The sequence below is a fragment of the Castor canadensis genome, chromosome 8 (assembly GCF_047511655.1).
Source record: "Castor canadensis chromosome 8, mCasCan1.hap1v2, whole genome shotgun sequence".
Taxonomy (NCBI): domain Eukaryota; kingdom Metazoa; phylum Chordata; class Mammalia; order Rodentia; family Castoridae; genus Castor; species Castor canadensis.
In genome coordinates this window covers 41,444,472-42,597,904 of record NC_133393.1, presented here as the reverse complement: position 1 = coordinate 42,597,904, position 1,153,433 = coordinate 41,444,472, and the positions used below count along the sequence as shown (strand labels likewise).

Sequence of the window (1,153,433 nt, the reverse complement as noted above, 5' to 3'; positions counted from 1 at the left end):
ATCTTTACACCCTCAAAGCATAACAGAGTGTCTAGCTCATACCGGAGGCACAATAAATATTTGCTAAATGAGTCAATGAAAGAATGTGTGGCTGTGGATGAGGCTGGCTGTGGATATAGGACGGGTTTGTGAAGTTGGAGCTGTCATGCATTCAGCAGTCAGAAGTGGTATTGGAACTCATGGACTTGTAGACAGGCCAAGGTCAGGGAGCTGCTCTGAAATCTCACATGGGTTTTTGAATACCTCTGAATTATGAGTAAGCACCCCAATAAGCTCGTCTAGTAAAGTGTAAGTTAGATCATCCCTCCCCCACCTTACTTTATGGGCAAGCACTGAAACATGTCCAGTATTATTCCATAGAAAATGCTTGTACAACACTGACTGGAAAGTGGGTTTGGTCACTTATTTTTCACTTTTATGGGCGTTTTCTTTTCTGTTGCAGAAGTAGTTCTAGTAAACTTTTACTTGGTGCACACTGAGAGCTCAAGGAACAATAACTTACCCTTCACTTAAGTGGACTCCACCACTTCTGTTTCCTGAGGGATTCCCAGCCTAAGAAAAGATCCACTTTTACACAGTCTAGCTAGCCACCCCCAAACAAATCCCATGGCAATGCAGGGAATGCCAAGAATACCAAAGCAAGAAAATACCTCTGTTGTGGCTTCAAGCTTAGGGGACACATTCCTCCTTACCTTAAATAATCTATCTACAGAAGGAAGGAACAAAGACAGGTCCCTGGGAACAGAGTAATAATAGCATTTGTGCTTGTGTGAACTGACACATGCAAGCGTTTTGCTGTTGGTTCTCAATGATCCTTTGTTGTGGCAAACAGAGACTATAATATAATCCTGATTGGCAAACAGGCCTTGTGATTTATCTTTCAATCCCCCCGCCCCCCGCATGAGCCTGTGTATGTGACCTATTGATCACCTTTGCCTTGCTCTTCATCCTTTGTAAATACACCTCTGATACTTAGTTCTCACTCTTCCTCCCCCTAATCCACACGGTGGCCATCCCTCTTCCTTCTTTCATTCCTCTGTTTTCCCACATCACCACTTAAAATGTTATTTCTATATTTGCTCTGGGAATGCTACTGTTAAGTCTGAGACTATAAAGTAGCACATAGGTACACATTGTCACATACTTACCATGCAAAAGTATCCACCTTGAAAATGAACCTAAAAATTACTTTCAGCAGTTTCTTCCCTGTGCCTGGATTCATTGCTTGGATTACTAGAAATTGTAAATGAACCACCTTGTGGATTGAGATTCTTGTTCCTGAGCAGAACTGCTGCCACACTCTTGCATCATTAGGGAGCAATGCCCTAATTTCATGCTCTGATCATCAGGGTTTGCTCGCATGCACACAGATGGAGACAATTTGCAGATGAATGGAGATCCTAGAAATGATGTAACCAAGAACTAAGGCACTGCTCTAGTTTGGATCTGGAAAGTTCTCTACAGGCCTATGTGCTAAAGGCTTAGTCCCAGCTTGGTCTTATTGGGGTCTAGTGGGAGGTTTTCTGGTCATTGAGACATGCTCTTGAAAGGGGAATTAGGACCCCAGCCTCTTCCTTTTGTTTCTCATCTGCCATGAGGTGGACAGGCTTATTTTGCCATGTGCTCCCGCCATGATGAACTGTCTTGCCACGGACCCAAAAGCAACAGGGCCAATGGACTATGAACTGAAACCTTAAAAACTGTAAGTCAAAGTATCTTCCTCTTTCTATGTTGATGGTCCCAGATATTTTGTTATAGCAGTGGAAAGCTAACTAATATGGGCACAAAAATTTTTCTTAGAGCCAATTTCAACTTCACTCATGTTGTCTTTGACTTAATAGCCTTCACTAAATTTCCTGTATCTGAAATATTTTTGCCAACTCTCACAATGCTGTAATGGATTTATTTCACCAACTAGATTCCAGACTTGATCACATAAGGCTAAAGGGACTGAATTATATTTTTTAAAGGTTTTTTTTTGTTTGTTTGTTTTTGTTTTTTGTTTTTTAATTACTGGGGGTTGAATTTAGGGCCTCACACTTGCAGGCACTCTACCACTTGAGCCACCTCCAGCCCTTTGTGTTTTAGTTATTTTTCAGATAGGATCTTGGGCTTTTTGCCCAGTGCTGGTCTTGAACCATGATCCTCCTTCTATAACTCCTGTGCAGCTGAGATCACAGATGGGAGCACCATGCCCAGCTTACTTTATAAGATAGGGTCTCACTAACTTTTATCCACGCTGAACTCAAACTGCAGTTTTTTCTGACCACTTACTGCTGAGTAGTTGCAATTACAAGGATGTGCCTAACTCTATTTTCACAAGTCTTTATGTTGCATGTTCTAAGTTAAAAGAAAAGATTGTGAACTTGGTTTACAACTACCATTTGATCAATGCAGTAACTTTTGACACAAAAGCAGGTGTCTGGCTATGATGTAATCATGGGAAAGCAATGACTCTTAACTTTACTACATTAAATGTTCATACTCAATTTATGATGGAGTAGCCAAGAATAAAGAAATAAATAAAATGCCATGTCCAAATGAAAAAAATGCATGAATCATTCATTTGTGACAATAAAAATTGCCTTTTTAAAACATCTACAGAATGGGTAGAAATATATTATATTGGGAATACAGTTATCTCTTGGTATTCACGAGGGATTGGTTCTAACACCCCTATAGAATATCAGCATCTGTGGGGGATCAAATGTTCTGTATACAATGACACAGTGCTGGCACAGAACCTGTACACATTTCCCTGTATACTTTAAATCATCTCTAGATGACTTACAAAATCTAATGCAATGTAAATACTGTCTAAACAGTTGTTATACTTAATTGGTTATGGAATAATGACAAGACAAAAGTCTGTATTTTCAATACAGTTGTGACTATTGTAGGCCTAACTACATGTTTGACCTGAGGTTGGTTGAATTCACAGATACTCTCTGACATAGAGGGCTGACTTCATTTCATTTAAAAAGTCTAGGGGCAATGCTGTGTGTTTAAGGTCTCACATTGCAAAGAACATTTCTTGCTATATTTTGATTCTCTTTCCTTTCTAGGGTATGTTTTGTTTTTGCTGTCTGGAGGATGACAAATTATATAGTTCAGTGACATCAATCAACTGCACAATTACCTGGAGACGTTCCTGGCGTCAAGGGCTATGTTGGTCCAGTGTTCCCTCCTTTACTTTTGTGAGCACACCCTGTTCCCTTGGGATCTTGGTAAGGCCTGCTTGGCCACATTATTTTTGCATACATGGTCCACTGCTTAGATATTGAGAAGCAGGACTTACCCTTTCACACTCCCCATCTAAGGGGGTACGAGACCTTGTGATTGCCCTCCAGTGTGTTCTTCTGCCTCCAGTAATGTTCAGTGTCTGATAATTCAGGGAAATGAGACCACCAGGTGTGTGGTACCTGGACGATTCTGAAATAAATGCTGTCTATTGCATTCTAGCCTGTGATCAAATCCCACACTGGAGAATGTGTTCTGGTTTTGCTTAGCTTTGCTGGCTTATCTACAAATAAGATATAAACACAGTTATTAATAATCCAGAACCTTTTAACAATCATCTGCTGCCTACCTTTGGGTGCCATTACAGTCTTACGTGCCATTCTGGGAGGCCCTAGTGCTTTCCTTTCTTGGTTCCAAATTGGAGCTGGTCAAATGCTTGCAGACAAGGTCTCAGCCAAACCTAAATACTACACAGGTTCTTTTTACCTGGCCAGAATGTTGTGGCTCCACCAGTTTTTCCAGATCCATCTTAATTGTCTCCTTCATATATCTCCTTGAGGGCATATGTATAAATACATTAAATATGTCTAGAAGATAACAGGTGGGGGCAAAATTATCTTAACTTTAGCCTTACTAATTCAAAATATCTCAGGGAGGAAATGAGATAGGATTACTCATCTTTTCTTTCTCCATGATCCATTCATTCTAGATGGACAAGTATCAGACATTAATCTGCCTACAACAAAGAGAATAGCAAGCTAGAACCATCAGTTTCTCTCAAAGTTGTCATCTCATCCCCAATTTCTCATTCTGTGATGAATATCAGCATCTTCACTGATTTTGAACACCTTGACACCCTTTGTCATCATTTGCTTATTGCCACCTTAAATGAGATTCACATTTAGGTTGCAGAAGCAACTCTTAATCAGTTTGCCTGCATCCAGCCTTCCTCTCTGCCCTTCACAGAGCTGCCAGAATAAGCTTTTGCAACTGCTCTTTGCAGTACCTCCAGTTATTTAATAAAAAATTCAATTACTTAAGATCTCCATCAACTGGCTTAAGTTTTACTTCTCCCTTTCCTTTCTTATTTCTCTCCAACGTGACCTTTCAGTTTCCAACTCAATGTGCTTGCACTTCATAAGTCTTACTAGATGTTTGCCAGTGGTAAATCTTGACTTGAATTTTTCCATGAATCTGGAATGTTCTTTCCTCACTCTCACTGCATCTCCCTAAGATCTAAATAGGTTGTGTAAGAAACGACTCATTTCTCTTTATCTCTTCTGTCTGCTTCACTTGTCCCCTGTAAATTTTAGACTGTTGGAATTTTGGTCAATATTAACTAATTTTATACTCGGTTGTGCTTCATTTTATAATTATTCAAATTGTATTTCTTGTGCATTTGGAGTGTATTTCAACCAAACTTCCTTTCTCTATCTATATAACAGAAAACTTCCTGATGTTAGAGAATATGTATTTTCTTGGTTTTTTTTATACCCTTACATAGCATGTTTCATAACACAGCTGGAATGTGAGCCAGGAAGACAGACCCAGTCCTTGTTCTCAGGAACCAGTGTGAAGTTGGCTTGTAGAATTAATATCCCTATTAAATAAAGGGCAGATTAGGCACAAGTTTTCCAAAGAAACAAGCAATGCATGTGTGATAGCTTCACAAATAGGAGCCAAAACAAACACTGCACACCATCTAATGGCAGGAGAAATGGGAGAATCACACCCAATATTTATTTTGAACAACTATGGGATGTCACAAAGCAATGAGCAATGAGAAATAATCTAGTAGGCATGGAGACAAGTCATTTTCCAAATTCTGTTGCCCTCCTATGTCCTCTCAAAACAGTAGGACCGGTCTTTTGAGGGGGATGAAATCTTGCACATCTTCATTTGTGTTGGCTATGCAGGTGTGTGTATGCAAAACTTCATCAAGCTATATCAATGCTATACCTCAGCAAAAAAGATTTTATTTTTAATTATGAAAGAAAGAAGATTAGAAAAGAAAAATACATCTTGACTTTTGGCTGTTAGTCACAAGAAACTCCTCCAAATCAATCTTGCACAGATCCAACTTGAAGACTTGTGTGTGTGTGGTCATAAAGTGAGCATGAATTCATTTGAACAGAGTATCCTGCTAGGCATGTGAGCCCTGGGGCAAGTCAGCGATTCTTAGAATGCTAAAGGCTCAGTACAAAGCTTGAAGATCAATGAACTCTTTTCGCATCTTAGAACCAACTAGAGCATTAAAAAAAAATGCAGTGCATAAGCATCTGCTCCCAAAGATCATGATTCTCTTGGTCTGGGATGGGCCATGTATTGGTATTTTTTGAAAGTGCTCCCAAGCAATTTTTTATACACATCAAAAATTAGAATCTTTAGTGAGTCCCTTCCCCCTACATGGAGTTAAGAAAGTGAAGTTCACCTTGTTGGTGTGACTGCCCAGGGCAGTGTTCTTGGGTACTCATCTCAGTCATCCAGGGAGCATGTCCAGCCTCCCCAAGCCTGGGAAGAATCATCGCCCTGAGGTTATGAGGAGTAAGTGGCCAAAGCTTGGAATGAAACCCAAATGTTTTGATTCTTAACCTCTAGTTTGTTCCACTTCATCTCCCCCAAATGGAGACATCATTATTGGCAAGCACTTTTGAAATAAAAAATTACAGTTATTGCTTTAATCTAAATGTGAACTCATTACAGCAAACCCACTCAGTGGAAATATTAGGAAGAATCCAAGAGGGTGGAATTTACTCTTTCAGTTTTTTTTTTTTTTTTTGGCTGTAGTTAAACCATGTCAGTGAGCATCCCATCCTTCTTCACCAGCCTGTCCCCATTATACCATGGATAAAATCTGTCAGGTTAATACTTTTGACTTAACAGACTTTTAGGCATCATTTTGGTATACTTCCACTTTAAAAATATAATTCAAGAAACCAATAAATTTTTCTGTAATCAGGAAAAAAACTAATGCAGGCACTGCTGTGTCTTGAAACATCTGTTTGAGAAAGGACATTAATGAGACAGTGGTATGCCAGCTAGCTTAAGACCTCCAGGAGTACATGAGCTGTCCAGCTTGTGTGACTTCAAGACCCTCTGTAGCAGTAACTTGAAATGCATACAGAAATGTTGAAGATGCTGAATTAAATATCTTTTTAATAGTTTCATTTCTGTTCATAGGAAACTGATTAGTGATATATCACCATTTGGAAGCAAATGTGAACAATTTCATCACTATTATATAGATGGAATGTAATCCATGGCCCTACTGCCTTTCACCATTTCCTTCCTTAGCTGTATCAGGGCAATTTCTGCATTCATCTTGGGTGGCTGTTGTTTTTCTTAATTATATCACTTTCACTTGGACAGTTATGGAAGTTTTAGTTGGATCATCATTATGTTTATAACAAGGGTACACAGTACATTCACATAGAAAAGAAAGATACATCTATCAGGGTCTGTGTCAATATGGTTGCATACCAACATGGAGGTAAGAGGTTGGATAAGGCTATGCCTAACATTATTTCAGGACTGGCAAAGATGAGAACCAAACTACAGTAGAGGTCTGATGCTGACTAGCATTCTGCCTCTAACTATGGTCTGACATGGAGAAGGGACAGCAGGGAGAACTTTCCTTTAGGTGCTGTCATGCTTCTTTTCTGACTCAGAGGAACCATAGTTTCATGCTTCTTTCCAAAACTAGACCTATCTTTATTCTCCATCCTCTTCCACCCTACCTCCTCCAGGAACTTGCTTTCTCAGTCATCTCCTTTCTTTGTCCTCTACAATTTACCTCCATTGGAGTTTTAATCTCTACTTTCCTTTGAAGAAAAAAACATAAACCAAACTGATAAGCTGATGGTGGATCAAGCTTTCATTTATTTAATCTCTTTCCTTTGCTCCCAAATTTCTCATCCACTTTGCCCAAACCCTTAGAGTTCTCTGTATCATTTTTCTATCAGTAACTACTCTTAAAAGTCTGTTTTGTTTTCTCTTGGTATCTGTGATCACGTCACCATTATGGTTCTCATCCTTCCCTTTACTACTTTTATGTTTTCTATCCTCCTACCTCCTACTCTTGATTTCACTTCTGCCTTTTTATATACTCTTCATCCCAGTAGTGCTCATTCATTCTAATAATTTCAACTGTCCTCTCTTGGTGGAAAAACTTGTAAGACTGTTTCTGATCCCAATAGTCCATACTATATAAGGGCTAATTCCATTGCTTTAATCATCTTTTAAATAATTTCCTTCAAGTGACCTTCTGTTTCCTATCAGAATTCACACACTCCTACCCAATATACTAGTTCCTTTTCTCAACATTCTCATTTTAGTTAATGATGCTATTTTTCTTACAGGCTTAAAACCCTTGAGTCATCATGCTCCTTACTCTTGCTTGACTTACGTGACCTATTAGTAGCCTGTTGATTCATCTTTCTAAAATCTTGTTCTCATTTCCCTTTTACTTCAACTTTCACTGTGTGACCAGATTTATGCCCTTGTCACATCAGGCTAATACTATTCTAGTAAGCTCCTTGCTGATACAATTATCTCCAGATTATTACCCACTAACACATTTTAGATATCACACCTGTGTTGCTTTTATATATTGTCATTTGTATAACATTTCTTCAACAGTATGGTAAATATAGCAAAGCCTTAAGCAAAATCCACAGTTAGATATTCATTAAATGCTTTGTCATCCATCCATTCATTCTTCTAAGCATTAAAGTCATACACCATATAATGACACTTCAGTCATGAAAGACTACATATGTAACAACTGTGCCATAAGATTATAATGGAACAGAAAAATTGTTATTGCCTAGTAACATTGTAACTGTTGGGATATTGTAGCTCAACACATTACTGAAACATTTCTGTGATGCTCTTGTAAATAAACCTATCTTGCCTGTCATATAATACCATATAAAGCATAATATCCGTTAATGATAATACACGAGTATTTACTGCTTTCGGTCTTCACTATACTATATTTTGTCATTATTTTAGAGTATTTATTAAAATAAAGTTTACTGTAAATCAATAGGCCTTTGTTACCCTGACAACAGTCTCATACATTGTGTGGTTATCATGTCTCTTGATTGTATCATTTTTCAACTTTTGCTTAACTTAATATTGTGTAGTTTTGTTTATCATGTGGCAATATGTTACACCATATGTATATATGTAGCATATATATGCAGAATACATATGTGTCATAAACATATATATGTCATATAGATGCCTAGGTATGAAGTAGGCTATACCATCTAGGTTTGTACATGCACACTCTATAAGAGTCACAATGATACAATTATCTAACACACATCTCAGAATGCATTTCCCTTATTAAGTGATGGGTGACTATATTTTTTAAGTTGCCAGCTTTTGATAAGCTTTGTTAGCTATTAGAGTATTCATGAAATGTGGTCTGTAAGCATAAATGTTCATAGTAAATGAATATAAGAAGGTAATGTTAAAACTGTGATGGGAAAAGGTGGCTCTTTCCTTGGCTTTCCTGCAGTGTGTGAGTCAAGAATGCTGGTTGGTGGTTAGTTGAGGTCTTTTTAGTAGCAGAAACCAACCCAAGACATGACAGATGTTTATGGGAGGAAAGGCCTGTGAAGAGTAAGGAAGGAGGAAAAGGAGTGAGTAGGGAGAGGCCTCAGACCCTGATTCAGGTCTGACTCCTATGAAAGACATAGGAAAGGAAGAAGGTTGGATAGAGAACATGCCAGAGCCATTGTAGGGATGATTTGATCAAGACAATGGGAGGCTTTCAGCAGAAGTCACCTGTTGGAGGATATCAGACATGTATCAAGTGTTTTATGTACACAGTGTAGTATAGTGATTAAATATCTCACCATTTCTAAAGACAAAAATGACTTCTCTGATGCTTATTCATTATATATAAAGGGAGGATATTATTTTCTCCAAATTACCCAGCATCAACTAACTAACTATCCAGTGAAAGGCTTTTTCAAGCCAGGCACTGTTCTAGGTCCTCCTATAGTTAATAAACCAGAATAAAATCTTTATCAAAATTGAGCTGACATTCTAGGACACATGCACAAACAAAATAAGTAGGAAAAATCTGTAGAGTAAATGATGATAGATACTATAGATGAAATAAAGCCAGGAGGAGTGTGGGCTGCTCCAGGTGGCAGTCATGGGGAAGGATTGTTTTTTAAATGAAGTGGGTCAGGAAAGCTGTCACTAGGCAGTTGAGTAAAAACAAGACTGTCTTAAGAGAGTAAACCATGCAAATAAATTGGGCAAATATTTTGGAAGGGAGGAGCAGCTATCAAACACAAAGATCTGGCATACGGAGATCAGCGTAGCTGGAGCAGAGTGAGCCAGGAGAGCAAGGCAAGAGGTCAAAAAGGGAAAGCACAGGTCTTGCAGAGCCTTGGAACTTCTGGACAACTTTGGATTCTACTCTGACAGAGATGAGAAGCATGGGTCATTGTGAGCAGAGGAGAAACACAGTCTGATTTACATTGATTCAGATTCACCCTGGTACACTTTTGAGACCATCCTGAAGGAGGTTGCAGGATGAAAGTGTGGTGACCCATTAGGATCCTTCCAAGCAAGTGAAGCTGCTGGACGAGGACTGAGACAGAGGCAATGGAGCCAGCAGAGTGATTGACTGCAGAAGGAATGTGAGGGCAAGAACAAGCAAGGAGACTGAGCTTGTGGACCTGTGATCCTGGAACACCTACCTGGCTTGCCATTTACTTCAAATTGGTTAATGTTGGTTGTCGACTTGGATGGATTGATTTCTAGAAAACTGGTAAAGCATACTTTTGGGTGTGTCTGCGAGGGCAGTTCTAGAGATGACTGATGTGTGGGTTAGTGAACTGAATGGGGAAGACCCCAACTGAATGGGAAAGATTCAAGCTGAATGTGGCTGGCATTGGCCAATTGACTGGGTGCCCGGGTGGAACAAAAAGTAGAAGAGAGAATCTTGAACACATTTACAAGTTCAATTCTTCTTGAGTGGGAGTGGTTTTTGCTGCTGTCATTATCCAGGGACATCAGATTTCAGCCTCTTCAGCCTTTGAACGTGGGCTTGCACCAATGACTCTCCAGGGGCCTCCAGTCCTTCAGCCTTAGATTTGGGCTGCACCATTAGTCCCCTTGTTCTGAGGCTTCTGGCTTCTTGGACTGGTTTCTCTGGCTCTCCTGCCTGAAGACTCTAACCTCTGACCATGTGAGCCAATCCAATAAATCCCTTTTATAATTGCTTATATGCTCTATTGATTCTGTTCCTCTAGAGAACTCTGACTAATGCACATAGTAATAACCAACAGAGGCAGACATAGTAGAGAAGTCAAAAGGACAGATTTGGGCCTGTTAAGCAGAGGCTCTTATTAGCTACTCAATTGGAGATATTGAGCATGCTGGTAGACACTTCAATCTGGATTAAATTAGACTTTCAGGCTCTGTATATAAATCTGGAAATCTTTTGCATGTCATTGCATATCATTAGCTCCAATTCGTCAGAGGAAACAAATGGATACTTTTCCCAGCTTCCATAGAAAAAAGTAGAGGAAGAGAAAGGAATTAGGGTGGCTATTGTGTCATTCAATCAGCACTGTCTGTGCATAACTTCTCAGCTCTTCATGTACAAAATAAGGACAATACAGCCTATTTTCCATGATTAATTACGATGTGTTGAAATTACACAAGGTAAGCTGTGGAATGTTCCTGATATATATAGCAGATCCTCTAAATATATGAATGCCCTTTCCTTCCCTTTCCTGACCTTAGCTATCATAGTAGATCTGTTGTCAACTCATCCTGAAAATCGTATTTTTTTGGACTTCCTCACTTAATGAAATGTGACACTGCTATCTTTACACTCTTTGCTGCTGCAGAAAGGAATCTTCCCTTTTCCCTGATAGCTACAGCTTTTCCAGAACCAGAGTGGTCATGCTGCAGTCTTTTTTAAATTATAATGTTTTTTGCCTCTTAGTCACTCTTTCTTTTCAAAGGTTTTGTTTACAATTTTATATTTGGGTTTCTGTGTATAACAATGGTGGAAAGGTTTCCAATTTTTTGGTAATCATTAACTACCTCAAGACAGTCATATCCTTTCCTCAACCCCAACCTCCCTCCTAACAGAGACCTGGAGGTCTGGGAAGAACATTTACAGAGAACAGACAAGTCCAAAGCCAAAAGGAGGGTATCTGGTGAAAGGCCAAAGGAAGGCATGTGTGTGGGCCTCTCTCCTGGAAAGAGATTCTCTCCACCCCCAAGTCTGGTAGAAAACTCTGTGGTAGCTTTCTTAAGCCCTTTCCCAGCCTTATCAGTTGACTGATATTTACTTTACACTCCTTTTTCTCTCAGTGCATGGATAAGGCCAAGATATTTGTACATGTATATACCTGTAGAAGGGGACCATAAAGTCTGGACTCTGAGATAATAGTGTTTCATCATTTTAATGTGATAATAATAAATCTTCAAAAATGTGTTTGTCTGTGTTTCTAGACTTGGAGGCCACTGTGTGTGTGTGTGTTTGTGTGTGTGTGTGTGTGTGTGTGTGTGTGTGTGTGTGTGTGTGTTTGTGTGTGGTGTATTAGTTTGCTTGGGCTGCCATAACAAAATAATACAAGCAGAGTGGCTTAAACATTACAAATTTATTTCTCATAGTTATTTTCTCCTAAGGCCTCTTTTCTTGGCTTGGAGACAGCCTCCTTCTTGCTGTGGCCTCATATGAACATCCCTCTCTGTTTCTTACCCTAATCTCCTCTTCTTTTAAGGACACCAGTCACAGTGCATTAGGGCCACCCATATGACCTAATTTCACCTTCATTACCTCTTTAAAGGCCTATCCCTACATGTTGTCACATTCTATGTACTGGGGTTTAGACTTCAACTTACGAATTTTGGAAGGGTATCAACCCATGACAGTATATGAATGTGTACATACACACATACAGTGTTTTTGATATGTGCGTGTGTATGTTTATATCCTGTCATATATATAGCATATATAACAATAAATATATAGTCTATGTTATGTATATATATTATATATTTTTCCTATGTACACACACAGGTGTATGACAGCACATATGTGTAAGCACACATATAGAGTTTTTTGGTATATATATGTGTGTATATAGAAATATATTACATCGTATACATAGTACATGTAGTATATGTAAAAGTAAAATCCATATAATAAATAATCTTTATTATATATATTTAGAATACCCCTCTTGTGCACACACACAGATGCACAAGACTATACACTCCTGAGATGCTGTCCAACTGTGCTTGAAACTTCTTACCTATAGAAATACCAAGCCCCTTATTGCACCTGGTAGATTACCGCTGTAACTACAGACTTCAGGTCTTCTGCTGTGGGGTCTAATTCATTTCTGCAAAGTGCTCTGAAGGGCAGGCTCCCTTAACCTTCCCGCATTTCCACACTATTTAGTGGGACTTAGCAGAAGCTCTCTGCATCTCGGGAAATTGCCAGGGAGCAGTCTATCAGTAGAATCTCCCAGAAGAAGTGCTTCTGGGTAGAGAGTGAGTCAGCTCCATGCTTTTGTTCCCCTGAAATTCCTTTAGCAGCAAGCAGGAAAAGTGCCCGCTGCAGGGGTCTTGCACAGTGTAGACTTCTGTTTAGGCTGAGGAAGCAGAGATCCAGCCAAAGACCAGGAAAAGCCCTAGCTTCTGGGTTAAAGTTAAACTGAAAAGGTATTTTAAGAACTAGTTGTTGGTCCACTGGGAACAATAGATAAGTTAAAGGCCTGGGGATTAAGCCAATTTCATCTCTGAATAATTTTTTTGAGGAAACTATAAATGACATAAAAATTGGCAACAGTTGTGCACTTGCAAAGACTTTTTTGAAACAATCTTGATTTTCCTTTGGTGTGTGGTCAAAATAGGCAAAGGGAGCTTGGCATTCATTGTAGCCTATGCTTCACTCACTTGGGTTGACTTCTCCACTTGTCAGCTACAGACCAGTTTTTAAAAATCATTTGTAGGTACTAATTTATTTGAAGATCTTGGTACTCTAAGTAGCAATAATGGACCAGCGTATGCAGGATCATCTTCTGGGGGGTTGGAGGGGAGAGGGTTGAAAGGGGTGGTTGTCCAAACTGACTGAATCACAATCTGACTTTTATTAAGACCCCCTGATCCCTAATCATATTAAAGTTTGAGCAGCAATGGTCCAAGGCCCTAACCTCTCATTAGTGATTCTTCTGGCAAGGATAGGCCTCACACAAAAAAATATAATATTCTTATTAGGGGTGGTTTTCATATCATGCCCAATGTCAATCAGATTGTGAACAAATAGGTGTGTTTTTAGTATTGGAAGATCTAGCTTCCGGCTCTTTGGTGCATTTTCAGTTTTATTATTTATGTGTCCTCTTGGGTCACTTACTTGACTTACTTGACTTTCTGTGTCTCAGTTTTGTCCTTTGTAAAATGGGATTTAAAACAGTATTTATCTCCATGAGCTGTAAATGAGCTAATGCATGGAAAGCACTTGGTGCTGTGCCTGGCACATGATAAGAGCTCAATAAATAGCCAGCAGCACCTCCATAAATACACTGTAAAACTCTTCTCAGGTGAGCATTGTCACGATATTCTCCTTGAATGTGTTATCTGCTTTTCCATTTCATTTGCATGTTATACTACTTTCCCTATTGTGCTTTAGATTTCTTGAAGAAAGAGTAACAAGCACTACTGTGTGCCATAACACAGTGCATAGCACCCAGTAGATTCTTGTCAATGTGGTGGGATAATCTATGTTCATTTGATAACGGATACTTAGTTGACTTATTTGATATTTTTCCACTGTTGGCTGTATTTGTTCATTCATTTTTTCTTTCCTTTGGGAAGTTTTGGAATGTTCACTATGAAGCGGGTCTTGTTCTAGGTGCTATAAATACAGCACAGACATGGAGATCCCATTCTAATGGAGGAAGACAATAAAATGTGATCTATAACATGCTGATATGAGCTACAGGGAAAAATAAAAAATGAAAAGTGGGAGGAGAGATGCTTGGTGGAAACTGATGTTTACAAAGGGTGACTGGGGAAGCTTTTGCTGATCAGGGAACACTTGAGAGGAGACTATTAGGCAGACATGCAGCAAGCTATTTGATTGCATGGGTGGGATTGGGACAGGGGTGAGTTTTTGATGTAGGATGGCAAGCAAATGCTAATGTCCTGAAGTAGTTGCTGCTCTAGCATGTCTGAAGAGTGGAAAGGAGGTCATTGTGGTTGGAGCAGTGAGCCAGTAGATTCATAGTGTGATGGGTGACGCCAGACAGGTATGGGTTGGAGCATGGCAGAGAAGATCGTGTGGGCCTTGTTGGCGGTTGAAATACTTTAGCCTCTAGAGCGTTTTAAGTGGAAAAGGGACATATTTTCTTAAAATGATGACTCTTACTGTTCTATGGAGAAATAGGGTGAAAATATTGAAGTGGGTAGATCAATTTGTGACTAAAATAAAGGGGGAAAGATGATGATGGCTTAAGAAAGGAAAATAGAGTGAAAAGTTGTAGCTTGTTAGATACATTCAGGATGTATTTTTAAGATAGTGCCAAAGAAATTGACCGCATAATCAGATGTTGTGGGTTGAAACATAAGAAAAGAGCTAAGAGATGATAATTCTAAATCTTTGGCCTGATTAGCTAAACAATTGATTTGTGGTTTAATGAGATTGGGGAAAAGAGAAGGTGTGGGAAGATAACTGGGCATCTAAATTTTGACAGATTAAGTTCAATTAAAGTTCAATTCGCTTAGCTAAAGTCCAATTACAGATGTTATATAAGCAAGAGAATGTCAATGGTTGAAGTTCAGAGGAGCAGTCTAGTGCCATGAAACTGGATGAACTCACCTAGTGAATGAGGGTTAGATACAGAGAGCAGGGCTTTTTTCCAAAATTGAAAAAGCTGATGAGAAGGAAGCAGCAAAGGAGGTAGGGAAGCACTCCATAAGATTGGAGAAGAGTTCTTGAAGCCAAATGATGAAAGTATTTCAGTGCTTTTGAAAAAGCTGAATATTGAGAATTGAGTATTAGACTTGATGATAAAGAATTATCTTGTGATGTTTTTTTCCATACTGGGGATTGAACCCATTACCACTTGAGCCATGCCCCCATGTCCTTTTTGTTTGTATTATGTTTTTGAGATGGGATCTCAATACCTTTTCCTAGACTGACCTCGAAGTTGAGATTCTCCTTCCTTCACCTCTAAAGCAGCTGGGATTACAGGCACCATGTCCAGCTGTGTCTTTCCATCTTGATAAGAATAGTTAACATGGAGTGGTAGAGATAAAGACCAGATCAGAGTTGAGTAAAGAGGAGTAGAAGGAGTAGAAGTAGAGATAACGAAAATAGATAGTTTGAAAGTTCTTTGAAGAGTCTTGCTGTCAAAGAAGCAGAGGAATTAGGTGGTCATAGGGAGAGGGTTGAACATGTAGGGCCTCATAACATGTTTGCATATTCATGGGAATCCTACAATGAGGACAGAGGACTCAGTCATGGGGATGATGTTGGGGGACAGGATCTACTGCATAAGTGCTGTGGTCCTGCTTAGCAATAATGACAGCTTATCCATAGCCAAAGGAGAGGAAGAGAATGGATAGATAGACCCAGGTGTCAGTGGCTGTGTAGATGAAGGTGGAAGAACAGGAATTTCTCTCTAAAGTACTACTTAAAATAATCAAATAGGAAATGAGCTGTCAGCATAAAGAAGATGAATAAGGGGCGGGGGAGATTGAGCATTTAAGGAGAAAGAAGGAAGGAAATAGACATCAAGGATGGTGGGAGAAGGAAGGGGGTTGTTCATACAGAATCCTTACCTGGAAACATTAAGATCCATTTGAGGTTTATGGCCACAAGTTTAATGTGGAACCAGGCAGGTACATCAGTGTGTTTTTCTTTGGTATCTTTAGGGTGCCCAGAAATTGGCCAAGAGTTGTGTCTTAATCAGGCTGTACTCATGGTTGGGTGCCATGTGTACCTAGCCACTGGGGGACTGGCTGGCCAGTTCTTGGGACATTCACAGCACAAGTGTACCAGACATTAAGGATTGACATTGAAGAAAATCCTTTAGTAAATGACTTCAGGAAAGCATGTTGTTTGTCTGAAATTCATGTCACATTAGATTTTGATGCTCATATTTTCAGACATTTATATCTAAAGAAGTGACATAGATTCACACATTCTTTAGCCTATGCAATTCTACAACTCTGCTTACAGGCAGGGTATAAGCATTTCCCTTTCCCCTAAAACCTAGTGGCCCTATTTAGAGGCTACCCACTAGAATGAGCAGACCCTCACTTGAAAGTTGTTTAGTCTGTGGACTCAGCAGTTTATTGAAAAGCTCTCAATGGTTAATGCAGCTATTTCTGGGGCTTATGGCATTTCCTGTGTATTAGGATATTACTTATTTTCTTATTAAGAATAGAAACTGTTCAAAACTGCACAGTTTCCTTACAGGAAAAATCCCATAAGATTGAGGGAGTTTTTAAAAGACAGATTTGTGTCACCCACAGTTCCTTTCTTATCCCATCCCCCACATTGTCAATTTACATTATTGCCCAACTTCATGACTTTTCCTTATGTGGAAGTGCTTTAAAAGTTGAGGGCTGAGCAAGGAGGAAGTGAACAAGTGAAAAGGTTCTCTTGAAAACCTTTTGCAACCTCCTGTGGTGGGTGCAGGGGTTGCTAGGTGCTTTTTGATTCTCCCTGGGCCACTCTTGAACAATGGGAAGCTGACTGTGCCCATGGTTACTAATGGACCTTGACACAGGTTGTGGCTGTGTTGAGCTCTCAAAAAAACTGCATCATTGGTCGCGTATTTCTTAGATGCACAGGTGGAGGAAATACCCGGGGGCTTCCCCAGAGATCTGTACTGTGCATTGCTTCAACTCCATCACATCCTGTACTCTTTTACACCTCCCCTCCTTCAAGTCTCCCCTGATAATGCCAGGGCAGGAACATTCTGTTCCAAACTCATTATTAAAGAATGTTACCAGACTGCCCTGAAGAGGGTTTTCTCCGATGTGGGCTCTTCCCAGTTGGGTGAGGATAGCTGGAAAATCAGGCTGTCTTTACATGAGGCCAGCCTGGGGTTGCATTTCCTTGCCTGTGTTGAGCTATTAGATAGTTGAGTCCTTAGGACCCCATAAAAATGTCCAAAATATCAGCTACCCACAAATGGAAGAGTTTGACTAGTCTCTGGGATAGCTGTCTTTGAATTCACTTCTCCAAATGTTTCATGATTGGGCTTCCTCCTGCTGGAGACAGTAACCCCTCTAGTGCACTGAGCTGGACGAGGGTGGCATTTGTGCTGCTTGCAACCTCCTTGCAGGAATCTGGGAAAGTGAAAGCACCAAGTGTTCAAATCACAACTCTTTATCAAGTGCCTGCTCCGGCCAGCTGCTGTTGTACTTTGTACAAATAATCTTCAAGTTTCGCTGTGTTTTAGAGTCCGTTTGGGAGTTTAGAAAAAGCCTGGTTCCTGAGTTACAGCCCATATTAAATCTGTCCATAGAGGGAGGAATAGTGAAAGGTAGGAAACCCAAAACTTGAAACTGTTTGATGCGCCCACCTCAGAGGATCTAATACAGAAACCTTGAAGTGACAGAGGTCACTATGGGAAGGTGACCGGGAAGTAGTGAAGAGGTCGGAAAGAGATGAGTCAATTTGGGTTGTAATACACTTGTGCATGGAAGCAATGCTAGGAATCTCTCTATATAGCTATCCTTAACTCAACTAGCAAAGACACTTTGTCTTTCTCATTATTGCTTATGTCTACTCTTCAACAAAATTGGAGAAAAGGGCAGAACAGGTTCTGCCTGGAAATAAGGGGGGTGGGGGTGGAGAGGGAGGGGAAGGGGGCAGTGGGATAAATGGGCCTAAATAATGTATGCACATATAAATAGATGAATGAAGAAAAAAATAAATCTATCTATGGGAATGGGACCCAGGCATCAGGACTTTTTTAAGCTCCCTAGGGGATTCCAGTTGTAGTCAAGATTGGGACTAGTACTTTTGACAGTATTCCTCAACTTTAAAGGGGTCATTGAGGGATGTTGTTAATGTGCAATTTCAAAATTCACCAGATACAAAGTGGGGTTGGGATGCTCCTTTAACTCTTCCACTTTCCCCTAACTACCCCATATAGAGCAATCTCTACCCTTTCTCTATAACCTGCTATTATTATACTTAGTTTACTTCCTAGAATTAGCTCAACTAAGAATTATTTGTTTGTGTCCTTGGTTCCTTGCTTTCTCAATAGTTTCTTCTTCCTGTACAAGTGGAAGCCCCAAGCCACATCAATTGTCTTCTGTATGAATTTCACTTAATATCTAGCACAGTGGATTTGATTGCCAAATCTAAGACCTATTGAATGAATGACAATACAGAATACTAGCTAGTTTGATCTTTTAAAAAAAATTGGGTGAAAATAAGAAACAAAAGTAATGGAAGAGAATAGCTTCAATCATGCCCCACCTGGTTCTTTTCCTGAAATTATCTTTGACTGAAGAAGAAACACAAACTACTTCCTAAAAACAGAGCTTGGAGAACAGTAGAAAAATCCATGACATTACCTAAGGAACTTAATGTATTCCTATAAAAAAGATGAATCATCATTTTCCTAGTATTATCTTTTCGGGTCATTGAGGCTCACTAAGATAGCAACCAAGGTAAATTATCAACAGAGAAATGCCGTAAATGTCTCAGAAATAGAGGTAACCTTGGATCTGGCTCATTACTAGCCTGATACCATATCAGAGGCCTAACCTTGCCAAAGGGAGTGTCTTGTCCTTTGCCAAATCTAGGTCTTAGATGGCAAGCGCACCCAGAATCTTGCTTAACTCCTCATGCTCAGTTTAAGTTGTGAGAACACATACTCAGAAAGTTGTATTGATTCTCCATGGGTGGCATCGAGGTCAAAGATTTGGCCAGACTTTGCATGTGCTTGGTGATGGGTCATCAAGGACCTAACTGAGGTGATTTTATGGGATTAAGAGAAGAGACACAAACTTCACCAAATCTCATGAAAGCTGGAATGGGAGAAGAAGTGATACAATTATCTCTTATTCTGGAGCAAACAAAGGCACAGGAAGACTGATTTGGCAATGCAGTTGGGAAGGTGAGGTCAAGGAATAGGACCAGCACATGTCTGCTCTGTTTCTACCAGAAAGTGCTCAGTGTGCACTTCCCTCTTCCTCAATTCAGTACAAAGGATTTATGCATTTTGTTGTTTTAAATTTTTCTAAGTGAGGCATATCAGAATTGCAAGCCTGTTCCAGGCCTATACATTCTAAAGATAATTTTTGCATTTGTCTTAAGTATTTATTTAGCTTTCATTTTGAAAAATCGGCTGTTACCATTGAACTTCTCCTTGATGCTAAGCATGCCTATAGGCTGTGCATGCAGGTGGGTGTGTGTTAGTGACGCCTCCTTTTCCAAGTTATAGAACAATAAACAGAGAGATGGCCAGAAGGCATTGGGGTGGAATCTAGGGACAAGGACACATGCCATCTATAAATTTGGTGATGCTGCTTGAATCACTGCCATAGCCTTATTTAATCTGATCCACATGTAGAAAAGAAAACTTTTGCGAGATTGTCCATCCCTCACTCACATTTCCAAGGCCTGGATCTGTGCATTGAACTTTCTAGAGGTTTCTAAGCAAAACTATAAATCAGTAAGAGTAGGTGAGTACCAAGAAGAGTTTCACAATTTTCCCTTTGGTCAATCAGTTCTTATCTTAAGAATGGAATCTGATCTGCAATGGGTTATAGGAAAATCTTTGAGGATCAGGAGTTTGATTAGGGGACAGTATCTCACAATTTTGGCAAACCAAAAGAAGCTGCTTTGAGAAGTCTTGGAAGTCACAGGATCCCTGTACTGGTTTCTACCTGGTGACCTTTTTACTCAGGCTTCCTTGGGGAGCATTGCCACATGCCCTGTGCATGATGGAGACATCAGATCTTTGAGAAAAGTGTTCTTTTTTGGTTCTGATTTTAAAATACATATTTCTTAATTTGAACCTATGTCTGTATCACTCTGACATCATACATTTGTCTTAGTTATCACATCGAAAGCAATAAATAAATAAAATTCATCCTTCTGTCCATTCTGTATCCATTCTAGAAATAAATAAGAGCTTAAAAACAAAAGACACCTTATTCCCAGCAACAGTCCTCTGGATATGTGAACATAGATATAAGACCTGTATTGCTTGGTGTTCTGTTGAATGCTGGGGGAATCTAACAAATTGTGCTTCTGGACTCATGTTAGTGGCCCTTCATTCACCCATTTATCAACCAGATGTTCACTTGCTCACACAAATGTCTGCACATTTTTGGGAAAATGTAGAACAGGAGAGGACTACTTCTTCCCTGTACCTTCAACAAAGCTGACTCATTGTGTATTACCTTCTATATTAACATCTTTGCCATACTATCCTGACCTGCTTCTGGCTGAGTCCATTTTCTGGTTGACAACAGGAAGGTGTCTATCAGAAGGATGTGTATATTCAACAACAGTGGAGAACTCTCTTGAAAAGAGAGAGAAAATAGAACCAATAGATGCTGTGAAGACACAGATTGACTCTAAGGAAAGGAGCAAGGTCCTAGATTGTCTTGTGAGGTGGTAAGTTTCCTTTTGTTGGAATTTTTTTTCAGATAGTTCTTAGGGGAGTTCTACTACTAGCAGTCATGAACTTCAAGATTTGATTCAGTTCTCAAGAGTTTGTGATTTGTGGTCTTTAGATTTCATCTCTCATGTGGCAGTTTATTTCTGGGCTCATTATTCAATTTATACCAGTATACACTATCTTATTATTGTAGATTTGTAGTGAATTTTCAATCCAGGAAGTGTAAGGTCTCCAACTTTTTATTTCTCAGGATTGTTGTGGCTACTCAGAATTTCTTGAGATTCTATGTGAATTTTGGGGTGGATTTTCTTTACTTTCGAAAACAATGCTACTGAGATTTCAGTAGAGATTTATGGAATCTGTAGATCACTTTGAAGAGTCTTGACATCTTGACAACATTAAGTCTTCCAATCCTGGAACACAGGACATTTTCTATGTGTTTAATTTCTTTTGGCAAGATTTTGTAGATTTCAATATACCTGTCTTTTGCCTCCTTGGTTATGCATATTCTTTAATATTTTATTCTTTCTGATGCTATTGTTAACTGAGTTATTTTCTTAACTTGCTGTTAATATTCTACTTCATAGATGGGGATACTGAGGCACAGGGATGCTAAGTGACTTGCACCACTAGTGGTAATGCTGTTATTACCAAATTGGGAAGCCCAGATTTGGATTCAGGAACATGACACCTGTGTTGTGTTCTTTAGTGATCCATTGCACTTTCAAACCATCGAGGTCCTTTGAGATGATGCATTTTGGCTAATTTAGAACAGAAAATCAAAATTTTGCTGTTTTTTGCCCACTCCTCCCTATTCTTCCTACACCTTTTTCAACAGCCTTTTTTCAACAGTTCATTATGAAAGGGAGACAAATTGTAAACAAGTTTGAGACCTTCAGCTCTCAAACTTTAGAAACTTGAGGGAGATTTATAGCCCATTCTCTTTAGAATGCTCCTTTTCCTTCCTTTCTTAACTGGACTGTGAATAGTTCTTATCTGCGTTTGTTCTTTTCTTCTTCTGTTTTTTTTTTACATTTTACCTCCAATTTCCTAGAATAATTTCAATAAATAATTGGAAACTGACTTGGAGACACAGCAATAAACTTTTAAAAACTGTCCTTTGTAGTAGCGACATTGACATTTTCTTTATTATGGATCTGTCTGGACTATACAAGGATCCCTTTGTATAACAACCTCAAAAAAAAGATGAACCAAATAGAGGCTTCCTTTATCCCTGGTACAGTAGCACCAGCCTGCTTATGGTGAATTTAGTAATCTCCCTCATGAGCTCTGTTATCAGAGGTTTGAAAAGGGACATGGAAATACCCTAATGTGTCACCTGTTTTATTAGGGCAGTGTTCTAAGGACATAGTGAAGAGCCCCCAATGGCAGAAAAAAAAAGTCAGTAGTTCCTCTTCTTCTCCCTTTCCTTCTCTCTTCTCTTTTCTCCTCCTCCTTCTCTTCTTCTTGTAGTTTTTTTTCCTGGTTCTTGTTGTTATTGTTCTTCTTCTTTTTCTTTTCTCTCTCCCCCCCTTTCCTGTTAATGAACAAATTCTACTCATTTTCATTCCTAAATATTCTCCAGTTTCTTCAGTCTCTGCCCACTACACTACCTCCATTCTGGCTACCATTATCATTTGTTATATTACTATCACAGTCTCCCAAATACAGCCTCTTCTTCCAGTTTTCCCCTTGCTGTTTCACCCTCCATACTGCTAGGGTGACCCTCTTTTTAAAAAAATCTCAGCAGTAGATCTCCTTGTCTGAAAACACTTGCTTCTGAATCATTCCACTTGCTTTCTTTCACTTCCCACTACTCTAGTTCTTTCTTTCCTCAAGGTAAGCTTATTTTAGGATATGCTATTCTCTCTTCTTGGAGCACTAGTCCCCTTGTTTGGTTGATACATCAAAATCTACTCAGGAGAGTGAAAACTACTGTGGTGTTAGAGAGAAAGGAATTTAATACAGGAAATTGGTCATTTGATGATAGAGAACCGAGAAAGCAGGGAGTGGAAGTGAGGCTATTCAGAGATTGCTAAAAACTAGAAATTAGGACCATCCTTAGGCTTGGAGGGACATAGGGAGAGGATGGTGAAGTTTTTGTTTGCTTTCCTCTGATTATGAGTGAGGATAAGCATGTTTTCATATGTTTAAGAGTCTTTAATGACTGATTATATCCTTTGTTCATTTTTCCATTTGGTTGTTGATATTGGGCATATCAATTTATAAAATTCCTTTTTACATGAAGGAAATTATCATTTTGCCTAGTATGAGTTATAGTCTTTTTCTTAGCTTGTTCAAGAGTTTGATTGTCATGGCTTATCAGGGAAAACTTTTCAGGTTTGTGAATGTTTTTTCCTATGGTTTCTGATTCAAGACAGGCTTTCATTTACAGGTAGACATTTCTCATCCTAAGGATTAAGTATATCCCCACACACATATGTATCTTGCTTTCTTTAAGTATTTTATGGTTTTTGTTGTTGTTAAATATGTACGAATATAGAACTTATTTTTTATTATCATATTATTGTTGTACTGGAGGTACATTGTGACATTTACAAAAGTGCTTACAATATATCGTAGTTAAATTCGCCCCTCCCACCACTCTCCTTCATCCCCTTACCCCCATTCCTAGAATAGCTTCAACAAGTTTCATTTGTCCATTTTCATGCATGAATACATAATATTTCCACCATATTCACACTCCCACACCCTTTCCTTGAATCTTCCCCTTTCCCACTGGTACCAGCCCCTATAAGCACTTACTTTTAATGTAAGATAAAAGGCCTAGGGACAAAACCCCTATTTTTCCCCCAAATGTCTCTTTAGTTGTCCTAGAGCCATTTACTTAATAATTCACATTTTGTGAATTTGAAATGCTAATTTTATAACATACTGACTGTGGGTATCTCTCTGGGTTTATTTCTGGATATTTTATTATGTTTCTCCTATTGATTCAGTAGCCTTTAATTATTTAATAATTATCTTGATGGATTTTGATCACAGCTTTCAGATGTTCTGGTTTAGTGCCTATTCCAAATATATGACAAATAATGAATCAGAAAGTGTAGTTGAAATTTCCAACTGAATCATGAAGATGTCTATGACATTGAATAAGTAGGGTTGCTGCTTCCAGATTGCACACAGTAGGTCTGTAGACTAATGCTTTCATTGAAATAAACATCTGGTAAATTACAAAAACCTCATATTTTTAAAGGTACCAAGAAAATGTGGAAACAGGATAATTTAATTTAATGTGTTAACTTCTAAGAATATGTTTCTGAGGGCTACTGATGATATACAGCCATTTTTGTTTTTTACTCTAAGGGCCTTTGTGAATTCTGGACCAAGTTTGAGGATTGGGTTTACTCAAGCAGGGAGACTCCATGGGGGAAGAACATAAAGCTATAACAGTTATACACAACTAGTGTGAAAGGTAGAAACACAGGGACATCAATGCACACTGGACTTCCTCATGGGAATTTGGCTCAGTTCTGGTGCTGCATGGAAAAGTGGTGAAATAAGATAGAAGATTCTAAAAGGCAGAGAATAAAAGCTCTCACAGACTTGAGCTTGGGAAAGAAAGTGAACATTACTCTCATGATAAAGCCGTATTTTCCCTCAAGATCTCTGGCAGATTCTGAAGACATATGGGATAGGAGGCTGGAAGGCTAGACCAGTACCTGTGTGGGGCAGAATTGGATCTTTTGAATCTGTCAGAACTGACATCATGGGAGCTCTTCATGATTTTATTCAAAATCCAGAGGTTCAATGCTCTAGAACCAGAAGCAAACCAGAGAAGAACTAGTTCTCACTACACTGAAACCCAACAGTGACCAGGATCAATTTATGTCTGAACTAAGCTGATTAGAACTTCACTTTACCTTACAGAGAAAAGGAAGCATACACTCAGTTGGAAGGTAACATCTGCTACAGTGTCTATGGCTTCTTCCTGCACAATATCTGGAAAACATTTCAGAAGTGACAAATCATTGCAAGAAAGCAAAGATTACTGAAAACCAACAGAAAAATAATACTGTAGATAGAAACCTACACATGATCAATATATTGATGTTACTAGACAAGAACTTTAGTAAGTCTATGATTATTATACTCAAGAGAATTATATTATCATATATTAAATTATATTAGTTATTATTTAATATTAATTTTTGTTAAGTTAAATTATTACTATATTGTTATATTCAAGAAAATGGAAAAACACAATAGCCAAGCTATAGAAACAACCCAGATGCTCTACAACTGATGAATGAATCAAGAAAATGTGATATGCACACACATATACACACAAAAAGTGGTGTTTTACTCAGCCATAAGGAAGAGTGACACCAAATAGTTTGAGGGTAAATGGATGCAATTGGAGGACATCATGTTAAGTGAAGTTAGCCAGGTTCAGAAAGACAAGTACCACATGTTTTCTCTCATATGTGGAAGATAGATCCAAAAGACAAACATATACACAAAAACAAGCATGATCATATACAAACTCATATGTAGAACATGTTTGTGATAGTAAAACTGCTCTATGGAACTTGGGGAAGGTGGAAAAGGAAAAGAGAATGATAGAGCATCAACAATAACTAAATACATAACATCTGTGCAGGTAGAGGATATAATGTATTGAAATGTGTTGAATAATGGGGGTTGAGGGGAAAGGAGTAAGGGAGAGTAATGGAAGGGGTTGAATGGACCAAAGTAAAGTATACTCACAGTGGGGATACATCAAGAAGCCCCTTTGAACATTGACTTAGAAATTAATAATGAAAGACAAGAGTGTAAAATAGGTACAGTGTAGGGTGGTACTGGTGGGAGGGTGAGGGTGAATGCAGGAGATGAAGGTAAGGGACTATGGTTAATGGACTTCATATACATATATGAAATAGAACAATGAAACCTCTTGCAATTGCTTTAAGCAGGGTGGGAAGGGGGTCAAGGGTGGGAGATGGTGGGAGTGATCTAATCAATGTACAATGTAAGGATATTCAGAATTGTGACAATAAATCCCCCCTGCACAATGAATATATTCTAATAAATATGAAGGAATAAAAGAAAATGAACAAAAAAATAAAGGAAAAAGAGCCAAGTAGAGACAAGTATGTATAATTTTAACAGGTTAGTCAAATCCATAAATCAGATGGATACTTTAAAACTTAAAGAGCTAGCAAACCTCAAACAGGATAAATAGAAAAAGGCAAATTATGGTCAAATTACTTAAAATCTTTAGGGTAGCAGAGGTGGGGGGAGGGGAGCCCAATGTCTTTAAAGAAACAAGAGCAATAATGAAAGCTGCATCTCATCAGAAACAGTGAAAGCCTGAAGGCACTGAGTAACAGTTCTCAAAGTTTGAAAGAAAGCTGCCAATCTATAATTCTGTATCCAATAAAACATCCTTCAAAAATGAAGGTGAAATGCACATTTTTATACAAAGACAGAGTGAGAGAATTACTCAAAATCAGACTTCACTAAAGAATATTGTGCCAAACTTTCAAACCCAAGGAAAGTGATTCCAGAGGGAAATATGGAAATACTGGAGAAAATAGAGAACAAAATAATGGAGAAATATATGGAAATTCAAATAAATGCTGACTATATGGAACAATAATTTTAGTCTGGAGGAGTTTAAATTATATGCAGAAATAAAATTGTATGACAATGATAATACAACAGTGACTCTTAGAAAACAATATAAAAGTTTCTGGCAATATCAGAAATATGGTAAAATTAACATTTATATTAGTACTATAAAAAATAAAAGTTGCTTGCTTTTCTTACTAAAGGAAAAAATAAGATAATTAAAAGCTAATGAATTAAGAGAGAAAAAAATGAATAATAAAAAATTACTTCAAAAAAAACTGAGAAAAGAAGAAAAGCTGGGGAACTATAAAAAAGCCAAATGGAAAAACAGTAAAAATATAGTCCTATAAACTCAAAGCTATCTATTATTTTGTAAAATAAACCAGTAAATAAATAATATGATCAGTTTCAATAATAAAACCTAAGCAACTATATATTGTAAATATACCATACTTAGTAGAGCATAAATTTTGAAAATAAAAGGATAGAAAACATCAATCAAAAGAATGCAAATGAGTCTATCCAATATCAGGAAAGCACATTTTGAGATAAGAAAATTATTAAAGATAAAGCAACATTTCACCATGATAAAGTAGTAAGTCTAACAAGAAGAAATTACAATTCTGGGTATTCATGCATACCAGCAACATACTTTAAAATATATAAAGCAAATATAGAAAAAAGTTAAAGGGTGGGATAAACAAATCTAAAATCACAGTCATGATACTAGTACTACTTTCTTAATTTTCAATAGGAAAAGCAAGCAAAAAAATCAGTGAAGATACCGACTACTTGAGTAAAAACATTAACCATCTTGATTTAACTGAGAGTAGAGAATGTGGTATCCAAAATGATAGAATTCATGTTTTCAAGGGTGCACAGGAAATTTCTAAAGTTGGCCATTTTTGGGTCATAAAGAAATCAACAAATTTCAAAAGGTTAAAATTTTGTAGAGTCCCTTCATAATAAAGGAATTAACCTAGATACCAAGAACAAAAGATAAATCAAAAAATCCAGCTGCATGAAAATGAAACAATATACTTTTCAATGATACCTGGGTTGAAGAAATGATCAGAATGGAAATTATACAATGTGTCAAATAAGTGGTAACAAAGAAAAATCACCTATATGGAATTCAGGTAACAGAGTTATTGGAGGGAAAATATCACCTGGAAGTGAATTTATTAGAAAGGAAAGGCATTTAAAAATCAGTCATGTAAATTTCCTTCTGAAGAAACTATAGAAATAGCAACAACCTAACCCTTAGGAAAGTAGAAGAAAAGAAACAACAAAAATATTGGCAAATGTGCATAAAATATAAGGGAAAAAATGCAATTGAAAAAAATCAATAAATCCAAAAGTTGGTACTTGGGAAAAAACACAATTAATAAATCTCTAGAATTATACCAAGTACAACAGAGATAATGTACAAATACAACTATCACTAATGAAAAAGTGACATTAATAGAATGCCAGAGTTATTAAATATAAGAAAATGTTATGTAAAATTTTATTACAATAATGCATTTGGATAAAATATATAAAATCATCAAAAATTAAAGCCCCCAGAAGAATAAAGAAAAAGTGTGAATAATTCTATGTCAATTCAAAACACTGAATTTTTTATTAAAATTCCTGGCCCAGATGGTTTCATCTTTGAATTCTTCCATGTATTAAAGATATAGTACCCATGCTTCATGCAGTATTGCAGAGAACAATAAAGTGAATACCAATCAACGTCCTCAGAGAAAATATTGACTATGCATATATGTGACAAAATACTTCAAAATACCTGAATTTTATCTAGAATATATATTTTAAATATCTTGTAAGTCAACTATAAAAAAATAGGAATTATGGTGTGGGTATGGCAGCTCATGATTGTAATCTTAATACTTTGGAGGAAGAGGCAGGAGGATCGTGTGTTTAAGGCCACATGAGCTACATGGTGAGTCTCTGTGCAAAAAAAAAAAAGCCAAACAAACAAACAAATGAACAAAAAGAAAAAGGAAGACAATGATTGCACAGAAAGTTGTAAAATTGTGTAAGATATAAATGATAACATGAAAAATGCTTAGGATTACTAGTCATAAAAAAAGACAGGAAACCACAGTGAGATATGATTTCACTGACACAAAAAATGTTTTCTTTTTCTTTTTTTCTGACAATATCAAATGCTAACAGAGATAAGGAGCAACTAGAACTCATGCATTGCTGGTGGGAGGATAGTGTGTTCACCACTTTTGAACAACTGATTGCAAGTTTCTTAAGATTCAGCGATTCTCTTCTTCAATATTTCTCAATCAAGATGATTTAGGTGCACAAAATGACCTGCATAGAATGACTTTAATCACTATGGCCCAAAGTTTAAAATAACACAAATGTCTATGACCAAGAAAATAGCTGAACAAATTGTATATATTCACACAATGTGGTAATAAAAAGTAACAAACTACAGATACATGTTAGTAACATCACAAACATTTCGTTAGAGAGTCACATACAGAAGAATACATTATATAATTCTGTTCATATGAAGACCAAGAACAGGCAAACTAATCTGTTAAAAATCAGAAAGTAGTTGCCTACACATGGTGATGGGTTGACTGGGAAGGGATGTGAGGGAAATTATAAGGGTGATGGAACTATTCTGTATCTTCTTTTTGGTACATGCAATTTCAAAACTTAACAAACTGAATAATTAACACCTATGCATATTGTTATATGCAAATTATGCCTTGATCAAAAAAAGATATAAAAGTAAAAGAAAAAACACTTTTTATAAGGTAGAATTATTTTGACTTTAAAAGCTGATCTGGACAAAAGAAAAGGGTATTACTGATCAGTCTCTTTTATGAACATATATACAATAATCCTTTATAAAATTGTTGGGTCTGGAGACCTAAGGCAGATGAGTGAGTATCCCATCCCCCACGGATAGCAATATCATTCCTACATCCTAAGGAGACAGAGACCTGCATTCCTGCATCCTAAAGGAGAGATACAGATCTGCCACAGGGCTGATGAGCAAAATGCTCTCAAGATTGTTCCTTCCCCCAATAAAGGTGCTAACCAAACCAGTTCACCTGAGAAAGCCTGCAAATCCATGGCCAATGAGAAAAACCCACCTAACCCAGAGTTAAAACGTCCATAAAAACCCCCCCTGCTTAATTTTCTGAGAAAAAGGGGATACCGGGTGTCCCCTAACAAGGCTCAACTGTCTCTCACCCAGGTGACATACCTGGGCCTGTCTATTTCCCCTACTCATAAGGCTATCACCCTAGATCTTAAGGCCTTGTTATCCTCTCTCCCTGCCTCTACCACCAAGGCTGAAATTCTCTCCTTCCTCTGCCTGGCTAGCTACCTCAGAGCCTGGGTGCTGAACTTCAGTCTAATGGCCAAGCCTGTATATGAGGCACCCAGGGGTCCCATCCAAGAGCCCCTGGACCCCTCTTGGCCTGTGTCAGGTCATTTTAAAAACCTCTTACAGGTGCTGTTACAAGCCCCGGTGCTTCTCCTGCTGGACCTTACCTGCCCTTTTTTCCTTTATGTTTCTGAGAGGCAGGGGTTTGCCCTAGGAGTTTTGGGACACAACATAGGGTCCTCCTTTGCTCCAGTAGCATACCTGTCCAGTTAGACCCACAACCAGGGGATGGAGCCCATGCCTTAGGGCCCTGGCAGCCACCTCTCTCTTGATCCAGGAAAGCAAAAAGCTTACCTTTGTGTCCCCCTTTCTGTTTACTCCCCCCATAGCCTCTCAGAACTCCTCACATATATGGAACTTTACTCTATGCCCCTCTCCCATATCCTATCCCCCCAGGTAGCCTTAGTTGAGGATCCCACCCTAACTTTCATCTCATGTCCCCCACTTAACCCAGCCACTCTTCTTCCTCTCCCTTCAACACCCCTTGTTCACTCTTGCCCCGAGATCATTGAGGAGCTCCTCCCCTGCCCAGAAAATATTCAGGAGGGCACCCTTTCTCAGGCTGATTACACTTGGTTCATTGATGGCAGCTCCTTCGTTCACAATGGACAGTGAAGAGCTGGATACGCCATCATGTCTGATTCCAACATCATTGAGCCATACCCTCTCCCTTTGGTTACTATTTCCCAAAGGGTGGAATTGACTGCCCTGGCCAGAGCTCTAACCCTGGCAAAAGACAAAACTGTCAACATTTACCCTGACTCTAAGTATGTGTTTCACACTTTATTGTCCCACTCCGCTGTCTGGAAGGAAAGGGGACTCCTAACTACAAGAGGAACTCCCATTTTCAATGGTGCCTTAATAGTCCATGTCCTAGAAGCTTCATGCCTCCCTTCCTGGGTAGGCATTACTAATTGCAAAGCCCACCAAACTAATACTTCCATAATTACCAGAGGAAATAACTAAGCAGATACAGAGGCCAAGCGGGCATCCCTCCAAACTGTACCCCTATTGGCCATGTACCCCCTTACCCCAGCTTCCTTCCTCCCTCTCTAATCTCTCTCTCTCTCCCCCCTTCTGAAGTTAAAACTCTTCTCTCCTATTTACATACACTTTTTCATCCTAATCTTCATGCTCTTTACACCTCTCTCCACCACTCCCTTTCCTTATCTCCAGGAGACATACAATACCTTAAACAGATTACCCAATCCTGCTCAATTTGCCAGTGCACAAACCCCAACTCCAATATCAGACCCCCTCCCTTTCCTAACCACCAAGCCAGGGGATGCCTCCCTGCCATGGATTGGCAGGTGGACATCACACCTATGCCTCCAGTAAAGAGGATTAAGTACCTCCTGGTATTGGTAGACACTTTCATGGGATGGGTGGAGGCCTTCCCTATGACCAATAAAAAGGCCTCCACAGTAACAATGATTTTAGTCACAGACATCATCCCACGATTTGGTCTCCCAGCCTACATCCAGTCAGACAACGGGCCTGAGTTTGTTTCCTCTATTTCCCAAAAATTGGCACAAGCTTTAAATATTCACATGAAATATTCATGTGAATATTTCACATTCCCTATCACTCCCAATCTTCAGGTAGAGTTGAGCGTGCCAATTGCACACTAAAAAATACTCTCACCAAACTCTCCCTCAAGCTCCACCTAGATTGGACAAAGCTCCTACCCCTTGTCCTTCTCTGCCTCTGAGCCCTCAGACCACTCATGCTCAGCCCCTTCAAGTTCCTCTATGGCCATCTGCTCCTCCCTATCATGGTTCAGCCAGAACCCATTCCTCAATCCTTTCCTCACTTTTCTTCGCTCTCTCTTTTAGTCTCATGCTCATAATCAATTGCCACAGCCCTCTGACACCACCGAAATAACTTCCTCCCTCCAAATGGGAGATCTGGTTTATTTAAAACGTACAGCCACACCCAGCCACCTACCAGAAAAGTGGAGAGGCCCATTTAAGGTCATCCTCACCACCCCTATGGCTGCTAAGCTAGCAGGATTTCCCTCCAGGGTACATGTTCAAAATCTAAAACTGGCAGCCCCACAAAAGACCTAGCAATCTCTTCTTACAGGACCAATAAAAATAAAGATCTCTGTCTCTCCAAGATCCTAGAAGATGGAGACACACCCATGAAGACTCCCAGGGCATAGGCAGGAGTCTGTCTCTTTCCTATATACACTCTACTCTGAGATTTTACTCTTCCCACCTCCTAACACAATCAGCCTCCCTCCTTTCTCATACTTTCTTTACCCTTGCTTCATAGATTGGATAGCTGACCTTCACCTCCATGGTACTCTCTCGGACTTTACTCCTGAAGAAATCCATTCGTTTTCCAACATTCTCTTTGCCTTATTGTAAACTGCACTACCTATGTTTTCACTCCATCCCTTTCTGTTGGTAATTCTTGTCCTTGTTCCCTCTCTCCTAAGTATTGGCCTGTGGGCAACTTCTCCCCCTGAGTGGAGATGGCCCCATCAAACAGCTCTGTTTTGGATACCTCGCCCTGTGCACCTGACTTCTTGTGCTTTCTTCTTTCTTATGACTTGGACCTTTATAAGCTAGGGCCTCCCCCACCCACCCATGCTGACCATTCACAATGTATACCATCATGCAAAAAGCGTGCTATAACACTGCCACTTTATGCCAACATCTTAATCAAAAATGTTGGACAGGTATCAGCAAAGGCGACCATACTGGCTACCACTGCCATGGGAGGAGGGGGCAACAGGTATGGTGGACTTACCTCTCACAGCTTGGTATATCTGATGGAGGCAGAGTCCAGGATGAGGCCCTATGGAAGGTCCTGCACACCCAGGTACCTCAAAGACTAAATGACTTATTCTTCCCCACTAGAAAGCCTCTTAAAATTCCTTTACACATGCTGTCCCTTTCTGAAACCTTTCTCCTCCAAGTCATAAATATCACTCATCAACTACTCAACCACACCAATCTTACTCTAGCCCGTGGTTTTTGGATGTGTCAGTGGACTGGCCCTTCTCAGGTCATCACCAGCCCCATAAACATTTCCACACACTTTACCTTAAACTGTTCCTTCACCAAAAGGCCCACTGCCTCCACTCTTTCCTCAGTTTCCCTCTCCCAGCCAGCCCTTCTTTGCCTGCAGAGTTACTCAGGGATAGTTGAGGTAGGCTCCCTGGTGGCCAAGAAATGTCACACCACTAGGGTGACTAACAAAACCAGAAACAATATCTGTTCCCCCCCCCCATTCCCAGGACTCTCTTTCTAGGTGGTCAGACTGTATACCCCTGCCTACCCCAAGCCTGGAAGGGCATCTGTACTCTGTTATTTTTGGTTCCTGTATTATTACAGAAGATCAGGACCTACCCATCCCCCTCACAGCACACCTTTGATCTAAAAGGGCAATCCAGGCTATTCCCTTGTTAGCTACCCTGGGAATAACAGCTGCCATGGGAACAGGGACTGCAAGAACAGGAACATCTGTCCACTACTACACAAAACTCTCTAATCAATTGATAAGTGATCTTCAAACAGTGTCCGAGTCTATCCTAACCTTACAGAAACAACTTGACTCCCTAGCCTCCATTGTACTCCAAAACCAATGAGGCCTTGACCTGCTCACTGCAGAGAAGGGTGGTCTCTGCCTATTTTACAAGAGCGCTGCTTCTATGTTAACCAGTCAGGGGTAGTAAAAAATAAAATTAGACAACTATGGGAACAATTAGAAAAATGGAGAAAGGAATTGGAGGACTTTTGGAGCCCTCTAGGGAATAACATTTCACAGTGGTTCTCCTGGTTCATGCCCATCCTAGTGCCTATGATTCTTGCTCTCATATTCTTAAGCTTCTTTCCTTATATTATAAGAATGATACAAAGATTTCTTTTAGACCGCATGTCTGCTATTGCTAATCAAAAATTTAACCAGTTGTACCTCCAGGGATATCAACCTCTCCAAAACCACCCAGAAAAACTGCTGTGGAGGCCCCATCCAGGATGCCACAGGAGCCTGAGGATCCTGCCCCGTACAATGCCCCCTGCCAGCAGGAAGCAGCTAAAGAGACCAATGCTTTGCCCCAACTCCTGATCCTCAGCCCCTACCTTCATAATTATTGAAGAAAAAATGGGGGAATGATAGAACCATAATGCCACCATTTTATAAATCAGTGGCCATTTTATCCTCAGGTCTCACCTTTTGGAAAATGGAGCCATTCCCAATAACAGCTCTGCCCTTTAGCAAAACTTCCAGAGCTCCAAGACAAGCTCCGCCGAAGCTCCACCCCCATCAGGGACCCCTGTGCATGCACCAACCTCTTACCCTCCCTCTTCTATAAAAAGCCATGCCTGGCCCAGACTCTTTCTCTTCCTGCGCCATCTTTCCCAGGGCAGCCAGGTGGCTTGTGCCTGTCATTAAACCCTGCTCTTGGATGTTGAGATTTTCTTGTGAGCTTTCTTTATGAGTGGTATTTTTCCTAACACTGGCTTCCCATAAAAAACTTGTAGCATGGTACCTTATGACTTAAGTTATTCCAACTAGTTTACCAGCCCTCTCAGTCTGCCGTCTCAGCTGCTAGGCACCTGCGAGGCACCTGCGAGGCAAAAGAGCTTACAAAAATACTGCGGCTGCCACACTCATGCCCTAACTCCGCCCCCACAAGGGGAGGAGGGAAAGCAAACTGGTGCATTCGTGCATGGGGATGCCGGGCCCTAAGCATAGCAGGAATGCCTGCCATAGGTGAGAGGATCCATAGAGAGGACCCAACATATCTTAGGCCACCAGCCACACATGGCGATGGCTGTGGCCTGCCACAACTTCCCCAAAATGTATGGGAGGAAAAATAAACATGCGCAGGGGGAGAGGTGACAGGGCTCAGGATGGGATTGTTCACCCTGGGCGTGGGAGGAGGCAAGGACGCTCTGCTCAAGCCTGGTTCCCAGCCCCATCTTACACCTTGGGCCTGACCAACCCAGCTCTCATAAACTAATTGTTATCTCAAGGTTCTAGTCCCAGAAATAGCAAAATGGACATTACTGTGGTCTCTACAACTTCTCATTTAAAATTTCCTATACGTTTGGCCTCAGCATAAATTTTCCCTCCAAATATTAGCACTAGTCATCCCTTATGGTATTGTTATTGCCCCGGGACACCCTCTGAATGCCCTTCTCTAACTTTACAGAAGACGTATTCCTTTGTTAAAATGATAGCCTTTATTAAAGAGGCTGCCTGCTGTTCAATAAAAGGCAGGATCTTAGAGTTTTGGTTTTTTTTCTCTTCTCACTGCTTTGGTCAGGAGGTCTAACCCAACCAGTTCGCTTTCCCTGGTCCTGATCACAGATGGGAGAGAAAGTCATGAGACAGGGACGTCTGGACTCATTGGTAAGGTCATTCCCAGCCAGAATGCTGACCAGAAGGGAACTGATCCAGTTTATTGTTGCCATCTTCTGCCCCCTTCCAGTCTTCTGGTCTGTCTGTTACAATGTTGAAAGGAAGTGTTGGAAGCTTTGTACTGAGGCCTGACCTCAGAATACCTTAGGTGACCAAGAGAAATGGCCTTCATAGGGTTCCTTAAATTGCAATACCATACTCCAATTAGGCTTTTTCTGTAAAAGGGAGGAAAAAATAAATTGAGGTCCCTTATACAAATTTTCTTTTATCTCTGAGACCACCAGATTGGCTCCACAATTGCTATCTAGATACTCAAACACTGGCCATTCTTTGTAAGTCACAGGATAAACATGGGCAAGGAGGACCAGAAATGCCCCTTATCAGTGACAAGACCCCCACCCCTACAGCTCCATCCTTTGCCCTACCTTCTAAGCCACCCTAATATTCAGAACCTCCTAATGTGTGTTTCTCCCTTCAACAGGTAATGGTAGGAAGAAGGCAAGTCTAAGCCCCCTTCCAGCTATCAGATCTAATGGAAATTAAAAAAAAAAACATCTAGACAGCTATACTGATGCACCAAATAAGTACATTCAAGCTTTTATCTCTGTGATCCAAGTGTTTAAATTGCCTTATTAGAAAAGCAATGGGTTCTGGTCCAGGTCACTCAGGTTGGAAATGATTACCATTTACAATGAGCCCCAATACCCGTAGCACCTGGAAATGTGGGAATGAATGTGCCTACCTACAGGGGCACAGGCAGTCCCCTTGACAGATCCACACTGAAAATCAGAATGGTAAAGGGGCTGGTGATGTGGCTCAAGCAGTAAAGTGCTGCTTTGCAGGCACAAAGTCCTGAGTTCAAATCTCAGTACAACCAAAGACAAAGATATTTGGGGCTCAGGACATCACTCAGTGGGAGAGTGTCTGCCCAGCATGTGCAAGGCCCTGGGTTCAATTCCCCAACATTGCTAAATCAAAAAAAAAAAAATGGTGAGGAGGATAAATGCCACTTAATCCATCTCGTAGTGGAAGGGCTAAATAGGGCCAAAGCCAAACCTCTAAACTATTCCCAGGTGACTGTAGTACAGCAAGGTCCTGAAGAAAACCCTCTTTCCTTTCTGCAGCATCTTAAGGATGCAATCAGAAAGCATACCACAGAGGACCCAGAGTCACAGGTGGGAGAGGTTCTCCTCAAAGATAAATTTCTAACAGTCAGCCCCAGATATTCTTAGAAAACTCAGTCTGTGGCTGAAGGAGAAAAGTTGGATCAACTAATACAACTAGCCATGTCTGCATACTATAACCAGGACGTTACTAACAGAGAGAAAGGTAAGAGACATCATGACCTCATTGCTGCCCCCACCGAACTGGGGCCTGCATCCCGAACTTGCTACCGTGGTGGACAGGAGGGGCACTTCTGCAGAGAATGCTCAAGGGGGATGGCCCGGGAGCCAGCTCTGCCCCCAACCAGGACCCTGCCCTCTCTGCAAAGGTATCCACTGGAGGTCTGTGCCCCCGCCTCCAGACGGAAGGCGAGGTGCCACCTCCTATGGATTGATGGGTCCTGGCCTCCTGTCCACACTCCACTTCTTGGCATCCATGTTGAGGAGCCTCAGGGTAGCCATAATGGCAGAAAAACAAAAAGATAATTTTCCGGCTAGACAGTGGAGCTCATTTCTCTGCTTTACCTTTCTCTCCCAGTCCCCAGTCCAATGACAAGGTTATCGTTCAGGGAAAATCTGGCCAGCCCCTAGAGCACTACTTTACCCGGCCTCTGGCCTGCTCTTGGGGAGACCTCCTCTTCTGTCACTCTCTTCATAGAACCTAAAACTCTAGTGTCCCTGCTGGGATAGGATTTGCTATCTCAATTAAAAGCTCAAATTCTCCTCCCCTCAGGCAGCTATTCAAATAAAACTCAAAGATCCCTCCCAGTTTCCACACCCAAAAACAATATTCTCTCAAGCTGAGGGACAAGGCCTTATCAAGCTGAGGGACAAGGCCTTATGCCTATTATAAATTCCTTTAAAAAAAAACAACCAAGGGCTACTAATTAGTTGCTTCAGCCCCTATAATAAATTTAAAGTTCTTATAAAAGTTAATTTTAAAATATAAGTTACAAAGTAAACAAGTGGAAAGGATATAGATAGATATAGAGTGTATTTTTTAAGAAGTTAAAGAAAAAAAGGTATGTTTTTTGGATGAGAAAGGATTTTGTAAAGAAGGGTTTGTCCTAAAGATTGTTTCAAATATGGAGAGGCGGGATAAGGAAAAACCATCAAAGGGTTCAAAATATTATATAAAGGTCTGAGTAAGTTTAAAAGTGTATACTAAAAAGCTACAGTGTGTGATAAAGTTAAAGTTGACTATAATCTAAGAGTTGCCTAAAAGATTTTTAGGTTGATGTCAAACTAAAATCAAATTCTATGTCTATAAAATAATGAGATTATCTTAATATTGTTCTGCTCTAAGTAACATCTACAAAATAACTGTTATAGGGAAAGATTTTATCAAAGTAATTTCTTGTTTTCTGTTGATCTTGTCAAGCTTTAAGTACTACTAAATCAGAGTTCATTTATGTATTTGCTCATGTGTCTTAAATGACCACCTTATAACTGTGTGGTGTCTATACTTTATCTAAATATGGTACAAACATTTACAAAGTCAAAAGTATCAATTTATATAAAATAATGAGCTAAAGCTCTCTTTTATCCAAAAGTGTTAAATTTAACCTAAATCCTGACAGCCCTTGCCTCCCACAGGTCACCTACCCAGGTGTGTTCTTAAAGGAACAGACTCACTCCCTGAGTCATGAGTGAATCAACCCAATCTTCTGTTTCCTACTCTCCCATACCATAAAGCAGCTTAGAGCTTTCTTGGGAGTTATAGGATTTTACAGATTCTAGATCCCTAGATATACAGCCCTTACCAGACACCTTTTTATACTCCTACTAATATTCCTATTTGGGTCTTGTATAATAAATGCTGTCTCCAAATTTATATCTCAACAGATCTGACAGATCCAACTCAAGCTTTTTTAGTCAAGGAATACTCATCTCTGCCTAGACCTGGGCCCTCTATCCTATTTTATCGGGGCGGGGGGGACCCTAGACACTACACAGGTCAACCCCTGAGAAAAGTGCCCTCTCCCCTATCCCCACCATCACCCCATTGTCAACACAAAGCAGCTAGATGAGTCATCATGGCCCCTCTTCCCAAAATCAGAGGGGGGATTTATTGGGTCTGGAGAACTAAGTTAGATGAGTGAGTATCCCATCCCCCATGGAGGGCAATATCACTCCTACATCCCAAGGAGATGGAGACCTGCATTCCTGCATCCTAAAGGAGAGATACAGATCTGCTACAGGGCTGATGATCAAAATGCTCTCAAGATTGTTCCTTCCCCCAATAAAGGTGCTAACCAAACCAGTTCACCTGAGAAAGCCCCCGAATCCATGGCCAATGAGAAAAACCCACCAAACCCAGAGTTAAAATGTCCATAAAAACCCCAGCCTTCACCTGTGGAGCGAGATACTGGCTTCCGGCCTCCACTGCAGTACCTTAGCTGTATAGCCTTTCCTTTCTCTCTAATAAATCCTACTTTATACACCGGCTTTGGATCATCATTCAGCTGCCTCATGAGCCAGTTCCCTGGCCTGTGAAGGCAAGGACCCTCGACACTGGCACATAACAAAATATTAGCAAGTCAAGTCCAGTGATTTAAAGAAGGGTAATGTACCACACCAATTTGGATTTATTCACCACTTTAACCCAGGAGAAAATCAATGGTTATCATGACAGGTGCAGGGGATGTGTCTACCTTATGCACAATTTGAAGAACAGTTGACACTAATGTCTGTTTCCAGTGGGAGTGTGGCCAACTGACCCTGATACAGAACTGAGAGACCTTCCTGTGTCTCCTGTGTTGGGGTTACATTTTATTTTTTTCATCCAAAAGACAAGAGTAGATGCAGGGGGTGGAGTGGCAAAAGTGGAGGACTGAATATTTTCTATAGCCCATTGAGTCCATTCACCCCTTCCCCCATCTTACTCTGCCTGGAGAGGCTCGCTTTTATGGAGTGTATTAACATGCAAACTCTCCTGCTGCTTTCTTGGGTTTGGTTAACAGAGGCCCACCAGGAGTGGGGAGGGCAAGAAGAGAGTGAACTTAAAGTATGTGTTTTCTTATACACTATCCTCAAGGTTGGTGGCATTGCTGTACTTAAGGACCCAGTGCCTATTAGGACACCCTCTGGCTTCCAGTGAGTACTTCCTCCATAGCCCTTTCAGGCCTAACAGTGGTAGTAGACCCCTAAAATTGGTATAGGGTAAGCCACTACCCTTGTTGGTTTTCCTAGGCTCTGAAAACAACTTTGCAGTTAGCCTATCTACTAAATTCCTCTTACTTATTTGAATGTGCCAGGTCTTTTGCAAGGACCCTCAATGATATTCTAATATTTTGTATCTCTTCTCATAACACTTCTAAATGTGTTCCTAACTTTAACATGTCACTACTATGGGCAAGTGATGTCCTGGTTAGTTATTTTTTTCAGACCTTATGTCTTATGCCAAATGAATCTTCTTCTTTTATCATCTCTCTTATTCTCATAATTACCAACTATTGCAATTTTAATTTGATACTCACAATGGTTTCATAATGCCACTTATTTCTTCAGTCTTATGTTTACCAATCCATTCTACTTTCAAAAATGCAAAACTGAGCACTTTTCTACAGTACTTCAAATCCTTCCATATAGCTTCATTAACTACAGGGCTAAGCTTAGAGTCCCAAGACTGACATGGAAGATCCTTCAAGGTCTCAACCTGCCTTTCTCTCTCTTCTTTCCACTCTCTCCAGAGTGAGTTGGTGGACATCCAAGAACGTCATGTCATGATGTCGTGTCATGCACAACGCTTCACTCTGCTTGGCAGGTTTTGCTTGACCTGTCTACCTGATAAACATATAGTAGTCTCCCTCAGCCATGGTTTCACTTTCTGTGGTTTGAGTTATGTGCAATCAACTGTGGTCCAAGAATATTAAATGGAAAATTCTAGAAATAAACAACTCATAATTTTAAATTTCATGCCATTTCTGAGTAGTGTGATGCAACCTTGTGCTACCTTGTTTTACTGGTCTGGGACCAGCACAACCATGCTGAATTTGGTAGCCACTCATTAGTCACTTAGTAGACTTCTTGATTATCAGATTGAATGTTGCAGTATGGCAGGGGTTATGTTCAAGTGACACTCATTTTTCCTGATATTAGCTCCAAAGCACAAACATTTATTACAATATATTGCTATAATTGTTCTACTGCTGTGCTTAATTTTTAAGTTAAACTTTACTGCAGGTGTGCACGTAGAGTAAAACACTTAGTCTACATAGTTTGGCTATTCAAGATTCCTCACATTCACTGGGGGTCTTGGAACATATTCCTTATAGACATGGGAAGACTGCTATAGTCATTTTACAGGGTATAACATATGTGTGTGTGTGTGTGTGTGTGTGTGTGTGTGTGTATGTATTTCTTTATGTGTCTTTTCCTGATTTACTTCAAAATTATATAGAAATTATGCCACTTCTTGCATTTATTCCTTCAGTAAGTATTTATAGAGACATTATGTATCACACACAATCCTATCACTGAAGTCACAATACTGAATAAAACAGAAAAAGAATCCATATTCTGTTGGAGCTGAAAATATACTACAGAGATGGAACCAATAAATAAAAAAGCAGTTGAGTGTATATTATGGCATTTAGTGGTTAAGGCTATGGAACAAAATGAAGCAAACTTAAGAAGGCTTGGGATTATGAGGAGGAGATGCTATTTTATGTAGGATGATCAGGGAAAGTCTCATTGATAAGGTGACATTTGAATCAGAACCTGAATGAAATAGACAACAATTAATGAGGGTATATGAAGAAATAGCATGCTAGGCAGAGAGTAGTACCCGGTAAGTGGCAAGTATGTATTTGACACTTTAGAGCAATAGCAAGGTGACCAGTGTGGTGAGAAGCATAAGTAATGTGGAGAATCATAGACAATGACATCATAAGTACAAGAAACTCATTAGATACTTGGATTTTACTCAGGAAGTGATGGGGAAATGTTAGAAATTTGAGCAGAACACTAACATGATCTGAGTTATGTTTAAAGGATTACTCTGGCTCTGCATTGAGAGTAGCTGTAATTTGGCATGGATAGAGGGATCAGGTAAAGGACTGAAATAGTAGTCCAGGGAAAACATGGTGATGGTATAGAAGCAGAGGATATGATGGGAAGGGGTTACATTCAATATATATCCTGAAAATAGAGTTGAGAGATATTGAAGGAAAAGATGTGAAAGAAGGAGACATACAAAGATAAAGATAGAGACAGATGGAGAGAGACAGACAGAAAGACAAAGAAAAGATTATAATATGTTTATGTTTAGTTTGAGCAGTTGGCAGGTTGGGGTTGTTCATCCTTGCTTTGTAGAATCCAAAGAGAAGAGCCGCTTTTGACTGGGATGAGAACTTCAGTTTTGGAGGTATTAAATTTGAGGTACATAGTAGCTACATGTCTGGGTGGAGCTCTCACATAGACAGTTGAGTATGTAAGTATGGAGTTCGTGTTAGAGATCCAGGAAAAAGGACTATATGTTATGAAGATCTATGATTGTCTCTGATAATATTAATGATAGCTACTTGGTTTATTTATTTTCATATTTGGACCCTATGTAAACTATAAGCTCCTTGACACTAGCACCTACCTGTATATCTTATTCACTTTGTGTTCATACTCTCTAGACCAATGCTTAATAAATATTTATTGACCAAGTAAGTGTGTGCATTTCTTCCATTTGCCCTCCTTTCCCTTCCTCCTTTGCACTTCTATTTTCCTATTTCTCATCTCCTTGAGTGAAGCAGACATCCTGAAAACATCCATTTACTTTTACTGCCTAGTCCTCCTAGAAGACTCTTAATATATATTTGTTAAATTAAGCTAATTATCCAGTCCTTTATCCATCTCATTTTACACCTGTATTTAGGACACACTTTGGGGGTTGATAAGTACAATTCTAATTTTGAGATTGACTTCCCTGCAGACCATACTTTCCCCCGTCTCTGATATACTTTGTGTTTGGCAGAATTGAAAATAAGTGGAAGCAAAATGGAGAATTTATTCCAAAGCTACACACAATTGACTTTAGCATGCTCAAATATTATCTATCATGGTAATATGTTCTCTATTTTATAGGAGCTCATAGTTTCCAAAGTTCTTTTGTACACATTGTCTCCTATAATCCTTGCAACCAGTCTGTGACAGTGGACCAGTGAGGATGAGACTTGTCACAGTTACTAAATGCTAGGGCTTGGACTTGAACCTGAACTTTGTGACTGTAATTCCCAAGATCCTTTTCCTACACTATGTTATACTCTTGGCATTCTCATTTTCAGAGCAAAATATTGAGTTTTGAAGTTAAATTTTCTATTGAAGGCAATTAAAATGTGCCCCAACTCTGAAAAATGATAATTTTTTAAAGAAATACAGGAAATATGTATGGTAACATTTGGAAGTGATTCCTCATATGTATAGAGATGGCTGGTATCAATAACAACAACAAACTAAAATATGGCAAATGTTGGCTAGGATGTGGAGAAATTGGAATTCTTGTTCACAGTTGGCGAGAATGTAAGGTGATAGGGCTAGAGTTCCTCAAAAAACTAACATAGAATCATTAACAGTCCAGCAATCCTTCTTCTGGGTATTTATCCAGAAGTATTAACATCATGAGCTCAAAGAGGTAGCTGCACTCCCATGTTCATTGCAGCATTATTCACAATAAGGAAACAAACCAAATGTCCATCAGTGAATTTGTGGATGAACAAAATACACACAATTAAGTATTATTCAGCCTTAAGAAAACAAGGAAATTCTACCATATTCAATAGCATGTGTCAACCCAAAAACTCTTAGACACCATAAACAGCTATAGCAAGGTGGCAGAATACAAAATCAACTTACAAAACTCATTAGCTTTTCTATACACCAACAATGAATAGAGAAAGAATATATGGAAACAATTCCATTTACAATAGCTTTAAAAAAATAAAATACCTAGGAGTAAACTTAACAAAGGATGTGAATGATATTACAAACCCCTGAAGAAAGAAATCAAGGAAGACTATAGAAGATGGAAAGATCTCTCATGCTCATGGATTGGTAGAATCAACATAGTAAAAATGGATATACTATCAAAGCAATCTACATGTTCAATGCAATTCCCATCAAAATAACAATGACTTTCATCACAGAGATTGAAAAATCTACCCTAAAGTTCACTTGGAAACACAAGAGATCTCGAATAGCCAAGGCAATACTCAGCAAAAAGAGCAATGCTGGTGGTATCACAATACCTGTCTTCAAACTATATTACAAAGCAATAGCAATAAGAACAGCATGGTACCGGCACAAAAACAGACATGATGACCAGCGGAACAGAATAGAGGACCCAGATATGAATCCACACAACTATCCCCACCTCATTTTTGACAAAGGTGCCAAAAATATATAATGGAGAAAAGACAACCTCTTCAACAAATGTTGCTGGGAAAAGTGGTTTACCCGTCTGCAAGAAACTGAAACTAGATCCATGTCTATCACCCTGTACTAGTAATCAACTCAAAATGGATCAAGGACCTTAATATCAGACCCGACACTCTGAAGTTAGTTCAGGAAGGAGCATGAAGCACTATGGAAGTAATAGGTATAGGCAAGGACTTCCTCAATAGAACCCCAGAACCCAGCAACTAAGAGAAATAATGGACAAATGGGACTTCATAAAATTAAAAAGCTTCTGCACAACAAAAGAAATGGTCTCTAAACTGAAGAGAGAAAATATTTGCCAGCTACACATCAGACAAAGGACTGATAACCAGAATATACAGGGAACTTAAGAAATTAAATTCTCCTAAAATCAATGAATCAATAAAGAAATGGGCAATTGAACTAAACAGAACTTTTTCAAAAGAAGAAATTCAAATGGCCAAAAAACACATAAACAAATGCTCACCATCTCTGGCCATAAAGGAAATGCAAATAAAAACCACACTAAGATTCCATCTCACCCCTCTTAGAATAGCTATCATTAAAAACACGACCACCATCATACACTGCTGGTGGAAATGCAAACTGGTACAACCACTCTGGAAAAAATTTGGAGGCTTCTTAAAAATCTAAACATAGATCTGCCATATGATTCAGTAATCCAACTCCTGGGGATATACCCAAGGAAATGTGACTCAGGTTACTCCAGGGGCACCTGCACACCCATGTTTACTGCAGCGCTAGTCACAATAGCCAAGTTATGGAAACAACCAAGATGCCCCACTACTGACAAATGGATCAAGAAAATGTGGTATTTATACACAATGGAATTTTACTCAGTTATGAAGAAGAATGAAATCTTATCATTCGCAAGTAAATGGATAAATGGATGGCACTGGAGAACATCATTCTGAGTGACGTTAGCCAGGCTCAAAAGACCAAAAATTGTATGTTCTCCCTCATATGCACACTTTAGATCTGGGGCAAATACAGCAATGGTGTTGGACTTGGGTCACATGACAAGGGGAGAGCACATATGAGAGGTATGGGGATAGGTAGAAAACCCAAAACATGAAAGCATTTGATGTCCCCATTCCAGAGGAACTAACACAGAAACCTTAAAGCAACAGAGATCAACATGAGAAGGGGATCAGGAACCAGTGTAAAGATAAGTTAGAGATGAATCAACTTGGGTTGTAACACATTTCTACATGGCAGCAATGCTAGGATTGTTAAGGATATCTCTCTGTGTAGATATCCTTAACTCAATTAGCAAAAATGCTTTGTCTTTCTTATTATGCTTATGTCTTCCCTTCAACAAAATTAGAGATAAGGGCAGAACAGGTTCTGCCTGGAAGCAAGAGGGGTTGGGGAGGAGAGAGTGGGGATGGAGGACAGGGGGGAGAAATGACCCAAACAATGTATGCACATGTGAATAAATGAATAATAAAAAATAAATAAATAAGAAAAAAAATAACATGGGTTATCCTGGAAGATGACCCATGTTAAGTGAGGTAAGCCAGTCACAGAAGGGCAAATGCCACATAGTTCTGCTTATATGACATATCTAAATAATCAAACACCTAGCGAGTAGAATGATGGTGCTGGGGAATGTGGGAGGGAAAAAGGGAGGTGCTGTTCAGGAGGTACAGTTTCAGTTATTTAGGAGAATTAAATTTTACAAATCTGCTCTAGTACAATGAGTCTATGTTTAACAATTACTGTATTGTGCACTTAATATTTGTTAAGAAGGTAGATCAAGTTAGGTGTTCTTACCATAATTGAAAAAAAAACCCACACTGAAATACTATTCAGCCTTAAAAAGGGAGGAGGGTAATACAGCGATTTGTGACATACATGAATGTGGTGGATCATATACTAAATGAAGTCAGCTACACTCAGAGACAACACCTCATGAAGCCACTTATATGCAGAATCTAATAAGGCTGAACTCATGAAAGTATAGTGGAGTGATGGTTATCAGAGGGTGGAGGGGAATGGAGACTTGATCAAATAGTATAACTTTCAGGTAGACAGGAGAAATAGGTTTTTAAGATCTATTGCCCAGCAGAGTCATTATAGTCATAATGTATTATAAATTTCAAAATAACTAACAGTAAATTTAAAATATCTAAGCATTGAAAAAGATAAGTAAGTAAAGTGATAAGTGTGGTAATTAGCTTGCTTTGATTATGCCACACTGTATACATATGACAAATCATCATATTATATCCAATAAATGTATAGAATTGTTATTTGCCAATAAATAAAAATAGGTAGATCATAGATAGATAAGACGATAGATATATAGATAGATAGATAGACACATAGATAAACGGAAGTGGCGTTTTGCTAAGAAAAGAAAATGTCGAACTCCACTTCCCTCATTGCTGATTTGTAAAGCAGGTAGCAAGCCTTCAGCCTGGTAGTGTGGGCCCCCAGCCCCAACCTATGCCAAACAAATGAGGCAACACAGAAGGGCCATAATTGGTGATCTCTGTCTTGAAGTTTCAGCTGCCATTTCTCAGGCATGCTCTGGAATAGGATACGTAAACTTCTGCCTGCTGAGTTACATTTCCAAATTCTAAAGCTGATGTCATTGTTTTCATCTTTTCATACCAGCCTGTCTTGTTCTTTCTCTCCCCGTACCCCCAAGCTTCTCAGCATTTCTTCCATCAGTATTTCCCCAGTGTATTTAGGATAGAGCCCTAAAGAGATGGGTTCGGCGTCATGTCTCCATTCTTCTCTTGGATGCTGGTCATTTTTAGACTTAATGTTCAGAGTAATTTCAATTCCCCTTAAATGGGCCACAGTGCTTAAAAACAAACATCAAAGGATCTGTTTGGACTGTTTGCAAGATGCAGACAACACAGAATCTGCACCAGGACATGAGGGAATCCAGTGTTGAAATGTCCAGGCCTTCCTCCTCTCTCTGAGGGGGTCTTCCTGAGTATTTCCACTCCCTCCAGCAAGAAGACACAAAAAGGTTTATGTGTAAAGCAGACCCGGCCTTCCACACATCTGGATGGCTTTCATAGTCTTCCTGAGCAAAGCTGCTGCAGGAGGACCCACGTACCCTGGCTCCATAATCCCGAGTACCATGGCACATCCATTGGAGAACTGTTCCCTGGGAGAAGAGCTGAGTAGCCTGCTCCTGTAGTCATAGCTTCAATCCACTGGGCTAGTGGAAGTTCAGCCATGACAGAGGCTTCCTTCTCCTGCTGCTTACCAGGCTGTGGGCAGGGGATGTGTACCTGGGTAGTTCTGGGAGTTAACAGCTCTAATAGCAGTGGAACCTCTACCTAGTCATCGTCTCCCTTTCTGTGCGCAGTTTCCTTATGGGTGTGTTCAATTTGGCAGCCAAACTGCAAGTCAGAATTATGTTATCATCCTGGTCATCTGTGTTACCCTTCTGTCTGAAACCTGCGGTGTTGTCTCCTTTCACCACTTTATTCAGGTCAGTGTCACTTCTCAGACGCTGAGCTAAAATACCCAGCATAAGGTCAACCTGAAATAAGCAACAGAGAGGTTGACTGTCTCAGTAATGAATTAATTTGAAAATAGCAGGGTTTTTCAATCTGGGATATACATGCAATGATGGATCAGACGCATATCCAAAGAGGTTAGGTCAAGAAAAACATAAAAAGAAGCAATACGTGTAAACTGATTTGAAAAAAAAAAAAACCATTGGTTACAAGGGCTATCACAGGAGTTGATGTTAGAAACGGCCATTGTTAGTCATTAGTGCCCTTATGTGAGCACTTATCTGGAACACTGGTTTTGAGGAATTCCCTGGATAGTTCTTGTCACAGGCATGTGTGCCTGAAGGCCCCTCCATCACAGCCTTCTGCTCCATTTCGTTAGGGTTTAACATAAGTGATTTCATTTTGGTAGTGGTGACTTTCACAATAATTAGGAAATCCCTGTATTTTGATAAAGGGCCTTCATTTAATCAGGCCTTCTTCAGGACCTTAATTGTCAAGGTCAAAATTGTTATGGTGTCTATTATGAGGTGCCTGTAATAGATACACACAGATGTGGTTTGTAGGGGATGGGCTGTTATCACATTATACAGTCTAATAAGATTGATGGCAGCCTCAAAAAAAGTTTGTCCACTCTGGAGTCTTATTGTCTCCATTTCTCACCACAGTAGTTTCACCATAAAAACTAAAACATGCTCCTTACTTGAATTTTTATAACTAAATAGTAAACACTTGGTCTTGGTGAAGAGTGTTCCATAGTTGTATAATCACTGGGCATGAGAATGTTGCTTGAGAAAATGAAAATGAAGTTGACATACCAGAGACCTGCATTCCCTTGTTTATTGCTGCATTGTGTACAACATCCCAGATACAGAATCAGCCTAGGTGGCCATCAGTGGATGAATGGATAAAGGAAATGTCACATGTATGCACAATGGAATGTTAATCCTGTAATTTGCAACAAAATGGATGGAACTGAAAGATATTAAGCATCTGAAGTAAGCCAGATGCAGAAAGACATATATTTCATGTTCTCACTCATCTGTGGGAACTAAACAAAGTTGATCTACTTATGGAAGAAATTACTAGATGTTGCAGAGGGGCACATGGATAAAGGGAAGCTGGATCTGATCAGTGCATGCAGCATGTACATGCTGAAATTTCACACTGAACCCATTAATATGTACAATTAATACATGTAAATAAAAAGTTGAAAATAATATTCATTTAGAGAATGACTATGCCTGCAATTTTGAGCACTGATTACTCCTTTCAGTTGCTTAGATTTCTGCATTGCATATGTCTATCTAAGCAAAACACAAGTGAAGTTCATGCTACAACTCAATCCCAGCTAAAATTTTATCTGCGTTTTTTTGTTTAAATGTTAATGTTTCTCAAGAAAATATCTGTTAACTTTCACTTGTACTTTCTTTTCAATCAAGAGTTGATATCAGCATCTGTATTTAGTAAACCTTTCTTCTATTTTTCTCTATGCCTAGAACATTCATTTCTGACAATTGTGGGATCTGTTTTCCTAGTCCATGTTTATTTTTTTACTTCAAGAACTCTGAACCTTGTCTCCAATCTGCTAAAACATTAATAACTACTAATGATAATAGAATAATAATAAACTATTAACATTATAAATCAAGCTGATATGATTTACTAATAGCTATTAACTATTGATCATAAGACTCCTGAAATATTTTTCCATTGGCTTCACATTTTGTTAAAACAGTTGTGATTTAAGAATTCTTCAAGAAATCCACAGAATATGAGAAAATCTTTGCCTGATATTCATCAGTTAAAGGATTAATGTACAGAATATACAAAGAACTCACAAAATTAAACACCAAAAGAACAAATAATCCAACTAACACATAGATAAATTAGTTGAATAGACAGTTCTCAAAAGAAGTACAAATTGCTAATGGATGCATGAAGAAATGCTTAACAACCTTAGCCATAAAGGAAATGCAAATCAAAACTACACTGAGATTCCATCTCACTCCACTGAGATTGGCTATCATCAAGAAAACAAACAAAAATAAATGCTGACAAAGATGTGGGGAAAAAGGAACCCTCATACACTATTGGTGGGAGTGCAAACTAGTGCAACCACTGAGGAAATCAGTATGGAGGTTTCTCACAAAACTAAAAGTAGACTTACTATGACCCTGCTACACAATTCTTGCATATAATCTTAAGGAGTGTAAATCAACATACAAAAGAGATGTTTGAACACCCATGTTTATTGTTGCACTATTCACAATGGCCAAATAGTGGAATTAGCCTAAGTGCCCAACAACCAATGAAATGATAAAGAAAATATGGTATATATGCATGGTAGAGTATTATTCAGCCATAAAGAAGAATGAAATTATGTTATTTGTATGAAAATGGATGCAACTGGAGATCATAATGTTGGGCAAGATAAGCCAAATATCACATTTTCCTTCCATGCAGAATCTAGACTTAAATGATGATGACAATAAAAATAATGGGACATGACTGTGGAAGGAGGACTGTCGGGTAGGAATCAGCAGGAAGAGGGTTAAAGGAGCGAGTACAGGGAGTGGTGAAAAGGATCAAAGTATGTTAAACATATGCATATGAAGAAAGCATAATGAAACCAAGTGAGTACTGTCTGAAAAGGGAAAGGAGAAGAGTCAAGGGTCAGGGAATATAATAGAGAGGTGAATTGTGCAAAGGACAATGTATACTTCTATGGAATTATAATAATAAAATCCCTTGTACTATTAATGTATGGCAATAAAAAAGGAATTCTTCAAACCAAAACAACTGTGTGGAAACACAGTTTTTATTATTACATTATTTTACTGACTACCAGAAAGATAAGAGATACGGGATAAAAGCATGCAGTAATTGTTTCTTCTTGAATTTTTCTTTGGTGAATAATTTTCCACTTAATAAAACTTTCATTTACTTCTGGGGCATAGTTGCTGTTGTCACCATTTTTCACATGTAGAATCCAGCTGTCCAAGATGATTACACATACTGATTTCCTTGGTTAATCTTTTTTTTTCCTTTCTACAATGGTAATCTAAGTACTCAGACAGCAGTCATGTATACAGTATTGTGCAGTTTTCTTTTTCTTGAATCGCTTTTTTCAAATTATTAGATCTCTTTCTCTGATTTCTGTGTAGGAAGGCATTAGAATAGTACATTCACAGAGTTAACATTTACAAAGCACTGAGGTAGGTGGAATAGAAGATGTCCACATCTTGGTCTGGAGATGTGACTCAAGTGGTATAGCACTTGCCTAGCAGCACAAGGCCTTAAATACAATTCTCAGTACCACCAGGAAATAAATCAGCTATATTTCTATACAATTAATTATAAATTACCTGAAAAAAATAAGAAAACCAAACATGTCTACATTCTAATCCCTAAGACTTGTAAGTATTTTACCTTACATGGCAGAAAGGACTTTGTAGATGTGACGAAGTTAAGGTTCTTGAGGTAGGAAGCTCCTCTGGATTGTAAGGGTGGGATCAAAGTAATCACATGGGTCCTTATGAGAGAGGCAAGATGGTCAGCCAGAGAGGAAATGTGGCAATGAGAAGCAGAGGTTGGAATGATACAGTCATCAACCAATCAATGTGGACATCTTCTAAAAAGGCGAGAAACAGTCTGTTTCCTCCAGTCTCTAGATGGAATTAGTTCTGCCAACACCCTGATTCTAGCCTTGAAGATCCATTTTGAATTTCTGACCTCTAGAACTGTAAGATAACAAATTTGATATTTAAGTCACTAACTTCATTGCACTTTGTTACCAGAAGTGATAAGAAACTAATACAAGCACTTTCTCTTATACTAATTCAAGGAAATCTCATGCAACCTTGTTATATTATCTGAGAGGAGCACCTGGGAGCCATTGAGGATGAGATGGACTGGACAGCTGGTGGAAGAGGAGCTTGAACTCAAAACTTCTGGATAGCAGACCTATGATCATTTTATGATGCCACACTGATTTGTGTAGATTTTTTTTTGTTGTTTATTCATTTAACCGGTAGAAGGACACATGCATTTCAAACATCAGTTCAGGCTTACTGAGCTTACTGAGTTGTAGCATGCATATTTGCAGGTGGATTTAAGATATACATCACTTGAAATGTTTAAAAATCCAGTTCTTCTAACATATTTCTGAAAGCAGAAAGGCAAAGCCATTCACTTTTCACTCATCCATTCATTCACTCATTCTCAGTAATCTAGAACTATTCTAGACTCTCGAGTGCAAAACTTCCAGAGAAGAATCAACATAGTGCCCCCAAAGAAATTTTAGAGCATAGCTGAGAAGACAAAGTAAATACACAAAACCTATTTAGTTAACTGTATAAGAAAGTGTTAGGGTAGGTCGTAGAGACAGCAATCCATGGGTTTAGATGCTGCCATGGTCTTAACTAGGATCTGAAAGAAACACAATACAACCTGGGTGTTCATTATTCTGCTTGGTTCTTCTTCAGTCTCTCACAGAGATCCAATTATGGTCTTAGTTTTCTACAGAATGTAGAAATTTTACCCACCTAAATTTAAGTTATCTTACTCTTCTCCTTACCTTTTATGGAGTTGTCTATCTCTCACATTGGTCAATGTAACAATTCTTTGGAAAGGATAAAGAAGGAAGACTCTTGGGTAAATTACCACATTTGGGTAGTATGTATCCTACATTTGCTTAGAGCATTGCATGGGCGCTAATGTGATAGTTAGGTCCTGTGTGGCTCCCTTTCTCTAAAATGGGCAAAAAATATTTCTGTAATTTCTAACACACTAAATTGCATGTTTTAAATTTAATATGACTTTTATACAAGCTCTCTTTTGGTTAGTTTTAAGACCTGTTAGCTCAGTCTTAGGAGAAATTTAAGAAACACAAGCTTTTGGTTTTATTGAGTCTAATACTTCACAAGAGAAGAAATATGAAGAAACATGGGCTCCTTCTACATTTTTCAAAGAATTCAACATAACTAGATGCATTTTTCAATAATCTCTTTTAAATTTATTTTAGCAATGAGTATAGAAATTTGTATTATTATTCTAAGCCATATGGAAATCAAGAACCTGCTATGCTAGCTGGAGTCTGTGAAATGGCCATACTTTCTTGTTTTTTCATGTACCCCACTCCATGAGAGGCCAGCTCTGTGAAAGAGAATTACTGCCATTTCAACTTCAATCAGGAGATACAAAAACAACAAACATAAATAATCATAATCATGGAAACATGAAATAAGCATTGAACTTTTTGTAAATTTAAAATAATTTTGTAAATTTAAACTGTAGAAAGTTGAATTTCAGTGAGAAATATTTTAGATTTCCTATTTAATTCTTACACCAAAGAGAATTTATCTAATTGCTGGTATTTCATAGACTCCTTGGAAATTTTTAGTTATTATTCTTATAGACTATCCTAATCAGTAATTGACCTACTTGAGAGAATCTAGAGGTTTTCCTGTGAAGATTTAAAAACTGTTCTCTTTTGTTTACCTTCATGAAACACTATGATTATCTGGATTATTCCAAGTATAAAAGAAGATTATTATTGATTCTCCATTCAGAAACCCACTCCCTAACACAAATATTTGCATAAACATGCACTATTGTTGGGGATGGGGAGTTAGAAAGATTCAGTTCCTCCTAAATTATACCTTCTGCCTGCATGTATTCCTTACATGAGAAACTATCTGTTGGTGGCTTCATTGAAAGAGTTGAAAAGTTGGCATGCTTTAGGGATCTGCTTGAAGGTGATTGAGATGAACTGTTTAATGATGCTGCATACAGCAGAGATAGCATTAGACTTCCCAGTTTCTTAGCTGCTTCATTGACTTCTCAGCTACCCTTACTTAGCACTGGATAGGATCTTGCTTGCAGTGTTTGGAAATGTACTCCTTATCTGGTAGCTTCCTTTTAATTACTGGTATTCTGGATGCTCTATAAGGTTAATATAATAGGTGCCCTGGAAGCATATTATCCTTTATTCCATTCAATTATATTAAGAGATGTATAATGTCATGATTTCTACTCTACTGTTGAGGAAACTGAGGATTAGTGATGTTGCTTTGGATATAGTTTCAAGGATAGTGTCTAGATTTGACCTTACATCTGTTGGATCTAAGAAACATGCATCTAACCACTAGACTTGACTCTGTCTGGGGTTTCAAATTCTAGCCCAGACCATAGGTGATATCTATCCCCAACAAATTTAAAGAAGAATAGAGATAGAAGCTTACTTACTATGTTTCTCTAGTAGATTTTCCTCCAGGATAAGCACAGAGACCTCCCTTACAGAATACTCATATTCTTTAAGTTTCCTGAGCCACAGCAGCCTAAGAGGCAATGAGATCATGTTAAATGCTAGCAATAAAACAGAAATCCATGATTTAGCATCCACCTGTAGACTCACTGACTTTCTTTCTGGTAAGGGGTTTCCAGGTCTTTCCACCTCTTGTAAGAGCATTCTTCTTCTCCCATTTCCTGCTTCTGCTTTCCTCTGCACTTCTCACTGCCAGCCAGCCTCTGAGTCGGCATTGTCTCTCATCTACACTGGTGCTGGTGTAATGGTCTTAGCTGTTTTTCTTCTTCTTCCTGAAGGGGATGAATAACGCACCATACTTTTATTCCTAAGTCAAGGAGCACCTTTGAGATCCTGCTTTTCTCATCACTTTATTTCCCATTTCTTTATGGTCCCTTAGTTCTCTAGTCACCAGGCTCATCTCCCTGGAGGGCATTGAGGAGGATATGCTATGCTGTAGTTGAAGCCCCAGACATTGCTCAGTCACTTGCGTCTCTCTCCCCATCAGGAGTCAAGCCTGGGGTGTTCAGAAGTGTCCTTTATTCCAGAGGCTTTGCCATGCTCCATGTCTGGCTGCAGTCTCAGCCTTAACATGTCTAGTCATTGTATCTTTCCTGAGGACATTTGGTCCTTCCCACATACACAGACATGCTGGAATTCTTGGTAGTCATATGAATTAGGCTCTGGGACATTTTCTTCCCACGTTTCATGCCTTTCCTTCCCTGAATGTTTATTTCAGCCATCATCTGTCAGTCTTCTAAACACTCTGAAAGCCATCCAACACATCTTTCAACCATCCAACTCCCAGCTAATACTGTATCCTTGTTTTTCTTTTTAGATGTAGCACCTCTTTAATTATTCTTTTCTCAGACACAGTCCTCTATTATTAATGACAAATGAAGTCATCTACATCCTTGTCATAAAGGGACCAACATTCTGTCTCTAGATGTTCTTTTGCTCTCTTCAAGAAAGTTCCAAATTGGGATGCTTCACCTTCCTAGGGGAGCAGAGCAGAGGAAGAAAATATTGAACTTCTATTTATATTGGTTCTTTTATCTAAAAGAAGTATAGGTTTTTATGTCTTGACACTCTTGCCTTTGGCCTAAATGACTACAGGTGCTGTTTCACACATAGTCTATTAGGCTTCTTGAGAGGAGGGCCCTAAGAGGTTTGGCAGTCATTTGGTTGCTGGCTATCAGCATAGTGACACATATTGTCATTTTGTGTTGCTTAGAGATTATATTATCTGGTGTTATTAAATTAAGCCTTCACAATGTTTAAGTGACACAGAAAAATAGCTGCAAGGAGATCACTGAGATAACACTAATGATACTGGTGAAACTACTCTTCCTGCATCCCTTTGGGGGCTCTCAAAAACCAAAGTTAGGACGTAAAACAAAGAATATTTAATCCAATATGAGAAAAGAAGTCAAGATAAACAAGAATATGAAAAAAATTCAAAATAATCAAGAAGACTATTTGACACATGATTTTAAGTCATTAAGACTGGCTCTCATTGAAGGATATAAATCTGTGCTTTGCAATATCAACAACACAATTATCAAGAAATTTAAAAACCAAGAATCCTAAGCCTTATTTTAAGTAGGAGCTGAAAACTAGTTGGTACCATTAATAGATAGAAAACAAAATCATGAGAAAATAGTAGCAACAAATAAAAACTAATTAAAATATATTTACTTTTCTTCTATCACTTTATAAATGAACAAATACATTATATGTTATTATGCCATTCTACAAATTAATTATTATAGTTTCATAACATATGGAAAGGGGAGTCGAATTACCCAAGGATCAGGACTTTTGAGAAAGGCTCAACATTACCATGTTGAAGCATTTGCATCATATTTGAGAAGAGGGCAAAAGATTTCAGCAGAAATGAGATTGGAACATATAAGTATTTAATTTTGAAGGCTTATGGCTCTTTAAGTTTTCAGGTAACATATTTAGAGTTTTTCTTTCAATAAAATTATTTCTTAAAATATGAATAAGACCATAGAAAATGCTTAGAGGTGATAAATTCACGGAGTAAGAATTGAAAATAATATATGTTCAAAGATTGTATTGATTCTCTGTATCTAGTAGGAAGCTAATAGGGGAGTCATGAGGGTACAAAGTCTCAGAAAAATTAAATTCCAGAGTGACTATGGAAAAATCCAGACAGGAACATGATTGGGTGAATTCACTGAGGAAGTATTTATGTCTCTTCTCTAAGCAGTAGAGAAGAGACACAGTCTTAGGTAACATCAACTTTAAAACGCAACGGGGAGCCATTTCTTTCTTACAAAGTAATCTGCCCATCTTTTGGAAAGGGACAAAAAGCTAAGGGGATGATTGAAGAGCAGAATTTTATCAGTAAAAAAAATAAAGAACTTTTGCAGAAGGGGTATTCAAATTATTATGAAATGTCACAGAAAATTCTCATATTAAAGGGAATGGGCATTTCTTTCTCTTAGGGAATCAATGTAATTCTGTCCTAAAGGTAGCAGAAGAAATAAGAGCTCATGAGGATGATGGTGGGTCTAGGTTATTTCATCTGCTCTGTTAGGAACAGGGAAGGCCTTCAGGAAAGAAGTCATGTACCAGTCATCGTGAGTTGCATACATACTTTGCAGGGGCATTCCTGAAGTTATACATTTCCAGTCTGCAACTAAAACACTGGGGAAAAAAGAACCTTGTAAGTAGTTACTTTTCTTTGGCCCAAAGCAGATCCCTGCACAGTGTCTTATTTTTCAACAGCTCTTAAAGAACAATTGAGTTATCAATGGCCTGCTGAATAATCGGCATCAATTTTTATTGCTTCTTATTTTTCTCAGGCAGAGACAATAGTTTATATTCTGTCTTTATTTTGATAGTTCTGTTGAGTTGGCAAAAATTCAACTTTTTATGGCATCATGCATATATTAAGCTTTAAAAATGCATTCATGCCTTTATGTTTCTGATGCGAGATAATTCTGTTAATAATTCATTAACAGAGATATATGACATCTTTTGATGGTAATCAAATCAATAACTGGTTGTTTATGTTGGAATTTTTTTATATGGAAAGAGCTTTCTTGTTAACTTTAAGACCCTGGCAAGTAAGTGTTATATGTAATTCATCTTCCTTATGTGACAATTGTAGTTTGTACATGATTGATACTCAGTAAATGAAATAATGGAACCAATCAATAAGTGAAAGACTGAACAGAAAATAGATATCAAAGACATGGTCACTTTTCCCCAAGAAACTTAAAATGTAAGTGAAGGAGACAATACACCATCAAGTAAAATTATGAACATGGAGTAAAGAATGTCAAACAGATGGTTTAGGTAAGTTCGAGTGAAGTTCCACAGTGGAAAGTCCTGGTGGTTAAAGTTGAATTTGAATGGTATATTGAAAAATGAAGAAGAGTCCAAAAACTGAAGAGGCTAAGATATTTCTAGCATGGCAGTTATAGGCATAAAGACCTACTGACAAAAGTATATTAAGTATGTTCATGGGATAGTGAAAAAATCTACTTAGTAGAAGAAAGAAAATAATGAGTAGGGTTGGGAAGTAAGAATGGGAAGATATACTGGAGTCAGATAGAGGGGTCATGAATGCCAAAGAAAGGGGTTCAGGTTTCTTCCTGCAGGTAATGTTAAACTGCAACATTATAGAATTCATTCAGTCACCAGATGCTTATGGATTCCAGGCAGGATGCTAGAGACCCAAGTTAGAGATGTACATTGACACAAGTGCATGACATGGGTGATGGATGTGTAAACGAAAGTATGGCAGTCGATTTTATCTGTGCTGATTTAGCATGCAGGGCTGCTGGGCCTGAGTCTTGCCCTTTAGGTTGGATATTTCCCTCTGTGCCCAGATAGAGAAAGAAAACAAATGGAAGCATAAAGAAGGACACCAGGTGTTCAGCTCTAGGAGCCCTCTGTACAATTCATCTCACATCTAACTAGCCAGCATTTTCCCATCAGAGCTGAAGTCCTGACAAAGTGGCTACCAGAAAACCTCCAGCAATCCTGGTGATTAGTGTTTCCATGTGTCATAAAGAACATTTCTAAATTATTTCAATTTCTTTAAAAATCATAGGGAAAGTCCCCATACTCCTTAAAACTTAATATATAGGACACTAATATTGTCTTTCTGTTCACCAAAACATATTACAAGAAATAACTAAGACCTATTTAAATTTTAATGACCATTAAAATGAATGAAGGCCACATGCAGAAATTTTTCATAATTTTTATTCCCTTTATAGGAGTAGGAAGAACCAAAAAATCATCAAATAAATTCTTGGCGATGGATAGAATTATCACAATGTTTTAAACATGGACTGTAAGGATGCATGCTTTCTCCTAGGTGGATGACCACAGTCTCAACGTTCAAGTCAGAAGAGACTAAGTTCTGCTGTGTTTGCAAAGAAGGCACCTTAGCCTTCACTAGATATTTAACTTGCCTGAAAAGTAAACTTTGAGAAATCAGATCTGATCAGAATTTTAAGGTGAGGCTGGGGTGGGTGAGAACATTGCTTCTGCTAAGAGAACTGCTCATCTTTCTCTTTAGTTCTTCAGCCACTCAGGCTCAGTGGGGTCAAAGGTTGTCATGTACTTGGAGCTCAGCCATTCAAAAAAAAATCTACATGACTCCACTCAGTACTAAGATCCTTGGCAGTTTAGAGAAACAGAAACCAAAGAGCATGTCCTCAGGTGAAGCTTAAGGAAAAGAAGTAGATTTCATGTTCCCAGTCAGGCTCTATAAGTATGTTTAAGTTGAGCTCCTTGCCCCTGCTCTTGCGGTCCAAGCTGACCATTCTGAAATGTTTCCCCTTCCTTCCCATTCTAACCCAAGATCCACACCAAGGCTTATAAAAGCAGATCCTCTTTGTGATGGACTGTAGTCTAAGAATGTGTTTACATCAGCGTTGAGTCCATTTGGCTGTTTTCTTAGCTTTCCAACATTTCCCTCACCCAGGCTTCAGATACTTGCTTTCTTAATGATCTACAGCTCACCCCCTTGTGTGAGTCCCTGCTGTCTTCCTGGCTCTGACCTCTGGTAAATATGTATGCTGTAAGTCTTCTCCTGTGACTCTCTGGGCTCCTGACAGCTGACTCATTCTGCTTCAGGCCACCAGCACACTCCTGTGCAGTTCAGGTTTGCAATCTTGACCTAGACTTGGACCTCCTTGCTGAGCTGCTATCCTCAGACACCATACAGCTGGAAAACCTTATTAAGGAGGTTGTGAAGTCACTTCCTTGGGAAGTTTTCTTAAAGGCTGAACAAACTTGCTTAGATAGTATGAGTCTAGCCATGGACTCAGAGAGTGGCTTATAATTTTAAGATCCTTTCTACTGCTGTTATTACAAACTACCAGTGCCACCCTAGAAACAAAGAATTTCTGTAAGGTACAAGACACTTCTGACAATCTCATTTCAGGCTCAATTTCAGTCTCCCTCACATGGGATGTGTTAGATATGTATGAATGTCTGTTTTACAAATGCTAAAAGAAACATGAAAGTATGATGATATAACCCAAAGCAAAACCCACAAAAGTGAGGAATTGTTATTTGTCCTCTAACCATTAAATATTTTCAGCAAGAAATCCCACTTGACATTTATTTCTCCTCTAACCATTAAATATTTCTACTATGAAATCCCACTTGACATCCAATATCATTTATTCCAACATTAGAGGGATTTCTGAGCACTTAAAGGTGTTTTCCTTCAAATTGCCATGGCTTGTTTTTTTTTGTTCAAGGGATGAAAAAACATCAGGCCTTTCTGAATTAAACCTTCCACATACATCTATGTGAAGGAAGTAGTTGTCAAACCTTCTGTAGACCAACTATGAGGCCAGTGAAGTGTACAATGAGAGCATGTCTCAAAAACACAGAACAAGACAAATTAGTGGCAGATGTCAGAGTCTGTGAGAACAAGGTGCCTTGGAGGCCACCCCACTTCACCTTTACTGTTGTGGTGGGACAAAGTGAAGCCCTCAGAGGTGAGGTGAGGCAGGCAATGGGGATGGGATAAAGGAAGCCTTTCTCTCTCTCTTGGTATACTGGCTTAGTTTGCAAGGGCTGCTGTCCTGAGCCCTGCCTTTCATGGTGGACATTTTCCATTGGGCCCAAGAAGAAAAAGAAAACGACATGGAGAAGGGCCCCACTGCTCACGTTAGAGCCATCTCCAGGCAATTCATCTCACTTCTGACTGTCCAGGCTAAAAAATCCTTCCCGACAGACTGGCTACCAGACAGCCTGAACAGGGCATTTCCTTCAGCAGGGCTCAGTCCTGCTGTCTTTAGAAGGATCATGACCCAGAAAGTCACCTCAATAGGTAAGAGGTTAAAAAAACACAAACAAACAGGGGAGATAAAAAAATTCTTGAACCCTAGGGAATTCAGAGAGAGTATTTGGAGCACAATTCACACTTGGGCCAGCCAGCTCTGTTCGTGCTGATAAGTGGTTTTGAGAAAAACAAATGAATTCATATCTGATAAACCCGCACATTGATAATTCCAAATTCCTTTTGCCTTCCTAAAGCTCTATCAGGGAGGAGGGGTAGATTAGTTCTTGCTGTGCAAAGGCTATGGGAGGTAATATTTACTGTAGATGCTACACAGTGGAATACTTTTTGGTTTAATAACTTTCACAGTAATTGTACTGTGTCCTTTCCCTCCAAAAAATTAAGACATACCTTCATGTCCCCATGCTTATGGTTAGAATGGCAGTTGATTAAACTCTGTTTTAAGAGTGTTTATTGTTCTAATCACAAGTAAGAGCAGTTTGGTTGATTCTAGGAGAAATTTTATGTTTTTATTGTTTTTCATGAGACAGTCCTGGGGCGGTGACTCATAAATATTATTTTTTATTATGTACGCATACACATATACACACATACATAAAAAGTATTCTTGTAATCTTCTTCTGATACCCAGCAACCCAGTGACTCCAAAGAGAAACAACAAATAGATTAGACACAGGAGTAAGATTATAAATGGTACCCCTCTAGCTTCTAGCAATTTCTTCTGAATTCTTCACAAAAGCTTATCACTCACTTACACCTGTCAGTTATTCTTTGCTATATTAAAAGTTAGAACATAAGCAGGCAAAAATGACTGAAAAAAATCTAGTGGTTATGTAGAATAGAAAGGGAGCCAGACAGAGAAATTTCTACTACTTCTAGGGCTGCTTGAGGAGTCATTTATACCAAAGGTGATGTTAAAGCTGGATTTTAAAAGATGGGCAGGAAATTGGCAACTGAACATTCTTCTTCAAATACACCTAGAACAATGGAGGCAAAGTTAAATGGTTATTTATTTATTTTTTAACTCATTCGTTCATTTGTCAGAAATACCTACTAGGGGACTGGAGATATAATGCTTAGTAAGATGGGCTTGGTTGCTTTCAACAGGATGTAGTTCGAGGGCTCACAAGAGGTAAACAGAAAATTGTAATAGTCTGATGAATGATGTGAAAGGCTACGAAAGGGGATTGGGTGTTTTAGGAGCCTATGGTAGATGGAAAATTAGGCTCTTACTTCCCCTCTGCCTCTCATTGAGCCCTATTCAGCTCTTCCTCAAAGAAACATAGACAAGTAAATGTTCTTTTGTTACTGTTTTCACAGCAATTAATCAACTTACTTCCTGGAGTTCCTTAGCAGAATTGAGAATTGTCTGGTACAATGTTAGTCACGATCATCAGAGCTGAGTTTGTTCATTCTTTGGTTTTGCTCCCTTGAATCCAAATTAATGGATCTTTTCAAAAATATGGGTTAGATTTTCTTTTCCATCACCCCATCCAGGCCTCTACAAACAGCAGCCTCACTTCTCACTGCTCAAAGACAATTCTCAGAGTCCCTCATCAAGGATGGTCCATACAAGGATGTTGATGCTGTCCCTTTCTCGCCTGCAGACCCTCCACTTAAGACTACAGGATCAGATGCCTTTCTGGAACTCGGATTCCCTTATTTTTAAGTAAGAAGTTCAGACTAAGTGAACTCTTCAGTACTATTCAATCCCTTTACATTTAAAATGTCTTTTCTTGTTCACTTTGTAAGAAATAAGTCTTTGAAATCAGTGGTGCTTTTGCATCATTAGAGGGCAGACTTTCCTTGGAGTAAAAAATGAGTTTTGAGAAATTAAAATATTTGATATGAAACATTGGATTCTGCTTTTGTTGAGTAAGCATTGGATGCAGGGGGCAGTGGATTGGAGAAGGGTAGTGAAGATGAAGGAATTGCTCAGTAACCCCAGAACAAGTGTCCTCTATAGATCAAATTCCATGTTTATAACAGACAATGCTGAACTGCAGATCTGACTAGTAGGTCATGGAATCAGTTTATTGAATTATAAATGGCATTTTAAAATGCAATGAAATAGAATAGAATAGAAAACAGTGCATTCTGTGTAGTAAGAAGAAATATTGATTTGTGAAATTTGTTTCATATGTGTGCATGTGCGTAGCTATGCATTATGAATTACACTATAAAATTTATCTGTATGTAGAGGTCAAACATTTTGAGCAATATTGGACTAAGTTATATTTTGGGGTAAGCATTTAAAATATTTTTACATTAATGGGAAAATGGAAGTCAAAGATCTGGTTGAAGCACAGAACTTCCACATGATAAAGTAAGCATTAAGGGCCTCGACATACTGAGAACAAATGCATTCTATTCCATCATGGACACCAACATCTTCTTCCTGGGAACTCTTGGTACTATTTTTTATTTCTTATAATTCCTTTAAAAAATAATCTTAATGAAATAAATATTGGCTTTGAAGTCAGATAGAATTGCATTCGGATCCTTGCTCCACCATTCCCTAATTGTTTGGCTTTGGGGAAATTACTTAAATTCTTCTGTCCATTTTATTTAGCCCAGTCTCTGTAGCATAGGAAATTCTCATTAAATAAACGATGGTTCTCTTGGTGGAAAGAAAATTAGCTAACTAAAAATCCCAAGCACAGAACAAGCCATGTGACAGCTGGAAAGTCAATGTAGAGATTACCTCTGAACAAGTTGCAACTTCTTCCTCATCCACCCCAGAGAAACTGCTGTTAGGTGAGAGCAATAAATCAGCACAGACAGCAAACAATAAAAGTTGATCTCAGTTGGTGTTTACCTCCATCAAACTGCCTCTTCAATTTGGTGAAGAGGCTGGATCATTTCTGGGCCATTTTCCAGTTGCAAAACTAAAGAACATGATGTCTCTGTTAGGGGTGAGTAAGTGAACTGCTGACTTGGAACAAGTCACTGCCCTGAATGGGATTCTGTTTCTCACCTTGTTTTGGGTCACAGTCTTGAAGATTGTGTGCAGTGTCATGCTTTCACATAGTAGCTTGTAGCCCCATGGTAGTGGAACACCAGACAGTATGTGGTTGTTTCTAAGACCCCAGCATCAAAATGACTTTTCTCATTTATGAATGTCACCAGTAGATGAAATTCATGTAGCATTAATGAAAGACATAGTATCTATTTTCTTAAAGGTTGTCTTGAGCCCTGTCTTATGCTCAACAAGGCTTAGGACTTTATAGGGTTGAGCTCATGATCCAAAAATGATCATGTGCTCGTGGAAAAGCTGCTCAGCTGTCTAATGCACATAATCAGATCACGCAATTTTTAAGTTAAAAGAGGCCATCTAGAACAAATCTCTCGTTTTAAAGGGGAACAAACAAAGCCCAAAGATACTAGGTTATCTGCCCACTTTTGTCACACGGCTAGTATGGGACTTAGGACTTGAACTCAGACATCCTGACTCCAAGCTCACTACTCTTTCCACTGTATTCTAGATTCCCAAGAATGGGTATAAAGCAAAGGCAGTCCTTATAGTTCAAGGTCACAGCAGTACAATTTGGAATTGCTTTCACAAAGCAAGCCAGCCAACTCTCACCAAGTCTGGCCATAGGTCAGACTTTCCTGCAGAGGCAGGAAACTGGGCTTTCTGCCACTCAGTAGTCTATATTTCTCTTAAAGCACAAAAAGGACAGATTCCTTTGCTGAAGGTCACTTGACTATATGTTTCAAAAGCTCCCAAAATGGCTGTGACCTTCAACTCAAAGATTTTACTCCTAGAATTTATTTTTTTTAAGAGTCTAGATAAAGCGAAGATTCAGCTACCAAGATGACATGACATTGTTTTATAACAACAAGATCCTGTACCCAACAGAACTGTTTAAATAGGCTCTGATATATTTATAACATAGTTTATTTTATTTTGCAGCCATAAAAATGATGTTGTAAGAAAATAACATCCAATAACCTGGAGAAATGTTCCTGATACATTGCTCAGGAAAAGTGCCTTACAAAACAGCATGTTCAGAAGGATTCTAATTTTATAGGAATCTATATTTATATCTATATTTGTTTAAAGAGTAGGAGGAAAAATTCCAGTGTATCAAGGGTAAGTGGTAAAATGACTGCTCATTAATATTTTTGCCTTTGTATCTTGCTGTATTTTCCAAAATTTTGTACATGGACAGGCATTATTTTATAATGATACTAAAAATATTATCTAAAGTTAAAAATCTTATGTTTTTTCCTCCATGTGTGTCTCTGCAGTCCCAACAAGATGAGGATTTGGGGTGGCATTTCAAGCCTTTAGTGGTGGTGATGGCTGGGGACAGAGGGAGGGCATATCCTAAAGTTTTATTGCATGTAATATTTACAGTCCTTCAGGTCTATCATAAGCATCATCAAGTACAAACTTTTTTTTTCTTTCTTTCTTTCTTTTTTTTTGGGGGGGTGGGACTAGGGTTTGAACTCGGGGCTTCATTCTTGTAAAGCAGGCACTCTACAGCTTGAGCCACAACTCCAGTTCATTTTTCTTTGGTTATTTTGGAGATGGGGATCTTGAGAACGATTTGCCTGGGCTGGCCTCAAACCATGGTCCTACTGATAACAGCCTCCTAAGCAGCTAGGATTATAGGAGTGAGTCACTGGTGCCCAGCTAAGTGCAAGCTTTCAAAATGATTTCTTCTCAACTACTTGAAGGTTATAGGTCTCAAACTTCTTTGTAGAACAAGTCCCAGTTAGTCATCAAAAAGTGATGATCCACCAGTCTTGCTCACTTTCCTTTGGGAAAATAAACACTTTGATTATATAAAATTGAAGAGAAACAAAACCAAACATGTTTCAGCATTTTGGCAATATACAGAATCACATATTTACTTTATGTGAAAAGCATATGATCTTAGACACATGATTTCAAGTTATGAAGCTATGTTATGCAAACTTAAAACTAACCCAGTAATTTTTTATATCTATCTTGCTAACATGCTGCAAATTACTTAAATGGAACAAATTTATAGACAATGTATGTCACCTGGAGGTATTTCCAATCAAGTACATCTTGGGGGCTTCATAGCACTACATTGTGGGATACAAGTTAGATTGGTGATTGGGAAATTGTAGTCCCAAAATAAACTTCATGCAAAAATACATCACTGTACACAGTGGGGCCAATCCAATAAACTATACCTATCTAAATTGGAAGAATGAAGCTACACCAAGAGTAATGTATCATTAAAAAGCAAGAATGACAGTCATTGAAAACTCTTCCAAACAATACAAAGTGATGATGCACTGATCTGATAATCGCCTTCTCAAAATGGTGCAATTTTAAATATCTATATGCTCACTTGTACTACAGGGGCTGGGCAGTGCTGCAAGAAGCTCAATTTTTGTTGAGTACAGGATTGGATTGACATCCTCAGGGAAGCCCAATTCAAGGGTGTTCCTGGTTTATGAATAGGAAGTTTGCATTGCTTGCAATACTTAACAGATTAGACCTATACTGTCACCTGCTTATAAGGATTTAGCAAATGTCTTTCCTTTTAGAATCATTATTGTCTGAGGACCATCACTGTCCCAGGTTAACCCTTTGATCACTCGGAGTTCAGAGAATTCTTGACCAAAGCAAAGCAGGGAATTGAGTAAGAACCTAATTCATTGCTTCTTTGCCCAGGTCCCCTGATCATCTCAGGAGCCAGAGGGCAGACATCTTAGACTGCTTCTGAAGCAGAACTCCAGGAAGCTTTTCTGCAGTTCTTGGGCTCTTTCCTGCTTTTCTGTCTGTCTCCTGCTCCAAGTCACAGTAGGGACAGAAATAGAAGGCTGGTTTTGGAGTCCATCCTATTCTGGTGCTTTTGTTTCTACACTGGTGATTTTTCATTTTCTCGGTTCTTTTACAAGCCATCTCTCATCTCAGAGGAATAACTTTCCCTTTCAGTCCCTATACATCTGTATTCCACAGAAATAAAAGAGGAGTTTTAGGATTTTAAAACAAATCAAAATGGTTGGAACCTTTTAATAACCTCCATCTCTGGGGAATAAGTGATTATGAGAACATTCCTAACCAAGCCCAAGGAGAAAATCTATGACTCCAAAACCACTAGACAGGCATCGTGATGCCTGAATTTGGGTGGTTTTAAGAATTAGCTGGGATTTATGTAATAGGGTGGAAGATAGGAATTCAACATCTGAAAGGGTTTTTCACTAACCTCATTCTTTAAAAACAGTTTGGCTGGTCAGATGTCCTCTGGCCTGACAACTTACATGTCTCCTTCTAAAACAGGATAATGGGAAAAGGAGCAGTGATCTGCAGGCCTCATGATCTTATGGGCACCAAGGGGACATAGGCTGGATTCCTGACTCTGTGGTTGCAGGACCAGGCTCTCAAGCTAATTAGGGCCATCAGACTTGAGGACACCCCAGGATTTCCTATCCCACTTATCCCTGAGAGCACTCAGGGAAGGTGGTGATCTTAACCTGACATTTGAGTATAGACTTGGGTTGACACTAACTTTCTAAATGGAATGATCATTTTCATGTTTTCCTGGAAGGATGCAGAGAAAGTCATGTCTTTGGAAAGGTTGGGGTGAGTACTTGAGGGGTGAGGGGGACTTCCCTGGTTCCTTGAGATCACAAGATTGTTCTTTTGCTGGATAAGGTCAATTTCAGAAGGAATCATAGAAAGATGTGATTTTGAACCAGAACCCATAACTAGCTGTCTCCAGCTCTCTGTTATAAAACTTTCAACAAAGAGGTCTCTTTTTTTTTTTTTTTTTTTCAGGAAAGAAGCTGGGACAGTCCAGAGGTGCTTCTATCATGACTTTACTTACACTGGCTTGGCTATAGGGAAATACTAGGGCAAGTTGTCTAAATTAACCATGCCTCAGATTTCCTCATCTATAAAATGAACATGATAGTGGTCATGTGTTGCATAATGAAATTTTAGTCAACAATGGACCACACATAGACAGTGGTCCCTTAAGATTCTGATGAAATTTAAAAAATACTTATCATCTAGTGATGTGATGATGTGTGACTCAAGTGTTTGTGCTGCCTGCTATAGAAAAGTCTAGCACATTTAATTATGTATAGTACAAAACTACTTGATAATGACTAGAAAACTGTCTATGTTGCTATTTTATGAATTTACTATATTATACTTTTAATGGCTATTTTAGAATGTATTCCTACTTATAAAAAATAGATAAATTTATTATAAAACCGAATGCCGTGCTGTGGTGGCAGCAGCTTCATGCAGTTAGAACTTGGTGTCTCTTGGTATTATTAAAAGGAAGGGAGGGAGAGAGGGAAAGAGGGAAGGAAGAAAGAAGAAAACCTAGAAAACAAAAGAAACTTAAGGTCACTTCAATTGGCTAGTATTAAATTAATCCACAAGATCTAATAACCCAGCATAGGTTTCAGCCAGAACTGCTATGATTGTTGGGTTCCCTAGCACAGATCTCACTTTGATATTTCCCTTACATGTTTATGTGTCTGTCTGTTCTGCTGCATACCATCTGCTCTGTGTCGCCAGCAGCCAGCACAGGAGGCTTAACACAGATGACATAGGTAGCTACTTATTTAAACTTTGTTTACAGAGAAGGTCAGAAAGGGCTGCGGTGAGAGTTTGTTCTAGGGATATTCATGCTGCTAGGAGAGTCAGGATCACTCTCCTGTGATCACTCTTCTTCACATCCAAGAAGAAGCCAGGGATGTCGCTGCCTTCTGGGGCCGAGGACAGCATTGCCAAAGGGGTTCTTAGAGGTAAGTTCTGACCCTGAGGGTTCCAAATCCACTTTATCATTGATTCAGCTCATTTTGCTATTGTCTATTATATTTTTGAAGTATCAGCTTCTAATGCTACTGACACCTTTCCATAGCTTGTGCTTCTGCTTCTTCTAACCAAGCAGGGTATGGATGGACTGCTTAGGGGTTTTGATTTGGGTGGAGAAGGACCAACATGTCTGTTCCACCCACACTGCCCCAGCACCCTCTCAGTTGCTCACTTGGTGGCTAAAGTAGATTAGAACGAGCAATCAACATTGCTTACCAGTGGACTCCCAGTGGAAACTTTTCCTGCTTGCTTGTCCCATGGGATTGGACAGCATTAGAGTCAGAACTGGGAGAAGGCTAAAAACCTGCTCACTCCTCAGGCAAATATCAACAGATACGATCATGTTTTGGTCACAGAAGGTCATTTATCAAAGGAGCCATCCAATATTTCAGATTCTGTGGTGTGTCCTATTCCACTTGTAGCTCAAGATATATCTCTCTTATTCCCAATAAACCTCTAAGCAACTGAATACTATTACTTGTGGGAAAAAGACAGAAATTCATACCTCCAGAGAAAGGAAGCCTCCTAAGCAACTAATCAGAGCTGGTTTGGGTTACCTGGACAGAACACTATTTTTGTTGGTATTTTAATCTCACCTTTTTTTTTGGTTAAGAGCTGCTTTTTTTGCTATGAGATGCAGAGAGGAGAAAGCACAAAGCAACCCATAAGGAAAAAGATCCAAGAGGAAGAATTTGTAAAAGGGAGACTGTAAGCAATTGATGCTAAAGTTAAGGGCTAAGAGCTGAAATGCTATTTTAATAAGACGAGAATTAAAATAGATTCTTGTAGAATCTTTGCCATCTCTGTCCTTAAACCCTACCTCCTAGGGATGAAGCAAGAGAGGCACCACCAGCACCGGGAGTCACCCCTAAGTGACTGGTCTACTTTTCTCCTCCTATCCTGCTCCAGTGGAAACCTATCATCACACTCCCAGCCACACTACATTTAAGTTGGCCTTTCTCATGAAAACACATAGCTCTCCCAAACATAGGACCAACTTGTTCATCTTTATCTCTTTAGAGCCCAGTCCCTGGTATGTTGAAATATTGTTTGAAAACAGTTATATGATATCCTCTGATAAAACACACAAAGAAAATAATTTTGCTATTTGATTAAAAATCCTCAAATTGGAAGCTGTGTGCAACTCTCTCTCTTTCTAATCTCATGACCATTCAGAGTAAGTGACGACCCCTAACATACATAGAAGAAGAAACATTGCAGTCCATGCCAGTACCTACAGTAACTGTTATAGATTCTATTTTAAATTCCCCCATAGGCCTGTGCCACTACTGAGAGGTGGTAGAACCTTTGGGAGGTGTGGCCTAATGGGAAGAAGTCAAGTCATTGGAAGTGTGCTCTTGAAGGAGGTATGGGGACCTGGCCTCTTCCTGTTTCACCTTAATAATATCAGGACAAACTGAACAGAGGTACCCTCTAATGGTTCAGTACCACAGAGATATCAAAACTAAAATTGATCCTGGTTTGAGAATTCCTTATCTTTGCCAGACTCCATTCTTCCTCATTCCTGACAAGTTATGGTTGGAGCAATATTCCTTGGTAGCTACTTGGTAGCCATAACAATAACAGCCACCACAGCCCTCTCAACATAAGCCACAGTCCTACAACCACACATTTAGAGATCCATGACAAAACTAAAGCAGGAAGAAGGATGAATGCAAATTAGATCCCATCTTCGTCATTGGTTTTGTTGTTTCATCCTGACCCCAGCACTCACTTGATAGCACCTTCCTGCTGGGTGCCCTCCCGCTGTGCATTTTCAAATTCTTCTTCTTATTGACACTTGATGGCCTCTGTTCTGCTCAGAATGCCATGCAAAAACGACTGCTGGTGGACTGCCTCTCCATTGTTAAGGAGACAATAAAAGGATGTGTGATAAGCATCTCACGACAGATTTTTCTCCAGCTGAGGCATATTGGCGGCACAATTTTCCAAATTTGCATTCTACCTGAGGCTCCACAGAGCTAACTAAGAGTCCTTGCCAAGAGAGGACATTGTTTCTCCACTTCGAGAGGCCACAAGTACTTACCGGATTTTTGGGATATTGTCTTAGAGCTGGCTAATCCTCACACTACTAACTGGCAACTATAAATCTCTGGTTGTTCAAAGGACTTTTGAACCTACCCAATGATTCAGGAAAACCCATTTGATCGAGAAGCTTGTGAACAGGTACAAGATAGCTTGTGTTCAAGCAAGGAGTACGTTTAACTGTGTAGGTACAAAGTACGGATTCCTTTTTAAAAGATAGATTAAAAACGATGTTTTGCTTTATGGAAAAGTCACCAAAAAATTATAATGCAACAGCTATTTTTCTCCCACTGGAGATTTTCAACAGAGGCTCAATGCCCATTTTTAAGAAAATTCTAGAAGGTTCTATTTATGTGGGTGGTTAACTATACTACATGGCTTTTTAATGCAAATTTTCTACTCATCCTTTAAACTAGAGCATCCTAAATATTGGATATATAATTCAATTACAGAAATTTCATCTTATATATCAGTCTGTAGGAATGTCTGTTGTCTGAAACAGAACTTTTATTTTCAACCTTCTAATTAATTTTATTATGTGTGTGCAGTGTATAAGGCACTAAGTGTTTTCTAGACCAAGAAGCTAAAGATAATCCCCACAACTGAGATAGCCATTAGAGAGACAAGTCATAAAAGAGAATTAATTTCTAAAAATTATTTGTGATATAATCTATAAATTCACATTTAATCCATATGTTCATGCATTCACATTTAGTTGTAACTATTTAAATTTCTTCTGTGAGTTACCTGTTCACATCTATGGTCTCACTTTTCTATTGAGACATTTTTCTTTATTTTATGCAATGATTTGCAAAAGCTTTTAAAAAATTAAGATCTTATCAGGTCTGTAACTTGTGATACATTTCTTCTAGTTTTTGAAAATATTATTTTAATCTTATGGCTTTTAGTACCAAGTGTTTATGTTCTGTGGGTTTGCGTGATACTTAGGTTTCATTCACTTAAATATTATAAAGACATTAGAAAATTAATTTTTAAATACAAAATGGTTGCAGTTGGCTTGAGAGTACAGATGTGGAGAGAACATTCCAGATGGTGATACTAGAAAGATTTCATTAAAGAAGTGAGTCTTAAACAGTCCTCTTTTATTTTTTAAAAATGAGATTATTATTTAATGACTTAGAATTTACCAAGTATGATATATTCTAAGAACTTTTGCAAATGTCACAATGTGCCCCCACCCAGCACAACAATTTAAAAAATCCTAAGAAACAGACAAGGGTAAACAGTCCTCTTTAAAGACATTGTTTACCTATGTGTGCCTATCTCTTCTGTTTAATCTTACATTCCTGATTGATCAGAAATTGGCCTAGAGTTATTGCTCCTTTTGGTGCTTTCTATGTCTCTCAGATACAGCAGAAACATAGAGGATAATCCAGAAGTTGATTTTCATGACATGATTTTAGAAATTTTTAAAGGTAAGCATGATAGGGAGAGAGAGAGAGAGGGTTGGTTGCTGGAAACCCGTATCTTGGTAATCATTTAGCTTCTTGATTTCATCTACTTGGTTTAAGTATTTTCAACATAATAGTTACCAAAATAAGCAGAAACAGCAGGAGGCAAATTAATGCCTTAGAAACTCTAGGTCAGAATCATCAAAGGGACAAGGATTACAACATTTGCCAATTGTTCAGAACAGCTAGTGTGGGTCCCTTTAATACAATGTGAGTAATAAGGAAGAATTTCAGGGGTTGGACTAAATTTTGTAACATTTGGTAAACATAAAGTTCCTCCATTTTCTGTCCACCATATGTGCCATATTTTCTATTAGCATAAAATTCCAGTGACCCTTAAGTAATCCAGACTCAGTGACATAACGTGATTATGATTCCTTTAAAATTAAATAAATGAACAAAGTTCTATTTGGTCTCTTTCTTTGAAAGTAAAACAGCTTCTCTAGGCTGCTTACTCATATACTCTTTGGCAGAAGATCTCTCTCTTTCTTGAAATTATTTTTAATCATATAAAATATTTGTTATGAATTGACTTCATGATAGAATACAGTTTTTGCTTGATTTGTTAACTATTTAAAACATTTTATTAGAATAGATATGTTTCCCATTTCCTTCATTCGTTCCCTAAGTAATTGGATTTCAATGGCCTTTTTTTTTCTTTGTCCTGATTTTTTGGTGAAGCAGAAGGAAGCAAAATCAATGCACAATAAGTACCCAACTTCATCTACTTGGGGTAAATTAGAGAGTTTACAATTATTTGTAGTTCATGTACTCTTCTTGGTGCTAATAATTCTTTTATACTTAAAGAAGTGAGCCTTGGTTCAGATCCTCAAAGTGCTTCCCATCTTGCTAAGGAAAGATGTCTATAAGTGACCTCGTTAGGCAATAATATCTAACTTATTAGCCAGAGTCATAATATTTGAGGCAAGAGAGGCGTAATTGGGAATCCTAGCCATCTGGGAAAAAGTAGGAGCTGATCTGATCTTTAAGACAAATTTCATTCTGAGTAAGCATAAGGCCAACAAACGTTGGAACAAGGCCATTTCTTTCATGGGCCTGTAATCAAACACAGAAACAGAAAGCAACATTAAAAGCAGGCCAACAAAAAGGCTCTTCCTGACTGGGGCAGAGGTGCTCTTGGGAGACAGTGGGCATATTGAGTTGGTAGCTAAGATGTAGTCAGGTGAGGGTGGGCTCTGATCTTAAGGAAGAAGAGTGCATATGAAATGGTGGCTCCTGTCCTTCCTATACTGTCCTTCTGAGGAACCCTGGAGAACCCCAGGCTGGACAAGGCATTACACTACTGGCTGAAATAAAGCAGTTGGGTTTTTTTTTTCTAATTATAATATAGAAGTAAATTAGGAGACAAAATTAAAATTATCTCATTCCATGTGGTGTTATGTTTTGTTTTGTTTTTAATCTGTAAATTATCTTGTGCTTTTTGTGGCTGCTGCTGGTTGTTTTCTTGCTTAACTCTAAAAGACATTCAGAGTGAAAGAGACAATCAATCATTTGGAACTTGACAGCTTGCTTTTTTGCTTGGTTAAGGCAAGGCTGTGCTTGGGGCTCTACTTTTTTGTTATATAGTCATATACCTATTAGTGAGATGTGGCAGCTGTTCAGGGTAATGACTAAGAATGCAGAGCTTAGAGCAAGAGTCAGGCTGAACTGAAATCCGGCCTTACGTCTCCCAGTGTATCACCCACAGATAGATATTCTATTTGCTGGTTTCTCAGTTTCTTCATAACAAGATAAGGACTGTAATGATAATTATTATAGCTACCCTATAGGACTAACTGTATATACATAATACTGTGTGTTGATATTTATATATGAACTTGCTATAATTTGGATCTGGAATGCCCTCCCAAAGGCCCATGTGTTAAAGGCTTGTTTCCCAGCATGGTGCTAATGGGAGGTGGAGGGAACTTTGAGTTTTAGTGAAAAGTTTTAGGTCACTGGTGGAATGGCCAAAAAGGGGAGTGTGGAGCCCCGATTACTTCCTCTTTCACTCTTTCTCATTCCTGGACATGAGATCAGTGGTTTTGTTCTACTACATCCTTCTGCCATGATGCTCCCCCCACAACTGACCACAAACTGAAATCTCCAAAACTGTGAGCTAAAATATGCCTTTTCTCCTTATAAGTTGATTATCTTGAGTATTTGTTGCAGTAACAGAAAGCTGGTTAATACCATAGTTTTTAAAATAGTTTTTGGCACAGAAGAAGCAACTAATATGTAAATATGATTATTTTATAGTAGAAGAAGGGTCCCTAATATTACGCCATAGGTAATGTTTATAAATATATATATCTTATATGCTTATACTCTTCTTTTCTAGCCCCTACCCTGCATATGCACTAGCCTACTAGAAACGTCTTACTCCTGTAGGGGACTTAGTCACACCTGGATCTTGCCCATATTTGTCACATTGGTAATTCTAGTATACTGGTTTTCTCTTCCTCCTCCTTATTTGCAGTGTTGGGGATTAAACCCAGGGATTTTTGCATGCTAGGAAAGTGTTTTACCACTGAACTGCACCCCACCCCACCCCTGCCCTGCACTGTTTTTCACAACATGATCCTCTAGGGACAGCATGAGCATCCCCTGCCATGTTAAAGATGAAAATTCTGGGTGCCTACCAACATCTGATGAGTCAGAAATTTGGGGTGAAGGAAAGAGGAATAATCTTTGTGTGTGTGCTTACTTTATTACAATTTTACTGTTATTATATTTAGTTACATCAAATGTAAAATTCAAGCCTTCATTACAAGATAAATACCTATCTCCACAGTAAAGTGATTGATTGATTTACTGATTTTTAGAAATATCTCTCTAATCATTCACTTTTAGACTATTTTTATTCATTTAAAAATCAAAAAGCAGTACTAACTCTGTTTTTGTTTTCTTCTCTTTTTATTTTTTGGTGGTACTGGGTTTTGAACTCAGGGCTTTGCAATATCAAGACAAACACTCTGCCCCTTGAGCCACACCTCCAGTCCACTTTTTTGCTGTTTATTTTGGAGATAAAGTCTCACAAACTATTTGCCTGAGCTGGACTTGAACCTTGATCGTCCTGAGCTCAGCTTTCCAAGTAGCTAGGATTACAGGTATGAGCTTGTGCCTGGCAACTCTGCTTTTCTGATATTTCTTCTTTTCATACTTGACTGTAATTTGGTAGGATTTTGATAGCAATAATTACTTTGATTTCTCGGTTCTTTAAATTTTTTAAATAGTTGTATATTAAATTGTACCTAGTAAGGGCTTTCATCATGACATTTCCACACATGCATAAAATGTATTTTGATCACATTCTCCATTCTTTTGTTGCTGTAATAGCCCACCTGGCACTCAAAAAAATTTCAAAGGCATAGAGAGTAGTTGTCTAAATTAGACAGTGGAACATATTTAACCTTCACTGGGTTGTTACTAAAGAGTGTCTAAAGCAGCTATTTTCTGGATAAAATAATTTAAGTGACAGCATTCTCATGAAATATTAGAGAGGAAATTTCCAGGTAAAATAGTCTTTTGTTAAAAAAAATTAATCGATGTTATAAAGAAACCCTGCAGGTGATTCTGATGCAGGGTAGAATTTGAGAACTACTGGTCCAAACTAAGGTCTGCCTTTTGCTCTAGGTCTATTCTGTGGCAACTTCACCTTTCATATGAAGAATTGAGGATTTTCACAGAGTGGAAAATGTCACTTTGGTAAGCTAAGAGCATGGGTGGGATGGGACAGACCTGGGACCAGGCAGTGTGATCTCTTATGGTTAAAGACTTAAGTTCTGTTCTTCAGGTGCACTGCCATTAGCTCCCTATCTTCTAATGAGCTTCAATATTTTATATGGGAATTTTTTTTAATTTATATAATTATGATCATAAATCCCTTTAAAATGTTGGAAATGATGTCTTATTTACAAAAGTTAAATCACCTTGTGCCCATTAAAAACAACCAAAAACAGCAACGACAAAAAAAATCTTAAGTCTCTAAAAATTGGCTGGGAGGGGCAGATGGGGAGATTATTTGAACAATCAAGGAAACTATCTCAGGATTTTTTCCAAGTTTATCATGACGGATTTGGAAATAGCTATACATAAAAATCAATGTGAGAATTAAATTAAAAGGTGAAATTTGTTTTAAAATGTTATTTTTCATCATTTTAACTTAAAAGTCAATACCACAGGCATCCTGAAGGATCCCGTTTTCTTACTATTGATTCCTTTCAACGCCAATGTCTGCAAACCATCAGCCATGTGATTTTCTCTTTATGTAAGAACTTACAAATTTTATCTCCTTAATACAGGCTTTCACTTGGACAGATGACATATCTTTCAAGAAGATAATGAAGACTATGGATAATTATCATTTAAAATAGAATTTTACTTAATCTGCTAATAATCAGAGGAAGGAGGAATAATCCAAAGTAAGTTATAGCAAAGGAATTTAGTGTAGTCAGTTGTCCAAAAGCATTTATCTGAATGCATTTAGAAAGCTTGTGGAAAATTATATAACTAGTTGTTTCATTCCTTCTTTCTTTACTTAGATTTTCATTTATTAAGTCTCAACTATGACTCATGTACTTTGCTTGGCATTACCCATAAAAACTGAACAAGACACAGTTACTGCTTTCAAAGAATTCATAATTGGGGGATAAGAGTGTAAAAAAGTGCAGAACACAAAAAGCATTATCAAAAGAATATATTCAGATTATTATGGTTGGAAGTATATTACTGGCAGACTTCATATCAAGCTCAAAGAGCTATTGAAAGAATTGTAGAAAAGGTTCATGCTTCCTAATATTGAGCAACATATTATTTTCATCCAAAAACATAGTCAGATAAGCAGGGATCACCGGGAATTTCATGAAAACCAATAGCAAAAAATAATTATTAGTAGAAATAAGTGTTACAGATGATAAATGGTATAAATGGATGGAAAAAGAAAAGAGGTGTGAAAAGGGGTTTGTTATTTGCATCTTGCACTCAGCATGAGTAGGGATAAATACTACCTTCTTAAAATATGAATATACTTCAGTGACAAAAGGGAACATTTAGAAAACAAAAGCATTATTGAAATATGATTATTAAATTAAAACAAAAATCAAGAGACGGGATGGGGAGAAGGAGAAAGATAAAGAGATACAAAGTTGAGTAAAATAAGACTTTGAAACATTAACTCAGTAAATCCAATATATGTTTAATAAAAATTCCAAAAGTAGAAGAGAAAAAAGTCAAGGGAAGAAATACTCTAAGAAGTGAAAGGTGGAATATCATGTCTTCCTTGTAAGTCAGGTATAAGTAATAAATTCCTACAATATTTGTATGAAGCAATTTGTTAACATATACTAGGAATATTATTTTAAAGCCATGTCAAAAAATAAAGACAACTCTTGGAGCCAATAATTCCATTTCTATACATTTACTCTTAAGTCCTAGTCAAAGAAGTAGACAAATATTTACATAACAAAGTTCAATGTTACTTTATTACTTGCATCCCTTAAGGAAGATATGGGAAAAAACTTTATTCATAAAAATGTTCAACAGATAGTAGAACCAAAACATAAAGAGTTATTATAATTGATTTCTGAATTGTCTGATGTTAACTCTATATTCCATTTTTATCTACATTTGGGGATCAGAAGTGTATTAGTTTCCTAGGGCTGTTATAGCAAAATACCCAAGCTAGGTGTCTTAAAACAACAGAAATCTATTCCCTTAGAGTTCTAGAAGCTGAATGCAGAATTAGATAACTTTTTTTAAAAATCAGAACCAGACACATTATAATAAAATTTCAGCACAGTAAGTATATGACCCTAGAAGCCCACATTCCACATTTCAGAAATGCAGACTTAGAAAGTTTATCTTCCTTGCACCAGTGTGGTAAAAATCTATGAATTAATGAAATCTACCAATAAAGAAAACTGTAGGAAAAACCTGGAGTGGAGGAGAGAAGGGAGCTAATTCTTGTGTACAGAAGAATTACAGGGTGTCTACTAAGTAGCTCACAAAGAAAACAGTAAGTCCAAATTTTGAACTTGAATAACGGATGCTTTGAGGGGAGAAAATCATTTCAAACTTAAAATATTTTGCATTTAGATAAATGGTGTGATAAATGGCTTGACTGTCTTACTTATGTAGTAAAGGTGGTTCATATTTATTTTTTTCATGAAAAGCAAAATAAGAAGGAATAGCAGCAGAAACTATAGGAAAAAAACTAAAAAAATTATTTTAACATTTTTGAGGCACGGTCTCAGTATGTAACCAGGTTGGCCTTGAACTTACTATACAGCCAAAGCCAGCCTTGAACTCAAAATCCTCCTTTTCTGCTTTGCAAGTAATGGGATTATGTACATGTGCCACTATCTTGGCCTAAGATTTAAATAAACATATTATAACATAAAAGTGAGGCAAACAAAAATTTGGCATGGTTTGGAGCAATTTATGGTGAAAAAGAAAACTTCATATATTATGACAGAGAAGAGGTTTCCTTTGTTCTTGTCCTTCTAACATTTCTAATTTGAGTGGCATAGAGAATGGAATTTAATTTTTCTCTAGTCATACTAGTTAGTTTTACAGTACAAAATATTTCTGCCATCATGATATCACAAAGCCCTGAGTGATGTTTATCAATTTTATTTTTTATAGGTTCTACTTCTTTGCAGAAATTCTTAATCTTGTCTTAATTTCTTGAACACATTAAGTGTGATTATTTTAAAGTTTATGTCTGATAATGATTTCTGGATCCCTGTGGGTCCAAATCAATTGTTTTTTGCTTTTCTTCTTCCTTCTCCTCCCACTCTTTCCCCTCCTCTCTTTATTCCTCCTCCTCTTCCTTCCTCTTCTTTTTTAATCATTTATTCTTTTTAAAAAAGAATAAAAGATTCTTATATTTTAATCTTCTTCTTTAATCATTTATTGTCTTCTTGATGCCTGATTATTCTTGCTTGAGTGTTGGACATTGTTTATGAAAACCTGAGGAATTGATTTGAGTCTTAGGATAATGTTTCATTTCCTCAGAGAGGATTTATGTGTGCTTTGAGGGGCTGGCATGTTTCCTGTGCTTTGATTTCATCCTATTCCTCGTTCACTATTGTCCTATTGTCCTTTGATTTCATCGTATTCCTCATTCACTATTGTCCTTGGGGAAAGGGCCTGAGAATCTCAAATCTAAGTCTTAGTGATTTTTCAAGGTCCATTGAACTTGAATGTCCTGAGCTCTAATTTTTATCACATATCATTAAGATTTGAAGATCAAACTCATCTTCTCAGCAATCTATGGTTGAATTAGAAGTTACTGACAAGAGAAAAGTAGTTCCAAATTTCCTCCTTGAGTCTAAATTATAGAGGGTTCCATTACTGGAAGCAGAACTCCCTTATATGGGTTTCTAATTAAGAGAACATATTATATGCAAAGTACAAAAGCTTTAATGTATCTTCAGTATAAATAACAGAGCCTGACAATGTGGAAGTAATGGTTACTGTAAAAGAACTAAAAAAGGTGGAGAGTGAAGGACAATTAGACTTCTTCCTCCCTTGGGTACAGAAATAGGGAGTCACTATTTCTTAGTCCTTTGGGAAAGGACTAAGTCAAAACATTCTGGGGGTTAGGGCATCCAAGTGAGGTGGGAGTGAAAAGAAATGAGCCATGTGAGTGAGGTTGGGGTCTGAGCAGACAGGTTTTAGAAGCTCTGAAGATTTTGTACAAGGCTTTTCATTTGAGAGTCTGGGAGTTGGTCTCTATTACCTAAAATAGAAAAGAGAAGGCAAAGTAATTTCAAGGGAAGAAAACCATGAAAAACAAACAATTCTTCTAATATTTAGAAAGAAGAGTCTATAAAGATACTCCTTGATTATTGAATATATGACTATTATAGGTGTTAGAGGAGCTGTTGACTAGTTTGACATGCTAGTATTGGGAAAAGATTCAATAGGACAATTTATTTGGAAGCCTCTACTTACAACATGTTTTCTAAGGGAGAAAAACAAAAACTTTTGAACATTTATTGGGTTTGCACGTATTGTATAGCATAGGCCTTATTCTCATTCAGCCCAGACTATCATTCTTTTCATTCTCAAAAGTACCACACAGGTCATTTTAACTTATTCATGATAGAAAAACATCCACATCACAGAAGCCAAAAGTAGTACCAATTTTGTTAGGGTTATTTCAACAGCCTTAAGACCCATAACACCCATTTTGATCATTATAAACTCTGTGCCAGAATTTATAATGGGCACTTCAGTTTACAAACAATTTCAAATCTCTCTTATCCGGAAGAAATAATAATTTACCAAAAATGGTTTCCTCCATATGGAAGCGTTTAAGTTGCTAAGAGTTTCTGCAGTGTAGAAAGTTCACAGCTAGGCATGGGCATACTATTGGAGGAATTAGCCATGTGTGTTAACCTCTCGTGTTGTGAAAAGCTGAGAGGTAGAGAGGTATGGATCCCTTTCTTGATTTGTAATTAAAGTAGGTATGTGTTCCCATTTTGTCATCTCATTAACTGAAGGCTCAGAGGCTAATAAGCAAAGAGCCAAGAATCCAAAGAAAGGCAAAGTGAGACACAGATGCCAGCCTCATGGCACTGTAACTGTGGTTACCACAATCTTATGGAGAGAGTTGGATGCCTTTTGATAGATGAGTTAACTGTCACTCAGATTCATGCAGAACAGTTGTGCCAGAGAAGGAGGCTGTTAAGAAGTTTCTGGTCAGATGCCTGATTGCAACATCTCTTCAGTTATTCAAGATCCATGACCATGTCTTGTATCATTTATCTTTCCTCTTATATTATGGGTTGAATGGAAAGCATCCCCCTCCCCACCCACCAAAAAACAGATATGATGAATTCTTCATTCCTAGTGCCTTAGTATATAACTTAAATGGAAGAAAGGTCACTACCAATGTAAGTAATTAAGATAAGGTCATACTGGTCCTCATTCACTATGACTGGTGTTCTTGTAAGATGGCCATCTGAAGACACAGACATGGGGAGAGTGCTGTATGAAAACAGAGCACTACAGTGATGCTTCCACAAGTCAAGGAACACTTGAGACTGCCAGAAGTCAGGAGACACAAGGAGTGATCCTCCCTTAGATATTTTGGCCAGCATATCTTAATCTATACCTTTTTTCAAACTTCCAGCTTCTAGAACTCTAAGTGAATAGATTTCTGTTGTTTTAAGACACTTAGCTTGGGGCGCTTTGCTACAACAGCCCTAGAAAACTAATACACTTCTGATCCCCAAATGCAGATAAAAATGAAATATAGAATTAACGTCAAACAATTCAGCAAATCAATTATAACTCTTTATGTTTTGGTTCTACTATCTGCTAATTATTTTTATGAATAAAGTTTTTTCACATATCTTCCTTAAGAGAGGCATAATCTTTGCTTTGTGGGCATGATATAATTTCTGTTACATATTTTTTTTTTGAGACAAGGTTTCACTACATAGTTCAGACTGGCATCAAATTTATAATCCTCCTGCCTCCACCTCCTGGGTCCTGGAATTACAGTCATGCATGACCATGCCTGGATCTTGGTGAGATATTTAACTTGCTTATATTTTATATTTCTTTTGTCTTCTAATAAATTATCATTGAATTTTGCTATGCAAATATTTGTCTACTTCTTTGACTAGGACTTAAGAATAAATATATAGAAATGGAATTATTAGCTCTAAGAGTTGTCTTTATTTTTTAACATGGCTTTAAAATAATATTCCTAGTATATGTTAACAAATTGCTTCATACAAATATTGTAGGAATTTATTACTTACACCTGACTTATAAAAAGTGCCTCTTCAGGGCTATATCCATGCAAGAGAGTAGACCTTATGTGTTGTCAACACACACAAAGTGACAACTATGTGAGGTTATCAGATATGGAAATTACTTTGTGGTGCTCACAATGTGTACATTTGGAAAACATCACCCTGTTAACCTTAAATATATAAAACTTTTATTTGTCAATTATACTTCAATAACTCTGGGGAGAGGAATATTATCTGCTAACTCAACTTGCAAGGATTTAGTGCTTACATTTTCACTAACTTGAATGCTGAGGTAGAACACTCATCCCCAATGTTTATGAACTTTTACTATTTATTCTTCATTTATTTCTTAAGTGGGGTCTTTGCTTTAAATCCACTTGTTTCCTATATATAGAGTATGTTAACATTTTTTTCAGAGTCTTCATTTGTAATATGAAAGCAAAAATAAGTATTCTTTCAAGTTGCAATAAGAATTAAATATGCTGAATTTATCATATACCAGGTTTCAAATAGGTTTTTAATAATGAGGATGAGTCATTATAATTTTGTGGGATGTTAAAGTCAAATGGCCTGTGTATATTCCCAGTTGCTTGGGTTTGGGTTTGGCAGCACAAATACTTCACTTTTTAAATAAATCTTACTCTCATTGATTTAGCCATCTTGATCTTTTCCTTTGCACTGTTGTTTTGTTATAATTGAACCAAGGTGGAAGAATAAGCTGACTTGGAGACTCAGTGTAAGAAAATATGCAGAGACGAGACAGAACATGTGTTGTGGAGTAAGGATGGAAGCTCTGCACTCAGATTGCCTGGGGGCAAATCCAGATTCCATGTGTTGGTAAGTGGGTGTCATTTATGCTTCAGTTTCCCATTCTATAAAATGGGGGAGTTAATAAGGTTAATTGTCTCTTAGATTCTTACAAAGATTAATAAAACCTACGGTTGCACACCATAGTAAGTACAGCTCCTTAAAACTCTAAGGAGTTCAGGAGTGCTTTGTTCTAGTTCTTGGTCTTTCTGAAGGTGGTGGTCAAGTAGTCATTGATTGCTGTGTTCATCCAAGGCTTCACCAGGGTGAGAGGATCCACTCCCAGAAGGATCACTCCTCACATGACCAGTAAGTCAGCACTAACTCCATGTTACCTGGGAGAAAAAGCAAGGAGCAAGTGGCAAGGCCTTTTCGAGAAAATTTTTTAAAATCTCACATTAGAAGCAAGTCATTCATTGTAACTTACACTCAATGGAAGGAGTTTGGGTTTTACCCTTTGAAGAGAGGCACGCTAAGGAATTTGTGGGCTTGTTTTCAAAGAACTGCATGAGACAATGCAAGCTATACACTTGGCAGAGATAGCCTGTAGGAAGAGGTCAAATGGTGCCAGCTGCTATGACATTGTACTCACCATTGTCGCCAGCACTGCCATGAGATACTACAGAATGTGCTGTGGTGGAATTTCTGGGAGCGTGTGAATATCGTTGGAATGAGTGTGTAAGATAAAGGGGACCTAGGTCAAAAAGGGCCCAGCATGTCACAACACAGTGCTTGAAGTCCTTGCCTTTCAAACTGGGCTGCTCCCAGGGCATGTAGGCACAGGGAACAAGTGCTACTTAAGGCACCAGGAGTGACACACATCATCTCTACTCAGGTGCTATTTCATTTAAAAAAAGAAGTTGATGCATTAGGAAATTGATTGTAAAGTTGCTCAGATCTTAAAGATGTACTATTAGATGTAAAGATCAACTATTAGTGTTGATCTTCTGATCAACATTACCCTTATCTGGGGTAAGTAATTTTTCTGTCCATCTGGGGATAAATTCCACTTTCTCTCCATTAGTGGAGAAATTAAATGATTTGGTTAGTTTTGAAGATCTTAGTTTGGTTAAGAATTGGATATTTTCAAAATATAACTCAGCCAAAAATTTTGAAGAAATTTCTGGTAGAATAAGAATGATTACCCAGTAGGTATTAGAGCCATTGAAAAGCCATAATAATTAAGTATTTATAAGAAGTAGGATAAGAATAAAGGAGCAATCTATTTATGGGTGTTGTTATGCCAGAAATAAATGATGGTCTATACCTAAAAGTCAAACACTGTATATTGCTAGGAAGACTTCACTAATCAACTTAAGAAGGGATAGTTTTAATGTCTGTGCTGGGGGGAAATTGACTTTTTGTGGGGAAAATGATTACCTCTGGCACCACCTCTCATTACTTAACAAGACAAATTCCAGATAGATGCGATAAGTATAAAAATAAAATAACAAGAAACATGAAGAAAATTAGATGCGTATTTACTTGCTGTGAGGATCAGAAGGAATTTGTAAGTATAAAGAAGGACTCTCTAGGGAAAAGAAGCCAATTGATGTATGCAAGTAACTATATACTTTTGTATAATGCATTTAAATTTTAAAACAAACCACAAATACTGATGGATGGCATTCACTGTGTACCAACTATGTGCCAACCACCATACTTGGAACTTTGCCCTAATCACTCTTAATCCCCATGCAAAACCACTAAGGGCTCGGTATTATAACCTCCACTTAACAAATGAGGAAACTAAGATTGCAAAAGATTACATCAGTAGTTTACAACTCTGGCTGCACATTGAATCACGCAGGCAACTTAACGACCTACGCCTAAGCCCCATCCCAGAAGAGTTCAATCAGAATTGTTGGTAATGGCACCTGGGCATTCAACGCGTTCCCCAAATTCACACAACTAGTAACCATAGGGCCAGAGTAGAGGCCTAAACACCTGGACTTTTCCTTAAATCACATAGAAAGTGTTTTTGAGAATATATTCTACAGCTGTTTAGTTCTCAACAAAAACCTAAGTGAAGGCTTAACTTGAAACAAAAGAGGCTTTTGGATATATTGATCTGTTTGTAGCATAAACTCCATAATTCGTGTTTGGAGATAGTTTAAAAAGCCACTAGGTTGGTGTTTTGAGAACTTCTTCAAATCTGGTTCTAAAGGAAAAAGTAGTTACTCTAGGGATATTAGGGAAAGGACAGCATTTTGATGGTTTATTAATTTTCAAACTATTGGCAATTCTTAGACAACATGAATGCATGAATCTACTTCTTTTGGCTTATGATAACCACTGTAATTTCTTCTCCATCAAGTAATACCTAACAGTAGAGTTGAGAAACTTTATTGCATAGTTTTTAAAAGCACAGAATTTGGAGACAAGTCACCTAATATTGATTCCCAGATATTCACTTTATAGTTGTGTAATTATAAGTTACTTAACTTCTCTATAGATTAGTTTTCCCAGCAGTAAACTGGGAAGAACAATAATATTGTGTGAATGTATGTTGCATAAGAAATCATCCCAAGCTCTAGTGGTTTAGGATCTCCCCCAGTTTCCTGGGGTAGGCATTCAGCAGACTCTTTGTTGGATAGTTCCATTTCAGGGGTTTCTCTAAGCTGAAACTCGAGTATCTGATGGCTTGATTAGAGCTGGAGGATCTACTTCCAAGGCCACTTGGGTGAATGACAAAATGGTAGTTATTTTTGGTCAGAAACTTTGGGTTCCTTTCACAAAGGCCTCTATATAGGCTTGAGAATCCATATGACATGCCATCTGACAGAGCAGGTCATCCAAGAGACCAAGGTGGAAGTTGTGATGCATTTTGTTACTTACCCTTGGGGTGATGCATCACAGTTTCTTTCTTCTTCTTTTCTTTTTTGATGGTACTGGAGTTTGAACTCAGGGCCTTACCCTTGCTAGTCAGGTGCTCTACCGCTTGAGCTATGCCCTCAGCCCTTTTTTGCTTTAGTTATATTTTGGATAGGATCTATTTTGGGCCAATGGCTGGCCTCCACATAGCTGGGAGGACAGGCACATACCACCACACCCAGCTTTATTTGTTGCCGTGGAGTCTTGCTAACTTTTTGCACAATCTGACCTTGGACTGTGATCCTCTCAATATGCACCTTCAAATAACTAGAATTACAGGTATAAAGTACACATTACCATCTCTTCAGTCTTCTATGGATCACACAGGTCAGCTTTGTTTCAGGGTGGGAGCAGATTGAACTGTGTACCAGAAAGCAAGTACCACTGGGGATCATTTTGGAGGGGTCTATCACAGGTACTTAATTGGTAGGTTTGTTGTAAATATATTGTATAGTTATATATATATACTCAAATATATAGTCATGTGCTTAACAATGTTTTGATTAACAACAGACCGCATATATGATGCTGTTCCCATAAATTATGTATTAGCCTTCTTGATTTGTATAAATATACTGTATGATACTTGCACATTGATGAAGTCAAAGACACATTTATCAGAAAGTGTCCCTGTCATTAAAGAGATGCATGTCTGTGTATATATCTATATATGTGTGTGTGTGTAGTAAATGTATATATTTTATTTATTTATATTGTGTATTATACATATTATAAACAAATCTAAGAGTTAGAACAAAGCTTTCATCATAGTAAGCAATTATACAGCTAAAACAGAAATTCTGAGGGTGGGTTGTGGGTACTAGAATTAGTAGTTTAAAAGTCATCTCAGTGACTGTACTACATAGACAATTTTGAGTACCACAATTCTACCCCAATACTTAGCTACATTATGACAATCAGCCCTGGAACCCTAGTTGAGAGGTTCTCAACTGTAAATACATAGTAGAATCATTTGGAGAGTTTTTTAAAACCCAGATGTCGATGCTGCATCCCAGACCAATTATAGCAGAATCTCTTGGGCAGGGGACCCAGGAATCAGTGTAGTTTTCATAAGACTTTTAGGCAATTCCAAAGCACATTCAAGTTCAAAACGCATTGTTCCAATGAGTTAACTTACATGATTGTATTAAAATTCCCCCATTTCCTCATTGAGCTGAGCTTTAACTCAGAATTTACATCCTCAGGACCTAAGTTCACTTGTTGAAAACAAAGAGAAGACCTTTGACTCACCCTAATGTGCTGGAAATGCTGAAGATGGGTAGGAATGTGCAGCATGGCGCCAGTTGCTGTCTGTCTGTGCTGTGTGTCTGGCGAATTTGAAGGCTCCAGCATGTCAGCCAGGCTCCTTTGGCCAGAATTTGCCTTCATGCAAGAGTAGAAACCTCCTAGGCATGTGATCACTGGGCCAGGAAAATGTCACCCATTGCCAGAGAAAAACCAGCTTTCCACGCAACTAGAATGAATGGCACATGAAACCAATTTAGCCAAAGTGGTTGAAAAGGCACAGAAGCAACATGAGATGGCCATTCTGAAAATGAAGGATGCACCTGGTCATGTTCATAGGTGCAGAACATGCCTCAAATTCAAGAACATGGAGCCATTCATCTGCTACTCTGAGTCTGCTTTTTAAGCAAGCATTAGACTGGTGTATAGAACAATTACAATTTTGGGAAAACAAGCAATAGGAAGCAAATGGCAGCTGTATTTTGGCCAGAAAAAATAATAGGTGAATGGCAATTTCTACTAAACTATACCATCAAACTAAATATAGAAAACTTGTGGTGTGTTGGAAACATCTCAACCCGTTTTGCAAATATTTGGGATTGAGGGAAGCTCTTAACAGACTTTGCCCATAGCTCTCTTTCCACATTTAAACCTATGTTTGTTTTAAGTAAAGCTTAATCCATGTGTTTCTGATTCCTTTAAACATAACTCATCAACATCTTTATTTTGGAAAAAAAGCATCAGTTCAACATCTAAAATGCCTTTGCTTTTAAGCTTTTTAAAACATTTTTCCCTCTTTCAAAAGGGGCTCAATTAGCATGTCTGCCAAGTTTAGAGCCCACTCAACTCCTTGTGAATACAGAATTTTGACCACTTCATGGAATTTAGTTTCTTCACATTTGCCAAAAATGTCACTTCTGGTTTGCTTTTAATACCCAAATCCTCTTTTTAAAAATCAAATTGAGGACTCTCAATGAACTTTGGAAGCACAAATTTGCCCATCCATAGACTCCATCATTTCTTCCACTTAGTAGCTTGCTAATACATCTATATTATAGTCTTTCTAACTCTTTGGAACAATTTCTATTTGTACTGCCTAAAAATAAAGGAATACCTTTGAGCTCACTCAAAGGGTGCTTTGATAGCACCCTTTATCAAAGATCTCCCACTTGGCTTACAAACACAGAGCTGCATTAGTCCTCAACCATCCTGTAATAAATGCAGAACTTGATCTGGAGGATTAGCTAGATGAGAAGTAAGAATGTAAAAAAGAGAATATTTGGACCAAAGGACCCATGGGTCTTTTTTTTTTTTTATGGTACTGGAGTTTGAACTCAGGACCTCATGCTTGCTATGCAGGCACTCTGCCACTTGAGCCATTCCACCAGCCCTGATCCTTGGGCCTTTAGGACCCCCAAAAGTGTTTTCTCATACATTATTTAAGAAAATCAATCAAATGTCTCTGTTTCTCAACCTCGTTTTCTAGGATGAGTGGAAAAGGGTTGACCATGTTAATCAGGCTGAGCTAAGACTGCTGAAATAATGCAAATTCACCTAATAAAATCTAAAGAAATGTTTGATATATTTATTTGTACAATGCCATATGCCTTGCTATTTGGAATATATTTCTCTTTATTAAAATTTTTAATTCTAATTCAGATCATCAGAAAAGAGCAACTAAAGTTCATGACAGTTACAGTGAACTATCTTCAAGACATTTGAGTAAGTATTATGGTGGATGCTGTAAACCAATATTGAATCAAATCCCAGATGAGTAATTCAGTCAACACTATCTTTTGTTGTTGGTTTTTACTTGGTGGTATGGGGACATTTGTACAGGAAATGGAAGTCATAGTTGTTGCCCTTGAAGAACTTACAATGAGGAGAATTTATAAAATGTCACTATCTCACACAAAGCAAAACAACAAAATAGTCATTCATAGCAAGCACAGATGTTCAAGTGACTCAGGATTTGGGGAGGTGAGAGGAAGAACGTCAACAGAGACATTCTGTGCCCTGGATCTGTGGCCACCAGATGTAGTGCCCTCAGTGTTCTGATTGACAGGACATCTAGTAAACAGAGGTATGATTTTTCACACAATAAAGATCCATTTTTAAAATAGAATCTAAATCCCTCTATACAAGTAGACCAAATTTAACATTTAAAGAGAAGACCAAGTTGAATATTGCAGCAAAGAAAGACATATACCAATTACTATTGATAGCTTGAGTTTCTTCTCTATAACAACATCTGACATTTATGGTATCTATTAAAATCAGATCAAAACAATTGTATTTTACTGATCCAATTTTAAGTGGATATTATGAAAACCATTCATTTTAATGGTTTTATATTTGATTAAATATATAAGTGTATTTCTTTACTTTGTTTTATTCTGTTTTGTCTATGCAGACATTTTATCTCATGGTTGGCATCTTAAAAAGCCAATGATTAATATAACCTGCAGGTGCCTCTTGAAGATATGTAGCAACTGTTTCATTAGTGAGGAAGAAAATCAGATGCTTTAAAGAGGAAGATTTTGGGTATTTTCTGTGGGTAGCTAGTCTTAATTCAATTCCATTTCCTGTTTCTACAAAGGAAAATTATCACTTGCCAGAAAAGATATGTGGGAAGGGTGAATGCTTGAAAAGGAGATTTAGACTCAGTCAGTATAAGAATTATTGTTTCTAAACAATTACTTGCCATTGGAATCTATATTGCATGGTGAGACCAGACAGATGTCTCTGGTTTAAAAAACAGAGCAGGGAACACTGTCCTATGAGACTTGTATGACTTCCCTGGGTTTTTGCCCTTATTACCTGACACAGTCCCTCCTACCATCAGCCACAATTTAACTGAGAGCCATTATCATCTCAGCATGACCTGGTAAATCAGGGTCTGGTACTAGGAAGGGGCACTATATACTTCAACCTACCACCAGATACTGAGGGACTCCGGCAGGAATATCTCTAAAGGAAAAAAAATTTGTCAGTAAAAGACAATGTATCAAATTTGGGGTTTGGCTTGCATTCCATCAAGTCATCAACAGACACTTACTCAGCACTCAAAAAATGCCAGACACCATCCAAGGTGAAATAGGTACATTGTTGTAAAGTTTGGGGCCCAATAAAACTATGTAATCTACTTAATGTCTCTTTAATCAAACATGTGTTGGAATGATATTGAACCATGTCAAAGTCCAAAAAATAATCTAGAATCTTTTTATTGCTCTATTTAAATATAAAATCACCATATACTGAGGTCTGTTGCAAAGTGCTCTCATGAATTACAAGTTCAAACTAAAGCCATATTTTGATCTAAGGCATGTGGTATCAACTTGTTGTCATCCAAAAATTAAGGTTCTGTTTCTAGTTTCACTCGGTGAATTTAGGTGTGTAATTTCATGTCATTGTGCCTTCATTCAAAGTAAGACAAAAATTCCTGCCATCAGTAGCAAAGAGTGTTGGTTTATCCCTCTCTCTTTCCCTTGCCTACTTCTGGTATAAAGTCTTTCAAACCTAAATATACAGTGGCACATACCTGTAGTCCAGCTACTTAGGATGATTGTTTGAGCCCAGGGTTTCAAGACCAGTTTTTTTTTTTAAAGCTAAGTATGTTTTTCCCAACTACCTTGTAACTAGATTTGGCAACTAGTAGATATAAATAGAGACGTAGATGCTTAGCAAGGTGAAAGTAGATGTCTGCTGAGGAGGGTGGAGAATTCAGGGAAACATTTACTTTTCTGATAAAAGGAGACACACACATTACAGGTATCACCTCTCCCTCCCATTTTTTTCCTTCTATCTTCCTTGAATGTGACTGTGATATCTAAAACATGGACATAGTGTTGTGACTATGTGATAATAAGCAAGGGACAAAATCCAATGTGCTCAGTAAGGATAGCCAGATGAGCCCTAGAAGGTATTACCGACCCCCTGTTTCATAGTATGCCAAAAACACACCACTCACTTTCCCTTTATTTAGGCACCTATCAGCCAGGTATTTTCCTTCTTGCAGCCAAACAGACTGCTATGTGGTGACCATTTCTTCTTGAATTTGTTGTGAGAATTTCATACACATGACATAAAATGTCTATCTCACATTATTGATTTCTTATTCTCATCTTGCATATGAAGAACCTTGGGCTTTAAAGAGGTTAAATGACAAAACAAACTTAGGCTATATCCTCCAACTTCAAGTCTTATAATCATGCTTTCTAACTACCAGCTCCTTTTTGAAGCTTCTAGAGTATGCCAAAACTCTTAAAATAACTTTAAAACATCTGTCTAATCCTTTCAAGTATTTAATACATTTTCAAAACTTTCATGAAGTTTTTGTCTCAGAGTAAGCCAGTGAGATAGATATTATTAATATCCTTATGTTACACAATTTCCCCCTACTTCTTTCTTAACCACTACTCCCACTTGGTTGAGCAGTGCTGTCATGACAGATTATCCATCCCCACTTACTGTTGTTTTTTAATAGGATTAAGTTCTTTCTTTGCTTCATATCACTGCCTTGGTCTATCTCTACTCATCCCTCATAAAATTCTATTTTAATCAGCAGGGCACATAACCACACATCAGAGCAGACATTGGCTTGGCTGAATTCAAGGAGCTCTGGAAATCTCACTAGAGAGGTTTTCTACATTGCAAGTTCACTTACAAAGAAAAAAATGCTTATAGTACTAAGCATAAAATGTGATTAGAGCCAGTCCTGGCCAGGAGCAACTTTCACAGAGGCAGTGTCTTGAATTTGTAGAAACTGCAGCAGCCTACTTTTTTTCTACCAAACATGCTTGCTTAACCTCTACAATTGAATCTCCTCCTTGTGAACAAACAAATACACACACACACACACACACACACACACACACCTCAGGTTTGTGGCTGCAAAGGGATCCCACATGTAAAAGCAAATATTAACTTATTATTTCTGATCTGTCAATGCAATTCAGATGTGGAGTTAAGAAATAACCTTACTTAGAATCAATCCTGTGAAGTGTTTTGCTACTGCAATATGATCACTATACTAGCAGTAACAACGTTAACTTGGAGTTTATTAGAAATACAGCAACTTGGAGGCATGGTTCAAGTGGCAGGGTACCTGCCTAGCCAATGCAAGGCACTGAGTTCAAACCCTACTGTTGTCAAAAGAAGAGGGCATCAGATATGCGGAATCTCAGGTTCAACCACTACTGAATGCAAATCTGAATTTTAACAAGAGCCCTGGGGATGTGTATGCATACTGAAGTTTGAGAAGAGCTATCTATCACATGGTTGCATGTACTGTGAGTTCTCATAACCCCTCTGTTGTAGAGTATGGGTCTTGCTATCTCTTCTATCCCTTGCCTATGACACCCAAGGAACTTCTGTAACCAAAAAGACACTCCTCTCCCCAGTTTTTATTATCCAGAAGTGTAAGTTGTCCCTTTAACACTTGCCTTTTAGTGAGTAAGTTTGCATTGTTTGATTTGGATTGTTGTTCATAACAGAATTACTAAGATTACAGGTGCTCAAAGTCCACTCCAACTTGAAAAGTCACTTGAGCATATCATGGAAGCACACAGTACAATGCCTATAACATATAGATATGCAAAAATAATGTTGCAAGTATTTTTGTTTCTCAAACTTTATAATATTATTTGCATTAAGGGATTCACATTAAAGGAATATTAGAGAAAGTTGAGAGAGAAATGTGGATTGTGACAAATGTGCCTGATAATTCTCCTTTTTAACTATTATGTAAGGTAATCTGGGTTCCCACAATGGCCAAGGGGATGAGCATATAAAGATGAATGAAGCACAGTCTCTGTCCTGAAGCTGCAGATGATAATATGCAGGCAGATCTGTGGGCAACTTGACTGTAAGGACCACCAGTCACAGTCCAGTTTCTGTGAATGGTGCTTTCTGCAGCTGGAGATACTAGGCATATGCAACTGACAAAAAATGAGATGAAGGCAGAAATGTGCCTAGGAACTGCAGTGTTTGTATATGTATGTGTGTGTGTATGTGTGTTTGTGTGTGTATGTATGTGTGTGTCTGTGTGTGTGTGCACGTGTGTGTGTGTATGTGTGTCTGTGTATGTATCTGTGTTTGTGTGTGTCTGTGTCTGTGTTGGAGAAGTGGGAGTTTGGGGCACAGATAAAGCAGTGATGCTCACTTCTTATTCTACTCCAATATGCCTTTCATCACAGAACCCCACCAAAACCACAGCTGCCAAGTCTTCTTTGTCACTGTCAACCTAAAGGCTAATTCTTAGTCTTCATCTTTTTTTACGTCTCTAAATTTCTGTTTCAGTAAATGGCACCTAGTTGTTCAGACTGTGAACCTAGGAATTACTCAAGATGCTCTTTCTTTCAGTCTCCATCCAAATTCACCCAGAAATCCACATCCACAAATTTAGTAGTACTTTTAATATGTAGCCAGAACCTGATCATCTCCCACAATCTTTTCCCCTACTGGTCCAGAATTCTCTAGGTTTTTCTTGATCATTATGATACCTCCTAACTAATCTCCTTATCTGCCCTTGCTTTCTTGGTCTATTTTATACAGAGCAACTCAATGATGTGCCAGGTAAAATCTAAATAAGGCCAAGGACCTGACTAACTTACTGCTGAATTCTACCAGACCTTTAAAGAAATACCAACACTCCTCAAACTTTTCCATGAAATAGAAAGGGAAAGAACTCATTCTATGAGATCCTTCTCCTTCCAGTGTTATATACATCCCCAAACTGAAGAAGGACACAACAACAAAAAAAAAAAGAAGCAAATTATAAGCCAATGTCTTTAAATGAATGTAGATGGGAAAATTCTCAATAAAATACTGGCAAACTGCATTCAATAACATATCAAGAAGATCATGTACCATGATCAAGTTGGCTTTATTCCAACATATGTAAATTGATAAATCTAATATAGCATATAAACTGAAGGAAGGACAAAAATCACACGATCATCTCAATATATGCAAAAAAAAAGCTTTTGACAAAATTCAGTATCCTTTTATGATAAAGCTTTCATGAAACTAGGAAGAGAAACCATGTACCTCAACATAATAAAGGCTATAAACAACAAAGCTACAACCAACATCATCCTAAATATGGAAAAACTGAAACCATTTCTTCTAAAGTCAGGAACAAGACAAGAGTGTTCATTCTCTTCATTCTTATTCAACACGGTCTTGGAATTTCTAACCAGAGCAATAAGTCAGGAAGAAGAAATAAAAGGAATTCAAATAGGAAAGAAAGAAATGTCCCTATTTGTAGATGACATGATTATATACCTAAGAGACCCAGAAAACTCCAGCAAAAAACTAGGCATCATAAACACTTTTGACAAAGTAGTAGAATACAAAATCTATTTACAAAAATCAGTAGCCCTTCTATACACCAAGAATTTAGGAAAACAATCCCATTTATAATAGCTTCTAAAAATTAAAAAGCCTTGGAATAAATTTAACAAAGTAAGTGAAAGATCTCTACAAAACTATAAATTGAAAAAGACTAAAGAAGATGGAAAGATCTTCAATGCTCCTGGATCAATAGAATTAATATGGTGGAAGTGGCTATGCTTCCAAAAGCAACCTAATATTCTATGCAATCCCCATCAAAATTGCAATGACATTCCTCACAGAGACTGAAAAATGAAACCTAAAGTTCACATAGAAGCACAAAAGACTGCGACTAGCTAAGACAATACTGAGAAAAAGGAGCAATCCTGGAGGTATCACAATACCTCACTTCAAACTATACTACAGAGCCATAGCAATAAAAACAGCATGAAACTGGCACAAAGACCAATGGAACAGAATCAAAGAGAGAAATCCACACAGCTGCAGCCACTTGAGTTTTGAAAAAGGTGTTCCAAACATGATGAAGAAAAGACTGCCTCTTCAACAAATGTTGCTGGTAAAAATGGGTATTTGAATACAGAAGACTGAAACTAGATCCCTATCTTTCACCCTGTACAAATATCAATTCAAAATGTATCAAAGACCTTAACAAAAGACCTAAAACTTTTAAACTACTCCAGGAAAGAATAGGGAATACACTGGAACATATAGGCATAAGCAACAACTTCTAAATAGAACTCCACTAACTTCACAATTAAAAGAAAGGATTGACAAATGGAACTACATGAAACTAAAAAGCTTCTTACTAGCAATGGAAACTGTCACCAGACTGAACAAGCAGTCCCAGCATGGGAGAAAATCTTTATTAGCTATACATTTGACAAAGGATTAATAACCAGAATTTACAAGGAACTCAAAAAACTAAACTCCTAAAGAATCAATGACCCAATGAAGAAATGGGCAAATGAACTGAACAAAAATTTTTCAAAGGAAGAAAATGGCCACCCCCAAAAAAATATACCATGAAGAAATGCTCAACATCCCTGTCCATAAAGGAAATGCAACACAAAACCATATTAACATTTCACCTCAGTCCTGTTAGAATGATGTCAAAAACAAAGAACAAATGTTGGTGAGGATGTGGGTAAAAAAGGAACACAATATGCTTCGGTGGGAATGTATGTTAGTACAACCACAGTGTGGAGTTTCCTCAAAAACTAAAAATAGAACTAGTATATGGGGGAATTTCCAAGATGGCAGAAAGGGTACAGAAGCAGACAACATGAGCTCCATGAATCAAAAACCTTGCTGAGATTCTGGAGCCACACTTGGCAGAAATAAAACACCAAGGAGAATCAAAACTTCACCTCCCTGAATCCCTAGCCCATAGAAAGCTTCTTCATGCCATGTTATGCTGAGAAAAGAGGAGGGCTGCCACCACCAGATATCAGTTCCAAACCTGCTTGGGAGACATTTGGCAGACCAAACATGTAAGCACCAAGCATTACGTGCTATTCCCCCAGCCACCCTGTGGATAAACCAGCATAGCCACTTGGGCAGATTGATGCCCCCATGCAAAAATAAAGAAAAAAAACTGAATAAACAAGGAACTGAAAACTAGCACACAGCAGAAGGGGTAGGATGCTGAAGCGCACCAGAGAAGGGGGGAGAGGCAAGGAGCTAATCTCCTCATGAACTATTAGTAAACAAAGGCTGGAAAGGCAAGAAGGCTGCCAGTGGGCCTGTGGTAAGCTGCTGCCTGAAATAGGGTAGGTAGCAGTCCACAAAACTCATCTCCTGAGCCAGTGAGCAACACCCAAAGTCAAACGGCTCTGCAAAATTGAAAATCAATCAACAAACCATCACAACACACTGACAGCACGGGACCAACTGACAGATCACTGACCTTGTCCCAGAGAAAGGGGGAGAGGCAAAGAAACAAGCCCCCAATAAGCAAGCACAGTGAAAACCCAATCCAAAGCAGGCCAGATGGTGGACTACAGAGCTGATCTCCAAACATGAGGACAACATACAAACTTAAACTGCCACACCTCACTGAGGGAGGAGCTGACCAAGCAGCTACCACTAAAAGACAGAAAAAAAAAAAAAACACTACCCAACCACCTGGCTAGACTACAACAGAGCTTTGGCTTAAATACCAACAACAGGACTGGATGCTGGAGGAGTAACACCAGAATTTAAATTAAGACTGAAATTCTATTGTTCTTGAACCTGGAGTTTTTTGTTGTTGTTTGTTTGTTTGTTTTGTTTATTATTTGTGTTCATTTGTTCATCTCTCCCTGCTGATTTATTTGGTGTTTTGTTGTTGTTGTTAGTTTTATTAGTGTGAATTAGTTAATACTAAATTACACCCAGACCAGGGACAGAAATAGCACACACATACTTAGCTAAAAACCCAATACAGCCACAAAACAAAATTAAACCAAGGGAAAGAAAACAGGTGACTGAAATCACCAACTAGCCTATCAAAAACATAGTTGCACAGTACCAAGTCGGGGGATGGCAGGAAGAAAAAGGGACAGAAACCATTCTCTCCCCAGAAATAATTTAATACAGGATTCATAGGGAAATGAAGAAAATGGATACCTAGTTCCAGACTCCAACAAAATAAAGATAAATGATGCCAAGGAACCCAATGATACCCACAAGAACAACCTCAAAGAAGAAATCCTGCAAGTAATCACTGAGAATTTCATGAAGATGTTACTAGACATGGTTAACCAAAACATACAAGAGGCGCTCAAGAAATTTCAAGACACCAAAAATAAAGGTTATGAGAAGACACACAAACAAATAAATGAACTCATAGGAGCCCTAAATAAACACCAAAGTGAAACAGAGAACACTATAAATATAGAGATAAATTAAAGGTGAAAATAGACAATATTAAAGAGAAAGTGACCCATGATATAGAAAACCTCAGAAAAAAAGAATGAAACAGAAACACAAAACACAATGGAAAGCCACTCCAGCAGACTAGAGCAAGCAGAAGACAGAATCTCAGAACTTGAAGATAAAATGGAAATTAAAGGAAAAACTGAAGAGCTACCAAACAACTCAAGACCTACGAAAGGAATATGCAAGAACTCACTGATTCCATCAAAAGACCAAACTTGAGAAACATGGGCATTGAAGAAGGAAAAGAGGTGCAAGCAAAAGGGGTTCCTAATATATTCAACAAAATAATAACCAAAAGTTTCCCAAATCTAGAGAAAGTTATGCCCATTCAGGTACAGGAAGCCTCCAGGACACGAAACAGATTTGACCAAAATAGAACTACCCTACAACATATTATCATAAAACAACAAGCACAAAGAATAGAGAAAAAATATTGAAGGCTGAAAGAGAGAAAAAAACAAATAACATACAAAGGTATGCCCATCAAAATCACAGCAGATTTCTCAACAGAAACGTTCAAAGCAAGAAGGGCATGGAGTGAGGTCTTCTGGGCACTGAATGAAAATAACTTCAACCCTAGGATACTCTACCCAGCAAAACTATCATTTAAAATAGATGGAGCAATAAAAGTCTTCCATGATAAGCAGAAACTAAAGCAATATATGACTACCAAGCCACCACTACAAAAGATTCTCCAAGGAATTCTTCACACAGAAAATGAAAGCAAACAAAACCATGAGAGGACAGGCAGTACCAAACCACAGGAGAAGAAAAGGCAAGAAAGTAGAAAGTAACATTGATTTAGCTGCACACAATCAAACCCTTAAAAAACAAAAGCAACTAAATGGCAGGAATCACCACATACTATTTCCACAAAATAGAAAGGGAAGGAACACTCCCTAACTCATTCTATGAAGCCAGTATTACACTCATCCCAAAACCAGACAAAGACACCTCCAAAAAGGAGAACTATAGGCCTATCTCCTTAATAAACATCTATGCAAAAATCCTCAAAAAAATAATGCCAAACTGAATCCAACAACATATCAGAAAGATCATTCACCACGACCAAGTCATCTTCATCCCAGGGATGCAGAGGTCATTCAATATACACAAATCTATAAATATGATATAGCACATGAGTAAAAGCAAAGACAAAAACCATTTGGTCATCTCAATAGATGCAGAAAAAGCCTTTGATAAGATCCAACACCACTTCATGATAAAAGCTCTAAGAAAACTAGGAATAGAGGGAAAGTACCTCAACATTGTAAAGGCTGTATATGACAAACCTACAGCCAACATCATTCTTAATGGAGAAAAACTGAAACTATTTCCCCTAAAATCAGGAATGAGACAAGGGTATGCACTATCCCTACTCCTATTCAACATAGTCCTGGAATTCCTAGTCAGAGCAATTAGGAAAGAAGAAGAACTGAAAGGAATACAAATAGGTAAAGAAACTGTCAAAATAAACCTATTTGCAGAAGACATGATCCTATATCTTAATGACCCAAAAACTCCTAGACACTATAAACAGCTTCAGCAAGGTGGCAGATACAAAATTAACTTACAAAAATCATTAGCTTTTCTATACACCAACTATGAGCAAATTGAAAAAGAATATATGGAAAAAACTCCATTTACAATAGCCTAAAAAAAAAATACCTAGGAGTAAACTTAACAAAGGATGTGAATGACCTCTACAAGGAGAACTACAAATCCTTGAAGAAATTGATCGAGGAATACTATAGAAGGTGAAAAGATCTCCCATGCTCATGGACTGGTAGAATCAATATAGTAAAAATGGCTATACTACCAAAAGCAATCTACATGTTTAATGCAATTCCCATCAAAATCCCAATGACATTCATCACAGGGATTGAAAAATCTATCCTAGAGTTCATTTGGAAACACAAGAGACCACGAATAACCAAGGGAGTACTCAGCAAAAAGAGCAATGCTAGAGGTAACACAGTATCTGACTTCAAACTATATTACAAAGCAATAGTAATAAAAACAGCATGGTACTGGCACAAAAACAGACATGATGACCAGTGAAACAGAATAGAGGACCTTGATATGAATCCACACAGCTGTGCCCACCTTATTTTTGACAAAGTCACCAAAAACATATGATGGAGGAAAGATAGCTTCTTCAACAAATGTTGCTGGGAAAAGTGGTTATATGCCTGCAAAAAACTGAAACTAGATCCATGCTTATCACCCTGTACTAGTATCAACTCAAAATGGATCAAGGACCTTAATATCAGACCGGAAACTCTGAAGTTAGTACAGGAAAGACCAGGGAATACTCTGGAAGCAACAGGTATAGCAAGGACTTCCTCAATAGAACCCCAGCAGCTCAGCAACTAAGAGAAAGAATGGACAAATGGGACTATATAAAATTAAAAAGCGTCTGCACAACAAAAGAAATGGTCTCTAAACTGAAGAGACCACCCACAGAGTGGGAGAAAATACTTGCCAATTATACATCAAAGGACCAGAATATATAGGGAGCTCAAAAAACTAAACTTCCCCCAAATCAATGAACCAACAAAGAAATGGGCAACTGAACTAAACAGATCTTTTTCAAAAGAAGAAATTCAAATGGCCACAAAACACAAGAAAAAATACTCATCATCTCTAGCCATAAAGGAAATGCAAATCAAAACCACACTAAGATTCCACCTCACCCCTGTTAGAATAGCTAACCCTACCACCACCAACAGGATGTGTGGAAAAAGGAACCCTCATACATTGCTGGTGGGACTGCAAGCTAGTGCAACCACTCTGGAAAACAATATGGAGGCTTCTTAGAAAACTAAACATAGATCTGCCATATGATCCAGCAATCCCACTCCTGGGGATATATCCAAAGAAATGCAACACAGGTTACTCCAGAGGCAACTGCACACCCATGTTTATTGCAGCACTATTCACAATAGCCAAGTTATGGAAACAGCCAAGACACCCCACTACTGACAAATGGGTTAAGAAAATGTGGTATTTATACACATTGGAGTTTTACTCAGTCATGAAGAAGAATGAAATCTTATCATTCACAAGTAAATGGATGGATCTGGAGAACATCATTCTGAGCAAGGTTAGCCAGGCTCAAAAGACCAAAAATCATACGTTCTCCCTCATTTGTGGACTTTAGATCTAGGGCAAATGCAGTAATGTTGAACTTGGGTCACATGCTAAGGGGAGAGCACATATGGGAGGAATGGGGACAAGCAGAAAACCCAAAACTTGAAAGTGTTTGATGTCCCCAATGCAGAGGAGGTAATACAGTACCCTTAAGTGACAGAGGTCAATATGGGAGAGTGACTGGGAAGTAATGAAGAGGTCCGATAGAGATGAATCAATTCAGGTTGTAATACACTTGTGCATGGCAGCAATGCTAGGAATCTCTCTGTATAGCTATCCTTATCTCAACTAGCAAAAGCGCTGTCTTTCTTATTATTGCTTATGTCTACTCTTCAACAAAATTGGAGAAGGGCAGAAGAGGTTCTGCCTGGAACCGAGGGAGGGTGAGGGGGAAAGGGAGGGGGCAGGGGAAGGAAGGAGAAATGGCTCCAACAATGTATGCACATATGAATAAATGAAAAAAAGAACTACCATATGATCCAGCAATACTATTCCTGGTCAAATGTCTGGTGGTGTGCAAGTTAGGATAAAATAAAGACACTTGCACACCCATGTTTATTGCAGAAGAATCACCAAGCTATGGAAACAGCCCAGATGCCCTACAAATGATGAATAGATTAAAAACTGTGGTATACAATGGAATATTATTGTATTCCATAAAGAAAATATGAAATAAAGAAAAATAAAAGAAAATGAAAGAAAAATGAAAATTTGTTATTGTAGGTAACAATAAAGAAAAATGAAATTTTGTTATTGCAGGTAAATGGATGGAACATCATATTAAGTGAGGTAAGCCAGGTTCAGAAAGACAAAGATCACATGTTTTTTCTCATATGTGAAAGATAAATCAAAATGTAATTATAAGTATTTTATACATATCATCTATGTACAGAACATGATTCCAATAATGGGACTATTAGAGAAGACCCTTGAGGGAAACAGGGAAAGAAAAAGAGAATGATAGAGTGTGAATTATATTGAAATACATCATATCTCTATAAGACACAATGAAATGCACTGAAAACTGTTGATCAATACAGGTTAGGGGAAAGGGTAAAGAAGAGTAATAGGGGAGGTTATACTGATTAAAGTAAAATATATTTACAGGAAAAATACTAAGGAAAATCTCATTAAACAATGAACAGGCACTTAAACAATGACGGACAGGAAAGTAAAACAGGTCATGATAAGGTGAGGGCAGTATCGGGAACGGAGGGTAAACAAGAGGTAAAGGAGGGCTAATATGATTGATTATCGTCCACACATTATGAACGTGGAACTCTGGTACCTGTCGAAGTCATTTTAAGATGAGGGCAGGAGAAAGAAGGATAATAATGGAGGGGATGAACCAAACTGGGGTACATTGTATGCACATATGGAAAGGTCACAATAAAAAAATAAAATAGTTTTTCACTTTAAGATATTCCACTTCCTGTATCTGCTTAAGATAATATTTCATAAGTGACAGTTATTTTGGTAACAAAAGTACATAGAGCTGGAAATTTTTCCAAATGATTACTTGACATCATATTTATGATGTTCAACACATGTACACATTGTGTAATGCTAAAATCAGGTTAAAGCTTACCTACTGCCTCAAAATTTTTACCATGAAAACTTTCAATAAAATTTCCAATAACTTTCTGAAAAAAAAACCTTAATTGGATTACGGAGTGCTTTCTTCAATACGTTCCAATGACTTTCCTTCATGCTTAGAATAAAATTCAAATTCCTTGACCATGGCCTAAGACCATACACCATGTGGTCCCCAGTGACCTTCCAACTTCCTGTTCTACCTCTTTTTCTCTTCTTTTACTTATCTGCCCACACTGGCTTTCTGAGTTAGACTTTTCTTCTTCACTGTGACCAAATACCCCAGAGAAACAATTTAAAAGAAGGAAGAGTTTATTTTGGCTCAGAACTTCAGAGGTGTCAGCAGTTCCTGACCAGCAGTTCCATTGCTTCTGGGCTGTGGTGAGGTACAGCATCACGGTGGGAATGATGTGGAAGAGAAAAGTTGGTCACCTCACGGCAACCAGGAAGCAGAGAGGGACCGAGGACAAGATACAGCTCCCAAGGACATGCCTCTGGCAACCTACTTCCTCCAGCTAAGCTGTAGTTTCTAAAGTTTCCAGAACCTCCCAAAATAGTGTCACTAGCTGGTGACCAAACCTTCAGTAGATGAGCCCTTTGGAGGGCTGTAACACTGGCTATAACACTGGCTTCATTGATTTTTTAACTCATCCATGCATTCTGTCTTGGGGCCTTTACACTGTATTCCTTCTGGTACAATGTTTTGCCACCAGTCAAAAGTCTTTTTCTTCATTTTGTTTGGGCCTCAAAGACACCTTCTTAGACTTCTGGTTTTTTCCTTAAGTTTTCTTTTTAGTACTAGTTGCTACTTGCTACTTTATATTAGTTTATTAAGTGTCTTTCTCCTCACTAGAGTGTTTCCATGAAGTCAGGAGACTTGTTTAATTCTTCCTTGTATCTCCCCAACTCATAGCATAGTGCTAGCACATTAGGGGCTCGGTGAATATGTGTTGATTGAGTAAACATCTGCAAAGCATGAAGAATGCCTAATCCAAAACTGTGGCTTAGATGGTAAACAAAGAAATACTATGTCAATGGGGCAGAGGCCACAGGGCTTAGGAATAATTCCTATGTAGAGTTAGGTGAGAGGAAGCTTTCTACTTCTGGTTACTGTCATCCATTTTAATGAGAGAAATACTACAGGGGTCAGAGATCAGTAGGAAAGCATGCTGATAAACTGATTAGATCAATCCCTAACATTTCGAATTTGACGTGTTAATGGAGCATCCAATGTAAGACATCTGGAATGCACATAGGAATATGAGCCTAGACTAAAGACAAGAAGTTTGAGAAGAGTAGGAAATAATCTGGAATTAGTAGGTATAGGTAAGAACATTCTCAACGATGCCCCAGCAACACAGCAACTAAGAGATAGCATAGGTAAATGGGACCTCATAAAACTAAAAAGCTTCTGTTCATCAAAAGAAATGGTCTCTAAACTGAAAAGAACACCCACAGAGTGGGAGAAAATATTTGCCAGCTACACATCAGACAAAGGACTGATAACCAGAATATATAGGGAACTTAAAAAACTAAATTCTCCAAAAATAATGAACCAATAAAGAAATGGGCAAGTGAACTAAACAGAACTTTCTCAAAAGAAGAAATTCAAATGGCCAAAAAACACATGAAAAAATGCTCACCATCTCTAGCAATAAAGGAAATGCAAATGAAAACCACACTAAGATTCCACCTCACCCCTGTTAGAATAGCCATCATTAGCAACACCACCACCAACAGGTGTTGGCGAGGATTCGGGGAAAAAGGAACCCTCTTACGCTGTTAGTGGGAATGTAAACTAGTACAACCACTCTGGAAAAAAATTTGGAGGCTACTTAAAAAGCTAAACATTGACCTACCATTTGATCCAGCAATACCACTCTTGGGGATATACCCAAAAGACTGTGACACAGGTTCCTCCAGAGGCACCTGCATACCCATGTTTATTGCGGCAGTATTCACAATAGCCAAGTTATGGAAACAACCAAGATGCCCCACCACTGACGAATGGATTAAGAAAATGTGGTATCTATACACAATGGAATTTTATGCAGCCACGAAGAAGAACGAAATGTTATCATTCGCTGGTAAATGGATGGAATTGGAGAACATCATTCTGAGTGAGGTTAGCCTGGCCCAAAAGACCAAAAATCGTATGTTCTCCCTCAGATGTGGACATTAGATCAAGGGCAAACACAACAATGGGATTGGACTTTGAGCACATGATAAAGCGAGAGCACACAAGGGAGGGGTGAGGATAGGTAAGACACCTAAAAAATTAGCTAGCATTTGTTGCCCTTAATGCAGAGAAACTAAAGCAGATACCTTAAAAGCAACTGAGGCCAATAGGAAAAGGGGACCAGGAACTAGAGAAAAGGTTAGATCAAAAAGAATTAACCTAGAAGGTAACACACACGCACAGGAAATTAATGTGAGTCAACTCCCTGTATAGCTATCCTTATCTCAACTAGCAAAAACCCTTGTTCCTTCCTATTATTGCTTATACTCTCTCTTCAACAAAATTAGAGATAAGGGCAAAATAGTTTCTGCAGGGTATTGACGGGATGGGGCGGAGAGGGAGGGGGCAAGTGGGTGGTAAGGGAGGGGGTGGGGGCAGGGGGGAGAAGTGACCCAAGCCTTGTATGCACATATGAATAATAAAACAATTAAAAAAAGAAGTTTGAGAGTTGGATGATTACTGGTATTAGCTGAAGCCATGGAGAAAATGGATTCATTCAGTAAGCACAGAAAGAGCAAGAAAGAAAATTCAGACAGCTCCTCCAGAGTCTTGAAGTATCATCTGCCCCTTTTCTATGTGTGGCACTCAGGGTGACACTAATCTACTTACAGCCTATGTTAGGGGCAGTGACTGGAGACTGGGCCTGAGTTAGTGGATGGGAGTAGCAGGTTTTAGGGCTACTAAATTATGAAATTAGTTCATAATTTATGTGAACCCCAGAAAATACATTCATGCTTCTTCTCCCAACCTGGCATGCAAGCCAAGTGCTGTGTCCTTTTAGATTGTGGTACAAAATAAAAAGATCATTCTTTCATATTAGCGTGCTATTTCTGTTTCATTGTTACTCATTTATTTCTATAATTGTCCTAATATGTAAATTCAGATTCTAACACTCTATGTAAACTGTTTTTTGAAGGTCTCTGGTAACATAGATATTGTTATTTGAATCTTAAGTGTCCCCCAAAGGCCCACATACTAAAGACATGGTCCTCCGTGTGTCACTTTTAGAAGGCAGTAGAACATATAAAGGTGGGGCCCTGTGAGAGGTCTTCAGGTCTTTGGGCCTGTCCTCAAAGGGAGTCGTGTGACCCCAGTCCCTCCTTACTCTCTCTTGTTGATAAGACAGGCAGTTTTGCTTCTCCATGTGCTCCCTGCCATGATATGCTACCTTGCCATAGGCCTAAAGACAATGAGGTCACTTAGTCATAGATTAGAACCTTCCAAACTGTGAGCCAAAATAAATATTTGCGCTTTAGAAGTTTGTTATCTCAGGTATTTTGTAGTACTGACAGCTGACTACCACAGACATAAAACTGGGAATGTTCTTTTCACAGCTTCATTCTGTTTGATATTTCTGACATTTGATGCTATTGATCATATCTCTTGCTATGAAGCCCTCTGCTATTGTGAGGATATCAATTATGGTCTTTCTTTCTCTTTTTCTGTTTTATGTCCTTACCCTTGGTCTACTTCCACATTTAAGACCTTAGTCTTCTGTTATTCTGTTTGCATTTTCTGTAGGGAATTTCTGTCAGACATCCTACAACTTCACATTCCCTAAATCTGTAGCCTCATCTCTGACTACCCTTCTTTCCCTACCACACACCTGTCTTATGAGTTTAAGTTTTTACTCCCAACCATCTTAATAGTGCCATTTGGATGCCATGTGTCATCACAACAGCCCTTGTTCGATAACAATGTCACTATAACACTATTCTTAAACTGAACTCACCATCGTGGCTCACAAAACTCCTCCCTTCCCCCCGCTAGTCTATTTTTATCCAGGGGAAACCATTGTGCATAAAAAAGAATTATCTTTAATTTTTCCTTTCTCTCAACTACTTTTAAATGCTTCGAGTCAACATTTTTAATGCTTCTTATATTTATATTCATCTTTCTCTTTCCATTGCTATCACTTTTCCCCAGTCTTTTAATAACTCATACCTAGTGAGTATGGTATGGACGTGAAGAAGCCAGGTTATTAAGCTTAACCACCTATGTTTGAATCCAAAATAAACTCTTTTTTTGTGATCTTGAACAGTTTGTATAATGTCTTTCAGTCTCATTTGTCAGATGGATAGACACTGGGTACCTATCTCACAGTTGTTGGAGAATTACAAGCATTGATATATGTTAATCACTTATAATTGTCCTAACACTTCACAAGCACTGTTATTAGTACAGGGTATTATTACCATTAGTCTTTGTTCTGTAAGCCTCTCAACTATTCTTTGTTACAGCTTTCCCTGTACATCTCTACCACCTTCCTAAAATACTTTGCATGTCGCTCTCTATACTGAACTGTATAATGGTTAGCATCTCCTTTCATTTATAAGGAAACTGCTCTATCTGCTTTTCAAAGCTCTCCATAGCTTGGTGTTCTAAGTAGGTACCCTTATTTCTCATCCTTTCCAAATACCATCTGCACTTTGGTTTGTGTTCTAAGCATATTATGGTGCAGAGATGTAGGAATGAAATGAAAAAAAAAGGAACAATGTCTTAATGGTCCTAAATCCAGTTTATTTCAGATGGAAGTGGATTCCAATCCCAGCTGTGCTACCTGAAACAAACTTCAATTTCTTCATCTGTGAAAACTCAAGAGTAATAATTCTATACAGTGTTGTTATGTGTATGTTGTTATGTAAAATGCTGTATATTAGCCACTTCTAGTCCTTATTGGAATGAGTCTGGATGTAAATAAAATGCTTTGATTAAATGTACTATATGAATGGAATGTAAGAAGTGAGCCTGAACTGTGTAAACAGATGGACTATATGCACAGTTACCTGGAATGTGCTCATACACCTTGAAGGTATGGGAAGTACGTGGAAGGTATTCAAATTCACAGAATGTATGTGAAAAGCTGACATAAATTAGGCTCGCTGGCTCCCATCCCTTTACACTTAAAACTGCTGTAGACAGCTGAGTCTTATCTTACCCCTCCCTACTTTTCCATCTTAAAAGTCCAATTCTGACCTTGTTTGGAGGATGCCTCTTTCCAACTCAGAGGCTTCCTCCTACCTTGCAATCTCTACACTACAGATTGTCTAGATGGCTAATTTAGAGCTTGTAAAGGACTTCCCTACATTATTAGTTAAACTTTATGTGCTTGTTTAGTCTATTCTGCTAAACTTGATCATAATAACTATGTTTTCATATTCCTTCAGCATGTAGAGCAGAACTTTCCAAATAGCTTTTCCCAGATTTATGTTTTAAATTTAATGCACTAGAAAAAGGGAACCCCTGCCATGCTGTTTTGTCAGATGAATGACATGAACTCATGGGCATCTCTCCTCCTCTGCATAGGGTGTTGTGCAAATATCTGGACTGCTGGACCTCTTCAGGCCATATTACAAATGCACCATCCAATTCATCCCCAGCACTGTGTTCCTCTGAGTCAGTTTGGTATTGATGGTTTCGAGTATGTGAAGTCTGGTTGTTCTTTACACAAAGTACAACTGCTTCCTCTTTGGTGGGATCATTTAGAGTGAGCTTACAAGAAAATAAGAACCAGCAAAAGTCTCATCATGAATAATACATAAGGCATTTTTAAAAATAATCTCCAGAAACTGCCTGCTCTTTCTTCATCTGGCAACTTTGATTTGGGTTTATATGGATTTTATTAGTTTGAAATGAGATGTATTCACAGAGCCCCAACTTGCTCCATTGTTTATTTCAAAATATAGACCACATAGATTTTAATGTAATATAAGTAATCCTATTGTAATGTTTAGATGGCCTGAGCTGACTTGAGCTGTTTGTCTAAACACATTACAGAAACAGCCCCTTCCTCAGTGAATGCTTACCTGATGACAGCAGTGCCCTCAGCCACAATCTTTGCATAGCCCTTGTGCGAGACGAAGAGGCCATTCTTGACATGCCTTGCACATTTATTCTATAATGAGCTTCAGCAGTTATTCCAAAGAGCTCAGGGCTACATGATGAAATTTTGATCCACACACTAAAAACCTTGAGCAGAAAGGATCCAACCCCTGCATTGTAAGCATTGTTGCTTAGCCTGACTAACAGATTTCTGGTAGTGCTGTCTTGACTTTAGGCTTGCCCACTGGTCATCAAATTGATGGCTTACCACTTCACCTGCTAGTTAGTGGTCAATAACTCCATAAAAATGATGCTAATACTACTAATCATAATTAACAGCATAGAGTACTTTGCTCAGTGTCATTTGTAAACCAAATACATTGCCTAAAAGTGGATCATATAAGACTCTCACTATTCTTGCCTCATGACGCTGTTTCTTGAAATGGTAAATGCCTTGATGGCTAAGTCTTTGGATTATTAAGGGCAAATGAAGGCATATGGTTTCAAGCAGTTTGTGTACATTGTTTATTTTGAGGAAAGTGTCATATTAAAATGTAACAGCAATGGGTAATTTAGCCACATGGCAGGATGATTATGTAAGTCTTTGGAACCAATTTTACAATATTCTGACTTGGTACTAATAACCTTTACATGAGTGGAGAGGCAAGGAATTCCCTTACTTAGAGCTAAGGAGTTAGACTTGTTCAATCTCTTGATCTTACAGGTAATTAAATGGGTGCAAAGTTGTATAAATTTTATTAGCATATGTACTAAAGATAGAAACACTATATTTATAAATTATATCTCAATAAATACTTTTAAGTTAGTCCTTTTTTTTTTGATGGTATTAGGGTTTGACCTCACAGCTGTGCACTTGTGAAACAGGTACTCTGCCACTTGAGCCATGCCTCCAGCCCTCAATAAATATTTTTAAAATTGAAAATTAAAATACCTTAAAATATAGTGACTTTATTCTTATTTGGTAGAAGCTTGGATCCTTGATTTAAGACCTTTCTTCTCTTCCAATATGAGTATTTGGATGCTACAAATTTCCTTTGACACTTTAGCTGCAATTCCTACTTGCTGATCTATTGTGTCATTCTATTCAAAATATTATCTATTTTTTCTTTGTGAATTCTCCATTAACTACTTAATACTGTTTTACTTCCAAATAGTTGGAGATTTTTCTAGATAGTTCTCTATTTTCAATTTGTAATTTAATTCTATTATGGTAAGAAAATATACTCTGTTAGCTTTCAATTCTATTTATTGACTAGACTATGATCTACCTGTCTATAGAATATGACCTATGATCTATATTTAATGACTTAAAAAGAATGTGCATTCTGCTTGTTTAGTGGAATGTTCAGTTAGGTCAAGATGGTTCATGGTGTTTGTAGTTTTGTTCAGGTCTTCTGCATCCTTACTGAATTTATTTCCATTTTTGTTAAGTATTGAGAACTATTGAAGTCACCAATTATAATTGTGCAATCTTTTTCTACTTGGAATTCTATTAGTTTTTTTTTATCTCTTCTAAAGATCTGCTACTAGGTATATAAAATTACTGTATCTTCCTGATTAATTGACCCCTTTGTCATTAAGAAATGACCTTTTGTATTCCCAGTAATATTCTTTGCTCAGAAATCTACTTTGATATTAACATCATTACTCTTTCTTTTTATTAGTATTATCATGATATATATTTTTCCACCTTTCAATTTTTATATATTGTTACTGTATTTAAAGAGATTCTTGCAGTACATTATTGGCTCTCACTTTTTAAATCTAATCTTACAGTCTATCTTTTAATTGATATGTTTAGGATATATGTATTTAATATGATTACTGATATTGTTTAAATATACTACTTCAGTTTTTGTTTTCTGAAAGTGTCACCTGTTCTTTTTATCTTTTCTCCTCCTTTTCAGCCTGCATTTGGATTCAGTATTTTCATAATGCATTGTGATCTCTGCTGATGAATTATCATTTATGAGTTTTTAAAACCAGTTGTGATGGTCCAAGCACCTAATTATATTAAATTGATTGCAGTTTATTCTCAAATAATGATGTAAGAATTCAAGCAAGGTGCAACATTTTCACAGCAATGTATTGCCAATTCCTGACCTTTCATCTTTTGTGCCATTGTGTCATATATTTTATATTCCTTATGGTATAAATCCACAACAGATTGTTACTAGGTTTGAGTTATACAATAGCATCTTTTACACTGATCAGATATTTTTAAATGTTTTAATTTTAACTTTCAATTAATCATTCTTAGAAATTCTTTGTTTATATCCAAAATTCTGTCTGCTATCATATTTATTCCACCTGCACAAATTTCTTTAGCATTCCTTATAATTCAAGTTGCTTGAAAATGAAAGCTCTCGCTTTTTGTTTTCCTGAAGAACTGTTTTGTCTCATTTTGGAGTATGTTTCCATAGAATAACAAAATCTAGACCAATAGTTCTTTGCTTTTCCTTTCAACCATTCAAAGATGACACTGCCCAGTTTCATGGCTTAGGTATTCTCTAACAAGAAGTCTCTGGTAATTCTAAGTTTTGTTTCTGTTTATAGTGCGTCCTTTTTCTCTAAATGCCTTCATATTTGCTCTTTCTTTTAGGCTTTCAGAAGTTTGAATCTTATGTGTTTAGGTATGTTTGGATACAAACTGATGATTTTTTTATTCTTGGGGTTCTCTAGATTTTAGATTTGTGGTTTATGACCTTTTCTTATCTTTAGGAAGTTCTCAGCTTGTATGTGCTCAGGCAAGGTCCTCATTCTATCTCCTTGAAGTGGGGATTTCCTTACACTTTGAGCCTGTTGATTGCTTCTCACCTATACTTCCCCAAGGAGCTCAGGAGAAATTGATTTTACAGTTTACATAGATTTTTCTTCTTCTTGAAGTAGAAACAATACTCTTTCCTAGAAGAAAATGGAATTCTCATTATTTGAATTGGAGACTTCAAGTTAGTTTCTGGTATACTGAAATATTGTGAAATATTTCAATATTGTGAAAGTTCTGAGATTTTACCTAACTGCAAGTTAACAAGGTGGCCCGCCACCATTTTAAGGATGTTAGTCAAAGACATAAAATCTTTGAATCAGACAGCTTATTACTGATAGCAATAGAAATATTTGGCGTACCATCACTTTTGCGCCTCTTTTCCAAGCACCCGTTCTCATAGGACAACAAACAAAAGAGCCAGGTGACACCTACAAAAGCAGTAGATTATGTTAGAAGGGAACCTGTGCCTAGGGAAACCAATTCTCTTGTGATGGACATAAGTGTGTCTTCCCTTTGCTGTGGAGGGAGACACTATTTCTCAGAAGGTTTGCTGTACAAACATCCATGAAAAGATTAACGTACAAAAACGCAGTCATTGCCTCTGCTCCTAAGACAAAATGTGAGAAATCTACATAAAATGTATCCCAATAGAGTCAGAATCTCATGGGCCAACCCATTTTAGTTCAAGGTGGACTTGTCTATATTAATGAGTGAATATTGTATTTTGTGTCCCAGAAAGCATTTCCAATATCACTAAGTGATTTTTATTATGGTCCTGTCATATACCAGCAGATGTGCCAGGTACTGGAGATAATATTTGTAAACAAAATTGGCATGGCTCCTATTTCTTTCACCTGGTAAATAGGATCACTGGAGGTTTTCAGAGATTTTACCAAGTCATACATAATATCATTGGACTAAACAACTAGTGATGAAAGAATTCAGGTATTCAAACCATAATACACGAATAAACTTACATCACTTACCTAATTATAATTCCTTCTCTATTATGAGTGTCTATGTAGACATTTTAATAGCTGATTGTGAAATTTTAAAACAAAGTACTATATTTTATTATGTTCTATTTCTTTAATGCTTTGCTATGGCTTCTTTTATTGTTTTATTATTAGGTGATATGAGAAGTGTGTGTGTGTGTGTGTGTGTGTGTGTGTGTGTGTGTATGAATTTGCCTTTAAAGGTGTTCACCAGCACCCCACCATGTCATATCATTTGAAAATGGCAGCTCATTCTACTTTTTCACAGCATTTATAAAATCTTTACCTGGATGCTTGCCACATCAAAGAACTTTGAATCAGGCATAACATGCAAATTCTGATATTTTATCACCAGCAAACTTTACAGTTCATAAAACAGATATGGTGCTTCCTATTTCTGTACATGAAGGTGAGAGATAATAGAGCAGAAGGAAGCTTGGAATTTTGAATGACTTGGAACCACAACCATATCCTGAACCGTATTTTTCACCACGTGTCCTTTTCAAAACAGACACAAAATGTAATCTTTTCATGTTGTTCACTGCCAGGAACAGGAACATGGTGGTGTTTCATCTCTGATAAAACATCACGTGGTTATCTGTTCCCTGACCACTTGAAAGCAAAGCCTTTGAATTAGTCAAACACGGCCAATATGTATTCTTGGCATTTCCCCTGTGACTGTTTCAAATTCCATAAATTTGTGTACATATTTATGCACACACAACATACAAATTATCTTTATTCACTTATTCCTAAGTTACAGGTCTTGAGTAGATATCTCCATGCTGAATCCCAGGGTGCCTAAGGTGTCAAAAGGTCATTGTAAGTGCTGACCTCTGAACCTAGGTGTTATGTTTTACTACCACTTAACTGAAGAAAGGCCAAAGATCAACTCTAAAATCAGTGTGTGATGCTTGATTTAAATTTGAAACTTGGCACTGTGTGCTGGGCTATTATTCTTGGAATACAAAAAGGTACATGTTTTTGTCATTCTCTGAGCAGCTCCTCCATGGCTTTTCCAAAACCAAAGTCAGATTTTATTTCAAGGGCTAAGTTTCTACACCCAAAATTCAGTTTTTAGCATCTCTCTGACAAATGAGTGTCTTTTGAAACCATAAGACTTTCCTGTTTATCAGGGTCTCTTTAATCACCTGTGTAACTACTACACAGTACACTGGCTGCATCTGCTTTTCTCTTGCTGCTAAGAGGACTACGATTTCCATGCAAAACCCTAAGGCTGTCCAGGAAAGGAAAAGGAGAGATAGTTATTTGTGAGTGAACTTTAGTCAGTGCTCTTGAACTTCTGTAGATTCCATTTCAACATTCGTTTCATCCTCAGGCATGAGGAATAGTAGTGGTATAACATCCGTAACTATCTATACAGTGTGGAAAAGGGGGACAAAAAGTGAAATAGATTCACATGCTCTGACATTAACACCTGGTATCTTCTTGAAAGAGATGGTATAGATTAAGGACTGGGAAATCAAACTATAGTTTAAATGCAGTAGGAGAACATATACGAACTGCATTCTAGGTAAATAATAAACTCCCTAAATGCCAGGAGTCATGACACATACACATAATCGTAGAATTTGGAAGTGGAGGCAGAAAGATCACAAGTTCCAATCCAACCTGACCAATGTAGAGAGTTCCAGGCCAGCCTGGGTTACACAGTGAGTCCCAGGCTCAAAAACAAACACTCATTTAACTGAAAGGACCACTTGGTTTACATCTTGTAACCCTCTGATTTTGGAACTATGAACACTGAAACTCATATATCTTGAGACTCCTATTCAGAACATAACCCAGTGTTACAAAATAAGCAAAAGGTGTTGCTGCAAGCTAAATATGACATCACAATGCTCACACCCAAGAACTTGACTCAGGGGCAAGTGAGTCTTTGAGATCTGTTTGTTTGTAGTTCATAAATTCTAAAAACTAGCTATCTTCCCTTGTTTGTATTAGCTATGGGTGCCATAGCAACTAGCATAAACTAGATGGACTGAACAACAAAATTTATTTCTTCAGAGTTCTAGAGACTAGAAGTCCAAGATGAAGGAGTCAGTAGGTTTGGCTTTACTTTTTAAGGCTATTTTCCTTGACTTCTAAGTATTGGTCTTCCTCTGCCATCAAGTAGTCTTTCTTCCACATATACATGTCTGCATTCAAATTTCCTTTTCTCATAAGGAATTACTCATATTGTATTTGGGCCCACTGCCAAGACCTCATTTCAACGTAACTACCTCTAATGGTCTTATCTCTAAATAAGATGACTTTCTGAGGAACTGGGGTTAGAACTTCAACACAGAAAATCAGTGCTGTGACACAATATAGCCTGTAATATTTTTATAGCAGTTTTAAAGAGGAAAAATAAAAACTGTGATTAAAGAGGAAGACATTGATTGGGTATATTAACAGAAACTGTGAGCAATAAGGAAAAATGAATAAAAGAGATGGTGAATTTATTTTTAATATGCCTAAAAGTATATTGAAAAGCCCCAAATTGGTGTAAACATCTTTCTATCTCTCAGCAGGCCCTAAGATAATCTTGCTATAACTACAAAATTGTAACTGAGACATCAAGAGAAAGAGAAGCATTCATTACATAGAAGAATCAAATTCTCATAAAAAACAGACAGAAGTTTAAGTGCTAACACTATCATGTGAACAAGTCATTTAAACTCTTTGAGTGTTTGTTTTCATTACTATCTTGAGAATAAAAATATTTGTGCAAATAGCAGAGATAAGAAAGTCATGAATTGGTAAGTGTTTCATAAACAGATATGTGTTCTACAGAAAGCAAGGTCTTAAATCCAACAAGAAGACATTAAACTATGTATTAAATACAATTTAGTTTTACATGTCAAATGACTAAGTTAAATTTCTAACGAAATATCTTTCTTTGTCTGAAAAATTTATTTTTAAAACTAAAAAAGTTAGCCAACGTTTATGACTTCCTTGAACTAAGGATTTATTGTAAAGAATATACTTAAGCAGAGCAAAATTGATTGTTGAAAAAAATGTTGAAATGGTTAGATGAGGTCATTCTATTATATTGCCTTATATCAAAATCTAGTGATACAAGACATAGGAAGTAGCATAATAAAGTGGAAAGAGTTCTGCTCTGTAAATCAAAGAAATAAGATTTGATTCAAACATTACAACTACCTTGAAATTAATTTTCCATTTCTGGTTCCATTTCCATGTCTTTAAAATACAGATATAGATCAGGATGGTGTCCATAGTAAAATTTTATGAAAAGCCATTTCTATCCATTTTGCTTTGATTTCATAGGATTACAGAAGTTCTACAAAAGGCAAGGTATCTGCTTATTTATGGATTCCCATTTTGTACCAATTTGTAGAGATAAGAAAGGTAAAGATAAGAAATACCAAGAAGCCTGTCTCTACCTGCACAGCCACTTCTCCTCACAGCAACCTTGATTCTTTCAATTGGGTCTTAGGTATCTGCTCCCTGGAGAGGGACTTCCAGGACAACATATTATTGTCATATCTAAATCCTATAATGCATAAGCTGCTATTTTAAAATATTAACTCCTCCCCAGCAAGGCACAAGACCCTGCCCTAATCAATGAGGGGTAAATTAATCCCTAACAGTCAGAAGCAAATGATAATCTGAAATGTTATAGCATAAATTGTAGCTTGTGTCAAGAAAAATATGCCATTAAAAGGCTTCCAGTGGTCTAGTCAATATAGGAGGCCCAGCATCCTCAGCCATCCTCTTTGTCTAAAGTACTAAAAAGAAAGTTGTATCTTGGTTGGTGGTACACCTAAGAGCTACTCTTTGATTGAAGTCATTGAGAAACCACAAGTTGTAAGAAAATAAATAATTCAATCCCTCTACCTAAAGTAGTTAAGGATTTCAAGCTGGCATCAGAAATGGTAGGCAGACAAGCATTGTTTCTTCAGATTGGATATAAGCTCTCAACCTTGACAGAGTGAAAAGAGTATGAAGTACTGCTACCAGGGATTCAGGAACTTGGGCCAATGAATTTGCAGTAGAGCCTACTGAAGTACAGATTTCGAACTTCCAAAGGCAGTTCAAATACACCAGTGACCAAACTCATTATTCACCACTTCCCCAAGCCAACTCTTCCAAGTCACCCAAGCCAGTATTTAACCTCTTCTGTACCATCAGTAACTAGGACTTACTGATTCCTTCTTAAATGCATCCAATTCTTCTATTTTCATTATCATAACCCTAAATAAAAGTTTGTCTGCTTCTAGTCTTACCACACTCTAAGTCACTTTTTATTCATTTAAAATATTATCTAAATAAAATACAAATTTAAACATATCACTCTTATGCCTAAAGCCTCTAAATAGTTCCATATTTGCGTCAATAAATGCCCAAGAAGGGCAAAGAGGGCCATCTATTACCTGAGCCCTTAAATCTGGCCACTCTTCTCAGTCCTTCCCATTTGCTACTTATGTCCCCTCATTCTGAATTTAGAGCTTATCAATACCTGCAGTATATTAGAATATTTGTCACTGACTTTCTGGAACAAATAAGTTCTAATGAATTTAAAAGGCAAGAACCATTTCTTTTACTGGATCATCATTCACCAAAGTCAGTTTTTAGGTTCTATGATTTTACAATGAAGATAGAAAGTCCTAGACTGTAAAAACAGAATAATAAACTTTATGAGGCAGTAAACTATTTTCTACTAATATGGTATTTTTACCATATTCTGCACTTTTAGTAAGCTAAATTGATTGACAGAGTACAAGTTCAGAAATGGCAGGATAATAGTGACAAACTCTTTGATAAACTTGTTTAGTGTGAGGCATGTTCACCTATAGCCATAAGCATAACCAATATGGGGTGGGATGGGGAAGGTGATGGATGGAGAGACAGCTTCTGTCCATGGTCCTGATACACAAAACCCACTCTACTTGGGCTGTTTGCAGGCCTGTGCCTTCCTTACCTTTCTGTCGTCCTTCGCATCTGAAGACTGTATCAACACTGCTAACTGTAGTTTCAGTGAGTCAATGTTATGGGTCAAATTCTGTCTCCCAAACAGATAGCTAAAGTCCTAAACCTAGCACTTGTGAATGTGATCTTATTTGGGAATAGTATTTGCAGATGTAACATAAGATAATGTCACATTGAATTAGGATAGGCCCTGATCCAATGACTGACATTGTTATAAGTAGAAGGAAATATTGTCACCAACACAGAGAGGAGAAGGACATTCAAAACAGCAGATGAAATGACACACATAGAAGTCAAGGTGCACCAACAATGCTTGACAACCAGCAGAAATGAGGCAAAGGATTCCTTCCCTACACCTATCCCAGACAGCATGGTTCTGCTAACAAGCCTGACTTCAGACTTTATTTATTTATTTATTTATTTATTTATTACCCAGAGCTGACCTCAGACCACAATTTTGTTGCCTATGCTTTCTATGTAGCTGGGATTACAAATACATGCCATCACACCCAGCTTGTTGTTTGAAATGGGGGTCTCACTAACTTTTTACTGGGGCTGGCCTTGAACTGTGATCTTCCCAATCTGCTCCTCTCAAGTAGCTGGGATTACAAGCATGAGCCACAATTCTCAGCCTGATTTCAGACTTTTATGCTCCAGAACTGTAAGAATACACATTTCTTTGGTTTAAGGCCAACCAACATGTGAACAATTTATTATAACAGCCCTCAGAAACTAACACATGTACATTATAGATATCCCGTGGGATTTTTTAAAATTTTGGTATTATTTCATAGTCCCCAAATCTTAGCTAATTCCTTCTTCAAGCTCTAGGTTTTGATGTATTCACTATTTCATACAAAGAATATTATTGCTCACACCTGAAATATGATAATGTCTACAAGTAGAGAACTCAAGTCAGAATTTAAGTCTGCCTGCCAAGATATTTTTCCACTTCTGCCTCAGTTCAGGCAGAAGAGAAAGTGTATGTTTTGTTTAAAGGTATAGACAGCTCCATATTATTTGAAATTAGGGTGTGTTATAGATAATCTGTAGAGGTGTTGCTTTTCTACTCTTTTGGATCCCCACTGTTTATTCATTTCTGTGACCATCAGCACTGATTAATGTCTTGTTTGCTGTTCTATGGTATTATTAGGTAAAACAAGAATGGGAACTCTCTCTGACTGTTTTCCCAGGCCCCTTTTGCACTAGAGGAGAGACTGTGAAGAAGCAGCCAGAAAGAGAGGATGGTTTGGTGAACATCCCATGCTTTGCAAATTGCCAAGGTCCCTTGTGACTTGTTTCCTCTTGTTTGTGGTGATAATAAGTTGTTTTCTCCTCCTGGAACATGCATTCAGAACCCAAGGTTATCTTTGTTATTCTTATGCTCTGCTGTGTTATTTTTGATGGGAAAACACAGAGAAGTTCCTGCGTTTATTACCTTCTCATCTGGGGGTGCATGTGACCAGGAGGTGGGTACTCAATGCTCTGCTTACTGATGTCATCAAGACATACTATAGAGGACATTGTTAAGTTTCCTGTTTGCTCAGAACAGCCAATTGAGTTTTCAGACAATGTTCTCTGCAGAGATGGTGCTGATGGGCTGTTCATTAATTCAAAAGGGGTCATTTGTGTGATTGACAGCATGACACTTACTTCTTAGGTTGTTTTCATTATTTTTTATTTTTAAAGGGAACAATCTTTTTTTCCCCATTGTAATCTTCCTGTAGATTTCAAAACATATTGTCTTTCCCAGGGTTAACATGGAAGGTGTCTTTGGGGAAGGGTTTCCTGAGATGAATTTTCTAGAGAGAATTTTGGGATCTAAGTTTAGTGTATGGACAGGCTGATCTCAGAAGAGTTGCTGTCCTCTTCAGGTACTAGTTTATTAGATGTACAATTAAAACTACCAAGGACAATTAGAGCTCACTTATTTAACTTCTCTCATTTGCAAATATATACACTACATTGGTAGTGGGGGGCAGCGAAACAATGTCTTTGAACTCATGATCCTCCTGCTTCTGTCTCACAAATTATAGGATTACAGGCATGAACCATCATGCCCAGCTCCAAAACCATGAACTTTATTTCAAAATTATTTCACTGTGTAGGTCTTGCTTGGAGACAATTGTGAGATGTCAGACTAGAATTTTTTCCCTTTTCTTTAGGCCTCTGTGCTTAAGTGAAATAATTATTTCTTGCCAAAAGTGTTGTTAGGTGAACAAATGACTTATTTCATAAAGTTATTCCTGTCTTTCTTATTTGAATCATTTGAGGATGGTATACTGTTTCACCATTGTATAGTTGGACTAAGCCAAAAGATCATAAAAGACTTAAGAGCAATAAGTTCTTCATCTTTCTTAATTAAAAAAACTCACTATGACATTCTTCTACTTAACAGCCTCTGAATTTTCACCTCAACTATTGAAATGCTTTTGTTTGATCAGTCCTGTCTATATAATTTGTCTGCAAGCAGCAGAATATATATTGTCTCTTGTACTTGAAAGATGTCTCTTCTTATGGTTTCTGTACTGAGACAATGATGTTGTGGTATTTAACAAATAATGAGTCTTGTCTGATTGCCAAGAAGGGGCACAAATGACTTACATTCATTTAATAATGATAGAGCTAAGATGCACAGTGTGAGATGAAAACCTGAAAGATTTAGATATTGAGTTTCAGCAAGGCATTTGACAAATCCAGGCTTATGGACAAGATGCACAGTGACTCCCATACAAATTAGTTAACTTTTAGGTTGCATTAAAGGAAGTGTAAGATTCACACAAAGGTATATATTAGTTCTTTCCTGATCTGCCATAGTCAGATCATCCTTGGGACTGCAGTGTGCCAAACATCAAGAAGATACTGAGTACAGATAGTCCTGACTACCATGTTTTGACCTATTTTTTTTTCCTTTATGATGGTGCGAAAGCAATAAGCATTAAGTAGAAAGCATACTTGGAGTTCTGAATTTGAATTTTTTCTCAAGTTAATGCTGTGTGATCCTATCCTCCCTTGTGCTATGGGTAGTAGCAGCAACCACAGGTCCCAGTGAGCCGGTTACCTGTGTTACTAAGGTAGGTTACATTTACAAAATTTGGGTTTTTTTCTACTTAGGATGTTTTTGCCATATAATGAGTTTATTAAGTTGTACTTCATCATTCTTGGAGTTCTGGGCACCATGCCTTTAGAAGATATGGACAGTGTCCAGAGAAGAGAAGCTAGAATGGTGAGAAAATTCAAACTTGAGTTATTTACAGGAAGACTGACTAAATTCAGCATATTTAATTTGAATGAAAGAAGACATCAACAGAACCTAGAAGTTAAGCAATATGGTAGCCCAGTGTTTTGAGGAAGGGTTTATTTATGTAGCTGTTTGACTTGAGGCAACAAGGGAGAGAAAGGAAAGAATAGTAAGGGCTTATAAGTATGGCTTATTGTCAAACTTAGTTATATTTGGGACTGGACATATTTTTAACCTCTCTGGATTTTAACTTCATGATCTAATAAGTAGAGTATAATCATGCCTGCACTAAGAGAATTAAAGACAGATGTTAAAACTGTATGGCATGTGTTAAGTACCATTATATCAAATAATTAGAACTAATATCTACAAGGTCCTGGGAAGTAGTTTTGCTCCACTGTATCAGAAAAGAGCTTTCTTGTATTCAAAACATTCAAACAATAGAGTGGAAGTGAGTTGTATTTGTTGCTGTTTGTTTTTTGTTAAGTATTCAGAGTCTGGGTGGTAACCTAAATGCTCTGTTTAACCTTCCTGTCAACTTCTTGTATTGGCACTAATTTGCTAGTTTCCAGAGAATCAGAGCATAGCAAAGTGTACCTAATTTTTACGCTCTTCGCTGGTTTTCTCTTGTTGAGAGAATTTGTTTATTTTGTCCTACTTTGTATTTGTTTGTTTTAACCAGTTATACCTGCAAATTTTATTCTTTTTCAATACAAAATCAGTTTTTTCACACAATCAAATGACTACAGGGTAAGTAGAGGGCTCATTTTCCTAAGCTTTGAAAGCATACATCATTTTAATTGCTCCAAAACAAATATACATTGTCTTCTCAATGGGGAATTATTGTCTCAAAAGAAAAATAAAGTTGAAATGTTAGGCTGTATTATTTTCTATTGTCAGAAACAAGATGAAAACTTAACTTTATATTCCCTTGAAAGAAAGATATAAATGATTCTCTGCAAAGTTCAGAGACTCCCAGTGGAACCCTAGATCTAAATCATTGCACTGCAAAGGCATGCAAGGATAATTAATGTGCCACTAACGATACATATATGAATTTCATTAATATTAAAAAGTAAATTGTTGCTATCTAAGGATTCACTATCTTTCTTTAGTGGCATTTGAAAACCATCCTGGGTGTATAAGGAGAACTGCTGCAAGATTTGAAATTCTATGTATAAAAATTAATGTGATATATCATCCATTATTTGCTGCTCATATTATTGTTTGAGGGAACCCATATTAATAATAAATTAAAGCAGTTTGTATAGAACTAATAGTGGCATGGTCTTTTAGTAAAAGATTCTTTATGAAGTTATTAAAACACAATAAAAGGGAGATTTAAAAACATGAATAAAGCTAGGAATCCTTCAAATCTAAGGCAATGGATATCTTAAATTTCTTTCCCAAGGGTTGAGGGTATGTATAGCGCAGTGGCAGAACTTGCCTAGCAAGCATAAGTTCCAGGGTTCCATCCCCAGTACCAGAACAAAAAAGATGCTTAAACTTCTTTCTAGGCTACAAATTTGTTTTCCAAACATAATGTATACTTTAGAAGTCTTAGGAAACTTATCCAAAAATAAGGGCAGGCTTATCAATGTGTTTTGTTCTAAATAATATGAGCTGGCAATAATTAAAAGAATTTTCCCTCTAACAGAAATTCATCACATTTCTGCCAGCAAAGAGGAATTGATTAAAAAATCATTTGAGACAACTTCCTGGCTGACAAGTTGGTCTTTCCAGACCATCTTGAGATTCGTGATAAGGTGAGCTATATTTCTCAAGTGTCTCAGGCAAGGAGAATCATACTTAAATATGAACACGTAAGTCAATATACATATTAACCTGTTCTGCTTATTGTACAAATATGACACTTATGATTTGAGGAAGAAATCATTTAAAAATAGGAAGACAGTTCTTGTGAGCATTCCATAAAACCTGTTCATGTAGATATAGGTATATATTATTTATCTCTTCACTTTCCTCATACCATAGGAAATGTTATTTTCATCAAATCAAAAGAGGAATTTGCTCCTGTTTTCAGAAGTGCCTTGAGGGAACTCTAAGTGGCTCATTTTGATGCTTGTAAACACATGTGTAATACTTCACCGAATTCAAAAGTGACCTTGACTTTAGAGAAGTTAAATACTTTCCCCAAGTGTAGAAAGGTGATAAGTGGTAGACCTGGGATTCAAACCCAAGTGAGATTGTCTAGAAACACTACTCTCTTCACAAATTTATCCAGACCTTTGGCTCATTTCCTATCACTTCTGGATTTTAACTCTGTTGGGGCTCTGGACTGGGACTGCATTTGCTTTGCTTTTTACCTGACTACCTAATCTTACTCTCACATGCATATATATCATCTGACCATCCACAGTTTCTGTTTATCATCTGTCACTCAGACATCTCTTCTAAGTTCTATATTTATACATTAAATATCTTACTTAAATTTCAAACTTAAATTTCCTAAGCTTGATTTCTCCACAAACCATAATGCACCATCTCCAGTTTTTCTTTCTTAATAAATGGCACCTCCACCTGCATAATTGCTCATGACATGAGCCAGGGAACTATGATTAATTGGTCTGTGTTCCAACATTCAATCACTGCTATGTTCTATTGAAGTATTTTCTAAATATTTTTAAATTTATTGCTTCCATCTCCAGTGAAGAGGACAAGGAAAGTGGTTGCTAAATGATTACAGCCAAGTTGAACAATCTCATTATCAAAAGATGTAATGGGTTCTACTTCCTATCCTTTGGGAACCTATGCTCATGCATTTGCTAAAGTCCATAAAGGACTTTCCTTCCCTGCTTTCAAAACCTTAGAACTATTTTCAGTTTTATGAAGGCAAGAATAATTTAAGTATTTTTCCTTCATCTTAATTCTCTTCTTCTCCCTTTCTGAATGTGACATTTTCTGCGTTTTCTAGAAGTCCTTTCATAACCATGAGGATAATGATACAGTCTTTTTTGCTCTGTTTTTCTACCAGAGCCTCTTTGTCCTAACCGAGAACTGATGAGTATTGTCTAATATGGCAAAGACTTTGTAGGCACGACTGATTTAAAGTTCTTGAGATGGGGAAATTATTCACCTAGCACCTAAATGTAGTCACAAGCATTTTTATCAGAGGAGAGGCAGACTGAGATTACAGACAGAAGAGGAGGAGGTAATGGTAATGGGGCTATAACAAAGCTGTGCTGGAGCCCTCAGATGGTAAAGAGACAGGAAAGGGACTCCCCCCCAGAACCTCTGTGGGTAGCATAGTTCTACTCATTGCTTGATTTCAGCTCGCTAAGAGGGAGCTGTTTTCTCCTGGCTTCCAGAACTGTGAGTCAGTAAGTTTGTACTGTTTTAAGTTATGGAGCTTGTGGTCACTTGTTACAGCAGTCTTAGGAAACTCATACAGTTCCCACAATATACAGGGCCAAGACAGGTACACAGCCTGGAACATAAAAAGTACTCAATTTGTGGAGTTTTTTGTCAGTATTATCTAAACCACCCCAACATGTGGGAATATGCCCTGCCTTTATTGGTATCCACAGGAAGATGTGATTCCTCCTCAGAGGAGGAGTTTGACCAACCCTTCTACTTACCCAATAACAGTCATCTAGAACTTCTCATGAGCAAAAGGTTGTGGATAGATCTTGTTAGCAATCACCATGAGGAAAATACTCTTATCTCATCATTTTCACTCTTGCAGCACTGAATTCTAGCTTTTGCTTCACCACTTATTTTTATATTGCTACTTATGTGTCTGAACTCCTATAAATGGGAGCCTTTGGTAATTTGGCTGTATATTCCCAGCACAGAGGGTCTAGCACACAGTAGGTACTTCATTGTGAAATGACTAAATGAACAGATTCAGATTTTCTGGTTTGTCTCTTTCAAGTAGCAGTCCAGGATAAAGGAAATGGACTACAGATAGATCTAACATCAAGGGTCTGTTTGGAAGAAGCACTGAATGACAAGAGAAAAGACTGCAGTGAAATTACTGCATGGCCTAGAAAGACCATTGAACTCCCTATTTCTCCTCCCCCCATGTAAAATGATGGCTAGAGTAGATTCAATAGTTTATTCATACAAAAACTACTGATCAATCCTCTGGGCCAGACACTCCTTTAGGATCTGGGACTATAGCAATGAATAAGATAGCAAGACTTGTATCTCGTAAAACTTAAAATACTGTAGGAGAAAACAACAAAAAATAAGTATTGCTACTGATTTGACTATGATTTCCTGGGATAATGTACTAGGGAGATTTCAAATGAACTATGAATAACAAGGAGGAGACAACAATGCAATAACATGGGGAAAACATTTCAAGCAGAGAGTAAGATTGGTGCACAGACTTTAAGATAGGAGAAGCTTTGACTTTTGCAGAATGGAAAGAAGGCAGATGTGATGGAAAGGACAGGGCAGAGACAAGTGTAGCATAAGATGACAGCAGGGAGAACTAGGGCAACCAGAGCAGGTAAAATCTTAAAGAGCAGCCTACAGAAGTAATAATGGAGGGTATAAGCAGTGAACTGACTTCAGCTGATCTATTTGTCTTTCAGGATAATTGTCTGTGAGGTTGGACCACAGCAAACTGGAAAACCAGTTGGCATGCCATTATAAGAGTGCAGACAAGATGGTGCTGATGGTTCCCAGTAGGGTGGAAGCAATCAGGGTGGAAAGAAGTGGAAAAATCTGGAAGCTATTTTAGAAGTAAAGCTCACAAGACTTGCTTATGTGTTGTTCATATGTAGGATAAAGAAGAGGGAGAAATCAAGAATGATTTCTGAGCTTTTATCGTCAATAACTGGGCTTTTCATGGGCTGTTTACTTCTTTGAGGGAAAATGGGAGACAAAGCAGGTTACAGTGTGAGAATCAAGGTTTCTGTTTTGAAATGAATTTTAGACATTTAATGATATGTCACGTGGGCAGTCAGATATGCAATAAGGAGTTCAGGGTGGGCAGAGGCTGGAGATAACATTTGAGAATTAATAATATATAGATGGCACATTAGTTCCCTCAGGTTGTAGTCACAACATATCCAAAACTAGGTGGCATGAAACAATAAAAATTTACTATGTGGCAATTCTGGATTCTAGAAGTTTGAAATCATGGTGTCAGCAGGGCTGTCCTTCCTCAAGGTCATGAAGGAGAATTTGATTTGTCCTGTCTCTTAGCTTCCTTGGCATTCCTTGATCTGTAGGCTTATCCTTCCAATCTTTGACTCTGTCTTCTCCCTGCCTGTCTGTGTCCAAATTCTCTTCCCCTTACAGAGACGTCAGTTATTTGATTAGAGCCCATCCTAATGACTTTATTATAACTTGGTTTGCCTCAACTAAGACCTTATTAAGACCTAATTTCCAAATAAGGTAACATTCACAGATACTAAGGATCATAATTTCAACATCTTTTGGGGGAATGCAATTCAATCCATGACAAATAGTATTTAAGTCCAGGAGAGATGAGGTCACCTGGAAGATGGCTAGATGGACAAGACATCTAAAGACCTGGACCTGAGATACTCCAGCACTTAGAGAGTAAACAGAGGAGGAAGCTTGAGAAGAAGACAGGAGGAAACTGAGGAGATTCTGGTCTCCCAGAAGACAAGAGCTGAATGCTTTAAGGAAGCAGCTGTTAAAAGATTTTTAAAAAGCAACACTAGATCATGGGGTTCAGTATTGTGGGAAGTTGATTTTATAGCAAAGCAGATCAAGCACAGGAGGTGCATGCTTGAGAGGATAAGAGGGGCTGGGCAGAGTTGTTCTTTGGCAGAAGCAGGAGCATGTATCTTTCATGACCCATCAGAGGCAGCCAACCTGTCAGGTTCAAAAACAGAGTTTGTGATATGATGATGGAAAAGAATGTTGTTGGTAATGTGGGAAGTAGAACCATTCATTGAATGTGACACAGGAAGAGGTGGTGTGTGTGGTATTGAAGAGAAATGAAGGTGTGAAAGGCATTTTGGAGATGGGAAAGTGAAAATACTGAGGACATCTACAGGGACTGATCTCTGAGATCATTTCCCATTTGGATTCCAAGATTCTTGCCAGAATTTAGATAGATAGATAGACAGACAGACAGACAGAATGAACTATGGTCTAAATGTTTGTGCTCTCCTCCCCCAAATCACATGTTGGAATCCTAATCCCTAAGGAGTTGGTATTATGAGGTAGGGCTTTGGAGGTAATCAGTTCATAAGGGTGAAACCTTCATGAATGAAATTTGTGCCCTTATAAAAGAAGATCCAGAGAGTTCATTCACCCCTTCCAATATGTGAGGGTGCAGCAAGAAGATACCAACTATGAAGAAGGCACTCTCATCACACGCCAAATCTGTTAGCACCTTGATCCTGGACTTCTCAGCCACAGAATGGAGAAAATTGCTTATGAATTTCCCAGCTTATGGTATTTTGCTACTGTAACCTGGGCAACACATTAAGATAATCTAGATCTCTCTATATATATATCTCAGAAATGCTCTAAGCAGCTATCTGTGTTTTTACATAGTAGCATATTAAAAACTGACATATTAGCTTTTTGATGTATTACAGATTACAGATATTAGTATTAATTTATACTCAGTGTCATTCTTTTGAGTCTACTTTTTGTTCATTAATTTCATTATGGTTTTTGGTTTTACTTTTTTATGGAGGTAAATCTCACTTCTTCATGATCTTTTTCATTACTTTTATGCACAGTAAGTTCTAGAATAGTATTCATCTTTCTCTCCCTCAGGTTAACCTGGCACCATTTCTAAGACCTTCCTAATTCATGATCCTCTCATCTGTCACTATGCTCGTCACTAGTATAATCTGGGCCTATGTCTACACCTGAGTGTTGAGAACCTTGGACACCTGCATAACACTGGGCTATGCACTTGATGGGAATAGCAAAGACAGTGCCAGATCCAAATGAATGATTAAGCATTTTCTGCTCTTCCTTTTTCCTATGATTGCTTACTCAGACTTTTCATGTGCATTCTTCAGTTTTTCATGTGAAAGTCAATCGATTTAGGAGTTGGCAAAAAAAGGAAGAAGGTGGAAGGTGCGTTAGATAAGGGAGTGGAGAATGATCTGTTTGCTCTGTGGGAGGGCTACCACAGAGAGAAAAACCTTTTAAGAAGCTTAGAGGTCAAGAGGAAAGCTTTACCTCAAGGTGCCAGTCAATTTCTCCATGCTGAGAAGAGGGCATTTTGCCCTCAGGTTTTGAAAGGCTCTTCTGGGACCTGAGTAAAGGCCCAAGGTCTCCTTTGTCACATTTCACTGCATCTATCTAACATGAGTCTGTCACTCCAACTGGGGAAGAGCAAATTTGCCTATGGAATGGATTTAAGTTTTCTGCTAAAGAGACGTACTTCTACACCTAAGCAGGAAGCACACTGCCTGAGCCTGTGCCTTCCTACGTGGCTGGGAAGAATAAGGCTGATGTTTCTTTCCAGTGCAAGCATTCATGAAACCAACAAAATGATTTATTGAGTGCCTACTTCTTACCAGGCATTGTTTCAGAAAGCGGAAATCCTGCTCATGTAATTGAATTTTCCTGGGTTACACACTCCTTTCAAAAGAAAAAATAACTACTCCACAGTTTGCAGCCTTGGGAGCACCCTAATCCCTCGCTACCTTCTTACGTTGGCTGAAAGACTGACACTTTCTGTCTCAAATTTACCCAAAGTCCAGCCACTGTCTCTGTTCATATATTTTTTTATTATTGTTACAGTATTTATTATTATCATTATTATTTGTATTATTATTATTGCTGAATTAGCAGATAGAAATTGGTGACAATACACCATCTACAATGTCATCAAAATTGTTCCTAGTTTTGCCTTTGTCTCTACTAACCTCTCTCTCTCTCTGTCTCTCTCATTCGCATACACACACATATACTCTCTGTTTGCAGATTTAGCTGCTAGAGTGTTCGTGGTCTATTGTCACGTACAATTTTCTTTCTTTTGTAGAGCAATTGAAATGGATTCATGACTCAACCCTTACTGAAACACCACGTTGTAAGGCTGACAGATTTGGAAAATACTGGAACTCCTGCCCTAACCAAAGCTGTCTTTCTGGTCTCTTATTCTATTATATCTCCCATCAGTTGCTGTCCGTGCCTGGAAACTCTTTTCCCTACTTAATTTAGTTGCATGACTACAGGTAATGAGGAGTCTAAGTGAATTGCAGATTGGAGATGAAAAAATTATGCCTTGTCTGCAGCGTAAATTAGTTAAAAAGTGAAAAGACGGTTACATCAGAATCTCTGCATTGGAAACATTGAAAGAAGCCAAACAGAGTTCTCGGACATGAAATGACTTTGAACTCCTGAATTGTAATCAATCAGTATATATGTCACCTCTTTTAAGTAGCTCCAATTAAGCAAAAATCCAATGATAAAAGTCAAACTTTATTTTTCTGGATTAAAACGCATTGCTTGTGTGAACCTAATTACTTCTCTGGACACTCATTTTTGTTGTCATTTTTCTTAAAGAATAAATTGAAATCCTGAGAGATAAGGCATTAGATGTGATTTTGTGATAGAGTGAGAACTGACATTGGGTTTGAGAGCCTCTGGGCTGCAGAAATGAAAACTGAAGCTCACAGGTAGCACCTGATCAGGCTCCATTCACTCCAGCATCCTAGTGAGGTACCATTCCTATGGTAAACTCTCACTGGCCATCAGGCCTTGATGGCCTCATGGCTAGTGTGGTCCTCAACTCAGGTATTTTTTGTTGTTACCATGCAGGATTTATATTCTTTTATTTATGTAGCTATGGCCCACTAATTACTTGTGAATCACACACTCGTGTGTTTTTCCTTTTCACTCCTTTCCCTCCATTCCCTTCTTTCTTCATAGCCTCTTTCCTCCTTGGGAAATGGAGTCATTACAGCCATGGCACAGGCTGGCTTCTTTGATGACACTACCTGGAAGATGCCTTGCCACTTTCTTGGGTAGTTCTCTATATGTCTGAGTGCTCTGCAACTTTCAAATTTGCTCCACATCCAGAATTTTCAGTATCATGTGTGTTTCCCACCATGAAAAGTACCATGCTACTGCCTGGGTTGAGCAGTGCCTTTTTTCAGGCTCTCAGGTTCGGTGTGGTCCAAATTCCACCTTGCACAGCTCTCCTCTTGCACTAAAGACTGCACCTTACTTCAGTAACACAGGGAAGGTCTTTAACTGTTCAACTCCTCAAAGATTCAGCCCTGGGCCACAGGGCCAAAGACATCACTCAATGCATTCCTAATTCTCTCTGGGTCCATACTGATTGTTTTTATTCAGTTCTCTGGCCTCTTGTTCCACAGAACAGACCCTGGATGAACAGTCTTTATGACCAAAGTCCACATACAGCAGCTTGGCCTCAGGGCCACTGTGGCCACATATGGGCTCTCAGATCTTTGTGGCATTCCTATGGCTCTATTGACTGCTCTCAGCAGGGCAGGAAAGCCATTTGTCTTGTCTTGTGGTTTAGGACAGAAAGAAATAGCTTCCTACTGTCTGGGCAGCATGGAGAACAGCTTCAGAGTAAAACATAGATCCTCACTCCATAGTCTTTTCCTCCTCTGGATTTCAAATGCTCCTCCAATGCCAGACAGGCAGTATCCTCTGTGCAAACCAGTCTGCTAGCTGGGGCTTCTGCATAACACATGAGCTCTCTCTTGCCTGCTATGTGGGCAAAACTCAGGCATAAATGATTGTTTTGATAAGTTTTAATTCAGTCTAATTTGGAAAGTCAAATTCCCTCATAGGACAAGATGTTCCAAATCCTAGGGCAAAAGATGTGATACTTACTTTAAGACACATATGGATTCTTATGAACACGTACAGTAAACACACAACTGAGTGTTTACTGTATTGTTCTTCATCACTCACACGGACCAGTTCCAGCACTCCCTGAGTTCCCAGAATCTAGATGCTCAAGTTCTCTATATGATGTTGTATTTCTTAGGTACATCCTCCTGTATACTTCATCATCTCTAGATTACTTCTAATACCTGATGTGCTGCAAATGCAATGCAAGTGGTGTTAGTACTCTATTACATATGGAATAATGACAGCAAAAGAATTCTGCACAGGTTCAGTACAGACACAATCTGTTTCTGGATATTTTAATACAAGTTTGGTTTAATCCATAGATGTAGGACCTGTGGCTTTGTAGGGCTGACTGTATGCTACCGTAAAGAGTGAACACAAACTCCACACCTGCACCAATGTGACCACAGCAGCAAAGAATGTGGATTATTCTAAAGAAAAAACAAAAAACACTTTGAGCTGGGGTAGATTAATACATGCCTCTAATCCCAGCTACTCAGGAGGTAGAGACAAGAGATCACAAGTTTAAAGTCAGCTTGGGCCAAGTTAAAGAGATCCTATCTCAAAAACAAAATACAAAGCAAAGAGCTGGAAATGTGACTCAAGTGTTAGAGTGTGTGCCTACATGGTACCCTTGGTTCAATCCCCAGTACCAAAATGAAACAAAACAATTAAAAGTAAACAAACAAAAAACTTTGAAATCAACTGAATTTTTTAAATTAAAAAATTAACCTGCTTTGTCTTGGTTTTCCAAATCCCCTGCATAGACAGATTTGTTTTGAGTCATTAAGGTCTATGAGATTCTCAATGGTTAACACTAGACATACGTTAGTTTCCTTCACTGCTTTACTATCTCAGCCTACACTTGTCCTCCTAAGAAGCTTCAGTTACAACTACAGACCTATGGAGTTACTGGAGGTGATTTCTCCTAGGCCTGCACCCAACACAAGTATTTCTGCCTCTTTCCATCCATAATCACATAGCTCTCTGTTCATTTCTCTTCCGAGACACTTTGATATAGAAATGCAGCTATTTGCATGCACAACTATCTCTAAATCACACTGTGTGCTTCCTAAGAGAAGGGCTCTTCTTAATCATTCTGTGGTCCCAGCACTATAACACATTGCCTGGAATGTGGTAGACCCTTACTTTCCACTGAATGCCTGGCCGGATGCAAGGCTGATCTCCAAGTGACTTGTCATCTCAATCCTGTATCCATACATTAAACAGCAATGTGGATCAGCACTCAAAGTCATACCACATGGTGGTAAAATGTAGACCCAGCCTAAGGATTTCCATGGTAAAATCCTACCAGGAGGATTACTTACACTGACTAGTGCAATTGCTTTACTGATACTGTTGCTTGATTATACTGACATATTCCAAAAAGCCTTTAGATTTGATTAATTAATCAATCTCTGTACTCTTGAAGGTTTCTCATAAAGTTGTCTGTGAATGTTTAGTGCACTGGTATACAGTTTTCTTTCCTTCAGCAGTGTGTTGGGGAATTTTTCTTTGAATAGGTAAATCTGTCAGTAAGGCACTTTTGGTGAGGTGATTGTTTTGCAAAGCAAGGATTAAGAACATTTAGTCACTGGTACATAAACTATGTTCTTTTCTAGAATTTCAGTGTAGGAGTCAAAGAAGATGTCTTAGTCTGTTTTAAAAGTTACAGATAATCTCTCTCTGTGTTTTTCAACCCTAGCTTGGAGCCAACTGTGGCTCACACTGAAAAAAATGACGTCTGCTTATTTGTTTGGGTATTAACTCTATTTTGATAAATAGCACAATTTTGTAATCCGAATTGTTACCCCTTGAACTTTGTACCACATGTGTGTCTTCTCTCTTCCCAGTCATCACTGTGATTATCTTGTCTGTTCCTTTGTGTTCTGTATGGGTTTCTGTGTTGAGCTCCATTTCTTGGGCAATTATGAAAATTCAGGCTTGGCTATGGTTTAACTTTGCACTCTCTGAACATGAAATTTCCTGCATAAACATGAAGAGTCAAATAGTTTAAAGACATAGTGAACCTATTCAAAGCACATTTAAGACATTGTTATAAAGCAAATGAATCCCACTACCTATGTGTAGGTTTTTTGTTTATTTGTTTATATTTCTTTTGTTTTTGTTTTGTTTCATTTTCAGTTATGAACAAAACCTCTATCTGGAAACACTCTGCTAAGGTTTCTTCATTATTCTGTGTATGTAAAAATAATAAATGCCCTTTAAAATGTTTCAATAACTTGTATTTCAACTGATACTTGTTTTCTTCTCCTATTAAGCAATGTGAGACCTTCTGCAGTCCTAGCATTGAATGAAAAGGTCAGAATACAGGAATACATGAGTAACCATCTCTACATTGTGCTCACAGCTCTCAGGATAGCAGTGATTTTTCTTTCAACAGTGCCCAGGGCTAAAGACTTTTCCAGGATTTACAGTGGAGTTTCCAGAAGCATCCTAGAAAATAGGGCAGAAGCTGGGAAACTTTTTCTGCAAAAGGTCATATAATAAATATTTCAGACTTTGAAGGCCACATATATTCTTGGTCACATATTCCTCTTTGCTTTGCTTCCCTGTCCCGCCCCCAACAACACTTTGAAAATACAAAAATTCATTCTTCCCTTATGAGATCATATGAAAACTGGCACTAGGCTGACCTTGGCCCCTGGGCAGTAGTTTGAATGCTCCTGGCATAAAGAATTCTTGTTCCTTCAGAGAATGTGTGATCATATATGTTGTGAGGGTGTGTGTATGTGTGGGGTGGAGGGGAGAGAGACTATGTTTATGTTTGTAGTGAGTTGAATAGTGACCACTGAAATCCTGGAAAACATTGTGTGTGTGTGTGTGAAAAAATTTTAGCCTTTTTAGTGCTCAAATTGGATTATTTTAGTATCCTAAAACTTAGAACTTTAAATAATTTCCCCAAAAAAGCAGGGTATAAATGTGCACATAAAAATGCGTTGAAATGACACATTAATAACAATCTTTCTAATACACTTAACCATCTAGGAATGTAATAGAAGAAACAGTTCTCACTAACACCACATTCCAGCAAAAATGATTACATTATTTATGTCAATTTGTTTCCATACTCTATGTTTTCTATTATATATGTACATACATACACATATTTATGATGTATACAGATCATTATGTATGTAAACAAACTTCAGGTAACTTTGTATTAAGCCTTTCATGTCCATTTTGATTTAATCTATCTTTAACATTTTCTGATGTAATAGTGGGCTCTTTGTAAACTATTTTGGCAAAACACCATCATGTACTGATTTATTTTCTGTTAAAATTATTTTTGCTATAAAGGAACATCTTAGAAATTGAAGTATTTTGCAGTAGCTTTTAAATATTGGCAGTTTTGTTCTCTTGAAAGAGGGGCATTTGTCTACTTCTTATTTTATTTTATTTTATAATTTTTTTTCTTTTATTATTTATATGTGCATACAAGGCTTGGGTCATTTCTCCCCCTGCCCCCACCCCCTCCCTTAACACCCACCCTGCTCCCTCCCTCTCCCCCCATCCCTCAATACCCAGCAGAAAACTATTTTGCCCTTATTTCTAATTTTGTTGTAGAGAGAGTATAAGCAAGGGTTTTTACTGGTTGAGATAAGGATAGCTATACAGGGAGTTGACTCATTAATTTCCTGTGCGTGTGTGTTACCTTCTAGGTTAATTCTTTTTGATCTCACCTTTTCTCTAGTTCCTGGTCCCCTTCTCCTATTGGCCTCAGTTGCTTTTAAGGTATCTGCTTTAGTTTCTCTGCATTAAGGGCAACAAATGCTAACTAATTTTTTAGGTGTCTTACCTATCCTCACCCCTCCCTTGTGTGCTCTCACTTTTATCATGTGCTCAAAGTCCAATCCCATTGTTGTGTTTGCCCTTGATCTAATGTCCACATATGAGGGAGAAAATACGATTTTTGGTCTTTTGGGCCAGGCTAACCTCACTCAGAATGATCTTCTCCAATTCCATCCATTTACCAGTAAATGATAACATTTCGTTCTTCTTCATGGCTGCATAAAATTCCATTGTGTATAGATACCACATTTTCTTAATCCATTCGTCAGTGGTGGGGCATCTTGGTTGTTTCCATAACTTGGCTATTGTGAATAGTGCTGCAATAAACATGAGTGTGCAGGTGCCACTGGAGGAACCTGTGTCACAGTCTTTTGGGTATATCCCCAAGAGTGGTATTGCTGGATCAAATGGTAGATCAATGTCTAGCTTTTTAAGTAGCCTCCAAATTTTTTTCCAGAGTGGTTGTACTAGTTTATATTCCCACCAACAGTGTAAGAGGATTCCCGCATCCTCTCCAACACCTGTTGTTGGTGGTGTTGCTGATGATGGCTATTCTAACAGGGGTGAGGTGGAATCTTAGTGTGGTTTTAATTTGCATTTCCTTTATTGCTAGAGATGGTGAGCATTTTTTCAAGTGATTTTTGGCCATTTGAATTTCTTCTTTTGAGAAAGTTCTGTTTAGTTTACTTGCCCATTTCTTTATTGGTTCATTAGTTTTGGGAGAATTTAGTTTTTAAAGTTCCCTATATATTATGGTCATCAGGCCTTTGTCTGATGTGTAGCTGGCAAATATTTTCTCCCACTCTGTGGGTGTTCTCTTCAGTTTAGAGACCATTTCTTTTGATGAACAGAAGCTTTTTAGTTTTATGAGGTCCCATGTATCTAGGCTATCTCTTAGTTGCTGTGCTGCTGGGGTTTCGTTGAGAAAGTTCTTACCTATACCTACTAACTCCAGAGTATTTCCTACTCTTTCTTGTATCAACTTAAGAGTTTGGGGTCTAATATTAAGATCCTTGATCCATTTTGAGTTAATCTTGGTATAGGGTGATATACATGGATCTAGTTTCAGTTTTTTGCAGACTGCTAACAAGTTTTCCCAGCAGTTTTTGTTGAAGAGGCTGCTATTTCTCCATCGTATAGTTTTAGCTCCTTTGTCAAAGACAAGTTGGTTATAGTTGTGTGGCTTCATATCTGGGTCCTCTATTCTGTTCCACTGGTCTTCATGTCTGTTTTTGTGCCAGTACCATGCTGTTTTTATTGTTATTGCTTTGTAATATAGTTTGAAGTCAGGTATTGTGATACCTCCTGCATTGTTTTTTGACTGAGTATTGCCTAGGCTATTCGTGGCCTCTTGTGTTTCCATATAAATTTAACGGTAGATTTTTCAATCTCTTTAATGAATGTCATTGGAATTTTGATGGGAATTGCATTAAACATGTAGATTACTTTTGGGAGTATGGACATTTTTACTATGTTGATTCTACCAATCCATGAGCATGGGAGATCTCTCCACTTTCTATAGTCTTCCTCAATCTCTTTCTTCAGAAGTTTATAGTTTTCCTTGCAGAGGTCTTTCACATCTTTTGTTAGGTTTACACCTAGGTATTTGATTTTTTTTGAGACTATTGTAAATGGAATTGTTTTCATATTCTTTTTCAGTTTGCTCATTGTTAGTGTATAGAAATGCTAATGATTTTTCTATGTTGATTTTATATCCTGCTACCTTGCTATAGCTATTGATGATGTCTAGAAGCTACTGAGTAGAGTTTTTTGGGTATTTAAGGTATAGGATCATGTCATCTGCAAATAGGGATATTTTGACAGTTTCTTTACCTATTTGTATTCCTTTTATTCCTTCTTCTTGCCTAATTGCTCTGGCTAGGAATTCCACTACTATGTTGAATAGGAGTGGAGATAGTGGGCATCCTTGTCTGGTTCCTGATTTTAGAGGGAATGGTTTCAGTTTTTCTCCGTTAAGTATAATGCTGGCTGTAGGTTTGTCATATATAGCTTTTATAATGTTGAGGTACTTTCCTTCTATTCCTAGTTTTCTTAGAGCTTTTATCATGAAATGATGTTGGATCTTCTCAAAGGCTTTTTCTGCATCTATTGAGATGATCAAGTGGTTTTTGTCTTTGCTTCTGTTAATGTGGTTTATTACGTTTATTGATTTTCATATGTTGAACCATGCCTGCATCCCTGGGATGAAGCCTACTTGGTCGTGGTGAATAATCTTTTTGATGTGTTGTTGAATTCGGTTTGCCATTATTTTGTTGAGGATTTTTGTGTCAATGTTCATTAAGGAGATTTGCCTATAGTTCTCCTTTTTGGAGGTGTCTTTGCCTGGTTTTGGGATAACTGTAATACTGGCTTCATAAAATGTGTTTGGCAGTTTTCCTTCCCTTTCTATTTTGTGGAACAGTTTAAGGAGGGTTGGTATCAGTTCTTCTTTAAAGGTCTGATAGAATTCAGCAGAGAATCCATCAGGTCCTGGACTTTTCTTTTTGGGGAGACACTTGATTGCTGCTTCAATTTCATTTTGTGTTATAGGTCTATTCAGGTGATTAATTTCCTCTTGGTTCAGTTTTGGATGATCATATGTATCTAGAAATTTGTCCATTTCTTTTAGATTTTCAAATTTATTTGAATATAGGTTCTCAAAGTAGTCTCTGATGATTTCCTGGACTTCCATGGTGTTTGTTATTATCTCCCCTTTTGAATTCCTGATTCTACTAATTTGGGTTTTTTCTCTCTTCATTTTAGTCAGGTTTGCCAGGGGTCTATCGATCTTGTTTATTTTTTTCAAAGAACCAACTTTTTGTTTCATTAATTCTTTGTATGGTTATTTTGGTTTCTATTTCATTGATTTCAGCTCTTATTTTTATTATTTCTCTCCTTCTATTTGTTTTAGGATTTGCTTGTTCTTGTTTTTCTAGGAGTTTGAGATGTATCATTTGGTCATTGATTTGGGATCTTTCAATCTTTTTAATATATGCAGTCATGGCTATAAACTTTCCTCTCAGGACTGCCTTAGCTGTGTCCCATAGGTTCCGGGAGGTTGTGTTTTCATTTTCATTGACTTCCAGGACTTTTTAATTTCCTCTTTTATTTCATCGATGATCCATTCTTCATTAAGGAATGAGTTATCTATTTTCCAGCTGTTTGCATGTTTTTTGTCTTTACTTTTGTTGTTGACTTCTACTTTTACTGCATTGTGATCAGATAGTATGCACGGTATAATTTCTATTTTCTTATATTTGCTGAGACTTGCTTTGTGCCCTAGGATATGATCTATTTTGGAGAAAGTTCCATGGGCTGCTGAGAAGAATGTATATTGTGTAGAAGTTGGATGAAATGTTCTGTAGACATCAAGTAGGTCCATTTGATCTATTGCATATTTTAGATCTTGGATTTCTTTATTGATTTTTTGTTTGGATGACCTATCTATTGATGATAATGGGGTGTTAAAGTCTCCCACAACCACTGTGTTGGCGTTTATATATGCTTTTAGGTCTTTCAGGGTATGTTTGATGAAATTGGGTGCATTGACATTGGGTGCATACAGATTGATAATTATTATTTCCTTTTGGTCTATTTCCCCTTTTATTAATATGGAATGTCCTTCTTTATCTCATTTGATCAATGTAGGTTTGAAGTCTACTTTGTCAGAGATATGTATTGCTACTCCTGCCTGTTTTCAGGGGCCATTGGCTTGGTAAATCTTCTGCCAGGCTTTTAGTTGTCTTAGTTGTTTGAAGGTTTGATTGTCTGTACCTAAGTTGAGGTTACGCTCTACTGTCTTGCTTTTTCTTTTCCTGTGGTTTGGTGCTGCCTGTCTTTTCATGGTTAAGTTGGGTTTCACTTTCTGTGTGCAGAATCCCTTGCAGAATCTTTTGTAGTGGTGGCTTTGCGGTCACATATTGTTTTAGTTTCTGCTTATCATGGAAGACTTTTATTGCTCCATCTATTTTTTTTTCTGTAGACAACATACTTTTATTTTTCTCTATAGCTGAATAATACTCCATTTTTTGTGTGTATGATCTATATGTGTGTGTGTGTGTGTGTAATATGTGTGTGATGCTGACTTAACTTCCTTCATATGTGCCCATAAGTAGTATAGCAGCATCATATGGTCATTCTATTTGTAGTTTTTTGAGGACCTGCTATAATACCAACAGTGTATGAGGCTCTTCTCCTGCCTCCAACCCTCAACAACATTTGTTGTTCTTTGTTTTCTTCATTATTCTTATGCTGACTGGGGTGAGATGGAATTTCAATGTAGTTTTGATTTACGTTACCTTTATGGCTAAGGTTTTTGAATATTTCTTCATGTATTTATTGGCTATTTGTATTTCTTTTTTTTTTATTATTCATATGTGCATACAAGGCTTGGGTCATTTCTCCCCCATGCCCCCACCCCCTCCCTTACCACCCACTTGCTCCCTCCCTCTCCCCCCCATCCCCTCAATACCCGGCAGAAACTATTTTGCCCTTATCTCTAATTTTGTTGAAGAGAGAGTATAAGCAATAATAGGAAGGAACAAGGGTTTTTGCTGGTTGAGATAAGGATAGCTATACAGGGAGTTGACCCACATTAGTTTCCTGTGCATGTGTGTTACCTTCTAGGTTAATTCTTTTTGATCTCACCTTTTCTCTAGTTCCTGGTCCCCTTTTTCTATTGGCCTCAGTTGCTTTTAAGGTATCTGCTTTAGTTTCTCTGCGTTAAGGGCAACAAATGCTAACTAATTTTTTAGGTGTCTTACTTATCTTCACCCCTCCCTTGTGTGCTCTCGCTTTTATCATGTGCTCAAAGACCAATCCCCTTGTTGTGTTTGCCCTTGATCTAATGTCCACATATGAGGGAGAACATATGATTTTTGGTCTTTTGGGCCAGACTAACCTCACTCAGAATGATGTTCTTCAATTCCATCCATTTACCTGCTTGCACCTCTTCTCTTTCTTCAATGCCCATGATTCTCAAGTTTGGTCTTTTGATGGAGTCAGTGAGTTCTTGCATTTTCTTTTCACAGGTCTTGAGTTGTTTAATTAATAGTTCTTCAGTTTTTCCTTTAATTACCATTTCATCTTCAAATTCTGAGATTCTGTCTTCTGTTTGTTCTATTCTGCTGGATTGACCTTCCATTTTGTTTTGCAGTTCTGTTTCATTCTTTTTTCTGAGGTTTTCCATATCCTGGGTGGTTTCCTCTTTAATGTTGTCTATTTTTGTCCTGAGTTCATTTATCCATTTATTCATCGTGTTCTCTGTTTCACTTTGGTGTTTATACAGTGCTTCTATGGTTTCCTTTATTTCTTCTTTTGCTTTTTCAAATTCTCTATTTTTGTTGTCTTGGAATTTCTTGAGTGTCTCCCATACATTTTGGTTGACCCTATCCAGTATCATGTCTATAAAATTCTCATTGAGTACCTGTAGTATGTCTTCTTTTAAATTATTCTTGTGGGCTTCATTGGGTCCTTTGGCATAGTTTATCTTCATTTTGTTGGAGTCTGGATCTGAGTTTCTCTTTTCTTCATTCCCCTCTGGTTCCTGTACTAATTTTTTGCTGTGGGGAAACTGGTTTCCCTGTTTTTTCTGTCTTCCCGTCATTGTCTTTGGTGTTGTTACTGTCCCTGTACTGTGTGCAATTAAGTCTTTTCTAGTTTGTGATAAAACAATGGTAATATTTAGAATGGAAGGGTGAGCAGAGATGGAAAGCAAGAAGTTAAAGAAAAGGGGAAAATAAATACACAGACAAGAGGGAGAGAATAGAACAAGGTTTCAGACAAGAAAGTTTCAAAGGTATAAACAGGGAGCGTTAGTGTTCTAATTGACAGTAAGCTGAACAAACATTAGAGAGACAGAGAGAGGATTGAAAATCAAAAATAAAAAGTAAAGATAAGAATAAAAATAAAAAATAAGTTAATGAAAGAAATATCTATATATAAAAATGAATTAAAAGAAGATGAAAAATAGAAAATTAAAAAAAAAAAACCAAAAAACCAAAAAACCTCCAAGTTTAAATACAATGAAGTTTCAGTCTTAATAATTTGGGTGTCCATCTCAGTCTCCAATCCTGGAGATGGTGCCTCAGATGTTGTTCTGTAGTTGTCTCATCAAAGGGGATGCATAAAGTAGAACAAATCTTCACACACACACACACACACACACACACACACACACACACACAAACCCACCAAGTTTCCCAAGTTCAAATGCAATACAATTTCAGTAAGTTTTTCAGCATGCAGGTGTAATTCGGTTGTTCTCTCATCAAAGGTAGGGAGAAAAAGAAAAAAATGTGTCTGGAGACAGTTCTGAGAATGGTATCTGCAGCTGTGGCTTGCCTGTCCGCTGCTGTCAGCCTGCTGTTGCTGGCGGCATTATTTATGTAGATCTCTGGGGTGATCTTAGCACTCACCTGGCCCTGCAGACTTTGATTACTCAGAGTTCTCCTGTGCGGGAGCCTCTGCTACAAGCTTTCCCCTTTCCAAGCACAATGGGAAAGGTGACACTGCACCTGCGTTCTCGGGCCTGCGTGTTTATTTATAGTTCATGTGGGAGGTGGGTCTTCCCCCCTCTCCTGTGCAGTTTTCCTCTCGACTCTCACAAATTTTCCTGCTCCTGGTTGCTGGGCGCATGCCCCCGCTCCTGCCAGAGCCTCTCAAGCCCGCCCAGCTTGTTTATTTACAGTCCCGGGAAGGATTCCCTTCCCCCAATCTTCAGCGCTCAAGGCACCCCACCCTCTCTCCCGCGTGTCTTTATTGTTCTTATTGCTTATTACTCAGTTTCTCTTTTTTTCCCCGGGTGGAGGTCAGTCCGTCTAGGGGTTCTATGCTGCTCTTGCCCAGGCTTGTCTGTGGGAGTACCGCGGTACTGTGAAGCTCACCTGGTCCGTGTCTTCCCAAGCCATCTGGGCATCGGCGACTGGCGGCCCAGGGGCCCTCCTGGTTTCTCCATTTAACGTGAAGTGGAGATTCTCTGCGCCGGCTGGAGGTGTGGAGGGGTCAGAGTTATGCCTCTTCTCAGTGATTATGCCTGCAAAGTGTGTCTCCAGCATCTCTCCAAGATTTCACTATAGGAGGCTCGCTTTCTTCTTCCTCCCTCTAGCTGCCATCTTGGAATCCCCTTGTCTGCTTCTTAATGTGAGGTAAACACACTTCAAAACTTTGCTGTGCTTCCCTGACTTGATGAAGTATGGATCTGCCAAGCTCTTCATGGTATTTTTCATCCAGTCTGCCTTTCCCATGTCCAAGTTCTTTTTCCATTTGATTTGCCCTCCCACTTCTCTTTCAGTAGCCCCCAAGTCCTATGCTAAGCTTAAGGTATGCTAAGAAGCCACTGAAATGAAATGCTAAGTGCAACTTTTTTGCATTTGTGTCTTGCTGAACCTAGGGCCTCATGCTTGATAAGCAAGTACTCACTTTTAATTTCAGGTTACAGTAAAATAGTTAGGACTACAGAATGCAAAATTCAATTTAGTGGGAATGGCGTAGTGCCTGATTTTTTTTGTTGTTGATGGGCCTGGATTTTGAACTCGGGGCTTTGTGCTTAGGAGGCAGGCCCTCCACCACTTGAACCATGCCTCAAACTCAATAGTGTCTGTTTTTGTTTTTGTTGTCCATGCCAGCTGAATTAGTTGTGAGCTGTACAGCTACAGAAACTTCTATTTACCAAAATGCCCTTGTCTTAAACATTGGCAGTAAAACTTTTGATGAAAAAATGCAAAATTTTAACTATACCTAATGTTTATCATGGAAGCGCAAAAGATAAAATAAATATTATGATAAATGCAATGAAACATGAGAAAATAATGTCTTACAGCAGTGAGACTGTCTGAATTTGAAATGTTTATTATTTTCTTTATCTACAAAGTTATATGCTGTTGGTGAGATGACTAAAAGATCTCCCTTTAGGCAGGAACAACTGGCTAACAGATAATAGCCAGGAATCTAAAACCACATAGAGCCTGTCCTGAATGATCAGGTGGATTCATTTACAAGCTGCTTTTTGGGCTGATTCTATTTCCTTTCCACAAAATCCACTTGTCACAAATGCAACATTTAAATCCTTTGCAAATCTAGAGGAATGGATGCCATGAGCCAATTCTGAATAATTTGTCCTAATCTTCCACTCACCATTGTCAATTTATGCTTTTTTAAGCAAGTACAGAGTGTTTATTTGTACTACTATAGGTGAAGAAACTGAGGCTCAAAGACAGTGTGTGGTTGATCCAAAGTCTGACTTCTGAAAAGTGAAACAACTAGATTCTGGAAACCAGGGCACTTTCAAAAAAACCCTATGGTTCAGACATAGTAGTTCAAGCCTGCAATCCTAGCTACTCAGGAGGCAGAGATCAGGTGGATTGCAATTCTAAGCCATGCTGGGCAAAAAGTTCAGAATGTCCCATTTCAACAAATGGGTGAATGTGGTGGCACACACCTGTCATCCCAGATAAACAGGGAAGCACAAATTGGAGTATCGCAGTCAAGGCCAGCCCAGGCATAAAGCTAGAACCTATCTCAAATATAGCTAATGTACAATGTAAGCCTATTCAAAATTGTTACAAGGAATCCCCTCTGTACAATGAATATATCCAAATTTAAAAAAATAATAATCAGAACAAAAAGGAATGGCAGCATGGCTCAAACAGTAGAGACCCTGTCTACCGAGTGCAAAGCCCTGAGTTCAACTCTCATTACTGTCAAAATACAATCACAACAACAACAAAACTTGTGGTGGCAGAACTTATAACTGGAGCATTTCCCTGAGTGAGGAGATCACTGATGTATGCATCATGGTATTACTGTACCATTCTACTTTAAAGTATATTCTTCTGGTTTAATCACTTCAATAATATGGAAGACGTCAAGAATTTGTGGAATGCTTGCATGGTACTTTTAATGAGCTCTCTCCAGCCTTTATGAAAACAGTAAGTTACAGATTCTCCTTTCCAATCTATAGTTGAAAGCATGGTTTTGAATAGGTATAGGGAACAGCTTCCTAGACAGAACTCAACAGGCTCAGCATCAAAGAGAAAGAATGAACAAAATGCATCAAACTAAATTGCTTCTGCACAGCAAAGAGAACAGTCACCAGACTCAACAAAGCCCACAGAATGGGAGAAAATCTTTGCCAGCTACTCATCTGATAAGGGACCAATATCCAGAATCTATAGGGAACTCAAAAAACTCAACCCCCAAATAATCAACACCCCAATGAAGAAATGGGCACATGATTAAATAGGGGATTCTCAAAGGAAGAGGTACAAATGGCCAGTCAATACATGAAGAAAAGTGTTCAACTTCCTTGGTGATGAAAGAGATGCAAATCAAAACAACACATAGATTTCATCTCACTCTAGTAAGAATGTTCATATTCAAGGGCAGTAACAACCACAAATGCTGACAAGGATGTGGTGAAATAAGAACCCTTATACACTGTTGGTGGGAATGCAAATCAGTGCAACCATTATGGAAAGCAGTATGGAGATTCCTCAAAAAGATAAAGATAGAGCTGCCATATGATCCAGTGATACCGCTCCTGGGCATCCACCCAAAAGAACATAAGACAGGGTACAATAGAGGTACCTGCACGCCAATGTTCATTGCAGCTCTATTCACAATAGCCAAGCATTGGAAACAACTCAGGTGCCCTACTACTGATGAATGGATCAAAAAAAATTGTGGAGCATATACACAACGGAGTATTACACAACCACAAAGAATAATGACATATGGTTTGAAGGTAAGTGGATGCAACTGGAGGACATTATGTTAAGTGAAGTAAGCCAAACTCAAAAACAGGTCACATGATTTCTCTCATATGTGGAAGACAGATCCAAAGATAAACATACACACAAAAATAAGCATTATTATATACAAACTCAGATGTAGAACATATTTGTATGTTCTACATACTCTGTGGAACTTGGGGAAAGAGGGAAAGAAAAAAGAATGATAGAGCATCATTAATATTGCATAACATTAGATATGAAGGTAGAGGATATAAGGATGTGTATTGAAAACTTGAAAAATGTGGGTGTGAGGTAAAGGGATAAGAGAGAGTAATGGAAGAGGTTAAACAGACCAAAGTAAAGCACACCCACAGTAGGCATACATTGAGATACCCGTTTAACATCAGCTTAAATACTAATAATGAAAAACAGGACTGTAAAATAGATACAGTATGTGTGTGTGAGGGGGTACTAGTGGAAGGGAGGAGGGTGAATGAAGGAGATTAAGGTGATGGTATATGGTAGAAGGACTTCATATACCTATATGAAACAGAACTAAGAAACCTCTTGCAATTGCTTTAAGTGGGAGGAGGGGTTGGGGGGAGAGACAATGGGGGCAATGTAACTAATGTACAATATAAGCCTAACTGGAATTTTAAAAAGAAAGAAAACGTGGTTTTGAAACAACTAAATAACTAAACAACTTGCCTGAAGTCCCACAGGTAAACAAGTTATGCTTGGTACACAAGGTACAGGGTCCGAAAGCAATTTTATCTTATCTCTCTAGCAATGACTTTAAAATATGAATTTCCCTCCAGGAGCAAGATTTCATACCTTAGGCAGAAATCATTTACCTGGTGAAAAATGCAGGGATAATTGGCTATAAAAGTTTAATTCCAGGTGGAAGGAGAATTCTGAAAGCAGGGACAACACATCTCAATGAACTCTCTGACACTGGACTGTGTGTGTGCACTTGGGGAGGGCATTGGGAGCATAAGGATAGCATGTCCTTCAGAATGTATGAAAACTATTTCTATATCACATTTTCCTCATCTACAGAAGTAACAACTCCTACTTTCTAGGAGCACTGTGAAGCGGGGAACTGAAAAAGAGGTTGTAGGGTACAAACTGTAGCTACCCCAACATTTTTTCCATGGCCAGCTCTCTGGCTGAACAGAATCTATTTTTCACCCTGTACTAAATTGTAGATTTCATCCCCCATTACTGCCATAAAAACAAAACAAATCAAAATTTAAAGCTTTAATCTTAACTGCTGCAGTGGACTGAATGTTTATGCCCTTTCCAAATTCCTATGTTGAAGTTCCAACCCCCAAAGTGGTGGTATTAGCAGGTGGATATTTTGGAAGGTGGTAGAACCCTCCTGAATGGGTTTGGGCTTAGTTTCCATCTGAAGTAGACTCTAGAAAATCCCTCATCCCTTCTACCACGTGAAGGCATATCTGTTAATCACTTTTTGTCTCTGTGACAATATACCAGAGAGAAAACAACTTATAGAAGGAGGGTTTTATTTTGGCTCATGGTTTCTGAAGTTTTAGCCTATACTCATTTGGCTCTGTTGTTCCTGGGTGATGGGTAGACAGAACATTATGGTGAGGCAGCTGCTCACCTTCTGGCATCCAGGAAAAAGAGAGTGAACTGCATGAGTGGTCTTCCTCCTCTCTTTTTTGTTCCAGCCATGTACCCAGCCTACTGGAGAGCACTGCTGCCCACATTCAGGGCAGGTCTCCCATCTCACTTTCTGTCCCACATGTCCATTTGTCCCTGAAAACACCCTCGCAGACACACCCAGAGAAGTGTGCTTTCCTAATATTTTAGGCAACTTTCTATCCAATCAAATTGGCAGCCAAGTTAAACATCTGTGAACAAGCAGGCCGTCACAAATCTGTTGGTGCCTTGATCTTGGACATTTCAGCATCCATAACAATTTTGAGAAGTGAGTTTCTATTGTTTATAAACCACACAGTGGTTTTACAGCTTGTCATCGCAGCTCAAACAGACAATCTCATTCCCTCATAGCCATGGGGCCATGGTTTTTGCTACCATTAGTGGAAAAGCCCCTCAAATAAGCTACCTATCCTCATTGTCTCCTATTCCTCTCCTCTCACTCCTCATAAATCAAGCCCAGCAGGTTTTTGCCCCATGACTCTATTGAATCTGCAGTATGAACTCAGGTGCTAAATCTTATGGTCAATTCTCAATCACCAGCCTACTCAAACTGTCCATGACACAACTGGTCACTGCCTTTTCCTTCATCAGTTGTCTTCTTTAGTTTATGAGACACTCCATTCTCTCAGTTTTTCTCCTACCCCACTTGTCACTCTTTCTCTCTTTTGCTGGTTCTTCCTCTTTTCTCCAGATGCTGAATGTTGGAATGCACAGGGCTTCATCCATCTTTTATGCTCCCCCCCACTTTCCCAACACAATACTGTAATAATCATATTAAAAGTCATGGATTTGAATTTCGTTTACATGCTGACAACTTCAAGTATATGGTTCCAGTCTATACATTCTCCTACCCTCCATCCTCATAGAGCTAGCTGTCCACTGGACATCTCTTCTTGGATGTCAAATTAGCATCTTAAGTTCAACATGTCTGAAACTGAAATTCTAATGCCCCCCATCTCCAGAATTCAGCTTTTCTCCATTTAGTTGATGACAATTTGTTCTTGCAGTTGTTCAGAGCTAAACCTTAAAGTCACCTTTGCTCCTCTCCTCTCATGATTTACATTCACTTATGAAATTCTGTCTTTAAAATATATTGGGATCTGACAATTGCTGCCACTTCCACTGCTACCACCCTGGTTTGAATCTATCATCACTCCCCTACTTTATCATTTTAGCCTCTCAGATTCTACCCTTAATCCCTTCAAGGAAGCCAGATTGATTTTTTTCAAGTGTGAGATGATCATATCACTCCTTCCCTCAACTACTTGTGATGTGTCTTTATTGCAACAGAGAATAGAAGTCAAAATCCTTAAAGCAGCTTACTAAGGCCCATTGTCTTATGGTCCTTGTTTGTTCTCTGTCTCTAGTTGTCTACTCTCTCTCCCTCCATTACAGGCACATCATGCTTTTTATTTTTGGAGTCCAGACACACTCTGCCTTAAGAACTTCATTCTTGCTAGCCCTGCCCCTGGAGCTCCTCCCCCCTAATATCTATTTGGCCAGCTCCCTTACCTCTTTTAAGTCTTCCTACAGATGTCACCTCCTCCTTGGGAATTTTATTTCTTTGGAATTGTTTGATCCAGTCTAAATTATGAGTAAGAGCTTTGAATCTAAAAAGCTCTGGCCATATGTGAATTGTCATTAACTCTGGTAGCTAGCTTTTCAAAATAAACCAACTATTGTCCATATACTGAGTATGTATTTCATAAGGCACTGTAAAATCTTCTTAGGTAAAATAAGTTGGTTACTTATTATCATGAAGACCAACTGGTTTATTAAATAAGTTTTAGAAATACCACTTTCCAAACAACTGTTCCCAATTCAAGAAGGTGTCCTTTGCCAAAATGGACTTGTCTTGTATTATGTGAGATTGATCAAAACTATTGTCATCATCATGATAAAGATATTCCAAAGGATGTTCCAAAACTACTCTAAAAATCTCTTTCATGTGTTAATTAGAAGTGTAGCTGATCATGCAAGGGGGAGAAAGTCTTCTTCCAGAAATGGAATTTCCCGTAAGACCTTTGGGATGCATATTAATTTGAGAGCTCCTTATTGATTCTCCATTGGCATCACTCTTCAGACTTATGGGAGGCCAAGTGAGCAAGAAAGTCATGTATCTGACTTCAATGGTGAGCCCCTTGCACTATTAACAGATCTTTGATGAATGTGAGAGGTTGGAATCCAGCTGTGAAGAAAGTCTTAACCACCACCACCAATCTAAGGACCTTTCTTCTTTGGTCACCAACTGAAAAATAAAATAGTAATCTTTAAAAACACAGCACGGTCCTCACTAGCCATTATGTGGTTTGCATAACTTTTTTTTCTTGTTATCTCTGGAAATATATTGTCTTTAGGATCTCTTCAATATGGGCTCCCATTTCTATGTGTAGGAGGAGGCATCAGAAAAAGGCTTTCCTGGAGGCCCAGGTGGACCTTATTACACTGTACTTCCATTTCTCACAAACATTCTTGTGTACTAAAATCGTCACTGTGAATTCCACTTAGTCTGAAAGCCAAAGCCTTCACCAAAAATAGATTATAGATGGAACATAGATGTCAATGAGCTATGTACATGACTGACTAACAACAGTTAACCATTCTTTCTTCTCTATATCCTTGTTAATTTTTGTCAGCATTACCAGAAAAGATGCTAATTTTCTAGGAAGTAAAAGTATATTTTAATTCCTTTCTTTGGCTGTTAGTGATACTGAATGGTTTTCCATACTGTGAACTCACTAGTTTTACCTTATAAATTTTTGCTAATACCCTCTGAACAATTTAAATTGAATTATCTGTATTTCTTTTGTTTATATATTCTTTCAATAAGTAAATATTTATTATTAATTTGTTTTTCAAATTGGCAAGTAAAAATTGTAAATATTTATGATGTTCAACATGAAATTTTGATTATATACAACATATAGAGTATATATATATATATATATATATATACATATATACATAAATATTCATATATTGTGGAATGGCTAGTGAACATATGCATTACTTTGTATACCATGTTTTTGCGGTGAGAATGCTTAAAATCTACTTAGCCGTTTTTAAGTATCTTGTTATTTTCTATCATCCTCATGATGTGCATATATCAATCTCTTGAACTTACTCATACTATCTAACTAAAAATTGGATCTTTTGATCAGCATCTCTCTAAATTCCCCAACCTCAGCCTCTGGAAACCATCATTTTATCCTCTGTTTCTATGGGACCAATTTGTCGACATAATTTCACGTGAGTGAGGTCACTCCGTATTTATTTGTCTTTGTGTGCCCAGTTTCACTTAGCATAATGTTCTCTAGGCTCGTCCATGCTGTCACAAATGACAGCTTGCATTTCCTTCCTTTTAAAGCTAGACAACACTCCATTGTGTACATATAACTCATTTTCTTCACTCTTTTCATTCACTGTTGGACACTTATGTTGATTTCATATCTTAGTTATTGTGACTAATGCTGCAATGAACATGGGACTGCAGTCTCTTCCACACACCAATTTCACATCTTTTGGCTATACACACACTGGTGGCATCACTAGGTCATATGATAGTTCTAGTTTTAACTTTTGAGGACCCTCCATATCATTTTCCACTGTGGTGGTACTCATTTATATTGCCGCCATAGTGCACAGTGTCCCTTTTTCTCCACATTCTTGCCAATGCATGTTGTTTTTGTCTTTTTGATAATGGCTATTTCAACAAGTGTGAGGACATAGCTCATTGTGGTTTTAATTTGCATTTCTGTAAATATTGGTGATAGTTGGCATTTTTTCATTTCATCTTTATTTCTTATAAATTTATGCATGTTATTTACACAATAAAAACTGACTTTTTATTTATTGAATATTTGAATTTGAAGTTTTCCTAATTTTTTGTATAAAGTTTAAAATTTTAATACACTCAGATTGATCACACCCTAATCTTTTCTGCCATATCTATTCTTAGTACATTTTCTGCCTTGTAATTTGCTAAACGTAGACTCTTATTTTCTCAGTCTTCAGCTTATGTTTAGTTCCTAATGCATCTGGGATTTATTGTAATCCCTTGTGTGAAATAGAATCTAAACTGAATTTTTAAAAAATAGCAACTTAGTTGTCCCAATATTTACCATTCTTTTCTTTCTCCATTGATCTGTGATCCCCAGCAAGATGAATCACATAGAACAAAGAGTGTGCATTTGAGGACCACACAGTACTAGGTTTTGTGCAGCTAATTATGAACTGAGTGATTCTGGGTAGATTCCTTCATCCTTCTGGACTTGAGTTTGCTCATCTGTGAAGAGAGACACTGACATTTCAGGGCCAGAGTCACTGTGAAGACAAAGTGGGAGAATACAAGCAGAGGAAAACAAAAGCAAAAGAAGTGCGGAGCAAAGTTCTAGTGCAGCCTTCGCACCACTGGGCAGTGGTCACTACAACTCATTTGTTTCAGGCCTAGCAATCCAAGCCCTGTCAGTGGTCAGCAGACTCTAAATTTAATAGATCTTCTCCCCACTTCCCCTTGCTGTAGTCATTCTTTGACTTGATGGTCCTTCCATGGCCTACCCAGTCCCTCCTCTCTTGACATCAGACAGTTTCTGAGCCAGCCAGGCTCCCTCTCACCTCATGCCTTTATTCTTTCTCTTCCCTCTGCCTGGATGTTTTCCCAGATGCACACTTTGCTTGCTTGCTCATCTCTAGGAAGTCTTGGTTAGGGAGAGCTTCTCATTGAGGCCTTCTTTGAGCACCACATTTTCCTCCAGCATGCTCTCTTACCTGCTTTCTTGATTTTCATTGCAGTGTTTACTATCCCAATATTTTGTTGATCACCTGTCTCCCCTATAATAAAAAGCTTCAAAGGATCAAAGCCTTTCATCTGCATTGTTCTTTGAGTATCACTAGGCCTGGAACATTGCATGGGATTGAAGAATTACTGTTGAATAGAGGAATTACTGAACTTTGTAAGTTACGCAGTTTGCTTCAACTGGCTAAGGGTAGAGCTAGAGAGTGGAAAGTAGAGCTAGAGAGTGTCACAGGAGCAGCCAAGCCTCTTCTCCAGGGGAAGCTTTCATTAGAAGCACCTTTCAGAAGCCTTGGCCACAGTCATCTATATAGACTTTCTTGTCTATATAGATGAGCAGAGAGCAGGCCTGGTGACAATCAAATATTCAGACTTAGGTTGAAGAGAAAAGCAATGGCCTGTCAATACTAGGCATTGTCTTGAGTGAGAGCCTTCTATTAGAAGAGTCAAGTAATGCAAATGTTCAGTTATGAACTTTAACAGTAATACATTCATCCTAGTTTGTCATAAGATGGAGAATCTAAATTTTAAAGGTTTAAACCAAACCCAATTCTTAGACATTGCCTGTCTTTCTAGACATTGAGATATCAAACAGTGTCTTTAGAAACTGCAAGTTCCACTAAATCTTTTGATAGCACCTGCATTTTGTGACATTCTCTGTATGACTGTATGGAAAGTTAGACTGACTCTTACTTTGGTGTTTATATAATCGGATGGGGATTCAAGACCTGTCTTCATACTTTATTCTTACATTCTCCTCTTTACTTCATTGAATTTGCCTCAGAGAACTTACCTAACCCTCAGAATGCTTACCTAAGCCATATGAGCTGTCCTACAGAAAACCTTTCACATCACTTCTTCTTACTCCTGTGAACTCATGGACTTGAGTTCCTAAAGGCTCAGCATATGGGGTGCTTCTCTTTGTCTTTGTCCTATCTGTCTATCTATCTATCTATCTGTCCATCTATCTATCATCTATCTAAATATACAATTTATGTATTTGCATATATTTATTTATATTTATACATAGAACTTACTTAATATGTCCTCTTTTTATGTTCCCTATAATCCAAATGATTCAAAGCAGAACTCTAACTTTCTTTCTCTGATTTCCATTTCCTTAGATGACTTGAAAAGCCTTAACATTAAAAAAAGGAAGAGGAGGATAAGTCCATTCTCCAAGCTATGTATCTTTTACAACCCTTTTTGGATTTGGACTTGACACAGAGAAGACATGCAGAAAGAGTATTTTGCTACTGCCATGGCAATCTCCTGACTCACTACCTACTAGATTAACCCAGAAGTCCTTAAATAGCCAAAGTCCAGGTAACTTCCATTTGGAATGCCCCTTTTGCCCATGCCTACTCTTGAGTACCTAATGGAAACACATTTTTGATGAAGATGAAACAAGTGATTACTTGCCCATGCATGAAGAGATAGGCATCTCAAAATCAGGATGCCTCACCTGGTGCAAACATGGATGAGTCAGATGACTTGAGTTTGGGGACAAATACTCATTATGAATTTATGAACCAGGCAACATCTTGGTTCCCATTTCACCTACTAAGAGGTTCTCTGTATCATATTGATTAATGCAAATTTGTTCTGTTCTCTAGAAAGCCCAAAGTGATCTACAGAAGTTCCTGTTCATTCAGTGTTCACATGGGCACATAGGTTTTTACAAGCTGGGTCCTTCCTCACCTTTCACTTCCTGATTGTTCGTAACATTTATTAGTATAGATAACAAGACAACAGGGCATTTACTTCCTAGGTCTCATCTGCTGTATGACTTCTATGCTCAGCTCTGTGATTGTTGCTGTGAAAGACACAAAATAATTATATGGTATACTCTCTGGTTTCAAAGAGATTGAAGTCAAATGATAAGCATGAGGATGAGATAATGCAGGTGGAGAAGTAGCCTCAAGGTCTATTTGCGTACCATTTGCATGGCAGAAAAGGTACTTTGAAGAGAAAGCTATTCAGAAAGCTTACAGTTACAGGTGGGAAGATACTGAAGGTGGAACCACCGTGCCTATCTCCCGGCCTGTAGGGGAGAGCTCTCTCAGAAGATGAATGGAAGATAAAAATAAGAAGAGGGGGACTTTTAGAGATACAGAGGCAGGTTCAGAGGCACTCTGAGCTCTTCAGTGATAATAAACAGCTCATGATGAGTATGGGGAGAGGAACATTCTCCCATGTACAAGTGGGACACAAATAGCATGGTTGGGTCCCTACAGATATGCAGTGATGGGATTGATGCTCTGGTAATGGATCAAGGGGCTGATGGACACAATCAGCTGAGGATATCATGGGGACATCACATGGGCTGGGGCAGACAAGCAAGGAGGACTCTGGGTGAATATATGTGTAAACCACCAAGGGAATTCCAGATTTGGGGTGGCAGGCCGAGGTCCTCATTGTGCAATTAGGTGCAGTAAGCTGGTAAATTTCACCTTATTACTCAGTGTTACTTTATTTGTACCCACATGCTACAGGTGATTTTTCTGAGCTGATTTTTGGAACCAACCCAACATGTATGAAGAAAAGAGTAATGAGGTAGATCTTTCCAGGATATGGCTAGTCAGAGAAGGAGCAGGCTGGGTGCAGAGTGAGGAGAGGCTTTGAGGCTGGGTTAGTCTTGAACAAGTGAGGCGAATAATGTGAACATTATTTTCCATCGCTCCTCTCTTTGTCCTCATTAGAAGGTTTCAGTTACTCGGATGACTTAGGGGGTTATACACTTCAGGAATGGAAGAGAATGGGAACAAAAGAAAACATTCTAATGGCGATTAGGTAACATCAGGCAAGTAGAATATTGCTCCCACATAAGCTCTGTATTTACTTGTAGGAGAAATTTCCAAGTGATCACACTCTGCCTGCTGATTATGACCACTCTCTCGGTAGCCAAGGAAGGCGAAGGTTGAGTGTTTGATTGCAGAGTGAGCAAGAAAAGCATTATTAACAGCTGCCTAAAGGAGTTGCTAGTTCTAATCAAGAAATGATCAGAGGAAGAAAAATCTCCACCTGTTTAAGTAAGTCCTACACCCTCCACTTTTATTTCTCTCTTTTATCACCTGACATTATACCTATGTTAATACTATAATCTGAAACCTGCAAAATAAGGGCAGTGAGCCCGCTCCTATTTATTCTGATTTCCACAAGCTTGAAATGTCTAGAATTATCTTTTGCTGATGTGTCACTTGCTTCTGAAAAATGTATCATAAGAAAATTGAAGCCAATGTTCAAGAAAGGACTTTCAGAGGTTATGCTGTCCTGTTTCTTTCTGTTGCTTCCATAAATAACTATAGTTTTAGGGATTTTTTTACTACTGAGTTTTGGGCATGAAAAGTCACTTGTTAAATTGGCATATTCATTCTTCTTTGATACATGCCTTGAAATAAAATAGTGGATCTCATCCATAGGTAAGATCTCAGAGGAAGTGTTTTGTGTCGGGTTCATTATGATAAATATCCATTGAAATGAAATTAATAAACACATTTCATGTATGAAAAAACAGTGAGAAAGGGCCTAAAGTTTTGCTCTGCTTACCCACAAACAATTGATGCTTTCAGTTTCATAGACGCTTGCAGAAGACATGAAACTCTTGGGTCAAAGATGAGGAATTCAGAGACACAGTCGTAGTCATCAGAAAATATTCTTATCCTCATATGTAGGCTGCACAAGGCCCAATTCCCAGTGTGATGCAAAGAGAGATAGGTGACATCACAATGAGTTTTATTACAAGAAAGGAACCCTGAGCTCAGGAACCAGAATCCTCTAAAATGAGTAGTAAGCATGTATGCTCTTTCTCTAGAGATACCATTTCTGCCTTCAAAAGCTACATTATATAAAAGTCCTTATAAATATCATCCCAAATAACAGCAGTCAATACATCCTCTCATAAAATGTGAAAAATCAAAAGGAAATTTCTTTGTCCTCTTTTGCTAGAAAAGAAGCTGTTGAGCCACGCATTGGGCGATTGTGAGACCAGCTACATAGCAGGAGGTTGTCTAAAGTCCATACAATGGCAAAGGATACCCTTGGAATCTGGGACCAAAGATAAGCATCTTGTCCAAGGCAGATCTCTCCAGCAGTAGGTAATAACAGAACGCACGCATACGCGAGCACTTGTGTGTGTGTGTGTGTGTGTGTGTGTGTGTGTGTGTGTGGTTTTACAGATAGAAATACTTAATTGCTGAGCTGCTCATTCTTATTTTCTCTTTCACTTTTATTACTCATTATTTCCAAATCCCAAGTCAGGAAAGACAATAATCATATCAACCCCAATACGGAATTTATTTAGGTACTGAAAGATCTGGTGGATTATTCTTCCAACTTCTTGAATTTGATATAAGTTTAAAGACTAGGCTGTCAAAGTTAAATTAAATTTAATATTTTCCATTTCTTCCATTTACTTATTGAGACAAAAATGCATCCCTTCAGCTTTTGGCATTTTAGATACTTAGGCAGTATGTCTTTATAATCCATGATGATGTTAATATTGACTTCTGTAAATATCCTCGACCTTCTACCTTCAATGTGGTAGAAAGCTATCCCTTATTATTTTCTACCAACCTAATACCACAAATAAATAAATGAATAGAAAACAAGCAAAATTACATGAGGGTTTATAAATGAGATTTCCCCTCCCCACAAAAGATTCTAGAACCGAACTGTCTATCAGCAGTGTGACCATGGCAGATTACTTCACTTGCCTATGCCTTAGTTTCTCCAAATATAAAGTGGAAATAATAATTACTTTTCTTACAGAGGGTTTCCATGTGGTCTGAGTTCATGGGTGTATCATGTTTAGAGCAGTGTTTGGTATATAGAAAACACTTTTTAAGTGTTTGCCATTCTCTCTCAAAAATAAAATATTTTTCCTTTATTGTTTCAGATCAGAGTAAAGTTAGGCTTTGGCAAACACAAACATATTTATGTCAGCATGAATTCTGTAGCATAGTGTTAGGCACATGGTGTGCATCCAATCATTATTTGTTGAATGAGTGGCCATATCAAATTAATAGATGGGTGATGCTTACTCTCTCATCTCTTTATTCTCATTTAATGACAAATCAAATAATCAGGTTGATAATTACATGACATGGGCTAGAGAATTAGAAGGAGTCCTGTGGGAATCTTCTGTGCCTAGCTTTTGTCAACCTTGACCCTCTCCTTCCTCTAGACTATATTGATGTTTTGGCCAATGTGTATCTTCCTCACTTTCTCTCTTGTGGTACTGAACCATCACCAAGCCCTGTTGCAGAGAAAAAGACCAGTATCCTGAGATACAGTGAATAATGAAGGGAAAAAGAAAAACATAACAGTCACATAATGTCCTTTGATATTTTAAGAGATGAAGAGTTAAACTATATGTAATTCTAGCGCTCTATAGTCTAATGATCAAAAATTCAGAGAGCCAGGGCATTCCACCCAAATCCTGACGCACAGATCAGTCTCCACCCTTTGGGAGAAGTCTATGTATATTGTCACTTGGTCAGAAAGCTCTTGAGAAGAACAGCCTGTCTCTATGATATATTATACTTTTATTTCACCTAACTGCTCAAGATGTGCTCTTTCATGGCTTGATAGAGTGGAGACAGAGGTAATCCAACAGACATTTTCTGACATGTATTGGAAATTGCCTGACGCCTTACCAAAGGCTAAGCTCTGGACAAAACCACATATAACTTGGTTCCCACTTGGAGTAGCTCTGTGTTGGGAATTACAGTGGTACAGTTCCTAGGCATCGAGGCTCATGCAAAGTATGTGTTTAGCATACATGAGGCCCTGATTCATTCCCCAACACACCCAAAAATTCTATAAGAGAACACAATGTCAGAGAACTTTTGAAACTGCATTGAAATAGTATTGCTTTGAAATGGCATTGCTATTTCTATTAGAATATGAATAACCCGTTTTCTTCTTAAAGAAAATTAATGTTTTGGAAAAAATTAGCACCTGATAATGAATTCACTTGGGGAACAATAGGTTTATATCTATTTTAGTAGTCCAAGAAAGCCTCTACTACAGGGTAAATGGCAGAAAAACATGTTTGAGGAGGTTGTTATGGGTGGACTCAGTTCATATGTTGAAGCGCTAACTCTCAGGACCCCAGAATGTGACCTTATTTGAAGACAAGGTCTTACAGAAGTATCTAGTTAAAGGGAGGTCTTTAAAGCAGTCCAATATAACTCATAAGAAGGGAAATTTAGATAGAAGCATGTGCAGAGGGAAGATGTGAGGGCACAAGACAGCCATCTACAAGCCAGGGACAGAGCTCTCAGGAGGAATCAGCCCTGCCCACACTTTCATCTCAAGACTTCAAGCTTCCAGAACTGTGAGGAAGTAAGTTTCTGTTCAAGTCCTCCTGTTCTGAGAATTTGTATGGAAGCACAAGCAAACTAATGCAGAAATAGAAAAGACATTTAGATTCAAACTTCGTGGTTAAAACTGTCATTGAAGAGAGTAGATAGTTTTGACAAAAAGGACGATTGCTACATTTTCACCCAAATCTCTATCATTTGATTTCATACAATCACAGTAAACTTCCTTAATCTTTCTGGATCTTGATTTAGTTGTCTTTACCATACTTCCTCACCTTTGTATAACATGACTCTAGCCCACAGAAAAGATGTTTCCTCTTAAATGAAAAAGAAAAGGAAAGCTGAGCCCCCTCCTCAGGGGGCTTACAACTCTTCAAGAGAGTTTTTCTTATGCATAGGAAAACATACCCAGGAGGGAAGTGCTGAGTGCTCAGGGTGGGGACCAAAGAGCTCCTAGCAGGAGAGCTTACACTTTGTTTTACTTATTTATTTTGGGAGGGGCCACTGCACCTTAGACAGGGAAGATCATGAAAGGCCTCAAGGAGGAAGTGAAATTGATTTTCTTCTCAAGAGGGTTGTGTAGAGAGACTGGAAATGAAGAACAAAGATGGGGAGATGTGTTTCAGATAAGGGGGAGAAAATGCAGTTGTGTCTGAAGGTGAATAAGAAGAAAAGAGTGTAACAGTGGGGCCCTTAGCACACAAATGAGGACACCTTTGCACACTCGGGTTTGCAGGTTGATTCTTTGTGAGCCATGACCCTAAAATCAATAAGGTAATTTGACTAGCTGTTGGACAAATGAACTTGTCCAACCATTAAAAGCAATCAGAGTTATCATGAATTCTATTATGGCAGGTGAATTTTTTTTTCAATAGAAAGATCTGTCACTCCCCTCTTTGTGACCAGGATAATGAAACCTACCTCTTCTATTTCATGCTTGCTGATGCTTGTGATTATTTGCACTACAGTCACCTTTGCTCCATCTTGGAAGAAAATTTTTGCCAAAGAAGTCAGCAAAATAAATAAGATTTGAGGCTGGAAATGATGGTACATGTCTGTAATCCCAGCTATTCCAGGCAAAGATCAGGAGGGTAGTGGTTCAAAGCCTGCCTGGACAAAATGTTATCAAGACCCATTTCAACAAACAAGCTGGGTGTGGTGGCAAATGTTTGTAATCCCAGCTATGTGGGAAGCTTAGGTAAAAGGATCATGGTTGCAGGCTGGCCCTGGGCAAAAAGCATGATACCTGCTATAAAAAATAGCTAAAGCAAAAAAGGACTTGGGACTTGGCTCAAGTGGTAGAGTGTTTACCTAGCAGGTGAGAGGCCCTGAGTTCAAACCCCAGTACCATCAAAAAATGAAATAAAAATAAATAAAAAAGACTTGAAAATGAATATTTTCTGAGCTCTAAAATACCAGTCCCATCTCAACTCATACCCTAATTATGAATCATTTTTAATCTTTCAACAAAATGGAAATCCTGAGGATTACTTTTTGGCATTGCATGTAGGCGTATTTAATCCATTCTGTATGTCTTTGAAAGCAATGGCTGTATTTTACAATTTAAGCTTTTAGTTCAGACTAACCTTTAGTGTAGCTATGCAAATGAAGACATTATACTATGTGGTTAATCTTCAACAAATTAAATCTACAGATACTTATTGAACTTCTGCCATGCACTGTATAAGCTTTAGGGAACTAAATAGCCATAAAATAATTGATGATGATGTATATCTTTTCTATTAAGCCATGGGCGTTCCAACCCTGGCAGCTAAGAAAACATTTCACTTAATTGAAGTAAGAATCAGTGTAGAGAGTGGGATTTTGAAGAAGATGAAACAGAGCAAGTCATGGATTTATTGGGGATGGCAGCTCTGTAGATCGTTACCACTTTCCCCCATGAGTCATAGAAAGGGGAAGTGAAGCATTTAAAGCTCTAATTAATAAAATTTTATTCCTCATTAGCAACTTGGACCTGAGCTCCACGAATGCTTTGTTGGAAGAAGCACAGGTACAGGAGAAGGAAGAAAGCATTGAGAAGAAGACAGCATGACACCAGCTCATAATCTAGAGCTTGGCTTTCACTGAGGCCTTTGGAAAAGGCTTCTAAAAATGTAAATCACATTTGGTGAAAATTGTTTTAGCCGCTATCTTCAGGATGCACTTCTAAGGGGGAAGCAGAAAGGCAGACTAGGTGAGATTTTCATTATATGAATGACAGCTGATTAAAAAATATTGTAAAAATAGTATTTATGGGGAGAAAATAAGAATTCCAAAGGTGTTGGCCCAAGGACCAGATGGAACCACAAAATGTGAGGGAAAGTGAAATAGGGAGACCAAGATGATCTTGACACCCAGACTGGTAGATGTGTAGCATAGAGGTACTGCAGAAAGGACAAGCTGTTTCAAAGGTCTCTTAGATAATGTCCAAGGAGAAGGAAAGGAAACACCATTAGCCAGGCCTTATAGTTATGTCTTACAATGGTTATAGGTCTATATGCTCTTGTGACATGCATGTAAATTAATTAGAACCTTAAGTTCCTAATTTCTTGCCCATCTACTGACAAGGATACTAATAAACAGCAGAATGGTTAGCTTTTTCTTGAAAAGCAATCCTATAGCTTATGGCTTTATTTCTCCTGGTCTCCAAAATCCCAATCTCTTTACCAGTTCTCTCCTTAACTTGAGTAAAATTGTGCACTTCCTTTTCTTTCACAAATGATCACTCTGTTGCCTTGTTTGAGTTACTGACACCAGCTTATGGAACCAACCAGAGAGTAACTTTCTAAAGCAAAGCATAATCATCATGAAAAATAATAAATATACACTAAGAGAAGAATATATCGCCTTGACAATATTCTCTTAGCCTTTCAGAGCTAGACAAAAGAGCTATAATAATTCTCTTATCTCAAAGAATTAAGTTCCATTATTTAATAGGCTCTGCAATGAAAGAAGAAAGAAATTAGATACAAGAGACATGATTTACTATTGAGTGCTGACATGTTTTTTAGGAATAAGATTTTAGGAAAGACAAAGAGACACCTGAACAACATTCTACCTCTGTAAAATAAGATTGACTGGAGTCTTCTAAGAAATCTCTTTCTATGGTCAAAGTGTCAAGTGGCAGCTGTTATTACTGTTTTTGTTTTTTGCTGTTCTTATTATGTTATTGCCCCACAGTAAATCTGGGCTTTGTGACTTTGTGAAAATCTATTTTCTTTATTGAAGTGAAAAGAGCCAACATCATGGGTTTATCTTAGGATTGGCCCAGTCCTTACTCTATCTTCATCTTATTTTACTTTTATGGAAGGTTAAGAAAGGAGCAAATATATTTTGGTAGAAGTGCTTCATAAACCATCAAATTCTTCAAATGACAACAGACTTGGCAGGAGAATATTGTTGCAAGTGCAGAACATCAGGTGTAAAACAGTGAATGATGTCATGGTAAGACAGCAATGAAGACTACAGGAAACAATAAAAAATATCAATGGCAATTACCATTATGATTGACAGCAATCATAGCAATAATGACAATAATGATATTACTGGCATAAATGCACACTCCAGTCTTCCACATGGTTTATGGATTTGGACTGAAACCAGAAAGCAGTTTCTCCAACTAGGGAGTCCCACATGGGTTTTGGGGTTCTTTTTCTTAAATGAGTAGTTTAACTTTTCATTTTGGTTATCTTGTCATGGACAATGGCTCTCATTTTAAATAACTGAAATGTGAAAGTGGTGCTCACTTCAAATAAGCATTCTGCAAACTGGTATTTGGGGCAGAAACCCATGGCCTAGTATCTGTAGGGTTCCTATCTTTTCCCTCATTTCTCATCCTTACCTCTCTCCTGTGACTAAGTCTACATTCCCTTCAGAAGTGCATTCTTCTTGGAGTGAGATTGTGGGCACACTTCTGGTTTCCCTAGTGACTTTATGACTTTGTGTAAGTGGCAGAAACACTCCATGCCTCAAAGATATGTTCTTCCCCTTTACCTCCCTCTGACAGGTACTGTCAGCCTTGGAAAGTTCTGGAAGCTTTTAAAAACATAGACTTAAAATAATAATTACAATTAATAATAGTAATTAACTTCCATCATGGTGAGTCACCTATAAATTAGAGATTCAGTGATAATTTTTTTAAAGTTGCCCCTTAACATTTCCTTACTTACTCTCACTCATCTTAAAAAGCAAGTCACATTTAAAAGATAATGCTCTTAACTTTTGAAGAGATAAAAGATAATGCTCGTAACTTTTGAAGAGAGCAGTGAGAAGTTTTCCCATCTTGTATTTGAAGCATTTGGAAAATGCTTAAACCACAAAGCAAAAAAAAAAAAAAAATGGTACATGTTTTATAAAGTAGACTGATCTCTGAAATTATGTCAATACTGATATTTTTGCTTTAAAATTCCTTTGGTATTCAAAAGAGTAGCTTATCTCTATAAAATATTTCCTTTTCCACTGTCCATTAACACATGGGTGGGAAGTTCAAACTTTTGTACTTTTCCTTTGAAGCAATCACTCTAATTCAATAAGATCTATTACATCAGCTATGACCTGGAATATTGTTATTTCCCCCTGATCAATTTTAAGGTCTGTGCTTATGAGCAAGATATCTATCTGTCAATAACTGTCTTTTCAGCAAACAGAGCCACAGTGAATTTACTAAATACAGAAAGCTGTTGTTCTCCTGATCTTTCCCCCTGTGATTTTTGCCCAATTACTTCACACTCCTGTAGTGCAGAATAAACTTATGCAGTCTGTTGAGATACTGCTGTAGTTTTTTTTTTTAATTTAATAAGAAAAAAGGGGAAGACCTTTCCCCCTAGGACAGGAAATAAAATCAGACCTGTCAGTGATACATTATCAATTTTCATAGCTATGAAAATATTGCATAGACAGCTAGTTTTCTGTACATTCAAGCAACTGTGGGGATGTGTCCTTTGAGAGCTCAGTTGGTAGAGTGGAGGACAGTAGATGAGTCAAGAGACTTTGGGACCAGTGAGGAATCAGAAAGTCCCAGTTCTTTTCATATCTGAATTAATGGTGCATTTATTGTAAGATTTCATCTACTCTGAGTTTGATAACCATGCATCATTATATCACCTTTTTTCCTCATCAATTTTACTATACATCCCAGGCCTAAAGGAACATATATTCTCCTTGAAGCAAGCAAGAAGAACATGAAGAGTCTGAAAACAGGCTTAGCTGAGGAACATGCTTTGTGAAACTGAGCCAAATACGTTTATTTTCCTGTACCCCATTTGTCACACAACCACAGGTGGCAGAGACAGATTCTTGTATCCAATGTGGCAATACAGGAAAATGATTGCATGATAAAAGTAAAGAAAACTATGTCTGCATGTACATACCAACCAGAAAAAAAAAATCTGCTGGTCATCCTGAGAGAAACTTTAAGGCTTTCATATTTTCCCTTCATTTTTCTCCAATCAAAGTCCTGGGTTTGATTTACATGGATATGTTCTCACAGTCAGATCCTTAACACTGTGAATAGGAGCAATCAAGACAGCAATGTTTGCAGTCAGAAACATAATAGTACTTAGTTTGGAGAAAAATATTTCTCAACCTTGCAAATTCTGTCACATAAGGGAAAAGTAAGCAAGCAGGAAGATACATACATACCACTCTCCTTTGAGAGTTTAAAGAGAGGCAGTTATTTATATCAACCCCTATAATATTTTCTAATTTTCATCTCTACAGATTCATTCCTTGAATCATAGTTTTGCTTTGTTGTAAAGGGAATGGGTGTTGGGGGAAAGCATCATTACCAATTCCCAGAATTTTAATAAATGCAACGCAAGGGCAAATGTGACAAGGTCACCACAGTATCTGAATTTTGTATGTTCCTCTTCTGGTGATGGTTTGTGGGTGAAAAGACACAGCTCTGTCACCACCACTTGCTCTGGTTTAGGAGTCACAGCAGAAGACCATCTGCTAATGGTATTCAACCTTCACGGAATTGGTCTGGAAGAAAAAAGACTTGTAAAACAGATCAGTACCAGATATTGTCTGTAGTGTTGAAGGTGAAGCCTCTGAAACAAAGGTATACCCATACCAAAGTCAGACTTTCACTATGAAAATGTAGATCTCCAGGGTACAGTATAAGATTTCAATCTTGGTCCCATTTATTCCAGATGCAATCCAGGTTGAAGGTCACCAAAGGAGATGCAGTGAAAAACACCTGAGTGCAAGTCAATGCAGAGGAATAACTATTATTTCCTCTTTACTACAATGTGTTAGGCATCCTTAGCAGCAGAGTGAGCCAAAATGATACTTTGAGCATTATGCTTTCAATTTAAAATTTTAAATAATACATTTCCTAATATTAGTTTAAAAGTACTCTCCCTTTTCAATACTATTAAGAGTCCTTCAGTTTGTCCACATTGTTTTTTTTCTTCTTCTTCTTCCCATCTCACTATCATATAATTGGCCAGCTCCTAAATAATTTTAGATATGAGTCAAGTGTTTTTCATAGGAATGAGTGTAATTCTAATTCTCTTTTGGATGTATACTTATTTTATTTTATTATAAAGCTTAGTTTTGATTGTGTTTGTGATTGAGCTTTAGATTTTAAGATTATAGCTGCCTTCCTATCCAAGTGATGTTGTTTTCATTGCTAAAATAGTCAATACCCCTTTTGAAAAACCAGTAAACAAATTTCTACTCACTGCTACCATGAGTAAACAACTTTTGCTCTCCCCCTAAGTTAACCATTCCATCTATCAGTAATTGAAAACTACCATATGTTGCAGTTGACCCCAAGACAACATTTCCTGATTATCAGGATGAGGAGTTCACCTTCTCCTTTGAGGTGTTTGTTTTCATTCTTGATCTTGGAAAAATCCTTGGTGTGGGAATAAATTTTATTGTGGTTAAAACTTAGTCCTTCTGGGGATGAAACAGCCACCAAAGACTCCCAGGAACGTGTTCATTTGGGCAGCAACAATGTTTTCCAGCTCCACAGCACACAAGTCCTCTGTACTCTACACAACACTCCCAACCCTGCTTACCAAAAAGCAGTTGTCAACACGAAAAGAACCATTCCAACCCTCAGTTCTATGAGAACAGGATCTTTTTTCACATCATGGCTCCTTGGCCTTCTGAGGAACTCACTGAAGAGCCAGCTTAGCACAATTCAGCTGAGGATTTGGCACTTAGAGAGAAGAGCTCTGCTGTCAGTTCTTAGTGAAATATAAATAATTCCAGAAGAGCTAAAGAAAAAATAACAGTTTCTAGTCTTGGTCACGAATTTTAGCCAGAGCCAAGTTTCTGCAAGTCCTCTGAGATGAGATACTGGCCTAGCAAGGCCTGCTTCTTATTAAACCAGATAGTGATGGAGAGGGAAAGAAACAGGTCTATTTCTCCTATTCTCTTTACTGATGGGCCTCCAGAGGGCAAGTGTGCTGAAGATACAGATGGAAGCAAGCTCATCTAGAATGTTGCCAAACAGATCTCTCTAAGGCAAGAAACACTCAGAGGAATCTCTCATACTGTACATTCCTCAATACCTTTGGTTACAAGTGATAGAAACCTAACTCGATCTATCTTAAACCAAAATAACTCAAGAAATGAATCATGGGACTTGAAGATTCTCATTGGCAGTATATATCCCTATTCTACTCTTGCATTCACAGATAGGCCTCCAGCAACCCTAAGCCTCTATAGACCTTAGAAGTTGTGACCTAGAGAAAGAAGTTTCATCTCTTCCAGTCACTCTGGCAAGAGACAAGAGAGGGTTCTAAATAGCTTGTGTTGAAGCATACTTACCCCTAAATCAATGCTCATAGCCAGAAAAATGAGAAGCCAGAATTGAACGAAGTGTCTTTTCCTAAGGATGATGTCAGGATAGACAAAGATGGTGATTTGAGGATCCCTTGAATCACTTGGACTGAAAGATATGACTGAAAATCAAGGGAGAATCACTTCCCTAAGGAAGTATCCAACACAGAAAATCATAAAAGCACTGTATATTTGGAGAGTTTATTGGGGCATTCACTGAAGGAGACCATAAGATTTTCGGGGCTCAGAGAAGTAGGGGTCTGGAAACAGGCTTGCATAAATCTTACTGTGAACTGCAAAACAGAGCTATGGATTGGATTTTGGACACACTCAATTTCAAGCAAATTACATTTTAATGCGCGGTCCAGTCCTGAGTAAGACCATAAACTCAGTTGTCTCTTGTTTATGTTGCCCTGCTTTCTTACCCTTTACCACTGTTCACTGAAGCCATCTTACCCTGATGTCCCCCACCTAAGCAATGTGTAAATATTCTACCCCTCATTGCCTCCTCAAATGACCTACCCTATGTTTAAACTATGAGAAATCTATGACTTTAATCTATGTTTCCCTATGAGAAATCTATGACTAATACCACATAAAATGAGTATTATTTGAAACCAGACAAGATACTATTGACATTTTAAGAAGCGCTTTCTGAGATGGAGAAGGGAGAGGAAGAGGTAATAGATTGAGAAGTGGAAGGGAGAGGAAGGGAAAATATTAAAGACTGGTTTAAGGTTCTGAATTATTTTATTTTTCTAAGTTAAGGATCTTAAAAAAGTCATAACAAAACTTCTATTTAATAGCACCAATATTTTTCAAAGAATATTTTAATACCAAAAAGGTTTAAATGTATTTACTTTTATACTGAAAGAAAACCTATTAAATTATTAAAAATTACAACTTTTTTGAAAAAATTCCATGAAATATCCTGAACTAGCCAGAGGTAATTTAACAGTCCTTACTGAATTAGCATTTGGAAATTCCATCCTTATTGCAAAGAGTTTGGGCTACAATTCATTGGCTCATCAGTGGGAGAATTTTATAGCTCTATGTCCTCATGCCCTAGACATAAGTAATTCTTCCATTTATAGAGACGTGTCTTTGGTTCCAGATCGTGGATTCTGTTAGAATTTATGCATCAGAATCATCCTTGATACAGGTCTTTCATCATTCAGCATAGCCCTCTGCTTCATAGGAGGGGAAACAGGTTCAAGAGGTGAACAGACTTGGTTAATGTCACATTCTGTAGGTGTATGGTTTCATCAAGTCAGATTGTGAGTGAATCAGGACTCAGCAGGCATTCAGACAGAAGAGGAGAAGGGCAGAGTCTAGGGAATAAACATATCCTTGGATGAGCCTGGCAGACACAGGCCACAAATGATGGAAAGGAGTTGAGCACTTCAGCAAGAAAGAATGGCGTCTCGGATGGGCTCCCCCACTGGTCATCAGGACATTGTGTCTGGGATTGTGACAGTAAAAAGGACCCATATCTTGGTTGTCAGTGTCAGGGCACAGCCCCTAAGATTCAAGCAACAGACTTGACTCTAGAAACACTGAATTGCTGAGTTGTTACTAAGACAGGGGCCTGTGTGCCATGGAATAAAGTTGAGGGCCTGAGTTCCTGGACGTGAGAGGTCAGTTAGCAAGAGCAAACAAGATGGACTCTCTTGGCTTCCAAGTGTCACACCAGTGTACAGGACAAGCTAATTCCAATATGGAAATTAGAATGCTAGCCATAGAGGTTATGTCTTACATTCTAAATGTAAGACTTGAAAGAAAGAAATTTACAAATTAAAGTGCTGTCTCCACCATTTCCCTGTCCCTTGAGCTGTGTTGCTGACACTTTTAACCACAATGTTACAGAAGATATGGTTATGCTTGGATGAAGGTACATTGGATGAGAATGAGGAAATTTAAGGAATTTAATTGGAAACAGAAGAAATTTTGTTAAAAACCAAGAGGGACAAAAACTAGCTCTTAGGGGAACTAGCTGGAAATCAGCTAAATGTAGAATGGCTTCATCAAAGTGCTGAATGTTAAGCACGGGCCTAGGGAAAACGGCAATAGTGATTGGTGAGGCTTGAAGCGCAGGCTGTGTAAATCAAGATGGAGGTTCAAACTTTGCAACAATTTGGCAAACTTGAAATCTAACAGGATTCTGGAAGCCTGCCAAGTCTACCAAGAGACACCAAGAACAAATCAATCCTAAAACTAAAAGAGGTGGCTGGAGAGTTGGATTAGCATTTTATTTATTTACTTATTTTTATTTATTTGGCAGCACTGGGATTTGAACTCAGGGCCTCACACCTGCTAGACAGGCACTTTTCCACTTGAGCTGTCAGCCCTGGAACTTGGATGAGGAATGATACAACCTTTTTTTAAATTTTTTTTTCCTTGAGTCATTGGGATTTTAACTCCAGGGCCTCCTGCTTGCTAACCAGATGCTCTACCACTAGAGCCACACTGGCCCTTTTTTGTCCTGGTTATTTTGGAGATGGGGTCTTGCTTTTTGCACAGCCAGCCTGGACCTCAGTCCTCTTAGTTGTGCTTCTTTGTGTAGCTGGGATGACAGGCACAGACCACCATACCCAGTCAAGATGGGGTTAAGATGGGGTCTTGCCAACTTTTTGCCGGGGCTGGCCTTGAATTGTGATCCTCTTGATCTCTACTTCCCAAGTAGCTAGGATTGCAGGCGTGAATTACCATGCCTATCCAATATACAACTTTTTAAAGCTTTAAGAGACTAAAAGAAGAAGCTCAAACTGTGCTCCCAGGAAAACATACAGTGATCCAGAGTACATAATCCTTGCCCTATTTTAGAAAATGCGGGAAAACTAAATTCTTCTTGAGTGTTTTAAGAGTGTTGTAAATTGCACCTCAAGGTTAACTTTGGAGCACAATATACTGACTGATTAGTTTCACCTTGGGGGAAACCAAGGTGAAACCTTGTCAGGAACCACAGCTCTTCTCATCTAGCTCTTCTGGAACATAGCAGACCTCTGGATCTGGGAAATCTTTGTTGCAAGAATGAGCAATGGAAGCAAATGAAATATCTTTGTGACATTCATAATTAAACTCATTATCTTTTACGACAAAAACAATACTCGGAGTACAGGCATTACTGGAAATTCATGAAATGAACCCTTTTTTTCTGGGGTCAGTGTTTACTGCAGTCCTGATTGTTTCAGAAAGAAAACTTTATGAAAGGAAATCGAGAGCATTTCTCCAACTCCACGAGTCCTGCAATAACAGGAAACAAAACTCCTATTTCTGTAGTTTGCCAGATAAGAACTCAATAGTGGATTTTTTTGGAGGCATGTGGCACATACTGTTAAAGACATATAAATTACTGTCTATTGCCCAGTCCTGGCTGGACAACTCACATTGTGGCTTCTATTTCTAGTGGGGAAGACTCACATACCTTTCAGTACTCCAGAAAATGACAAAATCTGATAAGTTGGCAAAGGAGAAGTTGTCGCTAACAGTGTGGCCATAGACTCACTCTAAACTATGAATGTGAAGTGGAATGAAGTCCAGTTTACTAAGCAGTTAGAGGCAATGGCAGTTTAAGCCTGAAGGACAGATCTCCAAGAGTAGAACAAATAACAGAGAGGAAGTAAAGGCATACAAGGAATGAAGGAAGACTGCTCTGTTTCCCTTTTGGTGCTTTCTCTTCTCTGGAAACACAAGATGGAAGCAGAGACCTTGGTAAATACCTCCAGAGTATCCTGATCTTGAGAGAATGTATTCTGCGAGTGTTCACGATAAAGTTCAGGTGTTTGAGGCTGACGCAAAATCAGTTGAAGAGCTGCCAGTGCCTTCCCTCAACCAGGCCTTTCAAGGAAGCTAAAGCCCAGTGGCCTTAGATGGGAGTTTTCTTTGCATATGAAAAGTGGCTTACCCAGTTTAGTCCAGGGCATATTTGCTTATTGCAATTCTTATGTAACTGGTCTATTATAATACAGTTTCCCCAATTTTTCACCAGTCATGTTGCAATAGCAAACGTAATCAGGGAGGCATGTGTGCTTTGGTTTAAAGTTTATCCTCTTTAGCAGCTTTGCATAAGCCAAAAAAGTAAGGCCAGAAAGCCAGCAGGTCACCTAAGACACAAATCTCTCAAAACACACCTTCTAACATATGTTGATATTGAAGGATTGAAGGATTCTTTAAGTTATAGTGTGAAGGTTGTTTCAGGGTCGTGATCTTCCCCTTTTTAATCATGGCAAGTGATTATTGGCTTCTATGTTTGCTAAGACATCATTGATGTCATCCCTTGTTGACAAGGCTCAAAGAAAAGAATTTTTAATATGTGGTTAAGTCAACAATTGTGAAATGTTACTAAGACCATCCAAGAACCAGAGGGTGAGATCAGTACCTTTGTTGAATGTCTTATTGCTGTAACAATTAAGGAAATGTAAAGGTATAAAATAATACATCATAATTCAATCCCCAAATCCAGAGGCACTCACTGATAGCATTTTGCTATATATTTGACTTTTCCCCAATTCTATACCACATTTATCCATAATTTTGCATCTTGATTTTATTTCATTTAACTTTAAATCATAAATAGGTTCCTATGCAATTAAGAGTCTATGTAAGGGCTGGGCATGGTGGCTCACACCTATAATACCAGCTATTCAGGCAGTAGAGATTGGGAGGATTACAGTTTGAGGCTAGCCCAGGCCAAAAGGTATTGAGAGCCAGTCTCAATGAAAAAACTGTTGAGGTAACATGAGCATGTGGTTCCAGATACATGGGAGACCATAGGTAGGAGGATCATGCTCTGAGGCTGCCTGGGGCAAAATCACAAGACCCTACCTGAGTAGTAACTAAAGCAAAAAAGACTGGTGATGTGGCTCAAATGGTAGAGTACCTGCCTGCTAAGTGTGAGGCCCTGAGTTCAAACCCCAACTCCACCAGAAAAAAAATCTTTGTAAAGATTATTTTTGTAAAGGACATACCCTCTCCTATTGCATGGATAAGCCATAATTAGCACATCAGGGTTGTTTGTGGTCTTTCTTATTATAATAATTTTGTGCAAAGCATCCTTTGCACACAGAACTCTTTCCTTTTTACTTATGATTGCATTGAGATTCTTAGGAGTGAAATGACAAGTTCAAAAGTATAACTTTTTAGAAATCTTGCTACTTGTTTCCAAATTACTAACTAGGAAGGTTGTACCAGTTTATACCCCATAGAAGTTTATGAAACTACAAAAGACATTACAAATTTTGGTCACAGTCCTAGGAGAGCTTCTGCATTTATTAAAGATAAATGGTGGAAATATTTTTGCTTAAGGTAAATTACCAGTAAATGGTGGGAATTTTAAAATATACTCAAAATTTATAGCTAGGGAAGGGCTACAGGCAATTTTTTATAGTTCATTTCTTTAATAATAAAAAAAAATCACTTATGTTTGCAGTTGACTTAACAGGCTCCTAAATATTCTGATAAATCACCTCTGATTAATCACCATGAACTTAGCAAATTCTTCAGAAATAACTCAGAGCCTACCAGAAACCTTTAAATGCAATCACCTTCAAAAATATAGTACAAAATTATCTTGCATTGTAAATTATTTTCCTTGTTAATTTTAAAATTTATATTCCCATGAAAGTTCTCTCCTCTGGGTAAAGAATAAATTGTAAGGCATGATTCTTTCACTTGCAAGTAGCCTAGAAAGTCAGACCCAAGAGGAAGTCTGCATAGTGTCTGATGCACACATGCCTTTGCATCCCAGACCTAAACATAGGAAAGAGAACCTGCTGCAATTCCCTGAACACACCAGGCACATGCTACCCCAGATGCTTTACACTCACTGTTCCTCTGGTCTGGAGCATTCTGCCTCCAGATGACAACCTGGATCCCTCCATCGTTCCCTCCCTCCTCACCTTTGCACAAATAGTGTCATCTCAACCAGGCCATATTTAAAATTGTAACCACCAATCTCTCCCTCCAGCAAAAATCCCCCTTTGTTCTTTCTTACTTCTTAATTTGTTAATATAACATTTCTACATTTTCTACCATAGTGTTTGTTTTTTTGACTGTTTTATTTGTTACTTCTTGTGGTCTATCTTCTCAGACAACAGTGTAAGCTTCCTGACAGCAGGGTTTTTTGTCTATGGTATTCGTGACTATATGCTCATTACCTAGAAAAGTGTCTGGCATACAGTAAACATTTACTATGTCTTTGTCAAAGAATGTGGGACCTGGAGTTGTCTAACAACACTTCTAGATAAGCTGTTGGTACTCACCCCGATAGTAGCTCGCATCAGGGTATACCAGTTGTCCCAGAGCTAGCTGGGGACAAGAGAAACAAAAAGGCATTTGTTAAGGCATGTGAGACTCCATGAAGTCAAGAAATACCACGTTTGTCACTTTCTTGCCATATGATCCTTGGCAGTTGGTCTATATCTGTAAGTCTCAGTTTTTCTTCCTTTCTGTAGTGACCATTAAATGAGATGACACAGATTCATGAAGCACAGTGAAAGTTAGCCTGCATTGGCCAAGAGATACTGAACATGTAATGTATGTTATGATGATTTAATATCCCAACAACATTATAAAGTTGATAATCTCTTCTCAATATGTGTACCAGTCTCTGAATAAGATTGAATAATGCCATGTAATCCACGCCTTGATTGGACAATCACATGATGCATTGACATATCAAGAATGTATACAAGGTGTATGTTCTATGTGACTCACAAGATCACATAGAAAACAGGCAGAAATGCAAATATCCTAACCCCACTCTACCTGATGCAAAAGACTAATCTTAGCACCCCTGCACTCCGCATAGCTCTCCAGGGTCGAACTTGGCTCTGATTGTTGCATACAGTAATGTGTACTACATGGCTGCCCACCTAAAGTTGTTGAAAATTCAAGCCCAACTGGAAAATACATTTGAAATGAGATTATATATTGTGAGCCAAAAAAATCTTACATGAACTCTTATGCTTGGCCACAATTTAATGCTAGCAGTGACATTCTTCTTTCTGGTGTCTATGTAAAAGACAGGCAAATAAAATTAAGGCCATTACTTAAAACATAGAAACAACAGGACTGACTGACAAAGATTAATAGAGAATCAAATTAGAATCAATCTGTTAGAGACACATGGATGCATACATGAAACCCAAAGTGATTTTTTCTCTGGTCAAAAAGAAAACCTGGAAATAGCAGAACACTGAGTGAAAAACGGAAAAATGAACTTCAAAAAATGATAGGTCTCTGTTGTTGCTTACCTAGGGGTGAACATCCTAGACAGAAATTCCAACCTAGAGGACAGCCTTATTCACAAATAGATGTGAAATCTAGATCTCTTTTTAGAGATAGGCTATTTGGTTTCTGAATCAGTTCCAAATTCAATTTATGTAACTGTTAAGTCCATTTTTAAAGTCTGAAGCCATGGGACTCAGAAATGAACAGAGAAAATTTTGATGTTCTTGAAATTTGTGTTTTACTGGAATGAGATAAAAATGCATAGTAAATAAGGAAATTGTGTTTGATGTTAATGAGATCTTTATTTTCAATTCCCAATAAGGACAGAAATGAGGAGTTGACCCAGATGAGATGAAATGCCAGAAAAACATCCTAATCGTAAATCACATTTGGTGCCAAGACAAATCAGCTCAATTTAGACAAGTTGGAAAGAGTTTATCTGCCTTTCATCTAGCATGCTATGAGATGAAGAAAACTGGAAGGGTGTCTTTAAGATTGGACCAAGGATCCAACTTGCTCAGCTTGTTTTCCATACTGTATCATTTTATGCCCCACAAAATCCTTTAATGACTATACTCAAAAGGGAATGATTAGAAATTCTCAAATTGTCCTTTTCTTTTGTCTGAACCATAAGAACACTCAGGTACTTCTCTCAGCCCCAGACTGATTCACATAGACTTATCTTGAGACATTTTGTGCTTACTTTGTCATTTTTCACTGGTTGTTAAGCCAGTAGACATGTCAGATCTAAACAGGGGTCCTGAGCATGCTTTCATGCAGTGATACAGTGGTAAAGTTCCAAGTTCTCGTCCATGGCAACACCGATGAGTAGAAAGAACATGAAATCTTCTCTGTGTTCAACATTGGCTGAGTCCTGTAAACAGCAGAGGGACAGCACCAAGCATGCTGGGGAGACTTATAGCTCTGTATGGTAGCAAACTATCTTAGACCTATCAAGACCCAGATGAGCAGTCCTGGAGTCTTTGGGAGAAAAGCATTCTTTATGTTCTTATGGTGTTTCTAATATATAACCACATGCACATTTATAACATGTTAATCTTCTTTGCATAATTTAAGGATTTAGGTTTTGGCCAAAATGCCTTTGAGGGAAGGCTTGCAATGTCAACCTTGAAGATTTGGATGATTGCAAGTATTAATGTTTAGTGAAATTGTACACATGTTGAACAAGGCAGAACTATTTACTTTGAATCTCCATATCTCCAAGCAACCCTGTGCTACAAAACATCTTAGAAAAGCCTTTTGGCAGTGGCTAAGGAGAATTTTTCCATATATATGAAACCCCTGGGGAAGTATGGGCCTAAAAACCCATTTTAACTTCTGCCACTTCATGTTTCCTGATCTTACCTTAGAAAGGGGTAGCAAAGATTACACTGCATGTACTGGCTTGTCCTATACATGAGTAGTAATTACACATGATAGAAACTGTACAGGCACTGTCACTGTTGTCCCAAGGAGGTACATTCCTGAGTCCATTTTTTTTTCAGGCAGGTAACTTTCTGGCAAAGTGCCATGAAAGCTCAACATTTTATGTTCGTTCCCTATATTCTTTGGGTAATAGAAATGCCTGTTTGAGAATATCTCCCAAATCTCTTAATGGTAGAAACATATGGGGAGAGGCATCACACGCCAGGAGACCTGTAATTGTTATCTATTTGAATATTTGGTATTTGCACATGGCATTTGTAGAACCTTGGCAGATGGAGCTGGATGGTATTGTCTCTCCATTACAGGGAGTCAGGAGTCCAGGAAGTGAGACATTACTCTTGATGATCTGCTGTTGTTAGAACTCCCAGTCAACTAGCACAACCTAGCTTTTAAAGCTAACTTCTGGTTTGTCTTTACCTCACAGCACTGAAAATTGTTTGTAATCAGATATTTTTTTCTGATCATGAACATTTCCAGAATTTCATTTTCACAAGGATCATCTTTTATTTGAAATTGTATCTTTGCAACATTTTTCTGGGAGCACTGGGGTTTGAACTCAGGGCCTCATGCTTTCTAGGCAGGCAGGCACTCTACCGCTTAAGTCATATCTCTAGCCCTTTTTGCTTTAGCTTATTTTTCAGATAAGGTCATTTTTCTTTCTTTTTTATTTTTGGCCATGCTGGCTTGGGGACTGCAATCCTCCTACCTATGCCTTGCGTATAGCTAGGATCACAGGCACACATACCATGTTTGGCTTTTATGTCTTATACTAACCAGAAAGCATTTGCTCAGATAAATATAATTCCAGCTTTATGCCTCAGCAACTCTTCTAGGGCATCCTACAAATAAGGACATCATCCAATGCTAAAATCCTTGTTCAGTTCAGTCTCCCACAGAGAGTACTCAGTTCACCTAACCCCTCATATTCTGAGTCTGAGCAAATTCCGATTGTGATTTGTTCCCCCATGGAGGTCTGACTAGAGAGGAAACTTCTCTAATGATGCCAGCATGAGTAGTCAAGTTTTATGACAGTTCTCTTTCTCCCTGGAGGGTAATACTTTGGATATATATGAAAGATGTTCTACATCATTGAATCTGTCTGCTCTCTTTGCATTAACACAATCTGTTTTCAGAGTCCACAGAGTTGAGAACCAGATTCTATGCTATGGTGGAGAGTTTCTCCAAGGCCCTCTCTGGTGGTCAGACTGCTAGTCTTCTCCCCTGGGGAGCAAGAAATTCTTAGGCATCACTCCATGGAGATTGTCTCTTCAAAATTCCTACAATGCTTTTTGTGTGTCAGTTCTAGGAAGTTTACAAACTGTGTGTGCTAAAGAATTTTGGAATTAGAAGTGGATGTTGGGGAAATGGAGGTGATCATAGTGTGGAGGGAGCAATTGCTTTGAGGAGTGGGACCAGGTCAGGCAAGGATAGATTCTAATCCTTCTGCAGAGTGTCGACAGCATTGCTGGTATTCCAATGTGAGGGAAGAAGGAAGGCGTCCACGGAAGGCAATGTTTATCCAACGATAGCCAAATTTTGGAGGATGAGGAAAATAAAAGTTCCCTATCTGTATTAGCTTGGATTTGTCACTGCCCTGTCATTAATCACTGCTCCAAACAAAGTTAGTGGGAATGTTATGGCTCAGCTTCTGTGGACTGGTGGAGCTTATCAGTGGGACTGCTACTTCCTCGCTCCTTGTGGAATTTGTCTATGTTAAATGAGTTCACTCAAGAATGTCACAAACATTATAAATTCTGTCCTGCCAAGGTGATGAAATATTAAAAAATAGCCACATAAATTTGGGTTAGGGTGAGAAAGCTCCTAAAATTCCACTTCTTCCCTCTATTCTACCTTAAACTTCTAAGGACTTAAAAGACTTATACAAGCATCTACAGAGCTGGATTGTACTTTAACTTTAATAGTTTCCAAGTAAGTTTTTGAAATACAGGTTTCAGTTATGCAATATCATCTCTTTTTAAGAAAGAATAATATGAAAGGACATAAATGGTAAACTGGAAATATAATAAGAAGTTGCTATCTTATAGACAAATCTACCTGAATGACTAACAGTGTAACCAAGACATCCACCATTTAGTCATATAGATGTATAGGATGATTTCATTATGCTATTCAAATACTGTGTTATTTCTGCTTACAAATCTTTGATTAAGGCATGGCAAGACACTGGAACTAAGTTACAAAGGACTTTAAAATTCAGAAAACTGATAGTGAATCAATTTTTCCAGTTAAGGATACATTCACTTCACTAAACTGCCCTGTATTTCAATTAAATGATGATGTAGAGCAAGGGGGGGAAAGTAGTTTAGAGATAGCAGTAGCATTGCTTAAAGCAACAGCCAAGAATCTGCTATTTGTCTTCCCTAAGCTCTGTGCTATTTACATTAAGATTTATAGTTTTGAGAGCCTGGGCAGCTTTAGTCATTTTAGTGTTGCCATAGGGGTGGAGTAGAGGCTTAGGCAGGAGGACACCTCACTAAAGAATGTCACACACCCAGTCTTCCCTTAGAGCCTGTGGAAGAATTCTGCACTTTAATTTAGAAAAGACTACTATGTGACTTTCGGGTTGGATTTCTTAAATATGCTAAGATAGGGTTTTCTAGAATAAAGTTACTACATTAATTCAGGTAGCTAAATTCACAATGTTTTTAGGGGCTACAAAATAGTGTCTCAACAATATTTCTAAGCAAATAACTGGCTTCCTCCATTTACCCCAAGTCTTTATTTCCACTTCATTCACAAAAATAAATAAATAAATAAACAAATAAATAAATAATGTGATGTGGGTGTGAGAGAGAATTAGAATTAAATTTGTCAGATTCAAAGTTTCTTTAAGAAACTTGATAACTAGGATGCTCAAATATTCTTTGGTATAAGTCACATTGCTAACAATTTTTGCTAGGGTACTAAAATAATGACTGTGTGTCTTATTTTCAATGCTATCTGTAGACAGGGCTGTATAAAATCTCTTCTACTTACAGCTAGGTAATTTTAGGGGTGTTATTTTAATTATCTGAGGTTTAGTTTCTTTTTTATTAACACAAATTAACTGTGCAAGGTGTTTCATTGTGACATTTACAACATGTATATAATGTACTTTGATCAAACTCACCCTGTCTTGATTACTTTTTATGTAACCACCCTCCCCCTCTTTTTAACAGTTTTTGGTGGGGTTCATTCTGAGAGAGATATATATATTACTTCTATAATACTCACCTCTGTCTTTCTGTCCCTCCCCCTCATCCTACCTGCTGGCTCCCCCCAAACAGTCCCCTTTTCAATGATGCCATATTATTTTTTAGGTCCATATTCTTCATATGAGTGAAAATGTGATATTTCTGAGCTTGGTTTATCTCACTTAACATAATTTCCAGTTTCATCCATTTTCCTGCAAATGACATAATTTCATTCTTGTTTATGGCTGAATAATAATCCATTGTATATATATATATACCACATTTTCTTCATCTTACTTTTTTCATGTATAGAAATGAGGTGGTGATTCCTACCATCCAGGTTGTCATGAGGATTAAATTGGATAAAATATATACAACTTTTGTTGCCTAAATTATAATAGGTGCTTGGTATTACTTCGCCTTTTAAACTGTTCAACTCCAACATGGCTTCATTGGTGCCTGATAACCAATTTTATCCATTGCTAGTGGGTTTAGTCATCGAGAATGATATGTAAATTGTCTATGATAGAGTTAATTTGTTATAGCCATTATTTAAAGCACTAGATTAACTATGTCTTATTTTTCCTAACATAGACTACTTAATTAGTACTTCAACAAGTTCTAGTATACATAAAACATCACAGTCCTGGCATAAAAATAGACACATCCAGCAATGGAACAGAATAGAGAGCCCAAAAACAAATCCATGCATGTACAGACAAAGAATATACAATGAGAAAGGTACAGTATCTTTAATAAATCTGCTAGGAAAACATATCTATACACAGAAGAATGCATACATCATATACAAAAATCAGCTCAAAATGAATTAAACTTAAATTTGAGACTAGAAACCATAAAACAACTAGAAAAAAATTCAGAGAAAAAGCAACATAACCTTGGTCTAGCAATGAGCTGTTGGCAACAAAAGCAAAAATAGAGAAATACAATTAAATTTTTTAAAAAAGAAGACTTTTTTTTTTTTGGCATGGCAAAGGAAACAATGGAGAGAGGAAAAAACCTCTGGATTGCGGAAAAGATTTGCAAGTCAGTAACCCAATAGAGAGTTAATATCCAAAATATGTAAGGAATTCAAACAACTCAATAGTAAGGAAAATAATCCAACGTAAAAACAGGCAAGTGAGGCAAGGGAGGAGACCATGGCTAGGCGCAGTGGTCCACACCTTTAATTCCAATTACTGGGAGGCAGACATTGGAAGAATTAAGGTTCAAGGCCAATCCCAGGCAAAAAGTTAGCAAGAACAGATCTTCGGGCAAGCTTCATAAGGTGATTCACACCTGTAATCTCAGCTACACAGCACAGGAGGCATAGGTAGGAGGATCAGACCGTGGTCGCAGGCTGGGCCCAAGCAAAATCACGAGAACCTATTTGAAAACTAATAGAGCAAAATTTGCTGGAGACATGGCTTAAATGGTAGAGCATATGAATAGTAAGCCTAAGACCCTGAGTTCAAAACCCCAGTATGTCAAAAAAGGGGGGGGCAAGGGAGTTGAACACACATTTCTTAAAAGAAGATACAGTCTACAGACTCAAGAAAAATGCTCAAAATCACTAATAATTAAGGAAATGCAAATTAAAGCCACAATGAGATATCTCCTCACACTTGTCAGAATGATGTTATTTTATAAAGACAGCAAATGTTGACAGGAATGAGGAGGAACGGGAGCCCCTGTACACTGGTGGTGGCGGTATCAATTAGTATAGCCATCGTACTTAAATAAACTAAGAATAGAGCTGCCATATGATTCAGCTATTCAACTTCTGTGTGTTGACCCAAAAGATCTGAAATCAATTTGTTGAGATTTCTGAATTCCCACTGGTCACAAAAGCTGTCAGAGATCTACTTATGCATTCATCGACAGACAAGCACATAAATACAATGTGATGTACGGATATACACACAATGGAATGCTAGTAAGCCTTCAAAAAGGAGGAAATTTTGTCATTAGGACAGCCTGGATGGACTTGGGAAGCATCATGCAAAATGAAATAAGCCAGGCACCACAGGACAAATAAGCATCTTGGGATTTCACTAACACATGGAGTCCAGAATAATTTCACTCAGAAGCAGAGAGTAAAGCAGAGGTTACCAGAGGATAGGGGATGGGGTTATAAGGAGATGGTAGTCAAAGGGTAACAAGCCTCCACTGCATAAGAAGAATAATGTTTTTAAATCCATCAATATCACAGTGTGACGGACACAGCTAATAATATTACACTGTACCTTTCAAAATTGCAAAGAAAGTAATGTTTTCCCTACAAAAAATGGCAAGTGCTTGGGGCAATACCTATGTGAACTGGCTTGGTTTATTTTACTTTTTCCCATCATATTCATAAATCATAGCATTATTTTGGATTCTGTAAGCATATACAATTGCAATTAGTCAGTTTAACCATAAAATAAAAAATTCAAATATGCGTATTAATTGCACTGGAAGAAAGACTTTATGGGTAGAGCATAAAAGGAGAAGTAAGAGAACTCAGCCATAGCTCCGAGGCTTCTCTACTTCAAAATCAGCATGATTTAATTCTCCTGCCTTTGCATAGAATGCTCCTTTCCCCAACTTACCTACCTCATGGTGAAAGCATCAGGTTGTCACTTTTTTAGGGTTTCACTTTGGTATCTTCCTACATATCCAAACTTAAGTTCCACTACTGTAGTTCTCTTGCTCTTGCTCTCTCTCTCTCTCTGTCTCTCTCTCTCTCTCTGTCTCTCTCTCTCTCTTTCACACACACATAGATGCTCCATTTTCATCTTTTTACCTTTCTTTATGTTTCTTTCCTTGCCCAGAATCCTGTTCAAATCTTCCCAAACTCAAGACCCAGATCAAGCACTTTTTCCTTTGGCAAGTCTTTGGTGGTTGGCTTAGGCAACAAGGGAAGGGACTACTAGATACAGGCCACCATGCTATGGAGACAAAGTAGATATGTGAACCCTTCAATGGGTCTGACAAAGAATCAGGAATACAGACAGTAAGGGAGATAAAATGTCATAGATGCTGGACTCAGGGGATCTGGAAACCACAGAGGAATTTCAATGACCAATTCAACTCACTCAAGGGTAGAGTTCAGAAACAATGGAACCAGAACTGTTAGTGTAGAATCTTACAGTGTAAGCAAATATGTATCTTATAGTATAGGCACATATGTATCCATCATGTAGAGAGGATATAGGTGAGTGGTCCTCAGAGAGGGACCTGCATGTGAAAAATAATAGTTTGAAGAATTCTGACTTGTCTGAAGCTGTGGGAATTTGAGTGGGATTGGTACGGTATGGGGGGGGTGGAGAGGGAGGACATGCCCAACCTTGTGGCTTTGTGTTCATTCCACAGAGGTTGGGCATTGTTCTCAAGAGTGTTGGGAACTACTAAAGATTTTTGCTGTCTTGATGACAGCAAAAAAGATGTACATTTCAGAAAAATCTCTAGAACAAGTGTGGATGATAGAGGAAGACTGGACTGAAGGCAAAGGCCAGGTTGGAGAATATTTCAGTTCTGTGGGCTGGAAAATGGTAAACTTTCTATTCTCTGAAGTTGTATGGTGAGTATCTTTTATTTTACCTCTTGGTTCTTCTCTGGTTGTTAGACCCCTAAGAGGTCTTTTTCTACAGCTATACTGAAAAGTATTCTGCCCTGACATATCTTACATTGGTTTTTGGTATCTCCTCTGTTAACCTTATACAAAGTCACACACACACACACACACATACACACATGCACACCAAGGACAGACATACATACAGAAAAGATGGGAAGAAAATACTTTTAATGGGTAGATTCTACAGGCCTCAAGGATATACAGCAGCATTAAAAGGGTCAGCAGTGGTGAAGGCCATACACATATAAATAAGCTCTTGAAAGATACTTAAAGGCTGAATAAACACACTCAGGGTTGGAACACGTGTACCTTGTGATCATTACCCTTGGCAATTTATTCTATGTAACCTGATTTATTTGAACATTTGAACAAGCATAAAAATGCCTGACCACCATCAACTAATACTCTGACTTTGACTTTATTAAAAATATGAGGTGACTTTGCCCTGAATGTGTTACCCTCCATCTTTCAAACTGAGTTTTTTTTTACAGCCTTATCAATCTTAGTAGTAGTTGCGTTCAAATGTATTCATTTTTTAGCATGCAAAGCTTACTTTATAATAAGACTTCTTATCTGTTGCCAAGAATTTTTCTTCACTGAATATATCATCTGAATTGAGAAATGATTACATTATAGGTGTGTCAAAAAAGGTATATGCTATTTAGAAGTAGTGAGGTTTTCTTGAATGATTGGGATGTTAAAGAAAGGGAAAATTCCATGTAAGGTGTCCCACCTTGAGTTTTAAATTTCATGGAATTAGATAACTATGTTGACTCAGATGAGGTGACAGGCTTTGACTTTGAAATATAATTTCCCCTAAACCTAACATTTTTTTCTTTGACCTTCAAGACATTTTATAAATATGGTAAAAATAAAATATTGCCTTGTGTTAGTGATAATGGGAAAGCTAAACATTTAATTTTTAAATTTATATGAGTATATGTGTCTAGGTACTAGAATTTGTAGTTAATTCTTCAGTAATCCAGTCATTCTATGGAGCTACCTGGATTCTTCTGAAAAGACACATTGTTATCATGTGATTATTACCATGTGATTGTTATCATGACCCTTTTGATGGTCTGCCAAAATATAGGGAGAAGAGGTATGGGTCAGTGTAGAAGAGAAGAGGGATGCTTAGAAGAGGAGAAGGAGAAGGAAGAGGGGAAGGAGAGGAAAAGGGAAAGGAGGAGGAGAAGAAGATGAAAAAAGTGATGGAGGGAAAATAGCGATGGGAAAAATGATTCTAAAGTGGAAAATGTGTAGAGAAACACATTTTTGTGCAGCAGAAAGTTACATATCATTTCAATATACCAAAGGTAAATAATATGCCATTATTTATCTCAATCTGTTGATTGTGGCATCAGCAGAAAATGAAAAATGAAGACTGAATGGAAATCCACAACATGGCAGATTACATCCACAGCTTCTTCCACCCTCTTCTGGTGTGTCTTCTTGTACTGCAAGATTTCAAACTGAAAACTACATTTTCCAGACTCCTTTGCAGCTAGGATTTCTGTACATGATCTAGGTTCTGTTGATCAGAGTTGATCTGGGAGACTTGCAAACCAAGCATCTGTTTTCTTGGCACAGATGTCATAGGGGATACCTGGCTCTGGAGTCAATCAATGTAGTGATGGCTTCACCCTTTCCCCAGATCATAGTAAAAGTCATGTGATCTGAGAGCCAGATGTAAGACAGTGACAATCTCAGCCCTGATTTTCAGACAAGCTTAGGACAAAGGCTTCATGATTCTCAAACATTTTTTGACTGTGAAAATGCTAGGCTTCCTCTTGTAGTATCTGAGTCTGTGTTTTGAATCTCTGTTGTTCAAGGTTGTACATAGGTAGAATCTTTCTGTTATCTGCAACCGCAAGCTGGTATGCATCACTTTTACATTAGAGACCCTAAAGGACTCAGGAAATAAAGGTGAGTACCTGCCCAAAGAAATAAAACTTCATCTTATCACTACCAGTGTACAATGTGAAGACAGTTGATACATGTTACATCAGTATTGGCAAATATAGCCAACTCCACTATTCAGAGGTCAACCCCTCCCTTCATTGACTTTCCTGACTATAACTCCTAGTCCTGGAATTAAGAAAGAGAGACTTTTGAACTGAGAGCCTAGATAATGCTCCCAGGTCCTCACTTGGTGAATACTCAGAGTATGACTGGAGTCAACCCGAATTTCAAGCAAATTTAATGTTATAATTTCTTATTAATTTGATCAGAAGCTAGAAATATGTGGGAGAGGCTGACAAGGACAAATGCAAAAAAAAAAATAGAAGCCTGAAACATCACAAAAAAGAGATGTATATCACATTCCTAAATGTATCATCCAAAGATAATGCAGAAACAGCAAGAACAAATGCATTAGGCACAAAGACAAAATAAAACTATTATTATCTAGGTTTTGAAAGACTTATGTTGCAATGAGGTAAAAACACTTTACTCCACAAATGTTACAAAATTAACGGAACATAGTAATTTCCTTAGCACACATAAATGACCCTTGGAGTAAATGAATCACAGAACGAATCAGATATGTCTTCTCCCACCATGCTTCATTCATCAAGAGAAGTTGGACTAACTCTGATGGAGTCTGGGTAATAATTCCCTGAGTAAATAGGAAATAATGACAATACCTCCAGAGTCAGCTCAGAAATTATGTGGCATAAGCAGCATTCTGAGTGTGCCACTTTTCCTGACAACAATGATCACTTGACAATAAATTATAAGCTACATTAAAAATTTCCCACTGCTTTTTCACATAAGCTACTCAAACCTGGTCACTAAATCAAATTTGGAAGATTTAACCACTCCTCCCTTCCTGGCTTTACATCAGATCCAAGAAAATATCCTTTTTCTGAATCCTTGGCATCAACTTCTTAATAGGTCTATGTGGTTCTATTCTCTGAGCTCAAAGCCTGCATGGATAAGTAGGTAGATGGATATGTAGGTAGGTAGATAGGTAGATAGATAGATACATAGATAAAAAAGATAGATAGATAGATGATAGATAGACAGACAGATAGGCTTCTCCAAGGCATCTCACTAAGTGAAATTTAGCTTGAAAAATAATACATAGAGTATAATCTCTGTTTTTAAAACATGAAGAAAAATTATTATGTCTATGTGATAGGTATTTGTGTTAAAATGCATAGAACATGGAGCAAAAGACTAAAAGGATGCACAATAAACTTTTAAAAGCAATATCACCTAGGATGGGAATTTAGGATTGAGAATGTGGGGAAGGATGCAGAGAGGAGGTTCAAGAAAGCCAGAATCATCATTGCCTCCCTGTTCACCCAGATTTAATCAATCACTGAGTCCTGTCAGGATTGCCTTCTTCAGAATTTTAGGATTTGCCTACTTCAGAAAATGGCCATCCCCACTAAACCTTTCCTAGACTAGGCAACCATTACCTCTCATTTCAGCTTTGAGTGATATTTTTTTGAGACATGGTCTCACTATGTAACCCAAGCTAGCCTGGAATTCATGATCCTCCTCCCTTGGCTAAGATTACATGGTGTGCCACCATGCTTGGCAGAGTAACTCTTCTAAATGATTTTACTGTTGCTAGTCTTTGTCATCCATGTGATCCCACTGCAGCCCCAGTGGGACAGGGATTAAAATTTATTCATTGTTGTGAACTTCCTGAGGTACCTGCAATTGATTCTGATTTTTGTGCTTTCTAGGAACTCATGCAATGCCATAATACAGCACTGTTACTGAGTTCAGTGCAGGGACAGCTACAAAAATGTGTGGGAGTCAGTGCAAAACGAAAATGCCTGCAGTCTCTATGGTTTGGATATGATTTGATGTCCTCCAAAGTCTCTTGTGCTGGAGGTTTGGTTCCCAGGGCAGTGGTGCTGGGAGATGGTGTGGACCTTTGGGAAGTGGATCCTAGTAGAAGGTCTTTAGAACATCAGGGGCATGTGCCCTTCAAAGGAAATGTAGAATCCCAGTCTCTTTCTGGCTTCTAGTTTAGAGATGTGATGCTCTTCCTCCCACACTCACTCCCACCATTACATCTGCCATTAGGTGAGGTATCCAAGGAGGTCCATCACCAGAGTCTCTTCCATGCTATTTGGATTTTTAGCTTTCAAAACTATAAGCTAAATAAACCTCTTTTCTCAGAAAGTTGGCCTGTCTCAGGAATTCTGTTATAGTAGTGAAAAGGAAATTAAGAAGCAGAAACACATCTTCCTAATCCAGAGCTGAAGGACAACCTTTAAAGGGTTGCTACCCTAGTACTGGGACTGGTTTGGCTCCTGGTAGGGGGCATGAGAATAACTTTTGTCATGATTTTATCAGTCCAGGACAGGGACCACTGCTGTCCTGCCAAGATCCAAGATACCCAAGAAGCACAGGCCAACCCCTCCCTCTCCCTCCTTCTGTGTGTACCCAGGTCCTGCAGGGGGCTGACAGCAATGGAGGAAGATGGTCTTCCTCTCCCTGGTCATAGAGTAGCAGCAGTCTTGGGAATGGGAGGGGAGGAGAAGGCATACAACTAGGTGATAGAAGACAGGACCACTTCTTAGGCAAAGCTCTAAGTCCCTGGGCTAGCTCCATTAGTCCCTTGGACTCTATTTAAAAAACACAAATTCAACAATAAAATGATAAATTTCAGAAGGAGACCACAAAACATAGAGCCCAAAACACAGGGCCTTTCTGAATGGCTACATGCCTGTGAAGCTGGTCCCGATCCTGTGACCTAGGAAAAGGTCACCTAACTTCTCTGACCCTCAGTGTCTTCACATGTAAAATGGGTATGATGAAACCTACCTGACCAGGTTATAGTGAGCCTTAAGAAACAATTTACCTGCCAGATATGGTGATGCCTATCTGCAATCCCAGCACTTTGGAGGCTGAAGCAGGAGGATCAAAATTTCCAGGCCAGCCTGGACCACATAGCAAAACCCTATATCCAAAAAAAAAACTGGTAGAGTGGCTTAAATGGTAAGAGCACCTGCTTAGCCTAGCAAGTGTGAAGCCCTGAGTTCAAACATCAGTGCCACAAAAAATGCACCCTACACTCTTAAGGCTCTCATAGCTTGCTCAGTCATTTAACCTTAAATCTACTACACCATGCTTTGGTTTGGGGTGAAAAGGGGAAGAAATTGCCAGAGGATCATTTCTTACTTGAACCACAGCATGGAAAGTGGTTCTCTGTGCACACCTCAAGGCAGTTGCTTAAGATTGTCCTGAGGAAGCAGGGCATGGGTAGCTCATGCCTGCAATCCTAGGTTTGGTACTTGGGATGCTGAAATCTGGAGAATCACAGCCAGCATGGGAACATAGTTTGCTAGACTGCATCTTCAACTAATAGCTAGGCATGGTGGTGTGTCTATCATCCCAAGCAACTTGGGAGACTCAGATAAGGAGGATCATAATTCCAGGCCAGCCTGGGCAAAAAAACCAGCAAGACCCTATCTCAAAAATAATCAGAACAAAAAGTGCTGGAAGCATGACTCAAGCAGTAGAGATTCTGCCTAGCTAGTGGGAAGCTCTGAGTTCCAAATGCAGTACCACCAAAAAGATTGTCCTTAGATGCTCAGGAAATACTCCTTCCTGGGCTCTACCATTTTGAGTGTGTGGAGATAGAGCCAGAGGGTAGATGGTTGTTTTGCAAGTTTCACAGGTGATTCATACACACAAATGCTCTCTCAAAATTTTCTTATGATCTTCTAGATTCTTCTTTTCCCATTTTTCTATACTTGCTTTATCATGTATCTATCCATTCATCCATAGATCCACTTGCTTTTATTTTTCTTTTTTTTTTATTTTTTTATTTTTTTATTTTTTATTTTTTTATTTATTTATTTTTTTTTCATTTTTCTTTTATTATTCATATGTGCATACAAGGCTTGGTTCATTTCTCCCCCCTGCCCCCACCTCCTCCCTTACCACCCACTCCACCCCCTCCCGCTCCCCCCCTCAATACCCAGCAGAAACTATTTTGCCCTTATCTCTAATTTTGTTGTAGAGAGAGTATAAGCAATAATAGGAAGGAACAAGGGGTTTTGCTGGTTGAGATAAGGATAGCTATACAGGGCATTGACTCACATTGATTTCCTGTGCGTGGGTGTTACCTTCTAGGTTAATTCTTTTTGATCTAACCTTTTCTCTAGTTCCTGGTCCCCTTTTCCTATTGGCCTCAGTTGCTTTAAGGTATCTGCTTTAGTTTCTCTGCATTAAGGGCAACAAATGCTAGCTAGTTTTTTAGGTGTCTTACCTATCCTCACCCCTCCCTTGTGTGCTCTCGCTTTTATCATGTGCTCATAGTCCAATCCCCTTGTTGTGTTTGCCCTTGATCTAATGTCCACATATGAGGGAGAACATACGATTTTTGGTCTTTTGAGCCAGGCTAACCTCACTCAGAATGATGTTCTCCAATTCCATCCATTTACCAGCGAATGATAACATTTCGTTCTTCTTCATGGCTGCATAAAATTCCATTGTGTATAGATACCACATTTTCTTAATCCATTCGTCAGTGCTGGGACATCTTGGCTGTTTCCATAACTTGGCTATTGTGAATAGTGCCGCAATAAACATGGATGTGCAGGTGCCTCTGGAGTAACAGTCTTTTGGGTATATCCCCAAGAGTGGTATTGCTGGATCAAATGGTAGATCGATGTCCATCTTTTTAAGTAGCCTCCAAATTTTTTTCCAGAGTGGTTGTACTAGTCTACATTCCCACCAACAGTGTAAAAGGGTTCCTTTTTCCCCGCATCCTCGCCAACACCTGTTGTTGGTGGTGTTGCTGATGATGGCTATTCTAACAGGGGTGAGGTGGAATCTTAGTGTGGTTTTAATTTGCATTTCCTTTATTGCTAGAGATGGTGAGCATTTTTTCATGTGTTTTCTGGCCATTTGAATTTCTTCTTTTGAGAAAGTTCTGTTTAGTTCACCTGCCCATTTCTTTATTGGTTCATTAGTTTTGGGAGAATTTAGTTTTTTAAGTTCCCTGTATATTCTGGTTATCAGTCCTTTGTCTGATGTATAATTGGCAAATATTTTCTCCCACTCTGTGGGTGTTCTCTTCAGTTTAGAGACCATTTCTTTTGATGAACAGAAGCTTTTTAGTTTTATGAGGTCCCATTTATCTATGCTATCTCTTAGTTGCTGTGCTGCTGGGGTTTCATTGAGAAAGTTCTTACCTATACCTACTAACTCCAGAGTATTTCCTACTCTTTCTTGTATCAACTTAAGAGTTTGGGGTCTGATATTAAGATCCTTGATCCATTTTGAGTTAATCTTGGTATAGGGTGATATACATGGATCTAGTTTCAGTTTTTTTGCTTTTATTTTTCTAGTTCATCGCAAAGTGGACTTCAGATGTCAGTATACTTCATTCTTAAATACTTTAAGGTATAGAAGAGTTTATTCAGTATTTTTTCTTTTGAGATACACCAAAATGGACAGATGTTAAGGATATTGAATTTTTGAGGAAGTTGAATTTACCACTTTGTTCACACATGATTAGTGCTTTGTCTCCTGATGATTTTTTTAGTGTATTCTCTTTTCTACTTTAAGCCCTAGACAAACCATATTTGTAAAACCAGAAACATAAGGGAACCGCTCACATTTCCATTCCTCATCACTCTGTCACTTGTCCCCATACACTCTGCAAAATAACTTCCCAGTGGTGCCTTTTAAAGCAAGCGACTCTAAGACAGCACTGGGTAATTATCAGGTTTAGAGGGCTGTCTTTGTTTCCTGTTGTTGTGTTCATAAGAGATGCATACAAACTCCTTTTGAGGTTTAAAAGTTCCTGATAGTACCAAGCTCAAGGCCATGGCTTAACATCTTTGTAGTTATGAAATCACTATGAAGGGAGAGGGAAAAAATGGGGGTGACCATTGCAAGTTCCTTAGCCTCTTTTCTGATTTTTCCTGGTCTGCATTTAGAAACACTCATCTGCAGATCTTACATTTGACAGAGAGTTAGGCATTAAGGTCACTTTCTCCCATGAGAAAAAGCAGATGCAGGGCAAAGGCACCTTGCCTGGGGCCACCATGGGAGCTGGAACAGAAGCTGGCCCCCTATCAGGAGATCCTAGTCAGAACAGGCAGAACACAAAAGAGAAACTCACTGAGGAGAGAGAGGAAATATTTTCCCACAAAGGCAATTTCCTCCAATTTGTACTTCAGTAACAAATTTGTTTCCAGTTTCAGATGCCCTATTCAAAACTGACCTGTCGCCTTTCGACTATAAAAAAACCCCTCTCATTCTTCAGTGATTTGCTTATAAATATTTACCAATACAACTTGGCTCTTCACCTCTTTTCCCTGATTTTATTGTGGTGAGCCCCTCAGGTCTTGTTTGCTGGGAAATCTTTCACATGAGTCCGTGTATTTCCTCCTGTGGCCTATAAGGTGCTATAAACATTTACAACTGAACTGTCAGCATCTATAAACAAAGCACTGTACACATTTACAGTTCAGCTACCTTTATTATGCTTTTTGTACTCTTGCAGAGTTTCAAGGGATTTGCTTTATCTCAAGAAGCTGATAGATAATTTTATTGGCTATCAGCCAATAGCTCTGAAGTCTGACTTAATGTCATAAGTGGTTTTTCTTAAGTTAGAATCTGGTTTATTAAAGACAGAAGCAAAGTCGTGATTGATATTTCGGTCTTCAGTGGTTCTAGTACTGACTTCCCTGGAGAACTTGTTCAAATGTATTTCGCTGGACCCCAACCTTAGAGTTTCTGATTCACAAGGTCTGGATGGAGCCCAGACATTTGCATTTCTAACAATATCCCTTGGGATGCTGATGTTGCTTGGTTCAGGAATCAACGGCATGGTATTATGGTTTGGATAAGAAGAGTTCCCTTCAAAAGTTTAATGTATTGAAAGCTGTACATGTATTATGTAGTTGAATAATAGGACCATTGGGAGATTGGAAAAGGCAATAGAGCTGCTAGCTACTGTGACAACCCAAAAGATTGACCCTCAGCAACAGCAATGGAATCAGCCCTACAAATGATTTTGCTTTATGTTAAGGACAGGGATCCAGCCCAGGGATAGAGGAAGTATGCAGAGCTCCCTTGTGGTTCTGTAGCTGTTCAGCAGAGATGGGATTAGGCCATGATAGTACAGTGGCAAGGAGCTCTTTTGGGGGCTATTGTTTGAGAATGAAGGACTTTGAGATGAGGAAGGAAATGGTATAAGACATAAATAAAGGTGGGAACAGAACTTGCAAATATAGTCACTCATCATTGGCTTATTAGGTGCCAGACCCTGCTTCAGGAACTAGACAAAATGGCACTAGATGCTTAAAATGAGGGTTATGTAATAAATTAAAATAGCATGCATTTGTTTCTTTATCATGTGTGAGTAGTATCAGGCATTTCCATAGTATAACCCAAAAATCATAGATTCTTGTCTATTGTATAATTTATCTTTAATATCATGAAATACATAAATGAATGAATTCAGAACATGTGAGATATATATGTATATATTTCTGTTTGCAAAAATATTTTAAATATGTCCCTTACTAAGGTAGAAAGAAGAAAAATAGAGGAGGCGAACCAAATAGGGATATAATACATATAAACATGGACGTATCACATGGAAACTCCCTGTGTAACTATCTTAAACAACCAAAGTGTCATGTTTTCTTCTTCTTCTTCTTTTATACAAAATTGGAGAAGAGGAGGATGGAAATAGTCCTGCTTGAGGGGGTTGGTACTGGTGGGAGAGGGAGAATGTGGGGAAATGGTAAAGGAGGGTGACTGTGGTGAAAATACTGTGTACACATGTATGTAAATGGAAAAATGATACCTGTTGAAACTATTCCAGGAACGGGGATTGAGGGGAGGATAAAGGAAATGGTAGAGCAGATGAATTCAAGTACAATATATTTGATATATTGCAAGAACTTTTGTAAATGCCACAGTGTATGCAGCACAACAATAAAAAAAAATTAAAATAAATAAATAAAATAAAATAAAATATGTCACTCATACAACCACTTTGGGAGATAGTCTGGCAGTTTATTACAAAACTAAACAGTGTTACCATACAATCTAGCAATCATAAATGAGTTGAAATTTTAGGTCTACATAGAAAACTGTACATGAATGTTTATGGAAGCTTTATTCATAATTACTAAAAATCAGGGTTAATCAAGATGTCATTTAATACCTATAAATTAAAGAACTCAACTCTATGTACATTCATATAATTAAATGTTATTCAGACTTAAAAGAGAAGTGAGCTATCAAGCCATAAAAAAATGAGAAATCTTAACTGGATATTGCTGAGTGAAAAAATATCATTTGAAAATACTACATGTTGTATTATTCTAACAATATGATATTCTGGAAAATGCAAATTTATGGAGACAGTTAAAAGCTCAGTGGCTGACAGTTCAGGGGGAGAGACAGATGGATGGGTAGGGTGCAGAAGGCTTTTAAAGTAGAGAAACTAGCGTGTATGACATGCAATGATGAATGCACAGTATTAGAGCTGCAAAAACCCAGAGTATCTACATGCAAAGAATGAACCCAGGTAAACTATGGATTAAGTGAAAAACAATATGTGAATATTGGCACATCAATGGTAACAAATGTTCTAGGATAGCGAAAATGTTAACAATAGGAAGATATATGAGAACTTTCTGTGTTTTCTGTTTAATTCTTCTTTAAAATCAAAACTGCTGCAAAAATAAAATATAAAATATATAATAGGAACAATATTTCCCTCATTTTATGCCATTACATTCTCAAGACATCTAGAGACCCATATTTTCCTCTAGTCCCAATCAATGCCTTGTGTTTTTTTTAAGCAGTCTTTTATTGTGTAACTATCTACTGGCAGATATGCTTCATTTCCTTTCCCTGAAGTGCAAAGAGATAATATTTAATGCTGTTTTCACGAGGACTTCCAAAGAAGTCAATCCTATGAAATAAAAATATTTGTGAATGAATTACAAACTGAGAAGAGAATAGGCCGAACATTTATACTTAATAATATCATTCTTGGAGAATTTGGTCAATATAAATTTAGTCTTGGCAGCTAGCCATCAGAGGCTTTTAAACTAATGTGTTGAGTAATGCTCTATCTTCTTTAGCAGAATAAAAATGGAGGAAAAGAACATGATAGAATGATTTCTTTTCTTTAATAAATTTCTACTTGGAAGGTTCAAAAATCTAGTCTCAATTCTAGAAATGGATTTGAAGGATCATTACTCAGATTTCTATTTTGTCTCAAACTTAGGTTTTACAAGTGTCAAATGGATAGTTGTATAGAAGCCTTTATGTTTATAATAGCACAGTCCATTATATATTACCTTTCATTTACAAAGGTGCTTGCATATATTATCCAATATGTCCTGGGAAAATTGTAAAAATGGTGTTAAGGTATAAATAGCCACAATTTCACAAAGTAAGAAAACTTGCATAAGTTTTCCTATAAATTTTCTCTCATAATTGTGGTAAAATGTCTTTTTTTTTTTTTTTTTTGCAGTACTGGGGTTTGAACTCAGGGCCTACAGCTTGAGCCACTCCACCAACCCTTTCATGTGATATATATTTTTTTTGAGATAAGGTCTTGAAAACTATTTCCCTGGGCTGGCTTTGAACCATGACCCTCCTGATCTCTGCCCACTGAGTAGCTAGGATTGCAGGCATGAGACGCTGGCACCTGGCTTCTGCCCTTAGAAACTGCACAGAGGGCCATACATAGTGGTTCGTGTCGGTAATCCCAGGTACTCAGTAGGCAAAGATGAGAGGATCATGGTTTTTAGCCAGCTTGGGCAAAAGTTAGAGAAATCCTATCTCAAAATTAAGCCAGGCATAATGGCTATGGTCCCAGCTACGGCAGATGTAGGTAGGAGGATCACAGTCCAAGGCCAGTCTGGCAAAAAGCAAGACCCTATCTGAAAAGTAACTTTTTAAAAAGAGAATTAGGGGTATGTCTCAAGTGATAGAGTGCTTGCTTAGGAAGTCTAAGGCCCTGAGTTCAAACCAGTGTCATACACACACACACACACACACACACACACACACACACACAGACACATGAGTGAGCTAGATGGGCATGTCTATTCTAAAACCATGAAAAAAGCAAATTCTTTATAAACTCTTACTCCAAAGTGATACCAATGACTTCTTAAAGTGAATACATCCTATATTTTTTCTTTTTTTTATTTACTTTTTTATTTTGTAGTACTGGGAGTTGAACTCATGGCGTGCACCTTGAACCACTCCACTAGCCTTTTTCTGTGATGGGTTTTTTCAAGATAGGGTCTCGTGAACTATTTGCCTGAGCTTGCCTTGAACTGCCATCCTCCTGAACTCTGCCTCCTGAATAGCCAGGATTACAAATGTGAGCCACCAGGGCCTGGCTTCTGTCTTTTCAAAAAAAAAAAACAAAACACAAATCAATTCTCATATCATATCAAATGCCTGCATGACAAAAATATCTTTCTTTTATAGATTATAACTACAGATGAAAATAATACTCAGTAAAAGTTTTTACATTGTATATATCATTAGAAACAGGCATCTCCAAAAACAAAATGTAGACTTCTCCACCCTTGTCTTCCCCTCTGTATAGTTTTGTGTTTTGAACATGAATAGGAATGTGTGTCATTCTATGTATCATGTGTATATATATATGTTCTCTACTCTGGGAAGATTGTGGCTCAGGAAAAGATCCAAATGATTAGTTGTTCTATGGGGTGATGGAGAACCTGCACTTCGAATTCATGTCTGGAAGCAATGGTGGCAACCATTTGCCACCATTTGTCTGCTGTGTGGAGTTGTCCTCAGAACCCTATGGGCACACTTGATGCCACCAAGGTGGGGCATCAAATCAATGTGATCCATTTTAAACTGGTTGCTACTCCTCACATGCCTTCAGATTTAGTCATTCTCTGGAGGGAAACTCAACCTGTGTCCTTCGGGGTGTAACTTTCTGAGATTACAATTGTGTGGGCTTGGATTCAGGCTCAGACAACAGAGAAATGGAGTAAACTCACTCTGATCCCACTCTTGGGTATCTGTCTAAGTTTTTTTTCTGATCTATCTTAGTGACTGTGCTCATTCTTTTACTCTTAACACTTTAGTTCATTATGGGACCTGTACATTAAAACTATAGATCTTTTTATGCAAAATATTTGCATTTAGGAGTGTTGTGCTTTATAAAAAAAAATTTTACTTTTTTTTCTCCTACCTGTTTCAAATGAAGCAAAAACAAAATATTGGTTCATTACCTTATCTTTCTAGGCATGTCAAATTACATGCAATCATCTATGAGTAATAAGATTATGGGCTCAGTGGTATAGTCTTGCCTGGCAAGCACTAGGCACTGGATTCAATCTTCAGCATTATATATACGTGTATATATATATATATATATATATATATTTCACATATATACACCTGTATATTAGATTTCCATTAAATGCCTGCTAGCTTAATTTTTTGTCAATGAAGCAAAATTTTCCATGATATACTAAAATCATGAAACTAATTTCTTTTGCCCCAGTCAGTTGCTTCTTTATGGTACATTAATTTCAGCCAGCACCTCTTTAAATACTCAAGAACATTCTGTACCACCTGCCATCCAGAAAGTCTGCAGTGTTGCAGGGCCATATTGAGCCTCAGGGCTGTCAGGGTGCATTCTCTCCTTTCCCCAGAGGATACTGAAACTGCTGGCCTTTGAAAGGAAACTCCTGGAACCTTGCAATGGTGCCTGGAGACTGGGAAGATGTGACCATCAATGGAGGGTTTCCACTCTGAAGATGCTGGCAGGCCAGGAAAGGAGAAAGATGTCTTCCGTCTTAACTTCAATATGACGCCAGCAGCCAAAAGTGATTGGTGTGAGCATCCAGCCTGACAAGGGAAATGATTCTTTTTACTTACATGGAGAAATTTGGATCTTCCTTCTAGGCAAGTGCAATGGTTGCTAGAGATCTCAGTAAATTCTTGTGGGCAGGAAGAAGCAGGAACACAGCCCTCTATTTATATATTTCCTAATGAATAATACTGAGAAAGACTTCTCTAGACAAGGAAAACAGCTCTACAACATCAAAAAATAAACTCACATGCTGTCCATCTTCCCTCCTTTGATTTTCTCTGCAGCAGCATTTGTAGCCAGTGGGATGCCCTTCAGTGGCTTGAGAGCTCTAGAAGCTTCTCAGCTGTGCCTGGTGTCATGGCAGACTTCTGTCTGTATCGTGCGTGTCATATGAACCCTCTACAAAACCCTCCAAAAGTAACAGAACAGACATGTTTGAAATAAGGACCTTTAAGCTTCAATTATCTGTCATGAATGAATCTTGGAAAATGCTTACATCTTTTTCACTCTTTCTCAGTAAGAGAAAGTGCAAGAAGATTTCATGAGGATCTGCAGACAACAGCCTCCCTATGGTCACTTAGATGCTCTTCTCTTTAACATAAAGGGGACCCAGGGTTTGTCTGCTGAGTCTGCAGAGCTGCCATTGGCAGGGAGTCAGTTGCTTTCTCATCAGAAAGCAATTGAGTCAAGTCTTGTGCCCCAGCTACTGGGTCTTTTCATTGTTCTTCAGGCATGCATGCAGCTCTTTATGGTTAAGAAAATTATTTTCTTCATATGCAACTATTTCACACACTGACTTGTCAGCTGGATTCAAGGCAGAAAACCATAACTGGGTATCTGATTAGGACTTGTTGATGGCTAGGATACATCTGTCCATCCCTGCCTGGGCAAAGGGCAGAACATGTGAATGGGCTTTCTCCACTGAATGCTTTTCCATAAGGAGTTCTCCAGACACCAAAGGAATTTTGCTGTATTTTTCCAGCAGGTATGCTTTTCTCCTTCTATGAGGCCATTTGACTTTTGTATTATGTAGGTAAATTTACCATGGGCCACTTGATAATAAGAATTGACATTACAGCTATCTAAAATTTTAAAACTATAACCACCCATTTGAATTTCCAGGTCCTCAGACCTTTTATTTAAGGTCTTCCATAAGTTACCTGAATTCTTACTATAATTTCAGGTTATTCTAACCCAAACCAGTTACCTGAGTGATTTCTAGAGAGTACCTGAGTTATTGCAGACTAGCCTTAAGCTGAGCTGTTTCATGATTGACAATAATCCTGAGATATCACTCCATTTATAATCTATATGGATTCAATAACCTAGAAGATCAATCTCACATAGACATGTGCCCATCAGGGAACCATCTCTATCCAGTTTTTATTTTATTTTATTACTACTGATCAGTAGTAAGGGGACTTTCTAATTCCCATTATAGAGGATGACATAGCAAACATACTGATGTGTTCATCCTAGAAAAACCTGGACTGTGGTAATTTCCAAAATGCAAAGAGGATGTTTAATTAGGAAGGCTGACATATGTCCCTTGAAATTTTTTAGTAAATGATCTTGAAGTGTTACTCTGCAGAAAGTTTCATGTCCTTTTCTCTACCCTGTTATCTGACTTCAGTTGTTTTTCAGATTTTCTTTTACTCTCTGCTTAGGACTTATTAAGATATTCTATTCTTACATTGTACTTCCAGTCTTTTTGATTTTCATTAATTATTCCCATTAACTTACCATTGTATTTGCAAAAAAAAAAAACAATAATTACAGAACACATTTTAGCCTTTCCTGATTGTGACTTCCTTAAAAAATAGCATATTCCCAAATAAAATCCATTTTACTTTATTTAGAACTGGAGGGATATTTATCTATCCTAATGAGCTAACTCAGGTTTAATTAGGTTAAAGAGGCCCCTGGTATCTAGATTCCTGGATACTGAATTTTTATCCTTATTTTTGCAGCTAGGGCTGTTTGCCAAGTCACTTAGCTGTTCCAAAGTGATTGTCTACAGCAACACAATGTGCTTATGTGCTGGGGTGTACAACATAAAGCCCTAACCTAGAGAATTGACACTTAAAACTTGACAGAAACATTCCTTTTTGCAGCAAAATAAACAGTCTTCTCTTCTCCTAGATAAGGTAAAGCAATTTTTTGATTAATCCATATGGCTTGTCCTCTTCCTAGGAAACCACTAAAGACAACAGTTTTCCCACTCTCTTCCTCCAAGCTTTCATTATCAATAAATGCTTGCCATATCAGCTGGGGTTTTTAGCCCACACATCCGGCCTGTATCTTAATTGCCATAACTTCATGTCACAAACAGCCAGTGCAGTGATGTATGGAAAGAACTTGAGGGTTTTTTTCTGCTCCCCTGAGCTCCCCCCACCCTATCCCTACCCCAGTCTCCCTTCTCTCCTTTCTCCATTCCCAACCTCACAGAGCCTCAGGGAGCCCGGAAAGTCTTTCAGCATTCCTGGAAAGTTACATAAGACACAAGAAGTAGATAACATTGTATGTTTCAAGTTTAAAATGCAGAATGTTTATGCCTGTTGGGAGAGAAGAATGAAAGAATGTCCCTTTCAGGAGCCCTATCTGAAATGACTAGGAGGCTGACAAATGCTTCCCTTGCAGTAAAAAATAATGTTTAAAGCCTTTAAATGTTCTTTACTATCTGCTAAGTAGCAAGTTTTCTGTTTCTTAGGAATAAATCATAAACACCTAAGTGTCCATACTACAGCCAGCAAGGCTGAGAATGCCAAACTCTCATCTGAGGCAGAGCAGCAGGAGAAGAATTTTAGATATACGAGCATCATCTTTGTCTTCATCCTGAGATCCAGTCTTTTCTTAATGGTGTAGAGGGCAAAAGAAAAGAATCCAACTATTGGCAGAGCACCGAAGGAAGGCAAACCAGGTTCTGCTGTGGACACCTGACACCCCTGATGCCTCTCTCCCTGATGGGAAGAATCTGTCTCTCCCATTGGGCATGGACAAAATGCTCTGAGAACAGCAGTGACTACACTACCATTTAGAAGAGGAGAGCATTTGGTTAGAAAGTGGAAGCATCAAAAAGGAAGTGGAATATGTAAACATATTTGCCCAAATCAACACACCGTGCAGAACTGGTCCTTCCGAGGCCTCCTGACCTTGCCCTTCCCTTTGGCAAGGTCAGCAGCAGTAGACACGCAGCCTGGTAGCTGATTCCAATACACTGCAACGGTCTCCAAGACAACACTGACTCGGGGTCACTTCAGTGCTGCCCAGTTTCCAGGAAGCTTCTGTTCCATGTGGTCTGGCTTCAGGGTGGAATGTTTAACCTGAACACAAAGGGAAAGCAGGTTGGTCTCGGCAGAATCTGCATTCTTTTCTCTGGTGGGTTGGGTTTGTGAGCAAGGATTGGATCCCACCTCTAAAGTAAATATTTTTGAAAGGCTTGTAGAATGTAGACATGACCTCTGCCCAATGGACTTACCACCCATCTAGATAAGTAATAGCGGGAGAGAGATGCTGTGAGCATCCCTGCTTGTCTCCTTAGAAGGGGAAATAATGAGAAACAGTGAGTTAAGGAGGAACGACCAACACAAAAAAGCTTGTGGAGTTTCCTTGTCTCTATTAGCCTCTATTATTACTATCACTTTCTTTCTTTCTGACTTAATTTCTTTTCTTCTCTTTTTTTTTGTAATGGGCTTGTGCTATGGGAAAGGTCGAGGAGTGCTAAATACAATTGAAATAAAATACAGGGTCTACCACTAAATCCCCTCACAGCAAAGGCTCCTCTATAGTTTAAATATTGTCTCAGCCAGTTCATTCCTGCACAAGTAGTTTTATATCAAAATCATCAATAATATTTATTCTTACAAGTATTCATCAAAAATTGATGGAGCCCTTACTAAGCACCAGGCTCAAGGCTAATCCCTGGAACAAAAATCCAGACAAATTTAATCCACTCTATAAACACTACAGAAGTCAAGAAAAAGCTTCCTGCCCACCCTGAAGTAGAGTCTGGTGTGGGTAATTCTTGAGCAACAGCTAATCTAGAAGGATCCTTAACCTGGTAGAATCCTCAACCCCTCTGTGCTTCAATTTCCCAGTTTGAGATACAGTGACAGGAATATTATTTCCTATTAAGGAATTTCACAAATTGCGTCCTGGCTAAAAGCAACTGTGTCTTCTACTGCTATCTCTCTGTTTGCCTAGCAAATTCAGAGACATTACCTATTTAGTCTGAGTCACACTGACTCCCAGTCAGTTAGGTATTTTTCATAGAGATGAAAGGCAAGTTGGGTTTTCTTCCTGTGACTTCTATCATTCTGTGAGATTCAGTTGGGCACAGATGTGGTATTCCTGTCCTGCTGCAGGGGAGCCAACTTCAACCACAGATCCTGAGAGAAGTGAAGCTCAGTGAGTCTCCAGCCATTCTACACTGCAAGAGAAAGTGAAAATTCACTCATCTAGTGTTTTTTATTCAGACCAACCCAAGTCTGGAGAGAGAAAAGAGCCAATACCATGTGTGTAAACAAGACATCATCTCCTATGGTTCCATCTGGTGCAATGGCCTCTGAGAGTAGTTCTGGAGTGCCAGGTAACCTGGAATGATCCTTACCCTGGTGGAATCTTTAACCCCTCTGGCTTCAATTTCCAGTCTGTGATACAGGGACAGAAATATTTCCTATCAAGGGATTTCAAGAATTGCATCCTGGCTAAAAGCCAGGTAGGTCTTGAACACCAGGTAACCAGGAAGGTCAACAGTGGCTCACTTAAAGAAAGACCCCAAATGGGGACTTTGATTTTAATTATTTGTCATGCTAATGAGTCCAAGGACTGAAACTGATTACACTCCTACCTTCACAGATGTTATACCTTGTGTAAGATTTCCACAAGAAGACTGAAACTTTCTCCTTGACCTAGAAAATCAAGGTAGAATGAAGAGGTCAGGGAGGTGGAAGATTAGCGGTAATAACTTTTATCTAAGTGATTTATACAAATCCTCGCTTAAATGACATCCACCTAACAGACACTGGAGAAACTCTGATGGGAAATTTAATGCTGAACAACATTTGCAACAAAGAGCTAAAACATACAGGGAATAAGCTTATATAAGTAAAATACATATGAAAACAATAACCCTTCACAACCACTTTATGAAATAGGTGTTATCCCCAATTTACAGAAGGAGAAATGAAGGCTTAAAGAGATTAAGTGACATGAACAAGCTCATTTCAAATCACCTTTCATTAGCTTCAAACCTGACAACTTAATATTACAATAATCCTTCATGTCAGGGGTTCACTTATGTCATGTTATATGCAGTTTCTAAAAAGAAATAACACCTAAGGCCACCTCGGGCTTCATCGTTGTCACTACAGTATTACTCAATATTAAGGAATTTCTTTAAATAAGTCATCCTCTATGAAGAAGTTGGTGAAGGACTGCTCACAGCCAAATCCAGTCCTCTAGTCCTCTGCACACATTTGTAAATAAAATTTTATTGGAATATGCTCATTCACTTATGTACTGTCTATGAAAAATCTGGGTATGAATTTATACAACATGTACAGTCCCCCGCTTACGCATTGTCTACAGTCATTTGCAAACTACAATGGCAAGAGTGAATAGCTAGAACACAAACCATGACATGATCTTACCTGATTACAGATTAGAATTAAGGGCTTAGGAAAAAATGAATCTATCTGCCCACATATGATACTCAATACTCTAAAGTGTTTGTGATATTAAATCTGAGACTCCTTGCAATTTCTTATCATCAAAGTCATAAAATACTCCAGTCTATGTTATGCAGTTTTAGCTTTAAATACACTTTGTAACACCCAAGTCCACTTTAGATAAACAGCACAGTTCTTAGCCAAAGCATCCTACTTCCCAAACATCTGAGTTAAGGAAAATCTTAATGTGACAACATACTCTCTATAAAACCTCTACTATATAGCTCAAACTGCTACAGTTAAGAGTTCATACTGTTTACAAAATGAGCAAATTTATTCACATTTAACATGGCTTAGGTTTTATTTTCCAATCCCCCACTTAACACAACTTGATTTTTGTTGTTTGCTGTGGTTTTACAGTAAGCGCACGTCTATCCTTCTTACTAACAAAATAGCTGTTCAAATCTTCTATATCTGACTCTTCAAGCAACCATGCAATGAGTTAAAATCACTTTTTCCTCTCTTTCTAATACCACTTACTTTTTTGTCTGCACTCATTCATTCTCTTTATCTTACAAACATGCTTCAATTCCTCTCATTTAAATGCTTTTCCCTTTTCAAAACTCTCTTTCCATTAACCTATTTCTTAACACCTCCAAGAAGAAAAACTCCTATAGAACTTTCTTCAATTTCTCTTCTTTCATTAACTTTAAAAATTTTCCAATTAGCCTCCAACCATACTACTACAAGTGTTCCCAACATGGTTGCCAGTGACTTTGATGCCATACCAAATTTAATTCTCAATCCTTATGCCATGTGACCACCACTAGCATATTAAATATTGTTCATATATTCTTTCTGTTTTCTTTTCTCCTTTGGCTCTGGATCCCACACTCTCTTGGGGTCTTTGTTTTGTTACAGTCTACACATAGCATATGCTTGGTACATGGTAGATACTTAGTAAATAATTATTTAAAGGCCAAGGGAATGGTTTAGGTGGTAAAGTTCCTGCGTAGGGAGTGTGAAGCCCTGAGTTCAAGTATCAATTCCTCAAAAAATAACCTTAAAAATAATAGTTGTTTAAATAAAAGAACCTGGGATAACCAACTCACTTGCACACAAAACGAATTTATACCACTAATGAGATCTTAGTGCTATTTGAAGTCTCATTAGCAAAATGTTTATACTAAATTCATATGAGCACATTTCAATACAGAATATTCCATATGTTTAGTAAAATAAGCACTCCTCGTCAATATGTTATCAATATACTGTCTTCATTTAACGTGGCTAAAGAAGTTGTTAAGGCTGCCAACTGCAGTGTTTCACAGGTGTAATCCCAGCCACTCAGGGGGTAGAGATCCAAAGGATCATAGTTAGAGGCCAACTGAGGCAAAAACTTGGCAGGGTATCACCTGCCTGTCACCCCAGCTACTCAAAAAGCATAAGGAGAAGTATTGTGGTCCAGGTCAGCCTATGAAAGATTACTAAAGAAAAAAGGGCTGGGGGTGTAGCTCAAGCAGTGGAGCACCTCCCCCCATGACTCAAAAAAATCATTAAGTCTTCACTGATAAAATGTTGATAGTATTTTATTCTCTTTCTCAGTATTCTACTAAAAATACCATCCACCATTGAGAAAGATAACAAGGTCACTGGAATCAAAACATTACTTGATGTCTTTCTTCTATTTTTACTCTTGTATTTGATAGTTATTAAGAAGACCCTTCACAATGTCAGTGATTCATGTGGTGATAGATAGCTGTATTAGTAAAGCCATCTCAGACGATCAAAGACTAGGATGACATAATCATTAGCATGTAATTCCTTCTGGTCAGATAATAGTTGGCATATGTGTTAGATAAACCTTCAGAACCAGCTTGCCACTCTGTTAAACAGAGGATACACTCACTGTAGGTATCCAGTGATTTTTAAATTGAATTTAATTGAGTTAATTGAAAAGCAACCAACAACAAATGGCCTACTAAATTTGAACTGACTTGCACTTAATTTAAAAAGCATTTTTCTTCAGTCTATCTTTCCCAGATCAAAAAACTATAAGGGGCAAATAGAAATGCAAATCCAGACCTGCAAACTTATTCAGAACCATCGTTGAGAAAATGGAGAGTGATTTTACTCAGCCTCTGCATGTTCCATGAGAAGAAAGGCACATCCAAAGTGCATTGTAAACATTGTTCAAATGAAGCTGGGGTTGTGATGCACAGAGCTTCCTCTGGGTGGATGACGTGCCACCAGACAAATGACATTCAAGTCACTCTGTTGGCCAAAGTCTATTAACGAATTTCCGTCCTGTTCTTTTTTTTTAATGGGCTTTAATGAGCACGCGAGATCTCACTGTTTAATATTTAAACAAATGCTTTTATGCGGAGACAATAAGCCTGTGTTGCACTGTATAGAACTGCTAATATACTCCAGTATGGATGACTGCCATTCCTGCTAGAGTAAAGGGCATAAGCTTATTTCTAGAAATGCTCAGAAAGATAAAACTCCAATTTTGTGAACACAATGTAAAAGGGAGCTCCTTAACTTGCACACATGGCATGCCAGGTGTGTGTGGTCTACTTCCCGGGGTGCATTCCTCTATTATGCCGCCTCTCCTAGCACAACACGAAGATTTGGTTGGCACAGCTTGTGTTGGCTAAACACACAGGCTTGCTTGCCTGTGTTACTGCTTCTCAGCATTGACCCTTATCATTGACAATGGCCTGAAACAAAGCTCCTCTTCATTATCTGTCATCAAAGGCAGCCCGGCCGTGGGCTTAAGATCTGAGGTCCATTAACCCTCACTGTTAAGATGACCTTCAGTGGATGAGGAAGGAAAGTTGATTTAGAGTGAGAGCATGTTTTTGCATGAGGTACGACATCTCTCAAAGGCCTCTTTGACCCAATGAAAGAATAGTTACACATTTTTTCCTTGGGCTTGAGTGTTCTAATGTTTGGCTCAGACACAAAGCAAGAAGGCAGACTTAAGAAAATGCTTGTGACCACTGTGCCTGGAAAGATCATGATGAACAACTTTGAAAAAGATCTTTGACTCCACCCTTAAGGAGATCTTACCTCATATAAGGTTGGATGTGGGTAAAACAAGCTGTAAATTGCCATGTCTATTTCAGTGGACTGTTTTAGGACCCAACTCCATGAAACATACTGATTCTAAATCCCACTTGCATGCATCATGTTTTAGCTAGTTTCTTTCCTAGAAGAGACGAAGTCTAAAAGGGATATCAGCAATTGTAAAGAACAATGTAAACCATCACAAGTTGGACAAAAGCAACAGTAAAATCTGAGTCCTAAAAAAAGGACTTTTGTTGATTTTTATTACTTGCTTATCTTCCTTAATAGTAATTTATATTTATCTCACATGTAAAAACTAAAATACCTTGTAATGTTATTGCATATGAATGCTAAAGCTTCCATCACATACTCTCTTATGACTGGAAACTGTACATGCATATAGGGGGAGAGAGAGAGAGAGAGAGAGAGAGAGAGAGGAAAGGGGGAGGGGAGGAAGAGTAGGGAGGGGAAGTGAGTGGGACAGGGAAGAAAAGAGGAGGGAAGAGAAGAGAGAGGAAAGATCAAAACTAGTTCGCAATCTTTCATCTATTCTGAATCAGTCTTGGACCTGTGTTCAGAAGCAAGGCTCCCTGTTCCTATGACAGTGCCCTGTTCAATAGTCCCTTTTTCTTTTACGTATACAGTATTAGACATCTGGAAGCTAATTTAGCAATGCTTGGGTTTTCTTTATGCATTTATTTTAAAGTGGAAATCATTAAGAAAAGTAAGTAGAAGGAGGATGTGTTGATGTAACAGCTACCATTTACTGAACATCTAGCTGTGCCCCACATATTGCCCTCATTTCTTTATTCATTTCTTTATTGAACTTCATAACAGCTCTCAAAGACAGATTTTATTATTATAATTTTACCAATAAGAAAACAAAAGCTCAGAGAAGTAGTTTATCTAAGGTCACATTAGGTACAGGTGACAACAGGGATTTGAGTCCATATGTTTCTCTTTCTAGTATACTGCATGTTAGTGAGACCATGAACTATAGATTATGAGGCAAAAAACTTGGACCCATGTCTAGGTCACCCAATGATTCATTGTAAATAGTTAGATCATGGTTTAGGCACCTTTGTCCCTCAGTTTCCCTATTTTTCTATATGTATGCACTTTACCTGTTAGCTTTTGGAGGTTTGTGTGTGTGTATGTGTGTGTGTGTGTGACAGTACTGGGGATTGAATTCAGGGCCTTATATTTGATAGACAAACGCTACTACTTGAGCCATACCACCAGTCCCTTGGTTTTAACTTGTTTTTCAGGTAGGGCCATGCCCACTTGCTCAGGCCAGTCTCAGACCATGATTCTCCTATCTCCTCCTCCAGAGTATCTAAGATTACAGCCATGAACTATTATGCCTGACCTTGTCTGTTAATTAGTATTGAACAAATTTTAATATAGCACCAATTGGAATAAATTACAGAACTTTGTTGGCATTCTAAATCTGCTTCAAAAATAAGAGGAACATTTAGGGACCTTTAGACGCTATCAAGCGGGCAGCAGTCACTCACAGATAAAGGAGTCAATTAAAATTGTTCAAGACACGATTTCCCTAACTGGAAGCATTTCATAAGTTACTATTGTCTTTCAACTCTAGCTTGTACTTCTAGCTCTGACAAAAGAGGAAGAGTAACTGCCTAAAACAAAGAATTCTTCTCTTTCAATTGGCAAAAGGCAAAATGATCTCCTGGACACTCTTGCCTAGAAGTAACCACTAATGAGTTGCTGTTTTATCAAATATTTCATGGTGGTGATTCATCTTCTTGGATTATAATAGAGATAAACATTACGCAATGTACTTTTTCTATGTAGAAGCTGTTTGCATGCTATGTAACAAGTCTCCAGTGAATCTTGACAAATCAGTGATATTTGCACAGATTCAAAGAGGTTTACGCAAAGCTTTGAAAGAATTGAAAATAAGCACATTCAACTCTGGTCCCTGGTGTCAAGGCGTATTCTTTGTAAGAGGGAGCCAGGGAATATGAAAAAGAATATGAAACCAATGTTAGGAAAACAGATGTCCACGGCCTTAGGGAATGAGCAAGACCGCTATAAAGTGTAAATGAGCCCAGGAAAGAAGTGTGATAATGTGGGAGAGTGATATCTTTTGAGTAGGTCCTAGGTCTGTAGAGATTTCATTTTTTCATCATCAAGTCAGCGATGACACCAGAACCACATTTGTGCTCATTATGTTAATGGGTGACCCCAGGCTGACCCCGGAGAAAATTAAAATTCAGGATGACTTTAGTCAATGTAGGGAGGAACTTAGTGAAACATTTTTAAGGCTGTGCACACAATGCACACATACAAAAAAATACCATAGCAGTAGAAAATCATTTGGGGTTTATAACAATCTTCACACTCTCTCTAGGTCTCCAATGTGCACCTGTGGTACTGTTTGCAAAGAAACAGACATGATGTCCAATGTTTAACTGCAGAAGAAGAATATGACAGGTTCCCTTTTCTTTTGTGAGGGGAGCACATGGAGGAAAAAAGAGAATAGATACACATTACCAAATAGGAGATTTGAATCAACCATGAGGACCCTTGGTTGAACATCAAAAACTATGGTTAGGAATGTACTTATCATTCCTGGAGAGTTTTGGAAAATCAGAAAAGTTCTTGTGTAACTAGGGGAGTTTGAATGCCACAGTGTCTCCAAGCACATGTGGCCTTCAGGGCCTGTTTGAAAGCTCCCTGCACCCTCTGCTTTTACCCTAGACCCAGATTGGTAATTAAGAGAACTCAGACTGCAAAGAGTTTGCTTTCATTTCTACCCTAACCGACTCTTGAGGTGGGCAGGCTCCCATTTCTGCCCATTCTGTTGCCCAAAGTAGAACTGAATGAGTTCATTTTCTCCTTCCTTGCAGTAACTCTGACTTAGCAGACTGAGTTGAAGATGCAAAGAAAAGAAAGATAGAAGAAAAAAGAAAAGCAATACCTAGAGGGTAGCCGGGGACTTTAGCTTTAAATCCAACTTGTACTTCAGATAAAGGGCCCTCAAACTCACACACTATTGTGGTCATGGAAATGCAGCTCTAAGACAAATTCTTCAGGCCCCCCTTTCAATCAATTTGCTATCCTAAAACTCCAGAAACTCTGGACATGCTGGTTTTGGGGAGGTTTCTGTTTGTTCTGGTTTTCTTTTTTTGCTTTTTTTTTTTTTTAACATTATCAAGGAAGTTCTCTTTCCATGAGAAAGAGCTAGAAAAAAACCTGGAAAATAAATCTTCTATCTAGTCTGACAATCTTATCTTTCATATAAGCATCTAAGGACCAGAGTAGAAAAATGATAGACCAAAAACACTGCCCCACTGCAACAGATCAAGGGTTACCTTTAAGAACAGAGGTTCTGTGTGTATAAGACATTTTCCCTGCCACAGCTCAGGATTTAACACAGTGCTATGCACATAGTAGGCACTCAGTAACTATTTGTTAGATGAATGAATGATTGATGATTCCTAGAGAACATGCGCAAGTACGTGTCTTAACTTTAAAAAAAAAAAACACCAACAACAACCATTTGAGGACCAATTTCACTCCCTCCACCCCACCTCAAGCCCTGAAATGACCTAATATTTTATCTTGGAATGTTCTACTGTGTTTCCAAAAATTCCTAGTAGTGGTTTAATTTTATTCTGCTTTCACAAAAAGTTTGACTACATGAGCCCTTCCCAGAAGCTCAGTCGTTGTCCCCAGACCCAAAGGAAGTTTCACCATTGAAAAGCATCAGCTTGCATTATTAATTTTTTTTAACCATTGTGCTGGCTTGGGGGTACATTATGGCATTTGCAAATGTTCTTACAGTATATCAAATGTATCATACTTGAATTCACCCCCTCCACCACTCTCCTTTAATCTCCCCCTCTCCCAATTCCTGGAACAGTTTCAATTAGGTCTCATTTTTGCATTTACATACATGTGTACACTAAAACAAATGCCCCAAAATTACAGGACACTGGCCACACTAAGGGGAGGTCAAGCACAGGAGGGATAATGCAAAGGAAAGAAACCCAAAACTTGAATGTGGTTGATGTGCTTGCTGTACAAGAATGAATATAGAAATCTTAAATTGGCTGGTGCCACCATAGGAAGGAGACTAGGGAGGAGTGAAGAGGACTAGAGAAGATGAACCAATTGGGGTTGTAATACATGTATGCATGGAAATATCACATGGAAACTCCCTGTATAGCTATCCTTATCTCAAACTAGCAAAAACGTCATGTTTCCTATCTTTTATCTTTTTTTCTTCTACAAAATCAGAGAACAGGAGGGCAGAACAGGTCCTGCAGGGTGGGGGGGCTGGCACCAGTTGGAGGGGGGAGGTGGCAGAGAAAGGGGGTAGGAGGATGAATATGGTGCAAATAATGTGTACACATGTATGTAAATGCATACTAATTTTTGGTGTTTTAATTCTCACTCTTTCTTCTTAGTCATTCAAAAAATTTCCCCTTATCAAATTGAGGGGAGTTTTTAACCTTGGTTTGTAGTAAAAATGAGGTTTAGAAAGCCATACACCACATACAGGTGAATCTCATTATGTATACATTCTGATATCAGCAAATCTGACTCTAAACCAGACAAATTGCAGGTGAGGCCTATCCCTTATACTACTGAATAATTCACCAAAACATTCCATTAAATAATTGCTGAGGGTACAAATTACATGTAGCTTTTTAGGAACACGTGTTTTGTGCAAATGAAGTAATATTTCTTTTCTTTTTTTTGGTAGTACTGGGATTTGCACTCAGGGCTTCACACTTGCTAGGCAGGTACTCTATTCCTTGAACCACAACTCCAGTCCTTTTTGCTCTAGTCATTTTGGAGATAGGGTTTCACTTTTTTTCCCAGGCCAGCCTGGATCATGATACTCCTATTCTAGGCTTCCACTGTTGCTGGAATGACAGCTCATGCCACCATTTATTTCCCCTTGAGATGGGATCTAGAAAACAGTTTTTCTTGGGCTGGACTGGAACTGTGATCCTGCGGATCTCAGTCCTCCAAGTAGCTAGGATTACAGGTGTAATCCACTGGCGCCTGGCTATGAGGTAACATTTCTGAGACAACCACAGAGTAGACAAAGAAACCAACCATTATGGCATGTTTTAGGAGTGACTCGGGTTGTCCACGGCCAGAGTGACCAAAACCTTCTAAAACATGTGGACTTTTTTAGGCCCTGGAGGTCAAGGAAAACCTCAGGATTCCTCTACTTGCAATCATTTCACTGCTTGTACCCAACCAGTTGAATCTGGAGATGAACCAGGGATTGGTGATGGACTAACAGGGAAAGAACATTTTCACTTGTACTGTAGTGTCAAATGCCTGTGCAGCAAATAGTATTATCTTGACACTGAGCTGTTAAAAAATACAAATAACCAAAATGGCTAGGGGTAAGGAGGAGTGTCTCAAATTGTAGAGCACTTACTTAGCATGCATGTGGCCCTGGGATCAATCTACAGGGCCCCCAAAGGAAAAAGTTAAGTAACATAATGGGGTACATAAAATAAAATGAGATACAGAAAGCAAATGTATAGATGTTCTTTGACTTACAATGGAAACTTGACCCAAATTCATCCTAAACTTAAAATATCCTAAGTGTGAAAAGCATTTAATGAGCCTAACTTACCAAGCTCAGTCACACAGCTGTCCGGCTAGACACACTGTCCAGTCTGGATTTTGTCCCCTCATGATGATGGGCTGACTGGGAGCTGTGGTCACTGCTGTCACCCAGTAGCAGGAGAGATGATGGTTACATTGGCTGGTCTGGGAATGGATACCAATTTAGAATTCATAGTATGTCTTCTACTAACTGCCTATTGCTTTCACACCATTATGAAGTCAAAAGTCGTAAGTTGAGGACCATCTCTCCATAAGAAATCAGAGAGGAGTGTAAAAACAAGAGAGCAGATAAGACCACAATATGTACCACAGTGCAGTTTGCCTCCTCACCACCATTTGCCCTCTTGGGCAAGTGATTTCTAATCATTTGTTTTTATACCTACATTGTTTTCTTCTCTATGGATATGAATCATTATTTAGACAGTTCCCTATTGGTGAACTCTTGCACCGCCCCAACACATACAATCATTTGTTATTGTAAACAAGGCTGCAATGATTATCCTCGACCATGTATCATTTCACATGTGTACCAACTACCTTTACCTGATACTTAAGTTGATTTTATAAAATAGGCAGTGAGAGGATCATTCCCTATCTTGCAAACACACACACACATGCACACACACACACCTGCACACACATACAATATGTAGCCAATTGACCATTTTAAGTGCATAGTTTGGCAGCGCTGGGTATATTTCCATTTGCTGTGAAACATCTACAGAACTTTTTCATCTTTCAGAACTGAAACACTACACCCACTGAACAGAAGCTTTCCCTTTCCCCTTTCTCCTAATACCAAGTAGCCACCTTTTTACTTTTTTTTCTATGAATTTGACTACTTTAGACACTTCACATAAGTGGAATCATCTATTTGTCTTTTTTGACTAGTTTATCTCACCTAACATCATGTCCTCAAGATTCATCCATGTTGTAGTACGTGACAGGAGTTCCTTCCTTTTTAAGACTGCACAGTATACAATTAAACATACACACCACATTTTGTTTATCTAGACATCCATCAGTAAACATCTAGCTTACTTCCAGTGTTTGACTATTGTGAACGGTGCTGGTATGAACACAGGCATGAAAATATCCCTTTGAGATCCTGCATTCAATTCTTTGGGATATACTCAGTTCTTTGGGATATATACTGCTAGATCATATGGTAATTCTATTTTTAATTTTTGAGGACTCATCATGCTGTTTTCCATAGCAGCTACAACATTTTAAATTTCCTGTGTCAAGGTCAAACTTTATTCTTCAATATTATGAAGTTGATAATACTATATGTGGAAACCAAGGCATATGCTGCAGCCTTGTAAAACATATGAGGCAGAATTTTTAAATGACATCAGATATTCTTGGCACAATATATTGCCCTGAATCATTCTATTTTCTGCATTAAAATTCTGAGAGAAGCAACAGTGCTAACCTTATTTTCTGACACCACTAAGTTTAAGTATCTCTAGTTAAAATTCTGTGATAATCTTAGTGAGTAGATTTTTATAGCCTTTGAAAGTATTAATCTTCCCCTTGTTTCTCAAATCTGCTAATGTTCTCTTCTAGCACTACCACTGTGTCGTAGGCTCCCAAAACACAGAAAATGATCATACCAGCTCATTGGTTATTGTTCATGCCAAATTATAATCCCCCTCTACTATTCATACATTAATTGAAGTCATAAACTTGGAAACAGAATGGTGTAGCATTGGCCCAGCATCGGGGAAAGAATCTAAATGGCTAACACAGTAACCCAACTAGATATGTTTACTGACCCCCAAGTGGTGATTTCTGGGCCAGGCACGTGGAGCCAGAGGAAGAACTAACTTTGGGTTGTATTGTTGGATTTTTCCACCAAAGAATTATTGCAGGAAGACAGGTCACAATGTCAAGGCATATATTACTGAGCAGGGAATGCCATCAGAGGCTAAAGCAAATACCAGCAGGAAGAAAGGAAAGCCTGACCCACTCTCCCTCACACGTCTCACCTCAAAGAGGTTAGTAGTTGGAAGCTGTTTCAATAATGATATCTCAAACTGATGACAATGCTCTCTAGAACTGTCCATGAAATCCAATTTTTTGTCTCCTTGGTCAGGCAGCCAATAAAGGAAAGGAAGGTCATTGCCATGGGGAAGGATGTGACCGAATGTTGTCCAGATTTCCTAATCTACACATGCCTGTATCCACTTTCAAATGTTTTTATGTTCTACATTGTCAAGGACCTTGATGCTAACTATAAAATAATAATCTCTGACTCTGGTGTGCATTATCAACATTTAAGAAAGGGATGGCTTTTACACATGAATGAAGTAACTATTAGCTAACAAGTTCTGGAATCTGACACCGCACAGCAAATTAGAAACCCACCTACCTATAGAAGGAGACATTCAGGAAACTTTTCCACTTTACACTTGGCATCAGAGGGGGAAAGTGAGGGAAAAGTCACCCTGATGAATTCATAACTGCAGTCTAGCAGATATGTGGACTTGTTACCTAATTTTTCCTTTCCAATTTCTTCTCAGGAAAACTGAATCCAGTCCAAGATCTGGAGAAATAAGCCTTGGTCACTCAAATTCCTGTTTTTCCCAATGATCAAAACCTAAGTCTTATCATAAATTATCTAATCTTCTATCTTAACAGTTTGATTTCTTATATAATATAAATACTCCCAGAAAGCAATAACATATGAAAATGTTATTAGCCAAGTCTTTATTGTGACTCAACTATCCACATGGTGATTCATAATATCAGCAGGAATATGAATCAAAAATCAATGCACACATACATGTTTACATTAGAAAACTTTTAAAAGCTAAATTTTTCAGAGACAAAAGTAGGAGGATCACACCTCAAGGCCAGCCTGAGCAAAATTAGTGAGATGCCCTACCTGAAAAACAAACTAAAAGTAAAAGGAATGGAAGTGTGACTCAAGTGGTAGAACACTTGTCCAGCAAGCTAGAGTTCCTGAGTTCAAACCCCAATACTTCAAAAGATAAACAAAAGGTAGCTAAATTTAAAACTAATAAGCATCCAACATGACATGTTAAAAAAAGTAGAAGCAAAATGTAGAAGAATGAATTGATAAAGCTGAATTTGAAATGAATAAAATAGAAGCCAAAGATGAAATAGATTAATGAAATCAAAAGTTTATTCTGTGCAAATGTTAATAAAATTGAGAGCATCCTGGCAGAACCAATCAAGACAAAAAGATATTATTCTGAAAAACTTAATGCATCAAAACTGACTCACAACAATTTGATATAGAAAGTTAGCCATTTAAGATATTTAATCACTTAATTAAAATCATGAAACAAACAACAATCCACTAGGTACATCAATGTAGATAATATAAATCAACATAGATCACCTTTTTAAATTTGCTGCGACGGCTGAGGACAGGGTCACGTGTTAGAAGACTGTCCATAAAGGACAAAATAGTAAATATTTTAGGCTTTATGGGTCATCTATAATCACTATCAGACATTTTTGTTGGTATTTTTACTTTTGTTTTTGAATTTTAGCAAGCTTTTAAAATTATGAAAACCATTTTCAGTGCATGAGTTATATAAACACGGCCATGGATTTGTCCTGCAGGCTGTGGTTTGCCAAGCCCTGATTTAGTCTGATCACTCTGGAAGGATTCCCAGAAACTCATTAAAGGAGTTTCTAAAGGAGTTAGTACACTAGGGAAGATGAGGAAGTGGGAACCAGGTGATAGGCAATCTAACACATGATAGGAATAAAGTAATCCCATGACAGAAGAGAAGAAATGTATCCCTGGCACAGTTATGCATCAGGCCTGGAGGGCGAGCCATCCAGAGAGAACTAGAGGAGAAAGGTTCCAGAAGAACTGACTCCAAGAAAAAGATGGAACTGATAGGCCCAATTGATGTATCTGGCTAGATGAAAAGGAGTGTTACTGATTTATTAGCGGGTTTGAAGATGAATTCATGCTAGCTACAAAGAAAACCAAACAAATTTAGAGAAATTTGACAAATAAGATCAGGAAAAATGATCAGCTATACAAAAAGAACCTGAACTCATAGTATCCTATATGGCTCTGTTATTAATAATTACAGCAGGAATGAGAAAGCATGTAAGTATGTTAAGCCTTCATTTTCAGAACAAGATAAACAACTTTCAGAAACCATTGTATAATCACATAATTGAAAACATGATACTAAACATCAGAAGACAGCTAGCATTCTGTGATTGAATATTCTTATTCACCAGTCTTGTATTACCCTGATCCTAGTAATAACAAAATGAATCTGGCTTTTAGAAGCCAATAATTAATCTTTTGAGCACTGAAATATATATAATTTATTGTCCTTGATGTATAAAGAAGACTTACATTATTAGAAATATGCATTTTTTGGCTTTATGATTGTGCTATTATTCTTCTGTTGTTGAATCTGGATGTTCCAAGGAGCTCTCCATTCAGAGTGCTCAGCTCTAGGGGAGGCACATAGTGCTCAACCATCATCTGTTCTTCTGAAAATGGATTCCTTTTCAAACTCAAATGAAAAAATAATAGCAACCTAGAAAATTTTGTCTCCCTATTCATCAGGACCTAGATCTGTCAGTATGTTCTGAAATGTATCTTAATTTACTAAAAAGATTACCCATAATTAATGAAGCCTGGGAACTATGGAAGAAAGTGGTTCTGTTACCCACAGTTATTTTGGTTATTGCTAACTCTTCACTATACTTCATGCTCTATAAAATTAAGAACACTTTATTTTCCATCCTCAGGAAAAGCAAATTTGAAAAATATAATGCCTTCAAACTCTTTAAAACTTTTTATGCAACTCTGGTTCAACATGAACTAAAGTTGAACTGTTAATTCCTTCTCTTCCTTCATACTTGCATTTTTGTTTGTTTATTGATAATACATTTTAATAATTTATAAGAAGTATGTCCACATTTCTATATAGACATACTTTCAAAAATTATATATTTATGTATTTATTTCTAATTATAGAAATTTGTAACATTTATTTATTTGTGTTATTCTATTTTCTTCGTTGTCAGTTTTCTTCGAGTTTTCCATGTTTGTTGGTTGCTTATCATTACATGCACTTACTGCTTTATTTATCACTTTCTTCTTGCACTATCTGAAGTGTCACTTGTAGTAACAACCATGAATACATTTTGGAGAGGATGGTATACAAATAAATCTCATAAATAAAACAGAAATCATAAAGCAATATGGGAAAGAAATTTATGGCATATAGTCAGAAGCTCAGTGTGTTCGGGAGACAGTATATTGTTACTGAAACCACAATGAATAATTGTTTGTTGAAATGGAGGTTTGGATTATATATATGCAAATAGTAATCTTACATATGCCAATAACTTTTCATTTAATCACATTTATTTGGGTTTATCATGTCCTAAATATCTTAATGCCACAGTAGTTCTTATATATCTAGAATTTCTACCTCTATGAAAATCTCTCCAATCCATACTTTTATGCATTTTGATAAATCTGACAATTCGTATTGGGTGCAGAAAAACGGAGCTGCTGGTTGGAGACTAGACCATTATCTCTTTGAAGGATATTCTTACTGACCCACTTCAATATGGTTTTTGGTTTTAAGTTTGTATTGAATCACAGGGCACAAGTCTGTGACTTTAACACTGTAACACAGTGGACAAAGTCACCAAGATTCTCCCTGAGTTAAAAAACACATAAATGACTTTCTTTTCCGAATTCTCAGCTGGAGGGAGAACAAAACAACCTGTTCATTGCCTTCTGTAGGAATGTGAATCTAATCAAAAGCTGACTATCAATCATATTTTTATAGGAAGAGCTATACCAGGAAGCCTTTCCAGCTGTAGAAAAAAGCGAGAATGAAAATAAAGCAGAGCACTTCACAAATTTGAGAGTTCTGAAAATGACTCATTCCACAATCATGTCAGGAATGCCTGGCTGTTACCAGATGGCTGGGAGTCAGACTGGATTCTTGAGATCCAGGTTGAGGGAAGGAATCTCTCCTTTGCACCAGACTTTAGCTTAAATTTGTTGAGATCCAAGCGAATCCCAAGATGGTGATGTGGTATTCCTGGAGACATGCAGAGTGCTGTGGTCTGGGCTCCTAGTTGACTTTGAAAGGAACTCTCTTCTCTAATTCTTAAAATAAGAGAAGAAACTCCACCTGTTTTATTTATTTGGCAGACTTTATTTTTGTGTAGCACATTTGGGGATTGCACGTCTGCATGGGTGGTGAGGTGATTCAACTCACACATATGCACACTTAGACATGATGCATACCGTCTGGTCTGTTACTTTTTTATTTTGAATATCATGCATTGTCTTATGATGCTTCATGTTTAATGTGTATCACAATTTAACTTTTATGTCATTTAATTTTTTCATTCGATCTTCTTGCCTACTGAAGCCATCTGTAAGCTCATTAAGAGCAGTGATCATACCTTTTACTGTTTAGTGGAACCCCCCCCCAACCCGCCAGAGCATCTACCTGGAATCGAAGTTCAGACATAATCTGATTTCAAATCAATAAAAAATTCATGTGATAAATGAATTTCTTTAAATGAATTTCATTTAACAAAGACATCATGCACATGATACATTTCCCACAAGTTTGTTTTATTCTTGTTAGAACCCGAGGCACAATGTGTGGAATGGCAAGGTGACCATTGGCCTTTAAGAGGTCCTCTCAGACATGCTTGCTGGCACTGGTACCCTCACCAATGTCACCAACATCAGTGATGGATTTCTCTGGGTTTGCAGTGCTATTGGATGTTGCTACTGACCTAAAGAGCAAAATCATTTAAAATTTACCTAAAATATAAAGCATTCAGTTAAAACATTGCTATTAAGAATCTACTATGTCCACACACTATTTTCCACAAGTGGTAGGTGTTATAAAATTTAAAAAAACAGATGTCATAACATCCAAACTAGACAACACTATAATTTACAGTGTACTTATTTGGAAACAAGCCTTAAGATTTAGTTCTGTAAAGGTGGTGCCTTACTAAGTTCACTGTTCTAGACACAGTAATCATGACCATAATAATCAGGTAAGCATTGCTGGGTTTAATAACACTTGGGAGCAGTGTTCTCCATACTCCTCTGTTTGATACACAAGTTTCTGGTAAGAAGTTGGTATGTGTTGAATGAAAACAATGGTTCTATGTTGAGTCAGTTTGGGAAATGGAACCTACTTTTATCACACCCTTAAATAATTCTCAAGGTAGCCAGGTGCCTGGCTCCTTGGGAGGCTGAGATCTAGAGGATCACACCCTGAGGCAGTTGGGCAAAATAACCAGAGGAAAACTGGACAGGAGGTGTGGCTGAAATGGTAGAGCACCTGCTTTGCAAGTGCAAAGCTGAATTCAAACTCCACCCCCACCAAAAAAAAAATCTCAAAGCATATAATCACATACACTTCTGAGAAGTCTCTCTATCAAGAACCTGCTTATTTAACTCTGTTTAACTCAATGTTTCCCAAAATGATTTGCCTAAGGATCTCCTCCCCTTTATTTTTCATCATGTATTAATATTTGAAAGAACATGGGGGTTGCAAGGAGCACAAGTATCAAAATTTAGAAAATGTTACCCAAGGGTTTTTCTGTTTTGTTTTGCTTTGCTTTGTTTGTTTGTTTGTTTGTTTGTTTTAGTGGGACTGGGGTTTGGACTCTGGACTCAGGATTTCATATTTGCAAAGCAGGCACTCTACCACTTGAGCCATGCCTCCAGTCCATTTTGCTCTTGTTATTTTGGAGATGGGTCTTCAGAACTATTTGCCTAGGCTGACCTCAAACCTCAATCCTCCAGATCTCAGCCTCCCAAGTAGCTAGGATTACAGACGTGAGCCAAGAGTACCCAGCTAAAGTGTTTATTCTTTAATTCATCTCTTTTTTATGAAAACAGCAAAGGGATAAGTCGAGAAAAAAACATATCTGCTCTCTGTAATGCAAACTTCATGCACTTTCCTCCACAAATGTGTCTTGGTACCACAAATGCCTCACCTTCCTAACATAGGAAAGAATCTGTAACCTCTTTTTTGTGAAGTATTTATTTCTTTATTCTTGCCTTTTGTTATTAAATGTTGAAAACTTATTAATATTTCCTTTAGTAACTACAGGAATAACTTGTCACTTATTGCTAAATCTCTTCCAACCTATGTTTGCTTTGTAAAATCAATATTCTGTGATTTTTGGGAGAGCAAGGTTGGCCCATTATCGGCTGTCTTTTCCTTTATCCTTAGCAATGTTCTGTGATAATTAATAACCCATGAATTAAGTTTCTTTCCTCAACTATCTTCTTACCCTATTAACATTAAAGTCCTCTGTATACTAAATCAAGCACATTCTCTTGATTTTTCTTGTTTATAACATTTTTTTGTCTCATGCACTTCTCAGTCAAGCTTATAGAAAAAGGTTATTTCCCTCTTTCTACTTATTCTTGCAATTTACAGTTCAGCCCTTGGCACTCTAATTTATTATTCCTTCTTCCCCAATCCACTCTGCTGATACTGTTCTAAGATCATCAGTAGCCATTTCTCTATTACTGTCTTGCTTGATCTTTCTGTGTAGCCAAACCATTAACCAGAGCCTTCATGAATGCTACCTTCTCGTGGTTTTAGCTACATCACATCTTCTTGGTCACCTCATCCTTATCTCAACCAGCAAAACCCCTTGTTCCTTCCTATTATTGCTTATACTCTCTCTACAACAAAATTAGAGATAAGGGCAAAATAGTTTCTGCTGGGTATTGAGGGGGGGAGCGGGAGGGGGTGGAGTGGGTGGTAAGGGAGGGGGTGGGGGCAGGGGGGAGAAATGAACCAAGCCTTGTATGCACATATGAATAATAAAAGAAAAATGAAAAAAAAAAAAAAAAAAAAAAAGATTCTGTGTCCATCTTAACTTTGTCATTCCTGGTGTGGGCCCCATTCCTTCTTCTCACCTTTTCCCTTCTGGAGAATTTATTACACTTTCAAACATTTAACCTCCTTTTGATTGTTGATGACTCATAATTGTCATATCTAGCATGAGCTTCTCTCTCCTGTCTCAGATCCACATAATCGAATCTCTCAACACCTTCATCTGAATGTTCTATGTAAACTCATTGCATTCAATATTCAAAATAGAATTTTTTACTTTTCCTCCTATTCTGTGAAGATTTACTCTGCCAATGTAATCCTTACCACAGTTGAATTTGTCACTCTAAACACTGCCTATGACCTACTTACATGTAGTCAGACTTCTTCTCTTTTCTTTTCCTCACTTTTATCATGTATGGGTGACTTGACCTTATCAGTTCTATCACCTCACTATCCCAAATAGCCTCCAAATTTGTGATCCTTCAAATTCATTGTCCACAAAGTTGCGAAAATAATCTATCTAAAATAAATATGTCCATATCACCTCTGTGCAATGCCTACCAGCTAAAACCAAATGGGACATGGCGGTCTACAGCAGCAGGGCTCTTTCAGGTGGGCTGTGAATTCTTTACCTTTTAACTATTTAATCTTTAGAAGGCTGGATAATCCTCAAAAGTTCAACAAAACCAACATAACACAACAGATTGAATGCAGAAACAGCTATGGGAAGCCAGCTGTTTTCTATTATGTCAGACATTAAATAGTCTTTCAAAAATGTAAAGCAATTGAAGTCTCCTCACTAAATTTGGTCCTTGTTCTGGAAAATATGGTTATTGTTCATAAAAATATGTTATTTATATTAACATAAAGTAGACTGATTATTGGTATTTTGAAATGAATGAGCAAATACTTTTAAATGTCTCAGTTACAATTTCTAATGCAGTAAATACAGGTTGATATAACCTGTGCAATCCAAAGTTCTTTGGGATCCTCAAAAATTTATTACCAATACAAAGTGGTTCTGAGACTAAAACTCCCAAACTTCTGATCTAAAGAATAAAAATTCAATCTCCTTAGGATTCATCTATTTAATATGTTCCTGCATTCATGAACTTATCATAAAAATCATAATATGACACCTGATCTACATGAAACCCATTCAATTCTGGATTGACTCCTTAGGAGGGGTGCTCTATCCCTATCTAGATTAGATGATTGCTTTTCTATATTCAAATTGTACTGAAATAACTTCAATTCCTTGTATATTCTCATTTCTTGGCTCAGTGCTTCAAGATCATTAATAACTGAGAGGTCATATATCAAAGATAGGTCTACAGGTGGATATACCTGTGTACCCACATTTGTCATGGCATTATTCACAATAGTCAAAAGTACTTATCAACAGATGAATGGAGAATGAAAATGTGCTGTATCTACACAATGGAGTTATACTCAACCATTAAGAAGAATGAAATTATGCCCTTTATTGGAAAATGAAAGGAACTGGAGATAATGTTGTTAAGTGAAATAAGCCAGTCCACAAAGACAAGTAGTATTGCATACTTTGTCTCCTTCATGGAAGCTAGGGAGAAACAAAACCAAAAAAAAAAAAAAGAAGAAGCTCTGAGGTTTTATGACTGGTTTTCTTCCTATTGCACCTAAAGTTGGATCAGTATCACATTTTCTTAATTCATGATCACAAATGACCCATTTCATGCATTCATTCACTCATTCACTCAACCAATTCTTACTGAGTTTTTGCTGTATCTCAGGTACTGGTCTAATCATAGAGTTTACAATGGTGAAGCAAAATAGTTGTATTCTCTTCCCATGTGGAGCAAATTTTCTTTAAGGAAAACTATGTTTCACCAATAAATACAAAAATAAATATATTCTTCATATGTGCTGCTAGATAATGCACAGGGCTGTTAGAGAGGCTCAAGGGGCATGTTACTTTTTATAGTAACATAGTCAGAGGAACATTCTGTCAGAGGATGATACTTTAGCTAAAAATGAAAGGTTGAAAAGAAAGGGGTAGATGTAGAATGAAGGAAAGAACAGCAGGTGTGAAGGTCCTGAGATAGTAAAGACCCTGTAGCATTGGAGGTGATCAATGTGGCTGGAGAGGACAAGGTGCAGAAGAGCTCGACAGGGTCCTATAATTAAAGCCACTATAACTTTTCATCTAAAACAGACACTTTGAGAATGAAAAGCAGAGGGCATTACAAGAACACTGATGTAAACAGGGCTGCCTTTGGCAAACCAGAACAGATGATCACCCTACTTATGTGATGGGATTTTATTTCAGTTGAAATGGGAAGCTTTGAGGGGTTTTGAGATTGCTCCAGTTTCTGTCTGGAGAATAGAAATAAGATAGTAAAATTTAAAAAATAAGAATAACATTTAAAAAGCTCTTTCAGCAGCCTAGGCTAAAGGCAATGGCTTAGACTAGGGTTGAAGTGGAAAGATTTGAGATTGATTTGAAAGTAAAATTGACTAGGTTTGTTTGTGAATTGAATCAATGTGCGAGAGAAGGTAGCAGTTGAAAAACATCCTATGGTTTTGAGTTGAGCAACTGGGAAGATGGTAGGCTGTTTTGCTGAGATGGATGTTTTTGAAAAAGAATACATTTATACGGTTAAGGGAAATAAAAAGAAATCAAAAATCAATTAATTGGGGGGGTATTAAGATATACAATGCCTGTGAGGCTTTTGAATGTAGTCAGATGCAACCAGCCTTTGTATATTCAAGTACAAAACCAGAAGAAAATATTAATGTGACAATTATCAACACATGGATAGCATAAAAGTAAAATAAGTTTGTAAATATTTTCCATTGCCTTCTTCCATTTATAGTAGTTGATAAAGTACTTATTCCACACAGACACTGAGCATATATGTGTGACATAAAAGGGGGTTAGAAATTGTCTCCAAAGTTTATATTTTAAAAGTCTTTCTATATTTCCTGTTCTAGGGCATCTTCAATGATGGACTATATTACATCTTTAAAATATTGAGTTTTCATCCTTTTCTGGGCAGTACTTGTACTAGGGTTGTGATATTCCTAGGGGTTTGAGAGTAAATCATTCCCTAAAAAATTACATTATTTTTTAAGTATATGAGTGATTCTAGTTACTATTTATACTGACCCCATAGGGATAATTTTTATATGTTAGGAATCTGTTTGTGCCTTGATATTTAGTTTGCTAAATTTGGATTTGGTATACCAAGTTTTCCAGAACAGGGAAGATCTGAATTTTGTTTTTATAGCTGATATACTTATTCTCTTTATGGCAAAAAGCCTAGCAGCCTATCTAAGTCAACATTACTTCATCAATTATGGGTGGGACCTTTTCCACTTTTAGACTTTAAGCTAAAACTGAGGTCATTAATCTTTGTCTTTTTAAGCTCATGTAAGAACTCATGCCTAAGGAATACTCTGAATTAACAATTTCAAGAATTTTGGAAAATATTCTACTAACTCTCTCAAAGGCTTATTTCTTCTCCAATCAGTACATGCAACACATAAATTTAAAGAAATAACCATGATTTGCTCACAGGGTCTTAGCACTAATCAACTTTTACTATTGAATAGGGAACAGAAGGCATGTGCACTAGAAAACACACTTCCAGGTGTTACTAAACATGGAGCTCCTAAAACGATAACATATAAAAATTTTCTATCCCTTGAAGATATGCTAAGAATAATAGGGTGATTATAGTTAAGTAAATATTCCTATATGCATATATATGTATGCATTTAGGTATGTGCATATATGTATGCATGGGTAAGTGCATGTATATTTATAGATATAGTCACCCACTGCATAGTGATGTTTGTTCAATTAGCAAAGGCATATATAACAGGGATAACATAAGATGATATGGCTAATGATCTCACAGGTATCTTGTGTAAGTACGCTCTGATGTTGGCTCAGTGATGAAATTGTTAAGTTATATGTGACAGTGTATGTAGGAGTGTGAGTATGGGTATGTGTACAGGTAAGTGTATCACATACACACATGCAGAACTGAAAGGTTAATGTCATAATCATGAAGAGTAATTTCCTCTGGAGAGCAGAACAGGGAATACAGAGAGGCATAAAGGGGACTTTCCCGTTTACTCTGTGTATGTCCATAATATTCGTATCTTACTATGCAGATGTATTTATGTTTTTGTGAAATTAAAAGAAAATTAAAATAAATGGAGCACATCTATTTTTAAAAGGATAAGGGAGAGGAGATAAGAGGATGACCATCAAAAAGTGAAAATAAGGCAAGAAATATCTACACCTACTTCATCAATTCACTTCCTGTTGGAAATGTATATAACCATCTGAACTTGTGCCGAACCAAACGTTGACTTATAGGGATTAGCTGAATTTAACAAATAACCCTCCTCTACTGGCTTCATGTACACAGAGATTCAAACCCAGTTCCTGTGGTCTCCTGCCACCCACCCCTAACACTGTCCACCACAGCCACCTGTCGGCCGGTGACTCATCAACAACATCAGGCTAGTTTGTCTGTTTAAGGATCCCACTATTTAGTGGCTGACCTTGGCTGAGAACCTCACCAACTTTGTTTTTATTAAGTTAAACGTAAAACCAAGCTTGTATGTTCTGCTGTCCCTTCCCTTGGGAATGGTCGGCCACATCTTCATGAGTCATGTGTGCCTGTTCATCACGAGACATTTAGGAGCAAGAACACCCATGAGCCACTTGACACAGGAAACAAACCCCTCCAATTTCAAGGGAGAATTTCTCTGCATTGTACACATCCTTCCCCAAACATCTGCAGATCCCCAAATCAGGACCTCCGTGATGGAAATTCTTGGAGACATTCTTCTGGGAGATGAGCCTTCCTTTGCTACTAGGGAATGCAACACTGTGTGAACAAATCTTAAGGGGCTGGAATGGAGATGGATTTCATTCCCAACAAATAAGTGTTCTGTTGTTCCTTTATCTCCTTCTACCTATATCCCTGTCTTCCTCCTTTCTATCTTTCTCGTCATCTCCTGTTCAGCACCTCCTCCAGTCTCAGTTTTCACAGTGCTGTCTGCTCCAGACAGGTGTAGCTTTGGGGGAATGAAGATCATTGCCCCTTCTTCAGAGAAGAAGCCAGCGCCTCTGGCATTGCTGTTCAGAGGATGGCTTGTGGCTGTCAGCGATGATCTAGAACGTTCAGATTTAATCAGACATGCAACTTCACTGATTTGAAGGAATGTGCAAGGAGCATTTTGCCCCTTCCAGGTGAGTCCAACTTCTCTGTCAAACTGCCAGTCTGTTTTTTCTTTTATTCCTGGCCCAGGGGCAGGTGGGAGACCCTAAACCATACTCTTTAGACAGAAATAGGACTGTTTTTCTTTTGTTTTATTTTGCCTCAACACAAAGTTTTAAAAAATCTCTAAGTCATACATCATTATACCCCATTCAGTTCACGTTTTCTTATACCTCCCACTCTAAAAAACACAGGATAAAGAGGGAGATAAAGAGGGAGATGCTAAATAGGGTCTTCCTGAATGCTTGGGGCTGCTTTTTATTGCTTCTGTGGGGAAAATGGATTTATGGGAGAAAGAATGAAATTCTAGCCATTTCTATTTTACTGTGAAATTTACCTAGAATTTTAGGTCAATAAACTGAGTTACATCATTTCTTCAAGGCAAATACATGGAAGGCCTCTCCTTCAGAGCACTTATACAGTGAGTCACCCTCTGGCTTTATTTGCCTTGTAGAAGTGATTTCATCACAAGCAGTTGGCTGAGTGAGAGACTGAACTTTTCAGAAATAAATTTTATGCTTGTATGTTTCTTGGTAAGGATTGCTTGCTTTTTCAAAAAGTTTACATTTGATTCTTTAAAATTTCAAAGTTGTATGTCAGGCACAGTTGTACATATCTGTAGTCCCAGCTACTTGGGAGGCTGAGGCAAGAAGATCACTTCAGCACTGGAGTTTGAGGCTACCCTCAAACATAATAAAACCCTAGACAACATAGTAAAACCTCATTTCAAAAAACATAAAAGAAAATAAAATTTATGAAATGTGCACATGCAAGATTTTGAAGGCAGAGGCAAGTTGATTAAAGTGTAACTCATGCCATATACCACATATTTCCAGGGCTTCTATTGAACAAAGATGACAAAAATCATCACGAATAAATAAATGAAGTCAAGAAAATCTACATTATTACCCTAACTACACTTTGCATTTTGAGCCCAATTCTTTTCACCTTAGGGCAATTCTCACTCTCTTTATTAAGCCAGCAATCAAAGAGTCAGTTATCAGCTTGAGAAAACCTACCCGGAGCTATCCACCAACTTTTATTTTTCACCATCAGGGGAGTTGGCATTGTTAAGGAGTTTGAAGACCCCTCCTATTTTTCAGGTACATGTCTAGGCATTTTGAAGTATGCTCATCCCTAGGCAACCAAGAGCATAATATTTTCTTGCTCTGGTCCTTTCATGGATAGGAGTTTACACTCCACCAGCACATAGTACCTTAGCAGTGCTGATTTTCAATGACTCAACAGGTTCAGACTTAAAGACAAGAATTTGAGAGCTATCGCCCAGGCCTGAATCAGCCAGGATGAAATCCAATTCATCACTTTGCAAGGATATTTCTTTATTCTTATTCCAAATGTGGCTTAAAGAAAAAAAAATAAAACAAAATCCAGCAAAGCTGGGTACAGTTTGCGGGTCTGAAAATAGCAATTATTTTAATGAAACTGTACAGCATAAATCTGGTCATCCTGCCATTAGCAGGGCCCTTTGGGCTTCTATGTTTCCTTGAAATGACCAAGAGAGTCAGAAATGAGTCACCATTATTTCTTATTCTTAAAGAAAAATGAGTAATATCTAAAGCCTTTCAGAAAAAAAGATGATACGCTAGAATGTTCATAGTCTTCCCATTGTCCCCAGTTTTAGTTCTCTAATTCCAAGTCTGCTTATAGGTCCCCTTTGGATTAAGCCCAAATCTGTATTCATTGGCAAAACTATCTCAGGAAACCATCTGTTTCATATGAATCTCTATCTAGTTCTGGGGCCTTGGTTGAAATGTTCCTAGTCATATTATTGATAAATCACCACTTACTCTATTATTTGACAGGATTTCCATTTGGGGAGCAATAAATGCTAAAGACCTTGAAATGTTCATTTTCTTCTTCAAAGTCTCAGAATCATAATTTATACCTGTATTTTAAAGCCTCACCAGTAACTCTTCAGGTTCTAATATCTCTATGCAGTGTCATTTTACTCTTTGATGTTGTAAAGAGAACTTGGCCACCACCAGTGGAGTAAAATCCCTAAGAAGGGGAAATAGAGTCATTGGTTAGGGATGGAGAGAAGTCAGCCAGCCTCTTCCCAGCCATGGCAGGAGCCCTGGCTCCTCTGACTTTTTATAGTACAATAGTGATAACATGACTAAACTATCATTTTTCAAAGGGTGATCTTTCTATGCTTGAAAGAAAAATGTAATAAAAAGATATCTCTTTTTTCCAAACCTCTTGAAAGAATTAATGAGAGGCAGGAAAGTTCACACAACTTGTAAGTAGTGGAAAGTTCCTGCTTTTGTGTGGGTTGAGTTGGTCAGTGTTGTGGAGTAGCCTGATAATTCTTCTTCCCTGACTATATTAGGATAAACACCCCTCTGAGATTAGTGTCTTTCAAGAGGGCTGAGTCTACTTCTAAGTTTCAATCAACTATCTCAGGGAACTGTGGAAGAGGCTCTGGCTGTTTATAGAAATGTTTGGAAGCAACTTTGCATGCAAGTATTTGTATGTAAGTGACTTGTTTGTCAGGACCACAGCTGTACAAATAGTTCTTCGAAAACTATGACATCAATGAGATGTTTCTGATTGTTGATGTAACATATTTCCTATTATGACCTTTTGTGGGACAATGTATTTGCTAGTTGTGAAAACCTTCCCAGAGCTTGTCCAGACCAACTTTGCTTGTGACATGCAATCCATCTTCCTTCAACTGAGACAAATGGACTTCTTAGAAGTCTGAGAGAAGCCCCAACTGCCAATAATGCATTAGGAGATGAGTCACACTCTTAAAATGAATTTAGTTGCTTCTGAGAATATGTAGTAAGTATCCTAAAGAATCCATACAAAACATGCATGGCTCAACAGAGAGAGCTACTGATAGATGAGAGCATTCTGATGCCTGAGATTGAGCTAAGCTCAGGGTGACTTAGACATGCCTTCAATCTATTAGTGTTCTGATGTGATTTCCTTTAGCACTTTATCCATGTCTGTCTTTGAGGATTTACCTTTTTCAATTTGTGTTCGAATCATGTATGTATTAAGTCCCTAATTCCTTTACCAAACAGTAACGCCTATGTTGTCTGGAGACAGTCTCAATTACTTTTCCTTATTTGATATTACTGTAGTGAGTAATAAAACATACCCTTGGTTAAATGAATCATCAATGAGTGTCAATAGAAACTATTCTAAGAAAATTTCCATTCTCCTAGATAAAAAGATGCACATTTATACAGAGAGGAATACTTTGATGACTGTAGGTAAAATGTTAGGACTGAGAGAGTCTTTGTTCTTGTTCATGGGTAAAATGATATTTAAGTTCTTTTAGTGAAAAATATTTATTATCTATTTTTCAAAAATTTTAAAAAGAGAATAAACAGAGAGAGTTAGGCAGACTAGTTGAGTTTTGGAAACAGCTGAATGTTTCTACAATATTTGGTCTTAACTTCCAGTGCAATTGTATTATGGTTGACATCAAACACAAATGTTCTGAAGAACCTGGAGAAACTAGAAAGAATGGGACAAAAGTGAAATTTATTTTCAGAACTAAGCATATAGTTTAATGGTAGAGTACTTATCTAGCCTGTGTGAGGCATGGCATAAAACAAGACAAAACAATAAAGCAATAAATAAGATTGAATTTTTCCAAAGGCATCAAACTGATCTTTGATCCTAAAGTGAGATATTGGTGTTTAAGCCTGTTTTCTTTTAAGTCAGTCACTGTTCCTCTTTAAAACTAACAAATAAAAACTCCTAAAAAGCTTATCTAAACTACTATATACAGTCAATTATGAATTAATGGTTAATTACAATTAATAATTAAGACTGTACAAGATTCACAGTGATAATTAGGAAACTTAAGTCTCACTTCTTGATAAAATTTCCAAAAGATAAGTAATATTATCTGTAACAGATATAGCATTATGAATGGAACTAATACTTTAAATAATTTCTTTCTACCCTGAAGTGTTCAAGGAGAAATGCTCTCAAAATGCTGAAAGAACAAGCTCATTGATCATCAAACTTCTAGGTTTCTTGCATTAGACAGCCAGACAAGACTTTTTGCCTGCTCAGACAGACACCAAGATTAAAAAAAATAAAAAGCCCAAGCACCTTTTTGATCTAACTTGAAAAAGCATTGTCCATGTCAAGAACACAGTGGCCGTGGGTTGTTTATTATGCTACAAGAAGTCTTCTGTGTTGTATTGTTTGTATGGTATGAAGTAACATTGAATATCTGCTGTCCCTCTGGGACCCTCATAAAAAGGGGATATGTTATCTCCCTGTCTATGCCCATAAATGAATTCTGTAAAGTAAATACAGTATATAAAGTTAAACTTAGCTCTAAAGTCCTGCTAGGTGCCTTCCTTTGGCTATTTAAAGAAGTTACTCAAGTTTACAAGAGGGAAAAATGTGGGGTGCCATCATTAGGTTACAGGCAGTATGGATAATAGAACATCAATTAGCAATGCCAACCTACCAGGTGAGCCAAGATGTACCACTCTGCCTGCTCTTATTCTCAGCACTCATTCCTAACTAACCCACAAAGAAACTTCTATAGACAGAAAAAGCAGTCAGATCCTTTGGGAACTGTTTTCAGAACACTATTTTGTATAGGGGAAGAGAATTTTTCTTCTCTATGATATTGATCTTTGAAGAACTAAGTTTTATTTTATTTTATTGCTCTAATCAATTAGGTATTACTTGCGTCCCATAAAGAAATTAAATATGCAGGAATTTAGCTACTTCATATAAGTGTGGCCATATCACAAGCCAGACAATGAAAAAAAAAGAGGCAAAAAGAAGGAAAGTTGAATCATAGTTATGTGATTTCAAAACTACACCTTACCATTTCTTTCTTATTCCTGCTTCACCTTCTCTTCCACCCACATACAACAGATTTGTCTGGTTCTTTCCTATTTCTCCAGATTCTTGAGAACATTTGTGTCTAATGTTGACCACCAACGCAATTGCATCATTGACATTAAATAAACTTGTCTTGAAGCATGAACATCTGGATTCCAATGCTGATTCTGACACTTGATCAACTGAATGACACTAGACAAAGAGCCTACTGAGCCTCACTTGCTTTAAAAAACCATTATATGTTTCATAAAATAGACATACTATACCTGAAACCCATAGTTGTTTCAGGAAAAGCAAGAATTTAAAAGCAAATCAGATTATTGAAAATACTTGTGCTATTTTTTAAGATAAGAAATAAATAGGGATTTATTTTGTTCATCACTATTCTAAGACATCAAGCATTTATCATGTATTATATATTAACATAGTAGATGATTTAATTATTTCCAAAGGTATCAAACTGACCCTCAACACTCAAGTAAAACGACTGGCCAGATATTATTGATTTTTAAAAGTTAGAAGTAACTTAAAGTTTCACCAGGACTTACAGATCTTAACAAATCAAATGTAGTCATCTAGAAAAACATCTTTAGAGTTCCTTTTTCCTTTATTTCTCTCCCAAGGACATCTTTCTATGCTTAAAACACTTTAATTGACACTTTGTCCAATATCTGCTATGCTTTAAATTTGCTAAAAGTTTTAACTTAAGATGTCAACACAACCCATATATCACACATATACAAGGCTGAAGAATCAAGATGGATTCAGGAGGGGTAAATTTTATATACTGAGCATTTTATAGCAAATCTAGAAAGTATTTCTTTGGATTTTCTTTGGAAGATTTTAAAGTGGTCTATTTTGGCATGTCTTTCTTTTTAAACCTTTCCAATTCATAAATAAGATCTTGCCACCTACCAAATAAAGTTGAGGTAGAATTGCTCAAAATTCAGGTCAAATTCCTGAAGACTAACGGTTTTAAACTGATATTCTAAGGAGTAAACGTTAATGTTTTTTCTCCCGCCTACTGATTAAAGAAACAAGGTGAACAATTAAGACTGACCAACATTGACCAGTGGAAAAGAAAACATACCGTGAAAGACATTGCGTTTCTGGTCAGTGTCCATCTGTCTGTGCTTTATAGAAGTGGTGTGGAAATTTACATTACAACAAATGGAAAACAACTCACTGTGATATGGGCATCTATTTACAGGCATCCTTTGGTGCTTTAAAAACATATCCGAAGAGGAGGCAGGGAGATAATTAAGAGTAATAGAGGGAGTAGATTTGATCAAAGTATATTGTATGCACATATGGAAATATCACAATAAAACCTCTATGTACAATTAATATGTGCTAACAAAAATAAAATGATCATTGATATAAAAAATCTGGATCTGGATGCCTGTGTTGTCAAAACTGCAGTTTGTCAACTTTGGTGTCGACATAAAGCATTTATAGGGTTTGATTTGGGCTTGTCTTAAAAAATAAAAAATCCTTCTTACAAGTGTCTGCCTTTATCAGAAGTCGCCCCTCTGCTATTTACAAGTGCCATGGTTACAGACCTGCTACACTGATGATATTCACATGCAGGAAGCAATGCAAGGAAAACAGGATTTGCACGGCTCCGCCTGCACTGGCCCAAGAATTCCAGGAAGTGATTGTACTTTATGAAACCGTCTGTGCTCTGCTAGATTGTCTATAGCTTTTAAGGTCAAGTCCTATCACACTGGGTTTGCAATGGCCTTTGTAACGAGGCAGGCTGTTTATGAAGCTTACTTAGTACAGGCTGTATTGTTTACCAGCCTGTGCAGTTTGAAGGTGCGATATTGCAATCCGTTGTTCAGGATGACATAGGGAATCCATCACAGGCTTTCCTGACACAAGCTTGGGATGGGTTCAAAGAGTCACTGGAACGGTGACCATGCAGCAGTCCGATGCATGGAGAAAGTCACGAAGTCCACAGACCCTGTCAGGACAGGCCCATTCTTGTAGAAGATTAATGCAGGCAGCACTCTGAGTTTATGCTCTAAGATTTCCGTGTTTCCTGGGGTGGCTGAGCCATCTCCTTGGAGGGAGAGAGGTGCTGGTGTACAGTAAGCACAATTCTGAGAGCACGGAAAGGAGGGGGAGACAACAATGGAATTTATGTCTTCATAGGAGAGCTGGGAGGCAGCCAGGCATTCCAGGGCCTCATTCTGGAATTCTTTGATTTCTCCACAGTGCACAATGACTAGACTCCTGGTGCCTGTGGATGCTGGAGCCAAACAGTGGATGCCCAGGCTGCTCACGTGCAGAGGTGGCCCTGCCCTGCCCCTGCTCCACAATCCTACCAAACCTCTTTGTAGCTGCTAGGCTAGATGTGACTGTACGACCCCTCTCCTTGAGTGAGATTGGCCCCTAGGGCTAGAGTAAAAGCAGCAGTCATAAATATTGTTAAGGATGCTGGTAGTGATGAAGGAAGATTTTGTATGCATCTGAGCATGATACTGAAGAATGAAGAGGACGGAAGTACAACTACTTACAGACATATGAAGCCAGCATAATGGAACACATCAAACACTGATTGAAAAGGCAGGGAAGAGGAGGAAGAGGAATGAAATATAATGGAAGAAGTGAACCTGCTCAACATACCCTATAGGCATGTATGAAAATATCATAATGAAATCCGCTAGTAGTATTAATGTATGATAATTCAAAAATAAAATTTTAAATATTTTAAAAATCAACCCTGGTAGCAGCTGCTACCCAGGGACATGAGAATGGGCTTTCTGGTGACACTTGGATACTATGCCCCAAATGCATGTACCTAAGGTTCAAGCATGGTGGCAGTAATGTTTTCAAATGCATGTACTGCTTGAACCTCAGTAGGAGACAGTGACTGCCAAATCAGTCGCTATAAATTTAATGATATCTATTCATTTATAAGTTAAGTGGCTCGCCCCAGAGGGTCTTTCCTCCAGGATGACAAAATAAATGACAGTAGTGATATACTTCCTGTCTAGTTCCTGCATGATATACTTTAAGACTAGCTTTTAGAGATCTGGTTTGGCAACGTGAGGTTTGATTTCGTTGACTAAATTTTATTAGATTTCTCAGCTCACAGGCACCTTGAGGCTCATCATTTATTTCCTAGGCCTATTGTGAACAAAAGTCACACAGTTATCTTTAAGGCTTTTAGGAGACCTGCTCTTTCTTTCTAGTAGAATCATAGAGGAACACTGTTGGACACGGGACACATAACTACCTAATAATGGTTGCTAATTACCAGCCAAAGCATCTAAGTAAAAATTAAGATAACAAGTGTGATTCATCAGGTAAGAATATTATAGAAAATGACACATCAGAAGTCCCAAGTCCCCTGTTTTGGTCTTGCCCCTGCTGCTAAATCCTAGGAAATTTCACCTCTACCATTACACAGCCCTTCCATAATCTTTGTTTTTCATGTGCAAAACGAAGAGTTTCAAATTCATGCTTTCTAAAGAGTTGACATCCTTAAAGATAGAGACTGTAGTACTTGCCCTCTAGAGTAGAACACTCTTTGGAGAGAGAGAGTGCAGTCTTCCTTGCAGAAGTAGCAAAATATGTGAGAAAAAGACGTGAAATACAAAAATGTAAGGAGAAATGCTGCCATGGAGAAAAACAGCACTTTGTGAAGCACTCTAAGTTTTAGAACATGCCTCTATGCTCATTAAACTCTTGGGGAAAGAAGTAGGAGGTTGTTATCATTTTTAGCTCACAAATAAGAACACAGGTTTGTAAGGCTTAAATGGCTTGTCAACTGTATAGGGCAACTACAGACGTAAACCTAAAAACAAATTATGCTCTTGGACACCCAAACCAAGAGTCCCTAAAGGACCCACCTGCAAGGGCAGATGTACCTGAAGGGGAAGAAGATGGAATAAGCATGCTCACATCCACATGTCATGTCACGTTCCATCTTGTCCATGCTTTAGGTGGCAAAAGTTCAAAAGGGGCTTGTGAAAAACATTTGCTAATTTTAACTGAGCTAATTTTATTTTTCAACCTATGAAAGGAAATTGTGGGTTTCTTTACTTGAAGGATATCTTAGTAAAGAGAAATACAAAGATCAGAAGAGAATGCATACCATATTCTATGCCCTGGTGCCCCCAACACATTGTCAGATCATGTAAATAAAGTGTCAGGGTAACTGCTTTATTAATTCAATGTTTATGTAGTTAAAGTTAACCAAAATCCTTTATTTAAAGATTGTAGGATGTCACAAAACCAGTTTGTAGAGAGAAAAAAATATAGTTTATAATTCCTAAATTAGAAAAAGGAAAAGTTTAAAATTGAATGATCTAAACACCCAACACAAAAAATTTGAAAAAGAGCATCAAATAACTCAAAGAAAGAAAGAAGACAGTAAGAACAAGAGCCAAGGTATGGGGGCTCACACTGTAATCCCAGTTAATTGGGAAGCAGAGTTCAGGGAGTTCAAGGCTCAAGGCCATCTTAGGCAAAAAGTTAGTGAGATCCATCTCAATAAAAAAGCTAGGAGTGATAGATGACTCATATCCATAAGCACAGCTACATGGGAGGTGTAGGTAGGAGTATTGTGGTCAGAGGCCAGGCTTGGGCAAAAATAACTAAAATAAATAAAATAACTAAAGCAATAGAGAGCTGGGGGTATGGCTCACGTGGTAGAACACCTGACTAGCAAAGACCTGATTTCAAATCCCAGTACCACCAAAAATATAAGAAGAAGAGCAAGTATAAAAATAAATAAAACAGAAAATAAATTTTCAAATAGCTAAAAAATTGTTGCTTAAAGGCGTAAACTCTCAAGAGATTTACCAGAGAATGAAAGGCATGGAGGAAGAGTGAGCCAACAAATAGCATTAATGCAAAGAAGAGAGAAGACAAATTTTATTCCCACAGACATTTAGCAATAAATAAGAGAACTTTAAACCAACATATTTGTAAATAGGTGAGTTAGAGGAGTTTGTAGAAAATATAATTTAAAAGATGACTCAGAAGGAAATAGAAATCCCTAATATATCAAAATCATAATTGAATCTGTAGCTTAATGTCTTCTTACAAAGGAAATATGTCACTAGATTTTACTCATGAATTCTACTAAACATTTCTTAAATAAGCTCTTTCAAAAACAGAAAAAGATGGAACACCTCCCAGCATATTTTATGAGACTTGCATAACCTTGATATAAAAACTAGCTAAGGACAGAACAAAATGGGAAAATTGCAGGTCACATATTGTAATTCGTTACTTTTAACAAGTTCAAGGAGGTTAAATCATATAATTATACCCATACTTGCAAAATAAATGCCCTATAAAATTTAAGAACCAACCATTCATGATTAAAAAAACCTCTCAGGAAAGTAAGAAAATAAAACAATTTCTTTAACTTGATAGAGAAGATTTATAAAATTGTAGAACAAACATCAAAAATAATAAAAAAGATTTAGATGTATTCCTCTTAAGATCATGAACAAGGCAAGGGTAGCCACTGTTACATCTCAACAGTGCAGTAGAAGTAAGTCTCAGCTATCAAGGACAAAGAGAAAATTTGAGAATTACAAAACAAAAAAAAATCTACCTCTCATTATTAAAACATATTTTTCTTCAGTGCTGGTAATGGAACCCAGGACCTCCCTCATGCTAGGCAGTGTTCTGCCACTGAGCCACAGTCCCAATTTCTCGTATTAACACATGACATTATTTAGAGAGAAAATCCAAAATATCTACAAATTATTCAAGTTAATAATAAATTGTAAAAATTAATTAGTAAAGTCCATTTGTCTTTCTACATATCAAAAACATGCAGATAAAAAAGTACTTTAAAAATTTTTTTACAAAAGTAACAACTTATATAAAACACACAGACACATAGGAATAAATCTAATGAAAGGAATAGTAAGGCACACAGAGAAAACAGAAGAACCTTTGGAGGTTCACTAAAGGCTTCAATTCATGTTCTTAGATGAAAAGGTCTGCAGCAGATAGTCACCAATTCTCCTCCCATGGACCTAAATCATAACGTCATTAAAATGGAACATGGCGCCTAGTGCCTGTGGCTTACTCCTGTAACCCTAGCAACTCAGGAGGCAGAGATCAGAAGATCACAGTTCGCAGCCAGCCAGGGCAAACTGTTCATGAGACCCTATCTCAAAAAAACCCAACCACAAAAAAGGGCTGGTGGAGTGCCTGAAGGTATAGGCCCTGAGTTTAAGCCCCAGTACTGCAAGAAAATAAAAGGAATACGGCAAGTTGATTATCAGATTAACATTAAAGACTAAAGGGTAATGGATGGTCAATACACTCCTAAGGAAGAAAAACAAGAAGAATGTGTCCAATTAAATATCAAGACTTACTGTAAAGCTATAGTGACTAACATACTAACAAGGTGACATTGCACATTCATAAGCAAATAGAAAACACAGAAACAAATCCACAGATGTACAAAAACTCAATTTATGACAGGGGTAGTATCTCAGATCAAAAGGAAAAGATGAACTCTTCAATAAATGCTACATCTAAAAAAATTTAAAACCTGTAATTATACTCCCTCTTCACACTGTACATGAACATTAAATTCAAAGAGGATTAAATATGTAAATGTGAAAGTCAATACCATATAATCCCAAAACAAAATGTAAGACATATCTAGAAATGAAATTTTAATGCACAAACTCTGAGGAAAAGGATTGAAGAGTCCAATGATTTCGAAATTAAAACTCTTTTTTTGTTGTTAAGTGAGCTCATCAAAAGAGTGAAATAATTAACCATGGAGCAAGAAAACATGATATATCACATGCAATTCATAAACGTGAATAAAATTCACAGAATTTTTTTGCTATCCCTATTCCTACCATAATTCTTCTGATCTCTGCCTCCTGAGTAGCTAGGGTTCCTGGCCCTATTCCTATTTTATTTAGTAAAGTCCAATTAGTTATTATGAAAAAGACAAAAGACCCAATAGAAAAATGAGCAAAAAGACCCAAAAAGGCAGATGTAGCCTATAAACATATGAGGAAAAGCTCTGCTTCTTCAGTCCTTGGAGAAAGGAGAATAGCAAATCATGAGGACACTTCAATTCACATTCTCCAGATGGGAAACCACAGAAAGGAACTGGACAACAACAGGTGTTAAGAGGAGATTGAGCAAGGTCAATTCTCCTCTACATTTGGTGGAATTCGAATGTGTACAACAACTCTTGAAAACAAGTTTGCATTCCCTGGCAGTTTGAACATTCATAGCACAGAACCCAGCAATTCAAATTCTAGGTTTATAGTCTTAGACTCTTGAATATGTGAACCAGGAGAAAGGTACCCAAAAACTCATGTCTGTTCTTTGAGATAGCCCCAAACTTGAAAAATTCAATGTATATAAAAAGCAGAATGAATAAATTAAAATATCTATGAAAACCATATTGCTACATATGAATTCATATGTAGAAATACCATATAGCAGTGAAAATTATCTATAGATACAGATATCAACATGGATGAATTACTAAGTTATAATTTTGAGCATAGTGAGCAATTTCCAGGAAAATATGACTGTATAGGATCTCATATTTATAAATTCTCCCGAAAGTCAAAAGTAAATTATATCATTCTTAGGTGTGTGTGTATTAACTCTAATAAAAATCAGGGAATGACTAACAAAATACAGTATATTTGTTCCTCTGGTGAGAGGTGGGGGAAACAATCTTTGTAGCTGGCACAAGAGGATTAAGCCCTGTCTTAGGTTTAATCCATGTGAGGGACTAGTTTGAAGACGTCCAAGATGATAACCAGACAAGATGTCCCTGGCAAACATGGCACAGAGAGTAGGACAGGAAGTTAGTAGATGCCTTTGTCCCCTTGCTTTACACTGCAACATAGCCCTGCCTGCAGAATTGCCACAGGCTGGAAATCCCACATCAGTCACCACTTCCTAGGAACATTAGTTGTTCATGAAAATTCCAATAGAAGGCTGGATTTTGATCACAAAATAGAAGGAAATGAAAAACAAAGACAGACAGAGCCCTAGAAGTGGAATGTGAGCCCTGGGGTTTCTCCCTGAACCTCTTCCCTTCCACGTGTTGATGTTGGTTAAGTATTTGGAAAACACATCACACTTTAGTAATTTTCCTCCTCTATAAAGAACAGTTTGCTCTCATACTTGGAAGAATGGCATTTCTCCTTCTTTATTACATGAAATCACTGTCTGACTCCAAAAAAGCAAGAGATCTAGTTAAGGGAGACACACACATAGGTAAATCTACAAAGCAGACCTGTTTTATAGTACAAAAGGTACAGAAAACTAAAGGGAAGAGTTAGCTGTGGCAGGGGAAGCAGAAGGGCACAATCACCAACATTTATAAGAAAGAAGGCCAGTTCCAAAATACTTGCAATATTCTGTTTCTTAATTGCTTTTTTTAAAACTGCACATAAATGTTTTACAGGTTATTTTGTATACAGTACGTATTTCACACTATGTTTTTACTTCTTTTATTTGACTTGAAGTTCTAGCTAGGTACCAAAAAATACAGATCAACAAGGATCCCAGAACAGTAGGAATCAGAACCAAAAAGATCAACATAAGAGAAATTTTCATGCACACTATACTCTTTTCAGCTTTCAGCTTTTTAAACATGTACCTTTCAGAGAAGACATTTTAAATGTGTTCCCACTAACCTGTAGAAATAAAGCATCTGCTGTAATACTCTGAGTTGAGTGCCAAGAACAAAGAAAACCAGAACAGAGGCCAGTGAGTTGGCCAACTCAGTTGGTCTACCAGAAGCAACTGAAGAATGATTGAAATGTAGCATGCTAGGGAGTGTAAACATCATGGAGTCTCTGACTCCCTGAAAGAAGGCGGACCATGTGTACCAGCTGTGTCTTCTGCCCCAGAATAATTATTAACAGTACCTTCCTTTTCCTTCTCAAAGTTGCTGTGATTTGGCAATGAATGATGTGGTCATTCTACACATAAGGAAAAATGTGTAATGGTGAGAATGAAGGGCTCATCCAGGAAGGCTACTGAGTTGAGTATAGAGGCTATAGTTCTAATTGACAAGGAAGTAAGAAGAAACTTTGAAAGAATTATTAGAGAGAGAAAAGAAGGAAGAAAAAGAAAAAAAGGAGTAAGGAAAAGATGAAGTGGAAGAAGGAGGAGATGAAGGGTAAGGGGAGAGGAGGGGAGAATTGTATGTGTTTATTTAGATGTGTAGAAGGAAGGAAGAAAAGAAGGAAGGGAGAGAAGGAGGAAAAGAAGAAGGGAAAGAGGAAAGGAGAAAGGGAGGGAGAGAGGGAGGCAGACAATGGGAATAGCTGTTATTTCCTTGACAAAACTTTTCTCCTGCTGTGAGCTTCTGAAGAGTACACACCTGGGTTTTCTTTTACCTCAATTCCTTTTGCATCCTAGGTGAGTAGAAGACCCATGAGAACTGGAATTGCCAGAGTTGTTATAGAGATTAAAGAAGGTTCATTCAAGCCCCCCATCTTGCCTGAGGAGAAAAGAATGGAAGCTTCCTACTCTCCCATATCACAGAACTTGTGACCTGTTCTTTTTTGCTATTTCCCAATATGCATTTTTGTGGCTCTGAGTTAGCATAATGCTGCAATTTGTGAGCTTTCCTCTTTCCACCCTTTCAGCTGACTTTATCAGCATTCTCTAATTTTATTAACAAAAGAAAAGAACTATTTTTAGGAAGATGATCACATAGGGTAAACCCAGACCATTCTGAGCATGTTGCAATTTTGTAAAGCAATCCTCTGAGGCCGTTTCTCCTCCGTGTGGTCTCAGTTCAGAAGTCATTGTTTTGGCAAACCTTGTTCTAAAAACAGAACTAAAGTATGTAACCTGTGTTTCTTTTTTCTTTTTTTCATAATTTCAATTTCTATATTACATTCTGGTGAATAATCTTTTATGGGAAAAAAGGGGGAAGGAATGAAGTTAAACAGAGGAAGGAGGAAGCTGAAGAGGTAACAGATCTCACAGAAACTGAAAACAAGTTGTTATGGTAATGATTCCTTTTTCTTCCTGTATCTGTTTTTTCTAAACAGCTGCTGAATTGCAATGGGTAAGATAAGACTGAGATTCCAGGCTGGGCACAGTGAACCAAGCTTGTAGTCCTATTACTACTTGGGAGGCAGAAATAGGGAGGATCCTGGTTTGAGACCAGCTCCAGCAAAACAAGAAAAACTGTTTGCCCTATCTCAACAAATGACTGGGTGCAGTTGCACATTCCTATCATCTCAGCTATGCTGGGAAAGCACAAACAGGAGGATCTTGGTGCAGACAATGAGACCTTATCTCAAAAATAGCCAACACAATAAAGGGCAGGCTGAGTAGCTCAAGTAGTAGAGCATAGCAAGCATGAGGCCCTGGGATCATCTCCAGTACAGCCAAAAACAAACAAACAAACAAAAGAATGAGATCCCAAATGCAACATCTTTGGGAATTTGTACATGAGGAGATGAGGAATGGGAAATTCTTGGGGAAAGAGGATTCAAATAAGCAGGTTTCATTCAAACCAGCCTTGATTATTTCTCAGTTTCTAGAGATCCCAAGAAACTGGCAGGTTAGCTCAAGTCCTAGAGATCCCAAGAAAAACACAAATGGTAGAGTCACTAAGAGAAAAGCAATTTAATTTAACTGTAAGAGTACATAATAAGGCCTAGAGTCCCAGTTTTGAAATTAAACATTCCTAAGGAGAAAAAAAAAGCCTTTTGCTAAGTTTTCATGGCAGTCATGATGAATAACAGCAATCAAATTATACTTTAGTTACAGGGGGAAAATGTTATTTACTGGTTCCAGGCACAATAAGCTCTGAGTATCAATTTGCTAGGTACAGAAGGATCATCCAGAATCAGTTTTTAAAAGTTGAATCATATCCAAGAAAGATCCTTGGCAGCAAAAATGACTCACACCACATAAATGTAAACCGAATAATGGCAACTCCGGTGGCTCAGTAAGCATTATAGTGATGGCTTCATTTTTTGTGGCCTTAAGGTGTTCTTTTTCTTTATAAGCACTTCAGTTTCCCCTTTTGGTCTCTGCTTGCAAAGAGATAAAAGTCATAATTCCCTATGTTAAGTTTTCCTGGACTTTCAGGACAAAAGAAATATTGACCCAAGATTGACACTAATAAATATAAAGCAAAATTGCAGAGACACCTACAGGAATCTCTCCCACAAAGTCACCGTAATTAAGATTGGGATGTGAAGGCCTTCCCATAAAGTGAAAGGTGTTGACAGAGTTCAGCATAGAGCAGAGAAGAGAGGCGTGCAACTGGCTTTAGAGCATGGATACCCATGACATACATGCTTTTTCAGTCCGTATTCAAGTAGTACGCCAAATGTTTATTCTTTCCCGCTGCTTTTCCAAATAATGGGAGAGGTCAGCTGATTTCCAGAATGGAGAAGGTGGTAATGGTGACTTTTCCTTGACAAACTACATGTGCCCGTTAGCAGAAATGTCAAAGCAAAGCCACCCAAAGAAGTTTCCAAGTGTTGGAATAGGTTCTTTTTTTAATATTCAAGTTGATTGGTTTTCTCCAGACGACTCCCAGTGTCTTCCTTTTAATACAACAAATGCACTTGGTAAGAGTCTCATTGTAAGTGCCGTTGACATTGGATTGATTATTGAAGTGGTGTCTTAGTAGAAAATGAGAACAAAGCCAGTTGAGAGCAAGGATGATTCTTTCACAAGATGATGGCAACTATTGGTGGGCATAGGAAATGGAGGCTGAAATGAGATAGTAAAGATACAAAGAGACAGAGAATGGGAGAAGTGAGAAGGTAAAGATTGATGTCACTGGTTTCAAACTTTTATGTAAATTAGCTCTGGCCATTGTTCTAGGAATTAGCTCATGCTATTCCATGCAGCACTCATTCCTCTAGCAAAGAGTTATTGAACACCTGGTATGGTTTCAGGCGCTCAAGTCTCGAGAGTCAACAATGAGAAAAATACTGAGGTGGCTTCTATCACAGATTACATGTTAGTAGAAATGACAGCTAACATGAACTTTGAAGAATAAATAAGAACTCTTAGGCTGTAACATGGAGCAGAAAATGACCATTAGTGATTTCTAACCCAAATGACCTTCAAACATTGCCTGTAGTTCCTCAGAGTCACTAACTCTATACTTTGTCCTTTAAGACTTCAACGCCATCTTCTATCTATTCACTGGCAGAAGTTAAACTCCTTTTTTGTCTTTCAGAGGAAAGAGAAGCCACTGGTCATGAAAATCTTCAATTCCTTTCTGTCATCTCCACCCCAGCACCTGGTCTGCCCCTCAATACTTAGCTTGGGCAAGTAATTTTATAGCATTTAATTTTAAGGTTGACCTTCTTACACCCAACCAACTACAATTTCTGTCCACTCTCTCTTCCTTATATCTATCGATTTTAACCTCCACTCTACATCCAACCTACTATCAGTACTTGGTCTTGACCTTCTTCACCTTCCACTTAGTATGGAATAAAAGCTTCCTCCTGCACCTCTCTGTCTCTGTTTTGGCTACCTCCAATCCTTTTCCCAAGCTGTGTCAGGGTGATCTTTTTAGGTGATAAAACTTATCTTTTTGCTGCCCTTCTTAGAACACTTGAGTGGCTCCTCATCGCCTTCGGGATAAAATTCAAACCCTTATCAAAATTCTTCTTATGACACAGCAAATCATTTAAGATTTGTCCCAATCTACTTTCTACATGTCTAGTCCCTTCTTTGTACTTCAAGCATATACTGGGGGAAATTTCCTATCATCCTTTCACTATGCAATGATTTTCATACCTCATACTTCTGCTTAAACTTGAGATAAACTGGAATATCTCAAATTTCTCTGCCTGAAAACATACATACTCCTCAAAATACAAATTAAATCATAACATCTCTGAAAACATTTTTGATATTCTTCCTTCCATCCTGCAGATGCTCTACTTCCAGACAGATTTAGTTGCGGTTTCCTTTATGGGCTTACAATATTTAACTCTTTCCATTATTACAGCTCTTACCACATTGTTTTACAGCTGTACGATAGTTATATTTCTTCTGAAAATGTAAAGACAGAACCCAACGTGGCATGGTCAGTTAATGTTACAACAAGAACAACAGTAATCTAGAGTATTCAGATCAGTCAACTGTCTCCTACGCCATGTGTGTGGTTGGTGTCATCCCGCCAGAGGGGAAAGAACATATCTGATAACCTCTGAATGTCTTTGTCTGTTACTAGCATGATTCTATAATAACCTCTTTCAATATTGCTTCATCAGAGCCCACAGATCTAATGCCTGTTTTAGAGACTACCCTGGGAACAGTAGCAAGAAAAACAGCATCTCTCTCTTACCACATCACAGCATCATTATGGAGGTGACATCTTCATAGGACTCAGGCTTGTTATCATTCCCAGATGACTGAATAAGCAGAGCAGCATTTTTAGTACTGCCCCATAAATTGAATCATGTTTGAATAGTATCACAGTTATCCAAATAGTTGGGCTTTCTGAGGGGATAATTACCGTGGCTTCTAGAGTACTAGAAAGGAATGGATGGGGCTTAACTGACCTGTTAGTTCAAATGATCTTACAGGAGGGAAGAACAGGTCCTGTCTGTGGGGTTGGTATCAATGGGAAAGGGGAGGAAATGAGGGAAAGGGTGTAGGAGGGTGAATGTGGTGCAAATACTGTGTACACATGTATGTAAATGGAAAAATGACACCTGTTGAAACTATCCCAGGGATGGGGGGGCAATGAAGGAGAATGATGGGGGGGTGAATTCAAATACGATATAGTTGATATATTAAGAACTTTTGTAAATACCACAATGTACCCCCAGCATAACAATTAAAAAAATAAGATCTTCCTGAGGATCAATCCAAATGTGAAAGTGCTTCTGATATTGGAAGAACTTTTTCTTTTCTAGAATGAGTATTGAGATGGAGGTATGGCTACAAACCTAGTAAACTTACATATTTTAATCTAATTAAAGATATTGGAAAACCCAGTTGGGCAGCTTCTTTGTGCCAGTGAAGTAAACTATAAAAAGATATACTTAACTGGGCAAATGGCATTGTTTGTAAGGAATTCATGATCTTTGGATAAAGCATTCTTTTAAGTGCTAATTTTATAATATAGAATGGAAGTTGTGAGCCTTGAATAAAAACATACATAAATACAAGATGATAGCAGTTCAACTTTGAAATTTTACCCTGTTCCTTTGGGGAGTTGGAGGAGTAAAGGATGTAAAAACATTTGATCTAAAAGTTGGAAGTAGTTTAGGTCTTTTATGATGGTGCTTATAGGACTTCAAGGAAGACAACTACTGGCTGCCTCATTTCATCTAATAAAACATGGATAAAAACACCTATCTTACAAAGAAGCCATGGAGTATGTATGATAAGTGAAACAGTAGCTGCCTTGGTTTTAGGAAAAGCCACAGATCATAAGGTTGAGGTATTTAAAGTATTTGGATCACTCATTCCTTCAGCATCTCATCATTGAACACCTCCTTCATGTCAACAGGATTCTAAGTTCTGGGGATGAGCAGAAAACAAAAGAGAAAAAAAACCCTTTCTTTTAAGACTAACATTTAATGGAGAAGAACAAAAGCAAACAAACCAACAAAGAAATATGTAAATTATATATTAGAGGATGGATGGAGCTTAAACTAGAATGTAAAGTAGAATGAAGACCAACAAAACAAAAAAGGACAAGGAAGCCTGGGCTCTGCCCATCGCAAGTATTTGCTTCTCCGAGGGAGATGTAGAGCCATTGGACAGATTGGAGCAGAGGACAACAGGGTCCAATTTGCACTTTTTTAAAGGTTTCCCTCCAGCTATTGCTGTGAGAATAGGTTGTGAGCAGGTGTCCAGATGGACGCAGTTAGGAGCCTGATGTAGCAATCTGGTTAATGCTTAGGACCAGACAGATAGCAACAGAAGCAGGGAGATGTGGTCAGACTCTGTATATATCTCACAGATAAAGAACACTGTATTTCCTACTAGAATGAACTTGGGAGCAGGTTAAGAGAATAAAAGGAGTCAAAGATGACAGCAAGGCTTTTGTCCTGGCAAGGGGAACAATGCAAAGGTCATCCTGACTCCACTTGGGAACACAAGTCCAATTTGAGGGAATGTAAATAATTGAATGTGATCTTTTTGTCTGCATTTGTATATTTCTTTCTAGGTGGTAAAATGTGAATACTCAATTGAAAAAAGTTTAAAGTCTTTCATTGGAAAATATCATGTAATAGCTTTTCTTGCACCAACACATTATTCTAAGAAGATCATTTGATCCTAACAAAATATTCATGGTATAAGAAATGTTTTCAAAAAGATTAATGAGAAAGGGACAAAAGGTTATTGTTACCTAGGTTTTAAAGTGAAGAAACATAGTCAGTCTCTAAGAAAGCAACATGTACTGGGATCTGGTTCTCCTAAATTTTTTCTCCAGAGAATTTACCACCATATCCACTGCCTCTAACCACTTAAACTCATCTTGGTGCTTTTAGTAAGAGCAATGTTTTTTGAATGAAAAGAAACTTGGGTTTTAATATCTAATAAATTCTTCACCTAGACTACAATGATTCCTATATTCGACACAATATATTACCAGATTATCTTTTTTCCTTCAAATCCTATTTTCCCAAGCTTAAGTTAGAAAGAGTCCATAATCTGCTAATTTAGTTGTTCCTTATGTATTAAAAATAAAAATGTGGAGATTGACTTCAAATGCTAGTTTAGTATCTTTCTAACAAATACTACTTTAGGTACTAATGTGAGTTAAACAGACTGCAGTTTCGTTTTTTCCTCCTTCATAACTCTATTTGTCATTCTAGAATGTTCTGAAAGACTGCAAGCTATGCTAGAAGAGAAAGTTTGTAACAATTTGTATTTCCTCTGCTGTGGGGGCAAAGAAAAACCTTGAATGTTGGTTTTATAGTCTTCTCCACTCTCAAGGGATTTTAGGTATGCAGAGCTTTGGCTGAGATTGGAAAGGAACAGCTCAGAGGAGGTGGGGACTGCTGCTTAAAAATGTTCCTTTGTTTAATTTTTTCCTGTTATTGTATATGAAACTTTGAAACCATCCTGACTTTCCATTCCAAAGGCTCATGCCAGCCAGGTGCCAGTTGTGGTGACTGGATGAGGGACAGACATGACCACCAACTTTTACGGGGGCTCAGAGTGAAAGTAGAGAGGGATCTCATGAAGGTTTCTTGCAAGATGAAGGTTTCGTTGCCTTGGCAGGGTAAACTGTAATCCTCTGCACCTTTTGGTGAAGGGTATCCTGTGAGGAAGTTCTGCAGGTTCAATACAAGCAAACATAGTGCAGGGTCCAAGGAGACCAAGAATCAAGTAGAAACTCAAAAGCTATGGATTCCACACTCAGTCTGTGTGAACTTGCTTTATAACCCAGGGCAATTGTGTTCAAATTCCCTCAGCCTCCATTTCTTCATCTGTTAAGTCAGGCATGACACAGGCACGGGTATTATGTAAATTATAGATACCATCATTCCTTGAAAAAAAAAGTCTTTGATTAGCCAACAAAGGCTCACCACTGCTTAGAGCAGGGCATGAATCATTGCTCCTAGGACTTGCCCCTATTTCTGATATGCTCTGGAAAAGGCTCCTTCTTGGCTTTAAATGCATTGCAAAACTGACGCTCAGATTCAGTGGCCACTCTTTGATGGCAGATTGAGAAAGTGTTTTAGTTTTGTTTTTGAAAAATCATTAGAAGTGTTAGATTGATGAATTTTCTTGCCTACCTATTTTGGCTGTGCTGAACATTGGGCAAACCCAAAGTTGAACTTGCTAGATTCATCTTCCATGTTCTGCCCTATCCAATCTCCACTCCCCACATACATACATCCAGCACCTTGGCACACTGGTCATTTGCCTGTTCTATACAGTGTGATTTGAGAGAAGTCAAATGCTTCCTGCTGCCATGTACATGCACCCATGAACTTCCCCTAAGACAACAAGCCCATTACTAAAATGGAAAGCAGAGGTTGCCACACACTACATTGGTGCTACTGGTATCAGATTGGTCTTAAATGTGTGGATTCTGTGTTTCAATCCCAGCTCTACCGCTCACTAGCTGTGTGAATCCTCTGAGCCTTGGTTCAGTTGTCTTTAAAATGATGTCAATAACAGTACAATCCTCCCAGGATTGCAGTGACAAGTAAAGATGATAAAAATCCTTAAAATATTGATGGACACACAAGAAGCACACAACAAACCCAACTAGTTTGGCTAGTCAAACTCTAGCTAGACCCAAAAGCACTGGTAAAAAACAAGGTACATGCTAACAGAGAAGTAGGAAAAAGTAAAGCATAGATTTTCACTGACCATTTATGAGTGTTTTAAGTTTTTTTTCCCCCTGCTTCTGCAGCTGGTAAATTTTAAGGATTTGCAAGAGTTGTCTTGTCCTGTAAAACTACTCTAACCATCCATTACTAGTAACTGCAGTGACCTCTAGTGGCACCCATTTCTTCATAGTGGAAAACATAAAACCAAGAACAGTCTTGCCCATGTCAAAGGTCACTTCTAGCATCAACTTTTACTATTTTGCTTGTAAACCCAAAATTCTGAAGTTGATTAAATGGACACTAATCTTTATTAAATAAAAGTGACTGATTGCAATAATCTCTTTTGAATATTATTGCACCCTCATTTCCTTTTGGCTTTCCATCCATTGCTTCTACGCCATAGGGCCCATTCATTAGCATTCAATCAAAATGTGTTGAATGCCTCCTGTGCATCAGGTACATTCCAGACAGACAGAAAAGGAGACAAAAAGATGAAAAATGGCTAGGCCCCTGTGAAAGTATGGAAAAGAAAAAGAAAACCTATCTTCTCTTTAAAATGTACTAAAATATGTTGGCACCTACAAAGAATTGTCACCATTTGATGTTTTATGACTTTGGGGGCAACTTTGCTTTTTCTAATATGAAAAGAAATAGACTCTGTTACAATATATCAGAATAAAGCAGACCTTATCCATTAAAGATGCAAGGATTTCTCAACCATGGACTGGGAGGTTTGGTGAAGAGTAGACTGAGATAGCAAAAGAGAAATGTGCTCTGCTATGGTTAAAAAAATCAAATGTAAAATACAAAATTATTTCAAGAAGTCATTTAAAATTCTCTTTGTTTATTCAACAATATATAGCACTTATGTTCTGGCTAATTCTACCCTCAAATAAATGTGCATCTCTCCCTGAAAACAAGAACTGAATAATAAATAATAAAAATAAAAATTAAATTATTACTTTGTATGATTTCATATAATTTTCATATTAAAAAGTTCACAAGTAAGGAAAATATTTTGTCAAATTCTATTAGGTCTTGTTGAACATTTTTGGTGTGAAAGGAATCGGGAGTCCCAAAGAGATTATTAGTGGCCTAATATAAGGCCCATATGTTGATCATCCTTATTTGATGTTTATATGAAGCTAAAAATATTTTTAGCTTATATGAAGTCCGATTGTCTCCTGTATCTCCACCTGTACTGCATGAAGACCTTTAGTGATGTCTACTTGACAGGCTCACGGTCTTACCACAAACTCTTCAGACTTGCAGAAAATTTGAAATGCCTCCATCTTAAATCAATCTTAAGGCCTCAAAATGAATTCACAAAACTTCAAAATTCTCCCTCATCACAACGGTTTTTGGCCATAACTGGTAAGAGATTCACTCCAGACACATGGTCTTCTAAATGAATACAAATTTGCCTGAAGCACTGGGTTCCATTGTTCGGAATTCCATTCCATTCCTTTTCTAGTACCACTTAGTATCACTTATGTTCATCTTATGTCCCTGGATAACAGAAATGGCCAATTAAGAACATCTGAAATGTTTGTTTTTAAAACATATTTTTCAATTTATTCATTGTTATTGTTTATTTATTTTTTCTCTTTCCTTATTCTTACTCATTTTTATCCTATTTATGATTTATCTTATTTATTCTTAGCTCCTTATAAATTTAAAAAACTTAAGATGTTCCACATCATAAAGACATTGATTCCCTGTAGTGAGGCTAGGTCTGATTAGGAGCTAGGACAGAATGGAACAGAAGTTAATTCTTAAGACATGTTATAAGAAATATTTATAGGGAAAAATTGAAACTTAGAATGCCACCTGCATTTATAAGGTGTGATGTTTTTTGATTTCCCATTGTCAAATTTTATTGATTCAATTTTTACTTGTTTTATATTTAAACCTATATTGCCAATCCAATTATCTTTCATGTGAAGAACCATTCTTATCAAACTCCAAGTGGTGACTTATACACAGTTGGTCACCTTATACTTTTTAAAGTGTTTTTATTCAAACACTGGAATGACAGTAAATATGTTAGTTTAATTATCTGAACTTAAATACTGCCATTCAAAACAGCTATACACATGACTCCAATAAGAAAGAAAGGAGTTGGCAGTCTTTAAAATGCAGATTTTGAAGATTATCTTTGACAATGAGTGAGAGAAGCTATAACATCTGGATGTCTATTTTTGACTCCAGAAAAGTAATAAAACTGGATATAAGCATCATCAGAAAAGCGTTAAAGCCCATTAGATGTATAACTCTGCTCTACGGAGTTTGAAGGTGAGTAGATTTAGCTTCAAGGAATTCCAAGACTTCGAGGGAGATACTACAGTTATTGTTATGTCTTTGGAACTTTGCAACTGAGTGTGTTCCTTCATACCACTTAGTTCCATCCACATACCTTTTTGTATCATACCCTTTTTGAGTATTGGTGAACAGGTTTGAGCCACTTTGTCCCTTGGCTAATTGTTTATCCCAGCAGTTTGCTGCCACCTAGTGACCAGGACAGAGTGTCATCTGCTGAATTTCATGCTGACTGAAGGAAGAAACGGACACTACTCTGGTGATATGAAAATGGTGGCAATAATTGATCCAATAGTGCCAGGATGATAGTCAACCCTCATTATTATGTATCTTAGAATATGGAGTGACCAGGAAGTTGAGAAAGTGATCTGGAAACACTTCTAATTAAATGAGAAAACCAACTTACACATTTCCAGGCACCTGAGTTCCAACCCCATTAAGTTAATGATGAAAATTCTCATTTCTCCAGCCCTACCAGGTAAGTTTAGTTAACACAATCACAAAAGAGTTGGTAGAAGTTCAAAGGTATCCACATAGAATTAGTCTATGATTTTCAGGGCTATTTTTGGATATTTGGTCCTTCATATAAGGGATGTTTCTCTTTATTTTTCTACAAAAGTTTAGATCTCCTTCATTTAAATCTTCCATTTATATCCAGTTACAGTTGGATAATATATTACTTATGGAAGTCTAGTTGTTCCTAGGATGTGACAAATAGTGTTTGACATCCACTCTTCTCTTTGAGTCTGTTCCATTTATAGCTGTTCTGAAGAATAGATTTCATTTTGGGAACCAAACACAGTGCTGTTACATAAAGTCTGATTGATAGGAGTTAAGGTGGGCAGAAGTTATCAAAATCCTTAAATCAGATGTTTGAAGGGGAAAGAATGCATTATCATTAAAGACGTAGGAGTAGAGAATTGCCTGCACTGACTTGATGATTGGTTGGAGGCAGCAGCAACCCATTGTCAGTCCCAAGAAATGAGCCCCACATCCTCCAGAAGTCAACTCTCTGCTGATCTGCTCATAATATACTAGTGCCACTTGTCAGAAGAGGTCCCCTTTGTGGCCATGTATTTGGTCACAAAGAAAGTCTTGTTTGCTCATCTTCTCATATGTCTCAGTAGATTTGAATATTAGAACTCATGAAAGAATGGCTTTAGCAACTCAGAGCCAAAAAATGAGATAAGGGAATAACTAATCAGCCTCACTCTTACACATCCACCCAAACATCTTTCTCTGTACTCTTCTTTCCCTTTCCCTCTCTATTGATTTCCTCACAATTTTTATACTCACCATTTTTTCTCTCTGTCATGCATACACATTTATCCCTCCTCTTTCTTTTCTGCAAGAAACATATGCTCCATAATGACTCCCCTGAAAGCAGAACATACACTGAATTAGGATGAAACCTACAAATTAAGACATTACTATACTCATTAAACTTACAGACTGATTAAATATTTCTCATTGGTTTCCTACATTGACATGGGCTTAGAATCCTGGAGCATAACATAGACGTTTGAACACAGCAAACATAACATTTATCTTTACTTTTATAATTGTGAACATTTTCACTTAAGCAGTCTCATTTATCAGGCATAGTCTCTAGCAAAAGCAAGACACTTTCTGATCAAATGTCTTTGATCATTAAGGGCTTGACAACATGGAGGAAGACTGGAGTCTGTATGAAGTATTTATTCTGATCATGTTGCCTCTGTTGTCCCTGTATGTCTGACAACATTGTTAATGTTAAAAAAAAACTCTACCAATGACATCACTGATGACAAAGATACTCAGATAATAAACCAAATGCAAAGTACATACATGTATGGCTATACAGTCACTCCTCAGAGACCAGGTCCAGGGCCCCCCACAGATACCAAAATTGCTGGATGCTGATGTACCTTATATAGTGTGGCATAGTATTTGCACAGAACATACATACATCCTATCCTATACTGTAAAAAAACTTCTAAACTGCTTATCATCCCTGATATAATGTAAATGTATATGGTTGTTAAATCATTTTGTTTAGGGAACAATGACAAGAACGTCTGCACATGTTCAGTACAGGTATAATTTTTCTCAAATATTTTGATCTGTGGTTAATTGAATCCACAGATGCAGAATCATATACATCTATGTATATATGCACATGTATGTATGCACTATGCACATGCAATATGTACACATATGCATCTGCACTTCAGAAAAACTGAGGCCAGAAACACATATCTATAATTAAATATTAAGCAAGAAAAAGCACCTTTTCTGAAAAAGCATTTTGAAATATAAACTCTGGTATAGAATTTGAGTTGCCAGTTACTAATATTTAAATAAACCTTATGATAATAAAATATCTAATCTCTGTTTCCCAAAGCTATTTATTGACACTGTATGGCATAAAGAAGGCTGAGAGCACTTTTTCACACTGTTTTATCAATGTAACCCCCAAAGACCTTTTTCCCTTCATTTTATCAACAGAGCCAAAAACATGCATCAGTTGTGATGGCGACTCTAGGGATGTGGTAGGGTGCTAAGAATAATCCTTTCTGTGAAAGGATGAAAAACAAAAACCTTGAGCAGTGAAAGTACACATTCCAAGAGCATTAGCTCATTTATTGCAACAGAACCTAGACAAGTGCATGTGGACTGAGTGTTGTGCTCCTTTATCTATAAAAAAAGAAATCAGAAAAGAAACAAAAGCATTGTCACATCTTTTGGCAATCAGAAATAAATTCACTTAATTAAGCAGTATTTTGTTTGCAATTTTGAAAAGATTATCAATATTGTATGTTATTTTAAAGAATAAACACTTTCCCTACCTCCAACAGTCTTACATTTTAATGAAACAGACTCAAAATAGCACAATGCATTCTTCTAGGTTTTAATCATTAAAATCCTTCATCTGTGGATTGCTAGCCACAAATAACTAACTTGAGAAAATAAACAAAACTAGATGGTTTTCTTGATTCTTACCATTTCTGGCTTTCTGAACCTTCTCACTTGCTCAACCAAAGATAGCTTAAGTAAAGGAAAATCAGCTGTTTGTCCAATCTTTCCAATCAGCATGCATAAATCAAATTAGAAGTGAACTTATTTCTTGTTTCACCCAAAAGGAAGGGACTTAGTGACATATCTGACCCTTCTATTGGAGAAGAGAAATAGGATAGACCAGAAAGATAAATTATAAGCCTGCAACTTAAGGTTGACCAGAAAGAGCAGGAAATATCTGTGAAGCTGTTTACAGCTTGTCACATGGACTAACGTAATGCTACATATGTGACTTACCTTGAAATTAGTTTAAACTCTGGAATTTCCTTCCACTGTAGTAAAATTTATGATGCCCTTGAACCAGCAAAGCAATGTGGTATGTAGTAGGAAAAGACAGGTTTTGCTGATAGACAATCCCAGGTTGAATCCCAGCCCCAAAGCCACTTGGCCAGCTGGATGTCCTTGGCAATTCTCTAATGAGCCTAATTGTACAATGGATATAAAAATGTATGCCCAACAATATTCTGTAAGAAACTGGAGATAATGTACAAAAAGCAGGCAGAGCACATCTTTAACCATTATTGAGGGTATCGTGGGAGCTGAACTATAGTAGAGAGAGGGAGAAGGAGATTTTGTTGAGGACACAAGTAGAAAAGGTTGGGAGTTAGCATAAGCCAAATATCTCTACAGCAAAATCTTTATATAAGAGCCGAAAACCACATGCAATAAGGAAGCCAGCGATGGAGGCTTGGTGGAGCTGTGAGCTGTCCTAACCTGGAGTTCTCTGTTATAATCTATTTCATCTCAAATGCAATGTTTTTGCTTTAATCATTTTTCAGATAGGGTCTTGCATTTTTTGCGGGGGGCAAGGCTGGAGCTGGCCTCAGTCTTTGATCCATATACCTGTGCTTTCTATGTAGCTGGTACCACAGACACATGTCATACCCAGCTAATTGGTTGAGATGGGATCTCACTAACTTTTTGCCAGGAGCGGCCTCAAACTGCTATCTTCCCTATCTCCATCTCCTGAGTAGCTGGGATTACACACTTGCATCTCCATGTTTACCTTCAGATGCAATTCTGAAAGACTCTTTTTGTAATAAGCACTGTAAAAAGTAATACTCATTGGAAAAGTATCATTCTGTTAAAAAGTATGCTTAAATTCAACTTTGTGGACTGCAATTAAGTCTTGGCAAATACTAATTTTCATCATTCATTTGGCACATACCAAATTGGCATAGTCAATATATCATTTATTATTCAACCTAAATAAATCACTCTTACTTGGAGATTGTCCCACTGCTGATCATTCATCAGGAATATACACTTAAGGATTTTTATGTAAATTTGGCATTTTTGTCATTGATCTAAAGGTGTTGTTATCTTTCAAAGAGAGCTGAAGTGAGGTTCCTCTCCATATGTTTGGCATAATGGCACATCTGTGAGATTCACTGCTGAGCCTGCCATGCCTTGGTACACAGTGCACAGACTGGTGCTTCAGGGCTTGGTCCAAGTGCATCACCACATAGATTTGTAACAATAAATCAGAAATGTCAAAGTCACCGGACAAGGTTCACTGCTGGGTGGATAAGCTGATTTACTTCTATAAACATCTATTAAGCATCTTTTCATGCAAGTCATTGTATAACATTATCTAATTTTTCGGCTCTCTTGCCCAGAACTCCAAAACTCTGCAGAAAATACATTATTGTGTTGATTCAAAAAAGCATTTTACCCTGGAAAAAAAGCCAACCTACAATGCTTCAAAGCCTGGAAGAAAAGAAAAGATATTTCAGAAACCTACTATTGGATAGGCAAGCAATTCTTGGACTGGACAGAAAAGCACTGCCATTAAAGAAAAAGTTATAAGTTAAACTTTATCAAAATTAAAAGTATCTTCATATCAAAAGACTCCATTAGGCCAGTGCTGGTGGCTCACACCTGTAATCGTAGCTACTCAGGAGGCAGAGATCAGGAGGATCACAGCTTGAGGCCAGTCAGGGCAAAAAGTGAGACCCTGCCTTAAAAATATCTAACACACAAAAGGCTGATGGATGGAGTAGCTCAAGTGGCTTCCTGCACACCAAGTGCGAGGTCTTGAGTTCTTTCAACATCATTGGTCATCAGATGCAATTTAAAACTAATGAAGTACCAACTTCCAGCACCACACAGAGCACTGTCTTATAGTAAACTTTTATTTTTTATAGGCAGAAAGAATACCCTGTAAAATAGGAATAAAAGATAGTGTAATAAGTACATAAACTAGGAGCAGTAATTTATCATTCTTATCAAGTATTACTAGTGTACATAATTGTATGGCTAGAGCTTTATCTGACTGGCAGAATAACAGGTTTATATCAACACAAAAATGTGAGGAATGTTCTGTGCTACAAAGTCACAGCAGTCACAGTGTCACTAAATGACTGGAATTTTTCACATCCATTATAATCTATGGGACCACTGTCACATGTGCAGCCTGTCTTTGACCAAAATGTCATCATGCAGTTCATGACTATATTTTTGAAAAAATAAAAGGTGACATAAGTCTCGAAAAGAGTGGCTTGTACTCATATGCACAGCAGCTTTATTCATAATAAGCAAAAACTGAAAAGAACTCCAGTGGCTCTTCACAGAGAACTGGACATACGAATGTTGGTACTTCATATAGTGGAACACTGTTTAGTTAAAAAAAAGGAAAAAAAACTACTGATAGAAAAACCTGGATGACTCTCAAAAGCAATGTATTGAATGAAAGACGCTGAACACAAAAGAGTCTACATGTTAGGACTCCATTTATATGAAATCCAAATCCAGACAAAACTGCTCTACCATTACTGAATCATTGTGGTTAAGAGAACTTGGTGGGAAGAGAGCACAGAGACCTATCTGTGGGATGGAGATGTTCTAGATCTCATTTTGGGTAGAAGTCACAAGAGTATATGTAAATTTCAGGACTCAATGACTTAGAGGAGTCCATTTCTGATAATAGCCAACTCTGACAGTCCTATGAGACTATTATAAACTCTGGACAAAATGCAAAAATCAGATAGTTACCTGGAGCTGCTGAAGAAAGACCATATCAGATACTGGAAGGTAGGTGACACTTAGATAAAGAAACAAAAGTAGGTGAATTTCATGGTGCAGTGGCTTTTAGCCTGAGGGGAAGCCCTTGTCTGCACTCTGTAGAGCAGCTGGAAGTCTAGTGAGATAGAAAATCTTCAGGTTGTAAATGTGCCACCTTCCTAGCTTGAAGAACAACAGAGAAGAGGCTGAGTTGACCACAACTGGGAAGAGAGGGAAAATCCCACAAGGCAATGGGACAGAGAACCAGCCTCAGAAACTGTGTATAAACTGTGACCAACCCCCGTTAGCTCCAAAACCACACATACTCTGGGAGAACTCCTGTCAGCCCAGCTAAGCCTGAAAGTAATGAACAGAAATGTCCACCGCCTCCAGCTGCAACACAGATAATGTGCAGCTCAGGTACTGCCATGTTATGTGTCTGCTAGCATGAAAAAAAAAACTTTTTTCAGCAGTGTTATAGAATTCAATGTCTATACCACATATCATTTATCCAGAACATAGTCCAAAAATATTCAATAAGGGAAACACCCACACCCAAGTGATAAGTCACTTGAGGGAGGCTGACTCCAAGATGATCCAAATGCAGAAATCACCAGGCAAGGAATTTAAAGCAGGTGTTACAGTTGTGCTTGTGAGAGGATTTAAAAAATAACTAATAGAGTAGACATATAAACACTGGAAAAAACAAAGTGAAATTATGTAATGGAAAAATTAAATACCCGAAACTAAAAATTGGGGTTTAATAACAAATTGGAAATTACAGAATAAAAAAGAGAAAGACAGAGAAACAGCAATTATCCAGCCTGAAGAAGGCTAAAGAAGCAAAGATAGAGATTCATCAATAGGGTTTTAAAGGTCAACAGGGAACTATTCAAAGATCTAAGATACACAGGATATTTACAGTTCAAGAAAAAGAGGGAAAAGGGAATGATGTCCCCTCAAATGATTTAAGGGAGTAATGGCTGAAATTTTTCCATATTTGATGAAAGAGAACATTTATAACTTCAAGAGTCTCAGCCAATCCTGAGCCTAGGTAAAAGAACATTGATGCTCACTATATGAGTCTCAGTTTTCTCCTCTGATTGAAAGTTTTCATAATAAAATGTTGGAAACAACATGAAATCTCATCAAAATGAACACCTGGTACCTGCGTACTTTACTGTATGTTAATGATTATTTCAATTTTTAAAAAGTAACTAATCTAATTCTGGAATGTATTGGGTAAATATTAAAGCTTTAAGCATTAACTTATAAAGACAATATTCGACACTGCCATGATTCCTACTTGACATAGGTAAGGGGTAGCCCAGGGAGGTGGATGGCAGGATATGAAATAGGATATACCCCAAATCTTTGGTCTACTTTGCTGGCCTCACACCACTCAGTAAAAGCTCTTCATTTCTATCTCATGGATAAACATACACATCTAATGACAAGGCTAAAAAGGCAAAGAAGGAAAGATGTGACAACACAGTGCCTGGTCCACGCCCCTCCCCATCATCACTGGTGACCTGAGTTTTGTCAGCAATAGAGTGCATGAAAAGGATACATCAGAAAACTCACTCCTAATCTATATTCATGCATGTAACAATAAAGAAAATTCTTCAGGAGTTTAGTGTCCCACCTGCGTTATTAATAAGTTGTGCAGTTGTTTAAGCAAATGCTTACATTTACTGGGAACCCAATTTCTTCCTGTGATATGAATAGGTAAGAAAAGAATTGCTCCCTTGAGCATTGTTCATGTCTAATATTTGTTGCCATCACTGGGCTCTTTGGAAAAAAGATAATAATTCTATAATTGTGGGAGAGCTTCTGTAATGTACGGGAACTGTTTGCCCAACACAATCTTTCTGGCTAAAGTCAAGGACAAAGCTTTGGTTTCCCCCATTTGAACCCAATGGGTTCAAACATTTTCAAATAAGCATCCCAAACTCTTAACAATTGTTCTATTTTTTTAAAAAAGGAACTGACATTAACAACGAGGTGGGTTTTTAAAGATAAAAAATCCCTAAAGAAAAAGTAATGTGCTGTGATTAAATTCGCACAGAACTGACATCATGCAGGGGGGAAAAAAAACCAAAACACCTACAATAAGATGTTATGCCTGTCCCTGTTTTCAATTTCCTCCCACACATCTACTGCTTCTGTTGAAACTTGTTATTGCTGAAGTACTTTTTTATCATAAAAAGAGCTACAGTTCTAAAAGAAACTACTGGCACCCAAATTCAACTGTGCTGACAGAGGCAATTAAATTGTGTTTAGTAATTTCTTTCCTGGGCATTTGATATTATTACTGTCATCAATGTGCCCAGAAAAGGGGCACTTTCTATTAATCATAGATGCAGAAACATTGTAAATATTATTGTTAGAAACATCAGAAAATTAGAAATACTGCACTAATCTTTGAAGACAAAGAAGTAGATTATATCAAGCAATAATGGTAGGAAAAATGCAAAGACCTAGCTATTGATAAAAAGAGATAAATGTTCAATTGTTGATCAAAACATACAAGTCAACAGGTGCTGCCTATTATTTTAGCACTTGGGAGTCTGAGGCAAGAAGATTGAAAGTTCAAGGCTAGGCTGAGCTATATAACAAGACCCTGTCTCAAAGGAAAAATGAAGAAGAAACAAAAAAAGAAAAAGTCCCTCTGAAAAGCTCATCTAATTCATGGTGCTTTCAATCCAGAAAGTTGCTCCCAGAGTACCTAAACCATAACCAACTTTTTAAGTCAATAAGACCTCAAGTTTTTAAGACCACAAAACTCTGAGCCCATGAGACAAGGTACATCTACAGTACATGGGACCTCAAGTCTAGGAGCCTATGAAAATAAAGACCAGAAGAATGTATACAGTGGAATGATACAACATTGAGACCACAGAACTGCAGAATAGCAAGTCCCAAAATTGCAAAATATCCTCAATATCATGAAGTCATCAGTTTGTGATGGAATAGTTTCCATGCTTTCTCTAAGATATCCAACTTGTCATTCTACTTTGTAGTTACCTGAGTAATAAGAACTTAAAGATTCTGAGGGCTGATTTGTAAACAACAGTCTTGGATCTCTTGGTATTTTTTAAACAACCATTTGTGTAATTTTACAGATTCATTGAAATTATAGGAGACTTCTGGTCTTAGGATGGCCAAGCAGAAACATTTCTTTACCTCTTTGTAATTGAAAATCATTCCATACTAACAAGAACAAGAAATATAAACTCCTTTCTTAATTACATTTGCCACACCCAACCACGAAATGTGAAAAGAGTTAACAGCTGCAACTTAGCAGAATCCAAATTTTGCAGACAGTAAAACCAACAGGCAGCAAGCTAATTGTTCAACAAACTCAGACAAAAGCTGAAATTGAGAGGCACATTGGAAGATGAAGGTCAGAGGTAAGAACAAAACACAAGGATTTTACTAGAAATCTGTTTTAAAAGCAGTTAGTTAACCAGGGCTTCACTCCTCCCAGAGGCCACATTTTCTCTACTCCCACGAATTATCAAAAAAGGTCATTTCTTTAGCAAAAGAAAATCAAAGATGCTCTATTTTCAGAAATACCAGAGAGGAGGTGGAGTTGAAAAGCTAAACTGAAGTCAGGAGAGAAGTCTACATACTGCATACCAAAGTTTTACCAATCCCCAGCTGATAGGGTGGCAGCACAGGTTTGTATGTGCTCCCAGATCAGAGACTGTAGAATCTATTCTCTAGAGAAAGTGAGTCAGGTCAGAAAAATTATATATTATGGAAGGCTAACTGCCATGCGGGGAGGGGCCTAGTGGTGCTAACACATTTGTGTTTAATTGTCATATATATGAGGTTCATGCCATCAAATAGACACCTGGGCTGATGGAGTCTCCGTTTTCCATCACACCATTCCTAAGGTCATCTTCTGAATTTCATTTTCTTTCTAGACATAGAGGAATTCATTGTGGTATTTCCCTGGACCAGGCTGGAAGTGTCAACAACCATTTCTGCTAACATTTTCATTGTGGAAACTCAGTCATAAAGCCATTCTTAACTGACAGGACACTGAGAATGGATTTTGGTGAGTAGCTGGAAGGTTTTGTCACACTCAACCAAACAGCTAGGACTGTGACTGATGATTCAATATAGAAGAACTCCAATAATAAGCCCTTTCTCTGCAGAGTCATTTAGCTCTTGTGCCTGGTTACTTATGAACAAGCATCCATGAACCAAGATTAGGTAACAACACAAAGGGAACCATAAGAAAGAGATTGTTGGAACTTAAAATAACAGAGCCAAAGTGAATAAGTGTTGAAAATGAAACTGAAAACAACACTCCAAGAAAGGAATAAGCAGGGAAGAGAAGTAGAAAGGGAAAGAAAAGAAAAGGAACAGGGAAGGAAAGGGCAGGGGAGAACAGGAGAGGGGAGGGGAGAGGAGAGAAGAGCAGAAAAGAACATTATAAAATAGGTGAAGATCATTTCAGTAGCAATGTTGGAAGTTAGAAGCAAGAGCTGTCTGTCCTTAATATCTTTAAAACTTTGAATGTGAATATATACCCTGCCGAATGGTTAACCAAGTGTGAGGACAGAGGAAAGAAAATTTTAACGTGCAAAGTTTCAAACATGTATCTCCCATGAATCTCTACTCAGGAAATAAATAAATTACTTGGAGTAAACCAGGAAAGCATTAAACACAAGATCTAAGAAACAGAGCATCCAAAAAAGGAGGAGAGGGGTGAAAAGTACTCTAAGAATGATGGCAAATAGACATTTCAGTAAGAATTGTGTAGCGAGCCTAGAGAAAAACAAGTGCAGATTGAAAAGTTGAACCGAAGTCAGAAGAAGGAGTTGTCTGTAGAAAAAGGAAAGTAGAACTAATCATAAAAACAGATTTTACCATATGGGAAATTTTGTTGAGAAGTGTTTAGCAAAGTGAGTGGATGATATGGCAAATCTTAACCACTGGGTCAAAAAGCGATGAAATATGATCATAGTATACAAAGCAGAGTAAACAATATATACATGGTCTGTTAGTTATCTGCTCATATATAGCAAATTGCTCCAAACTTAGAACTTAAAACAATGTAGCTTTATTATCTCACAATCTATGATCCAGGAATGGAGGCATGGCTGAACCGGGTATTGTGATTCCTGATTTCTACAAGGCAGCAATCAAGGTGTCAGCTCAGTGCTGTGGTCTCATCTGAACACTGGACTGGAGAAGGATCTGCTTCTATGTGCACTCAGTGGTTGTTAGTAGTCTTTGGATTCTCTCAGGCTGTTACAAGAGGCTCCATTTCCTCACTGGTTGTTGGGCAGAGGCCACCTTCAATTCCTTGCTACATGTACCTCTCCAATATGACATTTTGCTTCATGAAAGGCAAAAAGAAATAGAATCTACTAGCAAGAGTAATTAAAATTTTGTGTAACCTAATCACAGAAATGGCATCTACTCAAACCATATTCTACTGGCTATAACCAAGTTATTTGAAGGAATGGTTTACATGTAAGAAATCAGTAGACAATCTGTCACAGAGATTGACCAAAGGATAGTAATAAAAACAATGCATTTAGAACTATGAGAGCAAATCAAGAGAAATCTATAAAAAGTTGACAATGATTACCTTTGGGAAGAAAATGGGATGGGATAGTAGACTGCTAAATTTTATTTTATTTTGGAACTATTTTTGCATCTATTTTAATGTAAATAAATAATAATTAAATAAAAGAAACCAGTTGAGAAGAAGTTATCATTCCTTCTGCTAGCTGGATTAAAAAAACAAAAATAAAGTACACAACTAGCTGGATTAGAAAAACAAAAATAAAGTACACAACTTTCTTTTGAGAACCAGCTAAGGAAATCACAAAAAAGTACAAAATAATTCCAAACCAAGAATCCAGGGCAGGATTTTTTTCTAAGGAACATTAACTGACATTTCTTATATAAATCTGACTGGACTAGGTTTTGATTGCTAAAGGAAATCTCTAATGTTGACCACATTAATTGGATTTCAGAGTTTTAAAATAGCCTTTTTATTATACTCCTTACTTTGTAATGCTTTTATGTCAGTTGCACTCATTGATTTTTTTACCTTCTAAGGTAAAAAATATTTCCAGATCTTCATTGTTATTTCCAGCTTTCCTTTATAGGTACAACAGGCTTTATTTAAATTCTGAATTTGTGAGTGTGTGTGTGTATACATATGTGGCTCAGAAATACAAAGGAAGTACTGCATGTGGATATTTTAATTTTCGGTATTTCCTCATGAAAGCAAAGGTCTCTTCTTGAGTACCATTAGTAACTATACCTGTTAAAGATAGCTACTACATCTTCAGTTGTATTTGTGAAATACTTTTTTTAAAAATAAAGTTTTTCCTTAGACCTAAAAAAGATGGATTTACAAATGTAATTCTGTCTACATATCTTAGTGGAAAAGAGTCTAACAAGCTGTACTTTCTTTTTATGCACAGACATTTATGTAAGGACATCAACAATATATTTATTTATTTATTTTAGTACTGGGAATGAAATCTAGGGCTCATGCTAGGCAGGTATTCTACCGCTTAAGCCACTCCCCTAGTCCTCTTGTTTTTATTTTGCATGGAGTGGCCTAGAACTTGCAATGTACCTGCCTCTATCTCCCAAGTAGCTGGATTTATAGGCATGTGCCACCATGCCCAGCTAATTTTTTAAAATTTCTTTCTGCAATTTTAAATTATTCCTCAAGGAAAATGAAGGCATGTTTTCATTTATTTCAATGAAATAAATGAAATAAACAAATAAAATTTGAAATAAACAAATTATTAAATTTGTTTTAGGTTTTTTAATTTAGTGTTCTTGTTTTGGTTTGGTTTGGTTTTTTTGTCTGTTTGGGTTTTTTGCAGTGCTGAAGAGTGAACCCAGAGCCTCATACATACTAGGCAAGAGCTCTACCACTGAGCTATGTCTGCAACCTTTTTCAGTATTCTTGACCCAATTGATACACTACTTTTAGATGAGACTTAGATTTAAACTACAATTAACTGTAGCACCAGTACATCAGATTCTCAGAATGCCTCCATTAAAGGCTAACCTTTGAAGTTAGGGCTCCAGCTAGTAATATAATATAAAGAGGTGAAGACACTTGTCAGGGTCACATGGCTGCTCACTGCCAACATTGATAGGATGCCTGATCCCCTAGCAAACGCCTGCTCAATGCCCTTTCCACCGTGCTTAAGGTGAAAATCTTTGCCAGCTACACATCCGACAAGGGGTTGACAACCAAAATATGCAGGAAGCTCAAGAAATTAATATCCAAAAAAACCAACAATCCAATGAAGAAATGGGCAAATGAACTGCACAGAGCCTTTTCAAAGGAAGAAATCCAAATGGCTAAAAAAGCACATGAAAAAATGCTCACCATCTCTGGCCATAATGGAAATGCAAATCAAAACCACACTAAGAATCCACCTCACTCCTGTTAGAATGGCTACCATCAATAACAACGCCATCAACAAATGTTAGAGAGGCTGCAGAGAAAAAGGAACCCTCATACTCTGCTGGTGTGAATGTAAGCTAGTACAATCACTATGGAAAACAGTATGGAGGCTTCTTAAAAAACTAAACATAGATCTGCCATATGATCCAGCAACACCACTCATAGGGATATACCTAGAATGAGACTCAGGTTACTCCAGAGGCACCTGCACATCCATGTTTATTGCAGCACTGTTCACAATAGCTAAGCTATTGAAACAGCCAAGATGCGCCACTACTGATGAATGGATTAAGAAAATACATATTTATGTTGGTATTTATGTACAATATAATTTTATTCACCATAAAAAAGAATGAAATTTTGTTGTTTGCAGGTAAATGGATGGAACTGGAGAACATCATCTTTTTTGTTTTAATTTTATTATTCATATGTGCATACAAGGCTTGGGTCATTTCTCCCCCCTGCCCCCACCCCCTTCCTTACCACCCACTCCACCCCCTCCCTCTCCCCCCCACCAACTCAATACCCAGCAGAAACTATTTTGCCCTTATTTCTAATTTTGTTGAAGAGAGAGTATAAGCAATAATAGGAAGGAACAAGGGTTTTTGCTAGTTGAGATAAGGATAGCTGTACAGGGCATTGACTCACATTGATTTCCTGTGTGTGGGTGTTACCTTCTAGGTTAATTCTTTTTAATCTCACTTTTTCTCTAGTTCCTGGTCCCCTTTTCCTATTGGCCTCAGTTGCTTTTAAGGTATCTGCTTTAGTTTCTCTGTGTTAAGGGCAACAAATGCTAGCTAGTTTTTTAGGTGCTTACCTATCCTCACCCCTCCCTTGTGTGCTCTCGCTTTTATCATGTGCTCAAAGTCCAATCCCATTGTTGTGTTTGCCCTTGATCTAATGTCCACATCTGAGGGAGAACATACGATTTTTGGTCTTTTGGGCCAGGCTAACCTCACTCAGAATGATCTTCTCCAATTCCATCCATTTACCAGCGAATGATAACATTTCGTTCTTCTTCGTGGCTGCATAAAATTCCATTGTGTATAGATACCATATTTTCTTAATCCATTCGTCAGTGGTGGGGCATCTTGGCTGTTTCCATAACTTGGCTATTGTGAATACTGCCGCAATAAACATGGGTGTGCAGGTGCCTCTGGAGGAACCTGTGTCACAGTCTTTTGGGTATATCCCCAAGAGTGGTATTGCTGGATCAAATGGTAGATCAATGTCTAGCTTTTTAAGAAGCCTCCAAATTTTTTTCCAGAGTGGTTGTACTAGTTTACATTCCCACCAACAGTGTAAGAGGGTTCCTTTTTCCCCGCATCCTCGCCAACACCTGTTGGTGGTGGTGTTGCTGATGATGGCTATTCTAACAGGGGTGAGGTGGAATCTTAGCGATTTGCATTTCCTTTATTGCTAGAAATGGTGAGCATTTTTTCATGTGTTTTTTGGCCATTTGAATTTCTTCTTTTGAGAAAGTTTGGTTTAGTTCACTTGCCCATTTCTGTATTGGTTCATTAGTTTTGGGAGAATTTAGTTTTTTAAGTTCCCTATATATTCTGGTTATCAGTCCATTGTCTGATGTATAGTTGGCAAATATTTTCTCCCACTCTGTGGGTGTTCTCTTCAGTTTAGAGACCATTTCTTTTGATGAACAGAAGCTTTTTAGTTTTATGAGGTCCCATTTATCTATGCTATCTCTTAGTTGCTGTGCTGCTGGGGTTTCGCTGAGAAAGTTCTTACCTATACCTACTAACTCCAGAGTATTTCCTACTCTTTCCTGTATCAACTTTAGAGTTTGTGGTCTGATATTAAGATCCTTGATACATTTTGAGTTAATCTTGATATGGGGTGATATACATGGATCTAGTTTCAGTTTTTTGCAGACTGCTAACCAATTTTCCCAGCAGTTTTTGTTGAAGAGGCTGCTATTTTTCCATCGTATATTTTTGGCTCCTTTGTCAAAGACAAGTTGGTTATAGTTGTGTGGCTTCATATCTGGGTCCTCTATTCTGTTCCACTGGTCTTCATGTCTGTCTTTGTGCCAGTACCATGCTGTTTTTATTGTTATTGCTTTGTAATACAGTTTGAAGTCAGGTATTGTGATACCTCCTGCATTGTTCTTTTGACTGAGTATTGCCTTGGCTATTCGTGGCCTCTTGTGTTTCCATATAAATTTAACGGTAGATTTTTCAATCTCTTTAATGAATGTCATTGGAATTTTGATGGGAATTGCATTAAACATGTAGATTACTTTTGGGAGTATCGACATTTTTACTATGTTGATTCTACCAATCCATGAGCATGGGAGATCTCTCCATTTTCTATAGTCTTCCTCAATCTCTTTCTTCAGAAGTGTATAATTTTCCTTGTAGAGGTCTTTCACATCTTTTGTTAGGTTTACACCTAGTTATTTGATTTTTTTTGAGGCTATTGTAAATGGAGAGAACATCATCTTAAGTGAAGTTAGCCAGGTTCAGAAAGCCAAAGACTACATGTTTTCTCTCATATGTGGAGTATAGACCTAACATAAATACAGTAATATTACAAAACACTGGTCACACTAAGGGGAGGTCATGCACTAGAGATGTCGGGAAACTAAGAACTTGAATAGGGTTGATATACTCTCTTACAAGAATGAATATAGAAATCTTAAACTGACTGACTGAAACTACCATAAGAAATTAGAGGAGATAAACCAACTGGAGTTATAATACATACATATATGGAAATATCCCAAGGAAACTCCCTGTGTAGCTGCCTTTATCTCAAACAAGCTAAAATGTCATGTTTTTCATTTTATCTCTTGTCTTTTTTCTTCTACAAAATCAGAGAACAGGAGGGCAGAACAAGTCTTGCCCAGGGGCAGAGCTGGCACCAGGAGAGAGGAGGTGACAGGGAAAGGGGGTAGGAGGGTAAAAATTGTGTACACATGTGTGTAAATACACAAATGATACTTGTTGAAATGTCTCCAGGAATCAGGGGAGAGGAGATGAAGGAGAATAGTTAAGGAAGTGAATTCATGTATGACACATTTGATTTATTGTAAGAACCTGTGTAAATGCCACAATGTATCCCCACCTATCACAACAATAAAGGAAAAAATAAATTTAATGAACATTTTGCTGATTATTAATGAAAAAAAGATTCTCCCACCATTTTTTTCTGTTAAAGAAATGGATGCGGGCATATATTTTTTTGTTTTAAAATATGCCCTTCCTTTCCTTGGTAAGACATTACATACATATCCACACAAAATGTATGCACAAATGCGCATAGCAGCATGATTTTTCATAGTCAGCAAACACTAACAACCCACATGTCCCGTGGTTGAAGAAAGGATAAACAAAAGGTGACAGATTCACTTGCCGGAATGCTATTCAACAAGAGAAAGGAATGAGGTGCTGAGACACGCTCCCACGCCTAAGTCAATATATTGTACAACTCCTCTCATAAGAAATGTTCAGAATACGCAAGTCTAAGAGACAGACAGTAGATTTGTGAATTTCATGAATGCTTAGGATGGGAGACATGTGGAGGAGGCTGGAGCAGTGACAGCTGAGATGTTTGATTTCTGGGTTATTTGTTTGGTGGTACTGGGGATTGAATCCGGGTTTCACACTTACTGGGCAAGCACTACATCACTTGAGCCATGCCCCCAGCCCTTTTGCTTATATTTTGTTTTTGAGATAGGGTCTCGCTAACTTTCCCTAGGCTGGCCTCAAACTCATGATCATTTTACCTCCATCTCACAAGTAGCTTGGATTACAGGCATGAGCCACCACACCTGGCTGAGATGTTTGATTTCTTTTGGGGCTGATGAAAATGTTCTTCAGTTGGTCGTAAATAAAAAAAAAACTCACTGAACTTTGCACTGAAAGTGGGTGAGATATATTATTTACATCTCAGCAAACTATTGAAAAGTATACCTTTCTAGTGGTCTTTTTTATTAGTGTATATTATTTGTACAAAGGGATTTTATTGTGATATTTCCATATATGCATATAGTATACTTGATCAAATTCACACCTTCTATAACTCTTTCTTTTCTCACTCCTTTTATTACAATTTAATAGTTCTCACTATTCTATATTCATACATGCATTTCATGACCTTAGATGATATTTACCACTATCACTGCTCTTTTTAAAGAAAATTTAGATTTATGTCATCAATTATTAAAATGAGGTTACAGAACTATTGACAGACATAGATATAAACAACCAATGAAAAGTTGGTAATAATAGTGTAGCTCAGAAGTAAAAGAAATTTAATACATTTTTTTCCAGTTCCTTACATTATTCATTAGATTCTCAGTGTAATTTGTGCTAAGAAATAATTTGAGCGTCAGTTTACCATCGTGTGATAGGCTCACTCTGTCTGCAAATGCTATGGACTACTTACTTGATGTCAGAAGTTGAGCTCGACACTGGAGGTAGAATGATAAACAAAATATGAAGTGTGTCCCTGATATTCATGGCAAAGATTTCCAGGTTTTTAGAAGAAAATGCAAGTTAGCAGTTGTTCAGCATGCTTTTTGTGCCAGACATAAATAAATTCATTCTCTGTGTGATTCATTGCCTCAGGAGCATACTCCACTAATAATCCAAATAGATTACACTTGATTAAAATGTGTTGAACTCTTCTCAGCTATGTGGGGAAAGACTGAGATCAGGAAGACCATAGTTTCAGTCCAGGCCAGGCAAAAAATGTTTGCGAGACCTCATCTCAACAGAAAAGCCTGCCATCCTAGCTGTGTGGGGAAGCATAAATAGGATCATAGCCCAGACGAGTGTGAGCAAAAACTAAGACCCTATCTCAAAAATAACCACAGCAAGAAAAATGGCTGGGGACATGGTTCAAGTGGTAGAGCAACTGCCTAGCAAGTGGGAAGCCCTGAGTTCAGCCCCCAGTACCACCAACAAACAACAACAAAAATGTATTGAACCCTCAAAGGTGATTAACGATTTAGCAAGAGAATAAATAATAGGATTGCCTCACGTCTGTAGTCCATTAAAGTCCGAAGAGCTGTTTACTGATCAGTTCAAGAGTCCCTTATTATTCATTTCAAGAGAGTGTGGAGAAAGGCAAAATATTTGCAAAGGCAAGAGTTCCACGCATAACTTGAAGCCTGAGTAAAGTCAGTGTGAGTTCACGGACAATGATGAATAATACTGCAGTCTGATGATTTTTCAGAAGATTCGCAAGACTAACCACCGCTTTCTGCTTTATTTCACATGGTGTCCAAGACTCCCTCAGGCACAGTAGTTACTTTATTCTTTGTACTTGAGCTTGAAAAGTGAGTTTCTCTTTGTTGCATTTGCTTTTGGTACAGGGCATCTGAAGACAGAAGAAAGGTTGGCCAGTGACAGGATTTGCCCCGGGTGCAGTCAAGTGGATAATATCACCCCTTTTAAGTGTGACCTTTCTTCTGAGAACAAAGCACTTCACAAATATCATCTGAGTGAGCACAGAACCCCAGCAGAGAGGCAAGCAGAAAGGGGCTAGTAGTAAACTATTTCACACCTGAGGGAATCAAAGCAAGAGAGATTTTCCAACAGAGATGTAAGGACATTTTAACTTCTTAACTACTGGAGGGAAACGGTCCAAGAAATAATTTGAGGATGAGTTTGCCTCCCGCATATGTATGAGATCTAACATGGACAGCAGAGCTTTTGTGAAACCTGCTTAATCACAGCCCTCCAATCGGTGACGACCCTGATACATCAAACAGCCCCCTGCTCAAGGTCATTGCCTGAGAACAGCGCCCAAGACTAGTATGCACTTCACACATGATTGTTACGTTAACTTTGGAAAACCTGGCACTGATTCTTGACATAAAAACAGAACAATTGCTACAGGCACAGTACAGGAGACAGGATACACAATCATTGCCATTGTGCCCATAACAGGGAGATGTGGGGAGCATGAGGTCATTGGCAATGGATTTGGATTCCAGCTATCCATAGGAGAGTTTTAAAAAAATAAAATACCTGTAGGTGTGTTTATGTAAGTATATGAACTCACATATGTATGTGTGCGTATGTACCAGTCAAACAATAAAGAATTAAAAGTACAAACAAATTACAGGAGTTTGAACTAAAGCAATTCTTTATTAATTGATCTCCAATTAATAAAACTTCTTACTGCATTTTTCATTGAAATGATAGGAAAGAAATTAATAACATGGCTAGACTCTAGGAAGGTTAAGGTTGCAGGAAAACAACTGACTTTCATTTGATGCAAGTGAGAAACCTGGCTCCATCCCTCACTGACTGTGTGACCTGGGCTGAGTTACTGACTCTTCCTATGCCTCAGTTTTGTCATCTGCAAAATAAGGGTAAGGATAGTATTGTATTCACTCGTGTGAAGTAGTAACCAAAAATTCTTATGACAATGTCCTGTATAGCACCTGCTATGTAAGTGCAATTAAGCGCTCTTGTTGGTGCTATTGTTACAATTATTTCACGGATATGACACCTATTGAGTGCTGACTGTAGATGCTTACATACAGTGCGACACTAAAACACATTAAGCAGACAATTACTATAAAGCAATAGTATTGGGTTGGGGAAATATAGGACTCCTAGTTCTTGAAGAAGCAATAATTATACCCTCTCCAAGCAATGCTAGCTTTCCTTCCTCCTCCCCTTAGCAAGAGCTCTGAAAGAACACCAGGATGACTCTCTCAACCTTGAACTCCAGGCAGGTGATTTTGACTCGTGGATAGTGGAGAGCTTACCCTGAACATAAGGGGCAGAAGATAGTCTTCCAACTCTGCTTCCTTAGCACAAAGGGTCTGAAATAAAGTAGGAAACCACCGTAATCAAATGTTAACAAATTCTTGGGGATGTTATCAGCAGTGTAGGAACCAGTGATGGCAACAGAAAGAAAAGACAGCAAGGGCTGGCTTTTGGCCTCCAGTGGCCTCTGGAATCACATCAGCACCTTGGGAAATGGCAACTTCAGGATGAATAGTTCTCAACATCCTTAGCAGGACTTTAAGTTAACATCTCTACGGCACACATGCCACTTTTGACTCCATGACAAGAAACGAGGGAACTGGAGAATGCCCGCTGGTATCCAGCAAGGTCTGTGTCCTGCAGTCTCTCTTTTCAAGCACCAGACTTGCATCCGAATGTGTCTTCAGATAGGTCTACATGGCAGGATGCTGTCATCCTGATGATGCCCTGATCAGGGAGGAATTAAAGAGGAGAGGAGATTTCTGTAGAGCCAAAGCAACTGTGTTATGCCACCATTATCATGGTTTTATTTTCGCTCTGAATCACTGCACTGTTGTTAGGGGAAAAAGGAAAAAAGTATGGTCACCTTTTGAAGAATTATCTTTTAGAACTTTTAAAATCAAATTATAATGAGCCATATGTAATTAATGAAATAATGGTATGTTAAGTATAAAATAGGTGAACTATTTGGAGTGGGAGCCAATGGGAGGGAGGAGAGCAAAAGAGAGTTTGAAGGAGGGGGTAAATATGATCCAAATACTTCATGCAAATGTGTGAAAATAGAGTAATGAAGCCCGTTTCACAATTGCTTAAAATGGGGAGGGGGATAAGAAAGAGTAATAGAGGGGTGAATTTGATCAAAGTATATTACAATTGTGTATGGAAATATAATGAAACCCCTTTGTACAATTAACATATACTAATGAAGGTATAGCAAAACAATAATGGCATGTTAATTAAAACTATAAACACTGATTTTAAAAAGTTGAAGATGTTACAAATAATTGGAAAGATATCCTATGTTTTTTTAGATCAGAAGAAATAATAGTTTCAAAATCTCCACAATACTCAAAATGATCTATAAATTCAATATAATTCTATCAAAATTCTAGCAGCACCTTTCACAAAAATAGAAAAAAAACCCTAAAATCTGTATGGAACCACAGAAGATTCCAAATACTTAAAGCATCCTGAGCAAAAAGAATAAAGTAGGAAGCATTAATTATATTACAAAGCTACAGTAAGTGAACAGGTATTCTACAGACCCTTAGACCAATGGAAAAGAATAGAAAGCCCAGGGGAAAAATCCACACATACACAGTCAACTAACTTCTGATAAAAGTGCCAGGCAAAGGTGAGTCTCCTCAATAAACAGTGCTGGGAAACGAGAAATGCACACGCAAAAAATTAAATTGAATCCTCATCTTGTGCTGTACTCAAAACTCAACTGAAGATGGATTACAGACTTAAACATGAGATCTGACATTGTAAAATTCCTAGAAGAAAGCATAGCAGGAAAGCTCTATGGCATTGGGTGACCAATAACTTTTAGGATGTGATACCAAAGGACAGACAACAAAAGCAAAACTAAACAAGAAGGGTCACATGGAACAAAATGTTTCCACTCAGCAAAACAAAGAACAAGCAATCTGAAAAGGCAACTTAAGGAATGAGAGAAAATATTTGCAAGACACACATTGAATTAAGAGATCACTATCCAAAATATATAAGGAACTCAAACAACCCAATTGCAAAAAGACACAAATGACCCCATTTAAAACTGGGCAATGCTGGATAGCTATCCTTATCTCAACCAGCAAAAACCCTTGTTCCTTCCTGTTATTGCTTATACTCTCTCTACAACAAAATTAGAAATAAGGGCAAAATAGTTTCTGCTGGGTATTGGGGGGGGGAGAGGGAGGGGGCGGAGTGGGTAGTAAGGGAGGGGGTGGGGGCAGGGGGGAGAAATGAACCAAGCCTTGTATGCACATACGAATAATAAAAGAAAAAAAAAAGACAGGAAAAAAAAAATAAAAGTCCTTCAACTTGAAAAAAAAAATAGAAAGGCAGCAACAGTTCAAATAGTTAGGATTGGAAAATGATGACTAAATATGCATATTTATGACTTTTTTCTTGCTATCAGGAAAAAATCTTGTGATTATCCATGCTGATCAAAGAACAAGGTAAAACAGATGATCCATGAATCGAAAAAATAAAAAATAAAAAAAATAAAACTGGGCAATGGGTCTGAATAGACAACTTTTCTGAGTAAGGCAAACGAATGGCCAGCAGGTGTATGAAAAGGTGTTCAGCACCTCTAATCCTTGGGGAATGCCAATCAAAACCACAGTGCAGTGTAACCTCACACCTGTTAAGTTAGCTATTACCACAATGAGAACAATCAGTAGTGAGGGGATGAAGGCAGCATAGCCCTTATAAAAATAGTATGGAGGGTCCTCAAAAAATAAAACAGAACCACCATATTATCCAGCAATCCCACTTCTGGGTATATATCCAAAAGATATAAAACCATTGCCTCAAGAAGGTATCTACACCCCATCTTCTTTGCAACACCCATCACAACAGCCAAGTTATGGAATCAACCTAAATGTCCACCAATGGCTAAATGAATAAAGGAAGTATGACATGTCATACAATGGAGTACTATTCAGTATTAAAAAGGAAGAAAATCCTGTTAATTGTGACAACATAGATGGACATTATGCTAAGTGCAATAAGTCAGACACAGTAAGATGTACAGTGCACGATCTCACTGCATGTGCGATCTGAAACAGTCAAACTTGCAGAACCAGAGAGTAGAATGGTGGTTGCTGGGGGCTGAAGGTTGAAGGGAAGGGGAGACATTGGTCAAATGGTACAAATTTTCAGTTATATGATGAATAAGGCCTGGAGACCCAATATGTAACAAGGAGGCTATAGTAATAAAAATGCATTAGACAGCTGATATTTCCTAAGAGAGATAAAGCTAAGAGATAAATAAGCATTATCCCCCATAAAAATGTAAATATGTGAGGGGATGGATATGATAATTAACTTGACAGTAGAAATCATTTCACGGTGAGCCTGTGAATCAAAATGCCACTTTTACATCTTGAATATGTGCAATTTTGTTTGTCAATTTTATTTGGCTCAATAAAGCCAAAAAGAAGAAAAAATAATAATGCGATATCCTGATTCTATGGTAACAAGAAGTAAAATAAAAACCTCAAATTAACTGCACTTAAGTGTTATGTCAACTGCTTTGTGACACCTGGGTTGTACTTTTTAAATAGCTTCTGTGTGGTAGAATTCTAAATCTTTCAATTTGTTTGTTTGCTTGTACTTCCCCGATTATTTCAAGTGTGTTCCCAATATCCTGAATAAGTTAGGGGAGTATTGACAGGAAAATGACTGTGTGCACGGGAGCTCTGCCTGGTGCACCTGGCTGTACCAGCACCACAGCATACGATTTCTGCAGGTGCTGAATTAGAATTGGTGTATGCTGGAGAACATGCTGTTAGCTTTTCATTTTCCTTTAGCTTATCAGAAGCCATTTGCTTCTTTTCAGAAGTTATTTTTATCTTGATTATGGTTATCTTCATCTCATGGTTACTACAGACACAAACTCAGGGTTGTCTTTGGATAAAATTGTTAAAAAAAACAGCATTTGTTTCCATGCTCCTAATTGACCCAATCTGTTTCCTTAACCTTCCCCACCCCCATCTTCCACCTTCTGTCCATTCCACGAAAGCATCTGTATCTTAGCCCATCAAATCTTCTCAGAAGAAACAACCACTGAATTAACTTGACATCACCAACTTTTTTCTCCATGGGCTTCCAGCAAAGAAAGGACAGAATTTTAACAAGAATCAGTCCTGACCCCCTCCCATCAGGGTATCTTTAATCCTGGGAAGAGATGCTGCCAGTTGGCAAAATTACATGACAAACATGGTGCATTATGGCCTGCATAGTGGTATATGTCTGTAATCCCAGCTACTCAAAGTGGAGATCAGGAGGATAATGGTTTGAAGCCAGCCTGGGAAAAAAGTTAGGGAGATCCCCATCTCAACAAACAAGCCAGGCATGATGATTCATTTCTGTAATCCCAGCTATGCAGGAGGCATAGGTGGGAGGATCTCCAACTGAGGCTGACCCTGAACAAAAAGCAAGAACCTATCTGAAAAACAACTAAAGCAAAAAGGGCTGGGGTCATGGCTCAAGTAATAGCATACCTGCCTAGCAAGCATGAGTCCCTAAGTTCAAATCACAGTACTTCCAGAAACAAAACAAAAAATGGTATATTTTCTTGACAATAAATTTTATTTTATTATTTTTTTTTTGGTGCACTGGGGTTTGAACTCAGGGTCTTATGCTTGCTAGGCAGGCACTCTACCATTTGAGTCACTCCACCAGCCCTTTGACTATAAATTTTAATCTTTCAAACATTTGTATATTAAAACAAGAATAGACACAGTATAAATTGGGATTGTAAAGTAACTGAGAATATTAAATGTAAAATACAAATCTCTGAGGAACTCTTACATTTATGACGGAGTTTTTGAGCCAAAGCTACTCATGTCTCCTAGTGCATATCATGCCCCTCTGCCACCAGACAGCCATCTGTAGAAACATTTAAATAGCATAAACTTTAAACAGATGAAGTCCTAGTGTGAAAGTTCCATGTCATTCAATTGGAGAGATGCCCCAAATTACCAAGAGAACAACTTCTCTTCTCCAGTAGAAAGAAGTTGAAGTTCCAGCGTTACTGCCTGTGTGACCTGGGAAAAGCCTCAACCTCTCTGAGTAGATTCCCTGCCTGGGAATTAGGAAAGAGGGGCCCAGTGTTCTTCACGAGTACACAGGCAGCTGAAGGAAGACCACCATGAACACGCTCCATGAACCACCCAATGCTATATAAGGCAACTGACTCTTGCTTGGTTTGGTTTCTTCACTTGGTTTATGGAAATGTTTGGCAGTCTGAACACTGGAAACCTGTCCCTACAGCCAAGTCCCACCCTGCCTGCTGGCTGCTGGCCTCCTGCTTCCTTGTGGCTGTCCTCTGGACTTCTGAGCTCATGTTGAGAACTGCCTGAGGCTGGGTGCTAGAACGTAGTCAGAAATAACTACTTATCCATGTTGCATATTAAGATTCTACACAAGAGCAGCAAATCACGTCGACAGAAGGAGTCCATGCAGGGCCCTTGCTCCTATCCTCCTCCACCCAGAGGATCTGCATCCAGGCCGGTGCTGGATGTGTCTGCTTGTGAGCTGGAAGCAGCTCGAGTAATCACATCCTTTTCTTTGGGACCAAGATTATCTCTATCTTTGGCTTAGTTGCCATCTGTGCTGGTGAATCTTTTGGGGAGAGACAGATATATAGCTCTCGAGTTGAGGCTTTCGATTAGCTATTTATAAAAGCAGCAGTGTGCCTTCGTGTGAACTTGGTAGTTCTGGAGAGGGTGTGAATGTAGGGAATGCCACTTCCTGTGGAGGAACGCCAACCTGGCACATGCTCAGAGGCAAACCACGTCCATGCAACCCTCCACTCCTAAAAACCCCAGTGTCTTTTTTGTTTTTCCCTTGCAACTGCTTGATAGGAATAATTTTCCTTTAAATTTTCACCTTGGAGACTGACCAATCTGAGAATACAGGTCAGTCCCAGGACTCAAGAATTATGTTGGAGAGATACAAAATGCATGACCACTTTAAAGTTGCAAGACTGAAATACCTCTCAGGAAGGGTATATTGGCAAGCAGAAATGCAAAGTGTGTTTTTAGAGCTTGTTCTAGACAGGGAGCTCTAATACATTGTGTTTGGGTCTGAGAGTTAGCACACCTGACCTCTAATCCCAGCTCTACCACACCTGGTAGGCAGAGCCTGGCTTCTGCCCGGCTACCTGTCCTGTAGGTGCGTGGGCTGAGACAGAAGGAGGATGAACACTAGCAATCATTTTCCCTTTGGCTGTGCGCACGTTTTTTGTTTTTAATTTCACAAACTTTCTTTCAATTTTATGACACATTCTTACTCTTTTTTTTTTCTTGTCTTTAGAGTGCATTTGTATTCACGTTGTTTTACAATTACATAGGCAACGCAGGCTCACGTCAGACAACGCAGATAAATACAAAGAGAATGATAAAAGTAGCTGTTGTGAGCATGTTTGAATACTACTTCCGGGGTTGTTAGCTGTACATCTGTGTGTTTCAAAGTCAGAATCCTAACAGTCATTGAATACTTGCATCTCTTTTCTAAACTGTTGGTGTCCTTTGCCCAAAACTTCAAGCAGTCATTTATCTTTTTTTTAATTGATTTGAAAACCTTATTTGTTTTTGAAGGACAGTAATACCTTATTATAAATGTAACAATTTTGTGCCTGATTTATTTTTGGTATTTTTAATTTATTGAGGTTTTTTAATTTAATTTTATTTTTTGGACATACTGAGGTTTTGAACTCAGGGCCTCATGCTTGCTAAGCAGCCACTGTACCACTTGAGCCACTCAACCATCAAATTTATTGAGTTTTTAAATAAAAGGAACCATAATTTTCTGAATGGCAAAACCAAAACTGAGGAAAAAGAAATGCAACTATGAGTAAGCAAAAAAAAAAAAAATTTTGAAAAAGAAAAGCTCACATTGATCTACACTTTGAGATACCACGGTTAAAACCTGGCACACGTATGTTTTCTGAGCTGTGCGTTCACATGTGGATTTATTCCTCTGTGTTCACTTGCAGATTGTTCACCATTGCTCTTTTTATTAGCTTAGCTAAATCCTCCCACATTAGGTCTATCACATTATTCAACTGGATAATTTTCCCTTATTTGAGATACTTAATAAGCAAATAAAGCCATTTATTCTTCTAGCATCTTTCTCCCTGCCAGTTCTTTTGTTTCAGTCTTTTACCAAATAAATTCTCTCTCTCTTTCCTCTCTCTCTCTCTCATTCTGCTATGCAGCCTGTTTGTGTTTCATTGTGATCACATTTTCTTTTTATTCAAAATTATTTTTCTCTGCTACTCTATGTCAAAAATAAAAAAGAATCTTTTAAGCCTTGCATCCTTTCCTCTGCTTGATCTAATCAGGAATTTTGGAATGTGATTATGATTATGTAATTATTAGTCAATCAATCATTCATCCCTGTCAAGAGCTCTACCACTTTCGTCACGTGGTACGTGCACGTGTATGCAAATTAGACACAGCCAGTATTAACTAGGTTCAAGGCTCATGTGTATTGCCATTCAGTCTGGCCATGACTCAGAAAATTTTGATGTCTTGCTCAGTTGGAAGGATCAGCTGAGGGAGACCCAAGTGCATTTCTCATCACCTTGTGCATGACACAATGTGCGTGTTGTCACTGTCCTCACATCTGTCCTTGGTGAGTCCCTCTCGTCCAGAATCAGGTTCAGGAAAACCTGCTTCTTCCTTTAGTCACTGCTCTGAATTCATCAGCAACACCGGTCGCCTGGAATTCAGTTAGACACAAATGTGTCTACACAGAAGATGTTCTACATGGCTCAGATTTATTTTTCTTCATTCTCTCGTTTTTATTTCTGCATTTTTTGCCTTAATTGTAGGAAAATTCTTGAGTTTTTCTTCCACTTCAGAAATTTTATATTTTCAGGTTCAAATCCACGATTCATTGCTGGCGACATGGCTTTCAGTTAAATACTTGTGTTTTAAATCTCTGTGTAAGCAAACCTGATTCTAGAACTTCAAGCCTGCTTATTTTGGAACACGTATGCAAATTTTTAAGGCATATTGAGAACACAGCCAAAATGATTAAATTTTTTTCTTAGAGTATCTTGAAGAAAATCTATTTCAGAGCAAAGGCCTTGCTTTCATTCTTCCAAGAAGTTTTTCTTTTTTTTAATATTATGGTGAAGTTTATAAAATTGCCATATTCCATATTTACTTAGAAATATGGAAATTTTATGTAGTTTTCACTAAAAGAAATGCCTTATCTTTCCTAAGACTTGTGACTTACTCATGCTTTCAGAAACAAGACACAGTTGCTCAAACTGGCTTATTTGTCAGGTCAATATTAAAGTGAGCTTGTGAGATTTGTTAGTGTCACAAATTTTTCAAGTCTAGGGACAGGCAGTGTTTTGCTTAAGATAACTATGTATTGCCATTTGAGCAGTCCTGAATCCCAGGTGGTGGGGAAGAAGCCAGAGCTACAAGTAATCCCAACAGTGAGTTTGTCCATATCATTTTCATATGTGATGGTTGGTGTTGAACAGTAGAAAATTCTAGCTATCTTTGTGATTGTTTGTCTTTTCATCAATCATGGCAGACAAAAGCAATGCACAGTGTGTTCTTTGTCACTACATATAATTGCCAGATTCAACAAATAAAAGCACAATATGCTCAGTAAAATTTAAATAAACAGAAAATATTTTTAGCATTGGTACATCCTGCATAATATCTGGGACTTACTTATACTAACAGAGGATTCACTGTTTATTTGAAATCCACCTTGACTGGGAATCCTATATTTTATCTGGCAACACTACTGTTTAAATTCTTCACAACACAACCATGCAGTCAGTACACATCAAGTGATGCTTATATATGACTTGATGTTGGTGGGATACAAATCCTGCCAAGTAGGCCAGGTGAGTAAGAGTTTGTTACTTACCTAAGTTTTTGTATGTTAGCTGAAATCTGGCAGGATCACCTCCCTTCACCTTCAGAGACACAGCTCTTGTTTGTGTTGGAGGAATGGTATGGGTTATCCTCGGTCACTCCTACCAATGTGGGGCCGTGTCAGCACATCTTCTATAAATTCTCCAAATGTTATAGAAAGTTAATAGCACCTTCTCTAGTTTATAGATTTTTCTATTGTTTATTTCAAAGAGATTTGGGGAAAGATAATATTAAATGACCACAGTATAGTCATCTTGCCATCTGATCTGGACAGTCAAAATAGTTTTCTGGATCTGAACTAAAATGAATTCTGCACATGGTCAAATGATGATGCTCCACAATCATCTTTAATAATCAGAACCCTGGAGGAACCCTGTGTTAATGTGAAATATCACATTAACACAATGTTTTATTTTAACACACATTGACATCAAACTTCAAATGAGAATTCATTGAGAGCAACAGTTAATTTAACAACAGTTAATACAGCAGGTCAAAAATGACATACATGGCTTTTTTCCTTCTCTTCCTTTATCTCTTCCTCTCCATGATGATATATGACAAAAGAGCAACATTCTAGCATTAAAGAGATTGCATACTCATTATTATGAGTATTACATGTACATCACTGATGAATGCCCTACTCTTCTTTACATCATGGGAATTATGGGAAAAGCATTTCTTTGGAGAATTCAGTTTTGTGTTCTAGTATTTATAGCTATTTTATGCTAGAAAAATAAGATCTTGACAAGAGTATTTGGGATTCATGTTTAATTTGAGATTTTTCATCAAAGATTAAGGCTACCTGGACAAACCTGCTAAGCAGAACTAAGTACAGTATAAAATTTCAAATTCAACTCATTTTCAGTTCAAAAAGTATGTTAATAATGCCTTACCATAAACAAGGAAGTTTATTTGTCTTTCTTGCTATTGAAGATAATTTGGTATTTCTTATTTTTTGTGTTAAATACATATTCACAGTAAAAATAAAATGGTATAAAGAGAGCAGGAAAAGTTACCTTTAAGTTCATCCTTTTTAGGTAAACATCACCTTTACTTCTGGAGGTCTCTCTGTTTATAGAGAGAAACATAAGTGTGAACATATTTACAGTCACAAACACAATCAGAACAGTTGACTTGATTTTAAGTGTAGATGCTTCAACACTATTTAAATTCCTTGTTAATGTTAAAAGTCATCCTATGAAAAAGGTACTGTCATAATTTTCAATTTAACGATGAAGAAGTTGAAGACAGAAAAAGTCATTTTGCCAAGTTCACATACATGTTAGCAAGTGGTAAAACCAAAACTTGAAATGAAGCAGTCTAACTCCCAAGCCTACAATCCGTGAGATGCTGGTTAAGGACCTGCGTCTTTCACCAATGATGTGCCTAGATCCCTTCCCGAATTAATACACGTCCAAATGCACGGTTAACCCATTAGATGGTTGTGCCAAAGTTTACATCATTCCTTCAAAGCGGAATTTAATTTGGTTTTTTTGATTCATTTTAATTTTTCTACTATTACAATAATTCTCTAAGGGATAAAACCCTTGTAATTTGTTGTTCAATTTTTGGATCACTTAATTCAGATATATGTCTATGAATGCAATTTAGGAGTGAATTTAAGTTTTGATACTCACTTCCAAAATATACTTCCTAAAGATTAAATCAATATATGCCACCACAAATGGTACATGAGGATAGCTTTTCTTCACACATGCTCCATTTAGAAAAATAATTCTTTTTCATAAGAATATAATAGTTGTACAGGAGGGACACATTGAGACATTTACATATGTGCTTACAATATGTCTTACGTGGAGAAAAATCATTCCTAAAACCTACACTCCAAGACCCTTGGAAAGCAAAACTCTTCGCCATAGTTTCGTAACTTGCAGCACAGAATTTCCATAAACCCCAACTACTGTGAAGACTATGCCATCCTGTCCATGGACTGAGGCTTCTCTAAAAAACACCTTCCCAAGGTCAATTTGTCCCATTGTGGCCAGCAGGCGGTGCTCACGTACAAACGAGAAAGCTCTCTGTGGTCACCTTCACTCTAAAGTACACAGAAGCATTTGCCTTACCTCAAACCTTTGGATGGTCTAACACTGCCTGTGATGGCACCTGCTTTTTCCAACCTTATATAATGATACACCAATAATCATTGAAATTCAGGTTAATCTTCGCCAATGTCTTGGGGAAAGTCCTGTAAGTAATCTCCATGTCCTCTGACAAGGTCCATGCGTACTACCAACAACTCCCTAACGCCCATTCAAGTGAGTTTTTAAGCATCCAATCTTAACTGTGTATCAGCTTACCGTCTCTCCCACCTTCTACTTAGATTCTTTGTTGATAAGGAGTTGCATATGCCAAACATTATTTAATGTTCTTTCTAGTCCATATTTCACTTTTCTTCAATTATCACGTTTCTTATTTAAAAGGTGGTTAAAATATCTGTCATTCAAGCTTCAGGAAGATAAAGCTTTCTCTGTGTTTTCCTTTCTCTCCAGAGCCCAGTTGATTTTTGTTTTAATGTCTATATAGCTGGAACTCTCTGAAATTATTATACTGCCTTGTGCTCAACATAGAAAATTTCTGACTTCTTTATAATTTGGTTGCTAACAGTTTAAAAATAGAACTCAAATTGAAAGATGGAAAAATGACTACACAAACATAAAAATGTCTGGACATCCAAAATATCACGAAATTATTTTTAATTTCCAACAAATATGAACTACAAAAGATGATTTCCTTAAGAGAGAAAGACCTCATATGTGTTCTGAAAAATAATACAACCTTAACAGAAAGAAATGGACAAGGGGCATGAATGGAACGTACAGAAACACAACTACAGACATATTTTAAGAGAATATTGACTCTAGTTATGAAAATGAAAATTAAAATGACCTCTGCTCAAATTAAGAAAGAGTAGCTCAAGGTTAGCAATGATGGCTATGACATGGCAAAGGTCAAAATCACACCCCACTCATGGTTAGTAGAGATACATACCATACTAGGAAGAAATTTCACAATGGATAACAACAACATGAAAAAATACTGAAAAATCTTTTGACTAGTAATATGCCTCTGGAAATTAAACATAGTCAAAAAGTATATATGAAAAGTTTATTCTGGCATTACTTTTCCCAATAAAAATTATATACCACCAAATATCCAAGTAATGCAATATAATTTTTAATATACATGCACTTTAATGTAGAAAAACTGCTTTAATCTTTCAGGTTTTAAGAAATAAACTTGACAAAGATATAACCTCTGTACATTAAAATGTATCCAACTTAAGTGCAGAATTTACTGAACTTTCACAAAATCACACCCTAATATCACTCTCATGAAACACTCACCACAACCAAGATGTGGAATATTTATAGTCACATCCTTCTACCTCCATCTCCAGCAGCCATTGTTCACCATCCTGACATCATAAACAAATTTATAGTTTCTAAAACTTCATATACCTCGAATCAAAAATCTTTTATGCTTGTCTTTTTTCCTTCAGCACAATGCTTTTGAGATTTAAACCATGATGCTGCATGTACCAATACTTTGTTCATTTGCATTATTAAGGAATGTTGATTTTAAAGATATACAACACTGTTTACTGACAAACTGATGATGGATATTTTGGTTGTTTATAGTTTTTGGCTATTATAGATAAAACTTCTAATTACATTTGTATAAAAGAATTTCTGTGAATATGTGCTTTAATTTTTCTTGGGTAAAATAAATTGGAGTGTAATGTCTGGAGAGCATTCTATGTGAATATTTAACATTATTATTAAAACTGCTGAACTGTTTCAGTGTAATTATACCAATTTATCTTCCCAAAACAACACGTGAATGTTTCAGTTGTTTTACTTTCTTGTCAACACTTGATATTGTCAGTCTTTTAAATTTTAGCCATGTTTATGATGCAAAGTGGGATCTCTTCATTTCTATTTCCCCAGTGAATAAATGATTTGGGATGATTTTTTATGTGCTTTGGACCATTTGTATATCTTCATTTGCAAAGTCTGTTCACATTTTCTATTTTTATCAAGGATGTTCATACACTTATTGTTGATTTATAAGAGTTCTTTAAATGTTCTACCAAAAAAAAAAAATCTTTGGTCAGATAAATGTATTGTGAATATCTTCCCAGTCTGCTCACTTTCGTACCAGTGTGTTATGAAAAGCACTTTGAGATTTTAGTGAAGTATAATTTGTTATTTTTTTTCTTTTGCTGTCTATGTTTTTGGTATTATATTTAAGAAATATTTTCATTCCATAAGAGAGCCCTATACTTTCTTTTCAAGGTTTCACTTGTTTAACTCTTGGGTGTATGTCAGTGATCTATTACTAGTTAATTTTTACATGTGTTGTGAGGTAATTTTGGAGATCCAGTTTTTCAAATTGGTATCTAATTGCTCTGCCATAACTCACTGAAAGGGCTTTTTTTTTCATTGAGTTACCTAGAAATGTTTGCTGAAAGTCAACCAATTCCAAATATAAGAGTCTATTTCTTGATTTGCTATTTGGTTGCATGTCTATTGTTATACCAGGAATCAGTGACTCTAACTCTTCTGTCATCTAGATCATTTTCTGTCATATGAACCTTTTTGTTGGATGCTAAAACCACTAACTACCAATGAACATTAGATTTGGAAAGAAATTATCTTGAATCTCAGTTATCTCTCTAACTAACAAGAAACATAAGCAAGTTAACTTCTCTGAGTCTCAATTTCTTCATCTATAAAATAGATATATTAGTACTCCATTCCAGGATTGTTATGATGATTTGGTGTGATGGTAACTTAAAGTGTGTAGAAGATCACCTAATGTGAAGAAACCAGGATAGGTAAATTTATCTTTAACAGCCTTAATCAGTATGGGCTCCTACACAAAAGCCAGCAAGGAGTATATTAGACTGCATGTACCTTGGGATCTCTAGCCCTAATTTTACATTTCTAGTCATCTGATTTTCATTTTGACTGTGCCACTCACTTATTTGATAACCCTTTGGTGAGTCATATAATTTCCCTGAGCCTTAGTCTGTTCCACTGAAAAACATTTTCAGTAGTCACTCCATCATCTCTACCATTAGTTCCTGGGGAAGGAACTAGTTTTAAAAGATTCCATGCTCTTTAGGTTATGCATGGTGTTCAGATACAGATAGTTCTCTGTAAGAAGGACACCAATAAACAGGAGTACCTATCATGTACTATAGCCAAAAAGCAAGGGTCCGAAGTCAGAGCCCATGGGGACTGATGGAACAAACTTGTAATGATGAACACAGGAAAGGAGAGATGGAATGGGTATGTGAAAGAAGCTTGAAATTGTGACTTCTGTCATGTGGGAATACTGTACGGGTTAGTTGCTCTAGAGCATCAGGTAGTATTGAGATCAAGCTGGGAATATTGTTGGAGGAAGGAGCAGATTGCTGTGATGTACATTCATCCATGCATTTATAGAAGAGTCCTCTTTCCTTCAGAAGTGAATGTCCCATTTCAGGAAGGGGTCAAGCCAAGATCAGATCATCATTTAACAGTATTGTGCTATAAAAGATCCTGCAGTAAGTAATTAACTTTTGTAGGATCCTGTCTAGCACTGCAATGTCGTGATTCTATGAAAAACGTGCAAAACTTGAAACTTACATCATAAAAAACTCACAGTTTCTAAAGCCAAAATAGCCTATGAATATCCATCTTTCATCACAAATTTAAGTACCGATATAAAAAAAGAATCAAATTTTACTTCTTTTGTTATCTCTGTAAGTGAGAAAATAGTCCTCCTGTTCCATTGGTACTATGCCTTCTGCTACCTTTCCCTCTGTAATGATAATAACAAAAGATAAAGCAGCTTTAAGAAAAGAGGTATATCTTTTTTACCCTCCACACCAAATTAACTAGACCCCATAAGTCCAAGATTGGAGAGAAATTAGGTCATGATTATAGCACGTCATACTACAAATAGGAACTTTAAAATACAAAGAAGCATAGCATTGCGTATATATTCCTTAGTAGCCTAATGCATATTAACATCCACTGTATCCATTTTGTGCAGACTTTTCACAGTGAAGGTTCCCTTTTATCCTGAGTTCTGATCAATTCTGTATTTTGTTTTTGTTTCTTTCTTTCTTTTATTTTGTCATTTTTACATTTACTTACATGTGTATACATTGTTTGGTCCACCTCCCCACTCCTCCTGCCCTCCTTCCATTCTGTGTTTTTGAAGAGTATTTTAACAATACAAGTCAAAGTATTAAATAATAATTTTATAGTACTACAATGAATTCATCAAAGATATTTTTTAAATGAATGGTCAGTGCCTTTGACATAAGACAGCCAGGTTAAATTTATAAAATTTCTCTTAATGCATTACTTAATTTATAACCAAGAACAATGCTAAGTTATGTATTGTGGAAGACTAATTCTATTATGGCCCCAATTCTTTATCCCTCCTGGTACCCACACATTTTACCAGTGACTTTAGAATCCCCAGTGTCACAATGGAGTATTTTTCCATCCCCTTTGCCTTGCTTTGACCTTTAGAATGAGTGGTGACAGTAGGATACTTCTGAGTGTAGGCCTTGCAAGTTCTGCTTGCTATCCCGTGCTCCTGCCATCACCATGGGACAGGTGCAGGACAGTCCACCAGAGGACAAGAGACATACTAAACAGAGCTGAGGTGTCCATAATTTTAGTCATGGGCAGTCTAGACCAGCTGACTTCCAACATGTGAGTGAGTACTAACAAGACAAAGATTCCTGCTTAACCCAAGTCTGACTCCACATACAAATACCATCTTTGTGCAATAATGGAGCCCTCTAAACTGAAGAGAACACCCACAGAGTGGGAGAAAATATTTGCCAACTACACATCAGACAAAGGACTGATAACCAGAATATACAGGGAACTTAAAAAACTAAATTCTCCCAAAACTAATGAACCAATAAAGAAATGGGCACGTGAACTAAACAGAACTTTCTCAAAAGAAGAAATTCAAATGGCCAGAAAACACATGAAAAAATGCTCACCATCTCTAGCAATAGAGGAAATGCAAATTAAAACCACGCTAAGATTCCACCTCACCCCTGTTAGAATAGCCATCATCAGCAACACCACCAACAACAGGTGTTGGCGAGGATGCGGGGAAAAAGGAACCCTCTTATACTGTTGGTGGGAATGTAGACTAGTACAACCACTCTGGAAAAAAATTTGGAGGCTACTTAAAAAGCTGGACATCGATCTACCATTTGATCCAGCAATACCACTCTTGGGGATATACCCAAAAGACTGTTACTCCAGAGGCACCTGCACACCCATGTTTATTGCGGCACTATTCACAATAGCCAAGTTATGGAAACAGCCAAGATGCCCCAGCACTGACGAATGGATTAAGAAAATGTGGTATCTATACACAATGGAATTTTATGCAGCCATGAAGAAGAACGAAATGTTATCATTCGCTGGTAAATGGATGGAATTGGAGAACATCATTCTGAGTGAGGTTAGCCTGGCTCAAAAAACCAAAAATCGTATGTTCTCCCTCATATGTGGACATTAGATCAAGGGCAAACACAACAATGGGATTGAACTATGAGCACATGATAAAAGCGAGAGCACACAAGGGAGGGGTGAGGATAGGTAAGACACCTAAAAAACTAGCTAGCATTTGTTGCCCTTAATGCAGAGAAACTAAAGCAGATACCATAAAGCAACTGAGGCCAATAGGAAAAGGGGAACAGGTACTAGAGAAAAGGTTAGATCAAAAAGAATTAACCTAGAAGGTAACACCCACGCACAGGAAATCAATGTGAGTCAATGCCCTGTATAGCTATCCTTATCTCAACCAGCAAAAACCCTTATTCCTTCCTATTATTGCTTATACTCTCTCTTCAACAAAATTAGAAATAAGGGCAAAATAGTTTCTGCTGGGTATTGGGAGGAGAGGGGGCGGAGTGGGTGGTAAGGGAGGGGGTGGGGGCAGGGGGGAGAAATGAACCAAGCCTTGTATGCACATATGAATAATAAAAGAAAAATGAAAAAAAAAAGAGATGAGAAAAAAAAAATAATGGAGCCCTATAGTTGTTTGTTATAAGGCAATAAGTAACTGATAGCAGTTATCATGTGCGCTTTCTCATAGATGATATACTGGACCTGTTGCACTTTTGAGCACTTTGAGAATTTTCCCTGAACTGCTTTTGTTTCCTTGCAAATCCTCAGACCCTTGAGAACCTCAGCTTGCAAACAGACCTCTTTCTTGTGTGTGTTCACACCATTGTTACAAATAGGTAGCACAGTCTATCAGGCATGATTCCATATACATGAAGCAGAAGTGACTAACTTCAAATACTATCATGATTATTTTTTGAATCTCAAAATCAATTTCTAAGCAAAAGCCACTCATCCAATAAACCTGGATTCAATATAGATGTGTATATGTGTGTGTGTTTGTATCATGCATACACATTTTTTAAAACTATCATATACTAGTCTGCTAAAAGAACTTCAATAAGTGTTAAGAAATAAAATTATGCAGATTATTTTCTTCTATCTCATAAATTAACAGCAAAATTTATAAAATATTTAAACCCAAAGGATCAAATTACACTTGGAGAACTCTCCTAAAATATTCTAACGTCAAACAAAAAATAATTGTCTTAAATTACTACTTAACTAGGAATGAGTATATTTCCTAAGCATAATGAAAAGCCTTTAGTGTGAAATGAACCCACATCATACTTAATGATGAAGTGCTTGATTTCTCACAAATTAAACAAAAATTGTAAATATACAATGGTAACACCACTATTTATCAAAATTCTGGAAGTGAGACATCATGTATTTAAAGAAATTGATGCAAGTCAACTCCCTGTATAGCTATCCTTATCTCAACTAGCAAAAACCCTTGTTCCTTCCTATTATGGCTTATACTCTCTTTTCAACAAAATTAGAGATAAGGGCAAAATAGTTTCTGCCGGGTACCGAGGGGGTAGGGGGGAGAGGGAGGGGGCAGGGGTGGGGGAAGGGGGGAGAAATGATCCAAACATTGTATGCACGTATGAATAAAATAAAATTTTTTTAAATAAATAAATAAATAAGACATGAACATTGTAAAAATTCATTTGACATTATCTGAAAGTAGAAAAGATGTTCAGTGTAGGATAATTATCCATGAAGTTTTCAAAATCATTAGAAGTTGTTTTAAAAAAAGGTAGCTGATTAATACACAAACAAAAATGAGTTGACATCACATAATCCAGCAAAGCATTTTAATCCTTATCCTCCAGAATAACTTTAAATGAAATCATATGGGAAAAATCACTTTTCCTCAGCTATACTTTACCTTTCAAAACACTATGAAAGGACATTAAATTGGAAAAATTTTAAGAACTAGAACATAGGCAAATTCTTTTTACTGGGGATAATTCGGGACAATTTCTGCCTCATATATGAAGATATAGATAGATAGATACGTATACAGTAGAGTTATATATGATATATAATAAAATCTATACTTTAATGTATACATGTATAAGCATATAGATATTTATACAACTTAAAATAACCATATGCTTATATATGTAATAGAAAAAATATCTATTCAGCTGAATTATGAACTAGTTAATTAAGAATAAGAACAAATACTGGACAGTAGCTTGATGGGTAGGAAGATAGATAGTTAGACACGAATATAGATTTTGTTGCAAATAAAATTTTTATAACAGGTTAATGCTGTTAGGAGAATGCTAAAAATGATCAAAATTTAGAGTAAATTCGAACTTAATTGAGGGCTAATTTACTGTTAATCAATGCTAGGCAAAGAAGTAGAATTTAGGCAGTGCACAGAACAAGTTCAATGAGGTGAAAAGTAGGGCTTTTATTGTAACTTATTTTTTACATATTATCCATGAATACCATTAGCTAGCTGACAAAACAAAAAGAAAGAATGTATAAAGGTTATCAACATTGCAATTTATACAGGAAAGTTATTTGTCTTTGTGACTGTAAAATCTTATATAACTATTTCAAATACTCAGGGGTACTAGAGAGCACCACAATAAAAAATATGAATTATTTTTAAACATGCCTGTAGCTATGACAAACATACACATTTTTTGTTTACTCCATGGAAGCACAGTATATTTTACTTCTGGCCTTTTTTCCTTTCACATAAGAGTTTTATATTTGGTTTGCATAAGAACCATTTCTCAATGAGGAGCAATTCTACCTTACACTATGAACTCAAAGATGCTCTAGCAATGTATGTGAGGGAGGCAGGAATCGTGCCACAAGATCACAGATGGGCGGATAAGAGTTCATCTTCTCTTCCTCCTTCAACCCACTGTCTGGTAAAGGTGTTAATGAATGATGGAATGACCATATGCTTAATACAGTCAGAAACACAAAAAGAGAAAAAGAACCAATCTAGTCTGCTTCTGAAAATTCAAGTGTCAGTAAGCCCTAAAGACAACCCAGCAGAAAATGAGTAACAGATATGAGTCAGTAAATTCAAACAAAAATTACATAAGTATATGGAAACTGGATTGCTCTCATCCTGAACAAAATCTGAAAATTAAAATAGTGATGGATATAATATTATTTCACTAGATTAGAAAAAACTAAAAGGATTGATAGTATTCAGTGTCGACAATAAGGTGGGGGAAGTGAACAGTTCCATAAAATGCTGTTAGGTAGATTAGCCAGTATAATGTTGCAGAAGGTGGTTTTATCTGCATGAATCAGAAACTCAACTAGCAATGGATTAGAGAAAAAGTGTGTGTTTTTAACACATAAAAAAGTCCTGTGGTGGAGAAATGTTTCCTGCAGCTTCAATGTGCTACATGAAAATATCTCTCAGAAGAAAAGTTCAGGAGGTCAAAAGACATTGGTTTCTGAGGCTGTGTCATTTCATTGGCAATAAAAACCTTCCAGCAGTCTTCCCCTTGAGTCTCTTTGGAACCGAGACTCATGTCCATTCCCAGACCAAAAACTGCTGAGGAGCCAGTAGAGATACTCAAGACCTATATTTCTGGACAGAAAATAGATTTGATTAGGATATGAATTTTTGCCAGTCACAAAATTTTAATACTATGTTCTGGTAGTATCTACCAAAATTTAAATGTATAGATTGCTTGTAGGAATTAAGGCCATAACACACTTCTGGAAATTCTGTACAAAGATATACATGTCTGTGTATGTAATTCTGAAAGTATTTTGATGTGAATATGTGTGCACATGTCTTTGCACACTACTCCTGGAAATACATATATTCACACCAGTATCATGAATAAGAACTTGGAAATAACTTATAACTTAAATATCAATCAGTGCATGTTAAACACTTAGAACAGTATCAGGTTCGATAAATGCAAAATGAATATTTTAAATTGTTCTTGGTATAATTTTCATTATGTTTATTTTATCAACTGAAGATTATTTCCATGAATTGTTGATATCCACATATTGGAATACCCTGCAACAATCTAAAACAGCTATCAAGGATTGCCATTGCTGACACTGAAAGATGTATATGATGCATTGTTCAGAAAAGAACAACACAAATTTCCAAGCTGTATGCTCACTATCTTCTTATTTTTCTTTAAAGAAACAAGGACAAATAAAATTGAGGAGTATAATTGGTGAGACAACTTGCATTTCAATTTCCTCTTTTCAAGTATTACATTTTTATTCTTCTGCCTACCTTTAGATTTTCTCTTTTGTTTGCAGTGGCTTCAGTATTACCAGGCTAAATAGGATGTGCTTCCCCTTAACTTACTCGGAGTCCTTAGCTCTTCTTGAATATGCAGCTCTGTATCTTGCATCAATTATGGAAAAATTCTCAGCAATTATATCCTCAAATTTTACTATTATCCTATTTCTTTTCTCCTCTGGCACATAATTTCACATGTATTAAAACTTTTCACCATATCCCATATGTCACTTTTACTCTTTTATATATTTTCTTTTAATTTACTTGTGCTTCAGTGTGGTTATCTTATTCTGATTAACCTTTAAGCTTACTAATTCTCTCCTTAGCTATTTCTAAACTGCTGTTAAACCGTACATTACATTTGTAGTTTCAAATATTGTATTTTATAGTGCTAGGATCATTTGATTTTTATAGTTTCATTCCAGAGTTCTCTTTTTAAGAACTTGAATGCTCACTATATATTTTCGAGTCCCTCATAACTCAATTATCTGTATCTAGAAATTTATTCTCTAATTTTTTTTTCTTGTTTTTTGGACATTTTAATCCTTTCACATGTCTGATTATTTTTGATTGAGAGTCAGATATTCTATATGAAAAGCTGCATAGACATTTTTAGGTTCTAGATATTTCCCCAAAGAAGAGTTAAATTTTGCTTCTAGTAGACAGCTATGCAAATTGGAAAGATTCATCCTTCTAATCATGAATTGAAATAATCTAAAACTGGGCTTGGTTTCCTATAAGGAATTTTCTATTACTAGTTCCCCCTAACTTGTACTTTAGAGGGTCTTAGTCTAATGTCTGAGATGTTGCTGAGGACTCCTTCATACTGAACTCTAATTTTTGTAGCCTCATTCCCACCCAGCTTCATAGGGTTGTTGGTAACTCTGCCCAGGTTCTCAGATTGCAACATTGCTTTGGAAGTTGGCAGATGTCTCTAGGACCAACTCTCTGCATCTGTCTTCTTCTTTTGGTCTCAGGTACACAAAGCTTTGCTGTCCAGTTTTTCTAGTTGTTTTTAGATCACAAGTTCATGAGGCATGTGTTAATATACAAGTACTCATTACAAGCAGTGTTTTTAAAGTTAAAAAATTAGAAAATCCAATTAGAATAAATTGTTCTGAGATAATATATATCACTTATACCAAAATGAGAATGAGGAGTTTTGATGGGAACTCAAGATTTAGACATTATATTCAAGGGATTGTAAACCCTAGAAAATTTGAGGAGAAAAAAATAAATATTTAAAATGGTGAAAATCCAGAATCTGTATGTCTTCAGGCTAGTCCTTATTTTTAAGGTTAATATCATTGGAGATTGAGATCTATTGAAATATATCAAAATTACTCAGATATTTTTCTGGTTATAAATGTCACATGAAGCCAGATCATAATCTCCCTATCAATACTATTAATAGATGCCGTTGAATAACTCATATTATTTGTCTTAATAATATATCTGATATATCAATCATTATTAGAAACATAAACTATTACAAAAATTAAGGAAAAACAACTATCAATAACAACCAAAGAAAAGGTAGTTAAACCTCCAAAAAGTAGAAATTCTTTTTGGACTTCACATCTCTTGGCCCATATTTACTTTTTAGAAGGGCATGCAACCAAATCCTGAAAATCTTTGCTAATACCCATTTTCCAATTTAGGTGATCCCAGACAGTAAATAGACAAATCAGAGAAAATTCAAGGGGAAAAATTCATTTAACTAAAGCCCCTACCTGAGATCACAGGATCTCAGCAAAGGTGAGAAAACCCACCATAGCTCATTTTTGGGGCCATGTGCTGGAGTACCCTGGATACCTGTGGAAGGAAGTGGAAATCTCCCACACAGAAGAGGTGAACTCTGAAACAGGATGCAAGGCAGCCTTACAGGAGGAGACAATCTTAAGCATTCAATAGCATCTGCAGCAGAAAGCTCTCTACAATTGCTCAAGTCCTATGCTGTCTTCTATAGTCCTGCAAACTATGAAGTGAATAAAGCTGAAGCATTGCTGCTCTCAAACCAGAGGTTAAGGGGGAATACACACTGGCACAATGGTATCAGATACATTAGAGTCCAAGATATAAAATCAACTGGGTGTCCACTGATGGATGAGTAGATAAGGAAAATAAGCAATATACACACAATGAAATATTATTCAGCCATAGAAAGAATGAAATCCTGCCATTTGTCGCAACATAAATGGAATTGAAGGATGTTGTGTTAAATGAGATAAACTAAGCACAGTAAGACAAATACCATGTGTCTTTTGTCATTTGTGGAAAGTTGATCTTGTAGAGAGTAGAATTTAATTCATTGTATCAAACAGTTTGATACATAATTGCCCACCTTAACCATGAGCAAAAGAAAAGATGCAAGAAAACATAATTCAAAGAGCACACAAAAATTTCCAGTGAGTACCTCATGTCATAGAAAAAATTTAAAAGAGTATTAATTTAATAAATGAAGGACTCCATATTAACATAATAAAATCACATGAAAGGAAATGGGAAAAATTCTTTCCAGTCAAGGAAACAAGTTGAGAGCCAAGGGTAAGCCTACCGTTATCTAGATAATGAATAAACAAATTAGAAATGTAAAGGAATAGATTCAGTATGACTGAAAATTGAATTACTGACACACAGGAATGCCTTTGAATTAATCAAAATACAAACAGAACAATAGATAATAGATATAAAAGACAGACAAGTAAAAATCTGTCCTCAAAACAGTTCCAATCCCTAAGGTAGAAAATAGTAAATAAATAACAACAAAAATGATTAAAGCTAGAATGGGTCCAGATAAAGAAGGTGATCTGAACACATGCAAATAATTTTTCCACCATAACACCCTACTGAAATCACAGTATAATAATAATAATATCATGTCTGAGAGAAAAAAGAAGAGAAAAGTGCAACAAAATTTGGGAACCTGAAAAGCAAATAAACCAATAATGCCTGATTCATCAAATACAAGATAGCCAGCTGTGAAAGAAGTTGAGCTTCTGCAAGGTTTGCTTTCTCGGAATTCTCCAATGATGTAAGAACTGTCAGGCTCACAACCCTCTAGGACAGATGGCAAAATGGAAGAGATGCCAAAATCAAGAGAGCTGTTTGTAAAGAAGAAAAGTAGCAATGCTTTTAATATTCTGAAACAAAATATCTCTAACCTAGAATTGTATAGTTAGCCAATCAACAAATCAACACAGTAAAATGAAGGCATTTCCAACAACAGGGTCTCAAAACTTCGTACATCCTTCAATAAGAAGCTACTGGAGGATGTGCTCCTCTGGAATGAGTGTGTAAACCTTAAAAGAGGAAGACATAGGGGCACCGGAAGTAGGTTGTTCAATATAGGAGGGAGACAAAGAGAAACCCCAGGGAATTCCCAAGGAAAAGGGAAATCTCAGCATGATCATTACAGTCTAGATTAGAAAGCCACAGTGGAGTCTGAAGTAGTGTGTCTCAAACAACAATTATGTAGAATGCTCTCTTTACCAAGATTCCCCAGATTCCCCACAGCCAGAGGGCAACTTAAAATGCCTAGGTAGACCTGCCTCAGATTCTGTCTTGGCTTGCTTATACCTGTGCTGCAGAAATTCCTGCTGTCCATCCATGCTGCAAAACTGAAACATCAAAGACACTCATTCTAAACTACATAGGTGAGCTTAGTCACCTTCCCTTGCAGGCTCAAAGTAGGTCAGGATGAGATTTATTTATCAGAGCGTTGCTGGGTGTGCTTTATAACAAATTGATTATCAAACCACAGTGATCTGCCACTCTCACACTACATCCCATGGCTTGGGATACACAATAGCCACTGAGACTAGATGGATAAGCATTCTACTTATTAATGTGCTCTTTCCACAGTCACTCCGACAGGTGAGATATTGGACTAGTATTGGCTCTTGAATCTTCCAGCCAAACTATCATATATCTCCTTCATTTTTATCTCATTGACAACAACTGGAAACATGGCCTTACATATAAACAGAGCCCAAGGAAATGGGGCATAACACACTAGTAGATGATGAGTAATCCCTATCTCTACTACAAAAGCTAAGAAGTAGAAAGCACAGGGCAACCCAATCTCTCTAATGATATTATTATCAGATTGCCAGCACCAGTTCCATAGTTCTTCCCTGTAAGGTGCCCCTTTTTGGCAAGCCCTGTGTTCTCAGGGCTCAGTCTGACCTCTCCCATTTATTTTCCCCAAGGAGACTGCTGTGAACACTAAAGGAAGCTGAAGCTGCATTTTGACCCTGACAATGTTCATTTGTCGGGGGTCTATGCTTCCTTCATTCAGTGTAGCCCTTTCCTAACACAACTAGGTTTGTACTTGCTACTCAGATTTTCAAAACTAAGGGCAGTTAGATAGGAGAGAAAGCAAGGGGGATGGAGAGGTCACACAAGGGTAAAAACTATTTTAAAAAACAAAGAAAGAAAGGTAAACACAAGAGCCAGAACAGGGGTTCAGAGATGGGGGGCAAGCTATAGCTAGGAAAAGTACTGATAATACATTGTTTTTATCTGGGTGGTGAGTACTGGGTACATGGATGTTTGTTTTTATTAATGTTCTCATATCTATTTATCATCCAGCTACATATCTATCTATCCAATCTCTGTGTTATGCATTTTCCATTATGCAGTAAAAGATTAACTATGCCCAGAGAAAGTTTTGGCCCTTGACCAGTTCCTGGGAGGTAACATCTAAACCCTTAGAATGCCCTCTTAGTAAAGGTGTGTTTTATTTACCCTGGGACCTAGAACTGCACAAGAAGTGCATGCTACCATGTGATTGGTGGTGGGAACCTAGGTTAAGGCTATCAGTGTGACCCCCCCCAGAGATGAAGGTCAGGCATGTGGGAAGTCAGCTATGCCTACGTGTGTGACCAAGTGAGACCCTAGACACCAGGTCATGGTTTGACTTCCCTTCTCAACAATACTCTATGTGTGTTTGACACATATCATGGGACAGGCAAGCACTGTCCCACTTCCACTGGGAAAGGACAACTGGAAATTGTCTCTTGCCGTTAAACATGCCTCTGCTCATTGTTGATTTTAGTCTATAATCTTTTGGCATAATGAACTGTAACTGAGAGTTTTGCAACTGTGTTGAGTTCTCTGAATCATTCCAGTGAGTCATGGAACCTGGGGATGGTCTAGGAGATCACTGGACTGCAATTGTGTATAAGATGTCTTCCATAATTACTTCTAAAAAAAGATATAATACAAGAAATTTTCCCTAAATATAAGAATCACTTAATCTGCTGAACAAAAGGACATTTTATATTCTGTGAAAGGTTTATTTTAATAAAAAGTCTACATTTAGATGTGTCATAAGGAAGTTACTGAACATTAAAATATAATGATAAAAAAGAAATAGTTACCCATCCAGAGGAAATGCAATTCACTTATAAAGAGGAAAAATAATTGCTATTAAATTCTAGGGGATGATATAAAAAACATTTATGAAAATCTGAGGAAAAGTATTACTAAAGAACGTAATACTGTCTAAATTATTTTTTCTTTAATCTGACAGAATTTCTTAATCATGAAACAATCAGGGAATAGACTACCCATATGCCTTTGTTGAAGGAAAGAACTCCAAAGTGAAATCTATGCCATCAAATCACAAATCCAAGTATAGATTTCAGAGAGAGAGACACTGAGCTAAAATGAGGAGTATTAAATTCATTTAAATGTAGAACTGTGAATAAACAACTACAGGAATGATAGATATGGGAATTCAGATGTTAATACTCTTAGTTAAATGAAAATAAAATAAAAGTCAGTATGAGGTTGGTAAGGAGATGGGAGAGAGGGAAATAAAGCAATACATTTCTTCACCTAAATTGAAGAAACTCAGTTTTTTAAAAAAAATGATCCTAGCCCAAAATATGACTCTCATCTCTGCTGTTTCATAACTAGTTGTCTTTAAATCAAATTTATATAATTGAGCTAATAGAAAACTAACGTTTCTGAATCACTGTATTCTAGGTACTGACCTATGTGTTTTATGCTATCTTTTATTAATTCTCACAACACCTTGTGACTTAGGTATTTTAAATCCATTTTATAGACCACAATGCTGAGATGTAGAAGTGTTAAGTAATTTTTTCAAGTTCCCATGAGAAAGTTTAAGTGGTGCATCCTAGATATAGTATTTTTCTACATGCAGGAACAATTTTAGAGTTTGACTTTAGTTTTTTCCCCTGTATTATGTTCAAGTATAATTAAATTTAAGACATTTTACTTAATATAGTATTGTGGCATATCTCTTTTTATAAAATGATGTCTTTTATCCAGCTATTCTAATGATATATGTGTTTTGTGAATGCTGTTCACCTAACACTTAGAGATGGTGTTTTGTTGTTTGTTTTGTTTCGTGGCACTCACACTTACTAGGCAGATGCTCTACCAATTCAGACGAGTTCCTGGCCCTACAGAAGATATTTCTGAGGGTTAAAATCAGTGTGTGATATTTTGCTCTGTGCTCTAAAGTTTTCCATATTGTTTGGACTTACATTGTTGGAAAAATATATAAAATTAATAAAACAACCTTTAAAGGCAGGTTTTCAAATTTTTGAAAAATATAGTTCTCTTACACCAATGTGATGAAATTTTAAGCAGCTATTTACAGTACTTGTGTTAATTAAGATGTACCCATGGGAAAATGTAGTTTTGTAAAATAAATCAGTAACACAATGTAAAATGCATTTTAATTATATAAAACATATTGAAGGGTGTTCAAGACAAAGAGACATAGAAGTATATCTTCCATATTAGCAGTACATGTTGGTATTTTAGATAATTCTTGCTTTATTCTCTACTGTTTTCAGTACCAATCCAATTAACCATAAGTGTATTAGTCATTTCATTAAAATTTTAATATTCTTTTGAGGAGTAGTAACGGACATATTTTTATTTGTCCCTCAGAGAGGTTCCCTAATTGCTCTACTCTTGGTGTTAGGGAAATGTGATGTTAGGGAGATGTGGGTGTTTGGCTTTTTTCCATTATTTCTTTTGCCTTTGCTGATGATTATCTAAAACCTGGCTCTTGATTAACTACTTTGAGATTTTAAAAAGCAGGAGTCTTTCTATATTGAGTCATTTTGCCTGAAAGGGGAAAAAACTGTTCCAGGGCAGCTTGAACAAGAAAAGAATTGATTATGTGTCGAGCTGTTGCGCCCAAGTAGATGACTTTGCCCAGCTGTGGCAAGATTGTGCTGCATGGGTTGGCCTAGAAGGGAACACTTCATTCCTGATCCTGAGAGGATCTTGCTGCCCCAAGGGGGTTTGAAGAACAGTGTGTCTCCCCAGGGAGCGTATTAAAAATGCAATCTTGGCTTCCATCTCAGAGTTACACACTTTTATCGAGGTCCCAGATGATTCTCAGGTGCATTAAAGCATGAGCTTCTCTGACTGAGAGAACATGATGTTCTTGTCTCTCTCTGCCACTTAGTCCAATGTGAAGTGAATGTGCATGGAAGTTAGAAAATCACAGTCTCAAGGGAAGAGACCCTGCCTTTCACAGAGGAGTGTAAGGTCGGGGGGGGGGGGGGGGGGGGGGAGGGGCGGGGAAGCTGACAGAGGAAGAACTACTTAACCTGCAAATAAACCCACTACCTAACTGGACAAATAAATGCTCCAGAACCAACAAAACCATCATTGAGAGGCAGAAATTGACACCTAAAGACAGAGGCATTTACAGAAGATGGATTGAATTTGCATATTCATTGAGTCATTATTTGCAATGGCTAAAACACCTAAGTGGACACCACACACACACACACACATACTGGAATATTGTTCGGTCTTTGCAAAGGAGATTCTGTCATTTGTCACAAAATGGATGAACCTGGAAGATATTTTGCCAAGTAAGCTAGTCTCAGAAAGAAAAAATCCTGTGTGATCTCACTTACATATGGAATTTTTTTAAAAAAAGATCAAACAAACATAATAGAGAATTAAACTGTGGTTACTAGGGTTGGGGAGGGAGTCAATAATGGAGCAATATCAGTCAAGGATACAAACTAGTAGATATGTGGTATGAAAAAAGTCTAGAAAGCTAATGTACAACCTGAGGACTATAGGATGCAAAATTATATTGTATTAGGGATTTTTGTGAAATAGATTTAGCTGTTCTAGTGAAATAAAAAGTACATGAGTGATGGATATGCTAACTCACTGCATCATAGCAACCATTTTACTATCTGTACATATCCTATAGCATCATATTGTAAACCTCAACCATAGACAACAATTATCCTACAAATCTGAGTCTCTATGACCACATGACTCAGCTGTTGCATGCTGACTCTGCATGGTGCTTGTTTCCAAGCTGACTTTTATCTGAAAGGATGCATGTGCTTGAGATTCAGAATAATTCAGTTGAGTTAGCACTGACATGGATCATAAAGTTCAAACTTCCATTTTTTTTTTTGCTAACATTTAGAGGCAGGAATTTTAAAATGACCTACAACTAGGATGGAGAGGAAAGGATTTAGTGTGTGTTTATTTGTTCTTAAATCCTCATTTACAAACAATGAAGGGGAAATAAATAAAATTGATTTGAATTATTAGAGTGGACTGAAAATAAGCACACGATTATTAAAAACCACCAGTAAAATGGGTGCTTTCACATACTTTGTTGCTGCAAGAATTTAAATGTCATTAATGAGAAAAGTGAAAGTATAGCACATTGAGCCAATTATGTAATTCTACCAAATTTTCCAGGAACTAAAGTTCATAATGTTTAGTTAGGTGGGAATTCGATCTGCAAGGCTGCACCTGCAATGTGTCATGAATAATTCAATTTGCCTGTTACTAGATAACAAAAATGTTTTGCATATTCATTGAAACTTTAACTGCATCCATTTTACAAATGAAAAACTGAGTCCCAGAGATCAACTCTCTCTCCCAAAGTGATGATTGATATTCTTCATGGAAGATACAGTGTGATTTTTTTTTTTTTTGTCTAGAAAACAGAACACAGTTTAGTTAGCTTACTTTAAAAATAGAAAGGATTATATAAATTCACAGTTACTTCAAAATGATATAAGCATTCAGGTCACTAAGTGGAATTTAAATATGAGTGTTAAAGCTAACATAGATGAAAATCTAAAGTCTTTGCCTTTGGGAAAAGAAGAGTGGCCCAGAAAGGCGTAAGGGAGTTTCTATGAGATTGGCAGTATTCTAGATGGTTAGTGAGTATAGAAAATTGCTAATGATAGAATCTTGGTGCAAACACTGCCCATCAGTGTTTGCTGTGAAATTCTTTTGGCCTTTTTATATTCCTAAAGTTTCCTGTGTGTTATAAAATATAATATAAGATGTGCCATTTTATATTCAGAAGACATTATAAAACCTAGAAAAAGGCAAATTTTTTCAAATGTAATTTTAAGTCAATAAATGTTAGAAAGTCCATGTCTAGACACACAAATCACCTATATCTACTTCAGAAACATAATTTGAAAGAGTTTGCATAAAATGACATCCAAGAGAGACATTTGGAACCCCATTGCATTTTTCTCAATTTTGATTTGTTCAAATCTCTATACTTTTAACCTTCTTAAAGTGAAAACTGAAATGAGTTGCTCTTTCTTGAATATTTGAGAAATATATTATATTTGTCTTCAGGATAATTGATTGCTAATGAATATTTTTACTACCCTTAACATCAGCAACTAATCATTTCCATAGTATTTCATTTTCAAATAATCATAGAAAATTTTATTTTCCTTTCATTTGTTTTTCAAATGATCTCATTCTTAGGACTATCTTAAAATAAAGCAATATTTCCCTTTTAGTAATTTACACATCTGGGATAAACTCAATACATCTTGGGATAAAGTTTGCTTATTATTTTTGGCAATGGGGAAGAAAAAAAAAACTTCCTCTTTCAAGGTGACAAGCTCCAGTGACAGACACCTGCCAGTGTTGGCTGCATTGTCTTGTCCTGTTTTCCTCTTTTCTATGTGTCTTTTGACTCCACAACTCAAAGAGACAAGGCAACAACAAATAAGCAAAACATCCTTTAATAGCCCAAGTTTGATTCTCAAAGGAAACTATTTGGGACAGTCTTCTTGCAGAACAGGTAACAATCTTTTTTAATGACTTTACTAAAGTGGCCATTTCATGTCTTAAAAAATGATGGGTTGATAAAAGACGTATGTTTCTCTCTATGTCTGTCAGGCACAGACATGTACAAGCTGAATAAAGTCAGGGAGCCACTATATTTTGTTCTTCCTAGAAACTGAGCAGCTAGAAAATTTACCTTTGTTATGTTTCTCCTCCTGGGCATAGGAGAGGTAAGTTCTGCTTGTTTATTTGGTAATATTTATAACCACTCAAGACCTTTCCTGATTTTTAAATGCTTCACCAGTATATCTGTCTTGTATCACTTAGTGCTTGAATAGAATCCTGGTCTTAATAATGTATTTGTATACTGATTCTCTTCAGGGGTAATTTTGTTGAGTTTTTTATGATGTTAAGAAAGCTGAGCTTATTTGTAAAAGTCCTTTAGTCAAACATCAAATTATAATTGTGAAAGATGCATTGATTGAGGTTGAGTTGATTTTTCTTATGGGTAATGTCCAAGTTATTGTTATAAAACATATGAAGGACAAGACTGTCAGCGGCTTCTGCCTCCTTGCCATGAACCCAAAGGGACAGATGCCACAGGAGAGAGATGGGTTTGATGGATCCTATAAGCTAACGGAAATGGGAAAATCCCTGGAGATGGGGAAGGCATTGAGTTTTCACTGCTGTGCACGTGGGTAACATCAGAGAAACTCTGGAACCTGGACTTGATCTACCAAATATATTGACTCAAGAGTCTTTGAAACTACAGCTCCAATGAAAAAAAGACATATCTTGTGTTGGCAGTGTTGAGCAGCCTTCATGACAGTAGGACATTGAGTTTTTAGAGGTCACAATGGCAAAAATACAGAGGAAGCACCCTATATTCATGCTAGAGCAATGGTGGCTCAAACTGTGGCATCAATTGTTTAGTGATGACAATAGCAGTGTTTCCCACCTGACTTGACTGCTGTGTGAGTGCAACAGTGGTCCTTATACTAGCCCCATCCACTCCCTTCCCAGCCACCCTTCTGTCTAACACCATGGTCCCTGGAAATTCACTGCCAGTTCTGCAGATTACATGCCCTGTACATTCACACATAGTATAGGAGGAAATACTAGAGTTCAAATATTATACCATTACACTGCATTGCACTTAGTGTCCAGTTTTGTACCTCCCAACTTTTACTATACTCAGCAGACTAGATGACTTACAACAAAGTACACTTTTCTACTTTTAAGCTTCTAATATTCCTGTTCTTGCTGGAATGAAATTTCCCTTTCTTTCTAAAGACCTATGCTTTTTGAAACTTTCTCTCCTTGACAAAACTAAGCCAAAGCTGCTGGCTGCCTCCTGGTCCATGAATCATAAGATAGTCATACTGGAATGACTGCAGAGAACTTGTTTTGTGGTTTTGGTGGGTGGTGGCTCCCTAATGATTCATAGGTGGCAGAGCACTGTCGCCTCCCCAGAGTAAAGAAGGCTGATGCACACCTTGACCTGGTGAACTTGCCCCTGCCTGGGAAGGATGGCATTACCTTCCCATCCAACTGTGTGAACTTGGATACTTGCTGACTTCTTTTCTCTCTCTACTCATGATGAAACCCTCTTCAAAGTGTCACTTCTAAATAAGACCCTTATACTTCATTAGCTGACATACCATCCCTGGTGGAGTGAGAAAGGGAGTTAGCCTTTTTTTGTTGTTTAACTACATTTATGACTGTTGTTTGTTTGTTTCATAATACACAAAAGAGGGCCCACATCAGAGACTAAGAGGCCATTTTTACTAGCCCAATCTTTTGCTATACTCAAGCTCTAATTAATTCCCAGGCTTTCCTTAGTATACTTCCAGATCCCTCTCTTATCTATACCCAATGATATGCAATCTCTTCCTTTTCTATACCACACCTATTCCTCTCTTAAAGCAATTCAATTTAAAATTAGGAATAATAATTACACATAATGTGTTCTTATTTCATATCGTTCCCATTTCCCCCTTTCTTATATTTTTAGTAATCAAAGGAAACTAAGAACCAGAGGTGTTTACAGACTATCTTGGTCATTCATGAATCACCAGGTGAGTGCCCACTGGTTCAGGCACTTGCTTTGCTTTGGCCATGCAACAAAGAAGACATTAGCCTTTGACATCAAGGAGCTCAAAGCCTAGTGGGAGATAGAGATGTAGAGTTTGTAATGCATAACTGTAAGCTCAGCAAGGAGAAATGTACAAGTTAAGGAATCATAGCAGATCCAAAAGCCACCAGAGTGGGTGAATTTTGAAAGCAGGGAAGATGCAACTCTGAAGACTGCCTAAGGAGTTAGATCTTGAAGTCATTCTCAAAATGGGGTGAATAGTTCAAGAGACCCAGGTAGAGGAATGGCATGAGAGCAGGGGGAGAAGTGAAGAAAATCACCTGTGTGTACAGAAACCACAAGTAGTTCAGCATAGTTACAGTATAAAATACAGATTAACTGTGAGAGAAAGCAGAGGCCAGATTGTGGTGGAACATATGTACTATACTAAAGATCCCTGCAGATCCTGGAAAGTTAGTGAAAAAATTTAAGGCATAGAATGACACAATTGGTTTAATATTTTGGGTAGAATCATTATCTTGTCTTTGTGCAAGATGAATTTGAGAGAGAAAATACCAAAGGCTGCTAAAATAATTAGGAGCTTATGCTATTCCTACCAGAGAGAATCTGTTCTAGGATGGAGATCATCAGGTGAGAAAGGAGGTAACAGCTTAAAACACTCATCAGGTAAGAACAGATTGAGTTTGAAATTTGATTTTCTGTGGGAGATGAAGAGAGATGGAGGCCTCACAGATGCTTCCACATTCTGGTGACCAGGAGATAGTATCAACCTAGAGAAGAGATGGGAGTCAAGGAAGATAATGGCAGCAGCACTGGAACAGGTGAGTTTAACTGCACTGTAGCTAATGCCTAAGTGGGGTATTAGGTCATGAGGCCCATCAGAGTTAAGTAAACAATCTGATCTTCAGGAGAATATTCTGTGCTGGACAGATGATGGCCTTATTCACATCTAAAATGTGGTCATGTACATGAAAGTGGACACATTGTACAGAGATGGTGAGATGAAACAAAATCATTGGGCTGAAGCTAAAACATGGGTAGGTAGTTGCAATGGGGCAAACAAAGGACCCCAGACAGGGCACAGAGATAAAATATTCATACACCTATGAGTTGAAACAGGAAAGCAGAGATTTAAAGTGAGTGAGGGAGCTATTGTGTCCACCCTGACAGCAGAGAAGGCCATCTGCTCAGTATGGCAGCATACCCCAGTGGTGAGGTGGAAGCCACCCCACTGGAATTCAACAGCACATGTGAAGTAAGGAAGTGAGAAGACAAAAGTCAATTCTTTCAAGGAGTTTAGTTGGTGAGGGTAGAGAGTAAGTAGATGGTAGAGGATAACCAAGAGATGTGGGCGATTACATAAAATCAGCTCTGCATAGTTTAAACTGTCAGGTCTGCAAAATTGCCTGTGGTATCACCTGACCACAATTATCTGAGCCACCCCTTGACCTTGGAGCTGCAGCCTTTACCCAAGTAATGGAATGTACTCCATAGCAGGTGCTTTTAAGATGGATCAAGCTGGCAAATGGATGTGGATGGTTAAGCAACTGTCTGGTGAAGTTGATTAAAATACATAGGCAAGCTGTGTGTGCATTTTAAGTTCCCTGTAGTCAGCTTTGCTATAAAGCTGAGTTGCTAGACTAATGGCCTTTGTTCTCTGCCTAAGGCATTTCCCACAGATAGAGTGTTCTGTGAAAATCAGGCAAAAGAGGCAATTAAAGACAAGACAGGCAGTTTTAGTCCATATTCTAGTCTCTACCACCTTTACTGCCTTGTTTCCTCAGACTAACTTTCCCCTTACTTTGGACTCCCCAAGTATGGTTCATTTTCTTCACATTCGATTTTGGGGCAGATTTACTGATGTTCAATGCTTCTGTGCAGCATTTTCTGACCAGCAATGGTGATAAACATTTGGAAAAACTTTTAAACATTAGCCTTGTAATCCCACTTATTCTGAAGACTAATGCAAGAGGAGCCCAAGTGTTCAGGACTAGCCTGGGCAACCTGGCAAGATCATGTTTCAAAACAAGAGTTAACTTCAAGAAATCAATCATGAAATTGATAGTGGTTTTTTGTTTGTTTGTTTTTTTGGAAGGGGAGCAGTACTGGGGTTTGAACTCAGGTCCTCACACTTGCTAGGAAGGTGCTGTATCACTTTAGCTCCCTGCTAAATATCCCAGTCCCAATATTGTTTTTAATTGTAAGATTTGAATTATCACTGGAGCTGTATACCATTGGTCCTGAAATTTAGGACTTAAACACCCTAGGAAGAAGATTGAGACTATGTAGGGCCTTGGGTGGGCTTAAACTCCCACTCTAATGTGGGAAAAAACATACTCTTCTATCATTCCTACTCTGAACACTAGGCCAGGACAAACTTGAATTCTGAGGGTTGCATTTGACCATCCAGCATGGGTCCTGCTTGATGGCTCCTGCTGGCAAGAGGCATGCTGGAAGGGGAGGGCTGTGTCTCTACCGAAAACATGAGCTATTTGGGGGACCCTTTCCCTCTGTATCTAAAGTTGCTTTCTTCATGCTCAACACACCCTCTTATTTCAGGAATGTACTCTCCATTTGGTGTGTAGAGTTACCTGTCTAGAATTGGCCAGGGAAGGTTTCATTGATTTCTTAGTTACCTCATTCCTATCAATGCAAAGATCTCAGACTGGGAAAATGGCAACTCAGGATGGCTGTGATGTGGTACCTGACTGCAAGTGCATTGAAATCAGTGTGCCCAAGAGACACCTACCTGCCTGTGTTCATTGCAATACTCTTGATGACAGAGTCCAAGATGTGGAAGCAACCATGGTGTTCATCATCAAATGAATGGATGAAGAAAATGTGGTGTATCTATACCTGCACCAATATCTATATATCTATTTATACATACACATGTCCATATATGGATACATATATATATGCATTTACAATGGTATGTACATGTTCTATACACATATATTTATACAATGGAACACTATTCAGCCTTAAAATGAGGATTCTTTCATTGGTCACAACACAGATGAATGTGGAAGACATTAAGCTAAGTGATATAAGCCACAAACAGAGAGAGAGAGACAAACACCATACGATCTCATATGTGGAATTTAAAAGAGTTGAATTCACAGAGGAAGAGGGTAGAATGACAAGAGCCTGGGGGAGAGGGAAAAACAGGAGAGGGGTAGGTATGTAACAAAGAGTACAAAGTTTCAGTTAGATGGGAGAAATAATTCCTGGGACCCTATTATAGCAAGATTGTATTATATAATTCAAAATTGATACAAGAGTAGATCTTAATTGTTTTCTCCTCACAAGAAAAGGACAAATAAGGGCTGGGGTTATAGCTCAGTGGTAAGATACTTGCCTTGCATGTGTAAGACCCTGAGTTTAATTCTCAGCATTCAAAAGAAAAAAAGTATGCAAAGTGATATGACTATTAATTAGCTTGACTTAGTGATTCCATGTTATGAACACACGTCAAAAATCACATTGTGAAGACCTCAAATGGCCAAGACAATACTGACCAAAAAGAGCAGCACTGGAGATAATCACAGTTTCTGACTTCAAACTATATTACAGAGCAATAGCAATAAAAAACAGTATGGTACTGGCATAAAAACAGACAGAAAGACCAGTGGAACAGAAGGGAAGACTCAGATATGAATCCATGCAGCTATGCTCACTTGATTTTTGACAGACACCAAAAACAAACAATAGAGAAAAGACAGCCTCTTCAACAATGTTGCTGGCAAAACTGGATGTCTGCATGTAGAAAACTGAAATTAAATCCATGTCTTTCGCCCTGTACAAACATCAAATCAAAGTTGATTAAGGACCTTAATACAAGACTTGAAACTTTGAACAGTACAGAAAAGAGTAGGGAATACAATGGAGCTTAAAACATAAGCAATAATTCCCTGAAGAGAACTCAAAAGGCTCAGTAACTAAGAGAAATGATTGATAAATGGTACTACATGGAATTAAAAAGCTTTTGCACAATGAAAGAAATGGTCACCAGATTGAAGAGGCAACCCACAGAATGGGAGAAAATCTTTGCCAGCTACCCATCTGACAAGGAATTAATAACCAGAATATACAAGGATCTCGAAAACTAAACTCCCCCCAAATCAATTACCCAATGAAGAAATGACCAAATGAACTGAACGGAGCTTTTTCAAAGGAAGAAGTCCAAATGGCCAAAACAGACATGAAGAAATATTCCACATCCCTGGTCATAAAGGAAATGCAAATCAAAACCATCTTAAGATTCTACCTCACTCCTGCTAGAATAGTTATCATCAAGAATACAAACAACAACAAATGTTGGTGAGAATGTGGGGAAAAAGGAACCCTCATACACTGTTGTTGGGAATGTAAATTAGTACAACCACTATAGAAAACAGTATGGAGGCTCCTCAAAAAACTAAAAATAGAACTGCCATATAATCCAGCAATGCTACTCCTAGGGATATACTCAAAGGAATGTAAGTCAGGTTACAATAAACCCCTGCACACCCATGTTTATTGCAGTAATATTCACAATAGCTAAGCTATGGAAACAGCCAAGATGCCCACAATTGATGAATGGATTAAGAAAATGTGGTATCTATATTTTTTTTTTCATTTTTCTTTTATTATTCATATGTGCATACAAGGCTTGGTTCATTTCTCCCCCCTGCCCCCACCCCCTCCCTTACCACCCACTCCACCCCCTCCCGCTCCCCCCCTCAATACCCCGCAGAAACTATTTTGCCCTTATCTCTAATTTTGTTGTAGAGAGAGTATAAGCAATAATAGGAAGGAACAAGGGGTTTTGCTGGTTGAGATAAGGATAGCTATACAGGGCATTGACTCACATTGATTTCCTGTGCGTGGGTGTTACCTTCTAGGTTAATTCTTTTTGATCTAACCTTTTCTCTAGTTCCTGGTCCCCTTTTCCTACACAACAGATTTTTACTCAGCCATAAAGAGGAATTAAATTTTGTCATTTGCAGGTAAATGGATGGAACTGGAGAACATCATCTTAAGTGAAGTTAGCCAGGTTCAGAAAACCAAAGGCTACATGTTTTCTCTCATATGTGGAATATAGGCCCAAAACAAATGCAAGCAATATTATATATACATACAAATATATACAGAGCATGTATCCAAAAGTGAGACTCCTAAAAGAAAACAAGGAAAGAGGAAAAAAAAAGAAAGATAGTGAGTAATAGTGGAATATGTCACATTTGTGTAGGAACAAGACACAAGGCAACACACTGAAAACTGTTAAACAACACAGAATGGGGGAAAAGGGCAAGGAAGTGCAGTGGAGGGGAGTTACATTGACATAAGCACAATACAGGTACAGGTATAAAAACAAGGCAAAAACCCACTGACCAACCAACAGACACCTAAACAATAAAGGACAAGAATGAAAAACAGGTCACACTAAGGGGAAGATACCAACTGGAGGGAGAGAGTAAAAGAAGGAAGAGAAGAAAGTGAATATGGTTGATGTATTTTCTATACAAGAATAAATATAGAATTTTTAAACCTGTTGAAATTACCATAAGAAGAGGACTAAGGTAGAAGGAAGAAAAATGGAAGGGATGAACCAATTCAAATTATAATACATACATACATGGAAATGTCATAATGAAACTCTGTATAGATATAGATACCTTAAGCAAACAAAAATGTCTTTTTTTTCCAAAAAACAGAGGACAGGAAGGTAAAATAGGTCCACTCTGGGGGTTGGTAGGAGTGAAAGGGGAAAGATATAAGAAAAAGGTGTAGAAGGATGAATATGGTAGAAATACTATGTTCTCATGTAGGAAAATGGAACAATAGATCTGTTGAGACTGTTCTTAGAAGAGGGGAAGGGAGAATAAAGGAGAATGACAGAGAGGGTGAATTTAACTAAGATATATTGTAAGCATTTTTGTATATTTCACAATGTATCCCTAGAACAACAATAATATAATTTTAAAAAATTGGTCACTTGATTTCTAAGATTTTCTGTCTCAGTTTCCTTCTACTAAATTGTTCTCAACCTCTCTATTTTTCATACACTCAGCTTTGATTTCTCTTGTCTAATGTAGAGCCTTTCTTGTGCAGAGCCCTGAAGTTCAGTGGCAAGGATTCAGAGGCACGAGGCTTCTCTAGTTCCTTCAGTCCTCCTTACTGAGCGTCTCTCCGTTTCAGAGACAAAGAATATCTGAGTGGGATAAGCCCTGCCAGTTCTGGCTGCTGATTCCCAGTTGGCCTAGTGTGCTGTCCAGTAACTTCCTCTGTCAATGCTGGGTTCTGTTCTCAGAAGCCCTATTCAGGTTTGTGGTCGTCAATGTCTGTTGTTGTTGCCTTGGATTTAGGAGTACTCAAGGATGTCTTTTTGTCACCGAGTCTCATTCTGCATGTTATCCATATTTGCTATTTCATTTCTCTGTATCCCCTAAAGTTGGGAATTTGGGAATCAAATTTTAAACACCATTCTGCTGCATGCCCTGCCATTCTTCCTCCATTCCCAAAGCATTGTGCCCTCAGTTTCCCTTCCACTAATTTCTTCTAGGATTTTTGTTACTTGTCTTATCACTCCTTTTCAGCTTCCTTTCTAGGCTTTACTTTTTACCAGTCAGTCCCTTATTTGTTGGGGTTTCATAGAGAACTTTGCTCTTTTAACTATTATGACTCATTGGTCTTGCTGAGAGTTTGTATATAATTCTGGTTTTCAGTCCCATGTAAATTCTGCTAGCTTCAAAATCTGTATTTCCAGAGATAACCTGCCTCTTGAGACTTAAGTACATAAATTGCCCCTTGGATGGTGTATTTGACCATTTTTCAGGCCCCTGAAAGTCAATGTACTTAGACCTGAATCAGTCATTTCATCCCCAAACTTTCTTTTCCTTTCCACCCAATGTCAATGACAATTACCACATTCATCCATTTGCTGAAGCCATAAATGTCCTACTTCCTCTTTCTGAACTGAAGCCAATTATTCCTCAAGTTAATCCCTACGTATCTCTCAATTTTTTAAAACTTTTCTCTTCTCCTCCTTCGACCCTAACAACAATCAGCACCCTCTATTTCCTGAACACTGCAGTGTTGTCCTAAGTGATATTTTGACCTCCAGAATTACCCTCTCACCACATGTATTTGAGTTTTGATGGATAATGTAGAAACCTTTCCTCCTGTTTCCCATTTTTCTCTCTCACTTTAGTCCCTTGGGACCCGAAACAAGACAGGGTTGGAAGGAAGTACAATAAGCAGGTGGAGCTGGGGTCTTGTGAGATGATGTCACTAGACAGCCATATAAATAAAACAGCTGAACTCAAAAAAAAATCTCTGTTTGGAAGCTGTCAGAGAAAATAAAATACAAATAAGCTACATTATATAATGGCCTGGTTGTCTTTTATGATATATAATTAAATCTTTTCTAGTATATAAACTGATGACTAATAGAAACAGAAATAGCAGTGGACTATGGAAGCTGTGTGACGTTCAGGCCACAGGAACTTGGAGCAAGATTAGATAGCATATTTTCCACTACTGCCTTTTATCTGATTCCTTTTAGTAATTGAATATATACATATAGATATGCATATATTTATGTATCAGTAATAGAAATATTTTTTCTTGGCAATAATCTTTGAATTTAAAGTGCTTTTTAAAAATAGTATTGCAATTAATAAGCTATTATACATTGCTAACTCATATACCATGTTCAATCGAGTCAACTTTGTGTCACAAAGCAGGGACTTCCTGTTCAAAGTTGTCCTCCTGTGGGTTTCCCTGCAGCTCAGAAGAGCTGCATGCCCTTCCAGGCTTGCCTCTCCTGTTCACTTCCTTCTTCCTGTCCTTGTCTTCACCCACATGGCTACTCCTCTGCTCCTTCTTATCTATCTCACACCTTTTTCCTGTGTATTATATGGTCTTCTTGTAATGCTTCTGCATTGCCCACTAATCTCCAGGGAAAGTACTTGCATCTTTCACATTTACAGCTACTTTCCTCTCTTCTCCTGTACCTCTCTGCCCACTCCCTTTTTACTGTCTCTCCTACCCTGAATTCCTGTAAAACTCTCCTTACAAAAATCTCCATAGAAGCTGTATTTCTCCTTTGACTACTTTGTGGTTAGTTCTAACCCTCTTATGTTCCCCCTCCCTTTCTGGGTTCATTTTCTATGATCATGTTCTTGCTATTTTTGTTTTCTGTTTTGGATTCTTACACAAGGATTTATCATGCCTGATCATCCTCTACCCTCTTACGTGCATGTGACAGGTTAAGGAGGATAGTCTTCAGAGTAGGGCTGCATTTCCAGTTTTGTAATTACAAGAATAATTGCACTAATTCTCTGATATCTTTGTGAAGAATTTTATTCCATTTTACTTTCCTTACTGACCTTTTTCTTAAACACTGTATTTCCAAACTTGTTTTAATTTTTTTTGGAGTCCTATGGATGGAATCCACGCCTTGCACATGCTAGGCAAGTGCTCTACCACTGAGCCATACCCCCAATCTCCTCTCCAACCTTTCTTAAACCAGTTCTTTTTACAGCACTTGCTATTCTCTTCTCTTCTCCCCTCTCCTCCCATACCCTCTGCTCTCCTCTCCTCCCCTCTCCTCCCTCCCCTTCCCTCTCTCCTCCTCCTCCTTTTTGGTCTCCTCTCTCTCTCTCTTTCTCTCTCTCTCTCTCTCTCTCTCTCTCTCTCTCTCTCTCTCTCTCTCTCCCTCCCCCCATCCCATGTTAGGCATCTAACCTAGAGCAGGCTAAGCATATGCACAGCTCCAGTCCAGGTGCTGTCTTCAACTGGCCCACTGAACTTTCCAGTGAATTCTAAAGCATTCTGGTCCTTTAGGTTTGTATGAGAATTCATGGCTGAACAGAGACCTATCCCTCTCTACTAAACTGGACCCTGGGTGTCAGAACCCTGTTACTATTGCTGTTGTAGTTACCACTCACTCCATGCATCTAGTAACGCAATCTGAACTGCCCGCAGTTGGAATGAAGCTGGACTTTGGGGTGGAAGGGATGTGTGGAGAAGAATAATCATCATGTACTCTTGGCCCAGAATGCATTTGTTGGTGGCAGGACTGGCTCTGTTGTCAATTCCCTGGCAAGGAGTCTCTGCACAGCTTGAACCTGTCATGCCAGGAGTGCCTGCTGGGCATCTTGCTGCTCTTTGACGCATGAGCAAAGAAAACCAGGAGGGATTGACATTTTTCTCCTTACTCACACAAAGACTTCAGCCAAGACAGGGGGGTAAATATCAAAAAATTGAAGTGTTTACTCTTGGGTATACTATATGTTACACATAAATTTTGTATTTCTTTATTTTTAATTGACAAATACTTGTTTATTTAATTTATGGATAAAATGTGTGTTTTAAAAATTGTCATATTGTTTTTGTACTGGGAGTACGTTGTGACATTTACAAAAGTGCTCACAATATATCTTAGTTAAATTCACCTTCTCCATCATTCTCCTTTACTTTCCCCCCATTCCTGGAATAGTTTCAACAGGTCTCACTGTTCCATTTTCATTCATGAGTACATAATCTTGCCACCATTTTCATCCTCCTACAACCTTTCCTTATACCCTCCCTGCTTCCTCTGTTTTACCTTTCTAGCCTCCACTTTTGAAAAAAGACATTTTTGTTTAAGATGTCTATACAGAGAGTTTCATTATGACATTTCCATATATATATATGTATGTATTGTATCACTAATTGGTTCATTCCCTCCATTTTTCTCCTTTCTACCTTAGTCCCCTTCTTATGGTGATTTCAACAAGTTTAAAAATTCTATACTCATTCTTGTATACAAAGTACATCACCCATATTCACCTTCTTCACTTCCATCATTGCCCTCCCCTTAGTGTGACCTGTTTTTCATTCTTGTTCTTCATTGTTTAGGGGTCTGTTTATTGATCAGTGGAATATACATGCATACTTAAGGCAATGTAACACCCCCTTGCTGCACTTCCTTGCCCTTTTCCCTATCCTGTGTTGTGTAACAGTTTTCAGCATGTTTCTTTGTGTCTTGTTCCTACACAGATGTGATGTACTGAATAATTGTAGGCTATCATTCTTTTCTTCTTTTCCTTCTCCCTTGGTCTTCTCTATCAGTACCACTTTTGTATATATGTTCTGTACTATTTCTATGTATATATGATATTGATTATATTTGTATTGGACCTATTTTCCACATATGAAAGGAAACATGCAGCCTTTGGTTTTCTGAACCTGGCTAACTTCACTTCAGATGATGTTCTCCACTTCCATCCACTTATCTGCAAATGACAAAATTTCAGTTTTCTTTATGGCTGAATAAAAGTCCATTGTATATAGATATCACATTTTCTTAATCCAGTGATCAGTTGTGGGGTATCTTGGCTATTTCCATGGCTTAGTTTTTGTGAATACTACTGCAATAAACATGGGTGCACAGGTGTCTTTATTGTAAACTGACTTATATCCCTTCAGACATATCCCTAGGAGTGTCATTGCTGGATCTCATGGTACTTTATTAAATACTGTATGAGAATAACAAAGTAGTTCTGTGAATTTAGAGAAAGTACCAGAGCAATGCCTGCTTCTAAAAGGTAAGAAAACAAAAAGTTAAATTGCCATAAAAATGAGCAACAGAAAATTATCAAGTTCAAATTTCTTACATAGTTTCTATGAGATAACAGAGAATAAGGAGAAAAACATTCTATAAAGAATAAAGGTGGAGAGATCCAAGATGGCAACTGGGGTACAGAAGCAGACAGTGTGAGCTCCGTGAATAAAAAATCTTGCTGATATGCTGGAGCTATGCTTGGTGGAAATAAAGCACCAAGGAGAATCAAAACTTCAACACCCTGAACCCATAGACTGTAGAACAGGTAGGCTCCATGCCATATTACAGGTAGGCTGCTGCCGTGGCAAAGTGCCACCTCCAAACATGCTTAGGAGACATTCAGCAGACCAGACCAAACAGGTGAACACAGTATTCCCCCAGCCACCCTTGGGATAAACCAGCATAGATCACTGGGCAGACTGACTCCCCCACACACAAAAAAGACCAAAACTAAACAAACAATGAAATGAAAAGTAGCACACAGGAGTGTGGGCAAGAATGCTGAAAGTGCACCAGAAAAGGGGGAGGAGCAAGGAGCTGATCTCCACATGAACTATCAGTAAACAAATGGCTGGAAAGGCAGGAAGGCTGATAGCAGGCAGGGGATAAGCCACTGCCTGAAGTAGAGCAGGTAGCAGTCCACAAAGCTCATCTCTTGAGCCAGTGAGCAACAACCAAAGTCAAACAGCTCTGCAAAATTGTAAAACAAACAGCGAACCATCACAACATGCTGATAGCAGGGGGCCGGCTGACAGATTACTGACCTTGCCCCAGAGAAAGGGGGCAAGGCAAAGAAACAAGCCCCAAAAACCAGCACAGCAAAAACCCACCTCCAAAGCAGGACAGCTGATGGACTACAGAGATGATCTCCTGAACCTGAGAACAACATGCAAACTTAAACTGCCACACCTCACTGGGGGAGGAGCTGACCAAGCAGCTGCCACTAAAAGACAGAAAAAAAAAAAAAACCCACACCACCCACAAGCCAACCAGCTGGTGAGACTACAACAGAGCTTCTGCTTAAATCCCAACACCAGGATTGGATGCTGGAGGAGTAATGCCAGAACTTAAACTAAAACTGAAATTCTATTTATCCTGAACCTGGAGTTGGTTAGTTTGTTTGTTTTGTTTTGTTTCTTGTTTGTTTGTTCATCTCTCCCTGTTGATTTCTTTTCTTTCTTTTTTTTTTTGTTAGTTTTATTGTTGTGAATTAGTTAATACTAAATTACACCCAGACCAGGGACAGAAATAGCACACACACACTTAGCTAAAAACCCAAAACAAAATTAAACCAAGGGAAAGAAAACAGGTGACTGAAACCACCAACTAGCCTATCAAGAACATAGTTGCACAGTATGCATAGTACCAAGTGGAGCAATAGGAAGAAGAAAAAGGGATGGAAACCATTCTCCCCCCCACACACACACACAATAATTTAATACAGGATTCAGAAGGAAATGAAGAAAATGGATACTCCATTCTGGACTCCAACAAAACAAGGATAAATGAGGCCAAGGAACCCAACAATGTCCACAAGAGCATCCTCAAAGAAGAAATCCTGAAAGTAATCACTGAGAATTTCAGGGAGATGTTACTAGACATGGTCAACCAAAACATACAAAAGGTACTCAAGAAATTTCAAGACACCAAAAATAAAGAATACAAGAAGACACAGAAACAAATAAATGAACTCATAGAAACCCTAAATAAGCAACAAAGTGAAACAGAGAACACTATTAATAGAGAGATAAATGAATTAAAGATGAAAATAGACAATATTAAAGAGGAAGTGACCCATGATAGGAAAACCTCAGAAAAAAGAATGAAACAGAAACACAAAACACAATGGAAGGCCACTCCAGCAGATTAGAACAAGCAGAAGACAGAATCTCAAAACTTGAAAGTAAAATGGAAATTAAAGGGAAAAACTGAAGAGCTATTACTCAAACAACTTAAGAACTGCAAAAGGACTATGCAAGAACTCACCAACTCCATCAAAAGACCAAACCTGATAATCATGGGCATTAAATAAGGAGAAGAGGTGCAAGCAAAAGGGATTCATAATATATCCAATAAAATAATAACAGAAAATTTCCCAAATCTAGAGAAAGTTATGCCCATTCAGGTACAGGAAGCCTCCAGGACACCAAACAAACTTGACCAAAATAGGACTACCCCATGACATACTATCATCAAAACAGTAAGCACAGAGAATAGAGAAAAATATTGAAGGCTGTAAGAAAAAACAAATAACATACAAAGGCAAACCCATCAAAATCACAGCAGATTTCTCAATGAAAACCTTAAAAGCAAGAAGGGCATGAAGTGAGGTATTCCAGGCACTGAATGAAAATAACTTCAACCCTAGGATACTCTACCCAGCAAAACTATTGTTCAAAATAGATGGAGCAATAAAAGTCTCCCACAATAAGAAGAAACTAAAACAATATATGACCACCAAGCCACCACTACAAAAGATTCTCCAAGGAATTCTGCACACAGAAAATGAAAGCAAACAAAACCATGAGAGGACAGGCAATACCAAACCACAAGCAAAGAAAAGCCAAGGAATCAGAGAGTAACACTGATTCAGCTGCTCACAATCAAACCCTTAAACATCAAAAACAACTAAATGACAGGAATCACCACACACCTATCAATATTAACACTAAATGTTAATGGACTTAACACCCCCATCAAAAGACACCATTTGACAAATTGGATTAAAAAGGAAGATCCAACAATCTGCTGCCTACAGGAGACCCATCTCCTCTACAGAAACAAGCGCTGGCTTAGGATGAAAGGCTGGAAGAAATCTGCCAAGCCAATGGCCCCCAAAAGCAGGTAGGAGTAACAATACTTATCTTGGACCAAGTAGACTTCAAACTTACATGATCAAACAAGACAAAGAAAGACAATCCATACTAATAAAAGGTGAAATACACCAAAAGGAAATAACAATCATCAACTGTTATGCACCCAATGTCAGTACACCAGTTTCATCAAATATACTCTGAAGGACCTAATAGTATCTATAGACTCCAACACAGTGGTGATGGGAGACTTTAAAAACCCCCTATCACCAAGAGATAGGTCATCCAAACAAAATATCAATAAAGAAATTCTAGAACTAAATCACCCCATAGATCAAATGGACCTAGCTGATGTCTACAGAATATTTCATCCAACTTCTGCACAATATACATTCTTCTCAGCAGCCCATGGAACTTTCTCCAAAATTGATCATATCTTAGGGCACAAAGGAAATCTCAGCAAATATAAGAAAACAGAAATGATCTGAGGCATTCTACCTGATCACAATGCATTAAAACTAGAACCCAACAACAAAAACAACAGTAGAAAACATGTAAATAATTGGAAGCTGAACAACACATTGCTCAATGATCAATGGGTCATTGATGAAATAAAAGAGGAAATTAAAAAGCTCCTGGAGGTTAATGAAAATGAAAACACGACCTACCAGAATGTATGGGACACAGCAAAGGCAGTCCTAAGAGGAAAGTTTATAGCCATGAGTACATATATTAAAAAGACAGAAACATCTTAAATAAATGACTTAATGCTACATCTCAAACTCCTAGAAAAACAAGAACAAGCAAAACCCAAAACAAGTAGGAGAGAAATAATAAAATAAGGGCCAAAATTAATGAAATAGAAACAAACAAACAAACAAACAAAAAATACAAAGAATCAACAAAACAAAAAGCTGGTTCTTTGAAAAAATAAGCGAGATTGACACACCCTTAGCAAACCTGCCTAAAATGAGGAGACAAAAAATCCAAATCAGTAAAATCAGAAATGCAAAAGGGGAGATAACAACAAACACCACAGAAATCCAGGAAATCTCAGAAACTTCTTTGAGAACCTGTATTCTAATAAATTTGAAAATCTTGAAGAAATGGACAAATTTCTAGATACTTATGTCTATCCAAAATTGAACCAAGAGGATATCAATCACCTGAATAGATCTATAACACAAAATGAAATTGAAGCAGCAATAAAGAGTCTCCTAAAAAAGAAAAGTCTGGGACCTGATGGATTCTCTGCTGAATTCTACCAGACCTTTAAAGAAGAACTGATACCAACCCTCCTTAAACTGTTCCACAAAATAGAAAGGGAAGGAACACTGCCTAATTCATTTTATAAATCCAGAACTACACTCATCCTCAAACCAGACAAGGAGACATCCTAAAAGGAGAACTACAGGCTAATTTCCTTAATGAACATTGATGCAAAAATCCTCAACAAAATAATGGCAAACCAAATCCAACAACACATCAGAAAGATCATTCACCACGACCAAGTCGGCTTCATCCCAGGGATGCAGGAGTGGTTCAACATAAGCAAATCTATAAGTGTAATACAGCACATTAATAGAAGCAAAGACAAAAACCACTTGATCATCTCAATAGATGCAGAAAAAGCCTTTGATAAGATTCAACACCACTTCATGATAAAAAGCTCTAACAAAACTAGGAATAGAAGGAATGTACCTCAACATTATAAAAGCTATATATGACAAACCTATAGCCAACATCATACTTAATGTGAAAAACTGAAATCATTTCCCCTAAAATCAGGAATGAGTCAAGGATGCCCACTATCCCCACTCCTGTTCAGCATAGTACTGGAATTCCTAGCCAGAGCAATTAGGCAAGAAGAAGAAACAAAAGGAATACAAATAGGTAAAGAAACATTCAAAATATCCCTATTTGCAGATGACATGATCCTATATCTTAAAGAACCAAAAACCTCTACCCAAAAACTTCTAGACATGATAAACAGCTACAGCAAGGTAGCAGGATACAAAATCAACTTACAAAAATTATTAGCTTTTCTATACACCAACAATGAACAAATTGAGAAGAATATATAAAAACAATTTCATTTACAATAGCCTCAAAAAACACTCAAATACCTAGGAGTAAACTTAACAAAGGATGTGAATGACCTCTACAAGGAGAACTACAAACCCCTGAAGAAAGAGATTGAGGAAGACTACAGAAGGTGGAAAGATCTTCCATGCTCATGGATTGGTAGAATCAACATAGTAAAAATGGCTATCGTACCAAAAACAATCTACATGTTAAAGAAATTCCAATCAAAATCCCAATGACATTCATCATAGAGATTGAAAAACATACCCTAAAGTTCATTTGAAAACACAAGAGACCAGGATTAGCCAAGGAAATACTCAGCAAAAAGAGCAATGCTAGAGGTATCACAATACCTGACCTCAAAATATATTACAAAGCAATAGCAATAAAAACAGCATAGTACTGGCACAAAAACAGACATGAAGACCAGTGAAACAGAATAGAGGATTTGGATATGAATCCACACAGCTATGCCCACTTTATTTTTGACAAAGGGGCCAAAAACACACAATGGTGAAAAGACAGCCTCTTCAACAAATGTTGCTGGGAAAAGTGGTTATTGGCCTGCAAAAAAATGAAATTAGATCCATGTTTATCACTCAGTACTAGTATCAACTCAAAATCGATCAAGGACCTAAATATCAGACCTGAAACTCTGAAGTTAGTACAGGAAAGAGCAGGGAATATTTTGGAAGTAATAGGTATAGGCAAGGACTTCCTTGATAGAACCCCAGCAGCTCAGCAACTAAGAGAAAGGATGGACAAATGGGACTTCATAAAATTAAAAAGCTTCTGCACAATAAAAGAAATGGTCTCTAACCTGAAGAGTCCACACACAGAGTGGGAGAAAATATTTGCCAGTTATACATCAGACAAAGGACTGATAACCAGAATATACAGGGAGCTCAAAAAACTAAGCTCCCCCAAAATCAATGAACCAATAAAGAAATGGGCAACTGAACCAAACAGAACTTTCTCAAAAGAAGAAATTCAAGTGGCCAAAAACACATGAAAAAATGCTCACCATCTCTGGCCATAAAGGAAATGCAAATCAAAACCACACTAAGATTCCACCTCACCCCTGTTAGATAGCTATCATCAAAAACACCAACAACAACAGGTGTTGGCGAGGATGCAGGGAAAAAGGAACCCACATACATTGCTGGTGGGAATGCAAGCTAGTGCAACCACTCTGGAAAACAATATGGAAGCTTCTTAAAAATCCAAACATAGATCTGCCATATGATCCAGCAATGTCACTCCTAGGGATATACCCAAAGGAATGTGACTCAGGTTACTCCAGAGGCACCTGCACACCCATATCTATTGCAGCACTATTCACAATAGCCAAGTTATGGAAACAGCCAAGATGCCCCACTATTGATGAATGGATAAAGAAAAATGTGGTATTTATACACGATGGAGTTTTACTCAGCAATGAAGAAGAATGAAATCTTATCATTTGCAAGTAAATGGATGGAACTGGAGAACATCATTCTGAGCAAGGTTAGCGAGGCTCAAAAGACCAAAAAATCATATGTTCTCCCTCATTTGCAGACTTCAGATCTAGGGCAAATGCAGCAATGTTGTTGGAGTTGGGTCGCACGCTAAGGGGAGAGCACATACAGGAGGAATGGGGATAGGTAGGAAACCCAAATCTTGAAAGTGTTTGATGTCCCCACTGCAGAGGAGCTAACACAGAAGTCTTAAAGTGACAGAGGTCAATATGGGAAGGTGACCAGGAAGCAGTGAAGAGGTCTCCTAGAGATGAACCAGTTCAGGTTGTAATACACTTGTGCATGGAAGCAATGCTAGGAATCTCTCTGTATAGCTATCCTTATCTCAACTAGCAAAAATGCTTTGCCTGTCTTATTATTGCTTATGTCTATTCTGCAACAAAATTGGAGAAAAGGGCAGAACATTTTCTGTCTGGAAGGGAGAGGGGTGGGGGAGAGGGAGAGGGTGGGGGGAGGGGGGAGAAATGGCCCAAGCAATGCATGCACATATGAATTAATGAGTTTTAAAGGAAGAGAAGAAAGGAAAAGCATAGTATGCGATAGCCATGTGATCCGACAAGGTAGATATGGCATAGTCATTATGGGATGGGTTTGGGGGGATTGGCAAATGAAAACAATTTTTAAGCTGTTTTAGAGCTATTGTGTTAGTAGCATCAATATTATTATCTGAGAACTTTGTGTGTGTGTGCTAGGAGACAGTAGGGTTTCCCAATGTTGACACGAATAACATTTTGTTGGGAAAAAGGGCAGTCCTATGCATTTAGAATGTTTAGCAGTATCCCTGGCCTGTACATTCTAGATACTAATTAGAGCACCTCCCCCAACTGTGACAGCCCCAAATGTTCCTAGACATTGACAAATACCCATGTGAAGTAAATCACCCCAGGCTGAGAACCACTTGGATAAAAAATGAGAGGTCATGAGATATACACATTCTAAGCTATCCTCTGTGTTCTAGAAAATCAGTATTCTTGGTGTAGAAGAAAATATATAAACCTTATCTATCTATACATACATATTAAGATATTTTATGTATACACAAACATCTCTCTATATATGGTATAATATATAATATATATATATGCATATATATATATAAAAAATACATATATATCCTTTCATCAATATAGACCTAAAAGCAGAGACCAGTCCAGTAGCAAAAAGCATCCACAGTACTCAGATTATAGTCTTGAAAATTATTTCCAGTTAAAAAGAAACCAGAGTAGGTAAAATGCTGACTACAGATCAAGGGCATGAAATGTACAAGATATTCCTAGAGATTTTCCAAGATGGCGGCTAGAGGGAGGAAGCAGAAAGCGAGCCTCCTATAGTGAAATCTTGGAGAGATGCTGGAGACACACTTTGCAGGCATAATCACTGAGAAAAGGCATAACTTTGACCCCTCCACACCTCCAGCCGGCACAGAGAATCTCCACTTCACGTTAAACGGAGAAACGAGGAGGGCCCCCAGGGCCGCCAGTGGCCAGCGCCCATACGGCTTGGGAAGACGCCAACCAGATGAGCTTCATGGTACCACGGTAGCCCCACAGACAAGCCTGGGCCAGAGCAGCATAGCCCCCTGGACAGACTGACCTCCACCCGGGAAAAAAAGAGAAACTGAGTAATAAGCAATAAGAACAAATAAGACATGCAGAAAAGAGGGTGGGGCGCACTGAGCACCAAAGATTGGGGGAAGGGAATCCTTCCCGGGACTGTAAATAAACAAGCCGGGTGGGTGGAGAGCCTCTGGCGGGAGCGGAAGCGCCCAGCAACCAGGAGTGGGAAAGCTGGTGAGAGTGGCAGAGGGAGGAAAACTCCACAGGAGAGGAGGGAAGACCCATTTCCCACGTGAGCTGTAAACAAACATGGCAGCTGTCAGGAGCAGCAGCACCACCCAGTAATGAGGAGCAGGAAAGCTTGTGAAAGCGGAAGTGGGAGGAGAACTGCACAGGAGAGGGGAGAAGACCCACCTCGCACATGAACTGTAAATAAACACGCAGAGCTGAGAATGAGGGTGCAGTGTTACCTTTCCCAGTGCTTGGAAAGGGAAAAGCTTGTAGCAGAGGCTCCCACACAGGAGAACTCTGAACAAACAAAGCCTGCAGGGCCAGGTGAGTGCTAAGCTCACCCCAGACATCTGCATAAGTAACTCCTCCAGCAACAGCAGGATGACAGCAGTGGGCAGGCAAGCCACAGCTGCAGATACCATTCTCAGAACTGACTCCAGACTCTTTTTTTTTTTTCTTTGTCTCCCTACCTTTGATGAGAGAACAATCGAATTACACCTGCAAGCTGAAAAACTTACTGAAACTGTACTGCATTTGAACTTGGGACACTTGGTGGTTTTTTTTTTTTTTGTGCCTGTGTGTGTAGTTTTGTTCTACTTTATGCGTCCCCTTTAATGAGACAACTACAGAACAACATCTGAGGCACCATCTCCAGAATTGGAGACTGAGACTTCACTGCATTTGAACTTGGAAGTTTTTTGGTTTTTTTTAAATTTTCTATTTTTTTCACTTTATTTTAACACATTTCTATAAATAGATTTTTCTTTCATTTACTTATTTTTTATTTTTATTCTTACCTTATTTTTTAGTTTGATTTTCAATCCTCTCTCTGTCTCTCTAATGTCTGTTCAGCTTACTGTCGATTAGTACACTAAAGCTACCTGTTTATACCTTTGAAATCTTCTTGTCTGACACCTTGTTCTGTTTTCTCCCTCCACTCTGTGTATTTGTTTTTCCCATTTCTATAACTTCTTGCTTTCCATCTCAGCTCACCTTTCCATTCTAAATACTACCATTGTTATTATTACAAGATAGAAAATACTTAATTGCACACAGTACAGGGACAGTAATAACACCAAAGACAATGACGGGAAGACAGAAAAAACAGGGAAACCAGTTTCCCCACAGCAAAAATTAGTACAGGAAACAGAGGGGAATGATGAAAACAGGTACTCAGATCCAGACTCCAACAAAATGAAGATAAACTATGCCAAAGGACCCAATGAAGCCTACAAGAATAATTTAAAAGAAGACATGCTACAGGTACTCAATGAGAATTTTATAGAGATGATACTGGATAGGGTAAACAAAAATGTATAGGAGACACTCAAGAAATTCCAAGACAACAAAAATAGAGAATTTGAAAAAAACAAAAGAAGAAATAAAGGAAACCATAGAAGCACCATATAAACATCAAAGTGAAAGAGAGAACACGATGAATAAATGGATAAATGAACTCAGGACAAAAATAGACAACATTAAAGAGGAAACCAGCCAGGATATGGAAAACCTCAGAAAAAAGAACAAAACAGAACTGCAAAACAAAACGGAAGGCCAATCCAGCAGAATAGAACGAACAGAAGACAGAATCTCAAAACTTGAAGATGAAATGGTAATGAAAGGAAAAACCGAAGAACTATTAATTAAACAACTCAAGACCTGTGAAAAGAAAATGCAAGAACTCCATCAAAAGACCAAACTTGAGAATCATGGGCATTGAAGAAGGAGAAGAGGTGCAAGTGAAGGGAATGCATAATATATTTAACAAAATAATAAAGGAAAATTTCCCAAATCTAGAGAAAGATATTCCCATACAGATGCAAGAGGCCTCCAGGACACCAAACAGACCAGATCAAAATAGAACTACCCCACAACATATCATCATTAAAACAACAAGTTCAGAAACTAAGGAAAGAATACTGAAGGCTGTAAGAGAGAAAAAACAAGTAACATACAAAGGTAAACCCATCAAAATCACAGCAGACTTCTCAATAGAAACATTAAAAGCAAGAAGAGCATGGGGTGAGATCTTCCGGGCACTGAATGAAAATAACCTCAACCTCAGGATACTCTACCCAGCAAAACTATCATTCAAAATAGATGGAGCAATAAAAGTCTTCCATGATAAGCAGAACTAAAACAATATGTGACCACAAAGCCACCAATACAAAGGATTCTGCAAGGGATTCTGCACACAGAAAGTGAAACCCAACTTAACCATGAAAAGACAGGCAGCACCAAACCACAGGAAAAGAAAAAGCAAGACAGTAGAGAGTAACCTCAACTTAGGTACACACAATCAAACCTTCAAACAACTAAGACAACTAAATGACAGGAATCACCACATACCTATCAGTACTAACGCTTAATGTTAACGGACTTAATTCACCCATCAAAAGGCACCGCTTGACGAAATGGATTAAAAAGGAAGATCCAACAATTTTTTGCTTACAGGAGACCCATCTCACCGACAGAAATAAGGATAGGCTTAGGATGAAAGGCTGGAAGAAGATTTACCAAGCCAATGGCCCCAGAAAACAGGCAGGAGTAGCAATACTTATCTCTGACAAAGTAGACTTCAAACCTACATTGATCAAACGAGATAAAGAAGGACATTCCATACTAATAAAAGGGGAAATAGACCAAAAGGAAATAATAATTATCAACCTGTATGCACCCAATGTCAATGCACCCAATTTCATCAAACATACCCTGAAAGACCTAAAAGCATGTATTAATGCCAACACAGTGGTTGTGGGAGACTTTAACACCCCATTATCATCAATAGATAGGTCATCCAAACAAAAAATCAATAAAGAAATCCAAGATCTAAAATATGCAATAGATCAAGTGGACCTAGTAGATGTCTACAGAACATTTCATCCAACCTCTACACAATATACATTCTTCTCAGCAGCCCATGGAACCTTCTCCAAAATACATCATATCCTAGGGCACAAAGCAAGTCTCAGCAAATATAAGAAAATAGAAATTATATCGTGCATACTATCTGATCACAATGCAGTAAACGTAGAACTCAACAACAAAAGTAAAGACAAAAAATATGCAAACAGCTGGAAAATAAATAACTCATTCCTTAATGAAGAATGGATCATCGATGAAATAAAAGAGGAAATTAAAAAGTTCCTGGAAGTTAATGAAAATGAAAACACAACCTACCAGAACCTATGGGACACAGCTAAGGCAGTCCTGAGAGGAAAGTTTATAGCCATGAGTACATATATTAAAAAGACCGAAAGATCCCAAATCAATGACCTAATGATACATCTCAAACTCCTAGAAAAACAAGAACAAGCAAATCCCAAAACAAATAGAAGGACAGAAATAATAAAAATAAGAACTGAAATCAACGAAATAGAAACCAAAAAAACCACACAAAGAATTAATGAAACAAAAAGTTGGTTCTTTGAAAAAATAAACAAGATCGATAGACCCCTGGCAAACCTGACTAAAATGAAGAGAGAAAAACCCAAATTAGTAGAATTAGGAATGCAAAAGGGGAGATAACAACAAACACCATGGAAGTCCAGGAAATCATCAGAGACTACTTTGAGAACCTATATTCAAATAAATTTGAAAATCTAAAAGAAATGGACAGATTTCTAGATATATATGGTCATCCAAAATTGAACCAAGAGGAAATTAATCACCTGAATAGACCTATAACACAAAATGAAATTGAAGCAGCAATCAAGAGTCTCCCCAAAAAGAAAAGCCCAGGACTTGATGGATTCTCTGCTGAATTCTATCAGACCTTTAAAGAAGAACTGATAACAACTCTCCTTAAACTGAGAGGGAGGGGGTGGAGTGGGTGGTAAGGGAGGGGGTGGGGGCAGGGGGAAGAAATGACCCAAGCCTTGTATGCACATATGAATAATAAAATAAAAAAAAAGATATTCCTGGAACATCTTGACATACCAAATACCATGGAAGAAATTAAAGACTACTGCTCAAGTCATGCCAAAAAGATTTAGGAACTAACCTGAACAGGCTCCCACTGCCCAAAGCTGGAATAATTTGACCTTCAGTAAAAATAAGATTTGCAGTGGGTTCATTAAATATGTTGAAATATATCAGTTCATGATAATATTTTAAAAAACAATTCATTATCTTCAGAAGATTATAGGGAACCAGGTCTTTACATTGAAAACTTATGGAGAAAGAAATGAATCAAAGTTTATCCAGCTCGGCTAACCAAATAGTAGATGAGGGAAATTAAATCAAAATGGTTTCCAACTGATGTATAAAAAGAAATGGTAGATAAGAATACAGTCATCTTATAAGCCCCAGTGAATTAATAGGTCTTGGTATTGAGAATCAATGACTGTTAAAAGCACAAAAACATAAACACCAGATGTACTCTACCTCTTGATGAAAGAACATGCCGCCACCACCTACAGTCTTGCCAGGGAAGTCAAGTCCAAGTTGATCAAATTTCTGGGCTTAGCTGCCAATTTTCAAGAGATACAGGAACAGAGGAGCATGCTAAACTGCATCAGGAGTATGCAACCAGCAAAATGGCCACCATTCTTTCACTGTCAAATTATAATGAACAGAAAGATATTGAAGAGATGAAGAGTCTATAGATGAAAAAGATTTAAATGATTTGTCAAAAAATTTAAATGAACAAGATTGAGCTGTAATGCCTAGGGATGCACACGTGAGTGATAAAGCTATAAAGAAGTATAAAAAAATGGTTATAAAAATCAAGATAGTGATTAATTGAGAAAGCATAATCAATATGCTTCTGGCATGACAGGCATAGTTCTATTCCTTAGCCCGAGTGATGTTTACCAGACTGCTCAACTTACAATAATTCACCAAGTGATAGACTTATTTTCTATAATTTTTCCATCTGTTTTCATATTACAATGAAGAAGTTGAAAGAGAAAAAGAGGGAGGAGTGGTAGTTAAAAATTAATGTTTGGAAATTCACTCAACGTAGTGACAATGTGGTCATATTTTGGCCTTATTGAGATAGTGTTGGTGGAGCAACACAGATGTAAAATACAGTCGTCTTGTGTGTGGGGGATTGGTTCTAGAATCCCCTGCAGATATCAAAATCCAAGGATGCTCAATGCCTTTATATAAAACAGTATATAGCTTGCATGTTATCCTTCACACATCCTTCCATACAGTCTACATCATCTCTACATTATTTATAATACCTAATGCAGTGTAAATGCGAGGTAAATAGTAGTCATATGGTATTGCTGAGGGAATAAGACAGGAAAAATGTGTGTACATGTCCAAAGAAGTTGCAATTTGGGATTTTTTTGAAAATTTTCAATGTGTATGTTACTGAATCTGCAGATACAAAAATGACAAAAATTTGCAGGGATGACTGTAAACTGAAGTAGGGTAAAGAGTGAGTGGGAGATGAAGTGGGAAAAGGAAGTATAGACTTTACAGAAATACATCCATGATGTAGAAATGAGAGATACAGTAATAGATGAAGGGCTATGTCTAAAAAGAAAAGAATGTGTAAATGCTGGTGGAAAGAAGCCAGGATAAAGTTTTGTTAAAAATACAAGTAAGATACTCTGTTCTCAACCAAATCTTGAGCAATTTGAGCATCAAAAAAAGATAAATCACTAGAGAGCCAGACAACTCATTAAAAATAATGCCTATGTGTCCATGGTGATTTAATTAATTCATTCATTAAATAGAGGTAGAGAGGAAAAGCTCTTTCTTCAGAAAGATGCCAACTAATAAATATGGAAGGAATGATACAGTTAAAAATAGTCAAAAGAAATGATAGAGTTAGAAAAGTCAATGAATGCTAAAACTTCTGGGAGAAAGATTAGTAAAGAATAAGTTTTTTATAAAGATATTTTAACATGTATTAATAGGGTTCGTTGTGATATTTCCCTTCACAGCATACTGCATGTTTTGATCATATCTGGCCACCCCTCCCATTCTATCCTAGGCCTATATCCCACCTTTCCCCAAACCTAGTAATCACTGTTCTACTTTCTGTGTGACTTTTTATATTTAGCATACATTTGTAGTACAAAGGGGCTTCATTGTGATAATTCCACAGATGCACACTATGTACATTGAACAAATTCTCAATGGTTCTCTTGACTCCCTATTGCCTTCTCCTTTCTCCCACTTCCTTCCACTGATTCCCCACCCCCTCAGAGAGTTTACCCTGTACATTCATGTTTCATTGTTATCATCATTAATATTTCATTATTATCATCACAATCATTTTAGGTCTAGAGTCTACATATGAGTGAAAATATGAGGTATTTGGCTTCTTGAGCTTATCATTTCATTCAACACAACGATCTCCAGTTCCACCCATTTTCCTGCTAATGACATAATTTTGTACTTCTTTATGGCTGGATAATACTCCACTGAGTCTTTATACCATATTTTCTTCATCAATTCACCAGTTTTGGGGCACCTATGTTAAATTCCACAGCTTGGCCATTCTGAATACTGTTGCAGTCAGCATTGGTGTGCAGGTCCCTCTCTTGTGTATTTATTGACTTACATTCCTTCAGATATATGCCTGAAGGGTGGTACAACAGGGTGGAAAGGTAAGTTTATTTTTAGATTTTTGATGAACTTCCATATTGATTTCCATAATAGTTGCACTAGTTTACATTCCCACCAAGAGGATATAAGTGTCCCTTCCCGCTTATCCTTTCCAGAATTTGTTCTTGGTTGTTTTCTTGATTATTGCCATTTTGGCTATGGTGAGATAGGATATCAGTGGTGTTTTGATTTACATTTCCTTTTCTGGCTAAGGATATTGAATATTTCTTCATATGTTTATTTGCTGTTTACATGTTTACATATAGCTAATCAGTTCTTATCATTAAATTCTTGTCTATGGAATTGTTCACTTTTGGAGGAGACATGTTGCCTTGTTTTTTCTAATTGTGTTTCTATGCTTGATTTATGCATCTGAGGTCCAGATTTAGATTGGTGGTTTTAATCTCCTGTGTCCTATTAGCTGACAATTTCACAAAGGTAAGACTGGGAAGTAGCTAGGTTGTGGTGTATTTCTCCATCACTAGACTTGGGAGTTGTGCTTCAATAGTCAAACATTCCCCCACAGTGCTCAAAACACTGGACCCAGTCCTGTACTCTACCCAGAAAGTAAGATTTACTGCAAAAGCCATCCATTTGATAAAGAACCACAATGTGAGTACAGTGGTCCTTGATAAAGCCAATCACCACCACTGCTTCAGTATCTTAAGAGGAATAAAGGAAACCAGGTGATACTTTGTGGACTAGGAAGACCTTAGTTTATATGTTTGGTAATGGCAAGGAGACAGGGCAGAATAATGCTAGTGAGTAGTATAATATGTATGAGTTACAAGGCTATGGATAATAGAAAGGAGTAATGAGAAAGTGGAATGAGATAGGTATACAGGATCTAGATAGGAGATGATCTCATCTGTTCTTGGATTTGTTAAGACTCATTTTGTAGCCTGATGGTTAATTCTAGAGAAAGTCTCATGCACTGATTAAAAGAATGTGCATTGTGCAGCTCTTGGATGGAATGTTCTGTAAATTTCTGTTAAATTTATTTAATGTAGAGTATAGTTTAACCTGATGTTTTCATATTGAAATTTTCATCTAGATGATGTGGCTGTTGATGGGAATTGGGTATTAAAATACCCTATAATTAATATATCAGATCCCATTTCTTCCTCTAGGTCTAATAGTATTTGTTTTGTAAAATTGGGTGCTCCAACATCAAATGCATTTTGATTTATAATTGTTACATCTTTTTTTATTTTTATTTTATTCATATGTGCATACAATGTTTAGGTCATTTATCCCCACTTTCCCCCCACTCCTTCCCTTACCCTCCCACATCTCCCCACACCCTCTTTGCCCCCCCCTTACCCCTTGCTACCAGGCAAAAACTATTCTGCCCTTATCTTTAATTTCATTGAAGAGAGAGTATAAGCAATAATAGGAAGGACCAAGGGTTTTTGCTAGTTGAGATAAGGATAGCTATACAGGGAGTGAACAGGCATTGATTTCCTGTACATGTGTGTTACCTTCTAAGTTAATTCTTCTTGAACTAACCTTTTCTCTAGTTCCTGGTCCCCTTCTCCTATTAGCCTCAATTGCTTTAAAGTATCTGCTTTAGTTTCTCTACGTTGAGGGCAAAAAAAGCTATCTAGTTTTTTGGGTGTGTTACCTATCCTCATACCTTCCTTATGTGTTCCCCCTTTATCATGTGATCAAAGTCCAATCCCCTTGTTGTCTTTACCCTTGATCTAATGTCCACATATGAGGTAGAACATATGATTTTTTGGTCTTTTTGGCCAGGCTAACCTCACTTAGAATGATGTTCTCCAATTCCATCCATTTACCTGCAAATGATAACATTTCGTTCTTCTTCATGGCTGCAAAAAATTCCATTGTGTATAAATATCACATTTTCTTAATCCATTCATCAGTAGTGGTACATCTTGGCTGTTTCCATAACTTGGCTATTGTGAATAGTGCTGCAGTAAACATGGGTGTGCAGGTGCCTCTGGAGTAACTTGTGTCACATTCTTTTGGATATATCCCCAACAGTGGTATTGCTGGGTCATATGGTAGATCAATGTTTAGATTTTTAAGCAGCCTCCAAATTTTTTTCCAGAGTGGTTGTACTAGTTTACATTCCCAACAGTGTAAGAGGATTCCTTTTTCCCCCCATCCTTGCCAACACCTGTTATTAGTGGTGTTGCTAATGATGGCTATTCCAACAGGAGTGAGGTGGAATCTTAGTGTGGTTTTAATTTGCATTTCCTTTATTGCTAGGGATGGTGAGCATTTTTTAATGTGTTTTTTGGCCATTTAAACTTCTTCTTTTGAGAAAGTTCTGCTTAGTTCACTTGCCCATTTCTTTATTGGTTCATTAATTTTGGGAGAATTTAGTTTTTTGAGTTCCCTATATATTCTGGTTATCAGTCCCTTGTCTGATGTGTAGCTGGCAAATATTTTCTCCCACTCTGTGGGTGTTCTCTTCAATTTAGAGACCATTTCTTTTGTTGAGCAGAACCTTTTTAGCTTTATGAAGTCCCATTTGTCTATGCTATCTCTTAGTTGCTGAGCTGCTGGTGTTCCATTGAGAAAGTCCTTGCCTATACCTATTAGTTCCAAAGTATTTCCTACTTTTTCCTGTACCAACTTTAGAGATTGGGGTTTCATATTAAAGTCCTCAATCCATTTTGAGTTAACACTAGTATAGGGTGATAAACATACATGTAGTTTCAGTTTTTTGAAGACTGCTAACCAGTTTTCCCAGCAGTTTTTGTTGAAGAGGCTGTCTTTTCTCCATCATATATTTTTAGCGCCTTTGTCAAAGACAAGTTGGTTATAGTTGTGTAGCTTCATATCTGGGTCCTCTATTCTGTTCCACTGGTCTTCATGTCTGTTTTTGTGCCAGTACCATGCTGTTTTTACTGTTATTGCTTTGTACTATAGTTTAAAGTTGGGTATTGTGATACCTTCAGCATTGTTCTTTTTACTGAGTATTGCCTTGGCTATTAATGGCCTCTTGTGTTTCCATATAAATTTAATGGTAGATTTTTCAATATCTTTGTCATTGGAATTTGGATGGGAATTGCATTAAACATGTAGATTACTTTTGGGAGTATAGACATATTTACTATGTTGATTCTACCAATCCATGAGCATGGGAGATCTCTCCACTTTCTATAGCTTTCCTCAATCTCTTTCTTCAGAAGTTTATAGTTTTCCTTGTAGAGGTCATTCACATCTTTTGTTAGGTTTACACCTAGGTATTTGATTTTTTTTTGAGGCTATTGTAAATGGAATTGTTTTCATACATTCTTTTTCAGTTTGCTCATTGTTAGTGTATAGAAATGCTAATGATTTTTCTATGTTGATTTTATATCCTGCTACCTTGCTATAGCTATTGATGATGTCTAGAAGCTTCTGAGTAGAGTTTTTTGGGTCTTTAAGGTACAGGATCATGTCATCTCCAAATAGGGATATTTTGACAGTTTCTTTACCTATTTGAATTCCTTTTATTCCTTCTTCTTGCCTAGTTGCTCTGGCTAGGAATTCCAGTACTATGTTGAATAGGAGTGGAGATAGTGGGCATCCTTGTCTGGTTCCTGATTTTAGAGGGAATGGTTTCACTTTTTCTCCATTAAATATAATAATGCTGGCTGTAGGTTTGTCATATATAGCTTTTATAATGTTGAGGTACTTTCCTTCTATTCCTAGTTTTCTTAGAGCTTTTATCATGAAGTGGTGTTGGATCTTATCAAAGGCTTTTTCTGCATTTATTGAGATGATCAAGTGGTTTTTGTCTTTGCTTCTGTTAATGTGGTTTATTACATTTATTAATTTTCATATGTTGAACAACCCCTGCATCCCTGGGATGAAGCCTACTTGATCGTGGTGAATAATCTTTTTTGATGTGTTGTTGAATTCGGTTTGCCATTATTTTGTTGAGGATTTTTGCATCAATGTTCATTAAGGAGATTGGCCTATACTTCTCCTTTTTGGAGGTATCATTGCCTGGTTTTGGGATAAGTGTAATACTGGCTTCATAAAATGTATTAGGCAGTTTTCCTTCCCTTTCTATTTCATGGAACAGTTTAAGGAGGGTTGGTATCTGTTCTTCTTTAAAGGTCTGATAGAATTCAGCAGGGAATCCATCAGGTCCTGAACTTTTCTTTTTGGGGAGACTCTTGATTGCTGCTTCAATTTCATTTTGTGTTATAGGTCTATACAGGTGATTACTTTCCTCTTGGTTGCATTTTGGATGATCATATGTATCTAGAAATCTGTCCATTTCTTTAAGATTTTCAAATTTATTTGAATATAGGTTCTCAAAGTAGTCTCTGATGATTTCCTGGACTTCCATGGTGTTTGTTGTTATCTCCCCTTTTGCATTCCTAATTCTACTAATTTGGGTTTTTCTCTCTTCATTTTAGTCAGGTTTGCCAGGGGTCTATCGATCTTGTTTATTTTTTCAAAGAACCAACTTTTTGTTTCATTAATTCTTTGTATAGTTTTTTTGGTTTCTATTTCATTGATTTCAGCTCTTATTTTTATTATTTCTGTCCTTCTATTTGTTTTGGGATTTGCTTGTTCTTGTTTTTCTAGGAGTTTGAGATGTATCATTAGGTCATTGATTTGGGATCTTTCAGTCTTTTTAATATATGCACTCATGGCTATAAACTTTCCTCTCAGGACTGCTTTGTTGTGTCCCATAGGTTCTGGTAGGTTGTGTTTTCATTTTCATTGACTTCCAGGAACTTTTTAATTTCCTCTTTTATTTCATCGATGATCCATTCTTCATTAAGGAATGAGTTATTTAGTTTCCAGCTGTTTGCATGTTTTTTGTCTTTACATTTGTTGTTGAGTTCTACGTTTACTGCATTGTGATCAGTTAGTATGCACGATATAATTTCTATTTTCTTATATTTGCTGAGACTTGCTTTGTGCCCTAGGATATGATGTATTTTGGAGAAGGTTCCATGGGCTGCTGAGAAGAATGTATATTGTGTAGAGGTTGGATGAAATGTTCTGTAGACATTAACTAGGTCCATTTGATCTATTGCATAGTTTAGATCTTGGATTTCTTTATTGATTTTTTGTTTGGATGACCTATCTATTGATGATAATGGGGTGTTAAAGTCTCCCACAACCCCTGTGTTGGCATTTATATATGCTTTTAGGTCTTTCAGGGTATGTTTGATGAAATTGGGTGCATTGACATTGGGTGCATACAGATTGATGATTATTATTTCCTTTTGGTCTATTTCCCCTTTTATTAGTATGGAATGTCCTTCTTTGTCTCGTTTGATCAATGTAGGTTTGAAGTCTACTTTGTCAGAGATAAGTATTGCTACTCCTGCCTGTTTTCTGGGGCCATTGGCTTGGTAAATCTTCTTCCAGCCTTTCATCCTAAGCCTATCCTTATTTCTGTTGGTGAGATGGGTCTCCTGTAAGCAACAAATTGTTGGATCTTCCTTTTTAATCCATTTCGTCAAGCGGTGCCTTTTGATGGGTGAATTAAGTCTGTTAACATTAAGCGTAAGTACTGATAGGTATGTGGTGATTCCTGTCATTTAGTTGTCTTAGTTGTTTGAAGGTTTGATTGTGTGTACCTAACTTGATGTTACTCTCTACTGTCTTGCTTTTTCTTATCCTGTGGTTTGGTGCTGCCTGTCTTTTCATGGTTAAGTTGGGTATCACTTTCTGTGTGCAGGATCCCTTGCAGAACCTTTTGTATTGGTGATTTTGTGGTCACATATTGTTTTAGTTTCTGCTTATCATGGAAGACTTTTATTGCTCCATCTATTTGAATGATAGTTTTGCTGGGTAGAGTATCCTGAGGTTGAAGTTATTTTCATTCAGTGCCCGGAAGATCTCACCCCATGCTCTTCTTGCTTTTAATGTTTCTGTTGAGAAGTCTGCTGTGATTTTGATGGGTTTACCTTTGTATGTTACTTGTTTTTTCTCTCTTACAGCCTTCAGTATTCTTTCCTTAGTTTCTGAACTTGTTGTTTTAATGATGACATGTCGTGGGGTAGTTCTATTTTGATCTGGTCTGTTTGGTGTCCTGGAGGCCTCTTGCATCTGTATGGGAATATCTTTCTCTAGATTTGGGAAATTTTCCACTATTATTTTGTTGAATAGATTACGCATTCCCTTTACTTGCACCTCTTCTCCTTCTTCGATGCCCATGATTCTCAAGTTTGGTCTTTTCATGGAGTTGTGAGTTCTTGCATTTTCTTTTCACAGGTCTTGAGTTGTTTAATTAATAGTTCTTCGGTTTTTCCTTTAATTACCATTTCATCTTCAAGTTCTGAGATTCTGTCTTCTGTTTGTTCTATTCTGCTGGATTGGCCTTCCGTTTTGTTTTGCAGTTCTGTTTCATTCTTTTTTCTGAGGTTTTTCCATATCCTGGCTGGTTTCCTCTTTAATGTTGTCTATTTTTGTCCTGAGTTCATTTATCCATTTATTCATCGTGTTCTCTCTTTCACTTTGGTGTTTATACAGTGCTTCTATGGTTTCCTTTATTTCTTCTTTTGCTTTTTCAAATTCTCTATTTTTGTTATCTTGGAATTTCTTGAGTGTCTCATGTACATTTTTGTTTACCCTATCCAGTATCATCTCTAAATTCTCATTGAGTACCTGTAGTATGTCTTCTTTTAAATTATTCTTGTGGGCTTCATTGGGTCCTTTGGCATAGTTTATCTTCATTTTGTTGGAGTATGGATCTGAGTTTCTTTTTTCTTCATTCCCCTCTGTTTCCTGTACTAATTTTTTGCTGTGGGGAAACTGGTTTACCTGTTTTTTCTGTCTTCCCATCATTGTCTTTGGTGTTGTTACTGTCCCTGTACTGTGTGCAATTAAGTATTTTCTATCTTGTAATAATAACAATGGTAATGTTTAGAATGGAAGGGTGAGCTGAGATGGAAAGCAAGAAGTTAAAGTAAAGGGGAAAACAAATACACAGATAAGAGGGAGAAAGCAGAACAAGGTTTCAGACAAGAAAGTTTCAAAGGTATAAACAGGGAGTGTTAGTGTACTAATTGACAGTAAGTTGAACAGACATTAGAGAGACAGAGAGAGGATTGAAAATCAAAAATGAAAAAAATACATAGGAATAAAAATAAAAAATAAGTAAATGAACGAAATATCTATATATAAAAATGAATTAAAATAAAATGAAAAATAGAAAACAAAAAAAAAGCACCAAAAAACCAAAAAACCTCCAAGTTCAAATGCAATGAAGTTTTAGTCTTAATAATTTGGGTGTCCATCTCAGTCTCCAATCCTGGAGATGGTGCCTAAGATGTTGTTCTATAATTGTCTCATCAAAGGGGATGCATAAAGTAGAACAAAACTACACACACGCACAAAAAATAAAACCCCACCAAGTGTCCCAAGTTCAAATGCAATACAGTTTCAGTAAGTTTTTCTGTTTGCAGGTGTAATTTGGTTGTTCTCTCATCAAAGGTAGGGAGCAAAAGAAAAAAGAAGAGTCTGGAGACAATTCTGAGAATGGTATCTGCAGCTGTGGGTTGCCTGCCTGCTGCTGTCAACCTGCTGTTGCTGGAGGCATTATTTATGCAGGTCTCTGGGGTGAGCTTAGCATTCACCTGGCCCTGCAGGCTTTGTTTGTTCAGAGTTCTCCTGTGTGGGAGCCTCTGCTACAAGCTTTCCCCTTTCCAAGAACTGGGGAAGGTGACACTGTACCCCCATTGTCAGGCCTGTGTGTTTATTTACAGTTCATGTGGGAGGTGGGTCTTCCCCCCTCTCCTGTGCAGTTTTCCTCCTACCGCCACTTTCACAAGCTTTCCTGCTCCTGATTACTGGGTGGTGCTGCTGCTCCTGCCAGCCACCATGTTTGTTTACAGTTCATGTGGGAAGTGGGTCTTCCCTCCTCTCCTGTGGAGTTTTCCTCCCTCTGCCACTCTCACCAGCTTTCCCACTCCTGGTTGCTGGGCACGTGCCCTGCCCCCGCTCCTGCCAGAGCCTCTCCGGCCCGCCCAGCTTGTTTATTTACAGTCCTGGGAAGGATTCCCTTCCCCCAATCTTCAGCGCTCAGTGCACCCCACCCTCTTTCCTGCGTGTCTTATTTGTTCTTAATGCTTATTACTCAGTTTCTCTTTTTTCCCTGGGTGGAGGTCAGTCTGTCCAGGGGGCTATGCTGCTCTGGCCCAGGCTTGTCTGTGGGAGTACCGCAGTACTGCAAAGCTCACCCAAGCCATCTGGGCACGGGCGATTGGCGGCCTGGGAGCCCTCCTGGTTTCTCCATTTAACATGAAGTGAAGATTCTCCTCACTGGCTGGAGGTGTGGAGGGGTCAAAGTTATGCCTCTTCTCAGTGATTATGCCTGCAAAGTGTGTCTCCAGCGTCTCTCCAAGATTTCACTATAGGAGGCTTGCTTTCTGCTTCCTCCCTCTAGCCACCATCTTGGAATCCCCCTCTCAAATTATTATTTTAATTGTATGTATTTATGGAATAATTTGGTATACTTAAGGAAGGTTTCTAATTGTCTATATACAAATCTACTATGTACATAGGGTGAAAGATTAAGAGAAAGAAAGGAAGAGGACTTGAAATGCAGAAGGGTTTCCCTCCTGCTATTTTTTGAAAGAGAGAGGTTCTGATTACAGTAAGGAAATTAGCATCTATTAATTACCAGGTAAGCTGGCTGGTCATGCTTCTGATGTTCCCTTAAACCAGTTTTCATGGAATGAAGCTTTTGTCTATTTTTAAACTAAGACATAAAATATATTTTACTGCAAGTTGTTCATAAAACTGCTTCCAGTGGTCATTACTTGAATTTAAAACCTGTTTGTGGAAAGATGAAATCCTACAACCAATGGTAAAATATTCAAGTCATAAACTCAATCTCTGTAAGTACAGAACATCACTTTCATGAGTTTCTAGTAAAATGCCCCAAAGAGACCAATATCCAGAACAGATACAATGCACTTTACTTGAAAAGTAGACTCTTCTTCCTTCTTTATGCCTCAGAATTTTCAGTTACCTCTATTTTCAGTTAGTTATAGCAATGATTTGATCAATTGTATGATGCACTATAAAGTCTTAAAAGTAAGTAAAATTTGTCCTCAAGAGGTATCTTTATCCTTATAATGGTAAGAATGTTCAAATACAAAGTTTAAATATAGTGTTCTTTTCACATGGGAAAAATGCCGTCAGAAATTTTAAAAAGAAATAAGAATGTCTACCTATTCAAATAAAGATAAAACCTATTTATAAAATTTTGAAAGTTGGAAATTTATTAAGTGGATGCTTCTAGGTTCTGTTCAAAAAAGTTTAATGAAATGTCTTACAGACTTGTCTTTAATTCTAGGAGAAAAAGAGGTTCCTAAAGTAAGGTCTAAACTAATGTTTTTAAAAATTGCTTATTTTCTGTTTTTCTAATGAGAAAATAAAGTGACCTCTCTTATGAGCACAATAATTATTCTACTGTTCAAAAAATTGTTATGATATATGTCTATGAAGTAACCCTTTTGTAAGAAGTAAATGTGCAGAGAAGGTTTCTCTGTGGCCCCCTCTCAGCCATTACTGAGCAACCAGAAAAATAAGATGCCATTGATTTGTGAAGCACAAAATAGTTAAGGTTACCCATGGAATTAACAAGCAAATTAACTTCAAAACTGAAGTTGAAACAGTGCTTTGGGTGATAGGGATTGAGAAATATTTTCATTTTTTTTCTATAAAATTGTTTATAATTTCAAATTTGAAAATAAATTCCCAGTGCTTCAAAACTATGCTTGAAAACCAACAACATAATCACATGGCATTTTATATTCCCAAAGAAAGTGTAAAAAGAGAATATTTGAAATAGAAAATAGATCTAAGTCACCTATTATATTTGATGGTTAAATCTAGAACTTTAAGTAGTGACTAGTTAAACAAATTTAACCATTGGGTGGATTAATTCATCAGCTCAATTATTCACCTAACATATTTATTAGGAAAACACCACACACAAACGAGGTTCACAAGAGGTGTCTCATGTCCAGAAATTTAATAGGTAGGCAGGCTGGCCGAGAGAAGATGGCGCAGCAGCTTCTCTTGGTGGGTCTGGCCTTAAGTAGCATTCGTGGAGGAAGTTAGGGCTAGGAGCAGGTAAAGAGAGAGATGGTAGGAGATAGGGGGCTCGTAGGTTTTGTTTTCGCAAGAAATGAAACCTGTCACTGAAAGGGTTACAAAATGGCTCCTGATTGCAAAATGGCTCAGGTTGCAAAATGGTGGTCAGCGCAGTTCTTATCAATATTAAACGCCTATGTCTCAGGGATTGTGCAAAGGGAGCAAAAGCAACAATGTTTGCACATAACTAAAATATAACATCACATAATGAGGTGTAATGCAACATGTAAAAGAGCACAATTGATTTTAGAATAGGTTCTGTCACATGGTAAGTGCCTAATAAATATGTATGAATGAATGGTGAATGATGGACATTATACCAACTCAGATGTCAAAGCAAAAGTGACAGAGTTCATTTATAGTTCATTTTATCTGCCAGGAATGAGCTTGGTGAAGGAAGATGATAGGAGGTTTACTCAAATGCTAAATCAAACATAAATTGCATAAACAGATGTAAGAATGTATCAGATACACTGTAACGGTGACTTTGGGTTTATGGCAATTATAACCAGACCACTCCTCAACCCAGCCATATGTTTTATAGACAGTTCTTTCTAGAAGCCACTTACAAGTCAAATATCTAGCTTTATATATTTAATCTATAAAGATAGTTCTTACTATGAACCAACTCAAAGTCAACCAGCAAATACCATGATTCTTTACTCATCCAATATATAAATAATATCATGCTTGAGATCTGTGTTAGAAACTACAGACAAAGAAAAGAATGAACCCGTCCTTATCTCAAGAAGTTTATGGCCTACAAGTAGTTATCATCATCCACATTATGACTGTCACAGTACAATGGACACGTACAAAAGAAGCATGGACCTGGTGTTACGGGAGCAATAGGGTGGGAACCATAAGACCTTACTAACTCAGTCTCCAGGGATTGGTGTAAGAGTGTTGAGGGATTAAAGAGACTTATACAGGAAGAGAAGAGCACCCTGGAAAGAAGAAGGCAAAGCAAGCGGAAAGAGAGCAAGGAGACACGAGAAAGCTGAATACCATTAGAGATTAACAAGTCTGGTCTTAACAGAGTAGGTAAGGCTCTTGAGGATGGGCGGTGCTATAGTTTGGATCTGGAACATTCCCTGGAGGCCTGTGGGTTAAAAGATTAGTCCCAAGCCTAATCTTTGGGCACTATTGGGAGACTGTGGAAACTTCAAGAAGTGGAGCCTAATGGTAGGTTTGGGAGTCATTGGGCACATGCTCTAGAAGAGGTCTTGCGGTTCCCACCCCCCCCATATACACACCAGAGGCCTAAAAGTAATGGGTATACCTGTTCATGAACTAAATCCTTCAAAAACTGAGCCAAAATAGGCCTTTTATCTTTTTAAATTTGTTTTATTCATATGTGCATACAATGTTTGGGTCATTTCTCCCCCTTTCCCTCCCTTTCTCCAGTCCCCTCCCTCTCCCCCCTACCCTCTCACTACCAGGCAGAAATTATTTTGCCCTTATCTTTAATTTTGTTGAAGAGAGAGTATAAGCAATAATAGGAAGGACCAAGGGTTTTTGCTAGTTGAGATAAGGATAGCTATACAGGGAGTTGACTCGCATTGCTTTCCTGTACATATGTGTTACATTCTAAATTAATTCTTCTCAAACTAACCTTTTCTCTAGTTCCTGGTCCCCTTCTCCTATTGTAGGCCTTTTATTTTTATAAGCTGATTTTCTTTTCTTTTCTTTCTTTTTATTTGTTTATTCACATGTGCATACATTGTTTGGGTCATTTCTCCCCCCTACCCCCACCCCTCCCTCTTCCACCACCCCACTTGCTTTCAGGCAGAATCTATTCTTATTTTTATAAGTTGATTTTCTCAAGTATTTGTTGCAGTAACCAAAAGCTGACTAACATAAGATGATGTCATTCAATTGCTGAAAAGGAAAAGACTGAGGCCCTGTATGTCCTTCTAGGTCATTTGAACTGTGTCACAGAGATATGAGGAATCATCAAAGACCACTGTCGCCAAGAAGAACAAAACTCCTTCTGCTTTGAATATTTTAGACTGATTTCTGAATTTAGAAGATTCTAAGAAGAAACACATTTGCAATGACCTAAGCTTGTATTTACAAGCTGTGTGTAAAGGCAGTCAGCTTGACTGGGGAAAATGACCTGTTATTGAAATCTAGCATGCAAAATACTTATCTCAATACTTACTAAAATGTTAAGAGTTTTGTATCTTTTCTTGCTTGAAATTGTTGGTATATTCATTCCTTTAAAGATTCATAAGTGGTTTTTTTTTCTTCTTCTGATGTGTTAACTGCCATTTGTCTTAGTTGTCCTTCTCTTGATCAAATCTAGGTGATTGCTCTATGAGTACCGGGTAAGACTTTCCCAGGTAGTTTGGAACATTATCAGTGGGCCTTATAAAAATTGACCCCAAGTTCTGAAAGTCACCCAGGCCCAAGGGAGAGACATGCCACATCTTACATGAATCTCTCTTCTACATGACTGTAGCACCAGCAACATTTAAAGTTTTGCCTTATCTTAACTAAAATAATTCCTTGTGAAAAAGCCTTCATCAGATTATAGTTTTCTAAGCACTCAATAGGTTCCACTGGTATCTACTCAGAAAACTGTTAATAATGACAATTTTTACTCTTTCAACTTCACAAAAAATCTCTTTTGTGAATTCTGTACACCCACGATTGGCAAATCTTTAGCTCCCCAAAAGAATCAAAACATCAAATTTAATTTCATATACTTGAAAAATTTAAAATGTGTTCAAATAATCATTGTGTCTCTCAACCTTTTGGTTGAGAATATTTCCTTACAGAAGTGGAGAAATCCCATACAGAGTTTGTAAAAACAATATAGTCAATGCCCCTCAGGAATGAGAGTGTACAGAAAAGTCCATAACATCATTGTGGTGACAAATATGGTACATCTATGAGGCGAAGTGGCCCAAGCAGGATGCAGTCCTGAACACTGTATTACGAAAAGAGTAAGACATGCATCCTGGAAACTAATGGGTGTGAGTGAAGGATTTCTGGCAAGTCAATGATGTGCTCAATTTGAATTATATGAATTCAACCTATCCTCAATGAGGGGGATGAAGTGAGGCACCGTAAGACTACTAGAAGCCTAAAATGAGGGCAGCAAAAAATGATGAGGTCGTGGAAGAAGTTATAAAAGACACCTATTAGGAAAGGAAAAGAACTGGGCTTAGTGATTGACTAGATGTTGCTGGATGAAGAAAATGTAGAAATTTAAGATGACTCCCAGCTCTCTACATTGGATAATATGCCTTCTACAAAAGAAAAAAAGCAAGCAGAAGAAGTAACAGTTTTGAAATACATAATGGTAACAGCTAGAATATATAGAGTTCTCACTTAGCACTCACTATACCAAACCATTTGTAATATCTTATGTTAAAAGTTCAGTTTGGAGCATGATAAACTTGGAAGGCCCATGACTATCCAGGTCAGCATCTCACATCCACACCAAGGGACATGTCAGTCCACAGCTTAGAAGAACTTATTGGTTTAAAGATCAAAATTTAAGAGTCATGAGGACGACAATTGCTAACATTAAGTGCTTACCACATTCTAGGCACTGTTCTAAGGACTTTATGTGGCTTAACTATTTAATTCTCAAAACCATATAAGGGAGAAACTACAATTAATTCTTTTCATAAAGAAGAGAAGAAAGTTCACCAGGTTTACTTGCTGAAGGTCACAGAGTTACTGAACAGCTGAATGAGAATCCAAATCAAGGACCATCTTAATTCCTAAGCCTGAAGTTGAAGACCCAAAGAAAATGACAAAAATGAGAACCCTAGACCACATTTGGGTTCCTTTAAATTTTCAACTGTGTAGTGATGTTCTGCAATCCAGACAGAAAATGTCATGTCCTCTAGTGATTTTAGGTTAAAAACCAGTTCAAAGCTCTCCTTTGTATGATTTTAGGCAAGATTTCTTTGGTACTCTTGATTTTTTTTTCTTCATCTGCCAAAGTTGCATAATATCACATGAAAGTATTTCTCCCAGAATGAAACAAAATTAATTTTATTTGTGCTGCACATAGTAAGATTTTCTAAAAGTATATTATTCATTCTACTCCATCCAACTTTCCATAGCCCCACTTCTAAAAGTAGCTCTGATCACAAAACACACACAAAAAATAAGGCAAGTATACAAAGTGGGCTCTCTTCATGTCTTCTTTACAAAATTAACATATTCATGTGAGAAAGACAAAGCAACAACTATTTTATCCACCCTATTTCAAGAATTGGAGTGAGCAATTAATCAAGCCTATATTCTAGGGAAAAGAGAATTATGGGATATTACGATTTCTCAGGCTAGTACTCTGTACTGTAGTTTCTTTAAAATGTACCAGATCCTAAAACAGCCGTCACTATTTTGCATTTCCTTCTCATTGCAAGTGTTATTGCTGTTATTCAACGTTTAAAACCTTGAGCCTTATAACTTTGCAGATTTTTCTCAGCTTTAAGCGCAATTACATGCTATCTTGAAAATAAAACCTTTTCCTAAGATGCACAGCTCTAATTCTTTTATTGGAAAAATGTTTATGTCCCTCAAGACAGACATTGTCTTCCAACTCTTTCATACCATCTTGGGTATCCAGGACAGTCTGGAGAACTTAATAAGTAGCTATTGAGTAGAAAATACAGACATCCTATAAAATATTTCATGAAAGCCAGGCATGATAGTAATCCTAGCTACTGAGAGACTGAGATCAGAAGGATCAAAGTTCTAGGCCAGCCAAGGCTAAAAAGTTCATGAGCGTCCATCTCAACAGAAAGTGGCACACACCTGTCACTCCAGCTATGATGGAATGCATAAATAGGATCATGGTCCAGTCTGGCCTGGGCAAAAAGTGAGACCCTGAAAGGGCTGAGGCCTGGCTCAAGTATAGAGTACCTGCTTAGCAAGTGTGAGGCCCTGAGTTCAAACCCTAATACCTCCAAAGAAAAAGTTTCATAAAGAATCGTTCTATTACTGGGTTACTTTGGAGATCACTACAGTAGCATGATTTGGGCATTTGGGAAAATCTAGGTAGGATCTGTATATAACAAATTCTGAGATAATTATGAAGTCACAAACTTTTGGAATCATTCTACACAGTCAGAGGTGATCTGACAGTGAATATATGTGTAGAATTTTTGCAGAATTATTTAAAAATACAAGACTTAAGTCTTTTCCATTCTTAGAATTGGACATAATCCATCTGATTAAATTATAGTCCAATGTAAGTAGTACTGTAGAGTCAGTCAATACTTCTTTCTATCCATCTTGATTTCTAAGACAAGAGACATAAAATTCCCATTTCAGACTCTATAATTTAGGTATTAATCATTGACTCATCCTTGACATTCTACTTACACCTACACAAAGCTTTTCAGTCTTACAAAATGCCACCATTTCATAGTTTAGCAAATTTAGGCATACAGATCTTTATTGCTAAGAGAAAAATACCTTTCCCCACTTCTTGCTCCCTCCCTCTCTCTCAAACTACTTTAACATAAGACAAGTTTTCATCCTGCTGCTGTCTCTGCTAACTTTTAAAAATTGTTGTTATGAGTATTCTAAGTGAATCAGAACTCTCGCAAAAACTTAGTAAGAACTCAAAGTTTCTAAAAGAATATGCCATCCTATATATCAGTGATACCTTCAGCAATGGCTTCACACCATCCTGCTGCACAGAACTGGAGGCTTCTATTATTAATACATTCCTGGCATTATGCTTTCATTATTTTACTATATTTGAATTGAATTTAGATTTCTGCTCCCCTTTAGGACTTCTCAGCACAATGAATCTCTCCCCTAGCTATGTATTAGAATCACTTGGAGAGTTTTTATAGTACTAATGCCTGGGCCTCATCCCAGAACAAATAAGTCAGACTCGCCAGGGGTCAAGTCTGACCTTCCTATATGTGCTTTATGTTGGGAATGTGTTTTTAAGGTGAGCCGGGATTTAACCTACTGTTTTGTGACTCAGCCTGTACTTAAGTTATGTTTAGCCACGTCTGCCCAATTATCTCCTGAAGATGACCCATGGTCAATGCAAGGGCAAGACTGTGATTAACTGCAGCATATAAAGCAGGCTTTTAAATTTTGATGTATTTACATCTCATTAAAATGAAGAATCTGATTCAGAGGGCTTAAGTGAGGCCTGAGTTTCTGCATGTCTAACAAGCTTCCACATGATACCAGTGCTGCTCCCTGGGACACTTTGAGAATCAAGGATAGAAAACATTTGACTTAGTGGTTTTTACTTCCATCTGCAACCTGAGATCTGAAAAATAACAATGCTTGGACCTAAACTAGTAAAAACAAAGCTAGACTCACTGGGGGAATCAGTCTTGAAGGCAGAGCATCTGGATTTTCTCTATGTAATTTACTTTTTATGGTACTAAGGCTTGATCTCAGGGACTCACACATGCCAGGCAAGCCCTGTACCACTTGAGCCTCACTCACTTGAGCCAATATCTGCATGTCCAAAGAGCTCAGATGTCTGTTGTACATAAGGAATGGAAACCAGTGTTCGCATCTAACTTAGGAACCTTTCTTTTCTACACTAATTTCATTTGCTTTTATAAAATAAAACTTGCTAGAGTTCGGGGGATTAGATTGTGGTGTTGTGGCTAATTGGGAAAGCTCCCCTAGAATTTCCTTTCAGATTAAAAGTTGGAAGACATTGTAGAAAGTTTCGCTAGCAGCTGAAGAGACATACTGCCATTTAAAAAATCATCAAAGCATCTTTATATGGTGATATAATCTTAGTTACTAGAAACTAGAACCCAAGTCAAGAGGTTTTAAACTTCGTAGGCAGAGATTGATTGGTTGCTTTGCAACTGACTTCCCTAATCACCTCTTAACTTTTAGCTCCCCAATCCAATAGAGAATGCCTACTCTCTCCCTTGGCTTCTAGAACAATCTCTTTCTTCCCACTGTCTCTGAAGGCCTCCCCTGTACTCCTTAAGTGTTTCATTCTCCCAGCAGGCTATCCACTCATTCTGGCTACTATCCCCAAAGAAATCACATTCATTCTCATTACTTCAGCTTGTAAACATCCTGATGGGGAATCTGTATTTACAGGTGTGACCTCTCCTTTTATACCCACAGATCTTACTTTCTTTTAAAAATAGACCCCTGAATATTCCTGAGACACGTAAAATTCAAAGTGAATGATCCAAACTGAGTTATTCAATTAAGACTGAACTCTGTTCATTGCCTCCTAAGATTCCCTGCCTCCAGTCTTAGCCCTAGAGAAGAAAGCCTGACATGATATCCATCAGAGTGGTACCTTTTCATCCTCCTCTGCCAACACTGGAAGCTATCCTTCACAAGGGGTTCTCCATTGCTTATTCTTCCTGAGATAAGCCACCTCCCTCCGCCTGGCTCCCAACTTTTGATTTTGACTGTCTGCTTTACCTGACTCTTCCCCACTGAGAAACTAAACTGCTACTTAGCCCTCGAAACTTAGGTCAAACACTGCCTCCTTTTTACTTTCTCTGAACCTCATGATGAGTTGATCAAATTCCCTCATAGAATCATTAAAGCACTTTAAATTTTGAGTTGAAATTCTTTGTTATACAACTCTGTCTTTTAACAAATGCCAGGAGAGGACCTCTGGGGCTTCGGTTTTCTGTTATTGTTGTTGATGTTGATGATATATTTTTTTGTTGTGTTTTGTTTTGGTTTGGGTTTGCTTTGTTTTTTCAGTACAAGTTAAAGGAATTACAAATGGTGTGGGCTGCATTAAATGGTCACTAGCACTGCCTTCTCTGGCTCTAAAAAAATTAGCTTTTGTTTTCTTCATTCTTTTGTTCAATAAACATTTATTTGTTTAAGCTCAAATTGATTGTTTAGTTTCCCTAGAGAGCAACAGAGTTAAGAGATGTCAATTTAGCAAATAGAAAAAAACAAATACTCCTGTATTGGAATGAATTCAAATGTACAAGTGGCGGATTTGTTAGGTAATGTGATCACTTGTCTCTCTCTATCTTTATTCCACAATGCAGCCAGAAAAAAGCCAGTTCATCATTATAAAAGTCAGGTTCCATACAAAAAAGCTGAAGCAATTTCAGGTATTTTTGTGTATTATGCTTTATATGGCTTCGTAGTCATTGAAATTCGAACAAAACCAAATTTCCAAGCTAAGTTCTATAAGTGGGAATCGGAAGCTATGTTTAAATGAACAGAAATAGGACTGACAACCTAAATGCGTCAACATCCATGAAAAGTGACATCAGCAGGTTTGGTGTGCTATTACTTCTTTTTTTTTTAAGGTAAGTAGGTGTTATAAAACTTTTAAATGTTTAAATGCTTGGGGGGTTAGATATATTTTTTAACATGGAAGGAAAGTTTTACAAGGATTAAAAAACTTATTAGTGCCAACAAATGTAAAATGGTGTTTATAACTAAAATTAGAAGCATCAAGAAAGATACTAGCTATCTCCCAAAGGATATTATAATGTAGGTGTGTTTTAATGCTCCCCAAATAATTAGAAGAGGCCCTCTGGAGGTGGTGCTGATGATGACAACTTGCAGAACTGACTGATGTGGAACAGAATCATAGATTCTGGGGGAACCCTTTGGTCTCCTTGCTGATAGTCAAAAGACTTCCAAATAGACTTGTGAAGAGGACAGCAGAACAGATCAGTTTCCAGTCTGTGAGCACAAAAAGATGACACCACTCCCGGGCAATTATCTTCTAACCCTCTGCACAAAGTTGTTGATGTTATTGCTTTTGACATGAATTTATGAGCCCAAACTGAATAGGTAAGATAGCCTCGTGAAAGTATTCCTTCTGCTGATGAGTGGCAGGAAGCAAAATTCCTGTTGAAACAAGGTTAGTTCTTCCATCTTTCCTGCTGCCGAGCACCATGTGTGCCTCTATCAAACAGAACACTCTTGCTTGTCATATTTTGAGTCTGTTTACTTCTTTAAATGCAAGAATTTTTATTTTTAATCACTTTTTAATGTGTAGCACTGGTGGTCTTGTAGGCCAAAAATGATTCAATACTGAGAGCTTCATATTGTTTAACCTAGTAATCATTTAATACTTAACAAATTAATTCTCAATTAATTTGTTCCATTCACCAGAATTGAACTTTTCAAGAGAATGGTTATTCCATGACTTCTATGTTTCATGATGTTTATGAAATAGTAGAAAGTGTCAACTAGTCAATTACTGGCTTGATACCATAGGGATTTGTCTGGTGTTTATGGCATAAACAAGTTAGTCTTTATAGAGACCAATTAAGAATAACTTTATGTCTCATTTTCTGATATATTAACTAAATTTTGTAGATATTTTGAATATGAGAATGTTCCTAAAATCATATTTTGATTGTGCATATATGTGTATGTGTATGTATATGTACATATATATGACACATATATATCTCACATATATATGAAATACATATATGTGACATATATATATACATATATATATATATATACAGAGAGAGAGAGAGATGTTGGCTTTTCTCACTATTTCTTAAGGGTAGACAATAAATTAATTAAAATGGAGAAAAATGACATTATGCTGGCCTCTGGAAGATCAAATTTTCTTCTATGTTTAAATGAGTTTTAGGGGAAGATGACTTCTAACAACCAAGAAATGTGGTCTCACCAGTAAGCTAAAGGGTATCAGAATCAAAATCAGACTGGATCCAGCCACATTTTTGCTAATCACATTGCATAAAGGTGATATGAGAAATCTTTAATACTGTTTAACAACTTGTTTCAACAATAGTTCATTCTGTGACACAAGGCAGCCACATAACTACATTTTCATATTTTTGTGTATATTTCAATGACATCTTCATTTTGAAACCACTATAATACAACCTAAAATCTCAAAAATATGCTTTCCTTGGTATATTTGCCTCTCTTCAGAGCAATAACTCCTTTCAGTTTGCTCTGCTAAGCCACTCTTGGATGTATTATTTGACCTCAACTCTAAGACTAGTTTCTTTCTAGCATTAGTGTTCTGGCATTAGCTGCTATGAAAAATAATTACAGCTAAAATTGTTATATGTCTAATGCAAAAACTTCACAGTAGATTATACTTAATTTAAGAATAAGAAATACATGGCTCTGACATAACCTGTTTCTGAAGGAAAAAAAAATACCATTGAGATTAAGTCTCAGAAGTCACCCTTCTAATCTCTCAGAACATTAAATAAAAGGACTAAGATAGAAAAATGTGCATTAAAATTAATTAGGTATTAAAATTGCCTTTAATTTTTAAAATAACTTATAGAAGCATATTTGGCACATAAAATATGAATACATTTAAAGCATATAATTTGCTTAATTCATTGTTGAACAATAAACACTCTTTGAAACCATCTCAAGGTAATGAACACATCAATCATTCCCCCAATTTTTTAAGCTTTTTGTAATCTCACCTCCCCTCATTCCACACAACCACTTATCTGCATTCTGTCCATATATATAAGTTGGCATTTTCTAGAATTTCATACAAATTGAATCATACAGTATACACTTGTTATCTGCCCTCCTTCAATTGGAATAATAATTTTGAAGTTCACCGTGATGTTGGTTGTTACATGTATCAATAGTCCATCCCCTTTTATTGCTGAGTATTATCCAATTGTGTGGCTATACCACAAAATTCTGTTTATTCACCTGATGAAGGATATTTGGCTATTTCCAGTTTGGGGTTGTTAAAAATGAAGTTGCAATGAACAATCATTGATAAGTTTTTTTACATATTCATGCCTCCATTTCTCTTGGATATGCTCTAGGAGTTGAATGGCTATATCATATAGTATTTAGGAAACTGTCAAAGTGTTTTCCAAAATACTTGTGATAATTTGACCTTTCTACCAGCAATGTAAGAGCTAGTCTGTAAGCTGGGCCATTCAAAAAGCAATGCTTCTTCAAATATCACCAAGAACTCTACACCCATTAGTATGGTTAATATTAGAAAAAGATTATTGGCAAATATGTAATTTAGAACTCTTGTACACTGTTGGTAGAAATTTAAAATGATACAGCTGCTGTTGCAAACAGCACAGTGGTCTCTCAAAAATTAAAAATACAGTTGTCATATTGTCAGCAGTTTCACTTCCGGGCTAAATCCCACAAGAATGAAAAGCAGGATCTCAGAGGTTTCTTGGTATACCAGTGTTCTTAGCAGCAGCGTGCACGATAGCCAAAAGGTAGAAGCAACTCAAGTGTCTATTGACAGATGGATAAACAAAATATGGCCAATACATACAATGGACTATTATTCAATCTTAGAAAGGAAAGACATTCTGACAAATGCTACAATGTGATGAACCTCCAAAACATTACTCTAGGGCTGGGAATGTGCCCAGTGATAGATCACTTGCCTGGCATTCACGAGGCCCTGAGTCCTTTCCCTGGCACTGCAAAACAAATAAAACAAACAAACCAAACAAACAAAAATTAAGTAAATGAAATAAGCCCTATACCAAGATTAACTCAAAATGGATCAAGGATCTTAATATCAGACCCCAAACTCTTAAGTTGATACAAGAAAGAGTAGGAAATACTCTGGAGTTAGTAGGTATAGGTAAGAACTTTCTCAATGAAACCCCAGCAGCACAGCAACTAAGAGATAGCATAGATAAATGGGACCTCATAAAACTAAAAAGCTTCTGTTCATCAAAAGAAATGGTCTCTAAACTGAAGAGAACACCCACAGAGTGGGAGAAAATATTTGCCAATTATACATCAGACAAAGGACTGATAACCAGAATATACAGGGAACTTAAAAAACTAAATTCTCCCAAAACTAATGAACCAATAAAGAAATGGGCATGTGAACTAAACAGAACTTTCTCAAAAGAAGAAATTCAAATGGCCAGAAAACACATGAAAAAATGCTCACCATCTCTAGCAATAAAGGAAATGCAAATTAAAACCACACTAAGATTCCACCTCACCCCTGTTAGAATAGCCATCATCAGCAACACCACCAACAACAGGTGTTGGCGAGGATGCGGGGAAAAAGGAACCCTCTTACACTGTTGGTGGGAATGTAGACTAGTACAACCACTCTGGAAAAAAATTTGGAGGCTACTTAAAAAGCTGGACATCGATCTACCATTTGATCCAGCAATACCACTCTTGGGGATATACCCAAAAGACTGTTACTCCAGAGGCACCTGCACACCCATGTTTATTGCAGCACTATTCACAATAGCCAAGTTATGGAAACAGCCAAGATGCCCCACCACTGATGAATGGATTAAGAAAATGTGGTATCTATACACAATGGAATTTTATGCAGCCATGAAGAAGAACGAAATGTTATCATTCGCTGGTAAATGGATGGAATTGGAGAACATCATTCTGAGTGAGGTTAGCCTGGCTCAAAAGACCAAAAATCGTATGTTCTCCCTCATATGTGGACATTAGATCAAGGGCAAACACAACAAGGGGATTGGACTATGAGCACATGATAAAAGCGAGAGCACACAAGGGAGGGGTGAGGATAGGTAAGACACCTAAAAAACTAGCTAGCATTTGTTGCCCTTAATGCAGAGAAACTAAAGCAGATAACCTTAAAGCAACTGAGGCCAATAGGAAAAGGGGACCAGGAACTAGAGAAAAGGTTAGATTAAAAAGAATTAACCTAGAAGGTAACACCCACGCACAGGAAATCAATGTGAGTCAATGCCCTGTATAGCTATCCTTATCTCAACCAGCAAAACCCCTTGTTCCTTCCTATTATTGCTTATACTCTCTCTACAACAAAATTAGAGATAAGGGCAAAATAGTTTCTGCTGGGTATTGAGGGGGGGAGCGGGAGGGGGTGGAGTGGGTGGTAAGGGAGGGGGTGGGGGCAGGGGGGAGAAATAAACCAAGCCTTGTATGCACATATGAATAATAAAAGAAAAATGAAAAAAAAAATTTGTATTGCAAATGCTTTTCTAAAACCTGATGAATAATTATTTATTTATATACTTTAACTGTATGTCATTGTTTAAAATATGTATTATTTTCTTGTTTGCATAAGTAGAAATGTTTAACCAAATGAAAAGAATAAACTGCTTTGAATTTCTTGAAAAAAAAAAAAGAAATAAGCCAATCACAAAAGGATGAACACTATATAATTCTACTTACATGAAATACTTTGAGTTATCAAACTCAACAACTGAAAGTAGAATGGTGGCCAGCAGGGCTGGGAGGAGGTGGGTATAGTTTGAATTTTGTCAGATGAAGACTTTTGGACATTGCATGGTAATGATGGTTGCACCACAATGTAAATGTATGAATACCACTGAACCACACACTTACGAATGATTAAGATAGCAAATTTAGATTTATGGCCATTTTGTCACAATAAAAAAATAGTTTAAAAAAGAATGACTAAGAAGGAGGCCTTCATCATTCTGATCTTTGAGATCATGATGGACACACAGAGCATCATGAGGTCTAGCAGTGTGATGATATCCTAAATTGAGCACAATATGGAAGTGGTGAGAAAATAATGGACTTTGCACCCAGACACCTGGGCTTAAGCTTGTGCTCTGTTGCTTATAGTTCACAATAGTCATAGTCAACGAAGTTCTCCCGGCATTGTATCTGACTTCTGCAGAATGGAGTTGGTCAAAGTAAAGTGATAAAAGCCCCTGGTCCCTGATTTTCATGTGAGTTTGTAATTAGAATCAAATGATTTTTAAACTGCCATCCAAGTTAAGGGAAAGGTGGATAGGGTCAGATGAAAGAGACTCTGTCCTTAATAAAAAGTGGAAGTTTAAGGTGGATATGTGGTGTGTGCATATAATTCCAACACTTGAGAGGCTGAGGTAAGAGGATTATGAGTTTGAGGCCAGCCTAGGCTGTCTTTTAAAAAAAGAAGGGAAGTAAACTACTTAAGCTACTTAAACCACCTTAAACTAAAGTGGGCACTTTGAAAGACCTGGTTCCATCCGTCCATGCACAGATGACTAACCATATGAAGTTCACCTAAAATCTATCTTGCTATCACCACTTAACCACCTATTGTGTGACTAGAAGTAAGTTACCTACTCTCTCCGTGCTTAGGTTTTATCATTCATTAAATGGGAATAATAAGCAATAATGACCTCATGGCAGGAGAGGAGGAGTACATCATGGTGCTTGAAACTGTTGACCTTGCTATCAATCGACAAATTTATTGGGGCTGGAGGTGTGGCTCAAGTGGTAGAGCACCTGGTTAGCAAGCATGAGGCCCTGAGTTCAAACTCCAGTACTGCCAAAAATAAAAAACCAACAACACAAAACACCCAAATTTATCAGTGGAAACACAGGCCCCCATAGTACTCCATGTCCATTGTCCTCACTTTTTAACATGCCTGTGAAGGAGGCTCTTGGTATAAGGCAGATTCTGAAATAGTTAGTCTGTTGTGGGGCCCAAGACTGCATTTCCCAAGCTCCCAGATGTTACTGTCACCTATGGACAGCAAGAGACATTGTACCCTGGGTCTCATTTAGAAGTGGTCCACTTCTAGGTATCTTCACTTTCCTTTAAAAAAGAAAGGCAGATCTCAATTCCATTGAGTTCACTTCTGAAAATTGTGAACTTTCTTAGTGCTATAGCTTCAAGTGCTGGAAGCTTGGTCTCTGGTGTGGGGACCTTTTAGAGGTGACTCCTAGTAGATGATGAGGGTGATGCCCTCAGAAGGAATTGACGTAGTTCTCATAGGACCCTGGCTAGTTCTCCTGAGAGGATTACTATGAAAGAGCAAGCCTGCCCTTCCCCCATGCTCTAGCTTCCTGTTGTAACACGTAATCTCTGCCTCTTGCACGCACTCCAGCCATGATGCCGTCTTCCAGGTGGTGCAGCCAGGGAGGTCCACACTAGAGCTGGTGCCATACTATTTGGACTTTTAGCCTCCAGAACCATGAGCTAAATAAACCTCTTAATAAGTTATCTAGCCTTGGGTACTTTATTTTAGTAATGGAAAACAGGCTAATACTCTGAGTGGTAGATACCTTAGACTCGGAGACCAAATAGTTTAACATTGCCATCTCACTTACAACTGAGTGAAAAAAAAGGTCAGAGCTAGAAAGTACCATGCCAATGGCCAGAAAGCAGCAAACCCCTCAATCCTCATACTTACCATTAAGACAGGGATTAAGGACAGCATCTTAACCCCAAACTCCCCTAAACATATACCCTAATTGAAACAGAGAAGCAATGTCTGGCCTCCAGAGACAAGCCCACAGGGTTCATGTTTCTTTCAGACCTGAACTGTTTCTCTGAACCTCTCCAAAGGACCAGACGTCCATATTTGCTTAATATTTTGGAGCCTACAAAAGATTTCATGCAGAGCATTCCAGGTCATCTTCACCAACCAAATTATTTTCTTCCTTGGAAATTTAGATGGCACTCAGCCAGGATTCAGGCTCTGTCTTTCCCTAGCCTTGGGTCTTTGAATCACAAACTTTAGTTTCTCACTCTTCAAAAAAAAACAAAAAGGAGCCCTTCAGGAAACCATAGAGTCACTGAATCTGCCCTGAAGAGCAGGCTGTACTGGTGACAGACAACCCCACCACCCATGAACCAGTTGGCTCAAAGACAGTATCTCTCCTACCATGACTAACCACTCTGGCTTCCTGGGAATGTGTTATGAATGTTCCCATAGCTGCACTGCAGCCCAGTGGGTGCTTTTTGGCTCTGTCTCACCACATATGTTATCTTCATGGTAGCTGCTCCCAAAAAAAGGTTGTAACTCAAGGGAATCTCTTCACAGATTTGTGTCTGGCTTTAAAACAAGGAGCTCTCAAACATGTCAAATCAGGGAAGCAGACGGTGTCTCTATTTTGTGGTACATTTTCCCTTTGGATTTGTAAAGGTGTCCTCTGGGAAGACTCTTCCCTTTTACATTCGTGGGTTTGGTTGCTTGCATATCGGAATGCAACTCATGTTTGGAAAAGAGCCTTTTTCAAGGTACACAGTTTAGCAAGGTTCAGGTTGAATCCAGAGGGAGGGAGGCAGCAGAAGGGTGGAGGAGGAGCAGCACGCTTAATGTACACAGCATGTAGCATTAGTTGAATACTTCTGTTGGTTGCCATAGGGATGAGAAGACTTTTGATTTTTAAATCATAGTTCCTCTGAAGCTATGTAAAAAAAAAAAAGCGATGGTGGAGTCTTGCTGTTTACCACTACCAGCTTTTAAAATCAAGGGCTCTTAAAAGAACTGAAGTCCAAATGTTTACCCTTCAAAAGACATTGCACTAACCTGAAAAATGTCACTCCCAAGTCCCTAACAGATAAAGAACATGGACTTCTCCCAATTACCTTAAGCCTCAAGTTCCCAAGCTAGTGAAATATTATACAGTTCTGTTATTCTCCTCCCAGAATGAATCTGTGAAATACACAAAATTGCCTGCAATGGATGGCAACTGACTGTAGGCAATTGTCAGTATAGTGCTGTAAAACAATTTAAAAATCAAACAATTGGTTTAAAATCTATATTTCTTGACAAGGTTTCAAAGAATATTGGTGGCACTTTTTTTTTGTTTTTTTTTCTCCTTTAGTCAGCATTCTAATCTTTTTTGTTGCTAAGGCAAAGTTCTAGCATGAGAGTACCAGCCTACAAGTTCAATATTAAACACAGCACTAAGTTCAATAGTGTCTACTCCTTTCTTCACCCATTTGCCAAATAGATGCTGTATTTTTCACTTAATTTGAAAATCTATGGAAAAAATAAATATAGCAAAGGTAGAGATACACCAAGCTTCCCAAATGATATGCCAAATGTCACCCCTTGTTATGGATTGGAGATGAGTACCCCTCCCCCCCACCAAGAATCATGCATTGAAGGTTTAATCCCCAGCTAGTAAATCTAATCATTGAGAGGTGATTGGATCACAATCTCCCTGACCTAATCAATGAAATGATCCACTCATAGATCTATAATTTGATGGGATTACTGGGGGATAGTGAAAACTAAGAGGTGCAGCCTTGTTGGAGGAAGTAGGTCACTGAGGGTCATGCCTTTGAAGAATATGTCTTGTCCCTGGCCCCTTCCTGTCTCCCTTTCTACTTCCTGGCAGCCAGGAGGTAAATACCTTCCTCCACATGCTCCCTCCACTGTCATGATGTTTCTGCCTCATCATAAGCCCAAAACGATGGAGCCATCTAACCTTGGACTGAAACAGTGAGCCAACATAAATCTTTCCTCCCTTAAAGTTTCTACGTCTGATATTTTGTCACAGCAACGAAAAGCTAACTCACACATTCCCTTAGCTCTTGGTGGCTGAGCTCCTTTAGCTCTGGATGGCTGCTCATTTATAGATGTAATTGTTTTAGGGTGTGCCTTCACATGAAAACAATTGGGAAAATTTAACTTATAATCTTCCAAGGAAAGGAACTGATCGAATCCATTATTGTATTTCCCAGAAACTAGTGCAGTGCCAGACCCACAGTGAGTGTTCATCATCTGCCAATTAAGTTATGGTGAATAAACAAATAGTGACTGAATATTAAAAGCAGACAGCGTGTGTGGACCTATCCATGGAAACATAGACACTTCAGTTGTTGAGCCGTTGTTCAATGTATTAAGTGCCTAATTTATGCCAAGCATTTTCAAATATCTTGCCATTTAATTTTGCCAAGGCATGAGATGAACTTGTGAAAATCATGCTATTGTTTGTCACTCACTGCTGCAAACTTCTCCTCAGTGTTCTAAAAAGAATGACAGATGCTTTTTTGTGTGTGCATTAAAAATGGGTGCTCAAGGCCCTCTAACTTTGAATGTACTTTGAAGGGCTCTGTGATGCAAAATCATTATGACCATCCATATTACCCAGGCACATACTACAAACCAGGCACCACACTAGATGTTTTGCATATATTAATTCCTTTAATATTTGTAGATACATAACTAACCTTAGCACAAATTAGACATATTAGGCAGAACACTGTGCAATAGTAATCTTAAACTGGCTGAGGCCACCATGGGAAGGGAATTAGGAAGTAGTGAAGAGGTCTGGTAGAGATGAACCAATTTGGGTTGTAATACACATATGCATGGAAACAACACAAGGAATCTCCTGTATAATTATCTTCATCTCAAACTAGAAAATGTGCCATGTTTTTCTTTTTATCTTATATATTTTTTTTTCAACAAAATCGGAGAACAAGAGGGTGAAACAGGTTCTGCCTGGAGGTGGGGGTGAGGAGGTGGCCCAAATAATGTATACAAATGTAAGTAAATGTAAAAATGATAAAACAAAATTTTAAAAAAGAAATTTCATTGACCCAGAAGCTAGTTTGCAACCCAAGTGGTGATGATGAATACAGTCTGGATGAATGGGATAAGACAACTTTTAAAAAATATTTCTGAATAATACTTAAACTAATAATTTCCATGTGTCAGGCTCTGTGTTCTCTACATATCTTATCTCATTTGACCTTGATTTTTTTAAGTTTCATTGTATTTTTTTATTAACATATATTAATAATACAGGGGGGTTTCATTGTGATAATTCCATTCAAGTATACAGTGTACATTGAACAAGTTCATCCCCTCCATTATATTTCCATTCCACCCTCCCTCCTCTTCCCTTTCCCAAATCCCTTGTTGGTGGGATTTATTATGCTGTCTTTGTGAGTGTGTGTGTGTGTGTGTGTGTGTGTGTGTGTGTGTTTGTGTAGTATAGTGTAGTGTAGTGTACTTTGATCTTATTCGCCCCTCAGTTTACTTCCTCCTCCCACTGCTGATCCCCCTCATACAGTCCCCCTTTCACATTCATTTGACATTGATTTTTAATGCTATGCTACAGACATGGAAACTGAGTCCTAAAGGGGTTAGCTTGCTGAGCTAATAAGGATCAGAATTTAAATTGCCAGCCAAAATTTTAAACTACTTCATAGTATTATCTCCTGATGCTCGAATAACATTTCTTTGATGCTTATTATACAGCAATGAGTGTCTTGAGGCTAACTGCGATTATTTTCTTTTCAAGTAGTAACAATGTTTATAAGAAATTAAAATTTAGTGAGTACCAATAAGGTTCTCTCTGTTATAAAAGTAAGCCCCCAACTATGTGAACATCATGGAGGAGTTAGGTCTTATAACATTCAACCCACTAGGAGCCCAGAAAAATGATCTGGAAACCCAATATCTGTGAATGATGCCCTTCAATATCTCTAGGTAAAAGATCCTAAGGTATTTAAGTCTGAACAACAAATAAAATTAGGTATTGTGTCATGAATAATAATATTTGTTATGCAAAGATATGCATCAAATATTCTTTCATATATATATATGAGGAAATCATTAAGAATTAATGGTTAGGCATAGAGATCTTGCTATAGAATTTGATAGTGAAATTACAACTTAAGAAGAATGAAATAGTCACTGAAGTCCCTTCGACATACTATTTGATAAACCTCATGCTCCCTGCCTCCCTTTGGTCTCTCTGCTATATTCTACTCTATTTTCTTAATGTGCCTCAGAAGCTCAGAGACCTTATAATCCACGCAAGCTCCATTAGACTTGTGGCCCTAGAGATCATCATTCTTCCTTTCTTCAATACGTCTTTGAATATTTTCAGGTTGTGATCTAGATTTTTAGGACTAGGAAAATACAATTGAATTTGTGATTAATTGACATGACAGTTGAAAATGATTCACATACACACACACACACGACTTGAGAGAAATGTGATTTTCTTTCCAGAGGGATTGAAGTTAAATATCATTATTACATGTCCTAAAAGTCATGTTTAAAAAGCCACTACTGCCAACACATCTTACCATCATTGTGCGGTCATTTTCACACCCTCATATTTGGGAATTTGAGAGTTGTAATCAGTAGAGTTGCTTGAGGACTCCTTATTTCCTTATTCAACATTTCCCCCCTCTCCCTACTTCCAGATCAATTACTGGATCCAGAGATAGAGCCAAGCAAAGAGATTTCCTATATTACAAGCAAGATTAACTTATTAGAATCCAGTTGGCAGAGGCTGAGGTGACATTTGAACTCTTGTTCTTTATTCTTTGAACTGACCTTCAAGTTATTCACAGAGAGGTAAGGATATTTTCAGAAGAGGAAGCACATGGAACCAAAGGATTCACTCTGCTTGGCACTGGCCTCCACCATATTGGCCAAGGATGCTCCTCCCCAGTGACTCTCTCTGTACTATTTCAAGAGAGGACTGGCAAAGGAGAACCTCCTTTGACATAGCATCCTTGAAAAGAATTGAAGAACCTGCCTCTGGACCTGGGACAGTGTCAGGCCTTGGTCCTACTTGTGATGTTTCCAGATTTCATGTTCTTTTCCACCAACTGAATACTGACATATATAAGTAAATCCTCAAAATATGACTGCAGGTTTATGTGGAATAGAAATAGCCTCCTCTTCTCTAGGAGACTTCCATTCTCAGCCTTCTTTAGCTTAACAAACTATTATCAAAACTTCTTTAAAAAATAGGACTAGAAATTCATTTATTCTAAAGTAAAAATGACTAATTACGGCTGAAAGTATTTCTTCTCTCAAGGAGATTTTAATATGAATAGTGCCTTAGATACAATGTTTGCAGTATCCCTACTGTTTGACAAGCTTTAATGAGCAAGGAAAGGAAAGATTTCTTGTGAATGAAAGGTTGGGAGATAATAGAATCATTTGCCAAGCAGAGAAGAACCACTGTTCTTGAAGCCTATCTATTTTGGAGTCAACTATTCTTAAAAATAAATGGACATTGTTTTCTATACAGTCAACCCTCTGTATCCATGAGTTCCATATTCATGGATACAACCAACCATGGATCAAAATATTCAAGGAATAATTACATCTGTCCTGATATGTATGCACTTTTCTTCTTGTCATTATTCTCTAAACAATACTGTATGGCAACGATTTACATAGCACTGACATTAAGTATTATAAGTCATTAGAGATTATTTATAGTATATGAGAGGCTGTGCATAGGTTGTATGCACCATTTTATGTAAGGGACTGGAGCATCTGAGGCTCCTGGTATCTGTGGGGGTCCTGGAACCCACCCCTCCATGTATACTAAAGGAGGGACAGCTGTACTTGTTTCACAAGCTAGCACTTTACCCAGGGCCTTTAGCTTAGGTACCTCATAAAGAAATCCAAGATATCATCCCACTTTAAGAGAAATGTTAATATTTTAATGTTGAATTTGGTTGGGTTTATTAGGAAAAAGAAACTTCCTCAAGATTTCATGCAGGTAGAAGGCAGAAATTCATGTAGTCTAACACAAATACAAAACATGGTCTTCTAGAGAATGCTGGACTATAATAAGGCAATTCAAGAAGTAAAATTTTACATTATAAGAACCTTAGTGAACAGATTAAACCCAGAATGACTCTATGGAAGTTAATCAGATAGAATAAAAAGAGCAAGTTACCTACTTAGCAATTATGTGGTCTCATTCAGAAGGTCTGAGTCTTATGCCATCCAAGGAATAAAGCAGTCCATCCCAAAGATAAATTAATAAAAGTTGATATCTCTAATTGTCTCTAGATTACATAATGAACTATGCATCTATTTTCAATTAATTCAATTCTTCTGTATATCTATAAAACACTTGGGCACATATCCTCTTACTACCAAACTGGAAACAGAGAAATATATACTACTAGATTCTAGATTATTTGTCTCTGAACTTACTTTTTAAGTTTTTTGAGACAGGGTTTTACTGTAGCCCAAGCTGGTCTGAAACTCATGATCCTCCTGCCTCAGACTCCTGGGTGCTGGGATTATAGGTATGGACCCTGATGCCCACCCAATTCTGCATTTCCACACTATAGTGCCATTGGTGTGAAAGATGCAACTCTACTCTGGGACTTTTTAAAGTAGTTTTTTTTTTTTTAAATTTCTGGGTCACAGAGATTTGTTAACACTGTCTGAGTTAACTTGTGTAGAAGTGACCTCTTGAGGATGTTTTCATTTGAATTGTTCAGTACTACATGAACATTAGTCTGAGTACTTGGACTGACCTTGCCACTTTCTCTGATTTATTACAATCAAACAATGGACCATTATAAGTGTTGCTTTTGAACATATAAAAGTTACAAAACAGAGATGAGCTTATCAGATTTTGACACTGACTTTTGAACATTACTATGCTTTTCCACTTTAAAAATAATTTCCTCATAAGCATATTCCTCTATGTCACCCATAGCTATGTTTCTCAGAGAATTAAATAAGGTTTTGAAAATCTGTTTCAGAGGCTTGTTATATGGTAGCTCATGCCTGTAATCCTAACTACTTGGGAGGCAGAAATCAGGAGGATCATGGTTCAAAACCAGCCCAGGGCAAATAGTTCATGAGAGCCCCACCTTGAAAATACCTAATACAAAAAGGGGCTGGTGGAGTGGCTCAAGTGATAGAGCACCTACTTTAGCAAACATAAAGCCCTAAGTTCAAACCCCAGTACCACCAAAAAGAAAGAAAGAAAAAGAATCGAGTCGTTAATTATTTAGCAAAATGAAATCCCTTTTTACAAGTGAATAATCATCCCATTTCCAAATACATGCCTTTTCTATAAGTTGAAAATTTCCCCTGAGTTTTAAAAATCATAATCCTTTCACAATATTTGTTTGCTTTGTAAAATACTTTAAATTTCCCTTTCTTTGTCAACTCTACAGAAATAATTGAATTCCAAACCTACTCTCAACCCCAGGAACCAAAACTATTTTCCAAATGTCTTATTTGGCATCACCTTCTTCTATCACACATTTATGTGAGCTCACCTAAGTGTTTGGTGCTTGTCAGCAGCAATCAAGTTGAACGTGCTCTTTCTCTCTCTCCCTCTCAGTTTCTCTCTCTCTCTCTCTCTCTCTCTGCCTCTCAGTCTCTCTCTCTCTCTCTCTCTCTCTCTCTCTCTCTCTCTCTCTCTCTCTCTCAGATGAAGATGAGTCATTACAATCAGTGGAATCACAATAGAAGGTTCAGAACCTGTCGCCCACACCTACTGTAAGTGAAAGGAACCAGAAGACAGCTTTCTCCTTTTGTAAATGTCAAGTGTTCAGCCTTTCTCTATTGGGGGCTGAATAGAAATGTAACCTTAAAGAAGTGAGTCCTTGGGTCTGAACAAAGCTTTGAGCATTCAGAGTCCAAAGCTGACTCCCCGCAAGGGCAGACAATTGGTGGTTCTGCCTTCTTCCACCAGGCTTAAGTACCTGGAGCGTCAGCATGGTGTCATTTGTTCTAACTGGGTGGGGGAACCCACAGACAAGCAATAGGATATTTCCAGGTTTGTCTGGAGGGCAGCTGACAGACCTTTGTATAGGGGGGAGGGGAGGCTGACAAGCTTATTTCCAAGTCTTCGCAAATGTTGCTTCTCCTTTCTTAACAATCCAACTTGCTGCACACCATATCATACTAACAACCACCCCTGCTTGGTCCACAAAGCTGGGAGAAGGTGTGGCAGACACGCAGTAAGATTTGATTTGTCTATCATTATACTCTTCATAAGCAGACCTCAAAATATTGTGCCTCCAAGTCCTACCTGGGGGTTGAGAAAGGATATCAAACCAGAAAAACCTCGGGGACTTCAGGAAAGTTTCTTTTTGTCATTGGGGTTATTTTGTTACCTTCAGACAGAGAGGAATGCATTTAAACAGATTGGCATGATTTGGGCTGGAGATTTGACCAAGCAATCAGAGGCAGGGAAAGAAAACAAAAAAAAAGCCAAGGGATGGGGAGGCAGTGAAACTGAAGGGGCCCTCTGCATTTCCTTCCAGAAAATAGCTCACAATTATAATTACCTACCTTATTTTATAGCTCAGGATAAAAGTGACGTTGCACCAAACCCTACGGGAGCAGCCTTGGTGATTAGAAAGTACTCCACACCTTGGAGAGCCGAGGAGACATGAGAATAATTTTAAATGCAAATGAAATTGAGGGGGTAGCAGAGAAGAACACATAAAAGACAGTAAAACAAAACCTTTCAATTTTCTTAAATTAGCAGTCTAATGTGTTCCAAAGAGCAGCTCCACTCTGATCTCTTTTTAGAGGCTGCATTTCATCACAATATAAAATGGGCCGATCCATCACTTCCTCACTTCCCTCACTCAGTGCTCTTGACTGGAGATTGAAGGAAAAATTAGATACTGCTCATTCGGGTTCTGCTGCTCAGCAGCACTGCTCTGCTTCTTTTTAAGCTCTCCGATGTCCTGTTGAAAGGGGTCAACAAGTGCTGGTGAGTGTCTGCTAACTTTAAGAATCTTCCTTTTGTGTCAATCTTTCTGGCTACCTTTCTTTTTTTCTTTTTTGGGGGGTCTTCCTTAAGATCTCTGTTATAATGCAACTCAAAATCTGGGAAATTTCAGACAGCTTTTTAAGCTGTTTCCAGTGACTGCTTCACAGAAGGAAAGAGTTATTTTCAGCCTAGCTGCCAGTGACTGTTTCTATGTATTAATTATAGGAGGGAATGCTAGCTAAAATGACCTTTTCCCATTATCCCCCCATTCAGCATTCAGATAAGAATCAGTGCCCCCCAACAATGTTTAAACAACTTTATCCTATTCACTGTTTAATCTTTTAAGATGGCATTTTGTTTTAATTGCAAATCAAAGTGGGATTTAGGATTATAAAAATAAATTATTAAACTCTTAACTCTAGGTTTTTAATGATTACGACACCTCTCTGTGCAAGAGATGGCGGGGGTATGACTTTGGATGATGAAAATTCCACATGTAGATTTTGATGGTTTTCTGCCAAAGTTTTACACTGGAAACTGGTAATTTTCTTCCTTCTCAGGGGAGGGCGCAGAGAGGCTAAGGCTGGCGTCACCTTCTGTTGCTAAGGTAACATGCTCTGGCCATTTTATCTGATAAAGGAAGTCCAGTGGATGGAATACATTATTCATCACTGATCTAATCAAACAATCAAAATTGTTTACTTTCTCTGGGAATATTTAGTGAGATCAAAGACAGCTGACTGAAACGGCTCTTGTTTGACTATCGACAGTCCTTGATTTTTTTGCAGTAAGTATAATTTGTTGTTGGGCTACATTCGGGCATTTTTTAAAAGTTTCCTTTTACTGGACTTGGTTTTGTAGATTAAAATATGTACTTTTAGAAAGAGAAACCAATTGCATTAGCCTTCTGAGCTTGATTTGATTTTAATAACTTTGTCATGTTAATTCTTTCTAAAACACATCCTGTAGACATAGAGGTATTTCAGTTGTGCATGTGTCAGGGAAAGGCTACAGGAGCTTGAAATAAGAATCTAAGAGGCTATATGTTTTTTGATGAAGTATATTAGCTTCTTGATAGGCTACTCCATGGTAATGCTATGAAAAAACCATTGCAAGACTGCAATAATTGATGCTGCTGTACAAACCACAGGTCTTTCTCAAAAGCAGCTCATGTCAGGTGCAAGCAGGGAATGATCCTGCAGCACTCCATAAAATGTACCAAAGGGAATTGCTGAAAAGGAAGGAATCCCAGGCATTTCTATAGCAAACAAGTCAGTCTGTGTCATAAATGCCAGACGTCTATGAGTGGAGACTCAGGTTCCCAGAGGATTCTCTCTGCTATAGGGGAATTCAAAAGTCCCTGGATCGGTTGGCAATCGGCCCTTACCACAGCTGACACTTAAGGATGCCATTTATCTGACAGACCTTTTGAAAACTGATAGCATGTGATGTTTACAACACATCTTCCAGTTAATACGCAGCAAGGAAAGACCGGTATGGTATCTCTCTTTAGCTTGTATCATCTGATTTCCTAAGTATTACTTCTAATGAATGTGGGCCAAAGATTGCCTTTTCTCATACAAGAGGAAAGCTCTGATGGGGGAGGGGGTTTTAGATTTGGAAATGTCAAATAGTGGACTATGATAAGGGGATATTCTTATCCAAAAATTTAAAGTGTATATATATACTTGACAGTCTAAAATATTGTGGATATTTTTCCTCTTTATAGGCATCCAAGTAAATATTTTCTCTCCAAATCCTGTGTTTGGAACATCAACAATGGATTATCCCAAAATGGATTATTTTCTGGATGTCGAGTCTGCTCATAGGCTCTTGGATGTGGAGTCGGCTCAACGGTTCTTCTACAGTCAGGGAGCTCAAGGTAATAAAATGGAAAGAAAAGAGGCACCCCCTCTCATTTACCTGCCAGATTTCCATGAACAGTGCGAGGTAGACTGGGACAGTTTAAGCTTCTGTCCCATGAGGTCAACAACTGGCATTCCTAAATTAGTAACCTCTACCATATTACTGCTGGAACTGAATCAGGCCTAGACTAGAATAAACAAACCTACACTTACAGCAAGTGTTAAAAACAACATACTCAACTTTGTTAGAAAAAACCCAAAACTATGTTAGGAAAATATTCCCTACTTCCTTGAGTTCAAAGCTTATGTCTAAAAGGATGTTTTTCCCCCTGGAAAATGTTAGGCTTGCAGCCACTGCTCTTAAGAAGCTTCAGGGCACCTTGACCTGGCTGTGTGGAGTCCAGCTGGATATGGAGCTCCTGGGATCATCATGGAGCTTTTCTGGCTGCCTTTTACATTTTAGATGATTTCACTTACTGCCTTGGAGAATGATCAGTGCCCATTCAAGGAGCAGGATGGAACACCCCTGCTGTGAAATGCAGCCAATGTGTGCGTTCTCACTACTTAGTTCAGTGTGATCAGTTATGTTCCTGTGTGCTTGCTCTTCTGTTCAAAGGTGCAGTCAAATGTTTTGCTACCACATTGGAGTAACAAGGGATGCTGGAGTGCTTCACAGGATCTCCTGAGGGGTAGATTTTTTTAAAACATAGCTTCTGTTTTCCATGGAATATTCAAGGTGTTCAATTAAAGCAACCTGGTGATGGGCACGTCCCAAATGGTATAGGTGATACACTGAGATAGAAGATAATTTCCCTATTTTTAAACAGGAAAGTAGTTGAGCTCTTAGAAGCCACACAGCAGAGCTGAGAAAGACATACCATTTTTGTAATCCTGGGGCCCTCATACTGGGCACTGATAGCATCCTGCTCTGACTTTCCCAGGTGGTTTTTCGATTGTTTTTACCTCACTCTTTAGCCAATTGCTGTGGCAACCTCCAGGGCTTACAAACCTCTTTCTTTTCTGCTTGCATTTTCCAGGCATGAGCCAGTCCTCTTAAAGTCAAGAGGAGCTGGAAATCATCTGGTGGATTTGTGTGGGTCAGCATGTTCTCAGCAGAGATTTCAATGAGCAAAAGTGACACAATAGTTAATTCTCATTGCTCTGGGAAGAGGGACCCACTTGCTAGTCTCAGCAGCTTAAAGAGATGTAAGAGAGTTAGTTACTGGGGAAGGAGAAAGGTGAGAGACTGGTGAGCACCTCCAGACTGTTCTGATTCTGCAAGTAGGAAAGTGCTAGAAGTAAATCAGAGTGGAAGCTGGAAGGGAAAGGGGATGAGGCTCCATCTCACATCGGTCCTGAGTATATACCTTGCTCTATTGGCTCCATTCCATTTGAATGACAGCATCATGTTTATCCACCTGAGCTGCACAGTTTTTGGTAGAGCAGAAGCTAATTCTAAAGAGATCCACTTTGTTTTGAAATGGGGAAGGGCTAACTCTTTAAGAAGACAATGGGTCTTCAGATTTCATGGAAGAGAAACGGACAGAATGTGGGAGGCTCAGAGAACTTCAGGCAGCATGGTGGCTGTCAGCAGATGGAGCTGGGGGTGGAGTGGTCAGAATTGTCACCATCAGTGTCTTGCTTAGACTCCAATGTGGAATGACTGGAAAATGCAAGTGTAGCACAAGCTACTGCCGCTCCCCAGGATCACGTTCCTTTGAGGGTAGTGAGGATGATGTTACAACCAAAGAATCCTGGATCTGTAGGAGAAATTGGGGCTCCCAAAATAACAGGCCAGTGTTCCAAAACCCCCAGACTCCGTGAATCAGAAATCTAGTGTTTGGGAGTTCTCAGAGTTTACATTTAAAACTTCGACAACAGCAGTGATTACTGAGCAAGCCAATTGTAAGGACTCACATTTAGGAACCAGTCCATTCTGTCCAATTTTTCTCCTTCTGCTCCAAAACAGGAACATGAGAGGTAGTCCTCTGCAAAACAGAAATGATAATCATGACAGATTTATAAGTTGTTAAGAGCATTAATGAAGTAAGATTTTAAAGTACTTAAAACACGATCTGTCATGTATAACAAACTATATATCAGCAAATCAACAAAATAAACATCTCAGGCAAGAGGGGTGTGAGATTTTATTTTCAAATGAGAACTCTTACTTGATAGGATTTTAAACTCCTATTCCTAGCAAAATGATAATTCTTCAGAAAAATTCAATTAAGTTGAAATATAATGATTCTTTTCTTGTCCCATCAAAGCCTAACTCAGGGCAAAACTGAAAAACAGTAAATGTTTTATTTGGTGCTCCCCACCTGTCTAGTTCTTCATTGTATCTTAAAGGTGAGATAAACACTTTCCCCTGAGTCCCACTGCCTAGGCCCTAGGAATCTCCTCCTTTTTGGAGTTCTGCTTCCACTATGACTTAGGGTTGTCACTACATGGCACCAACTCCCCTACAGTGGCTTCCTTTTACTTTGTATGGACTCCCCAGTCTTTCCTAGACAACAAACTCCTAGGCCTGATGAAGGATTCCAAAACCCAAGTACCTTGACCTGTACTCCTCCTCTTCCATACCAAATGCTCATGTTTTTGAGTATATGACTAAAGCCCTTATCTAGGGTCTGAAGACCAGGGGAAGGAGGGTGACATAAGGAGGGTGGCCACCTCTTAAGAAGGAGATTTGGGACAATGAGGGTGGATCTCAGCAAGTCTATCCTGGGTGCAGAGGGATGTTAGGATTTAGATATTGGGGATACAGCCCCAATGTGATATCCTCTCTGAAAAAGGTCTAACTGGGAGCACAGAGTTGAGAAGCAGAAACTTGAGTGACATAAGACCTAGTTGACCAAACTGCTGTGTGTTTACTGCATTTTTCAGTTGTCCACTCACTGTCAAGCAGCCACTTATATAGATTAAGTGTTCTGGCAGATGTTAATATTTTTAAAGGAGAAAGCAAGAAAATCTGCATTTTTTCTATTTCCTAAAAGATTTGCCCTAACATCAATTTATTGTATTTATAAATTCACAAAGTTCTATGGAAACACCACCTATTATATTAATTATGTACAAAATGTTTGCCCAAAGCAGAAATTGCATAATTATTTTTTAACTGTCTCATAGTTGTTTTTAAAATTTCCTTGGAAAATGGCAAAATCCAGCCCCTAAGTAGAGGATGCCCAGCTAGTTTAGCACAAGAGAAATCTGGGAGGACAAGAACATGAAAAAAATAAAGGAAAAAAGCCATCTATCATGGGGCAGATCCCTTTAGAAGTCCCTGAGATTTTTTTAAGGTCACTGGTCTATTCTGATGAATAATGCAGCTTATTATTTTCTCCCGTGTTCACTTTTCCTTGGTTGACCCCAAAGCTGGGAAGATGAGATGCCTCTCTAGAGATTCTGCTTTCAAAAAGCTTGATGTGTTGTTATAGAAAGCAGAAAAAGCCCAGGGGACTTTGTGTTGAAGGATGCTCTTCTGGTTAATTTGGGAGTGATTCATCACTAGAAATCCGGCTAACAGAGAAGGTGCTCTGTGAAGGTTCCCTGTGACTTAAAAGGAGGGTCCTGGAGGCTGGAGATGCATATGACTTCAAAGATCAATCATGTTTGATATCACATAATTTGAGTTCACCCATCTTTCAGGTTTCATGATATCCTCCACACTCAACTTCAGGTTCAGTAGTTTTGTAGTGAACAATTGAACTGGGAGGGAAGCCATATCAAAAAATCACAAAATTAACATCACAGGTTTTTCAGATGAAAATGGACATTAGAGATCAGTAACTCTCAGGCCACTCCCTTTAAATTAAGGGAAACAGAACCTGGAGGCAGGTCCAGGCCCTGTGCTATGTTTTCAACAATTTCTGGGTAGTCTAATGAACACTGAAGGCTGAGAACCAACATGGTGCTCACCAGTCACTTGCTACTCACAGTGTGGGCCCAACCACCAACACCTGCTTTGTCTGGAAGTTTGGCAGCAATGCACAATCTCTGGCCCCATCCCAGATTGGAGACTCAAAATCTGCATTTTAACCAGTTCTCAGGGTAATTTATGTTAAAGTGTGAGAAGCAATACTGTATCTAGTGCACATGAGAATTGCCTGGGGAGCTTTCTCAGCCTAAACCTGGAGTCTTCACAGATCATTTTAATCTGAGAATTTTTTTACTTGCCCTCAGTTGATTCTAATGGACAGCTAGACCTGAGACCTAGGCACCTCCCATTTTATTGTGCAAGAGATCTTATTACATCCTGTGGCTGTTTTTATTTTCCCTAGTGCCAGGTATCAAAGAAAGAACCTTGTTCATGCTAGGCCAGTGCTGTACCACTAAGCTATACCCTCATCCCTAAGATCTTCCCTGTTAAATGAATCCAAACCATTGGAAAGTGGCAAATAGACTTGCGGGGGAGGAGGGGAGCATGTATCAGGGGCTGCACTTTACATATTCACTGTATCCATTAATCCTCAAAGAAACTTTGGGAAGTAGGAATTACAGCATTTATACGCATGCAGCAAATAAGAAAATTTCAGATGGATGGGATGAAGCTTCTCGAACAGGGCTACACATTTGGACACCAGAAAAGCTAGGGTTTGATTCAAATGTGTCCTGCTCCAAAGCCCAAGCTATTTTTGTTTAAGTACCTTATGCTGCTTGCTTCTCAGTCAATTAGGTTGAGAAAACAAAACATGTAGGTTAAGTGGAGGTAACATTAGTGAGCATATCACATTTCCGGAAGTGGTGACCCTGAGGTTCAAAGTCCATATGCCCAGATCCCACAGTTTACAACCGGAGGTTGAACATCAAAACCAGATCCCATCTTACTATTTTACTCTGTGATACTTCCCCCACCCCAGACCATCAGTATCCTTGGACATTTTAGTTACTTTTTAAAGGGAAAATACAGCCAATTGACTAAAGCCACTAGGTAATCAAATTTATGACTCCTGATAACAATTTCCCCTCTTTTATCATTTTATATAATTCTTAACATTAGAGCCAGGCACTGTAGTCATTGTTCCTTGTCACAATGCACCTTTTCTCTGTCTACATCATCTTGTTCACCAAAGAGAAATGCCACTTTTGACAACTGATGAATACCACACTGAGCAGCTCAGAATCTCTTCAAGTTGTTTTTGGAAATAGAGAGGAATTCATTGAAACCTCCCTATGTCAGCCTTTTTCCCCCAACCGCCACCCCCCCCCCCGCCCCCGACCTCTACCCTTTGCCCATCCTGTGACATCTGTCAGAAGAGCTGGCTTTTGAATTTTCAGCTTTGAGTTAAATGTACTTCGGACCTAAAGTCTGCACCTCTGGGACTTCTGAACAGGGCCCCAAGAGACAGAGTCATTTGATACCACTCAATTAGCAGCAAATCATTAACAACATTAACCAACACAGCATGCCATGCGCTTGTGTTCTTTCCTTTTCTGTGCTTAATGCAAGACCCAGCCCCAATGTCACTTCTTCGGTGAAGCTGTGCCTGACATTTCCAGACATTTCTCCAAGTGTTCTGTTCACAGCTGCATTTCATTTCATTTGTATTCTATGTTGGGTCTCCACCCTATTAGATGCATGAGCTCCCTTAAAGGTTCCACCTCTCTAAGCCTGGGGTCCTTCATCAAAATAGGTATAAGATTAGCTACAGGGGGGTTTTAAGAATTAAATAAGGCATCCCTGTAAGTGTTTACTATGTTATCTATTCTTATCTATCAATGATATTGTTATTTTATTACTTCTTAAGTATCTGTTCTCAACCTCAGCCAGGATGATCTCCTTAAATACCATTTTCTTGGTGGCTACCATCTTGGTATATATCAGAACCCTTAGGATTTTTAAAATGTCTGTTGAACTAATAGAATGAAAATGCTTAAATCTGTACTTACAAAGAGAAACTCTGGTTTCAGGGAAATTACACAAGGATTAGAGATTTGGAAAATAAAACTCTCTAGCATCTTTAAAGATTTTTTAAGAAAAACTAAAAAGATTAAAATCCTTAGTTGAAAATAGAGACCACATTAAGACCAAAGGTAAATTTAACTAAAATATATTAAAAACACTTTTGTAAATGTCACAATATACCCCCAGTACAACAATAATATGATAAGAAAAAAAATCCTATAAAAACTTCTCTCTTAAAAAAAAAGATTAACAAGAGGGACATGTAAAAATAATGTTTGAATACATAAAGGGAGTCATCAACTCCACTATGTCTATAAAACAGCAGAATTCTTCTAAAAATCAAAAAGAAAAATACAATGAGAAGAAATTTAGGTACATCATTGAAGAAATCAGACTTTTAAAATCAGTTCCCAGGGGTCACTGAGTCTTTTTAATATGGAAGTCTATGATGACTGAGTTTTTAGTCTTCCTAAAAGTAGAGTTATGGTATAGATGACCACTCCATTTTTACTGCAATGAATTTAACCAAGCTCAATTCAGACATTGCTCTGAATGTGTTCAGGAAACTAACTCTGAGCAATACCTTAAATGAGAGCCCCTCCCCTTCCTTCCTTACACCTTCACTGCCTAGTCCAGTCCTCACACTTTTTAGCCAGTTGATCTCTAGTGCATCTACCATTCCCACGTGCATCCAACTAGACTCAATGCAAGGCTGCTGTAGACAGCCTCCTAAGCCCACACTGGAAACACACTATGAGAACCACCCACTGAACACTGGCCGTGGAATTTTAGGAGTCTTGCTCAGCAGGTGCCAGGTTGTCTTCTTTCTCCATCCCTGTCACCTAAGACCATCTTGTCATGGCATCAGTTGTGGCTCACTTCTTGACCTGCAATCTGATTTGCTCCAGAAAGGCTAAGGCAAGAACAGTAATCAGGAGGCAACCCAACCTCATTTGATGCCTGACTGAAAACTAGATTATAACCATCTCCATTTGCCACTCTAATGTCTTCCCACCTGCTCCTTAGAGTCCTGCCTTGTCTCCTCTGTCTTCTCATTGTGATGCCCTTCCTATATTTTTAACAGTTTATTATTCAAAGATAATGCAACGATACTAATTTCCAAACCCCCATCTCTCAGAAGAACTTCAGATGACAATTTTAAAAAAGAGTTTCCATTCTTGTTTGTATGGTGCTTAGCCATCTTCCTCAATGAATTCTTGATTTGGAGTTTTTGAATTTCTTCCTCTAGGAAGCTGCACACTGTGCTTCACTCATGGATGACAAAGCAACCACCAGGCCTACCCTCCTAGCTTCCCACACATTCCATTTTAGACCTCTAATTGCTTACACCCAGGCTCTCCAAACCTATGTTTAATACAGGGAACATTATGTATAAAAGAGAAAATGAAAACAGCTCAAGAAAATAAAATAGCCAGCCTGCCATAGGTATGTAGAGGACCATGAAATCCAGCCCTGCTTCTAGACACTGCTCCTTGCACACAGAGGAGCTCTCTTGTTGCTTACTATTTTCCCCACACAACCTTCTGATGCTGTTTGTGTCTACCCCGCAAGCATCTGCTTTGCCATGGCCTGGGATTCAGGGTTCCTGTGTGAAGTAGGGCATGTGGATGAAAGGAAGAGAAAGAATGAAAAAAAAGGACATGAAAATTCAATGCAATAATTCCAATCAATTAATAACTCCCACTCTCACATAAGGCATATGAGAGAGAGGATTAAAATGCAGCCCACACTCAGCCATCATCAGCCATGACCCAATTAGCATAAACAATTCACAGGTGTTGAGGAAGAATTCTCACTCTTCATTTGCCCAAACAAATAAATCTGTTTGCTCAAAAAAAAAAAAAAAAAACCTTTCAATACTACCCTCTGTGCCTGTGCTAGCAGAGGCAAGGCAGGGGAGCCCAGCATACCAATACCAGCTCACGTCAATACCATTTTTAATGTTTAAGAATTTCTCAGTAAGCAATTAGCTGCACACACTTATACAAAGCCAGTGAATGAAACACTGCTGTTAAATTGGAGTTCTGAAGTACCAGGACTAAACAGAGAGATTAACTTCAATATCGATGGATTGTTTTTCAATTATGAAGCAAAACAAGGGTAATATTAAAGCCTTTGGCAAAAAAGTGGAGTGTGAAATCAACCCTTTGCAACTACTCAGATTTTTCATCTTTACTTTTCATCCTTTGCATATGTGTTTGAAATTTTACACAGTTAAATCATGACACATAAGAAATTGGGTAAAAAATGTGTAAATGGGTAAATAGTGGTTTAGAATTCTAACTAAATTAAAATTAAATAATTTTAACTATTTAAATAGTTAAATTTAGAGTACCATAGCTCAAAGTTCAATGTTTTCTACTTCCTACCTTGTAAGGTAAGGCAAGCTTTTTAATCTCTACTTTTGTCTTACTTTTCCCTTTTGAATGCAAATGATAGTAATAAGAGCCTTAACTCAAAGGGTAATTTTGAGGACTAAATGAAACAGGACAGCATTTCACCAACTATGGTACAATATATGACTTTCAGGTAGGAACTTTTTTTATAATGATTATGTATTTATTTTGCTGTGCTTTAGGAATAATGTAAATAGAATATATTTAATTAAAATAGAAAAACATATAACTAACAATCCATATTTATGGACTACTGCTGACAGCAGCAATGAAAGAAAAGGTAAAGTAGAGGAAAATTTAAGATTTTAATTCATTTATGTGTGGCAAAACACATAAAATTGATATAGGAATGATTTAAGCCTGGAAATACTGAATAATTAAATACAAAGCATTAAGCACAATGTCAAGCAAGTAACACCCATTTAATGAATGTTAGCTTCTCTGTTAATTCTGCTTTAATTTTGACAAACCTCAAAAGAAAGTGGCAGGGTTTCAGCTTCCCAAGAAAGCCCCTCCAACCCTGCCCCATCTCTTCTTTACTCTTATGACATTCATTACTAATTCAAATTTCTAAGCCCTTTGGAAATATGCAACTGTCTTAAAACACAAGAACAAAAAAAAAAGCAATAAAATTTGATTTTAAAGTAAAATGACTGACAAATTCCAAGAGTTCTTTTATAATTGTACCTCTAGGAAACATTAGTTAACCTACAGTGATTTCCTCTGAATTGACAGCAAACTCTTGCTTATCAGAGACATAGATGTATTTCCAAGTTGACATCCAAGATGAGCTGACAATTAACTTACATTTCAGTTAGATTTAGAGAAGAGGATAAAGAATCTTCTGGATGTATAAAGGGGCATGTGAAAAGGCAAAAACATAAGAAGAGTTTGATAAATGAGGGGGAATTGTGTGTGTTACACCTGCATAGACTGAGAGGTTATATTGCAAAGATGGAGAATACTGAGTAAAGAGACTAGAATAGTAGAGAAGGCTTTGCATACTAAACTAAGGAATTCCAAGGCTGGCATTGAATCCACTAAAGAATCTAATACAGAGGACAGCTATGCTCAGATTTGTTTTTATAAAGGTCACAAATATGGAGGACAGATGGGGGAGTAAGATTAAGAGGCCAGGAGAACCATTTAGTGGGTCCTGCAGTGATCTAAACAAAAAGGAAACATAGCTGGGAAAGGGGTGTGACAGAGTGAATTCAAAAGAGGAGAGGATCCTGAAATTATGAAGAAGATTCTTTCCAGATTATGTTGCGACAGATAAGTAGATAGTAAGGGAGAGGCATTCAAGTGATCTTTAAATGTTATGCTTGGACCCATTAGATAAATGATGTAATGATCACTGAGAAAGGGACTAAAAGAAGACGTTCAAGAGGAAGGGAGGGGAGAAATTGAATTTAGAACTGTGATTTTAGACACTCTATGGAAGATCCATAGACTACCAGCATGGAGTAAATTCTGTGAGCCTAAGACTTGGTGTAAAGATCTTGGAAAACCATCAAAATATCCTATGTGTCCAAGTAATTCCTAAAATAATTTCACTAACATGATTTGCATCTGCTTCGGGGTATGTGGTTCCATTGGGCTTTTAATTTCCCTTTCATATTATTTAGAGGACTGAAAAATTGTTTAAATGAAACATTTTCTAAATTAAAACTTTTTGCTATAAGTGAAATATTTTCTCCCTAGCACTAGTACTTAAAATTAATAGTCCATTTAAAATATTCACATAAACCAAATGATCACACTTACCAAGATTATTTCATGTTCTGGCTAGTGTTTTCACAGGAAGTAACATTCTGATTTAGCACTACAAGGTCATCTAAAGGAAACAAGTTTAAAATTAACTCATAACAGTTCAGTCACTATGCAGAACTATAGCTAAGTCACAATGTTGCAAAGTAGGGGGAGAAGTAGAGATTCAGCTACAGCTGTTTTAAAAATAGGCTTTTCCTTTTGAACCTATGCAGTAAGTTCTGTTTCATTTAGTTGATTATGCACTGTTTGGTGATTAAATGGGTAGGTGATAGGCAGACAAGAAACTACTTGGCTTAGCCCAATTTTATCCTCGTCTTTGGAAAGACAGACCACACTCCAAACATCATACTGCAAGCCTGATTTTTACATTAGCCCTATTTCTGTCTCAGTAATCTAGATATGTACATTGAGGTTGCAAAAAGAAATGAGAGTGAGAAGAGGATCCACTATGTGTCAGAAGCTTTATATTTACTGTGTCATTTGATCCACAAAGAGGAAATTTATGGAGTATATGTTAGTATCCCCATTTTACAGATGAAGTAATCCATTTTCCACTAATCAATGGAAAGCTCACATAGCTGTATAAATGGAATCATAATTATAATCCTGAACATTTTGATTCTTCCCACTGCATTGTACATTACGTTGGTTACCACGGCAGTCCTAGCAAAGACATCATGAGCAGATATGTGGCGTTATACAGATGTTCATTGTCTCCACACATTCAATGGTAGAATATCTCAATGTTGTGAAATAAAAATATGGTAATAAAGTCATTTTGTGTATCTGTGCAAGAAGGTAAGCTTCATAAAAGGACACTTCATTTTTTTTAACTTGGGAAACTATCACAATGGGATCATGGCACCTCTGTCCCTTGATTTCAATTGCAGGATATATGACTTGCTTACAAGGGCCATCTGCCCAAGATTCTATGGGAATACCCATAACTTATTTTCCCTCTCACTATCAATGTAATGCATAATAATTATAGAAAATTTAAGCAATATAGACATCAATAAAACAAAACAAAGCTCAAACAGCTCCATCATCTAAAATTAGGTATTCCTCACCAGTTGATGAATATTCTTACATTCTTGGTCACACACATGTGCATTTTTTAAGCTAAATCAACTTCCTCAGATTTATGATCTTTAATTTTCTCTGTCAACATTAAAAATAATAAAAATTCTAATCCCCTCAGGGTTGTTGATTCTAGCTAATGCAGGAACAGTCAGATATAGTTAAGTTTTAGAGAAAGAAGGTCAGTTGTGCTTTGTTTTACCCAAAGGGTGACTTTGCCAGCTGGGTTGTGTCCCTGGATCTGTCCCTCCATTATTGACTAGACAGAACCTCTAACTAATACTCTGTAATCTGTTTACTATCATCAGACTATCTGTAGGCACAACAGAAGGCAAATAAAGTGCCCACCTAATCTACATCAGGCAGGTCCTCCCTCTTAGACTCATACATTTAGGAAGTTCTATGTTACCCCCTCCTCAACCACAGTATGTTTTTATTCCTACTACAGATGGATGCAGCTCTTTGTATTATCCACCAGGAACAAATGCCTAGATCTTTCTAATGTTTCATTTAACCATATAATCAAAAAATGATAGAACATTTGAGCCAAAAAATATTAACTCAACTGGCTCATTTTACAGATGATAAAACTGAGCTTGGGAAGAAATGAAACACAAATATTATTTATTAAATGCCAGAATCTATATATGTTTATCTCACCTAAAACCACAAATTTATGAGTTAGATATTATTGCTCAGAAGAATTTTTTTAAAAACTGACCTAATCTCATGCAACTATGAAGAGGTGGAGGCAGAATTCAAACATTCATCTTTCTGACTACATAGCTTTCCCATACAGCATCCAGCTACCAGGAACAAGACAAAACCTAGTCTCTTGATGCCTAGTCAGATGTTCGTATCTTTATACCCTGTTGTCTTCTTGTACATGGGCCTCAAATGAATTCAGGCCCACAGCTTTGCCTCTGAGGTTCCTTGCAAGTGACCAACTCTAGTAGTTTGCTACACAAGGATATTTCCAAGTATTTATTACCCTTTTGTATGTAGAACATGAATTGGAAATATCAGAACCTTTAAATTTTAAATTATTTCATTAATTATCATCTATATTGAAAAATCAACCATGTAGAAAATACAAAATTAAAATAATAAGGCTTGCTATCATTTGTACTATTAAATGAGATTAGAAAAGTGACTGTATATCTTAACCAAGCATGTTCAACATCTAAATAATAGAAAGCTGCTTGAGTTTATATCTAACTCAATTCAACATACAAAGCTCAAAACACACTTTCCTTTTCTAATCTAGCATGTTTTAGCACCCAGCCCCCAGCCGCTCTGCACAGTGTCTACTTTAAGAAACCAGGAGGAAAGGAAGGAACGAACATTTGCTGCCCGCCTACCTTTTGTCAGGCTCTGTGTTAGGTGTTTTACATATATTACATAATGCTTTATCCTCCCAAGGCCTGTGAGAGGGTTCATTTTATTTCTAGTTCACATATAAAGAAACCAAAGCTTGAAAACTAACTTTTTTTTTAACAAGGTCTAATAAGCATTAAACTTGGGAAATATGCCAGGATTTAATTTCACAGACACAGCGTTTCTTGGAAGTGGCTAGTAATAATAATTTAAACTCAGTTATGTTTTTAAAGAATTTCCTTTGCCAAAGACATTAGCTAGATTAAATATTTAAATCTTCATAGCAACCCTAAAATGCAGATTCTATGTTAGTCTCAACTCATAGATGTATAGAGGTAGGTGACATGTGTGAAATCATACACCCATTAAGTAAGGGATTTGAATGCATACTCTAAAAATCTAAGGTTCAAGCCTGTATTGTTAACCAGTAGTTCATATTGCCTGGAAGGATTTTAATATCCTCATTATCTTGATTATGTATTTAGACAAAATGGAAATTACAAAGTACCACAAGGTTACCAGAGATAAAAAAAAAAAAGAGGAATACTCTCCTAGTGGTAATCTAGGAGCAGGGGAATAAAAGTACCTCAGCCATAGAAGTCAGGCACAGCTTGGACATGCAAAGATGGGTAAGAGGGCTGATGGAGTGGCTCAAGTGGTAGAACACCTGCCTACCATGATGCCCTGAGTTCAAACCCTAGTACCAGCAAAAAAAAAAAAAAAATCAACATAAAAAGATGGCGAAAGAGGGAAAAGAAAAGTTTTCCACTGGAAAGATTTCCTCACCTAGTTTTTCTCTGTCTCTTTCGTGTCTTGAAATTTGTCAATTGATCCATTAAAATGGTTTAAGACTTGGGTTTTCTGATATACATGGGTAGCTTCTAAGCATTTAGGATTGAGAACCTGTGTATTACTTATCTATTTCTGCATATCAAATTACCCCAAAACTTGGTGGCTTAAAACAACAAGCACTTATTATCCCAAACATCCTGTGAGTCAGAAATTCTGTGTTGTCTTAAACAGGCATTTCTGGTCCAGGGTCTGAAGTGACAGTCAGAGGGTTGTCTGGGATTGCAGGTGTTGTCTGATGGCTTGACTGGGAAGTCCAGGTTGATTGGCTTCTTCATGTGGCACTTGTTAAGAAGCTTTGGTCCTTGCTTGTGAGCCTCTCCATAGACTGCCTATGCCTGTGACATTGCAGCTGACTTCCCCAGAGCAAGGGATCCAAAGGGAAAGTGAGAACAAGATGTAAGCTACAATAGTTCTTATGGTCTATCTTTGGAAATGATACACACCACTTCTACCGTATTTTAGTGATTGCAGAGAGCAACCTTGACTCAATGAGAGGGGACTACAGAAGAGCAAGAATGCCAAGGATTGGGGCTCATTGGGGTTATTCTGGAGGCTAGCTACCACAACATACGAGTCTTTAGGGAAATTTGTCCAAAGATACATAGAACATGACTCCTGGTCTTAAGCAGATTTGTTAATATATCTCATATTGACAAGGAGCTTTTATTTTTTTTCTTTTATTCATATGTGCATACAATGATTGGGTCATTTCTTCCCCCTTCCCCCTGCCCCCCTCCCTTTCCCCTGCCCCCTCCCTCTCCCCCCACCCCCTCACTACTAAGCAGAAACTATTTTGCCCTTATCTCTAATTTTGTTGAGGAGAGAGTATAAGCAATAATAGGAAGGACCAAGAGTTTTTGCTAGTTGAGATAAGGATAGTTATACAGGGAGTTGACTCGCATTGCTTTCCTACACATATGTGTTACATTCTAAATTAATTCTTCTTGAACTAACCTGTTCTCTAGTTCCTGGTCTCCTTCTCCTAGTGGGACAAGGAGCTTTTAAATTAGGCACAGTAGGCATCAGTTCAAAAGTAGTTAGGTATTCAAGCCTAGCTTGAAAGTCAGAGCAAAGTAGGGCCATATGGTTATAGGAAACAGGGATGGCCTGAAATCCCAGACTTGGCAATTTGAGAAATCCCCCTCTCTGCATATGACTGTATGAGCTGTAGATTTCCCAATCGCCCAATTCTATTTATATAGACTATAAAGTGAACAGTGCACTACTATAGTCCTAGAAGAAGGAATACATGAACTGGGACCAGTAGGAAACTGTGGAGCTGTAAACTGAACAGAAATGGTAGGAGTAAGGTAGTGACCTCCTCTTCCTTATGAAAAAACCTCCAAAATTACCAGAGATAAAAGAGAATTAATATCAGAGCTTTGTAAAGTGGACAGCAACTTTAATGGTAAATTGCAGCAGAGAGAACTAAGATGTACCAAAAACAGTTTCTCCAATTTTTTGGTTTTCTAGCAAAGTCTGGTTTTTGTAACAATGTTTCAGAATAGACACACTAAATTTAGTTGCAATAAAAAGCCAGTCCAAAGAACATTTTTTGGTTCAGTTTTGTTAGACCCATTTAAATTATGCAAACTGCTATCACAAATTGGGTTGATATTATAACTAATGACATTCATCTGACATTCATCCTCATCATTCACATTTTATATTTTCGACAAGAGTGATTTACGGTATCATCGCTGTACTTAGTGACATTGCACTGGATTTAATTGTAAGATTTAAAAGTTCTTATATTTCTAATTCATGTCAGGTACACAAAACAGTGAAATTTTGTCTATGCAGCCCAGATTCTTAATCTGCTTGGCTAAAGCACAGCAGAATCATTTCCTTAACAAAAATTCAAAGGTCTCCAATACATCCAGGACAAAATACTCCTGGTGGTACTACTGGGCTTTTGAACTCAGGGACTCATGCTTGCTTGGCAGGAACTCTACCACTTGAACCACACCCTTAGTCACTAAAATATTCTTAGTATCAAACCTCTGTTAGTCCACAGCCTGTAGGATTCTTGACAATGATGATTTTTCAGAAAAATTTGAATGAGGGGGCTCATCTTTAAGCTCCGCAAACGCTCCTAAATAGAAAGTAATAAACATGTTTTGTTTTTGTATTTTTTTATGTGTTATGTGTTTTCTTTGAAACACAGTCTTACAGTATAGGCTTTCCCGGAACTCACTATATTGCCCAGCCTGACCTCAAACTCCAGATCCTCCTGCCTCTGTCTTCTGAGTGCTAGGATTACAAGCATGCATCACCACTCTTGGCACTTTACTAGCACTTTTTAACTCTCATGGAAATAATTTAAAACTTACAGAAGAATTGCAAAAGTAAAATATCACAAGAACAAGATATTTTACTTGTTCTTTACTCTTTACTCCAGGTATTCTTTACTCCAATTCACCTTTTTGATGTCATCTTACCTGATTTGCTCTCTTATCTACCATTTCTGTGTGTGTGTGTCGTTTTCTATAACACAATACATCTATTAACTGCAGCAAATTTAACATTAATATTTCAATTTAACCCTCTCTTTGCATTTCAGTTTTTCTAAGTTGGCCCAATGATGTCCTTTTGAGTATTTTTTCTACTCCAGGGCAGAATCCAGGTCAATTCAGTCTGAGGTTAAGGTCCAGTCAGACCCAGTCTAGAGTGAGGCTTCTTTTGCCTTTTCTTTAATCTTTGCATTTCCACACATTTAAATTACATTTTAGAACTTTAGCATTTTGAACTATAAAGTTCTTCCTGCCCTTTAAAATAGACCACTCCTAATTTGGGAATTGTCTAACATTTTATCATGATTATACTCAAGCTTATGTCTTCTAGGCTGGGACATGACATCACATATTTCCCTAGATATCACATCTGGAAACACCCAGTGTCCTTTTGTAATTGGAGATGATCATTTCCATTGTCCAGAAACTTATATCCAATTTTTATCTGAAACTAACAGGTGTGTCAGAGGATACTTTAAGACCATGAAAATATTCAGCTCATCATCAAATGTCCCCACAGATCGAGCATGTATCATTGCTTCTTGCTTGATCTTTACTGTGATGCTTGCAAAATGATGTTTTTTTTCAACTCCTGCATTCACTCCCTCCTCATTAGCTTGCAGTATTCCAAGAGCAAGGGCAAGAGCCCCCTCCTTCCCTGCACTTATTTATTAATTTATTCATTCATGTGTCCATTTTTCTTACAAGTTGTCATCCATTTATCCGTTTATGAGGACCCTCATAACTGATGTCTCCTGTGTTCTTATGACACATCTCTTTCATTTTGATCTTTAATGACATAATAAGAATCCCGTTGTCATTATTCTTTCTTTGTTCCTTATGTACACTTCCATTCCAGTTATTTTATTATTATTATTATGTTATTGTTGTTGATAAAGCTCATAATGCTAGGAACAGAATAGTTAAAAGATTATGGCTCTTCAGTAAATAGAATGAGAGCTTAAAAGTAAATTTCTGACAAAAATACTGTAGAAATTTGGTATGGTGGAATATCAATATCACAAAAATAGCCCACATCATTAAAAATATTTTCATTAATTAATTTAATTTAGTTATTAATAGTGTGTTTCTATACATATTTAGTACTTATCTCAAAACCAATAATTTGCAAACAGATTTGTGTATCTCAATAAACTGGAAGCTTTTAAAAAAACTTATTTCCAGTGGTGTGTATCATAGATACATAACTTGACATGCACAAATACAAAAGGTGTAACTGGAACTTTTAGAAAGTAATCACCTTTTCTAAAAAGTACAGCCATCATAACTCAGATCAAGATACAGAATATCACACATCTCCAAATGGTTTTGTGTGCCTTCTCATCAACCTTCTGTCACAGTATATAAGCTTTGCTTATTCTGCACTTCATATACATAGACTCAAACAGTCTACTCCTAGAAATGCTTCTTTTGTTCGCATGCCTTTGAGATTCATCCCTGTTGTTGCTTATAGCAGTAATTCATTCTTTTTCATTTTTAAGTAGTATGGCACTGAAGATATTGCAATTATTTATGTAGTTTTGTGTTGATGACAATCTGATTGTTTCCAATATGAAGCTATTACAAGTAACTCTTCTATAGACATGCTTGACTGTCATAGCATATGTGCCCATTTACCTGTCTGTGTAAAGTTTGACAAGTTTATATTTCCATCAACAGTGTCTGAATGCTCTGTTTCTTCTATGTCCTCATCAACACTTAAGACTGAATAATTTTTAAATTTTAACCACTGTGGTTATAATTTTAATTTACCTATAAGTAATGGCACTGAATATCTTTTAATATACTTATTAGACACTTGGTCATCCTCTTTTTTTGAAGTGCCTAGTCAAGTCTTTTGCTCATGTTTTAAAAACTGAATTGAGTTGTCTGCCTTTTCATCATCATTTGGATGTCTGGTAACAAGTCATGTGTGTGTGTGTGTGTGTGTGTGTGTGTGTGTGTGTATACATACATATATGTGTAAATATATATATATATATACATATATATATATATATACAGAGAGAGAGAATTTTCTCTAAGTCTGCACCTTATTCCAACTCTCACAAAGGTGTCTTCTCTTCAATAACTAGTGCGTGTAGTTTGTTTATACCAAGTTGTTGCCTATATGAGCATAAAGATGTTTGCAGCATTCACCTAGCATTGTTTTAATGGCTACAAGACCTATAAATTATAACTCTTATTTAATTCATGATATTGGTAAGTTGTGTCTTCTTTTTATCTTTAGTAATACTGCTAGAGGTTAATCAATTTTATTGGTTATTTAAAGGAATGAGCTTTTTGTTTCAGTTATTTCTCTTCCCCCCCATTTCCAATTTCATTTACTACTTCTTTTATATCTTTATTAACTCCTTCCTTCTTCTTACTTTGGTTTTTTCTCCTGCTTTTCTAAATTCCTGAGGTAGGAACTTACATCATTGCTTTGACACCTTTTCTTTTCTAAGTAAGCAATTATGGCTATTAATTTCCCTACCTCAGCACTGTTTCAGTCAAATCCTACAGATTTTAGTATGTTACATTTTTAACGGTATTTATGATGAACAGAAATTCTTAGATTTAATGCTATCAACATGCTTAAATAGTTAGTACTTCTCATGTCATGTTTAAAAATCTCTGCTAAGGCCACAAAAATATTTTCCTATGAAAACATTATTATCTGTGTTTCACATGTAAGTCCATAATCCATTTAGAATTGGATTTTGTGTATGGTGTGAGATAGGGATCAAGATTTTTTTTCCACTATGTGAGTATCCAAGAGAGCAACACTATTAATGAAAAAGCTCATCTTTTCCTCACTTCCTCACTACACTGCAGTGGGATTCATGTTATAGTGAAATGATTGCTCATGTGCACGTCTATTTTTGGGTTTTCACCCTTTCATTTGTCTATTTACACTTACAATTCTTTTTGTATTCTATGTCTTTATAATAAGCCTTAATGTCTCCTACTATAAATCCTCCAGTTTATCCTTATTTGTCAAGATTGTGTAGACTACTCTTCTCCCTTTGCATTTTCATGTGCATTTTAGAATTAGCTTGTCAAAAAAAGTCTGAGACTTCATTTGAATTGCTTTGAATCTATAGGTCAATTTGAAGAGGCTGATGCCTCAACAGCTTTGTGTCTTTCAATCCCAGAATCCCAAGGCATACTCATGGTATGTTAGTGCTTTATAGTTTTTTTTTTTATACTGTGGTTTAAACTCAGAGTGTCAGGCTTGCTAAGCAGTCACTTTACCACTTGAGCCATTCCTCCAGCCCTTTTTTCTTGAGTATTTTCAGGATAGGGTCTCATGAACTATTTGCTGATGTTCGCTTTGAACTGGGATCCTCCAGATCTCTGCCTCCTGAGTAGCTAGCATTACAGGTATGAGCCACTGGTGCCCAGTTGCTTTATAGTTTTTCATGTAAAGATCTTGCTTATCTTTTGTTAAATTTATTCATAGATATTTGATGGCTTTGATCCTATTCTAAATAGTACTTATAAATTTTTATTTCTAATTTTGCTAGTATATAGAAATAAAATTGGCATTTTTATGCTAACATTTCATCCAGTGGCATTGTAAAATTTACTTCTTATTTCTAGTAGTATGTTTAAGGATTTTTAATGTACACAATCATAATGGATATGACTAATAAAACTGACAGATATGACTAATAAAAGTTTTATTCGTGTTTTTCAATCATTTTCCTTTTAAATTTCTTTAAGCTTTATTATTTAACCAAGTCATCTAGTATAATATTGAATAGAATGGTGAGAGTGGACATGTTTGGGAGACTTTTGAAAATCTGGGTATACAGGTCTCATCCTTCAAATTCTGATTCACTAGGTTGGGAGCCTAGAAAATCCACATTTAAAGCCAGGTGTTATGGCACATACCTGCAATATCAGCATTCAAGAGGATTGTGAGTTCAAGGCCAGCTTGTGCTACACAGAAAGACCCTGTCTCAAAACAAACAAATAAATAAGAAAACCCACATTTTACAGGTGTTCCAAGTGATTCTGATGAATGGGAGTCCTAGAAACACACGTTGAACAAAAGTTTTAAAAGATAAGTTTTATTCACCTGAACTTTCTTAATAAGAACAGAATATTGGAATGGTGGAGGAGATGAAAAAAGTAAGAACAGAAAATTGGATCCTTGTATTTGTCATCTCCATCCTCTCCCATGGCAGTGACAGATACATAAAATATTACTTTACTGTGAGCACCTATTGTGCAACTTCTCTTAATTTGTCTCTACCTCTGGAAATAATATGCACAGAAAGTTCCAGAGTTTTAAGATGTTGAGTGGTTTTAGAAAAGAAAAGGGAAATTTTCATTTTACCAGAGCAGCAGTCATATCTTAGAAAGAAGAAATAATTTAAATAAACTTTATTTGGAAGTTGAGGTCACAACTGAATTCAATCCTCCCTATTCACAAACTCACATTCACCCAGGCTCACATGCAATCATATGGGTGCTGTCACTTGATGGAAACAATATGGGCAAAAATAAAGTCTGAAGGATGCAGAGTTACAGAAAACAGATTTGGATAATCTGAAATTACATGGGAGAAGTGCAGATACCATGTTTCCTAAGTATAATTAGTTACAAATTGAAAGAAAATATATTTTCTGAGACTAAAAGACAAAATATGGCATGAATATTTATGGAAAAGAGTGGAAATACAACTGATTACAGAGCATTAGAAATAGGTAGGCCCTTTGCCATGATGTTGTCTGAGTCTTGTACTTTTGTAGGTGAGGTGACTGAGAACCACACTTGCAGAATGAATTGCCCAGTATTACTTGCTGAGATAATGCTTATACTGTGATCAGCACTCACAATCCCTGACTCCCACCCCAGGGACATTTCCATGAAGTCATTCAATCAAATACTTTATGATAAAAAGTCATGAATATGAAAGGAATCCCAGAGAATAAAAAATGTGGAAACATTGTGACAAGCTCACAAACAGAAATCCTTCATAGAGGACTTATATAAAGATATGAGGGTGATACAAGAAAAGGGAGTGATTAGGGAAGGAAATTGTTAGAAAGAACTAAAGAAAGACTTGACAAAAGACAAAGTGAAAAGAGAATAGAAAAAAAGAGTTGAAAGACAAAGTAAAAGTGATTTAGGGAGGCCAAGAATGTAAGCTAATAATCAGAAATGAAAATACAAAAAGAATTCAAGAGGATGAAGAAAGATGTATTATTTTATGCCTGTTTTGTCAAAAGTATATCTATCTAGCATTACTCCAATTGCAAAACAGCCTATAGTGAAAAAGAGTTCATTTAACCCCTTTAAAGAAGGGTAAACCTAAAGTGGTAGCAATATTGAGTTCTTAGTCCTCTAAAATGTTAAATGAATAAGAAATAGCAATTCAAAGATGCATTTCTCTATATCAGGAGCAATCAAAATATAAAATCAAAGAAACATTGGGAAAACTAAGGCTAGCTATTCCTTCAGATGACTTTACCATTTTTCTACAGACGTGGCTAATAAATGACAATACAAGGGGACAGGGAATCCCACACATTTTGAACAAATAGCACTGCCTTAATTCAAAGGAAACATACTGTATACATTATTCAGAATTGTTTCAGTTTACTTCCTTATTGTTTGCACTTCCTTAAGAACTTAACCCTAAAAAAAAAAAAGAACTTAACCCTACATATGTAATTATAATATGGGTCTACAACCTTATTAGTCATAAGGGAGAATATACACATATTCTATGCAAATACTATGCCATTTTATATTAGGAACTTGAACATTTAAGGATTTGGGTATCTAGGAACCAATCCCTTGGAATACTGACTATAATTATTAAGAAATAGAATTTAAAACATAGGTTTTGAAATCTGGGGGAAATGGATTTAGTCTGTAATTTGCTCATTAGTTATTTAGTCTTCATGAACTCCTTTTTTTTTCTCTTCTCTCCTTCTCCCTCCATTTCCTCCCTTCTTTTATTCATAAATATCCTTTGAGCATTTACTATGTGCTAGGTTCATATCATAAATGCATTATAAAGAAGAACATGGAATGTTTATAGGAAAGAAATTTCCGATATGCCACATGAGTATAGATGCAGATGCAGAAATAAGCCATACTTGGGCAATTCTCAATAGACTAGAGGTAAATAATGGGATGAAGATGGACAGACGGGCTTGGGGGCTGAGGATGTGGAGCAGTTGCCTACCATGTGCAAGGCCTTGGGCTCAAGCCCCAGCACTAAATAAAAGACAACCAAGATGGAAAGACAGGTTGAAGCTGAAGTCAGGCTGTGAAGGGTACTGAATACCATGACAAGCAATTTCAATTAGTGTGCAGAGAACTGGCTAATAATTATGAATCGAATGACTAAAAGAGTAGTCAAGTACTGGAAGGGGATACTTTCAAGAGAAATTCGTTACTAAATACTTCAGAGAAATAAAGGGATGACTATGACTGTTAGAAAGACATTAGTAACCTTTCAAAATAACTTTGGTTGGGAAGGTGAGACTAAAAACCAGTGTTACAGATGAAAGGAGGGGACTGGGAGTAAAAACTGGAGCCAGGGGCCAAGTGTCCCATAGAACATTTACACAGAATGGCAAGGAAATAGCATGACATAGAGGAAGCAACAAGACCAAAGGTAGATCTGTCTCTCCTAAAATGAAGAGTTACTATGCATGTGTGAGTTGAAACACCACTGAAGAGAGATCGAAGATCCAGGGTGAGAGAAGATAAGATGAGAGGGAACTGACACCTGAAGTAGTCAGGGAAGCCTTGCAGAGCCAAAGGAGCACTGCTTCCCCTGAGACTGAAGGGCTGGACTCCACACTGAGCTGAGCTGAGATCTCCTTTGTACCATGCTGAAAGCATGGTAAGGTGATCTGAGTACTCCACTTCTTAGATGTAAGTGGCAACATCAGGGCTCAAAAAGACCAAGTGCCTAAAGATCAACATAAAAGAGTTTAGCTCATCAATAGTTTCAGTGGGAGCAACAAACCATCTAAATTGCACCCCAGAAACCTTTCTGATTCTTCTGCTGTGTTGTGTGGAGTTTCGCAGGGCAGTAGAGCAAATGTTCAAAAAAATGTATTGTCCCTTTATCTTAACCTCTCCTTCAGAAACAGTACAAAAACTACAGGTCCAATCCAAGGACCATTATTTGTGCTATGCATGACCAAATAAAGTAAGTTTAAGGTTAAAATGGATGGGTGTTTATGTAGAGATAAATGCATCCTAGAAGTTAGTAGTTGTAGAAGAAGGCCAGTCACTTCTGGGTGAATATGCTTGGTCTACATTCAAAATATCAATTACAGAAACATTACTGCTAAAACAGCTCCCAAACTTGTGTACCTTCTGCCTCAAAGTTGTAAAGTGGAAGATAAGAGAGTTGCTAAGAATTTTTATCTCTGCTTGAGCTCCTTCTTGGGGAGAAGGGAAACAGAAGGCTGCCCTGGGCAAAATGACCTTCTTCATAACCAAAGGACCAGGACTTGCACCACAGGAGTGACAACTGCACACAGGGAAGACCAAAGCTGGGCTATGTGGCCTGAATCCTCAGACTGCAGAATCCTGCGGCTTAAGGAGACCTTAGTGTGCACTGGAAAGCAGTGTGAGTTTGGCGGGACAGGGCACAGTGCTGACTGGGCATCTTTGCTTTGGAGTCTTCCCGTTAATTTTCATTAGCCTATCTGTGCCAGCGGCTGAAACTGGGGCTGCGGTGGCGTGTTGGTCTAGAGCACGGACCTCTTGGCCCAGTGCTGGGACAGGAATGAGGGAGAGCCCCTGGCTCAAGCCAGGGACAGCCGGATCTCTGCTCCAGTCCACAAATCCTTAACGGGTCTTCTTTCTCTCCCTTCACCCTTTTCTCTCCTTTGCTCTCTTTCTTTCTTTCTCTCTCTTTTTTTCCTTTTTCCCTCTCTTTCCTCCTCCCTCCCTGTCCCCTTTCCTTCCCTCTCCTATCCCCTCCCCTCCCCCTTCCCATGTGTGTGAGCCTCTTCCTTTTCCCTCCTCCCCTTTTCCGCCTCTCTCTCTCTCTCTCTCTCTCTCTCTCTCTCTCTCTCTCTCTCTCTCCCTCTCTCTTCATCTCCTTCTCTCAGCTCGCCGGGCGACCCTGCTCCTGCCTCCCACATTAATGGCGGCATCTTCGGAGGATGATATAGACCGGCGGCCCATCAGGAGAGTCCGCTCCAAGAGCGACACGCCATACCTCGCCGAGGCTAGGATCTCCTTTAACCTAGGGGCAGGTAAGGACTCCCCTCTCGCCTGGCTCCAGGAACCTGCCACCTCTGTGCTGGCTGCGCCCCCTCCCCTCCTTGGTCCCCCCCACACCTACTGCCCCGAGGTGCCCTACCGGCCCCCGGCGCCCTGCGCTCTCACTCGCTCTTTGTGTCGCCGGTGTGGTGCGAGGACCTTGTGTTGCAGAGGTGGGGGAGGGTGGCGCGTGGAGCCCCACATCCGCCCAGAGTGACACGCGGGCTTTCCCCTTCCAGGAAGAAAAGAAAGTGTTGTCAGGGATAACAATGATCTTGGGGATGCCGGTGCGCGTGGGCAGTGGGCGGGAGGTGGGGCTGGGGGGTGGCAAGCCTCCATGGGTGAGGCTTGCTGACAGAGCCACTACCGAGTGGAACTTGTTGGTGACATTCAGACTCTGGTGATTTTGACGGGTGGATGCTACAGCTGCGGTGTTGGATGGGGAGAGGGGGCGGGGCTGGCTGCGGGGTACTGAACCTTTTCCTGGCGCCCAGCAGTTGTAAAGCAGCGCTGGTGGTAGTAATGAAAGCATGGTGTACAGGGTGCGGTGCGTGCGTGTTAGGTGATTTGATGCTATCACTGGAATTGGTGCTCAAAGTGGCCCGGATAGTGAAAAGGGTAACTGAGGTAGAGGAGGAAGGGGAGAAAGGAGAGAGGACTGAAGGGAGGAAGATGGGGAAGGAGGGAAGGGAGGGGGAAGGGAAAGAAAAAAGAAGGGAGGGACACAGGGAGAGAGAGAGGAGAGGACAAACAGAAAGAGGACTGAGGGATTTAAAGAGTCAAATGCTTCATTTCATCTGCTCACTTAAGACCACTTAATAAGAAAGGCCAGAATCTGCCATCTCCACTGCTGTTGCAGACTCACTCCCTGAGTGAGTTTCTGTTTCACTGGGAGGAAGAAAACTAACTTCACACTGCTGCTTATTCTGAGTAACTCCTGAGTCTCAACCCTAGCTGTGTCTCTTCCTCTCCAGGATCCCTTATTATTTTAACAACTCTGAAGAAAAAAAAAAAAAAAGCACTTTCCTGAACACTAACTTTCTAAATAAAAATTTAAAAGCAGACAATACCTTTTTCTTTGGGAAACTATACCCTTGAAAATGGAACTGAAACAGTGTGTGTGTGTGTGTGTGTGTGTGTGTGTGTGTGTGTGTGTGTGTGTGTTGGAGCAAAGAAAACCTTCAAATAATGAGTATGTTATGTCCTGTTGAGAAGTTTGGACAAAAGAGAATAGTCTTCATAGAGACAGGAGATGCATTGACTAAGCAATCAAATCTTTATGGCTGAAAGAATGGGAACTGAATGTGTCAGAGTAGCAAGTTGTTTGGAGAGTGGTTTTCCTGTCTTAGTGATTTGGTTCTTTAAATCACTCCTATTTGGTCACTTCTTAAATGGCTGTTTCTGGCTTTGGGGCTGAAGAAAAAAGGGCTTCGCTGAGGAAGGTCTGATCATGTTGCACCAGTTCATGGTGCTTGCTCAGAACTGTTTGTCCTTGCTTGTTTATTCTAAAGTATGGCTATGGGAGGATCTTTTAAAGAAATGGGAAGAGTAGCTTTTAGGAAGAAGGTTGCTTTCCCAGCCCAGTGACACTAGGAATTACTCCTTAGACCTCTTTGCTAACACACTCAGCTATATTCCTTAGTGTCTTTGGCTTCATACAGGAGAAAAGTGGTTAAAGCAGTTGGTAATACAGGTTGTTTGTCTTCCACTAGTACTTTTAAAACAAAATAATAAAGTAAAGCACTAAAAAGAGTTTCAAGTTTCAGCTACTACTCAATTACTCAGAGTCACTTTGCCAACAGATTAAATTCAGTGACTTGCAATCTTTTATTCTGGTTCAATTGCTCTAGAGTCCAATTAAAAGATTGGCTCAGGCAGGACTTGTCTTCCTTTCATCTGAAAATGAACAAGCCAGACAAGTACCCAGTCACTTCTATCCGTCCTTTAAAGTACCCCAAAATGCAAAGTGGCAAGAAAGACAGAGGAAGAAAGAAATGTGGTGAAGAGGATGATACTGAAGGAGGGAGGGCCATCAGAGTTCTGTACTGTGGTCTGGGGAGCTGTCCTCTCCTGGTGGTGCTGAACTGAAGGTCAGGGAGGCAGAGATGTGACTGTCAAAGGGACAGCAAAGGGAGAGCTGCTCAGGCCCTCTGTGATGGAACTCCATGGAAAATATAGAAGATCTAGCCACCAAAAAATTTTCTATCCCTACCCACCTGCATTTGCTGCCTGTTTACTACACCCCACGCCTACTGCTCCATTGCTCAAATTGGGCATTTTTTTGCTCTAGTTTTGTGCCGGCTGCTCACTCCTGGGGCTTTGTTTACTTTCCAGCTGGTTTCTGGTTGCCTTCCTAACAAAGTAAGATGTACTCACAGATGTGCCTTTCCCCCACATTTAAAAGTAATTGTAACCCCTGATTTAAAAAGGCAAGCAGCCTTGTTTATCTCCTTGAGTAGCAAGTTGTAATTAAACTATTAGTGTCATTATCAGCACTGCTAAACAGAGAAGGCTGCATACTTCCAATAAATTACATAATCCGAGCATAGTAAGAATTTTGTTTGTCTCTTAACAATAATTTATGAACAATTAAGGAAGCAAGAATTCCTCTTCCTTTTCTTTCCATTCTTCTCACGTTCCCCCAAACACTCAGTTATAGTTTAAGTTTATTCTTTCTAGGGAAATTCTTTATTATTTTAAAGTACTTATGTTAAATATTTGCTTTCCCAAACCCACTCAGTATGTATAAATTCACCCTTAATAGTTTAGAGGTTTAGCAATGATTCAATGAAATAAAGATGCATATGTTAGTTTTCTTGATTATCATGAAATTATTTGGGGTACCAACTTTGTTCAATTAATCTGTATGGTGATCAAATAAAGTAGACTGGGCATGTTGAATACTGATTAAATAATTAAGTAATTAATAAACTACACCCTGCCCCTGATAGTACTTACTAATATCATTTTGGAAATAACTCCACAGAGGGAATGAAGGATATACTCTTTTAACTGACAATCCCAATTCAGTCAAAGAATTGCATCAAAATGTAGGTCCTTCATCACTATACAAAGATACTAATTTCAAGCTTCAGCCTAACTGAGAGTAGAGAACAGAATTGTTGAACCATGTATTTTATTTGTCCAGAAGAGCCCCTTTTCTAGGTTTTAAACTTCTGTTTTGCATTTAGAAGATGCAAATGCTGATGGTGATTGTTTCTTGAAAATGCTAAAGAAAATTAAGTCAATGTACCCAGATACATCAGCCCTTGTGTAGAACATTGGAAATGAGGTGTTTTTCCCTGAAAAATTCAAGTGTGTTAACAGGACATTCTGTTCACACTGTTAGTAGCAAGTGTTTCTAATTGGGTTCTCACTTAGTAATGAACATCACTAACATTTAGCTTGAAGGGACTCACCCTGCCTTATGAAGTCATTCATTCACTGCACTGAAGTGGATGCAGTGGAAAGTTATGGCTTCTCTGCGGGTACTAGCCTGTGGTCTAATATATTCTATCTACTGTTAAAGCTGAGATGTTCTCTATAATTACACTATAAAGCAAATGAAAGTGTTATGGTAAGGAAAATAATTAAATCCCATCTATAATTTCTTAAAGGGATATCAAAGAAGAAAGGCTAGGCATCCTAATGATTTATGACTGTCTAAAGCAAACATAATATTGGGCACTATTGAGAAGAATGGGTACTTTTCTAATTAGAAATGGGACTTATTTTAATTCCTTATGTCACCCAAAGATAGTTGTTTCTGACTTCCCACTGGTCTCTTCCACTCTTTCACACCCAGAGGATAAAGAGAGTTAGGATTGTCTCGCTCTGGCTACATAAAAGAATGGGAGGGTCAGCTAGATGAAGTTAAAAGAAGGGTCTCAGGAGACCTCTTTCCTACTTTTCTTGAGAAAGAAGACCTTTATCCCTTAGCCAAATTAGGAAAGCCCATGGTACTGAGAAATGACAGCGCAGAATATGCTATCATCCCTTGGAAATGAGAATGGTCCCTTGACACATTGGGATATTGTCCTGCAGGACTGCAATTGTTTCACCAACCTAAAGATCTGCAAATCATCCTCTTTCTCTGAAGAAGTCCAGTGTGTTCCTCTCAAAACTTTTTGTTACTGATTTCAAAGCTGATCCTATGGGTTTGACTTTAATTTGGCCCAAACTCTCCTCTTAAGTGTTGCTTCTCATACTTAGTAGCTAGAATTCAAATTACTGACCTCATAGCTGACAAGAGGCTTCTATTGTGGGGAACTTCTGTCCTGCATGCCATGATAAAAAGCAGGCCAACCTGATAATCTCATTATGTCATGCATGAAGGTGATACTAATGATAACCCCAGATAATATAAATAATAAAAATGAGGTACAGGAAAGTAAGTAATTAACACTGTGAATATACAGAAAGTCCTTTTCTGCAAATAACTTGTCATTGTGTCATTGTCTCCATAATAACTTACATATTTATCTGACAACTAGAACATAAACTCTGTATTGGGGAATTAAATGTTCTCAGGACCTAAGGTGTGAGCATTATTAATTTTTTTAAACTTCTGACCATTGTGTTTAATATTACCTTATGGATAAATGATAAAATATTTCTTGTCCATGTAATTTAATTCCTTGGAAGCCCACAGAGTTGTGTTTTATATGAGAAATGTAAGGCCAGAGTCAGAAGAATTTGACTGTAATGCATCTCTCTACTAAGACTATGGGCAAGTGATTTAACCTCTGGCTTGATTCATTCAGTTTTAACAGGAAAGAATAAGATTCAAAATCTTTAAAGTCCCATTCAATCTAAAAATAACTGGTGTTTCTAACTTTAGCTGTATTACTGAATACATAGTATGCCACTGATTTTAATATAGTCTAATTTATGGTGCAAATAAACCAGAATAAGACAATTGCAATAAGAATAAAATATTTGATATAGCACAGTTATGGAAATATATTGAGTTAAAAGAAGATTGAATGCATACTATTTAGACACATTTCTACATAGCATATTATTAAAAACATTTCAAATTTGGATATTTGGGATTAGTTTTTAGCACAGCTAATGCCTATAAATATTTGTGGTATGATTGAATAAGATACAGGAAAAATTTTAAGAAAAATGAATAATCAATAAACTAAATATTAATCCAGTTCCCAACTGGTATTTCAAATCCTTTGGTAAATCCTTATCATTCAAATTTAAAAGATACATATTTTCCCTTTTACATTCATGTATTATTTATTTATTTATTTTGAGAGCCTGTACTGAGGTCCCCAGTCTTGCTAGGTCCCCATTCACTTGAACCATGAATCCCAATCCTTTTTTGGATTAGTTATCTTTGAGGTAGTGTCTTAAATTTTTGCCTGGTGCTGACCTCAATCTTCCATCCTGCAAAGCTGAGATGACAAGAGTCAGTTCCATACCCACCTTATTGATTGAGATGGGGTCAGCTAACTTTTAGGCTGGACTGGCCTCAAACCACAATCCTCGCAATTTCCACCTCCCAAGTAGCTGGGATTACAGATATGAACCACCAAAACCTCTTTATCTTTTTAGATTGCCAGGAAAGGTAAATATGTCTGCAGACCAACTAAATGGCAGGGTTCATCACATCTGTGATGCACCTTTTGAAATTCAAAGAGAATAATTCTCACCTCTTGGCACTGACCTGATCATGAACTATAAAGAACATTTTTCTTTTTTCTTCATAGGTATATAAGCTGACAGGAACAAATAAGATAGTGGTCATATGGAGTCCAGCAGTTACAAATTAATACATTTCAAGTATATATTTTAATACTAAAGTAAACATTTTAAAAAGTTACTTATGGAAGTACTCATATATGCTACTTCATGATCATTATTTAGTGTACAAGTAAAAGAGTTAAAGTAGAACAGAAGATAATTTGTAGAACTGATGATTTTTTCCTTGACTTAATGAAGTGAAAAGGGAGACAGAGAATAGAGTCAGTGTGTTATGAGAACAAAAGAAAGACTGAAAAATAAACAGCTGACACAGCATGGTTTTCATTGTGTGTGACAAGAGAAGCCCTGGTGTTTTCATAACTATCCCCACCCACTTTGGTGTGTGCCAAAGTGAATGTGATTTCGAGGGAGAAAAGTGGACCATCTTGACATTTTAAATGCTTTAATTTATAAGCCTTTTACATAATGAAGGATAGTTAAATGAAAGATAAAATCAATTTTATGGCCTTATTGAATGAGGATGGATTCCCATGACTTTCTACATAGGTTTCCAAAGGACAAGAGGGATGGTCTCACTAGTAGTTATTTAACATTTATGAATACAAGTGCTGGGTAAGTGCTTGTTGGTTTCCTGTTGATCTTTTTCTGCCACATTTGTAATCCTTAAACTAATATTTCAGCTGCAGAATCTCTGATAGTAAGGAGTTAGGCTCTAGCTGTAGGCCTGAGAATTCTATGTATATTGGTTTTGAAACTAGTTTAAACTTTATCAGTAAGCTCATTTGTCATTAATAGGCATGAAGAGACCTATCATTGCTCGGTTTCTATCAACCAAACCACATGTTGGTTTACTATTAAGTCATAGTTTAAACAAAGATCCAGAAAGACTTTATTTCTGTTGAGTTTCTCCCTATTTCACCTGGCCCTTTGTTTGAGGGGGCATGAGAAGAAATACTAATGTAATAATATTTAGTCAATTGACAAATATTAGTTGAGCAGTGAAATGGCAGGCCATTTTTTAGATACTTGGTACAAATTTATTGAACAAACCCAATCGCATCTTATCCTCATGAATTTTAAGTTCTAAAGATGAATTATGGTCAATAAACCGTATACGGGCTGGGTATCCCTTATTCCTGGGATCACAAGTGTTTCAGATTTGGGATATTATGGACTTTGGATATTTGCATGCACTTTATCACCTAAGTATATCACCTAATCTGAAAAATTTGAACTCCAAATTGCTCCAGAAAGTCAATAATGCTCAAAAAGTTTTGGATTTAAGATTTTTCAGATTAAGGTTTTAATATGTAAGTAAATTGTATAGTATGTTATAAATTAATACATTTAAAATCAAATGAATAAGGCAGGGTAAGAGTTTGAGGCCTGTGGGAGCAAGAAGAGGACTGGATTGCAGGATTGGCAACACAGAGAAGGAATTTGATCACATTTCATCAATGCAGGTGGGAGAATGAGCAATGTCAATGTGGGGTAGGGAGAGAGCTGAGGGAAGGCAAGGGGAAAGACCCTAAACCATGAGTACTCCAGGTATGTTAAGTATCCAGGTCATATGGAGTTGGGCAGGCCATCCCAAAGACTTCATTCTCTGTGAAGAGTCTATCCTTGAAGGGGTTTGAATGCAAGAGTAACACCATCAGATAGGTGTTAAAAGGATCGTGGCTTTCTGTGTTAAGAATACTCTACAGTGAAGCAGTGAAGAAGCAGGGAAACCAGCTTAGAGGCTATTCCAGTAACCCAGAGAATCAGAATGGCTCATCAGCCTGGAGCAGCAGAAGCAGTGAGAAGTGGAATATGCCATGTATACTTAAAGGTCTGGTCAATCAGCTTTCTGGATGGATTGCATGTAGGGTGTGAGAGGAGTAGAACAAGGAGTACTTCAAAGGCTTGACCTGGGCAACCAGGGCCATCTGGGGGCAGTGGGGAGGGGGCTGGTGAAATGATCAGGAGCTCCAATACAGACATGACAAGTATGATATGTCTATAGTTATACAATTCTCTGGTTAAAAATGAGGTCTTCTCTAGAAGTATTTGGTTTATTACTATATAGATAGATTTACTATATAGAGAACATCACTAATGTTTACTGTGTTGAGGACTTTATAAGCATTTGCTCATTTATTTCTCACAATGACCCTTTGAGGTTGGCATTACCATCACTGTCTGCATTTTATCCACATGCAAACTAAGTTGAAAAAGTTTAATAATTTAATGAAGATAGTACAGCCAATAAGAGGAAGAAAAGGAATTTGGATCACTTATTATATGACTCTAAAACCCGTCTTTCTATGTTCTTATTTTTTTCTTTGCAGTACTGGGGTTTTGAACTCAGGAATTCATACTTGCTAGACACACCCCCCAGCCCTTTTGGCTTTAATTATTTCTGCAGATAGAGTCTCATTCTTTTGACCAGGCTGGACTCAAACTGAGATCCTCCTATCTCCACCTCCCACAGGCACGAACCACCACACCTGGAAAACCCTATGGTCTTAATGGCCATGATTTACCCCCAGGAGAGAAAGCTAATATCACCAGTTTTGTTCTAAGGTCATGTTTCAAGCTGAACATAGCTGAAGGAAAGAAAGAGTTGGAAGTAGGACTGTATCCTAACATAGTAGTCAAAAACTTGTTTTGACTAGACCTCACTATAATCACCCCACATAACCCATATGTGTATTTATAACTGAAATAAAATCTTGCTCCAAGTGCTCTTATAAGGTACCCTGGTGTCTCCTGTATTATCCTGTCCCATCCCTTCTCACTCCATGTCATTCTCATATATTTTGATAATAAAAATGCTAGTTATGACACACCTAAATAATTTTACAGCTATTTCCAAACTCAAAACCAAATATTTTCAAGGAAATCCCACTTGATTCTTTTGTATGGTTGAGAGTGTGAGTCAAGGTGAAAGAGATGAATCTCAAACAGTCAGGACTTAGCTCTCAGGCACCAAAGACACAGAGCCACATTCAAGATATTTTTAGAAGCTCACAAAAATGTTTTAATTTCATATCAAGTTGGAAGGAAAAAACTGAATATAAATCAGCCTGTGGATCATATGTGTCTTTATAACACAGTAATAAATATAGTTCTTAGTATTTTTTATGTAAAAGTGGCTCACAAAGGCAAAAGTGCCCAGGGCCCACTGGTAAGGACCTCCCCTTCTGCAGCATTGCTGCGGTTATGAAGATGGACTCTGAGCTGATTCCCTGGTTCTGATGCTCATTCTGACACTTAACAGCTGTGACCATGGGCAAGATATTTAACTTCTCCTTGCCTAGGTTTTTTTCTCCTGCACAATGAGCCTAATGAGGGTGCTCTTCTTGGAGATTCATTCTGAAAAGCAAATAATCCGATAAGCCTGACCCATAGTGGGCCCTCTTTAGCATAAAGTGGAGAATGAGGCCCGTGTTGTTTCTCCTCTGTTTCATCTTTGTTCTATCCTTCCAAAGTATTACTCCATTACCCCTTAAAAAAAAGTTGATGCCATTCTAGTGGCTGCATCTTTGTCCTAGGAGCAGACCACTTGAGTTTCAAATTCAGAAATGCTCACATAAGGATAAGTTTTGTTGGAGTTAAATTTTGCCCATGTTTAATCCTTCTTGCTTAAACTACAGAATGAATAAAAATAGCCCAAAATGAGAACGGAATTCACTCCCAGACTCTGGAAATTAGGGAACTTTACATGAAAAGGAATGGCCTCATCTCTGACTAAAGGTGAATGGATCAACTTTGAAATATATTTTACAAAAGACAACATGGAAGTGAAAAAAAGCAACTGGAAATTATAACAAACCACTGAATTTGGAGGAGGTGCTGAGTGACAGGAGTGGAAAAAGACAAAGAAAGATAAGAAAAGAAGGAGTCAACAAGGAGGGAGGGCAAAAGAGAAAACACAGCTTTTTAGTTTGAGAAAGCATTGATATAGGTCAGGTGAGTGTATCAAACAGCACAGAATCTTAGGGCCAGGTACAGTGGCTCATGTCTGTAGTCCCAGCTTTTTGGGAGGCAGAAATAAGAAGATTGGGATTTCAGGCCAGCCCAGCCCAGGCAAAAAGTTAGTGACCTATCTCAAAGAACAAGCCAGTAACAGTGGTTCACTCCAATGCCATCTATGTGGCAGACAGAGGTAGAAGAGTTGCTGCCCAAAGCAAGACCCTATCTATAAAATAACTAAAGCAAAAAGGACAGGGGGGCATAGCACCAGAGGTACAGCACCTGCTTAGCAAGCATAAGGCCCTGATTTCAAACCCCAATGCTGCAAAAAGAAAAAAAAATCTTAATTTTAGCTTGGAAAGTTAAAAGGAACATTTTCTCTGAGTAACAAACCCAGTGTTCTGTGATGGATTTGGAGATCTGTCAGTTTCAAAACCCAAGTCCACAACTGATAAACTGAATTAAGTCTCATAAGAGCCTGTCATGTGTGAATAATATTCTGCCTAATTGTCATTGTTTCTTTGAGAACCAAGTGTGGAAAATGTGTTGCAAAGAGCCAAGCACTGATGTGGTCCGTGTAAGTGGGACAGTTCTCAATGTCTGCCTCTGGCAAAAATAAAGCAAAGGAATGAAAATGGGAAAAACAAGCTAATTCTCCCTCAAGTGTTGCCTTCGCCATGGTCCAAAACTCAATTCAACCTAGCAGTCCAAAAAGGCTGAACAGAACTCTTAGCAATGTATCCATTTAGAGTGTGTCCATGTTTCCACAATCAGTTCTCATCACTGTATGAAATGCGGTCTCCTTAGAATGTCATTATCACTAAGAGACAAAGTGCTTGAATTTTTCAAGTGGTTTTGAGTTGCAGAAATATTTAACTTCAAAGTGCTGCCTGGGCCTCACTTCTACTTCCCACTTGATAACAATCCTCAGAAAGGAACCTGTTATTTTCAAGTTAAAATGCACCTGTACCCCATGCCAGAACCATGTGGACTACCATGATGGGCATAGATCCAACTTGTTGCAAGATACTCAGCCAAACAACCAGTTGGTGCCCTTATTTCACAACCTCCTCTCCCATTCTTTACCCTCTTCCTTTCCCCCTAACTGAATGTCTTAATTATTTGCTTTGATCTTATAAAAACACAAGCAGAAGTTTCAAAGCCAAACCTTTATTTCTGAGAAGGAAAGACTTAAATGACCCCCGTGGATCTGTGGAAGTCGAGGGCTGTTCATTACTTCCCACTCAAACCATAGAATTACAGTTTGCACAGCTGTGGAGCCAGCTGCCCTCACTTACTGCACACTTTGCTCGTTCCACACTGCCTTCCAGCCTTGCTGTGTCTGACCATGGAGCTGGCTGGAATTAGCTAACTCTTTCAATAAGAAAAGTGACTTCTGTCCACCATTTTGCCATAGGAGTTCCAGCTCCCTTGCATGTGAAGAACTTGGTTCCGGAAACAATTTCTTCATGTTAAAGTTTTTCAGTTGAAACAGAATAGGCACAAACAAAATTATGAGTGGCTAGGAGTTTTTTTTCTTTTTTTTAAAAATTTTTACAGTACAGAGGCCTCTCCTAAAGATTTCATTCATAAACAAGTAAAAAAATTCAGCTAATTGTCTTGTGTTGGAGCTGTGATGCAAACTACACCAAATTCTGCTTAATCTGGCCTCCTATATACAGAGTTTATTATTTCACATTATTTTTATGCATGTATTTTACTGTATTCGACATAAAAGACATTTGGTTAATGGGTTTTAAGCACATTAGATGCTTGATACCATATTACAATGGTGTAAACTTTCACAATGACTGAATGCTTTTTCAGGTTTTAGAATGTCCAGGGTAGTTTTTCTTTATTTTCTCATGGAAGTTCAAGGTAAACATGCAGAAATAAGTCATTCATGTGGTTTCTGAAGTTTAGCCAAAGCATCTCTGACCTTCATGTGCCACTCAAACCTCACACAAACATTCTGCTGTGCTATGAAGCAACCAGACAGTCTTGTCAATAATTGCTCTAAAGGATACTTGCTTTGCTGTGACATGAAAATTCTTTGTTTTTCCAATGTTAACTCATATGTTTGCATCTATGGGTCAGGTAATATCCTTTCAGAAATCTTAAGAACATTTATATTTCTTAAACACAAAAGATTTGCTCTAATTTTTTTTTGTCTACCAAACTCTGAGTCAAATCACATTACCACTAGCTTATAGAACAGCAACCAAATAAATGGAGTATCTTTTAAGCCTAAGACCAAATGAATCCATCCATAAAAAAATACCAGGTCAAGCCAAAGTAAGCTCAAATCAACCTTAAACTCACTTCATTGACCTCTGAGTTATAGCTCATATAATATGATCTGTATGACAAATTTTGTTGTAAAGCTACCTCATAAAGAAGTATGTCATCTGGAGAGTCTTTTCATAAACCCAGTCATAAGAACAGTTCAGCAGTTATAGTCAGTAGGATTTGTGTCCCGTAGCTTTCCTGATTCCACTTATTAAGGACTGTCAAGTAGAAATATTGAGGGAGAAAGACAACAATAACTGAATGTAGCCAACATAGAGAAATCTGGCATAATCACACAACCGGGCATAATTTTAGTTCTTTCTTATTGCTGTTTTGCTAAGTTCATTTATTATAGTTGGCATAGCCTAAACAAATAAGCATTTGTACACAAATAAGAATATATTGTTAATATCTCACTGACTTATTTGCACAAAACTGTATACTGATTCATTCAAAAACATTAGTTGGTGATTTAATGTAAATTTACTCATCACAGTATTTTGTTAACTAAGATCTTTGGTGACAAGTAGCAGAAAGAAATATATAGAATTGTAATGAATAAAACACATTGGTAATTAGTAATTAGTAAAAATATATTATTGAGAAAAAATTCAATTGTGAAAGACGTGATCCCTTTTAGCCTTGTACCAAAACTCAGATCAGACAGTATTGTTACTAAATTTGTTATCTGGTGGGATGGAAATGGAAATTCCATTTTTGGAAAGAAACTACATAGGTTATAATAAGAAGGCATAGAAGAAGTATAGAATAGATGTTAATATTCAAACAAAAGCTTTTCTGCAGCCAAAACCTGTCATTCAAAGCTGTAGGAAAGCAAGAAGAATAGTGATTGACATACTTGGTGCACTGACTACAATTGGGCAAATACAATCAGCAGCACTAGGGTGTATTAAGGCTAATACTAATATTAGATGACTTTATTCTCTGTCAATCTAAGGTAAACTCAGATACAGTCCAATAGCCACAGTGAGTCTGGAGTACATTCTAGTGTCTTTTCTAAATTATTACTGGTTTCATTTCTCTCACACTTGCTCCTTGGTGCCTTAAAGAAAAAATTGTGTTATTTACGTGGGTTCACCAAAACATTCATGTCCCCTTTTATCCTTAGGTTCTGTAAGTCTATTCCTGAGTTTCAATTAGTTTTCACCTCTGAGTGGTAGAACACTGTAGGCCTAGGTTCTCATGATTTCTCTTGTTACTCTCCTGGCTCTGCCTATTTTTAGAATAAAATGCCTTACTGTGGTAAAGGTCCAGAGACTGTGCAGCCAGGAGCAGATGTAAAAAGTGGGGTGTAATACAAGGCAGAGCTCTGTCCATCCTTATGGAGTGAGGCTTCCACTGACTTATCCCATATTATCTTGTATAGCCTATGGATCAGTGGTTCATCTGGGAGGTGCTCAGGTTAGGTAAATGTAAAATCATGGTCTGATCACTTGGTGGCACAGGGAAGCATCACAGTATAGAAGATAAGAGTGAATTTGGGTCAAAGACCTGTGTTTGAATTCTGTCTATATTGGGCAATTTTAAGGCAAGTTTATTGTCTTTCTGAACTTCAGCTTACTTATCTATAAAATGGTATCACTCTTATCTCAGATTTATCAAAATTGTGTAAAAGGGAAATAAAGCAAAGTACCTGGCATAGATTCTCAACAATTATCTTTCAAATAACTCAAGCAAGAAACAGACTTGGTTTAATTTAGTTTGTTAACACAAAGTATTGATATTGTAACATAGTGACAATTATTTAATTAGATTGTCAAGACTCTGTTATAAAAATCTGGACACAATTTTAGGAAAAGATGACTTGTTATCTTTATTGTGAATTATTTCATTAAATATCAACTTAACAAACATTAATCAAAGACCTGATATATACTTAATACTGTTTGACACTTTTATCAACAACAAAATCCACTGGTAGATACTAACATTCAGAAAGGGAGGGATTCCTTTTCTGAGGAAAGGAACTATATCTGGTTTATTTGCCCCTGAATCCTCATGGTTGGTAGAGGGCATGGCCCATAACAGACCATCAAAAAATACTTGTCCAGTGAAGGAGTGGGTGCGAGCCATGACCACTGGGCTACAAAGCCATCCTAGAGCAGACTTGCTGAAGTTCTTTTTCATCACCTAGCAACATCTCCATGTGTCTGGTGCTTACTCCTTCCTGACAATATCTATATGCAGAAACTACAGAGCAGGGAGACAAACTATATCCTTAAAGCTGTCTAAATCCAGTCAGGCCTCTGACTTGTTTTGGTTTTTTGGCAGCACTGGGCTTTGAACTCAGGGCCTTATGTTCACTAGGCAGGCATTCTTACCACTTGAGCCACTCCACCAGCCCTTCATTCAGTTCTCTGAACATTGTTGTATCCACTTCTTCAACAACTCTGTTTCCTAAGAAAGGGTTTCTAGGCCTGCTGTCTTCTATAGGATTTGTGTTTAGGTCTTAAAAACTGTGGAAAGGACTATGTTGATTTTTACTCGTGCTACATTATAGTTGTACTATCACTTGCTATGATAGTGTTAGCTTTTCCTCATCAATATTCAGCTCATGGTCTCCCAAGTGATTCCCTCAGCATGAGGAAAGATTGAGAGTGCAGTTCTTGCAAACACCAGATGTTAAATCTTCTAACTTCAGAAACAGGGGTGCCTTTGTTTTTGTCCGTTTTGAAAATGCATGAGTGGAAACGAAGCAGGTACTCTAAAATAGCCATAGTTGTTTCTCCTCATCAACACAGAATTTTCTCTTTTTGAGCTGTGCCATAGGAACTGACATCATGGTGACAAACTCATGGGAGCCTCTCACTTGATATATTTCTGAAAACTGTACCTGAATTTTATAAAATAGGCGTCACTGAAATTGGAATAATGTACTCTGTGTGGGAGGCCATCCTTCATCTCCAAGTCCTTAGCGTGTAAACTTGAGCTAAATAGAATTTTTCTTTAATTCTATTGTCAGACTCAAGAGTAGGAAGATTAAACATTCAAGAATTGAACTGAAAGAAAGCTTAGAGACTTTCAGTTTCGACAAACACATCTTGCAAATAAGAACCTACTGGGTTGTTTGATAACTAAGAAGAAGAAAAAGAAAATGAAAAGGGAATTCCTCAGAATCTAAACATTCATAGTATCTCAGTTCCAGGGTGTGCTGAGTTCAACTCATATAAGTTCATTAAATGCTGTCTGTGACATCTCATCCCAACTCCACGATCAGTGACATCATGTTGGTATGTTCATATTGGTCATGGAGAGGGTGTTTACACCATAAGAATCAGCACACATTACTATAAATTAGTGAGCTAGTTCTTAAACTAAAAAACCAGAATTTGTTAGACATACTCTATGTCCTACCTAAGCACACATACAAATAGTTTAGACACCTTTTTATTTGTTTTGTTGCTAAAAATATTGAAAAGAATCAAAATGGTTTTGCTTAACCACTTTAATTTGACAACATTCAAATATGTGTTTGCTCCAAATGATTCAGGAGTGTGTTGATAGGTAATTTTATGATTGTTTTTCTATTATTTTAAATGAAAAAAATCAATGTGGCAAGGGTGAAGGATTGTAACCACATGTATTGAAAATAAGTTTATCTTTAGAATGGATATATTTAAATGATTTTTCATGGAAAAATTTTACCGCCCTAATTGTATTTGGGACACTTACAAAGACAAGGGTAGCTTGTGTTTTGCAGTCCATTCAACAATAAGATCAAAGTGGTCAGCATCCCAGCATATGCAATTTCCCATTTACCAGCCGATACCTCTGTAGTACATTAACTCTAGAATATAGTTCCAATCAAGTAAATGGTGAGTCACTTGCAGTTCTTCCTATCTAACTTGCCAGCTGGAAAGGTGCATCTTGAAGCAAGAAGTCAACAACTATCTAGAATTCTTCCAGCCTATTTTTCCTCAGCACAATCATTTAACTGCATCAGAACTTTTAGAAACTCATCATAGTAGGCCCGACCAAAGAAACTTCTATAAATTATAATTCAGTTTCTGAAAGCCACATGAGTTTTTAAGCAAGGTAGAAAAACAAAAAAAAAAGTTTGTTTTCTGAGTAGCCACTAACCCATAATATATGCAGCTGCAGGTAAAGTGAAGGTCCCAGAGAGGCAGGCACTTGACTTGCAGGAGGATATTGGAACAACCTTCTTTAAATTATTTTCTTTCTTTTGAAAATGTGACTCGATGACAATCATAAAGGATTATGTGTGCATACACTGAGAAACCAAATTTGAAATTTGCATTTATGCACAAGGGATGTATGGGGTAATGGGTGACATTTGGGTTTTGGTGTGCGTTAAAGCTCTCCAGGTCATTACCAGGAATTCTAACATATGGAAGAAAACATAGAAGTAGATTTAGAGATCATTAATTAATAAAGTGGCTTAAGGATGGAGAATTCCAGGAAAAGTAATAAAGCAAATTTTATAAGCATGAACAAACTCTGCTTGTATTATGCATAGTCTAGCTGAATATATGAATCAAGCTGAACGTTTTAGTAATATTTAGTCTAAATATTGTTGCATAATGGGCTTGGCATTAACCTTGAAAGTGGACCTGGCATGTTAGGACAATTCATTCTGTCAATTGGGAACTAGAATCGCTTGGTTGCTACCAATTTTGCTGTAATTAGGCACATCAGTGTCTCTTTGTGGCAATTAATTAGAATGTCATCAAACCCCTTTTTAGGAAACAGATCCTGGGCAGAGTCCATTGGGACGAAGACTAGATTTTACCTTTTTAAGATCATAATTGAATCAATTAGCATGAAGGGGAAAGTTTTTCCCTCTTTCTCTTTTTTGAGAAAGCAATGAGTTCTAGTCTTCGTTTGGGTTCAGGTCTGAGGGTTAGGCCATGAGCTAGGGAGTCCAGTTCATGGAGTTTGCATCCCACTGGCAGCTTGCACTAAGAACAGGACCTCGAATTAGTTGCTGAAGCCCTCTGTGTCTTAGTTCCCCCTGCATCAACTGGGGATAGTAATTGCATCTGTTTCACAGTCGTGAGGATTAGATAAGGCAATATATATAAAGTTCTCCGAATGTCTTTGGGTACTCAGTGAACACCATGGAAATGTTCGCTGGTGTGATTAGAAGGGATGGCTGGCCCAGTCAGCCCAGGATGCTAATAAGCTGCAGATATTGTACCTGCTGAGAGAAGAGCTGCAGACAGACTCGGGTGAACAGAGCCAGCTGGCTCAGCTGCAAGAACTCTCTGTGAGTCGATGTTTTCACTTTGGTCCTCCTTCTTAACAGATATGCTTAGAGGCTCAAAGTTAAACCTCTTTAGCCCCCTGGGTTGAGCTTTGGCTGAAACAACCTGTCCCGCACCATAGTTTAGTCTGTGACTAGGCAGATTCAAGTCTCTCTAAGGCAACTCAACTTCTAGGGTAAAGTGGTGAACTCAGCAGGCAGGTAAAAGATGTGATATGCTAGTTTAGTCACTTGTAATTCTAACTGCTTGGGATGATTATGCAATTTGAAATGCCACAGGACGTGGGAAGCAGGGTATGAGTCAGTAAGACTTTATGTCCTCTTGCTCTTTTATTTGGAAATTCGCCATGCTGTGTCCTCCCATTGTATGACTCTGAAACTAGTTTTGCAGTTACCACAGAGTGGTGAGAGCAGGACAAGGCACTAATATATCTGTTTTACAACAAAAATCTATTTAACAGCTCCAATTCCCACACTGTGTGCTAGACATGGGGACACAAAGATAGGTGAGCATGCCACTCATTCTTAGGAACCTGACTCAGGTTAAGTGGAGGATTATAAACAGATGGTGACATAGTCAAGGTACAGACAAGATATCACAGAACACAGAAAGTGAAGATGCCAGCCTTGCCTGGGAGGGCTGGGGGTCTCTTTAGAAAGGAGGACACTCAGACTGCTTCTCAAAGGATGTTTTCCAAGGAAGAAGGCCATGTCTGGAAACACATGAGGATTCAAGAACTGAGCTGGATGCATTGTGCAAATGGAAGAACACTTGCCTAGCACACGGGACACCGGGAAGAAAGAACTGAGGTCCATTCTAATCAGAGGAAGCAATCTGAAAAAGGTGCATTTGGCATTTGGGTTCCTCTGTTTCACAAACTTTTATGTGTATATTTCAAAATTATCCGTAGATGATCTGCAAAGAATCGAGTGCTCATGGAGAGACAGAGATCTCTACCTGGAGTGCACAGATATGAAGGAGGGCAGCTGTGGGAGAGACTACAATGGAGTGTCAGAGCCCTTGCAGTCTCCAGACTAGGAGGATATTGCAGCAGACAGCAGGGATCCATCCAGCAGAGCCTTGGGACTCAGGGGTGGCTTCATGTTGAAGGTGGAATGTCAGGAATGAGAACTGTCCCTTCCCCAGGAAGACAGAAGAAAGAGTGTGTATGAAGCTGTGCAGGCAGATCCCATCCACACAGTGCAAAGATCAAGAGATAATTGGTAGGACAGAAGCATGGAAATGCAGATTAGGCTGGAAAGGGAATTGGGCAACAGTACAGCCTCAAAAATATGGTGTTCCAACAGCTCCTGACAGCAGCAGTAAAGAAGATGGACCACAGCCACCTTGCACTGGAGGCAGGGAGACACTTGGTTCATCAAAAACTAGCAACATATGATAAAGCCCTGAGAGAGGGGTGTAAACGCAGAGATGGGAAACTGATTTACAGTCAGGATATTTTAAAAGGAGGAATAGCCAGGACCTCTTAATCAATTAACTATAAAGGGTGAGGGAGTGGAATGGATGACCTTGAATTTTCTGTCTTGACCAATGAGGTAAATGACCAATGAGGTAAACTCCCTGTATAGCTATCCTTATCTCAACCAGCAAAAACACTTGTTTTTTTTTTTCCTATTATTGCTTATACTCTCTCTTCAACAAAATTAGAGATAAGGGCAAAATCGTTTCTGCTGGGTATTGAGGGGGTGGGGGGGAGAGGGAGGGGGAAGAGTGGGTGGTAAGGGAGGGGGTGGGGGCAGCGGGGGAGAAATGACCCAAGCCTTGTATGCACATATGAATGAATAATAAAACAATAAAAAAAAAAGGGATGAGGGAGAGGAATGGATGACCTTGAATTTTCTGTCTTGACCAATGAGGTAAATGATAAATTCAATTTTTGAATTTCAAGAACAGAGGATGAGATAGACCCTCATGGTATAGGCAGATGACCTCACACTTAGATAGCTGGATTTGGGTGATATCCTAGTGAAATAGTGAACACATAGATTAGAAACTCACAAGAAACATTTACATTTGCTAAAATCATAGGTGGACAAGACCTCATGGGTCATAGTTTCTTGCTCAGTGTATCCCCAGTGAATTGTACTGTGCCAAAGTATGGATCTCTTTAACCCCAGGATGGACTCATAAAGCCAGCTGGAAGTCCCAAGCCAAGATTCCCCCTGGTAAAGTCAAGGATATTGTTTTACTCTACTGTACCTTTAAAGTACCATCCTTTTCTCTCCTTTCCCCTGTCATGGCAAGAAGTTAGGAACTCATCTCTCTGTGGGGAAAGATAGCAAAGAGTTGGACTCCCTAAGCAGGATCTTTAGAGGTCTGCAGAAGGACCAGGCATGATGATGCATACCTGTGGTCCTAACCACAAGGGATTCAGAGGTAAGACTGTGGTCTAGGGCGGCCCAGGCAAAATCACAGAAACATGAGACTCTATCTGGAAAACAAACGAAAAGCAAAAGGAGTAGTCATTGCTCAAATGGTAGAGGGTTGAAGTCCTGAGTTCAAACTCTAGTACTGCCCCCCAAAAAAACAAAAACAAAAACAAAAAGGCTGTGGAGAGGAAGAGCTAACAAAACAGCTGAGGAGGAAAAAAGAGACATCGGGGGAGAGAAAAGCAAGGCAGAGCAAGAATTTCCTTTTTTAAAAAAAATTATTTATTTTTGAATTGCCGTACATTAAAATATGAAGGGATTTCATTATGATAATTCCATGCATACGTACAGTGTACTTTCAGCAAGTTCACCCACTCCATTGTGCTTCCACTCCTCCTCTTTTTCAAGCAGAGTTTGGTGGGTTTCATTACACTGTCTTTCAATGGGAGGATTTTCATAAGGGCCAGTGTGTTCACATGCAGCAAACAGGCCTGGGAAAACTAAGCCATCTTCCTTTGAAAATAGTCAATTTGCCAATCTCGTGGGTAAAAGGATGAACAGAGGTTGAAGAATAGCAGAAGTAGAAGCTGACTTATCATTCAAGGGCATGGGCTATGGACAAAAGACAAGAGCATGTATCTGAGTTAGAGTGGGCCAGATGTCAGGAGAGGTTTGACTTTGTGTTTCAGTTATGCACAGAGGTGTAGATAATCTGATTTCTCTGCTTAGTTTACAAGCTCCCTGAAGAAGAAAACCTGTCCCCTGCAGTGCTGGGCACATTCCAGCTACCAAATCAGGACACACAGCTTCACATGTTGATTCTGGTCACAGAATTATTCAAACAAGGCTAAGTGTATGTGCGCCAATCCCAAATGTGTTGCTGCATTTACAGATATGTGCATAGACACATTTCATGAGGTGAGAGAGCATATTCTGTAAAGTTAGAGAGCAATAATGACTGTACAAAAATATTAGAATTTGATGCCAATTACCCTTTTTCCCCAGAGATTTTCTTTGATTTAGACTTATTTTAAAATGCAACAATATATTTTATGCCCACTGCTCTGCACAATGGCCTTTCTCCTACATTCATCTGTTAAGTAACATTTTCTCTACCACAGTGCTTGGACCATATGTTTTCCTTCTGCCGTTTTTTTTTTTTTTTTTTTTTTTTTGCTTTTTTGTGGGGTAAATGGTACTTGTGGGTGTGTCTCATCAACCAGATAGACTAATTGGACTTTAATATGAGCTCAACTGTTCCCAGGCAATAATTGATAAAAAAAAAATACCACCTTTAACATTGCTGTTAAATTGAAAGGCCTGTGTTAATTTACATTGGGTAAAGCAGGACAAACAACATGACAGCCCATATTTAAACTTTCTGTTTGCACTAGGACATGTCCTTTAAGCTCAGAAAAGCATTACAAATGATTATAGATCATAGCAAGTAGACTCTATTTTCAATTCTCATTTTTTAATTTAAACTTCTACCAAATCCTTTAGAATTTCCAGACCTTTACATAAAAATTCAACATGGATATGTGTGATAACAAGACCTTTAAATAAAACATGCCTTTTAAAATAATGAAGAGAATAAGAAAATTCCAGTGAACTAATTGAACATGCAGCAAAGTTTAGAAACAACAGCTGTGTACATTGGTTTCTGCTTGCATTTTTCTGAAGCTGAAATGGGTGCACAGTTATTAACAGATGTTAGGACTAGGGATATAGCTCAGTGATAAAGCACTTGCCTACCATGCATGAGGTTGTGGGTTCAATTCCAGAACTCCAGAACTGCCACCAAAACAAAAATCTTTCACATCTCTATATAAAAAGACTAGTTATTTCAGCTAAATGCCAGGGATTCTTAATGGGTATGCAATGACTGCAACTTCACATTTGGTTGGTGGAGCTGTGGATGTTCGTACTCTGTATTGGCTCAGTCTTTTAAGAGTGAAGTGACAAATGGTTCTATTTTTCCCAGTAAACTTGCAGTTGCTGTAATTTGTGCCAGCTAGCCTCACTTGATTCACTAGTGTATTTTTCAGACTTTAAACAGTTTATTGCCTTCCTAAAGGGATAGGAAGAACAATTTGACTTATTCTGTTCCTTTGTTTAAATCAGATATTTGAAAAACATCACATTTCAAAGTAGCCTAAAGAGCCATGTGCAATGGAACCAGAAGGCTGTCAACTAACTAAAGCTCTGCCTCAACTCTTGTATAAAACCTAACATTTCACAGATTTCATGATATCTGAGCTGCGAATACTTGCCTCAGGCATCAACTTGGCATTTTTTAAAAAGATCTTTAAAACCACATGGACATTTCACTTTGCCAGAATATCTACTTCTCATAGAATACTTACAAATATCAAACTTTAACAAAAAATATCCAATATTCACTCATCATAAGAATCAGAAATAGAAATCCCTTCTTGTTTCACGAGTCCATCTTTCCCTTTTGCTTTTTTTCATTTCTAGACTAGAACATACTTGTTACCTGCTTTGTATTGATTGGTTAGGTGATTAAATGTCCTTCCCAGAAAACGTATTCTAAACACACACAAAGAAACAGTTGTCTCTAAGAATTTATGCTTAGGGCTTTCACACTGGAAAAGTAAAGGTATAGCTGGAAGTAAAGGATGAGAGAAAGTCACGGTGAGTAAAATGTGTTCAACTGGAAGGTGAAAGTTGATACAATTTAAAAGACATGGCAGAAGTATTCCATCCACCTGAATCAGATGCATACTTTTGCATTGGGAATACTCTTCATTGTAGCCTTACATTTATTTCTATAAGTAATATTCATTTGTACATAATATTCATGATGGATGTTTGCATAACCCCCTACAATTTGGAAAGTGTTCTTGGATCTTATCTTCTTTACCTCATAGTAAACTCCTTTAGACTTGGAGGCATGTCTTATGCTGCCCTGAATGGTCATAACAAATCTATTCAAACCAATAATTTGAATACATTTGAATACATTCAAATCAATCATTGTTTGAGTCTTTCAGTATCTATGGGGAATTTACATGCAGCATCACACCCCCAGGCTCATAGGTATCCCAAGAGGCTATCAGCAAGAGGCAGATGCCTTGGTGTCAGATCCAGTTTATTTCCCAAAAAGCAAAGCCATTTCCAATTAAATTCATGTGCCACATAGCAACATTTTGGTCAAAAAAAGACCACAAATTCAATGGTGTTCCCATATGATTATAATGAAACTAAAAAAATTCCTGTCACCTAATGACACCAGGCCACCATAGCATCACAGTGCAACACATCACTCATGTGCCCATGGCAATGCTGGGGTTAACACACCTACTGTGCTGCTGGTTGCATAAAAGTAGAACTTGTGGACAGTAGAAATACTCAATAATGATAATAAATGACTAGATTACTGGTTTATGCAGTTACTGTACTTGTTACCATTATTTTAGAGTGTCCTTCCACATGAAAACATTGCTGTAAAGCAGTGTGTTATTACACAGTTGGCTACATCTCATGTTTACCACATCTCTTGATTACAGCATGTTCTCTTGTGCTTGATTTAATCTTGGGCAGCTTTGTTCCTATGGCCTGACAAGCACCAGGCTGTACCACATTAGCATGCATGTGGGTAGGTAGACTATCTAGTTTTCTTAAGGGAACTCAATAATGTACCTCACCTCACAACACATTTCTCAAAACTTGTCCCTGTTGTTAAGTGGTGTATGACTATGAAGTAAAGGAAGATGTCCCTTATCAGCCCCCTGAGTCACTTTTAAAGCACATGTAGAACTGACCCACCCATGACTTTCCATTGTCTTTCCAAGGAGGCTTGCCATATGTGAAGTGCTAAGGAGGATAGTGCCTGGGTGGGGCCTCACCTGGCCTCACTGGACAGAGTAGCCCATCAAAAGGATATGCAAGCCCATTCTAATGCCCACAATATCTCCTCTTTCCAAGACCACCCTAGTTTTCTTTAATTTTTTTGACACATTAGTCATTATCCAGGAACATATACACTGTATCACAATTTAATTGACATTGAAATAAAGGGGCTTCAAACATTTGTAATCTTATACTAAATTAATCCCTTCATTAATAACACCTCCTATGAAAAAAATTAAAATAAGTATCTTAACTGTTTTGTTAAAAAATACATTTATTTGGAAAATTGGATCTGGCCATCTGTCACCCCATAGTTAACTAATCACATAGTAAATACAATATGAGGACATAAATCTGTTTCCATTCACTGAACTTGTTACTGCACAGCATGGCTCCCATTCTAAATTTGTATTTGGTGGTCAAGGCTAATCCTGGAATATTTCATTTCTTTTTGATTTCCAAATGACAAATTAAAATAAAATTCCGTATTGTGTTTTTTTAATCCATTGTGTGGAGAAAATATGCAAATTCATGCAAGATGCAAAATGAAATGAAATATAATTTGTGCATATGGGAATCTAGGAGCAAGTGTTTTTCTTTTGCTCTAACTCTGGTAAATGTTGTAGAGGCGTGGTATTTAAGGATTCCAGAGTCCAGGATTCTCTCCTGCCAATAGTTTTGACTGGAACACATTGTACTTCCAGGTCTGCCTACCCCAGATCTGATCAAAGACATTACCAACTATTTTCATAGATTCAACAAGCAAGAAACAATTCATTAATTATATATGAAAGCAATCTTTAAAGATAATTAACTAAAATAATTACTGTATTCAACAATGTTTTATTAAATGCTTCCTTGTGTACTCTGTGCTAGGTATGATTTTTATAGAGAAAAGGACAAAAGGGAACAATGTACTCATGTTGCCAATTCTGATAAATCTTACAACTTTAAGGGTCACCTTAGTCATAACACTCAAATGATATTTGAAAATTAACAGAAAACACTTTAGAAAATCTTTTCTCTTTGAAATGTGAATACGATATTTTAACCAAACATTAGGCTTTTTCCCATATCTTTTGACTACCAATAGGACTGAAAAAAAAAATATATATATATATATATATTCACATAGACATGGTAAGTATTGGTTCTATGGTCAAAATTCTTTATTTTCCTTGTTTACTTATAGAATGAAGGAATAAGTGAGAATTTCTTCTGTTGTCGTAACACACTCCTCATTACCATTTACAAATTTAAGGTTGTCCAAAATAAGAAAACAATATTTCTGCTCTGCTGAAAAAAAAATGACTCTGAAATTTGGAATCAGAATAAACCAGGTGCTAAATGACACCCACCAGCTGACTCTACTGTCCCTGGCAATCTGCACACCACCGTCCTGCAATGCTTCCTCTTGGCTTTGTGAAGTGTTCCACCACCATTGCCATTGGGCAGAGGTAGGTTCAGAAATGCCTCATGTCTACTACAATGGGTTATATCACTCTGCTTTAATACCTGCAGCTTCACACACTCCGAGTAAAATCCCACCCAACTATTTCAATAAATCATTTAAACAAAATGAATGCATGATTTTAAAGTTTGTTTTTATTTTAATCAATCATTCATATTTATTGTTCCTAACTTAAGAACATAAGAAACCTCAAGTACTAGTTATGCAACCAAATAGATATTTGCTTTCTTCTTCCTGCTCACTCATAGATAGAGGAAATAAGATGCTGGATGACAGAATAACATAGAAGATTATTAGATTTTTTTTTTAAAAAGGAAGAAGACTAATTAGGCCTTTTACATGATATAGTCTGTTACAAAATGCCATCTTTAATACATAGAAAATAAGAAGCTTTGGCCCACACTTTCCCCACGGAGTCAAGATAATAATGGTATACCAGAGCCTTCCGGAGTAGTGGTTCCCACTCCTTGTTAAGTAAAAATACTCATTTTCAAAGTTAGAAGTTTTCAGGCACCCCCATGAAGATGTGCATGGTGTGCACGTAGCATTTGTTTTTAAAACCCGCTGATAGAAATCTCACTCATTTTTCTGCTTTATTCAATTCAGTATTTCCATGCACCTGAAGAATGATGTCATAGATATGTCTGCTATTTATTAAGACCATAGCTAATAACTTTTGTATGCATATGGATGGGATAACATCTCACATAACTCTGAACGCACAGCAACTCACAAGGCAGGGATCTGATCTGGGCAGAGTGTTGCGGGGGGATGTCAAGGTTGAGTAATGTGTGAATACTTTTCAAGGGCAAAAATAGGCTAGTGATGTAGGTCATTGGTAGAGCATTTGATTAGCTTATTTAAGACCCTGGTTCAAAACCCCCCAAAGACAAAATGTGTATTATTAGACTCCCTGGAATTGACTCGTATTATTTTTGTAATGTGCATATGCAACATAATAGGCATATTAAACATGTACATATACAAACCAGGTTATAAACCCCTTACTTTCAGACCCATTGGACAGCTATAAAAACATAATAAATTAACAATCAAGTACAAGCTACAAAGTCAATTAAAATCAAGTTAACAAAGCTAATTTAATGTGACAAAACATGCTGTTTGGATGAAATTAAATTACCATTCAAAATGTGAATGTAGTACTGACTGCTATGGCAACACCACTTCTGATCACATCATGCCCATGTATTTCCAGTTGTGGCTGAGTGTTTTCTGTAAGAACACAGCAAATCCTTCACTTATTGTTTAGAGGTACTTGGTGCAAGTAAATCACTTAGTTTTAAGTCTACCTTTTAGTTCTTGTCTGCACTACTTGTTGCCATTACAAAAAATTATCTTAATTTTAAATTGTCAACTAATTAAAAGTGTAACATTAAATTAATTCCCATAGAGAATGTGTACAATCTTAAAAATGTGTCTCAGCGCTCCCATGGACCTCTGTTCCTTATGACCCTGGACACCAGTTATCCAGATTTTAAAACTCGTTCAGAACCTTGACTATGTGAAAGGTTGTTTTCTATGTAATAGGACAATTTTTTGAAATTCATTGTCGTATTATCAAACATTTAAAATGCATAGTTTGATTTTGCTACATAGTATATTGCAGGGTCTTTGTGAAAATAAGAAAATGGTCTCCCTCCCAGCAAACACTCCCAATCCAGGGCTCCTGGCTGAGCTACATGACCAGAGGGGACTTCAGCCCTACCTGTCCCTTAGCTCGGTACTCTGGCTCTATGATGACCTTTCCTCTCTTTCACTTTTTAAAGAGAGAATTCTTGACTCTATTAAAGAAGTCTTAAATCCTTGACTAATTAACTAAGTAAGTTAATTCTCTTCTTAGTATCATATTTACTTCAGTTAATTAAAGCAAGTATACTGGGAAATGCTCCTTGCACTTTTCCTAGAAAATTATTCCTGGTGACCTCTTCCTAAATAAAAGACACCTTCTACCCATTAGTTCCATTGTCATTTATTTCCCTAATTTCATTGCATTCTTTCTATTTTCTTTGTTATTATAATTAACTGAATAGTCAAACTCTAAATTCAAGTCCTGGAACACCTTCTTGATCAGTTTATATTTATTGAAAGCACCATTTTTATGTGGTAGGAACTAGGAATGTTTTTATTATCTGCTATGGCCATGTTTCTCAAAACCAGTACTTATGTACACATATATATGTAGATTTGTGTGTGTGTGTGTGTGTGTATTCTCATTAGAGCTTAATTTAAATAAAGTTATTTCCATTTGGAGAGAGTATCTCAAATAGGAATACACCATAAAGAATTATGCAGTGCTAACTTGAATCTCAGGCACTGAGCTTTAAGGGTATTTGCAGGTTATTTCAACATAAACAAGCCCTTGATAAAGTCCATGTGTGTAAAGAGGGAAGGAGAGAGGAGGGAGAGGAGAGTTACCAATGCGGCAGGGAACTCTGAGGGGAATCTGCAGTTGAAACCAGGACACTTAAAAGAACTTAGGGTCTTGGGACCTGAACATATTTTAGTGTGATTCTTATTTTCTTATGATTGTTTAAATGTTTTGAGCCTTTGACTGGTATATGATTAATGAAATCCCAACTAGAAGATGGAGCAGTGGAAACATTACAGTGTGTGTGTGTGTGTGTGTGTGTGTGTGTGTGTGTGTGTGTGTGTGAGAGAGAGAGAGAGTGAGAGAGAGAGAGAGAAAGTCAATCCATTTTGTGAGTGCATATATATACACACCCAAGCATTCTTCAGAGGTTGTGATATTGAGCATCAGAGCCTCACATGCATAACAGATAATTGCCGTTATGCGATTGTGAGCTTAAATAGTAAATCCTGTCCTTTAAGCTTCATACCCAGAAGAGTTATGCAGAGCCAATTTTACATAGTGGATTATGGTCATTTATCACTCAATAAATCATTTGCAATAGAGCACTAGGGGAGTCCTTCTACCTAGAGTCAAAGCACTCAGTGCATCCCTAATGCGTCTCTCTGGGTGTGTGCATAGACCCTGTCTGCACCATGGACGACAGCATGCTTGAGGCAGGCGTTTACCAGCTGCATGCTTTGGACTGGAGTCCATTCCTGCCATCTACGTGATGGTCAGCTGAAAAACACATCTAAGCACAGTTACAGAACACATACCCAAAACTTAAAAAGGTAATTTCTGAAATACTACAGTGCAAACTGACCCCACACTGCATCCCTATCATCCCCCACATGACAGATGGTCTTGGAGGACAGATGAACGGGGGCAAAGACAGGGGACAGAGAGAGTTCTTTCTATCTCCTGCCCCCTCAGCTATAAGAAGAGCTGGTCACAGATTCCTCGCACAATTTGGCACTCACATTACTCCCAGGCAAGTTTCTGGTAGTCATTCATAAAGAACCGAAGTTCTTCTTTCCAAGCAGAAATGTGGAGCCAGTCCATTCCGTGTCACTTTCCACTCTGGGACTGGGGAACTTGGAGAGTGGAAATGAATGAGTTCTTCACATAGTCTCTAGTCCCCACTGCGCTCCATATACCATATACTAGAGGCTGCTCCTACTGAGCCTCACCCTTCTGCTCTTCCACACTCGGAATGTGCAATGATTCTGGCTTCACTGTGAGTCTACTGTTCTATGGTAATGTTAGGGTAGAGAAGCCACAGCATCTGTGAAACTACTGTCAACGACATGGTCTGTGACTGTGCCGCATGCCTACATGTTCCTCCCACCCTGCTATGATTTGGATATGGTTTGAGTATGTTCCCCAGAAATTCATGTACTAGAAACTTGGTCTCAGCGTGGCGGCGTTGGGGTGGTGGAACGTTTAAGAGATGGGGCCTAGAGGAAGGTAATTCAGACATAGGAGCACTGTTGCTGGAAGGGATTAACGTTGATCGCTGGGAACAAGTCAGCTTTCACAAGAGCACGTGTTGTCAAATGGGACCACCCACATGCTCGGCCCCTTCTGCACATGGCCAGTTCACTTTCTTTTTCTCTGCCACGTTGCTCACTAAAGACTGAATTGATGGACCTGTGTGATCTTGAACTTTCAGTCTTTAAAACTTTAAGCTAAGTAAACCTCCTTTATGAAGCACCCAGCCTCTGATATTTGGTATAGCAACGGACTAATCCACACCCAATATGTGAGCCTCTGCTGACAAAGACATTTTCAAGTCAATGCCCACTGTGCATAAGGAAGTGTTTGTTGTCATCAAATGCTTAGCAAGGTATTTTCCAAGCAGACCTACAAGGATCCCAGGGTTTTCCTTTTCATAAAACATTTTCACCAAGTGTGTCCTCTGTTAGTGAGGCTCCTCATTTGGAAGGAACAGAGATGCTTAATTGTCATCTTAATGAGTGGGGTTTATTTTATTGAAAACCATAGCCTAAGAGAGGCAGATATTTCATGGAAATCTGAGATCAACCACTGTTTACATGCTCTTCCCACCCCCACAGCTCCCCTAGAACCAGGTAGTTCTTTCTCATTTTGTAGCCACCTCTGCTGCAAAAGAGCCCCCGAATCTTTTGTCTGGCTTTCTACTCCTGCCATCGCTGCTTCCTCCTAGAGGAAAAGAGTGGTAAATTCATACTGTCCTCCAATGGACAACTGACTTCATTTCAAGATTCTCCTTTCAAAATCCCAAGTGGAATTTGTCCTAATGAATTGATATCAACTCTGCTGGGATTGAATTTATGTACAGTTTTGTTTTAGATTTCTGGGCATCCTGAGGGTTGACAATCAAGCATCTCCCACCCCCGGATCCATTTCATTAGTTCTTGAGGTTTAAAACATGCCACAGAACAAGACCTCCTAGACTGTGTCATAGGCATAGCTGTTTTCTTCATCAGGACATGTAGGTAGGGCTGACATTCTGGGAGGGCATTGGATCTGGAAATATGTCATGTCAAGAGAAGTCTGCCTTTATAGGGACAAGACATAATCAGTTTGTGTTTCTAGAACCATTTCTAATGTTCACATATAAATTTGTAATATTGAAGACATGACTAAGGTTTTCTATAAAAATATTGACTGAAAAACAAGAATCGGTCAACCTAAATCTTCTAGTTTTTATCTTTTATGAGCTTGGATTATGGTGGCACATGAGGTAATTATAGGAAAAGTAGTAATAACAATGTACAAAAACTAAAAGCAGATATATTTACCCTTTAGGAAATGTTAGATGAGGCTGGATAGTGGCCAGGAGTGGAATTAAGAAAGAGAACTACTATTAATTAGATAGGCAGAGAAACAGAAAATAAAGATTCTGGATGGCACCCTGATGATAGGAAATGAAGGACTGCATAGCTATCAAAGAGAAGAGTTATTCAGTATACAAAATAATTATCTTAGTACCTATTATTTTATGAGATATATAGCCAGCTGGAAACTCAGTTGGGAGATCAAGAAGGGAAAAAGATAAATATTTGTATTCAACCTGTGTCATTTTTGGAGTCAAATATTTACAATGCTCAGCTATGAGTCTTCCTCATGAATGATAGCCCCCAATGTTTAGTTTTGCCATGACTCAGGCAAGACAAATGGTACATTTTTGGTTCATAAGGGCTAGAAGAATGTCTGAGCTGTTAGATGATAACAAAAGGCTGTTAGTGGCCTGTTGTTTTGCTGGTGTGTTGCTTGTTTAATGTCAGAACTCTGGTTTCAAGTCATAAGTCACCATGTTGTATTGTTATCTCCCTGCATCCTTTGTCCAAGTAGGCTGTTGCAAATGAAGGGTTTTATTTGTTGTGGATTCTTGCAGATAACTAGGAAATACTGATCAGAATCTGTGCAACAGCCAAATGCTTCACATTTTAAGAAAACCAATTCACGTTGGGTTAGCATTGGTTGAAAGTGTAAGATATATTTAATAACACTCATTTATTAATTTATTTATTTAAAGACATATTTCTTTGCACCCTTAATGCATGGAAATATGTGAGGCTCAGTTGCAACTGAGACACAGTGGCTAGGTGCAAAGCCAAAGAGAATGTGAATGGAAGAGAATGGGGGAGGTAACATTTTAAACTTATCTTTAAGCTTGTTCAGTTATAGTCCAAAGCACATGGATCTTTTCAGTAGAATATTTATAGACTGCCTTCATCATGTGCTTTTTGCCATGATAAGCAAATCCATAGTGAGTTCCACACTAGCATTTTTCAGCCTCAAGGAGCTTTCAATCAAATTATGGCGAAAGGCAATACTAAAAATTACAATGCCAGACAATTACTATTTACTGCATATTAGACACTTTACATATGTTTCTTTTTTTTAATTATTCTTTTATTCATATGTGGATACATTGTTTGGGTCATTTCTCCCCCCTGCCTCCCTCCCTCATCCTCTCCCCTCTTCCCCCCTCAGTTTCAGATAGGTCCTATTCTGCCTTTATTACTAGTTTTCTGGAAGAAAAGAGACAAGCCTTAATAAGGAAGACAAAGCGTTTGTTGAGTTGAGGATAGCTATACAGAAATATTCCTAGCATTGCTTTTGTGTACACATGTTATGACCCATGTTGATTCATCTCTAACTGATCTTTACTCTGGTTACTGATCATCTTCTCATGATAAACTCTGTTGCTTTAAGGTTTCTGTATTAGCTCCTCTGGAGTGGGGACACCAAATGCTTTCATGTTTTGGGTTTTCTACCTATTTCTATATTACCCAAATGTGCTCTCTCCTTGTCATGTGGTCCCAGTCCAACCACATTGCTGCATTTGCCCTAGATCTAAAGTCTGCATATGAGGGAGAACATACGATTTTTGGTCTTCTGAGCTTGGCTGACCTCACTGAGAATGATGTACTCCAGTTGCATCCATTTACCTGCAAATGATAAGATTTCATTCTTCTTCATGGCTGAGTAAAATTCCATTGTGTACAAATACCATATTTTCTTGATCCATTCATCAATAGTGGGTCATCTTGGTTGTTTCCATAACTTGGCTATTGTGAATAGCACTGCAATAAACATGGGTGTGCAGGTGCCTCTGGAGTAATCTGTGTCCCATTCCTTTGGGTATATCCCTAGGAGTGGGATTGCTGGATCATATGGCAGGTCTATGTTTAGATTTTTAAGAAGTCTCCAAATTTTTACCAGAGTGGTTGTGCCAGCTTGCATTCCCACCAGCAGTGTATGAGGGTTCCTTTTTCCCCACATCCTCGCCAACACCTGTTGTTGGTGGTGTTTTTGATGATGGCTATTCTAACAGGGGTGAGGTGGAGTCTTAGTGTGGTTTTGATTTGTGTTTCCTTTATGGCTAGAGATGGTGAACATTTTTTCATGTGCTTTTCTTCCATTTGAATTTCTTCTTTTGAGAAAGTTCTATTAAGTTCAGTTGCCCATTTTTTAATTGGTTCATTGATTTTAGGAGAGTTTAGTTTCTTAAGTTCCCTGTATATTCTGGTTATCAGTCCCTTGTCTGATGTGTAGCTGGCAAATATTTTCTTCCACTCTGTGGGTGGTCTCTTCAGTTTAGAGACCATTTCTTTTGTTGTGCAGAAGCTTTTTAATTTTATGAAGTCCCATTTGTCCATCCTTTCTCTTAGTCGCTGGGCTGCTGGGGTTCTATTGAGGAAGTCCTTGCCTATACCTATTTGTTCCAGAGTGTTTCCTGCTCCTTCCTGTAGTAACTTCAGAGTTTCAGGTCTGATATTTAGGTCCTTGATCCATTTTGAGTTGATACTAATACAGGGTGATAGACATGGATCAGGTTTCAGTTTCTTGCAGATGGATAACCATTTTTCCCAGCAACATTTGTTGAAGAGGCGGTCTTTTCTCCATAGTATGTTTTTGGCACCTTTATAAAAAATGAGGTAGGTATAGTTAAGTGGATTCATATCTGGATCTTCTATTCTGTTCCACTGGTCATCATGTCTGTTTTTGTGCCAGTACCATGCTGTTTATATTGCTATTGCTTTGTAATATAGTTTGGAAGTCAGGTATTGTGATACCTCCAGCATTGCTTTTTTTGCTGAGTATTGCCTTGGCTATTTGCAGTCTCTTGTGTTTCCAAATGAACTTTATGGTAGATTTTTCAATCTCTGTGATGTAAGTCATTGGAATTTGCATTAAACATATAGATTTCTTTCAGTAGTATAGCCATTTTTACTATGTTGATTCTACCAATCCATGAGCACAGGAGATCTTTCCATCTTCTGTAGTCTTCCTCGATCTTTTTCTTCAGGGGTTTGTAGCTCCCCTTGTAGAGATCATTCACATCTTTTGTTAAATTTACTCCTAAGTATTTGGGGTTTTTTTGAGGCTATTGTGAATAGAATTGTTCCCATATAGTCCTTCTCAGTTTGTTCATTCTTGGTGTATAGAAAAGCTAATGATTTCTTTTTTTTTTTTTCATTTTTCTTTTATTATTCATATGTGCATACAAGGCTTGGTTTATTTCTCCCCCCTGCCCCCACCCCCTCCCTTACCACCCACTCCACCCCCTCCCGCTCCCCCCCTCAATACCCAGCAGAAACTATTTTGCCCTTATCTCTAATTTTGTTGTAGAGAGAGTATAAGCAATAATAGGAAGGAACAAGGGGTTTTGCTGGTTGAGATAAAGATAGCTATACAGGGCATTGACTCACATTGATTTCCTGTGCGTGGGTGTTACCTTCTAGGTTAATTCTTTTTGATCTAACCTTTTCTCTAGTACCTGATCCCCTTTTCCTATTGGCCTCAGTTGCTTTAAGGTATCTGCTTTAGTTTCTCTGCATTAAGGGCAACAAATGCTAGCTAGTTTTTTAGGTGTCTTACCTATCCTCACCCCTCCCTTGTGTGCTCTCGCTTTTATCATGTGCTCATAGTCCAATCCCCTTGTTGTGTTTGCCCTTGATCTAATGTCCACATATGAGGGAGAACATACGATTTTTGGTTTTTTGAGCCAGGCTAACCTCACTCAGAATGATGTTCTCCAATTCCATCCATTTACCAGCGAATGATAACATTTCGTTCTTCTTCATGGCTGCATAAAATTCCATTGTGTATAGATACCACATTTTCTTAATCCATTCGTCAGTGCTGGGGCATCTTGGCTGTTTCCATAACTTGGCTATTGTGAATAGTGCCGCAATAAACATGGATGTGCAGGTGCCTCTGGAGTAACAGTCTTTTGGGTATATCCCCAAGAGTGGTATTGCTGGATCAAATGGTAGATCGATGTCCAGCTTTTTAAGTAGCCTCCAAATTTTTTTCCAGAGTGGTTGTACTAGTCTACATTCCCACCAACAGTGTAAGAGGGTTCCTTTTTCCCCGCATCCTCGCCAACACCTGTTGTTGGTGGTGTTGCTGATGATGGCTATTCTAACAGGGGTGAGGTGGAATCTTAGTGTGGTTTTAATTTGCATTTCCTTTATTGCTAGAGATGGTGAGCATTTTTTCATGTGTTTTCTGGCCATTTGAAGTTCTTTTGAGAAAGTTCTGTTTAGTTCACATGCCTATTTCTTTATTGGTTCATTAGTTTTGGGAGAATTTAGTTTTTTAAGTTCCCTGTATATTCTGGTTATCAGTCCTTTGTCTGATGTATAGCTGGCAAATATTTTCTCCCACTCTGTGGGTGTTCTCTTCAGTTTAGAGACCATTTCTTTTGATGAACAGAAGCTTTTTAGTTTTATGAGGTCCCATTTATCTATGCTATCTCTTAGTTGCTGTGCTGCTGGGGTTTCATTGAGAAAGTTCTTACCTATACCTACTAACTCCAGAGTATTTCCTACTCTTTCTTGTATCAACTTAAGAGTTTGGGGTCTGATATTAAGATCCTTGATCCATTTTGAGTTAATCTTGGTATAGGGTGATATACATGGATCTAGTTTCAGTTTTTTGCAGACTGCTAACCAGTTTTCCCAGCAGTTTTTGTTGAAGAGGCTGCTATTTCTCCATCGTATATTTTTAGCTCCTTTGTCAAAGATAAGTTGCTCATACTTGTGTGGCTTCATATCTGGATCCTCTATTCTGTTCCACTGGTCTTCATGTCTGTTTTTGTGCCAGTACCATGCTGTTTTTATTGTTATTGCTTTGTAATATAGTTTGAAGTCAGGTATTGTAATACCTCCTGCATTGTTCTTTTGACTGAGTATTGCCTTGGCTATTCGTGGCCTCTTGTTTTTCCATATAAATTTAACAGTAGATTTTTCAATCTCTTTGATGAATGTCATTGGAATTTTGATGGGAATTGCATTAAACATGTAGATTACTTTTGGGAGTATAGACATTTTTACTATGTTGATTCTACCAATCCATGAGCATGGGAGATCTCTCCACTTTCTATAGTCTTCCTCAATCTCTTTCTTCAGAAGTGTATAGTTTTCCTTGTAGAGGTCTTTCACATCTTTTGTTAGGGTTACACCTAGGTATTTGATTTTTTTTGAGGCTATTGTAAATGGAATTGTTTTCATACATTCTTTTTCCGTTTGCTCATTGTTAGTGTATAGAAATGCTAATGATTTTTCTATGTTGATTTTATATCCTGCTACTTTGCTATAGCTATTGATGATGTCTAGAAGCTTCTGAGTAGAGTTTTTTGGGTCTTTAAGGTATAGGATCATGTCGTCTGCAAATAGGGATATTTTGACAGTTTCTTTACCTATTTGTATTCCTTTTATTCCTTCTTCTTGCCTAATTGCTCTGGCTAGGAATTCCAGTACTATGTTGAATAGGAGTGGAGATAGTGGGCATCCTTGTCTGGTTCCTGATTTTAGAGGGAATGGTTTTAATTTTTCTCCGTTAAGTATAATGCTGGCTGTAGGTTTGTCATATATAGCTTTTATAATGTTGAGGAACTTTCCTTCTATTCCTAGTTTTCTTAGAGCTTTTATCATGAAATGATGTTGGATCTTATCAAAGGCTTTTTCTGCATCTATTGAGATGATCAAGTGGTTTTTGTCTTTGCTTCTGTTAATGTGGTTTATTACGTTTATTGATTTTCGTATGTTGAACCACCCCTGCATCCCTGGGATGAAGCCTACCTGGTCGTGGTGAATAATCTTTTTGATGTGTTGCTGAATTCAATTTGCCATTATTTTGTTGAGGATTTTTGCATCAATGTTCATTAAGGAGATTGGCCTATAATTCTCCTTTTTGGAGGTGTCTTTGCCTGGTTTTGGGATAAGTGTAATACTGGCTTCATAAAATGTGTTTGGCAGTTTTCCTTCCCTTTCTATTTCATGGAACAGTTTAAGGAGGGTTGGTATCAGTTCTTCTTTAAAGGTCTGATAGAATTCAGCAGAGAATCCATCAGGTCCTGGACTTTTCTTTTTGGGGAGACTCTTGATTGCTGCTTCAATTTCATTTTGTGTTATAGGTCTATTCAGGTGATTAATTTCCTCTTGGTTCAGTTTTGGATGATCATATGTATCTAGAAATCTGTCCATTTCTTTTAGATTTTCAAATTTATTTGAATATAGGTTCTCAAAGTAGTCTCTGATGATTTCCTGGACTTCCATGGTGTTTGTTGTTATCTCCCCTTTTGCATTCCTGATTCTACTAATTTGGGTTTTTTCTCTCCTCATTTTAGTCAGGTTTGCCAAGGGTCTATCGATCTTGTTTATTTTTTCAAAGAACCAACTTTTTGTTTCATTAATTCTTTGTATGGTTTTTTTGGTTTCTATTTCGTTGATTTCAGCTCTTATTTTTATTATTTCTCTCCTTCTATTTGTTTTGGGATTTGCTTGTTCTTGTTTTTCTAGGAGTTTGAGATGTATCATTAGGTCATTGATTTGGGATCTTTCAATCTTTTTAATATATGCACTCATGGCTATAAACTTTCCTCTCAAGACTGCCTTAGCTGTGTCCCATAGGTTCCGGTAGGTTGTGGTTTCATTTTCATTGACTTCCAGGAACATTTTAATTTCCTCTTTTATTGCATCGATGATCCATTCTTCATTAAGTAATGAGTTATTTAGTTTCCAGCTGTTTGCATGTTTTTTGTCTTTACTTTTGTTGTTGAGTTCTACTTTTACTGCATTGTGGTCAGATAGTATGCATGGTATTATTTCTATTTTCTTATATTTGCTGAGACTTGCTTTATGCCCTAGGATATGATGTATTTTGGAGAAGGTTCCATGGGCTGCTGAGAAGAATGTATATTGTGTAGAGGTTGGATGAAATGTTCTGTAGACATCTACTAGGTCCACTTGATCTATTGCATATTTTAGATCTTGGATTTCTTTATTGAGTTTTTGTTTGGATGACCTATCTATTGATGATAATGGAGTGTTAAAGTCTCCCACAACCACTGTGTTGGCGTTTACATATGCTTTTAGGTCTTTCAGGGTATGTTTGATGAAATTGGGTGCGTTGACATTGGGTGTGTACAGATTGATGATTATTATTTCCTTTTGGTCTATTTCCCCTTTTATTAGTATGGAATGCCCTTCTTTATCTCGTTTGATCAATGTAGGTTTGAAGTCTACTTTGTCAGAGATAAGTATTGCTACTCCTGCTTGTTTTCGGGGGCCATTGGCTTGGTAAATCTTCTTCCAGCCTTTCATCCTAAGCATATGCTTATTTCTGTCGGTGAGATGAGTCTCCTGTAAGCAACAAATTGTTGGATCTTCTTTTTTAATCCATTTTGTCAAATGGTGTCTTTTGATGGGTGAATTAAGTCCATTAACATTAAGTGTTAGTACTGATAGGTATGTGGTGATTCCTGTCATTTAGTTGTCTTAGTTGTTTGAAGGTTTGATTGTGTGTACCTAACTTGATGTTACTCTCTACTGTCTTGCTTTTTCTTATCCTGTGGTTTGGTGCTGCCTGCCTTTTCATGGTTAAGTTGGGTGTCACTTTCTGTGTGCAGGATCCCTTGCAGAATCTTTTGTAATGGTGGCTTTGTGGTCACATATTGTTTTAGTTTCTGCTTATCATGGAAGACTTTTATTGCTCCATCTATTTTGAATGATAGCTTTGCTGGGTAGAGTATCCTGGGGTTGAAGTTATTTTCATTCAGTGCCCGGAAGATCTCACCCCACGCTCTTCTTGCTTTTAATGTTTCTGTTGAGAAGTCTGCTGTGATTTTGATGGGTTTACCTTTGTATGTTACTTGTTTTTTCTCTCTTGCAGCCTTCAATATTCTTTCCCTAGTTTCTGAACTTGTTGTTTTAATGATGATATGTCGTGGAGTAGTTCTATTTTGATCTGGTCTGTTTGGTGTCCTGGAGGCCTCTTGCATTTGTATGGGAATATCTTTCTCTAGATTTGGGAAATTTTCCGTTATTATTTTGTTGAATATATTACACATTCCCTTCGCTTGCACCTCTTCTCCTTCTTCGATGCCCATGATTCTCAAGTTTGGTCTTTTGATGGAGTCAGTGAGTGCTTGCATTTTCTTTTCACAGGTCTTGAGTTGTTTAATTAATAGTTCTTCAGTTTTTCCTTTAATTACCATTTCATCTTCAAGTTCTGAGATTCTGTCTTCTGTTTGTTCTATTCTGCTGGATTGGCCTTCCATTTTGTTTTGCAGTTCTGTTTCGTTCTTTTTTCTGAGGTTTTCCATATCCTGGCTGTTTTCTTCTTTATTGTTGTCTATTTTTGTCCTGAGTTCATTTATCCATTTATTCATTGTGTTCTCTCTTTCACTTTGGTGTTTATACAGTGCTTCTATGGTTTCCTTTATTTCTTCTTTTGCTTTTTCAAATTCTCTATTTTTATTGTCTTGGAATTTCTTGAGTGTCTCCTGTACATTTTGGTTGACCCTATCCAGTATCATCTCTATAAAATTCTCATTGAGTACTTGTAGTATGTCTTCTTTTAAATTATTCTTGTAGGCTTCATTGGGTCCTTTGGCATAGTTTATCTTCATTTTGTTGGAGTCTGGCTCTGAGTTTCTGTTCTCTTCATTCCCCTCTGGTTCCTGTACTAATTTTTTGCTGTGGGGAAACTGGTTTCCTTGTTTTTTCTGTCTTCCTGTCATTGTCCTTGGTGTTGTTACTGTCCCTGTACTGTGTGTAATTAAGTATTTTCTAGCTTGTAATAATAACAATGGTAATATTGAGAATGGAAGAGTGAGCTGAGATGGAAAGCAAGAAGTTAAAGAAAAGGGGAAAACAAATATACAGACAAGAGGGAGAAAGCAGAACAAGGTATCAGACAAGAGAGTTTCAAAGGTATAAACAGGGAGTGTTAGTGTACTAATCGACAGTAAGCTGAACAGACAATAGAGTGACAGAGAGAGGATTGAAAATCAAAGATAAAAAAAATTAAAAATAAGTATATGAAAGTAATATCTATTTATAAAAATGAATTAAAATAAAATGGAAAATAGAAAATTTAAAAAAAAAAAAAAAAAAAAAACAAAAAAACTTCCAAGTTTATATGCAATGCAATTTCAGTCTTAATAATTTGGATGTCCGTCTCAATCTCCAGTCCTGGAGTTGGTGCCTCAGATGTTGTTCTGTAGTTGTCTCATCAAAGGGGATGCATAAAGTAGAACAAAACTACACTCACACACACACAGAAGATAAAAAAAAAAAAAAAGTCCCACCAAGTGTCCCCAGTTCAAATGCAATACAGTTTCAGTAAGTTTTTCGGCTTGCAGGTGTAATTCGGTTGTTCTCTCATCAAAGGTAGGGAGAAAAAGAAAAAAAAGCGTCTGGAGGCAGTTCTGAGAGTGGTATCTGCAACTGTGGCTTGCCTGCCTGCTGCTCTCAGCCTGTAGCTGGCGGCGTTATTTTGCAGATCTCAGGGTGAGCTAGCACTCACCTGGTCCCACAGGCTTTGTTTGCTCAGAGTTCTCCTGTGCGGCGGCCTCTGCTACAGGCTTTCCCCTTTGCAAGCACTGGGAAAGGTGCCACTGCCCCGCGTTGTCAGGCCTGCGTGTTTATTTACAGTTCACGTGGGAAGTGGGTCTTCCCCCCCTCACAAGCGTCCCCGCTTCTGGTTGCTGGGCGCGCCCCGCTCCCGCCAGAGCCTCTCCGGCCTGCCCGGCTCGTTTATTTACAGTCCCGGGAAGGGTTCCCTTCCCCCAATCTTAAGCGCTCGGGGCGCCCCACCCTCTTTCCAGCGTGTCTTAACTGTTCTTATTGCTTAGTACTCAGTTTCTCTTTTTTTCCTGGGTGGAGGTCAGTCTGTCCAGGGGGCTATGCTGCTCTGGCCCAGGCTTGTCTGTGGGGGAACCGCGGTACCGCGAAGCTCACCTGGTCCGCGTCTTCCCAAGCCGTATGGGCGCCGGCCCCTGGCGGCCCCGGGGGCCTCCTCGGTTCTCCGTTTAACGTGAAGTGGAGATTCTCTGCGCCGGCTGGAGGTGTGGAGGGGTCAAAGTTATGCCTTTTCTCCGCTAATGATTTCTGTAGATTGATTTTGTATCCTGCCACCTTACTGTAGCTGTTTATGGTGTCTAAGAGTTTTTGGGTAGAGTTTTTTGGGTCTTTAAAGTATAGGATCATATCATCTGCAAATAAGGATATTTTGACAGTTTCTTTACCTATTTGTATTCCTTTTATTTCTTCTTCTTGCTTAAATGCTCTGGCTAGGAATTCCAGTACTATGTTGGATAGGAGTGGGGATACTGGACACCCTTGTCTTGTTCCTGACTTTAGGGGGAATGGTTTCAGTTTTTCACTGTTAAGTATGATGTTAGCTACAGGCTTGTCATATATAGCCTTTACAGTTTTGAAGTACATTCCTTCTATTCTTAGTTTTCTTAGAGCTTTTATCATGAAGTGGTGTTGGATCTTGTCGAAGGCTTTTTCTGCATCTATTGAGATGATCAAGTGGATTTTGTCTTTGCTTCTATTGATGTGCTGTATTACATTTATAGATTTGCCTATGTTGAACCATCCCTCCTTCCCTGGGATGAAGCCGACTTGGTCATGGTGCATGATCTTTCTGATGTGTTGTTGGATTCGGTTTGCCATTATTTTATTAAGGATTTTTATATTGACATTCATTAAGGAAATTGGCCTATAATTCTCCTTTTTGGAGGTATCTTTGTCTGGTTTTGGGATGAGAGTTATATTGGCTTCATAAAATGAGTTAGGCAGTGTTCCTTCCCTTTCTATTTAGTGGAACAGTTTAAGGAGGGTTGGTATCAGTTCTTCTTTAAAGGTCTGATAGAATTCAGCAGTGAATCCATCAGGTCCTGGACTTTTCTTTTTTGGGAGACTCTTGATTGCTGCCTCAATTTCTTTTTGTGTTATAGATCTATTCAGGTGATTAATATCTTCTTCATTCAGTTTTGGGTGGTTGTAAGTTTCTAGAAATCTGTCCATTTCTTCAAGATTTTCAAATTTATTAGAGTATAGTAGCCATCAAAGTAGTCTCTGATGATTTCTTGGATTTCTGTGGTGTTTGTTGTTATCTCCCCTTTTGCATTTCTGATTTGGGTTTTTTCTCTCCTCATTTTAGTCAGGTTTGCCAGGAGTCTGTCAATCTTATTTATTTTTTTCAGAGAACCAGGTTTTTGTTTCATTGATTCTTTGTATGGTTTTTTTGGTTTCTATTTCATTGATTTCAGCCCTTATTTTAATTATTTCTTTCCTTCCACTTATTTTGGGATTTGCTTGTTCTTGTTTTTCTAGAAGTTTGAGCTGTAGTATTAGGTCATTTATTTAAGATCTTTCTGTCCTTTTAACATATGCACTCATGGCTATAAACTTTCCTCTTAGGACTGCCTTTGCTATGTCCCATAGGTTCTGGTAGGTCATGTTTTCATTTTCATTAACTTCCAGGAAACTTTTAATTTCCTCTTTTATTTCATCGATGACCCATTCATCATTGAGCAATGTGTTGTTCAGCTTCCAATTCATATGTTTCTACCTGTCACACAAAAACCTCCTTTTCACAAAGGAAGAGATTAAGTGTTAGTGGACTTAAGTGACTACCTCAAATTTAGGTTACTTGAATTTAAGCCAACATTTCTACTGTATCATCTTAAATAAATAACAAAATAATAAATAGGAGTAATATGGGTAATTGCTCTAGAAACTCAGGCAAAGGGATGATCACCAGAAGAGGTTAGTTGTGTATTTGTTTGGTAGTTTTTATAGGAGGCAGTGCCAGACACTAGACACACATGTGTGCACACACACAAGATGATATATATATATATACACACACATATACAAACATGCATGATATATACACCACAATATATGGTGCACTCACACACGTGTATTTTTACTCACACATGCAATGATATATATATATATACCCACACACGTGTGCATAATATATATGTGCATGCACTCACATAATGCAATATATATACACACATACATATACATGACATACAGTATTTACCCACATGTATCACACACCTATATATACTATATCTGTACATACATTCATAAATATATATATATATATATATATATATATATATAACAGGGAGAGAAAGAGAAAATGTAAACTCTTATTTTATAATCTAAGAAGAAACATAGGACATAAGTGAGAGAACACAATTCATCAGAGCTGACACATAGATAAATACTGAACCTCGCCAACTGTAGCTGCATGAATCGCCATCACTAGTAAAGGGGGTCAGGTCCACCATTCCTTTGTCTCCATTGCCACCCCACAGAAGAATTGTTATGTAATAAATGGAAGTGTATTGTATGTAGGAGGTGGACATATGAAAACAAGAAGAGTTTTTCCTGTTGTGATCAGGAAGGAAACCTTAGGCAATAGTTCCAATGTGTGCTGGGATGTCTCAAATCAATGTTCAGAAGTAACACAAGGGATTGTGAGTCTCTGAATGGAGCAAAAATACAGAAGGAAGATTCAGGCTTCTTCCCTTGTGTTGGAACAAGGGTATGTGGTTAAGGTGTTGAGTCCAGTCTCTGGCATTACAAAACTAAGAAGTTTCTGAGAAACCGGATGTCACCAAGACTAGATCCTTAAAGCAGGGTTGATCTCCGAGGTACCAGGAGCCCTTGAACACATTTCGTGTAAAATAAACTGTGCCAATTTGGTTTTGTTTGTTTGTTTGTACTATTATATGTATTATATATAAATGATATAATTTATATTTGTATATATATGCCACTTATCTGTACACACATGCACATATGTAAATACAAATAACAGAGAAAGGAAAAAAGAAGAAAGAAAGAAAAGATAAGCTTCTCCTAAGAGTTTCTAAGAAGAAATGTAGGACATAAATAAAAGAATGGAATTCATCAGAACTGACACATCAATAAATTTATTCATTCAGCAAATATTTATTGAGTATCTGCTTTACATAAGGTACTAGGGTGTATTCACTGTCTGTATGTGTTCACCCCATTGCTGATGTCTATTCTGACATTCCTAAGGGAAATTCTTTTTAATCCATTATTTCTATTAGTATATATTAATTGTGCAAAGGGTTTTCACTGGTATTTTTCCATACAGGCATAAGTTCTCTGATCAAATTTACTTCCTCTCATAATATCCCCCTTCTCCCTTTTAAAACATGTTTTAATGGGTTTCATTATTCTATTTTCATACATGTATATGAAGTACTTCAATCGTATTTATCTGGAAATTCTTTCTCTACAAGACAGACTGTCAAAGGGGCAAGGATTATATTGTGCTAATGCCAGAATAGTCATTTTGAGATTTAAAACTACTAGTCAAAGGGAAAATAAAATCTTTTCGTCTTAATGCAGTGTTTCCCGCTGTCTTTCGGTATTCAAAAATATTAACATGGTGACCAGGAAAACTGCATATTCTTCCCCATGAAATGAAATCTTTGTAATCATTGCCTTTTGTGTCTTTTATATAATGCCATATTTAATTCTAAAGAAATGTGGTTGGGTTTCTTGTGCTACTCATAAACTGATAGCAATCCAAGCCAAGAAGTCTCTCTCTCTCTCTCTCTCTCTCTCTCAACAGCATCATGATTTTATAGCTTCCTAATGTGACTCTTTCAAACAGGAAGATAATTCCTTGTCCAAATTTAATATTTTGCTAATCATCCATTTAAAATATCAAATATATGGATTAATACAGTCCAACTTGTAATGCTTACCTCACATTCCCAAGTTAGTATTCAAACAAGAAGGAAGTAAAAGTGGAAAAATTGAACTCCCCATTTCTGGAAAATGAATGTGACTTGTTGTGTTGAAGTACAGGTTTACTTGGAATAAAACTTAACTGACCGCTTCCTCTTACTACACTCTCTGGAGTGTTTAAGTTGTCAAAGAAACTAGAGCTCTGGAAATTGCTGCTCTGAGGTTGGGTTCAAAATGACAGTTGGTTCAAGAGCACAAGAGCGCAGCTCTTCAGGGTCCACCATCGTGATCAAGAAGTCATTATGTTTTCTCTTCCATGTGAGAGTTGCTCAGCTGAGCTCAATGACAGAACAGCCATACTGGACACCATAGTCTTATAAAAATATCCTACCTGTAAAATTACATGTTTGATGACTTCTAAGTTAAGTCACTTTACTAGTAGTGACTCTTGGAAAACAGATGTGCCCCAACTTCTGTCAGTGAGGGAAAATGATAAGTTTTAAATAAATTCAGAGAGGCTAGGATATATTGATATACAAAGTCACCTACTTTGAATGAGGACCTTGTGGATGATGAACAGGCAAGAAATACAATAAACGAGAATGAATTCACCAGGACACTGAGAATACATTGGGCTCTATTTTTCTATGAAATTTTATTTCACCTTTGTACATTGTTCTCATTTTAAATGGCATAAGATCCCAATGTGAATTTCATAATAGTTGTTAATAGTCTTACCTATCAAAATATTAATAAAATGAGAAATGAGTTAATTTATCTAAGAATATAAATTAATCTGACAGAGAGCAGTGGTCAAGGTTTAATTAGGTGTTCATTGTGTGCATAATATTCTAGTAGTCATTTATAAGAATACAAAAGAAATCTAAAACATTGTCTCTGCCTTCCAGAAACTAATAATTTGGGGAGGGGAGATAAGATACGAGAGGCAAGATTTGATTAAATACTGAATTGTAGGCAGAGGAAAAAATGCCAAAGCAAATATTAAGGTATTAGACTTTGAAAAGGAAGATAGAACTGGAGAGACAAGAGTGTTTGAAGGAGAAAGGAAGAAATCATGCAAAGAGAAATTAGTCTGTCTGGCATTTTATCAGCTGGGACTGTTTGGGTGATACCTACCACCATTTCTCTATTCATTTTTGCTAATATTCACATTTTCCAATTTCTCTGTTCTCAGGTCCCTTTGAGTCAGCTATTTTTTTGTTTTCACACTGCTTTTCTCTCACATTTCCTAAGACAAATGATGGGTTCCATGTTATTTAATCTGAAGGTTAATTCTGACCCCTCATTTTATCTGACCTATCAGCACTATTTGGCACTGTAGACATTCCCTACCATCCTGTGGAGGATTTCCTCAGGTGCCTGGATTCTAAGACAGCCCCATTCTCTGGGTTTCCCTCCAATGTTATTAATTATTTATTTCTTTCTTTCACAGCCCTCATCTTTTCCCTGATACTTTAACACTGGAGCATCTCAGGACTAGTAACTTGGGCCTCCCTTCTTGTCTACCCACACATCAACTTCCTTGACGATTTCCTCTGCTATTGTGATTTTAAACATCATAGATGCAGAGAACCCAAACTTTATATTCTCAGCCCAGACCACTCTCCCAGACTCTGTTCACATACCAACTACTTTTTGAACACTATTTAAATGCCTAACTTGTGTCCAAAACTCTACTCCTCATTTCTCCCACTCAAACTTAATATGCAGTCGGCCTTTCCCATCCCAGTTGATAGCTTCTCTGTCTTTCTGGTTACTTAGGCTAAAACTGTGTAGTGATTCCTAACTCTTCTTCCTCTAAGCACTGACTTGTGGAAATCCCATTGGCTGTTCCAAAAGTATTTCATCCACATTGTGCCACTTCCAACGCCACCACCCTTATTCGTATCACCATAGTGATTCACCTGGTTTATTCTAATAGCCTCTGAGGTAAGTCTCTGTTTCTACTGTTGCCCAATAAAAGTATATATTCTCAGACAGAAACCAGGATAATCCTTTTTAAGAGAAAGGCAGGTCCTATCACTCCTCTGTGTAAACCCCTCCATGAGTCCCCAGTTTCACTTAGAGTAAAAGCCAAAATCCTGACCATGACTTACAAGGCCCTTTATGATCTGGGATCCTTATTGATATCTAGAATTGTACTGCTCACTCACAAGGCCACATGGGCCTCCTTCTGCTTGAACACATCAGAGATGCTCTTGACCTCCAGCCTTTTCACTAGCTGTTCTCTGTGCATGAAGGTCTCATCTCCAGGACCACATAGCTCACTCCCTGCTTCCCTTAAGGTTTTGCTCAAGCATTGCTCACTTGGTGAGTCCATCTCTGCCCATGCTATTTAGAATTCCAGCTCCTGACACTCTTTCTTTTTATTGTTCATTATGTTTGTCCCTGATAAAATATAATTCCCATAAGACCAATGACCCTTATCTATTTGTTCAATGATAAAGACTATAGAGTGTGTGCTAGGTAGACATTTGCTGAATGAATAGAGACTCACTGTGGCTGACTTATGAAATAGAGGCTGTTGTTGAAAGTACATGGTATAAAGGACAGTGATGAACTATGTTTGGGAAGGGACTGAGATCCATCTCCTCAGGAACCTGCCATCAGGCTAAATCATCACCTCCATCAACTCAAGATTGAAATTTCAGGAAGAGAGCTTCTGATTGATCTAGCTCAGTCACCTGCCTGACTCTTTGCCAGGAGAAGGTTAGGCAACTTGATTCATAGTTTTATAAAGACTAGATCAAATGGAGAAAACTCCTCCATTTAAAATAAGTGTGCTGTTATCAAAAGAAGGGGGAATAAATAATGTGTAGGCAAAATAAACATCTAATTCAATAGTTGTTCAATACACATCTATTGAGTACAATCTGTATATCATGGACTAGTCTGCAGAGAAGGGTTTCAGGGAGGTAACACAATAGTTGTATAAGCAATTGTATGTGATGTGATAGGCAAACCTCCCAAATGTTTATGCAAGGTGCTATGAGAACATAGGAAAGTGAACAAATGCCCTTCTCTGCAGAGGGCGAAGGGAAGTAGGTAGAACATGTTAGAGGATGTGGAGCTGTCATATTCGAGGAGATTTCAGCAGTCTCTTCTTCCAGCCCTCTCACCTGAAAGAGGCTTAACTGGACCCGGTCTCGTGGAGTACTTGAGATACTTGCTCTTGTTTACTCCCTGGAATGGAAGGATTTATTTTAAACACTAAAGCAACTCAAATATCCAGATAAATATCCAGATATAAATAAGACACTTAGGGACTTGTCACTGATCTACTCCACACATGAAATGGCCTGAGCAGAGTGGTACAGCAAAGTCTGAGCATGGTGTGCTCAGGCAGCAGTGCAGGAAGCACTTCAGCAAAAGAAGCTGCACATCCAGTAACCTCGGAAAGGATGACGAAAGGAGTCAGCAGAGCCAAGTAGCTAAGTGTGCTGGCGGGCTGGGCTTGAAGCGTTCCTGGGAGAGTTTCTTCACTAGACTAAGACTTGCTGCTAAAAGAGAGGTAATACTGCACCAAAGCATAACTTTTATTTGGAAGAATAAATAAGACCCTAAATTGCTATGTCTAGAAAGACCAGCACAGTACCTCCCACAAAATAAGCCACTGCTAAGTTTTCCTTCTTGCCGTGAATATTTGTGGACCACTTCTTTGCCCAGATTTCATTCTGGGCATAGCATTGAGCAAGACAGAAAAATTCTCTCTTGGTTTGGAGGCTACATCCTTGTAGGAAAAACAGACTATAAGTACACAAAGGGTTCACAGTATGCAGGTGGCGATAAGTGTCATGGAGAAAAATAAAGCAAGGCAAGAGGAAGACAAATAATGAGCTGGAGATGAGGACTATTTACTATTAAAAGGTAGTCAAGGAGGAACTCTCTGATAATGTGACATTTGAGCAAAGATCTAAAGAAGGTGTTAATGTATGCACATGAATTTAGGTATGTGTATGAAAGCAGACATAGAGGTGTGTGCATGTTACATCTTACATACATCCATGTTGATGGGACTATTATCAAAGGTTGTGGTTACAAATTAAAAACTGGAAGCCAGACATGGTGGTACACTTCTGTAATCCCAGATACTCAGAAGAAGGAAAGAGACTGAAAGTTCAAGGCCAGACCAGGCAAAGGTAACAAGACCTTGTCTCAAAAGACAAAATAAAAGGAAAGGGCTGGCTCAAGTTAGAGTGCTTGTCTAACAAGCCTGAGGCCCTGGGTTCAATTGTGTGTCCTTCAAAAAGAAAGAGAAAAATGAAGAGTTCTGACATTCAGAAAAATAAAAAGATAGAAGAATAATTTTACTACCTAGAAAATTCACAGTTGCTATAAACATCACCTTCATACCCCACAAATGGTTATAAATATTTCATCATTGTTTGTGTCTTACAGTCAGTCGTGGTCATGATTTTCCAATATTCATTCAGAATCATGAAAGTGTAACTCAACCTAAGATTCTTTGGGACTTTGAGGTTTTTTTCTATTCCATTAAACTGGAAGTGAAAAGACTTAGTGATATCAAATAGAGCCGTAGATTCTTAAAGGTTGGTATTCCTGGTCTGTTGGTGCTTTAAATAAAACCTTTTTGAGGAGCCATCATCAAAGGAATTCTGAAACATTTCTCTCTCAGCTACACCTACATGCTTGCTATTTTTGGCACACTCTCTTCATCAAAAATATCACTTAGATTTTAGAATTTGCTTGCTCCTAGTCAAGTTTGTGAGACTTGTCATTTTAATTTTAATTTCAAAGCTGAATTTTTCCCACCAAAGTCCTTATTAATCCTCACCCCATGTGAAAAAAAAATAAAGGGCAGTTACCAGGTAGCATTCACATTAATGGTTTCATTCTTTGCTGCAGTATTTCCCAAGTGCTCTCATAGGGGATTATTAAATCGGTATTTCATGAGAGTTTCAGAATCAAAATTGAGCATATGTCAAGTGTTTCCTTGTGTGGGAGAGCTGGCAACCATTCTCACTAGGTCTGATCCTTGAGTTTTATGAGGTTATAAAATCCTGTAACTGCAAAGCTTTGTATGTCATTTTTCCTTAATTCAGATTTTTTTCCTTACTGGTGTTTTTTGAAGAAAATTATTTGGGAAACAGGAATTAACTGAATGGGGTGTTGCAAAGATTTCTGTCCTCACATCTTTTTCTTCACCCTTTTCTGTATGTCAAATGAACAAAAGGAAATTTTAATAAATGACATTATCTTTATGCTCCCAGATTAGAAAGGAAATGCAAAATTACAGAGAATACATACATATAACATATATGAACATATATAACATATGTATAACATATATTTAAATATATGTATATAAAACAAACCTTTGGGCTGGAAGAGACTGAGTGTTCTAAACAATGATTGTATTGATGAAGAAGTCAAATATAAAAATGCAGAGACTTTTTAAAGTTAGTTTAGTGGTAGAACTCACATCAGAACACAAGAGTTATGATCACATACTTAACCATTAGTATTGTTTTCCAAAGTCAAGGAGAAAATACATGGTGTGAACCAGGCTTTCTGAGCTATACCCACGTTTCTGTTTTCTTTAATAAGAGTCATTGGCTTTTCAGTGTAGTCAATCAATGTTACTTTTCCAAAGCCCCCTCCAAAATTGCCCGATGGTAGTAGTAATGTGAGACAGATTATAAAGTGCAAAAGGATGTGAACTGGAAATGGATTAAATCCAAAAGGTGGAGCAAAATTCCAGGCACCATGCTGTCCTTGAACTACAGAAAGAAATAAGAAGGAAAGGGTGTGGAGTTTGATGCAGAGAGCCTTAGGTTTAAGTCCTGGTTTAGTCACTTATCAGCTGTGTGACTTAGAAATATATGGTAACTTCTCTGAGCCTCAGAGAACCACTTAGCCTATTCATGAGGACAGAATGGAGTATGACATTTTGTAAAATGTCTATCACACTTTCCACATAGAAGACTCCCAAATGTGAGACAACTCTCCCACTTCATTAGCTCACAGATTAATCGATCAAAAAAAGAGACCAAAGTGAACAAATGACCACGATCCCACTTGGTAGAACACACAGTGGTGTTCCTGAAGTGCTAAGGGCACCTCTGCTTTTCCCTGAAAGGAGCTGCCAATGAAAGCAAAGCAGGATTTGGAAGGGAAGGAAATTTGCCACCCAGGCAGGATGAGCAGGATAATTCCAAACCAAGGGACTTGCCTAGGCCAAGACAAGCCTCAAAAGACTGGGCACAGAGTAGTCCCATCCAATAGAAATACATAGAACTTTCAATGTTTTAGAAGGCCTACAGAAAAGTAAGTAACAAGGAACTGTTGAAATTAATTTTGATGACATATTTTTCTTATTCAGATGTAAAACAGTATCATTTCAATGTGTCATCAATATACAAACTTATGAGAGTTTATATGCTTTTCACCTTACTAAGTCTTTGAAACCTAATGTGTATTTTCCACTTGGAGCATTTCTTAATTTACAGTGACCCCATTTCAAATGCTCAGTATCCATAGATCACTGGTGGCTGCCATGTTGGACAGCATAGGCACAAGGGTACGTGTGGGGGGGGTGACAGAGATTAGCGGGGAGGGGAGATTAGAGGAGGACTGGGACCGGATGACAGAGAGCCTTGAAGGCCAGTCATGGAAAGGGATTTCCATTTTGAAGTAGGAGAATGATATGGTCACATCTGTTTTATAAACATCAGAGGGCTGGGTATCACTTAGGGTCCTGTCATGAATGATCTATATAAACTCTAGCTGCTCAGACTTCATTGTGCATCACATCCTAATCTCAGAACCTGGTTAAAATGAAGAGTCTGGCTTTCCAAGTCTAGGACGGAGCCAGAGATTCAACATTCCCAACACATTCTCTGGGATGTTCATACGGCTGGTCCATGGACCACATTTAGAGTAGCAAGAATCTAGAATAAAGTCTAAGAAATAATCTCAAACATGATTTTACCTGTAGAGAAGGGAGAAAATCTAGTTAATAATCAACCTGAAACCAGATGACACAAGTCCTTTGTAAACTCTTAGCACTGAGCCTAGGTCAGGTTGCCCTTCTCTATAACTAGCAGTCAATTAAGGATGTGAATGACAACCATTACCTTGAAATTCCATTTTTAAAAACCCTTCCAGGATACTCATTAATTCATGTTTAAAGGATAAAGATATTTTGAGCACAAACTGCCTGTGATTTAAAGCTCCTAGGAGTGAACATTTCGATTCACAAATGAGTTGGGAGCCACAAGGCTTAGCAAATTGCCCATCTAAAGGTGGGTTGTATGACTAACTAATGGATCCTGGTGTTTGACGTAGGTAATATGAAGGAAGAAATGAAGGAAGATAGAGAAAGGGCATGGCAACAAAACTGGCAAATTTTTCATCCTGGTAGTACAGAGTAAACAATTGGGGAGAAGGTAGTTGATCTTATATGAAGAATAACATCATGATTTTTGAAGTTTGTAATTTTATTCTTCTTCCACTTTTTAAAAAGTAATTACCAATTGTATTGACTTTTGTAAAACAGAGTAAAAATTGTCTTCTGGGAGAATCCTTGATGGGATACAGTCTTCCCTTAACTAGAATTTACACTATAGGAAAATGAAGCTTCAAGAACATGGAGAAAGGTAACTTGGTGTTCTCAAAATTTATAAAAAGTACCAAATGATGGTTCTTAAATTTAATTAAGTAATAAATTAATGTTAATATTTGAAATTAGAAGAATTCCACCATGTGCATCTGTGTTCTTATGGAATGCAAGATTTAAACTGTGTTTTGTGTTTAAACTTTGCCAAGGCCTACAAAGCAGAATGATTTTTTTTTTTGATCAAGTTGAAAGGATTTGAGAAAGAAAGAAAAAAGAGTATTTGGGGCCATATGGGGTGGGAAGACTTAATGGCTATCATTTCTAAATATGCATTTTCTTTTACAACATTCAAATACCCTCTGACTTAAGTAAGTGTGTGAGGCTGTTTGTCTTATAGCATTTATATACAGTTCCCAGCTTGGATCAAACCAGTGTTCTTCCCAGAACATACTACTTAGAAGACTGCAGGATGCCTCAGACTGTCTGTTCTGTTGGTATTTCATGTGACCTAGTTCCCAGCACTCTGAACTGGCAGCAGTATCAGTATTTCCCTTCTATTGTCCATGCACTAGCCTGCCTCTCTGACAGTGATGTGGTGCCCAGCAAGCTGCCATTGCAAGATGAATCTGAACTTGCCATGCCCTGAGTTCAAAGCATGTGGTCTTGAATAGATAGCTAATTTGCCTTTTGATCTTTGATTTCAAAATCAGATTGCCAACACATCTGCTAGGCATTGATACCCAGAATTTCCATAGACCTCTAGGGAGGAAAATGAGATGGGAGGGGTGGTTTACATAAGGACTCTCCCTGAGACTGATTGCAGAAGAATAGGGATGACATCCCAAACTAGAGTCAGTGGAGCAAAGGGGCAACTGGTGTCTGTCTCTTTTCATTGTGTCCCAGATGCTATACTAAACCCTTTTGTAAAAACTCTCCCATACTCTGCACACTCACATCAAAGAGCAGTTATCAGTACCGCCGTTTTTCAGTAGAGAAAATTGAGACTCAGAAATACTAAGTAACCCACTCAAGAGCACAACTTTTGTCAATGGAAGGTCCAGACCTTAGGCCTGGTGTGTCAGACCCCATAGCCTAAGAGTGTGTGTGTGTGTGTGTGTGTGTGTGTGTGTGTGTGTGTGTGTGTGTATGTGTGTGTATGTGTGTATGTGTGTGTGTGTATGTGTGTGTATGTGTGTATGTGTGTGTGCATGTGTGTATGTGTGTGTATGTGTGTGTATGTGTGTATGTGTGTGTATGTGTGTATGTGTGTGTATGTGTGGGTGTATGTGTATGTGTGTGTATGTGTGTGTGTGTATGTGTGTGTATGTGTGTGTGTATGTGTGTGTGTGTGTATGTGTGTATGTGTATGTGTGTGTATGTGTGTGTGTGTATGTGTGTGTATATGTGTGTGTATGTGTGTGTATGTGTGTGTATGTGTGTGTGTGTATGTGTGTGTATATGTGTGTGTATGTGTGTGTGTATGTGTGTGTATGTGTGTGTATGTGTGTATGTGTGTGCATGTGTATGTGTGTATGTGTGTGTGTATGTGTGTGTATGTGTGTGTATGTGTGTATGTGTGTGTATGTGTATGTGTGTATATGTGTGTGTATGTGTGTGTGTATGTGTGTGTGTATGTGTGTGTATGTATGTGTATGTGTATGTGTGTGTATATGTGTGTGTGTATGTGTTTGTGTGTGTATGTGTGTATGTGTGTATGTGTATGTGTGTGTATGTGTGTATGTGTATGTGTGTGTATGTGTGTATGTGTGTGTGTGTGTGTGTGTGTGTGTGTGTGCGCTAAAGAGAGAAGCAGTGGGCAGGAATAATGCAGGACTCCAGCTGGAGAAGAGAAGCTGATCCTACAAGTCCCAAGGCCGTCCAGGTGCAATGCAGGGACTGCGCTAATGTGTGCACAATTGAAGCAGCAGGACAGATTGATGGCCTGAAAAAACATTGCCAAGTCTATGGCATCCAGCTTGTGAATGTCTAAGGGGCAACTGAGCATTTCCAGTAGCCCCTGGGAGAGGTTGTATAACAGGAACCCACACTAAAAATACACATTCATGGGCTCGTGTTGTATAGCAATTCAAGGGCAAGTACTTATATTGAGCTTTCAATCTAGAAATTGATAAATTGGTCACTCACTAGCCCTGCACAGTTTGATAAGTGCAGTAGCTCTACACATGGGACATGCTAGTGAAAAGGTAACCCATTAATGACTTATAATAAATGATTCTTTGAATACTTCCTCCTTAATATTTTGGAACTTACAGAAATGGAAAGGAAATGAATGATCATGCCAGAGAACACTAGCTAGGATGGAAGAGATATGAAATGCAGTGTAAGCAGGAGTGTAAGCCTCACCCTTCTTGTTGCTGGTGGAGAACTGGATTGTCTCACCCACCTGTGACACCAAACTCTCTTTATTGGATGATCCCAAGACTTGCTTCCTTTTGTTGCTGAAGTGTCAGTTCAAAAAGCACTTCATTAAAGAGATCATTTCAGACCACCATTTTTAAAGTAGACTCCCTTTACTCTCAGTCTTGAGCACATCTTCATGATACTTACCACTGTCTAACATAATATTATTACTACCTGTTTCTATGATTGTTTTACTCATACACACACACACACACACACACACACACACACCACACTTACGCTCCATAAAGGAAGAAACTTTGGTTAATTGCTAAATTTTCAGTGTTTGCACTGTGTTTAGCAGAGTCACACTAGTCAATAAATATTCCTTGAATGAATGAGAAAAAGAGAGAGGAGGGAAGGGAGAGAGAAGGAAAAAAGATGGAAGAGAACTGACAGGTTCTATCAGATGTTTCTTGAGCTAGACAGTAAGGAGAGATTTGCCATATGTAACAGATGGTAGTGATATAGTGAAATAGGTGAAGTTGAAGTTGAGGAGTGAAAACTACCACTGCCTGAGATAATAAGGAAAACCTAGAGAAAAAGATAAGACTTGATTAATGATTGCAAAGAATCAATTAATTTGATTCCAAAAGTTACTGACTATTTGAAAGAGATTCCAGACTCAGAGATTAGCTTAAATGTCATTACTTAATTCTTAAATAACTGAAGCAGTATAGCACAACTATGAGTAACCATAGACCAGCTTTAAATTGGTGCTTAGGCAATACAACCAACAGCTTGCTTGTGGAGGTTTGTCATAAGTACTACAGGACATGGTTTCTAAGCATGGGCATGAGGACTCTGTGTGCTTTGGATGTCATCTCAGATGTCAGGGTATCATGAAGGAATTTCTTTTTAACGGGGCATATCATTCAGAGCATGCCTTTCTTATTGGCATGCTCTGAATTTTTGGTGCATACTTGGCATGTGCACCATGGCATAGTGTTCAGAGCAAATTCACATGTTTCTCAATTTAAACAGTTTAAAACTGGCCCTTCTGTGAATCTGCATGGTGCAGGGCATGTTCTCTCTGTTCTTTTATTCTAGTTGGTTGATCTTCTCACAAAAACAAATTCCACCACCTCCATCTAAGAATATTCAAATGCTTTCTGCCCTGAAATTGTTCTTTTCTTTCTTTTGTGAAGATCTCCAGGTAGCAAATGGAAGCCTTTCACTGACTTCAGATTCTGTCAAATTGTGAAAAGACTGAGTGACAAGTTCTAAATGTCACATTCCACCATAGTTCCTTATAAGAAAAGCAAAATCCATTTCTTAATTTGACCTTTCTGGGGAGCAGGTTTGTACATGTGATTCACTTCAGTCTTCCTCCAGGGGTAAGAGTTATAAAAGGATAGTCATCCATGTGATATTTCATCATGATTATAGAAAGGATGGGTGAAAGATGAGATCATGCATCAAGATGAGGTTACATTAAGGGATCCCAGAGCTGGGGTCATGCTTATTTGAAAAGAATTCCCCTGGGTATCTTTTAATTTAATACCTGTGTCATACCACCACCATCAAAATGTGTGTGTCAATGAAACATTTTTAGCTTTCAAAACTAGAATCTTCAAAATATTAGATTTTTCTCATACTTTTTTGGATAAAAACTATGCTGGTTTCCTGATAAAATAGTAAAAGCACCTCCTAACAATGATCTGATACTAACATTCAGAGTGATTCTACAGTGGGTCAGTTTTCTGTCATTATAACAAAATACCCTACACAATCAACTTATAAAGAGAAAAGGTTTATTTTGTCTCTGGTTTTGGAGGTTCAAGTCCATGATTGGTTGGTTTTATTGCCTTTGGCCTGAGGTGAGGCAGCATGTCCTGGTGGGAGCATGTGGCAGAGAAAAATGGCTTGCCTCATGGCCAGGAAGTAAAAGAGAGAGAAAAGGGCCATGTTTCCACTGCCTCCTTCAACGACACAACTTGGTGAACAAAGACCTCCCACTAGGCTCCACCTCTTAAAGGTCCCACCACCTCCCAATAGTGCCTTCCTGAGGACTGAGCCTTTAACCTATGAGCCTTTGGGGGGCATTTTCTATCCACACTATAGTACAGAGGAAATAAGAAAATGAATTATATTTCCTTGGGGTTGCACAACATGCCCATAAGGAAGCTATCTGCCTCTCCCAACTCAGACATCATTACTGGAAACTGACTTGCTATTATTTTCTGCCGTGTCAAGTCTTAGTAGTTCTGACCAAGCTCTGCAGTCATGTGGTTAGACTTCATGATAGTCTAGTGTCAACAATGCTTTCATCATAAATTAGCCTAAATTTAATATGACTTAGAAAATAATAAAGGAAAAAAGTAGACTTTTATAGAATTTTTCATAGGCAAATTTTTTATCCAATTGAATCAATAAAATTATAGCTGAAGACTGTTGGTAATAACAGTAACTAAAATCTCAGAACTCATTATGCTATAATGTATGTTATATTACTTTGCAATTACAAATAATTTTCACAGACATTATTTACTTTAATCTTTCTGTTAACACTGTGTGATAGTTTTAAATTATTATTTTCTTTTCCCTTGTGGCACTGAGAATCCAACCCAAGGCTTTCCACATGGTAGACAAGTAATATACCACTGAGCTCTATCGCCATCCCAAATTATTTTTATGATTCCCATTTTATTGGTGAAAACATTGATGCCAAAGTAAATAAATGACAGACACAGCAAACCTGGGTCTTGTGACCTCAAACCCTGTGCTTATTCCATTACTGTACCATCAGGCATAAGGAACAGTCACATAAGCAAGATAAGGCAGCAAAGAACTTTCAAACTCCTTAACTTCTGAGGCTGGATGTTGATTCTTTTCTTTGATTAGAATGAGTTCAGGGAATATAAATTCCTGGAGTTAATTTTTTAAATTCAGGAATTATCATTCCATATGTGCAAAAGAAAAATCTCAAAGTCTGGGCATTTCACCAAAAGACTACAACCCCAGAAGAAGAAAAGTGAGTGGGCAATACATGCAAAGAGACTAATTCTATCCTTCTGGTATTTTCTGCCTATTACAAACTTTTTTCCTAGCCTCAAGTTAAGACAATTGATTTAATGTCTCCCTTTACATCATTGTTTTTCTCTAAATTCAACGGAGGGATTCCTAATGTTAAGGATGTGCTTCATGAGAGAAAAGCACAAGGAACTTCATAATGAAGAGAATAAGTTGATTTGTCTAGAAAATATTGAGTTAAAAAAGTGTAAGTCAATTAAATTAGTTCATTTCCCAGGGACCCTTCCAGCTCTCACTGTCTAAGTAGTAAGTTGTGCCAATAAATTTTTGAGTATAATATATTTTTCAAATAAGAAGAACCTACCAGAAAGATAGTATATGGTTATTATGTACTGGCATCTTTTAGGGCCTTTGGATTTTATATTCAAGGTAGTGAAACAAAAAATAGATATATCGATATGCCTTCATTTAGTAATTTGTATTGGTAAGTAATTTGAAAAAACATTTAAAGTATGTGAATATATGTTGATAATAGTCCAGAGGTGAGAATATATGAAAAGACTAAAAAGCTTGGTACAAATGAATCATGGGAAAACATGGTCTAATTTGGCAATAACTCTCAATTGTACTGGTGAAATTAGTGAGGTCAACAGAGACCATGTAATCCAAGAGTCCAGTGATCAACCTGACCTCTTAGACGAGGTGTGGGCAGCACTTCATCTATCCAAGCGTGTGTGGCTTGGGCATCTCATTACCAACAGAATGCAGGCCAAGTAAAGACTAGAGCAAGTTCAGAGGTGGCCATGAAGAGGTTTATAAGGGCTCGTGCATAAGAATAAAAATTAAAAAGAACAAAATATCCTCACTGCTTGGCTGATAGCTATGCCAGGGCAGGGACAGCAGAAGGAGGAGGAATTAATGCAAAGGAGGAACTAAGAAGTCTACAGAAGTTCAGGCAGGAAGCATTTAGCAGAATCTTGGGATTTGAAAGCTGTAAGGCATCTTAGAGATCATCTGGAGGTTTGGTTAGAATTAATGAGGCTAAATTAAGCTGAAGAAACTTGAAATAAAAAGCAAGAAAACTATCTGCAAGTGAGAGCTACTTAATAAAGTTTTGTTGAGCAAAGAAGAAACGCTGCCTCATTTCTTCCCCAAGATCCTGGATTTCTAGAATATGACATCCTTTGGCAACATGTAAGTCAGTACCTTCACTTACCTGAATCAGGAATTTAACTCCTGAGAAGTGATTCAACAAATTGTTGGCAGATACAGTCATTTAATGCCCTCATTTGGCATTATTTATACCATTATTAGTAGCCTCATTGGATTCAAATTTACAGAATTGCAGATGAAAACTAATTTCTGAGTTATGGTGTGGTAATTTAACCTCACACAACCCTTTGAATTTATATACCATTTAAATCACAGGAAAGTTGAGCTGTATATTAATATAACTAGATTAAAACTTATAAAGCCAATTAATGGCAAAGACAATGAGTATAATCTAACTTGTACTTATGGTCTTTTTTTCCTGGCCTAGCCATTTATTTGTTAACATAAATATTTTTAGACCTCTTCAGTTTGTAGTTGTCATTAGCAATTCATGATAATATAAAAGAAAAGGGAACAGTCTGAGAAACAAAAAGCTATCCACAAAAATTAATCATTTTTATGTGCTGGAAAACGATTAAGCTAAAATAGAAACTGAACAGGAACAAATTTAAAAGAACAAAAAAGAAAACTGATGTATATACAAGTATCAAAAAAGGAGCAATTAGAGATGACCTGCCTAATCAGAGTGACTTGAGAAATTTGGAAAGCATTTATTTTATTTCACTGAATCTAAAATGTCACCAATTATAGGATGTACCACTATTTTATCTGTCAGCAAAAAAGAGAAAGCCAATTAAACTATGACACAGTGCTTCTTTATCACTTCAATTATAAGATGCATTCTAAGTTTTTAAATGTTACATTGTCCCTACAATTGTGCATCTTAGAATCTAGGAAATATAATATTTGAAGCATCATGACCTAGGAATGATTACCTCTTCATATTCAGTGTTGAGTCTTCCCAGCACCAACATCCTTGGCATCCAAGATCCTCCTTGTTATCATTTTAGTTCAAGAGGAGGAATTTTAGGAGTGACGATTTTATTTTCCTGTTCTAAAAGAAAATCAATTCAACTTAATTTGTTTCCTGTTCTTGGATGACCAAATGACGTAATTAAAAAATCTCCTATGAAGGTAGCATGTAACTGGCTGTATGGGAAGGAGGAGACACAGTACATAATTCGATGGAAGCGAATGTGCATGTTAAAATATCAGTCTGCCCAAATTAATATTAGTTTACCCTTTCAAAGCCTGTGTATTAAATCCACGGACATGCTGCCCTGTTTTATCTGGACACCATGGAAGTGGGCTTCTCCATTCCCATTCTTCTAGCACCTCTCTTTCAGACTCGCGTTTGAAAGTTACAGATGTCAATATCACTGCGCTCAGTCATTTACAGAGCTCTGGAACTTCTGAGGCAAGCATGCAAGCTAATCAGGATGTACAGCCGGGAGAAGGCTGTGGCAGGATTTAGGGTGATGGTCTGTCCTGCTCTCATCCTTCTGCAACTCTGACTGGGTCCTCCACTCTTCACTGAGAAACAGTAAAAGAGGCAAATTTGGGACGATAAGAGACATTATGGAAAATGGGGGTTGGACCTACGTGAAAAGAAAAAAAGGAAGTTAAAGATCATGAAAATGTGCTAACACCATGTCATCCTCAAGCAGCTCCACCTTAAACTACACATCTGATCTCTGGAAGCTTTTTTTTTTTTCTTGGTGCTGAACCACTGAGCTATATCCCTGGCCTCCATATCTTGCATGCTTAAAGATTAAAATGAGTTTTAATAAGTAGGATAAAAGATAATAGTTTACTGCCTGCTCATACTAAAGAGGACTACTGTATCAGGAATCAACAATATTCCTTTCTAAGTTCCTCTAATCTGTGGGTAGTCTGGGGGGGGGGTCTCAGCTTTGGCACTGATGACATTTGGGGCCATGTCGCTATCTCTTGGAGGGCTGGGGTCATCATGGGCATTGAGGGAAGTTTAGCACCATCACTCCCTCTGTACCCCATTCCATAGTAGCCCTTTCCCAGGTGTGATGACCAAAATTCCTTCTAGACATTGGCAAGTGTTCCTTGAAGGCAATATTGCTCCCATCGTACCCCATTTGAATACCTCTGCTCTAATTTCTTCAGAAAGAAAATATCCAGGATCCCAGTTATGTAGGAGGGAGACATGGGAGGCTCACAGTTCAAGGCCTGCCCAAGAAAAAAGATAGAAAAAAAAAAGCCAGGCATCATATCATGACTTACACCTATAAACACACCTAAGCAGGAAGCCAAGGTAAGAAGATTGAGATCTCGGGCTATTCAGGACAAAAAGAGCTCAAGACCCTATCGAAAAACAAAGTAAAGCATAAAGGGGCAGGGCATGGTTCAAGAAGTAGAGCACCTGCTTAACAAGTGTAAGGTCCTGAGCTCAAGAAAGGAAGAAGAGGAGGAGAAGGAAGAGGAGAAAACGGAGGAGGAGGAGGAGGAGGAGAAGGAATAAGAGAAGGAGGAGGAGGAGGAGCAGGAGAAGGAGGAGGTGTGTGGAGGTGGAGGAAGAGAAAGAGGAGGAGGAGGAGGAGCAGGAGAAGGAGGAGGTTCTGCCATGCTCGGAATGGCTCAGGGCATGGTATTCTAAGAGGAATGTTGAAGTGCCATACTTGAGGTTAATGATTTGAAAGGATCTAATTCACCAAAAGCTTCTTCTTACTTGAAAGAAGATGGTTGGTCCCATTACTGAATAATTTTTTTGCTACAAAAATAACTCTGTAGGAATTTCATTCCATATCATTTTATCAAATATTATTGGTAGATATCAATTGAACATACTAGTATGTCACATGTGTGAAAATAAGCAAGAATTAATTCATGCAAATTTATTTAAAAAATTAATCTTAATGATTATTGCTAGAAAATTGAATAACAATCACTCCTTTATATACTCTTTGGAATCTCACCCTTCTTTTATCCTTTTATTCTTTTACATTATATGTACTGCAAAGGAATTTTGCTTTTTGGCTACATGTGGGTTCTCGGGGATTTGTCTTTGAAAGATTTTTTTTTTTTTTTGGTAAAGTTCAGAGCAAAAACCTACCAAGTTATCTTGTTAGTTAAGTTAGAAATTCTTACCATGAAGGAAGTGACTCATCTTTGCTCTTGAAAATATCACACTTGGAATTCATCAATTAACACATTGTATGGAATTTATTTAACAATACTCTTTTAGGTGCCAAACACTTCTACTTCCCTTTAAAATTAACCTCTTCTTTAAAAAATCTGATTTACTTGAGGGTCTAGTGCCTCAAATTATTGTCAGTTCTCTTTCTCACTTTTCTACATGTGGGAAACTTGGTGTACCTTTAAATTCTGTCTCACCTTCCCACAATCCTCACCAGCCTTCAGCAACTACCACATCTCACCTCCCATTCTTACCTCAATCTGCAAAGTCTGTCCCATGATGCTCCTGGAATAACATTCTCTGAAAGACACCAGTGACCTACCAATTGTCAACTTTAATTGCGTCTTCTTTGCTTATCCTCAAATTTTTAGTGGCATTTGCCAGAGTTGCCCAGGGCTTCCATCACAAACCTCTATCCGTTGACTTCAGAATGCTGTGTTCTTCTCATTCTCCTATTTTCCAGATCCTAATTTCCCACTCTCTTACTCCTCCCTACCAAACATACCTCGACTCCCTATGTTTGGTCCAGTTTTTCCTCTGAACTCTTTTTTATTAGAAAACTCAGGCTTTAATATCTGCCTCCAAAATATACACCATGTGAGCGCCCTGCCTTTCACTTCAGAAACACCATTTTCAACAGTGCCATGAGCAAGTCCCCCTCCTTTCATGAGTGCTCTTCTCTTCCCCTCCTCCATCCCAGTCTCCTGACATCAGCTCCACCTTTGCCAGTCACCCAGACTTTAAATCTGCAAGAGCATCTTTTTTTTTAATTTCCTTTATTCATGTGTGCATACAATGATTGGGTTGTTACTCCCCCCTTCCCTCCGCTCCCTCCCTTTCCTCTCACCCCCTCTCTTCCACCCCCACCCTCTCGCTTCCAGACAGAAACTGTTTTGCCCTTATCTCTAATTTTGTTGAAGAGAGAGTATAAACATTAACAAGGAGGACCAGGGGTTTTTGCTAGTTGAGGTGAGGATAGCTATATAAGGAGAGTCCTAGTATTGATTCTATGTACATATGTGTTACTTTCTAAATTGATTGTTCTCAAACTAACCTTTTCTCTAGTCCCTGGTCCCCTTCTCCTATTGGCCTCTGTTGCTTTAAAGTTTCTGCATTAATTCCTTTGCATTGAAGACATCAAATGCTATCCTTTTTTTTGAGTTACCTATCTATCCTCATACCTCCCTGTGTGCACTCGCCTTATCATGTAATTAAAGTCCTATCCCCTTGTTGTGTTTGCCCTTGATCTAAAGTCTGCATATGAGGAAGAACATATGATTTTTGGTCTTCTGGGCCTGGCTAACCTCGCTCACGATGATGTTCTCCAGTTCCATCCATTTACTTGATAATGATAAGATTTCATTCTTCTTCATGGCTGTGTAAAATTCCACTATGTATAAATACCACATTTTCTTGATCCATTCATCAATAGTGGGGCATCTTGCCTGTTTCCATAACTTGGCTATTGTGAATAGTGTTGCAATAAATATGGGTGTACAAGTACCTCTGGAATAATCTGTGTCCCATTCCTTTGGGTATATCCCCAAGAGTGATCCATTTGATGGATCAAATGGCAGGTCTATGTTTAGATTTTTAAGAAGCCTCCAAATTTTTTTCCAGAGTGGTTGTACTAGTTTACATTCCACCAGCAGTGTATAAGGGTTCCTTTTTCTCCACATCCTCGCCAACACCTGTTGTTGGTGGTGTTTCTAATGATGGCTATTCTAACAGGGGTGAGGTGGAATCTTAGTGTAGTTTTGATTTGCATTTCCTGTATTGCTAGAGATGGTGAGCATTTTTCCATGTGTTTTTTTGGCCATTTGAATTTCTTCTTTTGAGAACGTTCTGTTAAGTTCACTTGCCCATTTCTTTATTGGTTTGTTAATTTGGGGAGAGTTTAGTTTTTTGAGTTCCCTATATATTCTGGTTATCAGTCCCTTGTCTGATGTGTAGCTGGCAAATATTTTCTCCCACTCAGTGGGTGGTCTCTTCAGTTTAGAGACCATTTCTTTTGTTGAGCAGAAGCTTTTTAGTTTTATATGCAAGAGCATCTTAATTCCTCCTCCTCTCTCCTGCCACATGTAGCACCAGGGGAGAACCATGTAGGAGGGACCTCTGTTATGTCTCTGACATCCCTTCCCTTCCTTTTCAGTCTCAGAACCCAAGGTCAGACCCAGTTCCCTGTCTTATGAACTAATCACCTCTCTGATCTTTTCCCTTCTAGTCTGTCCTACCAGCTGTTGCTAAAGCTTATCTGTTTATAAAGAATGACTCTTTCAAAAAGAAATGGTGATGCCTTACCTAGGCTCAGAAACCTTTACTGCATCCTCAGAGCACTAGGTGCCATCTACTTTCCCACCTCTGCCTAGCTAGATCCATTGTGCCCATGCCTTAGCTACCCCAGATGACTTGCCATTCCTTGAATGTGGCCCCTGTGCCACCATGTGCTTCTGCTTGCACTCTGGTCTACAAAGTGTGGTCCTAGGACTAGCAGCACCAGCAGCTCCTGAGAACTTGTTAGAAATGTAAATGTTTGGGCCATCTTGGGACCAACTGACTCAGAAACTGAAGGGCAGTCTAGCAAGCTATGTTACAAGCAGCCTCAGGGCAATTCTGAAGACTACAGTAGACCCTTGGTAAGAGGTTTGTGGATCCAAGGAGACTGCCATTGAGGAAAAAGAATACATGCTCAGGAAGTAAAGAGCTCAGTGCTGTACTGCGAGCGCTTGATTCATTTCCCATCACAATACCCAGCTTCCACTAAAGATATGCTGCCTTTCAACAAATCTAAAAGTTTCACTTTCTCACTTCAATTAAGGACATTCACTTTTACCTTGCTTTTTTTTGGGTACCATATGCTTGTTGGGATGCAGGTTGTCACAAAAAGAAGGACAGGGAAACACTGAGTGGATCACACAAGGATTTAAACAGAACTGACAAGAGCCTCTCCACTGAGAGCTTCTCCACTGACGAATATGAGCTCAGGAACTAAACTTTCTTTTTGGTTTTGAAATTTCTTTTGATTTTTAAAACTTCTTTCTTCTTTCTTTTTCTTTGACACTTGGTCAAAATTGTGTAATAAATTAACAAAGACAGGCTTACTGTACAACACTTACAGACATGGAATGCCTTTTTCTCTTTTCTCTGCTATAATTTGCTCCATCTCTCAAAAAATACTCTACAAATTACCTCTTCTGAGATTGTTTAATTCTCTGCTCTGCTCCTATAGCTCTCTTTAGCATCTTTATTATGGCATTATGGTTTTCAGTTGTACACACTTGTTGTCTCTCTCCTGGTAGCTCAGGGATAGGGATGTGTGTGTGTGTGTGTGTGTGTGTGTGTGTGTGTGTGTTGTGTTAATAAAAAGTTGGCAGCATGTATGTGATATAATTGCAATACCCTGAAGACTTTTAGAAAGAGGGATCATCTGATACCTGCCATCTTTTGAATGATTACATAAAGGAATATAGCGATTTGGTCTGTTATATAACAGAAATTTGGCTAAGGTAAAATTTAAACAATTCTAGTTGGATTTTAAGTCTTTTTAGTTGCTGTTTATTGAACTCAGGGCCTTGCACATGCCAGGCAAGCACTCTACCACTGAGTGACATTTCCAGCCCTTTTAAGTCTTTTTTAAAAGAATATAATTATTGCCATTCTTTGCATGTTTTAATGTTAAAAATTTATCTTTTATAGGATACTAGTTAGTAAAATATGAACATTTTAATAAATCAAGCCTGCATTGACTATTTTCACTAGGAATGGATATAAATCCAATCTTTAGGATGATTAAAATACTCAGCATCAAAATTCCCAGGGCAACATGTTGTCCTTAAAACCCATTGCTGGTAGGATGTACATTTTCAGAACTGTGAATTTGTTTGCATGATAGCTACAATTACAAATCTGGAGTTTTTAATCTGGCAATCAGATGACAAGTTGAGCAATTACCATTCCATGCTTAACTATTTTTATGATTAGATGGTTTTTTTTTTCAAAGCAGCTGTTGTGGTTTTAAAGACACAAAGATTCTTATTTTTTCTTTTCATGTTACGGTATTTTGGCAAACAAATCTCTGTTTTCCAAAACATAAAGAGTCTGATTCTGAAAGACGATGTTAACACATGTGTGCTTTCATAGATTTTTCCAGTGCTTAATTATCTTGTTGAGATCGGATTTAAAAAAAAATTTCACACAGTGCTTAGTACAGAATGGATAGCCAAGGGATAGTTCATGAATGGATGAGTGAATATTTGGATTATTTAACCATCTCTTTCTAAAAAAAGACATTTGTGTATGTGATTGCAATTGGGAAAGAAAAGACAGACAAAATATTTGTTGATTGCATTTTCTTTTCTTCCCCGTCAAGTGGGTAGCATTAAATAGATAATGTTTCTTTGAGGCATTTCAAACCAAGAGGGATGCTAGTATGCATTGGAGAGTTTGAGTCTTCATGTTATTTACTGTGTCAACTCAAGGAAATATAAGAAGATAGGATGGATTAGATAGATTCTATCAAGGAAGAGTAGATAGATGGCTACTGCTAAACAATACTAATTTTAGACATAATCATTTGCTAGTAGACTGTTTAGGTTAGCACAGAGATGTGGGAAGTCCTTACAAAGAGCAACCAGGAAATCTCATAAAAAATGTCATACCAACCCAGTCTACTCAGTGGATCCATCTTAAAGTGTTCTTCCTTTATTGGCTTTCACTAATGATCATGGGTATACCTTGTGCTTTCTCTTGTCCCTATGTTTTGAAGTTTCTTTCATCCATTCTAACTCATTACCTTTATTCCCCAATAAATGCTAAGACCACGGATTCTGTTGTTGTTTGTTTTTGGGTGCTAGGGATAGAACCAAGGGCTCCATGCTTGCTTGGCACATGCTCTCCCACTTGAGCTACATCCTCAACCCTTTTTAGTTTATTTGATTTTGTCTTTGAAATAGGGTCTTGCCACTTTTGCCCAGATTCTCTTTGTCTCAAATTCTTGATCCTCCTGCCTTTAACTCCCTAGTAGCTGAGATTACAGGTGTGCTACCATGCTAGGCCAAGACCATGTTTAAATAATCTTGGCATATGCTGTGTGAATCTGCCAACATACTGTGGTTGTCCAGTAAAGTTTGTTGAGCTTGACTTTGGGAGGGTACATGTTATTTGATACAGATTTATAGTGTTTGAGTATAATTTTCAGAGATTGAATTTTGCATTTTGTCCACAGGACCATCTCCATGACTTTAACTAGTTTGGTTTGGTTTTAATTTATGCACCAAGCTATGTTGCAAACAGGATAATGATACAGAACTTTGCCTTTCTTATTTATAGGAACTTTTTCTTATTTTCTGTAACACATTTCAAAGTAGAGTTCACTATGAAGTCCTAACCTTTCTAATGAGTCAAGACATTGGTGACGAGCAGGTAACTATTCCATTTGTGTTTAAAAAAGTATTCTGTCACCCACATAGTTCCAAATATGACATTAAAATGATTCACTGTAATCACGCTTACAGAAACCGGTGTTTGGAAAGCTAATTGCTGAACTATACAGCAGAATTCTTTATCAGTCTCTTAAATCTTTTTCAGTCTTTTGGACACATTTAAAAGTATTGATTTCAACTTTTAAAAATTTGGTGAGAACAAATTCTTATAACATTTTGGGAGGGACATTTAGCAAAGCACATCAAAAATAATTTACATTCACTTTTTTCTAACAATTCCACTCACAAGAATATATCTTAATAAAGTACTCATGAAAGTGCCAAAAAATTTGACTACAAAGAATTCACAAAATTGGGGTAAAATAGAAAAGTTAGGAACCACCATAATATACAAGAATAGTGGTAAAACTATAGAAAACTAGTGTAAGGGAATATAAGTAGGATATTCCAAATGAATGATTTAGAACCTCAGATATGAAATCTGATATAGTGTATGAAATTCTGATAGCTACAGAAGTCTTATATATTATATTCATTTGTAAATCTCATGTTGAGATTTAGAATCTCATTGCTTCATGAAAGATTTTCATAAGCCATTATCAAAGTTAAGAAAACAGTTTATAAAGCTAGATGAATATTCGGTTTTTAGAAAGTAGCAATTTGACGGACAAGAGAAAGAGACTCTATGAGTGTTGTTGAAACATCTCTGAGGAATAGAATAGTGGAGAATTCTTCTTTTTAGCTATCTGTGCATTCGAGCATTCCACACTAAATGCAGATTGATTTGGCAATCGGGAAAATAAAAGCTGTTGTTACTATTAACATAGATGCTTTCACTATGGCTGGAATAGGATATCCAGGAGCAGGGAGAGCATACATGCCACACCCAGCCCCACTGTTGTGCCCAAAGCAAAGCTCATCCATCAATCCCAGCACCCTGCCATGAGCAGCCTCAATGAAAAACCAATTATTCTTAGCACAAGGCCCTTGGCAGCCATTATCATTCATCCAAGCTGGCAGGAGAGATGAGACCTATTTGCCAACTCTATCAAAAAAAAACAAAGCAAAATAAAACAAAGCAAAATTCTGGTTGCCAGAAAGTTAGACTTAAATTTCTGTGTTCAGTTTTTCATCTGACGGTTGTATGTTTCTCCATTTATAAAAACTTCACTTACAAGAATAATTGTGGCCACTAATAAAACAGTAGATGTCTTTCTTGAAGAAAAAGAAAATTAAGCTTTCTGTAAGCTTTAGAATTCAATTGTCTTTACAATATTAGATACAAATGGAAAGGCCTATAAATTAGTACTTAACCTTTATCCAAAAAGATTGCATCAAAATCATTTTTGTGAACTAGAGGTCTGGATGTTTCTGAATGCCAGGGCTTCAAAACAAAGACAATTTTGTAAAGTAAAAAAGTTAATAATTTAGAACAAAAATAATCTTTGTGGATAGCAAACTTACAATTATTTTATTCTCCTGACTAGTGGCTAAAACACACATCTTAGAAGACTGTCATCATTAGCACATTCAAGTGCAACACTTCACACCACATTTGGAATCAAGTGTCAGGACCCCAATACCAGAGATGAAAATCTGGACTAAATGAACAAAATGTTCTGGCCTGGGTCTGTCTATATCAGACATCATTTAAATAACCCTTACTGCAGTGCACTTTCTAAAGGCAAGCACTCTATTTTATTTTTCCCTTATGACTCCATGACAGCTAGCATAGGACTTAACTTACAGTAGGATTTCATCAAGGATGTAATGAAGCATAGAATGTCAGAACTGCAAAGAACCACAGAGGTCTGTGGCCCTTCACCTTTTTTTGAAAGAGGAAGCTATTCTACAGATTGCATGGGAGAAAGGGTGAGCAATCACTGGTATTTTTTTCTATTCAGATGAAATGCACATAACATAAAATTAGCCATTCCAAAGTATGCAATTCAGTGACATTTGTTCTATACCTCTATCTAGCTATCTAGTTCTAAAATACTTTCATCAGAGAAGACTCATTAAGCAATCGCTTCCTGTTCTTCCCTCTCCCCAGTCCCTGGCAATTACCAATCTGCTTTCTGTTCCAGTGGGTTTACCTATTCTGGATATTTCTTGTAAATTCAACTGTTTTTGTCTGGCTTGTACACCCAGCATTATGTTTTTGAAGTTCATCACACGGCAGCATGCATCAGTACTGCATCCTTCTCGTGGTCCAAGTGCTAACACTTTTTGGCACTAACAATGTACCAGATGTTGTGGTATTTTACACGTGTAATCTCAGGAAGTCCTTGTAACAGCCTCACATATAAGGATTATTATCTCTGTGTTATGGATCTGAAGACTAAGATTCAAAGAAGTAGCTTCTAGCCCAAGTTTACAAAGCAACCAAACTACCCAATCAGATGTAGGACACAAATTCCTGCCCGAAGCTGCAAGGTTCCCCCACCACTCCAAGCTGCCTCTCTTGCAAACTCCTGAATGTGTGCACCTGTCCAGCCCCATAGTCTGTAAGGTCCTCACTTTGCATCTGCATCTGTTGAAATATTCATGACAGGTGCACCATGCTTCACAGTGGGCCAAAAGGCCCTTGCTTATGGCTTCTCTGATTTAGAATCATGTCTGTTAGGTCTCAAAACACATACTTGCAGCATTGCAGAAACTTCCACTGCACTTCAGTGACATGTAATTGAAACTCCATCCAATTGAAGCCCCAAAGCCATTTCCCCTCATTACCTGGCATTCATTAGAGAAGAAGGCCCCTATCAGCCGTGCTTGGACTGCTTCAGAGAGTGGGCACTGTGGATATGCATGATCATCTGACACAGCCATGGCAGAGGTGGATTTTAATAATTAATTCATTAGGCCAATTTATTTCTCTAATTGGTTGTGAAGCTTTGTCAACTAGGAGATAATAAAACAATTAAAAATTTTAAAGTTTTGAGAAACTTGGTTGAGTTTGGGTATTAAGGACACACAGAGATGAAAAATTGACAGAAGGCCCTAATTATTTCATGACTAAGTGTTTAAATATTTACAAATTGTACTTCAATGAGACTCATTTTTATTTTTATAGATGTGTGCTATCTCTATTTATGCTGGAATATTGGTTCCAAACACAGGTTCTGAAAGCCCGTTAGAGTTGAAAGGTCTTATTGTCAACCTTGGGTCCAAGGCCCAGGTTTGGAGGGTTTATTAGCATCTGAAAATTATCTGGAGAATATTACATGTGTGCATTTTTCTGGGATGAAGGTGCAGAGCTTTTGTGAAGTTCTTGTGGTTTGGGAACCAGTAGGGCACAGCATTCTCTCCAGCTCTCCAAAAAGCAGGACAGCACTCTAAGGTCGCTAACGCCCTCTGCAGTTTGGGTGTATGTACTGTCTGTGAGAGTCTTCTGACATCCCAAGTCCCTTATGACCTACCAGCTCCTTAGCAGGGGCTCAAAGCCCTTCCAGTAACTATAACTATAGTCTTGAAATGGTCACTGTACAGTACTCACCAGTCCTCTTTGTACACCAGGTCAGAGACTATAGCAAAAGCTATCAGCAGCTGGCTGAAGGCCACCTCTGGAAGCCAGTCAGCTACTAGAAGTCATTTTCTGGAGTTACAGAACCTTATAACGCCAAGATGCTCCATGAGGCAGAAGCATCAGCATCCCATGGGAGCTTATGGAAAATGCAGCCTCTTAGGTCCTAGCCTAGACCCACAGAATCAGAATCTGCATGTTAACAAGAGGCCCAGGGGGATTCATGAGTGGATCCTCATTGGAGAAGTGCCCAGCTCTGGACACAGCTGTTGCCCCTCCTCCAGCTCCACCCTGATACTGGATCCTCAGTTCTGTCATGTCACCTGAGGAGGCAGCTGTATCTGGTGTGTGTTAGCTGTCATGTCACCTGTGGCCTGAAACTTCAGCCCCTTTCTGAAGTACCGACTCCTCTGACAGCACCATCTTGATGGCGCTATGGTAGGAGGGGAGGAAGGGGTCAGATTGGGGTTCTATAGTCACCGTCCACATGAGCCGCACAGTTGTGAGAAGTCACTGCCTCCCTCCTGTGCCTCAGTTTCCTCATTTTGACAGGGGTGTGGCTAATATTATACAAAGATACTTAAGGAAAGTACATTGTGTCTGGCACAAAGCAGATGGTCCAAAAATGACTCTTTGCCACAATAGTTGCCCCTCCCCCCTTATCTGGGAGAAGGGACCCCCAGTGGGTGTCTGAAACCATGGCTGGTACTGAACCTCATATATGTTCTAATTTGCCTGTACATACACACCTACGATAAAGTTTAATTTATAAATTAGGCACAGTGAGAGATTGATAACAATAACTAATAATAAAGTAATACAAATATAACAACACACTGAGTCAGGTGTGGTGGTGATCACAGGTAATCCTAGCACTCAGGAGGCTGAAGCAGGAGTTTGAGGTCAGCTTGGATTATATAGAAAAACTCAGTCTCAAAAAAAAAATTCCCTCCAATGAATAACAATATGGTGTAATATCAGTTTTAAGAACATGTTCTCTCTCTTTCTCACAATACCTTACTGTACTTTCACCTCTTCTCTTATAGGAGGGTACGGCCCCTCTTTGGCATATCTGATTTTCCAGCCATTGTTAAGTAAAACAAGGGTTACTTGAATGTAAGCACTTCTTCATACTCCATCCGATAAGCAAGATGGCTACCCAGTGTCTAACAAAAGAGTAGCACACGGAGTATGGTTACGCTGGACAAGAGATGACTCTCCATCTCGGCAGGATGGAGTGGGATAGGGTGAAATTTCATCATGATAGTCAGGATGGTGCACAATTTAAACTTGACAATTATTTCTGGAATTTTCCATTTAATATTTTTAGAAAGTATTTGATCACATGTGACTGAAACTGTGGACAAAGGAGGATGACTGTGTAGTTATTAGACAGAAGTCACAGAATACTCTGTACAAAGTGTACTGAATTAGGAACTAACAAATCTACTCTTCTAATACCTGACCAGGCTTTGAGTGGTTTGTATGAACTTGAGTAAGTCCCTACCCATCATCGTCCCAGCCTCTAAGATGAGGCTTTGACTGCAATGCTCTCCATGAGCTTTCTGACTGTCATATTACACGTTGCCTCCCAAAGGAAGTCATCACCCAGCAAACGTTCTACCAATGGTGAAAAAAGCTATACTCTGTAGAATTACTCTGAGACTTGAAGGGTATCCCTTGAGACTAATAGATTTTCAGTGTTCCACTTCCCTGGTCATTAATCTGCCTCCATTAGTGATTCTGAGTTGCTGTGACTGCTTTATACAACCTTCAGCCCAAATCCCTGGTCCTTTGTGAGATATCCTCCATTAAGTTTGTCTCAAAACACAATATACTTCATGTGAATTGAGCACAGTTGCAAATTCCTCTGTGACAAAATGAAAAGATTAATTTTGAGCTTCAGTACTTTGTGTTTATCCATCATGGTGCCAACTATCATTGTAATGATCCAGTCTCTGATGCAGACAATTAAAAATCATGCTCAAGGAGCCTGTTCTAATTGCTTTGCTTTGCATTATAATTCAATATCCCCCCCTGAGATAAGGAGGACCACCACAGTTTGTTTGCAGTTTTGGGAATTCATTAATAAGCAGCAGATACTCTCTCTCTCCAGAACATCTCAAGGAGCCCCATAAAAACACAAGAAACATAAAGAGAGTCTTTGGTAATGCTTTTTTCCTTGGATTCCTGAACTCTAGGGCTGCTCTTCACTCCAATCTGGCTACTGAAGATGCCTTCTCTTTGAGAGTCTCCTGCTTTGGAAATTCTCACTTACATCTCTACTAAGACTTACCTGGTTTGATCATTCCCCTGCAGCCAGATCACTACTACAAAACAACAAAGTTTGCAAATTAACCTATTACCAACTATTCAGCGGTTGCTAATGAAAACATCGCACTTTGTTGTGCTTTACAAATGGAAGAGGAAGAAAATAATCCTCCTCCCGTTTTAACTGTAGACTGGCCAGGGGAAGAGAGGAAGCAGGGGGTGATACAGAAACAACTATTTAACTCCTTCACCTTCTCCCAAATTAAGCTTTGTGCTGGGGCCAAGCACACTGCCTCATGATTGTAATCCCAGCTTATTGGGAGGCAGAGACAGAGGATCCCATTTTGAGGCCAGATCAGCTAAAAAGTTTGTAAGACCCTACCTCAAAAAACAAGCCAAGCATGGTGGTTCACATCTATAATCCCCAGCTACACAGGAAGCATATGTAAGAAGATTGCAGTCCAAGGCCAGCCTGAACAAAAATGTTGTGATACCCTATCCAAAAAATAACTGAAGCAAAAATGGCTGGAAAGGGTGGCTGATGTAGTGGAAATGCCCAGCAAGCACAAGACCACCACTACTGCCAAAAAAAATGTACAATCCCAACTCACATCCAAAATGGGCAATAAAATACAGTTAGTTCTCTTGGGAAAGTAGTAAAAGGATCTGTTTCCTTGCCCTTCAGTTATTTTCCCTTCCATGTAAATTCTGTCAGTTTTTCCAGCCTAACTGTTTCCATTATGTAACTTAACATAAAGCCGTGTGTAGAGCCTTCCAACAAGAAACTCAAGGTCTCTACAAAAAACTAAAGTTAGCTTCCTTCTCCTTTGCATGCCCATCATCTAGGAGGCAAGGAAGATGGTCGGAGGTGTTTGCTGTTTCCGAGGGAAGGAATCAATATTTCCTGAAACTCAGTTTCCAAAGGGAGGAATCCCTCCAATATGGACAAAAGAAAATAAAGTCATCACAATATTGACCCCTGTAGGTGGACCATATTGGATAAGTGAACACAGGTGTACATGAGTGTCAGCCTCTGGAACCTTCTACCAACACTACCTCAAGTGGTCCCATGTCAGCTCAGAATTGGAGCTGCACATATGGTTCTTAAATTAGAGATTGGTGAGCTTTGGCACGAACATGAAGAAACATCAGTTTATCTCCTCAATATACCTGGTGACACCTGATATTTTCAATAGAGTTATCAACCACTTACTCTCTTTTTGAGAGATCTTTTATCGGACCCATTCTTTTTGACTTTCACAGAATGGATGTCATCGCTTGAACATTTTATCCTTCTCTTAATCTGAAGTTCTCTACAGTAAATTCAGTCATTCCCTTCAGTCTTTTAGATATAGGTAACTAAACTCTGTGGGTATATATCCTGGGGTTTGTGTCAGGGAGAGATAAGCCTGATTAGGTTCTCTCCCTGGAGAGAAAAATCTGAGACACAGTGCTTTTTGTTCTTGAGGCCTTGCATTATATTACATCAGAGTTGGGAGACATTCATCAGTGTGTCATTATCCAGTGAAACCTTATCTCACAACCATAATAGTATCATAATTTTCAGAAGTGATAAACCTCACTTTTGTCTATATAAATTATAACAGCCACAACCCAAAAGAGAGACTTTGAATTTCTGTCTTTTCTTGTTAAAAAAAAAAAATTGTCCCTATCATGAACAAGCTACACTGGTCAGAAGGATGTGTTGGTGAGTGTTAAGAGACTTTGGGAATCCTGTTTTGTAAAAGACCAAATTATCTGAGTAATGTTTAGATTGGAGCAAGATGTGCTCCAATGGAATTGTGGCCTGGGGTCAACCATGAAGATAGAAACACACTACTTGGCCAAACTGCCAGAAGGACATTCATAATTTATATTGCAGAAGGGAGAGAAAGAAGAGGTCGGGCTATGTGTGTCCATGTGTATGTAGTGATAGAATTTTAGGGTGGTAATATGGCTTCTTTGGTTGGCAGGAGTAGGATTTGAGTCACACTTGTATAGGGGTCTAAAATGATGATTATTCATAAGCCTTTACTACCTCTTGATACTTTTACAAAGGAGACGTTAGCCAAAGAAACAGTGATAGAAGGTAAAATTATGAAGCAGCCAAAACATATCATCACACCCTATGTCTCCTTTATAAATTTATTCCTCTTCTTATCCTTTCTTCCCTATCCAAAAGGTGTTGTTCTGATGACCAAATGAAATCATATATGGGAAAGTTATTTACAAATTTTTTAAAATCTATATATAGATAAAATTATTATTATTATTATTATTGTTAGCTTCAGAAAGGCCACGTCTATAATGACTCAAAGCAGTAAAGGACACGGTTTTGTTTCATAGTTTTGAGATGGAAATAACAATTTAACATCAAGTGAGAAGAAAAAAATCCATTTCTAAAGTTGAGGTGTCCTCGATTTCAGCTCAGTAATCATGCTCATTCTCATTATTTTTGGGTTATCAAGGTGCTAGAACTTCCAGTTATCTAGAGTTAATTACCCAAGGCATTGCTGCTATCTAAAATGCAACTCATTTCTTAAATAATCACTCTCCACATTAGAGAATATGTTTGTTGGGTTTGCATATTTAGGTTTACGGCTAAGCATGGTGGGGTATCTAATCCCAGTTTGGGTCTTAGCTGTCGTGTTATCAGATTTGTTAAGATTACTTTCCTAAGGTATTTTTTCTTTAGCTGTAGCTTTTTACAGCTTAGGTAAAGTTTATTCTTATTGGGGATCAGAAATTCTTAAACACGCTTTATGCTGGGGTTTATTAGTTTGGGTCTATCATATGACATGGGAGAGAAAGTCAAAACTGAAAACCTCATGATTTGGTGCAGGGGGGAAGGAGTGAGTAGTTATATACAACACTTAGAATCTCCCTAACCTCTTTGACATGTGTGTTGTGTTCATTCTTTTCTAGGTCATTAGTGAAAAGTATTTTTAACATTTCTAAGGAAAATGGAAACATTTCAGAGCAAAGACACACTTTATCCAATAAGTCCCTACTTCTTACTCGTATGATTTTCCTCTCCACCATTCCCTTCTACTTTATCCTCTCTTGTCTTGGAGGACCATGTTCTTACAGATGGCTCATCCTGCAGGAAGATCTTCATGGCACGGCTCCCACTTTGGCAAGAGAACTTGGAAGTTTATTGGAAATGAAAGAGCTAAACATTTAATTTAAAATGTGAATTCTGCATTTTTAAACGTCAAATATATTCCAATATATCTCTTCTGTTTAAGAATAGAAACTAAATTGTTAAAATATAAGAACCATTTATATGAGGTCTCTATAAAAAGTTATCATTATCATTACCAGAAAACCAACACCCTCCCCCCCCAAAAAAAGAAAAAATATAAAAAAGAAGCCTTCCCTGTCTGCTTACTGCAAATAGCTAATAAGGATGACTTACTTTGTCCCTTTCCCTTTTTCAAACCTCTCATATTTTGTTATTGGAAAACCTGGCCCAGAGAACTAGGATTTTCAGGAAAGACTTTAAATTTATGAGCATTTATGTAGACTAGACACTCAATCTTCCTGAGGTCTGCCAATGTGGTTATTCAATGTGGTTGCATCTTCGATTCTCAAAAAAGCCAGGTGCATGGGAAGTGGAGCATCAATGAACATGGCTCAGATCCTAAACCACAGGCCAAAACCCCAGGGCATTTCTTACCTGTGCCTCTCCTGAATTCCCACCATAGCTAATCACTTAATATTTAATGACTGTAATTGGGAATGAGTCATTGGGTATTTTGCAAAAAAAAAAAAAAAATAGAAAATCAGATTGCTTTTTAATGACAATGCTATCACTTATTGGTTGCTTATTCAGTGCCAGGATTTTGGATTTAATGCTTTATAAATGTTTTTGTCCATTTCTAAAATATCTTCAAATATGACTAACACTTTGGTTTACAAATATGGAAGAAATATTAAATAAGTTGCCAAAGTTTGCACAATCTGGTTCAGATTTGAACCCAGATCTATGAGCAAATGAGTTTAGGCAGTGGGTTTTACTCTGCCTTTTGTAAGTATTGTTCAGTGTTCTGAAAATTCCTTGACAGGAAACTTGTGGGAAAAAATGGCTTTAATTACAAGTTCCATTAGGAAGGCATAGTTCAAATACAGCCCTCTGGCGTCAAGCCAAATAAACTTTAAGAAAACTTACATGAAATGTTTGCTGTATGTCCTGCCATCCTTGCAGAACATGACACGGGTCCAAAAAAAACAAGGAACGAGAACCTGACTATGGTAGCAGAATGGAGATCTGTGGACTCTGTTTACTGAAGTCACCAGACACTGGAAATCCCTAGACTCCTTTTGACTAAAGGTCAAAGGCATAAGTTTCCAGTGGAGGAGATGTGGACAGAAATAGAAAGCTATCCTTGAGTTATCTAAAATGGATTTTGCCATAGACAGTCATCTGGAGCAGCAGTAAGACCCCAAAGGGGATAACCTGTATAATGATGGAATTCTGACAACCAGAGACCTAAGGGAAGCCACAAGAAGCCAGTCAGCCACCCTAGTCAGGGAACTATGAGGAAGAGATACTAAGAGAATGGTGGTTGGGAGTAGACTAACCACAAAGCCTTCTATCACACAAAAGTTCTAAGCAACTAAGACGTTCCTTGCTCTTTATCCTCAGAAGAGGAGAGACATCTAGCATGTGCATGGCCGGAAGTAGGGAGGCAAGCCCTTGGCAGGAAAGGAAAGACTTGGACCAGCTTTCTTCCCAGGCTAGGCTTCTCACCTACAGCAGGCTTAACTCACAAGTTCACCTTCAAATAGCATGCAGCATGGTAACAATAAACCACACTGGCCATATTAAGTATTGGATTTATATTAAGTATAAGATCTAAAATGAGAAAAAGATTTTTGTTTTTTTATGATCTCTCAAAAAATAGATGAGCATAAAGTCACAGAGAGGTGATGCCAGCAAAAACAAATGCCTTTCAATTTTATACTTCAAGCCCTCCTTTCATAGTAATTCTTAGGTTAGAGATGTGAGTGGTTTAGCAGGAGTCACAAGTCTCATGGTTACTTGCTAATAGAGCTACTGAAGGGTATATGGTAATGAACATCTTGGCGTCCAGTCAGGGAAGGGTTGTATATCAAGGCAAAATTGCAAATTCTGACAGCCTGCAGGATTCACTAATTGTGGAGGCTCTGCTCTCATCCACCACCCACAAACCTTGGGCATGTTGCCTTCATCCTCTGTGCTTAGATTTCTGCAACTACAAAATGGAAAGAAGGTCGCTTTTTCATAAAAGACTGGGAGGAAGACAAAGTAATATATTTCAAATGCTTAGAAGTGGGAAACACTTAATTTGATATTTTAAATGAACTTTATTAAAGCAACACAGTGAATCCAAGCAGATAATTTGAAAGCATCCATTAATTAAGTAAGCAATGTGTTTAAGAAAATAACATGCCCAAAATGTTCCAAATAGTTCAAACACCAGTAAGACCTGTGGAATTTTTTTAAGTGAAGTAGAAAAAAATTAAAGGCTAACTGTGCTTGATTATTACCTGCACAGCAAGCCCATCTCTGGATGAGGTGAATCTGACCTGTCAGTTTTCATATCAATGAAGGATCCATATGGATTAAGAACGTTCTAGAGGTGAATGATCCATTTGCAAGTTCAGAACACAGTATTGGGTTAAATTACAGTAGTCCAGTTTTGTAAAATCCCTTTGTCAATTGGAGCTTCAAGTTCATGCTCTGTTTTGAGTCTGTGGTTTGGTCTGTTTTTACTAATTGGGCAGAAGTCACTTCCTGCTGTTTCAGAAGATTCTACTTAGTGTTCTGTCATCACCTCCATTTCCCTCCTATTTGTCAAACAAATATAAGCTCAAATTCATTAGCTATTAGGAATAGGGATCATTTTCCTGACCTTCATCTCATTAGGAAAGTTTTGTAAACTCACCTTTACTAATGGTAACTTCTTTATTCATAGAGAAGCAAGCATTAAAAATAACACATAAGAACAGTGTGTAGTAAGGGAGTGAATATGATCAAAGTACATTATATACACATATGAAAATGTCTTAACTGAACCCATTATTTTGTACAATTAATTTATGCTAATATTTTTTAATTCCAAAAACTAACACATAGAAAGGAAATAAACAAAATGAGTTCAGGAGACTTTTCATACTGCTTGTGTCTTTTCTAGATTCAAGTTTTGTTGGAATTTTAATTAATAACTCTAATAGAGTCTCCATATGGTTCTGTGTAGTTGCACAGACCACATGGCTCTGTAATATGGAGAGTGAAAGTTTTTCCCATGACTAACTACAAAAAATCTATTTTGCTGTATTAGAAACAAGAACATCAACAGAATGTACATTTATTATATTTCCATCTATGAATTTACCATTTTTTCTGGAAAGGGGTATACACTCTCCACCAAAATAATGTGAACTTAAAGCTGTGCCTCACCAACCCGTCCTCCAAAAAAGAACAAGAAAAAAATGGAAATAAAACTGTACATAAAGTGAGTCAGAGAGCTAAAACATGTATATCATGTACATGTATTATGATGTAACATGTATATTATGACCTAACTATCTTTTGATAACGTCACCTAGTTGGCTAGGAAAGTGGAAACTTGACCAAACTCAGTAGTAATTCCTAATTTTTTCCCAACCTCACCTTATAGGACATATGACTATACCTGGGTACCCCAAATATAATCCCGTGTAGGACCTAAATGTAACCAATTTGCCACTTGGTATTTTACCTTTCTTCAACTCAAGGAAAAAGCATTTGGGAATTCAAATGACTGTGAGATTATCATAGGATATATTTGAATCTTCCTTAATTTATTTCCGAAGCACACAATTTATAAACTTAATTACTTTAATATTAATGAAATCACTTACAATGTATCTTAAGCTTATTGTGCTGGAAAACTTGTAGGTTCGCACAATTCACAATGCTATAAATCCTTATAAAGGGAAACAATAACTTGGTGTAAGGACAATTAATCTTGATATGAAGATCAAGTGGGGATGGCTCTTGGGACTCCTCATGAGCACATTCTGTGCAGTGGATCGCCTTCTCCATGACACCCTGACAGGAAAAGTACCACAAGTTCCATTGGACTGATTATTTTAACAGCTTTTTAAGTGGACTGCTAATAACATCCTAATAAGCAATTAACAAAGGCAATTCTGTGGGAAAACCACATTCTCCCTTTTGTTGTCAGCCTTCCTAGATGTTTCTGTGCATAATACTATCTTTACACTATTGATTGTTTAGACAAACAATCCATCTTGAAGTTAAGGAGTTTTCTTGAAAGCCTTTTCCTGTCTTTTGCTTTATCACTTTAGATACAAGGACTATCCAAATAGTTACTATAACTTCAATTGCATAAATATGAAAGCATACTTACTCACTTGTATTTGATATAGGACAAGAGTACTTGGAAGTTTAGGGGTTACACAATGATTTTAAAAAATGACAAAGACTAGCCATGCTTCAGTGGCTCATGCCTGTAATCCTAACTACTTGGGAGGCTGAGATCAAGATGACATGGTTTGAGGCCAGCCCAGGCAAAAGTTTATGAGATCCCTATCTCCAAAATAATCAGAACGAAATGGACTAAGGGCCTGTCTCAAGTAGTAGAGTGCCTGCTTTGCAGTCCCAGTCCCATCAAAAAGAAAGAACAAATGACAGACCTTATAGAGCTCTTCCCCAGAATAAAATATTTTTAAGAGTAGATTTTAGATATTGCTTCAGGGATGTTATAGACTTTGTAGACGCTAACAGAAGGCCCTATAACCAAAGATGCCATGCGTTCTAACCTAAATAGCTTAGCTCTGGGTATCTTAAGGAGTAAATGAAAGTCTGTACATGGAAAATCTGCTTCTCAGACTCAATTTGAAATGACAACAACATCAATGTCAATAGACAGAGTCAAGGGAAGGTATTTTCATTCATGTAAAAGCAACATAAATCTCCATGTAGATGCAGATGCATTTCAGTTCGATTGGCAGAACCTGATGCTTATGACTCAGCTTTTCTTGGAGCTGACAAAATTTAATATTTTTTCATGGAAGTAAAAGCTAAAATGTGTTCACTATTCCTGAGGCATCCATCCTTGGCAAGCATCCTGATAGTATAAAGAAAACTGAAGAGGACGCTAATGTAACCTTTTCCCAGCTACATTTATTATAGCATAAAAATGACAAGAAGTAGTTTGTTTTCTGTCTTATTGAGGGGAGGGTGTCTTCAAAATATAGAATATTTGGATCTATTATAATTTGGTAGTGGGATCTTTATGATATTCATTAGTCACTTTGGTATCAAGCAATTGTTTAATGTCCCTCCTTTCCGGAAGAAAACTTATTTTGGAATGTGATTGTCAGATTAATCAGAACTAGAATTATCTCTACAAAGGACTAGCTGTGGGCTTTGATTACCTAGCTAACCTTAACCAATCATAGCAGGCTGAGTGGGCAAGCAACAGAGTTGTCATTCTGTGATTTTTCTGCATTTGTATGCCAGTGCGTCAAAAGGATTTATTTATAGAAGATCATGAAACTCTCAGCTTCAAGTGGAACATTGTGCTTCTCTGTTGTCCAACTGGTTAGGAATTGTCACTGACTTTTGCAGTTACCTACTTAAATTGTATCAGTTCTTATACAGTACCTTTTCTATAGCATTTATTATTTTCAGTACAAAATCATTACATAAAGACCTAGAAAGTAAAGTGAATTTAATGCTATAAAAAGATGTGAAATTATACAGATGTGCTCTTTTTATAAGAAAATAACCGAGAAGCAAATAATCAAGCATATTCTATGGTAGAGTTTCTATTCATTTGTGTTCCTTTTATTTGTAATAATTGGTGCTTTAATGTTATTTTAAGTTCACATTTCAGAAGTTTTTAAAGTGCAGTATACTTGCAAAAGGAGGTGAGATACGGGAGCTTATCTGTAGTTGTGTCTGGTGGGTGAGGTTATGGATGACTTCTATTTTCCTCTGTTTCTTTCTCCATTTTCCAATTTTTTCTGTAATGAAAATATATTGCTTTTGAAATGAGCCAAAGAATCAACAAAAGAAATTTCATTTGGGAGAAAAATAATAATACCCTGTTGTAGAAGATGCAAGCTCTTTTTAAAAAGCAATTTGGAATACAGGCAAGACATAGATCATAGCTCTTGACCAATGGAAGTCATTAGAGAGATGAGGCGAAGAGAGGTGATACCTGATTTCAGGGCACATGAGTGGGATTTTTCAAAAGGGAATAAAATAGAGTTTGCTTGTTTTTTTTAAGAGTTTAAAGGCTAAAAAACAAGCTGTTTTAGCAGCAGAAAGAACTATTTACATGAAGCTGTACCTTACCCTAGAATAACCTCAAGAGACTCTGGGGAGGTTTAATAGCAGCATGTTTGGACCAAATCATTGCCTTAAGTACAAGAGTAAGCAGGACGCAATGAAGACTGTTTGAAAGTATTTAAGTAGGTGGGTGAGAAGTGCTATACTTTAGAAAAATTAATTCTTCAGGCCTGAATAAATGACTTGGGACACAGAATAATATAATAAAGAGTTTAAGGGATGGAGGCTCTTTAAAATAGCACCAATGAGATCTTAAACTAGCACTAGTTCTAGGAATAAAGTGGGTATGATGCATAAAAGATTATAAAATAAAATTAAAGATGTCTTTATTTCACATTTTTAAGGCACCCCATTTAATTCACACTTTACTGGACTCAAAACTGAAAATGAACTAAAGACTCCAAGTCCCAGCTGACATGATTTGCCAGAATATTAGTCCCTTAATAGATTACTCTTAAGATAAGATACAAGGACCTTAGGGGGATAAACAATCATGAAAAATGTGCTCATATAAGGTATTCATTTATTTAAATCCCTGCTTTATGGAATCAACACATTTAAAGCTCACACTGATCACTTCTATATTAAGCATGTTAATAAGAATGATGATGGAGAGAGAGAAAGAGATAAAGAAAGATAAGGTTTATGTGGGGGAGAGAAAACAAAAGAGCATGGCCCACCAGTTTATCATCACTTAGTGGCAGAATATTCTGATTAAAGGTTCATTGCTTCTGAGTCATAAGTAAACATTTTTAGAAGTTGAATTATAGAGTTACCAAAGAGCTATTACATTTGTGTCTCTCAGAAGAAGAAAATAAAGTTGAAATGTTTCTCCATGTTCTCTCATTAAAAACACATTGCACTGCACATAGTAAGTGCTCAACAAATACATGTTATGTAATTACATAAATGAACAAATGCATGAATAAACATTGACATCATGGTGGATTCTAAAACTATGGGAATGCTTGAGAATATAGTATTGGTGGTTTAGGAACACTGGGTTTGTCCCACATAGGAAGTATCATTGTACCTAAATGAAGAAAATTATCCAGAAATGAGCCCTTCACTCAGGACCTCAGGTAATAGTTATTGAAGTTTGAACTTCAGTGACCTCAGATCAGAGGAAGAACCCACAAAATAGGACATTTCATCTATCACTTCATAACTAAGTAGCTGATATGTGGGCTGTACTTGGATATAAAAATAACACAGCATTGTTCACAAGTAGGCTCCCTTGTTTAAATTCATGTTGCATATTCCAGGTGCTGCTTGCTTTGAAGTGTGTTTCTTACCTCTCAGAAGACTTTGGGCAGTCTGAAATTGTTCTACATCCTGTCATATTCCATGATAGACACTGCAAGAATTCAACCATGACATGATTTAGAACCATCTGTGGTCATTAATGCTCACACAGTATTGATGTAAATACCTCCTGGCTATTTGGAGAAATAATGAAGACAAGGTCAAAGGCTAAGGGTTGGAAAATATGCTTCTTTTAAATACAGCCTTTGTCTTTTCACAAAAGACACAATTTTTATTGAGTTCTTAAAATAGCTGCTATATCATTTAATTTAGGAAAGAAAGAGATACTAAAACACCTAATCTGGATATCTATCTTATTCTATAATGGAGAAGACAAAACCCAGAATTTATAAGGAGGAACCCTTCAAATATTTAATGAGGAAAGAAGACTAAGGTGATAACCATCTTCATCAGAACCATGTTGAATCCCGCAGGTTCTCTTTTGTGTTCTTGAACAAAACAGACTGAAATTCCAGCAGATAGCATTTGTTATGAGGAAAACACTTCAACATAACATCTTTTATGAACTAGGAGATGGAAACAGAATTCATACTGTATTACCTATATTCAAATTGAATACTCATACATGTTTAATTTTAGACCAGTGGTTTGCTTGCAACGCCAACACATTTGTCGCACTATAGCATGAAAACAAAGAAAGGTAATCATTGTCTAGTTATGGATGTAGAGCTGTAAACCCTAAAAAATACATGACTACCATCAGGCAATACATGTCTCCCATAGCCAGACAATTCATCTCTCCTCAACAGGAAGCACTTCTGGGCTCTTTCAATCTGGCTTTGGAAACTGGGATGCAAGTCAACTCTTTAGGGAGTCAAGAACTTCTTACATGAAAGCTAATGAACTCTCAAAGCAAGAAAAATTGAAATGTTTTATTAAATTCTGTGTAATGCCAAAGATTTCATTTAGCCTATGGCTTATTTCAAAGTTTTCTGCTTCAAGAAACAATTTAGTTTCAGATTTTTTAAATGTTATTTGGAGAGGAAAATTCCTCCATCTTTTGTTCCTCTTGTGTTGTCAGGCACACAAAAAAACCAGCAATAGACCCCGGGGATGGGGATGTGGAGAGGTGTTCTAAATGCTGCAATGCCTTCTGTCTTTGAGCCAAGGCATTTGACTTCTTCTGCACCACAGTGGATCAATGTCTTAGAACAAATGTCTTGGCTGTGCAACTTTGAATGGGTCTGGATCTGCGGAATCAGCCAACCACGAATACAAATATTTGGGGAAATTGCATCTGTACTGACCATGTGCAGACATTTTTCTTGCTATTATCCCCTAGACTGTACAGTATATATTTGCATAGCACTTACATTGTATTAGATTTTATCTAGAGATAATTGAAAATCTATGGAAGGATGTGTGTGGGTTGTATGAAAATCCTGTACCATTTTATATAAAGGTCTTTTGATACCTGTGGAGGACCCCAGAACCAATCCTCCATGGATGCAATGAGATAGCTATACTTATATAACAGTAGTCATTCTGAGATTTTCTGTAAATGACCTGCAGATTTAGACTATTGCCCATAAAGTGATGCAAAGAGAAAATTCCAAATCAGCAATGAGTCTGAATGTGGAGAGAAAAACCCAAAGAATATAAGGAGTCTTAACCTGGGTCTGGAGTCAGCTAATTTTGTGTCCTTGAGGAATTTACAGTATCTATAAGGCTCATTCATTAAAGTGACCTCTGAGGTCCCTAACATGATGTAATGTAAATAACTGTGTAAGTCACTTTTCATTGCTGGGACAAAATTTCTGAGCAAGACAACTTAAAGGAGGAAAAGGTTTATTTTTTCAGATGTTTCTGTTGAGGGTCATCCGGCTCCATTGCTTTGGGCTTCGAGTGAGATACAGCATGGTAGCAGAACTGTGTGGCAAAGAAGGCTGCACTTCATGGCAGCCAAGCAGCAGAGAGAGGAAAAGAGAGCAAACTGGGAACAAGGTAACCCTTTAAAGGCAAGTCTCCAGTGACCTATTTCCTCCAAACAGGCCCTACTTCTACTTGCCCATTCAGCCATGAGCTCATTAATGGATTAACCCACTGATGAAGTTAGGCCCCTATGATCCAGGCACCTCTCAATAGCACCATCAGTTGCAGACAAAGTTTTCAACATACAAGCAATTTGAGGACATTTTATATCCAAAATGGCTCTACCTATGTACTGTTCACTTTTTTTTTTTGCTTCCTTTTCTGTGTTAAAGTCAAACACAAATCAACAATGATCTAAAGTATCATTGATCATCACTATTCCCCTTAAATAACATAATATAAATATAATTCTCTTTGTTTTCACCACTACCATCAGGTTTGAAGAAACACCACCTCTTTCATTGAGCTATTTTCTGGTCTCCTGCATGTGCTCTGGCACATGCGTGTGTACACCCACCACATACACACACACACACACACACACACACACACACACACTTTACAATCTATTCTCCACATGGCAGCTAGAGTGAATACTTTTAAGTATAAGTCCATTTGTGACTGCCCACTAACTTGGAATAAAACCCATGTTCCTAGCCTGCCTTGGACAGTCTGCACAATCTTGCTCTGCCTTTTATCCTTTCCCTGCCCTTCCTCACTATTCTTGGTCCCTCTGACTTTTTCTTCAGTCCCTCACACACACTGAGCAAGTTCACTCCCACCTGAGGGCTTTTGCACTAAGAGTTCCCTCTACCTGGAATAGCCTTCCAGGTCACATGATTATCACATGGCTGAGTCCTTCTTGTCACTCAGGATTTCAGCTGTCACCCTTAGAGAGGCCCTTCTGAACTCCCTAGCAACAATATGCCCTGATAACTCTCTAGTCAGATCTCCAGTTCCATGATAGCATTTACTGACATGGGAAATACTATTCTTTTTGTACTTTTTCACTGCTTTTATTCCCACTTATGCTCCCAAAATGTTTGAGACTGTGCTTATCTTTTCCTCTGATGGGCCAATAAAACAGGTCCTAGTGCATAGTGGATGCTCAATAATTATCTTTCAAAAGACTCTAGAAGATAAAAATATGCCCCCTCCTTTAGCTGAAATAATTTAGTTTCATCAACTCTGGGGCCTGATTGGCATAATAGGTAATTAGATAATAGAAATGTCTCAGCATTGCTCTCTGAGAATTTGAGCCTGTGAAATCTGGTTCTACAGGTTGAATTTCTGCATATGATGTAAAGTTAAGAAGGTTTAAACTAACGGGATAAAATGATACTGTTAACTGAAAAGTTAAAATACAGAGTGCAAGGTAACTTTATATAACTTGCGTCTTTAAATTATGCACAGCTATGTGCAGAATAAGCTCTCAGGGACAAAATTCATACAGATGTAGGTGCACAGATACATCCAGTTGACTATAGCAGTGGATGGAAACAAAAACATTAGTAACATAAGCAAAACATAATTCCAAAATAGTTTGCCCTTATTTTACAGATCTGGTAGCCACAGCTATAAAGTAATGACATTATAAAACTAAGTCAGAGTGTATACTTGCAACTAAATAGCTTTGATAGTCTTTAGAATTCCATACAATGCACTCTACTTGAATAGGCACATAGACTGATTCAAGATCCTAGTGGTAACTTGTTTTTGATAAGTTGCTAGGACAATTTAGAACATTCTTGAACACACTAGAAGAGAATGATCTATACAGGAAACACTTCCAAACATTATTGACTTTAATTTCATCTATGTATTTTTAATAAACTATGCATGATCATTTCAAAATTCAAAAGTTTTAAAAAGGTACATAAGCAAAACTATCCCTTTCCCATCAACTGATGTTAGGCATTTCTTATAAACCCCTTCTAAAAGAAATTTTAAAGGAGAGCCCTCCTAGCTCAGCCTCCCAAATGCACTCCACTACTACCAGATATTGTGGTTTATTCTTTAGCATAAATTCATGGTATCTTGTCAATTTCTGGTATGGTAGCCAAGATTGATACTATTATTTCTATTCTACTGATGAGGAAACAGGGTCCCCATAAAGTTAAGCAACATAAACAAGACTTAGTAATGTTTTAGTAGAAATTTCTAGATGAAGACTCAGGTTTTTGCAATGCAAAGAAACAAATAGCTAAAGGTAACTGCAAGTGAAATTGCACATATACTAATTTCATCCACAGTTTTTGAATAGCTACAAAGCAGAAAGTTTTAGCTCCCTTTTGAAACAAAAAATCAAGGCATTAGTATGTCTACATTGTTTTTTTTAAATCCCATAAAACATAATGGCCTTTAATTTAATACCACAAAAGTGATGCTAATGATGGTCCTAATACTTACACATTAAGTACAGGACCCTTTGTTTCAGACTGAATTACTTCTGAAACCTATCAGGAAGGCAACAGGCTTACCTGACATCTAAATGTGCACCTACAGAAAAGCAAAATATGAAGGCTAAGCCTACCTCTGCATTTTAACTGTTAGCTCTGTTTTTTTCAGTTTGCATTTCAGACCACTATGAAGGAACAAGGTATTCTATTTTCCATTGGTCAGGCAATTTATATGAATTTATCTCTTGGCACAGTTTGGCAAATCTAAAAAAAATTTAAAAATCAAAGTAACAAGTTGGGATCATCCCTTTCTTCCACCTTTTCATTGAAAGCCAATAGCATTTGTCTACCATGGAGGATGCTAGGCTGGAAATGAGTATGGAAAGCTTCTAGCAATATTTATAGAATTGGAAGGTAAAGATGCATCTTTAAGTACTTCTTGAGTTGTCATTTTGCAAAATTTCCAGAACAAATGCAATAAAGAATGATGTGAATAGGTATTACAAATCCCAGAGAGACTCATTTGACTTTGGAGTCCATTTCTGGAAATGATAGTTGAAATACTCTCTGTGTAATACTGATAGAGGCATAAATTATATGCTTCTTAAATCACTGTCTTCCAGTTACAAAGAAGAAAGATTTATTCTCAGAAAGCAAGCAGTAATTTACTTATAAGTTAAAATCTTTAAAAATTATTTCAAATAGTAGCTGCATTAATAGCCTTTCTCCAGAGAGCAAAGAGATTCTTAATGGCATTATCTCATCAGTCTTATTACTTCAGATATAATTAAAAGGTATTTAGCATCTTTTTTATTCTACTTATAAAAAATAAAAGGCAACCAGGAGACATCATTTGTCCAACTTAACATAGTCTACCAAAATAAGAGACAGAAGAACCACAAAAATCTCTTCTCTCTAAGTAGCTGTATCATGCTAGGAAAGTTACTGAACATCCACAAGCATCAGCTTTCTCTATATAAAATGTGGATAAAACTTTCTCTACAGAATCACTGGGAGTATTGTAGAGCTTTAAAGAAGAAGACAACAAGCCAGTGACTGGCAATGACAACACAGCATTGGTTCTCTAGATCTGCATAACAATATGGCCCCAAATTTAGGTGCTTAAAACAGAACACATTTACTCTCTTCTGGATTCTGTGTTCAAGCATCCGGGGCTCATTTAGCTGGGTCCTCTGCTTCAGGGACTCACAGAGCTGCCAAGGTGTTGGCCACAGTCAAATTCTCATCTGAAAGCTCAACTGGGGAAGGTCCAACTTCCAAGCCCATGAGGCTGTCATAGAATTTATGCCTTGCAATTGTAAGATTGAGGAAGTCGGTTTCTTATTGGCTATCATTCTGAGGACCCTCAGTTCCTAGAGGATTCCCTCATTACTTGCCATGTGGGCCACCCAAACATGGACACTTGCTGTACTAGACAAATAACAGACATTAGATAATCATAGAAGTGATGGCCCATCACCCTGATTATATTCTACTGAATCAGAGCAAGTTACAGTTCCTGCTCACACTCAGGAGGAAGGAGTCCCACAGGGTTTGAAAACAAGGAGGCAGGGATCACAGGGGCCACGCTAGAGTCTGCCCACTGCAGAGTCTGCTACCTGTTCTTCCTTTTGTCTTTCCACCTTTCCACTATTTGACTCCTAGATCAGAAGACCATAATCCTTATGGTCCATCCAACTCCTTTTTCTATTTCAAGTGAGTACTTTAGAATTTCATAGAGACAAAATGAAAAAGGACAATGGAAAATATCAAAAATAACTGATTTAATATGGTAAGCTATGTTCAGTAAAATGGACAGTTAAATAAAATAAGAGACTTGTTTTTTCCTGCTTATTGGTGCATTCTTTCATTCTTTTTTCATTTTTCCTTTCTTTGTCTTCTGTGTTTTTTTTAATTGGGTCTCTCTGTGTAGTCCAGGCTGGCCTCAAACTTGAGTTCTTCCTGCCTCAACTTCTAAGTGCTGGGATTATAGATGTGAGCCACCACACCTGGCTTCACTGTTAGTTTTGAAGCCATTTAGTAGGGATGTCTTTGGAAAATGGTTGCAAATCTAAATCAATAGTACAAAAGCACCTGTGAAACACAAGTTCTGCAAAATGATTTTACTAAATAGCCTTGAAATGGCTATTGTGGATTTTATTCCACTAAGTGTTGTTTAAAATGAGTCTGAACAGAACTAATAAGGCATTAGTTACCCTGGGCAGTTTGGCCATGTTTGCTATGCCCTATCTCAGATCACTGGAGTCTCTGGTAACCAGGGTCTTCAGAAAATGTTAGGTATTGTAATATTATATGTCTGCTGATGTAATGATGGTGACAATGACAGTGACAGCTAATATTTACTGTGTAGTTATTACATGCCTTTTTTTCTACATGGTGCATATATACAGTCCAAGACAACCCAGTGAGAAAGTGCTATTATCCTTATTTCACACATATAGAAACTGAGGCTTAGAGCTATTTAGGTCACATGGCTAGCAAGTGACCATAGAAAGACTGGTCCTCAATGCAAATTAAAACCACACTAAGATTCCACCTCACCCCTGTTAGAATAGCCATCATTAGCAACACCACCAACAACAGGTGTTGGTGAGGATGTGGGGAAAAAGGAACCCTCTTACACTGTTGGTGGGAATGTAGACTAGTACAACCACTCTGGAAAAAAAATTGGAGGCTACTTAACAAGCTAAACATTGATCTACCATTTGATCCAGCAATACCACTCTTGGGGATATACCCAAAGACTGTGACACAGGTTACTCCAGAGGCACCTGCACACCCATGTTTATTGCAGCACTATTCACAATAGCCAAGTTATAGAAACAGCCAAGATGCCCCACTACTGATGAATGGATCAAGAAAATGTGGTATCTATACACAATGGAATTTTATGCAGCCACGAAGAAGAATGAAATGTTATCATTCACTGGTAAATGGATGGAATTGGAGAACATCATTCTGAGTGAGGTTAGCCTGCCCCAAAAGACCAAAAATCATATGTTCTCCCTCATATGTGGACATTAGATCAAGGGCAAACACAACAAGGGGATTGAACTTTGATCACAAGATAAAAGCGAGAGCACACAAGGGAGGAGTGAGGATAGGTAAGACAACTAAAAAATTAGCTAGCATTTGTTGCCCTTAAAGCAGAGAAACTAAAGCAGATACCTTAAAAGCAACTGAGGCCAATAGGAGAAGGGGACCAGGAACAAGAGAAAAGGTTAGATCAAAAAGAATTAACATAGAAGGTAACACACAAGCACAGGAAATCAATGTGAGTCAACTCCCTGTATAGCTTTCCTTATCTCAACCAGCAAAAACCCTGTTCCTTCCTATTATTGCTTATACTCTCTCTTCAACAAAATTAGAGATAAGAGCAAAATAGTTTTTGCCGGGTATTGAGGGAGGTGAGGGGGAGAGGGGAGGGGCGGGGTGGGTGGTAAGGGAGGGGGTGGGGGCAGAGGGGAGAAATGACCCAAGCATTGTATGCACATATGAATAATAAAAAAAGAAAGAAAGAAAGAAAGACTGGCCCTCAAAACTTCCTAAGAGGAACTAGGAACTTGAAGACATGGTATTATAAGACCAAATGTTGAAGATGGGTAAGTGTTGTACCTGTGGTCACAGAATGGCATCAGTCCTTGTTCCAGACTCACCCCATCCTGGCTCTCTAAATGTGCACCTGGGAATTATCAAGCTGTTACCTCTGTTCTCCAAGTCAGACAGCAGGGAGTAGGCTGAGACCTCCACAATTCCTTCCATCCCACACCAAGTCCTTAGGAGGATTCATTAAAAGCTGGCTTGGGAAATGTCAGGAAGCAGAAGATTTAAGTTACTTGGAGATAGGCTGCCCCTTCCTAATATTCCATAGATCCTGAGCATGTCCCCTTCTGCCGTGGTCCCATTGACCCTTGGTGTGGGTATAAGGATTATCTTTGTCCTCTGAAGTTGGGAAACCTCATCCCCTAAACTTGATCCTAGAGTCCAATGAAGCAGAATAGTGATCACAAACAGATTTAAAAATACACAGTAGACAATAAGGCCACCCTTCTACATGGCACACAGCTCCTTAGACTAAATGAAAGAAGGAAGGTCAACTGTCTGTGACACACAGACGCTCAAATTCTTTATGTAAAATGGCATAGTGTATTTTCTACAGAACCTATAGACATCCTCCCATATACTTTAAAGCCTCTCTACATTGTTTCACAATACTTAGTATAGTTCACAAGGGAGTTATTACTGTGTTAAAGAAGGGTACTGTGCCTGAAGGAAGCATTTAATACATGCTTGTTGCACTGAGTTGATAAGCCAGCAATGCTGTAGACTTGGAAGCTGAGTTGGCTTTGTGGAATGCAAGGCCACTCTCTCAGCCATGCTGAGACAAGACTTAAAACAAGTTACCAGGTGGGAACGTGGAATTCAGTGACACTCGTAAGAGAGGGACCCTGGATATGTTTGAGTTAGTAATAGTGAACCAACTTTGGGTTTTTACTGCCTGTGGAACATTAGGTTCTGTGTTAAGCTCTCCAAATATAGTTACTTCTTTTAATCCTTTTTTGTGTTAGTCAGCTTTCCATCAGTATGTTACAAACCTGAGATAACCAACTTAGAAAGAGAAAGGGTTATTTGGCTCTCGTTTTTTAGTTCAGGCCATGCATAATCAGTTGGACTTGTTTCTTTGGGCCTCTCATAAGGCAGCACATCATAGCAGAAGCACATGGTGGAGCAAAACCACTCACCTCATGGCCAGGATGAGATAGAGAGAGATATATATGTCAACATAGAAATAGGGAGGGAGAGAGGAATGAAGGGAGAGAGAGAGAGAAAAACTAGAGTCCCACAATCTCCTTCTAAGGCATACCCCAGTGACCTAACTTCCTCCCACCAGTCCTCACCTCTTAAAGGCCCTACCTTCTCCCAATAGCACCACACTGGGGACTAAGCATTTCACATGGGCATTTAGGGGACATTCCAGATTCAAACTATAGCAATTATTTCATAATTCCTCTAACATCTTTTTGAAGTATAAGATACAGAAATGGAGATTTGGACATATTGTCTCACCCAAGGTCATACATTTAATAAGTCATCATATGGGGCTCTTACCCATGATATGGTCTTTCTATTAAACCAGTGTGTTGCTTGCTTCTTTTTCTACTTTGCTACACAGAGTCACATCATTCTACTCAAAATAGTGTAAAACTAAGGTGATTTTGGAAACTGTCAAGTTCTGGTAGATAATGACTAAGTTTAAAACAGGAGACTTCACAGTGTTTCAGCTCCATACTCTTTAGGGGAAGAGCATGATGTATATGAATTGAGCAACAGATAAAAAGAATTTCCATTTTATTATATCACTAGGAAAATAATAATTTTGAGATGTTGATGACTGGTTCAAGATCAAATTTCCATCATGCTCTGGAAGAAATGTTACTCAAGCAGAATAATTTAGTATTTCCGTGTTTACTGTAGCTATCAAGCTACCAAAGAATAGAGATGATAGTTTTAAAAATAAGTTCTCTATTTAAAGAATTAAATAGAACTGGCCAAGAAGGAATGCTGTAAACATTGCGATTTTATACTAAAATCATTTTGATGACTATCTTGCCTTATTTGGTAGATCTCTTGTGGGAGTTATTAACCAGTGATAATGTTCTTTTCTACTGATCTTTTCATTTAATTAAGCTGCATATTTCAGGTGCCTGAGAGATCTTTATACCTTTGTTTTAAAAATAAAAGAACATCTTGAGAACCTTTTGGTGTTATCTTGACTTTACTTGGGGTTTCTGGCATCAAACAAAGCAATTGTGTTATTTTTAGTACGCTAGAAATAAGGAATTTTATCCTAAGATGACCATACTTAGTTTTCTAATTTCTAAGTGATACAAACAAATAAAATAATCAGAAATACATATTTAAAATAGCATTAAAAATTATATTTGACTAGAAAAAACAACATATTCTCTTAAAATTCAGTTGAAAGCTTTTTGAAAACAGATGATTAAGTTGCATTATTCAGGTATAATAAACTTAATTATTTAAAACATAACTCATGACATATGATTATCACTTCTGTCATAATTATACACTATGTGAACATTCTCGACTTTGCTAATGGTACTGTAAAAAGTAGATGATAATAAGTGTGCTACATTTTCCTGTAAAAATAATGCTGTAAGTAGGAGGCTGAATGATGTCAGCCAGTAGCTCCATGTTATGAATTACTGATGATCTGTTCAACGGGAAGGGTATAAGTGAACATCTTTTAAATTATTTTAAATAGTAGAACATGTTTTATTCAATGCATTTAAACCATAAGGATGTTTTTTCATGATCTTGCAAAATCAACATTAATGTAATATACATTATTACACATTGATTATTTAGGGAATTTCAATGCACCAGTGGGTGGACAACTGATACATAATTATAAATATCTTCTGGGTCACAGTTTGACTTATCTCTCTCTTAGATATCAGCTAAATTAAACATTTTCTTATAGAAGGACTTTTGTGTTTTGATGGCTCAAGTATCTTGACATTGAAATTGGTGCTCTTTTCTCTTGTTAAATTTCCCTATAGTAAGGATGACTAAGAATAGTAATCAACTTGAGTCAATCTTTGATAACATTAAAATAAAAGTAATTTCTGTGTCCCAATAAGGATTTGAGCTGAAGGAGCTGGACATACCAAGCACCTCAAAATATTAACTCTTTTGTTTGTTCCCCATTTCAAAGTCAATTGATGAAAGTCTAGAAGAAAAGAGGAGACAGAAATGATGAGCGATAGAATCTGTTTAAAAAGGAAAAAAGATAAGGCCAGGGAAGTATCACGTGGGCAGAAGAGAGCTAGAGGAATATAAACAAGTAGTTATGCACACACACACACACGTGTTTATAGATAGGTGAACAGAAATATGGATGGATGGATGGACATAAAGACAAATGAAAAGATTAATTTACCTATAGAAAGATCTATTTCTTTCGAAGCTGGTGAACAAGCCAGTTGCTTAGAGCTCATTGATTCCTTGGGTGACCTATTGAATTGTGCATCACACATCGACAACTCCTTCCTGACAACAGTGAGAATAAGATCAAGAACTTCAGACCTATGCTGGCAACTGAGCTTTCAGATACTTAAAGATGGTTAAAACACTAACATTAAATGAATGAAGACAATAATATGAATAACAGGGCCCTTACTGGGAATGACACCTTCTAGACAACTGATCAATTACAGTTCACTTTGCCCTTCATTGGAAATAGGTCAAGTTGGTATTTGTTTGTATAAAGTGAAAAGACCCCCCAAAGCCTTTTCTTTCTTGCTTCAGTGGAATATAGCAGAAATGAAATGAGTTTTAAAGCCAGACAGATATGGGTCTGAATTACAGTGCCATCCTCACTAGCTGTGTGACCCTATGTAAGTTAGTTGGCATCTCTGAATTTCAGTTTCCTCCATGTAAAATGAAATTTAAAATCCATGTCTAGGAACTGGTAGAGTGGCTCAAGCCGTAGAGCACCTGCCTAGCAAGCATGAGGCCCTGCGTCCAAATCCCAGTACCATTAAAAAAAAAAAACCACATAGAATCCAACTCTAAGGATTACCTATCCCACCATGAGGCTTAAAGATAGTATAAGTAAGACACACAGGTCATCGTACCTTTCATGATGTGCCAGGTGCTGTTCTACACATAGGGAACACCGAGGGGAAGCTGACGGACAAGTTCCTTTGAAGCATACAGAGAATATGCTTGCACTTAGGAGTTTATATATTGGTAAGGAGGTGTTCAATAAATGATAGAGTTTATAAAAATATGCAAAACACTCTACTGCAGAGTGCAGAGAAATACTAAATGAGGTCCCCGACTTCTAAAGCCTACAGTGTTTCAATAAATATCTCAGGATGAAAAGAAAAAATCGAAAGACTGAGAGAAGGAAAAAAAAAACAAACCTGCAGTACATACCACTAAGGAGATCAGGAAGGCGTGGCTGGGAGAGGAAATCCAGCCACTGTCAAAGCAACCTGTAGGCCTGGAAGCAGAGCACTCACCTCCATGTGTGGCCCTCTATTGGTAGGAGCAAATAACAACAATCAATACTTGTGTAGAGACCTGGCAAGGTAATGCCAGCTACTTGGGAAGCAGAGACAGGAGGATTGTAGTTCCAGGCCAATCCAGGCAAAAAGTTAGTGAGAACCCCATCTCAACAAACAAGCAAGGCATGGCAGAGAGTATCTGTGGTCCCAGCTAAGTGGGAGGTATCGGTAGGAGGATCACCTTCCAAAGCTAACCCCGGGCAAATACATGAGACATGAAAAACAAGTAAAGCAAAAAGAAAGGACTGAGTGTGTGGCTCAAGTGGTACAGTGCTTACCTAGCAAGTGTGAGACCCTCCTGAGTTCAAACCTCAATACCATTAAAATAAGCTGGAGTGGCCACAGGCCCCAAGACAACTGTTATAGAAAGGGCGACAGATTTTGTTTCAATTCTCTCCTGGCAAAAGATTTTGAAGGAAAAAAAATAAAACAAAACCATGCTGATGCACATGTGACGAGTGTGTGATTTGTGTACATCTGCATCTGGGTGTTGGATCTATATTTTTCAAAACTATGGGGTGTTTTATTTACAGTGTAATTATGTGCTTAGTGTACTTATAAACCTTTTCCTGGTATATGAGAGGGAAACTGAAGAATGGCCTAAGTTGTTTTGGTCTCTTCTTCTTCACCAGATCTCATGATGCCTATGTGTCACCACATCCCCTGTGCCTGCCAATCTTTGACCCTCTCTTTGCATTCTAGTTTCTTCTGCCAGGTGCTCAGCCCATTCCTTTGAGGGAGAAAGAAGAACACAAGATGTCAGTTGTGCAAAATCCCCCTTCATTCAAACAGCCCTCTATGTGTTGCTCTACAGTATCAGATGGCAGCTTTGCTGTCCCTAGCACAGCAGGCATTTTCCCTGAGGGGTTACTGTTCCTGCTCAGTGCTGAGACAGTCTAATGTGCTGAGATGATTATCATACACACAGCTTTTGTGTGCTATTGACACAAACACAGTCCTGCAAGGAAGGCAGGCAGCAGGGTTAATGCATCGCCTTTGAGTGTTCCTTGTGTCTGGGCACCAGATCTATGTGCTTTACTAAGTTTTTTTGTGGGCACTAATTTGGAATGGTGCACAAGTCTCCCTGCAAAGGATTCTTTTTAAAAGACAATTTATCTCATTAGAAGGCACAGTCCTCTCAGGTTTTGTAAAAATAACTTTGACTCCTTTAGCTGAAAGAGCTCTTTTATCACACTTAACATTTCATCTGATGAAGTAAGTAATTAATTGTGGGCAGACCTCTTGCATCTGCTGAAAGCATGCATTTCTCTTCTCTACCCTGTTCCTGAATCAAACCAGCAGGGTAGTTTAAGTATAATTTGCTTATAGACAGCAAAAGTGAGGAGAAAACTGATACCTATTTTGAAGCAATTTCTTTAAAAAAAAAAGAGAAGAAAAGAAATTGCTGAGTTCTAAACACTGCAGAATGAAGACATCACTCTCCACCTGGAAGGATTCTAGCCCCATGTTTAGCCCCATGTCATCTGCCTATTGTTCACTGTACCCAGTGTACTGCCTGGCACATAGTGAGAGCGTAATAGATATCTGCTGGATGAATCAATTAATAGAGGTTCACGGCTGACACAGTGAATGTAATCTTGACTGTTAAGGAAATGGAAAAATTTTAATGTGATACCACATAGCAGCTACTCCCCTTGGGATTATATTGCCAATTTCCTTCAAAATGGTGACAGTTTTAAGGACTGTGTGCATTAATAAATCCAATTTTCTTTCATCATTTCAAGAATCCTACTGCTAGGTAATAAAGTCTATGGGAAATATATGAAAATACAGAAATGTGTAGCAGAATCACCAATAACCAAGGTCTGTTCCGGCCATTTTTCCATAGCTATGGAGGATATGCGATTATTGAAATTGTAGTTTGTACACCTGCTTAGCATCCTGTTTGTTCTATCATATGTGTATGTTGCTGCATAATCTTCACAATAGGTAATTTCATCACACCTGGACAATCACACACAGTGATGTCATTTTTAACATCATCAATATGTTTGTGTGTGTGTGTGTGCCCATACAGATACAGACAAATAGGTAGGTATATAGATATGAATGAATCATAGCTCCTCTACTATTTAAAAGTCCAACATTTAGCAACTTCATGACAAAAGAGATTGAAATAAATACCAAGAAGAAAGAAACCAAAAAAGACCTCTCAGTCATCAAGCTAGATGACACACACTCATGAATCTTTGTCATAGAAAACACTTCTCACTACTCTATTTCCTATGCAATTCTAACGCATTTGGTAAGGTGTGGTTGTTGGTATTGGTGTTGACATTGACGTAATGACTAGAAACTATTATCCCAAAGAAAAATAGTAAAACTATGTTTAAAAAAAGGATAAAACCTCAATGAGAACATTAGTTGGAGGCTATCTAGTTGAAGAGAAAAATGACTAAACACATCCTAATGTGTTTCAGTAGCACAGTATCCTAATTAAGATTTGTGGTAATATTTTATAAGTGCTACTTTATATTCCTGATGCTGTCTCCAAAGGCAGGAAAATAGCTAATTATTTTTTTTCATTTTTCTTTTATTATTCATATGTGCATACAAGGCTTGGTTCATTTCTCCCCCCTGCCCCCACCCCCTCCCTTACCACCCACTCCACCCCCTCCCTCTCCCCCCCACCCCCTCAATACCCAGCAGAAACTATTTTGCCCTTATTTCTAATTTTGTTGTAGAGAGAGTATAAGCAATAATAGGAAGGAACAAGGGTTTTTGCTGGTTGAGATAAGGATAGCTATACAGGGCATTGACTCACATTGATTTCCTGTGCGTGGGTGTTACCTTCTAGGTTAATTCTTTTTGATCTCACCTTTTCTCTAGTTCCTGTTCCCCTTTTCCTATTGGCCTCAGCTGCTTTAAGGTATCTGCTTTAGTTTCTCTGAGTTAAGGGCAACAAATGCTAGCTAGTTTTTTAGGTGTCTTACCTATCCTCACCCCTCCCTTGTGTGCTCTCGCTTTTATCATGTGCTCATGGTCCAATCCCCTTGTTGTGTTTGCCCTTGATCCAATGTCCACATATGAGGGAGAACATACGATTTTTGGTCTTTTGGGCCAGGCTAACCTCACTCAGAATGATGTTCTCCAATTCCATCCATTTACCAGCGAATGATAACATTTCGTTCTTCTTCGTGGCTGCATAAAATTCCATTGTGTATAGATACCACATTTTCTTTTTTTTTTTTTTTTTTTCATTTTTCTTTTATTATTCATATGTGCATACAAGGCTTGGTTTATTTCTCCCCCCTGCCCCCACCCCCTCCCTTACCACCCACTCCACCCCCTCCCGCTCCCCCCCTCAATACCCAGCAGAAACTATTTTGCCCTTATCTCTAATTTTGTTGTAGAGAGAGTGTAAGCAATAATAGGAAGGAACAAGGGGTTTTGCTGGTTGAGATAAGGATAGCTATACAGGGCATTGACTCACATTGATTTCCTGTGTGTGGGTGTTACCTTCTAGGTTAATTCTTTTTGATCTAACCTTTTCTCTAGTTCCTGGTCCCCTTTTCCTATTGGCCTCAGTTGCTTTAGGGTATCTGCTTTAGTTTCTCTGCGTTAAGGGCAACAAATGCTAGCTAGTTTTTTAGGTGTCTTACCTATCCTCACCCCTCCCTTGTGTGCTCTCGCTTTTATCATGTGCTCATAGTCCAATCCCCTTGTTGTGTTTGCCCTTGATCTAATGTCCACATATGAGGGAGAACATACGATTTTTGGTCTTTTGTGCCAGGCTAACCTCACTCAGAATGATGTTCTCCAATTCCATCCATTTACCAGCGAATGATAACATTTCGTTCTTCTTCATGGCTGCATAAAATTCCATTGTGTATAGATACCACATTTTCTTAATCCATTCGTCAGTGCTGGGACATCTTGGCTGTTTCCATAACTTGGCTATTGTGAATAGTGCCGCAATAAACATGGATGTGCAGGTGCCTCTGGAGTAACAGTCTTTTGGGTATATCCCCAAGAGTGGTATTGCTGGATCAAATGGTAGATCGATGTCCAGCTTTTTAAGTAGCCTCCAAATTTTTTTCCAGAGTGGCTGTACTAGTCTATATTCCCACCAACAGTGTAAGAGGGTTCCTTTTTCCCCGCATCCTCGCCAACACCTGTTGTTGGTGGTGTTGCTGATGATGGTTATTCTAACAGGGGTGAGGTGGAATCTTAGCGTGGTTTTAATTTGCATTTCCTTTATTGCTAGAGATGGTGAGCATTTTTTCATGTGTTTTCTGGCCATTTGAATTTCTTCTTTTGAGAAAGTTCTGTTTAGTTCACTTGCCCATTTCTTTATTGGTTCATTAGTTTTGGGAGAATTTAGTTTTTTAAGTTCCCTGTATATTCTGGTTATCAGTCCTTTGTCTGATGTATAGTTGGCAAATATTTTCTCCCACTCTGTGGGTGTTCTCTTCAGTTTAGAGACCATTTCTTTTGATGAACAGAAGCTTTTTAATTTTATGAGGTCCCATTTATCTATGCTATCCCTTAGTTGCTGTGCTGCTGGGGTTTCATTGAGAAAGTTCTTACCTATACCTACTAACTCCAGAGTATTTCCTACTCTTTCTTGTATCAACTTAAGAGTTTGGGGTCTGATATTAAGATCCTTGATCCATTTTGAGTTAATCTTGGTGTAGGGTGATATACATGGATCTAGTTTCAGTTTTTTGCAGACTGCTAACCAGTTTTCCCAGCAGTTTTTGTTGAAGAGGCTGCTATTTCTCCATCGTATATTTTTAACTCCTTTGTCAAAGATAAGTTGCTTATAGTTGTGTGGCTTCATATCTGGGTCCTCTATTCTGTTCCACTGGTCTTCATGTCTGTTTTTGTGCCAGTACCATGCTGTTTTTATTGCTATTGCTTTGTAATACAGTTTGAAGTCAGGTATTGTGATACCTCCTGCATTGTTCTTTTGACTGAGTATTGCCTTGGCTATTCGTGGCCTCTTGTGTTTCCATATAAATTTAACAGTAAATTTTTCAATCTCTTTAATGAATGTCATTGGAATTTTGAAGGGAATTGCATTAAACATGTAGATTACTTTTGGGAGTATCGACATTTTTACTATGTTGATTCTACCAATCCATGAGCATGGGAGATCTCTCCACTTTCTATAGTCTTCCTCAATCTCTTTCTTCAGAAGTGTATAGTTTTCCTTGCAGAGGTCTTTCACATCTTTTGTTAGGTTTACACCTAGGTATTTGATTTTTTTTGAGGCTATTGTAAATGGAATTGTTTTCATACATTCTTTTTCAGTTTGCTCATTGTTAGTGTATAGAAATGCTAATGATTTTTCTATGTTGATTTTATATCATGCTACCTTGCTATAGCTGAAAATAGCTAATTATTTTGAAAATAATTCCAAAATTAATTTTTAAAAAATTAAAGTGAAGGTTTAAAGGAAAAAAATGGTCCTCAAAATTTACCTCTTTAAAATAACTTATTCCTCAATTATACCATTTAACTACTGATTTAAATATTTTATATCCTATGCATCACCATTTAATTGAACTTTGACAGATCTCATCATCTTGATGTGGTTAGGAGAATAGCATTTCCCAGAGGACTAGCTGATCACTGGGAGATGCTAGCATTCAGCATCATGTACATAAGGAAGGAAAGTATTATAAATAATTCATGATAATTCAATGTTGTCCTTGAGGTGATATACCTGGATTTGAAGTAATCCATCCATAACTTTAAGCTGGACCCAGGTGGATATCAAATCTCTGAGTCAAAGCTTTTACTTTAACCATAAAAATTTATCACCTATTGGTAGAAGATCAAGATATTTCCATTCTCCAGTTGTGCTCTTACAAATATATGTATGGTATTCATACCTATATCAAATATAGGAGATTTTTACATAAACACCCATAGCTCTTTTTTTTCTTTATCCTACTGCCTTCTTTTCCTAAGCTTCTCAAGACTCTACTGAACTGAATCAAGATGCCAGTCTCATTCCTATGAAAAATCTAATTCAAGTCATAGAGACTTTTATTTGGAAATTTAATAGCAGTTCACTTAGAAAGGGAAGGAGGGTGCTTGATAAAAGATTTTTTGAGACAATTGGTTTGCAACATGCCTGAAGATTATCTCACTTTAAGTGACATTTAATAGCTTTCTCTTCCACATCACTGATAAACATTTCAGTGTAACTGATCACTTTGAAAACACGACATGGGAACTTGAGCAGAAATGAGGAAAATAGCTGGGTTTCTGGTTCTGAACATATTTTCAAGTGGCTTTCTGCTGTCGGAGAATACTAAATGAACTCCCCTGAGAAAGAAATCCACCTCAATGCAACCCTCTCTCTTTCTCTCTTTCTCCCTCTCTCTTTCTCTAAAAGTACAATAAATCCCCAGATTAACAGCTGAAACTTATAGAACATTCATTTGAACAGCTAAAATGCCAAAGAAATAGGACTTTTTCTTTTGTATTTCTCAAAGCACATTTAATCTGATTGCCTGTAATTATCACTGATTGTTCTAGCCAGGATTTCAAAGACAGACAGTATTCCTCTTAGCTACAAGACAAATGACTTTTCAGATGGTGCCTGATTCATTTTTTCACAATGCACCTCTCGTAAAGGTGAGGCAGATGGCCTTCTCCCCAGCAGGAAGTCTCCTGTGAGGCAGTGAGGAGTCTGCTAAATTAGACTGCAGTGATTCCAGCAGATAAGCAGTAACAGGAGCTTCCTAAGTGTGAGAGAAGAAGCCAGTTAGGAAGGCCTCCCCATCACAGGTAGTTCTGGAAGACTTAGCAAAAGAGCCCTTCAAGCACACACCTGCCAGGTGAGGAGGTGCCCTGAGAGGTAGAGGTGAAGACACTGCTGAATGGAGAGAAGCTGTAGGAAGAACTTTCCAGAGATATGGGTGGCACTCTTTCTCAGTGTGCAGAGAAAGAATAGAATAGACGGCACAGCACATGGTAATGCCAGCTGATAGACAGGACTGTGGGCATAAAGCCCAGGCAGCCTGGGGAAGCTATGTGGGTGGGCAGAGACTCTGTGTGAGCAGGAAAAGCAAGAACCAGTGAATGGTGAGATTCCACTGTTGTGCAGAACCACAAACGCGTGGGATAGTTTTGGTTTCATCAACTATGACGTCAACAATTATGTCCATAAACCATCATATTCTGTTCGGAATTTAAAGGTTTTCTATCTTCCAGTTAATCAGAATATAAAGGGGAAAAGGTCTCCCTTTTTCCTTAGAATTCCTTGAATTATTTGAAATACAAGACAAAAATTTACAATTTGTGCCTACAATGTTATGTAGGCAAGAAGTTTAAATTTCCACAAAACAAATAAATGCACATTTATCCAAAATGAGCTAAGGAGACTGCTGAGAGCCCCTGAGATTTCCTGTGTTATTTTGTTCTACAACAATCCATGCCTGATTCTTTTTTGCAGGACTGGTTTTGTGATCTCAGTGGCTTCTTATCTTCTATGTCCCTTCTCCCAGCATGTCATGGGATTTGATTTCATGGACTGAAACTTGGAACAGTCATGGGTTCCTTTTCCTTTTGCCCCAGTCAGATTTTACCTCTTCCTCTTCACTTCCTGTTCTTATTCCCAAGGCTGAGCCATCGTGGATCTCCTTCCTTCTTCACAGCTTCCAGAAACCTACCTATAGTTGCTGCAGCCAGAGCCTAACATGGACTCCTCCCTCATCTGCATGCACGCACAGTAGACGCTGTTTTCCCCACCAGACCCAGATGGCCAGGCAAAGTCCTGCTATGCTCCAGGCAGCCACTACCAGTTAAAAGACTTTGCACACAAGAGGAACCCAATTTGCCACGTCTTCAATGGGAGATGTCATGTGTCTGCACTTGGGAGAGGACCGCTTTCTTTCCTGCTTGTACTTCCCAGGACACTTTGGCTCCATCAGTATTTGTCTTTGTTTCCTAGGGTCCCTATGACAAAGTTCCCCAAACTGAGTGGTTTAAAATAATAAAAATGTGATGTTTCACAGTCCTGGAGGTTAGAAGTCAGAAATGAAGAGATTGGCAATGTCGTGCTTGCTCTCTGATGGCTCTAGGGGAGGATCCTTCCTTGACTCCTTCAGCTTCTGGTGTTTCTTCAATCCTTGGGTTCCTTGTCTTGCAGATATGTCAGTCCAGTCACATGGCTGTGGTCTCCCCTGTGTGTCTTCACATCCTCTTCCTTCTGTGCAGGTGCCTCTGTGTCCCTTCTCTTCTTCTTACAAGGACATCAATCATATTGGATTAGGGTCCACCCATACATAGTACCTCACAGTAGTTTGATTACCCTTTCATAAAGACCCTATCTCCAAATACTGGAATTTGGCCTTCTCCTGGGGGACACAATTAAACTCACAACAGTTTTCAATTCCCTATTTTTAATATAGCTCTGTAGTATATCCCAAATTTAAGAGAGTTCTTATGTTTTCACACCTGAAAACTTCTACCTCATCCAGATTCCACATATTGGATATGATTATTCCAAACACATAAAAAGGCAACAGATACAGTAAATCCAGCATACCACGGAATAGACCATCAGTAGGAATACTTAATGGTGTACCAGGGAAGTGGGTGCTGAGCTGCAAAGACAGAGCGTAAGATGAGTCTTTGGAATTTAAATAGCCTACCTGCAGAGATCCTTGGGAAACAATAAATAGATGAACATTTAAATAAAAATTAGGGCTAAAATAAGACCATGCAAGGAAATTAAGTTCTGTTGAGAAAAGAAGTGGGTTTGATGACATTAGAAGATGTTATTGCAAAGGAATTCAAGGATACCCAAATTTTCCCTTTTAATTGGCCAACAGTCAACAAGCTTCCTGAGAGAAACAGATATAAGTAATCATAACCAAATGCAATAAAAGTGCCATTTTATTATTAATTGCACAAGAAACCAATGACTCATAACACAAAGCAACAGTAAGGGAGGCTGGAGCATAGACTAGAATCTGAGTAATCAAACATGCTGCAAATGCCTCTGCTTTGATTTTCCAGATCCTTTATAACCTGATAGATTCTATGTTTTGTTTTTAGTTCTTTTCTTTTTTCTTTCTCTCTTTGTTTTTTGTTTTTTGGTTTTTTCTTTTTTTTTGGTGGTACTGGGTTTTGAACTCAGGGCTTTGTGTTTATGAGGCAGGTGCTCTACTGTTTGAGCCACACCACCAGTCCTCTTTTGGAGATAGGAGCTCACTTTTTGCCCAGGCCAGCCTGGCCCATGACCTTCCTGTTTAAAGCTTCCTACCATCATTGGGGATAATAGGTGCGAACCACCATGCACAGCCGTTTTTCCATCAAGATGGCGTCTCGTAAGCTTTTTTGCTCTGACTGACCTGGAGCCTATCCTCCTGATCTCAGCCTCCCAAGTAGCTAAGATGACAGGCATAAGCCACCATTGTCCAGCTTCCAGGGACACATGCTAAAGCAGTTTGAACATTAAATTCTGTATTTTCTTTTTGAAAAAGTGAAAATCTTAAATAATTATACATTGCTGGGCTGAATGTCTTTCTCTCTGGTTATGCATTTCACAACCTTTGCTGTTACTATGGAAGAACAACACTCTTTGTTATGTTCTAATATGTAGTGAAAAATACTGGGGTCAGCTGGACTTAAGGGAAATAGTTGAGAAGCCAATTTGTATACCAATAACCTGACTATGACCAAGCAATGGCCCCAGCTGGGATGACACATGCCTTTCTCCTTTTCTTCATCCTGCCCTATAAAAGCAAACACACAACAAAAGAACCTAACAAGGGAAAGTCAGAGGATCCATCAGAATATAACTCAAGGAATAATAATACCTGAAATGGAAATGTGAAAGGAGGTAAACAGAGACAGTAAAGATCAATAACTAGGTTCTAAATTCACCATTATCCAATGTGGTAGGTCTTCCTGGGACCTAGTTTCTATCACCTGTCAACTGAGTCAGACCAGATCATTTCTACAACCTCTTCAGAGTTGTTTTGACTGATACAGTTTTAGGAAGCATAGGAAATCCCTGAAAAGTCCCATAAATTTGTTACCTAAGGTCTTCAACTATTCCAGAAAACTTTGTGAGATAGATACTTGTCACTGAATAAAGGTATACAATTTTTTTCTGGTAAGAAAAGAGAAGATACTCATTCTTGAAAAGAATTCACAGGAAGAACCAAGTTTACAAAAAAATCTCTCTGACAGTTTATAATAGCAAAGCTTATAGAACTGTTTTTAGCATATGTATTCCTTAATATTCATACTGAAATAGCAACAATTCTAGAACTCATTGATTGCTGGATCTGAAGAACACCCAGGGGATGACTGAATTCATCACCTTCTTTTGTCAGCACTGGACATAATGCACCGTACCCGTAAGGGATTTAACCTAGGTTCTGAAATCTTTCTTATGACAACCCAAAGTGCCAGTAAATCTGTCCTTACTTTATCCTAAGTCTCCAGCAATTACTATTTCAATTAAATGTACTCAAAGGACATATATTAAGCCACTGTAAAGAAACAAGGCATTGTAGAACACAGAAAATTAATAAAGGGTGTAGAGTGTGATGGCATACCCATGATATGCTATACCTAGATATGCTATACAAGAGGTAGAGAAAGGAGACTCATAGTTTCAGGCTGGCCCTGGCAAAAAGCACAAGACCCTATCTAAAAATAAACTAAAGCAAAAAGACTGGGCGTGTGGGTTGAGTGGTAGAGCACCTGCTTAGCAAACATAAGGCCCTGAGTTCAAATCCCAGTACTGCCAACAAAAAAAGAAAAGAAAATTGAATGAAAACCCATCCCAGCTTCAAGAGTAATTTGAGTCTGTCACAGAAATAGTGAACATGGTACATGTGCTCCAACTGCTCTGATCCATTGTCCCTTGCAGATACCTTTTTCTTCTTCTGGAATATGACTTCAGAATTTTCAACAAAACGTGTAGGCAAGCAAAGGCAGCTGACCAGAGCTGGCGCAGAAGAGAGGGTCTGTTTGTTAACTCTGGCTGGCGTGACACCAGTAATGAATCAAGACAGTTTTTAATACTAACTGGGGATTCAAATAATGTACTGATAGAGGAAAAATAAAAAGGATAATTTATTCTGAATGGAAAGATAAAGAGGGCTTCATGGAAAATATGTGTAAATGAGACTTTACTGAATGAGTATGATGGCAATGGGTAGATGTTTGGGACATGAACATTTCCCACTGGAACAATAGCAGGTACAAAGGCATGGGGACATGTAGGTGCAACTGTGTGTATTGACAACTCCATATGATTGGATGGGGTGCCTCTAAGGATAAAGTGGGAACAAAAAAATGACGTAGATTTATGCCATGGAATACTTTCAATATCTTATGAAATTTAACTTTTATTTTCCATTATAATGGAAATGTTTCAGAGGGAAAATAACATATTACTTTAATTGACTCATTTCTACAAAGAGTTTATGAGTATAGGTGTCTTCCAAAATCCATTTAAAGTTTTGTTATAGAAGCTGGTACGACTGCACACCTGTAATCCAAGCACCCAGGAGGCTGAGGCAGGAGGATCATGAGTTTGAGACCAGCCTGGGTTGGCTAGTGAGTTCCAGGCCAACTTGGGCTACATTATGCCACCCTATGTCAAAAATGAATAAAGAAAAAAAATTTTAATCAGTTAAAAAGTAAAAATAAAACAAAAGCTTTGTCATGGAAGTGTGTATGCTTCTTTTGCATTTCATTTCCAGGCTAATGGGATGTATTTTTGGTTGAGCTGCTTGTCTCGAAGGATGTTTGTACCTTGTTAGTATTTTTCTCGTTTCTATCAAACCCTGATGGAACACTTTGTTATGTCCTATGTAAGTGTCACTGTGTGATGGATGGGTTTTGTTCCCGGACTTCTTAAATACCTAAGTTTTAAAAATTTGATTCTGAATCTGAAACAGATTCAGGACACAAAGTAAGAAGGTGTCCTGGCACATTCTGGCACTTCCTGGCAGAGTGGCTCACAGTGAATTCCTGGTTCTCTTAATTCTAGAACCTTACACTCCAGGGCATGTATGCCTTGAAATTAATAGTCACAGACAAAGACTACTACACTGAAAGATAAGTGGAACTAAATGGGATACATATTCTTAATGATTGTGGTTTTAGGAGGGGCTACTGGTAGAAAAGCTCAACTAATCTCACTGCAAATACAGCCCTGCCATCTTGGGTTTCTAAGAGAGTGTAATTGTTCATTAAGGTACCATCTCCTTAAATTTCACTCTTTTTTTCTTCCTTCCTTCCTTCCTTTCTTTTTTTCTTTCTTCCTTTCTTTTCTTTATGTGACAGGGCCTGGTTATATAGCCAAGGACTGGCCTTGAACTCAAGATCCTCCTGCCTCAGCACTCTTTCTCAAATTTCTAAGAAAACAACTGCACAAACGAGCACAAATCTTCTTTTATGATCAACCAAATATCCAGAAACCTTTTGATTTTAGAGACTCCCACTTCCTGCTGGGTTTTTATTTTAACAATCAGCAAGATTGACCAGCAAGATCCTAAATTCCTTCTGCTTTGGCATTTTCCTCAGCCAGTTCTCAGAGGCCCCAAGGAGACAGCAGTGATGCGCTCCTGGCTGGTCAGGCAACAAAACACTGGTGTTGCCTTGAGAAATAAGCCAAGAGCATCCTGAGCACTGTCACCTTCACTAATGACAGAGGCACAGAACTTACTTACCTGAGCATTGTGACCACAGAAAAGGGCCTTGTGGTAGTCATGACATCTCAGCATCTTTTTTGGCCTATGAAAAATTGAAGCTACTGTCATTTTGATTCTTTCTGGAAATGAAGACTATTCTCTTTGAGGAATATAATGTTTCAAACAGACCCAAGCAACCAAACAAGGACAGGATGATTCCCAAACACAGAACCTGCAAGACTTACTTCCTGTTTTCAAAAAGTAAGTCTGTGTATGTCATGACAGAGCTGTTTGTATTTATTTTTGCTATTAGCTATTTCCTGCCTCTGGGCCACTATTAGATGGGAATTCATTGCTTTGATAAAAATTAGTTCAAGTGTCATCCTAAGAAAAAGACCTAAAATTTACACTTAATGTCTAATAAATATAATTGCATGCTTGCTAATGTCAACATTCCTAGGCAGGAGTAGTACTCAACTGGTGATTTTAAAAGAAAAGTTATTTCTCAATGAATTAACACTGAGGTTGACTTGAATTTTAGTTGGGTTTTTGGTTTGGGGACTTGATTTATTTGTTTTGTTTCTTGATTGTTTTTTGGTTTGGCTTGATTTGGTTTGCTTTTGGGGATTGAACTCAGAGCCTTATAGGCCTGAATTTTGGGGTTTTGTTTAATTTTTTTTAAACATCACTAAAGCCTTAGGCTATATATTTTTTTGCAGGTCAACAGGATAACTATCTCTCAGGACTAGATGCCTGCTCTTAAGAAATTCAATCACCTTGCTTCCTTGAAAATCTGTATAAGGAAATACAGGATTTGTAGTCACAAGATCTGAGTGGAAGTCATGAATATACCGTTTATTCATGGTAACCTTAATCAAGTCATTTTAGTCACCTAGCAGAGTACTAAATGCCTTGTCTATGCCACATGTTGCTCCAGGCATTTGGGAGGCAAAGATTAAAAGATTAGCCCATTGTCAATAAGTTTACGGAGTTTAGAAATAAAAATGCAACTGCCCTGCAATATGAAAGTTAAAATAATGTGAGTTACAGTAGAAGGCACAAAGCTAGTTTGGCAGAAAGTTGGGAAGGCCTTTTTTTTTTTCTTTTGTTATTCATATGTGCATACAAGGCTTGGGTCATTTCTCCCCCCTGCCCCCACCCCTTCCCTTACCACCCACTCCGCCCCCTCTGTCTCCTCCCCACCCCTTCAATACCCAGCAGAAACTATTTTGCCCTTATTTCTAATTTTGTTGTAGAGAGAGTATAAGCAATAATAGGAAGGAACAAGGGTTTTTGCTGGTTAAGATAAGTATAGCTATACAGGGCATTGACTCACATTGATTTCCTGTGCCTGTGTGTTACCTTCTATGTTAATTATTTTTGATCTAACCTTTTCTCTAGTTCCTGGTCCTCTTTTCCTATTGGCCTCAGTTGCTTTTAAGGTATCTGCTTTAGTTTCTCTGCGTTAAGGGCAACAAATGCTAGCTAATTTTTTAGGTGTCTTACCTATGGGAAGGCCTTTTAAAAGGACCTCACAAAGTGACATTTATATTGATAAATTTGCTAACAGTCTACATGTGACCCTTATTGTTACAGGCTTCGGAATTCCCTTTGGCCTGAGCTCTGATGCCATCAGGCTTAGGAAGGCTGACACTTGTGATCATCCTCTGAGAAGGCTGAAGTACATAAATCATAAAACCCATTGGTTAATTTAGAGAAAATATTTAACTACTCAGGGCATTGAACTTTAATTTCTTATCTGTCAACAAAGCTATACATATTTATCGTATACAGTGTGATTTTTAAAATATTCACATGAAATGTGAACCAATCAAAGCATTTCCACCTCATTATCATTACTCTGTGTTTGGAGACTTCAAGGTCCTCTTTTCTGGTTATTCATAAAATATATAACAGGTTATTGTGAACTATTGTCACCCTACTCTAAAACACTAGGACTTATTCTTTTTATTTAATGTGATTTGGCACCTGTTATCCAACCTCTCTCTTATTCCCCTCCTGCATTTTAAAGCTTCTGTATATAGGAGAGAAAATGCAGTGTTTGCCTTTTGGTGTCTGACTTGTTTCACTTAACATAATGGCTCTGATTTCTTGAGAGAAATTCCCATGAAGGGACTCAGCAACACTCTTGCTCAGAGAATGAAAAAAGAATAGGTTTTGGTCTGCCAGTCTGGTTCTCATTTAGACTATATAGAGACCCTGTTAAACAAATAAAAGTAACAATGCCAACTGCACAGTCTAAGAGTAGGATGTCTTATGCATGCACCTCAAGTTGAGACAGACATGCTAGCATGTGTTACAATGAGATATACACTGAACAGAAAAGAAGAAGCAGAGAAGCTTAGCAAACCCTCCTTTACCAATGACCTTCCCTCAATGCACTGCTGTTAGAGGAATGGTGTATTAGACCAGGATCAGGGCTCTGAGCCATGAGGAAGGGAGGGGTATGGTCTCCTTTGCTTTACTTAAGTCAGTTATGAAAGTGTAATTTACAAGTTCTCCTCTTCATTCCTTTTCAGTGGACCATAATTATAACTATCCTCTTCAGTATACAAATAGTAACAGTGACATGTCACCTCATCATTTCTGGCAAACTAGAAATCAAATGTGCATTTTGACCAGAGCCAAAACCTGGCCTTATGCCAGGGGAGCTAATTTCAATCAGTTCAGGTTTTTAACATTTTTAAATAACATTTTAAATAATACATAAATATGAATGTGTATATATAAACACAAACATATATAAATACATATGAATGTGTGTATATGTTAGCATGTGCAAAATACTACATAGATAGATAGATCTATATGTATGTATGTATGTATGTATAAACTGTGATTACTTCCTGTGATGTCCTATATGAAGAATTTATACGTTGGAGGTGACGGGGAAAGAGATCCACAGATGAGTGAGATATTGTCAGTGCCTTTAAAGAAGCTTATATGCTAGTAAGCAAGGCCAACATGAGTTCTAGAGCAATATAAGGGTATGAATGAAGAAGCAGGTAGAGTAGGAAAGGCTTGTGTAAAGCAGCCAACTTCATTGTTCCAGATGGAAACACCAGTGTTGAGGTACAGGCAGAGAGAAGACTTCTAAATCCACTTTGTGTGGTATACCTTCCTGACATTGGTGAGCCCTACGGAGCTCAGCAGTCAGATGGCATTGCCTTGAGCATTGGCATCCTACAAGACATCTTAGAGTTGACCCTCCTGGCATCACTGCCCAGGTCACAGTGATGGGAAGCACCAGAGCTTTCCACGAGGAAAAAGGAGCCATACCTCTTCTGGCTTTCTCAGGGTCACCCGCACATGCATAGGAATGTGGTGCTTGCTGTTGAAAACCATATCTCCCACCCCCTGAGTCCCACAATGGAAAGCAGTCGGGGGTAACTTGTCACTTATTTGAGAACAACAGGCTTTAGACCAACACTTACACTTTGTTACCATGAACCATACTTTTCATAGCCAGCAGAGTTTGGGACAAGGAAGAAAAGAAATTGAGACGTTCACTTTTGTCTGATATGTCTGGACAACTGAGGGGTTTCTATCACCAACTAATTAGAGCAACCTAGGATACACAAATCACCTTGTACCAAATTCTATATAGAAGAGTCTTTAAGTGGCCAGGAGGCTCCTATGCAATTGAAACAACCTTGTCGTGGTAGACAGAATTATGACCTTTGCTTCAAAAGCAAGCTAACCCTTACCACTTATGTCCCTGAGCAAGTCATTAAAAAATCTCAGAACCTGGTTTGTCACCATTAAATTATTCACTATAATCTATGAAAGGACTTCATCAGCTCTAGTTTTGTCACCACCAGCAATCATTTACTAACATATGGAGGGAGGTAGAAAGTCAGAATTTTTACTGGATGTATTATTTAGTTTAGGATGTATAACAAAATACTAAACTATGGCTCAAACCACACAGTTCAGGAGTCTAGAAGTCCAAGATCAAGTTGCTGGTCCTCTTGAAGGCTTGCAGACAGCTGCTTCATATGGCAGAGAGAGTGAGCCATGGTCCTTTCCTTTCTTTATCCCATGGAGGTTCCACCCTTAGACCCTCATCTAAACCTATGTACCTCCCAAAGATCCAACCTCTAAAAATATGACGTTGAAGACTTAGGGCTTCAACATATGAATCTGAGGAATACAACATTCAGTGTATGATACTGTAATATTGAGGTGACTTGCTTTTCTTAACCTAAAAGAAAGACAATATCTTACAATTAAGAAAAATGCACCATGTGAGATTTTCCCATTCAAAGACCAAGCAGGATATGGACACAGAAGGACAGTCCTTCTGTGTAAATTGTAGGACATATTTAGGAAATAAAAAACTGGTATTAAGAAAACAAAGTTTGGGCTGGGTATGGTAGTACACACCTATAATCACAGCTGCTCGGGAAGTGGAGGTAGGTAGGAGGATCATGGTCTGAGGTCAGCACTGGCAAAAGCACAAGACTTTATACAAAAATAAACTAAAAGCAAAAGGAGTGGGTACATGAATTAAGTCATAAAACACCGACCTAGTATGCATGAGGCCTTGAGTACTACTGAGAGAGAGAGAAAAGAAGAAGAAAGAGGAGGAGGAGGAGAAGAAACCAAGTGTTAAAGTGTTAAGAGTCAATTTAGTGAAAGTTAGTCCTGTAACGATTCATGGTTGATGATGTTAGCTGATGAGCAGATAGGAAGGGTAAGTGGGAAGCAGAGATGACACCATTGTTTGTGTTTTGTGCACTGATGCTAACAGTCATAGTTTGGCTCCACGTGAAATCTTTTCTGCTGATGGTAAGATCCAAGATGCTTTGTTGCCTCACTGACATAGAGTGGCAATGTAAAAACTGGACTCAACACCAGAGTTCTGGGGGCCTTAATAATCCATTGAGTGTCAATCACAAATAAGGCAGAGAGAATGTGGCTACGCTAACCCAGTGGTTCTCAAACTTTTGCTGCATGCACCAGAATTGCTTAGAATGGGGGAACAAGCAGAAATTGCTAGCTCCCTCCCCAGAGTCTCAGATTTAGTTGACCTGGGGTGGTGCTTGAGAATTCTCATTTCTGACATGTTCCCAGGTGACATTGATGCTGCTAGTCCAGAACAGTGATATGCTTTGCAAACTCCATATAACTAAAAAAGAAATAACATCCCAACACTGAACCTTAAGGTCTAAGAAATGGTGCTTTTGGCTAATTTTTTCCTTTTGGAAAGAACAGAAGAAAAGTCTAGAGATAAACATGGAGATCTCCACAGACTAACACATAGGGCTAGCTTCCATTGTGAGTTTCTCGTAGCTCAAGGGATTTTTGTGGTTGTTTCTATAGCTGACATTCATAATCACCTTCATTCTCCGTTCTTCATTGTCTTTCTCTAGCACTACTGGATGCTCTTCATCTCATGGGCAAAGCTGAGTTTGGTGGATCAGTTAGTGCTAACCCAGGGCAAGAAGTGGAGGACAGGGACAGGATGACAGAAGACAGGGTGACCAGCTCTTTCCAGTTCTCCTGGGACTGTTCCAGCTATTAAAAAAAGAAACCTCTTCTTCTCAGGAAATCCCTCAGTCCTGAGCAAATTGGGATCATTGGTCACCCTACAAGAAGGACAGCATTCCTCTGACCTTGGGGAGGGCAAGGGAGAAGGAAAGGCAACAGTTACTGGTAATGTAATTCCTACTAACACTGCTGCTTCTGACTGGCAAAATCCTTTGACGACGGTGGTATCATAGGAACAAAAAAAAAAAAACCCCTTAAATAGTGATGAATTGATTTGCCAAAAACTGGCAAAGTCATACCTGGATTCTAGTGAGAGGCTATTGGTGAGACACACTGGAAGTGGTTAATGAGCACACTCGGGAGCAGACAATCCATCCTATCCAAGGGCTCCTCTAATCTCCATCCAATTCCCTGGGGGGTTTTATTCCCATTAATGGTGTTTTATTCCCATTAATGGTCACCTTTGTACATGACTCCTCAAGGCAGAAGCACACTAGTTTCTAGGTAGTCCACAGCTGTAATAAAGTGCCATTGTGAAAGCCTTCTTGTTCTCTTCTCGTACGTATTATTCAAGTATCATAGATGAAGAGCTAGAAAATGATAGGTTTGTGATTCTTGATTTTCTAGGATAGTCTCACTTTTAGATAACAACATTACTCCCACAAGCATCCTTGATTTTGGATCCAGGGGATCCATTTATGAATGCTTAGAGAGTTTCACGTTATCTTTTCTTCCAGCTAAAAAATGCATGGCTCTGTCCCCACTCCCAGGTAAAACAAAAGACCCCAAAATGATTCATTGGGAGGATATGGTTTAGGTGCCTCACCTCATCTCCTTGCTGCTCTTGCTATCCTCTCTCCTTGCCCTAAGAAAGGCAAAGACACCGTCCTCTAACCGAAACAGCCACAGAAGTCTCTGCAGTACTGTCTTTCTGCTTGAAAAAGCAGCACTGGAAGGAGATCTCCAACTTCTTCAATTGTACTTCATTCATCTATGAATAGGCGCAGTGCTCAGCAAATGTCAGTCCAAACAACAGTTCTGGGGAAGGACCTTTATGAAAAATAATGCCAAAAGGTATAGTCTTTCACGAGCCTAATGGATGCAAGCTGATGGCTGTGTTTGTGATTGCATTCTTAAGGCTTTGCATTTCCACCCATCCAAAGCATATGGTATATACCAAGCCAGCAGATTACATCTATCACAGGACCCAGGCTTTTTCCGGTAAAGGAAAGAAATTATAGAGAAATATCTGGGTTGTATTTTAAACTTTAAGGTCTATTTTAACCTCTTTCTCTCTACCCACTCCTCCACCCACATTCTCCATAGAGGACCAGTTCTAGACAACTCTGCAGTTCTCTCCTTGGCCCTCCTCTCCCTGAAAAGAGCATGGAAAAGTTTTCCTGAGTTCTCTCCCTGCAGCTCAGCACTGCTGTTCTTTCCAGAGAAAAAATTGGTACTTGAAAGCTCAGGACACTCAGTCTTCTTTCCTCCCACACCTGCCAGGTCTTTACAGGCAGAGGTGGGGTAATTGAGAAGGCATATTCAAAACGTACCATTTCTGTTCACTAAGGTTTAAGGGGCCCCGGCAGGGTGCCTCACTTCTCTCTGCAAAGAAAATGTTGTGCAAGTTGCCTTGCTAAAAAGAGACTCTGTGCTTTGGTGACAGAAAAGAAATGATCAACAATGAATGGGAAGTGTTTTCAGCAGGATTGTAGGGGCTGTAGGTGCTAAACTAGGCTTTCTGTTTCTCGCTGCTGTTGAACTGAAACAAAGCTTTCAAAGGAAATACATGGTCCCTTATGTGTGACTGGGCTGAAGGCCCATTTTGCAAGATGCTTTTCTTTTTCTTCCTTCCCCTTCTTACAATTGCCTGTTGTGTTTGCAGTTTGGAACTAGTCATGGAGGGAGAGAGAGACTGGCAGAGAAAGACAGAGAGAGAATTGGACACAGATTTCCTCTCTTGTGGAGATGAGGGCTAACCTCAATGAGAACAGCAGTCTGAGTAGAGGTAGGCAGGAGGTAAACCAGAAGTAGGTACTGAACCTGAACTTCTGGTTCTAATGCTGCAGCCATAAGAGCAGGCTCTATCTTGTGTACCTGTTGGGGCTTCTGAGCTGGATGTTACAGGGGTCAGAGTGGAGCTGAGTCTCATGAGGCTCATTACAAACTGGAATAGTATGGCCTAAATGATCAGGTACTTTTGTGGATTGAATCAGGCAATATGTGAATGTTGTTTGCTAGTTTCTAAATTCTTAACATGGACCATTTATTAGTAACCATAATGAGTCCAGTTCAGTTATTATCTCCACTTCACCCATGAGGAGACTAACTTACAGAGAAGACAACTGACTTTCCACAGAGGTTAATTAATTCCATGTTTGATAAGATATTAGTAAATGGAGGAGTTAGAATTTTAACCTAAAGAATCTTGCTGAAGAAATCCAGCCCATTATCACAGTCCTGTGTCAGTGTCTAATATAAAGTATTAGTTTACAACATACAAATTTATCACACTACCAGTAATTAACTATATGACCCCAGATTACAATATGGGAAAACATAGGTCTAGAGGTTGGTCTTATTTCTGAATTGATTTAACTGGATTCTTGGAGGAATAAAGGCAAGAGGAAGGGAAGAGCAGGTCCATGGTTCGTGTGAAGGCAGAGATGCAGGGCAGCCTACATGCAAAGGGTTGGTTTCAAACCAGCACTGCCACATATCTACACCAATTAATGTTCCTATATCAATTAATGTTCATGTGTTGACCAGTGCACAAGACTGCCCTCTGACACTTCCATGTCTCTAAAATTCCCTAAGGAATGATTGCCATCTCATTTTTTTTCTTGTTTTTCATGATGATAGCTGAACCCAAGCTTTAAAGATGAATTTGGTATGAAAAGACATATTCTAGAGACAGCAGGATCTGCAAGGAAGGGAGAGAGAACATGGGAAGTGGGGAGAAGAGAGACTGTCTACAAGCTACCAAGGTGTGTGGATCAGGACCTTCTCATCTCTTGCCACTCAAACAGCATCAGTTCACACGATGCACACACTGACTAGAAACACAAAGTGGAAAAAGGGGAGAGAAAAAAGGCAGTGGGAAAGGATGAGGGGAGGGGAGGAAAGTTGTCAAATTCTTTCTTAATACCCTAAAAATAGCAAACATCATATGCCCTGGCCTCTTACCAGAGGACTATGGAGAAACTTTATCAACAGTTTAGAAAACTTAAGGACAGTTTAAAACATCCCCAGGATCTAGATCCCAGGAAGGCATTCTGCTTATTAAGGGCAAGAAGAAATTAACATCTAGTGGTCTCTTTGCCAAGCTCCAGGAAGACACAGGAAACCCAGTTCTGTTCATAAACCGTACTTTGTAGAACCCATATGGGTGAGCATACCCTAATGTCTGCCCAATAGTAAGCTCCAGGTCTGGAGTCACCTGTCCCTGTGAACTCTGCTTTGCAATCAATAGCATGGATCTACACACTCGCCTCTTCATTCAAACCCCTCCTACCACCCCACCGTCCCCCCACGCACACACCATCTTTCTTACCTGCAGGCACCTCAGGACTATGATTCTGCTTCAGGTGTCACAACCCTGTACCACAAGAGAGACTCACAGGGCACTGATACATTCCCAGTGCAGCTGACAGAAGTTCCCACACCACTCAGAATGGAGAACAAATTCAGTATGACATCCAGGTCCCTCGATTATCTATCTCCATTTAATAGCCTAGGCCTATCTCCCACCTCTTCATCACCTAAGAATCCAGTCTCTCTCCTACTCCCTGCCCTATCTAACAGCTTGGATCTATCTCCTACTGCCTGCATATCTATCTGATGGTTCAACATAACCTCTCACTCCTAGTTCTTTCACCTGACTGCAGCCATATCTCCTCCACCTGCATCCTCTATTTAAAAGTCCAGTCTTAGCTCAGCCCCTCACACCTCTTCCTCAGAGTCCCACCCTATGCCCTGCCATTCCATCTAAACTGGCTCTTCACTGCATAGCAGACCCAGTCTCCTCTTTCCTGATAACCAGAGAATGTGTGTTAATGTTTACCGTGCCTAATTGTCCTGCATACTCTCTATTCTTAAAATTTTGCCACCTTCCTGATATCCACTTGAAAAAGAATTTCTCTTCTATTTTTTTGTTTGTGGTTCTTTTTTATATACCTTACTTTGAGTACTTACACATTCTAATTTATAATTACATGCCTTCATCTATATATTTCACACACGTGCACACACATACATACACGTGCAATCACAAACCGAATGAACTTCAGAGCAATGCTTCAGATCCTTTGAACAAGTAGCCCCTGAGCTCCTCCTGTGTATCAAGCTTTGTCCTAGTGCTAGAGTTATAAGGCAACTAAGCCATGGCTTTATAAGACTTTATTGGATGGTCTGATTATTTACCTGCTCCAACAGCATTTGGCAAAGTGCCTATTAGAGGTCCTTGGTACATCTTGTTGGATCAAATTAAAAGGAGGAAGCAAATTAGCTGGCTGAATGATCCCTGTAGCTGAAGAGGGGCACGGTTTAAAAAAGAAAAAGAAAAAAACAACAAACAAGATTCCAATACTTCCCCAGCATCAACAGCATCCCTAATCAGCACAAAGCAAACATGCATTTTCTTCAATGAGATATCAGAGAAGTGGCAGTGCATGTAGGTGTAATAACACATTGCTTTGTCATTTCAAAGAGATTCTTTAACACTCAGGCAGAGATGATTCACTAAGAAATGTGTATCTTGTTTGGGACACTTTTCTTTCTCTTCTTTTAGACTGTTGCTATATAACCTAATCCAATTCTTCTGAATGGGAGATTCATGAATGTATGATTACATGTTTCATCATGGGGATTTTATCAACTCCTCCTCAGGAAAGGGATTTGGTAGAATGATTTTTATTAGAAATTGTCAGCCTTTGGAACGCTTAAAATTACAATTATCCAAAAAAAATACACTGGAGGCTGATAGCCTAGGGATTTTATTTGAAGGATCCACCTCAGGTACATCCATAAATACATATATATCATGCATGTGTACCTTATAATTATGTGCCTTCATGTATAGCTTTCATGCACACTCACATGCATTCATGCATAATCGCAATGCCAATGAACTTTTAACAAATAGCCCCCGAGGTCCTTCTCTGTGTCAACCTTTGCACCCATGGGCATTCTTCTCTTTCTCTTCTGCTACACATTAAAGTAAGTTTCCCTTTCTGAGTACATCAAAGCCTCAGCAGCCTATCCTCAAACTGCCACTTCCCTCTGAGAGTAAACAGCTCCATAAACTCAGTCCATAGCTAGAATCTGGACTGGTGAGAGCTGAGAAGCTTGTCTATTGTAACATGTTTTTGTTGTTGTTGTAGTTCTTTGGGTTTTGTTGTTTCTTTTTATTTATCAGATCGCTCTTAAAAAAAAAAACTAATATCAGTACATGGGAGAAAGTAGCTATCCCTCATACCCAGAAAATACAATGACCATCTTGAGTATGACACTATGATAACTGTCTATAATGAATGAGTTTAGGCCTGAGTAGAAATGATCTGAGTCTCTCAGCAAAAGCATGGCTGAAACATTGTGGAAAGGACCCAATCTAATCAACCCAGGGAGGAATTAAAGGCAAAGAATGGTGATTAACAAAATTGAAACCTAACAAGAAAGAAAGACTTCCTAATACAGATTGAGTGCCTTATCCAAAGAAAAGGGACAGATAAGAAGAATTTGTGAGTATTTATTCAGCACTATGAGCTACTAATGAAACTATGCATGGTACTTACTAGATATTTATGTGTCCCAAACCCCCAGAATGACTCAAAACTCTTCACTGTATACCAATATCCTAATGACCTCACAAGTGGCTTTTACAATTGATTTGTTTTAATCCAGATCTAAAAAAAAAAAAATTCTCACATTGTATTTGGTTATAAGTTTTTAAATAAGTTTTTTAATTGATAGAGAATAATTGAATGAATCTTTTAAATTACTTTTAATTTATAACTCCCCTCTAATTGCCATTTATTGTGGAAGTAATCAAGTCATTCAATTCCCAGGGTTTCCCACATTCTAGACTTAGCATATTTCACTCCACAGTGTCATTTAACATCTGTTCCCCATGCTTCCTACAAACTGGCATGATTAGATTCAGGTTCAGTTCTTTGCCAAGAAAACTTTGTGGAGATCATATATCTGGTTGTTCCAATTTAGTGATACTCAGATTGATTCACTCACTGACTTAGGTCTTGTCAACCTGACCAATCTATTCAAAAGCTCCTTCCCAATCTCTTACCCAAGTATTTAAATAGCCATTGATAATTATTGCCTAGACTTATCCTTTTTTAGAGGTTCAATGTGATTATTTTATAGTACTTGCTGGAATACTAGCTGGAATTCTTCTATAAGAAGAAACAAAGATGTGGTTAACCTGAAATAGTTTTATATGTGGAAGACAGGCTATATGACAGATTTTTTCCCTTTTATTTACCAATTTTCAAAACAATAGCATGGTGACCAGTGAGTATTTATACCATTATAAACACATGAGCTTTAAAACATTGCACATGTTTTAATTCATTGTAATCATTGCAGTCATTATTCCTTTGGATACTCAAATTATGCCATCATTGGCCAATATTGGCACTGATGTTTTTTTTTAAATGGCTGCAGTAGCCTCTGATGGGTTTCTTGCTCTCTGGCACAAGAAGATGTACACAGCTTGTTTTGAACATTCCCCATTCTAGAACATTTTCCATCTTTCTAAGGAGGCCACATTTCTTCTTGTGAGAAGAGGTATCCAAACGCCACCATCTAGATACTCATTGCTACCCATTTTCATTGATTCTAAACTTTATCATTAGACAGAGCTAGGACATACATACGGGTATGGTGGCTACATTAAAAGATAATATTTATCTGTTAAAGATACATACTGCAGGATTTGTTTTACAATACTCTAACTAAAAAAGTGAAAGCAGGGCTGGAAGAGTGGCTCAAGTGGTAGGGCACCTGTCTAGCAAGCGTGAGGCCCTGAGTTCAAGCCCAAAAAGTACCACGAACAAAAAAAAAAGAAGAAGAAGAAGAAAAAGAAACAAAAGTAAAAGTAGGAGGATGGGAAAAAAGGCATTTGGAAAATGTTGTTAAAGGTGGATGATAGAAGGATGGAAGTTTGTTATTCTATAACTCTACTCTTACTGAATCTCAAACATCATCATCATAAAATGGTTAATAAAAGAGTGATCATATACACACACACTTGCCTTTTTATTCTTCTCTCTGATTTACAGCCACTTAATCACTCAACTCTCCATGGGTGTTGATGTGAGGAAGAATGAAGGAGAATATAGGACATGAGTCCCAAAAGAAATACAAAATGGATTGAGATCTTGGTTTGTTTCAATTCTTGGCTTTTGTAGCTTACTTCTTTCCCCCTTGTCCTTGGAATGTCCCATGAAGTTCTCCATCATCCTTGTCCTTCACATTCTACATGCACACTGCTTCCAGACAGTACCCTCCTCAAGGAGGGCAGTGACCCCATCTTTGAATCTTCAGTGCTTTATATTCCCATGGCTGAGATTCTTTTCTTAATACATTTTTCTCTTTAATTCAAAATATATCTCTTAATGATAGACCAGTTTATGTCAGAGAAAAAAAAAGGTAATAGATGTTTATTCATAGTTGCTATGAAACTGTGCTGGGCTCTAAATATGCAAAAATAAATTAAACATAGTGCCTGCTCTCAGCAACATTAAGGTTTAGTGGGAAAGAGAAACATGCAAACAAGTAAGTATGCTATAGAGCCATTGAGAAGCTCAGAAGTTAGTGGAAGAAACAGTTCAGTTAAGTGCAGTTAAGTATAAGTTCTACACTACATGTTTACATAAAAGACTTCTGAGGCCCAAAGTAGGACTAATTAAGTGTGAGGAAGCCTGGAAAAGGGAAGTGTTACTTGGATTTCCCAGACAATGAAGGAAACTGAAATCAAAGGAAGGGAAGAAGGTATTTTGGGAAACAGATATGACCATCCAAAGACAGAGTCATACCAATGGGCAGAGAAGGATGTAAGAGAAAACATGTCACTTTTGCTTTGTACAATGATACCATATCCCTGTAACTCTCAGCTGCAAAGGCCAAATCCAACTTTCATCTACTTTTTATAAATGGCATTTATTGGAAACTACCATGCCATGCCATTGTCCATGACTCCTTTTGCACTTGAAGGCAAAGTTGAATAGTTGCAAGACAGACCTGCTTAGCCCAAAAAGACTGACACATTGATAATCCACCCTTTACAGAAAAAATTGTTCATCACCACCACCATCTACATCCCTCCCTTATCTGCAATTATGTGGTGCCAAATGTAGTGTTGAACTGAAAAGACCTGTTATAAAACATAAAAGGAGCAAATTCCTTGGGTATCTACCTTGAACTGTAACAGCTATAATAATAATGTCAATTTCCACTACCCCATTCTAAAATCTTTATAATACTACAGTAAAATAAGAACACTCACTCAAATGATTTAAGGTGCATTCTGCACAAACCAACTTGTCATTACAAAGGCTGGAGCTGGCAACACTTCCTCCCCCTCCTTTTATTTTTAAATAGAGGATTAAAACTAACTCCAACTTGGCAACCATTGAGTTTCAGAGAAAATTTTAAATCCCCTGGTATTCAAGTGTTTATTCTTGGCAAAGAACTCCCTGATTCTGTACCAAATAAATAAATAGATAAATAAGTAAGTAAATACTCATGTAAAAAGAATCAAGCTATTTGGACATCAAATAGCTCTCAAAAGAGTACCACTTAGATGAGTTAACGCCAAATGGCTCGGAAACGAAAGGACTGCATTCCCACAGAAACGTGACACATGGACTTTATATGTAATATAGTCTATCGAGTGCTTGTTACAATTTATCTCGAAAAGATAGTTTATTCCTGGTTCTCAAAGAGCCTGGGGCCAAGAACCAAGACTCAGAGTCCCTGCTCTGTTAAAAATAGATTCTGGTGGATTTGCCCACGGTCCACCCAGAGCCAAGAGTCAGCCTTGGCCTTCTGATCTCAAATCAAGAGCTTTCTTCAATGTTCTGTGCTGCCTCTGTGAATAAAAATCATCCCTTTCACCTCATTCTTGGAAGACCAGGAATGAAAACTGCCCAGTCCACATTGACCAAGAGACAAATCCTCCAGCATTGTTGAACTGTTATTCTGTTTTCCAGACTAACACTGGAAATCACTTCTGTGGAGCTTTGTGTGGGTTCCCGCACAATAATGGGAATGTTTATGGCTTTTGAGTAAATGGAGAATTTGCTTATACAAGCTGGGCTTGTGTTGTCAGAATGTTTGGAGCTTTCCTGAGAGAAACTGAAGAAGCTACAGAAGCTACGTGACAACACACGCCATATGCATTGCTTGTAATGCTCCACCATTATGCGTTCAAGACCATGAAGAGGATGGCCAGGGATGCTGTCCTGGATTCTTAGGAAGGGCTTTTCCACATGGGGTACTTCTTGGCCAAGTGTTAGAGTAGAGCTGAGGGAGCTAGAAACATGAATAGGGAGGTTGGGGACAGTTCGTAATCAATCTAATGAAGCTCTGAAATGGATCTGTTTCACAAACTTTTCTCAATGGACATTCAAGAAAAAGAACAAAGGTGTTATCAGGGCTAATTCATCTCCTCTGCAAGGCAGCCCTTCAAAGGCCTTTGTGGCAGTTGGAAAAGATGCCCCTTTGCAGAGCATAGGGCTTAGTAATCATACCTTCTGCAGGGCCTCCTGATTCAAGAAACAAGTATTGAAACACTGCCTATAATGCACTCCACACTGTTCTAAATGTAAACACATAGTAACCATAATAATCCAAGGATGTGAACATTATTTACAGTAGTAACAAGCCTTAGATTGATTAATATTGCTATTATTTCCATTTTACAAATGAGAAAACAGAGGCAAGAAGCAGTTAAGAGACTTATCCAAGGTCACACAGATAGTAAACTACAGAGTTATAAATCTCTCTGGTAGGCCCAGGCATAGTGGTTCATACCTATAATCCCAGCTATTCAACAGGTGCCAATCGGAGGATCACATATGGAGGCCATCCCCAGCAAAAAGTTAGTGAGATTTCCATCTCAACCAACAAACTTGGTGTGGTGGTTCACATTTATAAGTCCAGGTATGTGGGAGGCATAGGTAGGAGGATAGCAGTCTAAGGCCAGTCCCAGGTAAAAAATAAACAAGACACCCTATGGAAAAAAATAACTACAGCAAAAAGGGCTGGGGACATGGCCCAAGTGGTACAGTGTTTAAGCATAAGGCCCTGAGTTCAAACTCCAGTATCACAAAAAAAAAGAAAGAAAAGAAAAAGAAATCTGCTCTGGTTTTAAAAAAAAAATTCCTCTAAACCTTAGCTTATCCCTGCCTTTGGGGCACAATGACATGTTACTGTTTTCTCAAGGGACATGTCTCCTGACAGACCAAGCATGCAGAATTTAATCTGTGTGGTCAGGCTGAAGAGACTCTGCACAGATTAAGAAGCATTGATTCCAAAATTTGTATCAAGAAAAAAAATGCACAAAACTTGCTCTATGCTTAGGCAAGTGTAATTGGATCCTCCAGACAAGCAGGACTAATGGAACAGAAACAGATAGAGAAATAGATGCAGACAGACCTAGGTTTACCTGAGGAATTGGCTCACAGGATTACAGAGGCTGAGAAGTCTCATGACCTGCCATCTGTAAACTAAGGATCTGGGGAAATTGATTGATTAGGCCTGAGTTAGAAGGCCTAAGAATCTGGGTTGCTTTTTCCCAGTCTGAAGGTAGTACAGAAGATGAGATAGCCCAGCTCAACCAGTTAAGCAGGAAAAAAGGAGATATGGCAAATTCCTCTTTCCCCCTCTTTATCCTCTATTCAGGCCCTGGACAGATGGAGTGATGACCAACCACATTGGGGAGGTAGTTTAGTTTAGGGAGTCCACTGATTCAAATGCTCATCTCATCCTGACACATCCACACTGGCACACACAGAAATATGGTTCAGTCTGGGCACTCAGTGGCCCAGTCAAGTTGACACACAATTAACCATCATAGCAGTCTCCCTCGGGGAAACCACAGAAAAGGCTGCAGCAAAATGACTACGCATGTTTATGGTATGAAAGTCATGCCTGTAATGTATGTGTTGTGGAGTATCTAAGCTTGTTTCCTTCTGAAGTTTAGTATCTGTGCATCCAAGGCATAGATGGCCTTTAGGGAGAGTATGGTTACACTTTTCAAGATAATGCATCACTTGGAAGAAGGTAATGGCAGACACTATGTGACTGAATGAGGCAGACCATTTAGTTCTAATCAACTGAGAATAGAAACCACCTGCTGTTTACCAGAGCATCCAGTATACAGAAGAGCTGGAGTGTGTCCATTTCAGATCTGGCCCTCTGTTTTCCCTCAGCCTGTTTCCCAAACCATCATCTGACTCCAACATTCAGCTCTCTGGACGCTTCCTGTTGTGCCCTGGGGTTTCCCATTTACATGGCTTGACCTTGGCTTTCACTTCTTGGAATTATCTTCTTGACTATCCTTCTGGGAAATTGCTTCTCATTCTTCCAGTGACTCACGTCACCATCCTGAGAAGCTTTCTCTGCCTCCCCCAAGACCTTCCTTCTAACATGCACTACGTGCTCCCTTTCATTAGGGAAATTTTGATTTCCTGACAAAAATTCAGACTTTGGAGTCAGAAGGAATTTTCCTCCACCTGGGCTCATTCTGTATCAGCTGATGTTTCCTCAATAGTGATGACCAGAGTGCCCATCTTGTAGGGGGGAGAGATCACATGACTTACATAAAACCTTAGACCATCTCCAGTATGGGTCTCCTACTCTCATGTCAGATGGTAGTTATCTGTTTAGTGTTCATTGTTTTTTGAGCTGGAAACCATGGGAAATTTCATCTCCAATTCCATAGTACTTAGCAGACTTCCTGATAAGGAAAAGGCCCTTAGTGAGTATGTATTAAATGAAGGAATGAATAAACATTAGAGGAGCCAAAAATCTTAGGAGCTTACCTAATGCTTTGCTGTCAGTATAAGGACTGCTTTTTAAAAATCAAAATTTGATGATCTACACAAAATCATAGATATCTGAGATCTGCAGATTGAAAAACTAATAAGCTTCTATGGTTTGAACAAACTTTTGCAAAGTTCTGCTGCCCACCAAAGGTTTAGAGTCCCCAGTATGGAACCAACTTGGAACCGCACATTTAATTCAACTCCTATATTTCCAAGTCAGAAAGAAGTCAAGATCAAAGTTAAGTACTGGTAATAGAACCAGAAGATAAAGTAAGTCTCTTAAGGCCCTGACCCTTGCCCTCAGGGTACTTACCCCTTCCAGGGGAAGCCTTGCTAACTTACGCATTAAATACTTGAGAACAACATAAAGCTGTATTTTACAAAATCTGAATGGTAGGTCCAAATCTATAAGTGCAGCTGGAATTTGGCCTGATAATACAGTGGATGCTCTGCAGAGGGTTAGAACAGGCCACTGAGAACTGAATCACCTTTGAAATATTACAGTCCTTGGGAGTTGCTCAGCATTGTGGAGTTGCCTTGGATCCCTTTGAACTTGCCTAGGTCTGAAAGTGTTACGCATTTAGAACTGTTGTCTACAAAGGGTGGATAAAAGGCATGAGACAGATTTAGATGAAGACCTTCAGATGAACTCATCTGGAATTTATGGCTCCATGCAATCAATCTGCCATGCATTTAGAATTCATCCAGGTCTTTGTTTGAACCAACAGCATAGAGATGGCATGGGTAGCAGCTGGTGCTATCAATAGTCTGGACAGGCCGTGCGCAGCTCTCACATGTAGTCTTGTTTTTCAAGCAGGTTAGCTTTGCTCAAGTGTAGAGAGTGTTACAGAGGTCACTGCTGTAGGCCATGAAGATTTGGGGAAGCTCTGATAGTCTTCTTAGTGGTAACTTTAAGCAATGAGTCTGAACCAAGGCAGAGTGAGAAGGGCAAGTGGGGCGAGGAGAGACCTGAGGGAGGGTTAAGCTGTCCAGTGAAAGAGCCTGGGCTGTCTTGCCAGTTGAATGTAGTAATTGACAAAGAGGGTGAAATAATGCCATGACCCACGCCATTCTGTCACCCCAAGTAGGGAAGCCATGTGAATCAGATACCTGGGAGACCCTAGAAGTCTCCTTGGCTTTTTTCTGCACCCTACCCCCACTTTCATCAGATGCTAAGAATATTCTAGAAGCCTTAGAGCTTGTGTTCTTATTCTTTCTTTCCTCCTGGCTTCATTCCAACCTGATTTATAACCTTGCCCTCCAGACCTCTGCCCTCCCATCAGAGACTTGATTGCGGCAGATCAGTGGTCACTCATGATAATATCAATAGCCAATATCCATCAGTACCAAGTGTTTTCCATTAATAATCTTATTTTGTCCTCATAAGGACTCTGCCTGGAACTGAGGGGGTGGGGGAGAGAAGCGGAAGGGGGAGGGGGACATGGCAGAGAGATGGCCCAAACAATATATGCACATATGAATAAATGAATAAATAAACCAAAAAAGACGAAAAAAAAAAAGGGCTCTGAAGAAGATAACATTGTTATCTCCATTTTTCAGGTGGTAAAACTAAGCAACACACAGGTGAAGTGTCAGGATCTGAACCCAGTCTTGGGTATTTTGTTAGAATGATCCCAAATGAACTAATAAAGAAGGCATGTTTTAAAAAATACAGTATGGTCAAATGCTGTAGAAACATTAAGAAGAATGAAAGATAAGGACAGGACATTTGACTGGGGGCTAGGTCTTTACTGCACTGTGAGGACGGACCTAAAGTAAAAAGTACAGGTGTAACAAGGGGAGGCAGGACCCGCTACCCTTCCATGGTCAATTTCTAGGAATCTTTGATGGAAAACAGAATAGAAAGTGGAATAGTATCCTAAGGAAAAAGAATGTAGGAGAAAGTGGTTCCTAGACAGGAGAGACTGAAGATGATTAAGAAATAGGGAGACTGACAAAAAAAAGAGAACTTTCGCCCCCATGAGGAGGCAGGAAAGACTGAATAGAATCATGGTCCTAAATCCATGTAATAACTTTTTTATGGCTTGTGGAAATTGGTCTCAATGCCATATGGCCATATCCTCAAACCTAGTAAAAGAAATATAAAAATACCCAAAAAAGAAATGCTAACTAATGCTGTTGCAGTGTGAAAAGAAATGTTTTCATCTGTGTTTAATCAACCAAGGGGCAAAATAAGAGCATCCAAAACAGAATGCAAAAATAATCAAAGAAAGATGAGAGTGATTAAAATTTCTAAAATGGAGAGAAGTGTTAGGACTGGTCACCACATTGACTGGCTCCCTGGTTGGAGCTAAGCCCCCATCCTCTGGAACAGTGGAGGTCTCCTTTTAAAATGGGAGGGGTTTTTGGCCTCTTCCTCTCTTCCTGAGGCTTCCTTTAGGGGTTAATAGAAAAACAATACCCTGCAAAGCACTGAAAAGTTGTTGTAGTAATGCTCCAAAATGATTTCATTAGCACAGATATAACAAAACAGCTTTCCGTATGCCCTGGGGAGAGATGGTTAATGGGGTTTCAACAACCCCCTCAAAGGTCCCCAAAGCACCTGTTTGGCAGAGGCATTGGCCCAGCAGCAGGCTGAGTGACTCCAGGGATTTGCTGCCCCAGGGCAGGAACCACACACTGCCAGCAGCAAGGTCCCTACTGGGCCAAGTGTGGCAAAAGTACTTCAACCACCCCTGCACTGCTGGAGGGAAAGCCAGCTGCACAGCACATTTCTTGAATACATCAAAACACAAATTTTTTTAAAGATAGATGGTCTTAAAAAAAATCATACAGCAGAGGAAAAGAAACATTCCTAACTCCAGGCCCCAAAAGACTTGAGCCCTTAGCATCCCATGCTCTCTGGGGATGGTCCAGGTCCCTGAAACCCTTTTCCTACATGTTAGAAATATCACAGTGCTGCCATGATCACAAGTCAGATACATGCTCAAAAGCTGATGGACAAGACAAAATTTATTTCTGCAGGAGGGTGTGTGCCTCTGATCTAAGTCAGGCAAGACAATACACACACTGAGCGGGAAGTCTGCTCAGTTTTTATCTCTTATGTAAGTCTGTCCCTCACCCTGAAGGATGGGTTTGGGTTCAGAATCTTCACAATTGGCTAAGGGAGGGCACAGGGAAGAACAAACATGATTGGAGAGCATGGACAGAAACTTAATTTGGTTGGTGTACTCAAAGACAAAGAGGTGACTCATAAGGCAGGAATTTTAGGATTCTGGGGAAACTGAGGTCTGAAATGGTTGTTTGACCTGAAATGGCAGCACCAAGTATATAATTAACCCATGGGCCAAGGGGACCTTGAAGCAGAGTCCTTTGGACTACAATTATCCTAAAACTAACAGTTTGAGTTTCAGGACATCCAATGACAAACAATTCTCTGCTTAAAGGCAGAAACTTTACAGCCTGACGATGTGTCACTGAGCACACAGTTGTCTGTACAACTGGGGAAATTAGCTAATATCCACACAATGACAGACATATAGATTCCACAGGGTGATAATTGTGGGGGAAGAGGGTCAAACCCAGGACCATGAGATTAAGAGTCTCACGCTCTACTGACTAAGCTAGCTCTTTGACAGAAAAGACCCCAATTTAGTTGATTCTCACATACAGGATTTGGAGCTGGGACAGGGTAGGCACAGGTTGGGGAGACCACGCTCTGGGGCACATAGATATGGCATCTTGGATGCTATTTATGTCCTGTTCCTTTCTTTCTTTCTTTTTTGGCAACACTGAAGGTTGAACTCAGGGCCTGGTGGTTATTAGGCAGAATCTCTACCATTTGAGCCATGCCCCCAGTCCTTCCCATTCCTGTTTCCTATTTTTCTACTCTTTCCTTTCCTCCTTCATATGGTCATTTTCTCTTCACCTGTGCCAGCCCTTTGGCCTCATCAGGTACTGATGTAGGATTACAGTACAGGTAAATGATTTTATCTGCCCCCACCCACACACACATGCACACTCATGCCATACACACATGTGCACACACATTCTCCCAGCAGATCGTAAGCTCTTGGGGGCAGAAAACTATCATAGTGCTGCGCTCAGGAAATATTTATGGATTTTATTTCACTTTTCATTTCCTTTCTGTACATTTATAAACCAGCACAAACCTCCTAGCGAGGCTAAGGCAGGAGAATTGTAAGTTGGAAGCCAGCCTGGACAACGCAATGAGACCCCATCTCAAAATTAAATAAACGAATTAGCAGAAACTTTCATTAAAAGGATCATACACACACAGAGATGTACGTCATCATTAATTCCAGAAAATAACAGAATTAGGTTGCCAAATTCAGAGGATTTATTACACATCAAAATTGTCATTGGCACTAATACATCACTCCTTAAATACTACTGAATGCTTACAGCGACCAGTCGCTGTGCACAACTCACCCACTTCCTGCTCTTGTAATTCAGTTTTGAAAAGAAAGGCTAATCATAAGTAAATAATTACAAGATGGCTTAATTTATTCTAATAGGTATGCCAAACACAGGAGCCACTGAGATTGTCTTGATAATTAAGCAGTGGTCACAGGGAATTTGAGAGCCCGCCCAGTACCTGGTCATTCTGACCAATGCATAGACAGTGCACACCTAAGGACAGCTCTGATGATTGCTTCTGTCTGAACGCAGCAGCATGCCACAAAACCCTGTGGAACACAGAGAAGGTTCCCTGGAGCCTCATGCATCAGGTCCAGACAGCCTCTTGGTATGGCCATGTTTACATCTGACCTTCCCACATTTGTCCTGTGCAGCCAGAGAAAGCTTTTCGGGAGGAATTGCCCTCAAGTTCCTGTCCAATCCCTCTCAGGCTCTCAGCACCCTGATGAATTTATTGCCGTGGGGGTTCATGTGATGATTGTCATTTGATGAGTTTAATGGGAAGCGCTGCATGCCTGTGATCAGAGAAGTCCTATTCTCTGGAAAACTGGTTTCTTGTAAGCTGAATCAGAGTATGTACAACTTTGCCAATTTGTTTCACTTTGAAGTTTGAAGTTGTTGTCTGCCTTTGGAAATAGCAAGGATGAATTTTCTTGCTGTCTCTTGTCGCCACTTCCCTTACAAGCTTGTTTAACCAATCATTTCTCCAGGATAATTGTTGGAAAGTTTTCCTCACAAGGATGCAGCCACTTGCGGGTGGCTTTACATGTAGGGAAGTTACTGTTTTGTATTTCCATCCTTACAAAAGTGGAAGATGAAGAGGCTGTTCTCTAATGGCAGGGACAGCAGGCTGAGGGAACATAGTGTGATGACAACTGACCACTCCAAACCCATCCAAGGAAGCCTGAAAGCTGATCCACTTTGACCTTCACACTCTGGCTCATTGTTGCTTTATGTTAAAGCAAAGCACAGGTGCACATATCTTTTGGTTAAAGTTTTACTTGCTTGCTTGCTTGCTTAAAAAATCAAGTTAAAAATTCAAAATCTCACACTTACTCCTAAAAATGAAGGAAAGAAATTTAAAGTTAAAAGTTCTTTCTCAATGCTAGCCATTCCCATTTCAGAAAAAAGTGTTTCAATGATAATTTTGTCATTGTAAAATTCATTCTGTTCACTCATTTGCACTAACCACTTTAAATATTTAATATTCAATGTCCCAAACAGTTCTAGAGGTGTGTTTGTATGCCCATTTTACAGGAGGTCCCTTGAGACAAGTAACTTAGGTAACTTCCCCAAGCCACACAACCAAAGGAGAAGTTGAATTGCAATTCTTCATTGATACATCTGCCATTCTCACATTGATGCTTTGTGGGGAAGTAAGGAAGAGGCAAGTGCCATAGACAATATAGGGTTCCAATCACTAGGCAGATTCTAGACAGCACAGACACCTCCCAGGGAAACCAGCAGCAGCTCAAGATGATGAATGATGCTGACAGTGGGAGACTGGAGGTCACTGCGCTCTCCTTACATACATGCGTCATATAACAAGGGTGCAGTCAAGGAAGGGCCATATAGTCGATGGCAGTCCCATGAGGTTCTGTCCCTAATGACATCATAACTGCCTTAGTTTGTGTACAAAAAAGTGCACTCAGTGATGTTCACACCATGATGAAATCGCCTAACCATGCAGTTCTCAGAATGCAAGCCCATCGTTAAGTGGTGCGTGACGGTATGCTTGTGTCTGGTGACTTCCTCTCGGCAGATTGTCAAGATTCTGACGCAGGTGGAATCTAAGGGATATAATTTTTAAAAGCTTTAGCTGTCAAAAAGCTTTACCTATTCAAAAAGATAGTAGTGGGAGAGATTGGGGGATGTGGAGCATTAAGGCAAGAAAGTTTGTTTCCATGTTGATTTCAGACCACTGTGTGCCTCTGTGAGAGTCCTCCCCTCCTCCTCCTCCTGCCCCTCTGCCCTCCCCTGCCCCATCTCCTTCTTTTTTTTCTTTTTAGTGCAGTACTGGAGTTTGAACTTGGGGCTTCACATGACAGGTGCTCTCCCACTTGAGCCATGCTCCAGCCCTATTTACTCTAGTTATTTTGGAGATAGGGTCTCACCTTTGCCCAGATGGGTCTGGACTACCATCCCCTGTAGCTGTGATGACAAGTGTTCACCACTCAGCCCAGCTTTTTTCCATTGAGATGGGGGTCTCACGAAGTTTTTTGCCCAGATTGACTCCAAACCATGGGCCTCTTGATCTTAATCTCCCAAGTAGCAAAGATTACAGGTAGGAATCACCAGCACCAGGATGTTTTGTTTTGGGTTTTGTTTTGGTTTGGTTAATGAGCAGGAGTCTTTCCTGGTCAGCTATGTGCCATTCTGCTCAGCTGGCCTCCTTTCCTCTCCTACAGCCATCCCCTCCCAAGTTTTGAGAAATCAAGACCTCAATTCCTCAAGTTCATCTTCCACTATCCCTTTCTCTTGGAATTCTCTGCTCCTCTGACATGCACCAAAAGGAAGAATGGAAGGGATTGCCCTATTAGAAGGATGATGCCTGAAGATGGTAGAGGGAGGCTCCCATTCTGAGGAGCTTAACACATGGCAGCTATCTGCCACCTCCTCCTAAACAAGTGCTTCTGTTCTCATGTCCCCAGATCTTTCTGCCTAACCCTCCAGCTAAGCAAGGCTCTCATAACTTCCTCCCTCCTCCCTCACTGACCCTTCTCATCTAGTACCATCCATCCAAAGGATGTCCCAAAGGAGGAATTCTCCAATGCTAAAAGCAACATTTGCATCTTTTGTCTTATATACTCGTTTGCTGAGTGTGCTCAACACTTATCAAGTCCACTGTGTGCCAGGCATTATTCTAGGTGCTAGAGGCACACAGATAGGTACATTATTCTGAATCCCATGAAGCATATTACTGTGGTCTGAATGTCCCCCCAAATCCATGTTAAAGCTTAATTCCCTATCCCCCTGCACAACTATTATATGCTAACAAAAGGAAAAAAGCTTAATTCCCACTGTAGTGCTATTAAGATGTGGAGCCTTTGGGACAATGATTAAGTCCTGCACACTCTGTCCTCATGCATATATTAATAACTATAAAGGGGTCAGAGGGAACCAGCTCAGGCCTTTTTTTTTTTTTTTTTTGCCCTTCTGCCATGTGAAAATGTCTAGACACCATATCACACCTTGATTTTGGACTCCCGGCTTCCAGAACTGTGAGAAATAAACTTCTCTTCTTATAAATTATCCACTCTCAGGTACTTTGTTATAGCAGAAAAAAACAGACAAATATATATATCATTTAATAGAAAAGTTTTTAAGGAAAATCTAAAACGTAATAAACTATATACCTAGGTTAGCATTTTATAATTAATCATAAGTCTTAAGCCACTCAAGTCATCAAAAGGATTTTTATTTAATGCACTAAAAGCTATGGAAGGGTGCTTGTCTACCAAGCACAAGGCCCTGAGTTCAAAACCCCAGTACTGCCAAAATAAAGCTACAAATTGAATGACATAGATTTGTTTTCTCTAAAGTATGTGGCTTTTAATTTGAGTTTTAAAAAATAAGCCATTCAGCTAAGTAGAAAATGCACCTATCCACAGTAACTCTGTATTAGTCTGTTATGTTGCAGTAAGAAACAATTACAAAATATCAATGGTTTATAGCATTTATTTCTTGCTCACATCACATATGGGCTTGGTAGTCAGCTGTGGCTCTATTCCATGTGGTCTGATTTCAGACTTCATCACACAGGCATCTAGGGCCATGCTGATCTTATGAGAGACATAGTGAGACAATGGCTGGAAAGCATAGTACCTCATAAAGCTGCTACTTGGAAGAACTGTGTGTCCTACCAGTCATATTACATTGTCCAAGGCTGGTCACAACATCAAGGTCAAAATCAATGGGGTGGAGATACATGGTTCCTACAGATAAAGAGGGAGTGAGGAAAGCAAGCGTTCATTTCAGTAAGCCACTCTGCTGCTAGATGAAGCCCTGTGTATCCATATCTATCTGCCTACCGACTACCCAACCCTATCTATCTATCTACCTATGTATTTCTATCATCTATCTATATCTATCATCAATCTATCATCTATCTATATCTATATACCATCTATATTTATCCATCCAAAGATATCATTATCAAACATGCTTAATCAAGGCACACTGGTAGAATTCCAAATGCAAAGAAAACATGATATTTGAGAATGCAAATATCATTAGGGTCCTAACGCTCTCCTGTCTTGTTCTGTGGTGGCCTGGGAAGGAGCTGAAGTGATTTTGTCAGGCTTCTCTCAATTTTCCAGGACACTGTGACAGCAAGAAAGATATACCAAAGAGTGAAATAATCCCGCTTTAGCCAATGTCTTAGGGTAATCCACTGTCATCTTCATGTATCCCGGGTTTTTACATTTGTAGATTCATCATAGATTCATTCGTTTAATAAATGAGGCAACTGAAAAAAAGGTTTGAAATTTGATTAAAACAAAAATCTTCCATGGTTCAATTTCCCCTTTTTTTTAACTACCCCCAAACCAGCACATCTGGGCTGGAGTCAGGCTCCCTAGGATCTTGCAAACACTTAGTCCCACCTGTGAGTTTTTCCACCTTCACTGCTATCACTTGGTCCAGGGGAACCTGCAAGGTCCCTAACAAGCCTCCTGCTGAGCTCTTGCCCCTGTAACTCCCAGCACCACAGCCAGAGGGAGCCTGTCCCACTGTCCTGCACATCACAGCACCAGCTCTGCTCGGAACCTGCAAATAGCTCCCACCTCATTCAGAGAAAAGCCAGCCAGTTTCCATCATTTACAGAGTCCATCCAACCAGGATCCTATATCCTGGATCCTGGATCCTATTTCTGTTCCCACCACCACTACCATTCTCCCCACTCATTCTGCCCCAGCCTCATGGGACTCCTTGTTCACAGTCACAAATTTGTTCTTGTCTCAGGGCCTCTGCTTCCAGCACGCCTTTATCCCTGTCTGGAATGATTGCCGTGAGACCTACCTGTCCAGTTAATGCCCCCAACTCCACATCCACAATTACTCCGATATGGTCTCAATGAGGCATATGTGGGGCACTGTCTTTGAAAATGAAAAGTACCCCACCACACTTCAGTCCTCCTACCCTGTCCTCCTTGCTCTATTTCCATTAGCCTTTTTAATAACTTGCCTTTATATTTTCTGGGCTTATTTAGTTTGTTTTATGTTTAAGTGAAGTTTAAATTGTACATATTTAATAGATATAATGTGTTGTCTCCATATACATACACATTGTGCAGTTATGAAACCAGGGAGATTGATGTATCCATCTCTGCAAACATTTCTCATTTCTTTGTGATAAGAATATTCAAAACCCTCTCTTCTAGCTATTTTAAAATACATGATGCATTATTGTTACGAATGGTCACCCAACTGTGCAATGGGAGTCAGAACTTTTTCCTCCTGTTTGTGAAATAGGACACCAGAACATACTCTTCTTCCCTGGCTACAACTCTGTGCACCTGCTTTGTAACACGTCTTCCCCTCAAGGACAAACGCACAGGGAGACTAAGTGTCTTCTGTTTTGTTCACTGCTACGTCCCAATTGCTAACAGCCATGCCTGGTACAGTGTAGATGCTTAAAAATTATTTCTTGAGTGATTTACTGAGCCCTAATCTTCATTCATTGACACGAAACCTTGTAAAGAGTTGTATTTACATCACTGGGGTACTTAACCTATCCTTCATCATTTTACTTACTTTTCAAATGAAAGTTCTAAAAAAAAAAAAAAAAGCTTACTTGGCATTTTACATATTCTAATGTAGGCCTTCGTTCATCATGTTGGAGTGAATAGTGATTTCTAAAGTCGAATCAAACCAGAATATACAGGGAACTTAAAAAACTAAATTCTCCCAAAACTAATGAACCAATAAAGAAATGGGCATGTGAACTAAACAGAACTTTCTCAAAAGAAGAAATTCAAATGGCCAGAAAACACATGAAAAAATGCTCACCATCTCTAGCAATAAAGGAAATGCAAATTAAAACCACACTAAGATTCCACCTCACCCCTGTTAGAATAGCCATCATCAGCAACACCACCACCAACAGGTGTTGGCGAGGATGCGGGGAAAAAGGAACCCTCTTACACTGTTGGTGGGAATGTAGACTAGTACAACCACTCTGGAAAAAAATTTGGAGGCTACTTAAAAAGCTGGACATCGATCTACCATTTGATCCAGCAATACCACTCTTGAGGATATACCCAAAAGACTGTTACTCCAGAGGCACCTGCACATCCATGTTTATTGCGGCACTATTCACAATAGCCAAGTTATGGAAACAGCCAAGATGCCCCACCACTGATGAATGGATTAAGAAAATGTGGTATCTATACACAATGGAATTTTATGCAGCCATGAAGAAGAACGAAATGTTATCATTCGCTGGTAAATGGATGGAATTGGAGAACATCATTCTGAGTGAGGTTAGCTTGGCCCAAAAGACCAAAAATCGTATGTTCTCCCTCATATGTGGACATTAGATCAAGGGCAAACACAACAAGGGGATTGGACTATGAGCACATGATAAAAGCGAGAGCACACAAGGGAGGGGTGAGGATAGGTAAGACACCTAAAAAACTAGCTAGCATTCGTTGCCCTTAATGCAGAGAAACTAAAGCAGATACCTTAAAGCAACTGAGGCCAATAGGAAAAGGGGACCAGGAACTAGAGAAAAGGTGAGATCAAAAAGAATTAACCTAGAAGGTAACACCCACGCACAGGAAATCAATGTGAGTCAATGCCCTGTATAGCTATCCTTATCTCAACCAGCAAAACCCCTTGTTCCTTCCTATTATTGCTTATACTCTCTCTACAACAAAATTAGAGATAAGGGCAAAATAGTTTCTGCTGGGTATTGAGGGGGGGAGCGGGAGGGGGTGGAGTGGGTGGTAAGGGAGGGGGTGGGGGCAGGGGGGAGAAATGAACCAAGCCTTGTATGCACATATGAATAATAAAAGAAAAATGAAAAAAAAATAAAAAAAAAATAAAGTCGAATCAATTTTCCCCCTCAGGGGAGGGGAGAGAATCAGCATTTTCAGTATTATTTGTAACCTTTGAGTGGCCAACGTGACAAGTTAGTGTCACTCTTCCTAGTTTACAGGTCATGCCATTGAGCTAAAGTGAGTAACTAAACCACCCCTGTAGTTTAATCTATAACTTAACCTAATATTTTTAACAGCCCCCTTTCCACTGGGTTATTCAAAGGTGAATTGAACGTCAAATGGAAGGGGACCTCTCTAATGCTTTGGCCTGATCACAAAAGTGATGCTGCCATCAGATAGATTGAGAAATACATGCATTGTATCATAAGGAAGCAAAGACCTGAACTCTGAGGAGGCTACCTAAATCAGAGCCTCCAGCTGGATAAACCTCACCAATGACATCTCCAAATCTCTCCTGTTTTTCATGACGCTACTGTAAAAAGGCTTCTGGTCCCCTCCCATCCAGGGAAAGTCCATAATTCTTGGTGCTTCTATCCAGGTGTCTAGGCCTGTGACAGCGTTTTCCAACATCTGAATTACAAGCCTACCCTTATTTGTAATCTCAACACTACACTAGAAAGGACTGGGCTTTACAAAGCACCTTATAAGGTTTCACACATGTCCCAGTTTACTCTAAGATCAAACAGGGCTTGAAATCTACCCAGCCCCTGGCTGGGAAGCCCTCACCCAGCAAGCCATTTAACTCCCCAAATCCCAGTTTCTTCATCTATAAAATGGGGACATTAGAGCACCCACCCTGTAGGGTTGTTGTAAAGGCTGAGTATGATGTTTGTGGGGCTGCTGTTCACAGTTCCGTCAGTCACTCTTAAGTGGACAGTAGACTGAACATGACAGAGTCACATTTTCCTTAGGAAGTGACTAGCTTGTCATTAAATGGGGATGCTAATACCGTGCTCACCATGGTCAGGGGAGACAGATGACAAGTTCTTGATCTCACCCAAAGAAAAATTTAGGGGTAGACACACAGAGAAGTGTTTAAGTAGAGTAGGTTCTTTAAGCAAAGGTAGATTTTATTAAAGCAGACATGACCATAAAGCAAGAGTACATCCCTAAAAGAAAGGGGAGGGCAGCTTGACCAGTAAGGTGCCCCAAGCCCCCAGTCTTAGGCACTTTTATGGACAGGTTTAGTGATTATACTAATGATTATGCTAAACATATGCACAAAATTGTTCCATTTTCCAAGAAGTGGGGAATGGGGAGTGGTTTACCTAATAGAGAGTTCTCTGAACCATGATGGGCGGGTTTGAGGGGAGGTGTGGGCATGAAATTACAACTATAATGAGATGTAAATGAGGCCTCCTGTTAAGCTGTAGAGTTAAGAAAGACTACATTGGGATCATTGCTGGAATACATTGGCCACTGTACCAAGAAGTAGCCTCAACTCTAGTTAATCATTACTCCAGGACAGTGGTGGAGCAGGATGTTTGGCAAAATTTTCCTGGAAACAGTACTTCACCTGCTCCCTGCCTCCCCCATATCACCACGAACCCCCAACCTATCAAATGGAGTACTGACAGCACTGAACTCCCCCCTGGGTTGGGAGGCCCAGCAACGTGGGACAGCAAGCTCTTTGACTCATCTGGAACTTTCTAATCATAACAAGTAGTCTTGGCTCAGTGTTACAGCACTTGCCTAGCGTGAGTGTTTGAGGCTTTGTGTTCCCACCAACAAGAAAGAGAGAAAAGAAGGGAAGGGACAGAAGGGAAGAGAAGAGAGAAAAGAAGTCTTTGCCAAAGGAGCCCATTATAGAAAATTGTCCTTTACGTAAAAATGGAAAGGCCTAGGATGGGCCCAGCTCATTTTCACATCCTTCATGAACATCCTTCATTCCTTTAGGTGAATAAGAAGCAGCACAGCATAGCTTCTTGTTGTGCATGGTGGCTCTGCAGACCTGGGTCCAGTTAGGACCATGCTGAGTCAGAACAAAGTAGTAAAACACACTTATCCATGTGACTTACTAGTTACAAGGAGATATGGAGAGACTTAGTTGCAAAATCTTCAAGTATAGAACCAGTTTAGTTATTAAATATGATCTATTAAAATGTTTCCATTTCATTGACACCTTGAGTTCATGGTCAAGCAGAACAGAAAAATTGGCAGTTACTGTTTCAGGCACATTGACAGACACTTTTTCCTTTGCATGGAGACAGGACAGTATGAGCAAGGAACACAGGTTAGGTAGGAGAGAAAGGCAGACATGGCAAGGCCCATCCTTGGTGGAGCAGGACAAGTTCTATAGTGGATGCAAAAGACACCAGTGAGGAGAATGGACTTCATTTAGAACACTGCATAGGGCAGGGGAGTGAGTGCTGAGGAAGCACCAGATTTACTTGAACCAGACCTTGAAGTTATTCTAGGATTTCTCAGGGAAGAGAAGGCAGACAGAGACTTCCAGAGAAGGAAGAGGCAAGAGAAAGCAGGGTTTTGACTGTACAGTGTATCTACACAGCACTAGAAAGCCAGTAATATGGCCAAAGGTGAGATTGGAAAGTAAGGAAAATCTCACTATACTAGCCTCACCTTGTCCAAGGGGGATTTGTTCCAAGACCCCCAGTGGATATCTGAAACTATGTACTGTACCAACCCCCATGTGTTTATGCATTTTCTTGTATGTTCATACCTATAACAAAGCATCATTTATAAATTAGCCACAGTAAATGATTAACAACAATAACTAGCAATAAAATAGAACAGTTATACCAATACACTGTAAAGAAAGCTGTTTAAAATTCATGAATTATTTCTGGAATTTTCCATTTAATATTTTTGGATGATGGTTGACCTCAGGTAGCTAAAACTTCAAAAAGTAAAAGGTCACATAAGGGGAAGTACTGTATTTGGGTCCCTACTATACTTTGAGCTGTGCTAGGTATTTTATAAACCTGATTCTCACCCTCTCTGTAAGCCCCTTCTAAAGGTGAGAAATCCAGGGCTCTCAGAGGTCAAAAGGGAACATGCAACCAAGAACAAAGCCACAGCCAAACAAGGTTATGTGGTCCCAGAGTTTATGCGCTTTGCATCAGACACACAAATGCTATGAGCGCTGGGAAATGGAAATTTTAAAAAGTGAGTGGGTACAAGACTTTGCTATTATCTTTCAGTAAATTTTTATCTGGGCCAGGTGTGGTGGTGCACGGAAGCCCCTTTACTTTCACCTTTTAATCCTTGTCGCCATCTCGTGGCTACTTTCAGTATTGCATCGGAATGCTTGGCACATATCAAACAGCCTTGCAAATTCACTGGCTCGCCCATTCTATAACCAGGTAGTTTTTGAGCCCCTGATATGGCAGGCACATGCACAGAAAAAACAAGCTGATTAGAGTGAAGAAGAAGAAAGCATCAGAGTATACTTGTAATTAGAACTTACTACGCTTTAAACCTCAGTGTTCACACTGTCTTTGCCAGTGTCAGAGGCATCAAGTTTTTATACCTTTTGTTGTCCTTTCTGCCCAGCTATGCTGTCACCTTGAAGTACAGGCCAGCACAAGTCCTACTTGTGACAGTCACTTAACATGCTTCCATTAGAGTTGTGAGACATCTGAGATCATATTTAAATTACAAAATAACATCCAGCATAGGAAAAAAAAAAAAACCCAAAGGGAAAGGAAATTAAAATTAATACTTAAAACCATCACATAGAGATAACTAGTTTAATTTCAATTTTCATTTATATCCTTCCCTGTTTCTGCATCTATGTTAGAAACATAGCACAATATCATGTACTAGGTTTTTAAACCTCCCTATTAACATGTTAATGCCTCCTTCTTGTTTACTCCTATGTCCCTAGAGCCTGGAATGCTGTTTGAGTAAGAGGTTCTGTGTAAGTACTTGTGGAATAAATGAATGTGAATAAACCAGTCTGCATAATTGTTTTAGTATCTGTGCAATGTTTCCTATTTAGGTTATTCCATATGTATTTAACCAATCTATTTCTGTCTAATATTCTGATTCTTTTTTTTATTATGAACAAAAGCAGTAAAACTTGAGTTTTACTAGGGGGGAGAGCAGGAAAGGGTCCCTAGGTCACCCTTGTGTTTATGAGAACAGCCCCATCAATGGTGATGACTGCTTCCTAAAGAAAAACACAAGCTCTGCTACAGGAAACTGTCATTTTCCTCAAACTTTATTCAAATGGCATGAACTTCAACAGAACTTTTAATCCACGATCCTTGAGCTGTCTGTAAGTTAGAATCTCCTGGGGGAATTTTAGTACCAGGGATGCCTGGCTCCAGTGCTCCAGAGATTCTGACTTAATTGTCTGAGTGGATCTCACTGATAGATATTTTCCAGAACTCTTGAGTATAACAGCACCTCCGTAGCCTCAGATTCACTTGCCTAAGGTCAACTATATGCTAGAATTTTCTCTGCCTTAAGTGGAAAATTCTGGAAATAAGCAATTTATGAGTTTTCAATTTTGCATCTTTCTGAGTACTGCAACGAAATCTTATGCTATCCTGCCTGGGACATGAATCTTCCCTTTGTCCAGCATAGCCACACTGTTGACACTAACTACCCATAAGTCACTTCGTCAATATTGTAGTCCTTGTGTTCAAGGATCACTTGACCCTTATTTTACTTAACAATGGCCCAAAGTACAAAAGTAGTGATGCTGTTAATTTTATTATAGTGTATTGTTATGCTAACCTCTTATTGTGCCTAATTTATAAATTTAACTTTATTGTAGGTACATACATGATAGGTACTGTCTGTAGTTTCTGATCTTCACTGTGGGTTTTGAAACGCATCCCTCATAGAAAACAGGAGATACTGAAATTCAAATGTGTAGCCCAGACTGAGAAACTCTGCTTTAAATGGAGTTACCCACAAGGTTCAGACCTCAGTAGAGTTCTGTGTGTGGCTCAAAATAAACACAAGGCCATGTGCGTCATAGCTGAAGGCTCTGTGTCCTAATGCGGATTTGATCCCCTCCCATCTATTTTAGGGAATTAACAGCAGAATTCCTGCAAGTAACGTGAATGCCTATTAGATAACATGCCAATACCACAACGACTTTGACATCAACCACAAGCCTTGTGTACCTCCCACCATTGTAATACAGTAACCTCATTAGCAGGCGTTGTCCTTGGACATGAGTGTGAGTACTAAACAAGCTTCATTTTAGGGTAGTCCCCAATGAACGGGGGACTGCATACCTAAGCAGTAACTGGTTGAACACCATTTGGTAGATTTGCTACAAGTTTCTTCTCTCAGATTCTTTAGAAATCCAGATCACATTGTCCTTTGACGATTCTCTCAGCCTGAATACTGTGTGCCCTTGTTTCATGTTCACCAGATTTCTGAACAACTCATTCTGAACTAAGCACACCAGGTCATTCACCCTACCAAACCCCAAGGCATAATTAAGTGCTTCACACAGGACCAAAACGACAGACAGCCCCATGAGATGGAAAATGAGGTGAGGACATTCGCTGTAGTGACAGCCCTTGAGAGGTTCTAGCTAAAAATAAAAGTAAACAACAGAGCAACATGCCTTAGTACTGAAAACAGTTCTAAAGGCATTCCTTTGGGGAATAAAATGTCTCAGGAAAAAAAAGTGAACTGACAGTTCCTTATGTTTTTCTTCCCACACAATTGATTTTGATCTGTGTGGCTCTTTTTTGTCTTTTAAGTAGCATGCCTGAATTTTGTTTTTGGGGGCAGGTGTCACTAGAAAGCTTGAAAGGTCAGTTCTCCATCTCCAATGTGCAAACTAAGAGTAGAGTTCAAAGTGAGGTAGCTGGATGTTTTATTGATGCCTTCTTGATACTGAAGGTTAAGTTCCATGTACATCTTCTTGATCATGTTACTGGGCGTTCCACCTAAATCCCACAGCAGACCTGGAAAAGTTGAATTAAAATAAAAGCTCTAAAAACAAGAGGATCACATTTTTTTCTCGAAGAAGCCAGTTCCAAAAATAACATCTACTTATATTCAGTAATCAGTGACAGTAATCACCAGCATTGATTTCTTTGCGCCATTATTACATAGGGGAAACAGAAAATCTTTCCATATCCTCAATCTGGCCTCAGCCTCTACCACCCACAGCCTCATCTCTTACTTTCACTTCATCTCCATGCCATGAGTTCTAGTGATGTCTGTGTCATAAAGTGATCCAGTAGAAAATACTTAAAGTGCAAGAGATTCATCCTCCTACTTAAAGTTAGCCCCAGGGCCCTCAGTTCCAATCCTTGTCCTGCCCTTCCAGAGTCTCCCTCTGTCTCCTGCTTACTAGCTCTTTCCATTGCATTGCACCTGCCCCGTTCATCCCTCCCATGCTAAAACTAAAACCCTTTGTGATCCTGCATGCCCTTGTTATTGCCATAGGCCATCACCCAGCAACCCTGCTCAGACATACACAGGTGTGCAACCCCCACTTACACACAATCAACTGATTTATGGCACCCACTTCCCCACTTTCATTGTATCCTTAATCTGGCTTTAGCCTCTACCACTCTCTAAATCCTCTCCAGCAAAAATGACCCATTCTGTCTCTCTTCCCAAATGTAGCAGGCATTCGTAGCCTTTATCCAACTAGACTTTGGGGGTGTCATTTAGCACTTGAACCTCGTTCTTGAAAAATTGTTTTCTTTGACTTCAGGCCAATGCCTTCTCTTGGGAGTGTTCTCTCTTACCTCTCTGTCCATTTTTGCCTTCTTTCCCTCCATGTATCCTAAAGCTGGTGGTTATGCAGTTATGCCCTAGACCCTCATCTGTTTTCTCTGTAGCTTCCCCCGCCCAGGGGTCCATCCATGCCCACATCTTTGGCTGTGAACTGATGACTTTCAAACCCCCCCAAACCCTGAGTGCTCTCCTGCCACACCCACCCCTTTCAATCTCAGCTGAGGCTGCTTTAGTATAGCCCACTGGAACCAGCTGCCCACCACCTGGCAGGACACACTACTTCATTCTTCCAGATCCAGTCTTCTTGCTGCAGACACAGCACTGTCTGCCTTTCTCAACCACAATCCATCCTTGTCACCAGGACCTCTCTATTGCTTCTAGGATGCAAGCCCCTTAAGTTTATGTTCTGGAAGGTTCTCTGTAATTTCCTACCTAGTCACCTTTTCAGTTTGCTATGTCAACATCTCCGCTGCACTAGACTCAGGCTTGCTGTTCCCCCAACTTGCCTCACTGTGTCTCACCCCCTTTGCATATGCTGTGCCCTGGGTCTGAAATGCAGCTCCCCAGCAGAAATACCCCACCCCCTGCTCTGCCTATACCTCCTCATATGCAGCCTCCCCTATGAAAAGCCCCTTTAGGCCCAAAGGCTTGAGAGCAACCTCCTGGCACTCCTCCAGAGCCCCATACTGTCATCACATCACTTACTGCACTGAAATTGCCTACTTGTGTCTTTCCTGCTTTAAAAGACTATAAGTTCCTTACAATTACAGTATGCATCTTATTAATCATTTGCTCCCAGCATCAATCGATCATATACCTGACATACAAGAGGATTAACAAATAAGAAATAAGTAAAGGTAGCATGATTTTACTTCCCTAGTGCAGGGACTTTATGAGAAATAGTGATGGAAGAAATCATTTTATTTTTTTTTCTTTTTCTTTTATTATTCATATGTGCATACAAGGCTTGGTTCATTTCTGCCCCCTGCCCCCATCCCCTCCCTTACCACCCACTCCGTCCCCTCCCTCTCCCCCGCCTCAATACCCAGCAGAAACTTTTTTGCCCTTATTTCTAATTTTGTTGTAGAGAGAGTATAAGCAATTATAGGAAGGAACAAGGGTTTTTGCTGGTTGAGATAAGGATAGCTATACAGGGCATTGACTCACATTGATTTCCTGTGCGTGGGTGTTACCTTCTAGGTTAATTCTTTTTGATCTAACCTTTTCTCTAGTTCCTGTTCCCCTTTTCCTGTTGGCCTCAGTTGCTTTTAAGGTATCTGCTTTAGTTTCTCTGCATTAAGGGCAACAAATGCTAGCTAGTTTTTTAGGTGTCTTACCTATCCTCACCCCTTCCTTGTGTGCTCTTGCTTTTATCATGTGCTCAAAGTCCAATCCCATTGTTGTGTTTGCCCTTGATCTAATGTCCACATATGAGGGAGAACATAGGATTTTTGGTCTTTTGGGCCAGGCTAACCTCACTCAGAATGATGTTCTCCAATTCCATCCATTTACCAGCGAATGATAACATTTCGTTCTTCTTCACGGCTGCATAGAATTCCATTGTGTATAGATACCACATTTTCTTAATCCATCGTCAGTGGTGGGGCATCTTGGCTGTTTCCATAACTTGGCTATTGTGAATAGTGCCGCAATAAACATGGATGTGCAGGTGCCTCTGGAGTAACAGTTTTTTGGGTATATCCCCAAGAGTGGTATTGCTGGATCAAATGGTAGATCAAAGTCTAGCTTTTTAAGTATCCTCCAAATTTTTTTCCAGAGTGGTTGTACTAGTCTACATTCCCACCAACAGTGTAAGAGGGTTCCTTTTTCCCCGCATCCTTGCCAACACCTGTTGTTGGTGGTGTTGCTGATGATGGCTATTCTAACAGGGGTGAGGTGGAATCTTAGCGTGGTTTTAATTTGCATTTCCTTTATTGCTAGAGATGGTGAGCATTTTTTCATGTATTTTCTGGCCATTTGAGTTTCTTCTTTTGAGAAAGTTCTGTTTAGTTCACTTGCCCATTTCTTTATTGGTTCATTAGTTTTGGGAGAATTTAGTTTTTTAAGTTCCCTATATATTCTGGTTATCAGTCCTTTGTCTGATGTATAGTTGGCAAATATTTTCTCCCACTCTGTGGGTGTTCTCTTCAGTTTAGAGACCATTTCTTTTGATGAACAGAAGCTTTTTAGCTTTATGAGGTCCCATTTATCTATGCTATCTCTTAGTTGCTGTGCTGCTGGGGTTCCATTGAGAAAGTTCTTACCTATATCTACTAACTCCAGAGTAGGAAGAAATCATTTTAAAAGCATTAAAGTAATAAAAACACCCTGAAGAAAGACAACATATTCGCCCTTAACCTGATACTCTGGTTACTGTAATTTTTATGTATGTCTCTGTGCCATAACTGTTAAAATAGCCCAGCTAATGTGGATCACTTAATTTGTCTGAGTGAATAAAACTATCATGATGACAAAGTGTGTTTCTATATCCATTCTTTCAAGTGTTCATGAAATTCAGACACTGAAGTCATTAAGCAGCAGGTGAAAATGGAGGCAAGCTTGTGTTTCCTAGTCCTGAGGTCAATGTGTGTTTGCCTGTGCCCTCTTCTGGATCACCTGGGAATAGCTTGTGTTTAAAAGTTTAGAAAGAATGATTGCTTAGAATAAACACAACTGTGAGATTCTAGGCTCAGATCAACTCCAACAAGAATGAATACAGCAGTTCAAAATTCTGAGAAGAATGTGTTTGATACTAGGATTGTGGCATGAGTCTGTTGTGGAGAAATTGCACTCCGTGGTCTGTGCTCTCTGAGTTGCCCTTTGTCCCTCATGAGAAGAGGGATGGACTCCAGGTAGACCCTGGGGGTTATCACCTCTGGGGACCCAATCTGCCCCTTACACTATATTGGTGGCAATCAGAAAATCAGGTTAGTCCACTGCCTCTACCCAGCAGACCCTGTCTGAAGCCACAGTGACCATAGTGAGCAAACAATTTTTCTGGCATGCCCATCTCTGACTCACCCCACTGTGACTACTTCTAATCTCCTGATGTCATCTTGGTTCACCTTTCCCACCCACTTGATTCTTGGTCTGAAAGGTGGACAGTCCCTTGAATTGTTTGAACTTTAACTTGTTTCTCTTCGTTATTTTCTACATCTTAACACTTATCCACCTCCTGTTCTTTCTTTTACTTTCTGATGTTTTGTTTTGTTTTGTTTTTTATCTTTTTAAGGGAAGATTTATTTATTTTGGTTTTTTTTCTTTTATTATTCATATGTGCATACATGGCTTGGTTCATTTCTCCCCCCTGCCCCCACCCCCTCCCTTACCACCCACTCCGCCCCCTCCCTCTCCCCCCCACCCCCTCAATACCCAGCAGAAACTATTTTGCCCTTATTTCTAATTTTGTTGTAGAGAGAGTATAAGCAATAATAGGAAGGAACAAGGGTTTTTGCTGGTTGAGATAAGGATAGCTATACAGGGCATTGACTCACATTGATTTCCTGTGCGTGGGTGTTACCTTCTAGGTTAATTCTTTTTGATCTCACCTTTTCTCTAGTTCCTGTTCCCCTTTTCCTATTGGCCTCAGTTGCTTTTAAGGTATCTGCTTTAGTTTCTCTGCGTTGAGGGCAACAAATGCTAGCTAATTTTTTAGGTGTCTTACCTATCCTCACCCCTTCCTTGTGTGCTCTCGCTTTTATCATGTGCTCAAAGTCCAATCCCCTTGTTGTGTTTGCCCTTGATCTAATGTCCACATATGAGGGAGAACATAGGATTTTTGGTCTTTTGGGCCAGGCTAACCTCACTCAGAATGATGTTCTCCAATTCCATCCATTTACCAGTGAATGATAACATTTCGCTCTTCTTCATGGCTGCATAAAATTCCATTGTGTATAGATACCACATTTTCTTAATCCATTCGTCGGTGGTGGGGCTTTCTGATGTTTTTAACTAATTTCTTTCATCTCATTTTTGTCCTCAGCTGAATTTAGCTTGTGATTTCTGATTACTTCCCCTTACATTTCCTCCCTTTCATCTTGTAGGTGAGAAGCTTGCAGGCTTTAAATTTCCTGGGCTCTTAAATTATTTGTCCGTTTGCACTGTCTTTGCTTATTTTAATGTTTTATTAACTTTCCTATAAAGATTCAGTTTCATTGTTTGACTCTGGTATAGGAATTATTCTTCAACTTATTTTTCTTTATCTGATTTTTCACTCATCATTCTAACTCCTATGTCGTTTTTCATTTTAATTCAAAATCTTACTTGACATTTAATCCTCTGTTGCTTCATTTCTCTTTATTGTTCAGACAAGTATTATTTTCTGTTTTGTGCTATATTTTCTCTCTTATTTTACAAAGGACAATTCAGGAAATATTTCAGAAAAGGGGACAAATAGAAGGATGGTCTGCATCTTGGGAAAGTAAAATGTTTTTTACGTTTGTTTGTTCGTGATGCTGGAGATCAGACCCAGATCCTTTTGCATGCTAGGCAAGCAGTGACTCTCTCACTCCTACAATGTATTTCTTCTTGCCTAGAGGAAGAGGATAAGGAGAACAGGAACCCCATTCCAACTGGCCTCCTTCACTTAGTACCTGTGTGAGTAGAGTACTACAGAGGGGTGATTTATAGCTCAGTGGCAGAGAACTTGCTTAATATACACAAAGCCCTGGGTTGGATCCCAGCACCACCAAACAAACTGCTAAAGAGAGTTAAGTCAGGGAATGAGCGAAATCATGAGATCTTGGGCTGCCAGCTAAGGAGGATTCTGTTTTCTGCTTGTAAGGGTGATTTTGCAACAATATCTTCACAAGACCAAAAGCAGTAACATGGCCACTCTCAACCTAGGGAATTGCTCTTTGGCCTTCATTGTAAGAGAAGAAAATAGAGGAGACCCAAGTTATAATCCTGGCTAAAAGATGGTCATGAGTTCAAAAAACACTAATGCAAAAGAAGGACTGAGGGAGGAAGGATGGGAGGAAGGAAAAGAGAAAACGAAATTTCATTCCAATCTTCATATTGTACAGCCTGAAGGAGAAAAGAGTCAGCCACCTTAGACAGGCTCAAATCTCTGAAAAAGGAACTTGTTTATGCTTGAACACAATCTCTCAATAAAGGGGTTGGATTAGGGGGCATTTGGCCCTTTAGGGGACATTTGGCAATGTCTAGAGACATTTTATTTGTTATACCTAAAAGCAGGTAGGGAGAATGCTACTGGTATCTGATGGATAGAAACCAAGTCTGCTGCAGAGCAACCTACAATGCACAGGACAACCACACACATGACAAAAAATGTCCAGCCCGTGGTGTCAGTAGAGGTGGATTTTATCAAAGGGGAAGCATGCCCTAAAGTAGTAGCCAAGAAGAGGATGTTCCCTCACAAATATCACCCTTCCAGCATTATTGCAAATTTACCAACCAGATGGCAGGGTCAAAAGCAACCTCTCTCTCAGGTGAGATGCAAAGATAAACCAATTTTCCTCCTTACAAGGACAAAGGGACTGAACTCTACCCTACTTCCTGTTGCTTCTGTTTCCTTGTTCCTGTTTAAGAATGACTGTCCAAGCTTCCCTGCCTGTTTCTTAGCTCTGGCTCCCTAGTCCCGAAGGGGACAGTAGCTGTCTTCCCAATAACTCAGGACATAATTATTATGAAACAAGTCATATGGGATTTGAATTATTTTATTAAACATATGAAATATAGCTAGATTCTTGAGGTCACACAAAACAAATTACTTTTTAAATCATTGACTACAGTTAAATTTCCTCAGCAGATCATTTTTAAAATATATGTAAAGCCTAGGGTAAATTAAGAGGGATTTCAGCCTATTAATATTTATAAACAGCTTAAAAAAGATTAAGAATTCAATTATAGGAAGCATGGTGGTACACACCTGTAATTCCAGCAACTGAGGAGGTGGAGGAAGGAGGATCAGGGCTCCAGGCTAGCACTGGCCAATGTACAAGACCCTATTTAAAAAAAAAAATTAAAAAGGAAAAGGACTGGGGCATGGTTCAAGTGGTAGAACACAAGGCCCTGAGTTCAACTCTTAGTACTGCCAAAAAAAAGTAGAAGAATTCAGCTGTAATATCTATAGATTTTTTGGGTTCATATTTCCTGATAATGCCACGTGTTCTATAATTTGACATCTTTTGAAGGTTGTAACAGTCTTAAAACTTTTAAAATGAAATATTGTTTTCGACTTAAAAAAATTTATATAGGAGTTTGCTTATTATTTAAGAGAATACCCGCATCCATTTTCATATCTGGGGGTTATCAGATGATTCTTTCTCATAGTTCCAGGACATAATACGACATCTGAAACAAGACATTTCATTTATATTTATTAAATGATGAAAACATATGTCCAAATTCACAAATGAACTATATTTCAAAGCAATGGCTAGGATTTTATTTGGATGTTTTGTTTTTTAACTAGCTTCTTTTGTAGAAACTACTCCTGGCAGTGGTTTACCTGGCCTGAGAATCACATGGAACATTAAATCTTTCCATCTTCATTTTCCTGCCATCTCTTTGACCTGGAAAGGATAAATACCTCCTTATTCAGTATGAACCAATGAGATACCCTGAGGCCACTGACTAGGTCTTAGTGAAGCATCATAAGAATTCCACCTAACCAGCCTAACACAGAGAAGAGTGTGAAGGGCTCTATCTGGATTCTGAGAAAGGAGAATCAGCGTCTCCATTGCTTCTTTAACCCGAGGGACCACAGTTGCCCTATGAACAAAAGAGGAACAGGCAACTTTATTTAGATGATATATGCAAAACACCTGGCAGAGAGTGAACACTCAATACACTTGCTATGTGTGGCCACCACCTCTACTACTTCCATAGGAATAGGAGGAAATTCATATGGACAGTAGGGAGCCCTTCTACCCACAAACTAATTCATTGTTCTTCAACCATTGGCTGAATTTAACATTACCTGGGGAACTTTTGAAAGATGTTGATGCCTGGGACCCATTCCTAGGAGCATAATTTAAATGAAAATGGTGTTTAGCAAGACCTCATCTTAAGGCAAAGACTTGGTGGTAAACCATTGACGCACATTTTGAAGGTGAACTCCATTTGAATGTATGTACATTCATATCCTTTAACTTGATTTAAAGTGTTGAGTATCTTTAGTAAGATATTCAGCCCTGATTCATGGCTAGACACCATGTGTCTAACCAGCAGTCCAATATTTGTTCAAGCCCAAAATGTATGGACTGCCATCTTTGTGTAGGAATGGTGTTCTTCTTTTGGAAGAGAAGAGTTTAGCAATTTCATATTATAGCCATGAATTCATATTGCTTTATCCTAACATTATCAATTTTAGTTTGTAGTTGTCTACCATACATTTAAGATAATATCAGGATAATAGGGGCCTAGAATAATCCTACATGGCAACATCCCATTAATTAAACTCCCTGTGAAATTTTTGTGACAGTACACTGACACAGTACAGGAATGCAGTTGAATAAATTATTCTATATTATTTCTAACTTTTTTAAAGTTCTAGAACACAGGTGTCATGGCTTAGCAAGCTGCCTTTCTCTCTCTTTATCCCTGCTCTTCTGTTTTTCTAATAGGCCAATTAAGATAGATTTTGTGTGCCTGTCATTGTATATGAGACAGATAGAATAATGGAAACATTAGCTATGTTCTCAGATTAAAAATAATCCCCAGATTTTTGGCACCTCTGGTTTTAACCATTTAGTAAGAGTGCTTTTTAAAATATATTATTTACTAAACTCAGTAACATTCAACTATAGACTATTGCAATTTATGAGTTGGAGAGGAATGTCAAAGCATTGCAAGATTGATTCTTCATTTAAAGTATGCATATATCCAGGTTTTCCTTTTTTTTTCATTTCCTAGCATAGAGCTAGACTACTCAATGTCAACTTTATCCCCTTCCAAAACCCTCATGTTTAAAGATGCTTTCAGATCTTTAAATGAAAAGTGCCTTGATAAGATAAAATATTTGCTTCTCTCAGATAATCTGTGCATTTTTAGCCTTAAGAGCTAGAGAGTACATTTAATGAAGGGTATAGAAGTAGTCAGCATTATTTCCTTTGAAATCCAAACTTAACTTGACAAGGAAAAGGAGAATTGGCTCAGGGGGCAGAACTGGCTCGGGTAAGAATGAACACAGCCCTCCATTGATGTCATCGCCTCTTTCTGGGTGGCTCAATTTCCCAGGCTGTTGCTTTCATTCTCTAGCAGGTTTTCTGGACACAAAATGGAAGTGGGGCCCTGGCAAATCTAAGGCCCCAAGGCAGAGACAATTCAGTATTTTTAAGTGCAAAATCCTCTCTCAGTGAAGCTTCCTAGCCCCTAAAAGAACTCTGATTGGCCTTCGTTAGGTCATTTGCCCACTCTGACCCAATCACTGTGATTATGTATTTATGTGACATGCTTCAATCCTCTTTACCCCTCAGTTTCCTTTCCTTTCCCCTTCCCCCTTCCCCCTTCCTGCTGATGCCCCCTAGATGGTCTCCTTTTACATTATTTTACATAATAATAATATGCCAGTATTATTACTATTATTATCATCATTTTAGGTCTAGGCAAACTGTGATTTCTCTGATTGACATTTGGTTCCACCAATGTGGGACAGAACCATCAGAAACTCAGAAGGGGAAAGAAAAGTTCCCACAAGGAAGGAATTAGGGCAGAAAATTTAATAGATGACCATTACTGGTAACCATGTTAGAGTAGTGTTTCTCTTGTTCCTCCTTTACAATTGTACTACTTGCACTAAATAACAATAGGATCTAATAGAAAAATTAACTCTATTGTTGGTACTTCTTCCATTTTGAAAGTCCTTATAGCTATCGTAACATTTTCTCTAACACCACAAAATTCTCTTTGGTTATTCAACTGAGATAACTCTTAATAACTCTTAATAATTCATGCACCTAGTACATATTTCTAAAAAAAATATGCATTTATAAAATAAAAGTAAAAACCTGATCAGCCCAAATGTGTTATTTCTCTGAAGAATCACATAGGGGTTGGGAAAGAATAAAATTTCATTTTTGCAATTATTTCATTTGGAAATTATAATTTTATTTTTGAAAGTAATGTTTCAGCATGGTACTGACACAAAAACAGATATGAAGACCAGTGGAACAGAATAGAGAACCGGATATGAATCCACACAGCTATGCCCACCTTATTTTTGACAAAGGCGCCAAAAACATACAATGGAGAAAAGACAGCCTCTTCAACAAATGTTGCTGGAAAAGTGGTTATCTGCCTGCAGAAAACTGAAACTAGATCCACGTCTATCACCCTGTACTAGTACCAATTCATCAACTCAAAGTGGATTAAGGACCTTAATATCAGACCTGAAACCTTGCAGTTAGTATAGGAAAGAGCAGGGAATACTCTGGAAGCAAGAGTATAGGCAAGGACTTCTTCAATAGAACTACAGCAGCCCAGCAACTAAGAGAAAGGATGGACAAATGGGACTACATGAAATTAAAAGTCTTCTGCACAACAAAAGAAATTGCCCCTAAACAGAAGAGACCACCCACAGAATGGGAGAAAATATTTGGTGGCTATACATCAAATGAAGGAATGATAACCAGAATGTACAGGGAGCTTAAAAAACTAAACTCCCCCAAAGTCAATGAACCAATAAAGAAATGGGCAACTGAACTAAACAGTACTTTTTCAAAGGAAGAAATCCATATGGCCAAAAAACACATGAAAAAATGCTCACCATACCTGGCCATAAAGGAAATGCAAATCAAAACCACACTAAAGTTCCACCTCACTTCTGTTAGAATAGCTATCATCAAAAACACCACCAATAACAAATGTTGGCGAGGATGCAGGGGGGAAAAGAACCCTCATACACTGCTGGTGGGAATGCAAGCTAGTACAATGGAAAACAATATGGAGGCTTCTTAAAAAACTAAACATAGATCTTCCATATGATCCAGCAATCCCACTCCTGGGGATATATCTGAAGGAACGCAACTCAAATTATTACAAAGGCACCTGCACATCCATGTTTATTGCAGCACTATTCACAATAGCCAAGTTATGGAAACAGCCAAGATGCCCCACTACTGAAGAACGGATTAAGAAAATGTGGTATTTATACACAATGGAATTTTACTCAACCACAAAGAAGAATGAAATCTTATCATTCGCAAGTAAATGGATGGAACTGGAGAACATCATCTTAAGCGATGTTAGCCAGGCCCAGAAGGCCAAACATCATTTGTTCTCCCTCATATGCGATTATACACCTAAAACAATTGCAGTAATATTATTGGACATGGGTCACACACTAAGGGGAGGACACCCATGGGAGGAATAGGGAAAGGGAAGGAAACCTAAAACTTGAAAGTATTTGATATGCCCACTGCAGAGGAAATAAAGTAATCTTAAACTGGCAGAGGCCACCATGGGAAGGGCACCAGGAAGTAGTGAAGAGGTCTGGTAGAAACGAACCAATGCGGGTTGCAATACACATGTGCATGGAAGCAACGCTAGGAATCTCTCTGTATGGCTATCTTTATCTCAAGCTAGCAAAAATGCTATGTCTTTCTTATTATCACTATGTCTTCAACAAAATTGGAGAAGAGGGCAGAACAGGTTCTGCCTGGAAGCAAAGGGGGTGGAGGTAGGGGGTAGGGGCTGGGGCGGGGAAGAGATGGTCTAAACAATGAATACACATATGAATAAATGAATAAACAAAAAAGAAAGTAATGTTTCATTTTCTGTGCTCTTTAGTGTATAAGATATACATTGCATATGTATAGTCTATGTATAGACTTCATTGTATAAGACTACGAAGAGTAGCTATTTCTTGTATTTCTGCACAGCTATTGCAGTTTGAAAGGGATTGCTGTCCATTCAAGGAACTTAGTACTTGAATGGACTCAAACAAGACAGAACAACCTTGGGAAGGTCATTTTGGTTTAATGTTGGGCTTTCTCAAAGAAAATAAATGAACCATACAGAAATTAGGCATCAAGGTAAAGGACCTAAGACATCAAACAACTTTCAAAATCAGAGCTGTCTTCATCTGCCTTGCTAGGAGCTTCCAAAGGTAAACGTTTCCATGCCATTACTTCTGTGGAAGTTTCTATCCTCTGGGCGCTACATGGGTCTCTTTCGTTGGTTAGACTGATAGCTTGTGACACCAAAGGGCCATGTGTTCCTAGGCATCAGCAAGTGTGAGGTGACATGCAATGTCCCTGGCTAGTGACTGTATGGTCATGTGACAGGCCCAGTGTCTTGGGGGAAGTTTCTCTGGTTTGCTGGAACTATATTTTTAAACTGACTAGAAAAAGAAATACAGTTTGTATCCTGTTCAATAATGAACAGACTTCATTCAGAAAGTGAATTTTTCTCTGTCCTAAGCCTAATTGGAAGGACTTTGCCTAATTTGCAGCCAAAATGATTTTTCAGGCACATCACATTTCAAATAACCCTAGTCATCATTGAGAGAATACTTTCCAGTTAATGTGAGTCACATTTCCTCTGGGGCTTATTTAGATAATGGGAAACTGTACTAATGAGACTGTGTAACATACAGAGGCTATACAAGTTTGGCTGCTGCAATGAACCTGGATTTTATAAGAGAAGAAAAAATGATCAATTAGCTTTGTGTTACCAGAATGGTGCAGCACCTCAGATTCACTGTAATCATTTGTCTATACCATATTGCTCCAGTATGGGAAAAGGACAGCACAAAATGATAAAATATACAAAATAATGAATAGAATGGGTCTTTCATAACTACAGTGAAGCAATTGGAAGCTTCATATTTTGAATTTCTCAAAATATACGACTAACTCATAGCAAAAACAAAAAGGCTCAACTGAAATATTAGAAAGAATCCAAACTCTACATTGAAAGTATAAACTGCAACAACAACATTGATGCCACTTCAGCCTTCAGTAGGTAAAGAGGAAGCTCTCTCTTTTAAGTTCTACCCTCAACGATGATTAGAACACATCCCAATAAATATGAAATGCCATTGGCAAAAATTAGAAACTCAAGTGTTAAGTTGTGTTATAAACCTTTCTGGACCTACACCATATATTTAGTAATTATCCTGGGAAAGAAAATGTCAATGTCTTTAATATCAATAATTTAATATCAAGCATCTGAACATACTGACATAGGCAAATCTAGGTTCTGACATTTCATTTATAAATTTATTTTCTTTGAGATATGCAGAGCTCAGGTAATGGAACATCTGTGTCATGTTTTATCTATTATACCACGAAAAAGAAAAAAGAACACCACTGTGGTATTTCAAATACTCAGAGAATTATTACAAAATCTGTAGCTTAGCCTAAATGACTCAGTCGTTGGGTAACTACTCACTGTCCTTCTCAAGAGACAGTTCTCTCTGTGAATAGCTGACACTTAGGATGCTCTTCTTTGCATTGACCCACTGTCTCTCTCACTGCATGTTTCCATGTATTGAGCACGTTTCATTCTCAGTGCCAAGCAGAACAAGCCCAAACCCTTGCCCACATGACGACCCTTCAAAAACTCCAAGACAGTTAACAGTCCCCCGTTCTACCTTCTCTTTTCCAGAACATACTTTTGGGTCACAAATAGAATTGGACAATTATGTGCAGCCTGCTCATTATACATCCAACAGCAAGCTAAGTTCTAGAAAAAGATAGGACACAAAGATCAGTATCTGTCTAGTAAAGATGACCATGCACATTTGGAGAGAATGACAAAATGTGCTAAGCTCAATTGCAGAATTAAAAATGGTGTGGCATGGCACATACAGTAGAGGGAATCATGACACAAGAGAGGATGTTTGAATGGCTCTTGAAAGGCAGATAAGAACTGAGCAGGTGACTATGGCCTAGAGGTCAGCAGGGAAAGGGGCCAGCTGCCTATCCACAAAGAGGGCCAAGGTCAATGGAACTATTAAGAGCAAAGTGTTCGCAAAACTACAAGTGAGCCAGGCACTGGACACCTAGGCAGGAGAGGGAGTGGGAGGGTTGAGATGATTTATGGTAGGTAGAAAGCAGCACATCTCAAATGTCCTTGTAGGTTTGCTTGACGACATGTGAACAGCTTGTCTTGCTAGTCATTGGATGATTTTCAGCAGAGAAATAACACTATCAGATTTGTGGTTTAGTAAAATGTGTCAGGTGACTGTACAGAGAGCCGAAGCTGGGATAATGGAGGAAGGGGAAAGGCCCAAATGATGAATAGATGGCAATGTTCAGGCAGTGGAGATGGGGAGGCAGGCTGGGGGCCCATTTCGTGACACAGGTAAAAGCTTCAGAACTCCTCAGTACTTAAATGGGTATCAGTAAAACGAGTAGCCTAGAAGTTTTGTTTTAATTTTTTTTTCTTAAAGATTCCAACACTGTTAACCATTCATGTCATAGTTTCTCATCCACTGACCATTTTGGTTAGTTTCTTGATATTGTGGAATCTTGTTCCACATTTTAATTGTGACCTATTCTTCCATACATGGCAACGATCCTGAAATAATAGCAATGACACTATTTACATCTCGGTGCCAACCTAAACTGCATCTAAATCACAGTTCCAGGGTATTGGAAACTATTGTCATAATAACTGTGGCAGTCTTTATTTGCAAGTGCTGAGTGGTGAGATATATAATTATATGCAGGAATAATTAGTTTTAGATTTATTTTTGTGATTATATTAATGGAACATGGAAGTGAATTTAAAAATATGAAGGGCAGGGCATCAAGCCTGATGCAATGTCTTCAGAATAAGTAGATTAAAGAAATGATCACTACCAGTAGCCAAAAACAAACTGCTCACTTATCATAGTGCATGTAAATCCAATGACCTCCATATCCCCTTCAAGCTCAATGACTGTTCAGTACATTTGCCATATGGAGTCTCCTTGAGGGTCAAGGCAAGCAGAAAGCTTCCTTGTCGCCCTGCCTACTTGGAATTTCCCTTGAATACATGCTTAGCACCATCTAAACTCCCTGAATTCCCATGACCTAAGCTTCCCTTTATTCCCCAACTTCTAAGAAACAACCATTTAGGATCTTTCTAAGCCCTTCATGCTAAGATCCTAGTTGCCGTCCATATCCATGCAGCTACCCTGCAAGCCAGGCAGCTCTTCTACTTGTCTTGGCAGTGAGCTTTGGGAACTAGAGCTGCTTAATCCCACTTGGCCCCGCACCTTTATATAGACCCATCCGCTCCTCAGTGCTGCCTAGATGAAAGCCAAGTCCAACCTTTGTTGGGAACTCTTAGAGGGCCCAGGCCGGCCAACAGGGAGGAGGCACAGGTTTTCCTCTGTGCATCTTCCTAAATGAGTGCTATGGTGTGAGCTAAGTATAGCGAGCCCTTAAGCACATCCATAAGCAGTAACATGGTATCCATACCTTTAAGACTCTAATAATGGCCATCCCAGGACACAGCTGTCTTATTTGCTAGCCCAAATCTCAGATATCTAGAGATAGGGACCTAAAAATAATTGTGAGAGGATACCAGGCCAACATAAATCAGCTGACTCTCCAACAAACTGAACAAAGAATTTGTTTTTTAAAAAGTACAGAATGTAGCTCAGTTGTAGAGCACTTTTCTGGCATGCACAGAAACCAGGGTTTCATCCCCAGCACTGAAAAAAAAATAAGGAGATACAACTTGCTTGATGGTTGGGGGGATTGTTTTGATTTTTTTTTTGCGGTGCTGGGGTTTGAACTCATCAACGTGAGCCACTCCACCAGCCCTTTTTTGTAAATGTTTCTTCGAGATAGGGTCTCACAAACTATTTGCCCCTGTTGGCTTTGAACCGTGATCCTCCTGATCTCTGCCTCCTGAGTAGCTAGGATTACACAGGCATGAGCCACCGGTACCTGGCATGATTGTGTTTTTCTCTGAGAAAATGTATTGCATTATGTGTTGATCACAGAAACAAACACATGGTCTTTCACAGGCAAAAATAAACACTTTCAATTTACTCATCTTCTTGTAGGTTAGGAAACAATAATCAAGCATCCATTTCAGCTTCTTTCCTTAGCACCATGACTACTCATGGAAACCCTATATGTTCAGTGATTACCACTAACCACAGACAGCAGTGTGGGCAGGTCATATTCTCATCTCTCAAACAGTCATGAAGATGGGCATTTCCCACTTTGCAGACAAGAAAACTAAGGTCAAAACACAGGGAAAGTGGCAAAGCACAGATGTGAACTAGGTTCATGTGGTTCCACTGCGCTATGGCAGTTCAGCAAGCAAGGTCTCCATGAACTTCTTAATGAGCTTGAACCAATGCAAGTCAAGGGGTGGATGCAGTAACTGTAGTACCTGACACGTGTGGCAGAATCTCTAGAGTGGCAAAGTGATAAAGTTGCTGAGAGGAGAGCATACCAATTCTGACTGGCTTGAAAGCTCAACTAGAGGGGTAGGCTTGGGGGAAAGCAGGAGAAAGTCTCCAGAGCCTCCAGTCACACCCTAAGGATGTGTGAGCAGCCCCTACACCATTAACCCAGAGTGGAGCATAGCAGGTGCTCATGAAATCTCCCCAACTTAAAAATTCATGCCTCTCACTCTTTCTCCACTGCCTGCTTCCCCATGCCCTGTGGACTTGACCCAGTCATGGATAGTGTGGCCATATGTGATTTCTAAACTCACTGGTGACACACTTTCATTTTTTGTCTCTTATTTCATTTTTTTCCTCTCTTTTTTTGGGGGGGGTGTGGGACTGGGTTTTGAACTCAGGGCTTTGCACTTGCTCTACCCTTGAACCACACCTGCAATTCATTTTGTTCTCATTATTTTGGAGACGGAGTCTCACAAAATGTTTCCTGGGCTGGCCTTGAACCACAATTCTCCCAATTTCAGCCTCCCAAGTAACTAGGATTACAGATATGAGCCACCAGCCCTTGGCCATTTTCATCTTCTTTTTTTTTTTTTCTGCAGAAATTAATGTCTGATGCTTTGTGTGTGTGTGTGTGTGTGTGTGTGTGTGTGTGTGTGTGTGTGTTTAACCCGAGGAATTCCAATACAAGCCATTGTATCATACTTTGGAAAAGACTTTCCAAAGGAAAACATACGTTTTGGCATTGTTAATCCTAAACTGATGTGTTAGTCAGTTTTCCACCAGTACAACAAATAGCTGATGTAATCTCCTTAGGAAAAGAAAAGGGATGTTTTGGCTTGCAGTTCTGGAAATTCCAGTCCATGTTTGGTTGACTTTTTGCTTTGGACCTGAGAGTAATCATGGTGGAATTTCATGGTGGCCCAAAACCACTTGCTTCATAGGTGGGACGCAAAAGAGTGAAGAAGGAGCAGGGTCCCATAAGTCCTTCAAGGGCACAGTGACCTAAAGACCTTCCACTAGTTCCCACCCCTTAAAAGTTCCACCACCTCGATAGCACCACCCTAGGAACCAAATCTTTAGCGCATGGGCCTTTTGGAACATTCTAGATACAAACGATAGCAATGGTGAGAAAGTCTCTTTCCAGAGACCTTGCCAAACTACTTCTGAATACAATGCTTGCAATACCGAGGCAGCAGCTAGAGGGCGACATATGTTAAGTAATAAGGTGGCTGGCTGTTTGCAGATCGCTCAAGTGTTACTTAGTTCAAAAGCAAAAATCCGGAGTCTGAGACACCCAAATGATTCTTTGTTTAAAAAAAAAATAAAAAATCCACAATGTTTATAGGTATCTCATCTGAAAAAGAGCAACCTTTGAGTTTGTGCTATCTTTCCAGAGAACTTATCAAAAACATCTTTATTATTGCTTCTGTCCCTTTTCCAAATAGCTTCACAAAATAACCTCAGTGTGTTTTAAGGAAGCTAACCTTCACCACCGCCACTGTGAAATCCTGGCCTGAGAGCGCTATTAACTTAACTATCTGAAAACAGACAGAGAGAGAGGAAGCTGGAGGAAAACACAGCATCACCAACAAAGAGACATTTGAGGAGTGCTGTACTGACACAGCCCCTTGGAATCCTCACAGTTGACCCCACTTTTAAAATGAACCAGAAGCTCCAGGTTGGTGGTTTTATTTCATTATCTGTAGTGCACACACTGTTTTCCAAGGAGAAAATTGGCTGTTTGGTTTTGAAAAGGTTTTGTAGGCTGGTAATTTTTGAGCATGTCTGCAATGTGTCCCACGTAAGAATGAACACGCAAGGAGTGCCATGTGATTTATGTGGGTCCATTCCAACCACACCTTCTCCTGCCCCTCCCAGGTAGCATGCATTAACTGGCTTGTTTGTCCTCGTGTGTCAAAAAATTAGCATTTAGAACTATCATAAGTGTGTTTTGTATGAAGTAACCATCATACTTGAAAAGGCTTCCTACTAGTTCTTCCAATCCCCAAATAAACAGGACTTAGCAAGTCAAATTAGATACCAAGGTTCCTACAGAAAAACCCAATGTAGACATATGACCAAAATATAGAAATCAGATGGCCCCAGGCAATCAGCAAGGAAAGGATGATTTCCCAGGTCCCCATGGAAAGAGATTGTGCAGAATTCAGAACAGCGCTGGATAGAGAGGTTCATCAAGTGAGTAGTCTAAGAAACCAGGTTGTCAGGCGAATTATCTGTGAGCTCTCACTAGTCCCAGGAGCACTTAAAATGTCCAAACTTAATGCAAATTTTAGCACTTGAAGTTCCAAGATATTCTTGCTGAAAATCCAAGGCATCATAGAGCAGTTAGATACAGAGCAGCTTAGAATTGGATTGGATTGATCAAACATGAACAGCTTCCATCAAAGACTGTGTCTTCCCAGGAAATGTCTGAATGAATAAAATGATGCTCAGATCATTCCATGGACCTACTCTGGATGTCCTTGAGCCCAAATGAACCCCTAAAAGGTGGGGTTAGTTTTCTAAATTTACCAAATTCCACCTCTGGGGGAGCAAAACGCATCCCACCCTCTCAAAGTCCAAAAGGACCTGAAGCCCTCAAATCCTGAAAGGTCAGAGTGATTTTCGTAACCCACAGGCACCACCAACAGAACTGTGAACCCGTGGGTGTAATTCACACTGGAATCAAAAGTGGCCTCACCACATACGAGTAATGCGGTGCTGTGACATTACCATGGCTACTCCATCACTAGGTGATAGGAATTTTTCTGCTCTGTTATGGTCTTATGGCTCCACCACCACGCATGCTGTCTGTTGTTGACCGAAATGTTATGATATGTTACATAACTATAAAGAATTATTAAGCTATGATAGGAGAGTAACTATAAAGGAAAGTGCCCAAGGAAGGGCAGCTCTGGAAGTGAGCTCCCCAGGGCTAGTGTTCTGATACCACTGGAGAAAGTACATTGTAGTGCACTGGATGGTGGAGAAGTTGGCTGGATTGGCCAGGTTGAACTGATGATAGTCACCGGGCAAGAGGAACTGACCCTCTGGGGTGCAGGTAAGTCCAGGCTGGTGGCTGGTGAACAGGTCACATAAGCAGTTGGGACACCACTGAGAGCACAAAGCTCAGGGTATGCTGCATTTGCATAGGGAGAGCTGTAGCACCATTGTGCCAAATCAAGCTAGAGCCAAGAGGGGAACAAGGAACTGTACATTCTGGATGTGCAGCTGGGCCTGGAATCCTTTGGATGTCACTAAACACATCAGCACCATACAACAAGAACAAGAAAGATCAAAACTCAACACACCCATACCAATAAAAGAAGCCCCACTCTTCCTAGATGTCTCTCTAGCACCCTCTATTGATGTGGTAAAGTAGAAATGCTTAAAGAGTCCACTTCATTATTACAGGGCAGGTACTGAACAGTGACTTTGAAGCCGAGCAGTAATAAATCAACCACTATCTCAGTTGCCCAAACTGAACTCCTCCCTCCTACTCACTTCCTCACACTGAGTTACAAAAAGTTGCTTATGACTTAGCTGATCTATAACTCTAGAATGGATTCTATCCTCTCCCTCACCACCATGCCTCTGCTCTGTTCATCCTCTTCTCAACTGTCAAAGAGGTTTTAGCTCCATCCCTGCACATCTCCTAAAATAACAAAAGCCTTCAGTTAAAAACCTCTGTTGAGTAATTAGTTAATGCAAGAACTCACCAGGGGAAGCAATAAGTGGAGGGAAAGGGTCACATGGGACTTTGTACAGTGTCTGCTCAGGTCTCTGTAAACTAAAACATCAAGTCAATTACCAAAAAACTAGTGTGGCTTCCCTTTGCCTCACTCCTTATCTTGGCCTCAGGTCATTCCCACCTTCCCTCACTGCAGCCTCATTGCTCAGTTCTCATCAGATGCAAGTTCTCAGCAATAGCAAGCCCTGCATTTCCACAGCCCTACTCCAAAACAAGTCATGCCCTAGTGTAAAATACACTTCCTTGCTTTCCTCTCCTGGAATAGTTCTACTCATTCCTTGAGTTCCAGCTCAAATGTCAATTTGTAATGAAACATTTCCAGACAGTTCTTTCTCTCTGCTTTCATTTTATTTCATATTTGTTTGTTTGTTTGTTTTTATTATTATTGTACTGGGTGTATGTTGTGATATTTACCAAAGTTCTTACAAATATATCATAGTTGAATATGGCAGATATATTATGTACTCATGTATGAAAATGGAAAAATGAGACCTACTGAAACTATTCCAGGAATGGGGGGAAGGAGGCTAAAGGAGAATGATGGAGGGAGGGAATTCACTTTATTTCTTAATGTGTAGTCTTTCAAAATCCTTATTTCTGTGGTAGGCTTTGACTTGCATGTGTAAGCTAGAGGGAAGGAACTGTTTCTTTTGCAACTATTTATACCCCACAATGAATATAGAGCCTGGTACAGAGCAGGCACTCAATACATGTTTGTTAGATGATGAATGAATGATGACAAGAAGACCTACATCCTGGGTGATAAATTTATTGCCATGTCTCTGCAGCTGGAAAGCAGTATCATTAGGTAGTCAGGATATCTATTTTTATGAGAAAAAAATAGATCAAAATTAAATATTAGACTTACCTCCATACACACCCTAACATAACATTGACACTCAGTAAATTTTCAATTGCTAACTCAAAATGATTAATAACTAATAAACCTCAGGAGAATTGGACAGTCCTGGTTCTGGGTTCCTGAGTAGAATAAGTTGTCAAAGTGATGAATGACTATTAATGTTTTCTACTTTCAACATATCAGCACTTGATGTTGTGCACTTTATCCAGACTAACTCTGAAATCCAAATAACTTCTGGTTGAAGGGTACTACTACCTTTTAAGTTTGGTTGGAAAATGTGCAGATGTAAGCTGTGTGCATTCCTGTGATTATAATTATGGCTTCCACTGATAATATATAAGTGCACCAGGCTCCAAGTTCAGTATTGCACATGGATTCTTCCATTTGATCCTCACATTGGGTGAATCAATTATTTTTTCCATGGCTGGGGAAAGTTCTTTGAGCAATATACTAGTTTATTCTTTTCAAATAAACCTCTTATTAGTGAGTGTGGTGATAAGAGTTGCTGAGTAGACTGTCACATGGAGATTGGCAGCATGGCCTGGGGTTCTCTATTCAACCAACAACACAGGATGCCCATGCATAGGACAGGTTGCGACCTGTCTTTAGACCTCCAGCTTTCCAGGTTCACCCTGAAGAGGGATTGTGCCATACCTGACTCTTTCCTAAACACTTTGAGCTTACTCCCATAGTCATCTCCAAAAAGAGAGCCCTAAATGAAAAGAAGCTCAAGCTGACACCAACCCTAAGTCACTGAGCTATGCTCAAGATCTCAAGAACTCAGGGTGACTGGCCATCAGGCACCACTGTTCTAATCATGCCACTGAAATTAGAGTCCAGTTTGTGATCAGTGGTGGGCAAAAAGGGCCACCAAAAGTATACCTGCTTTCTATGACAGGGAGCTTTACTGCCACTCCTAGTGACAAGAAACAGCTAAGATGACAACAAGAACACCACAACCACTCTGAACTTTCATCTTGTGCTCTCCCATGCCATCTTACTCCTGGCCCCAAACACAGGGCATTGCAAACAAATCATCATTATAAATCAGTCCAGGAAAACCACCCCTCCAAGGAGACGCAAGTAAATTTCCTGTCTTAAATTAGACAGGCCCTGCCTCTCATAGACAGGGCTGGCCATTTGGCCTATTAGCAAATCTTCTGGACGTATTCCTCCTATCTAGGGGCTGCTAGATAGCTCTGGGGAAACACTGGGCTGACATTTGAAAATCCTCCTAAGGAGCCTACAGTCACTTTTTGTGCTACAGCCAATGTAACCCCACACATCTCCATACTTCAAGTTGTAATCAAACTTTGATTTATACATAATTTTATATCTACTCAGTGAAAGAACTGAGCAAAAATTTTGGCAGTGCAAAAAAGTACAATATAAGCCAGGCATGGTGGTACAGAGCTGTAATCCCAGCACTCAGGGAGCTAAGGCAGGAGAAGCACAAATTTGAGCCCAGCCTGGGCTACATGGAGAAACACTGTCTCAAAAAAAAAAGCATAATATTAGTCCCAGCCCTAGAAGTGGACCAGGTATCTATTGACAAAGGAGAGTATTTGAATTTAGTTTGCATTCAGGATGGAAACTACCATTCTTCCAGGTTACTTGATTGACCTTTAGCTTTGACCTTTTTTTTCTTTTTTTGCAGTTCTGGGACTTGAACTGAGGGCCTACACCTTAAGCCACTTCACTAGCCCTTTTTTTGTGAAGGTTTTATTTGTGAGATAGGGTCTTGAGTCTCATGAACTATTTACCTAAGCTGGCTTCAGACTGCAATCCTCCTGATCTCTGCCCCCTGAATAGCTAGGATTACAGGCGTGAGCCACAGGTGCCTGGCTAGCTTTGACCTTTTAGTGACAATTAGTAACAAGAAAATGATTTTGAAATTTCTTTGATTCTAAAATGCCATTGCTTTATAGGACCCCTCACTGTCCTTGAAAGACTTTGATGGGAAAAACTCCACATTGAATATGAACATCAATAGTAAAATGTTTTCAATAACCTAGAAGCAATGTTTGAGAATTAAAGAAATATAAATATTTTACCCAAGTGCCTTCAAAACTTAGAATTAACCTTCTTATACAAAAATTTCTGGAGCTTTTTTCCATTTTGACGCTTTACCAGGTCCTGAGTTCTGTTTCACTTACATTCTTCACTACAATCATTGAGAAAATCTAAAGTCCAATTAAAATGTCATTTTAGGTGTGGATGATTAATTAACTGCAGCAAAAATACTCATTGTGCTTAAAGCCAGTGTTATGCCTACCAGATTCTGATCTCTTTATGGAGAGATTCTGTGTCTGACCTCTTATTTATATTCCTGGAGTCCAGTTCTGTGCCTGGGGCTTCAGGAGTTCTGTGTACAAGCAAACAATAGACCTGGGTTCACACACAGTCCACACTCCACTGCCTGATGACTGTTGCAAAATCACTTCCCTGACCTCTGCCTTCAGTAGTTTCCCCCTCTTTGAAACAGAAGACTGGAAAAAGAAACAGAGAAGCTAGCATGTAACACATGCAAAAATTGGTATTATCATTGCAATCATGATTGTTCATAAATAAATACCTGCTCATATATTGGCTGAAGGTTTCCAAATGAACTTAAGGAATGTAAACAAAGGAAGAGTGAGTAAGAGAATAACTCAACTTGTGTCTGTCCTGCCCCCGATTTACCTGACAGTGACTGTGGAGAAGCATAGAGCTTTTTATTCTCATAAACAGGAAAAACCTCCCAGGAAACGGTAGAAAACTCAAAGTCTACCTTCTGGAGGGTTTCCTTGAATGTTTCATCCCACGTGAACTTGTTATACTTGAACTCTTTCCTTCTTCCCCATTTTCAATCACTCATCAGGGCCACAGAGACAAGTAAGAACTTTTCTAAACCTGTCACCTAAAGTAAATTGCCAAGGAGTCTGAATTTGCAGAGATGTTAATGAGTACTTTTCATTGTCGCTTGATAATAATCCATTCTTTATCAAGCTTTTGCTTTTCTTCCTTTTAGTATTTTCCCTTCCAAATACTGTAAGGAGTGAAGCAGAATGCAGTGGCAAAGTCAATTTTTATCTACGTTATGATTAATAAGTTGCAGAGATCTTGTGCAAGGAAGAGGACTGTCGTTATCAAAGCTTCCCTTAGAACAAGGCCAAAGCTGGGTCATGGTGAAGCAGGAACAAAATAAGTGGAAAACAGAAAGCAGCTATAAGAAGGCATGTGTGTGGTGAGCAACTTTAGGGGACCAGGAGTTTGGGCTGTGAAGTTCAAGAGCCCCCAAAACAGGACTGCTGGCGACTGTGAGTGATTTATCATGTTTCAAACACTTTTCCATTCAGCCTTAAGGCACCCTTTCAGCGCTTCGAGTTTGATACTACTAGTGCTGTTTAACAGAGCAGCGTTAGAGAAGTGAAGGAATGCATCCAAGATTCAAAGCCAAGACTAGCCTGGGACAAATGAGGCACCTAGGAAGTTCTGGGTAGGCACAGGTGCCTCTGGGAATGGTCGCCTCCTTCCTTAAATTTAGCACCCTGGGTTATTCACTTTACTTCATCTTGGTCCCCACCCTGCCATGATCACACAACTAGAAAGAAAATGGACAGAGAAAATGTTAGATCAGATTCAAAGTCCAGGTTCTCAACCACCCTACTAGATATCAGCTCAGGCAAGCACACTCAGCTTTCTGCAGAATAATGTCACTAATTCATGAGTACCTACTAGGGCAAGGCTAGGCATGCAGTTACTTTCTTCAAGACTATAGTGCTAACCAGGAACAGTGGTACAAAGCTGTAATCCCAGCTGTGTGGGGGGTATAGGTTGGAGGATCACAGTCCCAGGCCCACCCAGGCAAAAGGTGGAACCCTATCTGACAAATAACCTAACACAAAAGGACTGCAGATGCGATTCAAGTGGTAGAGCACTTGCCTAGTAAACACAAGACCTAAGTTCAAACCCCAAATAAGGCCAGGTAGCAGAGGAGATGGTACACTTTGTGAGGCTACAAAGCACAGAACAATTATGAGTTATTTTCTAAGGACTGCCAAGTACAATATGCAGAACAGGGTTTGGAGTTGAGGTTCCCTGGGCTCCCAATTTCTGGCTTTGCCTCTCTTCTCAGGAGAATGACCTCATAAAGGACCTTCTCCTTGCAAGAGCTTGCTTCCTCATTTACTGATGAGAAAATTAGATTCAGAAAGGATCCTAACACTCCATAATTGTGTGGCTAAGTATTGAATGAAATGCTATGTAAATTTTATAAAATTATTCACATTTCTGTCTTACTGTGCATAGATCAGTAGACATTCAATAATATTGGCTTCAGAGACTTGTAAATTTATATTAATGATACCATTTAGGGCAATAAATGAAAATGGTAATAAGTTTTGGTTAAGCACAAGGAATAGCATTGTAAGAATTCATGTATTTGAGAAATATTTATTAAATAACATGATATGAGTTGAATCTGTATCCTCAGTCTAAGTCACTTTCTTCTTCCTCATTTGGGACTTTGTCTCCAAGGGTAATACATGACAGAATGGTGTAGTTCAAATCCTGAGTCTGCTACTTCTTAGCTCTATGGAAGCTGCTGTGCATGTAACTATGTGAGTCCAAATATCCCTGTAGCTAAAGTGGCTACCAGAAGACTTTCAAGGGTATTGAATTATATGGTGCCTAAAATGATCCTTGCACACAGTAGGTTCTCAATAAACCAGTAAGTAGCTAGCTAGTATCAATTTGAAGGAGTTCCAGGCCTGGTATATAGAGTGAGCCAGAGGCATCCTAGCTTTTGCCAAACACTGACTTGGGCAGGCTAGGGGCCAGGGGTCCTACTATGTGAGCCCCTCCTGTCAAGCTCTTCCAATCTGTCTTTCTGTCTCCCCATTTCAGCCAGGCAGAAAGTACAACATGGCAAGAACAGTTTTATACCTGGAACACAAAGACTAGGAAGTGAATCATTTGATGTTCCTGAGCCTTTGTCTCCTCCTCTGTAAAATGGGAGCAGTAATATCACATTCCTCGCTTTGCAAAGTTTGGAGACGTGCTTTTAGAGCGCTCACAGGAATACAGCATTGTGCAGACATAATGAGCTACTGCAGTACTTGGTGTCGGAGTGCAGGGCAGGGGAAGCGAGGGTGGGAGTCAACACTGCAGAGCCATCGGCACTCCTAGAATGGTAAAGTTAAGCTCACAGCCTAACGTGAGTAACCTAGAAGTAGAGTTAGAAGATACAGAGAACAGCTAGGTGTGTCTAGAAGTCACATCCATGAGCATGGACAGTGAAACAAGCATGCATCTCTCCTAGCTCATTCTCCAGGCATTGCCGTCAACATTCTCATTCTCGACCATCCTTCCTCAGTGCTGGGCATGCTGGGAACAAAACACTTGAGTCATGAGATGAATAAAAGGAAGAACAGAAGGAAATCCATCCCAAAAGGGCCCAATTCACGTAGTAGTTGCTTACAAATTCACTAATTCACATGAAGAAATTAGCTGCAGGTCTGATGAGTTAGGCTCTATCCATTAAGAGCAAAGAAGAACATCGCTTTTGGAGCTGAGTCCACAGTAAGTAACCTCCTCCCTTTCTTTTGAAGGTACTGGTGTTTGAATTCAGAGCCTGGTGCTTGCTAGGCAGGGACTCTACCACTTGTACCATGCCTCCAGCCCTTTTTGTCTTAGTTTATTTTTCAGATAGGATCTTGCATTTTTGCTCAGGGCCAGCCTCAGACCACCATCCTCCTACCCCTGGCACCTGCCTAACTAGGATTACAGGAGTTCACCACTACACCTAACTTGGTTTTTTGAGATAGGCTCTTGCTAACTTTTTACCCAGGCTGACCTCAAACTACAATTTTCCATCTTCACCTCCTGAGTTGATGAGATTACAGGTGTGTTCTACCAATCCTGGCCCTAAAAATGCCATGTGGAAGAAGGAAGGGAAGTACACATGTGGGACTCCATACAAGACCCCACCTCCGGCTGCAAAAATCCTTGACTCATGTACAAAGTTGGCCATAAGTCCTGAAGTTTCATTCTTTGTCAAATTTCTCAGGTGGGTTCTCCATCACCACCCTATTTGGACCCTCCATTCTCTTGTCAGGATTCACAGAGTGACCTCTCGCCATTGTTTACAAATCCTTATTGTATCTAACAGACACCAGGCTGCTCAAACAGAACTGACCGTGACCTCTCAGGACTTATAGACCAAGGAGCCCCCCTTTTTCATGAAACATTCAAAGCTCTTCACAGTTTGGTCTATCCTAACTTTCTAGCTATGGAAGTCACTAATCCTTTTCATGCTTCTGTGCCTTTGTATAGCTCTCATTTCTGCAGGCTTTGTTAAATCTGGTCATTACTTAAGATCTGGCTCAGAAGGTGCAATCTCTGTAAAGATTTATTGAACTTTTCTACATCCCTGATGCTATTGTCACAATTTTGTCAATGCTGCTGGCACAGCATGTATCATATGTGATCATTAGGCACAACTGTTATGTTTGTTCACCGAGCAAGGACACCTGGACAAGAGGGCAAGACTCTAAAATCCAGCCTACTGGCAGAAGAAGCATTATTTTTCTAATTCACATAAAGATACAACGTAAGATAGTGGTGACCCAGTGCCAAAAGGGACTTCAGTTCTGTGCTTCCTGAGGACAGCTGCCCTTCCAGACTAAAATTTTAGGGGCCATGAGTCCTTTGTCTTTGCATCTTCAAGGGCTACCTAGTGCAAACTCCTGCAAAGATTGTCAAATTTGGAAAATTGATAATGGCACGACGATAATATCCACATTTTAAAAGCCTTATGTTGTAGGAACAATTCTCAGTGCTTTGCATGGATAACCTCACTCGAATATCACAATAAGCCTAGGAAGAAGGTACTATTATTTCTATTTTGTACATCATAAAGTTGGCGCTCAAAGAAGGTCAATTACTTGCTTAAAGTCACACATTTAGGATTAGAATAAATGTCTGTGTAATTCCAGAACCTTGACCCGTAGACACTGTGGCAATCAGAATGGGTACCACATGCTCGTCACCACACACACCAAGAGAACTTGCAGGCTGACAATGAGGAAGCCTAGGACTCAGGATGATGTGAGAGTATGAAGTCTTTTTGCAGAAAACAATCTAACGAAGAGCAATTGCAGAAGCGTCCAGGCACCTACCTGGAAGAAGAGAGACATAGCCATAGCCTTTCTGCCCAGGAACAGCAAGCCCAGCCCCTGCTGCTTCCTGAGGGTCACTACCCTCCCAGCAGGCCAGCACCTCTGAGTTCAGAGGGCACTGCTGTCTGCAGGCATCTTTTGCTCTGCCTCTTTCCCCGAGCATCATCTCTCTACTGACTTTGAACCTCAGCCAGACTGTTGGCTAACAGTCAATTCCCAGTCATAACCAGGCTATGCATAAGCTCTGGAGCTCCTCTGTCACCTCAGATGACAAGGGGCAGTGGAGCCATCCATCGCTACAGGAAGATGTGCCAGTCCATGAGCCCCACTGCTTCCTTTCATGCACACTCTGAAAGCGAAAGCAGCAGACACAGAGAGAAAGTGGTGATGGATAAGCGATCAGTTTCTAGCCACCAAGGGAGCCGGGCAAGCTCTCCCTCCAAACTTGTCTTCACTACATTTATTAAAAACCAGTTAGTCCTTCCTTCTGGAAGACTGCTGAGAGAACCCCCCCAAATACCTGCTTTGCCCACCATCCATTCCTTTAGCTACAAACAAAATGGCCTTACCTGCACACCCATGTTTATTGCAGCGCTATTCACAACAGCTAAGTTATGGAAACAGCCAAGATGCCCCACCACTGACAAATGGATTAAGAAAATGTGGTATTTATACACAATGAAATTTTACTCAGCCAGGAAGAAGAACGAAATCTTATCATTTGCAAGTAAATGGATGGAACTGGAGAACATCATTCTGAGTGAGGTTAGCCAGGCTCAGAAGACTAAAATCATATGTTCTCCCTCATATGTGGACTTTAGATCTAGGACAAATACAGCAATGTTGTTGGACTTGGGTTACATGATAAGGTGAGAGCATATACAGGAGGTATTGGGATAGGTAAGAAACCCAAAACATGAAAGTATTTGATGTCCCCTCTGCAGAGGAACTAATACAGAAACCTTAAAGTGACAGAGGTCAATATGAGAAGGGGATCAGGAACTAGTAAAAAGGTCAGTTAGAGATGAATCAACTTGAATGTAACACATTAGTACATGGAAGCAATGCTAGGAATCTCTCTGTATAGCTATCCTTAACTCAACTAGCAAAACACTTCGTCTTTCTTATTATTGGTCATGTTTTTTCTTCAAGAAAATTAGAGATAAGGGCAGAACAGGTTCTGCCTGGAAGCGAGGGCGGGTGGTAGGGAGAGGGAAGGGGTGGGGGTAGGGGGAAGAAATGGCCCAAACAATGCATGCACATATGAATAAATGAATTTTTTAAATGGCCTTGAAATTAACCCCTGATATTCCTGATAGACCCAGAAAGTAGGATATGGCAGGGATTTATCTTTGCTCTCTTCTTCAGAATCCTTCTTGAATTTTCATGTTCCCCCAAAACCTACTGTAGCTCTGAAGAATTGCTTCCTCCTCGTTGATCATGGAGCATTTGCCTCTGAACCATGCATCTGAAAAGTTGCAACTGCATCTATTCACTTGTTCATCGGCTTACTCACTCATTCATCCATTCATTCATGTGAGGGACTCTAAAGTTGTCTATGCGCAGGCACTGTGGTAGGGACCAGGATAGATAAATTCAAGCTCTGCCTATACCTTCTGAAGACAGCCCAGTGCAATGAGCAAGGCAGATGACAGGCAGACAAGTTCCACAAAGGCTGATTTAGTCTGTAACAAAGACAGGCAAAGATGCTTGGAGAGCACAGAGTTGATGCCTGCCTTATCCCTCAAAGGCAGAACTAAGGAAGGCCACGTGGAGGAATGACAGAAGAGTCTTGAAGAGGTGAAAGCCAGGCCAAAGCTCCTTCAATCAGAGTGTCTGGATGCAGAGGCAAGGCAATGGTGTTTTTTAAAAGACCTTCAGTGATTCCCATGTGCAGTCAAATCTGTGAAGGCATGGTCTGTCTAGAGACTCCATCTGATATCTATGCCCTGCCCTTTTTCCTCTGACCACGCCCACCAGGGCAACTCAAGGCTAATGAATGACCCACTAGTACAAAGAAACAAAAGGCAGGCCCCCTTATTTAAAAGGGCAATTCCATCTTTAGGGCTTCTGTCCAGGCTAGGGGAAAGCTAGTATCCAGCTAGGACCACAGTCTGCTGTAACCTGGTTGTCTGCCCACCCTGCCTCCTGAGGGCAGTCACACGCACCTGACTCCAGATGCCTAGTCACACAAATGATTCATCACAGAGACTTGTGTGGGTTTATTTGTAGTGACAGTGATAAAATTTCCCAGACAGAGGAAAAATGTACTCTAAAATTTTATCCTCATCTGACTCGTTGGCTCTTTATGGAAAAGGCTTCAAGGACAGAGAATCTAAGAAGTGGAGGCAACAGGGTGACTCTCTTGAAAAAAAAAAATCTGAGAACAAGTGACTCATTGTCCCTCGGTCACACCACATAAGTAGCTGCCAATCTCTCTGCTTTTGGGGACTATGTATTCACAGCCAAAGCCTGTAAGTTCTTCACTGTGTTAGCTTGCTTTGGAAAACAGATCCAGGATCCCCAGGTGATATCTTTGAATGGTTTCTTACTGATGAGCCTTTGCTGAAGCCACTCAGAATCATCATCTAATTTTCTGGAAATGCCTTTGTCATTTAGTAATCATTGTTTCGAGATATTGATGCCAATGACAGTGTTTTTCAAGTAACCAGCAGAACTATTGTCTCCTCTTAATTTTTGCATCCTTTTTAAAAAGATAAAATGTTGTATCCACCAAATACTGCAAATGAAAGACTCTCTAATCTTTTGACTAAGCCTCCAAGTCCTCTCTTTGGACAGAGTTGTATTGTGCATCTGGAGTACCTCTGTAGGGTCTGTATGAACAGAAAGAGAACAAAGAACTGATGATAAGAGCTCCTACAATTCCTGAAGCATTTGATAATCATTGTTTATTTGTGTCATTACAGCAGCATTTGTATATCAGCACTGACAGCCACATCTGTCCTTCAGCATCTTCTTCCCCACTGAAAGGTTTCCCATTTCCATTCAAGGTAGTGAATCATCCAGAGGAGGGCATGGGCTAGACAAGGGACTTGGACAGGTTGGAAGAGGCAGAAACAAGTATAAATTCAAGGCCAGTCTAGCAAGTATAGTCAGCACTTGGTATCCATAGGCTCTGCATCCTTGCTTTCAACCAACCCTGGATTGAAAAGATTCAGGGGCGAAATTGCATCTGTACAGCACATGTATGGACTTTTGTCTTGATTTGTCTCTAAGCAATACAGTACAGCTATTAACTTGACATTTACATTGTATTAGGTGTAATCCAGAGACCATTGAAAGTATATGGGAGGATGTGTGTAAGTACTACACCATTTTATATAAGGGACTTGAATTTCCGTGGATTTGGGGACCTGGAGCCAATCCCTTGCAGATACAGAAGGAGGGCTATCACTAGGTGTGGGAACGGATGTATTTGTACCTTGAATCTAGAGTCTTTTTATTGGTGGTACTGGAGTTTGAACTTCATGCTTGCCAGGTTGGCACTCTACCACTTGAGCCAGCCATTTTTGTGATGAGTATTTTTGAGATAGGGTCTCACAAACTATTTGCCAAGACTGGCCTCAATCCTCCTGATCTCTGACTCCTGAGTAGCTAGGATTACAGATGTGAATCTAGAATCTTGAGGCCAGAAATGTAGCAAAGGCAAAGGACAACCACATACACAAGTGTATTAAAGAAAAGGTTCAGCTTTTTAAACAAGGGCCCACATACACCTTTTTAATTTATTTAATTTTTGAGAAAGAGTCTTATGTTACAGCCCAGTCTAACTTTGAGCTTGTGATCTTCCTTCTCAGCCTCCCCAGGGCCAGTATTACAGTTGTCCCGCCATGCCCAGCAAGGCCCCCTTAAACAAGATAGAAAGGTGATGGTACAGAAGGGAGTGGTCCAGGGCTGTCCTCCACACATGCCTTGCCGAGCTTCTCCAGGTGCTGTTACTTTCTCAGAGAGTAGGGAAGCACCTTCCTCTTCAAAAAGGTTAACCCCAATGTCGCACACATGACTTTGGTTCATCTCCTTGTTAACTTCAGCTCTGTAACCCCGAGCAAGTTGTGCAAAACATTAAAGTGACTGCATCTACCCCTTAGGGTTATTATTATATGTATTGATAATACAATGAACAGAAAGGCTTAGGAAACCACCTGGATCGTCATAATGTAAAAATATTATTGTTCAAAGCCAGCCTGGACTACATAGCCAGATGCTGTCTTTAAAAAAAGGTGCTATTGTTTAAGCAATTGGAATTGTCTAGCTTTTAAGAGTAAATGTCTTTGTGAATTTCAGATAATAACTACAATGCCCCAAGATTGGGGATCTCCTGGGAAGAGTATTCAAGAATAAATGGGCTTCCATTATAATTAAAAGAAGTCTGGTTACATATATATGTGTAGGTCTGTACACTGATTAAAATTGGAGCTAGATAACAAGGAGCACATGATTTCCGTCCTCAGAGATATTTTGGAATAATGTTGGCCGTAATTTCTATCTTGGATGGCTTATATATTTAACCAGTATAGAGACAGGCAGATGAATAAAAGAGTGTTTTGAAATTCTATCCTAGACTAGCATTCCAGAACAGGATCTGCCACTCTCTTCTTGTGAGGTTCAAGCCAGGCCAGCCTACATGGGGGCTTCATTGTTTCTCCAGAAGACAGAAAGCAGTGATGGCTTTAGGAACATACAGGAAGGATCAGGTTATTGACAGCAAGCAGTGCGGAATGGGGGTAACTGTAGTGAGGATGAAATGCAATCATAGATACTATGGGGATCATAGCAATAGCTGAGGAAATGTCACCGATTGCTATTACTGTTTTCAAGGGGTCCACAATCCAACATGAGAACAAAGCATACTCATGGTGTAGAAAATAAATAAGGATCAAAAGTGCAATAGAATATACACTGATATTACAGCACAGAAATAAAGGAAAGAAAGCATCTCAGATAGAGATTTATTGTGTTATTTGTAATGCATGTGTGTATATGTGCGTGTATGTATGTGTGTAACGTGGGTGTTTGGCTTTGGGGTAGTGTTGCACAGGAGTGTGTTTCCTGGGACAGGTGAAGTACCTTTTTCCCCATTGTTTTTCTGTGTAACCACGTGGTTCTTGCTGAGCCTAGGACTGCACTGCTAGTGTGTTTGGTCTGCACTCCTAGTGGCTGCTGGGCCATGTGTGCACAGGCTCCTATTGGAACAGTGCACTGAGCTGAGAGTAAGAGACCACCCCAAAATAGTGAGGTGTCTCCTCTTTTTTTGCTTGGAACCTAATGTCCTCACAACCTACTCAAACTCCTAACTCACAGAGCCTGTGGTCAAAGGCACTGCCTGGTGATTTCAGATCATATGTCAAAAATGAAAGACAGCCCTTTGAAGAAACATGCATATTTGCAGCAAACAACCAGTGTTTATATGGCACTGAAACAAACAAAAGCCATCTCTATTGTATTTGTATTACTGAGCTGACATACCTGAAACAACTAATTTTACGAAGAGAAAAGGTTTACTTACTCACAGTTTTGTAGGTTCAAAGTCCAAACAGTGGAGCACCTACTTGTCACTGACCGTGGCTGTATCATCTCATGGCAACTGGGGGATAGCAATGGAAGGAGCTTGTCAGAGGGAGCAGACATATTTAAAACTAGAGCAGAGAGAGAGAGAGAGAAAAAAAAACACGATCTCCTTTAAAGGCACACTCACAATGACTTAAGGACCTCCCATTAAGCTCCACCCCCTACAGGTTCCACCACCTCCCACTAGTGTCCCCTATGAGCCAAGCTTTCAATCATGGGCCTCTTGGGGCCACCAAAATCCAAACCATGTCACCATCTAAGCATTTCATGTGCCTTTGGAATTTTAGGAAGTAGTTCATTTTTCAGTTCAAAGAAGTCTAAACGAATTTCTCACAGCCAGACTCTCTTTATTCAGAATTAAAATATTGGATCTGGGCTACACTAGCCATGTATCTACTTATATTTGTTTTGGTATAATAATAATAATGGTAATATTAATTGATTGATCTCGCCCAAGGCACCCAAGTGTCTGCACACAAAATTAAAATGTAATTGCAACAATAAAGAGATCAAATGAGATAATTAAGAATGGAAATTGACAATTAAAATGACAATTGCAAACTCAGAAGTCTTTTGCATGTGCTGAACCTTTTGCCACTTACTTATAAAGCATTGCTCATAGATTGCTAAGGAGAGGGTTAAAGGCAGGGGTAATTTAGGTGATATATTTATCCACATGTCAAATAAAAGTGCTCATCATGTCAGTAAAATTGCAGATCTGAGACTATATTTCATGGAATATTGAGTTGATGTGTCTTTATGGAAGAGTTAACATGGAACTAGCATTAATACCATATCCACATTTCTCCTAAAGCAACAATATTTAAGTTGTTTTATTTGAATTCAAATAAAACAAAATATTCAAAATTATTTGAATATTTTGAATAAATATTCAAAATATTTTAATATTTGAAGAAATAACATCTACAGGAAACATGGCAGGAGAGTATGAGTAGACAGAAATTAGCAGCTTTGAGGGTTTTTTTTTTCTTTTGGTGGCACTGGAATTTGAACTCAGGGCCTTACACTTGCTAGGCTGGTGCCTTACCACTTGAGCCACATCCCTGTCCTTTTTTGCTTTTAGTTACTTTTTAGAGAGGGTCTCCCATGTTTTTCCCAGAGCTGGACCATTATCCTATTTATGTCTCCCATGTAGATGGGATTACAGATGTGTACCATCGTGTCCAGCTTGTTGGTTGGTTAAGATGGCGTCTAGCTTATTTTTGCCCTGGCTGGCCTGAACCAACCATGATCATCCCAATCTCTGTCTCCCAAGTAGTTGGGATAACAGACAACAGGTGTGAAACACCATCTCTGGCCTTCTTTGATGGTGAATTTGTAATTTGGTTTCACAGAATTCAAAAGAACAAAAAAACAGCTGCGGTAAGCCTTGAGCGATGTAAAACAGAGCAAATTAGATAAAGTTTTGAGGACCACTAAAGGGCTGGAGTGACTTTTTGCTTTGGAGTCAATGTTTTTTAAAGTTTTTCTTACTGACTATAAAAAGGGAGTCAAGATCATGTTCACAAATCTCTAAATCTTAAGATTCTGGATCTTGTTTGTTCAGATGCCTTATTCAGTCTGTGTAGTTTCTTCCTCCTTCTGAGCCAGCAAGACTAGGACCTCACTGATCTAACCACAGCCATTCTATGATTCCACCCTTAACCTGTATTGATTTGGTGACTTCTGTGGTACAGAGAACCAGACAGTCTCTGATCTCAGGCAGCTTAGTCCCAGTGGAGGGAGACAGAGTAAATGAGTAAATAAGCAAATGCATAATAGAATGTCAGATGGTGATAGTGTTATAAAGGAAAATAAAAGACTGCCTGGAAGGGCTACTATTTTAGAGAGTTTGACCAGGAAAAAGCTCCAGACATGGTGCTGAGCAGAATTCTGAAAGCCTGTGTGAGTTGTCTTGCTTCAGTGTTCCTTAAATAGAGTATTAGCTTAACTTTTATGAGAACAAAATGCGATGCAAAAAATACAACAGAATCCTTGCTTGGTGTTCCAACAAAAACAACAATAAGAGCTAATTTTATTAAGTACCTATCAAGTATTGGCTTAGTAAATCCTCGTGGCAACTTCGTGAGGTAGGAGTTATTATTTCCTTTCCCTCTTTACAGATGAAGCCAGTAAGTGACTGAAGCCTACGTAGCCAGCAGGGAGTGAAACTGAGTCTCACCTCCAAGTGCCCTCTGAGTTTTTGCTTTTTTTTTTTTTTTAAATAACTGTATTGGGCTATAACTGGTATACAATAAATAACACATTCTTAAAAGTATACAGTTTGAGAACTTTTGCCATATGTATACATACCCATGAAACCACTCCCACCACCCACATCCTTTGCCCCCCCAAAGCTTCCTCAGGCCTCTTTATTCTCTCCCTCCCACCCATCCCCACATCCCCATTCAAGCAATCTGCTTTCTGTTAGTATAGATTTGCCTGAAAGTTTCACAAGTTTATGTGAAAAGAACCCTAAGGCATCTACTCTTTTTTTTGAGGGGGGAGAAGGGGGTCTGGCTTCTTTCAGCAGAATTCTTTTCTCATTCATCCATGTTGTTTCAGATAAAACAGTTTCCTTTTTACTACTGAATAGTGATCCATTGTATAGATATACCACAATCTGTCCATTTACCTGTTAAAGATGTGGGGTTGTTTCCAGTTTTTGACTATTATAAATTAAGCTGCTGTGAACTTTCATATACAAATCTTTGTATCAGGTCCACACTCCTAATCATCATGTGATATACTTTATCTAAAGAAAGATAAAAGTAGCATGCACAGACCTGCATTGATGGCAAGATCTTACTGGAACAGAACCAAGACTACCAGATTCCCAGAGCTGTGATTCCACCCTCATCTAAGGTAATGAGTAGCCATTGGAAAACACAGTTGGAAAGCCTTTAATTCAGATGTCATTTCTTTTCCTCTGTAATCAAAGGAGAGATTGCCTTAGTTAACCTAGCATAGAGATCCCTGCTTTATGCTCTGTCCCTCATTTACTAACAGTGTGACTGTCAACAAAGTCAAAATCGCAGCCAAGTCTAAGGCTGACTCACAGCTAGCGATAATGGGAGAAAAGCAGTAGATTATCCAAGTACCCACTCCACTACTCTGTGTTGTCATCTCCTGATCATAAGAATCTGAGCACCTCAGAGCTGCACACAATTTACGAGAGCTTATGAGGCACAGGGAGCCGGGACGTGCTGAAGGTGTTTCCCTAAGCATTTACTGGCAGAGGTGGGCTTGAATCCAGCTTTCCTCACATCTAGTTCAGACATTTTCCCCCTTCCCCAAACTGCCTCCTGTTGGAGGTTCAAGTTTTCTATCAAGCAAATGAAGTGCGGCATACACTCCCATTTAAGTGAATCCAGGTGGCAGTCATCTGCCTCAGGATGTTTACTATTACAACCTGTGATCACGCGCAGATGCTCAAGTCCTCAGGACCCAGAGTAACACCTTGCTAGCTAGGTAAATGCTGCAAGAAACGAAATGCTTTTGGGCAAGAGTAACTGAAATGAGGGAGACAAATAAATGATTCATTTCCCCCCTGCTGTTAGCTTAAGTTATAATTACCCAGAGTTTAAAAATAAAACCCGAACAGCATCTCTGTCTCTGCCATGCAACAGCAAAAGCCTACCCTGCTGTATCAGCTCAAATCATACATTTAACAACTGGTGTTTTAGCTTTAGTCTAATTAAGGAATGATTCTTGGTACACATATTCCTATTGCAATTAAATAACTCACGGTATAGGGTGGAATTGTGAAGACTTCTTAAAGCTGCTTTCCATCTTTCAGTGTTAAAAGATGGGTTTTTATATATTGCATGGTTGTAAGGGGTTTGTGTTTAACTCAGGAGAGCTTCCATCTATTGATTTAGACTGACTCTAGAACAACAGGGTAACAGACTGGAAGAGTTTCTGTTTAAGCTGGAGAGATATTCAGTTAAGGTAAAATTGCTTTCTGATGGTTGCCCAGAAGTCAGGTTAGAATTCATAATCCATGGAAAGCCATGAATAGAAAAGGCAGAGTTCTAGTGAGACTTGGTTTCTTGGTCACGTTGTGCTGCTAAGAAGTGGCTGACATGTGTTGCTGTGTGTTTCCCTGTGTCATGTCCTGCACAGCTCGTCCTAGCTTTGATCCGTGAAGAGCAAGTAGGCTGGAGGTTTTTACATTGATGTTTGACTTTGCTGATGCTCTTGGTGGTATGCTAATGAGTGCAATCAAAGCTGCTCAGCCTCACCTCAATGGACCAATTCTAACGTCGTAACACGCTTACTTCTCAATTTGTGTCATTTGGACAGAGACATTTGCTGTCTGCACACAACAGATTCTAACAGAAATTTCAACAAACTAGAATGACCCAATTACTTTCACCCAAAACAGTGGTGGTTTAAAATGTCTAGGGCCTGGGAACGTAGCTTAGTGGAAGAGTGTGTGCTTAGCATCCACGAAGCCCGAGGTTTCATCCTCAACACTGGGAGAAAAAGGTCTCTATTGATTAACTTCATGGATTGCAATATGATTAAAAGTAGAGGCTGGAAGCTTGGCCTTTCAATGATATTTACATAGCAAGCATACAATTTCTGCTTGGATGCTATGCTTAGTAGGTTTCTGATAGTACTAATTCCATGTGTGCTCTGACGAGGTTCATGGCCAAGGCCACTTATCCTTGCCTTCAGACAAAGTACATTTGGCCCCCGTACATTGGGTAAACTTTCTTCAGTCACTGCAAGGTTACACCAGACCAGCAGTAAATGTCCCTTTAAAAGCTCCCCCAGAGTAGTAGCAAATGGATGACAGGTATGTGATATTTAACCTATATCACCTGTCCAGTTCACATTGTTGTGTGGCACCATTGTGGTACTCTTCATAACCATTTGTTATGGCATAAATCACTCCTGCTCAAGTCACATGTTTATAAGCCTATCTGTGATTACAGTTAGTTCTCTCATGTACAAATAATAAAACTAAGTCTCAGAGGTTAAGAAAGTAGTTTAAGGTAACACAGCGATGCAGGCTGGACTGGGATGCTGACATAGTCTAAACACAGTGCCCGGGTATTAGGCAACAAAGCTGAATGGAAGGAAGTAGCTGGCAAGCTATTGGAGAACTGAGTCATCCACACTGATCTTCCTGAGCCATCGTGCCTAAGCTCTGTGCCCCCTAGGGCTCTACCATGCTTTCGGTGAGGGATTTTAGATGGTGTAGCTTTCCCCTATCAACCATGCTAAGGGAACAAAGCCAGACACAAAAGACCACATCCTGTTTAATTTCATATCCAAGGTGGGCATACCCAGAGACAGAAATAGATGGGTGGTTGCCAAGTCCTGGAGGAAAGAAAGGCATGAAGAGAAACTGCTTCTTGGGTACAGGATTTCCTTTTAGGTTAATGAAAATGTTATGAACTAGATATTGAAGATGGTTGCAGAAGATTGGAGGTGTACTAAATGACACTAACTGTATACCTTAAGATGGTTGCAGAAGATTGGAGGTGTACTAAATGACACTAACTGTATACCTTAAGATGGTTAAAGTGATAGATTTTAAGTTTATAATCTTACCACAAATAAAAATGTTGGGAGCATGAGGTAAGATGTCCCATGAGGCAATTCAGTGGTCCTAGATATGTAAGATATATTCTCCATCATGGAATCTAGTGATGCACTGATGGTAAAATTAAACTGTTCACACCCTGTGTTTTCCTGTGTGTAGATGAACATAAAGGTGTCTTTATTTGGTGACAAATGGTACAGCTAAGAAAATAATTACCCCACTGGTAGTTCGGTTGTCACCTGTCAAGATGTGATGATTTATAGATGTTATAAACTATTTGGGAATTCCTAAGATCTGAGTGAAACATAATTTTCTTTTGTATTTGAGGTTATTTTTAAGAATTTATGACACTGAATCTGTAGACCTTCTTGCCTTCCACTTGTCTCACTTTTGCTGGAACAATAGAAAAATGAGTGATAAAAGATGACTGTTCTGCATATTTTGATCCCAGGTCATTTTATGGATTATTAAATTTGCTAAACTGCTTGTGGGATTAATTGGAAATAATTGCAATATTCTCACTCCATTGCACCACTTCCTTTTGTTAATTGAGACATTACCCTCTGTTCTACAAATGACAAAAGGGACAACTCTTCTTTTATTACCAGATAGCATCCATGGAAGGAAAGGTCAGAATGATAGTGAGACTGAAAATTAAGAGAGTCATAGAGTACAGGAATCCCGGTGTGGTGGCTGTAGAGGGAGACCCTAAGTCTAATTTCCAGGCTGTCAAGTTCAATCTACCCAGTTATGCTTCAGCTTGTCTCTGGTTGCTAGTTGACAAAAGCAAGCTGCCTAAGAATGGAAAATAAGCTAAGGAAGATTAAATAACAATGAAGTTAATTAAGGATATCCCTCCCATTCATAATTATATATCTATATTTAATTCTTTCACTCAAAAAATAAATTAGAAGGAAAATTAATGTGTCTATAAACATTTTTAATAGTAAACCTGCTTATTTTGACATATTAAAAGTGTTGGAGATGGGGTATATGTGACCCTACTTTAAAAGATTCTATTTGTCCCTCTAAAATAATTGTTTGACCAGATTGCTGTAATGTTCAAACATTTACTGAACATCTACTTTGCAAGCCAAAGAGGATAGGTAACTAAAAGGAGATCCTAGCAGTGAGGATGAAAAGGCTATCAAAGACTTAATGGTCACCTTTGGGTTGAGACTTCTTTTAGTCACTGCAGACATCCTATGATCTTTCCAGTTTCAGTACCTTCACACAAGCTCTTGACCCTGCCTGTGTCACTCTTCTGTTCTACTCTTGACTTGCATCCACTAACTCCTACATCTCCTTAGGTCTCTGTATAAGACCACTTTCTCCAGGAAACCCTCCCCAACCACTGCCCAAACTGATCAAGTCTCCCTACTATGCACAGCCATAACTCTGATTTCCCTTGAGATAGCTTTTACCATACTTGCTGATCATTACATGTTTAGTTGTCTGCCATTCAGTCACAACTGTAAGTTCCATGAGAGCAAAAACAATGCATTTATCTTGCTTTCAAGAGAATGTCCCTAAGTCATGGTGTTAAGCAAACATTTGCCAAGTCAATTGATAATGGACAAATGAAATACAAAATATGAATGAGAAGATTTGAATAGATCAGCATTTGCCAAAGTAGAACTATTCAACTCTAGTTCCTAAAAGTTCCAGAAAAAGAGGAATCTGATGTTTAGGAAACATTGGGTTAAGCAAAACTAGCAGTCTGTTTGTTATAGGACTTCTCAGAGAATTTGAAATGCTGAAATACATGAACTCTCCAAGGGGAGTGGAGATCTCAAGATTGCAATTTAGACAGTGAATGTTAGGGAATTATGTTGGAACATCCAGAAACACTCTCTGTGGCCTCTTCATATAGACTAGGTTAGGCTTCCTCCAACTGCTGGGCTGTCAGCTGAGGCCTTCAAGAGTAAATAGTCCAACTAGTTAGGCAGAGCGGGGGTGTAGGTCAGTGGTAGAGCACATGCTTTGTATGTATGAGGCCTGAGTTTTATCCCCAGTACCAAGGAAAAAAAACCAACTTGTTAGGCACCAGCTACATTGCCTTTTATGATGGAGCCTCAGCAGTCCCTAGCATTCTATCAACCATACTGACTCCAAGGAAGTTGCAAGACAGAGAGAATTTAGTTCCCACCATTTGACAGGAGAGCAGCCAGGTTCTAGAAGAACATGTGGGGTGGGAGACATGGTTAGTCATGCCCATCTTTGGAAAATATAATCGTCAACATGGGTGGTTTGAGAGGTGACACATACATGTGGTACCTGCCATTTGCTGGAGGTCTCACTCAATTTTTTGAAAACTCTACAAAAGGAACATTGTAAGTCTCTTTCTATTTTATACACTAGGAAGGGGCATTCAGAGCCAACCTAGTCAGGGGCACTCAATACCTGCTCTATACCTGGCCCACAATGGATGCTTTACAAACATCACTGCAGATCGTCTCCCTACTTCACTAAGCAGAGCCTATATTACTTACCTCCAATGAGCAGGTGGCAGAACCAGAATTCAAGCCAAGGTCTCTCTCTGCTGCCCTTGTACCATTTTACACCCTTGTTCATTTACCTCACTATAAGAGTCACTGAGGGTCTCTTCTCCATTCTCTTTTCCCCTCTGGTCTTGGTCCTATTTGAACCCAAGTCATGATATCAATTCCTCATGGTGCTTTGAAGAAAATTAAAGGGAGCAGCCTTACCCTGTGGAAAACTGCCTTCTCCTGTTGCTCTCCCAAAGTGAAGCTGTCACAGAGATATTATGCTGAGCTGGCTGAAAATCAGTGTGAAAAATGGCTTCTCAGATTGGCAGTGGCACCAACTTGGCAGGGAGCAAGGTAATAACTACTCTGTTATGGATTACACTGGAGCCCTCAGATCTTGTTCCTGTCAGGCACTGCTTCATTCTGGGAAGCTCCATGCAAAGCAGCCTTCTTTGCTCTGAGCAACAATCCTTTGGCCTCATACCTCTCTTGTTTATGGCATTGCAGACTTCCCATGGCAGAGCAGAAACAAGCTCATCTAAGTTTAGCAGCTCGGTAAGCTTAATGGGACATTGGCAAAAAAAAAAAAAAAAAAAGATCATACAGAGAGCCTTAGTGAGTTGGCCAAGAATAGCAAAGGATAAAATTAACTCATGTTAAACATAATAAGTGGAAAGGGGAGAGTTAAAGATAAAGAGGGAAAGAGAAAAAAGGAAAATAAAGAGGATAGAAGGGAGGATGGAAAAAGGAAAGAAGGGAGAGAAAGTCAATAAATTGACTGCCTTCATAGATGTCAGCCAGCAAGTTGGGAGAAAGAACATGGGATAGGTAAGAGAAGAGGGGCTCACACTGCTGTTGTCATCATAGCCCCCTAACTCAACTTCCAATGCCTCATTATGATTGTGGAGTATTTATAATGCCTGCCCTTAAGAAGAAACATTTTCCATTCATTGACACCCACATTAGCCAATCATCCTTCCAAGACTTTTCCAGACAAGAGCTCATGTAATGCCCACAAGAATCCTCAGTGTTCTTGCCCTCTTTGTGGAGGCTCGCAGAAGGTAAGGACAGTCTTCTGTTAGGCAGGATGTTGTAAAGCCAGGTGGTAGTGACCAAGGGCACACTGAGCACACAGTTTCTTCCTGAATCAAATCCATGAACTTTTCCGGGGCTCTGCTCTTTTTTGTTCAAGTCAGAGGCTGTCTCAGACCCAAGAAACCACATCAGTTATCATCTTGTGTTGATACCAAGCCTTTTATGCGATCTGTGTAGGTCAAAATATGTATTTGTTAGATGAAGCATCAAGTGAATTTTCATTTCATTTCTAACTGACAGCCTAGAGGAAAAACAATTTGTACATTGTACAGAGCCCAGTACAACCTTGGGCTCCCAGAAACAAGGCAATCTCTGCACCTTCACTTTATTCTTTATTTTTATTTATTTATTTATTGTTTTATTATTCATATGTGCATACAAACAAGGCTTGGGTCATTTCTCCCTGTATTTTTTAGAGCAATTTTAGATTCACAGTAAAACTGAAAAGAAAGTACTGAAATTTCCCTACCCCCAAAAAACCTACATCTTCCCCTATTATCAGCATCCCCCACCAGAGTGCTGCATTCACTACAATTGATGGCGCTACATTGACACATCAGAACCACTGAGAGCCTAGAGGTTACATTGGGGTTCATTTTTGGGGTGACAGATTCAGTGGATTCGCACATGTAAAGACATGTATCCACCATCCTGGCACCATACGTCCTCCTTCCCTATAACTGTCTCCCTGGTTTTTGCCTTTTCCAGAATAGCATTTGATTGGATTCAAATAATATGTAGCCTTCACAGATTGGCCTTTTTCACTTAATAATATTTAAGTTTCTTCTATGTATTTTCATAGTTTAATAGTTCCTTTCTTTTTAATGTTGGCTATTCCATAAACTGTACCACAGTTCATCTATCCATTCACCTACTGAAGAGCATCTTCATTGTGTCATGTTTGGGCAGTTATGAATACAGCTACTGTTGTGGATTTTTGTTTAAGTGTGGGGTTTTCAACTCCTTTGGGTAAATGCTCAGGATTTCTAAATGGTATGGTAAGACTGTGTTTAATTTGTCAGAAACTGCCAGCTGTCTTCCATAGGGTTTATACTATGTGTCCCCACCAGTGATGAGTGAGAGCTCCTGTTATTCCACATTTGGTGTTTGTCTCTCCACTTTTCAAAGCACCAATAGATTGGTAGAAACTGTGGGAGAACCTTCTGGTTCCCCAGAACCTGAATAGCAAAGCTAAAAGTCATCTCTTGTGACATTCACAAGTCAGGTCTCATGTCCTTACTCAAAGCCAGCAGACACTTACTCTACACAAAATACTCTCAAACTACATTTTCTTTTTTCCTAGCTCTCTAAGAATTTGAAGCTTTAATGAGATGGAGACATTTTTTAAAAAGCAGATGCATTAGCTTTTATAAGAATAAAACTGTATTCACGATGCCAGTTCTATCAAAAATAGGGGATTTGTCCCTACTTGATTTACTGTTGGAATTAAATGGCATGTGTATAAAATGCTTAGGACAAATTGGGGACTGCTGGGTCACACCTGTAATCCTAAACATTTAAAAGTTGGAGGTTGGGAGGATTGAGGTTCGAGGCTAGCCCAGGCAAATGGTTCACAAGACCCCATCTCTAAAATAACCACAGCAAAAAAGGACTGGAGATATCATTCCAGCAGTTGAGCACCTGTTTTGCAAGTCCAAAGCCCTGAGTTCAAACCCTAGTCCCACCAAAAAAAAAAAAACCAAAGTGCTTAGGACACTGTCCAGGACTTAGTAAGTGCTAATATTGGCAATTATGAAATAATGGTAATGGTGGTGGTGGTTATAATGGTGATGTACTGAGTGGTTAGAGATTTGGAAGGAGAAGAAATTGGAAGGAAAGAGTACTAGAGTATTCTAGAATTTCTCAGGCATTTGTTGCTCCTTTACTCTATAGGGATGATCCTGTGTCCCCAGGTAAATTCAAAGGCAAATAACACACACTTGTGAGTCTTGAAGAGGTTCTTACCTAGCATATTATATGATTATGGCAGACTGTGAAAAATATTATAATACAATACAATACATCTTTTTTTTTTTTTTTTTAGGCAGGGCCTCATTTCGTAGCCTAAACTGCTAAACTGGGTTTGAGTTTGCAATTCTTCTGTCTCCTCCTCCTGATACTGGGATTACAAATACTCACAGCTGTAATATTTATAAAAGTGGGGTAGTAACACAGATGAGAGGACTGTGGGATGGGGAAAGCTACATAGGTGAGCAAGACTTGAAAGATTTTGCTGTTTAAGGAGGAGTAGGCATTTTAAGGAGGGACATTCCAGGCAGAGGAAACAGACTTTAAATAAAGGCATGAAGTCTTCGAAATCATGCCCCAGTCAAGCATGTAGACCAAGTAAAATCAAAGACACTGTAGCAAAGAGATGAGCTGGAAGGGTCCCCAGGCCAAACCACAGCAAGCAGTGTGGATTAGGTTGCTATTAAAATATGTAATCTGAGAAACTGTGTGATTAAATGTCTGCCTTGACACATGCTTACATTGAAGGCAGGGTAGCACATGAACTTGAAGATAAAAAGTGGAGGCCAGAAGATGAGGCAAAGATTCTAGTGATTATTTCAGTTATGGCCAGAGCTCTACAGCTTGAGAAAGGTGACAGGTAGAATAAGACTGACTAATTTGATACAAGGACTGGGGAAAATGGGCAGAGTGGATATGCAGGATATGGATTGAAGTGTGACTTAGAAGGCCCGAACTTGATCAACTGGGGCAACCCAAGGAAGGAATTTCTTACAAATCCAAAATTTATAATCTTCACGATCCTCTGCTGGCATGAAAGAAATTTAATCTTTAAATACAATATTTAATTCCCAACATATGTGGCATTTTTCCTGCTATACCCAAGAGCACACCATTTGAGTTACATCATGGATCTAGAAGCAAAGGAACATAATTAATTTTTCTAAAAGGTCCCCAAGGGGATTAGACAAATATGTTTTCAAAGAAAATATTCTAATCCCTGAATAGCCAAATGTAATCCAGGACTGGATCATCTAATGTAGTAGCTATTAACTGCATGTGACTACTGAGCACTTGAAAGTAGATAGTCCTGAGATGTGATATAAGCACAAAACACACATTGGAATTCAGAGATTTAGTATGGAAAATATTTCCATACCAATTATATAAAAATATAATTTTATTTTGATTCCATGTTGAAATGATCATATTTGGAATATATTAGGCCAAATAAACTATGTAACAAAAATAATCTTACCTTTTTAAACGTGACTACTAGAAAATTTAGATTACATATGTGACTCATTATATTTTTATTTGTCAGTGCTGGTCCAGGAATTTCCAGTTTTGCGGTGTCAATGTTTAATGAGTATATATAGACCAAGAGTATAATTTCTATTATTTCTCCTCTACCCTTAACAGAGGAAGATCTTATTATATGATGTTTTCTGATACCTTTCAATAACAATTAAGTAATTTCTTTAGCAGTACTAGGGCTTGAACTCAGGACCTTGCACTTGCTAGGCAGCAGGCATTCTACCACTTGAGCTATGACCCCAGTCCAGCTCATTTTGCTTTAGTTATTTCTCTCACAGGGTCTTGAGTTTTACCCACCTTGTACCACAACCTGCCTTACCTATATCTACTGCATTGCTGAGATTAAAGGCATGCACTTTTGTGTCTTTGTCCTTACTCTTATTAAGAAAGTAGTTACCACTAGCCACAGTGGCATGCGCCTATAGTCCTAGCTACTCTGGAGGCTGAGATAGAAGGATTGCTTGAGTCCAGGAGTTCTGGGCTATAGTGTGCCATGCTGATTGGATGTCCACACTAAGCTCAGCATCAATATGGTGATGTCCCATGAGAGGGGACCACCAGGTTGCCTAAGGAGGGGTGAACCAGCTCAAGTCGAAACAGAAAAGGCCAAAACTCCCATGCTGGTCAGAAAGTAGTTACTATGACAACTGTCACAAAACCTTGCATGTTATTTACTACACCTGCAGGGTGAGACATAAACACCAATCTGTCATTCAGGCTTATACATGTATATTTCTCTTACGCATACCTGTATTTTCCCTTTGCAAACCAAAGTACAGAGAGTAGGGACCTAACTGCTAATTCCTGCCTATATCCCTGCCCTCTCTGGGTCTGGATAAGGAGAATAGTAATTATTACATGTCCACCCCATTGGGAATTGCGGGTAGTTACAGAACATTTCAAAAGTGATTCTGAGGGCACAGCATCCATCTAATGACACCTATTTTAATGCGATCTCAAGGTCTAATTGCCTCACAATTCTGGCAATGGGCAGGAAAAATGGTGCATATGGGTGGGGATGCAGGAGGGGAAAAATGAGACAGACAAGAAACAAAAAGGCTGACCAATGTTGGCATCTGTTTTCATAGACATGAATAGACCTCAAGGACGTCCCAGATTCCAGCACACTTGGAGGAAATTGGGGGACCCACAGGCCATGATGCAGATGCATCTTGGCAGTGACTTGAGACAAATGAACAGGCTAGAGTTTTTAAAAATCTGATCATCATGTTTCATGAGGCTTAAGCATTGATCTCATGCATCAGCCTCTCAGTTTCTCAAAGACACTCTCTTTCATGGCTCAGTTCTCTGAACACCCTGGCCCTTCAATCATCATTTGCACAGAAAGAGCAGATGCTAAGCCAGGGAAATGGGGACTGTCTAAATGACTCTCAATACCTTCACCCATGACAGTGGTCTTTTCCAACTGTCCGTGTCAATTGGCCTTAGGGATTGCGGTATGATTGGAAATGGAGGCTGGGATTTAACCTTTAAGAGATACTTCATAGCCTGCAACCAGCTTTAACCAGTACATGTTTAGCTGCAGTAGCTGGGGAAGGGTTTATGAGGATCAAGGTCAGGGCAGGCGGTCCAACTAAGAACCAACCCAAGCTACCCCTTTGGCATTTTGGAATTTGGATATGCAGTAACACTATGTTGATTTTAGGTTTTCTTGGCACGTGTTATAAATCCACATGAAGCTTTTTAACTCACTGTTCACTCTGTCATTTGAAAATCCATTCAGTGACTTATCCAATCCACAGAGCCACCCTAAGAGAAATCCAAGAAGCTGCCTCAGTTACATTTTGAGAAATTCCTGCTGGCATTACGGGGTCCTGTATCCCAGAAGAATCAAACCAAAGGAAACACAAGCATACTGCAAAAAAGGCAGTCCCCCTAGTGAAAATTCCTAAAAGGTTAAAGGTGTCTCCCATGTCTCTCGTGTGGTGGTGAGGGGGGAGGGCAGAGGATGCTGCTGGGGTTGGGGGGTTAAGGCGATGAGTGTAGCTTTCTGATCAGAACTCAAATAGCAGTTTGAATTATATAATGGAGCTGCCGTGAGTCAGGTGACGGGATCGCTGAAGCAGTTCCCTGCAGAAGGAGACAAACTGCATGTTAAAAAACTCAACAAACACTCTTCTTAAAAAAAAAAAAAAAAAAAAAAAAAGCTCAGGCCGTGAGTTCCAGACTTGTAACCGGCAGTTTCCTGGCGATCCTGGGGCGGAACCAGCTGGGCGCCCGCCAAGTCGCAAGACTCGCGCAGCTTGGGGGCGGCCAAGTGCAGGTCGAGGGTCTGGCGTGGATCCGCGCGATACTTTGTTTCCTTTCGAAATGCCCCCTGCTTGTGAAACCGGTGACCTGGCATGCCGAGCACAGCACCGGACTCCTTGGAGATTGCAGCCTGGCTTTTGAGGGCTGGGGTTTGGTGGAGGTAAGAGGGGACCACTTCCCGCCGGGTCCGGGTTGGGTGGCTGCGGGTCACGCCCGGGGGGAGGCGGTGCTGGGATCTGAAGGAGGCTTCAGAAACCATCGGGCTGGGGGTCTGAGGTTTAAAGGGTATCGAAAGGACCCCTCTGGCCGAGATGCGCGACCACCTAGTTCTGGGTGAGTTGAATCGATCCCCCAACTCGGGCTGGCCCCCTTTTCTTCTCATTCTGTCCCATGAGGGAGCTGGTGGGCTGCCAGACATTGTCACCGTGGGGACAGAAGACCCGGGGCTGCCTGGCACCGCAGGGCTGTGTGTGCAGCATGTGTATTTGCAGAGCTGGCGCTGGAGGAGACTGTTGCTCAGTTTGAGAAAGCCACTATTGCAGAGCCAGCAAACAGACCCGGAGAGCAGGCTCCATGTGGGAGCCAAGAGCTCCCTGAGATCTTGAAGGTAGGCTTGGAGCCTAAAATCATTTGAGCACTTTTTTGTTTATTTGTAAGGGCGGAATTTGTATTGGTTTTATGCTTCCTTCGGTTTAGAGAATTTTCCGGTGTGGGAGCTGGCAATATCGTTTGATTTGGTTTTGAAATCCTCCAACCCGGTTCATAGGGTGTCAGGGTAGATACCTCCAAGTCAGAGATGGATCCAAATCCAGTGATGGGTTTTAAGGCAGAGGAGATGGTTTAAAGGCAGATCTCACTGCAGTGGAGGTGCTGTGCTGAGGCAGCTGGCTTTTTGGAACCTCAGGAAGTTTCAGACTTAAAAGAGACAGGAAAGGAAAAACCAGAATCTGCAGCTGTTCTTTTGGGGAAGGTGGGCTCGGGGAGAGCTGTTGATGACAAAAAAGCTAACTAAGGGATAGGTTTGCTGGGATTTCCTCTGGGGCTCTAGTATTTTGTGGTTTGCTGCATAGAGATAAAAATCAACATAGGAACTGATAGTAATTCACTCCGCCTAAGAAATGCTTTAATAGATTGTTTTTGCAGTAACTTCTGGAGTGCCGGAGAAATAGGTGAGGCATTAGTTTGGAGAGTTCATTTCTAATTTTTATTCTTTTCTGGCCACGTGAGGTGCCCTAAACAAAATATAGTGATGTTAGAACATGTCCTTAGAGTACTCGCTACAAAGAGAGTTGCTGGCTCCCATCCCTTCTTGCCTTACTCCCGATTTGGGCAAATCATCCGAGGTGAGTACATATAATTCAGACAACTCTTTAGAGTGGTGCAATTATTGCTGTGAAATGATCTTCAGTTTGTGGTTCTTAAGTCTCCAAGGCCACGAATCACATCTGAGGTGTGAGAAGACTTGGTGGGTCTTGAATTTCTATTACCTTCTCTCTACTGCGGCCTTATTATTCCCATCTATTCTGATGCCCAAGACTTTAATTAAAACCTACATTTGAAATCTAGATACTATAATATTGTGAATATTCATATTATACAAGAACAGCTCCTGGACCTCCTTCTTATGGTGATGGTGGTCCCTCAAGAAAGCATCGCTTAAATAATTAATGTCAGCACAGTGAGTTCCTTTTATGTAGATTTCTATCAATGGGAACCTGCTAGAAACCTGCATTTCTTACTTCAATAATATACTGATCCTGAGGTTCATAAAGATGGCATCCAGACACTGCAAGACATGATACTCTGAATAATTTTAGCTCACTACATTGCTTTGCGCAATGTAGTAATTCTCTAAACTTTGGTAATCTGTCTAGCTTTTGGTGCCCACATTTTCTATGCCAAGAACCTGGGCTTAGGTTTTACAGAGGACTTTTGTGTTACTTTCAATATGAGGAGCAGTCTGGGAAATGCAATTTAGATGCCAAGTCTTGTCCATTTCTGGGCAGCTCAATAGTTTATGGGACAATTGATCCAAAGATGTGAAATAGGACAGATTTTGAAAATCCAGTCTTTATGGTAATATCAGTGCTTTGGTTAAAACCATAGGTTTTTAGGTCAGATTGACTAGGGTTCCTGTTCTAATTCTACTATCTATTTAGGAAGAAAACATTAGGCAAGTTTCTTGATCATTCTAGTCTCAGTCTCCTCATCTATAAAAGTGGATACTAACAGATGGTATGGGAAGCAAATGAAAATTTTTTGTGACTGGAACACATAATATCATTTCTGGCTTATGCAGCACCTTAAACAGTATGTGCTATCATTATTGTTATAATTTATGGTTTCCAGTGACTGCAAAATATTTTTAAAACCATGTCATTGTATCAGAGAATAAAGAATATGTATGAAATTTTAACTCAGCATTGATGATCCTTGACGTGCTGTGGAATTAATCGTTGACATGTGTATTCCTCTATAGAAGGAGCATGTTTTCCCTGTGTTTGGGACAGAAGAGTCAACTGAGCTGGCTCAAGCCACACAGGACATCAGTGGCAGCACCAGATGAGCAATGTTACTCTCCAGACTTCTTGGGTTCTACCCACTAGATCACACCACCTTGATAATCCAAGCTGGTAGTGCATACAATGTTGGCCCAACAAAGGCAGAGACACTCTTGTCTCTGGGAACCCTAGACACCTTCTACTGGATGTAGTTCAGTGCAGTAGGTTTGATTTTCCTGCTTCAGTCCTGCTGTTAGTTGTGATTCTGTTCCTGTCTTGTCTGAAACTACCAGGCTTAAGCTCCTGGAGGTTTCCCACAGATGAGCCATAGTTCAAGGATAGGGATAGTACAGAATCTGCAGCCCTGTTCTATGCCCATAAGGACTGTGATTTTTTTTTCTCTTCACAGTCTCCCAACATGGAGATTCAGTGCCTTCCATAAAAAGAAACTCCTGACCATATATCACGAAGTCCTAAGATAGTGGTGTAACTAATCTAAAGATGCCCAAAGGCCTTTACTTTTGTGTACCATGAGTATTTAGCATCCTATAAAGTTAAGAATCCACAGTTGTAGTGAAAGGGCTAAGAAAGGGGGTTTCACAAAAGGTCCTCCAGTTATAACCTGGATTCTACAAGAAATTAACTGGAAAAAAATTCTTTTTTGGAACTTGTCATAAAGAAGGCACAATGAAGATGGCCATAGGGTGTCTTCTAAGAACTGCACTGTGAGATAACACCAGTGCCAGAAAATTAAAAGAAACAGGAAAGCAACCCAACATAATTGTAGAAAAATTAGAGTTTCAAAAGCAAAGAAGCAAATGTTGAGATGTGAAAACACCCCAAGGATGGACATACCATAATGCTTAGGAAGAAGAAAAAGGAGTAGAATGCATAAGAAGCAGCAGAAAAAGTAGAATTGATAGTCTTGGTTATATGTTCAGTCTTCTGCTGTAAGTAAATCATTTGGTTGAGTCTATTTCCTCACCTGTAACATGATAAAAAAAAAAAGAGAGAGAAAGAGAAAGAAATAATAATATTCCTCTTCTCTGCACAGGGCATCTGAGAGGAACAAGTGAGATCCTGTGTCAAAAGTAAAGTTAATAAGCATGTAGGCTATTCCTCTTAGTAATGTTGGGAACTTGAATACAAATATTAATAAATATTTAAGGTTAAAGAAAAAATAACCAAAAAAGGAAGATTTTAAGTATGTTACTTAAAATCAGAATTTTCTTACTGATGATAAAGAAGAAAATCACTTTGTGTGATCTATAGCTAATTAGTCTGCTAAGGATGCCATAACAAAATACCACTAAGTGGCTTGAACAAGAACTTTCATTGTTCTGCAGGGTGGGAAATCCAAGATCGGGTGAGAGCAAGTTTGGTTTCTCCTTAGGCTTTTCTTCTTGGCTTATGGATGGCCACCTTTGCGCTGAATCTTTCCAGGTCACTTTTCTTGCTCTGTGTACCATTTTTGTCTTAATCTCTTATAAGGATACCATGTATGTCAGATTAGGCCCACCCATGTGACCTGATTTCACCAAAATCACTTCTTTAAGGACCTGATCTCGCCACATCCTCAGATCCTAGATGTTAGTATTTCCACATTTGAGTGTGGCGGGGAGGGTTACCCAACTCAGTCCTTAACAGCTTTCAAGTAAACAAAAACTGTTTTAAAGTTACTATTCTTATTTTTGGAGTTAATCAGATACATAAAAAAGCCTAGCATTTTATAAAGGAGAATGGTATTTCCAAATTGCTGTGGGACATCCATGGAAGGCAACTTGGTAAGCTTGGTCAAGCTTCAAGATGAGCTTGACATCCGGGGTATTTAGTAAAGAGGGAAAATGAGGACCTTGTCTTATTCATTTCCATTAGGTATTCTGTCAGAGAACTGCTAGGTAATCCTTAACAAGGCTGCACTCAGTGGTGGCAGCTATGCCTGGAGGATGGATTTAATGTAGTGTTTGATTAGATGCTCCTTTGAAGTCAGGATTATGGCATTTCTCTGGACAATTCCCACTTCCTTTCAATATTCTGTCTCTTAAGGAAGTTTAAGGATTAATCCTATCATCCTTGTTCCTACCAATCTGCTTCACCACGTGGTCAATCAGCCCTAATTGTTCCCATTCAACATGTCAGTAACATGGGCTTTTAAAGTATACACACATTGTTTTTGAAGAAACAGAATTTGGGAGGAGAGAGAAGCATGTGAGATTTACCAATAATTTCCTTTCTAAATTTCATCTTTTCAATTTCAGAAGAGATAAGAGATCTTTTGGCTAAGGTGCCCTCACAAATGTAGAAAGCACAGGGAAACTGACACCTGTTTTAAATTTTCAAGCCATGAACTTGCACAAATCAGTAAGTGGTAACAGGTAGAGCAGGTGATTCTCAGGTATACCCAGTGAGAGTGAGCATCCTTGCTGTTGTTCTTCTCCCCCACTAGCCATGAGGGGCAGCTGCACCTGTATCAGGACCCTGTACACCCTCTAGTGGGCACATTTCAGTGCCCAATTGGCAGTCTGGAAGCTATATCTAAATAGGAAAATGCAACCTAAACGGGGAGATCACACAGATATGTTCTTTGATTATCTTTTAAATCAACTGATGGTGATGAAAAATTATATTAGAAGGAGCAAAAGCTTACTTAGTGACTTGTAAAGCTCCCCATTATATCATTTCTCATTAAAAATGAGGCATGCTTTCAGTGCCCCAGAGGGAGGTTTCCCTGGATATCACCATCAATTGCACCTGATGATTCCTCTCCTTGCTCACAGATTAGAACACACAACATCACTAGAAGACAGTCCTCTCAGAGGCAGGGGAGGTGACTGGTTGCTGCACATTGGTTTGCACAAGCTCCAAGCTATTTGGAAGCAATGCCCTTGCCAAGTGTCAAATGTTCTTGTTTGAGTTATTAGAGAAAGGCTGTTGAAAGAAACTGTGATATAATTTGGAATATGTTGGGGCCTGAATTATTTAGACCTGATTTCAAAGTTCACTACTTGTCCAAAAAAGGTCGTGAAGCTGAAATGATAAGGACACAATCTTAGGAACAAGTCACCAGATTGTAGGAACCTAGTGTTGTCTCCTTTGGCCTTTCATTATAAATTAGGAACTCTTCTTTTTTCAAAGTGGATTTGTTCATATGTAGATTTTCTCATGTAAAAAGTATTTTTATGAATATTATGTCTTTTTTTCATAAAGCAAAAACTACCTTGTGGGTATTTTTTGTTGTTGTTCTTATTGTGTTTAATCAGTAAGCAGTTATTACTGACTGTACAGAGAACAAGGTGTTGTGCAGTATATGAAAAGATGAGTCAGATCTACACATACCTATTCAGAGAAGTAAAAATGCATGCCTAAGAGTTTTAACAAAACAAAGAAAATGACAGCTTCTATGAGAACAGAAAAATATGGTATTGAAGTGAATAAGATGGAAATAATAATTCTAGCTAGAAAAGGTCTCAGAGTTGTTTTTAACCTGAGAGTCTCTAGGGCTGAATAGTTATATTTCCACGTTGGGGGGGAGAGGGGAAGCAGATAAGGTAGGGAGAACATTCCCAACAAAGGAGGGAGGAAAGTAGGAAGCAAAGAAGAAGGAAGGCTTATCTGGGGTGTACATGAGGCAAAGTGACCAGGCGAGTTTTGTTGGAAGAGAAGATAGATAGAAAGCAACCAATGGAAAGATCTTGAATACCAAGTCCTAAAATGACATGATCAGACCTCAATGGCAAGAATTGAGAGAGATAGTGATGATCAGCCACAGTGCTGCTGCAGGAGTGAGTGTGACAATGGTAACTAATAATAGTAATAAAACAGTAACAGCCTATACTTGTTGAGTGCCTGTTAGATGCATAGACTATCTCCTTTAATCTGCACAGCAAGCCTGCCAGGTGGGTACCAATACAGTTGATCCTCATTTTCCATGGGTTCTGCTCTTCAGAAGTCATCTCCTCACTAGAATGTTGTAATCATAAACTCAAATCAGTGATTCTCACAGTCATTCATAGACAGGTGATGAATAGCAAAAATTCAAGCTGAAATAGAACAAGGCATCACTCTGCTTTCTTGTTTCAGCTGTCCTGCTATCAATTGGTGTCATTTTCACAGTGAATTTGGTGACACATTTTTTGCATTTGGTTCTTTCTGTTGGTGATTTGCTGTTTTAAATGGCTCTAAGTGTTACGGTGCTGAAGTGCTGTGCAGATTTCAGACTGCAGGAAGACTGTCTCCCATGCCTCATGGAGGCATAAACATCCTTCAGGGCATGAGTGACAGTGCTGTTGACCATGACCGTGAGTTCAGTGTTCGCAAATCAACAATGTATGTTGAATAGGTTGAATAAGGTATGTTTAAACTAAAACCTAAAACAAAGGTATGTATTGATGGGTTGAAGAAAGTATGTTCCCATAAACTTAACCCTGCATTGCTCTAGTTGTAATGGTTCACTGTCCACAGTGACTTTATAGAACAGAACCACTGTGAATAGTGAGAATCTGATATTTTCTTTCCATGGAGAAGTAAATTAAGGCTGGGAGAGGTAAAGACCTTGCCCAGGGCTGAGCCCAATCTGCCAGACTAGAATGCCATAATGAAAGGCATCTATTTGTAAAGACAAGGTCAAAGGCCTTACTTGGAGATGGTAATGAAGAGAAGGAGGAGGCAAATTTCAAATGGTTTATGTAGTAGACTTGACAGAATGTGGCTGCTGATTGCACTTGGAGGGCAAAGAGGAATAAAGGGCCCCAGAGAGCTCTCATGTCTGTGAGGTGGTAGACTGCTGGACTGGAGAGGGACTGAGGGTCAAGTCTACAGAAAAGCAGTGGGTAGACTAAGGAGTAAAAACTGGTGCAGATACTATTGATGAGCGCTCATTGTATCCTCTATGCCACTGAGAGGCTGCTACAAAAGGATCTCACTGGATCCTCACAGTAACACTACAAAATAGGAACTATTGTTACCATTTTGCAAATGAGGAGAGTGAGGCTCAAAGAAGCATGGTAACTTGCCCATGGATACTTTGCTAATAAACTGTTCAACAAAGAATACAAATCCAGGCCCTTTGAGCACAAAGGTTGTAATCACAGAGTTTTGGAATTTCAGATGGTGGAAGAAGAGCAGCCATTAATGTGAATGGGACTCTGTCTTGTTCTCTAGTTTCTTGTTTTCAATTTTACCTATTTTTTCCTTATGCCACATATTTTCCCACCTGCATGTTTTTATTCAAGTTCTTCTCTCCCAAAGGAATGTTGTTCTTCTAACCTTTATGTTTCTTTTCCTTCCTCTCTTCCTGTCCTCCTTCCCCTCTTCCTCTCCTCCTTTCCTCTTCTCCTCCTTGTCCTCCTTCAATGTTGCAGTGGGGTGCTTAAAATTATTTGATAGCTACAGAAACTGGACATGTTAGGTCTTATTTCATTGTATTGTTTCATTTAGTAAAAATATTGAATATTTCAATGTTTCTTAGAATATAATATCTATTCATGAGAAGAATTATTCTCTCAGTCACTCTTGCATTTCGTATTACCAGAGCTACGGTTAATTTACAGGTGAGCTCATTAATACCAGAGAAGCATGGTTATTCTATTTGTCTATTAGATTTGGAAAACTGGCATACAAAGTCATGGTTCTCATTTTGCATTTCAACTCAGACATCGATATTCTCTGAACCATTTAAAGGATATGAAGACATTCAGTTTCCCAAATCTATATTGCTAAGCTTTCTTTGTTCCTGAGATAGTAAGAAATTAAATATTCCATGACCCTTGGGTTAATTTCACAGCACTTTAAGTAGTAGTAACCTGTGGATAAAATAGTTTCCAAATAATATGAGGGCATTCATTTTAAAAGGCCCAGAGCTGTTTATTATATTCAAGAGCATTTTCATAATACATAATAGGAATAAAGAAACTCATATCAGAATCTTGGACTCCTTCTTTCTTTCTAAAATGCCCCTTAAAGATGCCTAAGAAGGGGAGAATTCTCTCTGGCCATAAGGACCTGCTCTTTCTAGAGCCATGGCACTCCATCAAAATGCCTCTCCACAGAGTTCAGTGCCAAGGGTTGCAAGAACAGTGAGCTTGAATCTCTGTAGGTAAGTGAAAAAGAGTTAACCTGAAGGGAGTCTCTATTTTTTGAAATAACCCAATTCTGAAACCCTTCATTTATAAATTAAAAAAGAAACCTCTTGAACTATACTGAAGCTGAGAGAGAGAGAGAGAGAGAGAGAGAGAGAGAGAGAGAGACAATCACTCAACTGTGGCTCTTAGGCAAATACATTCTGCATTTGTGTAGAGATCTGGTAGTATAGGAACAAAGGCTGGAAACCTTTGTCTTTCTTAACACTACCAGAGCCTAAAAAAAAAAGGGAACTGGGAAAAGTAAAGCCTTGTTTGATTCAACAAACACTGGAAACCATCTTTCAAATATTCTGGGCAGAATTAAGTCCACAGTGTGCTTTGCCAAACCCAAGGGAAATTCACTCCATATGTTTCTGATTCATTTATAGTTCAGTCATCAAAATATTGCTTTGCAAGGACTAGTTGTGTCCAAGAAACTCTTTACGAGCCATTTTAAACGTTATCTTGAAAACAGGAAGCCCTGTTTTGCCAAGAGCTCACAGATGCCTGAGCATTTTCTAGATGGGGTTCTGGGGGTAGGAGCCCTGGATACTGAAATTTTCAAGCCCCACAGAGCACACTGTCTAATCCCTTAAGGAAAACTGCCTCCACTCCTAAACAGTAAAGAAAGGCTTGAGGGGAAAAATAACCAGAGGGACAGCTGACCACTGACTTCCATGACTCCCACTCAAACTCATTCCCTTCTCCGGAATTTTTTGTCCCCTTCACCACAATTCATTTGTTAAGTAATAACTCAGGAGATAACTCTACTGATGTCATCATGATATAGAGTCAAGATAGAATTTCATAAATGGACTTGGAAATCAGCAGCCTCAAAGGAGACATTCACTCCAAGAAAAGGGAGAGAGTCTCTTTATTTTTTAAATTAAAAAATTATTGTGGCAAAATTTGCATAATGTAAAATGTAGCATCTTAACCAAAGTAAGTGTACAGGGGCCAGTGGCATCAAATACACTCAATGGTTGTACAGCCGTCCCCACCATCTGTCTCCAGAACTCTTTGTAAAACTGAAACTGTGTCCCCATTAATTAACAACTCCCATTCCTTTCCTCGTAGCCCCTGGGAAGGGGCTTAATTCACACTTTGTGTGAATTAAAGAGTAACTACATCCATCTGGTGGCATGAGCTTATCTGTCACTAAAATGCAAAAAGACATGGATGCTTGCATGGGGAATGTTGGGCATATAATAGGACAGTGTCTTTGATGAGAATTGTGTAATGGACACTAACGACTAGACTCATCCTGGAACACACTGTGAAACTAAAGTTTACCAGGGAGCTCTGCTGGTATGCTACCTCTCATGATCTGATAACACAAATAAAAACATGTGCTACCTCGGAAAAGACAAGTAGCTCTGAAGCTTTCCAATGCATTACACCCCCCTGGGGATCCTGCGTACAGGCAGGATCTGATTGGATGGGTCCAGGGAGGGCATCAGAGTCTTACATTTCTAACAGCTGTGTGATGATGCACCTGTGGCTGGTACAAGGTTCTAGATGAGTGGTACGTGACCACGGGAAGCCTTTGAAAACTTCTAATTCAAATGTTCTGAGTGGGACATGTGTATAATAAGTATTTTTAAACATCCCAACTCAATCCTAATTGTACAGCTGGCCCGGAGAGCCTCTGACTTGCAGAAATAGTTCATATTTCTAAGTTGCCTCTCCCCAGGTCATGTATCTCATCTGAGTCTTTGGTGAATACTAGACTACCGTAAATTCACCCTTGACTTCTCTACTAAGAGCCTTAAGTAACTGTTTCTATGTTGGTGATCAAAGAAAGAGCCAAATGCTTTAGGTTCCAGATGTGCTGACTGCAGAGCTGGCACTCAGGTGGAAAAACCTAGCAGTCTGTATTCTCACCCCTAGAGGGTCTGTCTGTACTCGAACAGGTGGGTACAGGGGTAGAGATAACATTGATCTCCAAATTTTAAAAAGTGTTTAATATGCCAAAACATTTAGACACCTATTTAACTACTCAATGCTTCAACCCCTGTCCTTCCTCCCAAAAAAAAGTTAAGGGAAAATTTTGCCTTACCTATGTTAAGAGCACATCCATTTTTCTCCATCAGAAAATACGTGGTACTCTTTCTTCTGTGGAACATCTGATTCTGCTTATACCTGCACACTCCTGGAACTTCTTGGATGAGTCACCTGCAAAGTGCACATGAGTGTGCTGTATGTGGCTGGCGTAATTAAATATCATGGCTTAAACATTAGAGACTGCCTGCCAGACACAATTACTTCAGTTTTAGCTTAATTGAGACAAATCTCTTTCTCACAACAATTAGCCAACAGTTGCAGTTTCTTCTTAAAGGCACTGCTAAATTCTGATAATAAATCTGAAATGTAGCACAGAGAAGGATAAAACTTTACTCTGGCAAATGGATACTCACTCAATTTATCTAATAACCACATCAACTTATTTATAATTTAAAACCAAAAGAAGGGTATTTTAAGTGCACAGTACTACTTTAGAAATTAATTTAACATGCCCAAAAGCCATTCTTAACACAATTTTTTTGCCAGTAGTATTGTGATAGCAGGCTTTGAAGAATTTATTTATTTATTGGCAGTTTTGGGGGTTGAACTCAGGATCTTGTGTTTGCTAGGGGGCACTCTACCACTTGAGCCATGCCACAGCCCTTTTTGCTTTAGTTATTTTTCGGATAGGGTCTCGAATTTTGAGGCCCCCATTCTTGGATCATGATCTTCCTACCTATGCCTCCTGAGTAGCTGGAATCACAGGCATGTGTCACCGTGCCAAGCTTGTTTGTTGAGATGGGGTCTCCTTAACTTTTTGTCTAGGTTTGTCTCAAATCATGATCCTCTCGATCTCCACCTCCTGAGTAACTGGTATTACAGGTGTGCACCATCACTCCAGACCCCAAGAATTCAAATTTTTGATGCCACGTAAACGTTTTCTATTTTATGCTATGGGTAGTTCATGTGTATTAATCAAAAGCTGATAAAAAACAATCATTGCAAAAGTCTTGTTCACCACTTCCTCCATGAGCTGAAACTATACAGTAATGATCAGTACCAGAATGATCACTAATGGAACAGACATTAGAGAGATTTTTTTTGTGCTTTTTTTATAACGTACTATTTTGCAAACTGTCTGTTCAGACCTGGCCCTTTGAGTTAATTAGCTGTGTGACCAGAGCTGGAGGAAATAATTTAAAATCCCTGTTGCTTGTTTCTGCTCTGATTTCACCTCCACCCAACAGTAGTCTCAGGCCGTGGAACACCATTTTTGGCCTTTTTATCCACCATATCTGTGTTCTGTTCAGTTCTCAGTGATCCTTGGGTTTCCTTGGGAATTGGTTCCAGAGCCATCCACAGATATCAAAATGTACAGATACTCAAGTCCCTCATGAAAATTGCTACAGTGTTTTCATAGAACCTACACACATCCTCCTATATACTGTAAATCATCCCTAGATTATTTATAGACCTAATACGGAGTTAATGCTACAAAATACTTGTCATACTGTATTGTTTAGGGAATAATGACAAGGAAAAGAGTCTGCACCTGTTCAGTACTGATACATTTTTCCCAAAATAGTTTCAACCCATGGTTGGTTGGATCCATAGGTGTGAAATCCATGGATAGGGAAGGCTAAATGTACTCTTTTAAAGCCATGACTTGAAAATATACCCTTTAAATTTCAGCTCCCTGTAATACTGGAAAACTCAAGATACCTCAGTTCCCTTGGGGAATATGCTGATAGGCTCAGTTTGGTGGTGTTTTGTTTTTGTTTTTGTTTTTTTGAAGAAAAAAGCTGATATAGAGTTTTGAAGTGACGGCAAGTGAGCTCATAAGTGTCAGTTTGCTTAGATAGTAGTTTTCTTCTTGAAGCAAGCATGAACCATGTTTGCATTCCATCCAAAGGAATACCCAGGAGTCCACCCAGGATAATCCCTGCCATCGACCCTTTCACTTTCATAGCCCGAGATTGTTTTCAGCTTTTGGTAATAACCAGATGTTTTAAAGGAGATGTGTTTTCAGCAATGAACTAGCCCAAAGCAAGAGAGTAGAAAATTACTATAGACGTTAAAAACAAATAGTAGTAGCAAAGGATAGATAAGTGCAGAAACAATACCAAGAATTGAGGCAAGCAAGATGGAAAGAAGTAAAGAAAATTAGAAACAAGAAGTCATCTCCAGAGCCTGAGAAGATGAGAAATACCCAAGTAGATGAAAATTCAAACACCTAACAAATGATCTGGGGTAGGAAGAAGCATGCCAGGCTGAAGTGGATCTCAGCAGTAGAGCACTTGCCTAGTATACCCAAGGCCATGAGTTTGATCCCCAGCCCTGCAAAAAAAATGAAAAATAATTTTTAAAAAGTAAATGCCAGAATTATTTTTAAAAGCATCAATAAGAAAAACCTAAGCCACTGAGGCCATCTCTTCCAGTAGGTTCTCATTTGAATGTCCTGGAAGCAGTCTCAAAATACTGATTACAAGATTCATCCCAAACCAATTAAACAAAATCTTGAGAAATCCAGTACAGAGATCAGAACTTAAAAAAAATTATTCCCCCAGTTGATTCAGATGCGCTTTAAGAGCCGATATCATAGCTCTCTGTTGGGCAGTTCTGACTTTTTGTTGTTGTCATTTTTTTGGTGATATTGGAGTTTGAACTCAGGGCTTCATGCTTGTGAGGCAAGTTCTCTACTGCTTGAACCAGGCCTCCTGTTGGGCAGTTCTGAGAGTGGATATCTCGCAGTCCTGCAGCCACGGGCAACTTCTGCCCACCAGCCACTGTGTAACCAATGAGCACTTAAAATGTGCCTTGCGCAAATTGTGATGTGCTGTGTTGAATACACATTGGATCTTGAAGTCTTAGCATAAAAGAAAATATATGAAATACCCATTAATAATTGTAATGTTGATTGCATGTCAGATAACACTTTGCATATACTTGATTAAATAAAATATTCTTTAAAAACAATTTGGCCAGTTTCTTTTTACATTTTTAATATGACTACTAGATTTTTTTTTTTAGTGTAGTATTGGGAACAGAACCCAGGGCCTTGTGCCACTAGGCAAACACTCTACCACTAAGCTACATCCCAGCCTAATTTCACTTTTGAGCTCTAACTCTTACATTTACCTGTATTCTAGTAGGCATTTTCTGCACAAGGGTTAATACAGGAATCAATATTAACTTCCAAACCACCCTATGGCAATGTCTCCCAAATTAAGTAGAATACTGGTCTGTGAATCATTTAGCCATACTTTGTCCATAAATTAATTAAGGAAAATAAGATTCCATACAATGCTACGTATTTCTCAGTAGCTAATAGATTGTCACAAGCACACACACCCCAATCAAATATCCATAGTAATAGGTAGGTGATAAGTGGACCCACATAAATTTCTAAAGTTTCAGCTGAAGATTAATTTTTCTGAGTTTACCAGAAAAGAAGCCTGGAACTTGTTCCGATTGTAGATCTTTTTCATCCTCTCTATTAATAAATGTCTGGAGTACTAAGTCCCATGCAAGGCTCAGAGGACACAATGACAAATAAGCTAGGTACAGTTCCTACTTTCTCCAGGCTTATGGGGAATGCAAGCTGGCAATTGCAATTTAGTGTAATAATATGGAGTATAAGGCACTACAGAAACATGTTGCAAAGGAACCTAATGAAGACGTAACTGAAAAAAATGACTCCAGTTTGAGACCTGCTGGATATAGCTGCTCCAGACAATAAGGTATGTGCAGAACTAGAACTGGACATGGGAGGGGGGAGGCACATACATTGTGAAAACCCAGTGAGCTAAAAGAATTCCATTTAATTATCATATAAGGTGGAAATAGGTAAGTTAAGACCAGAAAGGTAAGGTGACTATGGGCCAAGGAAAAAGCCCACCTAGTATATGATTCCATTTGTATATAATGTCCATAAAAGCAAATCTACACAGACAGAATGCAGATTAGTGAATTCCTAGGACTAGGGTGAGAGTAAGGAAGGGTGAATGATGGCAAATTGCCACCAGGCAAGTTTTAGGGTAGTGAAATGTTCTAAGAGTAGATTGTGCTGATGGTGATTCTGTAATATGTGTACTAAGACTCTGCAAGTACACTTAAGTTCATGGAACCATTGTGACACACACATTTAAACAAGGTTAATTTATGGTATGTAAATCAGGTCTTAATAAAGTTGTTAAGATGGTGGTATAGCTCAGTGGTAGTGTGCTTGCCTAGCATGCACAAGGCCTTGGGTTCGATCCCCAGCATGAGAGAGAGAGAGAGAAAGAGAGAGAGAGAGAGAGAGAGCTATTATGCAAAGCATTTCATAAACCACTGGTATCCCAGGTAGGCCGGTGGGCTGGGAACTGCAGATTCATGCACCTGCATTTTAGAAAGCTTCCTACAGCAGTGCCCAGCCTCTCTGAGCAAGGTTGAGGTGAGGTGAGAAGAACTGACCTCCACTGAGTACCTACTGTATACTAAACACTATGCAGAGATGCCATTTAAACTTCTGACAACCTGTTAATCCTTGTTGCCGCATCAGATGGGATGCTGCTGTGGCTGTGTGGGGTGGGGTTCTGTTGGATCTGAAATATAAACACTGCCTTATGCACCTGGGGGTGGGCAGTAGGGCTCTAAGAGGCAAAGTAACTTGCCCAAAGCCTTGCCCAGAAAGTGACAGGATCAGCAGTAGAGTCAAGGGCTATCTTTCCAATGTAAAGCTTCGTTCTTTTTTATACCCTGGTGCCCTGACACCAGGTAAGGCAAGTACACAGCTTGGATTTTCACTGCTTGGGAGACTGACCAGAAGTGTCCCTCAGTGCTGAAGAAATCACAAGTTCTGTGGCTTACGGCAACACAAATTCATCTTCTCACGGGTCTGGGGGTCAGAAGGCCAGAATCAATGTCACTGAGATAGAGTCAAACTGTAGGCAGAGCTGGTACCTCCTGAAGGCCCTTGGGAGAAGCCAAGTCCTTGTCTTTTCTAGCTTCTCAGGGCCACCTGCATTCTTGGCCTTGTAGCTCTTCCTTGCAATAGTGTCACCCCCACCATCCGCTTCATCATGTCAACTCCTTCTCTGACTTAGCCACTCTTGCTTCCCTTCTATAAGGACCCCTGCATTACACTGGGCACACATTTAGCTGATCTAGGATCATCTTCCCTTCTCAGGAGCCTTAATCTAATCACTCCTGCATAGTCCCTCCTGCCATAGAAGGTAACATATGGTTTGAGGAGTAAGTCATCATTCTGCCTACCACACTGTAACTTCAGAAACCTGTGCTTTATCTGAGTCTCAGAATAAAAGTCATCCTCCATATTTTGACCCTGGACATGAGCTCAAAGCTTTTTCTTTATTCATACCACCAAAGTCAAGACTAGAATCAAATAATACTACTATTTACTTGTCTCTAATTTTAAATGTCCACCACTTGAAACTTTAGAGGAGCAAAGTAAATAAAAGGCTTGATCATGTGCCATTAATAATATTATTTTCCCTTGGAAGTATTATTATTATTCATTGATAAATTACAGAACAATTCAAGCATGTCAATCCCTGGGAGAGATCCCAGGCCAAAGGAATGTAGGAGTTTGGAGAAATGAGAACAAACACACAGATAATAACGTTTATATCGCATCATAAACTGCTTTGAGGCATACTTTCCTTTCTATGATTTACTTAAAACAAATGTGAGCTTCATAAAGCACTTCTTAAATAAACTAGTATCTTGTTTTTTGAGGTTCTGTGGTGTCTATTTTGTTCTAGGTTTACCCCTTGTTGCAACAGCTGTAAATTGTCAAAGTCAAGGCACACAGGCACCAAATTACAATAGAAGATGAAGAACAAAACCAGAGGCCACACGACAGCCTTGAATCCTGACCCAAAGCACAATTAGAGGAGAGGACTTGTGTACATTACTCATGAATACTGGGCTCTGTAAGGTTTTTGTTCCAAAGGTTAAAAACGACAGATAAATTTCTTTTGAATTACATAAAATTCAAATATATATATATATATATATATATATATATATGTTCAAATATATATGCATATATATATATGTATTTCAAAACATTGAGCAGTGTTTGGGGTTGGCAAGGCTGGTATGTTCCTTTACCTCCTGTTCAGTTTTCTTACCTATTCGCATCTCTCTTTGACTAAGGATAATACTTTTCCTTATAATTCCTGTTTCCATAACATATCATATCATCCTCTTTATTTGGGGGCCTCTAGCCTCAGCATGTCACCGTGGACTGTTTCTATTCATCAGTCCAGATCCCAAGGCTGATTTCTTTTACAAGTAGTGTTTCAGTTCAAAAGTGTCCTGGGCCATTAGTCAGTGTTGTGTCACTCTCAGAGAGAATCCTAGAGTACTCAGGAAACCTGCTCTCTGCCATTGACCACTTAGGTGACTTTGGAGTCAGTCTGTTTGAATACCAGTTTTTTCCATTGGACAATCAAACTCTCTGGTTGTCTAATATAACTAATACATTATTACCTCAGGGCGTTTGGTGATATGGGAAGTGTGTTGGATCTTGGTTTTGAATTCGCCAGAGGCTGACTGAGGGATTTTGAATGCAAACAGTGTTTTCAGTGCATTAAGGAAATACCAGCAGAGGTTTGGGGAAATGAGACAGTAAAGAGAAGGAAGGCAATAAACAATGTATTGTCGAGCCAGTCACCACTGTGTGCACAAAGTTATTCCAACTTCCTGGTGTGGAAATTGAGGGGTTTATTTGCGTACTCTTTCCTCATCCTTGGTGGAGCTGCTTTGGTGGGCATTGTTTCACTAGCACTTGTTCTCCAGTCTCCTACAGCCTGGAAACAAAGCCCTTTATGGAGTTGCAGGTGTTCCCAGCAAGCTTTCCAATTATGGAAGTAAGGTTCCAGGGAATGCTGACAACAGCTGCTGAAATGAGTGTGAGAAGTGTGGAGGAAGTGTGGGAAATGAATGGTGAATTATCAGGAAGTGAGAATGCAGGAGGCTGGTGTTTTGGAGTCTGTTAAGCTTGGTATGAATATTCCAGAGAGAAGTCATGATTCTGCAGTGCTTAGCAACACGTATGTGCTCCTTTCATGGTGGACATGGACAAAAAAATCTGTAGCTAAAAACTAACGAACAGTTCACAAAACTTGACCAGAGTGGAAAATGTGGCATATTAATAAATTATGGGTGCTCTATATTATTTACATGGAAATACACCTTCAACAGCATTCTTTGAAAATCTGCAAAGGGAATTTTCTCTTTATATCCGTTCTTCAGAAATGACCTTAAAATCTCATAACGCTATGCAGCATTTTAACTAACACAAAGCTCATTTTCAAGTTTTGTCAAGAGTATATTTGGGTCAACACAGCCTGTGTTCTGTGTAAAATGAGCCAGGTGGTTCTGTGATCATCCAGTGAAAAGACTGGGCATTTAGAATGGGATAATTCAATTTCTTTTTCCCCTTCTGAACTTTATTTCTTAGAACCCAATTTACCAACATCCATGATATAGACAAGCTGCTTAGCAGTCAATCAGTCAGTGGCAGAGGGGCTGATGGAGGGGAAAAGAACAACTGGCCAACAAATTCTAAGCTTTGGTCACTTTGTATTTCAGAACAATGCAGGATTGCTGACTTTTAGATTTCCTTTGAGAGGTGGTGTGTGAACAGTGTATTAGTGTATTGAATTTTCTAATAAAGCCAAGAATGGTGTAACTCCTTCAAGAAACAGTTAAACTGGTAACAAGAGAAACAACTAGGATGAATTTTAAATCAGATTTTGACTTACATGTAACTTAGGATGTTATAAGAAAAAGGCTTTCTAGCATTTCATTCCACACTCACATGACTCAAGAAGAAACCAAGATCGTGAAAGTTCCAGAGATTTGCCCACCAGGACCACAGAAGACATAGATTAAAGTATCTTAGTACCCCACCCTGTGTTCTTTCTGCTGGGGAAACATTGCTGTATTGCTGTGCTTGCCACCCCCATACACACACGCACTCTCTTGCTTGCTCTCTCTCTCACACACACACACTCTCTTGCTCGCTCTCTCTCACACACACACACATACTCACAGCTCATGTAAAAAACAAGATACTTGAATCTTACCTAAGATTCATTTCTTTTAGTTTATCCATGCATGTAAAAGTTTCACACATACACACACACACACACACACACTACACAAGCACACCCCCCCAAAAATGTCAGGAATGTAAAGAAGTGTATTGTGATGACTTGTTGAACACTGATAGCAAAATTTACTGTAATATAAGGCTAGAAGTTGAATGGGCATGCCACTAATGGAGAAAGGGGATGTTTTCATAGAAACAGGTTTTTTCTAGATTTTAACTCTTGATTTCCATTTAAAAAAACATACTGCAGGCCATTTGGTTAACAAAAACAAAGAGCCAGGTGGCAGCTCACATCTGTAATTCCAGCTCCTTAGGAAGAAAAAATAGGAGGATTACAGTTCCAGGTCAGCCTGGGCAAAAAGTTAACAAGACCTCATCATAACCAACAAGCAGGGCATGGTGGTTTACAATGACAATCCCAGCTACATGGGAGGCATGAGTAGGAGGATCAGCATGTGATCTGAGGCCAGCCCCCCTGAAAAAAAAATTAGACCTTACCTAAAAAAGTAACTAAAGCAAAAAGGACTAGGGAATGGTTTAAGTGGTAAAGTGCTTGCCTAGCAAGTACAAAGTCTTAGTTAAAACCCCAGTACCTCCCCACTTTAAAAAAAAAAAAAAAAGGAAAGAAAGAGAAGGTAGTATTTCTAGGGGCCTTTGTCTTGCTTTTCTCAACTTCTCTTTGCCTGTCCTCATTAACACCTACGAACCTCTCTATCCCTCTGTTTAAGTAATCCTTCTTCGTGAGGTAGATATGGTTACTAAGATAAAATTTAAAAACATCTTTGCAAATTTTGGAAAGGTATTATGTGAACACCTCACTGGGTTTCCAGCTCCCAGCGCCTTGGAGGGGCCCAGGACTAACTAAAGTTTCTTTAGCTTCAAGGTAAATCTACTGTCTATGCCAGTGTCCTCCACCATGTTTTCTTCTATCCCTAGACATCTGACCACATGCTGCCTGGGCAGGTTTGTAGTGGCACCCTTGGCTAGGCCCCTGCCTCCAGTCCCATCCACTCCCCTAATCCATCTTCTACTGGCTGCCAGAGGAAGTGTTCAAAGTCTGCAGTTTACCATGACACCCCCTGTGCAATTCTCCCTGATTCCCCATTATCTTAAGTCCCAGTGGCCCTCTGAGAGGAGCCAGTGTTTGCCCTTGCCTGACGTTGGGGCCATCTCCACATTGGTCACCCACACAATCTGTTGTTCCCAAGCAGGCTGGGCCTCTCAGCCTCCATGCCTGTGTGTTCTGTTCCTTTTCCTTAGGACTCTGGCTGGCACACCCCACTTTTTAGAATTTGTCCCCAACTCACCCCTTAGTGATGATTCTCTGGACTCCCCAACAAAAATGACTACTGCTTCCACTACTGTGTACCTTTACTCACCTGTTTCTTAGCACCTGGATACTTCACTGCTCTGATGGGCTTGAGGCCAGACCCACATGTCCTTGTATCCTCAGGGCCTGCCTGAGCAGGGCTGGAATGAGGTTGATGTGCAATACTTGTAGAAGGAGATCGACTTTATGGTGACTCTTTATTCACTACAGTGGCTTAAGTCTCAAGGGAAAGATGCGTGTGCCAACTTTCAGAATGAAATAAAGTGCTAAAAGATCAGGAATTCAAAATACCTCCATTAACAGTACAGGGACACCAGAATCATTAATATCTTTTCTTCTGGAATATTCCCTGTGACCATCAGGCCAGGTCTACCCTTTTATAGATCTTTGCAGAGAGTAAGAACACCAGCTGTCTAAAGAGGAGAGGGAGGCTGCTCTTAGCCCCACTTTGTTCTTAATATGCTCAGAATGGTTTTTGATTTTATTTTTTTTTTCATTTTTCTTTTATTATTCATATGTGCATACAAGGCTTGGTTCATTTCTCCCCCCTGCCCCCACCCCCTCCCTTGCCACCCACTCCGCCCCCTCCCTCTCCCCTCCCCCAATACCCAGCAGAAACTATTTTGCCCTTATTTCTAATTTTGTTGTAGAGAGAGTATAAGCAATAATAGGAAGGAACAAGGGGTTTTGCTGGTTGAGATAAGGATAGCTATACAGGGCATTGACTCACATTGATTTCCTGTGCGTGGGTGTTACCTTCTAGGTTAATTCTTTTTGATCTAACCTTTTCTCTAGTACCTGTTCCCCTTTTCCTATTGGCCTCAGTTGCTTTAAGGTATCTGCTTTAGTTTCTCTGCGTTAAGGGCAAAACATGCTAGCTAGTTTTTTAGGTGTCTTACCTATCCTCACCCCTCCCTTGTGTGCTCTCGCTTTTATCATGTACTCATAGTCCAATCCCCTTGTTGTGTTTGCCCTTGATCTAATGTCCACATATGAGGGAGAACATATGATTTTTGGTTTTTTGAGCCAGGCTAACCTCACTCAGAATGATGTTCTCCAATTCCATCCATTTACCAGCGAATGATAACATTTCGTTCTTCTTCATGGCTGCATAAAATTCCATTGTGTATAGATACCACATTTTCTTAATCCATTCATCAGTGCTGGGCATCTTGGCTGTTTCCATAACTTGGCTATTGTGAATAGTGCCGCAATAAACATGGGTGTGCAGGTGCCTCTGGAGTAACAGTCTTTTGGGTATATCCCCAAGAGTGGTATTGCTGGATCAAATGGTAGATCGATGTCCAGCTTTTTAAGTAGCCTCCAAATTTTTTTCCAGAGTGGTTGTACTAGTCTACATTCCCACCAACAGTGTAAGAGGGGTCCTTTTTCCCCGCATCCTCGCCAACACCTGTTGTTAGTGGTGTTGCTGATGATGGCTATTCTAACAGGGGTGAGGTGGAATCTTAGCGTGGTTTTAATTTGCATTTCCTTTATTGCTAGAGATGGTGAGCATTTTTTCATGTGTTTTCTGGCCATTTGAATATCTTCTTTTGAGAAAGTTCTGTTTAGTTCACGTGCCCATTTCTTTATTGGTTCATTAGTTTTGGGAGAATTTAGTTTTTTAAGTTCCCTGTATATTCTGGTTATCAGTCCTTTGTCTGATGTATAGTTGGCAAATATTTTCTCCCAGTCTGTGGGTGTTCTCTTCAGTTTAGAGACCATGTCTTTTGATGAACAGAAGCTTTTTAGTTTTATGAGGTCCCATTTATCTATGCTATCTCTTTTTTTTTTTTTTTATAAAATATTAGTGACCTTACAGAATTGTGAGGTTTTTTTTTTTTTTTAGTGCTGAATTTTTATTTTTATTTTTATTTTATTTTATTTTATTTTTTTCATTTTTCTTTTATTATTCATATGTGCATACAAGGCTTGGTTTATTTCTCCCCCCTGCCCCCACCAACCCACTCCCTTGCCACCCACTCCACCCCCTCCCTTACCACCCACTCCACCCCCTCCCGCTCCCCCCCTCAATACCCAGCAGAAACTATTTTGCCCTTATCTCTAATTTTGTTGTAGAGAGAGTATAAGCAATAATAGGAAGGAACAAGGGGTTTTGCTGGTTGAGATAAGGATAGCTATACAGGGCATTGACTCACATTGATTTCCTGTGCGTGGGTGTTACCTTCTAGGTTAATTCTTTTTAATCTAACCTTTTCTCTAGTTCCTGGTCCCCTTTTCCTATTGGCCTCAGTTGCTTTAAGGTATCTGCTTTAGTTTCTCTGCATTAAGGGCAACAAATGCTAGCTAGTTTTTTAGGTGTCTTACCTATCCTCACCCCTCCCTTGTGTGCTCTCGCTTTTATCATGTGCTCATAGTCCAATCCCCTTGTTGTGTTTGCCCTTGATCTAATGTCCACATATGAGGGAGAACATACGATTTTTGGTCTTTTGAGCCAGGCTAACCTCACTCAGAATGATGTTCTCCAATTCCATCCATTTACCAGCGAATGATAACATTTCGTTCTTCTTCATGGCTGCATAAAATTCCATTGTGTATAGATACCACATTTTCTTAATCCATTCGTCAGTGCTGGGGCATCTTGGCTGTTTCCATAACTTGGCTATCATGAATAGTGCCGCAATAAACATGGATGTGCAGGTGCCTCTGGAGTAACAGTCTTTTGGGTATATCCCCAAGAGTGGTATTATGCTATCTCTTAGTTGCTGTGCTGCTGGGGTTTCGTTGAGAAAGTTCTTACCTATACCTACTAACTCCAGAGTATTTCCTACTCTTTCTTGTATCAACTTAAGAGTTTGGGGTCTAATATTAAGATCCTTGATCCATTTTGAGTATATCCATCTTGGTATAGGGTGATATACATGGATCTAGTTTCAGTTTTTTGAAGACTGCTAACCAGTTTTCCCAGCAGTTTTTGTTGAAGAGGCTGCTATTTCTCCATCATATATATTTAGCTCCTTTGTCAAAGATAAGTTGCTTATAGTTGTGTGGTTTCATATCTGGATCCTCTATTCTGTTCCACTGGTCTTCATGTCTGTTTTTGTGCCAGTACCATGCTGTTTTTATTGTTATTGCTTTGTAATATAGTTTGAAGTCAGGTATTGTGATACCTCCTGCATTGTTCTTTTGACTGAGTATTGCCTTGGCTATTCGTGGCCGCTTGTGTTTCCATTTAAATTTAACAGTTGATTTTTCAATCTCTTTAATGAATGTCATTGGAATTTTGATGGGAATTGCATTAAACATGTAGATTACTTTGGGGAGTATCGACATTTTTACTATGTTGATTCTACCAATCCATGAGCATGGGAGATCTCTCCACTTTCTATAGTCTTCCTCAATCTCTTTCTTCAGAAGTGTATAGTTTTCCTTGTAGAGGTCTTTCACATCTTTTGGTAGGTTTACACCTAGGTATTTGATTTTTTTTGAGGCTATTGTAAATGGAATTGTTTTCATACATTCTTTTTCCGTTTGCTCATTGTTAGTGTATAGAAATGCTAATGATTTTTGTATGTTGGTTTTATATCCTGCTACCTTGCTATAGCTATTGATGATGTCTAGAAGCTTCTGAGTAGAGTTTTTTGGGTCTTTAAGGTATAGGATCATGTCATCTGCAAATAGGGATATTTTGACAGTTTCTTTACCTATTTGTATTCCTTTTATTCCTTCTTCTTGCCTAATTGCTCTGGCTAGGAATTCCAGTACTATGTTGAATAGGAGTGGAGATAGTGGGCATCCTTGTCTGGTTCCTGATTTTAGAGGGAATGGTTTTAATTTTTCTCCGTTAAGTATAATGCTGGCTGTAGGTATGTCATATATAGCTTTTATAATGTTGAGGAACTTTCCTTCTATTCCTAGTTTTCTTAGAGCTTTTATCATGAAATGATGTTGGATCTTATCAAAGGCTTTTTCTGCATCTATTGAGATGATCAAGTGGTTTTTGTCTTTGCGTCTGTTAATGTGGTTTATTACGTTTATTGATTTTCGTATGTTGAACCACCCCTGCATCCCTGGGATGAAGCCTACTTGGTCGTGGTGAATAATCTTTTTGATGTGTTGCTGAATTCGGTTTGCCATTATTTTGTTGAGGATTTTTGCATCAATGTTCATTAAGGAGATTGGCCTATAGTTCTCCTTTTTGGAGGTGTCTTTGCCTGGTTTTGGGATAAGTGTAATACTGGCTTCATAAAATGTGTTAGGCAGTTTTCCTTCCCTTTCTATTTCATGGAACAGTTTAAAGAGGGTTGGTATCAGTTCTTCTTTAAAGGTCTGATAGAATTCAGCAGAGAATCCATCAGGTCCTGGACTTTTCTTTTTGGGGAGACTCTTGATTGCTGCTTCAGTTTCATTTTGTGTTATAGGTCTATTCAGGTGATTAATTTCCTCTTGGTTCAGTTTTGGATGATCATATGTATCTAGAAATCTGTCCATTTCTTTCAGATTTTCAAATTTATTTGAATATAGGTTCTCCAAGTAGTCTCTGATGATTTCCTGGACTTCCATGGTGTTTGTTGTTATCTCCCCTTTTGCATTCCTGATTCTACTAATTTGGGTTTTTTCTCTCCTCATTTTAGTCAGGTTTGCCAGGGGTCTATCGATCTTGTTTATTTTTTCAAAGAACCAACTTTTTGTTTCATTAATTCTTTGTATGGTTTTTTTGGTTTCTATTTTGTTGATTTCAGCTCTTATTTTTATTATTTCTCTCCTTCTATTTGTTTTGGGATTTGCTTGTTCTTGTTTTTCTAGGAGTTTGAGATGTATCATTAGGTCATTGATTTGGGATCTTTCAATCTTTTTAATATATGCACTCATGGCTATAAACTTTCCTCTCAAGACTGCCTTAGCTGTGTCCCATAGGTTCCGGTAGGTTGTGGTTTCATTTTCATTGACTTCTAGGAACTTTTTAATTTCCTCTTTTATTGCATCGATGATCCATTCTTCATTAAGTAATGAGTTATTTAGTTTCCAGCTGTTTGCATGTTTTTTGTCTTTACTTTTGTTGTTGAGTTCTACTTTTACTGCATTGTGGTCAGATAGTATGCACGGTATTATTTCTATTTTCTTATATTTGCTGAGGCTTGCTTTGTGCCCTAGGATATGATCTATTTTGGAGAAGGTTCCATGGGCTGCTGAGAAGCATGTATATTGTGTAGAGGTTGGATGAAATGTTCTGTAGACATCTACTAGGTCCACTTGATCTATTGCATATTTTAGATCTTGGATTTCTTTATTGAGTTTTTGTTTGGATGACCTATCTATTAATGATAATGGAGTGTTAAAGTCTCCCACAACCACTATGTTGGCGTTTATATATGCTTTTAGGTCTTTCAGGATATGTTTGATGAAATTGGGTGCGTTGACATTGGGTGTGTACAGATTGATGATTATTATTTACTTTTGGTCTATTTCCCCTTTTATTAGTATAGAATGCCCTTCTTTATCTCGTTTGATCAATGTAGGTTTGAAGTCTACTTTGTCAGAGATAAGTATTGCAACTCCTGCCTGTTTTCGGGGGCAATGGGTTGGTAAATCTTCTTCCAGCCTTTCATCCTAAGCATATGCTTATTTCTGTCGGTGAGATGAGTCTCCTGTAAGCAACAAATTGTTGGATCTTCTTTTTTAATCCATTTGGTCAAACGGTGTCTTTTGATGGGTGAATTAAGTCCATTAACATTAAGCATTAGTACTGATAGGTATGTGGTGATTCCTGCCATTTAGTTATCTTAGTTGTTTGAAGGTTTGATTGTGTGTACCTAACTTGATGTTACTCTCTACTGTCTTGCTTTTTCTTATCCTGTGGTTTGGTGCTGCCTGCCTTTTCATGGTTAAGTTGGGTGTCACTTTCTGTGTGCAGGATCCCTTGCAGAATCTTTTGTAATGGTGGCTTTGTGGTCACATATTGTTTTAGTTTCTGCTTATCATGGAAGACTTTATTGCTCCATCTATTTTGAATGATAGCTTTGCTGGGTAGAGTATCCTGGGGTTGAAGTTATTTTCATTCAGTGCCCGGAAGATCTCACCCCACGCTCTTCTTGCTTTTAATGTTTCTGTTGAGAAGTCTGCTGTGATTTTGATGGGTTTACCTTTGTATGTTACTTGTTTTTTCTCTCTTACAGCCTTCAATATTCTTTCCTTAGTTTCTGAACTTGTTGTTTTAATGATGATATGTCATGGGGTAGTTCTATTTTGATTTGGTCTGTTTGGTGTCCTGGAGGCCTCTTGCATTTGTATGGGAATATCTTTCTCTAGATTTGGGAAATTTTCCACTATTATTTTGTTGAATATATTACGCATTCCCTTTGCTTGCACCTCTTCTCCTTCTTCGATGCCCATGATGCTCAAGTTTGGTCTTTTGATGGAGTCAGTGAGTTCTTGCATTTTCTTTTCACAGGTCTTGAGTTGTTTAATTAATAGTTCTTCAGTTTTTCCTTTAATTACCATTTCATCTTCAAGTTTTGAGATTCTGTCTTCTGTTTGTTCTATTCTGCTGGATTGGCCTTCCATTTTGTTTTGCAGTTCTGATTCGTTCTTTTTTCTGAGGTTTTCCATATCCTGGCAGTTTTCTTCTTTATTGTTGTCTATTTTGGTCCTGAGTTCATTTATCCATTTATTCATTGTGTTCTGTCTTTCACTTTGGTGTTTATACAGTGCTTCTATGGTTTCCTTTATTTCTTCTTTTGCTTTTTCAAATTGTCTATTTTTATTGTCTTGGAATTTCTTGAGTGTCTCCTGTACATTTTGGTTGACCCTATCCAGTATCATCTCTATAAAATTCTCATTGAGTACTTGTAGTATGTCTTCTTTTAAATTATTCTTGTGGGCTTCATTGGGTTCTTTGGCATAGTTTATCTTCATTTTGTTGGAGTCTGGATCTGAGTTTCTGTTCTCTTCATTCCCCTCTGGTTCCTGTACTAATTTTTTGCTATAGGGAAACTGGTTTCCCCGTTTTTTCTGTCTTCCCATCATTGTCCTTGGTGTTGTTACTGTCCCTGTACTGTGTGTAATTAAGTATTTTCTAGCTTGTAATAATAACAATGGTAATATTTAGAATGGAAGAGTGAGCTGAGATGGAAAGCAAGAAGTTAAAGGGGAAAACAAATATACAGACAAGAGGGAGAAAGCAGAACAAGGTATCAGACAAGAGAGTTTCAAAGGTATAAACAGGGAGTGTTAGTGTACTAATCGACAGTAAGCTCAACAGACATTAGAGAGACAGAGGATTGAAAATCAAAGATAAAAAAATAAAAAATAAGTAAATGAAAGTAATATCTATTTATAAAAATGAATTAAAATAAAATGGAAAATAGAAAACTAAAAAAAAAAAAAAAACCAAAAAACTTCCAAGTTTATATGCAATGCAGTTTCAGTGTTAATAATTTGGGTGTCCATCTCAATCTCCAGTCCTGGAGTTGGTGCCTCAGATGTTGTTCTGTAGTTGTCTCATCAAAGGGGATGCATAAAGTAGAACAAAACTACACACACACACACACACACACACACACACACACACACAAAAAGCCCCACCAAGTGTCCCCAGTTCAAATGCAATACAGTTTCAGTAAGTTTTTCGGCTTGCAGGTGTAATTTGGTTGTTCTCTCATCAAAGGTAGGGAGAAAAAGAAAAAAAAGTGTCTGGAGGCAGTTCTGAGAGTGGTATCTGCAACTGTGGCTTGCCTGCCTGCTGCTCTCCGCCTGTAGCTGGCGGTGTTATTTATGCAGATCTCTGGGGTGAGCTAGCACTCACCTGGTCCCACAGGCTTTGTTTGCTCAGAGTTCTCCTGTGCGGGAGCCTCTGCTACAGGCTTTCCCCTTTCCAAGCACTGGGAAAGGTGACACTGCCCCGCGTTGTCAGGCCTGCATGTTTATTTACAGTTCACGTGGGAAGTGGGTCTTCCCCCCTCTCACAAGCTTCCCCGCTCCTGGTTGCTGGGCGCGCCCCGCTCCCGCCAGAGCCTCTCCAGCCTGCCCGGCTCATTTATTTACAGTCCCGGGAAGGGTTCCCTTCCCCCAATCTTCAGCGCTCAGGGCGCCCCACCCTCTTTCCAGTGTGTCTTAACTGTTCTTATTATTACTCAGTTTCTCTTTTTTTTTTTTCCCGGGTGGAGGTCAGTCTGTCCAGGGGGCTATGCTGCTCTTGCCCAGGCTTGTCTGTGGGAGAACCGCGGTACCGCGAAGCTCACCTGGTCCGCGTCTTCCCAAGCCGTATGGGCGCCGGCCACTGGCGGCCCGGGGGGCCCTCCTCGTTTCTCCGTTTAACGTGAAGTGGAGATTCTCTGCGCCGGCTGGAGATGTGGAGGAGTCAAAGTTATGCCTTTTCTCGGTGATTATGCCTGCAAAGTGTGTCTCCAGCGTCTCTCCAAGATTTCACTATAGGAGGCTCGCTTTCTTCTTCCTCCCTCTAGCTGCCATCTTGGAATTCCCTGGTTTTTGATTTTAAAACCACTTCTCTAGAAGAAAGAGAGTGCTCCCAAGACATCTTTCTCCACACCTGTAGCCCAGTCACAGGGCACAAGGTCCCTCATAGACCAGGGCCCTTGTAAGCCAGAGACTGTTCTAGGTGTCTTTTATCAGGTGGAAAAGGAAAGACTGGGCTTCCTTCTTCCCTCTCTCCCTTCCTCCCTCCCTCCCTTACTCACTTTCTTCCCTTCTTCCTTCCTCAGTCCTTCCTCCCTCCCTCCCTTCCTTTCTTTCCTTTCTTTGGTTTATCTTGGGAACCAGGGATCAGACCCAGGAATTTGCACATGTTAGGCAAGCACTGTACCTTGGAGCTACATCCCCAGCTCCTGCTCTTGTTTTTGATACTTGAGACATTTCACTTGGTTCAAGTCTGTCCCTTTTGGCTGATTCTCTGTAATTATTATTATAATCACTGATCATGTCTCTGAATCCACTAAGTGCCTCCAGAAATATGGTGGGGTGGTGCTAAGTGTTGAACTAAGGATGTAAATCTGCCATTGGATCTCACCTTCAGGAGTTCATAGTGCAAATGTGACCAAGAGAATAGTCAGGAAGGTCCAGAGCTCATTTGTGCATCTGACAGTGAGTCCCAAGTGATCAGACCTCCAGAGAGACCTTGGTGTGACACCTGCTTGCTTCCCTTGCTTGCTGTATGCTGTTCCTGCATATCTGGCAGCATTGTGAGCTGGCCTGACATATTATTTAGAGGGACTTTCCCTTCTTGTGTTTGTGTACCTGGAGGGGATGTGATGCAGTGAGCTTTCTTTTCAAACAAATGACCCCCACCAAAAAAATACTTTCATACAACAAGTTTTGCAATATATTCTGGGAATAACAACACTGTGATTCTATCTAAAACAATCAAATGATAAATGTTCTCTCATGCTTTAGCTGTCAAATGCTTGCTCAATAACACAGCTTCTTTGGAAGGGCTTTTTGAAGCCCTCCTTCTCATCAAGAGATGACTCTTGAAATTGTTCCTTTTTGTTCCAATGGGGATGATACCACTTTCCCAGTTAGCTGATCTGTCAGAAATTATCTCATCCTTATTTTCCTATAGTTCAGGTTTCCTCTACAAGTCAAAATCTGAGTGTAATGTCTTAGCTCCTGAAAAATTTAACCTACAGCCTGCAAAGACTATGTATCCAATTTTACATGGACTCAAATCAACAGATACAGGCTTAAAACTTATTAGGGGTAGATGTAATTGGATTTCCTATACTCTGGTTAAGTGCCTGCCTTAATTTTCATTCCAATAAAAATTATTCATTAATGCTTCAATGTATTTAAATGTGGCTACTGTTTACACTGAAAGTACTTCTTCAAAGAAATTTCCAAAGTGCTACAAATTAAATAAATTTTAATTATAAATATATGTATTAAAAAGATAAATATACAAAGATACATATGTGTGTGTGAAGGTTAATAGCATTTTCCATAAAAACTGAAACCTGGAAACAATCCAATGTCCATCAAGAATATAATAGATAAGTAGATAATCTTATAGTCATACAACAGCTTACTACATTGTAACAGGGGTAAACCAAACTACAATTGTAGAGCTGAATCCCACAAAATAGTATTGAGTAAAAGAAGCTAGACTACCCATTGAATGATTCAGTTTATGTAAAGTTCAAAAACACAAAATGAAGCTATAGTTAGCAGTAACTTACTCTGAACTTTTGGCACAGGTGTTCTGCAGTGATTGGGATGGAATATTGGAGGGGGGTGCTCCCAAGGTGCTGGCATGGTTTGATGTTCTGATCTTGGTGATGTCTACATGGGAATTCTTGGGTCCTTGCAATGGTGAAATACACAATTGTATAATGTGGAGCTAGAGGCTGTCCAGAACTTTCATCCTTAATTGGGCAATGTTTCTATACAATAAGAATATTATGGGCTGGAAACATAGGTAAAACTGACAAGAATTCATGGAATTTTATGTCTTTACAACTATAAAAGTTAAATATTACAAATTATGCATAAGTATTTTTTCAGTCTTCAACCCTGGATGAGAAACCATAAGCAACACTGTTTATGAACATTTTCCCTAGTGTTTGTTTAATGCCAGCTTTGTGCTAAGCAGCATGCTAAAGATACAAGGATTGATGAAACACCCTTGCCGTGAGTGAGCTCCCAGTCTCACTGGAGTCATAGATGTGCACAGAGTGTCCCAAATGATGTGTGCAATGCACATCAGACATCATAGTGCCAGTGCAGAAGGACTGTGTGGAGGACTGGTGGGAAAGAGAGAAGAGTTGGTCTTACCTGAGAGGATGAGGCTTATGCTAATCAGGTTTCTGCTTCTGTGACAAAATTCCTGAGATACACAACTTGTAAGGAGGAATGGTTTGTTCTGGCTCATAGCTTCAGAGACGTCAGTCCATGGTCAGTTAGCCCCATTGCTTTCGAGCCTGTGCAGAGGCAGTACATCACAGCAGAAGTGCATGGCAGAAGAAAGCTGATCACTTCATGGTGACTAGGAAGCAGAGAGAGAGAGAGAGAGAGGAAGGGACTGGGGTCCCTGTATCCCCTTCAGGGACACACCCCCAATAATCTAACTTCCTCCCTCTAGGAGGTTATTAAAGGTTCCACCACAGGTTGGAAATGAAGCCTATAACACACATTTAAAACCAATCTATATTAGGGCTGAAAGAAAGCTTCACAGAGGAGATCATAATTCAGCATTCTTTGACTCCTCAGTATGTGATCAAGGAGAACTCAGAAGGAAAGTACAGTTCAGAGGGAACAACAAGAGGAAAGACCAAGAGTAGTGGGAGTAGAAGGTTTGGTGGGAAACACAGCTGAAGGACACTTATGATGACATTGATAAGAGCTGCCTCAGAGATTTTTCCTACTTTTTGTAAGACTGCCATTTATGCTTTTTCCACCATAAGAATGGCCTGTATTCACAATAGAAATATGATTTTAAAAGGAATGTAATTTGTTGGGTATGATGGCTCACATCTACAAGCCCAGGTACTCAAGAGGCAAAGATTGATAGGATTGCAGTTCAAGGCAGTTTAAGGCAGTTCGAGGCCAGCCCAGGCAAATAGTGATACCCATCTCAATCAATAAATTGGGTGCCTGTGATCCCAGCTACGTAGGAGGCTGTCGATATTATGACCGTGGTTGGAGGCCAGTCCTAGGCAAAAGTGCATGACCCTATTTTTAAAAATAAAGTAAAAGAGAAGCATAGCTAAAGTATAGAGCTCTTGCTTAGCAAGCATGTGAGGCCCTGAGTTCAAACTCCAGTACCACAAAAAAGGAATGTAATTTGTAATATTATGATCATAGACCATAATCTATTTTGACTAGGTTAAGAAAGAACTGGAATACTAAGGATTTTGATTTTATTCTATAGATGAATGGGAGGTCAAAAAGTCCTTTTTATAGTAGAGTAATGTTATCAATTTAAGCAGATGGAGAACAACTCAGAACAGTATTTGATTCAGTTCCAAAATATGTTACATCAACATATGCAAAAAGTTAGAGATGGAAAAAATAGGCTTGTGGACCAGAATGTTAATGCAAGACTTTATGGAAAGCCATGAGATCTGTGCTAAATTTGGGACGATTTGTAATATTTTCTCTTTCATTTTTGTTTCCAGTGCTGGGGATTGTAGAACAGGCTGGGCAAGTGCCCTATGACTGAGCTACACCAATGGCCCCAAGATTTGTAATATTTTTATAGAGAGAAAAGCAGGGAGATGATATTTTAGCCTGAAGCTAAGTGAGTAAAAGCAAAATGATTAGTACGGATGTTTCTGTTTGGACTTAATGAGGTCTGGAGATGCATAGGTGAAGCCACACAGATTAAGACAGCTTCTAGTTCCAGAAGAAAGGATTTGGACTTGCTATGGAAGTCAGTGGAGAATGATGAGATCAAGATAGCTGTAGACCCCCCAAACCTCCTCTGGAGCAGCAGTCAGGGAGATAGATGAGATGGAGAGAGGAACTCAGTTTCCAAGTGGGGCAGTGACAGTGGAAGCAGTAGATATGGGGCTGCCCATTGTCAAATTTCAAAAGCAATAGAATAAAGGTGTTACTGGTGCTTCTGCTTATAACAGATTCTGAAGTCCTGAAGAATCCTATCCATTGTCATAAAATCCCATTCAGGTGAAAGTGGCATCAACCCCATCATTACGATATGAATGTTTGAGTTTTTCCAGGAATTCTGCTAGGTATAGCTAGCCACTCACACTCTCTGGATGAGGCCCCTCCATGACCCCTGATACACATTTATAAAAGGATTGGCTATGGGGCTTAGCAAAACTAGCCAATCATAGAGGTGGACCCTCAGCTGCACTCCCATGCATACCATGTGACAGCCAACTAAGGTAATCATTGTGAATTACTAGTGGAAATTCAATGCTTTGAGCACCTTCATCTTGATGGGCAAAACACATGGAGGAACAAGGTACCATTTCTTTCAGAGCTTCTTAAAAGATGGAATGATTGTCATAAGCAATTACAAATGAAACAGTTTTCATCCAGACTGATGGCTGTAGATGACCTCAGCATCATCTCAGAATATTATGTGCCATGAAGCCACATCACGCTGAACACCAATTACCATGGGTAGTAGCAAAAGGGTGTGAAAAGTGTTTGGATGCTATGTTAAATATTCAGAATGACATATTGGAGCAAAAGGTTTGCCTTCGATCTTTGGCTCCAAAATTATCTTTGGTGCTGGCTGAAATGATGCATTGTGAATGAAGATCTGTCCATAAATCATGGAAAACGATGCAAAATGGTAATGTTTGTGAAGTACCTAAGCCCCTTTTATTCCTATGATCTTATTCCACTGCATGGAGATATTATATTCTCTTTTCAGATAAGAAAACTGAAGCTGAGAAGGTCAGCAATTTGGCCAGCATCATGCTGACAAAAGCATGGTGGGAAAAACCCTTGTTGGTCAAAAGACATGTTGGAATTTCAGTACCACCCTGATACAGAGGACCAGGGCTGCATCACTCAATCAGCCTTTCTGTCTTCTGCTGTAACAGTAAGAGCCTACTCATCTGAGTTGTTGATAGGATCAAAGTGACAATGAAGGTGAAAGTGGGGCGTCAAGTACAAGTTACCACCATGTGACTAGCCTAGAAAGCTCCCATACATTTTGAGCTTGGCAGAATCCTCTGAAGAATACAGAGTCCCTAGAACAGTGTGCTTCTTGCAACCAAGTTCAAAAAAGAAACCACTGTCTGTCACTACCCAGTATGAATATTTGCCACAGCTTCATAGTGCTTGTTACAGAGCTTTGAGTCCTCTACATGGTAACAAGCAAGCTACATTTGGACTACTACTATACAGGTAACTTCTGGGTGAACAAGACATTCATTCATTAATTTTCCAAACATCACTCCTATACCAGTACTCCTGTACCCAGGTACTGAAGAGACAAAGATACACAAGGTATAATTGCTTTACATAGATTCTCAAATTCCATAGGTGGGGAAACAGAGATATAAACATAGATTCACAAAGCCAAAGGAGAGGTGAGGCATGAAAATGTTTTAGGAGCACAGAGGAGAAATAATTGCCCAGGTCATCAAGAAACTCTCATCTATCTGGTAACATCTGAGCTGCAGGCCAGGTGGGTTTATGGCTTCTTGCACCAATGCAACTAGAGGATTCCCACCTGGGCCCTAGACCTCAGGATACCCCCTCACCCCTCCAGCCCAACTTTGAAGAGTCTGGCAGTCTTCCAAGGACTGAGGAAGTACCTGGGGTGGCAGGGAAGCAGGTATCTGAACTGGAAGCTTTTGTCCCATCCCAAACCCATCTGAATCTTGGATTCCTGTTGAGATATTCTTCAACTTTCTGATTCCATCCCACCCATGCCTAGCATGTAGGATCAATCAGTTGTCCCAAGGAGTTCACAGCTCCCACCTATGAGTTGGTTTGGGGCCCTCTGTCCTATCTCTTTTTCTGGAAGGGTGGAGATCTAAGCAGATTGCTCCTGCTAGTAAATCAGGGTAATGCAAGTTGTTTGTATAGTCAAGGATCCTGATACCTTAGGGGTGACCCTGGTGTACAGGGCAGTGAATGGGCAAGTCTAGCTTATTTCTTCACATGGCTGCTCCACACTGGAAAATTTTCCATGTACAGAGCTGAGCAGTAAATCAGCACTCAGTAATTAAAACAGCTCACTCCATTACAGCAAAATACCTGCCCAACAGGATGCTTTCTGGAGAGGCCAGTCATACAGAAATGCAGTTCACAGTTTTCTGGATTTCATTAAAACTATCCTCTTCTGCTCCAAACTCCTGTCCTATATCTTTTTCTTCCTCAAAAAAAATCTATAACTAAAAGTCAAGCTCCTTCCTCAGCATTTTGTTGCCATATGGAGCAGGTTGGCCTCAGAGGAATAAGCCAAGACTTGGATGACAAGACAACATTATTCAGAGAGGCCAGTGCTCTTGTGCCAGTGCACTGAGCAGGAAATGGACTTAGTTTAATTAGATTAAGCCATAATGTCTTTTTGGCGAGGTGGGTGGAGAATCACAGGCACAATATTTTCTATACACATTTTATTTAAGGCTTGATCAGAATTTCACGTAGTGAAAATATCAAGTACTCAATGTGATAAGCTTTATAAATTTTGAATAAAAATACATTACCTTAATTATGGTATTGACATAACTATGTTTCTTTTTTTTTTTACAAAAGATCCTTCAAAGATATTAATTAATACCTGCTATTTTCTTTTATTCTTTCTTTGCAGTTCTAGGGATACAACCCAGAGCCTTGCCCATGCTAGGCAAGCACTGTACCACTGAGCTACGCCCCTAGCCCTCATACCTGACATTTTCTTACATCCCAAAATCCACTGACATGGACTGTTACTTACCATGTTCAAAAGGATAAAAAAAAAAAAAGGAAGAAAAGAAAAGCTGACTTAGAGTAAGTGGAGGAAAAGGATGAGTTCCAGGTTAATAAATACCAGACCTTTCCTTTTTCTCTTTCCTTCCTCCAATCCCTGGCCCGATTCCCCAGTGATGGATGTTGAAGGAAAATGCAGGGTGCCCCCTCTTCACTGTAAACAAATTGAAAGTGAAGGCCCCTGTGTTTTTAAGAAATTGAAGATCTAGAAAGATGTTAATTAAATTGTCAAAAAGCTTCTTGCCTCATTTCAGCGCACTGCATAACTAGGTAGCCAGAAGCTATATATAGCATCTGAGTGCTATTCTTGGGTTTTAATATAGTTTTAATTATTTAATTTAAACAATCTTTCAGACAGCGAAGAAGAAAACTAGTTAAAGATGAGGTCAGAACAATCAGGGACCCTGGAGCTCTCTCAGTGTCTTTCTCTAATCCTTATTATTCTCTGGCACATTTCTTGAATCCCATTGCAAGTAACAAGTTGTAGGGAACTTTTTAGTCAATGTCACATCCATCTAAATTCAATTCATTCATTCATTAAATATTTACCAAGCTCCTATTTACAACCTGCCAATTGCTATGGTAGAAGTTGGGAGAGCAGAGCAGAGAAAAATGACAGGTAATACACCAGCCCTTGCTTTTGTGTCATAGGGAAGAGAAACATGAAACAATCAGATAAACTTCCAGCATTATGGAGGACTGAACTGACATTCCTGTAGGGTATCTAGCCTCATATCCTCCCCAAATACAGAGGGCTGGACTTTCACTGCCCACTTCAGGGATAAGAGATATGACCTTGGACTTGCTTAAAGCCATGAATCTTGCTTAAGGAAGCATCAAAGATTTACCCATTGATAAACTTGGCAACAGAAAAGCAAGAAAACTGAAATGTTGGTATAAGGACTGGGAGGTGACAAGGGTCCTTAAGTCCTAAGGATCTGGGTTCAGGTAGGCAGTCCCTGGGAAACATTCAAGCTGGAAGCCTGTGGGACCCAAATTTATAGTTCCCATAGGTTTAGCAAATCCCAAGGCTAAAATTGAGTATCTGTACTACACACACACACACACACACACACACACACACACACACACGGCTGGGCATAAAAATGTAAGAACCTATTCAAAAAATAACTAAAACAAAAAGGGCTTGGGGTTGTGGTTCAAGTGGTAGAGCACCTGCAGAGCAAGTGCAAGAAGAGATCACTGGAAAAGAGCAACAACAAAAAAGACAGACTCAAAAAACAAATGAAAAATATGCTTGAAATTAAATGCTATGTGCCTGGATTAAATATCAGAGTGGACACAGCCAAAGAGAAAATTAAGAAACTGGAAGATCTAAGGAAGTTGATCAGAATGAAACCTAGAGAAATAAGGCAATGAAAATATAATATCTTGGGGGATATAGAAGAAAAGAACAATAATGATTTCTAACATGATTCCTACAGTATACCAGCACTCTGTTTCTTCTGTGTATTAATCCATTTAAGCCTGACAACAACCCTCTGAGTTCTAGTACTAGCCCCAATTTTAGATAAGAAAACTCATGCATACAGAAGTTACGTGATAGGACATAGGCGTAGGCAGGGAACTGGGCAACTTGTTTCTTCTTCTTTCCCATGAACTTCTCCATACCTGCCTGCCATCCCCTTACTGTCTTCCTTCTTCTCCACACCTGCTTGCCTCTCACCTGGGCTGTCTGTTTCTGGCTCATTGTGAAGCAGTAGCCAGGGCAATATGCATTACTTAGCAACACTGTCCATCTTTTCTTTACTACTCCTCTCTCTTCTCACTTGCATAACCCTGACTTTATACATTCAAAATGAGTCTTTAGCAGTTAGGTCTGTTTCCAGGGGATGGAGGAAGACAACTTCTCTATCAATTCCTCTGGAATTGAGAGTTTTTCTCCTTGGAGAGGTGAACCCCCAAAGTGCCTGTATTTAGGCACATAAGCACAGCCCTTGTCTGAAAGGTTTGGCTTAGCTGTGTAGAGCATCATAATGAAAGCTGTCAGAGGATGTGGAAAAAATGGACTAGTTAAAAGAAGAATCATAAAATATTTTAAGATCAATATTAGCTCCAGGAAATATGAAAAAGTGTTTGAAGTGGGAACCAAAATCATAGAATTCCAGTGAACCATTTTAGCAAAATCAAAATAAAGTAAAAATGGAATATTTAACAGAGCTGCAATATAAGAGTAGAGGTGGGAAAGAATAGCAGGAAGGTTTAGGAGCACTTTCTTCTTCTACCATAAGATATAGTAACAAATATGCTATAAATTAATGAATTAGTGGAGCATTACAAGCATACCGCTTAGAAACATGGAAATAAATGTAAAGAATAGCTCTCAAAGATAAAAAGGTAGAAAATTGTTATCTCTGTGGAAGTTAGGAATGAGAAACTACTATTTTGACACTACTTATAATTTTAAACTATTTAAATGCATTTCTTGGGTAATGACATTTAACTACATGAAGATTGATGCTGGATAGACCCTGAGTTTACTCTTCATGGACCCTCACAACTTGAATTGCATGTTAAGGAAGGAAGGTGAGCCAAGAAAGAAAGAGTGAAATTTAGGAAATAGATATGAAACTAATAAATATGTGTCTAATTTGGGGTATGGTAGCACATACCTGTAATCCCAGCACTCCAAAGGCTGAGGCAGAAGGATTCTGAGTTCAAAGCCAGCCTGAGCTACATACATAGTTGATGACAACCTGGCTTACATGCTGAGATCTTCTGTCAAAAAATCAAAAGCAATCGAGCAAATATGTTCATAAAAGTTAAACAAAATTTTTTAAATGGCAGACTTTTTTCCCCAAAAAGGGTATTATAAACAAGCTAGAAAATCTAGAACTAAAAGCAGGACTGCAAAGATGGGAAAATAAAGAGGGGTGACCAGATCTGAGCATTCTGAGGCTATTCAAAATATATTAACCAGATATTAAGATCCAAACATGCTAAAGTTTTAGTGATTATAGTAAAGAAAACAGAAAGAAAATATGTAATGTGGAGGCCAGAGGAAGAAAAAAAGAAATAAGGAAAATGAAAAGAAGCAAATGCAAACAGAAAATCAAAATAATGATATAAAGGAGTTACAGTAACTGTAAATAGATAAATCTTTCTGCTCAAAGTCCAGAGAAACAACGATGCACCAATGAGAGGCAGGTATTAACTGAGGAAAACTAGCACACCAATATTACTAAGTAGACTTAAAGGCTTCATTAAAGACAAGGAAAATTGTTACTTAATGAAAACAATTAATACTTAATGTTATTTGATTAATACTTAATGATCACTGTTAATGCTTAATATAAAGGGAATATTTCATAGGAAAATATAAAAATTGAACAAAATGGTCTCCAAAAATAAAACAAAGAAACAACAGAATTATAAGAAAAAATTGATTAAAGTTATAAGTGGAGATTTTTCTAAAAACACATTTTTCTCAATAGCTGATAAGTCAACTGAATAAGTATAATGGAGATTTGAACAAGTCAACTTACATATTTTCTTTAACGTAAACACTCAATAATTGAAGACTGCATATTCTTTTAATGTATGGTCTGTTCAAAAATATTAATTACAAGCTAGATCATAAAAAGTCAATAAATTCCGAACCATTAATATTGTACAAAGCATTTTCTCTAAAATGTAATAAATCTATAAGTCAATTGTAAAGTGTTGCTGAAATCACATGTTTGGAATTAAATAAACATCTAAGAAATTCATATATCAAAGAAATCACGGCCAGGCATGGTGGTACACACTTGTAATCCTAGTTACTCAGGATGCAGAAGCAGGAGGATTGCAGCCCAATGCCAGCCCTGGGGAAGGCAGGAGATTCTGTCTGAAAAACAAACTAAAAGCATGGGATATGACTCAAGTGGTGGAGCACCTGCCTAGCAAGCACAAGGCCCTAAGTTCAAACCCCAGTACCACCAAAAAAAAAAAAAATTGTGGAATATTTAGCATAAAACAGAAAATTTAAACTGCTTAGAAAATACATGGGATTTGGAGGTGGTGCTTAAGGGAAGATTCTAGCCTTAAATGGATATTCGGTATATTAGTAAATAATTAATACTTACAGTTAATGAGCCTCACAGTCAATCTAAAAAATAAGAAAAGATGCAATAATGCTAACACAAGAACTGAAGAAAGAAGATTATAAAAATAAAAGATGAATTTAATGGAAAATCCATTTACATTGACGACTCAAAAACCAAACCAAAAGCTAGTGTTTGGAAAATATTAATAAAATAAGCAAATCTCTGGCAAGATTCACCAGTTACAAGCCAAAGATAGCACATCTAAAGGATCTTAGAGGGGCAGAGATAACAGGTAATTTTATCACACTGTAAAGAATATTATCCTCAACTGTATGGAAGTATATTTGAGAACTTAGATAAAAACTGGGAATTTTCTAGATAAACCATAAATTACCAATGTAAACTGAAGAAGCAACGCAAAACTGAAGTCCCTGTAATCCCTAAGAAATTGAATCCTCAAAAAAAAAAAAATCTGTCAACCAACAATCATTAGTTTTTTAAAAGGGTTGGCTGGTAAGTTTCAATAAATATTCAAGAATTATCCTGAAGTTATATAAACTGTTCTAGAAACTATGTAAGTTCCCTGCACAAGCTGCTCAGGAAAATAGAAACACACATTTGCAACATGCTTAGGTGAAAATTGTATAACTTCGTCCGACAAGAGAACTTCATTTTCTTATGTATTTGTTTGATGGTACTAAGGATTGAACCTAGGGCCGAGCACTTCTTAGACGAGTGCTTTACCACTTGAGCCACGCCCCAGTCCTTTTGCTTCTAGTTTGTTTTTCAGATAGTGTCACATGCTATCTTTACCCAGGTGACCTCAGACTTCGATTGTCCTGTATCTGCCTCCCAAATAGCTGAGATACAGGTGTGCACCGCCACACATCACACGTGGCTTTATTTATTTATTTTTTTGAGGTAAATTCTGGCTAAGTTTTGCCTAAGCTGTCCTAGAACTGCAATCCTATCTCCTCCTGAGTAGCTGGGATTACAGGCATGCACCCAAGAATTTCTTTTAAAGTTCCTAAAGAGAAGAAAACAGATGACTGATATGTTTGACTTTTTAAAAAAATGATATGGCAAAGAACTTACAAACAAACATATGATTGAAAGACTTATACTCAACAGAAAACTCATATCCTATAATAATAGAAGACAAAGAATCTATATAAATCAATGAGAAAAAAGAAAACTCAATAAATAAAATGGACAAAAATATAAGCAAGCAATTTGTAGAAGAAATCTGACTTCCTAAGAGGTAGTCAGGAACTAGCAATTAAATCACCAGCATACTGAAAAACTAGTTAAAATATTAATAACACCAAGTGATGAAGAGGCACAAAGGGAAAGTTTCATACACTCTTGAAGAGATGGTAACTGTTACGATGACCTTCAGAGCTACCTGTCCCTATCTACTTGAGCTACACATGTGCATGTCCTGTGATTCAGTTATTCCAACTCTAGTTATATGCCTTGAAAAACTATTGCACAAGAGCACAAAAGAGAATTTATCAGGGTGCTCTCTGGAGGATTGCTTGTAATCGCCTAAAATTTGGGTACCAACTAAATAACCCTGCATAAGGGCTATGAAAGCATTTGTGGTCCAATCACTTATTAGAATACTGATACAGCAGGAGCTTTGAATGAACTGGATTTACATGAGTCAATGTGGAATAATCTCAAAATATAAGGCTAAATTAAGTATAGAATGTTATAAAATGATTCCTAAAATGCGAGGCCACTTGTGTACATTCAGACCCCAAAGCAATATGATTCAATGCTTGCAATTACAGTCACTATGTAAAAGTACAAACACACAGATAAGATACTCTTCAGGAGATGGGTGCCTCTGGGAAGGGAGGATTAGTGGTCTTTAGCTATTTTCTCATCTTTACTTATGTTCTTTTTAAAGCACTAAACAAACTAAGATGCAAAGTAAACCTAAAGTCACATGTGGGGAGGTTTATATTCGCCACCTTTTTCTTAGGCTTAAAATAGTTCATAAAGGAAAACGTAAATACTTGATGTTATGATACAGAATGTTCAAATAGCAGTAGGTTCCTAGGTGGCACTGAGAAACTGAGCAGGTGACCCTGTGTGCCCAAGTATGCTGAAATGGCACTTCTTTTTCTTTTTCCCTTTTTTTTTATAGGCAGGGCAGCAGTATTGGGAATTGAACTCAGGGCCCTAAGTTTTCAGTCAGGCATCTACCACTTGAGCTACACACCCAGTCCTTCGGCTTTTAGTTCGTTTTTCAGGTAGGGTCTCTCCATTTTGTCCTGGCTATCATCAGACCACGATCTTCTTATCACTGCCCCTGAGTAGCTGGAATTATAGGTGTGTACCACCACACTAGTATTTTTATATAATTTTATTACCATATAATAGTTTTACAGGGGGATACATTGTGATACTTACAGGGAGCTCAAAAAACTAATCTCTCAAGGAATCAACAGCTTACTGAATAAATGGACAAATGAACTGAAAAGACAATTCTCAAAAGAAGAGTACAAATGGCCAATAAACCTGAAGAAATGCTCAAAATGACACTCTTAATGCTGTGATGTGGAGAGTGCATATATGAAGTCATGGCAAGCCATCACTGGGGCACTGAGTTTCCTAGAGGAAGAAGCTGTGAAGTGGTAAGTGGTACCCAGTGTTGGGAGATGCAGTGAGAGAGGAAGGGTAAGCTTGCCTTGGTTGTAGGTCAAGATCTGATAGCTTAGAGAGGTCAAATGCTCTCTACAGGCACTCATTTCTATGCAGTGTCATTTTCCATTCCCAACACCATGGGTCTTTATGCTTCCTTCTTCCTCAGGTCACACTTCCGGTGGTTGCAATATAACACCTATTGCAATCAAGGAATTGCATTCTTGGAAAGGCCTTATTGATCATCTACTAGCCTAATCTCACTCTTTTCATCAACTAAGGAATATATTGATCACTTTGATAGCACACTCCTCTTTGTAATTCAAGTGAGCTGGAGTTGGCTGTCTGAAAGAATAAGTCTCCAGGGAAGGTTCATGAAGGAATCAGGGCCCACTGTGTCAGGACAGATTGCTCCTTGGTAGAAAATTTCATGAATGTTATATTGTGATACAGAGAGATGGGTACATAATACATTACAAATGATGTTGATGGATTTTCAATTATGAAAATGATTTTTTAAAGTCCCTTTAATTCACTTTTCTGAAGAATGAGGTGAGAGTGCCGTTTCATTCCAACTTTGAGGATTTTTTTCATTTTCATTCCTCCAACTTTGAGGATTTTTTATCAAAAGTGATGGAGGAATTAGAGGAATTTTTAAAGTTTGGCACTATGCACCAAAGAAGTGATCATAAATCGTACAGAGGGTTCAAGTCCATGTGACTGAGAAGAAAGAGGTGACCTTGTAAGGCGGACAGTTTGTACAGTAAGAGGAAAATGGTTTGGGGCTGCACTGTCAAATACCAGAATATGACTACATTCCAAATCAATTTGAATCTTGTTTTCCCCACCACCATTCCCTGTAGTAGCCAAGAAACATAACCCAGTCTTTCTTGAGGTTCTCTGTAATGTTCTCCCATAAAATGACAATCTTTCTTCTGTTGATTCAGTTCTACCTTTCAACGGAAACTTCTCAACCTGGAAAGTGAAATCTAGGTTGGAGGTGTAGCTTCATGATAGAATGCTTGCTTGGCATCTCTGGGTTTAATCCTTAGCACTGTAAAAAAAAAAAGTGAAATCCAACAAATGGTGTGTCCCCCACTTGGAGGAAAGAGGGGCTTGTTTCTATTACTTTTTTTTGTCACTTGGGTTTGAATCCTTTATGTTTCTGATCCTCTATGTCATGGTTGAGCTATAGGTAGTTTGGAATGCCTATGAAGAGTTCTCCTAATTCATACGACCATCATCATCATGGGGAGATGCCAGTCTAGGTGACACTGGCAGATGGTGATTAGTGTGAATAGTAGAATTAGTCTGGACTCAAATGAATCTGGATTTGAAGGTGAAGGTTTGATTAATTCATTCATTTAAACCTCAAAGATCGGGGCAGTCTCCTCGTGGTACCAAACTGTGTTGGCATTTACAATTAACACTAAACTCTATATTTTCAGGGAATGGTCTTTTCGGTCTTTTCTTTTCTGGGTCATTTATCTTTCTCCTCTTTATACAGTTTTGAGCTAAGGTCATTTTGGAGAACACAGCAATGCATTGCTCATCTCCTTTTGCAACCAGTGTAGTTTCTTAGGTAAAGACAAACATATCTGCTGGTGCTGCCAGTCATTGTCTTTCATGGTCTGGCAAAATGCACCCATCTACTGTGAATCATTATATTCATTTCCATTTTTCATTTTGGCTAGCAGTTACAAATGTTTACTCACAGCAAAATAGCTCAGCTCTCTTTTTATGCCAGTACTCGATGTGGAAATATCTAACCTCTCATTATTAAGACTTTAACAAAACTCAAGAAAAATTCTTCATAGACAGCATTGTCTATGATTGCTGTGTCTCCTCTATTCCTCTCATTCTTAGAGCACAGTGATGTAGGTGACAATCTGTCTCTGCTGGAAATATACTTACGATTGAGGCAGTGTCAGCTATTGTCAGGTCATGTGCAACTGTTGAACACCAAGCTCAGTGTCGCCAACACCTGCCTTGGGAGTTCACTCTAAATGAATTTAATGATGGGTAATAGTTCCCAAACTGAGTATAAAATGTTCTAAACAACTCACAGTTGACTTAATGTGCACCATTTAAGAAAAATTAGCAGACCCTAATATACTGACATGCTAATGTGTTCTTTGAGGGCTCATGAACATATTAGCAGCAAAGCTTTATGAGTGATGTTTACAAGTCACATGCACTCATGCTCGCAGGATGGCTGAGAACTTGAACTTCTGCACTTAGGTTCAGCCTATCAAGCAAACTCTACAGCCTTCTCTTACAAGCAAAATAGGAGTGTTTTCTTCTTAAGGTAAAGTTGACATTAGCATGTAGGTAAGTGCAAGGTTAATTTTAGGGCTTCTTTACTTTTAACATTTTGACAGATTTCAGGAGTGCTAGCCTGGAAGGGTATAATTAGTCTTCTTGAAATCAGGGGATCATAACCTGGAGGCCTCCCTGACAATATTGACAGATTGGGAAAAGGAGGACAAAGGGAACGAACAAAGAGGAGATTAGAAAAGGAACTTCACATACTTAATGTTTGTGCAAGAGTGCCTTTAAATAGCTTTTCTGCATTAGAGTTGGTGAAATATAAAGATATATTATCTTATTGTCTATAAATTATTCGAAATATTTCACTTTTAACATAACTCACACTTTCTAAATCAATATTTAGAAATTTTTAGATCCTTTTCTTACTCTTTTTATTTTCATTCCTCTTTATTTTATTTGAGATAGGTCATTTTGTCCAGGCTGATCTCAAACTCAGAATTCCCCCTGGGCTCAAGAATTCCCCTGCCTCAGCCTCTGAAGTAGCTGGAACTACAGGTGTGAACCACCACACTGAGTTATTGATCTTTTTGCCAACATTTGATTTTTCTGCTTTTTTACCTGGAGACAAAAAATTGGCATGTTGTCATGTTTTTAAAATAAATTACAACATTTGGGATAGAAATAATACATTTCAGTACTTTTTCATTTGTTTGTTTTTGCAATGCTGGAGGTTGATCCCAGGGTCTTGGCACTCTACCACTGAGCTTTATCTCTGGCTCTTTTGAATGGGTTTTTAGAGTATATTCTCTCTCTCACTCTCTCTCTCTCTCTCTCTCTCTCTCTCTATATATATATATATATATATATATATATGTATATATATACACCCATGAGTATCTATTAATTTACCCTTTCATTCCTATAGACACTCCTCTTATATGTAAGATGTTTACAAAGCATGGTTATAATATTTTATGTGGCTATAATATCCATCACAGAGGGAAAGCGCTATTGAAATAATATAACATGAAATAAGCATCATTCCTCTTCAGCAGGGCTTCTCTGCTATCAAAAATTGTTTTGGAAGCTCATCAGATCGTAAGATCCTTTAGTGTTGGAAAGAGGATACAACCCGGCTTGTTAAAAGCAGAGATGTTCCTTTGATCATTCTCTTCACAAGTCTTTGTACATATTTTAATGCTCTTGCTAGTGAATTAGGGCCTCTGATTTGGAAGAAGTCATTTGCATGTCACACTTTTATACACCTGTGATAAAATCTTCTATCTCCCCATTGCTGCCTGCACACAGTGATGTTTTGTGTATAAGTAAAGTTCTCACACTTGGAAAAATCGACACTTTCCATCTCTTGACAATGTTACCTTATCCTATTACCTTGTTCTTGCACCTGTTGTGTACAAACAATTGTGATTCTATCCTAAAGTCCAATTATCATTAGCTGCCGGAAGGCTTTTGTTAAACAGCCCTGAAGGGCTTACCACACCCATAGAGATACTCCCAGCCTGAAAAGGATCACACCAGGGAGTATACAAGGCAGTCTGTTTTAAACACTGAAAGGGCAGCAGTGTGCTAACATACATGACAGATAAGAAACTGTGCCTCCTATTTTTATCCCTGTCCCCTTTACCACCAACAGCTCTGCTCTGCGTGGTGGCCAAGGTTTCTGTGTCCTGTGCCTGTAGTCTGATAACCTTTCTTGGTTATGTTTCATGATGCCATATGCTTCTGTCCTAAAATAGTGCTGAGGGTCTTCTGAGGAAAAACTCTATCAGGTCTCTGAATGTCAGTGGGACATTTGGGCAAGGAAAGGTGTGCTTTGCTGTTAAACAATATTTTGGCTCTGATTTCTGCTTGGCAAATGCTAATTTGTGGAACCTAGGAGAGGTGTTCACTCAAGGAGTTTCTGTTTCCTAAAATGTAAAATGAAAATAACAGTTCGGTCTTAAAAGGGTGGTGGTATGATTACCTATCGTGATGTGCACACATACATTTGTTTTTGTTGTATCTATCATAACAGACTAGATTATGCTGCAGTAAAAACAACTCCAAAATTTCAGTAGCTCGAAAGGACAGGTTTATTTCTCATACTATTTGACCATTATTGTGGCTCACGTTTAGTCAGCTTTGCATTGCTGGGGCAAAATACCTGAGATAGTTAACATAAGAGAAAAGGTTTATTCTGGCTCAGGGTTTCAGAAATTTCAGTCCTTGGTTGGTTAGCTCCATTTCATTGGCCTTGTGGTGGCAGAGTGCATCGTGCAAGGAGCATAAGGTTGAAGAGACTGCTCACCTCAGAGTGGCTGGGAAGCAAAGAGAGAAATGAAAGGACCAGGGTTCTAATAGCCCCTTCAAGGGCACACTTAACCTAACCTCCTCCTCCTCCCACTAGGCCCCACTTCTTTCTTTTTATTTTATTTTACTGTTGTGCTGGGTAGTGGTATCTTGTGGCATTTGCAAATGTCCTTACAATACATCAAATACATCATACCTGAATTCACCCCCTCCACCATTCTCTTTTGTCCCCTATTCCCCCATTGGAGAAACAGTTTTAATAGGTATCTTTTTTCCATTTACATTCACGTGTACACAATAATTGCACAATAATTATTATGGTACAATAAGTGTGCCATAATAATTGCTCCTTCACCATTTCCCCACCTCCTCCTCCCTCCTACTGGTATCAACACCCCCCCCCAGGAAGGACCTGTTCCTCCTCCTGTTCTCCAATTTTGCAAAAGAAAGGAAAAAGAAATGACAATTTTTGCTTGCTTGAGATAGTTACACGGGGAATTTCCTTGTGGCACTTCCATGTATATGTGTATTATAGCCCAATTTGGTTCATTTTCTCTATTTTTCTTCTTTCTACTGTAGTCTTTTTCTTATGGTTGCTTCAACCAGTTTAAAAATTCTATATTCATTGTTGTATAGAGAGTACATCAACCATATTCAGCTTCTTAACTTCCTTCTTTTACCCACCTCCTCATGTGACCTTCCCTTGGCATGTCCTGTTTTTCATAATATTTGTATTATTTGTATTAGGTCTATATTCCACGTTTGAGAGAAAACATGCAGCTTTTGGCCTTCTAAACCTGGCTAACTTCACTTAACATGATGTTCTCCAGTTCGATACATTTACCTGCAAACAACAAAATTTCATTCTTCTTAATGGCTGAATACAATTCCATTGTATATAAATACCACATCGTCTTAATCCATCCAATCAGTAGTGGGACATCTTGGCTGTTTCCATAACTTGGCTATTGCGAATAGCACTGCAATAAACATGGGTGTGTATGTGTCTTTGTTGTAACCTGACTTACATTCCTTCGAGTATATCCCTAAGAGTAGAATTGCTGGATTTGTATGGCAGTTCTGTTTTTAGGTTTTTGAGGAGCCTCCATATTGTTTTCCATAGTGGTTGTACTAATTTACATTCCCACCAACAGTATTTGAGAATTCCTTTTTCCCCAGATCCTCACAAACATTTGTCGTTTGTGTTCTTGATGGTAGATATTCTAACAGGAGTGGGGTGGAATCTTAGCATGGTTTTGATTTGCATTTCCTTTAAGGCCGGGAATATTGAGCATTTCTTCATGTGTTTTTTTAGCTATTTGGATTTCTTCCTTTGAGAAAGTCCTGTTCAGTTCTTTTGCCCTTTTCCTCATTGAGTCATTGAATTTGGGGGAGCTTAATTTTTTTTAGCTCCCTGTATATTCTGGTTAGTAATCCCTTGCCAGATGTACAGCTGGGAAAGATTTTCTTCCATTCTGTGGCAACCTTTTCAATATATAGACCATTTCTTTTGTTGTACAGAAGGTTTTTAATTTCATGTAGTCCCATTTGTTAATTCTTTCTCTTAGTTGCTGAACCATTTGAGTTCTATTTAGGAAGCCATTGCCTATATCTATTAATTCCAGTGTATTCCCTGCTCTTTCCTGCACTACCTTCAAAGATTCAGGTCTTATATTAAGGTCCTAATCCACTTTGAGTGATACTTGTACAGCATGACAAACATGGTTCGAGTTTCAGTTTTCTTCAGGCAAATACCCAATTTTCCCAGCAGCATTTGTCAAAGAGGCTGTCTTTTCTCCATTGTATGTTTTGGTACCTTTGTCAAAAATCAGGCAGATGAAGGCACATGGATAGGGTCTTGAGAACTTTTTGACGGGACTGGGTTTGAACCATAATCCGTCTGATCTCTTCCTCCTGAGTAGCTAGGATTACAGGCGTGAGCTGCCAGCACCCGACTAGACCCCACTTCTTAAAGGTCCCACCACTTCCCAATAGCTGGGGACCAAGACTTCAACATTCAAGGGGGATATTTAAGATTTAAGCCATGCTACAGGAGGTTGAAGAGATAGAAAACGTTAGAGAATGAAAACTATTGAAACAACACATCTATATGTGAATAGAATATAATGCACGTTCAGTAAGCTGTTGAGTATTAGGGGAGCATGATGACAGAGAATGAGTAAGTAGTGGGGAAGGTGTTAATTTCATAAAAGCACATAACACCTGATGTACTAATGTGAAACCCCCTTGGACTATTTATAAACACTTAGTTTTGGTTTTTTTTTTTTTGGAGGGGGTCCTCATACCTCCCTTGTGTGCTCTCACTTTATCATGTGATCAAAGTCCAATCCACTTATTGTGTTTGCCCTGGATCTAATGTCCATATATGAGGGAGAACATACAATTTTTGGTCTTTTGGGCCAGGCTAACCTCACTCAGAATGATGTTCTCCAATTCCATCCATTTACCAGTGAATGATAACATTTCGTTCTTCTTCATGGCTACATAAAATTCCATTGTGTATTGATACCACATTTTCTTGATCCATTCGTCAGTAGTGGGGCATCTTGGCTGTTTCCATAACTTGGCTATTGTGAATAGTGCTGCAATAAACATGGGTGTGCAGGTGCCTCTGGAGTAACCTGTGTCACAGTCTTTTGGGTATATCCCCAAGAGTGGTATTGCTGGATCATATGGCAGATCTATGTTTAGATTTTTAAGAAGCCTCCAAATTTTTTTCCAGAGTGGTTGTACTAATCTACATTCCCACCAACAGTGTAAGAGGGTTCCTTTTTCCCCGCATCCTCGCCAACACCTGTTGTTAGTGGTGTTGCTAATGATGGCTATTCTAACAGGGGTGAGGTGGAATCTTAGTGTGGTTTTAATTTGCATTTCCTTTATTGCTAGAGATGGTGAGCATTTTTTCATGTGTTTTTTGGCCTCCAGCTTTGTTCTTTTGACTAAGTATTGCCTTGGCTATTCATGGCCTCTTGTGTTTCCATAAAAATTTAGCGGTAGATTTTTCAATCTCTTTAATGAATGTCAGTGGGATTTTGATGGGAATTGCATTAAACATGTAGATTACTTTTGGGAGTATCGACATTTTTACTATGTTGATTCTACCAATCCATGAACATGGGAGATCTCTCCACTTTCTATAGTCTTCCTCAATCTCTTTCTTCAGAAGTTTATAGTTTTCCTTGTAGCGGTCTTTCACATCCTTTGTTAAGTTTACACCTAGGTATTTGATTTTTTTTTTTGAGGCTATTGTAAATGGAATTGTTTTCATATGTTCTTTCTCAGTTTGCTCATTATTAGTGTATGGAAATGCTAATGATTTTTCTATGTTGATTTTATATCCTGCTACATTGCTATAACTGTTGATGGTGTCTAAGAGATTTTGAGTAGAGTTTTTTTGGGTCTTTAAGGTATAGGATCATATCATCTGCAAATAGGGATATTTTGACAGTTTCTTTACCTATTTGTATTCCTTTTATTCCTTCTTCTTGCCTAATTGCTCTGGCTAGGAATTCCAGTACTATGTTGAATAGGAGTAGAGATAGTGGGCATCCTTGTCTAGTTCCTGATTTTAGAGGGAATGGTGTCATTTTTTTTTCACTGTTAAGTACAATGCTGGCTGTAGGTTTGTCATATATAGCTTTTATAATGTTGAGGTACTTTCCTTCTATTCCTAGTTTTCTTAGAGCTTTGATCATGAAATGGTGTTGGATCTTACCAAAGGCTTTTTCTGCATATATTGAGATGATCAAGTGGTTTTTGTCTTTGCTTCTGTTAATGTGGTTTATTATGTTCATTGATTTTCATATGTTGAACCACCCCTGCATTCCTGGGATGAAGCCTACTTTGTCATGGTGAATGATCTTTTTGATGTGTTGTTGAACTCGGTTTGCCATTATTTTATTGAGGATTTTTGCATCATGTTCATCAAGGAGATTGGCCTATACTTCTCCTTTTTGGAGGTGTCTTTGCCTGGTTTTGGGGTAAGTGTAATACTGGCTTCATAAAATGTGTTAGGCAGTTTTCCTTCCCTTTCTATTTTGTGGAACAGTTTAAGGAGGGTTGGTATCAGTTCTTTAAAGGTCTGATAGAATTCAGCAGAGAGAATCCATCAGGTCCTGGACTTTTCTTTTTGGGGAGACTCTTGATTGCTGCTTCAATTTCATTTTGTGTTATAGGTCTATTCAGGTGATTAATATCCTCTTGGTTCAGTTTTGGATGATCATATATATCTAGAAGTTTGTCCATTTCTTTAAGATTTTCAAATTTATTTGAATATAGGTTCTCCAAGTAGTCTCTGATGATTTCCTGGACTTCCATGGTGTTTGTTGTTATCTACCCTTTTGCATCCCTGACTTTCCTAATTTTGATTTTTTTCTCTCCTCATTTTAGTCAGGTTTGACAGGGTTCTATCGATCTTGTTTATTTTTTCAAAGAACCAACTTTTTTTTCATTAATTCTTTGTATGGTTTTTCGGGTTCTATTTCATTGATTTTTGGCTCTTATTTTTATTATTTCTCTCTTATTTGTTTTGGGATTTGCTTGTTCTTGTTTTTCTAGGAGTTTGAGATGTATCATTAGGTCATTGATTTGAGATCTTTCAGTCTTTTTAATGTATGCACTCATGGGTATAAACTTTCCTCTCAGGACTGCCTTTGCTGTGTCCCATAGGTTCCAATAGGTTGTGGTTTCATTTTCATTGACTTCCAGGAACTTTTTAATTTCCTCTTTTATTTCATCAATGACTCATTGTTCATTAAGCAATGAGTTATTCAGTTTCCAGCTGTTTGCATGTTTTTGTCTTTAGTTTTGTTGTTGAGTTCTAGTTTTATTGCATTGTGATCAGATAGAATGCATGGTATAATCTCTATTTTCTTATATTTACTGAGGCTTGCTTGGTGCCCTAGGATATGATCTATTTTGGACAAGGTTCCGTACAGCTGAGAAGAATTAATATTTTATAGAAGTTGGAAGAAATGTTCTGTAGACATCAAGTAGGTCCATTTGATATATGGTATATTTAAATCTAGGATTTCTTTATCGATTTTTTGTTTGGATGACCTATCTATTGATTATAATGGGGTGTTAATGTCTCCCATGACCACTGTGTTGGAGTTAATATATGCTTTTAGCTCCTTCAGGGTATGTTTGATGAAATTGGGTGCTTTATTATTGGGTGCATATAGGTTGATAATTGTTATTCCTTTTTGGTCTATTTCCCCTTTTATTAGTATGGAATAGCCTTCTTTTTCATTTGATCAATGTAGATTTGAAGTCTATTTTGTCAGAGATAAGCATTAATACTCCTGCCTGTTTTCGGGGGCCATTGGCTTGGTAAATGTTCTTCCAGCCTTTCATCCTAAGCCTCTGCTTATTTCTGTTGGTGAGATGGGTCTCCTATAAGCAACAAATTGTTGGCTCTTCCTTTTTAATCCACTTCATCAAATGGTGCCTTTTGATGGGTGAATTAAGTCCATTAACATTAAGTGTTAGTACTGATAGGTATGTGGTGATTCCTGTCATTTAGTTGTCTTAGTTGTTTGAAGGTTTGATTGTGTGTAGCTAAATTGATGTTACTCTCTACTTTCTTGCTTTTTCTTTTCCTGTAGTTTGGTAGTGCCTGCCCTTTCGTGGTTATGTTGGGTTTCTCTTTCTGTGTGCAGAATCCCTTGAAGAATCTTTTGTAGTGGTGGCTTTGTAGTCATATATTGTTTTAGTTTCTGCTTATCATGGAAGACTGTTATTGCTTCATAAAATGAAGTTTTGCTGGGTTTGAAGTTATTTTCATTCAGTGTCCAGAAGACCTCACTCTAAGTTCTTCTTGCTTTTAATGATTCTGTTGAGAAGTCTGCTGTGATTTTGATGGGTTTACCTTTGTATGTTATTTGTTTTTTCTCTCTTACAGCCTTCAATAGTCTTTCTCGGGTCTCTGTACTTATTGTTTTAATGATAATATGCCGTGGGGTAGTTTTATTTTGGTCAGGTCTGTTTGATGTTCTGGAGGCCTCTTGTACCTGTGTCGGCATAGATTTCTCTAGATTTGAGAAATTTTCTGCAATTATTTTGTTTATGGATTCTCTTTGCTTGCACCTCTTCTCCTTCTTCAATGCCCATGATTCTCAGGTTTGGTCTTTTGATGGAGTCAGTAAGTTCTTGCATTTTTTTTCCACAGGTCTTGAGTTGTTTAACTAATAGCTCTTCAGTTTTTCCTTTACCATTCATCTTCAAGTTCTGAGATTCTGTCTTCTGCTTGTTCTATTCTGCTGGATTGGCCTTCCATTTTGTTTTGCATTTATGTTTCGTTCTTTATTCTGAGGCTTTCCATATTGTGAGGTGCTTCCTCTTTAATGTTGACTATTTTTGTCCCGAGTTCATTTATCTCTTTATTTATCGTGTTCTTTGTTTTGCTTTGGTATTTATACAGTGCTTCTATAGTTTCTTTATTTGTTCTTATGCTTTCTCAAATTCTCTATTTTTGTCATCTTGGAATTTCATAAGTGTCTCCTGTACATTTTGGTTGACCATATCCAGTATCATCTCTATAAAATTCTCATTGATTACTTGCAGAATTTCTTCTTTCAGATTGTTCTTGTCAGCTTCATTGCATTCTTTGGCATAGTTTATTTTCGTTTTGTTGGAGTCTGGATCTGAGTATCTGTTTTCTTCATTTTCTTCTGGTTCCTGTACTAATTTATTACTGGGGGGAAACTGGATTCCCTGTTTTTTCCATCTACCCATCATTGCCCTTGCTATTGTTACTGTCTCTATACTGTGTGCAACTAAGTATTTTCTAGCTTGTAATAATAAAAATGGTGATATCTAGAATGGAATGGTGAGAGGAGAGGGAAAGCAAAGAATGTAAAGAAAAAGGGAAAAACAAACAAACAAACAACAACAAAAAACAGTGCCAAAGATATAAACAGGGAGAGATAGTGTACTAATCAACAGTAAGCTAAACAGGCATTAGGGAGACAGAGAGAAGATAAAAACAAAATCCCGAAGTTCAAATGCAATAAAGTTTCAGTCTTAATAATTTTGGTGTTAGTCCTTCAGCCTCCAATCCTACAGATGATGTCTCAGAAGTAGTTCTGTCATTGTCTCATCAAAGGGGAAAAAAACAAAAACCAAAACATTCAAAAAAACAAAAACAAAACAAAATATCCCAAGTTCAAATGCAATAGTTTCAGTTAGACCTTCAGCATGCAGTTCTAGTTCAGTTGCTGTCTCATCAAAGGAAGAGGAAAAAAAACAAGGGTCTGGAGACAGTTCTGTGAATGTCTATCTGAGGCTGTGGCTCACCTGCCTGCTGCTGTCAGCCAGCTGTTGCTGGATGCTTTATTGATTGCAGATCTCGGGAGTGAGCCTCACACTCACCTAGCTCTGCAGGCTTTGTTTATTTAGAGTTCTCCTGGGTGCGACAGCCACTGGTACAAGCTTTCCCCTCTCCAAGCACACTGAGGGAGGTGGCGCTACACCCACCTTTTCTGGCTGGCTGTTTATTTACAGTTCACGTGGGAAGTGTCCCTTCCCCCTCTCCAGTGGAGCTTTCCTCATGACAGCCACTGTTACAAGCTTTCCCACTCCAAGGTTGCAGGGTGGGTGCCGCCACTCTTGCCTTCTCTGTCCGGCTTGTTTATTTAAAGTTCTGTGAGGGATCTTCCCCGCCCCCACTCTTTGGTGCTCACGGCGTCCCGCCCTCTTCATGTCTTTTTTGTTGTTGTTTATTATTTAGTTTGTTTTTTTTTCTCTTTTTTCCCTGGGTGGGGGTCAGTCTGTCCAGGGGGCTACGCTGATCTGGCTCAGGGCTGTTTGTGGGAGTACTGCATGCTGCTTAGCTCACCTGGTGGTCTGCTTCTCTCCAGCCGGTAGGAGCTGGCGTCTGGCGGTGTGGGAGCCCTCCTGGTTTCTCCGTTTAACATGGAGTGGGGATGCTATGCACAGGCTGGGGGTGTGGAGGAGTCGGAGTTTTGTCCCTTCTTGGTGGTTTTTCCTGCAAGGTGTATCCCTAGCATCTCTCCAAGATTTTACTTTAGGAAGCAGGCTTTCTGCTTCCTCCCTCTAGTTGCCATCTTGGAATCTCCCTGTTTTTTTTTATTTTTAAAGGAAGGGCAGGAGGGAAAAGTAAATCTTTTGGGATGTGAGTACCAGTGGGAGAGGATAGGCACAGGAAAGGGGGAATGAGGATGTATATGGCAGATGTATTTTGTGTGCATATATGAAAATAGAAAAATGAAACCTGAAAAAAATGATTCAAGCCATGGTCTGTACAAACTGCAACATAACCTTGTACCTGAAGATAATGAATCAGAAATATTTGGAGAATAGAATTAATGCATATAATGTTTGTTTTATAAAAATGAGATCATGGTGCAGTCAGTTCTCTGAACTTTTTTGTTTCATTCAACAATGTATTGTGAGGCTGGTGTGGATACATCATAATCCCATTACTCAGTGGCTGAGACAAGAGGATCACAAGTTTGAGGTCAGCATGGGCTACACAGTGAGTTCAAAGCCAGCTTGGGCTACACAACATGACCCTGTCTCCAAACCAAACCAAAAATAAATTAGATGTGTATGTACATGTATATGTGGAAATTCTTCCATGTTGACTTTTTATGTCTAATTCATTATTTTTTGTGGCATCCTTTCATAAATGTACCATAACATATGCAGTCATTTCTTTATTGGTAGACTTCCTTATTAATTTATTTTGTTGAAATGTAAATACATTTAATAACACCTCTGTGTTCTGGTGCTTTTATTTCCATAGAATAAACAACTAGAAGTGTCCAAATCTGCCACAAAAAAACCTCATTCTTAAAAAAACCCAGAAACCTAAGGCTATACTTACAAAATATAAGATAAGGCTATAAATTTCATTTAAAATAGGAGTTATAATTCAGAGCAACATGTAAAGAAACTAAATGCTTTGGAAGAACTATAATTCACACATATTAGTCTTTGACAATTTTCTACCTAATCTGTCGTCTGTTTTTTTCCCAGGCATAATCAGCAATACCTGATCTCTAAATTTTTAACTTAAAATGAATGCCCTCCTTGGATATTAATAATACATACTTTGATGTATTATTAATACAGTTGATGTTGCAAGACCTTCCAGAACTTTCCCACCAGATCTGTTCTTTTTTTCTGTCACAGTCACAAAAATAATACCTACTCTGAAAATGTGGTCCATTTGGGGCCATATCCTTTTATTTGGACTCTAGTGCTAGACTGTTGCAGTTGTCTTTCCCTCCAAGGTAACTCAGAAAGATAAAGAAGCCTTCCAAAATAAGGCTGTAATCAGGAACTAGAGGAACCATACTTGGAGGTTCTCCTTCAGTCTCTTCTCTCTCCACCTGTTTTATCTGTATGGTTCAAAGTTCTTCTCTTCTGCTAGGTGTTTGCAGAATAATTTCCATAGAGCAATCCCCTCATAAGCATAATTATTGTAAGACAAAAGCAAAATTACTTTCTACTCAAAGTTTTAGGGGGAAAATTCTTAGATAAAACAAACAAAAGCAAAAAAATACCCCATAACAATTCAAAAATAAAACAAAAATCTCACACCATTTTGATGTCTCAACTGTATTTTCAAGAACTCTGGTTTCAAAAGCAGATACATGAAATTATTTCTACAAACCTACTGTCTACAGATCTCCACCTGGATCTTACACCAAATTCTGCCAGGTTTCTGCCAGGTTGGGTTAAGAAACAACAATGGAAAAGTTAGTGCCAAACAAATGTTATAGGCTCCAAAACACAGTTTGAAGAAAAATACTGTGATAGGAAACTCTACTTGTCAGAGAATAAAATCTTGCCAATTGTATGGCTGTTTTCTAATCTTTATCTGCAAGAATGATATCCAAAATATTTAATTACTAGAGCTGCAAGAGTCAGAAAGGATATTCAACCTAGTAGAACAGATGCCAGCCATGAATAATCCATACAGCCAGGCCAGTGTACAAGGGCTGAATGTGAGCTCTACTTAGACATCCCTGAATTGCCTATGGAATCTTCACTGGCCACCTGCATCAGGTGCTGACCACATCTCCTTGCACAGAATATAAATGCCCAATACAGTAGTCCCTCTTACCTGAGGTTTCACTTTCCCCATGTCATCTTCCCATAATCAACCACTGTCAAAATTACATGGAGAATTCCATAAATAAACAATTCAGGTATTCTGAATAGCCAAGTGAAACCTGCCACTGTCCCACTCTGTCCCACCTTGTACATGACTCCTCCTTTTTGTCCATCACATCAGCGCTGTGTACAAACCTCCCCCTTAGTCATTTAGGGTCCATCTCAGTTATTAAATTGACTGTCCCAGTACTATAGTGCATGTGTTCGTGTGACCTTTATTTTACTCAGTAATGGTTCAAAAGTGCAAGAGTAGTGTTGCCAGCAATTTGGACATGCCAAGGAGAAGCTGTAAAGTGCTTCCTTTAAAAGAAAAGGTGAGAGGTCTCTACTTAATAAGGACAGGAGAAAACCATGCTGAGGTCGCTGAGTTCTATGGTAAGAACAAAACATAGTATAGACACAGAGCTTTGGGTATCCACTCTGAGTATGGGAATGGATTCCCCATGGGCATGTAGGGAGGAATGCTGTACTAGATATGAAAAGGCCTGGAAGCTGTGGCCACGCTCAATGTCAGTCTACTTCCATTCTATTCCATAATTCCATTCTAGCATATGCCAAAACAACGAAAAGCAAAAAATGACCCCAAGGCAACATACACGCATGCACACACACACTAGCAACTGTGTAGCACAATTCTGTGTTTGTGAACCATTTGGAAGAAATTTTTAAACTTGTTCTTAATTTGCAATTTGTAGATTAGTTTACAGTTCTTAGTTTAACATACTGTGCATTGAAATCAAACCTGGAAAGAAATAGCTGCTATTCTTGTACTGGGATTATAGCATATTCTTTTTTTTTTCCTTTTATTATTCATATGTGCATAGAAGGCTTGGGTCATTTCTCCCCACTGCCCCCACCCCCTCCCTTACCACCCACTCTACCCCCTCCCTCTCCCCCCACCCCCTCAATACCCAGCAGAAACTATTTTGCCCTTATTTCTAATTTTGTTGTAGAGAGAGTATAAGCAATAATAGGAAGGAACAAGAGTTTTTGCTGGTTGAGATAAGGATAGCTATACAGGGCATTGACTCACATTGATTTCCTTCTAGGTTAATTCTTTTTGATCTAACATTTTCTCTAGTTCCTGTTCCCCTTTTCCTATTGGCCTCAGTTGCTTTTAAGGTATCGCTTTAGTTTCTCTGTGTTAAGGGCAACAAATGCTAGCTAATTTTTTAGGTGTCTTACCTATCCTCACCCCTCCCTTGTGTGCTCTCGCTTTTATCATGTGCTCAAAGTCCAATCCCATTCTTGTGTTTGCCCTTGATCTAATGTCCACATATGAGGGAGAACATATGATTTTTGGTCTTTTGGGCCAGGCTAACCTCACTCAGAATGATGTTCTCCAATTCCATCCATTTACCAGCGAATGATAACATTTCGTTCTTCTTCATGGCTGCATAGAATTCCATTGTGTATAGATACCACATTTTCTTAATCCATTGGTCAGTAGTGGGGCATCTTGTCTGTTTCCATAACTTGGCTATTGTGAATAGTGCCGCAATAAACATGGGTGTGCAGGTGCCTCTGGAGTAACAGTCTTTTGGGTATATCCCCAAGAGTGGTATTACTGGATCAAATGGTAGATCGAAGTCTAGCTTTTTAAGTATCCTCCAAATTTTTTTCCAGAGTGGTTGTACTAATCTACATTCCCACCAACAGTGTAAGAGGGTTCCTTTTTCCCTGCATCCTCGCCAACACCTGTTGGTGGTGGTGTTGCTGATGATGGCTATTCTAACAGGGGTGAGGTGGAATCTTAGCGTGGTTTTAATTTGCATTTCCTTTATTGCTAGAGATGGTGAGCATTTTTTCATGTGTTTTCTGGCCATTTGAGTTTCTTCTTTTGAGAAAGTTCTGTTTAGTTCACTTGCCCATTTCTTTATTGGTTCATTAGTTTTGGGAGAATTTAGTTTTTTAAGTTCCCTATATATTCTGGTTATCAGTCCTTTGTCTGATATATAGTTGGCAAATATTTTCTCCCACTCTGTGGGTGTTCTCTTCAGTTTAGAGACCATTTCTTTTGATGAACAGAAGCTTTTTAGCTTTATGAGGTCCCATTTATCTATATAGCATATTCTTAATGTTTGGGGAATATATTCATTTTCTAGGGCTGATGTAACAAATTATCATAAAGTTGGTGGCTTTAAACAACAGGTGCTAGTGGCTCAACCTGTAATCCTAGCTACTCGGAAGGCAGAAATTGGGAGGACGGAGGTTGGAGTCGAGTCCAGGCAAACAATGAGACCCATCTTAACACTAAAAAGCTTGGTGTGGTGTAGCATGTCTGTCATCCCAGCTACACAGGAAGTGTAAATAGGAGGATCGAGGTCAAGGCTGGCCCAGACATAAAAGCAAGATCCAATTTATTTTTTTTCTTTTATTCATATGTGCATACAATGTTTGGGTCATTTCTTCCCCCTTCCCCCCACTTCCTCCCTCTCCTCCCCACCCCCTCACTACCTGGCAGAAACTATTTGCCCTTATCTCTAATTTTGTTGAAGAGAGAGTATAAGCAATAATAGGAAGGAACGAGGGTTTTTGCTAGTTGAGATAAGGATAGCTATACAGGGAGTTGACTTGCATTGCTTTCCTGTGCATGTGTGTTGCTTTCTAAGTTAATTCTTCTTGAACTAACCTTTTGGCTAGTTCCTGGTCCCCTTCTCCTATTGGCCTCTGTCACTTTAAAGTATCTGCTTTAGTTTCTCTGCAATGAGGCCAACAAATGCTATCTAGTTTTTTGGGTGCAAGACCCAATTTAAAAAGTAACTAAAGCAAAGGGGCTGGAGTGGGGCTCAAGTGGTAGAACCCCTGCCTAGCAAGTGGGAGGCCCTGAGTTCAGCTCCATTACTGCCACAACAACAACAAGAACCTGGTGTTTATTTTCTCAGTCTGAAGACAAGAAGTCCAAATTTAAGGTGAATCCTGATCCCTCCAGAGGGTCTTGGAGATGGAGAGATTTCATTCTTTGCACTTTTCCAGTTTCTGGTGCCTGTTGGAATTCCTGAAAGTGCATCGATCCAGTCTCCACATCCATCTTCACATTGCTTCCTCCTCTTTTATCTGTGTCTGTCTTGTGTGCCTTTTAGAAGAGTACTTGTCATGAGATGTAGGACCCACCTACACAATCTAAGATGATCTCCTCTCATGATCCATCCTTAATTTCACCTGCAAAGATCCTTTTCCCAAACAAGGTCACCTTCACACATTCCTGAAATTTGACATGGACATCTTTCAGGGAGTGGGGCACCATTCAACCCACTGCATCGAGACTCCGTAGGAATAAGAACAGAGTGACAGAAACAGGAGGAAAATAGACTGGATAATCTTGTCCACATTGATCACTACAGAACTCCCTTTGCCCTTGGCCCCTGCTTAGCTAGTAAATGAATCGTTCTCTGTGCCTATTCTTGGTTACAAATTTGATGTTTTCACTTGCTGTGTTCTGTTATTTGTATATGAACTTTCATTAAGTGCATCCTCTTTCCTATTAAGCTTAAGCTCAAAGAGATATAGAGTCTTATGTATTATTTACTTTAGAACAAAAATATGTGTTCCTCTGGCAGGCTATTAAGACTATCCTTGGTCTGATTCCTCAGAGGTATTTCTCAAATGTTACTGTGCATCCAAATCTTGTTACAATGCAGATTCTGAGGCAGAATTGAAATGTCCATTTCTCCTAAGCTCCCAGGTAACTGGGACCTGCTGGTCCTTGGAATCATATCTAGATTCAAGAAGGGAATCTACAGCTTAAGTGTATTCTAAGGAAGGGATGGAAAAACATTATCATCCAGCTAAGTGGCACCGAGAGTGACCACAGAATTTTATTTTTCCCCGTTAGATCATCTGGGTAAGAATTCCTTGTGAGTTTCATAGTGCGGTGTTGAATTACCCTGTGATAAGTAAGAGAATGTGCTGGTTTGCCCTTCCCTTCATTATTTTCCCTCTTCTTTTTAAAAGTAAAGAAGAATTCCCACAATTTTTTTAGAATGCTGAAGATTGACCATTTTTCTTATATTATCAATGTAGAGAAGTGACCAGCAGCAGCAATTGAGTTGAGCCAAGGTTATGAGGCTCACAATTAAACATAAGTTCATCTTTTGGGAGGAGATAAACACAGTCTCCACAAAAGACATCTCTTGGCATCAAAGGTTGTAAGGACATTATAACAATGAACATCAGAAGCAGGCTTCACTGAGGTGGCACACAGCCTACAGAGAAGGGTCAAAAAGAAATGACAGTATGTGTTCACACCAGCCCTGCCTCTTGCTGAGACAAGGAGGTGCCAGACCCACCAGATACAACCACCAACTGTCAAACTGCGGCCACCTTATTCTGTTGTAACAATAGGAGACAGTACTTCTCTGTTTCTGAAACTTCAATTAATCACCTGCATGCAGCCTCAGACTGAATTCAGACTGAATTCAGCTCTTATCTTCTAAGAGCTTCATAATGCAATGGAACTTTCTATGATTTTGAAAATAGTCTATAATCTTCCTTTTCTAACATAGTACACTCTAGCCACATGTAGCTACCGGCCACTTAAAATAGTGGCCAGTGCAATTGAGGAACTGAATTTTAATTTTATTGAGTTTTAGTTAATTCCATTGTAAATAGCTTTATTTACAAGTGGGTCCTACATTGAATAGCCCTTAGAGGCTGAAAACATAGGGAGGACAGATTAGGAAGGTGGATCACCAAACAAGAAAAATAGGTCTTGGAGGTGAGCCCACAGGCCTTTAACACACGAAACTTGAATGAAGACACCCTCGCCCTTCAAGAATGTCTTTGATATCTGAGTATTAACTGGCAGCTGTGTCTGGGTTCTCTGTGCTACAATCACAATGACAGTTGGCCAATTAAGATATGGACACACAGAGCCCTTAGGTTGGGCTTAGTATTCAGGGAATGCATAAAAGCTTGCTTCTGGCTCAGTTTTTTAATAAGACCAGATGGGGTTTATGCAAGTCTTCTGGTCTGACCTGGGGCAGAGAGTAGAGTGGAAAAGGTGTGCAGATTGCAAAAGCACAGTTCAGAAAAGATGAGATATGTTTTAAGGGCATTGCCTCCTCTCTTTTCCACAGGGAGGCAAGAATCAGTGATAGTTTGGAGGGGGATTCTGAGGATTAGAAAAAGAGAAGATTGAACATGTTTGCCCAGAACACAATGCAACAGATCCCCTCAGGCATCCAGCCAGTATCTCAAAAGGATCCTTTGTCATTTCTAAGATAAGGCTTGTAATTCATCAGGCACCTGATGACATGCATCTGACATGAGCAGATACAGTGCCATTTACCTGTGGCTGGTCTGTTTGGTAATCCAGGTGAGAAGGAGGGGTTACTGAAGCCCTTGGTGGCACTGTTAGGGGCCAGGATCTAAGAGAAGAAGACGCCTACACTTGCCTTCCACTCTGGTCCCTGACATCTCTAGGACAGAAAATGGCAGCCAGACACCTGATTTTCTTAACTAATGGCAAAACGAAAGCGAAACTGTGACCATGCTGACTTGGGCACAGCCTTTTGCAGGTGAGAAGTAGAACAGATGACAGATGGTAGAACTGGAGTGGCCAGAATCATATTACAATATGATAATTAATAGCTCTGGTGAATTGCTAACTCTTTTATCTGGAAAGTGGACTGTCCATGTATGTAGAATTTGCCCAGTTGGAGCAATGACCCGCCTTTTGTGGCGGGTTCCAGTCCCAAGGGCACCGAGAAGTCAGCACTGTGAAGTTCTTGGAAACCACTAGGAGTGATGGTGCATTCTGTAACTGACACCATTTTGGTAGGCTGGAAAAGAGGGCAAGGTTGTGACTCAGACGGAATGTGGTGTGCTGGAAAGAACACAGGCATGGAGTCTGACACACCTAGCTGTAAACATCTGTTTTTCCGTGTATACTTTGCATCAAAATCACCTGGGGAGCTTGTTAAAATTACAGATTCCTGGCCTCTACATTGACCTACTAAACCACAGCCTTGGGGCTTGGAGCTACAAAGTTCTCTGGTTTTTAAGTAAGTACTCATGGTGACTGTGATTTGAGGCTGCTCGAAACCCAAGCTCTCTAAAAAGGTGACTTCTGACTGAGTCTTAGAATTGTGTGTGAATTGGTGGCTTATTAGACACATGGTTACAAAAAAAGAAAATTCAAGGACTCAATAACTTGTAGCTGTTATCATGACTGAGCCATGGATTTGCCTTACTTCAGACACTGTTCTGTCTTTGGAAATCTCTATAGACGTCACTTGCCTTGCTAAGCCTTACTCACTATGCTAAGACAATGGGAGAATATTCAGCCAAATTAGCTGCTATCCCAAACTTGCAAGTCGCTGTTCCTGAGGATGGATAAAAGCAGTCTTTTCCTTTTTCCTATAAATGTTCAGGACTCTGTGTAAAGTCTCTTTCAGTTCAGGAAGAATTCTACTGGGGGTGAAAACATCAATTACACTGTAACAGGTTGTCTGTCCCAGGGATGTAAGTTGGATCCACCAGAGAATGGTAATTTGTTCTGGCCCTAGAGATGCTTCCACCCCAGGGCTCAGGGCAGCTGCCTTCTGTGTGGCACATCATGCTTTTGTTTGGTAGCGAGAAGCTTGAAGAAAGGGGAGTGCGGGAGGGGGCTGGCATTGGGCCCTGGAGCTCAAAAGAGTGGCAGTAGCCGCAAACCCAGCAGGCTGTGAACTGCTGGTGCTGAGATTTAAGGAGGGGTGGTGCTGCCAGAGGAGGATGTGCACGTGAGACCTGAGCGAGCAAGGTGCGCCTGGAGCGGCTCAGGTAGGACAGAGGAGCGCCCTCCTCAAACCTGCACACTCTCCTCGGGCCTCCAGATACGGATTGGCTTGGGCAGCGAGAACGGCGAGGTCAAGACCCCTCGGGCGCCTTCCCCTGACCCGCCCCGCCGCCGTGGCGTTGGTGTCGCGCGGCGGGGGCGGGGCTGAGCGGGGGCATGCTGGCGAGGCGGAGGGGCGCGAGTGGCAGCGTGCGGGGCCCGGAGCTGCGCCTGGCCCCGGGCGCCCGGGGACTCGATGGCGGAGCCCGAGCGCGCCGCCAAACCGGGGAGGTTTGCGCTCCGCTCGCCGCGCTGCAGGGAGGGCGCGGTGCCAGGCGCGAGCGCCGAGAAATCCAAAAAGAAAGCTTTTTATTTGCTGAGAATGAAGCCCCCGAAGGAATCCGCCCCCAGCAACAACAACGTGTCCTTTGTGATCCACTGTCAACTAGGCAAGGAGATCAAACACATTTGCAGCAACTGCAGTCGGGGGGAGGACGCCCGGGACGGTGAGTGCCGGGGCGCGCCGGGGAGGTGGCGGCTGCCAGCGCGGGAGACGGGAAGGTGGCTCTGCGGGTTCGTGGGTCGCCAGTTTAGGCGCCGCCACGGGAGTCTGCTGCTTGAAGAACTGCGGGGGCATCCGCCGTCTACCCAGGCATGACACCCGCCCGCCCGGCACTTTGCAGAGTGCCACCCACAGCCAAACCGGCTTGCAGCCCTGCGTGTACCGGAGATATAGGTGCTCCCCCAAGTGAAGGCTGTAAAGAGGTTAAAGGAGCAACTCTGGATTTTTTATTTGGGAAGGTGGGTGTTGGGGATTTGTTGGTAGGTAAATTATTAGCTTTAAAAAAAGAAAAAGAAAAAAGAGGTTACACCTGGCTTTTCCTCTCAGTGGGGCGCCTTAACTGATCTCCCATACTTGCGTTATGCTGGGATATAGAATTTGCTGGGTCGCGTGACAGATGTGGCTTCCTTCGGGTGGGTGTACTTTGGAGAGGTGATTTGCCCTTGGCCTTTGCGGCGCCCAGCGCCCTAAAGACTTGTGGAGTTGTGTGGAATTATGTCTGTTTAGAGAGTAAAATATGGCTGTGATTTTTGGAATGCTGCTGCCTGTCCCTCTTGGAATGATGCCTAATGGCAAGAGATGGGAAGGTGGGGGAGGCCCGCAGGGTCATCTTCCAGGTGAGCTTGGGCGTGTGTGAGCCAAAGAGCTCCCTCAGATGCTAGGTAAGATGGGGTGGTGAAGGGGTGCCGGCTGCCAGCGGCACTAGGCAGAGGGAGCCCAGAACAAGGGACAGCTGGCGCGGATCAGGCTGAAGCCTCTGCAGATGTGGACGCGCCTGGGTGGTGGTGGTGCATTTGCAAGAACCCCTAGGCGGTTCCCCAGCAGCTCCCAGAACAGACTCCAGAGAGCCATTGAAGGTCGCAGAAAAGTTTTAGGCAGCAGATTTTACAGGGAAAGCATTAGCTACTGGCCAGACTGGAGCTCCGCTCCACACTTATACACCTGCTTGGGCAGGCAGATTTTCCTATCAACCAGGAGGTTACACTTGTTCCCTTTGGAAGAACAGATATTACTTAGAATCCCTCTGTTCTTTGTGGGCCTCTGAAGTGCTGTGTAATGAAGTGACTGTGGCTTGGCTAATGTCTTTTCAAAATTAGAGTCCTGCTACTGTAATTATAGTTTTCTTTGATTAAAATGCAAGGGAGGCTGTGTGGCACGGAGCAAGACACCCTGGAAGGGTACTTGAGGCAGGAGGATAGGTTTGGGGAAAGGGTATTGGTTGCTGAGAAGCACGTAGTGGACCTGCGTTTGATTCTTAGGATTACTATATTAACTGAGAACACCGAGCCCTATGAATACAAATGGATTAACCAAGTGATCAAGATCAGACCTTTTCCATCTAGTATAATAGAGCATGAGAGGAAAGCCAAGTCAGTCACTCTGTTGACTGACTTGCACCCCAATGGGCTGCTTCCCCAGCTGTGGGAGTTTACTTAAATTAGCATCTTTAAATGCTCTTATAATAAGGAAAGGTATCTGTGTACATTCAAGGATGTATGTTTACCTATGTAATTATAAACTCTGTCACTGAACAATGTATGCTGCTCATAAAAGTAGGCATATATTTCCTCTTATAACTTGCAACATCTCTATAGCCTCAAAGACTTCAAAATGGCTTAAGGGAGTATAGATGGATGGTCACATGAAGCAAAGAGTGGTTTTTTTTTAATTTTTTACTTTATTTTTGATTAATCATACATAATAATTCATGGGATTTCATTGTGATAATTCCATACATGTGTACAGGGTATCTAGAACAAGTTCACTCCATCCATTAAATTCCCATTACCTCCTCTGCTTCTTCCCCCTTCTTTCAACAGTGTTTGGCAGGTTTCACTAGGCTGTCTTCATATGTACACATGTAGTGTACTTCCACCCTCTTCACACCTCGGTAGCCTTTCCCCTCACCTCCTGATGATCCCCCCAAGACAGTCATCTATATACATTCATGTCCTATTACCATTATCCTCAATAAAAAATTGCTTAATTTTGAGGGATCCTTATAGATGGGAGGCTTTCTTGTAGTACCTCATTTTTGCCTAATTCTATACCAGTAATCCTCCTACTGTACACTTATTTACTAATAGAAATAGGGTGATGTCCAAATTGAGTCATTTTTCTATATTCCAGGGGTGCCAACTATTTTAAAGGAAATGTGTAGTCAACATAGTCAGGATTGTAATTATACAGGTTTCTCCAATGTACCTTTTAGTAAGGCTCAACAGAGAAGGACATTTATTTTTATTTTGAGATTCTGTGGATAGAAACCAGGGTCCACATGCTAGGGGTGGACTTTACCACTAAGTACATCCCAGGACTGTTTCTTACATTGGGGCACACTTGTATTGTGTCCAGTACCCTAAATGTGTCTGGTTCTTCGTTCAGCACTGAGGAAGCTATTTAGTGGTAACCATGGAAAATTCTGGTTCAGTTGGGAAGCCCTCACTTGAAATTTCACACAAGTATTAGTCACTGAGTTTCATTTTAATTTCTTTGTATATCAAGAGAAGTATTTTAAACATATTTGAAGCATATTTTAATAACTTAATGACAGCCTATAAGTAAAAGCACTTAACTCCTATAGAATAAGTTTCAAAAAATATTCCTGGTGAGTTGAGCAGTATGGAAAAGGTGAAATGACATATCTCTTTTATGCAAGTAATATTTTCTTAGTATTCATGAACAAGTATTAAATATGGTTTTTGCTGAGCTTATTTTAAGTAAATCTCTAGAAAATCTGTAGGATACCATTCACCATTCAGTATTCATCAAGATAGCTTGTGTTTCCTTCCATCTTTTTTTTGGAGCTTAATCTCAGGGCTTCACATTTGCTCTCCAGGCCCTCTACTGCATGAACCACACCTCCAGCCATTGAAGCCATTTTCACATGAAACAAGTTTATATAACACTCCAAAGATTAAAAAAAAAAACTCATAGCAAATACAGGATAAAGCCAAGATTCATAGCATTTTCTCACAGAGCAATCATGTTGATTTTTAAAATGAATTGATCTCTGCCCCTACATGGAATGTAGAAAATTGAATATTGTGGTATGGGTTCATATCTCTTTGTGTGTGCATATCTCTTTGTGTGAGCAATAAACTTAGCTCAATAAGCTCAATAAGCTAAGTTTATTGGGGTAAGGAATTTGAAGGAATTACAGAATTTCCTGCTGTATTTTTTAACCCTCTTTTACCTACTTAAAGAGAGGCTGACTGGTAGCAATACAGGGAAAGGGTAGGTTAGGGGGTTATGTACATTGTAAAGCTATAAGGACTGGCTAAATCATCAATAAACTTTTATATTGGAAGTCAACAGGAGAATATGATTTAATTTGTAGATGGTTAAAAGTCAAGTTTAGAGAGAAGTCTGCTCTACAAAACAAAGTATTTCTGTATATCAGTTCCTGTACATTTTCTATTCTCATTTGACTCCTTTCAGTTCTATTAACAGTGGGGAGTTATTTTAGGAAAGGTAGCCTCATTAATAATTATTAATATGTGTGCTGAGGATATGGTTCAGTAGTAGAACATGTGCTTAGCATGAGTGAGGTCCTGGGGTCAATACCTAGCACCATACACAGAAACATACACATACAGAGAAACAATAATTATTATAAAGATACAATTTCAGTAGAAATAAAACATCTTAACAGTTTTTAGAAATTTTTGAATGTCTCTAGGCCTTATTTTTATAGTGACAGTTAAATTTTTTAAAAATGTCCTAGTACTCAGGAAGTAGATGAGGGGGATCATGAGTTCAAGGCTGGCCCAGGCTCAACCCTGTCTCAAAAAGTCAAGGGCTGGAAATGTAGCTCAGTGGTAGACTGCTTGCCTCTATGCATAAGACCCTGGGTTTAATCCCCAGCACTGAAAAAAAAAAAGCCTAATAAAAAGCAATAAAATGGTAGGGTTAGAAACAAGGCATATTGATTTTAACTGCTACTCAGTGCCTTTTGCAGTATTTCAAGGTTGTCTTCATTTCACTTAAAAATGCTTTGTGTTGTTTACACACTCACATACAAATTTTCTAATCCATTGACTGGCCAGGTATGTCCATAAGGTTCATTTTAGGGATTAGAAATATTTAACATTTTCTAATGGATTCCAATATGAACTTTTGGAGTGAGAGCAATTTGTCATGGTACTTCTGTCACACTGACTGTGGAGTCTTTCTAGCAAGTCAGCCTTTTAGAAGAGAATGCCTGGTGAATTTCTATGAACCACATCCCTCCTTTGGCAGATGAGACAATTGACTTGGAGGCAGTCCTTCAAGGTCAACCACCACTTGAGGACAGTACTGCTAACAGAACTGTCCCCAAAGAGGCAAGTAGTTTCAGCAGTGGTTCAAAACTGGGCCCCGGAACTTTCTGCCTCTGTTCAAATAAAGGCCCATTCACTTACTAGCTGGGTGGCATTAGGGTATTACAATATTGTTTACTACATGGTATCGTGTGAAGACTAAATGAGATATTGGTACAAGGCACTTAGCATGGCAAGAGAGAGCACTCAAGAAACATTACTCATGATTCCTATCATTTGTATGATTACCATCAAGTCCAATTTTGCCTTGGGTTTTTCCTCATGCTTATATTGCTTTGCTTTGTCTCTTCTGTAATTAAATTCCTTAGATTGGGTCCAAGATAAAAGCACCAATTCTTCTCTATAGCTCAAACATAAATTTTTTATATTCTAGATAAGAGAACCCACATATACCCAATTTTGTAATCATGAAGCATTTTTGGCCAGTCAAATAATCAAAAAGGTAGGCAAATTGGAGTTGGGTCATTTTTCAGGGAGGAAGAGACCATAGGGAAGATAGAGAGTAGGATGAAGGGAGAGGGCTTCCAGCTGGAATGTAGCTGTGGTAGTGCATGTGTAAGGCCCTGGGTTCAATCCCCAACACTTCAATCAGTATCATTAATAATAATATAAATAAATAAATAATAAGTAAGGGCTGAACAGGATGTTTGGAATTGGTGTACAGAACTGGGGAATTCAAATCAAGATGGACTCTTCAAATTCTGGTAAAGTGCCATGACCTTAAACACCTAGGCTGTAGTTTGATTCTCCTACCTTTGTAAGTTTAGCAGTTTGGGTGTGCAGAGCCCCTTCAGCTTCAGAGTAGGTACCAAGCGACACATTAACGTTGTTACCTTTGAAGATTTTGTATTCTAGTGACAGCAACAAGAGAACAAACTGCTAAATGATTGGAGGAGGGTTTTCCAAGAGAAGAAGTACATTTTGATAAGGAAGCACACACAAAATGATTGGAACTGTAAAAGAGCATGGTGTATTTGTTCAGCATAGGGGAAAGGCTGAGCAGGTGCAGTGTGTGGAATATGGCAGAAAATGATGTGAGTTACTCTGCAAACACAAGGTGAGGTGGTTCTTCAGTCTTTTCCAAACAGTGTATTTGGAAAGCTTTTTTTCATTCTTTTCTTGGGAAGCATTTTTGATGTGGTATGCTAAACGCTGGGAAAACAAAAATCACTAAAATAGAATAGTAGAGGGAGATAAAAAGATAGACACATCCATGTTTGAAGTGTCTCAGAAAGTTTTGGGTTTTTGGAGGTAGAAAAGGTAAGATCCCACCTTGAACAAGAAAGAAGCCAGAAAAGGCTTGGTACAGTTTTTGAAGGTGTTCAGATTCTATCCACTAAGTACTGCATATGACAGAGGGGTCTTTAAACAGAGGTGATATAATCAAGTTATCTTTTAAAAAATTATTATGAAAAATTGTACGTTATATAACAGGAGACAGATTATAATAATGAATTCCCAGATTCCCCACTCTTTTATGATTCCTAAGCATATTTGAGTGGGTTTTTACCATGGCGTTGCTAGCAGTACACAGTAAGGACCAGACAAGGGAAAGAACCCAGCTCCCATGGCCACTCTTAGCTCAGGAAAGGGTGGCCCTTGACTTTGAACAGTAGGTGTCAAAAGACAGATTCTGAAACTCTGTGACAGGCTTGAAATATGTTCTGTATGCTTCCAGGCACCAGCAATCAGAATCATTTGATTTTATTTTTAGCATAACTTTCAACTCGTGTAATTTTACTAATCATTTCTTCTTCTGTTCAAATGTCTTTTGACACTTTACACACATCTGTAACTATTTACTTAGTTTAGGAGAGGAAATGTTGAAAATATTGTGAAATCCATAGCTTAAAATAGACCCATTATCTAAAGGAGATAAGCTCCAGCTGTAAAGATTGATAGGCTGTGTGCGTCAAACTTTATTGGTGGAGGGGAGAGGATCAATAGTTGCTTGCTAGCCTCAAACATTCCTTTGTGCAGTTTGCTCACCAACATGAATGGTATGAAATTCTTGGACTTGACTGTCAGGTGTTTGAGATTTCAAGCAGTCTCTGAAAGGCTGGGACAGGGGTGTGACTCAGTGGTAGAGCACTTACCTAGCATCCTGGAGTCAAACCCCAACACCTCAAAAAAAAAAAAAAGCCAGCCTGAAGGGAGGGGGCATATTCAGCCACTGGCTTCACCAATGGTGGTATGTGATGTGGCACTGCTAGTGGGCAGCCACCATGCCAAGTGGACATTTGTGAAGAAAGCTAGGAAATGAATGGGAACCAGTTCATGGGAAAAGATGACCTTCCCTTCAGTCTTAACATTGTCAGGCAGAGAAGGAAAGTCTGAGGAGGAAAAAGTTTCAGTGCTTTAGTGAAGCAAACCAGGAGCTAAACAGGAATTCAGTTGGTGGATTGAAAAAGAAGAAATGAATTATAGAGATTTTCAGCCCAGCACATTAGCAGCAAGGCCATGTAAGAGGCCTAGCTTGATGGTGGTTCTTTAGCACTGTACTGTTTCTATATCCAAGGCCAGAGGAAAGGTAGAAAAGGTCATAGGTTTATCTCAAGAGTTGATGCTTATAGCCAACTTGATATGCAAGTGGAAAGTTTTGGATGAGTTTCTGTCCCAAGAGGAACTCATAGTCCAGGGAAGGACATTGCTGTGACAGAGGTAAGCCCAGGATACCATGAACATAAAGTTGGAGGACCCATCTTTTTCTTGGGGAGATAGCTAGTGAGGTCTTGTGGGAGGAAATGGGCCTTGAGTTAAATTGTGTCAAGTGAATAGGACTGGACTGATCAAGATGCCTGAGGGAAGGAGTGACTAGGGGACAATAGGAAGAGCAAGTGCAGAGAAGGTTTGGAAGCCCAAGGGGGTCATCAGTACCACACTCTTCTCTGCCAGGGCTTGGATATAACAAAGTATGTTGAGGATATGAATATATGTATTAATTTATTAATTATAGATCTAGCTGATAGATGTATATCCATTCATTAAAGTAACTGCAAGGACAGTGGCTTGATGTGACTGGGGGAGGACAGAGGAGCTGGAGAACAGTGAGAAGGAGGCTAGGCATGAAAGCCTGGGCTGGCTAGTCAAGCAGTTGGGACTTGCTCCATGTCAGGATACGAGATTCCTGGGGGATGTTTCTTAGCAGCTTTATTGAGACATAATTCACATACCTCTCAACTCACTCACTTAATGCATATAATTGAGTGCCTTTTAGTATATTCACAGAATTGTGCATTCATCACTACAGTCAATTTCAGAACATTTCATTACCCTATCCTTCCATCCCCCAAAACCCTCTGTTCCCCTTAGCCTATCCATCCAGTCCTCCTGTAACCCCCCTCAGCCCAGCAACCACTAATCTACTTTTGGCATCTATAGGTTCCTGTATCCTGGACATTTCATATAAATAGAATCATGCCTGGCTTTCTTCACTTAATGTAATGCTTTCAAGGTTCCTCCATGCTCTAGCATGGATCAGAACGTCCTTTCTTTTTGTGGCTGAATCTATGTTCCGTTGTATGAGTTATTTCCACTTATAAATATTCCACAGTGAGCGTTCATGGGCAAACTTTAGAATAGACATATGTCTTTGTTTCTCTGGAGTATATACCCAGGAGTAGAACTGCTGTCATTTGAGGAACAACCAGACTTTTTTCCAAAGTGACAGCACTATTTTATTTACATTCCCAGTGAATGTATGCAAGTACAATTTGTCTGCATCCTTTCCTACACCTGTTATGGTCTAAGATTCAGATTATAGACACCTTGTTGGGCATTTAAGAAAGAAAGTTAGAAAGTTTTGAGTTTTTGGTAGCAGTTGGCATGGTGGCCATTTTAGAGAAAAGTGGCTGTAGTAGTGTCCTCATGTCATGTGCAGATGCTGTTTTGGCTGGAATGTCCCTGTGGCTCCAATTCCCTTCTCAGCTAAGTTGAGCTGCCTCTGAGAGTTACCTTTCACTGAAGAAGGGACTATTTTGGCTAGTGAAGTTTAAGTAGTTTTTGTTGTTGTTTGGTGGTACTTGGGCTTGAACTCAGGGAGGGTCTTATGCTTCCTAAGCAAGCACTCTACCATTTGAGCCACACCCCCAGCTTTTTTTCCCTATTTGCTTTAGCTATTTTTCAGATAGGGACTTGCTTGCTAACTTTGTCCTCCAGTTGGCCTCAAACAATGATCCTGCTATCTCTACCTTCCAAGTAGTGGGGATTATAGGTGGGACCACCAAATCCAACAACGCTTAACTTCTTAAAGTGATGGATTAAATTTTAAAAATGTGAAAATGATTCATGCAGGAAAATTTGGGCAAAAAAAAAATTCCCAAAGCAAACTGTCAGCTCATGGAAAAAGTGAAAGAAGAAATGATCTGAGGAAGAGGGAATTTGACTAGAAGTAGGAGGTCTGGGGGGACCTCTTCTGCCCTCTACCTCCTCTTGAGTCACTTCTGTCTCCTGTTTCTTCTACCTGGAAAATGAATTTGCTGAAGTGCCTAACACCCAGAGGGTTGGTGGCTCAGGGGCCTTCTGCCTGGGTTTGCAGGTTGGGAATGCTTTCTACAATTTCAAATAGTTGAAAAAAGTCAAAAGAATGATATTGCATGGCACAAGACACATGCAGGTCCCACACCATTGCCCATGGGTGAAGTTTTACTGGAACCCAGCCTTGCACATTGTTGCGTACTGTCTGTGATGGCTTTCAAGCTACAGCTGCAGAGCCTGTGAGTTCAGCACAGACCCAAGAAGCCTAGGCTGTTTATTTTCTAGCTCTTTACAGAAGAAGCAGACTGACTCTTGGCAAAGTCAAAGTTCCAGTAATTAGAAAATACCACTCCTAATCATTTTAGTACCCTATCTAATCTTAGAAGTGGAAAGGATCCAGTCTGCAATTACATGACTGTGTTATTCATGTGAGTGAAGCTTTGGTCTTTTTTTTTTTTTTTTTTTTGGAATGGGGTCTCACTACATCTCTCAGTCTGGCATCCAACTCCTGCCTTAGCCTCCTGAGTATCTGAGACTAGATGTGTATACCACTGTGCCTGGCTTTTATCACATACTTCTTGTTTGGTTGGTGTTTTGTTTTGGTTCAGAGATGGGATTTGAACTCAGGGCTTTGCACTTGCAAGGCAAACACTCTGTCATTTGAACTACACACTCAGCCTGTTTTGCTTGTAGGCTGTTTTCAGATGGGGTTGCATGCTTTTGCCTGGGCCAGTCTCAGAGCATGATTCTCCTTCTTCTACCTCCTGAGAAGCTTTGGCTTTTTCTTTAAAGGCCAGCGGGTGCCCTAGGGTACTCAGAGGGGCAGGGTTGGAAAAAAATGAAACTCAACATAAAAAGAAAGCGGTGGTCTGAGTTCAGCTCATGGAGTATCTTTAGCATCCCAGCCTCCACCCTGACCTTTGTGTGGGCCTCAGGCGGACATGTTTTACAAAGGGGGATGGATGTTCTAATCCCCACCTAAGAGCTAACCATCGTGACTCTGTTATTGTTTCGGTGTGAACTTTAGAACAATTGCCTCTGCTATTTTGGCACATGGAGATGTGCTTGCACAGTAATTATTTTGCAACCCACAAAAGTAATTATAAAATCAAATGATTATCTTCTAAACAAGCTGTAACCCCAGCAGTGGCTCTTGGGGGGAAAAGTTCCCCTTCTCTAAGTCTCATTTTTAGGACTGCAATCTTCTGTTTCTCTTGCCCCCCAACCCTGCACCTCACTTTTGATGTTATTTCAAATGCACGGCTATTCGCTAATGAACCCCAGCTCCTTCTCACACACCTCCTCAAAACAGTAGCACTCTTCCTAGTTCAGAAAGAGTCAGGAGCAAACAAAAAAACAAACCAAATGAAATTCTGATGGGTGGGAAATTAACAAAACACACACACACAAATAAAGGAACAGCAGACTGCCAGGCTTGACTGCTGGCTGGTTGACATTATTGTAGTGAGGCCTTTGGACTCTAAAGGTGTTCTCAATAAGTGTTGGGCACCAACATTTTCTGGCACAGTTTGAGGAATGAAATCTGGTACGGAGTTAGCAACCATTCTTCTCTGGCAGGGTGGGTGTATAGCAGAATTAGATTCTTTCTCATGAGACTTAAAATCTGTCAATGTGTTTGATGGATGCAGCAGGTGTTGTAGATAACACTTACTTATATGTTTGCAAACTCACTGGTCTGATTAGCTGAGCTCCTCCAGGTGATGAAAGAATGTAAATGGGAGCAGACCTGGGCAACAGGTTCCATCATGGATCTGCTACATGTTCAAGAAATGTGCTCTGAAACTTGCAGCCACTGTAAAGTCACATAAGCCATGGACAGGGGTGCCTTGTTTCCCAGGTGAACACCTGGTGAGCTGATCTGCCCGCCCAAGGCCCTCGTGAACTCCCATCCAGTGCAAAAGCATGCCACAGATTTCTTCCAGCCGTGATGTGAATTATTCACACACTGTTAAGCAGCCTGTGGCCAGAATGCCACTCCCCAAACCCAAACTGAATGCAAAAGAAGAGGTTTGAATATCCTTAGATGAAGGAAGCCTTTGCAGTGGGAGTGAGAACAATGGGCTCCTGGACCCTTCCTGAACTTTCCCTGGGTCTTGGAGATCGAAACTGCAGAGCAATGCAGATCACTAGTGGTAAAACTATAGAAGTAGCTTGGAATGTCTGGTCAGTGTAGGAGTCATTGGGCTGTGTGGCTAGGTTAATGTTTCAGGTTTTTCTAGAAGACAAAAAGAAGGACATATACAAAAAAAAGAGCTCCATATTCAAGAAATAAAAATACAGACAGAAACATAGCTAAAGAGCTATTCTCTAAAAGAGGAAAATCTACAAGCATCTTAGATGGCGCCCATATATAACCCAGTGAAAGCAAGGTGGGTCTGGTTGAGGTGGGGCTGGGGTGACATGGGGTGACAGTCCTGCAGCTGCACAGAACCCCAGTTTCAGCATTGTTCTCTGCTCTACCCCATTCAGATGATAGGGAAGGCATTCTACAGGGATGATTATATCTCTCAAATATAGATATGGAGTATGTCTCCAGAATATCCCCTCCTCATAGTAGCCATTCTATTTTTATTTTAATTCTATGAAAATAACCAAACACCTAATAGAGAAGCTGGTGACATTAAAAAAATAGTGTAACTACGTAAGTCCTATGGAGTGTGAATGTGTGGTACAGCCTACATAGAGTTAGTTTAGGAAAACATATGCACTAGCTAGTGAATTGACTTGCATCCTATATAAATGAGTAGGAATAGAGCATTTTTACATTCAGATTATTTCAATCTTATTTCTTAATCTCCTGCCACCACTAATAATCACATCTGTTAAAAAGGCAGCTGCACTAGGCACCAGTAGCTCAGGCTTGTAATCCTTGGGAGGCTGAAATCAGGAGGATCGAGGTTCAAGACCAATACAGGAAGAGAGTTCACAAGGCCCCCCAACTCAACCAATAGCTGGGCAAGGTAGTATGCCCAGCTATACTGTGTAGTTGTCATTCCAACTACACAGGAGGCTAAGATTGGGAAGATCATGGTTTCAGGACAGCCTGGGCAAAAAAGTGTGTGATACCCCATCTTAACAGAAAAAGCTGGGCATGGTGGTACAAGCCTGCCATCCCAGTGAGCATGGAAAGCTTAAAACAGGAGGATCATGGTCCAAGCCAGCCTAGGCAAAAAGTGAGACCCCCCCCCAATCTCTAAGATAACCAGACCAAAAAGGGCTGGAGGCATGGTTCAAGCAGCAGAGTACCGGCCTAGCAAGTACAAAACCCTCTAGTTCAAAGTCTTTAAATAAATAAATAAATAGAAAAAGGCAGTCATTTAAAACAAAGTTGGATTAGATATCTATATTCTGTCTGCTCAGCTCTTGATAGATGCGTCCTTGTGCGATACTTGCTCCCAGTACAAAATTAGTCATGAATGAAATGGTACAAACTTCCTTGGAAAACATCATAGCCTAAGGTCCAGCGAGATTAAGCCAGGAGGACTTCCATGACTGGTAAACACAGCTTATTTTTTATTGCATAATCCTAAAAGTGCAATTCCTGGCCCTGTTTACCAGAGAGAAGGAATTAGCAGCTTGGGAAACAAAGCAGCCCTGGGCTTGCAGCTCCTGAGTTTCTCCAGCATCCCCCACCCCCCATACACACACCTGTTTTCCTTCTTGCAAAAGGGGCCTGCGGGATAGGAGGATCAGGCTTGTTCCTAGAGGATCTTGAGAGGATGCAGGGAGTGGGCTTCTGGAGGTTTCCAAAAATAAAACTAGGGGCCTGTGCTTTTGTCTCCAGGATGCTGGCTGTGTGTTCCAGAATGATAGAGAGGAGTTTCTGCTTTCTCCTGGTGTTCTCTCCATTGGGGCAATGGTTGGCACAAGGGTGGGGGACTGAGTAGACTGTGTGACTCACGGGACCAGGAGGATGAGAGTTGTTTTATCTCAAGGTGAAAGCACAGAGGGATCCCTTGAGCTAGAGGAACAGATGGCAGCACTGTTGCTGCTACATTGCTTCCGGCTGTGTGTGTCCTCACCTAGGCTTGGCCGAGCCTTTTTCAGCCTGTGCTGGTAACAGAGCTCCTGCTGACTCTGAAGAACCCTGAAGATGGCCCTATCCCTGGCCCAAAGACAAGGCTGCACACTTTTTTTTTTTTCATTTTTCTTTTATTATTCATATGTGCATACAAGGCTTGGTTCATTTCTCCCCCCTGCCCCCACCCCCTCCCTTACCACCCACTCCACCCCCTCCCGCTCCCCCCCTCAATACCCAGCAGAAACTATTTTGCCCTTATCTCTAATTTTGTTGTAGAGAGAGTATAAGCAATAATAGGAAAGAACAAGGGGTTTTGCTGGTTGAGATAAGGATAGCTATACAGGGCATTGACTCACATTGATTTCCTGTGTGTGGGTGTTACCTTCTAGGTTAATTCTTTTTGATCTAACCTTTTCTCTAGTACCTGTTCCCCTTTTCCTATTGGCCTCAGTTGCTTTAAGGTATCTGCTTTAGTTCTCTGCGTTGAGGGCAACAAATGCTAGCTAGTTTTTTAGGTGTCTTACCTATCCTCACCCCTCCCTTGTGTGCTCTCACTTTTATCATGTGCTCAAAGTCCAATCCCCTTGTTGTGTTTGCCCTTGATCTAATGTCCACATATGAGGGAGAACATACGATTTTTGGTCTTTTGAGCCAGGCTAACCTCACTCAGAATGATGTTCTCCAATTCCATCCATTTACCAGCGAATGATAACATTTCGTTCTTCTTCATGGCTGCATAAAATTCCATTGTGTATAGATACCACATTTTCTTAATCCATTTGTCAGTGGTGGGGCATCTTGGCTGTTTCCATAACTTGGCTATTGTGAATAGTGCTGCAATAAACATGGATGTGCAAGTGCCTCTGGAGTAACAGTCTTTTGGGTATAAGGGCTGCACACTTTTAAGCAAGGGTGAGTGAGCTGAGGTCTTTTAGAGAGTGCAGATCCTCTTCAGAATTCATAGTTCTCTTTTTTTAAAAAATTTCTTTTATTCATATGTGCATACAATGATTTGGTCATTTCTCCCCCTTTCCCCCCCCACCTCCTCCCTTCTCCCCACCCCCTTCCTCTCCCCCCTACCCCCTCACTACCAGGCAGAAACTATTTTGCCCTTATATCTAATTTTGTTGAAGAGAGAGTATAAGCAATAATAGGTAGGACCAAGGGTTTTTGCTAGGTGAAATAAGGATGTCTATACAGGGAGATTCCTCGCATTGCTTTCATGTACATATGTGTTACATTCTAAATTAATTCTTCTTGAACTAACCTTTTCTCTAGTTCCTGGTCCCCCTCTCCTACTGGCCTCTGTCACTTCAAAGTTTCTGCATTAGTTCCTTTGGATTGAGGACATCAAATGCTATCTTGTTTTTTTTGGGTTTCTTGCCTATCCTCATACCTTCCTTGTGTGCTCTCACGTCATCATATTCTCTATTGTCCATTGAGATCCGTAGGTACCACAGAATTTTTTAAATGAACAACTGTGTCTGGACTTTAGGGTAAAAGATATTGGAGAGGGTGAGACCCTATCTGAAAAATAACACAAGTGAAAAGGGCTGGGGGTGTGGCTCAAGTGGTAGAGCGCTTGCCTAGGAAGCACCATGCCCCAGGTTCAAGCCCCCAGTACCACCAACCGAACACAAAATCATTTATCGTAACCTTCTCCTTCAGTTTTGTGCAAATGCTTTCTTGCTTTACTTCCCTGTGCATATTGTGGTTCACTATTGGTTGGGATTTCCACCCCCTTCACCAAAAGTTTGAATTACCTCTTACTGTTTATGGGGAAATAATTTGTATCCTAGTACCTAACTATGTCAGGGTCATCATTATTCAGCCCAAGGTAATAAGGTGGAAAAGATAAATTCTTCCATTTGTGTTTTAAATGCCAAATGGAAACCTGGTCTGGCCAAATTCTAGACATACTGCAGCAGAGGCCAGCAGAAGCATCGCTCTTCTTGCCCAAGCCTTCTGAAATTAAGGGCACTGTCTTGGTCTCCTTTGCCAGTTAGTGTCCCAAAGCAGCTCTGATTAGTGTGGGAAACTCAGTTCTAAAGTTTAATGTGGAGGTTTTTCTCAACTTTAATGAAATGTTTTCCAAAATGTGTTCCCCATAACACTGATTCCATGGGATGGAAATAGATGTGAAATTTTCAAGACCAAACTAGTGTGGAAAATTAAGCTAACCAAAGTCAAACAGATTGTTTTAATCTAGGAGCCCTTGGTTTGCTTGTGTACATTGAAATCTCCAAGAATAGAGGGCACATATTTCTTTGCCCAAATTTATGTTGTCATACTTCCTTTTTTTTGTTTTTTGATTTTTGAGACTACATTGTCCCAGCTGGCCTTGAACTCCTAGGCTCAAGTGATTCCCTTGGCCCCCAGTAGCTGGGACTGCTGGTGCATTCCACTGTACTTGGCTCTTATCATACACTTATTTGTTTGGGATTTTTGTTTTTGGCAGAGTATTACAGATAACCAATGCCTTATAGGAAAATTAATGTGCTGCATCAGAAAGTATAACACCATATCGATCCAATCTGTTCCAACTTAGAAGAGATACAAAAACAGAACAGTTCAGTTTCTTAACTGATTTTTTTCTTTGCTAGCAAATGCTATTAGCCCAAACTATACCATAGTAAGTGAGAAGACTGTTCCCACTATAGCTGAACATGTTTGTTCAGTGAGTGATTTTTCAGTCAGCAGAGCTATGAATGCAAATCACAATGTTGTACTGATACTAAGCTTGCTTCCACAGTTTAGGAAGAGGGGCTTCCTCTTTGCCATAGTCAGGCTAGAACCCTAGAACAGGGTCAGGACCTTGAGAGCCCTGGTGATATCAAGACTGGGAACAGTTTGGGTCAGGATGCCTCAGTCTTAGGACTATTGACATTCTATGTCAGATCATTCTCTTCTTTCTTTCTTTCTTTCTTCCTTCCTTCCTTTCTTCTTTTCCTTCTTGATGGTACTAGTGATTGAACTCAGGGCCTTGCACTTGCTACACATGTAATCTACCACTTGAACCACACCTCCCTCTCCTTTTTCTTTAATTTATTTTTCAGGTAGGGTCTTTTTTTGTCCCAGAGAGGCCTTGGACCATGATCATCTTACCTCTACTTCTTGTGTGGTTGAAATGATAGCTGTGTACCACCACGCCTGGCCTATGCTGGATGACTCTTTGTTTTTGGAGGGAAGAAATCCTACATAGGGGAGGGGAATATTGTGACTACAGGCAAAGAGAAGCAAACAAGACTAAGTGTGCTTGTGTTTTGGATTATCAACAACAACAGCTCTTACTCATTTACTGTGTATCAAACCCAGTGTCAATTATGGGAATTATCTGATTACTCCTTCCAAGATGGGTATTATTTAAGTCAGGTTGGCAGAAAAGGAAACATAAGCTCAGAGGAATTAAACAATTTGCCTGAGTCTCCCCAGTAGTAAATACCAAGTTCAGATTTGAACTAAGATCTTTTAACACAAGACTGCATTAAAATGAGGGGCATTAAAAGGCTGGTAGAGTGTCTCAAGTGGTAGAGCGCTTGCCTAGTAAATGTGAGGTCCTGAGTTCAAACCACAGTACCACAAAAACAAAAAAAGACAAGTATACAAAAGAGATGACTGAAGAATGCACATGCAGTTTGCCCACGGTGTGTGTTTGGGATTAAATATTTTTTAAATGATGGGCATTAGAAATTATGCCAGGTAAAAGCTAAAGGGTAAGTAATAGACAGACATGCCTGGTTAGGGGATGAACTACATAAAATCACAGCCGAGTCTTCCGCGGGAAGGGATAAGGTCGAGGGGCACCTGGGACTCATGCCATACATAGATTGGGAATGTGGAGAGACATGGACTGTTGACGGTGGGCTTGGGTGGTGTGGGGCCGAGTGAGTCTTGGTCAGGTGTTGTGGAGGGCCAGTGGGGCCTGGCCAATGGCGTTCAGGCCAGGATCAGAGAGGAAGAGGAAGTCCGAAAATGTTTCTTCCTATGGGAAAATAAGGCTGCACAATCTGGATGAGTGATGACATGCCTCTCACCCTCACCCCTTGGGGTGTGCCCCTCAGACCCCTGCCCTGCAGCCTCTCAAGCACCTGCTACTGTCAGCTGCTAGGCACTATTGACAGCTTTCCTACCCTTGACAAGACCTCAGGCACTTTTTTGCTTTTCTCATCTGTGAATGGAAGGGGCTGGGCTTATAAATCCCTTTTAGCGCTACCATTCTATTCCATGAATAATGAATTCTACTTATTGAACAAATCAGACACAATTCTGTTATTTAATTCAGTATAATGGAGACCTTTTTCTTAAAAAGAGATGGGTTTTCTCATTTTGGCCTCTTTGGGGCCTGGGCTGGCTTGGGAGGTGCCACTCCTTCCCTGAGGTTCTGCAGGGCCCTGAGCACAGCTCACAGAAAACCATTCACCATGTGCGTGTCTCAGTCTCTCCTGCTCACCTGAGACCTCCTTGAGGCTAAGTCTGTGTTGTATTCATTTCTCTTTCTGGCCAATAACTTGTCACCAGTACAGGATCAATAATTGATTTTGGTTGTTTCATTTTGTTTATTTCCGACTGTGAGGAAATCAGATTTAATACGTTTCACTTGTATAACTTGTATTGCCATAATTTGGGTAAAATCTTTCCAGAAGAAAAGGTATTGGTTTTCCAGAGTCTGGGAGAGTAGAGGAGTGGGAGGGATGCGGAAGGTTGGTCATTGAATGCTAAATTACAGTTAGGAGTAAGGAGTTCTGGTGTGCTATTACTGCATAGTAGGATAACTTTAGACTATTGATGTACTGTACGTTTCAAAAAGCTACAAGAAAGGAGTTTAAACATTTTCCCCATAAAGAAATAATACACATTTCAGTAGCTAGGTATATGTAGCCTGATTAAAACATTGGACAGTGTATACATGTATCCAAACATCACATAGTACCTCATTAATACATAAAATTTGCATGTTTTTATGTATTAGTTTAAAATAAATCCAATTTAGACCAGCTGTGGTGGTGTAGGCCTGTAATCCCAGTTACTCAGGAGGTGGAAGTAGGAGAATTGTGGTTTGAGGTCAGCACAGGGAGAGTTAGCACAAGACCCTATCTGAAAAACAAATTGAAAGTAAAAGAACCTGAGTTCAATCCCCAATGCTGCAGAAAGAACTCTTTTTCAATTTAAATTTTTAAAAAATATCCTCCCTCAGGGTGGTTACAAAAGGGTAGAAGTACGGTTCCTATTGAATGGAAGGGAGCTACTTAGAAGTACAAGGGCAAGTTGATGTTACTATTGAAGAGTTTAGACAGGTATTGGCAAACTTTTTATGTAAAGGGCCAGCAGATAGTAAATATTTTGGGATTTCACCATATGGTCTCTGCCTCAACTCTGCCATCGTCATGCATGTACAGCCATCAACAATATGAATGAATATGGCTGTGTTCCAATAAAACTTTATTTACAAAAAGAGGCATGAAATGAGGTCATGGTTTGTCAGGCCCTGGTATAGTCCAAGAATGGGCACAGATCCCAGCTGTGTCACTTGAAGCCATGTGACTTTCATCAGACTAAGCCTCAATTTCTGCCTCTGTAAAATGGTGAGTCTGCTGGGCACTGGTGGCTCATTTCTGTAATCCTAGCTACTTGGGAGGCTGAGATCAGGAAGATCTCAGTTACAGGCCAGCCTAGGCAAATAGTTCAGACCCACATCTCCAAAGTAATCAAAGCAAAATGGACTGGAGGTTTTGCTCAAGTGGTAGAGTGCCTGCTTTGCAAACACATAGCTCCAAGTTTAAACCCCACTATCACCAAAAAAAAAAAAAAAAATAGGCAAGATTGACAGGCTCTATATGTAGGGTCCCTGGCAGAATTCAATGATACTATTATATAAAGCATTTGGCACTGACCCAATCATATAGTAAAGGCTAACTTAAACATGACCATTATAAGTGATATTTATCTCTTCACTTTTTTCCTTCAGGCTTTTCACTATATTAAATGAATTCATATTGAATTCATGCTTGTGAGTTCTATAATCAGGTGTTTATTTATAACCCACTCTTCCTATCCCCATACCTCTTTACTTTGATGGATAATAAGGAAATGTCTGTAGTTTCTATCAACTAGGATTGTTGTGAGAATAAAAGTCCTAGGAATTTTATACACAGTTTAGTGCTCATATATTGTGCCAATATAGCTCATAGGAAGAGGAAGAGAAGTTGAAAAATACAAGATTTTAAGTGAAGAATGTTTTTTAAAATGAATGAATTACTTAGAAATCTTGTGGAACTTCAATTAAATAGGAATTCTGATGGGGAAAATTTTAGTAGTAAGTGTACAAAAATAGCTTAGTTTTTCACACGTGGAATCAATTAATTGTTGGGCTCTGTTAATTAGGGATTCCCTGAAGTGGAATCCATTGCTCATAAACTAGGAACGTTAAAAACGGTCAAAGCATTTGCTTTTGAGAACGATCTGTTTACGTTATAGCTGCACCAAGATGAATGACACATGCAAAGTGGCTGGCTGTCTGTAATGAAGAATTGTCTCTGCTCTACAAACAGCCTTTCATGTGCTGAGTCAGTGATCATTCAGTAACACACAGCAGAGGACGAAGCACAACTTGTGAAACTAGGGCTCGCCTCTCATTAGTCCTGTGGTCTAGGGTGAAAGAGCGCTATTGACATTTTGAGCCAGATAACTCTTCATTATGGGAGACCGTCCTGTGCTTTGCTGCATGTTTAGCTGTCTCCTGGCCTCTCTCCACTAGATACCCACAAGAACCCCAAACTACACCAGTTGTAATAAGCAGTGACATCCCCAGATACCAGCAGTGTCTTGCGGGAGACAGAACTGTCCTGTGTTGAAAACCACTGTCGTAGAGGGATAATGTAAGAGTGCCTGGATATGTTATGTTCCAACATGTACAAGCAATAACACCTTAATCCTGTTCTTGTCAGTGTTCGGGATGGCCTTACTTTCACATTTTCTGCCCAGTGACCTAAGGGCATACCTAAACTTGAATGTCCAGAGATCCTAATTTTTTTTCATTTGAAAATATGCTGACCATTCCCATACAGTATCTATCTTGTTTAGGCCTTAATGTTTGGATGCATTTATTGTACTACTATTCACTTTTAGTCATCATGAATTTTGTCTAAACAAATAGTTGGTGCTTTTCATACTGGTTAATGACAAGAGTGATATAAAGCCACCACTACTTTCTTTGAAATGAACTTCATTTGAGTCTTTATAAATAGAGCAATATTAATCTTTTATCTGATTTTCCCCTTATAAGTGTTACGGTAAAGTCCAATACTTTTTGGTGGTAATCACATTGCATGATCGTTGATTGTTTTAGTGATGTGTCACATTATATGTGGCCTAGAAACGATGGCCTTTTGGAGTGAGTGAGTACTGTTCTTCTTATCTACAGGATACTTTTCTAGGTAAATCTGGCTTGTTGGCTGTTTTAAAAAGTAGGTTCATTACCTTTAGAAGGTATATCATTTATAAAATAATGTTGATATTACTCATGTCTCCACACCAAGTATTAAAAATGACCACTTTTCTTTTTAAGTCATCTTTGCCCAAGGAACAGAAGTTGAAAGGAAAAAGAAGCAAAATGTGCAGTGCTTAGTCAGTCTCACACTAAGTGCTACGTGGACGTTAGGCTGTTTTGTGTAATAAGATGACCAGTTATAGGAGATATGAAGAAATTTGTCAGTATTTAGATCATGTCATGAAAATATTTATGGTAGATCATGTATATAGTTTTCCATATTACTGTCATGAGGCTTCTGGAATTTTCTAGTCTAATAAAATAACAAATTTTCAGTATCAGGGAGAACAATCCAGAAATATGTTTCACTTAATGCTATAGAATAATTATTTGTGGATATACTTTCTAATATTACTTACCGTAATACCAAATTATTCCTGAGTCTGTGTCCATATTTACCATTTATTAAAGAGATACATTTTGTACATCAGTCCATTGAAAAAAATTTGTGGCCCAGAATTAATTTAAATATTGAATTTCCTAAAACATAGTTGTTTTAAGCTCAACCTATTTTTTTCCCCAAATTTGTGTTTATGTGATAATTTGCATTCGTTTAGAAGAGGAACTGTATACATAATTGACAAGGCATCTCTGTTATTCTCATGTTCTCAGTTCTTGTGTGGTCATAGCCATGCAGTGGACTAAATTCTATTGTTGCTGGCAATATATTCTAGATTCTTTCTTTTCATATGAACAAAATATGCTTTGCCCCTATGTGGTATTTTTTGTGAAATTGTCATTATTTCAGAATATGGACGATGGTATTAGATAGATTTTTTTTTTGTTACTGACTTTTGTTATCAGTTTGCAGTTTGGGTCAAAACTTCCAGTTAGACAAAGCCTCAGTTCTGTGAACTTTTAAAAAAATTGTATTACATTTATTCCTGAACATTGTGAAAATAAACCTGACTTCTCTTTTCCTTTTCTTGTACTTTTATTTTTGCTGAGAGTGCGAAGGCGTTAATCTTAACTTGTAATTACCTATATAAGGAGAAAAATCCATGGAGAACAGCAGCTTACTAGCAAATACATTAGCTACAATTTCTATGCAGTAGGATAAATACAGAACTGATGCATAATCTCTCCATGGAAAAGGCCCATGGTTCCATTACTAAAGTCCCCCTCTAGCCAGACTCCAAATACTATGAATAACACAAAATAATCTGCAAACTCTTAAACATTAGATGCCTAATATCAAGAAAACCCTCACCATTGCTTTTTGGCAAGAGTCCTGATTTGGGAAAATAAAATGAGGTTGTTCTTTCCCCTGTACCTCTTTCTACTCCCAACTAAATTATAGCTGTAACTAATTGGTTACTTTTCAGTTTCAGTGTGCAATAACTGTGTATCCTTGATACTTTCTAGTTATTGTTACCATGCGACTACTTCATATAAAAGGACTATTGGCAGTTTTATGCACAAGTTGCCTTGGATGAATGCTCTGTTAAAATGTACCATTTTATCACTGATTCCTTTGACAAACAGCCCTATAGAGCAGTTATTGGCAATTACATAAAGAAAGATTTTTAAGACAACCACATAATACTGTTTATTTCTAGCTGTTTGTCCTCGTTGGCTAGCTCCAGAACCAGAAAGAAAAAGAAATGCTGTAGGCGATATTGATTTAAGCTGTCAGAATCCTGAAAGATAATTCATGCAAACATGACTGCTAGCACAAAAATTGCTTCACCTTTTACAATATGAATTATTATAGAAAAGAACTCTGTTGGTGCCATAAAGATAGAACAGACTTACCTTCTTCCTGCCCCAGAGTACCCTAAACTATGAGCTTATTTATGGTTTTTAACAAAATCATCCATACTTCATACCAAATGTGATAAAGCAAAATGATCTTTAAAGTTTTCAAAAAAGTTCTTTTAAAATCTCTGCATGATCTTGTCTTCAAGAAAAGCTGAAAATTGTTTTCTCCATATCTTTTCTAAGCCAACAGATGTTGATCACAATGTGTGTGTGTGTATGTGTTCATGTGTATGTGTGTGTGTTCGTATGTGTGTGTGTTCGTGTTTGTGTGTGTCCCACAATATTCTAAGTGCTGTGAAAGGCAGAACTCATCATATCTAATTCAAAAAGGTGCACTAGTAGATGCTTAATAAATGTTTGTTGAATTAAATTCATAAAAGAAGCCAACTTTTGTTAAAGTACTTTTTTTTTCTCTTACTCATTCACATCATTTATTAAGAGTGAAAGTCGAGTCGTCCTATCTATGTGATATTGCAACATGAAAAGTCACATACATAGTAAGGAGACTCCATAGAAGTGAGAGCCTTTCAATAGTACAGAGCCATAGATTACAAAATTAAAATACAAATGATTTCCCCCAATTTGGCAGGAAACAAGTACAACATGAGGAAGCCTGGAATGGAAGGGCACTTACTTTTCAATAAGGCAGTTGCAAAATGGACAAAACTCTCACACCCATACTCCAAAATATACTCCGATGGGCATAACAAGTAATAGAAATGCCAACCATTAGCAAATGTGTTAAGTTGAAAGCAACAGGAGGTTTTGTGTTTTGAGATATAAGCTAGATAAAATAACTGACTGTAGACATTTGTGCCTCAAGAACAGGTCCCACTTTAGCCCACGCTGGATTCCACTTCAGATGTCAGACCCGCTTTACCTTTCCCAATCATAAGCCCGGAAACAAGGTACCCTAAAGCACTATGCTTCCTGGGGCATGATCTGGAGTTCATCTGCCCTTCAGTTTGACCGCCTTATTAAGTAACGGACCAGGAGCCAAGGCCGCTGGAATTACACAGCCTCAGAGGACAGAGCAAAAGACAGAAGTGGGACCACAAGATCACAGACTAAGCCCACGTAATAAGAGTAAGTCCTAGGACAACACTGTATCTCCCAGTGTTTTTAAACCTTGCTCTTAAATTATTTCCCCTACCACTCATTTATGCAAAACCCAACTCTCCTAATCATTTTACTCCACCTTGAGTTTGTAGGTCATTTCAGTCCCCAAGAGCCAGGTTGTCCTTGGGAACTTCTTGGTTATAGGTTCTGAAGATGCTGAGGGCAGCTTACCTTTGACAGCATTCAAGTCATCTTGCAATGAGTGAGAAGAGTGCAGGATAGCTGGGGACTACAGGCTAGTCCTTATAATGCCATGTGACCTCAGGAAAATCTTTAACTTTTCTTCCCTCATTCTCTAAAAAATGGATGATTGCACAATAGCAACCCTGAATAACTTTCCAACTTGAAGATCAGTTACTTCTCTGACAATGAGACATGCAACCCTCTCTACACCCCACACAACCCCAGTTCTTATGCTTTGTTTTCTCAGTAAAAATTACATGGGAACTGTGGGTGATGGTACACACGTGTAATCCCAATGCTTAGGAGACAGAGGTAGGAAGATCATGAGTACAAGGCCAGTCTGGGTACTAAGCAAGACCAAATGAAAACAAAAATAAACCAACCAAACTAAAAACAAAAAAACATGTGTGAAGTCCTTCTAGGAACCTGACAGTACAAGCCCTTAGCAATCATGGAACCTTTAAATTCCAGGCAAAGCAATGATATTTTAAAATCTAGCTGAAGTATTTCCTAAGTGATGTTGCATTAGTTTTTATGGGGCAAACACAGAACTAAGGCCTCAATTGTCTTAGGTTATTTTTTAGCAGGCTTGGTACCTTCCCACCCCCCAACTCATATCCTTACTTCACCAGCTTTGGCAAGAACAATCAAGCATAACCTGGCTTACAGGGTTTTCTCAACATTCTCCAACAAAGAACTAAGTGGAACAACACTTGGAGGAAGGCCAGTCAGGATACCAAAATGTCCATGTCCTAGCTGCTTCTTTCTAGAAGACAAATGCAATGCAGTGGGACAGTGCCAGATCAGGTTCTTTGTTTTCCCCTCCAAACCATTTCCCCTCATATTATATCTTAGAAGTTCAGTTATTGCTCTCTTGGTGAGCTAAAAGCTCAAAATGGACAGCCACTGTTTTTCCCCACTGTATGTATGGCTGAGTGTTACATATCTATAGAAAAACTCCTGTTTCTGGTTTTGGCTTTGAGGTCATATTGAGTATTACAGAGTAGACTTCTTTGTCAGACTTATATTTTCTGGCCCTACCTTCTCCATTTGCAAATAAGGGCTCCCATAGTCCTGACTTGCCCTTCTGAATTGAATATTTCTGGAATCAATGTAATCCTGTAAGTGTGTCTATTTTTTATAACTATCAAAGGGAACAATTATATTTGCATTTGAGCCCTTATGAGCAGCAAAAAAAAAAAAAAAAGTTTTTTCCTTTGCTTGGTAACAAAAAGCCAGGAAACAGATCAAGAAATTACTTTCAGTGTGTTTTGAAGGATAGTTCAACAAATTTCCAATGCTGTTAGAAAATCTTTGACAATATTGACTTTGTGACACCTAATATCTTTCTGCTTAGTGGACCTACACTAGATCTCAGGCAATTCCCTTTAAATAAATGCCTCCAAAACCTCTGAAGCATTTACAGAGTGTTTGCTTTGTGAATTGCATGATTGTGAGTGTATTTGAACTACTCTTTGCCTTTCTAGTCAGTTTAGCTATAACATTAAAACCCAAATTATTTTATTTTCCCGAGATAAAAATTAATCTTAAATATGTTTTATTCATGCAGTTAATGGGCTGTATTGTTTTTAATTAGTCTATAAATACTATACTTCCATTTTTCACTAGCGTGCCACTTTCATGTAAATTAAATCCTAAAGGATAAAGATGAATTTAGCATCCAATTAAACTTGAATTTACCTTATTATACTCCTTCCTCTAGAATCTCCCCTACTTTTGTGCCCCTTCTTTTTAAGATAGTTTAACTCCTTTCAAAATATATATTGCAGGAGAGTTGTCTGTGTTGGATTTTTTTTTTTTTGAGTGTTGAGGATGAAAGCCAAGGCCTTATGACTGATATTTTTTCAATCCAGGAAGCCATTTTAGTGCATTGTTTTAGTTTCTGTTTTAATAAAACCTACAGCTCTATTTTAAAATGCAGGAGATTTTATAGCTAAAATTATAACTACTAGAATACCAAGGCAAAATTTGTTATTTTTAATAAATAATTTTATGATGAATTTATAATGGTACTAATATTTGGTGACCTCTTAACTATGTCTAAGAACTGTATTGGCATTTAAGCACACTCTCTTTGGGGAGGGGTGGCTCAAGTGGTTGAGCACCTGCCTAGCAAGCCTGAGGCCCTGAATTCAAACCTCAGTACTGCCAAAATAAATAAATGAATAAAAATAAATTTTAAAAGTACACTATTTTATTTAATACACAGCCCTATGAGGAAAAACATTGTTATTTTCACTTTAAAGTGAGTGCAGTTGCCTTAGCTCATGATGTTCATGTCTGTCTATCTAAAACCGTGATTTTTCAGTGCTGTGCCACCCATAGCATTGGGACAGCTCTGGCAGGACAGGTGACCTTCTGTGTTGTCGGCAAGTCTTCATGCCCTGCACATTCAACCACAAATTGCAGCAGGTGTCATTTGTAGATTTGTTCACCGTAAACACAAGCAATACTCATGTAGATTGAACATCTTTATCCAAAAATCTCAAGTGTTCCAAGATCCAAAGGTGTTGACATGATGCCACAAATAGAAAGTGCCATGCCATGAAGCTGTCTCTGCCATAAAAATTATTTAAAACATTGTATAAATTACCTTTAGTGTAAGCGTATAAGGAGTATATGAAGCATAAATGAATTTCATGTTTGGACTTGAGTCTCATCCCCAAGACAGCTCACTAAGTATATGTCAATATTCCCCCCCAAAATCCCAAATCCAGAACGCTTCTGTTCCCAAACTTTTCTGAAAAGAGATACTCAGCCTGTATTGTAGTAATTACAACATACTTCTCATAAAGTAATAATCATAATAGAAAGTACTTGTTAGTAATTATCACATATTTAATACCACTACAGAATGCTTTCTCCGTGCAACCACTGCAGAGAAAGGCACTTTTGCTTTCACTATTGTTCAAATTTGGCTACTGAGGTTTGACATACAGCTAGTAGATGTCAGAGATGGGATTCAATCTACCTCCCTCCACCACAACAAAGTCAGAAGAAAAGATCATCATAGAGTTCAAGTTCCTCAATAATTTTATCATCTAAGTAGAATTACTCTTAGCTGGGTTTCTTCTTCCAAATCCTATGTATAGATAGACAGATAAATAAACTGTCTTCAAAACGTAGAATTCTACTACACACAATAATTGAAAACTTATTTTCCACTGAACAACAAACAATGGAAAAATTTTTAAATATTTTATTTTTTTCCTTTATTGTTGTGCTCAGTGGGGGAACATTGTGGTATTTACACAGGTTCTTACAATGTATCAAATGTGTCATACACGAATTTGCCTCCTCAACCATTCTCCTTTATCCCCTCCTTGATTCCTGGAGTAATTTCAACAGGTACCATTTTTGCATTTACATACATGTGTACACATTTTCTTTCACCGTATTCACCCTCCTACCCCTTTTCCCCATCACCTCCCCCTTCCCACTGGTGCCAGCCCTCTGCCCTGAGCAGGACTTGTTCTGCCCTCCTTTTCCCCAGTTTTGTCGGAGAGAAAACATAAAATGAAAAACATAACATTTTAGCTTGAGATACAGAGAGTTTCCTTGTGATATTTCCATGTATGTATGTATTATAACCCCAATTGGTTTATCTCCTCTAATTTTCTTCACTCAACTTTAGTCCCTTTCTTATGGTAGTTTTAGTCAGTTTAAGATTCCTATATTCATTCTTGTATAGTGAGTATATCAACTCTATTCAAGTTCTTAGTTTCCCTACCTCTCTAGTGCATGACCTCCCCTTAGTGTGACCAGTGTTTCATTATATTGCTACATCTGTGTTGGGTGTATATTCCACAAATGAGAGAAAGCATGCAGCTTTTGGCCTTCTGAGCCTGGCTAATATCACTTAACATGATGTTCTCCAGTTCCATCCATTTAACTGTAAATGACAAAATTTCATTCTTCTTTGTGGCTGAGTGAAATTCCATTGTGTATAAATACCACATTTTCTTAATCCATTCATCAGTAGTGGGGCATCTTGGCTATTTCCATAGCTTAGCTATTGTGAATAGTGCTGCAATAAACATGGATGTGCAGGTGCTTTAAATAATGGCAATTTTTCATGTTTATAATTAGGACTATTATTTTAATGGCCACATACGACATACATCTGTTAGATGGTTGTTCCTTAATTTAGTTAATCAGTCCCTTCTTGATAGTCCCTTGGAGTTTAGTTTGTGATGTCGTCCTTCAGTAATAGATCAAATGACCTAAATCATTAGATCCTGGGATATCTGGCATGTGTTAAAAGTTAGCTATCAAGTTGCTGCAAAAGACTCTGACTGGTCAAAGTTTGGATAACATAACCAAGACAAGTTTTTAAAGAAACACAATAGCCTTGCATGTGAGAAAATTCCCCAAGTGTCATTTCTTAGTGTGGTTTGAAAGTAGACCTTCATCTGTCCTTTAGCCCACTTCCACCATAGAAGGAAATTTGGGTTGAATCTTAACTAGCATTGTTTGTTGTAATTATGCACATTCCAGGAGATGGGAACTATGAAGCATGCCCAAGCCAGAGCCTGTTCTGTCTAAGCAATATTCACTTATTCATTCAAAATATATTCACTCATTCTTTCATGTGTTTCGTAAGTGGTCCTTGTGAAGCAGGTCAACTGTGATACTTTTGGCTGTAGTAATTGAAGTCCTTATGTGTGTTTTTCTAAATAAAGTCATTTTTATTGTCTCACATTGTAAATTTGTCTGTGGGGCAGGTGAATGCATCCTGATTGTACTGACCCCTTATTCCCTTCTGCTCTCCCATGCTTTAGGCCTCACATCCTGATACCATAGTGACCAGGGGCAGAAATGGGATTGTCTTTCAGTGCCTCCCTCTGAGAGTAAGGAAGCCTTTCTTCAAAGCCCCACTACATACAGGGGCCTCTTACAGATCTCATTGGCCAATCAAGGTGACCCACTCACTTTGAACCAATCACTGACCAGAGACCCACCCTTTCTAGCTGGCCTGGGGTCAGCCTCTAGGAAGCTGGTGGTCTGGTGGAGAAGGGATCGACTTCTAAGTACCTTTTGTGTTCTATTAAGAGACCATGTGGGCAGAAAGGGATGTAGCATTGTCTGTTTCCGAGGAAAGTGACTTGCAGCAGTGACACCAATAATTAATTAGCCTGGAGAGAGAGCAGTAGGTGGAAAGGCCCTGAGGCAGAAATGATGTATCTCTTGTATTTGAAGAAAAGAGAGGATGAACAGGGCTGGAGCCAGTGAGGGGCTGGTGATGGGCAAGTCATGTCCCTGTTAGTTGGTATGAAGACTTTGGGACCCTATCCTAAGAGCGAGCAGGACCTAGTGGAGGGATTATAGAAGAGTAGTGGCATTCCTTGATCTGTGTTTATAAGTGATGTTCCTGGCTGTTGTGTGTTAAGAGTGGAGGGTAAATAACCTAAGTACATCATAGAAAACAGGATGTGGACAACTGGTCTACCAGAGAAGGGAAACGAGGATTGGGACATATTTCAGAGTTACTTTTGACCAGTCTTGGTGAAGAATTGGATCTGAGGAGGTAAGTGAAAAGGAATCATATATGACTCATGACCTCTTCTCTGAGTAAGTGCATAACTGCCATTTCCACTACTAAAGACAGATTAAGGGCAAACACTCACTTAAGGTAAAATAAATTTGAGGTGCCTATGAAATATTCATTGGAAATGAGTATAGTAATAATACTAGCAGTGATTCAGACACCATTTCAGATCTTTTACTTGTATGAAATAATCTAATTTTCACACTAATCCCATGAGGCAGATGCTATTATTATATCCACACCATCACAGACACCCAAGGGTGCTTTACAAATCTCCTAGGTGTTTCTTAATCCAGTCCACAATGAAGATTAACCATTACAAACGCCTTCTGATAAATTGCTTCTTTTAAGTGAATATTCAAGCATTAAAATAAAATCATGAAAGGATTTGGCACCTTTACAAACAGAAACAGCTAATAAAAAGATTCTGAAATTCTGCTGGAGAGAGAATGGAGTGTGAACATGTATGTTAGCACTTGATGTTCTGCCAGTTGCAAGCTATATGGTTTCTATAAACTCAGGCACATCACTTCTTTGCATTAGGATTAGGTTCAGCTACATAAACCAAATAAAATAGAAATTACATAAGCGAGATAGCGATTTCTTTCCCTCTCATATAAAAGCAGCCAATACAAGACTGCTATGCGTGAAGCTGTACACAGTTCTTAAGGCCAAAGCATCATCCAGTTACTGCTCAGTCATGAAATGACCCATGTCTCCATAGTGGCTGCCACATTGCAGCCATAACATCTCTGCCTCTAGAAACGTGCATGAAGGGAAAAGCAGATTTAAAAAATGGCACATATCTTCCCTTTCAGTAAACTTCCCTGGAGTCACTCACACTTCAGCTTACATATTGTTGATCCAAGTTAGATAGTATCGCCGCACCTACAGTCACAGGAGGCTGGGAAGTGGTTTCTAGCACGGCAGAAATCAATCTGTGTTCACTTAAGAGCAAAGGAAGAATGAATTTGTCAGGCAAGAGCCATCTCTGCTCTTTTGTAGAAAAGAGTTTAGCATAATTGTGTCACCTCTCTTGCTGGTTCATTGGAGGATCCAAGGATATGGTAATGAGCTGATGCTTGATAATGATAGAAGACATCCAGATGGCTGCAGTCAGGTGTCCATCAACTCCTCTTGTATACTGTAAGCCTTGAATATATTTCAAATGAGAACTTGTTGAAAAAATTCTGCATCGCTCTACTTTAGAGTGTCAATAGCAGGAAATGTGAGTTGGTAAGAGAATAGTTTGCTATGGATCTTGCATTGCAGAGGCGAAGCCTAATTTAGCTTTCAGAATAACCAGAATAGTCAGGATGGGTATTTGGTTAGTCTGCAGGAGAACTTCCCATCTGTACCCCCTGCTGTCTGCTGAGCTCTGTGCCATCCATGGAGTGTTTTCTTCTAGGTGAAGTGGAAGAATTATCTGTGGAGACAGCATCTTGTGTCACTAAGCCACTGGCCTGCCCCATCATGACTTTTGGTAGCATGGGAAGGACCTGGGCTCAGTTCCCTCATGGAGACTGCATTGGAGGGAGGGGATTCATCATTCAGAAACCAGCTGCAGGGGACTTTTTTTTCTTTTGCATCAGGGGTTTGAACTCAGGGCCTGGCACTTGTTAGGCAGGAGCTTTACCTCTTGAGCCATGCCTCGAGCCCTGTTTTTGCCTTTGTTATCACTCAGATAGTCTCGTGGTTTTGCCCAAGCATGCCTGGGCCGTAACCCTCCTACCTGTACCTCCTGCGTAGCAAAGATGACAGGTGCATGTCACCATGCCTGGCGACTGCAGAGGTCTTGAAGAGCAGAATAGGGAGGTGGCAGGGCACGTAGATACTGGAACCAGAAAGGTGCTTGGTTGTTTCCAGGCATACATGGGTGAAAGTAAAGACTTTCTTTTCCTGTTAAAATAAATTCAGGGCAGTCTGGAAGAATCTGTGACTATTGATACTCTTTTTAAATTTGGAACTTGAATTCTGAAGCTTTTGCTTTAAATAATGACCTTTAGGATTAATTTTTCCCACAGGGCCAGGAGTTCCTATCTTCTTTCACCAGGCATGTGCTTTGCACACCTGTATCTAATTCCTCTAAAATGAAATACTATTTGCTTTTCAGGGTGGTTGGTTTTTTGTGGTTTCTGTTTTAGGATTTTCAAGAATAGGAACTTCCTCAAGACCTTGATCCCATACCTATTCATGCTTAGCAAATGTTTGCTAAGTCAGCAATTGGAGCCTGTTTGCACTCATAGACCTTGGTACCTCTGTCCCTTAGTATTCATAGGGGATTGGTTCTAGAACCCAGGGATGTTAAATCCTTGAATACTCAAGTTCTCCTTCTGTATACTGTCAGTCATCTCTAGATGCTGTATTATATACCAAATACAATGTAAATAGATGTCATGCTGTATTGCTTAGGGAATAATGTGTTGAAAAAGGTCTACACCTGTTAAGTACAGATGCAGTGTTTTTGAATACTTTCAATTCAAGGTTGGTTGAATCCTCAGATTTGACACCTATAGATAGAGAGAGACAACTGCACTTCCTGAAAGTGCTCAAAGTGACAGATATGAGGACACAGTCATGGCATCAGCCTATTCCTTGTGACTCCCTTTTCTTCTTCCCTTAACCCGATGCCTTATCATCCAGTGCTTAGAAATTTTGGGAAAGAGGACTGGGGATGTAGCTCAGTTGTAGCGCACTTGCTTACTATGTGAGGCCCTGGATTTTATCCCCAGCACCACAAATAACAAAGATAATAATTATAATAATAAATTTTGGACAGGGAGAAAGGGCCTAGCTCAAGTAGAGCCAATTTACTTAAGTCTTATTATGTAACCCAAAGAAAAACTGTAAAGATGCAATTTAAATTAAAATACACTACTGCTGGACAAGCTGGGAAAAATGATTGACAGATTGTCAGCCCAATTCTGTCAGTTCCACTTGATCAGTGTGGAACTGAGTCCCTTGTGGGACTGTGTGGCTCAGGTAGTCTCTGTGAGGCTCTGCAGTGCATCCTACTGGGTAGTCATTAGCTGTGCAAAGACATTGGCTGCCTCCACCCTTGTACAGTCAAATGGGATTCAAGTGGAACCCAGAGTGATAACCATAGAGCCACAGGTATAAGCAATTGATAACTGAAATTTGGAGTCAGGTAATATTTAATTTGCATGCACTAAATTCCACTTATAGTAGGGTTTTTTATATGTGCTCATATAATGATTTATAGGTGTAATCAGAGAGGTGGTTATTGTTGCCTCCATTTTTCATAAAGAAAATGCAGTTCTGAGAGGTTAATGAATTGTCACAGAACTACCTGATGGCGGGCATGTACTCTGACCTTGATGTTCAGACTGCATATTCTAAGTTCTGAGGGCAATATATTTGGTGACTAGGACACATAAATTGAAAAATAAGAAAAAAGCGGGATGTGTTGGCACATACCTATAATCCCAGCACTCTGGAGGCTGAAACAGGAGGATTGCAAGTTCAAGGCCAGCCTGGGCTACATAGTAAGTTCGAATCCAGCCAGACCAAAACTGTAGTGAGTCCCTGTTTCCAACCAATAAAAAATTTAAAAATAAAATAAAAATAAGAATTTAAAAATAAGCACTAAGTTGAAGGTAAATTCAGAACTTCCTTTGGGACCAACGTAAGCAATGACTTTTTCTGTTGACGGTGCTTTAAATTTTAACATTTTTCATGCAGAATAATTAAAGGTCCCTAAAGAGATTAACAGGACAAAAAAAAAAAAGACATCTACCTCTGAAAAAGAACTAATAGAACTCACTTTCTGTGTTCTGAGACAAGAGAAATAGAGAATTTCTGTAAAAAGTCTCAACAAAGACATAAGCAGGGTTTCTTACTTTCTGAGTAATAGTCAAAGCAGGCCCAAGTTAGAGCTATTGATAGTAACTAAAATATACACACATGGAAAAGGAAGAAAAGAAAACAAGGATATTTTAGTAAGGATCAACACCCTTGCAGAAATATTCTTCCCAGAAGTACTATTTGGATTTTACATAGTCACTACATAAATAACAAATGGCACTGAAAAAATGGTCTGGGAGCTAATAGGAGCCCCACAAGGAAACTGTAATGTCATCGAAGAAAGAAGTTAGGACTCTGAGTTTAAAAGGCAGGAGACCCAATAAAAGGTTCTGAAGTGGAATGCGAGGTTTTATATGGTTCTACCAGCATCCTGCAGTCCAGAAGTCACTGCGTGGCTAATGGCATAAAACCTTGGAATGAGCTCAAGGAAAATGAAATGCCTAGGAGAGGCTTAACCTTGACAGTGTTAATGGAGGGGAAGACTTTTCAAAGGGTTGAACCAGACAGCAGGGCCTTGAGCATTCTCAGGTCATCCATGAGATGAGGTGTGAGTGATGACCAACATTCTCTGACTCAGAAATCCTAGGCTACCTTAACTCCCTGTGAGTGTTGGCACATTCTGGGCAAGTCCCTTGACACCCTTGTGTCTCCTTTTCTGCAACTGTGGAATGGAGCAAAAAGACATATAACTCAGCATTTGTCATGTTGTGTTCCAGAGAACATAGTTTAGGAGAACCTCACGGTGTCTCCTTGGTTGGGAAACACCAAGCAGCCATATTTGTGATTAAGTTTGGGGAGCAAAGGATAAAACAATTTAAAAAGGTTTATTGCAGAACTTCCAGAGCCTGAAAAAGGATAAATTGTAACGTGATTCTTGCGAAAATAGCATTTATTCATAATCGAAGAGAAATAAAATTAGGAAAATTTACACCTACACCAGTGCGCTTTGAAGATCTAGTGAGATAGAGGAAAACATACATGGAAAGAATAAAGACTCATGAACATTGGGCATTTTAAGAGAATTCCCAGCATCCTTTTAGGAAAGGACACTGATGGGGGTAAAGAGGGTTGAAATACGCTACACACACCTGAAGACAACCGAATGAAACCCCATGACTATCTAACTTTCTCCCACTGGGTCTCATCTCTTAAAGGTTCCACCACCTCCCTCCCGATAGCAACATCAGCTGGTGACTAAGCCTTGAAAATATGGCTTTGGGGGACAATTGAGATTCTGACTAAAACACTTATTAGTCATTACAAGTGAGTATTAGCCTCATTTTGCAGAGAGGAAGCTGATGGAAATTTTCTGACTCCAACATTGAATTCACTAGAGCCCATTTGGCTGCAAGTATGAAGAAATTAATCCATCCTAACCTAAGTAAAGAAGAGAATTTATTGACTCAGGTAAGAAAAATGTCCAGGGTTTTAATGATTTCAGGCATAGCTGAATCTAGGGCTCCAAGTGGTATAGTGAGGTGAAGTCACTGTTTCACTCGAGTCGTCCTCGTCTCTCTTTTCCTCTGCCTTGGCTCAGTTCTTAGCCAGCCTCTCCCCTCAAAGTGGCAGAAGACTTACCAGTAGCTCTGGAGCTCTGGACAAGACCTGGGAAACTATGCCCTGAGAGCCAGCTGCCTGTTTTTGTAAATAAAGTTTTATTGGTGCATAGTCATGCTCATTTGTATAGGTTTGTCTATGGCTGTTTTCAAGGGACCTTAACAGACAAAGCTGAGCATTTACAGTGGAGACTGTGTGGGCCACAAAACCTATGGTGTTTACCATCTGGTTTAATGCAAAGAATTTGTTTTTCCTTTGTGGGAGAGGGTACTGAGGAGGGGGGTGAAGAGGCTAAAAGCATGTTACTTACATATGTATGGAGATAGCATAAATAAACACACTAAATATTGTTTTTGAAAGGAGGGAGGAGGAAGGAGTTTAAGGAATATAATAAAGAGCTGAACTCGCTCTAAATATGCTGGATGCCTACATAGAATTTTCACGTGAAACCCCCTTTGTACTATAAATGAATTCTAAATTTAAAAAATATTCTGACCTCTACAGGAGAAGCCAGGGTTTGTTGTGGTTTGATCAAAAACTGAAAGGGAGTTAAGTAAACCTGAAGTTATTAAAATAAGCATAAAGTTATTTAAATAAATCTGAAGTTTATTTAACTGCAAGAACACTACTAGACCCTGGAGTCAGAAGTATTTAAGAGTCCACACTATTTGAAGATAGTTGCTTTGGATTAACACAAGATTTTTAAGTTCATTTATAATTTAAATAAGCAAGTTCTTTTCCCACTATAAATATATTCTGTGGATTAATTGAGTATAGAATGTTTACTAAGCTTCGGTACGCATTACATGCGTTAGTGGTTGAAGATTAGATTCCTGGGAGGTGAAACAAGCATTTTGTACTGAATATCTCAGGGGAAACTTTACTACTAACATTTAATATCTCAGTAAGTACAGCATAGTGTTTATATCATTTTAAATTTAAATAGAACCTTTTCCCCCTATCCATCCATCAGCAGTGCTCTTTGTTTGCTGACTGAGTGGTCATAGAATAGCAATGTTCTCATCCTTCCAATGTGGCATTTAGGAATTATAAACTAGCTGACATAATAGGATATGTCTTCTCAAAGCTTATAGGTTGTCATTATGACCTCGAAATTATTTTAATATTAAGCAGGACTGAGGAAATGCTTGTACGTTATAGCTCCTGCTTTGACTAGACTTAGAGCCTGTCCACAGCCTATCAATAGTGCCAAGGAAATCTAGAATTGAGTCTCATTGTCCAGCCTAGCTGGATGGTTCTTCCTGAGTGAATCACTGGGGAATGCATTTGCTCACCTCTAGTGTCCGGATTGAGGTCAATTTTTGAAGCCTCGGAGCTGGGACAAGTGAGTCCTAAGGAAAATTAGGGACTGCCTGCCACCTGCCAGAGGCCAGAAAGAATCACACCTATCAGAAGCTACCAGGTGGTAGATCTGAACCTACATCCTCCTGGTTTCAAAACTAACAGTCTTTTCAAGATACACAATGTATTGCATTGTCTAAATGGAGCAGATTTGGGCCTATCCCAGTCTCAGTTGGCCCCTGCTGGGTTTCTCATTGTAGACAATGTCCTACTGGTTTCTACCTCCCTGATAACCTCTGGCAGGTATCCCTCAGTGCACTTACAGACGTGTACATATATAGTGTGCTGTTTTAGAGTAAGACTGCACCTCTTTTCTCTTGCTAGAGTAAGATCCATTTATATTGACATCTGTTTTGTAAGCTTTTCACGAAAGGAAGCTTACTTTCTCCCCCATCCCAAAGCCCTGCTATTATTTGGTCAACATTACAGAGATTCGAAGAGCCAGACACAGCAGGGAGATATTCTTGAAATAGAAAAGTCTTAATTACAAGTATATGCTTCTTTTCTTCTGAGAAGTTACTTCTTCCTGTTTATTAACTCCTCCTCAGTTTCCACAAGTGTCAAATGGCCGTAATGTATGACACCGCCTCACAGAGTAACGTGAGGACTGCCCACAGTGTCTGACACAGACTGAGTGTCGTAAAAAATGGTAGCCGTTAACTTATTCTGTCTCTATCATCGATTTCATTGCCATCATCATTGTCATTGTCATCATGTTAGCCAGCTTTCTGTTACTATGGCAGACACATAAGATAAATCACCTTATAATGAGGATAGGTTTGTTTTGGCTCATGGATTCAAAGGTTTCAGTCTGTGGTCAAGCTGGGGCCCTATGGTGAGGCAGCACATTGTGCAGAGGTATGATATGGAGGAAACCTGTTCACTTCATGGAAGGGAGAGAGAGGAGAAAGAAGGGACAGAACCACAATATCCCCTTCAAGGACATGCCACCCAGTGACCTCACTTCCTCCCACTAGGCCCTGCCTCTTAAAGGTTCTGCCACTTCCCAGTAGTACCACAGGCTGGAGACCGTGGGCCTTTGGGGGGACATTGAAGACCCAAGCCATCACAGGTGCCAACAGTATTGTTGTCGTCATCACCACAGTCATTGTCATCCACAGCAATGCCTGAGGAATCTCACTGACCTATTTAGCATGTCCTCTTCAGGTCTGGATCTGGGTCCTCCAAAATTCCTAGGAGCACTTGCACATGGGGCCAGCTATGTTGGAGCCCCAAATGTTCTGCTCCTTCTGTCCCTCTCCAGCTAGACATTAGGTAGCACAGACATGTGGCTTCCATCTTTCCCCTGGCTCAGTGGGAGACCATACAACTAACCCTCTCCAGGCCAACAGTCACTGCTGTTCTTGGAGAAGGCTATGGAAAGTGAAGTCATCAAGAAATACAATGGTAAGAGTGTCAGGTGATGTACCTCTTGCCCACTCCTGTAGTTGCAGGTCTCCAGAGCTCCCCAGGGGTGACCCCAGGCACCAGGAGGGTGGGTTTAGAGCACCAGTAGGCACAGACACTTTGGTTCAAGGTGACCCAAATTATTCACAAGTCAAATATTATCTTTCCTATATTTCTAAAGAAAAAAAAAAAGCATCTCTCAACCATTTCCCCCCAAAGACAAAACCAAACCCAGTCATAATATAAGGGAGCCCTGACTGTCTAGTCTCTTAAATAAGAGTATTCTCTTTGGTGCCAGTGCTGGAAAGCCCCCAGGAGACTCCTGACCCAGGCCTCTCTTGCCCCCTCAGCTCTGACTCAGCTGAGCTGCCCAGCTTCCCACCTCTTGATTCAGCATTCTCCTTCCTGGCAGTGGATTCATGTCTAAAGTGAGTGTTTTCTATAAACACTAACTTTCTCCCCTCGCAGCTACACAAAGAGACCATCTTTGGGATTGAGAACAGAGGGTTTAAGCAAAGCATCCTTCATGTGATCCATGTCAAAAAGAGGCTGTTTTCAAAAACGCCTCTGACCCACATTCCTTCTCTTCTGCTTGCTTTTGTCCCATTCTCTCTTACGATCCTATGCTGGGAGACTACTTGATTCTTAGCCCTGTTTTGGTTTTCTTCCTTTTCAAACTGTAATCACAAGTTGGCCTCCTGCCTCCCTCTTCAGCCTTCCAGTTTCATTTATCTTATGGCAAAGCAGTCAGATTGCGTGCCAGCTTCTGCCATCAGAAGAACTGCTGAAAAATGTAATATGAGTGATTAAAACATAAGTCAATGCAACCTAATGCAATCCACTCTGCTCTGTAATATACTTCACTTAAGGGCTAAACATCTTGAATTTAATAATACACTTATTAAGGATTCATTTAACTAGAGTTATAATTATGTCTTTATAATGCTGTCTCTGCTCCTTGCCACTCTAGGTTTTATAAAGACACTCCTAATTGATTATAATTATTTTAATGTGGCAATTTCAGAATAATTTTTATCCATTTCTTAGAGATGTAGTTGTAAAGCACCTTTGGTCCTAGGAGTGTATTTTTCTTTTCTTTTTTTTTAGGGAGCAGGGGGAGTGGTACTGGGGATTGAATTTAGGGTCTTGCACTTCCCAGCCAAGTACTTTACCACTTGAGCCAGGCCCTCAATGCTTTTGCTTTTGTCTTCTCAGATAGGTCTTGAATTTTTGCCTGGACTGGCTCAAACCGAGATCCTCCTGCCTTGAGTACCTAGGACCACAGGCATGTGCCACTGTGCCTAGCTTTGCATCTTTCTTGAGCCAATAGTAGTACTTATTCTCATGCCTCTCAACATGCAGGCAAAAGAGCTGAAGCAAAAGCAGTCATTTATTCATTTAATAAGCCATAATTGAGTGCAACCAGGAAAAGCAAACTCAGCATCAATTCCGAATAATTCCTTCCTCCATTTTTTTTTTAAGGATTCGGCACCTAATCTCTTTTTAACCCTTAGGAGATGTTTAACAAGTAGGGTTACTTGTTAAATTTTGCCTTTTGTATCTAATGTCATTTTAGAAATCAAAGGAAGACAGAAATTTTTTCAAGCAAATGTAGATACCCAAACAATACTCAATTGTTTTTGAGTAATTTCAGTGGCTCCATAGCCACCTTCAGCCCACTGGGATGAAGAGACCCCAGGATGAGCTGCTGTGACAGGGAGTACTTTGTTTCAGCTGCAGTGATTGAGAAGTACTAGAAGATATTTCTAAGCAGGTCACTCAGATCAAGGTCCCTAAAGGTCAAGGCAGGAACTTAGAAGTTTCTAGTGTAAGCTGTGGGAAGCCATTGAAAGTTTCTGGGTTGCAGACTTCTGGGATATAATCTAGTAACAGTATGAAGCAGAGGACTGAAGGCAAGAGACTTGGGAACGGAAGGCTTGGGAGCATAGGTCTGGAGACATGTGAAATCTGAGCAAGCCACAAGAGCACTGTAAATGAAGGCGAGAGATGAGGCCAAGCTGTGGATTTGAAAGAGAAAGTGGGCTGTGTGTGTGTTGATGTAACTTCCCTTCTGAACTCAGACCCTTGTGGCTCCCACAGTTGTCACTAGTTATGTGGCTGGATCAGTCAGCTTTCCACTGCTGTAGCAAATACCTGAAGCAATCAACTTACAAGGAGAAAAGGGTTATTTGGTCTCCACAGTTTTTGGAGTTCCAGTCCACGATCTGACAGACCTATTGCTTTCAGGCCTCTCTTGGTGAGGCAGTGCATAATGGTGGGAGTGCACAGTGCTTCACCTTATGGGCAGGATACCAAAGAGAGGAAGAGGAAGGGACTGTCTTTCAATGCCCTTCAATTGCATGCCCCCAGTGGCCTGAAGACCTCCATCTAGGCCCCTCCTCTTAAAGATGCCACCACCTTGCAATAGAACCATGGGGAACCACTGGGAGCCACAGATGGGAGTGGCTCTACCCAGCTGCTGTCATTGAAGCAGCACCAAATCAAGCAACTAATACCATCTGAAAACAATCAGGTCCAATTTCAGTGTGGCTCCAGAGCTGTTTGTCCTATTTGGGTTCCTTCTCCTTTTTTCTTTTAAATTATATTTGGGTTTTGTAATTTTTCAAATGTTACTGTTCTTTTCAGCCACTGTACAACGCAAACTTACTGAAAACCTCCAGAATCTTATCTTCTTCCTCTGCCCCTAATAATCCATTTTACCCATTGCTGCTGGGTTAATCTCCCTGAGGCCACATATGATCTGTGCCATTTGTAGTCAAAAACACAGTTCAGACTTTCAATCATGCAGCATACAGTTATCTGATAATTGTACGTCCCTGTGTCCTTTCATCTTGCCTGTCTTCTCCTTCCTAGGTATTCAGTTTTCCACATTTCTGAACCTCTTTCCAACATCTTCCTTCTTTCACCCTCTACTGGATTCTGCAAATCAGATTAAAACTACACCCCTTACCCCACCCAGCAAATCTCCTCTTTGTAGTTCTCTGTGACCTTGGCAAAAAGGTCACTTTATCTGGCCCTTAACTTGAGCTACTTTTCTATTCCACTTTATTACCAAAGGTTTTTTTTTTAATTTTTAATTTTAAAAATTTTTAATTTCACCTAAGTCATGAAAACCAAGACCTTAACATCTGACTGTATTTCATCTTTTCTCTCTGTCTTCTGTCAATGCCTTAGCTGGGTCCTAGTTAATATGATTACAGTAGCCTTCTTATTGTGCTGTCCCTCTCATTTCTTTATATTCCAATTCAACTGCCCTTGGCTGCCACAGCCATATTCCTGAGACAGGTCTGATTGCTTCCTGATTTGTTAGTGAGGTTTCCATTGCTGTAACAATTACCAGAGATAAATCACCTTAAAAAGAGAAAACATTTTATATTGGCTTGTAGTTTCAGAGGTTTCACTGTATGGTCAGCTGCCCCCTTGCTTTGCCCAAGGCCAGACACACATCATGGTGGAAAGTACATGGTGGAGCAAAGTTGCTCACTTCATGAAAGCCAGGAAGGAGAGAGAGAGAGAGAGAGAGAGAGAGAGAGAGGGAGTGGGAGAGGGAGAGAAATATACAAGAAGGGACTGGGGACAAGGTATATCTTCCCAGGGCACACACCCCACCCCCAGTGACCTACTTCTCCAACTGGGCCCCACCTCCTAATTTCCAGCATCTCCCAATAGTGCCGTAAAATCATGAATTCATTAATAATTTAATCCACTGATGAAGTCAGAGCCCTCATGATTCAGTCACTTCCCAAAAGCCCCACTTCTGATCATTGCTGCCTTGGGAACCAAGCCATCAGCATGTGAGCCTTTTGGGCAGCACGTCATTTCCAAACCATGACACCAATCATGCACCTTCTTAAACAAGCTGACCTTCATCAGCTATTTAAAATCAAACCTCTGCACCAGGGACTCTTGATCGCCTTTACCGGATTCCACTGTTTCTTTTGGGATTTTTCTGCCAAACTTGTATCTTCTGGCACCCTCTATACTTTTCTTATTATCTCGAGGTGTAAGCTTCACAAGTCATTATCTTCATACATTTTGTGTACTGATGCTAACTCAGCATCTAATAAAAAGTGAGTACTTGATATTTACTTGTTGAGTATAATGTCAATTTCCCATTTTCAAATTCTCATCCTTTTCCCTGTGCTTATAAGATAAAACTCAATGGCCTAATAAAATCTGTCCAAAGCTGGCTCCAGACTTCTCCAGCCATGAGTTTTGTATTTCCCTTCATGTTACTCAGGCACTAGGTCCCTTGGAGTTCATAGATATGTCATGCTTTCAGCCCTCTTAGGTCTGTTTCTCATGTTAGGGATCCATTTCCTCCTCTTCCCTTTGTGAAGATCCCCTCCCCTTTCAAATCTCAGCCAAACGTGAGTTCCCTCTGTGCCCAGAAGTAGAATTAGTCACCGTCTCCGTTCATCTCCATTGTCCTTTACCTCCATGGTCCTGTTGTAGTGTTTTATACTCTGACTCATCTCTTCCGCATACCCTTGTGCTCATGACCACATCCAATTTGTTCTTCCCACAAATGATCACAGTGTCTGATGCAGTACTAACTGATCACTTAATCAAATGATAGGAAGAACTATCAGTGCATCGAACCATGTACAGACAGAGATTTCCCATCTTGCCATGGTGTGACTTGAGAGTTTCAACTTTTCAGTGGTGGGAAGGTGATATGTATTCAGTAGAAACTGTGCTTTGAAATTTGAATTTGGATCTTTCCTGGGCTGGTGATAAGCAGTTGGATCCTTTCTCAGCTGCTGGGCAATGGCAGCTCTGCAGCAGACAAGGGAGAACCACCAGTGCTCTGCAGTGTGCTATGTGGTTCTACAGTGTGTGGTAGGTTGGGTGAAGTCAATGTATTTATCATGATGTAACACCATCCTAAGTCTAGGAGCATCAATATTCAAAAGTTGAAGGGCCATTTTTATTACAAAATGTTCAAATCTTTGCTGCACTCACCCCCAAACCTAGGCTTCCTTTGTGCTCTTTGTCTAGATGAATAAAGGGTTCCATTCTGCTAAAGTGGATCTGGCTGGGAATTGGCTGGGATCTGCCTCCCGTCCTTCAGGTCACTCAGTCAGCCATAAGTCCTATGAATAGACTTTGATTCTGACATACCTCCCAAATCCATCTACTTCCCTTCAGTTTTGCTGTCAGGAGGCTTTGCCAATTTTTTTTTGTCATCTGTCACCAATATAACTGCCATAGCATGCTGTCTGGCATCTGGTCAAGGTCTATATTTTTAGGACGAAGGGATCCTAAGTTAAAAGCATGTTCAGACCACAGTGGGCAAACTTTTAGCCCACAAGATCTAGCTCTCATGGCCTGCAAATGGTGACAAGTAGGAGACTTTTCTGAGGGATGATGATTGATGCCAGACATGGTGGCTTGGGTTTGTCATAGCATTCAATGTAATTTTGTTTTCTGGAAAGTTGAGTTCTTCTACTCCTTTGATTCTGCCAAGGAAGTTTTTTCTCTGATCATTCTTGTTTTAGAAGTTCAATATGGGGTATATTTAACTCACTACAGTGTGAAAATATTCTGTAATTGGAAAAGAGTTTGTTTTATGCCATGTAGTAAAAATTGATGAAGGTTTTTAAAGTGATGGACCTTTCTTAAAGGCCACAACCCTTCTTTAAGAAAGGTTGAAAGTCTTAAAACCTTGTGTTAGTCACATCCGTTTCGGTATCAGAATACCTGAGATAATCAACTTATAAAGAGGAAAGTTTATTTTGGGGGTTTCAGTGAATAGTTAGACCTGTTGCTTAGGACTTGTGGTGAGGCAGTACATCATGATGACTGGCATGAAGCTATTTGCCTCATAGCTGTGAGAGCGAAAGGGAGAAAGGAAGAGACAAGAGTCCCGTGATCCCTTCAAGAGCGTGTCTCCAGTGATTTCCACTAGACACCACCTGTCAAAGGTTCCACCACTCCCAGTGGCACTGTGTGCCAGAGACCAAGTCATTAATATGTGGGCCATCGGAGAACATTCCAGATTCAAGCCATAGCAGTCTGAAAACATTCGGTTATTTGAATCATTCAAAATGTTTGCTAAAGATATTCGAAGCTCTTGAATTTCTAAGAATTTTTTAAAGCAAAACTCCAGGAATGAAGACCTGGGGAAATTAAGGCAATTTTAAAATCTAATGAAAGTGTGAGTGATTCTGAAATCACTCAGTAACCCTAAGGTTGCCATTCACTTCACAGAGTCCATTGATTTGTACACATTTGGGTAGAGCTGGGCAGTAAGAAATGGGGAACAGTGGTGGTGGAGACATTGACTTTGGAATAGACTGTGGGTGAATGTTTTCTCCTCCTTTATTCCTCAGCAGCCAGTGTTATAAGGTTACATTTGCAATAACCATAGTTGAGAAATTGCTGGAATGATAGTTACATTGACTCTCATTTGAATCTTCAGCGGGCCTTTCCCTGCCTTGTGAGGGCATCCATTACACGTCAAGAGAATGCTGCCTTCAAAATGCCCCTTCTCGTGCCATTTAAGTGAAGGTTAGGAACTATGGCTGGGGTAGCCAGGCATATTGGCAAATATTAACAAATCAGTTAATCAGGAGGCTGAGATAGGCGGATCACTTGAGCCCTGGAGTTTGGAGCCAGGCTGATTGACATAATGAGGCCCTGTCTCTTTAAACAAACAAACAAACAAACAAACGTGGTTAGGCTGTTTTGCATCTCAGGGTTTGGCTGATTACCACCAACCCTAGAACACATTGGTATAACTTCCATTCCAAAAAGCAAATGGAGCTCAAGTCACATGGTTTCTATTATCTGTAACCATGGAAAACTCTGGCCATCTGTGAGGATCCCATTTTAACACTTTTCCCCCCTCTCTTTATTTCCATTTTTTTCTTGGGGAAAAAAACAAGCTGAGGAAGTGGAGAGGCTGGCAGCGATGCGTTCTGACTCCCTTGTCCCAGGCACCCATACCCCACCCATCCGGAGGAGAAGTAAGTTTGCCAACCTGGGAAGGATTTTCAAGCCTTGGAAATGGAGGAAGAAGAAAAGTGAAAAGTTCAAACACACATCAGCAGGTAGGAAGACTACTTCCTTCATTTCTCATTGGTGTTTTGAATTCATCTCTGAATCTTAATTCATAGAATTTAATTGCCACATGCTGTCTGAACCAAAGGAAAACCTCAAGCCTTGAAATTTTTCCTGTCTTTAATAATTCTTCAATAAGATTGGGTATGGCTTTTATATTCTGTGTTTTGTTATTCTCTCAGGGGAGAGTTTTTTAATTATTGTTTTTTAATTTTAAAACTACCAGTTTTATTTGATCTATAAATAATCTGAACTTGGAACGCTCCCTTTTCTATAATTGAATGCTTTCATTCCAGCATTGACAATCCATTTCTTATTATTCATCCTTATTTTCACTGCTCCAGTAAAAGTCAGCACACAGCAGAAAATGAGTTATGTATGGTTATTGGCAGATAAGAGTAGGTTATTTCATGGAGGAAAAATCTCGAGTAAGTGATTCTTGGACAAGGCAGGGAAACAAAGAATAGAAATGAGTCATCCCTGGAGTGATAACAGTAAGTGTGCAGTTCACAGTTCAGTGGCCAGCCAGGAGACATGGGGAAGGTCAGCACAGCTGGGGGTTGTCAGTCCTAGGTTAGGCTGCCTGGGTTCAAATCCCAGCTCTGATACTTGATAGTTATAGGAGCTTTCTCAGTCTTGTACCTCAGTTTCCTCATTTGCAGAAGTAGGAGTAAGAATTAATACTTTATATGAGTTAATATTTGTGGAGACTTCATGTGGCAAAGTAGGTGGCTGTTTTTAAATAAGTTAGGATGTGGAGAGGGAAATGTATGAGAAAAGACAAAGAGTTGTTATTTCACCTGTTGATTTGAGATGAGATGGTGGAAAAGCTATACAGATTGTTTTTGGTTTTGTCTTAATCTGTTTGGGCTGGCATAACAAAATACCACAAACTGAGTGGCTTAAATAAGATAAATTTATCTCTCTTGGAAGACCAAGATGAAGGTGAGGACAAGGTAGTTTCATTCTAAGACCTCTTCTATTGGCTGGTAGATGGCTACCATCTTGCTGTGTACTCATGTGGCTTTTTCTTTTTATGTGCACAGAAAGAGAATGCTGTCTAGAATTTCTTCTGAAAAGGGTACTAATGCCATCATGAGGGAACCACCCTCTTGACCTCATCTAACCTGAGTACCTCTCAAGGGCTTCATCTCCAAATACCTTCACGTTGGGGCTTGAAGTTTTAATATATGAACTTAGGATCACAAGTTAATCCATACCACTGTTTCTGGTTATGTCCCCAGTCACTCCCTAGGCCTTCTTTAAGGCTTTCATTTCCTTCTTCCTCTATGTCCTCAAAAACCCAACCTGATTTGTGTCCCACTCAGAATCATCACCTCCTCTATTTCATGGGTTTCCTCTCCCTTTGCCTCACCATGAACTAATCTTGACGTAAGAGATGATTTGCTTCGTGTACTTGAACGTCAGTCTACAGATGATGATGAAGAATCTTCACTTTAGGAAGTGAAAGAGAATACTAAGATAGGAAAGTTGTAAAAAGTCTGGAATTCTTAAACAATTCTCGTGATAGACACCCTCAGTCCGTGTTTTCTGACTATTTTTTAAATGGAAGCCTTACCATCCTATTGTTATAGTTCATTAATTCCTGAGATAGGAACGAACATGTGATTTCATGAATCCCTAAATCATAACCCCTCTGGCCACATCCTGTACTCTGACTCTGTGTTCTCTCTCCATCATGGCATGGATTGCTTATGGTGTGATGTAAGTCATCTGTGCATTCCATAGTGTGGCTTTCAGGTGGGTGTCTATCCCCCACTGAGTGAGACAGAAAAGGGCAGCTAGGCTGTTGGATAAAAGGGTACCAAAATACAGTTACGTAGAAGGCACAAGTACTGCTGTTCTGTAGCACAGTAGGATGATTGCAGTTTGCAGTTTATTATCTATTTTACAAAGAACTAGAAGAGATTTTGGAGATTCCCAGCAGAAAGAAATGATAAATGTTTGAGCAGAAGGAAATACTAGTTACCCTGATTTTTATCATTATATTATACATTGTGTACTTATTATCCCTATGTACCCTATAAACATGTACAATTATTGTATCCATTAAAAAATAAAGGGAGAAGAAATCTAAATGTAATATATTCTGTAGGCAAAGTCAGGTATAGGTTATGTGAACAGGAAAGAAAATGAAAGTGTCCTATAAGCACTGAAAAAAATCCTTCTCCAACTTTGCTATGCAAAATAGTTTGTAGTAATGCAAACACACATTGAAGCAATTGTCATTTGTCAGTATGAGTCCCTGAATAATAGGATGGGAAATACATTGCCTCCTGGCAAATCAGAGGGTTTGCTGAACATCTTTGGAAAGGCCAGAAGGAAGAGCCATGCCTTCTTTCATGATCAATTATGCTGACTTTTTCAAGACATTGGAAAACTTGTCCTTTTGATAGATGCAGATACAATGGTGTCAAATTATTCATGAATACTCTGAGTACTTTTCATTTCTAGCTCTTATGAGAAAGAATCCAAACATGTGGCAGGCAAAGTTGCTAACTTTAAATCATTCTTAGTAACTACTCTTAGCAAGTTTTGTGATCTCCACAGCAAATCTGCTTAACTTGGCAACAGAATCTGATATTTGTATATTGTCGTTGTCATTTTAAAAGACATTGCTTCTGAATTAGAGTGGGTTGAGGATACATTGTAGAATATCTTGAATACATGATAGATGGACGAATATATCATACAACCCAAACTATTCTAGTTAAAAAAAATTCAGTGTTTTACACTGTAGCATCCTCTCTTCTTAATTGGATTCCACAATATTATTTATTACTTTTGCAAAGGAGAAACTGTCTGTGCTAGTTTTTTGCCCAAAGGGAAAAAATGGCAATGTAAATATATTCAACATGATAAATTATAGGTAGTTGCAAATAATAAAGTGCAAACTTTCCTACATGTGGATGAATCATATAGAAGATAAATACACAAGAGGATCAACTGATTGTGGAAATGCTAATTGGTTGGCCAGTTTTAGCTGGTATGCCTATATCGTGTGTGTTGTTGCAAAGCGATGTTCAGTGCCACTTTGAAGTTGGTGAGCAGATGTATTTAGGACCATTGTGGTAGGCATAGGGCCTCTGCATTGGGGTGCAGGGGAAGGAGAAGGTGCTGAACTCTGAAACATCCTGGGAAAGTGGGGATTGACGGCCATAGAGTGGGATGAGGGTCCACAGGTAGAAAATTCCTAAAAAGAAGTATCCTCAGGTAGAAGGGGATGCTGGCTAAGTCAACCTGATAGAATTTTGTGGAAACAGGCCTGGGTGATCAGACATGACCTGGGGGATGATAGGAGTTAAAGAACCTGATTAGACACTGAGGATGGGGGAGTGTGACTTACCAGAATCCCAGCTAAAATTGGATGATGCAGAGAGGAACACAAAAGTCCAGAATGAGGCCTAGTAGAAAAGGATTTCAAAGGAACCTGAGCACGAAACCTTTGTCAACATATGCAATATTCTTCCCTATGGGCAGTGATGTCCACAATTTGAAATACAAAGAATAAATCTGTATCCTAACCTTGTATTATATATTTCAATTTAAAATTACATCCTTTTTCAGGCACACCAAAGGACATCAGCACAGTGTATACTTGGCCCATTGTATCTATAATTTCCCATAATTTGCTCCACTGTAGATCAAGTTTCAGGGGCATGTGTATCTGTGCATAGCAAACCTTCAAGGGTACCCCCAGATATGTCAGCTGTGAGCTGTACAGCAATAAGAAAGCTGCACTGGAAAATGATGGTCTCAACACCTTATCAGTCTTAGTATCAATAGCCACAGGAATCTTTCAAAAATGGATCTCTGTGTCTCATGCAGCCATACATCTTGCTTATTCTTAGTTGAAGGCTGGTGTCCGTAAAAGGTCTTGAGCATTAAGACCCAGAGGCTGAGCCTCAGCTGACAGAGAAAGCCCTGTAAGACAGAGTTACCCTTAGAAGCACCCCTGTGTCACGGGACGACAAGAGAATAGTAATGGATACAACCCGACACAGTGACTCCTCAGAGAGCTGAGGCCTCTTAACTTCTCCAACTGCCCAGGGCCTGCAGAGCAATTAGTGGGATGCACCCAGCATCCTAAGGGAATAAGCAACAGGTGTCCACGCTACGTTCTCACCCCTGCCACATGAATGAAAACACACAATCATCTTCTCTGAAATAGGACAGGCTGCACCTCCCCAAATGGCTAGCTGCAGAAATCTCACCCAAATTCCTAGAAAATAAGGACTGTTGTCATGGAAAGTGGGACTGAGGTGGCAGGAATAGACTGTGAAGATGTTGCTGAGTTCTGCTTTTACTCCATCTTGACAGAAACCCATGAGCTAAGGGATAGCACTGGAAATCCACAGTTCACCTAAATTCCTTTTGCTCTTCTAAGATTTTCTACTTACCTTGGGCTTGTGGGGAGATGGGAAATAGGGAGAACTTTTACTGAGTGTCTACCAGCTGGTCCTGGGATTATAACTGAGAATCAAACCATAACTTGCTAGTGACGTCATACCATGCACAATATAGAGGGAGAGGCAGATGGTCAAATCATGAAAAGAAAGGTAAGGTCCTGCCTGTGGTCATGGGAGTGAAGGGAACGTTCTTGGGAGAGTGGGAAGGAACTTGACTTAGTCTGAGGGGTCAAGGAGACATTCCTGAGAAAGAGAGGGTTGAGCTGGGATCTGAAGTAAAGATATGAATGAAGAAAATGAGCACTCCAGGAAGCAGAAACTGCATGTGGAAAGGCTCTGTAATAAAAGAAATGGATGTGAACCATCGAGGAAAACAAGGAAGACCAGTAGCTGGAGAGTAGATAGCTGAAAGCTGAGGGTGAGGGATAGGCTAAGGCTAGAGAAGCAGCGAGACGAAGCCCACGGTAGTCCTGTATCATGTAGAACAGGTGAGATGAGAGCATGAGGGACTGGGGACAGACCAGTTAGGAGGCCATCATGCAGATGAGAACAACTTGAACTAATATTTATAGTGGAAAGGAATAGATTTGGGAGATTTTAAGGAATAAATGACAGGGCTTAGTGCATTGACTATCAGAAGAAAGAGAAACTATGTCACATTTAGAAGAGAGTATTCCTTGTTGGCATTTGGGTATAATGTTACTTAGTGTTAAGAAAAAATTCTAGCCAGGTGCTGGTGACTTAAGCCTGTAATATTAGCTACTTGAGAGACTAATATTGGGAGGATCACAGTTTGAGGCCAACTCGGGACCAAAGTTCATGAGACCCCAACTCAATTAATAGGTAGGCATGGCAGCATGTGTCTGTCATCCCAAGATACTCAGAAGGCTAAGATTAGCAGGATCACGGTCCCAGGCAAGCCTGGGCAAAAAAAGTTTGCGAGACCCCATATGAAAAAAACTGGAAAAAACAGGAAAAAAACTGGCCTGTTGCATCCCAGCAACAGCAGAATGCATAAAATAGGAGGATCATGGCATAGGCCAGCTGGGGCAAAAAAGGAGACCCCCCCCCATCTCCAAAATAACTGGAGGAAAAGGGCTGAAGGAGAGGCTCAAGCAGTAAAGCACCTGCCTAACAAGGGTGAGGCCCTGAGTTCAAACCCTAGAATCACTGAAAAAAAGATCCTTCCATTTATGACAATATGGATGCTTAGTGACATCACTGGTCATTAGACACTTATATGAGCTATCTGAAACAGAGAATAGATGTGGTTGCTACAGAGAGAGGGGAATGGGGAGCTGTTGCTCAAGTCTAGACCTGTGCTATAGAATACATTGCCTACAGTTAACAATACAGTATTGTATGCTTAAAACTTTAAGATGGTAGCGCTCATGTTACGTGTTTCTGCAACTTTAACACACACAAAACCTACAGAGAGACAAAAGGAAACTTTGGAGGAGATACATGTGTTTATCACCTCCATCTGCTGATGGTATCACGTGTGACTGAATGTGTGTATCCAAACTCATCAAATTATATATATAAAACTGGAGTTTTATACCCATTTAGCAATAGCATATATAAGCAACATTGAGTACCCATATCTGTGTTTAAGTCTTCTTAGTGAGAGCTGAAGTTGGCAGCTGGATATATGGATTGCAAAGGAGAGGACAGGGTTATATATGTAAGTTTTGGTCCATTTGCATTATACACTAATTAGAGTGATTGGCTAGGAAACAAGTATAGAATGGAAGGAAGAGGACCAAGGACTGTCTTGTAGACAAAGGAAGAGTATTGTCACTAGTGACTAAGTAGAGAATAAACTTATAAAGAAATTTGAAAGGCAGTGACTAGAGAGGTAGGAAGAAGGCCAGATGGCTGAGAAGTATGGGATCGAGGAGCAGAAAACGGTTTGGAGGGTGTGCTTGGCTCTATCCAATGCTGTAACTTAGCAAGAGCTGTCTGTATGGGTTCACTGGGCCAGATGTCAGATTAGTGTGGAATAAGAAATTTAGTAGGAAGTTGGGGAAAATGAAGGGTAGTTTTGAGAATGTTTGGCTGTGAGGTGGGGAAATGAGATACAGAGGGATGCCAGAGGAAAGTGCATCAGGAGGTGTGTGTGTTTGAGTTTTCATTGGGCAATGCTGTCTGTGCCTTTGGATTTGTCCTCATTGTTTTATGGCGGGAGGGACATGATCATGAAAAGCCAACATGAAGGATCCAGAAGCAGAATTAGAAAATATGTGAGACGAGAGAAAAGGGGAAGATGCTGAAAAATCAGAAACAGGTAAATACAAAATCCAGAAATAAGGGTTAACATTAGGAAAGGCATGAATTCCACTGAAACAAGAGGGGCACAGAGAGGCTGAGTGCCGTGTAGGTAGAAGGATGGATATATTTGGTGAACCTGTATGATGGCCAAGTTTTCCTAAGTATAAGTGAGGGGATCTCCAAGAAAGAAAGGTTAAAGGGGTACATGCAGAGTTAAACCCATCTCAGATCTGAATCTACAAGGGTCATCCCTTATCTGCTGGGCTATGTCCTGAGAACCCCCCACCAGTTGAAGCCTGAACCCATAGATAGTACTGAACACTGTACATACTGTTTTTTCCTAAATGTACATACCTATGATAAAATTTAATTTATAAATTAGGCACAGTAAGAGATTAATGATAATAACTAATGATGAAGTAGAACAATTGTCATAACAAGCTGTAATATAAGTTATGAGGTATGCCTAACATGACAGTGTTTTATTGGTCTTGTTCACACAAGCGCTATGATACAGAAACAGTAGACTTAACAACCAAGAGGTCTGCTCAGTGACCGATGGGTGAATAACCTATACAGGTTTGATACACTGGACAAAGGGATGATTCAAGTCCTGTGGTGGCCAGAGCAAGACAGGGCAAGATTTCATCATACTATTCAGAATGGTGTACAAATTAAAACTTATGAATTATATATTTCCAGAATTTTCCATTTAATATTTTCATAGCACAGTTGACCATGGATAACTGAAGAAAGTAAAACTGTGGATGAGGGGACTACTGTACACGATACTGGTATCTTTTTCATTGGCGCTAGCAGTATAGGCACAGCTATGGATAAAACAGATAGTTGAGTCCATTCTAAGGTTCGAGTTTTGCCAAATGAGTAAAAAGAAAAGAAGCAAAGGCAAGGAAGACTGGAGTACTTGTATTGGTCTCCTAAAACTAGTGTAACAAATTACCATAGACTTGGTGGCTTAGAACAACAGAAATTTATATTATCTCAGTTCTAGAGCCCAAAGTCTTAACGTCAGGGTGTCACCAGGGTTGGTTCCTCCAGGAAGCCCTGGGGGAGATCTGGTGTATCTCTCCTTCCTGCTGGTGATCTCTGTCAGTCCTTGGCACTCATGGGCTCATAGCTGCACAACTCCAATCTCTACCTGCATGTATTCATGGCTTCCCTCTCATCTCTCTGTGGTGCAGGTCTCTTACTTTTGTTTTATAAGACATTAAGATAATTGCATTCAGAGATTGTTAACTTTGTTACATCTACAAAAAACTTACTTCCAAGAAAAGTCACATTTGTGGTCAGAACTTGAACTTGTCTTTTGGGAGGATACAGTTCAACCCACTGCCACATTGAACTTTAAATTGGATTAGAAAGGAAAGGGCCAGTGGGTTGAGAGGCATTAGAAAAGTCAGTAGACTTCAAGTTCTGTGGAGATCAAAGACTTGAATAGTCAGTGAGAGCTGGTGCAGAGGCACACGGAAGGGCAGGCACTTGTGGGTAAAGAGCTGTGTTCTCAGTTAATGATCCCCAAGGAAGCGCTGTTATGGAGACAAAACACAGACTAAAACCATGGGGGTGGCAGCTGAGGTAAGGATCGAGTCAGGAAATTGAGAATTGCCTTATATAGAAAACATGTAGACAATTCTGCTTACCGATAGATACATACTTACATACCTTATTTATAATGTTCAGTGCTGACTTAATTCTCCATTTTTAATCATGAAGAAAAGGAACTTTCCTCTTTGGTTTTATTATTTAATTAATTGTTAACTTAATGTTTTCTTGGAAGAATTCTCTGTTATCTTTTTCCTAACTAAGATGTTTTAGTTCTTATTAAGTTACTGTGATACTACAGTTTGGTTCAGATAAAGTCAAAGATTGTTCTTTATTCTTTGTCTTCAGCTATTAGCAAACCTGCCTAACACAGCTAGTAGCAAAAGACAGCATCTTTCCTTTTGTCATTTTTTTCCTTTCGGCCGTACTGGTGTTGAACTCAGGGCCTTATGCTTGCAAGGTAAGCACTCTGCCATTTGAGCCACATTCCCAGTCCTTTTTGCTTTAGTTATTTTTGTTGTTGTTGTTAGGGTCTTGGTCTTGTGTTTGTGCCCAGTCTTGGTTCAGGCACATTCCTTCTGCGTAGCTAGGATTACAGATGTGAGTCATAATACTGGCTTATTTGTTGATATGGATCTTGCTAACATTTTAGCCTGGGATAGCCTTGAACCATTATATTCCCGATTTCTGTATCCTGAGTAGCTAGAAATACAGGTGTGAACTATCACACCTGGCCTTAGATAGCAACTGTCTATAGGAACAACTGTGCCTTTTCCCCTATACCCTGTGATCCTTGGCACTAGTCTTTGCCAACTGACAGCAGTCATGAAAGGCTGAGCCTGAGGAAGCCCATGGTACTCTCAGTGTGGTCCAGGAACAATCCAGTTGCATCTGCCCAGTGTTTCTGGGCAGCACAGAAATGATAGAACAGTGATGTGGACAAAAGAGACATAGGTACTTACATAAGCATGGAGGATCATCATTCACACTCAGCCCCTCTGCCAAATTATGACCGTGCTGTAGGGCTAGTTATCCTAAATCCTCCAGTAGAACAAGAGCCAACCCTTAACCTTGGCCTGTTAGCCAACTGCTTTCCCTGGCTTCTTTGCTGCCCCTCTCCCTCGAGGCAAGACTAACTGCTTCCTTTATTTCTTCCCTTGAATCACCCAGAGTACTGTTAACATAGGAAATGCATAAAAGATACCATCTTAGCACATTGCATCTATTTATGTTCTGGATGCAGCTATTTTCCATAAAATTTCAACAGTGATGACAGGTATGGCCCCCTACTTCCCAAAGGCCAACATCTTAAAGGAGAAACAGATAATTAGGCTAGTAGTAACAATAAAGTATAAATGAGGTAATAGGAAATGCACAGGGACTCTGAGAATGCAAAGCAGACAAATTGAGCAGGGTTACAAGTTGCTAGAGAAATGGACGTTTGAACAAGGAATGTGGTGATGAGTATGAGGACATCTTCTCCCTCTGTGGGCAGAAGAGAATATCATAAAGGTTGGGGAAGAGAGAAGTTGTAAATCTGTAGCCCAAAAGGAGTTTATGGCTTGAAAACAGATGTGGAGGTGGGGAGGGAGTACCAGAAAGTAGAGAGAGATGAGTATGAAGAGGTGGGTCTACTACTGGAAGACCTTCTGGAGTTTGTTAAGGACTCTGGACATTATCATAGTACAACAGGAAACTCTCAGAGGATTGTGTTTTAGAAAGATCGTTCTCCCTGAGTTCAAATCCCAGTTCCACCAAAAAAAAAAAAAAAAAGAGGAAGAAAGATCGTTCTCTGTACTATGAGAAAAGCTTGGAGTGGCACCAACTGCTGTTTTCAAATTTATGATATAGCAACATCTACTTAGTTGTCTGTAATGAGGGAAAATGTACTTGTGCTAGAATTCAGAAGACACCTCATTACTGTCACATCAAATGGAATAGTAAGCGTTCCTATTGATTGTGGAAACAAGGACACTAGTTAGCTGGTGGTTGATTATAATGTTGGGGAGAGTGCAAGACAGACTAGACTAAAATAGTGACATTAGGAGCTAAAGACAATGAACAGACCAAGAGATATTTAGGAGACAGAGTGAGCAAGACTTGATTACAGATTGGATGTGGAAGACAAGGGAAGAATATAGAACCACTCTTGGGTTTCTCTCTGAGCAGTTAGGTGGGTGGACGTACATTCACTGTGTCAGGGGTGCTGAAGAGGGGAAGGTTGGTGGGGACAATGATCTATTTGTTTTATGGAATACTGGCTTCTGTACATTTTCAAGACATTATGCAGAGGGCATATTGAGGATAGCAAATGAGGAACAGAAGATACCTGACTGGCCAGGTGCAGTGGTTCATATCTGTAACCCCAGCTACTGGAAAGGCAAAGATTGGAAGGACTGTAGTTTGAGGCCAGTCTGGGCAAAAAATTAGCAAGACCCCACCTCAATCAATAAATCTGGGTGTGGTAACACATCTGTCATCCTAGCTATGAAGCAAGTCAATAGGAGGATCGTGGTCCTGGCTGGCCCAGGCAAAAACACGAGACCCTATTAAAAAATAACTAAAACAAAAAGGGCTAGGGTGTGGCTCAGGTGGTAGAGCATCTGCCTAGCAAGCACAAGGCCCTGAATTCAACCCCCCCCCCGCCAGTGCTGTAAAAAAAAGATCTGACTGAAAATGCAGATCAGAAGTTATGGGCTCCTGGAGGGTCACCAAAGCCATGGGGTAGAAACTAGAAAATGAAGCACAGTGCTGAGGCAGCAGCCCAAGGACCTGGCCTGGAATTCTGAGCAGAGGTAGTCAAGGTTCACTGGGCAGTTGGGAGGAAACCCAGAAGGGACTGAAGGCATCAGCAAATCAGAGCAGAAGACAGGAGTTGAAGAAAGGAGAAGAAAGAAGCAACCCTGGCAGGTCCTGACAAGATGATAAGGTTGGAGAAGTATCTGATACATTTAGTGACAGCTCATCATTGATGACTTTGGTGATAACAGCTTCAGAGAGGCAGATGGCTGGGATTTAGTTGGTATTTGGTTGAGGTGTATGTATAAAGAGAGGAAGTAGACTTCTTTCAAGAAGTTTGACTAAAAGGAAAGAGGGAAAATAAATAGTAAAAGCCAAAGAGGCTTTGAGCTTCAGGGATGCATTTTGTTTACCACTGATCAGATTGCCAAGCTGCAACATTGGCCTTATGGCACTGGCATTACAAGGGAAGTTGAGACATCAGCAGAGTGACTGTGAAGCCAACAAAATGTATTTTCACACATTTTCCCTCCATGACAGTTCTCTTTGCTAGGGGAAACAAACATGCAAGTAAGCAAAGTATTATTTAGCATCTGATTTTAATAAGTCATCAAACCGAATTGACTAGCTGCAGGCATCTGGCTAAGGTCACACATTCCCTGTGGATGACTGGAGCATTGCATCTAGGTTCAATCCCCAGCATCGAACATAAATAAAAAAGAAGGTCAAGCATGGCAAGGCCAAGAACATTCTTACATGTATAGCTATTGTGACCTAGAAGGAAACATATAGGGTCAGAAGGGAAAGTAAACTTAATGGCCTCTGTTTTTAAAAATTTGTCAAAGATACAGGCTCAAGACTATGAAACTCAATACCTTCTACTGCTAGGTGGCAGAAGATGTAATTCTTTCCTATCAAAGTGAGCTCTGTCCAGCACTTTTTGCTTGTAAATCACAACTGTAAAATGCCCTTTTTCCTTCCTTTCTCATCATGGAGCAGAACATGTGGTCCAGATTGGTGCCCAATAAACAGATACTGAATTGAAAGTCAGGTGGCCAACCAACTGTATTTTGGTTTTTAGTTAAACCCAGATCTAAAAAAGGAGAGAAGGTAGTTATTGAAGCATAAGATGAAAGGTCCTGGCCTTTGAAGAGTTTGCCATCATTCATGAGTGTTTTTCTGTTTATGAGATATAAGGTTATACTAAACAACAGGTTATTTGGATAAGATTATTGCTAAGGTTATCAACTGTTGTATAACAATGTACCCCAAAATTTGGTATCATAAAACAACAACCCCTGTGTTATCACTTAGGGCTCAGCAAGGTGGCTCTTCTGCTGGTCTCTTTAGGGTGTCTCATGCATTTGGAAACAGTGGGATTAGGGTCATCTGAAGGCTCACAGAGAAATGCAGAGAGCTGGGCTTTACTCCCTCTCCATGTGGTCTCAGGGCTTTTCCATGTAGTCTCTTCCTGTAGTCTCTCCAGCATGCAGTTCAGGGGTTCCAAGAATGCAAAAGTAGAAAGTGTCAACCTTTTTTTTAAGACTTGGGCAGAGCTGGCCCAGGATCATCTTCACCATATTCTCATGGTTGAAGCAAGTCACAGAAGCAGCCCAGGTCCATCATTGATGTGGACTTCAGGGCGTGAATGCCAGGGCTGTCTTTGGAAGCCAACTCTCATCATTTGTTTAAGGTGTGGCAAGTGACAACTGCTACATTTTCACTTCTTTCCAGGTAGAATTGCTGCTTTGGTTTTATTTTGACAACAATACATTTACTATGTGGTATGAAATGTTCATGAGGCTTTCCATGCTTTGGAATATACCCTCACCACAGACCTAAATGGTTTTATTACCCTCGTTTAACAAGTGAGGTAACTGAGGCACACAGAGGCTAAATAGCAGTTAGAAATTACAGAACTGGGTCTTGAATTTGGCTTACTCTTATACACTATGTAGCATTTCAGATCTGTGAGTACTGTGGACTCATAATTTAGATGGTTTAAAGCACCTAACCAGTGATGTTTCAAGATGCTTTCCTTTCCTGACAAACCTCCATAAAGCCAAAACGTGAAAGAAGAGAAACTCAGCAATGAAATCTGACACTGGAAGTCATAGGCAAGTCCCTCTCCAGTGCCTTTGAAGGTAGAGGATGGCATCTTACACACCCCTGTATGCACCCCAGGTGTCTAGTTCAATGGCATGCCCATGGCAGTTGCTCTCTATTTGTTGAATGGCTACTGGAAACCTAAAATCCAAAATGCTCCAAAATCCAAAAATTTTTGAGGTAAGGAATATTTAACTTGTACTAGTTTGCTAAGTGTTATTCTCAATCACTGCACTCATGCTCTCATTGGACCTCTGCTTCATTCTGCAATGGGACCTAGGAACACGGCATGCACAGGAGCGTGAGGCTCACTAACTTGAGACTAGATATTGAAGGTTTTGATTCTGTAAGACACACAGCACCTAGCCTTTGTCAGAACCTGTGTTAGGACTTCAGAGATAAGGAGTTCTGTGTCAAGAGGTGGTGTTGAACAGCAAGCAGGGGACAGACACTGGAGCCCAGCTGCTGAGTTACCTCTGGCAAGGTGCTTGCACTTCTGTGCCTCAATTTTCTTGTCTTTAAAATAAAATTGACACCTCACAGTTGTAAGGATTCAAAAAGAAATTAATTTCTAGAAAACTCTGAGGATAGTGTCTTTCACGTAGTAAGTTTTATCTGCCAGTAGTTTTTTCTTCTAGACATGCATTTAAAAAATAACACCACCAAGAATAAGGAAAGACTTCTTTTTTATATTTTCTGTCATCTAGTGGAGGATGGAGATGATGATGATGACTTGATCAACTGCCTCCCACGTAGCTAGGATTACAAACAGGAGCCACTGGTGCTCGGCACCACTATCACTTTTTAATCTGGATGTTCATCCATCTGGTCTTCCCATGTTCCCCCAGAATTCCTCAGCTACTTCTCTTTGATTTGTATTCACTCAAAACTTAATAATTATTACATAATATCCTTTAGTACTGCAACTAACAAGGGTGACAGCTAATAGTTGAGTTCACCCATGTGACCAATGCCACATGGCTCTCAATGCCCCAGCAGTCTTATGAAGCAGTTACTCCTAGTATCTGTGATTAGACAAGGATAATGAGGTTCAGGAAGGACCAGTAACTTGTCAGTTACCCAGCTGATAAGTGCTAAAGCCCCAGAGGATCTGAATGCCAGCCTGTCTCATTCCAAAGACTGCTATGCTTTGCCTAGAAACTTCACCCTTCCGTGTGACTTGAAAACACAAGGAGTGAGAAGGTCAAGATGAATACCTAGGTAGGTAAGTTTGCAACATACTCAGCTTCAGAAAGCTGATCTTCTTTACAGAAAAGAATACTGGAAGCAGTACTCAGTGTTTTCAGTGACTAATACTGGGTTCCTGAGTCAAAGATAACTACATGATACATATTAATTTGTCTGTTAAAAAAAGGTGTTTTGGGGGTTGATTCTGTTGCAGGAGACACAGGAATGATATTAGGCAATCAATCAATTGAGATTTGGGGCTTGTGCAACTAAAACAAATATTTAGTAACCTTAATATGAAAAAAATAGACTGTAAGTCCTCACACGAATCCAATAGTTCTTGAAGGTCAGGTTTAAAGATTGCCTTCTTTTTGTTAGCCCAAGGGGGAGCTGGGGGGAGATATTAATGGAATGACACGATGAAAGGAAGCATTGTGTACCAAGAGCCTGCCTGTGACCTGGAGTGGGAGACTGTGGGGTAACCTCAGATGCTCCCAGGACTTCCTCTGCTGTAGTCACAGTGAGTGAGAACTAAGGCAGGTGTGAGAGGTCTTTGTGAGTAGAAGTCAGAGGATTAATGATGCATAGATGCAGATATAATTTGGGCACAGAAGACAATTGTAATCTTCACTGTATTTTTCTCCTCAAATTAACCAAGTGTGAGTATGTAAGAGAGTGAATGTCTCTTCTCTGGAATACCAGCATTTTTGTGTCCTCGAAAACACTGTGGGTCCCACCCATATTGTTGCGCTTACAGTCTCTGGCTTGCTGGGAGACATGAAAGGCTCTGCCAACACGTAGGAAGTGACTTGTTACTGCTGCACATTGTCGTCAAGAAAATGATCCTTAAATGCTTCCCAGCAAGCAGGAAAGGGTTGTTTAACATCATAGTTTGAGTATCATGCTAATTACATTTCCAGATGTTTCCATGAAGAGTATAGGAAGCAACTGTGAGCTATTTTTGCAGCATTATTTTATACTTAATATATTCCCATGCAAGAAAAAAAGTCATACAACTTATCTATTGTAACACAAAACTCTATTTCATGCATGGACAACTGGAAAGATTCATTACAAGAGAATTTGCTGTTGCAATGAGGTGATCTTCTCCTGCCCGATGGCAGAAGCATTGCTTTATAGATCTGGGCCAGATGGGTACAGAGGTACACATAATAATGTGCTTCCCCAGGGACCATCACCATGTCAGTTTCTGGTGGTTCTAAAAAGACCAATGAGCTCTTGGATTTCCATTGTGGATATGTAACTTATTATCTCTTAATAAGTCAGTAACGTGTTCATCAGCACCAGTGTCCACTTCTTCATATTTTATTTAGATTCTAAGTAGAAAATTTGAGAGTTTTTTTGTCCTTGTGGTACTGGGGTTTGAACTCATGACTTTCACCTTGAGCCACTCCACCAGCCCTATCTTTTTTTTTTTTTTTTTTTTTTTTTGGTGAAGGGTTTTTCAAGATAGGGTCTCACAAACTATTTGCCTGGGCTGGCTTTGAACCACAATCCTCCTGATCTCTGCCTCCTAAGTAGGTAGGATTACAGGCATGAGCCACTGGTGCCCAGCGTGAGGTTTTTTTAAAGAATAAGATGATGGATTCCTTGAAAGTAGACAGCAAAATATACCCTAATGCTGATATGTTTATAAATTATGATTATGCCTACTTGTTTCCATCTCTTTATAATAATTTCATGTAGATGAAATCAAGATATAGTTTAATCTCTCTCATTTTAGTTTTTGATTTATATTATGTTGAAATAGGAACTTTTGCTGATAGTCAGGAGTCTCCTTCCTAACATGAGTTGTTGTAAACAACCCTGCCAAATATATCAATGTGTTGTAGCGCTTCTTTCTTTTGAGTGTGTTTTTTGTGATAGGGACCTGGTTCAGGGGTGCATTAGTGTGTGAAAAGCTTTATGGCTTTGGCTTTCCCAAAAAGTTGTAATAATTTTCACCACTTCTGATGTAGAGAGTAATGACTTCACACTCAGCAGGGTTGGAATATAGAGATGTGTAGTGGTGTGAAGTGAATGTAGTTAGTGAGAAATCAAGTAGGAGAGATGAGCTTTTTCCCCAGGTTATTTCAGCATTGGACAGTCTGTCCACATTGGCCTCAGTGTCTGCTGTTCTAGGTGTCTGTTTGGACTGATTTCTTCTTTTGTAGCTTATTACAAACTCCTGGTGCGAATGTTGCATAAGACTAATCTACTGTAGTCTAACAGTTTCCCTATCACAGTAACTGAACTTCTGTAAGTGAGAGAGAACTGTATTTAAGAGCGAGGTAGAAGGTACCTGGATCACTTCACCAATATAAACGACCAAAAGCCATAAACAGACATATTATTTGCACATGGTCTCTGATAAAAGGGTTCACAAGAAAAAGAAAGTACTGGAGGCAATAAATTGAATGTTTTATAATAGCTTCTTATTTAAGGTGAAGTATATGAAAATTGGAATTCTTCTACCAGTCATTCACTGACTCAGTTTTTGAGCCAGGCATATTGAAGACCAGGACCATCGGCAGCCTGGCCTTAATGCACCAGCAAGTTTGAGGCAGGGGAGAGACCACTGGAGAGAAGGGACCAGATCACAGGCCCTTTTCTGTCATGGTAGGGGATTCCAGACTCTATTGGCCACTCTGAAAGGTTTTAAACAGAGCAGTAGGAGAGTTCATATTTTCATTTCCAAACAGATTGTCTAGGCAAAAGATATGAACTAGCAAATCAAAGAAAAATGCAAATGTCCCCTAAATATAATGAAAAAGACTTTCACTTATAATTAAAGAAAAACAAATTAATATCAATAAGATACTATTTTTCACTTATGACTTTGGCAAAAATGTGTCTGCTAGTATGAGAGTGGAGTGGGAAACTCCTCCACTTTTGCTGGCAGGAGGAAGCAGTGCAAGGTTTTTGGAGTACAATATGGCAAGAGTAGTCAAAATTGTAAATATTCTTACCCTTGACCTTGCAATGTAGCAATCTAGCAAAGAATGGCAAGACAAGGAAGAGCATTCAAGATGTAGGAAAAAATACACAGCAAAATTCCAAATTTGAGGAAGGGCATGTCCAGAAGAAATTGTAAATCCTTAAGAATTCAACCTCCATGTTTGCTTGCAGAAATACAGTAAGATGGAGTCACACAGTTGATCATTACAGATTGTTTATAATAGCAGAATATTGGAAACCAGATTAGTGCCATCATCAGAAGACTGGTTGTATAACTCATGGACATTTTTTATACAGTGAAGTACCAACAACTCACAAAAAAATATATAAAGAAGATGTATATCTTCAGATGTGGAGAGAACTTTAAGATACACAGTTAAGTAGAAAAGCAAGATGAGGCATAGAACATTATGTATGCTATGATACTGTTTGTGTTCATTTTAAAGATTGATTTTTGAATAAGTTTTTTTTTTTTTTTGCAAAAATATGGACAAAACATTTGAGAGTGTGGTTATCTTTGGGAAATAAAACTGGGTATTCAGATTCAAATTATTTAAATTATTACCATACATATGAGTTGCTTCTATATAAAATAGTTGTAAAAGATACAGTCTCACTGAATTTCAGCCATGAACCATGTTTGCCTTGTTTAATCTTGATTCATCAACTCATGCTCTGTTTATGTGCCATTCACCCTGCCATGCTTCTTTTTGCATTTAACAACTCATGTTAGTCATCACAAATGCACATGAACAGGAGCTAATGTATACCTATTTTGTGGTGATGCAATTGGAGCACTGGAGCCTGAAGCAACTTGCCCTGAGGCCACACAGCTCTTAAAGAGCAGAGAGAAAGCTGGGCACGGTGGCTTATACCTGCAATCTTGGCACTCAGCAGGCTGAGACAGGAGGATCATGAGTTCTAGACCACCCTCAGCTACACAGCAAGTGTGAGGCCAGCCTAGGATACATAGTGAGATCCTGTTTCAAAACAGTAACAAAAAAACAAGCCAGCAAACAAAGAGCAAAAGAAGGATTTAAACTAGCACCCCATTCTACTATACTTTTGCTTAATTATTTTTTATTTTCTAGCATTAAGACAGGAAGCTTTTTCCTAGAGTAAGGTCTTGATAATGACCCATGTACTAGGACCTGTTATCTGCTTGAAGTTTAGTCAATGAATAGTTTCATTAGTAAACACGAAAGTTGTTTCTGACCCTTCTCTTACAGGTGCCTCTTTTTCAGGTGCATAGTTCGTTCAGGCTTCATCTGAAGACTTTGAATCCATTACATAAAGGGGAGAACTGCCTTGCTATAGCTTGGATCTTAAATGTCCCCAAAGGCCCATGTGTTGAAGACTTAGTTCCCAGCTTGAGGTGTACTGGGGTGGGTGGTACCTTTAGGAGGTGGGGCCTAGTGGGAGGAAGTTGGGTCATTGGGGGAAGGTAATGTCCCTGAAGGGGATATTGGGATCCTGGTTCCCTCCTGTCACTTTGCTTCCTGGCCAGCATAGTTACAAGCTATGTATTCCTGCCATGATGTGCCATGATGTGCTCCCTCTCTACAGTCCCCAAAAGCAATAGGGCCATTTGACCATGGACCAAAACCTCCAAAACTGGAGCCAAAAAAAACCTTTCCTCTTCAAGTTGATTTATCTCACATACTTTGTCACAATTATGGGAAGATAATACATGCTTCTTGGAGCTCCCCTTCCTTGTTTTACAGCCCCGATTTTGCTTTCTGAAAGGGAAATCCACAAAATCATCTCTTCCAGCCATACTGTGAGCTCGGAGACCAGCCATTGGTCAGAACTTCTTCTGTCATCTGAAGCTGTGGGCTCTCAGCCCAGGCTGCCAGAATACTTCATGGCAAAGCAGTTTATAACTAGCTCAAGGTCATATGCCAAGGATCTTTCTGGCCTCTGCTTCTCTGCATCAGGGTTAGAAAACAAAATACTACATGTCAAGCTAGATCCAAGGCCAGGGTGATTAGATTAATACAGCTAAGAATTTTTCTGTTTTTAAAACTATGTTATGGAAGCAATAATACTTGATCAAAAGTATCTTATAGGCAATGAATTACTTGGAAAAATTAGGCAGGGAAGCATTTATCCTTCCTTCGTTCTTTCCTTCCTTCCTTTGTTCTTTCCTTCCTTCCTTTGTTCTTTCCTTCCTTGCTTGCTTCCTTGCTTCCCTCCTTCTCCTGATTGGATGATACTTCTAATGGCTCACAGTACTCTATTATTTGCCATTGGTTTCTCCTGCAAATTCCTTTATTCAACAAGTACCCAAAATCTCCTAAATGCCAGGTGTAGAAAATCAAGGGCTAAAGAAGGCAGAGTCACCCACACTGAGTATACTGTCATGGAAGAACTGGCAACCAGTAGTTACAAGGCTAAGAGGTACATGATCATGAAGTATATATGACATGGTCTGGAAGCGCAAAACAAGGGATTCTTGGACCGTCTTAATGAGTCCTAACTGATAATTCTTGTCCAATGAGATACCCTGCAGTCTCCATTGGAAAATACTAATGCCTCAGGTTATTTCAATTCTTGCCTGTTCACTCATGCATGCATAAAACACATAACACCTAGAATCTAGTGGTTCAACATTTGGTCTTTGATTTTTTTGTTTTGGAAGTCATTTGTACTTACTGAGTGCTAAGTCCTACATTAGATGCTTGAGCACAAAGTTGGGAAAATACAACTCCTTACTCTGAGGTGGGCCATACTTGACCCACATACTTGGTTATCCACACTTGGATATGGAGCAGTTGGAGAAGAAGTAGAGATGGTGACCAAGCAGTGAGAAGCAAAGGAAACAGAGTGAGGTTCTGAGTGGACTTTGGAACTGGTGTCCAGAGTGAATAAGAGAGAAGCATCGGTCTAGGCATAAGAGGAAATGCTAGTGTTATGGACTTAAGGAATGACATATTCAATAGGAATGATAAAGGAACTTACATGGCGTAAGAGCAGGTTAATTGGGATGCTATGGGAATTAAAGGAAAGTGCCATATTTGCAACAATAGTAACTGAAAGTTATTGAATAATAAACATGGCAGGTGCTGTCCTATGAGCAGTTCATATGCTTGCTTCTATAACTCTCGCTGTAGTCCCCTGAGGTATTATTACCCCCAGTTTACATTTGTGGAAACCAAAACAAGGGACATTTGATAATTTGCCAGTGCCATATCTCAGTGTGTCTGGAGCCAGGATAAATCTGGTTCATAGCATTCCAGAGCCTGCAGAACTCACCAGCTCAGCATGACACCACAGCTATAGTCCTTGTAGACTGGCCAGGATACTAATGGACAAACTTTGGGAAGAGGGCATGCTAAACACAGCCAATGAGATAAATGAAGGGCACAGCAGTGGGAAAGCAGAAGTGGGGTTTGGAAGTTTGTTGGGACACAGGTTATAACAAGTTGAGATTGGATTGTGGAAAGTTGTGAAGACTGCAGAATTAGGCTTTGATTCCACTGGGGGTTTTTGAGCAAGGAGATGACATAATCATGGCTGGCCTTTGGGTGACTCACTGGTAGTTATAGACATAACCAAGGATGGGAACAGCAGGGAGCCTGGCAAGGGAGGAAACTTGGAAGAAGGCTATTGTTACAGTCTAGGCAAGAGATAATTAGGGTCCAGATGAGGTGGAAGCACCAAAAATAAAAAATACCAAGAGAGATAGGAGAGAAATTGAGAAGGTAGAAGTAGTAGTAGGACCTGGGAGATAAAATCTAAGAGTGATGGAAATGTAGAAATGAAAGATAGCTCAGCTGTTCTAACCCTAGTGACTCATGAATTTTTTTAAACAGTAGTGTGCAAGAGTTGAAATTAGAAGATTGGAAGGGGGCATTCTGTTTTTGACATGGAGCCCTGCTGTAGTTTGAGTCTTAAATGTCCCTGTTTGTTAAAGACTTGATGCTACCTTGTGAAGCTATTGGGAACTATTGGAAACTTTAAGAGGTAGAGCCTAGTTGTAGAAAGTAGGTCATTAGAGGTGGGGAAAATATTGGGACCCCAGTCCCTTCCTCTTTCTCTCTCTCTGCTTTCCAGTCACCACGAGGTGAGCTACATCATCTGCCATGTGCACCCACTGTGATGTACTGTGCTGCCACAGACCCAAAGCAATAGAGCTAAACAACCATAGACTGAAATAAACTATTTGAGCCAAAATAAACCTTTCCCCCTTTAAAATTGACTGTCACAGTGATGGAAAGCTGACTAACAAAAAACTTCCTGGCTAGAAAGGATCCAGGAGGCAACCACCACGCCATGAGTGACAGCAGTCTACTGGCATAACATAGTACCGGGGCTGGATTTCATCATATCTCAAAAAGAGAGGGGACAGTCTTAACCCACAGGGAAGTTGCATTTGTTTCCTAAAGCTGCTTCCTTTTGTGCTGAGATGAAGAATCTCCATGCCTCGCCTCGCCTCTGTCTGTTTGATGGTTTGCTGACAAGCTTTGCCATTTCTTGCTTTTAGATAACTCAGACTGATCTCTGTCTTCATCTTTCTATGGCATCCTCCCTGTGTGCACATTGGCTCCAAATTTCCCCTTTTTGTAAGGATACCAGTAATACTGCATTAGGGGTTCATACGATTCTAACATGACCTCATGCTAATCTAACTAGTGACATCTTCAACAATGCTATTTCCAAATCAGGTCACATGCTGAGATCCTGAAGATTAGAATACCCTCATGTGAATTTTGGTGGAGTACAGCTCAGTCCGTAACAGCTGTGAAAATGAGATGAAGGCCAATCACTCTCAAAACAAAACCAGATATTATCAAGGGACTAGAGCTGAGGTCTGTTGGCAACTCTTATTGGACTTGCATATATTTTTAATCAGCCAAAGAAGGTCAGGACATGAATTATTCCTGTTATCAGCACATCTTCCTGATTTCCCAGCTTGAGAGCACCAGTAACCCTCCCCCCAAATAGTACTTTATAAAAAACAGTAGAACTCTAGCCAGAAGTACATGCCTGCTGGTTGGAAAACTCTCCCTTGGGGAGAGAAGGAGCAGGTGAAGGTCAGAGCCTGAGCTGAGAGCACACAGGGTATTCATTCAGGTACCATATTCAGTACCTGTTCATAAGTGACTAGGGTCCATTTTGCTCTGGTTTTGACAGAGCTTTGTCAATAAAATAGCTTATAGTTTTTTTTTTTAACTCCAACTCAGGTTTTTCTTCTTATGAAATGAATCATAGCACCTTGTTGAAAAGAAAAAAATCTTCCCCCCAAAAATTTAAAGGTATCTAACTTTACCAAATTCATTTTTATCCTTACAAAGCTAATAGGCTACCATGGCCAAACTAAGGTAGAGAAGAACACATTTGGAATCAAGATACAGGGTCCTTCAAAGCCAGTACCAAGAGACACGGGCTGTGCTGTGTGCATCAGATGGCTGTGGTCTGGGTATCACAGTGATGGATGGATGCCCATAAGTGGATCTCAGAGCTTTGCCCTGGGTGTTTATAATTCAACTCCAGCTCTTTCCTAAATAGCTTTTTGGTGGCACTGCATTTTCATTGGTTTTATTTACATTTACACCCCATTTATATGATTTGCCAGAGCTTGAGGCTGATAGCTTAAAACCTTTCCCATCACTACCAGTTTTCATTGCCCTCCCAATCTCTGTAGCCTTGAAAATGAGCTTTTCTGAGCTCCTCATTAATTTTTCACTCCTCTCACTGCGGGAGACCCACAGATATGCAGCACCAGTATTGCAGGCCAAAGAATACTTGGCAAGCCACTGCTGCATCTAGCAATAAGTTTCAGAGACATTCCTCAAAGGATTTTGACAGGTAAAATGCCCAGTACCTGGTTGCTCTCTAATTACGGAGTCCCCATGAGTCCTTGAGAAAGTTGTATTATGTCCCGATGGCAGTGTATGCAGTAAGTCACTCTTTCTTTTTTAATTGGTTGTTAAATTAAGAGTAGCAGTGTGATATACAAGCATCATCATTGGTCTAGCTCTAACCAGCTGTATGACCTTGGACAAGTGAATACAGGTTTCTGAACTTTCTCACTTCACCTTCAAAATGTGTGTCTTAAATTAGACCATCGCCAGGATTTTGTTCCATCTAACCTTCCTCTCATTTTTACAGTGGCTAAATATTTTTTTCTACAAGCATTAAAAAAAAAGTCCTGTTAGATTTCCTCTGTGTCACTGTTTCTCTACCCATGAATCAAATCTGTGTGTTGTAAAACTAAAAAAATCACCTGCACTAACTTTATGTGTGAAATATCCCAAAGGAAATCTTCCACTTACAACAGCCTTATAGCTAGCTCTCTGATATGACCTTGGATACTCTCTTGACCTTGAATGCTGTCTTCCCTCCTTCCCACTGGCCTACTCATCCCACACAACCATCACTCCTGATTTAGGGACCTTTGAAAAAGTTACTTCAACTGCTGGGATTTAGGGTTTTGTAGGGCAGGCGTGGGGCAGAGACCTCTGTAATGAGTCTCAGCAAGCCACAAACATCCTCATCTGGCAAATTCATTCCATCAAAATTTTTACCTATCTAGTTGAATTGGAACTGGGGTATGTGTAGGGTCAAAGTGGAGAAGACTTCATAAATGAACCAAATTAATGGTGCACATTATTTCTTTCTGCAGTCTTCTAAAATGAGATAGCCTTCTGAATACAGAGGTGGTCTTCCAAGAACTAATTATTCAAATTCCCAAACAAAATAGGAGATAAGTTGAGTTCATCACCTCGTACCACCTGCATCTACTGTCTAGAAGTAATTACCTTGGAAATGAACGCTTTGTATCAGGAGTCAGGAATGCTCTTTGTGTTAGACAAACCCCCTTACCTTGTCCTCGAGGACAATATATAGTGTTACACGAAGGAAAATAGGAAAAGAAAACCTAGTGGGAAAGAAATGAAGTAAGTGTTAGGGATTAAGTAGGATGTAGTGGTAGAATTTTCCCCCACCTGAATTTGATGTCATTCTTGGTTAGAATGTTTTGTCAAAGAAGTTCTTCATGATTTGTTTCTATGAGTAATAAAAAAACAAGGAAATTTTCAGGATTAGCTAAAAATGAGAATATTTTAAAGAAAATACAGCAGACATTAAGAGAATAGATCATTTGTTACATCAGCATTGCATCAGAATGTGTTGAATAACAAATGCATTATTAATGAGAGCAGAAAGTTGAGTACAATATTTAGGATACTGGGCATGGAAACCCTAAGTGAATCACTCTTTTCATTACCCAAAAAGCTGAGAAGTGCAGCCATGAGTTAAAGCAGTGGTTACTAGGAATGAGTTCTGCCAGTATTTGAATTCCTTTGTTGTTCAACACCTTTGTCCTTCCTGAAGTGGATTCTTATTGTAGACAAACTGACCAACTAACTCCCTTAGAGCTTTCTTACGTCATGCATGGAATGAAGGGTTCAGAATAGATGGTCTCAAAGGCCCCTGCCTTCCCTAACATCCTTTGGTTTTTGTATCAATATGTTTTGAAAAAACATGACAAATTTTATTTAGTACTTTTTCGGTTGTATTCAAATACAGTAGCAACAGAAGGATGGTCTTTTCCAGTTCTGTTAGTAAAATATCCCTCTTTGTACAATGCCCTTCCCAACCACTGCTCATGGTTATGACTATTTGAAAGTACTGAATGGTGTTATCTAAAAAGTTTTTAAATAAGATGCCAAGGAGAAGTGTGGCTTGCCTGTTTAAACACTGGAACTATAGGCTTCCCAGCAGGAGCATAGGAATACCATCTCAAAGATGCCCATCATCAGTACTAGTTTCTTTCCTAGTGTAACAGGTCACAAAGAGATCATTTTTGTCACACTTTCTTTGCAACAAGAACAACCCTTCATGCGTAACTGGAAAGAGCCATCACCTCAGAGAGGTAGGTCCAGGCACAGGCTCTTGGGGATCCCACTAATGGCCTCTTTCTCTCACCCTCTCCATAGCATTCTTCCTCCTACTTCTGGTGATCATGACATTTTCATCTACACTTCTGAGTTCTGCTCCTCCATGTGTTTTCCTTCTCCTCTACTGCATCACCAATGGTATTGGTGGGCATCACTGTGCTCAAAGTCAACCCCTGGAGATGACTGACCATGTACACATCTTCAGAGTGCTGAGAGGAAATGCTACTAACAACTAGTTTTGTTTCCAGATAAACCATCATTTGGCTGTGATAAAGATAGGCTTTAACTTCCAAAGAAAAATTAGTTTCCCACAAAGAGATGCTTCCTAAAAGAAATGTGAAAGAATATAATTCAGGGAAAAGAAGCTAAAACCCACAAGAAGGAGGACACTGCAGGAAATGGTGATGAGTAGAAGTTTACAAATGTGAATGAGGACTCATTGTTTCAAGAGAATAAAAGTCATTACTATGAGCAATTTTTGGATTATTTTTCAAAAAGGCAGAACCTGTATATGAGATAACAATGAATAAGATCGGAGGGGGTGATCTGAGTAAAGACATTCTAAGCTCACTGTATTGCTCTGGAGGATCAAGGAGAACTTTCTTAGTAAGCATATTAAACATTTAAGGCTAACCACTAAAAGAATAGAAATAGAATATATGACTTAAACCACTGAAGAGGGGAGAGGGAGAATAAAGAAAACTTTAGCACTGTAACTGAAGGTACTGGAGAAATGAAAATGATTGGAAAATCATGGTAATTAGCATATAATACAAAGGTAGAAATGAATCCACATACATTGGTAAGTATAATGTACATAAATCTATGTATACCACTTAAAAGATTGATGTTAAAACCTTTATAACAAAATCCAGATATATGCCACTTGAAAATATAATTAAAGGCTAAGTGTATAGAAAAGTTTTTTTAAGGGTATAAAAGATACACCAACCAATATTTTTTAAAGCAAAGACAGTTTATCTACATTAATATCATATAAAATATATTTCAAGCAAGATACATTTATAAAGTAGAGCCATGTGTTGATAAAAGGAACAGTTTGTAGCAAGATAGAACTATTCAAAATGTGCATGTATATATTTGACTAACCTCATAGTCTCAAAATTATATATAGCAAAGTTTGACAGGATAGGAGGATCAGTGAATAAATCCAGTGTATGCTTCTCAAGAATTCATAGATCAGGCAGATGAAATATATATAGAAAACCAAGTATGTGATTAATAAACTATGAGATAACCAAACCCATCATAAGTTTAAGTTTAGGGCTTTTTTTTTTCAGATTTTGAGAAAAAAAATCATTCTATATGTTTCAGACTGGCTTCAAACTTGTAGTCCTCCTGCTTCTACCTCTTGAGTGCTGCGATTATAGGGGTGCACCACCACATCTAGCTAAGTTTAGAAATTTAAGGATGAATAAATATTTTATGGAGTAAAGAACAAAGTACACTCAATATTAAGTAAATCTTTTGAACTGACTGTAAATAAATATATTGCATGTCAAACACATATGTGATATAACTAAAGCTGTAAATAAAGGAAATTTTAACCTTAAACTCATACATTAGAAAAAAAGAAAAATTGAATGCAGTCAACATTTAAGTAAGAAATCAACAAAAGAAAGAACAAGTCCATAAAACCTAAGAACAGTTATTTGAGAAGATCTCCAAAATAGACAAAAATCTAGCCAAAGAATTACCTAAAGACACAATTTTTTTAAAGTACTAGAAATGAAAAGAATATAGTTGTAGGTAGAGTATGTTTTTTAACCAAGGGGAAAAACCAAATATAATTTTATGCCAAAATTTAAATATGCCTTAATTTCTAAGAAAATATAAATTTGCCAAGATAGGCATGGGTAGAAAGGAAAACCCGAATAACCTGTAACCAGTGTACAGTTAAATCAGGAGTTTGAAATTTTTGGTCCTTTCGAATTTTTTTTATTGTGGTATAATTTGCGTACAGTAAAATTCACCCATTTTCATGTAGTCCTGTGAGTCTTGGAAAAAATGCATAGTCATGAAACCATTACCACAATCAAGATACAGCAGTTTTAGTGCCCGAAAGTAATTGCTCATGCCCTGTTACAGACAGCTCTTCCTCTTACCCCAGGCCCCAGTAACCACTGCTAGTTTTCTTCCCCTATAATTTGGTCTATTTTGATAAAGAGGATCACATAGCACACAACCCTTGAGAACTTATTTCAGATTTGTCCATGCAATGCTGTGTATCTGTAGTTCATTCATTTTTCTTGCAGAATAATGCTCCATTGTATGTATATACCACAGTCTGTCCATTCAACCAGTGAATGGTCTTAGTTTTTAGACTATGATGTACAAGTGTGTTTTCATTTCAACAGGGTGAATAACTGGGAATGAAATTGATAAGAGTATTTTAAACTTTCTTCAAGATTAGCACTCTTGTCAAAAGTAACAGTACCAACAAGGTACTGTCATCCCAACTAGCAGACCTATCTCAACAGAAAAAAGCTGCGTATGATGTTGTGTGCCTGTCATTCAACCACTGGCAGGAAGCATAAAATAGGAAGATAACAGTCCAGGCTGGCCTGGGCAAAAAGTGAGACACTATCTCCAAAATAACCAGAGGTAAGAGGGCTAGAAGTGTGGCTCAAGTGGTAGAGTGCCTGGCTAGCAAGTGTGAAGCTCTGAGTTCAAAACCCCAGTACCACCAAAAAAAAAGTAATAGTACCATTGTGCATTCTTATTGACAATGTGATTGGGTGTCCGTTGCTTTGCATTCTTGCCAATGCTTGCTATTAATTATTCTTTTATTTTTAAACTATTCTAAGTTATAAGTGCTATCTCACTGTGGTTTAAATTTGCATCTCATCAATAACATTGATCTGCTTATCTGCAAATTTTATATCTTTGTTCAAATCTTTGGGCCATTTTTCCTATTACTGCATTTTCAGATTGATTTATTTTGTTCTGGATAAAAAAAACACAGTAGTTTAAAATTATTCTTCCTAAAAAAAAGAAGAAGAAGAGTCAGGTGGGGTGGTTCACATCTATAATCCCACCTACTTAGGAGGCAGAGATCAAGCCATCCTGGCCAAAAAGTTATTGACACCCCATCTGTACAAATAGGGTCTGGTGGCGCAAGCCTGTTATCCTAACTATGTGGGAGGCCTTCAGTAGACAGTCATGTTCCAAGGCCATCCTGAGCAAAAATGTGAGACCCTATTGTAAAAATAACTAAAGCAAAAAAGGGCTTTATAAGTGTGGCTCAAATGGTAGAGTGTCTGCCTAGCAAACACAATGCCCTGAGGTCAAACCTCAGACCTCCAAAAAAAAAGAAAAGAAGGAAGGAGGAGGAAGACCTAAGTAGTAGTTGTTTAGCCAACTTCTATCCAGACCATTAAAGAACAACTACAAATTATAGAAAACAAGAGAAATCTCCCCACTCAGTTTACATTAGAGCCCTGGTTACCAAGACAGGCAGTAGGAGAAAGGAAAATTTGTTAAACAATTTTTCCTGCAGCATGGATTAAATATTATCAAGCCAAATAAGTCCCTGGGGAAAGAGAGCATGTCTAAATGGGGTTTATCCACCCAAGGATGGGCTACCATTAGAAAATTTATTTAAATAACTTACCACATGACCATATTATGGAGAAAATAACTTAATTATCTCAAAAGAAGAAGAAAAAGCATTTGATGAAACTTAACCTCATTGATGATGTTAAGGAAAGAAAACAATCTTAGTAAGTTATAAATACAAGCAGACGTCTCCAGCCTGGTAAAGTACACCTCCAAGAGTGCCACATTGAACGGTGAGACATTGGAGTTCTTCCCTGATGACAGTGACAAACATTCATCTCATCAGCCCTATTTCACATAGTTTTGAAGGCCCAACCCAGAAAACAGTGCATGATGTCCATACATAGAGCAAAGGAGAATCTATAGACAGACTTACAGCTGATATGGAATGTTTTACAAAGTTCACATCTTACAGTATTATTGTTTATAAGTGGAATTTCTATATAGCAGCTAAAAGTGATAAGTAAACATAATTATTTTTAAGATTTTCTATTCTTTCTTTTGGGGGGTGGTACTGGGGTTTTGTTGTTGTGTTTTGGTGACACTGGGGTTTGAACTCAGGGCTTTCTCACTTGCTGGGCAGGCGCTCTGTCACTTGAGCCGCGCCTCTAGACCTTTTTGCTCATGTTATTTTGGAGATGGGGTGGGGTCTCACTTTGTGCCCAGGTCATCCTGGACCACAACCCTCCCATTTTATACTTTCTGCTATAACTGGAATAACAGACGTATGCCACTGTATGCTGCTACTGGTTGAGATGGGGTCTCCAAACTTTTTGCCCAGGCTGGCCTGGAACTATGATCCTCCTGATCTCAGCTTCCCAAGTAGCTGAGGTTACAAGTGTGAGGCACTGGCACCCAGCTAAAAGATTCTATTCTTGACAGCCCAAAATAAAAATAAAACAAAAAATCCATCCTAACGAAAAAGCTCAGTACTCAGTTTCTCTAGCTGACTCTGTATTGTACCCCTATTGGACCTCTCTTTTTGTGTTGCCTTCTAGGAGAAATTTGACCCTCCATTTACCTTCTGACTTCTTTAAAATATCTGTACTCAGGTGCTTCTGCCCTCCGTGTGTGTATATTTTGATCCATTTTATTGCCCAACCTTTAGTAAGTAGCTACTATGTTATAGACACTTTGTTTCATCTAGCACCTATTTCACAAATTTCCTTTTTTAGATCTGGAAAAGTCGTCACCCAAACTACTCTCCTTCCAGAGCCTTCAAAATGCAGATGAGATAGTCTTTGCTGACTCCAGTTCCTGCATAAAACCGTTTTGCCCTCCCTTTGCCCCACTTTGATTCTTATCCCTTTAGATGTCACCATGATCATCTTGAAAGTCAACTGCAATGGTGAAATGACGTCTTGTCTGCAGCAAACTGGCTGCACAATGCAGCGCACTGGAAAACATTTTCTCATGTGCTCGCGGGAGCAGGGATACAACACAATTCAACTTTGTTCCTGTGAGCCTAACAGAGAATCTTGCAAAAAGAGGGTGCCAATTATATTTTGAAATGGTTTAAACAAAATTTCAAATACCCAGAAAACAAAGCAGTTTATTTTAGATTTCTCAAGAGTGGTAGGAAGGAGCTGCTTTGTCTCCTGCATCCCTTGTCCCTGTCACTCCATAAAGGGACTCCCAGTAACAAGAGGACAGCTGCAGTCCTCTCCCTTCAGCTCTTGGCCTCATTCCTTTTCCTCCCACTCTGGGTGCATCCCCCACCACAGGAGCCTCTGGACACAGGTGTGGTCTTCTACTTGCCCCCCTGCTCAAACTCTACCCCTTGGAAGTTCTTTGCCATCTGAACTAGGACTCGGGTTCCAGGAACCAAGAGTGTGCTGTAAGAGGAGGGTTAGGCTCCAGGCAAGCACTCTGTTGGCTCAGAGATCTCTGTACAGAGGCCAGAGCTTCCGGGAAGCTCTCACATGTGTCAGGTTCAGGGATACTTTCTTAAGTCTAAGTGTGCAATCAGGAATGTCAGTTTATTTCCTGAAGGACTCACTCAGCGTACTATCATTATTTTTTTTAGGTAGAATCATAACATGTAAGAACTTGAAGAGACCTTTCAAATCATCTTGTCCAAACTTTTCATTAAATGAGGAAACTGAGGCCACAGAAGTGAACTGCTCCACTGGTGGTCACACACCAAGGTTAGCCCTAAACAAGTAATAGAACACCACCTTCCTTCCAGCCTCTAGATATACATTCACAGTTCCTAGCACTGTTGTTCCTGACTGCTTTGTCAGACAATGATGCCATCTTGAATACTGGTGAATGAAACTGCCAAGTTATAACCACAGTGGGACAACTGTGAGTGGAGGGCAGAGGAAAATGCAGCCATATTCCACTATGGCCATCCTATGTAGGAATAGGCAAACTGAAAAAATAAGCCTACCCGTAACTGTGAGGTCATTGAAAGATTTAAGTGAATGGAGAAGGATTAAGTTGAAGAATGGAGGAAAGAACATGACCTTGAACTTAGTTTAGAATTGATACTAAACTTCAACAGCTCAAGTGGATTATTTTGAAGTTTTCTGTTAGATCAGAGACTCATACTGGGTAACCTCTCAAGAGGAAGAATTGGATTTTGATCCATTGGCTTATCACATGTCATGTTCTATGCATTGTCATGTAAGAACAAGAAAGCAAATGGTGATGTTTGAAACCTAGAAGATTAGAAGGGAGACCTCCTTTGATCGAGTGTCATTTCTTTTAACTGTTGACTTTCCAATTGCTAGACTCTGACAGAATCACAACTGGAAATGATACTCTTCTCCTCTGTGCTGCCTGTTTTTATTTAAACGTCATCCCCACAGATCACGGTAGCCAATGTATGCAAACAGCCTAAGAGTTTAAAATGAGAATGTGTCCAACTCACACTGGTTCTTTTTGGGTTTTTTCTCGCTTGCCAACACAATTTCCTCGATAGAAATCAAGTTGATAAGTAAAGGAAATAAACTGGATCATTTCTTTCCCATTCCCTGGTATTAATTTTGGCATCCTAGGAGCCAAACAAGGGATTGGCTTATACACAAGACTCTCTAAAGGTACAAGAGGAACTCCTTTCTGATTAGAGATTAAACTAATGCTTCAGATCCCTTCAAATGCATGGGTTAAGTAGAAATAGCTGGACAACTCTTAAAAGGCAAAGCCATAGAGGGAAGCTTTCTTGTATGTGTGACTTTTTACTCTTTAAACTTAGGGTATGTGCTTGGGAAGCTTCTCAGAAGCATATCAAACCTGGGTGGTGATATGGGTGCAGGCTAATAATATTAATTAAATTTTAGAGGCTCTGGATTTTTATAAAGGTGGTATTATATACAGGAGGAAAAGGGCACAAACAGGACTTATAAAACTTGGGGGCTCAAAGCTTGTGAAGAAACTCCAGTGGTCTTAGTTTTCTTGCTTTTAAAAGCATTGTGATTTTGTAAATAAATCCATATTGTGACTAATTTGCTTATGAAAACCAGCTTTCGCAAGCACTACCTTTTAGGGAAGCTTCCTAAGTTACAGAAATGCGGGAAAAAAATAACAAGTAAAGACTGGATTTAATCTATGAGTAATTTCAGAGGCTTATGGCTTCTTCCTGCTTTCAGCCATGACCACTGGGATTTCAAAAAAAGTCTTTTATTGCATCTGTGCACAACAATGTAAAAATGAAGGATTACAAAAGTGATTTGTTTTGCTTCGTGATGCTGGGGATTGAACCCAAGGTCTCGATATACTAAGCAAACAGTCTACCACTGACCTACATCCCAGCCCAAAATAGAGAAAGTTTTGAAGGCATAGGGAAGAACTAATCTGTTATACAAAAAAAGATAGAAAAGACTCAGATTCTCTGTTAATATGAACATCAATGAGGTAGAAAAGAAGTGATTGGAAAATAGGTTTCCCATAAATGCAAATTTTGACAAGTTAGGATTACACTTTTATTCCAAATTGAAGCTAAATCCTTGTAACCTGCACAGTTGCCCATTGTACAGTTTGAATTCCTTTGAGGCTCTGCTGGTAGCTAAGGAATACTGGCTCTAAATCTCCAAATGGTTTCCAGATTTCCTTTTATGTTTTCTGTGGAAAATGGAAAGTATTGTACTTATTAAAGATGGGTTTCTTCCTTTTTCCCTCTCTTTTTTATTCATGTATATTAATTGTACATAGAGCTTTCATTGTGATATAATGTACTTTGATAAGCTTACCCTCTATTACTTTCTTTTCCCTCATTTTAAAAACAATTTTAATGAGTTTCATTATTCTATTTTTATACATCTTATGGAGTATTTCAATCATATTCACCCCCAAGATGGATTTATTTCTAAGAAAATGTTACCCATGTTGATGCAAATTAATCCATGCCTGGATCTTCCTCGCTCCTCCCCCTTCCTCCAGCCACCCCCCCCCCCCATATGCCACCAGCAATAGTATAAAGAACTGATTGTCATCTAAAATAATTCATTGGGATAATTTATTTTTATTTTTATACTTACAGAAATAGGTTATCTGTGTTCTTATTCTCTTATTTCCTTGTTTATTAGAGCAGAGGAGAAGTTACTGTACTTATGAAACCATTTGACTTTATATAAGAAAAGTGCATGAAAACTGAAGAATGGCCCTGAGCTGGGCGCTGAGTAGTTAATAACTGAATTCCCATTCCAGCATGGCCTCTGGTTCTACTGTCTACCAGCAGCCTTGGTGGGGCCTGACTCTGCACTAAGCACCCTGGGTTTCTTGGAAATGTTGGCTTTCTCAGTTTACCTGGGACTGGTCCTTCCTCTAGGATCCCAGTACCTGCTCCCCCCATCCCAACCCCCTCCTCCCTCCCTACCACACAATTTCACTTTATGAATCTAATACAGAACACAGCAGCCCTCAGACATGAATACCCCCATCTCCCCACTGTCCAGTTCTCCTATTCTCTGTACCACCCCTCCTGTTGCAAAGGAAGAAGGGTTCCTTTACTCTTTAAATAACAGTTTGGGTCCCATTCTCCCACCCATTCCAAGTCCTACCTCATTGCCCACTTTCCTGGATCCTAGTTTTCATTCACGACTGGACTTTTCTCCTCCCATGTCAGACATGCTGTAGCCACTGTTTGAGAAAACCCTCCCTTAGCTTGCATTCTCCTCCAGCTACCGTAGTTTGATGTCTCACAGCTGAACTTCTCAAGTCACTTATGCTTTTTTAAGCTCCCATACCCTCCATGTTTCTACCTCAAAATTTTCTTCTCCCTTAACAGTGAGAGGATGTTTGCCCTGTTGGCTGGTTCCTCGCCATTTTATTGCCTTCTTTTCTTGGTTCTGTTTCACTGTATTCTTTTGCTTTCCCTTCTCTCTATCTGCCACTCCTACACCTGGTAGAGTCCCTTCTTGTCTGGATTCCCAGAAGAGACTCTACCAAGAGGATTCCTATCACATGCTTGGTATCAGCTACCTGCTGACAAAACTCAAGCTTATGTTCCCATCCAGATTCTTTTCCAAGTGCCAGACCCATACATGATATCTACACTCTGTCTTGCAGGGACCTCAAATTCAGTATGGCCCAAACCAAACTCATGTGTCTTCTTACTTCTGGTCCTTCTCCTGTGCTCTATCCCTTCACTCTTACTGAAGATAGAGAAATAAGCTGGCCCTGATCACCTCCCTGTCTACTACTGCTCCCATTCCATCAGTCTTTAAATCCAGTTGATTTTAGCTTAGTTATTTGTGGGATTGTTCAGTCTTATAGTTGTAGTGAATCCTTCTCAGGCCAGGAACTCTTGCTGGGACTATCACAATAGTCTCCTATTGTCTTCCTACATCCACTTGGGCAACCTGTGATCCAGTCTCAGCCCTATACCCACAGCAAATGTATGACCAGAAAAACTAGGACATATTATTCCCTAAGACATTTCAGTAACTTACAGACTTACCAAGGGCAGCATCCTAGTCATGGCTTTTGAGGTCCTGTATGAGCTGGCCCTGCCTACCAACCTTCAGCCTTCCCCTCTTCCCTGGCTCAGCTGTTCTGTATAACCTTCTCAGGGGTCTCCGTCTTTCATGCTCCATGGCCTTTATACATAGATTATCTCTAAATCTTTACCTGGATATTCTGATTTATACCACCAACTTCTAAATGTCACTTGCTGAGACATCCTCCAACTTAAATCTGACACCATTGTCAAGGTTGTTCATCATACTCTGTTTCTCAGGAACTTTTCCAAATTCTCAGTCATGTGTCTCCTCCTCTGATGATTTAATATTTCACACATGTACACACACACACACACACACACACACACACACCCCAATGGACTGTAAGCCATGGGCTTGCAGTCTATTCCATCCTGGACATTCTTGGCACATGGTGGATGCTCAGTGATAGTTGCTAAATGAATTGTGAGTGCTGAACAAGAATGTCCTCTGGAACTGACCTAGTTCTCTGGTGACTCAGACTGGCTCCTTCAGTGCTGCCAGTGATGGGACAAGTGCCATTCCCATGGGGCCCAGCATGCTTCTGAGGTATAGCAATGAATCTTCCTGTCTCTTTTCAGAAATCTCTCCTAATTGAGATTCTGTGTGTGTGTCTGTGTGTGTTTGTGTCTGTGTGTGTGCGTGTGTCTTGTTTTACTTTCTGCCTCAGAGGAATGTTTAATCTTTTAAGAATTTCTGAATAGACATGAGAGGACTTTTTCCACTAAAATCCAAACTTCACTATATACCAGAATCTCTGGGAAGTCTGCTTAAGACTTCTGTTCATGGGCACCAGCCTTCAACCCTGAAGAGATCCTAATTCAGTAGATCTTAGATAAGGACCACAAATGTTCATTTTTATAAGCTTCCAGGTGATTTGCCATTGCTGGTCTGACCATACTTGACTAGAACTGGTTTGATGGAGGACACAGCAAGAGCAACTGGCTCACATAGTTTCCCTCTCTCTGCTCTTTTGCCACATTTGCAGTAAACTTACATTAAAAGTGAGGAAGGAAATACAAAAAAGAGAGAGAAGCCAGGCATGGTGGCCCACATCTAAAATACCAGCACTCAGGAGGCTGAGGCAGGAGGATTGTGAATTGCAGGCCAGCCTGAGCTACAGTGAAACTGTCTCAAAAAAAAAAAAATAGAGGGAGAGATAAGAGAGTCTGAGCTCTCCCACTTACAAGATGAATAATTTACTGGCATAGCACCCTCACTTATAGAATGGGACAGTGTAGGTTCCACTTTCAAAGGACCACATAGGATTAATGAGATAAAAATATAATAGTATACCAGGATTGCATGTACAATGTTGACATTACTAGATGAAGGGACTTAGAAAATGTAAATTATAGGAGTGTAACTCAGTGCTAGAGTATCTGCAAGACCCTGGGTTTGATCCCTAGCACCACCCCCCAAAAAAAGGTTGACTACTGACCAATATACATAGTAAGTATGGTGCAGGAGGGTATTTGTTACTTTTGTCATGCGATAATATCCATCCTCCTCTGTTTATATTAAAAACAAACCAAACAATTTGCGGGAGGCACTGTTCTTTCTATCCTCTAAGGCCATCTGGACTGAATAAGCTGTGAGCACAGACCCACAAAGATGGGTCCTCACTGGCCTAAGCCAGCAGTATCCAAATATAATCTGGAAGCACCTTGGGATGCCCAAGAGATAGCTACAAGGTCAAAACAAAAGATGTTATTTGCCTTTTTTGCTGTGTTTATATTTGCACTAGTGTACAAAAGCAAAGGAAGATAAAAATGCTGGTGATTTAGCAGATAATATTCCTTATATTCCTTACCAGCATGCACTCCCATGAAACAAAAAGGCAGTTGCACTACAAATATACTTTATAAAATATTAAAAACCATTTTTTTTAACTCTAACCTGTGAGTACACATCTTTTTATTCTGCACAAGAAAATGGGACATACACATAAAGCTTTTCTGCTCACATCAAAGTCTGGAGAAAAAGTGTCTGTGCAAGTATTTTGAGTTGTGAGCTGCACCAGCCACATTTGTCATGGGATGTCCTTTTTACTTGAAAGAAAGACCTTGAAAGACAATCCATGGTTATTCAGACATGGGAAATGTTACATGCTGGTGTAAAATGTTGTGGGCCAGTGTCGAGAGTTCTTTCCTTCACAGGCTAGAGAACTGGCTCATGACCCAGCTGATTGACTCATGAGACAAGGCTGGTACACAAAGTAGGATTTATTAGAAAGAAAGGAAAGGCTACAGCTAGAGCAGTGCAGCAGAACCCTGAAACTGGTGGCTCCCTGCTGAGATGAAGGCTGGGGCTTTTTATGGATGCTTGACTCTGGTTAGGGTAAGGGTTAGGTGGGTTCTTTCCATTGGCTGTGGATTCATTCATGCATTCTCTTTTAGATGAGCTGGTCTGTTTGCCCCTTATTGGGGAAGGGGGAAACAACCTTAAAAGCATTCTGTTTATCAGCCCCAAGGCAGATTTATGAGATCTTGTTTCTCTTCCTCAGGGTGCAGGGGTGCAGATTTATGAGCTCCTCAGGGTGCAGGGATCATAGTGCTCTCTCCATGGGGGATGGGATACTGACGCACTCATCTGTCCCTTAGGTCCCCAGACCCAAAAAGGCCCCCCCAAGACAAGTACCCAACTGCTGTTGGGGAGAGGGGCAATGACTCATCTAGCTGCTTCATGCTGGCAATGGGGTGATGGGGTCGGGGGGTGTATGGTATACTTGTCTCAGGGGTTGACCTATGTAGTCTCCAGAGGCCCCTGATAGAACTGGATGGAGGGCTCATGCATAGGAAGTGGTGAGTATTCCTTGACTAAGAGCTGGAATTTCATTCACTGGACTTGCTGAGATATGAATCTGGAGAGAGCATTTATTATACAAGGCCCAAATAGGAACATTAGTAGGAGCAAATAAAGGGAGCCAGCCAGAGCCCAGTTTTATATGTTGTTTTAGAAGGACCACAAATTGGCTAGCTCGCCATTGTGAGTGATTAGTGGGGCCTTTAAAGACAAATGGAGGCTGATTGTCAGGATGCAGAGGAATGCAAAAGAAAGCATCCTTTAAATCCAGTACAGAGTAATATTGGGCTTTTTGACGGTATTTGAGCCAATAGAGTATAGGGATTGGGAACAATTTGGTGGAGAGGGATGACTGCTTTATTAATGAGCCAGAGATTTTGAACAAGTTTTTATTTATCTGGTCCTTTTTAGACAGCAGGAATAGGAGAATTATAGGGGCTGGAGTAATTGATTTGTAGCCTTTGGTTTTTTTAAGGAATTTATGGTAGGTGAGAGGCCTCATCATCTCTCAGGCTTTAGGGGACACTGTTTTTGATGTGAAAACTGTGAGGGAGCTTTGAGTTTTATTTGAATTGGGAGGACCATTTTAGCTTGCCCTACAGTCATTACAAAAGTCTACACTGTGGGATCTACTTGTTCCTGAAGAAGGGGGCAACAGAGATAGTCCCCATGCGGGGGGCAGGGGAGGAGGTGAATCTGAGCCTTTAGTTGAGATAGTAAATCCCATCCCAGTAGGGGCACTGGAGTCTCAGGGACCATGAGAAAAGAGTGACAGAACTGGAGGTCTCCCCACTTCTTTTATAGACCAAAGTCCAAGTAAACTAGCACTATAGGGCTGGCCAGATATGTCCCAAACAATAACCTGGTTATTGGACCAGGGACCAGGAGAGAATGGTAAGACAGAGAAATGGGCTCCACTGTCTAGGAGGAAGATGACCTTTTGCTTCTCTATTATGGTCACCTGAGGCTCCTCAACATTGATGTTAAGAAGTGGCACCTGGACAGGAGGCCCTGGGACCCATCAATCCATATGAGGTGGCACCCTGCCTTCCACCTGGAGACAGGGGCACTTAGACCTCCAGTGGTTACCTTTGCAGAGAGGACAAGGTCCCAGTGTGGGCTGGGGCTGTCTGCCGGGCCATCCCGTTTTGGGCATTTTCTGTGGAAGTGCCCCTCCTGTCACAATGGTAGCAGCCTCAGGATGTAGGCCCCTGTTGGGTGGGGCACTCCCTGAGAACTGCAATGAGGTTGTGACGTTTTATCCTTTTTTTCTCTTTTTAGTGAGGTCCCAGTTATAGTTGTATACAGACATGGCTAGTTGTATTAGTTGGTCCAATGACTTTTCCTCTTTAACTTTTTATGAATATCTGGGGCTGACTGAGTTAGAAATTTATCTTTGAGGAGAATCTCTCTCACCTGTGACTCTAGGTCCACTGTGTTATGTTTTTGGATAGCATCCTTAAGACACTATAAAAAGGTAAGGGGGTTTTCATCAGAGCCTTGTTGTACTACAGTCACCTGGGAATAGTTTAGAGGTTTAACTTTGGCCATTTTTAGCCCTTTCACTATAAAATGGATGAAGCGGTATCGATGCCATTTACCACCCTCATCGTTTTGATCCCAGTGTGGATCTGCCAAGGGGACTGCCTGTGCCCTCATAGGCATGGGCATATTTATTTCCTCATTTTTAGGTGTCATGGGTATTGTGGCTTGTTGTCGATGGAAATCGTCTCCAACCTGAGTGGCCTGGGCTAGGACCTGTTGTTTTCTGAATGGGGAAAGAGTCTGGTCCAGGAGAAGTATGATATCCTTTCATGCCAATTTAAAGGTTTAGGTTATAGAAATAAAGGCCTGAATATATCGGTCTGGGGCATCAGTATAGCTGTCCAGATCCTTTCTAATCTCCCTTAGATCTGATAACTATAAGGGGACAAAGACTCACACTCATTCCATCACTGCCTGTTGAAGAGGGAAGCATCCATTAGGAGGTTCTGAATATTGGGGTGGCTTAGAAGGTGGGGCAGAGGTTGGAGAAGTAGAAAGAGCAGTAGGGATGGGGGCCTTGTCACTGATAAGGGGCTTTTCTGGTCCTCCTTCCCCATGTTTATCCTGTGGCTTACAAAGAACAGCCAGTGTTTGAGTATCTAGATAGTAATTATGGAGCCATTTTAGGTGGTCCCAGAGATAAAAGAAAAGCTGTAATATAGGGAACCTTAGTCTACTTTTTCTCCCTTTCACAGAAAAAGTCTAATTGGAGTATGGTATTATAATTTAAGTAATCCTCTGAAGGCCACTTCTCTTGGTCACCCAAGGGATATTGGGACCAGCCCTCAGTACAAAGAAAGATGAGGGTTTGGGTTTTTTTTTGAGATTATTAGGGTCAGTAGATGGTCAAGCAGAGACCGTTTGGGTACTGAGGCAAGAAGACTGGAGGGAGCAGGTCCCATCTAGAAAAACTTGTCAGACTCCCCTTTTGTCAACGTTCCAACTGGGGATCAACCTGATGAGAGCAGGAGTCCCTGTCTCAGGATTTCCTTCTGGTGTCTGTGGCCAGGACTGAAGGAAATGTAGTGACTGGCAGGACTGTGGCCACCTTTACCTATGCAATGTGAAAAATTCTAGGATCATGCCTTTTAGCCTTATGTTACCAAAAGCAGGCCGTCTCTTTAACAAAGGGATGCATCACCTGGAGAAATGCCTGTAAAGTTAGAGAAGGGCACTCAGAGGGAATCCCAGGACAATCACAGTGCCACAAAGGAATGACTAGTGTCAATATTTGGAGGAAAATTTTTTACACTGAGGCCAACAGTAAAGGAAGGTTTAAATGAGAAGTCTAGAGACCATACAACGCCCATTTTTTGACTGTTTGTGGAAGGTTACATTAGTGCTCTGTGGGGGGACCATTACTTTGAGATAAGAATTGGCTCTAAGGGCCGGGTCAGTCAGGCTCAGGCACCAAGGGGGGCTGGGTGTGGAGCTTGGGCAAGGTGCCACTGCCCTCTTCCATGCCCAGGACGAGCAACCCTGTCTGCCCAGGCCGGCCTGTGCAGCCTATCATTTCTCCCATGTACATGCACCTGTGCATGTTTATTTTTCCTCTTATACCTTTTTGGGGGAATGGTGGTGGGTTGCAGTTGCTGCTATGTATGACCAGCAGCTATGCACACACACCAGGCCCTTTTAATGAATTGCCATAGCCATGGTGGGTGTCACCATTGCACCTGGGGAGTCTGACAAGATGGGCTGGTGTCCCTGTGTACACTCATGTGGTTGCTTTTTCCTCTTCCCCATGTGGGGGTGGTGTTAGGGTGTGTGTGTGGCATGGAGGGAGGCCTGTGTCAGTCCTCAACCCCACCAGGTCCACCCCTGTGGCCTGCTGCTCCTCCTCCTACACACACACATATGTGCGTTTATTTATTTATTTTTTTCATCTCTTTTTGGAGGAGTGGCAGTGGCAGCTCTGGATGCCAGCTGGGATCTTCCCATGGATTGCCTTAGTTGTGGCGGGGGCCGCACCTGGAGGGGTGGGGTTTGGGTGCATGTGTGGCATGGAGGCCCATGTTAGTTCTCACCCCCTGCCAGGTCCGTGCCCCTCCCCACCCCAGGCCAAGGTTTCATGAGGTGCCTTCACCTCTGCTGGTGCCCAGCAGCCAATTTAAAGTTGGTGCAGACCAAAGAACATGACAAACTAGGTGCAGGAGTAACTCAAGAAAGTAATAAAGTACCATGGTATGAGTTTCCCATGGGAGGCCAGGGTCCTAGTAAGCACAGGGAGGGAAAGGCAGACAGAGATGAAGGACTAGGTGGCGGGCCGGGGAGGGAGCATGTGAGTAACAGTATGTCTGCTGCTTCGGGCCAGGACAGAAGGCGTGACCTGACATCCTAGGTAGGGGAGGGGTAACAGACCTGAGCCAGGACACACACTTGAGGGATTAATGATTAGGTGTGCTTTGAGGTCATTCCCACTAAGTGGTGCTGGAACACTATTAGCAACACACATCTCCATTCTCGGGTTGCTGCCTCCAGCAGAAGGAAGTATTGACTGGTGGGAGAAGACAAAGATTGCCAGGTGTCAAAACCAAACAGGATTCTTCCAATGTAGCATAAGGTGTACCCAAATAAACCCTGGTCTTGGGCTCAGCTCACAGGGAGGGAGCAGAAAGCACCCCCAGTGCTGGAATTGCCATGAGGCCAAAGTTGCCTAGGAGCTGTTGGTTCAATACCATGATGGGACAGTCCCTCAGGAGGATAGGAACCGAGAGAGAGAGAGAGAGAGAGAGAGAGAGAGAGAGAGAGAGAGAGAGAGCGCGCGTGAGCGAGCAGCACAAGGAAGTCTGCCTTTGGCTAGTCCTCAGCAGGGCGTTTCCCCCAGCAGGAGTAGCCTGCAGGGCACTGGAGGCTTACAACTACACCTTAGGCAAATGCTTGCTGGTTTGGTGCTCAGTCATACCGATCTTGGTGGAGGAGAGATGTCCCTTTGTGTGGTCCCCAGAAATGTTACATGCTGGTGTGAAATGATGTGGGGTGGTGATGAGGGTTCTTGCCCTCACAGGTCAGAGAACTGGCTCCTGAGCCAGCTGATCAACTTGTGAGACAAGGCTGATACACAAAGTAGGGTTTATTAGAGAGAAAGGAAAGGCTACAGCTACAGCAGTGCAGTGGAGTCCGGAAACCAGTAGTTCCCTGCTCAGGTGAAGGCTGGGGCTTTTTATAGATGCTTGACTCTGGGTTAGGGTGAGGGTTAGGTGGGTTCTTTCCATTGGCTGTGGATTCATGCATGCAGGCTCTCTTAGATGAGCTGGTCTATTTGCCCCTGATTGGGGAAGGGGGAGACAACCTTAAAAGCATTCTGTTTATCAGCCCCATGGCAGATTTATGAGACCCTGTTTCTCTTCCTCATGGTGCAGGAATGCAGATTTCTGAGTTCCTCAGGGTGCAGGGCCTGTAGTACTCTCCATGGAGGATGGGATACTGACTCACTCATCTGTCCTTTAAGTCCCCAGACCCAACAGTATCTAGAAGACATTTTATCTAAAATGGAAGAAACAGAGCCTGTAACTTTAAGAAAGTCACTGATCTGTTGCCAATAATAAAATTGAGCTTTTAAGCAAAAATTAGAATTTTGCAAAATTTGTTTCAACACCACGAGGTTGACAGCATCTCAATTCCTAAGGAATTTTTTGGTACTGCAAAATGAAATCTGCAACATTTGAAATATCTGCAAAATCAGTGAAGCAAGCATTTTCCAAATGATTAATTCAAGATGTCAGAAAGTCCTGTGTGAGAAAGGAGCCATTGGATAACCAAAAATTCTAATATATCAAAGTATGAAAAATTCCTTAATATGGTTCCAAGTTCCACATTACAAGTAGCCTTTAAAAAAAAAACTAGCAATTGTACAGTTGGTACAGTTGGTATACTATTAAAGTAAAGATCAACAGTTCTCTAAAAAGATTACTAAAATTATTTCTCCCTTTAACAGCTAGGTATCTCTGTGAGGTTATACTTCAACCAAAACAATATATCTCAACAAACTGAATTCAGAGATAGATGTGAAAATCTGACTTCAAAAAAGCCAGAAGTTAAAGGTGTTACTGAACTAGGTCTGTTTTGCCCACCATGCAGTGTGCCCAGTCTCTGAAAGGATGAGTTTTGCAAAAGAGGTCATTAACCAGATAGCCAAATGTGATGAGGTGGGAGCTCCAGGTTTCAAATGGCCCTTTCCTGAGGCTATGACTTTGGAGCGTTTATGGGTTAAGTGAATAAGGTGGTCTGAAGCCTTGGAAAAAGCAATGGGAGGTGGGAAAAAGCAATCTAATTGGTGGTCTGCATATGCCTAAAACTTCACACCTCTTCATAGGCAGTGTGTTCAGAAAATGGTGGTATTGGTGTGTTCTGAGGTAGAGTTTCTGGATCTCTAACACCAAAATGTTGCCAATTTTATGTACTTGTGCATGCTCAAGTGAAGAGGCAGTGACTTCAGCCAGTTTGGGATAAACAAAAACTGCCTCAAAAAAAAAAGACAAGAAGAAAAAACAAAACCGACAAAATGCCTCCACATTCATGAAAAACAACTTATGCAGCTATCGCCATCATGACCCATAGATCAGAGGTGTCGTTTTATCACAAAGCTATTGGGAATACATTGCATAGCTTGGTGACCTCTAAAATTGGTAATTAAGACAAGTAACTAAAGCAAGTGAAGCTAGAAGGTTTATTCTGGTTTCTAAGAGATTTGCAAAAATATAAAAACCAGTGCCACTTTTCTCACCTTTTTTGGAAAATATATGTTACTTACGAAGATAAAAGAGAGAGTGGAATAGTTGAGAAAATTTGGCTAACCTCCAATTATGTAACTCAGAGCCATGTGGTCAGAACAGTGTCTTGTGTGTTGACGGTATTCTACCATTTGACCAAGCAGCACATGGGCTGACCACGGCAGAACCTTGTAGAAACTATATTGTGTGTTCAGATGTAATATACATGGTACCAGAGTCTGAATAGGTAAGAAAGGACAGCTCTGAAAAGATTTTAAAAAGAAACTTAACATTTACAACTAGATGCTAGTCTCAGACTCAATTGCATGGCTCAATGATGCTGTTTAGTAAAGTGGAGACCTTTGCTGTGCAGGGAAGAGCCTCCCTGGTAAAGGTAGATGCTTGGAATGCTGGGTTTCCCTGGAGTGTTTTTGCTGCACTCAGGTTCTTATCACTAGGTTTCAAACGGTCTTGCTGGACATTCACTCTCTAGATAGCCCAGAAAATCTCTGCAAAGACTTTCCCCATTAGCCAGAGGATGCTTGTCAAAATTTGGCTAACACACTTGGTTGCTCATTGACCCAGAGTTTCACCTCTGCAATTAGTGACACTTTTCTCTTTTCCCTGAGGGCAAAGCAGATGCCAAGTATTTAGCAATCAGCTTCTAACAAGCCCCATCCAAGGAGCGATTGATTGGGCTGAAGGAAAACAAGTACAATTAAGTTTCAGACTAATCATCAGAATTCAGCATTGATGAAGTTGTTCCAGAGAGTCATTAAAACCCCACTCTTGGCTCAGAATAAGGGAATTTTGGGGTTTGGGGAATTAATTGCTGGACATGGGAGAAGGACATTGGCAACATTAAAAAAAAAAAAATGGTTGTGAAATTTGGAATACCCTTGAGAGACCACAATTTGTAAATCTCTACAGTAGGTTCTGTAATTAGAAATGAAAGGCAAGAATTTAAGCATTTAACAGCATAGCCTATTCATTGGTGGCAATTATACTATGAATTATGTGTACTTTTTGAGTCAACAGTTTTTTTTTTTTCTTCTTTTCTGGCCTTGGGAACATTGCAGAGCAATGAAAGCTGTTTGCAAATCTGCTGTACGACTGAGGTAGGCTGTGTGCAACCTCAAGGATGTATACAATGACCTTGGGAGAAAGCAAAGGTTTCCTAGAAAATTATTTCTATTTTGAGGAGCTCACAAAAAATATCCTAGTATGAAAGCCGTATATACTACTTTGAAAATGTAGCTGATGTTGCATTGTATGTTATTCATATGCAAATCATGCCTTTATATAGTAATCTCTAAAGTGACAGACTGACAGACCCCTGTTGCTTCCTTTATGGTCAGCCTCTTCTTCAAGAAGGCAACTGATAAAAAGAAATCATGACCTTTATTCTACTCTCTTCAATGTTAGGCACAGAAGTCCAAACTGGGCTCTTTGTCTTCTTCATGGAACACTGGAGGCTTAGCCTGCCTGGGTCTGATGCGATTGGAATTCATTTTATGACACTATCAAAACAGAAAAGATAAATTTCTATTTATTTCCACCTATTAAGGTTTGTCACAAATATGGCTTGGAAGCATTCTAAGGAAATTACTTTGGCATGTTGGGAAAAGTGCCATGCTGTTTAATTTTACTGCTTTTTTGGCAAGCATATGGGCGTTAAGCGGTAGTTAATTGGAGGCATATTATAACTTAAACACAAGATCTAGACCAGTTTTAGATTTAGAAGATCTGAATTCTTTACCAAGAACAAACAAGAAAGATGCTGACAAAATGCGGGCAGGGGTTGTTACTGTGAGAATTTGCAAAGACTTTCAATAGCATTCCAGTGGGGATTGATTACATTACTTTCATAATAAGAAATTCTACTAAAAATATCAGGTGTCAACAAAGTGTGGGCCCCTGTTATTTCCCTCGTATCCTGGTTCCTGAAGTAACTTCTTCAGATGAACTTTTTCATTCTTTCCAAAATAAAGTGTGCTTTTAAAAGAATGGAAAAATGTTCATATGGGGCAAAAATGTTTGTTTTTAACTTTAATATTGAACTAATTTTAGACTTACAAAAATGTGAAAACAGCACATAATGTCCTTCTAACCTAGACCTTATAGTCAAAGGTAAAATTACAACAATTTTAGTTTAAGGATCATAATTGGCTTTATGTTTTATTCTGGAATTGAGCAACACTTCATTCCATAGAACAGAATAAGTGATGAGCTTTGCAGAGAAGGTTGGTTTATAGACAGAAAAAGGGCTGAAGAAGCAGAAATAAAAAAATACAAAACAAATTGGTCATTTGAAAGTTGCTCTCCTTGTAAGGTGGGGACAGGGACACTGGAAGTAGAAAAATAACTGATTGGTTAGCACCAGGTTAATTCAGGTTACTTTCTGGGTGAGGATTAAGGCACAGGGAACTTCATTACCATGCAGATAGAAACCTGGCTGTTTTGGAAATTTGACTGTTGTCTCTCTAATCATGACTTCTCAGAAGGTCAGATAATAATTAGTTTCAGCGTGCTGATTCCATTTTGAATTTTAACCTGGTCGCCAGCTGCTTAGTCCAAAACAAAGGCCTCCTGTAATTCTTATTTAACACTAGCAAACCCAGTGTTGGCATTTTCTATAATCATAACACAGTGATCAAAAATGGGATACTAACATTGGCACTGTTTTATTAATTAAGCTATAGACTTTAATAGAGTTTTGCCTATTTTTCTATTAATGTTCATTTTCTTTTCTAGATCCTATTCAGGACTTCAAACTGAATTTAATTGATATTTTTCTTTGTATCTATAATCTGTAACAATCCATAGTCTTTCATAAAAATGTTTCTTAAGGCAAATATTTTGTGTGTTTTGGTGAAATATATAGGTGAGATCACGTGTTTTGTGTGTGTGTGTGTGTGTGTGTGTGTGTGTGTGTGTGTGTTTGTGTGTGTTGGAACTAGGCATAGTAATTAAACAGGAAATGCTTAAGCTCCTATTACAGAGACCTCCCAAGATGTTAATGATACATGACAACTTGGTTTTATTCAGCAAACTGTACACATTCAGATTAACTGAAAAAAGCCACTAAAATTTGTTTATAAATAATCTGAGGATCTGGGGGTATAGTTCGGTCATAAAGTACACACTTAACATGGTCGAGACCCTAGGTTAGGTAACCAACACTTCAAAAATACAAAATACAACACTTCAAAAATACACTTCAACAATTCAAAAATACTATAATTTTTCTCAGTTATTTATTTTTCGTATTGTTGGGTCTGGAGACCTAAGGTAGATGAGTGAGTATCCCATCCCCCATGAAGGGCAATATCACTCCTGCATCCTGAGGAGACAGAGACCTGCATTCCTGCATCCTAAAGGAGAGATACAGATCTGCCACAGGGCTGATGAGCAAAATGCTCTCAAGATTGTTCCTTCCCCCAATAAAGGTGCTAACCAAACCAGTTCACCTGAGAAAGCCCCCGAATCCATGGCCAATGAGAAAAACCCACCTAACTCAGAGTTAGAACGTCCATAAAAACCCCAGCCTTCATCTGAGCAGCGAGCTACTGGCTTCTGGGCTCCGCTGCACTTCTTTAGCTGTAGCCTTTCCTTTCTCTCTAACAAATCCCACTTTATATACCAACTTTGGATCATCATTCAGCTGCGTCACAAGCCAGTTCTCTGGCCTGTGAAGACAAGGACCCTCGACACCGGCACATAACAACAATATAAGGTGTTGGAAGTAATTTCTGTATTCCTTGGGATGTGTCTACATATACAACCATGTTGCCTGAAAATGAAGATTTCTTCCTTTACAAGCTGTATTGTTGTTGCTGTGCATGACTGTGGTTAACTAGGGTGTTTTATGATACAGCAGTGTTAAACAGAAGTGGGAAGATTCCATGTCCTTGCCTTCATCCTGACCTGAGAATGAACTCATTCAGTCTTTCGTTGTTGAGTATGTTAGCTGCAGATTAGTTATAGGTGCCTCTAGTAGATTAAAAAAGCTGCTTTATATTCCTGGTTTTCTTTAAAATTCATGAATGGGTGTTAAATATTATGAAAATTTTTTTCAACTTTGACATGGTAATTTGATTTTTCAATTATATTACTAAAATAAACTGCATTAGCATGACTTTTGAAAGTCTCACCAAACTTACATCCTTGGGATAAATATCATTTGATCATGCTGTATTATTATTTTTATATTTCTGGATAAAATTGGCTAACATTTTGTTAAGGATTTTCATGTGTTTATGTTTACATAAACATGTAGTTTTCCTATAATGTCTTTGTTGGGTTTTATCAGGGTAAAGCTGACTTTATGAAAAATGTGGCAAAATGTTTCCTTCCCCCCTTTTTAAAATAAGTTTGTGTAAAATTATTATTTCTTTTTTAAGTGTAGAAGTCAACAGTGAATCCATCTGGACCTGGAGTTTTCTATGTGGGAAGAAGTTTTAATTTCAAAGTCACTATCTTTACGAAATATAGATTTCCACTTTCTCTTTCTTCATATACCAGGTTTGATAGTTTGTTTCTTTCAGGCCAGCAGTCCATGCATTTCATGTAAGTTGTTGAATTTATTGGCCTAATGTTTATAATTTTCTCTTATTATTCTTTTAATATCTGTCCCAATAGTGACATCCCATAGTTCTTCTTTCATTCCAGATATTGGTATTTTTAAAAACTCTCCCTTTTATTTATGATCACTTTTTCCAAGGAAGCCATCAATTTTACTAATTTTTTCAAATAACCACTTTTTGGTTTTATTAACTTTTTCCTGTTCAATTTCTTTTTTACTTTTTAACATTTTTTCTTTTTTATTAATACACATAAATTGTAAAAAGGGGTTTCATTGTATATTTCCACATATGCACACATTACGTACTGATAATTTACCCCTCTAATACTCCTTTCATCCTCCTACCCCCCTTTTAAGCAATTGTAATAGGTTTCATTATTCTATTTTCACACATGTGTATGAAGTACATTCACCCCGCCCCCCACCATGTTCTTTCACCCTCCTCCCTTCTCACTGTTCCTCTCCCAAAGAGTTCCTGCATTTTACAATTATGTCATTCCTTTTTTATTTTACGTCTAGATTCTGCATATGAGAAAGAACATGCAGTATTTTTCTTTCTCACTCTGGCTTATTTCACTTAGCATGATGATGCGGCTGGAGATGCGGCTCAAGCGGTAGAGTGTCTGCTTTGCAAGAGTAAAACCTTGAGTTCAAACCCCAATCCCACTAAAAAACAAAAACATGATGATTTCCAGTTCTATCCATTTTCCTGCAAATGACATAATCCAGTTCTGGGCTTTTCTTCTTAGAGACTCTTTATTACTGGTTCATTCTCACTGCTTATTATGGATCTGTTTAGGTGATTTATATCCTCCTGGCTTAATTTTGGTAGGTAACATGCACCTAGAAATTTATCTGTTTCTTCTAGATATTTATTTTTGAGGGTGAGGCACAGTATTTTGGACAAGATTCCATGATCTTGGATAGACATATTATAAGGTGCTGCTGAGTTTTCAGAAAGGGATAAAAATACAGATGCTGTCTTCCTGCCATCAAGTAACTACTGCAATAAAAAGGCAAACTCAAAACACACCTTATGCCAACACCTGAGTTGGACCTTGTTTAGCAACAAGAAAAAGCTAGAGGAGGATTGCCATGAAAGTAAGTGCTAATCAAGGGAGCAACAAAAGATAACTTTAAAAATTACTGCTGTGCATAGAACTTAAAGCATGCATTGAAATAACTCATGAGCAAAAGAATACCACATACATTTAAATACTTAGAACAAATTAATTGTAAGAGTATATATTAAAACTTGTTGGATACAAGGGAATTCACAGGCTTAGAAGTGCTGATATGGGAAAAGAACAAATATTAAAACATCCAGTTTTGGAAACTAAGCAAAGGAACAGAAGAATGAATCCAAAGAAAGCAGAAGGAAGGAGACACCAAAGATATAGCAAACCCCTGGTGAAGAAATCAGAAGAAAAAGTAAAAAAGCACATAAAATATACAATAAGTAAAAAAGATGACAAAATTTTCAAAGGTAATAAGAGGATACAATATGTAACTTTATGTAGATAAGTTTTAAATTTTTAGTTGAAAAAAATTCTTAGAGGACCACAAAAAGACAAACAGCCTTAATGAGCCTGTAACCATAAGTAAGTTGAACCTATAGGTAAAAATGGTTCAGCAAAGAATGCACCAAAGCTGTAAAGCTTTTAAGGGTTTTAAGAAACAAAAACGTAGAGCTAGTGGAATGCCTCAAGTGGTAGAGCGCCTTGTCTAGCAAGTGCAATGCCTTGAGTTTAAACCCCAGCACCACCAAAATAAAATAAAAAAACAAAAACATTACAATTTTACCCATTATATTCCAGAGAAAGAGGAAGCAAGGAATGCACCCTACCCATTTGCTTGGGACTTGGTTAATAATTCATAGCAACAGAAAATTTACATCACAAAATCACAACAAAACAACAACAAAAACACGAGAAATAGAGTTTCCTTATCTTAATAAGGGGTATCAGTAACAACACTACCAAATTTAAAAGCAGAGCAAGCATCATTGCTAATGCTGAAATGTTAAAAAGCATCTAAAATTGATAACAAAACAAAAATGTCCACTATTTAGGCTTCTGTTTGACCATTGCACCAGTAGCCCTAGTTAGGGAAGTATATCAAGGAAAGTATATTAAAATTATAAGAATTGGAAAGGAGAAAATAAGCTCTTGCTCTTTACAGATCATATGGTAGTTTAGGGGGAAAAACTCAAAAAGTTCTATGACTGTTAGAAATGATAAGAGCATTGAGTAAAGTGAGCTGTAAGTATCAAACACTGGTTTCAAATGGATAAAATACAATAAAGCTATATTAATTTTTGAAAAACAGAACACTAAGGATTCCAAAAAGGAAATATAAAAATCTGCTTAAATACATCAATAACAGCCATGCATGGCGCCAGTTCCTGATTCTAGGAGTCACTGAATGCTGGGGCCAATGGCTTCTCTTTCTCCCTCCTTGCCTGGAGCTCTCACTGGTTGATTCACGAGCAGAAAAGATGACAGTTCTTTTCTTTCCAAAAACTATATGTCCCTTGAGATCTCTCAGAGTTTAGGTCTCCAGGGTGCGGGAACATCTGGCCTGTGTACAAAGTGCTTCCTAATGACACATCCTCAGGAATAGCACATGGCCTTCCAGCTCAGCACTCCAATCTAACTTTTCCTAGAGCATCCAATTAAACCTCCTTTTCCCTATTAGGAGTTCTGGGATTATCAAGATGCCTAAATGCAAAGTAACAAATGCACATATATGTAACAGAAAGACATTTTGTCACATAATAAAGCAAGTTTCAAAATCAGTAATCAAGGTTTAGCATTAGAAACTAGTTTCTCTAACATGCTACTCCTCAACCCAGAGAAGTTTGCAACGCCCCGTCAGGGTGCATGTGGCAGTGTCTAAAGATATTTCTGTGGTCATAACTTGGGACTGGACATGGGGACGCTACTGGCATCTGATTGGGTAGGGTGGAGATGCTGCTAAACATCCAACAGTACATGGGAGCCACCCCCAACGAGGAACTTTGTGGCTCCAAATGTCAATAGTGATGAGGTAGAGAAATGGCTCCAAACCAACTCCTTCTCCAAAGCTGCAAATCCAAACCATCAGTACAGTGGTAAGAGTGGATGTGTACTGACCACAGCTGCCTGAGCATTGCAGTAACAGTGCTAAATTGCATGTTTATTCCCGCAGAAGCTGCACAGCTACTCCTATGAGGAAGAAACTCTCTTTATAACACTTACCAGATAAGAAAACTGAGGCTCAGAGAAGTTAAAAAATTCCATAAGGTCACCCAGTGACTCGGGTATAAAGCAGAGGTCTAACCTGACCTGTCATATACCAGGGCTAGAACTTGAACTTAGGCTAAGCTGCCTCCCAAGTAAGGGTCAATTCCTCATTTTGTAGATGAGAGGACAGTGTGGGATATTAATGTAGACTCATTCCTCCTCCATCCATCCTTATGGGTGAAATGCTATTGTGACTTAGAACAGACTTAGTCCAGAACTATTTTTATCCTATCAGAGAACTGTTCGGTTGAATGAACACTTGCAAATCTTTTACTTATTTTGTTGCTATCTAACTCAACAAAGAGTGGCCTCCCAAAAGCCACATGGTTGGTTAAAGTGTATGATAGTCAGCTTTCCATTACTGTAACAAAATACCTGAGATAATGAACTTTAAAAGAGGAAAGGTTTATGGTTTCAGTCCATCAGTCATTGGCCCCATTGCTTTTGGGCCTGTGTTGAGGCAGCATGGCATTGTAAGAAGTACACAGTGGAGCAAATCTGCTCAATTTATGTCTAGGAAGCAAAAGTAAGAGACAGAAAGTGTCAGGATTCCTACTATCCCCTTCAAGACCATGCCCCCAATGACCTGAGTCCAGCACCTAGGCCCCACATTTTAATTTCTACGCCCTCTCAGTAGTACCAAGCTGGTGACTAAGCCTTTACCACAAGAAAAGGCTTATAGGACATTCTAGATCCAAACTACAGCAAGGTAGAACTGAGAAAAGCTCACCCCACCATCCTCCTCCCCTAACACAAGTCCCTTCCTTTCTCCTTCCCGCTCCTTCTTTCTTCCCCCTTCTTCCTCCTTCCATCTCTGTCATCAGTCTTTATCATACTTGATTCTGTCTCCCAAAGGAAACTACATTTTCTTCCTTCCATAACTTAGTTTGCATCAAACTGAAAGCAAAGCCGAGACAAGGGTTTAGATGCAAATAGTTTATTTAGGAGGTAACCTCAGGAAACTGGAGTGAGGTGAATCAGAGTGGAGGAAAAGCCACTATAAAGATATGTCAAATCACTAAGCTTGCCTCTGGGAATGGTCAGGGCTCCCATCCCCCTTGCCTTAAGTTACACATTTGCAGGCTGCACTTGGACTAGTGAAGAAGAGCGTGGGGAAGATGATGGACAGCTCAGGTAGGGAGAGGGATGCTTTCAGGGACATTCAGGCTATGTTCACATGGAGCCATCCTCCCCAGCTACATCTGAATTCAGAGTTAAGAGAAGGGATGAAACCCCATTCTTCTGAAAGCTTCACCAAGTGCAGTGACAGAACAGCAGATACACAGTGAGTTCTCCCAAAGTTGTGGGCATTCTTGTAACTGGGTTGTGTAGAGAAAGATGTGCTGGTGTAACATGGAGCTGTCATGGTGGATGATCAGGATGGAAGGTGTGGTATACACAGACTATCTATTTGACATGCTAGTACTCCGATTTCCCCACAAATGGTGCTGGGATTATTATCTTTTCTATAAAACTTCTGGACAAATCCAATCAGTGAGGTACAATCATTAAGGCTCTAGGTTGAGGAGGCTAATGAAAAGCAACTAATTGGACAGAAATTGGAGCAATGTGCATTTAATATATAGAAGCCAGCTTTACAAATCCAGCATGCAATGAGGTTCCAAAGTTATACTCACAGTGATAAATGCAGACTGCCTGTACCCTGAGAGACAAATCGTGAATGTCTTACACATAGGTACAAATTCAAGTTTAGAGCTCTGTAATATGAGGCAGTGGAAAACTACTTGCATGATTCTTTTTATTTTTTTAAAAAGGACTATTTGTTGAATGCTTACCATACATTAAGTCATTTAAGGTAAGCATTTCAGAAGACAGAGCAGTGTTTACTTTTAGGGAGACTGGAGGAAATGGGGGAAGTTGTGTGATATGGTGGCTATACCGGTATGCCCTTTGTAATAAGCTATGCATTCACTCATTATATATTTTTGTAAGTACACAGTATTTTACAATTTAAGTAAGGTCAAAAACAAAAGGTAATTTAATGACTAAATGGCAGAATTAACTTCTGAGGAGAGTATAATACAAGTTAAGCATCCCTGATACAAAATCCAAAATGCTCCACAGTCTCAGGTATGTTGAATTCTCAAAAGACACCACCAAGTAGAAATTTCTACTCCTGGCCTCACGTGAAGAGTCAAAGTCAAACCACAGATGCAAAATTACTATACTGAATTACCTTTAGGCTATGTATAAGGATTATGTGAAAATGAATGAATTTTGTGTGTTAACTCGGGTCCTCTCCCCAAGGTATCACGTTGTGTATATGCAGATATTCCAAAATCTTCCAAACTCTGAAACACTTCTGATCCCAGGCATTTCAGATAAAGGATGCTCAACTTGTAATAGAAACTTTTAAGCCTTCTGTTTGCATTATCTCATTTTATCCTTGCAGTGCCCTGCCAGGTCCATGACAATATCAGTATACCCCTTCTCAGATCAAGAAATTGAGACACACAGAGATTAAATTTGTCGCAGGTCACACTGCTGAAGTGGTAAGTTTTTACTATGTAGACATGGCACTTTCTAAAGTGTCAGAGTTGGCCCACTAAAGTGAGATGATCGTTTATTCCAAACCTGGGTGAGGCCTCAGAGCCCAGAGCCCTGAAGCGTGGAAATATCAAAGTCAAAGTGCACTATGGGAAGAAATTGGCTGCCATCTTGTTTCAGAACTGCTAACGTTTTTCTGTAGAAATCTGACTCTCTTCCCTCATCTCTTGGATTTTCCTTTAAATTAAGTTACTGGTTATTTGTGGCAGCAACAACAAGAGACTACTTGTTCTAGTCTCTGTGGACTTGACTCAGGCAAGATGTAATGGTTTTTGGAGTTTTGTCTCAACTGTTATATTTTCTATCTTATGTTAGGTCTGGGTGGTTTTGAACTTGGATTCTTCTTTCATGCTTCAATCATGGGGATGTGTTTGGAAAATAAATGTCTATGCAGAATCTTAGAGAAGTATTAATAAGGGGCATTAAATATCAAATTAAAATATATCCTTTGCTCTTCTAAGGCTAAATTTTGAATCCCAGTTACCAGCTGACATACTCAAGTCAAACAAGTTTTTATTTGACACCTATTTTGTGACTAGTTAATATATGTTGCAAGTTTCACAGAAATGCAGTCTTTGGTCAGGAAGATGGGATATATTTGAATGTATGCATATTTTAAATCCCACCAAGTTAAGCTTTTAAAATGTCACCTAACGTAATTGGCAGTAATTCACCTTGTAATTTTGGCCCACACAGATCACATCATTCTCTTCCTCCATTACCTTCATTAGTGATGGTAGCCCTTCATCCATCTGCCCTCCCCAAGCAGCTGTAATCTTCACTCTTAGCCACCTCCTTTTCTACATTCTGCTCACCCTTATCCTACCTAGCACAGAGCTCTATGTGTGGCGGACTCTCAACAGATGTCTCAAATAAATCAATGCAAACCATGGCCTCTCCACTCAACTTGATTTTTATGATCAGGAGGATAGTTTTAAATATTCATGTTGAATGTAGACTCTCAGATGATTCTTCTTAAATCAATCCGGGTCTTGGTGCTGGTCCTGGAAGCTAGCTGAAATCAAACAAAAAAATTCAACATTCAGTGTGTTTCTACAATGAATTAAACTTCAGAATCTTAAATGTTTCTAAAGTGGAAAGAACTGAATGTGTCGATGGGTTCTTTGCGTCCTCCATTTTTGCTGCTTCAGAAGTGCCTGGGCTTCATGAATGTGAGTTAGGGATGACGTGCTCCCCCAGTTATGACTGGGTGCTACAGCTTCCTTCCCAAACTTCAGGAAAGACAGAACTGTAAGTTTCAGGCAGCCCAGGAATGAAGAAGTCATTTGCCTGGGATATTTACCCAAGTCCTGATGGCTTATTAAATCCTTTTCATACACTCCATGAGTTCATCTTCCTGATGAACTCATGATCATAATGATGAACTCATAATCCAGGGCCCCTTCTAGAAAGGGCAGTATAGCAAAGCAAAAAGAGACCAGTTACAGCAGTGTACTAGACTCTACAGTACTAGGACTATTCCTGCAATACTCGAAGCCTCAGTTACCTCATCTGTAAAATGGGAACTATAGTTCTCACAGTTGTAGAGTTTAGTGAGGGTACCTGTGAGTGAAAAGCACATCACATATAAACCCTGGACAAATATTTCTTCAAAAAATTTTCTTCAAAAAAAAAAATTTCTTCAAAAAATTTTCTTCAAAAAAAATTTCTTCAAAAAAAAAATTTCAAAAAATTTTCTTCAAAAAAAAATTTCTTCAAAAAAAATATTTCTACAAAGTATTGGAAAGTTCCTTCCTTTCTTCTCTTTTCAAGCTTTCCCTTTGTTTTTTTCTAAAAGGAACAGAGCAAGATTTTATTAACTCATTTTTCTTCCCAAGCATATTTTTATATGGTAAAGAAAACAAATCAGACCCTGTGGATGGAAAGAAATCTTTCAATGAACTATCCAGAGACTAGCATCATGTAATACATTTATGAAAATCCATCGAGATTAATTAAAAAACTTCTAGCATCTGTTGAAAAACACCATTTGCTGTTAGAATTGACTTGAGATTGTCCATTTATAAAGTTTATCACTTGCATGATAAGTTGGTCAATTTGCTCGTAACATCGGAGGCTACCATGTAGGCCTACACACTGTCATCTTTAGTGTGTGCTAGGGTAGGGATGTGGCTTGTCCCCCATAAGTTCATATATGGAAGCCTGGTCCTCAGTGTGGTGGTATTAAGGTGTTGGAAGATTTAAGTGGGATGGCACCCTCAGAAGGGATTAATGCTGGGCTTGCTAAGTGAGTTAGTTCCTAAGAAAATGGGTTGTGAATCTCCCTGGTTTCTTGTCTCACCATGTGATTGCTTCCATACTTGCAATGCCATGCACTATGAGAACCTCACCAGAGCTGAGGGAAAAACAATGCCATACCCTTGAACCCCCCACACTGTGAATGTAAGTAAATCTCTTTTCTTTATAATTACCCAGCCTCAGGTATTTTGTTAAACCAATAGGAAACAAACTAATACAGTACAGAAGTGAGTTTTCCCTAAATTAGAGGAAGGGTACACTGTGAGATTTATAGGGAATGACAAAGCCATGGCCCCATGCAGTCCTCCAGGGCCCCTCTTACCCAGGACAGGTGCTGGAGGAAGAACCCCCAGGTTTCCCAGCCCCTGTAGCTACAGCTCACATCCCAGGGCTGATTATTTTTCCATCTCTGCTTCCTATTGAGGAAAACATTCAGAGCTTTGCGTGTGCTGCTTTTCTGTGAGTAGCCATGGCTTTAGCAGTGAATTCATGAAGTGTAGGACTGGAGAGATGAGGAGCAGGCACACAGCTCTACTGAAACTTTGGCCTCTTTGATTGCAATCACCACATCTTTAGCTCTGGGTGGGAACACTTCCAGCAGAACAGATGTTTTCACGAAAAGCTTCTTTGTCCCAATCCCTGTTCCTAGTGTCATCTGTGGATTACAAACTGTAGCAAGTCCAAGTCATAAGAAAGGGTTGCAAAGGTTTTCCTTGCGTGGAAACACCTACATTAAACTCATCTCTTTTGATTATGGAGGTCCTTCCTGTGATGTCTGCCTGGTACAAATATCAACCTGGTTGGTGAAATGCATGCCGAAGTGGCCCATCTCTTGTCCTCATTCCTGTTGAGTCTTGATTCTAGAAGTTCCTCTCTGAGTACTTTCTCTTCCCCATGGAGAAAACACTTCCTCTTGCCAGTTGCCTCAGGAGTTCACAAATCCTTTAGTAATTGTTACTCCATATAAAAGGCAAATACAGACATGTAATGAAGACTTCTCTCCTGCTCTGCAATTTTGTTTTCTAAACTAATTTCCTCCCTCATCTGTTCGTCTTTCCATCCTTCCTTTCTTCCCTCTTTTCCCTCCTTCATAGATAAAACATTCTATTTAAACAACCTAGGAAGACAGGAGATCCAGAAGAACTTAATCATGAGAGCTTCCCTCTGTGATGCCCTAAACCCTCACTGCTGACACAGGACTTCTTGACAGTTAATAGGAAAATAATGAGTTGAACACTGCCTGCTGAAGCCATTTCTGTCTTCCTTCCTCACAGTGTGGGGAGAGAGAGAAGGTGCAGAAATGGTTGGGAGGGTAGCCACGGGGAGGAACATGTAGTGGAGAGGGCTGATTTTTCCTCCTTCATGCCAGCCATCAAGTGCAGGGTGTCCTTTCTCTTCCTTAGACTTCTGGGTTCCTCTCTTGTAATTCTGAGACCATGACGATGATGGCTGTAAAGAGCAGTCCTTCCCCTCCTCCCCACTACTCCCTCCTTTGTGCTGTGAGGTAAAAGCAAGGTATCTGTAAGGATTCAGTGTAGTCCTCATTTTTATGCCATTTAAAGCACATTTACTTCTTTGAGAGAAAACTTGCACCTAGCATCATGTCATGTGTCATTATATTTCTCCACATTTTTCATCATTCAGTTGAGTTTTGGGGGCAAAGGTTTCATGAACTGACAATAGACAGACTCAGGAGAAAAGATGCAGAAATGTATTATTGTGCACGTAGATGATCACAAAGTGTAATTACCCACTAGTCCAACATGATTCGGAAGTTAACATAGAATCAGGTGTGGTGGCATGCACCTGTGGTCCCAGGTACTCAGTAGGCTGAAGTGGGAGGATCCCTTGAGCCCTGGAGTTTTACACCAACCCAGCAACACAGCAAAACCCATCTCTTAATTTAAGGGGACAAAAAGGAGAAAGGGGAAGAAACTTGTACCCTTTTCTATAAGGGAGTGGGAGAATGGGAATGTAGAAAATTTTTGAGGAGTTAAAACTGTTTAGAGGGAAAATGACTGAACTCATGAGGCAGGCATGCATTCCCTTGTAATTGAGCCCAAGAGACAGTGACAAAGTCCATCCACGTGTGGGTACATCTTGTCTTCTTTTCTACAGTAGATAATGAGATTTTGGTGTTGGGATGAAAGGTGTTGGGTTCCTTTTTGTGAGTCAGGTGTTAATGCAGGTAAGTGAATTCCAGAGAGAGCCCCACCCTGGACTTGGGGCAGGAGCAACAAGACAAAGTCAGAGGGACTTTGATTCTAAGTCATTTTCTAAGGTCTCTCAGTCATTGGGTTGCTGTTTTCTGAACCCAAACATTGGCTATCAAGAGCACTATGTAACCAAATGCAATGGGTTCACCTCTTAGTGAGTATAAAGCCAATAAGCACAAACAGGAGATAAAAGAGTGAAGAAAGGTTGTTACTTGCAGCAGATGAGGAACACACTGGAGACAGTTCTCAAAGGAGTGCCTTCCTGAACAAAGAAAGCAAAGGGCTTTTGTCGGGGAAACTCATACATGTCCATATAAGCAAGATTTCTCACATGTAGAGGCAGGCACATCCCTGAGCACGCTCAGTTTAAGATCATATATCACATATTCAAAAACTGGCAGACCTGAATACCTCTGGGTGGAGAATTTAATATTATAATGAGAAAAATTTAGTTCTTTGAAGAGTTTTATCTAAACAAAGTGAGATAAAAACTTTGAAAATACAATGAGTCATTTAAAGGATCATCGGTCCCCTTTCCCTTGTATGGGAGCTTGACAGATTCCCCCCGAGACGTTTCACTCCTCATTCTTGAGGGGTTTATGAATGTAGATCTGTTCTTCTGGAACTGCTCCCTGCTGAACAGGGGTACCTCTAACTTACAGGAATAACACTCTTGATGCTGAAGCAAGTTAGGTCTTAGGATCACCAAGGACAGTGAGTAACACCATAACTGAAGTGCCTTTTGCAATTATTTTACTGCGACATTTTGAAAAACGTCTATTATAATATAAATCACAAAAAAATCAGTAAAATTTATGTTCCTAATTTAAGTAACCAGGAAAATAGAGACTTAATGCCCTAGAGACTCCAGACCAAAACAGTTAAGCAAACAAGCCAACTAAAAAAGTAAGACAATAGGGTTACTTATTGTTTTATACTACTTATGATAGTATGCAAGTTCCATTAGTTATGATATAACTGCATCAAATATTCCTAGATTATGATAAGACACAAAAAGCCATAAGCAGATAAAAGATTACAACGATACAAGCAAATAGGCTAACTGGGAGATAAGAGCAAAAAGAGTCATTCATTACTTGGCTCTAATTATCTATTTAGCCTTACTTTAGCTTCACTGTAAGTCCAAGTCCCCGTTCACAGGAGTAATCATTTCTAGACTCACCCAAGTCTTCTGGTTCCTGCATCCTCTATTCTTTGTGGTGAATCTAGGCAGTGATACCTGTGATTGCAACCAGAACCAGTGATGTTCCAGGGAAGAAGTCCTCAACAGAGAGGAGGCCTCCACCTGGCCCTTGGATACTGAGTCCATGAGGTTGTCGCAAAAAAGAATTGTAGAACACATCAAGGTAGAGACCAAAAAAGTTTATTAGTAAAGCAAAGCAAAGGAAAGTCAGACAGTACACAGTTCAGACATAGGTGTGGGTACATCTGATAATAGGTGCATGAGTGCTGTTACATCAGGGGTATTTATGCAGAAAAAATGGGTTGGGGGTTTGGTTCAAATTTACCTTAGGAAAAGTGCTCCTCTTTGTTCTGATACCTGGTATATTTTATCATTTTTGCTGTTAAGCTGTTTTACCAATTGGGCTCAGAGACTGCAAAGTTGGCCTGCTCATTAAATTTGAGACACTGTGACATAGATGATTGAACATCCTGTTAAACAAAGGATGGATCCTGCTAATGCTCCCTAAAAGATAGGTGTCCATTTTTGCAATAAGTATTTTTCTTTGTAGATACTTTTTGTGCCCAGAGGAGTCATTTTCCCAAGAGTTCTTTCCCAGGATAAGTGTCTTCCTTTAAAGTATCCTTGTTCAGTTCTCAGAGCAAACTGATTATTTTTGGGCAAGTGGGAAAGGTCAGGGGGACAGAACTGCTTTTTTTCTCTTTTTTCTTTTTAGCAAATGTTGTAGTTTGTTGAGGGAGTGTAAGGCTTAAAGCAAAGAAAGCAGTATCTTTATGCTTTTAATCAAGCTATTTATGAGTACAATTCCTGGCTGTTGTTTCCCATGCTCAGTTTCCCTGATCTGTCCTTCCTCGTGATGGTTTCTTTCCTCCTCCTGGGTTACATGAGCAGATACAAGAACAAATGCCAACAGGGAAACTTGCTTCCTTGTTCTTGTATCTTCTTTCTGCACTTAAGCCACATATCTATTGCTGAAAACCTTAAAGGAAATCTCTCAAGTGGGGACAGTTTAGTTCCTGCCACAGCCAATCTTGCAGGTTTTTGGGTTTTTTTCTGGGTATCATGAATTGTGATGGTTAATCTTGATTATCAACTTGGATGGATTAAGAAGCAACTGAGAGATTAGTAAAGCACCTCTAGGTGTGTATGTGAAGGTGTTGGGATTCTAAGGGGAAGACCTGTTCTGAATGTGGACTGCACCATCCCATAGGCTGGGAGGCCAGTGCAGTGAATGGAGGAAAAGAGAAGCCTGCTAACACAGGCACCCTCTCTGTTTGCTCCTTGACTACCCTCAGCTGAGCCATACCCTCCCTGCCATAATGAATTGAAAAATCTGAAACTGTGAGCCAAAATAAATCTTGCCTGCCTTATGTTGTTGCTCTCAGATACTCATCACAGCAATGAAAAAAAATCTGACCAACACAGGTGAGATACAAAGTAGGTTCCCAGGACTGTCTGGCTACCATCTTTCTTTCATCTACTTTCTTCAAATTGCTCAAACCCTATCTTTTTTATTTGTTTGTTTGCTTATCTTTGTTCTGATCATCCCATTTTAGGACAAAAATCTTATTTTACTTTCCAAAGTCTTTTCTCATCCCTAAAGATTTTTATACTTACAACAGTCTTCCTCTTTCTCCTACTAATTAGTTCCTTTCTGTCTTGTTTCCCTCCTTAAATTTATACTTTGAAGCAATCTGTACAAAATTATTTCAGCATATGTTAATTAGTATTTAACTTTAATTTAATTAGAATTAAAGTTAGAATAAATTAGACACCTTGCTTGTTAAGGCATACTTAGGAAAAAGGCTATCTTAGAATGTTTTCCCCTATGCCAACAATATATGAAAACACACTTATTAATAGACCAAAAAGCAGTCTTTTTATAGAATTGAAGAAGCTGAGAGTACTTGGGTTTATTTTTAATAATTGGTGTTTCAGTATTTCAGCTTACTTAAAAAATGGCTCAGATGTTTATCTGTATCATATAGCATAACTTTCAGGCTTTAAATTACATGAAAAGTATACTTAGAACCATGTATCCATTAATATTTATCTAAATTACTTATTTTTAGCACTTATTCCTAGATTACTCATAAAACAGAGATATCAAACAACCATAGTCATCATTCAAGCTATTTTTCAACGAAAGAAAAAAACTTGAAAGTTTCTGTACTTGACACATTAAAAGCAATGGGCAGTACATAATTTTAGTCATGCGACAAGGTGCTACGATAAAATAAATTTATCATTTTATAAAAAGATAGTTGAATCCACATGATATCGCTAAAAAAAATGGAACAATTTAGGGTCCTTTCAGATCTTCATCTGTGGCCTTAGAAAGGCTGTGGACCAAACCTGTGAGGCAAAGTGATTGATATAGCAGTTTGGATAAACAGAGCCAGAACCTTCACCACACAGCATTCCAACTTGCACTGGCTGAAATAACAAGTCTCCAGTGGATTTTGAGTAACAAAATTATCTTAACATAAGCAAAAGGCCAACAGATTTAAAATAATGGCTAAAAGCCCACACATGTAAACTGTGTAACTGCTGTTTACAAGTTATTTTAAAGATTTTTACAAGAAAAAATTCAAATTAGGCATGCCAATTAAATAAACTTTTAAATTAAGTATGCAGAATCAAACGTGAATTCACCAGAGAAAAAGCCATAAAATGTTATCATGAGCTCAATAAGTTAAAAGGTGTAGTGGGGAAAAAACTGCCAAAGATAGTGAGTGTCTGCAGCAGCCCATGCCAAGCTCTTCCTAGGAATTCCGAGGGTGCAGTGTTCTTAGTGGCTGGTGCAGAGCTGAACTTCTGCCAGCTGTCAAGATGGACTGTCTTCCAGTACAGATACCTTGTCACCCATACTAGCTGCCTATAGGCTGGAAAAAAATGGTTACTCAAAATGCAAATTCCACAGCGTTTTACCTGGCAATAAAGGTTGAATTTGGTTTGTTGTCAGAGGATTTCAGAGCATTGAAACTGTAAAATTGCACATCTAAGGGTTCTAGAAAACAAAAGCTAAATAATAACAAAATCCAGAGTTCTCTCTGGAGCTCCTTTACCTTGAAGCACATCTGCAGGATAGATGTCTTCCAGTCTCCCAAATTTTAAATTGCCAGCAGCCAAGACAGAGATGTCTTTTTTTTTTGTCCTTCAAAAATAAATGTAATTGTTGAAATGTCAACAGTTTTTCAATGAAATTTGTGAATTATATTGATAGAAAATTAAAATGTTACCATTTATAACAAGAAATCATATTTTAGTTATAATTTTTTTTGAGACAAGGTTTCTCTATGGCCTCAAATTTGCTATGTAGCCTAGGCTGGCCTTTTTTTTTTTTTTAATTAATTTATTTTTTTGTTCATTTATTCACATGTGCATACATTGTTTGGGTCATTTCTCCACCCTGCCTCCCTCCCTTCCCTTCCCCATCCCCCCCAGTGGAGATTTCTTTTTTTAAATCTCTCAGACCTCCTCTGAGGGTTTCTATGACCAGGACCCCTTTCAGAACAGAGATTTTTTTTAACCTCCCAGATCTATCTCTGGCTGATGTCAGACTGGACATGGATTTTTTTTCAACCTCCCAGACCTCAGGACAGAGATGCAATTGCCCAGACTTGTGGCTGGCCCTTTGTGCCTTCCTGATCTATGTTGTCCCTCTCCACTCATCATGACTGTCAGTCAACTCAAGGGCCTGGCACTACTCACCAGTCTGGGGAAACTTTTGAACAGAGGTTCGGAATGGCTGCTAAGTTTACCTAGGATGACAACAGTGCAGGGCCAGTGACTTAGGCCCCAAGATGACATTCCTTTTATGGGCTTGGGATCCAACAATGTAGAAGGGTCATCCTGTGACACGGTGCCACCACCCACTACTTCTCCTACAGGAAGCCAAGAAGTAGTAAAATCTCAGGCAGCTTCAAGGGGAAAGTCCCATTTGGGGACTTTTTGTCACCAATTTTGTAACCAAATGTAATGGGTTCACTCCTTGGTGAGTGCAGGCCCAATAAGCACAACCAGCAGATGTAGTAGTGAAGAGTGGTTTATTGCTTACAGTAAGGAAGTGCAGCATTGGCGTATTCTCCATGAGCAAAGAAAGCAAGGGGCTTTTATTGGAGGAAATTTGTGCATATTTATACAGGAAGGATGCCTTGTCACATGTAGAGGTAAGCACATTCCTGAGCAGGCTTAGTTCAAGGTCATAGATCAAATGTTCAAAAAAATGGTGGATGCAAAGGCCTCTGGGTGGAAAATGTACTATTATAATGAGCAAGGTTTACTCCAGGTCACCTAAAAAGAATGAGTCACAGTGACTTGGGAATTTGGCTGGTTCCTTATAACTATATCTAAAAAAACAGAACACCAAAACCACATTGAAGTGTCCTTTAATGGGGCATCAGCTTCCCCCCCAAACCCATAAGTATAGGACTTGCTCCCGGACATGCCTAGCACCTGTGCCAGTACTTCAGCTGAACATAAAATCTTGGGGCTCCCAGCTGTGCAGCTGGCAGCAATGCAAGGCAGACCCAGGTGAATGCATTAGGAGGTGTGGGTGCTCACAGTGGGGAGAGGTCTTGGGAGGTCTGGAGAAAGAATTTTTGCTAGCTCAAGATGGGTGTTTTCCAGGCAAAGGGGGGAAGTGCCTGCACAGGAAGCCAGTACATCAGAGGATCCATTCAGAATGCCGTGTGGATTAGGGACAGAGACACCTACAGGGAGGTCAGGTGGGGGGGACAAATTCCAGAGCCAGGCTGCCTGGGTTCAACCCCCAATTCTTGCCATTTACTAGCTGGGTGACCTGGGAAATTTACTTAACTACAGTGTGCTTCATTTTCCTCATCTGTCAAATGGAAATAATAGTTCTGTTATTCAGCAAGGGTTTGATGCTAACACACACAGAAGTCAGGACTGTGGCAGTAAGAGTTTAAACAAACAAAAATTGTGTCAAATAGTCAACTGCCAACAAATCCAGGAGGTGAAAAGGAGTTTCTGTGTGCCTCTCCAGTCAGTTGGTAGTGGGGGGACTTTATAGGAAGGGAGTGGGGAGAAGCTGCTTGTTGATTGACTAGAGAGAGGGAGGACTTTTGAAGTTCTTTTGTGCAGGTATAAATGGTCCTCATGACTCTTCTCAGGATACATGTTTCTTTTGGGGGAAGTTATCATGTTTTACTCAGGATTTCAAGCTTGTGATATGAAAAAGACATTGAGCAGTCAAGAGTTGACTGCTTCCGCTCAGGTCCCTTCTTGAAAAGTCGGTTCCAAACCATCCTTGAGTACTTTGTTGTTTAAGGAATTTATGTCCAGGCCTTGGCCAGTTTCAGTATGTGCCTCAGAGGTTACTTTGTAGTAAACTTAATTGTAATATATGCCTCATTATATTATTGATGATATATGTCTTAGTGCATTTTCTGTTGCTGTAACAAAATATCTGAGGCTAAATAATTTATGAAGAATAGAGATGTATTTGGCTTACAGTTCTGGAGGCTGAGAAGTTCACAAACATGCCACTCACATCTGCTGGGCATATGGTAAGGGCTTTGTACAGCATAGTAATATGCTGGAGGGCATCACATGGTGAGACAGAGCAAGCCTGCTGACTCAGGTCTCTCTTCTTCTTCTTACGAAGCCACTAACACCATTATGGGGGCCCCACCCTAATGACCTCCCAAAGGCCCTACCTCCAGATACCACTACGTGAATTTGGAGAGTAAGTTTCCAATACATGAACTTTTGGAGGGGACACATTCAAGCCTTAGCAATATGTAATACTGGTAAAACTGTAATATCTAATACTGTGATTAACGATTATAATCATACATGGTATAACACTATATGGCTGTTAGACTAAAAAGGAGTTAACTAGTATAATGTACTACATAGCATATTATTAGAGCTATCATTGAGGTTAAGTGGCAGAGGACACCACATACCAACTTGGTGACTATGGATTTATTCTGTAGGCAGTGGGGAGACATGAAAGGGGCTCGATGTACATTTTGTATGATATGAAGTAGTTCGTAAAGAACAGCTGGGGCAGCAGTGCAAAGCCCAGATGTTTGAAGGGTAGGTGTGGCATCTAGCAGATAGCAGGTGTTTCCTTCAGTTCAGGCAGGACAGCGTTTGTAATTGTTAGTTTCAAGACTAAGGCCCCTGCTCCCAAGGTCAGTCAGCCCAAGTCTCAAAGGGGCCGAGGAGCTTCCCTTTTTAACCAGGACAGCGACAGGTTCTCTCTCACTCAAATGATCCATGGAAACAGTGCTCCCAGTATCCAAAGGCTGAGGTAATGGACTCCCCAGAAGGGCCCAAGGAGTCAGGGGCTGCTGGGCCATCAAGAGCTCATTTTTCAGCAGTACTTAGAATCTGGGCAGCTCTCCCTTCCCACAGCCTTTCTGCCAGAAGCAAACCATGAGGACCTCCCATACTGAATGTGATGCCGGGCCACATCCAGCTGACTTGGAAGAACCACAGAGCACAGCTTCACACAGCCAGGGCATCCCTAAGAAATGGTGTTCCCTGGGGTTCAAGCCATTAAAGACAGTCATAGCATGTGTTTCCATTTCACTTCTTAAACAGATGAATAAAATAATCATACAAATGTGTTATCTATAACACTAAACCATTTGAGGGCATCTAGCATTTAAGTGCAGTGGTCATTGGTCAGCAGTGGCTCAGTCAACTGGCTTAAATGCTCATCTACCATGAGGATTCGGTTCAGAGTTATTTTTAATTACCCAGCGGTGTGTTTTGTTTGTATGCTTGTTTGGTTTTTTAATGTGGGTTTCATTTTATTGCCTGGACTGGCTTTGAACTTAAACTATCATTCTACCTCAGCCACCTGAGTGGGTGGGACTACAGGGATGTACCACCATACCCAGCCTGGGATTTTTTATCACTAGCTATTGTTTCATTTCTATCTGTAAAGGCTTTCAGGGTGCTGGGGATCAAATGTGGAGTCTTATACATGCTCAGCATGTGCTGAAACACTGAGGTGCATCTCCAGCCCCTCTACAAAGTCTTTTTGTTGAAAGACACACAGCTATATTGGTTTGCTTGAGGTGCCATAACAAAATACCATAATTAGGGGGCTTAAGCCACAGGCATTTATTTCTCACATCTCTGAAGTTTGAAAGTCCAAGAACAAGGCATGGTCGGGTTCTGGTGAGGACTCTCTTCCTGGCTTGCAGCCTCCCCACCAACTGTGGTGAGAAGAGAGCCAGCAAGCTCCCTGGCTTCTCTTCTTGTAAGTGTCTTTGTCTCTTAATAATTTCATCCTATTGGCCAAACCACATGACCTCATCCAACCTAATTACATCCCTTCCCCACACACCATCACCCTGGGGGTTAGCTCTCCAATGTATGCATTTGGGGAAGACATCAACAGTTCATACAAGTTCCAAATTTTCAAATGCAAGCTGAGGACTTGCATTTGCTGGTGTAAACACGAGACTGTCTCCCATGCTTCCCGAAGGGCCAGTAAGATGTTATTAAAAGGGTGGTGGGGCATGGCCCTACTGGAACAAAGAGATCCCAGAGCAGAGAGCAATGTCAGCAAACTTTCCAAGCTGGGAGGCAGATGGATGGACTGAGTCAACAGCGAAAGGTGAAAACTCACTGCTGATGGTAGGGAAGTTAGCCGGACTGAGACTCACAGTGATGCAATTGCTTCCTGCTACAGTTGGAATTTTATATGGTTTGAAAGAGGTTTTCTGCCAAGCACAGTGGCTCATGTATACAATCCCAGCTATTTGGGAGGCAGATCGTGATTTGAGGTCAGCCCAGGCAAAAAGTTAGCAAGAACCCCATTTCAACCAACAAGGTGCATGTGGTGGCAAGTGTCTGCAGTCTACCTCTGAGGGAGGCATAGGTAGGGAGATCGCAGTCCAATGCTGACCTTGGACAAAAATGCAAGACCCTATCTGAAATATAACTAAAGCAAAATGGGCTGAGAGGTATAGGCAGGTGCAAGGTACTGAGTTCAAACCCCAGTCCTGCCACACAAAAAAAGGAGTTGGAAAGGAGTTTTCTTGAGAATTCCTGCACACCTGCAGGTTTTCTAACTTGCATTTGTATTTTGAGGTCCTAACTTGCAAGCACAGTGGCAGTCTTTCTATTACACTTTTTTCCTACAGCTTTTCCCTTTACATCCAGCCTTTTGAGGTTGTGCTCATTTACCAGTCAGTCATTTTTTTTACGCTCCCTTCCGTGGAAGAAATCCTGTGACCATTAATACAGTTGCTTCTCCTAGCACTTCATCTTCTGTCTCCCTCTGACAAAGGAAGAGATATATCATTCCTAATACTCCATGAAAAATTCACTCTACATTAAAGGATTTAAATTAGAAATCCCCAACATTTAGTGCCATATTTCTTGAGTTTTAAAAAATATTCTGTTGAACACAGACGAGGTTCAATAAAAGCCTTTTGTATAAAGATAATTCCATGAGGACAAGGTCCAGGTTGTGTGTCTGTGCCTGGTTAACATTTGGTAGTAACATTAAGAATTTAATAATATTTTTAAATGTTTATCTAATTCAAGTAAGATTTCCTTCTTGGGACTCAGACCAAATACCATGAATGAAGAAAAAGAAGTGGCTCAAGTGATATCACTTAATTGATGGTGTGTGTGTGTGTGTGTTGGAATTCATTAGTCTATGGTTCATGAAGTTGCTTTATCACTTTTATATTGAAGTAATAATAAACATCAGTGTATCTGGAATCTTGTAGGGGCCAAGTAACTGTTTGGGAGGAGCAGCAAGAAAGAGAAGGGGAAGGAAGGTAGAGGGAATTGATTTACTTATTCCTTAAAATGGGCAAGAAATGTAGACAATAGTTGTGTACTATATATCTCCAAAAGCTAGAGTAGGATTGGAGGTGTGACTTAAGTGGACAAGCACTGGCTTAGCAAGCACAAGGCTCCAAATTCAGACCACATACTGCCAAAAAGGAAAAAAACAAAACAAAAAAAAGCTAGAGAAAATGATTTGGAACACTTTCACACAAGATAGATGTTTGAGGAAACAGATGCATTTACCCTTGTTTAAACATTACTTACTATTCATGAGCTCCCATCTCAGTGGAGAGAAGTCAGAGGCAATCATCCTACTTAAGCTTCCTGTGTAGATGGCATGACAGGTGCATGCTACCAGTCCCAGCTTTTATTGGTTGAAATGGGTCTTGCTGACTTTTTGCTGGGGCTGGCCTCGAGTTGCAATCTTCTTAATCTCAGCTTCCCATGTAGCTGGGACTAAGGTGTGAGCCACCATTCCTGGCTTCAAGCATTCTTATTTGCCTTTTCTGTCTGTAGTTGGGATATAACATATATTATAAAATTCTATCTATATGCAAACAATTGACACTATTTCTAAAGATGCATATGGAAATTGGCTATGAAAGCAAATTGGTTCACTATGAGTTTTTTAGGTTTTGACAGATATTGACTTTTTGGACAAATTTTGACTGTTAACCATTGAACAGTACTTTTCTCCTTTTTTGTTTCTCTACCTGACTCCTTAATGTAAAAATATGTAATGCCTGTCAGGCTATTTTTAAGGAATAAGAATGAAAATTCAAAGTAGGAGAATTTCATGGACAATATTTTTGTCCACATCTGATATTGGTGGATTGATTTGTGGAGTTTAGCTTTAGCCTCAGTTATACCCTTCTCTAAGAGTTAATCTTGAGCATGAGAGCCCCTGAAAACTTCCGTCAGCCTGTTTCTTAGAAGGTTGAAAGAGAAACTCCTGGACTTGTCATCCTTTCATAAAATAGTAGATTCCATACCTGTTTGTTACTTACCATATATTCATTTAGTATGAAGACATTTACATGATTTTTACTGCTTACAGAAAGAATTTAAAGTAACTTTTGTGCATAAAAATATAAACATAAAGTTAAGTGCTAGTGGCTAACACCGCTAATCCTAGCTACTTGGGAAACTGAGGTCAGGAGGATCATGGATAGAGGACAGCCAGGCAAAAACCCCATCTTAGTGCATAGCTGGGTATGGTGGCATGAAAGCCTGTCATCCTGAGCTACTTGGGAGGCTGAGATCAGGCCAGCCTGGGTAGAGAAGTTCACAAGATCCTCTCTCAACAGAAAAGTGCTGCGCCCCTGTCATTCCAGCAACTGTAGGAAATGTAAAATAGGAGGACCAGGTCCGGGCCAGCCTGGGCAAAAAGTGAAAGATTGTCTCCAAAATAACCACAGCAAAAAGGCCTAAAGGTGTGGCTCAAGCACAGAGCACCTGCCTTGCCCCTGAATTCAAACCCCAGAACCACCACCACCCAAGTATATATATGTACACACACACACACACACACACACACACACACACACACACACACACACGTCTCCAATGTTGTATCGTCTATAGGTGATACATGATGGCTGAAGACTGTGGTATATTTTTTGTGGTAGTCTTTGCATTGGGAGTTTATGCAAAACTATGGCTTCATTAGAGCCATATTTACATGCTCTCATATTTGATCAAAGAAGATTTGAGTAAGAATGCAGAGACCATGAGGAACTGCCAGAGTGTCCTCCTCTCTAGGTGGTTGATGGTCTCAGTGACAGCTACCAGAAACCTTTAGTACCTCTGGCCTTTAGGAATCCAGATTGGAATAAGGCACACCTGAAATGCTGAAGGTGGAATTAAGAGGACTGTGTTCTGGTTTTGCCACTTTGAAAAAGTTACTACTCTGAACTTCAGAGGATAGCAGTCAAAGTTGTTGAAGTGCTTAGAAAATACTGACATTAATATATCGTTATTAAATTGTTGATTTCTTAGATTTGTATTTTGAACCAGGCACACAGTTAGCTTTATCAAATTATAAAAAGTTAGCTTTTATATCAAATTATATTTTTAAGGAAATATAATGCTTCATTAAGCTTTAGGAAGTTAGGTATTCTGTTTTTGCCAAAACAAAAAGGTATCTCTTTTCGGTGCTTTAAAGAATTTTATAATCAATCTTTAATAAACATCTCTTTAAAATATGTACTTTCCAGTTTGTTCTTGAAGCACATTTAACCTAGTTTTGTATTTGCTTGCTGCATCAGGATCCTCACTAAAATGCTTCTTACTCTCTCAATCCCTGAATGGTTGTGTTCACAGGAGCTGCCAGAGGCTGGAGGAAGATGTCTTCTTTGTGACACTGGGGATGAAACCTAGGGCCTTGTGCTTGCTAGGCAAATGCTCTACCATTTGAACCATGACCCCAGCATTTTTGTTTTTGAGATAAGATCTCACTAACTTTAACTCAGCTGACATCAAACTCATGATCTTCCTGCCTCTGCCTCCTGAGTAGCTGGGATTATAGACATATACCACCATACCTGGCCAACTTCTTGCTTTTGAATGATGTTTCTAATAGCATATGCACTAGGAAACTGGATGGCAAAAAGAAAAAAAAAATGCCAACCTAAATTGTAACTGAAAATAAAGTAAAATAAAGTAAACTAGCTCTGAATGGGAACTTGGGGAGCTCTCCCCATGATTTAACCATATGAGTTTTAATATGTGGATTTGTGCCATTCATTCTGGTGCTTCCTTGCCTTTTAGCTTCCTACGTCTAGAACTTTGGCTGATACAGACAAGTGAACACTGCTACAGTGATTTAAAACTCTAGAGACTGCTTTGAAGGTTTTCCTGTATTCACAGGAAGAAATTTCATTAAATCTGTTTCAAATCATTAATAAGGCTGAAATCCTCCTAATTTAAAATACAATCTAAAGAAAACTACCAACTGAATTTCAACTTCATTTTCTAATTTATTGGTATCACTCACTATTCTAGGAGTTTCTTTGAACTGGGGAGAAAAATGACACAGTGTGAAAGACATTTTCTTCCACTAGCTTCAGCCCCTAGTCTGGAGGACTTTTTTCTTTTTCTTGCATATTTTTGTGATTCCATGGAGACAAATTAAAATTTTAGCTAAACTTTCTATAAACTAAAAATGTGAAGCTTGAAAATAGTGTAACAACCTCATTAGAGAATTTATCCAACGTGCAGTTTTGTATGGGTGCATTTTTGCATAAACTTTTAGGTGTTTTCTAAAAGAACAAGACCTGGTATGCTCTTAAGTGTAGCCAATCCAGTCACACTCCCACCTCAAATTCATAATCTCAGACTTAGAATTTTTTTTTAAATTCCCCTTTTTCCTCTACATATCTATTTCTTATATTTGAAGTCTTGGTAGTATAAGAAAATTCTGTATTTTCTCTGTACTTAAATAAGTCATTATAGGCAGGTTTCACAAATTAAATCTTCATACAAGTTTTTGAATAGTAATTGCCATATTTTCAAAGTTTTTCTCACCTATGAAAATTAGGAAATGAGAATAACTATAAATGAACATTTAAAAATGCAGAAATTGGGCTGGAAGTGTGGCTCAAGCAATAGAGCACCTGCTTAACAAGCATGAGGCCCTGAGTTCAAACCCTACTACTGCTGAAAGAAAAAACATAAGCTGTGTATTTAAAAAATAAAAAATAAATAAAATGCAGAAATTATACTTTTATTGATGATGAAGCAAATCCCACTAAAGGAGTCATTCAAAATAATTATATCACCCTTATACCCTTACATAAAATGTGCTACCCCAGAACATGTTAAAGCCAGATTTCAACTATCTGCTGTGTTTAAATGAATAAGACAGATTTTGAATAAGTTAACTGTGGATTTTGTTCATTCTTTCAGATAGCACAGACATATTGATGACATTTTTCCCCTGTAGCTTCTGCTGAATGTTCTTCCTCAAGCCTGGTCACTGGGATTGTCTCTAAGGCTGTGTCATTACCGCCTTCTTATTTCTTGCCTGATTTCATTTCTCTGGGGAGCCCATTTCCTTCCTTGCTATTATACTGAAGCCTGGTTGACTCTTTGCTTTTGACTTCTTGTCATTTCTGCAGATACATTCAGTTGACCATAAGACATTTTCATTTGGCTATCCCAGTCCATATCCAAAGATGGTACTGCTTCCTCCATCCCACCCCCAGCCAAAACAGACCTTCCCACCATGATTGGGGTATCACTCGAGTTCATTGCAAAAGGGAATTTAATATAGCAATTAGGTGCATACTTAATTAAGGGAATGGAAAAATCATAGAGGTTGGCTGAATGCAAGCAATTAGAGTACAGTATTGTGGGCAGGTATAGGGAGTGTAGGAGGAAGAATGCAACAGACTTAGCCACACGCCTGAAGGTTCACTTACACAATTATATTCCCTAGCAAAATCCTAGGGAAAAAACATCCCTAGAAGAAATTTATGAAACAGGAGGGTGTTGGTCCCTAATACTAGGGAGTTCAAGCATCAAAACAAGAAAAGGGCTGAGTTACTAAAACTAGGGTACCAGAATCAGAATTCTTGGCAGAGCAGTATTAGCTATGATTTGCCTGGCATTGTTTTTTTGTTGTTGTTGTTTTATTATTCATATACGCATACAATACTTGGGTCATATCTCCCCCCTGCCCCCACCCCCTCCCTTACCACCCACTCCGCCCCCTCTCTCTCCCCCACACCCCCTCGATACCCGGCAGAAAGTATTTTGCCCTTATCTCTAATTTTGTTGAAGAGAGAGTATAAGAAATAATAGGAAGGAACAGGGTTTTTGCTGGTTGAGATAAGGATAGCTATACAGGGAGTTGACTTGCATTGATTTTCTGTGCATGTGTGTTACCTTCTAGGTTAATTCTTCTTGATCTCACCTTTTCTCTAGTTCCTGGTCCCCTTTTCCTATTGGCCTCATTTGCTTTTAAGGTATCTGCTTTAGTTTCTCTGGGTTGAGGGCAACAAATGCTAGCTAATTTTTTAGGTGTCTTACCTATCCTCACCCCTCCCTTGTGTGCTCTCACTTTTATCATGTGCTCAAAGTCCAATCCCATTGTTGTGTTTGCTCTTGATCTAATGTCCACATATGAGGGAGAACATATGATTTTTGGTCTTTAGGGCCAGGCTAACCTCACTCAGAATGATGTTCTCCACTTCCATCCATTTACCAGCGAATGATAACATTTCGTTCTTCTTCATGGCTGCATAAAATTCCATTGTGTATAGATACCACATTTTCTTGATCCATTCGTCAGTAGTGGAACATCTTGGCTGTTTCCATAACTTGGCTATTGTGAATAGTGCCGCAATAAACATGGGTGTGCAGGTGCCTCTGGAGTAACCTGTGTCACAGTCTTTTGGGTATATCCCCAAGAGTGGTATTGCTGGATCATATGGTAGATCAATGTTTAGCTTGTTAAGTAGCCTCCAAATTTTTTTCCAGAGTAGTTGTAACACAACAGTGTAAGAGGGTTCCTTTTTCCCCGCATCCTCGCCAACACCTGTTGGTGGTGGTTTGCCTGGCATTGTTAATACCAAAATTGAAGTCTAATCCACCACTCCATCTCCAATGCCTGGTTCTATGCCTTCAATACAGGATGTGCTGAGAGCAAAACTTGTAGAGAGAATGAGTGAAACCCGTAGATAACTTATTCACGACTCGTTCATGGACTTGAGACACAGCACATAGTTGAGGAGTGGTTGGCCTTCCCGCCTAATGTGAAATATCACTCTGCAAGGTGCTGGCATAGAAGCCTGGGCAGAGTCTGACTCTGATTTGGCATGAACCTTCCAAGGAGATAAAGCACCCTTCCTAAGATTTTCCTCTGGTATTCCTATAAAATTCACTTTAGTCATGAGGAAAAAGATATAGGTACTACATTTAGGTGCTGGGGACCAAACTCCAGGCCTGTGTGCTAGAGAGACACTCTACCACTGAGCTACTTCCCCAGCCCCATTTTTAAGTTCCTTTTGTTAATATTCACCTGTTTCAAAATGTCATTCAAATTTTTGGGAGTACTATGTTTAATTTGATAATATTTAGCATTCTACTTTGAAAGCAATAATTAAAACATTTTTAAAAACTTCTTTGAAATGGTTGTGTAGACCTGTTAGATTTTAAAGGGAACATTTCAGTGACTTAACTGTACCTCAAATGCAAACATAACCTTCCCTTAATCCTCTCATGTTCTTTGTATAAGGTGCAATGGGGTTTTCACAAAGCCAGAAGTATAGAACAGCGAGAACTTGGATGTTATTCAAAATTTGACCTTCATGGTATTTCCTAATCTCCTTTCTTCCATATCCTTTCCAAGACTTACTCCTCTTCTTTCTACTTATGAGAAAACTCTAATTTTCAAGTTCTTTCCTTTGGGTCTTCTACAACAGTAGTTAGCAAACTATGACCCATGGGCCATCTCCATTCCATTGCCTGTTTTTGCAAATGAAGTTTTATTGGAACACAGCCACATTCATTTGTGTACTGCCTATGGCTGCCATTGCCAATTTGAATAGCTTCCACAGAGATGGTATGGTCCACATTTTGGCTACCTGGCCCTCTACAAAAAAAGTTAATGAATGCGTGTTCTACATATTCACAAACTAGTTCTTTTTTGCATTATACTTATCCTGTCTATTTGAATCATGGAACTAGAAGGCTTACAGAATCTATATGTATTCAAAAAACAAAAACAAAAACCATCTCATTTGAGGAATTCAATTTGAAAAAGTACCAACGTTTAAGCCCCAGTGAAGCTTCAAAGAAAGACACCAAGTACATGTCAGCTAACCAGGTTTCTTCATCATCCTTTATACTTATCCTCATTTTCATAAAACCCATCCCTCCCTACTTTCTATCTGGAAAAAAAAAATCAAAACTCTTATGCCAAAGGGTCAAAGGAAGTCATTCGTTTGTGATATTATTTCTGTGCTCTGAGAGAAGAAATGGCAACTTTAAGCTTGCAGCCAAATATTATCTGGACTCTCACAATTTTCCTCTCCCTGAGTTTTGACATATCAATATGCTGATCACCTCATACCCATTGGGATTAAAATTAATTAATCAACACAAATATAGGTGAAAATGTTGACAAAGTAGGACCCTTGTGTGCTGTGATGGGAATGTAAAATGGTGAAGCTGCTATGGAAAACAGTATGGCGGTTCCTCAACAAATGTACAAATAGCACACAGCTGTAATTTCCACTTCTCAGGAGGTAAAGATAAAAAGATCTCTGTTCAAGGCCAGCCAGGGCAAAGTTAGGGAGAGCCTATCTGATAACCTAGAAACAGAGGGAATGGGAATGTGATCCCAGTAGTAGAAAGCTTGTTTAGCAACCACGAGGCTCTGAGTTCAATTCCCAATACTGCTTAAAAAAAAATGTAGGAATAAAATTGCCACATGATCCAGCAGATCATATGGTGATACAATCTTTGATCAATACAATTCTTTGAATCCAAAGCAATTAGAAATAGAGTCTCAATTTTAAAATGTTTACAAAATAATATTTACAAACCCTTGTTCATAGCAACAGTAGTCACAAAAGCCAGGAGGTGGAAGCAACCCAAAGGTTGTTTCATCTGTCCACAGATGAATGAATAAAGAAAATGTGGCATTTAATGCAGTGAACTCTTAGCCTTAAAAACGGAGTGAAATTGTGACATATTGTGCAACATGAATGAACCGTGAGGCCATTGTGCTAAGTGAAATAAACGAGTCACAAAAAAGCTAAATAGTGTATGTATCCACTTACGTGAAATTCACAGAGACAGGAAGTCAAATGGTAGTTGCCAGTGTCTGGGGAGAGGGGTAAGGGGAGTTATTGTTGGGTGGGTATAGAATTTCAGTTTCACAATGTGTAAAAGTTCTGGAGATGATTGCACAATAAATGTGAACACATTAACAGTACTGAACTGTGTCATAAACTTCAAGATGATAAATTTTATGTTGCATGATTTTTGTGATTACAGTTAAAACAAAACTTAACTCATGTGTCATTGAGCTGATCATTTTGATGCATTTGATGGAGAGTCCAAGAAAAGTTTGTGTCTAACCCCTGGCTTCCTGGCCTCACAACAATTAGTTTATCTAGTTACCTCTGTTAGGTGACAGGATCTTTTAGTTAGGGGGGGAAAAATCAAATCAAGTTGATAAGTATTTTCATCACTTGTTCTTGTATTATCGTGTAGATACAACCCCAGGCAAGATTTTCTATTAATCTGATGCTGAGACACAGCACAGTCCCCATGATGAGTTTGCCAGAAGGAGAACAATGATTTGAAGGTTTACATTTGCTTTTGTACACCATTGAGATGTGCTGGATTCCCATCCAAACCAAATACCTTATTCCCTCATTTACTCAAGATTGTGCCAAGAATCAGAATTTGAATTCTAAATCACTGCCTCAGCCCAGACCTATACTGGATCAACCCAACTCAAATCAGGGAGGGAGTTCATCTCTCCAACTGGGAAACTGCTGGACAATATTCCAGAACAAAGTACCATTTGGGTTGTCAGAATAACACAGTCCAGGCTAAAGAAAGAAAACAATATCTGTCATTTTTATTTGTGAATTTGGGATTGCATGTTTATTGGCTTCCATGGTGCATCCTGTTTTTACTTCAAAAGCAGAGCAAAAATATCCATCAGAAACGAAGATCAGAATTTGCAGTCACAAAAGATGAATGAAGAAGTCTGTTTGCAACGTCTTACAGCCTTATCCTAACAGTAAGGACTGATGACTGTTCTAGAAAAGCAGGAAGGCTTTAGCCACACTGAGCTTCAAGGCTTTCTTCTCTGATACATGTGCTTTCTTTGTCTGCAGTGGTTTTGTTTTTTCAGTTTTTCCAATTGCAGTTAGATTGACATACCTGCCACTTAGATATCCTGGGATTTTTTTTTTTCAGGGATGATATGCAGGTACCTAGGGTTCATTTTTCCCTAAGGCACATTAATAATCGAGTTCTCCTACTTAAAGGTAATGGGTATTTGACCGCAGTGTTCTTATCACTAGCCGATGGATGCATTGGGGTGAGGGGTACTGGACAGCCAATCCCAGACCCTGTTTCTGGTTGAAGCACTTTGTCAAGCCTGGGAAGGCGAAACAGAAAAATATAAAGTGGGTATAGTGTGCAGAATAGGAAGGGACATTGCTAAATTCCCTGGCATTTTTCTCAAATTTGAAAGGTTTTGTTATTCAACTAAAATGCAGTTAAAACACTTTAAAAGAAAGATGAAACAGCACAATGGCTATTATTTCTATTGAACAAATTCTACTGATAATTTGGAAGTCTTCCCTAAAAGAACTCTTCAGACCCAGGTAGCTTCATTAATGAGTTCTTTCAAATATTTAAGAAAGAACAATTTCAGTCTTACACAAACTGACTCCAGGAGATAGAAAACCAGGAGACGTCTCAACTTGTTTTAAAAAGCTAGCATGATACCAAAGTATAATAAAGATAATATAAGATAGGGAAATTATAACATGACATTTCTTATTATGTGAATGTAAAAATTTTATAGGCAATATTAGGAAAATGAATCCAATAATATATTTTAAGGAATAAATTAAGTTGAATTTTTTTCCTTGGGAATACAAAGTTGGCTTAATATTCAGAATCAATATTATTCATACAGCCAGCAGAAGGAGGGGAAACTGTATGATCATCTCATAGATGGAGATAAAAATTTAACATTATTTAAACTTGAAGCAATGTGGAAGCAAAAAGGTACTTCTAAACTGTGGTATAAGGTACCTACCGAGACATAAATGAGCAAATAAACCTCACAGCAGATGCCAGACTTAATTGTGAAGTAGTCAAAGATTTCACTTTGAGATTCGGAGAAGTGCTATTTCTCTCATATTGGAATACAGGCCCAATACAAATACAAGAAATATTATATATACATAGAAATCTATACAGACCATGTATCCAAAAGTGGGACTGGTTGAGGAGACCAAGGAATGAGGAAAAGAAGGAAAGAAAAATAATGAATAATAATGAAATACATCATATCTGTATAAGAACAAGATGACACAAGGACACTGAAAACTGTTAAACAACACAGGATAGAGGGAAAATGTCAAGGAAGTGCAGTGGAGGAGGGTTACATTGACTTAAGCACAATGTATGGATAGGCAAAAATCCCACCAACCAACAAACAGACACCTAAACAATGAAGGACAAGAATGAAAAACAGGTCACACTAAAGGGAAAGCGCTAACAGGAGAGGAAAGGTAAAAGAAGGAAGTAAAGAAAGTGAACATGGGTAATGTACTTTCTATACAAGAATGAATACAGAATTTTTAAACCTGTTGAGCTCACCATAAGAAGGGGGTTAAGATAGAAAGGAGAATAATGGAGGAGATGAATCAATTCAGGATATAACATATATGTATATGAACATGGAAATGTTATAATAAAACTCTTTATAGATATCTTAAACAAAAATGTCTTTTTTTCTTAAAAGTGGAGGACAGGAATGTAAGTCAGGTCCTGTCTAGAGGTTGGTACCAGTGGAAGTGGGGAGGATGTGAGGAAAGGGTGTAGGAGGGTGAATATGGTGGGAATATTATGTGTTCATGTATGAAAATGAAACAGTGAGAAATGTTGAAGCTATTCTAAGAAGGAGGAAAGGGGAGATAAAGAAGAATTATAGAGGAGGTGAATTCAACTAAAATACATTGTAAATACTTTTGTAAATGCCATAATGTACCCTGAGTACAATAATAATATGATAATTTTAAAAACTTTAAAAAAAAAAAAAGAAGGGCTATAATTCTCTTCAACATAGCACTGGAGGATCTAGCCAGAGCTGTAAAGGAAAAAAGTTAATAAGAGGTTTAGCTTTTAAAAGCAATAAATAAGCCATTATTTTGGAATATTAGTAACACAATTATGTACCTAAAAGATACAGTAAAATCTGATAAACTAGCAAAGTCCCTAGACCCAAGGTAAATATAGTCAGTCTTCCATATCTCTAGGTTCCCCATCCATGAAGTCAACTAACCATGAATAGAAAATTTAGGGAATAAATTACATCTGTACTAAACACAACACTCTTTTTCTTGTCATTGCTCCCTAAGCAGTATAGTATAACAACTATCTCCATAGCACTTACATTGTGTTACATATTGTAAGTAATCTAGATGATCTAAGGCATATGGGACGATGTGCACAGGTTCTATGCAAATACTACACCATGTTAGATAAAGACTTGGTATCTGTAGGAGACCTAGAACCAATTCCCCAAAGATAGAGTATCTAAAATAAAATATCTTTCTATATACCAACCACACATATTGAAAAATAATTTTTAAATACCATTTGTAATATGATCAACAACAACAAAAAAGAAGAGATGTGTTGTATTCCTGGAAGTTTCAATATTATAAAGATGCCAGTTCCCCCAGACTTGATTTCTAGATTCAATGCAGTGCCAACCAAAAACTCAATAGATTTTTTTAATGGAAATTGGTAAGCCAATTCTAACATATGTGTAGAAGTTCAAAAAATCAAAAATAGCAAAGCTAAGTTAAAGGATACATGCCAGTAGTTGTCAAGACTAGTCATGGGACTACAAGGATTGAAATAGTGTGGCTGGGTGCAGGATAGGTGACAACTGACCAACAGAACCAAAGGAATCATCTACACTGGGATCCACACATACAGAGTCACCTAACTAAAGTCAGGATTAGCACTGCAATGAAACAGGGTCTGCGAATAAATGATGCTTATCCAGTTGATTATTTTTAAAAAGCTGTTACTATATACTTCCTCCCTGTGAGCGTCTCCTATGAGCTCCAGGGATAAGTCGATGCAACTCAGTATTTCAAAGCTAGTCATTGAAATCAACAGTAGGTCTGCATATTGTTCTTGCCACTGAAATGACTTCTGAGAAGCAACTGATCAGATATTTGCTTTCCTTTATCATAAATATATAAAAAGTAAGATTGTAAGTTTGTAACTGTTTCCTCTGAACAGTTTAGTTTTTTCTAAAGTAGGAGAGTGCAAATACAAGTTGAATATCCATAATCCAAAAGTCCAAAATACAAAATTCTAAACTTTTTAAGTGTCAACATGATGAAGCAAAGTCGATACCTGACCTTGTGGGATGAATTGCAATCAAAACTCAGGTGCACTAAAAACATTGTTTAAAATTACCTCCAGGCCTTATGTTTAAGGTGTATATGAAACATAAATGAATTTTGCATGTAGCCTTAACTATCCCAAAGATAGTTAAATATATCTATACAAATATTCCAAGTTAATAGAAAATCAAAATCCAAAACCCTTTTGGAACCAAGAATTTCGGATAAGAGATCTTTACCCTGTGATAACAACCATGGCTATTGTGTTTTATGTGCAAGGGGCTGTGCTTAGCCATCCCATCATATGTGAAATCTCACTTAATGGCAATTTGCTACAAAACTTAATAGAATGACTTAAGAAATGACCACAGGTCACGTGTTATGAACTGAATGTTTATGTTATCCCCAAATCTATACGTTGAAGCCCTAACGCACAGTGCGGGTGTGTTTGGTGTAAAGAGTTGGGGCCTGATCTGATAGGATTAGTGTCAATATAAAAAGAGACAGAGCACACTCTCTCTGTCTCCCTCTCCTCCTCTCTTCTCTTCCTCCCTGCCCCCCCTTCTTTGCACATGCACCAAAGCAATCCCATGCAAGCACACACTGAGAAGATGCCAACAGCAGGCCAGGAAGAGAGCCCTCACCAGAAGCTGAAAGGGTTAGCACCTAGATCTTAGACATCTGGCCTCCAGAATTATGAGAAAATAAATTGATGTTGTTTAAGTTAAACAATCTCTAAGATTTTGTTATGGCAACCCAAGAAGACTGGTAATACCATATGCTATAAAATCATGCTAAGGAAAGAACAAAAAAGTGTATCTTTAGTTCTTTATATGTCATAGCTTATCTGTACAAGTGAGTTCACTTGCACATAGGCTTGACTAACTGTGAGGCATATTCCTAGCTTGTAAAGGCTTAGGAGGACAGTATCGTCTTGCTTGGCGTCCACTCACAGAAGCACATAGCCTGGGTTCATTCAAGACCAGCTCTGCACTTTGGGCAGATTTAACACCACCTTCATCTGCCAGGTGGAGATTATCGTGCCTATGTTCTGCAGTTATCACGAGATCTACATAAAGTATTGCATGAAAAGCACGTATTGCATGGTCCTAAGTGCATAAGAAGTGTGACCATGGTGATGATGGGATGATACTAAGCCTTCACACAATGTCCCCTTCAGGCAAAATATGTGTTTGGATAGACATATGACATAACTACATATGGATTTTTTTAAATTGTGGTACACAGTTACTAGCTGTCTTTAGTTCTGAATCTAGAAAAGAATAAAATCCTTCAATCTGGGTTGGGGGTACAGTTCAGTGGCAGGGCACGTGCCTAGCATGATCTAGACCCTAGGTCCCATCCCCAGCAACAACAGATAATCAAATTAAACCCCTCAGCCTAGTGCTGCTATCTCTCTCTGTCTTTAAAGAGTTAGGAAAGCATGATTTTTAAGGCCCTAAAAGTCTTAACACTGTCTTCTAGACTTCATTTTTGTAGGATTGACCTGAGCGTGAGCCAAAAAGCAAGCAGCAGAGCAGGCAAGTTTGTTTCCATGAACTTGGCACCACAAAACCCTTTGAACAAGGGCCCTATTATCTTTTAGGTAACAGGTGGTGGCTGGGGCATTAAACTATTCTGGGCAAAATTTCAGATTTCCATTCTTCAGTGCCTGAGGCAATACACTTCTAGCACAAAGCGATTAATAATAATTAGGTGTCTGGAATGAAATACAGTACACCATTATGCTTCTTACATCTGGAAGGATAAACTCAGTCCTAACCCAGTGAATTTCCTTTTTATTCCTGAGGGAGCTTTGGAGGCAGCAGAGAACATGGTGAAAATGTGAACTATGGATCTGAGCACAGTCACTAAACAAACAAACAAAAATTAGATGTTATGATACTCTCTTCCAAGTAATAGAAACAAGCCCCCAAGCATTGAGCCTTTGTAACTCACGTCAGCACTCCCATCCCATTACACTCTCTGCCACAGAGTCACCTGTTTTATGTTTAATGAAAAAAAAATCTGCCACCATAGGTGATATATATGTGAAAAAACAAAGTCAAGGTTGTAAATGGAGTTTCACATAAATTAATGTTGCAGATCTTTATTTTATTTAAGTGTGTTCTACCATGTTCCTCTATAAGGGGGCAATAAATGGAAAAGGAATTATTTCTTTTGCATCTCATAGAGCTCAGAAAAGCCAATGAATGTTTATTCTGTTAGAATTTGATTCAAAATTTCTTGTGCAGATTAGAATAGAGAGACAGAAAACAGAATCTGTGATCCAGAGCATAGATGTTCCTGGATATACTCACAAAGCTGAGAAGCCTGGTTCTTGCAGAACTGTCTCTTCTAAGTTGTTTCTGACTTGTCACTTGGAGGATGGACTCTAAGAACAGTAGATCTTGTTTATCAAATTCAGAATCCTTACTTTTGCTAATTACTCACGTCTAAAACTTTCTGCTAGTTTTCTTAGCCCAAAAATTCAGGCCCTGTCTTGCTCTATGGGGACTAGAAAACAGACTAAGTAAATGTTCAGAGTAACCCTCCCATACTCTTGTCTGACCTTCTTGAAATGACCAAGAAAAGGCACATTGTGCATTTATTGCCTTATAATTCCCCTTTCTCTCATCAGCAGCAGTTAGTTCACTAGACAACTGCATGATTTCAGTATATGGTGACTGAGATTTTTTCCCCTCTGGAGACTTTTGCAATGGTACAAAGGGAAGCAGAGTAAGAATGTCCTTTGAATGTTTTGTTTGGGAAAATGCATTGAAAAACTGGAGTAAGCATCCATATGGAATTCGTCTGATGATTATAAAGTGAATAATACCATGTAAACACAGCCCGAGTCAAAAAAATAAAATATTGCCAGCACCGGGAAGCCCCTCAATGTCCATTCCTAATGGCAATTCCCCTTCCCACCACAGGTAGCCACTGTCCTGCCTTTTATTGTAATCATATGCATTTCTTTGTAGTTCTAAAGCTTAGTGTGTCTCTAAACCCTATAGAGTTAGCTTTTGCCTGCTGTTGACCTTTATACAAATGGAATCACAGCATATGTGTTCTTTTGTGTTGCTTTTATAACTCAACATTGTAAGATTCATTTGGTGCTTACTTTTCATATGAAAATTGTCAAACATAAGAGAAGTCCAGAGGATTGTATAACCATACCTAATAGTTACTAAGTCATGGCCAGATCTGTTGTTTGTTTTTTGAAGTGTTTTGATGTCAATTGTAGACCTCTTTAATCATGCATGTCTAAAAAAGTAAAGAAAATGAAAAAAAAAAAGAAAGAAAATGACCTATGTAACCATAAACTAGTATCATGTGTACAAAACTGAGAGTAATTCCTGAATACAATTTAATACCGAGTCTGTATTCATACTGGGTCAACTTACCTAGTTGACCCCAAAATGCTTCTCCTGCTGACTTTTTCCAAACCAATGTACAATCAAAATCTATGATGAATGTACTTATCTTTAGTGTGTTAATTATGCAAAATAGTGGTTTCATTATGACATTTTCATACAGGTACATAAGGTACTTTGATTATTTTGCCCCCCACACACCATTACCTACACTTTTCCACTGGCTTCCCTCACACTGGTCCGTAATAGTTCCTCTTCTTTCATGGCTTTTTAAAAAAGCCCACATATGAGAGAGAACACGTGATGCTTGTCTTTCTCAGTCTGGCTTATCTCACTACACACGATGATCTCCAGTCCATCCATTTTTCTGTAAACGACATGGTTTCATTCTTCTAAATGGCAGAATAATACTTCATATGTCACATTTTCTTTATCTATAAGAAGGTACTCTTAACAGTGCAGCCTAAATACAGCCTGAAATGAGGCTTCCCTTTTCACATGTGCATATACAAGATCTGCTGCAGGCACTTCTCCTGTAGAAAAGAAGAAAGTAACCTGATCTGTATTTATATTCTGTCACTCCAGAGGAAATTGTGCTTTCTGAATTATTGTCAAAACATGTTCTTTATATCAGTTATATCAAAACCATAAGCATTTCTCTGTGTTACTGGGCTGCTTGAGGTTAAACAAGTCTACATCTTTACTTACTGGGCAACGAGAATAAGGACTGAATGTACCAGTGAGCTCCCAGCAAAGGGAGCTCTGGATCACAGGGCTGTGCTGACTGAAGTTTCACCAGGACCACAAGGAGAGCAGCAGGTAGAAAGATGGCTGCTCTTTTCACATTCTCTATTTTTGTTGTCTTGGAATTTCTTGAGTGTCTCCTGTACATTTTGGTTGACCATATCTAGTAAGGATGGCTGCTCATTTTCATGATTAAGTCAGGGCTTCCTCACTTGATTCTAATGGCTTGAAGTTTTTGGTTGTATTAATTCAAATATTTACCAGAAAGCTCTTCATGAAAGAGCTTGGTCCCTTCCCATCTAGCTACAGTTGCCCCTTGTTGTCCTTGGGGGATGGGTTTAAGGACCCTCCACAGGTACCAAATCCATGGATAGATGCATGGCTTTATTGTGTTGGTTGAGTCTCATTTGGAGACTTCCTAGTCTATGACTGTTGCATCATGTTAACGATAAAGCCAGATGGGAGGTAGAGACATGTTCTAGGTTCTGGAAGTTTGTCACATGTAAACTTCTAGCCAAAATTTGCCTTTCATTGGAGCTGTAAACTTAAAAGGATAAAAGCTACAGATTTTACTTGTAATTGATGATTTTAAGAACTGAAGGTAAAAGACTCTGCACTTGGCTGCTGCACACTTCATCATTTCTCAATTGCTTTTCCCTTCCAAACTTCTATTTCCTTCAGAATGTAATTTAAAGACAGTTGAGCAGGGAATTCAACAAAGATAGATTATCCTAGAGAAGAATCTAAACAAGTCTCAGCTCTGGTATTCTTCATAAGACCAAATGACTTGTTCCGGCATCAATATTGCATTTTCCCTACTTCTTATCTTTTTTTAATATAAAAGCAATACTGAAAAGTTTTGAAACTCAAGAGTTTCTTTCTTCCATCAATACTGGGAGCACCTAGAAAACTCCCTGGCCAGAAACTGTATATCTAGCTGTATAGTTTGGAAAAATCCCTATACACATTCCCATGGTGACTAAAAAAGGAGACTCATGGCAATAACATTTGTCAGAAATGTGGAAGCAACCTAAATTCAATGCTGCTACAGCTGATTAAATAAGCTGTAGTGCATTTATCCCATGAAATAGTATGCAGCATAAAAAAGAGTGAGATGGTCCAGTATGTACTGATGGGAAGTCCCAAAAACTGATTCATGTGGGAAAAATGAAGGAATTGTAGAACAGTATGTGTAAGATGATTCCATTTGTGTCTTTTAAAGCACTAGATTAGATAGATAGATAGGAAGAAAAGAAAGAGAAAGAAGACAGAAAGAAAGGGAAAGGAAAGAAGGAAGGAAGGAGAGAAAGAGAAAAAGAAAGGGAAGGGGGGAGGGAGGGAGAGAGAGAAAGAAAGAAAGAAAAAGGAGATATGATTGGTGTCAGAACACAGAGGAGAATGAAAGTATCAAAGTATGGTAGTGGTGGGGTTAGTGAGTTGAGTCCATAAGGGGAGAGAAGCAAAAAAAGAACTTTGTTTTCTCTGTATTTCTTGAATTTTTTACAGTGTAATATTTTCATAAATAAAAAAGTTAAAAGTGGGTATATGTGAAAACAATAAAAAGAAAATACCCAAGTTTTCTAGACAAATTCATCTAACCCAGACATCACTAAGGAGAATGAGCCCAAGGTGCTTATTCTATGTATGTATAATTTATTTTATTTTTGGTGTTGGGGTTGGAACCCAAGACCTCCCATGTGCTAGGCAAGTGCTCTCCCTCTGAACTACACCCCCAGCTCAGGATGCTTACTTAAAATTCATCGATGTCAAAGAAGCATAGGATTCCTTTGCTTATCACAAACCCATGTGGGTAGGGAGACTGGGAAAATAAAATTAAGGAAACGTAATGAGGAAATATGGTGTGGAGTGCACTGGTGGTTTGGAAAGTACTAGTCACAAAGCTGATTAAACTGGCGCAATGTCGTTCTGTTATTGGAGTTACTCTCTGGGCTGTTTTCTGACACCACTTACAGACTCTGGGATGTTTTCTATATAACACCACTTGTAGAGGAAATTCCATTTGTTTTCTCTTCCTTCACAAACCAGGGAGACAGAGCTTGCTCTCCTGTGCCAGCTCTCATTACCTGAGTTACCTTATTCCCACTGTCCTTTGGACAGGTACAGTATGCATCACACCACTCTTCTCCTGACTTCTTGGATTTTTCATAATTTCTTCTCTTATCTTCTTTTCTACCTTTTCTATTTTTGCTTAATCATTTGGAGGGTTGGACCACAGCCTCGCTGAAAAGGAAACAGTTATATTTTCTTCTCTCTTCTTCTGTTTTATGGTTCAGTAGTAAACCAGGTCAAATGGTTTGAGGTGTCCTTCTGTACCAGACAGCCCACTTACTTTCACTCCCCAGATTAGTGGTGAGCTTAACTTTGACTTTAGTTCAGCTTAGCACTCACTTTTCAAGACAGCTGAAAGTAAGATTAGAAGAGAGGCATCATGCATACTTTGTTGTGTTAGTCAGACTTTTCTGTCACTGTGACCAAGTCTTTGAGAGAACAGCTTAAGAGGGGAAGGAGTTGTTTTAGATCACAGTTTCAGATATTTCAGTCCATCATGGCAGGGAGGGCCTCATGGAACAGAGCTGTTGAACTCTTGGCTGTAGGAAGCAGAGTGAAGATAGGGCCTTCAAAGACACCCCAATGACCTAATTACCTCCAGACAGTTCCAGCCTTCTACAGTTTCTACCACCTCCCAGTAGTTTTGAATCCATCAGTGGATTAAATCATTGACTAGGTCAGAACCCTCATAATCTAATCTGGAAAGGTTCTCACAGCCACACCCAGAGGTGTGCTTTACTAATCTCTAGGCACTTCTCAAGCCAATCAGACTAACAATTAAGATTAGCCATCACACTTGTTAAAAGAGAGTAGGAAAACAGTGCCTTAAAAGGAAGCAGTATCTGAGTATAAAATAATTATGTGATTTTCTTGTGATGTTCACCCCTGAGTAAAATAATAATGAGACTGCTTCCCATTGTTAGAGCCTTACCATTTTCACATACTTTCTAATGATCCCGACCACAATATGGTGTCACGGGGAAGGAGCAGAGGCATTAAAGTCTCTGCAGTATGACTGAGCAGGTTCATTGTTCTGGGCCTCAGGTGAAATGGGACTTAAATATGTCACAGGATTATGGTGAGGACAAGGTTAAGTAACATGACTTTCCACTCTTTGCAAATGACGTGTGTATATCTCCTGTGGGCACAAGGTTTTCTACCAGGAAAGAGGCAAAGCCATTGATTAAGTAAGCCAGCTCTTCCCGGAATGTTAATTTCACTTGGAAATTGGTGATGAGTGGGGAGAGTTATTTTCTTATTTAAATTGAAGGGGATATATATGTATATATGTGAGGTCCACTTTAATTCTATTTTTTTTGACAGTGTTGGAGATCCAACCTGGGGCCTTGCACATGCTAGGCAAATGCGTTATAATTCACCATATTAAAAAAAAAAACTCAATACGTCAAAGAAATGGCATACTTGGGACAAAACCTTCAGGTCATGCCCTTTGAGCCTCTGGCATTCCTCCTTTGCCATAAGGCATATTTCCATGGAAAAATTTGAGAAGCACTGGTGTATGAAAGAGTCTGACGTCATCTGTGCCACACAGCACAGTCTCACTGAGTTTCCCTTAGCTTGCTTTCCTTTCTCCTCTTGGACCCGGTGAACCTGAGCTCATTATCATCCTTCCAAACCTGATTCTCATCCTGTATTTCCTGCCTTGGTCATTGAAGCACCTTTCATTCACTGATGCAAGAAAGGAGCCAAGGAGTCATCCTTACCCTTTCTCATTTCACGTGTGCCTTCTGCGATCCTTACTGTCTGTTAGAGTCAATGCTGCCACCTGCTCTACATCGTGAATGCCTCCTTTGTCAGCTACATCTTAGTCTAAGATGCCATTCTGCCCTCCTGTGACTGCAAATTACCTAGTAACTGGCTTCTTTCCAGTCTTTTCTCCACACTCAAGTGATCTCAGATCTGATCATTTCTTCCCATCCTGTTTAGAATAACATGGTCCAGGAGGTCCTGTATAGCCCTCCCTGCCCTCCAGTCTTCTCTCAAATGTTTCCACCGGACTGGTGGCTGCAGCTGTAGCTATAGCATAGCATAGTGCTGTTCTTCCATGGCACCATGATCCCTGTCAGAAGCCACTGGCCAGCAGCTCAGCCCTATTCAACAGCTCTGTGCAGAGACAAGATTTCACATCTCAGCTCAAGGATCTCCCCCAGAAAAGATCATGACACCCTACTAGGTAATGTTACTTCTCATGCAGTGATAGAACCATGCCCCTTCCTTTTAAGATGACATTTCTCAACGTTTAATTACCTATTAGATACTAGCATTATTTGATGATGGGCTGAGTTTCACATTAGTCTGTGGACTCTTTGAGGATGAGAACTGTCCCTTTGGTCTCTGTCATCTCCAGCCTCTAGCAGGTGCTTTTGACCATGAGCTGTGGCTCCATTGTTACTGAATGAGTGTGGCAGGAGACATCTGGGTGGCTGAGTGGCAACCTGAGACCACTCATATTTATTAGCAGCTTAGGTTCCTGACCCAGTGCTCTGCCAGCCTAACTATAGCCCACTTCTTACTGCTGTAGACCAGGCCCGTCTATTTTGGTCTGTAGTTTTGGAAAGCCTATTAAGGGGAATCTGTTCAATTTATGTGGCTAAGGTACCTCTGTCCCTTTGGATGGCTTAATGTCATTCAAGAGCTCTATGACATACCCTGCTTCTCTTTACCTACCCACTCTTCCCACTGTGCTGCTAAAGCAGACCTTCTCAATCATGCAAAGTATTCCAGCTTAACACACAGTCCTTGTTCCCTTCTCCAGCCATCCCCATCCTGCTTCTACATCCTTCTGCCCTCTTGACACCATATCACGTCATTTTATATGGCTCAGACAGCTCTTGCACTCCCAGAACAAACCTTACACCACTTTACCCCTGGGTTTCTCTCTGAATAACTATGCTGCTTACCCTTGTGAGTTGAGATTCATATGTCTCTGTTTTATTATTAATAAGTTCTCAATAAGCCATAGGTGAGTGCAACTGACCTGACATTTATTTTCCTCTCACATTCCACTTAATTCATTATCATTTAAGAAAAAGAGCTAAAATATAGCTTTTTTTTTTTTTTTTTGGCAGTACTAAGGATCAAACCCAGGGCCTCACTCACGCTCAGCTAACGCTCAGTTTCTTGAGCCACATTCCCACAATCCCTACCCTTCTGTTTCTGTTCTGTTTCTGAAGTAGAGTTTTGCTTACTACCTGGGCTAGCCTTGAACTCACAGCCTCCTTCCTCTGTCTCCTGAGTAGCTGAAATTATAGACATGTCCACCATGCCTGGCTCTAACATTTTTAAATAATAAGTTCCAAAATGTATAATCAGTGATTCTCAACCTAGCTGTGCCTAAAGATAACCCAGAGAGCTGAACCTATAAAATCAGAATAGTTAAGATGTTTGTGTTTCCTCAGACTGGCAAAGTGACTTGACTGGGGTCCCACAGCTAGAGGGTGACAGAATAAGAAGCATCCCAGGACTCTGTTTGCTTTCTAGCTCTTCTTCAGTCTGTGTGTGCATGTGTAACTAATTAATCTGTATCTGAATTTGCATAAAGTAATTCCCTTAGTTTATAACTGGCTTCTTTCCCCCTGAATAACTTACTTCTAAAGAATGTGGAGATTTTCGGGTGACAAAACAACTGACATAATCTGTCTCCGTCCCACAGTGTTTATCAGAGACCAAAATGTGATCACCACATGCCCCCACAGGCTCCTGCTCCCTGTGGGCCCTTTGTGCTGCCCCACCCTCTCCACCCCTGAGCTCCACTTCTGCTTCATTGGTCCCCATCACCTACTGTTCCCAGAGGAAATGCTCCCTCCTCCTCCCCAGCGCACCTGCCCAGCTGGCTCAGGTACATGGCTGGAGGAGCATCTAGAACCTGAACTGTTCATTCCTCCCATGGCTGCTCCCACGTGGAGCCTGGGAGGGGCAGTCCTGGGGTCCTCTGATAAGGTTACCCACCACCCCTCAGATCATCTCCTGGAGACCCTGGGATGCCAATCCAGAGCACTTTTCAAGAGGTATTTTCATACCTTTGCATTACATGTTTAATAAGCAGGAAGCAAATCCGTAGTGAAGTGTGATCTATGAACCACATCATCCACATGCCGGTCCTGCCTGCAAGGCAATGCCATGCCATACCCAGGAATGCACCTGACTGGGAGGGGGCACCTAGAGCTCAGAGACCTGGTTGCTTTACCATATGATGCCAAAATGCTGGACTTCTCCATGCCATGTTCCTCTACCATATATCAGGCTTAAATCAGACCCAATAAATAGGCCTATCTTATAGGTAACACCAAGATCATTTTGAAGATTTCACAGATTAATCTGACTAAAGAGCTTGTCCTAGTATCAAAAACATTAACTGGCATGTATTATTAGTTTACCATTACTGAAGCACAACTTACTGAAACTTTTACATACATGAAGCCCAGTACCTATTCACATAAGGGCCTGTCAGACAAAAACAATGTTGTCACCTACTCATACCTGCTTCTCTGTCTTGCTTGTAGCCCTGGAAAGGAAGATATCGATGAGGCAAAGCAGAGAGGAGCTGATCAAGCGAGGGGTCTTGAAGGAAATCTATGATAAAGGTAAGAGACATACGTGCATGTCACAGCATTGCATTTACTTTTCTGCATCACTTAATTCCACATGAAGCTGGAAGGAAGAAAGAATATAGCAGAGGGTGCTAAAGGCATCAGTACTGTATGAGAGGAGGGAAACAAAGCTCTCCTCAGGTCTGGAATAAACCACAGGATGCTAAGGAAAATGATGTAGCCCCAGGAAGGATGGAGGTCCTGGTGGTGAGTCTGCTGGTGACAGCCAGGGCGAATGCAATTAATTGCTCAGGCTCTTGAGTTACTGGGGTTCCCAAGATAAATGCTAAAAATCCACAAGCATCTGGAATTTTCTTAACAGGTTTTTGTTTTGTTTTTGTTCCACCCCACCCTAGCAATCTATCTCCCCACAACAGAAAAAAAAATAAAGTGGAAAAATTATAATAGTACACATGAGGCATTTTAAATTGTAATGTTGACAGTGATTGAAATGCTCTGCGAATGCGTTCACAAGTGTTTGCCAGTGAATAGCACGTGTCTTCTGTTCACTGAATTACTCTTTAGATAGGAATGTGTGCAGTGGTTTAAACATTATATGAGCAATACTTCGTTTCTCTTTTCTAAGAACTTTGCTACTTTCAATCATGCTTGTGTATGCTAGCTCTCTTCCCTCTCTCTCTGTTCCCTTCTCTCTCTTCTTTCTCCTACTCTGAGAATGACACTGTCCATCTTAGGGTTTTAAGTGAGACAGCAGACTTGCTTCCAATCTTGTTCTGTTCATCAGCAGTGATTGTCTGTGCCAGATGTGCTTATTGTTTCAAGCTGGTGTTATTTGGTGAGTCAGCAAGCTGGTGTTATTTGGTGAGTCAGATCATTAAATACTCTATTTTAAAGATGCATCCTGAGCAGGTACAATGCCTCACACCTGCAATCCCAGCTACTTGGGAGACAGAATTTGGAAGGATCATAGTTCAAGGCCAGCTTGGGCAAAAAGTTAGTGAGACTTTAACAGATAAGCCAGGCTGGGTGGTGCGTATCTGTAGTCCCAGCTATGTGAGACTACCCCTGGGCAAAATCATGATACCCTATCTGAAAAATAACTAAAGAAAAAAGGACTGGGGATGTGGTTCAAACGTTACAGTACATTTGTAGTAATGGCAAGGCCCTAAGTGCTAACCCCTGTCCTAGCTAAAAAAAGAAGGAAGAGGAGGAGGAGAAGGAAGAAGCAGCAAAGCAAGAGATTTCTCCTGATAGTCAAAGCAGTTTATGTTTGCAGGTCCTGGAGCATCTCTCTGCTTCCTGTTTTGTGACTTGTACCTTATTCCACGGGTGTGTCTCACCGCTTGTGTTACTGTCATGGGGCATCTCAGTGGTGCTTTTGATGCATTCTTTATTGGCACAGGTTGCCAGCCCCAGATACAAGTAGGAAGCAGCACAGCTCTCGCCCTGCCCTGGAGGTGAGGGACACTGGAGGGATGTGAAACAGCACTGTTTCAGAGGTTGTCCTATAATTATCAGAGCCTCGTGGGACCCATGAATCCCTGTGGAGATCCACACTACCCACTTACCTTTGGGGAAGGCCATGGTAGAATACAACTGCTTTGGTTGTATTGTTCTCCAGGGGAATGGCTCTCACTTTTCTCTAGTGTATTCTTTCTGTAGAGGCCCCCAACCCTCCCTGGGATTGGTCTTCATCTCCACACTGTACCATAAGCTCCTTTCTCCACATTCAGTCCCCAAGAGAGAAGGAAGCTCTCTGACTACAGGTATAATATTATATAATAAGCACCCTAGTACTTCAATCAATATTATTGTCACAGCCAAAGTCTATTCAGATCCAGTTAAATAATTTTTCCCCTCCTTTCTTCCTTTTTTTCTGCAACCTTTGTATCTCTGTAAAACCTCAGGCATGTGCTAAAATAAAGACTATGTTTTACTATAACACTCATCATTTTCATTACATATAATAACTGGGGTTAAGGGGCGTATTGCCTAGGTGGCTTCTGACTCAATGAAAAAAAATCACAGATTGTTGGAATAAAAGCCACAATTTTATAAGGAAGGAAGCAGAGGGCTGTGCAGCTGAAACCTGCCAAGGCCATGCCAGCAGTCAGGGCTTCCCTGGGAGGCACAGAGCTAACATGCTACATGCACTGAGTGAGTACCTTGGAGAAAAGGACCAGCCCTGCCCTCTTCTGTCACCAGGCACCACAACCTCCTGTTTGATTCCGTCTGTATTTAACCACTGTCTGGTAATTTCTGTTTGTTTGTTGACTGTCTTTCCTCACTAGCCAACAAACTCCAGGACAGCAAGTGCCCCAGAGGGTTGATGGTTGCTCCCCTAAACTTCAAATAACCGTAGTAGAGATTAGACTCAAAAGTGTTTGTTGTCTCCATCACTGGACAAAAAGAGGAAGAGGGAGACTAAAATTAAAACTCCCCCGCACACAGTGGTGTAAAAGTCTGTGTTTGCTATGGGATTTTCTGATAAGCACATCCATCTTGTATCACTGTGGCTGCGTCACACCACATCAGCAGACAGGAGCATGAACTCTGGAGGTGGATCACTTGAATTCCACTACAGTTGCACTACTGTGCTTTTGTTTTCATCTCAAAGTGTGGAGAATATTGTTGCGCTGAGAGCTAGATGAACTGTGTGAAAGAACAGCACCTAGCATCCTTTGTTTCCTGAGAACAAATTTTCAGGAAATGTTAATGTGTGGTCACTACTCTCGTTATATCATCATCATCCTTTGTATTGACACAAAAATCTATGTGCCTCACCCTGTCAGCAGTCCCAGGAATTAGGAAGGGTAGACATCACTGTCCCCTTTTTTCTGAAGACTTAAAAGGCACCAAGATCTACAAACCCCTCAAAACGGTCTGATCAACATCAGTGTCAAGGATGAACGAGCTCCCTACGGCCTAATTCAGCTTCCTTTTCACACCTCCAACTTGCTTCTCTCTGTGCTCATAAATGAGTCATTTCCCCTCATCCATTCTTTTCTCTCTCTCACATCATTCTCCTTGCTGAATATGAGATCCTAGTGGGTAAAGCAAATAGAATTTTATTGCTATGACCTGATGAACAGCAAGTGGCAAAAAGATTTTAATCATTTTTCTTAAGTTGTTAGTTTCAAGAAAAAAATGCATCAATTTAGAACAATCATTCCACATTGTCCGGCTGGCATTTCCTCCCTGTGCACTGCCTCCTTGGGTTAGCACCTAGGACTCAAGCTCATTACCCAGCAGCAAAGTCATTTACACAAGAGATGCGTGGCCTCTGACAACTGCCACACCAATGTGCAGTGACCCCATCAGCCCTGCAGCAGTCTCTGTGATGCTGCAGTTACACTATTTGTGTGCGTGATGCTGCTGATATGCTGAAAGCAGTTTGTCCACGTTAGTAGGAAGGATCTGCTCTTCCCATCTTCCTTCCATTTGTTGATTTTGCTTAATTATACCCACTCATTCACAGGAAATAGACAAGTAAATGGTGTACAGTGACTTGAAATCCAGAACTATTTGAACACAGTAAACCAGAACTAATTTACTCTAGCAGTTGTCCTCCAAATTCTTTATCTTTTTTCTTAGTACATGAAAATCCCAAATGGTTAATGAATTCAAACCAGGCAAAATGTGAGCTCAGAATTAAGAAAAAGAATCTCAAATGTCTCTAGAAATCTCTCATTTAACAGAATGTGTTAGATGTAAAGAGCATAGTTATTCAATGGCTTGTAATTTTATTGGTTTCCATAATAGGATCGCATTTCACAGTCAAACAACATTCAGATAAAAGCTTAAAAAGCAAAAACCTTTGGTTGTTTCTGGCTATACTGAAACCATGTAAGGCTGCAAACTTTGAAAACTATGAGTTTTAAATTCTGCTGGCCATGATGGTAGTAAGGATATGAAGTTACAAACTCCTAGCTGGGTGCCAGTGGCTCACACCTGTGATCCTAGCTACTTGGCTGAGATCAGGAGAATGTCAGCCCAGTCCAACCTGGACAAAAAGCAAGACTTTATCTTCACGAGAAAAAAAGACTGGAGGTGTGGCTCAAGCAGTAGAAACTCAGAAAGCCCTGAGTTTGAATTCCAGTATTGCAAAAAAAAAGATCTTTTTCTCTCATTTTTCAAATTTTCTACAACATGGCTATAATGGTTCAGTAAAGAATGTGGTATAAACATTAATACAGCTTAATTAACACTGTAAATAGTACAAGTGTTACACCAGAGGTAGGCAATAATCTATAATTTGACAGGTTCCTTTTATTTATTCCCCAATCTCATGGTGTTTTTTGTCTGAATTGAAATTGAATTTAAACTAACATTTAAATAAACAAAGTTTTCTTAGACTCCTGGAGCATTTGAATGTCCGTTCATTCAACAAATAGGTACCTCTGTGGCAGGTAGCTGTCTAGGGGTTGAGCTACATCAATAATTGAACAAAACAGTCTCCCCTTCTTAGAGCTTACATCCTACTACTGAAAATTCAGAGTAATAAGTATGTTATAGACTGTCAAGGAGCCATAAGCAATGTGAAGAAAACCCAAGGAACGAGACAGGGAAATGAGTCAGGGCTGGAGGTGTGATTTTTGATGAAGGCATTTTTGGAGGACTCTCTGGGGATGTAACATTTTCACAAGAGGTCTACATGAAGTCATTCGGTGGCTGAAAAGGGGGCCCTGGGCACCCAGATTCTAAAACTTAGTCCTTCCACTCCTTTAATGCAATTTGTAACCTGATTCACAAGTTTGTCCACTCTTTAGATTGGCTCAGTGTCCGTGTCTATTAAGTACAGTCCTCTGTGCTGCATGTGCCTCTCTTTGGTCTGGGGAAATTAGAGCGTGACAGCCTGCTTCTCAGAGCCTGGGTGGCTCCTCACTTCACTCAGTGAACTGTGTAGGAACATTCCAAGTTCCTACACAGCCTACAAAGCCCTGCCCAATGTGCCCTCCTCCCCGTGATGTTTCCTTTTCCTCCCTACGTGCCTCCTGCTCCTTCCATCTCCTTCACCTGCTCCAGTTGGGCCTTCTAGTCTTTGAGATTCTATTGGGCTTCCTCTTCTTAAACCTTCTTTACCCAGATATCCACATGTTAGCTCCTCTTTCAAGTCTTGGCTCAGGGTCACCTTCTCAACAAAGTTTACTCAAAGACCACCACATTTAAAAGTGCCACCCCTTGCCCTAAGTTCTCAGTCTTTTACCTTGCTCAACTATTCTCTTCCTTCTTTTTTTTTTTCCCTTTTGTCCTTTATTGCCTTTTGACATACCCTGTACTTTGCTTATTTGTCAGATTTTTTTTTCTCTTCTCCCCTCACTAACACTCAGCTCCACCAGGAGGAGGATTTCTTTGGTTTGCTCATGGATGGAGCCCAGCTGCCCAGAACAGCACCAGGGACACAGCTAATCAATAAATGCTGAATATGAGGCCACTTCTGCGTGATCATATAACTTGCTTTACTCACCTGAACTGGCAAAATCCAGAGCACTAAGAACACTAGTCCTCTTTATCCAGTTTTATAGTCCATGAAACCTGATTGCCTCTTATTTAAATAAACATTATGTTAGGTTATGTGTACATATTCATGGATGCCAAACACTTTCAGACAGTGTCCTTAAATGTTATGGTAGAAAATATATAAAGACCGGGTACTGTTTGCCCATTGGTACAATAATGATGATACCTCTCATACTTACCAGGGACCTCAAGAAGTCATCTGGCCTTTTTACTTTTGTCGTTCCAAAGTGGAGATAAAGCAGCTGAAACCCAAAGTTATTTTCTTACTTCCTGTTTTGGTTAAAGCCTATGTGTTAATGGCTTGGTCTGCAGGTTGTGGTGCTATTGGAAAGTAGTGGAGCCTTTAGGAGGTGGAGTGTAGTGGGAGGAAGTTAAGTCATTGGGGGTGTGCCCTTGAAGGGGATGTTGGACTCAGGCCCTTTCCTCTTTCTCTGGCACCATGAGGTGAGTAGTTTGGTTCACTACATGGTCCCTACTATTATGGGCTAAAACCATGAGCCAAAAGAAATGTTTCCTCCTTTTAAGTTGCTTTTTCTCAGGTATTTTATTACAGCAATGAAAAGCTGACTAAGACACCTACATCATGGCCCATGAGCATGGACTCTTAAAGCCCCTACTAAGACTATATGCCCTTCCCTTAGAATTTATAGCAACGCAGGAAAGCTTTGTATAGTGGTTGTCAGACCACCTCAGTGAAGATTTCAATGAGTGGTTATTGTAAATAACCCCTACAAAATAAATATAATGCTGTGTTTACAGACTATAAAGAATAACTGGTGACTGTGCTATGATTTCTATCACTAGATTTCTTATGAAACCTTAACTCATCACAGTGTCACTTGCTTCATATGCTATGAGCATTTTTATTCACATGAATGTGCTTCTTGTAAGGAGCAGAGGGGGAGGAAAAGGACCAGCTGCTTTCTACTCCTGGATGACATGACATCCTGCCTGCATGTCACACAGGTCTGGACCCTTCGTGTGACAACCTGCAGTGACAAAGTTGGGACTGCAGCAACTCATCTAGAAGTTTCCACTGCAGCCTCCCTCATCCTGGGGAAGAAAGAATCCCATATAGAGAGGAAAGGAGGTCAGGAGAGTATTGTCTGCTGCCAAGAAAGATGAGCACTGATAGGATACCTGTGAGCGTACATTTTCCGGTCGGTGCTGGAATTAGAGATAACATTGCACTGCAGATAATAAAGTGCATCGAGGTGTGTTTTTCTCCTTAATCAGGTGAGCACAACCTTTCAGAAAGTGTTGATTTTAATTATACACACAAACAGAAGCGCCCTCAAATGAACAACTCTCTCCTTTCCTCTCCTCTGGCGTTCAGGTGGAAAAAGCTTGATATTTAAATTAAAAGGTCATCATCTTTTCTAAATGGAAATCACAATTCTTCTCTGCATTAGAAGAGACAAGTGTAGGTTGAGCCTTCAAAAATCCCCTTATTTATCTGGCATCCCAGGTGTGTAGACTTTTAAAGTCTTCACGTTTATGGGGAATGCTTTTCACGACCTTTACCAGGCTCTGGGGTTTGTCACATTTTTAGCTGTTCTGATGTTGCACCTAAAAATGACATCTTTGGGAAGCTGTGATGTGTTGTAATTGTGTGAAAATAAGGTCTTTCAGCGTGCACAACATATAATTGTGTGCATAGCACCTTAGCACTCAGTGAGGTGCATTTACCTACATTCATTTATTTGGGTCTTCTAAACAAAATCCACCTTCCAAAATGTAAAGCTGTCAAATTAATGGAAAGTGGTTGAAACAATAAAGAGAACAAAGAGAAACTGTGATAAAAATTCTCTTAAGCAACACAAGATTCTCAGAAAAGCACTATCCCAAGATGGAAGAATTAATAGAATTGTGAGACCAATTCCATTTACTGAGGAATGAACACTCCCCAGTCAACCTTTGTTTCTTGTACAGTGGCTGAGTACCTGTCCCTTGGCTAATATATCTGGGTACCAGCAAGGACAATCCAGCATCCCTGGCTAACAGAGTTCCTAGGCCTAGTGACAGACACAGGCAGCTTGGCAGTTATGGTGGGGAAAGTATATGACTTTCAGGTGGCACATGGAAGTCTTACCCAGCCAGGCCTGGGAACTCAGGGAAGACATGTTAAAAGGAGCAGTGTCTTAGAGGAAGTCTGAAAGATGAGTAGGAATCACTCAAGAGAAGATGGGAGGGGGAGGGGAGTGCCCCGTGAGGGAGGTCCAGCACAGTTGAAGTACCACATTGGATGGAAGTGAAGGAGGGTGAGTGAGCAGCATGTGCGTTTGGTGAGGGGGAGCCAGGGCAGATCTGGAAAACTGTGCTCCCTGTTTATTCCTGCTCTTCAGAATGGCAAAGAGCTTTTGGGGGTTTCTACACCATCAGATTTGTAGCCTCGTGTCTGCCCACAGGAGGATAACTTGGAAAGAGTTCAACCCATGCATCAGGGAGACCATCTAGCCAACTGCTGTGACTCAGATGCTGCAGTGGTGTACCCACCAATCCTGTTCTACCAGGAACAAGGGTCATAGGCATGGGGGAAAGGGCAGCTTGGAGAGTTATAGGAGATGAGGTCCGGCGGGCCCTGTTACTGCTTAGATTTGGAGGGAATAAGGGAAAGGGAGTAGGCAGGAATGATACTTGGGATTCCAGCTTGGGCAACTGTGGGAACCAATACAGGAGCCATTCCTTGCACTGGAAACCAATGGGAATTGAGGGTAGGACACACACTGTTGGGATGAGTTGGCCCCATTGACTCTGAGATATCAAAATGTCTGAAGAGACCATTCATCAGACAGATACAGAGCTCAGGAAGGAGGTCTGTGCTGGACATGATTTAGAACCACCCATGCGTATGTGGTTGTGAAGTCCGGTGAAGTGATAGTACTTCTCAGGGAGTGTACAGTAAGAAATAATTGGCCCTGATAGAAAACCCTAGGGCCCCAATATTTAATGTTCATAGATAAATAAAGTAAACTATGAGTCAGAAAAACCCTCCCAGAGTGAGAAGTGGTCAAAGAAGTAGGAAGTAAGGCAGAAGTATGTAGCACTGTGGAAGCCAAGGCAATAGACTATGGCTCACTGTGAGGGAGGGGGTTGTCCACAAATGTCAAATGCATGAGAGAACGATCAGCATCAGAAGTGCCCTTTCAATTGTTTTTATGCTGTGTAATTGTAGCACACAGTTCAGTTACCCATGAAGCCAATATGCCGTGAGCAGGATGTAAGTTAAGAGGTTCAGGCTGCAGGCAACAAAAAAAATTTCACATAGACTGAAACAATCAGAAAATTTGGAATAAACATAAGGCCAAAAACCTGTGTGTGTTTGTCCTCTAAGGTATCCCAAACGCCTTGAGAGTGCTTAGAATGTGTTGGTGCTCACTTAATATTTAGTGCATGAATGAGTAGATGGATGGATAGATGGATGGATGGATGGATGAATGAAAGAATGTCACATAATAAAGTTCAATGGTAGGGCAGCCCTAGAGTTGGTTACTTCATCAAGTATATGACATGATTAGTGGATGCCATCCTCAAGTTGTAACTCCTCATTGGTGACAAGATGGTTTCAGCAATTCTGGCATCAACAAGAAAGGGTTAGATCTTCTTGGTATATGATTCTGAGAGCAAGAAAACCTTGCCCTGAGGTCTCTTCAGAATTTCCTTTGTATGGCATTGACATGCACATTTAGAGATAATCACTAGATATTTCTTCCCTAATTTTGATGTGCGTTTCCATAGATAGAAGTATTGTAGGCAAGGTCCATGCCCTGAGAGCTGCTGCCTCTATGAGTTCTCTTTGGGAGACCCACTATGATGCCACCCCTGCTGGCTGCCTGTCAAGACCTCTCCTGTGAACTTGGGGTAGGGAAGGGTCCATTGCACAAGCTTGTCCACTTACAAGCCCCTGCCTTCTGGTGCTCCATCACCACATAGCCACTGATTCACGCTGACCCATGTGAGTAATTTGAGAGGCTAGTGGCTAATAAAAGGAAAGCTGCCTGTAGCTTAGAAAAACTTTCCTGACTTTGTACTTTTGCCTAGGACTTGTGTAGAGTTAGACAAGTCAGTGGGGCATTCATCCTTGATCCCCACATAAATATCTACAAACCAACGATGCTCCCATAGGACTTCCAAGCCTGGGGTCTGTTCCTGTCTTTCTCATTTCCTGTCTGTAGAAGGCACAGGGCATCTTTTCCTCTCTCTGGACTCTACTTTCTGATTAAACATAAATCAGGATCCCAGTCTGCACCAGGCAGCAGGGCCAGGGTTTCCTCTGATCCCATGCAATTCCACGTTCCAGCCTGCTTGTTTGAAAGCAATCTGCCACCAGCCAGTGGTCTTGCTGGTGTCTCCAGGAATACCATGGAATGATGAACTCCCAACTCCATTCTGGCCCTTGATTATCCTCTAGGGAGTTGTTGGAGGATTAAGAGGCATAATCTAATTTGGGCTCTTAGACCACTGACCACCTAGGATAGAAACTCAATAGGTATAAGCTGTTATCTCCACCAAACGAGAATCCTGCCCTGCTCTTCATTTTCTCTGATATGCTGCCGAGTTTCTCTCCACCATCCATAAGTACACCCAAGGGAAACTGAGGTCCCCCTATAGGGTTTCAGGTCTCCCCCAAAGGCTGTGCCCAACTATGTAGTTTTGTGTTGCTCCAGGCTCCCAGTGTCTACATACACCCTGAAGCCTCTCTCCTCCCCAGGCTCCAGGCTTCTAACACTGTACTTTCTCTACTGACTGGACCACTGGCTGTGGTGAGGACCAGTTTGTGAGCATCATTTAACTCTCAGTTGCAAAATGGTCTGCTTGTGTGTATGCCATAGACCCATTGTTGTGATTTTTCAAGTCTACCTTTTAGAACTTGGAGCAGTGAAAATGTCCTGTCCTGTGTGCTGGTATTATAGCAGCCACTAGCCACATGTGGTCATAAGCACTTAGAGTGTGGAAATTCTGACTGATGAAGTACATTTTAAACTCTAGTTACCTGGAATAATCACCATATGTGACTAGCAGGTGCCCTGTTGCTGAGCCCAGCTTGAGACACAGACAGAGCTGCTTTGATTTGGAAATGGCTGGCTCCTACCACTGCCCTTCTCCAACTCCAGCCATTAAGGAACTTTCTAAATCTTGAAATCCATTCTCAGCTGGGCTACCCTATCAATGAAGAAAGATTCCTCACACAATGATAATGTGATTCTGCAAGATTCCAACTGTCATATTGTATACGACAGAAACTGACATTCAGCTCATTTCATATTCCCTCACTGTCCAGTTGCATCTTTGATATCAAAATGCCCAGGAATAGCAAGATGGTCTCCTTTTTCTGCTACAAACCTTGGAGCCAGAATCATTATTTGGAAATAGTGGTCAGAGGCATCCTAGCTTGTCAGGAGAGATAAACGTCAGAGCCAATGTACTTGGTGTGAAGATCGCTAAAGAAATACTGGTACCCAGGAGTGAGGACAGAGTCGTCTCTGGGAAGGAGACACCATGATTTGACTTTGTGAAGTATTCAGGTCACTAACAGGGACCATGTCAGAACAGCACCCAGACCACATGAACAAGTGTGAGCGTGGGGATCTGGGGACAAGTTGTGAGGCCCTGAGTTGAATCCCCAGTACCTCAAAAAACAAACAAACAAACAAAGTAGTGACTCTCTGAGCACAAAACATGTACCATTCCATCCCATGTGTGAAATCTTCCAATTCAGGAATCGCAGAATCAATAAAATTCTAATACATCTTGCAAAGGTCTTCAAGGTAGTCAATTTAAAAGGATTCTGTGAGTCACAAAGATGCCTGCAGCAGACATAAAGGGACCCTATGATTCTTGCTAATTTTTTCTTGTACGTACACAGTTCCAAATAATCCAGAGATCTCTGGATTCAAGTCAGAAGAGTCTCTGACTTGTGGATTCCAAAAATATAGGTTCCCTGGACCTGCAGAATCCTATAATATCTGTCTTAAATCCTAGTGTTACTCAGCTACTTTGAAATAGCTGCACATAAAACACACACAACTGGGAATGAAAATGTTTTCACTTGTCTGTTCATTTTTTAAAAATAAGATTTTCAAGGTTTTTTTAGTGCTTAATAATCAAGTAAGAATCATCTTTGTTAATAGGCATTTCATAGGAATGCATTGCTTTCTAGGTCCTATCCATGTTTAAAATTTTATAAAGTATCTATGACATCGTTTAGTTGAGTTACATCTACTCCCTAAACTCAGGCAGATTGAAGAAAATATCTCCACTAATGTCAACAGATGCCAGGGAGCCAGTTCCTGCTTCTTGAGTTTCAATCCATCAACGAAATCCTTAGAAAAGTTATTTCTTAGTTCAGTGTTGCTCAGGGCATTGTTTTACATGCTATGGAGCAGCCAGGGGCCTTGATCACAGTGATTAAAAAGGTCATTGGGATTAACAAGCTTTTTCAAAGCCCCGTATTTTGTTGCTAAAATGATACCTCTGTGGGTTACAAAATGACAGCTATGCCCTCTTACTGGGTGGGGTTTTGTTCCACTCCAGTCGTAAAAATACATCAGGGTGGATGAAGTAATGTGGCTGTGCCAAGTCTCTTCCACAGCTCATTGATATTGTCCACTAGTATTAGGGCCACCACTACCTAGTGTCATTTCCACAGGAGACATGTTTCAGATCTTCGTAGATCAGATTCCCTTCTTGCTCACAGAGCGTGCCTAGGAAGCTAACATGAGAACCGGGGTAAGCTGAACCGTGGCTTTGTCTTAGAGGGAAAGCCAGTCAACAGATATTTGCATCAGGATCCAGACGTGTCTTGACAAGGATAATTATTTGCTTTAATGTAAGTGACTTCACTTTTGCATTTTGCTTTAATGATAGCCCTTGATCATCAGTAAATTTAAAATGTGTTTGAATTTTCACAGGTGTAAAGCCTACACATTTGCACACCAGTGAAGCAACAGTTTAGCTAACATTTCCTAATGTCCCAGCTGAAATTGTCACGTGACACTTTACATGATTTTTCTTGACAATGGAAGCATAAATGTTAACATGATTTCATGATGTTAATCCTATCTCCTGTTGGAATTAAAGACTCCTGGGTGCTGAAAAAAGACACACAAGAGACAGAAAATCTTGACAAGGCAATTTCTCTTGATCAAGAGGGTGCAAGCATGTGCTCACTCCCACTAAGCAACACGCAAGCACAAAATGGCCAACAGTGGCTCCTCCTTATATCCCTAATGCTGTCCTACCTGCCCCTCACCTGTGATTTGTCCAGTCAAAGGTTCACAGTCTTTCCTGATTGGCTGAAAGGCTTGGGGGATGGGTTAGGGCATGCAGTTTGGTGGGCAATGCAGTTGTACAGGAATCTGGAAGAAGAAGCAAGGACCCTTTAAATGTGCAGGTCACCTAAGATGGCAAACAGAGGAATTTTTAAGTAATCTAAGAGGGTAACAAATACTTTGATAGAAAAGATCATTTTTCTTACATTCCTACAAGGACTAACAGTTAACAGAATTTGAGTTTTAACTATGTCAGTCACATGGGAGTTTTTTGTTTGTTTTGTTCTGCTTTTGTTTCATTTTGTTTTGTTTTGTTTTTTGAGATAGGGTCTCTCTATATTTGTGATACTCCTGCCTCCGCCTTGCAAGTGCTGGAATTACAGGTGTATACCCTCATGCCTGGCTTAGATGTATTATTTATAAAGGATTGCTATATTATTTTGCCATCTTTAAAGAATTAAAATGTCACGATAACTGATTTTAAATGAAATCACACATGCACCCATTTTACCATGTGCTAACTCAGCACCTACTGAATACATGATGTCATACAGTTTATTTTCCTGCCCAGTGTACACTTTTCTCTGTACAATTATAGTAATTTTGGTAGCAACTTCATAGACTAGTGGATAGATGGATGGATGGTAGGAAGATAGATGGAGATAGAAAGTAGGATAGAGAATGAACGTGAACACGGATCCTGGCATGCAGTAAATTTCTGAAATATTGTTTCAAGGGTTGCTGATTATTACCATCATAAATAAAATATCCAACATTGTACTTGACATCAAAGATGTTCTAGAAATATCCTTTTCACTTTTCTTTCTTCCTCCCCATCTTTCTGCTGTGTACAGAGGCTTTTTTTTTCGTTTTGGTGGAACTGGGGTTTGAACTTAAGGCTTCACACTTCAAAGCAAGCTCTCTGCCACTTGAGCCACACCTCCAAGTCACAGAGGCTTACATAAAGAGTGCAAACTTCTGGAGTGACATTAAAACATCAGTTTTCTTTTTAAATAAAATATGAAACTTTAGTTTGCTTTAATAAGCTAGAAATCCATCCATTTTCTACCCAGTTCTTGCTGTAATATGTCCAAACAAAGTAAGACAAGAAAAAGAAAACCTAAATGTAAAATGTGGCTGTTTCAGCCGGTCTATTATTTCAGGCTGATTTGCAAGTGTTGTGTGTGGTGCTGGGGAGGCGGTGCGATAATCTTATCTCTTCCATGCAGAGAGTATGTTAACCTGGAAGGACATTGGACATCTAATGCAGTTCTTTTGCTTTCAAAGGACAGAAACTGAGGTCCCCAGAGGTTACATAGTGTGTTGTAAGCTGTTGATAAGATTGGTTTCCCCAAGTTCCAAGTCCCAGCACCTCTCCAGTCTACCTGTCGCCTCTCTCTTCCCATCTGCCTTTCTGGGATAAGCTAGGGGTGCTCACTAGCACACCTCTGTTTATCCAGATGCAGACTTCCCAGGAGAGTGGGGCTTATAGCACCATTCCTTCTCACCTATTGGTGGCTCCTTAGATTTCTTTTTTCCCTGAGATGGGAAAAGCACTCTCTTCCCTTGAGTCTCCAGGTTGGTAGGGATTTGAGGTGCCCACTGGGATCACTCTTCTTCTGTCTCTGAGTTTCTGAATCATCTGAGAAATGAGATAAAAGGGAGATCAAAATAGGGTCTCACCCTTATTGCTGATAAAGACGAATTGCACCTGATAAGTCTCCTGCTCCCAGTCCTCAACACTGAATCAGCCCAGCAAGTGAGAAAGTCTAAGTCTTGAATCAACCCTGGTCCTGGCATGAAGGAACAGATAGTTTGACCTTCCTCCCAGTGGACGAGTAGGGACCAGTGGTTGTACATTGGTGATGGGATCGCTCTGCTGGGCAAAAAATCAGGAACACTTAAGGGAAATTCTTCTTCCAGGAACTAGGGAAGAGAGGAAGGAACCTTCTCTAACAAAACATTTTTTTTTCATTAAACTTAATGAGGCAGCATGCAATTCTTTTGTTTTTAAAATAAGCATAAGCATCTTTACAGGGGAGGAAGTTAATGATCATTAAACTGCGTATATCATGCCAGATTCCCCTCAGAACTCTGCCAGCCTAAGTGCACATTTCATTTTGATATCATTATGATCAACGTGTGCACCCTGTTCTCCATTCCTGCTGTTGTACTTCACACTATTTCAAACGCATTTTCCTGTGTCAGCATCACTCACATGGTCAGAATATTTGCATTTCTCTTATTCCCAGCACCATTAGCCATTTTGCAAGTGGCACCTGGGACTCGATTTTTATTTACCTGAAAAATACCCATCCTACTTAGAATATTTTGTTCCTTATTGGCTATATTTAGCTCATATTTTTCCATTAGGCTTCCTTTCTTCTTCTTTTTGGTGTACAGCAGTTCATTTGGCAAATTTAAAATCAGAAAGTTTTATGAGTAACTCAAAACTATCCATCTGGCTTCCTTCTTGTACAGCCTGAATAAACAATATATATTTATTTCTACTGTTCCTTTTTTTTTTCTATTTTTACTTATTCCAGTTTGAAGTTTCATATTTCGTTTTTTGATCCATATGAAATTTATTGAGTCAGTGGTTCAATATATGGTTATAAAGTAATTCTTCTTCATACTTATATTCAACTGTTACTTATTAATCAAAGATGTCTTTCCCCACTAGCAATTCATTTTTAAACCTGGCTTTTTGTATAAACTATAATCTATAGCTTAGAAAATCAGATTCAGTGGTGATTTTAACTTTATTAATGCACTTGTGTTTTCAGAATTAGAACTGATGCTTTTTTATCTTAAATTACAAATAACCAGGAACTTTGTGTGTTCTTAAGACAAAATGTTCATCTTTCATGTCATTTTTTGTGAAATTTTTTCAAAGAAGTGAAACTGTTGTTACATAGAGTACATGAGAATTTGAAGGAATTCCTGTCAGCCATTCTCCACAGTGACATTCATCTTTAAATAACAACTTCAGTTTACCTGGAGCTTTGAGGAAATATAATTGATAAAACCTTAATGTTCATCACAGTAAAACCAGGGAGTAGTCCAGCATTACTCACCTTCCTCTAACTATAACAAAATGTCTGACATAATGAACTTATAAATAGAAAAAAATTATTTTGCTCACAATTTTGGAGGTTCTGGTCCAAGATTGGTGGGCTCATTGCTTTGACCTCTGGTGGACGTGCCAGAAGGCAATGACGGGAGTACATAGTAGAGCAAACTGTTCACGTTGTAAGCCAGGGAGTAGAGAGAGAGAGACCAGGGTGTCACAGTCACTATTGAGAGCACACCTAAATAACCTAAGGACCTCCTTCTAGGCCCCACCTTCTAAAGGATCACAGCACCTCCCAATAGCGCCACCTTGTGGACCAAACCTTTAACACACAGTCCTTTAAGGGTCATTTGACAAGTCCTAAACCAAAACAAATGGCAATAAAAAAACCACCAATTTTTTTTAAACCCAAATACTTGGAATATAGTCATTATGGTGATGTCCAGTAGGGGTAGATACAATTGCTAAAGCAAACCAAAAAACATTAAATAGATCTTCTGAGCCAAGTTTCTGGATCAAACCTTTTACTTTTAGGACACTGAAAACCTCTATGCAGGACAAGGGCTTCCTCTAACATCGTTTCCATGTATTCTGAGCACATATCTTCTATCTTCCTTCACTACTTAAGTTGTTTCTCTGCCTCTAGGGCTTAACTTCTTATCCTCACGAAGCCACCTTTCAGACCTGCTAACGCAAGCCCACTTCTCTCTGGTCTGTGTTTCTTCATAGCAGCCTGCTTCATTCTCTTCAAGGGCACGTCTCTTTTCTCCTTCATATTTGGCACAATACCTGACTTAATGGGAGGAGAAACAGATGGTCTGAGGTTAAGTCCAGGACTCTGGAGACCGCTAACAGGGTGGTAGTTTCTACGTGGATTATAAGGAGCTATAGCCAACCTTGGCCTTCCCCTTGAGGCTGAGGTCATTGTAGGAGGTGGTGGTTTCAGGATGTTATAACAGGCTCTCAATGGGCGTTTGTTAATTAAATGTTTCATTCCCTCTCACTTCTCTCGCTCTCCTGGATTTGGTGTTAACCTGACCCTACCAACATCTTCATTTTTTATGTCTCACAGGAAGAGGAGAATGGGCTGGTACAATTTCCATGGTCGTGGCCAGGACTATAGCTTAGCCCCATTGTTATCTGTGTCTCATCATTTAAAATTCACATTGATGTGTACCAACTTCTGGATACTGCTTCTGTGACCTTGTTAGATATGTCTGCCTCTGGCTCACAGTTATTTGTTCTGCTTCACCAAACTGCTGCTGCTGCTCTCTTTAGCCTGGTTGTCTTTTTTTTTTTTTTTTTTTTTTTTTTTTTGAGACACAATCTCACTATATAGCTCAGGCTGGCCTTAAACTCGCAGTCCTTCTGTCTCAGGCCCCTCAAGTGCTAGGATTACAGGTGTGCATCAACATGCCCAGCCTACTTGTATTTTGTAACAAGTTCATTGTCATGATTCATATTTAGACAATGCAATTGTTCTGCTTTCTTGTCCTTTCTGAGGCTTAAAGCAACCATCTCTGTTCCATGTTAGCAACACAGTCAGCATTTCCTACCCCAAGCCGCATTAGGCAAGGCACCATTACTCTTCCAGGTTCTTTTGCCTCCCTGACTTCTTAATCCTGAACCCAGTGATTCTCAAAGTGTGGAGCCCTGACCAGCAAAAGCAGCAGCAACATCACCCAAGCACTTGTTAGACATGCCACCCCAGACCTACTGGGTCAGAAACTCTCGGGGTGGGGTCCAGCAACCTATGTTCCTGCAGTCTTCTAGGACTGGGAATACTCCCCAGAGGTTAAGAGGTTAATAACCACAGCCTCAACCCATCTGGTTTCTTCTGCTCCCTCTACCTTTCTCCTGTTCATGCTTTACTAGTTTTAGTAGGAATCCTACAATTGCAGGTATGTGCCATTTTGACCATTATCAGACATAACTTTAAAAGGTGATATGAAACATCAAAGTAATTTCCAGGACTCTGAATTATTTCATCCATAATAAAATGAGATGTGCAAAATTCCAATGACATTCATTAAAGAGATTGAAAAATCTACTGTGAAATTTATATGGAAACACAAGAGGCCACGAATAGCCAAGGCAATACTCAGTCAAAAGGACAATGCTGGAGGTATCACAATACCTGACTTCAAACTATATTACAAAGCAATAACAATAAAAACAGCATGGTACTGGCACAAAAACAGACATGAAGACCAATGGAACAGAATAGAGGACCCAGATATGAAGCCACACAACTATAACCAACTTATCTTTGACAAAGGAGCTAAAAATATACGATGGAGAAATAGCAGCCTTTTCAACAAAAACTGCTGGGAAAACTGGTTAGCAGTCTGCAAAAAACTGAAACTAGATCCATGTTTATCACCCTATACCAATATTAACTCAAAATGGATCAAGGATCTTAATATCAGACCCCAAACTCTTAAGTTGATACAGGAAAGAGTAGGAAATACTCTGGAGTTAGTAGGTATAGGTAAGAACTTTCTCAATGAAACCCCAGCAGCACAGCAACTAAGAGATAGGATAAATGGGACATCATAAAACTAAAAAGCTTCTGTTCATCAAAAGAAATGGTCTCTAAACTGAAGAGAACACCCACAGAGTGGGAGAAAATATTTGCCAACTATACATCAGACAAAGGACTGATAACCAGAATATATAGGGAACTTAAAAAACTAAATTCTCCACAAACTAATGAACCAATAAAGAAATGGGCAAGTGAACTAAACAGAACTTTCTCAAAAGAAGAAATTCAAATGGCCAGAAAACACATGAAAAAATGTTCACCATCTCTAGCAATAAAGGAAATGCAAATTAAAACCACGCTAAGAGTCCACCTCACCCCTGTTAGAATAGCCATCATCAGCAACACCACCACCAACAGGTGTTGGCGAGGATGCGGGGAAAAAGGAACCCTCTTACACTGTTGGTGGAAATGTAAACTAGTACAACCACTCTGGAAAAAAATTTGGAGGCTACTTAAAAAGCTAGACATCGATCTACCATTTGATCCAGTAATACCACTCTTGGGGATATACCCAAAAGACTGTGACACAGGTTACTCCAGAGGCACCTGCATACCCATGTTTATTGCGGCACTATTCACAATAGCCAAGTTATGGAAACAGCCAAGATGCCCCAGCACTGACGAATGGATTAAGAAAATGTGGTATCTATATACAATGGAATTCTATGCAGCCATGAAGAAGAATGAAATGTTATCATTCGCTGGTAAATGGATGGAATTGGAGAACATCATTCTGAGTGAGGTTAGCCTGGCCCAAAAGACCACAAATCGTATGTTCTCCCTCATATGTGGACATTAGATCAAGGACAAACACAACAAGGGGATTGGACTATGAGCACATGATAAAGCGAGAGCACACAAGGAAGGGGTGAGGATAGGTAAGACACCTAAAAAACTAGCTAGCATTTGTTGCCCTTAATGCAGAGAAACTAAAGCAGATACCTTAAAGCAACTGAGGCCAATAGGAAAAGGGGAACAAGTACTAGAGAAAAGGTTAGACCAAAAAGAATTAACCTAGAAGGTAACACCCACGCACAGGAAATCAATGTGAGTCAATGCCCTGTATAGCTATCCTTATCTCAACCAGCAAAAACCCTGTTCCTTCCTATTATTGCTTATACTCTTTCTACAACAAAATTAGAGATAAGGGCAAAATAGTTTCTGCTGGGTATTGAGGGGGTGGGGGGAGAGGGAGGGGGCGGAGTGGGTGGTAAGGGAGGGGGTGGGGGCAGGGGGGAGAAATGAACCAAGCCTTGTATGCACATATGAATAATAAAAGAAAAATGAAAAATAAAAAAATAAAAAAATAAAATAAAATGAGATGTGATGACCTAGATAGATGAAGGGACAGATAACTCAAGTGCCTCATCTTAATCAGAAGGGTTAAAGTCTTCCTAGGGGTGAGGGGATGGGATCATTTTTCTAATTTTAAAATGCTGGTAAATAGTAAAAAGCACTTGTAAATAGTAAAAAGACATCCAGAGACCCTAAGTAGTCTTCAAATTAATCAAATTTGGAATCGCCAAGCATTAGGAATTGCCAACTAATTCCTTAGCTTGAGGGTGGGGTATCTGGAGTTGATTACCCTGATGTTTCATTTTTTGTGTCTGCTTTTTAGAAATATCGTAAAAATTTTAAATATTACTTAAATGTACCAGCATCATTGTATCCAAATCAAATGCTTCTCATTTTTGTCACTTCCGATCTTGGCCATAAATGAGATTAATGGTGAATTTGTTATACCTATGAATAGTTTTTATTTATTTCTACTAAATACGTATATTTGTGTGTGTGTGTGTGTGTGTGTGTGTGTGTGTGTGTGTAGGTAGGTAGATAAACATGCAGATGGATGGATGGTAAGTGGACAAAACATAGTTATCAATGTTAATGTTGAATAAATTGCCAAAAGCTAAGATATGTGTATAGTATGTACATTGTTGCTAACTCTGTAAATCAAAAATGCTTTAGTAAAACAATTTCACAAGATCCATTTATGTGTCACTAGGTATTAGAATTATAATATACAAAATTTGATTTGTTGGAATTTATCCTAAAGGGAGAGAATTCTAACTGCAGAAAAAAATTTTATACAGGAAGATGGTCTTCCTAGCATTTTTCCATAATAGCATAAAATACTGGAAATCACCATGTGATCAATCATAGGGAAATAGCTACATAAGTATGTCTATATTCATTCAATATATTCACCAAGATTATCATTATGCAAATTATGCTCATAATAGTAAGAAAAAGGATACAAAATTTGATACATAGTAGGATTGAAACCGTGAAAAGAATGTACTAAAAAATAACTTAGCTATGGTGGTAATGTGCTCAGCATTTTTTTTCTTCTTCTCCTGTTTCTATTTTTCTAATGGAAATGTGTAATTAGCAGTTTCAACAATGGAATTCCTATGATAAATGCCTCTCCAAAGTGGTTTAGGCCTTTGTGACTTAACAGCAGTCTAATCCATAAGAAACTATTTTTTGAGAGCAAATACATCCCAGGAAGAGTAAGCAAAATCATGTGTTGTTACTAGCAAAGCCTCTTGCTATAAACCAGCTATCTTGATGAAACCTAGTCATAGAGGTAGTCTAAAGAAATCCAGGGTGGGTACTGTACCTCAAGCCTGTAATCCTAGCTTCTTAGAAGGTGTACATTGGGAGGATCGTGGCTCAAGGTCAGTTTAGGCAAAAAAGTAAATAAATATAAATAAATAAGAAGTTCACAAGACCCCATCTCAACCTGTCATTCAGCTACACAAGGAAGCACAAATAGGAGGATCACAGGCATAAAACAAGACCTATCTCAAAAATAACCAACGCAATAAGGGCTGGTGGAGTAGCTCAAGTGGCAATATGCCTGCCTAGCAAGTGAGAGCCCCTGAGTTCAACCCTCAGCATTGCCAAAAAAGTAAAAACAAAACATTAAATCCAATTGTAATTTCATCTTTCTTTTCCTAGTGTTGTATGGTACTTTTAAGTGTTACGTGGGTAGCAATCATTCAATTGCAATCTTGCCCAAAGAAGCAGAACTTGGCATTAGCCCTGAGAAGCTCTCCCCCTCAGGTTGCCTTGTCCAGGAGACATCAAGAATCAAAGTGGTCTCCTAGAGATGTATAAAACCGGGTGGCATCTGTGTCATTATCCCACCATGTGAGAACTCTAGGCAGAGCTACTTCCCACGGTAGCAGTTTGAACATGATAAATAAAGGCATGCTAAGAGGACTGGAGGCCATCCCATCAGGCTGCATTAACTTCCTTAAACTCCCAGGTCAGCTGTGTCATTTCCATAGCATCAGTCAGCATCTGCGCTTCTCTGTCTTCTTATTAATGTTAGCATAACATTCTTCTTATTAACTTCTTATTAATGACTAGCATAATGTTAGTCCTAATTATAATAACTTCTACTGCCATTTTGGACATGAAGAGAGGTTGAATGAAAAGACGAAAAAAGCTAAACTAGTCCTCAAAATGCCAGTGTTTCCTATTCTCTGATTCAGATGATTTGGGGGGTATTTGTTACTTTTTTTAATGTTTATAGAAGATCCTAGATATGTTCTTGAATCATATGCGACTTAAAGCCTGTTGGTTTGTAGATTACTCTGGGGACTGTATATTTCATTGGGCCATTTCTAACAGAGTGGGCCAGAGGAGTTCTGGGCCACCATTTATCATTGGTCTAAAAATTCAAAACTTTGGGAGGAACATAGTAAAAGGAACACATTAACCTTGAAGTCACCTCACTGTTTCATTTCCATTTCTGTGTTTGTGGATAGGAATAACTTTGTCTTTCATCTGGGTGTGAATTCATCTGAGTGGAATCGCTTTTAGTCCTCTTTAAAAATTAATTTGACTTTAACATCTAGTTATCTAAGACTCCCCTGGGCCAAGATCAAATCACAACGAGAGAATTTCGATTTGACAAATGGCTGTTGTACAAGAGCCTTTGATCCTCCACCCTGGCGACAACCTACTGCCCCTTCTGCTACTGAGCTTTAAGCAAGATCAGTGTTGTTGTGGTTGGTGGTTGGCACCAGGAGAATTCTGGCACTGGCACTTCTGGCAGCCTTGGGCTGCTGTGGCCTGTTAGGTTGAGATTAGAGCTTTCATGAATGTTTATTCACCTAAAGAAACTGGATGAGAGCACAGGTAAACAGAAGGACGGGTGACTTTTTTTTTTAACTTTTTTTTTTATTTCTTGCTCCTTATTGAATGACATGATGCCTTTGCTTCCTAAAGTAGGGATTCTCAATCCTGCTTTTCCAGTCTCCACCACCTGCTGAGTTTTTCTAACTTTTTAAAAATTAAGAGGAAAATTAATTTTCATTCGGTTTCATTTTTAAAAAGTATCTACGTAGAACATGGGATGGATTATGATGAGAAAGATAGAGAGAAAACGGGCAAGTTGCTGAGGATCCTGGGGCAGTATTGCCCTGATGGTTAGACAACCTATCTCTAAAGATGTGTCTTAAAAACAAAAGAACAGATGTCTACTGTAGATACTGACCTTGATTAAAACATCAAGACTTAGCAGACTCTAAGTGTGCCCCTTAGGGTCTGGGGGCCTGGATAGCAGTCACTGTCTAACGCTATAATCTCCTTCTCTCTGGCAGATGGGGAGCTCTCCATATCAAATGAAGATGACTCCCTGGAAAATGGGCAGTCCTTGAGCTCCAGCCAGCTGTCTCTGCCTGCCCTGTCAGAAATGGAGCCGGTCCCCATGCCCAGGGATCCCTGCTCATACGAGGTGCTCCAAGCTTCAGACATCATGGATGGACCAGGTAATGTCCCAGGCTGAAGTATAGTGCAGGACCCCAGGATGTCATACCCGGAGCCTCTACCCTGGCTAGACTTTCATAGTATCTAGAAATTTTGATGAAACTGACCTCATGTTAGTTCTTCATACATACCAAGTATGAGAAAATATGGAGGATACTTACAGATACTGTTCAACTGTTTTAAAATATTATAATTTTAATCACTAAAGGAGATGGCTTGTTTTTGTAATATTGATGATTTAAAATACTAACACCTCGGTTAAGATAAAGGTAAAGAATTCTACTTTTCTCTCTGGTACCTATCTAATCCACCTGTTCAAGAGGCCTGGTCACTCCCTTTAATTTCCAGTCCCAGTATACCAGCCAATGGTTATATACAATTTACTGGTTAAGCTGGGACCTAGCAATAAAGGAGTTTTGATGCCATCTGACTGTTGCCTCCCTCTTTGGTCCAGGGTCACCTGAATGGACAGTATTCCTTTCTCAGGAGGTTTGCAAAGTAACTCTACTTAGTCCAAAGATGACTCCCCCCAACAGACAGGAATGGTGCACATTGTTGCAAGATGGGTTCCAAGAGAACGAACCTTTTAGAAAATCTGGAGTATAGGTAGAAAGGTCACATCCTTTCTGTACACTACATGCAAAAATCCACATTCACAGGCACTCATGTGAAAGGATGGAGGATTGGGTATTTTACCATATTAGTTCCCATGATCCACTGGGGACTAGTAAGTTATTGCACCATCATTGTGTTCACCACTGATGAGAAGACTGTACCTTGAGAAGGGGAGAACTTAGTGCTCATGGGGGTTCTTTGTAGGGCTTTGCTGCTGTGCAGAATGCTGGTCCCCAGGTCAAGGAGGAAGAAGAAGGGGTCACATAAGTTTTCTCTTTGTGGCAGTCATAAATAGCAGGAGGATATACAATTGTTTTCCCTTCCAGGAGAAATTTCCAATAAGAACAGTGCATTTTTATTTTTAATCCAGGCTTCCTTGTGACATTGGAATCAGGTATATATGGTTATTTTAGTGAAATCTGTCATGGCAGCAGTCACAGGGTTTCATCTCCAGGCTGCTGACTTGGTAGGAAGGTGTGTGCTACCAGCACATCTTGTGACAGCCTGCCACTGACATCCATCGGGGGATCCCCAGAGGGAAAGGAAGAGACAGGCCCCATGAAGAGCAAAGAGAAGTAGGGGAATTGAAACAAGACTATTGAAATTCTGGCAAGCAAAAGGAGGGGAGGAGGACAGCAATAAGGAGTGGCCTTGAGCATCCTTTGACCTGGCAGAGTTTATAGGAAGTGACAGCGCAAGAGGATGTCCCCACACTATACTCATGACCGGGAGGCTGCCACTCAGCACTGGCCTCTCTGGAGCCTGTGGATACAGCCTGTTAGTGTCAGCTTTCTGGGCTGTCAACAGTACCCAGAGTCCCAGACCCAATAGCAGGGTCAGACAACACTGAGAAGCTCCAGTTTGCATCCATTCTCTCTTCCTCCTCAGTAAGTTGCACATGGGCCCAAGTAAGGTACTTGTATTTGTACTTGCCATCTTGTATGATAAACACCAAATTTGAAATGGCGAAATTTTTGGTGAAAAAAAAATGTTGCTTCTCTTCGTTTTTCTCCCTGTTGCTCCTTCTACCTCTCTCCTCTTTCTTCTTTTGCCTTTCCTGTGTCCCTCCACCACCTCTCCTGCTTCCTCAGATTTCTGGTGTCCTCACCTTCTCTCTCCACACATGTGTAACAACCTAAAGCACTTGGTGCTCTGCTGTCTTGCTAGTGCTACCCACATCCCTGTCCTGTGATCCTGGCTGCCCCCTGCCAGCCCCACCTGCTCTGCGTTCATGTAATGTCTTCTGTGTGTCATGTGGTTGTCCCTTCAGTGTCTGAAGAGAGTCCCTCTGCCAGTGAGTCTGGAGTCCTCCTGTCCCAAGATCCTTCAGCCAAACCAGTCCTGCTACTGCCCCCCAAAAAACCTGCTGCTTTCTCTGGAGACCATGAGGAGACCCCAGTGAAGCAGCTGTCCCTTCTCAAGCAGCCCCCGGCCTTGCCTCCCAAACCCACTGCCCGGATTGCCAACCACTTCACAGGTGAGTCAGCTGCCTCCCTCCCTCAGCTGCCTCCCTGCCCTTCAAGGGGGACTTGCTCTCTCTCTTGGGCATTTTATTTGAGGCCTGAGTATACATCTCTGGGGAGGTTGCCCTGTGGGGTGTTTGGGTGTTTCTGTGTGTGTCTTGGTACATGCAGTCATGACCAGGGTTCATGTTTTTGTGTCAAGAAGCATTTGATATGCACCTGCTAGCCATGCGCTAAGAGCCTTCAGTCCTGTGTATCTGTAACTATGTACATTGTATCTGTGTGACCAACTCAAGATTATTGACCATCTTGGCAAATTAGATTCATCATCAGAATGTTTGCAAAGATCAAAAATAGTGCCTTGTTTCCTTCATAATGACTTTGTCAAGGCTTTAAATGTTTTCTATGTAAGTTATTGATCTGAAGCCCAGTACATTTCTCCTGTTACGATTCATTTCAGGATGGTCAGCTCTCTTCAAAATGGAAGAAGAAAAAAATCAAAGACAATAGTCTGCAAAGTATGTGAAAACACTTTTAGAGAAAGAAGAATAAGCTTAGCAAGGTTGTGCTAAAATGATTTTTATATTTTCATTTGTAATGTGTTAATGAATGTACCCATAGTTATTTAAGTTAGGCATCCAGTGAAACTGCATTTTGGTGCATGTTCACACACGCATGAGATACCAGAGATTACAAGAATTTTAGAGAGAACCTTGGTAATAATCCCAGCTGATAATACTTGACTGCTTCTCGACAGTGTATTTGGTGTTTTTACAAATAGTATCTATTTGGTCTCCATAGCACTTTGTAGCATGTAATGCAGATGGAAGTAGGAAAGAATACTCACCCATCTTGTAGGAAAACTGAGGTTCAAGAAAAACAAGTGGGTTTTCCAGGGCTGACAGGAATTCTGTGTTTCCCACCTCCTAGCACAGTGGCTCTGGTCCCCACGGTAGTAGGATGTCCCTCATGTGTTGCATTTATTCAACATAGGCTTGTACCAAACTAATGCACACATCTAGCCCAGCTGGATGTTTGTGGTATGAAAGAGCCAATGTCCATCTAAAGGAACCATTCACCACATCACTAACACTTTAGTTCAGTGCCCCCAAATTTAAATTCACAGAAAATCACAAAGGAGAAATAATCCCACAGGCTGCCCCCTAAGAGATATCCACTGTCCATCTGTCTATCTAATAAAAACTGAATATTGCTGTACTTATTATTGTCTTACCACTTAGTGGTATATTGTGAACTGATCTTACGTTAGCAAGTATTCCACAGCATGATCTTATTAGCTGCTTGGTATAAATCAGAACTTTCTTGGTTAATTCCCTCAGTCTTTTCCATCTTCTCTACTGTACGAAACACAACAGCAAACATCGGTGGTAGCCTCCATACATCTTTCTAAGTATCTCTGCACTTTCCCTAATTTATTTCTAAGATTAGAATTGTTAAGTCAATTCTAAGCCTTTGATATCAAATTTCCCTTAAGAAAGATTAAATATTGTGCAAAGTAAAGCTTGCATGTACATACAGTACATACTTATTCAACATACTTACTATAGACAGAATAGTATGTTGCATATCAAAGTGGATCTGACTCCGTGACAAGCCAATATGTGTACAGTCAACTTCTGTATCCATGGGCTCCACATCTGTGATTGAGCCAGCCACAGATCAAAAATATTTGAAAAAATCCATCTGTCATGAATGTGTACAGACTTTTTCTTGTCATTACTCCTTAAACAACCCAGTGAGATAACTACTTACACAGCATTTGCATTGTGTTGAGTATTATAAGTAATGTAGAGATGATTGAAAGTATGCAGAAAGATGAGCATAGTCTCTATGCAAATGTGGGTTTTGATATCTGTGGAGGTCCTGGAATCAGTCCTTCATAATGCAGAGGCACAGAGAGAGAGAGAGTGCATGTCAGATGCTAGAATAACTACTATTCCAAGTGCTACTTGTGGTTCAATGTGGCCTCATAAAGGGGCCCCTGGAGAAGACTGAAGTTTGAGTTGACTTTCATAGCATGAAGGGCATGTATGCGGAACCAGGGAACAGATTCCAGGAAAGAAAACCCTACACAAAGGCTCAGAGGTGACAAGGTTTAGGGTCATGGGAGAGTTGGCTCAGCTAGAATGGAGACTGCATTTGGGGGTGCACTGAGAGACAGGGTCTGCTAGGTAAGGACATGTAAAGATTTAGATTTTATTCCCTATAGACAGTGGGAAACTTGGGAAGTTTTTGAGCATGGAATAATATAATGTGTTGTAGCCTTTACAATATTTTCCTGGGCCACTATGTAGAATGTAGAATGAGGAGACATTGAAGACTTTACCATAGAAGCCACTGAGTCTATATACCCCAAAATCATGAGTAGAATTAAATGGAATGATCCAGGCAGGAGACTACTCCAAGCATTGCAATTTGAGCTAGCAACTGTCTGCTAGCAGTGGGAGAGACCATAGATAAAACAATTTTGAAAGAAGAGGTACAGAGTTTCTAACTCACACCACTCTGGAATTTATCTGGGTATCTAGTGGATGGAAGCACACTGGGCCTTCAGAGCTCTGAAACTTGAGTGGCCCAGTACCCAGGGACCTCTCTATGCACAGGAGAATGAAGACATCTAAAGTAGCCCAGTCTCTCCGGCTTCCCTGGTCCTTTCCCAAGAGAGTGACTATATTATGTATAATCCTCACCATCATGTAACTTGGATCAAATGTATAAAAATACATTATATCCTTACTATGTACCTGGTAGTCTCTTAAATATGATAAAGATAAGACTACTAGAGATGTCTATGGACTGTCAGTGTAGTGCTATCCTTTTAGTATAAATGCAGTTAAACTTGCTTAATTTTTATAAGTAAGCTATCAGTCATAATGAATCTGCATCCCTGTGAGGGAGCTCCATTAACCCTGTTCTGTTACTAATTACTCTAGAGACATCTGGGCCATGTCAGCAGAAATTAACAAACTAAGAATTCAGATCTCTAAGGTGAGATTTATGAGTGTTAGGATGTTCTCAATGTCTGTTGTTCTGTTGACATATTTGAAAGGGAACATGAGACACCTGAAAGGCACTAAACATGATTAAAATATAGCGGTAGAATGCTGGAGGAAATCCGAACCTGAACTAGAGCCAATTCCAAGTTCACGATCAGGGAAAGATTTGCAGAATTATCTCTACCTCAGCATTTGCTAAAAGGAAAACCACAATTAACTTGGAGAATATTTATCTTACAAATTTCCTCTGTCTTCAGTCAGGCAGGGAGAAACTCTTGTTCTCTCAGACTATCTTCTTCTCTTGTCACCCTCTTCTGCCTTCTCCTCCATCATCAGCCTCTGCAGGTGCGCATGTTACAGGGCCAGTAGTTATTGGGCATTGGGGTCCTGCCTTCTAGAAGTACAGTCCCAGGCAGAGCGGGTCATGTCATGAATGTGTTCTAAAGTGAACGATTCATAAAACGGATTCTTATTAGAATGATGGATGGCCCCAAAAGAAAAGTGTGACTGAAGCAAAAACACCCAGTCTCCTGCCTTTCTAAGTCTGCATCAATCACTTCTTCAGAAGTCAAATATTGAACATTGCACAAATGACTTCTCTGTATGAGCTACCTGTGAGGGACACCCCATACATGACAGTAGAATGATGTAGTAATCAGTGTACATGGTGACTGGACTTTACACCTGACATTCACACTTGAGTAATAATAATGGCAGCTAGCATTTCAGAGAGCCTTACTAGGTACCTCACTGGTACCTCGTGGTCTTATGAGCCAGATATCATTATCATTCTTACCTTTTTCACAGGAGAGTGAGATTTGAAGAAGTTAAATGACTTGATCCTGGTTACATAGCTAGAGTTGGATTTGAACCTGTTTTGTTTGACTCCAAATCCTTACTTATAATCATTAGTTTATATGTCTGCTCCAAAAAAATTGACTCATCTTCCTTGTTTTAATCAGATTAAGAAATGAAAAAAATCTGCTTCTTTATTTTTATAAATTATATTAGTCAGCTTGGCATACCATACAAAATAACATGGACTGATGGCTTATACAACAGAATTTTGTTTTCTCACAGTTCTGGATGATGAAATCCAAGATCAAGGCCTGGTAAATTTCAGTTTCTGGTGATGTCTGTCTCCCTGGCTTGTATACAGCTACTTTCTTGCTTCATCTTCCCATAGCTGGAAAAAAAGAAAGCTCTCTGGTGTCTCTTCTTACCAAGACACTAATTCTGTCAAGTTAGGGCCCCATTCTTATAACCTCACTCCTTACTCAAATTACTGTCACATTGGGTGTTAAGGCTGCAACATGTAGATTCTGGAGAGGGGGAACACAATTGAGTCCATTGCAGGGACAAATATTATGTAATCTTTCCAAAATAAGTATTATTCTCAAGGGACTTGGTTATTAAGAGGGGGACCTGAGTTTAATTGGGTTGGGTTTCAAAGAATAGAACAGAAGGAGACAGTGAGAGCCAGGAACAGAGGCAAATAACATGGGAAATATTTGACCACAATTAGAGACTGATAACTCTGCAAAGGAAAGAAACCATTGCTGATCCTTAAGAACTGATGATATGAACGCACCTGGGACTTAGTTGCACTTTTAGAACCTGACTACAAGGACAGTTGCTACAATTGGTCCTCCATACACATGGGTTCCATGTTCACACATTCATCTAAACCCAAATAAAAAATATTTGGAGGAAAAGACCTATAAAAATAACAATACGGCTGGATGCCAATGACTCACACCTATAATCCTAGCTACTCAGGAGGCAGAGGACCACAATTCGAAGCCAGCCTGTGCAAATAGTTCGTAAGACCTATCTTGAAAAAACCTATCTGAAAAAAAGGGCTCGTGGAGTGACTCAAGGTGTAGGCCCTGAGTTCAAACCCCAGCACTGAAAAATAAATAAACAAACAACATGGTAATAAAAATAATGCAATAAAAATGTGTAGTAAAGCACCTACTGTATTTACATAATATTTACATTGCATCAGGTATCATAAGTAATCTAGATGATTTAAAGTATACAGAAGGATTATGTAGGCTCTATGCAAATATTAGCCATTCTGCATGAAGGACTTGAGCATCCACTGGTTTGGGTATCCTCAAGGAATCCTGGAACCACTCTCTCCAGATGCTGAGGGTGACTGGGTTCTCAGACATGGGTGATTACAAATTTCAACAGTATTTGTAGCTACAATTTTACCTGACAAATGGCATCTGTGTCCGGTGGAATGTTCAGCATAGCCCTTATGCATGTTTGATGAAAACAGGTCCAGTGATGGTCAAGCCAAGATCATATTCCTACTTAGAGCTGCCTTTCTAGTTTTGTGGACATCATCACTGCTCACAGTCACATTCTGATAAATAATTTCATTTTGTTTCTCTTCTGCTCTATCATTTCCCTCTCTCTCTCTCTCTCTCTCTCCTTCCATCCTCCTTTCCTTCCTTTCTCCCTCTGTCCTCCTCCCTGCCATCCCACCCTACCCCACTCCTTACCTTACCCTATAGAATCATGTACTTCTGCCTCTGTCCCTCTCTTCCCTCCCTTCTGCTTGTGACAACACAAGAAAACCAAAGATTAGTGTGCTGGAAACTTGGACTTTGTTCCTCTAAATAGAAAAAATGAATTGCAAGCCTCAGAGAGAGGTTTAAAGTTTACATTTCTTAGTAACTGATACTGATACTTGTGTGGCTTTTTAGGCGATAGTCAAGTGTAGCCACAAGTGGACACATAAGAGAGACTCGGGAAAGTCAGTTTGTGATCCTCACAGTGCTAGGGACAGAAGACTCAGCTCACCATGCAGGACCATGTGGGGATACCTCAAGCCTCAGGGCGGTCAGGAGACAGAAAGCAGGAGCACAGGGAAAACTGAGGCCAAAGCCTTTACTTGGCTCCCTGCAGAAATGCCAGGCAGGGTAAACAGTTTAGAATTGGCTAGTTTGAATAATTCCAGCAAGCTTTGCACCATGGAAGGCCGGGAATGGCTCTCTAGTTGCCTGGTACCTGGCCCTGGGTGACTGAGGCAAGGGGAAATTATATCCTACTGTGCTCATGCCAGGTAGAGGCGGTCTGGCCCTAGATTAGCTAGTTTATGTGTCAAAGGCATGCTCCAGGCTGGGCTTTTTGCTCTCTTGCTATTTGTAAGAATGGGCTAGCCCCATCAAGAAAGTTTGTCAGATGTCAAAACTCATCAGAGTAGAAAAATTAAAAATACAAATGGAAGACAGGGAGGAGTTACCTCCATGTATTTACTTTTTAACACCACTTTCTACATGTTTTTCCAATCTTGACTTTCTTTTTTCAAAATACACGATGCTTTCTTTACTACATAGAAGGATTATTATTAATCAAAATGTTTTTTGAAAGCAGAGCAATGTGGCACACAACTATAGTCCCCACCATTAGGAGGCTGAAGCAGAAGGACAAAAGCCAGCCTGGGCTACTCAGCTAGACCCTGTCTCAAAAAAACAAAGTTTGTTTTGTTTTTAAAGGATGCTTTCTGCTCTGACTTCTGTGATCAGGGCAAAGATTGTAACAAAATACCTATTTTTTATTTACTTATTTGTAGCAGTTTTAGGTTGGAGATTTAATTCCCTCAGAATTTGTCTTGAGTTCCCACATGTGTTTTTGCTAAGCCCTTGTGTAATTTACAAAAACTATGATGGCCTTATCAACCATGGCAGCTGCAGGCAGTTAAAAACTATAGAAAAAGTTTACTATGTAGAAACATGGCTCTAAAGAAATTCCAATAGCAAGATGTCAAACCCTTTTGGAGGAATCAAACAAAAAAAGGAAGATGTCTTTAAGACAAGCCTTAAATTTTGAAAGGAAGGTGTTGGAGGTGGAAGTTGTTGAACAAATAGCTAATAGTTCTGCTTGGCAGGGTAGCATAATAATAGAAGCTGGGTCTGAAAAGTCGACTGTAGGGAAACTGGGGGGCCTAGAATGCCGGGGTGAGGGCTTTCACTTTATAGGAGGAAGTGGGCATTTTTTGTGGACTTTCAGCTGCCATCACTTGATTTCAGCTAAGCAGGGCTTCCTGATGTTCCTGTGGGTATGACAGACAAGGATGCTATTGGATAGATTTATAAGTAGAAGTGTAAGCGTAACTGGGGGATGCTCACATTAACCTAAAATTGCAAAGGGTCCCGACGTGCTACCTTGGATTTTCCTCTTTGACATTTAAAAAAAATATCCCAGGGTGAGTTTGATAAGGGCAAGGCTATAGTCTGCCTTGTTCACTGGTATGTCCTCAGCTGATGCCACCCAGTAGCCCAATAGGAGACTTGGGAAGCAGAGAAGCCCTTGTTGCTGAGGCCTTTCAGATGGGTTCATAGCAGGATGCTTGCTTCTTTAAGGAAGAAGCAAAATGTTCTTCAGCTCTGAATTCTGCCATAAATGAAATCTGATTCTACTGCATTCAAAGTGTTCAAAGAAAACATACTCTGTTAGTTTTTCTTCACCATAACAAATACCTGAGAAAAACAGCTTAAAGGGAGGAATGATTTATTTTGGCTCATGGTTTCAGAAGTTCCAGTTGAAGATCAGCTGGATTCATTGCCTTGGGCCTGAGATAAGAATATCATGACAAAGGAGTGGTAGAGCAAAGCTATTCACCTCATAGAAGCCAGGAAGAAGAGAGGAATAGTAAGAAGGGGACAGAGCCAAGATACACCCTTCAAAGTCATACCCCACCCCCCTAATGACCCACCTCATCCACCCAGTTCCCACCTTCCACAGTTTTACCTCCTCCCAGTCTATTCAGATTTTTAATTCATCAGTGGATTAAACCACCAATTAGGTCAGCACCCTCATGATCTAATTGTCTCTAGAAACACCCTCACAAACACACGCAGAGGTGTGCTTTACTAGTCTCCTAGGAGTCTCTCAATCCAATCACATTGACAATAATATTAGCCATGAAAATAACCTAGAAAGAAAAAGCAACCCCTTAATAAAGTAACAGTTAGAACATGACAGTCACACACTGTTTAACTTCATGGTCTAGGCTTAGGATTCAGGGAATGCCCTAGGAATTTCAGGGAGATATGGGCATAGCTTTCTAGACACCAACCACAGAGGGTTAACCAACCACCATCATCACTATAAAGGTAAGAAATGTGTGACCTCTAACAATGAATAAATATCTGAGAAAGTCAAAAATAGAGATGAGCTGTAGACATCCTTATTTTCCCTTTATAATAACTTTATGGATCTAGCATGAACTAATTTATACCTTTGCCATGAAGGTAAATCTTGTACTACCTCTTAGTAGTTCCATATAATGTCTATGTTGTATTTTCTTCTATATGTTCTAAATTTATATCTTTTAAACTTCATAGCTACATCTCTTGGTTCTAGTGCTGTGAGAGCAGATGAATATGTTTGTGCCACTCTCGTGACTTGGTGATTTTGATTGCATTCCCTCTCAGCTCTTGCCTGATTCAAATACAGCAGTCCTCCCTGGCCCACCTGGTCATGGGCATGGTGAGATTGCCCTTTCTGCTGTCCATGTCTGGACCTCTCACTTTCTGTATGCCTATCCTGCAGAGGCTCAGAGTTCAGCACTCAGTGATCAAATGCATAGATAGCACTCTTATTGCCACACACAAAAAAAAGCACTACAATGTGTTTTGTGTAGGTGATTTATTATTTCTAACAAAATAATTACTGATCTCACGGACAGGTGTTTGTTGCCGTGAATGTAAGTATTTCAGTGCCCTGACTATGAGTCACATGAAATTGTACTAAAAGGAATCTGAGATGCTTGTCCTGCAAGGTGACATGCCCTAGTGGCTCAGCTGGTGAGGGATACCCATCCACTGCCCAACACCTCTTCTCAATGAAGCAAGGACTTCTCTATTCATTGTCATCCTCCTAGATGGTCTTGAGAGAAATTATTTTAAGACAAATGTTTCCTTATAGAAAGGAAGTCAAAGCAAAACCACCTGCAGGTGTTGGTGTCTGGCATCATGGCCCTCGATTTTAAGGCTCTAGAAGGCCGCTGGACATATTTCTCACATTGCCAGTTACTTACTGTAACTACTTACTGTAGTTACCACATGCTGGCCTGGCTTGGAGACAAAGCAAGATTTGAACATTGGACACAAATGACATCCTTGGCTTCCTCTCCGTTCCCTCAGCACATTGTCTCTTTGACCAAAACAAAATACCAGGCTACCTTGTCACCTTGGAGTGGCCTGAAGGGACTGATGGAGCCCTGTGAGCTCCCTCCTGAAGGCAAGGGGAAGTCCAATTCAGCAGTTTAGCAATGCTGGTCTCTAAACGCACATCTCGTAGCTCCCTATGTCTGCAGGTGGAATGCCTGTATCTCAGAAAGGAGATCAGAGAGTCCAACATGCTGAAACCAGGTAGCAAATGACTGAGAAATTCTTTCAACACCTTCGTTCATTAGGCACCAAGTGCCTACTACCATTAACAAGAACTGCACATATATCTGCAGTTAGAAACAGTGTTCTATAGCAAGTGTTAATTTAAAAGTTTATTTCTGAGGGCTGGTCACAATGGTTCACTTCTGTAATCCCAGCCACTCGGGAAATAGAGATGGAGAGGACTATAGTTTGAGGCTAACTTGGGCAGAAAGTTAGTGGGACCCCATCACAACTAACAAGGCAGATGTGATGGTTCACATCTGTAATCACAGCTATGTGAGAGGCATAGGTAGGAGGATCAATGGCCAAGGATGGCCCCAGGCAAAAAAGCACTAAAGTCTTTCTGAAAAGTAAAACAAGAAGAGCGGGGGATGTGGTTTAAGTGATAGAGTACCTGCCTAACAAGTGCAAGGCCATGAGTTCAAACCCCAGTGCCCCCTCCCCCAAAAAGTTCATTTATGGTAGTGAGTAGAGAGGCTAGAGGAATACAGGTATGCAAATTGAATATTCCTTATTCAAAACACTTAGAACCAGAAGTGTTTCTGATTTGGGGATTTTTTTCTTCAAGATTTTTGGAGTGTTTGCATATGCATAATGAGATCCCTCAGGGATGGGACCCAAGTCTAAACATGAAATTAATTAATTAACTTATTTATTTATTAGCCATGAATCCAGGGCCTCACACATGTCAGAAAAGCCTCTTGAGCCATGCTTCCAACCCAAGAAATTCATTTCTGTTTCATACACACATTGTATATGTAGCCCAAAGGTCATTTCACACAGTATTTTCTGTGCACTAGTGTTTTAACTGTGACCTTTCACATGAGGTCAGGTTTGGAATTTTCCACTTTTGATCTCATGTCAGTGCTCAAAAATTTCAGATATTGGAGGCTTCCAGATTTTTGGATGAGGGTTACTCAGCCCGTATTCATTTAGTGCACAAACATTCCTATGCAGAGGCCATGGTCCTATGGTAAAAGAACCCATGGCAGAAATCGTCTTGCACTTTTAGCTCTTTGTCTCAGGTTATAAGCCAGAACTGGGTTGTGTTTGGAAATATGGTCCTCTGGGGATTTATGGCTCCATGACACACAGGGTTTGGGCTTACATTCCTTGTTCCCTGGACCTGGTCATTTTTGCTTCTTTCACTTCATCAACAGAAACAGCTTTTTGAATACACTCATCTCCATTGGTCTAGCTGCATAAATCAGTCAGTGAGGCTGAGAGCTTTGTATGTGCGCCAGCAGCTGCAGCCACCATCAGTGCAGGAGGCCTGGTGTGTCCTCCAGCAATTGATAAAGCCTAAAGATTGTGCGTCAGGTAGATGCAAAGCATCTTAGTCAGTGACTTCTCTCCAGGGATTGGAAGCATCTTCACCCCTGGATTTTCCCAGGTAGAGAAACTGAATTCCCAGAAGGTTACCTTTCCCAGTTAGCTCACAGCAAGGTAGCTGGATTTTGTGACTCTCAGTTCTGGGTTCCGTTTTACTAGCTGTCAATACTGCAGAGTGCCAAGCACGTCAGAGGCGCAGAATAAACCCTGATGGCCTCTCCTCTTCCTCCTCTGCAGTAGTTGTTTGCAAGCCTGGGAAACTGCTTGGGTGGTCCTCTGGAAGCCTCTTAGCTTTGCTGCTAGGCTCACTTTCCAATCACCACTGGTTTTTTACCTGCTTCCTTAAGATAGTATTGCTGCATATTAATAAGCTCAGCCTCTGTGGCTTTCTCGGCTCTCATCTCCCTGCTCGAGATGGGAAGCATCAGGATAGGTGGATTGTCAGAGGCATAGTAAGAGTCCTATTAGGAACACTGCACATGTACACAGTGCTTTGCCGTTGACAAGGCGTGCTCACAGAGAGTCTGACCTTCAGAACAAGCCATGGATGAGGAGGAAATGTGTTTATTTCAGAATCAATTAAGACTACATCTGTTGAATTCTTATGATGTGTCAAGGACTGTACTAGGGGCTTTTTTATATGTGGACCCTCTAGTAACCTGAATGGGAGTTTGCAAAATTAGAAATGGATGCCCCATGGAGGGTGTCCCTTCCCCTGGGTGACTTAGTTGTAGATTAGGATAGGCGTTAGGCTGGTTTCCAACCCTCTCTTCCCCTAGCATTTCCAGGGAGGCTGTCTGGACATTAACCTCACAATGAGGCAGTATGGTAGGCAGTACTGACTTTCCACAGATGAGAAAAGTGTGGCTCAGGAAGGCCCGGTGTCTTGGGCAGAGTAACAAAGCATCTTGGTCATGGTGCTGGGATTAAAGCCCAGCTCCTCTGACTTCTCAGACAGTGGTGATTCCCCAGGGTGCTCTACCCTCAGCCCACAGCGGAAGCAGCCTGCAGCCCCAGCCCAGCCCTCCCTGAAAGGCCCTGGACCTTTTATTTTGCCTTCAGAAAGGAAGCCTCTTCCAGGATGCTTGTCGGGCTTGATTGTACAGGGATCGTGTTTTGATTAATTGACAGATCCTTAGTGTGGGAGAAGCCAGACGCTGAGTTCTACCTTTCTCACTGCCCTACAGACAAGAGGAGAAAGAAAACAAAAGGGTGTTCATCAAGCTCCTACTGTGTGCTAGACTCTGTTCCTGCTGGCGGGTAAAACAGGCAAGGAAATGGTCACCCTCGCTGCCATTCAGTCACCACCTCTCATCTCCCTGCTGCAAGCAAAAGCAGCAACATGGCAATCAAAATGGGGTGGATGGAACTGATGGAAACACTGGCAAAGGGGAGCTTGGGGCCTGTAAAGGTCCAAAGCCTTGGGGGCAGGCTTCTTGAAGGAAACCGTAGTAATGGTGAAGGTGATAGCAGTGAGAGCCACGGTCCCTGTCTGTTGAGTCCCTGGATGCCTACACCATGTGCTTTGTTTTCATTTTCATCAGTCATGTGACACATTCATTCATCTTGTCTTAGAAGTAGAAGGCTGGACATTAAAGAGATTAAGCAATTTGCTGAAGCTAACAGAGCTAAACGAGTATATGATTTTATAGTTTAGCATGTATTTCTAGCCCAACAATTTTGCTACTGATTTTGGGCTTCTTAGCCCTATAACTTGTGGTACTTTCTTAGAGTGTGTTCTCCCAGAGGTCTGAGTGATCTGGGAGCTCACTTAGGAGCAGACCCCCGGGCTCCATTTGGGAGAGTCACTGTGTCTGAATTCTGAAGGTGAGGCTCAGCATTTGCCTCTCCCAACCCTCACTAATGAGGGTCCATGAAACACAATTATAAGAAGTCTGCATCTTGAGAAAAAAAAAATGGGTGCCCTGCAATAAATACAGTGCTCTTCCAACCATCTCACCTTGTCACCCTTGCCTGGAAAATATCAGTGACTTTCTAATCAGAATGAGCACGGTTATGATTCTTTGTTTAATACAGGTACCAAGTGCACAGAGAACAAATAACAAAATCAGCAAGGAAGAAGAATCTAATGAATTGAGTCTGTAGGAAAAGTTAAACATTTGGTTAAGTAGTTACTGCTTGAGACAATCATTCGAAATGATTAAAATGTCTTTAATGTATTCTAAAGCAAGAAAAACAGAAGAATCCGCATATCAGTCACAAAGTGTGCCATGATATTTGATAAATATGGAATGCAATTAGATAAATTGGTTTAAAAATATCTTTTAATCTCACATTTTATTTACTTACCTTTTGGTGGTATGGGTTTGAACTCAGGCCCTCCACACTTGCTAGGCAGAAGGTCTACTACTTGATCCACACCCCCTGCCATTTTTGCTTTAATTATTTTTCAGGTAGAGACTCATGTTTCTTTGCCCTGCAGCCTCAGACTGTAATCATCCTACCTATGCCTCCTGTGTAGCTGGGATTACAGGTGTAAACTGTTATGCCCTCCTTGTTCTTTGACATAAGTTCTCGCTAACTTTCTTGCCTGGGATAACCTCAAACTGTGATTCTCCCAATCTGTGCCTCCCAAGTGCGATTATAAGCATGAGCCACCACACCTGACCTAATTGCACATTTTAAGTTTAAGCTAAGTAATTATTAGATGAATTTATTTTAGGCAAGTTAGCTTTCAGGAAGCTAGTTTGGAGCAAGTTGATTTTACCTTTTTACATGTTGGGAGAATAGAGCAAGAACCAGGAGACCACCATCCCAGTGACCTCTCAGAATGGACACTGGTCTCCATTCCAGATACACTGGTGCAGCCTGGCCATGCTGGGCTATTCCAGTCCTGCACAGCATCGTACTCCACATAGTTGGCAGCTCATAGTCAGTGGTTCTCAGCTCCTTGTGTATAAGGCAGGCCCCGGGAAGCATTTAAGTCCACACACCTGGTCCTGATATTCTGCTTCATAGGTCAGGCAGAAGTGAAGATCAGCAACACTAACTTTAAGCATCATCACTGTCATGTGTGTCCAAAGACTCTGCCCTAAGATATACTGCAGAGAAAAACACAAGGGTGGTTTGCAACCCTGGCTTTAAAAAACAATGCAGTGGGGAACCCCTGTGGGGAGGGGCCAGCATCAATGTAATTCTAACACCTGCCCCCCCCCCCCCCCCGCCGCTGTGAGATCACAACTTCACCACTCAGCCACAAATCTCAGCCTTACGCTGGACACCCTGCAGGAAATGCTGATGGATGACTAGGAAGAGGCATCCAGGAGTTAGTTGGGAAGACAGGACTAACACAAAAGGGGCCAGCAGTAACCATCACAAAACAGATGGGAACTCAGTGGTACTGCCAACCATCAAGAGTGATAGGAGTTTCGGGGAGGACAGGCTGGCTGCATGGGGAAACTGGGTCTTCAGTTGGGCACTGAAGGGCGAATGCAGTTTTGATCCTGGGGCAGGAACAGGAAGTGCATGCAGCAAACAGAGGAGATGAGCCTGATTGCTGGGAAACCCAGTATGGAAACAGGGATGGCCGAGGGTGAGAAGGAGATGTTTGGTAGACCTATAACTGACATCACAACTGCAGCATGGACTGGAACCATGAGGAACCCAAAGCATGGCCAATGGATGCTTTAGGGAGATGTTAGGTGAGGTTGGAGTGGGGGACTGGGACCTGTATCCACATAACAAGAGATAAAGTCCCAGGCTGATTTAGTGGTTGAAGGGCCAAGAGAACACAGAAGTTTGAGAAGGACAGAAAGTTTGAGAAGTTTGAGAAGGACAGAAAGATAAAGGGATGGACAAAGATTCAGAATGACGGATAGTGTACAGCTGGTTCAGATCCAGCTGCCTCCAGATCCATTATGGGGAATGACTTGATATTGAGTTGTCGTAAAAATATAAAATATGCATTTCCCTGTTCACAAAGATCTGAGCTTCCCAGGCATTCATCAGGGAAGCTGAAGGTTGGAGAAAGGTAGGGACTTTATAGCAAATTTACAGAAAGCAGACAATTCTACTTGTTTTTAGCCTGCTTCTTCTTTTTAGCAAATCCACTGGGCCAAAAAAATATGGTTTTAAATGATTCCCTGTCGGGTGAGGATAGGTAAGACACCTAAAAAAATTAGCTAGCATTTGTTGCCCTTAACGCAGAGAAACTAAAGCAGATACGTTAAAAGCAACTGAAGCCAATAGGAAAAGGGGACCAGGAACTAGAGAAAAGGGTAGATCAAAAAGAATTTACCTAGAAGGTAACACCCACGCACAGGAAATTAATGTGAGTCAACTCCCTGTATAGCTATCCTTATCTCAACCAGCAAAAACCCTTGTTCCTTTCTATTATTGCTTATACTCTCTCTACAACAAAATTAGAAATAAGGGCAAAATAGTTTCTGCTGGGTATTGAGGGAGTAGGGGGGAGAGGGAGGGGGCGGAGTGGGTGGTAAGGGAGGGGTTGGGGGCAGGGGGGAGAAATGACCCAAGCCTTGTATGCACATAGGAATAATAAAATAAAATAAAATAAAAATAAATGATTCCCTGTCATCCTCTGCCCTTATTTGATAGCCACATGTAGCCCAACAACCAGAGAGGAGATGCAGGTGGGAAAGGAGAGGAGTGGGTTTTCCTGTGCCCCTGCATCTTTCCTGGAACAGCAGGAGGGACCACCTCCACTAACTGGTCCACCTGGTGGTTTCTTTTCTGCCTTTTTTGGTGGAATTTCTGGGGCCTGCTTGGCCACTTTTCTCTGGTGGCACCTTGCTTTGCTGTGGAAGTAGTGACAAGAAACTCTGTAGTGGGGTGTGTTTGGGAGGCTGTGGCTTAGCAAGATATAGAACTCAGTGATACCACTCACTAGGTCAAGGATTCGTACAATGCCTTCCTGGTTCTACCTTCTGCTTACGTGGATAAGCACCTATCTCTCTTAGAGAACCAGAACCCCAGATGAAGACTTATGGGCTGATGGGCTGAGGGTCCCTGGGGGAACCCCTAACACTTCCAGATGTATCATGTTTGCCCAGCTTGCACTAAAGCTTCCAGGAGCCATGGGAGGACCTTTGGATAATGGGAGCTGACACGAGTTTCTGCATCTCACTCAGCACTGCGGATGAGGTCACACTGCCTGCTATGTACCTGTGTGGGGTCACCTTGTGCTGTATCCACAGGTGACCGCAGAGAAAAGGATGGTCTCTGGGGATGAGGTTGCGGGAGGCTGTGGCAATGACAGCTTTGCATTTGGGTGTTAGGAGAGCAATCTTATCAGACCCTCTGATGTTAGCTTTTGTTAGCTTTTTCTGTATCTTAGCCATGGACCAGCAGTTTAGTGTTCGTCTGTCACAGCTGGATGTTCCATTTTATGCCCATGTCTTCTTCCTAGAGGATTCATTTTGGGGAAGGTACATTCACCCAACAGATGAGAGATTCAGCTCAATCTGTAAACATGGTTTGCATCTTTTGTCACGTGATGTGGACACCTAACAGGTTCCTGAGGGTACCATGTGACAAGTTACACATGGTCACTGTTCCCTAGGTAAGGAGACAGTTACATAACCAGGAAGGGCAGGGTGGTGTCCTCAAAGGCTTGTTAAAGGATTACACTCATTAGCACATGAAAAACACTTAGACCAGTAGCTAGCACATAGTAAGCATGATACAGGTTAAATACCCCTAATCTGAAAATTCAAAGTCTAAAATGCTTCAAAATCCAAAACTTTTTGAGTGCCAGCATGACACCACAAGGGATACTTTCTGATGGCACGGTGTGTACACACTTCATTTCATGTACAAAGTTATATTAAAATATTGTGTGTAATTGCCTGCAGGCTCTGTATATAAGGTGTATTTGAAACATAAGTAAATTTCCTGTCAAGACTTGGGTCTCGTCCTCAAAATATCTCATTATGTATATTTAGGTATTCCAAAATCCAGAAAAATTGGAAACAATTCTGGTGCCAAGCATATCAGGGGACATTCAATCTGTCTAATTTTGGCTGTTGTGACTGTCATCATCATTACTGCCATTGTTAAAGAAGCACACATCCTAGGTAGAGAGGGGAAGAACAATCAGATGATCATGGAAGGTTTTTAGTGATGATTCTTCACAGGCTAAATCTGAAAGAGAAAAGTAGGAATTGGCCGAGGAAAAACAGAGGAAGGCTGTTCTAAACAGAGGAAAAATAACACACAAAGACTTTGGGTATGAGGTGTCAGGCAATTGGGGACCTCAGCAGTTAGGACTGAGATGTGTGGGTTGTGATGAACATACGTGGTTGAATCCCACCTGGAAGAGGTGCGCCTTGAGCACTCAACTCCAGTTTCTCAGTGGACAGGGGAGGTAACCTGCTGAGGGCAGGAGGCTGGAGAAGGCCAGAGAAGAGTACAGATGCTCTCATGGAGAATGTGAGTGAGTGCAAAGGACACCTGGCAGGCTTAGCTAAGGGTGGAGACTCAGATTGTGGGATTCCAAACTAGTAAAATTCACAGGAGAAAAGTGGTACATGCCATGGGAAAAGTTGCTCGGGACTTCCTGGGTACCTAAAGAAGCATTATTTCCAGCTGGGGGAACCAAAACAGACTTCATGAAGTATGGGCCTGAAGAGCGGACCGAACAGCAGGGGGCCAGTGGGAGACCTCAGATGGGTTTTAAACCACGGAACAACTTGATCATATATGTGCTCTGGGAGTTTCAATTTGGCAGGGATGTGCAGTTAAGTAGAAAGAAGGCTGCACACAAAAGACTTCAGAGATCAAGAGTCAGAATATAGCGCTCCTCAACACAGGGTGCTCCACTCCTCCCTTGCTGTGCCCTCTGGGCTGTGCTCCCAGACAAGCCCACCATCTGGGGGCTCAACCACACCTGTCTCCAAGGCCAGATGATTTCCAGAAACATGGGGTAGAGATGACTACAAGGTCTCCCTTCCCTATAATGCCATGGGGGCATGTTCTGATCCTAACCTCCCTAAATGTGGACCATCTTTGGGAGCTTCAGTGACACTGCCATGGAACCAAGGGTTTGGTTCTGCTCCAAAGTCCAGTTTTTTTAAGTACCAACATGTGTCATTATGTTGGTACTTTCTAATGACTCACGGTGCACAAGCTTGTTCCATGCACACGGCTGTTGAAATATTGTATAAAATGACCTTCCATCTGTATATATAAGATAGATCTGATATATATATACTCCCAGAGTGCCCTAAGGCACCTCCATACAGTTTGAACAGCCCACCTCAATGGCAGCGAGTGAATCCACCAGCCCAGCAACACACACCTCACCCCCCCATCTGTGTGACCACAAATGCTCACAAAGCAACTCCCAAGGTGGGCTGATCTTCTCCAGGTGACAGATGAGAGAGTTAAGGTTGTTGAGGGATGTGCTGTCAGTGGACTTGAACCTATCATCGGCTTCTGTTGCAAAGTGTCAGCTAATAGGATGTATTTAACAGTGGCAAATTTGTAGACATCATGACAGATCCTAGCAAAGGTTTTTTTCATGGCCCATTTGTTTCCACTGCATGCCCCTCTGCTGCCTTTCTGTCAGGGCTGCTCAGGAACCTCAGTGTGACATACCTCAAACCATGCCACTAACACCCAGTCTCCTGCAGACCTGGCTCCTCTGTGTACCTTGCGCAGGAGGTGACTGAATGCTGGCCAGCCATGCTGGGTCTTCGGTTAATATGCAGTATCATGGGGGCCCGCCGTGGCCGTGGTCCCAAGGTGGGCACGTGTGGGGTTCTGACCTCCTTCTGATGCCGCCAACTCACATCTGCCTCTTGCCTTCCTTCTGCCTCAGATCCTGGCGCCCCTGTGAAATTGCCTTGTCTGCCAGTGAAACTGTCGCCTCCGCTACCTCCAAAGAAAGTCATGATCTGTATGCCTGTAGGAGGGCCAGAGCTCTCCCTGGCATCCTATGCAGCCCAGAAGAGCAGCCAGCAAGGTGTGGCTCAGCACCACCACACAGTCCTGCCATCCCAGATCCAGCACCAGCTGCAGTATGGCAGCCACGGCCAGCACCTCCCCTCCTCCACCGGCACCCTCCCCATGCACCCCTCGGGCTGCAGGATGATAGACGAGCTGAACAAGACCCTGGCCATGACTATGCAGAGGCTGGAAAGGTAATGGGGCTGGGGAGAGAGCAAGGAGGAAGGACTGGCTGAGGGGCACATTGGGGATTTAGATCATGCCTGGGGAGTGTGAACAAGAGCTCCTCCCCTCTGGAGAAAAACAAAAAAAGCTTGAAAGTAAAATCAGACTCAAAACCGAACATCAGGTATGTATGGAAGAAAAAAATTACACTGCCAGTTGTCAAAATAGACAGTAATCACATTCATCAAAATGAAATAGTACCATACATACACCAGTACTAAATGTTTTTCTAATGTTTTTCTAAACATTAACCTTTTGTGAAAATATAGATATATATAGATACATATATTGTCATAATGTAATTAATAGTGTAATTGTTAATTGAGGTTACCCCTGGGTCAGGGAAATAGGAAGAATATACATTTTTGGTAGTACTGGAATTTGAACTCGGGGCCTTGTGCTTGCTAATCAGAAACACTGCCCCTTGAGCCATATCTCCAGCCCTTTTTTCTTTAGGTATTTTTCTGATAGGGTCTTGTTTATGTTCTGGCCAGCCTGGACTGCAATCTTCCTGTTTATGATTCCCATCTAGTTGAGATGCAGGCATATGCCACTATGCTCAGTTTTTTATTGGTTGAGATGGGGTTTTGCTAATTGTTTGCCCAGGCTGGCCTTAAACTGCAAGTCCTTCCAACCCCCACCTCCCCAGTAGGTAGGATTATAGGAATGAACCACCACACCTATTTCATGTGTTTCTCTGCTGCCTACTTTTTAATTCAGTGAAGATTATTTCTATGATATTAAAAAGACAATTTAAATGTGAAATAGGAAAGGTGAGCACTGGCAGGCTGGCAGAGGGAAACAGAGGCATGCCCTGTTCTTGCTGATGGAAGAAGCAGACTACTAAAGTCAGATTACATGCATGTGAGCCTCAAATATTTGTAAACCACTGGTACACCAGAAACTGTCTCCAGAAGCATTTCTAGGAGACCTGCAAAGAGGACCCCCCACTGATAGGCCTGCTGCTGAGGCTCTAAGTCCCCACCACAAGAGAAAGCCCTCATCTCATACTAGTTCTGAATCTCACGTGTGTACGTGTGCACCTATGTACATGTGTGCACCTATGCACACGTGTGCATTCGCATGTATCGTTCCAATGCCACCACCACCACCTGCTGCCTTGGGCCCAGAGTTGCCTGGGATTTTCCAACATGGCTCCAAGGCTCATTGCTTCACTGAGTTTGCCGAATGACAAGGTGAAAGTGTTTCCATCTGGGGAGAGTACATGGCCCAGGGTAGTGACTGCTAGCCACTGTGGCCTACGGATGGGAAAACTGCAGTTTTGAAGGTCCAGTGAATCGCCAAAGCAGAGAGCAAGGTCAGGATGCACACAGGTGGGAGTTCTGACTTGTGGTTTCTTGTCTTCCAGTCCAGTACTGTGAGTTTGGGAAAGAACTAACTCCAAGGGAACTTGTTGCCTCTAGAAAATCTGACTTGATTCCTTTCTTGTCATCAAAACAAAAAAAATGAAATTTAATTTGCCCATTGCTTTCAACTACTGTTATTATTAATGAGAACAATAGGAACTTAAAGTTTCGGTGACACCTTTTAATCTTTTACTCATCCACACTATCATTGTTGTCATCGTCACCATCATCTTATATAATATTCAACCACATAGTGAAACTGAGTACGTAGAGAAACTAGAGGGTGTAGGTAAGTCCCCCAACGTCAGCTACCCAAAGGGTGGTCCACAACCTGCTTGTCACCCATCTGCACACACAAGTGCAGATGTTAAGAACACACTTTTAGATACTTTTATTAGCGATTTGAGTAATTTTATGCCTGTTGAATCTTGTGATTAAAAGGGGTTCATTTTTTGAACATTCTTACTGTGTTTTGGGAAGGTAACGGAAGGGGTTGAAATGACCAAAGTAAAGTACACTCACAGCTGGGACACGTCAAGAAACGCCTTTGAACACTGACTTTGGAAATAATAATGAAAGACAGGACTGTAAAATAGGTACGGTGGGAGGGTACTAGTGGGGGGGGAAGGTGAATGGAGGAGACGTAGATGAAGGATATGGTTGATGGGCTTCACATACATAAACAAAATAGAACGGTGCAGCCTCTTGCAGTTGCTTTAAGTGGAGTGGGGAAGGAGTTGGGGCATGGAGGGTGATGGTTTTGGCTATCTAACCAATGTACAATGTAAACCTATTTGAAATTGTCATAAAAATGGGGATGGCCTGGGACCATGGCTCAAGCAGTAGAGTGCCTGCCTGGCAAGCATGAGGCCCTGAGTTCAAACCCCAATACTGCCAAGGGAAAAAAATGGAGGAAAAAAGAAACTGAGGGAAAAAAAGCATCAATTTATGATGGATTGAAAATTAAAAGATACACAATAAGTTGTTTCCAAGTAGACATTTGGAAGGTGCTTCTGTCAGTAGTAAGTTGAGGGGCAGAACCTTCAAGGCTGATTTGTCTACCTTGAGTCTGTAACTCTCTACTGTAACACAGCTGCTTGCTCAAGACAATTCAGTCAACATGTCTCCATGCCCTGTGACTACTCTACACCCAGGGGTTTTTATGTCGCTCCTGAGCTTTAGTCATCTGAAAAAGATGCTCGTGACAGCATAGTAGAAGGATCTTGCTAATGTGTTTCCACTTAAAGCATGCCATTTGTGGAGTATTTCGTGGTGTTTAGGCCGGTGGGTGAGTCTGCTGGGCCTGTACGACACTGAGCTTTTTATTAGAATGAACCCAAGAGAACACTCTGGGAGGGAGGTATTGGGATATAGGAGAGAGGGTTCAGCATGGTGTTGGCAGCTGAGCCAAGGCTGTCTCCATACCTAGTGCCACTTGTAGATTCTCCTTCCTTCTTTCTGCCTACCCAAGTCAAAGCACAGGGTTCTCCTACTCAGCCAGCCAGGACATAGGGAATTCATGCAACGGGTCACCTTGACAAGCTTGCCCCTGTGCTGAAAAGCAAAGACTCTTCCCAAATGCATAAAGATTGCAAAGACTCCCAGGAGTCTTGGGAGGATCTGCAAGCAGTACAGGGTCACAGGCCACTTTCCCATAAAGGGAAGGAACTGTCACTGTCTCAGGTGATGCTACCCAGTACCTAAAAATTCTTCCTGTGGCCTGTCAACATGACTTCATTCTTGATCTAACTGAGTTTCATTCCAAAAGAATCATTTCTCCTTCCAGTGACCCCAAAACACTGCAGGAAGGAAAAAAAGATTATTGAACACTTTGCAGGCTCTCTGCCTGCAAAGGTTGGGCCTCCTCATGTTTGTGCTGTCACTGTCCCTGGAGAGCTCATAGATGTCACTTGCAGAGCCTCAGTCCAGACCTGTACTCTGAACCTGACTACAACATTGTAGGTAAAGTGAAAATTGAATGACAAGTTGAACAGCATTATCACTAGACTCTGGACCATATATTTGTTTGTTTGTTTTCAAACATTTTTATTAGTTTATAATAGTTACACAGGGGGCTTTGTTGTGACTTTTTTTGTGTGTTGTTGTTCATTTATTCACATGTGCATACATTGTTTGGGTCATTTCTCCACCCTTCCCCCCTTCCCCACCCTTTCCCCCTTCCCCCCTTCCCCCCCCCCTCAGTTTCAGGCAGGTCCCGTTCTGCCCTTGTGACTGATTTTGTTGAAGAAAAGACATAAGCATAATAAGGAAGACAAAGCATTTTTGCTAGTTGAATTAAGGAGAGCTATACAGAAAGATTGCTCTCATGTGCCCATGAGTTACGACCCATGTTGATTCAACTCTAACTGATCTTTACCCTGGTTCCTGGTCCCCTGCTCATGATAACCTCTGTTGTTTTAAGGTTTCTGTATTAGTTCCTCTGGAGTGGGGACATCAAACGCTTTCACATTTTGGGTTTTCTACCTATTCCTATATCTCCCATATGTGCTCTCCCCTTTTCTTGTGATCCAAGCCCAACCACATTGCTGCATTTGCCCTAGATCTAAAGTCTGCATATGAGGGAGAACATAGGATTTTTGGTCTTCTGTGCCTGGCTAACCTCACTCAGAATGATGTTCTCCAATTCCATCCATTTACCAGCAAATGATAACATTTCATTCTTCCTCATGGCTGCATAAAATTCCATTGTGTACAAATACCACATTTTCTTAATCCATTTATCAGTAGTGGGGCATCTTGGTTGTTTCCATAACTTGGCTATTGTGAATAGCGCTGCAATAAACATGGGTGTGCAGGTGCCTCTGGAGTAACCTGTGTCACATTCCTTTGTGTATATCCCCAGGAGTGGGATTGCTGGATCATATGGCAGATCTATGTTCAGATTTTTAAGAAGCCTCCAAATTTTTTTCCAGAGTGGTTGCACCAGCTTGCATTCCCACCAGAAGTGTATAAGTGTTCCTTTTTCCCCACATCCTCGCCAGCACTTGCTGTTGGTGGTGTTTTGGATGATGGCTATTCTAACAGGGGTGAGGTGGAATCTTAGTGTGGTTTTAATTTGCATTTCCTTTATTGCTAGAGATGGTGAGCATTTTTTCATGTGTTTTTTTGGCCATTTGAATTTCTTCTTTTGAAAAAGTTCTGTTTAGTTTGGTTGCCCATTTCTTAATTGGTTCATTGATTTTAGGAGAGTTTAGTTTCTCTTAAGTTCCCTGTATATTCTGGTTATCCGTCCCTTGTCTGATGTGTAGCTGGCAAATATTTTCTCCCACTCTGTGGGTGGTCTTTTCAGTTTAGAGACCATTTCTTTTGTTGTGCAGAAGCTTTTTAATTTTATGAAGTCCCATTTATTCATCCTTTCTCTTAGTTGCTGGGCTGCTGGGGTTCCATTGAGAAAGTTCTTACTTATACCTATTAAGTTCAGAGTATTTCCTACTCTTTCCTGTATCAGCTTTAGAGTTTGGGGTCTGATATTAAGATCCTTGATCCATTTTGAGTTGATATACATGGATCTAGTTTCAGTTTTTTGCATACTGCTAACCAGTTTTCCCAGCAGTTTTTGTTGAAGAGGCTGTCTTTTCTCCGTCATATATTTTTGGCACCTTTGTCAAAAATGAGGTAAGTGTAGTTGTGTGGGTTCATATCTGGGTCCTCTGTTCTGTTCCACTGGTCTTCATGTCTGTTTTTGTGCCAGTACCATGCTGTTTTTATTGCTATTGCTTTGTAATATAGTTTGAAGTTGGGTATTGTGATACCTCCTGCATTGTTCTTTTGACTGAGTATTGCCTTGGCTGTTCGTGATCTCTTGTGTTTCCAAATGAACTTTAGGGTAGATTTTTCAATCTCTGTGATGAAAGTCATTGGGATTTTGATGGGAATTGCATTAAACATGTAGATTGCTTTCGGTAGTATAGCCACTTTTACTATGTTGATTTTACTGATCCATGAGCACAGAGGTCTTTCCATCTTCTGTAGTCTTCCTCAGTCTCTTTCTTCAGGAGTTTGTCATTCACATCCTTTGTTAAATTTACTCCTAGGTATTTGATTTTTTTTTTGAGGATATTGTGAATAGAATTGTTTCCATGTGTTCCTTCTCAGTTTGTTCATTGTTGGTGTATAGAAAAGCTAATGATTTTTGTAGGTTGATTTTGTATCCTGCCACCTTACTGTAACTGTTATGGTGTCTAAGAGTTTTTGGGTAGTGTTTTTTGGGTCTTTAAGGTATAGGATCATATTGTCTGCAAATAAGGATATTTTGACAGCTTCTTTACCTATTTGTATTCCTTTTATTTCTTCTTCTTGCCTAATTGCTCTGGCTAGAAATTCCAGTACTGTGTTGAATAGGAGTGGGGATAGTGGGCATCCTTGTCTCATTCCTGATTTTAGGGAGAATGGTTTCAGTTTTTCACCATTATGTATGATGTTGGCTGTAGGTTTGTCATATACAGCCTTTACAATGTTGAGGTACATTCCTTTTATTCCTAGTTTTCTTAGAGCTTTTATCATGAAGTGGTGTTGGATCTTATCAAAGGCTTTTTCTGCATCTATTGAGATGATCAAGTGGTTTTTGTCTTTGCCTCTATTGATGTGCTGTATTACATTTATAGATTTGTGTATGTTGAACCACCCCTGCATCCCTGGGATGAAGCCAACTTGGTTGTGGTGAATGATCTTTCTGATGTGTTGTTGGATTTGCCATTATTGTATTGAGGATTTTTGTGTCGATGTTCATTAAGGAAAATGGCCTGTAGTTCTCCTTTTTTGGAGGTATCTTTGTCTGGTTTGGGGATGAGAGTAATATTGGCTTCAAAAAATAAGTTAGGCAGTGTTCCTTCCCATTCTATTTCATGGAACAGTTTAAGGAGGGTTGGTATCAGTTCTTCTTTAAATGTCTGATAGAATTCAGCAGTGAATTTGTCAGGTACTGGACTTTTCTTTTTTGGGAGGCTCTTGATGGCAGCTTCAATTTCTTTTTGTGTTATAGATCTATTCAGGTGATTAATATCATCTTGGTTCAGTTTTGGGTGGTTGTAAGTTTCTAGAAATCTGTCCATTTCTTCGAGATTTTCAAATTTATTAGAGCATAGGCTCTCAGAGTAATCTCAGATGATTTCTTGGATTTCCGTGGTGTTTGTTATCTCTCCTTTTGAATTTCTGATTTTACTGATTTGGGTTTTTTCTCTCCTCATTTTAGTTAGGTTTGCCAGGGGTCTGTCAATCTTATTTATTTTTTCAAAGAACCAGCTTTTTGTTTCATTGATTCTTTGTATGGTTTTTTTTTGTTTCTATTTCATAGATTTCAGCCCTTATCTTAATTATTTCTTTCCTTCTGCTTGTTTTGGGGTTTGTTTGTTCTTGTTTTTCTAGAAGTTTCAGCTGCAGTGTTAGGTCATTGATTTGAGATATTTCTGTCCTTTTGATATATGCACTCATGGCTATAAACTTTCAGGACTGCATTTGCTGTGTCCCGTAGGTTCCAGTAGGTCGTGTTTTCATTTTCATTAACTTCCAAGAACCTTTTAATTTCCTCTTTTATTTCATTAGTGACCCATTCATCATTGAGTAATGTGTTGTTCATCTTCCAATTGTTTGTGTGTTTTTTACTGCTGTTTTTGTTGTTGAGTTCTAGTTTTAATGCAGTGTGATCAGATAGAATGCATGGGATTATTTCTGTTTTCTTATATTTGCTGAGGCTTGCTTTGTGCCCTAAGATATGATCAATTTTGGAAAAGGTTCCATGGGCTGCTGAGAAGAATGTGTATTGTGCAGAACTTGGATGAAATATTCTGTAGACATCAGCTAGGTCCATTTGATCTATGGTGTGATTTAGATCTTGGATTTCTTTATTGATTTTTTTGTTTGGATGACCTATCTATTGGTGATAGGGGGGTATTAAAGTCTCCCACTACCACTGTGTTGGGGTCTATATATGCTTTTAGGCTCTTCAGAGTATGATTGATGAAATTGGGTACATTGATGTTGGGTGCATATAGGTTGATAATTGTTATTTCCTTTTGGTGTATTTCCCCTTTTATTAGTATGGAGTGTCCTTCTTTATCTCGTTTGATCAAAGTAGGTTTGAATTCTACTTTGTCCGAGATTAAGTATTGCTACCCCTGCCTGTTTTGGGGGAAGTTGGCTTGGTAAATCTTCTTCCAGCCTTTCACTCTCAGCCAGTGCTTATTTCTGTCTGTGAGGTGGGTCTCCTGTAGGCAGCAGATTGTTGGATCTTCCCTTTTAATCCAGTTTGGCAATTGGTGTCTTTTGATGGGTGAATTTAGTTCATTAACATTCAGTGTTAGTATTGATAAGTACGTGGTGATCCCTGTCATGTAGTTATCTTTGTTGATTAAGAGTTTGATTGTGTGCAGCTGAATCAATGTTACTCTTTACTTTCTTGCCTTTTCTTCTCCTGTGGTTTGGTACTGCCTGCCCTTTCATGGTTTTGTTTGTTTTCATTTTCTGTGTGCAGAATTCCTTGGAGAATCTTTTGTAGTGGTGGCTTTGTGGTCATATATTGTTTTAGTTTCTGCTTATCATGGAAGACTTTTCCTGTTCCATCTATTTTGAATGATAGTTTTGCTGGGTAGAGTATCCTTGGATTGAAGTTATTTTCATTCAGTGCTTGGAAGACCTCACTCCATGCTCTTCTTGCTTTTACTGTTTCTGTTGAGAAATCTGCTGTGATTTTGATGGGTTTACCTTTGTATGTTATTTGTTTTTTCTCTCTTACAGCCTTCAATAGTCTTTCTCTAGTCTCTGTACTTGTTGTTTTAATAATAGTATGTCGTGGGGTAGTTCTAGTTTGGTCAGGTCTGTTCGGTGTTCTGGAGGCTTCCTGTACCGAATGGGCATAGTTTTCTCTAGATTTGGGAAATTTTATGTTATTATTTTGTTGAATAATTATGCATTCCCTTTGCTTGCACCTCTTCTCCTTCTTCAGTGCCCATGATTTTCAGGTTTGGTCTTTTGATGGAGTCAGTGAGTTCTTGCATTTTCTTTTCACAGGTCTTGAGTTGTTTAACTAAAAATTCTTCAGTTTTTTCCTTTAATTGCCATTTCATCTTCAAGTTCTGAGATTCTGTCTTCTGTTTGTTCTATTCTGCTGGAATGGCCTTCCATTTTGTTCTGTATTTCTGTTTCATTCTTTTTTCTGAGGTTTTCTATATCTTGGGTTACTTCCTCTTTAATATTATCAATTATTGACCTTAATTCATATATCTCTCTGTTTGTGGTGGTCTCAGTTTCAGTTTGGCATTTATTTAGGGTTTCTGTGGTTTCATTCATTTGTTTTTGTGTTATCTCATATTCTTTATTTTTATCCTCTTGTAATTTCTTGAGTGCCTCCTGTACATTTTGGTTGACCATGTCTAGTACCATCTCTATGAAATTCTCATTAATTACTTGTAGGATTTCTTCTTTCAGAATGTTCTGATGGGTTTCATTGGGTTCCTTGGTATAGTTTATCTTTGTTTTGTTGGAGTCTGGGTCTAGTTTCTTCATTTTGCTCTAAATCCTGCAGTACTTTATTTTTTGGTGGGGGATAGTTTCCTTCCCTTTTTCTTCTTCCCATATTTCCACTAGGTAACATTTCTATCCCTGAACTATGTGTAATTTAGTATTAGCTCGGTAGCAATATTAATACTAACAAAACCGAGAGAGAAGGATAAAAAAGAGAGAAAGATGGAAAGATAAAAGGAATACAGTAGAGAGGAAAAGAGAAAAAAATGATAGAGATGGTGGATGATCAAACAGTAGATGAGGCAACAAATCTCTTAAAGAAGGGAAAAAAATAAAAATTTAAAATTTAAAAAAAAAATCACCAGTTCTGGAGCAGTAGAATTGCAGTCTTAGTTGTTCTGATGCTAGTTCTTTAGCATCCAGACCTGTCTGTGTGTGTCTCTTAGGTAGGTTTGGAGCCTTCCTGTGGCAAGTGGATGGTGGGTGGGGTCCCATGGGCCTTCGGGTCGAGGCCTTTGGAGCATAGGCTTAGTGTGCCTGAAGGGCACAGGCCCACAGAGTGGAGATCCTGCATGTCTATGGATCCCTGGCTTGACAGGCTAGGAGGGGTGCAGTCGAGCAGAACAGAGATGGTGTGTGTGTGTGTGGTTCCCTGGCTTGGCAGGCCTTAGGAGCACAGCCTTGCAGTGAATATTGTGCAGTACTGTGCAGGCTTTGGGGGTGTGGCCAGCAGAGCAGAGATCGTGCGGGGCTGGGGAGCGTGGCCCAGTGAAGTGGAGCTCCTGCAGGGCTATGCAGGGCTGTGCAGGGCTGTGTGTGGCCTGGTGGAGATCGGAAATGTCTGTGGATGCTGGGCCTTAAGGGCTCCTCCCATGGAGATCCTGCGGGTCTGAGGGGTGGGAGTTTGGGGTAGCACAGCCCTGGTGGGGTAAAAGAGCAGGGCAGGAGGATTGGAGATCCCATGGTGTATGGCGCAGCAGCTCCACGGGCCTATGGGGTGGGGCTTGGTGTGCAGCACCTGCTATTCTTTTAGTATATGGTGGGGTGGAGAGGCCTCCCGGGAGCTAGGGGTTCAGAGCGCTGATGTTTCAGCTCTCCCTGGTGTTTTATCTCATTCAAGCAAGTCTCCAGCTTCTTGTCAAAGTCCCTGGATCACAGAGGTCAGAAGGTCTGTGGCTGTGTTCCAGTCGCCATCTTGGATCTCTCAACATTTTTCATATGTACATATACTGTACCCTGGTTTGGTTCATCCCCTCCATTGTTCTCCTTTTTCCCCTTCCTCCTTCTTAAAATAACTTCAACAAATTTCAGTGTTCCATATTCATACATGTGGAGCACATACACCAGCCATTTTCACCTTCCTTTATCCTCTTGATTTACACTCCCCCTCCCCTAGTATCCTCCCCTTAACATGACCTGTGAGTCATCTTATCACTAAATGGGATCTTGAAGACCATTTAGGCAGCCACCCCCTGTTCATGAGAGATTTCCTGACCATTTGTCCTCTAGTCTCTGCTTGAATGGGAACCTCTCCCAAGGAGCCTGCTCCATGAGAAGGCCTGATTGCTAAGACATTCTTTCTTAGGTTAAGCTAAAAGACTTTTCCCACTACAACTTATACCTCCCTAGTCTTATTTCTAATCTTCCTTTTAGCTAGCATGTCCTTTACTTACCTAAGGGCTTCTCTAGACCTCTTGCCATCTTGAACATGTTACTCTGAGATTATGCTAAGTCTGTGTTGATCTGTATGAAGAAGTTTTTAATCATTACCCACCTGAACCCCTTTGACAGCACTAAAAAAATGCCACATAACCTGGGTGCAGTGGTTCACATCTGTAATCCCAGCTACTCAAGAGGGAGAGATTGAAAGGATTGTGGTTCCCTACTAACCTCATCAAAAAGTTAGGGAAATCCCGTCTCAACAAACAAGGCAGGCATGGTAGTATGTGTCTGTAATGCCAGCTACAGAGAAGGCATAGATAGGAGCATCATGGTCTGAGGCCATCCCAGGCAAAAAAAAAAAACCAAAAAAACCGGGACCCTTTCTGAAAAATAAGCTAAGACCAAAGGGCTGGAGGCATGGCTCAAGTGGTAGAGCAACTGCCTACCAAGCATGAAGCCCTGAGGCTAAACCCTAGTATCACCCAAAATAGATTAACTTAAAATACCATGTAGTTATTTACAGCTTGTGAGGAGGGAAACAGGATGAGGTAACTGGAGACCAGTTGGAGGAAACTTGAAGGGTTTGTATTTTTCCAAAGCTACAAAAAGGGTCTGTATTAGTCTAACCTCATGACCAAGTGTGTGGGTCCCAGACTTTAAAACCAAGCTTTAAATCTCAGATACCCACTCATCAGCACAGTGACCCAAAGCATGCCATATAAGCTCCTATGGCCTTCCCTTCCTCATCTGTCCAGCAAGGATGATGATTATAGCACCCACCTCATTGTTATTCATGAGGATGAAATGATGTCATCAATCCCATCAGTGGGTCATTTCGTGGCACATCATAAATGCCCAAATAAATGGCAGGGGGCATTAAGCAGTAAGCAGATGAAATCTGTCTTTGGTGCCCCTAAACAGCACATTGCAAATCCAAGCTCGTTGGAGATTTTGTTGTTCTTTGCCGGTTTCTTCAAATTAGAGCCTCCTCACTTTTCTCCACTAGCGACTCATCTCTTTTTGGAAAGTGATGTTTTCTCATTTCCAGTATTATGCAGGGTTTTAGTTTTAATATGTACAGAATGCTCTGTGATCTAGTTGGCATCCATCCTGGAACTCAGACTTGAAATTTGAATCAGATGTTAATTCACCTGTCAATTCTCGGGGCTGTCCTCTCCTGCTGGCAAAGTAAAGTGGGCATGGATCCTTGCTGGCTCTGAGGGAATTTCAGGAAGATTCTCAAGTGACTTCACTTTAAGAAAAATTCCCCCTTCTTGATTAAAGCCTAGTGTCACCCTTGATACCCTTCTTGTTCTTGTACCCCATATGTCTGACCATCAGCAAATTCTATCTGATCTACAGTGAGAAGACTTCTGCATCAGCCACTCGTCCTGCTTCTGCTGCCCCCAGCCCATGCCTCCATCCTCCTTACCTGCTCTGCTTTGACCTCCTGCCTGGTCTCTGCCCCCTCAGGCCATCCCCAGCACAGCAGTCAGAGAGATGGCATTGCATTAATTTGCTCCGTGTGCTGTAACAAACTCCCACAGAACAGTCGGCTTAAACCACAGACAAGTACTCTCTCTCAGTTCGGAGGGCTAGAAGGCTAGGATCAAGGCACCAGTGTCTGACCACAGACTTCTTGCATGTCCTCCCATGATGGAACTTAAGACAGGGAGAGATCAGAGATGGGACCAAACTTGTCTTCATAACAGACCCACTCCTGAGAATGGCATTAATCCATTTACGAGGGCAGGGCCCTCATGACCTAACCACCCCCTAAAAGTCCCACTTCTCAACTGTTTCATTGGGGGTTAACTTTCTAGCACATGCATTTTGTGGGGGGGGGGACATATCAAATCATAGCACTTAGTCACTGAAAAAATCACTAAAAATTCCTTTTTGATTTTTTTTGACAGTACTGAAATTTGAACTCAGAGCCTCACACTTGCTAGGCAGGTGCTCTACCAGTTGAGCCAGGCCCCTGCCCCTTTTTGCTTTAGGTTATTTTTTAGATACGGTCATACATTTTTGCTGGGGGCTGGCCTTGGACAGAGATCCTATTACTTACATCTCCTGCATAACTGGGACCACAGTGCACCACAATACCTGGCTTACCTGTTAAGGTGGAGTCTTATCAACTTCTTGCCCCAGCCAGCTTTGAACTGCAAATCTCTTGATCTCTGATTTCCAAAAGCTGGATTACATGCATGAGCCACTGCACCCAGTCTCATCAACAATTCTTACTGCATACCTTTTCTGGATCAGGCCTTTCACAGGTAAAAAATATAAAAACAACCAAGCATAGTGGTGTACACCTGTAATCCCAGCACTCAGGAGGCTGAGGCAGGAGGACTGTGAGTTGGAGACCAGCCTGGGCTACATAACCAGACCTTGTCTCAGAAAACAAAACCGTATATATATGTATATACGTATATATATGTATATATATATATATATATATATGGAGTATTTTGATAAATTCATGCAGAATATCTATCCATTAAAAGATAAATCTATTCATTAGTGAATAATACCTATGCAACAATGGGTCATTAATGAACATAACAATGATTCATTAATGACAGATTGCTGGGGTTCAGGTGCACCCCTGGTTAAGACAGCAGCTACTGCATTTCCTCGTGATCTTGCAGCAGGTGGTGAGGCAGGCAAGCAGGTTTCTCCACTTAACTTAGGAAGAACAAAGACCAAGAGGTACAGCTGATGAGTGAGCCAGCTGGAGCCCAACCACAGCTCTCACTCCATGTCCTACCCTTCTGGGACATTCAGAGATGTCTATAGACAAAGTCAAGTACAAGAGCTCCCCCTGTTTGATTTCCCCTCAGAAACTGGGAATAGTGATAGGGTCAGCTGTTAGTCCAACTCTGTATCTTACAGCATTAGTCTTCACATCTCAGTCCCAGACAGTATTTCAGAAATGTGGGTCGTTGGTTCCTGGAAGGACAGAGAAAGGATTAGATAGAGATGAGTTAATTTAAAATCACTACCACTTCTGGAAAAAGGAACTCAAAATACACTCTCTTCTGGGGAAGGCTCAGTACCCTCATCTATAAATAGAACAGCATAGTTTCTTGCTGACTGAAATCCAAGGAAAAAACAAAAGCCCTAATGTTGCACTTCTATCTCAGAAGGCTAATCCCAGGCCACGATAAACCACACAATGCGCCTGCTTTCCTAAAATGAAGCAATGAACTGTTTTCTTGGGCCTCAATGGTTATTTCTGTCATTTTTCAGCCTCAGGCGCTACAATTTGTAGCATAATTTCTCACACATTTTTGGTCCCCAAGAGAAAAACGGTTGATTGTTCTCTCTTCCTTCTGAAAACTCTTCATAATTCATGCAGACGAAGTTACAAAAGCTGTTCCTATTGAAGTTTAATTTCATCTTCAGTGTCATATTTGTAGATAATAAATTTTCTCAGTCCTTTAGGGAGATAAATGTTTTTTTTTTTCATTTTTACAATCAGTGCATTCAGAATCAGATGCCAGAAAGCAGTATCATTTTACTACACGTTTTTCTTTAGAAATGATGGCAAAATGGTTCTCAAGTATTTTCAAGTAAGATTAAGGATTTAAAAGACACAATGATTTTTAATCTCACAGCCTGACCTTGATTCCCTACAAGAGATTCAGAGGTGTCCAATCACAAGCAATTCCTTATGGGAGGAATGGAAGTATCAAAATTCTTTCCTTCCGCTCTGCCTGTTATCATATGATGGAGATAAAATGAAGACCATGACACTCTCTTGAAAGGGGACCCACTGGTGTATGACCCCAACTATTTGTTAATATCTCCACATTCATGTCTTTTTTTAAATTTTTATTGTTTTATTATTCATATGTGCATACAATGCTTGGGTCATTTCTCCCCACTGCCCCCAACCCCTCCCTTACCACCCACTCCGGCCCCTCCCTCTACCTCCCACCCCCTCGATGCCCAGCAGAAACTATTTTGCCCTAATCTCTAATTTTGTTGAAGAGAGAGTATAAGCAATAATAGGAAGGAACAAGGGGTTTTGCTGGTTGAGATAAGGATAGCTATACAGGGCATTGACTCACATTAATTTCCTGTGCCTGTGTTAATTCTAGGTTAATTCTTTTTGATCTAACCTTTTCCTAGTTCCTGGTCCCCTTATGCTATTGGCCTCAGTTGTTTTTAAGGTATCTGCTTTAGTTTCTCTGCATTAAGGGCAACAAAGGCTAGCTAATTTTTTAGGTTTCCTACCGATCCTCACCCCTCCCTTGTGTGCTCTCACTTTTATCATGTGCTCAAAGTCCAATCCCATTGTTGTGTTTGCCCTTGATCTAATGTCCACATATGAGGGAGAATATACGATTTTTGGTCTTTTGGGCCAGGCTAACCTCACTCAGAATGATGTTCTCCACTTCCATCCATTTACCAGTGAGTGATAACATTTCATTCTTCTTCATGGCTGCATAAAATTCCATTGTGTATAGATACCACATTTTCTTGATCCATTCATCAGTAGTGGGGCATCTTGGCTGTTTCCATAACTTGGCTATTGTGAATAGTGCCGCAATAAACATGGATGTGCAGGTGCATCTGGAGTAACCTGTGTCACAGTCTTTTGGGTATATCCCCAAGAGTGGTATTACTGGATCAAATGGTAGATCCATGTCTAGCTTTTTAAGAAGCCTCCAAATATTTTTCCAGAGTGATTGTACCAGTTTACATTCCCACCAGCAGTGTAAGAGGGTTCCTTTTTCCCCGCATCCTCTCCAACACCTGTTGTTGTTGGTGTTCCTAATGATGGCTATTCTAACAGGGGTGAGATGGAATCTTAGTGTGGTTTTAATTCGCATTTCCTTTACTGCTAGAGATGGTGAGCATTTTTTCATGTGTTTTTTGGCCATTAGAATTTCTTCTTTTGAGAAAGTTCTGTTTAGTTCACTTGACCATTTCTTTATTGGTTCATTAGTTTTAGGAGAATTTAGTTTTTTAAGTTCCCTATATATTCTGGTTATCAGTCCTTTGTCTGATGTGTAGCTGGCAAATATTTTCTCCCACTCTGTGGGTGTTCTCTTCAGTTTAGAGACCATTTCTTTTGATGAACAGAAGCTTTTTAGTTTTATGGAGTCCCATTTATCTATGCTATCTCTTAGTTGCTGTGCTGCTGGGTTCCATTGAGAAAGTTCTTACCTATACCTACTAACTCCAGAGTATTTCCTACTCTTTCCTGTATCAACTTTAGAGTTTGGGGTCTGATATTAAGAACCTTGATCCATTTTGAGTTAATCTTGGTATAGGGTGATATACATGGATCTAGTTTCAGTTTTTTGCAGACTGCTAACCAGTTTTCCCAGCAGTTTTTGTTGAAGAGGCTGCTATTTCTCCATCGTATATTTTTAGCTCCTTTGTGAAAGACAAGTTGGTTATAGTTGTGTGGCTTCATATCTGGGTCCTCTATTCTGTTCCACTGGTCTTCATGTCTGTTTTTGTGCCAGTACCATGCTGTTTTTATTGTTATTGCTTTGTAATATAGTTTGAAGTCAGGTATTGTGATACCTCCAGCATTGTTCTTTTGACTGAGTATTGCCTTGGCTATTCGTGGCCTCTTGTGTTTCCATATAAATTTAACGGTAGATTTTTCAATCTCTTTAATGAATGTCATTGGAATTTTGATGGGAATTGCATTAAACATGTAGATTACTTTTGGGAGTATAGACATTTTTACTATGTTGATTCTACCAATCCATGAGCATGGGAAATCTCTCCACTTGTATAGTCTTCCTCAATCTCTTTCTTCAGAAGTTTATAGTTTTCCTTGTAGAGGTCTTTCACATCTTTTGTTAGGTTTACACCTAGGTATTTGATTTTTTTTGAGGCTATTGTAAATGGAATTGTTTTCATACATTCTTTTTCAGTTTGCTCATTGTTAGTGTATAGAAATGCTAATGATTTTTGTATGTTGGTTTTATATCCTGCTACCTTGCTGTAGCTGTTGATGATATCTAGAAGCTTCTGAGTAGAGTTTTTTGGGTCTTTAAGGTATAGGATCATGTCGTCTGCAAATAGGGATATTTTGACAGTTTCTTTACCTATTTGTATTCCTTTTATTCCTTCTTCTTGCCTAATGGCTCTGGCTAGGAATTCCAGTACTATGTTGAATAGGAGTGGGGATAGTGGGCATCCTTGTCTGGTTCCTGATTTTAGAGGGAATGGTTTCAGTTTTTCTCTGTTAAGTATAATGCTGGCTGTAGGTTTGTCATATATAGCTTTTATAATGTTGAGGTACTTTCCTTCTATTCCTAGTTTTCTAAGAGCTTTTATCATGAAATGGTGTTGGATCTTATCGAAGGCTTTTTCTGCCTCTATTGAGATGATCAAGTGGTTTTTGTCTTTGCTTCTGTTAATGTGGTTTATTACGTTTATTGATTTTCGTATGTTGAACCACCCCTGCATTCCTGGGATGAAGCCTACTTGGTCGTGGTGAATAATCTTTTTGATGTGTTGCTGAATTTGGTTTGCCATTATTTTGTTCAGGTTTTTTGCGTCAATGTTCATTAAGGAGATTGGCCTATAGTTCTCCTTTTTGGAGGTGTCTTTGCCTGGTTTTGGGATAAGTGTAATACTGGCTTCATAAAATGTGTTTGGCAGTTTTCCTTCCCTTTCTATTTCGTGGAACAGTTTAAGGAGGGTTGGTATCAGTTCTTCTTTAAAGGTCTGATAGAATTCAGCAGAGAATCCATCAGGTCCTGGACTTTTCTTTTTGGGGAGACTCTTGATTGCTGCTTCAATTTCATTTTGTGTTATAGGTCTATTCAGGTGAGTAATTTCCTCTTGATTCACTTTTGGATGATCATATGTATCTAGAAATCTGTCCATTTCTTTAAGATTTTCAAATTTATTTGAATATAGGTTCTCAAAGTAGTCTCTGATGATTTCCTGGACTTCCATGGTGTTTGTTGTTATCTCTCCTTTTGTATTCCTGATTCTACTAATTTGGGCTTTTTCTCTCCTCATTTTAGTCAGGTTTGGCAGGAGTCTGTCAATCTTGTTTATTTTTTCAAAGAACCAACTTTTTGTTTCATTAATTCTTTGTATGGTTTTTTTGGTTTCTATTTCATTGATTTCAGCTCTTATTTTTATTATTTCTCTCCTTCTATTTGTTTTAGGATTTGCTTGTTCTTGTTTTCCTAGGAGTTTCAGATGTATTATTAGGTCATTGATTTGGGATCATTCAGACTTTTTAATATATGCACTCATGGCTATAAACCTTCCTCTCAGGACTGCCTTTGCTGTGTCCCAAAGGTTCCGGTAGGTTGTGTTTTCATTTTCATTGACTTTCAGGAACTTTTTAATTTCCTCTTTTATTTCATCAATGACCCATTGTTCATTAAGTAATGAGTTATTTAGTTTCCAGCTGTTTGCAAGTTTTTTATCTTTACTTTTGTTGTTGAGTTATAGTTTTATTGCATTGTGATCAGATAGTATGCATGGTATAATTTCTGTTTTCTTATATTTTCTGAGGCTTGCTTTGTGTCCTAAGATATGATCTATTTTGGAGAAGGTTCCATGGGCTGCTGAGAAGAATGTATATTGTGTAGAAGTTGGATGAAATTTTCTGTAGACATCAAGTAGGTCCATTTGATCTATTGTATATTTTAGATCTTGGATTTCTTTATTAATTTTTTATTTGGATGATCTATCTATTAATGATAATGTGGTGTTAAAGTCTCCCACAACCACTGTGTTGGCGTTAATATATGCTTTTAGGTCTTTCAGGGTATGTTTGATGAAATTGGGTGCATTGACCCTGGGTGCATATAGGTTGATAATTGTTATTTTCTTTTGGTCTATTTCCCCTTTATGGATGTCCTTCTTTATCTCATTTGATCAATGTAGGTTTGAAGTCTACTTTGTCAAAGATAAGTATTGCTACTCTTGCCTGTTTTCGGGGGCCATTGGCTTGGTAAATCTTCTTCCAGCCTTTCATCCTAAGCCTATGCTTATTTCTGTCAGTGAGATGGGTCTCTTGTAAGCAACAAATTGTTGGATCTTCCTTTTTATTCCATTTCGTCAAGTGGTGCCTTTTGATGGGTGAATTAAGTCCGTTAACATTAAGTGTTAGTACTGATAGGTATGTGGTGATTCCTGTCATTTAGTTGTCTTAGTTGTTTGAAGGTTTGATTGTGTGTACCTAAGTTGAGGTTACTCTCTACTTTCTTGCTTTTTCTATTCCTGTAGTTTGGTGCTGCCTGCCCTTTCATGGTTATGTTGGGTTTCACTTTCTGTGTGCAGAATCCCTTGAAGAATCTTTTGTAGTGGTGGCTGTGTGGTCACATATTGTTTTAGTTTCTGCTTATCATGGAAGACTTTTATTGCTCCATCTATTTTGAGTGATAGTTTTGCTGGGTAGAGTATCCTGGGGTTGAAGTTATTTTCATTCATTGCCCGGAAGATTTCACCCCACATTCTTCTTGCTTTTAATGTTTCTGTTGAGAAGTCTGCTGTGATTTTGATGGGTTTACCTTTGTATGTTACTTGTTGTTTCTCTCTTACAGCCTTTAATATTCTTTCCCTGGTTTCTGAACTTGTTGTTTTAATGATGATATGCCGTGGGGTAGATCTATTTTGATCTGGTCTGTTTGGTGTTCTGGAGGCCTCTTGTATCTGTGGGAATAGATTTCTCTATATTTGGGAAGTTTTCTGTTATTATTTTGTTGAATATATTATGCATTCCCTTTGCTTGCACCTCTTCTCCTTCAATGCTATGATTCTCAGGTTTGGTCTTTTGATGGAGTCAGTGAGTTCTTGCATTTTCTTTTCACAGGTCGTGAGTTGTTTACCTAATAGTTCTTCAGTTTTTCCTTTAATTCCATTTCATCTTCAAGTTCTGAGATTCTGTCTTCTGTTTGTTCTATTCTGCTGGATTGGCCTTCCGTTTTGTTTTGCAATTCTGTTTCGTTCTTTTTTTCTGAGGTTTTCCATATCCTGGCTGGTTTCCTCTTTAATGTTGTCTGTTTTTGTCCTGAGTTCATTTATCTGTTTATTAATCATGTTCTCTGTTTCACTTTGGTGTTTATACAGTGCTTCCTTTATTTCTTCTTTTGCTTTTTCACGTTCTCTATTTTTGTTGTCTTGGAATTTCTTTAATGTCTCCTGTACATTTTGGTTGACCATATCCAGTACCATCTCTATAAAATTCTCATTGAGTACTTGTAGTATGTCTTCTTTTAAATTATTCTTGTGGGCTTCGTTGGGTCCTTTGGCATAGTTTATCTTCATTTTGTTGGAGTCTGGATCTGAGTATCTGTTTTCTTCATTTCCCTCTGGTTCCTGTAATAATTTTTTGCTGTGGGGAAACTGGTTTCTCTGTTTTTTCTGTCTTCCCGTCATTGCCCTTGGTGTTGTTATTGTCTCTGTACTGTGTGCAATTAAGTATTTTCTGACTTGTAATAATAGCACTAGTGATATTTAGAATGGAAGGGTGAGAGGGGATGGAAAGAAAAGAGGTTAAAGGAAAAGAGAAAAACAAATAATCAAGTAGAAAAAAAAACAAAACAAAGAAACAAACAAAAAAAGTTTCAGAGATATAAACAGGGTGAGACAGTGTACTAATCAACCGTAAGCTGAAAAGTCATTAGAGAGACAGAGAGAGGATTGAAAATAAAAAATAAAAAGAGTAAAGATAAGAATAAAAATTAAAAAATAAGTAAATGAAAGAATATATCTATATATAAAATAAAAGAAAATAAAAAATAAAAACCTCCAAGTTCAAATGCAATGAAATTTCAGTCTTAAATATTTTGGTGTCCATCCCTCAGCCTGCAATTCTGGAGATGGTGCCTCAGATATTGTTCTGTAGTTGTCTCATCAAAGGGGAGACATAAAGTAGAACAAAGCTGCACAAAAAAAAAAAGCCCACCAAGTGTCCCAATTTCAAATGCAATACAGTTTCAGTAAGTTTTTCAGCATGCAGGTGTAGTTCGGTTGTTGTCTCATCAAAGGTAGGGAGAGAGATAAAAAAGAGTCTGGAGACAGGTCTGTGAATGGCTATCTGTGGCTGTGGCTTGCCTGCCCGCTGCTGTCAGCCTGCTGTTGCTGGAGGCGTTATTTATGCAGATCTCAGGGGTGAGCTTAACACTCACCTGACCCTGCAGGCTTTGCTTACTCAGAGTTCTCCTGGGCGCAAGCCACTGCCACAAGCTTTCCCCTTTCCAAGCACACTGGGGGAAGTGACACTGCACCCGCTTTCTCTGGCCTGCATGTTTATGTACAGTTCACGTGGGAAGTGGGTCTTCCCCCATCTCCTGTGGAGTTTTCCTCCCACCGCCACTTTTACAAGCTTTCCCACTCCTGATTGTTGGGCGTGTGTTGCTGCTCCTTGTCTGCATCTTCCCAAGTCGTCTGGGTGCGGGCAACTGGTGGCCCAGGAGCCCTCCTGGTTTCTCGTTTAACATGAAGTGGAGATTCTCTGCACAGTCTGGAGGTGTGGAGGGGTCAAAGTTTTGCCTCTTCTCAGTGGCCTTGCCTGCAAGGTGTGTCTCCATCATTTCTCCAAGATTTCACTGTAGGAGGCACGCTTTCTGCTTCCTCCCTCTAGCTGCCATCTTGGAATCCTTCCTCATGTCTTTATGAATTATTAAAAATAAGGTCAGTGCCCTACCTTCACCCAAAAATGAACATGAAAGATTAGTCAGTCTCTTAATTTTCAATCTACAAATTTCTTGGAAACATGCAGCCATCTAAATTGTGGGAAAATGAGTATCTAAGGAGCACCACTGTCTTGTTTGATTTGGGTTTTCTTGGGATTTTTTTTTTTTTTTTGAGACAGGTCCTCACTTTGTAGCCCAGGCTGGCCTTGAACTGGCAATCCTCCTTCTTCAACCTCCCCAGTGCTAGGATTACAGGTGTGTGGCATCACACCCATCTTTCCACTCTGTTCTTAATCTATGTGTTTCCTACTTGGTTGAGCAGAGATAAAGTTTGAGTGAGTTTCTAGAAAGAAAACTTATTTAAATGTCATTCTCAATGGAAATGGGAGTAAGCGAGGAGAGGATAAAGCTGTTTTCCCCCCCGGCGCATGATGGGGACATGAAGAGAGAGAGTTTTGTATGTGCACCTCTCATGAAGTTAGGACTAGCATTTTATTCTCAAGTTTTACCAATACTTCTATGTTTAATGTTTCTTTTGTGAATAGCAGGCCTCCTGTTTCAGGAACACTTTAGGTTATTCTTCCCTGTCTGCTCACTTTCACAAAGGGAGGTATTCAAGCCATTCCATCCTTTAGGAAGACTGAAAGGACAAAACAATGTTATCTTCCTGAGCATATTGATAACAGGGAAACAGATGATAAACCAAGAAATGTATGTAAAGCGGAGATGGAGCACTGCAGAAAGATAAAGCAGGGAAGGGGGAAGACAGTGATGGTGATGCCTTTCCATTCTCAAGGACCTCCATCATCAAAGTGCCACAGTGGGCACCACGCCCATCACATGCCCCCTTTTTATTGACAATTCTTCACCATCTGAGACTGGATCATCCAGATGGGCAATTATTCTCTCCTCTATCTTGCATCCCTATTCTCTCTGCACACCTACTTACTCACAGCCATGTACCTCTCACACTAAAACTGTTGTACCACCCAAGTCTAGAATTCAAACCCACCTGTCTGTTCCATAATCTCTCTTTGTGGGACTCTTCACAACAAAATTCATTGCAAAAGAATAGGTGGGTCTTGGGGATATACCCAAAAGACTGTTACTCCAGAGGCACCTGCACATCCATGTTTATTGCAGCACTATTCACAATAGCCAAGTTATGGAAACAGCCAAGATGCCCCAGCACTGATGAATGGATTAAGAAAATGTGGTATCTATACACAATGGAATTTTATGCGGCCATGAAGAAGAACGAAATGTTATCATTTGCTGGTAAATGGATGGAATTGGAGAACATCTTTCTGAGTGAGGTTAGCCTGGCCCAAAAGACCAAAAATCCTATGTTCTCCCTCATATGTGGACATTAGATCAAGGGCAAACACAACAAGGGGATTGGACTATGAGCACATGATATAAGCGAGAGCACACAAGGGAGGGGTGAGGATAGGTAAGACACCTAAAAAACTAGCTAGCATTTGTTGCCCTTAACGCAGAGAAACTAAAGCAGATACCTTAAAGCAACTGAGGCCAATAGGAAAAGGGGAACAAGTACTAGAGAAAAGGTTAGATCAAAAAGAATTAACCTAGAAGGTAACACCCACGCACAGGAAATCAATGTGAGTCAATGCCCTGTATAGCTATCCTTATCTCAACCAGCAAAAACCCTTGTTCCTTCCTATTATTGCTTATACTCTCTCTACAACAAAATTAGAAATAAGGGCAAAATAGTTTCTGCTGGGTATTGGGGGGGGGAGAGGGAGGGGGCGGAGTGGATGGTAAGGGAGGGAGTGGGGGCATGGGGGAGAAATGAACCAAGCCTTGTATGCACATATGAATAATAAAAGAAAAATGAAAAAAAAAAGAATAGATGGGAACATCTGTTATTCTTGCTTTTCGTTACAAAGATTATTATATTTCCTTTTCAATAATTGTTGTGTAGATTGCATTCTACAGTCAGATGTACATACTAGAGAAAATGAGCATTGCTGGTCTCTGGGAAAGGGCAGACAGCACAATTAATGGAAAGAAGATAGGCCCTGGGATGAAAAAACCAAGTTCTCATCCTGCTTTGATTCCATCCAAGTGATCACTGACATCTTCAGAGACTAAAGTCCTCATCCATGAAATCAAGACAATACAAGAGTCCTCTTAACTCTGCAGGTTTTTGTGAAGATTGAATGAGATTAAATGAAGACTAAATGAGAACTTATTATCAAAAAAATAAATATTTACAGTGCATTTTCATAAGACACATAAAGACCATCTGTGTCTACTGTTGAGGTTGTTTTGAAAGATGCTCCTGCTCCTTCATCCTGAGCTGTGGATCAGGACCCCTGATGTATTTTAAGTAGAAGAATAAAAATGTTCCAAGATGGTGCTACTGTCCATTGTCTTGCAAGTGCCATTGTGCTACTTAGTTTCATGTTTCTTTGATAAATACCTGAGAGAAACAATTGAAAAATAGGAAAGGAAAAAAGAGAATGATAGAGAAGTAACAATTAACTTAGCTGTTTTTTTAATAGGGTCTCGCTTTCATGCCTATGCCAGCCTGGACCACGATTCTCCTATTTATACCTCCCATGTAGCTGGAATGACAGGCAAGTGCCACCACATCCAGCTTTTTATTGGATAAGATAGGGTCTCACAAGCATTTTGCCTTATCTGGCCTCAAATTGTGGTCCTCCAGATGTTAGCCTCCAAGTAACTAGGAGGATTGCAAGAATGAGCCATCGCACCTGGTTTTAAGAGTCTTGACAGGAATGGCCTAGCATGTCTAATGATGTGAGTTGAGTCAGCTTGTCCTCAGAGTGTGTGGCAGGTACTCTGGAAGATGTGGTGACTCTCAGGCCACTAGTGTGTCATTGAGAAACTACTGTTCTGGGCCATATAACAAGGAGAGCTGTTTCACTCAGGAGCCAGTATGAAGCTCTTATACTAGTAGGTAACTGCTCAAAAACTGAAGCAGGGGTGAAAATAACTCACTATGCGGAACCCTGACAGCAGCAATGTTGAGCCAGCCTCCAGAATGCCAGCCTGAGATCCTGCAGAGACTACATGATAGACCCTGGGATGGTTCTTCTTCATTCAGTGAAGGCTGCAAATTCCTGGTCATCAATACCTAAATTGCTTTTGAAGAGGTTTATGTGGTATAACCCTGAGAACATAGCAGGTAACAAAGCCATTGTGAATACTCCAGGACAGTGCTTTCCAACACAGAGCCATCTTGTTCCCCAGAGGACTACTTGCAATGTTTGGAGATATTTGACTGTCACAACTGGAGGAAATGCCAAGGGGTGCAGACCAGGGGTGATGCTCAATATACAACAGTCACACAGGACAGCCCCCAAAGCAAAGGACTGCCTGGCTCAAAATGGTCATCATACTGATGCTGAAAAACCTGATCTAAGCCAACATTTAACCCAAAAGTGATGGACACATCATTGGTGATTCCTAGAATATGTTTAAAACAACCTTTTATAAAGTTGTAATGTTTTATTAAATAGACACATTTACATGTACAATATAAATATTTATGTATCATAAGTATAAAAGTATACGCTTACTTGAATATATTATAGACATACATAATTAGTATATAAAACCTATAATAACAAAAATTATTAGCTTAAGATGAGGCTAAAGGCTGAGGGGCATGGCTCAAGTGGTAGAGTGCCCTCCTAGCAAGCATGAAGCCTGCGTTCAAACCCCAGTACTGCAAAAAAAAAAAAAAAAAGGAGGGGATGAGACTAAAATAGTGTTATGGTTTCAATATGAAATGTGTCCCGTAGGCTCAGATGTTGATCACTTGGTCCCCAGTTGATGGCACTATTTTGGGAGGTAGTGCATGGGGCCGAGCTAGAGGAAGTAGGTCACTGGGGACATGCCTTTAAAAGTTATAGCTGGTCCCAGGTCCCTTCTTCTCTCTCTGCTTCCCGGTCACTATAAAGTGAACAGCCTTCCCCACCACATGCTCCCACCACCTGACATTCTACCCAGTGGCATGGGCAAAGCAACCATGGACTGAACCCTTTGAAACCATGAGTGAAAATAAATCTTTCCTCCCTTAAGTTGTTTCTGTTAGGTATTTTGTCACAGCAATAATAAAAGCTAGCTAACACAGTGTTTAAGTTTTTTAAAAGTGTTGACTGAAAGAAAAATATAAGGTACATAATACAGTCAATGGACTTCAGACATGGCTCACATGAGAAATTAAGGCAGTATGAATATGATCGAGGTTTAGGAGACATTAGATCAGGGGTCAAGAAACGTTTTCTATAAAGAATTGGATATTAAGTATTTAAGGCTCTGTTGTAACCACTCCATCATTTTGGTACAAGAGCAGCCATGGTGCTAGGTAAATGAATGAATCCCTTTACTACCCTGACTGTTCTGAACCCAGTACCCAAGGTGAACCTATTCAACTCAGTACCCCAGAAGTGTCCCAATCTATAACCTACCCTGGGTTATAAGATTTAAAGTATTTACAGAGTAATGATGCCCATTTTTTATACTTGTTCACAAGGCATGATGCTTTCTCCATCTTGCATGGGTACAGTTAGTGGGGCTTACATTCAATGTACCCAGTCTTGTAAGTAGTAGAGCTCAATTTTTGAATACAGAATATTGTAACAGAGTGGATTTAAATCCCAACTCCTTCCCTTGACCACAGTAACTGTGAGCCAATTAATTACTTTCTCAGATCCTCAAATTCTTGCTTCATAAAATGGGGATTATAGCACCTCCCCGCCTCAGGCTCATTGGAAAGGTGAGATGGGATACTGTGTGTGAATGTTTATAGAATGGTAGGCAATGCATTCAGTAAGTGTTCCCTTTATTTAAGTCTCCCTCCTTCTCTACCTCATTTCTTTCATATATTTGATAAAGATGTCCTTGCTGTCATTATCTAAGCTGTTGGTAAAGATGCTAACCAATCTGTAGCCCCCAGAGCCCTTCAGTATACAACCAGATGCCCCCTGGAAATTAAACAACAATATCTTAACTAATACCCTTTAAATATGCTTTTCAACCACTTGTAAGTCTACCTAAAGATCAGTCATTCCAGACCCTATTTCTTTCATTCTGCAAAACCAATAAGCAATTACTAAGTGTCTACCTTGTGTCTGGCCTGGTACCATGCACTAGATACAAACACAGGTAAGATGCAGGCCCTTTTCACCACAGAGACCACAACTTTGGCGAGAAGGGGAAGAGTGTCAGCAAACAGATGCTTAATTTTCACAATTAAGGACTCTTCCATAGACACAGGCGACATGTTGCCCGAGAAAAGTATTAAAACAAATAGGAATGGGAGAAGGAAGACGTGGGAGCACATTCCAGGCCAAGGGCATGGAATGCATAGCTGTAGTTGACCAAGGAATGAGTTTTATGGAGAGAGAAGTGAGGAGCAGGAGAAAAGCTCAATTAACAATTTAGGCCAAATTGTGTAGGGTGCAGAACATGATATATCTAAGCTACTGTGCTAATAAGAGGAGAATGGGGTTTACTTTCCTCTGGCAGTGAAAACCTTTATGTAGAGCAATTTCCTACCTGGCAGTTCTAATACATAAAACCAGCATTAGTGAGACTGCTGCTCTGCTGGGTGGATTTCCCTTCCTGCCTACCACCAGGGCAGACACCACATGTAGTAAGATGGTGCACTTACACTTGGCTCTTGGCCTTGGGCAAGGTTGCTCTTACTCTGCCAACTGGATTTTCCATTTACATCACCCCTGGAGAACTGGTTTTGTAGACTGGAGAGACAGACATTCAAAGATCTCACTGGAGAGGCGACTAGGTCCACATTTTAGAAAGTTCCCCTGACAACAGTGTTGAGAATGGACTGAAACTGAGCATGTGTTGAAACTGTGATTGGCCATTTCTATAACTGGCAAGCGGGGGTCTCATTTAAGGTCATGCTAACAGGACCCTTCACATGCACCATCCCTAAAAACAGTAAGTTTACCCAATTTTGCAGTTGAGGAGGTTGCTCTTCCTGTGGTTCTCCAGAGTTACAATATGGATGGGTTTAGCTGGGCATTTGTTTTCTTCTCAACACTTTTCTTGACATATACTTGCCATTCAATGAATAGTTGTTACTTAGTTACCTAGTTACTTAGTTAGTTGGTGGTTGTTTAGTTTGGATTTTTGAAAAAAAAGGTCTCACTATGTAGCCTATGCCAGCATTGAGTTTTTGATCCTTCTGCCTCAGCCTCACATGTGGTTGGGGTTACAGGAATGCACCACCATGCCAGGCTTATTTATTAGTAAGATATTTTAAACCCCTTTTGGTGGATGTTCCTAGATTCCTGGAGGACATCTTCATCCTGCTTATGGAAAATGATGTATTCTAGCCCATGCTAGATTCACACTTCAAGAAGGTGACCTGAATGGCAAGTAGGGGTCTCCAGCTATTTCTATAGCTCCCCCACCAAGTGCATAGGGACCACCATGACTGATCTCTATGTTGCAAGGCTGGTAACGTATACGTTGCACCTGACAAAGCAAGGCAGTCCACATAATCCCACACTTCCGTGTGTATCTGTAGAGAGGGGAAGCCACAGCCTCCTGTTTATCACAAACCACCTGTGAGGTAGACTTTCCTCCATTGCGTTATACTGCTTTCTTTTCTGTCCTTAATCAATCTTCAACTTTGGGGACTCAGTTCTGACTTAAGGAGCTCATGCTTCCAACTTTTTTTTTGCCTGCAAAGATTTTTCCACCATCATCTGATTTCATCCCTACCTCCCAGCTGTTATATTTCCAGTTCAGTGCCTTTAGAGGAACTATCGCTAATTAAGCTATAAAGGGGAGAAAGAGGTAGGCAAGCATGGGGCAAAACATGAGCCATGGAATTTCATGCCTCTTTCATCCATATTTCCCATAATACCCAAGGTGGAACTCCCAGCACAGGCGAAACATGGTAACTGTCATTGCTTGATACAGGAGCCACCTTGCAGGGCAAGGCAGTAAGTCCCTAGTTTGTCCACTCTATAGTTAAATATTGTATTTGTGACTTCACTCTATTGCTCCCATTTTCTTCTTTATGAAATTACCTGTGTCCCACTTAAATCACTAATGTCTAATGCTACATTTTTATAAATACATGCTTAGTCCTCTTCAGTAGTTAAAAGTTTGTTGTGTTTTAAGTTTATTTAGTTCATTGCCTTGAACACCACAGCTCGTAATGTGTTAATTGGATTTTCCATTTGTGTCACTGAAGTCTTATGTGAAAAATACAAAGAGAAAAACAGTTCTTTGGAAACAATGAAAGGAAGAAAGTTAATTGAATTTAAATTAGACATAGCAATAATTTAAAGCATAATTCAAAGGAAACTCATGCTTTCATATATTGTAAGTTAAGATTGCTTTTGGATAAAATATTTGAATATAAAACTTGCTGCTATATGGTATTACCTCACCTTCTTCTTTATGAGTGTCAGATACTTTTGAATGATAAAATACATACACAGAAGGAGTTTCCTGAGTTTGGAAATTATTTAAATAAAGGATAGAAATTTGAGTTCCAGTGAATCTAAAATAGAATTAAAAATTTAGCCCAAATGGGGATGACGCTTTTGACTTGCAGCCCTGGCAGGCAAAAATAATTAACTATGTATTTCTATCAACATATTCTCATTATTCTTGCTGGATATCATGCAGAGCCTGTCACTTAAAGGATTCTAAATTGACTGGGCTCAGTGGTACATGCCTATAATCCTAGCTACTCAGGAAGCAGAGATCTGGAAGGCTGAGGGTCAAAGTCAGCCTAGACAAAACATTATGGGGAACCCCCCCACACCTCAATCAATAAGAATAGTGGTCCACACCTATAATCCCAGCTACATAATAAGCATAGGTAGGAGAATTGAGGTCCAAGGTCTGTCCCAGACAAAACTGCAAGACCCTCTCTGAAAAATAGCTAGAGCTGGGGGTGTGGCTCAAATGGTAGAGCACCTGCCTAACAAGAGCAAGGCCCTGAGTTCAAACCCCAGAAAGACCCCCTCCCTCCAAAAAATGAATTCTGAATTGTCCTAGTACCCTCAAATAGGCCCTCTTAAGAAAATAACTATTTATTTTCAAAGACATGAATTTTCTAATTTTCTAGCAGTGAACACTTTATAGCTTTTGTCTTTTTAAGTAAATAATATATTTAATCCGAGTTGGCTCCAAGAGCATCATCATCACTTCTTAGAAGACGGACCTACAGAAATAATAGGTTGCCATTGCATTTCCTGATGAGTTCTGGAAATTTCCCCTAGGCCATAGGGCTCCATGCTTAGGGCTCTAACCTTCTGTTCTTCCTACTCTTCTCTTCCTCTGCATCTCTATCCACAACATGCCAACTATTTCAACATGTCAAACCACAGTTAGTCCTTACCTACCATTCTGCATAGCTTTTGAAAACTAGAACCTCACTTATTACCTCTCTCCTGGTACTGGCTTCATCATCCAGGTCATTCTTTACCCCTGCTACTAAGATAAGTGGGTTGCAGGTATACCTTCCTTTGGTCTCAGAGATAATGATTTTAATCAAAATTGTTTATGGAATTGGGATTTATTTTTTAAAGCGTTTAATTATGGTCAGTCCACATAACATAAAGTTGCCATCTTAGCCATTTGAATGCGTGCAGTTCATTGGCATTAAGCATGTTCACATCATTGTGTGGTGTCTCCTCCATCCATCCACAGGGAACTAGAATCCATACCTCTGCCACCATCAGGAAACTGTGCTGTCTTTTTAGGATAATCCGTAAGGTGAGATGTTGTGACAATTGCTTGGTAGACACTGTGCCAATTAAGACTGAACAACTGAATGTTATAACTGTTTCAAGTCATTTAAACGATCACTTAGCTAAAACAAATTTCCCCCTTTCTCCATCTCTTTAAGCAGCTCTGAGCAGCGAGTCCCCTGTTCCACTTCTTACCACAGCTCTGGTTTGCACTCAAGTGATGGTGTCACGAAAGCAGGACCCCTGGGCCTTCCTGAAATAAGACAAGTGCCAACTGTTGTGATTGAATGTGATGACAATAAGGAAAATGTGCCTCATGAGTCGGACTATGAAGACTCTTCTTGCCTGTATACAAGAGAAGAGGAGGAGGAGGAAGAAGATGAAGATGATGACAGCTCATTGTACACCAGTACGTGCATCCAGCTCTCCATGGGGATGGGAGGAGCATGGTGGAGACAGCTGACCCAGCTGTTCAGGGCTCTGGGTCCTAATCCTGGTCTGCTATTAACTGGCCCCGGGTCATAGAACAGCTCAGGTAACCTCTTGGGGCCTCCCTTTCTTTAGCAGTAATATTACAGGGTTAATGTCCTCTGAATGCCTTCATAGCTGTAAAAATTGCAACACCATTCTTCCATCTCCTACCTCTGCAGATGGCTTGCTCTTTGTTGCTTCACTTGGGATGCAACCTTCAAAAAGGGAGGGGCTTAAAAGTCTGTTCCCATCTAGAAAATTCACAGAAACACCAACCACTGTGTATGCAGTGGATTTCATGTTTAAGCATACCTCATCAATTTTAGAAGGCTTGAATTTAAATTTGTCATTTAAGACCTTTAAATGTACTTAAAAAATAAGGAAAGAAATAAGTACAGAAGCTATCACTCTGGCCCTGAATAATAAATAAACTGGTGATATGACTACAGCTTGATATCTGGCCAACTTTTAACAAGTGAATTTATAGTAACAGCCACTATTTATTGAATATATTATCTGTGCCCAGAAATGTGCTAAAATTGTGTGCTCTTGTCCACATCTTAAAATAGCCCTGAGGCATACACATGATTTACCCCACTTTATGGATAAGGAGAGGAAGGAACTGGCCCAGAACCTCACATGTGCTTAGAGGCAATGCTGGGATGTGATTCCAAAGCCAAAGCTCTAAAAACTTTGTGCAGGACGAAAGAAGAAAGTGCTACTAAATATGATCCAAAGAAACCCCAAGCTTGCTGCTTGCTAGTCTCTTCCTCTTGCCTCTACTTACCAGACTTCAGAGAGCTGGCTATATTTGAGATATGGTGAGAGTCCTACTGAGCTATGATATGATAAAAGTGATGTCATGGTGAGAACCAGAGGGGCAGCCAAAGACTTAAATGGCCCATGAATGAAAGGAGAAGCTGTTCAGCCTGTTTGCCCTGTGGCGTCAGAGAACTGAGCGCTCTGAACCTGGGGGCCTCAGCCTCAGCATTTTTGAGCTTTTGGAGCAGATCACTTTTTGTCGTGGGGGTTGTCCTGTGCATTATAGGATGTTTTGCAGACTCCCTGGCTTCTACCTACAAGGTACTAGCAGCAACCTGCCTACTGCCATCTGTTTTGACAAGTAAAAATGCCTCTAGACTTTTCCAACTGTCCCCTGAGTGCAAAATTGACCCTGCTGAAATCCACAGATTTATACCAACAGCATTGACTACTCAGAAACCTGTATGATAAAACAAAAAGATAAGCCCAGAATACTGTATGTGTCACAGTCTCAACTCCAAACAGGTCCTATCTTGTCTACCCTTTACTATCTTTCTTCCCATGCCCAGCTCCAGGGTAGCTGATCTCTCCTGTCCCCTTAGAGTTCCTGGTTTATGCTCACAATTGCTCAGCATCCTGTCTGTGGGAATCTCCTCTCTCCTTCCAGTGTCAGCCCCTCCTCCATGAAACCTTTCCTGGCTACTGAGGCCTCTGCCCTCTCTCCAACCTTTGTACTTTGTGGCACTTCACAGCCAGTCCTGTCCTCCTTTGTGATGTTGCCTGCATGCTGGGATTTTCTGGAGGGAGAGATCCAATCACAGGCTCCCCATTACTCCCCACATGTCTCACACAGTGCTAGGTGTAGCGTGGTGATGGCAGGGATGCTAAGAACCGTTCTCAGGTGTTAAGCCTGTTGTGTCTTTCTTACTACCTCTTCCTTTTTGGCCCACAGTGTGCCCTATAGGAGCCCAGGCAGATACATGTCAGCATTAATTGACTTACTTCTTCCTTCTGCAGGCTCCCTGGCCATGAAGGTCTGCAGGAAGGACTCCTTAGCCATCAAACTCAGCAACAGGCCCTCCAAACGAGAGCTGGAAGAAAAGAACATCCTCCCCAGGCAAACAGATGAGGAGAGGCTGGAGTTGAGGCAGCAGATTGGCACCAAACTCACCAGGTAGGACAGCAGCACCTTCAGCCCTCCTCACAGTGGAAATGACTCTCCAGACTTCTTGGTGTTCTTTAATAACTTACTGCATTAAAAAAAAAATTGAAAACATCCCAATTTTCCCCCAGGGTTGCTTTGGTATTCCTTCTTCTTCACTCAGCCAAGTCTTAGAAATTTCACTGAATTCAAGGTTTAGGAAGAAACTGAGAGGCAGTTTTCTGGAGAGAATAACCACCTATAGAAAAAAAAAATCACCCAATAGGACTGAGGACCTACATGTATAGAAATTGTGGCTTAGTTAAACAATGGGAAATTCACACTCTGCCATGAAGTTAAGTGGTTGGTAGTGATGCCTCATTACTACCTCTGGGTCTCTTGAGTGATCACCCTTTATATGTAGATATTAAAGACATAGGTATAGCTTTCTGCTTTATTAATATCTAAAACACCTGTGTATGTATGTATAGTCTATATTGTTTATATAGTATTAGGTAGCATTTATTGAGCACTTATTTACGAGGCATTCATCTAAACATTTTATACCTATTGAATCACTTAATCTTTGAGGTTCCCTATGAGATAGACATTTTTATGCCAGTTTACAGAGTTGAGCACCAGGTGAAGAGAACGTTAGTTACCTTGCATGATGTCACACAGAACAGCTTCAGCGATCTTCCTATTGATCACTACCTTACATTTCTTCGCTATGGTAACAGCACATTGAATGTGTACTTTGTACCAGGCACAATGCAGTGTTTGGATGGAATATGTGTAGAAGTCTACCGGGATTTATCTTGAGTAAGTCACATATTCTCTTTACCTATTATAATTCAGCATTTGTGAAACAGTGAATTCTGAAAATTAAGCAAGTTAACATGAATACTTAAAACATCATCTAGCCTATAATAAGGTCCAAATTATCTGTCATTTCATTTACTCCTCCCAGCAATCCTAAGGAGTTGTCATCATTCATTATCTTCACAAGAGGGGCATAATGAGGTTATGGAGGCAAAGGCCTCATCCAACACTGTGCTGGTCTTCTTCCCTCCCTCCCACCTGGTCTATTTTGTTATGTAAGTGCAGCTTCTTTCTTATAATGAAGCTGGGTTCTTCCTGGAGGATGTTGTGGTGATACAGGGCTGTGTGAAATGGTCAGCATTAATGGATGAATAGGCTCATCTTATGCAGTCTTCAGAGGAAGAGAAAATACTGCACATCTCACATACATGCAGTTATTCTCTCTCTCTCTCTCTCTCTCTCTCTCTCTCTCTCTCTCTTTCTCTCTCTCTTTCTTAATTGGGTACATTTCTATGCGGAAGCTCGTGGATGGCTGACTGCTTGGTCTGGAAAGAGAGCTTAGGCCACTCACCTGTGGGTCCTTCCCCATGATCAAAGGAAGATGCTGACTTAAACTATTTGGTGTGTTTGTTTGCTGGGGCCGCTGTAACAAAGTACCACAAATTGAGTGGCTTACACTATAGAAATGTATTGTCCCACAGCTCTGAGGGGCTAAACCTCTAAGAACAAGGTATTGTTAGGCTTCTTCCTTCTGAAGGTTGTGTCGGGAGGATTGTTCGTGCCTTTCCCCTAGCATCTGCAGGTTTGCTGGAAATCTCTGTGTTCCTTGGTTTTGTATTTGCATCATCCTAATCTCTGCCTTCATTTCCACGTGGTGCTCTCCCTGTGCTTGGTGGGGTGAGGAGGTCCACATTTCCTTCTCTCTAAGGATGACAGTTAGATTGGAATAGAGGTCACCAATTACTAGCTTGATTACTTCTGCAAAGATGTTGTCTCCACGTTGTGAGGTACTGGGGAGTTGGAACTTCAGCACATAAATCTGTGAGTGACAGAATTCAGCCCGTGACACTTGAGGAAGCATAAAGTGGGTCTACCTAGAAAAAGGATCATGACTTCAAATTCATATAAAGACGGATAGATATTGTGTAAAAGTAAAGCAGGCAGTTGTAAGATTGCATCCTGGAGCACGAATAAAAAGACCCTTATGTAAAGGGAACTATCACGATTCAGCTTCAATCGCCTATTGTTTTGAAGAAGTTTAGTACTACTTTGTCAGCCTTTTGAAAAAAATCTGTATTTTTGAAGTGCGAATTCTAGTTTTCAAAGAATATTATTTTATCAGCCTTCCATTGCTGTAGCAAAATACTTGAGTTAATAAACATACAAAAAGGAAAGGTTTATTTTGGTTCACAGTTTTAAAGATTTTAGTCCATAATGGACTGGCACTGTTGCTATTGGGCTTGTGTTAGGTTAGAAGCACAACTTCTAACTTGGGTAGGGCAGAGCTGATTACCTCAAGGCAGCCAGTAAGCAAAAAGAGAGAGGGAAAATGAAGGGCCCTCTCCCAGTGACCTAAAGACCTGCCACTAAAAGGTACCAACACCTCCCAATAATCTAACAGGGTGGGGCAAAGTCTTTAACACCTGGGCCTTTGGGAAATACTTATCAAACCATAGCAATTATGTCAAACAATAAATTTGTGGACTATGTAAGGACTGAATTCAGCCTAAGAACCCCATTGCAGCCCTGGGCCAGCTGGCTTCAACCCCTCACCTGCCAGCCATCGTTTATCCTATTACAGTGGATTCAGGAAGCCTCCGAGTACTCTCCCCATGTTGATGAGGTAATGAGACAGGGATATTCTGCGTGTTGAAATGTAAAGCATGAGCATGTGTGTGCTTGTGGCAATTTGGAATTAATGTATGGAGCATCCAAATTAATGTGAATGTATTTATTTGGTTGGATTGATCCTGAAAACAACATACCACATTCCTAAAAAGAACATTGGCTCCAGCTCTCTGTATTTCAGAAATTTAGTCAGGTAGTCATCAGAAGGTTTAAAGTGACCACTAGAGAACATGCTAAGTTGGATGAAGACGTTGGTTGACAGAGCTTCATGGCCTTCTCTTCCTTAACACTCATGAGGCTGGAAATGTGGTTGACATCAGAGCATCTGGTGATGTTGAGAGTTTGAGTCCCTATCGAAGCCATGGATTCAAATCCATGACTGCACTAAGCACTGAGTGGTGAATCAGAGGTACTTCCCTCTTTTGAAAAGTACCACTGCTCTCCCTCTTTTCCTCCTCACTACTGATCACCACCATCACTTAAAAAGCTGCTATCTTAGTATTTGCATAAGGGATGACAAATAAGATAAGGGAGGGCAAATAATAGTTTGATCCTTCCCCATGAAACCTAGCATGTTAATTCTCGCTTTACTTAGGATTTAGTAATATGCTACAAAGAAAAACGTATCCCAGATCTGTAACTTATACTCCTCAGCAGTCCACACTATTGTCACCAGAAGCAGAATATAAAATGAGGGTTATATGCTGCTTTGAATCATAACGCAGGGTTCAAGGGAGAAAATTGAATCCCATTTTTATGCTCACAGTACAGGCAATAAAATACAGTAATCCTGACGTCTAAATGTAGCTTGCACAGTGTTTATGGTTTGGGAAAATTTATGCTATGAGTCTGACACACCAGCACCTCACTCCAAAGTGGCAAGCAGCATGTCCCCCAGGATCCCAGGACTAATGCTAGGTGTGAGCTGCCTCTCCCCAGGCTGGAGATTTCTTCTGCTGCAAAAACATTTTCTAAAAATAGGAATACCAATCAAAGGCTCTGTGAATTCAATTCCACTTGAACTTACTTAGTGTCCCTGGATGCATCTCACTGTGAATTTACCACTTGAAAGGGAGAAGGGAGGAAACTAGACTTAAGTAAAGTTTTGAAGCAGTTTCCTTATAGACATGACCCTTCCAGTTTTGCCCCCTCCTCCTCCCCCTTTCTCATCCTTCCCCTTCCTCTTCCTCCCTCCTTTTCTTCTTCTTCCTCCTCCTCTTCTTCTTCCTCTTCCTCTTCTTCTTCCTCTTCCTCTTCCTCCTCCTCCCCCACCTCTTTTTCATCATTTTGGCTGCAAAGGTGGCATGAAATGGGAACAGCTTAGAGGGACAAGAGAGAGTATACTTGTATTCATGCATCTTCAGATCCAAACAGCCTGGATGCAAATGGCTCAGGATTGAGGGACTTTTTCCTTGGATTCTGAGACCTCCCATGACCCTGAGAGTAGACACTAGTCACCAAGCTGAAACTTCATGACAGAACCAGTCGGGATGACTTGGGTGTATGTTGCACTGTACAACATTTAGCATTACAAACACATGGACTGTTAGAGGAGAGCTGTTCTCAGATCATTTGACATCTTTTATGAACTCACTGTACAAAATAGAAGATTGTTTTTTGACAGCACTTTAAGAAGGCTGACCTCCTCTGAAAGGTGCTCAGATCTGCCAAGGCCATGGCACTACTCATGTAATGGAAAGTTAAAGAAACCACGTGTTCATTGGGTTTATCGTTGTTATTCAATGAAAGGTGAGAAACTGTCCCCATGGAAAGATTTGAGCAAAGCACTTTGGAAGGAGGTAGAATAAAACTTCAAAAGCACACATGTAGAGGTTCTGGCCTGGAGACATGGGTCATACCCATCCCAGGACCCCATAGTGACTGTATATCTCAGAGCCCATGCAGGGACACTTGTAGCCTCTTACCTTGTCACTCCAACCTTCTGCTGTGAAGAATGCAGTAAACACTGAACTGGTGACATCCTGTGTCAGGACTTTGCTCCTAAGCCCTGGCTCTGTATGCCTGTGTGTGTGTGTGTGTGTGTGTGTGTGTGTGTGTGTGTGTGGGTGGGTGTGTCTGCAGGCATGTATCTATCTGTCTGTCTCAGGAGGAAAGTAGTCAAAAGTTACAAGCTGCACCCTAGATGTCAAGAAATAAAACCACATCTTGTCAAGCACTTGTAGGGCTTAGCATCTGGGCCTCACAGCTCCCTGGCACCCTGTGCATTTTTCAGTGATGTAGTCAGTGTGCATTTTTCAGTGATGTGTGGTGGAGAGGGAGCAGACTCTAACCCAGTGGGAACAGAATCTGTCTCAGTGTTTAAAGCTTGCAATAGTTTTTTTTCTTAAAGGCAGTGCCTATTCTTGGTTATTGGGGCTCTTTTATTTTATGTCATAGCTTTCTTTAAGTGACTGGGTATTCTGGCTGCATTCCAAATTTGGGATGCAAGGGTTCAGAAGGACACACTAAGCAGGGAATAGAGGATTCCTCTGGGTCTTGGTCATGGTCACATTTTCAGTTTTTTTCTGAAGTCAGGAGAAGGGAAGGCTTTCAACACTGACCTGTTCTCGCAGCCTCCTTTTAGTTCTCAAATGATTTTTCTTCTAATCATTATTGACAGATCTGCAAGGATCCTTATTTATTGTTCATCTTAGCACATAGCAGAAAGGAAGATGCTGACTCAGACTATTTGGCTAAATAAAAGTGGAATCAACCAACCACACTGAGAGACAGCCACGTTGATGGTTCCTGATGTGTGTCAGCTTTAAAGCACTTGATGTTGATAAACTAGCATGCAGTCAGCACCCCATCTAATAATCTTCACCACAGCCCTGCAAAGTGACTGCTGTTGGGACCGTCACTTTTCAGGTGAGGAAGCTGAGTTAATGATCTGATAGATCAGTGGAAAAGAGAAACACATCTTCCAAATCCAGGGCTTTCCATTTTTCTGGCAAATCTGCTGAGAAAAAATGTTTGCTGCCTTTATTTTTTATGTGGAGCAGAATTTTCCTCTTAGGTTCCTGTGGTTTAGTAGGTATCCCATGAATAGTGGCGTTCAAAGTCAGTGGCTCAAGTTTGCATGTGTAGATGTCCTCAAGGGGCAGAGATAAGGCATGGAATAAGAGGACATCAGAGATTTTCACCCGTCTTGGACTTCATTACTGTATTTCAGTAACAGTAATAAGTAGGAAGATCTGAAACCCCCAACGCTAAGCTTGGCTGTCAAGTCACTTTTGCCCGTGGAATGTGGCAGCAGTGTGCTCAATACAGCATCCTCCCAACATGGTCCTTAGGCAATGGCATCAGAATCCCTGGGAACTTGTTAGAAATCCACATTCTCAGGCCCCAGCCCAGACCCAGAATCAGAAACTTCAGAGGAGTGGCTAGAAATCTGCACTTAAAGTTGGAGAAGCAATGGTGCAGTAGGAGGAACAATCAAAGGCTTGGAGCTGGACCTCTCTGCTCCATTTACAAGATGCACTCCTATCAAGCCTGACTTTCCACACCTGTAAGATTCACCTCCCACACAAGGTCATCTAGAGGACTAATTACTAAGTCTCCCAATTGCAATAAATAATGAACACTTAGTTCCTTCCCTCCCATTGTGAAATTGAATGCCATATTGTGCTAAACTCTTCTTAGGCAGAATAAGTAATGCTAGTTTCCCTAACAGGCATACCCAAAATCCCAGTGGCTGAGGGAGGAAAGCCTTATTTCTCAGTGTAGTTAAGTTTATTGAGGATCTGGTGGCCTTTATCCATCATTTAGCCATTGTGTACTTATAGAACATATGGCTCTAACATCTCAGGAGAAATGGAAAGGGGTTGAGGAGGGAATATGTCACTTTTGTTGACAAACCATTCACCAGAATTAGTCTCATAACCCAATCTAGCTGCAAGGGAGTCTGGGAAACATGACACACATGGAATATTTGATGAGCATAAAGGGTGGTTTCCACACCTCATTGCTCCTATAATTGCCATGGTGTTTCCTTATTTAATGGTTCTTCCAGTCATGGGACCAGTCATATAAAAGGGTGTATCAAAGCTAAAGGAGACTTGCTTAAGACTCTCCACAATGGGCAGTTGGAACACAGAGGCACATGGAGTATACCATGTGGACTGCCAGTAGGCGATCTAAATGAGCATGGTTTGTATCAATACTGCTGAAGTCCAGTTTGGTAAAGTGATTGATGGAAATCAAAATTGCCTTATTTAGAGATAAATGAGACCCAAAAATGAGCATTGTTTCTACATAAAGCAATGCTCTATGTAGTTTTAGTACAACTGGAAAAATCCCCCAAGAACAACAGTGGACCTTTTGCTAAATGAATTTGTTCTATAATGAATTTAACTCTCCATGGAAACAACTAAGAGAAACCACAGGACCTCAGCTTCAACCACTCAATTATTTTGTAAAGTATTGATTAAGCACCTACTATGTGCGCAATACTGTATCAGGTATTGTTTAAAAGGTAGCTAGATAATTATCTCTCTGAGAGTCATAGGCTGGCTAGTTAAGGCATACTTGTTCTCTGCTTTAGTCTAAGGAAAAAGATGCCATGGGTGGATTTTGTGGGGAGGTATAGGTTCTTCTGGAGCATATTCTTTTATTGTTGTGAATTTATTTAGGTTATTTCTCTTTCCATTGTTTTCCTTTAAAATATTTCCAAAAGAATGGAAGTGGGATAGGGCTCTCTATAATTTAAACACTGAATAATCTAGACATTGATTTAGAATTTATTTTCTCCTTTCACCTATGTGTTCATATGAACATCTTCAATTTGAATTGTCAGACGACTTTTCTTGCAGTTCTTTTTTGCTACAGTCTTTTGACCCACTTAGAAACTAAAACAGTCACAAGATGTGTTTTTTGTCATATTTTCATCTATTGAGGGCCTGTCACTCACTTTAACAGGATTCCATGAATACGGTTTGAAGTAAGTCATTTTTTGAAGTATCTGAAGAGTTGCCCAAACTGGGTGGAAAGCAGTTTTGTCACATGGACCATTACTTCAGCTATCTGGTATAAGACCTTCTGTTCAGCTCCTTCCAAAATTTTTACTATGAGGTTGTGCCCTTTAGCAAATTTTTTTACAACTGCATCTTCAGGATCTGAAAGAAGAATAGAATTAGAGCATTTTAGAACTTAAATGATCACTATCATCACATCTAATGACCTTAATTTTTCAGAAAAGGAAACAGGCTGATGGAAGTTCCACTACTAACCAAGTTCACATAGTAATTGCTGACTGAACTAGGATTTGAAACCAAGTCCTCTGACTCCAACCACTGCTAAAACTTAATGTCTCTCAAAAAGGCTAGACGTGGGGCTAGTGATATAGCTCAGCTAGTAGTACACTTGCTGAGTGTAGGCAAGGCCCTGGGTTTGGAACCCCAACACCACAAAAAAAGAGAAATACATTCACTTCCCACTGAAAGAAACAGAGCAGTAATTTGCTAGAACACATACACACAAAATCACATTTCTATTTAATTTTCTCAATTTGGAAAGAACCAAGAAAATTGATTTCAGAAAGCCAAACAAGTGATTTAGAGGTTTCAAAAATAAAATCTCTAAGAAATATTTTCTATAAGCAAAAGACCCATGAAAAAGTTTTCCTTGTATTTCTCCAGAGCTGTGTTCTTTCATGGACCATGATCCTCCTTGATCCCACCTAGCTACAAGGACATTTAAATTAAATGTGCAAGCAAGAAACATCTCCGGTCACTCTGGTGGTTCATCAGAGCTGAATAAAGTCTCCCTAATAACTGTGAGGATGAGGGCTGAGCTCAGTGGTAGAGTATTTGCTTCACATGTGCAGTGCTTTGAGTTCAGTCCCCAGCACTGCAGAAAAGAGCAATAATAATTTTGAAGACTGAGCAGGTACTTTAGAGGATTCATATGGAATTGGCCTGGTCTGGTGATTCTGTCTCTCAAATAATAAGTAAAGTTCTAATCATTTATATTTATTAAGAATTTTTGCTCTTGGTTTCAATGGTGAAATTAGCATTTCTGGTCTCCAAACAAATTTCCATGGTGTATAGTGCTCTGTCTTCCTCACCAAATTTGGCTTCAGGTTTGAAGGGGTGAGATTTTTCTGCACCCAGCACAAAACTTACACAAAGTCCTGAATATTTAAATGGCAGAACTGGATTACAGCTGAAAATTTGCAGCATGGTTGTTTCTCATGTGCCCCTGTACATTTTTGTTTTCTGGCAAAATACCTCAACTTACATACAAAACGCTAATAGGAATAATTCATTTTATTTGTCTTCATTATATCCATTTCACTCCTCTCAGAATGCCAAGATTTTTATAGTAGCCTCAAAAATTACATATATGCCTAACTAAATAGTAATTTTTATTTAGAATATAAGCAGGAAAAACCATCCAAAGAGACAAATGCTGGAAAATCATTTTTCCTATGATTCTAAAAGTAATTACTTTGAAATGTAAGTGAATACACTTCTATCTTAGGAAGTGTGATCATGAAAATTTGATGTGCTGTGCCCATTGAATCATTAAAACAATAGTTTTTCAAAATGAGCAGCCTTTTTTGTTCCTTTGAAAAGAATTGGGCAGACAGATAAATAGTGAGTGCTGACAGGTAGTCGATGGAGTGAAAAGAGGTCTGCCTACAATAATTCCAAACCTTCTGTTGACTATTATGAGTTTCCTTGTTTGGCTCATCTTTATATTGTAACTTATCAAGCTCTCTCTTAGAACATGCCAAGATAGGTAATTGCATCTTCCTCTGCATTAAAATGACATTATGAGGCACTGCCCTCCACAAATTTGATTGAACCCATGAATCTGCCACCTACACATTCTACCCCAAGAAGCCTGGCCAGTGTCTCACTTAAGTAAAGCCCTCAGCTTGCCCTCTTTCAGTTAGCTGGCACTGCCATTGCATTTATGGAAGTTGAGTGGCAGCTTTTCTCTAAAGACCACCATATCTGTGTGGCATGTCCTTGAGGCAGGTCTCCAGACTAATCTGTCCCTGCTGTCACTCTGTCTTGGATCTCAGTCAAGTTGCCCTCCTCTTCACAGCCCTTAATCAACAGAGCCACCAGGGGACATTGCCTGTGAAATCTGATTCTCCTCACACAGTCAACAGACAGTGCTCAGGCTAGTCCCAGAAGGGAACTGCAAATGCATATAATTCTGTCTAGGCAAAAATAAAATTAGCCCCATTCATCAACATCAAAACAAAAACATGGTATAAGTGTCAAATTTAGGTTACCTAGGAACTTTAGTTCAAATGTATCATAAGTTTATATCATGTTAGTGATATAATACTGAGGTATTTGTAAAACTATATGGAACATATTTGAACATTAAAACTCTTCATTTTTATACAATTTTCATACTACTGATTAGATATATAAATTTAGGAAGAATCTGTTGTTTTGTGTACGTTACCATCTTCATAAGGAGTTGATAGCAAAGCTCGAAGGCGAAGGATGCTGTAAGAAGAAATAAACCATCATTTGAAGGTCAGTTGACAGGGCACACAGTTATATTAAGAGAAGCATGCTTGCAGCTGCCCTAAGTGAAGGAACTCACAGCTACAAACACATCCTTATGCCACTCATCGGACTGCACAGACACCAAAAATCTAATCCTCATGTGGTATGGGCTAAAGTGCATGCAAAGGACAAAAAAACTGGATGTCACAGTGGAAGAGAACACTTAGCACAGAGAATATGAGCATTAAAGACATTCAGTTATCAAAATAAGAGTACTGAGCAAGAAAAACCAATGCATGAGAAACATGGTATCTTTAGGATGCTCTAGTCTTGATGCTGGTGGAGAAGAGGATAAGAAGTTAGCCTTGCATTCTGTTTGGCCATCCACTGTCCGTAATTCAGACTACATGATTATTAAAATTTGCAGGATTGTTGTTCATGTGCCAGCATTGTTCTTTGTAACCTGTTGGCTGTGGGCGTTTTTTTCAGTGTATGTGGTTGTATCTTTCTGATTACGTCTTTCTGATCATGGCTAAAAATCACCCATTTCATTTTGCATTGGAGAACCAAAATAATTGGCAAGTCACAGCTATTGTGGTTTCACTCCACTGCCCAATGCTTCAAGCAAAGAGAGTTTTCAGGCTTTGATGATACTCTTTTATAAGGGCCCAAAAACTACAGCCCATGGACCAAATCCAGTCCTTCAAATCCTGTCTTTGTCAATAAAACTTTATTGGAACGGTCACACTCATCCACCTCCTTCTGCCTATGGCTGCATTCACACGCTAATGACAGAGTAGTTGCAAAGGAAACCATATGATCCACAAAGCCTGAGGTATTAACTGTCTGGTTTTTTGAGAAAGAGAAATGACACATTTGAGGACCTAGACTTGAGGACGCTGAGAGAAGGTAGTTCTCAATGTGCCGATACTGGATCCATTTAGGAAATGCATCTGCTTAAAATATCTCCATTAGAGGGGAAAATTCCATTTATCTTCACACACACGCACAGTTTTTCTTTGTGCTCATTTTTGTGATCACCAAAACAATCCCATTTACTTTATTAGTTCAGATCTGCCTGTGAAGCACCAAATAGCATAAAAATTATGCCAAGGATATAGTCCAGTTTTTAAAATTTGATTTATTGCCTGACTAATTAGAAAAGCCACTTCAAGGGAATCAGGACCACCAAAAGCAGCTGAGATGTTGGCCGGCTACAAGGTGGCTGGGTTTGCAGAGGGACAGAGAGAGGGAATCTGTTTTTGTAGTCCTTAAGAAAGCAAGGCACTAACCATGCCAGGCAGGGCTAGCTTGAAAATAAATATCAACAAGAATGACAGTGCCATCTTATTTTTACAGCTGAATCTAGAATTTGAGACCCACAAAAAAATGTGACGTGAGAGGGAACAATGCCAATGAGTAAAAGTCAAATACTAAACCATGACTCCCTGGCACAAGACAGGTTTGACATCAAAACTAATCCCCAGATAGGTATAACAGTTAACTGCGTGTCACACAGATATGAAGAACTATTGTAGCAACAGCTGTACCAAATTTCAAAACCATAGGCTATGTTTGGGATGTGTGTAAAACTTGTAAGGAGTAAAGGTCAAATCCTGTATGCATTTCGTGCATGAAGGAAAAAATGTTTCACACAGGTGCATGTGCACACACACACACAATCGGGAGTATCCATGTTTGAACCAGAGAGAGTGCATTGCTGTGGTCCATCATCTCTGTCTCAGTCTCTCTTGCTTCTCTCATGAATGGTGGCCAGCTGGGAAGGGTGGATCTAAGGGCTGAGTGGCCAGGTGTTCCTGTCTGCTATGTATAGGATGATTTAGTATTTGACTTTTACTCACTCAGCCTTGCAGTGACATTTTGGTAAGGATAGAAAGGGTCAAGTCAGGAGCCACTAGTCTCACTTTCCTGAGAAGAAGAGATGGCTCCCCTGACTGAGGGGAGTGAAGGAGGTGTGTGTTTGTGTCACACCTTAGGAGTTGGCTTGTTGGCAATTCCTGTGAGGGAAGTGACAGTCACAGGCACAAGCCTGCTAATGGATTCTGCCCAGGTTTTCCCTTGCTTCTGCTGGAGTCTGTGATTTCCTTCTGGCCACCTGTGTCAAAGGGCACATGGGGGAGAAAGAGTGCGTGATATGCCCATGTTATATGTGGTGTGACCAGAATGAGAGTCTGTGAAAAGCCAAAGAGGAAGGAAGAGAATATGAACTAATGTTTACCAGGCTGCCAATCCTGTGACAGAAATGGGCTATGAATTCAGTCTGTTTGGGGTTCTTCTATTTGAGGAGCAATGGTCTCTATTTTCAGGGAATCTAAAGCTATTGAATAGATAAGCTGAAGAAATGAGAGAGATTTTCTTTTAGTTCCCAGGTTTCTAAGCAGCATAGGATCTCATCTGAACTTGAGTAGCTTTTTTTTTTTTCTGGAAATAAGAATCAGAAGAAACCCTGAAGACAGCTGTAAGGAAAGTAACAAAAACTGCATTGAATGAGGAGGAAAAGGATAGGGATTTCTGTCCCCTGTCTCCTGGCATCTGCATCACGTTCTTCCCTCAGTCCTCTCCATGTGAAGTGCTGGTACCCCAAGACAAGAGACCTGCCTTTTGGAGGGTAACATTGAGTAAACATGAGCTGCATATATTCCACAGCTCCTAGGAGGAATTGAAGTTCCACTGTCAGAGCAGAGCATAAGAGGAGATGTCTTGGGACCCGTTTCTAACTTCTCACCCCTTGCTCCTTTTTAGAGTGACCATGGTTGTGTGTGTTGTTTATTGAGGCCCAGAAATGCAGAGGCATTGGAGAAATCTAGAACCTGATATTTTATGGATGAACTAATTGATTAATCATGGCATTTTAGTATCAACTGGGCAGTGTACACATGTACCTAAGCTTCCTCTCCTTGTTTGGTCACTTTCTCCTCTCCCCAGAGCTCTGTCAGTATGTGTTTTCCTTAAAGAAGTAAGGATAATAAGCACAGGGCTATCAGGATAAAGTTCAAATTAAGAAAGGAATACCTGGATATGCACGCATAGCAGGTACTTCTGCCTGAGCTTAAATCAGGCCTTTCACTGAGAGTCGCACAGTTGCAGACATGTTTGGTAGGTATATCCTAGGTCCATGAAAGGTCTCCTTTCTTGAGGGATGTTTGTTCCATTAATGTGATCTGCGCCCTCACTTGGGGTAGTAGCAATAACAAGGCACTGGCAGGAAACTCCACTGAAGGGGCTAAAACAGAAAAGGAGAGCAATAGCCAGGCATGGTGGTACACACTATAGTCCTAGCTGCTTGGGAAGCTGAGGCAGAAGGATCTCTTGAATCCAAGAGTTCTGGGCTGCAGTGCACTATGCCAGTTGGATGTCTGCACTAAGTTTGGCATCAATATGCCTAAGGAGAGTAAACTGGCCCAGGTCAGAAACGGAGCAGGTCAAAAGTCCTGTGCTAACAGTAGTGGGATCACACCTGTAAATAACCACTGTGTACCAGCCTGGGCAACACAGTGAGATCCCATCTCTAAAAAAAAAAGAAAGAAAGAAAAGAAAAGGAAGGCAATGGCCAATGCCATCTGGTAGTAGGAGAACTAGCTTTGAGGCACACATTAAACATCAACTGGGCCCTAGGCTACATAGCAAGACCCTGTCTCAAAAAAACCAGCAAAACAAACAAACAAACAAACAGAACCCAGGTAGTAGGTACCAGAAACAATTGGGATAATTTGCAAAAATTGGAGGTTATGTGTTTGTGTGACCTAGAGAATACTCTATGTAAATCATCTGAATTCCTTTTGTCTTTGCTAGTCCTTTTGGCTGGAGTATTGCAACCGGTTTAAATCTACTCTGGAAGAGTAGAAGTCTACTAGAATCTAATCTAGTTGCCTTTATCTGTCACCCTGTTGATCACCCAGGGCTGATGTGGCTTCTGACCTCCCTCCTTTGGTTCCCCAGTATCTCAAATCTGAACACCTTGTTCAGAAAGGAAGACTCTCCCAGCTATGCTCTTCCCATTCTAGCAGCCAAGGTTCCAGCAAGAAATAGACAATCTGCTTCTTGTGAACTGGAGAATGGTTTATTTATAAGAAGATCCTTTCAACGGAATGGGAAGGCTTCATTCAGAATCCTTCTCAACGCAGAGCTTCAGGCAGCCCCCATCAAACAACCAGGGTGGAAAAATTAGATGAATCTATTCTCTCTGTCCAGTTATGGTTAGCTGTATCTTCCATTAGAACCAAGAAAGTAATGGGCTACTTACCTATTTTTAAAAGAAGAAGTTATAGACAACAGATTAAGAGTGGAGGTAAATTCTGAATTGAGAAAGACCCATTTCCATTCCCAAGGCCAGGAGCTAACACATCTTAACACCAAAGAGTTTTATTATACATCATCTTTATCTTTTTAAATCTCACTTGCCCAACACCTTAACCAGAAAATATTCAGCAGCTATATCTTGAATCATACTGAATAAAATTACTTTTGTTTTGAATAAAATCTAAATGAAATAAAATGAATACTAAATAAATATTAACTCAGTGGTCCAAATTATAGTTCCTAACTCCTTCAGGATTTTCTTGTTTCCATATTCTCACTTTTCCCCATAGTGGCCAATGCTTTCCCTACTCTGTTTCTTCACGATGGCTCAGGAGCTCCCTCTTTACAGTGCAGTGCAAGACATGCAAGCTCCCTCTGGGTGCTGTGTATAAACCCTCAGGTTCTCTCTAAACATTCTCTTCCTCATCCACCTATTGAAGTGGCTTCTACTGTCTGGAGCCACTGTTCTGTCTTTAGCTTGCACATAAATCTCCTGGTGAGTTTGTTGAACCAGCAGGCACTGATGGGGCTCTGCAACCAGAGATCCTTATGCAGTTGGTCTGGAGCACAGGAATTTCATGGTTAATAATTCCTTGTGATGCTAATGCTGCTGGCCCAGGAATGAAGCTGTAAGAAGTACTGACTTAAAGCGGTGCTTCACAATCTCAAGTGCATGTGTGAATTACCTGGGAAGCTTTTAAAAAGATCTGTCTGATGGGTTGGGGATGCAGTTCAGTGGCACAGCAAGTGTTTAGTGTGCTCAAAGCCCTTGGTTCCAGCCCCAGCACTGCAAAAATAATAATAATAATAATCAAATACAAAAGCCCATGTGTGAATTCTGCCATCATATATTGTGATTTAATTGGTCATGGGTGTGGCCCACACTTCAGTACTTTTTAAGGTAACACAGTCTATTCTCATGTGCTGCAGGACTAGGAACCACTGGGAAACAACAGATATCAGGAAAACGGAACGCTGTAGGAAGAGTGCCGGGGATGAACTTGAGGCCAATACCTAAGGATGTTCTTGTTCCCCCTGTTCTGAGGAAGAGTGGTGGTTAGGGGCAATACCAAGGTATTGCTTTTACCTTATCTCAGTCTTTTGCCTTGATCTCTCACCAGATCATATTAAACTTGTCATAAACTCTGATGGAAAGTTATTTACAAAATACTTCGTGCTCCTACATCGTACCCAATAGACCTATCAATTGGAAATGAAGGGAAAGAAAAAGCAAACAATAAGCTTTAGTGTTTAAGGTTGAGGAGAGGCTCATGACAAACAATAAAACACAGTATATATTTGATGGAAGAACTTTATTAAATCATCCATACAGAGTCATTCTTACTGATACTGTTCTTACACACAACTCTTATGGAAGGCCTAGACCAGTGGCTGGCACATGGCACCTAATTGATGGATGGATGGATCAATGGATGAGTTAAAGTAAAGGTGACCAAATCTCGTTGGTCACTTTAAAGTGATAGTAAAAAAGTGACAGCATGTTGGACACTTTCTCTTTTCTTTTTTCTTTTCTTTTTGAGATAGGGTCTTGCTGTATAGCCAAGCTAGACTCAAACTCACCATCCTCCTGCCTCAGCCTCCTGAATGCTGAGATTACAGATATAGGCCACCATGCACCGGTGGACATTTATTTATCTTTTTACTCCTGTATTCTTTAGCTTTTGGTATCAGATTATTTTGACATTCATGTTGATTATGTATAAAGAGGCTTGTTGAAATGAATATGTTCTTTGGTGAGATTCATTAACAATCTTAATTTCCATTTGAACAACTCAAATACTCCTTCAAAGTGAAATCTTCCTGACTTTTGATATATCCTAATGTTCAGTGTTGCAATGACATCGAAAGTGTTTGTGACGAAGGCTGTCAGGCTTCTTACTGTTTTATTTTGTTTTGTTTTTCGTGGGTTTAATGCCTAGAAACACACATAGTTACATCATTATTCCAAAACTGGTTTCCACTTAACACAACCAGAATTCTCACAGTGTTTCCCCTGGTTATTGTCTCACAGAGGGCCTTGCACGGGGGCCACGGCCTCCAGAATTAAGCCAAAAATATTCTCTTAAGTGTAACCTATTTATCTACTGGTGGTAAGGGACCCTTTGCAAGTTACTAAAAATATTTCATGCTTTATTCTCATTTTTGAAAGGGACTTTCATATCTCAGTGTCATCTGATCCTCCCAAAGCTCATACACAGTATGCAGGCTTGATGCTATCATGACCATTTGTCATAGGGACACATTCAGGTGCCTAATGTAAAGTAGAGGAACATACCCAACTGGCCTTCTGGGTAATGGTGGAGATAGAGCAGAACATGGAACTCAGGGTCCCTGTCCATCTTCCACTCTCTATCCTGTCTTATCAGTAGCCAGGCTAGTTCACTGCTCAAGGGAATGGCAATAAGGGAGAGAACTGGAAATTATTGACTAAAATTCCTGGACAGAGATGGGTACATGGGTCTATAGCCATACCACCCTGAATGTGCCCGATCTTGTCTGATCTCAGAAACTAAGCGGGGTCAGGCCTGGTTAGTACTCTGATGGGAGAGTTGGGTCCATGGATCAACAGTATTCAGAGCTGCAGAGAGAAGAGGCAAAGGGACATATGAGTCCTGAGGTATAAAAGCCAAACTATAGTTTAGCCTACCCAGAGGAAATTGTCTGTGGCATCCTCATGTCTTGTGTACATCCTCATGTACACAACCCCCAAAGTTTAGGTATTACTAATTTATTTTATCATCAAAAAATCTTTTGAGCCAGCAACACAGAGATAAATAAGGTATAATTTGTGCCTAGACATTCACAGTGTGGCTGAGATCTTATAAGCCATCATGTGATGGATGAGGCCATGGTTACAATAGGGAACATAGCAGAGGTTGCTCCTTGGCCAATCTGATGGAATCAGAGGCACCTCAGCTTCTCTGAACCATAGACTTATGAGCAGGTCATCTCACAGTGAATCAGGTATGGAAGACAGGCAGGGGATTGAGCCACATGTCACTGACATTGACTTTTATTCTTAGTGCAGTGTTAGGCCATGGAAGGCTGTTGTTAGCAGAGGGCATAAATAGCCTAGCTATGGCTTTCCCCTCCCTTCTCCTCCGCTGCCCACTCTCAGCACCAAGATTCTAGGAAGTCTGATCAAGAATGACAATTAGAGAATCCTTTGCTCCACTGCAGAAAGACAAAAGGCTGAGGCTAAGGGAAGAACACCACCTGTTACGTAGTGAAACCAGATTGGTCACTGCCATACACAGGATGGCTCCTGTAGCCACCCTGAAGGAGAAGGCATCTGTGACTTTCATCAGACCTAAGACCTGGTGTGGTACAGGCGCTAAGGGATAGGAGACAGAGATCTAAGTCTTCTGAAAGCTGACACAAGAAAGCAGCTCCAGACGTAGCTATTAGTCACAGGCATTGTGTGAGTGAAATGAGGACTTTACCAAGGTGACTGGGCAAGGCAGTTCAATCATTGATGGAACGGGCTTTCCCAACCTCAGCATGATTGATGCCATGAGCTGGAACATTCTTGGTGGTGGGACTGCCCTGTGTTCTCTAGGATGTTTAGCAATGTTACCTGGGAGGCAGAACCAGTGTGGAAGAGAGGTCTGGAAAGAGGCCAGACTGAGATGGTTATGGAGGCCTCCACCCTTTCAAGAGGTGTCTGATGGCCAAGAGCACACAGGTAATGGGAACTGGAGGATGGTTTTGGTGGTGGTGGTGGTGGTGGTTTTATTTCTAATGGAGAATACATGTATATGCCCTAGGGAAAGAACTAGAAAAGAGAGAAAAGTTAAAATAAGGGATAGTTTTAAAGTAGCATCTATTTGATTGTTTCATAAACATTAAGTATTACCAATTACCAGACTCTGCTATGGTGAACAAATGAGAAGTTCCTTAATCAGAAATTACTCGGGGTCTGAGAGTAACTCAGTGGTAGAGCACATGCTTTGCATGCACAAGGCCTCAATTGAAATCTCATCACCCAATACATATCTATATATCTATATGTATACATATAGCTATGTGTATACAAATCCACAAGTGTATGTGTACCTCTCTCTATATATACTTTTTCCCAAAATGATGAAGAGCATTAGCTTCAAGCACAGTACCTTTCTATGTGAGGATAGTCTGTGCAACTGCTTAGATCCAATGCCCAGGAAGCCAGCCCTGGTGGTAAGTGAAACACATATAGCTTCCTACCTCACAATTTAAACCTTGGGGTCCAGTGGACAAGGCAGGCAATAACAAGCACCATGGTACAGGAGGTGCTGGACACTGTAGAGGCACCTTACCCAAGAGGTTAGTGAATGTAAGGAATGCTATTTAATATTTAAGCTGCAATCTTAGGAATTACTGTTAATTACCTAAACAAAGAGAAAGGAAAGAATGTTATAGCTATAAGGAAGGGCATGCAGATCTGGAAAGAACTAAGAAGAGATGTTTATGAAAAAAGAGAATTGGGGGATTCTTGGCAAGTGGCCAGATCAAGAAGAATCTTATAGATCATTGAGTATGTTGACTATCCTGTGGGCACTGGAAAAGCATGGGTAATTTTCAAGTAGGGAGTTGTGTGATTAGATTTGTCCCTTTCGAAGGACCATTCTGCCTGGACTGAGGAGGACTGGTGTGGATAAACTGACAGCAGTCAGTAGAGGTGCTAGTGGCCTGCTCTTCCAAGGTATTGGTAGTGGGAGATAGTTTGGATAGAGGGTTTGGTATCCAATTGTCTGTTCTGTAGTCTGCATGTTTAGCCCCTCCAAAACTCATGTTGAAACTAAAACTCTAAAGTCACATGCTAGTAGCACATAGGGTCTTTGAGAGATAATTAGGATTAGACTATGTCATGGAGGTAGGGCCACCATGATAGCATTAATGGTTTTATAAAAGGAGAAAGAGAGACCCACATTAGCAGCTTGCTCTGTCGTGTCACCATATGATGCTTACCACATATGCCATGACCCAGCAAGAAATTGTCACCAGATGCTGAGCAGATGTTGGTGCAATGCTTCAGAACCATGAACTAAATTACCTGGTCTGCAGCATTTAGTTATAGCAACAGCAAACAAACAAAAGCAGCCATTGAAGGTGAAGATCAGTGAGGTTAGTTCCTGGCTTGGGCAATTCACTAGGGGTGGGATGCAAAATTACTTAGAGAAGCATCTGTCTAAAGGAGAAGGAGATGAATTAATCTACTTGGGACCATTTAAGTTTTATGGCCTGTAGGAGGCTAAGAAGGCATTGGGAAAAGGTGTCAAGAACTCAGAGCATGACCAGAGGCTTGATTTTGAAGTCCTTAACATATTGACAGTAGTTGAAGTCATGAGTATTGATGAGATCATCAAGGAGCATGGGGACATTGGGTTAAATAGTTACTAAAAGAGCACCTATTATGTTTTCCAAGCCCTCTTAAAGACTGGGAAAGCAGTGGTGACTGAGCCAGATGGAAATGCCTCCAACCTCATGGGACACAGGCTCTCTGGAAAGTTCCAGGAGAGTGAAGGGATGGCAGACAGTGCTTCTCCTTTTTCCCCTGATCCTTCCATGCCCATCTTCACTTGCTCAGACTCCCCACTGCCATGTTCTGAATATGACTCGAACGTGTTCCCCAAAGGTTCACATGCAGGAAGCTTGGTCCCTAGTATGGCGGTGTTGGAAGGTGGTGGATCCTTTAAGAATGGGGCTTGGTGGAAAGTAATTAAGTTATTGGGGCACAGTCTTTAGAAGGAATCAGTGCCATTAAGTGGGATCCCAGTTAGTTTCTGCAAAAATGAGTTGTTACAAAAAGAACAAGCCTGACCCTTGAATCTCTCTGGCTTCCTATTCACGATCTGTTTTGCATGTGCTGTCACCATTCTGATGTCATTCCCCATTATCATGAGGCCCTTGCCAGAGGGCGAACCATTGGGCCATCCAATCTTGGACTTCCAGCTCCAAAACTGTGAGCTAAATAAGCCCCTTTCATTATAAAGTACACAGCCTCAGGTATTTTGTTATAACAGATACCTGTGTAAGTACTGTTAGAAAACCATGTCCTTCCTGTCTTAGGAGGGGGAGAACCCTACATCTTTCATCTCCTTCAGTAATGTTCCTCTTTCCATCTGACTGACAACTTGGTTATCCCCCTCCACTGCTAAGATGCAGAAAACCAATTAACTCTGCTTTATCTTCTCCTGAAATGCAAGCCGAGCTTCAGAGATCCAGACTTTAAAATCAGGGCTCTTGAAATAATAAATGGTTGTAAATGCTAATGAAAGCTGTGACCTTGGTGTTCTGCAGCCTGCAGAAGACTCATTAGCTTTATGCAGCAGACTAATCCTCTAGAAGTCAGACCAGCTAAACCTACAGGGTTTTGTCACCTCTCTGGGGAGATGCTGTGATGTGCGAAGACAGACCTCCCTGCTCTGCATGTAGTTAAAGCGTCTTGCCACCACACCCTCTAGCTGTCTCCTTTTTCCAAGGCTAAAATTGAAGGGCCATTTGTTTGGTGTTTTGTTTTTGTTTTCGTAATCTTTTTATGGAAAAAAGCCTAGCTTCAGTTTATTTGATTGTTTCTTATAGATAGCATTTTTCAGATTGAGAAAAGGCAAGACCCACTCTTAAATTTTAAAAATAGAAGACTCACGTATGGCAACTGATGGCATGTGTCATTTAAGCAGGAACCCGGCGATTTTTCAGTTCATGGTAAATGGGCAATCATTTAGCCGTGGTCCATGAAGAAATCATTTGATGTGTGGAAACAATTTTGCTGCTTAGAGTTATTTTATAAACCAGGGTCATATGTATAATAGCAAAGCTATTTAAGATCACTTGAAAGCACATAAAGCGTTTACTTTTGAATAATTCACTTTATGTAAAAGTTTAACTCTGAAATTTTCCCTTGCCACCTAGTATATAAATATCTAGGTATAGAGTCAGGACATTTCTTTTTTAATTTAATCTTAATCTAAATGGGATACCGAACTAAATCTACCAGCAGAAGATACATTTGGAAGGCATCTCAGCTGTGAAGCTTTGGAGTTGCCGCACCTCCCTTCTTCCATGGCTTCACTTTATACAGTTCCAGTTACCTCAATCAAATATGGTCCAAAAACACTGCACAGGAGACTCTTAGTATCATGGATCCGAAGAGACCACTGCTAAGGAAACCCATGCGTGCTCTGGATGCACAGAGCTCAGTGCTGTACTATGGGTGCTTGCTTCATTTTTCCCATAACACAGTCCTACTTCTAAAGACATGCCACCTTTCAACAAATATTAAACTTTCACTTTACTACTTCAGGTAAGCACATTCACTTTTTTCTTGCTTTTGGGGCACCATTTGCTTTTGGGGAGGCAGACTGTCACAAAATGAAGGACAGGGAAGCACTCAACATACAACAATTTAAACAAAACTGACAATAACATAGAGCTGACGAGAGCTTCTCCACATCCACGGAACTGTGTGATACATGGGGGAATTTACCAGGTCCAAACCAAATATAATAAATCCAATAATAAAACAGGCTGACTATGTAGTACAATAAGGTCTTTTAAGAGAGAAAAAGAGACCGCATTCATATAACCTGCAGTACATTTTTACCATTGTTCTAATTTATTAGTAGTTATTGTTAACTCATACTGTGCCTCATTTTTACGTTAGCTTTTCATAGTGATGCGTAAGAAAAAGCAGTGTTGCAGTGCTTTCTCTGTGGTTTCAGGCATCCACTGAGGGTCCTGGAAATTTTCTCCTGTGATACAGGGGCACAAAATACATATCACTCACTTCTAGGACAAGTTTAGATAGGAATGAGACAGAGCAAGTGTGCTGACATAATTCCAGAGACCTGAGAGTGGAGGTGTCCAGGAACTCGAGTCAAGACAGAACCAGGACAAATGTGCCAGTTCCCATATACTTCACCCAGAGCCCAGTCCCACGTCCACCTGCTCCTGAGCCTGTCAGCCTGGTCCAGCTCTGCATGGCCAACCCAAGATGCTGCCTGGGAATGTGGTGGAAGTCTGAATCATATCCATCTCGCTTACTGTTCTGAGAATTCTTCAATACATTCCAGCTCCTTGGAGGTTGTCCATCTGACTTTAACATGCACATCTGGTCACTGCTGTGCACCTCTGGGCTGTGCTCTTCCTAAAGCCATGGCTGGCCCTTAGCAGGGCCCTGTTGGTGTGACAGACTTAGGAGAACAATACTTAAAGTTCTTATGACTTGATGATGTCATCCAGCTGTCTCAAACTCAGAAGCCTGGTGGAGAGCAGGAATGCTGGGAAAGGAGAAAAGCAGGTGAAATGTAAGTACACCCAATGTGAATTATTTGAGTGAGTACTGGAGGCTGCATTAGTTGCAATGCACATGCCCCATCTAAAGGTGTTCTGCCTCAAAAACTGTCAGCTCTAAGCAAGCCGGAGACCTGGAAAGTGAAAACCAATACACCTAACATCGGTTTGCAACTTCTGACTAGGAAGGTACTGTGGCAGTGGGAAAGAGTGCCACCCCCCTGACAAGTCCACGTCCTAATCCCCACATCCATGAACACCTCACTTCACATGCTAAAGAGGACTTTGTAGCTATGATAAGGTCTCAAGATAGAGATTTAATGAATTAACAAACCTTCAGTGTTTGGAACCATGCATTAAACCAGCATTAGCTTATTAAATTATTATTTACTACTTGCAGAGAAAAGAACATAGGCCTAGTAGAATTTACTTTGTCCAAGGCAAGTAGTTTCAGAAGAGCCAGGACTGGGTCCCAATCCCCCCAACTCCTGAGCTACTTAGTGCTTTATCAGTCCAATGCCACCATATCATTTTCCTATGGAATCTCCTTTTCAAACAACTCATTATAGCACATGCCCTTCTGAAGGGCTTAGCTATACTTTAATATCATGACTAGCCTTGGTGTTCTTAAACCCTGTTAAGAGAAATGAAAAATAGAGAGCGTCATTTGAAATGGTGTATGTTTAACTGAAAGGCAACCTCGTTAATAGAGTTTTCTCTGGTTATAGTTCACGCACTCGTTGTTATATGTTCTCCAAACATGACCATGAAATAAAACAAAAAGTCCAGCACCGAACCAGGCGATGTGTCTGATAAAGGAATAGATGAGCTGTTCAGCAAAACCAGTGAGCGAACATTCTGGAGATGCTTCTCATGGAAGACCTCAAACATAGACCTGACCTCTAAGACTTGAGCTCCACTTAGGTCTCAATGGCTTGTTCAGAATATACCCCTCCCAACACCCTGGCTTGCTTAATTGAAAGCCTGAGTATTCCCAAACCATCCCACAAAGGGTCTGGGCATTCCTCCAAAAGAAGCAAGTGTTCTTAGGGAGAATAAATTGACAGGTGAGAATGCATTTAAGCAGAGAATTCCAAACACTCAATGAACTGCATTCCGGACCTATGACACCAACTTGCTAGACTGTGTAGTCTCTAGTTTCCTCCTGCAGTATGAGAATGCTATCTACATTGTGACTTTCCAGACCACAGCTGGCCCTCGTCTATGTGGATAAAGAATGCCTTAATGGGATTGTAAAAGAAAAACAATGTTTTCTTTCTACTCTCTCACACTCAACACAGCACACCTCTGTGGGCAGATGTGTGGGTTTCTCCACACACACCAAGCAGTTCCTCAGTGGACACCACTAAAGTGTCCTGTAATTCAATTCCATTCTGACACTGTCACATCCCACAGGTTAAGGGCTCAATCCCACAATACTGCTCCCACTTCAGATGCCAGTTGCAAGTAGTAGGTTGTCACCTATTCTTCTGACCAGCTTAGGTTTGGGGGGAGGGCAGGAGGACAGAGCTTTCACTCTCTGGGCACATCGCTCTCCCAACACTTCCAGTGTCCAGCATCCTGGAAGCACATCAAATGTCATTGTTCAAAATTTTTCAGAAAGTTTAACCTCTAGCCCCACCCTCCCAGGAGGTTGATGGGTACTGCTGAAATCTTCACATTTGCCCCCCCCTTGGCCTTTCTGGCGACCATCAAATTCTGAGACTATTCAGAGGCCTCACCCTAGCTCACCTCCTAAGCATAACCCAGGTGTGACTAAAAGAGAATCAGTAAAAATAATAATGAAAGGCAGTCCTGTCACTTGGCAAATTCCAAGGATTCTAGATGCTCTGTGATAGAAACCAGGGACAATGACCAAATATATTTCCTATTATGCCACAGGAATGTTTTGAAGAGAAAACATAATAAATGTGAAAAATTATTTCACATAATAAATGTGAAAATATTCTTATAAACTTAAAAACACTTTGGAATACAATTTCCAATAGTTTCAGATTTTACAAATGTACAGTTACAGATTTTACAAATCACAAGTGTTGAACTTAAAATAGTTATGCTTGGAGACTCCATAAACTAAGTAACAATCAGAAAGAACTTCTCCAAAGAATAATGATATTTGGGTGTAGCAGAGTATTGCAATAGGATGTAGGTGCCAATAGTAAACTATAAGCATTCAAGGAGATTAAAGCCAGGGAAAGTTTCTAAAGGCAAAATGATTACATAAGATATTTTAAAACAATAAACCTTGGCTACAAGGATAAGAAGAGTAGCACTGGTCTGAGTGAACAGACAGCTGCTGGCAGATTCCTCACTGAATGGTTTTCTGTGTACGATTGCAGTGGCCTTTGTGTAAGGTTATGATTCTGACAGAATCTCCTTCCAAATGTCCCAGCTTTATTTAATTTATTTATTGTTAGAGTTTGACTAAAGTGACTCCATTTTGTTTCTGACAACTTTTTCACACTCAGTATTTCTCTTCATATCCCTGATACTGTTGGATGAAGGCTGAGGAGGTCTTAGAAATAAGCCAAATCATGACCTTTTCCAGTATTTCTATGTCCTTGTCACCATCAGAGAGAGAATTCAGAAATGAGACACAATAAGAAATTGGGAGGAAATTTTATTACAGAATGGAGGTAAACACTCCAGTGGAAATGTGGGCTTTGGAAGAGTCACATCACCGGGGATTTTGGATAGCATCTTATGGGCAAACTTTAATGGAAGAGAAGACTATTCATGAGTTTAAGCAGGGAATTCCAGGAATGGGGGGATCCCTGAATACAGTTTACTCCTATTTTCTGTCCTTATATGGGGTTGTGTGTGTATCATAGCATCAGAGGCATGATGGGACCAGCTAATTCTGCAAGGCTAGTGATATGAGGCTCCCATTCTAATGAAGCAAAGGGCAGTTAGCAGTCCTCTTAGGCGGCCATGTTGGTCCTAGGCAGTTCTGACTGGTCTTGTTTTTTGCTGTGTTAGCAGTCACGAGATGCCCTGCTATCATACAGCTCTGTGAGTGCATCAGCCTCTCCCCACCATGCCTCTTCTTTCTCCTGGGCCTGTCTAGCCTACTTCAACGTAAACTTGCCAAGTATACTTTCTGATATCTGGAGAGACTACAACTTCTCAACTTAGGAGAACACTCCTCTCTACCCCTCAGATCCTAGTGGAAGCCTCTGAGAAGCTAAAATCCCTTCCACAACATTTTCATCTCACTTAAGCCACATTCTGATGGGCGATGCAGGAACGCTGCATAATTCAGGGTGGTTTAATAATTACCAACAACTTCAAAACTTCCGTTGTCTCTGTTTCTGCTCAGGCCCACTGTGTTGGGTTATCTGTCATTGCTGGAAATGTACACAGGTGTACAAGTATGTAGTTCTCCCCGAGGAGGCCATTCCTATTCTCTGACTACTTCTGTCACTACCTGCCTCCCACTGTCTCTCCCCGCCTCTCCTCATTGCCTCACCACAAGCTCATTGCCCTTGCTATGAGGTCTCACTCACTTTGGCTAAATGATGTGCCCAGTAACAGGAATGTCATTTCTGTGCCTTTTCATTTGTCAGTCCGTGTCTAGTAAGGCTCTGGTGGAGACAAGAAGAAGAGCAGCCATTGTTCTGAGCAGACAGATGTCCTCTTGCATGTCCCTTGGACTTCGAGCCTCTGTTCTGAGTCTGCACAAATGTGGCAGGAGGCAAGCTCTAGCCTCAAGGCAGGGGAGAAAGGCAAGAGGCCATGGTCCTACAGTGAAGAGGCCACAAGGAAAGAAAGGGACTTCTGTGAAGAGGAGAGTCCCGGCTAAGTTTCAGTCCTCTGGCCTGGGGGCACTGGAGGAACAGGGCTGGGGAGGGGCAGCTGAGGAAGGCAGGCGGCAGGGCAGCTCTGCGTGACATGACGCAGGGAGCCCTTCCTGGGGTTGAAATTGAGGAACTGAAAAGGCGTTAGTGGCAAGTCAGTCTTTCAGACACGGGATGGAACAACGACTTCAGCCACTGACTCTGCCTCGTGTGTTTACAAGGACCAAGGAGATTAACTACCCAAGGAGGATGTGATATGGTCCAAAAACTTTTTCTGGATTTTTTCCGTAGGCGACTGAGCCAGAGGCCAACTGCAGAGGAATTGGAGCAGAGGAACATTCTGAAACGTAAGTGACTAAGCCCAGGGTGACCACAGGTGCATGGGACAGCTTTGTTATTATTGAATGGTAGGGGCCTGTGAGGAAGGATTGGAAACCCCTCCTGCCATTAAGGCTTCATCCCTGTGGGTTGGAACACCAGAGGTGACCTCCTCATTAGAAGGGGTGAGTTTTATCCCACCTGCTTCCCCTTTGTTGGTTCTGCGCACAGAACCTTCCCTGGAGTGAGTTGTAAATTCAAAGAAGCTGAAATACCAGACTGAGAGAACTTACTATGAAATAGTTTGGAGGAAAGTTAGGGCCACCTGTAAACCAATTTTTGCCAATTTTGGCAAAAATTCAGCCAAAAATGGTGAATGGGGGTTTGATTGCAAAAATGAGGGAAATGGCCATTTGAAACTGGGGACTAGAAAACACAACTTTCTGTTGCAGCTCTGGCTGCTGTTGATAAAAACTTCTGCAGCCCTTCTGAACTCTAATTTGACAGTCAGAGAAGATTTTCAAGTGAAAATACTTCCTGTTGGTCTCTGAGCATTCAGCTGGCCAGTGGGGTGCCTGTGTGACAGTCAGGAAAAACCGGCTGTCATGAGTCTGTGGACAGAAAAAGTGAATGAGTCCCTTGTTTGGGTCAGGACACAGAGTACACTTGAATTTGGACAGAGACTATGCATTTGGTTCTTTAAGGAAATATTAAAGAAAAGAATACAAAATCATAAAAGAAATCAGTCTTTTCATAGATACCAGTATACCTCAGTTTGGCAATATTAAATAATTTTTAAAAACCAAACTACTCTGTTCATATCTACTAGATCATTGCTACCATTCTCACCAACACTTTTCTCAACGTAGTCAAAATATTTTTAGTTTAACTCATGATCCTTGCTTAGCTAGCCTACAAATGCCCTTCGAATTTCTCTCCAAAAAGAGAAATGTACTACACAGAGTATACAGAGTACACACACACACACACACACACACACACACACACACACACACACACACCAGTCAACCATGTGACACCTGGCTTCAGGTGGCTGGGTATTTCCACTGAAACAAATCTAAAATGTTCTTGTTTATATACTTTTCTGTCTTCCTAATGGTCTTGTGACTTAGTCAGCATTAATGGTTTGCTGAGGGAGGGTGCTGACTTTTTGCCTGAAAGGCTGAGCAGAGGCACCCATCTAGTTTTTGTTTGTCTGCCTCAGCATCCTTGACTCCCTTCACCAGGGCCACCTCTACCTCCTGGGCTCAGTGCAGGCTGTTTTCAGGATTACCCAAGATGCCTCATCAGCTCCTAGAGCTCTAGGAATTGAGTGTGTAACTTTTCTAACCAATGAATGTTCTTAAAAGTTTCTAAGCTTACTATGCTAACCAGTAACTATGCTAAATAAAACTTTTCCTTAGATCACTCTAGGAATTGAGTGTGTAACTTTTCTAACCAATGAATGTTCTTAAAAGTTTCTAAGCTTACTATGCTAACCAGTAACTATGCTAAATAAAACTTTTCCTTAGATCACTCTAGGAATTGAGTGTGTAACTTTTCTAGCCAATGAATGTCCTTAAAAGTTTCTAAGCTTACTATGCTAACCAGTAACTATGCTAAATAAAACTTTTCCTTAGATCACCATCACTGGGGAAGCATTAGTCTGCATGATGTCTCCCTTGTGCTCCAGTCTCACACCCAATCCATTATAACTTTCCATTGTTGGAAAGAAAGAAAAACAGAAAGGTGAAACTTGACTCCTAAAATCTATAACCAGAACCAATCTGCTTCCTCTTCAGCCTGCCCCATGCATGTAGCTAATGCGGGTCTACTGTCCTCTGAGAAATCTCTGTACAACTTAATCATGGGATTCAGCTGAACCTGTCCTCTGATCTGACATCTGAGCTCTAAGAGGCTGCAAAACTCTGCAGACTGTTTAAGAAACAGTGCTTATCTCAGAAGAGTCGAGGCTTATGGAAAGGTCCAAACCATCCCCACACACACACATCTGGCTCCACAAGGGCATCAGCACCCAGCTGTTTGCCCAGATCCCAGGAGCTCCCAGGCAGATCCCTGGCATTGGGTTTTTACTGCTACTTACTTGTGTCTAGTAAATTTAGGGTGTTTAGGGGCTGTTTTTACAGTTGTTCCCATGATTTTGTTCTCTTCCCGATTCCCTTTCATCTTGATCAAATAACCACACATTAAAGAACTGCTTGATCAAATTCAAACAAGTTGATCATTTCCCAGTTTCAGGTCTTTTCAGAGATGAATGCATTTTCCTGCATTCCAGAGCTTTGTTTTTTCTCTTTTTTAAATGTATTAATTGATCTACTTTGATTGTTAAACAAGACATGACTAGTGGTATTCAAAATCATCCAAAACCAATTTGTTCTAAAACTTATTTTCTGGGCTTTAAATCACTAGAGGAATTACTTGGTCTGGGGCAGGTGTGGAGGGTAGTATGGAGACATCCTGGCTTAAGGTCAAGCTTGGAGAGGCTGGCTTTGGTTTGCAGCCCCACCCTCCCTGGCCCTGTAAGTAGGTGTTGCTTTCTTCAGCAGCCAATGAGACCCCATGCACATCTGAGCACATAATGAACACACTCTGACAGTGGCCCCTGTAATGATGACATCATGGTCCTTTCCTGACCTCTTCCCAGGTGCCTAATGGGGTTGTCTTGGCACCCTCTGCCTGAGAATTCACAACACTGGGTTTGTAAATGGCTTTGAACTAAAGATAGATTCCATAGGTGGTAGCTTGTGGCCCCACCTCGCAGAGGGACCAAAGAAACCATGTAGGAGAGGAAAGCTCCTCTGGCACAGAATGCCCACTTCCATGGCTCAGACGGGACCTATCAGGTCAGGAGTGCTGCCAGTCCCTAGTAATAAGAAGGAGAGCCAGCTCTTAACAAAATGTGACAGCAGGAAAAGGCAGAGGGCTGAATGATTTGTGTAACTAATTAGCCATGACGGGTGTGGCTACTCACTTCTTGGGACTTTCATCTCTTCATTTGTAAACCAAGAGTAGTAGCCTGGACAGTTTGTACATTTTAACCCAGTGCCTGTGAGTGGCCTCCAGGCTGTACTACTAGACTACCTTCCATCCTTTCTTCCACCTGCTAATGTTACTGACTGGGCTCTCCCTCCCAGTCCTTGCTGTCTGCCTCTCAATTGATTCTCTAGTAGATTGATACATACTATAGCATTAATGGCTGACTGGATTCACAGACTTTTATCCTAGAGATATATTCATTTTTATAAATATCACTCTTGGCCTCTCCTCTTCTGGGTCTTGGCTGTCTGCCTCCCAGTTTGTCTCTGATAGGTTAATTCACTAAGCTATTAATGGCTGACTAGTTGAATGGGTGTTCATCTAGGGAAATTTGTATCTTTAAAGAAGACCTGGGAGGGAGACAGGATCATAAAATCCAAAGAAAGCAGCTCTCATGGTAGAGGATTCAGGCACTCTGTCCCACAGCAGGATGGGCATTTCTTGTGCAGCCCTTACAAGGTCCTGATTCCCACAGACCATCAGAGATGAAAATCGTGCCCCTGGGGATGTCACTCCAAGTCCTGCTCTGAGCTCCCACCATTTGTTCCAGTAGAAGATATTGTCACCCTCAGCAGGAGGTGGCTGTGGTTATGGTAGCTGCCTTCCAGGGATAGCAAGAAGGGGAAGATGGGACCCTTTATCACACAGTCCCCAACCCCATTTCTAAGCACAGGAATTTCCTTTTTTTAAAGACCTAAGACTATTAGGAGGCTAGACCCAAATTTTAAGTGTCACCAACCCAGCAAACTAATTAAGTTGTGGAAATGTAACTTCACAACCATGAATGTAAAATGAGAAACAATCCTGGGCAATCTCAGTGCACCCTGTACCAAAACCAACTTGTGGTTTCCTTTCATCAATGCCATTAGATACCCAATGAATGAGAATCATAGATCTCTGGGATGCTGTTGGCTTCCATGGATTTTTTTTTTTTTCAAGTCAGATGAAGCAGAATTAATGTATTTGTTTCCCTATATATCAAGGAATCCTTCCTAGTCCAGAGGGAAATGCTGTGCCAAAGGTCATTCAGTTAGCTTATGGGGAGAAATGGACCCAAATTCTTTGCCCTCAAGTCTCTACTCCCTTTCCCAGACCCTCTTACCTACTGCTGTTTAAACCACTGTTGAGTAAGTCACCCACATATTAAGCTAAGAAGAAGGCTTAGACTCTGTAGTCTGCTCCTAAGACACTGCTTACCAGTCTAAATGCAGGCAATTGTATCCCACACTCTGACCTGTGTTCTGTGGACATCTTGGAAGATTCAAAGAATTAATGGAATCAGGGCTTGTGAAAGGTGAGCATTTTGAAATTCCTCTCGGTGCAGTCAGCCTCATGTTTCCTGTTTGACCCTGTTTTGTGCCACAGCAGGTGGATGCCAGACTTCTGTTCCACCCCATAGCACGCCAGACACCAGGGCCACATCACAATGAGCCTCTTTGGTCTTAGGGAGGCTCAGGGAGGTAGGAGTGAGGACCATACCTGGTCTAAAGAAGTAAGCCTCTCTTCACCCCAAATTCCCACCTCTGACAAGGCTGCCATTCTTTTCAAACTTAACCTCCTTGCTTTGTAACCACATTTCTCAAACCAGCACCTCTGCCTGGGTCCCAAATCCTTTATGACATAAAGAAAATAAAATGAAAAGGTCAACTTGCTCACCATCAATTTGAAACAACCCAGGTAGTTTGGGAAGCAGCCCCAAAGGCAGGAGAGAGGCCTGGAAAGTCTCGACCAGAGCCTGCTGAGGCTCACAGGATGCACCCACTGTGTAATGAAATCAAAAGCATCTTCCATATTTCTTTCAGCTCGGAATGAACAAGAAGAACAAGAGGAGAAACGGGAGATCAAAAGGCGGCTAACCCGAAAGGTGAGAACGTTCATGCCAAGAGCTGGGGCAGGAGAGAGTGGACTGCTCACTCCACCTTGGCCTTTCTTGGCCTCAGTGGCCAATTTGGAGCTCAGTGGTAGAGCACATGCTTAGCATGTACAAAGCCCTGGGTTTAATTCTAATGCCACCCCCCCCCCAAATTATAACTCCATCAGTCCATCAGAAATTCATTATCAAAATAAATAGTTCAGCCAGGCATGGTGGTTCACACCTATAGAGTTTCAGCACTTGGGAAATGAGGCAGGAAGATCAAGAATTCCAGCCAGGCGCAGGTGGCTAATGCCTATTATCCTAGCTAGTCACCTAGCTACTCAGGAGGCAGAGATCAGGAAGATCAAGGTTCAAAGCCAGCCTGGCAAATAGTTCATGAGACCCTATCTTGCAAAACCCATCACAAAAAAGGGCCTTGAGTTGAAGCCCCAGTACCACAAAAAAAAAAAAAAAAAAAAAAAGTTCCAGGATAACCTGGGCTATACAGCAAGTTCTAGGCCAGCCTGGCAACATAGTGACACCTTGTCTCAAAAAGGCTAATAATAATACTGGTGATGACAATGACGATGATGACGATGATTTAGTAGTAGTTAACTATAACACAGCTGTTTGTGAATTTTCCTTTCCTCGCCTGATACTATCTATTACTTGCTAGTACTTAAGGACTATTTGACTTTATTATGCTAAATGGTAGAAAGATGCCAGAACTACTGGTAAATTTAATAAAGGTGTGTGGAAAGCACTTAGATAAAAGTCATCAACTGGCCTGCTGATATATTTTTAAACCCCAACATAGACGATGTGGTGATGCCGTGTAGTCCACGGGATCTCATGCAACACAAGCGGCCTCTTGAATAATAAACTTGAATAATACACTTGAAGCTATTCTTGGATAATGTTGAAAAGTTTAATTAATGGATGACACGAAATGACACTATCTTCTGTCTGACTTGAATGTTTTCAACCAGCCTCTTACAGTGACCATCTCAAGGGAAAGATCCTCAGATCTTAAAGATGGCGAAGAGACTCATTAAAACTAATTTCAAAAAGGTTTATTTGTGGATTTTTCTCCCTAGAAATCTTATGCAAAGGTCCTGAAATATCATAACACTTAAGGAAGCGATATTTATTTCTCAAAACTTTGTCTCGCTAAAAGCATCCTAAACATCAGTGACAGGCAAATGCCAGCCTAACTGAAAGAAGACAAACAAGGGCCTGAACGGTCAGGTGACTGGCTGGTGTCACTTGGGGGGGTGGGGGGAGAAGGGGACAGACTAGAATAATAGCTAAATGACCTCATTTGAACTGCTCTGATTGATTGAATCAGACCCCAATTAAGGTCTGACCCACTACATCATTAGGACCACCCAGTCTTTGGACACACGGTGAATTTATTCCTGAGATTGGCAGTAGTGGGAAGGATGGGAGACAACATTGTCTTGTTCTAAGCCTGTCCTTGAAATAACAGAAGTATGGAAAAGAGATAATTGTGAACCTCTCATTTCAGATACAGAAAGGTCTTGATATTTAGAAAAATGTTTAAATCAAATTTCATCAAGTTTATTGAAATTGATTGCTGGAACCCCCAAGTTCTCAAAACTTTCAGATTGCTTGATAAAAGATAGTCATAGAAAATTACTTAGACATCTGTTCAGTTCTTATCTCTTAAACAGATGATAGCTCTTGCAGAAAGAAACTTGACTATAATTGCATACTTTCGCACGGAACAGAAGAGCTTTGCTTCCTACACCATATCCCCTAGGCTTAACCCTAAACAGCCCCTAGATTTCACAGATAAGATAATTGCCTCTTTCCCCCAGTCTCCTCTTCTTCCTTTCCCTGGGGAAATTGCCTAGTAATTCCAGCATTTGCCCTCCCCTGGGACTGGCTGAAAGAAATGTGTCTGTGAGGGAGATTGGGGAAATAGGGAAGCAGCCACAAATCTGTTTGTGTCCTCAGAGCTGTGGGGCCTGCCAGCAGGAAGCAAATTCCTATTATGTTCTAGTTCAGGGCAAGTTCTTTTCTCTTTATCACACCAAGACCTGCCTGCCAGGGATTGTGGCTGCTTTTCACTTACTGATTCTCAGCCCAAGGATTTCCTCAATGCAGTGAACTTTAATGTAGTAGTGAGAATAAGAAAACTCAATGGCTGATTCTGATAGCAATAGACCAGTCAGTTTATTCAGCCAAATTTAGAATAATCTAAAAATTAATGCTTAAAAAATGCCTGCCTCCTCCCTCAAAAAAAAGCAAGCAAGAAAGGAGGACTGGGGATGTTGCTCAATAGTGGAGTACTTACCTACAATGTACAAGGTCCTGGGTTCGATTCCTAATACCACAAAAGAAATAAAAAGAAGGAAAGGAAGGAAGGAAGCAAATCTAGCTGGAAGGAGGGATGCATGCATGGGTGGGTGGATGGAAGGAGGGAAGGAAGAAAGGAAAGAAATGCACTTGGTTTCATGTTGTATACTAGTAGGATCTGGATCTCATTAATTTGCTCTCTTTTGAGTATTTAGTTGCACGTATTATTGCTGCCATAGATTGATATAAATGCTACTAGTCACTGCTACCCCTTTTTCCAGCCCATCATCTTCCAGAAAACCTGACTTTGGCCACAAAGATTATTTCTTCAGCACCCAAGGAAGGACTTCAGGTTCCAAATATCCCAAAGCTGCCACCAGCCACAGGCTAGATGCATCTTCTGAGCCCTGCCTAGCTCTACATAGGGGACAATCCCACACTCTCGATGGAGACTTGAGTAACTGCTTGTTAGCATTAGGGTCCACACTTCACCTGAGAACCTAAAGGTACCAGCCATCTTTGTCCCCACTCATTCCCCCCAGTACTTGGGTACAGTACCTTCCTGATTTGGAATGGTGGCATCTAAGGTTCTTTGGGATTCAGGCATGAAAAACAGTCTCTGCCCGCAGAGCTTACAGAGTCTTCTGTGCCCTCCATACTCGACCATACACACGCTATTTGTAAAATCCAGTCGTGACTTCTAGGAAGATAAATTCAAAAGTGCTAGCACACGTAGAAAACAATATTGTTTGTCCAGTACTCAGGGGTGAACCCAGCTGGTCCTAAGGAACACAAACTAGGGATTTGGAGTAGAAGTCTAGGGGTTGGGGATTTAGCTCAGTGGAAGAGTACTTGCCTGGCAAGTGTAAGGCCCTGAGTTTGGTCCCCAGCACCGAAAAAAAAAGGAAAAAATAGAAAAATGGAGTAGAAGTCTATTTATCTAGGGTAACATGACAAATACTAAATGTTTTATATTTACTTTAGTTATAGTACAAGTTCTCCCTGCTTTCAACATTTTGGAGTGCACATTTTGGTGCCAGGATGACCATCATTTTTGTTTATGGTGACCCCAGCCACACAGCCTAGGAAACCTGTGGGTCCCCAGGACAGACCAGCACTGATTCCATGGCTGCCACAGGATAAATTGGAACCATTTGGGGGATGGAGCCACATGCAGTCTAGGCAGCGGGTGTATCCACAGTCACCAGACTGTGATCCCTGGAGCCGCAGTCCTGTCTCAGTCCTGTCATTGTATGAAACATGCTCTGTTTTTTAGCAGCAAGCCATCTCATTGTGCTCTCTGCCAGTGTGACAGTAGGTTGAAACATTCCAGCTGCAGCCAAAGGTGTCAGGCAGCTGCCTGACAGTCAAAACAGCCAGAGTAGTTTGGACTCACTGTGTTTATCTGCTTGTTTTATGAAGCATTAAACATTGTCTAGGGCTTGGACAAAAAATTGTCTTTAAATAATATTGACTGAACATGAATTGACAGCACCCTAAAGGGAGCAACATTGCTCCAGAAGAAATAAACCTGTGACAAGGAAAGAGAATAGAAATGTCACCCTTGTGTTGTTAGGACAGGAAGGTACTGCGGGAAACATGGGAAATGGCTAAGTGAAGGTGGTTTCATTGCTTATTCCTGCAGTACTTCCTTGCAGAGCCATCCAGAGGGCCCCACCTAAGTCTTCCTTGGCACATATGTGGCCTTGCTCTGTCCTCACTCAGCTCTACATTTTTTAAGTGACCTTATTGACCTTCATAAAAAAAAAAAAACAGTAGAAAACTCATAAATCAACATATTCCCACCCCTGCACACCCTGGAGTTTGCATGCTGTTTGCACATACACTTCAATGTCTAAAACACACATGTGTATATGCACACATTAATATATGCACACATATATAATGCATTTTAATACATTTTATTTTATATAATGTATTTTAATACATTATATTATATATATATATTGGTTTATAGATCCATCTTGCAGAGTACACTAAATTTGAGACATAGATAAGGACTCACTAGTCCAAAATAAGACAAAATCATAGTATAAGGTGCCTGCCACCTGGTGGGTAAAGGACAGACAAAGAAAAATCCTCAATGGGCACTCACAGCCAAACAGAAACACAAGCTTCCTATAAAGACCAAGACACAGCAGTGTCATGAAGAAAGGGACAAACTGGCTGTCACCTATACAGTCCTGGAGGGATCAAAATGAATAATAAAGCTGCCAGAATCTGGAAAAGTCCAGATCCAGAAGTAGGGAGCCTTGGGTCCCTGCCAGGTCCTGTTCTGCACTCACTGTGTGACATACCCATTGCTTTTCTGGAGCCCATTTTCCATGCCTGCAAGTTCAGGGACAGAACCCTATGGCCTAAACTGCTCTGACTGACTGGCCCCTCTCTCCCTTCCTACAGCTCAGTCAAAGACCCACGGTGGAAGAACTCCGGGAAAGGAAGATCCTCATCCGCTTCAGTGACTATGTGGAGGTGGCCGACGCTCAGGACTATGACCGCAGGGCAGACAAGCCATGGACGCGCCTCACCGCGGCCGACAAAGTACATAGGAGGGCGAGGAGTGGGGAGGGCCTTGTGGGGCGGTGTGGGGGGGTGCTCGCTTGCTGCTGGAGAGCCTGTAAGAAGACCAGTAGGGAGGCTTCAGCCCATCTCTGTGATGGGTGCTCAGAGCCACATCCAAATAGTGCTGTAGTTCAGTCCCTTTCCCAAGGGCTCAAGATGATCTGCAGGGAGGTCACTGAATATATTCTTCACCACTTGGACAAGGACAAGACAGGTTAATGGAGGAGGAAGGGTAGTGTCCTGGTCCATTTTCAGGACTATTCCAGAATACTTGAGACTGGCATTTTGCAAGGAAAGTGTATTTAGGCTCACAATTCTGGAGGCCAGAAAGTCAAAGTTCAGGCAGCCACATCTGGTGAGGGCTTTGTGCTGCTTCATGACAGGGCAGCAGTCAGAAAGGGAAGTGAGTTCATACCAGAGATAAAACAAAGGGTGAGGATCTCCTTATTGCATTCCACTGTTGCTATAACCCTTTCATTCCCCTGAAAAAGGCATCAATGCCTATCATGACCTCATCACCTCATAAAGGCCCCACTACCTCTGAATACCATGACATTAGGAATTAAAGTTCCATGACACATGAACTTCCAGGCACATTAACCACAGCATGGGAGAATGTTCCCAGAAAGACAATATAACATATATGCCTTTTCTAGGCTTAGTACAGTTCAAGAGCATGAGACTCCATACTTATCACAGATCTTCTGTGTAAATGACAGTGTCCCCAACAGCCAGCAGGGGACTTCCAAAAGTGAAAGAAGCCAGAGTCACTGTGTTGGCCATTCTTGTCCCATGGGACAGGGATCTGCTGTACTAGATCCTCCTTGATTTCCCCTAGGAAGGAGAATCTTAGAAGGTTCGAAGGACATCTCAGATGATCTACCTGCCCAGTGAAAGAATTCATTTTCCCTACTTGTACGCCTCTGTGGAAGCAACAGGAATACAAAGGGAGCCAGTCCCTGGGGTCCCCCTTCTCCCTCTGCACGCTGACGCTATTCTTCATTCCAGGCCGCCATTCGGAAGGAGCTCAATGAGTTTAAAAGCACTGAAATGGAAGTTCACGAATTGAGTAGACACTTAACAAGGTTAGTGCCCAGGGATTTTTGCTTGTTTGTGCTCCCCAACGAATAGCAGTATTCACTTCCAAATGATCCTCTTCTGTCTGTTGGGGATCAAGTGATTTAATGGGTACCAAAGGGAAGAGATGGAAAGAAAAGTCACCAGGAAGTTCCAGTTTAAGTTGCTGAAACTCGAGCAGGAAATATTGAAGACCCAGGCAAAAAAACAACCTTCTGAAATCTGCTTTCTTTCATTCATTCAAGTGAAAGAGCTGATGAGTACCAGACTACCTATTGGTAGCCTGAAGGGAGTTTTTAAGAAAACTTAAGCTTGTTAATAAAAACTTGTTACCAATTGACATCTAGTCAGCAGAGGCCTACCCTGGGCAAAATCCCAAAACCACATGGAACTTCCAGAATGGGTTCACTTTTGTTGTGCTACACCATTCTTCCAAAGAGTCCTCTGTGATGTCATTTGGGGAACTGAGGCACAGAGAAATTCAGGGGCTTACCTAAGGTCACGTAGCTAGTTGGTCACTGACTTCATTCTTCTAGAACATTTAGAGACACAGAACATACCAATTACGTTCATCCTGGACTCAAAGACACAAGATTGGGTCCTTTATCTTTGCTGCAGGATCCAGGCCCACAGCATGGGCTGGGCACCACCAGGCCACTTAGTTTGGCTCCCAGTAGCTCCGGAGTAACCTGTCCCAAAACCAGAGGTGAATTTGGTGGAACTTAAGTCCTTGGGGTGTTCCTGTGTGGAGTGGCTCTGGCCATCACTGTCAAACAATCGGGGCATCCGAGGAAAGGAGGTTGTGTTCCGAATTTGACACCTTGGTCTTGATTAAAGTCATTTGCTTTCCTAGGTTTCACCGACCTTAACAGTGGAATTGCTCAAGTGCTCTGCTGTCTTCAAAACATAAATTTATAAGAACCATAAGTGCTGGTATTTATTCACTTCCCCATTACGATGTAAATCTTCTGAACTGCCTTTTTTTTAAAAAGAAGAAGAAGAAGAAAAATAAAAGGAAACACAATCAAGATTCTATGTGCAAAACGTGATGGTGACACTCCTCGGTCAGAACTGCAGGCCCCACTTCGGATACTGGAATGGGCACCTGGCAGGGCCCTACTAAAGGCTGCGCAGAACTGTGTGGACCTCGTCCTCTCCATCCCAGCCTGGCAGACACTGTGTTGGTTTAGTCTGCAGTGAACCCCTTCCTCACAAGGGACTGTCGCCTAAGTCCAAAGAAGCGGGAGGCAGTGGTTTAGTGTGGGAGGTCACATCCTGTTGGTCTTCTAGACTTGTTCAAAATGTACTGGCTCCAGAGGTGGCATCTGTTTTGGGGGCCCCCTTGGGAGGCAATGCTGATAGCGAGGGAACACTTCTTGGTCACCCCTGTCCTTTCTCTTCAGCCCTTTTCTGAGGAAGTCTGTGGTGGCCTATTGGTCTTGAGTGAGCACACTGTGGTGTGGGAACAGGTGCTGAGAACTCACCTGCTCCCCACCCCCGGACCTGAACTGAGATGCCTTCCAGGAGGCTCTGGGTTAACGTTATCACTAGTGGACCCACCCATGTTCAGAAAACCCAGTGTCACAGGTGATCCATACACACAAATACCGTTGCACACGTGGTGTTCATGTGTGTGAGCAGAGGGCCCTGTTGGAGACAGAAACTCTGCCTGGCCAGGGTTCTTCATCTGCCCTTTGCCCACCAGGGCCTGCATTTATGTGGCTTGGGAGTTAATGGCTTCTGATGATGGGACTAATGCATGGAGGACAGAACCCCTCCTGGAAGATGGAGGCCACCAAGGGACAGGAATTCCAGCATCTCTCCATGGCCTTCCACTATCTTTTCTTTGTACTGAGCATTCTATAAAGAAGTCCAGAGTCCAGGATGGGCCAGCCATGCCTGCCCATAGAGCCCCTCTCTGTCCTTCCTTCCCAGGGAGACTCCTTCCTCTCTCCTGATGCTAGGTGGCTGGAGATGTGCCTCCAACTGTCCTATGAATTGGGACTACAGGAAGGCAAGTTCTGTTGACAGGGACCACCATAGGTTGGATGTGCAGTGAGGGAAGGACATCCACAAAACCTAACACATATGCTAGTGAGGCCTGCTGCAGCATTTTTTTGTTTTTCTTAGAGCTCACAGGCCTGCCGAGCCCCCTGTGGTGTGCCTGGTTTCAGAATTACCCCAGTCTTCCCTGGGGATGGCTTACACTCCACCGCACACACCCAGGATTTACAAAGATGCCAGCCAGCCCAACCTGGCCATCCCAAAAAGAGTCAAGTCCCCACCACAAGCCAAGTGGGAGAAAATTACTCTTAGGATAAAACACCCAACTATAGGCCATGGAAATTTTCTGCAGTCCTTAATGGCTCCATGGCCAGATTTGGGGGAGAGCTCAGGGCAGCTCTGTAGGCAGTGCCCCCAGCCACTGCTCTCCTGGAGCCGCCGGGAGTGAGCACGCCTCTGCCCACTAGGCCTTTTTATTATTATTTGAATGTTAAATCTGAATAGTTCCTGCAGTAGGGAGAGGTATTCAGGGAAATTGTGGTCGGGATTTTAGCACGGCTGTAAACACAGCCTTCCCGAAAGGCTTACTGACGTTTGAATGTGTAAATGGTAGGGTGAAAGACAGGGCTCTTTCGTTGAACTTTTCTAGGGCAGACACTTATTCCAGGAGGGCAAAGATGCCTGCCTGGCCACACCTAGGTCTGTAGTTCCTCTAACCAGCAGCTGTGCTTCAGGCAGCATATGGTGCCCTGGCCTGACAGTGGGGCCTTCCCCAACTAGGAGCCAGCCCTAGGGAACTCATCCCATTGACTGGACCCCCCCCCCCACGAAGGCCCTCAGCTTCCCTGCTGGCCAGGTTCTTGGGCCTTTCATATTCCCGGGGAACAGAAGGCCCAAACTCATCTCCCTACAGCCAGCCCACAGCCCAGGTTGTCCCAAAGCACCCTAGGGCTGCAGTCCACTTTCCACATGGAAGAAACAGAACAATTTCCACTTCTCTTCCTACAGAAAGGACGCCCTTTGGCAGAAGTCCCTGGCTTAGAATTCGGGGTGTACCTCTTATGCTCCCGAAAGGTCACCTGCCTTTGGAGTCAGCCATTACAAGCCCATGTTAAGTGGCTTTACCCAGCTCAGTGGCCTGCAGGACGGGGCCTCTGTGCTCTCTTTCTAAAAACCTTGAGTCTTTAGAGAGATCTTTCCATATGTCTTTTTTGCCACATTATTATGACAACTGAAGGAATTTCTGCTACTTTCCAAGATGACGATTTGACATTAGTTATGGGATAGGGAAGAGGTGGGCTAGACAGCTTAAAATGCACCCCTTTTCTGAAAAAGCTGCAGGTTGAGAGTCAGTTTGAGTGTAGACATGTTCAGGTGAGCATTTGTCATTTGGAGTAGCAGGAGAGGGAAAATGTGAAATGTTTCAAATCACATAATTCCCTGTCAAAGTCAGAGTTTGCCCCAAGCCCCACCCTCATCACAGAAGACACTGCCTTTGGCCTACTCACTTTTTCAGATTTCTGGTGACTTTCATATTCTTTCATCCCCAAAGATCCTCAAAAGCCCTGTAAAACTTTAAAAACTTTAGCCTTTCTGTCAGATTAGAGAAACCAAACAAGTGACAGTAAAAGTGATGAAAAGCTCTGAGTTTATTTTTCTCCCGCTTCTGAACATGTGTTGATATTTGCCGAATGAAAATTGTGGTGTGTTGTTTTGATGAATGGAATTTCAGGCTGTCCCCATGCACAGCCAGTGGGCAAAGGTCACCTTCAATGACTCTCTTCCCATTTGTCTGTAAATCCCCAAGCTGGTCGCTCTTTGCAGTTGCTTCCCGGTGTCTGTACATAGTTTGTCTTTGTATAGGAGTGAGTGCGTGTGGTGACCATCAATCCCCTACTCTTCCGGGTTCTAACTTAACAGATGACGGCTGTATGAGGAAGATGATGTACATAGAATACAAATTAAACTGGATCTCTATGGCCTAGGTTTTGTACATACAGAAACTGCATGGTATTTAAATTATTGTTTGTCTCTGATGATGTATGCAGTTTCTTTAAAACAAACCAAAAAAAAGTCTAAAAGAAAAACTACCTTGACTCCTGTGTGTTTTATCACCCACCAACAGGAACCACAAAAAATAGTTGGGCTGGAGAAAGGGTTGGGGGAAGAAGGAGGTCTTCCAATCACCAAATGCCAGTCAGATACAGGGCTGGCTCCTGCATGGTAACATGGGGAAAGGAAATATTGCTGCCCATCAGTTAACTCTCTTGAAGACTTCAGTATACCCAGGCATTCTGAACATTTAGAATAGCTAAAGTGTTCTGCCAACTCTTTGTCTTTGAACAATCAGGGAACAGCGAACATAAATTAACACTTTGTTAAATCACTCAGGGTCATACTCAAAGCTATCAGTCTTACAGCCATGACACCTGAGGGAGCAGGATGGCAGTAGGGTATGCATACCCCAAACACATGCCCCATGCAACTTCATGAGTACAATCACCACTCCGTTTCTGTGGAGTCAACCAACCATGGATGAAAAATTCATAAAATTATGTCTGTACTGAACAGGTACAGACTTTTTCCTTGTCATTCCCTAAACAATACAGTATAACTATTGACCTGGCATTGACATTGCATTAGGGATTGGGAGATGTGTGCAGATTATATGAAAATACTTAAGGGACCTGAGCATCACAGATTTTGGTATGGGAGGGGGCAATCCCCTATGGACAGACAACCATGCTCCTATTTCCTTAAGAAGGCTGGGTATTTGTCCTGTAAAGCAAAGAGCTTTTTTGCATAACTTTCTGGTTACTAACTTGTATTTTTGAAGGTTGGTGGGGTGGAGCAGAGGGGCTGAGATTTACATGAGTATAGTCTCTGGGTCACAAATATATGACCCAGTAACAGAGGACAGTTTCCCTGGGAAGAATAGTCTAGTGAGGGGCTGCTTGCACTGAACCTTGTGCAGGAATCACCTGTAGATCTTGTTAACTAACACAGTCAGAGGGGCTGAGCACTCAGTGGGTGGAGCTGGGCTGGAATCTTTGTGGCTAGCAAACCCCCCAGGCCAGTTGCTGCTGCTGGGCCAAGGCTCACCCTTCTGAGTAGCTCAGGCTTTGAAGAACATCTAAAGGGGCCCCTTTTCTCTAGTGTGGGACCTCTGAATGGCCACATGCCCTGGTTCTTTGCTGAGCAACAGCAGCAAAGCCTCTACTAGCTGTCCCAGTCCCAAAGACTTGCATAAGAGTATCTGTGCCCCAGGATTCACCTGGTGACAATGGTGACAACAGCAAACATGGTGGTGAGTTTTCACAAAAAGGGTTTCAGCTTCTGGTCTAAGATTTCTCCCTCCTGCCCTCCCCTCACTTCCAGAGTTCTCTGGGTTTCTATAAGGCTAAATTGCAGAACCTGACTGTGATTTTCTAGAAGAGTGAGCGAAAAGGTGTTGAGAAAGCCCTGTGTAGATGTCGCCCGGAAAGAAGGAGGGAAAAATGGCCAGGGGAAGGAGTGAAGTTTCTGACTATACATTCTTACCAAACTGAGGTACCTGGCTCCATCCACTCATGTGTATTTATAGACTCCTGTGACAGAGTGCTGACTCTGTTGCCGCCTAACTGGGCAATGTGAACCATCATGCTACATTTTTCCAGGACTGTTTCCTCATCTAGAAAGTGGGAACATCAAATTAGGGGTGTTTGTGTTTTGCCATATTGGGGTCTGAACATGGTTCGCACTTGCTCAGCAAGCACTCTGCCTCTTGAGCCATACCTCCAACCCTGTTTGGTTTTTAGTTTAGTTTTTTTTTTTTTTTAATAGGATAGCATATTTTTGGCTGGGACCAGCCTGACAGCATTCCTCCTTCCTATGACCTCCCACATAGCTGGGACCACAGGTGCACACCCTTCACACCTGGCTTATTTGTTGAGATGTTGTCTCGATAACTTTTTGCCTGGGTTGGTCTCAAACCACAATCTTCCTGATCTCTGCCTCTTGAATAGCTGTGATTACAGGTGTGAGCCACCATGCCAGCTGAGATAGATGTTCTTGAACATCTTTAGAATGAAAGCGTGGGGTATATTGGAGTTTTGGAAACACTGAGTAAGGAGGAAACTAAGCTTTAAGCAAGTCCTGCTGGGCCAGGCCAGGCCAGCTGCTGCCGCCACCGGGTCAGTGATCTCCCTTCTGAGTACCTTGGTGAGCAGTTTAAAGTCCTGTCCTTCAAACCAGCAAGTGCTGTGACAACCAGCCTCCCTGGCTGCCATGGGCTGGCCTGGAGCACTGCCCTCCTGGGGCAGGGCTCCCCTGAGGCGTTTGTAAGACTTTCCGAAGCCAGCATCCATCAAATTAGCTGGGAGCCTTCTGCTTTCCATCCCCTGGGAATGGTGCCCTGGAGGGGCTCGGTGATGCTGAAGAGCCAGCTTGGTGGCCCCCATGGTCCCCCATTTGAAGTGCCTCACCATGTGGCTTCTTCAACCTTGGTGTTCATCTAGACGACGAATGTCACCTGGCCTGGTCTCCACAGGCCCCAAGCAATCTCTGCCATGTTGTCTTCAGATGTGTTCCCCTGTACAGCTGTACCTCAGCTGTATCCTGAGCTTAGGTCTCCCAGTGTCACAAAGCCACAGTGCAGTACATACCTCAAAAGCCTATGGTGCTGGACCCAGATGGCTCAAGGTCAAATCTGGGCTCCTCCCTTTCTAGCTGTGTGACTTCAGTGAGTTACTTAACCTCCTGGGCCTCAGCTGTGTCATCTGTAAAAAGGGAATCATGGCACCTACTTTATGAGGCTGTTAGGACTAAAAGCTGTATGTGTAAGGTGTCTGGAATATACTCATACGTGTTAGCTTTTGCTAACATCTGTGTCCTCCAGCGCCTCAAATTCAAGATGCCCAAACTATTGTTTTCCTATTTCCAAGTCCTGCCTCCACACCATCCTGTTCTTATTTCAGTACCACCTGTGAGCCACCGCCTTTCCACTTCAGCCAGCTCCTTTCCACTTTTACTACCAGTTAGTTCTGCAGTTACTCTGCCCTGGGCAGACTCACTGCTCAGTGAAGCCTTCCTCTCTCATCAAGGGATAGAGCCAGGGCTCCTGGCCTGTGACCAACCCAGACCTAGTCACCCCATTCTCCTGCCTGGCGTCTTTGACAGTCCCCACTGTCTTTCTGATAAAAACCCAATTCTGCAGTGTGGAGTCCCCCATGACAGTGTAGCCTGTGCCCACTTATCCCCACCGCTGCTGTACCCCCTGCACAGGGTGTCCAAGCAGGCCTTTTTGTCATGTGTGGTCTAGGTGTGTCAGGCGTGTTCTGATGTGGCCATGCTGTGGGATCCACCTCGGGACAATCAGGGTTCAGCCAGGGCCTTAGGGACTAAGCAGATAAACGTCCCCAAAGGATCCAAAGAGGCCTTATATAGCTGACCTTGGGAAGTCTGAGCAATGACTGTCTCCTCTGGTTTCAGGATTTCTCACACCGCCTTCGTGGACCCTTGATTGCCATTGACGCCACCACCAGCAGGTCCCATATAAACACTCTTTCTGGCAGTGCACAGTTTCATTTTCACACACTGTTCTACTTAACCCCTAGCACCTTGCTTGCTGATGACGGAAGCCAAGCCCCTGCACAACACAGTGGGCAAAGCCATGCAGAGGGTTGAATGGCAGAGTGGCTTCCCATCCAGGTCTGCCCTAGTACAGTGCTCAACCTCCCCTTGAAGCCACGTTGCTTTGCCTCCACTCTTACATCCACACTTTCTCAGCATCTACCCAATTATCCCAGTTACCTGTCCATGTGATGACTTTGTCCTCTGACACTAGGACCAGGAGCTAGGAAGGATAACCACCTTTCTAGCCCTCCATGTGCTGCCTGTTTGTGGTTAGGCTGAGGTTCCTGTCAGTGGAGACCTCTCACGACCACTTGACAGTCAGTCAGTATCTATGACTTCTGCTAAGGGAAATAATGTTGATGAGACCCTGCCTAATAACAGAGACAAATACATCAGGCACTTAATCAGTGTGTGTGTGTGTCCAGTCCCTTTCCTGGAAGCTATCTTCTGGTATAAAGGGTGCTGCTCTTAATCGAAGAATGCTTTCCATATTGCATCATGGGAAGTTATAATCATCCAATATTCCCAGTAGGTAATGTCCCAGATTAAGGCAAAAAGGGCCTTGTTAAATAAACTGAATTTGTTTAAAGAAGAGACTTGGAAACAGTGAACCACAAATGCAGGATTTGCTAATTCTTCTTCCATACTATGAAAACCAGTTAAGGTACATCCTATACTAGCTGGAATTCCAGACCCTGCTTCTTTCCTCCTTTATGGTAAATCAAGACTTTAAATCACTCAACCTATACCAGCATTTCCTGCATGGTATCATTGCTGCTGTGGTTTCTTCAATTAAAAAAAAAAAAGATAGCCAGCATGGTAGTGCACACATATAATCCCAGCTACTCAGGAGGCAAAGGTGGGAAGATAAGAGAGTTTAGGCCAGCCTGCAGAAAAGTTAGCAAGACCCTGTCTCAAAAGCAAAATATAAACCAAAGGGCCAGCACATGGCTCAAGTGGTAGAGCACTTGCCTAGCAAGTATGAGGCCCTCTGTTCAATACTCAGACGGCCAAAAAAAAAACAGAGAGAGAAAAAAGAAAAAAGAAATGGTGGCAGAAGGAAGGAACATGTTGTCTGTTTCTTAATGGCAATATGGAGTGTGACATTATCACTGATTCTTCTAGTCTCTGAGAGGCTGCATCTATGAGACCTGTGTGTTCTGAGCCCCACCCAGAAGGAGGCAGGGCCAGCTCTGCAGCTGCACAGGTAGAAATGCTCTTTTCATTGATTGGACTTATTTTTTGGAAAGTCCCTACCATGGACCAAACTAACACAAGGCTTTGGTCCCACTCAGCAGTCCAATAGCCAGTCCCCAGCACCCTGAGGCCACTAGCTGTGATAGCACATCTGGGCCTCTTCTCAATACCTAATGCCTTAATCACTATGCCACAATACCTATGCCACCATTATGCCATAATACCTATGCCTCCACTATTGGAGGCTCAACCACTCACAAAGCCCCAATATGCCAACTCTGTGAGGCCCTGGGGTTAAAACAGCACAGATACCTTCTGGCAAGGGGCTGGCCCTGTTCCAACTGTGTGCTGCCTTGTTGCAGGGGTGGTGGGGACACTTTCCAAGCCACCATTAAAATGCCAGCTGTCACCTCTGCCCGCCCCAGTCCATGCCCTCACCCCACTGTTCCACATTCATCCCACTGTGGCAACAAGCGCCCCTTGTAGTTCAGCTCTTGGTGTTTCCTCAATTCTATCTCATTGGCGTGGTGACATCAGCCCAAACAGGCGAAACAAACCCCTTCTTTCTTCCTAAGAAAGCATGTCCACTAATGTGCTCACTTAGGCCAACAGAAATTGGTCCTAAGTGAAGGAGAAACCTGAGGCTGGGGTATAAAGTCACCAGTCATTACAGACCCTTTTATGCCTATCCCTTTTCCATTTAAAAATAATAATAATAATAATAATAAAAAGGTAGGCTGGGGAACATGAACAGTGCTGGAAATGGCAGTGTGTGACCAAACATGTCTTATTTCAAAATTTATAATCAAGGCCCAGATCACAATAAGGAAATGCAGGCATGTCACAGACCATACAGAAGCTGGGCAGAAAAGCAGAGCCACCAAAGCAAGCAGTGAGAGGCTCCTGGTCTCGGGCAACACCTGTGTGCCGGGGCGGGGGGGCGGTAAGCGCAGCCCTTGGTATTTGCACTTCACTGTACAGACATGGGGTTTGCACCCTAGGGACCAGCTAGCTGCACTTGTGTGCAAAGGTGCAGGAACGGAGTGGGAGGAGAGGAAGGACAGAACAGAGGCACTGGGTTGGGAGGCTGGTTAAGAGAAGCAGGATGCGGGCACATGTGGAGGTTGGCCAGAGTGTAGATAGTTCTGCCGTGGTGTACACTTGCAACTCTGGCTTCAGTCAGCAGAAGCAAGCCAGTGCTCAGCATGGGATGGTCAGGGATCCTGGCCCTTGGGGAGCAAGCATGGGGCATGGACATCTGGACTCAGCAGCCAACCTGTGGGGGAGTGGCCCGTCCCAAGTCTCAGTACCGAGTTGAAGGCTGGGGATACAGTTCCTCAAGCCCCCACCAAAAGCTGCTTGTCCTGTCTCCTCACATTCCTCCTACTGTAGCAGGAAATCAGTAGGAGAGGGAGTGCTGAGCCCAGCCTTTCTGTTCAGCCATCAAGATGGCACCTAACAGCTCCCCATGTCCCACACTACTCCATCACTCAGTGACCTTGAGACCCATCTACTCCTTTCCAGGGGAGCCAGTTCTTTATGGATCACTTTCAGCTCTCTTCCCTGTATAGAGAGGCCTGAGGTTCACAAGGAACACTGCCTCACCAGGCACTGGTGGCTCACACCTGTAATCCTAGCTACTCAAGAAGCAGAGATCAAAAGTACCACAGTTTGAAGCCAGCCTGGGCAAACAGTTCACAGGATACTATCTCGAAAATACCCAACACAAAAAAGGGCTGGCAGAGTAGCTCAAGCAGAAAAGTGCCTAGTAAGAGTGAGGCCCTGAGTTCAGATCCCAGTGCTGCCAAAAAATAAAATAGCCAGGCTCAGCGTGCATTCTGGGCTTCTGAGTCTCTGGTCACCAGTGAGATCCTGCACCACCAGTGATTCTGCAAGGACAGTCAGGAGAATAGTGGCCTTAGACACAGATCTAGGCCTATGTCTGCCCTGCTAAAACACATCTGCCCTGGTGGTGTTGGTTACAAGAGGTTCAGCAGCCTTTACATAACCGGATACTCACATAACAGTGGCTGAAACAAGTTGAAGGGCTTTTTTTGTTATGTAAAAAAATCTGGAGTTAAGCTGGGAAGAGTTTGTGTGGTGGCTCTGTGATACCACCAACATGTTTTCTGCCCACGACAGGTGATATCATCCTTGAGGTTGTTCATGTTCCAAGACGGCCGCTAAAGTTCCAGCTATTATGTATGTTTCAGCTATTATGTATGTTTCAGCCAGGAAGTCAGAGGAAAGACTGCTGCCAGCTGAGTAAATCCTCTTTAAGAGATCCTGCCTAATGATGTTGTCTTCTACCTATTGGCCTTTGCTTTCAACAAAAGAGCCTAGGAAATAGTTTTATTAACATACTACTGCCTGAAATAAAGTTAGGGTCTGGCTAGTAAGAAAGAAAGGGAAAATGGGCATTGGTTGTTTAAATGACCATAAGGTGGTCCGCAGTTGGTTATCTGCCTCAGAGCCATCCTTGGTAATAAACTGACTTGTGATAAAGTTATAGTGAAATGATTCCCAGTGTGGGGGAATTTAAAGAGAACATCACGTCTCAGTCCTGAGAGTGTATCCTGGTTTGATGAGCTGCTTCATAAGCTTTTAGCAGTATCTTAGAAGTGAGGCCAAACTCATCATTTAAAAAGAGAAGGCGACATTGGCAGGGTTTTCTGTGGCGTACTTCTTTAGGAATCAGGGTTAAATCTTGTCCTAGGTGAAATCTACATACCTGGGTCCTTGCTACTCACACTGTGGTCCCAAGGACCACAACATTATAATCAGGAAGCTTGTTTGAAATGCAGAGCCCCAGGCCCTATCCCAGACCTACTGACTCAGATCTGTGGCCACAAGGTCCCAGGGGGATTCCTCTGCACTATAAAGTCATGGACCCCTGTTCCACTGCAGGCTCTTACAGACCCTGGAATGGGCCTCTCCCCCTAAACACCTCCTCTCAGGAAGCAGTCTGTTCCCTGGTTTGCACCCAAGGACACTATGCCTAGTTACTGAGCCACAAGAGGGGCCTCGACACAGGCACTGCAACTCCGAAGTACTTCACCCTGATGAAGAAGTGTGAGTATGCGTGTATGTGTGTGCTTTGCTGGGGATAAACCCAGGGTTTTGTACATTCTAGGTAAGTGCTCTACCACTGAGCTCCGTTTTCCAGCCTCCAGTGAAGGAATTTTAAGGCTCAGAGAAAGACAGTATTTCTGGACCAGGGATTGCCTTGATGAAACACACTCTAGACAGTCAATGGGATGCCAGGTTCTAGAGCCTGCTCAGCCACCAGCCCTGACCAAGTCTAACCACTTTGCATCAGGAACCTCACTGCTCTTACCTGTGTGTTGGCTGATCCACAGGCTCCCTTCAGCTCCACATTCCGCAGGGCTAGGTGTGCTTCCCACGCCATCTTGTGATCAGCCAGCCTTAGCACTCGCCTACTCTGACTAACTTTATTTGGGTTCACCCAACTGCCATCTGGCCCAACCATATCCAGTGCAGTCTGGAGACCCAGATGTGGGATGTGCTGGGGGAGCTGACCTCCCCCGAAACCAGAAGCAAATAAAGAGCTGACCCACAGCCCTCCCACTTGACCCAGGTGGAGGGAAAGGAGCTGGGTAAAGCCAAGTTTCTGTAGACTTCTGGAAGGAGTTAGACTTGGTAGAAATGTTCACAAAGGGAACACCTGGCCTGGATAAACAGTTTGCCAGAGCTGCCAGTGGGATACCCTCTGCCTACCCTATCCAAAAGGACTGGCTGTCTGCCTACAGCGTGGGTTGCAGAAATAGGGCAGAAAAAGCCATCAGACTTACCTGAGACAGAAGCCTCCTGGTCCCCTGCTCCCCTTTCCCCCCACCACACACAGGGTAGGTATTTGATCAACAGACTGACTGAGTGGAATGTGGTGCTTTTTAGGGTGTCTTCCCAGTCCACAGTGACCCCTTAACAGTGTCCCTTCCTTATCACCCCCCACACTGCCACAGGCACATGGAGGCTCCTGGCAGCCATGTGTAAGCTGCTCAGCCCCTCCACCTCCTTGGCTGTAGGTTGGCCCATGGCTGCACCAGACCCAAACTAGACTCCAGTCTCTTCCCCACAGATTTGGGAAATGGGACCAAGAGACTGGCTGCAGAGGCTGGCCTTGTGCCCGTGAAGTTTAGCATCTTAGGGAAAGGGGTCTTCCACCAGAGCAACCATAGTAAAGAGAGAAAAGAATGCAGCCCACACACTGAGCCCATCACAAAGAAGAGAATGAGAGGGCCTGTCCTCAGTTTCAGCCCTTCCCTCTCTGGGTTCTCAGTCTCACCTCTGTGTTCTGTAACAATCTTTCTTAAGCAAGCTAGTTAGCTCTGGGACTATTCTGGGATTTGTCACTGGAGAAGTCTGGATCAACAGTAAGTTAGGTATTCCATAAGTATTCATGGAGAACCCAGGTGGGCTAGGAGATGTGCTTGGCATGGGGAGAAAGAAAATAAGATGTGTTCTCTACCTTCAAGCAGCTCATAGGCTAGGGGAAGACAGAAATACATCTGTCTAAACCAATGGATGTGTGATGCAAAGGACAGCAACAGACAGTCATGGAAGGAAACAACCCCGGGGCTGAAGGCAAGGGGCTGAGACCCAGGAAGGTTCCTAGAGGAGGGGACACTTGGGCCGTCTTAGATGGGAAGACGGAGCCCACGGTGGGGAAAGGATATTCCTGGCAATAGCACATGCCCAAAGGTGGGCATGGATAGCACACTTTCAAGGAGAAACCACGCAGGGAAACTATGCTGAAGTGTGCAAAAGGGCACCAGCCCTAACCCTGTTTCAAGCGGCTTAGTCTCAGGGGAAAGTCACATTGAAAGTTTAATCACATGGGAAATGAATTCACATTGGAAAACTCAAAGGTGGGGAGGGCTGGTGAATGGGTACAGGGGTGCACTTGCTGTAACACAGCAGGATAACTGTGGTTGACAATTAGTTATTTCAAAATAGCTGGAAGAGAGGATTTTGAATGTCCCCAACACAAAGAAATTATAAATATTTGAGGTGTTAGAAATGGCAATTACCCAATCTGATCAATACACAATATATACATGTATTAAAATACCACACAGTATCCCATAAATATGTACAATTACTATGTGTCAATTCAAAAAAATGTATTTTTGACTGGGTACAGTGGCTAATACCTATAATCCCAGCTGTTTTGGGATGTGAAAATCAGGAGGATTGCCATTTGGGGCCAGCCTGGGAAGTCAGGCGTGGAGTCACATAACTGTGGTCCCACATCGTAGGAGGATCACAGTCTGAGGCCAGCTTCAGGCAAAAACATAAGTCTCTGCTTTAAAAATAAAGCAGAAAAGGGCTGGGTGCGTGGCTCAAGAGGTTGAGTGCCCACCTGCCTAGCAAGCATAAGACCTTGAGTTCAAATCCTAACCACCAAAATAGAAAAATAAAAAAATTTTTTTAAAGTTCAGTCTGTGGGTATGGCTCAGTGGTAGAGTGCTGCACAGCCTGCTCCAGGCCCACAAACAAAAAACAACAAAAGTTCAAGACGACACACACCAGAGACTTCCAAACCATCACTGCTAAACGAGCAGTGTTAGAAATGTGACAGCTCAGAGGACGTGCACTTTCAGCTCCAAAGTCTACAGGGGCCTTTTGTGAGCAAGTGGCACAGCTACACCTTGAAAACCAAAGCAGATTCAGACAGAGGCAGAGCCACCTTGCTCTTGCCACTAATGGCTGGCAAAAACATTCAGCATCGCACAGAGGGCCTTCAGAGCAACGTCGGGAGATGCCCACCAGCACACTGAGGGGTAAGGAGTGGAACAGTCCCCGTCTGAGGAGACCAGCAAGTGGGCAGAGCCTCACACTCCACTCCCCCATCCCAAGGCTCTCCTGGTCACTTCTTCCACTAGTAAGGGAAGGGGACAATGACCCACACATCTCAGTCAGTCTAACCTTCCTTGGAGTTCCTAGAACAACTCAGACACCTTCTTCGTTGTGTGGCAGCTCTGGAGGTGCGAAACACTGTTGAAGACTTCTAGAAGAAAACATAGCCGTGGCTAACACTGCCTTCACTTTACGATCATAAGCTCCAAAAGGACAGGCACCACATGTCTTCTTCAGCAATTCTTGCTCAGTACCTGGCTCGTAAATAGCAGTGCATTCACATTTCCTCGAGATTGAATGAAATCCAAGAAAACCAAATGGCATGTGGGCTCCTAACATTTAGAACAAATCATCCAGTCTCTCCTCACCTTTCTGCCTTCCTCCCCCTCACCTCCCTCCCTCAGCATGGTGTCCAGAGGGCAAGCAGGAGAGGAAAAAGATAGGCTTCCAATTGCCAAGGACAGGTTAGCACTCCAGGAAGAGAATGGTGGACACCAGAAAGACAGTGTCCAAAGGTCAGTGTGAGCGCTCACAAGCCTGAGAGCACGTGGTTTACACTCTTGGTCAGCTACACAGGAATCCCTAATTGTAGTGATGATCTTGAATTTTGAACATTAAGTGCTTGCTGGTATATTCCATTTGGAGTTCTGTTCAGTCAGGACAAGCTTCTTGAAGGATTTTTCCATGTCCTTCTCTGGTCACATTCTCCTTGTGGTTGCCCTGGAGTAAAATCAAACCCCCAGAGTGAGGTGGGGAATTGTCACCTCACCTGGTGACTACTTACTTTTTAACCTCTACAAGGCAAGGTTGAAGGGATGGGTGTTGGGGATGGGGGCAGGGGAGGAAGTTGAGGAAGGCAGGCCAAGACCAACACCCTGCTGCTGTCTCCCAGCATTTGTCCCATCCTCCTCCTGCTGCCATCCCTTCCTCCCATTCAACCAGGCAATGACCAAATGAACAACAGGTGATGTAGAGAGGCTGAGCTTGTGCCAGGAGCCACAAGCAATTTCCTTTGGTGAAGTCTCATGGAAGAATGGCTGTTTAAGCCACCAGAGAGACCATCAACTTCTGACAAGAAACCCCCATACTCCTCCTTCTCTCAGGGGTGGAGAGCATCCTCCACCTATCCATACCCAAAACACCCGACTGAGACAACCTGTGCTCCCTTGGTGACCACACAGGTGTGAAGTGCACAGCCAGCAGTTGTGACTGAACTCTACTATCCGAGGGCCCCAAAGGTTGCCTCGCTGGGGATGTAGCTCCATTCAGGCTCAGCAGTACACCTAGCACTGTCCTGAGGGTCTAGTCCTGGCCATCTGTGCTCCACTTCCCCTCTTCTCCCCAGCACCCTCTTCAGATTCTTCACTCGTGGGGAGAAAAAGGAAACCTTAGGTCACCACGGGGGGACATGGTAACCATGGGCAAATCAGGACAGGATAGGCACATATCACACACTTTCAGCAAATCAGGTACCTGGAAGGCCACACACCAGGACTGTGAGGCAAACTTACTATTAACACAAGAAGGCACTTCATTCACAGGGACCCTTGCCACACTTCATGCAGCCTCAAGTCTATGTGCCTGCCGTCACTGTACTGTGTCTCACACACACACACACACACACACACACACACACACACACACTCCACACATACACAGCACATACCACACATACCCTCCACACAACATATGCACCATACATAGTCTACACATACACACCATAGTCTACATACACACGCAATATACACATGCAACACACACAATACACACTTGCAGCACATACAAACCACATGTTCCTTATGTCCCCTACACTATGCAACATGCATGCAACACACACCATACATGCACCACACCCTCACATGTATACACGTTCTCCCACATACATATATATTCTATACACACATACACAACCCCCATATCACACCCCCCACATGCAATCCACACACATACTCCAACCTCCCTTAGCCTTCTATATCTCCTATCTGAGTTACTTTAGAGCTTCTCTCTTCTGTGTTTAAGACTCTAACAGGGAAAGAGGAGAAACTACATCAAATCACGTTAAGTCCCAGTTTTCAGAGAAGGAAGAGTCATTACTGCAGCTATACCAGCTCACTCTGACAGACAACTGGGGTCAAAAAAGAGGAGCATCCCTCAACATCCCAACAGAAGTTCTGGAGACAGGAACAAGGCCAGTTTTATCAGAAGCTGTACACCTCACCAAGGGCAGCAGGTAGAATCTAAATGCTGAGCTCTCAGCAAAGTAAAATTCTCCTATGACATGAAACTGGGACTTTGTTATTTTCTCACTGTCCTCTGCTAAACAGCAGCAGGTTTTGTTTTGTTTGGGATACTGGGAATTGAACTCAGTGCCTTAGTTGAGCCATGCTCCAGTCCTTTTGCTTTTAGTTTACTTTTCAGATAGGGTCTCATGCTAACTGTTGTGCAGGCTGGCCTCAGACCACAATCCTGAGATTACAGGCATGTACCACCACAGCCAGCCAAGAAAACTCTTGATGGTATCACATTGACTCACTTAAAAAAAAAATTCCCATCCCCACACCCCGTGGCCAGAAAATAAGATCTTAGTTCTAAGTAAGTAAGTAAGAGGTGTGGCTCTTAAATAGAAGTGCCATTCCATCCATCTGCTTTATCATTTCTTTGTGAATCACTAGGTAGCAAGTAACTGGGGCAAGGAGTCCTTTGCCTGTTTTTTTCTCATGTCCCCAATATTCCCAGAGCAGAAGCAGATACTAACTAAATGGTTCACAGAAAATCATTTTTTAAAGTTTTAACGGCAAGTAGCAGTTTTGCCATAAGAGGATTTTCTTCTGAGTGAAGTTTTTGGTTTGTTTTTAAAAATCACTCTTGGATCTGTTTCTATACAGAAGTTTCAGGCTGCTTCAACAATTCCATTTTCTCTGACTGCTTTGTCAACAGACACTTTACACATCACAGAGTGAATGGGTTCTCATGTAATCTTATCATCTCTCTCCTCATTTAGGGGTGGGGTAAGGAATCGATTCATACTCAGGCTTTTGAAGGACTGACTGCTGAGTGAATTGAACAAGGGCCCATTTTACTCATGAGGCTCAAAGCTGACAATTGCTCACTGAATAGTGACCCTTACATAGTGCCATATGGTCCCAGGGTCACTGGCTATTAGCCTGAACCTGCTATCTCTCCACTCCTTTTGTGTGTAATAGAGGGCTCCCTCAAGTCTACAAGATATTTAATGTCCAGCAGAGTATCAAACAAGTACTGTCCCCTAGTAGGGAAATTTAGACACTTTGTCTAAACACTGCCACAAAGAAGGGAGAAGTGAAGCCACTGCTTTTAAGCCTATTTAGCAGACGAAGCTTGAAAAGGCAGTCACTTAGATTTCAACAAGTCCTGCATTAATAAAAGCCTAATTTGAGGCATCAACAAAAGGAAGTCATTCTTTACTCCAGAAATAGACCTGTTCATGAATGTACCCAACTACTCAGGTGGAACTGCTTTAAAAAGTGGGAGCTATTTTCTAGGAACCCTTTAAAAATGTTATTCCAAAGTAAACTTTGCATGTCTATGTCACTGAAAGATACTGCACCAGGTATTTTGATTAAATTATTTTACTGGGAGAAAAATGTGCACTTTCAGCATCACAGCAAGAAGACCATCTCCAACTGGTTTAGTAGACAAGGTGACAAGATTAAGTAGAAGAGGTGATAAGAACAAATGCTCAGGGCATGCCTGGCAGGCTGTCCACAATGGTCCGCAGCATTCAGGCTGAATGTACCGGGGTTCCACAGTGTTTGTGCCACAAGTCGATGGCCTTGCTCACAATGGCGTCTGAGCTATCCTGGGGGATCTGTAAACAGCAAGCCAGTCTTGGTGAAATTTCTGTTTATAACTTCAGGATCTTCTCATTCACTGCAGTATAAGACATATTCTCAGGGAGTTCTCACTGTTTTTCAGAAAGTGATAGCATGAAATGACTGATTTAATGCCACTGAGGACATACATAGCAAGTCTGGTGTCGAACCCACCAGTTCCCAGCCTGCACTGCTTGCTCATCATGAGGCCCTGAGCAGGTTACCAGAGCATCCCAAGGCTCACAGCCCATTTCTAGACAGGGAAACGACCCGACTTCACAGATATTTACAGGGTGATAGGAGATAATCCTTACTTAACACAGCCCTGCCACAGATGGTCACTATTTATTATAATGATGATTCATTTATTGAACACACAGTCAAGTACTGTTGGTTATTTTCCAGGCTAGTGTTCAATGTTAATACTAATTTAAAAAAAAAAAAAAAGAATAGCTCTTGGGTCTTATCCATTACACATTATTCATGTAGGCCTAAGTCTCTATTCCACCTCTCACCTAGGAGGGTGTGCTAAGATACACAGGGAGGAAAAAGCTGATTCATTTAGGCCTTTTTCAGCATGCACTGAGATAATACTTAATACTTAATACATTAACAAACACACTGGGATTACAACAGAGACAGCACAAAAATGAGAAGGCTACAGAATCCCTCAAACTGTAGGATTCTTTTCCCACTGACAAAAAAATTACAGGCAGCTCTCACTTCCAGCTCTACTGCTGTGCTTGCCAGGAGACAGGGGTAAGACTCTGGTACCCAGCTTCTAGTGTGGTCTAGAAGCTCACACTAGTACCCCCAAAGACAGAAGGTGCAAGCTATCACCCACAGGCCAACTCTGAGCCAAAACATTCTTATAAAGATATACTTTAGATATTTAAATGCTTGAAATAACTTAACATAATAGGAAAATCTGGATTGTTAGATTTACTTCATTTGTAGATTCAAAATATAATCAAATAAAGCACACTTACATTTTCCAGGAACCTTGTTATCTTCTCTGCACTGTTCAGTGCCATCACTTTTATTTTAAAAGTTAATAAAATTTCCACAGCTACAAAGACTAGGATCTTACAGGATCCACTGACAACTTTATCCCAAACCCTACAAAAATGGAGACATAACCACCTTACGTGAGTTTGAAATTCATGTTTATCTAGACATCTCAAATTACATAATAAGATCAAATTACTCTTACTTTAAGCTTCAGAGAAAAATGACTGTGAAATAACAGTAACAAAACAGATAAGCCACTGAAATGTATTCTAGATATAATTAGCTTTATAAGGAAAAAAGGAAAGTTCGCTAAAAATTACTGCTCTAGCATCTACCAAATGCCTGTGTCAAGCCTGACTTTTTTAGGGAAAGTCCTAAAAGAAAGCCCTAGCCAAAGTTTGTATTTTACACTGCTATTCTATAATGCTAATCTAATTGTTGCACATTATAGAATGACAACAAAAGAAGCACACCAAATATGAGATAAAGTCAATTTCATTGCTAGTGACTCCAGGGACAGATTCCTTAAACTTTTCCAATAGCTTTTAAGGAGTCAGTTATTGAACCACTATTACTCTAAAATAACCATTCTGATAACTACTATAACTTTTTAAAGTTGTATTATACACTATTCACTAAGTTATATATGTCTCTAATGTTCCCTGTGTACTGACTTTCTTCTTAGCTACATCATAAAGTCCTGGAGGGGTGGGACCCAGACTAGGGTGTGTGAAACCAACTAAAAGAGCTAAGTCTGTGTTTCAAATCTTGACTGCCTTCAGCAATTTTAAAGATGTCATGATTAGACTCAGTAGGTGGTACATGCCTATAATTCCAGCTGCCTGGGAGGAAGCAGCAGAAGGATCACAAGTTCAGGCAAAGGTTATTGAGACCCTATCTCAAAAACATAAATACACACAAAAGTACTGGGGTATGGGTCAAGTGGTAGAGTGCTTGCCCAGAAAGCAGGAAGCCTCGGGTTCAATCCCCACTACCACACACACACACAAAACAAAAAGTCATGATGAAACTAAGAATCACCAAGATCTAACAAGATACCTGTTACAGGAGGATCCAGCATACTTGTATAAAGAGGAGCTCCTGCTCATTACTCTCCTACAGACAGCTTCAGGTGGGATGACCTGACAATCTACATTGAAGACTGGCAGTCTTTCCCAGTGTGTGTACTCAGTAGTAAGCAGAATCATATGCTCTTATGGCAGCTGCTCAAAAACTTCTAATTACCACCTTGCTAAACAAATTTACACTGATGGATGACCCCAGGAAGGCCAGGCATTCTCTCTGACCACAGGTCTTTGCAGAAACACTTGCCTTTGTAAGCTAGATTCGGGCAGGCAGCCAGCAAAGCACCTCCGGAACCAGAGGTCATAAGGAAGTCTGGACACTGCAGAACACGTCCTCAGGTGACTCAGCAGCCTGCTGTCTTCCAAGCTCAAGTACTGCTCAAAAGCCTTCGGCTGAAGATACAACAAGAAGAGAGATAACTCACTTCCTGTGACATAACGTCACCTAATGTGACAGTCTCTAAAAAAATTGCATGCTGAATGCCAGGAAGTGTTAGAAAACATTTTAGAATCAACCAAGTTAACAGTGAGAAGAGTAACCTTCTTCCAGGACACGGGTCTCTTCTAGTGCTAACCCCAGGGCAATCCAGGCAAAACAAGTGAGTAGTTATCTTAGTGTCACTGAGTGAACCATTTCCGGCAGCCTAAGGCAAAGTCCAAAGCAAAATGCAATTGTTCTGGGAAGCCCCTGATATTACTGGCTGCTCTGGAACAGTTGATTATCTATAGAAATAAAAAAAGGAAAGCTGGCCATGTTAGTACACGCCTGTAATCCCAGCACTTTGGAGGCTGACACAGGAGATTCAAGAGTTTGAGGCCAGCCTGGGCTATACAGCAAGACATTGTCTCAATAAAATAAAATTTAAAAAAAGTGGGGAGTTAGGGAGACACTGGAAGAGGAAGGGAAAGACTAAAGTAACAGAGTGAGAAAGTGGTGGGGAGGAGATAAGGAGATGGTGACACTAAGGGACTGATCAGTCATTAGCTAACACCCACTGTTCTTTATTGAGCACCACTGTGTACCAGTAAAAGAGGTTAAGACAACAGGGATGTGCAGAGGATAACAATGCACCCAACATAAATGTGCATGAAAATCTCTTGGAACAGAGGAATAACTGAGAGGGAGCAAAGCACCTGGATTCTGTCAGGTAGCCTCTCACTTAAGCCAACTCTGCAAGATGGGGAAAGCCCACATAGCCAGTTCCCTGGACCTGGTTGCATCTACTCCGCACTGCACTTAGGGCCCACTGGCTAAGAATGGGCACTGAGGGCCAAACATGAGTCCACACTCACCATCTGGAAGAGTGCGGCCATATCCCATACCATGGAAACAAATGCAAATGTTCACTTCACTAAACATCTAAATCTCTGTCAGGCAGTTCATAGTCTTTACATGTCCATGTGCCAGACCCTGGGCTACATGCAGGGAATAAAGGAAAAGATAAGAATCTTTGCCTCCACAGTGCTTCAGCCTGAGTCAGACAGATACAGAAGTATCCATCACTGTAAAGCTACGATACTATCACAGGACAAACACAGTCCCTTCCCCAAGGAGAGACTCCCAACCCAGTCCTCAGAGCCAAAACAGCTTCTCAGGAGAGCTGACCAGGCAAGGAGGGGCCCACATGTTAACATCTGCTTCCACCTTTTCCCTGTCTTTTTCTGGGGCTCTAATTGTTTCTGTTCATGCAACTTCCCAACAGCCACCTCATTTCCTCAAACTACTCAAGAATGCTACATAAGACCGTCTCCCAATAAGGGATGTTTCCCCAAGGAACTAAAAGGGTTCCTGGCTGGGCCTTTAGCCCAGAAATCCTATGCTAGGAATCTATGTACTTTTTCTACAAAGTAACATGGGTGGAAAAACTTACTTATTCCATTTTATTTATTTAATTTTACTTCAAGCACTCTACAACTGAGCTATATTATATCCCTACCCTTCCATATCTCATTATATCATGACCAACAGGAAAAAAAAAGGTTCATCCAAAAGTCAGTACAAATAATAAACAAGATACAGATGAGTAAGAAACAGTCTTTTCTTTTTATCAGACATAAGCTTGCTGAGGGCAGAGACCGTGTCTGCTTTGTTCACTGCTACATCTTTAGTACTTAGAGTATTACTTGGCATAGTAAGTACTCAATGTATCACATTTGAGTCAGTGAATGTCATGAATTAATATGAACGTTGACAGTAACTTAAGCAGTATTTTGATAATCACTCAATGTACATACTATAAATATTTCTTCTTGTTTATAATATGTAATTCTAAGAAATCTCAACAATACAGAAAATACAGAAAGGATGTAAAGATCACCTAATGACAACCACTAGCCACATTTGGGTTGTACTGAGCCCACATCTTTCCTTATACACACACCATACACTTTTCTGTCTTTTATTAAGTTGGACTCATATTGAAAATACAATTCAAGATTTTTGTCCCTTTTTTTTTTTGATGGTATTGCAGTTTGATTTCAGGGCCTCATGCTTGCTAGGCAGGCCTCTTACCACTTGAGCCATGTCCCCAGCCCTCAAGTTATTTTTTCAGATAGGGTCTCACATTTCTGCCCAGTACAGCCTGGACTGTGATCCTCATACCTATGTCTCCTGCATAGTTGGGTGATTGGTATACACCACCATGCCTAGAAGATTATGCTTTTTATAGTCACCAAATTATAGGCATTTTCCCAGCTTAATAAATAACCTTAAAGGGTTAATATCTCTAAGTAGAGCTTCTAAAATTAGGAAAAAGAACTTTATAGAAAAAAATGCACATGGCTCTAACCCATATAAAAATAACTTCTATCTTATTTATAGTAAAAGAAACACAACCTAGAACTACACTAAGGTTATCATTTTGTACCTATCAAGAATGGCAAAAATCAAAAAACACTAACAACATACCAGAAAACTATAGGGCTATAGGAAAACAATCTATTGATATGAGAATACAGAAGAGGATGTACTCCATGAAGGGAACTTAGCACTCTTTATAAAACAATGCATGCACTTACCCTCTGAACTAGTCAATCTATTTCTAGGGAATCTATTCCAAAACAGTACTGGTGAACATATGAAACGAAGTAGGCACAAAGCTATTCATCTGCAACACTGCATAAAAGCGAAAGGCTAGAAACATCTTTCATGGCCAACTGAGGACAGGCTGAATAAAACAGAGGATGTGCATGTGATGGATTGGTCTGCAGCTATGAAAAGAAATAAGGACCATCTCTATATACTACTATGGTATGATCTCTAGCATACATAAGGTGAAACAGCAGGATGGGAAAAAAGTGTATGGTAAGCTACTGCTTAATCCAAGAAAGTGGGTAAATCGAACATATATCTATTTACTTGTAATGGATGGAGGTAATATTTATGTTGCCTGACATATTTATGCTCAGCAAATTGTATAATTTATTATAACCACAATTCTGTTCCTGCTAAACCTTTAGGTTATTTCCAACATTGCCATGACCCCAAATCCTTAATTTGATGAAGAAAATAGAGCATATATCATCAACACAAGGCCAATCCTTATTAAAAAAAAAAAAAAAACTAACCTATTCTGAGAGGAATTTCTACTAAGCTTAGGAAGAGCTGCTTAAAGTGCTTGTTTTACAAACCAATCTTCTGGATAGCTAGCTCCAAAAAGGAATGGTTACAGCAATGAAAGACAGCCCACTTCTTTTAGTGACTAAACACAATAAAGTCTCAGTGAGTGAAGTCTCTGTGCCACATGACTAAAATTGGCCTGTGTTCTCTTTGCTATGAGAGGCCTTGTCAAATGGTGTGTGAGGAGAGAAGCCACAATACGATCCTAAGAACCAGAACACTACGGCATAACAGACAAAGCATCACTTGGGGATATCATACCTTCTTTTTTACTTTTTTTTTTTTTTTGGCAGTGCTAAAGATTAAACCCAGGGCCTTGCAAATGCTAGGCAGGCGTTCTATCACGGAGCTACACCCCCAGATCCCTCATATTTTCTATTGAAGGCTGTTGTGTTGTTGTCTGTCACCTGCATATTACCCTGGAACTATAAAGCAGCCTATAGTGTGAGATAACAAATTTATTTGCTCAAACCACAAAAATCTGAACAGATATCAGATGAAGATTATAGAAACTCTGCCATAACAGGAACCTAAGGAGAAGAGATACTCTCTAAGAATGGTACGAATTTGAAGACAGACTAAACACAGTTTAGCTAAAAAGAACATCACCCAAAGCCTACATCAAACAGCACCACTAAGGGAACTTACCTTTCCTTATAAATGCCAGATAACTTTTTGAAAACTTCACAACCATTTAAAACTGTGTGTCAGGCACTATAACGTAAATGCTAAAACAAACTATTTTAAAGTTGAGGAAATTAAGGTTTAAGGGATCATTCTAAAATTCATTTCTAAAAAAACCCAAGAAAGCTCAAGAATATCCAAAGCATGCAGGGAAAAAGGAACCCTCTTACACTGTTGGTGGGAATGTAAACTAGTACAATCACTCTGGAAAAAAATTTGGAGGCTACTTAAAAAGCTAGACATCGATCTACCATTTGATCCAGCAATACCACTCTTGGGGATATACCCAAAAGACTGTGACACAGGTTACTCCAGAGGCACCTGCATACCCATGTTTATTGCGGCACTATTCACAATAGCCAAGTTATGGAAACAGCCAAGTTGCCCCACCACTGACGAATGGATTAAGAAAATGTGGTATCTATACACAATGGAATTTTATGCAGCCATGAAGAAGAACGAAATGTTATCATTCGCTGGTAAATGGATGGAATTGGAGAACATCATTCTGAGTGAGGTTAGCCTGGCCCAAAAGACCAAAAATCGTATGTTCTCCCTCATATGTGGACATTAGATCAAGGGCAAACACAAGAATGGGATTGGACTTTGAGCACATGATAAAAGCTTTAGCACACAAGGGAGGGGTGAGGATAGGTAAGACACCTAAAAAATTAGCTAGCATGTGTTACCCTTAACGCAGAGAAACTAAAGCAGATACCTTAAAAGCAACTGAGGCCAATAGGAAAAGGGGACCAGGAACTAGAGAAAAGGTTAGATCAAAAAGAATTAACCTACAAGGTAACACCCACGCACAGGAAACCAATGTGAGTCAATGCCTTGTATAGCTATCCTTATCTCAACCAGCAAAAACCCTTGTTCCTTCCTATTATGGCTTATACTCTCTCTAAAACAAAATTAGAAATAAGGGCAAAATAGTTTCTGCTGGGTATTGAGGGGGTGGAGGGAAAAGGGAGGGGGTGGAGTGGGTGGTAAGGGAGGGAGTGGGGGCAGGGGGGAGAAATGACCCAAGCCTTGTATGCACATATGAATAATAAAAGAAAAAAAAATAAAAAAGAATATCCAAAGCATTTTTAAGAAGGAATCACAAGAGGAGGGAACTTTCCCCACCACCTATCAAAATATGCTAGAAAGCTGTACTAAATAAATGGTGTGCTGTTGGCACTGAATGAACAGTTCAATAGAAGAACACAAAAGAGCTAAAAATAGATGTGGACATGCTGTATATGATAAAGGTGGCATTTAGTATCTCTGATAGAAAGTCTCAGCTAACAAATACACAGCGTGAGTGGTAGCTCTTCTGGTTACCGTGTGACCTCAGGCAAATGACTTTACTTCTCCATGCATCAGTGTCCTCATCTACAAACAGGGAGATAATATGTTTAAATGAAGTACTTTATTAACAAAGCAAATTTGGCCTTCCCTGAGATGAAGTACGCTCTCAACATACTAACCAGAGGGAGAAGAGGAACACCGCTGCAGTGGGAGAAGTTGTAGGGTTGAGGCACACTACAACTGTGCCTCCACACTACAGTTCCTGGACAAGGTTAAGGGCTACGTTTAAAATGTCCAAGCATTCTAAACAACTGGGAGAATCTCAAGTAAAGTTAGCCAGGCTCACAAGGACAAAAACCACATGTTCAAATACAGTAATATTATTTGCCATGGGTCACACACTAAGGGGAGAATGAGCACAGCAGGAATAGGTAAAGGGGAGGAAACCTAAAACCTGAATGTGGTTGATGGGCTCACTGTAGAGGAGTGAATAAAGTAATTTTAAAGTGGCTGAGGCCACTATGGAAAGGGGACTAGGAAGCAGTGAAGAGGTCTAGTTAGAGATGAACCAATATGGGTTGCAATACACATGTGCATGGAAGCAATGCTAGGAATCTCTCTGTATAGCTATTTTTATCTCAGACTAGCAAAATGCTATGTTTTTCTTATTATCTCTTATGTTTTCTTTCAACAAAATCAGAGAACAAGAGGGCTGAAGAGGTTCTGCCCGGAAGTGGGGAGGGGACAAATAATGTATACAATGTACAATACACATGTAACTAAATGCACAAATGATAAAATAAAACAAAACAAAAGTTTGGAGAAAACTAATGAAATAATGTATTTTTTTTAAACCTGGGAGTTGGAGAGGGCGAAGATATAAAACAAGCGTAAGGGAAGTACTGACAAACTCATTGTATCAAAGCGTCATACAACATCCAGAGCATGTGATCACTCTTACAAAGACAAAAGGCAACAGTCACAAAATAACAGAAATAAGCAAAGCTGCTCAACTTACTAGAGACAAGATGTGCAAGTGAAACAGAGATAGCATTCTCACGATTAAGGGACAAAAATGTAAGACACTGATCCCCTCAGGGATTGGCAATTTAGTGAAGAGGAAACCTGGTGATCTGTTCCATGAACGTATTGGAAAGACAGTTGTAAAATTTCAATCTGTCAAAACACGTTAATATGCCATCCCTTCACTTGAGCCTCTCTTACCGTGCCTACCTAGAATGTATATACATAGAACACATACAAGGGCACACTCACTGTCAGTGTGAGTCTGTCATACATGAGTATGGCAAATTTATAACAGGAAACACTGAGTAAGTTAGGGGAAAAAATTGGTTCTAAATGAATGGCTCTCAACCCTAGATTCACTTCAGAATTGCCTGGCAACTTTAAAAAATTAGAATTCCTGGGTCCCAACACAAGAGACTCTGAGTTGAGTGAAGAAAGAAATGTGATGGGAATATTTTTAAGTTCCCAGATATAGTAAAAGGAAGTCAGGACTAAAATCCTGATTTTTCTGTGCCAAGATGTTCTCTAAGTATGAAGTTAAAAACAAAAGAGGAGTGGTAGAGCCCATATGTACAGTATGATGCTATTTGTGTGTTTTTAAGTTATTTTACAGATACCTGTGCGCAAAAGTATCTAAAAGAATATGCATGAGGCTGACAGCCATGTGCATGGGATACAGAGGGCCTGGGAGTATGGGGGTAGTGGTACAGTCTAGGGAAATGCAACTCGTGGACAGTGTGATTTCTTTTGAAAAATCTATCTGTTTATTACTTATGTCCTAAAAATAAAAGATGTTTATTTATTCATTCATTTAGTAGTACTAGGGTTTGAACTCAGGTTGTACTTGCTAGGCAATCTATACTTGAGCCACAAGTCCAGCCCTTTCTGTTTTAATTTATTTTTCAGATAGGGTCTTGCTTTTACCAAGGGCCAGCCTCAGGACTATAATCTTCCTACCTACCTCTGCCTCTGTTTACATATGCCTCCTTTGTAGCTAGGTATCTATGCACTATCATGCCTGAGTTTTTTTGTTTTTGTTTTTGGAGATAGAGTCTCACTAACTCTGCTCTTTGTTGGCCTCAAACAATGATCCTTTCATCTCCCATCTCCCACGTAATGTAGCTGGGATTACAGGAGTTCACTATGACACCTAGCCCAAGAATGACTTTTTAAAACAGCACAAACTATAAAAATGCTACTAACTCCAATATTAAACATGAAAAGCTGATAAAGTCATCATATAATTGGGACTTAATTTAATTAGGTAACTAACATTGTGTTTACTAATACTCCAATGCCATGTTTATTTTTACTGAAATAAGTGGATCAAATTTCAAAACCTTAAAAACCAAATTTTGCTTGATTGAACTGTATAAAATTGCTCCATAAGCCTCCATAAAGCTGGAGACCTGCTCAGCACCCCACTAACAAGTACCAGACTCTGATCCTCAGGCTCCTCCATCCCTCAACCCTGCCCCTCATCCATCTCCTCTGCACCATGGCTACTACTTCAGCACCACTGAAGTAGTACTTATTTTCAGTACCACTGCCAAATGAAACAACTTAATGACTTAAGAAAACAGATTCATTTTTATAAATAAGATAGCTAAGAGAGAAAACTGGGGTCAAAAAGAGAATGGCCAAGGAAGAATGGCTCATGCTATGAGACAAGTGCCAACTGGTTCTCAGGATTCCCAAGCCAGGGTATGGCAGACAGCTGGCTGCGTGCTCCCCATGTAGGGGGCCCTCCTCCCTCCCTAACTGCATCCCTGGGAGATCACCAGCTGCCAGGCTTTAAACACCACATTTGCCAGCCTCCACTGCAGATGGGGTGCGGGATAAGTGACACAGCTCCGGCCACTTACACAGATGGTCCCTGGCCCATGATGATTTGACTTAATATATTTTTGACTTCACAATAGTGTGAGAGCAATATGCATTCAATACAACCTGAACTTCAAATTTTCGATCTGGATCTTTTCCTGGGCTATCAATATATGGTAAAACTCTCTCACCCAGTCAGCCCACACTCTACAGGACTCTGTGCTGCTGAGCTCAAATGTTTAGTAGGTGCATTAAATGCATTTTCAATTTATGATACTTTCATCTTATACCTCGGGTTTGTCAGAATGTAACCAATCAGATCCAGGAAAATCTGTATACAGGCAGAAGGAAAGCCTGCTTAAGACAACAGACTGGACTAGCTTACCCCTTCTCCTTCTTCAACTTTATCTTTACCCATAATATGGATTTCATAGCTGTGGCCCCACAGCTCTGTGAGCAGGAGAGGGAGATTGTGCATAAGAATGCTGGAACAAAATGACAGGAGCCTGGACTCTATAGCACTGTCCATACCACGACTCTATAGCACTGGCTCTAATGTGCCTTACCTATAGATGCTGGCTATATGAGAATAAAGCTAGTGCTACTTAGACACTCCATTATATGTGGGCAAATTTCAACCCTAACTAATCGATAGGGTCCATTCAAGATAACAGGCCAGGGAGTCTGGACTAGGAGAAGAAATATGATAGAGCAGTGGCTAGCAAGCTGCCCTGTAGCAGGGATGGTCAGCCCAGTAGACTAACCCAGCAGGTGATAGTTGCTTTTGTGCTCCAACAGCACAGTGAGGGCTTGTGGGAGACCACCTAGCCTGTCCAGCTGAAAATATTTACTATCTGGCCTTTTACAGAAAACATCTGCAAAGCCTAAGCCCTACTTTAGAGGGTCCACTCAAAACTGCAGCACCACCAGGTGGTAAGAGTGTTCTCTGAGGACCCCCAATACCATTGATTACTCCCCAAGAGCAAAAAAAAAAAAAAACCTCACCAGCTGGGGTAAATAATCCCGGTACTTGTTGTTTAACTGGTTCACAAAGCATCGGATGATCCAGTAACAGTCGACATTATCTTCCACCATCTCTTCCATGGCTTTGGCAATGGCAAGAAATACTTCATCCTCTGGCTCCTGGAAGATAAATAATAAATCTCAAGAGGGAGGCAGAGGAAGAGAGGAAGACATATTTCTTTAATAAAAATGAAACCTTGCCCTCTAAATTTTGAAGAGGTTGCATTAATAAATCAAAGTGGGATGAAAAACCAGAGTGCATGAGTAAAGAGATGAGCAGGGGGAGATAAAGATGAGCATATCTGGATGACTAGCTTCCAGGGTGAGCATGTGGATGCTTCAGCCTCTAACATTAAACCCATCATAACGTCAGTATCAATCATAAGCAAGTCAATGACTCCTCCCAAAAATACTCTCAGTGCTAGATTAGAGTTTTTCAGAAGGTGATAACACAAACCACACTTGGAGACATTTGTCAATAATTTATTAATACTGAAGAATTCCAAAAGCAGTAATAAACCATTTGCTGTATTTCAAAGCATTGATACATACCTTTGGAATTTTGTTTTGTCCTCTTTAAATACCTGAAAAGTTAAACTGCCCCTAGAGTCTGAATTATGAGTCAAAAAAATGGTTATTTCTCAAACCTTGCATCAACACTCAGAATATGAAAGTAAACCTGCAAGTGAATTTCAACAGCAAAATTTTGTAAAAACCCGAATCTATCTGGAAATCTACTTCGTTTTTAAACACCACTACCATACACAAAAGCCTTAAACTTTCAACTAGGATTTCACAGCTAAGGATTTTACTATGAAAAGGAAACTAAGAACTGTCTTTTATTCCCCTGGAAAGTCCCAAGTTAAATCAAAATTCCTATTTTAATAAATTATTTCATTTTTAGGCCTCTTTCACTTGCTAATATTCCACAAAATGTCAATAGTAAAAGAGTTAGGATCAAAGGAAGTAAATTTCTCTAAATATTTTATCAACGTGCTAAAGGAGAGAAAAGAAGGAAGGAAAAGGAAAGTCTCCTTTTTTGGACTCCCACATGGTCCCAGGCCTGGTGCTAGGTGCCCCTGAGGGTGACATGTCACTAGCTGCTCCTGACGGTCAGAGGGACAGGGCAAGAGAAGAGGATCTCTAAGCTGATCTTGCTCCTGGCCAAGCACTGTCACAAACTTGTATCAAATGTCAAAAATGTGTGGGGCTTGGTGACTGGGGAAAGGGGTTGTTACAGAACCACAAACCCACACTTGGACAACATATGAGCCATCACTACAGTGCAGTTGCGGGTTCTGGATATGGACAAGCCAAATAGGGAGAGGTGGGGGCTATGACCTATCATTTAGATTTCTTGGGCTAACAAGTTATGTACCCAATTTAACCTCGAATTTAAGAACTCATGTAGTAAAGTCAACTTCACTGGGCTGATGAAAAGTGAAATTTAACAGTGATTGTGAGGAGTGCCAATTATTTTTTAGGAGTCTTCTCTTGCTAAGTTTAATAAAACTGGATGACCTTGATTAGCTCTAGGATTTATCCACAGGTACATCATTAACTTCAAAAAAGAAAAAAGATAAATCAACCATTCCCTTTTTTTGGTGGTACTGCGGTATGAGCAATACCCTGAGCCCTCGTTTTTTAACTTCAGTTATTTTTTAACAGGGTCTTGCATTTATGCCCAGACTGACCTGGACCACAATCCTCCTGTTAGGCTTATCACCTAGCTGGGGTGTTAGGTCTGCACACTAAGCTCAGCTTTTATTGGTTGAATGGAGCCTTATGAACTTTTTGCCCAGAATGGCCGAAAACCATGAATAATCTTCTTGATTGCCATCTCCCAGGTAGCTAGGATTACAGGTGTGGGCCACCATCCCAGGCGGACCTCATTTTTTTTTGAGGCAGGATCTCACTGCTCAGGGTGGCCTAGAACTTTGGATCCTCCTGCCTCAGCCTGTGAGTGCTGGGATTACACATGTACACCACCATGCTCAGCTCAAAGCCCAGTCTGCAATAAAAATAAATATTGTAAAATAACAAAATTTGCAAGCAAATTCCTGATTTAAAAATCCATTCTATTTTAGCCAAGCAAACAAAACCTCCATTAAAATGCCTGAAGAGCCAAGTATGGTGGCACATACCTGTAATACCAGCACTCACAAGTCTGAGACAGGAAGTTCCTGAGTTCAAGGCATACTGAGATACAGACTATGTTCAGCACCGGCCTAGGCTATACAAGGAGACACTGCTTAAAAAAAAACAAGAACACACAAACAAAATCTTCATAAAGAACTGCAATTAAATAGCCAAAGCTCAAACAAGGCAATTATTCCTTTGCCTACCATCTTTCTCTTCCCTTTTTCTTCCCTTACACATCATAAATAATCCAAGTAACCAAAGTCAGAGGTTTGTTACAGATGAAGCTAAAAGGATTAGGTTGGTACATACAGGGAAATTATCAAGAAATAAATATACTGAGGGCAGAGGGAGACTTTTCACACCTGCAAGTGCCAAAGGAAGTTACAAATATGGAAAGGGAACAGGCCAGAATGAACCTGCAATATTAGACTTGAACTGGACATAGTGTGAACACAGGATTTTTCATACATACAGATATATCATAATATATAATATACAGGGGCTGGGGGTGTAGCTCAGAGGTAGAGCACTTGCCTATCATGCATGAGATCCTGGGTTCCATCCATGGCACCACAAAAAAAAAGTGTGTGTGTATGTTTGTGTGTGAATACTCAAATAAATATATGTACATAGATAAAGTGATAAATAGACATGTGTGCATTTGTGTGTGAACAACTGTGTGCATGCGTATATTTCCTAGCTCTGTCTTTCCAGATAGAAACAGTGACAACCCAGGAACACTGAGCAAATCAGGTGCCTGGTTCTTGGTCTATAAACATCACACTCCTCTCCAAAATGAAATGGCTGACTTCACAGCTGCAGCACAGAAAGTACAAGACAAGCCTAGAGCATCTTGTGCCAGAAAGTACGGAAACACTCACAATTATGGGAAATTGTCAAAAAGACACAGGTTTCAGATAGAAAGGGCTCCTACTTTCCAAATCTGGAACATTCTGAACATCAAGACAAATAATGGCAGTATATGATAACAGGCTGTTGACTCAAAAATGACTTTATAAATGTACACCAATATCAATAAATAAGTAAAAGAGAAGGAAAATATCCTCTGTATAGAACAAAACCAAGTGATAAATGCAGAAGGAGTAAAGGGATAAAATAAAAATAACCATTTACTACAACCAGAGCAGTAACAATTGCTTAGGCAAGAACTATTAGTGGGTGGATGTTTACAAGTTCCAAAGTACTTCACACAAGCTACTCACTAACTGCAAAAAGGAAACAAGTAACCTCACAAGAAACCAGGCAGATAGCACCTTCACCCCTGGTCAAAGCCATCACCAACAGTAATGAAAATCATGCTTCTGTAGCATCCTTGTCAAAATGCATAACCACATTTTAATAAAGAGGAAGCAGCAGACACACTCAAATGGAGAAACAATGTACTGCCCCTTGCTCTTCAAAGTGTCAAGGTCATGAAAGAGCAGAAAGACTAAGGAACTGTTCTGGATTAAAGAAGACTAAAACCTGGCCACAAACGATGGTGTGATCCAGGACTGGATCCTGGATCTTAGTAAAAGGGGCATCAGGGGACAGTCAGCAGTTTTGGTAAGATCTATGGATTGGCTCCTAGTACTGCATCAAAGCTGATTTTCTGGTTTTGATCATTATACCATGGTTGTGAAGATGCAGAATTTGAGGGTGCTTGGTGAATGTATGTAGAAATGTTGCATTGGTTTTAGAATTTTTTTCTATGTCCAAAATTATTTAAAAATGAAAAGGGAAAACATAAATTTTTTAAAAAATCGTCAATGAATGATGAAACTCATGGATAAAAGTTTAATAAGAAATAGGATAATTACAGAGTAGTTTTAAAGTGTCTCCCCACAAAGGGAAATAGTAATTAGATAAGGAACAATAACTTTCCAGTTATTATTGGAAAAACCCCATTAGGCACTACCTTCACCAAGTGATCAAAGTTAACATGGCATCTGATGGGGCAAATACCACTAGGTCCCCCTGCTCACACCCTGAGAATTATGCAGCATTACCCTACCCACAGTGAACAGCCTGGATCTAACCAGGAGCAAGCACCAGCCAAAACTGAAGTGATAGTGAGGGGCTTACCACAAAATAACCTATACCCTTCAAAAATGTTAAGAGCATGAAAGATAAAAAAAGACACAAACAAACTGTCTCAAATTAAAGGCAACTAAAGTAAGAAACTGCAATTCAATGCAATCCATAACTGAGACTAAATCTTCAGAACTTTTATTGTTTATTTGCATTAAAGGACATTACTGGGACAATCTGTCAAATTCAAGTGGAGTCTGTAAATTAGATGTTAACACCGTCATCAACGTTAACTTCTTGGTTTTGATGACTGTACTATGGTTACCTGCAGAGATGTCCTCGCCTTTAAGAAGTACACGTTAAAGGAATATAAGGTAATAGAGCATCATGTCTGCATATTACTCTCCAATGGCTTATAAAAAGAAATGTGTGTACATACACAGGAAAAGTGACAAAGCAGATGTCATAAAATGTTAGTAACTGGGTATCTGGGTAAAAGGTGCATGGGGATTCTTGGCAGTATCTTGTAACTTTTCTGTAAGTTTGAAATTAGTCATGTACCACGTAACAATGCTCCAGTCAGCACAGACCAATCTATGATGGTAGTCCTGTAAGATTAAATTGCCTAGTGACATGAAGCTTATCTGAGTTTTGAGTAAGTATACTCTATGATATCTGCAAATAATGAAAATGTCTAATGACAAATTTCTCAGAATGTATCCTTGTCATGCATGACTGCATTTCAAAACAAAATATATTTTAAAAAATAAGGTGGATTGGGTCAGAATGTGCAGGGCCATGGATGTCAGGTAAAGATGTGTTGCTTTCATTCTACTGACAATGGGAAGCCACTGAAAGTTTCTAAGTTAAAACCATACATAATTAAAGGCTGACAAAACTGGACAGTCAAGAGCTGAGTTAGACGTCAATGAAAACTGACTACTAACCCGTGGAAAGGAGGGACTTCGAGGCAACCTGCCATACTCCAGTTGATACATTCGGAGAGAGACTTCCACCTGAGGCGTGGCATCACTGATGAAGCGAATGACTTTCAGGGCGTGAAGGACATCAGAGTACTGATCTTTGCGATACACCATCACCTGAGCATGGGACTCATGGTGTGGAGGCAGGATCCCTACAGAGGCCCAGAACAACAACACAGAAAAGACAAAGTGCCGAGTCACCAATCTGAATCCCTCCACATTAAAAAGAATTCTGTGAAAAGCATCACCTCGCAATTAGAATTTACACAAATACTTAATTACCACGTAGAGGCTCTTCTAGAAACTCTCACTATGACAAGTTTAAATATTAAATGCTATCAATATTTGAACGATGATGCATCACTGGTATTAAAAAGAAATGAAAAGTCACCGCAAAAGCCTTTGAATAAGTATGCCACATAATTTCAAGGTAATAACTACATCAATTACAATAATGGTTTAACTCAACTTATGGCTGTCAGCTTGGAGTCACCTTTAGCCCCAAGAGGCCTCTCTCCAGTTTTGGCACTTGGTCTCCTCTATCTCAGAACTAACAACTTGTTGGATAGTTCTTTTCCCCAACAGTTAAAAATTACCCACAAAGTATTCCATCCTTGGGGCCATAGAAATACCTTATGTTTATTAACAAGGTCACCTTACACTGCATTTCTATGACATTTTGTGCTCATTACTCCATTTAAACATGGTGTCTGCCCATTAGGCTCTGTCACAGGAACCACATCTTATTTAGAAAGAGAGCATAGTGACAACATAGTAGAAAAACAACTGGCTAGGTCATAACTCTGAATTCTAGCCTCAGAATGCTAATACCAGGACAAATGTCTCAGTCCCTCTAGGTACTTATTTCCTCATCTAAAAAAGGCAGGAAATGAAATAAACAAACACTTTACCAAATGTTCTCCATGGAACCCACCCCCGCCAAGAGTCTTCATCAGAAAATGAGACCATGGTCAAAATGATTTGATGAATGGTAACAATGAATTTTCAAGACATTTAGTTTTACTCTAAAGGAAACATTTTACCTTATTTATTGCGTCCTCATTAACTACAAGACTGTACAGATGTACAAACTTAGCAGACAACTCCTGGGTTCTATTCTAGCTCTACAATTAACTGGCTTGGGTGACCTTCAGCAATTTCTTCAATATCCCTATATGTTAGCTTCCCCATCTGAAAAATGAGAATAATAATATCTAATCTTATACAGTCATCCTGAATAAACAAATCAACAACAATAAAGCACACAGAAGAGTACTTGGCACAGGATAAGATAAGTGTCAGATGGCTCCCTCTTTGGTGCAAAACAGCACAGATTCAGTATTCTAAAGAATATTCTGGAGACAACAGTTAGATAAGTCAAAAGTCTGTAGCTAACTGACTTGCTTAAGTGCTCTTTTTTCTGGCATACACCTTCTTAACATAGCTGTGGACCTCTGGACTTTCAGAGGAGCTAAGGAAGTATACAAACACATCCTCCACATCTGGACTTGTGCAGGTTACATGGCTGTAGCTCAACCTTTGCCAGACTACTACAGGCAGCATAATGCTTCTGATGGTAAACTTCAAGCCTATTTTCTAAGAGTTTATATCAAATAGTCTGTTTCTGGTATTTACCAAAAACAGTATTAGGAAGTCAGCATGCAGAGATCCCTCAGCATTCAAAAACTTATGCTAGGAAGAGTCCTTCCACTCAAATAGCTCTGATTTCCAGTGCCTTTCACTACCTCAAAAAATACCAATGATTGACATCATAAAGAAAAGTAGGCCTTGGCACCCAGAAAGTGCCACAGAGCACAAGGAGACATACCCCATTCATCCAATAGAGCTAATAAGACACAAGGGACTTCCCAGAAGAGGTGTCAATTTTATATCCACAGATGTAAAATGCATCAGTAGAAGGATCACCACTGGAAACAGTAAGATTTAAGAAAAAGTGCTGTAAGAAAAACTAAAATAGTTGTTACCACTTTTGTAGATTGTACCCACAGGGATCTATCAGACATATAAGTGCAGAAAAGCTAAAACCAGGAATAGAAGGAAAGTACCTCAACATTATAAGAGGTATATATGACAAACCTACAGCCAACATTATACTTAACGGAGAAAAACTGAAACCATTCCCTCTAAAATCAGGAACCAGACAAGGATGCCCACTATCCCCACTCCTACTCAACATAGTACTGGAATTCCTAGCCAGAGCAATTAGGCAAGAAGAAGGAATAAAAGGAATACAAATAGGTAAAGAAACTGTCAAAATATCCCTATTTGCAGATGATATGATCCTATACCTAAAAGACCCAAAAAACTCTACTCAAAAGCTCCTAGACACCATCAACAGCTATAGCAAGGTAGCAGGATATAAAATCAACATAGAAAAATCATTAGCATTTCTATACACTAATAATGAACAAACTGAAAAAGAATGTATGAAAACAATTCCATTTACAATAGCCTCAAAAAAAATCAAATACCTAGGTGTAAACCTAACAAAAGATGTGAAAGACCTCTACAAGGAAAACTATACACTTCTGAAGAAAGAGATTGAGGAAGATTATAGAAAGTGGAGAGAGCTCCCATGCTCATGGATTGGTAGAATCAACATAGTAAACATGTCTATACTCCCAAAAGTAATCTACATGTTTAATGCAATTCCCAATAAAATTCCAATGACATTCATTAAGGAGATTGAAAAATCTACCGTTAAATTTATATGGAGACACAAGAGGCCACGAATAGCCAAGGCAATACTCAGTCAAAAGAACAATGCAGGAGGTATCACGATACCTGACTTCAAACTATATTACAAAGCAATAACAATAAAAACAGCATGGTACTGGCACAAAAACAGACATGAAGACCAGTGGAACAGAATAGAGGACCCAGATATGAAGCCACACAACTATAACCAACTTGTCTTTGACAAAGGCGCTAAAAATATATGATGGAGAAAAGACAGCCTCTTCAACAAAAACTGCTGGGAAAACTGGTTAGCCATCTGCAAAAAACTGAAACTAGATCCATGTATATCACCCTATACCAATATTAACTCAAAATGGATCAAGGATCTTAATATCAGACCACAAACTCTAATGTTGATACAGGAAAGAGTAGGAAATATTCTGGAATTAATAGATATAGATAAGAACTTTCTCAATGGAACCCAGCAGCACAGCAACTAAGAGATAGCATAGATAAATGGGACTCCATAAAACTAAAAAGCTTCTGCTCAACAAAAGAAATGGTCTCTAAATGGAAGAGAACACCCACAGAGTGAGAGAAAATATTTGCCAGCTACACATCAGACAAAGGACTGATAACCAGAATATATAGGGAACTTAAAAAACTAAATTCTCCTAAAACTAATGAACCAATAAAGAAATGGGCAAGTGAGCTAAACAGAACTTTCTCAAAAGAAGAAATTCAAATGGCCAAAAAAACACATGAAAGAATGCTCGCCATCTCTAGCAGTAAAGGAAATGCGAATTAAAACCACACTAAGATTCTACCTCACCCCTGTTAGAATAGCCATCATCAGCAACACCACCAACAACAGGTGTTGGCAAGGATGCGGGGGAAAAAGTAATCCGCTTACACTGCTGGTGGGAATGTAAACTAGTACAACCACTCTGGAAAAATTATGGAGGCTACTCAAAAAGCTAAACATTGATCTGCCATATTGTCCAGCAATACCACTCTTGGGGATATACCCAAAAGACTGGTTACTCCAGAGGCACCTGCACACCCATGTTTATTGCAGCACTATTCCCAATAGCCAAGTTATGGAAACAGCCAAGATGCCCCAGCACTGACGAATGGATTAAGAAAATGTGGTATCTATACACAATGGAATTTTATGCAGCCATGAAGAAGAACGAAATGTTATCATTCGCTGGTAAATGGATGGAATTGGAGAACATCATTCTGAGTGAGGTTAGCCTGGCCCAAAAGACCAAAAATCATATGTTCTCCCTCATATGCAGACATTAGATCAAGGGCAAACACAAGAATGGGATTGGACTTTGATCACATGATAAAGCGAGAGCACACAAGGAAGATATGAGGATAGCTAAGACACCAAAAAAAAAACTAGATAGCATTTGTTGCCCTCAATGCAGAGAAACTAAAGCAGATACTTTAAAGCAACTGAGGCCAATAGGAGAGGGGGACCAGGAACTAGAGCAAAGGTTAGATCAAGAAGAATTAACCTAGAAGGTAACACACATGCACAGGAAATCAATGTAAGTCAACTCCTTGTATAGCTATCCTTATCTCAACTAGCAGAAACTCTTGTTCCTTCCTATTATTGCTTATACTCTCTCTTCAACAAAATTAGAGATAAGGGCAAAATAGTTTCTGCCGGGTATCGAGGGGGTGGGGGGAGAGGGAAGGGGTGGGAGGGTAAGGGAGTGGGGAAGGGGGGAGAAATGACCCAAACATTGTATGCACATATGAATTTTAAAAAGTGCAGAAAAGCTGCCAACATGCTCAACAAAAAAGTTATTAAGCAGTGCTTTTTAGAACAGCTTACATTCCCTTGCTGCCTTCAGAGTATACAACCAGACTTAGGGCTGCAGGTCCTAACTTCCTGTAAATACAGTGTAACTTACAAAGAAAATGAGGTCTACACTCTATCCTACTTTCAAATGAGTTCAACAAACTTAAGCTTAAATCCCAGCTGTCACACACACGCTATAAAGCCTCAAGCAAGTTAGTTAGACTCCCTGAGTATTTTTCTCCATCTGTGAAATTAGGATACTGAAGTCTACCAAAGGGGAAATCTAGGATTATGCTATATAATTTGTGCAAACTACTCAGAGTAGTGATAGAAACCCAGGGATGCCAAATAAATAGCAGTAATACTTTATATTTGTCATGAAGTTCCAGTTTCACCACTATCTTACAGTTAATGTTTAAGAAAGAGAGGGTGGTAATGGATGGATTTGATAGGCTCCAAGAGGTCACTGATGACGCAAAAAACAAACTAAAACCAAAAAAAAAACCCTAACTTTAGCTCAAAAGAAACCCCAACTTCAGCTCAAAAGGGATGCTACCAGCTGTTTGGCACCTTTTCATCTCCAGAAATCAGGCAAATCAGTTTTCCTTCTCATTCAGCCACTTATTACTACAATTCATTCACTCACACTTCTAGGGAAAGAATACTCTGATTCCTCTTTGACTCTGGAAGGTATTCCTCCATCACTGAGAATCACAAAAATCTCAGAAACTTAAAGCTAAAACCTAGAAGCAATTCAGGTCACTATTCTCATTGTATAGAAACAAAAAGTAAGACCCACATAAGTATTTCCCCAGGTTACCCAGCTGGCAGCAGAACAGACCAGCTCTCCTTTCTCCTGGTCTAATGTTCTTCTCACACTTTACCTCAGGAACATACATTACCTTCTGTTCCATCACTAATAAGCCGACACCACTCAAGTAAAATTACTACTGAATATTTATTGATGAAGGCTTTCCCAGTGAGCAATAATTGGGTCTCCTGAGAAAGATCCCAATCCTCAATGAAAGGCCTAAACAAATCCTCCTTTTCTAGCTGTAAGATGACAAATGATCACTTTATCTAATACTTTTGAAGGTAAATTCCCAACTCTTGGGTCTCATACCTAGAAGAACCTTCCACACCAATGCACGGTACATGGATGGGAGAGGGAACCTCTGGCTAAAAGTACAAAGCTTCTCAATATCTAGTGGAAGAAAAAAAACAGGAGTTTTTCATGCTGATCACAGTATGTAAATGCACATTTCATTTTTTAAAATTGAAAGTATAGTTCAGACATTTCTTCAGGGGAAGTCTCCCATATGGTCAGCCAATTTAGGAAAGGCAATACTGATGTGACTTCTAGCCTAAGTCTTCCACCAATTAAGCTACTTAAAATAATTAGCATTTTACAATATAGGAGATACATTTTACCTGTATTACTTCAGTCCCTTCACATTAGCAGTAGTTAGTAATTATTGAATTTATTTCATTTTATCCACATTACAAAACCAATGAAGTTTAAAGTAGTTAAGTGACTTTACCACATTAAACATAGCTGATAAGTGGTAGAGTCAGCCTTCAAAGCCCAATAAGTTACACAAATCACCCTGAGCCACAAGTCCTCTACTTACTAAGGGAGAATCATAATGCCAGGCATACTTAAAACATGGACTATACAGTGAGGACCAAAGATCAGGTGCAAAATATTTTTGAAACTTTAAAAGCATTCAATATAGCTTAGTGGCAGAGCACTTACCTAGCAAGGCCTGATCACCAGCACTGAGGGAAAAAGAAAAAAAAAAAAAAAAAAAGCACCCAATGCAAATAAAGTATTATTTTTAACAATGGTTCAGTTCTAGTATTTTCATAAAATAAAACATACCTTACATTGTTAAAAAAAAAGCTTACCTAGAAGCCATAATGATATATCTAAAGAAGCCTTGCAAATACTTCTCTCGGTGAAATATAAATGTGAAAAACCTGTAACTTTTCTCAAATCATGCCAATGTGATGTCATCATATCACTAAAACACTGTAGCAAGCAAAAACTACCCCTGATGTCTCTTAAAAGTAGAATTTACTTCAAAACATCTAGGATAACTAAGAACCAATAAACTTAACTAAACAAATAAAACTTACCCAGCCTGTCATCTTTTAGGAGAATTTCCAATGATTTCTTTTCTTCAACTCCACGAAACCCCACTTTCTCATAATATACTGAACGAAAGTTTCTCTGAGAGTCTTCAGTCATGTTTCATTCTTAGAGGGGAGGGAAGAGAGAGAGAGAGAGAAGAGAGGAGAAAAGGGGGGGGGCTAGAAACAAAGAATGAAGAGTTGGAAAACATTTCAGTGATTTTTCTCCACCCTTTCAATTAGCTGGTTATACTATCTATGATCAATTGCCTGCTCTTGTATGGGACTCAATATTAAATTGTATCATTTACCCAACCCATCTCACCTATGCACCTTGGCTTTTGTTGCTGTAAAATATTATGCATTTAAATATTAAAACTAAGCCAGGAATAGTACTACTGGCACTCCACAGGTGACGTAGAAGGATCATGAGTTTAAGGCCAGCCTGGGCTACAGAGCAAGACCCTATCTCAAAAACTATTAAGACTATACTACAAAATATTATCAATGGTTATCTTTAGGAAGTAGATTATCAGACAATTCTTTCTTTTGCTTAACTATGCTTTTTTAAATGGGCATTTCATGAAATGAAAAATTAAGACATGAAATTTAAAATCCACAAGTTCCTTTTTTAGTATTCTTTTACTATAACAGTTCTTTCAAATATAATTATCAAAATTCAAAACCTGCAACAGATAAACAGCATTAATTATGAGGGTAAGGAATGTAGGCACTTGACAAGTGACACCATAGTTAATAGCTGCAGGCAGAAAAACAATTTAAAATCTGGCACGAAAACTTAAAACACATTAGTGGTCTCCAGTTATTTCACAAAAGCCTTCATAACACTGACTATAACTCGAAAAAAGATCAAAATAGGTTTGTGTGTCAACAATAAAGAGTTAATGCATTTTCTAAACAACATCAACAAAAGCAGAGGTCCATGCAAAACGAAAAAAAGTTAAGCCCTCAGTAATTAGAAATCCCGTGAGCGCCGCAATGAAGTCAGGGTCGGGGGGCAGAATTCATCTTCTTTATTGAAAAGAAATTCCCTGAACCGACTGGATGACAGGAAAATTAGGATTCCTCTTGAGAAAGCAATTTAGAATTGCTTTTAGCGAGCTCATCCAACAGATGTTTTGTTTTTTAAAAAGCACTAAAATGCAAAACGCGTTTGAGGACGTTTGTGAAAGCATTCAAACGGTCCCTGTAGTCTACGGACACCCATTCTGCGCCCGCACGTCACGGGAAAGGGTCCGCACGGAGGAAACACTGCCCACTGCGCTACTGCAGAGAACGTCTGCCCCCCGGGAAGTGAAAGCGCCACCCCGGTCCCCAGGCCACAGTCCCCTGCAATGAAGCATCACCTCTAGTGTGGAAACACCCCGGAGGAGACCCAGAGGTCGAGGGGAGGAGGCGGACACCAGGCCAGGCGCAATGACCCGCAGGCGAGCGTGGAGAGGCGGGCCCCGCGGGACCCGCGGGACCCTGGGTAGCAGCCGAACACCTCTTCACCCAGAGCCACCGCCGCCCAGGCTGGGGCACACGACGTCAGCGCGGGGGTGACCGCGCATGCGCACAGGGAGCCGAGGGCGCGTGCGCTGAAGACGTGCACAGGAAGTTCCATCCACACTAGGAAGCAGCGTCCCAGATGCCAGAAAAGGGTAGTGCGGGGCCGTGATCAGGTGTGCCTGGCCTCTGGGGAGAGGTTTTTCTACCCAAGACGCCTCCGCTAGGTTCCCCGCACACCTAGATTTACTGTCGTCAGCGATAATCTCACCAGCTGTCCCGCCGGTGCTTGTTGCTCATCTGGCCCTGCAGGCTGCTCCTAGAAGGGACCCCGAACCGTAGCGCGGTGCTACACCAGCTTACTGGGTGCAGCCGGGGTTTTCCTGTGAAGACCAAGTGAGAACAAGCAGAGGTGGTTATTCAGAGCTGGCTGTAGCGAGGGAGTCACCACACTCACTTGTGTTTTGGCAGCGGCCCAAAGGCGGGCAGAGCATTGCGAATGCTGATCAGAGGTGGAGCATCCCATGCGTTTGGCTTTGGGGAGCACATTGGGCTTTCTTTGGTTGATAACAGTTGGAAGGAGGGACAAAAATTAAAGAAACCGTTGATTGTTAAGTCCCGGCTGTTCAAGGCCGTGTTACAGAAGTTTCTGTTTAGATTCCTGAGTTGGTGCCACGGGCTGGGATCTGGCTTCCTGCAAGGGCTGGTTTTCTGTGTAGGTTGCTGCAGGTGGGTGAAATTCTGTTTTATGTATGGCCAAGTTTTTTTTTTTTTTTTTTGTCTATTCAGCCCCTCAGGTAAAATGGTACAAAAAATAGGAGGAAAAACATATAGTAAGTACAAGCCCCAATTTGCTATTAGTAGATTCATGCCTCTTAAAGCTTATTAACACTGTCCGTTTCTGTGTTTACATCACAGATCCCTGGGCCTGGGGGTGCAGCACTGCCTGAGTAAATTTTTAAATTATCATGGTTTAAAATAAGTTCCCTATTCTGGCCATAATACAGCTATATATTTGGAAATGTCATAATGAAACACCCTGCATAGTCATATAAACAAACAAAAATGTCAATTTTTTTAAAACAAAAACAAAGAACAGGAATGCAAAACAGGTCCTGTCTGGGGGGTTGGTACCAGTGGGAGGGGGGAGGATATAAGGAGAGGGTGTAGGAGGGTGAATATGGTGTAAATATTATCTACACATGTATGTAAGTGGAAAGATGAGACCTGTTTACTTTTCCAAGCACGGAGGAGGGGATATGAAGGAGAATGATGGAGAATGATATGCTGTAAGCACTTATGTAAATGTCACAGTGTACCCCCAGTACAACAATAATATAAACAAGTCAGAAATAGATAGATTTTTAAAAGTGAATCCCTTAGAGAAAATAGGGTTCATTGATGGGCCCTGTCTACTTAACAGCCCAGACATTTACAAACCAGACTAGTTACTCCAAGCTCAAAAGGGAATCAATGGTAGATAAAGCCATAAAGTTACAATGTGGGTAAATCTGTGGAGTAGTGGCTAGATAGAAATGAAGACAATGAGTGGGACATGGGTGGCTCATGCCTGTAATTCTAGCTACTCATGAGGCAGAGATCAGGAGGATCACCATTTGAAGCCAGCCTAGGCAAACAGTTTGTGACACCCTATCTTGAAAAAAACCTTCACAAAAAACAGCTGGTGGAGTGGCTCAAGGTGAAACTTGTGTTCAAACCCTAGTCCACAAAAAAAAAAGGCAAAGAAGGTGGTGGTTGAACTTAAACATTTAAGTCATATTAGTAACTAGTGTTTTTCAAACTGGTTTCCATGAGTTCCATTTACTTCATTTAAACCTAGGACAAATCACTGAATTATACAATCTACTTCTTTCTTAACTTTAACATAGTACTAATAGTGATGCTGATACCATAGATGTGTTGGGAAAATTAAATGAGTGTTGTAAAATGCTTGACATAGTACCTGGTATGTGGCATAGGAGGGATGTATGTGGATCAGCTGCTATTTGCTAAATGGTGACAGCAGCATGACCACCTTCACTGTGTTTTGTTTTGTTTTAAGCAAGCTATAAACAATATTTGGAAGCTAAGCCTCTTTGAGGCTGTTCTCAATTCTCAGCCAACGTGACCCTGGAAAAATGTCTGCTTTACACACAATTGTACCGTACCCCCCCATACACACACACATTTAACTCAATGAAAAAGCCAGTTTTCACAACAACCTTTAAAGCTTTTCATGATCTGCCTCCTCTTACCTCTACCTCATTTACTATGGACTCTCCTGCCTTAGGTTCTTCTATTCTTCCTTCTACTTGCAATACTGTTTCAGAAAACCCCACCTCCTATCCCCTCACCTCAGTCTTGTTCATATGTTCTCTCTCTGAGGCTTGCTCTCACCACCCTACCTAAATTGCAGTCCTTACCTGAATCCTAATCCCCCCTGAACTCATATCTACTTTTTCTTTCTTCCACAGCTCTCATCACCTCCTAACCCACTACACAAGTTGCTTAATTATTTAGGCTTTGTCCTCCCAATAGAATGTCAGTTCCACAAGGTCGGGGATCTTTGCATTGCTAACAAATGCATCCTGAGTTTATAGAACAGGGCCTGGCATACAGTAAGTGCTTAATGTAGAATCCCTGAATGAATGAAAAGGGCTCCCACACAATGTAAATGGCAGCCATTCTTTCTTTGTTAAAGTTGTGTATTTATTCTATGAGCTGTTAGAGGTCATTGTTATTTTCCTAGTACAGCACAGATATAAAGTAGACAAGCAGTACATTTTATGGAATTTAATTGAAAGCAGAATTTTAAAAGTCACTTTAGTTGAATGTATAATTTACTGTTGTTTTGTGGCCACATGTTTCCTTACTGCCTTGTAATCTTACTGCCCTCTGGTGGTTAATTGTTTTAGCAAATTATGGAAATAATTTGTATTGGTAGTGATAGAATAAAATACCAAAGTTAAAAAGGCCTTAGGGGTTACCTAGTCCCATTAAGTGTGGTGCAGAGAACTAAAGGTGAGAGCACAATAATAGCAAAATATGTTTAAAAGTGGCATATCTTTCAACTATTAAATTTACTTTGGTAAAATAATGTCAAATACTATCGGCCTCAATCTCTTACTTCTCTTTCTCTAGAGAGAAGGAAATGGGCACCCAGTGAGGTTATTGCTGTAAGGCAACTGTCTTCACATTGAGTAGCAACTAAAATCCCATCAAAGCATGATTGATGCTTTGTTTGAATCTAGAATGTCCTTCAAAGACCCACATGTTAAAGACTTGGTCCCCAGCTTGGTGCTACTGAAAGATGGCGGAAACCTTTAAGTGGTGGGGCCCAGTGGAAGATTATAGGTCATTGAGTATATGTCCTAGAAGGTGATTGTGGGATGCTGTGTGTTCCTTCCTGGCTTCAATTAAGTGAGCGTCTTGTTCTACCAAATACTCCTTGCTGTGATGGGCTGCTCACCAAGGACCCCAAAGCAATGTGGTCAAACAACATGAACTGGAACCTCCAAAACTATGAGCTAAAATAAACCTTTTCTATTTTTAAGTTGCTTTATCTCCAGTATTTACTACAGTAACAGACAGCCTACTTAACACAATTGGTAAGTATATACATTCAGATCATTCATTGGTCAAGCCACATCTCCAAAACATCTGAAGAGACTGGGGTGTTGTTCAAGTGGTAGAGCGCCTATCTGGCAAGCACAATGCTCTGAGTTCAAATCACAATACCACAAAAAAAATCTGAAGAGAGACAATTTAGCCATGGAGGCTCATTCCGTCCTTCATTTTGATCATTTGGCAGAAAACTGATCATCACATCCAATTTAACTCAATCAGATGGCAGAACCAACCCATCATTTTAAATATGGAAAACATTTGGGGCACAGAGTGGGGTGGACCTCTCTCTTGGAATGTTGGTCACAGTGCTTGTTGATCCTCTATGCCGAACTATGGGATAATTAAATTCATAACATTACATATCATTTATTACTTTCTGTTGGTAAGATTTTCTCACAGAAACCTTATTTTTATACCTGCATCATTTGACCCCTAGATATGGGTTTTCATGGCCCCTTTGAAGGATGTATGACTGTACATAGAAATATCCTGTTAGAGGAAAAAGGCATTGGTTTATCTGTCAAAACTGGTAGCATATATATTAAGTAGCTGTGACAATAGACTCCTCATACTGTCCTAGTGTATTGAAACCTCCAGTTAGATCTTTGGTGCTTAGTGCATATGGGGCCATTTAGCAAGTAAGTATTCCATTAACCACTGGTAATTGTTTGGCCTCAGCCCCATCTTACATTTGCATGAATCTGACAGTTCTAGTGTCAAGAGATCAAGTAAAGTCAGCAGGATAGAAATGAAAGTTTCATTTCATTGAAACTAGGTAAAAATGATCAAGTAGATGAAGTTTCCAACAGCAGTGGAGATCCTACCAGGCACATGTAGGAGAAAAACCCAAAGCCACAGATCTCAGAAAGAGCCAGCAAAACACATACCTCTCAAAGCTGAGACACGTACCTTGAAGGCAAAGTTTTAATCTGTTTGTAATGGTGGGAACAGAACAAGCAGGCTCATAACAGAATCATCTCACAACCCAGTATGAGTCCGTGATGGAGAAAAAGGGCAACTCTTCTGCAAGTAGCAACTACAAAACCTGGACCAAAATAAACTACTTAAAGGCACTGGAGTGCAAACAAGAATAGGAGAGTACTTCTGGTGGTGGCCTCTGGGAGAATGGAATGGTACCATGTGAGTTTCTTGCCCTCAAAACTATGGATATACCCACCCTTTTTCCTGAGGGGTGGCTGTTTGCAGGGGCCATGCCTAAAGCTTGGACTTGCAGCCTGGGATGTCTATCCACCTGTACATGAGCTCCTAGTCAAAAGTGAGGGTGGAAAGAGTAGGAAGGCTATGGAACCGGGAAAAAACAATGGTTCCAAATACAATTCAGGAGATAGGATTCAGAAGGTTCCCTTGATTAACATTTTCCAGCCTCCACAATCAGATAACATGCACTGAGATAAGCACTAAAGAAATACCAGTTCTAATGGAGGAATGATTGTGATTCAGTCCAGGTAGAGTGAATTCAAGGCACTTTTGAGCTATTTAACGGGGATTGTTAAATAAGCAATTACCCATATAGATCTGGAGCAAAGACTCAAAGACTATTCCAGAGATTTGTATCTCGGCACATGCATGTAACTGGAAGCCATGGTCTAGGTGAGAATGGGATGGTAGAAAGCAGACTAGAACCAAAGAGCACCTACGGTGGAGGCAAAAGACCAAGACAGTGGGTGTCCTAGAGGCCAAGGAAATAGTCATTTCAGATGGGAGCAGTCAGCATAGTCACAGGGCTGGCAACTTGAGGACTGCAAATAAATCCCCTTTCTAGTGACCCTTGCTGTAGATACACAAAACTTGCTGGTCTCCAGGCTTTGCTTACATTTCTACTTCCACCTGAAAGTTTTTCTTTTCTTTCTTTTTTCTTTCTTTTTGAGACAGGGTCTTAACTGTCTCAAATTCACGATCATCCTGCCTCAGACTCCCAAATTCTGAGATTGCAAGTGTGTACCACCATGCCAAGCTTTAAGGTATACATTTTGATAAGTTTGACATATGTATAAGGTGTATGAAACAATAACCATAATCAAAGTAGTAAACATATACATAATACCCAAGTTTCATTTTTCCCTTTTCTAATTCCCCTGCTCAAAGTTCTTTACTCTGCTTTCATGTCCCCAAGTTATCCTTGCTCTGCTTTTAGTCACTATAAACTAGTTTTGCACTTGCCAGAATTTCATATAAATACAATTATATGTATGCACAATTTTTATGTCTGGTCTCTTAAACTCGGCAGCATAATAATTTTGAGATTCCTGCATGTTATTACATGTGTCCATAGGTCATTCTTTCTTATTGTTGAGTAGAATTCCATTGTAGTGAATACACTGCCATGTTTATCCATTCACCCCCCATGAAGGATGTTTGGATTGTTTCTAGTTATTGGCTGTTATAAATAAAGCTGCTACAAATATTCAAGTTTTTATAAAGACACACTTTTATTTCTCTTGAGTAAATGTCTAGGGATGGAATGGCTGGTTCACATGGTAGCTATGCATTTAGCTTTAAAAAAAAAAAACCTACCAAACTGTTCCAACATGGTTGTCATTATTCACTCCCACCAACCAGGGTATGTGAGTTCCAGTGCTTCTTGTCAACACTTGATATGTCAGTGTCTTGTACTAAATGTGCAGTGACATTTCATTGTGGTTTTAATTTTCATGTTTCTAATAACTAACCATGCATTCATCTTCATGTGCATACTTGACATCCATATATCTTAGTGAAGTTTCTGTTCAAACCCTTTGCCCATGTTTAAAAATTGGGGAGGAGCCCTGATCCTCACTGACTGGGTGAATTCAGTTCTCTTATCTTCTAGGGAGATTTTTTTCCTCAGTCTCTGATCTTTTCCTCCCCCACATTCCCTGACCGCTAATCTACTGATCCTATGCTGGTTTTCGGCATTCCCTCACTTTTCTCTAATACCCTGTCCTATGAAATTTAGCTGTCTTGGTTTTCCTAGTATCTCAACCCTGTCTCAACTCAAAGAGCTATCCTGGGCACCCCAGTTTGCATGGCAACTTAGAAACTCTCCTGTGGCAGTAAGCTGAGGTAATCATGAGGCACAAAATCATTGTCTTTTGTTCCTAATATCTAGTGTCTTGAAAGCCATTATTTTATATGTCTTGCCCAGCTTTTTTGTCATTTCAAATAGAAGATAAATCCATTATTTTGCATCTAGGCCAGAAGAAGTAAAAAAATGATTTTTAATATTGCCATTTTTCATGAATCCCAGGTTTCAACACAATATTTTGTAATCAAAAAAATATTTAAGAAATTTACCCAAGTAACAATGCACTTGACTGACAGGAGCAGCCTGAAGATGCATGACAAATGCTGCAGAGGTTGGGGCACCATCTCCTGGAGGCAAGAATTCACTGTGAAGCAAGTACTTCATCTGAGCCTAGTAGCAAAGAAGTCTCATAATAAAGGGGGTTTTATTCTTTACCAAAAAAGAATACTCACTAGAACCCAAGGAAGGAAATGACAAGGGGTATGTGGAGAATGAGAGCCTGGGGGGCTGTGTGGGCATAGAAAGGAGTCTCCAGAGCCAGAATGGTTGAGAAGGGAAGAGGAGGATATCTGGAGGGAGCATGGGCAGTGGAGGGGTGGCTCAGCCCAGAGAGAAGTTTCAGAATGGTGGTCTCAAGGAAATGGAAAGGAGAGCCACTGGGGGCAAAGGGGCCTTTGTGGAGGCGTTAAAGCCCTTGCAGAGGGAGGGCGGGATTAGTGCAGGTGAGTAAGAAGGTGTGAAAGGACTCAATTCTGGACATTTTATGGGGGCATGGAAAAACGAAAAAGTCAGCAAGGTGTAGGTCTAAGAATTGGCCATGTTTGAGTGTCTTCAGGCTGAACCTGATGTGCCAGCATTGGATGGCAATGTCTAGAAGCAGCTGGAGAGTGTACATACATGTCACCATGAAGAGCTGTGAGGTTAAGATGGTGAGGTGAGAAGTGAATTCTAGCCCTATACAGCAGGAATTCTGCTCAGTGTAATTCTCAATGGCAGCAGCAGAGGGCAGCAACAGCAGTGGGCTGGAATAGTCCTCCCATTGTGAGCTATGGGAAACCATTCCCAGTAGTCTGGGGGTGGGGGTTGCCTGATAAACCAACAGTAGCCATTTCCAGATGCTGAGGTAAAGATGGCTGACCTTGGCTTGCCCAGTCAGTCTACAGATTCATCTTCATCTTGCAGACCAAAATGCTGAACAAGGCAAAAAGGACCTGTATTATGTGTCTACTCTTCTTAGACCTATGTGCATATTGTAAAGTTGGTATTATAATTACCATCTCTAATCTAAAGAAATGAGTTCAAGTGGGCACAACTTATAAATGTTGATATCTGAATCCCAAGTCCATATACTTATCACCTACACTGTTACCTGTCTATCAATAGTGGTGTTACAGGAGTATTTGTATGTGTGCACAAAGAGAATGTTTCTTTGTTAAAATTTGAGGTGACATAGAGAACTTGTAGGTGTTTTGATATTTTAAATGAAAATACTATAAGGCCAAAACAAGATCCAGCTATGCATTATTTAATAACTGCGGTACATTCTGAGAAATGCATCATCAGGTGATCTTGAAGTTGTGAAAACATCATAGAGTATACTTACATACACTTTGATGTCACTAGGCATCACAGGGTCACAGTAACCAAGGCTGGCCTCAAACTTGTGATCCTCCTGCCTCTGTCTCTCCAGTTCTGGGATTACAGGTGTGTGTCATCATGCCTGACTAGACCATGTAATCTATTGTTCTAGTGTTGTGCCTGAGCACTTGGAAGAACAAAGAAGGTTGCAAATAGAGCAAGCTTGTGAGTACTGGTTCAACTTTGGACATGGTACATCATCTGTTATTATTATTGACAACTGTCATATATGCTACCCATCACTGACCTAAATGTTGTTATGCAGCAAATGACTGTACTTGGTGCTGATTAACCAACACCAAGTGTGTTTAGAGTGTGATTTGTAAACTAGTGCTGGTTCATGGACTTTTGGTTATCAACTGGACTGTGAAGTAAGTATAGACATTGAGAGCAAACATTGAGACACTTTTGTGGCAATCTGACAGAGGAATTTTATGTCTGTAGAATCTAATAATAAAAATTGGGGGCTTATATTTTGTATGTCTTTTTTTTCATGTTCTAGTATTCGTAACTCATCCTCCATCATATGATGACTCAAGAAGTACTTCTGAGGAGTTTATAGCACAGAGATAATGAAACATAATTTTATTTTTTATGGCCCATCACAGTTATTCAGAGTGCAGGAGCTGCTCTTCAGAATTCCCCAGCAGTTCCAGTGATCATCAAGATAAAACAAGGAAGGGAAGCTGGGAGAAGAGAAAGAAATGAAGCGGAGGAAGGGTCTTGACAACTTTAAAAAGGGCCCATTTCACTTTTTGGTCATGACTCAAGTCACTGCAGTGAGAACAGGGGAAGTACAAAATTAAAAAGAAACCAAATGAAGAATATATTTCCAAAATTAACTGCCCTACTCTTAGATACCGGTAATGTATCTTTCACTGTATCTTTGTTACACCAAAGGATCCAGAGACCCATGGAATAAACAAGACTCACACTTTCACGCGTTCCCATTCATGCATCACAAAAATCAGTACCTGATTTTCAACTGAAAGATGAGCTTTTGGCTTCATTTCAGCTTTGATGTCAAAAGTTAACTATTTAGCAATATGGTGGTAAAGTTCTTCTAAGAGCTGTGGCAGTTCCAAGATAAAGCAAAAATCAAAATAAAGTTACTTGTTAAAGCATAGGTAAAATTTTAAAAAGGGAAAGGGAGTTTGTTAAAGGAAGAAAGTGCACCCGTCTTTGTTTACATTTACTTTCTCTGAGGAAATCAACTGAAAAGTGCGTAAGCCCTCCCTTCCTTCTTTCCTTCTTCCTTTATTCCATCCATACTTACTGGGGATTAAATTTATTGCTAGGCATGTACTTTACCAACTGAGATACACCCCCAGTCACAATCACAACCTTTTAACAGGAAGAAAAAGTCACTTTCTGCTGCCCATGTGGGAAACTGGGAGGAAATGTCAACAGGACACAGTCTTGTGTTGAGGATGTACAACCATATATGCAATATTCAAGTAATGTTTATTTAGCTCCCTCTCTGTTATATGGACTTTTTTAAATGCTTGGGTATGCCCAATAAGTACATATATAGAAAATAAGACAAACTATCCCTGTGTTATGAAGCATGCATTCTAGTAGGGCAAACAGCAAACAGTACATATAATAAATGAGTCATTTTTTAGAAAGAAAAACAAGGTGGATCAATGTAATGCTGATTGGGTATTTGGGGACAAAGGTGCATATTTGTTTATGTGAGAAATGACAAGGAGGCCAGTATGTCTAAAGTGGAGTGGCAAAAGGGCTGAGTGGTAGAAGTGGTATTCAGAAAACTAAGGGGATGGGGCAAGTCAGTTTGGTCAGTGTCAGAACTCTGGCCCTTTCTCTGGGTGAAATGGGAAGATTAAGCAGCGAACTGATATGATGCAACTCATTTTTAAGGAACCACATTGATTGCAGTATTGACAACAGACTTCAGGGTTCATGGGTAGAAGCAGAGATATCTATTAGAGGCTACTGTAAACAGAGATAAGGATGGTGATGATTTGGACCAAGAAGGTAGCAGGAGATGGCATGACAAGTGATCAGATTGTAGACACAGATTTAAAGTAAAGTCAACTGGCTTTCCCCACAAATTCAATGTGGAATATGAAAGAAAAATAGGAGTCAACAATAACTTCTAGTGTTGTGCCTGAGCACTTGGAATAACAAAGAAGTTTGCAAATAGAGCAAGCTTGTGAGTACTGGTTCAACTTTGGACATGGTATGTCATCTCTTATACATCAGAGTGGAAATGTCAAGTAGCTTGTTGCTCAGAAGTCTGGAGTATACCAGTTGCTGATTAACTGCCTCTACCTCTAACTCCAAATCCACCTTTCATTACCTGCTCTAAAGTAATGGAGATGGACCTGTAAATATTTTCACTTCACCCTCTGGCATCATGTGAATCTTTCTTAGAAGAGTGCACTGGAGGGACAGACACTATAGGAGGAAAGGGTTTCTGTCCCTAGTTCCAGTCAATGCTTCTTGACAGGCCCCTGCAGTGCGAAATCTGAAGTTCACAGCCAGCAACACAAGGCACTTACAGTTGTCTCCTCATGTATGGGTTTGTTACAGGTTCCAAGGTGCAGCACCGACCAGTAGACAGCTTTCCCCAGTGTCTGCGAATGTCAGTTCTCAGTGAATCCCATCAGTACAACAGCCCAAGAAACTTCATCCTGTGAGCCACAGCTGCACCTTCTCATTCAGGTTTGGAGCTCCAAACTGAGATGTGAGTGAAATAAGAAACACCCAGATTTGCGCCTTCCATAGATGCGCTCTCTCAATCCTAGGGGTGGTGGCTGCTCCGTAAATCTGTCATTCCTTGGTTCTTTAGGGTTTTCTCTACCGTTAGCCAGTCCTCCATTACTCCAGTCCCCTGTTATAAGTATATTAAGGATGTCTCCTGATTAGGCCCTGACTGGTAAGTGAGGTTCAGCAAAGACACTCCAGCAGGATATACATACTGGAGAGCTATCTGTAAATAAAGGCTGCTTAGGGCCATGAGGTCACCAAGTAAGTGGGAAGATAGAGTACAGCAATAAAGACAAGGAGTAAAGGACGACATTGCATGGAAGACATGTAAAGAGCACAGCAAGGTAAGGTAAAAATCAAGAGATTTTCCTGGAAAACAAGTTTTAGAAGTATATCAAGGAGGGAGTAATAAGCTGTGTCAAACACTGCTGGTAAGAAAGAAGAAGACTGAGAACTGACTTCTAGTGGCTATGGATTAATGAGGGATCTGATAAACCATGCAGGTTGTATTCTCTTAGAGTATTTGCATGTTAGCATGACTATGACATTAGCCAGTGTGATGAAGCTTCAGAAATGAATGAAAGGATGGAAAACAGAAATATCAAAAGTGGGCAGTTCCAGAAACCTGTATCACACCAGATGGACCAGTTTATTTCACCATGATGTAGGTTCTATTCATTGTAGAATTGCACATTGTGACATTTACCTAAGTAATCTTGAAAAGATATCTGGATGCACATAGTCTAGAGCCAAAATGATGATGACTTTGACATTGTGACTCATCAGAGTTTACCAACAGTCACAATTTAAAATATCCCCCCAATTAGAAAAAAAAAGCAAAGACAACTAAAAAGCAGTACACAAAAATACATTTAGTAATAATGGCTGTGGGACAAGAATTAGTGGATTGCATGTCCAAATGCATCTATATACCTGAGAAACTTCCACATGGCACCATAGGACTGCAGAACTGGGATCCAGAATTTATGCAACCAGCAGGAAGGGGAGAATACACAAAAGAGAATAAAGACAGTCATCTGAATCAGAACCCAGCAGATGCCCACTGGATAAAAAATATGACTGTAGTTCTTGTCAGTTGCACTCAGAGGTCTCCCAAATTCAGACTGGGAAAAAAGGGTCATAGGGTTAAGAACTGGCCCAGTGATAACTGCTCAGTAGCTGTAAGAGCTGCTCTTGCACATGTCCAGAAAACAGATGCTCTGTGTTTGTTGAAGTTGAGAGTGGACAGAAGGGTTGAAAGTGGGCCACAAGCCAGGAACACATCCCCATTGCTGATGTTTCCATATGACCCAGACCACAGCCGGAAGGCTTGGCTGTGTTCCCTGGCAAGATCCTGGGTTTCTTTTTTTGGGTTTTCTGTTTCTTTCTGAAGGATTTCCTAGACATTAATGATGACAAAGCAATTTACATAGTATTGTGGAAACGATGTCAACATGAAACAATCTACCATCTTCTCTCCACCTTCTATCCCACTACTCACTGTTGGGGGGAGATAGGTGAAAAGAAAACAACAAACTTTCTTTTTTCAGAGAAAATAACGAGTATCCAAAGGAAAGCAATAAGTAAGCGATGTCTCAGCAAGCATCTGAAGTAGTTACCTTCTCCTCCCAGGAACAGTGGACTTATTGGGAGGAGGCTGTGTATTACTGGGCATGGCGGGCAAGCCAGGGTGATTACTCCACAGAATTGTCAGGGCCAGAAAGAAAAGAGGAGTTAGGAGGAGATGCAAGTGGCTTGGTGGAAGTGGAAAGTAGTAGAAGAACAGGTTGAACATGCAAGTCTGTTTCCTGAGAGAGACCACTGGGGACCTACTGAGATATTTTAGTGCATGGAGTAAGAAAAAAAGCCATTGTTTTGACTTTGTTTTAGGCATCTGTTTGCCTGAGTGCCAGCTCCTTTTAGACTTGATTCATTATTTGGAAGTACTGGAAGAACTCAATATTGACCAGTTTACAGTATTTTCTGCCGTTATGAAGGGGAGAACAGTCAATATTAGCAATTCTATACAAAGGCAAATTTAGAGATATTTTTCTGGTAAAGACCTAAAGAGACCATTCCCATACTTGTTTTTTTTTTAATTTTTATTTTATTCATATCTGCGTACAATGTTTGGATCATTTCTCCCCCCTTCCCCCACACCCTCCCTCTCCCCACCTACCCCCTCCTAACCCAGCAGAAACTATTTTGCCCTTATCTCTAATTTTGTTGAAGAGGGAGTATAAGCAATAGGAGTGGAGGTAGTGGGCATCCTTGTCTGGTTCCTGATTTTAGAGGGAATGCTTTCGGTTTTTGTCCATTAAGTATAATGCTGGTTGTAGGTTTGTCATATATAGCTTCTATAATGTTGAGGTACTTTCCTTCTATTCCTAGTTTTCTTAGAGCTTTTACCATGAAATGGTGTTGGATCTTTTTTTTTAATTTCTAATTTTTTAAATTTTATTATTCATATGTTCCTACAAGGCTTGGGTCATTTCTCCCCCCTGCCCCCACCCTTCCCTTACCACCCACTCTGCCCCCTCCCTCTCCCCTCTACCCCCTCAATACCCAGCAGAAACTATTTTGCCCTTATTTCTAATTTTGTTGCAGAGAGAGTATAAGCAATAATAGGAAGGAACAAGGGTTTTTGCTGCTTGAGATAAGGATAGCTTTGACTCACATTGACTCACATTGATTTCCTGTGCATTTGTGTTACCTTCTAGGTTAATTCTTTTTGATCTAAACTTTTCTCTAGTTCCTGGTCCCCTTTTCCTATTGGCCTCAGTAGCTTTTATGGTATCTGCTTTAGTTTCTCTGCGTTAAGGGCAACAAATGCTAGCTAGTTTTTTAGGTGTCTTACCTATCCTCACCCCTCCCTTGTGTGCTCTTGCTTTTATCATGTGCTCAAAGTCCAATCCCCTTGTTGTGTTTGCCCTTGATCTAAAATCCACATGTGAGGGAGAACATATGATTTTTAGTCTTTTGGGCCAGGCTAACCTCACTCAGAATGATGTTCTCCAATTCCATCCATTTACCAGCGAATGATAACATTTCGTTCTTCTTCATGGCTGCATAAAATTCCATTGTGTGTAGATACCACATTTTCTTAATCCATTCGTCAGTGGTGGGGCATCTTGGCTATTTCCATAACTTGGCTATTGTGAATAGTGCCGCAATAAACATGGGTGTGCAGGTGCCTCTGGAGTAACCTGTGTCACAGTCTTTTGGGTATATCCCCAAGAGTGGTATTGCTGGATCAAATGGTAGATCAATGTTTAGCTTTTTGGGTAGCCTCCAAATTTTTTTCCAGAGTGGTTGTACTAGTTTACATTCCCACCAACAGTGTAAAAGGGTTCCTTTTTCCCCGCATCCTCGCCAACACCTGTTGTTGGTGGTGTTGCTAATGATGGCTATTCTAACAGGGGTGAGGTGGAATCTTAGTGTGGTTTTAATTTGCATTTCCTTTATTGCTAGAGATGGTGAGCATTTTTTCATGTGTTTTTTGGCCATTTGAATTTCTTCTTTTGAGAAAGTTCTGTTTAGTTCACTTGCCCATTTCTTTATTGGTTCATTAGTTTTGGGAGAATTTAGTTTTTTAAGTTCCCCATACTGGTTATCAGTCCTTTGTCTGATGTATAGTTGGCAAATATTTTCTCCCACTCTGTGGGTGTTCTCTTCAGTTTAGAGACCATTTCTTTTGATGAATAGAAGCTTTTTAGCTTTATGAGGTCCCATTTTTCTATGCTATCTCTTAGTTGCTGTGCTGCTGGGGTTTCGTTGAGAAAGTTCTTACCTATACCTACTAACTCCAGAGTATTTCCTACTCTTTCCTGTATCAACTTTAGAGTTTGGGGTCTGATATTAAGATCCTTGATCCATTTTGAGTTAATCTTGGTATAGGGTGATATACATGGATCTAGTTTCAGTTTTTCGCAGACTGCTAACCAGTTTTCCCAGCAGTTTTTGTTGAAGAGGCTGCTATTTCTCCATCGTATATTTTTAGCTCCTTTGTCAAAGATAAGTTGCTTATAGTTGTGTGGCTTCATATCTGGGTCCTCTATTCTGTTCCACTGGTCTTCACGTCTGTTTTTGTGCCAGTACCATGCTGTTTTTATTGTTATTGCTTTGTAATACAGTTTGAAGTCAGGTATTGTGATACCTCCTGCATTGTTCTTTTGACTGAGTATTGCCTTGGCTATTCGTGGCCTCTTGTGTTTCCATATAAATTTCATGGTAGATTTTTCAATCTCTTTAATGAATGTCATTGGAATTTTGATGGGAATTGCATTAAACATGTAGATTACTTTTGGGAGTATAGACATGTTTACTATGTTGATTCTACCAATCCATGAGCCTGGGAGATCTCTCCACTTTCTATAGTCTTCCTCAATCTCTTTCTTCAGAAGTGTATAGTTTTCCTTGTAGAGGTCTTTCACATCTTTTGTTAGGTTTACACCTAGGTATTTGATTTTTTTTGAGGATTTTGTAAATGGAATTGTTCTCATACATTCTTTTTCAGTTTGCTCATTGTTAGTGTATAGAAATGCTAATGATTTTTCTATGTTGATTTTATATCCTGCTACCTTGCTATAGCTATTGATGATGTCTAGAAGCTTCTGAGTAGAGTTTTTTTGGGTCTTTAAGGTATAGGATCATGTCGTCCCTCATATGTGGACATTAGATCAAGGGCAAACACAACAAGGGGATTGGACTATGAGCACATGATATAAGTGAGAGCACACAAGGAAGGGGTGAGGATAGGTAAGACACCTAAAATACTAGCTAGCATTTGTTGCCCTTAACGCAGAGAAACTAAAGCAGATACCTTAAAGCAACTGAGGCCAATAGGAAAAGGGGAACAGGTACTAGAGAAAAGGTTAGATCAAAAAGAATTAACCTAGAAGGTAACACCCACACACAGGAAATCAATGTGAGTCAATGCCCTGTATATCTATCCTTATCTCAACCAGCAAAAAGCCTTGTTCCTTCCTATTATTGCTTATACTCTCTCTACAACAAAATTAGAAATAAGGGCAAAGTAGTTTCTGCTGGGTATTGAGTGGGGGGAGAGGGTGGTAAGGGAGGGGGTGGGGGCAGGGGGGAGAAATGAACCAAGCCTTGTATGCACATATGAATAATAAAAGAAAAATGAAAAAAAAAAGAAGTTAAAGAAAAGGGAAAAACAAAAAACAGACAAGAAGGATAAAACCAAACAAGGAATCAGACAAGAAAGTTTCAAAGGTATAAACAGGGAGTGTTAGTGTACTAATCGACAGTAAGCTGAACAGACATTAGAGAGACAGAGGATTGAAAATCAAAAATAAAAAAAAAGATAAGAATAAAAATAAAAAATAAGTAAATGAAAGAAATATCTATATATAAAAATAAATTAAAATAAAATGAAAAATAGAAAATAAAAAAAAAACAAAAAACCTCCAAGTTCAAATGCAATGAAGTTTCAGTCTTAATAATTTTGGTGTCTGTCTCAGTCTCCAATCCTGGAGATGGTGCCTCAGATGTTGTTCTGTAGTTGTCTCATCAAAGTAAAACAAAACTACACACACACACACACACACACACACACACACACACCCCACCAAGTGTCCCAAGTTCAAATGCAATACAGTTTCAGTAAGCTTTTCAGCATGCAGGTGTAATTCGGTTGTTCTCTCATCAAAGGTAGGGAGAAAAAGAAAAAAAAAAAGAGTCTGGAGACAGTTCTGAGAATGGTATCTGTGGCTGTGGCTTGCCTGCCCACTGCTGTCAGCCTGCTGTTGCTGGTGGCGTTATTTATGCAGATCTCTGGGGTGAGCTTAGCACTCACCTGGACCTACAGGCTTTGTTTAGTCAGAGTTCTCCTGTGCATGAGCCTTTGCTACAAGCTTTCCCCTTTCCAAGCACACTGGGAAAGGTGACACTGCACGTGCGTTCTCAGGCCTGCATGTTTATTTACAGTTCATGTAGGAAGTGGGTCTTCCCCCCTCTCCTGTGCAGTTTTCCTCCCACCGCTGCTTTTACAAGCTTTCCTGCTCTTGATTACTGGGTGGTGCTGCTTCTCCTGCCAGCCACCATGTTTGTTTACATTTCATGTGGGAAGTGGGTCTTCCCTCCTCTCCTGTGGAGTTTTCCTCCCTCCGCCACTCTCACAAGCTTTCTCACCTCTGGTTGCTGGGCGCGTGCCCGGCTCCCACCGGAGTCTCTGCGGCCTGCCCGGCTTGTTTATTTACAGTTCCGGGAAGGATTCCCTTCCCCCAATCTTCAGTGTTCAATGCGCCCCACCCTCTTTCATGAGTTTCTTTATTTTTCTTATTGCTTATTAGTCAGTTTCTCTTTTCTCCCTGGGTGGAGGTCAGTCTGTCCAGGGGGCTATGCTTCTCTGGCCCAGGCTTGTCTGTGGGAGTACCGCGGTACCGCAAAGCTCACCTGGTCCGCGTCTTCCCAAGCTATCTGGGCGCAGGCGACTGGTGTCCCAGGGGCCCTCCTGGTTTCTCCGTTTCACGTGAAGTGGAGATTCTCTGTGCCAGCTGGAGGTGTGGAGGGGTCAAAGTTATGCCTCTTCTCAATGATTATGCCTGTAAAGTGTGTCTCCAGCATCTCTCCAAGATTTCACTATAGGAGGCTCGCTTTCTGCTTCCTCCCTCTAGTCACCATCTTGGAATCCTCTTGGTGTTGGATCTTATCAAAGGCTTTTTCTGCATCTATTGAGATGATCAAGTGGTTTTTGTCTTTGCTTCTGTTAATGTGGTTTATTACGTTTATTGATTTTCATATGTTGAACCACCCCTGCATCCCTGGGATGAAGCCTACTTTGTCATGGCAAATGATCCTTTTGATGTGTTGTTGAATTCGGTTTGCCATTATTTTGTTGAGGATTTTTGCATCAATGTTCATTAAGGAGATTGGCCTATAGTTCTCCTTTTTGGAGGTGTCTTTGCCTGGTTTTGGGATAAGTATAATACTGGCTTCATAAAATGTGTTAGGCAGTTTTCCTTCCCTTTCTATTTCGTGGAACAGTTTAAGGAGTGTTGGTATCAGTTCTTCTTTAAAGGTCTGATAGAATTCAGCAAAGAATCCATCAGGTCCTGGACTTTTCTTTTTGGGGAGACTCTTTTTAAATTTTTTTTATTGTTTTATTATTCATGTGTGCATACAAGGCTTGGGTCATTTCTCCCCCCCTGCCCCACCCCCTCCCTTATCACCCACTCCGCCCCCTCCCTCTCCACCCCACCCCCTCAATACCCAGCAGAAACTATTTTGCCCTTATCTTTAATTTTGTTGTAGAGAGAGTATAAGCTATAATAGGAAGGAACAAGGGTTTTTGCTGGTTGAGATAAGGATAGCTATACAGGGAGTTGACTCACATTAATTTCTTGTGCATGTGTGTTACCTTCCAGGTTAATTCTTTTTGATCTAAACTTTTCTCTAGTTCCTGGTCCCCTTTTCCTATTGGCCTCAGTTGCTTTTAAGGTATCTTCTTTAGTTTCTCTGCATTGAGGGCAACAAATACTAGCTAATTTTTTAGGTGTCTTACCTATCCTCACCCCTCCCTTGTGTGCTCTCGCTTTTATCATGTGCTCAAAGTCCAATCCCATTGTTGTGTTTGCCCTTGATCTAATGTCCACATATGAAGGAGAACATACGATTTTTGGTCTTTTGGGCCAGGCTAACCTCACTCAGAATGATGTTCTCTAATTCCATCCATTTACCAGCGAATGATAACATTTTGTTCTTCTTCATGGCTGCATAAAATTCCATTGTGTATAGATACCACATTTTCTTAATCCATTCGTCAGTGGTGGGGCATCTTGGCTGTTTTCATAACTTTTCTATTGTGAATAGTGCCGCAATAAACATGGGTGTGCAGGTGCCTCTGGAGTAACCCGTATCACAGTCTTTTGGGTATATCTTGGGGAGACTCTTGATTGCTGCTTCAATTTCATTTTGTGTTACAGATCTATTTAGGTGATTAATATCCTCTTGGTTCAGTTTTGGATGATCATATGTATCTAGGAATCTTTCCATTTCTTTAAGATTTTCGAATTTATTTGAATATCGGTTCTTGAAGTCGTCTCTGATGATTTCCTGGACTTCCATAGTGTTTGTTGTTATCTCCCCTTTTGCATTCCTGATTCTACTAACTTGGGTTTTTTCCTTCCTCATTTTAGTCAGGTTTGCCAGGGGTCTGCTGATCTTGTTTATTTTTTCAAAGAACCAACTTTTTGTTTCACTAATTCTTTGTATGGTTTTTTTGGTTTCTATTTCATTGATTTCAACTCTTATTTTTATTAATTCTCCTATTTGTTTTGTGATTTGCTTGTTCTTGTTTTACTAGGAGTTTGAGATGTATCATTAGGTCATTGATTTGGGATCTTTCAGTCTTTTTAATATATGCAGTCATGGCTATAAACTTTCCTCTCAGGACTGCTTTTGCAGTGTCCCATAGGTTCCAGTAGGTTGTGTTTTCATTTTCATTGACTTCCAGGAACTTTTTAATTTCTTCTTTTATTTCATCAATGACCCATTGTTCATTAAGCAATGAGTTATTTGGTTTCCAGCTGTTTGCATGTTTTTTGTCTTTACTTTTGTTGTTGAGTTCTAGTTTTATTGCATTGTGATCAGATAGAATGCATGGTATAATTTCTATTTTCTTATATTTGCTGAGGCTCGCTTTCTGCCCTAGGATATGATCTATTTTGGAGAAGGTTCCATGGGCTGCTGAGAAGAATGTATATTGTGTAGAAGTTGGATGAAATGTTCTGTCGACATCAAGTAGGTCCATTTGATCTATTGTATATTTTAGATCTTGGATTTCATTATAGAGTTTTTGTTTTGATGACCTATCTATTGATGATAATGGGGTGTCATAGTCTCCCATGACCACTGTGTTGGAGTTAATATATGCTTTTAGGTCTTTCAGGGTATGTTTGATGAAATTGGGTGCGTTGACATTGGGTGCATACAGGTTGATAATTGTTATTTCCTTTTGGTCTATTTCTCCTTCTATTGGTATGGAATGTCCTTCTTTGTCTCATTTGATCAATGTAGGTTTGAAGTCTACTTTGTCAAAGATAAGTATTGCTACTCCTGCCTGTTTTCAGGGGCCATTGGCTTGGTAAATCTTCCTCCAGCCTTTCATCCTAAGCCTATGCTTATTTCTGTTGGTGAGATGGGTCTCCTGTAAGCAACAAATTGTTGGATCTTCTTTTTTAATCCAGTTCGTCAAATGGTGCCTTTTGATGGGGGAATTGAGTACGTTAACATTAAGTGTTAGTACTGATATGTATGTGGTGATTGCTGTCATTCAGTTGTCTTAGTTGTTTGAAGGTTTCATTGTGTGTACCTAAATTGAGGTTACTCTCTACTTTCTTGCTTTTTCTTTTCCTGTAGTTTGGTGCTGCCTGCCCTTTCATGGTTGTATTGGGTTTCACTTTCTATGTGCAGAATTCCTTGAAGAATCTTTTGTAGTGGTGGCTTTGTGGTCACATATTGTTTTAGTTTCTGCTTATCACGGAAGACTTTTATTGTTCCATCCATTTTTGAATGATAGTTTTGCTGGGTAGAGTATCCTAGGATTGAAGTTATTTTCATTCAGTGCCTGGAAGATCTCACCCCATGTTCTTCTTGCTTTTAATGTTTCTGTTGAGAAGTCTGCTGTGATTTTGATGGGTTTACCTTTGTATGCTATTTGTTTTTTCTCTCTTACAGCCTTCAATATTCTTTCTCGGTTCTCTGTATTTGTTGTGTTAATGATAATATGCCGTGGGGTAGATCTATTTTGGTCTGGTCTGTTTGGTTTTCTGGAGGCCTCTTCTATCTGTATGGGAATAGATTTCTCCAGATTTGGGAAATTTTCTGTTATTATTTTGTTGAATATATTATGCATTCCCTTTGCTTGCAGCTCTTCTCCTTCTTCAATGCCCATGATTCTCAGGTTTGGTCTTTTGATGGAGTCATTGAGTTCTTGCCTTTTCTTTTCACAGGTCGTGAGTTGTTTAAGTAATAATTCTTCAGTTTTTCCTTTAATTACCATTTCATCTTCAAGTACTTAGATTCTGTCTTCTGTTTGTTCTATTCTCCTGGATTGGCCTTCTGTGTTGTTTTGCAATTCTGTTTCATTCTTTTTTCTGAGGTTTTCCATCTCCTGGGTGGTTTCCTCTTTATTAGTTGTCTATTTTTGTCCTGAGTTCATTTATCTCTTTATTAATCATGTTCTTTGTTTCACTTTGGTGTTTATACAGTGCTTCTATGGTTTCCTTTATTTCTTCTTTTGCTTTTTCAAAATCTCTATTTTTGTTGTCTTGGAATTTCTTGAGTGTCTCCATCATTTTGGTTGACCATATCCAGTATCATCTCTATAAAATTCTCATTGATTACCTGTAGTATTTCTTCATTTAGATTATTCTTGTGGGCTTCACTGGGTTCTTTGGCATAGTTTATCTTCATTTTGTTGGAGTCTGGATCTGAGTATCTCTTTTCTTCATTTCCCTCTGGTTCCTGTACTAATTTTTTGCTCTGAGGAAACTGGTTTTCCTGTTTTTTCTGTCTTCCCGTCATTGCCCTTGATGTTGTTATTGTCCCTGTACTGTGTGCAATTAAGTATTTTCTAGCTTGTAATAATAACAATGGTGATTTTTAGATGGAAGGGTGAGAGGAGAGGGATAGCAAAGAAGTTAAAGAGAGAGGGAAAAACATATAAACAAACAAGTAAAGAAACAAAACAAGCAAACAAAAGTTTCAAAGATATAAACAGGGAGAGATAGAGTACTAATCAACAGTAAGCTGAACAGGCATTAGAGAGACAGAGGATTGAGAAAGAAAAAGAAGTGAAATAAAATAATAAATAAATAAATAAATAAAATAAAATAATCTCCAAGTTCAAATGCAATAAAGTTTCAGTCTTAATAATTTTGGTGTTAATTCCTCAGCTCCAATCCTGGAGATGGTTTCTCAGAAGTAGTTCTGTCATTGTCTCATCAAAGGGGAAAAAAATCAAAACAAAACAGAAAAAAAAAACCACCATAAGTTGTCCCAAGTTCAAATGCAATACAGTTTCAGTAAGTTTTTCAGCATGCAGATATAGTTCAATTGTTGTCTCATCAAAGGAAGGGAGGAAAAAAAAAGAGTCTGGAGACAGTTCTGTGAATGGCTATCTGAGGCTGCAGCTCACCTGCCCACTGCTGTCAGCTTGCTGTTGCTGGAGGCAAGCCAAAGACAAACCCTGGTTTAGCCAGAACCAGGTACTAGATGTGCACAGGGAGGGTTATTTGTAATCTTGCAATTGTGCAACCCGAACATATGTCATTTAGTCAACTTTGCTCACTCACTGAATCAGACTGACACAGGAAAACAGAGCATCAATGCAGATGGCGAGAGCATCATTGCAGATGGCAAGCTATTTATGTTTAATATGTAAATCAGCAGAGGTGGCTCTATGCAACCATGAGAGGTATTGGACAAAGCCTGAGACCCCACACAGCAGAGGAACTCCAGGGGACAGGGACAGGTTCACATAGTTGGCTTAACAACTTCATTAGCACACATAGTATTTACCCAGTTTTTAAAGCTATTTACACAAAGTGTTATTCTATGTCTACTTTTAACTATATCAGGCACTTCTCAATATCTAGAAAGACTAGACATTTCATATATAAACTTGTATGATATGCACAAAGTACTATAATAAAACTGCATATGCAAAAATTGTTAAAATTCTTTGTATCTTATAAATATTGCCACTTAGACTTTGAACCACCCCCGTTACTTCTATCTGCCCTCAAACTTAGCACAAGTACAACCATATTGAATGCTTAGAGATTATTGAAACAAATCATATCTAAATACATATTTCAACCTTAATACAAAATGCACTAATTCTAGTAAGTACTTCATTATTCAGTGGCAACATCTTTAACAAGTAGTGACTGGATAATGAAATATGCAGATTTATTTTTCTACTATACACACAGAAAAACAAAGTGCACAAAACATACAGAGAAATGTGTATGTTCATAGAAGCTTTTGTGTGTCTATGTGTACATCTCTTTGGATTAACTTGTGATTTTTCAATAGATACCACTTTGGTCCTCAGATCTGGGTCTACTTGTGGTTCACTTTTTATTTTTTTGAGAGAGAGGGTTTGGTTAAGGGGCCCAGCCAGGGCTAGAATATAAGATGCTCCTCCCTTAGCCTCCTAACTGTAGGGATTACAGGTTTGCACCACTATACCTGGTCTGCATTTTAGTTTTTGACTTTTCCCTTCTTGGAATTGTCCCATCTCTAGGGACAGGTGTGAGCTGTCTTTGAAGCTTCCAGAGTAAAACAGGAAGATACATATGAGGATGTCTACCTGTGGTTTTTCTATGAGGCAGATAATAGGATGATCACAACAGAGCAAGTAGCAGAACTGGGAAAGCTATGAGAGGCAGAATGCTCTATCCAGGGTCAAATGCCTCATTGGAAAGAGGAACAAGGTGTGAACCCACATCAATCTCCTCAAAGTTGGGGTAGTGTTCCATCCCAGTCAGAGACAGCAGTGTGGAGGGTGTGGGTGTGACTGTGTTTAGTTGTCCACATGGTTTGGGTCAGGAAGCAATGAGCATGATAGTAGATTGAGGGAAGGCCTTGTCTGAGGCAGAGTGTCAGTTGAGAATTTCAGAGATGACCCCACTTTCTGGTTCAGGACAAAAAAGAATTTAGAACCCTGGAGGCCAGGCAACTGAATTTCTGAGCAACTGCTGCCAACTCATATGTCTGAAAACTCTGTACAGAGAAAGATGTTCTCTTGCTGTCTCTCATGGTGTTGGGGCTCAGATGCCAGGAGACCACATCATGGGGGCCAGACCAGGTTGGGAGAAACTGGTTCAGCAGTCACCCACAACACCTGTGGAGAATTTCCCAGAGGACACCAAAGGTGACAGTTGGTAGGAAAGGGTAGATGAAGGAGCCCACCCAATCCATTCTGATCTCCCACAAACCACATCCTCAGGGTACCTGTGTGTGTGTGTGTGTGTGTGTGTGTGTGTGCGCACGTTTGTGTGTTTATAGGAAATTCAGTACTGCTGTTTTCATTTCAATGTACGGCAAAGTCTTTTTCTAGTTTGCTACTGATTCCATGTTTGAACGTACCCTCAAACGCGGGTGGAAATGACTCAGCTCACATCCCAGGTGAGCACATCAGGGAGGACATCCTCAAGGAAGTCAAGCTGGAGAAAATGGTGGACAACCTGCTGCCTTCCCTGCTGTTCTGGGACTCCCTCTTCATCCCCTCCTTCCTGTGTAGCAACCAAGGATTCGCCACAACTTAGCATGAGTGGGACAGCCCATCTAAATGGTGAGCACCACCTCTAAGCCCAGAGCACTTGTCACCTCCTGGCTGTGCCTTGGGATTGCTCTATGCTCTCAGGGCCCAGTGAGCCTGTACAGACATAGTGGCACAGTTTACCACCCTAGGTTAGTGATTCTAGTGGGATGATTGATGGAACTGCTAGGCCAAGACCTAGTCCTTTGGATTTGTCTACAGCAGTTTTCTCAGTAAGACTGTTGTGACTTCTTCCTTTGGAGAGACCAAGGGCAAAGGAGAAATAGGGGTTCTTATATGATCCAGCAGATCTATCACCAGATCAAGGTGTTCATCTAAAACCAACTACAGAACCTGAGCCAGCTACTTCAGAGAGTTCAGAACTCAAATCAGTTCATTCAGACTCTATGGAGCTCAAGGCAACTCCCAATGAATCACCAGAGCGTGAGCCTGCAATGATGCCTGTTCCATCACAACAGCCCATCAAGCTTTCACCTGCAGACACAGAGAAGAATCAAGAAGAATCAAGAGCAGATCAAGAATAATCACCTCTTGGAATTCCCTCAAGACTTGGTGGCAGAGCAAGTCATGCTGACAGATGCTGTGAGTGGCTGTGCAGGGCAAGGCGATGCTAGGCATCCTCCTGACCTTTCCTCCAAACACCAGGCATTCCCTGACCCAGAGTCATTTTTGAGATTAAAATCCAGGTACACAATAATCATGACCATTTTATTAACCAGAAACCACAATTCTCTTTTGGACAGGAGTCCTAAGGCACCTCCAGTTCTATATTGATTCAGGTGTGGGATAGAGGTACAGTAGCCAGGCCCTCGTATTTCCCTTGGGCCAGGACCTCAGGTCTTTGGCTGAGGCCTGACATGCCTGAATTTACTTCCTGAAATGAGTAGGACAAAGAGCATAGGGTCCAGGAATTTGGGCAAAAGGGTAGAGAGGGTTCACCTGGACTAGGGGGCTGTCAGCATCACCAGGATCTGGACAGCGCCCAGAGAGAGGACAGGAGGCTTTGGAGTCAATATGGTAAGGCCTTGGATTTGGAATTTTCAGCCCCAAAACTTGCTTTGTCACAAGAGGGACTGATGGTTCTTGGAACCTGACTTTGCCCCTGTGCCCACTTTGGCATCAGGTCAGTTTAGCTCCCAGAAGGAGAACAGCAATTGTAATGGATTCTGCATCCAGGAACTCATATTACACTTACCACCAACCAGGCCTCTTATCCACCTTCCAAGACAGCAGGGCAGGGGCCCTCCTGGGTTGCATACCTCCTTGTAATAGCTAAGATCAGGCACTTGTCACATGTTATTCAGGAGTTGAGAGTTGAAAGGCAGGTACACACATTATCAAATCCAGGACTTAGTGAATGGCCACAATCAGCCTGCTGTGAAAGGTCAGACCCCATCTCTGTCCTCTGTGGCCTCTGCCTTGTTCCCATCTCATCTTCTTACACATCAGGGATGAGGCCTGTGTGAGGGCTGTTCTCACTGGGGACCTCAAAGCTCATGGCAATTTTCAGTCAACACTTTTAAGAAATCCTTGGGTAGAAGCAGATGGTCATGCACGAGCATGTCATTGGTAATAAAATTTCAGAAATGAATCCTATCTGATAAGGGAAAAGTTTCTTTAGAGCTCACAACTTGGCAGAGGAGGTTAACATGTATGTAGGCATCTAGGGTGGCAAGACACAGCCCAGGAATTCTCTGAGGTGGCCTCCTTAAGCCATCACTTGTTGCCCTACCAGGGGTAAAAAATGGCACTGTGCGTACCCTGGGGACCACTCAGCAGCTCCTCCTCCTGTAGGCAGTCCAGGTATCATACCACAATGCATCCTATATATGTCTACCTGTGGCTCCTATACAGTAGCCTGAGAGTCTCCCCTAGGACTGGAGCCTGACATTGAAACATGGGTTCTACACTCAGTAGTCCCCAGGGCCGTCACCTCCGGACACAGTACAGCGGGATGTAGAGGCAATGTTGCCAACAAAAGGCAAGTTTGTCCCCACTATCAGGAGTAATGGCCTTTATCCCATGCCAGTCACTGGGTCTTTCTGCTGCTGCCTGCTGTTTATTCTGCTACCTTCCCTCACTTCAACTATTGGGATGAATTTATACATTTGTTTGGATGGATATGAATGCATGGCCCTAGTTCACTCCATCAGGAGTGACTGCAACACTCACACAGGAGGCCTTGAACAAGGGAGAGGTTTATCTGGTAGGAAGTACTACACCTTGCAATCTGGGACCAGGAGGATGACAGCAAGGGCTCCTCTGTTACATACTCCACTGACAGATACCCTGTAGCCCCTTGTGCAAGAGAAGCCTCCACACCTCTACATTCCTCCCAGATATTCAAATACCACAAGCAGCCTCCCGCATCTCTCCAAACTCCTCCCCTATACCATGTGTTGTGAATATGCATATGGATGACTGTGTTCATATAAATCTTTGTGTGACTGTATGCATAGATCTGTACAGACATGATGATTTTCTCTAGACCCCACTGTGGAAATCAGACTTGGATTTGAGTTGTGTTCCATTTTTTATATGTTTGAGAGACAGTTTCTGGCTATGAGGTCCAGACTGCCTTTCAGCTTGAGATACTGATCCCTTAGCCTATAATGTGTGGGGATTACAGGTGTGCATCATCACATTGGTCTGTACTTCATTCTTTTATCGTTCCCATTGTTTTAAGTGTCCTCTCTGTACTTTAGTGCAATAGCCAGAGTTTCTAACTATAACCTATGCTCAAAGGTAATATAGGTGGATATGTGCAGAAGTGAGCTCTTCCTAGGGTTATGATACTAGAATGATACCCAGTGTGCAAATGGGGAGAGTGGGGGGATAGGAGAGGCACAATGACCTGTCCATTGTCACACACCTGATAAGAAGGTTTGGTCAGGTGTGAATCCAGCTCTATCTCTTCAAAGTTGAGGCACTGTCAGAGTCAGGGTGGCCCAGGGACAGTGGGATGAGGGGTGTGGGTGTGGGTGTGTCTGTATTTACTTTTCCACATGGACTGGGCAGGTACTGGGGGTACCATCCCAGTGAATCTTCAGGAGGGAGGTCTTGTCTGAGGCAGAGCCTCACTTGAGGAAACCTACAGAGAGGATTTCACTTCCTGCATTATGAACCCCAGAAAATGTACAACCATGTTGAGCATGTACCAACAATCTACAGTAACAACAGTCAGGTCCCTTCTCTGGAAACCCTACAGAGATAAGGATATTCTATTGCTGTTTTATAGTTTGTATACAGTTATACCCCACCCTAGGTGAGCTGACAGTGGAGCCCATGTCCACATTGGACAGTTTGAGTCAGCCCCTGCCCAGGATATCTCTGGATGTCTCAGAGTTCACCAAAGGTGACACAGAGATGGCCAGGACATGTAACAAGACAACCTGAATCAATCTGAACCCACCCAGAAAGAACCTCAGTTTGTTCTCTGGCAAAGTCTACTTTCAGTTTGCCACTGTTTCCATTTTGATCTGTCCCTCCTTGGTCCCCGACCCAGAGTGTAAATGAGTCAGTATCCATCCTGGATGAGAACTGCACTGAGATCCTGGAGGCAGGCACATCAGAGATGTTGGAGGACAGGGGCCTTCCCTGCAGTTTGGAGACTTGCTTTTTGTGCCCAGTGGATTCCTAGGCACCTTTGGAAAATTAAATCTGATCCAGCAGGCATTGGAAATCCTATTTTCATGGTTAGCACCACTGTAATACCTGTAAGCATCCCTACCTCCTGGATGGGATTTGGCAGTGCCCTTTCATGCTCTAAGCTTCAATATCTAGACTGGGGTGCTTGAAGGAACACCCTTATAAAGTGTTGCCAGACACAGTATAGGAGGACTTGGAATCACTATCGGAAGGCCTCAGTTTCACAAATTTTAACTTGATTCAAGAGGGAACTATGTTTCTTGGACAGCAGTCTTGCCCTTTTGCCCTTTTTATTGTCAGGTCCATATAGCTTCCAGGAAGAGGACAGCAATGATAAGTTAACCTGCTTCCAGGAATCTATATTCTAAACACGAACAACCAATCAGACCTCTCTCCATCTTCCATGGAAGGGAGGGGCTGGGCAAGACATGGAACCTCCTGGGTCACATTCTTTCTTGGAATAGTTCAGATTAAGTCCGCCTCACAGGGTACTCAGAAGGAGCAGAGAGCTGAATGTCAGGTATCCAGGATGCACTGAATGACCACAATCAGAAGTTACAGTCACCTTGGGAAGTCTTTGGGGCCAGAGTCCTTGTCCTATAGGGTGAGAAAACCAATTTGTGTCCCCTGGAGACCACTAAGCAGCTACTCCTCTGGCAGGTAGACCCAAAATCATGAAACATAGAATCCAAAACTGACTTTCAGTGGATGCTAGACCCCAGTCCAGGATTCTCAACCAGGCCAGTGTCCTGTTGTTGGAATCTCAGGTCCACCCCTATTCCTCCCCAGGGCTTTCTCTTCCTCAAAAAGGGAAGCAGGAAGTGGAGGCAGCATGTGTCACTTGTCATTAACCCAGATAGTCAGAACTGATATCCATCCTCTCTAGAAGTTGTGTCCTAAGTACTCTTGGATATTTTTTTGCACACTTTTGAATATGTGGGAAAGACTGAAGAGTCCCCCACCTTATGGAAAATGGAGAATAAGGCCTTGGTAGTCTAAGGACCTAATCATAGGTAATAATGTTGGAGAAACTTAAGTCCATTCTAGCATTGGTGCATACTAGATTCTATGTCAGGCAGGAATTAAGAGCCTTATGAAAAAATTTCTTGGATGCTTGGAACCCAGCAGGTATGTGGGCTTCCTAGCTTAACTGTACGTAGAAGAGAACTGGTTATATGCTGCCCTTTTCATATCCTGGAGTCACTGTCCTCAATAAGGAAGCATTCTGTGCAAGTGATGTCGATTCTAGAAAGACTTCTATTTCTGGTGGTCCTAACCAACAAAGGCAGCAGTGTGGGAGCATGGAAGATCCTTTTCCAGCTACAGGGTGAGCTGAGACATGAGGTAATTCAAGTATCTTTCTGAGCAATAGTCCTTAGTTATCATCAGGGCCTCAGCGCTGTCTTTCCCCAGGATTAGGCACAGGTTTGAGTTCTCAGTAATTTTGCTGCTGGATAAGAGGGATCTCTGCAACGTGGCACGCAAGACATTGCTCCAATAGGCAGGGGTGGTACAGTCCACGTGCATGACCCTGACCACCTCTTTTTCTCTCTCACAACAGAGCTGAAGATCTTTATACATCCAACATATTCTTTACCATGAATATGAACACCACTTATCAGCTCCTACTGAAGAAGCAGATATTCAAAAAGTGAAGTATCATTCAGAATAATGCAAACTCAAACCTATCTTGGAGGAATAAGAAAGGAGTCATTATTTGTTTCCCCATGGTCTTGTTGGCTGGAGGGTCAAGCCAATTCTATAACAGATTAATTCATGAGTGGCAGGTACTTTTCAATTCATTTCAGTGTACCTTCAAAGCTCACTGAAAGTTTCAAAATTTAGTCTCTGTAATGTATATGTCTAAATTGATTCATAATATTGTTTATGTAGTATGTCTATTTATATTCTTTGCCAATGTTAGTTTTTGAGGATTTGCTAAGTTAGTTTGAACTTGCCAACTACTTAGCTACTGTCAAATTATCCTTATTTATCATCTTTGTTTTCCATTTATGTAGACTTCTCCCTCACTGTTTCTCTATTTCTTAGTTGGCTATGTCTATGTATCTTTATAATAAATTGTTCTATTTTAGGTATTTGTGTAGAGTGTTACTTTTTCTCATATAAATATTCCTACTACTGTGTGTTTGTGTTTACTATTTTGAATCTTTCTAATACTGTTGTTTAGTTAACTTCCCTCGTAATTGCCATAGACTTCATTTTTTTCCATGTATTATCATTTAGCAAGTAGAGAAAGGTGTTTTATTGTGATTATTTCTACTTGATTTTTGGAGGCATTTTTTTGTTTGTTCATAGGAAATTGTCAAAACATGTATGTTTTATATATATATATTATTTTGGGTTTTTTAAAATTATCTAGTGAGATGCTCCTATGTGGCTTTCACTGTTTATTGACATAGGGAAAATTCTTTGTTGGCTCATATTTCAGAGATACAACTTTCTAATAGAAAACAGTATTTTTCATTTTAAAGGTAACATATTCAGTGTACTAAATGCAAGCAATATAAAAATACATGAGGAAAATGAATGTCCCCAGTTTTCTTTAATCCTCCTCCTCCCCCATGTCATTTTTACTTGGTTGGCATTATTGATAATGGAGTGTGTACCCTATCAGCAAGCGTTCTGTGTGTATCTAAACTCCAGACTTGGGGTTGCTGAGTCACACTGCAAATTTTTTTTTACATTTTAAGAACCTCCAAAATGGCTACATCACTTGACATTCCCCTCATCTGTGCTCTTGGGTTCAAATATTTCTAAATTCTCACTGATAGTTATTTTCTGTGGGGGGGGGTTGGCAAGTAAAGTGGGGAAGTTTATTGAGATAGAAAACTGTAAAGTGGGATAGCTTACTGAAAAGTATAAAGCAGGAGAGTAGAACCCCCAGAATTGGGTGGGGGGGCTCTCAAGAGAGGGTGCCGCTTTTCTGTTGTTTGGATGGAGGCAGTTTTGGTGGGTATGACGTGATATCTCATGGTGTGTTTGACTTTCTTCATCCTAGTGATGCATGATATTGAATATCTTTCATGTTCTTATTGGTCATTTGTATTTTTTCTTTGAAGAAATGTAGGTTCTATCCTTTTTTAAATTTTTAAACCTGTTGAAATTTAATAGTTAAGGAAATCTCAGTCAGGTTATATGCTGACAGGCTACAATGAAACAGAAATTCAATGAGTAGAATTCAGCTTTCAAAAAAATTGTTCAGAGAACCATTATAAGGAGATAAAGAGGATGGATAGGTCATAGACTCTGGAACTTTGAGCATGCAAGAATCTAAAACAAAACTTCAGATTTGGTAACAAGGGTTGGGTAACCTGGCTTCTTCACCAAGTTAAGATACTGTCAATTCATATGCAAACTAATATACAGCCCTTAAATTCACTTTATGTAGCATGTAACAGCCCCGGAAACCTGGGTGCTTCAGCTGCCAGCTGCCATGCCCATCCACCACAGAGTGGTTTCTCCTTTTTATTTGCATTTTTTTGGTTTTCTTTGCTCTTCTCTCTGAAGAGCAAAATTCCAATGCAGAGAATCTCAGAATGAGTCCTGAAAGCAACTGGGTTTTCCTGTACCCACCAAAATTCATGGACAAGGCACCTCTGACTGTTGCCTGTCAGTGACCAGAACTGCTGACTATAGATACCACGCAAGCAAAACTACAACCCTTTCAGGTAAGCGAGCCACACCATCTGCTCTGGAGGAAACCACAGAGTCTAGTGCAGCTTGGGGGAAGACTACACACCACATGGACAAATCTGTTGGCCTAATGAACTGAGGGAAAATTCTAGCTCCATCAGTTAGGGAAGGGACAGTCCAACCATGACTTTTTCTGTAATGTGCTGGGCTGATCCAGTCTGTGTGAGAGAATGGTGGCTTATCCACAGCCTGGAGAAAACAATACATTCAACTACTTGTAAGAAACTCTAGCAAGTTCAAACTAACAGCCTTTACAGAGAAGAACTTTTGGCCAAGCAGCTCAATTCCAGCTCCAAACTTACCCTCCGGCTGGGAAAGGTGGCCAATGTGCACATATCATCTCCTTGTGGGATCACTTTGGAGAACCCACTCGCTCCAGTGGCTGCCCACCCACCATGAAGAGCCTGGTCATAAACACCTCAGTAGAATCCCATCACACCTGTCCAGTAGAGTGGGGCACCACTAAGAGCCATACAGTCCAGCATATCAACCCTAAGAAGGGACAGTACCCAGTTAGAAATCAGAGGGAAGCGCCCTGTGCAGTCATTGAACTCAGAGAAAACCTACTACTCTCTATAACAAGGAAGAAATCTGGACAATAAGTATATATTTTGTTTTGTTACTTATCTCCTTTTTCCATTCTTTTGAAATTTTAATTTCCTTAGCAATCACTTGTTCCACTTTCTTTTATCGCCTCTCCTTTTTTCTTTTTTTCTTCCTTCCTTCTCCTTATCTTCCTCTCCTAGCCCTCCTTTTTGCTTCACTGTGCCTACCTCATCCACACTAACCACTGACCAACTAGTCTATTTTACCAACATTATACATTACTCTCATCCTTCCTATCCCTCTGCAGTCCCTGATAATATCACCCTCCCCCACAATTACTGAACAACACACTTACATACATTAGGGTGTTATTACCCCATAGCACCCACACCTCATAATTCTTCTCTCCCTTGCCACTTACTCACCCATATCTTCTCTTTGTTCCCCTCATTTTATTTACCTAAGTATCAATCTCCATGCTAACAACTGTTTTTCCCCCAATACCTGCTATTTATTAATGATATTTCCTAGGATTTTATAGACTACAGAATAACTGGTCCAGCACTTAATCCATGAATTTGTTATTGCTAATTTTTGCCTCCAGGTCAGTGAAGAGAAAGGTTTCAATAACTTAGAGAACAACAAAGCTAACTAGAGCATAGAAATTAAGACAAAAAATAACAGGTGATTAAAAGCCCCCAACCAACTAATCAACAACATATGAGCCAATCTCAAAATAGGAACATGAGGAATAAAAGGAGGCATGGGAATATGACTCCTCAAAAGAGTAACAATCACAAAACAGAGGTTTTAGTGGATAATGAATTTGCTGAGGTTAGAAGAATGATGATAAGAATGTTTAACAAGCTTAAAGATGAGCACAAAGAGGACATAAAAAAACAACTCAATGAATCCCAGGAAAACGCATAAAAAATTGCCAAGACACAGACACAATCAAATGAACTCAAAGATTTCAACAAACATTTTAATGAATCAAGGGAAGTGACAAAAAAAGGAGATAAATGAAATGAAGGTACAAGATGTGAAATAGGAGCTTAACAAAGATATAGAAAGTGTCAAAAAGAAAAAAAATAATTGAAAAGGAACCCTGGAAACAAAAGGTTCCTGAGCAAATAAAAAATACAGTTGAAATCCACTCCAGCAGACTGGAACAAGTAGAAGACAGAATTTCGGGGTTCAAAGTCAAAATGGATATTAAAGAAAAAACAAAAGAATATTTACAGAAAAGATAGCAGATTTGTGAAAAGAATATGTAAAAACTCTGTGACTCCATCAAAAGACCAAACCTGAGAATAATGGGCATTGAAGAAGGAAAAGAGGTGCAAGTCAAAGGCATAGGAAATATATTCAACACAATAAAAGCAGAAATCTTCATGAATCTCAAGAAACAGATTCCTATGCAAGTACAGGAAGTCTCTAGGACACCAAACAGACATGAACAAAGTAGAACCTCTCCATGGCATATCATAGCTAAAATGCTTAGCTCAGAGAACAAGAAAAGAATATTGAAGGATAAAAGAGAGAATAATCAAATAATATATAATGGTAAACCCATCAAAAAACAGCAGCTTTTTCACCAGAAAGCCTAAAAGCAAGAGGGCATGTCATAAAGTATTTTGACCACTGAAGTAAAAATTTCAATCCTAGGATATTCTACTTAGCAAAGCTATCGTTCAAAATTGAAGGAGGAATAAAAATCTTACAAGATAAACAGAAACTTGAAAATATTTGACCACTAAACTGGCACTTCAGAACATTCTGAAAGGAATCCTACACACAGAAGATGAAAATAAACACAACCTTGAAATGATGGGAATTATTAAAGCTCAAGAGACAACAGACTAGTAATTAGACTAGTAGTCTAGACTAGTAGTATAGAATTTGTTGCATACACACAAACCCTTACACAACAAAAACAACTAAATGGCAGGAATTACCACATCACTCTCAATATTATCAATGAATGGTAAGGGCCTAAACTCCCCCATCAAATGACATCAATTGGCAAACTTGATTAAAAAGGAAGATCCAAAAATTCATTGTTTACATGAAACCATTCTTACAGACAGAAACAAATAGTGGCTTAGTGTGAAAGATTGGAAAAATATTTAGCAAACTAAGGGTGCCTGAAAACCAGCAGGAGTAGTTATAATTGGTAGACTTCAAACATAAATGAGTCAGAAGAGACAAAGAAAGACACTTTATATTAATAAAAGTAACTATATCAAGGGGAAATGACAATTGTTAACTTTTGTGCACCTCCTATTGTTGTAACTAATTTCATTATGCATATAGTACTGGACTTAGAAATATAGACTGGCCCCAAGAAAGTGATAGTGGGAGATTTCAATACTCTTCTATCAACAATATAGATCCAGACAAAATAATCAACAAAGAAACTTTAGAATCGAATGACATCATAGGTCAAAAGGACCTGACAAATGGTCACATAGTATTTCATCATGCAACTGCACAATATACATTTTTCTCAACAATCCATGGAACTTTTTCCAAAATAAATCAAAATTTAGGTCACAAAGCATGTCTTAATAAATATAGAAAAAATAACAGAGAAAGTCAATAAGCTCCTAGAATTTTATGAAAATGAAAGTAGAATCTACCAGAACCTATGGGACAACAGAAAGGCAGTGCGAAGGGGAAAGTTTGTAGCCAGGAATTCATATATGAAAAACACACAAAGACTGCAAATAAAGGACTCCATGCTACATCTCTAACTCTTAGGAAAAAAAGATCAAGCTAAACCCAAAATTAGCAGGAGAGAAATAATAAAAAATAAGGACTGAAATCAATGAAATAGAGAGTCAAAAAGTACATACAAAGTATCAATGAAACAAATAGCTGGTTCTCTGAAAAGAAGTTAAGATTGATAAACCCCTAGCAAATCTGACTAAATGAGGTGGGAAAAGACTCAAATTGATAAAATTAGAAACAAAAAAGGGGAGATCACAAAAAACAACAAGGAAATGCAGGGATGCATTGGGAATTACATTGAAAACCTATATTCAAAAAAATGCAAAAATCTAGAAGCAAAGGATAAATTTCTAGACAAATATGACCAACCAAATTTGAATGAAGAGGATTATAAATCATCTAAGTAGATCTACAATAAGCAATTAAATTGAAGTAGCAATAGAGTCTTCCAAAAAAGAAAAGTCCAGGACCTGAAAGAGTTGCTGCTGAATTCTATCAGACCTTAAAAAAAGAACTAATGCCAACACTCCTTAATGTTTTCCATGAAACAGAAATGGAAGGAACATTGCTAAAATTATTCTATGAAACCAGTATTACACTTATCCCAAAACTGGATAAAGCCACAAAAAAATTATACACCAATTCTCTTTAAAGAATTTAAATATAAAAGTCCTGAATAAAATACCAGCAAACCAAATTCAACAACACATCAAAAAATGTCATACACTGCAACCAATTCAGTTTCATTTCAGGAATGCAGGGATGGTTCAACATATGTCAATCATTAAATGTAATACAGCATACTAACAGAAGCAAAGGCAAAAACCTCATGATCATCCCAACAGATACAGAAAAAGATTACAACAGAATTCAACATCCTTCCATGATGAAAGCTCTGATGAAACTAGGAATACAAGGAATGTATCTCAATATAATACAGGCTATAATTGACAAGCCTATAGTCAACATCATATTAAATGGGGAAGAACTTCAACTGTGTCCTCTAATGTCAGGAATGATATAAGGGTGCCAATTCGCTCCACTCTTGTTCGATATAGTCTTGGAATACTTAACTAGAGCAATAAGAAAGGAAGAGGAAATTAAAGTAATTCAAATAGGGAAGGAAGAAGTCAAACAATCCCTGTTTGCCAATGACATGATCTTATTCCTGAAAGACCAGGAAAACTTGACCGAAAAATGCCTAAACCCAAGCTACACCTTCAGCAAAGTAGCAGGATACAAAACCAATACACAGAATCAGTAGCCTTTGTATATATACTGAGAAAAAATATAGGAAAACAACCCCATTTAAAATACCTCAAAACAATGCCTAGGAAAAAATTTAACAAAGGAAGTGAAAGACTTGCACAATGAAAACTATAAACCACTGAAGAAAGAAATCAAAGAAGAATGCAGAAGATGGAAAGATCGCCCATCTTCCTGTATTGGCAGAATCAATTTTGTGAAACTAGCTATATTACCTAGAGCAATTTACATGTTCAATGCAATCCCCATCAAAATTTCAATGACTTTCATCACGGACATTGAAAAATCAACCCTGAATTTCATTTGGAAACACAAAGTGCATGAATACCCAAGGCAATACTAAGCAAAAAGAGGAATGCTTGAGGTATCAGAATACCTGACTACAGTGCCATAGCAATAAAAAACAGCATGGTATTGGCACAAAACAGACATGAAGACCAATGGAACAGATCAGAAAACCGAGATATGAATCCATGTACTATAGCCACCTGATTTTTGACAAAGGTGTCCAAAATATACAATGGAGAAAAGACAGCCTCTTCAACAAATGTTGTTAGAAAAACTGGATATCTGCATGCAGAAAACAGTAACTAGATCTTTGGCTTTCACTTTGTACAAGTATCAACTCAAAGTATATTAAGGACCTTAATATATGATCTGAAACTTACAAGCTTAGGCAATAATGTTCTCAATAGAACTCAAATGGATCAGCAACTGGGAGGAAAGACTGCAAAATGGGACTACACGACATAAAAAGCTTCTGTGAAAAAAAAAATAGTCACCAGATTGCAGAGACAGCCCACACAATGGGAGAAAATCTTTCCCAGCTATACATCTGACAAAGGATTAATACACAAAATATACAGGAGCTCAAAAATCTAAACTCCCAAAAAAATCAATGACTCAATGAAGAAATGGGAAAATGAACTGAACAGAGCTTTTTCAAAGGAAGAAGTCCAAATGGCCAAAATCACATGAAGAAATGATCAAGTGACCTGGCCATAAAGGAAATTCAAGTCAAACCACATTAAGATTCTTCCTCACTCTTGTTAGAATGGTTATCACAGAGAACACAAAAAACAACAAAGGTTGGCAAGGATGTGGAGGAAAAGAACACTCATACACTGTTGGTCAGAATGCAAATTGCTATAACCACTATTGAAGACAGTATGGAGGTTCCTCAAAAAACTAAAAATAGAACTGCCATATGACCCAGCAATACCACTCCTAGGAATCTACCCGAAGGAATTTAAATCATCATAATGTCAACCGTTTCTAATCACCCCTACACATCCATGTTTACTGTAGCATTATGCACAACAGCTAAGCAATGGAAACAGCCAAAAAGCCCCACAACTAATGACTAATGAATGGATTAAAAAAACATATTTATATACAATGGAATTTTATTCAGCCAAAAAGAATGAAAAGTTGTCACTGGCAGGTAAATGGACGGAACTGGAGAACATCATGCTAAGTGAAGTTAGCCAGATGCAGAAAGCCAAAGGCTGCATGTTTTCACTCATATGTGGAATACAGACCCAATACAAACACTAGCAATATTATGAAAACCAGTTCACACCAAGGGGAGCTCACTACACACCAAGGGTAAAAGAAGGAATTTTTGTGTACTTTCTATACAAGAAAAAAATATACAATTTTTAATCCTTTTGAAATCACCATAAGAACTAAAGGTAGAAAGGAAACAAATAAGAGGGGATGGACCAATAAAGGGTTGTAATGCATACATGCATGGAAATGTCACAAAGAAACACCCTGTAACGATAGCTTAAACAAACAAAAAATGTCTTTTTTATTTCCAAAATGCAGAACAGGAAGACAAAACTGATCCTGTCTCTGGGCTGGGACAAGGGGAGAGGGAAGGATATAAAGAAAGGCTGTGGAAGGAAAATGTGGTGGAAATATTACCTACTCATGAATGAAACTGGAAAAATGAGACCTGTTGAAACTACTTCAGGAATGGGGGAGGGAAGATAAGGAGAATGATTAGAGGTGTTAATTCAACTATGATACACTGTTAAGAACTTTTTAAATGTCAGGATATATACCCAGGGCAATAATAATATAGTAAAAAATGTAAAAAATTAACATTTGCAAAAGAATATGGCTAAGTGGGGATATCTGGTCTCAGTTTCTGCAAGGAAGCAGGATATGATAATCAACATTTTCAGGGTTCTGGAAAGTGATGAGACAGAAACCTGGGGAGTGCTTCATGAAGCAACAACAAATGAACTACTGACTTTCAACAACAAATGAACTCAGTAAAACCATAACCACATTTCTTGAAGACAAAGTAAATTCTTAAACCTCTAATCAGACTAAACTAAACCAAAAGAAAAATATGAAAATTATCAATATCAGTAATTAAAGAACATCACTGCAGATGGTATATTTATTAAAAGGCTAACAAGGGAATATTACAAATAGTTTTAAGTCCATAAATTCAACAACAGATAAAATGAATAAGTGTCTTCAAAAGCAAAACAAACTCACTGAAGAATAACTACATTAAGTTCATAATCCTATATCTGTTAAATTTTGAGTTAAGATCCTTCTGACAAAATGCAAGCTACACTTTCAGTAGTAAATTATACCAATTATCTAATGAAATATTAATATCATTTCTACAAAAAATATTCCAGAAAATAAAACGCAAAGATTCCCAACTCATTTAACTCAGGATTATCAAAATTTATTTGGACAAAATCGCTGGATGCCAAAACTAGACAGTTTTTCCCAGAAAAGGAAACTAGAGACCAATACTCCTCATAGTGCAGAGGAAAGGATTCAAAATATCAGCCAACGGACCCAGACACCTATCAATAGGATGCTAAATCATATACAAACAGGGTCAATCTGGAAATGCAACCCTGTTTCAATATTCAAAACTAAATTAGTGGCTGGAGTCTTTGTGGTCTCCTCTCTCTGCAATGGCCTCATTGCTGCCCAGGTCATCTTCCACCGGAACACAAAGCCTCCCCACAAGCACAAAATAGAGCAGGAGGGCTGAGCCAGCTACTGGAGTCATTCCCTATTTCCATTCTTCCACACAACTTCAGGTCCTCGCCTGTGAGCCTGTCTGCTGGTGTGACTTTTAATCACCCTCGTCTCCTAGACAACTGCAACTTCCCGAGCCAGGCTTTGTTTTTAGCGGAAACAGATAGTAAGCGTAGTGAAGAGGAAACCTGGTGATCTGTTCCATGAGAGTATTGGAAGGAAAGTTGTAAAATTTCAATCTGTCAAAACACGTTAATATGCCATCCCTTCACTTGAGCCTCTCTTACCGTGCCTACCTAGAATGTATATACATGGAACACGTACAAGGGCACACTCACTGTCAGTGTGAGTCTGTCATACATGAGTATGGCAAATTTATAACAGGAAACACTGAGTAAATTAGAGGGAAAGTGGTTCTAAATGAATGGCTCTCAACCCTCACTTCACTTCAGAATTGCCTGGCAACTTTAAAAAATTAGAACTCTGGAGCTGCAACCTCAGAGACTCTGATGTGGGTGGAAGAGGAAAAGTGACGGGAATTTTTTTAAAGTTCCCAGGTGCACTAATAGGAAGTCAGGACTAAAACCCACTGATTTTTCTCAGCCAAGATGTAAAGTTCTCCAAATATGAAGTTAAAAGACAGAAGGGAAGTGGTAGCGCCCATGTGTACACTATAATGGTCCCTATGTGTTTTTAAAAATCATTTTGTAAATACATGTGTGTGACAGTGTCTAGAAGAATATACACAGGCTGACGGCCATGTGCACTGGGTACAGAGGGGCTGGGAGCATGGGAGTGTGCATACAGGATGGGGGAAATGCAGACTCATCTATAGTTTGATTCATTTTGAGAAATGTATCCGCTTATTACTTATGTTCCAAAAATAAAGGGTGCCCTTTACATTTGTTAATCTATCTCTTTATTTGGTGGTACTGAGGTTTGAACTCAGGGCTTTGCACCTGTTAGACACACCACCACTGGAGCCACAACTCCAGCCCTGTTTGTTTTAGTTTATTTTTCAGATAGGATCTTGCTTTTGCCTGCGGCAAACCTCAAGACTAATCTTCCTACCTCTGCCTCTCTCTACCTATATCTCCTTTGTAGCTGGAATTAAAGTTGTGCAGGGTTTTTTGTTTTTTTTTTTTTTTTTTTGCTGACAGAGTCTCGGAACTTCTGCCCTAGTTGGCCTCAAACAATGATTCTCCCATCTCCATCTCTCACGTAATGTAGCTGGGACTACAGAAGTTCACTATCACACTTAGCCCAAGAATGATTTTAAAAACAGTGTAAACTATAAAAATGCTACTAAAACCAATATTAAACAAGAAAAGCTGATAAATCATCATACAATTGAGACCTAACTTAACTAGGCAACTAACATTGTGTTTACTAATGCTCTAATGCTATGCTTACTTTTATTGAAATCAAGTAAGTGGATCAAATTTCAAAATCTTAAAAACCAAATTTTGCCTGATTGAAAAGTATAAAAGTGCTCTGTAAGCCTCCACAAACCTGGAGGGTCCAGCTCAACACCCAATCATAAGTACCAGACACAGTGATCCTCAACTCCTCCACTCCTCACCCCTGCCCCTCATTCATCAACTCAGTACCCTGCAGCATGGTTACCACTTTAGTAGCACTGTCAAATGGAAGAACTCAATGATTCAGAAAACAGATTTATCTTTATAAATGGGATAACTAAGAGAGAAAACTGGGGGAAGAAAGAGAATGACCAAGGAAGAATGGCTCACATCACAAAGCGATTGCCAATTGGTTCTCAGGATTCCCAAGCCAGGGTATGGCAGAGAGCTGGCTGCATGCTCCCCATGCAGGCACCCCTCTTCCCTGATTAACTGAATCCCTGGGAGATCAACAAGTACTAGGCTTTAAAAACCACATTTCCCAGTGTCCACTGCAGATGGCAGTGACAGATGGAGAGGGTGGGAGGTGGGGGTGGTGGGAGGGTGGGCGGCAGGGGGGAGGAATGTGACACAGTTCTGGCCACTGACACAGATGGTCCCTAGCTCATAATGGTTTGACTGAATATATTTTTAACTTCACAATAGTGTGAGAGCAATATGCATTCAATATAACCTGAAGTTCAAATTTTCGATCTGGATCTTTTCCTAGGCTATTGATACGTGGTATGATACTCTCACCCAGTCAGCCAATCTCTACAGGGCTCTGTGCTGTTGAGCTCAGATGTTCAGGAGGTTAAGTGTATTAAATGTATTTTCAACTTATACTTTCATCTTATACCTCAGGTTATCAGGATGTAACCCATCAGATTCAGGAAAATTTGTATACAAGCAGAAGGAAAGCCTGCTTAAGACAACAGACTGGACTAGCTTGCCCCTTCTCCTCCTTCAACTTTATCTTTACCCAGAATATGGATTTCATAGCTGTGGCCCCACAGCTCTGTGAGCAAGAGAGGGAGATTGTGCATAAGAATGCTGGAACAAAATGACAGGAGCCTGGAGTCCTGTCCATACCATGACTCTATAGTACTGGCTCTGATGTGCCTTACCTCTGGATGCTGGCTACATGCTATTTGATCATTGTTATATATGGGTGAACTTCAACACTAACTAATACAGGGGGACCATTCTAGATAACATGCCAGGGAGCCTGGACTAGGAGAAGAAATATGATAGAGCAGATGTTGACAAGCTGACCTAAAGCAGAGCAAGTCAGCCTGGTAGACCAACTCAGCAGGCTGTAGTTGCTTTTGTGCTCCAACAGCACAATGAGGGCTTGTGAGAGACCACGTGGTCCAGTAAGCTGGAAATATTTACTATCTGACCTTTTACAGAAAACATTTACTAAGCCCTACTATAGAGGGTCCACTCAAAATTGCAGCACAAGGAGGTAAGACTATTCTCTGATTATACCCAATACCACTGCCCACTCCCCCAATAGCAAAAAAAAAAAAAAGAAAAAAATCCCTCAGCCAGCCGGGGTAAACAATCCTGGTACTTGTTGTTTAACTGGTTTACAAAGCATTGGATGATCCAGTAACGGTCGACATTCTCTTCCATGGCTTTGGCAATGGCAAGAAATACTTCATCCTCTGGCTCCTGAAAGATTAACAACAAATCCCAAGAGGGAGGCAGAGGAAAAGAAGAAGACATATTTCTTTAATAAAAATGAAAACTTGACTCTAAAATTTGAAGAGGCTGCATTAATAAATCAAAGAGGGATGAAAAAGCAGAGTGTATGAATACAGAGATGAGAAGGGGGAGATAGAGAAGTGCAGATACAGAGACCCAATTCTGGATGACTAGCTTCCAGGGTGACCATGTGGATGCTTCAGCCTCTAACATTAAACCCATCACAAAGTCAACATCAATAATAAGCAAGCCAATGACTCTCTCCTTCCCAAATACTCTCAGTGCTAGATTAAATTTTTCAAAAGGATGTGATAACACAAACCATATTTGAAGATGTTTGTCAATAATTTATCAATATTGAAGAATTCCAAAAGGAGTAATAAACCATGTGCTGTGTTTCAAAGCATTGATATGTATCTTTAGAATTTTGTTCTGTCTTCTTTAAATACCTGAAAAGTTAAACTGTCCCTAGAGTCTGAATTATGAGTCAAAAAATGGTATTTCTCAAATCTTGCATTAATGCTCAGAATGTGAAAGTAAACCTGCAAGTGAATTTCAAGAGAAAAATCTTGTAAACCTGAATCTACTTGAAAATCTATTTTGTTTTCAAACATCATTACCATAAGCAAAAGCATTGCACTTTCCACTAGGATTTCACAGCTAAGGATTTAATTATTAAAAGGAAACTGACAAGTATCTTTTACTCCCCCGAAAAGTCCCAAGTTAAATCAAAATTCCTATTTTTAATGAATTATTTAATTTTTAGCCCTCTTTCTCTTCCAATATTTCACAAAATGTAAATACTAAGAGAGTTAGGATCAAAGGAAATAAATTTCTCTAAATATTTTATTGATGTGCTAGCAAAGGAGAGAAAAGAAGGAAAAGGAGTCTCCTTTCTTGGACTCCCACATGGTCCTAGGCCTGGTGCTAAGGTGCCCCTGAAGGTTGCATATCACTGGCTACTCCTGACTCAGAACAACAGGGCAAGAGAAGAAGATCCCTCAGCTGACCTTGCTCTGGGCCAAGCACTGTCATCTTATCAACTGTAAAAAATGTGAGGGGCTTGGCGACTGGGGAAAGGGGTGTTACAAAGCCACAAACCCAACTCAGACAACATGTGAACCCAACACTGCAGTGCAGTTGTGGGTCCTGGCACATGGACAAGCTGAACAGGGAGAGGTAGGGGGCTATGACCTATCATTTAGATTTCTTTAGCTAACAAGTTATGCAACCCAATTTATTTTTTTTTTGTTTTTTATTTTATTTTTTATTTTATTATTCATATATGCATACAAGGCTTGGGTTATTTCTCCCCCCCACCCCCACCCCCTCCCTTACCACCCACTCTGCCCCCTCCCTCTCCCCCCCACCCCCTCAATACCCAGCAGAAACTATTTTGCCCTTATCTCTAATTTTGTTGCAGAGAGAGTATAAGCAATAATAGGAAGGAACAAGGGTTTTTGCTGGTTGAGATAAGGATAGCTATACAGGGAGTTGACTCACATTAATTTCCTATGCGTGTGTGTTACCTTCTAGGTTAATTCTTTTTGATCTACCCTTTTCTCTAGTTCCTGGTCCCCTTTTCCTATTGGCCTCAGTTGCTTTTAAGGTATCTGCTTTAGTTTCTCTGCATTAAGGGCAACAAATGCTAGCTAATTTTTTTAGGTGTCTTACCTATCCTCACCCCTCCCTTGTGTGCTCTTGCTTTTATCATGTGCTCAAAGTCCAATCCCCTTGTTGTGTTTGCCCTTGATCTAATGTCCACATATGAGGGAGAACATACGATTTTTAATCTTTTGGGCCAGGCTAACCTCACTCAGAATGATGTTCTCCAATTCCATCCATTTACCAGCGAATGATAACATTTTGTTCTTCTTCATGGCTGCATAAAATTCCATTGTGTATAGATACCACATTTTCTTAATCCATTCGTCAGAGGTGGGGCATCTTGGCTGTTTCCATAACTTGGCTATTGTGAATAGTGCCGCAATAAACATGGGTGTGCAGGTGCCTCTGGAGTAACCTGTGTCACAGTCTTTTGGGTATATCCCCAAGAGTGGTATTGCTGGATCAAATGGTAGATCAATGTTTAGCTTTTTGAGTAGCCTCCAAATTTTTTTCCAGAGTGGTTATGCAACCCAATTTAATATGTAATTTAAGAACTCATGTAGTTAAGTCAACTTCCCTGGGCTGATGAAAAGTGAAACTTAACAGTGATTGTGAGGGGTTCCAATTATTTTTTCGGTGTCTTCTTGTGATAAGTTGAATAAAACTATATTACCTTGATTAGCTCTACGATTTGTCCACAGATACATCATTAACTTCAAAAAAAAAAAGTCAACCATCCCCCTCCCTTTTGGTGATACTGGGGTGTGAGCCCAGTCTTTTTAAACTTTAACTATTTTTTAACAGGATTTGCATTTATGCCCAGACTGGCCTGGACCGAAATCCTCATGTTTACACTTCTCACCTAGCTGGGATGTTAAACTGAGCCAAACTCAGCTTTTATTGGTTGAGATTGGGTCTAGTGAACTTTTTGCCCATGATGGCCTCAAGCCATGATCCTTTTTAGCTCCATCTCCCAAGGAGCTAAGATTACAGGTGTGAGCCACCATGCCAGGAAGTCACCATATATATTTTTGGGGGGTGGGGGCAGGATCTCACTGCCTAGGCTAGCCTAGAACTTTGGATTCTCCTTCCTCAGCCTGTGAGGGCTGGGATTACACATGTGTACCACCGTGCTCAGCTCAAAACCCAATCTGCAATAAAAATAATAAATTTTGTAGGATAGCAAAGCTTGCAAGCAAATACCTGATTTAAAAATTTATTCTATTTAGGCAAACAAACAAAACCTTCATTAAAATGCCTAGAGAGCCAGGTAGGTGTAGTGGTGCACACCTGTAATCCCACCACTCAAGAGCTGAGGCAGGAGGATCCAGAGTTCAAAGTCATACTGGGATTTAGAGTAAGTTCGGGGCCAGCCTGGGCTATGCAGGGAGACCCTGCCTAAAAAAACAAAAAACAAAAACACATGAACAAAGTGCTTATCGAAGACTGCAATTAAATAGCCAAAGCTCAAACGAAACACACAATTATTCCTTTGCCTACCATTTTCCTCTTCCCCCTTTCTTCCCCTTACACATCATAAATAATCAGAGTCTGAGGTTTGTTACAGATGAAGCTAAGGGAAGGGGAGGTCTGGGGTCTGGGGCTGTGACAAAGGAGGTGGCTCAGGCCAAGGAGGGGAGTGAGGCTGATGAGAGGTCAGAGCAGAGCAAGGTACTGCAGCAGCCAGGGACCACCTGGACTCATAGGGGCCTGGCCAGAAGTGGCTGGCAGTATGGTACATATAGGAAAAATTATCAAGAAATAAATATACTGAGAGCAGTGGGAGACTTTTCACACCTGCAAGTGCCAAAGGGAGTTACAAATATGGAAAGGGAACAGGCCAGAATGAACCTGCAATATTAGACTTGAACTGGACATAGTGTGAACACAGGATTTTTCATATATACAGACATATCATAATATATAATATACAGGGGCTGGGGGTGTAGCTCAGAGGTAGAACACTTGCCTATCATGCATGAGACCCTGGGTTCCACCCCTGGCACCACAAAAAAAGTGTATGTGTGCTTATGTGTGAATACACAAATAAATATATGTACACAGATAAAGTGATAAATAGACATGTGGGCATTTGTGTGTGAACATCTGTGTGCATGCATATACTTCCTAGTTCTGTCTTCCTAGATAGAAACAATGACATCCCAGGAACACTGAGCAGATCGAGTGCCTGATTCTTGGTTTCTAAACATCACACTCCTCTCCAAAATGAAATGGCTGACTTCACAGCTGCAACACAGAAAGTACAAGACAAGCCTGGAACATCTTGTGCCAGAAAATCAGGAAACACTCAAAATGATGGAAACTTGTAAAAAAGACAGGTGTCAGGTAGGAGAGGCTCCCGCTTGCCAAATGTGAGACATTCTGAACATCAAGACAAATAATGGCAGTAAGAGATTATAGGCTATTAATTCCAAAATGACTTTATAAATGTATAATGATATCAAAAACTAAGCAAGAAGGGAAAACTCTCCCTATACAAGAAAACCAAGTCATAAATATGAAGGAGTGAATGAATAAGGAAAAAAAAACACCATTTGGCAACTAGAGTAGTAACAATTATTTAGGCAAGAATTATTAGTGGGTAGATGTTTACAAGTCCCAAAGTACTTCCCACAAGTTACTCATTAAATTCAAAGAGGAAAAGAATAACCTTACAGTAGAGAAATCTGGCAGACAGTACCTTCACTCCTGATCAAAGCCACCACCAACAGTAATGAAAATCATTGCTTCTGTAGTATCCTTGCCAAAATGCATAACCAGATTTTAATCAAGAGGAAACAGCAGACACACTCAAATGGAGAAACATGCTACTGATCCATACTCTTCAAAGTGTCAAGGTCATGAAAGAGCAAGAAAGACTAAGGAACTGTTCTGGATTACAGAAAACTAAATCCTGGCCACTAATAACAGTGTGTAATCCAGGACCGGATCTGGATCTTAGTTAAGAGGGGCATTAGCACAGTTGCAGTGAGGTTGTAGATTGGCTCCTAGTGCTGTACCAAAGCTGATTTTCTGGTTTTGATTATTATACCACAGTTATGGAAGATACACCATTTGAGGATACTGGATGAAGGTATATGGGAATGCTGTACTATTTTTACAATTTTTTCTATGTCCAAAATTAAAGATGAAGCTAAAACAACTTTTTAAAATCATTAATGAATGATGAAACTCATGGATAAAAGTTTAATAGAGAAACATGATAATCACAGAGTAGTTTTAACGTGTCTCCCCACAAAGGGAAACAGTAATTAGAAAGGGAACAATAACTTTCGAGTGGAAAACCCCACCAGGTACCACCATTGCCAAGTGATCAAAGTTTACATGGCATTTGATGGGGCAAAACCACACTATCAATATCTGAATGATGATGCATCATTGATATTAAAAGAAAAATGAAAATGCATCACAAAAGTCTTTGAATAAGTATGCCAAATAATTTCAAGATAATAACCATATCAATTATAGTAATGGTTTAACTCAATTTATGGATATCAGCTTGGAGTCACCTTTAACTCCTAGTTAAACAGTTAGAGGACTCTGTCCAGTTTTGGCTCTTGGTCTCCTCTATCTCAGAGCTAACAACTTGTTGAATACTTCTGTTCCCCAACAGTTAAAATTTATTCACAAAGCATCCTATCCTTAGGGCCACAAAAATACTTTGTGTTCATTGACACGGTTGCCTTACGTTGCATTTCTATGATATTTTGTGCTCATTACTCCATTTAAACATGGTTTCTGTTCATTAGGCTTTGTCACAAGAACCACGTCTTTTTTTAGCAGGAAACAGCATAGTGACAACATAGTAGAAAAACTACTGGCCAGGTCTACAGTAACTCTGGATTCTAGCCTCAGACCTGCTAATACCACGACTCTCACAAATGTGTCAGTCCCTCTGGGCACATCTATTAAAAGCAGGAAATGAAACAGATACAGAACATTTCACCAAATGTTCTCTGTAGAACCCAAGTCTCAAGAGTCTTTATCAGAAGATAGGGCCATGGTCAAACAGATCTGAAGAATAGTGACAATGAATTTTCAAGGATCTCAGTTTTACTGTAAAGGAAAGCATTTTACTTTATTTATAGAATTCCTCACTAAATACAACAAGACTGTACAGATGTACAGACTCAGGACTCAACATTCCTGGGTTTGATTTCTAGCTCTACCATTAACTGGCCTGGGAGACCTTCACCAATTTCCTCAATATCCCTATAGCTTAGCTTCCCCATCTAAAACGTGAATAATACTACCTAATCTTATACAGTTGTGTTGAATAAACAAATCAACATAAATAAAGCCCTAAGAAGAGTACCTGGCACACACTAAGCTAGAATTTTTGACTATGGCTTCCTTTTGGGTACAAAACAGCACAGATTCAGTTTTCAAAAGAACATTCTGGGAGTCAACAGTTAGAGGACTCAAAAGTCTCTTTTCCTGACATACACCTTCTTACTGTAGCTGTGGGGCACGGGACCTGGCTTTCAGAGGAGCTAAGAATACTAACGCATCCTCCACATCCGTGCTGGTACAGGTTACATGGCTGTAGCTCAACCTTTGTCATACTACAGGCAGCACAATGCTTCCTACGGTAAACTTCAAGCCTATTTTCTAAAAATTCGTCTTAAATAGTCTGTTTCTGATATTTACCTAAAATAGTACTAGGAAGTCAGCACGCAGAGATCCCTGAGCAATCAAAAACCTGTGCTAGGAGGAGTCCTTCACACTGATAGCCCTAAATTTCCCAGTGCCTTTCACTACCTCAAAAAACACCAATGACTGATATAATAAAGAAAGGTAAGAAAAACAGAGGTGATGAACAAGCCAGATAGGCCTTGGCACTCAGGAAGTGCAACAAAGCATAAGGGGACATATCCCACTCATCCACTAGAGTTAATAAGACACAAAGGACTTCCCAGAAGAAAGTGTCAACATTATCATGTAAACTGCATTCTGTGGAAAGCATTTATATGATCACCACTGGAAACAGTAAGATTTAAGAAAAAGTGCTGTGAGAAAAAACTAAAATAATTGTTACCACTTCTGTAGATTGTAACCACAGTGATCTACCAGACACATAAGTGCACAAAGGCTACCAACATGCTCAACAAAAAAGTCATTATGCAGTGCTTTCTAGAATGCCTTGCATTCCCTTGCTGCCTTCAGAGTATACAACCAGACTTAGGGCTGCAGGTCCTCACTTCCTGTAAATATACTGTAATTTACAAAGAAAATGATGTCTACACTCTATCATACCTTCAAGTGAGTTCAACAAACTTAAGCTTAAATCTCAGCTGTCACAGACAGGCTATAAAGCCTCAAGCAAGTTAGTTAGATTCCCAGAGTCTTTTTCTCCATCTGTGAAATTAGGATACCAAGGCCTACCTCGGGGGCAGTCTAGGATTACTCTATATAATTTATGCAAACTACTCAGAGTAGTGATAGGAACCCAGGAATGCCCAATAAATAGCACTAATAGTTTATATTCCTCATGAAGTTAAATCCTCATCACTATCTTATAGTTAATTGTTAAGAACGAAAGAGAGGGTGGTAAAAGATGGGTTTGATGACCCTCCAACAGGGTCATTAATAATAAGGCAAAAAAAATCTTTAGTTCAAAAAGAATGCTACCAGCTGCTTTGTACCTTTTCATCCCGAGAAACTAGGCAAGTCAGTTTTCCTTCTCATTCAGCCACTTATTACTACAATTTATTACTCACACTTCTATGGAAAGAATACTCTGATTCCTCTTTAGCGCCGGAAGTTATACCTCCACCACTGAGAATCACAGAATCTTACAAGCTAAAAGCTAAAACCTAGAAGCAATTTAGCTCACTATTCTCATTGTACAGATACAAAAAATGAGGCCCACAGAAGTATTTCTCCAGGTTTCCCAGCTGGCAGCAGACTATACCAATACTTCTTTCTCCTGGTCCAATGTTCTTCCCATACCTTATCTCAGGAACATACATTACCTTCTTTTCCATCACTAACAAGCCAACACTGCTGGAGTAATATTTACTGTATTTCTGCTCAAAGGCTTTCCCAGTGGACAATAACTGGGTCTCCTGAGAAAGACTCCAATCTTCAGTAAAGGGCCTAAAGAAATCCTCCTTTTCTGGCTGTAACATGACAAATGATTGTATTATCTGATACTTTTGAAAATAAAATTCCCAACTCCTGGGTCTCATACATAAAAGCACCTTCTATACCAGTGCATGGACAGGAGAGGGAACCTCTGTCTAAAAGTACAAAGCTTCTTAATATCTAATGGATGAAAAAAAACAGGAGTTTTTCATGCTGATTACAGTATGTAAATGCACATTTCATTTTTAAACTGAAAGTACAGTTAAGACATTTTTTCAGGGGAAGCTGCCCAGCACTGGGGGAAAAGAGACAAAAAAAAAAAAGCACTCTATGCAAATAAAGTATTATTTTTAACTAGGGTTCAGTTCTAGTATTTCCATAAACTAAAACATATCTGACATTGTTTTAAAAAGCTTACCTAGAAGCCATGGTGATATATCTAAAGAAGCCTTGCAAATACTTTTCTTGGTGAGATAAAATGTGAAAAATCTGTAACTTTTCTCAAAACATGCCAATCTGATGTATTATTATCACTAAAACATTGTAGCAAGCAAAAACTATCCCTGGCTGTCTCTTAAAAGTAGAATTTACTTCAAAACATCTAGGATAACTAAGAACTGATTAGCTTAACTAAACAAATAAAACTCACCCAGCCTGTCATCTTTTAGGAGAATTTCCAATAATATCTTTTCTTCCACTCCACAAAACCCCACTTTCTCATAATATACTGAACAAGAGTTTCTCTGAGAGTCTTCAGTCATGTTTCATTCTTGGAGAGGGGAGAGAGAGAAAGAAAAAGAGAGAGGGGGGGAGAAAGAGAGAGAGAGAAAGAGAGAGAGAGAGAGATGAGAGAGATGAGAGGAGAAAGGGGGGGGGCTAGAAACAAAGAATGAAGAGTTGGAAAACATTTCAGTGATTTTCTCCACCCTTTCAATCAGCTGGTTATGCTATGATCAATTGCCTGCTCTTGTATGGGACTCAATACTAAATCTTACCATTTACCCAACTCGTCTCACCTATGCACCTTGGCCAAAACTAAAATATAAGTCAACAGTTCTCTGCGATGCAAAAAGATATGGCAGAAGGTTTACGCACTACTCTGAAGCTATTGTAAATGTGCAAAAAGTGAAATGAGCAGACAAAAGGAGTTACCTAACAGTACACACTGTGATTCTGCTTTTGTTGTAATAAAATATTATGCATTTAAATATTAAAACTAAGCCAGGAATAGTACTACTGGCACTCCACAGGTGACGTAGAAGGATCATGAGTTTAAGGCCAGCCTGGTCTACACAGCAAGACCCTATCTCAAAAACTATTAAGACTATACTACAAAATATTATCAATGGTTATCTTTAGGAAGTAGACTATCCAGACAATTCTTTTTCTTTTGCTTAACTGTGCTTTTTTAAATAGGCATTTCATGAAATGAAAAATTAAGGTATGAAAGTAAAAATCCACAAGTCCCTGTCTTAGTTTTCTTTTACTGTAAACAGTTCTTTCAAATGTAATTTTCCAAATTCAAAACCTGCAACAGATAAACAGCATTAATTATAACTAGAAGAGGGTAAGGAATGTAGGCACCTCACAAGTGACACCACAGTTAAAAGTTGAAAGCAGAAAAACGATTTAAAATCTGGCATGAAAACTCAAGCAGATTAGGAGACTCTAGTTATTTCACAAAAGCCTTCATAATACGATAACTCAAGAAAAGACCAAATTAGGTTTGTGTTTAAATAACAACAGAGATGTAATGTATTTTCAAAAAAAAAAAGTCCAGTAATTAGAAATCCCGTGAGCGCCGCAATGAAGTCAGGGTCGGGGGGCAGAATTCATCTTCTTTATTGAAAAGAAATTCCCTGAACCGACTGGATGACAGGAAAATTAGAATTCCTCTTGAGAAAGCAATTTAGAATTGCTTTTAGCGAGCTCATCCAACAGATGTTTTGTTTTTTAAAAAGCACTAAAATGCAAAACGCGTTTGAGGACGTTTGTGAAAGCATTCAAACGGTCCCTGTACCCTATTTGCAGACGACATGATCCTATACCTTAAAGACCCAAAAAACTCTACTCAGAAGCTTCTAGACATCATCAATAGCTATAGCAAGGTAGCAGGATATAAAATCAACATAGAAAAATCATTAGCATTTCTATACACTAACAATGAGCAAACGGAAAAAGAATGTATGAAAACAATTCCATTTACAATAGCCTCAAAAAAAATCAAATACCTAGGTGTAAACCTAACAAAAGATGTGAAAGACCTCTACAAGGAAAACTATACACTTCTGAAGAAAGAGATTGAGGAAGACTATAGAAAGTGGAGAGATCTCCCATGCTCATGGATTGGTAGAATCAACATAGTAAAAATGTCTATACTCCCAAAAGTAATCTACATGTTTAATGCAATTCCCATCAAAATTCCAATGACATTCATCAAAGAGATTGAAAAATCTACTGTTAAATTTATATGGAAACACAAGAGGCCACGAATAGCCAAGGCAATACTCAGTCAAAAGAACAATGCAGGAGGTATCACAATACCTGACTTCAAACTATATTACAAAGCAATAATAATAAAAACAGCATGGTACTGGCACAAAAACAGACATGAAGACCAGTGGAACAGAATAGAGGATCCAGATATGAAGCCACACAACTATGAGCAACTTATCTTTGACAAAGGAGCTAAAAATATACGATGGAGAAATAGCAGCCTCTTCAACAAAAACTGCTGGGAAAACTGGTTAGCAGTCTGCAAAAAACTGAAACTAGATCCATGTATATCACCCTATACCAAGATTAACTCAAAATGGATCAAGGATCTTAATATCAGACCCCAAACTCTTAAGTTGATACAAGAAAGAGTAGGAAATACTCTGGAGTTAGTAGGTATAGGTAAGAACTTTCTCAATGAAACCCCAGCAGCACAGCAACTAAGAGATAGCATAGATAAATGGGACCTCATAAAACTAAAAAGCTTCTGTTCATCAAAAGAAATGGTCTCTAAACTGAAGAGAACACCCACAGAGTGGGAGAAAATATTTGCCAATTATACATCAGACAAAGGACTGATAACCAGAATATACAGGGAACTTAAAAAACTAAATTCTCCCAAAACTAATGAACCAATAAAGAAATGGGCAAGTGAACTAAACAGAACTTTCTCAAAAGAAGAAATTCAAATGGCCAGAAAACACATGAAAAAATGCTCACCATCTCTAGCAATAAAGGAAATGCAAATTAAAACCACACTAAGATTCCACCTCACCCCTGTTAGAATAGCCATCATTAGCAACACCACCAACAACAGGTGTTGGCGAGGATGCGGGGAAAAAGGAACCCTCTTACACTGTTGGTGGGAATGTAGACTAGTACAACCACTCTGGAAAAAAATTTGGAGGCTACTTAAAAAGCTGGACATCGATCTACCATTTGATCCAGCAATACCACTCTTGGGGATATACCCAAAAGACTGTTACTCCAGAGGCACCTGCACATCCATGTTTATTGCGGCACTATTCACAATAGCCAAGTTATGGAAACAGCCAAGATGCCCCAGCACTGACGAATGGATTAAGAAAATGTGGTATCTATACACAATGGAATTTTATGCAGCCATGAAGAAGAACGAAATGTTATCATTCGCTGGTAAATGGATGGAATTGGAGAACATCATTCTGAGTGAGGTTAGCCTGGCTCAAAAGACCAAAAATCGTATGTTCTCCCTCATATGTGGACATTAGATCAAGGGCAAACACAACAAGGGGATTGGACTATGAGCACATGATAAAAGCGAGAGCACACAAGGGAGGGGTGAGGATAGGTAAGACACCTAAAAAACTAGCTAGCATTTGTTGCCCTTAATGCAGAGAAACTAAAGCAGATACCTTAAAGCAACTGAGGCCAATAGGAAAAGGGGACCAAGAACTAGAGAAAAGTTTAGCTCAAAAGGAATTAACCTAGAAGGTAACACCCACGCACAGGAAATCAATGTGAGTCAATGCCCTGTATAGCTATCCTTATCTCAACCAGCAAAACCCCTTGTTCCTTCCTATTATTGCTTATACTCTCTCTACAACAAAATTAGAGATAAGGGCAAAATAGTTTCTGCTGGGTATTGAGGGGGGGAGCGGGAGGGGGTGGAGTGGGTGGTAAGGGAGGGGGTGGGGGCAGGGGGGAGAAATAAACCAAGCCTTGTATGCACATATGAATAATAAAAGAAAAATGAAAAAAAAATAAATAAAAGACGACGTTGGGTCTGGAGACCTAAGGCAGATGAGTAAAAAAAAAAAAAAAAAAAGTCTACACAATTCTCTAACTATAAAAGAGTAATAAAAAGATAGAAATTTAAAAAAAAACAAAAACAAAAACGGTCCCTGTAGTCTACGGACACCCATTCTGCGCCCGCACGTCACGGGGAAGGGTCCGCACGGAGGAAACACTGCCCACTGCGCTACTGCAGAGAACGTCTGCCCCCCGGGAAGTGAAAGCGCCACCCCGGTCCCCAGGCCACAGTCCCCTGCAATGAAGTATCACCTCTAGTGTGGAAACACCCCGGAGGAGACCCAGAGGTCGAGGGGAGGAGGCGGACACCAGGCCAGGCGCAATGACCCGCAGGCGAGCGTGGAGAGGCGGGCCCCGCGGGACCCTGGGTAGTTGTCCTACACCTCTGTAAGCCTTGCACGCAAGAGGGGGAAAAGCCGGAGCCACCGCTACCCAGGCCGTCGTACAGAGGGGTGGTGGGCGCGCATGCGCACAGGGAAGAGAGCGCGTGCGCAGAGCACTTGAACAGGAAGCTCCACCTACACCCGGAAGCAGCGTCCCAGACGCCAGAAAAGAGCCTGGTCAGGCCGCGGGCAGGTGCGGCTGGTCGTTGTTGAGAGGTTTACTCCTTGAGATCGTTCCTTTTGTGCCCCGCACGCCTCGACTCACTGTTGATCGCGAAAATCTCACGGCCGCTTAACTTCCCTGTCCTGGTGGCGCTTGCTGCTCCTCCGGCCATGCAGGCTGCTGCTAAAAGAGACCCCGAACCGTAGCGCGGTGTTACACCAGCTTACTGGGTGCAGCCGGGGTTTTCCTGTGAAGACCAAGTGAGAACAAGCAGAGGTGGTTATTCAGAGCTGGCTGTAGCGAGGGAGTCACCACACTCACTTGTGTTTTGGCAGCGGCCCAAAGGCGGGCAGAGCATTGCGAATGCTGATCAGAGGTGGAGCATCCCATGCGTTTGGCTTTGGGGAGCACATTGGGCTTTCTTCGGCTGATCCTGAGTTGGAAGCAGAGACAAAAGTTAGGGAAACCGTTGGTTATTAAGTCTCGGTTGTTCGGTTGTTACAGAAGTTTCTGTTTAGTTTCCTGGATTGGTCCCACGGGCTGGGATCTGGCTTCCTGCAAGGGCTGGTTTTCTGTGTAGGTTGCTGCAGGTGGGTGAAATTCTGTTTTAGGTGTGGCCAAGTCATTGTCCTTGTATATTCAGGCCCTCGGGTAAAACACGACCAAAAAATAGGAGGAAAAACATACTAAGTACAAGCCCCATTTTGCTATTAGTAGATTCAAGAGACACAGTTAATCTTTAAAATGGCTCTTAAAACTTACAACATTTTTAATTTCTGTGTTTACATCACAGATCGTTGGGCCTAGGAGTGCAGCACTGCCCAAGTTTGTTTTTAAACTACGGTGGTTTGAAAGAAATCCCCTTAGTTAGGTTTAATTTCAGATTAAACGTAAATCCCTTATTTAGGTTATAATACAAATACATATATGGAAATGTCACAGTGAAACACCCTGCATTGCTATCTTAAACAAATAAAAATGTTTATATATATATATATATATATATATATATATATATTTTTTTTTTTTTTTTTTTACAAAAGGGAGAACAGAAAGGCAAAACAGGTCTTGTCTGGTGGGTTGGTACCAATGTGAGGGGAGAGGATATAAGGAAAGGGTGTAAGAGAGTGAATATGGTGGAAATACTATATACACATGTATGAAAAATGGGAAAATAAGACCTGTGAAACTATTCCAGGAATTGTGGGGATGGTGTGAACACATAATGATGGAGGGAGTGAATTCAACTCTGATACAGGATGTGAGGGCGATCTGGATGCGACATCTGTCACCCCATTGATCGCCAGGGTTGATTCGGCTGATCTGGCTGGCTAGGCGGGTGTCCCCTTCCTCCCTCACCGCTCCATGTGCGTCCCTCCCGAAGCTGCGCGCTCGGTCGAAGAGGACGACCATCCCCGGTAGAGGAGGACCGTTCTTCGGTCAAGGGTATACGAGTAGCTGCGCTCCCCTGCTAGAACCTCCAAACAAGCTCTCAACTCTGATACATTGTAAGCACTTTTGTAAATATCACAGTGTACCCCCAGTACAAAAGTAGTAAGTAAATGTATAATAAATCTCCTAGTGTAAAGAGGTGATGGGCCCTGTCTACTTTACAGCCCATAGCAGTGACTCCAAGCTCAGAAGGGAAACAGAAATCAATGGTAGATAAAGCAGTGAAGTTACAATGTGGGTAAGTCTGTGGTGTCCTGGCCGGACAGAACTTTTAAATTAAGAAGGTGGTTGAACTCATTCATGTCACATTAGTAACCAGTGTTCTCAAACTGGTTTCCACGAGCTCCATTTACTTCATCTAAACCTAGGACAAGTCACTAACCTACACAATCTGCTTCTTTTTTAACTTTAACATAGAGCTGATAGTGATGCTGATACTGTAGAGGTGATGGAAAAATTAAGTGAGAGTGTGTAAAATGCTTGGCACCATGCCTTGCATGTGGTGCAGAAGGGATGTATGTGGATCAGCTGCTATTTGCTAAATGGTGACAGCAACATGACCACCTTTAGCTGCCCTTCACTGTGTTTTTTTTTTTTTACATGAGCTATAAACTGAATATTTGGAAGCTTCCATATGAAATAAACATCTTTGAGGCTGTTCTCAACTCTCAGCCAAGGTGACCCTGTAAAAATGTCTGCTCTATACACAATTTTACAGTGCCCCCCGCCCCCACCCTCCCCACCCAGCCCATTTTACTCATTGAAAAAGCCAAGGGCCTCACAGCAACCTTTAAAGCTTTTCATGATCTGCCTCCTCTTACTTCCATGTCATTTACTGCTACAGACTCTTCTACCTTAGGACCTTCTATTATTCCTTCTGTCTGGAACACTGTTTCAGAAAACCCCACCTCCTATCCCCTCACCTCAGTCTTGTTCATATGGTCTCTCCCTGAAGCTTGCTCTCATCACCCTACCTAAATTGCTGTCCTTACCTGAATCCTAATCCCTCCTGAACGCAGATCTACTTTTTCTTTCTTCCACAGCTCTCATCACCTTCTAACCCACTGCACAAGTTACTTAATTATTTAGGCTTTGTCCTCCCAATAGAATGTCAGTTCCACAAGGTCAGGGATCTTTGCATTGCTAACAGATGCATCCTGAGTTTGTAGAACAGGACCTGGCACACAGAAGTGCTTGTGGTAAACTCTCAATGAATGAAAAGGGCTCCCACACAATGTAAATGGGCAGCCATTCTTTTTTTGTTAAAGTTGTGTATGTATTCTTTGAGCTATTGGGGGTCATTTTTAGTTGTTGGATTCCTAGCACAACACATAAAGTAGACAATGAATTTTGTGGAATTTAATTGAAAGCAGAATTTTAAAAGTCACTTTATTTGAATGTATAACTTACTGTTGTTTTTTGGCCACATGGTTCCTTATTGCCTTGTAATCTTACTGCCCTCTGGTGGAAAACTCTTTTTGCTAAATTATGGTAATACTTGTATTACTAGTCACAGAATCAAATATCAAGGATAAAAGGGTCTTAAGGGTTACCTAGTCCCATTAAGTGTGGTGCAGACAGCTAAACCTGGGACCATAATAGCACAATATGTTTAAAAGTGGCATCATATCTTTCAACTTTTAAATTTATTTTGGTAAGATAATGGCTAATATCATTGGCCTCAACCTCTTAATCCTCTTTATCTAGAGATAAGGAAATGGACACCCATTGAGGTTATGGCTGTAAGGCAACTGTCTTCATGTTGAGAAGCAACTAAAATTAATTTAGTAAAATCCCATCAAAGCATGATTGATACTATAGTTTGAATCTTGAATGTCCCCCAAAGACGCACGTGTTAAAGTCTTGGTCCCCAGATAGGCACTGTTGAGTGATGGTGAAAACCTTTAAGTGGTGGGACCTAATGGGAGGTTATAGGTCTTTAAGTGTATGTCCTCAAAGAGGGTTGTAGGATGCTGTCTGTCCTTCCTGGCTGCTATGATGTGAGCATCTTTTTCTACCAAATATTCCTTGCTGTGATGGGCTGCCTCACCACAGGCCCCAAAGCATTGGGGTCAAACAACCATGGACTGAAACCTCCAAGACCATGAGCTAAAATAATCCTTTCCTATTTTTTAAGTTGATTTATCTCCAGTAGTTATTACAGTAGCAGAAAGCTGACTTAACACAATGGTAAATATATAAATTCACTGGTCAAGCCACTTCTCTAAAACATCTGAAGAGGCTGGGGTATGGCTCAAGTGGTAGAGTGCCTATCTGGCAAACACAGTGCCCTGGGTTCAAATCACAGTATCACAAAAAGAAATCTGAAGAGAGATGAATGAGTCATGGAGGCTCATTCCCTTCCTCATTTTGGTCATTTGGCAGAAAACTGGATCATCACATCCAATATAACTCAATCAAATGCAGAACCATCCCATCACTATAAATATGGAAAACATTTGAGGCACAGAGTGGGTGGCCCTCTCTGTTGGAACGTGGGTCACAATGCTTGTTGGATGGTTCCAGATACAGTTCATGAGATAGGATTCAGGAGATAGAATTTGGGAGGTTCCCTTGATAACATTTTCTAGCCTCCACAATCAGATAACGTGCACTAAGACAAGAAGCCCTACAGAAATACCACTTCTAATGGAGGAATGATTGTGATTCAGTCTGGGTAGAGTAAATTCAAGGCAATTTTGACCTATCTACAGGAGATTGTTAAGCAATTGTGCATATGGATCTGGAGCAGAGACTCAAAGACTGTTCCAGAGATATGTATCGCAGTGTGAGCATGTTACTGGAGGCCATGGTCTGGGTGCATATGACGTGGTAGAAAGGATAGACTAAAACCAAAGTGCACCTAGGGTGGAGGTAAAAGACCAAGACGGTGGGTGTTCTAGACATCAAGGAAATAGTCATCTCAGGTGAGAGTGGTCAGCATGTTCAGATGCTGTCATGAGGGCTGGCAACTTGAGGACTACAAATAAATCCCCTACCTATTGACTTTGCTGTGGAGATGCCAACCTTGCTGGCCTCTAAGCTTCGCTCACCTTTTTCTTTTCTTTTTGAGACAGAGTCTTACTATGTAGCCCAGTCCAGCCTCAAACTCATGATTCTCCTGCCTCAGTCTCCCAAATGCTGGGCAAATGTGTTACCATACCAAGGTTAAGGTGTGCATTTTGGTAAGTGTTGACATGTATAAATATGTGAAACTATACCACAATCAAACATATACATAGTACCCCAAAGTTTTCTTCTTCCCTTTTCTAATTCCCCTTCTCAAAGTTCTTCACCCTTTTTTCATGTCCCCAAGTAACCATTGCTCTGCTTTCAGTCAGTCTAAACTAGTTTTGCACTTTCCAGAATTTCAGTTTTTATGTCTGGTCTCTTAAACTTGGCAGCATAATTATTTTGAGATTCCTACATGTTGTTGCATGTGTCCATAGGTCATTCTTTTTTATTGTTGAGTAGAATTCCATTGTGATGAATACACTGCCAAGTTTATCCATTCACCCCCATGAAGGACATTTAGATTGTTTCCAGTTATTGGCTGTTATAAATAAAACTGCTACAAATATACAAGTTTTTATAAAGACACACTTCTATTTCTCTTCAGGAAATGTCTAGGAGTAAAATGGCTAAGTCACATGGTAGGTATGCATTTAACCATTAAAAAAAAAACCTACCAAACTATGTTCCAATGTGGTTATTATTTACTCTCACCAGCCAGGGTATGTCAGTTCCAGTGCTTCTTAACAAAACTTGGTCAAATATTTTAGCTCTTCTACTAAATGTACAGTGATATTTCATTGTGGTTTTAATTTTCATGTTTCTAATAACTAACCATGCCTTCATCGCCATGTGCATACTAGACATCTATATATCTTAGTGAAGTTTCTGTTCAAATCATTTGCCTATTTTTAAAAATTGGGATGTTTTCTTACTGAGTTCCCTTTATATTCTAGATACAAGTCCTGTAATAGTTTTCTGATTTACAAGGAACACACACAATCTTACCTCATTCACCCTCTGTACCCCCACTCTGCTCCCCTCCACACACACACACACACACACACACACACACACTACTGGTCTGTGGCGGTCTTTTCATTCTCTTAGCAGAGTTAAGGGAGGTTCTGCCCTTTCAAACAGCAATTTTTATTTTTGACAAAGCCAAATCTCTGCTTGTGCTTTTCGGATTGCAACTAAGAAATTTCTCCCTGACTGAAAGTCACAAAGATACTGTCTTCTGTTTTCTTATAGAAAGTCTAGTTTTATAGTGTACATTTAGGTTTTATACTCCATTTTGAATTAAGATGTAAGCTATAGATGCAAGTTTTTGTTTGCGATGGTTGCCCAGATGTTTAGCAACATCTGGGGAAAGGCCTATCTTTTCTTTGAAGCAGTCAGAAATAGAAATCAGTCATACATATACATGTGGGTCTCTTTCTGGGCCCCATTGTGTTCCATTGATCTATTTGTCTATCTTTATACTCTCTATTACCATGTCTTGATTATAAAACTTAAAATCAGGTAATAGTGATCTTCTGATTCAGTTTTACTTTTTCCAAATTGCTTTGACTATCCCGAGGCCTTTACATTTCTATATGAATTTTCGAATCAGCTTGCACATTCTACTAAAAAAAAGCTTGTTGACTCTTAAATAGGATTGCATTTAATCTGTAGATCAATTTGGGAAGCAATATGCTATATCAATGTGCTATTGTTTGGGTGTGTCCTCATAACATATCATGGAAATTTTGTCCCCAAAGCCTTATGTTGATGACAGTTTGGAGGTGAGGCTTTTTGGAGGTAATTAGGATAGATGAGGTCATGTGGGTGCAGCCTTCATGATGGCATAAGTGGCTCTGGAAGGAGAGACGTGGGTAGTACACATACTCTATCTTGCCCTGTGATGCCCTGCACCGCGTTATGATGCAGAGGAGGTCCTTCACCAGATACTGGTGCCATGCTGTGAGACTACCCAGCCTCCAGAACTTGAACTAAATAAATCTCTATTCTTTATAAATTATCCAGTCTATAGTATTCAGTTATAGCAAGAGAAAACAGACTAAGACATCATGCCACCTAATAATATCAAATCTTCCAATCCATCATTTATTTGTCTTCATTAATTCACTCAGCAGTGTTTTGTGATTTTCAGTGTATGACTCTTGTACATATTTTGTAGATTTATCTTTAAGTATTACATATTTTAATGCTATGATAAATGGTATTGCTTTTAAATTTCTGTTTTCAATTATTGCTAGTATCTAGGAAAAACATTGATTTTCATATATTGATTTTATAATTGCTTGCTCATTGTTGGTACTTTTAGTAGGCTTTGTGCAAGATCCTGTTGCATTTTCTACATAGACAATCTCCTTGTCTACAAATAAAGGTGGCTTTTTACATTCCAGTCTAGATGCTTATTCCCTAATAATTAATTTTTGTTTCATTATCCTTGCTCAAACCTTTACTACCATATTGAATTCAGGTAATACCAGCAGTCTTCCTTATCTTGCTCCTGATCTCACAGGGAAAACTTTCAGTCTCTTACCATTAAGGATGATCTTAGCAGTAGGTTTCCTGTAGATTGCATTTATTAGGCTGAGAAAGTTCCCACTGTTGGAATTGATAACCGTCTGGTGCCGAAAACAGACACACAAGGGACAGAAAATCTTGACAAGGCAATTTTCTCTTAATCAAAAGGATATAAGCATGTGCCCACTGCTGCTAAGCAAGTGCACAGGCACAAAATGGCTGACAGTGGCTCTTCCTTATATCCCTGATGCTGTCCTACCTGCCCCTCACCTGTGATTTGTCCAGTCAAAGGTTCACAGTCTTTCCTGATTGGCTGAAAGCCTTGGGGGATGGGTTAGGGCATGCAGTTTGGTGGGCAATGGAGTTGTACAGGAATCCGGAAGAAGAAGCAAGGATCCTTTAAATGTGCAGGTCACCTAAGATGGCAAACAAAGGAATTTTTAATTAATCTAAGAGGATAGCAAATACTTTGATAGAAAAGATCATTTTTCTTACAATTTCCCCCTCTTTTAATTTAAATCTTTTCTTGAAGCTCATTTAGGAGCCATTGGCTCTCATGATCTTGCATTTCTAATAGAAACAAGTTATTTTGGTAGGGCAGGGGTGATTGCCTCAATTAACCGCTGTATTAGTCCTGAGATACAAGGAATTACACAGCATCCTGCTAAAATTAAAACTCCAGCCACAACGATCAAGGAGGTTAAGATTGAGGTCATCCAACCCTTCTATCTTCCAAACCAGTTTTCTATCAAGTCAGTAAAGGGATCATTTATATCTGAGTTTTCAGCTAGCTCATTAAATAGGGTAGTTAATCCCTGTTGGGCCTTAGTAATCGTTCCATCAGGAGCTGTATTATTTGATAGATACGTGCAACACGAAACTCCAATCATTATGCAAACTCCTCCCTTTTTGGGAAACATCATGTCTAATGCTAGTCTGTTCTCCCAAGCCATCTGGCTACTTGATCCCAATTGCTCTGCTATTCCTTTGATGGCATCTCTGGTATAGTTAACAAACCTTTGTTTGTTATTTATTATAACCTTTGTTGGTTATAATAAATATAATTGATTCAATCGACATTTTTATTTATGGTGGACCACCAGAAAAGTACTGATTCCAATCCTGCTTCAGTTTGATTTCTGGCTTTAAATTTGTTTGGCACCCTCCAGGAACCCCAATGGCATCCATGTAGGCATGGGGATCAAGGGAGCCTCTGTGGTTGGCTGCAGTGTCTGTGTCTATGTCTCTCTTTTTTCTAGGTGTTGTGGTACGGGCTGGGGATATAAATGCTAGGGTGAAAGGGATTGCCAAATTCTCTAAAGCACAGGTGCCTGCCCAGTTACCTGGGAGAGTCTCAAGTAAAGGTCCTCCGCAGTACCACCAGACATCAGCTCTGCACACCGAGAGTGTGGACTGGTTTGTGAAACTGTTGAAGGACTGGCTTTCACTGCATCCCGTCAGGTTTCCCACATTTGTCAGTCATCCCTCCATCTGGTGAGACATAAGGTATAATTGACGTCTAGGGTGGGTGGCCTAATAGTCCTTGGGGGCTGACCCATAGGACCTCTGACCTCTGGGAACAGTAGTGATAGTGTCCGGCAGGATTCATTGCCCCAAGCTTTGGCATCCTGAAACAGAGCCAACATGCATTACATTCCATCTGGATCTGAAGATCATCCTAATGAAAAGAGGACCATCTGAGACTCTGGTCTCCCAGTAGTACAAACATAGCAATCACTCTTATTTAATATGCAGACAGCATTTTATCCATTCCATCTGAGCATTTGTATCTCTGTACTCAATTTCAATAGCCACAGTTTGTCTTAGGTCCTTGACTTCTACTATAGCTACCTGAGTTCGATTGTTATACAAATGTGGGGGTACGTTGGAGTGGAGGTAGAACTAGGTGTCACCTAGGAGGGGTTGGGGGATAGATGGAGCTTAAAGGCACCTAACAGGTCTGTTGCCGAGACATCTGCCCCAACCCATATCTACGAAATATAGATGGTTCTTGTGTCATAATTCTATGACTGATCTAAGTGGGTTACATTGTTTATCTTTACAATTAGGAGAGGGATGTGTCTGAAACAGATGTAATTTTGACTGTAGTCTGTTAAAAGACTGCTGATTGTTCTGGATGGTAGAAATTGGAGTCTTTCCAGTGCCCAGGAGTCTGGTCCAGCCCTTAGGATTGTCATAAGAGGGAGAGGTGTATCCTTTATACCCAGTGTTTCACCCCACATCCGTCCACTCTGGACAGATACCAGCTTCCCTGTGGGTTCTGGGATGGGGCACATATAAAAGGAATATCCTTGGACATAAGGCCTCCACAAGGAAGGATCTGGCATGTATCAAATTCAACAATTAAGGGAAAATTACTTTGAGTTACATTAATAACAAGCATACCATTTCCCAAATGAAAGGGAAAGAATATTTCTTTTTAAAGTCACTTTGGTGTTTCCTGGACGTGAGAGCATAGCCCATTGTTCCTTCTGGTCAGTTAGGGGGGTGACTTCTTTACCCGTGTGTGATGAGTCCATCCCCGCTTCATGGTCTGGACAGCTGTCTCTGTGGTCAGCAGGACCAGGAAGGCTTCTTCCCAAGCTGGCTCAAGCTTATTTTCTTTCCAGGTCTTGATTAGCACGTAATCACCAGGCTGATGTGCGTGAATAGGAAAGTCAAGTGGAGGAGCCTGTGCTAACAATCCTTTTTGCCTAAGACAAAGTAAAGTAGAGGACAATCCAAGTATATAATTTTTGAGGAAATAGTCTTTGGTTTCAAATGAAGGTACATCAGTAATAGAACTAAGGTTAGGAAGCCCATAAAGCATTTCATAGGGGGAGAGGCCAATGTCCTTCCAAGCTGCCATTCTAATTCTGAGTAGCACTATGGAAAGACATTTAGTCCAAGGTAATCTGGTCTCTAAGACTAATTTAGTGAGTTGGTTTTTAAGAGTCTGATTCATTCTTTCAACTCTCCCTTAAGAAGGTGGATGCCAGGGAGTATGATATTCCCATTTGATCTATAGAGCCTTCATAAGTCCCTTAAGGACATTGGCAGTGAAATGACTCCCATTGTCTGAGTCTATATTTTCTATAACCCCAAACCTTGGGATTATGTTTTCTAGTAATAACCTAATTACATTTGTAGCAGTGGCCCCTGGGAGAGGGATGGCCTCGACCCAGTGAATGAGATGGTCTATAATAACCAAAAGATATTTAAGATGACCTATTTTGGGCATTTTGGTGTAATCTACCTGAATGCTTTGGAAAGGTCGCAACCCAGGGTTTCTATCCCCAGCAGGTCTCTGTCTCAGAGATTGCTCATTAATCTTTCAACAAGTAAGACATTCTTCTGATACTTGTTTGGCTAGTGTATATATCCCTATACATCCATAGGCTTGCAAAACTGTATCACACATGGCCTGGGGTCCCCAGTTGCTCCCCTGATGGAGATAGATGAGGAGTTCTCTCATTAGGGTCTTTGAGATCATTTCCCTCCCATCGGGGAGAACACATTTTCCCTGTTCAGTCCTGACTGACCCAAGTTTTTTTAGTGTTCTTCCTCAGAGCGGGTAAAGAGAGGGGTGACATGAGGAGCAGGAAGGTTCAGAATGAGACAAAAGACCAGGGCCTCAGAGGTGAGAGCAGCCTGTTTTGCTGTCTCATCTGCAAAAGAATTTCCCCAAGTCTCAAGAGTTTACTCCCTTTTAGTGACCTGGCACATGGACTATGGCTATTTCTTCAAGTAGTTTTGGCTCTTTAATATTTGTTTAATTAATTCTCCATGTACCAAATCTTGGCCCTTGCTATTGATTAAGCCCCATTCCATCCAGATTTTTCCAAAGATGTGGACCACACCAGATGCATATTTTGAATCAGTGTATATGGTCCTTTCTTTGTCCTTGAAGTGTTTTAAGACCTGATTTAGGGCAAACAATTCACAACTCTGTGCCAACCAATTGTTAGGGAGTCAGCCTGATTCTATTATCGTCATGGCCTCCCCATTTACTAAAGAACATCCATTATGCCTTTTTTCCTCGATTACCCGAGAGGATCCATCCACAGAGAAATGGAATTTGGTCTGGAAAGGAGTTTCCCCGAGATCTGGACTTACTTTTGTTTGATATTCAATAATATCTAGACATTTATGTTCGGGGGCTCCTCCCTCCTGCCTTCATGCCAAGAAAGTGGCTGGATTTAGGGCCTTATCAGTAGTTAAAGTTTGGTCATACTTTTCTAGCAAGACAGCCTCATACTTTAGGATCCTGGAATCTGTCAGTCATCTATTCACCTTCTGATTTAAGATTGTCCTAACTTCATGGGGAGTGCTAATAATCAGGTCTCCCCCAAAGGTGATTTTTCTACATTCTTTGGTTAGAAGGGCTGAAGCTGCTACTGCCTGAATGTGCTCAGGCCAACCTTGGGCAAACAGATCTAGGAATTTAAATAAGAAGGCCATACTTTAACATTGACCCCCATGTTTTTGGGTTAGCACCCCGAGGGCAATTCCCTTATTTACATTCACAAAGAGTTGAAAAGGCTGTTCAAGAGAGGGCAAGGCTAGCACCAGAGCTGTGATAAGGGCTTGCTTGTATTTTATCCCTTTTGGGTCATTAGATCTCTTGCAAATAGGTTGGTACCTGCCTCAGGGACTGGGAGAAATTGTACCTAGTGATCCTTTCTTGGAAATAAACATCTGTTTCTTGTAATATTTTAACTGAAATGCTTTCTCCCTTTACCTCAGAAATTAGTACCCTCTCTAGGGAATAGATTAAGCCCCTGGGCAGAAGACAGAGAGAGGATCTGGAAGCACCTGAGTCAATCAGGAAAGTGACAACTTCACATTGTGGTCCCATTTTTAAATTTATCAAGGGCTCTGAGTGGGACCCTTCAAGGTAAAAGAGCCCCTAAACCTCTACTCTTCATCAAAGGTCATTAAGGGAACAGTTTCCTATACTCTCTTTCCTTCTGGGCATTCTCTCTTAAAGTGTCTAGTCTTCCAACATTTAAAGCACTTATTTCCCCCTCTCCTTTGTTTCATCTTCTGACTTTCTGGTCTCTTAGACCCCATGAGGGAGACTGGGCCAGTTGAGGTCCAATAGGATATTGGTTTGGCCTTTCCCTATTTAACCTGCTGGATCATGGATAACATAACCTTTGCTTTTTTTGTTTTTCTTCCTCTCTTCTTACATATACCTTTTGTGCCTCTCCTAATAATTCCCCTATGGATCTATTTTTCCAATTTTTTAGTTTTGTAATTTTGAGCAGAAGCCTGAGGGGCTGAGAGTTGAAGGGGGGTGGAGGTGGAGGTGGAGGGGTGAAAGCCTGGAGGGCAGGGCTGGAGCAGGCTCTGATGCCTGAGCCAGAGGAAGAGCAGGCAAAAGTGGGAGGGAAGGGAGGAGAGTAAATCCCAGTTAGAAAGGGTTTGTTGATTTGTTTAGTGGAAACAGGACTACAGGACTCTGTCTCCAACAGAGGGCATATTCCATCTCCTCTTGAGTGACTGAGCTTTTGTCATTAATGTGCTCATTAATAGTTGACAGACCGAGTCCTAGTCAGACCCAAATTTTGGCCAAAAAAAAAAAAAAAGCCCCAAAAAACAAAGGCTTTAAGATCAGTTCTTTGGTCCAGATAAAACAACAGTATTTAACCATTCATTGTTTCTTTGTCCTTTAGTATGGGGGCTGTCATCCCAATATTTTAACATGTTCCCTAGGGGGCTCCCAGAGGGTATTTTATCCTGGGCCTTTGTTTTCTGGCCCCCCCCCCCTTTGCTGCCTTTATTTCCCATTTCTACCTTCTGGTTGACTGTGCTCTATCAGGAGCTCAACCCCCCTTTGCCTTATAGGTTTCTTGTACTCTGATTCTTTTTTGCTTTGTCCGTCTCCACCCACATCCTTCGTGGGAGCTTAAGGCACCTCTTGGTTCCCTGTGGGTCAGTATAAACTGCTGGATTAGATTCAAAAGTCGAATTCTGCCTTAAACAGTAGGATGTCACCTCAGAACTACAGATCAAGACTTTGCTTTCCCTGCGTGTTACCTGACACATCTCATTCACACATCACACAGCCTCCAGTATCCTGACCACCAAGATAGTACTTGGTCACCCCCATGACATTTCTTGTCTTGGTTTGTGCACAAAACTTACATGGTCGCTGCAGTCCCTGTCTTCAGATCTTTTTTACCCGCATTGTTAAGAAATTCTGCAGTTCAAATTCATTCACAGGTCTGGAAAGTTGTCACCCTTGGCCAAACCTCAGGACCACTGCAATCAGGCAGCAGGATGCATCTCCCCAGGGAAGAGCTGGGACCCCCTTCCCTGACTGAATGTAAAATCCCGGACGATCCCCCAAGTTGTTGGAATGGATAACCCTCCAGTGCCAAGAACAGACACACAAGAGACAGAAAATCTTGACAAGGCAATTTTCTCTTAATCAAGAGGGTGCAAGCATGTGCTCACTCCTGCTAAGCAAGCACACAGGCACAAAATGGCTGACAGTGGCTCCTCCTTATATCCCTGATGCAGTGATACCTCCCCCTCACCTGGGATTTGTTCAGGTCAAAGGTTCACAGTCTTTCCCAATTGGCTGAAAGGCTTGGGGGATGGGTTGAGGCATGCAGTTTGGCAGGCAATGGAGTTGTACAGGAATCCAGAAGAAGAAGCATGCAAGTCATGCATGTCACCTAAGATGGCAAACACAGGAATTTTTAATTAATCTAAGAGGGTAACAAATACTTTGATAGAAAAGATCATTTTTCTTATACCTCCTATTCCCATTTTGCTTTTAAAACTGTCAAGTTTTTACAAGAACAGAATGCTGATTTTGCCAAATTTTTTTCTGATCATATGGAGATAATTATATGATTTTTTTTCATTTGTGCCTTGTTAATGTACTCAGTTACATTGATTGATTTTCAAGTGTTAAGCTGCATTTCTGAGATAGATTCTACTTGGTCATGATGTATCATTGTTTTATAGATTTTTGGATTTGATTTACTAAAATTGTTTGGAATTTTTGCATCTATGATCATGAGAGATATTGTTCTGTAGTTTTTTTGTTAAATAATTGTTTGATTTGAGTATTATGTTAATACTGATCTTGTGGCATGAGTTGGGAAATATTCTCTGCTCTCCTATTTTGTGGAACAGTTTCCATAGAATCATTAGTTTTTCCTTGATGTTTGATAGAATTCACCATTGAAACCATTCAGGGCTGGAGTTTTCTTTGTGCAAAAAATATTTTTAACTCTAAATCCCATTTAAAAAACATAATGGGCTATTCAGTATATTTATTTCTTCTTGAGTAAGCTTTGGTAAGTTAGGTATTTTAAGTAATTTTTCCCATTTCACCTATGTTGTTAAAGACATTGGCATAATATTTTCATAACCTACCCATTAACCTTGTAGTGTTTGTAGGATCTATAATTATATGCTCTATAGTGATGTTAATTCTCTCATTCATGACAGTACTAATTTGTATCTTCTCTCTTTGTTTTTTTTTTTTTTTTTTGACAATCTGGGAAGAAATTTATGAGTGGGTTTTTTTTTTTTGGTGGGGGTGGGATGGGAGGGTTGTTTGTTAACTTGTTGAGGTCCACTGTATGGTTCAGACTGGCCTCAAGCTCCCAATCCTCCTGCCTCAGCCTCCCAAGTGCTAGGATTACAGGAATGCACCACCAAGCCTGGTGAAATTGATCAATTTTATTGATCTTCCCAAAGAACCATCTTTGGGTTTGATTGATTTTCAGTCTGAATATTATTCTTTCTTCTGTTTTAAGTTAATATTCTTCTTTTCTAGTTCTTAAAGAAGACATTGAGGTCACTGATTTGAGGCTTTTCTTCCATTCTAATCAATACATTTAAGGCTATAAATTTCTTCCTGAGTCAAACATTAGAAGCATACTGAAAGTTTTGATATGATATGTTTTTATTTTCATTAAGTTCAAAATACTCTAACTTACTTTTTGATTTTTTTGACCCATTGGTTATTAAATTTCTAAATATTTGAAGATATTCCAAAGACTCTTCTCTTTTTTTAATTTCTAATTTAATTTCATCATGGTCAGAGAACATACTTTTGATAATAATTTTTGAATTATGAATGCTTTGCTATAGCCCAGAATATGGTCTGTCATTGATAGTATTCCATGTTCACTTAATGCATACCCTGCTGCTTTACACATTTCATGATTTTCAAATTGATTAATTCTATTGTTCAACTCTTCTCTTACTTTTTGTCTCTTCTCTCAACTATTGTGGTGGTGGGATCAAAATCTTCATCTACCACTTGGGATTTGTTTATTTTTTTCCTTGTAGTTCTAGTAGATTTTTCTTCATATGTTTTTAAGTTCTGATATTAGTTACATACATGCTTAGGGTAGTTATTTCTTCTTGATGAATTCAATCTTTATCATTATGAAATTGTCATCTTTGTTCTAAAATCTGCTTTGTCTAATATTGCTCTAGCTTTATATTGATCAGTTTTTCATGTTATATCTTTTTCTATTCTTTTTGCTTTTAACATATGTGCACCTTTCATTGCAAGATTTATCTGGCTCTTGCTGTTTTAATCCAGTTCGACATTGTTATTGGAGCTTTTTAGACTATCGTGTCTAATGTAATTATTGATTTAATTAGGCTTAAATTTATTCTACTGCCATTTGTTGTTTCTTTGTCTCATTTGTTTTTTCTTTTCTATCTTCTTTTGAATCAAGTACTTTTTATGATTTCTTTATCTCCTTTGATGATGAATTAACTAGAACTCTTTTTTGTTTTAATTCTTTCCTTATGATTTGTAGTATATATCTTTTACTTATTGCATACACCTTCAAGTGACATACCAATTTACCTATGGATCAAGAACCTCACAGCCATATGTTTCCATTTCTCCTCTCCTTATCATTTTTTTTAGCAAGAAATTATTTTTAAAGAGATTCAAATGATGAAGAGCTATCTTTCCCATGCAGTTGCCATTTCCAGTGGTATTTGTTCTTTTCTATCACTATTATTTTCTTCTGGTACAATTTTGCTTCCTCCCGAAGAATTTCCTTTATTATTTCTTTATAGGGAAGATCTGTTCATGGTGAATTTTCATCTTCTGTGGGTCTGGAGAAGTCCTTATTTTACCTTTATAAAGATATTTTTCTTTCTTTTGTCTTTTTTTTTTTTTTGGCAGTACTAGTTTTTGAACTTGTACTTTGTGCTTGTTTACACAGACACTTTACCACATTAGGCACATCCCAGACCAAGACATTTCTTCAAGGTATAGACTTCTCAGGTCACAGGTTTTTTTTTTTTTTCTTTCAATATATTAAGAGGTGTTGCTCCATTATCTTCTGGCTTGCATTATTCCTGATGGGGAATCATAGTGTTTTCCTATCATTGTTCCTCTTGTGTACTGTGTTCTTTTTCCCTGGATTCTTCTTCCTTTTTTTTTTTTTTTTTTTGTGGTACTGGGGCTTGAACTCAGGGCCTTCACCTTGAGCCACTCTGCCAGCCCTATTTTTGTGAGGGGTTTTCAAGATAGGGTCTCCCAGAACTATTTGCTTGGGCTGGCTTCAAACCATGATCCTCCTGATCTCTGCCTCCTGAGTAGCTAGGATTACAGGTGTGAGCCACCGGCATCGAGTTCCTGGATGCTTCTTAAGGTTTCCTTTTAGAGCTAAGTATGGTGACACAGCCCTATAATCCCAGTACTTATGAGACTGAGGCAGTTTGATCATGAATTCGAGGCCAGTCTGAACTACATAGTGAGTGAGACTTTGTCTCAATATAACCTAATAATGAGTATATCCTAATAAAAATTTATAATAAAAAGAATAAAAAAAGAAATTAAAAGATTTTTGACTTTCTCACAGATTTTGATCATTTGACTATGGTATGCCTTAGTAGTAAAGGTGTTCCCCTCCCTGTCCTCTCTTCCCCCTTCTCTTGCCTCTTCCTTCTCCTCCACCTCCTCATCCTCTTCTAATGCTTACATTTCATTGTACTTCTCAGCTCTGGGAATCTATAGTTTTCATTAAATTTGAAAACACTTCAGCCATAATTTCTTCACATATTCTTCTCCGCTGCTCTGAGGATTCAAATTAAATGTACATTAGGCTGCTGGTATTGTTCCAGAGCTCACTGATACTCTGCTCATTTATCTCCAGTTCTTTTTTTTCTGTATTTGTTTTGAATGGTTTCTATATTGTGTCAAGTTCACTAATATTTTCCTGTTATGTCTAATCATCCCTGTATCTCACTGAGTATATTTTAATCTCAAGCATTATAGTTTTCATCTCTAGAAGCTAAAGGTTGGTCTTTTAAAAAAAAATGCCACATCTCAATTTTTTAAGATGTTGGGCACAGGTATGACTGTTTTAGTGTCCTTGTCTGATAATCTCACATCTGTGACAGTTCTAGGTTAGTTTCAGTTGATTGCTTTTTTCTCCTCATTGTGTGTTATATTTTCCTATTACCTGTCTGGTAATTTTTTAATACATGTCAAACACTGTGATTTTAACCTTATTGAGTTCTGAATATAATAGTCCTCCTACAAAAATTGTTGAGTTTTGTTCGGAGCTGCTGTTTAGCTACTTCAGAACAGTCTGATTCTTTGAGGTCTTGCTTTAGAGATTTGTTAAATTGGTTCAGAGCCACATTTACTCTAGGGCTAAGTATTCCCCATTACTCAACTAAGACTCTTCTTAATTCTGTACCTGGTGCTTCTGATTATGAGGTTCCCCCACAGCACTGAACCTCCCTGGCTAGGTGAATTCAGTTTTCTTGAATTCAGTTCTCTCATTCTCTAGGGAGATTTTTTTCCTTAGCCTCTGATCTTTTCCTACCCCACAGACACTGACTACTACTCTGCTGTTCCTATGCAGGTTTTCAGCATTCCCTCTCTTTTTTCTAAAAACCTGTCCTATGAATTTTAGCCATCTTGTCTTCAAGTTTGCTAATTGTTTCCTGTTATGTCTAATTCCTGAGATCCCTGGTCTTTCAGCCCTGTCTCCTCAACTCAAAGAGCCAACCTGGGTACCTCAGTCTGCACTGCAGCTTAGAAACTCCTGTGGAAGTAAGCTGAGGTAATCATGAGGCATGAAATCACTGTCTTTTCTTCCTAATATCTAGTGTACTGAAAACCATTGTTTTCTATGTCTTGCCCAGCTTTTTTGTTATTTCAAGTAAAAGATAAATCCATTATTTTGCATCTAGGCCAGAAGTAAAAAATGATTTTTAATATTGCTATTTTTCATGAATCCCAGGTTTCAACACATATTTTTTTCTTTTATTATTCATATGTGCATACAAGGCTTGGGTTATTTCTCCCCCCTGCTCCCACCCCCTCCCTCTCCCCCCTGCCCCCACCCCCTCCCTCCCCCCCACCCCCTCAATACCCAGCAGAAACTATTTTGCCCTTATTTCTAATTTTGTTGCAGAGAGAGTATAAGCAATAATAGGAAGGAACAAGGGTTTTTGCTGGTTGAGATAAGGATAGCTATACAGGGAGTTGACTCACTTTGAATTCCTGTGCGTGTGTGTTACCTTCTAGGTTAATTCTTTTTGATCTACCCTTTTCTCTAGTTCCTGGTCCCCTTTTCCTATTGGCCTCAGTTGTTTTTAAGGTATCTGCTTTAGTTTCTCTGCGTTAAGGGCAACAAATGCTAGCTAATTTTTTAGGTGTCTTACCTATCCTCACCCCTCCCTTGTGTGCTCTCGCTTTTATCATGTGCTCAAAGTCCAATCCCATTGTTGTGTTTGCCCTTGATCTAATGTCCACATATGAGGGAGAACATAGGATTTTTGGTCTTTTGGGCCAGGCTAACCTCACTCAGAAAGATGTTCTCCAATTCCATCCATTTACCAGCGAATGATAACATTTCGTTCTTCTTCATGGCTGCATAAAATTCCATTGTGTATAGATACCACATTTTCTTAATCCATTCATCAGTGGTGGGGCATCTTGGCTGTTTTCATAACTTGGCTATTGTGAATAGTGCTGCAATAAACATGGGTGTGCAGGTACCTCTGGAGTAACCTGTGTCACAGTCTTTTGGGTATATCCCCAAGAGTGGTATTGCTGGATCAAATGGTAGATCAATGTTTAGCTTTTTAAGTAGCCTCCAAATTTTTTTCCAGAGTGGTTGTACTAGTTTACATTCCCACCAACAGTGTAAGAGGGTTCCTTTTTCCCCGCATCCTCACCAACACCTGTTGTTGGTGGTGTTGCTAATGATGGCTATTCTAACAGGGGTGAGGTGGAATCTTAGCGTGGTTTTAATTTGCATTTCCTTTATTGCTAGAGATGGTGAGCATTTTTTCATGTGTTTTTTTAGCCATTTGAATTTCTTCTTTTGAGAAAGTTCTGTTTAGTTCACTTGCCCATTTCTTTATTGGTTCATTAGTTTTGGGAGAATTTAGTTTTTTAAGTTCCCTATATATTCTGGTTATCAGTCCTTTGTCTGATGTATAGTTGGCAAATATTTTCTCCCACTCTGTGGGTGTTCTCTTCATTTTAGAGACCATTTCTTTTGATGAATAGAAGCTTTTTAGCTTTATGAGGTCCCATTTATCTATGCTATCTCTTAGTTGCTGTGCTGCTGGGGTTTCGTTGAGAAAGTTCTTACCTATACCTACTAACTCCAGAGTATTTCCTACTCTTCCCTGTATCAACTTTAGAGTCTGTGGTCTGATATTAAGATCCTTGATCCATTTTGAGTTAATATTGGTATAGGGTGATATACATGGACCTAGTTTCAGTTTTTTGCAGACTGCTAACCAGTTTTCCCAACAGTTTTTGTTGAAGAGGCTGCTATTTCTCCATCATATATTTTTAGCTCCTTTGTCAAAGACAAGTTGGTTATAGTTGTGTGGCTTCATATCTGGGTCCTCTATTCTGTTCCACTGGTCTTCATGTCTGTTTTTGTGCCAGTACCATGCTGTTTTTATTGTTATTGCTTTGTAATATAGTTTGAAGTCAGGTATTGTGATACCTCCTGCATTGTTCTTTTGACTGAGTATTGCCTTGGCTATTCGTGGCCTCTTGTGTTTCCATATAAATTTCACGGTAGATTTTTCAATCTCTTTAATGAATGTCATTGGAATTTTGATGGGAATTGCATTAAACATGTAGATTACTTTTGGGAGTATAGACATGTTTACTATGTTGATTCTACCAATCCATGAGCATGGGAGCTCTCTCCACTTTCTATAATCTTCCTCAGTCTCTTTCTTCAGAAGTGTATAGTTTTCCTTGTAGAGGTCTTTCACATCTTTTGTTAGGTTTACACCTAGGTATTTGATTTTTTTTGAGGCTATTGTAAATGGAATTGTTTTCATACATTCTTTTTCAGTTTGCTCATTGTTAGTGTATAGAAATGCTAATGATTTTTCTATGTTGATTTTATATCCTGCTACCTTGCTATAGCTATTGATGATGTCTAGAAGCTTCTGAGTAGAGTTTTTTGGGTCTTTAAGGTATAGGATCATTCGACAAAATATTTTGTAATCAGAAAAATGTTTAAGAAATTTACACTAGTAACAATGCACTTGACTGACAGGAGCAGCCTGAAGATGCATGACAAATGCTGCAGAGGTTGGGGCACCATCTCCTGGAGGCAAGAAGTCACTGTGAAGTAAGTACTTCATCTGAGCCTAGTAGCAAAGAAGTCTCATAATAAAGGGGGTTTTATTCTTTACCAAAAAAGAATACACACTAGAACCCAAGGAAGGAAATGACAAGGGGTATGTGGAGAATGAGAGCCTGGGGGACTGTGTGGGCATAGAAAGGAGTCTGCAGAGCCAGAATGGTTGAGAAGGGAAGAGGAGGATATCTGGAGGGAGCATGGGCAGTGGAGGGGTGGCTCAGCCCAGAGAGAAGTTTCAGAATGGTGGTCTCAAGGAAATGGAAAGGAGAGCCACTGGGGGCAAAGGGGCCTTTGTGGAGGCGTTAAAGCCCTTGCAGAGGGAGGGCGGGATTAGTGCAGGTGAGTAAGAAGGTGTGAAAGGACTCAATTCTGGACATTTTATGGGGGCATGGAAAAACGAAAAAGTCAGCAAGGTGTAGGTCTAAGAATTGGCCATGTTTGAGTGTCTGCAGGCTGAGCCTGATGTGCCAGCATTGGATGGCAATGTCTAGAAGCAGCTGGAGAGTGTACGTACATGTCACCATGAAGAGCTGTGAGGTTAAGATGGTGAGGTGAGAAGTGAATTCTAGCCCTATACAGCAGGAATTCTGCTCAGTGTAATTCTCAATGGCAGCAGCAGAGGGCAGCAACAGCAGTGGGCTGGAATAGTCCTCCCATTGTGAGCTATGGGAAACCATTCCCAGTAGTCTGGGGGCAGGGGTTGCCTGATAAACCAACAGTAGCCATTTCCAGATGCTGAGGTAAAGATGGCTGGTCTTGGTTTGCCCAGTTAGTCACAGATTCATCTTCATCTTGCAGATCAAAATGCCATGCAAGGCATAAAGAACCTCTTCTTCCAAGCAAAAAGAGTAACAGTTACATATATTGTGTGCCTACTCTTTCTTAAACATACGTGCGTATTGTAAGGAGTTGGTATTATATATACCATCCCTAATCTATAGAAATGAGTTCAAGTGGAAACAACATATAAATATTGATATCTGGATCCAGAGTCGATATACTCAACCATTATAGTGTTACGTTTGTATGAATAGTGGTGTTATTAGAGTATTTTTGTGTGTGTGCACAGAATATTTTCATTATTTTGTTAAAATTAGAAGTTATGTGAGGAACTTGTAGGTGTTTAGATCTTTTAAACGAAAACACCGTAAGGCAGAAACAAGATCCATCCATGCATTATTTAATAACAGGTACGTTCTGAGAAATGCATCATCAGGTGATCTTGACCTTGTGATGATGTAATAGAGCATGAAGGATGATGTGACTAGGCAAATTTTTTTTTTTTTGAGAGAAGGTCGCGGTAGCCAAGTCTGGTCTCAGACTTGTTATTCTCCTGCCTCTGTCTCAGGTGCTAGGATTATAGGTGTGCACCATTGTGCCTGACTAGACCATGTAATCTATGGGACCACCATTATATATGCTACCCATCACTGGCCTAAATGTTGTTATGCAGCGCAAGTGTGTTTACAGTGTGGTCTGAAAACTAGTGCTGGTTCATGGACTGTTTATTACTGACTATACTGTTTAAGTGAACATGGACATTTAGAGCAAGCATCGAGACACTTTTGTGGCAATCTGACAGAGGAATTTTATGTCTGTGGAATCTAATAATAAAAACAAGGGAGTTATACTTTGCGTGTCTTTTTTTTTCATTTTATAGTATTCATGGCTCATCCTCCATCATAGGATTGCTCAAGAAGTACTTCTGAGGAGTTTATTGCACAGAGGTAAAAACCTACAGCATCTTAGGTATGTTCCATTCTCAGGAGAAATGAAGCCCAGCATAATTTTTTTTTTTAATTTTTTATGGGACACTGTTCTCAGTCTAGCACAGTTTATCCAGAGTGGGGGAGCTGCTCCTCAGAATCCTCTAGCAGCTCCACTAATCATCAAGATAAAATGAGAAGGGGAAGCTGGGAGAAACAGACGAAGTGAAGTGGAGGAAGGGTCTTGACAACTCTCAAACAGGGTCCACTTCACTTTTTGGGCGTGACTCAAGTCATTGCAATTAGTTCAGGGGAAGGACAAAAATAAGAAGAAACAAAATGAAGAGTACATTTCCAAAATTAACTGCCCTGCTCTTAGATACTGCTCATGTATCTTTCACTATATCTTTGTTACACCAAAGGATCCAGAGACCGACGGAATAAACAAGACTCCCACTTTCACATGTTCCCATTCATTCATCACAAAAATCAATACCTGATTTTCAACTAAAAGATGAGCTTTTCCTTCATTTCAGCTTTGACATCAAAAGTTACTATTTAGTAATATGGTGGGAAAGTTCTAAGAGCTATGGCATTTCCAAGACAAAGCAAAAATGAAAATAAGTCACTTATCAAGGCATAGGTAAAATTTTAAAAAGGGAAAGGGAGTTTGTTAAAGAAAATGCACCATTCTTTGTTTGCTTGTTTTCTTTGAGAAAATCAACTTAAAAATGCATAAGCTCTTCCTTTCTTCCTTCTTTCCCTCCCTCCCTCCCTCCTTCCTTCCTTCCTTCCCTCCTTTTCCCTCCTTCCTTCCTTTCCTCCTTCCTTCCTTCCATACTGGGGAATAATCTTATTGCTAGGCATGTGCTTTACCATTTTGCACCCCCAGCCACAATCATAAGCATTTAAGAGGAAGAAAAAGGTCACTTTCTGCTGGCCATGTGGGAAACTGGGAGGAAATGTCAACAGGACACAGTCTTTTGTTAAGGATGCACAACCAGAAATGTAATATTCAAGTACTGTTTATTTAGCTCCCTCTCTGTTACAGGGGCTTTTCTAAGTGCTTGGGTATGCCCAAATAAGTAAATATGTAGAAAATAAGACAAACTTTCCCTGTGTTATGAAGGATGTGTTCAAGTAGGGCAAACAGATAGTAAACAGTACATATAACAAACAAGTCATTCTTTAGAAAGAAAAAAGAGGTGAATTAAAGTAATGCTGATGGGTATTTGGGGGTTGAAGTTGTATATTTGTTTATATGAGAAAAGACAAGGAGGCCAATGTGTTTGAAGAGGAGTGGCAGAAGCTCGGAGCACTAGAAGTGGTATTCAGAAAGCTGAAGGCAAGGAGCAAGTCACTTTGGTAAGTGTCAGAACTCTGACAATTTTTCTGGGTGGAATGGGAAGTTTTGAGCAGAGAAGTGACACAATGCAACTCATTTTCAAGGAAACACATTCGTTACTATGTGAAGAATAGGTTTCAGGGGCCCATGGGTAAGAAGCAGAGATATCTATTAGGGGCTATTGTAAGCATTGAATAGGGATGATGATGGTGATGATTTGACCAAGAAAGTAGCAGGGGATGGACTGACAAGTAGTCAGATTGTAGACACAGGTTTAAGGTAAAGTCAGCTAGCTTTCCTTACAAATTCAATGTGGAATATGAAAGAAAAATAGGAGTCAACAATAACTTTTAGTGTTGTGTCTAAGTAACTGGAAGAACAAAGAAGATTGCAAATACAGCAGGCTTGTGAATACTGCTCTAATGTTGTCTGTTATACATCAGAGTGGAAATGTCAAGTAGCTTGTTGCTCAGAAGTCTGGAGTATACCAGTTGCTGATTAACTGCCTCTACCTCTAACTCCAAATCCACCTTTCATTGCCTGCTCTAAAGTAATGGAGATGGACCTGTAAATATTTTCACTTCACCCTCTGGCATCATGTGAAGCTTTCTCAGCAGAGTGCACTGGAGAGACAGACACTATAGGAGGAAAGGGTTTCTGTCCCTAATTCCAGTCAATGCTTCTCGACAGGCCCATGCAGTGTGGTGCCTGAAGTTCACAGTCAGCAGCACAAGGCACTTGTGGGTGTCTCCTCATGTGTGGGTTTGTTGCAGTTTCCAAGGTGCAGCACCAACCAGTAGACAGCTTTCCCCAGTGTCTGAGTAGGTCAGTTCTCAGTGAATCCCATCAGTACAACAGCCCAGCAAACTTCATCCTGTGAACCACAGTTGCACCCTCTCCAGTCAGATTTGGAGTTCCAACCTGGGGTGTGAGTCTGGGAACTCTCTTCCAGATTTGCTCCTTCCATGAATGATCTCTCTAAATCCTAGAGATGGTGGCTGCTCCATAAATCTGCCATTCCTGTATTCTTTAGCATTTTCTCTATCTACTGCTAGCCAGTCCTCCATTACTCCAGTCCCCTGTTATAAGTATATTAAGGATATCTCCTGATTAGGTCCTGACTGATAAGTGAGGTTCAGCAAAGAGATTCAGGCAGGACATATATACTGGAGAGCTGTCTAAATAAAGGCTGCTTAGGGCCATGAGGTCACCAAGGAAGTGGGAAGATAGAGTACAGTGATAAAGACAAGGAGTAAAGGACGACATTGCATGGAAGACATGTAAAGAGCACAGCAAGGTAAGGTAAAAATCAAGAGATTTTCCTGGAAAACAAGTTTTAAAAGTATATCAAGGAGGGAGTAATGAGCTGTGTCAAACACTACTGGTAGGAAAGAAGAAGACTGAGAACTGACTTCTAGTGGCTATGGATTAATGAGGGATCTGATAAACCATGCAGGCTGTGTTTTTCTGGCATATTTGCATGTTACCATGGCTATGTCAGTAGCCAGTGTGATGAAGTTTCAGAAAGAAATGAAAGGATGGAAGAAGGAAATATGGAGAGTGGGAAGGTCCAGAAACCTGCATAGCACACCAAATGGACCAATTTATTTCATCACAATTTAGGTTCTATTCATTGTAGAATTGTACAGTGTGACAGTCGCCTAAGTAATCATGAAAAGATATCCGGATGCACATAGTGTAGAGCCAACAGGATAATTATCTTGACACCTATTGTGACTCATCAGAGTTTAACAACAGTTACAATTTAAAATATCTCCCCAATTAGAAATAAAAGAAGCAAAGACAACTAAAAAGCAGTACAAAAAATATATTTAGTAATAATGGCTGTGGGACAAGAAATGCTAAGTGACTTCTGCATGTCCAAACACATCTGTATCCCTGAGAATCTTCCACATGGCTCCATAGGACTGCAGAGCTGGGATCCAGAGTTTATACAACCAGCAGCAAGGGGAGAAAGCATAAAAGAGATAAAGGTGCTCATCTGGATTAGAACCAACTAGGTGCCCCCTGGATAAAAAGTATGACTCGTTCTTGCCAGTTGCACTTAGGTCTCCCAAATTCGAGCTGGGAAAGAGGTCATAAGGTTGAGAACTGTCCCAATAAGAAATGCTTCCCCATAAGAAATGCTCAGTGGCTGTTGGAGCCCCTTTCTTGCACATCCCGGAGAAGAGATGCTCTGTGTTTGTTGAAATGAAGTTGGGAATGGGCAGAAGAGTTGAAAGTGGACCATGACCCGGGAACACATCCCCATTGCTGATGTCTCCATGTGACCCAGACCACAGATGGAAGACTTGGCTGGGTTCTCTGGCAAGATCCTGGATTTCTTTTTTGGGTTGTCTGTTTCTTTCTGAAAGATTTCCTAGACATTCATGTTTACTAAGCAATTTAAATAGTATTGTGGAGATGATGTCAACATGAAATAATTTCCCATCTTCTTTCCACCTTCATGGTGGAGAAATGGGTGAAAGGAGAACACCAAACTTTCTTTTTTCAGACAAGATAATGAATATTCAAACAAAAGTAAAAAGTAAGCAACATCTCAGAAGACATCTAACATAATCACCTTCTCCTCCCTGGAACACTGGACTTGTTTAGAGGAGACTGTGTATTAGTGGGCAGGGCGGGTGAGCTGTGTGAAAAGCAAGCTCCAAGCAGCCCAGGACATTGCTGCACAGGGTTTGTCAGGGCCAGAAAGGAAAGAGGAGTTAGGGGGAGATGCAAGTGGCTGGATGGAAGTGGAAAGTAGTAGAAGAACAGGTTGAACATGCAAGTCTGTTTCCTGAGAGGGACCACTGGGGACCTACTGAGACATTTTAGTGCATGGAGTAAGAAAAAAAAGCCATTGTTTTGACTTTGTTTTAGGCATCTGTTTGCCTGAGTGCCAGCTCCTTTTAGACTCAATTCATTATTTGGAAGTACTGGAAGAACTCAAAATTGACCAGTTTACAGTATTTTCTGCCGTTACGAAGGGGAGAACAGTCAATATTAGCAATTCTATACAAAGGCAAATTCAGACATTTTTCTGATAAACACCTTAAGAGACCATTCCCAGGCTTTCTGACTTGAGGAAAGAAAGAATAACTAGTGTAATTCCTAATTTATAGATGTGGCAAATGAGGACTGAAAAGAGATAATTTCATTTTTCCAAAGCCCTGCAGCCAGTAAGAGGAGTGTGGGTAGGAAATCCAAGCCTTCTCCCCCTGCTGAGCTGCCCTGCATTCATGGTGCCTGTCCAGCTGACAAGTGGGCATGATGAGTTATAACAAATGAGCCAGGGCTGAGCTGGGAGGAGGTGGGCACAACAGGTGGTTCCTTTAAAGGCTGTTAAACTCTGCACAGAGCTCCTCATGAGTGGGTCTTAAACTCCTTTGTGGGCATTAGACAGCCTAAGACTTGACTTGAATTTTATAAAATTATTTCCTCCTTTAAATCAGACAACTCCTGTGTGGGCATTAGAATCACCTGGAGGACTCATGGAGCCCTCCCCACCGACCCTCACAGGAATTTGAACTCAGAACCTCTGGGGATGGCACTAGAGTAACTGTAGTTTGGAAAAGCTCAGCTCCCCCTCCCCAGCTGATTCTAAAATGTAGCCAGGACTGAGTGCTACTGTTTAAAATAGAGATTGTTAACGAATGTCAGGTAGAAGACAAATAATCTTAATAGGAACAGGTTCGGTGCAAAGAAAGCTTCATGCAGCAACCATGCCTCAGACTCACCTGGAGAGCTTGAGAGGCCCACCCCAGCTTCTGCTTCTGTAGGTCTGGGTTGGGGCGGAGGATTTACATTTCTAACACACTCCCTGAATGCTAAGTGCTGCTGCTGCTGCCAGGGAGCCATATTTGCAAGACCAATGACCTGAAAATTACACTTGTCTGGTCACCAGCCTTAAACTTTGCTGTGCCCCAAAGTGGACTTGGGGTGTGCAAGTGGGGAACAAATAGTTCTGCTCAGACATCAGAGCTGAAAGGTTGCAGCGTGCATGCTTACCATGTAGCATGCACTCTTGGGTGCCAGTCAGTGACCCAGGGCACGCAAGCTAGGACCAAATGTTGATTGTATTTGTCTTCTGGACTGAAAGTAAAGTCTCTTGAAATCACACGAGAATGAGTTAATTTTTGGAAAACAGCTCTAAAAACTGCAAATGGCTTGTTATTGGGCAAGACAGCAGCGAGAGCAAGACCTTCATCTCACGAAATAAAGCCAGCTTGAAATCTGGGGCTTGTTTCAACCTCCACGGAGCTTGTCCCTGAGTTCTTTATCTCACCTTATAGAGTAAGTTCTGGGACTCCAGTTGCAGGATGAGGTCTGAGAATATCTGATCTCGGAGTACAGGCAGCAGTGAAATGAAAACACATGGGGATGGGTCGTGGCCCCATGGTTGCTGAATGTAACAGTCAGGTCTCACCACTCCCTGCATTCCATTTCTATTTTTTGAGAGGAAGGGACAAAGCTAGGGTTTGACTCAGAGCCTTGAGCTTGCTAGGCAGGCTTTTTACCACTTGAGCCATGCTCCAGCCCTTTTTTGCTTTAGTAACTTTTCACATAGGGTCTCATAGTTTTGTCCAGTAGGTGGGCCACAAAACTTGATCTTCCCCATCTCCAACTCCTAAGTAGCTGGGATTATATAGGCGTGAACCAATACAACCCACTCCCTAGATTCCATTTCTTGAAGATGAAACATACCTGGGCCAGGGAGGGTTCAAAGGAATGATGTGTGAGTAAGTTATGAATTCATAGAGCGGACAGTGGGATGTAGTTCATGAACGAGTAGACAGATAGTGCTGCTAATGGAGAGGAAGTGTAGGATGAGCCAGTCCACAGAAATGGCTGTTGCTATAATGGCTGCTATGTAGGAAAGAGAAAACTGAAAAGAATCTCAGATTAATTTATGAGATAAACTCAAAGCCCTAACTTGCCAAACCTAAGACTGTTTTGATGAAATGTTGGTGTATGCAATGGCATGGCATAACATTCCTAGGAGTGACAAACACTGGGAAATTTCTAAGTCTCTAACAGACAAACCTCACCAGGAGGACCCTTCTGTTGAGACATGGACAAACCCACAGCGCCAAATCACTTGACGTAGAAAGAAGTATTAGGGCAGATCCTCCCAGATTTTAAGTGATTCTCTGATAGGCAGGGGCCAGAGTCTGGGTACCCCCGTGACTTTTCCAGGTCACTAAAGCCCAAGTGGCAGGGTGTGTGACTTGCTGGCCTTCATCTGCCAATAGCCAGGGCGATGTCTCTGAGGCTTCTCTGTGTGACTCAGGTGAGTGATGGCTGAAGAAAGCTGCCTGAGGATTGCATTACCGCGATGTGCTCTGGCCAGCCCTTGTTCCCTTCCAACTGACTCTCCCTCCCCGATTCTGTGGGTCACCAGAGCACGACTGATCTGTATACACAGACCCCATAATGCCAGATCTCAGGGGATTTAACTTATCTGAACATATCACTTGTGAAAGGGCCTTTTCTAAGCCCTTTATCTGGGTCAAGGATGCAGAATCACCATTAAGAAAGGGCAGGGAGGCCTTAACAGGTGTAGGGAGGGTAGGTTTCTGCAGACTTCTGCCAAGGCAGACTGTGGGCTTTTGTGACCAGGTTTGAATGGCTTCACAAGCTGTGGCCTAATTTCTGCAGTGCTTTCACACAGGGGATGAAAGCATTCCAGAGCTGTAAAGGACTATGCCCCAGAGTGCTAGGGCAGTCCTGGTAATAAGCTGTCTGCAACCTCTGACAGGCCTAGGGAAGAGCCCTTTGTGACTTAGGGACGTGTACAACTTTGCTAATGGCCTCTCATGCAAAGGACAGAATTTGTAGCCACAAAAGAATACAAGCCATCTTTGCGTTTAGGTTTTCCAGGATGAGAGGGCTGTGAATGTTGGCAAAAGAGATAAAAGGAGAATAGGTGTCCCCAGAATGGTAGGCTGGCTGACCTGACAAGGGCCAGGAGGGGGCACTGTGGTTCAACTACCTGAGGACTTTAAAATTTTTTAATTGCAAAATATATATAACAAAATTTATCATTTTATCTATTTTAGGTGTACAGTTCAGTAGTATTCAGTATATTCATATTACCGTGCAAACAGGACCCAATTGATCTCTAGACTTTAATTTTTTTTCAGGAAGTGGGGGCAATACTAGAGGCTGAACTCAAAAAAAAAAAAACAAAAAGAGGCTGAACTCAGAATCTTGCTCTTGCTAGACAGGTGCTCTACCTCTTAAACCACTTTGCTAGGCCTCCATTGATTTTTTTAATGAAAATTTTAAGATGTATTTTTGTTTCTAATTCACATATAGTAATTGTACATGTTTGTGGAGTAGAGTGGGATATTTCAATACATGTGTACAATATATAGCAATCAGATCAGGGTAAATGGTACTTCTACTACATCAGACATTTAGCATTTCTTTGTTTTGGGAACATTCAAAATACTCTGTTTTTAGACAGTCAGTTAATTGGTGTTAACCATAATTATCATAATGTGCTATATGACATTAGAAGTTCTTCTTATCCATCTGCACCACTGTACCTGTTAACCATCCTCTCTCCATCCCTCCTTTCCTCACACCCTTCCCAGACTCAGGTAACCAACATTCTAGACTCTATCTCTTTGAGAAGTAGAGCTTCACACATAAGTGATATTTGTTTCTATACCCAACTTACTTATAATGTCTTCCAAGTCCACCCATGTTGTTTCAAATGATAGAATTTCATTCCTCTTTTATGGCTGAATAACATTCCATTATGTATACATACCACATTTTCATTATCCAGTCATCCATTGATAGACACCTCGGTTGATGCTAAATCCTGGCTATTGAGAATAGTGTTGCAATAAACATGTAAGTACAGCTGTTTAATCAGCATACAGGTTCCAAATCTATGGTTTGGATTTGGAATGTCTTCCCAAGGCCCATGTGTTAAAAGTATGTTCCCCATCTGTGGCTCTATCAGAACCTTTAGTAGGTGGGATCTAGCAGGAGGCTGCCAAGTCATTGGAGGCTTGCCCTCCAAAGGGGATTGTGGGGCCTGATTGCTTCCCAGACAAGAGGTGAGCAGTGCCACTCTACTATGCTCTTCCCCCATGCTGTGCTGCCTTGCCACAGACCAAGAGGAATGGGCCAATCATAGACTTGAACCTGTAAAATGTGGGCCAAATAACCTTTTTATCTTCGTAAGTTGATTATCTCAGGTATTTGCATGTTAGCACAGAAAGTTAACACACTGATTTCATTTCCTTTCGATATATACTCTGGTCACATGGCAGTTCTATTTCTAGTTTTTTGAGGAACCTCCATATTGTTTTCCATAATAACAGTCATTTTAACTGGAGTGAGATGATATCTTAGTATGGGTTTTTGCATTTTCCTGTTTATTAGCAACGTTGAGTATTTTTTCACACACTTGGTCCTTTGTGTATCTGCTTTTGAAATATATCTATTCAAGTCATTTGCCTACTTTTAAGTCAGATCATTTGCTTTTTTCTGTTAAGGTGTTTGAGTTCCCTATATATTCTGAATATTACTTTTTTGTTGGATGTATAGTTTGCAAGTATTTCCTCCCATTCTGTACATTGTCTCTTCCCTCTGTTGATTATTTCCTTTGTTGTGCAGAGGTCTTTTTTTTAATGATCCCAGTTGTCAATTTTTACCTATGCTTTTGGGGGTCACATATAAACAAATCTTTGCCCAGACCAGTGTCCTGAAGCATTGTAGTAATTTCATAGTTTGGGGTCTTACATTTAAGTGGTTGACCCATTTTGAGTTGTTATTTTTATATGGTGAGAGAGATGGGTCTAGTTTTGCTCTTCTGCATATGGATATCCAGTTTTCCCTGTACCATTCATTGAAGAGACTTCCCTTTCTCCAAATGTTCTTGCTGCTTTTGTCAGAAACCAGTTGGGTGAGAATACATGGAGTCATTTCTGAATTCTCTATTCCTTTCCATTGGTCTGTCATTTCTTTTTGTGTGAGTTACATGCTTGCTTGGTCACCATAGCATTGTAGAATGTTTTGAAGTCAGGCATTGTGATGCCTCCAGTTTTGTTTTTGTGAAGGATTGTTTGGCTGTCGGGGTCTTTTGTAGTTTCATACAAATTTTTTGAGTTTTTTCCTCCTCCTGTAAATAAAGTCATTAGTATTTTAGTAGAAGTTGAACTGAATCTATAAATTGCTTTGGGCAATATGGATATTTTAAAACTATCACTTCTCCCAGTCTATGAACTTGGTGTACCTTTCTGGTTTTTGTGTCTTATTTAACTTCTTTTATCAATATTTTGTAATTTTCATTGTAGAGATCATTTACTTCCTTAGTTAAATGGATTCCTTGGTTTGTTTATTAGTTTATTTTGGTGCTATTGTGAATAGGATTACTTTCTGAGCAACTTTGTTATTAGTGTATAAAGAAGCTATTGATCTTTATATGTTGATTTTGTGTCCTGCAAGGTTAGAGTTTACTTACTTGTTTTAGTAGTTTTTGGATAGAGTCTTTAGATTTGCTGTATAAAAATTATGTCATCTGCAAACAGAGATAATTTGACCTTCTGCTTTCCTAAATTGGATAGCTTTTATTTCTTTCTGGAATTTCTAAGACTTCCAATACTGTATTAAATTAGAATGGTGAAAGTGGACATCCTTGTTCCTGATCTTACAGGAAATAATTTCAGCTTTTCCCCATTCAATATGAATCTTGGGTTTGTTGTGTATAGCCTTTATAATGTTGCAGTATGTTTCTTTTGCCTGGTTTTTTTTTAAGAAGTTTTTTTTTATTGTTGTTTAATTTTATTGAATTCTATTTCTGCATCTATCAAGATAATCATATGTATTTTGTCATGCATTCTGTTGACATGATGTAGCATATTTATTGGTTTACATTGGTTAAACTGTCTTTGAATCCCAAGAATGATTCCCACTTGATCATAACATATGATCTTTTTGATATGCTAGTGTTTTGTTGAGAATATTTGCATCCATGTTCATACATATATTTTTGTTACATCCTTGTCTGGCCTCAGAGAAAGAGTTTGAGAGGATTCCCTCTTTCAGTTCTTTGGAATAGTTTGTAATGAATTGGTATTAGTTCTTTGGTAAAACTCAGTAGTGAAGCCATTCCAGCCCTGGGCTTTTCTTTGTTGGGAGGGTTTTTATTACTGATTCAATCTTGGTACTTGTCATTGGTCAGTTCAGATTCAAGTTTGGTAGTTATATGTGTCCAGACATTTATCCATTTCTTCTCTTTTCCAATTTGTTGGTATAGTTGTTCATTATAGTCCCTAAGTAATCCTTTGTATATATGTGCTATCTATTTTAATGTCTCCCTTTTCATCTCTGTATTTATTTTTTCTTTCGTTAGTCTAGGTGAAGGATTCAGTTTTTTTTCTTTTCAAAAAACAACTTTTTCATTAATCTTTTGTATTTTTATTTCTTCTCTGATCTTGTTCTTTCTACTAATTTTGGGTTTGATTTGTTCTTGTGTTTTTATTTCTTTGAATTATAGCATTAGGGTTTTTTTGAAATCTTTCTATTTTTGATTGCGAATAAAGTTCCTTCTTAGTGATGATTTTGCTATATCCCATAGGTTTTGTTTTGTTGTGTTTTCTTTATATTTATTTGTTTCGAGCAGTTTTTAATTTTTCCTTTAGATTTCTTCCTTGGTCCTGTAATCATTCAAGATAATGTTGATTATTTTCCATGTATTTGTAAAATTGCTAAAGTTCCTCTTGTTGCTGATTTCCAGTTTTATTCCATTATGATGGAAAAGATACATGCTGATTTTAATTTTTAAAAAAAACCATTTTATTAGCATATATTATACAAAATAATGTGATTGTGATATTTTCATATCTGTATATAATGTACCCTTATAATATTTCATTTTTAAATTTGAGACTTATTTTGTGGCCTGATATATAGTCAATCTTGAAAATGTTCTGTATGCACTAGAAGAATATGTATTCTGCAGCTATTGGATAAAATGTTCTAACATATCTGTTGGGACTATTTGGTCTATGATAGTGTTATCTTTGGTGTTACCTTGTGGATTCTTTTTGGGTGAGGAGGGGTTGGATAATCTATAAATTGATGGTAGGGTGGTGTTGAAGTCCCAAAATATTATTATATTGAGGTCTGGCTTTAGGTGTAGTAATGCTTGCTCTATGAAGTTGAGCACTTCAGCATTGGGTACATATGTATTTATAGGTGTGATTGTCTCCTGTTGATCTCTTTGTCATTACATAGTGACCTTCTTTGTCTCTTTTTATAGATTTTTTAGTCTTTTTTTTTATCTAATATAAGTATAGCTACTCCTGCTCACTTTTGGTTTCTGTTTGTGAGATATACCATTTCCTTCTCTTTACTTTCAGTCTGTTTTTTCCTCTGGTGTAGTGAGTTTCTTGTAAGCAACATATCATAGGATCTAAGGGTTTGGTTTTTTTTTTATTCATTCAGTAAGTAAGTTTTTTTTTTTTTTTTGTGGGACTGGAGTTTGAATAAGGGTTTCATGCTTGCAAAGCAGGTGCTCTATTTCTTGAATCACACCTCCAGTCCATTTTGCCCTGATTATTTTGTAGATGGGGTCTCACGAGCTATTTACTCAATCTGGCTTCAAACTGTGACCCTCCTGATCCAAGTAGCTAGGATTATAGGCATGAGCCAACAATGCCCAGCTAAGTCTGTATTTTTAATGGAGAAATTTAATGCATTTATCTTCAAGGTTATTATAAACTTGATAAAGAAAGACATAACGCCTGTTGTTTTGTTAATTTTTTTTCTTTTATTTTTGGTGGTGCTGGGTTTGGAACTCAGGGCCTCATGCTTGCTAGGCAGGTGCTTCACCATTTGGGCCACTCTACAAACTCATTTTGTTAATTTTTTTACTTCTTTATGTGTGTGTGTCTGTGTGTATATCCTTTGTTTCTTTTTGTTCACATTTATGGTTTTCTGTATTGATAAAGTTTGATACTCTTCTCTTTCCCTTTTAATTAGATTTTTTTTTTTTTTGGTGGTGGTATTAGGGCACTCAGGGGCTTGCACCTACTAGGCAGGTGGTCTATCACTTGAGAGATACTGCAAACCTTAGATTTTTGGGGGTGGGCAGGCAGTGTTGGAGGTTAAACTTAGGGCGTTGCACTTGCAAGGAAGGCACTCTAACACTTGAGCCATGCCTCTGGCCTTGTTTTACTGTAGTGATTTCTTGAATAGGGTCTGTTTATGCCTGGGCAGGCTGGATGGCAACTTTCATATTTATGCTTCCCAACATAGCTAGTATGACAGATGCGTACCACCATGCCCAGCTTTTAAAGGTTGAAATGCAGTCTCTTGGACTTTTTGCCCTGGTTGATCTTAAACCATGATCCTCCTAATCTCTCCCTCCCTGGTAGCTGGGATTATAGGAGTAAGCTGCTAAGCACAGCTAATTATTTAGAATTTTAAGGCAAAATTCTTTCAATAAAGCCATCAATCTTAAATGTTGATATGAAAAAATATCAATCCTTATTAAAAGACAGAGAACAAGCCAAATATTTGTATAGTTAACATGATTTTTTGTGATTGGACAACTTTAGGAAAAGAACACAAATCATTGATAAGGTTAACTCTAGAATTGGAAATGAGGGTCTAGGATAGTCCCTGTATACTTTTTTGTATAATTTGGGTTATTAGTATATGCCTTTGTTGTTTGAATTTTAAAATTTTCCACTCACCTCCCTTTGGTCATCCTATTTGGTCTCCTTACTGGGCAATAATAATTGGAGTTGGGATTTGTGTTTGGATTCCTTTTCTGCCTGAAAGTTGGTTCAGATGGTATGGGACAGTGCCCCAGACCTGCTCATTTTCAGATGATCCTTTTGTTTCTGATGCACAGTGATGTCTAGGGAAGTAGGCTTTGAAGCAAGATCCTCTACAGACATGAGTTCTAACACCGAGAAAGACCTTTGTCAAGAATCCATTTTAAACTCATTGTGTCATTATTTAAAGGCGTGAAAAATACAGCTGGGACTAAAGGTCAAGCAATGCTATGTTTGCCATACTTGGAGGGTTCTGAACTTTTTTGGTGACATATTCTCCTTTGGCAATCTGGTTAAACCAATGACAAATTCTGAGAAAAATACTTCCCTTCTCTCCCCCCAAAATTTTCTAAATATGTAAAATGATATGCCTATGATTACAAAGTAACAAGTTATATCAAAGCAGCAAATTATATTGCCATATAGTTACCCAAACTTTAAAAATTGATAGAGCAGTACATGAGATTTTCATTAGCGTATTAAGTAAGAAGACCTAGTTGTGCTCTAGTAAATTTCTAAAATTTCAGAGAAATGACAAAGATACAGGCTATTTCAATATACCTGTAAAAACAGTATTAAAATTTGAGAATCTATGTGATTTTTGTTGGTGATAAAGCCACAGATTTGTCAACACATGTGATTTGTGGTCATATTTGAAGGAAATGCTAAATTTCATTCAGTGTTAGACTCAAGATACACTTTCTTCCCCCATCTAAGTTCAGAGACCCCCTGAATCCACATTCCAGGTCAGGGACCACTGGATTCAATGAAGGATGGAGGGAAGAGGACAGGGTGAGATTCAAAGTGGGGAAGACAAGCAGGTTGGGCAAGAGTGAGGCTCAACTTTAGGAAGGAAGGATGCACCTGACTTGGTTTTCCCATGTAAGGATGAGGAAGTGGGCAGATAATAGCATGTACTGGATGATCAGGAAACAGGTGGAAGCCTCCCTCAGCAGCTCTCAGTTTGAATGAATTAAAGCAAGAGGTCGTTAAAGCAAGTAAGGGAGGAACCAGGACATCACAGGCAGACCATCAAGGCAGAAGGTCTAGAACTGGTCTGAGGACTGAGCCAGAAACTTCAAGGGAGCCCAGGCCAGGGGCTAGATGCCTCTGACAGGCTCTCCTTCTGCCAGCCAGGCCTGTGCTGCTGGGAATTTCCTTCAGAAATGCTCTGGGGCAAGAGGAGAAAGGAGGTCAGAGTGACAGCCCTGTGAGCAGGCACATGGCAAGCTGAGGATGGCCAAGAGGCCCTGTGTGTGCAGAAAAAAAATACAGCAGATTCCTGAGATGTGAGTGTGTACAGGCTCTGGAGAGGGTGAACAGGCAGGGTTAAATGGCAGATGTTGAATCCATGATGTCAGATTTGGGGGATTTGCAAATGAGAAAAGCATCAAGAAAGGACTTCTCATTTCTTGAGGAAATAACCTTTCCAGGGTATTCTTCAGGTCATAGGGATGGTGCTTTTTTTTTTTTTTTTTTAACACAGCAGTGGACACTGACAAATTTCCAGCAACTGCCAACAATTTGCTATCCTTGAACAACCCTAGAAGTGAATCAACCAAACATTAAGTTCCTGTAAGAATTCCTCCCTCATTCCTTCTCCTTTGCCATCCTCCTCCTCATACAAACTGTTCCCAGAGCACAGATTAAGGCCTGTCAGCCCCAGGGAGAAGCCTGTTGCAGCTACCTTGTGGGACATTTACTTATCTTCAGACCTCCCTATCTTCAAGGCATAGCTCTCTGGCCTTTCATCTGTTATTTTCCTTTCATCTGTTTTTACCTTTGGCATGAACTACCACTTCTACTACTGCCTTCTCCTCCCTTTGCTGCTGCTTACCACCAACTCCTTCCTCTGCCATTGCTCATCAGTCCTTCCCTCGCTCCCTCCTTCCGTCTTCTTCATGATCTGTATGGTTTTAGCACTTCACAGCTTTTTCAGAGCTATCTTTGACTTCTGCTTCATGACAGAAACCTGAATATCAAGCCTAGATCCCTCAGCCCAGCATTTTAAAGAGCTGGCCTCATCTGTTGGCTAACACGCCCCAGAAAAGCAGCCTCAGAAGGTCTAGGAAAATGGAGGGCACTGGTTTTACTCCCTCCCCTGGGAGTCCATTAGCCATTCTGTCTGCTAGGTCTTTGCTTCTGGGAAGCCTAGAGTGCTTCACCCCTTCCTTAGGGAGCCTCAAACAGCCTTAGGTTGACCTGGACCTGATTGAGACCCTTTAGATTTATCTAAGAGGGAGTTGGTGACCTCAAGGTGGCTAGACCCGTGGGCTTTTCCCACATGGTCTGTACCTCAGCTGCTGCCACTCAGGCTTCTTTCCGTGATCCTCAAGGCGAATGAGGAATGGCTCAGAGATGATGGTGTGTTTAGATGTGACTATCTCATATTGTGACTCTAGGATTGAGCCCCATTAATGATCAAGAAATGAATTCATCTACAAAGCAAATCCTCCATCTCTACAGGATTCACATCTGCAGATAACCAACCATGAATGAAAATATCCAAACTTAAAACATCAGATCTGTACTAAACATGCACAGATGTTTTTTGGTCATTAATCCCTAAACAATACAGTGTAACAACTTTTTACATAGCATCTACATGGAATTTATTGTAAATCATGTAGATATGATTTAAAGTACAGGGAAGGGGAGAAGGACATGTATAGGTTCTATGCAAATACTACACCATTTTAAAAATGGGACCTGAGAATCCATGAATTTCAGTACATTGATGATCCTTGAACGAACCCCCCTTTGGTACCAAGGATGACTGTAATTGCCTGAGGGAGGCTACTAAAAGTTAACTTTTCATTATTATAGATGGCTGAAGGGACACAGTTTAGTTGATCCCAGGTGATAACAACCCTATATAAAATTAGGAGAGAGAAGTATCTCTGTAATTAGTATGACATTTTAAAGGAAGCCAAACAACTAGGTTAGATGCAGTGGAGTTCATCTTGTAGAACTACCAAAGCTGTCATAGCTCAAGTCATTGCTCAGGAATTTACCTAGATGTCCACTAAGAGATAAGATTTAAAAGGAAGCCTGAACTTGAATGAACAAGGGAAATGATTTTGAATGGTTTCAACTTGCACCTTTTAGTAGCAGTTTTGACTCAAGTGAGCTGCAGCACTGTCTAGCTGGCTTTGAGTTGGCACCAGCCCTATTGAACAACGTCTTTTTCATCTACACTCTCTAACAACCTTCCAGCAAGGAATGAGACAAAGCCTAGGAATTTGCAGATGAAGGGATCTTTTCTGCTTAGGTAAGAAGATGAATGTGGGCCACTAAAATAGACCCTTACTACTTAAAGTGAGGTGAAGCTGGGGTTTAAAAATTCATTTCTGTTCAAATTTCTGCATACTTTGCATATATGCAACTCCTTCTCATAAAATTGTGGGAGTCCTTGGGACCAAAAAAATCTCAGATTTTGGCATTGTTTTGTACTTTGGAATAGTTGAATACTACTTGAGCATCCCTTATCTGAAAATGCAAAGTCTGAAATGGTCCAAAATCCAAAACTTTTTGGGTACTATTTTGGCACTCAAAGTTTCAAATTTCAGGGCTGGGCATGGTGACACTTGCTTACAAACCTGGCTAGTCAAAACGCAGACATAGGAAAATCCTGGTTCAAGGCCAGCCAGTGAAAAAAGTTGGTTTTGAGATAGTCAGTCCCTATCTCAAAAACAAGCCTGGGGCTGTAGATGTGGTTCAAGCAGTAGAGTGCCTGCCTAACAAGCACAAAGCCCTGAGTTCAAACTCAGTACCTTCAGAAAACAACAAACCAAAAAACCTTAAAATCTGCGGGCATGGCTCAAGTGGTAGAGCACAAGACTCTGAGTTCAATCCCCAGTACTGCATTTTGAATTTCAGAGTAAGAATGCTTACCCTGTGTAGTCTCTAGTTTACAAAGTAAGAAGTGGGTCTGAATTGGGAGGACTCAACATCTCAGAGAATACAAAACCTCCCTTGTAGGTCGAAATTTAACTGCTTAAGAGACTTGAGGCCTCTATTGGGTGCTGGTTCCCAGACCACTGTACTGGAAGAAATGAGCGGACACGGTCCCACTGGGGCAGAGAGTACTTTTAGCTTTGACATGTCACTACTGCAGTGCCAGGCAGAACAGCTCTGAGAGTCCCTGCAGGATCATAAGGTGTGAGGATGTTTCGTGGGTACAAGGCCAATCTATATAGATGCAGGGATTTGTGCAGTGTTACTACCTTACTGGATGGACTGTGTTCTGGATGCCTTAGTATCAGGACCTGCTCATCAGGCAGAAAATAGTATTTCAGGCTTTGTAGTACTATTTCTAATTTTTATCTAAAGGGAAGGCATGACAAGAAGAAATGCTATGTGCGTTCTGGAAGATTCAGCAGAAGGTGAAAAGGAAGGGTTACCCATCCATGAGAGACCCCATGTCATGTGAATTTCAAATTAGGCTGAGCTCATCTACAATGGCTGCCTTTAACCAATGCTGAAAAAGAAGTAAGCAAAGATGCTCTTTTAAATAGTTGAGTGACCTGCCAGGAAATGTCTTCCAGAGCTTGGTGTGAGATACAGGATTAGAACATTAAAATAATGAAAAATTCTAAAATTTGTTCCCTTGACCTAAAAGCTATGTTGTCATCTTCTCAGGATTAATCTTTGACACACACAACACATGCACACATATAAATACACACTCACAAGTACACACATTCCTAAGAAGGCTAAAGTAGGTTATCTCCCCTTCATTTCCATAGTTCCCAAGTGAGGGTTTGAACCAGATGCCTCTAATGTGCCTCTGATCTTCACAAATTCAGTGATTCCCAACCAAAAGTGAGAGGTCAATTCATTCCCATTGTTCAGGCTTATGGATGATGTCTGCCTTCCCCAATACCTCCCACCCAGTGCACCCCTTCATGCTTTAAATCCCACACGCTGGGTAGTACCTACATCATGAGCACCTGAGTCCACAAAATGAGACTGAGCTGAATCATGTATCTTCTTTTTAAGTCTTTATTTTCCACCTTCATCCCTTTGTCCCACCAGTGAAAATTGTGACCATCCTGAAGCTGCATTCAGAGTTGCACAGGTCAGCTGGCAGAAAGTTGTGACCCTTGGGCCTCTGAGCAGGACCCTAAACTGTGGATCCTGGCAGGAAGGGCCACCTCTAAGCTCCCATGGTAGCTACGCCTTCAAGAACAGTTGCATTCATTGTCTTTTTGGTTTTTTTTTTTTTTTTGCTTTAATAATAAAAAAGGAAAACCAAATCTTTCTATAATTTATAAGCTATTTTTTTTGCTATCTACATTATATAAAATATAGACTCTGTTTACTTTAGATCACACATCTTTTCCCCTTGATAAATAACTTTAAAATATTTAGTATACATGCCTTGACTTTTTATATGTAAGTTTGGTTTTATACATATACATACATATATACTTATGTTTGTAAAACACAATAAATATATACTTGATAATGACAACCCAATCGATGCAGTTTGGTTAAAGAAACCATCACACAGACATACACACACACACACACACACACACACACACACACACACACATAAAATAAATGAAATACTGTAAAAGCACCAGGCAGCAAACAGAAAGCCATAGTTGCTAGAAACTTCTTCCTCCCTGGGCAAGGCACAGGGCAGAATAAAGGATGGGCCAGGCCATGAGCCTTTGTTTCTTAACCTGTGATAGACTCAGCATCACAATTGTAAGGAGAAACCATGGGCTTATTTGATAACTTAGCCTTCGTGGTGACTGCAGAGGGCAGCAGAGAGCTAGATGGGGTCCGGGAGACACAGTGACATCATGCATGACTCCATGGCACTGTGTTCTCCCTGCTACCCCTGTACAGGAGTGCTTTGATTGCTGCATGAAACATCAACCATTGCATATAGCATGTTCTTATTTCTCTATCCACTGCTGCTGTAAATGAAAAGCAGATTGACAAGTATTTAGTAAGTGCAATGCTTCAGGAGCCTGAAGGACAGCAGTCCTGTTGGTAATCCTCTCGAGGGCTCCAGCAAGTAAGGACTGCAATGCAGGGGAGAAAAAGGCCCGCAGGCTATCTTCCACTCACATATGGCATCGGCTTCACAGCCAGATTTTATAACAGGTCCACTGAGCCCCTTGCATGCCTCTGAAGCCCCAGCCCATCTGGATTGTCCCCAGAAACTCAGCTCTGTGCATCTGCCAGTTCCTCTGCCCAGGGTGGGCAGGCAGGGATGCCTGCCCCTTGCCAGTGAAGACTCAGGAAGCATACTACAAAGTCTCACGATTTTTCTTTCAATGCCCTCCTCCATTTCCTAAAAAGGAATTGAAATGTGGGTTTCTGATAGTTGACTTTATTTTTCCAACAAGCTCCCCAGTATTGTGGCTTCTACCCTGTAAACTCCAAGGCTTTAATGGCCAAGCAAAGTAAGCATTGAGTGGAGCAAGATTCCTAAGCTACTCAGAGCCTCAATTTATACCAGCCAGAGGATGGGAAGGTCATGGACCTCGGCAAATCCCAAATGTAGAAATCCGAGTTTATGTCTCCCATCCTTGCCAAGTAGAATACAAATTAGAGATAATTGTTTATAGTCACAATTGAAGAATTTAAACAGTTAGCTTTTAAGTACATTCAAGACATAATTGAGTTCATAAAGAAACAAACATTTACTTGCCACAGCTCAGGGAATTTAATCCAATTTGGTTTGAGTTCTAATTCCAACTTCTCTGCCAACTAGCCAGAGGCACTCAGACCACTCATTTCTCCACGTGGGTGCCCTGAAGGTGCTGTGTGAGGCAGCATAAGAGAGTCAGGAAATTGGGCTTCTCATCCTGGCTCTACCACTATAGAAGCGTGGGGACCTTGGCCATCATTTTCCCTCTCTGGGATGTAATATAAAAGGACTGAATATAATAGGCTCTGAAGTCCCTTCACATACATTTGGATTTACTTTCTCCCAGGATGTCATTAGCAAAGTTGTTTTCCTCCTGTGTCCACCAGAATAAAAGAACAGATCAGAAACCCAATTTGTAATCACAGGTCAAATTCAATAGTTGTTAACTACGAGATAGGATGAAGCACAAAAGAGAGTAGTAACAGTACAAATGCACAGCTAAATATATCTGAGTCGCAAACAAATGAACCTTAACAGCCCCACTCCCTGAGAAGAGATACCTTCCTGTGTTACACTCAAGCCCCTGAGAGCAAAATCCAAGGCTATCTAATACTTGGCCAACAATGTTTTGAAAATCCCAAACTCTAAGAGTGGTTGAGTCACCTACAGTCAAAAATCAACTTAAGTCCATTTGAAAAGAAGCTGAGTGATATTTCTGTTTGGGAAGGGGAAGAAAAATTGATTACTTCTATTTGCGACTCTAATAACCTTCTGGCAAACATCAAATGTGGAGAGCGTGTCAGAGCGCCCCCTATAGGCTAGGTAGGGAGCACTTTCTCTACCAGGCAAGAGCAGGAACAAATTGTGGTTTAGAGAAGAAAGGTTTTGGATTTGAGTGAGCCCACCTTTGCTTACTAGTTGTATGCCTTTGGGCAAATTATTTGCTCGTGTATAAAAAGGGAATGATAATACCCAATACTATATATGGATTGAATGGGATAATGTAATAATATACTTAAAATACTCTACACCCAATGGTTAAGTCTTGGAGTCAGCCATGACTGCCCCTACTGTACAGATAACATGTGACACAGTGGTATTTGCTGCCAGGTAGGCTAATGTGTATTAGAGGTACCCCACAATGTAATTTTCTCATTGGGAGAAGTCAGAGAAACTGACAGTGGTCACAGATTCTTTCACAGACTCCAAACTTTCTCAATAAGCCCAAAGGCATCCCCAAACTCTTGTGGATAACCAGAAAGAACTCTAACCTAATTCCTCTCTGAGAACTGGAACTTTAAGACTTTTCCAGAAAACCAGAGTCATCCACACAATGGTGAGAACAAGACAGGCAAAGGGGAACTGAACCAGAAGATTCCAACATGTCACTTCTATTACGTCAGGACCTTGAAACATGTTAAAGCAGAAAGGACCTAGATTATTGCTGGGATTTAGTCCTAGGTCAAAGTCAGCAGGTGTGACCCAGTACCCTGAAGGTGCTGTGCTGAAACAAAGTCCCTCTGCAGGATGTGACTAAAGGCTTGAGATCTGGGCCCACATTGTTGCTTCTACCAGTAATTTGCACATGGTCAGCCAAGGGCAGAAGGCGTAGAAAAGAAGTCTCTTAATCCCATTTGCTATCATCTTTATATTTTAAAAAATGATCTACCTAGGTGTTTTTCTTCCTCTTGTTCCTACATCTACCTAGTACATGCATTTCAATAGATAAAATTTGAGTACACATACTAAGTTTTCATGCTGCTTTTACAGAATATGTAATCTTTCTATATCCCACAGCTTCAAATGAGAATTTTTGTTTTAGTCTCTGAATATTTATCACAGAGGTCAGAGGCCTTTGGAAAGAAAAAAGTCTCTCTAGTGTCATTGTTAAGTACAACACCAAAATTGAACCCCCAAGGATTGATTATAAATGCCTTAGGAAAAAAAAATCCCCATGGACTCATCTAATTTTCTTTCCCTTCATTCTTAAACCACAGCCTTCCAGGATAGTCAGGAAAAATTCTTCTCAGTTTCCACAAAAACTACTTCCACAGAAGGTAATTGAAGGGAATAGGCATCCAAAACAGCCCGAAATATGGTCTTTTGCTCAAGCTAGTACTGGTAAACTTTTGCTCAACAAATTTCCACTTTGAACTGCTGTTGCAAATCTGGAATGCTAACTGTGAGGTATGTCAACACTCAGGGACCATAATGGGACATGGCGTGTTTCAGCTGATTAACTCTATCAGTTTGCATTAAGGCCCCAGGGAAATAGCATGATTCCATCAAGTCCATACCTACTCCCTTGTACTAGGAAATGACCACCATTCCTGGTGTTGGAACACATCCATGGCTGCACCTGTGGGTAGCCAGAGCCTTGACTAGAATTGACCCAAGGGAGGAGAATGGAGGATGCACCTGATTGGACTGTTTGGGAGATCGCTTAAATTCTCTTCCACTTCTATTGCCAGTTATTTGAAAAGTTTAAACCTGAGTTGCAAGCCAAAGACACCTGTTTGACTTCAGGAAGTGAGAACAAAACAATGAAGACTTAATCCAACCTCACAAATGTTTTGGGGGAGAGAGAGGGGTAGCAAAGATAACAAAAAGACAATTCCCCATTTTCAAAATGTACTTGACCTTTCTTTCAAGACCAGACCTGAATTTTGAAAAATGGTTTTGGTGACATTTGACAATAGCAAGCATTTACAAATGTACATGTGTCATATGTGGCTAGCTGTTTCCTTTTGGCACTGCCCACTTTAAGCTTACAGTTGGCCATCTTTAATGAGAGCTCTGTACATAGAGGGTAAAAGACAAGAGAGACAGGAGAGCAAGTAAAAGCATCTTTATGCTTTGTGTAACATTAGCCTTCTCTGCCCTCCATGTAATCTCTCCAAGGTCTCTAAACTCCCATTTTAGCAACACTGAAAATTATGTTCCTTGTTATCCTTATGATTTTGCTTAATACTTATTCAAAAGTTTCCAGGTGTCAGAATCCTGAAAGCCAAGGCCAAAGCTAAGGAAAAGAACTTCAAAGGACTCTGATTGTGAATGAAGGCCTGCCTCCCTTTTAAATTCACAAAGCTGGCTGAAGTTCCTGACACCTTCCCAGCTTGGTAGGAGAGATGGGTGTTAGAGGCCAAAGCCAGGGAATATGCTCATTTTCCCTTCTGTTTGGGAGTTCAGACTGCATCTCCCAGGCCAGAGCTGTCCCCAGTCCTCGAGGGCAAGCAGAAGCTTGCAGTGAAGCCCACACTGGGCATGACGTTCTTGGCATTGTCTGAACCCAGGGTAGGGTTCCTTACCACATGGTATTGTTACTAAGTAACAAACCCCTGTCCTGCATGTTCCACCCTCACTGGAAAGAATCCTAAAGTGGCTCCTTGAAGGACAGTTTATTCTCTGCCTCATCTGTTTCAGTGTGCTCCTTTGCTTCTTTCAGCTCAAGGGAGCCCTGCTCTCTGCTTGCCATTTTTGATGCTCCCTAAGGCCCCAGGTGAAGGGCTAGGAGCCAGTTCAACACACTCTAAGGCTTCCTAGGAGGAAGATTAACCCAGGAAGCTGTACCCTCTGCTACTAAGTACTTTTCCTTCAGATGCTTTGAGTAGAAAAGTGGCTTCCTAGAATTTGAACTTTCTCACTAGTCATACACACCCTCCGCCTCTCCCTAGACTAACAAGCTTATGTGGACATGTGCTAAAAGTGCCTTCTCCAGCCAGTGGCAGAGTTGGGGGGAGCCTGGCTCCCACTGACCTTGCCATCTGACAGTGCCTTGACCTTGCAGTGCCATTTGGCTTGCAAAGAAGGCCAAGGTGTGTGGGTGGATGAGGTAGGGAGGGAAGCAGCTCCTCCTTGCTTCTCACAGTAGAGGCCACTAAACCTCCTCACTCTCATGCAGTACCCCGCAGGGACCTGCTCCAGGCTGGCTCAGCCCACCAGCGTGCTTGAGTGGGGTCCCCTACCTGGGCTGGGGTCCCCATGCCTTCCCCCTCTCTGGGTCTCACATAGAAGGCCTAAGTCCCCCAAGTCCCTTATCTGGGCTGGGGTTTACTTTCTCATGTACCTTTTATTCATTCAGTCTCTCCCCCATTCCTAGTGGCCCCCTTTCTGGACCCCATGCAGAAGGCCTAAGTCCCTGGGGTTTTCAGTCCCCTCTAACAGTAGAGGGACATTCTGCTCCTGCGCATGGCCTCACTGATCAGGTAGGCAGGACTCAGCTCTGGCTCCTCTGTCATGATGACAATGTTCTGCCACTCGCCTGTCTGACTGGACCTCTTGATGGTGTCCACCACGCAAAGCGCATACAGGCAGTCATCAAACGTGGCGGCCATGGTGAGCGGCCGCCCGTCCCATGTGCGCCGGTCATCCTGATCCTGGAAAGCCTGGCGTACAGCCTGCATCATCTTCATGGTGCCACGCAGATAGGGTGAGGGGATGTCACTGAAGGCCTTCTCGGGCAGCAGGGAGTTGCTCACAGGCGTGGTGTCCTGCAGCAGCAGCTCCTGCTCCAGGGCGCTGTTGCGCTGCCCATACAGGTCAGTGCCTACTGCCAGCAGGCGCCCAGCTGAGCCCACCACAGTCACGTCCTGCTTGAACTCTCCGGGCACGTTGAAGTTCAGAGTGACTGTGCAGCACACCCCGCCCTCCAGCACCATCTGGAAGGTGCAGAAGTCATCGCTGGTGATCTGGCGGATGCCTTTGATGTGGTCCGTCTGCTTGACAAAGGTCTTGAGCAGACCGTGAACCTTGATGGCCTTCTGGCCGGTAAGGAAGGTGAGCAGGTCGATGATGTAGGTACCCACCGAGTGCAGGCCACCACCGCCCATCAGGTCGTCGCAGCTCCAGTTGTACTTCTTGCCCAGCAGGCTGCCGCTGTGCACCTGCACCTCACACACCAGCAGCTCGCCCACGTAGCCCTCCTCGATGAGCTGCTTCATGCGCACGAAGGCGGGCAGGAAGCGCAGCACATTGCCCATGATGCTCATGAGCTTGGGGTAGTAGTGCGCGGCGGACATCATGCGGAATGCGTCCAGCGGAGTGGCCGTCCGGTCGCAGATGACATTCTTGCCAATGCCTGCGGGCAGGAGCAACAACAGCCGGTCAGCAAGCTGCGTGAAGGGACGGTATGGGGCGGTGTGGCCGCCAGAGCGAGAACCACACCTGAGCGGATAACCAGAGGTCAGTTTTTTAAAACCTTCTCCCAACACCTTATATTTACATAGAAATACATCCCCAGGTTTCAATAGTCTTTAAATAAGCAAGGTGAATTTCCTAATTTTAATATTAAGCCATTTGCATTGATTTAAATAGTAAGGCTTACTTTAATATTTATTTAGCCTGGGGGTGGGGGGCCCAGTGGCTCACACCTGTAATTCTAGGTACTGAGATCAGGAGGATCGCAGTTGAGAGTCGAGCTGGGGCAAATACTTCACAGGACCCCCATCTCCAAAATAACCAGAAAAAATTGACTGGGGGTGTGGGTCAAGCAGTAGAGCCTACTTTGCAAGTGCAAAGCCCCGAGTTCAAACCGTAGTCCCACCAAAAAAAAAAAAAAAACCCATATATCTGTATCTGTATCTAATAGATCTCCTATATTTTTATAAGTAATATTTTTAAATAATTTGCAGATACGTAAATAAAACACTTTATGAATGTATAACAATTTATAAGCAAATATATAGTGCTTATAAAAAGTAAAAATATTTTAGAATATTTACATAACAATATAAGTTGGTTTTTATTAAAGTATACATCTTTATATAAAATTATATATGAAACGTCTTATATGTAAAATGTAATTTTTACTAAAACCATATTATTAAAAATACCCTCCACAGAACAAAGAATAGTATCTAGATAGAACCACAATCCTAGCCAGGTGGATCTGATTAAGTGTGAGGAAGCATTTCTTCTTCTTCTTTTTTTTTTTAATAATTCTTTCCTCCTTTATTTATTTATCCAGTGGACTTGGGCTTTGAACTCAGGTCCTTGTACTTGGTGGGTAGGTGCTCTACCAATTGAGCCACTCCCCCAGCAAGGAAGCATTTCTTAATGATACTCTTTGAAGGTCCAAGCTTTTGGCTCACTCTCTTCCCCCTCCCCCTCCTGCCCACCCTAGGATTATATTTGGTGTGTTGCTGTGTTTGTTTTGTATTTTGAATTAGGGCTGGCAGTGGTTAACAGGTGTGTCTGTTTAATGTTTTTTCTCTTCCCATAAAGAGAAAGTATTCATTACATCAGAAGGGTGGGCAGTATATCTGGTTCCTCCCCCACCCTATTCTGCCTCAGGGTAGGATTTGTTGCTTTTGACTAGTGGAGCTCAGGCCAAATAAAAATTAGTCTCCTGTGATGTCTGTAATGGGTGTATAAATTACAGGGAGCCACAAGTTGCCTTTCTGAGGCCTTTATAGACTAAGTGCTTCTGGGTCTGGGATAAACAAAGGATCAAAGGGAAGGAGAGTGATAGAGATGAGAAAGGGATTTGTTCTGCAGAACCAAGAGTCAGGGGAGGGGAAAAACACCTCAGCTGGATCTGGAGAAGCAGCCAACTGAATTAAAAAAAAAAAATCGCATAGATTTGCTAGCAAGCTAGATAAGACATACACTGGATGAACTGAGTCAAGGTCACTGAGATCCAGTCATGTTAAACATACACCCCCAAATGAAGACCTGGGCACTCCAGCCACAGAAGAGACCCCAAGGGAAGTGGGGTGGGGTGATGAGAGGTACACCCCAGTCCCACTTGTGCAGACTGGGCATTTGATTGACAGTATCTATGAAGTCATGTAACGTTGAGCTTAGATGGGGTTTTGTAGATGTCTGACAAGTGGTGGCTTCAGGACAAGGCTGCATTCTCCCGTTAGAAAAGAGCTAGCCAAAGAGTAGGAGTGATGGGTGTAAGATGGGGAAAGCAATACAACTGATAGCCAGCCATCGACTGCCATGTGCACATCTTCTTTCTGTCCTGAGCCAAGGCCTGTAGCCTTCAGAATGAACATGTCCCCTTGCTTTTTCCACACTGGCAGAGCTGGGCTGGCCGTCCCCATGAAACACAGGTGCAGGGAGAAGCCCTCTGAATTCCTAGCAACCAGGTGAGGACTGAGGCAACGCTGGTTTGTACCACCAAAAGTGCCATGGATCTGTGTGACAGAGTGTTCTGACAATAAGGATTTGAAGACAGCAGACCCTTGTTGCCAGGTATAGACTTAGATGTAAAAGGATTGGTCAGCCACTGCAGAGGCAGGAGACAATCTGCCTCACACCTGTGGGTCATAGGCTCTAGCCTCTGCTACACCCTACTTCAAAGTATCTGGGAACCAGGACACCTGACAGCCATCTCCTTAGTGAACTATAAGAAAAGCTTTTTTTTTTAATCTATTATGAAACTATAGAATAATAAAAAGAGAAAAGAGTTAGTAGAAGAGGGATGCACACCTCCCACCCCCACCACAACAATCAGTGAATGGGTAATTCTTGGCAGCTCTATAGATGAAAATGCAAGATGAGTGAATGCTACTCCATCCTGAAACCCACGCAGGGTCCCCATGAAGACAGACACCTCTTCCTTTGGCTACTTAGGTGGTTCCACGCTATCCAGAAAGTTCCTCGTGGCCTAAAGCTAGAGCTTAGAATTCCTGAAGTCTTTCCTAGGAACAGCGAGTGTCCTGCACAAGGCAGGAACCCAGCAAGCACTGTCACCTGGCCCCACCTCCCTGCTTGCAGTGTCTTGTAAACATCCATGCTTTACACATAGGTCTTGGAACTCCTTAACATACAACAACCTCAAATATCAGAAGTTTCTAGGGATCTGTCATAATGAAATAATCTCACATGTAAGAACAGCTTCATGCCCAAAGGTGTTTCTTACTGCCTTGGTATTAAAGCAAAAACCTGGGAAGGAATGACAAAAATGCCCAGCAATACAAGAGTGGGTAAGAAAACTGGAGTGCAGACAGGGAAGATGGTGCCTGGGAAAACTGTGCACGGCAAGCAGGTGAATGATGAAGTAATGGTTTATGAAGAGCGGAATTCATGGACACATTAGGATCTCAACTCTCTTTACAGAGAAAAGAAAAACTCTGCAAGGCAATACCTCAAAACCTTTTTAGTGACTAACTCTGATTACTAGGTTTATGACTGGTTTCTTTTTTTCTTTCCTTTTGGCATTACCGGTGTTTGAACTTCTAGCCTAGTGCTTGCTAGTTAAGGGCTCTGTCACTTTATCCACACCCCCAGGCCTTTTGCTTTTGATTCGTTTTGAGATAAGGTCTTGTGTTTATACCCAAGCCAGCCTGGACTGCAATCGTATTTATGCTTCTTACCTAGCTGGGATGACAGCCATGCATCACCACACCCAGCTTTCATTGGTTGACATGGGGTCTCACTAATTTTTTGCCCAGGCTGACTTTGAACTGCGATTCTCCCAAATAAGTGGGATTACAGACAGAAGTCACTGCACCTGACTTTTTTTTTTTTTTTTTGCCAGGCTGAGCATTGAACCTAGGGTCTCACACATGCTAAGCAGCTATTTTACCACCAAGCTATACCACCAGCTCCATGATTTTTATTATCTTCACATTTGTGCATAGTTTCTAAGCTTATGATCAGATAAAAAAGGTTTTTTGGTTTTTTTTTTTTTTAACTCAAATGAGACAGGAAGGCCTTTGAAAGCCAGAACTCACAGTGATGGCAAGAAATCCCTCTGCAGTGTGCCCCGGAGAGCAGGTGACCCTGACATTTGTAAGGTTCAGAAGAACAAGCTATGTTGCTCGTTTTCGTGATCCAAGTGCTCGGCCTCTTTCGGAGGGAAATAGCACTGACTGCCCTGTTCTCCCCTTGCTCACCTGGGTGGCAGTGTGTGCTCGCTCTCCTTCCTGGATGGACAACTCTACAGAAAGGACAGTAGGGCCATGCCTAGTGCCCTGTATCTCCATGACATACAGAGCATACCACCAGACACACACACTTGGGTTTCAGGCTTGCATCCTCTCATCGCAAAAAGCAGTGCCCTTGTTCTATGGCAGAAGATGATTCTCATCTTAAGATCAAAACCTCTGGGACTCGAAACATGTCTCAGGAAATGAAGTGTAGAGAATCACAGAGAGGCACGTGTTAACAGATGACTTCCATTTCACTCCAAACACACAGTGTTAAATGGAACACGGGTGAAATGTGCTCTGTTCTGCCAAGTCCCGAACATTTCCCAGCTAAGGGAGTTTTAGCATAGCACTCCAGGGATCATGGATAGGGAGCACCGAGCCAGCTTTCTGGGCATGCTGAGGCTGTAATGGATGCTAGCTGGCCTGTTGATTCCTCCCAGGAACCAGGAATCATTCATTATTCCACTGCTCCACTGAGCAGCCTTTCCATACCCACAAATGGGTGTCTAGGAAAGTTGTCACATTGGTCCACTTGGTGTAGTGTGGCCTTGGGTGGGTGGCAAGAGAACCCTGTCCCATCTGGGAAGTCTTCATAATCTTCCTCTGCCCAGTCCACTTACCACTTCGCAGAAGGACAGGGAGCTTGAACCAACTATTTTTCAGGACAAGAACCGCTCTTGAGCAACTAAAGAGCTACATGGCCATCAAATGAGAGCTGGACACCTTCCCACCGCCTCATGAAGTTGGGAGCCACATAAGATGGACAAGAAGCTTCTGGAGGCTTCTATGCCAGAAGCTTTTAAATTAATTTCAGGGGCCAGGCACAGAGGTACATGCCTATAATCCCAGGTAGGAGGATCATGGTCACAGTCTGGCCCCTGGAAAAAAAAAAAACCTCAAGACCCCATCTGAAAAAAATAACAAACCAAAAAAAAAAAAAAAAAAAGGCTGAGGGCATGGCTCAAATGGTAGAGTGCCCACCTAGTACGTGCAAGGCCCTGAGTTCACACCCCAGTACCACCAAAAAGAGAATCATTTCAAAAGCAACTTGACTGCTCTCCTGAGGCCCCTCATTGGCAGTGGAAGTTAAGCTTCCTCCAAATCTGACTGTTTTCGTAACTGAGCCCTCATGAGAAGTTAGTCTTAAACATAAGCCCCTAAAGCCACCTTTAAGCAGCTATTCCCACATATCCTCTGAGCTCCATGTTGCAGCAGAGTCCTGGCTCTGTTCTCTTCACCAGCAAGAGACCTGGGCTTTCCTGGGCTCTGATACTTGATGCACATTTTGCCCTCTGCTTCCTGCTGCTCCTCCCCTCCCTCCCAGGGAGTTAGGCAAAGGTTTCCTTGAAACCTCTCAGGAACAATGCTGGCTCTCTACTGTCCCATAGAGCAAATGCCCTCAGCTGCCCTGATCAGGTAGGCTGGTGGCCACCCAGATACCAGAGCTATTCCCTAACAGAAGCACCATGGAAATTCAAAGCTTCCCATCCTGCCAGCACCTTTCCAATCACACACTCCAGTTTCTAATCCTGCCAGAGATCTGGGAGGCCGGTGGCACCTCTCACCTGCTCCTTTGGCTTAGACCATGTGTGTTGACAGCTCCTTATCTTCCGGAAACCACCTTGATCTGGTCTGCCTGGCTGGCAGACTGGCAGAGCCCCCAAAAGACGTCCAATCAGATAGGGCTTTTCTAGTTTTTTCCTCCCATTTGCCGAGGGCAGAGATAAACCTTGCTCTGTATTTCAAGGGGGGAACTCATTATCTTCATTTGTACTGTCTCCTAGGCACTGAGACCACCAAATGAGTGGAAAGACTAGTAGAGGAGAGCAACCAGGAAATGAGAGAGAACATAAAGGAGGGGTTGCCTAACTCAACTGACCATGGAAGAAAGCTCTACTGTAACATTTCAGTTGGGTTCTAAAGCATGTGTAGAAGTTTGCCTATTCAGTGTTCACATATTCAAGTTATCATTTAGACAATGGATGCTGTCTGTTTAGAAAATAGTCTAAAATAAGGGCACTTAATCGTGGATCTGAGAAACCATAAAAAGTATACTGTTTACAAAAATTGTGTGTGGATGTTCTGAGGTGTGGTTTTTTAAGAGACAGTTTTATTAGATTCCTAAAATTATCTTGACTTAAAAAGATCAAGTTGAGGTGGAGTTTAAACTGAATAGCAAAGGCAAGTTAAAGACAAACCCTGGTTTTGCCAGAACCAGGTACTGTGTGTGGACAGATGGGGTTATTTGTAATCTCACCATTCTGCAACCTGAGCTATGTCATTTAGTCAACTTCATTAACTCATGGCAGCTCTGTCTCTTTCCTCTTTCATTTTCCCTTGTCCTAATCTCTTCCCTGCCACAACACCAGCAAGCATGGCTCACCTAATCCACTCTGCCTATAAACTGGGAGGAGAGCCCATGTCCCAGACTTTAATCCCCTTGAGAGTTCCTAGCCAGCATAATTTCCCAACTGAAAAGCAGAGTATGATGCATTCATAGTACCAGTGACACCACTTAAAGTAGCAGCTACAGATGCTTGGTGCAGAAGGGCTGAGAGTTTTATAGACATTTCCATTTTTCAGTCTGTACTCACTGTGAGGCAGGTACTAATACTGTCCCCACTATGCAAATGCAGAAACTGAACCTCTGAGACGGTAAGCAACTTACCCTTGCTCCACAACTCAATGAGAGGTTGAACTGGGCCCTGAACCCAGGTTGTATGGCTTAAGAACTGGCCTGGTCTTAGCTTCACTGCTCTTACCTGCTTCTGTTTTTTTTTTTAAGGAAAACAAAGCGTTTTTGCTAGTTGAGATAAGGCTAGTTATACAGAGAGAGTCCTAGTATTGCTTTCATGTACAAATGCGTTACATTCCAAGTTGATTCATCTCTAACTGTCCTTTTCCCTGCTTCTGTCCTAGGCAGGCTAGGTTCTCTGTACCCTGTGACCCACAGAAAGGCATTTTTGCTCACTCCACATGCCTATGTACACGGGGGGAGGGTGTACATCAAATGGCACCAAAGTATGGCTCAGGAAAGAAAGCGTATGACTGACCACAATGAGCGAGTGTTGGAAACCAGGGCAGAGGGGGTGGGGGTCTAGGTTCAGCTGGGGAACATCCGAAGTCCCAGAGAAACTTGACTAAGTTTCCACCCTGAGAGAGCTCTCTGTCTGCTCCCTGCTTCTCCAATCCACCTGGTCCATCTGGCCGGGTGGGCACACCATTGCTCTTCGTAACACCATTCCCTTGCCTTTAATAAATTCTACTACCTCCCTTACTATTAAAAAAAAAAAGTTTCCATCCTAATTTTAAACTGGAGATGGAAATGGGTCAGGGTGACCCATATTCAGCTCCTTTGTCACAGCTCCTGGTACCGTCAATGGGCTCTGAAAAAGGATCACACCAATGAAAGGAAGTGAGTGAGTCTGAAGGCAGTTGGACTTGAAGTTGAACTGAGTTAGAGGTGCAAGTGCTTTTTTTGTATGTAAGCCACCCTAAGGCCAGCTCCTATCCCACCACGCCCCTTCTGGACCATCCCCCTGAGACTGAAGCCCCTTGTCCCAGCCCTCTTTTCACAGAAGCCTGAATGGGTCTTTGAGTTTTTTCATGCTGCTGCATGAGCATTAGTACTACCTAATGATGGAGCCCACCACATCCATGACAGGAACCATGCCCCAAACACTGTCCAGTTTCCTTACTGGTAAAGCCCTACAGGCTATCAATGAGGCTATAGTTGTGTGACATTGGGAAGTCCCTAGCCAGCCCTTTCCAGCCTAGGTGTTCCAGGAGAGAGATGGGAAGCACGCATCTTTCCTCCTGGGGGCAGTTTAGTGACAGCAGGTGGGTTTGTGGGATGCACAACCCTCAGTTCCTCAGATAGGCAGATGTGGGCAGCTCTTCCCTGCCTGTAGGTGACATATGTAGACCAGAGTTTAAGGGGAAGGAAGATGGGTGGAACCTATGGAGGGCAGAAGTTGGCTGTAATGACAACAGTGATCAGGGACTTGGGGACAAAGGAAAGCAGCCAACTCAATGATCTCCATGAATTGAGTTCTGCTGTGTTGGTCCCAAATGATACCTACTCTACCTTAGTGGTCACCACTTTTGGAAGCAACCACTTTTTTGTGTGATACCATTAGGTGGGCCTTGCACATGCTAGGCAAGTATTCTACCATTTGAGCTACACCCTTAGCCCTTTGGTTTGTCCTTCAGATAGGGTCTCATGCTAACCTTGCCTATCTGGTCTCAAACTCACTATCCTCCTGCCTCTGCCTCCTGAGTAGCTAGTATTACATGTATTTGCCAGTACACCCATCTTGAACCAGCTAGGTTCAAGGGCACCAATTGGATGCAAGGAGCACAGCCAGAGCCACATAAGTCACACTTTCTTCACAGAAGCAGCTCCCTTCTGTAGTAGAATGGTCAAAGGGCAGAATGCTGAACCACTAGCCCACCAGACTCAGCTACTTAAAAGAAAATGGTAGGACTGGATGAGAATACTAGCTTGAACTACAATTCTATTCCCTCAGCTTGCCTGTACACTTCCCAGCTATTCAGGAGGCAGAGATGGGGAGGACTGCAGTTGAAGGCCAGAAAGTTAGTGTTAGCCAACAAGCTGGGCAATGGTGGTGCACACCTATCATCCCAGCTATGCAAAAGAGATAGGAAGGAAGGAGGATGGCGATCTAAAACCTGCTCCAGGCAAACACATAAGACCCTACTGTGAAATAAGTAAAGCAGAAAAGGGCTGGCAGAGTGTTTCAAGTGGTAGAGCACCTGCCTAGAAAGTTCAAGGTCTAAAATTCAACCTCCAGTACCACCAAAAAATATTAAAGAAGAAATATATGCTTTCTTTTCCTAAGTGTAGTGTGAATTCCCATCACATCCGAAAAAGCAGGAGCTTTGAGCTGTCTCCAGAGCTTCTGCATAGTCCTAACCAAACCTTAGAACATAATTGATGCTCACCAGTCAATGCTTTCAAGAGAAAGACCATCCTCACTGTGTACACTGTATGAAAGACCAGACTTCAAAGTAGGCAACATCTCAAAAAGTCGGAAACTCCCCAGTCAAGAGGGATTATGTCTTAGTGAAGGCATCACAAGTACAACTACCCATCAGATATGCTTTTGAAAACCAGATCATTCACACAATCTTAACTTTTTGGAAAACTTTCTCCTGGAAAGTAGAAAGACCCAGAAATATTGGTTTTCTTCCCCAGAGCCTCCAGCACATCACTAAGTTGGAGCTGTGTGGTGCCTTCTATAGTTACACAGCATGTCATCTCCAATACTCCTCAGTCCCCACCAGTTCCTATTGCATCAAGGTACTAATTGTCTAGGGATGCCACCACAAAAAAAAAAAAAAAAAAAAAACAACTCACTTGCTGTCTTTCATTTCTCAAGATCAGAAGTTCAGGTGGGCTGAGCTGGGTTTCACAAAGCCATTCTGGGGAAGAATATGTTTCCAAGCTCGTTTAGGTTGCTGACTGGCTAAATTCAGGATGTATATAGTCCTGAGATTCAGGTCCCTGTTTCCATTCCAACTGTCCAGCTTCGACTGTGCCTGCCCCCCTGCCACATGCACACCAAATCAGCCACGGACTGTGGAATTTAAATCCTCCTTCCTCCTGGCATCTCTCTGACTTCTTCTTGTACCAACAGCTAGAGAGAACTTTCCACCTTTGATGAGCTCCTGTGCTTACATTAGGCCCACCCAGCTAGTATCCTTTATGCCACAGAGGTGACACCAGGGGTGAAGGTCATCTTAGTATCATGAGTCACCTGCCCAGGGCTCTAGAAACCCCACAGAGAGGAGTTGTCTTCAGTACTGCCAACACAAAGTGCCTCCAAGTGTGTCTACATTCTTTTCAAACCTCTCTTTGTTTCTCGCTTTGCAGTAGTTTTTATTCCATCAAAAAGAAAGTCTCCCTGAGGTACTCTAGGGTTTTAAAAACCTGTTATTAGTCTCCTGGTTACCAAGGTGATTGTATCTTCAACGCAGGCTCTCCACAGGCAGTAGTATTGGGAACAGGTGCAGAGCAGGAAAGAGCATAAGGAAGGGAAGAAGGCTGAAGCTGCTGTGTACCCACTAGGTGTCAGGGGCTTCCCACGGGTTCATTTAAGCACCATACCAGCCCTGTTTGCCCCACTTACACAGAATGGGGAAGTTGAGGCTTAGAAATTACAATTGCCCAAGATCAGCAATATGGTGGGCCTGGGGTACACTTTAGTGCTAGGATCCCTGAGTCCATGTTTCCCAGTTTCCAGCGGGAGGATCTGAGCAGCATGGAATGCCCTGAGCCTCAGAGTGACCAGAAGACTTAATACATAAGCCCAAGCCCTTGGGGTCCCTTTGGACTCCAGACTTGTGTTGAAATGGCAACAGAGTGAGGGCAGAGCTGGAAAGCACGAAGGGGCCAGAGGCTGAGCATGGGGGTGCAGGACAGTTGCTTTCTCTTAGGGTGACTGTCTAGTTGCTCCACATCCGGGGCAGTAAACAGGCCAGAGCAACTGAAAGATGATATCAGGAAGGAGAGTGGCTGGGGGGAAATGGGCCATTGTGGTGACATGGTTCCCACAGCTGAACAAAGGAAGCCCTCGTAGGGCTGCAGCCTTCTGCAGGTGGGCACCTGGCTACAGCAGACTTGCCACATCTTCATGCCCATAAAGCAAGTGCCACAGGAGAAACACTGTGGGGCCACTCTCACTCCTTCTCAGTCCAGGAACCCAGGTCCTTGGGACAAAAGTATCCCAAGGTAGCCAAAACGTGCCCAAGAAAGGACAACAGCCCAATGCTCTGTGTTACTTCACAAAGAAGCAATGGATCTTCCTTCAGCCAGAGGGGAAAAGAATCCATCAGCTATGAGAACCATATTTGCTTTATAGCCTTAAACTCAAACAAGCAGTATGGCCAGAGAAAGCAATAAACCCTTCCCGGAGTTCCAGGGGAACAAGATCCTGGGCTCCCCTTATGACAGATGGTGATAATTATTAACAGACACTTTCCCAGAGAACCTTCTTCTACATCATTATTGCCACACTGGTTGTCCAAGTCTGTGACCAAGCTTGGGGAGTGGAAGGAAGGTGATCACAGTTGGAAATTGACAGGTAACACACCTGACAGGTAACCCACAGTGCAATAACTAGATGTCTGTGTGTGTTTAGGGACAGGGAGGGGTGGGTGGGCAGTGGAGATTTTTCATCTGGAGAGATGTCCAACCCTTGAATCTCCTTGCTGTGTTAGGAAATTCCTCATGTGAAAGTCTTGGTGGGAGGCGTAGCTTCCCAGGCACAGGTGGAAGCCAAGGCAAAGACTTGCTTTCCCAACAGCCTTTGCAGCAAAGGCAGGGATGGGCACATTCCAGGTTTGCCCAACCACAGACACCAGCTGGGTCAGGTACACAAGGAGGGAGGAGAACCACACTGGAAGGGCAACAACACCTAGTTTCCAGACTACGGTGGCAATGATAACCAAGGAGGGCTCCTCTTGCCCAGTGTCAGCACTGCTCCAAGCAAAGGCATTCATCTGTGCTGGAAGGGGTCCCTGGTGCTCTCAGAACCATCATTCCAGCTGCCAAGCCTACTTCTCCAGCCTCCCATGCACATCTGTGAGAAACTAACATCCTCTCCAAAAATTCCATTCTGCTAAAATCAGCCTTGCAGTTTCTGTCGTTGGCAATCCAAATGCTTCTCAGGAACCACAGGTTTCCAAGCTTTTTGGACTCCTTTCTGAAAAGACTGATTTGGGTACAGAAGAACCACCAAGGGCCTACTCATAAAACAGCTGAAATCCAACATAACAGACTGGTTAGGGAAGGGAAATGGTGGCCAGGGGATATGGATTGAGTTTGCAAACTGTGTGACCCAAGCCATTCGACAATAAGGAAGCTCATGTGCCCCATTTATAAAACTAGGTAATAAACACCTGCTTCAAAAGACTGCTGGGAGGATGGGATGACAGATACTGTCCTGATGTGTGGAGATGCTCAGAAATGTCTGCCAAGGTCAATAACAGATCCAAACAAAAACTGCACAGGTCAGCTCTTAGAGCTGCAAGAATTCCAAACAAGTTGTTGGTGGTGGCAGGGAGGTTAAGTGCGAGACAACCCAGGGGGTGGGGAAGGTACAGACTGGAAATCTAAGTGGTCTTAGACCTGCCCATGTGCAAAAGCCACATGTGGATGGAGCCGATATCTGACCCTATCAGTTTCCTACAACCATGAAGAGCATGAAATGAGGGAACAGCATGAAATGAGGGAAGAGCATGAAATGAGGAAAGAACACTGCAAGCAAAAAAAAACCTACATCAAGATCAAGGTCACTGCTGAGATGTAGCAAGTAAAAGAGGAACCTGCAGCACTCTCTGCCAGGGCCCTGGGGTGAATTCTAACTGCTGCCATGAAATCAGATGAGACCTGCAGCCTCCACTTCTGCCCATGCATAATGGCAATGGGGGGGAGGGGGAGCTCACAGGAGCATATCAGCCAATGTCAAGTTCACTCTATACCACCCACAGCCCTGGCAGAGACTTCTGCTGGCATTACTGGCTGACTCGGGTGGTCATGGGGAGGCCAGGCTGGGCAAATGTAGGGCACAGGCTGCCTGAGCATTTCGATGTGCACCCTATTAACTGCTCCTAGTAAATAAAGCTCAGCTGGGTAGAGGAGGCTGCAGATGAAACCTCTCTGGCCAAATTATCAAACCTCACCCTTGGTTGCAGCTGATGACTTGACAGGTCTGTCTTACCATGATCCCTGGAAAGTAATTACGTCCTGTCAACAGAGCTCAGAACCTTAGAACCTCAAAAACTGAAGATGGGAGATGGATGAAGGAAGAGGAGGAATCAGGACCTGAGCCCTGATCTAGGCTTCCCTCTGAAAACCTAAAGCCAATTCTCCTGCAATCTCTTAAAGGGACAGTACTTAATTTTCTAGCAGAGAACCAGATGACGACATCCCACACTGAGAGGAGGGTTTCAGCAAGCCCAGCCTTCCAAGCACCACTGAAGGACAGAGAGCAGTCACCCTGCTCCAGGCACTGGCTAGGAGAGTGCTGGTACTTTGTTTCCTTTTGCAAACTTTTTTTTTTAAAAGCCAGAGGCCCAGTTGGCAGGAACTCTCAGAATACTGGGTGCACAGGGTGTTTGTTGACCCCAGCAACCCTCCAAAGCTCAAGGCCTGAGTGATGATGTCCCATGATAAGGGTCCACCTACCTAACAGTCAGTACTAGGCTAGGAATCACATTTTAATACTTTCTTTCCCACATACTATGGTGAGACTCTAGAAGAGGGCAGGATAGAGGACAAGAAGCCACCAGCCCCTGGGAGCTGAGTGTGACCAGGGCTGTAATGGTGCGTGTACATCTGAAGTGCTTCCATATGAAGGGACTCACTGACTTCCAGAGATGGAGTGGAGTGGGAATGAAAAACCATTCATTCATCAGACTCGTACAGGACTTGGGCAAGCCTGTGGGGACATGTCCAATGTATTAGACACGAGAGATGGACCCCTAAACATGTGCCAGCTACCAAGAGCAAAGGTTGAGGCCCAGGCTTGGTTTTTTCCTGTGCCCCAGTGAACAGAGAGTGTCCCTACCCACCACTCTCTTATTAATAACTGAGCCGGACATCTCAAGGCCCAGCCTGGAGTGCAAATAATGAAAACTCACATATATTGATTGGAACACTTACTATCACCAAGGGTAGGCAAAGTGCTTTGTATAAATCATCTCACGGAATCTTCCCAGTAACCAGCAGAGGCTAGTTCTCATTTTATGTGTTGTGAAGCCAGATGCTCAGGGGTCCATGTCCGAATTCACACCCTAGTGATGGTGGACCCAGGATTCAGACTCACAAATCCAACTCCAAGAGTCTGTGGTCATCTTGATGATGATACAGTGTAGTGTTACATGCAGTTTGAGAGGTAGTAAAAGAGACCACAAAAAAGAGACTGCAAAAGAATTCAGTTGTAATACTGGATTTTCTGGAATCATTTAATCCCGCAAGCATTTTTAAGGGTGTGCAGAGAAGAAATGGAAGGAGGACACCCAGACCTGCCCTGGTTTTTATGTTTTCCTCTACCAGTTTTGTGCTTTGGAACTATGGTTTCCTACCTGAACACCTCAGCACCAGGGGGGTCCTGGGGTCCCATGGGGAATTCACAAGGGCTCTCAGTGTGCAGTCACACAACACCTAATGACATTTAAGTTAAGGACAAACTGCATGTACAATGTGGTCCTATCAGATTATAAGTGGAGCTAAGAATTTCTACCACATAGCGACACGGTAACACAACACAGTACTCGAGTTTATGTGACGCTGGTGTAAACAAACCAACTGTGCAGCCAGTGGTACGAAACACAGCACAAACAATCCTGTGCACACACAGCACTTGACTGTGACAGGAAGGGACTATGTCCCTGGTTTACTACACTATATTTACTGCACTATACTTTTTATTATTTTAATGGGTACTCCGTGCACTTATTAAAAGACTCATCTATTGTAAAAGAGTCCACTGGGTTTGGCTGGCAGCAGCTGCATTCATTTTGTATTTATTTATTGATTGAGAATTGACCTAGACCATCTAGGGTTCTGTGGGTCACTCTGTGATGTTTGCACAATGACCAAAATGCCTAATGACACAGTTCTCAGAACATACCCCACATCATTAAGTGATATATTTTAGTTTTTTTAGGGAAATGTTGTGATATTTGACATCTATTGTACACTATAGTAACTACCAACTTGAGTTCACAGTTTCAACCTTGGGCTACACTTAGATTCCTTTCACAGACAGCCTTTCTCTGTGAAGCTGGGCTCTTGGCAATTGCTGTGATTAGAAACACACAAACACACACCAGGCAAAAATCAAGGTGGGAATGAAATGAGGGTGGCGGTATTCCTGAGTGCAAGTTTGAGAACTTGTACAGTGCCCAGCAGGCACACCATCCCATTTTAAAGTCATTCTGATTATTTAAGAATGAAAGAAGAATATTTTTACTATTTCAACTTAAGTATTATTTTTGAAGCACCTAAGTTGTTAGTGCACAAATGTACATTTTAAGTTTTTTGGAACTAATTACTTACTTTGGCCTAGGAATACCATGAAAAACATCATTGAGAGGGCACAGTGAATAGAAAATGGGAACCTGTGTTCTAGACCATCCTGTGCACACACACACAAACACACACCCCATTATAAATCCTTTTAAAGGTAGCCATTTAAATCAGTCAATATTTTGGTGTCCCCTTCCCGTAACACTTGGAGTTTTGTAGAGGCTTTGAGTACTTACTGACAATTTACAGGTTCTGTGACAAAACACAGAACCTGGCCATGAGAAGTCCTTAAAGATTCACAGAGCTCCAGTGAGGTATGAATATGATGAGAGGGAGACCAATGACATTCTCACTCACAGACCCCCTGCTCATTTTCTCAGCTTACGATGCAAAGTAGAACAATCACCCACTTGTGGAGGTTTTGGATACAAATGAAAACAGAGAATTTAGGTCTAAACCAATTTAAAGTCCTCTGGAATTAGGAGACTTCTTTGCCCATGAGGTTGAGGTTCTGTCGCATTGAAGTTTGAATTGCTGTTATTTCATGCGTCTTCATCATTCTTCCCAGGCGCAAAAGGCAGAGCCACGCCTCCAGAGAGAAGGGGCTGTCAGGATGCAGGAGAGAGTCAGAGCTGGTTGGAGGCAGCAGAGTTCAAGTTCTAGACCATGGGTATCTCACAACTGAAAGTCTCCAAATTCCAACTCTATTGCAGGCCAACTCTATTGCAGGCCCGTCTTCTACATCTGCTGACCAATCAGGCACTGATACGGATAACCTGGTTGCTTAGCAACTACTGCAACTCAATGCCAAGGGAGAACAGAGGAGGTGTGTATTGGGGGCAAGGTTGAGAGTCTAATCTTAGGCATGAGCCAGTCCTCTCTGTGGTATCTCAAGATAGAACAGGCAGGAGAAATTTCACACAGGCATCTGCTCTCACAGGCTCTCGTCCTAATGAACTGTAGGTGAGATCAGCCACCACCAAAATGTGCCACTAGAAACCCTGTGAAGCTCACAGCACAGTCTTTTGAAACTGGCAAGTGGTAATGGTGGAAGCAGCCCTTCAAGGCCATCCAGCCTTCATCAAGGAATGGTCACTATCTCCCTGGGGTTGGGGCTGGAAGTTTGGGATGTGGGGCCCAAAGAGAATACTTAGCCTGCACTTCTGTGAGGAGAAGGAAGCATTTTTCTGCTTTCTTGATATAACAAGAAGAGCCAGTTGTCAAGGGCTTGTGAGCAGAACTGGTCAAATTGTCCTGTGGTCCATTGACCATACCCAGTGAAAGTTAAAGCACTTACGGAGTAGAATGAGAAGCAGGAACAATCTACAAGAATAAAACCACAGTGTTGGCCAGCTTTTCATTACTGTAACTAATACCTGAGACAATCCATCAACTTATGAAAAGGTTTATTTTGGTTCACAGTCTTAGAGGTTTTGGTCCAGAATCTGTTGGCCTTGTTTCTTTAGGCCTGTGAGAGGACACCATAATGGGAGCACATGACAAGAAAAACTGCTAAACTCATGGCTGGATGCAGAAGAGATAGGAAGAGGCAGGGGCTTGGGCCCCACAATCCCCTTAGAGGGTATGCATGCCCCCTGATGACTGGCCCCCCCTTTAAAGGTTTTACCACCTCCCCAGAGTGCCTTGAGCGAGGACTAGATGTTCTGTGGGGTCCCTCCAAGTATAACATGACCTTATAATGTCTTATTAACTAAACAACCAATCTGAATTTATTTAGGAGCTATGAGACAGAGAGGAGATGGAGGGCCAGAGGGCTTTGCTGCCAAGTCAGGGCTTCTGTGGCCAACCCCTTAGCTTCAGCGTGGAGAGCACAGTAGCAGTTCTAGAAGCTACAGTCCTGGGAGATGAGGTGTGAAAGCATTTAAGAAGGTGTTGGTGAGCACATGCTACCCAGGTGCCATTACACACACACAAAGTGGAATGAGTAGAAGTAAGCCACTCAGGAGCCAGCTGAGCACCTGGACATGCAACGGCTTTGAAATTTCTTAGACTTGGGGCCACTCCAATGGATACAACACTGTTGACCACATCTACAGCCCTCTTGCTTCCATAAGCCCTGTTCCTTCTGGGCAGTGTGTTTGACCCCTGGGTCCTCTCATAACTGGCTCTTGTCCTTGCATATTGGGGGAGAAGAGGGTGAGCAAGGGAGGTGGGTGGATAGGAGCAAAAAAGCCAGGGGGACTTCCGGGAAGAAAAGCAGTGAGAAGACCTGACAGGGTTGTGCTCCTCATGGGAAGATACCATGGCCAGTCCAGGGGGAGCCTGCAGCAGCCACAGGGACAGTTCAACAGGGCTTCCCATTTGGGGTGGAGTGGAAGTCTCCTCCCTCTCCCATTTCTTAAGTCTGGTGACACCAAAACTTACTGGAGTACAGTAGTCCCCTCCATCCACGTTTCACTTTGCATGGTGTCAATTAATAGTGGTCTACCACAGTACAAAAAATACAACATGGGAAGTTCCAGAAATAACTCATAAGACTTAAAATCATGTCATTCTCAGTGGGGTGATGAAATCTAACATCATCCTGTCCATGGTGTGAACCATCTCCTCACTTTGCTCATGATCCCAATGAACTTTTTTTCTTTACATGTTGCCAAGCCCCAAGTATTTTGTCACAGCAACATAAAATAGACAAGATAGGACTTTGTTTCAGAAGACAGTGTCAGGACAGATTAAATAGGGAATGGGCACATCCATCAGTGTGACAGCTATGGCCTTTCGCACCGCCTTCTTCCACGATCTACAATAAAGGGCCCATAAACCACTGCCCAATAAAACTCATCTATCATGGCCTTGCCTCTCTTAAGGGAACCCTGTTTTCCTTTCTTATAATACAACAGATATTCACATATTGGCCAGACATTCAGGTACTGCAGTCACAGGCTGGTGGGCTTAGAATGTGGGCAGTAATGACAATCAAAGGTAACACATGTGAAGGGTCCAGCTGCCAGGACTCCATAAGTGTCAGCCCTTTCCACTGAAATAAGAGCCTAGAAGCCACTCTGAGACAGGCTGCATGACCCTACTCAAGAAACTTCCATGGAAACAAATGCCACAGCCCCCTTGACACTCATCAGAGTTAGTTTCCAGCCATGAGCAAGAGGAGCTGAGGGTCTTCCCTGAGAGATTCTCTTGACCCTGTGCTATCCCCTAGGAGAGGCATCAGGCACTGCCAGGCCCTGCTGGGGTTTGTCCACTCCTGGGCCACCTGAGCATGGGATGAGGAGGGACAGGCAATGGGGACGCAGGAATGCCATCTCGGTACATTGCCATCACCACCGTTTTCTAAGTCTAAGTTTTCTAAACCCAGCAGTGGGTTCAGGATTTGGGGAGCATGTTCCCTTGAAGGCACAATCCAATGTGCTGAGGGACAGAGCTCCTCCAAAGAATCTCAGCTATCACTTATGGGACTGTTTAGCCCTGTTTTGCAGACACAGTTCTAAGTGCTTTATCTTCAACAGCCGCCCCAAAATACAGAGGCTCGGAGGTAATAAAATTTAGCCTGTTCCCGGTCACAGAGCTAACAGTGGGGTCATGACTTGAACCCAGGTCTGAACATCATGTGCCTCCAAATGTATTTCTCAAAGTAAGTGTCATGCTAAGTGGCAGAGAGCTGTACCCACAGCACCGTCACCTGCAGGATAGGTGGCCATTTCCCAGGAGTTGGTGCCAGAGATTCTGAGTCCTGTTAAGACTCAGAGAAAGATACTCCTAAAGATAGGTGCTTTGACATACTGAGAGACCTTACAGCCCTCCTGAGACTCATGTTCTCTCCTGTCTTCTCTTGGTCCTCTCCCTCCCCGATCAAATTGCAGTTTTCCACAAAGTTCCCTTGTCTACCTAAAGAGCTGATCTACAAAAAGAGAAATGCAAGTTCTTACTGAAATTCTACCAAGAGAAGATTAAACTCATATCGCAGGAAGAAAAACTGAAGTCTTGGGACATACCTGGACAGACTTTTGTCACATGCCACTGTCCTCTAGTTCGGTTCCATAGAGAATCATTTACAAATCATTGTCTTTGTCCCAGGCCACTGTATGTTGTCCATACTCCCTGGGTTCCCCTAAAAATACTTACTGTTCCCCTAAAATTTTCTACATTCTCTGTACCCCCTTTATAGAAAATGAGGTATATAATTTTCTAAATACTTTGGGTTAGTAATTAATTCTACTATGTGGTTGCCTTTGTGCACATAATAGATTTGTGTCTTTTCTCCAATTAATCTTTGTCAGTTTGTTCCAGCAAACCTTCAGAGGGTAGAGGGAAACCACCCTGCATCTCTCCAGTCTTCTGGTGTGCCAGGCAGAATGTCAACATCCTAATCCCCAGAACACTGTGAATGTCCCCTTAGGTGTAGGCAAAAGGACTTTGCAGATGTGAGTAAGTAATGGATGACAAAGAGGGGACATTATCCTGGATTATCCGGGTGACTCGATGTAATCACATTGCTCCTTATAGGGCAGAAGCGAGAGATCAGGATGGGTGACGGGATGCATCAGGGAAGCCAGAGGTCAGAGTGAGCTGAGACAGGGGTCACAAGCCCAGATACACAGGCTGCTTCTAAAGCTGCAAAAAGGTAAAGGTATGGATTCTCCCCTGAAGCTTCCAGAAGGAAAGCAACCCAGCCAGAACACTGAGTTCAGACTTCTCATTTCCATAACTGTTATAAGAATAAATTTAGATTGTTTTAAGCCACTAAACCTGTGATAACCACCAGAGGAAAGTCCACATACCTGGGGATGTTTCACGTCAGAAGAGGGACAGTCACCCCCCAGGAGGAAGGAATGGATCAGAGTGGCTATGATCATAGGTGTGCAGTGAGTTAGTCACTCAAGACCACACACCTGTGGAGTCGCAATGGAGCCAGGCACTGGAAAACATGCTTGAAAAAGGGACAAGGGTCCTGTGACAGTCACACAGGGAGCTCAGAGTAGGGACTGGGTGTCAGAAGCAGACCCACTGGGGGTCCTCCGACACTAGTTGAAGGGAAAAGGAACATCAGGTTTCAGGTGGCCAGCCTCTCCAGCTGAGGACAATGGTACATGAGAAACTGACCAGTGCCTCCACTTATGTATGGCATTTCACTTCCTCTTTCACTTCCAGCCCTGGATCACCTCTGAGTGGCTTCGATCAGATCGTAAAAGGGTGGGAGCCCTGGCGGGGGGGGGGGGGGGGGGGGGGGGGCGGGCGCGGGTGTCATCAAACAGAGACCACCTGACGTGCACATCTGCTTCCCCCTTAGAAACAAGTGAAAATCAGGAGAGCTGGGTGAGGAAAGGGAAACTCATTTGGCCCAACATCAGCTTGGTCTTAGGAATTCCAAGAAGGTGGTGACCTGCAATGGCAGGGCCAGAATTGACACATGTTCCACTCCATGGGGCATCTCCCCCACGTCCTTTTACTTGATGATTTGGGGAGGGAAGAAGGCAAATATTTTTAAGTTAAATGTGTTTTATATGAAAATAAACACAGGTACAACTGGAACCTAAGCCAAACTCTGCATTACTTTTTAAAACAAGAAATCTGAGTACAAGCCATGGCCCCAGATACTTTTTCCCTTTGCCCTCAAAGGACGCATTCCCTTTTTTCTGGCCTTACCAAACCTTTCAGGAGAAAGTGTGAGAAGATGATTTTATGGAAAGAATGCAAAATGCTGGAACCTTTGAACTCATGGGCTTCGGTCTATGGCTTGAGCCACACCTCCAGCTCTTTTGGTCTGGTTATTTTGAAGATAGCATCTCTCTTTTTGCCTAGGCCAGCCTGGACCACAGTCCTCCCATTTATGCCTCCTGCAATAGCTGGGATGACAGGAATGCTCCCCCGACCCCAACCCCTGCAGTTAAGATGGGTCTCCTGAACTTTTTGCCTGGGGTTGGCTTAGAATTGTGATCCTCCCAAACTCTGCCTCCCTCAGTAGCTAGGATTACAGGTGTGAGTCATTCTTGCCCAGTCTTTTGTTGTTGTTGTCTCTGCTACAGGACTTTGAACTTGGGACTTTGCACTTGCTAGGCAGGCACTGTACCACCCCCAGCCCAGTAACATTTTTTAACAGAATTTTAAAATTAAGATATGTACATTTTAAAGGACAATACTGTTGCATACTTCATAGACTACAATATAGAAAAATATAAGTTTGACATATGCTGGGAAACCAGAAAAATTGTGTGTCTTGCTTTATTCCCATATCCACCTCTTTTAGTGGTCTGGAACTGAGCCTTCAATGTCTACGAGGTGCCTGTAGTAGGCAGTTCATACCATGTTGATGGCATTAATAGTCACCAGGTGCCTGTAGTAGCCAGTTCATACCATGTTGATGGCATTAATAGCCACCAGCTTTGGATCTTTACAAGACTCACTTCCTCACCAAAGCCTAGGGTGGCTGGGTGGGGAGGGAAATGGTTATAAAACACCAGTGGGATCTCCTTTTCAAGTTTATCCCTTTGAAATGTTCAAATCTTGACTAGAGTGGTTTTCTGGGTGTATCCATTTATCAAAATTCCTTAAATTGTACATTTACTACCTCTACATTTCACTGTTTGTAAATTTACCTGAACAAAAACGTTTCAGAAAAAGTTGTCCCTTTGTCCTCAAACGTGCATTTTGCATGTTTAACCCAGAATGTCCACATCAGGGCACAAATGCAGCAGCCAAGGAGCTCATATTAGGTGAATTATTTTGATTAACCAGCTTCCCAGGATTTGCAAAGAAAGTAATTTAGTATCTCAGAGCCTGGAGACAGAATGCAGCTCAGTTGAGCCATCAGCTGCTCCCAGCCCTGCTTCAGCCTCCAAGGCTCAAATTTTGACTTCCCAGGAAGCAGGAGGGACATCCAGGGGCTCAGAGCTGTTTCTGATGCTCTTTAGTGGCTGTCTATATAAGGGATGTCTATATGCCATAGCATGAGGACAAGAGGTCCTGAATGTACAAATCTTCTGCGGGGTGGAAGTCTAGTTCTAATTGCACCCTATTAAAGACCATAAGATGAGCAAGAGCTTTCTCCATCACTCTGGACAATTAGTCATTGACGCTCAAGTGTTGGGGGTGGGAAAGAAACAATGGCATTCTGTCCAATATCTTCAGCAAGGATTATTTCTCCCCAACAGGTGCACTTGTGCAGACCAGTCCTGCAGGAGAAAATAATTTTATGTTTCAAATTTCTTTCATGAAACAAAGGGGGAGGATGTGAGATCCATTTGGTATGGATCAGCTGACTGCAGACATTCTCTTTTGTGAGACCATAGACCCACTGTGCCTGAACAATAAAAACACTCAAAGCATGAAAAAGAAAAGGGGAGACTGTCAGCAAATGGAGGAAAGGAGTTGAAAAACGCAATTGCCAAGTACAAGATGTGGGCTTGTTTGGATCCAGATTTGGGAAGGCCAAAAGAAGATATTTTAAAGATAACCAGAGAAATCTGAATCTGAGCTGTGTGGCACATGAAACAGGAAATTCTTAGTAATTGCTATGAAAAGAAAAAAGGGGAGGAAGGAAAGGGAAAAGAAAAGATGGGAAGGGAAGGAAAAGGAAAGCATTTTTACCAATTAGAGATGCTGGTTTTAGTACTTACACATAGAATGTCATAAAGGTATTTATGGATTATATGACACTATTTACTTTAAAATTATACAGAAAAATGAATGATTTGAAAATTAAACTGGGAAAGAAAGTATCTTTACAGCAACACTGAAAAGAATAAAGTACTCAGAAGTAAATTTAAGAAGGCCCGGTATGGTGGTTCACATCTGTAATTCTAGCTACTTGGGAGGTGGAGATCAGGAGGTTTGCAGCTGGAGGTCAACCTGGGCAAAAAGTTAGTGTGAACCCCATATTAATTAATAAGCTAGGCATTAAGTTATGGAAACAGCCAAAATGCCCCACTACTGATGAATGAATCAAGAAAATGTGGTATCTATACACAATGGAATTCTATGCAGCCATGAAGAAGAACGAAATGTTATCATTCGCTGGTAAATGGATGGAATTGGAGAACATCATTCTGAGTGAGGTTAGCCTGGCCCAAAAGACCAAAAATCATATGTTCTCCCTCATATGTGGACATTAGATCAAGGGCAAACACAACAAGGGGATTGGACTTTGAGCACATGATAAAAGTGAGAGCACACAAGGGAGGGATGAGGATAGGTAAGACACCTAAAAAACTAGCTAGTATTTGTTGCCCTTAACGCAGAGAAACTAAAGCAGATACCTTAAGAGCAACTGAGGCCAATAGGAGAAGGGGACCAGGAACTAGAGAAAAGGTTAGATCAAAAAGAATTAACCTAGAAGGTAACACACGTGCACAGGAAATCAATGTGAGTCAATGCCCTGTATAGCTATCCTTATCTCAACCAGCAAAAACCCTTGTTCCTTCCTATTATTGCTTATACTCTCTCTACAACAAAATTAGAGATAAGGGCAAAATAGTTTCTGCCGGGTATCGAGGGGGTTGGGGGGAGAGAGGGGGCTGAGTGGGTGGTAAGGGAGGGGCTGGGGGCAGGGGGGAGAAATGACCCAAGCATCGTATGCACATATGAATAATAAAAAAATTAAAATTAAAAAAAAAAAAGCTAGGCATTGCAGTCCCTGGTATGCAAGAGACATAAATAGGAGGATGATGTTCCAGGCCTGCCCAGGCAAAAACTCAAGACCTAATCGAAAAACAACTGAAGCAAAAAGATCTGGAGACTTGCATGAAATGGTAGAGTGCCTGCCTTAGCAAGTGCAAGGTCCTGAGTTCATACTCTATTACTGTTAAAAATAAATAAGTTTAAGAAGTACAAAATTTGTACTCTGAAAACTAAAAGACATTAAAAGAAATTAAAGAGCCAAAAATTGCAATGGTATCCCGTGTCCATGGATCAGAAGACATTATTATTAAGATGGCAATTGTCCCCAAATTGATCAACAGATTCAATGCAATTCTTAGAAGAGCCTACTTGCCTTATGCAGAAATTGATCAGATGGTTCTAAAATTTATATAAAAATGCAAGGGACCCATAGAAACAAAAACAATCTTGAAAGAGAACAAAGTAGGAAGACTTATACTTCATTGTTTAAAAACTTCCTACAAAGCTACAGTAATAAAGATGGCATGGTACTGGCATAGGATGAACAAATAGATAAATGGAACAGAATTAAGAGCCTATAAATAAATCCTAAGTCTTATGGTCAATTGATTTTTAACAAGGTTGCCAAGACAATACAATGGGAAAAGAGTAGTCTTTTTAACAAGTGGTTCTGGGAAAACTAGATGTGCATGTGCAAAAGAATGAAACTGGACCCCTTCTTATGCCATATGGGAAAACACACTCAATATGGACCAAAGGTCTACATGTAAAAGCTAAAACTATAAAACTCTTAGAAAAAACACAGAAGTAAAACTTTGTGCAAGTAAAACCTTGCATCAGGAGAAGCCTTTTCAGATATGACACCAAAACACAAGGAAACAAAAACAGGAGGGGTTGAGGGGAGGAAGAAGATTTGTCTTTCTCAAGAAACAAAACAAAACAAAAACTTATATTTCAAAGGACATTGTCAAGAAAGTATAAAACCACAGAATGGGAGAAAATATTTGCAAATCACATATCTGAAAAGGAAACTATATCCATAATATATAAATAACTTCTACAATTCAACAATAAGAATACAAACCAAATAAAAAATGAGCAAAGGATCAGAACACATATCTGAGAAGGAAATTATATCCATAATATATAACTTCTACACTAAAAATACAAACCAAATTAAAATATGAGCAAAGGATCAGAACCCTCATTTCCCTCCAAAATACATAAAAATAGCTAGTAAGCATGTGAAAAGATGCTTAACATCATTAGTCATGAGGGAATACGGATCAAAACCACAATGAGGTATCAATTCACACCGACTAAGATGACTACATTAAAAAAGAAAATGGCAAGTGTGAATACGGACACAGAACAACTGGGATGCTCCAACAGGGCTGGTAAGAATGGACAATAGTGTTACCACTTTGGAAACCCTCCAGGCAGTTCCTCAAAAAGTCCATCATAAAGTGGCCATATGACCTGCAATTCTGCTCCTAGGTATCTGTCCAAAAGAACTAAAACACATACTCTAACAAAATTTGCACATAAACATTCATAGAAGCACTGTTTACCATGAACAAAGGTAGAAACAACTGGAACGCCCATCGACTGAAAGGAAAAAGAAAATGTAGCTCATCCATACAATGGAATGGATTCAGCCACAAAAAGGAATGATTAATGCTAGCACATGGGTGAATTTTGAAAATATTCTGACATGTGAAAAAACCTCACAAAACCCTCATAGAGAATGACTTCATTTATATGGACATTCCAGAACATGCAAATCCATACAAACAGAAAAGTGAGGGATTATCTTAGGGCTGCAGTAGAGAGAGGTTGAAGAGTAATTGCTAAGGGATATGTGGCTTCTTCTGGCATGCTGAAATGTTCTAAAACTGTGAAGACGGTGATACTGCTCTGAGAGCACGTTTTTTTCACAGGAAACAAAGTAGAAACAGACAAAACATGGATAGCAAAATGTTTGAATGTTTTCATATTTTTAAAAGTTAAAATGCTAAACAAAAATAGTTTGGTATCAAAATAATCATAAATTCCTATGATGTCAAAAATATGACTATCATTGAATGCACATGAAAGTAACTGGAAAAGGCTTTGCAAAATATTCCAAGATGGTGAACCAGTAATGGAGTTCCAAGGCAGAGAGTCTGATCCAGGCTCAGCCCTTTCTTGTAACTAGGAAGCCACAAAGTCATGAATTCATTGAACAGACACCTTCTTAGAATTGAGGGAAATTGCAGGCAGTCAGCAAGATGAAGGGACTTGCCCCAGCTTCCTGCCTTCCGCAACCTATTTGTAAGGATCAAATGAGACAATGGGTGTGATAAAGCTTTTAAAATCCTTGGGATTATGACTGGAACATCCAAAATATGTCCTTCAACCTCAGTTCTGCCAAGTAAGAGGCTTAATTATTCTGAGCCTCATTTACAAGAGTTAAAAAGAAGGTGGTAGAATTAATTTTAATAATACACATTGTCTTTTATTTTCAGCACTGGGGTTTGAACTCAGGGCCTTGTGCTTGCTAACCAGCATTCTACTTGACCATACCTCCTAACAATACATTGTCTTTAACCCAGGGTATCCAAAATTTTATGAACACTTAATCAGTATAAACATCTGAGGTATTTTACATTCGACATTCGAGTCACATCTTGAAAATCCAGTGAATGTTTTCACTTCCAGCACATCTCAACCTGGACTGCTCAAGTCCTCAATAGCTACATGTGGCTTGTGGCTCCCAGCTGTACAGCACAGATAGAGACAAGCAGTAAGAAACTATGCAATATGGGGCCTTGAAGGAAGAGATGAGGCCATACAAGAAAAACAATATTGACATGAGAAAGTATGGAAATAGCGAGTGTCTTGGGCTTTGGTGGTCATGGTGGTGACAATGGTTATGGTGAAATTTGAGGAGTGAGACCTGCATAACACTGTTCCAGGAAGTTAGTGGTGGTGATGGTGGTAGGGTTGGTATTCAGGGGTTCTATTTTTGCTGCAATTTCTCTTCTATCTTTCCTGTCATCTGTGTTTGGGGCCAGGGGATGGAGCTGGTTTGAAGACAGAGAGTAGAAGTGGTGCTGAGAGATCACCATTCCTAATCAATATTTCTGCTTCAAGCCCAACTCACTTGTCAGTGGCTTGTCAGTTCTGGCCTCCCTTCCCCAACTTCTGAGGCAGCACTCTCTATCTGCAAAGAATAGGCTTCCTGCCTCTGCTATTCAGGGAATAGTCTGTTCTCTCATCTGTGATATTTTGGGTCTTTTGGGCAGGAGGCAGAGATGGGCAGGGGTGGAAAGAACTCTCGAATGTTCTCTGAACAAGGAAGCAGTAAAGTACAGACATCTGGCCCTAGGATTTTGCTGGCTCTAGGGACGTCACTGTAAACCCACTAACACTAATTGCTTTCACGTCTGCTCCTGTTTCTAGTGGAAATAAAATGCCTCTCTGGCTAATGGAAAATGAAACGCCTGTTTGCTGCTTGTTTACCACATTATATAAGGGCTCTCTGTACCACCTCTGCTTCCCTCCATCCCCTGCCCAAAACCCTTTGAAGGCTATCCTGTACATGGCCCACAAGGGCTCCACGCATACTAAGAAATAAGGTTCCAGAAAGGGTGTCTTCATTCCTGCTAGGACTGAGGGACTACTTCATTGTAACCTCCATGGATGGGAGAGGAAGGCAAAAAAGCAAAGGAGGAAATTTCATGCTTCCAGGAATATTTTGTACATCCTTATTTGATGTTAAGCACAAAGACTTAGAGTAGCTCACTGACACTCAACCTCCAATTTCAGCTTCTTTGACAAAGAAGGGGAAATACAAGTCCAACTGGAACTGAGGTTTAAGAAAATGGATACTCAACCCATTGGGTCTAATACAGTAGTTCTTAAAAATGTTTTACAGCAGGCCACTAGGAAGCCTTCATTGGTGGGCCTGTTCCAATGGTTGCCTTGTTTTATCACTAAAGGTGGTAACAAGTACAGAGACCCCTGGCTGTCTTTCCCCTCTCCCCAGTCAGTTCCTCCCCTTCTCTGCTAGTGACAGAATTGCTAATATTTAGCTGGACCCATAATTGCCAAGAACAAAACCCAATATTTCCCAGGTTGGCCATGTGACTAAGTTCTGGCCAATGGGATATGCGTGCAAGTGACATGTAAACTTCCCATAGTGCAACTCTTCATTTCCCCTTCTTCCTATGTGAATACTGCCAGGGGTGAGGCCATATTGAACCATGCAGGCAAGGGTAACACATTAGGATGGTGGGGGCAATAAGACAGGATCCTGGATCCCAGGCACCATGGATCTACCAGACTGCTTTCAGAGGGACTGCCATGTGAAAAGGAAACTGATTTTGGAACTGGGTTACAGTAGCTGAAATTGTATGTTTTGGTTCTATCCATTGGAGAGGAAAAAGAGAACACTCTTAAAATAAATGATTAAACCATCTGGCTTTCACCCTGGAGAGTCAGCCTCTGGCCAAAGAATCTTGTATTCTGACTAGCTCTTGGGCCTCAAAGACTCCATTCCCTCATTGCCTTCTTGTGTCTCTACCTCCCTCCATGCTGATACTTCAGGGATGGACACCTTAAGAAGTATCTAGTCCTTGTCTAGACTAGCTCAAGCACTTGGAATAAAGGATTGTATTGAAAACAAACAAAGCCCTTTGTTAATGTCTCTTTGGACTGCCATTGAGTCCAAACCTTTTTTGAAGCAGAGACTGTTCTGTGTGTATGTGTGAGGTGAATGTAAGCACCACCTTCTCAGCATTGAGGTTCTAGGTAGCAAATTTGGGGGGAAATTGAGATCAAACAGAGCTCAGAGGATCAGCCATTATAACAGGACTTAGTCAGATGGCTTTTCCTGAGTCATTGGATTTCATCAGCAGAGAATTGCAAACATGGGCCCTTTGTTTAACATAGATGGTGATGAAATAAGTAGGGTGACTCCAATTCCACCACTCCCCTCCGCATGCTCCCCCAACTGACTTTTGGAGATTGCCCAACCAAAGAGCAGAAGTTCACAGAATATCTCTTTTTGGGTCAGCTCCCAAAGGATGGGAGCACTTGGCATGGTTCCTAGAAAAACACTGATCTGGCAAAAATATGTGAGAAATGTTCCCTTCCTTACTGAACATTGCAGAAGAGAGGGGTGGACAGCCCTGTCAAATAGCATTTGTCCTACACATAGAGAGTGTTTACCAATTGACATATTCTTTCTCCAGTTCAGGAAATTGCTGCCTGATCACAACACAATTGAATCAACCTTGGCCAGGCAATGGTGGGTAGAGGTTAATTTCCTTTCCTTCTGAGGGCAGCACCCAGTTCCAATTGTCTTGCTTTGCCTAATTAAATTAGCTAAGCAGCATAGCAAGTGCCTTATCTCAAGCAGCTAAGCCAGCCAGGCAAAAAGCTTCCTCTTGTTCCTCTCTGTGGTATCAGCTGGAATTTTGATGAAAGGGCACCTTTTGCTTCAAAAACAACATTAATTGCAAGGAGAAAGTCATTTTTCTATTAGGGCTGTTATTCTAGCAAGCATTAGTGTTGACCTGTGAGAGCCTCTCCAACTGACCTGGCAGGGAGCAAAGATAAGCAGCCCTGTGAAAAAGTTCAGGCCCTGAAGGGAAGTAGGCCACTGGGTCAAAATAAAATCCAGCCACAAGCAAACAAAAAGATCTAATAAATAAGAGATAATCTGATGCCTGGCCTAGACCTCAGGCCCCTGACCCTTGGTAATTTTATGGTTAATGGTTCTCAGGGCTCACCGGTTCATATAGGGACCAAGGACTGTTACCCGTTTCCTCCTGTATTCATTTATCTTGGAACGACTTGATTACTTTTAGAGAAATGATACAGATTCATTTTTTAAAGATTAAGTAACACAAGAAAATCTGAAGAAGAAAACAAAACTAGTCCCCAAATTCTACCACCTGTTATTCAGTTAGGTGACTATAATTTCAGTGACTTCATTCACATATACAGCTAGGTAGATGGAAAGATTTCTAGGTAGAAATAATTTTAAAGGGAATATACTACATCAAAAGGGAATATATTACATTTTAGGGAATATATTACATTTTAATAAAGAGGAGTCTGTTACTTGAACTTAGATAAGAAAGAAAGTGAAATGGGATAGAATCTACTGAATTTCTCAAGTGATATAGATCTTTAGTGTTGTTTAGAACTGCCAGGCTTCTGAAGACAGGGTGATTATCCAAGGCCAACTCAGAAAGGCAGATAACCTGGAGAAATGAAGCCCCAAGTGATTTGAAAAGGGTTTCCTTAGCATTCTGGAAAGATGCCTTAACTTCAGCTAAGCATAGCAAGCTGCTGTGGAATGAGGACCCTGGCTCTAATAATACAGGTGGCTCAAGCCTGTGTTTGGATGGGTTACCTGACCTTTTCAGGAAGGAGTATCTGTCCAGTGCTTGGTAAATCTTTACAACAATCACAACTGGAAAGAAAGTGCATTAATCATCTAACCTACTAGCAGGAGAAAAGTGGAGAACAATTTAAAAGGTCAGATCCACGTCATGGGGCTCCCAGGACAGACCAAGGTAGGTCTGCCCAGTTCTGATGGAAGAGAAATCAGGAGAAATGAGGAGGGGGGTAAAGGAGATAGACCTGATGCTGAGAACAGAAGCCTTCCCTGCCCCCATGACCCCCTTCATCCTCTGCCTCAGTGGTGACCGCAAAGCAGAGGTGAACTTCAAGGAGACAGGGAGAAAGCTTTCAAAGCCACAATGAACCCTACATAATTGCACATTAAAGCCTTAAGCTCAGCAGAGGCACCCTGTGTCCTGGTGATAGCCAAACACATATGTAGCCCCATGCATATGCTGTCATTGCTTCACAGGGAAAACTGAGATTGTCAGAGGAAGAATAAGGAAGAGAAGAAGGCTCTAGGCAAAGGGCCACCTAGGACAGAGAAGCCATTTGTGAAAACAGCCAGCTCCAAGCCCTAATGCATCATGATGTGGACCTGCTCCCTCCCTCTGGAGTGACAACACAGAGAGCAGCCATCCGCTTTCATCCAATTGTAACTTGCAGCCTGTTTTCTTCAGCTGCAGGAACAGTGGCACCAGGACTCTTTCTAGGGCCTTGGCCTGCAGACTATGGCGTTAGCCCAGTCTGTGACAGGAACCAGACACCAGTGTGGAAGAACAGCTCCATATGTCCCAGGGAACCGAAATGAGGCCTTTCTGCACTCTGCATGGCAGCAGAGTCTCCAGTGAGAGACTTGGGTGAAGCCTTGACTTTAGGGGCAGCATGGCGTCACTGAGGGTATGGGCTCTGGAATCAGAGGGCCTGGTTTAGGTTCTAGCTCTGCTGTATTCTAGTAGTAAACTCAACATTTATATGTCTCTGTTTTCTCATCTCTCAGATGAAGGAAATAAGAGTAGCTGCTTTACAGCAATTGCAGAGATTACAGAAGATAATCTGCACAAAGTGCACAGAGCAGCTCCACCTCTTCCAAGCTCAAAGTAGCCATGATGACCGTGCTACCACCTCTGTAGTCTGGGTGTTGAATAAGGCCCTTGTGTGAATGGCTTGGTCCCAGCTGGGCACTATTGGGAGGTGGTGGAACAGTTCAGATGTGGGAAATCTTCTAGATTTTTTAAATTTATTTAATTTTTATTTTATTCATATGTGTATACAATATTTGGGTCATTTCTCCCGCCATCCCCCCGCCCCATCCCTCACACCGCCCCACCCCCTTACACCTCACTACCCGGCAGAAACTATTTCACCCTTACCTCTAATTTTGTTGTAGAGAGAGTATAAGCAATACTAGGAAGGAACAAGGGTTTTTGCTAGTTGAGATAAGGATAGCTATGCAGGGAGTTGACACATTAATTTCCTGTGCATGTGTGTTACCTTCTAAGTTAATTCTTCTCGAACTAACCTTTTCTCTAGTTCCTGGTCCCCTTCTCCTATTGGCCTCAGTTGCTTTAAAGTATCTGCTTCAGTTTCTCTGAGTTGAGGGCAACAAATGCTATCTAGTTTTTGAGGTGTCTTACCTATCCTCACCCCTCCCTTGTGTGCTCTCGTTTTTATCATGTGATCAAAGTCCAATCCCATTCTTGTGTTTGCCCTTGATCTAATGTCCACATATGAGGGAGAACATACGATTTTTGGTCTTTTGGGCCAGGCTAACCTCACTCAGAATGATGTTCTCCAATTCCATCCATTTACCAGCAAATGATAACATTTCGCTCTTCTTCATGGCTGCATAAAATTCCATTGTGTATGGATGCCACATTTTCTTAATCCATTCGTCAGTGGTGGGGCATCTTGGCTGTTTCCATAACTTGGCTGTTGTGAATAGCACTGCAATAAACATGGGTGTGCAAGTGCCTCTGGAGTAACCTGTGTCACAGTCTTTTGGGTATATCCCCAAGAGTGGTATTGCTGGATCAAATGATAGATCAATGTTTAGATTTTAAGTAGCCTCCAAATTTTTTTCCAGAGTGGTTGTACTAGTTTACATTCCCACCAGCAGTGTAAGAGGGTTCCTTTTTCCTCAGATGCGGAAATCTTTCAGTCACAGTGGTCATGCCCTTGGAGGAGGACAGTGGATCCCAGCCCCACCTCTTCCTCTCTCATTTATCACTGGACGTGAAATGAAAGCTGTACCACATACTCCCTACCAACATGTGCTCCCTCTCTACAAGTCCAAGAACCATGGACTGAAACCAATCAGCCACGGATTGAAATCTCCAAAACTGTGAGTTCAAATAAACCTTTTATTCTAGAAGTTCATGATTTAGGTATTTGTTACAATAGTAGCTTATTATGAAATTACTTAACATATAATAAGTGAATTCATATTTGAGGTCAACCTCCAGTGTCAAGAATGTGACTGTGTTTGGAGACAGGCTCTTTAAATAGGTGACTAAAATGAGATCACTGGGGTGGGCCCTAACCCAATCTGACTGGTGTCCTTGTAAGAAGAGATTAGAACACAGACACAGAGAAGGCTACATGAGAACCCAGGAAGGAGACAGCTACCTATAAGCCAAGGAGCAAGACCTCAGGAAAAAAACCCCACGGACACCTTGATCTTGGACTTCCAGCTTCCAAAATGATGAGAAAATAAATTTCTGTTGCTTATATCACCTAGTCTGTAGTACTTTGATATGACAGCCCTAGCAGTTCTCACCCTGTATGAACCAGTGCGGAAGCAGAACCAGTGTGGAAACAGAACCTGCGTTGTTTCTGAGGGGTGATATCAGGTAGAAAATATTTCAAATGTCTTTAATATCTGCCCTGTTCTCCTCTCAGCCTTATTTCAGTGGTGTTGTGTCTTGGGTGAGAAAACCAGCCTTGGGCTGCAGAAATCAGTAAAGAAGGCTACTTTGGGCTCTCTTTTCTTGCTTTTCTATCTGGCCTTACTCAATTCAGTGCTCTGTCTCTGAGCTCTTCTTCCCACTGTGAAGCTGTGATGACCAAGTACAGTGAAGGCCTGGGGCAGGGTGCCTCCTTTGAGCAAAGCCATTATTAGATCCTCATCTGAGAAGCCCTTGGGGATCCTCTCTGCTTATGAAGAGTACATGCTCCTGAGGACTGTGACAGGGTTGCTATGACAATAGTATGGCCGTGTTTTCTCAGCACCATTCAGGCTTTCAAGTGGCAGTAGCATTCACTGTATACACAAGAAGCCCAAAGGCACTGAACTGGGAATTAAGTTTGCCCAGAGGATGCAGTCAACCTAGGAAGATGACTGACCCTCTTGGCTCTCCCACTGTGTCACAGCCTTTGCCAATATGTTCCCCTAGAATGTCTGCACACAAGACTTACGTGCCATCTGTGTCCGATGTCCCTCATTTTAAAAATCACCAGCCACATAATTTGGTGGATCGTTGGCCCACAACGCCCAGACCCTTGTGAAGAAAGAGCAGAGGTGACCTGTCAGTCCTAAAAGTCTGCCTGGGGACAGACATGATGAGGACTAGGTCACCTGCTTCTTAGGGGTTCTTTAGCTTGTCACTGGTCTTCGGTCTTCTCTCCTGCCATTACTTGAGTATAACTAGAGTCAGTACCCACAATGACAAGTAATAAGCATGTATTCCTTTCCCAAAGGGTAATCAAAAGAGGTCTGATCCAAGAAAAAAGTAATAAAATCCTTGATGATGGAAGGTACCCCCAGTGTCATTTGCACCACAGAATAGGGAGCACTCTTTACTCTCCTCACCCAAGGTAAGCCAAGGATGAGGTAGATTGAAAAGAATGAGTATTCTTTAGCCAAAATGAGGGAGGGGCATCCTCCAATGCATACATTGACTCTTCTCTCCAGGCTGCAACAGCCACCAGCCTTTGGACCATCAGAGAGGCTGGGATGCCTTCTCAAACACACCTGTGTGCAAAGCAACCCAGAGGAACCACCTATTGGATGCGACCCCCAGGCTCTCCCTAGCAAATCAGGTCCAATCACAGAGCTCAGTCTGGCTCTGTCCTTTGCACAAATTAACAGGAACAGCAACCTCATTAGGACTAATACAGAACAAAGAAGCCTGCTAGAAAGAGGCCAATAGATATAGGCACAAGACGACTAAGCCCCTGACATTCTGCAAAAAAATTAGGTTCTGGATTCCAGGGATGATGTTTCCTGTCTGCCAAAGCAAACCCCAGTTGTTCTGAAAAGAGATAAGGGCTTGTTTACACCAGCCATTATAAGACACGTTTTTATCTACCATCACAAGGCTGCTACTCCAGTGGAGATATTCTGTTCTCCAGTCAGGCTAAGTGGTATTAAGCCACTTCTAAGTATGAGCTATGCGCTCTGGGGAAATGAGGAAAACGAAGTTCACGCCCTGTTCCTTTGCATCTTGCAGTCTGGATGGGGAAAGAAGCTGGGCATACTTGGAAGTGACTCAGAATGGCAGTGTGGCCACACTGGATGGAGTGCCAGGTTTGTGACACAGGTCTATGAGTGCTGCAAGAATTTGGCAGAGTTGGCCAGCTTCACTGCAAATCCAACAAACTGAACAAAACCAGCCAGCAGAGGGCTTGTTCAGTGGGGAGTGTGATGAATATGGTGGCCCAGAGGTAATACAGCTGTCTCTAGCAAGACATGCAGCAGGATGAAATGTTGAGGGTTAAGGCCAAGAGCCGCTCTGCGTGAGTTCGATGCCTGGCATGACCACTTGGGTGGCTCACATGATCTCTCTGTGCTTCCAGAGACTCCCCTGGAAAATGGAGACCAAACAGCGGTACTCACATCTCAGGACTACTGTGGAAAGCACGTCGACACAGAGTCTGCCACACAGGAAATGCTTCATACATGTGGGCTAGTAGTATCCTGGGTCTGAACTTCTAAAGCGTTCCTTTCTGTTTACAGCAGGAATCAGGCTATGTAGCCTAAGTCAGAAGACAGATGCATAGCACAAAGCAACTAAAATTTTAAACTAGATTTTCCTGGGTGGTTGCTATAGGTTGGATCTGAAACGTCCCACAAAGGCCTATGTGCTAAAGGCTGGGTCTCCATCCTCTAGTGCTATTGGGAGATTGTATAACCTTCAGGAGGTGTGGCCTAATGGAAAGAATTTAGGTCACTGGGGGCATGCCCTTGAAAAGGATGTTGGGACCCTCACCCCTTCCTGTCTCTCTTTGCTTCCCAGGTACCATGAGGTGAACAGGCCTCCTCTGCCATGCCACACTGTGCTACCACAAGCCCACAGCAACAGGGCCAAGCAACCATGGGCTGAAACTGTCAGCTGAAATCAACCTTCCTGCCTTTGAAGCTGATTTTCGCAGGTATTTTGTCACAGTGATGGAAAGCTGACTAACACAAGGCTGGTGAGGAGGTGTCATTCCAGTGAATACGGTGTAAATTACCAAGGTAAAGACCATTGCAATTCCAATGAATTCCATGGCTAGGAACAGAATGAAGCCCCTTTTTCCTGCCAGCTGCAGTATCCCAGCAGACTTAGGCATTGAAGAAAAAGCACAGCAGCCAAGATGTCCCATAAGGGCAAGCAGCAGGTAAGAAGCTCAGGCATCCAGTCAGCGTTTACTCTTTTTTGAAATTTCTTTTGGTGGTACTGGGATTTGAACTCAGGGCTTTGGGAGACAGGTGCTTTACTGCTTGAGCCATGCCCTCAGCTTGTCCTGATTATTTTTGAGATAGGGTCTGGCTTTTTGCCCAGGCTGGGTGGACCACAATTCTATTTTACACTTTCCACTGTAGCTGGAGTGACAGGTGTGCAGTACCATACTCAGCTTTTTCCATAGCTAGGATTACAGTCATGAGCCAGTGCACCTGGCTCAGGGTTCACTCTTTATCTCACTGCTATGTTAATATTGCTCCCTAGCACTGATGCCATTTTTGGTGAAAATACTTAAAATATTTCACAGAAACTTGTCCCAAACACCCAACTTTTCTCATGTCCTCTTTAAGCTGCTCTCTTCCCTCTTCCACCCTTTTTAGGACATGAGCACACAAACCTCCTCAAGAGACAGCCCTAGAACATGCTTCAGTAGGGGAAACATGACCTTTCTTTGCCATCTGTTGATTCTGCCCATCCACCCACTGAGCCCCTTTGGACACTGACATTCCCCAAGGGAGGACACCACGAGTACCAATGGGTAAGGAGCTGTTGAGTCACCACCTCTTCCACCCACTTGTCTTGGTCACCTAAGCTCAGAACACAAAGAAAAGTTCTCAGAAAGTGAATGCTACTGGGTAACATCCAGCCCTGGGGAAGCTGCAGATAGTGGGAGCCTTCCTCACCAGATCCTTTCTCATGGCAAGGCATCTGTCCATGTCCTGGATCAGAGGGCTATCTGCACTAACTTCCACAGGAACAGGCCAGACTCTCTGTGTGTATGGATTTAATACCTAGGCAAGTTAAGCCACGCACGGTCCTGCATTCTTGTAATTCCAGCACTTGGGAGGTAGAGGCAGGAGGATTACAAATTTGAGAGCAGCCTGCACTGCAAAGAGAGTCTTCCTCAAAAAAAAAAAAAAAAAAATGGTGGGCAAGCTGACCTCTGATGATTCACCACCTATCAGATGAATATCTTTCTTAGACTATGGAAAATAGTTAAATGAGATTATAACCATAAAGCATGTCATTTACAGTTTGGCACATAGTGGTCATTTGCCTAACTGACCATTAATCTTCTTATCCATATGGTTATTATGATTAGTGTCTATTCTTCTATTCATTCAGTCAATAAATATTGGCCATGGTTTTCTGGCATCATCCATGAGCCTGGCACACTGTAAAAGATAAGCATGGTTCCAGCCATCGTGGAATTCAGGATCTAGTAGAGAAACAAGTAAACAAAGAGAAAAGCATCATTTTGAGTTGTGAACATGCTGTGAGAGAGAGTTGATGACAAAGAACAAGAAGGAGCTTACTTGGGGTAGGGTGCTCAGGGAAGGCCTCTCTGAGGTATTGTTTAAGCTAACATGAAAAGGTTGAGAAGAAGCTAGACACATGGAGGAGAGTGCTTGGCAAGTCCAAGAAATGCAAGGAAATCAGTATGGCTGGTGTGCCATCATGAAAGGAAGGGGAAGGTGAGAAAGGTGTGCCAGGGCTACATCTGTAGTGTCAGCCTAGCAGAAATTTGAATTTTATCCTACACGTAGCGAGGAGTCTCTGAAAGGTTGTAATCAGGAGAAGGCAGTCCCATAGATGTGCCACCCTTCTTTAGTTAGTCACAATCACCCCTTACTGAGCACTTCCCATGCACCAGGCACTGAACTAAAAATTTCACATTCATTTTCCAAGCATGCCTTGCCAGCGATGGGCACCAGTGTGGTGGAGATGTGGACAGAGAGGAAGGGATAGATTTGAGAAGTACATAAAAGATAAGAGAGTGGTCAGGCTTTGCTGAGAAAAGAACCCAGCTCAGATACTGTTACTGGCTTTTCAAACTGTGTTATCATTAAACAATGAAAACATCACTGTCATCATCATCTCTCAGTCAGAAGTATCACTTAACCAAAGCACAGGAGTAAATCAATTACTTGACTTCCTTATTTCTTTTTTGTTTGTGTTCTTCCCATGCTGGGGATTGAACCCAGGGTCTTGTACATGCTAGGCAAGCACTGTAGGTGGAGCATGTCTGTTGTCCCAGCTACTCAGGAGACAGAAAGATCGCTAGTGTTAAGGAGTTCAAGATCAGCTTAGGCAACACTGTTTTAAAGGAAAAAGAAAATGAAACAACATATGCTAGGCTACTCCATAAGGTAGTCTCTCCTCACCTGAGGGGGTACATTCCAAGACCCCCGGTGAACGCCTGAGATGGCAGATACCACAACCTATACGTACTATAGTTCTCCTACCATCCATACCTGTGATAAAGTTTAATTCGTGAAGCAGGCATTATACAGCATGGAAATGGCGGACAAACGGGTGATTCACATCCTCCGTGGGAGAGAGGGGACAGTGTGAGAAGCATGCAAGTTGAATTGTTTATTTCTGAAATTTTCCATTTAATATTTTTGAATTGCAGGTGAATGCAAATAAGTGAAAGTATAGAGAGCAAAACCGTGAACTGGGGGGGACACTGTACCCAAGAGTTCTCTAGTACTCCATGCTTGGATACTTCCTTTTTACTTACTTACAAAGGCTGAGTCTAGAAATACTTTTCAAAAGAATCTGACAACTGCTCAATGGTCCAATTGATTTAAGTGGGCTCCCAGGACAAAACCAAAGAATTAAGCTAAAGACACAAAATCCTAGTGCTGTTTACCAACTCCAGTGGTGCTGCTACTACAGACAGCGTTACTGAGTGTGTAGGTTTCTTACTGTAAAGACCCAGGACAAAGTCAGGCTCAAAACAGCCACAAAGCCCTGAGCACAGAGACGCTTCTCATAATGGCAGCAAGAAAAGAATTGCCGGAACACAAATTCTTTGAACCACAGCCTGAATAATATCAGCTGCTCTATCATCATCCAAACAATAACGCATGTCTGGACTACAGAACCTGCAGGGAAAAGATTAAGCTGAAAGAGTCAACCCCACCCCCCAGTGCACATGTGCACAGGCTCACGTGCCCAGCACTTATTTTAATAAGAATGCACTCTGAAAATACATCAGCCACTTTCCCCAATGCATGGGTGAATTTCACAATACACAGCACAGTAATAGCGAGAAAACAACACAAAGTGAGAGGCAAAAGAGACTTCTTAAAAGTGAACGCAGAGAGTCCCTCAGCCTGCTATACCTGGGAGGAAGGTGTTAACTGGTAGGTAAGAAGAGAAAGGTTTCAGGCTTACATGACCTGGCTGCAGCCCCAGACCTGGACTAAGGTTGTCATTTTTGGAAGTCAGCCACTCACATACTCAGGAAAACCGTACACCATAGCCCCTGCAGGGGACAGGCTAGATTATTAACCACAAGAGGAGGAATGGATAAAAGTTAAATTAAAAAAAAAAAAAAAAGGCTGGAGCTGGAGGAAGAAGAGCTACCCTTTGGGTGGCTAATTGTCCCATTTTCATCAATCAATCTCCTCAGAGACATGATCACACATAGATTCTTTTGCAGAATATGAGGCCACAGGGGTGATCGTCCTTGCACAGTACAAGTTTTCTTTTCTTATCCCAGCCTTCAGTCTGCTTATCTTCCCTTCAACAGAATAAACCCAGTCAAGCAGTCTTGACATCATCAACACAATGGATATGGGGAAGGAAAGGGTGGCACATTGGAGACCCCCTGAATTCAGGCCTATGCCACCACTGTGGCCAGGAATCTCCCAGAGCCCAGAGTTGGTTTCAGCTGCCACTTCTGCTTTTTATTCGTGCTCTTCGCTTGGAATTGTATGATGTTAAAGCTCACGGTGTCTTTGAACTCTAGCTGGCTAGGACTCACCAAAGTCAAAGACACAGTCCCATTAGGAGAATAATCCCAGATTCATACTTGGCCAACAGCTGAGCTGCAATGAGAACTCCCTGACATAGAGAGGGCCTCTTGTCACCCTGTATAATGTCTCTCAGCCCTTTGCACTAACACTGTCAATAATGCAAAGCCCCGGGAGGAAGTCTAACAGGTGCTGAGGCTGACAGGCATTCCAAATGCATCCTGCTGATTGTCCGCTCAGTGTTTCCTGATCAGGCCCTGTAGTTTGGGAGACCTAGCAGGTGGTTCCTGGCTTTGTGTTTTTCTACATTCCCATCCAGCAGAAAGCTTGGCATGGAAGAAAAGAAGCAGATGGTTCTTGTACAAATCCAGGTTGCCATATTGGATTTCTACTGCATTTCCTGTTAAAGAAAGAACTTGGCAATTTGAAAGGTGAGCATCTTTCCAGAAGGAAATGGGCACAGGGCTTATTAAAAACTGTGATTGAGACCTGAGCTCAAGAGTCCAACAAGGGAAGAGTCTACTTTAGAAGATTCTACTCTTCCCTGAGGGAGGCAAGGATGCCAGAGAGCTGCCAAGCCTTCTACCAGTCAGAGCACTCCCCAAGGGACTGAGTGAAAGCCAATAATGTCTGATCTCCCTACAATGCGTGCTCCCAAATGGGCCACTTCCCACTCTCCATGGTGGCCACCAGCTTCTCTCCTCTGCACTGTGGCAGGAGTTAATGGTCCCCTTGCTTCACCCCTGCCAACTACTAAGCTAGAGCCAACCTCTTCAAACAGGACAGCAGATCTTGTATACTCTTGCTGATAATCCTCTAGGGACGCAAGTCCTTACTGTGGCTTGCAGGCCCCCAGCTGCCTCCCTCTTCCACAGTCTCTTCTGCCTTCTCTCCCGGCTTCCTTGCTGCAGCAGAACACAAACACACTCTGAATGCTTTTGAACTTAATGTTGCTTCCACCTACAAGCTGCTGTCTCCTCCCCTTGCTTCCTTCAAATCTCTTCTTAAGTGGCACCTCTTTGGAGAGCCCTTCTCTAACTGCCTCATGGAAGACAGCACTGCTCTCACCTCCATCACTCACTGTCCCCTTCCTGATCAGCTTTCATTCATGACCTTTTCCCCAGCTGGGGCATGCAGTTGTCTCTTTAGTGTTTCTCTTTTCCCTACTAGAAGTTGTATGAGCTCCATCCAGAAGGATTTGGTCTTCTTGTTTCTGGGCCAGTGGCTGGGATTAATTTCATGTCTTGAGATTAGGTCTGCATAGAGAAAACAGGACTTGCTGGAAAACCCATGGCCGTTGGACCCCCTGGTTTCTTTGTACAGGTTTGCGTTTGCGTGTATATCCTCCTATCTTTCCATGCAGCCCATTTGCAAAGGGTGATAGCTGAGCCTCAGGACACTGTAGAGGAGCCTAGAAGGGGACTGAGAACAAGGGAACAGGTGTCCAGTTTCCAGAACCTTCAACTCCAAGAGTGGCCCAAGTTCTCAGATGTCTTTCCAGGGAAAAGGCCGGGTCCTTTGCCTCCTTGCTCAGCTAGCTTGAGAGTGGAATGCCACAGGAGGTAGGAGTGGAAGAGCAGGGGAAAGGTAAAAGTTGTCAAAAAGCAATAGACATGCTTTCCTTTTTTTATTTTTGGCAGTACTGGGGTGTGAACTCAGGCCCTCTTGCTTGATAGGCAGGCACTCTACAACTTGAGCCACATCCCCAACACTCTTTACTTCAGATATTTTTCGGATAGGGTCTTGTGTTTTGCCAAGGGCTGGCTTCTAGCTGTGATCCTTCTACCTATGTTTCCCACATAACTGAATTATAGATGTGTAACACCGCATCTGGGTTATTTGTTGAGATAGAATCTTGCTAACTTTCTGTCAGGGGCTGGCCTCAAACTGCAATCCTTTGATCTCCACCTCCAGAGTAGTTGGGATTACAGGCGTAATTTCAGATATGCTTTCTTCTAAGTCTCTAGAATAAGCTTTGCTAGGTGTCTTAAATTATCAGAACTTTGAGTTATGCAGCTGACTGATTCCTCTACTTCAACAGAAGATGGATTTTTCTGCATCTTTGACAGGAAGTAGGCATGGGCACACTCCTCTTTCATGTGAAAGGCTGCAATGTGTTTCAAGGGTGTTTTTAAAATTCCATGCCCAGTAATTGTGCTTAGAAGAATCTACTCTAAACAGGATGTGATAAATCAGGCAAGAAGTTATATGCAAAGATATTCATCTATGCACTATTTATACCAGGGAATAAAATTGAAACAATCTAAATGTCTCAAACCATGAATAATGCCTGTAAAATGGCTAGCCCAGTACCTGGCACACACTGAGTGTTCAGGAAGGAGTAGACACAATGTTTTTATTTTGAATCATTAAAGTGAATACATTTACATTATTATATCCACCTGTATTTTCAGAAAACTCCATTAATCTTTTCCTACCACCCCAACCTCTGTATTTCACAATTGCACAAAAAGCATGTGCCACCCATCAGATCTGTTCCCTCCACCTAATCACTGCAATCTTTGTTAGCCTTCCCTCTGAAAGACAGGTTAAAAAACCCCAACAACACAAAACCATAATCTAATTGGCGTTTTTTGGCATTCTGTGATGATCTGAGCCTTGGCTAGGATGAACATCACAGGGGCGACTGCTCAGACTGGGCACACCTGTCTATGGAGGGTCTCCAGAGAGGGTCCAGAAAGGTCTGCCGGGCAAGCCTGGCCTTTCCCCAGGCAGCAAATCAAACAGACGCAGCAACCTGTGATGGGCAGGACAATGGCCTTTTCTTCCCCCAGGAAGCACCAGTGGGTTCAAATCTGAAATCATTGCTACAATTTCTTTGAGGAGAAGTATATCCAAGACGGAGGGAGATAAATCAATAAGCTCTCAGAAAACTAAGAACTGGTTGGGAAGCCTTCCCTTTCCACCTCTACACACACCTATACCCAGAGGCACAAACACACACATGCTCACATGCATACATAGGCTCTCTGTTTCCTGCAGTTATGCCTGCTGAGAAGCAATGAGCAAGAAGTCGCCATACACGGTTTGTGACACTGGGAAAAATCCCAAGTAGAGCCAGTGGCCCATGGAACACAAGTTGCCAAGCTGGGTTCTCAGGACAGAGAAACTGACTGTGCCCACACTGAGGACTACATGGCTGGATGGGACCTGAGGGACTACACACCATGCACAAGAGTCTGAGGTTTACCAAGTGATGCTCGGCATCCCCAAGGTGCTATATGAGAGCCTCCATTCCCTCCCCAGATCCAGTCCCTGCCACTACCCCACCCACCCCCCTTTCCTCGTCCCACTGCCCTACTTACTTGAGATTTATTTTAAATAACGCCTTGATAGGACAGGAGCCAACGCTTCCCAAAATGTAGGCATGCCTACGTGTTTACACTGTGACTCTTTGCAAGTAAGTCACTAGGCATTTCAGGTGGATGAAAGGAAGGAAAAAGGAGAAAAGAAGCCCATGTTTTTTTGCTTTCAAATTACTTCCATCTGGGTAGGAAGCCTGTGTTCACCCAGATCCTAGGGGCTGGTTCCTTTGTTTAAACAAAAGGCTTTCCTGAGAGCTGCAGAGGAGCAGAGGCCAGGAATCCTTAGTGAATGGGGGGAGGGGACAGCCTGGGGGGAAAGCCTTGGCCTGGTTTGACAATTCTGGAGATTCAGGGAAGCGAATGTGAATATGACTAGCAGGCTAACCAGAGGGACTAAAGCTTTTTTCTTTTCTTTTTGATAGTACTGAGGTTTGAGGGCCTTGTGCAAGCAACTCTACCACTTGCGCCATATTCTAGCCCTTTTGGCTTTAGCTTATTCTTCACATAGGGTCTTGTGTTTTGTCTGATTCACCTCAGACCATAATCCTCCTCCCTCCCTCCCTCTGTCTCACAAGTAGTTAGGACCACAGGCATGAGCCACCATGCTCAGCTTGTTTTTGAGATAAGGTCTCACTGACTTCTTTATGCACAGGCTGGCTTCAAATCACAATCCTCCCATCTTTGCCTGCTGCAGAGATGGGATTACAGATATGAACCACCATGCCTGACCCTCCAGCTTGCTTTAATTGGCTATTTCTTCTATATCCACTGCCATTCTTAATACATATCTTCTACATGGAAAAGCATGCCCAGCAATGAACTGGAAGAAACAATGCATGTGCAGAAAGTGCCACATGCCTGGAGGTACTAGAAATTCCCACTGCAGCTGGTTTACTGGACGCTGTCTTAAAAACCAACCAAGAGAATACCTTTGAAAGTCTGCTTCATTTCCAAGAGAAAATAATGGAAAGAAACCCCCGACAGCACTTTATTTGAGATAAAACATTTCCCTGTATAGTACTTGGCTCAGGGAAAGCAGACTATAAATACCAGAACCCCATACTCTGGTGTTCATGTGAGACCAGATTCCTGGTGACAACTGAAACTCAGACACAATTGCCATTCCTAAGAAAGAGAAGAATTGGTCTGTTTACTGAGCACTTGCTATTTGCTAAGCAAGAGGCTAGCTACTTGCTATGTCCCATGTCACCCTGAAGAAATGCACAGACCCACCCCTCCATTCAGGAGAGGATGCTGAGGGTTGCCTAGGTTACACAGCTGCAGACAGGCAGTGAGTGAGCAGTACTGGGGCTGAACCCACTGTGATCTGTAACACAAGCTCTTCCCATTATACTACCCTACTCTGTATCTCAGAGGTGGGTGCTTCCTTTCAGATCCTTTGTGAATCACCTGCTATCTAAAGCAGATGGTCAGTCACACTTTGCTGAATAATTGTAGTGACAGTGAGCTCAACAAGTCACCACTCCATCACCAAGCTGAGATCCAGTGGCCCAAAGTTCTGTCTCTGCTCTGGGTCAGAGCTTGCCCTAATCTGACTTTGATCCAGTGGGACTTTTGTGTGCTCGCTTCTGTAACAGATTTTGCAAGAGTAAGGAAGATGATGATGATTGATAATGATGCTCCATGGGGAGAAACTTAGCACCCTCCCCCCATGGTGATGCTGAGAGGTGGTGGATCTTTTAAGAGGTGGGTTCTTGTAGATGGTGACAATGTCCCTTGAGAACAGGTTGTTATAAGTAAACCCTGATCTCTCTTGCTTTCTTGTTCATACAGGTACCCTTTTTACATATGGCCAGATCTCCTTCTGCTTCTCTGCCAGAGATGCAGCCAGGCAGCAGTGCCATGTTGTTTGGACTTTGCAACCACCAGAATGGTGAACCAAATAAACCTCTTTTTTTTCGTATGTTACCCACTATCAGGTATTCGTATGTTACCCACTATCAGGTATTTTGTTATAGTAACACAAAACAAGTGAAGATAACAGTGGTTATCCCTGATTGATACAAGAGGGTTTTTTTAATGTCTTCATTTTATATTCTTGCATCACTTTGAAATTTTACAAAGCATTTGGGTGTGGGGTTGTTTTTGTCTTGTTTTGCCTGGCACGAAGATTTTTCTTTTTTTTTTAAATTGCTTGGGACTTACCCTTCCAACATATAGCACTACCCATGAGATTACAGCCTATATTAAATTACTAATAGCATTAAGAAAAATATTAAGTGTGATACCACCAAAACTTACATCAGACCTGCCATATGCCAGTGTTTTTAGGCTCTATCCATATTAACATACTGAATTCTTACCACAACCTTTTGAGTTAGGAGCTATCATTTATAAACATTTTACAGAGGAGAAAGCCAGGGTGAAAAAAGATTAAGTCACTTGTTCAAGGACCCAAAGCTGGTGAGACAGGAGCACAGTCTGGCCCCATAGGCCATGCTTGTGGCCGTTACCCCAGGGCTTATGTTTTCTAGGCCTGATCCTGAACGTTGTGAGCTTGTTAAAGTCCCTTCCAGGGTTGCCTGAGAGGCAAACCAGTGTCTTCAGTTCTCATTCAAATCTGAAAGCTCCAAGCTCTCTGCTCCATGCATCATCCTGACGAGGACATGTGACCTGACCATTCCCACCTTCACCCCTGCCAAATCTCACCAGAAAGCCAACCAGAAGTAGTCTCCACGTGGCCCTGATAGACATTAAAACGAAGGTGATGGCCACCAGTTTCTCCCAGATGGAGGAAAAAGGCCTGAGCCATCCAGCTCACACAGCAGCAGACACAGGCCAGGGACCACGGCTTGGGTTTCTGTCCCTGTTAAGTAGAGACCTCAAAGTTGGCTAGACACAGAATAAAGCCATGGGGATTGTTCTTGTCCCTCCTACCTGGCATGGCTGTGTCTCCTAAGAGCAAGTTCTGGGCCAAGAAGGCCACAAACACACCAAGGCGGGTCATGAGCCTAGCCTGCATAGAACTACAGTACAGAAGACATGAGTGCCAGGAAGCCATAGAAACAGCCTTCTGTAGGGCTTGGGTCTCACTTAGGACTCCAGATTGATCAACTGCAACTCTTACTATAGCATCTAGGTCACAAGGTCCCTGGAAAGCCTAAGTGGTCATGAACCCAAGACCAAGAGAGACACAGACCTTCCCTGTTCCCATGAATAACCTTAATGATTTTGACCTCTCCTTCACCCTCCTACAGCCTGTCTAGATCCCAGTTCCCCTGCCTATCCTTTAAAAGCCTGAGGTGGAGCCTATACTCCTGGGGAAGGTGACTGAGTCCTCCACTCGGGTTCTACAGGCCACAATGTGGGTGACCTCATAGAAGGAACAATCTCCCTCCAACCCAGAGCAGAGGTCTGTGCCCAGGGATCAAGCAATCCCCGAGCAAGGTACAGACCTCACAAGCAGAATGGGGTCTAAGAACTAACCTAGGCCAGAGGACAGAGAGCCATGTGCCAAAAGTTTCAAGTTCTCCCCAGCTTTTTTTTGCTCTGTGTCCACTGGTGAAAGAACATGGGCCTGGTGTCAGCATGCTGGATTTAAACCTCACCTTCTCTCTAGGTATCTGTGGGTACATTACTTCCTGGTCTTCAGTTTGCTCTGTAAAGTAGGATTACAGTAGTGTTGATATCATGTTACGGTGAAGAGCAAATGCATTGCAAACCATGAGCAAGTTGGCAATGGCCTTGATGCTGTATTGTGGGAACTCACGGGACACAGGGAGGTGACAGAGGCTAACCATACACCGAGTTTTTGCAGTTTGACATCATCTTGAAATTACATTTCCAAGGCCACCCAGAGCCTTCCCAGAACCCACAGCATGGTATCTGGTGTGCCTCAAGCCTTTGAAGGGAGAACGTGCATGCAGAAGAGCTTGTCGTTCAGAAAATCCAGTAACCATGCAAAAAATTAAATACACAAATGGGAGCTTGTGTGAGAAAATAAACCTGCAAGAACAATAAAGAGTTCAAAACACCATGATAAAAAAAAAAAAGTACTGTTGTAGTCAACGTTTCTGAATCATTCTGAACTCAAGTCTCATTAAGTTTGAGGTACCTACATGTCACAGATGGGACAGGAAAGGAAGGTCTGCCCCACTGTCTGCTTTGCCTGGAGCTTCCTTGGATTTGCACATACAGGTGTCCAATGCCTGGTGTCCCTCTAAGGAATCTTTAGCAGGCCCTGGAACATCAGGCAAAAAGCCTAGTGACACTATGGCCACCAAGCATGGGAAAGGACTACTAAACTTTGAGGTGAACTCTACCAAAAGAGAAAGAGGACCAGTGTCAATAGAAAGCTGTTGCTAGCTCCCTTTTCAAATGGCTCCAGCCTGGTTGAGCACCTGAGCCTGACAGTGCCCCAAGCTACATCCACACAAGCGACATTCAATGTTCAAAGACTCACAGGACTGAGCCTCACTGGCAGCCTAGAGAGAGGAAGTCCAGATGGAAACAAGTGGCCTTTGCATCAGTCATGTCTGACTCTGAACTCCTTTTCTTCTTAGTGTCAGAAAGAAAAGTACAGTCAACCCGCTTTGGTTCTCTACAGCATCTTTAGAAGGCAGGGTCCTTTTTAAGTGGCTCTCAGGCTCAACTGAACTTCCCTGCTCTTGTCCTAGGGTCCCTTTTTGACAAGACATGAGGCTTACTCAGCCTGGAGGGACATTAGTCACTGTGTGGAGTAAGGACTGGGGGAGGGGAGGAAGTGGGGAGGAGGTCGCACCTTGTGGCCTGCAATGGAAATGCAAACTTGACATTTTCGCTTTCCTGACTTCTGATCTCAGACACCCAGTGTCATCCCACGTTGACTTTCCATTTCCACCGTTTTTCACCCTGAGCTTTAAGTTCAGCGTTTGAAATCCTGGGGTCTGAGGAAATCCAACACACAGCTTCTCCCACCAGTTCCTGTATCCAAAGCCCTTGAGCACTTTCTGAGGAGGAAGGCTCCCAGCCTGTCCCAAGCAGGGGAAGGAGTACTGCTTTCTCATCTTATTTGTAATTATTTTATACTTTATATTAATTATTAATTTCCTTATTCTATAAACATTTTCATTCTTATTTTATTTTGCATCATTTATTTATTTATTATTACCTAATGTGTTTTTTTAGTGACCCGCCCTTCTACAGCAGACCTTCCTACTCTCTCCACATCACAGCCCAACTGTCAGCTGAAAGACTTCTCCTTGGTCCTCCATCAGGAGCGGAGAGCTTTCTGATTATTCAGTAATTCTAACAAGAAGCCCTGCTAAGTGTTGTAAGATGTGTCACTTCCAGTCTGCTTTTTCTCTGACTTGATTGAAAAGTGCTATGTTGGAATATATCTTGACCACATGAAAAGTAGTATTGAAGATATACTTACTCCCAGAGCCCTGAACACGTGAGCCAGCTTGCTGAAATATCAGATGAGACCCTAAGAATGTGAGCCCACATGGGGGAGCTCCCAAATCACATGTGGAGGAAAGACCACAGCAGAAATCAAGGGTCAGGGACCTGTAAGTTCCATGAAAGAGAAAAAACTGGGGGTATCTCCCTCTTCGGAGGCCTTGGCTGGCCACAGTCTACCCTCTAGTCTCCTGCCTTGGATGTTCTCGCAAGGAAATGACACAACAGGCCATAGGAGGTGGTTCCCAATGAGGGAGGAGCTAGTCCTATTTGTGGCACACCCTGCTCAGTATAAGGGCTGTGCAGTCCTAGCATGAGATGGTGCCCATCCTCATTTGCACTGTCACCCAAGACATTCTGGCTGTGTGGTGCTGCCTCAGGAACTGCCAACTGCCTACTTAATGCAAAGACCACAGAAGGATCTCTGAGACAGAGGGGCTGAGTTCCATGGTCCTTTCAGACTGCAAGTTTTGAGTTTCCTGCTGACCAAGAACTAGGAGCCAATCAGGAACAAACTGCTGACATAAAAAGCTTGGCTAGAAATGTTGTCAGGTGGTGGCGGTGCCCTGGGCCTCTGGGCACAGCCTAGACACTGGGGCTCTTAGAAATAGCTCTTTGCCCAGGGCTGTTTCGAAGAACCAGAGCAGGGCACAACATAGTGTGTCAGGAAGTCAATGGAGTGGGTTGGCAGAGAGCATCTTTCTTAAAAAGAAAAAAAGCAGAAATAGAATGCTAATGTGTAATCAGAGAAGTATTACTTTGTAAAACTTTATTTTGCATATATTCAGGGGTGAATATTATATATAGACATGTGAAATATACACATTATAAAACACATATGTGTGCTATATATGTGTGTGTATGTTGATGTGCAGATTGTTTTCTTCCAAAGTGACCATGGTATTTCTCATCCCACATATTTTTTCAAAACCTTGCCACTTTCTCAGGAGGAGGTAGCATCTATGCCCTTTCTCTTAAATTTGGGTGGTCTTTGTTACTGGTTTAATTAATTTAAAAAAAATACAGTACAAATGGTAGTGTGTGACTTCCAAGGCGTGGTCATAAAAGGTGATGACAGCTTCTGAGTAGCTTGTGCTCTCTTTAAGGATGCTTACTTTTAGAAACCATGCTGTGAGAAAGTCCAAGTCACCTACAGGCGTCCCTGCTGGCAGCTCCAGCTGAGGTCCCAGGGAAAAGCCAGAATCTACTGCCAGACAAGCATATGAGCAAACCTTCATGGGCTTCCTACCCTCTCACCATCTTTGGAGTCACCAGATGATGACACAGCATGGAGCACACAAGAGCTGTCCCCACCAACCCTGCCCAAATCACACATAAGAGAGCAAAAACTATGGTGTTATTATTTTAAACCACAGAGTTTGGGACTAGCTCATGAAGCAGCAACAGATAAGCAGAATCACTGGGTGCAATGTAAGATATATCTTTTACTGTGGTCACATCAAAAAGGTATTCCCCAAACCATCTGTACAAGCAAGAGATCCGTTCATTCATTTTCTATGAATCCCTTCACTTACTTACTCTACAAATATTTACAAATCCTGGCTCTATGCTGGGCACAGTACTTCTTGTTCATTCAATCATCCCAGGAGCCCTGAAAGGGCCTGCCTCATTATCATTCCTGTTTTACTGAAGAGAGAACAAGGTAAACACTTCAGCCCTAGAGAACAGGCAAATTCTCAGTCCTGCTCAGGGTAACAGCAGGGCAAGGGAGAGGAGAGCGGTGGCAAGAAGCCTTTGGATGGCAGATGCCAGTGAGAAAACCTGTTTCTGGAAGTAGCTTTCTATCAGTATCAGCTATCAAAAACTCATATGATTGAAGATTGAAAATGGGCCTTAAAGATCACCAGAAAACCCAAGTGACTGCCCATCTTTACAAAGCTAGAAAGTTTCAGAGTGGGGACCCAAATCTATGCACCCCAGTTCCCAGGCTAATTTTCTCCCTAGCACACCACACATTTCCAGCACCATCTGGAATTTGCTTCACTGACCCAAATAATTTTCTTCTAAAAGGAATGACAAATACAGTGTGGGATGTTGACTATTAAGAATAAACACAGGGGAGCCAGATGGGGTGGTACACACCTATAATCCCAGCATTCAGGAGGCTGAGACAAGGCCAGCCTGGGTTATATATTAAGACCCAGTAGTAGTTGTACTAGGAGGAGGAGAAGGAGGAGGAAACAACATAGGGAAGAGATTAGCTGTGTTCTAAGCACCACCAGCCTCTCATCAAGATACCCTGGAAACACTCAATATCACACTTTTCAAGTAGCCCTTCCTTTCCCTTCCTATATTCCAGTCATGTGCTGAAACCCTGGATGTGCTTCATCTCATTTAATATCTACAGGTCTATTTACACCTAGGGAAACTGACACAGAGAAAGAGGTTACATGTTTGCCTTGGGTCAAGCAGCTAGTAAGTCTTGGACTGGGACTGGATGTTGCTGTTGGATTTTTGCATTGCTCCCTTTGCTATATTCTGAGAAGGAAATTGAGTTGGAGAAGAAATGAAATCAGTGGGTGATGGTGGTAATACCCATTCTGCCATATGGTTTCTAATTTTCACCAGTCTAGACAAGTAACAATTATTATTATGGCCTATTTTTGCAGATGAGAACATTAAAGGTCAGAAACATTAATCAGTTGTTCTACCATTACTTAGTCAGGGAAAAGGCTCAGCCCCACACTCTGATTCCTCCCACTCAGCCGCTCATATTCTTGATCATCAAAAAAGAGCAGGATGGTCCTCCCCTGCCTGACTAGCTATGTTTATGGGACACTGTTCAGACTTTTTCTCTGAGATTTCTTTAAAGTCACATGACCTCATTCCTCTCCTGCCTCCCTCCAGTCTGCCACACTTCTAAATCACAAGGGGAATGTTCCTGGGACAGCCCAATTATACACTTCCAGAATCTGAATCCTGTGCTCAAAAGGTAATTGCCACAGAAATCCATGTCCTTGTAACTGCAGAACCAGAAAGTGTCATGGGCACACTTTTCAACTAAACACTGTACCCAGCTTCTCTGTATGCCCTACTCTCCAGGACATTATGCAAATTACATTCTAAGAATAAAACTTTCCACTAATAATGAGAAAATCCCAAAGCAATAACCCTGCACCTTAACAACCATATACACTTAGCTCTCAGGCTCACCCAGTGTCAAATGCCACCAGCTAAGAACCTCTCCTGAAACTTCTTCCCCCAAAGTCCCTCCTCCCTCTCACCTGCCTTCAAAACCCAAATCTTGGTGGAAACAGTTGCTTGTACAGATTCCATCTAAAAGTGACTCCACCCTTGATATTTAAAATCACTAAGACAAAGGCCATTTTCCCAGCAATGCTTTGCTCTATTCTCTTCACATAGGCCCAGAAGAAGGGGCTCCACACTCCTCATTCCTCAATGACTCAGCCGCAGCCCAGTCACAGGTGGCTTCTAAACCTGTCAAAGCAACCAAACATCAAAACCACAAGCTAAGAGTACAACCATATGGATCCATCAAGAGACAGAAGACAGCCATTACCACACAACCTGTTACCGCATTTCATCCTGGTTACACGATATTTTAGAGAGATAAGAATTTTCAGAAAAAAAGAAAAAAGAAAGAAAACCAGAAGAGAGACAAGGTAAAACTGGTGATTCCATGTCAACCAATGGTGACATTTCTGCTGAAACTTCAGGGAAGAAAGTGTCAAAAGACAGACTAACCTCATCTACCCCTCTCACCTTCCTCCTACCAGGACCCTCTCCTACAGGTTTCCCCCTGGCACATCGCACCACACTGCTGTGGTTGTTCTGGGGGTGGGCAGTACACAGGAGACCGCAGCATGTCCTCACACCTTGCGCTGCCTCCCTAGCATCTTCCCTTCTCACACCCTAACCAAGTGTCCCACCAAAGTTGGGGCCACGTGGGCTGAGAAGGCAGAAAGTGCCAATAAACAAAACAGCAACCCCGTCCCCAAACCCACTTCCTTGCCTACATCTCTGGCCAGAAAATGCACCCTTATAGGGTGTGACTTGACACGTATATGTACAAGTTAATTAGAAACTTTCCACAAATTCTCAGGTACCCCAAGTCTACACACTCAATATGTGACTAAGCCCTATGCTATAGTTTGGATCAGGAATGACTGTCTGCCAAAGGGCCATGTGTTCAAGGGCCAGCCCACCACCAATGCTATGAGGAGGTAGTGGAAGCTTCAAGACGTGGGCCTAGTGGGAGGTCTTTCAGGGGACATGCCCTTGATGGGCACTGTGGAGCACAAATCTCTTCCTGTCTCTTTCATTTCCTGGAACATGGGGTGAATAATCTGATACATCACCTAATGCCATAATGTCCTGAGCCCCTCGCCAGAGACCCCAAAGCAATGGGTCTGCTCAACCATGGGCTACAACCTCCAAAACTATGAACCAGAATAAACCTTTCCTCTTTATGGGTTGATTTATCTCAGGCACTTGTTACAGTAACAGAAGGCTGAATGACACACTATGGTCCACTTAACTTAGGGTTTTTCAAGGGTAGCATGAGTGACATTTTGGGCTGGGTCAGTTTTTGATGTAAGGAGTTGACTGTCCTGCACATTTAAGGTATTTACCAGTATGGCTGGCCTCCACTCACTAGATGACTGTAGCTCCCCAAATGGGACATCCAAAGAAGTCTCCAGACACTGTCAAATATTTCCAGAGTGAGATCAGGTGACAAAACCTCCCCTGGCTGAAAACCACAGAGTTAACTTGAAGGAGGGCCTCCAAAGGGGAAAACCTCACAAGGCAGCTTTCAGGTAGTACCCACCCTTTTGTCCCCACCACCCCACATGACAGATTTTTTTTATTCAGTACATTTCTATCACCTCTCCCCAACCCATGAGAGTTAGCCAAGAGGACAGAATTCCATATAGATCTCTGTGGGACAATTGTCTGGGGACAATTACAAACATTTTCAATATTCTAGTATGCCCTGTACCAGCCCTTAATGTTGCCAAGAAAAACTTAAATATGCCTTCCAGATTCATTTGTTTTAGTTGTCTTAAAAATCACTACCTTTGGAGGTTACACAGCTGGGCAGTGCATTCTTCGTCTCCCACTAGTTTTGCTGTAGAGAGCACCTCTGCCATGTGGGTTATGGTAACAGTTGCCTAGGTTCCTTTTCGGTGACTTGAAGACCACCTTTGCCAAAAAAACCTGACTCCTCACTTGGACCTTAGTCACTTAGTATGACTGAAGCAATGCATTCTGGCTACTCGGCCATCTCTGTTTACCTGGCAGGGAGAAGAGGGCTAAGAAACAAAGAACAAGCAACCACAGGAATCCAGAGAAACAGAGACCTTGAACACTGCGTCTCTGATATGGAAAATGCTGCTGGTGGTGTTAGGGTGCCGCAAATCCTTTGCTGCTTCTCAGGAAGCCTTTGTACCTGCTATTCCCTCTGCCTGGAGGGCGGTCTGCTCCCCTTCCTGACCCTTGCTACTTCTCAAGTTAATTTCTTAGACACGCCTCGCAAACAAGACTTCCTTTATTTGTGAAATACTATGGCTTCCTGGTACACACTCTTGTTTTTCCCTTCACCTCTCTCATTATAATTGGAATTGAATAACCAATTGTGTGCTTAGCTCCACTAGACTGGAAGCTCCAAAGGAACAAGGATTGCACTGGTCGTAGGTACCATCTCTCTGGGTGAGTCTGCCCCAGCATGACACCCAGTACCGTCCAGCAGGGTAGTAAATTGTTGAGATACTTCTAGACTGGGTGGTAAACAGCCACTGCCCCAAGTTCAATGCATGCCTCCCCAGCAGAACCCAGACCCAGTCCAAACTGTGCAATGCCTTTTCATAAGAGGTTTTCCTGGGGATAGAGCACAGGTCTAAGAAACTGGCTAGCCTGGTGCTCTGGACCCTTGCCCAGCGCTATCAGACTTGGAAGTTTGGTTTCTTCCTCAACCAGCTTCATTTTTTAAAACCTAATATTGGAACTAGGAGTGTAGATAATGGAAGAGCATGTGCTTGGCAAGTGCAAGGCCCTGGGTTCTATTTCCAGCACCAAAAAGAAAAGAAAAAAAACCCTAATATTATAGATACAGGAATGAGTGATGATCAAAGGGAATTTTAGGATGCATTCATGTTTTCACATTAACTAAAAGCTAACTTTAAGGAAGTTTTGTTTTTGTTCATGCAGAGAGTACATCTGAAAGGACATGCAAGATACAGTGGCTGCTCTGAGAAGGGGACAGGAAAAGAGGGAGATGAGTGTTTCATTGTTCACACTTTTATATCATTGAAACATTTTTTTTGTAGCGCTGGGTTTGAACTAGGACCTCACACTTGCTAGGCAGGCGCTCTACCATTTGAGCCACTCTGCCAGTCGAATCTTTGAATTCTGAATCAAAGCATGTACTAACAGGCAAAATGTACACAAATAAAATAAGATCAAAAACTAAATCTTCAGGACTGGAAAGGTGACTCACAAAGAGTGTCTACTTTGTAAGTGCAAAGCCCTGAGTTCAAACCCCAGTCCTACCAACAAAATAATTAAATTTTCGAAGTATATAAATAGAATTGTAAAACATGAATGTTCTTTTTAAAACATCTAACACTACAGTAAGAAATAAAATGACAATGAGTTTTGCCTTCCTCAACCTCTGTCTATTCCCCAAATGAAATGGCTGCAAATGGTTTCTTTCAGATTCTCCTAGAATAACTATTCTCTAAAAATAATCCAAATGGCTGGACATGGTGATGCATACCTATAATCCCAGCACTTAGGAAGCTGAAACTGGAGGATTGTGAGGTTGAGGCCAGCCTGGCTACAGAGTGAGACTCTGTCTCTAAATAAATAAATAAATAAATAAAAATAACCCAGTTAGATCATACAATACATTCGGATTCATGTCTTAATTTTTCACTTAATGTAGCTTAGAAATATTTCAGCATCAGGATATGCAAATCTAAATTGTTTTTGAAATCTGCATAATAATTAACATAATATAGTCCACTTAACCCATTTACCTATACATAGACAAATAGTGTATAACTGTTTCCAGTTATTCAATATTATAACTAATGTTGCAATAAACAGCTGTGCTAAGGTTAAATAAATTAAATAAAATAAATTCCCAGAAGTAGATTTGCAGCAGTGAAGGGTGGCGTGATTTTCAACTTTGACTGCTATTACTGAATTGCCAGGCACACACTTCACCATTCTGTGGCTTTCTCTCTTCCATTTATAAATCAGGAGAGTATTGATGGGCTCTCAGGTTACTCCTGTGAAAGTCATGGCCAGCCTGAGAAATACGAGGCAAGATCATTTTATGTGACACTCGTCAAAGACATTGTGTTTGTGCAAAGCTTCTCCCCAGAGCTTCGTCTGGGGCCAGCTCACACTGCTGATGCCTGGCCAGGCTGCTGGTTCCATGGTGTTGGCCTCAGAAGGCGTGGGAGAGCAGAACCTGTGTTTATTGCCTCAATCACTTTCAAAGAAAAAGTGTTTTGTCACGAGACGGGCAAGAGAGGGTATGAGCTGACCCAAAAGCACTGAGTCAAGGTGAAGGCAATGACAAAAATTCAGATTTTGGAATATTTACATAGATTTTACCAGTTGAGCATCCAAAAATCTAAAATCTGAAAGGCTCCAGAATCCACAGGGCTCAAAACATTTAGGATTTTGGAGGTGAAACTTTCAGATTTTGGATTTTTGCATAAGGGATGCTCAACCTATATATTAATATATATTAATCCACACTACTGAGCACTTAGAGTGGACCTGACATATATTATTTATATTATTTCAAATTCTCATCACACATCCCCCTGCAAAATAAGCACCACAGTCACCATTTTACAGATTTAAAAAACTGAGGCTCAATGACCAAGCCCCGTCCCAATATTCTAACCCAAGCTTCCAAGGTCTGAATCCATACTCCAGCCCAGGGATAAACATCCCAGCTCACTGTGCAGGCAACTGTGTGTGGGAGCTGTTCTAAGGCGAAGGTGTTGGCTGGTGATGTTCTGAGAGCAGAAATGTCAACCCGGACATGATGGATTTCACAGTTAATGCTTATGGAGGCAATACAGATAGAAATTTGTGAGCCCCTAAGAAGACAGGATCTGGTATCACTGAATGAGGACACAATCACAGAAATAAAGGCAAATTTACATTTTTGACTTCTAGAAACATCCATCCCTGCAATCAGAGTACTTGGGAATTCACTGCCCTGGATGTGCTAATCAAATATTAGAGAAATATTTGTCCAAACTTTTCTCACGTTTGATGTTCTTGACACTGCTTCTTGTCAAATGCTATGATATGATTTTTGTTTGGTGCTGGGGACTGAACCCAGGGCTTTGATGAGCACACTCTGCCACTGAGTGACATCCCCCCCGCCAAGTAGGATCATTTTTTAAAACACTTATCACAATACCCAGGCAGAGGAAAGTGAGGACGAGAGATAACAGCTGAAAAAGAAAGATCATCTGTAATTTCAGATGGATTTGGGTGCCCTGCGGGTCTGAGAAAGTCAAAAAACAGCAGTATAGGGACCCTGGAAAGGACCAGCCCAGGAGGTGCTCCAACCCTCTCTGCAAGGTCTCTGCAGGTTGAGAGTCTGTCTGTCTGTCTATCCATCTCTCTCAAAGGTGCTGCCCTGCATTCCTTCTAGTAGATGTGGGAGACACCACATTTGTATTTCGGGAGTTTTCTTTGTCCATAGAGAAGCTCGCTGGCATTTGTTGAGCACTTACTATGTGCTGGGCAGCGGGCTAGACCACGCACATACTGTCTCTTTTAATCTTCACAGGAACCATAAATGTTAGGAAGCATTGTACCCACTTTCCAGATCAGCAAACACAGCCACTGAGCTATGAACTTCTCCGCAGTCTTTCTTGACCAGTGGATCTCAATGCATTTATTCATAACAAAGGGAAGGGAGGAATGGAATTCTTTTAAAACCCCAACGCCTGTGTTCCATGCCCAGAGGTTTTTATGTTTCTTGTTCTAGGAAGCAGCCTGGGTTTTAAGAGCTTTCTAAGTGATTCTAGTATATAGCCAAGATTGAGAACCAGCTCAGAGGTAGAGCACTTGCCTGGCACTTGAAGGCCCTGGGTTCCATCCCAACACTGGAATACAAACAAGCAAACAAAAGGACTGAGAACCACTGAAAGTCAGTGGAGGCAGAATTTGCACCCAGGACTCACTAATCCGAGGACCTGAGATCATAATTGCCTGCCCTATACTACCCTACAGGCTGAAATGAAGAACAATGGGTTCTGAGAATTAAGAATTATTCTAGAAAATCTAAACCAAACCAATTCTACCACTTCAGGCTGCCGTGTTTCCCATGCCTTTCTAAGTCTTTCCATGCAAAAGTTAACCTGACTTCTTTCAGTGTGAACTGTGCCCACCTCCTGGGATGTCATCCCCCAGTCTTCCAACGATGGCTCTGCAACCCTGCACAGCACTACCCATTTCTAGAAGATCAAGAGTGCAGGCTTCCTCCCATTCCAGGGCTGATTTGGCCTCCTGGCAGCAATATTGCTAACAAATGTTTTCAGAAATCAAAACCAGACGTGTGTCCTATTAAATCAAAGAACAGCTTCCAACGTAAACAGTACTTGGGTTATTACCCAAACATCCCTAGTTCATTTCAAGAAACACAGAGCCCTTTAAATACTTGAAAATATGTATTTATATGCTATTGTCTTTAGCCAACATTGTCCTGGTGTGTGTGTCTGCTCCTGATACATCCTCCCCTCCTGCTCCTCTCTCCCTGCAGCAACTCCCCAGGCAGGAGTCGCTGCAACTATCTGCATACACATGTGGACAGGAGAAAAGAGGACAGGGCTGAGCCTGGTACATTGGCTCCTTTAACTCCAAATCTAAAGTAATCAAAGCAAAGTGAAGAAGCCATTCCCCAGCCCAGTCTGCTAGGGTTGATATAATTTCATTATATCTTAGGCATTTAATGTCAAGTTCTTCTCCAGCCCTCCCTACAGAGGCTGGCATGGTGGTTATGCCCTCAGTGGGGCCCCAGATTCTTTATGAATCCTTACACACACACACACACACACAAACACACACACGCACACACCTTTTAGGTCCAGAGATCCATGAGGTCCACCACAGACATCTTCTCTTTTTCCTCCCAAACCTGTGCTATCGCTACAGACCTACAGGTTCTGACTTTCCTTGTTCCTGGACTCCCGGGGTTTGGAATGAAAAGCTCCCTTGAAAACAGCAAATCTGAGATCATCTCAATTGACAGACCCATTTCAAATGAAATGCGGCATGAAAACTGACCCCGCCCATGGAAGAATACTTACCAACAGAAAAGGAAAAAAGATCTGAGTTTAGAATTCTCTCCACTTTCACACTTTTATAAGGTATCTTTTCTTAAAAATTGCAAAAAGAGTAGATTTTAAGTGCTGTCACACACACTCCAAAAGACAAGTAGGTGGGGCAAAGTAGTATGAGCTTGATTTAACCATTCCATCAAGTTTACATATTTCAAAACCACCCATTGTTCTGCAACAATACCACTCATTGGGCTGGCTTAAGAGGTACAGCACCTGTGTAGAAGTGCAAAGCCCTGAATTCTAACCTCAGCACTACCATAAAAATATTTTTTAAAATACCACTTCTTGTTACACACAAAGGAACTGAAGTCAGTAGATTGAAGAGACATTTGCATACCCATGTCCATTTCAGTACTTTTCACAATAGCCAAGATATAGAAGCAATGTAAGTGTCCACCAATGGATGAATAGATAATGAAAACATGGTATATATACACAATGAAATACTATATAGCCTTTAAAAAGGAATTCTATCATTTGAAGACAACATGAATGAACAGATTGACAGACATTACACTAAATGAAATAAGCCAGACATAGGAAGACAAGTAATGCATCATCTCACTCTTATGTGGAGTCTAAACAAGTCAATCTCATGGAAAGAGAGTAGAACGACCATCTCCAGAGGCTCGGAGACAAGAGGAGGGTTGAGGAAAATGGCAAATGTTGATCAAAGGGTATGAAATTTCATTCAGACTGGAAAATAAGGTTTAGTGTGTACAGCATGGTGACCACAGTCAATAATAATTTATTGTATATTTTGAAATTGCATAAAGAAGAGACTTAATATTCTCACTACAAATAAGGATAAGCTGGTAAGGTGAAGAAGATGTTATTTAGCTTGACTGAATCTTTTTATAACACACACATGTAGCTGGGTGAGGTGGCTCATGCCTGCAATCCTAGTTACTTGGGAGGCTGAGATCAGGAGGATCACAGTTTGAGGTCAGCCTAGGCAAATAGTTCATGAGATCCCCAATCTCTGAAATAACCAGAACAAAATGAACTGGAAGTGTGGCTCAAACAGTAGAGCACTTGATTTGTAAGTGTGAAGCCCTGAGTTCAACGCCTGGTCCCACCTCCCCCCAAAAAAAATTATATAGTGTCCCACAGATACAGTGTTATTTGTCATTTTAAAATAAATTTTAAAACATTGTGCATGATAATATATACATTTGTCAATTATAAAATAAAATGGGAGCCGGCCACTGGTGGCTTACACCTACAATCCTAGCTACTCAGGAGGCAGAGATCAGAAGAATCACGGTTCAAAACCAGCCCAGGCAAATAGTTTGTAAGACCCTATCTAGAAAATACCCAACACAAAAAAGGGCTGTCAGAGTGGCTCAAGTGATAAAGTGTCTGCCTAGCAAGTGTGAAGCCCTGAGTTCAAATCCTAGTACCACCAGTGAATAAAAAAATGAATACAATATTAAAATAAAATAAGGTATCTTCTAATCTTCTCAGGTCGACTATAAAAATCATCCCCTTCAAATTATTAAATGAATCTCTCTTAGGAAGGAACTTGGTTCTAATATAAATATCAGTCCTCCTATGACAGCACTGATTGTCAGTAACACAGTGACATCGGCTTCTGCCCACACTAGCAGAGACCAAACATGGCAAAGGGAAAGGCTTAGTACTGGCCTCGGGCGACATGGAAGAACACAAGAAGGAAGCAGTTAGCATTCTGGAGCCAGTGCTGGCTGGCAGCCTGCCAAGCCTACAGATGCTCAGCTACTCCTGTCTTCATAAGGGGCCAGGTTTCCTGATGCTCGCTGAGTACCACTTCTCATATTCACATTGGAGCATGGAGAAAATACCATGCATCTAATGAGATCAAGGCTGCCCACTACCGTCATCTCCCATTTGACCACAGTCATTGTGGTCTGCACTTTCTCTGTGTCCTTCAGCTAAAGACACCAAATCCAACCCCACCTTTTCCCTCTATCCAAATAGCTGCCCAACGAAAAGAACTTAGAGAAACAAACTGTGGCTCCCTATCTTCCAAGCCTCAGACACATGGATCTTGTCCTTTGGTACTGCCTGGCTTCTGTCCTCTCAAAACCATGGCTCTGAAATGGATAGAAGGTTCCTATAACCTATAGGCAAAGACAGGAGGGAAAGACAGCTGGGTCTGGCACCTCTGTTCTTCCTAAGAGGTTTGTTTCAAAGATTTTCCCTTATTCCTGCAGAATCAAGAGGTTGACTCCATAACAAGGAAGCTTTAATGCTTCTGCCTTGAGGGTGCAGACAGCATAAATGCAGGTTTAATCTTTAAGATTTATTTTTTCATTTGGTGGTACTGGGGTTTGCACTCAGGGCCTTATGCTTGCTAGGCAGGCACTCTTAACCACTTGAGCCACTCTGCCAGTCCAGGTTTAATCTTTAAGAGACCAGTACCCTCAGGAATATGTGAAACACAGGCTTGTCCTTCTGGGTGGCACTGTCCATATGTCCAACCGGTGGCTGTCCTAAGGCTGTGAGGCTGGACATCTCAGTGTAGGTCTGATCTCTTAATACAGCATCCCACCAGACAGCCAGCTAAGGACAGGAGCATTAACTAGAAGACGTGCCCTGGGTGACAGAGGTAAGTTGGAGAACATCTGTTTATTCAACCATAAAAGGAGGACAGTGATGCGGACAGGGACAAAAGACGAGTTGCAGGGGAAAGAAGATGACAAAGCCAACATGCTGCAGTTTGCACCTATCACGGTGTCCACATTGCTGACACACACAGCCCTAGTACTAGCATAATGAGGCCAAGAACTGAAGATTAACAAAGCCTGAGCCTGGAGGCTCCAATATGGCATGGACAGGCTTTTGACAGACAAACATCATTAAATTGAATTGATTTCAAATCACCTAAAATTTTTTTTAAAGCCTCAAACACAAATACATTCACTTGTGACTCCCAAAATTGAAACTTAAGAACCAGCACCAATGGCTGCCCCAGCAGAATGAGGGGAAAGCACTGAAATAAAGAAGATTGTTGCTAGAATGAACCCTGGGTCAGGCGGGCGATTGCTTTTATCATCTGGTGGCCATGATCTCTAAGCTGGAGCTAGAGTGTGGGAGGATGGGGAGGACTATCCACCCTACAGGACAGGGTAAAGGAGAGAGAGGGCAATGGCTAAGGGTCAAACCAGGCCTACTGCAGCCACCTGCTAATCCCACAGCGCCCTTCTCAGGCAGCACTGGCAAAACATCCAACATTGGCAGCAAATCACATATGTCAGCTACATCTATTCCCCACACCCATGCATTCAGGTGGTCAGCAGTGACAGCAAGGATGGCTTGTGAGGAAATGGGGTCCTAAGAAAGAGGATGAAGGGATTCCTGTGACTGGATGCACATTTTGAGCCTTTCCCCCTGTCTCCAGCTGGCCTCAACAGACCCCTTAATCCCCCTAGACTCTTCTCTGCCCACCTGCCAGATGCTAAGCTGAGGTGGCTTCCTAAATAGTCACAGACTATTGGCAAACCCTTGCAAGCTATGTACCACAACAATTTTAAACCTACATGTTAAAGTGAGCCGATCACTGACTTTGTTGTTGTTACCAGAGACAAACTGTGTTTTATGGAATACCAGCTTTACAAATGCTCTCCAAAAAGAGAATCCTGCTGGGGGCACGACTCATGTGGTAGAGAACCTGCCTAACAAACGCAAGGCCCCCAGTTCAAATCTTAGCACCTCCAAAAAAAGAAAGAAGGAGAATCCTCTGGTCCGACATGTCTGAGCAAAGCTCTGACTGTCTAGAGACTGGCTGTTACAGCACAGATTTTAGAAACGTCTGTTGTATGTCAGACATGAAGTATGAAAATATACATGGCTCTGAGAACACGTAAGATCTGGTGGCAGCTGAGGAACCAGGTTTTCTGGGGGGTCAGGGATGGAGCTAATGTCAGTGCACAGTGACAGGTGTGATGACAAGGGAAGGACCAGGTCACTGGGGACAGAGGAGATGTGCTTGATGTGCTTACTTGGCCTTGGAAAAGCAGGGAAAGGGAGTGAAGGAGGTGGGGGGTGGGAAGTGGAGGGTAGGGAATGGACCTGGCTAAGGGTGTGTGTGTGTGTGTTCCTAATAGGTAATTTTTTTAATTTTTATTTTTAATTGGCACATAGTAATTGTATATATTGACCAGGTGCAGTGTGACATTTTGTACATGTATAAAATACATAAAGGTAAAATCAGGGAATTGACCTGTCCATCACCTCAAACAGTTATCATTTCTTTGTGTTATAAACACTCAACTCCCTCTCTATTGTCAGTTCTGAAATATTCAATTAACTTTTGTCAGCCATGGGTACCCTAGTGTGTTGTAGAACACTAGAAGTTATTCTTTCCATCTAACTGTACTGCTGTACCCATTAAACATCCCTGCTCTACCCCCCCACCCCACCCCAACCCTGGTAACCACTATTCTACTCTCTTTTATGAGATCAGTTTAAGTTTCTGCACAGAAGTGAGAGCATGCAGAATGTGTCTTTCTGTGCCTGGTTCCTTTCACTTCATATCACACCCTCCAGTTCCATCCAGGTTGCTGCAAATGACAGGACTGTATTCTTTAAATGAGCTTTAAAGAGTATGCAGGAGTTTTCCAGGCAACGTCACTAGGAGGAAGTGAAGAAGGAAAGGGGAACAAGTTAGAGGCATCAAGCAGCACACACTGGAGGCCACATCACAAGTACTATCCCATGATGGAGGACAAGGTCAGTGAGGCAGGAGAGGCAGCTGAAGCAACACAGGGGAAGGGAGGTATTGAGCGTCATCCTGAGGGGGAGGGGAGACACAGAAGCACTTACTTACTGCAGTCCCCTTTATCTTTAGTTGGGTTTCTGCAGTTTCAATCAAAAAAAATTTTTCATGGAAAATTCCAGAAATAAACAATTCCTAAGTTTTAAATTGCATACCATGACGAAATCTTGCACCATCCTGCTCCATCCCACCCAGGATGTGAATCATCCCTTTGTCCAGCATATCCACGCTGCGCTTGCCACCTGCACCTGTTAGTCACAGGAAAGGGGGTACCTCAGGTCCCCACTCCCTCACTGCACTCTTATTGGTCTTCCACCAAATAAGGATATTTTGAAGAGGAAATGTAAGTTCCTAAATGCCATAGCAACACAGCCTTCCCACAAATGCCAAGAGGGTCAAATATCTGCCTCCTCCCTACTTTGCTCACAGTGGCTTCCTGTGACATTCAATATGTCTCCACTCTTCCAAGGATTAAAAAAAAAATGTCCTTAAAGACACTTATAGGTCAAGTCAGTGTCTCATGCTACTAATCGACCATGAGTTTACAAACTCTCAACTCTGCCTCCCAGGATGGTTTCGAGTGACCTAGGGGGTAAGGACCTGGCTGTGCCTCTGACATACTTTGCTCTTAAAGCAGCTGACACTTATCCCTGCCTCTGGAGACTGAGCCAAATCCTGTCTACAGCCAGAGCTAATTTTAAATGCAGAAATACCAAGAGTGGTGGAGCAATTCATTCTGCCCTCAGAGAGCCAAATTCTCCACCATCAGGCATCCTGGGCCAAGTGCAAGCAGAAGAGAGAGATGCCTAAAGAATCAAAGACAGATGCTCCTTGACTTATGATGAGGTTAGGTCCTGATAATATCACTGTAAGCTGACAAAGCATTTGGTATTGCTTACCTACAGACCATCCTCACTCAGCAACACAGCTCACTGGAGAGTGTCTGCTGCTTCCCCTTATGATCACGGGGCAGATGGAGGGCGATTTATCTTGAGAAAGACCAGACAGCATTGCTAGCCTGGGAGAGATCCAACTTCAAAACTCCAAGTATGGTTTTTACTGAGTTTGTATTGCTTTTGTGCTATGGTAAAAGTCAAAACAATCATTCGGTGGAAGCATCCTAAATTGGGCACTATCTGTAATGTGATTTGGGTTCTCCTAGCCCACAAAGGGTATGTCAGCCAGATGTGATAATCATAATCATCTCCACTTCCTTACAGATTCATAGTTGCCACTCAGGATACAAAACTCTCCCTTCCAGATCAGAACTCTATGAATACTCAAAGCCTTCAGGAGAAGGTCTGTGGTTTCTAGTCAAAGTTCATGGACACAGTTGAAGCATGCTAAGGTTAAGATCTTGCATTTCCTCCCAGATGAACTTCCTCTAGCAGTAATTTTCCTTAACTGAGCAAGTGGATCGACTAAAGAACCCTGCTGTTCTTCTACAGCACAATACCAGAGTCACCCAGGTGAGAAGGCACACAAGCCACTTCTGTTCCTGAGTTCTTCTCCCATGTTCTGGAATGGCAGGCTGGGCCATGATTTCCTTTCCACTTTATACACCTGCACCGCAAATGACCTGGCCCCCCAAAGGGCACAGTAGCACTGGGATGCAATGTAGGGCTTGTGGGGACATTTGAACTCATGATGCAATGGACAGAAATTTTAACCAAGCTGAGGTTCCTATTAGAAGCCACCTCAGTACCCTGGACTAGCACCGGGAACTGCACAGGGGCAAGGGGCACTTCTTTACTTGCTCTTTACTCACTTTGAAAGTCTGTGTCAGGAGCCTCCAAGACATCCCCCAGCTGGGGTAAGAGATGATTTTATAGGAGAATGCAGGAGTCAGCATAAAGTTGTACCCACAGTGAGATTTATTACAGAGAAGGGAGATGAATCAGCAAAGGAAAAAGAGTATGGGGTGATATGCGGAGGAAGCCCAGCACAGTTACCAAGAGTCCTCTCACAGTGGACTCACCTGGGATGCACTCAGTTCCCCTAGTGCCTAGTGGCCACCAAGGTGTGAAGTATTGTCTACCAGGCACACTTGTTAGAAACTCCCTGCCCAAAGATATTATGGTGGGACTGCCTGAACCCCAAATTCCAGGCACCCAGATAGAAAGCAAGTATTCAGCAGAAATCACACTGTTTGCACAAACAGTTTAGGCACACTTTCCTGGGCCCAACCACTTATGGAATGTTTTACATCAGTGTAGGGAATGGCTGGCCAGTCAAGTTCCCTACAGAGCCAGTTAGGGTCAAGCCCACAAGCAGGCCTTTCGAAGGACAGCAGTCTTGGGCCTACACCATGAGTGAGCCACGGTTCAGGCAAGGTGTATGGATCCTCGACCACACTGCCTTGTGACTCCCCTACTACACCTTGATGCTAGCATGGCTCTCATCTATGGCTCATCTTGGGCCCCATCTGCTGTGAGGCTCTGATGCTCATTCTTGGTACTTTCTTAACCATGCCTGCCTGAGTGCTTAGTGGATGTCACAGAATTTCTCAGAGCCTGAGGGCCCTGAAAGGATATCTGGTTCACTACCCTCAGGATACAGAGAAGAAAAAGACCCTAGGGAGGTTAAGTGACTTGCAACATTCATATTAAGTCTGGTGTTGAAAACCCTTCTCCCTTGCCAGACTCTCTGGCCCCAGAAAAGGGAAGGGCTTTTGACATTCACCAGTCCCTAATCCATGGCTCTCAGCCACAGGCCATGGTGGAAGGAAACAGACTAGCAGCACAGAAGCCCAATCCTAGGGGGTGGCCAGGCTGTGCAGCTGGGCCTGGTAAGGTCAGGGAGGAGTGACTCAGTCACAAGTGATCACTGAAGTCATGGACATGAACAAGAGGTCTTGGAGAACACAGATCAAGGTCAGGACATCCTGATAAATTCAGAGCCAGCTGGAGGCATCTTGAGAGTTCATCAGCAAAGCCCTCCCAGGAGTCATCAGACAGGTGGTGAGTGCTATGGTAGCTCCAAGGTACCATGAATTTGAAGCCAATAGCTTGGGGACCTGGGCATCCAAAGGCCAAGCAGCTTGTGTTGAGCCAGGCAAACAGGACCCATTGCCTCCTCAGAGAGCGGTAGCCCAGATCAGCCCTAGGGACAGAGGCACTGGACTGGGCAATGAGGACCAAGGTAGTGGGTATGCTTATCCCTGAAACATGCTGAACACTAGGTAAAGGTCAACACGCAGATAATCCTGAGTCAAGTCCACCCCTAGAGAGGGCTCTTCCTGTGCTGACACGTGTGGTCCACACTGTGTGCTCTTTAACTGGACCCCCACTCACCACCACACTTTCTCATTCTCACACAGAAGGGAGGCAGGCACATGGGTATTGACATTGGATTTAAGGCCTCCAGCTCAGTCCAGCACTGAGCAGAAGTAAACTACCCATTCTGATCCTTTCCAAGACTGAGCCCCAGCTCTGCCTGGGGCTCCCCGTGATGCCCTGGTAAATAGTCTGTTAGGACTTCTCTAACAAAATACTGCAACCTGGGTAGCTTATCAAGAATAAACATGTATTTCTCACAGTTCTAGAACTGAGAAGTCCAAGATCAAGGTGTCATCAAATTCTGTGTGTGACATGGGCCTGCTTCTTCATTAATGGTGCCTTCCATGGTATGCAAGGCAGCTCTCAGGGGCCTCTTTCGTAGGGCACTAATTTCATTCATGAGGCTCCACCCACATGAGTTAACTCCCTCTCCAAAGCTTCACTTCTTTTTTTTTTCTTTTCTTTTTTTTTTTGTGGTATTGGGTAGTACTGAACTCAGGGTCTCAAGTTTACTAGGCATGCGCTCTACCTCTTAAGCCATGTCCTCAGCCCTTTTTGCTTTAGTTATTTTTCAAATACGGTCTCACTTTATGCCTGGGCTGGCCCAGACCTTAATCCTACTTACGCTTCTTGCCTAACAGGTGACTTGTCTCACTAACTTTTTTCCCTAGACTGGCCTTGAACCACAATCCTCTTGATCTCTGCCTCCAGTTGCTAGGACTACAGATGTGAGCCACTGAACTTGGCCTTTTGTTTTGTTGTTTTGTTTTTTTAATTCAGAATTGAGAAGGAGCCGTATCTAGCACATCTGGTTGTTTTAAACCTTGCATGGGTTGACTCAGGTGCAGCACTGTGCCGAATGCCTCTTCTCTCCTGTCACTGGGTCACATCATGTCTCCGTCTCTCACCAGGCCACACACACCCTCATGCCCAGGCATATTCACCTCAGCACTTGGCACAGTGTATTGCGAATAGTAAGGCTTGAATAAATGTTTATTAGATGAATGAATCTAACTTCCAAGATATTTTTTCCAGTATTCAGAACACAATGCATCCTTGAAGATTCCCTGGAGGGGACAATCATTTAGTCATTTGAAGATAAATAAATCTAGAAGTTCAGGCAGTAATATCCTTGCTGCTTTCAATTTGCTCTTTTTAAGGTATTCCCAATAATAGTGTAGTATCAGAACATCAAACAAACAGGTAGTAGAGAACTAGTAGAGAGAGAAGTAGCAGCAGAAAAGTCTTTGATTTAATGGGAGCCACACTAGACCAAGTATTAGTTAAAGAGTGACACATGTGCATGCACTTATTTGATTCTGTCAGTGACTATTCTTTCCCATCTCCCCATGGGTGATAGGGGTGCAAGGCAGGCACATTGACCAGAGACACACAGCTAGCTCATGGCAGCCGTCCTTCCCAGGCTACCAGATCCCACAACCCATGTCCTCTGACCTCTCACCTTTTGCCCTCATTATGAGTTAGGCTGTGTCTCTACAAAAGATGTTTGACATCCTACCCTCAACACCTGTGAATGTCACCTTATTTGAAAATAAGGTTGCTGCTGATGTGACAAAATGAGGTCTTTAAGGTGGGCTCTTATCCAATACACCTGGGATTCTTATGAAAAGGGAAAATTTACATGCAGACAGATACGCACACCTAGAAGGACAAGATTAAACCTGAACGCAGAGACAAGCTGCTGTAGCTTCAAGTCAGGAGCACCAAAGATGGCCAGCTATGGATGGGGAAGCCTGGAGCAGACTCCCTCTCAGCTCTCAGAAGGAGCCACCCTGACAAACGCCTGCATATCTTAGCTTCCAGACTCCAAAACTGAGAGACAATAAATTTCCGTTGTTTAAGCCATTCTGTTTATGGTTTGTTTCATCAGCTCCTGGAAATGAATACAAGCCTATCAATGGCTAAAAAAATACCGGCTGGAACCAAGGACAGCAATAAATAATCCTGCATAAGGCAATAACTGCACCCTTGTTGGACTGAAAGATATAGGACATTAATGGCTTTTTACTCACTGGCACACCCTCAAATCCTACTTCCTGGCCTTTCAGTCATGGCTTCTTTAAAAAGTAACCAAAAAACCAAGAGACATTTCCAATGTAGACACCAGGTCCTCAGAATGAGACCAGCACCACACTGATCCATGAGCACACATGTTCCCACTCTCACACATCTCCCACGCAGCAGACACTTCCCACTCTCCATTCCCTACGTCCACTGACGGTGTTATCCACACTCCCACAGATTGCTCGGGATCCAGAGAGGACAGCTGGCAGCCAGGGACGAATGTCAACGTTTCCAACTCCTGTGGGCTGCAAGGTGGGAGAACAGGTAGTCCCAAAAGGGCACTAGAGCAGGAGATTTGGGGGAGCGGAGTCTTCAGGACATTGGCTTCACCTTCTGGCTGTCATTTCCAGCAAGCTCTAGATCCCCTGATATGAAAAACCTCAAATAGATGAGACATACATTTAAGTGAGGTGTGTTTGCCATCTGATGCTATGGCTCTCCCTAGAGTCATCTGAGACCTGGAATCAAAATTCCTCTGCATGTGGCCTGTCACACTGGGCTCTGCAGAACATGTGCACGTAGCCTCCAGCTCTGTCTTGCAAGCATATAGCAGAAGCATGCACCTCCAGAAAGATTCTGGAAACTTGACAGTAATAGGATACACCCCGAGAGGTACAGGTGGGTCAGGTTTCTGGCCTAGTCGGAAGTGAGTAGCAGCTCAGGGTTAGCTTTTTCAGAAGTCCCTATCGTTAAATCACCATGGTAATTCCAGACACCCGTTCTTCGAGGATTTTGTTTCTTGAAGGGGAAGTCAGCCCCAGGCTCACAGAAACCCTGTCCTGGTCCTCAGCAGGGTGACTACCAGGAATGGGAGCCCCACTGTGTCTCTGGTTTGTAGAAACCAAGGACACAAACACATGCTATTCGAAGAGGAAATCCTATGCTTTCTCACCATAGGTTGACAGTCTGACAGGGGATGTCTGAGACTGCAGGCCACAGGTAACATTAAGCCCATAACTGAGCAACCCAGGGGTCATGCTACCGCCTGTCAGAAGCACCCATCATGCACCGCCTGACATCCTGTCTCAACCTGAGAAGCCAACTCAGAAAAGAAAGAAATGTCTTGGCCAAATTAAGCAGAGACACCCACACAAAGAGCCACATTTGACTGTGAGAAGCACAAAAGGTCAAATTGCCATATCACCTGCCTGTACTTCTGTGTTTCAGCACCCACATGCTGGAGCCCTACTACCATTGCCAAATCACCCTCACCTGAGCTCCTAGTTAATCATCATGTGACAGCAGCCTGGTCAGCCCTTCCAAGGATACAGAGGGAAAAGTCAGACAGACTCAGTTTCTCCCATATGCTCACTCAGCACAGTGGTTTCCTCATCCACAAGCCAGCCACAGCTGCAACAGCCAGCTGATGTCCTCTGACTTAATTGAATTCTGACACTATGATCCCGGAGTTAGTGTCAGTTCTCACAAGGCTAAGGGCTCAAGTCTTCCCATCCCCCCATACACATAACCCCAAGTCCCACACCATTTTACCTATGCTTCTGACCAACTTGCTGTGAGCCAGGACTCCAAACAAACAACAAAAAAAAATCCAAAGAATATTGTTCATCCTCACCCTTGCATGGTACTGCATAACTGTAGTCTAAGCACTTGGGATACTGAGGCAAGAGGATCTCAAGTTCAAGGCCAGCCTGGGCTACCCAATGAGACTCTGTCTGAACTAAAACACCAGTGAACCAGTCAACTAGATAATAAATAGATAATAAAAACCAGCCTGCCCATAGCCTCTTACTTGGGTTCAATTAATTTGCTGTGTAGCTCATAGAATTCAGGAAAACACTGGATTTCTCTCTCTCTCTCTCTCTCTCTCTCTCTCTGTGTGTGTGTGTGTGTGTGTCTGTCTGTCTGTCTGTCTGTCTAAGAATGGAACCCAGGCCCTTGTAAAAGCTAGGCAAACACCCTCAGCCCTCACACCTATTGGTCTCTTGCAAAGGGGTATTACAAAAGATACCAAAGACACGATATATGGGTGAGGTATGGGGGAAGGGCAAGGAGCTCCCATTCACCCCCTCTCCCCTGCCCAGCTGCTCCCCCTGTTCCAACTAGCCAGAAACTCTCTGAGCACAGCCCCCTGTGGAGTTTCACAGAAGCTTCATCACAAAGATGTGATGACAAAGCCACTGGCAATCTACTTGACCTTCAGTCCCTCTCCTCTCCTTGAGGTTGTTGGGTGGGCTGAAAGTTCTAACCCACTAACCCTGCCTTGGTCTTTCTTGTGACTGTACTCATCCTGAAGCTATCCAGGGGCTGCCAGCCCTCACTCCACTCATTAGCTAACAGAAGACTTTCGTAGTTTAAGAGATTCCAAAGACTTAAGTTGCATGCCAGAAAATAGGGAGAAAGATTGAATATGTGTTTCACATTATCACAGCCCTCTCTGGACAGGATGGGAGCTTGGGAGAGCCAGCCCTCTAGCTTGACTAGTGTGCTGATTCTAAATACATTGCTGGGCTGGCAGAGTGGCTCAAGTGGTAGAACTCCTGCCTAGCAAGCATGAGGCCCTTAATTCAAGCCCCAGTTCCAGAAAAAAAAAAAAGTGGGATTTAAACATATTGCTGGGCACCCAGCTCTATGCCAGGGGGGCCCTCATCATAGAACTACTTCATCCCAAGATGGACAAGGGGTTCAGGGGCAGCACAAACTGCGACCACCTGACCTCACAGTGACACCCCACTGGGTTGAAAGGAGTTTCTTAGAGATTGCCTTAGCTTTTGATTTTTTCAAAAATACCATCACGAATACAGATGCAGTCTTGACCATTAAATACAGCTTAATATTTAAACTACCACTGCAGCCACCTCTAATCCTTTCTAGCTTAAAGCAAGAATCTAAATAAACATTCAAGCGGAACTTAACTGCTATTTTATTACAGATGATTAATGCTGGGCAGATGTTCAGTCCTGACTTGTAGCCTTCCAGAGCTGTGATTCACAGACTCAGGTACCCTCACCTACTCCGAAATGCTTTCATATTCAGACAATCCCAGGGACACTACTGAGTAGAAAAAGTTCATGAGAATTTTTCAGGAAGAACAGAAGACCTCAAGGGGACCTTGCCATCTCTGTAGGAAGCTTAGACCCCCTCCCCACTCAGGGCTCCCTGAGCAGAAGTTGGGGAGCACCACCATTCTTCTGACACATAGGGAACATTCCTGCTCCTCCCTGTTCTCATAATTAACAGGTCACTTTAGTGGCCCCCCATGAGAAAATCAAAGATTGAACTCTTGTCTCATAAACAAGAAACAAATGGACAACTCTGCCTCTGGCCCATAGCAATACAGAACAAAGCCACATGTGCCAGCATGGAAAGTGGCAAAGACTGAAAGGGGACCATAACCTTCCCAGTCACACTTCCTCCTGTGGATCCTGAGTCAAACTTCACCAGAAGCAAATGGGCACCTGCCAGGAATTTGAGCAGTGACCTGGACTTTTTGGAATTTTCCCAGTCTAAAATAGCTAGGAAGTTCTACAACATCCAAAATTGTGCTCTATAGATAGCAGGTACTTAATAGCCATTTTGGGAATGATGATAAATCAGCCTACCATAAGCAAAGAGCCAACTACTTGGCTGCCCCAACCACCAGTAGCACCTGATATTCCAGGGTGAGGTACAAAAGCCTCCATTTCACCCTCAACCCCAGGTCCTCATGAAGTAGCCCTCAGATGCACTCCGAGAAACCCCGATCTAGAGAAAAAGCCACACGCCCAAGGAATGATGGAGCTGGGATAGTCTGGTTTGGATAATGCCACACTTGGTACCTATTCTCCTGGGCCATGATCACTGTTGATTATCCATGAAGATCAGGCATTTCCCTCTTTGTGCTAGCAACCATCTGCAGCTAGATGTAATGCAGAGTAGGCAAGTCATTCTCAGAGTAGTTCTCAACTGGACTCCATGGCTGATGCTCTCTGGAAGGGGCTGACGGCCTGTTCGTGCAAGAAAAACAAACATGGGAGGCTTCACTGGCTTGATTCTAAGAGCTCTCAATCATTTGCTTTGGCTGCTCCAGCAACAGCCATCCATTGAAACCGAGAAGTGTTTTCTGTCCAGGCAATAGTAGAGGCTTCCACTAAGAATCCAGGAACTCTGCCTGGAGTCATTGGCTTAAAAGGATAGCTTCAGTCCTTCCCATCGACTTTTCCATCCTATAAGCAGGGAGATGTCCACTCATCCAAAAGGGTGTTTGAGCTCAGAACAATCAAAATCCAAATATAATTGATTGTACCCTGGCTCCTTGACCTTATTTTCCTTACCCATAATTTTTTAAAACACTCTGTGCTGAACATCATCTTACCAACCATCTCCAAACTCCTTTGAAATGATGATGGAGTCAATACTACTCCCCACTGAATTCATCAGGCGATTTTGTGTGGTAGAGTCACACTGACCTTCACTTCAGTCCCAGACCCTTCCTTCATCAGCTGTGTGACCTCCCACAACTGCCCTACACTCTCTGAGTTCCATTTTTCTTCTTCTATATAGTGGTACCAACACTTGCATTATACAGTTATTGCAAGGATAAAAATGTGACGATAGGAAAGTGCTGTTAAGAGTGGTGGTGTGGTAATCACCACCATGAAGCCAGCCAGCAAAAGAAAGACCCACTTCCCTTCAGGCAAAAGAAATTTTTAAGGAGATGAAGAAGCATTTTTAGCACGATTTCTTATCAAAAGTGATGGTAGAGGCATGAGAAGAAAAGTGTCAAGGACAGCCATGATGGGAACCAATAGATTAGGCCATAGACAGAGGCATGCAGAAAGGACCCGGGGATCTTGTCTAGGGTTTGAACGTTCTTGTACCCCACTAAAATTCACATGTTGGAAACTTAATCCCCAATGCAAGTGCTGGGAGGTGGTGCGAGCTCTGCCCTCACAAGTGGATTGCAGGAGTGGGATCTCTCTCTTCTGTTCCTCTGCCATGTGAGGACACACCAGTCATCCCTGTCTGTCCTTCCCCTTTCTACCACATGAACATGCAGCAAGAAAGCCTTCACCACACACCAGATGCCAGCACTCCAACCTCCAGAACTGTGGGAAACAAATTTCAACCTATTATAGATCCAGCCTGTGGCATTCTGTTGTAGCAGCACAGAACACGGCATGGATTGGAGCATGTGCGTAAAGTCTATTTTTTTCTAATCTATTGACTCAACTCTTTGCAGGTAGGGAGCCCATCTCGCTGTGTCTGAACATCCTTTCCAGCCCCTGGCTGTGTTCTGTACATGGTGGGCCCTCAGTGCTGTGCTAGTGATAATAATCAGAACAGTTCCTTCCTTATCAAGTCATTGTGCAGCTGGAGAGATGTAAGGAGACAGGACACACATGCCATGCCTAGGCCCAGTCTGAGCCTCTCTTACCTGCCATCTGATCCATCCAGGGCTCCACAGTCACCCACCACAGCTGGGACTCGTCCAGTGCAGCCTCGTCACCATGATCACAGCCTCTGCCCATGAACCAGGCTGAGCAGCCATTCCCTGCTTGTTTTCATATCCACTGTCAGTGCACATCTTCTGCCCCCACCTCACCCATGTTTCCTCCATCAACCGTCTCCTGTCAGCTGAATTTGCAAGCACATGCTGCTCTTTTTCCCTCTATCTAGTGTGCACTGGGGTTCACTCTCCCCCTCACTATGGACTCCCCGACTCCAACTTGAGAGAGAAAGGGGGCCCCTTCTCATCCCTCCACTTCACCCCACACCTAACTTTCCCAGAAGACACAGCAGGCAGGCTCAGCCTCCACCAAGCAAGCCACAGTTCCAGGACCAGGATTCTGCTTCTCAGAGTGATAGATACCGAGGACGCCACATGTACCCTGTGCACCAGGGATGACGCAGTGCGTAACCAGCACACCGCAGACCAACTTCAACTGGGCAGGCCTTGAGCTGAGAGGCAGCACAGCAGGTTAACAGCCTGAACAAATGGTAGGTTTGGGTTCCAACTCTGCCAGGTCCTGTGTAACCCTGGGCAAGACATTGTAGGGGCCGAGGAAATCTCCCTCCCCTGCTGAAGGCTGCCATCTGCCTAATGAGCTGACATTATATGGTGAGGACACAGGAAGGTGATTACCCAGTGGGATTCAGAGTCACGCAAAGCCTTCCTCAGAGGAGGGAGGGATGGAGGGATGTAGGCAATTTTGAGGGGTAGTAAATGATTTTTAGGGGAATTCAAAGATACAAAGAACAGACAATAAATTGTACATGATTCTCTTTGGAAACTGACTAGGTCCAAGAGCAGACATAGCTGTGACAAAGTCTGTCTAGTGTGATGACATTCCTGTCTTCCTTCTGTATGAGGGGTGGTTATTGTTGTTTTATATGATTTGGTTTTTTATTTAGTAGTGATGGGGTTTGAACTCAGGGCCTCATGCTTGCTAGGCAAGTGCTCTATCACTTGAGCCACCCCTCCAGCCCTGCTATTGTTATTTTAAGACAGGCTCTCACTATGTAACCTAGATTGGCCTCAAACTGAGACTCCTGCCTCAGTCTCTCACCTCCTATGACTTTATGATTGCATTTCTATAAGAGCTTCTTTCCATCCAGCAGAAACTGAGGAAAGGCAGACAGACCTTGATTCTGAGACATGCTTCTCCAGCACAGCATGTCAAAGCATCTTACTTTTGGAGTATCATTTTGTGAACTCCAGTAATTTTTAACCTCTTGATTTCTCCATCTTTGAATGAAGACTACCAGCTCCTCCAGCTGTAATGGTAAGAATAAAGAGAAGCCTGGCCCGCAGCAAGAGTTCTACTTTCACCAAAAGGGTTTCCACTTGCATGGCAGTGGTGAGGATCTGACACAGCCCATCTTTAATGCACCACTTTTTAAAACTCCTTATCAATGCACAGAAAAAGCAGAAAGCAAACAAGACAATGCTCCTAGCTGCCTGGGGTCGCTTAATTCCATCAGAGACTGGTTATTTTGTCCCCAGTGCCTAAATGTCAATGAATTAGGATTCTTCCTGGAACTTCTGTCCCTCCTTTAGTGCCTCTTATCAGAGCCAAAATAAATTATGAGACACCTCAAGTCTCTCCTTAGCTCAGCACAAGTCGATGAGCTGTGAGTGTCACCATACTGTTAGCTTGGCTTCCATTTGGTCAACTGCGAAGATCTGGGAGAAGAAACCAGTCTCTGAAAAGTTGCATTGTAGGCTCCTGCCAAATCCACCCTCTTGGTCAAGGTTGACTGTCATTCCTGGAACTTTTTTGAAAGTAAGGAAGAAATCACCCCTCCCTATCCTTTCCTGGGTCGCTTAATTTCCCCAGCAGGGATATTATAGGTCTTTTCCAGTTCCAACTATTGGAATTTAAACAAATTCTGTCCACCGAAGTCCAACAAAATCTCAGGCTTTGCAAACAATACAGACCTACCAAATCAGCCTGATGGTTTAACCTGTGCACCCAATTCTCACTGCCTTGGCCAGAGAGGTTTGCTGTCCTGGGGACAAAAGCCAAAACATCTCCAACACCTCCTGTTCAGGTTGCAAACACATCCCAGTCCTCAGAAAGCCAGGAAAGATGGCTTAGCCTGCTAAGATTTCATTAGGTGGAGAGGTCTACCTTTGCAAACCATCCAGTTACCCAGGGAGCAATTGAGCCACTGAAAGGAAAGAAGGAAAGCTTTCTTAAGGAGCATTTAAAAATGCAAAGCACACTATCTATAACACCACCCAGGGTGCTTCATTAACTCCATCCCTAGAAACATTCAGCCTGGCTTTCCAGACACCCAAATGAAGACAGGGAGCTGGCAGCATCTGTGGAGAGCTCTGCTTACAAATGTTGGGGGGAGAGAGGAATACTACCATTTAGCTGGTTAGAGGCAGAGGCAAGACAGTGTTACCCAAGAGCCATGAGTTAATCAACATGAAATAAAATTCAAAATCCAGCCCTCATTCCCACTGGCCACTTGGTCAGCAGCCACAGGGGGCCAGCAGCTCCTTCCCTGGACAGAGCTGATCTGAACCTTTCCATGGGTACAGAACTGTCCATTGGGTGGTACAGTGTCCATCACAAGACTGCAAGTCCTCCCACTCCGCCAGGACTTGGGGCTGTCATCTGCCTGCGGGTAACCATCCATGAAGCCTGTGAAATCAGCACTGTAGCTCATGGCCAGCTTGAATGATTGATACATAGACAGATAGATAGATAGACAGATAAATCATCAGTCTTTTTCTTTTGGTGGTACTGGGGTTTGAACTCAGGGCCTCAAGCTTGCTGGGCAGGTGCTCTACCACTTGAACCATACCACCAGCCCTTTTTGCATTGATAACTTTTGCGATAGAGTCTAGCTTTATGCCCAGACCAGCCTAGACCAGGATCCTCCTAATTGTGCTTGCCCACATTGACAGGAATGATAGGTGTGAACTACCATGTCCACCCATTGGTTGAGATGGGGTCTCTGAAACTTTTTGCCCAGGCTGGTCTAGAACCACAATCCTCCCAATCTCCATCTACTGTGGATTACAAGCATAAGCCACTGCATCCAGCTTCTTCCTTTAAATAAAAATGGAAAAAACAGAAACTACTAAAGGGCATTGTATGCCAGTTAAACTTATATTCAGTTTTCTTTCGCCATCTATAGGTTATCTATGTATTTGTTGTTACAGGGGTAGAGTTACAGATTTACTGGGTCACGAGTGAACTGCATTTCTTCCTGGGGGTCAGGATCAGAAAAAGTGAGACTCTGCAAGGAGCTGCTTGGGTGTCAGTGTCGGGGGAATTTCCTCCCCTTTTCTAGATGACTGGAGTCACAAGGGGATGAGACACAGTGCCAGCACCACACATAGATTCTACTCCAGAGGCGAAGTTCCATGAGTTTCTCCCCAGAATCCATTTCTCTGGGCACAGAGCCAGGCAACTGGACAGCTCCAGATGCTCTCTGGGCTCCAGTGCCCACAAGGACAGACGGGAGGTGGACAGACACACCCTCAGCTGGCCTGTACCTGTTCTAGGCCATGTGAAGTTCTAGTCTTCCATACTTCCAGCAGAACCAGACCGACAGCGAAGGTTAAGACGCACCCCTGGGCTGGGGCTGCAGCTCAGTGGTAGAGCGCATGTCCAACATATGCAAGGCCCTGGGCTCAATGCCCAGAACCCTCCCACCACCAACCCCTCCCACTCCACCCCCACACACCCATAAATCATCCTGGTTCCTGGACCTCACCAGCTATCTTTCCCTCACTAGGATAATTAATTCTATGAGTCAACTTGGCTAGGTCACAGTAGCCAGGTGTTTGATCAATCATTTTTTTCTGGATATTTCAGTAAAAGTATTGATGTAAATGATTAACACTTATATCAATAGACTCTGAATAGAGCAGATCACCCCGAATCCTGTGATTGGGCCTCATCCAATCAGTTGAAGGCCTTAATTTAATAATAATAATAATAATAATAATAATTTTTAAAGAGACTGACCTCCCTTGAACAAGAGGAATTCTGTCAGCAGACTGACTGTGGACTTGAGCTACAACATTAACTCTTCCCTGGGTCTGTAGCCTGCTCACTCACATATTTGTATTCTCTCTCTCACCACATATATAGTTGTGTCATATTTATCACATAATCTAAAATGTAATGTACAATATATCACATTATATAACATGACATAGATACATATATATACACATATGAGAGAGAGAGAGGATTCTTTGGTTCTGTTTCTTTAGAGAACCATCCTCATCATTCAAGGCTCTCTTAAATGCCACCTCCTCTGGGCAGCCATCCCAATTTCCTCTGCCAGAAGTATCTGCCCTTTCCTCTGTGCTCATTCCTTTAATACACTGCTTGTACCACCTTTTTCAGTGCTGGGGATCAAACCCAGGCCCTTGTTTGTGCATGTCAAGTGCATGTCACTGAGCCACATCCCAATTCCTTGTGCCACACTTTGCAAACATGATCATGGTGTCTTGTACCATGGTTAATTAACCACCTGAGGCTTAGATTCTAAACGTGGTCCTCAGCAGGGTCCATGCAGCATCTGCAACCCCTGGCAGCTCTCAGAACCTCAGGCCCCACCTAAGAATCACAAGACAGACAGGGGATTTCTGAGGACCTTAGAGTCTGAGAGGCACAGTTAGAAACAGGTGGCTCTTAACTTCTCTTAGCTTCTAAAAATGCCCATTCCTAGGTTCCCACTCCCAGGAACTGATGTAATTGACCTGGGCATCTGAACATTTGGAACACTCCCCCTTCCCTGGGTGTTCCTAACAGCCAGCCAATGTAAGGACCATTATAAATGAAACTCTTTTTTTTTTTTTTGCAGTGCTAGGGTTTTGAATTCAGGGCCTTGTACTTGGGAGCCAAGCACTCTATCACTTGAGTCACCTGCCCCTTCCCCAGTCTTTTTTAACTTTATTTTTTCACATACACTTTTGCCTGAGCTAGTCTCAAACCATGATCCTCCTATCTCCACCTCCCAAGTAACTAGGAGTACAGGTGGGTACCACCACACTCAGCTATAAATCCTTCATTTTATAAAAATGTTAAGGGAAGAGGGAAAAGATCCATGTCCGACATCAGCAATTTAAAAGGAAACCTGAGTCATACGCTACCTAGCTGATCTTTGACAATGTCACCAAATATCGCCTCTGCAAAGAATCAACAGGGCTACTCTGCTTAAGTTGAATCTTAAGAAACCTTCTCATTTATGACTGTCAAACACTGAAGGCAAGTGTAAAATTACTGCTGGGAAAGATGTGTACCACCCCCAGTATAGGGTGACCCAAAAATGTCCCACACAGATGCAGATGAGCCTCCATTGGCTCCTTCATTCTCTGCTGATCCCGTGAGTCTTTGGTTATGTAACTTCTTTGGAAGGAACAAACTGATGATATTGTGCCTTCTCCAGGCGACCATATGGCATGGATTTTTACTCTGAGTAGGGAGGTAGCAGGAAGGAAAGATGAGAGATGGAAACAGATTTATTTTCCTTTCAAGACCCTACTGTGTTCTTTCTTTATACTGACTTGGTGAAGTTAACTGATTCCTGTCAGGGTTATGATCAATAAGACAGGCTTGCTGCTCCCAGAGACTATCAACAGTGTGTCCTCTATCTTTTAGGAGGGTGACTGCACCTGCCAATTATTCAAGTCTGATGGGTGGCATCCGTCCATATCATCTCCCTCTCAGTGACTTCCCTACAAGCCATCCCCAACACGAGATCTGACCTGGAGTTGCTTGAGATGGACACCCCCCCTGCTCAGGACAGCGCAGAGCTGCTTCACTGGCAAAACTGTGCCTTTCCTTAGTGCATGGGAACTCGACCTGCTTAACGGGGCAGAAGAAGCTATCTCTAGCCACCCACCGCACTGATAAACTTTTACCCAGAGATTATGCCAAGCCTTACTGATTTGCTGGCTTGACACTTGGTAGGAGTGGCTACTCATACAGACGTGTCCTCTGCACTATCACTAAAGGAATTAAAAAAAAAAAAACAAAACACTATCAAGGCCAGACACAGGTGGCTCATGTCTGTAATCCTAGCTACTTAGGAGGCAAAGATCAGGAGGATTGTGGTTTGAAGCCAGCCCAAGCAAATACTTTGTGAGACCCTAGCTCAAAAATACTCAACACACAACAGGGCTGGTGGAGTGGCTCACGCAGTAGTCTGCCTGCCTAGCGCAAGTGTGAGGCCCTGGGTTCAAAACCCAATTCCAAAAAAAAAAAAAGCATCATTGAGAGCACAACAGGTAGAAGATATGCATGCACACAGACTAACACAGGCACACCTCTGCACACATGTACACATGCTCTCTATTGGCAAGTGGCCTTCCCACTAAGCCTCCCTAGCCAAGTTACTCTGCCTCTGGAAGCATCTCCTCCCTCACAGGTAAAGGGATGATTGTGAATTGGTTGCGTATGTAACTCATTAGGAAAAAAACCCAAAGCAGCAGCCAAGATAATCAAATATAAGTCAGCAGTGGCAATAAAACAGCACTTAAAAAGAATTACTAAAACAAATAAATCAGCCCAGTTGGTGCCAGCCTTTTAAAGTGACTCACTAGGATAGACACACAAAGTAGGAACCAGAAGAGTCTCCTAAACATTGACTCGGTTGCCTGCCTCTTACAGGAAAAAAAGGTCTAGTGAGGGAAGGTCACTTGCCAACGTCTCAGCTAACTAGTTGTGGCGCTGGGAAAAGAACCTCCGGTCTCCATTACCAGGTCAACACCACCTGCCAGTGGTGGCGACTTTTCTCAGGTTCAAGTTCTCAAGCTGTTCATCATTTATACCAATGAGAGTTTGACTGAAAAGAAACCTTCTTGCAAAGAAAGGGGGAATAAAAATCAGGAAGCTTTCAATTGCATCATTCCCATATTTCTTTGGAAGACTGAAGCCAGCAAGAGCTTCACTTTCCATCCGGGGTCAAGTTTAGGAGGCAGAAGAAAACTGATGAGGCCTTTAACAGTATTTGGGTTTGGGCCCTAGAAAGTTAGAAATATAAATAGATTACCCTTCAGTCAGGCCCCTGCGGTTTCTCTCCAAATTCAAAGTCATGTCCAATCACATGCCTAAACAATAACAAAGCCCCTAGATATTGATTTATTCCCTCTACTTCTAGAAGACTGCCTTGTCCCTTTGGCCAATGTGGGGCCCAGTTTTCCTTCATCAAACACATGAGCAGGCATTTGGGGACAGGTCCAAAGGATCGCAGAATAAAAGAACCAGAGACTTGCTCAAACTATCCCTCCCATTCCCTATCATTGTCTCTTTTTTTCCTTTTTCTTTTTGGCAGTACTAGGGGTTGAACCCAGGGCCTCATATATGCTAGGTAAGCATTCTACTACTGAGCTATATCCCCCGGCCCATTTCTTTCTCTTCAAAAATAAGTTTATTTTTTCCATGATGACCATAATTTGAAATCCATAATTTCAATTTTATAATCATCATCATGAGGATTTGGGCTTATTACCTAATAAACTTTCATTTTCCAAGTAAGGGGGGGGGTGTGCATAACAAGGCTATCCTATTACACAAAGACCTCTGTATCCTTTTTCCTTTCCTATAACTATTAAAAAACCAAAAAACAAACAACAACAACAACAACAAAAAACCCTTCCATCCCTCCACAATCTTTGTAATTCCAGTGGGTAGACTTAGCACTTAATGAACCATATTTCCCATATGCGCCTAGCTGTTCTACTGTGGAACATTTTGTTTCTAGCACTGTGCTAGTTATAAATAAGCCTTCTCTGAACAGTACTGTGTTTAAATAGTTATTACTTTATGTTATTTCCTTAGGAAATAGGTTGACTTCCTAGAAGTCAACCTCCTCATCATTGGAGAAACACAGTCCCCAAGTGACTAAACGATCCAGAGATCTGGGTTTGGTCCATCAGTGATCAGCTGTGAGAACTCTGACAAGCACTCAGACTCCTCTGAGACTTGGTTTCTCTGGGGCGTTAGTTAGGAGACAGGACCCCCAGGACTCATCACAGGTGTTCTGCCAGCAGTGTTCGCTTTCCAGTATTCCACATGGCCTCTTACCCAAGACATTAAATCCCCAGTCAGCTCCTTCTACTTCTTTGCTTTTCACATTAGCCAATTCGGAAAATGACTGAGACAAAGCCCACCATGGGACCCTGTTAACTTAAGCATGCAGGTGCCATGCAGACCAAGTCAATGATACAAATCCTGGCAGTGGAATTTGCTGCTCCTCCTCCTACAGGGTTCTTACCCTGCTTCCTGAATCCAGGTCAGCTGTGGAATTCAACAGACCTCATTTCTTGTCAGCAAGTATTGTCCATAGGGCATTGTGACAAAAATAAACACAAACAGTCCTGCACCTGAAAACTTTCTAGAACTCTGTTATGCAAGGGAGGGACTGTCTCCTCTCATTGGCTGTGTGTTCTGTCACAGGTGTGTGTCCTAACATGGCTGTATGTCCTATCACAGGTGTGCCTCCTATCATGGCTGTGTGTCCTGCCATGGCTGTGTCTCCTATTATGGCCCTCCTGGACAATAAAGCAGCCACTGGTAACATCACTAATGAACCCTGCAGGTAAAAAGACCACACTTGCCCCAGAACATGCCAGAACAAATGGAGGATTACATCACACTCCTCCTTTCTACCTTATCCATACAACAGTTGGCCATTTATTTTAGCTTCTTTTTTAAAAATGACTTGTAATCAGCAGAGAAGTGAAGGTTACTAAATAGCTTTTCATTTTTTCCAACTCCCTGTTTAATATGTGTAATCCCCTATCCCACTGTCTCCAGAGTCATGGAGTTAGATGGTATGATGTCCAGTTCAGTCCTCAGTTCCCCTCTTCTATATTTTGTCAATGAAAATTATATGGCCTTTGTGGGTATAGAGCACAGATCTTACAGCAAGTAATGCTTGAAAATGTTCCTGCTCTAGAGTCAGGCATTCCTGAGTGGATTTCCAATTCTCTCTCTTCTTAGTTTGGGTGAACCTAAAAAATACCAAATACCCCAAAACCCAAGACATGGCTGCAAAGCCTACAATTATTTCACTTATTCTGAAAAAAGAAATGCCTGTAAGACTTATTAGCTTTTTGATGTTAAAATATGGAAAGAACATATACCTTAGAATCTGTGATATGATATTTAACCTCTCTACAGTTAAATTTCTCACTTGTAAAAGGGAGGCTCCAAATGCCCCACTGAGAAGTTGGCTGTAATATGTAAAACAATATAACTTGTACCATGCCTGGCCCCAGACCTACTACTGGGAAAGAACTCTTCAGAATGTTAATTTCTCTTCTGTTTTCAAAAGTGATGGGTAGGTGCTACATAGATTCTAAGCTCTATCAGAGCAGATACCATATCTTTTATACTTTGACCTCTTATTACCTCCCATGACTTAAAATGATGCCTTACACCTGTAGGCACTCAGTAACTAGATAAAGAATACAATGGTTGAACTAGTTTGGAAATTGCTAAGTCCCCATGCTGGGAAATCCTCTCAAAGGATGTAGCCAATGCTACTGGCTTCCTCAGTACCTCAAGGTGACTGCACATCTGTGTCAGTTCATCTTGCCTGGGTCTGTGAGCTAGAAAAAGAGCCAGTATGGGCTCTGGATGCCCATCCCTCCTGGAATCCCCCATGCACACAGGCTGTGGATGGCAGCAGCTGCAGTCAGGCAAGAACGAGTCACTAAATCTCACTTCCCCCAGACAAACATAGCATTGTGGTACCCATGGGCCTCACGAAGAAAGCCAGGCTGCCTCTGTGCTCTGGATGTGAACTACTGTGCATATTAAATCAGACAGGCTGCATCCCTTAGGGCTCCACACTTGTCCCCCAGGACTCTCTGACAGCAGTATCTTGGGGTATAAACAAATGTCCCACGTGGGTAGGACTGGAGCAGGAGCTCATACAAACAAAACCATGTGCATTTCCCCTACACTGTTATGCCTGCTTTTCCTCCTCTGACTCCCAGCTCCACTGGAAAGGGGAAGGAGACAGAGCAGGGGGCACATCTCATTTTCTGCCACCCACTTGTGATCATTCATGTTTACGTGGGAGATGAGCAGAACTTCCAGGGACACATTTAAATAACAAGCAAGCCAGAATCACTGCCTTGCCCTTGACTTTGGAGTTACCATGCAAAAGCACACTCGGACACGTGTGTGCTTGCTCACGCCCACACAAATGCACCCTTGCCTCTCCATCCAAGCTACAAGAAGCTGGAATTTAGCAGGCCCCATTCCCTAAGGGATGCTCACACAAATGGCTATTGCTTTCACAGCATTAGTGGGACTCAAAGGGGAAAAAGAGCAGTAACAAGTAGCAAAATAGTAATAGTTGAGGCTTCATGCACTAATATTTATTTAGCTTTTCCCACAGATGAAAGGGAGGGTAGGGGTAGAGAGAGGAAGAATGAAGTCAGAACCCTTGAGTATCTCTCCCGCCTTCACCCCCTCCCCCACCAAGCTGCACTGTATGTTGGCAGTAGCTAGAAAGCAATCTTACTGTGAAGTCAGGATCTTCCCCTTAGCCCAAGTCCCAGGAACTTGAGCATCTGCCCTCTTGGGTATTCTATTTAGTCCTTTTGTTTCCTTGTACTTCTGTCTCTACAAAACCAAAAGGCCAGTCCCTCATAGGATTGCTGAGGGCATGAATGCAGAATCCCTGCAGACATCCTTCCTGTGATAGGACAGTCCTGTGATAAAACTGGGGACCGGGGGGGGGGGGGTCATCATTTATTAGGGTGCTCATTCCCAACATCTCAAGGAGTATACTCCTTTTTATTAATAATAGATCCTTGCTAATGAACCAAGAAGGACATACCCAGACCTTGTGAACCCTCTACTAATTAGTTCTGAGACAATAATACCCCAATGTGCAGACTCCCCATTCCTGGGAGAAAATGAAATATACCCGAAAATTTGAACTCTCAAAAATCTATGTTTAGATCAAGTGCAAATGAGCTCTTTGCTCTCAGCTGTATCCTCAGCTTCAAGATTGGTGCTGTCCAACAGAACTGTCAACAACCATGCTGCACCATCAACATGGCAGCCACCAGCCATTTATAGCCTTCCAGCACACCTAATGTGGCTAGGGCAACGAGGAACTGAAAGTTTCACCCTATTTAGTTTGAGTTCATGCAAATTTAAAGAGTCCCATGTAGCTAAATGGCTACCATACTGCATTACACAGATCTAGATAGTAGCATGTATATAGTGAGCACTCAATAAATATTTGTTCTAGGAAAGAATGAATGGACAGTGGTTCACTTGAATGGCAAGTTCTAATTAAGGATTCTTGTATTTATTGAGCGCTCATTTTAAACAAAGGCAAAGCCTGAGCTAGGTACTTTCATTGTCTCTGTTTACAGATGTAGAAACAAAGGCTCAGAATTGTCAAGGGAAGGATCCACAGTTACACAGTACATGGTAAGGTCAGGATCCAACCAGGCTGCGTGATTCCCACACATCCACTGCTCCACTCCCTTGGGCCTTCTGAAATCTGGTTGACTTTTCCATTGGTGAAAAATGGGCTTCAAACTGGACAAGGTTCTTTTCTTTGAAACAGCAATGAGAATACACAACATGTCGGTTCTGGAGATCTTTTAGAAACCTTATCTGGAAAGGCTCTGTCAATTGTTCTGGATTGCAAGTCAAGCATTAGCTATTCATTCTACCTCTGTGGTCTCCTCCTAAAACCCTCTCCCAATGCAGATGACTGTGAAGGCCTCACAATCATTACCTCCATGAGCCCTCACCTCCAAATGCTAAGGGCACATCCACACGCTGCATACTGAACATCCTCTGAAGAGAGTATTGCATCCCTACTCATCATGTAAGTCATGCCACAGCTCAGCACTACCCTTTTCCATACGGGGCTTACCTTACTCCATATTGTTGCTTACAACCAATACCACAGACTGTAAGTTATAAAGAAAAGAGGTTTATTTTGGCTTATGGGTCTGGTTCAAGGTGAGGGGCCACATCTAGTGTTGGTCTTCTTGCTGGCACAGTCCTGAAGTGGTTCAGGGATCCCATGGTCAGAGACAGTGAAGACACAAAAGACAGAGCCACACTGGCTTTTACAGCAGACCCACTCTCAGGATAACCAATTATCCACCACATGAATGCACAAATCCACTCAAAAGAGCAGAGTCCTGGGCACCTTTAAAAGTCCCACCTTGTCCTACTTCTTCATCTCCTATAATAATGGTTACATTTCAACATGAGTTCCAGCAGGGACAAAGCATACTCAAACTACAGCGGGGCTTGGCCTCTAATGAGGAGACAGGAGCTACTACCACCATCCCACAGCAACACAAACCAGGTCCAGGCCCCTCTCATCAACCTGTCCTTAGCTGACCCCACTCTCCACCACGACATGCCCTGAACGCCATCATACACGGAACTTTGTCTTCACAGTGTTCTAGGATGAACCTGTTTTATGGCTTTTTCATACCCTTTAAGGCAGCCATGTGGGCTCCTCGTAACCATGTTCTTTCCATCGCTGCTGCAAGCTGTGTCCCCTACCGACCCCAGAGCTCTGCTCTCACTACCTGGGACCTGAGGGGAGAGAATGATGAAAGTGGCACTGACTTGAAGGAAAATATTTTCAGAACTTTGGACATTCTTTTTTTTTAATTATGTAACTGACATACAGTATTGGTGCTTATTTATGAGCTACAGTGTGATAATTCAATATGTGTATATAACGCGTGACAATCAGAACTTCCATTGTCTCAAATGTCATCCGTTCTACAGGTTAGGAACCTCTTCTTCTCTGGTTATCTTGGAATGTTGACAATTTTGTAAATGAGTCGTTGACAGTTTTGAACATTCTTAATCCACTCTGTGTCCTAGGTGGTCACAGTATAGCTCACAGTGCTACGGTAGAGCCCAGCTATTCATTGAGGAAGATCTACCTCACAGAACCTTCCATACCTTCTCTTCAAACCAGTGAAATCCCACCCCCTTTCTTCGTTCAGTGGAAGCCCCAACTCTTCCCAAGGGTCTTCAAGGACGATGGCAGCTCTCAGAAATGCCTTTTCTCAGCTATCAGGCAGCATCCGTTACCACAAAGTCACTTCCTCGGGGACCCACAGCTGCCTGAGGGGATGGACACTGAGGACTGTGTGGCCTTTCCTCATTGGCATGCACATTTTATCCCTAACTTCAAACTCAAGCTCAGCAGTGAACTGGGAGAAATCCCCTTCCAGCTCCCACCCCATTCACACACGTAGCACTTTTTATGAGGAGGGAGTTCTGCTAAGACATCTTCTCCATATCCCTCCCTTCAGTTTAGTGCCCTTTATAGACTGGCACTAGGAAGTACCCAGGTGGCAGACCCTTAATCCAATAACGATTTGTGGGGGTTACTTGTTGAGCAGACCCTTCCTGGCACTGTGGTGTATCCATTCATTTTTGTCTCACCATACATCGCATCATACTGTGGGGTGTTCACCTGAGCTTATCCTCTCGCAAGAACAAAGCCATGTCCTACCACATGGGATTCTTCTCGCCCCAGTTAACACAGGACAATAGGCCCGCAAAAGGCATTTCTGAAATAAAGATGAATGAAAATAAAAGAGAAAACACTCCAGACACTGAAAAACAGGGGATTAGAAGACTGTGAGTTCCCACAGACATCCTGAAAATTGGAAGTAGCCCTGACAGGTATCAGTGTGTTATCAGGGCCCAGGGTCACTTAGCAGCCTAGGCACAGGCACCCCACATGGTGTCCCCATCTTCTACAATAAATATTTAGCAAGAATCATTTCACTTGGGTTGGAGAATTTGTTTAGCTTTACTAGTTTCAAAAACCCAAAATAAAGGGAGGAAAATATCTCTACAACTTCTCCAACCGAGGCCAGTTACCTTGAGGAAATAAGAAAATCCTAAAACCAATGCTTACAAGTCAACATCAAGCTAACAAACAATAACCTTATTTTAAAATGGACATTCCGTCAGAGAAGATGCATGGCTGGACAATGAACACGCAAATAGATTCGCAGCACCTTCTGTCATGAGGAGAATGCAAGTCACATTCATAATGGGGTACCGTGGCACACCAACTATAACGGCGCTAATCAAAAAGACTGACAATAGCAAGTGTTGGTGACAATGTGGAGGATGTAGAATTCTCCTATATTGCTGGTGGGAATGAAAAAGGATACAGCTGCTTTGGAAAACAGTTGGACTGAAAAGTTAAATACACAGCTTGGAAAATGAACTGGTGGCATGGCTCATGCTTGTAGAGCACCTGCTTTGCAAGCTTGGCAAATTCAGTCATAGGTGTTTAACCGAGAGAACTGAAAATGTGGACGCACAAAAGACTTGCATGAAAGTGTTCATAGCGGCATGATTTTGAACAACTAAAAATGGGAAAAAACACACATCCAATTAGATGTGACTGGATATATGAAATGGGTTCTGTCCACACCATGGAATATTGCTCTGCAGTAAAAAGAAATTAACTTCTGATTCATGCAAATTGAACATCAAAAACATGCCAAATCAAGACCCAGACCCAAATGACCACATTTTATATGATTCCTTTGATATGAAGTTTCTAAGAAAGGCAAACTATAGAGACAGAAGTAGATGTGTGGCTGCACGTAGGTACAAGGAAACATTTTAAGTTGTTGAAATGTTCTAAAGCTTTTTGTAATGATGACTTTACAGCTATATAAATTTAATAAAATTCTTAGAATCTTAATGGGTGAATTTTATGGTATGTAAACATAGTTCAAAAAAGCTATTTTTTTAACAGAAGCAATACTAAAGCTGTAATCCAACTTAATTTGAGACTTTTTCTCCCAAACTTTATAATTTTAGTTGATGGATACTCTACTAACCAAGAGTAGATGAATACCATCAGAGCTATTAAAATTAAAAACTGGAAATTTTTTTTACTTTCTTATTCTTATTTTTTTTAAGTTTCTTTTTTACTTTTTAAAAATATTATTGTTGTAGGGAAATTCTTTAAATTGCATCATTTTCATGTAGTTATTTTTTCTGCATTTTTAATAGGGTACAGCAATTCTCAAGGGAAGTCTAAACCCCACGGTATCCCAAACTTGCCCAAACCCTAAAGTGTTCCCCACAGCCCTGAAAACAAGCAGAGAGCCCAATATTCAGCCAGACACTGGTGGCTCATGCCTATAATCCTAGTTATCACAGTTTGAGGTCAGCTCAGGCAAACACTTTGTGAGAATCCCTTCTCCAAAATAACCAGAGCAAAATGGATGGGAGGTGTGGCTAAAGTGGTGGGATGGCTGCTTTGCAAGCACAAAGCCCTGAGTTCAAACCCCAGTCCCACCTCTCCCCCTACAAAAAGCATCCACCACTCCCTTAAGCATGGGTTTGAATCAGAAAGAACCTCCACCTTCAATTCTTCCTGCTTTTAGACACCTGTGCAGCTACTGCACTCCCACACCCCACAGCTGAACTAACTAGAGCAATTTCCCCACCTGCCTTTCCAGACTCACACTTGTGGGACACAACTTTCAGGTGTCTCATCACCCAGCCTGCCTGGTCAGGTGACTGGATGCAGGCAAAATCTGTACTAATCAGGGCTCTCCAGAGAACCCTGTGCAAGCATGTCTGCAAATGCTCCTGCCCCTAGGGTGGGAACTTGCAACTCTCTAAACCCATGGGAAGTTGCAGACATCACAGGTAGAAAATGCACTGGGTGCACCTACCCTACCCACCATTATAGCTTAGTGACACACCACCCTCCAGAGTGTGGGTTGTGTCCCTGTGTGATAGTGGGCTAACTAAGAGCGGTGGTTGCAGCCACCACCCAGAATCAAGGTTGGACAGGGTGGAAAACAGGGAGGTGGGGAGGGAGGGAGGATCAGACCACCTACAGCTAGTCCTAGGAAAAATCCAATTTCAAGTTTCCAAGTACAATATCTACTAAGTGCATATTACTTTCAACACACATGAAAAAGTGGAAAAATCCTAAGTAGAACCATCTTAAGTCAGGGATGGTCTACGGAGAAGAATTTATTTTAAGGAACTGGCTCACACAATTGTGGTGACTGACAAATCTGGGTTGGAGCCCAAGGGAAGAGCTATGGTTGCAGTTCCCATATGAAATTTGTTTGGAGACAAAATTCCTTCATCCTTGAGGACCTCAGCTTTTTCCTGGCTGCTACTTCCTTCAAGGACCTAAGCTAATCTGTGAGCAAAAATGGCCCAAGCCTCATCACAGTGCTCTGGGCTGCTGACTCCTACCTCCCTGGGGCTCTGGATATGGGCTCGTGAACCAATCAATGACCACAAAACCCCAAGCAGTGGGGGTTGGCATTTATCTACCTTCCTGTCACATGCATTTAGGTCCCAGCTCCCATTTTGCTTTTTGCAACCTCAATTACCTGGAGTCAATTCTGATCCAAAAATACTAAATAGAAAAGTCCAGAAGTAAACAATTAAGTTTTTCATGAGTTTAAAAATTGGGCCTGGACACAAAGCAAGTCTCAGCAAATATAAGAAAATAGAAATTATACCGTGCATACTATCTGATCACATGCAGTAAAAGTAGAACTCAACAACAAAAGTAAAGACAAAAAACATGCAAACAGCTGGAAACTAAATAACTCATTACTTAATGAAGAATGGATCATCGATGAAATAAAAGAGGAAATTAAAAACTTCCTGCAAGTCAATGAAAATGACTATGTTGCCACTTTGGGCAACATAGTAAGAAATCAACTCAAAAAAATTTTCCTAGATGAACACAGAAGCAAAATTTCTCAATAAAATACTTGCAAATTAAACTCAAGAGAACATTTAAAATATCATACATCAGAATCAAGTTGGTTGCATTTCAGGGATGCAAGGATGGTTACAACCTACCGGAACCTATGGGACACAGCTAAGGCAGTCCTGAGAGGAAAGTTTATAGCCATGAGTGCATATATTAAAAAGACTGAAAGATCCCAAATCAATGACCTAATGATACATCTCAAACTCCTAGAAAAACAAGAACAAGCAAATCCCAAAACAAATAGAAGGAGAGAAATAATAAAAATAAGAGCTGAAATCAATTAAATAGAAACCAAAAAGACCATACAAAGAATTAATGAAACAAAAAGTTGGTTCTTTGAAAAAATAAACAAGATTGATAGACCCCTGGTGAACCTGAGTAAAATGAGGAGAGAAAAAAACCCAAATTAGTAGAATCAGGAATGCAAAAGGGGAGATAACAACAAACACCATGGAAGTCCAGGAAATCATCAGAGACTACTTTGAGAACCTATATTCAAATAAATTTGAAATCTTAAAGAAATGGACAGATTTCTAGATACATATGATCATCCAAACTGAACCAAGAGGAATATAATCACCTGAATAGACCTATAACACAAAATGAAATTAAAGCAGCAATCAAGAGTCTCCCCAAAAAGAAAAGTCCAGGACCTGATGGATTCTCTGCTGAATTCTATCAGACCTTTAAAGAAGAACTGATACCAACCCTCCTTAAACTGTTCCACGAAATAGAAAGGGAAGGAAAACTGCCAAACACATTTTATGAAGCCAGTATTACACTTATCCCAAAACCAGGCAAAGACACCTCCGAAAAGAAGAACTATAGGCCAATCTCCTTAATGAACATTGATGCAAAAATCCTCAACAAAATAATGGCAAACGGAATTCAACAACACATCAAAAACATTATTCACCACGACCAAGTAGGCTTCATCCCAGGGATGCAGGGTGGTTCAACATATGAAAATCAATAAATGTAATAAACCACATTAACAGAAGCAAAGACAAAAACCACTTGATCATCTCAATAGATGCAGAAAAAGCCTTTGATAAGATCCAACACCACTTCATGATAAAAGCTCTAAGAAAACTAGGAATAGAAGGAAAGTACCTCAACATTATAAAAGCTATATATGACAAACCTACAGCCAGCATTATACTTAATGGAGAAAAACTGAAACCATTCCCTCTAAAATCAGGAAGCAGACAAGGATGCCCACTATCCCCACTCCTATGCAACATAGTACTGGAATTCCTAGCCAGAGCAATTAGGCAAGAAGAAGGAATAAAAGGAATACAAATAGGTAAAGAAACTGTCAAAATATCCCTATTTGCAGACGACATGATCCTATACCTTAAAGACCCAAAAAACTCTACTCAGAAGTTCCTAGATTCCATCAATAGCTATAGGCAAGGTAGCAGGATATAAAATCAACATAGAAAAATCATTAGCATTTCTATACACTAACAATGAGCAAACTGAAAAAGAATGTATGAGAACAATTCCATTTACAAAAGCCTCAAAAAAAATCAAATACCTAGGTGTAAACCTAACAAAAGATGTGAAAGACCTCTACAAGGAAAACTATACACTTCTGAAGAAAGAGATTGAGGAAGACTATAGAAAGTGGAGAGATCTTCCATGCTCATGGATTGGTAGAATCAACATAGTAAAAATGTCGATACTCCCCAAAGTAATCTACATGTTTAATGCAATTCCCATCAAAATTCCAATGACATTCATTAAAGAGATTGAAAAATCTACCGTGAAATTTATATGGAAACACAAGAGGCCACGAATAGCCAAGGCAATACTCAGTCAAAAGAACAATGCAGGAGGTATCACAATACCTGACTTCAAACTATATTACAAAGCAATAACAATAAAAACAGCATGGTACTGGCACAAAAACAGACATGAAGACCAGTGGAACAGAATAGAGGACCCAGATATGAAGCCACACAACTATAACCAACTTGTCTTTCACAAAGGCGCCAAAAATATATGATGGAGAAATAGCAGCCTCTTCAACAAAAACTGCTGGGAAAACTGGTTAGCAGTCTGCAAAAAACTGAAACTAGAACCATGTATATCACCCTATACCAATATTAACTCAAAATGGATCAAGGATCTTAATATCAGACCCCAAACTCTTAAGTTGATACAGGAAAGAGTAGGAAATACTCTGGAGTTAGTAGGTATAGGTAAGAACTTTCTCAACGAAACCCCAGCAGCACAGCAACTAAGAGATAGCATAGATAAATGGGACCTCATAAAGCTAAAAAGCTTCTGTTCATCAAAAGAAATGGTCTCTAAACTGAAGAGAACACCCATAGAGTGGGAGAAAATATTTGCCAACTATACATCAGACAAAGGACTGATAACCAGAATATATAGGGAACTTAAAAAACTAAATTCTCCCAAAACCAATGAACCAATAAAGAAATGGGCAAGTGAACTAAACAGAACTTTCTCAAAAGAAGAAATTCTAATGGCCAAAAAACACATGAAAAAATGCTCACCATCTCTAGCAATAAAGGAAATGCAAATTCAAACCACACTAAGATTCCACCTCACCCCCGTTAGAATAGCCACCATCAGCAACACCACCAACAGGTGTTGGCGAGGATGCGGGGAAAAAGGAACCCCCTTACACTGTTGGTGGAAATGTAGACTAGTACAACCACTCTGGAAAAAAATTTGGAGGCTACTTAAAAAGCTAGACATGGATCTACCATTTGATCCAGCAATACCACTCTTGGAGATATACCAAAAAGACTGTGACACAGGTTACTCCAGAGGCACCTGCACATCCATGTTTATTGCGGCACTATTCACAATAGCCAAGTTATGGAAACAGCCAAGATGCCCCACTACTGACGAATGGATCAAGAAAATGTGGTATCTATACACAATGGAATTTTATGCAGCCATGAAGAAGAACAAAATGTTATCATTCACTGGTAAATGGATGGAATTGGACAACATCATTCTGAGTGAGGTTAGCCTGGTCAAAAGACCAAAAATCGTATGTTCTCCCTCATATGTGGACATTAGATCAAGGGCAAACACAACAAGGGGATTGGACTTTGAGCACATGATAAAAGGGAGAGCACACAAGGGAGGGGTGAGGATAGGTAAGACACCTAAAAAATTAGCTAGTATTTGTTGCCCTTAATGCAGAGAAACTAAACCAGATACCTTAAAAGCAACTGAGGCCAATAGGAAAAGGAGACCAGGAACTAGAGAAAAGGGTAGATCAAAAAGAATTAACCTAGAAGGTAACACACACGCACAGAAAATTAATGTGAGTCAACTCCCTGTATAGCTATCCTTATCTCAACCAGCAAAAACCTTTGTTCCTTCCTATTATGGTTTATACTCTCTACAACAAAATTAGAAATAAGGGCAAAATAGTTTCTGCTGGGTATTGAGGGGGTTGGGGGAGAGGGAGGGGATGGAGTGGGTGGTGGGGGGGGTGGGGGCAGGGGGGAGAAATGACCCAAGCCTTGTATGCACATACGAATAATAAAATAAAATAAAAAATAAATAAAATTAAAAAAAAAAATTGGGCCTGGATCATTCACATCATTTCATCTCATCACAGAGGCATTGCACCATCTCACGTCATCACAAGAAGGGCGAGGAGGGTACAAGATATTCTGAAAGAAGGAGAGAATACATTCACATAACTGTTAATAACAGTTCTAATAAGATTGTATTATAATACGGTATTAATATAATTGTCCTATCTTGTTACTAGTTATTGTCATTAATTTCTTACTGTGCCTAATTTATACAATGAACTTTATCATAGGCATGGATCTACAGGAGAAAGAATAGCATATACAGGGTTTGCTACTATCCAGTTTCAGGCATCCACTGGGTATCCTGGAATGAATCACCTGCAGATAAGGGGGACTTCTGTTCTTTAGAAATATATACATCTTATATTTATTAATAACAAGGCTGTTATCATTAGATCATCACATATATTATTTCTTTCCACTGTTTTACTGTGGTCATTACTGTGGCAGTAAGACATGAAATGTGTATTTCACAATGTGGATAAAGACTTAACACAGAAACATCTGTATTTGTAAAAATGTCAACCAAGTCTGTATCCTTACAATGAGCACTGGAATGTGGCTTAGCTCAGAATGACCACTCTTAATTCCTCTACTCCCTCCACTGCCCTCTAATTGAGGGGTCATATTAGCATTTCTGTATCCCCTATATTATAGGTGACCACAGATAAGACTGACCTGGGAAAGAGCATCTCTCACAAGCAGAGACAATGGGGAAAGGGACCCATGAAGCAGAGAAGGATGGTGTATAAGGAGAAGAGCAGAATGAACTCTAGGAGCTCATGGTCGAGGTACCCAAGACCCAGCTCCATCCCTGCCCCATGGTTCCATGAGATGCCCTGCAAACTCATCACAAGTGGTGCTGGATTTTCAGAGGAGCATAGAGAGGACCTGGCAATGCCAGGTGCCCTCTACTGATCACAGCAAAGCAAGTAGAGTGGTCCCTCAGTATCTACCAGGGATACCCCAAGTATACCAAAATCCTTGATTTCTCTAATCTCTTATGTAAAGGGGCATGATATTTGCATATAACTTGCACATATCCTCACCTATATGCTAAGTCATCTCTAGGTGATATGTAATACCCAACACAACGTAAATGCTATGTAAATAGTTGCTTGACTGTATTGTGTAGAGAATAATGATAAGGAAAAAGCCTGGATATGTTCAGTGCACATGCAATTTCTTTTTTCAGATATCTTCAACCAGTAGTTGATTGAGTCTGAGCATGTAAAACCCACAGATACAGAGGGCTGACTATACTGGACTGGTAGCAAATCCCAGATCTGAAGACTTACTTAGGGACACCACCTTTTAAATAATAACATTAATAAGAGCCAGGCACTGATGGCTCACACCTGTAATATTAGCTGCTCAGGAGGTGGAGATCAGAAGGATCATGGTTCCAGGCCAGCTTGGGCAAAAGCTCATGAGACCCTGTCTCAACAGAAAAAGCTGGATGTGATGGTGTATATCTGTTATCCCAGGAGGCCACGGTCCTGGCCATCATGGGCAAAAAGTGAGACCCTAGCTCAAAAATAACCAGAGCAAAAAGGGCTGGAGGTGTGGCTCAAGTGATAGAGCACCTGCCTCACAAATACAAAGCCTTGAGTTCAAATGCCACCCCTCCCCCAAAATGAGATGAAGAAAACTTTAAGCTATATTCTCTGAATCTGGCAGGAGGGAATCATCTCTTCAGAAAATATGAAAACTTTTTTTTTAAGGCACCATTGAGAACAGGCTACAGAACTGATCACATCAGGGAGAAGCAGAGATGAATGGTTACTGAGCTGGTGCAGAGATAATTGAGTGGCAACACAAGCTGTCTTTACATACTCCCCCTCATCTTAATTGTCATATCATAATATATCATTAGCTCTACTTCATTGGTGAGAAAACTGAAGCTCAGGAATTTCAGGTTCCTCTCCCAAAGTCACATGGTAGTAACCAGGCAGCCTTTCCTATCACTGATGAGTTTTGTGAGACCTTATGTTACCACACTCTGCTAGGTCATGATTGCTCTGAATCAGAGTCTGTAACGAACTGCCTATACCTTTCTTTCTTAGTGAAACTCTTACAACACACTATTTATTTCCACGTTTTCTTTTCTTTTTTGTTATTCTGCCTCAGTTTCAGGTATCAAAATTTCCAACTTCTTCTTTCACTTAGCTTCTCCCCATTCCATTCTACAGAATGGCTCCTTTTTAATGCCAGATGTCATCTGTAAAATAATCATTCAGTTGCACCGAATTTCAGTTAGATGAAATGAGACTGGTCATGCTTGACATTCCCTAAAAGTAAACAGAGTCATTTCTTTCATTGGCCTAATGCCCAAGGGCTTCCTCAACTCTACATCAAATTGATAGACCAAAATCACTTCCTGCAGTGCACAGGGGCAAGAACTCCCCAAGACAAAACAATCCCTCCTTTGCACACAGTATTAAGGAATGGATCCAAAAGGAACCTCCAGGAAAAACTGAAAATGTAGGGTTTGCCAGGATTTCAGAATGGCTCCTATCGAGTTCAAGTACATCCCCATTGTTATCTGCAGCTGAATCTAGTGACTAGTGTGGCAATGATGGCCTTTGAAGTCAAAGCTCTCAAATCTTCTCAACCCTTCGTCCTTTTGACTCTCACCTCTGTCCCAGCCACCTTCGTCAAAGTTAGGCAACTCTGTATTTGTCCTCAGCTAATGATGCATAACAAGTTAGGGCAAGGTCACTGTGCAGCAATATCAGAAACCCAGGGAAGTCTGCGGCCTTACTCACTGCCCCAAGGGAGCCTTCCATTCCCCCGGTGCCTTCCAAGACAATCTGCACAACCATCTCCAAACACCAAGACAGGGAACAGACATCACATTCCTCGCAACACAGCAGAGATTTTAGTACAGTTCCCCTGCCAGGTAATTATGGCAGGGGACATCCTCTGTTACTAAAGGCAGAAAGCCATCTCACCTCTAGTGTCTGGCCCTGCCAGTATCAGCACTGACAGAGAGTACAGCTCAGGTCCCAGCAGGAATCTGCACTTTTTTAATGGTACTGGGTTTAAACTCAGAGCCATGCACTTGCTAGGCAGGCATTCTGTCACTTGAGCCACTCCACCAGCCCTTTTCTTGCTTTGGTTATTTTTCAATTAAGGTCTCATATTTTGGCCCAGGGCTGGGATCACAGGTATGCATCACTATACCCAGCTTTTTTGTTGAGATAAGGTCTTCCTAACTTTTTGCCCAGTCTGGCTTCAAACCATGATCCTCCAAATGTCTGCCTCCTGAGTAGTTGGGACTAAAGGCATGAGCCACCATGCCCAGCTAGGAATCTGCATTTTAAAGAGCTTGCCAAGGGAACAAACTTTCATTAAAGTTGGCAGGGTGGCAGGTTACTACACACAGCACAAAACTGTTGTGTGTTGATGAACACATTCTATTTATATCCTTGAGCCTTCCCACAAGCATACATTTACAGAATGAAATGCATTCTGCATTTGTTCATCATTCAACAAATATTTATAGCCTGTCTACTAGGTGACTAGGTAGATAAGATATCCTGGTGAGCAAAATAGGCCCAATTCTCAAAGAACTCACCGTCTAGCTAGGGGGCAAATAGCAACCAAGAAGATAACCACCCAAGTAAAAAACTTCACACTGTGAGTGTGCCACCAAGAAGAGAAAGAGGATGACAGAGATATGGCTGGGATGTGGGCTGGGAGGGGAGTTTTGATGAGAAGAGGGTCCAGAAATAACATTTGAGCTGGAACTGAAAAGTAAGAATGAGCTAGCCATTCAAAGAAGTGAGGGGAGAACCTTCCAGGCAAAGACAAGAATCAGTGCAAAGGACTGGAGTCAACCAAGTGGGTGGGATATCTCAGGAACAGAAAAAAATGAAGGGGCTGATGGGTAGTGAGTCCCTGAGGGGGTCCAGCTGCTCAAGAGGCAGGAGAGATGGGCAAGATGGGGCCATTTCAGGCCGAGTAGCTCATGGTGAGGAGTGTAGGTGTTATTCCAAGTGCCAAGGGAACCACGGGACAGCAGAGTGACAGTGTGTGGGTGGGTGTGTGTGTGTGTGTGCAAGATTTATAGAGAACAGATTGGATCTGAAACAAGACTAGAACTAGGCAGGCATTTGCACAACTTACTGCATTACTTGGGTGGTGGGGGGCTGGGAGAGGACACTGTTGACAGGTTTTGACTGACCCATGGCTGGCTGTGGACTGGTGCTGGCCTGAGCCCCGAGCCACTCTAGACACAAAATGAGCAAAACCATCCTTGCTATCTTCAGACAACTGGCAGCCAAGGGCTTTGCAGGGAGACGCACACAGGGAAACTGAGAAAACAGTGTCGTTTCAGGGGCTAATGTGGCAATATCATTGTTAAATGAGATGAGCACGTGATCCCTGGCCAGCTTTTGGGTCATGCATTTATCCTGCAGGTAGACTGATGTGTGTGCAAAGTGACAGATGTTCAAGATTATTCATTTCATGTTGTACAAGCAAAAGAGAGGAAATAACCTAAATACTGAGCCATAGGGAACTGCTTTAAAAATTTGGATTGATGTATACAGTGAAATATTACATAGCCAAAAAAAAGAGCAAGGATACTTTTGCATTCTGAGTTTTACATATAAATATATAAACATGTTATGTTTCTATTATACATCTGTACACGTGAATTCAGTTGTCCTTCAGTGTCTGCAGGGAGTGGCTCCAGGATTCCCCAGGATATCGAAGGCCATGGCTGCTCAGGTCCCTTACATAAAATGATAACGTATTTGCTCACAACCTACACAAACCCTCCCAAAGACTTTAAACCATGTCTCTGTTACTTGTAGTACCTGATACAATGTAAATGCTATATAGATAACTGTCCTACTTTGTTATTTAGGCAATAATGACAGGCAAAAAGTTAGTACATGTTCAGCACAGATACAATTTTTTTAAGTATTTTTGATGCACAATTGAGTCTACAGATGCAGAATCCACACATATGGAGAGCCAGCTCTACACGCAACTCTGTGTGTGTGCGTGTGTGTGTGTACAGATATGTATATAAATGTACCTACATTTACGTAATATTAATTTTTCAAGATAGTATTAGAATTATATTAATATATATACTTGATAACATTGCTGCATCACAAAAGGCATAGAACCATGTGAATAGGTGTTACCAATCCTACAAAAAGTGATTTAAATTTTTTTTCACACATGTATTTGCTAGTATACACCTAGAAAAATCCTTACCAGGAGACATGGAAAAAAAAATGACAACACTGATTGCCTCTTCATAAGACAAGAACTTGGGGCCATTTACTCTTCACTGTGTATTCTTACAGCATTTGGAATTTTTACCATGTGGATACTATCCAAAATAACTAAATAAAATTTAAATTTTAAACAAATGCATTCAAATAGGTGGTAAAAAAATGGAGGCACACAGTGCTGAGAATCCAGAAAGGTAGGGAGGGGGTGAAGCTGAGGAAGCAGAGGTGATAACACACATTGAATCTTCATGGACACATGATCTTTAGTCGCCACCACAGAGGACAAGGGTGTTCCAACAAAGGCTTGGACACGTGAGCTCCCAGTGTCCCTCCAAGGAAACACCAGGAACATGGCTAAGCTGAACCCTATGAGGTTCTAGGACACTGGCACAACGTGAGCCCAGACTGGCTCCTTAGAGACCCACTCTTGTCTTGAACTTAAGTGACAGGGAAGAACCTCTGAAAGGGGAAACAGGCACAGACTGGTCTGTAGGTCTTCAACATAACTGGCAGCAGTGTGGAAGGAAGCCAGAGGCAGGAGTGGGCTTAATTCAGAAACTAGGTGAGGACCTAGACTTCTGTGTGGGAAGTGATGTCACAGAAGGGGGAACAGATACAGAAGAATTCAAGGGATGACATCAACCTGGTGTGGGAACAGAATTCATGGGTGGGGTTGAAAAGAAACACAGGACATTGTCAACAATCTCAGCCAGTATCTGACAGAAGGAACTGAGGAAAAGAAGCCACTTAGAAGGTGGAAGAGGAAGACATGACTGGCAGAGGCAGAAAGAGGAGTACAAATTTCTAGCTGTGTGCCCCTGGGCAACCAAACTCACCTCTCTGAATCTCAGTGGCTTTGTTTGTAAAATTGGACTAATATATGTATACCTTAGAGGAGTATTTTAGTCACAAAATTAAGTGATTTATACAGAGCAACCTCCCACCCTGCCTACCACACAACAGGTCCCTACTAAAGAGGCAGCCTTGGACAGTGCAGTATTTGCACGTGGTAGAAATGTCTCTACAACAGAAATGTATTCACTGAGGTAGGGATTTCAAGGAAAGTTTTAGAAACTAAAGGAGGATGTGTATGATTCAAATGATTCAAAGTCTCATCTCGAAAGGAGAAAAATAGAGGGGATGAACCAACTGGGATTATAATACATACACATTTCCATATAAGATACATATGGAGAGCCAGCTCTACACGCAACTCTGTGTGTGTGTGTGTGTGTGTACAGATAAGATACATATGGAAATGTCACAATGAAATACCCTGTATAGCTAGCTTATACAGACAAAAATGTCTCTTTTCAAAAACAGAGAACAGGAAAATAAAACAGGTCCTGTCTGGGGTTGATGCCAGTGGGGAGGGGGAGGACATAAAGAAAGGGTGAGGGAGGGTGAATAAGAATAAGGTGGAAATATTACAAGCTCATGTATAAAAATGGAAAAATGAAAGTTGTTGAAACTATTCCAGGAATGGGGGGAGGGGGATTAAGAAGAATGATGGAGGAGGTGAATTCAACTATGATATATTGTAAGAACTTTGGTAAATATCACAATGTACCCCCAGTACAACAATAATAAAAAAATAACATCCATTCTTCTAGGATCCCTCCACCAGACCCTCCCTGCTACAGGCCCAACACCAGCTATAGGTATGGATGGAGGGACACAGATCTATCACAATAGCTGGGCAAGCAACTCAAAGCCCAGGATGTTGGTTAAAAAAAAGGACAAATCTCCAGGACTAGTCAGAGCTTTGCTGGTTTCAATTCCAGGCAAATATTAATGTCTATAAACCTCCAACAGCCAGACCAGCCTGCTAACTGTTTGGGGTTTTTCACTTCCTGCATGTGTGTGTTGAACCTCTAACCATGACTGTGAAGCCAACCAAGACATCCACCCCACTGTGCCCTCAGACCCAAGCAAGGAGAGCCTCATGGGATTTTCCAGGAATGATGAAACCCAACATAAGACCAACGTCCAGTCACATCTAAACCCAGCACCTCCATATTTTCTACAATCATACCTGCAAAAGGAAAATACTAACAAGAAAGGCAATCTGTGACCTACCATGCAAATATGAACAAAACCCTACTCCTTAGTCATACTTAACTAAGTCTATTGTGCCTCTTGTGCTTAGTTCTGAAGAGGTAACTCACAATAGCTTTGTCAATGGAAAAAAAATTCCCATTTTTTCCAGTGCTGGGGGTGGGCCTCACCTCTTAAATACACCCCCAATCCTCACAGATTTTTTTTTTAAATAAGCACAGAAGTATCCAGAAATATAAAATCTGGGTCACAACACATGAAGGCAAACCTTCCCAAATACATTCACTGCCAAAGTGCCAAGAGATGGTCAGAACACAAGAACCTTGTTCCCCAAATTGCCACTGCCCTGCTCTGGGGATCTGTGTGTCCACTCTGCAAGCCTGGGCCACAGTAGAACAGAGAAGCAGTGCTCCAACAAAGTCTTTTTGATAGGACCAGACCTGAGTCCTGTAGCACAGATGGGCCTCAAGGGGCACCAGTTTTATATAAACTGCATAAATAGATTTACACTACAGCTTGGTTATAATTTATTGGGTGTACACAGATCCAATGTAAACAAGGGAGTAGGCTACCCAACATAAATGTTCCATCAAACAGAAAAAGAAATATTGGCCAGAACTCAATTACATTTCAAGGCCAAAAAAAAAAAAGAAAAAACAGGCTAGGAAGGCCAGAAGAGTAATAAAATTAATATTAAAACCCACAACCTTAACCAGTCCTCTTAGGAATTCTATTAGATATCCTTGTTCCATCTTGTCAAAAGCTTTGTCTCTTTCCTCACCAATAAAAACTCCAACTTTCAAGAGCAGGCTACCAGATTTCTTGGACTAGTAGGGAATGAGCAATCTTCCTGGGATTGTTTTAGGTATGTGTGCAAACTGCTGGTGGACAAAATGTGTGCACTGTCTTTCCTCTCAGCACAGCAGAGACACTGATGCCCTGACTCAGAGACTGTTCAGACTGCCTGGGCAAGGGTGGAAGGCTGGGAACTCCCTCCAGCCTGCCTGTCAATACTATGTCTCCTAACTATTCCCAAAGGGAATTAAGGACCTACCATCACAAGCTTCCAAAGGAAACTGGCAGTCTGGCCTTTTCCAACACGAAGCATCCATGTCTCTAGAACTACAGTACCATGGCCTAAAAATGCAAGAGCCCTCATTCCCAGTCAGTGGAGACGACAACTCCTAAGAGGTTGGGCTCAAAGGTTAAATTCGTCTGGTTTTACCACATCAATTTTTATCAACCTAGGACACCTCTGAACATGCTCTAGTGAACACCCTCACCCTCAATTCATCCAACCACTCCCGCCATCCCCCAGCAGAGAATAAATAATTCCAGGTGATTGTCACATCTCTAACCTCACACTAAACTAACTCACAGCGGAAAGAAACAAACGACTCCAGCAGGCCACCACAGCTGCTGACAGTAGATACACAATCGCCTCCAGGAAAACTGGAGACACGTGTGCGGTCCTTTATTCAGACATTTCTGGCTGCGCACTCGCTTCTGGAGGCGAGTACGCATCAACACACTCAGGCTCTACACACACTGCTAGGGAACAAGTTTTCTCTCCCCTAGGAGCAACCCATCGCTTATTCTCGGCCTCTGATCCACCTGGTTCCAATCCCTGGAATCCACGCCTCCCTACAACCTCGCGCCACACACGTGGGAAAGCGCGTCCAGGTGGTGCCAGGAGGCAGGAGAGAGAAGCGTGGAGGTGGGGAAGGCGGGGGATTGGTAAACTCGGGGAAGGATCTCAGATCTCTGGGGCAGGGCAGATGCAGTGTAAGCTTCTGTGATGCGGAGAAGGCGAGAAGAGAAAGGCAGCCAGGAAGGAACCGAGAGAAGTCTGGAGGGAGGGGGTCACTCACCCAGGGTCTTGACGGCGATCTGCCTGGTGAGAGGCGGTGGCAGATTGATGCACACCAAGTCCACGTCCTGATGCAACAGCACCTCGTCAATGCGGCTGGTGTAGAAGGGGACGCTCATCTCCTTGGCGAGCTCCTCAGCTTCTTCCTGCGTGCGGCCCCACAGCGCCTTCACCGCGAAGCCCTCGTCTTTCAGCAGCGGGATGATGACACGGGCCGTGAGGCTGGTGCCGAACACGCCCACCCCGGGAAGCATGGCTGCTCAGGTCCGCTCGGTTCTGCCTCGGCTCGGATCTCTAGTGCAACACGCGCACACACACCTCCCTAGCCAGTCCGGCACCAGGCTCCAGCAGCCGACCTCACCTTTCGCCAGTTGCTGAGCACCGGGCAAGGCGCCCAGGTGCCGAGGGCGCACCAAGCTGCAGGCGAATCAGGCTCGGAGCGCCTCAGTGCCGCGACTGCTGCAGTGTCCACCACGCGGGGTCCCCGTCCTTCGCGGAGGCAGTGGTGGCAGGGACTCCCCCAGGGTGCGCGAGGCCCCAAAGCCCCTCGGAGCCCGGGCTCAGGCAGCGCTCCGGCTGCAGCGCCGGCTGGCACCGTGCGCCTAGCCGAGGCCGCTCCATTGCCGGTTCATCCCCGCGCCCGCGTCGCCGCAGCCCTGGACCAGCTCTCTCCTGTGTCGTTTGCGCAAGCGGGCGAGTTGCACACACGATCCTACACCCTGCCAGAGCACAGATCGCTCAGCTGCGGGTTCTCCTTTCTCCCCCGCTCTGGGTTCGGAATGAAATAACCCAGCCGCCACCAGGAGGCCGACTAAGGATGCAACTAGCAGCGCGCCAAGCGCGGATCTCGAGCTGCAGCGCGGCAGCGGTGGTCACCACCCGGCGCCAGCCTCCTCATTCTGCTGCCATGTTCGCTGAATCGCAGCGCCGCTCGGGCAGCCTCGGCCCCAGGCCGGCTCGGGCTCCGGGATCCCGCGGGGACAAGGGCGGAGTTGGCGAGTTTGGCTGTCAGCCGCCCGGGTTCCTGCACCACCCTCGCAGCAGCGCCGCGCGCCATTGGCCACCGCGCGCAGCCCCCGCCCCTGCCGCGGCCGCCAGCGGCTCCCGGTGCGCGCTGCGCCGGGGCCCGGGGCAGCCCAGCCTGACTCCTCCTCAGCCCCGCCTCGCTCGCCTCCTGCCTCTCCGCTCCTTCCCTTTCTTTGCCCTGGCCGCCTCCTTCTCCTCCTTGCTGAGCTCCAAGCCCCGCCCCAAGCAAGCAAATAAATCCATCAAAGCAGGGCGCGCCCTAATAGGCTGGTAGCCCGATCCCTTGGAACAGAGCAGTGGGCGAGATGCCCCAGGAGACGAAGGGACCCTGGCAAGGTTTGAACAGCAGGTAATTACATCCTCCGCGTCGGGAGTGTGTCCTACGTGCAGGACACCATGCTAGGGAAGCTTCCCAGACATTTTCCCTTTAATCCTCGCACTATCCCTTAGGTTATTGGACACCCGTTTTACCGATGCTGAAAATGAGCTCCGGGGAATCTAAGGGACTTGCTCAAGGTGACACACATAAACCACGCGCCTAGGATCGCAATCTAGACTCCAGATCTTGGGCGCTGAACCCGAGTTCTGTCTGCTGTTTAGCAAGCTGGTTCCAATGCGGAGCAAACCCGACTCCCCCCCCCACACACACACACCCCGGTGCGCGCACAGTCCAGCTGCCTTCCTAGCAGGCTCGTCTGGATGGGTTCTGCTTTCCCCCAACCCCAGGGTTTTGCCCACGTAGACGGTGTGGTGCTGGCGGCTACAACTGGGTCTCCAAAGGGACTGCATGTGGGTCTCGCACCTGCCCCTTCTAGACGCAGGTGTAGCTCTGGCCAAATGGCATGCCTACCTCTCAGTCTCTGCTCTGGCTCTGATCCCCACCCCTTCTTGAGACCCTTACTGTGCCCAGCTTGTCTCCTAAGAGCCAGGAGCCGCTGGAGCTGTAGGGACCCTGAGCCTCTGTGGTTTCCCAACATAGCCTCAGCACCTATCATATGGCCTGCCTGATAGATGTTCAATAAACATTGCCAAAGAGACAAATGGATATTCATTTGATGCCTGTTTTGCCCCTACTTGGTGCTGCGAGGGGAACCCAAAGCTGAAAGACACTGGGAACTGTCCTCTAGCTGATTGTGTCTGAAAAGGTCATGTCTTGTCATCCTTTTCGCCTTCAGCACTCAGCTCAGTGTAGCACGTGGTCTGTTTCAACACAATCAACACAAGAGTGGAAAACTTAATTTTTGCAAGCATTTAACACAACTTGTAACAACTGGCAGTGAAGCTGAGCACTAGAGAGAGCAGAATACCAAAAAGCCTGTGTGTGATAATACCGGGAGGAGTTGACCTCAGGACACTGGAAGAAAGGACATAGCTTAGGGGTGATGCGCTGTGGCCTGAGGAGGGCTGAGACAAAAGGGGTGTTGCCATCAATACTGACAGGCTTCTTCTGAACACAGGTTTTGTAAGAACCAAAGCAGGAATGCCTGCAGGGCAGGACGGTGCTGGCAAGCAGTGTGGCTTAGTTGGCCAGAAGCAGAGCTGCTGGGGTTAATTTCTGGGCCTGCCATTTATTGGCAGTGGGACCTGAAACAAATTACTTGCCTATCTCTGTCAGTTTTGGGTTTGTTTTGCTGGTACTAAGGTTTGAACTCAGGGCCTTGCGCTAGCTAGACAGGCGCTCTATTGCTTGAGCCACACCTCCAGCAACAAATTGCTTCTCTGTGCCACCCATGCATCTGTAAAATGAGTATAAAGTATATTCTAAATAGATTATGAGGTCCTGAGAATGGTATCTAGTACACATATAGAAATGTTGTATATAGATGTATATAATATATTCTAATTGTTTATTGTATTATTACATATAACCTACTTAGATGCTCTATATAAATGTTAACCTGTATATGTAACCTATATAAACACTATAATAAATGTGAAATAAATGTGGAGACTGGTCCTATTATCAGTGTCATTCCTTGATGTGAGAGCAATAACTCCTCTAACAGATGGAGTTTTCTTTGTGTTCTTTTGCAGGGAACTCTACCCTAGCCTCAGTGTGGCTAAAAAATGGGTATTGGCTCTACATAGCACTCCCCCCCGCAAAAAATCCAATTTGATTCACGTTAAAAATGTATAAAACAAACATTATTATCCCCACACCATAGAAGACAAAACTAAATCCTGGCAGCAACTCAAACTTACATGTCTGAAACAACCCTGCCCCGAGACCATTCCTCTCTCAATAACAACTGGCATCACCAGTCTACCAGTTGGCTGCAAACCATGAAGCCATCCAGGTTTCCCCTTTATTCCAAGACATTCTACAGCCAATCTGGTGCAAAATGCATGCAGAGGCTAAGCCTTTCTCCCCATGCCCTCAGGGGAGTGTCCCAGTCACCATCAATATGGGGACCACTGTTCTCACCACTGTTCTTCCAACATTGTTCCTCACAGCCATGGTCTCTCTCTGCTCAGCAGCCAGAGTGAGCCTTTAAAAAGTAAGTCACATGAAGTCCCACCAGCTCCACACCTACCATTGAATTCCCATCACGCTTAAACTCCGAAGTCCTCAGGATACCTGAAGGGCTCTGCCTAAGCCATAGTCTTGCGTATTTCACTGCCTTCCACTTATTGCCCTATAAGCCTCATTCCAGCATGTTGGTCCTGCACTGTGCACCATGCAGGCTGAGCCTACACTTATCTCTTTGAACTTTTTCTTCACTGTGCCCCTTCCCCACGCACGCACACACATGCACGCACACACAATGGGGCTCACTGCTCACTTTACTCAAGCCTGTGCTCAGATGTCCCCTTGTCAGATTGCCTTGCCTGACCATCTCATCTGAAATGACACCTGTCATGTTTGCTTCCTTTATCCTTGCTTCACACTGTATTATATGCCTTTTTGTCATCCATTTGCCTAACAGATTAAAAACACTGAGATCAGAAGGGTACACGTCTCCTTCACTTTTTAAATTGTACATGGCCTTCACTAGGCAATCTGTGTTGAATGATGGCTCACACATTCTAACCGTGACTTGTGGTGGGAATTGTGTGTGTTAATGCTCACATTATGACAGTTTTAATGAGTTTGAGTGTGTCCCCCAAAGTCTCGTGTTGAAATTCAGTCACCACCGTGAGGTATTTACAGGGAAGAAACTCACTCCAACATAGTGTGTAGAGAGATTAGTGTTAGATAAGGTCATGAGGGCAGAGCCCCATGGTTGAATCCTGGTAGCACGTGTGTGTATGTGTTACAGAGTTGTAAACCCAGGGCTTCACGCTTGCTAAGCAGGTACTTTACCACTTGAGCCACTCCACCAGCCCTGTTTTGTGTTGGGTATTTTCAAGATAGGGTTTCTCGAACTATTTGCCCAGGCTGGCTTCAAACCTCGATCCTCCTGATCTCTGCCTCCTAAGTAGCTAGGATTACAGGCGTGAGCCACCAGCACCCAGCTTCCTGTAGCTTTATAAGGAAAGACTAGAAGAGACACACATGTGCACTCCTCATTTCTTGCCAATGATGCTCGACTCCTCCTGGGGACTCTGCCAACAAGAAGGCCATCGCCAAATGTGGGCCCTCACCCTTGGACCAGAACTGTGAGCCAAAATAAACCTCTTCTCTTTATATTCACCCACTCTGTGATATTGGATCATTAGCATCAGAAAACAGACAATACAGTTAATATTTATAAAGTCTTTAGAACTATGCCAAGTGCTGTGTGCAAGAATTCTTTGGACACTGGAGATGCCAGTCTGAGCAAGGCAGGGCCCAGTCCTCAGGGTGCCCGTGCTTGGCGGCCTGCTGGTTGAGGACATGAACTGACATGGCAGGATGAACCAAGCGAAGGGGCCACAGGGGCTGACTTGGGAGCAGAGGAGGCCTTGGAACTCAGAACAGGGAGCCTTGGAAGGTGTATAGGATCCAGGGTTTGAAAGACTTGTTGGTAGAAAAGAGAGGAAGAATGTTCTAGAAGACAGAGGGAGGCTCTCCTTGGGGTAACTCAAGGTGGAAGGGCCTGTGTGGAGATGATCAGGACATAACAGGGACTCACTGGAAGATTTAAAGCAGGGTGAATAATCAACTTGGCATTTTAGAACCACCATCACTCAGCCTCCAGTCTGGAGGGCAGCTTTATGAGGGGGGTGATGACCTCTGCAGTCACCCCAGAGTGAAGGAGGGGGCTAGACAGAGGTGGCAGCTGACAGAAGGAAGAAGCAGGCACAGAATGGAAGCTCAGACAGGAGACTTCATGAGAGCAAGAAGAGGGACTCTCCCACTGATTGGACATGGGACTTGTCAGCAGGGGACGGGGTGGCAGCTGGGTGCACAATTGTCCTCACTAGTTCAACAGGCCTTGATCATCTATCCCAAGCATGGGGTGTTCTGAACTGTCCTGATGTAGCCCTTGAAGGCACAGAGCAGTGTGCAGGAGAATCAGAGAACACGGCTCACATTCCTCACCTGCAGCAGCTACATCCCACCCATACAATCCGACTTTTTGTTGTTGTTGTTGTTTTGTGGCTTTTTTTTTTTTTTGCAGTACTGGGGTTCAGAACTCAGGCCCTCATGCTTGCTAGGCAGGCACATTACCACTTGGGCCACCCTGCCAGACTTTTGTGTGATGGATTTTTTTGAGATAGGGTCTCACTTTCATTTTGCACAGGCTAGCCTCAAACCACAATCCTCCTGATCTCTGCCTCCTAAGTAGCAAGGATTGTAGTAATGGAAAACTGAGCATCATACTCCTCATTCCATGATGTGACGGCCACCTTCTACTACTAGCATGTGGGTGATTTTAGGCCATTTGAATGTCATTTAACATAATTGTCACATTATTCCAATGTTTAAGACATTCCAAACCTTTTAGAAATAAAAATAGGATTTTTTTTTCTTGTCACAATAATTTAGTTAAATGATAACTTTAAAATACTTTCCACTGTGAAAGTCATTTATATATACTACAGAAATTTCAGGAAATGAGATGACCTGAACCGTAATCTCTCCATCCTGACAAGGCTACTGTAAGCAATTCAGTTTACTTGCTTCCACAATTTTAGGAAATAGGCTAATATTTTAATGAAACCTAAAAGAGAAAGTTTTGCGATTTAGGTTTGGGGGTTTTTTGTTCTTTTTGACACAAAGTGAAAATAGGCTTTAGTTATTTTTAGTTGAGTATCCATAAATACCCTGTGTCCTTATAAATCTTAATATCGATGGAATGACATAACTTTGCCCTTTGCAGAATTATGTCTTTGCCAAGTTGAAGAGTGGGAACAGTTAAGGCAGCTAGCGTCCTACCCGGCAGTTCCAATACCCACAGCACTGAGATTTGTTCCAGAACGTGCTCACAGGTGTTGAGGTTTTAAAAAGTACTCACCGGTCATTATGTTTTCCCCCCTTTGCTTCTGTTTTTTTTAGGTTCAAAATAGCTGCCACTTACTGAGTGCTTGCCTTGTATGGGCACTACACTGAGGACTATGAATACTTGAGTTCTCGTAGCTCTTCTAGGGAGATACAATTAGTCCCATTATTACAGATAAAGAAACTGACTTTAAAACGTAACTTCCCTGAAGTTGTAAAGGCAAATATTTGACATAAATCTTCTGACACACACACACACACACACACCAGGGAAGCACACTACACCCTCCTGAGCAGGGTCACAAGAGCTGCCACCCAGGTCAGGAAAAGCAGTGCTGTGCTTCTGCTGCTAGCTTATCATCCCTGCCCTGGACGTCTCCAGCAACCTCCTGACAGAACGACACTCGTGCCTTTACCTCCTCCTACCCAAAGTAATCCAAGAGCTTTTAAGAGCAGCAGGCATGAGCTAGGTGTATGGCTCAGTGGTAGATCACTTGCCTAGCAAGCGTGAGGCCCCGAGTCAAACCTCAGTATCACAAATAAATAAACGAATACAGTAAAAGCAGCAGGCATGATGCTGACTTGTTTAATACCATCAGTGCTTTTCCAGCTGCACTTACGATGTATTCGAACCTTGAGCATGACCTAGGAGCTCTATGTACAGCTCTGCTGCTTGTCCATCCCCTGCGCTTCTGACCCAATGCCTCCCCTGCTCCAGTCACACCAGCATCCTCTTGATCCCTCAGGCTTACCTGGCTCTTTCCCACTTCTGGTCATTTGCACTATCTGTTCCCACTTCTAGGAATTTTCTTCCTTCTGCCCTTCATTTTCCAAGCTTTTGGTCTTTTAGGCCCAATTCAGATGCTGAATCCCCCTACCCTATTGAAGGTAGCAGCCTTTCTGACTCCCCCAACAACGGTTCACCTCCAACATCACCCGGTCTAACTCCATTCACAGCACTCACCACAACTTTTGAATTTGCTTCCTTGTTCCTTGGTCTTCCCAGCTGGAATGTAAGCACCTTGGGGTAGGGAGTTTTATTGGTTCATTTACTGCTACATCCTCTACCCTAAATAGTACTTAATACCTTACTGACAGACAGCAAGACTTTGTTGAATGAATAAATTAGCCACACAGGCATTAAAACATTTTCTAACATCAGGTAATAATATGGAAATATATAGCCTACAATTAGATTTAAAAGGCCCAAATAGGACTGGAGTTGTGGCTTAAGTGGTAGAGTAATCGCCTAGCAAGTATGAGGCCTTAAGTTCAATCCCAGTACACTAAAAAAATTAAAAAGGTAAAATAATATTGTATGTATAATATTACAACTATACATGGTCCTGACTTTGGATGGTTGACTTCTGTATTTTTGACTTACAATGATGCAAAAGTACTATTCATGTAGTAGAAACCATACTTCAAGTTTGAATTTGGACCTCTTCCTGGGCCAGCAGTTTGCAGTCCAATCCTCCCTGGTGACATTGGGTAGTGGCAGTAATCACAGGTCCCACTCAGCACCGTGATTGTGAGGGGAAACAACCCACACTCCACACACTTACGTGTGCTGTTTTTGCCAGTGTTTTTCTGTATATAATAAATTGCAAGAGATATTCAACACTTTAGTACAATAAACTTTGTGTTAAGTAATTTTTCTCAACTTGTAGACTAATTTTAAGTGTTCTGAGCACATTTAAGGTAGGCAAGGTTAAGCTGTGATGTTTGGTAAATTAAGTGCATTAAACACTTTTTTTTTTTTGGTGGTGGTGTTGGGGTTTGAAATCAGGGCATTACACTCACTTGGCAGGCATTCTACCACTTGAGCCACACCCCAGCCCCCAAAAAGAACATTTAAAAGTGTAAATAGACTAACAGTCCTGGCCTTATGACCTCAAATCATTTTCATCCTCAATCTCTGTTCAGGGTACTGTATGTGAACTCAGCAAAGGAAAGAACCTGTGTGTCCAGATGGTCACGAGTCCTCTGGATACCAAAAATAATTGTTGACTCAATGAGGTTTCTTATCTGTGTCACTTTCTGGGCCAACAAAGCACCATCCCCCATCGGTGGCTGCTGGAGTGTGGGGTTGGGCTCAGAGTACAGCGTTTCCCTTATCCCCAGGATGCAATGGGAGACATTCTGTGAGTGTACTGAACCCTATATATACTATGTTTTTCCTATACTGTACAAATATGCTTATGATAAAGATTATAAATTAGGTACAGTTAGAAATTAGTAATAACTAATAATAAAACAGGACAATTATAACAGCATGCTGTAGGAAAAATTATTTAACACTTATGCATCATTTGTTTCTGGAGTTCTCCATGGAAGAGGCTCAGGCTGAGGTTGAGCATGGATCAGTGTGTGGCTAAGGAGAGGTCACTGCACATGCCTAGGTGTATAGACATCACAGGAGGTCGTGTGCAAAATCAGAGCTTCTGTTCTTGCCGTGTGAAAGTCATCAGAGTAGTTGCCCTTCTCCTGTGCACAATGTCCCTGCAGTAATGCTGGTCATTGTAACTTTCTGCTACCTTCATTGGCCAGGTGAGGTGTGTGAAGGGCCGTGACATAATCGCTCTATAGATACATGGGAAACAAGTATGCTACTCTTTCTGGAAAGATCAATAATCACCTAGGAAAACTATTTAGCTTCCCAAATCATTAGCATACTGCTTATAGACACACATTTAGCACACCTGAAAGAGAAAATTGTTAAAAAAAGAACCCTTTGCAATTGTCTGGCAGAAAGTATTTGAATTTTTAATTTGCATTTGAGAGAGGAACGATAAGGCCTTTGCAATTCAAATTAAGAAAATTTCATCACATTATACTCCATGAATATGTTTAATTATTATGTGACAATTAAAATTTTTTAAATAATTTAAATAAAATATTTTAAAACAAAGAACTCTATTCTAGTCCCTTGGCTTCTGGTTTAAAGTCAAGTCAGATAAAATAATGTCTGTTCCATTTTAAACCCATCTCACCTGTTTATTAATTGAGACAACATTCAGAATCCAAGCTCAATCATTCCACTCTAAGTTTCTACACAGTGATGCCATACATGGACTGTGGCCCTTTTGACTAATTACATAGTCAAAAGGAGGCCACCCAAAGGTTTGAGAGACTCAGGGACTGGTCTTAGGTAGAGGTAATGGACTAAAGTGTGGCCTGGGTGGATAATGGCAGAGAGAAGGTTTCTTCAGCACAATGAGAAACCATTCATTCATTCAAAGAGTCAAAATACTGAACATCCTATATTGCATGGGTATCAAGCAAGAAGGACAAATGCCAGGATGCAGGGAGCTAGATCTGGGAGGTCCCCTGAGGATGTATCAATGCTCTACTGCTGGATGGTAGCTGGACCTAGCAGGTCCAGGAGAGAGGTCTGAGAGGTGGGATGACAAAGAGCCCCTCAAAGCTCAGGGCAGCAGTAGAACGTTTCAACTAACCACAAAACCTGACTGGTCAAGTGAACATCAGCTGACCAGCAAACCTATGTTCACCTGCTCATTGCCACCTGGGCTGTCCAGTTTTCTGAGTTGCTTTCTGGGAAAATAAAGCTAAAAAATTCCATTCTGTCTCTTAAAAAGCTCATGGCTTTGTACATACCATAGACAAGCAAACAGGTCATTAAAATATAGGGTACAAAGACAAAATTATAACACAATTAAAGATGGTAATTGACCTTCATTCACGATTCCACAATCAGGCAACACCTAATTTTATAAAACAGAATGTGTTCTAGTAAGCTAAGCAGAGGAGATTGGTTTATAGAAAGAAAAGGGCCAAGGAAAGCAGAAATAGAGAATGAAAGCAGGTTGGTCATTTTAAGGTTACTTTCCTTGTAATGGTTAAAGCAGGGGGACTCCCGCTCCTCTCTCTGTGTTCCTTGGAAGGTCAGATAAATGACTGCGCTTTCAGGCTTAGTGGTATGGAACTTCAACATGAGTTTCCAGACAGGTTTGCCATAGTGGGTCTAGTGGAGAAGCTTAGTGGAACCCATGACCTCCTGTAAGTTGTATTTGACAGCAGTGACTGAGAAGCACAATCATGGTGAAAGCTAGCTCTGTGAGAGTCTCTCTCTCTCCATTTTCATTCCCTCCTTTCACCATGCCACTGCTGCCTTGGTGTCCCAGGTGACTGTTCATCTCTGACTCTGGAGCCCTTTCTCCCTTTCTGATGAGGCCAAGTTCTTAAAAGTTAGACTCTGGATATATAGGGAACTTAAAAAACTAAATTCTCCCAAAACTAATGAACCAATAAAGAAATGGGCAAGTGAACTAAACAGAACTTTCTCAAAAGAAGAAATTCAAATGGCCAGAAAACACATGAAAAAATGCTCACCATCTCTAGCAATAAAGGAAATGCAAATTAAAACCACGCTAAGATTCCACCTCACCCCTGTTAGAATAGCCATCATCAGCAACACCACCAACAGGTGTTGGCGAGGATGTGGAGAAAAAGGAACCCTCTTACACTGTTGGTGGGAATGTAGACTAGTACAACCACTCTGGAAAAAAATTTGGAGGCTACTTAAAAAGCTGGACATCGATCTACCATTTGATCCAGCAATACCACTCTTGGGGATATACCCAAAAGACTGTTACTCCAGAGGCACCTGCACATCCATGTTTATTGCGGCACTATTCACAATAGCCAAATTATGGAAACAGCCAAGATGCCCCACCACTGACGAATGGATTAAGAAAATGTGGTATCTATACACAATGGAATTCTATGCAGCCATGAAGAAGAATGAAATGTTATCATTTGCTGGTAAATGGATGGAATTGGAGAACATCATTCTGAGTGAGGTTAGCCTGGCCCAAAAGACCAAAAATCATATGTTCTCCCTCATATGTGGACATTAGATCAAGGGCAAACACAACAAGGGGATTGGACTATGAGCACAAGATAAAAGCGAGAGCACACAAGGGAGGTGTGAGGATAGGTAAGACACCTAAAAAACTAGCTAGCATTTGTTGCCCTTAATGCAGAGAAACTAAAGCAGATACGTTAAAGCAACTGAGGCCAATAGGAAAAGGGGAACAGGTACTAGAGAAAAGGTTAGATCAAAAAGAATTAACCTAGAAGGTAACACCCACGCACAGGAAATCAATGTGAGTCAATGCCCTGTATAGCTATCCTTATCTCAACCAGCAAAAACCCTTGTTCCTTCCTATTATTGCTTATACTCTCTCTACAACAAAATTAGAAATAAGGGCAAAATAGTTTCTGCTGGGTATTGAGGGGCGGGAAGAGGGAGGGGGCGGAGTGGGTGGTAAGGGAGGGGGTGGGGGCAGGGGGGAGAAATGAACCAAGCCTTGTATACACATATGAATAATAAAAGAAAAATTAAAAAAAAAAGACTCTGGGTCTTCTCTTCCAAACAATAAATGTTTATTATGAAACCAATACATTTTAGAGAGACTCTTCACCAAACAAAGATAGTTTTTTTCTTCCTTCCTTCCTTCTTTCCTTCCTTCCTTCTTTCCTTCCTTCCTTCCCCTCCCTCCCTCTCTCCCTCTGTCCCTCTCTCCCTCCCTCCCTTTCCCTCTCTCTCTCTCTCTCTCTCTCTCTCTCTCTCTCTCTCTCTCTCCAGGGCCTTCTACATGCTAAGCACATGACCCGCCATTGAGCCACAACCCCAGTCTTTTTGCCAATACATACTCTTTAAGCCCACCAACATTCACACACTTGACCCTTTATTAAGCCATAAAGGAAATCACAAGAAATTCCAAAGAAGTGATGCAGTGATGCACTACATCATGTGCTTCCACCACAATGCACTGAAAATAGAAACCAACCGTAGAAATGTGTTCTGCCACCCATAAGGCTGATGATTAAAAATATCCTAAGTAATCTCTGGATTAAAAAGGGAACTATGATGAAGGCAAAAATATTTAGAAATGAAACAGTGAAGTTATTCATATAAAAATATAGGAGATATAGCTAAGAATCATACCCAAGGGGAAATTTAGAGTTTAAATACATCCTTTAGATAACAACAGAGATTTGAAACTTAATGAATTAAGTAGTCAACTTAATCTAGAAAGAGAAAATGACAGAGTCCAGGAAAAAGCCAGATGTGGTGGTGCAGATCTGTAATCCCAGCTACTAAGAAGGTTCACCACCTTCTGAGGGTCATGGTCCAAAGTCAGTCCAGGGCAGAAGCAGAAGACTCTATGTCAAAAGCAAACTAAAGGCAAAAGGACTGAGCATGCCTCAGTGGTGCAGCGTGAAGCCCTAAATTCAATCCCCAGCACCTTCCCCAAAAAAGAAACTTAGGAAGGAGAAAAAATCCAGAAGAAAAGAGAAATAAATATAAAAGCAAAAAATAGAATAGATGGTAAAAATTATCAATAAACCCAAAATGTTGCTATTCAAACGACTAATAAAATAGACAATGATCTGGAAAGATTGATTAAGATCAAAAGAAAAGGAAAAATGAGTGACAAAAAACTATAAACAAGTTCTTGCCTAGAGTTTTGAAAACTTTCATAAAATGAACTTTACAGAAATATATAAATTATAAAAGACACAGAAAATCTGCATATGCAGATAAGTATTAAAATAACTGAATGACTAGTCAAATAACTCAAGGAAAAGCAAGAGGTTCAGAAAAATTTACACACAAATTTAACCAAACCTTTAAGGAATTATCAATTCCTATTTTAACCAAATAGTTCCAGAGAGTAGAAAAAAGAGAAAAGCTACCTAATTTTATTAGGTTAATATAAGTAGATAAAGACAGCATGTATTTTATTGGGTGAGGGCAATAAAATGAATTAGTTCAAACCCCAAATAAATTAATTCAAGCCCTGAACTCAGGGCTTCAGGCTTGAGAAACAAGCACTCGTAGACTTGACCTGCCATTAGCCTGAACCCAACCCTCCTTTTGTACACTTCTCACCATCGCTGGGATGACAGGTACGTACCACCGGCACCCAGCAGCTTTTTTTTTTTAAACAAGTAAAGAAAATTATAGGCCAACATAATTTATGAATCTAAATGTAAGAATTATAAATTTAAAACTAGCTAATCTAATATAGCAATACATAATTCTGTAGGGTTTATCCTACAATAATATATATGACTCAGTGTTAGGTGTATTAAGTTACTCTAAAATATTAAGACATGAAGGGGTGAATTCAAATATGATACATCTGATATACTGTAAGAATTCTTGTAAATGCCACAATGTACCCCCACCCAGCACAACAATAAAAAAATAAGATAAAATATGAAGACATTAAAATTAGGGAAACCATATGATTATTTCAACAAATATGAGAAAAAGTAAGGAATAAAATTCAACACAATTATTTAAAAGCTAACTTAGAATAAACTTTAACTTGATGAGGATATTTCACACTAACCTATCATAATATCTTAACTATTGTGAAAATTCAAACACATTCCCATTAAATTCAGGGTACACATTGTCACTGCTATAATCCAGTGACAAGGGACAAGGAAAGAAGAGCCAAAAGAATCAGAGAGAAAGATGACAAGGTTGTTGTCTACTTGCACTCTAAGAGAATCTTTGGACAAAGTATTAGAGAGTCCATTGAAAACACTAGATATAAAATAAAACTCAAAGCCTTATGCCATCAACAAACTATTAGAAAATGTATGCCAGGTACTGGTGGCTCAGGCCTGTAATCCTAGCTATTCAGGAGGCAGAGATCAGGAGGATCGAGTTTCAAAGCCACCCTGGGCAAATAGTTTGCAAGACCCTATCTCAAAAACATCCATCACAGAAAAGAGCTGGTGGAGTGACTCGAGGTGTAGGCCCTGAGTTCAAACCCCAGTACCACAAGAAAAAAAAAAAAAAAGAAAGAAAGAAAATGTAGTGAAGAAAACATTTTCATTCACAATAGCAATAGAAATGATATTGACCTGACATGTCTGATGTGATCACTACTATACATGTATTGAAATATCACACTGTAGCCAAGCATGGTGGCTCAAGCCTGTAATCCTAGCTACTCGGGAAGCAGAGATCTAGAGGATGACAGTTTGAGACTAGCCTGGGCAAAAAGTTCACAAGACCCCTTCTGAATCAATGGCTGGGCATGATGGCATGCCTGTCATCACCAGCTACATGGGCAAGCACAAATAGGAGGATCATGATCCAGGCCCACCCAGGCATAAAGCAAGACCCTATCTCAAAAATAACAAATACAATGAGTGCTGGGGGTGTGGCTCAATTAGTAGAGTACCTGCATAACAAGCATTAGTCCCTGAGTTCAAACCCTCCTACCACCAAAAAAAAAAAAAAAAAGAAAGAAATATCACACTGTAGCCCATAAATATATACAATTACTACATACCAATTAAAAATAAACATTTAAAAAATACTTTAAAGAAAAGAAATGATGGTGATCCTGAAAAATAAGAAATAAATGAGAGCATTAGAGGAAAAAAATAAAAAGGTTTTGCAAAAGAAAAGTGAGCAGCTGAAAAAGAAAGGCTTGATGAAACTGTAAGTTCAATATAAGAATAAGGTAACTTTAAAAAACAAATACAAGGGAAGGGGGAAATCTATCTATCAATTATCTATTGGTGTACAAAAAAATCTCTCCAGTGCACAGTGGTTTAAAACCACCATAGTGATTCTGGGTCTGGAATGGGCTCTGCTGGACAGTGCTGCTGTTCTTGTCTGTGATCGTGTGGCAGCTACTCTCAGCCTGGGCAACAGGATGGCTGAGCTCATGTCTTCCTCTAGCAAATATGCAGCTCCAGCCTCACCTTCCCCACCTTGTATCTCCATGGGATCTCGCTAGGAGGGAAGTCAGCAGAATACTCAGAGCACCAAGAAAATAAAAGCAAAAGCTCACAGGAGTACAATTTAGGAAAGAAACTGACATCATTTTAGGTCTGTTTTATCTAACTGTAAAGTCAGAAGCCCAGCTTAGGCTCAAGGGAAGAACCAAGGGTTGTACACAGGAGGTGTGGGTCATGAGTGGCCTACCAGCAC

General features: G+C 40.0%; 3 protein-coding genes and 3 long non-coding RNA genes across 18 annotated transcripts; 2 read left to right on the top strand and 4 right to left on the bottom strand.

The window, feature by feature from the left end:
• Window positions 1-50,208: 50,208 nt before the first annotated feature.
• Window positions 50,209-54,231, bottom strand: LOC141425477 (uncharacterized). The gene is made up of 3 exons (XR_012450484.1): window positions 53,779-54,231; window positions 53,606-53,697; window positions 50,209-51,099 (listed from the first exon to the last, which is right to left on the bottom strand). It is a non-coding gene; the product is annotated as an uncharacterized lncRNA (long non-coding RNA).
• A 20,707-nt stretch (window positions 54,232-74,938) lies between these two features.
• Window positions 74,939-87,202, top strand: LOC141425476 (uncharacterized). Its single transcript, XR_012450483.1, has 4 exons — window positions 74,939-75,012; window positions 75,609-75,728; window positions 81,783-81,914; window positions 85,964-87,202. It is a non-coding gene; the product is annotated as an uncharacterized lncRNA (long non-coding RNA).
• Window positions 87,203-357,339: 270,137 nt separating this feature from the next.
• On the top strand, window positions 357,340-893,144 carry Phactr1 (phosphatase and actin regulator 1). Of its 7 annotated transcripts, XM_074082891.1 has the most exons (17): window positions 357,340-357,673; window positions 358,234-358,460; window positions 359,018-359,167; window positions 359,403-359,555; window positions 383,558-383,704; window positions 683,115-683,279; window positions 774,780-774,860; window positions 797,853-798,020; window positions 799,904-800,110; window positions 818,657-818,978; window positions 849,051-849,298; window positions 851,140-851,296; window positions 878,130-878,185; window positions 883,016-883,077; window positions 887,812-887,952; window positions 888,982-889,058; window positions 889,904-893,144. In XM_074082891.1, exons 3-17 carry the CDS (start codon window positions 359,122-359,124, stop codon window positions 889,917-889,919), a joined length of 2,046 nt encoding a protein of 681 aa, XP_073938992.1. In that variant the 5' UTR covers window positions 357,340-357,673; window positions 358,234-358,460; window positions 359,018-359,121; the 3' UTR covers window positions 889,920-893,144. The 7 variants fall into 7 exon arrangements, with proteins under 7 accessions (XP_073938992.1, XP_073938994.1, XP_073938993.1 ...); XM_074082892.1 differs by lacking the exon at window positions 359,018-359,167 and having other exon boundaries at window positions 357,341-357,673; XM_074082894.1 differs by lacking the exon at window positions 799,904-800,110 and having other exon boundaries at window positions 357,351-357,673.
• Window positions 893,145-902,463: 9,319 nt separating this feature from the next.
• Window positions 902,464-932,534, bottom strand: Tbc1d7 (TBC1 domain family member 7). Of its 6 annotated transcripts, none has more exons than XM_020162391.2 (8): window positions 932,333-932,534; window positions 930,972-931,145; window positions 929,956-930,036; window positions 924,281-924,468; window positions 919,143-919,280; window positions 909,939-910,084; window positions 908,585-908,714; window positions 902,464-904,464 (listed from the first exon to the last, which is right to left on the bottom strand). In XM_020162391.2, exons 2-8 carry the CDS (start codon window positions 931,081-931,083, stop codon window positions 904,396-904,398), a joined length of 864 nt encoding a protein of 287 aa, XP_020017980.1. In that variant the 5' UTR covers window positions 931,084-931,145; window positions 932,333-932,534; the 3' UTR covers window positions 902,464-904,395. The 6 variants fall into 6 exon arrangements, with proteins under 6 accessions (XP_020017980.1, XP_020017979.1, XP_020017984.1 ...); XM_020162390.2 differs by lacking the exon at window positions 902,464-904,464 and adding an exon at window positions 907,337-907,591 and having other exon boundaries at window positions 932,333-932,533; XM_020162395.2 differs by lacking the exons at window positions 902,464-904,464; window positions 932,333-932,534 and adding exons at window positions 907,337-907,591; window positions 930,589-930,611 and having other exon boundaries at window positions 930,972-931,112.
• A 61,694-nt stretch (window positions 932,535-994,228) lies between these two features.
• On the bottom strand, window positions 994,229-1,000,886 carry LOC141425693 (uncharacterized). Its single transcript, XR_012450739.1, has 4 exons — window positions 1,000,546-1,000,886; window positions 996,917-997,109; window positions 995,739-995,886; window positions 994,229-994,811 (listed from the first exon to the last, which is right to left on the bottom strand). It is a non-coding gene; the product is annotated as an uncharacterized lncRNA (long non-coding RNA).
• Window positions 1,000,887-1,028,089: 27,203 nt separating this feature from the next.
• Gfod1 (Gfo/Idh/MocA-like oxidoreductase domain containing 1) lies at window positions 1,028,090-1,139,036 on the bottom strand. 2 transcript variants are annotated; one of them, XM_020162388.2, is made up of 2 exons: window positions 1,138,052-1,139,036; window positions 1,028,090-1,034,577 (listed from the first exon to the last, which is right to left on the bottom strand). In XM_020162388.2, the coding sequence occupies exons 1-2, from the start codon at window positions 1,138,302-1,138,304 to the stop codon at window positions 1,033,658-1,033,660; spliced, it is 1,173 nt and encodes a 390-aa protein (XP_020017977.1). In that variant the 5' UTR covers window positions 1,138,305-1,139,036; the 3' UTR covers window positions 1,028,090-1,033,657. The 2 variants fall into 2 exon arrangements, with proteins under 2 accessions (XP_020017977.1, XP_073938990.1); XM_074082889.1 differs by lacking the exon at window positions 1,138,052-1,139,036 and adding an exon at window positions 1,106,839-1,106,976.
• Window positions 1,139,037-1,153,433: the final 14,397 nt, after the last annotated feature.

What these genes read in the sequence shown, in the direction of transcription:
- Phactr1 (XM_074082891.1), top strand. Translation starts at nt 359,122, where the DNA reads ATGTTTACAACACATCTTCCAGTTAATACGCAGCAAGGAAAGACCG. An exon ending in GCAGAGGAACATTCTGAAAC is followed by an intron (nt 878,186 to 883,015) that starts GTAAGTGACTAA and finishes TATTTCTTTCAG; the next exon opens with CTCGGAATGAACAAGAAGAA. An exon ending in AAAGGCGGCTAACCCGAAAG is followed by an intron (nt 883,078 to 887,811) that starts GTGAGAACGTTC and finishes CCCTTCCTACAG; the next exon opens with CTCAGTCAAAGACCCACGGT.
- Gfod1 (XM_020162388.2), bottom strand. Translation starts at nt 1,138,304, where the DNA reads ATGCTTCCCGGGGTGGGCGTGTTCGGCACCAGCCTCACGGCCCGTGTC. An exon ending in GATCGCCGTCAAGACCCTGG is followed by an intron (nt 1,034,578 to 1,138,051) that starts GTGAGTGACCCC and finishes TCCTGCCCGCAG; the next exon opens with GCATTGGCAAGAATGTCATC.
- Tbc1d7 (XM_020162390.2), bottom strand. Translation starts at nt 931,083, where the DNA reads ATGACTGAAGACTCTCAGAGAAACTTTCGTTCAGTATATTATGAGAAA. An exon ending in CCTAAAAGATGACAGGCTGG is followed by an intron (nt 930,037 to 930,971) that starts GTAAGTTTTATT and finishes TTCTTCCACTAG; the next exon opens with ATATTGAGAAGCTTTGTACT. An exon ending in GGGATTATTTACCCCAGCTG is followed by an intron (nt 910,085 to 919,142) that starts GTGAGGTTTTTT and finishes TTGTATCTTCAG; the next exon opens with CCGAAGGCTTTTGAGCAGTA.